Genomic DNA, 1,153,433 nt, shown 5'->3' with positions numbered 1-1,153,433 from the left:
AATAAAATAAGGAGCCCCAATGAATGAAAGTTGCTCTAGATGAAGTGAGCATGGGATGGGCTTAGTGGCTTTATATACTATCCTCATCTCCCAACCATCGGGCATTTCTGTGGGGCCCTGGATCTCCTTGGAATGCAGTTTAAAAAGCACTGATGCATAATTCATTCTTTTCACAAATATTTGAGAATTTACTACTGGGGGCATAGAAGTTACAGCAATGAACGTGAAAAGTCTTTCCTCCCATGGAGCTTATATTCTTCTGTGACACAGAAGTGTGAAAAATCAATAGCTTAGCACATTTGCTTAAGAGGAGGTTTAGTTGATAGAGAATTATGGCTTTAAACTTGAAGGAATTAAAGGCAATTTATACCCACAGAAGAAATTTTGGCATGACATTAGCCTGATATGATGCTTTTCAGAGGTATTTATAACCTAGATCTAATTTCATTTATTCCACAAATATTTGAAGGCTTACCATATCCCTACCACCACCCACCTGTCAGTGTGTCATACTGTGGTGGCTTGAGTGTTGCTATGATACTGGAAGCTATGCCACCAGTATTTCAAATACCCACAGGGTTACCCATGGTGGATAAGTTTTAGCAGAGTTTTCAGACTAAGGCAGACTAGGAAGACATTACTTCCAAAAACCAGCCAATGAAAATCTTATGAATCACAACAGAACACTGTCCAACTTATTTATTTTGAACATGTCATCAGGAGGGATCGATCACTAGAGGTGGACTTCATATTTGGTGAAGTAGAGGGCCAAAAAGGATGTGGGAGAACCTCGATTAAATGGATGAGGTATTTTCAATAGTCTCATACGCATGTGAAAGCTGGACAATGAATAAGGAAGTCTAAAGAAGAATCAATGCCTTTGAATTATAGCATTGCTGAAGAATATTGAATATGCCATGGACTATCAGAAGAATAAATACATCTGTCTTGGAAGAGGTACGGCCATTGGACTATCAGAAGAATAAACACATCTGTCTTGGAAGAGGTACGGCCATAAACAAGGATGATGAGACTTCATCTCATATACTTTGGACATGTTTTCAGGAGGGACCAATTTCCTGGAGAAAAACATCATGCTTGGCAAAGTACAGGGTCAGCAAAAAAGAGGAAGACCCTCAACAAAATGGATTGACACAGTGTCTATGACAGTGGGTTCAAGCATAGCAATAATTGTAAGGATGGCACATGTCTTAGGCTGGATTCTCTAAAGAAGCAAAACCAGTAAAGCATACAAATATATAGAGAGAGATTTATATCAAGAAAATAGCTGATGCGATTGTAGAGGCTGGAACATCCCAAGTCTGTGGATCAGGACAGAAGCCGATCCCACACATAGCTGCAGAGGCTGGTGAACCCAAAATCAGCAGGTCAGAAAGCAGGGCTCCCGCTCTCAGGCTGTGAAGGTCGATGCATCCCAAGGCCTGCAGATAAGCTGGTAGCTCAAGTCTCAAGAGCCAGAGGTCAGATGAACAGGAGGCAGCCGCAGGTCCAAAATTGAGTAAAAAGCCTGAATGTCTGCTATATTCAGATGCAGACCACACCTCCAAGGAAACTCCCTTTCAACTGATTTGGCTACTCACAGAAGATTCAATGGCAGGAGCAATCACATATAAACACTGAGAATCATGGCCTAGCTAAGTTGACACACAATTTTAACCACCACAGCACAGAACTGGGCAGCATTTGTTCTCATCTACACGGGGTTGCTATGAGTTGGAGCTGACTCTACATCACCTAACAACACCAATAGCCACAAGAATAAACTCGAACATGCTGGCAATTGTGAGAAAGACACGAGATCGGCAACATTTTGTTCTGTTTTCCATAGGCTGCCTTGAGTCAGAGTCAAGTCTCTGGCAGCTAACAACCACCACCACAACCCTAACTCTGGATAGACACTTATGAATGCACAATGGTGAACAACAAAGAGATTAGTCTAGAGCTGACTGAAAGTACAATGAAAGTACAAATGTGTGGTTAAATATATAGAAAACCAGGGTCGGATACTATACTTCTTACAGATGGCTGTATTTGATCATGACATTGTTTAATTCGGCACTATGAAACATCTAGATAAAATCAGTGAATTTTCAGTCTGTTAAGCAGTTCTACTTAAGGCAGCTTTTAAAAATCCTGACGTCTAAGACACACTCAAGACCAGATAAACCACAGTTTCTTGGGGTGGAACTCACAACTGATACCTTTTGAAGCTCCCTGGGCAATTCCAATGTGGAGCCAAGGTTGAGAATCACTGATTCTGGGGGAAGTTTACCCTCCCTGATTTTAATTTCATTTATATTAACTTATAAACCTATTTTCCATGATTTCTAATATCTAAAGTCCTCCTTAAAAAAATAAGTCTATTTCCTAATTAAGAAGTGACTTTTACAGCATTTAGAAAGAAATGACCCAATGTTCTTTTAAATGGATGCTTATTTCCAAGAGTCAAGAAACTGCAGAAGCATGACAATTGAAAATCCTACTGTAATTACTCTCTGCCAGGGCCCATGTTAGGACCAGAGGTTACAATAAGAGTACAAAAAAAAGGAAGAACCTATCATAACAGAATGTGAAGTCCAGTGAATAAGAAAAGATATAGACGAGTTTATGTGGAAAGAGAGGTTGTTAAGCAATCTTATTTCTTCAAATTCTTTTGCTTTTCGCCCTGCTCAGACCTCATGAGTTAGCACATAGCAGGATGTTGTCTCCTTCCCCTTCCCAGAGAGGTATATGGAATTAAAATCTCTGTAGTTAAAAACTCGACATAATTCCCAGCTCTTTAAATGCCATCACCTTCTCTTCTTTAGAAGCTAAGTGGGAGATTTTGTGACCCCTTGTGTATCAGTCAGTTGCAAAGAACGGAAACCAATTCTACCTGATTTAAACCAAAAAGAGGGGAGGGGATATGAGTATCTCACATTGATTGGGAAGGCTGGGAAATCAGGCTCAGGAAACAAAGGAAAGCTCTGCAACCACAGCCCAAATGGTAGCACAGACCCACCTGGTAAAGACAGCTGTCCATACCGATTATACCCAGCACTGGACCCTGCTGGACACCTGTTTCGGCCCTCAGAGAGCTCATCCCCGCCTTTCTCTGTGGCTTTGCTTTATGATTCCAGACTGAAAATCCCAGGCACTATATCCAAAAGACCCAGCTCAGGCAGATATCCATGCCCTAGCTCCATAAAAAAAACAAAAAACCAAACCCATTGCCGTCAAGTCGATTCTGACTCATAGTAAACCCTATAGGACAGAGTAGAGCTGCCCCACAGAGTTTCCAAGGAGTACCTGGTGGATTCGAGCTGCTGACCGTTTGGTTAGCAACCGTAGCTCTTAACCACTACGCTACCAGGGTTTCTTTCCTCCTAGTTCCATAGAAACTAGAAAAGCAATTCCTAGAACAGAATTTTCTGTTTCTATGTTGATACAGAATTCTCTGCTTCGATAGAGGGAGGTGGCCTCTACGTCCCATAAGGACCTTTATGCAAAGAATTTCCAAAACATAGGAAATGAGGTAAAATGTTAGAGAGCCAAAAAAAAACAAAAGGAAGAAAGAAAAGGTGACAAACACAGGCACTCCACAAATTTCTCAGCTAACTCTTTCAGGGAATGGGCCAAGGACATATTCTCCTCTCCCAATACTCTAAAGGGAATTGAGTTTTAATGGCCACTCATAAGTAAATCACATGCAGTAATTTAATATCAAGTCAAAACTTCCTGTTACCCAAATGCCGCTCTAGAGTTCCTCTACCTCACCCAAGGCTGAAAGGACAGATATTTTTCTGGGTGAATTTCCCCATACAACTCTACCCACTATGGTGTGCCCTCTACTCACTATCGTGTGCCCTCTACTCCATGCTCAACTTCCTGTATTAGTTTCTTTTTTTTTTTTTATTAACTTTTATTAAGCTTCAAGTGAACGTTTACAAATCAAGTCAGTCTGTCACATATAAGTTTACATACATCTTACTCCGTACTCCCACTTGCTCTCCCCCTAATGAGTCAGCCCTTCCAGTCTCTCCTTTCGTGACAATTTTGCCAGCTTCCCACTCTCTCTATCCTCCCATCCCCCCTCCAGACAGGAGATGCCAACACAGTCTCAAGTGTCCACCTGATATAATTAGCTCACTCTTCATCAGCATCTCTCTCCCACCCACTGTCCAGTCCCTTTCATGTCTGATGAGTTGTCTTCGGGGATGGTTCCTGTCCTGTGCCAACAGAAGGTCTGGGGACCATGGCCGCCGGGATTCCTCTAGTCTCAGTCAGACCATGAAGTATGGTCTTTTTATGAGAATTTGGGGTCTGCATCCCACTGATCTCCTGCTCCCTCAGGGGTCCTCTGCTGTGCTCCCTGTCAGGGCAGTCATCGATTTTGGCCGGGCACCAACTAGTTCTTCTGGTCTCAGGATGGTGTAGGTCTCTGGTTCACGTGGCCCTTTCTGTCTCTTGGGCTCTTAGTTGTCGTGTGACCTTGGTGTTCTTCATTCTCCTTTGCTCCAGGTGGGTTGAGACCAATCGATGCATCTTAGATGGCCGCTTGTTAGCATTTAAGACCCCAGACGCCACATTTCAAAGTGGGATGCAGAATGTTTTCATAATAGAATTATTTTGCCAATTGACTTAGAAGTCCCCACAAACCATGGTCCCCAAACCCCCGCCCTTTCTCCGCTGACCTTTGAAGCATTCATTTTATCCCGGAAACTTCTTTGCTTTTGGTCCAGTCCAATTGAGCTGACCTTCCATGTATTGAGTGTTGTCCTTCCCTTCACCTAAAGCAGTTCTTATCTACTAATTAATCAATAAGAAACCCTCTCCCTCCCTCCCTCCCTCGCCACCTAGTAACCACAAAAGTATGTGTTCTTCTCAGTTTATACTATTTCTCAAGATCTTATAATAGTGGTCGTATACAATATTTGTCCTTTTGCCTCTGACTAATTTCACTCAGCATAATGCCTTCCAGGTTCCTCCATGTTATGAAATGTTTCACAGATTCGTCACTGTTCTTTATCGATGTGTAGTATTCCATTGTGTGAATATACCACAATTTATTTACCCATTCATCCGTTGATGGACACCTTGGTTGCTTCCAGCTTTTTGCTATTGTAAACAGAGCTGCAATAAACATGGGTGTGCATATATCTGTTTGTGTGAAGGCTCTTGTTTCTCTAGGGTATATTCCGAGGAGTGGGATTTCTGGGTTGTATGGTAGTTCTATTTCTAACTGTTTAAGATAACGCCAGATGGATTTCCAAAGTGGTTGTACCATTTTACAATCCCACCAGCAGTGTATGAGAGTTCCAATCTCTCCGCAGCCTCTTCAACATTTATTATTTTGTGTTTTTTGGATTAATGCCAGTCTAGTTGGTGTGAGATGGAATCTCATCGTAGTTTTAATTTGCATTTCTCTAATGGCTAATGATCGAGAGCATTTTCTCATGTATCTGTTAGCTGCCTGAATATCTTCTTTAGTGAAGTGTGTGTTCATATCCTTTGCCCACTTCTTGATTGGGTTGCTTGTCTTTTTGTGGTTGAGTTTTGACAGAATCATGTAGATTTTAGAGATCAGGTGCTGGTCAGAGATGTCATAGCTGAAAATTCTTTCCCAGTCTGTAGGTGGTCTTTTTACTCTTTTGGTGAAGTCTTTAGATGAGCATAGGTGTTTGATTTTTAGGAGCTCTCAGTTATTGGGTTTCTCTTCGTCATTTTTGGTAATGTTTTGTATTCTGTTTATGCCTTGTATTAGGGCTTCTAAGGTTGTCCCTATTTTTTCTTCCATGATCTTTATCGTTTTAGTCTTTATGTTTAGGTCTTTGATCCACTTGGAGTTAGTTTTTGTGCATGGTGTGAGGTATGGGTCCTGTTTCATTCTTTTGCAAATGGATATCCAGTTATGCCAGCACCATTTCTTAAAAAGACTATCTTTTCTCCAATTAACTGACACTGGGTCTTTGTCAAATATCAGCTGCTCATACGTGGATGGATTTATATCTGGGTTCTCAATTCTGTTCCATTGGTCTATGTGCCTGTTGTTGTACCAGTACCAGGCTGTTTTGACTACTGTGGCTGTATAATAGGTTCTGAAATCAGGTAGAGTGAGGCCTCCCACTTTCTTCTTCTTTTTCAGTAATGCTTTGCTTATCCGAGGCTTCTTTCCCTTCCATATGAAACTGGTGATTTGTTTCTCTATCACCTTAAAAAATGACATTGGAATTTGGCTGTATTAGTTTCAAATATGACTCAGTTAACTCATAGCCTCCTGTGTCTGGCATCTTCCAATATGCAAAAGAAATAATCAGCTAGTCCACTTTACTCATTAAATCACCTGCATGGCTTTTAATTTTGAAGATTTCTGACAGATCTCTACCCTCACTCCCCTATCCTGGTACAGATGAGTAAGCTAAACAAGGTAGTAAAAACAAACAAACAAGCAAACAGGGATTCACTGCTCTTGGTTTCATTAGGGCCCAAACCTACTTGGTACAGACTACTACTCGGCACTGTTTCTCAGTCTCACTGGGACGTAAACACTTTGATTCTAAAGCTCAGGAATCCCTTTTTATTTAATATTGCAGGGTTCGAGTGAAAAAACAGGGCAGGGAAGGGCAGGAAAGGATACTAATAATCGAATTAGATGTAACACTTAGATTTGGGTTTCAAGGATAGAAGAAATATTTACAGTTGCTGGTGCTTCTTTGCATGTGGCCTCAAAACAAAAGCAATAATAAATTTTGTGAAAAAAAGAACAACACAGGTTGCTTAGGAGCTTAGTGTACCATTTACCTTAATTATTTGTGACTAAAACTGCATTTTCAGTAGGTTTATTGTCAGAAAACCCAAATCACAGGGAATATAGTCATGGTATTTAGCATCTTAAATAAGAAATTTCCTCATTTTCTGTATTCCTCAGAGTGATAAAGCTATTTTAAATTCCTTAATAACTTGGTCTGATATGTCGAATTCATCTGAGAAAGGCACCGCCAGAAAGCAGCATGCTAGAGCTCAAAATAATCTAAGGAAAACACGACCTCAGAACGTTTATCTAATGGTTAAGTAACTCATGAGAGTTTATGAAACCTTAAATAACCTTTTTAGAAGTTTCTAAATTCTTTTCCCAAATTATTATTTACTTTAGCTTCACAGAAATATATAAGAATGTTATTATAAAAGTAAAGAATAAAGCCGCAGTATTTTACTGAGAAAATTTTAAAGTCTGTAAAAAGATAGGTTGTTAGGTTTAAACAGAACATAGGTATGCCTTAGCAGTAGTTCTTTAATAAACAAAATCTATTCTGGAAAAACCTAAACCAAAATCTTTTATGCAATCGTAAAGAAGAAAGATACATTAAAAACAAATATTTAATAATAAAGCCCGGAAATAAATAACATCGAAGCATACCTAACTGGTGTTACTAGCCAAAAGGTTGGCAGTTCAAACCTACACAGAGGTGCTCAGAAGATAAGCCTGGTGATCTGTTTCCAAAAGGGCACAGCTTTGAAAACCCTGTGGAGAAGTTCTGCTCTGTACACATGGGGGCCGCCATGAGTTGGGACCGACTAAACATCAACTAACGACAAAGTCAACATACGAAGCGCTGGTGGCATGACAGTTAAGCACTGGGCTGCTAACCAAAAGGTCCTCAGAAGAAGAGACCTGGCAATCAGCTCTCATAAAAATTACAGCCTAGGAAACCCTATGGGGCAGTTCTACTCTGTTATATAGGTTCACTACGAGTCGATCTCAACTCCACAGAACACAAAGATAGTCAAGAATCAAGGTAATGACTACAGTGTATTAACTTAAATGCACGCCTGCAAGTGACATGTGTTGTAATTCTGCTGCCTCAGAGTTGAGGGTCATTGCATGCACAGTCACAGTCCCAACATCATGAAGTGAAAGTCCATCAGCTCTAAGTGGTCTGCATTCATCAGACTGTAATGGTGGTTGAGAATCAAAAGCTCCTGGGCATTAAGGAGGGAGTCCTTATGCTGGACAACGGTTGCTGTCTACCCAGCAAACATGTCATAGGAAACCCTTGCACCAAGAAGCCGAGAAGTTCTTGCCTTGTCTGTGGAACAGACACAACACTGAATGCCTTTTTAAGGAGGTGGTCAGGCAGTTATTAGCAGCACTGAGGCAGTGACATGGTAAGCTGACGTGGTTAACTTTATATCTCTTCTTTCTCCAGATCACCTGATGCTCACTGAAGTGATAGGAGTTCTTCCTTTCTGTGTAGTCATTAGACCACTGTCTAGAAATGGTTCCACATGTGAACTAAAATCCAAGAAAGCTTCGCCTGTAACAGGAGTTTTCAATGGAAAATGTTCTAGGTGGATGGAATAACAAGAGATACATGTTGGTAGTTTTTATAGTTGGTGTTCTCATGGTATAAATGCCTAGAATATTAGTGCCTATAAGGTGTGAATCAGTTGTTTTCAAAGCACATTTGGCCACTCATGTCTATGACTTCTGAAATCTACGCTGACTCTCCACACCAGGTTAGGGAATGCCATGTACACTCTCACGAAGACCTCTACGCCTTCTCTTTTCTAGCACTAGCATCTGTAAGCATATCAACCACCACAGGTGATAACTTGATCCACATCTATCTTCTATCCTGCACAGCAAGCCTCTGTGAGAGCAGAAATCATGCCTGTCTTGCCCATTATTTTGTTTCTAGCATCCAGCATAAGCCTGGCACATCGTATGCATGCCTATGTTTGTTGTAACTTTTAACCAATAAATATACGTACATGGGAATGAATTAATCTCCATGAAGAAAATAAAGGCACATTAAGATCTTATAGATGGATCTTACTAAAACTGTGTTGTAGGAGGCAGAGCCAACAGGCGCCCTAGACGGACACTTCACACAATCTCTCTACAGCCAAGACTTGAAAACCTAAAACAGATAAAAGTATCAGTCCTGGAACTCTAACCTTCAAATGAAGAGATAAAAAACTAGATCAAACACCAAATGGAAGAAACTGATGGAAAACAGAATGAGGAGAGATACGGAGTGGAGCTCTCCTGCCAACTAACAAAGCACAGAGTTGCCATCTTGAAGCACAGCCAGCAACCATCTGGACAAGGAGTATGGTAAGGCAACTTCACAGAGCTCCCAACAGGAGACAGAGCACCCAGTAACCACAGAATATACTTTCCCGACCCCTCACTCTTCTGGTGAGCTGAAGTAAGAACGCCCCCCATCCGAGCAGCCCCCACCACCATGGTCCACGATATGAGCCCCCAATCCACTCTGCCCTGCTCTTCCCCGTCCCACCTAGCAGCTTTTTTTTTCTCTTTCTTCCTTTACTTTCTCTCTCCCACTTAGCCCCATACACCACCTCTCCCATCCCCTTATTGTTGACCCCAGCCACACCACAGTAGCTAGAGAGCCACTCACTAACCACTGCCCTGGGTCCACCCCTCCCCCACTCGTCATCTCCCTTGTGCCACATTTTTTTTTCCCTTTCTTCCTTTTCTTTCTCCCTCCCGCCTAACCCCATATGCCACCTCCCGTCCCTTCCTGCCAGCCTTTGCTGTGCTGCTGTAGTTACAGAGCCAGACACATTGGCCTGCTGTTGCCCCAGGCCTGCCCCACCCCCCCACCTGCCAAAACAAATGGTGATGAGGCACCCACCTCATCACCATTTGTTTTCTCTTCCTTCCACCTAGCCCGATATATCACATCCCCTCCCATCCACCCAGGCCCTGGGCCCACACTGGCACCCACCATGCAACTTTTTTTTTTTTTTCTTTTTCCTTTTCTTTCTCTCTCCCATCTAGCACTTGTACTCCAATTCACCCCCTTCCTACTGGCCAGCACCATGCCACTGTGGATACACTGCCACTGACACAAAGGCCTGCCACTGCCCAGAGCTCAAACTCTGCCCACAACATCTGGCCCCCACTGTACTGCCTTTTTTTTCCTTTTTTCTTTATCTTTCTTTTCTACCTTCCACCTAGCCCTGTACGCCATCTCTCTCTGCCTTCCGCAGGCTCCCATTTCCACATCACCCCCACCAGCTGGTTATACTTTTTCTCTCTTTTCTTTTACCCTTTCACCTAATCCAATACACCACCTTCCCACCATTCCTGCCAGCTCACACCACATGATTGTGGCTAGCCCTCAAGAACGCTACCACACTGGGTCTGCACCTTCCCTCCCCTTCCACCACTCAACCAGCTGCTGGATAGTGGGAAGCAAGCCCATACCACTCCCAGCCCGACACCCCTATCCATCTGGTGAGGGGCTGTGAAGCCTTCCACACTGCTGGACCAATATCAGGAGGAAGACAGCACTGGCCCAGTGTGCCCTCAGCCACATGGCCAAACCAGCATATGGCAAAGCAGACTCCCCCTGATAGCCGTTGCCCTGCCCACCTGTCTTAGGCTGAGTTCTCTTAGAGAAGCAAAACCAGTAAAGTGCATAAATATATATAGACAGAGATTTATATCAAAGGAATGGCTCACACAGTTGTAGAGGCTTTAGGGTTTCAAGTCAGGAAACAGGTTTCTCCTGATTCATGAAACAGCAGGGGCTAGCGAACCCAAGATCAGCAGGCCAGAGAGCAGGGCTGTTACTCACAGGCTGCAAAGATCGATGAATCCAAGATCAGCAGGCAAGACCACAGGTAAGCTGCTAGCTCAAGTCGCAAGAAATGGAGGTCAGATAAACAGGAGCCAACCGTAGGATCCAGAATGAACAAAAGCCCCCAAGCCCTGCCTAAACCTCCGTCTCCACTCTATGCAGGCCGCACACCCAAGGAAACTCCCCTTCAACTGATTAGCTTCTCACAACAGATCCCATTATGTACCAAATCTCAACAGGGAAGTGATCACATTATACAACTACCAAAACACTGAGAATCATGGCCCAGCCAAGTCGACACACAATCTTAACCATCGCAGTCTACCACTTGTCAACTTGGCACCTGTACACATCTCCTTAAACTATAATCTCTGAATAAAGATAGTTATAAAGTCATACTTGGGCCTAACATGATGCAATGAACACACATACAACTGAAAAAGCAATAGCCCTGTTTCCATCTTGTATTTTGCAAGAAAACATATATATCTGATGCATATATACGAAGAAGAAATACTTATAACAATTACAGCCCTCATTTCTGCAACTGGTCATGTGGCCCTAACTGGTATTTAGAACCACCTTCTTCCATCACCCATTCCGTCCTCAGCAAGTACCTGAGCTGGTTATGGTTCTTTGCCTGGTGGGGTGACCCAAACCTTCATTCCTGAAAAGTTTGGGCCGTTAGTGGTCATGTCAGAATTGGGTTGCTGTAGTTTTCCATTGATTTTAATCACAGGGTATGTTAGTACTAAGAGACGCACCAAGGGATCTCCTGCATTCCAGACATACTATTTCTTCTTTACCTTCATTATGTAATATCAACCCTATTTCCTCCTAGTAATCAGGATCAATCACACCAAACTGTATGGTAACTTCTTTCTTTGCCTGTTGATCCAGAGGCATAAGGAGCCCAAAATGGCCAGGTGGCATTCTTAGCTTCCAGTTCAATCGAATCAGTGATGTGTCTCCAGGTGGAAGCATTCCTCCCTTTGGAACTAAGACATCTAGATCTGCAAAGCATAAGGCTCAAGAACATGAAGCAAAAATCTTGCAAGTGGCTCACTAGGGGTAGGAGTGAGTGGTACCACTTCCATTTCCACCCCTTGATTCCTGGACCCATTAATCCTGGCTATGGGAGATACGGCACTATATATTGGACACTGGTTTAGAGTATATACAGCCTTCTGGGTAACACTGCCCCAACCCTGCAAGGCCATTCCATCGTTCTATCAAGCCAGCAGCTTCAGGATGATGGGAACATGGTAAGACAAGCGAATTCCATGAGCATAGGCCCACTGCCACGCTTCATTTGCTGCGAAGTGAATGCCTTGATCTGAGGCAATGCTGTGTGGGATAACATGATAGCAGATAAAGCATTCTGCAAGTTCATGAATGGTAGTTTTGGCAGAAGTATTTTGTGTAGGGAAGGCAAATCCATATTCAGAGTAAATGTCTATTCCATTAAGAACAAAATGCTGCCCTTTTCATGATGGAAGTGGTCCAATGTAATCAACTTGCCACCAGGTTGCTGGCTGATCACCTCAAAGGATGGTGCCGTATCAGGGACTTAGAATTGGTCTCACTACTGGCAGATTGCACATTCAGCAGTAGCTGTAGCCATGTCAACCTTGGTGAGTAGAACTCCATGTTGCTGGGTCCATGCATAACCTCCATCCCTGCTACCATGGCCACTTTGTTCATGGACCAATTGAGCAATGAAGGAAGTAGCTGGGGAAAGAGAATTAGTGGTTTCCACAGATTGCATCATTCTATCTACTTGATCATTAAAATCTTCCTCTGCTGAGGTCACCCTTGGAGAGCATTCACATGAGACACAAATATCTTCACCTCTTTGGCCCATTCAGAGAGGCCTATCCACATACCTCTTACCCATAAATCCTTGTTTCCAATTTTCCAATCATGTTCCTTCCAAGTCCCTGACTATCCAGCCAAACCATTGGCCACAGCCCATGAATCAGTATACAATCACAGATCTAGCCATTTCTCCTTCCAAGCAAAGTGAACAACCAGGTGCACTGTTCAAAGTTCTGCACATTGGGAGGATTTCCCTTCACCACTGCCCTTCAGGGAGGTCCCAGAAAGGGGCTGCAGTGCTGCCACTGTGCACTTTTGAGTGGTGCCTGCATATCGCACAGAACCATCTGTAAGCCAGGCACAAGTTTTCTTTCCTTCAGTCAGCTGATCATAAGGAACTTCCCGTGAGGCCATAGGTGTGGACCATGATATGGAAAGTAATATGACAAGAGTGAAGACCATGGGCATTTGGGCCACTCCCTTACGCAACTTACTTGTGCCTTCGGGTCCTGCTCAAGCCCGATTTCATATATACCACTTCCATTTAATGATGGAGTGCTGCTGTACACATCCAACTTTGTGACTCTGTGGGTCAGACAACACCCAGTTCATGATGGGCAGCTCAGGCTGCATGGTTACTTTGTGTCCCATGGTTAAGCATTCAGTATCTACTAAGGCCCAATAACAAACCAAAAGCTGTTTCTTAAAAGGAGGCTAGTTATCTGCAGAGGATGGCAGAATTTGCTCCAAAATCCTAAGGGTCTGTGATGTGATTTACCAATAGGGACTTGCCAAAGACTCCCAACAGCATCTCTATCTGCCATGGATACTTTAAACACCACTGGATCAGCCATATAAATGGCCCAAGGGGCAGAGAGGCTTGCACAGCAGTCTGAACCTGTCGCACAGCCTTTCTTGTTCTGGGCCCCACTTAAAACTAGCAACTTTTCAAGTCACTTGATAAATAGGCCAGAGTAGCACATCAGATGAAGAATATGCTGCCTCCAAAATCCAAAGAAGCTCACTAGGCATTGTGCCTCCTTTTTATTTGTGAGAGAAACCAGATGCAATAAACTTTTCCTTCACTTTAGAGGGAATATCTTGACATACCCCACACCACTGGACTCCTAGAAATTTCACTGAAGTGAAAGGTACCTGAATTTTTTGTGAGATTAATTTCCCACCCCATGGCACACAAATGTTTTACCAATAAGTCCAGAGTCACTGACATTTCTTCCTTACTAGGTCCAATCAGCATAATGTCATTGATGCAATGGACCAGTGTGATGTCTTGTAGAAGAGAAAGGCGATCAAGATCCTTGTGGACTAAATTATGACATAAGGCTGGAGAGTTGATGTAGCTCTGAGGCAGGCAACTGAAGGTGTATTGCTGGCCTTGCCAGCTAAAGGCAAATTGATTCTGAAGGTCCTTTGAAACAGGTATGGAGAAAAAGGCATTAGCCAGATCAATAGCTGCATACCATGTACCAAGGGATGTTACTAATTTGCTGAAGAAATTAGACTACATCTGGAACAGCAGGTACAATTAAAGTCACCACCTAGTTTTCAATAACCCACTGTCATTCTCCAAGATCCAAATGTTTTTTGCATAGGCCAAATAGGTGAGTTGAATGAGGATGTGGTGGGAATCACCACTTCTGCATTCTTCAAGTCCGTTATGGCACTAGTAATTTCTGAAATCCCTCCAGAAACATGGTGCTCCTTTTGGTTTACTGTTTTCCTAGGTAGAGGCAGTTCTAAAGGCTTCCATTTGGCTTTTCCAACCATTATAGCCCTTACTCCATTTGTCAGGGATCCAATGTGGGGCTTCTGCCAGTTGCTGAGTATATCTACACCAATTATGCACTCTGAAACTGGGGAAATCACTATCGGATGAGTCTGGGGACCCACTGGACCTATTGTGAGACTGACATGAGGTATGACTTCATTAATAACCTGACCTCCATGAGCCCTCACACTGGTGGGCCACAGTGACATTTTGGGTCTCCTGGAATTAGTTCAGAGCCAGTATCCAGTGATCCCCGAAAAGTCTGATTATTTCTGAGGTGAGGCCAAGATGGCAGAGTAGTCAGATATCCAGTGATCCCTCTTACAACAAAGGCCCCAAAAAACAAGTGAAAGGATTATATATATGACAAGCTAGGATCCCTGAACATCAAAGGCAAAACTAGAAAACAGACTGAGTGGCAGGGGAAGGGAGAGACAGTTCAGAAGTGGTGAGGAGCTGCTAGACCTGAATTGCTGGGAGCCCTCAGGTGCCACTCCCTGGAGCAACCGCAGCAAGGCTGGCAGTAGCATTCTGGAGGCAGTTTCCTCAGGGAGAGACAGTGAGCTGCACAGCCCACTCATGTCTCCAGAACCAGAGAAGAACAGAACTCTTGGAAGAGTAAGCACTTGCATTTATTTCATTGTGCCCCCAGGCCTCAAGCTGGCTTCAGTGGCTGTCAATTTCCCAGAGCCTGAGATAGGTCCTGCTGTGCGTTCTGAGCAATTCTCCCAGCCTTGAAGAAGGAAAAAATTCACAATTGGAGGAAAAGATAATCTGCCAGCTCCACTAAGCTGGGGAGCTCAGGACAGAAGTGGCTCCTGTCCAGGCACAAACAGTCCACAGACTTTAGATACCTTTCACCCCTGCATGAACCTCTGTGGGCCCATTTCAGGAGACTAGGCCCTTGTTGGTAGACTGCAACTGTTTCAGCTGTGCAGTGGAGAGGTGGGTGTTTGATGTTTGACACTGCTTTGCCTGTTAAACAGGGTCCTCACCTACCTACATCAGGGGCCTAAGGACTGGTGGCTACACTCGCATCACCCAGCCAGCCATGACAAGGGTCCAGGGATAAGTGGTACCTCCCTGTCCTTACAACCAAAAGCATTGGGTGCCCATGGTCTGGCTGCAGAATCCACCCACCTGTGCATTCTAGGGAACAGGGACACACTTTCCTCACGAACACTTAGGCGATGGTTGTCAGCCCCCTGCCTTGTTCAGAGCGTGACCCCCTGTGGCAACCAGATACCTGCATGCACACCAATTCCCCTGCCCTTCTAAGAATGTAGGACAGAACCTGTACCACACACTTGATGACCAACTACCTGGACACCTGAGCTGAATTCATACAAGAAAAGTGAATGGACTCCTAGTTTTATATACCTGGCAACAGCTCTAGCCACCTGGTGACAGGATGTTAGAGCTTCGAAGCAAAAATAATCAAGCTAGCTCACTCAAGCAGCCTATCTGGGTGTTATCAAAACAAAACAAAGCAAGAAGCTAGGATACAGTAAGCAAACGTAAAATAAACTAATAAAATAACTTATAGATGGCTCAGAGACAACAGTCAATATCAAATTACATAAAGAAGCAGACCAAGATTGCTTCAACAAGCTCTCAAAACAAAGAATCAAGGAATCTTCTGGATGAAGGTGTCTTCCTGGAATTACCAGATGCAGAATAGAAAAGATTAATATACAGAACTCTTCAAGACATCAGGAATGAGATCAGGAGAAATGTAGAACAAGCCAAGGAACACACAGATAAAGCAGTTGAAGAAATTAAAAAGGTTATTCAAGAACATAATGAAAAATTTAATAAGCTTCAAAAAGCCATAAAGAGACAGAGATCAGAATTCAGAAGATTAGCAATAAAATTACAGAATTGGACAACTCAGTAGAAAGTCAGATGAGCAGAATTGAGGAACCAGAGGCAGAATTAGTGAGATTGAAGATAAAACAGTTGGCACCAATATATTTGAAGAAAAATAAAAGAATTAAAATAAATGAAGAAACCCTAAAAATCATGTGGGACTCTATCAAGAGAAATAACCTGTGAGTGACTGGGGTACCAGAACAAGGAGGGGTAACAGAAAATACAAAGGGAATTGTTGAAGATTTGTTGGCAGAAAAGTTCCCTGATATTGGGAAAGATGAGAAGATAGGTATCCAAGATGCTCATTGAACTCCACATAAGGTAGATCCCAAAAGAAACTAAGACATATTATAATCAATCCTGCCAAAACCAAAGATAAGGAAAGAAATTTAAGAGCAGCTAGGGATAAACAAAAAGTCATCTACTTTTTAGGGATAAACAAAAAGTCATCTACTTTTTAGGGATAAACAAAAAGTCATCTACAGAGGAGAGTCAATAAGAATAAGTTCATACTACTCGGTAGAAACCATGCAGGCAAGAAGGCAATGGGATGACTTATATAAAGCACTGAAGGAAAAAAAATGCCAGCCAAGAATCCTACATCAGCAAAACTGTCTCTCAAATATGAAGGTGAAATTAGGACATTTCCAGATAAACAGAAGTTTAGGAAATTCATAAAAACCAAAACAAAACTACAAGAAATACTAAAGGGAGTTTTTTGCCATTGAGTCAATTCCAACCCATAGCAACCCTATAGAACACGGTAGAACTGCCCCATAGGGTTTCCAAGAAGTGATTAGTGGATTTGAACTGTCAACCTTTTGGGTAGCAGCCAAGCTTTTAACCACCATGCCACCAGGGCTCCTGTCTCTAAAATGTAAATAGATTCACATCCCACAAATTTTTTTTTATATTTCATAAGAAGGAACATAACAAAGAAATCTTTAAGATATTGTTTTATAGATTTTAATAAGCTGTGATATTTTATATATTGAAAATAATTAGGAATAAATTTTCCCCCTATGGTCACAGACAGCAAATATAATAAGGATTATATGTATATGACATATTAACAGACTCAGAGTACACACACACTTGTTTTTTTGCCTCTTTGCACTCTCAGAGTATACACACACCTTTGAAGATAGTGAGGCCCCTATTCTCACAGGATGCATCCTCCCTTCTACCATTCTGGGCCCTGCTCTGTCTGGGCCAGACACTGTGCTAAGCACTGACGATGGAATAAGGGAGATAGAAGCTCTTCTCCTCTAGGGCCCTTTTAGACCAGACTGCTAAATCAACAGCCATGATATAATACAACTACTAGAATATGTGGTGGAAAGAGAATTGGCCCTGGGAAGAAGGTGTGAGTAGGTAGAAGTTATCCTCTAAGAGTTATCAGAAAGCCCTGGGAATCTATTTCTGAAAGATTACAGCCACTGAAAACCTTATATAGCATAGTGCTACTCTGACACTCAAAGGGTCTCCGTAAGTCAGAATTGACAGAAAATGGGTTCTTTTGTCATCTTCGTTATTGAAATTCTTTTCCAAAATTTGCTCAAAATCCTGATGTGCTGATAAATACTATTTGGTGGAAACAATTTGGTTTGAAGAATATATATACCTGAAGTATCGAAAATGAGACAAGAATTGGTATACGGTTTTTCAGAGGTTCGCTACAGCAATAGATGGTTACTATTGGTAACCAAGGTAGGATACTCTTTATGGGAGGAAAGTGATGTTGTAAAGGCTAAAATTAAAGTAAGAAACAATTAAGGCAAACCCCAGTAAGCAAGAAGGGAAACATCCTGGGAATAATTAGTAGTAGTTTTATTTCCTTTTAAATGAAAATGGAAAACAGAAGGCCTATTATTTTCCTATGTGTTTAATGTCCATTGTGCGGGGCTCTGGTGTGGACTAAGATACACCCCAGGCCATATGCTTCCAGTCGCATCCATCCTGGCCCAAAATGGATGCTCAACAGATGTTTGTTGAACCTGAATGTGAGAGCAATAGAAAAGCAAGGGTAAGAAGACAGAAGTTTGGCTGTTAGTTAAGTACTAGATGCATTTGTGGAGTTTTAGATAAACGGGACAATTGACTGTGGCAACTAGAATAAATTCTCTTAATTTTTATAACACAAATACCAAAAGCCAAACATAAATAAAAGTTTCTGTGTAATTTCTCACCCTTAAAAGCAATTTTTCCAAGTTGTTCAGGTCTCAATTTGCCTATTAATTTAATTGATATATAACCAAATTGAAAATTTTTTTTAAATAAAAGCGAAATGGGACAAAACTTTCGAAAAAGCCAATATAATGTAGCAAGACAATCCCATAAGCAACATATGAAAATCAGCCTTACCATTGCTACAATTGTAAATCAAGAAATTTTGTAACAAAAATGACTCTACTACTACTTTGTGGTGTAATATCACATCACTTAAGCAAGCTATTGCAGTTTCAACACTTGTAGAGCAAGTATATAAAAATTCTTACATATTTCAAGGTTATTTAGGAAAAAAAAATTCAGTTTAGTGGAGCTATAAATTTAATTGTTCCATTGTGGCTTACACTGAGGGGAAGCAATATGGCACAGAAGAAATAGTACAAACTACAGATCCAGAACAGACTTAAAACTATTATACTCTTAACCTCAGGGTCACTACCTTCCTTAGTCTTTGTTAGTTACCTAGTGCTTCTGTAACATAAATAATACAAGTAGGTGGCTTTCAAGAACAAATTTATTCTCTCACGGTTCTGAAGGCTTAATGTCCAAATCAGAGACCTGGCCGTGAATCGTGGACTAGCCGAATTGATACACACATTTTTGGGGAACACAATTCGATCCATAACAGAAGGCAGTCTGCTCTATCCAAGGCCGACTGATATAATCATATGTATCTACTCCATGACAGAAACTAGACCAGTGCCTGGCCAAACCACTGGAAACCACAGCCTAGCCAAGTTGATATATAAAATTAACCATCAAAAGTCTGATCATTTTTGTATATCAATCTTATTTTATTTTAACAATCTTATTTTGGAAACCCTGGTGGCGTAGTGGTTAAGTGCTACAGCTCCTAACCAAAGGGTTGGCAGTTCAAATCTGCCAGGCGCTCCTTGCAAACCCTATGGTGCAGTTCTAATCTCTCCTATAGGGTCACTATGAGTCAGAATCGACAGCACTGGGTTTGGTTTTGGTTTTTACTCTTATTTCAGCCATTCGATCTTATTTTAACCACCACTTTCATAAGGTGGTTATAAAGTTTAAAGTAAGTGCATTTAAACATACATTACACGAAAGGGGCTTTAAAAAATTCTAACTTGGGCTCCTTTTAGAGGTGAGCATAATAACATAACTGCATTCCACAAAATAATTATATTGACTACAAAGGTATATGTTTGCGGTTGCTTCAATTCACTCACAAGGAATGAGGATAGAGAAAAAGAGAAAAGTGTATTTGTCCAACTAAGTATTAAAATGTTTTTAACATTAGTCAAGTGTTCATAATTATCAGATTATTTTATAAACATTAGGTGGCATATAGAGAAAGGAGAAGCAGAATAAAGTGATTTATCCTTGATGAAAATCCTCACTTTGACAAATAACCACAAATATTCTCTTAAATAAGCATAATAAGATCCACCCCATTCTGGCAGCTGCTCTTTGAACTATGCAGCTATGCTGTAATCTGGGTTACTGGAAATTCTCAAAACTGTGATATTATAGCCTATGAGAAGTAAACTAAAGAGTTGGAGAAATGCCACTGATTTCCAACATGAGGAAAAGTACCTTGCATTTGTACATGATGAATCATGTACGTATTTATTTTTCAAAAATCAAACCCCTACAATCTTCTTCAGAATTTGTAAAAGGCCTTGGCTATGAGTCTACAGAACTTTCTGTTACTTAAGTAAAGAAGTCACAGGCCAGCACATCTTCAAATACCTATATAGGTATTAGAACTGCATGAGTCTTTTTTAAAAAAATGCTACATGGAGTCAGTTCCAACTCAGGGTGACCTCATGTGTGTCACAGTAGAACTATACTCCAAAGGGTTTTCAACAGCTGTAATCGTACAGAAGTTGATCACCAGGCCTTCCCTACACATTTATGTATTATTAAAATTGTCTAAAATAAGCTTTACAAAGAAGAGAAACTAAAACAAAACTTAAAAGACATTGATTTTAGACTCTCGGGGTACATGATATGTAGGGGTTCAAACTCAATTTTTTATTGGTAAAGTTCAATTTCTACTTTTTCTTAAAAGCCAGGTCCAGTTTAAGGACCACCACCTGTCTGTCAATTTCTGGTACTATACTGGCTTGCATGTTGCTGTGATGATGAAAACAACACATCAACAGGCTGGCCACAATCAAAAATAATGACAATTTCAGTTGAAGAAATCAAAAAGATTATTCAAGAACATAGTGAAAAACTGAATAAGCTGCAAGAATCCATTCAGAGACAGTATTCAGAAATCCAAAAGATTAAAAATAAAATTACAGACTTAAACAACTCAATAGGAAGTCAGAGGAGCAGAATTGAGGAATTGGAATGCAGAGTGGGGCAGATGGAGAATAAGGCAATTGACACCAATATAGTTGAAGAAAAATCAGATAAAAGAATTTTAAAAAATGAAAAAACCCTAAGAATCATGTGGGACTCTAACAAGAAGAATAACTTGCATGTGACTGGAGTTCCAGAACAGGGAGGGATAACAGAAAATACAGAAAGAACAGTTGAAGATATGCTGGCAGAAAACTTCCCTGGCATCGTGAAAGATGAAAGGATATCTATCCAAGATGCTCATCGAACACCATACAAGACAAATCCCAAAAGAGAATCACCAAGACATATTACCATCAAACTTGCCAAAGCTAAAGATAAAGGGAAAATTTTTAAAGCAGCCAGGGATAAATGAAAAGTCACATACAAAGAAGAAACAATAAGAATAAGGTCGGACTACTCGGCAGAAGCCATGCAGGCAAGAAGGCAACGGGATGACATATAGAGACCGCTGAAGGAGAAAAACCGCCAGCCAAGAATCATATATCCAGCAAAACTCTCTCTCAAATATGAAGGTGAAATTAAGACATTTACAGATAAACACAGCTTAGAGAATTTGCAAAAACCAAACCAAAGCCACAAGAATTAGTAAAGGAAATTCTTTGCTCAGAAAATCAGTAATATCAGATACCAACACAACACAAGGTCACAGAACAGAACATTTGGATATCAACTCAGATAGGGAAATCACAAAAACAAAATAAGATTAATTTTTTTTTTAATGCTCAAAATGGGGAATCCTTGATGTCATTATGTAAAAGATTACAATAATCAAAAAAGAGGGACTAAATACAGGAGGCATAGATCTTCCATATGGAGAGGAAACCAAGGCGATATCGGAAGATACAAGTTAGGTTTTTACTTAGAAAAATAGGGGTAAATATTAAGGTAACCACAAAGAGGTATAACAATTCCATACTTCAAAATAAAAACCAAGAAAAACATAACGACTCAGCAAAAATAAATTCAACTACTATAAAAATGAGGAACACACAATTTACAAAGACAAACTTCTCAGCACAAAAAAGTAAGTGGAAAAATGAAATTGTCAACAGCACACGAAAAAAGGCATCAAAATGACAGCACTAAACTCATCTATAATTACACTGAATGTAAATGGACTAAATGCACCAATAAAGAGACAGAGAGTCACAAACTGAATAAAACAACATGATCCGTCTATATACTGCCTAGAAGAGACACACCTTAGACTCAGAGACAAATAAACTACAACTCAAAGGATGGAAAAAAATATATCAAGCAAACAACAAGCAAAAAAGAGCAGGAATGGCAATATTAATTTCTGACAAAATAGACTTTAAAGTTAAATCCACCACAAAGGATAAAGAAGGACACTACATAATAATTAAAGGGACAATTTACCAGGAAGATATAAACATATTAAATATTTATGCACCCAATGACAGGGCTGCAAGATAAATAAAACAAACTTTAACAGAACTGAAAAGTGAGATAGACACCTCCACAATTACAGTAGGAGACTTCAACACACCACTTTCAGTGAAGGATAGGACATCCAGTAAGAACCTCAATAGAGACATGGAAGATCTAATTGCTACAGTCAACCTACTTGGCCTCATAGACTTATACAGAACACTCCACTCAACAGCTGCAAAGTATACTTTTTTTTCTAGTGCACATGGAACATTCTCCAGAATAGATCACATATTAGGTCATAAAACAAAACTTTGCAGAATCCAAAACATCGAAATATTACAAAGCATCTTCTCAGACCATAACACCATAAAAGTAGAAATCAATAACAGAAAAACCAGGAAAAAGAAATCAAATACTTGGAAACTAAACAATACCCTGCTCCAAAAAGACTAGGTTATAGAAGACATTAAGGAAGGAATTAAGAAATTCATAGAATGCAACAAGACTGAAAATACTTCCTATCAAAACCTTTGGGACACAGCAAAAGCAGTGCTCAGAGGTCAATTTTTATCAATAAATGCACACATACATATTAAAAAAAAAACATATAGAAGAGCCAAAATCAGATAAATGTCCCTACAACTTGAACAAATAGAGAGCAACAAAAGAATCCATCAGGCACCAGAAGAAAACAAATAATAAAAATTAGAGCAGAATTAAATGAATTAGAGAACAGGAGAACAATTGAAAGAAGTAAGAAAGCCAAAAGCTGGTTCTTCGAAAAAATTAACAAAATTGATAAACCATTGCCCAGACTGACTAAAGAAATACAAGAAAGGAAACAAATAGCCCAAATAAGAAATGAGATGAGCCATATCACAGCAGACCCAACTGAAATGAAAAGAATCATATCAGATTACTACAAAAAATTGTACTCTAGCAAATTTGAAAACCTAGAAGAAATGGATGGTTTCCTAGAAACACACTACCTACCTAAACTAACACATTCAGAAGTAGAACAACTAAACAGACCCATAACAAAAAAAGAGATTGAAAAGGTAATCAAAAGAACTCCCAACAACAACAAAAAAAGCCCTGGCCTGGACAGCTACAATGCAGAGTTCTACCAAACTCTCAGAGAAGAGTTAATACCACTACTACTAAAGGTATTTCAAAGCATAGAAAAGGACGGAATACTCCCTAACTCATTCTATGAAATCAGCATATCCCTGATACCAAACCAGCTAAAGACATCACAAAGAAAATTACAGACCTATATCCCTCACGAACTTAGATGCAAAAATCCTCAACAAAATTCTAGCCTATAGAATTCAACAACATATCAAAAAAATAATTCACCATGACCAAGTGGGGTTCATAACAGGTATGCAGGGATAGTTCAATATTAGAAAAACACCATTAGAAAAACAATTAATGTAATTCATCACATAAATAAAACAAAAGACAAAAATCACATGATTCTATCAATTGATGAAGAAAAGGCATTTGACAAAGTTCAACACCCATTCATGATAAAAACTCTCAGCAAATTAGGAGTAGAAGGAAAATTCCTCGACATAATAAAGGGCATTTATACAAAGCCAACAGCCAACATCATCCTAAATGGAAAGAGCCTGAAAGCATTTCCCTTGAGATCAGGAACCAGACAAGGATGCCCTTTACCACCGCTCTTATTCAACATTGTGCTGCAGATCCTTGCCAGAGCAATTAGGCTAGACGAAATAAAGGGCATCCAGATTGGCAAGGAAGAAGTACAACTATCGCTATTTGCAGATGACATGATCTTATATACAGAAAACCCTAAGAAATCCTCCAGAAAACTATTGAAACTAATAGAAGAGTTCAGCAGAGTATCGGGATACAAGATAAACATACGAAAATAAGTTGGATTCCTCTACACCAACAAAAAGAACATCGAAGTGGAAATCATCAAATCAATACCGTTTACAGTCGCCCCCAAGATGACAAAATACTTCAGGATAAATCTTACCAGAGATGTAAAAGACTTAAACAAAGAAAACTACAATACACTTCTGCAAGAAACAAAAAGAGACCTACATAAGTGGAAAAACATACCTTGCTCATGGATAGGAAGACTTAACATTTTCAAAAATGTTTATTCTACCAAAAGCGATCTATACATTTAATGCAATTCCAGTCCAAATTCTAACGACATTCTTTAATGAGATGGAGAAACAAATCACCAACTTCATATGGAAGGGAAAGAGGCCCCAGATAAGTAAAGCATTACTGAAAAAGAAGAACAAAGTGGGAGGCCTTACTCTACCTGATTTTAGAACCTATTATACTGCCACAGCAGTTAAAACAGCCTTGTACTGGTACAACAACAGATACATAGACCAAGGGAACAGAATTGAGAATCCAGACATAAATCCATCCACATATGAGCAGTTGGTATTTGACAAAGGCCACAAAACAGTTAAATGGGGGAAAAGACAGTCTTTTTAACAAATGGTGCTGGCATAACTGGATATCCATCTGCAAAAAAATGAAACAAGACCGATACCTCATTCCATGCACAAGAACAAGCTCAAAATGGATCAAAGGCCTAAACATAAAATCTAAAACGATAAAGATCATGCAAGAAAAAATAGGGACAATGTTAGGAGCCCTAATACATGGTGTAAACAGAGTATACAAAACATTTACTAACAATGCAGAAGAAAAACTAGATAACTGGGAGCTCTTAAAAATCAAACACCTATGCTTATCCAAAGACTTCACCAAAAGACTAAAAAGATTGCCTACACACTGGGAAAAAGTTTTTAGCTATGGACATTTCCAGTCAGCACCTGATCTCTAAAATCTACATGATACTGCAAAAACTCAACTGCAAAAAGACAAATAACCCAATTAAAAAATGGGCAAAACATATGAACAGACACTTCACTAAAGAAGACATTCAGGTAGCTAACAGATACATGATGAAATGCTCACTAACATTAGCCATAAGAGAAATGCAAATCAAAACTATAATGAGATTCCATCTCACTCCAACGAGGTTGGCATTAATCCAAAAAACACGAAACAATAAATGTTGGAGAGGCTGTGGAGAGATTGAAACACTTATACACTTCTGCTGGGAATGTAAAATGGTACAACCACTTTGGAAATCAATTTGGCACTTCCTTAAAAAGCTAGAAATAGAACTACCATAGGATCCAGCAATCCTATGGAATATATCCTAGAGAAATAAGAGCCTTTACATGAACAGATATATGCACACCCATGTTCATTGCAGCACTGTTTACAATAGCAAAAAGATGGAAGCAACCAAGGTGCCCATCAGTGAATGACTGCGTAAATAAATTACGGTGTATTCACACAATGGAATACTACACATCAATAAAGAACAGTGGTGAATCTGTGAAACAATTTCATAACATGGAGGAATCTGGAAGGCATTATGCTAAGCAAAATTAGCCAGTTGCAAAAGGACAAATATTGTTTAAGACCACTATTACAAGAACTCAAGAAATAGTTTAAACAGAGAAGAAAATATTCTTTGATGGTTACAAGAGGGGTGAGGGAGGGAGGGTGGGAGAGGGGTATCCACTAATTAGATAGTAGATAAGAACTACTTTAGGTGATGAGAAAGACAATACACAATTCAGGGGAGGTCAGCACAACCGGACTAAACCAAAACCAAAGAAGTTTCCGGAATAAACTGTATGCTTCGAAGGCCAGCATAGCAGGGGCAAGAGTCTGGGGACCGAAGTTTTAGGGGACATCTAAGTCAATTGGCATAATAAAATCTGCTAAGAAAACACTCTGCATCCTACCTTGGAGAGGGGCGTCTAGGGTCTTAAATGTTAGCAAGCGACCATCTAAGATGCATCAATTGGTCTCAACCCACCTGGATCAAAGGAGAATGAAGAACACCAAGGACACAAGGTAATTACCAGCCCAGGAAACAGGATCACATAAACCAGAAACTACATCAGCTTGAGACCAGAAGAACTAGATGGTGCCTGGCTACAACCGATGATTGCCCTCACAGAGAATGCAACAGAGAACCCCTGAGGGAGCAGGAGAACAGTGGGATGCAGACTCCAAATTCTCATGAAAAGACCAGAGTTAATGGTCTGGCTGAGACTAGAAGGACCCCGGTGGTCATGTCCCCCAGACCTTCTGTTGGCCCAGGACAGGAACCATACCCAAAGCCAACTCTTCAGACAGGGATTGGATTGGACAATGGGTTGGAGAAGGATGCTGGTGAGCAGCGAGCTTCTTGGGTCAGGTGGACACTTGAGACTATGTTGGCATCTCCTCCCTGGAGGGGAGATGAGAGGGTAGAGGGAGTTAGAAGCTGGCGAAATGGACACAAGTAGCAAGGTGTATATAAGTTTTTGTGTGAGAGACTGACTTGATTTGTAAACTTTCACTTAAAGCACAATAAAAACTAAAAAAAATAAAAAATGGCAAAGACATCTGTCATGGATTGAACTATGTTCGCCAAAAATATCCGTCCAACTTGACTAGGTCATGATTCCCTTGTATGATTGTCTATCATTTTATCTTCTGGTGTAATTTCCCTATATGTTGTAAATCCTATCATTATGATGTAATAAGATGGATTAATGCCAGTTATACTGAAGAGGCCTAAAAGATTAGATAGTGTCTTAAGCCAGTCTCTTTTGAGATATAAAAGAGAGAAGCAAGCAGAGAGACATGGGGATCTCATACCACCAAGAAAGCAGTGCCAGGAGCAGAACGTGTCCTTTGGACCTGGGGTTCCTGCACTGAGATGCTCACAGACCAAGCAAAGACTGATGAGGAAGACCTTCCTCCAGAGCCGGCAGAGACAGAAAGGCTTCCCCTGGAGCCAGCGCCCTGAATTTGGACTTGAAGCCTATTAGGCCGTGAGAGAATAAACTTGTCTTTGTTAGAGCCACCCACTTGTGGTATTTCTGTTACAGCACCACTAGATATCAAAAACAGCATCCAAAAAGCTCTCCTCCAAAAAAGCAATGAAAATAATGGCAAAAGAAAAAAAAGTCATAATCAACTTTTTCAGAACTCTGGAAATGAGCAAAGGTATTACAGCAGTCCAGAGAATATTTATTCAAGAAAAATGCCTGAATCTTAATAATAACTGAGTTTTTTGTGGTATTTTAACTTGCTTATATCCATCCCCCACTCTATAGCTCTGTGTAGCCTTAAAAACTAACAGGTCACAATCACAATGAAAACTAGCAGCCTGGCAGCTGCTAGAGGGGTTCCCCATTCCTAGAAATTGTCATTATTTGGTGTGACTGGTTCCCTGAAAAACCCTTCTTGCAAGGCAGTCTTTACATGCCCTGATTCAGAGTTAGCTAGTGCAAAGGACCTTTTCACTGTGCATGTGCCCAAAAAACACAAGAAGCAACTATTCAATATGAAAGCTGTCTGATGTGGTGGATAACAGTTGCAAGAGACAATAGATGAAGCAAAAAAAAAAAAAAAAAAATGTGCAAGTAAAGCTAGCAAATTAGATGCCCATGGCGGGAGGGGGTGGCTTTGAAAAGCTCTGACATATTCCTGGGAATCTAGAAGGCAATATACATGTATTGGGCTATGTGCATGACCAAGGCAGGGTGCATTCTCAGGAAAGACCTGAGAAGTGCCTAAGGTCTCACCTCTAGCTGACCGTGAGGTCCTGTACAAACAGAAGGAGTTGTGAACTGTCCTGATGAATGTTAAAAGAGTGCTCCAAAATGCATGTATAGCTCCTCAGCAAATACTGGGAGACTTATTGGTTCCAGAAATTTAAGGAAATCTCTATCTAATCATTTACTGACTGTTAAGGTCACTGAAAAAAGAGCCTTGGTGGTGTGGTTGTTAAGCACTTAACTGCTAACTGAAAGGTCAGTTGTTCATACCCACCAGCTGCTACACAGGAGAAAGATGTGACAATCAGCAAAGACTTACAGCCTTGGAAACCCTATGGGGCAGTTCTACTCTGTCCTACAGGGTCACTATGAGTCAGAATGAACTTGATGGCAACAGGTTTGGTTTTGTAAAGTTAAATGATCAGAAACTTCAGTGGCCGCACATTACAAAGAATACAAACTTTAAAGAATTGATTCAGAAAAGTCAATAAACAAACAACAACTACAAACCTTAAGGAGGGTAGAAAAGCTGATTGCCAGAATTGCCACATTATATTATTTTAAATATCCAGATTTAACCAAAAATATGAAGATATGCAAAGAACTAAGGAATTACAGTCCATACATGGGGCGGGGGGAGGCAGTCAATGAAACACTGCCCCTGAAAAAGTCCAGATATTGGATTTACGAGACAGAGAATTTAAATCAGTTATTTCAACTATGTTTCAAGTACTAAGAGACTGTGTCTAAAGAACTAAAAGAATGTGTGAGACTAATGTCTCACAAAATACAAATATCAATAAAGACACAGAAATTATAACCAAGAACCAAACAGAAATCCTGCACCTGAAAAGTACAATAACTGAAATAAAAAATTCACTAGACCTACACAAGAACAGATTACAGCAGGAAAAAAGAATCAGTAAACTTCAAGATAGAAGATAGATCAATTGAAATTATCCAGCCTGAGGAACAAAAATAAAGAATAAAGAAAAATGAGCAGATTCTTAGAGATCTGTGGGACACCATCGAACACAGTAATATACACATAATAGGTGTCTCAGAGGAGAGGGAAGAGAAAGGGGGCAGAAAGAATATTTAAAGAAGTGATGGCCAAAAGCTTACCAAAACTGATGGGAGATATCAATGTACACATCCAAAAAGCTCAATGAACTACAAGTAGGATGAACTCAAAAATGTTCACAACTAAATATATCATAATCAAACTGCTGAAAGACAAAGAGAGAATCTGGAAACCAGCAAAAAAGAAGCTAGTCATCACATATAACCAAACCAAAAAACCAAACCCATTGCCGTCGAGTAAATTTTGACTCATAGTGACCCTATAGACAGTAGAACTGCCCCATAGAATTTCCAGGGAGCGCCTGGTAGATTCAAACTGCTGACCTTTTGGTTAGCAGCTGTCGCACTTAACCACTACACCACCAGGTTTTCCATCACATATAAGGGATCCTCAGTAAGAATAAAAGATTATTTCTTATCAGAAATCAGAAGAGAGTGTGATGATGCATTCCAAGTGCTGACAGAAAGACTTTCAATCAAAAGTTCTATATCTAGCACAACCATTGTTCAAAAATTAAGGATAAATCAAGGCATGCTCAGATTAAAAAAAAAAAAAAAACAGAGAAATCAAAACAGATAGAGTGCCACCTGCCCATCAGTGCCCAGGGTCTGCCCTGCCAGCACAAGCAGGTCCCTACCACACCACCATTTATGCTTTTTCTTTTCTTTTTCCTTTTTTCCCTCTCACATGCTCCAGTATGCCACTTTCTCACACTTCCCACAGCCCCCAGGTCTGTCCCACTGCCCCCTGACAGCTACCCTTTTTTTCTTCCTCTCTCCCTTCTTTCTCCCTCCCACCTAGTCCCATAGCCACCTCCCCCTTCCCACTGCCCCCCCTGCACCACTGTGGTTAGAACTTTCCCAACCCTCAGGCCCACCACTGCACAGGGCTCACACTACCCCTCCACTCCCACCACTCAATCAGCTGCTGAACAGTGGGAAGTGAGCCCATACCACTCCCATGCAAAATCCCAGCCAACCTGGCAAGCGGCTGTGAATACACCCGACAGTTGCACTAACATCAGGAGGCAGACAATGCCCACACAGTCTGCCCTCAGCCAACTAACCAAACCAGTGTACAACAAAGCGAGTTCACCCTGCCAGCTGCTGCCTTGCCCACCTGGACAAGGTGGTGAGGTTTATCATCCCCACAGATGAGCAAGCAGCTTGCTAAGCCCGACATGTCAAAACAAAACAAAAGACAAAACAAATGAACATACAATCAATAAATAATACCGTAATCTCTAAGAGACAGTAGACAATATCAAAACATGCAAAAAAGCAGGACAAGATATCTCCAGCAAGGGACAAAAACAAAGAATCAGATAATCTTCTGGTAGAATAAAAGACAATGGGACTACCTGATATGGAATTCAGAAGAATAATGTTCAGGGCTTGCCAAGAGATGAAGTAAGACATCAAAGAAAACATAGATAAAATCAAAGGAAAAAATAGATGAAATCATGGGAGACACAGACAAAACCAGCAAAAACATAAGCAAAATCAAGGAAAACAAGAAAAAGTAATAGAAGATTTCAGGGAAATAATACAAGAACAGGACATCAAAATAAATAATTAGAAACCATACATAAACAGCAACTAGAAATTCAAAAGATAACAAAATTTCAGAAATGGACAACTCAATAGAAGGCCTTAGGAGCAAATTTAAAAACAATGGGAGACAGAAAATCAGCAAGACTGAAGACAAATCCATGGATGGCACTTTGTTTGAGGAGGAATCAGAGAAAAGAACGAAGAAAAAGAATTATGTGAGACATAATCGTGAGCAAAAATTTGCACATGATTGTAGTTACAGAACAAGTGGAGAATACAGAGAAGACTGTTCAAGATTTGCTGGCAGAAAACTTTCCAAATATCTTGAAAGATGAAAAGATGATCGTTCAAGACGCTCAAAAAATCCCATATAGGATAGACCCTAAAAAAGTCCCTAAACCTATCATAATCACACTTGCCAAATTCAACGACAAAGAAAGAAGGCTGAGAGCAGCTTGAGAAGAACAAAGAGTCACTTGCAAAGGGGAAACAATAAGACTGAGTTCTCATTACTTGACAAAAACTATGTAGGCAAGAAGGCAATGGGAAGATATATAAAAAACCTTGAAAAAAAATACCACAACATTAATATATCCTGCAAAACTCTCTCTCAAATACAGCGGCAAAATTGGAACATTTTTGAATAAGAAGAAATTAAGGGAATTAGTAAAAAAACAACCAAATTACAAGAAATATTGAAAGGAATCCTTCAGTTAGAGAGCCAATAACATCAGACAACAACTGGAACCTAGGACACAGGATAGCATCAGCCAGATACCAACCTAGGTAAAGAACTATCAATTATAAAACAAAGCGAAAAGACTCAAAACAGGGAAACAGAGACATCAATCTAAATGATGACAACATCAAAACAATAAAAATGGAAATAAAAGGGGTAGGTATAAAACTTTCAAATGGAGAGGAACTCAAGGTGATATCAAGTAACAAAAGACTGGTTCAAACTTAGGAAGATAAGGATAAATTTCAGAGTAATTATAAAGAAAGTTAATAAATGTACTCATCAGATAAAAACAAAGGCTCAATAAGCACAAAATATATAATAACAACAGAATAGAAAAGAAAATCCACAAACAAAAGAACTCAGCACAGAAAAGAGGGATAAAGAAAAAGTTGTTGTTAGATGCCGTTGAGTACATTAGCACCACAAAAAAAGCACAATATGACAGCAATAAACTCACATCTATCAATAAACAAACCTGAACGTAAAAGGCTTGAATACACCTTAAAGAGACAGACGGTGGCAAAATTTAAAAAAAAAAAAAGACCCATCAATATGCTGCCTACTAGAGATGCATCTTACATACAAAAACATAAATATAGGTGGAGCCAAGATGGCGGACTAGGCAGACGCTACCTCGGATCCCTCTTACAACAAAGACACGGAAAAACAAGTGAATCAATCACATACATAACAATCTACAAACCCTGAACAACAAACACAGATTTAGAGACGGAGAACGAACTAATACGGGGAAGCAGCGATTGTTTCCAGAGCCTGGAGCCAGTGTACCAGTCAGGTACGGCACAAGCACAGACAGCTGCTCCACCCCCCGGAACTAATCCCGGGAGGGGGACCAGCCGGTTCCACGGGCGGCGTGGAACGCAGCCAGTAGGAGAAGTCCCCGGGAGGCAGTGACTGGTCTTGGAGCAGAAAGAGCAGCGTCCGAGCCAGGGAACCATCCTGCAGGGATTTGGACTGGACGCAGGTATGGCATAAACACGGAGAGTTGCTCCACCCCCCTGAACTAACCCCGGGAAGGGGCCCAGCCAGGTCGCGCGGACGGCGTGGGACACAGCCGGTAGGAGAAGTCCCCGGGAGGCAGCGACTGGTATTGGAGCGGGGAGAACAGCGTCCCAGCCAGGACACTCGGTCACGGCACAAGCACGGGGAGCTGCTCCACCCATCTGAACTAACCCCGGGAGGAGGCCCAACTGGTTCTCGGAGGCGGCACGGCCACGTGGCTGGAGGGATGAGAAGTCCCCGGGAGGCAGCGACTGATTTTGGAGTCGAGAGTGCACCGTCCCAGTAGGGGAGCCTTGACGCTGGGCGTGGGGCTGGAAGCGGAGGATCTGACCGTGACTCTAGCGGGCCAGACCCCCCGGGGGCAATCTCCACACAGCCAGCACACATAGGCGACGTGCCCGCGGGAATCTCAGACATAATAGTCATTACAAGCAAGACAAGCAACTCTGGCTATATTCTGAGGTGCTACTCTCCTCTCTCTCTGTTCCCTCCCCCACCCTCCCCAGGCGGCTTCATTACCATCTGAATAGCCTGAGCCAGAGGGAGAACTCTGATAGGGATCTGACTGCATTTTTTTTTTAGCGGATTTTCTGGAAAAACTAGTTTCCCAGTGATGGCTCGGAGACAACAATCCATATCAAACCACTTAAAGAAGCAGACCATGACAGCTTCTCCAACCCCCCAAACAAAAGAATCAAAATCTTTCCCAAACGAAGATACAGTCTTGGAATTATCAGATACAGAATATGAAAAACTAATTTACAGAATGCTTAATGATATCACAAATGAAATTAAGATAACTGCAGAAAAAGCCAAGGAACACACTGATAAAACTGTTGAAGAACTCAAAAAGATTATTCAAGAACATAGTGGAAAAATTAATAAGCTGCAAGAATCCATAGAGAGACAACATGTAGAAATCCAAAAGATTAACAATAAAATTACAGAATTAGACAACGCAATAGGAAGTCAGAGGAGCAGACTCGAGCAATTAGAATGCAGACTGGGACATCTGGAGGACCAGGGAATCAACACCAACATAGCTGAAAAAAAATCAGATAAAAGAATTTTAAAAAATGAAGAAACCCTAAGAATTATGTGGGACTCTATCAAGAAAGATAACCTGCGGGTGACTGGAGTCCCAGAACAGGGAGGGGGGACAGAAAACACAGAGAAAATAGTTGAAGAACTCCTGACACAAAACTTCCCTGACATCATGAAAGACGAAAGGATATCTATCCAAGATGCTCATCGAACCCCATTTAAGATTGATCCAAAAAGAAAAACACCAAGACATATTATCATCAAACTCACCAAAACCAAAGATAAACAGAAAATTTTAAAAGCAGCCAGGGAGAAAAGAAAGGTTTCCTTCAAGGGAGAATCAATAAGAATATGTTCTGACTACTCAGCAGAAACCATGCAGGCAAGAAAGGAATGGGACGACATATACAGAACACTGAAGGAGAAAAACTGCCAGCCAAGGATCATATATCCAGCAAAACTCTCTCTGAAATAGGAAGGCGAAATTAAGATATTTACAGACAAACACAAGTTTAGAGAATTTGCAAAAACCAAGCCAAAGCTACAAGAAATACTAAAGGATATTGTTTGGTCAGAGAACCAATAATATCAGATATCAGCACAACACAAGGTCACAAAACAGAACGTCCTGATATCAACTCAAATAGGGAAATCACAAAAACAAACAAATTAAGATTAATTAAAAAAAAAAATACACACAACAGGGAATCATGAAAGTCAATAGGTAAAAGATCACAATAATCAAAAAGAGGGACTAAATACAGGAGGCATTGAACTGCCATATGGAGAGTGATACAAGGCGATATAGAACAATACAAGTTAGGTTTTTACTTAGAAAAATAGGGGTAAATAATAAGGTAACCACAAAAAAGTATAACAACTCTATAACTCAAGATAAAAGCCAAGAAAAACGTAACAACTCAACTAACATAAAGTCAAGCACTATGAAAATGAGGATCTCACAATTTACTAAGAAAAACGCCTCAGCACAAAAAAGTATGTGGAAAAATGAAATTGTCAACAACACACATAAAAAGGCATCAAAATGACAGCACTAAAAACTTATTTATCTATAATTACCCTGAATGTAAATGGACTAAATGCACCAATAAAGAGACAGAGAGTCACGGACTGGATAAAGAAACACGATCCATCTATATGCTGCCTACAAGAGACACACCTTAGACTTAGAGACACAAACAAACTAAAACTCAAAGGATGGAAAAAAGTATATCAAGCAAACAATAAGCAAAAAAGAAGAGGAGTAGCAATATTAATTTCTGACAAAATAGACTTTAGACTTAAATCCACCACAAAGGATAAAGAAGGACACTATATAATGATAAAAGGGACAATTGATCAGGAAGACATAACCATATTAAATATGTATGCACCCAATGACAGGGCTGCAAGATACATAAATCAAATTTTAACAGAATTGAAAAGCGAGATAGATACCGCCACAATTATAGTAGGAGACTTCAACACACCACTTTCGGAGAAGGACAGGACATCCAGTAAGAAGCTCAACAGAGACACGGAAGATCTAATTACAACAATCAACCAACTTGACCTCATTGACTTATACAGAACTCTCCACCCAACTGCTGCAAAATATACTTTTTTTTCTAGCGCACATGGAACATTCTCTAGAATAGACCACATGTTAGGTCATAAAACAAACCTTTGCAGAGTCCAAAACATCGAAATATCACAAAGCATCTTCTCAGACCACAAGGCAATAAAACTAGAGATCAATAACAGAAAAACTAGGGAAAAGAAATCAAATACTTGGAAAATGAACAATACCCTCCTGAAAAAAGACTGGGTTATAGAAGACATCAAGGAGGGAATAAGGAAATTCATAGAAAGCAACGAGAATGAAAATACTTCCTATCAAAACCTCTGGGACAGAGCAAAAGCAGTGCTCAGAGGCCAATTTATATCGATAAATGCACACATACAAAAAGAAGAAAGAGCCAAAAGCAGAGAACTGTCCCGACAACTTGAACAAATAGAAACTGAGCAACAAAAGAATCCATCAGGCACCAGAAGAAAACAAATAATAAAAATTAGAGCTGAACTAAATGAATTAGAGAACAGAAAAACAATTGAAAGAATTAACAAAGCCAAAAGCTGGTCTTTGAAAAAATTAACAAAATTGATAAACCATTGGATAGACTGACCAAAGAAATACAGGAAAGGAAACAAATAACCCGAATAAGAAACGAGAAGGACCACATCACAACAGAACCAAATGAAATTAAAAGAATCATTTCAGATTATTATGAAAAATTGTACTCTAACAAATTTGAAAACCTAGAAGAAATGGATGAATTTCTGGAAAAACACTACCTACCTAAACTAACACATTCAGAAGTAGAACAACTAAATAGACCCATAACAAAAAAAGAGATTGAAACGGTAATCAAAAAACTCCCAACAAAAAAAAGCCCTAGCCCGGACGGCTTCACTGCAGAGTTCTACCAAACTTTCAGAGAAGAGTTAACACCACTACTACTAAAGGTATTCCAAAGCATAGAAAATGACGGAATACTACCCAACTCATTCTATGAAGCCACCATCTCCCTGATACCAAAACCAGGTAAAGACATTACAAAAAAAGAAAATTATAGACCTATATCCCTCATGAACATTGATGCAAAAATCCTCAACAAAATTCTAGCCAATAGAATCCAACAACACATCAAAAAAATAATTCACCCTGATCAAGTGGGATTTATACCAGGTATGCAAGGCTGGTTTAATATCAGAAAAACCATTAATGTAATCCATCACATAAATAAAACAAAAGATAAAAACCACATGATCTTATCAATTGATGCAGAAAAGGCATTTGACAAAGTCCAACACCCATTCATGATAAAAACTCTTACCAAAATAGGAATTGAAGGAAAATTCCTCAACATAATAAAGGGCATCTATGCAAAGCCAACAGCCAATATCACTCTAAATGGAGAGAACCTGAAAGCATTTCCCTTGAGAACGGGAACCAGACAAGGATGCCCTTTATCACCGCTCTTATTCAACATCGTGCTAGAAGTCCTAGCCAGGGCAATTAGGCTAGACAAAGAAATAAAAGGTATCCGGATTGGCAAGGAAGAAGTAAAGTTATCACTATTTGCAGATGACATGATTATATACACAGAAAACCCTAAGGAATCCTCTAGAAAACTACTGAAACTAATAGAAGAGTTTGGCAGAGTCTCAGGTTATAAAATAAACATACAAAAATCACTTGGATTCCTCTACATCAACAAAAAGAACACCGAAGAGGAAATCACCAAATCAATACCGTTCACAGTAGCCCCCAAGAAGATACTTAGGAATAAATCTTACCAAGGATGTAAAAGACCTATACAAAGAAAACTACAAAGCTCTACTAGAAGAAATTCAAAAGGACATGCTTAAGTGGAAAAACATACCTTGCTCATGGATAGGAAGACTTAACATAGTAAAAATGTCTATTCTACCAAAAGCCATCTATACATTTAACGCACTTCCGATCCAAATTCCAATGTCATATTTTAAGGGGATAGAGAAACAAATCACCAATTTCATATGGAAGGGAAAGAAGCCCCGGATAAGCAAAGCACTACTGAAAAAGAAGAATAAAGTGGGAGGCCTCACCTTACCTGACTTCAGAACCTATTATACAGCCACAGTAGTCAAAACAGCCTGGTACTGGTACAACAACAGGCACATAGACCAATGGAACAGAATTGAGAACCCAGACATAGATCCATCCACGTATGAGCAGCTGATATTTGACAAAGGACCAGTGTCAATTAATTGGGGAAAAGATAGCCTTTTTAACAAATGGTGCTGGCATAACTGGATATCCATTTGCAAAAGAATGAAACAGGACCCATACCTCACACCATGCACAAAAACTAACTCCAAGTGGATCAAAGACCTAAACATAAAGACTAAAACGATAAAGATCATGGAAGAAAAAATTGGGACAACCCTAGAAGCCCTAATACAAGGTATAAACAGAATACAAAACATTACCAAAAATGATGAAGAGAAACCAGATAACTGGGAGCTCCTAAAAATCAAACACCTATGCTCATCTAAAGACTTCTCCAAAAGAGTAAAAAGACCACCTACAGATTGGGAAAGAATTTTCAGCTATGACATCTCCGACCAGCACCTGATCTCTAAAATCTACATGATTCTGTCAAAACTCAACCACAAAAAGACAAACAACCCAATCAAGAAGTGGGCAAAGGATATGAACACACATTTCACTAAAGAAGATATTCAGGCAGCCAACAGATACATGAGAAAATGCTCTCAATCATTAGCCATTAGAGAAATGCAAATTAAAACTATGATGAGATTCCATCTCACACCAACAAGGCTGGCATTAATCCAAAAAACACAAAATAATAAATGTTGGAGAGGCTGCGGAGAGATTGGAACTCTCATACACTGCTGGTGGGATTGTAAAATGGTACAACCACTTTGGAAATCCATCTGGCGTTATCTTAAACAGTTAGAAATAGAACTACCATACAACCCAGAAATCCCACTCCTCGGAATATACCCTAGAGATACAAGAGCCTTCATACAAACAGATATATGCACACCCATGTTTATTGCAGCTCTGTTTACAATAGCAAAAAGCTGGAAGCAACCAAGGTGTCCATCAACGGATGAATGGGTAAATAAATTGTGGTATATTCACACAATGGAATACTACGCATCGATAAAGAACAGTGACGAATCTCTGAAACATTTCATAACATGGAGGAACCTGGAAGGCATTATGCTGAGCAAAATTAGTCAGAGGTAAAAGGACAAATATTGTATAAGACCACTATTATAAGATCGTGAGAAATAGTAAACCTGAGAAGAACACATACTTTTGTGGTTACGAGGGGGGGAGGGAGGGAGGGTGGGAGAGGGTTTTTTATTGATTAATCAGTAGATAAGAACTGCTTTAGGTGAAGGGAAAGACAACACTCAATACATGGAAGGTCAGCTCAATTGGACTGGACCAAAAGCAAAGAAGTTTCCGGGATAAAATGAATGCTTCAAAGGTCAGCGGAACAAGTGCGGGGGTCTGGGGAACATGGTTTGCGGGGACTTCTAAGTCAATTGGCAAAATAATTCTATCATGAAATCATTCTGCATCCCACTTTGAAATGTGGCGTCTGGGGTCTTAAATGTTAACAAGCGGCCATCTAAGATGCAGCAATTGGTCTCAACCCACCTGGAGCAAAGGAAAAGGAAGAACACCAAGGCCACACGACAACTAAGAGCCCAAGAGACAGAAAGGGCCACATGAACCAGAGACCTACATCATCCTGAGACCAGAAGAACTAGTTGGTGCCCGGCCACAATCGATGACTGCCCTGACAGGGAGCACAGCAGAGGACCCCTGAGGGAGCAGGAGATCAGTGGGATACAGACCCCAAATTCTCATAAAAAGACCAAACTTAATGGTCTGACTGAGACTAGAGGAATCCCGGCGGCCATGGTCCCCAGACCTTCAGTTGACACAGGACAGGAACCATCCCCGAAGACAACTCATCAGAAATGAAAGGGACTGGTTAGCGGGTGGGAGAGAGACGCTGATGAAGAGTGAGCTAATTATATCAGGTGGACACTCGAGATTGTGTTGGCAACTCTTGTCTGGAGGGGGGATGGGAGGATAGAGAGAGAGGGAAGCCGGCAAAATTGTCAAGAAAGGAGAGACTGAAAGGGCTGACTCAAGAGGGGGAGAGCAAGTGGGAGTAGGGAGTGAGATGTATGTAAACTTAAATGTGACAGACTGATTGGATTTGTAAACGTTCACTTGAAGCTTAATAAAAGTTATTAAAAAAAATAAATAAAAAATAAAAAAAAAACACAAATATATTAAAAATCATAGCATTGAAATAAATACATCAAGCAAAAAGTAACCAAAAAGGTATACAAGTGGCAAAACTAATCCAAGATCAAGTAGACTGCAGGCAAAATCCACCATAAAAGATGAGGAAAGACATTACATAATGATTAAAGGGACAACCCACGAAGAAGACATAACCTTAATACATATCTACACACCCAAAAAGCCTCTAAAATACATAAAACCAACAGTACTATGAAGAGAAATAGACAGTTCCAAAATAATAGCAGGAAATTTCAAAACACTACTCTTGGTAAAATTCAGAACATCTAGAAGGAAACTCAACAAAGATACAGAAGATGTAAAGGCCAGAATCAACCAACTTGACCTCATAACATATATAAAACACTCCAACTGCAGCAAGGTGCGCATTCTTTTACAATGCACATAGAAGACTCTCTAGAATAGACCACTCCTTAGGCTATAAAGCAACACTCAGTAAAATCCAAAACATCAAAATACAAACCATTCTCTCTCATCACAATGCCAAAAAAGTAGAAATCAATAACAGAAAGCAATGAAAGAAAACCAAATACATGGAAACTGAAAAACGCCTTGCTTAAAAATAAACAGGTAAGAGAAGAAATCAAAGCGGTGCTAAAAAAAAATTCCTACAAATCAAATGAGAATGAAACCACGTCATACCAAAACCTTTGGCACACAGTAAAGCAATTCTCAGATCATTTAATAGCAATAAGTACATACCAGAAAAGAACAGGCCAAAATTAAAAGGTTAGCCATACAACTCAAATGCATAGAAAGAGAACAGCAAAAGAAGCCCACGGGCACCAGAAGAAAGGAAAAATAAAGATTAGAGCAGAAATAAATGAAATAAAAAACAGAAAAACAATAAAAAGAATCAAGACGAAAAGTTAGTTCTTTGAAAAGATCAACAAAATTGACAAACCATAGGCCAAACTGACAAAAGAAAAACAGGAGAGGAAGCAAATAACCTAAATAAGAAATGAGATGGAGGACATTACAACAGATACAAATGAAATAAAAGGATCATAACAGGATACTGTGAAATACTGTACTCTAACAAATTTGAAACCTAGAGGAAATGGTGTCCTATAGGGTCGTTATGAGTCAGAATTGACTCGACAGCACAAATTACTAGTAACACACTACCCACCTAAACTAACATGAACTGATATAGAAAACCTGAACAGACCCATAAAAGAGACTCAAGAGATAATAATAAAAAAAAAAAAAACGCTCCCAACAACAACAACAAAACCTTGGCATGGATGACTTCATTGGAGAATTCTAGCAAACATTCAGAGGAGAGTTCACATCGGTATTACTCAAACTATTTCAGAGAATACAATAGGAAGGAATACTCCCGAACTCATTCTATGAAGCCAGCAAAACCCTGATACCAAAACCAGGCAAAGACACCACAAAAAAAGAAAATTACAGACCAATATCTCTCAGGAATATAGATGTAATACTTCTCAATAAAATTCTAGCCAATAGAATTCAGCATCATTTAAAAAAAAAAAAAAAAACACTACAACCAAGTGAGATGCATTCCAGGTATGTGAGGGTGGTCCAACATTTCAATCAACGTAATCTATCACATAAATAGAACTAAAGATCACATGATCATCTCAATCAATGCAGGAAAGGCATTCCATAAAGTCCAACATCCATTCCTGATAAAAACTCTCAATAAAATAGGAATAGATGGGAAATTATTCAATATAACAAAGGGCATCTATACAAAACCAACAGCCAACATCATTCTCAATGGAGAAAGGCTGAAAGCATTCCCCCTGGGAATAAGAACAAGAAAAGGATGCCCTTTACCGACACTCCTATTTAACATTGTGCTGGAAGTCCTAGCTAGAGCAATAAGACAAAAAAAGAAATAAAGGGCATCCAAATTGGAAAGAGAGAAGTAAAACTATCAGTATTCACAGATGATATGATCCTATACTCAGAGAACCCCAAATCCCACAAGAAAACTGCTAGAATTGATAGAAAGATTCAGCACAGTAGCAGAATAAATAACATACCAAAAAAAGTTAGATTCCTACATACCAAAAAAAAAATTCCCATCAGGAAAACAATATCATTTATAATAGGCCCTAAAAAGATAAAAAATACTTAGGAATAAATCTAACCAGAGATGTAAAAGACCTTTACAAAGAAAACTACAAAACACTACTGCAAGAAACCAAAAGAGACCTACATAAACGGAAAAACATACCATGCTCATGTATAGGAAGACTCAGCATTGTAAAAATGTCAAGTCTACCCAAAACAATCCAGAGATACAATATGATCCCAATCAAAATATCAATAGCATTCTTTAACAAGATGGAAAAACTGAACTAATCACTGACCTTATATGGAAAGGAAAGAGGCCCCGGATAAGCAAAGCACTATTATAGAAAAAGAACAAAGTAGGAGGCCTCACACTACCTGATCTCAGAACCTACTATCCAGTCATGGTAGTCAAAACAACCTGGTAATGGTACAATGACAGACACACAGACGAAGGGAGCAGAATCAAGAACCTAGGTGTAAATCCAACGCCCTATGATCACCTGATCTTTGACAAAGGGCCAAAGTTCACTAAATGGGGAAAAGACAGTCTTTTTAACAAATGGTACTGGCAAAACTGGATGTCCATCTGTTAAAAAAAATGAAACAGGACTCATACCTCACACCACACACAAAAACTAACTCAAAATGGATCAAGACCTAAATATAAAACGTAAAATGATAAAGCTCGTGGAGGAAAAAATAGGACAACACTGCAGGCCCTAATACATGCCATAAAAACAATACAAACCATAACTAAGGATATACAAACACCGGAAGATAAACTAGATAACTGGTGGATCCTGAAAATTAAACTCTTTATGCTCATCAAAAGGCTCACCAATGGAGTAAAAGAGAACCTACAGACTGGGAAAAAATGTTTGGCTATGACATATCCAACAAGGGTCTAATCCCTAAATCTATAGAATACTTCAACACCTCGGCAACAAAAAGACAAATAATCCAACTAAAATATGGGCAAAGGATACGAACATACACTATACCAAAGAAGACATTCAGGCAGCTAACAGACACATGGGAAAATGCTTGCAATCATTATCCATTAGAGAAATGTAAATTAAAACCACAATGACATATCATCTCACCCCAGTATTACTGGCACTAATCAAAAAACAGACAGCAAATGTTGGAGAGGTTGCAGGGAGACTGCGACTCTTTGGCACCGCTGGTGGTAATGTAAAATGGTACAACCACTATGGAAAACATTAATGGCATCTCTTTAAAAAGCTAGATTTAGAAACACCATATGATCCAGCAATCCCACTCTTAGCAATATATTCTAGAGAAATAAGAACTGTCACACAAATAGACATATGCACACCCATGCTCACTGCAGCATTATGTACAATAGCAAAAAGATGAAAACAACCTAAGTGCCCATCAACAGATGAATGGATAAACAAATTATGGTACACACACATAATGGAATACTACTCAACGATAAAGAAAATGATGAACCCACAAAACATCTCACTACATGGATGAATCTGGAGGGCATTATGTTAGATGAAATAAGTCCATCACAAAGGACAAATATTGTATGAGGCCACTATTATAAAAACTCAAGAAAAGGTTTATACACAGAAAGGAGAAAAAAAAAAACTTTGGTGGTTATGAGGGAGGTGGAAGGTGGGGAGGGGAAATCAAGTGGTAACTTTGATGAAGGGAAAGACACACAATATACAGGAAGTCAGCACAACTTGAACATGGCAAAGTCTTAGAAGCTTCCTAGACACATCCAAACACCTTAAGGGACCTAGTTACTGGGGCTGAGGGCTAAGGACCATGGCCTCAGGGGACATCTGGGTCAATTGGCACAACATAGTTGTCTTTGTTATCTAGTGCTGCTTTAACAGAAGTACCAAAAGTAGATGGCTTTAACAAAGAGAAATTTAATCTCTCACAGTCTAGGAGGCTAGAAGTCCAAATTCAGGGTGCCATCTCTAAGGGAAGGCTTCCTCTGTCTGTTGGTTCTGTAGGAAGGTGATCAATCCTTCCTTGGTCTAGCAGCTTCTCCACACAGGAACCCAGAGTCCAAAGAACACACCCTGCTCCCAGCGCTGCTTTCTCGGAGGTACGAGGCCCCCTGTCTCTTCGGTCACTTCTCATTAACATAACTGCCTTAACATTATAGAGGTAGAATTTACAACACATAGGAAATTTACATCAGATCACAAAATAGTGACAGTGGACAAACCTCAGGATACTGTAATCATGGCCTAGCCAAGTTGACATACATTTGGGGGGGACACAATTCAATCCATAACATTCCACATTTTGGCCCCCAAAAATTCATGTCCTTGCCACATGTAAGACATATTCACCCCATCACATCATAGCAAAAGTCTTAAATCAACTCCAAGTCCAAAATCCAAAAATTCCTCTTCAGATGTGAAATCTAGAATACAAGTTATCTTCTTCCAAAGTACAATGGTGGAACAGACACAAGCTAGATTCCATTACAAATGGAAGAAATTGGAGGGAAAGGGATGATAGATACCAAGCAAATCAGCAGAACATATTGTATTAGCTCTCAAGGCTTGAAAATAATCTTCTGTTCTCTGACACTATTTACACAATGGCCCTGACCTCCAGACTCTAGGTATTACCGTACTCTCCAGATTCTGAGTGGAGGCCCTTCGGCCCTGGGCTTCAGTTCCTCCTCCCAGGCCCACTGGAATAGCAACTCTGCGCCCCTAAATTTGGGCAGACCAATTCTCCTAGTCATCTGAGTGGTAACTCCACCTGCACCTTGGGCATGGCAGCCCTATCCCCTCAATTTTGGGCAGCAGATTTGGCCCATCTGGCTGGCACTTGTTAATGGCAGTCCCACACTTCAGAACCCCAAGTTGGTAAAGAGCTGACTGAAACCTAGGAGGCTGTGGCTCCGAGGCAGCTCTGTTTCCTGTGCTCCTTGTCTCTTTAGCTTCTGCTTCCTGGTTTCTGCTGCCATTTCTCTGCTGCTGCTTCTCACCATCAGTGCCATCTCCAGTGTAACACCTCTCCTCACTGCTTTCTGAATCCTTGCTAGAATTTTCTTTGACATCCATAATTCCACCAACAGTCTCTTCAAGGCAATCTAGGCTTTTACTATTCCCCCACCCAACCCATTGCCATTGAGTTGATTCTGATGTAGAGAGACCATATAGAACAGGGTAAAACTGTCCCATAGGGTTTCCAAGGAGCAGCTGGTGGATTCAAACTGCTGAACTTTTGGCTAGCAGATGTAGCTCTTAACCACTGTGCCACCAGGAATCTGCTTTTATTATTAGGCACTTTAAAACTCTTCCAGCCTCCATCTATTCACAATTTCAAAACTGCTTCCATATTTTGGGTATCTGTTAGAGCCGCACCCCACTCTCGGTACCAAATTCTGTCTTAGTCATCTAGTGCTGCTATAACAGAAAATACCACAAGTAGATGCCTTTAACAAAGAGAAAATTATTTTCTCACAGTCTAGTTGGCTAGAAGTCCAAATTCAGGGTGTCAGCTCCAGGGGAAGGCTTTCTCTTTCTGTTGGCTCTGGGGGAAGGTCCTGGTGATCAATCTTGCTTGGTCCAGGAGCGCCTCAATTTAGGAACCCCAAAGGACATGCTCTGCTCCCGGCACTGCTTTCTTGGTGGTATGAGGTCCCCCTGTCTCTCTGCTCACTTCTCTCATTCATACCTCAAAAGAGATTGACTTATGACACAATCTGATCTTGTAGATTGAGTCCTGCCTCATTAACATAACTGCTTCTAATCCTGCCTATTTAACATCATACAGGTAGGATTTACAACACATAGGAAAATCAATTCAGATCACAAAATGGTGATGATGGACAACCACACAGTACTGGTAATCATGGCTTAGCTAAATTGGCACACATTTTGGGGAGACACAACTCAATCTTAGTTCATAAGGAAAATGTTCTACATCCTACTTCAGTGAGTAGTGCCTGGGGTCTTAAAAGCTTGCAAGCAGCTATCTTAAGATACAGGTATTTGTCCCATCTGCTCAGGAGCAAAAGAGAATGAAACAAACCAAACACAAGGAAAACATTAGTCCAAAGGGCTAATGGACCACATGAGCCACAGCTTCCACCAGCCTGAGCCCAGAAAAACTAGGTGGTACCCAGCTACCACCACCGACCACTCTGACAGGGATCACAACAGAGGGTCCTGGACATGGCAGGCGGAAAATGTAGAACAAAATTCAAACTCACAAAAGACCAGACTTATTGGTCTGACAGAGACTGGAGGAATCTGAGAAAATGGCCCCTGAACACCCTACAAACGCAGAACTGAAGCCACTCCCAAAGCCCACCTTTCAACCAAAGATTAGACAGGCCTATAAAACAAACAACCCATGTGAGGAACGTGCATCTTAGTTCATTCAAGTGTACGAGACCAAATGGGCAACACCTGCTCAAAAGCAAAGATGAGAAGGCAGGAAGGAACAGGAAAATTGGATGGTCACAGGGAACCTGGGGTGGAAAAGGATGGAGATTGAAACCAATGTCACAAAACAATCTGTATATAAATTTTTGAATGAGAAACTAGTTGTGTTGTAAACTTTCACCTAAAGCACAATAAAATAAGTAAATAACAATTAAAAAAAAAAAAAAACTTTGTGTTACAAGCACAGGAATTTTCCCAACACATTCTGTGAATGAGAAAAAAATGTGCAGTTTCTCCCATTTGAATACATAAAGTTGAAAGTGTTATTTAAAAAGAAAAATAATACAGAATAAATATATTTTTTATTTGTAAAACTTTTTTCTCCTATCTGATTTAAGAGATAACTGTATAAAGCAAAAACTATAAAATTGTACTGATGGACACACACTGTATAAAGAGTTAATTTGTATGACAATAACATCACAGAGGAAGAGGAAAAGAATGGAGCTATATAGGAGCAAGCTTTTGGATACTACTAAAATTAAGTTTGTATTAACATGAACTAGATTTCTAGTTACAAGATAAGAGTTTTGTTGTAATCCCCAGGACAACCACTAAGAAGATAACTTAAAAAATATAGTACAAGAAATTACGAAGAAATTAAATGATACTCTTAGAAAATATATATTTAACATAAAAGGCAATAATGAAGGAGCAGCAAAATGGTATGTATATGCTATTTTATCAGTAATAATATAAAATGGAATGGATTAAACACACCAATAGGCAGATTGACATAGTTAAAAAAAAAAATGATCTAACTACAAGAAACAAGACACACTTTAAATTGAAAGACACAAATAGGTTGAGAGTGAAAAATGGGAAGACATATACCATGCAAACAGTAACCAAAAGAGAGCTGGAGTGGCTATACTAATATTGAACAAAACAGACTTAAAGACAAAGGTTATTACTAGAAACAAAGAATTACATTTATAATGATAAATGGACTCATCCATCAAGACATAATAATAATAAAAAATATGTGCACCTAACAAATGAAAACCAAACCCATTGTTATTGAGTCAATTCTGACTCACAGCAACCCCACAGGGCAGAGTAGAACTGCCCCACAGAGTGTCCAAGGAGTGTGTGGTGGATTCCAACTGCTGACCTTTTTTGGTTAGCAGCAGTAGCACTTAGCCACTAAGCCACCAGGGTTCCACATCTAACAAGAGAGCCTCAAAATACATGAAGCCAGAACTGACAGAAATGAAGGGCGAAACTGACAACTCAACAATAATAGTTGGAGACTTCAATACTCCACCTCCAACAATGAATAGAAAAAAATCAAAAAGTAAATCGAAAAACTGAACAACACGATAAGCCAACTAGATCTAACAGACATACACAGACCACTCTACGCAACAGCTTCAGAATCCATATTCTCACGTGTACATGGAACAATCTCCACAATAGGCCACATACTAGGCAGTGAAACAAATCTCAAGAAATTTAAAAAGACTGAATCATACAATGTATGTTCTCCAACCTCAATGAAAGTAGAAATAAACAACAAAAGAAAATTTTAGAAATTAACAAATAAGTGGAAATTAAACACACATTACTAAATAATCAATGGGTGAAAGAATAAATCACAGGAGAAATTAGAGGTGGAGCCAACGTGGCGCTACAGACAGGAGCACTATGCTGTCCCTATGCAGCAAAGACCCAAAAAACTAACCGATAAAACCTCAATTCTGGAACCCTAAGCACCAAATGAAGGAGGAAAGAACTCGATCAAGCATCTAATGGAATAAGAAACTGACAGAGAACTGAGAACAAGGAGAGCAATGGAGTGGAGGTCCCATACCAGTTACCGTGGCAGGATTCACCATCTTGGGTGACAACCACCAAAGAATTCAGACAGGAAGTACAGGAAGGCAACTTCACGGAGCTCCCAACAGGAGACAGAATACCTGCTAAACACGGATACACGTTTTCTCACCCCACAACCTTCCTCGCTGTACGAGACCTCCGCAGCTTGCCCGCAGGGCCACAGTAGCTCGACCCAGAGAGATACCAGCTCACTGCCACCTGGATTCACCATCTTGGGCTACAGCCACCAAAGAACTCCTGAAAGGGAGTATGGGAAGGCAATCTCACAGAGCTCTCAGCAGGAGACAGAGCACCCAGTAACCAGAGAGACATGCTTTCTCATCCCCCATCCTTCTTACCTCTGTGATGCTTTAGCTACTTGCCAACAGGCCATGGTTGCTGGACCAGAGTGACACTAGCTCACTGTAGCCAGGGTCCACCCTGCGCTCACTGGCTTGTCCCTTCAGGCTCATTTTTTGTTTGTTTTTGGATTTTTTTTTTTTTTTTTTTTTTGGCTGCTTCGCTACCCCTGTGTGTCATTCCCTCCCCTTCTTGACAGATTGTGATTGGTTTGGTTGCTTTTTTCTGTTTTGTATTTTTTTTTTAATTATTATTTGTTTTTGGGGGTTTTGTTGTTGCTGGCTTTCTCTCTCCCTTCCTTCCTTTCCTTTCTTCCACCCAGCTAGACCCGTGTGCCGTCCCCTCCCCTTCTTGATGAGCTGATTGTTTGGTTTGTCTGCTTTGTTTTTTATTGGTTTGTTTGCTTCTTTTTTGTTTGCTTTTTGATATTTTTCTTTTTTTTGGCCTTTGTGTGTAGCTTCTCTCTCTTTCTCTTCCTTCCTTTCCTTTCTCCCACCCCATGTGGGAGCCCCAAGTGCCATCCCCTCCCCGTCTTGTTGGGCTTTGATTTTTTGGTTTGTTTGCTTTGTTCTTTTTTTTCTGTTTCTTCTCTCTCCTTTCCTTCCTTTCACTTCTCCTTCCCACCCAGCCTTGTGCACCACAATCGCCCCTTCTGGAGGGGCCGTGCTTCACATCTCAGTTGGAGAGTCACTGCACCACCATCACCAACTGGCTCCCTCAGTGCCATTTTATTATTTATTATTATTTGTTTCTTGGTCTTTTTTATTCTGTTTTGTTGTTGTTATTATTGTTTCTCTTCTCTCTCCCTTTCTTCCCTTCCTCTCTTACACCCATCCAGCCCTGTGTGCCACCCCCAACTTCTTGGTAAGCTGTACTGTACCACTTTGCTGAAGAGCCTCTGGCACATGGCCTCCACAAGTCTGCAGTGCCCCCATAAGCCAGCTTCCTCAGTGCCATATTTTATATATATCTTTTTTCTTTCCCCTTCTGCTTTTATTTTTCCCTCTCACCTAGGCCCTTCAGTACTTTCACCCCTTTCTGATGGGCAATACTGTGCCACCTGGTGAGAGAGACATCAGCTCAGCACCTCCCCAATCCTGCTACACCCTCAATGGTCAGTGCCCCCACCATATTTGTTTGTTGTTGTTGTTTTTTCTTTGTTATATGTTTGATTGATTGATGGTTTCTTCTATTTTCCCTCTTTCCTTTCTGCCACCTATGCTTCTCCTCTACAGTCTGAGCTAAGCAGCTTGGCTAGAGAGCCACCAGTACACAGCCTCACCAGGTCTGCCCCACCCTCACCCACTGAATCCTATTGTACTGTCATTTTATTTACTACTTTATTTTTTACTTAATTTTTTGCCTTTTTTCTTTTTTCGCATTTCTCTTCTTTCACTCACCCACTTAGCTCTGCACATCACATCCTTTCATTTTCCTCATGCTTATCTGCACTGTGTACCAAGTGCCACTCCCCTGAGCAGTACCATTGTAGTCCGCCAGACCATGGCTTGCACTGCCCCCCAGCTTTACCCCACTACACCCAGTATGTACTGCAAACTACCCATCCCCACATCTCCACCACAGCAGGACCTGCCCTGTTCCACCATAGCTGAGTTATCAGCCCTACCCACTTGGGCAATGTGGTGAGAAGAATCGTGACCACAGGTGAGAAAACAACAAAACACATTAAGCCCGCAGACATAACCAAATAAAACAAAAAAGGAGGACAAAACAGATCTACAATCAGTAAACAAAGACAGTAATTCCCTAATGTCCCAGAGCCAGCAGAGAATATCAAAACGCATTTTTAAAAAAGGAGAAAATGACTACAGAAAGTGACCAAAATAAAACACAGATGAACTTCTGCTAGAAGAAAAGGCAATAGAACTACCTGAATTAAGAACTCTAATATTCAGGGTTCTTCAACAGATGAAGGAAAATGCAGGCAAAATAAAGAAAAATAGACAAAATAATGGAAACGACAGACAAAACAATGGAAGAAATCAGAAAAATAATACAGGAACAAAATGTCAAAATAAACAACTAGAAATCATACAAAAACAGCAATTAGAAATCCAAAAGATAAACAACAAGATTTCATAAATGGACAGTGCAATAGAAGGTTTTATGAGCAAATTTGAAACAATGGAAGACAGGATCAGCAAAATTGAAGACAAATCTTTGGATACCACTTTGTTTGAGGAAAAATGAGAAAAAAAGAACAGAGAAAAATGAAGAAACCCTGAGAACGATGCAGAACACAATCAAAAGCAAAAATTTGCGTGTAATCAGAGTTCCAGAACGGGGAGAAAATAGAAAACACAGAGAGGATCATTGAAGATTTGCTCACGGAAAACTTCCGATATCATGAAAGACAGAAAGCCTATTATCCAAGAAGCTCAATGAACCTAACATAAGATAGACCCAAGAGAAAAACACCAAGATATATCATAATCACACTCACTAAAACCAAAGACAAAGAATCCTGAGAGCAGCTTGAGAAAAATGAAAAGTCACATACAGAGGGGAAACAATAAGACTAAGCTCTTATTACTTGGCAGAAACCATGCAAGCAAGTAGACAACGGGATGACAAATATAAAACCTTGAAAGAAAAAAACTGGCAACCAAGAATAATATATCTTGCAAAACTCCCACTCAAATATGATGGCAAAATGAGAACATTCCAAGATAAACAGAAATTAAGGGAATATTTACAAACCAAACAATCCTACAAGAATCAGAATTATTAAAGGGAGTCCTCCCATTAAAGAACAGACAACATCAGACAACAGCCTGAACTTAGCATATAAAACAGCATTAGCCAGTTTCCAATCTACATAATGAACTCTCAGAGATAAAACAAAACTAAAAAATTTACAACAGGGAACAGGAGACATCAATCTGTAAAGGACAACAACGTTAGTACGATAAAAGAGGGAATAAATTGTATAGGCATACAACTTTCAAATGGAGAGAAAGTCGAGGCATTATCAGGTAATAAAAGACTGGTTTAAACTTAGGAAGATAGGGGTAAATACCAAGATAAATAAAAAGAAACTTAAACCTACTCAACAAAATAAAGAAAAAAACAAAGTCTTAGTAAACACAAAATCTACAAAAATGAAAGAAATGAAAAACGACACTAACAAAAGAATTTTAGCACAGAAGAGTAAAAGGAACAAAGAAAACAGCAGCACCACAAAAAAAAAGCACTACAAATGACATCAATAAAACACCTATCAATAATTGCACTGAATGTAAATGGTTTAAATACACCCATAAAGAGACAGACAGTGACAGAATGGATTTAAAAAAAAAAAAAAAAAAAACAGAATCACCTATAAGCTGTCTACAAGAGACACACCTTAGAAACAAAGACATAAATTTATTAAAAATCAAAGGATAGAAAAAAGTACTTCAAGCAAATAGTAACCAAAAAAGAAGAGTAGCAATACTAATCTCAGATAAAATAGACTTTAAAACAAAATCTACCATAGAACACAAAGAAAGGCATTATATAATTAAAGGAACAATCCACCATGAAGACATAACCATAATAAATATCTACACACCCAATGATAGGGCTCCAAAATACAAAAAACAAACTGTAACGGCACTAAAAAGAGAAATTCATAGTTCCGCAATAATTGTAGGAGACTTCAACATGCCACTCTCAGTAAAAGATAGAACATCTAGAAATAAACTCAACAAAGTTACAGGAGACCTAAAGCCACAATCAATCGACTTAACCTCATAGACATATATAGAACACTCACCCAACAACAGCAACGTACATATTCTTTTCCAATGCACGTGAAACGTTCTCCAGAATAGACCACATCTTAGGCCACAAAGTAACCCTCAACGAAACCCAAAACACTGAGATAATTCAAAATATCTTCTCTGATCAAAATGCCATTGGTGTAGAAATTAACAACAGGAAGAGTAAGGAAAAAAATCAAATACATGGAAACTGAATAACACCCTGCTTAAAAACCACTGGATAATAGAAGTCAAAGACGGAATCAAAAAATTCCTAGAATCAAATAAGAATGAAAATATATCATACTAAAACCTTTGGACACAGCAAAGGCAGTGCTCAGAGGTCAATTTATAGCAATAGCTGCACACATCAAAAAAAGAAGAGACAAAATCAAAACGTTAGCTACACAACTCAAACAAATAGAAAGAGAACAGCAGGAGCCCACAGCCACCAGAAGAAATAAAATAATAATAAAGATCAGAGCAGAAATAAATGAAATAGAGAATAGAAAAACAATAGAAAAGAATTAAAAAGACCAAAAGTTGGTTCTTTAAAATGATAAAATCAACAAACCATTGGCCAAATTGAAAAAAGAAAAACAGGAGAGGATGCAAATAACCCAAATAAGAAATGAAATGGGGACATTACAACAGACCCAACTGAAATAAAAAGAATTACAACAGAGTACTATGAAAAACTATACTCTGACAAATTTGAAAACCTAGATGAAATGGACAAATTTCTAGAAACACACTAAAAAAAAAAAAAAAAAAAAATTTTTTTTTTTTTTTATAACACAAACTGAAGTTGAAAATCTGCACAGACCTGTACCAAGAGAAGATATTGAAAAGTACAAAAAAAAAAGCCCTGGCCCAGAAGGCTTCACTGGAGAATTTTACCAAACATTCAGAGAAGAGTTTACACTGGTACTACTCAAATTATTTCAGAACACAGAAAAGGAAGGGATACTTCCAAATTCATTCTATGAAACCAGAATAACCCTCATTCCAAAATAAGGCAAAGACACCACAAAAAAAGAAAATTATAGACCAATATCTCTCAGGAATATAGATGCAAAAATTCTCAACAAAATTCTAGCCAACAGAATTCAGCATCATATTAAAAAAAAAAAAAAACTAAGTGGGATTCACATCAAACATGCAAGGTTGGTTCAACATTAGAAACCAACCAACATAATCCACCACATAAATAAAAGAATTACATGATCATCTCCATCCACGCAGGAAAGGCATTTGACAAAGTTGAACATCCATTCCTGATAAAAACTCTCAATAAAATAGGTATAGAAGGAAAATTCCTCAACATAATAAAGGATATCTATACAATATCAATAGCCAATATCATTATTAATGGAAAGAGGCTGAAATCATTCTTCTTGAGAACAGGGACAATAAAGTATGCCCTTTAACACCACTCTTATTTAAATTGTACCGGAAGTCCTAGTCACAGCAATAAGGCAAGAAAAAAATATGAAGGGCATCCGAATTGGTAAGAAAGAAGTAAAACTGTTCCTATTTGTGGATGATATGATACTACACACAGAAAACTCAAAAGGCTCTGTAAGAAAACTACTGAAACTAAGATTCAGCAGAGTGGCAGGATATAAGATAAACATACAAAAATCAGTCGGATTCCTATATACCAATAAAGAGAACTATGAAAAGGAAATCAGGAAATCAATACCATTTATAACAGCCCCTAAAAAGACAAAATACTAATATATATCTTACCAGGGGTGTAAAAGACTTACACAAACAAAATACAAAACACTACTCCAAGAAACCAAGAGAGACCTACATAAATGGAAAAACATACTATGCTCATGGGTAGTAGACTCAACATTGTGAAAATGTCAATTCTACCCAAAGCAAATCGACGGCAGTGGGTTAGTGGGTTTACCCAAAGCAATCTACAAATACAATGCAAATCCTGATCCAGATACCAATGGCATTCTTTAAAGAGATGGAAAAACTAATCACTAACTTTAGATGGAGAGGAAAGAGGCCCCAGATAAGTAAAGCACTATTGAAGAAGAAGAATAAAGTAGGAGGACTCACACTACCTGACCTCAGAGCCAAACATACAGCTACAGTAGTCAAAACAGTGCGGTACTGGTACAACACAGACACATTGACCAAAGGAACAGAACTGAGAACCCAGACGTAAATCCATACACCTACAGTCACCTGATCTTTGACAAAAGCCCAAATTCCATCAAATGGGGAAAAGATAGTCTTTTTTACAAACGGTGCTGGCAAAACCAGAAGTCCATCTACAAAAAAAAAATGAAACAGGACCCATACATCACACCATACAAAAAGACTAATTCAGAATGGACCAAAGACCTAAATATAAAACCAAAAACTATAAAGATCGTAGAAGAAAAAATAGGGTCAACTCTAGAAGCCCTAATACACAGCATTAACAGGATACAAACCATAATTAACAATACACAAACACCAGAAGACAAGCTAGATCTTCTAAAATTTAAACAATTATGCTTATCAAAAGACTTCCCCAAAAAAGGAAAAAGAGGACCTACAGACTGGGGAAAAATTTTGGCTATGACAAATCTGACAAAGGCCTATCTCTAAAATCTACAGAAAAATCCAACACCTCTACAACAAAAGGACAAATAATCCAATTATAAAATGGGCAAAGGATATCAACAGACATTTCACCAAAGCAGACATTCAAAAGGCTAAGAGATATGTGAGGAAGTGCTCAGGATTGCTAGCAATTCGAGAAATGCAAATCTAAACTACAATGAGACACCATCTCACCCTGACATTACTGGCACTAATCAAAAAACAGAAAATAGCAAATGTTGGAGAGGCTGCAAGGAGATTAGAACTCTTATGCACTGCTGGTGAGAATGCAGAATGGCACAGCCATTTTGGAAAACGATATGGCACTTCTTTAGAAAGCTAGAAATAGAAATACCATATGATCCAGCAATCCCACTCCCAGGAATACATCCTAGAGAAATAAGACATATGCACACCCATGTTCATTGCAGCATTGTTCACAATAACAAATAGATGGAAACCACCTAGATGCCCACCAACAGATGAACAGGTAAACAAACCGTGGTACATACACACAATGGCGTACACCGCGATAAAGAACAATGATGAATCTGTGAAACATTTCACAACGTGGATGAATCTGGAAGGCATTATGCTGAAATAAGTCAATCACAAAAGGACAAATATTATATGAGATCACTACTACAAAAACTCATGAAAATATTTACACACAAAAAGAAACAATCTTTGATGGTTATGAGGGAAGGGAAGGGTGAGAGGGAAAAAGACTTAATAGACAATAGATAAGTGGTAACTTTGGTGATGGGTAAGACAGTACACCATACTGGTGAAGCTAGCACAACTTGTCCAAAGCAAGGTCATGGAAGCTCCATAGACACATCCAGACTCCTTAAGGGACCAAATTACTGGGCTGAGGGCTGTGCAGACCACAGTCTTGGGGAACATCTAGCTCAACTGGCATAACACAGTTTATTTAAAAACATGTTCTACATTCTACTTTGGTGAGTAGCATCTGGGGTCTGAAAAGATTCAGAGCAGCCATCTAAGATACTCCACTTGTTTCACCCTTTCTGAAGTAAGGGAGGAAAAAGAAAACTAAAGACACAAGGAAAAGGTTAATCCAAAGGGCTAATGGACCACAACTACCACAGCCTTCACCAGGCTGAGTCCAGCACAATCAGATGGTGCCCAGCTACCACCACCAACTGCCCTGACAGAGATCATGATACAGGGTCCCAGACAGAACTGGAGAAAAATGTAGAACAAAATTCTAATTCACACACACACAAGAAAAGACGAAACTTACTGGTCTGACAGAGACTGGAGAAACCCTGAGAATATGGCCCCCAAACACTCTTATAGCTCAGAAATGAAGTCACTCTTGAGGTTCACCCTTTAGCCAAAGATTAGACAGGCCCATGAAACAAAATGATACTACAGGGGCACACCAGCCCAGTGACAAAGACAAGAAGGCAAGAGGAGACAGGAAAGCTGGTAATGAGGAACCCAAGGTCAAGAAGGGAGAGTGTTGACATGTCGTGGAGTTTATTGTTTAATAAGAAACTTGTTTCCTCTGTAAACCTTCATCTAAAGTACAGTTTAAAAAAAAAATGAAGCTAGAGGAAAAAAACTAGTTCGAGGGAAAAAAATTAGGAAATAACTTTGGGACAAATAAAAATGAAAGAACAACAAACATACCAAAAATTATTAAATGCAATTAAGGCAGTGCTCAAAAGGAAATTTATAGCTGTAAATGCCTGTTTAAAAAAGAAAGATTTTGAATCAATAAGGTAATTTTACCCCTTAAACTAGAAAAAGAAGGACAAACTAAACACAAACATGTAGTGTTGTTACTATCAAACCCAAAATTCATATGGAATTGCAAGGAATCCCAAACAGCCAATACAATCCTGAAAAAGAAAAACAAAATTGGAGAACACACAGTTCCCAATTTCTAAGCCGACTCGATGGAACTAGTTTTTTTTTTTTTTTTTTTAATAAGGCTATAGTAATCAAAACAGTATGGTACTAGAATAAGGACAGACATATAGACCAATGTAATAGAACTAAAAACCCAGAAACAAACCCACGTGTGCAAGAGTGCCAAGACCACTCAATGGTGAAAGAATAGTCTTTTCAACAAACAGTGCTGAGATAACTAGACAGCCACATGAAAAGAATGAAGTTGGACAGATCAATAAATAGAGGTATAAGCTCATTTCCTACTGTTTTTGAAATAACCCCTAGAAGAATAAAAACTTTAAAGTATATCCTTTGGGAGTGAAGTGCAGGTGGAGAAGAGAGAAAACTATTGCTTTTCATAAGCTCTCCTATACTGACCTGACGCCATGTACCTGTTATTAGTTTATTTGAAGGTAATTAAGGAGGAGCTTTATGACTCACTGGATGGGTGGCAAAGAAAAAACGGAACGAAGACCGGCCTTATTTGAGCCTAAGTAATTGGGAAAATAATCTCACAGAAACAGAAAATAATCAAAAAAAGGAAACTGGTAACTTTTTTGAGGGGAGAAAATAAGGACATCAGGAGATGTAAGCAGAATACAACAGGCTGTTTAAAAAGTGTCTGGGAAAAAAAAACTCGGCTAAAAATACAAACTTGAGAAGCATTTACATAAATAGAAGAGTTGAAAAAATTAAAAAACATGGAGGCATCCCGGACAGTTAAACATAGAGTGCCCACGGAAAACTGTAGGAGGAGGAAGAACAGAAACACCATAGTAAGATGGGGTCCAAGGAATGAGAAAGCTCACCAAGGTGTGTCCAAAAGTATAAACACTGATGCCATCAATCATCAAAAGGGAAAAAAATAAAGATGTGAGAGTAGCACTGTATGTCCTACACGCCAGGGTAGCTAAATTTCCTGTGGCATTTACAGACCATATTTAAAACAGGCTCAGGGCCACTGAAAGACGCATCCATGACTTTCCTGTTTATAACTGGCTGTCTCACAACACATTGGAAAAACACACTGCTGGTTATAATTTCAACTGCATAATGCATGTTAAAAAAAAGTTCTACCAACTCTATTCTAAATCTCACTCATCCACTGCGACCTGCTTCACGAACATACCATTTGAGACAAAGAATACACCTAATCACAAAAGGCTTGAATCCAATTTTTTCTGTAAATCCAGTGATGTAACCTTTGGGAATTACATCAGACAACAATGCTATGAAGACAATGTGGAAACATTTACATGTTGCCTATACTTAGAGAAAACTTTGTGCAGAGTTCACCTTGGATCTCCAGAGAGATGACAAGCAATCGTGCGTGTCATGGACTTAGAATTAAAAGAGTGCTTACTATGAAAAAGAGCTAAAGTTACAATCTAAAGTTTGTGGGAAAGATACATTTAAAAATGGCACCAATGGGTTTTATGCATAAATTATAAACACATATTTTTATCATATATCAAAACCTCTGCAGTTGCTTCCTTAGTCTAAGCTTCACCACTTTAAGGCTCTTCCATTCACAGTTCCCTCCAGCTGTTGTCTTCTCTCTTCTCTCCATAGTAGCCACATATATTTAGAGCTCTCTGAAATGGCCTCCACTTTCTTACTTCCAACTCATTTCCCTAATTATTCCAAACTACTTCTATTTCTATCACTTGACCCATATAACTCTTGATAATGTGAATAACGACCCTAATGTTTTGAAAACCAATGGGTATTTTTCGGTGCTCTTCCTATTTCAACTATTAGGGTACAATTAACTACTTGAATCAGTCCCTCATTTTTGAAACACTTTTCTACCTTTGTTTTCAAGATAAATACTCATTATGTCTCTCTTGCAGGCACGTTCTCACCTTCAGGTTTCTATTACCCATGTATAAGCCCAATGACAACTTGAAGAGGAATGGTGTTGCATTCATTGTCAAAAAGAACATTTCAAGATCTATCCTGAAGTACAATGCTGTCAGTGATAGGATAATATCCGTGCGTCTACAAGGAAGACCAGTTAATATGACTGTTATTCAAATTTACGTACCGACTTCTAGGGCCAAAATGAAGAAACAGAAGATTTTTAACAGCTGCTGCAGTCTGAAATTGATCAAAAGTGCAATCAAGATGCAGTGATAATTACTGGTGATTTCAGTGTGAAAGATGGAAACAAAGAAGGATCAGAACTTGGAAAATATGGCCTTGGTGATAGAAACAATGCTGGAGGCCGAATGGTAGAACTTTGCAAGGCCAACGACTTCTTTATTGCAAATACCTTCTTTCACCAACATAAATGGCGACTATACACATGGACGTCACCAGATGGGACACACAGAAATCAAATTGAGTACATCTGTGGAAAGAGACGATGGAAAAGCTCAATATCATCAGTCAGAACAAGGCCAGGGGCCGACCGTGGAACAGACCATCCATTGCTCATATGCAAGTTCAAGCTGAAACTGAAGAAAATCAGAGCAAGTCCACGAGAGCCAAAATATGACCTTGAGTATATCCCACCTGAATTTAGAGACCATCTGAAGAATAGATTTGACGCATTGAACACTGGTGACCAAAGACCAGATGAGTTGTGGAATGATATCAAGGACATCACACATGAAGAAAGCAAGAGGTCATTCAAAACACAGGAAAGAAAGGAAAGACCAAGATAGATGTCGGAGGAGACTCTGAAACTTGCTCTTGAACATTGAGCAGCTAAACCAAAAGGAAGAATTGATGAAGTAAAAAAACTGAACAGAAGATTTCAAAGGGTGGCTCGAGGAGGTGAAGTAAAGTATTATATAATGACATGTGCAAAGAGCTGGAAATGGAACACCAAAAGGGAAGAACACGCTCAGCGTTTCTCAAGCTGAAAGAACTGAAGAAAAAATTCAAGCCTCAAGTTGCAGTAGTGAAGGATTCTATGGGGAAAATATTAAATGATGCAGGAAGCATCAAAAGAAGGTGGAAGGAATACACAGAGTCATTATACCAAAAAGAATTAGTCGATGTTCAACCATTTCAAGAGGTGGCATATAATCAGGAACCGATGATACTGAAGGAAGAAGTCCAAGCTGCTCTGAAGGCATTGGCAAAAAACAAGGCTCCAGGAATTGATGGAATATCAATTGAGATGTTTCAACAAACAGATGCAGCGCTGGAGATGCTCCCTCATCTATGCCAAGAAATCTGGAAGACAGCTTCCTGGCCAACTGATTGGAAGAGATCCATATTTATGCCTATTCCCAGGAAAGGTGATCCAACTGAATGTGGAAATTATAGAACAATAGCATTAATATCACACACAAGCAAAATTTTGCTGAAGATCATTCAAAAATGGCTGCAGCAGTATATCGACAGGGAACTGCCAGAAATTCAGGCTGGTTTCAGAAGAGTACATGGAACCAGGGATATCATTGCTGATGTCAGATGGATCCTGGCTGAAAGCAGAGAATACCAGAAGGATGTTTACCTGTGTTTTATTGACTATGCAAAGGCATTCGACTGTGTGGATCATAACAAATTATGGATAACATTGCGAAGAATGGGAATTCCAGAACACTTAGTTGTGCTCATGAGGAACCTTTACATAGATCAAGAGAAGGTTGTTCAGACAGAACAAGGGGATACTGATTGGTTTAAAGTCAGGAAAGGTGTGTGCCAGGGTTGTATTCTTTCACCATACCTATTCAATCTGTATGCTGAGCAAATAATAGAAGAAGCTGGACTATATGAAGAAGAACATGGCATTAGGATTGGAGGAAGACTCGTTAACTACCTGTGTTATACAGATGACACAACCTTGCTTGCGGAAAGTGAAGAGGACTTGAAGCAATTGCTAATGAAGATCAAAGACCACAGCCTTCAGTATGGATTACACCTCAATATAAGAAAACAAAAATCCTCACAACTAGACCAATGAGCAGCATCATGATAAACGGAGAAAAGATTGAAGTTGTCAAGGATTTCATTTTACTTGGATGCACAATCAACAGCCATGGAAGCAGCAGTCGAGAAATCAAAGGATGCATTGCACTGGGTAAATCTGCTGCAAAGGACCTCTTTAAAGTGTTGAAGAGCAAAGATGTCACCTTGAAGACTAAGGTACGCCTGACCCAAGCCATGGTATATTCAATCGCATCATATGCATGTGAAAGCTGGACAATGAATAAAGAAGACCAAAGAATTGACGCCCTTGAATTGTGGTGTTGGCAAAGAATACTGAATATACCATGGACTGCCAGAAGAACAAAGAAATCTGTCTTGGAAGAAGTACAACCAGAATGCTCCTTAGAAGCAAGGATGGCGAGACTGTGTCTTACATTCTTTGGACATGTTGTCAGGAGGTATCAGTCTCTGGGGAAGGACATCATGCTTGGCAGAGTACAGGGTCAACGGAAAAGAGGAAGACCCTCAATGAGGTGGACTGACACAGTGGCTGCAACAATGGGCTCAAGCATAACAACAATTGTAAGGATGGCCCAGGACCGGGCAGTGTTTCGTTCTGTTGTGCATAGGGTCGCTACGAGTCAGAGCCGACTCGATGGCACCTAACAACAAGAACAACAAGCCAATACTGTAAAATATTATCCTTGTGTACAATTATCTCCCCAACACTTACACTTGGATAGCTAAAGCATCTCAAAATTGATCTCATGATATTTACCTTTGAACCTGATTTTCTTCATGTTTCCTGTCTCAATGAATGGACCCACCATACATCAAGGTATGCAAAACGAAAAACTTGAAATTAACACCTCCTTCACCCTCCTCTTATATTCAACTCATCATTGATTTTGCTTTCTAAATGTCTCTTAAACCCACTTGTTTTAGGCTGGGTTCTTTAGAGGAGCAAAACCAGTAAAGCGTGTAAATATATAGAGAGATTTATATAAAGGAAACAGCTCATGCGATTGTAGAGGCCGAAACGTCCCAGTTCGTGTATCATGATAGAGGCTTCTCCCAATTCACATAGCCACAGAGGCTGGTGAACCCAAGATTGGCAGGCCTGAGAGTCGGGCTCCCACTCTCAGGCTGTGAAGATTGACGAATTCCGAGATCTACAAATAAGCTGATAGCTCAAGTCCCAAAAGCCAAAGGTCAGACGAACAGGAGTCAGCGCAGGATCCACAGAGAGCAAAAAAGGCAGAATGTCTGCTTATATTTGGATGTAGGCCACACCTCCAAGGAAACTTCCTTTCAACTGATTGGCTACTCACGGCAGATTCAATCATGGGAGTGATCACATATATACACTGAAAATCAGGGCCCAGCCACGGTGACACACAATCTTAACCATCACACCATCCAACTCTCTGCCTCCACTACGATGCCATTACTCCAGGCTTTCATGATCTCTCACCTGAACCACTGCAACAGCCTTTCAACAGGTCCTGCTACATTCGCCTTGTGCCCCCTCCTATCAATTCCCCTCATTGCAGCCAGGTCATCTTTCATAAAACTTAAATCTGATTTTGCACACAACCCTACTTCTGACTAAGCCCTTGCTTGAACTCTTTCAGTAATTTCCACTGGTCCTGGTTACAAACCAAAATTGTTAACACGGTCTACCAGACCCTGCATGTCTATCTTCTGCATGCTTCTCAGGTTTATTTCACACACTGTCCTCTCATTCAAAGGGGTCATGCTTCTTCCCACTACAGGACGTTCACTCATGCCTTCCCCTCCCCAACCCTATTTGTCTTATCTCCAGCTCCTAGAAAACTCCTGGCTTATAGGGTGCTACCTAAGTATCTACCTTTATTGCATATTCTGATATGTAATCTGTATAATCTGATGTGCAATCAATGCTTCTTGAATTAAGAAACTCCATGATTTTTTTTCTAGTTACTCTATTCCTAAAATAAAGGCCAATTTTTTAAAGTAGGCTGATAACTAGAATGGCCAGACAAGTCCACCTATTTGGTGTAGTATGTATGCATATTTATGATGTGTACACATACACACATGCATATAGTCTTAATTTCACATATTTGTTCTCAGGAGTTCAATGTTGAAAGAATGAATGCATAAATAAATGGCAGATATGATTTAGAAATACATGGCTGAAGCCAATTCAGACATCATTTTTCCCATTTTTGACTTAAAGGATATTCTGATTAATCCCTTTTTTATGCATTTTATAGACATAAAGATGGCTTACAGAACTGAAATATTACAGTGCTCATGAATATATTGTCTTAATTTCAGATCCACAGGGAATAGTAATGGCTCTGAATACAGCATTTTCATACCAAATAGGTATTTTAGATAATGCCAACTAGAGCAGACAGCTGGACTCAGGGTCTGTTCACATGACACCTAGAGCTGTCAGGGTAATTAGTTGCTTCTTGTTCTAGTTTTGCTTCATAGAATTCAGGAAAGTACTTGGGTCTGACCGTATTAGCCTGGAGGCTAGGAGAACAAATGGAGAGTGCAGCAAATGAGGAATGAGAAGTCTGTTGTGACTTGAGTATGTTTTACTCTAGCAATCATACGTTGCTTAACTCTAAAGCTGATGACCTAACCCTGGCCCAGACACAGGGCCAGCTACATAACGTGGGGCCCAGTGAAAAGTGAAAATTTAGGGTGACTTCATCAAAAAGCAGGACAAAAAAATCTTTTTGCCTCCTTCTGTGACCTATCAACCTGAACAGAGTTTTTATTTTTGTTGTTATTTTTTGATTTAATGTCATGCTCCCTTGGACACAAAGATACTCATGAGATGAGTGCAAACCCTCAGTTCCTGGGCTCTGCCCTGTGATTCAGTGGGACACATGTGTCTGAATATGACCTTTTCTCATGCCCACGCCCCACCTAGGGGTAAAAGGCAACAGAGATCACTGAATGGGGGCAGGAGAGATGGCAGCCAAGAACCTATTCCAGGGAGGCAGGACCACAGGTGAGCCAAGGCTCCAAGCACCCAATGCATGCTCCATTGTTCCATTGAGCTTCACTTATCAAATTCAAAAAGAAAATCATTGATTTCAAGATGGTGACAGCAGCCCATTAAGCCTCAAGCGTAGAGGCACCTCTGAGCAGGGCACCCGTGCAACTGCACTTCGTCCCACTGCTCCTGCCCAGATGAGATGGCCGCCAGCCTATGCATTGGACTAATTCAACACTATAAAGAAGGCTGGACCATAGGGGCGAGAGTGATGCTCTCAGAAGGTATAAAGTACCCTGACACACTGAGATTACCATCTGCAACTCTTCTTGATCTCTGCTGTGTAGCTTAACTGTACTACAACCATTTTGTAGTGTTCAGATAGCGAGTCTTAAGTAACGCATCTAAGTGTTGTGCCTTCCTGCAATTCAGCAGACACACAGCTAAGAGTCCACATATTTAATTTACTCTCTCTGAAGACAGAGATAATCATCCTTCTATCCTCTAGCAATTAAGAGTGCTTTGCATAAACTCTTGCTCAATAAATGCTTCTTGAGTTGAAATAAGAGAATACACACTGTTTTTCTAGCTACTTTATTCCTAAAAGTCAATCGTTTTAGGTGGCCAGTAGCTAGAATGGTCAGACAAGTCCACCTATTTGGTGTACATGTGTATGTATATGTATGCGTATGTGTACCTATGCACACATGCACACATAGCCTAATTCCACACACTTGTTCTCAAAAATTCAATGTAGCTATCAGGACCTATTCTACAAATAAACAGATTAAAGTTCTCACAACTAATGTTATTGCCTTAATCAAAAGAAAATCTATTTCAGGAAGTCTAGCTAAAAACTGAAAATTTAAACAACTATTTACAAAGAACCTTAAATTATAAGGAGGAGAGCCTATAGTATAGTTAGGCAAAAAAATAAGAAGAAAACAATATAATGCCACAAGTTTTCAGAATAACAATGTACATACATGCACAGGAGTCCCTTTGTGGTGCAAAATGTTGAGAGATGGGCTACTAACCGAAAAGACGGTGATTCAAACCCACCTAGATACCTCAGAAGAAAGACCTGGCAATCTGCTTCCAATAAGACACAGCCTTAAAAACCTGTGGAATACAGTTCCACACTCACACACATGGGATCAACATGAGTAGGAATTGACTGGTTGGCAGCTGGTTTGGTTTTGGCTTGCTTTACGTACATACACACACAAAACGATTAGAAGGAAACACTCAGCATTATTAATATTTTTCTCTTGGTGTATAGGATTATGAGGGATTGTTGTTTTCTTCTTAATTTTCTACATAGATTAAAATTTTGTTTTCGTGGTGAGTTTTTATACTGCCTTTGTAATCAAGAAAAAAAATGTTTTATAAAAAGCAAATCTTTGGAAAGAATGATTTTCAGTCATTTAAACCAATGGTTAAAATTTTTTGGTAAGTTTTTTAGCGTCAATATTATCAAACCCAATATATGAAAAAAAATGAAATTGAGGAACAGTTCTCTCAGGCAGTTAAATATCCATCTCTAGGCAGAAAATATTTCATGTTTCCAGAAACTTCTGAAGTTCAGAAATCCATTGATTTCAATCTAAATTCCATCCAGTGATTGTGAGACAGGAATGTGAAGTAGCCATTTATCCCATTTCTCAAGTACATGTTTTAGTCAAAAATATTGGTATTAGTCAAGTAATTCTTGATTATGCTATAGTAACAAATTCTGAAATTTCAGTGGCTTAACTGTTTTTCACTTATGTCAATGTAATGGAAATCAGGTGGCCAAGTAGTAACTGAGGGATCCAGGCTCCTCAATCTTACAACTCTGCCATCTTGAATTTATTCACTTCCTGTTACACAGATGAAAGAGAGGACAGAGGCACACTGACCTTTAACTACCTCAACCCAGAAACCATTACTTCACTTACATTTTATTTGCCAGGACATGGCCCCAACCCAACTACAAGGGAGACTGAGAAATATAGAGGAGCACAGAAATATTTGGTTATTACTAACAGTGTCACAATATTTCATTTTAAAATTTCAAGTAACATTAAAGGAGGACATGAGATTTATCACAATGGGACAAAGGTTAAGAGAGGTTATGAAACACTGTACTAAAAAAACTAATTTTTTCCAAAAGATTAGTGTACTTCAAAAACAATCTAAGAGAATGTGGCAAAACAAATCATCGATTTGAAGTGGGTTTGGAGACGTGGAGATGTTAAATAGAGCTGAAAGCATGAAATGATACTCTAGAATGACAGATAGCTCTGCTTAACTACCCTCTGATTCCTAGACGTTCAATATTGAGAAGTCAAGTAACCTTTTAAAACATCCCAGCAGAAGCAGAAAGTTGTCACAGCTCATTCATTTCACAGCTCATTCATTTATGCTGCTTACAATAAACTTCTAAGAGATACACGCCAATGGTCCCTAAATGTCACATAAACAAAACTTCATATAAACATCAGTCTGGAATTCCACCAATTTGTACAGATCCGGTGGACAGTCAACAGGGCAAACTAGCAATGGAGTTTATTCTTAGCCTTCAAAATTGAGGATTACTTTGTTCGTTTTTCTACCTTGTATAGAGTTTATTGTTTTCATTTTCAGGCACCTTGAAGCACTTCCATGGCTTTGCATGTCACTTTAAAATTCTCAAGAAAATTAGAAATTTAATGAAGAAACTGTTTTTCAATAATGTACGCTGTGGCTAAGATTGTGCTCTGTATACTCATTAGTCATTATATCAATGTTGGTGATTGGCTTATAAATATAGTAACTAAAATCAATGGGGGATACACTGGAAATGTGAGTCTACTAATACATGTACACAAGTTAATTTAACAGGGCCTTATTCCGGTCACTTGGATTAAGTGCATTAGTGCGAAAATGTGAGATATGGTGGTTCTGTACCATATTTTCCTGTAAATGATCAAGAAATATTTAAGTTAGACTAATGCTTAAAAAAAAAATTTTTTTTTTTTTTTAGAGAAGTTCTATTTGTCAGAAGTTTGTAAAGGATCATCCTTGAGCCTCTGTTTTAATAAGGAGAAGGGGGTAAGGAACGAAGTAACGAAAGGAAGGAGGGAAAGAAAGAGAAAATATGTTTTGAACTATTTAAAGAACACTCTAGACTCTCTTTAGGTCATGTGTATTCAATTTGGCTTATTATCCTCAATGGTTTTGTAATACCTGGATAGTAAACTACGAAAAAAAATTTTTTACAAATTTTTAAAATATTTTCATTTTAATGAATAAGATGATCAGTAGAAGATTTTCAAGTTTAAAAATATATTACATTAAACTCTGTAGAAGGAGGGGAACAGAAATAAAACTTCAAAGAGAAAAGGAATGTAAAAATTTTAATGGTTAAAGTGTTCATTCATGTCCTTTTTAAGTGGATAATATTTAAAATACTACGTGATTTATATTCTGCTGATACACTTAAAAATTGATGCAACTGTTTTACTTAAATATGTCAATATTTGCAAGCTAGAATTTACATTCTTTGCGATTAAACTTATGATGGAAAACTTGAAAGTCAATTTAAAAATGTGTGGAGAATATGGACTAAAAAAAAAATTCTTTCAGGGGTTATACAACCAAGAGTTTGAACAGCAGCACTGTAGAGCATGCCTAGTTTATAATGAATTTTGTTTTGAAAACTGTTCAACAGTAGTTGAATAGACTATTTAAACTAGTCAACAAATATTTCATTTCTACAGTAGTCCAGGCACTCTGCTAGGCATTATACACATAGCAGTGAACAAGATACAATCTCTACCATCAGGACCTTATTCTAGTGAACGATGAATGTTAATATTCAAATAATACTTATAAAAAACTCTTATGGGCTGGAGCCAAGATGGCGGACTAGGCAGACGCTACCTTGGATCCCTCTTACAACAAAGACACGGAAAAACAAGTGAATCAATCACATACGTAACAATCTACGAACCCTGAACAACAAACACAGATTTAGAGATGGAGAACGAACTAATACGGGGAAGCAGCGATTGTTTCCAGAGCCTGGAGCCAGCGTACCAGTCAGGTACGGCACAAGCACAGAGAGCTGCTCCACCCCCCTGAACTAACCCCGGGAGGGAGACCAGCCGGTTCCGCGGGCGGTGTGGGTGCAGCCGGTAGGAGAAGCCCCCGGGGAGGCAGTGACTGCTCTTGGAGCAGAAAGAGCAGCGTCCGAGCCGGGGAACCATCTCGCTGGGATTTGGACTGGACGCAGGTACGGCATAAACACGGAGAGTTGCTCCACCCCCCTGAACTAACCCCGGGAAGGGGCCCAGCCAGGTCGCGCGGGCGGCGTGGGACGCAGCCGATAGGAGAAGTCCCCGGGAGGCAGCGACTGGTATTGGAGTGGGGAGAACAGCGTCCCAGCCGGGACACTCGGTCACGGCATAAGCACAGGGAGCTGCTCCACCCATCTGAACTAACCCCAGGAGGAGGCCCACCTAGTTCGCAGGGGCGGCACGGCCACGCGGCTGGAGGGACAAGAAGTCCCCGGGAGGCAGCGACTGATTTTGGAGTCGAGAGTGCACCGTCCCAGTAGGGGAGCCTTGACGCTGGGCGTGGGGCTGGAAGCGGAGGATCTGACCGTGACTCCAGCGGGCCAGACCCCCCGGGGGCAATCTCCACACAGCCAGCACACATAGGTGATGCGCCAGCGGGAATCTCAGATATAATAGTCATTCCAAGCTAGACAAGCAACTCTGACTATATTCTGAGGTGCTACTCTCCTATCTCTCTGTTCCCTCCCCCATCCTCCCCAGGCGGCTTCATTAACATCCGAATAGCCTGAGCCAAAGGGAGAACTCTGATAGCGGTCTGACTGCATTTTTTTTTTAGTGGATTTTCTGGAAAAACTAGTTTCCCAGTGATGGCTCGGAGACAACAATCCATATCAAACCACTTAAAGAAGCAGAACATGACAGCTTCTCCAACCCCCCAAACAAAAGAATCAAAATCTTTCCCAAATGAAGATACAATCTTGGAATTATCAGATACAGAATATAAAAAACTAATTTACAGAATGCTTAAAGATATCACAAATGAAATTAGGCTAACTGCAGAAAAAGCCAAGGAACACACTGATAAAACTGTTGAAGAACTCAAAAAGATTATTCAAGAACATAGTAGAAAAATTAATAAGCTGCAAGAATCCATAGAGAGACAACATGTAGAAATCCAAAAGATTAACAATAAAATTACAGAATTAGACAACGCACTAGGAAGTCAGAGGAGCAGACTCGAGCAATTAGAATGCAGACTGGGACATCTGGAGGACCAGGGAATCAACACCAACATAGCTGAAAAAAAATCAGATAAAAGAATTTTAAAAAATGAAGAAACCCTAAGAATTATGTGGGACTCTATCAAGAAGGATAACCTGCGGGTGATTGGAGTCCCAGAACAGGGAGGGGGGACAGAAAACACAGAGAAAATAGTTGAAGAACTCCTGACACAAAACTTCCCTGACATCATGAAAGACGAAAGGATATCTATCCAAGATGCTCATCGAACCTCATTTAAGATTGATCCAAAAAGAAAAACACCAAGACATATTATCATCAAACTCACCAAAACCAAAGATAAACAGAAAATTTTAAAAGTAGCCAGGGAGAAAAGAAAGGTTTCCTTCAAGGGAGAATCAATAAGAATAAGTTCAGACTACTCAGCAGAAACCATGCAGGCAAGAAGGGAATGGGACGACGTATACAAAGCACTGAAGGAGAAAAACTGCCAGCCAAGGATCATATATCCAGCAAAACTCTCTCTGAAATAGGAAGGCGAAATTAAGATATTTACAGACAAACACAAATTTAGAGAATTTGCAAAAACCAAACCAAAGCTACAAGAAATACTAAAGGATATTGTTTGGTCAGAGAACCAATAATATCAGATATCAGCACAACACAAGGTCACAAAACAGAACGTCCTGATATCAACTCAAATAGGGAAATCACAAAAACAAACAAATTACGATTAATTAAAAAAAAAATACACACAACAGGGAATCATGGAAGTCAATAGGTAAAAGATCACAATAATCAAAAAGAGGGACTAAATACAGGAGGCATTGAACTGCCATATGGAGAGTGATACAAGGCGATATAGAACAATACAAGTTAGGTTTTTACTTAGAAAAATAGGGGTAAATAATAAGGTAACCACAAAAAGGTATAACAACTCTATAACTCAAGATAAAAGCCAAGAAAAACGTAACGACTCAACTAACATAAGGTCAAACACTATGAAAATGAGGATCTCACAATTTACTAAGAAAAACGCCTCAGCACAAAAAAGTATGTGGAAAAATGAAATTGTCAACAACACACATAAAAAAGGCATCAAAATGACAGCACTAAAAACTTATTTATCTATAATTACCCTGAATGTAAATGGACTAAATGCACCAATAAAGAGACAGAGAGTCACGGACTGGATAAAGAAACACGATCCATCTATATGCTGCCTACAAGAGACACACCTTAGACTTAGAGACACAAACAAACTAAAACTCAAAGGATGGAAAAAAGTATATCAAGCAAACAATAAGCAAAAAAGAAGAGGAGTAGCAATATTAATTTCTGACAAAATAGACTTTAGACTTAAATCCACCACAAAGGATAAAGAAGGACACTATATAATGATAAAAGGGACAATTGATCAGGAAGACATAACCATATTAAATATGTATGCACCCAATGACAGGGCTGCAAGATACATAAATCAAATTTTAACAGAATTGAAAAGCGAGATAGATACCGCCACAATTATAGTAGGAGACTTCAACACACCACTTTCGGAGAAGGACAGGACATCCAGTAAGAAGCTCAACAGAGACACGGAAGATCTAATTACAACAATCAACCAACTTGACCTCATTGACTTATACAGAACTCTCCACCCAACTGCTGCAAAATATACTTTTTTTTCTAGCGCACATGGAACATTCTCTAGAATAGACCACATGTTAGGTCATAAAACAAACCTTTGCAGAGTCCAAAACATTGAAATATTACAAAGCATCTTCTCAGATCACAAGGCAATAAAACTAGAGATCAATAACAGAAAAACTAGGGAAAAGAAATCAAATACTTGGAAAATGAACAATACCCTCCTGAAAAAAGACTGGGTTATAGAAGACATCAAGGAGGGAATAAGGAAATTCTAAGAAAGCAACAAGAATGAAAATACTTCCTATCAAAACCTCTGGGACAGAGCAAAAGCAGTGCTCAGAGGCCAATTTATATCGATAAATGCACACATACAAAAAGAAGAAAGAGCCAAAAGCAGAGAACTGTCCCGACAACTTGAACAAATAGAAACTGAGCAACAAAAGAATCCATCAGGCACCAGAAGAAAACAAATACTAAAAATTAGAGCTGAACTAAATGAATTAGAGAACAGAAAAACAACTGAAAGAATTAACAAAGCCAAAAGCTGGTTCTTTGAAAAAATTAACAAAATTGATAAACCATTGGCTAGACTGACCAAAGAAATACAGGAAAGGAAACAAATAACCCAAATAAGAAACGAGAAGGACCACATCACAACAGAACCAAATGAAATTAAAAGAATCATTTCAGATTATTATGAAAAATTGTACTCAAATTTGAAAACCTAGAAGAAATGGATGAATTCCTGGAAAAACACTACCTACCTAAACTAACACATTCAGAAGTAGAACAACTAAATAGACCCATAACAAAAAAAGAGATTGAAACGGTAATCAAAAAACTCCCAACAAAAAAAAAGCCCTGGCCCGGACGGCTTCACTGCAGAGTTCTACCAAACTTTCAGAGAAGAGTTAACACCACTACTTCTGAAGGTATTCCAAAGCATAGAAAATGACGGAATACTACCCAACTCATTCTATGAAGCCACCATCTCCCTGATACCAAAACCAGGTAAAGATATTACAAAAAAAGAAAATTATAGACCTATATCCCTCATGAACATTGATGCAAAAATCCTCAACAAAATTCTAGCCAATAGAATCCAACAACACATCAAAAAAATAATTCACCCTGATCAAGTGGGATTTATACCAGGTATGCAAGGCTGGTTTAATATCAGAAAAACCATTAATGTAATCCATCACATAAATAAAACAAAAGACAAAAACCACATGATCTTATCAATTGATGCAGAAAAGGCATTTGACAAAGTCCAACACCCATTCATGATAAAAACTCTTACCAAAATAGGAATTGAAGGTAAATTCCTCAACATAATAAAGGGCATCTATGCAAAGCCAACAGCCAATATCACTCTAAATGGAGAGAACCTGAAAGCATTTCCCTTGAGAACGGGAACCAGACAAGGATGCCCTTTATCACCGCTCTTATTCAACATCCTGCTGGAAGTCCTAGCCAGGACAATTAGGCTAGACAAAGAAATAAAAGGTATCCGGACTGGCAAGGAAGAAGTAAAGTTATCACTATTTGCAGATGACATGATTATATACACAGAAAACCCTAAGGAATCCTCCAGAAAACTACTGAAACTAATAGAAGAGTTTGGCAGAGTCTCAGGTTATAAAATAAACATACAAAAATCACTTGGATTCCTCTACATCAGCAAAAAGAACACCGAAGAGGAAATCACCAAATCAATACCATTCACAGTAGCCCCCAAGAAGATAAGATACTTAGGAATAAATCTTACCAAGGATGTAAAAGACCTATACAAAGAAAACTACAAAGCTCTACTACAAGAAATTCAAAAGGACATGCTTAAGTGGAAAAACATACCCTGCTCATGGATAGGAAGACTTAACATAGTAAAAATGTCTATTCTACCAAAAGCCATCTATACATTTAACGCACTTCCGATCCAAATTCCAATGTCATATTTTAAGGGGATAGAGAAACAAATCACCAATTTCATATGGAAGGGAAAGAAGCCCCGGATAAGCAAAGCACTACTGAAAAAGAAGAAGAAAGTGGGAGGCCTCACTTTACCTGACTTCAGAACCTATTATACAGCCACAGTAGTCAAAACAGCCTGGTACTGGTACAACAACAGGCACATAGACCAATGGAACAGAATTGAGAACCCAGATATAAATCCATCCACGTATGAGCAGCTGATATTTGACAAAGGACCAGTGTCAATTAATTGGGGAAAAGATAGCCTTTTTAACAAATGGTGCTGGCATAACTGGATATCCATTTGCAAAAGAATGAAACAGGACCCATACCTCACACCATGCACAAAAACTAACTCCAAGTGGATCAAAGACCTAAACATAAAGACTAAAACGATAAAGATCATGGAAGAAAAAATTGGGACAACCCTAGGAACCCTAATACAAGGTATAAACAGAATACAAAACATTACCAAAAATGATGAAGAGAAACCCGATAACTGGGAGCTCCTAAAAATCAAACACCTATGCTCATCTAAAGACTTCTCCAAAAGAGTAAAAAGACCACCTACAGATTGGGAAAGAATTTTCAGCTATGACATCTCCGACCAGTGCCTGATCTCTAAAATCTACATGATTCTGTCAAAACTCAACCACAAAAAGACAAACAACCCAATGAAGAAGTGGGCAAAGGATATGAACACACATTTCACTAAAGAAGATATTCAGGCAGCCAAAAGATACATGAGAAAATGCTCTCGATCATTAGCCATTAGAGAAATGCAAATTAAAACTACGATGAGATTCCATCTCACACCAGCAAGGCTGGCATTAATCCAAAAAACACAAAATAATAAATGTTGGAGAGGCTGCGGAGAGATTGGAACTCTCATACACTGCTGGTGGGAATGTAAAATGGTACAACCACTTTGGAAATCTATCTGGCGTTATCTTAAACAGTTAGAAATAGAACTACCATACAACCCAGAAATCCTACTCCTGGGAATATACCCTAGAGATACAAGAGCCTTCATACAAACAGATATATGCACACCCATGTTTATTGCAGCTCTGTTTACAATAGCAAAAAGTTGGAAGCAACCAAGGTGTCCATCAACGGATGAACGGGTAAATAAATTGTGGTATATTCACACAATGGAATACTACGCATCGATAAAGAACAGTGACGAATCTCTGAAACATTTCATAACATGGAGGAACCTGGAAGGCATTATGCTGAGCAAAATTAGTCAGAGGCAAAAGGACAAATATTGTATAAGACCACTATTATAAGATCGTGAGAAATAGTAAACCTGAGAAGAACACATACTTTTGTGGTTACGAGGAGGGGAGGGAGGGAGGGTGGGAGAGGGTTTTTTATTGATTAATCAGTAGATAAGAACTGCTTTAGGTGAAGGGAAAGACAACACTCAATACATGGAAGGTCAGCTCAATTGGACTGGACCAAAAGCAAAGAAGTTTCCGGGATAAAATGAATGCTTCAAAGGTCAGCGGAGCAAGCGCGGGGGTCTGGGGAACATGGTTTGCAGGGACTTCTAAGTCAATTGGCAAAATAATTCTATTATGAAATCATTCTGCATCCCACTTTGAAATGTGGCGTCTGGGGTCTTAAATGCTAACAAGCGGCCATCTAAGATGCAGCAATTGGTCTCAACCCACCTGGAGCAAAGGAAAATGAAGAACACTAAGGCCACACAACAACTAAGAGCCCAAGAGACAGAAAGGGCCACATGAACCAGAGACCTACATCATCCTGAGACCAGAAGAACTAGTTGGTGCCCGGCCACAATCGATGACTGCCCTGACAGGGAGCACAGCAGAGGACCCCTGAGGGAGCAGGAGATCAGTGGGATACAGACCCCAAATTCTCATAAAAAGACCAAACTTAATGGTCTGACTGAGACTGGAGGAATCCCGGCGGCCATGGTCCCCAGACCTTCTGTTGGCACAGGACAGGAACCATCCCCGAAGACAACTCATCAGACATGAAAGGGACTGGTCAGCGGGTGGGAGAGAGACGCTGATGAAGAGTGAGCTAATGATATCAGGTGGACACTCGAGATTGTGTTGGCAACTCTTGTCTGGAGGGGGGATGGGAGGATAGAGAGAGAGGGAAGCCGGCAAAATTGTGAAGAAAGGAGAGACTGAAAGGGCTGACTCAAGAGGGGGAGAGCAAGTGGGAGTAGGGAGTGAGATGTATGTAAACTTAAATGTGACAGACTGATTGGATTTGTAAAAGTTCACTTGAAGCTTAATAAAAGTTATTAAGAAAAAAAAAAAAAAACTCTTACGTGCCAGACATCATGCTAGGTGCTTTCATGTACTTTAACTTTTTTTTTTTTTGAGCTTTAGGTGAAAGTTTACAGAGCAAATTAGTTTCTTATTCAACAATTAATATACAAATTGTTTTGTGACATTGGTTCCAACCCCATGATGTGTCAACACTCTCCCCTTCTTGACTTCAGGGTCCCCATTGCCATTCGTCCAGTTTTCCTGTCTTCTCATTTTTGCTTTGGGGCTGATGCCCCCATTTAGTCTCATGTACATGGTTGAAACGCATGTGTTGTTTTTTTATAGGCCTGTTTTTTTTTTTTTCCTAATCTGAAGGGTGAACCACAGGAGTGACTTCAGGACTGTGTTAAAAGGATGTCCAGGAGCCAGGCTCTCAGAGTTTCTCTGGTCTCTGTCAGACCAGTAAGTCTGGTCTTTTTTTTGCAAATTTGAACTTTGCTCTGCCTTTTTCTCCAGCTCTGTCCAGGACCCTCTACTGTGATCCATGTCAGAGCAGTCAGTGGTGCTATCCAGGCACCATGAAACTACAAAATTCTTAATTGTTATTGTTTTAGTTATCTAGTGATGCTATAGCAGAAATACCACAAGTGGGTAGGTTTAACAAACAGAAATTTATTTTTTCATGGTTTAAGAGAAGTCCAGATTCGGGGTGCCAGGTCTAGGGGAATGCTTTCTTTCTCTGTTCTCTGTCTACTCTGGGGGAAGCTCCTTGTATCTTCTCAATTTCTATTTCTAGGTCCCTTGGTGATCATGTGGTGTATATCTTCCCACCTGTTTGTTTTTGGTGGCTTGCTTGCTTTATCTGCTTTTATATCTCAAAAGAAATTTATTTAAGGAGGCAGAGCCAAAATGGCACCATGGAGAGATGCACCATGCCTACTCTCTGCAGCAGAGACCTGAAGAACTAAGTAGGACAGATACAAATGTCAATTCTGGAAACGTAAGCATCAAGTGAAGGGATAAAGAACTAGATCAAACATTGAACGGAAGAAGAATTTGACGGAAAACAGAACAAGGAGAGATATAAAGTGGAGGTACCCTGCCAAGTAACATGGCACAGTGCCACCATCTTGGAACACAGCCAGCAATGACCCCAGATAGGGAGTAAGGAAAGGCAACTTCATGGACCTTCCAACAGGAGACAGAGCACCTGGTAACCAGAGAAACATGCTTTCTCACTCCTCACACTTCTGCCTCATACACCACCTCCAATACTTCCTGACAGGCCATGCCATGCCACTCATCTAGAGAACCACTGGCCCAGAACCACCCCGGGTCCACCCCAGCCCCATCTGCCAGCTCCTGTTACACCAGCTTTTTATTAGCACTTCTTGCTTTGCTTTCTCCCTCCCACCCAGCCCTGTGCACCACATTCCCACCTTTCCCACCAGGCAATACTGCTCCACCGTGGCTGGAGAGCCACTGGCCTGCTGTTGCCCCAGGTCTGCCCCACCCCCACTCACTAGCTCCCACCATGACTTTTTTTTTTTTCTTTCTTCCCTTTCTTTCTCCCTCCTACCTAGTCCTACCCGTTCCCACTGGACCATGCTGCATGGCTGTGGCTGGAGAAGCACTGGCACGCTGCCACCAGGGTCCATCCTGCCCCACCCATCAGCTCCTGCTTTGCCACCTTTCTTGTTTTCTTTTTCTTTCTCCCTCTCACCTAGTCTTACACATCACCTCCCCTCCCTTCCATCCAGCCCTTAGGTCTACCCTACCCTAACTCACTGGACTCCGCCATGCCACCAGTTTTTTTAATCTATTTTATTTTTATTTTCTCTTTTTTCCTTCTCTTTCTCCCTCCCAAGCCCCATGTACCACCTCCCCCCACTGCCACCAGACCCCACCACCATCACAGCTACACAGCTACCAGCGTACTGCTGTCACAGGTCCACACCACCCACACCCACCAACTTCCTGCCATGCTACCATTTTTTCCTTTTCTTTTCATTCCCCTCCCACCTAGCCCCATAAGCCATTTTCCCTGCCTTCTCACAGGCATCAGGTCTGCCCTGCCCCTATTTGCTGACCCCCACCACACAGCCAATTTTTTAAGTTTTTTTCTCTTTCTTTCCTTTCTCTGTTCCACGTAGCCCTGTATGCCACCTACCACCCTTCCCACCAGACCCCACCACACGGCCTCAGTTAGAAAGCAACTGGCACACCAGCCCACCATTGTCCTGGGTCCACCCCACTCCCACTCGTGGCCCCCACAATGCCGCAGATTGTTTTTCTTTCTTTTCTCTCTCCCACCTAGCCAAGTACATCACCAAATTCCCCTCCCACTGTCACCTGAGTCCAACTACCCCCACTGGCCAGCCCTACTGCCAGCATTTATTTTTTTTTCTTTCTTTTTCTCTCTCTTCCCTTTTCTTTCCCCCTCCTACCTAGCCCCATATGCAACACTCCCTTCCCACCAGCCCCTGCTGTGCCACCACAACTACAGCATCCATGGTGGCCAGGCAAACCACTGCACTGGGCCTGCACTCTCCCGCCCCCGCCCCCACCCGCCCCAGCACTCCACTAGCCGCTGATCAGTACAGAGAAAACTCCCCATCCAATACAGCCACCTAACTGGCAAGGGGCTGTGAATGCTCCAATGCTGCTGAACGAATATTAGGAGGCAGACTGAGCCCACTCAGTTTGTCTTCAGCAACCTCACCAAACCTGTGTACAGTGAAACAGGTTTGCCCTGCCTACTGCTGCTTTGCCCACCTGGACATGGTGGTGAGAGCTAGTGTGCCCACAGATAAGCAAGCAGCAAAACACACCTAGATCACCCACCCAAACATATCAAAGCAGGACAAAATAAATGTACAGCCAATAAATAAAGAAAATAATGCCTTAACATCTCAGAGACAGCAGACAATATCAAAATATGTTTTTAAAAAAGCAGGGCAAGATGCCTCCAGCAAGTGGCCAAAATAATCGGATGACCTTCTGATAGAAGAAAAGGCAGTGGAAGTACCTGATATTGAATTCAAGCAACTTATATTAACGACTTTCCAAGAGATTAGGAAAGATCAAGGAAAAATAGACAAAATCAAGGAAAATACAGACAAAGCAATGCAAGAACTCAGGAAGACAAAACAAGGACAAAATCTCAAAATAAATAAATTAGAAATCACACAAAACAGCAACTAGAAATCCAGAAGAATAAACAAAATGTCAGAAATGGACAAGTAAACAGAAGGCTTTAAGAACAAATTGGAAACAGAAGACAGAATCAGTGAGATTGAACACAAATCCATGTACACCACTTTGAGGAAAAATCAGAGAAATGAATGAAGAAAACCTAAGAATTATGTACAACACAGTCAAGAGAAAAAAAATTGTGCATGATCAGAATCCACAACAGGGAGAGAAAGTGGAAAACACAGAGAAGATTTGCTGGCAGAAAACTTCCCTAATATCTTGAAAGACAAAAAGCTGACCATCTGAGAAGCTCCATGAACCTTATATAGAATAGACCCCAAAACAAAGCCACCAAGACATATCATAATCACACTTGTCAAAACCAAAGAAAGAAAGAAGCCTAAGATCAGCTCAAGAAAAATGAAAAGTCATTTGTAAAGGGGAAAAACAGTAAGACTAAGCTCTCATTACTTGGTAGAAACTAATAAGGCAAGAAGGCAATGGGATGATAGATATAAAACCCTGAAAGGAAAAGCTGCCGACCAACAATAATATACCTTGTAAAACTATCAAAACTATCAAAAATGATAATGAAATTAGAACATTTCCAGATACGCAAAATTACTAGAAATATTGAAGGGAATCCTTCGGTTAGAGAGCCAACAACATCAGACAACAACCAGAGTCTATCTAGGACACAGAACAGCATCAGGCAGAAACCATCCTAAGTAAAGGACACTCAATAATAAAACAAAGCTAAAAGACTTAAAACAGGAAAACAAAGATGTCAACCTATAAACAATGACAATGTCAAAACAATGAAAGGGGGAACAAACAGTGTGAGTGTAGAACTTTCAAATGGAGAGTAAAAAAAGGACTGCTACGAACTTAGAAAGCTAAGAGTATATTTCAAGGTAACCACAAAGAAAGTTAACAAACCTACTCATCAGAATAAAAAGAAACACTGACTCAGTAAACACAGAATCTGTACTAACAAAAGAAAAGAAACTCCACAAACAAAAAGAACTCAGCAAAAAAAAAAAGAAAACGTCAGCACTACAAAAAAAAAAGTTATGACACCAATAAATTCATACCATACCGTATCCATTGCCGTCGAGTCGATTCCAACTCATAGCAACCCTAAATACTTATCTATAATCGCACTGAATATAAATGGCTTAAATGTACCAGTAAATAGAGACAGGAAGAATGGATTAAAAAACACAACCCATCAATATCCTGTCTACGAGAGACACATGTTAGATACAAAGACACAAATAAATTAAAAATCAAAGGATGGAAAAAAATATTAAAAATCAAAGAACGGAAAAAATATATCAAACAGTAACCAAAAAGGGCAAAATAGTAACACTGATCTCAGATAAAATAGACTGTCCGGTAAAATCCACCATGAAAGACAAGGAAGGACATTATATAATGACTAAAGGGACAATCTACCAAGAAGACATAACCATAATAAATACACACACAACAACAGGGTTCCGAAATACATAAACTCTAACAGCTCTGAAGAGAAATAGACAGTTCCACAAGGAGAGAAGACCTCAACACACCACTCTCTGTGAAGGCCAGAACATCTAGAAAGAAGCTTAAAGATACAGTAGGTCTAAAGACCTCATGGACATATATAGAACATTCTGCCAACAGCAATAAAGCATACACTCTTTTCCAATGCACATGGAACATTCTACAGAGTAAACCATATTTTAGGACACAAAGCAACCCTCAATAAAATCTAAAACATTGAAATAATACTAAGTATACTCTTTAATCACAACACCATAAAAGCAGAAATCAATAAAAGGAAAATCAAGGGAAAAAAAATCAATTACGTAGAAACCGAATAACACCATGCTTAAAGACAACTGAGTAATAGAAGGAATCAGAGAAATCCTACAATCAAATGAGAAAGAAAGCACATAACACCAAAACCTCTGGGACACAACAAAGGCGGTGCTTAGAGGTCAACTGACAGCGATAACCACACCCACTAAAAAAGAATCAAACTAAAATCAAAACATTAGCCCTACACCTTGAACAAATAGAGAACAGTAAAAAAAAAAAAAAAACTCACAGGCACCAGGAGAAAGGAAACTCTAAAGATTGGGACAATGATACATGAAATAGAGAACAGAGAAACAATAGAAAGAATCAACAAGACCAAAACTAGGTTACTTGAAAAGACTGACAAAATCAATAAACCATTGCACAAACTGACATGAGAAAAACAGCAGGGGAAGCAAATAGCCCTCATAAGAAATGAGACAGGGAACATTACAACAGACCCAAATGAACAAAAAGATCATAACAGAATACTATAACAAATTGTACTCCAACAAATTTGATAACCTAGTAAATTTCTAGAAACACACTACCTACCTAAACTAACACATTCTGAGATAGAAAATCTGAACTATTTCCAACTATTTCAAAGCATAGAAAAGGGAGGAAAACTCCCAAATTCATTCTATGAAGCCAGCATAACCCTGATACCAAAGCCAGGCAAAGACATCACAAAAAAAATTACAGACCAATATCCCTCATGGATATAGATGCAAAAATTCTCAAGCCCCAAGAGTATGGCCCCCAGATACTCTGCTAACTCAGAACTGAGGCCACTCCCAAAGTCTACCTTCAGCCAAGGATTAGACAGGCCTATAAAATTTTTTTTTTTTCTAAAACAAACAATAACACACAGGAACGTGCTTCTTAGTTCAAGTATATGAGACCAAATGAGAAACACCTGCCCAAAAGCAAAGACGAGAAGGCATGGAGGTACAGGAAACCTAGACAAATGGACAAGGGGAACCCCAGGTGTAAAGTAAAAAGGGGAGAGTGCTGACACATTGAGGAGATTGCAACCAATGTCACAAACAATTTGTGTATAAATTTTTGAATGAGAAACTAATTTGCACTGTAAACTGTAAACTTTGACCTAAAACACACACAAAAATTTTTAATTTAAGAATTAACTCCTCACCACTGCTGCCTCATTAACATAACAAAGAAAACCCACTCCCAAATGGGATTATAACCACAGGTATAGAGGTTAGGATTTGCCAAACATATTTTGGGGGAACATGACCTAACAGTTGTTAAATAGACAACTGTGAAATCAATAGTTTTATACATAAGCAAGTACAATTTTGCTGAAGATCATTCAAAGACAGTTGCAGCAGTCCATCAACGGGAAACCGCTAGAAATTGAAGCCGGATTAAGAAGAGGGCATGGAACAAGGGATGTCATCATTGATGTCGGATGGATCTTGGCTAAAAGCAGAGAATACCAGAAAGACGTTGTTAAAAAATTTTTTAAAAAAAAGCCTGTATTTTATTGACTATGCAAAGGCAATTAACTGTGTGGATCATAACAAATTATGGATAACATTGAGAAGAATGGGAAATCCAGAACACTTAATCATGCTTATGTGGAACTTGTATATAGACCAAAAGGCAGTTGTTCGAACAGAGCAAGGAGATACTGAGTGGTTTAAAATCAGGAAAGGTGCGCGTCAGGGTTGTATCCTTTCACCATATTTATTCAATCTGTATACTGAGCAAATAATCTGAGAAACTGGACTGTATGAAGAAGAACAGGCAACCAGGATGGGAGGAAGGCTAATTAAAAAACTGAGACATGCAGATGACACAACCTTCCTTGCTGAAAGCAAAGAGGACTTGAAACACTTACTGATGAAGATCAAAGACTACAACCTTCAGTAAGGATTACACCTCAACATAAAGGAAACAAAAATCTTCACAACTGGACGAATAAACAACATCATGATAAATGGAGAAAATATTGAAGTTTCCAGGGGTTTCATTTTACTTGGATTTACAATCCACACCCACAGAAGCAGTAGTTAAGAAATCAAACGTGATATGTTGCATTGGGCAAATCTGCAAAAGACCTCTTTAAAGTGTTAAAAAGCAAAGATGTCACTTTTGAGGATTAAGGTACGCCTGGCCCCGGTGGGGCCCAAGCCATGGTATTTTCAATAATTTCATATGCATGAGAGAACTGGACAATGAATAAGGAAGACCAAAGAAGAACTGATGCATTTGAATTATCGTGTTACTGAAGAATGTTGAATATACCGTGGACTGCCAGAAGGATGAACAAATCTGTTTGGGACGAAGTACAGTGTGATGGTTAAGGTTGTGTGTCAGCTTGGCTGGGCCATGATTCTCAGTGTTTTGGCAGTTGTATTAATGTTGTGATCACTTCCGTGTTGAAATTTGATATGTGATCACCCCTGTGATGGAATCTCCTGAGTGGTACCAGAGGGGGCAGGGCCTGTGGCAGCTCACTGCCTCCCTCAGTCTTCATCTCTCCACCATCCACCGACTACTTCCTTCTTGCTTGCCTTGTGAAGGTTTTTGGCTTGTTCTGGATTCAGCAGCTGCTTCTTGTCATCTGGAGTCCAGTTCTTGGGCTTAAGCTAGCAGCTTACCTGTCAGTCTTGGAATTCGTAGATCTTCACAGCCCATGAGTGGGAGCCCGGCTCTCTAACCTGCCGATCTTAGGTTCTCCAGCTTCTGTAGCTGCATGAATCGGGAGAGGCATCTATCCTGATCCATGGACTTGGAACGTTCCAACATCTACAATCATGTGAGCTGTTTCCTTGATGTAAATCTCTCTCTATATATATTTATATACTTTACTAGTTTTGCTTCTCTAAAGAAAGCAGCTTAAGGCATACAGCCAGAGTGTTCCTTAGAAGTGAGGATGGCGAGACTTCATCTCACATACTTTGAACATGTTATCAGGAGGGATTAGTTCCTGAAGAAGGACATCATGCCTGGTAAAGTAGAGGGTCAGTGAAAGAAAGACTTTTCAAATGAGATGGATTGACATGGTGGCTGCAACGATGGGCTCAAACATAGCAAGGATTGTGAGGATGGTGCAGAACCTGGTAGGAACCTACTCGATGGCACCTAATGACAACATACATTAAGGTAGGGGATCTCTGAATAAATGATTTTAAGTTTGGCTTTAATTACCATATCAGCTTCTTCTTTGTAAAGAATGAATCACCAGTTTAATTCAATCAAGAAAATGCTAGTAAAGTTCACAAGTCTAAAAAAATTTTTGAACCTCAAATGGTCAAATATAGAAGCCACCTTACCACATCTTTCAGCAAGTTTTTTCTTGGCTCAGAATGCCTCCTAATTATCCTATGAATTCATTAATTAATCCATCATTTCAACACACTTTATCTTGGACACATTGCGGAAACAATTAAATTCAAATTCTAACCATGGGTAATTAAACAGGCATGATTTGCTAAGAGCCTTGCTATTTTTGTTTTTCTCCTCGAGTAAGTCAATAAAGTTCATAACTGAAAACGATCTCAAGAGGCCTTTGACTCTGCCACTGTCCTACACAAATGGCCATGCCACTGTTGCTTTACTAAGACCCAGTGCTTTACTAAGAGGCCAATGGAAACCCTGGCGGTGTGCTGGTTAAGTGCTACGGCTGCTAGCCAAGAGGTTGGCCGTTCGAATACTTCAGGTGCTCCTTGGAAACTCTATGGGGCAGTCTTACTCTGTCCCATAGGGTCGTTATAAGTTGGAATCAACTCAACAGCAACGGGTATGGGTTTAAGGGGACAATCTTTACACTGCTGAGCTTCCCACACATTAGTAAGAATTACAAGCTTCTCTACACCCTAAAAGCAGAGGGAGCGTGGGTGGATTACATTGATGGGGGCTATGTTTTAAGTGTGTATTTACTAACCTGCCTTCTGCATCAAACTTTAAGCAGCATGAAAGGATCCCTCTTACACATCATTAGGTTGCATTCCTAGCGCATCTCAATACTGACAAATGTTCAATTCACTTAGAAAAAGAAAATATGCTGAGGGAATCCTCAATTTTCATTAAACCAATATATTCAGGGATGAGAATGGATACTAAGTGTGTAATTAGTTTATGTGGAGACTCTTCCTTCTTTCCTGCTGTTTTCCAAATGCCAATAATCCAATGAAAGGACATCCTTGTCTCCTTGGCCCCAACATCAAAAAGGAGATTATATGGAATAAACGACTGCCCTGAAATCTAGCGGCATAAAGAAATGTAAGCGGAGACTATGCTTCCATTAGTGCTTTAAAAGCTGATCATTACTGTTTTTAAAAGGCCTAGGAAAATTTATTTTAGAAAACTGCTAGTACATTACAAACCTCAAGAACACATTCAATGCTTAAATTTCTACTCACATTTGCAATCCAAATTTAGTTTTTGGACATCAGCCCTCTCTCCTCTCTCAAATTCTCTTTTCTGCCACCAGCTCTTCCTAGATGTTCAGGACTATCTTTTTTGCAGTTTACTATGAAAAGGACTAAGTCCTGTGAACTGGGGGGCATTAAAAAAAAAAACAAAGAATAAAAGAAAAATTGACACAGCATATCACTCAGAACAGGAAGGAAAAACCGGAAGTGTATTAGTCAACCCAAACAGCTTAAATATGCCATCCAGACAAGTTTCTGTGTATTTATGCACATTCATTAATACATAACACTTTCTGGGAAAAGATAGTTCTCAGCATTATATGTGGACAATACAATGTTACATAATATGAAATAAGAATACAAACTTAAAAATAAATTAACCTTAAGATATTTGACTGGAAACAGGAAACTATGTTGCTCCGGTGGCACAGTAGTTAAGCACTCAGCTTCTAACCAAAAGTTCTGTGGTTCAAATTTACCAGCCACTCCTCGGAAAAAAGATATGGCAATCTGCTTCTGTAAAGATTATAGCCTTGGAAACTCTATAGGACCACTGTGAGTCAGAATTGACTCAAAGGCAATGGGTTTTTGGTTTTTTGAGGGAGACTAACTTACTGAGAGGCTAAGCATGACACAAGTCAATCTAGATTAGACTCTAGACCAGTAGGGTTCTTGAACTTCACCATGCGTGCGAATCACCTGAAAAGCTTGCTACTCACTCTGGTTTGAACCCCTGCTGAAAAATTTACATTTCTAACAAGTTCCCAGGTGTTGCTAATGTTGCTGGTTAGGGACCAATTCTGAGAACCACTAGTAGAGCAGTGGTTCTGAAAATTTATCATACATTAGAAGCACCCGAGGATCTTGTTAAAATGTAGATTCTGAATCAGTATCTCTGGAATGGAAATGCAAATTCTCAGCAGGGGCTTAAACCAGAACCAACTGGCTCGAAGCTCTGGTTACAGCACAGATTTTGATTCACAGAGTCTGGAGTAGGGTTAAGAATTTGCATTTCTAACATGTTCCCAGGTGATGCTGGTGCTGCTAAGTCATGGACCACACTGAGTAGCATTGCTCTAAACTGTTGTTGTTAGGTGCCATCAAGTTGATTTCCACTCATAGCAACCCCACGTGACAGAGTAGAATTGCCAGCCTTTCGAACTGCCAACTTTTGGTTAGCAGCTGAGTGCTTAACTGTTGCACCACTGGGGCTCCTTTTGTGCTAGACTAAACCAAAAAAACCAAACCCACAGCCATCAAGTCAGTTCTGACTCGTAGCAATCCTATAGGGCAGAGTAGAACTGCCCACAGGGTTTCCGAGGCTGTAAATCCTTACGGAAGCAGACTGCCACATCTTTCTCCCATGGTGTGGCTTATGGGTTTGAACCACTGACATTTTGGTTGGCAGCTGAGCACTTTGACCACTGCACCACCAGGGCATCTTGCTCTAGACTACTGAAGTAAAAATAACAAAATCAAAACTGTTTTCACTAAGAATCAAAAGGATCTAACAAAGCCTAGTTGAAAAGGATACAAAATTTTTAGCAAAATCGTGGTGCCATTGGCCTGCATAGAAATTGAAAAGAAAATGGTAGGAGAGTGGAGAGGTGAATTTCATTTTTACAAAATCTGTATTTGAGATGACATCAGGATAGCTACGTGTAGATGATCTGTAGGGTGTAGGGAACAGTCAGTAGACAGTTGTCACAGACATACAGTTAAAATTCAGAGTTAAAGGTAGAGATTTGCAAGTCTTGTTAACACAGTAGTTAAACTCAAGGGGAGACCATAAACAGAACCTCAAAGAATTTCCAGATCATGGTTTAGAAGAGGAGTAGACACCAAAGGAGAGAGAGGAGGGACTGATTACAATGACTACGATGGAAGAAGAGGAGCCAGTAGATGAGTGTTGCAGGGATTTAGAGACCAGAGAGTTTCATTTATTACTAAGTGGTCTGTGCTGAATGCTTCAAAAAAGCGTGAGACGGGTGAAACCAAAGAGATGTGCTCCAGGATTTGCTTGACAGTCACTGATGACTTCTGAAAGCACTGTGTGAGTAGCACAGAGCAGAAGCCAAATTACACATGGTTCAGAACAAAATGGGGAAAGAAAAAGGCAGTTAGCATGAATTAAAACAGGAGAACTGTATTGAACTTAATGTTTACAGAACTAAGATTCAGGCATATCAGTAACGTCTACAACATTTTTTTTTTTTTTAATTTCCAGAGCCACGTATAGGTTGTGGTAAGCTGAAAAATGACCCCTTCAAAACGCATCCACATCCTAATCCATGCACGTGGCTGCAACAATGGACTCAGGCATAACAATGATTGTGAAAATGGTGCAGGACCGGCAGTGTTCTGTTCTACACAGGGATGCTATGAGTCGGAACTGACTTGGAGGCATCTACCGACAACAACGATCCCTAGAACCTCTGTGTGTTGCTTTACATGGCAAAAAGGTCTTTACAGATGCGATTAAGTTAAGGCTCTTAAGATGGGGAAATTCCTGTGACTTTAAGGTGGGCCTTACACGCAATTACAAATATCCATATTAAGAGGAGGCAGAGGGAGATTCCACACTGAAGGCCCCAATATGACCACGGAAGCAAGATAACAAGCCACTAGCTTTGAAGATGGAGGAAGGGGCCACATACAAAAGAACACAAAGAATTCTGCTCTTGCGGGCAAGGAAGCCGATTTCGCCCTAGAGCGTGCACCCTAGAGGGAGCATGGCCTTACCAACACCTTCATCTCAGCTCAGTGAAGCTGAGTTCAGACTTCTGAACCTCCAAAACTATAAGAGAATAAATTTCTCTTGCTTTAAGCCACCAAGTCTGTGGTAACTAATAAATAGGTCGATAGCTCAATCCTATCTTAACAATAAATTTAATCATCTACTCCTAGAAGAAAATATTATAAGTGATTACAAGATATTTATTGTCTATTGTTGTTGCTGCATTCCATCCAGCCAATTCTGAGGGTAGTAATATTTTGTTACTCTTCTAATATCCAATTTGATAAGAAACAGATTTGCTGTGTCATAAGACCTTGGGAGACATCCTTAAAATTTTTTAAAAATTAGGCAGAAGAAATGGATTTTCACCTTTAAAATGTTAACTTTTTAAAATATGGTTTGGCTTTCCAAAATGGGTTTTCCAACTAGCAACTGTAACACATGCCAGAAGGGACAGTCATCAGCATTTCATAACACAAATGCTAAAATGAAAATCCCAATTTCCAGTAATCATAAAAAATCCAATGACTGGATCTTAACAGGGAAAAATGCAAACTAAGTATAGCAAAGACATTCTAGAAAATCAATATTATGTGGAAACTGAGAGCCCTGTCAAAAAATGTAATTACTTTTTTTAAATGGCATAGTTATATTATGTTTTTAACTGATCCATCAAACATCCTAATGTTGTCCTGTCAAGGGGAATCTCAGACATCATGGAGGATACAACAAATGGCTGTGTGCCTCAGCCAATATAAAAACTTCCACATTTTACTGATGAACAAGTAATGGGTCTCACTTGACCAGAGTCCTCTCTTCTTCCAAATGACCCTGTGACTATGTTAGGGTCTATATGTAGTCCACATCTAAACCAGGTCACAGTCAATGTTTCCCAATGTCTATAAATATGGCAGTTCTCATCCTGGTAAGACCATTTATTCCGATCTGGAAACTGGTATGAAGACAGAATATCTGTGAAGATTATTCTGTTTAATACTTTGGAGTTTCCTAATTTCTAGTTACAGATAGGTTATGTCTCTGTTCCTTCATGGAATAGTGGGTTCCATGTGGCTTATCGAGCATTGTACAAAGAAATTTTCACTTCTTATCTATTTACTTACTTCAAAGAGTATTTTGTAGGATCTATTTGTTCATTCACTGATTTATTGCAGAAATTACCCCTATTTACATGATCACTCTGTGACCGAGGGTCTAACTGGTCCATAGGACATTTAAAAAATTAAACCTTTTTTTTTTTTTTTACTGCAGGACTTCCTTAATATGCTTTATGAATTGTCAGTGACCAAAAGAGAGATGGGATTCCATAACACTGTTTTTTTGGTCTGTCAGAAATAATGTTCCAGAAAACACTTCGAAAACTCAAATTTAAGTAACAGGCAGAGGGAGATACATCAGTAAGCAGAAGATTCACAATAAGTCAGGTGAAATTGGATGCATAAGGTTTAAATAGAGGGATTTTCAAAAAATATCAGGTAAAAACTAATCAGAGGAATCAGAAGACCAAGGGACAGGAGGGGAACAGGGAGAGAGAAAGGGACAGGGGGGCAGACAGAAAGAGGTCCAACAGACCTAGCGCAGGCTAAAACTATCAGATTTTGATGCGGTCTGGGCAAGACTATACTGAGTGAGTTCAGAGCTTTAAAACCTGTGCCTCTACCTGTATGACCCATTTTGTCTCTTCTCTCTAGGCTATCCTTACTGAAATGCCTGATACAAAGGAACATGGAAAATATTATTCTGTGTAACAGGACATTAAATTAGGACTCTTGTCTCTGTTTTGGCTGAACCCTCAGGAAGATAGGTACCAACGTTCCAAGCAAGATGCTAGACTTTTCAGGACTTCTAAAGGAGGTGACAAAGAACCGGTTTTGTAACCCTGGGCTTACCAGTCACTTCCAACTTTTCAGAAAAGTTTGGGAAGCTAGATTGAGAGAAAACTAATTTGGAAAGAACTGCTGGTGGGTTAAGAGCCTAGGGAGGTAGGTCCTTCCCCTTTCCTCAAACCTCATGAAAGGGTCTTTAAGAAGATCACTTGGAGGGTTTGATCTGTATCCCTAGGGATCAGGGGACTCACAGTAGAGTCCCCAGACAAGTGTCAGACACCACGTTGGACATTTATCAGAATTCTGCAGGTGGACTATATCAGACATCAGGTATTTGATTATACCACCTGTTATAGGTTGAATTGTGCCCTCCAAAAACATATGTTGGGGTTCCAACCCCGGGTACCTGTGAATGTAATCTTATTTGGAAATAGGGTCTTTGCCAATGTAATTAGTTAATGAGGCCTTTTTTTCTAGAGTGGGCCTTAAATCCAAAATGATGGGTGCCCTTGTAAAGAGAGACAGACACACAAGGCAGATGGCCATATCAAGATGGAGGCAGAGATTGGAGTTATGCTGCCACAAGTCAAAAAACACCTGGGGCTACCAGAAACTGGAAACTATGTTTATCCAACCTCTTCCCCTAGAACCTTCAGAAAAACCATTGCCGACAAGCTGAATTTGAACTTCTAGCCCCCAGAACTATAACAGAATAAATTTCTGTTCCTTTTCCTATAAGCCAGTCCACCTTGTAGCATTTTTTTAATACCAGTCCTAGGAAATTAATCAACACCCACCTATGATAAGGGCTGGTATGTGAGTTACATAACCAGTAGATGCTGTGATAAAGAGCACCCTAAATACTTCCAAGACAATAAAGTAAACCTGGTGTCATCTCACAGTGTGGTTGGGTAGAGCAATGATTCTCTGCCATAGCTGCACTTTAGAAACACCCAGAGGACTTTTAAAAATACAGATGCAGGAAGCCCAGGACCTACCCCAGGGATTCTAATTCAATTTACCTGAAGTGAGGCTCAGGAGATTTTTTGTTTTTGTTTTTTTAAGCTTCTCAGGTGATTCTCATGTATAACCAGGGTTGAACTACAGGCATGTGAGGACTGGTGTGACAGTCTTATCAGGCTTCTCTGTTAATGCAGTCTTTCATCACAAAACAAAGGGGAAGTGATTTATTTCTTAGCAGCAGCAAAACTGTGTCATTGAAAGGCTTTTTTTAAAAATGGTGATTCATTCTTCAAAGATATATAATCTTCTAACCTGAACCCCCTAACCCACCCCCTCAAAAAAACTTTCCTTCAGCACAGACAGGTTTCTGAATCAACTGGAGAGCAGTGGGTGTACCTTAAAAAGTCCCTAGGTGGTGCAAACAGTTAAGCTCTCAGCTGCTAACGATGATTGACATTTCAAGTCCACCCAGAGGTGCCTTGGGAGAAAGGCCTGGAGATCTACTTCTGAAAAATCCGCCACTGAAAACCCTACGGGGCACAGTTCTACTCTGACACACTTGGGTCACCATGAGTTGAAATCAACTCGATAGCAACTGGTTTGGTAGCTTAAAAGCCTTACACTTCAACACCTTTGCTTCCCCATAAGTAATCTTTATAATTTTAAAGCTATTATTTCCTTTAATGAAAGACTGTAATGCGATGACTAATTACCTAAAGAAGCTTTGTTATTTTTGAAAGAAGGGGTAAAGGACCTGCAAGATCAGACAAGGCACATGGCACCCATTCTCGCTGGCACAACAACAGCTCTTGAACTGTTTTGCAAGTCAATATACTTGCCAGCCAGAGGACCTACCAGGGAGGCTGAAATATTTCAGCATAACTCCTAGACGTTTCATACATAAGCACAAAAACATCTTCACACTGAGTATGCAAACCCCACTAGAGTTCTCTCCTTGGAGAAAAGCACATCCTTCAATTTTGGTGTGATTATCTAATGACTTAGGAATGTGGTCTTTATCAGCACTGAAAGCCTCACAACAAGTGCCTTGGGTTGGCTTACATCCTACAGAGTTTTGCTCAATTAATTTTTACAAAATTATTTGACCTTTTACTGTTCATCCAACCTAAACCAGATAGTTTGAACTAGCTCCTTAAGGTCAGGGAATGTTCCTTTGTATCTTTATCCCATAGCAACTGTACCAATTACCGTGCAGATAATAACTAAACGTCAGGTGTTTAAAATCTGCTTCACCCAGGGGCGATGACTCAGTAACTAAGGTAAGCACAGGCTTACTTGTACTTACTTACTAATCTGTAGTGAAAACTGTATGCCACAAAGTAATACCCATGTGAAATTATTCACTACAGATTAGTAAATAAATACAAGCAAGCCTGTGCTGGACAATGAATAAGGAAGACCAAAGAAGAATTGATGCCTTTGAATTGTGGTGCTGGCGAAGAAATATTGAATATACCATGGACTGCCAGAAGAATGAATAAATCTGTCTTGGAAGAAGTACAACCAGAATGCTCCTTAGAAGGAAGGACAGCAAGACTGCATCTTACATACTTTGAACATGTTGTCAGGAGGGATCAGTCTCTGGAGGTGGACATCATGCTTGGCAAAGTACAGGGTCAGTGGAAAAGAGGAAGACCCTCAACGAGGTGGATTAACACCGGTTGCAACAATGGGCTCAAGCATAACGATTGCAAGGATGGTACAGGACTGGGCAGTGTTTCGTTCTGTTGTGCATAGGGTCGCTATGAGTCGGAACCAACTCGATGGCACCTAACAACAACAACAACAACAACAAAAACGTCCGTGCTTACCCTTGCTTACTGAGTCATCCATCCCTGTCAGGGATTGTAAATTTGAAAAAAGGCTTTTGATTCTGTAGGAAAGTGCTGTGGGGGTGGGAGAGAGACAGATGCCAGCCATACCTAGAAGCAGAATCTTTGATGTGGTGAGAAAATGTGAAATTGTTCACTACAGATTAGTAAGTAAGCACAAGTAAGCCCACGCTTACATTGCTTATTGGCTAATCTACCCCTGCGAAAACAAAAAAACCAAACCTGTTGCCGTCGAGTTGATTCCTACTCATAGTGGCCCTATAGAACAGAGTAGAACAGCCACATAGAGTTTCCAGGGAGCAACTGGTAGATTCGAACTGCCAGCCTTTTGGTTAGCAGCCATAGCTCTTAACCATTACACTACGAGGATTTCCTGCAGTCACCCTAAAATAATGGCTCATATGAGTAGGAACCCAAGTACACAGTCCTTTGGTGAAGGAGGTCCCCCCAAACTCTATTTGTCAGAAGAACCTACCCTGTTAAGATGCCCAGTCATAAGAAGAAGTGAGGGAAAAGGGGCAACTGGAAGGGGTAGAAAAGGTAGCTTATTGGGCTTGGGTATACCAGGATAAAGCCCCTTTGCTGCACGCTCCAACAGTCTCCATCATAACCACAACACCAGAGGGTAAACACTGTCATATTTGTCATATGGGTCCCCCTTTAGAAGAAACCTAGAAATACTAGGAAAGAGGGTCCCTTTGCAAGGGGAGCTGAAAGTCCTACATGGGCAGTCAGAGGCAAGAACAGGAACTTAGGGTTACTGATATCATTGTGATCTCATTTGTATCCTTAGGCTAGTGACATGCTAAAATTGAGTAGTTACCTATCAGAATGCTACAGGTGTGCCAAGTTTGCTTTCTTGTGATACTCCCAAACCCTAAAGCTGCCCCAACTGCCCCAACCCTTCCTCCAACCATACATGGGGAGCCAAGATTCAAACCTTAGATTGTGTGATCTATTCAAATCCCATATACTTTTCACTTCACCATGACGTCCAAGATCAGAAACGCAAACAATGGAGACACAAATCAGATTGTAGCTTTTGAGGCATTTATTACTGTTAAGAAAAAAATACCTAAAACATGGAAATTTGGCAAAAGGAAGATTGCATACCCTTTCAATGCCATACTGAAATATCTAAGAAGCCCACCCAAGGATTATTAATTCTCTAGGAGAATATGCCTTTGTTTAGCTTATTTAAAATTGATTCTGTGAGCTTATATAGAAGCTTGTAGATTTTTGTCCAGAAAAGATGCAAAGGATTTCAGTCAAATAGAAAAAATAACCCCAAATATTACAATTTTATTTCCCTTTAAGACATTGACCAATTTTGTTTTTAATTTAGCCAACTTATTTTAGCATTCCTTTCCCAACGAATTGTATCTCCATTCATCAAAATCTCATTGAACTAGCTTATCATCCTGCTGGTTCCCTCAGTGAGGTAAATAAATCCTCGACGTGTGCTATGTTCTTATATAGGTGTTATGTTAACTTTCTGAAAATTATACGTAGATACTAAGACGTGTTACGAAGACTTGAAATAAAAAATGATTTCATGCATTAGGAACAAGGCAAAGGGAAGGTTTTACAGATGAAAGGATACCAATGTGAGTCTTGAGGAATGGACAGGATTTCACCACGTGGCTTGGGAAGGAAAGCCATTGTAGGCAGAGCTTCAAACATTTACATGTTTCTCAAGCTGACAAACAGGTCCTAGCCTGAATCGTTTAGAAATATTTATTTTAGATAAAATATGTATTTTAGATTAAAAATTATCAAACAGGATCCAGCAATACATCAAAATATCAATACACAGGACCAAAGAGGGCTTCTTCCAGGAGGAGAGGAGATTTGACATCACAAAAACCCGTCAGCGTAATGAAGTACATCAGGAAAGTACAGGAGAAACACCAGGTGATTTCAATCAATGCAGGGGGGCCCCTCATAAAATTAATGAGCCGTTTCTAGTAAAGACACCAAGTAAAACAGAAACTACTTAAATGTAATAAAAGTTATTTATTAAAAAATCTACAACAGATATCATTATAAATGACAAAAATGAATCCATTTAAACCAGTAACAAGAACTAGAGTTATTATTCACTGTTTTGAAGATACTAACAAACGCTACATATGTTTTAGAAAAATTAAATAGCATGTAAAAATTGCTGGAAAAACAAGGTTAATCCCTTTGCTGACATAACTATACGACACTGTATTAAGAGAGAGAAAGAATAAGAATTCACGTCACGGCTAGGTATAGGCTAACTTTTAAAAAAAAACAATAAATTTTCTGTTTAGCTGTAACTGCTGATAAATGGAAATGAGAATTTCTATCCTTAATAACAACAATAACAAAAAAAATTCCCAGCATAAATTTAAATTCCATATGAAGAAAACTTTAAATCCTACTGAAGGACACAAAATAAGATACGAAGAAATGGAAAGATGTGTACTGTGTTCTTGTGTACCCAGTATGGGGAAGTATTATAGAAATGTATAAATTCTTTCCAAATTAATACATAAGCCTAATGCAATTCCAATTAAAATCCTAATTGTTGTTAGCTGCCTTCAAGTTGATTCTGACTCATGGAGACCCCGTATGTGCACAGTAGAACTGCTCCATAGGGTTTTCAAGGCTGTGAACTTTTGGAAGCAGATCACCTGGCCTGCCTTCTGAGGTGCCTCTGAGTGGATTCAAACCGCCAATTTTTGGCTAGTAGTTGAGCACTTAACCATTTGTGCCACCCTGGTCTCCTCGAAAGGTGTATAGTTCTTTTTTTCCTCCATCAAATTTCCACCAAGAGAAGGAATACACCATGGTTTGAAGTTTTCAGCCATCTTTCTATCTCCTCTGTGTGACTTGTGTCCAACAGAAAACTCTATTGTGCACTAAAGAGGCTGGGCAGGGATGTTTGCTCTGGATTGATGGACAGAGGCAGGAGGTGGGGAGAAAAGAATGAAGTGGAAGGGAAAGGAAATGGTTTCCCCTCCAAGCTACAGCTTGTTTATCTTCTCTAAAGTCCCTGAAGTCAATTTACTCCTCGCTTTTTTTATGAAGATGATATGTGTGCCCTCACTTTAACAAAGTTGACCCCCTTTCTGATGGGCAAATAAACTTGGCCTTAAAAAGCACATGCCCTTGTCCTTGCCTTGACAGCTCCCTTACGTCTACAAAGTTTTCATCCCTTAACGACAGTGACAAACAACTTACTCAAATAGCCTTTTTCTAATTCTTTCCTCCCTTGGTCCACAACTGGTTCGCTGGTGGCAGAAGTGCGGCAGCGCTACAGCCTCAATAAAATCTGCTAAGGAGAGGAACGGACATTTGTAGGGCAAGTTATCACAAGAGGCACTTACTTAAAAGAACTGACCAAAAAAGTCAAACCTATTGCCATGGAGTCGATTCCAACTCACAGCGACTAGATAGGACGAGGTAGAACTGCCCCATAGGGTTTCCAAGGAGCAGCTGGTGGATTCAAACCGCTGAGCGTTTGGTTTGCAGCCAAATTCTTAACCACTGTGCCAGTAGGGCTTCACTTGCAACCAGGGCTTCTTAAATTAAAAGAACTGAAGTACTGTGAAATCTGACCCTGGCTGCGGCTTTCATTTTGCCCCCAGTTTCCGGAGACTCCTTTTGCCTCTCAGCGAAAACATGCACTTCCCCTTAGCTAAAATATGTTCAGTGCTATTTCATCTCACACATACATTATTTAAAGTTTATTAGTGATTACTATGAGTCCAAATTGACTCAATAGCCACGGGTTTGGTTAGGGTTTTAGTGGTTACCAGGAATGGTCGGGAGAGGGAAAGAAGGACTCACTGCTTTGGGGACACTGAGCTTCTGTCAAGGGTGCTGAAAAAAATCTGGAAACAGATAATGGTGATGGTTTGCATAACATGATAAAATTAATGTCACTGAATTGCATTTGTGAAAACTGTTGAACTGGCAAATGCGTTGTTGCACGTGCATTTACCACAATTAAAAATGGGGAAGGAATAAAAGGGGAGACAGAAAATGTTACTGTCTCAAAGACTTCACAGTCAATGGTGACAATTCAATTTAAATTTCTGAAGAGAACTGCAATTAATTTACTACAACAGTCTGTCATTTCAACCTCTTAGAGCCACATATACTATATTCCCTTAAGCAGCATTTTCCTTCATTTACTGTTTCTTAAGCAAAAGCGCTTTAGCAGCTTCAAAGTTCTCTGTTGAAAACTAAGTCTTTGGAAAATCAGTCACTCAAACAGAATAGTGAGAAAGTGAACAGACAGCTTAATTTGCATGACCAACAACTTGAAACCTTCGTTCCCAAACCCATATTTTCCAACTCATTAAAAGCGGTATTGCTTGTGTCTATCATCTGTGAACCATGCCAGCTGATGCTACAAAACAGTCTGCAAAACATCCTTTTTGGGACTAAAACCACAGCTGCTTTCCAGGCAACAGTACAATTCAATTCCAAAACCAAAACCAAACACAAAGTGTCTAAGATGGGTCCGCTAGTAAACACTTGCTACCTGGTGCTTGAACGCCCTCAGGAATTATCTTACATCACAAACATCAGCTGATAAAAGAGGACAATTTATTGTACTCACTAATCACAAAGCTGTTTCTTAATCTGTAATTACTCAGTTCATCCTTCAAATCCCGTCTCCTTCAACAATAATCGTTTCCTGAGAGCCAGGTTCTAATGCCTTCCTGAAGGATCCATGTCTAACGTTTATTGAGTTTTACCTTCTCATATTCCAAAACTTATTCTTCACCTCTGATGTTTTTACATGAAATGCAACTCCTTGTGATGTGAAGCAGTGGATATGCTCTTTAAATTAATGGTCAGGTTTTAAATCTAATCCCACAATGGAAATTCATTTTGAGCAAATATGAACTAGCTCCTACACTGTCAACTACACAGCTTTCCCTCTGAATAGCTGTCTCCAAAGTCTTTTATTTAAAAAATCAATCCCAAGCAAAGCTCAAGGGAAGGAGAAAGTACAGAAACCTTTTGGCCATTCCAAAAGCAACTTTGAAGCCCTGGTGAGTGAAATGGAGTTTGAATAGTTAATTACTCACTGTTAAATGTGTCAATAGCGTTACCACAATAAATACGTTAACCAGCGCAGGAAGGCAGGTTGCTTACCTGTTTCCTGACTTTGACTTGCTCTTGCCAACGAGGTTATTGGAAAGGTCAGGACATTCAGCAATGACTCAGTGCCAGGAATAGGTGGGTTCGGACTGGCTTCCTGCTTGGACATGCAAGCATGGCAGAAAGCTATTCAGATTGCTCCACTGCAGAACTGTGTAAGATAGCCAGGCCCACACAGCCACATAGCTCACATCACCCACTACGGCACGGTCAAGCCAGACTAGCCTGAAAGGCTTCACCTGCCTCGGAGCTTCCTTCATTTGTTTGAAGACAAACCTGATCCAGGCAAATTTCTAAAGCCCTTGAAAGTACAGGTGTTCAAGCTTTACTGTAATGGAGTGCCTCATTCTAGCGCTTCTGATTCATTGTATTTGTGGAGTTGGGGCTGGGAATGTGTGTGTTTAACACACTGCCCGGGTATTTCTGAAAGAGTTGATGCTGTTTTAGAAACACTGGTTGTCATGGATTGAGTTGTGTCCCCTCCTCCTCTCCTCTAAAAGATAAGTTGAAGTCCTAACCCCTGGTACCTGTGAACGCGACCTTCTCTGGAAATAGGGTCTTTGAAGATGTTATTGGTAACATGATTTCACATCAGAATAGGGTGTTTTCTAATCTAATCTGAGTGGTGTCCTTATAAAAGAGAAGAAAGACAGAGAGAGGAAAGACACCATGTGACACTGAAGCCCAAGCCAAGCAACATCTGAACTACCAGAGGTAGGAGAGGGGCATGGAACAGATTCTTCCTTGAAGACTCAGAATCCACATGGCCAGCACCCCAATTTCAGACCATTAGCCTCGTACCTGAGACAATGAATTTCTGTAGTTTAAAGCCATACACTTCGTGGCACTTCCTTACAGCAGCCTTAGGAAACTAATACACTGGTCTAGGGACCAAAAAACCAACAAAGCTACTGTAGCATAATGCTATTCAGCTCTATGTATCCCCTCCTAATGGAATCAGCTTTGCTCTTCCCGAAGCATGCTGGGAATGAATTCGGGATGGACTCAGGCTAAGGTACAACGATGGGAATGGCATGACTGGGCCAGTGGCCAGGGCCGGGGAATGCCTTAGCAACAGGAAGGAAAACACCTGGGCCTGGACGTGAAGTCCCTGGGAACACTGACTGCCTAAGGATGTGGGAGAAAAAAAAAATGAGCCTTGGTCCCAGCTGGAATGGTATATAAGCTTGTGTCCCTTGCTAGGTGGTTGCGGAGCACTAAACTTGTCCAGCCACTGCCCTGGGCCACGGTCCTGTAAGTAAGCTTCCCAAATAAACCATACATATGTCATGATCATGGGTTCCAGAGTTTTTCTTCGGTCTCTTGGAGATGCGGCTGACCTTGGGTTCAGGTGCCGCTGGGTTGTTACCCAACAGCCACTCCCTAATGGACAGGTATAAGAAATTAAGAAACTATCACACAGTGAAAAGAAGTCAGGTTGAGTCAGATTGGTTTTTAAAGCCACCAGGAAAAAAAAAAAGCTACCAAAAAAAAATTAATTCTGGCTCTAGCTGAGAGCTAGAGCACATCTCACCTAAGCCCAGACCAAGTTATACCAGTGTTTCTTCAAAGTGATACCATCCACTCTATTAAATCAGAGAAAGAGTCACCAGCATAGGACTGCTTCTTACAGTATTGAGTTCTTGGTGCAGAAAGTGCCTGGATGGAGAGCATGATTGTGAAGAGAAGAGTAGAGGAGCCTGTGTTCCTCAGAAGCAGGATATGCATGGAGCCAGCTGTGTCCTTCTCTTATTGGGAGTAAATACCACACAGCAGGAGGTCACACTATATGTTATGGATTGAATTGCGCCTCCCCCCACAAAAAAAAAAAATGTGTTGTAAATCCTAATCCCCATACCTGTGGATGCAATCCCATCTGGGAACAGGGTTTTCTTTGTTACGTTAATGAGGCCATATCAGTGTAGGGTGTATTTTATGCCAAAAGATTTTGAGATATAAAAAGAGCAGATTAGGCACAGAAGCAGACAAGCATGGCTGGGGGCAGACAGATGCCAGGCCACATGGAGATCAACAAGGAACGGTAGAGCAGAAGCTAAAAAGAGACAAAGACCTTCCCCTGGAGCCAACAGAGCCAGAGCCCTGAACTCAGGCTTCTAGCCTTCCAAACTGTGAGATAATAAATTTCTGTTCATTAAAGCCACCCACTTCTGCTATTTTTGTTACAGCAGCACTAGAAAAGATACCGTCTCACCTCTTCTGTAGACCAAGGGATAAGAGTACACCCTGCATCCCACCTTCACGTTTTCCACCCCAGTCTTCTCCTTGATTAGCTCCTTATTGGAAAGGACTGGTGGAAGCCCAGGCTACTTTGCTGGTTGGTAATTAACTGGAAATATATCAAATTAGACATAAGCATTGACTTCACTTTTAATACTCTAATCCTAACTCAGAAGCCCTTTTGACAAGCATCTTAGGGAAGTAGTAAAGCCAACATCTGTCCACTTCAATAGTTTGTTCAGGGATTCCCTTGGACACACACTAATGCAAGATGGCATAAATCTGACCAGGTCTTTGCCAAAGAGCTATAAAATAAATCTGAGTCCTCTAAGATCTAGCCAGGACTTCCTATTAGAGATTAGGAACTCAAAATACTGACGAAGGCTAGGACTTAGCCAATGTGAAAATAGCCCAAATAAAGATTCAGCCCTGGCTCTGGCTGTCTGACCACAGTGGGCAGAAACAAACCAACACGCAGGCCTCCTTATCCATGCAGAGTCAAGCCAGCGTGGAGGGAGACATCCAGGAGTGACAAGGGGAAGTACAGCCAATGGAAGAGGCAGAAAACATTCTGACAGGAGTCAACGCAAGCAAAGAGGGCCTGACAAAACTGAGTTTTCCAGGAAATACAATGAAGTTTCTGGAACACATCAGCTCAAGGTATGAGAGTGAAGAACCATGCCTTGATGTTAAGAAACCCCTATTGAAAGCTAACTTACATGTTAAAATATCATGAATTAGGCCTATCACCCACACAAGATCAACAAATGAGTCAAAGGAAGGCAAGTAGCCTTACCAGTTTCAGAGTTTAATTGGTTTAAACACTAATTAATTTGGTTCTATCATACTTCTACTGATTAGCGTAAATCTATGATGACTGCCTATCTCATGTTTCAGAGAATCCCAGGACTGCTGAAAAAGAAAAAATGTCAACCAAAAGTGGGAGTACATATGATATTCAAACCTTACTGTAGCTTCCCTTCTATCTTCACGTGGACTCTAAACTTCTGTGTCTGACTTCTTAGACTCTTTATGACTTGACCTACTTTAAATATCCAAAATTATTTTTTAATTTCAGGCTCTGGACCAAGTATGAAGGCCTACCTACTATTCTTCAAATATGTCATGGTTCCCTGTACCTCTTCACGTTAACCCATGCCATTCCCCTCGCTAGATTGCTCTTGTCCCTCCTTTTGCCTCTCCTTGTTCTACTGCACAAGTTGGGTCCCTTTTTGATTGCAAGTGACAGAAACCTCAGCCAAGTGGCTTAAATGAAAAAGAGAATATACTGGCTTATATAACTAAGATAAACAGGCGTAAGGCTGGTTTCAAGCTCAGCCGCACTCCACAGCTCGAACAATGTCACCAGATCCAGTTTCTCTCCATCTCCCAGCTCTTCCCTACACTGAGTTGGGTCCATTCTCAGGCTTGCCCCTCATATTGGCAAAATGACTCTAGTTACTAATAGAGGCCTCATCCCTTATAACTCAAAAACTCCTGGCATTGAATCTTACTAGCTCTGACTGACCTGAATTGGGTCATGGGCTCATCCCTGAACCACATGTGAACGGAGGAATGGAATTCACTGATGGATTAACTGTAGGTCATATAAGCCCACAGAGCCAAGAGTGGAGTCTGGTTTAACTGAAACACCTGGGCTGAAAGTGGCACAGGAGTAGCTAGTTCCCCAGAGCAAAATCAAAATGTTGCTATCATATGAAGATGGAGTGGCTGTTGGGGGTGGGGGACAACAAAGGTGCTCTCCACACCTATACAACTTTGAGGGCCCAGACATGTTTTCTCTCCTTGGGGGAGTTCCAATCCAATTCAAAATGTTTGGGCTTGTTGTTGTTTGCACTTATTGTTAATACCAATTAGGTCACGTTATAGAGCTTTATTCACTGTTGTGTGCATCCTGTTTTATTTTTCTAACTTCTTTGAAAGCTTCATCTGGGCAAAGACCATGGTATTTGTCCTTTTGCATCGTCTTCTCATTGGCACTCGATAAATATTAACTTTGTACTAGGAACCATATCCTGAGACTTTCATCTACATGATTTCAGCTCCTTAAAATCTCACAATCCACTCAAACACAGTGGGGAAATACAGACATAAAGTAAAAGGTATTAAACTGAAATAAGAAAACATTTTAATGTGTCAGTGTTTATCACTACCTTTTTCTCAGATATATCTTAACTGGGATACTGAGTTTTTTTTTTATCTTAGAATAACACACTGTAAAACTAGCAAGATGAAGATTGATGATACAGATGTAGAAAATGACCCCAAACACCCTGAAGGGAAGGGGACCAGACTATGGAGTAAAGAGAGTAAGGTAAGTGGTAAACAATGTTATCTCTGCTGCACAACCCTGAATATAGTTCTGCATTATCTGACGGTCGTTTGAATAACAGTGGGCTGCACTACTTATCCTCCAAATCCACCACCATCAACAAACAAACAGACAAAAACAAAAGATTCTCTTTTTCTTTCTGTGTGAGTTATATTTCAGTTCATTCCCATCCTTGGAAAGAAGCAGAGGATCTGGTTCCAGGCCAGTGGTCCAAGGTTAACAGGTCAGTACATTCACACTCCTGCCTTTGTCTTCAGAGTTTCCAGCCTCATTCCAAGTCCCCATTGAGAATTGCTTTGCCCACGTGTAGGGGATTGGACTGTATTGAGAATATCATAGTTGAAAATGAAACTGGGCCCTGGGTCCCTGCGAAAGCATTACTATCCATTTCAGCCATTCCCTTGAATTCAGTGTGCATCCAGCCTCGGTATATTTCCAGTTCCTGCTATTTCCATTAAGTAGAAAAAAACAGATGCTTGACCTCGGTCTCTGATTTTGTTCTCCTACAACTAAAATGCTTTATACTAGCTTTTCCAATATACATTTTATTGAGCGAAAGGAACAAGCTGTCAAATAGATGGGAAATCATAAGAAATTCCAGGGACCTAAAAGCCTGATCAGGAGCCCTGGTGGCACAGTGGTTAAAGCACTCAGTTGCGAACCAGAAGGTCAGCGGTTTGGACCCACCAGCCTTCTCTGCTAGAGAAAGACGTGGCATTCTGTTTCTGTAAAGATTTATAGCCTTGGAAACCCTGTGGGGCAGTTCTACTCTGTCCTAGAGGGTCACTGTGAGTCAGAATCAACTTGATGACAATGGGTTTGTTTTATTTTATTTTGTTTTATTTTATTTTAATAGCCTGATTTACTTGGGTGGGGATGCAGGTCTCAGGCCCTATTGCACCTCCTTAACTTCCCTGAGATCTTGAAAAGGCTATTTTAACATACAACACTGCTTCTCTAAGTGTTAACGATGACAGAAATGGATTTAAATTGCAAGTTGAGAAGGGAGAGATTTAGAGATTTAAAAACAAAGAATACCAATCTCATATTTATTCTTTTTATCATTCGCCAAATATTTGCTGGATTCCTGTTGTGTGTTAGGCACCATGCTAAGAGCTGACCCTACAACGGAGAGCCAGTCAGACATAATGAGTTGCCCAGGTAGCAAAGGCTTTATCCAAAGAACTGAAAACAGGACAAAATCTCCCACTCCCACAGCAGGCTTGAGCTGGGTAAATGCACAGATCCTTCAGATTCTTGTAGGTGCTTTGGTTCTGAAATGCTCACCCTTCCCATTCCCAGATCCATCATGCCACCTGGCTTAAAGAGACCCATCTGAGTCAGCAGAGCAGTCTCACTTACTAAGGCCCCTTTCCAAGTTTTCAAGAGTGACATCTTCAAGTCAAATCAAGCAATGTCATCCTGTACGACATTTCTTAAGGGAGTGTAATTTTGTTAGATTGTAGTTTTCATAAGGACTTGCCTCACTGTTAAGATAATATCTGGTAAGCATGTTACTATCTTCAGAAAAAATGAGCAATATAAATGCCAAACTTTTGGCGTGGCTGTTTTCTCATTTTCTACATTCCAACTCTTTGAAATGCTATTCTTAGACTCTTGATTTGTAGAACGCTGCATTCTTGCCATTGGTATTTAATCTGTCTGCAGAGCTGTGGTGGCACGTTGCCATAAGACAAAAGCCTAATGCTCTGAGCTTCAGGATTCCTTTTGATCCCGTGATTGTGTGAGGAGCAAACTGGATACAGAAGTTCACACGTAGCTAAAGAGCTCTCCCACTACATCTAATTTTCCTTCAGGGGGAGGAACACAAGCCCAGCACAGGTGCCAGTGGGATTCTGGGTCAAAGCCTTTATCCTGTTGATAGATACACAAAGTGACAAATTCTAAAATGAGTTCAAATCCTGCCCAAGGAGATGGGTCAAAGTTAGGAAAGCCAATTATGCTGTTAAATCAAAAATGCTTTGGTGAGGTCAAAAATGGAAAGCTAAGTCCAACAAAGGTCAGGGACAGGACAGACATTCAAGTGTTGCAGGGGTCAGTGAAGGGACAGTACTGTTTTCATAATCAGGGTTGAATACTGAAAATTTTCTTTTATTGGAGGCTGATTGTTCAATACCATCTGGTAGTCCTGGTTTAGAGGCAGCAGTCATGGTAAATACATTTGCCAAAACCAAAAGCCAAACCAATTGCCTTTGAGTCGATTCCAACTCATGGTGACCCCATGTGTGTCAGAGTAGAACCGTGCTCCACAAGGATTACGGTGGATGTTCTTTAAAAAGTAGATTGCCAGGTCTGAGGCTAGTCCGAGGGGGGCCAAGATGGCGGACTAGGTGGACGCTCCCGCGGATCCCTCTTGCAACAAAGACTCGGAAAAACAAGGGAATCGATCACATACATAACAATCTATGAACTCTGAACAACAAGCACAGACTTAGAGACGGAGGACGAACAAATACGGGCAGACAGCGACTGTTTTCAGAACTAGGAGCCAGCGCACCAGGCAGGTGACCTTCAGAGCTCGATCTGGGGCAGAGCTCAGGGCGGCAGACGGCACAGAAAGGGGGCCCACCCCTTCCCCCCCGAACCCATCCCGGGAGGAAGCCTAGCAGGTCGGCGCGGGCGGCGTAGGGGCGCAGCCGGAGGGAGAAACACCCGGGAGGCAGTGACTGATCTGAGAGGGGGGAGAACAGCGTCCCAGCTGGGGTGCCCTGCTGTCCGCCGGGAGTTAGGCGAGAAGCCAACGGGGCGCGCGCGGGGGGGGGGGGTCAGCTGTGTTTCCCTGGAGTGACCCCAGGGCGGGGCCCACGCGTTCGTGCGGGAGGACGCGCACCCAGTCCGCGCGTGTGGCACGGCACACCAGAGGGAGAAATCCCCGGAGGTGTCTGGTCTCAAAACAGGGAAAGCAGCATCCCAGACGGGGAGCCATTCCGCTGCGATCTGGGCACGCGCGCGCGTGCGGGCGGGGCATGAGCGCGGGGTCCATTTTTATTACCCTGAATTGACCCAGAGGGCGGGAACACCTGGTCGTGCGAGTGACGCCCTCCCAGTTTGCGCGAGAGGTGCGGCACACTGGAAGGAGAAGTCCCCGGGAGGAACTGATTGGTCCCAAAGCGCAGAAAGTAGCATCCCAGACAAAGTGCCGCCCTGCTGGGGCTTGGGCGCGCGCACGAGCGGGCCGTGAGCGCGGAGTCCATTTTTATTGCCCTGAATTGACCCAGGGGGCAGGCCCACCTGGCCGTGCGGAGGAACTGATTGGTCCCAAAGCGCAGAAAGTAGCATCCCAGACAGAGTGCCGCCCTGCTGGGGCTTGGGCGCGCGCACGAGCGGGGAGTGAGCACGGAGTCCATTTTTATTGCCCTGAATTGACCCAGGGGGCGGGCCCACCTGGCCGTGCAGGTGACGCCAACCCAGTTCGCGCGAGAGGTGTGGCGCTCCGGAAGGAGAAGTCCCGGGGAGGAAGTGACTGGTTCCCGAACAGGGAAAGCAGCGTCTCAACCCGGAAGTCATCCCGCTGGGATTTGGGCGCGCGCACAGGCGGGGCGTGACCGCGGGATCTAATTATAATCGCCTGAATAGACCCTGGGGGCGGGCCCACCCGTTCGTGCGGGAAACGCCCACCCAGTGCCCACGAGCGGTGCCGCGCACCGGAGGAAGTCCCCAGGAGGAAGGGACTGGTTTCCGAGCAAGGAAAGCAGTGTCCTAGCCAGGGACCCGTCCAGCCCGGATTTTGGCAAACGGGGGCGGAGCGTGAACGTGGTGTTCAGCTCTATATTCTGTGGTGCTACACTCCTAGCTCTCAGATCCCTCCCCCACCCTCCCCAGGCGACCCCATTAACATCCGAATACCCGGAGCCAGAGAGAGAATTCAGATAGGGATCTGACTGCATTTTTTTTTAGCTGACTACTTGGAAAATCTAGTTTCCCAGTGATGGCTCGGAGACAGCAGTCCATATCAAACCACATAAAGAAACAGACCATGACAGCTTCTCCAACCCCCCAAACAAAAGAATCAAAATCTTTCCCAAATGAAGATACAATACTGGAATTATCAGATACAGAATATAAAAAACTAATTTACAAAATGCTTAAAGATATCACGAATGAAATTAGGATAAATGCAGAAAAAGCCAAGGAACACACTGATAAAACTGTTGAAGAACTCAAAAAGATTATTCAAGAACATAGTGGAAAAATTAACAAGTTGCAAGAATCCATAGAGAGACAGCATGTAGAAATCCAAAAGATTAACAATAAAATTACAGAATTTGACAACGCAATAGAAAGTCAGAGGAGCAGACTCGAGCAATTAGAATGTAGACTGGGACTTCTGGAGGACCAGGGAAACAACACCAACATAGCTGGAAAAAAATCAGATAAAAGAATTAAAAAAAATGAAGAAACCCTAAGAATCATGTGGGACTCTATCAAGAAGGATAACTTGCGAGTGATTGGAGTCCCAGAACAGGGAGGGGGGACAGAAAACACAGAGAAAATAGTTGAAGAACTCCTGACACAAAACTTCCCTGACATCATGAAAGAAGAAAGGATATCTATCCAAGATGCTCATCGAACCCCATTTAAGATTGATCCAAAAAGAAAAACACCAAGACATATCATCATCAAACTTGCCAAAACCAAAGACAAACAGAAAATTTTAAAAGCAGCCAGGGAGAAAAGAAAGGTTTCCTTCAAGGGAGAATCAATAAGAATAAGTTCAGACTACTCAGCAGAAACTATGCAGGCAAGAAGGGAATGGGACGACATATACAGAGCACTAAACGAGAAAAACTGCCAACCAAGGATCATATATCCAGCAAAACTCTCTCTGAAATATGAAGGAGAAATTAAGATATTTACAGATAAACACAAGTTTAGAGAATTTGCAAAAACTAAACCAAGACTGCAAGAAATGCTAAAGGAGATTGTTTGGCCTGATGACCAATAATATCAGGTACCAGCACAATACAAGGTCACAAAACAGAACGTCCTGATATCAACGCAACTCAAACAGAGAAAGCACAAAAACAAACAAATTAAGACTAATTCTAAAAAATAAATAAATAAACAAAATAATACACACAACAGGAAATCATGGAAATCAATAGCTAAACGATCAAAATAATCAAAAAGAGGGACTAAATATAGGAGGCATTGAACTGCCAGATGGAGAGTGATACAAGGCGAAATAGAAGGATACAAGTTAGGGTTTTACTTAGAAAAATAGGGGTAAATAAAAAGGTAACCACAAAAAGGAATATCAATTCCATAACTCAAGAAAAAAGCCAAGAAAAACGTAACGACTCAATAAACACAAAGTTAAACATTATGAAAATGAGGATCTCACAAGCTACTAAGAAAAACGTCTCAGCACAAAAAAGCATGTGGAAAAATGAAATGGCCAACAACACACATAAAAAGGCATCAAAATGACAGCACTAAAAACTTACTTATCTATAATTACGCTGAATGTAAATGGACTAAATGCACCAATAAAGAGACAGAGAGTCACGGACTGGATAAAAAAACACGATCCATCTATATGCTGCCTACAAGAGACACACCTTAGACTTAGAGACACAAACAAACTAAAACTCAAAGGATGGAAAAAAGTATATCAAGCAAACAATAAGCAAAAAAGAAGAGGAGTAGCAATATTAATTTCTGACAAAATAGACTTTAGACTTAAATCCGCCACAAAGGATAAAGAAGGACACTATATAATGATAAAAGGGACAATTGATCAGGAAGACATAACCATATTAAATATTTACGCACCTAATGACAGGGCTGCAAGATACATAAATCAAATTTTAACAGAATTGAAAAGTGAGATAGACACCTCCACATATATAGTAGGAGACTTCAACACACCACTTTCGGAGAAGGATAGGACATCCAGTAAGAAGCTCAACAGAGACACGGAAGACCTACTTACAACAATCAACCAACTTGACCTCATTGACTTATACAGAACTCTCCACCCAACTGCTGCAAAATATACTTTTTTTTCTAGCGCACATGGAACATTCTCTAGAATAGACCACATATTAGGGCATAAAACAAATCTTTGCAGAATCCAAAACATCGAAATATTACAAAGCATCTTCTCAGACCACAAGGCAATGAAGCTAGAAATCAATAACAGAAAAACTAGGGAAAAGAAATCAAATACTTGGAAAATGAATAATACCCTCCTGAAAAAAGACTGGGTTATAGAAGACATCAAGGAGGGAATAAGGAAATTCTTAGAAAACAACGAGAATGAAAATACTTCCTATCAAAACCTCTGGGACACAGCAAAAGCAGTGCTCAGAGGCCAATTTATATCGATAAATGCACACATACAAAAAGAAGAAAGAGACAAAATCAGAGAACTGTCCCGACAACTTGAGCAAATAGAAAGTGAGCAACAAAAGAATCCATCAGGCACCCGAAGAAAACAAATAATAAAAATTAGAGCTGAACTAAATGAATTAGAGAACAGAAAAACAATTGAAAGAATTAACAAAGCCAAAAGCTGGTTCTTTGAAAAAATTAACAAAATTGATAAACCATTGGCTAGACTGACTAAAGAAAAACAGGAAAGGAAACAAATAACCCGAATAAGAAACGAGAAGGACCATATCACAACAGAACCAAATGAAATCAAAAGAATCATATCAGATTACTACATAAAATTGTACTCTAACAAATTTGAAAACCTAGAAGAAATGGATAAATTCTTGGAACAACACTACTTACCTAAACTAACACATACAGAAGTAGAACAACTAAATAGACCCATAACAAAAAAAGAGATTGAAATGGTAATCAAAAAACTCCCAACAAAAAAAAGTCCTGGCCCAGATGGCTTCACTGCAGAGTTCTACCAAACCTTCAGAGAAGACTTAACACCATTACTATTGAAGGTATTTCAAAGTATAGAAAAAGACGGAATACTACCCAACTCATTCTATGAAGCCACCATCTCCCTGATACCAAAACCAGGTAAAGACATTACAAAAAAAGAAAATTTTAGGCCTATATCCCTCATGAACATAGATGCAAAAATCCTTAATAAAATTCTAGCCAATAGAATCCAACAACACATCAAAAAAATAATTCACCCTGATCAAGTGGGATTTATACCAGGTATGCAAGGCTGGTTTAATATCAGAAAAACCATTAATGTAATCCATCACATAAATAAAACAAAAGACAAAAACCACATGATCTTATCAATTGATGCAGAAAAGGCATTTGACAAAGTCCAACACCCATTTATGATAAAAACTCTCACCAAAATAGGAATTGAAGGAAAATTCCTCAACATAATAAAGGGCATATATGCAAAGCCAACGGCCAATATCACTCTAAATGGAGAGAACCTGAAAGCATTTCCCTTGAGAACGGGAACCAGACAAGGATGCCCTTTATCACCGCTCTTATTCAACATTGTACTTGAAGTCCTAGCCAGGGCAATTAGGCTAGACAAAGAAATAAAGGGTATTCAGATTGGTAAGGAGGAAGTAAAGCTATCACTATTTGCAGATGACATGATCGTATACATGGAAAACCCTAAGAAATCCTCCAGAAAACTACTGAAACTAATAGAAGAGTTTGGAAGAGTCTCAGGATATAAAATAAACATACAAAAATCACTTGGATTCCTCTACATCAACAAAAAGAACACCGAAGAGGAAATAACCAAATCAATACCATTCACAGTAGCCCCCAAGAAGATAAAATACTTAGGAATAAATCTTACCAAGGAAGTAAAAGACCTATACAAAGAAAACTATAAAACTCTGCTACAAGAAATTCAAAAGGACACGCTTAAATGGAAAAACATACCCTGCTCATGGATAGGAAGACTCAACATAGTAAAAATGTCTGTTCTACCAAAAGCCATTTATACATACAACGCACTTCCAATCCAAATACCAATGTCATACTTTAAGGGAATAGAGAAACAAATCACTAACTTCATATGGAAAGGAAAGAATCCCCGGATAAGCAAAACATTACTGAAAAAGAAGAAGAAAGTGGGAGGCCTCACCCTACCTGATTTCAGAACCTATTATATAGCTACAGTAGTCAAAACAGCCTGGTACTGGTACAACAACAGGCACATAGACCAATGGAACAGAATTGAGAATCCAGATATAAATCCATCCACGTATGAGCAGCTGATATTTGACAAAGGACCAGTGTCAGTCAATTGGGGAAATAATAGTCTTTTTAACAAATGGTGCTGGCATACCTGGATATCCATTTGCAAAAGAATGAAACAGGACCCATACCTCACACCATGCACAAAAACTAACTCCAAGTGGATCAAAGACCTAAACATAAAGACTAAAACGATAAAAATCTTGGAAGAAAAAATAGGATCTACCCTAGGAGCCCTAATACAGGGCATAAACAGAATACAAAACATTACCAAAAATGATGAAGAGAAACCCGATAACTGGGAGCTTCTAAAAATCAAACACCTATGCTCATCTAAAGACTTCACCAAAAGAGTAAAAAGACCACCTACGGACTGGGAAAGAATATTCAGCTATGACATCTCAGACCAGCGCCTGATCTCTAAAATCTACATGATTCTGTCAAAACTCAACCACAAAAAGACAAACAACCCAATCAAGAAGTGGGCAAAGGATATGAACACACATTTCACTAAAGAAGATATTCAGGCAGCCAACAGATACATGAGAAAATGCTCTCGATCATTAGTCATTAGAGAAATGCAAATTAAAACTACGATGAGATTCCATCTGACACCAACTAGACTGGCATTAATTCAAAAATCACAAAATAATAAATGTTGGAGAGGCTGCGGAGAGACTGGAACTCTCATACACTGCTGGTGGGATTGTAAAATGGTACAACCACTGTGGAAATCCATCTGGCGTTATCTTAAACAGTTAGAAATAGAACTACCATACAAACCAGAAATCCCACTCCTCGGAATATACCCTAAAAATACAAGACCCTTCACACAAACAGATATATGCACACCCATGTTTATTGCAGCTCTGTTTACAATAGCAAAAAGCTGGAAGCAACCAAGAGGTCCATCAACGGACGAATGGGTAAATAAATTGTGGTATATTCACACAATGGAATACTACGCATCGATAAAGAACAGTGACGAATCTCTGAAACATTTCATAACATGGAGGAATCTGGAAGGCATTATGCTGAGCGAAATGAGTCAGTTGCAAAAGGACAAATATTGTATAAGACCACTATTATAAGATCTTGAGGAATAGAAAAAACGGAAAAGAACACATACTTTTGTGGTTACAAAGGGGGGAGGGAGGGAGGGAGGGAGGGAGAGGGCTTTTTATTGATCAATCTGTAGATGGGAACTGCTTTGGGTGAAGGGAAAGACAACACTCAAAACAAGGAAGGTCAGCCAAATTGGACAGGATTAAAAGTAAAGAGGTTTCCGAGATAAAATGAAAGCTTCAAAGGATAGCGAAGCAGGGGCTGGGGTCTGGGGAACTTGGTTTGAGAGGACTTCTAAATCAATGGGCAAAACAATTCTATTATGAAAACACTCTGCATCCCACTTTGAATTGTGGCACCTGGGGTCCTAAATGCCAACAAGCAGCCATCTAAAATACATTAATTGGTCTCAACCCACCGGGAGCAAAGGCAAAGGAAGAACACCAAGGTCACACGACAACTAAGAACCCAAGAGACAGAAAGGGCCACTTGAACCAGAGACCTACAATATCCTGAGACCAGAAGAACAAGTTGGTGCCCGGCCACAATCGATGTCTGCCCTGTCAGGGAGCACAAGAGACAACTCCTGAGGGAGCAGGAGACCAAGGGGATACAGACCCCAAATTCTCATTAAAAGACCACACCTAATGGTATGATTGCGACTAGAGGAATCCCAGAGACAATGCTCCCCAGAACTTCTGATGGCACAGGACAGGAACCAACCCCGAAGACAAATCATCAGGCATGAAAAGGACTGGTCAGTGGGGGGGAGAGAGATACTGATGAAGAGCGAGCTAATTAAATCAGGTGGACACGGGAGAGTGTGTTGGCAACTCTTGACTGGAGGGGGGATGGGAAGATAGAGAGAGATGGAAGAAGGTAAAATTGGCACGAAACGAGAGACTGTAAGGGCTGACTCAATAGGGGGAGAGCAAATGGGAGAAGGGAGTAAGATGTATGTAAACCTACATGTGACAGACTGATTGGAATGGTAAATGTTCACTTGAAGCTTAATAAAAATTAAAAAAAAAAAAAAAAAAAAAGTAGATTGCCAGGTCTTTCTCCCGAGGATCCTCTAGGTGAACTTGAACCACCAACCTTTTGGTTACAGCAAGCACATTAGGCATTTGCACCACCCAGAAACTCCCTGGACATATTAAATGATGGTAAACGCCTCCCAGCCTGGACTAGAGAGCAAAAACATGCACCTCAGAGATACATGGTCCCGAGCCTTTAGGTCCGACTTAAGAACAGAGCAAAACTTTTCAAATTGTACTTTACATATTGTTCCTTTGGACCTCACCAACTTGGGCAGGAGCATCAGAAAGAAAAGCATTCCTTCTGTAATAGCCTCCAGGAAGCAGAAAGAGGAGAAGAAAAGGACTGAAATAAAATGCCAAAAGAATCAAAGAAAAATAGAGTGTTATATCATGCCGTTAAAATTTTACTACTTGTTTAGAAAGGCCTTTGTAATGTTCGCAGTTTTGCCACTCAAGCCTAATCTGGTCACTCCAAGTTCAGGCAGTAAAAATTTGTAGGCTGCAACCTGTTATACTACCTTCTTCGGAGGGTCAGACTCAAATTTCCAACTGACTGCTGCCTATTAGGAAACCCTGGTGGTGTAGTGGTTAAGTGCTACGGCTGCTAACCAAAACGGGTCAGCAGTTCAAATGCACCAGGTGCTCCTTGGAAACGCTATGGGGCAGCTCTACTCTGTCCTGTAGGGTCGCTATGAGCGGACATCGACTCGATGGCAACCGGTTTGGTTTAGGTTTGGCTGCATATTGCCACTTAGATGTGACTCCTGGACTTCAGGCTCTCCATTTCCAAACTTTTCTCCAGAGTTCTATTTCTCAGTCATGGCAGCAGTATCCTCAGAGGCACCCAGTTTTGAACTATTAGAGTCAAAGATACTCTCCTTGACCCACACCAATTTGTTTGCTAAGGTCCCTCAACAGTGCTTCAGTGATGTATGTCATGTCCATCTCCCCTCCACTGTCTCTGTCACTGCCCTAATTCAGCGTTTAACATCAGTCTCTTACTAGGTGTGTCGCTAGAGCTTCCTAACTAGTTCCCGCTTTCACTCTCTTGGTTTTCCGTTTCAACTTTTAAATAGCCACCTGGGTTGCATGCTCATGCGCCTTCTTTAAATGTGTTTAGTGGTTTCCCAGCGCTCACAGAGCAAAGTCCAAACTCCCCAGCCTCAAATTCAAGTTTCCACATCACTTTCAAGAGCTTCTCTCTTAGCTCCATCTTCCATACATCTCTTTGGATACCTATGCTTTGCCATATCCAACCACTCACAATTCCCCAAACATGCCCAGAAATTTTATACTTCCATGCCTCTGATTATGCAGTTTTCTCAACCAGGGTGCTCTCACCACCTTACTCATCTTTTTCATTTATTAAAATTTTACCCATCTTTTACAGTTCAGCTCAAATACCATCTCCTCCATGAAACTTACCATAAGCCCTCCCATTGAAATGAACTGTTTCTTGTTCATACTCAACTGTTATTAACTACCTAATGCAATGTGTTAGGTACCAAGCCACAGGCTGTTCTCAGGGAGCTTACAGTGCGCTATAACGAAAATATACCGTAGACTTTATATATTCTTGCTTATATTTATTGTTTACATTTTAATTTTTCCAGCAAGATTACAAATTCCTTGAGAGTAGAAAACATGTCTCATCAATCTTATTAGCCATTAATGACCTACCAATAGTGTTTAGAATTTAGTAGGTGCTTAATAAAAGTCAACTGATGATACAAAAGAATGAATGAAAGAATGGAATCATTCATCTTTACCAGCTGATTTACTATATCATTACATTCTAGTCTTAAGAACAACAAAACTTCAAGTATCTTTTCACCATTTGGGTGTTATTTTCAGCAAAGAACTAAAAGTCATTCATTTTCTCATTTTTAATAGTAGATTTATCGAAGTATATTTGAAATCAAGCCTCTTAAGCATCTCGAAAATGCCATGTATCTTCCTAAAACTAATTTTTTTTTTTTTTTTAAACACCAATGCTAGTAGCCTTATTTGCCAGCTATACAATATTGTTTGCGGCCATGCAGTGTGGCCATTTCCAGGAATAATGCAGGGAAAAAAATTGCCCTCCTCCTTGGCATATATTTTAATTTAGGTTCTGTAGAGAGGCTGAATATGCAGAAAACTATCAGCAGAACCTTCTGCTAATAAGTTCCAAATTTGTTTTGCTTGTTTTAGGAAAATGTCTGTATAATTTTGAGGAGAGACAGTGCTCTACAGAATTGCACAAGATTCATCAGAGAAGCCTCTTTGATATTCTCAAGATTTCCCTTAACCAATAGTCAAAAGACGTCAGGAAGATTCAGAAGCAGTTTTGATGGTCATGGTAAATTCTTGTTCAGAAATATTGACACGCTCTCTCTAGCCTGGACTTGACATACGGCTTGTTCTGGCCAGTGGACAGATGTGGCATGGCCAATGCCGGAGGAGCACTTGCACCATTAGTTTTACTTCCTTTCACATCTGCCACCTCCATGACAAGAACATCCATGGTGAGCTTGATGGCACCAGGAGAAAGAAAGACACAGAACAAGCTGCTGCAGACGAACCACCTCAACTGGGCCCAAACTATTGTCCACCAGCCTTCAAAATCCACAGACACATAAGCTAAATAAATGCTTATTGTTTATGCCAGTTGGACTGTATGGTTGTTTGCTATGTAGCAATAATCCAATGAGCTACTAACTCCCTTCCTCCTATCCCTCTAATTTGGCCAACAACAATCGTTACCTTCACTTTTGGACTCAAACACGTATATCTCATGTCTTGTGCTGGGCATCTTCAATTTCCAGAGTCATGCTCCCATCCTGCTTTCTACCCTGGGACACTGACCTGTATGAACCGCATCACAGGCTGCTTTCCCTCAGGCTTCCAGTTAGGCTCAGTCAATGGGGAGCTGCAGCAAGAGATTAGAGGGAGGGAGGAGAGTGAGTTCAGAGCATTTATTCCCCTGGTAAACATATATGAGTGTCTCCTATATTCCAGTCCCTGGTGGCACAGCAATTAAGAGCTGTGGCTGCTAACCAAAAGGTTGGCAGTTTGAATCCACCAGCCACTCCTTGGAAACCCAATAGGGCAATTCTACTGTGTCCTATAGGGTCGCTCTGAGTCAGAATCAACTCAACAGCAGTGGAATTTGGGGTTTTTTTGGTGCTAGGCCTGAGGATACATCCATGGTCAAAAGAGACAAGAACACTATGTTCAAGCAGCTCTAGTGAGGGAGACAATTACAAATAAACAAGTAAATACATACTGTATCTGAGGGTGATAAGTCCTGTGAAGAAAACTGAAGGAGAGTAAGGAAGAGAAACAAAGATATGGTGGGAAGTGGGGAGGGTTGGGGTGTGATCCTTTATCTAAAGTGTCAGGAAAAGCCTCCTCGCTGAAAAGGAGTCACCTTAGCAGAGACCTGAAAGGGCGAGGGTGGAAATGTTCCCAGCAAAGCAAACAGAAGTAGATACTCTTCAAAAGAGGAATCAGGACCAAGAGAGGGTGGCACAGACACTGAATATTCCATTTCCTCCTCCATATTTCCCTTTTGTTACCAGAATAAGGTTCTTGCCTCTCCACTTGTCAAGAATGAGCAGGTAAGGCACGTAGTTTTCCACACTACCAAAGTTTTATTGAAGAGGCTTGCAAGCGGAGAGGAGGGCCTAGAGCAACACTTATCCTCACCTCAGAAAACAAAAGACTGGCCTGAGTTTTCAGAAGTTCTTGGGCGGGAAAAGATTCATGTTTATTCATAGACACAGGCAGGGATATGTTAACTAAGGTGCGGGCGCAGCAGCTTTCCAAGATGGCTCCTGTCCCAGAGGCCTCTGGGATTCATAGCAGGACTTATTATTGGCTGTCACGCCTGTGCAGTCTCCCACTCTCTGGGTTCTAGTCCCTGGCTGGGGCTGTAGCCCCTGACTGCCCCTGGTGGAAGGTCACACAGTGGTCACAGGTGGATGTTCTGTGCATGTCCCTGGGCCTGGTTTTCTCCAGCTGCTTCTGAAAGGCAACTTTAAAGAAGTTTGCAGGCTATTTTTAGATACCCTGCCCCATTGTTCTGGGGAATGGCTTTGTTTCTGCAGCCTGGCCCATTTCTTATTACTTTGTTTGCAGATTTGGTGGCCCCTCTGTTCCTTGTCTTACTAAGTCTCTAGGTTCCACACTTAACCCCCTATTACCTCCCTGATAGCATAGCCTATTTCTGTTTTACTTGCTTCTCCCCTAACCACACCAGTCTCTTCACTATTTCTCAAACAGACTCCCTCCAATCTCAGGGCCTTTGCTCCCTGTCTTACTTTCAGTTAAGCGGTATCATCGCAGGATTAACTGGAAAAAGTTACAAGGCAATAAGTAAAATTTCAATCGTTTGTATTTTACTTAGAGAATTCTATGCCTTTTATTACAAAATTAATGTTTTAGTAAACCATTCAAACAACATAGAAGTATATTGAGTAAAAGTCTCCCTTAATCCAACTTTCCAAAGATTACCATAATTAGTGAGTATGTATCCTTTCAAACATTTTCCTATACTAGAATATTATTATGTAGAAACAAGGAAGGCAATTTCAAAATATGTATTAAAATTGAGTATGAACATTATTGGACTAACCAATACCACTGGCTCTGGCCAATGAACTATAAGTGAAAATGACATGTGTCACTTCCAGGCTGGGGCAGTGAAAAGCCTACACGCAGTTCTCTGTCTTCCCCTGCCGCAGAAAGTGTATTCCAGATACAGTTACTAGATAGTAGAGCCTGCATCAGCCTGATCGACTGCATGGAAGAGCCCCCTCCTTTCTCATGCTCGACTGGCATTATGAGCAAGAAATAAAACTCACTGTATTAATTCTTGGAGACTTGGGGATTGCTCTTTTTTATTGCACCGTAGCCTAGCCCATCCTGACTAATACAGAGAGGTTAAAAGAATTGCCTGAGTCTTCATAGCTACTACATGGAAGAGCTGGATTAAAACCTAAGTATGTCTGCAGTGAGAGTCCTCGCTCTCTTATATTGCTCCCCATAATATGTCACATTTGATCTTAATAAACCATAGGGCAAGACAGGTATTACTAGCTGCATTTTACAGAGGAGGGAAACAGATTGAGAGATGATGTCATTTATCCATGATCACACAGCCGGCAAATGGCAGAGCTGGAATACAAACTAACTATACCCATAGCCTGTGCCCTCTTTTCCCACACACTGGAAAAGAATGCTCATCATATTTATGTAACAACTCACAAGCTGAAGTTGGCATAATCATTTATTTTAGTAAACAATACACCAAAAACCAATGTTGGGCAGTACACCCGCATTTCAACGTATATGCAATTAATTTACACTTTTTTGTCATAACGTAGTGAAAACATTATCTCATTTAAAATATACCTGTATAAACCCTTTGCCACTCGAGCGGGTTCCGACTCACAGCTACCCTATAGGACACAGTGGAACTGCCCCATAGACTTTCCAAGGAGCATCTAGGAGATTCAAAATGCCGATCTTTTGGTTAGCAGCCATAGATCTTAAAGACTACGCCACCAGCACTTCCACACCTACTTGCCGCTTTCAAAATTGCGTGTTTTAGATTAACTGCACAAATATTTGCAGCCTCCCAAATCAAGGGGGTGTCATGCAGCAATTCTCCCAGCATGAAGCGAGGCAGTTTCCCCACCGGTGTCCACCAATCCAGTCTCTTCCAGATGCAGAAGCAGTAGGGCTACTGGCAATGGGCTCAAGATAATCAGTTGCACAGAAAAAGGCAAGCTGATGGCTGACATCTCTGCGTGAGTTCCCTGAGGAAAAGCAGAGTCAGAGAGGGCGCTGTCATCCACATACAGAGAGCCCCGAGGCTGGAACCACTCATCCACATACAGAGAGCCCCGAGGCTGGAATACCTCATCAGCATACAGAGAGCACTGAGGCTGGAACACAGTGGGGAGGACAAAAACATATTCTGCAAGCATCCCTGTGTGGGAATAGATGGGCTGACAGGGGGTGTTTGCTGACAGCCGGTCTGGCCGTTTAACCTCAAAGTGATAATTATTATCTCTCAGTGTTCAGTGCATTGCTGGACTCAAACTTTAGCGTGTGTTAGAATCACCTGGAAAGCTAGTAAGAACAGATTCTGGGGCCCCATCCTCAGAGGCTCTGACTCAGCAGGTCTGGGGTGGACCCACTATTGCATTTCTAACAAGCTCCCGGGTGACGCTTGAAGGGGCCACACTTTGAGCACCATGTCATAGGGACTCTAGGGAGAATACTGAGTAGATGGAGGAGAAACAATTATAAAAAACATCACAGGGGAAAAACCTTTTTTTCTGACCCGAAGAAAATCTTCAGTGTTCAGAGTAAAAGAGCACCCGAGTAGCCAGGAGGAATATTGAAAAGAAATATATCCAGAATATATCTTGGTGACGTTTCTGAATTTCGAAAGTGAAGAGGTAAATCTAACAAATAAAGACAAAATAAACATATTACTAACAGGAAAAATAAACAAACTGACAGATTTTTTTTTTTTAATCTATAAACTAAATGCTAGGCAAAAATAGTATAAGAATTCATTAAGGATTGTGACCTTAGAATTCTACGTAGAACCACATTGTCTCCAAGCGTGAATGCCAAGGAGAAACATTTTTGTTTTTTTTTTTTTTAATTGTACTTTAGATGAAAGTTTACAGAACAAATTAGTTTCTCATCAAACAGTTAGTACACACGTTGTATGACATTGGTTAACAGCCCCACGACACGTCAACGCTCTCCATTCTCAAACCTAGGGGCCCTATTACCAGCTTTCCTGTTCCCTTCTGCCTTCCAGTCCCTGACCCAGCACTGGTGCACCCCTTTAGTCTTGTTTTGTTCCATAGGCCTGTTCAACCTTTGGCTGAAGTGTGAACCGCAGAAGTGACTTCATTACTGAGCTGAAAGGGTGTCTGGGGGCCATACTCTCAGGGTTCTCCAGTCTCTGTCAGGCCAGCAAGTCTGAATTTTTTTTGAGTTAGAATTTTGCTCTACATTTTCTCCAGCTCTGTCCAGGACCCTCTATTGTGATCCCTGTCACAGGAGTCAGTGGTGGTAGCCAGGCACCATTTACTTGTACTGGACTGTGGAGTCCAGTCTGGTGCAGGCCATGGTAGCTGTGGCCCATTAGTCCTTTGGACTAATCTTTCCCTTGTATCTTAAGCTTTCTTCATTCTTCGTTGCTCCCGAAGGGGTGAGACCAGTGGAGTATCTTAGATGGCCGCTCACAGGCTTTTAAGACCCCAGATGCTACTCACCAAAGTAGAATGTAGGACATTTTGTTTATAAACTATGTTATGCCAGTTGAGCTAGATATTCCTCAAGAGCATGGTCCCCACAGCCCTCAGCCCAGCAATTCAGTCCCTCAGGGAGTTTGGATGTCTGATTTGTAATAGCCAAATATTTTTCCCAGTCTGTAGGTTCTCTTTTTACTCTTTCAGTGAAGTCTTTTGATGAGCATAAGTGTTCAATTTTTAGAAGTTCCCAGTTATCTAGCTTATCCTCTGGAGTTTGTATGTTGTTGATTGTGGTTTGTACCCTGTTAATGCCATGTATTAGGGCCCCTAGTGTTGATCCTTTTTTTTTTTTTTTCCTACGAACTTCATAGTTTTTGGCTTTATATTTAGGTCTTTGATCCATTTTGAGTTAGTTTTTGTATACAGTGTGAGGTATGAGTCCTGTTTCATTTTTTTGCAGGTGGAAATCCAGTTTTGTCAGCACCATTTGTTAAAAAGACTGTCTTTTCCCCATTTGATGGACTTTGGGTCCTTATCGAAGCTCAGGTGACCGTAGGTGGATGGATTTACATCTGTGTTCTCTATTCTGTTCCATTGGTCAATGTATCTGTCATTGTACCCAATACCAGGCTATTTTGACTACCATAGCTGGATAGTAGGCTCTGAGGTCATGTAGTGTGAGTCCTCCTACTTTATTCTTCTTCTTCGATAGTGCTTTACTTATCTTCTCTTTCCATATAAAGTTAATGATACGTTTTTCCATCTCTTTAAAGAATGTTTGTTGTTGGTATCTGGATCAGTATTGCATTGTATTTGTAAATCGCTTTGAGTAGAATTGTCATTTTCACAATGTTGAGTCTACTATCCATGAGCATGGTATATTTTTCCACTTATGTAGATCTCTTTTGGTTTCTTGCAGTAGTGTTTTGTAGTTTTCTTTGTATAGGTCTTTTACATCCCTGGTTAGATTTATTCCCAAGTATTTTATTTTTTTAGGGGCTAATGTAAATGGTATTGTTTTCCTGATTTCCTTTTCATCCTTCTCTTTATTGGTGTACAGGAATCCAACTGATTTTTGTATGTTTATCTTGTATCCTGCAACCCCGCTAATCTTTCTATCAATTCCAGTAGTTTTCTCATGGAGTCTTTTGGGTTTTCTATGTACGGTATCGTATCATCTGCAAATAAGGACAGTTTAACTTCTTCATTACCAATTTGGATGCCCTTTATTTCTGTTTCTTGCCTTATTGCTCTAGCTAGGACTTCCAAAACAATGTCAAATAGGAGTAGTGATAAAGGGCATCCAGAAACATTTTTGGATGTGCAAGGACTCAAAAAATTTACTGCTCACTCTTATTGAAAAATATTACTTAAGAGGACCTATGGGGTGGGGAGAAATGGTTTACAGTTGCCAAAAAGTTTAAGAAAGGCAAAATAGTATATATGAAACACCAGGGAGCAATGAGGCCAGTGGGGGAAAAAAAAATACTGACGTCTTTATTGTTGGCAATATCATCATAATATTTTAATTTAATTAAGAAATGACTCCCCCAAAATTGTTGTTGGCTGTGTTGAGTGGGCCCCAACTCATGGTGACCTCTATGCACAGTGGAACAAAATGCTGCCTGGTCCCACACCATCCCCAGGATCAGTCGCAGATTGGGCCATTGTTATATACAGGGTTTTTGTTGCCTGATATTTAGAAGTAGATTATCAGGCCTTTCTTCCTAGTCTGTCTTAGTCTGGAATCTCCACTGAAACCTGCTCAGTATCATAGCAACACAAAATCTCTCACTGACCGACAGGTTGTGGCTGCACATAAGGTGCACTGGCTGGGACCCAAAAATTAATTATAAGCTACAATATTTTTTAAAATCCAAAATGATTCCAAATGATTTCAATAAAACCTTTAGTGGGGGGTGACAGGGATGGGCAAGCATCTTACTGCTAGGGGTTAGCTGTACTCTATCCACTCTGGACTTTGAAAAGAACTAATGGCACAGAAAATGGGGTCCATGGTCCCCTCCCTGGTGAAGTGACATTTGTAGCAAGATAGATTTTGCAACAGGAGAAGCAGCAGTGATGGTTTAATATCCAGAGTCAGCTCCTTTGGTCCTACTAATACTATTAGACGATCGGTGTTCAGAGCTTGGCCATGGCAATAGTGGAGCAATATTCTTGCTGGGGCTCCTCTGGGACGTAATATTGGGCATCGTTCTTGGCGGCTTAGGCTCCATGTCTGGTTCTCCAATCTTCCTTAAAATTCTGGAAAATGCTCAATTTCATTTTGTAAATTGGAATGATAAAATGGAAGTTGCAACTGAAAAACATCAAGATACAATTGTTATAGCATTCCTAAGTGAGGAACCCAATCAAATTGCAGACATTTCCAAGTAAATGGCTAAGAACAAACTTGCTGGTTATGCTTTTGAAGAAACTATTTTTCCGCTTGAATCAACCAGAGCTAATTCTATTCTTCACAACTTTGAAACCTGATGGATACAATGACCTGAAGCCCTGGCTGTAATTGACTGGTCAGAGGATGAAAACCTCATCCAGACTTGACTGTGTGGTGATCCACTTCTGTATAACAAAACAGTGGCTCAACTTACATGAAATGTCTTGACTAGGTAAATGCATAGAGACAGAAAGTAGATTAGTGGTTACCAGGGGCTGGGGAGAGGGATGAATGGGGAGTCATTGCTAATCTGGTGAAGAGTGTCTGTTTACGATGGTGAAAAAGTGTAGAAAGTGAATAGTGATGATGGTTGCACATTGTAAATTGTAGCTAATGCCACTGAATTATATACTTAAGAATGATTAAAATGGCAAATCTTATGTTATATATATTTTACCACAATAAAAAAAATTTTTAAGTTTAAAAAAACTTTAGTGGCTTAAAACAATAATTTATTATCATGCCTCCATGTTCAATGGATTGCTGGGCTCAACTGAGTGTCCCTTGGAGTCTCCCATGCAGCCGCGGTTCTGATATCAGCTGGGTCTGCAGTCAGCTGAAGGCTCAACTGAGCTGGATGTCTAAGAGAGCTCACTTCCATGCCTGGAATTTGATGTTATCAACTGGGAGCTCAGCTCAGGCTGTCATCTAGAACAGCTACACATGGCATGTGCTTGTGGTTTGAGATTCCCCCAGCAAGGTGGCTGGGGTCCAATAAGAGCCTTCCAAGGGCTAGAGTTCTAAGAGGACCAGGTAAAAGCTGCAAGGCTTCAAAAGTCACACAACATCACTTCCAAGTCAAGATAGAGACGCAGGCCCAGCCCGCATTCAAGGAAAGGAGTTTACACCAGGACACAGTAGTAGGCAGGGCAATGCCTCCTCTCCAAGGATGTCCATGTGGTAGTTCCTAGAATCTGTGAAAACGTGGCCTCACATGTCAAAAAGGGTTTGGAAGACATAATTAAGCTTAAGGACCTTGAAATGAGGAAATGATCCTAGATTATCCAGATGGGCCCAATCTAATCACGTGAGTTTTTAAAAGTGGATAGTCTTTCCTGCCTGTAAAGAACAAGAGAGATAGCAATGTAAGAAGGACTTCAGTCTGCTGTAGTTCGTTGTGAAGATAGACGAAGAGAACCTGAGTCAGGGAATGTGGGTCATCTCTAAAAGCTGGAAAGGGCAAGGAAACAAATTCTCCCTAGAACTTCCAAAAGGGAACACAGCACCCTACCAACACCTTAACTTTAACCCTGTGACACCCATGTCAAACTTAAATGTAAAATAATAAATTTGTGTTATTTTAAGCCACCAAATTGATAATAATTTTCTGTGGCAACAATAGAAAACTAATACAGGTGTGATTACCAGGAGGCATGGCTTATTAGGGAACCATCTTTGGCCACTAGCTGCCATACCTGACCTATAAGAGTTCTTTCTTAAGAACTTAGAATATTAAAAGATTCCAACTCAGTCACTCTCTTAATAAAAAAAAGCTCTCTATCCGAAATTGCTGGTGGCAGCCCAATTTCTAACATGTGTTCTGTAATCATGATACACAATTTATAGGTAAAAAAATAAACTAATAATATTGATGCTAGTTGAAAAGTGAAAAATCTCAGACACTTAACCAGCTGTACTTTCTACATTATACAAAAGATGAAATTTTATTGATTTACTTAAACAATGAATCTCTTTCCTCCAACAATGAAATCGCTGAAGCATAGAAAGAGCCACTGTGCATTAACGTATAAATTCCTCGGAGCTAGAAAGCAATGAATACATATGACTTGCTAGATATAAAATGAATATTCAAACATAACTAGCCGTAAGCAGGAACCAGAACGAGTGAAGCTGCATGTCTGAATAGGGGTGTTTAAGAGACTAAAGACAGGCGTGTGAGTTGCCCACTGGACTGGAAGGCAACCAGTCTGGCCCAATGAGCTGGAGATGACAAGTCAGGAGAAGACTAAACATTCACAAGTTTCTCATACAAGTTTTTATATGATTATATGTTAAACGTGGCTTTAAGATAAACCAAGACCAAGCCAGTAGCCATGGAAAGGATTCGGACTGGTGGAGACCGCATGTGTGTCAGAGTAGAATTGTGCTTCATCAGTTTTTGCCTTTTTTTTTTAAACTAAGAATTATGCACTTTGCTTTTTTTTGTTTTGTAGTTGTTGTTGAGAGTATACACAGCAAAACACACACCAGCTTAACAGTTTACATGCACAATTCAGTGACATTGATTGCTGTGTTTTTACCCAAATAATATGTGCCTTCTATGTTTGTTTGCCAACCACTCCTTCCCACATCCAGGTATTTTTGTAAGCACACTATGCTAATTGTCTTTACAGCAACATGTAAAAAAAAATTTGGCATAGCCGCACTTACAAAAATACCTTGCAAGATGAGGGAGTGGCTGGCAAACAAACATAGAAGGCGCTCACTGTTTGTGTAAAAATACGGTACATTCTTCAAGTTGTGCATTCCTTCCCACGCTCCTTTTCTGAGTGGTTCCTCCCACATTAACATAAACTCACTGCCCCCTAAGGTTCCTATCTAATCTTTCCAGCTGCTGTTGTCATTTTGGTCCCATATAGATAGATCTTAAAAGAGCATAATGCTCAAGGCAGACATATTTTACTAGTTGAGCTATTGTTTGTTTTTAAGAAAACTTCAGGTGATATTTTGGTTTAATGTTGGGGCATAGTTTCAGGGGTTCATCCAGCCTCCATGGATCCAGAAAGTCTGAAGTCTACCAGAATTTGAAATTCCGTTCTGCATTTTCCCGCTTTTGATCAGGGTTCTTCTATAGAATCTTTGATCAAAATGTTCAGTAGTGGTAGCCAGGCACCATCCAGTTCTTCTGGTTTCATGGCAAAGGGGACAGTTGTTCATGGATGCAATTAGCCACACATTCCATTTCCTCCTCCTCCTTCTCCTCCTATTCCTGACTCTCCTCCTTCCTCTATTGCTCCAGGCAAATAGAAACCGATTATTGTGCCTTATATGGCAGCTTGCAACCTTTTAAGACCCCAGGCACTATGCGATGAACAAGGACGTAGAACAGAAGCACTAAACATGTTATTAGGCCAATTAACTGTGACACCCCATGAAACCATGACCCTAGACCTCCAAATCAAGGGACCAAATCTCACGAAGTTTTTGCTTGTACATAAGCTGCCTCAGCTGCTACTCTTCTTTTCTTTTTTGTCATTGTTGTACATATATCGATCACACAACTTTCACCAATTCACCTTTTTACAGGTGTACAACTTATTGACAGCAGTTACATTAATCAGCTCTGCAACCCTACCCTTGTTCAATGTGATTTTTCTATCACCATTAACCGCTCCCCTCTTTTGCCCTCTGTCCCGCCCCTGGTTAACTACTAATAAACTTTCTTCTCTATATATTTGCCTTTTCTTGTCTTTTTAAGTAAGCGAGGTCACACAATATTTGTCCTTTTGTGAATGACTTATTTCACTCAGCGTAATGCCTTCAAGTTTCATCCATATTGCAGTATGGATCAAGATTCATCCTCCTACTGGCTAAGCAGTATTCCATTGTATGTATGTACCATATTTTGCTTATTCACTCATCTGTTGATAGACATATAGGTTGTTTCCACCTTTTGACTATTGTGAATATTGGTGCAATGATGCTTCATAGGGTTTACAGTGGCTTATTTTTCACAAACATATTGCCAGGCCTTTCTTACAAGGCACTCCCCCCCACTCTCATGGGGTATTTCTGTAAGTACCATTACGTCAAATTTTTTTACATGTTGCTGTAAAAACAAATTAGCATAGTGTGCTTATAAAAATACCTGGTGGTGGGAAGGAGCGGTTGGCAAACAAACATAGAAGGCACACATTATTTGCATAAAAAATGGTAATCAATGTCACTAAATTGTACGTGTAGAAATTGTCGTGTACATTTGCAACGACTACAAAATTTAAAAAAAAAGTGCATATCTCTTAGAAAGTTTAAAAAAACACCTGATGAAGCACAGGTCTACTCTAACACACATGGGGTTGCCATGATTTGTAATCTACTTCATGGCAACTTGTTTGGTTTTGGTTTGTCTAATAATCAAATTTAACATGGAATCACATTAAAAAAAAAAAAAAAAGCTACCAATCTCTCAGTTAGTAGCCAATGGCTTAACCGTTTGCACCATCAGGGCCTCTGTCTACACGATACTGAGGTCAATTTTAGCTGAATTTTCAACAACATTCCCTTGCTTTTCTTTCTTTAATGGCTCTATTACTCATACTAGCAAAAAAATTGAAACATAAATTGAAAGAATATGGGGTTGTGCTGTCTTTAACTACTGCTTTGTTTTTCTCCTTTCTACTCACCACCACTCACTTCCCCAGCCAATCCATAGTGAGACATTGTGACAATGGCAAATTACACTTTTAATTTATTTGGAATAGACATAATTTTTAACATACAGATTAAAAAAAAAAACTGAGTCAGCATCTGTCTTTGATATCCTCAAAATTTTGGTGAATGAAGAAAAAGCTCAGGCTTCTAAATGTGCATGTCTTCATCCTCATTTAAACAGGAGACAGACATAGAAGTGACAAGGAAATGTCAGAAAGAAGCTTCAATAAAACAGATCCAAGCTATTTTTTATAGGCAAGACTAAATTAATGAAATTCCTGGGTGACCCAAGCAGACAAAGGAGTTCAAACTTTGTGACTTCACTAGCACTACTATTTATTACAGTCATCATGCAGTTGTATTTTTTTTGCTTTTAGAAGAAAAACACATACATCCCAAGAATCCCCTCCTCTATTTTATACCCTAAAATTATTATTCTAATAACACATGTTTTATGGATAGTTTCTCTAATTTAACCTCTCAGAATACTAAAGAGAGTCAAAAATATATCATCAGGTCATTTCAATAAACATTCTCTTCCTTTCTACCAACGACTGCAAAAAAAAGGGGGCGGGGGGGGCAGGTTGAGCAAGTTAGTCTCTGTTCCTTTCTGTTCCAAGTAATTGCATCAGATAATCTCATTCATCAGAACTCCAAGCTTCAGAGGCAAGAAGCAATGAGTCCTCTCCTTTCTTGACCCTCCCCTGCCCCCAGCACAGCCAGACACTCACATCCGGTCTACCTCCATCCATGCCCTCTTTCCATTCTCATTGCATTCCAGATTTCAAGTCTCTGATTCCCTCTCTCCTGGACTGTCTTAAACCCGTCCTAACTAGTCTCTTCTCTCTCTGGCCTTTACCTTCACAAGCCATGGAGTTAGGATCCCAAAGTTCAGCCCACCTCCTGCAATGTCCTCCCGCTGTCCATGGAATAATGTTCAAACTCCACATGATAGTCAAGTAGTAACCAGTTGCTATCAAGTCGACTCCAACTCATGGTCACTCCATGTGTGTCAGGGTAGAACTGTGCCTCACAGAGTTTCCAATGACTGATTTTTTGTCATTTTTAGGAGATCTCTTCTGAGGTAGCTCTGAGAGGGCTCAGATTTCCAATCTTTTGGTTAACAGCCTAGCATGTTAATCATTTGCACTACAAACCAAATCACTGAGCCATTGAGTCAATTCCACTCATGGTGACCCCATGTGTTACAGAGTAGAACTACTCCAAAGAGTTCTTTTGTTTTTTTGTTTTGCCTTGTTTTTTCACTGTAATCTTTACAGAAGCTGATCACCAGGGCTTTCTTCCATGGAGCTGCTAGGTGAGTTCTAACCACTAACCCTTCAATTAGCTGGAGGTCCTCATAATTTACACTGAATTTCTCCCATCTCAATTCCACGTATCAGTCTACCACTTCTCCTTTTCGTTTCTAGCTTCACTCACCTGAACGTACACTGGCTGCAATTTTTCATCTTGGATAACACTGTTTCCTCTACGTAGAATGGCTTTCTTCTTCACCTCAGTGCTTTCAAATTCTACCCTCTCTCTGAAGCATTGGCTCTTCAAGCCAGAAACAATCTCTCCTGCGTCTGCGCACCGTGCCACTTCATTTTTATGTCTATTACGTCACCCATCACAGACTGCCTGCAGTACAGTTATGCATTTCGTACATTTTTCCTGAGGACAGGGACTGTGCTGCACCCTTCATAACATTGAGCTTTGCTCGTATTGAACCTCCATCAATAGTCTTTTCTGAATTAAACTCAAAAAGATCCAAGCTAGAGAAAAGCAGGGTCGGGGGAGAGTGATACCCTATTAAAATGAAAGGTTATTATTCTTAATTTGACAAATTCTAAATTCTACTGAATCACTACTGATGGGAGGTGGGGGGGTAATAAATCTCTAAGCAAAAAGGTTAATGATAAAACTGGTTTCATTCTTTTCACAATTTTTATTTCAAAATATTTATTCTATCCTCCTGGGACTTTTCCAAGCAAGAGCTGGAAGACTGGCTGGAACTGAGTCACGTTTTCCAGATGCTTTATCTTTAGCACGCTTTCCAGTGTAGAGTGACCCAGCATTCTCCAAGTACACACCATCAGCCATAGAGAGCCTACCTGCGGTGGCCCCAGCAGGAGTGGAAGGAGCTGAGTTACCACGTGACAATAGTAACTGTTTCTTCATATCTCTACACCTCCATTCCAAGACTATCACACGGAAAATTGGCTCTATTCGTTAGCACCCCTCTTTTAACACTCCAGTATGCTAGCAGACAATACCCACATCAGCCAAAGGTGACAAATGCCATGTGCTGTGCCTATGAAGGAGCCCTGATTATGTTTGGCTGCTAACCAAAGGTTGGCAGTTCGAATCCACCAGCTGCTTCTCGAAACCCTATGGGGCAGTTCTACTCTGTCCTTTAGGGTCACTATGAGTTAGAATCAACTTGACAGCAACTAGCTTAGTTTTTATTTTTCATACCTCTTACTAGCTGCATAGCCATGGAAAAATTACTTAACTTCATTGTGCCTCAGTTTTCTCACCTCTTAAATAGGGATATTATGAGTCAGAATCAACTGGATGGCAACCGATTTTTTATTTGTTCATTCGTTTTTCTAAATAGGGATAATAATAGTATTTACCTTGGTTTTCTATTTTAAACATCTTATGTATGCTAGAGCCCTGGTAGTACAGTGGTTAAGCACTGGGCTGCAAACCCAAAGGTCAGAGGTTCAAAACCACCTTCCGCCCTGTGGAGAAAGACGTAGCACTCTGCTTCTGTAAAGATTACAGCCTTAAAAACCCTATGGGGCAGTTCTACTCTGTCCTATAGGGTTGCTATAAGTTGGAATCAACTGGACAACGGTGGATTTTGTTTTGTTTTGTTTTTATGTATGCTACTTCATCTATATATGCAAAATACAGTAATTACTGGTTCCAAGTAAGTACCCAATAAATGTTAGTTTTCATTATTACCATTTGTATTAGGGAAACAGAACCAATAAGATATATAGAGAAAAATAGAGAGACTACATATAAAGAGAAAAACATACATATACACAGAGAGAAAAGAGAATACATAGCTATATACATATAGAGAGAGAGAGAGAGATAATACATACACATATGTGTAGATAGAGAGATTGATTGATTTTAAGGAATTGGCACTTGTAATTGTGGGTACTGGCACGTCCAAAACCTTTAGGCCAGGCCACAGGCTGGAAACTCTTGCAGGATGTCTGCTATAATTTTGAGGCAGAATTCTTCTCCCTTGAGAAACCTCAGTTTTTGCTCTTAAGGCCTTCACCTAATTGGATGAGACCCATCTGTTTTACTTAAAGTGAACTGATTTAAATGTTAATCACATGCAAATCACTTCATGGCAACAGCTAGACTAGTATTTGGCCAGATAACTGGGCACCATAGCCTAGACAAGTTGACACATGAAATTAACTACCACATCGTCGTTATGGTTCTAATTACTGGGGAGGCATATAGAATGGAGTGTAGCTAAAACCAACACTATAATGGAGAATACCGACGGCAGAACGCCTGTTCGCTTTAGAAACAGCTACACACTTACTCATGGAGACCCAGACAAAAACTAGATCTTTGCTTATCGTATTCATCAGGCAAAAGTTCCACTTTTTTTCGTGAAAGTTCATGTATGTGTTTTCATCTCCCATACCCAAGAAGAGCTCTTAAAATTTATCTAGTGTTTTTATTCTTTACCCCCATCAGACTCTGGATGGGCAAACGCATATGACACCAACTGTTGGCCTGGTACATTCTCCTCCTTCCGCCAACTGTCTTCTAGGGAAGAATGAAGAGATGGGGGGCAGACAGGTGTTCACAGACTGTTGGGGGTAAATACAAGCAAGAGACGAACGGCCCAAAGCAGGCAAACATGCCAGATAAACCGTCATCTGGCCATCAGTTCCTGAATAACTGCATCTTGATTTTAGCGAACAACAAAATGAAGAAGTATTTGAAATTATTCATTTTCGGCAGCACAGCATAAGAAGTGGTCATTTGAATTTGGTGTAGTTGAATTTCTACAGCTCTTGAGACTCTGTATCTCTATTCCCAAATGGTGAAATAATCAACAGATTCCATAAAACAGTATTACAAGAAGTCATTTGATTTCTAGCAAAAAAAATTTCTTGGCTTTCATGGTGGTATTTGGAAGGCTGTCATAGAGTAAATTTCATTAGCCAGGAAAAGGCAGTAAATGACCATCCCAGCTGTTATTCCATGAAATAAAGCAATGTGATTGTCATTTTGTTTTGTTTTATTTTCCTGCTTCATTATATATATTTATGAAATGCCAACTAGTCCTTCCCGAAAGTCAGCTTTTAAAACACATTAAGGAGTTGGACTTGATGGGAAGGTAGCAGAGTTTCTAAAGGGACAAGATACATCGATATATTTCACTCACTGTTTTTGCATGTTTGACTTCCAGAACTATTGTTTTTCCACTTCTGGAATTCATATCAGAAATATGTGCACCTTCTTAAGAAATCCATTTTTTAATGTACAATCAAGAAAATATCTGTTGATTCCCTAGGAGTCTTGCACCCACATTATGGCATCTGCAGTGAAACAAACAATAAAGTGAACTTGTTTGGGGCCCTCCAATAATTACTCGTGTTGGTAATATCTATGTGCCAAAGGGTAGGGGTGAACAACCATTTATCAGAAAAGACACCTGAAAGCTGATAGGTCCTGTGTGTAATGCACTGTCAGGACTTTATAACCTCCACCCGCAAGAGCCACAAGGAATATGAAGTGTCAAGGAAATTGTGCTTAATAATTTCATTATCATTCAAGAGGATATTAACTATAGTTCATCCTCATACACATAACATGAGATGACACAAGAAGTATTGAGGAATATGCTGGGACATAAATTTTTGCTGTGCCTCCTCATATTAGGGACATCCTCACACTCTCTACATCAAGCGCCACTGTCTTCAGAGCTGGGTTCTAGGGGCTTTGTTATTTAGTAGTTTAATAACAGTGTGAACTAAAAGCTTATAACTTGTAGTCTAACTTTGTAATGCCTACCAGTGGCTGTTAAGCCATCTTAACTGATGGCAACCCCGTCTGAGTCAGAGCAGAACCGTGATCCATAGGGGATTCAATGGCTGATTTTTCAGAAGTAGCTCTCCAGGCCTTTCTTCGGAGGCTCTTCTGGGTAGACTTGAATCTCCAACCTCAGTTCGCAGCTGAGCGTATTAACCACCTCTACCACCCAGGAACTCCTTGTAATCCCTAACAACATGAAACCGATTTATTCATGCTTGCCGGGTGCCTTAATTTTTCCAGGACAGAAACATCAAGAAAGGTGGTGAGAGCTAACAAAAGCACAACACTCTACCTGGGAACGTTTATGAACAATCCTCTCTATAAACACAGAAATTATAACCGCATTACATTCTACTTGTCACATTGCACAAAACGATGAAAATATCTTGAAATTAGTACAAGTTTAAGGTCGGTAAATATTTTCTTAAAAACAAGCAGTTCAGGCACAGCTGTAATACTAGCCAAATGATTTGTTGTTGTGATTTTTTGTCAGCAAGCACTTCAGAAAAGTCTGGGATCAGAATGTTCGCCAGGAACGACCTCAGAGCCTCTCCTCTGTTCTTAGGAAGAGTGTGCCATGCTCAAGGATGCAACACAAGAGTATCAGGACGGGAGACCGTCTGAGACATCTTCATTTTGCTAAAACGTTATGATCATTAAAAAAAAAAAAAAAAAGGAAGACACATGACTCCTAACAGGAAGAAGACAGCATTGTGTTTAGTTCTGCCATTGATCTTGTTAAACAGCAAAGCGGCTCTGCCTTAGAACTTTGCATTCCCTCATGAGCTAATAAACCCTTCTAAGATGGGGCAGGAGCCCTCGTGGCGAGCGGTAAAGAGCAGATGTGGCAATTGCTCTGCAAAGCATACTATGAAACACTTGCCAAGGAGAGGGAGTAAAGATATTTCAATAATTCAGCGTTCTTAAACACTTCTAGTGGGAAGAGTAATAGGAAAAATCAAGCATCAGTATTGCCAGACTTTACACGTGGACTTAAATCTTTATTCTAAAGTCAGAGCTATTTACTGAAACTGCAGAATAAAAATGAAGCATATTTCATATTACAGCTGCAGTGAATCACGTACACGTACCTAATGGAGAAAATTCTAAACTTTGTGAAATACAGATTCTGACCTGAAATTTAAAAGAGGCGTCTTAGTAATTACTTCGTTTGATGTGCTTGTTTTCATGTATGTCATTTCACACAGCTGTTGTTCAGTTGCCCTTGGGTCGAGATTCCAATGCATGGCGGCCCCATATGTGCAGAGCAGAATTGCCTCATAGGGTTTTCAAGGCTGTGACCTTTCAGAAGAGCATCACCAGGCCTTACTTCCGAGGTGCCTCTGGGTGATTTGAACCTTCAATTTTACGGTTAATGGTCCAGCACTTAACCATTTACGCCACCCAGCACAGTAATTCTCTATAAAACACAGTAGTGTGTGAAAATAAGATTTTAAGACAAGAAATAAAATCTGTATTTTCTATCCTCAATGAATTTGCTGTTTTCATTGAATTCTAAAACATTTCTAGGATGTTGTTGTTGTTAAGTGCCGTCAAGTTGGTTCCGACTCATAGCGACTCTGTGCACAACAGAACAAAACATTGCCCAGTCCTGCACCATCCTTATAATTGTTGTTATGCTTGACCTCATTGTTGCAGCCATTGTGCCAATCCACCTTGTTGAGGGTCTTCCTCTTCTCCGCTGACCCTGTACTCTGCCAAGCATGATGTCCTTCTCCAGGGACTGATCCCTCCTGACAACATGTCCAAAGTATGTAACACACAGTCTCGCCATCCTTCTAAGGAGCTTCTAAGGAGCATTCTGGTTGTACTTCTTCTAAAACAGATTTGTTCATTCTTTTGGCAGTCCATGGTATGTTCAATATTCTTCACCAACACCACAATTCAAAGGTGTCAACTCTTCTTCGGTCTTCCTTATTCATTGTCCAGCTTTCACATGCATATGACGCAATTGAAAACACCATGGCTTGGGTCAGAGGCACCTTAGTCTTCAGGGTGACATCTTTGCTCTTCAACTCTTTGAAGAGGTCCTTTGCAGCAGATTTGCCCAATGCAATGCGTCTTTTGATTTCTTGACTGCTGCTTCCATGGCTGGTGATTGTGGATCCCAGTAAAATGAAATCCTTGACAACTTCATTCTTTTCTCCATTTATCATGATTTTGCTCATTGGTCCAGTTGTGAGGATTTTTGTTTTCTTTATGTTGAGGTGTAATCCATACTGAAGGCTGTGGTCTTTGATCTTCATTAGTAAGTGCTTCAAGTCCTCTTCACTTTCAGCAAGCAAGGTTGTGTCATCTGCATAACGCGGGTTGTTAATGAGTCTTCCTCCAATCCTGATGCCCCGTTCTTCTTCATATAGTCCAGCTTCTCGTATTATTTGTTCAGCATACAGATTAAATAGGTATGGTGAAAGAATGCAACCCTGACGCACATCTTTGCTGACTTTAAACCAATCAGTATCCCCTTGTTCTGTCCAAACAACTGCCTCTTGATCTATGTAAAGGTTCTTCATGAGCACAATTAAGTGTTCTGGAATTCCCATTCTTTGCAGTGTTATCCATAGTTTGTTATGATCCACACAGTCAAATGCCATTGCCTAATCAATAAAACACAGGTAAACATCCTTCTGGTATTCTCTGCTTTCAGCCAGGATCCATCTGACATCAGCAATGATATCCCTGGTTCCACATCCTTTTCTGAAACGAGCCTGAATTTCTGGCAGTTCCCTGTCGATATACTGCTGCAGCCATTTTTGAATGATCTTTAGCAAAACTTTGCTTGTGTGTGATATTAATGATATTGTTCTATAATTTCCACATTCGGTTGCATTACCTTTCTTGGGAATAGGCATAAATATGGATCTCTTCCAATCAGTTGGCCAGGAAGCTGTCTTCCAGATTTCTTGGCATAGACTAGTAAGCACCTCCAGTGCTGCATCTGTTTGTTGAAACATCTCAATTGATATTCCATCAATTCCTGGAGACTTGTTTTTTGCCAATGCCTTCAGAGCAGCTTGGACTTCTTCCTTCAGTAACATCGGTTCCTGATCATATGCCACCTCTTGAGATGGTTGAATATCGACTAATTCTTTTTGGTATAATGACTCTGTGTAGTCCTTCCATCTTCTTTTGATGCTTCCTGCATCATTTAATATTTTCCCCATGGAATCCTTCACTATTGCAACTCAAGGCTTGAATTTTTTCTTCAGTTCTTTCAGCATGAGAAACACTGAGTACGTTCTTCTCTTTCAGTTTTCCATCACCAGCTCTTTGCACATGTCCTTGTAATACTTTATTTTGTCTTCTCAAGAGGCCCTTTGAAATCTTCTGTTCAGTTCTTTTACTTCATGAATTCTTCCTTTTGCTTTAGCAGCTCGACGCTCAAGAGCAAGTTTCAGAGTCTCCTCTGACATCCACCTTGGTCTTTTCTTTCTTTCCTGTCTTTTCAGTGACCTCTTGCTTTCTTCATGGATGATGTCCTTGATGTCATTCCACAACTTGTCTGGTCTTCGGTCACTAGTGTTCAATGCATCAAATCTATTTTTGAGACGGTCTCTAAATTCAGGTGGGATATACTCAAGGTCATATTTTGGCTCTCGTGGACTTGCTCTGATTTTCTTTAGTTTCAGTTTGAACTTGCGTATGAACAATTGATGGTCTGTTCCACAGTCGGCCCCTGGCCTTGTTCTGACTGATGATATTGAGCTTTTCCATCATCTCTTTTCACAGATGTACTCAATTTGATTTCTGTGTAACTATTTCTAGGATAGTTACTATATTTCAGTAGGAAGAAAAAAATCTTCCAGAAAAAAAAAAAAAAAATCAAGCCCTTTATAAATATTTTCTTAATGAATGAATAAATAAAATCTAAAAATGAAACCCTAAAAATAATAAAACCTAAAATAAAATAGAGTCCTTTTATCTGTTAGACTAGTTAAGAAAGAAAATATTACAATAACCTATTAATATATAACTTTCCTCAGTTTCTCTCCGGAGGCTGTGGAGGAGCTGAAATCCATCAAGATGCAAGGGAGAAGCAAGCTCAGAAAGCCAGAAGGTGGGGTCTGAGAAAGCTCCCAAAACCAAGCCAGGAAACAGCTACTGTATTAGAAGTTAGAATAAGCAGCAAGAGATTTCAGAAATGAGAAGTCCTGACTGGTTGTATCTGGAGACATGGGTTGACAATCAGGCTGCCTTTGAAGGGCCAAATATGACAAAGAAATGCATCGCTGCATCACTGCTGCCTATAATCAAGCAACTACACATCATCCTATATATGACTTTAGATATCTTGTACTTCAATCGTTAATTTAACACACAAACACATTGACACTCTGGGAGGTGAGTCAAAAGCAGAGCTAAGACTAGAGCCCTACCTCTGGACTCTGTTCAGTGCTTTTTTCATGATAATCGTGGTTATTTCACATCCATCTATGCAGCTGAAAATGAAGAGTGTTACTCACAAACCACAACTGTCCTTGGTGTGCACAGCCTATCCAGGCCCTCTGACGGGAGCACTCATCCCATTCTCCAGGCCCATAAGTCTTCATACTGTGGAGTCAACATCTTCCATGGCCAAGTCATTGTCACCCTCACCTCTTCTCACATATTGTCTACCATGATGTATTTTTTCCCCAGAAAGCAAAGCCCAGCAGTACAACAAGCTGACTGAGGAACGCCTAATAGAATACTGGAGACCACCCAGCACCTATCAGGCCACCAGCACAAACCATCCCTTCCAAGACTTGAGATTTTCCATCTGCCTCTGATAACATACAATTTGGTTATCACAGTCCTATTGCAAAGACAACTGTTGCTGTTAGATTCATTGAGTTGTCTCTACCCATGGGGACCTTATGCATAACAGAACGGAACCTCGTCCAGTCCTACGCCATTCTCATGGTCGTTGCTATATTTGAACCTATTGTTGCAGCCATTGTGTCAATTCATTTCATTGAGGGCTTCCCTCTTTTTCGCTGACTCTCTGCTTTACCAAACATGATGTCCTTTTCTAGCTATTGGTCTTATTTGACAATGTGTGTAATGGTTAAGGTTGTGTGTCAACTTGACTGGTCCATGGTTCTCAGTAGTTTGGCAGGTATGTAATGATGTAGTTTTGCAGTTATGTAATGATGTAGTCTGACAGTTATGTAATGATGTGGTTATCCTCCATTTTCTGCTATAATCACGTCCATGGTGTGATCTGTTGTGATCAGGCAATCATCTGTGAGGAGAGTTCCCACAGGGATGTGGCCTGCATCCAATATATATGGATGTTCTGGCAAAGCTCTCTGGCCTTTACTCAGTCTGGATCCTGCATCCAGATCGTCATCATCTGACCTCCTGTTCTTGGGACTTGAGCCAGCAGCCTGCCTGCCATACTGCCTGCCAATCTTGGGATTTGTCAGTCTCCACAGTCTGTGAACCAGCAGCCTGCTGTCTTACCTGCCAACCTTGGGTTCATCAGCCGCCGCAGCGACATGGATGGCTTTAACAAAGAGTAATTTATTCTCTCACAGTCTAGGTGGCTAGAAGTACGAATTCAGGGTGCCAGCTCCAGGGGAAGGCTTTCTTTCTCTGTCAGCTCTGGAGAAGGTCCTTGTCATCAATCTTCTCCAGTTGAAGAGCTTCTCAGCACAGGTACCCTAGGTCCAAAGGATGCACATTCTCTTGGGGCTTATTTCTTGGTGGTATGAGTTCCCCGTGTCTCTCTGCTCCCTTCTCTCTTTTATATCTCAAAAGAGATTGATTTAAGACACAACCTAATCTTGTAGATTGAGACCTGCCTTATTAACATAACCGCCTGTAATCCCACCTCATTAAATCATAGAAGATTTAACAACACCTAGGAAAATCACACCAGATGACAAAATGGTAGACATTCACACAATACTAGGAATCATGGCCTAGCCAAGTTGATACATTTTTGGAGGACACAATTCAATCCATAACAATTATGTATATACATACATATATATACTTCACCAGTTTTGCTTTTCTAGAAAACCCTAAGACAACATATCTAAACTAAGAAAAACGAAATCTCTCCATTCTCACTTCTAAGGAGTACTCTGGCTGTACTTCTCAAAAACTGATTTGTTCATTCTTCTGGCAGTCAGTGGTATATTCAATATTCTTCATCAACACCACAATTCAAATGTGTCAATTCTTCAGTCTTCCTTTTTCATTGTCCTTCTTTCACAAACGCAAGTAAACTACACTAAAAAGAAGCCCCTGTAAGAGCTTTGAGGATGTATCAATATTACTTGGTAGTATGACAATTTCATATAATTTACAGACAGCATGATCTGCCCTATGAACTCCTAAAGAAAACAAATTTTAAGACTACGTTCTTTCTCATTACATTTTTAAATCCTTATTCTAACTCTCCCAGGGTGCTGATGCCAAGTTCAATATAATATTTGGACCTTTTGCCAGATTAATTCATGAGGTCATTATAGGTATTTTGACAATTAAATTGAAACTTAATTTTAACTCATTTTTTCCCTTTCTCTCCCTTTCTCTCTCTCCCTCTCACTCCCTCTTCCCTCCCCACCCCCCTTATCTGGCTCCTCTTCCCTTTGCCTCTCCTGGTCCCATTACCTCGCAGTTATAAAGTATTTAGTGGTTGCACACCAAATAAAGGCAGTTTTTTAATGAAGAATTTTATGCTTGAATATATGTGTGATGGTTAAGATTGTGTGTCAACTTGGCTGGGCCATGGTTCTCAGTAGTTTGGCAGTCATATGATGTTGTGACCACCCCCATTATGGGATCTGCTGTGACTAGCCAATCTGTTGAAGGGGAATCTTCTTGGGGGTGTGGCCTGCATCAAATATAAGTGGACATTTTGGTAAGGCTTTTCACTTTTTGGATCCTGCAGCTGGCTCTTGTTCATCTGACCTCTGGTTCTTGGGACCTGAACTTGCAGTTTACCTGCAGTCTTTGAATTCCTCAATCTTCACAGCCTTGGAGCAAGATCCCTGCTCTCTCACCTGCCAATCTTGGGTTTACTAGGCTCTGTGGCTACATGAATCAGGAGAAGCCTCTATCCTGACCCATGGACTACAACCGTGTGAGCCATTTCCTTGATATAAATCTCTCTCTGTATGTATTTATACGCTTTACTGGTTTTGCTTCTCTAGAGAACCCAGCCTAAGGCAATATGGCTACAGTTGGGTTAACAGCACATTAAATCTGGTTGCAAAGAACTGTAGTTAAGCACTTTAAGAAGGTTTTATAATCGCTTTTACTATTTTGTTAAAAAAAGTTATCGACTATTGGAATTTTCAAAAGAATACATAATCAAAAAGAAAAAATTAAAAATTAGTCATAATCCCAAGACCTAGATACACTTCTCAATCTTTTGTAAGCTTTCCTTCTATTATTTTCTCTATGCAGATATCACACATATTGTTTAAAAACTACTTTTTAAATTTTAACATATCATACATGTTTTCCTCCCATTAAAGATTCCTCTATAGTCTTTTTTAACACTTACATGACATCTCATTACATAGATGGTACTGTATTTATCTAACTAGTCTCATGCATTTCATCATAGTGTATACTTACATTTTTGTCACCATATCTTTGCATCTATTTATAATTATTTCCTTAGGAGTAATTACTGGAAAAAGAAAGGTTGGGATAAAAATTACACAAATTTTAAATGCTTTTGATACACATTGCCATGCTATGCTCCAGAAAGGTTGTACCAATTTATAATCCACCCCAAACTTCATTAAGTTATCCATTTCTCTGAAAATCCACCTAGGCACTATAAGGTTATAGCTGGTATAAGGTAAAGTAAATTATAGGTAATCTTAGAAGACCCTTGTGTATAGTATTTTAAGTAAGACATTGCCAAAATTTAGTGTTTTTAATTCATTCTTAAGATGTTGTTTTATTCAATAAAATACACATGCCTGGTATATTTTTAAGCAGCCTATGACTTGATTTAAATGAAATCTTTCTCTAAATTTAAATAGAAATACTCTCCTAGACTAGCGCCTCTCAGACTATAATGTGCTCAAAAAATCACTTGAGCCCTGACAGGGAGCACAACAGAGAACCCCTGAGGGAGCAGGAGATCAGTGGGATGCAGACCCCAAATTCTCATAAAAAGACCATACTTCATGGTCTGACTGAGACTAGAGGAATCCCGGCAGTCATGGTCCCCAAACCTTCTGTTGGCCCAGGACAGGAACCATTCCCGAAGACAACTCATCAGACATGAAAGGGACTGGACAGTGGGTAGGAGAGAGATGCTGACGAAGAGTGAGCTATTTATATCAGGTGGACACTTGAGACTGTGTTGGCATCTCCTGTCTGGAGGGGGGATGGGAGGATAGAGAGAGTTGGAAGCTGGCAAAATTGTCATGAAAGGAGAGACTGGAAGGGCTGACTCATTAGGGGGAGAGCAAGTGGGAGTACGGAGTAAGGTGTATATAAACTTATACGTGACAGTCTGACTTGATTTGTAAACGTTCACTTGAAGCTCAATAAAAGTTAATAAAAAAAAAAATCACTTGAGGGTTCAATAGGCCTGGGGAGAAGCACAAGATGTTTCCTTTCAAACGAGTTCCCAGGTGATGCTGATACTGCTGGTCCATGGACCGCACTTGGACTGACAGGCCCTCGATGACCATCAGCAGCTGACAAATCACTGTAGGGTATCTCAAAATCAGGATCTCCAGAAATTCTTCAACTCAAGATCCTAGTTTCCAAAGGGAGGAATCTAAATTTTCATTTTCAATATTATCAGGCTTATTTTATCAATCTGACTACTGATACGGAGTGTCAGAAAGACAGACCTAAGGATTTTAGCATTTTTTCATTCCTGAAGCCAGCTCTTCAGACAGAGAATAAACTGGGCTATAAGACACAAAGCAATACTCATGAAAAGAGTGCTTCTTAGCTCAAGTAGATACGTGAGACTAAATGGGCAGCTCCCTTCCGGAGGCAAGATGAGAACGCAGAAAGGAACAGGAGCTGGTTGAATGGACTCGAGAAATCTGGGGTGGAAAGGAGGAGTGTGCTGTCACATTACAGGGTGAGCAACTCAGGCCACATAACAGTGTGTGCATAAATTTTTGTATCACTAACTTGAACTGTAAATTTTCACTTAAAGTACAATTTTTAAAAATTAAACATCAAAAAAGAATTTTAGCAGATTTTCTTTTTTAAAAAAAACTAGGTTAAATTTTTCCACAATATTGATGGTTGAACACCATAATAAACGTAATTAATATCACTGTGAAGAATGTTGAAATGGCAAATGGTTTGTTACACATAGATTTACCACAATAAAAAAAAAAAAGTAGGTTAAGCAAAGTCATACTGTATTCCACTTCTTTTAACCCATTGCCATCAAGTTGATTCCAACTTAGCAACCCTATAAGACAGGGTAGAACTGCCCCACAGGGTTCCCAAGGCTGTAAATCTTTATGGAAGCCAACCACCACATCTTTCTCCCAAGGAGCAGCTGATGTGTTCAAACCATCAACCTTTTGGTTAGCAGTCTAGAGTTTAACCACTGAGCCACCAGGGCTCCTTCCCCCTTTCTCTTAATTGATCTTATTTAGTGTTTAAAAAAAAAAATTTTTTTTAGTGTTTGCTACAATCTACAATATACTACAGAAAAATCAAAACGCATAGGTTATTATATGTGCATGTGTTTTTATACAGCAGAAGTCAGGATACTGTATTCATCTCCCTGATGACATCCCTTGCCAGTTGGCTAAGCTTAAGAAATTCAGCACACAAATTCTGCCAGAATTCTGCCCACACAACCTGGTTGACAGCTTTATCAACAACCCTGGAGAGAGAACAGGCCTGAGCCTGGCCTCCCATCCCTGTAGTGCCAACTGCACTGTAAATGTTTGGGCTGAAGCAGTAACAGAATACGACAGGTCTTGAAGTTCTAAACTGGGCAGATAACACTTTTGCGAACAACAAAAACAAGCTGTGATATTCGGAATGTGTATTCACTTTTAAGGTAATGATGACTTAAGTAATCAATTCCTTAGTGGTGGTACTGAATATAGTATTCAAAATACCAGTAATCACATTAAAAAAAAAAAATCACATTAGGAGAAGAAAATAGCTTTCAGTAAGCAAATATACCTTTCAACTGTCTAGAAGGCAAGTCATACCAAAAGAACAGAACGATTAGCAAACCAATGGGGTGGACAAGATGATGTCAAATCCCTCTTCACCTGCATGGACAGTTAAAACTGTATAGAACAGACACTAGAGAAAGACTCTGTAAAGAAAGTTGATGTGAACCTATAATTGCTCCTTAACTGTTTTTGCAGAATGAAGTTACGTTGGTGGTTCCATATCGTTCACCAAGCTTCTCTGTTATTCACTCATCAACTGCCCAGAGAGGTTGGCTGGAGGTGACAAGACAGGAAAGACACCAGCAAAGACCTCCAAAGAGGTAGTCAAGCAACTGAGTCTTGGCATTTCTGCTCCAGGGGCAAGGCTGTTCCATAGGCAAGACTAATCTAGAAGATGCAACTAACTGCTCAGAGCAACAAGTAAGTCCATTCGTATGACTTTCAGGAAGCTAGTAGTTTGTAAAATGTTATTAAGATGATTATTTGATAAGGAGACTTGGCATAAAAATAAGAATATTTAGAATTTTAAGAGATGAGCAAAAAAGAAGAGAACGTACACATGCCCTTAGAGCTTTTTTTGCTTGTATGTTTTCTTGGATCATTGCCTAAGCTAACACAAAAGATTGGCTTGTCAATCAAAGATTTTACCCCATATCAAGCTTTATTGATCCTGTAAAAGATTTAGGCAGTCAGGAGTCTTGGACAAAGCAGGAAGAAGTCAGACATCAAGGACAGCTCCCCAAGTCCTTTCCTCTCACAATGAACACACACTCTCTGAACCAGAATGCTCCATGAGGTCTCCAAGTGAGGTTTTATGGGGTTATCTCACACAGCAAGTGAACATTTAGCTTATGATACATCTGTTTTAATCCCTAGCATTCATGTAATTTTCCAGGGACATCCTGCTAAAAGCAGTCCATAGAAAAGGTCCTCTTTCTGGCATATATCATTAGTCTATCTACTTGGAGGCCCAGTTGCCATGCAGACAAGAAGTCTAGATAGACTTCTCCCCACCCTACTTGGGACATCTACTCAGTAGTCAGGGGTGAAATGAGTCACAGGCCAGCTGCTTTAATCCCTTCCTCTTCGTTGACTATTTTGATGGCACAACTGAGTTAATATGTATATATTTGTCTTTAGAAATAATCACTTAATGTACAAACCTGGAATGCTATTTCCATAGGAGTTTTCTACTAAAATTCAATGTCTAAACCTCTGTACCAGCAGTGCTCTGCAAACAAGGGCATAAAATCACCTGGTGTAGGTGAAGAGGAAAAGAAAAAGCTCACTTTGGATGGTCCCCCAGTCCTTGTAGAACTCAAAAAGGTCTCAGGTCTTATGATTCAAAAATAAGGAGCAATAGGCACGAAAACTTAAAAGTAAAGGGAAAATTGCTTTCATATCAGTTACATTTCAGGCCAAAAGGAAAGGCAGGGGTTCAATGCATCACTGCCTCAGACAGATTTCTAGAGTGCACCCAACTTTCTCCATCTTTCTTTTCTCTGTTGCTAACATTTTCTATCAGAGTTCTTGCTCTCAGACATCTCTTTGCATCCCAGGTCAACTTTGCCTTTGACAAGAACATAAATTGCCCTTTGCTCCAAATCCTCATTTAGTCCCAGCCAATCTCTTCCAAATTCCAGCTCTTGAGACCCAAGGCCGGGCCAGAGGACCAGGTCTCCCACTTATCCAGGAGGAAAACTTGGATACAAAATCCTGAAGCTCCAGACCAGATGACAGCAGCAGCAGCCACCCCAACCTGATTGCCTCCAGAAGACTTGGTCATTGCACCATCACTCACCCACAGAACAATGTTCCCACTGCCCTGCTCCTCCTGATGCAGTGACTCCTTTAAAGTGTGGGTTTAAGAGCAGTAGTGGGGAGGTGTGAAGACCTTGGTGTCTGTAAGAGCAGTAGTGGGGAGGTGTGAAGACCTTGGTGTCTGTAAGAGCAGTAGTGGGGAAGTGTGAAGACCTTGGTGTCTGTAAGAGCAGTAGTGGGGAGGTGTGAAGACCTTGGTGTCTGTAAGAGCAGTAGCGGGGAGGTGTGAAGACCTTGGTGTCTGTAAGAATGGAGGGGGGAAGCGGAGTCTGAACTCCTCTAACTTCACCAGGGGGAAGGAGAGTCAAGAGCAAGAGCCCAAGGCTGGTTCCTATGAGGCAGAGGTCAGACATGCATCCACCCTCAAACTGTCCCTTCCACAGTGCTCTCTACTACTCTGCTGGATCCAATAATTCATTGCAATGGCCACACAGAACTCACAGAACATACTGACGATTATGGGGTTTATTAGGGAAGTGTTATGGATTGAATTGTGTCCCCCAGAAATGTGTGTCAACTTGGCTAGGCCATGATTCCCAGTATTGTGTGATTGCCCACCATTTTGTCATCTGATGTGATTTTTCTTTGGACCGGGTCCCCTGTACTGGTGAAGATTGATGACAAGGACCTTCCTTCAGAGCCGACAGAGAGAGAAAGACTTCCCCTGGAACTGGCACCATGAATTCGGACTTCTAGCCTTCTAGACTGTGAGAGAATAAATTTCTCTTTGTTAAAGCCATCCATTTCTGTTATAGCAGCATTAGATAACTAATACAGGAAGTAACAGGTTATAGTTCAGGTTCAGAAATGCTCAGGATAAAGTTTTTCCATCACGATAGCCTCTTCTCAGCAGATCTCTCTCTGGCCCTCAGACAAGAGTTACAAAGCTCTTTTAGCTCTGCTGATAAGTGCCCGGAGGCACTCTGCTTCACCAGCAAGCCTCCTGCTTGAAGGCACTCAGCTTTCTCCTTTGGTGGACCAGGAAGCCCACCTGCTGACCTTATGGCTTTACTGCCTCTGCTACCATGATTCTTTGCCACTTCTCATCGTCTCTTGCCATTTCCAGTGTTACAGTTCCTCCCTCTGTCTTCTGGATTTCGAAGGTTCTTAACTCAGAGATCCTGGGTCCAGAGGACACACTCCACTCCTGGCTCTTCTTTCTTGGTACTTGTGAGGTCTACTGCCTCTGGGATGATTCATTTTAAGCCTAGCAGAATGACAAAATTGACCAATCTCCTCGTTAGGGTTCCATGTACCATATTTGCATGACTCCACCCCCTCAAGCGTGCCATGCATCTTATTTACATTATGAGCAAGCTATCCAATCCCCTTGGTGGGCCACAAGCATCTCATTTGCCTAGTCCCACCCAATCTTTTGGTGGGAATTAGAAAGACTATGGCTAAAAAAAAAAAAATGGCTAAAGGGCCATATTAAGTAATTCACAGCACCGCAGTGTCTTAAAACTCCTCAAAGCTCCCTAATAGTGGTGGTGAGTCTGACCTCTACTGTCACAGCCTAAAATTCCAAGATTAACAATGGCACCAGGGAGCCAGAGAAATGAAAACAAAGCTGGCACCTCAGTCGTGAGTATATGGAGTCCCTAATTAATCCCACCTGGCTTCATTTGCTGATCTAAGCAGATATGCCTTTGGCAGTACCTGAACCACAGAATTAGCTCTGGCTTTTTTTCTGCTGGTAACTACAGAGGGCTTTCTCGAAAGCATGTGGCAATGCGAGCACAGGGAATAATTTGCTTCTTATAGACAGATGCCCTGAACAATAGATGTTTGCTGAAATGAAATCAAACCAGAAACATAATCAGTAAACACTAAAATATCCTTGCTGTAAATAATGCCAAATCAATTTTTAAAACCTTGGAAATGACGGCAATTTAAACACAAATGGCACTTCACAGCTTACAAAGTATTTTCACCAATTTTCCCGTTTGAACAGAAAATAAAGGAGGAAATATCACAACTTCAGTCTAAAAATAATGGGAAGAAGATATAAGTCTGGTGGTGTAGACTTTGGAAAAAGTCATTTTTTTTTTTACTAGTTGAACATTTTTGGGTATGAACTTGCAGAAATTCATGGGGAGAAAATGATTTGGTTTAAGCTATAGAATGTGTTTTTAAGAGCCGCTATGTTTTTTTTTTATGTTAGGAGCATACATTTATAATCTTTACATTTCAGCCTCTGAAGAAAGCAAAACCAGATTTTCACTTGATTTCTATGCATCAGAGAAGCACAAGGAAACATTTCCATGAAATCTACTGTTGCAGACAATCTGCTTAACTGCAGCAGGGTGTTTGATGTGGGCTCTAGACCCAAGACAAACCCCATCACTTGGATATGACCACTGCTGTCAGCAGCTGGTTACCAAGACTTGCCTAACCCTAAGTAACGTGTCACTTAGTGGTGGTTTCCTCCGTGTATGTGCCCCACCAGCGTTCTCTGGGTGGCCTATGGGATATCTGGAAGTAATGGCCAACGGTGCCCACAGACAGAAGAGGTAAACACCTGAAATGCTATTACCTGCTGTTTGATTATGGAGTGCTACTTGGTCTAGTTTCCCCAGAATCAAATCAAATCCTTCATGAGCGAGGGGAGGAAATGCCAACACATAGAACATAGTCTTCAAAGTCTGGAGGAGAGAAAAGCCATTCTTTGGCACTTCTCAAGAAAAAGAAGAGGAAAAGAGAAACACAAATTCTATCCTTTTATAAGCCTACAGATAGGTTCTCTTTACTAAGAGTTTCCTTTTCTATTCAGAGGTCTAATTACATCAAATCACTTTGCACAATATTTCTCAAAATTTCTAATGTCAATAAGAATTGCAAAGCAAAACACACACAAACACAGCTTTCCCCATTGTGAAAATGATGATTCAAATTCCATACAAAGTCATCATCTCTTCAACTGAAAAAATGCAAATACCATTTGAAAAGTAATACCATAAACTATTTGATATTAAAAGGAGACCTGGTGGCACAATAGTTAAGTGCACAACTGCCAACCAAAATGTTGGTGTTCTGAACTCATCCAGTCACTCCATGGGAGCAAGACCTGGTGATCTGCTTCTATAAAGATCACAGCTAAGAAAACCCTGTTGGGCAGTTCTACTTTATCACATGCGGTCACTGTGAGTCAGAATCAACCCAACAGCACCCAGTGAACACTTGACATTATCTACACTTTATATGAATGAAACATCTAAGAACTGATTTTATTAGGAAGAAGAGAGAACTAAGACACTAACTCTCATCAAGAAAGAACAGGAGAATAATTAAGATAATTACCTTAAGACCAAACTTGTTAGTATAGAAGATATCAATTTTATTTGCATCCCTGTTAAGGGGGCAGTATCGTATAGTTCCCCAGCCTGCTTGGTAGTAGGAGGTCACTGGGATTCATGTATTTCTAGCATTCTTTCTGTACTAAATTTCATTTTGAAACAATTGATTCATTCAATCCTTCAAAACTTACTGAGCATCTATGAGCATCTACTATGAGTCAGACACTGTTCTAAATATTGAGGACACAGCAGTGAACAAAATAGACAAAGTCCCTGACTTCATGGAGCTTGCAGTCTAGTGAGCTATAATTTAAGTATAATTAAAACAAAATACTATACGTATGTTGATATTCAGTTTTACAAAGTACTTATATGCACCTACAACTCTATACAAACATATAGTATACAGAATGCGATCCTCATTTTTTGGTCACCAACCTTCTTTCTTTAGAGACGGAATCAAGATGACAAAGTCTTCAGCCACAACGTCAAAGACCTGAGCCAATTCCTGCACCTGTTTTGATCTCTCCTCTGTTGCCTTACTCTGTATTAGACTGCATTGTCATTTCACCCAGCCTCATTCCACTACTCTGGAGAGCCATCCTCCTCCACAGAAGAGCTGACCCCAACAACAGGCCAGGAACAGGGACCGGGTCAGTGTCTTCTAGGAGGGTGATGAAAATTGTCAAGGTCCTAAAACTTTTTTATTGGGTAAGAGCCAATACAAAAAGTTGTATATATCATGAAGTGGCCAATCCACCACGGTATAGTTGAAGACTATGACTTGATGGACAGGTTTATGGAGAAAACCAAAATCCATCCTCGTTCAGTCAATTCTGACTCACAGTGTGTGCAGAGTAGAGCTGTGCTCCATAGCGTTTTCAAGTAGGTGAACTTTTGTAAGCAGGGTGTCAGGCCTTTCTTCCAAGGCACCTCAACAGTATTTTTCTTTTGACTAAACTTCCACCGAATACTGCAGAAATCAATACAATGCTGAAATAATGTTTGAGAACCTTGATATTCCAGGCTACTACCTAGCTGTGCATTGGCATCTTCCTGGACAAGTAGGAAAATAGGCATTGACTGGTACGGCAATAGACAGGGAAGATGCTATCACTCCTGTCCCTCTCATGGCTGATGAGTGATTGGCAGCTGCGGTAAGCACATTCCAATCACAGGGTGAGCTATGATATATTTCATTCAGCAACTGCTGAAAGGCTGAGAGCTCTTCCAGAGCAATCCCTGCAAACAGCTATGGCATAAAAGCGCACTATAGTTATGTCTGCCCAGATTTAGTAAAAGAATTTAACAAGTATGACACAGATGGGCCAAGTGGATTAAACGGTATACTGGAATCAAGGCAATCTCAAACAAAAAATTTTCCATTGACGTTGGTTATGAAGAATTCTTAGGACCTTAAGCCTTTCTTCGTCCAGAATTTGCCACGCTGGACTTTACACAATCTACCTAAGAAGTGGAAGATGAAGTAATTCAGAATTATCTTAGAGATGTCAAACATCCTCTCTACAAGAATACTGCCCTCACTAAAATGGATATGCAGGGACTTTGGGTGTTGCTTTCATACTCAAGGAAAAAAAGTAAACAAGTAAAGGATAGATTTTTTTAAAATGGTACAGGAGATTCAAGGAATTATGAACTGCTACCATCACCACCATTCCCAAATACAGTTTTTGTTGCAAGTGCATTTAGATATAAGAGCCTAGTAGCTTGAATTTTACCATCACCACCATTCCCAAATACAGTTTTTGTTGCAAGTGCATTTAGATATAAGAGCCTAGTAGCTTGAATTAAGTCAAGTTACTTGCATTCTATTTCTTGCTCTAAAAAAAAAAAAAAAAACAGATAAGACTGATGGACAATTTTTTTTTTTAATTCAAACATTACCACAATAGCTTCTGCCTATTGAGATTACTTCCTGTCCATATGTCTGAGCAGATGTCACTGTTCTAATGTGTGAGGGGCAGACAGAGAGAGCAGTGCTGTGTGCAAACAGATGTCTACTTCTAAGGGAGATGTTCTGACCACCCTTACAGTCTCTCCTTTGGCAGAAATGACTGACAGTGCCAAGACCCAATCAAATCTCCATTAGCTGATTCAGGGTGGTTTTAATGGGCCTGCTCCCTCTCTGCTCCTTAGTGATGATATTAAACACCAAACTGGAAAATGTTTTTCATAACAATTCCAAAGTGATCATTTGCATTGTTGCATTGTTTCAATACTATGAACTTTTCTCTTTTGAGAAAGATGGGTGCAGATTTTGAGGGTAGTTTCATAAAAGCATTTGTTCTCAAAATAATTTGCTATTCCTATTTTTCTCCCAAGAAAGAGGCTGAAGCGTTCAATGAATCTGAATGTTAAGGGACTTCAGGCCTACAACCTCACTCTAAGCCTCTACTCTAATTAATTAACTAGAGTCACATCTCATGCAATCTGTGTACCCTCCGGTCACTAGATGCACTTAGAAAAGAATGAAGCATGCTGGGTGATGTCTTTCAGTGGGTTAGTTTTGATACTTTAAGCCGTTCTCACTTGCCTGTCCATTCACCTGGCACCATCCAGCCAACCATAGTTTGTGTGGTCAATAGTTTGTGCCCAGAAATGTATGGAGCAATAGAAAGCCCTAGTGGATATGAGCCGTTCTTCCACTTTAGAACGAAACCTCCACTGCTGTCATTAATATACAGAGTTTAGATTTGTTTGTGTTTGTTTCTAGTTCCAAAAAGAATAAGGAGGCTGAAAGATGACATGGCAGATTGGTAGGCTTTTTCAATCCAGCAAGCAAGCATTTACTATTTGTTGTGTTAGCACTGTTCATAAAGAAGATAAACCTAAACCATGGTTGCTGTCCTCAAGGATATTGCAATGCAGTTGGAGAGGCACATAACTGTATGTGTACAAAACTTTTCAGGAGTAGAAGCTGGCATCAGGAAGGTCAAGGGGAGGTGTCCCCTGACTGCAGGCATGCTGTGGCTGCACACCTTATGTCTCAGCAGATCCTGTTTGCTCCCGATGATGACTACATTGACTCCAGCTCTTCCCTGACCCTGACTCTGATAAGGAGAAATATTTTGTCCCTGCCGCTTCCAAAGCATCGTGCTACTCTACTCGGTGCTCTGATAGTCTGAACGGTCGTATACCCCGTCTCCACCTGCACCACTCTAGCGTGCAGCATAGCGCAGCCTTGTGGCATCAGTTTTGCCCAGATTTCACCCTGACTGGAATCTAAGCAGGTCAAACCAGAGGCCGGTCTGGGCAGACCATCCCGGGAAGTGCTCCCAGGTCACCCCTTCCCGCCGACGGTGACATATAGTCCTCAGACCAAGTTGTGCACCTTGATTTTTATTTCTTTAGATTTATCCTCGGGCCTCAATGCGAGTGATCCCATGTGACTACAGCCCATGAGCCTTCTCCCAAAACACACCCATCTCGGACCACCAGCTGGGACGTTTGCACTGCAGTCCCCATGAAATCCAGCTGCTGTCAGGTCTGTCCCAGCCCACGGTGCCCACGCGTGTCAGAGCAGAACTGCGCTCCGCGGGGTTCTCAGTGGCCGACTTCTTGGACGTAGATCACCAGGCCCTTCTTCTGAGGCACTTCTGGATGGACTCAAATCTCCAACCTCTCGGTTAGCAGCCAAGCGCATTAACTGTTCGCACCACCTAGGGACTTTGGAATATCAAATATGACATTTTTTAAAGTTTAAAGCCTGTCATAATCAGACCTCTTCTGTTTATCCAACCTCATTTCCCTTCACTAGTAGTCTCCTCATTGTCCCTGAAATAGACGGTCCTCTTTCCCATCTCCACACCTTTGCCTGACTATCCCCATACCCAGAGCGTCATACTGTTGACCTTCCTTCTTGTGCTTCCTAGCCCTCAGGTCCTCTCTCAAGTCCTACTTATTCCCATTTTCTGCTACTCCTGACCACTTATGTTCATCTGGATATGTATCACATACTGCCCTTCCCAACTATTTATGGTGCTATGTCTTATTTCCTTCAATGAAATCAAGAGTTCCTTAAGAGAATTTTCTTATGCCGTACCTATTTAGGAAACCCTGATGGCATAGTGCTTAAGTACTATGGCCACTAACCAAAAGGTCAGCAGTTCGAATCCACCAGGTGTTCCTTGGAAACTCTATGGGGCAGTTCCACTCTGTCCTACAGGGTTGCTATGAGTCGGGATCGACTTGACAGCAGTGGATTTGGTTTTTTGGTTTTTGTACCTATTTAACATTAAACCAGTAAGCGCTTGCCAAAGAATGTATTTAATTACGTCATTGAGCAACCCACAAGTACAGGTATCGCAGGTTGGTAATTCACAACTGTGGTCCCAGTGATATTAATGGCCAAACCTCAGTGATCTTATTGCTCCTCCCTCCCCAGATTTTCTGAGAGTCCTCTCGGGCTGAATCTACTGCAGCCCAATGAACAAGATTGAGGTCATTCTCCCAAAGTGCTGCTCAAGGCTGAAATTCCACCCCAAAAGGAGTTACTGTCATCGTTTCATTTTTATTGTGAAATAAAAAAGTGACCTACAGGAGTTCCCCACAGCAAGACTACATAATCCCCACCATGTTACAGTGATTAGTGATGTTGAATACTATTGACGCATTTAGGTTGCGGAGGTCTGATGCTGCTGAGGCTGAATATTAATTAAAAGGAAGGCTAATAATACAATAAAACAAATGAGACAGACCTTAAGAAAAACCTTCAAATCTTCCTTTCTGACCCAAGCATGAATGAAACATTTTTCCAGAGTGGAACGGCCATGAATAGATATTTGCAAATTATCTTCTTTTCTTCCTTCTTTCATCCCAACCAATGGCTTTAGACAAACTCTGTTTTTTCCAAAACTTCTTGCCTACATATTTTTAAGGATCTCAGGAATGAACCCACCACTCAACTCTTGTAGGATGTAGGTAAACTGAGGTCTTCAAGTGCAAGGCTGACCTTGCAGCAGGAAAGGACTTAGAACAGAGTTAGAGTTATGGACTGTGAGCTGTTAGAGACGCCATTAGAACAAGGTATACAGCAGGAGCTTCTGTTTCCTGCCTCTCTTGTTAATAGGATGGGGGTTGTTATGTGACTAAATGGGTCAAATGGGGAAAGCACTGAAAAAGACAGATCAAGATTTATAAAATTTTCGTGGAAGTTTCCCTCTGAGTCAGACTTGGACCAGGACATTGCCAGCCTCCTGTTCTGTTGTGGAATCCACATGGTCAATAAAATCTTCTAAGATTCTCCAAGCCAACAAGTCACTGCCTCCCCTAAGTTATCCCAGGATCCAAAGAGACCTGGTTCCTGGGGGGACGGGGATGAGACTAGGTCCTCGGGAAGTAACTAGTGATATACTTTTCGCTTACTGCTAAGACTAGCAAGCAAAGATTTCACCCTCAAATTTCACAAATCCTACAGAGAAACTTCTACAATTAAGTAGTCCACTCCCACTGGCCTCAGTTGTCTCAAGAGCTCGCCACCACCTGCCACAGACACTGGACTTGGGAAACTGCCACAGTGGTCTCAAGTGACCCACACAGGCAGTAACACTTCTGGAAAGTGCAAATTTTTCCTCTGTTTTATTTACACTTGCTCAGGATAAGTTCCACAGAAAAAGTGAATCTCAAGAGATGACAGCTCTCTTGTGTTTCCTCTCTCTCTTTTTGTCTCTATTTCTTCCCCTCTCTCTCTCTCTCACACACACACACACATACACAGGCCCACCCCTAACCTTTGGAGGACCCAAAGCAAGAGTACAAAAGAGGTCCACATTCATTTTCTAGAAACAGTTGAAAGATATATTAAGCTTTGTCCATGGTCAAGCCAATGTTTCCAACAAGGTCCTTGTATCCGGCTTTCTCGGAATTGTACTAATGACTCAGAGGCTAAAGGAGTCACATCTTCCTGAAGCTGGCCCTTCGACCTACCAGCCTGGGAGCTAGCACAGATCTACTGAGGCAGGGCAGGGCAGAAGCTGGCTCTGGGCCCAGTTCTGCCAGGCAGTGACTGAGCTTGCCCAAACATCCATGCCTTGCTTTTCCAATTCAGGATTTTCCATGGTGCAAATGGTTAAGCACTTAGCTACTAACAAAAAAGATTGGTAGTTCAAACTCACCTAGAGGTCCCTCAGAAGAAAGGCCTAGTAGTCCACTTCTGAAAAATCACGGCCTTAACGACCCCATGGAGCCCAATTCTACTCTGAAACACGTGGAATTGCCATGAGTTGGAATCAACTCAACAGCAACTCATTTGGTTTTGGGGGTTTGTTTTGTGTTTTTTGTGTTTTTTTTGCAAGCACATTTCCGAAAGTACACCACCAGAGACAGGGAAGGCAGAGAGCAGTTGTCAAGAGAACGCTCACTGGGTGATGTGGGGGGACCTAGGTTAGACCAAAGCAGCAGTCTTTCTCCAGCTTCCAGGGACAGAGGCTGTGATTTTCTCCTTCCCACCCCACCCAACACACACACTCCTGCCATCTCACCCCCACACAGTTTCTTTGCCACATGAGTTTTTATAGTCAATTTTTCAAGTTATAAATCTTATCCTTGGAAGTTGTACATTCATCCAGTTTATTGATCAACTATATAATTTCATGCTGAAATAGCATCCCCAACTTCAACACCCTGTGATTTAAGTTATTCCAAGATGATCAGTTCCTTGCCTATTGACAGGCAAGTTTTGACGTGCAACTTGTTCTGCGGTGATTAGCATTCTGAAGTCTAAATTAGATAAAAAGGCTATTTATTTCCTTTACTTTTTAGCCACTTAGAAGAAAATGTTATTTGGAACATGAAGACTAGATAAATCCCAATCAAAAAATTAAAAATATAACTATTCAAGGATATAAACTAACATGATTGTGTTTCCTAAAGTTTTTATTCCTCTAATACAATAATATTTATAAACTGGAAGTCTCATTGGCTCTGATTATTCCCATCATCACCTTTTTAAAATTAAATCCAATTAAAGCCTTTTCTAAATTTTGAAATATTTAAATTTGCCCCCCAAATAACACAAAGAGTTCAAACCAAAGGAAGTGCTTAACAGTATAAAAAAGTATAAAGTAGAGGCTAAAACAAATAGAAGCCATCAGCAGAATTAATTACCTTAATGTCTGAGAAAGTACAAAGAAGATTTAAAAAAAAAAAAAAAAAACTTATTTCCAAGCCATATATCAATACTCTTGTCCTTCCACAAAACAGTAAAATCCTGTACGAGTGGTTGGACCCATCTTGGATTTGTGGGGCTTTTTTTTTTTTAACTTATTTTATTTTGTTGTTCTTGTTGTCGAGAATATACACAGCCGAACATACACCAGTTCAACAATTTCTGCATGCACAGTGACATTAATTACATTCTTCCAGTTGTACAACCATTCTCACCCTCCTTTTCCAAATTATTTCTCCCCCATTGTCTTAGTCATCTAGTGCTGCTGTAACAGAAATACCGCAAGTGGATGGCTTTAACAAAGAGAAGTTTATTCTCTCACAGTCCAGTAGGCTAGAAGCTGAATTCAGGGTGCCGGCTCCAGGGGAAGCCTTTCTCTCTCTGTTGGCTCTGGAGGAAGGTCCTTGTAATCAGTCTTCCTTTGGTGTGGGAGCACCTCAGCACAGGAACCTCAGGTCCAAGGGGCGTGCTCAGCTCCTGGAGCTGCTTTCTTGGTGGTATGAGGTTCCCATGTCTCTCTGGTCACTTCTCTCTTTTATATCTCAGAAGAGATTGGCTTAAGACACTATCTAATCTTGTAGGCCTCATGAATGTAACTGCTACTAATCCATCTTATGACATCATAGTGCTGGGATTTACAACACATAGAGAAATCACATCAGATGATAAAATGGTAGGCAGTCATACAGTCATGATACGAGAGAATCATGACCTAGCCAAGTTGACAGATATTTTAGGGGGGACACAATTCAATCCATCACACCCATTAACATAAATTTGCTGTCCCCTAAATTTCCTATCTGATCTCTTGAGCTGCGGATGTCAATTTGATCCCACATAGGTAGTTCTTAAAAGAACACAATGTTCAAAGCAGACATTCTTGACTAATTAAGCTATATGAGTAGGAATTGACTAGATGGCAATGGCTTTGGTTTTGGTTTATTATTGTTTGGTTTAAAGAAGACTTCAGTGGATATTTTTTGTTTAACATTTAAGGTTTAAGATTAAAACACTGTCTCAGGGCAATAAGCAGTTCATCCAGCCTCCATGACTTCAGAAATTCCACGGGAATTTGAAATTCTGTGTTTTCCCTGTTGATCAGGATTCTTCTATAGAATCTTTGGTCAAAATGTTCAGTAATGGTAGCCAGACACTATCCAGTTCTTCTGGGCTCATGGCAAAGGAGGTAGTTGTTCATGGAGACAATTAGCCACACATTCCATTTCTTCCTGGCATTTCTGACTCTCCTTCTCCTTTGCTGCTCCAGGGAAATAAAAAAAATATTGTACTTTGGATGACCACTTGCAAACTTTTAAGGCCCCAGGCACTATGCAACAAACTAGGAGGCAGAACAGAAGCAATAAGCTGTACACCTATACAAAGTCGAATTGGCGAATATAGTGTGATAGATATATTTACAACAACAAAAACAGCAGCTGCTGAGGCTGTATGCGTACAACCAAACACCTCATGGAGTTTGGTTTCTTTTTGTTTTTTAGGTTGTATCTTGTGTGTGTGTGTGTGTGCTTTAGGTGAAAGTTTACAACTCAAGTCAATTTCTCATTCAGAAATTTATACACATGCTGTTTTGTGACATTAGTTGCAATCTCCACAATGTGACAGCACACTACCCCTTTCCAAGTCAAGTTCGCTGAGTCCATTCGACCAGTTCCTGTCTTGCCTTCCCCTCCTGCCTTCTCATCCTAATTTTGGACAGGAGCTTCCCATTTGTTTTTGTATATCTGATTGAACTAAGAAGAACATTCCTCACGTGTATTATTTTTTGTTTTATAGTCCTGTCTAATCTTTGTCTGAAGAATAGGCTTTCAGAATGGTTTCAATTCTGGGTTAACAGTGCATCCAGAGACATAGTTTCGGGGATTCGTCCAGTCTCTGTTAGGCCATTAAGTCTGGTCTTTTTACATGAATTTGAGTTCTGTTCTACATTTTTCTCCTGCACTATCTGGGACTCTCTGATGTCTTTCCTGTCACGGCAGTCATTGGTGGTAGCCAGGCACCATGTAGTTCTTACAGTCTCAGGTTGATGGAGTCTCTGGTGCATTTAGTACTTTAATCCTTTGGGCTAGTATTTCCCTTGTGCCTTTGGTGTTCTTCATTTTCTTTTGCTCCTATTGGGATGGGACCAATTGATGTATCTTAGATGGCTGCTTGCCAGCTTTTAAGACCCCAGACGCCATGTACCAAAGTGGGATATAGAACATTTTCTTAATAAACTATGTTATGCCAATTGACCTAGATGTCCCCTGAAACTATGATTTTCAGGCTCCAGCCCAGCTACTCTGTCCCTCAAAGTGTTTAGATGTGTCCAGGAAACTTCTCAGCTGTTGTTTTGGTCCAGTTTTGCTGACTTCCCCTGTATTTTGTGTTGTTCTTCCCTTCACCGAAGTTGATCATTGTCTACCACCTAATTAGTGATTCCACCCCCTCCTCACCCCTATATCCACGAAAGAATGACATTTTATGCATTTAAACCTTTTCTTGAGTTCTTATAACAGTAGTCTCATACAATATTTGTCCTTTTGGGACTGACTTATTTCATTCAGCATAATGCCCTCCAGATTCATTCATGTTGTGAGATGTTTCATGGATTCATCCTTGTCCTTTATGATTGCATAGTATTCCACCGTATGTATGTACGATAATTGGTTTATTCATTCATCTGTCAATGGGCATTTAGGTTGTTTCTATCTTTTTGCTACTGTGAATAGTGCCGCAATGAACATGGGTGTGCATGTCTATTCGTGTGACAGCTCTTATTTCTCTTGGTTGTATTCCTAAAATTGGGATTACTGGATTGTATGGTATTTCTATTTCTAGCTTTTTAAGGAAGCACCAAATTATTTTCCAAAGTGATCGTACCATTTTACATACCCACCAGCAGGGCATAAGAGTTCCAATTTCTCTACAGCCTCTCCAACATTTGTTGATTTGTGTTTTTTGGATTAGTGCCAGCCTTGTTGGGGTAAGATGGTATCTCATTGTAGTTTTGATTTGCATTTCTATGAGTCAGAATTGACTCAATGGCAGTGGATTTTTTTTTAATGGCTAATGATCATGAGCATTTCCTCATGTGTCTGTTAACTGCCTGAAGTGTCTGTTCATATCTTTTGCCATTCTTTAATTGGATTATTTGTCTTTTTGTGGTTGAGGTGTTGCAGTATCTTGCGGATTTTAGAGTTTAGACCCATATCGGATATGTAGTAGCCAAATTTTTTTTTTCCAGTCTGTAGGTTGTCTTTTCACTCACTTGGTGAAGTCTTTTGATGAGCATTAAGTGTTTGATTTTTAGCAGCTCCCGGTTATCTAATTTCTCTTCTGGTGTTTGTGCATTGTAAACTATGGTTTTAATTCTGTTCATGCCATGTATTAGGGCTCCTGGCATGGCCCCTATTTTTTCTTCCATGTTTCAGATTTTATATTTAAGTCTTCGATCCATTTTGAGTTAGTTTTTGTGCATGGTATGAGGTATAGGTTCTTGTCATGGCTTGAATTATGTCCCCCCCCCAAAATTTATATATCAGTTTGCCTGGGCCTAGATTCCCGATATTGTGTGATTTTCCTGTATGTTGTAAATCCTGCCTCTATGATGTTAATGAGGGAGGATGGGCTGCATGTTAGTGAGGCATGACTCATTCTATAAGATTGGATTGTGCCTTGAGGCACTCTCTTGACTATAAAAGAAAGAAGCAAGCAGAGACACGTGGGACCTTAAACCACCAAGAAAGCAGTGCTGGGAACAGAGCATGTTCTTTGGACCTGGGGTCCCTGTGACTGAGAAGCTCCTCAATCAGGGGAAGATTGAGGACAAGGACCTTCCTCCAGAGCCAACAGAGAGAGAGAGCTTTACCCTGGAGCCAGTGCCCTGAATTTGGACTTGTAACCTACTAGACTGTGAGAAAATAAATTTCTTTTTGTTAAAGCCATCCACTTGTAATATTTCTATTATAGCAGAACTAGATGACTAAGACAGTCCTGCATTATTTTTTTACAGATGGATATCCAGTTATGCCAGCATCATTTGTTAAACAGACTGTCTTTTCCCCATTTAATGGACTTTGGGCCTTTGTCAAAAACCAGCCTCTCATAGGTGGATGGATTTACTTCTGGGTTCTGAGTTCTGTCCCACTGGTCTATGTGTCAGTTGTTGTATTAATACCACAGCGGTATAATAGGTTCTAAAATCAGGGAGTGTGAGGCCTCCCACTTTGTTCTTCTTCTTCAGTAACGCTTTACTTATCCAGGGCCTCTTCCCTTTCCTTATGAAGTTGGTGATTTGTTTCTTCATCTCGTTAAAAAATGCTGTTGGTATTTGGATCGGGATTGCATTGTATCTGTAGATTGCTTTGGGTAAAACTGATATTTTCACAATGATGAGTCTTAACGTCCATGAGCATGGCTTGTTTTTTCATTTATGTAGATCCTTTTTGGTCAAATATTTCTACATTTATGCAACCCTAGGCTATTTTAATGATAATAAAGCACAGATAATTATCTGAAAATCTTCTTCTATTACAAGAAAATAGCAAATCATCTCCCCTAAAATTACTAGAAAATAACACTAATATGTGATATATTCTCATAACCTTGCCCCAACTGAGGACAAGGCCAGCTTATCAGATTTTCCTCTCCCTCATAAAATTCTCTATTTTTTCAGCTCATCCAATTTAATTACAGAGAGAAAATATAAACCACCCTGTACAGTGCATGAGGAGAGCTAGTCATCATCTTTATTTATGAGAGTTCCAAACAAAAAAAGTCAGCAAATATAGAAGCAGTCGATGTGGCTCAGGCCACACCAGGGGAGAGGTAAAAATAGGGTCACCATATGTTATAAACAGGATTTTTTGGCTTTGTCTTCTACTTGCCCTGCCAAAACTCGAGTCCCCTCTTAGTTAACTCTCAAATAACTCTGGGAGCCTTCAGAGGGGTACAGGAACTAATCTTGTATTTACCATGGTTGTCTTTCCTTTTCTTCTGTCCTGCTCAGGCTCCGTGGAGTCATACTGGTTGTCTAAGAGGACTCTAGAGTTTTGAGCGATGTCATTATCACCTGCCAAAGACAGCACAGCTCCCCACACTAAGGGCCCAATCCAAGAGTGTCTAGCCACACTCTGAAGGCTCAGCCTTTACTCCTGGAACAGCTACTGTTACACAGCTGATGACTTACTTATGCAGCCAACCTCCATGGAGTCTCTAGAAGAAAAGCTGTCTCTCCTTAGATTCTTCATTGGAGTCTCCTTTTCCTAGGACACAAGCACAACTCCATAGAGTCTGGACCAGAGAACAATATGGTTAAAAGAGAGTTGTTGCTGTTAGTTGCCACCTAGTCAATTCCAACAAATGGTGACCCCATGTGTTACAGAGTAAAACTGTTCCATAGGGTTTTCTTGGCTGCAGTCTTTACAGACACAGATCACCCGGCCTATCTTCTACAGTACCACTGGGTGGATTCAAATTGTCAACCTTTAGGTTAGTAGTCAAGCACAAAGCATTTGTGCCACCTAGGTACCTTAGAAGGCATTTGTCTATTTAAACTCATTCCTTTCTTCTGGCTTTGATCCATTCTTTCAGAATCAAGCATCTTTCTCTTGGTTTTCTCTTATGAAATCATTTATTGGAGATTCTTCAGTTCATGTATTCCTGTCCCCAGCCAGTGCTCCAGATATTCGTTCATTAGTTCATTCAGGGACTACATTAGGCGTGCAGATACAACAATGACCTAGTTAGATACAGTCATCTCCTTACAGGCAGAGCGCTGTGAGTAAGTGCTCTACCGAGAAATTCAGGATGCCGTGAGCATACACAGGACTGGCACCTCCCTCAGTGTCTGAAGTCAAGGAAAGGTTCCCAGAGGAAGGAAATGGCCTCAAAACTGAAATAAAAGAAGGAATAGGAATGAGGCAGACAAACAGAGCTCCAGATACAGAGTTGTTGGGTGGGGGCTGAAGGAGCAATGGAGAAGGAAGAGACAATTCTAGACATAAAGACCATCATGTACAAAGCCCCAGAGGTTAGAAAGAGCAGATAATCCACAGATAACCCCAAAGTCTCACTTCCATCAGGAGTTTTAACTTTCTGCAGCAATAACTTCTTACTACGAAGGGGAGATAATGTCTGGCTGAGTTCGATCTCCTGAGTTTTTCCTTGAGAAAGTGTTAATTAAGTAGGAAAAAGCCCTGAAGGTAGAAAGTCAGATGCAAATAGGGTTGCCAGATAAAATACAGAATGCCCAGTGTCTTAGTCGTCTAGTGCTGCTATAACAGAAATACCACAAGTGGGTGGCTCTAACAAAAAGAAATTTATTTTTTCACAGTCTAGTAGGCTAGAAGTTCAAATTCAGGGTGTCAGCTCCAGGGGAAGGCTTTCTCTCTTTGCCGGCTCTGGAGGAAGGTCCTTGTCACTAATCTTCCCCTGGAATTGGAGCTTCTCTGCAGAGGCACCTCAGGTCCAAAGAATACACTTTGCTCCCGGCGCCTCTTTCTTGGAGCTATGAGGTCCCCAACTCTCTGCTTGCTTCCCTTTCCTTTTATCTCTTTTAAGGGAAACTCCCTTTATATTAGATCAGGGATGTGACTTTAGTAGGGGTGTTATAATCCCACCCTAATCCTCTTTAACATAAAATTACAACCACAAAATGGAGGACAACTACACAATACTGGGAATCACAGCCTAAACAAGTTGACACATATTTTGGGGGGAAACAATTTAATCCATGACACTCAGTCAAACTGAATTTCAGGTAAATAACAATTTTTTTATTTTAAGTATGTCCCAAATATTGCATGGGACTTATACTGTAACATTATTTTGCTTTTTATCTGGAATTCTAATTTAACCGTGCATCCTCTATTTTCATTTGCTAAATCTGGCAACCCTAGGTCAGAAAATGACCACAAACTTGGTCCCTTTCACTGGAAAATCAATTGGAAAAAGAGATAAGATTATAAAAGCAGACATCAGTGGTGAAAACATAAAAATCCAACTCACAGGAAAAAAAATGCACGCACGCACAAGGAGCCAAGCAAATTTCCTCGTCTGAATTCTAAATAACTAAAACTTATGGAGAATACTCCACAATATTTAGTAGAGAGTTCATTGCCAGAAGCATTTCATATGAGCAGGATTACAGGGGAAGGACACACAGACTAAGTCACCAAGACACTAGTAACCACTGGCTCAGGCAACAAGCCTGATACTGATGGATGAGTCCCACAGTCATTGTACGACAGGGCTAGCCAGCCCCAGACCCCTGGTCCCACACAGCCAAGGTGGTGACTGCATAGTGGTCCTCAAGGAATCTGCCAGGTGGGAGCATGTCTAAATGCATGGGTGTTCCCGTTCAGTTTTGGTTTTTCTTCTGGTGTCTAGTTGTAATATAGCTCTGGTCTCAGCATGTAGGCCCATCCTGTGTCTCCCACCACCCATCTGTCATTTTGTCATACTGTGGTGACTTGCATGTGGCTATAACCCTGAAAGCTATGCCATGGGTATTTCAAATACAAGCAGGGTCACCCACAGAGGACAGGTTTCAGTGTAGCCCCCAGACCAAGACAACTTCCAAAACTTAGGCAATGAAAGCCTTAAGGACAGGGCTTCGATCCAGTTCATTCGGGTTCGCCCCTCGCTGAATCAGAATCTACAATATTTAACAAGATGCCCGGGTGATTCTTATGTAGAATAAATGTTGAGAACCAGTGCTCTAGAATTGGTCCCTAACCAGCAGCATTAGCATTGCATTAGCATTGCCTGGGAACTTATTAGAAATTCAAATTCTCAGCAGGGGTTCAACTCAAAAGAACCAGGTTCGAAGTTCTGCTTAAGGGTCACAACAGAATATTGTCATATACAGTGCTGGACAATGAGCTCCTAGGTTGGAAGGTACTCAAAATACACAGTAGGCACAACAATGGACTTGAATATAACAATAATTGTGAAGATGGTTCAGGACCAAGTAACTTTTCATTTTGTTGTTGGAGACAACTCGTCAACAACTAACAACAGCCACTTGCGCCTCAAAAGGAAACAAGATGAGAGTCAATGTACCCACAGGAGGGGGAAGGTTTAAGGCAGCAGAAAACAAACAAAATGGATCAGAAATGGGGGCAGAGGGGTTGCTGTTTTCTGGGTCTCAATCTGAAGACTAATAGTGTTTGGTGAAGAAATTAAAAGACAAGGAGGGGAGTCATAAATTAAAAAGTCATAAAAAGATAAAACCTGTAGTAAATCTAGATCTTTAACCTCTACATAGAGCTGGCTTTAGAGGTGTGTGTGAGAGACAGAGAGACGGAGAAAGAGAGAAAGAGTTTAAGAGATAGATATGATGGACATGAGAAAAGACTGAGGAAAGAATATTTTTATTCTGTTGCAACTTTCATAAAATTGTTGACCTTAAGTGGAAATGCACTAAATTTGAGGACAGATGAGAACAAAGCCAATAAATTTCACAAAATTCTAGAGAACACCAGATGCTGAGAGTCTTACCAAATCAGACTTCTGCTTTCATCTCTAAAAGACAAAAACAAAAATCATTTGAAATGACAAAGCACACATGCACAGCCCCAGATTTCAGATCAGTAGGCCCCCTCGGGGGCCATTGTTCATGGTTCCTCACACCCAAGGCTTCTGCTCCAGGCCTCTCAGCTTCTACAACAACCCATTGGTCTCAATCCTCCATGTTTAATTCTAATCTGAAATTATAGTTTGGGGTCCAGTTTTGGACCATTCAAAGTCAAAACTCCCTTCCAATTTCTTGCCCCCTTCAATAAACCTAAGTGCACTCATTCTGGAGTTCCAAGATGGCAGACAGCCCCTTCTTTCCAGATGCAGACAGAGCAGCATGGTGGGCCAGGCGGGCAGGTCTTCTCACTCAATTCTTTATATCAGGTTTGATTTGTTTTTTTTAAAGAAGTAGTGCTCTCATTTCAAAAATAAAAACAAAAATTTCAAAAAGCAAAAGCACAAAAAGGAAAGTTTAAATCATCCATAACCATATCACTTAGAGAAAAAAAACCCATTACCGTCGAGTCGATAGGACAAAGTAGAGCAGGCATACCCCATAGAGTTTCCAAGGAGTGCCTGGTGGATTTGAACTACCGCCCTTTTGGTTGCTAGCTGAAGCACTTAACCACTACACCACCGGGGTTTCCACCACTTAGAAGTAACCACTATTAATTAACATGTTGGTATTTAGCCTCCTAGTAGAAACCCTCGTGGCTTAGTGGTTAAGTGCTACGGTTGCTAACCAAAGGGTTGGCAGTTCAAACCAGCCAGGCACTCCTTGGAAACTCTACGGGGCAGTTCTACTCTGTCCTATAGGGTTGCTATGAGTTGGAACCGACTCAACGGCACTGGGTTAGTCTGTTCTGTGTTTACATAATGTCAGCATAAAAATGATACCCTGTATTTATTGTTTAGTGACAACTTTACCAATAAACAATATACAGGCAACCTTTTCACATCATTAAATATACTTCTAGAACACAGCTCTTTTTTAAGCACAGCAAAATGTTCCTTTGTATGAATGTGCCATAATTTATTTAGCCAAGCTTCAATTACTGGGAATTTAGGTTATCCCCTACCAGCATTCTTTTCTCAGATTCATTCCCCTTCCTTTTCCTTCCCTTCCCTCCCCCTCTCCTCTTCCTTCTCCCCCTCCTTCTCCTTCTTCTCTCCCTCCCTTCATCCCTCCCTCTTGGCAATAATAAACATAACATCCTTGTAGCTAAATCTTTTTGCATATCCAGTTATTTCCTTGAGATAGATTCCTAGAAGTATAATTGTTGGGTCAAAGGGAATTTGCTATGCTTTCTAAACCAAATGTTTCTGGTTTTCTCCTAAAATGTTCTAGCATTCAGCAAAAGCGCCATATATGTCTTTTCAGTGATGTGTGCAATTTACATACTTGTCTCTTCTTTTGCAATTCATTTACAGGTCCTAATTTCATTTTCTGACACATATGAGGTCACCATCAGTCAGGGTCAATTCTACAGCAACTGACTTGGTTTTGTTTTCCATTTTTGTTTTTTTCATTCTATCAAGTAGCAAATGTCAAGCATATGTGTACTTAATTTTTTTTTAATTTTTATAGTAATTGCAATTCTTTATGCTAACAGCTCCAGTTACTTTGAGTTCACAAAATTATATTACAAAATTAATTCAATTCACGAGAGCAATTTTACTTCGTAAAACCAAGAGGAAATTAATTTCTGTCCAAAGTGGTAGGAAGAACCACGTCATTCTCAAATCTAAAGTCTACAAACTACAGGTACACATGACAGCATGGATGAGTCTCATAGGCATTAAGTTTGAAGAAACATTTTTAAAAAGACACAAAAGAGTACTTATTTATGATTTCATTTACATGAAGTTCGAGAATTAGCAGAATGGAGAGCGGTAGAGGTCAGAAGAGTGGTTTCGTCTTAGGGTTAGAGGAGATAATGTTGACTGGGAATCAGCCCAAGGGAGCTTTCTGGGTTCCTGGAAATATTCTGTTGATCCAGATGACAGTTACAGGTATATGTGAAAAAAGTATTGAACTGTACACATTTTTAAAAAGGCAATTGAACAGTATGCTTAAAATTTGTATATTTTCACTTTATGTAATTTACTGTATGTATGGTATACTTTGGAGCCCTGGTGACACAGTGGTTAAGAGCTACAGCTGCTAACCAAAAGGTCGGCAGTTTGAGTCCACCAGCAGCTCCTTAGAAACCCTATGGGGCAGTTCTACTCTGTCCTATAGGGTCTCTATGAGTCAAAATCGATTCGATGGCGATGGGTTTTTATGGTATACCTCAATTTTTTAAACTCCCAAAACAATCTAAATTCTAAATCAATAGTTCACAATCTTTCTTTTTTTTTTGGGTGGGGGGGAGGGTCATGTATTTTATTTTTTTATTGTGCTTTAGGTGAAAGTTTACAGAGAAAATTAGTTTCTCATTAAACAGTTGATACACAAATTGTTTTGTGACATTGGTTGCCAAGCCCAGGATGCATCAACACTCTCTGCTCTTTTACCCCAGCTTCCCTGTTTCCATTCATCCAGTTTTCCTGTCCCTTCCCACCTCTTCTCGTCTGTTTTTCAGCTGGTGTGCCCATTAGTCTTGTATACATGACTGAACTAAGAAACACATCCCTCACATGTGTTATTGTTGGCCCTGTAGGCCTGTCTAATCTTTGGCTGAAGGGTAAATCTCAGGAGTGGCTTCAGTGCTGAGTTAAAAGAGTGTCCAGGGGCCATACTCTTGGGGTTTCTCCAGTCTTTGTCAGACCAGCAAGCCTAGTTTCTTGGGATTTTGTTTGTTTGTTGTGAATCTCAATTTTGTTCCACAGTTTTCTCCCACTCGGTCCAGGACCCTCTATTGTAACCCCTGCCAGAGCAGATGGTAGTGGTAACCAGGCACCATCTAGTTGTTCTGGCCTCAGTCTGGCGAAGGTTTTGGTAGGTGTGGTCCATTAGTCCTTTGGACTAATCTTTCCCTTGTGTCTTTGGTCTTCTTCATTCTCCTTTGCTCTAGCCAGGATGGGACCAGTAGATATATCTTAAATGACTGCTCACAGGCTTTTAAGACCCCACTCATTACTCATCATAGTCAGATATGGAACATTTTCTTTATAAATATGTTTTGCTAGTTGAGCTAGATGCCCACCGAGACCATGGTACCCAGCCCTCAGCCCAGCAGCTCAGTGTCTCAGGGCGTTTGGATGTATCTGTGAAGCTTCTATGACTTTGTCCTGGACAAGCTGTACTGACTTTCCCAGTATTGTGTACTGTCTTGCCCTTCACCAAAGTTACCTGGTTTGCAGTTTGGAAGGAGAATCCCATCTCCACTTATTAGATGTGAAAAGAATTCTTTCAGCCTTCGAATGGAAATAAAAAGGGAGGAGGCCTGCTTTCTGGTTCCTAGCTGAGCCACTGAGGAGACAGCCACATGCCATAGAGAAAACCACTGTAGCAGAAGGGATCCTAAACAGTCTTACAGATATTCCTTTTCCCCAAGGGTGGCATGGCATCAACAGAGAGAGCTTTAGGCTCCAGCGGGGAAGAGGGAGGGTAATGTGAATGGCCAAGGGTAACTCAATGTAGAAGTACAAAGGTTGAGATCTGCATGCGCTCCTTACACAACACAAGGAAAAAAAAAAAAAGATTTATTAAATTGATAACTAAATCTGATGTAATTTGTCCCCATTTTCAAACATTTCAAATTAAAAAACTCACATATCAGAAAAACATAACCCTTTTCAGGTCAGACATTCCAATTTTGGTTCAGGCAAAAGGCAAAAATATTCAGTGGTTCTAAGGGTGCCAAGAAAGACAGGAACTAAAACAGAATTAAAGTTAGAACCTGGAACCAATGATTTGATGTTTATCAACTGCTCAGCGCAGATCTAAAAAATAAAAAGCGAAAAGCATCTGGCATGTAGTCCAGTATATAAGACTATGAAAGAAACTCAGACCAACAATGGCTGGTAAAGCATAACCCACAAAACTCAGTACTGAAGAAGGAAGTAAAGGGAGAGAAGAGAAGAGGGAGACAGAGATGCTGTGAAAGGGATTCTAATAGGCATGTCTTACTGTTTCTCTTAAACCCATTCCACCAACATTACATTAACCAGGAGTGGCTCTCCACCGTTATGAAATGTACCCTGCTAACAAAACCACTCTTAGAACAACTTTGATTGAGAGCAGGCATATTTATACAAATTGATACTATCTTTAGCACACAAGGAGTGGCCAATATTCCTTTTACTTGTTCATTGTTAAGTCAATCTACCCACCCCTTTTAGAGCCATGTTGTATTCCTGTTACCTGATTTTTAGATGACCATGATTTCTGAACCAAAATTTGGCAAACCTGATCTCAGAAGAGAGATTTCTTTCTAATTTGTGAATTTATTTGTATAAAAGATCTTATTTAAAAAAAAAAAAACCCCAATAAGTGAGGCTCAATTATGTCAGACTGAGTTAGAGATGTAATCAATCATTTTATTGAAAAGGATAAAATTGCAAGAAAAAGAGAATAAGCTAAAAAATTCAGGACATATGGATACCATATGAGGAAAACTGGGCTTTGTCAGGGAGGGAGCTGCAGTTGTCTGGCAACTGTCTCTTGCTTCTGGCAGCACAGGAATTTGCCTCAGGAAAACTGACCGTTCTTGAGTGCAGGGTCCAGCTCAGCATCACATGCCAGGGAAGACCTAACTATCAGCTGGTGATGATAATGAGGAAAGAACGATTCCACAGGCTGAAGCAAAGCATTCACTGGGATTCAATTTCCTTCGGCTGCCTTCACTCAGTCCCTGATCTGCTGTCAGCGGTTCCCTACGTGTTCCTCTCTGTCCTGAGTACACTTGTGCCGTTCCATGACTGTCCGAGGTTTCTTCCCAACAGACCCAACCACTAGACAGCCTTTTCTGCATGTTTGCCAGTTCTGTTAGTTATATCTTGTGCCTTGCATCTCAAATTAGTTCATCGGCTGATAAACACTTTGGCCAGCACAAGATGGTATTTCCATTTCCAAATAGCAGGAAATCATTACAGAAAAGAAACCTTATTTCCATGCATCGATTACTCTTTATCATGCAGCCATGCATTTAACTTTTAAAATAAAAAAGTAAATAAGCTGATTTCTTGGTTGAGGATGAATGCATGACACTTCTTAAATCACAAAAAAAGCAATTTATTTTTCATTTCAAGGCTATACAGCAGGGCCTGACAATATCTAATAAAACATGCTCTTTTATGATGAGGAACTTGAGCCACAAAAAGCTTACGGCTATGGTTCTCACATTGATTGGGCATCAGAATTACTTAGGTTGTATGTTAAGGAATTCCTGGATGCCAGCATCAGATTCTGTTTCAGAAGGTCTGGGTGGGGCACCAGGAATCTGCAACAAAGAGTGTAAAATCTGCATGTTAAACTATCACTCCAGATGATTCAGATGTAGACAATGTCCAGAATGCACTGTGAAAATGCAATGACACCACACACAGAGTCACAAAGACAAGGGATGGCAGAGGCTCAGCTCAGACCTTCAGCACTGAGGGGAGGTTTGAGGAAGGCATCATCGCCCCATGCCTGACTCTCCTTCCCCTGCCCTGCTCCATGCTGTGTTATTGAATCTATATAAGCTGTCAGGAAGGAAGCAACCTAATGAAGCTGGTGGCAACGACTACGGAAAAGCAAACACATTTCATTCAGGCTGCACCACCGCCACCGCTGCATTTGCTCTGAAAACCATCTAAGCTGATGGCTATATTCGGATTAAAGTTAAAATTTGAACGGCACATTGCAAAATATACTTCAACATACACCACTGGGTACCTTTTATTATCTTCATTTCCCAAAAGATTGAAATGAGGCTCAGAATAGTTAACTTGTCCAAAATCACACAGCAAATAAGTGCCAGACCCAGACCCAAACCCACAGCTTAGGCACACCACCTGACTGCTCCCGTGAGGAGTCCAAGAGTAATGGATCAGCTTTTCCTACTTGAAACTTTTCTACCATCAAGTACATCCAGTTTCTCTCCTAGTGCGTTACTCAGTGAGTGACATTTACTTGGCATCCACCGCGTGCAGAAGGCCAAATGGAGAAACTAAAATGAAAGTCCCTGATTGCTCTTGCAGGAGCTCTGGGTGTTCTCAGCCTCGGAGTAATTCTCATTTGCACCCTTTGCTTATTCACTTCTTCAGAAGTACATCTGGCCTTTTGAATATAGTTAACAGTTTGTTATACTAAAACAGTTTCAAAATTGCTTCCTTACTTATATTCAGTTTTTCCAAAAGCACAGCATGGTTTGGGGTTGTATTTAACTTGTGCTAAAAGCAGAACCAGGAATCCTTTTTGAAAACAGAATTTTCACTTGCAACTTGAGCCCCACTGCAAAATTCAGTCTTTTTAATTGAGTATCGAGTGTCCCCAAACTTGAGAAAAGAGAAGCTCGGTACCCCTGAGGGAAAAATACCCTCTTCATGGCCAATCCTGCTACTACCAGTCACCATCCCAGCACCACCTCCTTCCTAGTTGGGATAAAAAGACTACTGGGAAGGAGTAGGGAACTTTAAGCTTAATAGATTCTTAGTAACCCAAAGATCCAGAAAGTTATTGAATCTATATAAGCTGTCAGGAGAGAAACAACCTAATGAAGCTGATGGCAATGACTAGGGAAAAGCAAACACATTTCATGTTTATGCTCCACCCTCTGACCACTGTTGGACACATCAAACCTATTCTTGAGATGGTCTCTAAATTCAGGCAGAATATACTCAAGGTATACTTTGTCTCTCATGGACTTGCTCTGATTTTCTTCAGTTTCAACTTGAACTTGTAAATGAGCAATTGATGGTTTGTTCCATAGTATGCCCTGGCCTTGTTCTGACTGATGATACTGAGCTTTTCCATCATCTCTTTCCACAGATGTAATCGATTTGATTCCTGTGTGTTCCATCTAGTGAGGTCCATGTGTAGTTGCCATTTATGTTGGTGAAAAAATGTATTTGCAATGAAGAAGTTACTTGTCTTGCAAAATTCTGACATTCAATCTCCAGCATTGTTTCTATTACCAAGGCCATAGTTAAACTACCGATCCTTCTTCTTTGTCTCCAGCTTTCACATTCCAATCACCAGTAATTATCAATGCATCCTGACTGCATGTTTGATCAATTTCAGACTGCAGAAATTGATAAAAATCTTCGATTTCTTCATCTTTGGCCGTAGTCATTGGTGCGTACATTTGAATAATAGTCATGTTAACTGGTCTTCCTTGTAGGCAAATAGATATCATCCTATCACTGACAGCATTGTACTTCAGGATAGATCTTGAAAAGTTCTTTTTGATGATGAATGCAACACCATTCCTGTTCAAGTTGTCATTCCCGGCATAGTGGACTATATGATTGTCCTATTCAAAATGGCCAATACCAGTCCATTTGAGCTCACAAATGCCCAGGATATGAATGTTTATGCTTTCCATTTCATTTTTGACAATTTCCAGTTTTCCTAGATTCACACTTCGTACACTCCAGGTTCCGATTATTAATGGAGGTTTGCAGCTGTTTCATCTCATTTTGAGTCATGCCACATCAGCAAATGAAGGTCCCGAAAGCTTGACTCCATCCATGTCATTAAGGTTGACTCTACTTCGAGAAGGCAGCTTTTCCGCAGTCATCTTTTGAGTGCATTCCAATCTGGGGGGTTCATCTTCTGGCACTTAATCAGACAATGTTCCACTGCTATTCATAAGGTTTTCACTGGCTAGTTATTTTCAGGAGTAGACTGTCGGGCCCTTCTTCCTAGTCTTAGTCCAGAAGCTCAGCTGAAACCTGTTCTCCATGGGCGACCCTGCTGGTATTTGAATACCGGTGCCATAGCTTCCCGCATCACAACTACACGCAAGCCCTCACAGTAGGACAAACTGGCAGACACGTAGGGGCCATCTCAAGAATAGATCTGATGCATTGAACACTAATGATTGAAGACCAGACGAGTTGTGGAATGACCTCAAGGACATCATACATGAAGAAAGCAAGAGGTCATTATAAAGACAGGAAATAAAGAAAGGACCAAGATGGATGTCAGAGGAGACTCTGAAACTTGCTCTCGAATGTTGAGCAGCTAAAGCAAAAGAAAGAAATAATGAAATAAAAGAACTGAACAGAAGATTTCAAAGAGTAGCTCTAGAAGACAAAGTATCATAATGACATGTGCAAAAAAAACTGGAGATAGAAAACCAAAAGGGAAGAACACGCTCGGCATTTCTCATGCTGAAAGAACTGAAGAAAAAATTCAAGCCTCGATTTGCAATAGTGAAGGATTCTATGGAGAAAATATTAAATGGCGCAGGAAGCATCAAAAGAACATGGAAGGAATACAGAGTCATTATACCAAAAAGAATTGGTCGACATTCAACCATTTCAAGAGGTAATATATAATCAGGAACCGATGGTACTGAAGGAAGAAGTCCAAGCTGCACTGAACACACTGGTGAAAAACAAGGCTCCAGGAATTGACGGAATATCATTTGAGATGTTTCAGTAAACGGATGCAGCACTGGAAGTTCTCACTCATCTATGCTAAGAAATTGAGAAGACAGCTTCCTGGCCAACTGACTGGAAGAGATCCGTATTTATGCCTTTTCTCAAAAAAGGTGATCCAGTCAAATGCAGAAATTATCAAACAATATCATTAATATCACACGCAGGCAAAATTTTGCTGAAGATCGTTCAAAAATGGCTGGAGCAATATATCAATAGGGAACTGCCAGAAATTCAGGCTGAACTCAGAAAAGGACGTGGAACCCAGGATATTACTGCTGATATCAGATGGATCCTGGCTGAAAGGAGAGAATACCAAAAGGATGTTGTCTTAGTCATCTAGTGCTGCAATAACAGAAATATCACAAGTGGATGGCTTTAACAAAGAGAAGTTTATTTTCTCACAGTAAAGTACGCTGAAAGTACAAATTCAGGGTATCAGCTCCAGGGGAAGGCTTTCTGTCTCTGTTGGTCTTCTCGTTAAAGTTCCCCTGGTCTAGGAATTTCTCAGAGGAGGGACCCCGGGTCTAAAGGACATGCTCTGCTCCCAGCACTGCTTTCTTGGTGGTATGAGGTCCCCCTGTCTCTCTGCTTGCCTCTCTCTTTTATATCTCAAGAGATTGTCTCAAGACACAATCCAATCTTGTAGATTGAGCCCTGCCTCACTAACACAACTGTCGCCAATCCTCCCTCATTAACATCATAGAGGCAGGATTTACAACACACAGGAAAATCACACAATACCAGGAATCATGGCCCAGCCAAATTAATACACACATTTTTGGGGGGACATAATTCAATCCAGGACAGATGTTTACCTGTGTTTTATTGACTATGCAAAGGCATTCGATTGTATGGATCATAACAAATTATGGATAACATTAAGAAGAATGAGAATTCCAGGTGCTTAATTGTGCTAATGAGGAACCTGTACACAGATCAAGAGGCCATTGTCCAGACAGAACAAGGGGATACTGATTGTTTAAAGTCAAGAAAGGTGAGTGTCAGAGTTGTATCCTTTCACTTTACCTATTCAATCTGTGTGCTGAGCAAATAATATGAAAAACTGGACTATATGAAGAAGAAGAGGGCATCAGGATTGGAGGAAGACTCATTAACAACCTGCACCACGCAGATGACACAACCTTGCTTGCTGAAAGTGAAAAGGACGTGAAGCACTTACTAATGAAGATCAAAGACCACAGCCTTCAGTGTGGATTACACCTCAACATAAAGAAAACAAAAATCCTCACAACTGGACCAATAAGCCACATCATGATAAACGGAGAAAAGATTGAAATTGTCAAGGATTTCATTTTAGTTGGATCCACAATCAATGCCCATGGAAGCAGGAGTCAAGAAATCAAAGGATGCATTGCATTGTGTAAATCTGCTGCAAAGAACCTCTTTAAAGTGTTGAAAAGCAAAGATGTCACCTTGAAGACTAAGGTACGCCTGACCCAAGCCATGGTATTTTCAATTGCATCATATGCATATGAAAGCTGGACAGAGAATAAGGAAGACCGAAGAAGAATTGATGCCTTTGAATTGTGGTGTTGGTGAAGATAATTGAATATACCATGGACCGCCAAAAGAACGAACAAACCTGTCTTGGAATAAGTACAAACAGAATGTTCCTTAGAAGCAAGGATGATGAGGCTGCGTCTTACATATTTTGGACATGTTATCAGGAAGGATCAGTCCCTGGAGAATGACATCATGCTTGGTAAAGTACAGGGTCAGCAGAAAAGAGGAAGCCCCTCTACGATATGGATTCACACAGTGGCTGCAACAGTGGGCTGAAGCATAGCAATTGTAAAGATGGCACAGGACCAGGCAGTGTTTCGCTCTGTGGTACATAGGGTCACTGTGAGTTGGAACCCACTTGATGGCACCTAACAACAACAACAGCAGCTGACCACTGGGATGTGGCCCTTCCCTTCTTATCATGATTTAAACTTCCCTCTGTTAAGCCTCTGAGAACAGAAAATCCCAAGGAATTTGGGCAGGAATTTACGCAAAACCACAATGGGTGAAATTCCGGCATAAGACATCCACTCATTTTGATTAACAAGCTCCTGTTGAGATGCAAATACACCAGGAAAGTTAGGACACTGGTATCTGTCATTCAAGCTTCCATATGCATGGAAGTTTTATCTTATCGTTTTCATGCTGAAAGCTGAATGTCTGTTTGCAAGCAGTAAGGATTAAAATAGGGTGAGGCATGGGAGATTTCCCATTCAAGCAGGTGACTCTTTGAAGCCACTTTTGTTGCTAACTTTTTTACTTACTAATAGCTTCCAAAGTTCCTGGCATTTCTCAAGAGCTACACCCAGAAAGAAACTTCTCAAATGATAATTAATTAGTATTTTGTCTAGAGCATTCAGCCTAGAGTATTCAGCAGCCGGGCGTATGGAAACCTTGGTGGCGTTGTGGTTAAGCGCTACTCTTGCTAACCAAGAGATCAGCAGTTCGAATCTGCCAGGTGCTCCTTGGAAACTCTGTGGGGCACTTCTACTCTGTCCTATAGGGTAACTAGGAGTCGGAATCAACTCAACGGCAGTGGGTTTGGTTTTGGTTTGATTGAAAAGGACTCTGAAGCCACAGCTGGGCTCTCTAAGAGTGTGGTAATCCATTAGAAAGGTTTGTCATGGCCACAGGAGAGGAAAGGAGTAGCATTCATGCCTCGTATTTCTCATCCAGATCTAATCCTTTGACCTCAGCACCAAGTGCTGCTCTTGAGGGAAACCGAAGCACTTGCACGTCCTCAAACTAAAGACTTTGATTCTTCATCTCTGCCCTCCTCAATGATCCATCCAGCCTTCCAGTCCAAGTTTCTCCCTTGCTGATATAATGTTTAATTCCTAATAACAGAGACTATACAACCAGGCAAAAACCACCGGCTCCAAGGTCAAGTGCAACACTCGTTCTTTCACGGTTGTGCTTAGGGCCAGTTTCTTGGCATGATTTCAATACTCAAACCCCAATAGAATTTGGTGAAGGTAGAACAATTTCTCAAGGGCAGTGCTGTGCAAACCGATCCACCCTTAATTGTGGTTGCACAGCATGACTAATGTAATTGATATCATTGAATTGTATGCCCGAAAAATGTTGGATTGGCAGACGTTGTTATACATTTTTACACTTAAAACAAACAAACAAAAAAACATTTCCACTCCTAATGACAGAAGAGCATTGATTTTTACTCCCCAGGCTCTGAACATACGGCCACCAGCAGCATCATCTGGGTGTTTGCTACAGGCCAGGCATTTGGCTAAGTACATGTAATGTTCACACCAACTCCATAAGTTACAAATGATTATTAAACCCATTTTACAGAGGAAAAAAATGAGGGATAAAGAGGTGGAGTAACTAGCCCATGGTTAAGCACAGATTTAAGTGGTTCAACTGAGCCCAGGGAGACCACTCCAAATATTGCATTGTATTGCTTACATTTTGGGGTGGCTTCTAGATTTGCACAATTGGCTTCTAGATTTAAAAATCATACAGATTACATGTTTTCCAAAAACCATACTCTTTGCCATCGAGTCAATTTCAACTCATAGCGACCCTATAGGACAGAGTAAAACTGCCCCATAGGGTTTCCAAGGAGTGGCTGGTAGATTCAAACTGCAAATCCTTTGGTTAGCAGCCATAGCACTTAATCACTATACTACCAGTGTTCTTACTCCACAATAAATCTGAGTTTGTTTTAGTATAAAAGTATATAATTTCCCAAATTGCTCAGTAAATTTGCTCTTCCAATAAGAGAGGTCATGTTTATCATGAGGCTTGATGTTCCCCCTGGGGTGCAGGTATTTTGGTGTGAGAGACGCAGCCCCAGGGTGCTTTGTTTTGCTGTGTCTACATCTGATGATAAAATCTGTCAGCTCAGAAAGGTGATATTACCCTTCATCCCTTCTTCACACATCCCTCGAGTGTCATTCAGAAAGCATAAGACTGTGTACACGGAATGGAAGGTTCTAGGGAAAAAGTAAAATAAATATTTCCATCTGAATAATAAATATGCAGATTGACAGCATTTGAAAATTAACCCACTTCTTACCTTTATAGAGAAAAGATAGGAAATAGTCCTTTTTAATTATAAGGAGCCCATTATAAGATTCTCATGTGGTTCTGTGTAAATGGTCATGAAAGTAATACTTTTTCTTTTTATAGCTCTAGGCTACACTACTTTATGCTTAGTCCAAGAATCCAGGGCCTTTGTCTTATCACCTTTTCTAACATCAGTGACAAATGTTCATGTCTACTTACTTTGAGGTAAAAGTTCTCTTTCACCACCTGTATGTCAATTTATCATGCTGTAGAGGCTTGTGTGTTACTAGGATGCTGGAAGCTATGACACTGATATTTCAAATACTAGCAGGGTCACTCATGGTGGACAGGTTTCAGCAGAGCTTCCAGACTAAGACAGACTAGGAAGAAAGGCCTGGCAATTTACTTCCAAAAATTAGCCAATGAAAACCCTATGAATTACAACAAAGTATTTTCTGATATGGTGCTAGAAGATGACCCCCGTAGGCTGGCAGGCACTCAAAATACCCAGTGGCCACAACAATAGACTCGAGCTTACCAACAATCATAAAGATGGCAGAGGACCAGGTAACATTTCATTCTGTTGTATTTGGGGTCTCCATGAGTTGGAGCTGTCTCAACAGCAACTAACAACAACAAAAAGTTCTCCTTATTGCTAACCCCTGTAGGCTAAAAGTTGTAGGCTTGATAACAACACCACATTGTGTAGTGGGGTACATATATCTCCAAGCGTGAAATAATACACAGCATACATCAGCAATATATTCTATATTGAGGTCAAATTCCAGAAAGGAGAATTCTCTGGCTGTGCTACTACCTGTCACATGATACAATATTGCATACTTTTAATTATGTGTGACCTCTTGAGATTTGTGATATTAATCTCCAGTATTTGATGAGTAACTTTCAGAAATACACACAATTGTTATCAATATATTATGTGTGAGAAGCTTGGCCAGTATAAACCTAAAAAAAAAAGAAATCCTGGCCTTTATTTAGCTTTAGCAAGTGACATTCTACAAAAAAGAAGAAGAAAATCAACTAACAAGCCAGAATAACAACGTTCTTCTTCTTTTTTTTTTTTTTTCTATATTCAAGGGTGCAAGGACTTTGTCCATGAACAGAGGGTGGCATTTTGACAGCCATACCAGCAGTGTATTATTTTACATACTGTGAACCTCTATCCAAGAGATAAGCCCCAGTAGGAGACTGAGCCTTCCATAAAGGTAGGAAGTAAGATGTCACATGGAATCCCTGCTCCCCGCCTTGACCAGCTGCACAGGCCAACCAAAAACACAACACAAAGGTCACTGGCCATCAGATTTACACACCCGCTCGTACCCTTGTCAGCAATGGCCAAAGGCAGACCTGTCACCAAGGAGGGCAGAGGAGAAAGAAGAGCCAACTAATTCAACAAGGTCAGTCCTATGCAAGATTGTGAACCTTTGATTGGCCACACCAGTCAAACTCTGATTTTAGACAAGTCAGTTAGCCCAAATAACTACACTGATCCTAAGGCCCCAAGGTCACAGGATTATCCTCCTGGGCTGTGATCACACTCTGACTGCAGTGTCATTTTAACGCCAGCTTGAGCTTACATTTATGTTGGGTACTAGCGTCTGACAGCATTCTTTTGTTTAGATCATCACATTTTCTATTGCTTTCACACCAACTTCATGAGATAGGCAGGGTGGCTGTTTCACCTCTGCCTTAGAAGTGAGGACACCAGCACTTAGAGTGATTCAGCCAAAATCAACCAGTTAGGAAAGGGCAGAGCAGAGATTTGAACTCAGCCCTCCAACTTCAAATTTTCTACATGCAGAGGTGGGGCCAAGATGGCAAAGTAGTCAGATGCTTCCAGCAATCCCTCTTACAACAAAGACCCAAAAAAAGCCCAAGTTAAATGATTATATTTATGATAAGCTAGGAGCCCTGAACATCAAAGGCAAAGTTAGAAAGTGGACTGAGTGGCAGGGGGAGAGAAAGTTCAGAAGCAGCAAGGAGTTCTCAGACCTGAATGCCATGAACCCTCAGTCACCATTCCCTGGAGTGACTGTGGCAGGGCTGCCACTAGCATTCCAGATGCAGTTTCCTCAGGGAGAGACAATGAGCCACACAACCCGCTCACACCTCTGGAACCAGAGAAGAACAGCGATCTCGGCAAAAGCTAAGTTCTTGCATTTACCGCGCCTCAGGCACCCAAGCCAGCTTCAGTGGCTGTCGACTTCCCTGGGCCTGAAATAGGCCTTACAGCATGCCCTGAGTCATTCTCCCAGCCTTGGAGAAGGAATAAATTCACAATTGGGGGAAAAGATAATCTGCCAGCTCCACTAGGCTGGGGAGCTCAGGACAGAAGCAGCTTCTATCCAGACATAAACGGTCCATGGATTTGAATACCTTTTACCCCTGCATAGACCTGTGTGGGCCCATTTCAGGAGAATAGGCCCTTTTTAGCAGACTGCAACTGTTTCAGCTATGTGGTAGAGAGGTGGGTGTTTGATGTTTGACACCACTTTGCCTATTAAACAGAGTCCTCACCTACTCACATCAGGGGCCTAAGGATTGGTGGCCCCACTCAGGTCACCCAGCCACCCATGACAGGGGTCCAAGAATAACTGGTACCTCCCAGTCCTTACAACCAAAAGCATTGGATGCCCATGGTCCAGCTGCAGAACCCACCCACCTGTGCACTTTAAGGAACAGGAATGCACTTTCCTCACAGACTCTCAGGGGATGATTGTGAGCGCCCTACCTTGTTCAGAGCATGACTCCCTGCTACAAACAGATACCTATACCTACACCAATCACCTCACCCCCTTTAAGACTGTAGGACAGAGCCTGTACCACACAGTTGATGACCAGCTACCTGAACACCTGAGATGAATCCATAGAAGAAAAGTGAATGGACTCCTAGGCTCATGTACCTGGTAACAGCTCCAGCCATTTGATGACAGGACATTAGAGCTTTAAAGGTGAAAATAATCAAGCTAGCTCACTCAAGCAGCCTATTTGGGCATACCAAAACAAAACAAAACAAGAAGCTAGGATATAGTAAGCAAACATAAAATAATATAATAACAATAATTTACAGACGGCTCGGAGACAACAGTCAATATCAAATTACAAAAACAAACAGACCATGATTGCTTCAACAAGCTCTCAAAACAAAGAATCAAGGAATCTTCTGATGAAGGTGTCTTCCTGGAATTACCAGATGTAGGATACAAAAGACTAATATACAGAACTCTTTAAGACATCAGGAAGGAGACCAGGCAAAACCCAGAACAAGCCAAGGAACACACAGATAAAACAGTTGAAGAAATGAAAAAGGGTTTTCAAGAGCATAATGAAAAATTTAATAAACTGCAAGAATCCACAGACAGCAACCAGAAATTTAGAAGATTAACAATAAAATTACAGAATTAGACAACTCAATAGAAAGTCAGAGGAGCAGAATTGAGGAATTGAGAGGCAGAATTAGTGAGACTGAAGATAAAACACTTGGCACCAATATATTCAAAGAAAAATCAGGTGAAAGGATATTAAAAAATGAAGAACCCCTAAGAATCATGTGGGACTCTATCAAGAGAAATAACCTATGAATGATTGGAGTACAAGAACAGGGAGGAATAACAGAAAATACAGAGAGAATTGTTGAAGATTTGTTGACAGAAGATCTCTCTAATATCATGAAAGATGATGAGATATCTATCCAAGGTGCTTATCAAACTTCACATATGGTAGATCTCAAAAGAAAGTCACCAAGACATATTATAATCAAATTTGCCAAAACCAAAGATAAAGGGAATTTTAAGGGGGGCAAGGGATAAATGAAAAATCACATACAAAAGAGAATCAATAAGTTCAGATTTGTCGGCGGAAACCATGCAGGCAAGAAGGCAATGGGATGACTTATACAAAGCACAGAAGGGAAAAAAATGCCAGCCAAGAATCATATATCCAGCAAAACTGTCTCCCAAATATGAAGGCAAAATTAGGACATTTCCAAACAAACAGAAGTTTTAGGGAATTCGTAAAAACCAAGCCAAAACTAAAGGGAGTTCTTGGATTAGAAAATCAATAATATCAGATATCGAACCAAGACTAGAACACTAGACAGAGCAATCAGATGTCAACCCAGGTAGGGAAAACAAAAAAAAAAATCAAGATTAAAAAAAAAAAAACCCTCAAAACAAGGAAACAGTGATGCCATTATCTAAAAGAAGACAACATTAAAACAATAAAGAGGGACTAAGAAATATAGTCATAGATCTTTCATATGGAGAGGAAGTCAAGGTGATATAAAGAAATAAAAATTAGGTTTAAACTTAAAAAAATAGGGGTAAAAATGAAGTTAACCACAAAGGAGACTGACAATCCTACTCATCAATATAAAATACAAGAAAAAAAAAGAAATTCAACAGAAACAAAATCAACTACAACAAATAAGAGGAAAAGACATTATAAAAAGATAAACTACTCAACACAAAAAATTAAGTGGGAAAAAGAAACTGTCAACAACACACAAAAAAAGACATCAAAATGACAGCGGTAAACTCACACCTATCATAATTATGCTGAATATAAATGGACTAAATGCACCTATAAAGAGACAGAGGGTGGCGGAATGGATTAAAAAATCATGATCTGTCTATATGCTACCTACAAGAGACACACCTGAGAGGCACAAACAAACCAAAACTCAAAGGACGGAAAAAAACATATCAAGCAAACAATCAAAAAAGAGCAGGAGTGGCAATATTAATTTCTGACAAAATAGACTTTAAAGTTAAATCCACCACAAAGGATAAGGAAGGGCACTATATAATGATTAAAGGGACAATATACCAGGAGCATATAACCACTTTAAATACTTATGCACCCAATGACAGGGCTGCAAGATACATAAAACAAACTCTAACAGTACCGAAAAGTGAGATAGACAGCTCCATGATTATAGTAGGAGACTTCAACACACCACTGTCGGTGAAGGACAGAACATCCAGAAAGAAGCTCAATAAAGACAAGGAAGATCTAAATGCCACATTCAACCAACTTGACCTCATAGATATATACAGAACACTCCACCCAACAGCAGCCGAGTATACTTTTTTTCCAGCACACATGGAACATTCTCTAGAGTAAACCACATATTAGGTCATAAAGCAAGCCTTAGCAGAATCTAAAACATTGAAATATTACAAAGCATCTTCTCTGACCATAAGGCCATAAGAGTAGAAACCAATAACAGAAAAAGCAGGGAAAAGAAATTAAACACATGTAAACTGAACAATACCCTGCTCAAAAAAGACTGGGCTATAGAAGACACTAAGGTGGAATAAAGAAATTCATAGAATCCAATGAGAATGAAAACACTTCCTATCAGAACCTCTGGGACACAGCTAAAACAGTGCTCAGAGGTTAATTTATATCAATAAATGCATACATACAAAAAGAAGAAAGGGCCAAAATCAAAGCACTGTCCCTACAACTTGAACAAATAGAAAGAGAGCAACAAAAGAAACCCTCCGGCACCAGAAGAAAGCAAATAATACAAATTAGAGCAGAATTAAATGAAATAGAGAACAGAAAAACAATTGACAGGCTTAACAAGATCAAAAGCTGGTTCTTTGAAAAAAAATAATATAAACCATTGTCCAAATTGACAAAAGAAACACAGAAGAAGCAAATAACCCAAATAAGAAATGAGATAGACGATATCACAACAGACCCAAATGAAATTAAAAGAATCATATCAGATTACTATGAAAAACTGTACTCTAACAAATTTGAAAACCTAGAAGAAAGAGATAAAATTCTAGAAACACACTACCTACATAAACTAACACAAACAGAGGTAGAACAATTATATTAACCTATAACAAGAGATTAAAAAGGTAATTTAAAAAACTTCCAACGAAAAAAAAGCCCTGGCCCAGATGGCTTCACTGCTAGAGTTCTATCAAACTTTCAGAGAATAGTTAATACCACCACTACTAAAGGTATTTCAGAGCATAGAAAAGGATGGAATACTCCCAAACTCAGTCTATGAAGCCAGCATATCCCTGATACCAAAACCGGTTAAATACACCACAAAAAAAGATAATTACAGTCTTATATCCCTCATGAACATAGATGCAAAAATCTTCAACAAAATTCTAGTCAATAGAATTCAAGAACATATCAAAAAAATAATTCACTGTGACCTAGTGGGATTCATACCAGCTATGCAGGGATGGTTCAACATTAGGAAAACAATTAATGTAATAAAAACATTACATAAATAAAACAAAAGACAAGAACCACATGACCTTATCAATTGATGCAGAAAGTCATTTGCAACGTTCAACACACATTCATGATAAAAAATCTCAGCAAAATAGGAATACGAGGAAAATTCCTCAACATAATAAAGGGCATTTATACAAAGCCAACAGCCAACATCATCCTAAATGGAGAGAGTCTGAATGCATTCCTCTTGAGATCGGGAACCAGACAAGGATGCCCTTTTTCACCACTCTTATTCATCATTGTGCTGGAGGTCCCAGCCAGAGCAATTAGGCTAGATAAAGAAATAAAGGGCACCCAGATTGGTAAGGAAGAAGTAAAAGTATATCTCTATTTGCAGATGACATGATCTTATACACAGAAAACCCTAAGGAATCCTCAAGAAAACTACCGAAACTAATACAAGAGTTCAGCAGAATAACAGGATACAAAATACCAAAACCCACTGCCGATGAGTTGATTCCAACTCATAGCAACCCTATAGGACACAGTAAAACTGCCCCATAGAGTTTCCAAGGAGCACCTGGTGGATTTGAACTGCCAGCCTCTTGATTAGCAACCATAGCACTTAACCACTATGCCACCAGGGTTTCCAGATACAAGACAGACATACAAAAATCAGTTGGATTCCTCTACACCAACAAAAAGAACATCAAAGAGGAAATCATCAAATCAATACCATTTACAGTAGCCCCCAAGAAGTTAAAATACTTAGGAATAAATCTTACAAGAGATGTAAAAGACCTATACAAAGAAAACTACAAGAGACTACTGCAAGAAACCAAAAAAGACTTACATAAGTGGAAAAACATACCTTGCTCATGGATAGGAAGACTTAACATTGTTAAAAATGTCTATTCTACCAAAAGCAATCTATAGATACAATGCAATTCCGTTCCAAATTCCAATGACATTTTTTAATGAGATGGAGAAACAAATCACCAACTTCACATGGAAGGGAAAGAGGCCCTCGATAAGTAAAGCATTACTAAAAAACAAGAACAAAGTGGAAGGCCTCACTCTACCTGATTTTAGAACCTATTATACTGCCACAGCAGTCAAAACAGCCTGGTACTGGTACAACAGATACATAGACCGATGGAACAGAATTGAGAATCCGGACATAAATCCATCCACATATAAGCAGCTGATATTTGACAAAGACCCAAAGTCTGTTGATTGGGCAAAAGACCGTCTCTTTAACAAATGGTTCTGGCGTAACTGGATATCCATCTGCAAAAAAATGAAACAAGACCCATACCTCACACCATGCACAAAAACTAACTCAAAATGGATCAAAGACCTAAATATAAAATCTAAAATGATAAAGATCGTGGAAGAAAAAATAGGGACAATGCTAGGAGCCCTAGTACACGGCATAAACAGTATTCAAAACATTACTAACAATGCACATATACCAGAAGATAAACTAGATAACTGGGAGCTCCTAAAAATCAAACACCTATGCTCATCCAAAGACTTCACCAAAAGAGTAAAAGATTAACTACAGACTGGGAAAAAGTTTTTAGCTATGACATGTCTGATCAGCATCTGATCTCTAAAATCTACATGATACTGCAAAAACTCAACCACAAAAAGACAAATAACCCAATTAAAAAATATGAACAGGCACTTCACTAAAGATGACATTCAGGTAACCAACAAATACATGAGGAAATGCTCACGATCATTAGCCATTAGAGAAATGCAAATCAAAGCTACAATGAGATTCCATCTCACTCCAACAAGGCCGGCATTAATCCAAAAAACACAAAATAATAAATGTTGGAGAGGTTGTGGAGAGACTGGAACACTTACACACTGCTGGTGGGAATGTAAAATGGTATAGCACTTTGGAAATTGATTTGGTGCTTCCTTAAAAAGCTAGAAATAGAACTACCATACCATCCAGCAATCCCACTCCTTGGAATATATCCTAGAGAAGTAAGAGCCTTTACACAAATAGGTATATGCACACCCATGTTCACTGCAGCACTGTTTACGATAGCAAAAAAATGGAAGCAACCAAGCTGCCCATCAATGGATGAATGGATAAATAAATTATGGTATATTCACACAATGGAATACTACACATCAATAAAGAACAATGATGAATCCATGAAACATTTCATAACATGAAGGAATCTGGAAGGCAGTATGTTGAGTGAAATTAGTTAGTTGCAAAAGGACAAATATTGTATGAGACCACTATTATAAGAACTCAAGAAATAGTTTAAACAGAGAAGAAAATATTCTTTGATGGTTATGAGAGTGGGGAGTGAGGGAGGGAAGGAGGGAGGGAGAAGGGTATTCACTAATTAGATAGTAGATCAGAACTATTTTAAGTGAAGAGAAAGACAACACACAATATAGGAGAGGTCAGCACAACTGGACTAAACCAAAAGCAAAGTTTTCTGAATAAACTGAATGCTTCAAAGTCCAGCGTAAGCACGGGCAGGGGTTTGGGGACCATGGTTTCAGGGGACATCTAAGTCAATTGGCACAGTAAAAACTATTAAGAAAACATTCTGCATCCCACTTTGGAGAGTGGGGTCTGGGGTCTTAAACCCTAGCACGCGTCCACGTGTAGCAAAGCAGAACGAAGAACACCGAAGACACAAGGTAATGAGCCCAAGAGACAGAAAGGGCCACATAAATCACAGACTACATCAGCCTGAGACCAGAAGAACTAGATAGTGCCCAGCTACAACTGATGGCTGCCTTGACAGGGAACACGACAGAGAATCCCTGAGGGAGCAGGAGAGCAGTGGGATGCAGACCTCAAGTGCTAGTAAAAAGACCAGACTTAATGGCCTGACTGAGACTAGGAGGACCCTGGAGGTCACGGTCCCCTGACCTTCTGTTCGCCTAAGGCAGGAACCATTCCCAAAACCAGCTCTTCAGACAGGGACTGACTGGACTATAGGACAGAAGATGATACTGGTGAGGAGTGAGCTTTTTGGATCTAGACACATGAGACTATGTGGGCAGGTCCTGTCTGGAGGGGAGACGAGAAGGCAGAGGGGGACAGAAGCTGGCTGAATGGACAGGGAAATACAGGGTGGAGAGAAGGAGAGTGCTGTCTCATTGGGTGAAAGCAACTAGGAGACTATAGCAAGGTATATATAAATTTTTGTATGAGAGACTGACTTGATTTGTAAACTTTCACTTAAAGCACATTAAAAAATTGAACAAAAATTTTTGTTTTCTACATGCACACCTCTAACCTGAGAACTGGGAAAGGACTGTGCCTATAAGATGAGTCATCTAGTTAGTTATTTGTTATCTAAAGCCTGCCTACTCCCAAAAAGGATTTGAGGTGGCTGCAGATGTCAGCAGCATCATCTCCATATATGAAGGACCAAATATTACATAATATTGTCTACCTCTTTTTTTTTTTTTTTTTAAACTGGTTTTTCCTCATATATGTTGGTTTCAAGTGCTTTATCTTCAATCTCACTAATTCTGACTTCCATTGCCTCAATTCTATTGCTTTGGCTTTCTACTGAGTTATCTGATTCTGAAATTTTATTGTTAATCTTCTGGATTTCTGTTTGCTGTCTATGTATTCTTGCAGCTTATTAAATTTGTCATTATGCTCTTCTCTAATCTTCTTAAGTTCCTCTATTGCTGTGTCTGTGTGCTTCTTGGCTTGTTCTTGGCTGATCTCTTTCCCGATCTCTTGAAGAGTTCTGTATATTAATCTTTTGTATTCTACCTCTGGTAATTCCAGGAACTTTCATGCAGAAGATTTGTTGATTCTTTTTTTTGGGAGCTTGCTGAAGCCATCACGGTCTGCCTCTTTATGTGATTTGATATTGACTGTTCTCTCCGAGCTATCAGTAAGCTGTTGTATTTATTTATGTTTGCTTACTGTGTCCCAGCTTCTTGTTTTGTTTTGATATGCTCAGATAGGCTGCTTTTGTGAGCTAGTTTGATTATTGGTCTTTGAAGCTCTAACATCCTGTCATCAGGTAAATAAAGCTATTACTAGGTATGTGAGCCCAGGAATCCATTTGCTTTTCTTGTATGGATTCAGCTCAGGTGTCCAGGTAATCGGTCACCAAGTGTGTGGTGCAGGCTCTCACCTACAGTCCTAGACAGGCAGGGGTGATTGGTGTAGACACAGATACTTGGCTGCAATAAAGGGTCATGTGCTGAGCAAGGCAGGGGGCTGACAACTGCCCCTGAGTGTCTATGAGGAAAGCGTGTTCCTGTTCCCTACAGCGTGTATGTGGGTGGGCACCTATGCTGTTGGCTGTAAGGACTGGGAGGCACCACTTATTCTTGGACTCCAATCGTGGGGTGGCTAGGTGGTATGGCTGGAGCCACCAGTCCTCAGGCCCCTGATGTGGGTAGGTGCAGACCCTGCTTAATCAGCAGAGTGGTGCCAAATATCACAAACCTGCCTCTCTACCATATAGCTGAAACAGTTGAAGTTAGATTTCAGGTATACACCCAGTAAAAAAAAATTTTTTTTTTTTTTAGTACTGTGCTAATAAGGGCCTAGGCTGTTGAAATGGGCCCACATAGGTCTATACAGGGGTGAAAGACATTTAAAGTCCATGGACCCTTTATGCCTGTGCCTAGGCGAAGAAGTTGTTTCTGCCCTGAGTTCCCGGGTTAGGGGAGCTGCCAGATTATTTTTCCCTGTTTGTTGATTTGTTCCCTCTCCAAGGCCAGGAGAATGGCTCAGGCACGTGATGGGTCCTACTTCTGGCCCACGGGACACAGCACTCTCTGAAGCCAGCTTGGACCCAGTGCAGAGCAGAAAGGCAGCAGGTAAGTGGGAGAGAGGTTTTTCCCAAAGGGGTGTTTTTTGATCTGAGAAATAGGTTTAGACACATGTACTTATCTTTCGCGGGCCAAGTGCTGCTTTTCACTGATTCTGGAGCCGTGAGTAGACTCTCCGCTGCTCAGTCTCTCCCGATGTGGAAAATGTGTCCAAAAGGCCACTGCTTGCCTCACCACGCCTGGGCCAGCAGATCCAGCCTGGGGGTGCTGGTTCCTGCTGGGTCAGGTCTGGAAACTCCTCACTGCTTCTGGACTGTGTCTCCCTCTCCCGGCCACTCGGTCTTTACCTTCGATGTTCAGGGCTCCTAGACTGTCATATATAATCAATTTACTTGTTTTTTCAGGTCTTTGTTGTAAGAGGGACCACAGGAAGTGTCTGACTACTCGGCCATCTTGGCCCCATCTCCTCTCTCTTTTTTTATATAATTTTTATTGTTGTTAAGAATATACACAGCAGAACATATACCAACTGAACAATTTCTACATGTATAATTCAATGACATTGATTACATCGCTCAAGTTGTGCAACCATTCTCACTCCCCTTTTCTGAATTGTTCCTTCCCCATTAACATAAACTCACTGTCTCCTTAGTTTTCTATCCAATCTTTCGATACCTCTTAAAGTGAGCTCCATCCCTACTGGTGACTAAATTTGACAAGCACTTTAGCAACACTGACTTAAGGGCCCTCCAGTAACACAAGCAGTTTGTGATCAACCGCTAACCAAAAGTTTAGTGGTTTGAACCCACCCAGCAGTACTGCAGAAGGCCTGGCAATCTGCCTTTGTATATCATTCTCTGTACATCTTTCTCTAGGGCCAGAAAACCCTATGGAGCAGTTCTACTCTGCACACATGGGGTCATCACGAGCCAGAATCAACTTGACAGCAACTAACAACAACAACAAATGCACAGGATAAAATTATGTCATCTCTGTATGCTGATAGGGAGTCCCTAGGTGGCCCAAATGGTTAAGCACTCAGTGGCTAACCGAAAGATTGGCAGTTAGAATCCACCCTGAGGTGCCTCAGAAGACAGGCCTGGCAATCTGCTTCCAAAAGATCACAGGCATTGAAAACCTTATGAAGAGCAGTTCTATTTCAAAACACATGGGGTCATCATGAGTCAGAATTGACTTAATGGCAACAGGTTTGGTGTTTGGTGGTTTTGTGTGCTGATCAGAGGGCAATATTGTATACCACAAAACCAAAAAAAACACATTGCCATCAAGTCAATTCCAAATCACAGTGACCCCATAGGACAGAGAAGAACTGTCTCATAGAGTTTCCTAGGAGTGGCTGGTGGATTCAAACTGCCAACATTTTGATTAGAAGCTGAGCTCTTAACAACATTTTTCCCCAATTATAAAGGAAGAAATAGAGGTCTTAATTATCAACTGTTCTCAGAATAAAAGAGCAGGCAAGATTTCCCTTAGGTGGAAGAGAGGCTCCTCTACCTTTTGACTCACTCCTACAATCCCCTGAAGGTCCTCCGAGGCCCATAATCTAAGAACAGCTGGAATGCATTTTATTGGCATTTTCCTTGGGAGGGGGGGCACACCACAAAGAAAACTCAGGACAGAGACATCCCCAGAATAAATGGACATGGAGCAGCACTAGGGCTGTGTCTTTGGAAGGTTTCAGGGTTTTCTTGCCACCCTGGTCCCCAAATATATAAACATACATTCTTCCACACCTCAGATTTACACAGTCTAAACATTCTCATCGAAGATGAAATTCAACTTTTAAGGACTCACGCTGAAAGTTTTCTGTTTAATGTATTCCTAAGAATCTGTATTACCTTAGACTCATACTACTAGATGTCCCAACAAGAAATTAAACAGCAGAATTGTTCACGTTGTTGAACTTATATTTAGCATGACACTTAATAATTCCACTCCGCCCCCCCAAAAAAAGACAAGTTCAGAATGTACATTATAAGTCCCAAGATGTAAACTTCAAAAAAAGAAAAATATAGTCCTATTTAGCTAATGTAAGGAATCTAAGCACTAACTTAACCTTTTTCCCTGCACTCTTAAGTGAAATTAAGACAATTTCCAAGGACATGTAGGTACGACTCGAGACTTGCCTGATGTATAGTGCAAGGTGGCCCAATTGGCAAATCCTTTTATGGGATTTAATATGGAGTCCGGGAGATAGGAAGGCGAAGGGAGTGAGAAGGGGAGAACCCTTTACCCCCAGGGGAGGGTCAGAGAGCAGGAGGGCAGATTCTGGAAGTCAGGCTGCGTGGAAGCCTGGGTGGTGAGTTCAAACAGAGTACCAAGTGGAAGGCCCTTGGTGCAGAACAGACACCATGTGGAGTCAGAGTAGAGTCAAGGAGCCAACAAAGCCAACACTGGTGATTAGAGAAAGACCTTGTGGAAGTTCAGGTATTGCTGACAACCTACTAGCTGTCCATGGGAGATATTTTCCCAGAAAAAGATTGGAACCTGGAAGGCATATAGACCAAGACAAATGACACCACATAAAATAATGTGAACTCTATATACCATATACATATCAGAAACAAAAGTACCAAAGATTATAGAGTCTTGGATCTGGAAGAGATCTTAGATGTTACCAGGTCCAACTACTCCTCTCCCCAGTTCCAACTCCCATTTACAGATGAAAGCACCTAGGGCTAGAAATGTTAAGAGACTCATCTAAGGTAATATACCTAATACCCAACCCAGTACTCTTATACTTTCCATAATTTAAATTTAAAATATAGATGTGGTGTAGAGTAGAGGTCAGTGAGCTTTTTCTGTAAAGGACAAGATAGTAAATAATTTAGGCTTGGTGGGTCATCTGGTCTCATGGTCACAACCATTCAGCTATGCCTACTAAAAATGTGGAATGAACCATAGACAATACATAAACAAATGGGTATGGCTGCGTTCCAATAAGATTATATTTATTAAAACAGGCAGCAGGCTGGATTTGGCACATGGACAGCAGTTTGATGCCCTTAGTCAAGAGGAACAGTGCTGTGCTTCCTCAAACTTCTGACTCACTGCCTTCAGGTCCACCTTTCAGGCTATGGCTTGGGTGAGTGTGGAAGAACTGAGTTCTGTTTTGACTCATATGCCCCAAACAAAAAAAAAACAAACCCAGTGCCATTGAGTCAATTCTGACTCATAGCACCCTATAGGACAGAGTAGAACTGCCCCATAGAGTTTCCAAGGAGCGCCTGGCAGATTTGAATTGCTGCTGACCCTTTGGTTACCAGCCATAGCACTTAACCAGTACACCACCAGGGTTTCCCCATATCCCCAAAGCTTCTAGAAAAGTCAAAAAAACCTTCCCAACCAAAGTCATAACTCATTAAAACCACATACCTATATGCTCTCTCTCTCACACACACACACACAAACACATATATACACACACACACAGCAGCAAGAGAAAAGGGGAAAGTGTTTGGAGACAGACAAATGAGTAAAAGTTCTGGTGATTAATCAGCTACTTTTTTTCCCCCTTAACCAAAAAAAGAAAAAAAAAAATCAGTTGCCATCAAGTCGATGATGACTCGTGGTTACCCCATGTTTCAAGCAGAACTGTGCTCCATAGAGTATTCACAGTTGTGACTTTTCAGAAGCAGATTACCAGTTCTTTCTTCTGAGATGCCTCTGGGTGGGTTTCAACTGGCAGTCTTTAAGTTGGAAGCCCAGCGCTTAACCATGTCCACCACCCAGGAACTTCTCCCCTTGGCAATTTAATTGAGACGAAATCGAGGGGCCAAACTTTCTTGCTTATTGGTACTTAGGTTGCTCATTAACTACCTGTAAATCTCTAGTGCGCTCTGGTGGTAACAGGAAGCTGTTAGAAGACACTTGAGACAAGCCGAGTACAATAGAATTTAAGAACTGAATTCACAAAATGCTTTCGGATGCTAAAGAACTAAATAAGAACTAGACAATTTTTTAAATTACTGGACAGAATCATAACAAAATCCCTGAGATACTTCTATAAATGGTTTTTCCTTGGTCATAAATCCTCTTTTTTTTTTTCTTTTAGGCCCAAGCACCAGTTTTTCTGACACCTGAAGGTCCTGTGTTTTTTGTTTTGTTTTGTTTTTTCCTTTCTCTAAAGCAGAAGCATCATAATTGATGAACCATGCCTCAAAGAAATCTTTAATTCTTTCAGAATTTTTGGATGGGGCACAAAACGGTGCAACTGAGAGTCTAAGGAGATTAAGTGTCCACCTGGCAGTTGGCTGACAGTAAAGGCATTTTTAATGCAAATTGCAATTCCAGGTGGTGCACATAGCTGACCGTCAGCAGATCTTACTTCTTTTTAATAACAAAAAAAGATTCCTTATTTCTAATACCTTAATCACACTAGAGAAACAGGGAACCTCAACTTCAGGTTTCTCATCACTGAAAACTATCCTTCAGAGATGCGTTGATATTTCGTATCAGGAGAGAGGATCAGACCACTGCTTTAATAACAATAGTTTTGTGGCCGAGGTCATCAAAGGAGGAGAGGGATCCTGGAACAAAGACTAAGGGAACAATGAGCTAGCGTGGGTGTTCCATGAGCAGAGAGACCATGCCCGTCCTACCCAGTGTGGTTCCTACACTGCTGGCACAGCGATGAGCACATAGGAAGGACTCGACACGCTTTTACTGAATGAATGAAGAATTAATCATTACTCAGAGACTCTGAAACTTACTCTTAAACGTAGGGTAGCTAAAGTGAAAGCAAGAAATGATGAAGTAAAAGAGCTGAGCAGAAGATTCAAGGGGCAGCTGAATAAAGTAAATCATTATAAAGAAATCTGCAAAGGCCTGGAGTCAGAAAACCAAAAGGGAAGAACACGCTTCACATTACCTAAGCTGAAAGAACTGAAGAAAAAACTCAAGCCTTAAGTGGCAATATTGAAGGATTCTACGAGGAAAATAGTAAACGATACAGGAAGTGTCAAAAGAAAATGGAGGGGGGAGGAGAATTCACTAACTAGGTAGTAAACAAGGATCATCTTCAGTGAAGGGAAGGACAACACACAATACAGGAGCAGTCAGCACAACTGGACTAACCCAAAAGCTGGAAAGTTTCCTGAACACAACCAAACACTTCAAGGGACAGAGTAGCTGGGGCTGGGGCCTGAGGACCGTAGTTTTAGCAGACATCTAGGTCAAATGGCATAACAAAGTTTATTAAGAAAATGTTCTGCATCCAGCTTTGCTGAGTGGCATCTGCGGTCTTAAAAGCTTGCAAGCAGCCATCTAAGATGCATCAATTGGTCCCATCACACTTGGAGCAAAGGAGAATGAAGAACATAAAGACACAAGGAAAATATTAGCCCAAAAGACTAAAAGTTCACATAAACCAGGCACTCCATCAGCCTGAGACCAGAAGAACTAGATGGTACCCAGCTATCACCAATGACTGCCCTGACAAGGAACACAAGAGAGTTCTGGACGGACCAGGAGAAAAGTGTGGAGCAGAACTCCAAGTCACATAAAAATACTAGATGGTATTTTTAATGGTATGAGAGACTGGAGGAACCCCTGAAACTATGGCCCGTGGATGCTCTGTTAATCCAGAACTGAAACCATTCCTGAAGCCCACACTTCGGACAAAGATTAGACATGGCTATAAAAGAAAAAATAATTCACGTGAGGAGTGTGCTTCTTCAATCAGATACACGAGACCAAATGGGTGGCTCCTGTCTGGAGGCAGGATGAGAAGGCAGGAAGGGACTGGAACTGGTTGAATGGACACAGGGAATTCGGGTAGAAAGGGGGAGTGTGCTGTCACATTGTGGGGATTGCAACTAATGTCACAAAACAATATGTGTATAAATTTTTGTATGAGAAATTAACTTGAGCTGTAAACTTTCACCTAAAGCACAATAAAGATGGAAGGAATACACAGAGTCACTGTACCAAAAAGAGTTGGCCAACATTTAATCATTTCAGGAGGTAGCATATGATCTAGAACCAATAGCACTGAAGGAAGAAGTCCAAGCTGCACTGGAGGCATTGGTGAAAAACAAGCCTCCAGGAACTAAACAAATACTAATTGAGATGTTTCAACAAACGGATGCAGTGCTGGAGGTGCTCACTCATCTATGCCAAGAAATTTGGAAGTTGCTGCCTGGCCAACCTACTGGAAGAGATCCGTATTTATGCCTATCCCAAAGAAAGGTGATCCAATAGAATGTGGAAATTATCAAGCAATATCATTAATATCACATGCAAGTAAATTTTGGCTGAAGATCATTCAAAAGCACTTGTAGCAGTTCATCGACAGGGAATTGCCAGAGATTCAAGCCAGATTCAGAAGAGGACATGGACCGAGGGATATCATCGCTGATGTCAGATGGATCTTGGCTGAAAGCAGAGAATATCAGAAAAATATTTACTTGTGTTTTATTGACTATGTAAATGCATTTGACTGTGTGGATCATAACAAATTATGGATAACGTTTCAAAGAATGGAAATTGTGCTCATGAGAAACCTGTACATAGACCAAGAGGCAGTTGTTCAGAGCAAGGGGATACTGCATGATTTAAAGTCAAGAAAGGTGTGTGTCGAGGCTGTATCCTTTCACCATACTCATTCAATTTGTATGCTCAGCAAACAATTCAAGAAGCTGGACTACATGAAGAAGAATGTGATATCAGGATTGCAGGAAGACATTAAAAACCTGTGATGTGTAGATGACACAACCTTGCTTGCTGAAAGTAAAGAGAACTTGAAGGACTTACTGATGAAGATCAAAGACCGCAGTCTTCAGTATGGATTACACCTCAACATAAAAAAAAACAAAAAATTCTCACAGCTGGACCAATAAGCAACATCATGATAAATGGAGAAAATATTAAAGTCATCAAAGATTTCATTTTAGTTGGATCCACAATCAATATCCATGGAAGCAGCAGTCAAGAAATCAAATAACGCACCGCATTGGCCAAATCTGCTGCAAAAGACCTCTTCCAGGTCTGAAAAAGCAAAAACGTCACTTTAAGGACTAAGGTGTCCCTGACCTGAGCCATGGTCTTTTCAATTGCCTGATACATATGTGAAAGCTGGACAGTGAATAACCTGATACATATGTGAAAGCTAGACAATGAATAAGGAGGACCAAAGAAGAATTGATGCCTTTGAATTATGGTGTTGGTGAAAAACACTGAATATATCGTGGACTGCCAGGAGAATGAACAAACATGTCTTAGAAGAAGTATACCCAGAATGCTCCTTGGAAGCAAGGATAGCAAGACTACATCTCCTTTACTTTGGACATGTTATCAGAAGAGGCCAGTCCCTGGAGCAGGACATCATGCTTGGTAAAGCAGAGGTTCAGAGAAAAAGAGGAAGACCCTCGATGATATGAATTGACACAATGACTGCAACAATGGGCTCAGGCATAGCAACAATTGTAAGGATGGCACAGAACTGGGCAATCTTTTGTTCTATTGTACACTGGGTTGCTATAAGTCAGAACCAATTCAACAGCACCTAACAACAACAATCATTACCATATACGAAAGTGATTTATAAACTGTGTAATCCATTGCCGTTGAGCCAAATTCTGACTCATAGTGACTATAGAACTCTACAAATGGTCATTTTCTTCATATTAGAAGTACAGAAGAGGTAAATTATAAATCAGGAGATAATAGTAGGAAATGGCATGGCCAATATGTAAAGAAGTTCTTTCCAAATTCATAATTCAGTGTCACCTTTCCTTAATGTCATGGCATCACAGAACTTTGTGGTTAAAGAGGATTTTAAGGGCTTTATTGCCCAGACATCTACCTGATATTCTCTCTCAGAATTCCACAAAATTCCCACCAAGTGGTGGTCAATTAGCCTCTGCTCGAACGCCTCCAGAGACAGGGACTCAATACTTGCAAAATCATTTCATGTTTTTGGTGATGAAGGGAGGTGGAGCAGTAGGAAAGGGTAGAAAAATGAGATTCTAGGGCTGTGCTGTTCGATAGGTCGCCACCAGCCACATGTGGCTACTGAACACTTCAAATGCAGCTAGTCCAAACTGAGATGCGCTGTGATTTTGAGGACAGTACAAAGAAATATAAAAAATGTAAAACATCTCAACTTTTTATATGGTGAAATGGTAATATTTTATGTATGCCGTGTTTATTAAAATATACTATTAAAATTAATTTCACCTTTTTCTTTTTACCTTTTTAATGCGGTTACTAAAACATTTTAAATTGCTTCTGTGGTTCACATTGTATTTCTACTGGACAGCACTGGTCTAAAGAACACATTTTGTCTTTCTCTCAATTTAGCAGAACAAACATGAGGCCTTTAGGAGACATTGAGTTGGAAATCCTGGACTAGTTTTACTGTGCAAATCAAAACCCTTCCTTTGTCGTTTGAATCCCATGCACTGTTCTGCGATGCATTTCTCTGTGTCTGTTCCCTTGGCTGTGAAGTGGAAAAAATATTTTCTTCTCCTTGCTACCTCCACAGAGAGTAATAGACTCATTATGAGTCTCTCATGATGACAGTCTCCTGTTGTCCTGGAGACGGTCCTGGAGCATGGTTAGCTTCACTGCTCACGACCCAAGACGGCAAGCAACTTGCACATTTAACAGTATCAGACATATCATTGTAGCTAAAAATAGGAAAGCAAAAATGTTCTCAGAAGCTCCCTGATAGGAAAAACAATAAATCTTAGTCAATTATTATAAAATGTATTGTTACTTGACAAATTAACATAGCTTACATGTATTACTCACGGGTGATAATTCTACATTTGAAAGTGCCTCTGATATTGAGGACAAGTATAATCCTTAAGTGATACATGATAATTCTTTTCATACAAATCCATCTGGGTATTGTTTGACATCATACCAGTACCTTAAATGTTTAAGTCTCTTTAACTGATTTGTTGAACAGTCTTAATACAGTGGGTAAAACATGAATTCATTTTATTTATTTTACTCCCTTAGTGACTTATTGGGCAGATTCCAGATACCCTCAGTTATTAAAAGTCCTGTCTATTAAACTAAATAACTCTGAGTTATTAAAGTCCAGCAGAATAGCAGTAAAGGGGAGTGAGGGGCTTATGACAGGATTTCAGCTTTTGCTGGGAGAATGTAAGGAGAGTTTAAGGAAGTGAGGACCAGTTCAAATCAGACGTCATTAGAAAGCAGGGCAATGTGATGACTGAGTATTTTGGTAATTTCTATCTAGGAGGCAAAAAGATTAAGGCAAGGCTAGCGTCCTCATTGGCAAAGAAGCCGTAGGCACTCATGTAAATTGGAGAATGTTGCTTAGTGGTTTTTGTCGTAGCAAGTGTCCTAACTTTCTTCTCTTGAACTTTGTCGTAGAATAGTCATTTTTATTATCATGGGCATTGTTCATTTCCAGTTGGAAACATCAAAGCCTCACTGCCAGCCAGCTCCCAGGGTTGATATTCAATTTCTCACAGTCTTCTGTCTTGAATGTATTCAGGCCTGATGAGTGACTCCTAATAGCTTTAAAGCAAAAGCACCCCTCTCTCTGTCACATATGCAGACACACACTCAGATTTCCTCTTCTCGATCTTTGATAAGGAGCACTAGTGGCTCAATGGTTAAGCACTTGGCTCCTAACCTAAAGGTTGGGAGTTGAAACTCACCCAGCTGCATGGGAGAAAGGCTCAGCAATCTGCTTCCATAAAGATTAAACAAAAAAAAAAACCAAACGTGTTGACCTCAAGTCAACTCTGACCCCATAGGACAGAGTAGAACTGCCCCCACAGAGTTTTCAAGGAGCGGCTGATGGATTCAAACTGCCAAACTTTTGGTTTACAGCCGAACGCTTAACCACTACACCACCAGGGCTCCTCCATAAATATTACAGCCTAGAAAACCCTATGCAGCTGCTCCACTCTGTGACATGAGGTCTCTATGAGTCAGAATCGACTCAACGGCACCCAGAAACAATAACAATATTCTGATTAAAGAGATTTGAGTTTACCAGAGCCCTGGTGGTGCAGTGGTTAAGCATTCGGCTGTTCACCAAAAGGTTGGCCGTTCAAATTCACCAGCCACTCCTTGGAAACTCTATTAGACAGTTCTACTCTGTCCTGTAGGGTCGCTATGAGTCAGAATTGACTAGACGGCAACAGTTATGGTGGGTTTTTTTTTACTGTTTGGTATTGATTTGGGCAGGGTTAGTTCTGCCCCCTCTTCATAAGCCCTGGAGATTTATCTGCTCCCTAGCTGTTGCTTATCCATGAGTGGTTGAAGCAACAGAATTTCACAACTGATGTGTCAGAACTGTGAGTTGTGAATTGCCATGGGATCCTAATGCAGCAAATAGCACAGGGAATGTAAAAAATGCCTTATGACTATTAAACATGGAATTTAGTGACCAAGTGATTATGACTCATTGTGGCTAGTAATACCTTTGGGGGTTTTAAGATCAGAGAAAATTCTTACCTATTTGAGCTAAATAATCCTTTTCCAGGCAATGAAATAAAAGATATGTTCTCTAAACTCCTTCCAGGTCCACAGGTTTAGGTCACTAAGCCATTTCCTGCAGCCCTTTAAGGAGTCTTTTTTCAATTTTAGGGTGATTAAACTACAAATATAAGTATTGTTCTATCAGTATAAGCTCTAGGCATCCTAGGACATCTAGTTTGATTTCCTAAAGAAAGAGAAAATAATTCATTCTTTTATGTGAGTGGAACAAACGGCATTAAGGTTTCTCTTTGCCAAGCACACATCTCCTTTGTGGGCCAAATTCTCTAACTACTTGCAATCACAGTAGAAGTACAGATTTCTCCCCATTCTGTTCCACCAGAATTTGGCCACATAGTATTGGAGTATTTTCAAACACAGTATTGAATAATCCTGCAAATCTTGAAGTATTCTAGCTCAGTGGTTCTCAGATTTAAAGAGCATCACAATTACCTGGTGGGCTTTTGAAATACAGATTGCTTGCTCCCACTTCCCTACTTTCTGATTCAGTAGATCTGGGGTGGGATCTGAGAATTTGCATTTCTGACATGTTCTTAAGTGATACTGATGCTGCTTGTCCAGGGACCACACTTTAAAAACCACTGGTCTAAATACGGGTTCTTTCAGCAAAGAAGTGCAGAGATAAACATGAGCTGGAACCATTCTTCCAGAACTCAGAATGACTTCTTCCCTTTAAAATCCTTCTCAAACAGCTAATCAAGGTCATTTTTCAAAATATTAAAACTAAGCATTGAAATATGAGTCAGAACACACATCCAAAAATCCTGAGAGACTAAATTCCTGGGCTGAGGGCTGTAGGGACCATGGTCTCGCAGATCATGTAGCTCAATGGGCATAACAGTTTATAAAGAAAATGTTCTACATTCTACTTTGATGAGTAGCATCTGGGGTCTTAAAAGCTTGTGAGTGGCCATCTAAAATACTCAACTGGTCTCACCCCTTCGGGAGCAAGGAAGAATGAAGAAAACTAAAGACACAAGGGAAAGATTAGTCCAAAGGACTAATGGGCCACAACTACTGCAGACTCCACCAGGCTGAGTCCAGCATTAGATGGTGCCCAGCTGCCAGCACTATTCTGATGGAAATCACAATAGAGGATCCTGCACAGAGCTGGAGAAAAATGTAGAACAAAATTCTGACTCACAAAAAAAAGTCCAGACTTTCTAGCCTGACAGAGACTGGAGAAACCACAAGAGTATGGCCCCTGGACATCGTTTTAGCTCAGTAATGAAGTCATTCCCGAGGTTCACCCTTCAGCCAAAGATTAGACAGGCCCATAAAACAAAATGAGACTAAAGGGGCACACCAGTCCAGGGACAAGGACTAGAAGGCAGGAGGGGACAAGAAAGCTGGTGATTGGGAACCCAAGGTCGAGAAGGGAGAGTGCTGACATGTTGTGGGGTTGGTAACCACAAAATGTGTATTAATTGTTTAACGAGAAACTAGTTTGTTCTGTAAACCTTCAGCTAAAGTATGATAATTTTTTTTTAAAAGAAATATGAGTCAGAACAATGGTTTTCTATGCTTGATTAAATGAATAATTTGGAGCATAACGTTTAATTTTAAATATAGTCATTGTCCATAGTGATCTGCTACCAGGAAAAGCCCTGGAATAATGAATTGTAGTCTTCAATTTTTCATCAGTATAAAATAATCATTCCCATTTCACCATAACATATTGTTTATACTTAAACATATCTAGCTTCAAGTAAGTATAAAAATATTCATTTTGCTATAATGACAATGCAACTAAGATTCATATTTAAAACCTGGTTCACCTTGTGAGTGAAAAAATTCTGATGTCAAAATAAACATAACTGTGATATTTCAGGACTACTAGAAACCTGTAGCTTTTACATGTCTGGATATCCCAGCTTTCTAATCTTAATTACCACTAAAACAATTACACTAAACATTAATGAATATCACTAATGAATATTAAGATGACCAACACCCTAATTAAGGTGTAAACAATCTTTCTAGAATGGTATTTGGAATACATCTTCCAGACTGCTTGGCTAAGTCCTTCCTGCCAGAAGAACACACTCCCTCATGCTCAAGCTTCCCCACTCTCACAGAGCTCCAAGAAGATCAGAGCAAAGAGAACACAGTGAGGTGCCTGAGCCACATACCTGGGGAGAGCATCATATCCTGGCCTCCTAGAAGAGCTGGATGGCCTAACTTCTCATCAGGAGCTCACTTTCTGCCTTGCGTGTTTGACAGAAATTTAAAAGGGGAAAAAGAATGCCCTTGGAAACTCTGCTCAGACACCTGGACTCTTCTGAGTGCACCTGCCCAGCTTCTAAACAAAACCTTATCCTGCTTCTAGACATCAGAAGATGAAAAATTTCTGACTGTTATCTCTTTTAATGTATGACTTAATAATCACGTGAATTGAGTACATTCAAAAAGTAAGCTGCAAACAAGGCATGGTTATAAATCAGTATTATTAAGTCAAAAATAGGGGAGGAAAAAGAGACCTATGAGCTTTGATGACAACGAGGTGACCTGAGCCGAGACGTGACGTGGCTACCACTAAAAATGAATGCTTTTCAGGTGAGGCAAAGCAACAGCCTCGTTACACTCACAATAGGCAGACTACTTCTGGAGTGCCGAGTTAATTCTGCAGATGACATCTTAGGAAAGTCATCAACAAATAGGAGAGCATGTACAGGTGGCCAGGATGGTGACACATTTGAAAAACTTGTTATTTGAGAAACATCTGGAGGAACTTAAATTGACTAGAGAAGAATTGGGTGTGGGGAGGGGGAGGGGGTGGGAGCCACATGGATACATGAACACTCTCTTGAAATACTTGAGGAGCTATTACTAGAGACAGAAATTAAGCTTGTTCTTTTCTCCGTAGATGGCAGAATAGGAACCAATGGAAGTATCAGGGAGTTTAAGAACACAGCTTTGAAATCAGACTGGATTTAAACCTTGCTTCCAGCTGCTGTTGTATGTGTAAACTTGGACAAATTATTTAACCTTCATGAGCCTCAGTTCTTTATCTGAAAAGAGAGATAAGAGAAGTACCTGCTCTTAGGGTTTTTGTAAGGATTAAGAGAGATAACTGATATAACAGACTGAGCAGAGTGCCTGACAAATGTTCAAACAATATTAATTAATCAATGAATTAAATAAAGATGCCTGAAAATGCAATGGGCTGCCTCTAGCGGGGAGTTTGGTTGTTGATGTTGTTAGCTGCTGTCAAGCCTGCCCCTGACTCAGGGTGACCCTGTGCACTGCCTGGACCACTATGAGCTACAGATCGCATTGTTGTGCTCTATAGAGTTTTCAATAGCTGATTTTCAGAACTAGCTCATCAGGCCTTTCTGTCTAGTCTGTCTTAGTCTGGAAGTTCCACTGAAATGTGAGAGGGGAATTTTAGCATGGGCTAACTGACCATCTGCCAGGGAGCATCCCACAATGTCATGTTGCAATTATTCCTGCCTCATGTAGAACTACGGAAGCGTTAAGAACTCTTCTCACTCAAGAATTCTTTGACTCTTGTTAACTAGCACTTAAACCTCTCTCCCTGTGCTCCCACTGCACCTTGTTCCTACATCTTTTGCAGGGTTCATCACGTTCTTATCATTAGTTGTGAACATGTCTGTCTTCCCCTAGTGCGCAAGGCCCTCAAGCTCAGATGGCGTCTCATCCAACTTTGTTCCCTGGGCACCTAGCCCAGCGCATGGCACACAGTAGATACTCAGTAAACACTGGTTGAATGAAGGAAGCCACTCGGGAACGGGGCCTCACCTGGGCTTCTGGCCACTTACTCTACCAGTGTGGCAATTCCTCTTTTAAAAGCCTTATCTAATGGCCAATCCAAGAAGTTTCTGAATTCTTGCAATTATGCTGGAAACATCATTTGGTGGGCATTAATTTTCTGAGTGAATAAAGCATTCCAAAGGCACCATGTCAAGTACATTGCAAATTCAGTAAGTTTGGACTAAGTTCTGATTCCCAACATGTGAACTTCCCCCTTAGCCACAGCCTCAGACTTTTGAGTTCTTGGACGTGCTCTCCACGGTCATATTCTCCTGCTGACAAACTGGTTCATGGGAATCCTTAAACCAACCTTCCTTTTTCGGTACCAGAAATTTCACCCTAAATTCTCAACAGGGGCAAAAGCCATCATATTGCAGTCCAGTCATGGTGTGTCGAAACTAACAAGACACCTGCTCACCACCAGAAAAATGTGTTTGCATAATTACCAAGCCTGATTCTTCCAGTCCCTGAGTTCTTCCCTGGATAAAAGAGAAGCATCTTTCGGGTCCCCAGACTTATTCATCTTTTATATGTTTTCCAAGTACTTACCATAATATTAATCTTCCCTTGGTCACTCAATAAACACTCGATGAGTAACTAAATAGCACTCTAATAGCATTACAGAGGTAATGAGACAGCTTCCAACTTTGCTGAAATTATAGCCATGGAGTAGCTTAGACGTGTAGAGAAAGTGGCTCGTTTGATGCGGGAAAAAAGTTCTAACGTTTTATACTCCGCAAAACCTGACTAAAACTCCATAAAACCACCAGAAACTCAAAATGAGATATGGTAAAAAAAAAAAAAAAGTAGTAAACGAGCTGCCAGTCCTGCTAACCCACAACATGTCGCTACGAGAACCTCAACAACCTACAGCATTTGTTTCAACACCACACACGCTCACTCTCCACTCTGGAATGTACTCAAGGGAAAGTCTGAAAGGAAAACCAATCTTGGCAAAACCTCATTTGTTCTTTCACATAGTCCAAAGCTGTGACGCTCGGGGAGCACTAAGCTCCCCAACCCCAGGCATGACTAAACCTGACTTTTTCAAACTTCAGAATAACAATCTCCCTTCTGCTTCAAACTGTACGTGCAGCACCGAGACAACTGAACCTACCTCAAACCGCACAAACAAGAAAGCACATGTTTTCCATCGAGACTACTTTCCTCAGTAATAATCTGTTGTTTCTTTATGATATTCTTAAAGCTCATTCTCTGTTAACTGGATACAGACGGTGAGGAAAATTGAAAATGTTTTTCATAAGCCAATGTTCATTTAGATCTCCATATAACTTTTTAATTCTTTGTCATTTATTCTAACCCTTTATGTCATTTATGGCTTTCCTGGGGTATTATCTAGCCCCAGCAGGAGTTCAGATGTCTATGTCCTGCCCATTACCTTTGGCAAGTGATTAAATAACTTCTACATCCTCTTCTAACAGCCACCCAGAGAAGGAGACAGGAAATGTGAGACAACACTAGTGGTGGGTGATTTTACTGATGTCTGTCACACACCGTTACTGTGCTGTATGCAGCCAGTCGTTGGTGCTTTCATCATTTTGTATTCCTGTTCCTCCTCACAGTGAATTTAGCGGTGGTTTTTTTTTTTTTTTTTTTTTTTTGGTTCAGAGTAATTTTTGCAAAACAAAACAACTCTTTTAGACAACATGTTAAGGGGTTATCTTGCACGGGGAATTGATCCGTATGGGGAGTCAGGGCCAGTGGGCTAAATGAATGTCATTTTTAATGACTCAAGAAAACCTCGTACAAGGGTTACACCTCACAGAAATCAAAGGGTTAGGACCTAACAGAAATGCTGCCCACAAAAGCCAGGCAAGATGCTCTTCTCCGCAGGCTGAACAGAACACAGGAACTGCAGCCTGTCTGAAGCTCAATTAACTTGTTCAGACCTAGCAAGGTCAGACCAGTGCTCTGTTTGCATATTCAAGAAACTTTACAACAGGGAGGAAAGATCCCCTTGATAGAGGTATGCTCTTTACAGCCCTCAAAATTATGTCAAGAATTTTGACAGCCCTTTACTTCACCTGTCAGTGAGTGATTCTGAACATAGCCGAGAGGTATTTCCAAAACTCCTGAGAAGGAATAATATCACACAACACTAGTAATTAATACCACTGCATACATACTAGTGAAGTATTCCAATACAAAAAGTGATTAAAAAAAAAAAATCTTCAAGGAATTCTAAGAGTTCCACACATATAAAAGAGTGAACTTGTGTTATCTAAATCCAGTCTTTGCTGTAATTCATTTAATTTGTTCTGAACAGAAAAGAAAGAGAAGTGTAAGCAGGGCCAGGACATCATTTCTATGTAACCAGAGGATCACACTGGTTGCAAGATCAGTAAAGAATGATGGTGAGCAAGATGGGGAGCACGAGGAAATGAGGTCTTTCATAGCACATATTCCCAGTGCAGCAACTCGGGGTTGTTCTTCCGGGATCTTTGCAAAGCCTGACCGTGCCCAAGTTGATCAACAGAACACTAAAGCAAAAACACAAATATTTCTTACTTTGTAAGGAGCATTTTCAGTTGGAGACCTCCACTTTAAATTTTTTAAATATTCCATTGCTTTACAGAGACTTTGCTTTCTAGAATTTCAGATCTGCTAATCAATAACAATTATCATTATGTAGTATTTGCATTTTGTTATATTTTTAAAATAAATATCTCATTTAATATCTGTGAGGTTGGTCTTATCATTATTCCCAATTCACAAATGAGGACATTGAAGCTCAGAGAGGGAAATCATCTTCCCCAATGTCACACAGTCTGTGAAGAAGCCAGGGCTTGAACTCATATCTTCCAAGTATGAATTCTTCAACTTATATTCTATACACCATGTTGTCTCTGACCTATGATAAAATGACCGAGAGATTTGAAAAGGATCAATTTAGAAATAGCCATACGTCATGTCAAAATGTTATTGTCATTGTTGTTGTTAGGTGCCATGAAATTGGTTCCAACTCATAGTGACCCTATGTACAACAGAACGAAACACTGCACGGTCCCGTGCCATCCTCACCATCATTGCTATGCTTGAGCCCATTGTTGTAGCTACTGTGGCAATCCATCTTGTTGAGGGTCTTCCTCTTTTTCACTGACACTCTACTTTACCAACCATGGTGTTCTTCTCCAGGGACTGTTCCCTCCTGTTAACTTGTCCAAAGTATGTGAGATGTAGTCTCACCATCCTTGCTTCTAAGGAGCATTCCGGCTGTACTTTTTATAAGACAGATTTGTTCATTCTTTTGGCAGTCCATGGTATACTCATTATTCTTTGCCAACATCACAATTCAAATGTGTCAATTCTTCTTTGGTCTTCCTTATTCATGGTGCAGCTTTCCCATGCATATGAAGTGAAAGCAAGAGATACATAAAATTATTAAGTACACATTGTGCTTCTCCCTGGAAACAAAACAGTAGTTTTTAGGCTTTTCTGATACTGATTTACTTCTACCACATTTTTCTTTCACAAAAGGCAACTATTGTGAAGTCAATCTCATCACCTAATGAGAAAGGCTCTCATTGGCAGGTCTCTCTGCCTGAGGATGTTTTCCAAATGTCAAGCAGTGATTGACTTCAAGTTGTGTGCTAGCATATTAGCATGAATATAAATTTCTGTTTCTAACCACTGACATGTCACCTGACATGTTGGCACTGAGCTTAGCCACAAAAACAAAGCTGTCACAGGGCCCCAGCACTTACCACTCATAAATAATGTTCCATACAGACAAGAAGTGCACTCAAATTGACAAAGAGGCTGTTGTGATTATAATGGAAGACAAGAATTTCCAAGATAATCCTAACATAAAGCCCTGACACTATGTTCTATTATCAAGCTCATTTTTCTAAAATTAAGCCTTTTCTGTCACTTTTGTTACCATGTGTGCTACCCTGGAGTCCTTTACTCAGGGCCCATGACTTTCTGCTTAAACATAAACCTGGAAGGGTAGTTTTGTTTGTTGATGCTGCTAAGGGTGCGATATAGGGCTGCCACTTTTTGGGCAGCTTTTATATAAGAAAAACTGTCCAATTCACTTCTACAAACTGATAAAATTGCTGGTTGATTGTATCATATTTTAAGCTGGGTGTGGATGGAGGAATCCAGTAAAAAATACTAGTTGAGAAATTCAAATTTTCCAAAATAGTCAAGATAAATTACCTGTCCATTAATGGTGCCTATTCTGGGTAACTGGGCTGCCATCTAAAAGGCTGCTGTTTCCAGCCCATCTCCAAAGCATTCACATGGATGTGTCAGCTTCAAACTACATCTGGAGACTTGACATTGATTTTGACGTGAAAAGACTATAAATGACTGCAAAACTTGCCAGGCCACTCAGTATAACCCATAAAATACACATACATTTCCATGTCAATTGACCAAGAAAGCATGGTCAAGAATTTAATAGTGATTTTGGTAAAAAATGATTTCAGGGGAAGAAATGTTGGATTGCATAAAACTCCTTCTCAAGATGTCTTGAAACCAACCTAGCTCCATCTTGTGGAGCCACAGACTGAATGAGACAACTTCAGAATTAAAAAGACTTACGACCTCATTCAACCTTCTCATTTTAGATGGATGGGAGGGAGGTGGGATAAGACTTTGATTTATTTTTATATGGATTACAAGTTTATTTACTTTTTATTATGGACATTTTAAAAATATACTTAAAGATAAGGCAACCAGTACAATAAAACCCCATGTATGAGTACCAATCATATCAATTGAGCTGCCAATCTTTCAACTCCTTACTTATCACATGAGGAATTTGAAACACATAGAGAAGTAAATTATCAAGGTCACTTAGTTATTTGTGGCTGACATATGATTGGAAGTTGTCTCCTAATCCCCCAGATAGTGCTTTTTCCACTCTGCCTCATAGGTCTGGCCACTTGCAATATATGGATTATCCAGATACTGTTCCTTCTAATAAAACCAAACTCGTTGCCGTCGGGTCAATTTCAACTCATAGCAACCCAACAGGAGGACAGAGTAGAGCTTCCCTATAAGGTTTTCAAGGAGGACCTGGTGGATTCAAACTGCCAATCTTTTGGTTAGTAGCTGTAGCTCTTAACCACTATGCCACCAGGGTTTCCATCATTTCTAACAGTGACCCATATTTACCACCACACCCCCCACCATTTTAATTGAAGGGAATTGTGATTAGGAAATGTATCTGGGCAGTAATTATTTTACCTTTCCATTACCAAGCAGAGTCAGTATGAATGAATTAGTGCAGAAAACTAAGGACATTCTGGTCTAGATTGTGAGGACACCCTATTCAACTAAGTTATTCCAAATGCTTTCAACAACAGAAGGAAGTTCTGTTGACTTTGTTAATGGAGAAGTTTCTTAGAATTTGTCTTATCTTCATCAAGTTCTGACTGAGCATGTTTAAGGCAAATCAAAATACATTGTCCTGGTTTTTGCTGTATCCACTCTTTGCTTAGTGGTTAAGTGCTATGGCTGCTAACTGAAGGGTCGGCAGCTAGAATCTGCCAGACACTCCTTGGAAACTCTATGGGGCAGTTCTACTCTGTCTTATAGGGTCTCTAGGAGTCGGAATCAACTCGACGGCACTGGGTTTGGTTTTGGTTTACTCTTTGTTTATATTTAGCAAGGAGGCTAGGAACTATGGAATCAAGATATAATAGAACCGTATCACTAAAATTAAGTCTCCGGTCTTGTGTTGTTTTCTCCATCCTTTAGATCAAACCACACTACCCATGCAGCCTTCAACCAGCAAGCCAATCACAGGCAATCCTACTCTGTAAACCTACAATTTCTTTGTTTTGTTCCTAATCTTGCTCTTGCCTCACTCTGTTCCAGCTTAGCCCAGTTTTCAACCCTGTTATGTATTGAATTATGTCCCCCAAAAAGATACGTTGAGGTCCTAACCCCTGTACTTGTGAATGTGACCTTGTTTGGGAAAATAGGGATTTTCTTCACAGACGTTCCCTGTAAAATTAAGAAGGTCATACCAGAGTAGCACGAATCCTAATACTATTCCCTTCTGAATGGTGTCTTATACAAGGGGAGAATAGACATGGAGACAGGGTTAGGCACAGCAGGAAGATACCATGTGAGGCTCTGTCTATAAATCAAGAAACACCAAGAAATGCCTGAGGCTACCAGAAGCTAACAGAGACAAGGCTTTCTTCTAGAGCCCACAGAGAGAAAGCATGGCCCTGCCAACACCCTGAATTCTGACTTCTAGACTCCAGGCTGTGAGACAATGAATTCCAGTTCTTAAAAACCACTTTGTTCTGCTGCAAAGTATACTTTTTTTTCTAGCGCACATGGAACATTCTCTAGAATAGACCACATGTTAGGTCATAAAAGAAACATTTGCAGAGTACAAAACATCGAAATATTACAAAGCATCTTCTCAGACCACAAGGCAATAAAACTAGAAATCAATAACAGAAAAACTAGGGAAAAGAAATCAAATACTTGGAAAATGAACAATACCCTCCTGAAAAAAGACTGGGTTATAGAAGACATCAAGGAGGGAAAAAGGAAATTCTAAGAAAGCAACGAGAATGAAAATACTTCCTATCAAAACCTCTGGGACACAGCAAAAGCAGTGCTCAGAGGCCAATTTATATCGATAAATGCACACATACAAAAAGAAGAAAGAGCCAAAAGCAGAGAACTGTCCCGACAACTTGAACAAATAGAAACTGAGCAACAAAAGAACCCATCAGGCACCAGAAGAAAACAAATAATAAAAATTAGAGCTGAACTAAATGAATTAGAGAACAGAAAAACAATTGAAAGAATTAACAAAGCCAAAAGCTGGTACTTTGAAAAAATTAACAAAATTGATAAACCATTGGCTAGACTGACTAAAGAAATACAGGAAAGGAAACAAATAACCCAAATAAGAAACGAGAAGGACCACATCACAACAGAACCAAATGAAATTAAAAGAATCATTTCAGATTACTATGAAAAATTGTACTCTAACAAATTTGAAAACCTAGAAGAAATGGATGAATTCTTGGAAAAACACTACCTACCTAAACTAACACGTTCAGAAGTAGAACAACTAAATAGACCCATAACAAAAAAAGAGATTGAAACGGTAATCAAAAAACTTCCAACAAAAAAAAGCCCTGGCCCGGACGGCTTCACTTAAGAGTTCTACCAAACTTTCAGAGAAGAGTTAACACCACTACTTCTGAAGGTATTCCAAACCATAGAAAAGGACGGAATACTACCCAACTCATTCTATGAAGCCACCATCTCCCTGATACCAAAACCAGGTAAAGACATTACAAAAAAAGAAAATTACAGACCTATATCCCTCATGAACATAGATGCAAAAATCCTCAATAAAATTCTAGCCAACAGAATCCAACAACACATCAAAAAAATAATTCACCCTGATCAAGTGGGATTTATACCAGGCATGCAAGGCTGGTTTAATATCAGAAAAACCATTAATGTAATCCATCACATAAATAAAACAAAAGATAAAAACCACATGATCTTATCAATTGATGCAGAAAAGGCATTTGACAAAGTCCAACACCCATTTATGATAAAAACTCTTACCAAAATAGGAATTGAAGGAAAATTCCTCAACATAATAAAGGGCATCTATGCAAAGCCAACAGCCAATATCACTCTAAATGGAGAGAACCTGAAAGCATTTCCCTTGAGAACGGGAACCAGACAAGGATGCCCTTTATCACCGCTCTTATTCAACATTGTGCTAGAGGTCCTAGCCAGGGCAATTAGGCAAGACAAAGAAATAAAGGGTATCCGGATTGGCAAGGAGGAAGTAAAGTTATCGCTATTTGCAGATGACATGATCTTATACACAGAAAACCCTAAGGAATCCTCCAGAAAACTACTGAAACTAATAGAAGAGTTTGGCAGAGTCTCAGGTTGTAAAATAAACATACAAAAATCACTTGGATTCCTCTACATCATCAAAAAGAACACCGAAGAGGAAATAACCAAATCAATACCATTCACAGTAGCCCCCAAGAAGATAAAATACTTAGAAATAAATCTTACCAAGGATGTAAAAGACCTATACAAAGAAAACTACAAAGCTCTACTACAAGAAATTCAAAAGGACATACTTAAGTGGGAAAACATACCTTGCTCATGGATAGGAAGACTTAACATAGTAAAAATGTCTATTCTACCAAAAGCCATCTATACATATAACGCACTTCCGATCCAAATTCCAATGTCATATTTTAAGGGGATAGAGAAACAAATCACCAATTTCATATGGAAGTGAAAGAAGCCTCGGATAAGCAAAGCATTACTGAAAAAGAAGAAGAAAAGTGGGAGGCCTCACCTTACCTGACTTCAGAACCTATTATACAGCCACAGTAGTCAAAACAGCCTGGTACTGGTACAACAACAGGCACATAGACCAATGGAACAGAATTGAGAACCCAGATATAAATCCATCCATGTATGAGCAGCTGATATTTGACAAAGGACCAGTGTCAGTAAATTGGGGAAAAGGTAGTCTTTTTAACAAATGATGCTGGCATAACTGGATATCCATTTGTAAAAGAATGAAACAGGACCCATACCTCACACCATGCACAAAAACTAACTCCAAGTGGATTAAAGACCTAAACATAAAGACTAAAACGATAAAGATCATGGAAGAAAAAATAGGGACAACCCTAGGAGCCCTAATACAAGGCATAAACAGAATACAAAACATTACCAAAAATGATGAAGAGAAACCCGATAACTGGGAGCTCCTAAAAATCAAACATCTATGCTCATCTAAAGACTTCACCAAAAGAGTAAAAAGACCACCTACAGACTGGGAAAGAATTTTCAGCTATGACATCTCAGACCAGCGCTTGATCTCTAAAATCTACATGATTCTGTCAAAACTCAACCACAAAAAGACAAGCAACCCAATCAAGAAGTGGGCAAAGGATATGAACACACATTTCACTAAAGAAGATATTCAGGCAGCCAACAGATACATGAGAAAATGCTCTCGATCATTAGCCATTAGAGAAATGCAAATTAAAACTACGATGAGATTCCATCTCACACCAACAAGGCTGGCATTAATCCAAAAAACACAAAATAATAAATGTTGGAGAGGCTGCGGAGAGATTGGAACTCTCATACACTGCTGGTGGGAATGTAAAATGGTACAACCACTTTGGAAATGTATCTGGCGTTTTCTTAAACAGTTAGAAATAGAACTACCATACAACCCAGAAATCCCACTCCTCGGAATATAAACAGAGATACAAGAGCCTTCACACAAACAGATATATGCACACCCATGTTTATTTCAGCTCTGTTTACAATAGCAAAAAGCTGGAAGCAACCAAGGTGTCCATCAATGGATGAATGGGTAAATAAATTGTGGTATATTCACACAATGGAATACTACGCATTGATAAAGAACAGTGACGAATCTGTGAAACATTTCATAACATGGAGGAACCTGGAAGGCATTATGCTGAGCAAAATTAGTCAGAGGCAAAAGGACAAATATTGTATAAGACCACTATTATAAAAAAAAAAAAACTATTATAAGATCTTGAGAAATAGTAAAAACTGAGAAGAACACATACTTTTGTGGTTACGAAGGGGGGAGGGAGGGAGGGAGGGAGAGGGTTTTTTATTGATTAATCAGTAGATAAGAACTGCTTTGGGTGAAGGGAAAGACAACATTCAATACATGGAAGGTCAGCTCAATTGGACTGGACCAAAAGCAAAGAAGTTTCCGGGATAAAATGAATGCTTCAAAGGTCAGCAGAGCAGGGGCGGGGGTCTGGGGAAAATGGTTTGAGGGGACTTCTATGTAAATTGGCAAAATAATTCTATTATGAAAACATTCTGCATCCCACTTTGAAATGTGGCATCTGGGGTCTTAAAGGCTAACAAGTGGCCATCTAAGATGCATCAATTGGTCTCAACCCACCTGGAGCAAAGGAAAATGAAGAACGCCAAGGTCACACGACAACTAGGAGCCCAAGAGACAGAAAGGGCCACATGAACCAGAGACCTACATCACCCTGAGACCAGAAGAACTAGTTGGTGCCCGGCCACAGTCGATGACTGCCCTGACAGGGAGCACAACAGAGAACTCCTGAGGGAACAGGAGATCAGTGGGATGCAGACCCCAAATTCTCATAAAAAGACCATACTTAATGGTCTGACTGAGACTAGAGGAATCCCGGTGGCCATGCTCCTCAGATCTTCTGTCGGCATAGGACAGGAACCATCCCCGAAGACAACTCATCAGACATGAAAGGGACTGGTCAGCGGGTGGGAGAGAGATGCTGATGAAGAGTGAGCTAATTATATCAGGTGGACACTTGAGAGTGTGTTGGCAGCTCTTGTCTGGAGGGGGGATGGGAGGATAGAGAGAGAGGGAAGCTGGCAAAATTGTCACGAAAGGAGAGACTGAAAGGGCTGACTCAATAGGGGAAGAGCAGGTGGGAGTACGGAGTAAGATGTATATAAACTTATATGTGACAGACTGATTGGATTTGTAAACGTTCACTTGAAGCTTAATAAAAGTTAATATAAATAAATAAATAAATAAATAAATAAATAAATTGGTTCACACAATGCCATCTAGGAATTTATCTCTGACGGATGAAATAGATCTCTCCACCAGTTCCCACAGTTTTGTATGGTCTAATCCCAGTAATAAATCCCTTATTCCATATAAAAAAAAGTATCAAGATCAAACAAAATTTGTTCATCTTCCTACATTGATGCTTTTATACCATTACCAATAGTTTCCCATTTTGGGTAATGTTTCAAAATACAAGAAATATTTATAAATCTTAGTTTAAGCAGGACTTTTATCAAATAAAACAAATATTTTTCTAAGCATTAAAGGACAGTCAAACACTGAAACAATGCCCAAAAGTATATAAGGCAGAATTAAAATTAAGAACATTTTAAAATAATTGAAATACAAATCACCTGTACCAAGTCACTTTTGATTTAAAATAATAATAATAAATTCAAAGGGACCCAGGCCAAATTAACTTGAGCCAAGTACTAGCAAAAAGGTGAGTGGAAAGTCAGGCCTGGAAACACTCTCTGCTGGCCTCTGAGAGGCCCTCCGTGCCAGGCAGGCAGAGGCCCTGTCTGATTAATGCCCATGCAGCCAGTCCCAGACCTGATTAGCTGACAATATACGCAGATTGGCCAAATGAAAGAAGGCCACGGCACGAATGTCAAAAAAGTATAAAGAAACCTCAGTCCGAAAATGGTCAAAGCATTTGCAGAGATAAGTCACAGAAGAAATAATACAGTGGTTAACACACATCTAAAAAAAAATACTCAGTTTCCCAAGTAATATATTAGATGCAGATTAGAGCATAAGAGACCATCTTCACCTATTAAATTAGTAAAACTTTTTATTTAAGGAAATATTAAATGTTGATAAAGATATGGTGAAATGGAGCTCTTCCACACTGGTGGAATCTAAACCCATTGCCATCGAGTTGATTCCGACTCATAGTGACCCTAAAGGACAGAGTAGAACTGCCCCATAGGGTTTCCAGGGAGTGCCTGATGGGTTTGAACTGCCAACCTTTTCGTTAGCAGCCATAGCTCTTAACCACTATGCCACTAGGATTTCCAGACGGGTAGAGGAAGTGCAAATTAGTAAAAGTTTTCTAGAAAGCTATCTTTTGTCAGAAGAAAATAAAACATCATCAAAATTCATTAAAGTGCTCAACTACTAGCCGAAAGGTTGGCAGTCAAACCAACCCAGAGGTACCTTGGAAGACAGGTCTGGCGATCTGTTTCCAAAAGGTCACAGCCTCGAAAACCCTATGGAGCAGACCCGCTCAGCATGTATGGGGTCTCCATGAGTAGGAATTGACCTGACCACAGCTAACAACAACACTAAATAATTCTACTTCTAGAAAAACCCTATAGAGCAGTTTTGCTCTACATACATGGACTTGCCTTGAGTCAGAATCAACTTGGCAGCAACTAACAACAAAAATCTCTCTTAAGGAAACATTTAGAATTGCAGAAAATACAATGATGTTCTCTATAGTGTTCATTCTGACCATTAAAAAATTGGAAATAATCAAAACTAGATCACAATATGTGAATGGTGATATTAAGTTTTGGTAGAGCTATCCCAGAACTCTCAAAGCACACAGCAAGAGGGGCGAGATAGGTTGCATAGACGAGTGAAGTGGACTGGAGGGGTGTGGTAGACACCACCTGCCCCATAGAAAGGGGGCGATCTCAACTCAGCCCCAGAAAATTGCTGATATGACGGAATGCAAGTTCACCAATCTCTTGATTTTTCAAAAGAAATCAAAATTACAGATTTTGATGTGAAATTTCCTAATTTTTAAGTATTGGCAACTAAACAAATATTTTTTAGTATTGCAAAGGCCAAATAAAATATGTTTATGGACCAGACTCAGCTGACACACCATCAGCTTGCTACCTCTAACTTAGCTGATTGAATGTTTTTGAAAATTATGCTATTGAAGAATTTTTAATGAAAATGCTCCTTGTATAATATTAAATAAAAGAAGACGACAGCCCTAATTACTTAAAAAATATATACGGTTGTTGTTGTTAGGTGCCGTCAAGTCGGTTCTCACTCATAGTGACCCTATGCACAGCAGAACGAAACACTGCCTGGTCCTGTGCCATCCTTACAACCGTTGTTATGCTTCAGCCCATTGTTGCAGCCACTGTGTCAATCCACTTCGTTGAGGGTCTTCCTCTTTTTCGTTGACCCTCTACTTTATCAAGCATAATATCCTTCTCCAGGGACTGATCCCTCCTGACAACATGTCCAGACTATGTAAGAAACAGCCTCACCATCCTTGCTTCTAAGAAGCATTCTGGTTGTACTTCTTCCAAGACAGATTTATTCATTCTTTTGGCAGTCCATGGTATATTCAATATTCTTCGCCAGCACCACCATTCAAAGGTGTCAATTCTTCTTTGGTCTTCCTTATTCATTGTCCAGCTTTCATATGCATATGATGCAATTGAAAATACCATGGCTTGGGTCAGGCGCACCTTAGTCTTCAAGGTGACATCTTTCCTTTTCAACACTTTAAAGAAGTCCTTGGCAGCAGATTTACCCAATGCAATGCGTCTTTTGATTTCTTGACTGCTGTTTCCATGGCTGTGGATTGTGGATCCAAGTAAAACGAAATCCTTGACAACTTCAATCTTTTCTCCGTTTATCATGATGTGGCTTATTGGTCCAGTTGTGAGGAGCTCTGTTTTCTTTATGTGTAGGAAAAAACACTAGGAGAAAAGACATCAAACTACAACCCTATTTGGAGGGAGAATGTGGATGATTTGTTTTCTTTATATTTTTCTGTATTTCCCAAATTCCCCTCAAATGAGGATTTACTGTTTTATAAAATTATCTTAAAGAAGGAAAGATGCACCTGCTCAGCCCTTATTCTGGGCTTGGCATTAATGCACCATCATTCATGGAGTGAATGAAACAATTCAGAAAGGCTGACTTTTTTTTTCAGTCAGTCATTTTAATTTTGTGAGTAAATGGCTATCTCTGAGGCCCCACAATTTTGACATCACTAATAGATCAAATCAACTCACCCAACAACTAACTACAATAGGTTGGGAACACTGCAGAAGGCACTTACTAAAAACAATACAATGAAATACTGTATTCAATCATTTAGCCCAAAGACACACTCAGCAAATAGTAAAAAATAAAGTACAGTATTCAGAACTCGTAAGGGATAGAGGTGCCTCATTCTCAAATGAGAATTTAAAAAATGAGGAGTCAGGTTAGTGTTTTAAGGCCAACAACAGGCATTTAAGGGTAAAGCCAGGAATGCGTTTGGAAAATGAGTAACTGCCAACTGAAGTATAAAATGGATCAACCTCTTAAAAAAGAGAAAAGTAGCAAGATGTGATGGCAGGTGGCTTTTTGTGCCATCAATTGACGTTTTTTTCACTTTTCAATACTATGTGCAGAGGTTGTTACTAAAAGGCAGAATTATGTGGATATATGAAATGTTTTCTATTGTGTCTCAAAGGTTGCATTTAGTTTTATTTGGACTAATTTACAAAAAGAAGAACCCTTAGGCTAAGTCTAATGCCATGATATAAATTTCAGAATTAAGCAACTCAGTGCCCAGAAGCATGGGAAACCAGGCATATCTGGGTCACTTTCATGCTGCCATTCATGGCCCTCACTTCTCAGCCCCAGCTCGTCCCTTCCAATTGCCTACTTCTGCTGCAGAGCCCAGCAGCCACAAGGGATTGGTTCTTGCTGTTTAGATGCCATTTAAACCTGGAAACAGGGTCAGGAAACTTCCTGGTGATAAAGCCCCTCTTAATAGAGTATGCCTTTGTTCACTGATATCTTTTCCTTTCAACTGCCATGAAGCCCTCTCTCCTGGACCCTGACTTGGACTTCAGTGCTCTTGTGTTAGAATTCTACATTGTGTAGCACCTCCTGGCTCTCATCTGACTTGACTTCAGAATACTTGTCTTTGGCTTGCCTGCCTTGATGCTGACCTCAGCCCACCCTGAACCCCAGAAAAGCCTGGCCCATCCACTCACTGAACCTGCATCTTAGATTCTGATCAGCGTGGTTGGCTGGAAACCATGACCCAGATACCTTTCAGCCCCCAGCACCTGGTTCTCATACTCCAGTAATAAAATGTGATTCTAATTGTAACTCCTTTGGGAAAGCTTAGCTCAAATACTGGCCAGAAGTTTTTAAGAATGTTTATCATAACCTGCTTTCCCCTGTTCTCTTTTTGCTCCATATTTGGCCAATGTTTATGAGTTATTCCAGCCTTTATTTTCCACTTGTCACCATTCTAGTGGAGGAAAGGTATTAGAAAACTCAGAAGAGTATGTTCTCCTATGTAACCATAGCCAGGAATTAATAAAATACTGGATAATCCACAGATAATTGGGTTACTTTTCATGAAGCAAATTTATCTTTATTCTCTTTTGTGTTTTGATTAGCCAAATATGGAATTTTGCATTCTCCAAACAGTGGGAGATTAAATAACAGTGGGAGGGAACTCACTTACCTGGCAGGAAGATATAAAATTTTATCATGGGTAAAAGAGGGATAAACAGAGAAAAGATCGACATTGTCAAGGATTTCATTTTACTTGGATCCACAATCAATGCCCACGGAAGTAGCAGTCAAGAAATCAAATGACACATTGCATTGGCAAATCTGCTGCAAAAGACCTCCTTAAAGTGTTAAAAAGAAAGATGGCACTTTGAGAACTAAGGTGTGCCTGACCCAAGCCATGGTATTTTCAATCACCTCATATGCAGGCAAAAGCTGGACAATGAATAAGGAAGACTGAAGAAGAATTGATGCATTTGAAATTTGGTGTTGGCAAAGAATATTGACTATACTGTGGACTGCCAGAAGAATGAACAAATCTGTCTTGGAAGAAGTACAGCCAGAATGCTCCTTAGAAGTGAGGAGAGCAAGGCTTCGTCTCACACACTTTGGACATGTTATCAGGAGGGACCAGTCCCTGGAGAAAGACATCATGCTTGGCAGAAAAACTGAAAAAAGAAGAAGATTCTCAATGACATGAAATGCCACAATGGCTTCAACGATAGGCTCAAACACAGCAATGATTCTGAGGATGGCGCAGGACCGGTCAGTGTTTCGTTCTGTTGTACGTGGGTCACTATGAGTCGGAACCAACTCCATGGCACCTAACAACGAAAGAGCATCGCCCATTCTCATATTTCTCAATAATTCCAGAATCACATAGGGTACCCAAATGAGTAGCAGATCAAAGCTAGGAATATGAAAAAGCAACAATGTCTTTATTAAAAAAAAAAAATTCCTTTGGGAATGTAAATATGGTAATAATATTCACATGTAGATCAAGTGATTTTATTTAGTGTTCAACTAAACAGGAGTGTCTAGTTTCTGGGCTAGTAGGATGGATGTGTTGTTATTTATCTGCTACATCTCCACTGGCTATTTTTATAACATATTGTGCTTTCAACCTCTGTTTAAAGCCACTCAGCCTAACGTGCTCTCCCATCCACTTGGCACTGTGCTGCACAGCCCCAGACACAAGCCTTCTGTGAAAGCGATGACTTTGAAGCTCAGACGCTGAGTTCACATAGTAACCATGAGTCCACACAGGTCACTCTGACAGGAGAGAAGAGGATGCCAGAGCTAGAAGCCATCAGCAACTCAAAACATACACAGAAAAAGAAGTCACTGTTTTAGTTTGCTAGTGCTGCCGTAACAGAACAGAAATTGTGCTTTAAAAAAACAAATTTTCTCACAGTTTAGGAGACTAGAAGTCTGAATTCAGAATGTGGCTCTAGAGGGAGGTCCTTCTTTGTGTATTTCCTTAGTTCCTTGGTGATCTTCATGTGGCTTTGTGCTTGCTGTCTCTGTGTCTCTGCTGCTCCTTATAATTCAGAGGTGATTAGGTTTAGGACATACCCTACAACAGGTATGGCCTCATTAACAAAACAAAGAAAACCCTATTCCCAAATGGGTATATGGGTTAGGATTCCAACACATATTTTTTTTGTGGGGACACAATTCAATCCGTAACAGCCACACTAAGGGGAGGGGCACGGTAGGGACGTTACACAAATGTATCAACACAAAAGCACCTCCTTCCCCAGTAAAGGCTGAAACAGAAGCTAGGTTTCCAGCCCCGGGTGGGCTTGTGAGAAGTGTTATACCAATACGGTCTAGGTTTTGGCAAGTAAATTAATACTAGGAAATCAAGTCTTACGTGGCCACCTCTGTTGGCTAGAATTACTGTATTTTCCCGACTTTTAGATAAAAAAAGAAAACTTGAAGTGGGAAAGTTCTCAAGATATTTGCCTTCCTGTTTCTGCTTCTGAGGAACGGTTTTATAGGCTGGGAATGAGTCATATTATCTCCTCCTTAAATCAGTTTAAAAGTTGAGAGGTTAAAAACATTACTTTTGGAGTCACATAATTTGGCAATAAAAGATGGTTTTAACAGTGAACATTTTAGGAAATAACCTAACCCTCTGCTCTAAATCTAACAGTACTGGGGACACCACTTTCTAAGACAATTAGATGGAAATTCCTGGAGCAAACGCATTGCACATTAATGTGCTTCTCTCTGCAAGTTGCCATGTCACTTCCCCAAGTCCCTCCCCAGTGAGTCTGGAACAGATAGCAAGTACCCAGCCCCCACTTGGTTCTCTGCCGAGACCTCCCAAGTGTCGGTTGTCGTGAAATCCTGATGTAAACATGTACACAGGGAGCAACGCACTGTGATGACAGCGCAGGGGGTGAGAAGAAACACCATTAATCAGTGTGGCTCCCGCCGGGGCACCTCGAAAATACTGGGCAAAGGCAGTGTTTTTATAACATGTTTACTAGCATTATCAGATTCCTATGCTTTTCAGCTTGGTTTAATAAAACTGAAAAGAATCACCTAGTTTTATAGAGCTTTTCAAACTACCAATTTTATATTTTTAAAGCCAAAATTAATTTAAGACTGTCCTCAGAACAATTTCTAAACCTGTTCATTAATGGAAAGTCCATTTAAGCTTGCAGCTTTGCAATTCCAAGCTAAATTCTGACTTTGAAACATCACTGGCAAATTCTAAAAGTGAAATAAGGAAAAGTGAAGCAATGGAAAAATCTCCCCCGGCTCACAGTATTGGAGAGAAGGTATTTCCAATCCTCAGCATGTGTTTTAGAGCTTTCTTTTATGAGGACAAGAGATCATTCCCATTACTGTGTCATGAGGAAAACAAATTTCTCTACAAAATAAGTTATCTTTATATTTACATTTTTAAAAGAAACAGGCAACATTTAAAAGGGACAATTCCAACCTTACAGTTTCTTTATCCAGATTCTTTGATGAGTATCATCTGTGCAGATATAGGCTATTAAATCCATTTTCCTGGTAGAAACTGGAACAGGCCTCTCAGCCATATCTTGAAGAGAACCTGCACCTTTTTTCCCTTCCCTAGCCTTCCTCTGTCTCCAAGTATGATTTTGCTATTAGCTCCTCTAAAAATTAAATGTTAACCAATATCTCCCCTAGGACCGTGGAAAAACAAGTGATACCTACCTAAGCCTGTCAAATGGGATGATGCTCATCAGGATAGTGCCAGTCACTCCCTGGGCTGAGGGGATAATGGCAGAGAAAGATCAACATGTTTGGAACGTGATCACCTAAACCACACAGAAAAAGAATGGACATTCCACAAGTTCCTAAAACTCCTGTCCCCTTTTCCCTAGAAAACCCTAGCTGGACTGCAGTTTCTCGAGACAGACAGCTTTAGGAGGAGGCCATTCCCCTCTGTCTCCATATAGTGGTATATATAATAAAAGCTGTTACTACCCATCTCACCCGTATCAAGAATTGGCTGTTTTCAGCAGGTGGCTCTAACTTTTGAAATTGCGGTAAAAATTTGGTGGCCCTTATGGGGATCTCTAGCCTTTTGAGACACAGTGGCCCTGGGACAGGGCCCAGGCCTGATCAACAGTTGCCCTACCAAGCAGCCGCTGGGAACTCTGTCTCCGGAGGCTGTCACCAGATCCGGGCTCACTGCAGTGCCACTAATGCCCAACCAGGCCAAAAAGGTGGGTGAAGGCAAGATCTAGCCAGAATCCTGAGGTGAGTCCAAGGCCCACTCCCTGTTACACTCAGGGCCAGGGCAGATAGGGCAGACCAGCATGGCTTCCAGAACTGGACCTGGGCCCTTAGTTTCTAAGGTGAGTGGCACCTTACATGACCATCCCCGTGAGTAGGATTGCAAGGAGGGACTCTTGGTGACTCTAGCATTTGGGCAGGCATATGAGTGTGTGGCAGCCATCATTTTTGTGTGTCTGGATGTTTTCTGTCTCTGGTTGGTGCACGCTGGTTCTGGGGAGTGGATGTAGACATTTCTATCTGTTTAGATTGGGAGATTGAAGCCCCTCCATCTGGTATTGGGGATAGGAGGCATCTGGAGGATTGAAGTGGAGATTCAGACGTTCCTAGTAATATTAGACCTCACTAAAATCATCCTTGTTCCCCCTTTCCCCTTCTGGCTTTTCTGGTCCAAGTACTCTCTGTTTGTCTTATATGCATGACTGGGGCTATCTGGGAGGTAGAGGCTGCCAAGATCACCTCCGTAACCTGGCTGGCTGGCTGGGAAGTTGAGACTGCAAGATTATCTCTGTCACCTCTGTCTGTTCATCTTATGTGTAATTTACGTGTAATAAAAATTAATTGGTGAAAAGAAATTCAGATTGAATCAGAACTTACTTATAGAGCCCTGAAAATTTATTGATTGGGCTGAAAAAAGATGCACAGGGAGAACATATTTTCACTCTAGACTGAGATTTGAACCACAATACAAAGAGCACTCTGGGCAGGATATTAAGATTTTAAAAAGAGGTTCTCTCCCAGAGCTGAGGAAACTCTTGGCTGCAGTGTGAGAGACAAATAAATTCCCACTGGACTAAAAGAAAAAGCTGGTGGTATCAACTACCCATAAAAATAAAAAGCTAGGTTCTTGAGAACAGTTAATTGGACAGAATGAGAAATCAAGAGAACATACCAGGAGATTCACCCACAGGGTGCGTTCTTAAACACTGGCAATTCTTTTCTTATGATCAATTAAAGAAAAAGCTTCAGAAAAAGACGGAAGTATAGGGTTAAAAATCTCTCGGCTAGTAGGACTGGATGCCAAGTTTACTCTGAGATAAGAAAAAGAAAAAAAAAAAAAAGTTACAGACCAAAAATGCCAGACAGCCTTCCTAACTACTGACTTGCAGGCTAAAGGCCATCCCCTAAGAAAACAAAGAAAAGGAAGGAGACCAAGGCCACAGGAGTCAAGAAGGCCTCACAGCCCTTTAGAAAGAGACCAGTGCAGTTGGTGTAAAGAAAAAGGACATTAAAAATGAGAATGTAGAAAATACCAAGCAACAACAAAAAGAGAATAATTTTGTCTTTAAGTAGCAGTTCCAGAACAGCAAAAGGGGAAAAAATTACTTTTCTTTTGCCTTTCAAAAAAAAAGCCTAGGTCGACTTAAACATATGTAAGTGAATAGGAAATGGCCTAATCTTGTCTTCTACCCTGAGCTAAAATGTAGGTAAGGGTGGGGCGAGATCAGGCCTTCTCAGCCTCCAGCCCTAGTCTCCATGGTATAGCTCCAGGAAAGCTTTTGAAAGACCCTTTCCAAGTAGGTGGAGACCTTTTTGAGACAAAAAGAAGATATAAGGAAAATTTGTTTTACTATAATTATCAGAAATTGGGTGGATCCCAATCATAAAAGAACTGTAAACAAGTTCTCTATTGTAGAAATATGTGTGTGTGTGTGTGTGTGTGTGTATGTATTTTGAGTGAGCTCATTTTTGCCATTTAAAGGGATATACCATAAGAGATATCCAACAAAGACAACATTTAAGAGGTTTATTAAAAATAAACTTATTTGATATGGTCAAGAGTTTTATCTGTCTGACTGAAGTTTAATGGTTTAATTTATGAGATTTTTAGTAGCTTTAATGTTAAATAACATATAAAACAAAGAATTAGGTTTCTCACTGTTAACAAAATTTTCTTTGATTACTGAGTTAAAGACTTAAGCTCTTCTTCGTGTGATCTGCTTCAAAGACAAAGGTTCAGTCTGTCATTAGAACAAGATTCCTGAGTCAGAAACCAAGCCACATGGCTTTAGGGAAAAAAAAAAAAAATCCCTAAGGTTTTTACTTGAAGATCTTTGGTTAAATAACTAAAGTATTGTTTCTTGGTACCTTACAGTAAACTGCTGACAAGTTTGAAAGCCACGAAAAAAATTTTTATAAAGAAAAATTGCTAAAAAGCCTTATTTAACATGCTATAAATTACAGGTAACATGTTGTTAAAATCAAGAGAAATCCCTAATTCTTTCTCTTTGGTTTAAAATTTATGTTAATATTTCCTCTTGTTTTTGCCTAATATTAGACAGCAAACACATAATATTGTGCCATAATTTTATTATTTCTTTATTGCTAACATGGTTGCAAATTTATTTTTTTGAATCTAGCGTCAATGAAAGCCAGTGGTTTGATTGGAGAATTCATATCATTTACCTATGAAGTTATTTTTATTATTATTCAGGTATTTAGAGACTTGGTAATCTTGGTATATTCTTAATATATCCTGACTGTACGGTATTGTCTCAAAATTATTATGTATTATATCTAAAGCTTTTTTAAAATATGGTTAATGGTTATATTTAGAAATGCTTTTATCTATTTTTTAACTGATTTTATTTGGCCTTTATGCTTGTAATTAACTTCTATCAGGTCTTTCACTATTAAGAGTTACGTTCATAAATTAATCGTGGCCATATTAAGTTTTGTCATCTACAGATAAGTTGTTACTTTGCTGATTTCCTGAAAACATTTCACCAGGATATTTCAACAAAAAATGTGGACTATATTGGACTCATGAAAGAGACTGTGACTAGATTCGATCAAGATATCCAGAAATCCTACGCAAAAACTGATAGGTTCGCAAACTGCGGTTGATCCAGAATCACTTAGAACAGAAATTAACTACATAAGACTGAGTAAAAGAAAAGATAATACAGTTTTATGTGAAAATATTGCTAATGTTTTAAAGTCTATCATTCTAGAAATAAGCAATGTTTAAGGTCCTACTTTCTAGATATAAGAAACCATTTTCCTCCAGCTACCAGATTAGGGTCCATGCCCTGGAGCAGTTGAGCCAATGAAATGTGCTCCAAATCAGAAGGAGTGAGGAGGTTTGTTAGGGGATGTGTACATCACCTGGGACCCGGCAGTAGCACAGGTAGGCTGTCTCTGTGGAGTCCAGGGAGTGATTTTGCATTAGAGTTTGTGTGGGATTTTATAGGGCTTGTAAGTGTTTTTGTAGCCCGCAGACAGCTGGAACAGTTTTTCATTGCAGAATAGTGACAGGGGACTCTTTGACTGAAGAGACACATGTTGGAACACCTCTTTACCGGGTTAAAGGCATGCATATCAGACACCTGGGCTCTAATCTCCATGTGGGGGGGTTGTAAGTCACAGGTAGACAGAACAAAACAAAGTTGTTTGCCTCAGATTAAAACAAAGAACAAAGTCATTAACAGAGGTATGTGAAGGAAGAGGCAAGCAGAGGAAGGAGAAAAATAGGTTTATCATGGTGTTAGTTATGTCAACCTCTCTGCCGCCCACTTTGAAAAAGAAAACATGCTGGGGAATGTTAGGGTCACACTTCTTTCTCTTAAGTTATCTAACTAGTGGGTTTCAATATTTTAACTCTTGAGTTAGAAATTCCTGTTGATAAATTTAACAAAGTTGTAAATATCATAACCAAAAAAGTGTCTAAAATTTGACCTGTGATTTTACAAATTAAAATAGGATTAGATTTCTTATTAGTTCTCTCGGAATAGTTTTATGCCTCAATAGTTAATTGTTGCTATATTTATATTAATACACAAGCTGAGGTTTTGCAGACTATAGCTGCTACTGAGGCACATAAAAAGCAGTTACTGATGCTGCTTTTGCTTAAAAAAACATCTCATGAGATTTGTTTCCTTGGTTGGAAGAGCTTAGAGTCACGGTTTCATTAGATATTTCAGGCTATTGGCCTAATATTATTGTTAGTGTTTCTATTCTACCTCCTGATTTGCTGTATGGTGCCTGGGATCTTATAAACCAGATAGTGCCCAATTACCATTTATTGAGCATTTTTTGATCAAAGATTCTATAACAAAATCATGATCCAAAGGAGGGAACCACGAGAGAGTTGTATGTGATTCTCCTAGAATCCAGACTTCTGGCTTTCATGGAGCTTGGGACAACCTACACAGGCCATCACCTTTGGATGTCCTTTTGAACCTTGAGCTTTGAGGAAAAAACTGATTCCTGAAGCCACACTGAGTTAAACAATTGTCCAGATAAACTAGCAAGACCATTTTGCTCCGGACATTGTGCTTTTTTTTAGAATTCAGTCTGTTTTGAGAAACTGACTCCACAGATCAGACTGGGAATTATGTTCAGGGTAAATCAGTAATCAGTTTAATCAGTCTTCAAGACAATGTTTATAGTCGAACTCTCACCCCCTTGCTATCTCCTCTCAGAGGAGATCGACCTCATAGCTCGGACTCCGTTTTGTCTTAGGTTTCACTTCTGCTTCTGAAAAACTGACCCATGACTGTTAATACATAAACCAAGGAGGGGCAGCTTCCCCTAACACTTCGTATGTTTTATGCAAACTGACTGGAAACCTCCAACAGAAGTCCATCATGTATTTTCTTGCTAATCATGTATTCTTTACTAGAAGCTTGTTTGTCACATGTAAATTTTTCCATACCTTTCTGTTTTCTCTAGACAAACTGTGTGTGCTTTATGGATGTATGTTTTTTGTGTGATAGATTCAACTAATTTAGGTGATCCCTTTCCAATTGACAGTGAATTTACAAGTAATCTCTTGTTGAGAGTCCTGACGAATGCATGGGACAATGCACTCTGAGAACCTTAAGATTACCTTTAGATATTCATAGTAATGATGCTAGTAAATATTAGAAAGGGAATATTAAATTGTTACCTATTGTAAAACGAGAGTCAGAAGAAAGCCCATTGGTCCAACAGTCAGGGTGTGGTTGGTAGATTTAATTCCTACTTATGATATAGTTGAATTAGAAAAACCTTTAAGAAGTTAATCAATCACCATGGGACAAATAATAGACAAAACTGCTCCTGGGACAGAAGCACAACATCGATCTCATTAAGCTGAAGTGACATGAGATAACGAAATAGACTGGAGATTTTTTATCCCCCCCCCCCAAAAAAGTATAATCTGTGCTGTAAAAAATACTTCTTGTTGCATTTGGATAAATAACACAGAAAAAGTAGAACACATACAACTAGACAACAAGCTACTTGGTCACACACTGTAACACCCTTACAAAGACGAGATTTATTTGGTTGTTGTTGTTAGGTGCCGCTGAGTCGGTTCCGACTCACAGCGACCCCATGCACAACAGAACGAAACACTGCCCAGCCCTGCGCCATCCTTACAATCGTTATGCTTGAGCTTATTGTTGCAGCCACTGTGTCAAATCACCTCGTTGAGGGTTTTCCTCTTTTCCGCTGCCCTGTACTCTGCCAAGCATGGTGTCCTTCTCCAGGGACTGATCCTTCCTGACAACATGTCCAAAGTATGTAAGATGCAGTCTCGCCACCCTTGCTTCTAAGGAGCTTTCTGGTTGTACTTCGTCCAAGACAGATTTGTTCCTTCTTTTGGCAGTCCATGGTATATTCAATATTCTTCACCGACACCACAATTCAAAGGTGTCAAATCTTCTTTGGTCTTCCTTATTCATTGTCCAGCTTTCACATGTATGTGATGCAAGTGAAAATACCATAGCTTGGGTCAGGCACACCTTAGTCTTCAAGGTGACATCTTTGCTTTTCGACACTTTAAAGAGGTCCTTTGCAGCAGATTTGCCCAATGCAATGCGTCTTTTGATTTCTTGACTGCTGCTTCCATGGCTGTTGATTGTGGATCCAAGTAAAATGAAATCCTTGACATCAATCTTTCCTCCATTTATCATGATGTTGCTCATTGGTCCAGTTGTGAGGATTTTTGTTTTCTTTATGTTGAGGTGCAATCCATACTGAAGGCTGCAGCCTTTGATCTTCATTAGTGCTTCAAGTCCTTATCACTTTCAGCAAGCAAGGCTTTGTCATCTACACAACGCAGGTTATGCAGGTTAACGAGTCTTCCTCCAATCCTGATGCTCTGTTCTTCTTGTAGTCCAGCTTCTCGGATTATTTGCTCAGCATACAGATTGAATAGGTATGGTGAAAGGATACAACCCTGACACACATCTTTCCTGACTTTAAACCAAAGAGTATCCCCTTGTTCTGTCTGAACAACTGCCTCTTGATCTATGCAAAGGCTCATCATGAGCACAACTAACTGTTCTGGAATTCCCATTCTTGGCAATGTTATCCATAATTTGTTATGATCCACATAGTCGAATGCCTTTGCATAGTCAGTAAAACACAGGTAAACATCCTTCTGGTTTTCTCTGTTTTCAGCTAGGATCCATCTAACATCAGCAATATCCCTGGTTCCAGGTCCTCTTATGAAACCAGCCTGAATTTCTGGGTGTTCCCTGTTGATATACTGCTGCAGCCACTTTTGAATGACCTTCAGCAAAATTTTGCTTGCATGTGATATTAATGATATTGTTTTATAATTTCTGCATTAGGCTGGATCACCTTTCTTGGGAATAGGCATAAATATGGATCTCTTCCAGTCAGTTGCCCAGGATACTGTCTTCCATATTCTTGGCATAGACGAGTGAGCACCTCCAGCACTGCATCTGTTTGTTGAAACATCTTAATTGATATTTCATCAATTCCTGGAGCCTTGTTTTTTGCCAATACCTTCAGAGCAGCTTGGACTTCTTCCTTCAATACCATCAGATCCTGATTATATGCTACTACTACCTCTCCCAATGGTTGAACATTGACTAATTCTTTTTGGTATGATGACTCTGTGTATTCCTTCCATCTTCTTTTGATGCTTCCTGCATCATTTAATATTTTCCCCTTGCCAGATGAAACACACAGAAATCAAATTGACTACATCTATGGAAAGAGACAATGGAAAAGCTCAATATCATCAGTCAGAGCAAGCCCAGGGGCCGACTGTGGAACAGACCATCAATTGCTCATATGCAAGTTTAAGCTGAAACTGAAGAAAATCAGAGCAAGTCCACAAGAGCCAAAATATGATGCTGAGTATATCCTACCTGAGTTTAGAGGCCATCTCAAGAATAGATTTGATGCATTGAACACTAGTGACCAAAGACCAGACAAGTTGTGGAATGACAACAATAGGTCATTGAAAAGACAGGAAAGAAAGAAAAGACCAAGATGGATGTCAGAGGAGGCTCTCAAACTTGCTCACAAACATCAGGCAGCTAAAGCAAAAGGAAGAAATGATGAAGTAAAAGAACTGAACAGAAGATTTCAAAGGGCAGCTCAAGAAGACAAAGTAAAGTATTATAATGACATGTGCAAAGAGCTGGAGATAGAAAATGAAAAGAGAAGAATGCACTCGGCATTTCTCAGGCTGAAAAAACTGAGGAAAAAATTCAAGCTTTGAGTTATTTGGTTGGTTACCATCAAAAATAAGCACATGAGCTAGATCACTACTGCAAGGGATAGCCCTGATAGTATTAGGCATAATAGAATTTGTCCTCTATTGTCTTACACACTTAAAAGGCAAAAGAAAAGCCTTGGGCTAAAATGTTGATGTACACAGAGTCTGCAATTGAGGAAAACTTTGCTCTTACTTAAGATTCTGATGAAGAACCAGATGGTATCCAGTGGAAAACCAGCATTGTGAGTTTAAAGAGCCTGAAATGGCTGCCATCTAGGAGCTCGACTAAGTCCAGGTATTGATCATCAATGTGTTATCTCCAATCTCCAATCAAAAGGAGAGAATGATTTAAACATTATTCCCTGTCCTTGAACATTGAGAATGTGACCCAGCTGGAGCTGGGCTGACAAGAGCTCACAAAGACTCACAAAGACATATCGACTGAGTCCTGAGATAAAGACAACAGACAAGACAATCTTGCAAATTGCCTTTTAAGAAAGAAAAATATCTTTTAGGGAACATTTCTCATAAAGCCTATCAAACACAACACAAAAGACTTTCCCCTCTTTTTTTATTGTTAGCATTTAGTGAATAGAAAATTTGTTGGACCAACGAAGACCCTCCTTTCGGTTACTGAAACCTGTACCAATACCAACGACTGTTAAGAAATACAATTCAATATGTAAGATCACGGTTTCTAGCCAATCTGTGAAAAGGTGAAACTTTCAATGGTTTTGCCCATTTTGTACCCTGTAATATTCTTAGGACTTGGACAGACATGACTCTAGCAGCATCTTTTCCATTTCCCACTTTTGCCTTTTTAAATATATGAACCAGTTAAAAGACTTAAGTGGCTGTTCAAGGAACAAAACAAAGACTGGTAAATAAGTATCATAAAAATAAGTGCGGTAGAGGTATTAAGAGTTGTTTTTGCTCTAGCCCTTTTACTAATTTCTATTTTATCCTTTGCTTGTGTTGTTCCTCTCTCTAGACAAGCTTATGTGTCTTGGTATATGCCTTAATGAGTTGGTGCCTTCTTCCCGAATGGTGGAGTCATTTCAAGTGATTCGAAAGTTCCAGCTCAAAATGATGGTTGCTCAGGGATTTCAACCCATCCTTCATCAAGAAGACAGACAATAGCCCAATAAAGGGCCAGTATAGACACAAGAGGGATAGACTAGTTTAACTCAGACAACACAAAAGTTCCACTCCTCTAACCTTTAGGCCTCTATGACCCCGCTCCAGCAGGAAGCAGCTAGAGAGACACGATGCCCTGTTTCCCAAGACTGAGAAACCTACAACAAAAAGGGGGGATTAGAGCAGACTGCTCAGCCATATCATGAACAGAACCTGTGCCATTTTTCTCTCCCCTAGCCTGTCTCTGTCTCCAAGTATGATTTTGCGATTAAAATTAGCTCCTCTAAAAGTTAAATGTTAACCAATGTTTCCCCTAGGGCTGTGGAAAAACAAGTGATACCTACCTAAGCCTGTCAAACAGGACAATGCTCATCAGGATGGCACCAGTCACCCCCTGGGCTGACGGGATAATGGCAGAGAAAGATCAACATGTTTGAGATGTGATCACCTAAACCACACAGAAAAAGAATGGACATTCCATTCTGTCCCTTTTTCCCTAGAAAACCCCAACTGGACTGCAGTTTCTGGGGACAGACAGCTTTAGGAGGAGATCATTCCCGTCTGTCTCCATATACCGGTATATATAATAAAGCTCTTACTACCCACCCCATCCATCTCAAGAATTGGCTGGTTGCAGCAGGCAGCTCTAACTCAAGAAACTGCAGTGACAAAACTGCAACGCAGAGTACTGATTTATCGAAAATGAAGTTGTTGCTAAATGGTACAATGAGACACACATGCTCATTTTATTCACTGTACCTCAAATTATAATAAAATAGAAAAGATCATTAGCTTTCTCTCATTGATAGTAAATAAGGTACTGAAATACCAGAAAGCACAAATTCTTTGAGAAAAAAAAATTATTTCTCAGAAGCTTTCTATATAATAACTTAAAAAAAGTAGAAAAGTGGTGTCCATGGAATCGACTCAACAGCACTGGGGGTATGGTAAAAGAAAAAAGGCAGGCGGAGGAGCATCTTAAGCAATTATCACTCAAACCAACATCTGTTTTCAAATAATTAAAGGATAAAAGCCCCAATTTAGTACTTCCTCAGACTTTTTAAAACTTCTAATCTACATTATTTTTCCATGCCTTCCAAATGATAGCAATTTAAAATCTAAGTCAAAATTTGGTTTCCCACCTTTGTCATTGGGAAGACAATAGCTAACATTCGTTTTGTTACCATACAAACCTTTGATGGTTTCACAGCAGCAGCAGCGGTCTCAACCTCCTTGAGTATTTGCTCATTATCCAGTGCTGAGAAAACCTAATGACTGTCCTCTAGAAGCACGGAGTCAAATAAATGCTTCCAAGTACCTACACTGTATCAGGGGACATAATTCCCAGAGGAACCTGGCACGAAGCCATCTTTCTTCAGGGCCTGTCCTTGGAGCACCATGATACCAGCCCCTCTGCAAGGACTGAGTTACATAAATGGGAAGACAGGCAATTCTTCCCTCATAGGAAACCTTGAAAAACCAAGAGGGAACATCACAATCAATTGCTCCTATGTGTAGGACAGGCACAGTCAATTTTGAAGGCACATCAACACTTTCAAAAAAGACATGAACTTGAATAAAACTGACAGATTTAACCAACTACCCATCTGTCTGCACAGTAGTTGTTTTTTGTTTCTGTTTCAGAAGGAGAAGAAGTGCCCTGCTCGCTGGTGCCTTTATTCTATTATGCCCTACATAATAAAAAAATAAACAAGGAATAAAATTTCTAAAAACAAAAATTCTTTTTGAAGATTAAACAAATATCTTCATACTTGACGTAGATCAAAGTCTCGCAACTCCATCCACAGAAAGTAGAGATGAATTTTTATATTAGCATGGATAAATTTGACCTAAAGAAGAACCAGACAAAAAATTGGACAGGAGCTATGTATGTTTTAACGAAAAGATAATGTGAAGTTTAGTTTATGTGGAACAGACCACCGAGGCCTAGCTCAGACGGGATATAAATCCAGGAGGACCTAGAATGTGAACCAGTATCCTGACAGCATGAGCTGAGTGACTAGGGTGTGTCCTGACCAGATTTCTTAAGAAGAGGGTTATTACTCACTCTTTCTCCAAAAAGTAGGTCACAAATTAATCAATCAATGGGTATTTATTTGACACATTTCTCCCACTTTGTGTTTTTATAATAAGGTCTTTGGAGTCAAATCAAGATCACCCTCCTGATTTCTTCGGGTCTTGTTGCCAGCAGGACACCACACAGATGTAGGGAGAAAAAACTGAAGATCAAGTTTCCTGAGGCTGATGCACAGCAAACTGCCTGCTTCAGTAAGTGGTCACTGATTTTCTTCCTTTCATGTGCAAGATTGCCTTAGATTGCGGTTGCCATATTTATTACTTCTCTGTAGACAGGTCACCAGTTCCTTCTTGCTACAAGACAGCTGGTGGTAACTACCCTGTGTAATGTTACTTTCATCAACTCCTTCAGTTTTCTTTCCATCCCTGCCTTAAGCAGATGAGGAAAAATGAAAGCTTTTAAAAGTTTAAAAGAGTAACGTTTAAGAGAGGCCGAATAATGACTCATCATCGTTAAAATGAGGCAACAATTGGGTTCCAGATAGCATCTAGTTCTCCTACATCTCACTATAAAAAGAGAAATCAAAGAATGATTTTCATTTTCACATCATGCTCACTTGTGTGTGCATCATTGAACAGTAATTACAATTCAACTGTTGCTAAAATCTACATTTTCTTCTGACAAAAAAAAGTCGATAGGTTTTTGAAACAGATGTTTATTATAATGAAAATGACACCATTACATACAAGATAGAAGCAAGATCATTCTATATACATGAAAGACTTTTAAATTTATATTTCTAATTAACTTCTATTAAGACTAGAAAACGTCAAGAAAATAATGAAGTAACATGAATTTATATGTTCCACATTGGGTAAAATGCAATTACAAACAAAATGAAAAACGAGAAGTCCTTCATTATCCACACTTCATACTGAATATATATTATGGTGTTTTCACTATCGCTTAACGATCATCACATAGACTTGATATATAAATGACTATACTTCTGATACCATGGTTACTTTTTTCCTATTTATGCCCCTAATCTCTAAAAGAAGTACATCTAAAGAAAACAACAACAAAACCAGAATGGGAAATCACATAATCTAGGTTGTAACTGTAACGGTTTGGCTGGGGGGAATGTTTTAACCTGTGTCTTATTATTCTAGGGGAATGGTTTAACCCACGTCTTATTAACTCATAGGAGTAGTGTAAGGTTTTGCAAAATGTACGAATCCAGACAACTTCCAGGCAAATTCCCTTCATCGTCCATTATATTATACTACCTTCCTCCATTCCCATCTCCAGCCAGGATCCTTTGCGGAATACACTGCAGCCGGTTTGCAGATTGTGACCTTCACACATGTTTCTGCATTTATCACACACTTGGGAATAGAACGAGCTAGGAGCCATGACTCATCGCAGCTGGACTGTAAATGGGGACACTAGCCCCACCCATCCCTACTGGGAATTGTTAGAAACATTTTAGGAAAGAAAACTTGACCCATTTTTGTCTTAGCCTAAAACATTTCCATTTAATAAAGATAAGTTATTCTCCTAAATCAATTGTTCCCTACGGAATAAATGTGCTGCCTTCTCCTTCCATTGCAAAATGGAAATTCAGTTCAGGGGCTGACAGATGTCCAGTACCCTTTGTTGAAAACACAGACATGACACAAAGATACCAACTGCCTAAAAATCATGAAATAGAAGTCATGCTTGTAGAACAAGCATACAAATGAATAGCTAGCTCAGGTGTCACATTTGAACCAACATATTTTAAGAGTCTACATAGAATATTTGTGTAGTTTCCACCTTTTTGTCTTAAGTAATGTTAAAACCAAAACCAAACCCATTGCTGTCAAGTCATTTCTGACTCACAGTGACCCTATAGGACAGGGTAGAACTGTCCCATAGGGTTTCCAAGGAACACCTGATGGATTTGAACTGCTGACCTTTATAGTTAGCAGCCTTAGCTCTTAACCACTACACCACCAGGGTTTCCCTTTTTGACTTAGTTAATGTTAAAACCAAAACCAAACCTGTTGCTGTCAAGTTGATTCTGACCCATAGCAACCCTACACAACAGAGTGGAACTGCCCCATAGAGTTTCCCAGGAGCAGCAGGTAGATTTGAACTGCTGATCTTTTGGTTAGCAGACAAGCTCTTAACCATTATGCCACCAGGGCTCCACTAGGTAATGTTAGGTCAGAGTTTTCTAATTACAATTTACTATGTGGATAAAAAAAAAAGATGTGAGGACAGCCAACCCATGGTGACCAGATACTGCCAAAGAAAAAGCAAGGAAGAGGTGAGAATAAAGTCATCAGATAAACCCTGCACTCATTTTATTATGTAAAGTCAATGGATCTTTCCAGCCAAACCAAACCCACTGTTTAGTTTATAGGACAGAGTAGAACTACCCTCTTAGGGTTTCCATGGCTGTAATCTTTAGGAAACCAGACTGCCACATCTTTCTCCTTCAGAGTGGCTAATGGGTCTGAACTGCTGATGTTTCAGTTAGCAAAAGAACACTTAGCCACTAAGCCACCAGGACTCCTTCAGTGGTTCTTTAAAAAAAGACACATAAATGTGAACAAACACAGTCATGCGTCACTTAACATCCACAATACCCAAAACCCAAACCCACTGCTGTCAAGTCAATTCTGACTCATAGTGACCCTATAGGACAGAGTAGAACTGCCCCATAGAAATTACCAAGCAGTGCCTGGCAGATTTGAACTGCCAACCTCTTGGTTAGCAGATGTAGCACTTAACCACTACGCCACCAGGGTTTCCAACATCCACGATATGTTCTGTGAAATAGGACGTTATGTGACCGCATCGTTGTGCCAACACCTAGTTTATCTAAGGCTACAACAAACTCTTCTGCAGACTCAGCACTCACTTTCACATTATGCAGCGAAAAACGTTGTTTGAAGCCCTTCAACCGCCCAGAACTAGCACTAAAGTCGATATGGTAGTCTGGTCCTGCTTTTTCTTTAAGCATCTCAAACAAGCTTCTTGTCTCATCAATGATGGCAACACGCTGAGAAGGATTTGCTTTTGTGTTTGGTTCTCAATCCATATCATCAGCAATTTCTCCATATCTGATATAGGTTCCTCTCACGTTTTCACGAGTCTCGTAGCTTTCAGTGGAGCCCATCCTTTAACAGCTTGGAGAATTTTTTCTTTGTTTTTGAAGTTAGGTCCGCTATGTCCCATTCTCCAATTACGGTTTCTGAACTCTATTATAACCTTATGGGACCATGGGCATACATGCAGTTGGACAAACGGATGTTATGTGGTGCACGAGCATACTCGTGGAAACAGTGCCCTATGTATCAAATAAATTCCCCTTTATCCAGGACCCATGAAAATAACAAGAATCATGTATGTAAATTCAATTTTCAAAGCCACATCTACAAGACTCCAAAGTAGCTTATGAATAATAATGAAGACAAATCTGAGTTATGTACTTCAAACTTTTAGTGCTGAGTACATTTTATTGTTTTCAAATAAGGTGACAGCCATATTGAATATTATATTGCTGTTAGTGATAATGTTCTAATAATCTAAATATTTCATTCTCCAATCACATAGCCTGAATGGGAGTTCAGTCTGATACTTTCAAACCACTGCATGCCATTAAATTACCTTGCAGAAAGCTCTTTTAAGAAGATATCCTCTGCTCTTTAGGGGTAGTTTGTGCTCCCACACTGATAGGCCAGACTCGTACCTCCTATAACACTTTACTTTGTATAGCAGTGGATCTTCACTGTGGAAATTCTGCATTTTCCCATCTTTTCCACAGTGATTCAGCTATAGCAAAGAAAGGATCAAAGTCTTTATTGCTGGACTGAGACTTCCTATTATTTCCCTGAGGGATTCCTTAGCTCTCCCAGTTAATAGCTGAGGAGGAGACATTCACATGATCCGCTCTTGCATGAAAAGGTCATATAAAAGGAAATCAGAGACAGAAACGTATGTCAGAATTCCAAATCCCCCTTCAGTGCTTGACTTAGTTTGGGCGTCTCCTAAGGGTTTCGTACAGTGACCTGGTCTAGACGCCTGTCCTTTACGGCCATCAATAATTCTTCTAGCAAGCATTCAAAGGATTGCATCCTAGAATTAATTTGTAATGAAACAAATTTTGTTTTTCATCCAACACAAAAGGCTTAGAAAAAAAGGTTTAGAATATCAAGCAGAAATCATCGGGAGTTTTGCAAATGAAACCGTGCATTTAGTAGTAACAAATATTAACATTGATAATGCTTTAAAGATAATTATCAATTAATTTTCAAATGAACCCAGTAGAAAAATAACCCAGTGATGGCTTGTACCTATGTTGAACTTACAGACAATCTAGTATATGAATAAGTAATGAAAGGCAATACTGAGATAAAAGGAGCCAACGTCACACACACACACACACGCAACAAAGCGTGTTACCCATAGGTGTTTTGCAAAAATGCCTAGATATCTTCAAGGTTTTCAACAGCTTTACTATGGCAGGTACCCAGCCTCAAGATTTAGTTCCTGGTGTTCTTATAGAGAGTGAAATTGGGAGACATCAAGTTGAGGGGGAAAAAAGTGAACCAAGTATTTTATCTTATGGCCAGTTTATCCCTGGTTGGTTATATGTGGTCATAAAGAAAGCAAAATGATCAAGACTGTTTTTGGCAAACATGAAGATACCCAATATAAAATACCCATATCAGTAGTAACCATCGCATACGCAATGTAAAATGGATGGAGATGATTACTTCGCCTTCTCTTTGCCCCTTCTACAAGCTCCCCATTCAGAATAACATTAGAGAGAAAGAGGAAACCTTCCATTTTCAGTCAAATTTTATATAAGAACTTGTCCTGCCTATAATTTTTTTTTTAAAGATTTGAATTGCAATAAAAATCCTGTCATGCTTGCACATTAAATGGGAATTCCGACCCAAAATATCACACAAAGAAGAAGCAATGCCAATGAGCTAATCTATACTACTGAGGTAGTTAAGTGCTGTTTTCCAAATTCATATAGCAGAACTAGAAAAGACTCAGGACATCTTTAGACACAGTAGTAGAGCCAGAGAATCCAAAAGCATGACTCAGTCTACCAATCAACCTGCAAAGCATATTCTCAGGGCTATGGCCTTACCCAGCCCCCCATACTCTCCCTGTCCAAGAGATTAAATCCACCTTTAGTCTAATGGGAACCCTCTAACTTTATGCATACAGATTGTCCTTGACAACTTAAAAAATAGGATACTGACACACTTATCATAAAAATACTGTGGTCTTGATTAATGTGGTCAGGAAACTCACAACTCTGGTAGCAGCATAAGGTGCAAGCTTAACACTATAGCAAAAAGGTCGCTTCTTCTTCAACAATTTGGCCCAAGACATCTTAACGTTTTGTTGAGATGAATGCCCCACTGTAAATTCTATTAAGACTATTTCAAAGGCTTCTCATTCCACCTGACAATAACAAATATGCTACAAAATATTCACTTACTAAGCATGACTTCTCCTGGTAATAATTTCATCTTATTTTCCTGCTAGGAAAACGGAGGCACAGTTATTAAGAGACTCAAAGATTCAGAAGCAGAGAGAAGTGCAGCCCTGACTCCCAGGCCCAGCTTTGTTCTTACAGACAGTTTCCAGAGCTCATACAGATTTGAACTTCTTTAAACGCAGCTTTTGGTCTCTGTAGGTATAAATAGTCATATCTCTTATACATTCTGAAACACTAAGCTGGAAATACGTGCCCTAAATTTTATTTTATTTTTAATCTCTTCTTCCAACAGAATTCAAAATCCAGGTTAATTACGTGATGTAGGTAACAAGCGATCTCCATCTTCTCAAGGCTTCTAATCGGTTTCAAAACGGGAGTTTTGCTTAAAGCTCTTCCCTGCTATGAAAACACAAAGAATATTTAATTGAAGAAGCAAAAGCTGCACTTTTGTGATATTTCCACGCTATGTCCCTAAACTCTTCAATCCTTTCCATTTTGTTCTTTGCAGAAAAGGTCTCCTATGCTGTGACAAATTAAAAAAAAAAATCCACCCTACAAAGGCCACATAATGTTTTTACTATATCCAAAGTCAAGTCCATTAACATTTTCTTAGGCTTCTGGTAGATGAAAACGCTGAATCTAAAGTGAAAAGTTAAAATGATGTATAGATTATGTGATTATGTACCCACCATTTTTTAACGCCATCTTCCCTCTATGAATATCCCCTTAAATGAATACTGTCTGTGTGGACTTTCTTTTGTTTCATAGGATTTTTGTGTTTAAATACTTGTTACATGAGTTTTTTTGCACATAGGTAGTCCTCAATTTAAGATGTATTCGAGTTACAACGAATCACAAGTACGACTGTCTTTTTTTTGTACATCTTAGGGTCACTATGAATCGGAATCGACTGGACAGCAATGGGTTTGGGGTATTTGTACTGCATACAATGTTGCAGTTGGTAACTTGCCAGTGTTATCATCCTCAGATGTTCACTCGCAGGTGTTCAATATTATGATTTCCTGTTCAAAACAGTGCTGTATAGCAGGCTATGAAAACTAAAAAAAAATTATCTGACTTACACCAGAATGAAATTATGACAGAGTCATTGGAGTGGAACCCTGTCATAAGTCTACTAATGACCATAATGGTCTCTTTATAAGATAGTTCATTTTTGTAACCCAAGTCTGGTTGTGAATTATGGGAACAAAGAAAGAAAAAAAGAAAGAAAAACATCTGATAGACACTTGTCCAAAATGCATGCTGAGAGAAGCAAATGTGAAGAGAGTAAAACGTAAGATGAACTTGAATGAAATGTAAGATGAACTTGATAAATGCAAGAGATATCCTTTAATGAGATGTGTGACTCAAGAGCATGCTGAAAAATACCTAAGAGATGGAAATGAAATGATGTGCTAAAACACATGAGGATTTATGGCTACTCAGATGCTATTTATAGAAATGTTCTATGAAAAATATTTTATAGCATTGGATCACAGGTGATAGCTATAGGAACAAGAGAGAAAATATGACATAGCCCAGGGATCTATGAGCAAGAGCAAATAGCATCTCGTTTTTAAATCTTCTGTCACTTGCCAACATTGTGATTGTGTCTCTTCACTTCTCTGAGACTTTTTTCCCTCATCTATAAAACTCTAAACAGAAATGCCCAATTTATAAAGCCATTATGAGGAATAAATGAGGTAATCTGTGTAGAAGTGTACGATAAACTATAAAGAATTCAACAAATGTTCGTTACTACCCGGATCCACGTCACATGGATAGGAGTTGCGTGCTCACGCTGGTGGCACTACCCTAAGGCAAGTTAAGACCCTGGATTAAGGAGCTTTTTCAAATACTTACATTTGATGCTGTCTCACAAAAGCTGCAAACTCAGGATCATCGGCATAGAGTTCCAAAATTCTCATTCTTTCTTGAATTTCCTTAAAAAAAAGAAAAAAGAAGCTATACATTGCATTAGAAAAACCTCAACATCCTCTTTCAGCGAGTTCTACTTTTCCTAAGGAATTGTGGTCTTCTGGGTGATTTAGGAGAGGCCCATTTTAGAGAAACAGAAGGTTTGGATGCTGTGTGTACTGTCCTGAATAACTCAGAACAGTTATTCTTAGAGCTTTAGAAAGGAGGAGAAAGAGACAAGCGGAGGGAGGGAGAGAAATTATTAACAACAATGGACAAAGGGACCACGGGTGGGAATTAAGATACAGCTCTGAATCATATACCCTCTGCATTCCACACAGACAGGGAGATATCATGAGATAAAAAACTAATTATGGAAAACTTGCATCCTTTCTTGAAGCCTGTGGTATACACACCGATACCCATATACACATGCGTGTCCACACAAGGCAGCAAAGCAGCAATGGAAAAGCTAAGTTTCCTACCTCTCTGGAAAGTTCGCTGCTCTCATACATCTGTCGGATTTCTTCTCTGCTCAGACCACCAATCACTTCTCCGCTAGCAGAGTTGTAGAAGGGACGCTGGGGATAGGGTCCCTGGTACTGCTCGCATCCAGCCCTGTGGCTTCCATACACAGGGTTGTACTTCACAGCATTCTCAACGGATGAGAGGCTGTCAGGCTGCCTGCTGGAGACACAAAAAAGAAAATAAAAAAAAACCCACTGCCGTGGAGTCAATTCGGACTCGTAGTGACCATATAGGACAAAGTGAAACCGCCCCCAGAGGGTTTCTAAAGCTGTAATCTTTATGGAAGCAGACTGCCGCAACCTTTTCCCATGGAGCCACTGGTGGGTTCAAACTGCCAACCTTTTGATTATCAGCTGAGCCCTTTAACCACTGCACCACCAGGGTTCACAAAAAAGAAAACCAAAACCAAACCCATTGCCTTCAAGTTGATTCCAACTCACAGTGACCCTACAGGACAGAGTAGAACTGCCCTATAGAGTTTCCAAGGAGCACCCGGTGGATTACGAACGAACTGCGGACCTTCTGGTTAGCAGCCATAACACTTAACCACTATGTCACCAGGGTTTCCACAAAAAAGAAAGGCATGATTAATTCATGTTCTCCTTCAAATGCTCAACTATTTGAAAGAGTAATTACCCGGGATAAGATTTCTGTTGTGGAAGAAAAAAAGAGGTGAACTGGATACAAATAGGGGAGGTGGCTGTAAAATTTACGAAAATCAGTCTCAAATGTTACTTATCAGGTGTTATCATTATAATCAGAGCCCTGGTGGCTCACTGGTTAAGAGCTCGGAGGCTAACCAAAAGGTCAGCAGATCAAATCCATCAGCTGCTCCTTGAAAACCCTATGGCGCCGTTCTACTGGGTTACTATGAGTTGGAATCGACTTGATGGCAACCAGCTGGGTTTTTGGTTTTTATCATCATTATCTGTTCAACTAGATGGCAACTGGAAATATTCCATGTCTCATTCATCTTTATTTGCCCCACAATGCCTGGAGTCAATAAATGTTACTTTGGAAATACGTCTGCCAGTAGGTAGTGTTTTCTTAAAAGAATATGGCTTTGAATCTCCCAGAGTTTACAAATTGAAAATCAGTGTATAACCATACAGAGAATCTAAAAGGAATATAAATATAGGAGGGCTGGGCATTGATTAAATTCAACTCAGGTCTACAAATATTTACCGAGCATTGATTATGAGTTTAGGACTGTTTTAGATGCTGATACTGTAAAGAAGGATTTGCTGGAATCCCTGCCCTGGATGAGATTACAGTCTAATGCAAAGTCAGACTTGATACAATGTGTAAGAACACTACTCATAACCATACCCATTGCTGTCACTCATAGTGACCCTGTAGGACAGAGTATAATTGGCCCATAAGGTTTCCAAGGCTGTAATCTTTACAGAGGCAGGCTGTCACATCTTTCTCCCACAGAGCGGCTGGTGGGTTCACACTGCCGACCTTTCAGTTAGCAGCTGGGTGCTTTGACGACTGCACCACCAGGGCTCTATAAGAACACTAAAAATCCATTGCCATCGGGTTGATTCTGACTCATAGTGACCCTATAGGACAGAGTAGAACTGCCCCATAGAGTTTCTAAGGAGCAGTTGGTGGATTCGAACTGCCAACCTTTTGGTTAGCAGCCAAGCTCTTAACCACTGCATCACCAGGACTCCAAAAGAACACTAGTGGAGGTATATTCTGAGCACTCTAGGAACTCAGGAGGGGTGTCTCCTTAGCCCAGCCAGAGGCTAGGGAAGGCTTCCAGGGAAGGTAAGGACTCTAGAAGAACAGAAAGTACAGCCAGGGATTGTGATCATAGGGTGACCCAAAGGATGTTTGAATCACTATTCCCTAGAAAGCGTTTCGTTTCCCCCAATAATAACATCATGCTTAACTAAACAAAGAGGGAGATTTCATTTCTTGTCACAGTCTTACCTAGATTTAAAACCTGGCTTATTACTGCTGATGTGAGCCAAAAGGGAACAAACTGTAAAGTTCTGGCTCCTCATACAAGGGAAGCAACTTCTCTACCTCATCTCCATCAACTCACCCTCCATCCCCACCATCACCACCACCATGAAACAGGCTCTCTGGCCACACTCAACAGTACCATTCCTTCAGTGTGCCTTCAGGTTCATGTCTACCTCCCTGACTTTGCTTCTTTATGCTCATGCAACTAGCTAGAAAGCATCTCACCTCATCCCCAGCAAACCTCTACTCACCTGCCCAGCTAAATATCACAACCGCATTAAAAATGCTAAGACTCTCCCCCCTAGGCAAGACGAATTCATCCCTCATCCAGGCCCTTTAGCACCTTGTTCATACTTCCACTCATGTTGTATTATGGCTAGTTTCTTTTCAATCTGCCACCCTTTTGAGGCAAGGGACCATGTTTTTATTCAACGTCATAGCTCTCCCCTTTCCACCTAGCTCCGGGTCCAATATTTGCATAAGAAAGTACTATGAGAATAAAAGGAACATAATTGCATCACAGAGCTCTCTTCCTTATTTACCTGAAAGGCATCTCTCTTTCGCTCCTAGCATATTGAGCCTGAAGAGTCTTGACGAGGAAGAGGATGACAGCAGAAGAGATGAGCAGCAGTCCGACAATGGAGGCGATGGTGATGCCAATCACCAAGGGCTCTGACACAAACTCCTCACAGTGCTCACCTCGATACCACCAGTTCTCACCCACCCGGCATCTGTAAAGAGCAGCCACCAAGTCCAAAAACTGAATCACTCTGCCCACAGTAACAATTAACAGCAGGACTAGAGAAAGGTAAAGATATAAATGCTGACCAAATGAAGCTTCATTAAAGAGTTCAATACACATGTCAGATGATCGTACAATTTAAGGCTATGCATTGATGACTCAGTAGGTCATCAATGACTGTAAGTGAGTGATTAAATGACTTAAATTATTCGTTCAGCATTTTTTTATATAATTTATTTTATTTTTGTTGTTGTTGAGAATACAGACAACAGAACACACACCAATTCAAAAATTTCTACATGTACCATTCAGTGACACTGATTACATTCTTCGAGTTGTGTAACCATTCTCGCCCTCATTTTCTGACTTGTTCCTCCCTCTTGAACATAAACTCACTGCCCCCTAAGTTTTCTATCTAATCTTCTGAGTTGCTGTTGTCAGTTTGATACTATATACATAGATCTTAAAGGAGCTGAACACTCAAGGCAGACAGACATTCCTTACTAGTTAAGCTAAACTGTTGTTTGCTTTTGAGAAGATTTCAGGGGATATTTTTATTGATTTATTTATTTATCCCTTTTTTTTAAAATCTAGCTTTAGGTGAAAGTTTACAGCTCAAATTAATTTTTCATACAAAAATTTATACGCATATTGTTACATGACACTAGTTGTAATCCCTATAATGTGACAGCACACTCTCCCTTTCCACCCCAGGTTTCCTGTGTCCATCCAACCAGCTCCTGTCCTTTGCTGCCTTCTCATCCTGCCTCCAGACAGGAGCCGCCCCTTTAATCTCCTGTATCTGCTTGAACTAAAAAGCACAATCTTCACAAGTATTATTTTATGTTTTACAGTGCAGTCTAATCTTTGTCTTAAGAGTGGGCTTCGGGAATGTTTTTAGTTCTGGGTTAAGAGAGAATCTGGGAGCCACGTCTCTGAGGGTTCCTCCTATCTCAGTCAGACCACTAAGTCTGGTCTTTTTACATGAATTTGAGTTCTGCACTACACTTTTCTCCTGCTCAGTCAGTGACCCTCTGTTGTGTTCCCTGTCAGGGCAGTCATTGGTGGTAGCCAGGTACCATCTAGTTCTTCTGGTCTCAGGCTAATGGACTGTCTGGTTTATGTGGCCCTTTTGTCTCTTGGGCTAGTATTTTTCTTGTGTCTTTGGTGTTCTTCATTCCTCTTTGCTCCAAGTGGGTTGGGACAAATTGATGCATCTTAGATGACCTCAGATGACACTCACCAAAGTGGGATGCAGAACATTTTCATAATAAACTTAGTTTTGCAATGACCTAGATGTCCCCGGAAACCATGGTCCCCAGACTCCTATCCCTACTACTCTGTCCCTCGAAGTGTTTGGTTGTGTTCAGGAAACTTCTTAGTTTTTGCTTTAGGCCAGTTGTGCTGACCTACCTTGTATTGTGTGTTGTCCTTCCCTTTACCTAAGATAATTTTTGTCTATTTTGTCATTAGTGAATTCTCCTCCTTCTCCCTCCCAACCCTAATAACCATCAAAGAATGTTTTCTTCTGTGTTTAAGCCTTTTCTTGAGTTCTTGTAATAGTGGTCTCATACGATATTTGTTCTTTTGCCACTGACTAATTTTCATTCAGCATAATGCCTTCTAGATTCATCCATGTTGTGAGATGTTTTGCGGATTCATCATTGTTATCATTGCATAGTATTCCATCGTGTGTATGTACCATAATCTATTTATCCGTTTGTCGACAGGCACCGAGGTTGCATCCATTTTTTGCTACTGTGAACAGCGCTGCAATGAACATGAGTGTACATGGCTCTTATTTCTCTAGGATATATTCCAAGGAGTAGGATTGCTGAATCCTATGGTACTTCTATTTCTAGCTTTTTAAGGAAGTGCCAAATCCATTTCTGAAGTGATTGTGCCATTTTATATTCCCACCAGCAGTGTAAAGTGTTCCAGTTTCTCCAAAATCTCTCCAACATTTACTATTTTCTGTTTTTTGGATTAGTGTCAGCCTTGTTGGGGTGAGACGGTATTTCATTGTAGTTTTGATTTGCATTTCTCTAATGGTTAATGATCGTGAGCATTTCCTCATGTGCCTGTTAGGTGCCTGAATGTCTTCTTTGATGAAGTGTCTGTTCATACCCTTTGCCCATTTTTTAATTGGGTTATTTGTCTTTTTGTTGCTGAGGTGTTACAGAATCTTGTAGATTTTAGAGATTAGACGCAGATCAGATATGTCATAGCCAAAATTTTTTCCCATTCTGTAGGTAGTCTTTTTACTTTTTTGGCGAAATCTTTTGATGAGCATAACTGTTTGATTTTTAGGAGTTCCCCATTATCTAGTTTCTCCTCTGGTGTTTGTGTATTGTTAGTAATGTTTTGTATACTGTTTATGCCATGTATCAGGGCTCCTAACATTGTCACTATTTTTTCTTCCATGATCTTTATCATTTTAGATTTAGGTCTTTGATCATTTTGAGTTAGTTTTTGTATATGGGTCTTGTTTCAATTTTTTGCAGATGGATATCCAGTTATGCCAACACCATTTGGTAAAGAAACTGTCTTTTCCCCATTTAATGGAACTTGGTCCTTTGTCAGATAACAGCAGCTCATAGGTGGATGAATTTACACTTGGATTCTTAATTCTGTTCCATTGGTCTATGTATCTGTTGTTGTACCAGCACCAGGCTGTTTTGACTACCATGGCAGTATAAGAGGTTCTAAAATCAGGTAGTGTGAGGCCTCCCACTTTTTTCTTCTTCTTCAGTAATGCTTTACTTATCTGGGGCCTCTTCCCTTTCCATACGAAGCTGGTGATTTGTTTCTCCAAGTAGTTAAAAAATGTTATTGGAATTTGGATCAAGATTGCTCTGGGTAGAACTGACATTTTCACAGCACTGAGTCTTCCTATCCATGAGCAAGGTATGTTTTTCTACTTATGTCTCTACTTCTGTCTCTTTTGGTTTCTTGCAATAATGCCTTATAGTTTTCTTTGTATAGTTCTTTTATGTCTCTGGTTAGATTTATTCCTAAGTATTTTATCTTCTTGGGGGCTATTGTAAATGATATTCATTTGGCAATTTCCTCTCCAGCATTCTCTTTGTTGGTGTAGAGGGATCCAACTGATTTTTGTATGTTTAGCTTTTATCCTGATACTTTATTAGTTCCAGTAGTTTTCTTGTGGATTCTTTGGGGTTTTCTGTGTAGAAGATCAAATCATCTGCAAATAGGGATACTTTTACTTCCTCCTTACCAATTTTGATACCCTTTATTTCATTTTCTTGCCTCATTGCTCTGGCTAGGACCTCCAGCACAATGCTGAATAAGAGTGGTGATAAAGGGCATCCTTGTTTGGTTCCTTTTCTCAAGGGGGATGCTTTCAGATTTGGTCCACTTAGGATGATATTGGCTGTTGGCTTTGTGTAAATGCCCTTTATTATGTTGAGGAATTTTCCTTCTATTCCTATTTGGCTGAGAGTTTTTATCATGAATGGGTGTTGGACTTTGTCAAATGCCTTTTCTGCATCAATTGATAAGATCATGTGATTCTTATCTTTTATTTATGTGACAGATTACATTGATTATTTTTTTAATGTTGAACCATCCATGCATACCTGGTATGAATCCCACTTGGTCATGGTGAATTATTTTTTTGATATGTTGTTGAATTCTACTGGCTAGAATTTTGTTAAGGATTTTTGCATCTATGTTTGTGAGGGATATTGGTCTGTAATCTTCTTTGTTTGTAGCGTATTTACCTGGTTTTGGAATCAGGGTTATGCTGGCTTCATAGAATGAGTTTGGGAGTATTCCATCCTTTCCTACGCTCTGAAATACCATTAGTAGTGGTGTTAACTCTTCTCTGAAAGTTTGGTAGAATTCTCCAGTGAAGCCATCAGGGCCAGGGCTTTTTTTTGTTGGGAGTTTTTAAATTACCTTTTCAATCTCTTCTTTTGTTATAGGTTTATTTAGTTGTTTACCTCTGTTTGTGTTAGGTTAGGTAGGGAGTATATTTCTAGAAACTTGTCCATTCCTCCAGGTTTTCAAATTTGTTGGAGTACAGTTTTTCACACTATTCTGTTATGATTCTTTTAATTTCAGTTGGGTCTGTTGTGATATCACCCATCTCATTTCTTATTCAAGGTTATTTGCTTCCTCTCCTGTTTTTCTTTTGTCAGTTTGGCCAGTAGTTTATTGATTTTGTTGATCTTTCAAAGAACCAGCTCTTGGTCTTGTTAACTCTTTCAATTGTTTTTCTATTCTCTATTTATTTCTGCTCTAATCTTTATTATTGCTTTTCTTCTGGTGCCTGAGGGTTTCTTTTGCTGTTCTTTTTCTATTTGTTCAAGATGTAGGGTTAATGTTTTGATTTTGGCCCTTTCTTCTTTTTGGATGTGTACATTTATTGTTATAAGTTGACCTCTAAGCACTGCTTTTGCTGTGTCTCAAAGATTCTGGAAAGATGTGTTTTCATTCTCATTTGATTCTATGAATTTCTTTATTCCATCCTTGATTTCTTCTATAACCCAGTAGTTTTTGAGCAGGGTGTTCAGTTTCCATGTATTTGATTTTTTTCCCCCTTGCTTTATCTGTTAGACATTTGGTAATATTTTGATATTTTGGATTCTGTTAAGGCTTGCTTTGTGGCCTAATATGTGGTCTATTCTGGAGCATATTCCATGTGTGTTGGAAAAGAAAGTATACTTGGCTGTTGTTAGGTGCAGTGTTTTGTACATGTCTATGAGATCAAGTTGGTTGACTGTGGCATTTAGATCTTCATTGTCTTTACTGAGCTTCTTTCTAGATGTTCTGTCCTTCACTGAAAGTGATGCATTGAAGTCTCCTACTATTATTGTAGAGCTGCCTATTTCTCTTTTCTATGCTGTTAGGGTTTGTTTTATGTATTTTATAGCTGTGTTGTTGGGTGTGTAAATATTTATTATGGTTATATCCTCCTCCTAGTGTACTGACTCTTTAATCATTATACAGTGTCCCTCCTTATCATTTGTGGTTTTGCTTTAAAGTCTATTTTATCAGAGATTAATATTGCCACTCCTGCTCTTTTTTGATTGTCGTTTGCTTGACATATTTTTTCCATCCTGTGAGTTTTAGTTTGTGTCTTTGTGAGTCTAAGGTGTGTCTATTGTAGGCAACATTAGACGGATCGTGTTTCTTTTTAATCCTGCCACTTTCTCTTCATTGGTGCATTTAGTCCATTTACATTCAGTGTAATTATTGATAGGTATGAGTTTAGTGCTGTCATTTTGATGTCTTGTCTTTGCTTGTGTTGTCAACAGTTCCTTTGTTCCACTTAATTTTCTGTGCTGAGTCATTTTTCTTTATATTTTCACCTTTTTCATTGTTGTTGATTTTGTATTTGTTGAGTCTTTATGTTTTTCTTATTTTTTATTTTGATGTGTAGGACTGTTAGTTTCCTTTGTGGTCACCTTAAAATTTACCTCTATTTTTCTAAGTTTAAACCAATCTTTTATTTCTTGATATCACCTTAACTTCTCCTCCATACGAAAGTTCTGTGACTATATTATTTAGTCCCTCTTTTTTGTTTCAATGTTGTCATCTTTTACATTTGACGTCTCTGTTTCCCTATTTTCAGTGTTTTAGCTTTGACTTGTTTTTGTGACTTCCCTATCTAGGTTGATACCTGGTGTTCTGTCCTGTGTTCTAGTCTTGGGTTGTTATCTGATATTACTTATTCTCTAATAGGAGGACTCCCTTTAGTATTTCTTATAATTTTGGTTTGGTTTTTACAAATTCCCTTAACTTCTGTTTATCTGGAAATGCCCTAATTTCGCCATCATATTTGAGAGACAGTTTTGCTGAATATATAATTCTTGGCTGTCAATTCTTTTCTTCAAGGCTTTATATATGTCATTCCATTGCCTTCTTGCCTGCCTGGTTTCTGCTGAGTAGTCAGAGTTTAGTTTTGTTGACTCTCCTTTGTAGTTGATTTTTTGTTTATCCCTAGCTGCTCTTAAAATTCTCTTTATCTTTGGTTTTAGCAAGTTTGATTATAATATGTCTTGGTGACTTTCTTTTCGGGTCTACCCTGTGTGGGGCTCAATGAGCTTCTTGCATAGATATCTTCTGTCTTTCATGGTATCGGGGAAATTTTTCTGCCAACAAATCTCTCTGTATTTTCTGTTATCCCCTTGGGGGATATTTTTGGCTTAAGGCTTAAGGCTTAAAGATTATCTCAGGACAATAGTTTCAGCCTCCATGGTTCCAGAAAATCTGAATTCTATAGGAATTTGAAATTCTGTTCTGCATTTTCCCCCTTCTGATCAGGATTCTTCTAAGAATGTTTGATCAAAATGTTCAGTAATGGTAGCCAGTACCATCCAGTTCTGGTATCATGCCAAACGGAGCAGTTGTTCATGGAGGCAATTTGCTTCACATTCCATTTCCTCTTCCTATTCCTGACTCTCCTACCTCCTCTGTTGCTCCAAGCGAACAGAGACCAGCTGTTGTAACTTGGATGGCTGTTTGCAAGCTTTTAAGACCCCAGGCCCTACACATTGAACTAGGATTCAACCTCCTTATTTATGGATTCAGAAAAACATATCCAGATAAGGCAAATGACCGACCTGAAGTCACACAATTTGTCAGCAAGCAACTGGGTCTAGAACCTGGGTCTCTAGACTTCTAGTGTCCTTTCACCACACTGCTGAGATTCTTCAAACTTCAAGGCCACACACTTGTGTGAAAATGTCTTCACTCCCCAGAGCAGCAAAGAAATCACGCTTTTCACAACAATATTAATTACATTGGAAACCAAGAGACTATTTTTCTTAGTCTTCTAGTTAAACTTTACACTTTTCCCTATGGAAGAGTCTAGACTGTTTCCTCCCATTTCCTCCGTTTTTTGGGATTTTTACCAATATTTGCCCATTTTGACATTCACAGATTGTCTTCTGGTTATGTTTTCTTCCTTATTTTCAGCATTCTCTCCTCTTACACCCATGAGACTTTGGGGTGATTGTTTTTCTCAGTTTTGTTCAAGAGGAGTGGGCAGGGAAGGAGGATCAGGCTACCTGAATCTGCTCATCTGTGTGCTGCATTTAAGGGTCTAAAAAAAAAAAAAACACGGACTCTAAGATACTTAGATAAAAATATACTTGTCACCACTTCAAAGACTTCAAAGCTTGTTTTTCCTTATTTTTGAGTACTCAGAAGGACCAACAGCAGCTCAAAGTCATTAAGAATATAATCCAAGTAGAACTATAAAATTTCTCTGCTTTCACTTGCAGATAAAGTGTTAATCTTATACCTAAAACTAATTTGAACACTGGTTGCCTTATCATCATTACTAAGAACCGTAACACAAACATCTCCAACTATTCCAAATACTATCAGTAGGACTTATTTGTTTAATATTTTTCTGATACCTCCCTAAGAACATAAAATAACCACTTGAACTGGGTATAATTCAGGCTTATTAATGACCCAGTCTTCACATGAGAACGATATGGTACTCATCTCTTGCCTCAATACAACTTCTATAATAAATACTGCTGTAATTATCCTAAAACCATAGTATATATCCTTTTTCTTTAAAGGAAGTATTTATAACCTTGTGAAGCCAAAATCCCTAACTGTAACATACCTACAAATGGCCCCATGCCCAGGTATAATGTCACACTTTCCATCGTTCAAGCAGAAGTCAGGCTGTAGGTCACAGAGACTCTGACAGGGCAGTTCTTCCACACTCAGATAGCCAGGGTGGCATCTGCACTCTGCTTCTCCACTCCAAGGGTTGACCAGACACTCAGAAAATTCATTGCAGGCCTCAAACTTGCAAGGGTTGGCTTGATCGCCTAAAGCCTCAAACAAAACAGAGAATGGTGCAAGGAAAGGCAAAGCACAGATATTGAGGTACACGAAGCCTACCCACTAAATCTCCCCCAAGAGTACCATGGGACAAATCTCCTGAACCATTAATTATACCATCACTACCAACACCACACACACAAAAAAATTTGACTCATCCTTGATTGATGAGCTTCTTACAAATTTCTCTGAAACCCAGAGCCAAAATCATAAAACCCCATGACCTGGGTCTTTAAACTCCATGTCATGTAACTGTAAATCGAAATTTAACACAGTGTTCATGTTGATTTCCACCAGCCCTGTACTGCTCTAGTATACCTCTATTCTGCTCACAGTGCTACATGGAATGGAGAGAAAGAGCTCAGAGAAGATCTGGTAGGAGCCTCAGAGGTGGATATACCCATTAAAACAGCTTGGGAACAGTGATGTTCATAAAAGCCAATATTAGAAAAGTAAATCATTCCTGTACCCGCCCAGCCATTCCCAACAATATTTGGGCCTAAATTACTTCTTTTTCATTGATGGGATGAGGGGAAATGATATTTTTAAAAAAAAATAATTAGAACAGTAACTAATCAAAATTTAATTAAGACAGTGGCCATGGGACTTCCATCCTACCATGTTTCCACTATACATTCTTCATTGGTGAATGGCAGTCTGTGAATGGCAAATGGACAAATGGTGACATAGATACCAAAAACTGAGAAAAGAGGTGAAAATTACCCATATTCTTCTCTATGAAAAAGTGTAAAGTTTGGCTAGAAGAATAAGGGAAAAAAACATGGGCTCTGAGTTTCCAGAGTCATTAACATTTTCATGACAAACAGTGATTTCCTTGCTTTTCTGGAAATTGAAGATAAGTTTGCATAGGTCTGTAGCCTTGGGGTTTGGAAAATCTCTGCAGCTAATCTCCCTTGGCCCTGCATGAAAATTGGGGGACCATTGCCAAGATGGTCACAGACAAGGAGAACAGACCAGTGTGCTGACAGGGCAAGATTCCGCTGTGTAGTTCCTAAGTCTTCCCAGTCTTACCCTAGTATTCATTGGGTAAGTTTGCAATCAGAAAAAAATCCAAAACTGGTCTAGCAGTGAGGGATGGGGGAAGAGGGGAATATGGTATTTTACAGTTCCCCTTTGATGATAGAAGTTCAAGAGTTTCTGAGACACTGCATGTGAAAACAAGTTATGCAAGATACAAGTCAATCTTATCTCTAGCCAGTCTTGAAATAAAATAATATTTTAATCTGAGTAGGAACATACATGTACTAGGAAAATTCTATTTAAAATTTTTTAAAACTTTGTGACTATTTTTTTGGGTGTAGGTGAGTGGTTGCAGGAAGGAAAATAGAATCTACAAGAGGAAAATGATACATGTTGCTCCCTTTTGCTTTTAGACCCAAGAAAGAGACTAAGCCTAATATTTTAATCATGTAAATAAAAGATCGGCTTCAGTCTCTTTCCAGTTTTTTGCGCTGGTAAAAGGGAGATGCCCAGAATAGATGGCCCTGTATTTGGAAGAGCTCCTTAATGACTTTATGGGAAAACAGAAGTAGACCCAGAGCTCAGGTTGAAATAGAAGACAGGGATCTCAAGTGCAGAATCAATTACATTCTGGTTTTCCAGGGGCAATCTAAGAGAAGGATTGATAGTTTCAGGAAGATGAATGTAGAGGAAATATGAAGAACATCTGGAAGGGTATCCTGAGTTCCCAGAGCAACCTTGTACCTGGCCAAATCCTGGAGAAAAAGTTGGCCCGTAAGAAATGCCTTTGAGAGAGTAGCTGAGGAATTTTAGGATGGTGATGCCTAGAAGTAATATTTTAAGTTGTTGGCTGTGATAAAAGCCTCCTCCAACTATCCTCATCAGCAGCAGCAAATATCTGATAGAATCAACTGCCTTGTATAGAGGTGCTTTGGGAAAATCAAAATCTGGGGGCCATGTTTGGTTAACATAAAGAACAACCACAACGGTAAAGACACAAGTGAAATTAGAAATTCAGTAGGAGGCACTCAGAGCTGGAAGTGATTAGGAGAAATTTTCGTTCCCTGAGAATCCCTAGAGTTCGGAGGGAAGGATGCAGACACAGGTTTTACACCGTGCATGGGAGAAGCTCATGTGAGTATTAAAGGAAAACGTGGCACTATAAACCTGGGTGACTGACAGGCAGCTGACTTGTGATTAACATACAAAACTGAAGAAAACGCACTGATTTAGTGCACTTCTTTTAAAAGAAGTGAATTTGCTATTACAAAAGTTTCATAAATCATAACTGCTTGCAATTGTAGGGTTGGCCAAACGCTTTTATATATATTACTTCTTTAATTCTTAGCATAGTCCTACGAAACACACAGGGCAGGTAATATTATCCCCCATTTAACACCTGAGGGAACTGAAGCTGAAAGATAAAATAATTTATCTGGGGTCACACAAGTGATATACAGCAGAGCCAAGGCAAGAACCCAGATCTTCCAAATTATAATTAATTGCTTCTCCCACTACACCACATGGCAAAGAATGCACAAACAGCCTTTGGATACTTGGGGATTGGCTAATTCATTTTCCTCACTTTGAATGAGTAATGGTCATTCAAGAAATTCAAAGGAAAGAATGTTTCTTTCCCAGCTAAGGAATAGGGCTCACTTCCAAACCAGTTTGAGAGTAAAAGGGACTAAAGAAATATGAAATCAGACAGTCTACCTTAATCTCACTCAAAACCACTGTCCTCTGGTATATGGGAGGGAAAGAAGAAAATTGAAGGAGCCAACAGTATTCTCCACCTCCAAGTCTTCTAACTAAAAACAATGGCTCATTTCATTCATTCATAGTATATACTGAGTACCTTCTGTGCATAAAGCATGGTGCTAGGTTCTGCCTAGACAGTGGTTAATAAAACAGGCATAGTCTCAGTCCTTGTGGATAGCCTAACTGTGAAAAATAGCTTTTAAGCAACTGTGACATAAATTAGCATTATTACAATGGTGACAAACTCTACAGGAGAAAGAAACATGTTATAAGAAAGACCGATAGGGGAGATCCGATCTAGTTTATGGGTGAGTCAGTGAAAGCCTCGAGGAAGTGACACTTGAACTGAGGCACACAGGGTGAGCAAGAGTTAGCCAGAGAAGCAAAGAGTTTCAGGCAAGAGGGATACTATGTATAAAGGCTTTAAGGCCAGGAAAAAATTTTTGTATCTGAGGGACTAAAAACAAGCTAGTTGGACTAGAACAGGGTGAGCAAAGAGGTTAGTTTCATTGGACAAAATTGGAGAAGAAGATAGGAACCAGGCCTTGAAGCTATTGAACCAGGAAGTCATTGAAAGTCTTTAAGCAGGAAAGTGAAATAATATGATCAATTTTTTAGAAAGAATACTCTGGCTGCTGTCTGGAGAATGGGTCTGAGGAGGAACAAGAGAAGCCATGGGAAGCTGGTCCAAATGAGGGATAATAATGGCATGGATTAGAGTTGTACTGTGAAGACAGAAGAGATTTGAGATATATTTAGAATTCATAATCACTACAGTTTTATAAGGGACAGAAAGTTGGGGTGATGGAATAAGGTATTAGGGATATCTTCCCATGTTTCTGGCTTAAGTAGCTGAGTGAACAGAGTCACCACTCACTGAGATGGAGAAACTGAAAGAGTGGATTTAGCTGGAGGGTAGGCAGATATGGAAAACAGAGCTCACTCTTCAGCATGTTAACTTTAAGATACACAGACTACACCCTAGTGGAGATCATCAAGTGAATAATTAAATATTGATTCTGGAGCTCTAAAGAGACATCTAACCTGTATGTAACAGCTGGAGGAATTATTTACATTTCCACAGGACTTAAAACGAGGGGAATGGATGCAATAACCTAGGGGGATAATATAGGGGAAGAGTGCCCAGGACCAAATCTATCTGGCCTGACAATATAGAGACTTAGAAGGAACGAATCCAGCGGATAAACAGAAGAGACAGCCAGATAACGTGCGCTGAAAAGGGAATGGGAGGTGATCAAGATAACATGTGTAGACAACCCTTTGCAAAGAGAACGATATGGATGTCCTTGAAAGAGATACTGTATTAATTAAAAGATGGGGAAAACTTGTCTCACATAGTACTCTTTTTTCCTCCAAGTACTGGATTTATTTTTACTCAATGTAAAACAAAATACACAATAACCACTGTATTATACTAAGAAACCACTATAGTACGCAATATCATTACCTGATTCTACATCAAGGGAGTATTTATCAATAGCCAAGTTCATAGTTTGGTAGGCAGTGTTGCAAAAGTCTTCCAGAATCATGTACACGGCATTGTTGACATCAGCAGGTACAGACTTGGCAAACTTCATTCGGCTGTTCACCACAATGCTGCCATTTCTGAAGTTCAGGATTTCCAAGTTCTGGAATCCTGTGAGATTTGACTGAAGATAGGGTACCAGCTACAATACACGAAAAGTGCTAAGTTATTATTTCTTCACTACATACCAAAAAAAAAAAAAAAAAAGATTAAGCCCCTCACCCATTTTCCTAATTACATTCTCTTTCCATTATTTAAACTGTTAATTAACAAAAGAATAAATTAAGAACTATTTGAAAGTCATGAGATTTTCACAGTGATATTCAGGAACCCCATGAAACATGCAGAACAGTTTTAGACACCCAGAGAGTTTACTCTCCCTGTTTTCACTGAAGGACCACAACAGTGAAAGTATTCTCCAAACCAGTTACTGTAGAGTCAATTCTGACTCACAGCGACCCCACATGTGTCAGAATAGATTTTTCAGAAGTAGATCACCAAGTCTTTCCTCCAAGATGCCTCTGGGTGTACTTGAACCACCAACCCTTAGGTTAGCAGCTAAGAACATTAACAGCTTGTACCACCTAGAGACTCCAAAGGCATTCGAGATACCTGCAAAACTTTGGTCTCAGATAAAAATAAAACTTGAAAAAGAAATCTTGAACTAGAGGGACCTGAGAGGTCATGGTCCCTGGACCTTCTGTCAGCCCAAGACTGGAACCATTCCCAAAGCCTACTCTTCAGACAGGGATTGGAGTGGACTATAAGACAGAAAATGATACTGGTGAGGAGTGAGCTTCTCGGCCCAAGTAGACACATGAGGCTATGTGGGCAGCTCCTGTCTGGAGACAAGATGAGAAGGCAGAGGAGAACAGGAGCTGGTTGAATGGATACATGGATTACAGGGTGGAGAGGAGGAGTGTGCTGTCTCATTAGGGGGAGTGCAGCTAGGAGTACACAGCAAGCTGCATGTAAGTTTTTATATGAGAGGCTGACCTGATCTGGAAACTTTCACTTAAGGCACAATAAATAAATTTAAAAAAAAATCTCAAGCTTATTTTAGTCCCAGAATTCATGAAATGCAACCTTCAGTCTCTAACCTGTCACATCCCTGAGCTACATGTGTGCTTCCCATTTCTTGCACACGTGTCTTATTGGATCCCTACCAACCCTAGGCCATGGTGCTATCATGTAAATGATAGGAAATGTTCACACACATCACACTTTCCTTGGCTCAGATCTTGTGTATTGGGGGATGGAGGGAACATTCATGAAATCTATGATTGCCCATGTTTTACTTTTTGTGCTTACCAATTCTAAGAATCTTTGCTCCAGGGCTTTATATTCCAAAGAGTTTTTATTAAACAGATCTTCTGAAAACATCATGTTAGTCACTCTGAGGCTGAAGAAAACCACCAAAGCTCCTGCTGTCTGAGTATCACTCAAGTCCCCTCCCTTTGTGGGCTGAGTCACAACACCCATTTCTGCAGAGTGAACATTTGTAGACATTTCCACATAACCACCAATCTTGCCACTTTCCTCATGGGTTAGCTCAGGCTGATAGTAATCCGTGCCTACTCGGTCCAGTTCTAATGAAATATCCTGTACACCCCTAATTACTTCATCCTCCAGCTGGGTGGATCTTGTGGTTGGAGGCAGTTTGGTAGACTCTGCCATGGAAGCTTTCAACCAGAGCTTGTCAGTGCTCTGTGTTGTACTTGCCAATGTGTCTCTGGATAATTTCCCTAGGAAAGAAGTTCTTGCCCAGACTGCATCTGATTCTGGCAATATGGTCCACAAAGACTGCATGTCTGGCTTCACTGTTGAAACCTCGCTTTCAAACCATTCATGGCTAGATGACTCTGAAGTCTGTTCCGTATCCTCCCTTAGGAAGGAGTCTATTTGATCTAGCTTATCAGTAGAGGTGGAGATCTCTGCAGATGCCAAGACAAGAGGTGTTTTGGTAACTGAGTAATAGTCAGTGTCAGGTACCTCTGATGTATTCTTGGACAGAATTAGAGATACAGATTGGACTGTGGTCTCTCCAAAGACAGGCACAGTAGGTCCACCAAGGGGCTTTTCTTCTGTAAAGTTTGTGTATCTATCATCTTGCCCATCTTTTGAAGAATGCTCAATAATTTGCTCTGCTGAATCCATTCTGTCATCTATAACTAGCTTCTCATCTACACCCTTAGTTGGCAAAAATGAATCTTCATCTTCAAGCCATAACTTGGACAGTGGTTCAGTCTTCTTCTCTAATAAAGTCTCAGTCCATGGCCAAGTAATCAGCTCTACCTTTTGCCCAGATCCTGAACCTAAACCACTCTCAAACATAAATTCTTTTTCCATGTATGTGCCTGGCAGCAAAGTGCTCACTTCTAATTGGTCTTTGACTTTGGAGGCCACAGAGTCCAAGCCAAAGGGTGTAGTTATTTCTTTAGCAAGAAGATCTAATGTGGCAGGGGAGGCCGGATATGGTGAGGATGTCCAAAGCACCTCAGAGTCTTCAGTGGGTGGTACTGTCTCTTTTGGCACATGAAGAGTCAATGAACTTGAAGGCAACGGGTCAACAGAAAGATAATCTTCTGACCCTTCAACATTAGTTAATCCTAAAAATAAAAATTTCCTTTAATTAAGCTACAGAATTGCCAAAATACATTCCTAGTTTTCCTAATACAACCAGCTACATGTTTTTCCCATTAAGCTAGCAGGGACAGTTGCTGACTTTTCATTTGCTATAGCTAGCAAACAAGAAGATCTGATGTTTTTCTGAAGTGGGACAGTCACCCATAAATACACTCCCTTCCACAAGGATAACAAGTCCTCCACTACTGAAAAAATCCATCATTAAATACTTGACTTTTTTTAACCCGTGAAACTAAGGAACTGCTGAGAGCCATACTGACAACGAAGAAGCTGAATCCAGGGGAAACCTAGAACCCTAGGAAATGTAGTTTGTCTTTGAACTCTCCATTCTCCCGTTATGTTTATCAATCAGCATCCTTCAAGTTCACCTAAGGTTTAAAATCCTTGAGTCATTATTTACATCTTTGCTCATCTTCCTCTTTCACACGTATACCAGTTGCTATCGAGTTGATTCCACCTCATGGAGACCCCATGTGTAAGAGAAGTGCACTCTATAGGGTTTTCAAGGCTGTGATCTTTCAGAAGCAGATCACCAGAGCTTTTTCCACCTCTGGGTGAGTTCAAACTGCCAAACTTTCAGTTAATAGCTGAGGCCTTAACCTACTGCATCACCCAGGGACTTCACATACATACTCTATCCCTAAGTTACGTGGATTTCCGCATTCCTCTTCAGCATTTAGAAAATCATCCAATTCATTTTCATTTCATTTTGTAATCTCCATTGTGGCTTCCCTAGTTCAGAATCTTCCTTCTCAAGCTTACTTCAAGCTAAAATCTCTAGACTTGATCATCCTATTTAGAACTTCTTTGATGCTGTTTATGTTTACCACTCCAACATCCAAGTGATAAAGTTTTTCTTTAAACCAAAAACCAAACCAGTTGCCGTCAAGTCAATTTCAACTCATGGAGACCCCATGTGTGTCAGAGCAGAACTGTGCTCCACAGACTTTTCAATGGCTGATTTTTTGGAAGTAGATCACTAGGCCTTTCTTCCAAAGTGCCTCTGGGTAGACTCAACCACCAATCGTTCAGTTAGTAGGCAGCCACCCAGAGACTCCACTGTAGTTCTTTAATAGTAATTTAATTAAATATTTTTCAATGTTACCTTCAAAATATCCATTAACTGATCCCCATTCCAGCTTACCAAGTTCATTTCTTAAAGTTCACTTCTTTGGACTCTTCATTCCAACCAAGTAAATCTGACTGTTCCCTCTCACACAACGTTTCCAAGATATTTCCCCTTCATGACTAAACCAAACCAAACCAAACCAATCCCAGTGCCCTTGAGTCAATTCCAACTCATAGAGACCCTATAGGACAGAGTAGAACTGCCCCGTAGAGTTTCCAAGGAGCACCTGGCGGATTTGAACTGCTGACCCTTTGGTTAGCAGCTGTAGCACTTAACCACTACGCCACCAGGGTTTCCCCTTCATGACTACTACTGTGCTTTTCTTCTAAACCTAGTCTCTTCCTCTTTTCAAAACTCTGGTCATTCGCTGCAATAAAGAACTGTATAAGAGATTAGAATTCCTCACCTTCTTCTAATAACTGAGATGCAGAAGTCCTTTCCTCGGAAGCCACAGGCAAGCCGGTCTGAAGCACTTCTGGGGTGACAGAATGAAGAGTCAAGCTGCTAACCTCTAAAACCTCTGGGGAAGAACTGAGGTCCACCTTCAAGGGAAGGGCTAATTTGGATGTAGACACTATATCACCCAAAGGGCTTTCTGACCAGAATTCCCTGCCAGTGGTGGAGGGAGGACCAGAGCTGAAATCAAGTGGTGAGACGTTGCTGGTAGTGGATTCTTCTGCTGAGGGCCATTCAGCTTGAAGGGTATTACCCTAGGGAGAAAAAAAAGGCTCAATCATATCATAGATAAAAGAAACACAGAAAAATAATCTTCCGACAGGAGGTAATATAACACTGAAAATTCGGGGAGCAGGCATGCTACGATATTGCATGCTAGAGTCAAACAGATCTGCAGTCAAATCCCAATTCAGCCACTTCCTAACCGGAAAATCTAGGGGAAAACCACGTAGCCTCTCAAGACTCATCTGTAAAGTGTGTTTTTTTTAAATAGATAACATATTTTTTGGAATAGATAACATATTTTAAAAACCCTGAACAAAGTGGATTTTGGGGAGAAAATATTGTTTCTTTTGCTTTAGAAAATATCTTTCCCTTCATCTTATTGGCTTAAACCTGTTGCTGTCAAGTTGATTCTGACTCATAGCAACCCCGTAGAACAGAGCAGAACTGCTTGATAGGGTTTCCAAGGAGTGACTGGTGGATTTGAACTGCTGACTTTTTGGTTAACAGCCAGAGCTCTTCACCACTGCGCCACCAGGGCTTCTCTTATTGGTTTAAATGACTTTTAAACACATAGAAGTTACTTACATCTGTTAATTATTTGGCAAAGCCCTAAGCACGTTGCCCACAGCAGGAAAGAACAATTAGCAATTTTATTCATCATTCTGAAAGATTCTTAATTAATTAAAGCCCATGGTTTTGATCAGACATACTACCAAATCAAAATGTGGTCTGATTATCTTGAACGAATAACAAGACCTGGGAAATGGCATCATACTTACTAGATACAATTTTCACTTTCCAGTAACTTTTGACTAATGTAGTACTTCTTATCTTAAAATTTAGCTTCAGGAATAGAGAAGTACAATCCTTCAACATGCTAATTATTTAATCTTATGAAGAGTCAAAAAAAAATTTCTTTTTTTTTTTATGAAGAGTAAAAACACTATGTAAAAACACTTAATGATGATGCTAATAGGTAAAATGGCCATGTCATTCGGCAGAAGTTTATACATCTCAGCCTATGCTGAGCTATGAAAACTAAAGAAGTGTCGTGTACATAATGGAATCCATAAAATATTTCCTAGGTGTATGAAAGCTTCAAAAGGAGAACAGAAAAAGAGTGACCATTCTCAACCTTAAATGGACATTAGAATCACATGGAAGTTTTTACAAACAAAAAAACCAATACTCAGGCCCCACGTACCAGGGATTCCGATTTTATTGGTCTGGGGTAGGACCTAGACATCGGTGCTTTTTAAAGTTCCCCAGTAGTGGATACAGCATGATCATATTCTCTGTACACTAGTCCAACCTAGGTTTCTAATATACATTTTTAGTTATTGAATGGTTATGTCTCATAAATTAGAATCTTTAAGAAATTCCTCACATTTATATATGCACCAAACGACTACAATTCATGGAATAGTTATGAACAAAGTGGCCACAAAAACTAAGAATAAGAAGCCCTGAAAATAACCTCCTCCCCTTCCTCTGTTATGTTTATTAGTTGCCATTTAGTCAATTCGATATCAGGAGCGGTGAATTTTCACTGACATACACTCTGAAGCCTAATATACTTTTTGAAGAAAAACGCAGAATTTAAGGTAGCTGACTAGATTTCAGTCTAGGACTATGGAATAAAAAATTAATCTTTTACACTTTGCCCACACACCTCCTGTCTCTCCATCAAGAGTCTGTATGAGGAAGCTTTGAACAGTGCATGCTCCCAATCACAAAAGAGGAAATATGAGCAAGAAATCACCAGGCGTGTCATAATTTATCCCTTCCTCTAGTGACAAATGCACTGGAAAGTTAATAACAATAGAAGGTCATTGTGTAAGTGTAGGTATACCCTTGGTTTCATCCATGGTTTTAAACTAAAGGCCCTCTGTCAAGCAAACTCATTTGCTCTTTTGGAACTCAGTTACACCATCATTCATATTTTAAGTGGGTCACCACGCTGGTTCGTCTTTATTTGCCACCAAGATCTCAGACCCTTCTATTCCCTGCTCTGTGTCCTGAGATGCTGACCCTTGTGAACTGCATCACCCATGCTCCCTTGCCAGCTGTCTTCTGTTTGAGTTTGGCCAAAGGGAGGCACAAGCAGAAGATCAAATAGCAGCAGAGCGAGAGGTTGGGGATATTTCTCCTCTAATCACCCCCAGCTTCAATAATGTGTCTCTAACATTACCTAGGTCCTTCCACAATTACAGATTCAGGTCTTATTGGGCTCTGGAAATAGCATACCCTCCCCTTGCCTCTATAATACCAGGGATGGTAATGACGTCCCACTATTGCTAGTCTCTATATACCTCAGCATCTTCCTTTTGCTCCCCTAACCCTACCAACACTTCTATCAGTAGATCCTTCATCAAGGAATCTCCATTTGAACCATCTAGGTAATTCTGTTACTGCTGATGCCCTGGCTGAACCACACTATACAAATGTACCACCACTTGGTAATGCAATGCAATTAAAAATCCATAAAAACTTGATTCATTTCTGTCAAAAGGTGATGAGATAATCTGTAATAAAATTAAAATGTCCCTCAAAGAAGGAATGAGAATCAATTTAAAAAATGAACAAAATATGGCATCATTCTGGTTAAACGTAGTTAGAAATGAAGAATCTGGAAACAAAAGAGGAGGGTGCTGAAAAGTGGATGGTGCAATGGTAGTAAATAGTTTTGGCAATGTAACTTTGGTCAAAAGAAAATAAGTAGAAGCAAGACACATCCTGACCTGGCCCTGTTAAAATGAAACATATGAGAAAAAAGTTAAGATGCCTGTAAAAGATAGAGGAAGCAGAAAGCCACCCTGAGCTGACTGGATGCAACTGTAAATGAGCTATAGAGAAAGATTTCTGGATAAGAAATACCCTCTTGGGAGAATGTGCATGGTCTGAAGTAAATATGAGGATAGTAAGACTTGGTTTATGTGTAAGGCCAAAAAGATGATCTAATCAGAGAGAAGATTTCTGGCATGTTTCTAGTAAATTTTAGTATCTTGAGGTATGTAATCACCAGGAGCAGAGTTAATCTTATATAAATCTGTGTAATGGAATTGGCTTGTAATCACTGACCTGTGTGCAGGGTGGTCCTACATAACCTAGCACCAAATAGACACACCAAGCGGCCTTATATTTCTGCTTAGAAGATCTAAGTTATTCTGGTTCGTCAGAAGCCATGACTCAGTTGGAGAGAGCAGGAGTTCAATTCCAGATAACTGAGAAGACAACAAATTGAGGTCCAGAATATGGAAGAAAAAAATAAATAAGTAAAAACACAAGTTTTTGTCTTGCCAAAGGCTCAGGTGCTTTCTAAGAACATCCTTTGCGTTTATAAAAATTTTATGTTGGGCAGGGGGGATTCATATATGTGAACATAAACAAAAACATCAAATGTTAGAAGAACTCTTAAGAATAGGAGAATATGGTCCTTCTATTAAAGATAATAAAATCTCCTCCTATTAAAAGATAAGGGACTGAGGTTCATAGAAGTCAAATGACCAAGGTCATAAAAAACACAGAAAAAATCAGAACTAGAATCTGAGTGTAGATTTCTCAGCCCCAGTGCTTTTCTCACTACACCAGGCTATGCATTCAGAGATATATACAGGTGTTCTTAGGACGCATGAAGAAAGAATAGAGGAGAAACCAGAGCCAACAGACTTGGCAGTCTATGTTCCCGCATGTTAGCATATGTTCACAGATCTACAAGACCCGCTGTGAACACACAGAGATGGGAAGAACTGAGGCCACTTTCTGATATTTAAAGGTCAGCTATGAGGAATTTCCATTGTGTACAGGCAGTCCCCAGGTTACGATGTCAAAGTCCAACTTACATACAAGCCATAGTTACAAACCAACCCCATAAAGCCTATTATATTAAAAATTTGAGGTACATAAAATCATAATAACAAATAGGTGCTACTTTACGATGTATATCAAAACATTTATTACTGCATTATTATGTTAAGGATGTTTTACTGTGTCTGGAAGTGTTTCATTTTTTTATACATAGAAAAGTACACTACACACTATATATGAAGACAAATATTTGACTGACATTAGATACGAACCATACCTAACTGTTCCAATTTACGTACAAGTTCAACTTGAAGACAGACTTAGGGACGGAACTCATTTGTAATCCAGGGACTGCCTATATAAAGAAAGGTTTCTTTCCTTCCTCTCTTTCTTTTTCTAGTACCTCAAACATAAACGTATTCATGGAAAAGCAATAATGAATAATGAAAAAGCAACACTCGTCCAATACCAAGCTCTGTTCCTCATAAAACTAGTTACCATGATGACGATCATACCTCATAATTCACTTTTTTCCTCTTAATGACCTAAGACCACTTCTAGAGATGTGTTAAGGCTACCCATGCTTCCAACTGAAGCAAGCATATTTACATTCTTGCAAATTCTAAATGTTCTTTTTTTTTTTCCAAGTCATATGGCTTAAAGCCCTCTTAGCCTATGCAAAAGAATTTGAGTTTTATCAGACAGAGCCTATGGCCTGACACACATTAGGAACACAGCTAAGTCCTCAATGAAAAGAAACATCTAAAACAACATGTGCTATTCCAATATATCTACCAACTAAATTCCTTTTTATTTCATAAAAATTCAAAGTAAAACAATTTATAATTTTTAATAATAAAGTCAAGTCACAAACAGGCAACAAAAAATGTGAAACTAAACAACTTGATTTTTTTATATAAAGAAGGAAGACCATTTGTCCCAAATAAATACCCTCCTTTAAAAAAATGGCAAGCAATGAAGCTTTCTTATACATTCTGAAAGGTGAATACATGCCAAGAATAGCACTTCATCATTTATTTTTATATGAATAGATGTTCCCATAGTAACAAATTAAACCATGAATTCTTCCTTTAGTTCAATATAGTATATTAACTATTTTAATATTATATTGGCCAGTTTCACTTCTGCTTATGCCAATTGAAAAGCGTGCTGGTGCTACAGAAAGTCTACTATGCAACAAGTGATTTTCCAAGTCTGGATACCAGGAAGGTGTCAAATTCAATATCCCAACATTACAACCTCTAATATAATTTTTTAAAACCTGGCTAAAAAAAACAAAACAAAACAAAACTCACCTCTATAATAGAGTAGAATTTTGTTAACAATTTTTAAACAAAAAAGTAATAACCGAACATTTCAAATTGATCGTTACTTTCATGTCTTATTCTTATCCACTAATATTTCCATGTCTCCTGAAATTCCTGATGACCGCCCTACAGCTGCCACTCTTGTAAAAAGTAAAGAATCAGCTTAACTGCAAATGCAACCACTCAATAGTGAACCCAGCTCTTCAATGCTTGCCTATCATTAAAGGGCAGCCATGGTTGAGCTCTAGGCACTTTTCTGCCCCAAGGAAATGTGAACCCAATGGTGCCAGGTCTTTCTAGTTTTCAATAGAAACTGGGAATCTATATTTTTATGCAAAATTTTCCCAATTCTAAAATATTGGCTCATTTTTAAAAATTTGGCCCAAAGGTGCATGTCTGTAGCTGGATCCATCCTGCTGCCTCAAGTTTGTAACCTCTGGTTTTCACAGAAATTCCTATCTTCACACTATGACTCTGGTATATCATCACAAATCTTCTGTGGTTAGAGAACGCCCAGGATGAACGTGATTACAAGGAATGGAGACTTGTAGTGCCACGTTTGCAGAGAACCATCAATCCCCGCCACTGCACCCTGGATGGGCTTCTATGAAAGCATCTACGTTACCTTGTATGTTTAGAAATCCATCTACTACTACCAGACAGGAAACTTCCTGTAGGCAGGGGCCACACCTTATTCATTTTAGTTTCCCCAGTAGTTGGCACATGAAAAGCACAAAATAAATATATTTGAACAGACAAATAACAAATGACTGTGTTCTGGGATGCCAATCCCCCTCTAAGCTTTTTTCCTGATATGGAACTGAGTGAAAATATTCTTTCCACTGACTTCACATTTCAAAACTGAGTTGCTCTATAACTGAGTAAAAGAAATGACAACATGCATTAATGGCTAAATGAGTTTTGGGCAGGCTTCCTAAATTTTTGTTGCTGGATTAAAGTCAAGAAACATATATTTCAAAGATCTTAGAATGAAAAGAAGTTTGGTGAATAGCATCTGGGGTCATAAAAGCTTGCAAGTATACATCTAAGATGCAACTATTGGTCTCCTCATCCAGAGCAAAATAGAGTGAAGACCCCAAGACCAGAAGAACTGGATGGTGCCTGGCTATCACTACTGACTACTCTGACTGGAGTCACAACAGAGGTCCCAGACAGAGAGGGAGAAAAATGTAGAACATAAAATCAAATTCACAAAAAAAGACCAGACTTACAGAGACTGGAGGAACCCCTAAGACACCTTTCTGACCTGATACTGAAGCCATACCTAGAGACCACCTTCAGCCAAACAACAGGCAGACCCATAAGAATAACACCCAAGAAGAACAAGGTCCTTAGAGCAATCAATTATATAAGATCAAAAGGATAACATTTGTCCAAAAGCAAAGATGACAAGGCAGGAATGGGTAGCAAATCTGGAATAAAGGAAACAGGGAACCCAGGGTAGAAATGGGGAGAGCAGACACATTGTAGGGAATGCAACCAATGTCAGGGAACACTTTAGGTACAAATTAATCTGACTGTGAACTTTACGTACAAACTAATTTGACTGTTAAAAAAAAAAAGTAGGAGTGGGAAATGTAGAAAGAGAAGGGAATCCCCCTCCTATGTTTATGTGATAATAAAAGATTCAGGTACTTACTGTAGACAAGAAAGTCTCTAGTGTTATAGTTGTGGCTGTTGTGATTGTTTTTGTTTTAACTGCACTTGAGGAAGCTACTTTCTTCTCTACTGACAACCCTCCTATAAGTGAAGTAGTGAGTGGAGGTGTTGAGCGGGTGGGAGGTCCCCAACGGAACAGAGTGGTAAGAACAAAAAGGAAAGCTCATTCCATGATATTTCTGTTCTAATGGGTATGTGTTCAGTCCAGGTTAAAATGAGCCCTAATTTAGACAAATACTATATGAAACAATCTTTGATGGTTATGAGGGAGGGGAGGGAAAAACACTAAATAGACAATAGATAAGTGGTAAAAGTTTGGTTAAGGATAAGACAGTACACAATACTAGAGAAGCCAGCACAACTTGTCCAAGGCAAGGTCATGGAAACTTCATAAACACATCCAAACTCCCTGAGGAACTGAATTGCTGGGCTAAGGGCTGGGACCATGTCTCAGTGAACATCTTGCTCAATTGGCATAACATAGTTTATAAGGAAAATGTTCTAGATTCTACTTTGGTGAGTAGTGTCTGGCATCTTAAAAGCTTGTGAGCAGCCATCTGAGATACTCCACTGGTCCCACCCTGTCTGAAGCAAGGGAGAACGAAGAAAACCAAAGGTACAAGGGAAAGATTAGTCCAAAGGGCTAATGGACCACAACTACCACAGCCTTTACCAGACTGAGACCAGCCCAACTAGACGGTGCCCAGCTACCGCCACCAACTGCTCTGACAGGAATCACAGTAGAGGGTCCCGGACAGAACTGGAGAAAAATGTAGAACAAAATTCTAACTCATAAAAAAAAAAAACAAACAGACTTACTGGTCTGACAGAGACTGGAGAACCCCGAGAGTATGGCCCCCGAAGGCCCTTATAGCTCAGTACTGAAGTCACTCCTAAGATTCCCCCTTCAGCCAAAGACTAGACAGGCCCATAAAACAAAAAGAGGCTAAAGGGGCACACCAGCCCAGGGGCGAAGATGAGAAGGCAGGAGAGGACAGGAAAGCTGGTAATAGGGAACTCAAGGTCGAGAAGGGGAGAGTGTTCACGTGTCATGGGGTTGACAACCAATGTCACAAAGCAATACGTGTATTAATTGTTTAATGAGAAATTAGTTTGCTCTGTAAACCTTCATCTGAAGTACAATTTAAATTTTTTTTTTTTTAATGAGGCCTAATTTAGAGTCCCTGTCATTTGTCAGCTATCCTATATTTTTATTCTTCCTTCTCTCCCTTCTATATACACTGTTCTACATGTTTTGGGGAGTCCTGGTTGGCACAGCGATTAAGAGGTTGGCTGCTAACCGAAAGGTCAACAGTTGGAATCCACCAGCTGCTTCTTGGAAACACTATGGGGCAGTTCTAGTCTGTCTCATAGGGTCACTTTGAGTCAGAATCAACTCGATGGCAATCGGTTTTTGTTTTTTATTTTTTAATATGCTTTGGAGTCTAAACTTTTTTTTTTTAAATATAATTCTGAAACAAAGTCTATACTCTGCACCTATGTAAATTAATATACAGTCTGGGCTATACGAAACTATTTCTGGGTAAAGGAACAACTCAGTGGTCACTTAAAGCTTAATTATCACCAAACAAGTATGAATCATAAATAAAACTTCTACCACGTGTAAATTCTGGAAATACAGACTTCATTTAACCACTGTGGGAGGCTTAAATTTTCTGAACCAACACTCGGAACCCATGAGCTGACAACTATGAGTAATGTTCTAGGGATGATGCAAGAGAATATTTAAAATGGCAACAGCCTGGGAAATTCATTATGCCGAAGTAAGCAGGTGAACGTACAAAGGAGGGAAGCTTGAGGGCCTGGTTCTGGTCATAAAATACAGAAACATACTTACCAGCATAGATGGTGTGGTTGCCTGAACACCTGAACTTTGGGTGTTCCAAGCTGGGTCTTCAGTTTGAGGAAGTAAAACTCCTCTCACTAAGTAAAGAAAGAACAATATTAAAGAACATTTCTATTTGAAACACTAGAGGTGCAGAGACAACTAAAAACCAAGTTCATTCTTTTAACAGCTTGAATTTTAGAAGAACTGAAAGGGGAGGCTTAAAAATGCTTGCTACTTTATTCAGATATTTTACTTATATTAGTACAACTGTCTGAATTATAGGAATCCAACGTAAAATAAAAATCATTCCCACTGTTATATTTACAACACTCCTGTATTATTTCCCTTCCTCTCTCATATCAGTTTTTACTCTTTTCATAACACTAATTTTTTTTCATTCTAACTAAGAAAGTTGAACTGAAATTTCAACCCATTTGATAGATGCTAAGAATGGTAGAAAATTATACAAAATGATTTCTTTTTTCGCACAAAGTGCTTTTGAAAAATGGACTAGGACACCATTATTTATCAGGATAGCAATATTAAGAAGCAGTAGAGTCGATTATATAATTGAGCAAAAATCTACTGCATCTTTACTAGTTAGTAAAGACTGCTGAAATCAAAGCTATAAAGATTAAGAAAGCCATGTTTCTCCTCTGGAAGCACTCCCTGTCAGAGTAATAAATACAAATTATAAAACTACAGGAGGAGCATATATACAACATATGGAAACACAGACAAGCAATTGATTTTGCCTGGGAGGGGAGAGGGAGTCAACGAAAGTTAAAAAGAAGAGGCTGCCAGGATAGTAATCTGAGGTACCTGACCAAAACCGAGGCAGTCTTTCTTTATCCACCTGCTTCCACTGGCCTGACATACAGGAATCAACTAGAAATGTAAAAACCCTTTTTGGTTTAAGTATTTTCTAAAACTTTTTTTCAACTGTGCGAACAATTGTCATATGTGGAAAATAAACTCCACGAAACCAAGGACGATCATATCCTTTGAGATGCTGACCATGTTGCCTAGAAAGCTGCTGCCATTCAGAACTCTGAGTTGGCAAAGGAATGGGTTTTAGGAACAAAATTCTGAGCAATACAAAAATACATCTAATGAAAGGCCAAGGCACAGGAATCAATTGGCGCTGGATATCCTCAAGCTTTTGTTTGGAAATTTAAAGCTTGCTTGGAAAGTCTGGGTTGTTGACCTCTTTTAAAAAACCTTTTGGGAGGTAGCTCCATTCTACCAGTAGCCCCCAGCAGGAAGACCTTGCTATGCTGTTTGTGGATTTAATTTCCTAAGCAACTTCAATTTGCCCGTTTTACACCTTAATTCTTACGTCATTCTCCCACCACCTTGGTTACTACCTTGGTGGTTCTATCTTCTGCTGAATTTAAGTTCAGTCTCCTTCAGCTCATGACTTCCTAACTGTATCTTTGCTCTGTTGGATTCCAGGGTCCAGATTCCTGGAACCTTCTGCCCCTATGGTGTCCTCATGAGTAGCCCCCAGCTAGTCTATATTAGCCTTGCCAAAAGAAGTTTAACAATTTGAGATGATAATAAATCTCTTCTCTTTTCAGTATTTTATCTCACCCAAGGATTCCAACAAGATTCAACTAAGAAAAAGGAGCATTTTTTAAGCCGAGGGTATCTGCCTGTTCCAAAAAACAATGACTCCCTAGTGTTTTAGAACTGATAGCTTTATGCCACTGTCATCCATTGAAGAGAAAGTTTCTCCACTTTCAAGTCCTATGTAACCCATATAAAGTCCAGGGCACTCTGTGGCCCTGTCTTAGCACAGTGTCACATCCAAAGTAATTAAAAACTAATTTAAAGTTTTAGTCCAGGATCTTAAAAAGAAAAAAAAAAAAAAAACCTATCTTGGGAGAAGAGAATCATATTATGCACAGAAAATTTTTGTTTAAAATTCTCTCTCTCTTCCTCTCTCCCTCCTCCTTTCCCTTCCTTTAGCTCTTTCTCTCTCTCATGCACACAACATACGCACACATACACACACACACACACACACACACACAACTACCCAGAAAGACTTTCCTTTCTCTCCTTCTAAAAATTCTCCCCAAACTCCAGCCCCAAAATTCTTGATTCCCTCCCTAAGTACCTCTCTAACTTATCTTTCAAATTGATTCCACTCTCTTCCACTTGTAATTTTTTTTACCTTTTTCTCTTTGACAGCTGGTACTCCTCCCATGCTCAGTCACTTCAGTAAAATAAACTCTGCTGGACATTTTTAAAAGTGAAGCTACCAATAAGTGAAAAAATCATGGAGATGTGTTCATGAAATAGCTAAGCTGTTGTGCACTAGTAACCAGACTCCTTGCAAGCTTTAGTCCCACGTTGACTGGGCCATGCTTTTGACTCTAAATCTGGAGTATTTATTCTCTCCTTGATGACCCCAGATTCACCTCTTTATTTTGGATCATAACTAGATCTCCACAGCTATCTGATGTCAAACTTAGTATTAGGTTCCTTGGTATTCTGTCTGGCACCTATTACCAATTCTTCTTTGATTAAGGTCTTCCATCAACCTTCCTGCTCCTTCTTTTCTGCTCTCTGACTTTTAACCCTTTTCCAGCTGACTTGCCTCTGGAGAGTTAATGTCTCGGTTGCCTGGGCAGCACTACAACCTGTTTCAATTCATACTTCCAGCTATTACTTCCTTTTTCTTATACTTTGTTCCCATTTCTCTAAACTGTTTCTAAATGTTGTGCTATTTCTCCACTCTCCCCATTCTTTCTGGCCTCTGTGTACAAATATTCCAGAGAGCCCCTGATTAATCTATGCAAAATAGCCACATGGCTTAAGTTCCATTCATATGAGGATGGTTCCTGTCTCACGCAGATTAGAAAATGCTCAGAACCACATATATTTTAGGAAAATTAGTTTTTGCCAGAGCTCATCAAACTCACCATTGATAAGCTGAAGGGATGCAGGATCTGGATTCAAGGAGGAATTCCCCAGCAAAAAGTTGCGGTGCAATGTCTCAGCAATATAATCTCTGAAGTTACTAATCGTATAAACAGCAGTGGGCTTATCATCCAATTCCACAAGGCCATGGTTTTCCACTTTATTGGAGTGAAGGCTAATTAGGTCCCACGTGGTGTTGCTGATGGCCTCACCATTGAAGGTAACTGCATAATGAACATCTACACCACTACGGATGAAGAGAGAACAAATTAGGGCCTGCTCAAGTACCTTTGGAATACCTTAATTTTGTTAGCTGCCTTCACATAAGAACTCTACCACCGAACCACCACTGCCCCATTAAGGACTTCTAAGGAAGTACAAATAAAGGGGCTTTAAACCCACGGAGAACAAACATCAGACGGGGCAGTCTCAAGAAGGCATGGATCCCATCACCATTCTCTGCAGACTCTAGACAGCCTTTGACATCCCTCCTCCTTCCCCGGGAGCAGAGGGCCATAGTTCTAAGAACAGGGAAAGTGTTCACAGAGACCATCCCTGTGAAATTATCTCAGCATCTTCTTCTCCCATGTTCACACTCCTTCTTTCCTCCTTCAAATTCAACTTCTCCTGTCCATTATTGGTCTGCTTCCTTCACTCTATTAGTATTTCTCTTCACTTAATAAGAAAAAAAGGCTCTATTTAACCTAACTTCTCCCCAAAATGGAAAATCCTCCCTGTCTTTTTATTATTGTTGTTGGATGAATTATGTATTTTGTAGAGTGAAGCAATAAAGAAGCTTATTAATGAAAAAAAAAAAATTTTTTTTTTTTAACAAACTAAAACATAGTTATTGTGGAAGGAAAACTGTGAAAACTTAAAAATAAAGCAAATGAATGATTCTGTGATTTTTAAAAAATATCACGATAGAGTATTTTCTAATATGACAGTTGTCCGAGTTTCTCAGGGGGCACACTTTTGTTTGACAGTGGCCCAGAGAATTTACAGTTCTGTAAAGTAGGGCAGTTGTAGTTCAGTGGTAGAAATTCTTGGCCTCCATGCAGGAGACTCATGTTCCACTCCTGACCAATTCACTTCCGGTGCAGCCAGCATTCATCTGTCGGTGAAGGCCTGCATGTTGTGATGCTGAACAGGTCTCACCAGAGCTTCCAGACTAAGGCAAACCAGGAAGACAGGCCTAGCAATCTACTCCCAAAAATCTGCTAATGAGAACCCTACAGATCCCAACAGTCCAATCCTATTGTACATGGGGTTCCCATGAGTCAGGGCTGACACCATGGCAGCTAACAGGACTAAATTGTAAAAAAAACTACTAAGATGTGATTTTTTTTTTTAAGTTTAGTAGGAAAGAGAACCCCAACGTTAATAATTTTACTACCCCATAGGACAACTGGTTTTGCATTTAACTTAGTGATTCTTTCCCAATGGACTAGTAAATTTCTGCTTTACAAATGCTCTAGAGGCTGGCTCTCCTTATTGATGAGTTAAATAAAACCTTATTAAGTGGTAACATATAACTTTGGGTATTGGGCTTTTTTACTATCCATCTTTCCATAAACAAATAAAGAGAAGATTTCTTGGAATAAAGATAGGAAGATGAAAAGAAAGAAATAAGTAGAAATTGATATTTCATTTGACATTTTCTTAGTGGTCATTTTGGAGAAATAACACCAGAAAATAAACTTTTATATGCAACACGTATGTGCCTTCTAGACTATGACTCAGATTTTCTTTAATAACTAAAACCTAATATTTTGTGAGTGCTTACAATGTGACAGGCTTTTTGCATTTAACTTAATTTTCATCTAATCTATTTAATTTCATTAAAATTCATTTAGTTTTTATAACAACCTATGAGGAAAGTTTTATTATCTTTAGGTTACTGTTGAGGAAATCAAACTTTAGAGACTTAAAATACTCGTGTAAAAGTTCACAAATACATTTAAGTGATAGGGTCAAGATTCAAACACAGATCTGTCTGACTCCAACACCTGCATTCTGAATTACTTTTCTACACTCAGTAGCTTTCATTAAATGACTACCAGAAAAAGTTCTTACTAGGATAGTTCTGCCCCAGTCATCATGCTGGGTCTCCAGCCAGTCTTTGTGACACAGCCATCATAGTCAGTACTCAAGAAACCTCACCAAGGTCCCTCCAGAGGAAAGGCAGGCACTATCTCCCCAGAAATAAACCAGTCAAGATAGACATGCAATGGAATAGATTTGCCACCTTCAGACACGCTATAGGGGCAAAACGACTCCCAAATCAAAGCAGAAAAAAGAAATTAAGAGTTTCTTCCTCTGAACTTACACAGAATGTTGCATATTCCTCGATTATAGCCTTTGTTAGTTGTGAAGATTCTGTTTACAGTGACTGCCTCTCAGTCTCTCTTTTCCAGTTTCCATCCTAGAGGCTCAGCTTGGTATCTGGCCCTGAGAGGTACCCAGGGACTACTAAATGAACAAAAACCTATACTTATCTGAATATAAAAGAAAACTACAGCCTACCCAAGGTATTCACATATCTAAAGTAGCAACATAATGAGGATGGTCTCATGAAGTCTATTAAAAAAAGGGAATTAGTCAACTTATTAATGCTACTGTTTAATGGAAAGATAACCCTAAGCTTCCAACTACAGTACTGGGGCTTCTTTGTCAGGCGGATCCCTAGACTGGAGATGGCCATAACAGGCTAACACGGCTTGATGACACTGGCCATTAAGATCATGGAACTTCCTTTTTCTGATTTCGAGCTCACAAAGGAAATGTTTGATTATAACTCCCTAGAAAATTTTCCTATGGAGAGAGAATACATGAGCCAGCCAATTCAATAATTAGTCAGTTGATAGATGTATTTCTCATTTTAATTGTTCAGCTGGCATCCTAGATAATTTGTAGTCCTTTGTGGTTTGATAAGCATGAATTGGTCTTCAGAGATCTCTCCTTCCTGGAAGGACTGGCAGTTCTGGATGTGTCCTGACCTGCATGCTGCAGATCACACCCTGGACTGCAGGTGCCATACAAGTAGCTGGCCATCTTCCATAAGTAACTTCAATAAGATTTTCCTCCCAGATCTGATAAGCTGCCTCTTCCAAGGCAGTGGTTTAAAGCTTTCAAAAGTAGTAGCTGAGCACTTTGAAGTCTTGATGCTCTACTAAGTGGTAAAAGCATCTGCTTGACTTCTAGCACATCCCTCAAGTCCTCGTGCAGTTAAAACCTTTTAATTTTGATACCTTAATATGTTAACTTATGGATACTTCCTGATCCTCATTTGTAAAAAAAATGAATTCTGTAAAATATGCTAAAATAACCAAGTGATAACCCTAAGGCGGAAGAAAACAGCAAGAGGGACACCTACTGGTCAGAACTCACCACACCACTCCACACCGCCCTGCTCTTTATGCACCTTCAGTCACGCTGATGTACTTACACCACGGGCTGTACGGGCTCTCAGCTACTGCTCCTTATTATCACCCATCTCCTACCTTCCTCCCCACCTTTCACATACACATACACGTATCTTCTTCACCTAGCTATTTCTTTTTTACCTCAGCTCAGATGTCACCTCTGGGGGGATCTCTTACACCAGAGGTATGGTTGATACTCAGGTTCTATCTCTCCCACTAACTGCATAAAAAAAAAAACCAGTGCCATACGGCACTGACTGCATAAGGATAATTCATTCACCTCTGTGCCCCATGCACAGTAATTCATTAAATACTTCTGAAATAAACGCAAAAATAAACGGTCAATTTTATTCACTAATGGCAAGCAGATTGATCAAACATGCAATTAAGATGCATTGCTAATCACTGGTGATTAGAATGCAACAGTTGGAAACAATGAAGATGGAGCAGTAGTTGGAAAATATGGCCTTGGTGATAAAAAAAAAAAAAATGCCAGAGATCACATGATAGAATTTTTTAAGACCAGTGACTTTTTCATTCCAAGTATATTTTTAAGCAATATAAACAGTGACTATACACATGGCCTTCCCAGGTGGGATAAACAGGAACCAAATTGACTATGTCTGTGTAAAGAAATGATGAAGAACCTCAATATCATCAGTCAGAACAAGGTCAGGGGCCAACTGTGGAACAGAATATCAACTGCACATGCAAGTTCAAGGTGAAGCTGAAGAAAATTAAAACAAGTCCATGAGAACCAAAATACTACCTTGGGTATATCCCACCTGAATTTAGAGACCATCTCAAGAATAGATTTGATGCACTGAACAGTAATGATTGAAGACTAGGCGAGTTGTGGAATGACATTATATATGAAGAAAGCAAAAGGTCATCAAAAAGAAAGAAAAGAGCAAAATGGATGTCAGAAGAGACTCTGAAACTTGCTCTTGAATGTAGAGTAGCTAAAGCAAATGGAAGAAATGATGAGGTCAAAGAGCTGAACAGAAGATTTCAATGGGAGGCTCAAGAAGGCAAAGTAAAGCATTATAATGAAATGTGCAAAGACCTGGAGTTAGAAAACCAAAAGGGACTAACGCACTCAGCACTTCTCAAGCTGAAACAACTGAAGAAAAAAATGCAACACTTGAGTTGCAATTTTGAAGGATTCTGTAGGCAAAATATTGAATGACCCAGGAAGCATCAAAAGCCAATGGAAGGTGGTGAGCCAACGTGGTGCTACAGACAGAAGCACCATGCCATCTCTCTACAGCAAGGACCCAAAACACTAAGTAAAACAGATACAAACGTCAGTCCTGGAACCCTAAGTACCAAATGAAGGACTAGAGAACTCGATCAAGCACTGAATGGAATAAGAAACTGACAGAGAACAGAGAACTACAGAGCAGAGGTCCCCCACCAGCTAAAATGGCCAGATTCACCATCTTCGGCTACAGCCACCAAATAACCCAGGCAGGAAGTATGGGAAGGCAATTTCACAGAGCTTCCAACAGGAGACAGAGCACCCAGGACCAGGGATACATGCTTTCCCACCCCATACTCTTCATGCCTGTACAAGGTCTCCGCCACTTGCCAATGGGCTGCAAGCACTAGGTCAGAGAGATACCAGCTCACTGCCACCCAGTTTTGCCATCCTGGACTTCAGGCCACCAAGGACTGCAGACAGGGAGTACAGAAAGGCCAACTTCACGAAACTCCCAGCAGGAGACAGAGCACCTGGTAACCAGGTATACATGCTTTCCCACCCTCCAACCTTTTTCCCTCTATACAGCCTCCACTGCCTGCTTGATTGCTCTGCCAGAGAGACACTAGCTTGCTGCTGCAGGGTCCACTCTGCTCCTACCAGCCAGCCCCTTCTACGCCATTTGTTTGTTTGGGGTTTGTATTTATGTTTGGTTTTTAATCTTATTTTTGGCTTTTTTGGATTCTCTCTCTCTCTCTCTCTTCCTTCCTTCCTTTCCTTTCTCCCACCCAGCTAGGCCCATGTGCCAACACCTCCTTTTTTGACAGGCTTTGATTTTTTGTTTTTTTTTTTTTTCTTCTGGTGGTTTGTTTTTTGATATTGTTTTTGTGGCTTTTTGTTGTTGTTCTCTCTCTCCCTTCCTTGCTTCTCTTTCTCCTGCCCAGCTAGCCCCATGTGCCAGGACCTCCCCGTCTTGATGGGCTGTGACTCTTTGGTTTGTTTGCTTTGTTTTTCTGGTTTGCTTTTTTTTTTTTGTCTTTTTTGTTGCTTCTATCTCCTTTCCTTTCTCCCATCCAGTCAGCCTCATGTGCCATTCCCTCCCCTTCTTGCAGGGTTGATTTTTTTTTTTTTTTTTGCTTTGTTTTTTATTTCTTTGGGGGGGGCTTTTTGTTGCTTATCTCTCTCTCCCTTCTTTCCTTTCCTATCTCTCACCCAGCTAGCCCTGTGTACTGTCCCCTCCACTTTGTGATAGACTGTGATTTTTTGGTTTGTTTGCTTTGTTCTTTTTTTCTGTTCCTCCTCTCTCTCTTCTTTCCTTTCTCCCACTCACTCATCCCTGTGCATTGCCCATGCCCCTTCTGGAGGGACTGTGCTGCATAACTCAGTTTGACAGTGACTGCTCATGGCCTCCCCAGGTCTGCAGCACTGTCACTGAACAGCTCCCTCAGTGCCATTTTATTTTTTGTTTGTTTTTCTTCTTTTTTGTTTTTTATTTTGTTAATTGTTTCTTCTCTCTCTCTCCCTTCCTTCCTTTCCTTTCTCCCATCCACCCAAGCCCAGGTACCACCCCCAACTTCTTGATGGGTTGTGCTATACCACTCAGCTAGAATGCCTGTGGCACACAGCCTCCCCAGGTCTGCACCACTTCCACAGGCCAGTTCCCTCAAAACCATATTTTTAAATTTTCTTTATCTTTCCTCTTTTCTTTTTCCTTCTCCCTCCAACCTAGGCCCTGTGCTACCTCCGCCACTTCCTAATGGCCCATGCCATGCCACTGGGTGAGAAATACATCAGTTTGCCACCACCCCATTCTGCCCCATCCCCAATGGCCAGTGCCCCATCACTTATTTTGTTGTTGTTTTTATTTTTACTATTCCTTTGTTTCATTGCTGGTTCTCTTTCTCTCTTTCCCTTCTTTCCTTTCCCTTCCCCTGCTGACCTAGCCCCATGTGCTACCTACACTTCTCGACAGGCCGAGCCACACTGCTTGGCTAGAGGGCCACCAGCACATGGCCTCATCAGGTCTACCCCACTCACACCCACCAAATCCTATCACACCAGCATTTTATTTACTTTTTCTTTTTTTACTTCATTTTTGCTTTTTTACTTCATTTTTGCTTTTTATCTCTTCTTTTTCTTCTTCTACTCACCCACTTTGCACATCAAATCCCTTCCTTTCCCTCCTGCCTATCTGCACCATGCTCTGAGTGCAATGCCTCCAAGTGGCACCAACAAGGTCCCTTGGACCCTGCCCTGCACTGCCCCCCTGCCTGGCCCCACTGCCCCCAGTTCGTGCTGAAAACTACCCAAACCCCACCCACCCACCCCTGCTGGACCTGCCGTGCTGCACCATAGCTGAGTGACCAGCCCTGCCCACCTGAACAGATGGTAAGAAGTATCATGCTCAAAGGCAAGCAAGCAACAAAATACGCCCAGCCCACCTGCCCAGACATAACAAATAAAACAAAAAAGGAGGATGACACAATCAAATCTATAATCAATAAACTAAGAAAATAATTCCTGAATGTCCCAGAAACAGCAGACAATACCAAAACATAAAAAATAAAATAAAATAAAATAAAAAAATAAAACAGGAACGTATGGCTCCAGAAAGAGACCAAAATAAGTCACAAGATAACCTTCTGCTAGAAGAAAAGGCAATGGAACTACCTGATAGGGAATTCATAACTCTAATATTCAGGGTTCTCCAACAGATGAAGGGAAACGCAGACAAAAATAAGGAAAAAAAATAGACAAAATCATGGAAAAGACAGACACAATCATGGAAAAGACAAACAAAACAATAAATCAGAAAAATAATACAGGAACAAAATGTCAAGATAAGTAAACAACTATAAATCATACAAAACCAGCAATTAGAAATCCAAAAGATAAACAAGATTTCCAAAATGGACAGTGCAACAGAAGTTTTAGGAGCAAATCTGAAACAATGGAAGACAGAATCAGGAAAATTGAAGACAAATTCTTGGCTGCCACTTTGTTTAAGGAAAAATCAGAGAAAAGAATAAAGAAAAATGAAGACACCCTGAGAATGATGCGGGACATAATCAAATGCAAAAACTTGCATGTGATTGGAGTTCCAGAACAGGAGGAGAAAACGGAAAACGCAGAGAGGATCACTGAAGATTTGCTGACAGAAAACTTCCCCAGTAACATGAAAGACGAAAAGCCGCCTATTCAAGAAAGTCAAGGAACCCCAAACAGGACAGACCCCAAAAGAAAAACATCAAGACATATCATAACCACGCTTGCTAAAACCAAAGACAATGAAAGAACTCCGAGAGCAGCTCAAAAAAGAAAAGAAAAGTCACATACAAAGGGAGAGCAATAAGACTAAGCTCTGATTACTTGGTAGAAACCATGCAGGCAAGAAGGCAATGGGATGACATATATAAAACCTTGAAAGAAAAAAACTGCCAACCAAGAATGATATATTCCACAAAACTCTCACTCAAATATGATGATGAAATTAGGACATTCCCAGATAAACAGAAATTCAGGGAATACACAAAAACCAAACCAAATTTACAAGAATTATTAAAAGGAGTCCTTTGATTAGAGAACCAACAACATCAGAAAACAACCTGAATCTAGCATATAAGACAGCATAAGCCAGATACCAACCTAGATAATAAACTCTCAAGGATAAAACAAACCAAAAAATTTACAACAGGAACCAGAGACATCAATCTGGAAATGACAACAACGTCAGAACAACAGAAGAGGGAATAAACGGTGAAGGTATAGAACTTTTAAATGGAGAGGAAGTCAAGGCATTATCAAGTAATAAAAGAGCGATTTAAACTTAGGAAAATAGGGGTAAATTTCAAGGTAACTTCAAAGAAAGTTAGCTAACGTACTCATCAAAATAAAGAAGAAAAACAAAGTCTCAGTAAACACAAAATGTACAAAAATGAAAGAAATGAAAAAAAAAACCCACAAAGAAAAGGAATTTAGCACAGAAGAGTAAAAGGTACAAAGAAAACATCAGTACCATAAAAAAAGACTACAAAATGACAGCAATAAACTCACACCTATCAATAATCACACTGAATGTAAATGGCTTAAATGTACACATAAAGAGACAGAAAGTGACAGAATGGATTAAAAAACAGGACCCATCAATATGCTGTCCACAAGAGACACACCTTAGAAACAAAGACATAAATTTATTAAAAATCAAAGGATGAAAAAAATATATCAGGCAAACAGCTACCAAAAAAGAGCAGAAGTGGCAATACTAATCTCACAAAAAATAGACTTTAAAACAAAACCACCATAAAAGACAAAGAAGGGCATTATATATTGATTAAAGAAACAATCCATCATGAAGACATAACCATAATAAACATCTACACACCCCACGACAGAGCTGCAAAATACATAAAACAAAATCTAACAGCACTGAAAAGAGAAATTGACAGTTCCACACTAATAGCAGGAGACTTCAACACACCACTCTAGGTAAAGGACAGAACATCTAGAAAGAAACTCAGCAAAGATACGGAAGAGCTAAAGGCTACAATCAACCAACTTGACCTCATAGACATATATACAACACTCCACCCAACAGCAGCAAAGTACACATTCTTTTCCAATGTGCATGGAACATTCTCCAGAACAGACCACATCTTAGGCTACAAAGCAACCCTCAACAAAATCCAAAACATTGAGATAATACAAAGTATCTTCTCTGATCACAATACCCTTAAAGTAAAAATTAATAACAGGAAGAACAAGGAAAAAAATCAAATACATGGAAATGGAATAACACCCTGCTTAAAAACCACTGAGTAACAGAAGAAATCAAAGATGGAATTAAAAAATCCCTAGAATGAAATAAGAATGAAAACACATCATACCAAAACCTTTGGGACACAGCAAAGGCAGTCCTCAGAGGTCAAATTATAGCAATAGATCCACATCAAAAAGGAAGAAAGGTACAAAAGCAAAATATTAGCTACACAACTTGAACAAATACAAAGAGAAGAGCAAAAGAAGCCCACAGCCACAAGAAAGGAAATAATAAAGATCAGAGCAGAAACAAATGAAATAGAGAATAGAAAAACAATAGAAAGAATCAACAAAACCAAAAGTTGGTTCTTTGAAAGGATCAACAAAATCAACAAACCACTGGCCAAACTAACAAACGAAAAACAGGAGAGGACACAAATAATCCAAATAAGAAACGAAATGGGGGACATTACGACAGATTCAACTGAAATAAAAAGGATCCTAATAGAGTACTATGAAAAACTATACTCCAACAAATTTGAAAACTTAGAGGACATGGACAAATTTCTAGAAACACACTATCTACCCAAACTAACACAAAATGATGTTGAAAACTGATCAGACCCATAACAAGAGATTGAAAAGGTATTAAAAAAAAAATTAAAAAAAAATAAACCTCCCAACAAAAAGCAGAATGGAATACACAGAATCACTATAACAAAAAGAATCAGTCGACGTTTAACCATTTCAGGAGGCAGCACATGATCAAGAACCGACGGTACTGAAGGAAGAAGTCCCAGCTGCACTGAAGGAAATGGCAAAAAACAAGGCTCCAGGAATTGACGGAATACGAATTGAGATGTTTCAACAAATGGATAAAGCACTGGAGGTGCTCAACCATCTATACCAAGAAATTTGGAAGACAGCTACCTGGGCAACCAACTGGAACAGATCCATATTTGTGCACATTCCAAAGAAAGGTGATTCAACCAAATGTGGAAATTATCCAACAAAATCCTTAATATCACACCCAAGTAAAATTCTGCTGAAGATCATTCAAAAGCAGTTGCAGCAGGACATCGGCAGGGAACAGCCAGAAATTCAAGCCAGATTCTGAGGAGGACATGGATCAAGGGATATCATTGCTGATGTCGTTTCAGATGGATCCTGGCTGAAAGCAGAAAATACCAGAAAGATGTTTACCTGTGTTTTATTGACTATGGAAAGGCATTCAACTGTGTGGACCATAACAAATCATGGATAAAATTGCAAAGAATGGAAATTCCAGAACACTTAATCGTGCTCATGGGGAACCTGTACTTACACCAAGAGGCAATTGTTTGAACAGAACAAGGTGATACTGTGTGGTTTAAAGTCAGGAAAGGTGTGCATCAGGGCTGTATCTTTTCACCATATTTATTCAATCTGTATGCTGAGCAAATAATCCAAGAAGCTGGACTATATGAACAAGAACATGGCATCAGGATTGGAGGAAGACTCATTAACAACTTGCAATATGCAGATGACACAAACTTGCTTCCTGAAAGCAAAGAGGACTTGAAGGACTTGCTGATAAAGATCAAAGACCACAGCCTTCAGTATGGATTACACCTGAACATAAAGAAAACAAACACCCTCACAACTGGGCCAGTAAGCAACATCATGATAAATGGAGAAAAGATTGAAGTTGTCAAGGATTTCATTTTACTGGGATCCACAATCAACACTGATGGAAGCAGCAGTCAAGAAATCAACCCACACATTGCATTGGGCAAATCTGTTGCAAATTACCTCCTTAAAGTGTTAAAAAGCAAAGATGGCACTTTGAGGACTAAGGTGCACCTAACCCAAGCCGTGATAATTTCAGTCACCTCATATGCACACAAAAGCTGGACAATGAATAAGGAAGACGGAAGAAGAATTGATACCTTTCAATAACGGTGTTAGTGAAGAATATTGAATATGCCACGGACTGCCAAAAGAATGAACACATCTGTCTTGGAGGAAGTACGGCCAGAGTGTTCCCTCGAAGCAAGGATGGTGAGACTTTGTCTCACGTACTTTGGACATGTTATCAGGAGGACCAGTCCCTGGAGAAGGACATCATGCTTGGTAAAGTAGAGGGTCTATGAAACGAGGAAGACCCTCAAAGTGACAAACTGACACAGTGGCTGCAAAGATGGCCTCAAGCATATCAACGATTGTGAGGATGGCACAGGACTGGGAACACAGGATCACTATGAGTCAGAACCAACTCCGCAGCGCCTAACAGCAACAACAATGCAAGCAGATGAGACAATGTAATATGCGCCACTTGAGAGCATATGACGTTGCTGTGATACTCCTGACTTAGTCTGGTGTATTTTAAACTCTAAATATGAAAGAATATTTTTTCACCCTAAAACCAAACCCATTGCCATCAAGTCGAATCTGAGTCATGGTGACGTAGTAGTTAAGAGCTATGGCTGCTAACCAAAAGGTCGGCAGTTTGAGTCCACCAGGAGCTCCCTGGAAACCCTACGGGTTAGTTCTCCTCTGTCCTGTACGGTCGCCATTAGTCTCATCCTAAAGAACATCATATTCTCTTCATACATTTGTACCTTCTGAGTAATCATTTTAGGGACATGGCTTCACAGCCAACAATCCATCTCTGTGACGATGTGTATCTTTGCTCATGGAGCATGCCTCCCATTTCACAAGCTTATCACAGGAAAGGTGCGCTTCTCCTCTTTGTACAAGCTATTAAACCAACTTGTAATGTTAATGTGGATCTAAGACAGGAAGCAATGATTTAAAAAAAAAAAAAGTAGCAGCAGCAAACATAGGAAAGGAGAGGAGAGGGAAAAAGTCTGTATCAGTTAGCACGTGAATTGTGTCTTGGGCTATGCAGAAAAATCAAGCAAGGAGAATCAAGCATTTACTGGAAGCCTACTATGTGCCTAGAATAACTTTTAAATATTATGGGGAGAAGATCAAGAGAAATGGTTCTCAATCAAGGAACGTATACAAATCAGATAGTTTGGGTTAAATTATTGATTGGCCTTTCTCTTTACCGGTAAAATATTATTCCAATATTTCTCTTGGACATCTGAATATAACGTGAGGATAAATCTGTTAAAGAAGATAAAATGCCTCAGAGATATGCTGCAACTTACTACCATGTTTTTGTTCTAGAAACAGTACTCAAGGAAATGATTTAAGTATCAGGAGACCATCTATCCTCAGGGCCAACAGCTTTACCGTGACCGTAACAGACTGAATTCTGGCACAGTATTAGAAGTACAGAGATCTGTATTGGTCTTAGACACCATGTCTATGAATGAGGATGAAAATAAAAGAAAGCCAAGAGGCCAAGGGAGTACCCAAGAAACAGAATACACGCTGGCAGACATAAACAACATCATCTGATTGGAGAAAGTGGTGCTGGCTGCCTGTATCAGCAACTCCACGTTAGCCAACCACCACTTATCGTCTTTCATCTTCTGAACCGGGCTGCAACAGCTGCTATTTAAAAGAGGATTTCTCTGCCCAACGGCTATTTCCAGAGGCATCAATTGTGCAGCGGTGAAGTTCACCCTTTCTTGTTCTCTCCCCTTAGGTGCCCTGATTGATGGTTTGACAGATGCATATTTTAAAAGAAAAAACTAGTGGATGTTACCTCTCAGCAAAAGCATCCAAAACAAGGACATTTTGAAGAAACTCAGACATCTCTTCTTCTATAGCATGTCTCCTATTAGGGAGGAGGCAGACACCTACAAAGTCAGGAGCTGAATTTTCCAAGTATGTCTTCCAGGTAGATACATTGTTGATTCACTTCAAACAGGTTTCACTAGCTGTAATGTGATATGCACATCTTCAAAGAGGTACAGAGCAAATAGAAGATTCATGTGCATATAAATGTTTATGGGTATATATGTGTATGCACGTATGTAAAAAAGAGGTATTCATAATAATAAACAAACTATTTCTGTGTCACATATTTATTCATATAAAACTCAGAATACCTAAAAGTTAAGAATAAATTCCATTGGGTGGAAAGGGGAATGTGTTGACTTATTATAGGGAGAGCAACTAGGGTCACATAACAATGTGTTTATAAATTTTTGTATGAGAAACTAACTTGAACTGTAAACTTTCACTTAGAGCACATTAAAAAAAAAAGGAAAAAAATTAGTTTTAACTTGTTAATAATACCTGACAATGCTAAATAAATGTGGAAACTGTACCTAGATTAGCACTTCTATTATAAGATCAAATATCTTTTTTTTTTAATTGTGAAAGTTTACAGCTCAAGTTAGTTTCTCATACAAAAATTTATAGACACATTCTTATGTGACATCAGTTGCTCCCCCTATAATGTGACTGCTCACTCCTCCTTTCCACCCTGGATTTCCGGGTCCATTCAACCAGCTCCTGTCCCTTTCTGCCTTCTCATCTCACCTCTGGACAGGAGCTGCCCATTTAGTCTTGTGTGTCGACTTGAACTAAGAAGCACACTCTTCACAAGTATCATTTTATGTCTTATAGTCCAGCCTATTCTTTGTCCGAAGAGTTGGCTTCAGGAATGGTTTTAGTTCTGGGTTAACAGAGAGTCTGGGGGCCATATCTTCTGGGATTCCTCCAGTCTCGGTCAGGCCATTAAGTCTGGTCTTTTTCCTAGAATGTGAGTTCTGCACCCTACTTTTCTCCTGTGCCATCAGGGACTGTCTGTTTTGTTCCCTGTCAGATCAAATATCTCCTTACTCACTTGTTGTCTGTGTACCCAGAGAAGACATTAGCAGTCAGCACTTGGATACCATTCTTTTGATCTCAGAGTTAGTATCACTGTTTGGGCTAACAGCCTAAGGTTCCAACCGAGGGCAGCGTTGAAACAATCAGGTTTTTTGGTTGAGTACAGACCATCAATATATATATCCATAATGCACAGACACAGAGCAGTTTACACACACTGATGGTGGTGGTGGTTGTCATCGAGTTGACTCCAACTCATGGCGACCCCATGTGTTACAGAGTGGAACTGATCCATAGGGTTTTCTTGGCTATAATCTTAATGGAAGCAGATTTCCAGGACTTTTCTTCCATGACACCACCGGGTAGGTTCAAACCACCAACATTTAGGTTGGTAGTCGAGTGCAAACCGTTTGTGCCACCTAGTGACCTTCATATACACAGAGAGTACAGAAACCCAAATTCTGATTACTTTGATCAAAATACCTCCTAGTCATATAACTTACAGCAAGTCAATATATCTCTCTGAGCTACAATATCCTCACCTCCAAAAAAGAGAATGGATTCTCATTTTCACTACCTCACATGGATACTAGGAAGATAAAAGCAAGGGGGTGGGGGCGGGAAACAGCATTTTGACATATGTCTGAAAGCACTTTTCATTAAATTCTATGTTCTCAGAGGGCAGAAACCAAGAGTTACTCCTTTTTATATGCCAATCAGTAGGCATTAAATACTTGTTAAAATATTATAAATGAAAATAATGAGAAAGCCAGAAGGTTCTTTTCAAATACTACATATTACAATGAAGAAATATTACTATATCTATAAACATGCTCATATCTAGCTATGAATTTGTTTTATAAATTCCATAGGATACCTATCAATTACCCAACACAGAACATAACCTTAAATAAATTCAGAATCCAAAGGCAAAAATGAGAAGCTATTTATCCTTCTGCTAAGACATTACAGACAGCAACTGTTTTTGCAAATGAGCTATTATAGATATCAGCTCCTTTCTCCCTTTTATTTACCACTTCAAATGATGTTTGAGTATTACTGAATGATGCCATGTACTTAAAAGTGTTTACATTAATACAAGTTATTATTTTTGTTTTCAGGGAAGTACAACTCAATATTTAAACGTACATGTCAGTCAGTAGTCTGTAACAAGGTCTGTAAATTATACCCTGTAAACTAAATTCAGCCCGCTGTCCACAAACAGAATAGTTTTCACATTTACAAATGGTTCTTAAAAAAAGCAAAAGAAGACAAATATTTTGTGACATGTGCAAGTTATATGAAATTCAGGTTTCAGTGTCCATATATAAAGTTTTATTGGAATATAGCCATGCCTGTTTATTTGCAATGTATTATAGCTGGAAGTCCTGGTGGTGCAGTGGTTAAGAGCTCAGGCTGCTAACCAAAAGATCAGCAGTCAGAATCCACCAGCTGCTCCTTGGAAACCCCATGGGGCAGTTCTACTCTGTCCTGTATTGTCGCTATGAGTTGGAATTGACTCGATGACAACAGGTTTTGTTTTTTTTTTTTGGTCTTATAGCTGCTTTTCCCCTATAGTGGCAGAGCCAAGTAGCTATAGGCAGACCATACGGCCTGCCAAGCCTAAATTATTTACTATCTGACCCTTAACAGAAATAGCCTGTCAGCCGCTGACCTATAAGATGGAAACGGGTAGTGATACTGGAAGTGACAGACAAACCGGGTCATGCTCCCCTGGACCTGCCATATTTTCTAAACTACCTCCTGACTCAATGGATAATATAGAAAATGCCAAAAAGTACTCTACCTGCCATTGTCCTTGGGGGGCCTGAAAATAAAAATGGAAAGTGTGAGACAGGGCTGGAGAGACAGTCACATCATTCATTCAAGTCCAAGTTCTTAGCATAGTTCCTCTGATTTTCTTTTAACTGTTTCCTTTAATAAAAATGCTTGCATAGTATCAGGTACTGACAAATACCTGGAGATTGAAGGAAGGAGCAAAGATGGAGAAAACATTCTACTTTAAAACCAACAGTTTTTACTGTTTTTAAAACTTTGTTTAAAAACATTTTTAAACAATTCATATATGTTTACCCCTTTATAAACTTTTTCAAGAAGATTAACAGAGAACATTAGTCATTGGCATTAACAAAATTGGGAGCCCTCTTTTGGGGGATTACAATGGGTTATGTTGTATCTAAGGGAGTCCTGGTTTTGCAACGGTTAGGCGCTCGGCTGCTTACTGAAAGGTTGGCAGTTCAAATCCACCAGCTGCTCCACAGGAAAAAAGACTTGATGATCTGCTCCTGTAAATACTACAGCCTAGAAAACCCTATGGGGCAGTTCTACCCTGTCGTACAGGGTTACCATGAGTCAAAATTGACTCGACAGCACACAAGAACATGTTGTACTTAAACTGGAAAAAATAAAAGAAAATCAGATGGGATACAGCAAGGTGCTAAGGGATTGAGGACTAACTAACCTGTATGACATTGCAAAGCCTTTAGGATTTATTATATGTAACAAACACTTAAACAGAACTTCCCATACGCCAGGAGCTGTGCTAAACATTTTACAAAAATTAATTCATTTAACCCTCAAGTCTGTATGAACTAAGGTCTATGAGTATCCTCATGTTATAGATAAACTGAGGGACAAACAAGTTAATTTATTTGTCCAAATTATTTTAAAAGTATTTCTTAACAAAACAGAATGCATAAGTGAATTGCTGCTGTCTTGCTGCACTTGCTATTCCTTCTGGTGAGCCCAGAAGTTTTGACAAGGAGATGCCGAAGCTAAGACACTGAAGCTGCTAGGCTGGCGGTCAGCCTGCACAGTGTGTGGCCTCGTGCACGCTCTACTGCGCCGTTGGCTGGGCCACAGCTATTGCTCAAACGCTCAAAACATTCCCAGCACTGAGGCCAGCAGGGAGGTTGAGAGCAGGAGCGTAAAAGAGAGCCACTTTGATTCAAATCCTCCCTCTGCCCCCAATTCACAAGTTCCTTGACTTTGGGTTAATACTTAATTACTTTAAGCCCATTTCCTCTTCTCTAAAATGGGCGTTGATAATAAGAATCCCTGTCCTCACAAGGTTGTTGAATAAATGAGCTCATGAAAGTCAAGTGCCCATTACAAAGTATTCACTGAATGAATGTTAACTAGTATTACACTAAGGAACCCTGGTGGCATGGTGGATAAACACTTGGCTGCTAATCAAAAGACTGGTGGTTTGAACCCACAAGCCACTCCATGGGAAAGTAAAGATTTTGACTTTTGAAACCCTATGGGGCAGTTCCACTTTGTTCTACAGGATTGCTATGAGTTGGAATCGACTCAATGACACACAAAAACAATATTATGCTGTGAGTCTTAAGCAGAAAAGAGATGCCTTATAAAAAGGTATCTCTGATTTATTCAGAATATCCCCGATTTACTCAGAACTGCTATGCTATAGGGTCGCTATGAGTCGGAATCGACTCGACAGCGGTGGGTTTGGTTTTTGGTTTGGCTATGTTTGATGGAGCCTGACATATCCTGCACAGTGGCCTTACACAGAGATGCGAAAGCTACCTCGGTAGAACAGTGACAAGATTCAGGAGGATGCTGAGGTCACATCTAACTGACTTCAGGCCCCCATCGGCGCCAATAAGAGCTGTGTGACTTGTCAACAGTAAGCTGGGGAACTGAATTCTCACCCTAGTCCCACCAGGGACCTATTTTGTCTCCTTGGATGTACCATTTTTGCCTTTTTCTAAGTTTCCTCACCTGAAGAAGCAGCACTAAGAATGCTAACTTACCAGAAATAGCAGTGAAGTGCAACATTCAAATCATGTTATTAGAGTATATACGGTAAATACAAAAGGATATTCCATTTGCAATCAAGAGTGTCACTCAACATGCACATTTTTAGAGTAAGCTATTTACCTAAATTCAAGTACTCGGATGTCCTTATAGCCCGGTAACCCAGTAAATGCGTTTTCCACCTGTTAAAAATAAGTATGTAGGAATATGAAAAAAGTGTACAGTAAATGATGATTTTAAGAGTAGAATATAAAATGCACTATTTGTAACTATTAGTTGGTATACACACACACCATGGATATACATGGGTCTGAAAGTTCTATGAGAAAATTACCACAGCGAAAATGTTAGAAGTTAGTTTTTACATATAGCACTGCTACGTTTTTCTTTTCAATTTTGTTTTATAAGGTTTCGACTCGACGGCACTGGGTTTTTGTTTTTTAGTTATTTTAATATTAATCTTTTTCCAAATTATAAAAAGAAAGCATATTTCTTAATCTTATTGGCAAAGCCTTGTGTTTTCCCTTGTACAATAAAATGTGAAAAATAGCGTTAGTTTCAAAAGCAGCTGTAATAGCATTTTTAAACATTATTGTTTGGATCAGGAATCTGGCTACAGCACACACCCATGCACACTACCAAACAGTCAAGTGTTTACTTTCTATAAGTGGAAAACCTCCAGGGACGTCTGTTTCCCGTTCCTACAACAGAAGAGAACCATGAACACACCCAAAGTTAGAAAGAAATACGCAAGCCCTGGATTAGGTCTCAGGAAAGAGGCCTTATCCAACTAGTTTTTTCCTGAAGGAGGTTGTGAAGCAATGACCAACCAACTTAACTGGTCAAAAGATCAGTTAATGAGCATTGCTTCTGCAGGAGCTGTGTTTCTGACCGAGCCTTTAAAATCCAGCCATGTAAACCAATATGAGCTTAATGACTGGAGAAGAGAAAAGATTTCAACTGGACTATAGATCTAAAAATAACAGGTTATGCACAAATACAGACTTTAATAAAACTGAACCTTTAATCTGGGCTATTTCAGAAGTTGAAAACCTCACCAGATAAACCATGACATTAGAAGAAGGGAAGTAAGTCAGTGGACTTTGGGGACATCTCTGGGCATCTACTTTTAACCAAGCTGTCATATAATCAAGAGAGTGGAGTCTTTTAAAACCTTGTTTCAATGACGATCTCCATGTCTTAAGAATAAAGAATACGAACCCATGAAATTTTATGGCAATAATAATTTTGCTATGTTTTATTCTCTGAGGAAAAAGAGAGTGGAAACTCAAGTGGTGTAGTTGTTAAGTGCTATAGCTGGTAACCAAAAGGTCGGCAGTTTGAATCTACCAGGCGCTCCTTGAAAACTCTATGGGGCAGTTTTACTCTGTCCTATAGGGTCACTATGAGTTGGAATCAACTCGACAGTAAAGGGTTATAATTGGAATCAACTCGACAGCAATGGGTTATAATTACTGTAAGAAGCCCTGATGGCACACTGGTTACGCGCTTGTCTGCTAGCCTAAAGGTTGGAGGTTAGAACCCACCAGTGGCTCCCTGGGAGAAAAGACCTGGCAATCTGTTCCAGTAAAGATTACAGTTTTGGAAACCCTATGAGGCAGTTCTACTCTGTCCTATAGGGTCGCAATGAGTCAGAATCGACTTGACGGCACACAACAACGATACAACTCTTATAAGATAGGGGTGGAGGTGGAATCCTCAGGACTGAAAGTCAGAAGACTGAAAGTTAGTCCCAGCTCTGTTGTTTTTGCTGGCAGAGGGACCGTACGTCTTTTTTTTATAGAATTAATACTGCCCTCCCCACCTACCATATGAGACTTTTGTTAAGATTAAAAAAGAACATACCTGAAAGCATACCATAAACCACAAAGTGCTATACAACTGTACATTATTGCCTGAACTTTTACCATGTCTTGAATTCTCATACAGGTATCCTAATTCATCACATCTAGCTAGCTACTATACAGGTATCTATTTGGAGGAAGAGTCATCCCATTTTATTAACCAACATTAATACTATGAATAAAAAAAAAAAAACAGTTTATTGGACTGCTATGTGCCTGGTGCTTTGCAAATATTATTTATAATTCTTGCAACAATTCCAATAGATACATATTATCTCAACTTTATAGATGAGAAAACTGAGACTCTAAGATGTCAGCTAACTCACCAGGATCACACATTTGGTAAGAGACTGATTGAGAATTTATTCAACCCCAAATCTCTTTAACCCCAAAGCCCATATTCTTCCCACTGAATTACATTGCTTCTTCCTCTTTCCCCTGCCTCATGATAAATATGTTTTATAATTGGGACCAGAACTTGAAAAACTGTAAATTAAAAACTCCCTGAGTTAAAATGAAGGGGATTCTGTATGGTATAAAGGAAGGAGCACTTTGAAAAAGAAGCTGATCTGACTTTCCCAGGGGCAGATCAACTAGTAAGCAAGGTACGTACGGGCTTACTTGTGTTTACTTACTAATCTGTAGTGCACAGTTTCACAGGGGTTTCACCACATCCTTGATGTGGTGAAAAACAGGTGAAATTGTACACTAGGGATTAGTAAGTAAGCACAATTAAGCCCGTGTGTACTTGCTTATTGGGAAATCCATCCCTGGATCTTCCCTTCTACTCAAGAGAGGCTGAAATGACCATGAACAAATTACTTGACCTCCCTGAGCCTCAGCTTCCTCACCTGTAAAATGGAGATGCTCCCTCACATGCCTGCTGTGAGCAAACAGATAGAAAACAGCCTGTAAAGCATAAAGTAGTATATAAGGAAACTGTGTTAGCACTGTGAGTATCCTTCAGCACTATGTCAGTGACACTCCCAAGTCTGTCCTTTCCTCTCTGATGTCATATTTTGTGTTGTCCCAAGACTATCATGCCCCCTCCTCCTCTTACCTTATCAGGAGACTAATAGTTCCTGAACCTCATCTTCTCCAAGCATGTCTGCTTTGTCCCTGTGTGTCTTTCAATATTACCTAGAGAAGCTGAGGTAACACTCTGGGTGACTACGCTCTGAAGGGAGAGAGTTGGAGGGTTTCCTTCAGTTCACAGTAGACCTGGTGATGAGGGCCTTCAGAGATACCATCCCTGTCTCTGCTGTTCCACACAATGAAGTAGCTATTGGTAGATATTTCATTTCCGTTAAGGGGACGAGAATGTAGGCAGAGATAGGCCAGAGAAGGAGGTCTTTCATGGGAGTCCCAGACCCTTCATCATCCTCGGATCACCTCAAGCCAACAGCTACCTGACTTATAAAGTCCCTGCTGGAGATGTTTTTCTCTAAATCCGTAGTCATTCAGTGCAATTGTTTACCCGAACACTAAGGCTTAATAAAGTTTCCTTAATTCAAGCGTAGAAAGAACCAGACAGCCAATCCAAGACACCACCTGATGCCAGGTGTCCACTGGCTTGGCTGACACTTCTTCCACATACCACACAGCTTTGCAGCTTGACCACACAGCAAGGAAAATTAATCGTCTAGCCTACAATCCCCAGGTCTAACGGCTGCAATAATACCGTTCGGCTGAGAGGTGCATATTTTTTATTTCCCATTTGGACACAGTGTCTAGTGAAGGAAATTAGTCCAAGGCAATGGAAGTGACAAACTTGGTCGAGGAGAACCCCACCAAGGGGGAATGGAAAAGAAATAAACAGGAAGGAATAGTGTGCCTGTCTTTAGACAAAGAGGGATAGATGGGTATTCAATGCCTTACCACGCAAAAGCAAGGGCACACAAGACAGGACAAGCATGGGTCATTTGTTGACTAAAACATCTTGAGCTCAAGTGCTATATGGACTTATTCCAGAAGGTAAAGTTTCAGACAGGTCTAATCCACAGTTCTTTAAAGAAATTCCTTTAAAAATACCTCCAACCAGAGCACAAAGATAGGAAGGAATTTTACTTTTCACTGGGTGCCCTTTGGCGCTTTTGAACTTTGTACCATGTGAACGTACTCCTGTAAGTTACCACTTGAAATTTTTTCAATTAAAAAAAAAAGAATACTAAAAATTACACGTAATGTTCCCTCGAGCAAAAGAAACTACACTGCACATTGTTTCTCTGGTTTGTATACTTCTCCAGAGATTGTCAAGTTAAAACCATGCCACAGAATAATATATCCTTCCAATGGATGTATTGGAAACAGCACTTATTTGTTAGCGGATGGCAAATGGGTATAATATTTTGTTCTGATGAAATAATTTGTCTGTCTTTCCATGGATTTCTCACAGAACTTTCTGAAGAAATGGCTAAGTACCAAGTCCTCACCCCAGGAACCAAGTACATGGAGAGCTTGAATGTTAACTCTGCCTTTATCGGTATTGCAAATATGGGAAAATTACAACCCCAGCAAACTATCTTGTTTATCAAAAGAACAACAAAAACAGACCAAAAAAATACGACCCACCTCTGAAATAAACTCTTCGACAAGGTGCTGGTAGTGGGAGCTGGAGGGATCCTGCAGTTCTTCCCTGTACTGGCTCCCCGAGAGGTGGATGCTGAATTCTGCAATCTGCTCAGCTGCCGGTTTGGTGGGTTCCTCTACCACATTCTCAATCTCATTGCTAATCTGGATATCAGACAAAAAGTATTTACAAGTATCAACAAGTATTTATTGATTGCTTTCTATGTGCCTACAATGTGTTAAAGGCAACTTCAGATGATGACTTTTATATAGTATCTCACCTTGGAACAAAGTGGGTGGACTTTATGGCATAGGCTAATAATGAAATGACTGAGTATTCTGACTGGCTCCACAGAAAGTAGAAACTTTTCCACAGAAAACTGGCCATGTGCAAGTCAGTAAACAAGAGTTGGCTATGCTATATAATTATCATCTAAAAATAGCCTAGAATAATGGTTCTCCAACTTTTTGGTCTCAGGACCCTATTAAACTCTTAAAATTCACTGAGAAATCCAAAGAAGTTTGCTTTATGTGAATTGTATCTATAGATATTTACTAAACAAAAAATTAAAAGAGAAAATTTTTAAATATTTATTAATTCATTAAAAAAATAATTAAGTTGATACCAAAGAGAGCAACTCTCAGTCCTATTTAGTTTGTGTCACTTGGGCATGTCTTCAACTTTTTGGGGGAGCTGTTCTGGAATAAGATAAAAGAAATGGAGGGAGAGAGTGCAATAACAATGCAATGGAATATTATTCACCAATAAAAAGGATTGAAATACTAATAATCCCCAAACACAGAAATGTTATGCTAAGTGAAAGGAGCTATTCACAAAAGACTACATGGTGTATGATTCCATTTATACGAAATTTCCAGATCCTTAGAAAGTAGTTTAGCGATTGCCAAGGGCTTGGGTTGAGGGTGGGGAGGGGACTGCTAATGAACACAGAATTTTGTGGCAGGGTGAAGAAAATGTTCTAAAATTAGATAGTGATGATGACTGCAAGACTCTGAGAATATACTAATAACCACTAAATTGCACACCTTAAAAGGGTGTATTTTATGGCATGTGAATTATATTTCAATAAAGCTGTTGCTAAGTAATAATACTAATAAACCTATTACATGTAAAATAAATAACATATCCTTCAAAAGAAAAATTAATGAAAAGCGGCTTTGTTTACATTTTTTTTAGTTCTTTAATGTCTGGGTTATCAGAAGAGAGCTAGATTCTGCATTCAATCAGTTGCAATTTATTGTTTTAGTTGAAGTATATGAAGAAAATATGGCCGCACAGATATGTACTGGAGAACAAAAGAGTATATTCATAGCCTTTTCAGATAATTACGTATATTCTTCTTTATGCTACATCAAACTCAACAATAGTAGTTTCTTACAGGTTAGTTGCAAAATAATATCAACAAACTTTTTATACCCTGTAACATTAAAATCCGAGTCTTCCAATGGCCAAAGCCAGAACAATTTGAGAAACAAAATATTGGGTTATAACCCAAAGAGTAAAATAAATATCCATGAGTCCACGCTGATTTGAATAAATGAATGAGATAGAACTGGCAACAGTTCCTTACAGAAGAATTCCAATTAATAAATGCAGAAAGAATGAGTGAAATAGAGTATCACCACTAGAACACTACAGTAGTAGTTGCTGCAGGTAAGATCCATTTGAGCTTATCTAATCCAAGTCCCTCAGTTTTCATACTTAAGAAAACCAAGGATTGGACAGGAGGAATGACTAGCTTGAGGTCTCACAGAAAGCCAATGGCAGAGTCAGGAATATAACACAGAGTTTTTGTTTTTGTTGTTTTTCCCACACTACTATTTTCCATCCACTGTACTATTTTTCATTGTACTAGTTATATATGATCTACATAATCAGAGACCTTTAAAACTTCAGAATGGGAAGTAACCTCAAAGATCCCACCACCCCTTCTGATGCATGAATGCTCTCTATAATATCCCTGACAGATGATTGCTCATTCTCTGTTTAAATGACTCTGATGAGAAAGAACTTGTAAATTTCAAGAACTATATTTCCAAAAGCTCTTAGGGTTGGAAAGTTCTTAATATTAAATTCAACTCTACCACCCTGTACCTTCTACCATTGGTCCCAGTTCTGTAACCTGGGACACATACAAAAGCTGTAGTTTCCAGAGAGCACTTCATATATATAGACACAGCTATCATGTCTTCCCTGACTTTTCCCTAGTTCCACTCCTCCACACATCTCAGCCTTCAATGTCTTTCTTAGGGTGTGGCACCCACAAATGAGGTCTGAGCAATTAAAAAAGGGTAGGACAACCACCTCCCTTATATTATACTGTATATTTCTATTAAGGAAATCTAAAATTATACTAGCTTTTACTAGTTTTTTGCAGTAACCTCATCACACTGTTGATTCATACTGAGACTAACATCAATAAAAACTTATACTTACTGAATTTTTTTAGACAACTTTGCATTTATCCATATTAAATTTCACCTTGCTAAATTTGGATGGAATTCCCATGTCTAAAAATATTATAAAATAAATACCTTGAGTAATTCTACTGCTACAAAACACATAAAACGCTGAATAGATTTAATGCTTTTAACACATAGCTGATTTGCAAAAAAGTAAGGAAAACCCCAAGAGGCCAGAAACAATCGGTTGCAGAAATCCAGAGAGGTGATCCAGTGTTGAAGGTGGCCATTTCCATGGTATATCTGCTGATTCCTTGTAACCCACGCAATACTGAATGCCAAATACCATGAAGGGACAAAATACAAAGTGCAAGGCCTATACACACTGGAGAGTTAGACTGATGACTCCTACATAAAGCAAGCGTTCTTAAAACTCAAATGAACAGTTTGAACAACAAATTAGACTAAGATGAAGGAAAGATTAGTGAACCGGAAGACAGACACGGATGTAACACAGAGAGACACAGGAATGAAAGTTATGAGCATGTGGTTAAGAGACATGAAGGATAAAATGAGAAGGTCTAACATATATTCAACCATAAGAGACAACAGCTGAGAATTTCCCAAAATTGACAGACACAAAGCCTAACATTAAGGAAGTACGACAAATTTAAAGCGAGATAAATAAACATAAATCCACACGTATACTCATTTTGTAAAACTGCCAAACCTCAAATCCAAAGATGAAAAAAATATCTCAAAAGCAGCTAAAGAAAACAACCAGACAATCCACAAAGGAATGACAACTAGACTGAAAGTTGAGCTCTCAGTAACAACAATATCTCTCAGAAAATAGTGAACTAAAACCAAAGAAAAAATAACTCTCAACCCACAGTTGAATACAGATTAAAAATATCTTTCTAGAATAAGGACAAATAAAATTTTATCAACAACTGAGATTGAACCAGTAAGAGACTCTTACTAAGGAAACATCAGGAGAAAAATTATCCCAGAAGGTCTAAAATGAAAAAAATTATTGTAAGATGACAAAAGAGTTATCATCTGGGTAAACAGAAAAGAAATTTAACTGTATAAAACAAATATGATAGTTGAATTTGTAGAGAGAACTAAGAGAATGAAAAAGAAAATACTTTAAAATAGCATGTAAATCAACAGGTTGGTAATTTGAATTGCAATGTTCTAAGGCTTCTGTATTATTCAGGATTAAGAGATAAATACAAAACTTTAAATTTTGCTAAGTCAAATATGCATTATAACTTACAGAGTGATTTAAAAAAAAAACACGGAAATACATGGTCTCCTAAACAGTAGATAGAAAAATACATTAGGAAAAAAAGTAAAATGTAAAACTGTATCAGGTTCATTTTTAATTAGATATAGGAATCTAATTCCTGCTAGGTATCTCTATAACTGTCCTGTTCTCCTACTGATTCTGTAAATTGGCTTCAAGTCATCCTCTCTATTTTAGATTTTAATGTTCCAACTGATTGTATATAATTCCTTCACTCCTATTACAGTGAACTCTATCTCATTCTTTAAATGTTTCCAGACCCAAGTCATGGCTAGTCTGCCTTGGAGTTCAGAACTACAGTGTTACTTTTTATTCATTCATTAACAATTACTTATTGAATGGTAGTATTTTCTCAGCACCATTTGCTTTGTACACAGTATTACCGAGAGTAGAAGTACCAATCCAGCCATCCTCTCTAGGGACCCCTAGCTATAACCAGCCTTGTTCACTGACAGAGAGGTTGGTGGGGCAGAGTGGAGTGACTTTAACTTGATTTTGCATAGATTAAAATGTCCAGGTTGAAAAGGAAAGGTGCAAGGTAACTAAATTTCATCTCTCTAGGGAATATGTTTAATCAGGATTTTCTCTATATTAAATAATATAGGACTTATGAACCCCCAAATTTTAAAAATTCAGAATTTAACAAGCTTTCTAACAATCTGTCTCTATTTTCCTGAGGAGTGTGTACTTTTTTTTAATCTGAATGTCATACAGGACTCAGCTTTAAGATTTAATACTGTTTAATGTGGATGATGTTGTTGTATGCCGTTGAGTCAATTCTGACTCATAATGACCCTATATGACAAAGTAGAACTACCCCCACAGGGTTTCCTAGGCTATAATCTTTAAGGGAGAAGGTTGTCAGGTCTTTTCTCCCTCGGAGTGACTGGTAGGTTCGAACCACCGACCTTTCGGTTAGCAGTCGAGCACTTACCCCTTGTGCCACCAGGACTCCTTGTTTAGTAGATAGGTTCCTATCAAGAATGATGCCGTAAAGAAGCATAGTGCTTCATGATTTTTTAAACTACATAAAATCCATATTCTTTCCACGTGAAGAAGGGAAGACAACATCCTCATCTATTAAGGGTTAGAAGAACAGTCATGTCACAGAGCCTGCGAGAGGCATGTGAGCTGACCATAATGATAGCTCCGTAGTCCCCGGATAATTTCATTTACAATTTGAACCCTCCCTCACCAAGAGCTAGCCAGTAAGAATAGATTTCTCAGCTCTCCAAGGGATCCCAGATTCTTTTTTACGTACTGGTTTCAAAGTCCATATTTTCATTAATAAGGCACCCTATGAAGTCCTGTGTGATCTGGCAATAGACCATAGACCCTCTCTTAATTCCTGCTCTCCATGTCAGAAACTGAAACGGCAAAACAGCATCACTCACACTCTCCTCAGGCCTCTCCAAGCTGCTCTCTGAGGCACCTTCATAGGAAGCCACCCCTGGATACGGAACACTGACAGCAGCACCTAAGCAGAAAAACAAAAACGTGTGTATGAGCTCAGTCCCTGACTAACTCCGAGTTCATATCAGGAAACAAGCAAGTGACGTCAAAATCATCCCTACAAACCATTTGCTTTTTCATCCTGAAAATTCTGTGCATTCTAACCTTAAGACACAGCTGTAGAGAATCTTCCCAGAAAAAGAAGCAATAAGGGCTCATTCATATATTCAGTCAAAAAACGTTTATTGAGCACTTGTCAGCATCTGCAAGGCACTATGGATACAAAGACCAAGTTCCTAACCTCAAGGAGCTCACTGGCTAATAAAGGGGACCGATATTGAAATTAGTATCTCTATCTAAAGGGGGAAGTAGGTAAAGGTATAAATTAAATGAAATTGACCATAAATTGATAATCGTTGAAGCTGGGATCTCATTATGCTATTCTATTTTTGCATATGTTTAAAATTTCCCATAAAGAGAAGTTTTTTTAAAAAAAAAAAATTTTTTTAAAGAATGCAACTACCAATTTACAGAAAATAGAGAGGTCAAAGGAGCATGTTAACCTACACCATTAGAATGCAATCAGAAATATCCTTACTCTGGAAATTCTAGGACAAATGGCCTGGTTTCTTCAACAAATTAATTACAAGAGGAAAAACAAGAAATACAGAAGGAAACTACAGTTTTTTTTTTTTTAAATGAAGACTTAAAAACACATTAAAAAATAAAATGGCCAAAACTAAGCTAGTATTTAGTAATACACACATCCTGTTGCTGTCAAGTGAATTCTGACTCATAGCAACCGTATAGGACAGGGTAGAACTGCCCCATAGGGTTAGTGGCCAAACTCTTAACCTCTGTGCCCACAGTAGATGATAAAACGATTTTAAAAAGATATAAACATAACTCTCATAAAAGTGAGATAGTGGTATTCTTAAGGGAGTGGGGAGCATTGTGTTTGGAAGGGGGCATGTAGAGGGTGTCTGGTAGAGCTAGAAAGGTTCTAACTCTTGACGGAGCAGTGGTTACAGGGTGTTTGCCTTAAAATAATTCACTAGGTTGTATATTTGTTTTAAGCAGTTTTCTGTGCTTGTGTTATATTTAACAATAAAAGTTTTAAGTACCCATATCATAATGCCATAAAATATGTATGCTTAAAAAAAATTTTTTTTTGACTAGTGAAAAGAGGAATTGCTTTTTCTTGAGACTTCTGAATGACATGTAAGAAGAAACCTGATATTTTTAAAATGTAAGCTGTAAAATGTGTTTGCTTGCTTGCAAGATTGTCCTAAGCCATAAATAATTTATAAAGTAAAGTGACTAAAATCACAAAAACATACTTCCCAATGTCGAGGTATCTTCAACAGGAACTGGAGATGACAATTCAGGGCTAAGGAAAAAAAATGTTCAAAGTTAACGAAATGATAGAAATATAAGTTTATTTTGGTGTTCTTTTTTTTCCAAAAAGGAAGCCACTAGTCTCTAAGCAAGAGTTCCCAAACCAAAGTAATGAGTAGCAAAGTGAAAAACAAACAAAAACATTAGTCTTCAAAATTTTTTCTCTACATTTATTGATGCCTAAACTAGAATGACTCTACTTAAAATATTGTCCTGGTTACTGTTTCATCACCCTGCTTTATTCTTCTCAGTTCTTAACATTGTCTAAAATTATTTTGTTCATTTAGTTATCTACTTGTTTATCATCTGTCTCCACTGCTTTAATCCTCTAGAACTGCACTGTCCAATGAGGCAGACACTAGACACATGTGACGATTTAAATTAATTAAAAACAAATACATTTTAAAATTCAGCTCAGCGATTCCTCCAGCCACAATTCAAGTGCTCAGTAGGCACATGTGGCTAATGGTTACTGTATTGGACAATGCCGTAAAGAACATTCCCGTCATCACAGAAAGGTCTATTGCACAGAACTGCTTTTGAATCTAAACTCCATGAGATTAGGGACATTGCCTGCCATATTCCTGCTGTATCTCCAGTGCTTATAATAGTACGTGCCCTTTAGTAGGCACTAAATAATATTTGTGGAATAAATGAATGCATAAATATTATGTGTGCAGAAGGCACTTGGCAAACCACCCATGGTGAAGCCGAGGCAAGACGGTTGTATAAACAGCTGCATGTTTCCATCCCCCACAATGAAAATAGAAAACACCAAGCAAAAATAGATGAATTTACAGTTTCAGAATCTGGAAATCAGTCAAAGAATTACAGCATTTAAGCAAACACGGAATTAAGAAAAATCCTGCTCTCCAATGATAGGAATTTTTTCAGTTTTTTCTTCCACCGTAGACACTCCACCCCTCCCTTGCCTCCACAGTCGTGGGCACTGTGACAGATGCTGTTGCTGAAGTGGAGAACCACAAACCACACACCCAGACAAGGACGTGCTCTCTGGCACAGAAGAGTGTGGACTAGACTTCACTTTTGCCAGATTTGTCTGTTTGTGTCTTCTAGGGGCTGCTTGAAGGACTGAGCGGGTAATCTCCCCATATTAGATGCATGTGCACTCCCATGGGACTGGGGGAAGGAATGTACCAAACAAAACCCACAGACAGTACCCACACTTAATCACACAGGACTAATTTGCAAGACTGAAGCACGTGGAAGCATAGATTTAGCTTCCAAGGACTGAAGGAGAAAGGCTGGTGTGCAAGTATCTTACAGAATTCAGAACTTTCAATAACAGTACGTAATTATGCAAAATGGCAAAGTAGGTAGTTCTATAGGTCTGTCCCACCTCCCAAATAACAGCACTGGAAAGAGCAACTGGAATCAACTGGAACTCTGGAACTGGGTTGGACACTTAATTCAACCAGGGGAGTACTTGATGAAGGCACAAGCTGCTGACCTCTCTTAGGTGAACTATGTGCATCACCTGGCTACCACCTCCCATTCGTCAGCCCCTCCAAGGTGGTGGAGTCAGTGGTCTATGTTCCTAGAGTGATTGGCGGGTATCAAGGCAGACAGCGAGTATCATGTGCTCCAATGATTTGGGAATACACAGTGTGCACAGCTGGGCTGGTCTGGCGGTGCCTTGAGGGAGGGGTGCAGAACTTTGCAGCAATTTTGGCCCTCTCCCAGAAACAGCTGCACCTTGCCAGCAGATTCAAAGGTCTAGAGCGCCCTCTGGTGAAATATATCAAGCCACTGACTGATGGTAGAGATAACAGAATTGGAACACACACTCTAAACACTAGCTTGGAAAAGTCACTAACAGTTGACTGTAGCTATCATTAAGTAAGAAAAGCAATAACTAAGGAGTGGGACAATTTAGATATTTTCTGCTTTTTGCCGTTTGTTTCTTCCCTGGACTACAAGGAATTCTCCCTTGAACCACTACTTGGCCATGGGCTCCAAAACAAATCTCCAGTGTCCATGCACATTTTGGAAGACAGCCTTTGCAAAAGTAGTCAGGGCAGGTTGATGAGCAGATGGACTATTACAGCCTTCAACAATTAAAAGTAAATTAATTAAAAAACTGCAATCTCTGGTGAAGGTGAAGCATCTCAGTTCCAGAGTTACTACATTATAATATTCAAGTGTCCTAGTTTCAAATGAAAAATTACAAGGCATACAAAGAAACCGAAAGGATGGTCCAGCCAAAAGACTAACACAAAGAGACAAAAAATTTATCCTATGGAAGCCTAGATATTTGACAGCTTAGAAGAATTTAAAATACCAATTTTAAATATGTTCAAAGAACTAAAGGAAAAAACAGACAATAAACTAAAGGAAATCAAGGAAACAGTACAGGAGCAAAATGAAAATTCCAATAAAAAGAAACTATAAAAAAGGATCAAACATAAATATTGGTGCAGAAGAATATAATAAATAAAATAGAAACTCCATTGGAAGTTCTTAACAACATATTTGAGCTGGCAGAAGAAAGAATCAATGAATTAGAGTATATAAGATGATTAAAATTCTGAAAGTAAAGAGCAATAGAAGAAAAAGATAAATAAAATTGAGAAAAGCCTAATGGAATTGTAGGGCACTAATAAATGAACTAACATACTAACACATGAATCCCAGAAAGAGATGAATAAGAGAAAGGGACAGAAGGAATAATTGAAGAAATAATGGCACAAAACCATCGAAATCTGATAAAGCACATGAATCTACAAATCCAAGAAGCTCAGCAAACTCCAAGTAGGATAAAGTCAAAGAACTCCATACCAAGATACTTTATAATCAAGCTTTCAAAAACCAAACATGGAGAATTCTGAAAGCAGCAACAGAGAAGCAAAATGTCACACATAAGACATCCTCAATAAGATTAAGTGCCAGTTTCTCCTCATAAACCTTGGAGGTCAGAAGGCAGCGGAATGACACATTTAGAGAACTAAAAGGAAAGAACAATCAACTAATAACTACATTTGACAAAACTATAAATCAAGAAATCAAGAACGAGGGTGAAATCAAGATATTCTCAGATATATAAAAGCTGAGAAAGTTCATTACCACTAGACCTATCCTACAAGAATGCTAAAGGGAGTCTTTCAGATGGAACATAAAAGACACTAGACAGTAAATCAAGGCAGAAAAAAAAAATCTCCACTATATGTAATTTCATGGGCAAGTATAAGGACCTATCTTAAGATATTTTTGGTTGGCAATTCTTGTTGCTATGTCCTTCATGATTTATAATGACAAAAGCATTAACAATAAGTATAAATTTATGTTACAGAGCACATGATGTAATAGATGATAATAACAACATAAACGGGGGGAGAGGGAGGACTATAGAAATAAAATTTTGGGTGCTGCAAAAGGTAAGTTGGTATCAATTTAAACCATGTTATAAATGTAAGATGTTAAATATAATCCTCGTGGTAAGCACAAAGAAAATATCTTAAAAATACGCACAAAAGGAAAAGAGAAGGAAAGCAAAATGGTTTACTACAAAAAAAAAAAAAAACAACAAAACACAAATATTGGCAGAAATGAGAGACGAAGACACAAAAAAATACATAACAAAATGGTGGAAGTAAGTCACTCCTTATCAGGAATTAGCACAGATGTAAACAGGCTAAATGCTCCAATCAAAAAACAGAGTGGAAGAATGGATTTAAAAAAGATGATTCAACTATATATTGTCTAAAGAGACACATTGTAGGCCCAAAGACACAATAGATTGAAAGTGAAAGAGTAGAAAAAAATATTCCATGCAAGTAGTAACCAAAAAAGAGCTGGGGTGATGATTTGAATGTCAGATAAAATAGAATCAAAATCTGTTCTAAGAGAAAAAGAAGGACATTACATAATAACAAAAGGGTCAATTCATCAAGAAGATATGACAGTTATAAATATATATGCACATTACACACAAGCCCCCCCAAAAATAAAATAAAAAAAAAAAAACACTGACAGAATTGAAGGGAGAAAGAAATCTACAAAAATAGTTGAACACTTCAATACACCATGTTCAATAAAGGAACAAAGGACCTGAACAAAGCTATACACCAAATAGAATTAACAGACATATATAGAACACTCTACCCAACAACAGCACAATATATATTCTTTTCTAGTGCACATGGATTATTCTCCAGAATAGACTTATGTTAGGTCACAAAGCAAGTCTCAATAAATTGAAAAAGGCTGAAATTATACAAAGCAACTTCTCCAACCAAAATGGAACAAAACTAGAAACTAATAACAGAAAGTAAAAGGGAAAATACACAAATATGTGGAAATTAAAGAACACACTATGAAACAGCCAATAAGTCAAGGAAGAAATCAGAAAAAAAGTTTAATGAAAAGGAAAGCACAACATACAAGACTTATGGGATGCAGTAAAGCAGCGCTCAGAGGGAGATTTATAGCAGTAAAAACCTACATTTAAAATCAATAGCCTAACTTTACAGCTTGAAGAACTAGGAAAGAAAAGCAAACTAACTCCAAAGCTACCAGAAGGAAAGAGATAAAAAAGATCAGAGCAGAAATAAATGAAATAGAAAATAGAAAAACAACAGAGAGAATCAACAAAACCAGAAGTTGGTTCTTTGAAAAGATAAACAAAATCAACAAACCTTCAGCTAGACTGACAAAGAAAAAAAGAGAGAAAATGCAAATAACTAAAATCAGAAATGAAAATGGAGACATTACAACTAATTCATCAGGAATAAAAAGGATCATAAGAGAATACTGTAAACAATTCTATGCCAACATATTAGATAGATTAGATGAAATGGACAAATTCCTAGAGACACAGGAACCACCTAAATTGTCTCCAGAAGAAATAGAAAATCTCCACAGATCTCTAACAAGTAAAGAGACTGAATAATGTAATCAAAAACCACACAACAACAAAAGTTGTGGACCAGATGGCTTCACCGAAGAATTCTACCAAACATTTACAGAAACACCAATTCTTCTCAAACTATGTGACAAGCATTACTCTGATACCAAAGCCAGAGAAAGATACCACAATAAAGGAAACTTAGAGACCAATATCCCTTATAAATATAGATGCAAAAACCCTCAACAAAATACTGGCAAACCTAATCCAACATCATAGTAAAAGGATTATACGGTGCAAACAGTTAACCCATTCAGCTGCTAACCAAAAAATTGGCAGTTTGAGTTTACCCAACAGAGTGCTGGGAGAAAGACCTGGTAATCTACTTCCGAAAAATCATTGGATCAAATAGTTAAAAACTCTGTGGAGCACAGTTCTACTCTGACACTGCTTTACGCCACGACCAAGTGGGATTTTTTTCCAGAGTGGTTCAACATTAGAAAATCAATCAATGTAATACATCACACTAATAGAACAAAGAAGAAAGAAGCACATGGTCATCTCAATAGATGCAGAAAATGCATACAACGAAATCCAACATCCTTTCATGATAAAAATCACTAAATAAACTAATAACAGATGGGAAATGCCTCAATATGATAAAGGCCCTTTATGAAAAACCCACAGCTAGCATCATACTCAATAGAGAAAGACAGAGTATTTCCCTTAGGATCAGGAACAAGACAAGGATGCCTGCTCTCACCACTGCTATTAAATATTATACAGGAAGCCCTATTCAGGGCAATTAGACAAGAAAAAGATATAAAACATATCCAAATCAGGAAGGCAAAAGCAAAACTATACTTTTCTACATATGGCATGATTTTACATATAAAAAAATCCCAAAGAATCAACAAGAAGGCTATTAGAGCTAAAAGATGAATCCAACGAAGTTGCCAAGTTCATGGTCAAAACACAAGTCAGTTGGGTTTCTATAGACAAGCAATGAGCGATCTGAAATGGAAAATAAGAAAAATATTCCACTTACAATAGCAAGTAAAGGAATAAAATACCTAGTAATAAATTTAACTAGAAAGGTGAAAGACTTGTACACTGAAAACTACAAAACATTACTGAAAGTTATTAAAGAAGACCTAGGAAAATGGAAAGACATTCTGTGTTCATGGATTGGAAGACTTAATATTGTTAACATATCAATACTAGCCAAAGCTATCTATAGATTCAACACAATCCCTATCAAAATTCCAACAGCTTTCTTTGTAGAAATGGAAAAGCCAATCTTCAAATTTATATGGAATTGCAAGTAGTCCTGAATAACCAAAGCAATCTTGAAAATCAAGAACAGAGTAGAACGACTCATATTTCCCAATCTCAAAACATACCATAAAGCTACAATAATCAAAATGTTTGGGTACAGGTATAATAATAGGCATATAGACCGATGGAATAGAACTGTGAGCCCAGAAATAAACCCATACACATCTATGGCCAATTGCCTTTCAATAAGGGTACTAAGTGCATTCAGTGGGAATAGTCTCTTCAACAAATGGTGCTGGAACAACCGGATCTCCATGTGCAGAAGCATGAAGGTGGACCCATACCTCCCACCATACACAAAATGGATCATATACCTAATGTAAGAACTAAAACCATAAAACTCTTGGAGCAAACATAGGAGTAATGCTTCTAGTTCTAGTTTTTGACAGTGGATTTATGGATACTACTTATTACTTTTAGTGTACTATCCAAAAATAAATCCATTGTTGAAAACTGGATCTAGAAGCATTACTCCTATGTTTGTTCTAAGGGTTTTATGGTTTTAGTTCTTATACTAAAAGTTGAGCCCTGGCGGCACAGTGGTTAAGAGCTTGGCTGCTAACCAAAAGTTTGGCAGTTCAAATCCACCATTCACTCCCTGGAAACCCTGTAGGGCACTATGAGTCAGAATCAGCTCAACGGCAACTGGTATACACTAAAAGCACTAGACACAAAAGACAAATGGGACTTCACCAAAATTAAAAACTTTCGTGCATCAAAGGACTTTATCAATAAACCAGAGAGACAACCTGTAGACTGAGAGAAAGTAGTTGGCAACCATCTATCTGCTCGGGATCTTTTTTTTCATTAATGGAACACATGCTAAATCATTGAGTGTATCTGAATCACATGTGTCCCTCTGGACTCTGGGGGTAGGATTGGTGGGACACATACGTCCCCTTGGACTTCAGGGTGGGTGCTCATGTCCCTCTGGACTCTCGGGTGGTAGGACTGGTGGGATGCATATGTCCTGTTGGACCCTGGGAACCACATGTCCCTGAGGACTCATGTACAGGTTTGATGGGACACATATGGCCCTATACGCACCAGATGCACCACCCCATACAATACCCTGTAAAAACAGTAATTTGCAGCACATACCCTTCTCTTCTTCAAACAGTTATACAGGTCCCCTCCTGATGGTTACAGGCACTGCTAGTGGGGAAGTAGCTTCTCAATACTCCTGAGAGGTAGAAAATGTAGGTGGGACACATATGTTCCGCTGGTCACAAAAGGGTTTAACATCCAGAATGTATAAAGAACTCCGAAAACGCAACAAAAAGACAACCCAATTTTAAAAATTAGGCAAAAGACTTATTAAGATATTTTACCAAAGAAGATATAGAAATGGCCAATAAGAACATGAAAATACGCCCAATGTCATCAGGGAAATGCAAATCAAAACCACAATGAGATTACAAAAAGATGTGGAGGAACATGAAACATATATTGCTCAGTGAAATAGGTCAGTTTGAAAGGCTACATACTGTATGATTCCAACTACATGACATTATGAAAGAGGCAAAACTATGGAGATGGTGAAACGGTCAGTGCCAAGGACTTGCTCTAAAAAAAAAGTCTATTATTTAAAACACACACACACAATGAGATACCACTTCACCCCCACTAGGATGGCTACTATCAGAAAATAACAAGCGTTGCTGCGAATGTGGAGAAATTGGAACCCTCACCTGCTGCTGCTGGGACTGTAAAATGGCACAGCCACTACGGAAAACAATTTGGTGGTACGTCAGAAAATTAAACATAGAACTATCCTACGATACAGCAGTTCCAATCCAAAGTATATATACCCAGGAGAACTGGAAGCAGGGACTCAAACAGAGGTGCACCGATACAGCATTATTCACAATAGCCAAAAGGTGAAAACGACTCCAGTATCCAACAACAGATGAACGGATAAATAAAATGTGGTATATACATACGATGGAATATTATCCAGCCATAAAGAGAAATAAAGCTCTGATACATGCTACAGCATAGAAGAACGTTGAAAACATTATGCCGAGTGAAATAAGTGAGATACAAAAGAAAAAATACTGTATGATTTCACTTATATGAAATATCCAAAATAGGCAAACACATAGAGACCGAAGTTCATTAGCAGTTACCAGGGCCGGCCGGGATGTGGGAACGGGAAGACACCACTTAAGGAGCACAGAGGTTTTGTTAAGGGCAATGAAAAAATTTAGAAACAGTGTTGATTGCTGCACAACATGGTGAATGAATTAAACTCAGTGAATTGTATGTGTAAAAATGGTTGGACTGTTTTGTTACATATATTTCACAATAAAAATTAAAAAAAAAAAAAAAAAACATGGCCTACGAAGGTTATAGTTTTATTGGAAATACAGACACCAAATAAGTGATGGCAAATGCAACAAGTAGTACAGACAGGAAAGTACTAGCTGCTAAGGGGGAACATATCATTATTAATCTCTTCTCATTTGAGAAATCATAAAACCGTAAGTAATCTTAAAGATAGCCTCCTTCAACAACTTATATGAAGAAAGTAAAGTTTAGAGAGATGGCTTGCTGTAGGCCACCATGCTAACTGGTTCCAGGTCTCCCAGCTCTCAGCCACCCTGCGACTGCAGGAAAAGACCAGAAGTGATCAGCACAATCTGAAAAAGCCCTCACTCTTAAGGGAAAGAAAGAGGGTTTCCACAAGCCTAAATTCCCATATATCTCTAAGCTATATAAATTGTAGTTATCTGGGTAAGTTTTTATAACTTTAAAGTTTGTATGCATGTCCTAAGGGGAAAGGATTGTCCCATTAACCACTTCCAAAGGTGCTGGATCAGTGGCGATTATGTAAGTTCTCAGCTTAAATGGCAATTGAAAATACTCTTCAACCTTACACAAGTCAGCTTCCCAAGGTTATTTGATCATAGTCAGAAACATCTCCTTCACAGACTTGTCAAGGTGCCAATAAGTCCCATCTTCAAAACAACTCCTTAAGGTTGCTCCACTGCTCTAAATTAGGTCGCAGAGGGTACTCCAAGACACCAGATAAACATGGCACACATCTTGAAGAATTAATTTCACTTAAAGCTTAAGCAGTTGGGGAGTTAAGTGCCCAAAAGCAATTTTCCCAGGGTCACAAAATCACCTAATGGTCCAAGACCATAGCTAAAATTCCTAACCGTATCCAGAACACTATTCAATAATAATAACAGCAAAAATAATTTGAACTAAACTTACTGAGCCCTCATCATGTGCCAGGTACTGTGCTATGTGGCTATGTGCTTTATCTTGGTTAACGCACTGAATTCTGGCGACCACTTTAAAAGGAAGATATTAGTATCCCCATTCCTACAGATGAGGAAACTAATGGCACAAGAGGTTAAAAATTTGCTCAGGGTCACAAGCTAGCCAGTGGAGGAGCTGTGATGTGATCGTAAGTACATTTGATACTCTTATCTATCTCAACTCACTGCTTCACAGCATGGTCTTTATGTGACCCATACTCTTTAGAAGGTTGGCCAGGATGGTTTACTTGGTCTTAATGATGCTGGCCTACATAACCAAATGACCCAGAAGCCAAAGTCTGTACGGTCCCGGAAAAAAAGTAAGGAAACCTCAGTCAGAGCAGGAGGGCTACCATAAGCAACCAGGTATGAAGAACACAGTAAAGCAAAGGGGTCAAAACAAAACATGGCAACTAGAGTGGGAAGTTACGAACAGACAGAGGAAGAAACCAGTTCTCACCTGAGCCAGGAGAGGAAGGTGGTCAAAGTGTCCTCCGTATCAAAATCAAATTTAAGTTCAATACTCTAACTCAGCAAGCACGCAAAAGGAGAAGTTTGCTTACTTCTGTAGAACTAGATCTCACCTTACTGAATTCAAAGTAACGTTATTTTTAAGGATGGTAAGGAGGAAACTCTTGGAAATTCAAATCACTCGTCTAACACTCCAACACTCGATACCTATCCTTCCGCTCTCCTTTCAAAAGACAGAAAAGAACACTTAGCAATAACCCTTTTACACGTTCTTATTAGGTATGTTGCCTGCAAGGATCCCTTAAAGCGTCCCTCACAACAGAACTAGAACACAGAGCTGCACTGAGTTTGGACACGAAAATTATCACTGCATTTCTAGACCCAACCACAAATTTCCAAGAGTCCAGCTAAGACCTTTAACTTAATACCAGCAGCAAACAACCCCCTACTGTCTTGTTTCCTCAGTACATTATTCATTCTCCACACTCTTGCTTCAGCTTGTCAGTGGGATTCAGTTGGGATTGTGTCAAAAGATGCATATAGACACATGGAACATAAAGTTTAAAACTATGTGAAACAAGCCAAGCATAGGTTCGCCTATCCAGGTTACTACTTCCTTGACGATTTTCTTTACTTTGTTTTACTATAATCTGTAAACAGCAAAAGAACTCCAGGCAAGAAGTTGGGAATCCTGGATGGTAGTCTCAGATATGGCATTAACTCTGTGAATGACTTGGGAAAATACCTTAGTTGTTCTGAGGCTCAGGAACCTAATCTCCAAAATGGGAACATCTCCCTGCCCTACCTATTTCACCAAAGGTGTTGATGAAAGTCAAAGAAAATATTCTACTCAGAGCATTATGAAAAGGACGAAGTGGTAAACAAATGTAAGAGAAAACAGGAGTTAGTGGAGCATTGATAGATGTCATCCTAAACAGAATAAAACATTTGCTGAAAAATTTTATATTTGGCTTTGTAATCCATGATAGACACTCTCAGCTACAAATACAAGTCAGTTGAGGTACAAAAATCCCAGGCAGCAGTCCTCACACAATGAGAATATCAGCAGAGAATTGATAACGGACCTGAGTGAGAGGGATGAAATTCAGTTACTCGTTTAAGGCGTATTTAGTGAGCACATAACCTAGGCTGGGCCTTCTGCGGCCTGTTGAAGATATAACAGCAAGAGCAGATGGCGCAGGGTGAGCAGTGATGGGAGCGAAGCGTAGATGCTTTCAAGATGCCTGAGTGTGATGGAGACGAGCTGGAGAAGGATTTTTTTTTTTTTAATATGTAACATGGGAGAGGCTTGAGCATGTTTCAATGCTAATAGGAAGGAGTGATGCAGTGGTTAAGAACTCAGCTGCTAACCCAAAGGTCGGTAGTTCAAATCTACCAGCTGCTCCTTGGAAACCCTATTGGGGCAGTTCTCCTGTGTCCTATAGGGTCACTTTGAGTCAGAACTGGCTCGGCAATGGATTCGGTTTGTTTTTGTTTTTTTTCTAGCAAAGAGAAGTTGAAGACTCAGGAGAAAGGGCGGAACAATGACAGGCAGAGGTAAGATGGGATGTGAGGCCCTGAGTACAGGTGAATAAATGCTTTTTTAAAGAGACTTAGCACATGATAGTGGGGAAGGTTAAAATGGGACATAGCAGAGAATCTGGTACAAGTCATATGCCAGCAGATGGAGGTAGAGGTTGCGTGGAGGAAGTGATTTAAATTACAGAGAAGAATTGTCGTCGGCAGAATAATGGCCTCCGAAGAGGTCCATGTCCTGATCCCCAGAACCTGTGAATATGCTATGTTACATATCAAAGGGAAATCAGGTAGCAGATGAAATTAAGGTTGCTAATCAGTTGTTGACCTTGCCATTAGGGGGATAATCTTGGATTATCTGGGTGGGACCCATGTAATTATGAGGATCCTTAAGTGTGGAATAGGGAGGCAGAAAAGCATCAGCGTGATGTGATATGAGAAAAACTTGACTGGCCATTGCTGTCTTAGAAAATGAAAGGGGGACAGGAGCCAGAGACTATGGGCAGGCTCTAGAAACTGGAAAAGGCAAGGAAACAGACCCTCCTCTAGAGCCTCCAGAAAGAAACTCAGTCCTGCCAACACCTTGATTTTAGCCCAGTGAGACCTACATCAGACTCTTGAACTACAGAACTGTACTTGTATTGTTTTGTTACTAAATTTGTACTGATTTTAGCCCAGTGAGACCTACATCAGACTCTTTAGCTACAGAACTGTATTTGTATTGTTTTAAGTCACTAAATTTGTACTGATTTTAGCCCAGTGAGACCTACATCAGACTCTTTAGCTACAGAACTGTACTTGTATTGTTTTAAGTCACTAAATTTGTTTTGATTTTAGCCCAATGGGACCTACATCAGACTCTTTAACTACAGAACTGTATTTATATTGTTTTAAGTTACTAAATTTGTTTTGATTTTGGCCCAGTGAGACCTACATCAGACTCTTTAACTACAGAACTGTATTTGTATTGTTTTAAGTTACTAAATTTGTATTGGTTTGTTACAGCTGCCATAGAAAAAGAATACAAGGATCTCTCTAACACAGGGAATAGAAATCTCAAAAAAAATCATAAAAAGAAATTTGAATATAGAAAATTAGCGGTCAAGTTAAGGGTTTTAATGGGTCATGATGGTACTCAAAAGGATCCCTGGTGACACAACCGTTAAGAGCTTGGCTGCTAACCAAAAGGTCAGTGGTTCGAACCCACCAGCAGCTCCATGGGAGAAAAGACCTGGTAAGCCGCTCCTGTAAAGACTACAGCCTGGAAAACTCTATGGAGTAGTTCTGCTCTGGCATAAAGGGTCATTATGAGTCGGGATCAACTCGATGGAACACAACAACAACATGGTACTCAGGTTGGAGAAAGATGTGCTTAGTAAACTCTTTGGCTCCATAGTGTCATTCCCAGTACGACCTATCCCGGGGTAACCGCCTTTTCAGCAGCTACCGTAACTGGCAGTTTCCACCTTGCCCAAACCTGGTGTGTTCTGGTTTCATGGGAAGGACGTAAACTTTTAAATTCTCAAAATTCACTTGCATTTTATTGCATAAGCATTATTTTTTTATACATTCCTTATCTGATAAGGACCGTGAATAATATCTTGAGTAACCAATCATACCTAGTACATGCAGTGCCTTGCACAGTGTCAATAAAGATGTACGACAGTTCTGCTGTGATGTTTATGAATTTGTCTGAATATCATTAACATATTAGAAAACGATCATAATGTGAATTTCTCCTTTACTTAGTACATGATTTCATGTGAGAAAAACTAAGTGAACACAGACAACTGCAGCCAGATGAACCTAGCTGCACAGAAATACACAAAATGTACATATGCACACCTCAAACATCTACCAGCTAACTCAGTTTACCACGTGTTATGAGCCACGCCCACCCTCATATGAAGTTGTAACTTTCCATCTTATTTCAGATAACCCTCCTTCTACCACTTTACTACAACTTTTACTACACTTTACTACAACCTTTCTGATGTCTACTTCCACAAGCAAACTTCAGGGCTTCTTCAAGGTTAAACTGCCCCCCATACGTTGCAGTATTTATGTATTTCCAAGCCATATAAGATATGTCAACTGTGCTATACCATTTTTGTTAGGTTCCTCTCTTTTTTGAATGTGTAACCAACAAAGGTTTCTAGTGTTGTGCCAACAACCCTATTTTTCCTGTCAGCCCTGTGGTTTTTATTATGCAATTTTGCATTAGGTAGTGATTTTTAGGAAAGTATATGTTGTATTACAGCAGAATTGACTATACAATGAATAAATTTGGTTTTCATACAACTTGGAAGTGATAAACATCACAAGTTTGTTCTAAGACTGCCTCTCAAACAAAGTATGTGTACCTCAGGGAGCAGAGCAGAGTGCCAGAAAGTACACAAAGCCACTACATAGACTTGGCTCCCTTCCTAAAGCAACAATTTTTCTGAGATATTTCAGAAATTAATCATTTTATATAAAACAATCACTGATACATTACATAATAGAATAGAAAAACACGCATGAATTTTTAAGAAAATCAATACTTGAAAAATGTTTGGATTGAGCAATCACTCTGACCTATACCATTAGGGAAACTTTGAGAGAAAAGTCTGAGAAACAGTGTTCTAAGTAAACTGAAAATTCTCTTTGCTGACAGACGTAGAGACTAATAAGAGAAATAAGGGAAGCACGTTAGCTGCTGTGTTGAGCATGTTCTGCAGAGGGAAATGGTAGAAGACTCACTAGGAGGCTAATTCACAAATCCAAGTAAGGGATGATGGTGGCTCAGATAAGGGTGGTGGGCATAGAGGCAGTGAAAAGTGGGCAAATTCTAGACATATTTAGAATCTAGGGGCAACACAATTTCCTGAGGGACTGGATATGAAGTGTGAGGAAAAGAATGAATAAAGGATGATGTCTTAGCCATCTGGTGCCACCATAACAGAAATACCACAAGTGGGTGGCTTTAACAAAGAAAAATTTATTTCCTTACAGTAAAGTAGGCCAAAAGTCCAAATTCGAGGCTTTAGCTCCAGGGGAAGGCTTTCTCTCTCTGTCAGCTCTGGAAAAAGATCCTTGTCCTCAAACTTCCCCTGGTCAAAGAGCTTCTCTAGCACAGGGACCCCCAGTTCAAAGGACATGCTATGCTCCTGGTGCTCTTTTCTTGGTGGCATGAGGTCCCCAACTCTCTGCTTGCTTCCCTTTCCTTTTATCTCTTGAGAGATAAAAGGTGGTACAGACCACACCCCAGGGAAACTCCCTTTACCTTGGATCAGGGAGATGACCTGAGTAAGGGTGGTGGTTACAATCCCACCCTAATCCTTCTCAACATAAAATTACAATCACAAAATGGAGGACAACCACACAATACTGGGAATCATGGCCTAACCAAGTTGATATGCACATTCTTGGGGGGGACATAATTCATGACAGATGATTATAAATTTTAGGGTCTAAACAGCACACAGGATTAAGTTGTCAGCAATGAGATGCAGAAGATTATAAGAAGAGTCAATTTGGGGTGGGGAAATTGGGGAATCAAGAGTTCAATTTTGGATATGTTTAGCTTGAAAAGTCTACTACGCATTCAGGTAGAGATGTCTTAATAAATATGAGTTGCCTTCCTTCCTCTCGATTTACATTTAAAGACACTGCATCCAGATTTTTAGTGATTCATCTGAAACCAGACAGCCAGTTAGAAAAGGGAAGGACAGGTCTCTTGATTCCCGGTCTAGTGCTCTTCCAAGTAAATCTCCCCAGAGAATAGATTCAAAAAAACCAAAAACCCACTGCCGTCAAGTTGATTCCGACTCATAGAAACCCTGGTGGCATAGTGATTAAGTGCTATGGCTGCTAACCAAAAGGTAGGCAGTTCAAAACCGCCAGGCGCTCCTTGGAAACTCTATGGGGCAGTTCTACTCTGTCCTATAGGATAGCTATGAGTCGCTATGAGAGAGTAGATTACTTTCCATTAAAAGAGAATCACTTGATGAATCTTTAATGAATCCTTTTCTTGATAAACCAATCTAATGTTCAATTCGAAAAAATTATATCAGATTTATTTATCTCAATGCAAACACAAAAAAGAATTCTATGAATGACAAAAGGAGTAAGTATGAGTAAACAGCTTTAAAAAATGCACACATGTTTAGCCAAGACTCAAAATCTGTGCCTAAGTTTCCTAAAAGAGATGAAATAACTTATCCTAGATGTGCACATAGGATTTCAGTGTACTCCCAAAGCAATCTGCTCACAATATTCATCTTCCGGATTATAAGTGTACCCACTAAGATGAAAGGGCCAGAGCCACAGTAAGCTTGATGTTTGTCTATGTGTCTGAGATATTTCATAATTTAAATTTTTTCCAAAGAAAACATTTAAAAAAATAGAATTATTAATGAATTTTGAGATACTTTCCATTAAGCCTCCACACGAAAAATGAAACCCATTGCCATCAAGTTGATTCCGACTCATAGCAACTCTATAGGACAGAGTAGAAATGCCTCACAGGGTTTTCAAGGAGCGGCTGGTGGTTTCGAACTGCCAGCCTTCTGGTTACCAGCCGTGGCTCTTAATCCCAATGCCACCAGGGCTCCTAATAAGCCTCAGCTCATGATAAAATGTTTATACTATCGAATAGGTAACTTTCCTTTCCCTGACATTGTTAGCATTTCCCAGAAACTGGTAAACTAATTTGATAGTTCCATTTCGTGTTACTTAGTAACTGTGGAACTTTGAGGAAGTTTCATAAGTTCTCTGAATCTTACAGAATTGCACTCTGTAAAATTTTATTTCTCAGGGTTATTATGAGCATTAAATGCAAAAAAAAAAGTTTGTTAATATGTTAATACTGCATCTGTATGTATGTATATGTACACACACAGACATGCACTCACGGAAGTGATGATGATGGGCTTGGGAATATGTCATTTTATAAGGAGCCCGTGGGTATTGCCACCATTCAACAACTGGTCCATCATTTGCCCCAATAGTACTGCCAGTTTGCACCACAAGGATAACTGGGCACTAGACACACTGACAGAAGCGCAGCAAGAAAGCAGCGTATTCTGCCCACTACTCTCAGTAAATGTGCCAAAGGGGGACACGAAAAGACACAGAAGGCACTTTCTGCCCTTCTACTTGGAATTCTGTTCTTGTCAATCATTGGATATAAAAGATAACAGCCAAGACGTAGAACAAGCTGTTGACAAGACAAACACCAAAACTTCAGTGCTTCCCCAGCTGACGGCTCTGTCTCACATACTGCCTCTATGTGGACTCATTGCCAGGTGCCTGGTAGACATTCAATATGCCGATTGACTGATTGATTGGTAAAAAACATCATCATGGAGAAGTTTGCCTAACGCAATGTAGCTACTCTCTAAACGTTTATTCACTTTAGTTAGCTCCTTCCTTCACTAGACAAGAAGAATTTGAAGTTGAAGCAAAATTTAGTATAGCATTTTTTTTTTAATTATAGAACCATTGAAATTGAAACTCTCCATTCTTCATGTTTTCTCCTTTCTTGTTCATGCACATAGACATGAAACAAATACAACTATATTTGTTTATTTCTAAATAATACAGAAAAGTCATATAATTTGAAAAGGGAGACAATATAGCAGAGGGACTGAATACTGGCTCCATCACTTAATAGCGCTGTAACACTGAACAAGTCACTTAATCTCTCTGTACCGCGGTTTCCTTCTCTGTAAACGAGGAAGAATAATAATGCCTATCTCATAGCATGTGAGAGAGAGGAATAAGAATAATGCCTATCTCATAGCATGTGAGAGATTAAGTAAATTAAAATAAGTAAAGAGACCTAGAACTGTGTCTGAACAATAAGTGCTATATTTGTGTTAGCTATTACTATTTTTTATTTAAACTGCAAAACCTCCAATTAAGTTTACTGAGGTAAAGGTATTGTAATCATTTTAAAGGACAAACCCCATCATTTGTTCCTGTGACTAAGAAGTTTTTCAATCATCTAAGTAACTGCTGATTCATTAGTATTTTTAAATTAAACACAGAGTTAGAGTAAAATGGAGTTTATTCCTTGACCCACAGTGGTCTACCATGAGGTTCCGGACTAACTTATCTGACAGGATAAGGAAGAGAAAGCCTCATCTCCCTCCTATTTGGCATCTTTATGATGCGTTAACATATCAGTGCATAGCAGTCCTTGGAATGCCTAGAATTCTACAGCTTCAACACTTGTAAATGTAGACATTCACACTAATCTATGCATTGCCTATCTAGCTTCCGAAGGCATGTGGTAGATTACAGTCTAGCTCTTATGATGAAGGAGTGTCTCTTCAGATAGATGGAATCATTCATTGTCTTTTCTTACAAAAAAAAATTGTTCTTGAGTATTGGGATGGGAAAGAAGACAATGAAGGTATATGAGAGACTTTCAGCTGATGTACACGAGGATAAGAGTTTCAGTCAGCAGGCAGGAGGGCCAAAGACACAGAAATAAGATCATCAATCTGGGCCAGCTCCAGAGAAAGCCAAGGCATTCATTCATTTCCCCTCTTCTCTAATTCCTTCCTAGTTGTTATGACTTAGGTGCCTTGTCATCAGGGACCTGTTAGTGATATATTGTCTAAGAAACACTTCCCTCAGCAGGGATAAAGAACAAATCCACATTTTTCCTCTTGGAATGATGAAACCCAACAAGCTCTGAAGTTGCGTTATTTGCCAGAAATTCTATATTACCACTGGGGTATAGTAACACTGAACTAGATGGAACAAAATGTCCTCAGCTGTATCTATGAGGCTGATATGGAAACCTAGACACTGAAAATTTATTGTGTGACCAGTTTGGCCATATACAAAGCTGAATCAATCAAAAAATCATCCAACTGAATTAATTTCTCCTTTCTTCCCTCTCTCCACATTTCTGTATACACACCCACCATACCCACACACAACACTAGACTAAAACAAATCAACCAATTCAACACATACTACATATACTGAAATTACACTGTGTACAAGCTTTGTGGTGGTACTGTAGAGGTTATGAAGAATCCCAAAACATGGTTCCTTTCCTCAGGAAGCTTATCTATTTGGGTTATAAAAATGAGTAAGAAGCAGGCGTTAGGTATTTTGTAAAATTATTGATGTTATTTATTTATTCCTGTGAAGATACTATTGCTAAATCTAGTTATTTTTGTTGTGATGATTAAGTGTGGTAATAAATATTTTGCACAGTAAAAGGCAGTATAACTAGAGGTGAAAAGGGTAGGTTTCAGAATCAAATTGATATGGGTCTGAATCCCAACTTCACCCCTTACTTAGCTTAATAACCTTGAGTTACTTAAACTCTAATACTCAGTTTCCACATCTATAAAAAGGAGATAATAAAAGTACGTAACTCAGAGGATTTTTATGAGAATTAAATAAATCAACAAATGTACAGCACTGGTGGCAGAGTGGTTAAGTGCTTGGCTGCTAACCAGAAGGTCCGCAGTTTGAACCCACTGATTGTTCCATGGAAGAAAAGACCTGATGATGTATTCCCATAAAGATTCCAGCCGAGGAAACCCTAAGGAACAGATCTACTCTGTCATACAGGGTTGCTATGAGTCGGAATCAGTTCAATGGCACACAAGAACAACCTTTCATCAGCCCAAAGCACTGGTTCTTGACATCAGCTGCATAATAGAATCACCTGAAGATCTTTTTTCCTTTTTTAATCCCCATGCTCAGGCCACAATGCAAATCAATTAAATCAGTCTCGGGGTGTGGGCTGCAACACAGACAAGGTTGCAAACCACCAGACTAAAACTCCTTAATGAGCAAGGCTTTCTGATTATGGACAAATAGGCTGAGAACAGACAGTCAACAGGTCCAGCAAATTCACTGATAATGAACAGACACCAACCAAACGGTGATGTCAACGCAGGTTTCTGAAGTAGAACCCTCAGCCCAGAACTCTCCACACAACAGACTCTTGGCAGGCATCAAAATGGGCCCTCTGCTCCATCTTCTCCTCCCCCATCACCACCATCTTCCCCGAATCCTTCTAATCAGATGAAAAGTGGTCAAACATCTCAGAACATTCCGCAATAACCAGCAGGGGGATTTCAGGTACAGCCATCAAGCCCCTGTTTGGATCTCTGGCTTTGATGACCACCAGAGCCCTTAGCACACTGTTCACACAACTGTAGGGATTACTGAGACTGGTAAGGCTCATCAGAGTATTTAGTCCACTGCCTGGGTTGCAATGACAATTACAAGGATTCTCAGCTCTGCTTCTCAGTAGTGAAGAGCCCACACCCAAGAAACTACATGGTCCCACATCAAAAAAGGGTGCTAAATCCCAGGCCCCAGCACAGGCTCAGTGGTATCATCAGCCATATGAATGAGTGAGACCACAGAGTCCCACTTCCCACCTGGTTATTCATGTCGCATTTGAAACCACATGTATACTCTGCCACCCAGGCTGCACTCTTGACTCACCTACTTGATTTTTTAATCAGTCCTTCCCTCTGATTTGAGGTGAAATTCTGGACTTGGATCTGAACTGCATGCCCTAGTGGTGTGTCCCTGTACAATCACCCACTTGCTGGCATAACCAAATATTCTGAGGATGTACAGAATGAGAAATCTTTACCCTCTGTAGGCTCAAAATTCCACATCTTCCATCTTCTACTGAGCCACAAATGACCTTATCCCTAAGCCTAAAGGTCAACAGAGCAAGAACCATAGCACTGGAGGATTCATCTAGGTTGTGTTATTCTTATGCTTCAATACCATATTCATTAATACTCAAGAAAGTGATCCACATCCCACCCATCATTTAATAATCTATCCTTCTATTAAGGTATACTATTGCCGAACAATTTTACCATTAGCCCCTAGATCTAAACAGTAGTTGTTATGGATGGAACTGTGTCCCCACAAAATATGTGCTGTAAATCCTAACTCCTATACCTGTGGAGAAGGCCTGGTGGCACAGTGGTTAACAGCTCAGCTGCTAATCAAAAGGTCAGCAATTCAAATCCACCAGCCGCTCCTTGGAAACCCCATAAGGCAGTTCTACCCTGTCCTATAGGTTTGGAATCCACTCCATGGCAATGGTTTGGTTTTTGGTTTTATAACCATGGGTGTTATCTACTTGAGAATAGGGTTTTCTTCATTATGCAAATGAGCCATGTCAGTATAAGGTGTGCCTTAAACCAGTCACTTTTGAGATATAAAAGAGCAGATTAGGCACAGAAGCAAGCAGGCTCTGGAAGACTGACACTATCTGAAGATGGTGGAGGCAGACCAATCTACAAACCCAGGAACTCCAAGGATGGCCAGCTAGAAAAGCTGACACAAGGATTCTCCTCCAGAGTGGACAGAGAGAGAGCCTTGCCCTAGAGCCGGTGCCCTGAATTCAGACTTCTAGCCTCTTAAACTATGAGAAAATAAATTTCTGTTCATTAAAGCCACCTACTGGTGGTACTTCTGTTACAGCAGCACTAAGAAACTAAGACAACAGTTGATCATACCACATAAACCAGAAATCCGCTTTCTTACCCAAGAGAGAGGGAACAATCTGCCTCTTCATAAGGTCAGACAGTAAACAAGCCCAGAAAGCTGTGGTGGTAGTCTGGAAAGGGAGGTGGCCGCAAGATGAGGAAAAGCACTTGGGACTTACCCACAGGCCCTGTCACCGCAGGAACTGCCAAGAAAATAGAAAGGCACCATTAAATGTGGGGTGAGTCTTGGAGTGAGCACGACAAATCTATGTTGCCAGACATGAACTCGGGGAAAAAGAAACACTCACCTGCTTACAGTTGCCTTTGTGTAAGTCAGTTTCTAAGAAAAACAAAGATAAAAATGACTATGTTTTTAAAGACAGTTATTAAGCAGTAAATAAAACTTGTTCCACAGGAACATGAATTTCCTAGCACTGTAGAATCTATGTTACTATTCTCCGTGGTTAGACAAATGGTTAAAACAAGGCACTAATGCTATCAAATCGGTTTTGCAACTGGGTAAATGCCCCAACGTCAGTCTCTGTTTGTGTGCCCAAAAGTTCCTGTACTCTTTTTTAAATGGGCACAAATTAACAATTCTTTCCTGCTAATCATTCCAAAAATGTCTGCAAGTTAGAGACTAACCTGCCATGGAGTTAGAATCAAGTTATTACATGATCTAACGTATTTACAGTGATTTTCACCCTAGAACAATATAGACATGTGTATAAAATAGCTGATAAGCCCGTTTCTCCAGAAATCAGACAAAATGATAAACTATATCAATAACTGGATTATTCATCTGGGACGTTCCAAGGCAAACTGTACCCAAGCTTCCTCTAGATAGTTTTATTTTGAGGCCAATATGATGAAAAGAACACTAAGAATCAGAAAGCTTGGTTTCAAGTTCCCTTTCTCCTTCTTTGGCTATATAAGCAAATCACAAAACCTCTCTGGCACTGGGCCTCAATTTCCTCATCTGTAAAATGGAGAGGATATTACTGTAAATATTCTCATGATATTTATTAATAGTTCACTGCTCGTCTTATCTACAGCCTCTCCTGGAGTAATCTCAAGCACTTTCATGGTTTCAAATACTACCTCAAGGCTGATTATTCACAAAGCTGATTTACAACCCACATTGCTCTCCCTGGAATGAAACCAAAATATCAACAGTTCGCTTTTCATACAGGCAGCTCAAATCAACACATTCAAAAGTGAACTCATTCTCTCCATCACACACCCCAAAGCTGCTTCTCGGCCTGTATTCTTGGTCTCAGTCACCAAAGCTAGAAATTGGGAGGTGTCATCGGCCACTCCTTCCCCCACTCCACTCCCAATCCAATCTGTCACAAAATCCTACTCATCTTGTTTCTTGCGTGTATCTCCCATGCTCCCTTGCTCTATCTTAAGGTACAGTTATGGCCCTCATCCTCTCTGCCTGGAGTACTGCAGCAGCATCCTGCCTGGTTGCTCTGCTCCAGTCTTTTCTCCTCTAATCCATCCTGTGGTGAGAGAAACCACATGACCTCTCTAAAACTCCAATCTCTAAAATCAGCCCCTGTGACTCTCCTGCTTACAACTCTTCACGGTTTCCTGTCAAAACTTGTTAACCTACCCTTTCCACTCTGACCTCCCACCACTCCTAGTCTAGGCTTCTGGTACATTGTCCCCAAGTCATTCCCTATGAACACTTGGCTTATCTGTCCCTCTACCTAGAATGTCCATTCCTAATTCCTGCTATTTAGCTAACTCATACTTATCATCTAAAATTAAATCTAGGCAACACTTCATCCTCTTCGTCTGCATGTTCTATGAAATAGCCACTGGAAGTGTAACTCCTATGCCTTCAAATCTAAACTTGCTAAAAGTTCCACTTGTTTAAGTGACACCTACCAATGTAACACCCCAAAAACCTGCAGTTATGGCAATAGTAACTCTAAACCAGTTGTCACTGAGCCAATTCTGACTTAAGGCAACCCCATGTGTGTCAGAGTAGAGCTGCTCCACAGGATTTTCATGGCTGTGATCTTTTGAAATTAGATCATTAGACCTCTCTTCCCAGAAGTCTCTAGGTGGATTCAAACTGCCAACTTTTCAGTTAGTAGCTGAGCTGTTAGCCATTGGCACCACCCAGTGACTGTACAGTAATTCTACGTTATACATATTTACAGTTTATCTACATCATACATATTTGCAGTCTATCACTTGAGACAGACATTGCTGATACAAGTATAAATATTAATGTAATATATGTTATGTGTTAAGAGCACTGCAATTTGTAAAACCGGTAACGACTGACAAGGGGAGGCTCAGTGGTATGAGGGAAAGAACATGGATTTTGGAAAACTGAGTTTGCATTTAACCATGAGATATAGCTGGTTGTATGACATAGGATCAGGAGTTTAAAAACTCTGATGCTTAATTTCCTTTTCTGCAAAATGGGGACGTTACCACCTAATTATAAGGTTACTGCTTATTAGAGAGAAGGTATTTAATGTGCTTAATGCATGGCCTAGTACATAGTAGACACCAAATACGTGGTGGTTATTAATACAGAGAAGTTTAAAAAATGGCAGAGGAACAACTATGCGATGCTTTGGCTTAAAATGTGAGGTATCATGATTAAAAGTTGCTTTCATTTTAAAACATGGAAAAGCCTGTACACCTTCAAAATTTGCACACCTTTATAAGCCTGAAAAATTTGTCTTGGGGTTCACCCATGTTTATCAGACCATCCTTCTCTCCTCAACTTAACCTCACTTAATGAGACCATCTTGAAAAGAACCAAAAGTTAAAAGAAAACCATAACATACTTCTCCCAGACATAAAATAGGAAAAATAGAATAATATACTTTATTACTTTAAACTGTACTAATCTGATTTAAACGGACTCAAATAAAAATATCTCATTTAGTCAGTAATTCTTTTCTCAGTCCCTTTAAGGTATACAGTACTTACAAAGCCTATTTAAAATAATTTTTGTAAAGTTTATAAATTATAGAAAATAGGAAAAAAGCATTGTGGCTACTGCTTATATACTTTCATTTTATTTCAGCAAACATCTATTGCATATCTACTACATCATGGGAGTGCAAAAATGAACAATTAATGATATACCCCTTGCTCTTCAGTTCATGGTCCGGTGGAAGAATTAGTCATATAGACAACTAATAATAACAAAGTATAAGTACAACACTAAAGAATCACGGGAGCTCAAATATTTGTGGGAGCTCCAGGCTGGAGGCTGGCTCCTCACAAAAGAAGTTACCTCTGAGCTGAAGACACAGAGGGCGTGACCAGATGGGCAGGGGACCCAGGGCGCATCAGACAGCATGGACAACGTGCCACATGTATCTGAACAGTTTCACTTTCTTGTCATGAGTACACACGTGCTTTCCGAAAAGGGGCAAGTGGGCAGGCAATTTGTCTAGATGCATGTTTAGTTACCCTTTGCTATGAATAAACTAATGCCCAAAATAAGCAAAATAAGTAAGCAAATTCATAAACTAGAATCATATTTACACTTTACTAAACATTTATTCAATGAACTATATTCACTATCTTAATTAAAGTCACAAGTCTCCACCCTGAATTGATAATATATAAAACTTTGGCAAAAATGCTTGACTCTCGCAGGTTTGCTGAGTATTATTTCCAAAGACTTACATTTATAAACACGGCTGAGGCTCTAACCTGGTTTAATAATGTTTACTATAAAGGCCAGAGCTAGAAATACAAAGACTAGGCCACACCCCAGAGCAGCTCACTAGGATAGCATAATACAACAAAAAAGAAATCGAGGGATTTGCCACTTGGTCTTCCTTGTTTCAGGCTTTCACTGTGTATGTGCATTTCAACCACAGTCCATCAATTCATTCCCTTGTTACTACACTTACCTGTATGTGCATTTCAACAACAGTCCATCAATTCATTCCCTTGTTACTACACTTACCTTCATGATTAAGTTTCGATGTTCCACAGACCGACTAAAATTTGTACCCATTTCAAATATACTTGTGATTCCATCCTCACACAAATTCATCCAGTGACGATATTCCTCACGCTCAGGAAGGCGATCCCAAAAAGTTCTATAGGCTTCCCAGACAGCTTCCTGACACACTGAAAAAATGGACAGAGGTGTTTTTATGAAAAGTTATACCCTGGGTTCTCATAACGATCAGGGCCAATTCAGATTCACCTCAGAGACACCCTTGCCCACACTCCCTTCTGGAAGGACATAGGAACGAGTCTCAGTCAAGACCCTTTGTGTGTGTCTAGACTTTTCAGAAGAGCCTTTGTACTCCTCATTCCCTTGGGAAGGGGACTGATTCACCTTCTACCGAGCAGAGGTTTTTTCCACCTCTCAAAAAAATTCACGTTTATGTTTTTCAGAAGTGAAGATGATGTGAGTTTACTGTATATGATCCAGCATGTTTCTTTAACAGGTGTGGTAATTTTAACATTACCTGATATTTACAGATGTTTTAAATTCACTTAACTTCTCCAAATACCAGCTTCTCAGCCTTTCAAGATGACTTGGGAAGGGGATAATGATATGCCCTGGGTGCCCTATAAATGCCCTAGAGCTTTTTTACAAAACTGTAGTGACTTAACTGCACTGCATCAAATCCTTCAAAAAGTTTCCATCACATACCACTAAAAAAGAGGAGCACTCAGAAATTTCCTCAGAGCTCATAACAGAAGGAAAAAAAAAAAAAAAAAAAACTGCCATCAAATCAGTTCCGATTCACAGCAGCCCTGTGGAACAGAGTAGAACTGCCCCCATAGGATGTCCACGGCTGTAATCTCTACAGAAGCAGACTGCCACATCTTTCTCCCTCGGAGCCGCTGGTGATTTCTAACCTCTGACCTTTTAGTTAGCAGTTGATAGCTTTAACCATGGAAACCTAAAATCAGGAAGGATGAAATTCACCTGAAGTTATCCTCCCCAGGCCACTATATTTCATATTGGAAAACAAAAGATAATGATGAGTTTGTTTGTTTTGTTTTTTAATATCTAAAAAGAAAATTAGATTCAGGAAAAATGTACTGCTATATTAAAATAAAAACTAATTCAAACTGTCTGCTAAATTATTCCACAGCATCAAATCTGAGAGGGAGCGAACATGCTCTGCTTATTCTGTACAGCACTGAGTATACTGCTATCTTGTAACGATTTCAGTGACCAGGTGCAGGATACTGTGGGCAACAGCTACACTGGATGGAAAGGAGGAGGAGGACAGTAATGACAGAGAAGGAAAGATGTTAATGCAAAGAGATAAATAAAACTATTTTTCATTTCATTAAGACTGAATATCTAGGCAGCATATTAAGATGGAAAAGGAGCCCTGGTGGCACAGTGGTGAAGCCCTTGGCTGCTAACCAAAAGGTCAGAGGTTCAAACCCACCAGCCACTCCATGGAAGAAAGATGTAGCAGTCTGCTTCCATAAAGATTCAGGCTTGGAAACCCTGTGGGGCAGGTTTTACTCTGTCCTACAGGGTCGCTAGGAGTTGGAATCGCCTCCATGGCTACGGATTTTATGTTGAGGTGGAACCCTAGACTCAGATCTCCACCCTAGCCCTCACTTCACTTCTTACTAGCTTCATAGTCATGGGCAACTTACCTAGTCATTCGCAGGTTCAATGTACTCAATCTCTCTTTTTTCAATGGAATGAATAATTACTGCCTTACCTATCTTATCTGTGGAAGTATTTTGTAAACTGCGAAGTGTTGCATGAATTTCAGATGTTATTGTCATATTGAGCTCTGGCTGTCCACTGTTTGATACTCTAAGCCAAAAAAGAGCTCTTAAGCTTTAATAGAATATGAAGTATATGACTATTGAAACTTTATCGACTTTTCAGGGTTAAACTGAATCTTTGCTTACAAATTTAAATTCTCTTTCAATGAACTAACTGCATTCTTATTATTGCTGTTTAGAACATTTGACCTACAGCATACTGAACAGTCCAGCAGGGCTGATTTAGGCAGAAGTGACCCACTTGTGGATTCATAGTTCTTCCTTTCTTCTTCTTGAAACTTCAGAAAGAAAGTAAACCCCAGAACACGATGAAAAGGTGAAAGTCTGGGTAAATGAAAACAAGTAAACAAATGTCTACAGAGCCTGATAATTAAATAAGGTAATTCACTGAAAGTATACAAATATTGTGAGGCCAAAAAACTGTATATCCATAAGGAAAGAAAGAATAAATCTCAACCCCTTCTTCACACTGTACATAAAAAATAATCTGATCTGTAAAAGCTGCTAGTACTATGAAGGTTCCTGTAGAAAACACAGAAGAGTATCTGCATGACTTGAGGGTAGGCAAAGGTTTTATAAAATAGGACACAGAAAGCAACAACTATAAAAGTAAAAAAAAAAAAAACTGATTAAATTAGACTTCATCAAAACCAAAATCTTCTGCTCATCAAAAGACACCATTAATGAAAATGAATAGGCAAGTCATACCTCCAGGAGAAAATATCAAAATACATATATTTGACAAAGAACTGGTATCTAGGGTGTTTAAAGAATTCTACAGCACAGTAATAATAATATAAAAAAAAAACAAGCAACTCCATTTTAAAAACCGGTAAAAGATGGAACCGAGGCATTACAAAGGAAGAGGTACAAATGGCTAACGAGCACGTGAAAAAGTGCTCACCATCATTCAACTTCAGAGAAAGGCAAATCAAAAACATTTACACACAAATCAGAATAGTCGAAATATTTTAAACAGACAACACCAAATTTTGGCAAGGATGTGGAGCAACCAGAACCCTCATTTTTGGTAGGAGTGTAAAACAGTACAGGGAAACCCTGGTGGCGTAGTGGTTAAGAGCTATGTCTGCTAACCAAAAGGACAGCAGTTCAAATCCACCGGGCACTCCTTGGAAACTATGAGGCAGTTCTACTCTGTCCTATAGGGTAACTATGAGTCAGTAATCGACTCGACAGCAGTAAATTGGAGTTGGAGTAAAAGAGTACGACCGCTTTGGAAAACATACTCGTAGTTTATTACATAACTAAATAAACATACACTGTCATAGTTATCTAATGCTGCTACAACCGAAATATCTCAAACATATGACTTTAACAAACAGAAATTTATTCTCTCACAGTCTAGGAGGCTAGAAGTCTGAATTCAGGGCACCAGCTCCAGGGGAAGGCTTTCTCTCTTTTGTCTGCTCTGAGGGATGGTTCTTGTCATTGATCTTCCCCTGGTCTAAGAGCTTCTCAGCACAGGGACCCCAGGGCCAAAGGACACGCTCCTCTCCTGGCTTTTCTTGCTTGATGGCAATGAAGTCTCCCTCCTCTCTGCTCACTTCTCTCTTTCATATCTCAAAAGAGATTGACTCAAGATGCAATCTAATCCTGTAGATTGCGTCCTGCTTCATTAACGCAGAGACTAGGATTTATAACACACAAGTACATCAGATCACAAAATGGAAGACAACCACACAACACTGGGAATCATCGCCTAGCCAAGTTGACACACACTTTTGAGGAACACAATTCAATGCATAATGTACACCAAACCTATGACTCAGCAATTCCTCCTAGGTATTCACTCAAGATATATGTAATCATATATCCACAAAAAGACTTATGTTCAATGCTAAAGAAGCTTTATTCATAATAAGTAAAAAATTAAAACAACCCAGGTATCTATAGCAACAGGAAAATAAATAGGAAATGATGATAAAGTCATATGATAAAATAAAAAGGAATAAATTCATGCAGTAACATGAATGAATCTCAAAAATATTAGGCTGAGCATAAGAAATCTTACACAAAAGACTACATACTATTTTATTTCTATAAAGTCTCAGATAGGTGAGACTAAATTATGGTTAAAAAAAAAAATTAGAAGACTAGTTGCCTGGGGGTGGGGTGGTGTGAAGACTGTCTGGGAAGGGGCATCAGGTAGCCCTCTGCAGTGCTAATGTTCCAAAATTTGGTAGAGGTTTGGGTTACAATAGTGCGTGCATTTGTCAAAATTCTCAAACGGTGTGCTTAATATTTCTGTATTTCACTCTATGCAAATTTTCCTTAAAAAAGTAAACAAACATTGAGCTTTAATGAAATTCTTGCTGAAGTGACATGGGGGAAGTATATTAATGTTTAAAACTTGTAAAATACATCCCAAAAATAAGACGGTTGGATAGATAGATATGTGATAAAGCTAATAAAATGTTAACTATAGAATCTAGGTGGTGGAATATGGGTGCTCACTATACTATCCTTTCAACTTCATGGTACGTTTTGAAACTTTTCATAATAAAATCTTAGAAAAGTATTCTTAGGCACTGAAGAAAGGTAGTTGGAGATAATACTGGGGAGCAACCAGAAGTGATAAAAAAAAAACATACCAGATTTTACAGCAGGCCTTCTCTTTACCAAATTCATGGATTTACAGAATAGTAGCACAGTCTCTTACAAATTAGGGTTTGGGGGATGCCTCCCTACATACTACAAAAAGCTCTCTCAGCATTTCAATGCTGGGTCTAAAATATCTCCATCAAAATTCATTCCGTTGACTTAAACTAGCTCTTTGAAAATATCAACAAAACTGACAAACCTTTAGCTATACAGACACAGAAAAAAAGAAGACTCAAATTACTTTAATCAGAAATGAAAGAACTACATTCCTCTTGACCTTTCAGAAATAAAAAGGATTATAAAAAACTACTACAAACAATTGTAGATAAAATGAGCAAATTTCTATAAAGACAATCTATGGAAACTGATTCAAGAGGAAACAGAAAATCAGAATAAACCTATAAAACAAGTAAAAATATTGAATTAGTGATCAAAAAGCTTCCCACAAGGAAAACTGCAAGCCCACATAGTTTTACAGGGTAAATTCAACCAAACATTTGAAGAAGAATTAATACCATTTCTTCACAAACTCTTCCAAAAAATAGGAGAGGAGGGAACATTTCTCAACTTATTCAATGAGGTCAGTATTACTAAAATACCCAAAACAGACAATGCCATCACAAGAAAAGGAACCTACAGACCAGTATCCCTTCATCAATAATCCTTAACAAAATACTAGCAACCTGAATCCAGAAACATATAAAAAGGAGTATACGCCATGACCAAGCGGGATTTATCCCAGGAATACAAGGTTGGTTTAACACCTGGAAATCAATTAATGTGATATACCATATCAATAGAATAAAAACAAAAATCACATGATCACTTCAATAGACTCAGAAAAAGAATTCAACAAAATCCACACCTTTTCATAATAAACTCTCAGTGAACTAGGAATAGAAAGTAATCTTCAACCTAATAAGGTGGAAACAGCTGAGTATCAACTGCTTAATAAACAAAATATGGTATATACAAACAATTGAATATTATTTGGTCATCAAAAAGGTTCATCAACAACATGAACGAATCTTGAAAACATTATGCTAAGTGAGAGAAACCAGTCACAAAAGATCGCAAATTATTTAATTCCATTTATAAGAAGTGTCCAGAATAAGCAATTTTATAAAAACAAAGTAGATGAGTGGTTGCTTCAGGCTGTGGAATATGGAAGAAGTAAAGATATCTTCTCTTTTCCCTCTGTCTTAAAATAATATAAATTTATTCTCTTATAGTTCTAGAGGTCAGAAGTCCAAAATCAGTCTGACTGCGCTAACATCAAAGTGTCAGCAGGGTTGGTTTCTTCTGTAGGCTCTAGTGGAGATTCCGTTTCCTTGCCTGTTCTAGTTTCTAGAGGCTACCGGCATTCCTTGGCTCATGGGCTCTTTTCTGCATCACTTTAACCCCTTTCTTCCTTCATAACATCTCACAACACTGACTCTGATCTCTTGACTTCCTCTTACAATGACCCTTGTGATTACATCAGGCCCACCCAGGTAATCCAGGATTACCTTGGCATCTCAAAATCCTTAATTTAATGACACCTGTTAAATCCCCTTTGCCATTATAAAATATCATTCACAGGTCCCAGGGACGAGGCTGTGGCCATCTTTGCGGGAGGGACATTATTTAGTCTATCACAGGGTAGTAAGCCTTTTTTTTTTTTTTTTTGGTGCAACCACCACCATTATTTATTTCCAAAACTTTGTCATCACTGCAAACAGAAGCTCTGTACCCAGTAAACAATAATTCCCCACTCTTCTTCCCCTAGCCCCTGGTAATCACTAATCTATTTTCTGTATCTATGCATTTGCCTATTCTAGTTATTTCATATAAGTAGAATCATACAATCTATTTCCCTTTGTGTTTAGTTTATTTCACTTAGCATTATGTTTTCATTGTTCATCCATATCATAGCATGTATCAGAACTTCATTTATTTTTATGGCTGAATAATATTCCATTGTATGTATATATCACATTTCATTTATCCATTCATCTGTTGATGAACACTTGGATTGTTTCCACCTTTTGCCTATTGTGAATAATGCTGCAATGAATACTGGTGTACAAGTATCTGTTTGAATCCCTGCTTCTAATTCTTTGGGCTTTGTACTTAGGAGTGGAATTGCTGGGTCATGTGGTAATTCATCACGCTATAGTGGCTTGTGTGTTGCTGTGAGGCTGAAAGCTATGTCACCAATATTTCCTATGCCAGCAAGTTCACCCATGGTAGACAGGTTTCTGCAGAACTTCCATACTAAAACAGGCTTGGCAATCTATCCGGAAATTAGGCAATGAAAACCCGATGTATAACCACAGAATACTGCCTGATATAGTGCCTCCAAGGTTGGAAGGCACTCAAACATACCAATGATCATGAAAATGGCACAGGACCAGGCAACATTCAGTTCTGTTATGTCAACACGAGTCTGAACTAACTCCACAGTAACTAAAAACAACAACATGGTAATTCTATGTTTAACTACTTGAGGAACTAGGGTTTCTTTTCTGCGGTGATGAAAATGTTCTAAATTGAACTGTGATGATGGCTGCACATATCTGTGAAAGTAGTAAAACTCATTGTACACTTTAAATGGGTGAACTGTATGGTACATGAATTACATCTCAATTAAACTGTTTTTAAAATACAATTCCCTCTGAAAAGGTAACACGTCCTTACTTTATTCAACGGCTTTTCAATTGGGAGCTATCTGACAAGAAGATCCGATTGACTACTTGGAATAACAGAATTCAGAACAGTAACATTTCGATGCAGGGGAGAGTTTAGGGGAAGTTTGGAGGATTCATGCAGCTCAGACAGGAAAAACTGGATAGTGCACTGCAGGCAGTAGGGAGCAGAGCAAAATCACCACGATTTCAGGGAAAGAGGTACTAAGGAAAGCAAGCGGCCACCACGACAAATGTCACACACTTCACTGTTTGGCCTAGCACTAGACCTACTCAGAATCCTATAAAACAAATTTAGAGTACAGCTTTCCTATCCTTGTTGCACAATTTTTGTAGCTTTTAATTACTGCTGAAGAAAACCTGCTGTTTTGGAAAATATACGTAACTATAAATATCTCTCTTCTGGTGAAGATAACCTGCCCTGGAAACTGATGGGGGAAGGGAAAACATAATGACAGCTTTTTGAAGGAAAAAACGCCAGCATTTAATCTCTCTTTAATCCTGTTACTAGGGCTCAGGCTGTGTGTCTTACCCAGTACATAAAAATGCAATATGGAAAAAAGTCTTTTTCAGGGTAATAGTTTCCTTTCAGAGCTATGGAGCCCAAAGCATATGGAGTGATCAATTTGGTGCAATAAGACAAGAAAAAGAAATAAATGGCACACAGATTGGAAAATAAGTAAAACTGCCTTTATTCATAAATAGGATAATTGTCTACGTAAGTAATCTACCAAAAAAAAAAAAAAAAAATGTTAGAATAAGTCAGGTAAGGTTGCAGGGTAAAAGGTCAACATACAAAAATCACTTATATTTCTATATACTAACAAAGATCAGAAATTCATTTTTCTTAAAATACTATTTTCAATAGCATGAAAATAAATGAAATCCTTAATTAAAGATAAATCTGCCAAAAAATTTGCAAGGCCTGTACACTGAAAATTACAAAACATTATTGAGGCAAATTGAAGACCTAAATAAATGGAGGAATATATCCTGCTCATAGATCAGAAGATTCAATATTGTTAAGATGACAATTCTCCCCCAAATTGATCTATAGCTTCGACACAATACCAATCAAAATCCCAGCAGCCTTTTTTGTAGAAATTAGCAAGCTGATTCTAAAGTTTATATGGAATGGAAAGGACCTAGCATAACCAAATAAATTTGAAAAAGAAGAACCAAGTTAAAGAACTTACACTATCTGCTTCAAAGACTTATTAAAAAGCTGCAGTAATAAGACAGTATGGGTTTGAATAAAGAGAGAGAAATAGCTCAATGAACAGAATAAAGGGTGAAGAAACAGACCTACCACACACGGGAGACTGATTCACAACAAATGCGCAAAAGCAAGAAAGGGTCATCTTTTTAACCAACGGTGCTGGAACAACTGGCTATCTATATGCAAAAAGAATTTTTTTAATTGTGATCCATACCTCACGCCATATACAAAATTAACTAAAAATGGATCATTAACCTAAATGTAAAACATAAAACTATAAAACTTCTACAGGAAAAGATAGGAGAAAATCTTTGTGACCTTTAGTTAGGCAAATTTAGATATGACACCAAAAACCTGATTTAAAAAAAAGATAAATTAGACTTCACAAGAACTGAAAATGAAAAGACAAGCCACAGAACGGGAAATAATATTTGTGTATATCTGACAAAGAGCTTGTTATCTACAATACATAAAGAACTCTTACAACTCAATAATAAGACATGCATCCCAATTTTTTAGAAAATGGACTAAACATTTTGATAGACTCTTCTCCACCAAAGAAAGTATACAAATAACAAATAAGCACAGGAAAAGTGGTTCAATATCCTTAGTCATTAATCACTAAGGAAACGTAAATTAAACCACAAGATATCCGTTCACAACCACTAGGATGGCTAAATTTAAAAAAGGCTGACCATACCAAGTATTGCAAGAATGTGAAGAAACTAGGGCACTCATACATTGCTGGTGGAAATGTAAAACAACACAATCACACTGGAAAATAGTTTGGCAATTTCTTAAACCTGTACCTGTCATGGAAACCCTGGTGGTGTAGTGGTTAAGTGCTACAGCTGCTAACCAAAGTGTCAGCAGTTCAAATCCGCCAGATGCTCCTTGGAAACTCTGTGGGACAGTTCTACTCTGTCCTATAGGGTTGCTATGAGTTGGAATCGACTCGACAGCATTGGGTTTTTTTGGAATACCTATCATGTGACCCAACCATCCATTCCTAAGTATTTACCCAATAGAAATGAAGGCATATGTTCATACAATGATTTGTATGTACCCAAGTGTTCATGACGGCTTTATCTGTAATCACCAATAACTGAAAATAGTCCAAATGTTCCAAATTGTGGTATATCCATAAAATGGAGTACTACCCAATGATAAAAGGTAACAAATTATTGACACACACACCCCAAAAAACAAAACAAAACACAAATGAATCTCAAAACAAGTACACTAAAAGACAAAAAAAAGTACATACTTTTTGATTTTGTTTATACATAAAATTGTAAAAATTGTAAACTAATATATAATAATACAAAGCAGATCAATGATTGTGTACTGTGGTAAGAGGAGGTGGTGAGAAAGGGAAAGACTATAAATGGGTGTGAGAAAATATTTGGGGGTGATTGATAATTTCATTATAGGCGCTCCTTGGAAACTCTATGGGGCAGTTCTACTCTGTCCTATAGGGTTGCTATGAGTCGGAATCAACTCAGTGGCAGTGGGTTAGTGGGTTTTTAATTGACAATGATAGTTTCAAGGATAAACACATTTGTCAAAACTAATCAAATTATATACTTTAAATGTGTGCAGTTTATAATCCATCAAGTATACCTCAATAAAGCTTTATTCTAAAAGGTCCAACTACAGATACGATTTTTAAAAAAAGAGGGAAAGGAGTCTATTACACTGCACTCCAAGTGCCCTAGATATCTGGTCAATTTTACAAAATCATTAAGTTAAAATGCAGTTGCTTCTCAGTTATATGAATATACTTTTCAAAATTTGTTTCTCCAACTAGCAATTGATGCCAAATAATTTATGAAGACAAAATTGGGCAAACCATTAGCTTGGTGGAAATAGCTAAGATCCTTGGTTGGACATTGAATGGATCCCTTCCTCCAAGTTTCAAACATCTGCTTCTAAAGGCGTGTTGTTGTTAGGTGCTGTTGAATCAGTTCCAAATCATAGCGACTCTATGTACAACAGATGGCCCAGCCCTGTGCCATCCTCACAATTGTTGCTGTGTTTGAGCCCATTGTTGCAGCCACTATGTCAATCCGTCTCATTAAGGGTCTTCCTCTTTTTTTGCTAATATTCTTCTCCAGGACATAATCTCTCTAAGGGCATAATCATCTCAAATCCATCTCTTCAAAATCAAGACCTATGTTGAAATATTCAATTTACCCAATTCTCAAAAACATAACAAATGAAATACTACTCTTTACCATGACAGGGTATACCCAACCCAGTCCCAGTGCCAGTACCTCCAAAAGTGGTAATAATCTAAAGAGAGTGGAGAGTAAAGGAACTGAATAAACATGAAAATGACATTTATAATTTATCAAGATATGATTTCTATTACCTGATTTTTACTTTATATTATTTTTAGATAGATCAAAATACATACCCAAAATACATAGATATTTCAATTGCTGGGTAAGCAGTGAAGAAGAAATAACCGACATTAAAGGTATATGATTATGCTTTTTAATTGCTTTGCCCAAGTTTTTATAGATTCAAGAGATATTATTTTAGAAAGCCAACAAAAAATTTAAAGTATTCCTGGAATAATTGATTTTAAAATACAGATGCTACGAATGGGATCATTGACAAGGGGCCTCGTGTTTGGCACAGCACATCAAGATCGTAACAATGCTGACTTGGCTTTTACTGTCATGGTAAAGAGTACTATTTCCTTTGTTATATTTTTGAAAACTGGGTGAAATTAATATTTCAACAAACCTGATTTCACTATCATTTTGTCATCTATTTTCACTTTAGTTTACTAGCATCACACGATGACTAGCTTCTTACTGGCTCTTGAGCAGCAAAAACACAATGTCTGGGAGTCCTCCAAATGGCTAAGGGATATTGTCACTGGTATACACCGAGACATCTATATCTTCTGGTAAGTATATATGAGAAACAGAATCCCTTCACATAGTAAAAAATATGAGACCAAGGATAATATTGTTTAATTAAAAACAAAATAAAAATCCTCATTGTTGTTGCTCTACGTTCCATTGTGAGAAGTGTCATCATTTTAGACCTACGAACATTTATGGAGACCAACCAGCTACATACACATGTAGGGAGCAACCAGCATGAACTCTATGGGATGACTAAACTATAAAAAATAGAAATGGATTATATTTCATACACATAAAATAACTAAATTAGGCCAACAGGTAATACCTTGGTAGGTATACTATGTGGGCACAATGAGCTAAATTACTATGATGAAGAAGTAAAAATTATTATTTATCCAATAACATAAGTTGGTATTCCTGAAGTGCTTAAAAAGATTTAAAATATTTCCTCTTAAAAACAATGTAAACTTTCCTCTGAAACTGGCTTAATACTATATTTTTAGTAAATCCTTTTTGCAGAGCTACTTGAAAGAAGGTAATTGGCTCAGTTCCTGTCTAAATTACCACAAATTTTGAATTATAATGAGATGTAACAAATGTGACAGAACTATGTTTGAATTCATGTACGAAGCTCAAGGGTTTGCAGCAGTGGGCTGTGGGTGTAGCTTACCTCGGACTTTAAAATACTTCACATGATTTGCCACAGCCTCTGAAACACTTTCATCTGGGCAGATTTTTACTCCATTAGGAAACAGAGATCTCCTTCTTCGGAGCAACGACCGTCTCTCAGCTTCTCTGTGATCCGAAGGTTGTTTCTTTTCGGTAGACAGAGGAGGATCTGGGGTTTCCGAGTCCGTGAGGAGAAAAAAAAATGAACTCTTGGGTTCTTGGATCTCCTCGAAAGGTAAGGTTTGCACTAAAGAGTGAAAACAACCAGGCTTCTGATGATGAATAAGATACAGCATGAAAGGTGACCAAGCAAAACTGGCATTTGTGCAACATTTAGATTTTAGAGTCAATGCTCAGAGTATAGACGTGTACGTATCTAAGGAAGAGGGGAGTGGATTCTTTTTTCTATTTCATTTCCACTCCTTTATTTGAAGATTGTTACTGAAATCAAGTATACATCCAATTTCAACACAGGAAAAGAGGAAAAGTAAGGCTTCACCAGAAATTTCTAATGAAGAGCTAAAATTACTGGAAAGATATTGAAACTTACACATAATCACATAAAGAATGCTATTTTTAGAAAGAATATACTAGAGATATACAGAAAGAGAAAAACAAATTAAATTTTAAAATACCTGTTAATGATAGAAGGTTTCCTTTTATCAGGACAAGTATCAAAATACCCAGAAAAGTCTTCCCAAAAAGAGGAAACATAATCATTTGGGCTAAAAGCAATGGAATGAAGAGGACAAAATCCTTAAATGAGCACCCAAAGCCTTGAAACTTCCTGTAACAAATTGTTACAGGAAAATTCTAGCATTTAAAAGCTTAAGAATAGAAAAATATTATAAATTAGCTCAAATAAAAATGGTGTCCTTTTTCAAAGGTACCTCTCACTTCTTTCCTGAAATAACCAACATGCTATGAAAGCGGGAGAGGTAAGCTAATTAGAACAGATGGGCAGAGACAATTTCTTTAATCTAGCTAGCTAAGCTCTTTACTAACACTCTTTACCTTTTACAAGCAGTCTACTTAGGAATAATGTTTCACGTATAACTCACTGAGCTTGTACAACTTTTCTGAATCTGATAGGTTCACGTGTTCTAAGTTCTTCTATGGCTTAAGATGTAAAAGCATAAAATGCCAGACTGCCTGTACCTATCTACTTCATTAATATAGAGTTACATCCAGAACAAAATTCATTTTCTTGGAGCTGCTTGTCTTTGTAATAAAGCCCCTGTCTTGCAAATTTCCCTCCTTGAGGAGGGATTTGAAAATCTTTCACTATAACCACTTACTATGTCTCCTTTGTCTATAAAATGGTATGGGAATAGTAAAGCTAACTCATGGTAGAGCTGTTCAGAGGATGAAATTAGTTAATACACAGAAAATGCTCAGGATTGGGCTGGCACATACTATGTACTTAAAATAAATGACAGCCATTTGATAACTTTGGTGCTTAATGTGCCATCAAACATGAGGTCCAGTATGTTTATCTACATATGAAATTCTTAACTAGGAGAGGACTTCCTCTACCACAACGGGATCAGATGAGATTCTCTGTATTAGGGCAGCTGTTTTTATCAAATATACCTAGTAGGAAATAGTCAAAATCCCCATGGAAGCCAGGATTTACTATCAAATCGCAATGAACTTAAATCTTACTTCATGTACGTTTGGGGAAATGCACCTAAAGATATTTTATAAAGGTCTAAAGCACATTTCTCTTGAAAATTGTAAACTGTGACAGCTAAATCATCCTCAATGTTCTTTCATGCTTCAGGAAACACTCATCAAGTATGATTTTCAATACAGCCTCAAATAAACCACATTTTCATCATTTATAAAGGCTAACAAATCTCAACAGCTATCATTAAATACATGTGCATTTGCAAAATATTGGTATCCTTCTAAGAAATTATTTGCCAAACTTTATTGTCAGAGTGGGTGAAAAATAGCTGAAGATTTTACTAAGTCAGTGTTTAAAGTCTTGAGAGAAGCTCCATGTTTACAATTCAGAACAAAGGAAAAATTTTAGGTAAAAAATCAATTGGAAATTATTCTTCCTGATGGCCTAGACCAAAAAGTCAGAAAAATCTTCTGAGCATCATGGTATCCTGAGTAACTTTCTGTACTTGGATTCAGGAAACCTGGGCTCAAATCCTGGTTTGATCTTGGGCAAATCCCCTAAACTCTTTGAGCTCGTTTACTCACCAATAGATATGATAATCTCTTCCTGCATCATGGGGTCATCAGTAAGAATTATGAAAATTCTTCATAAATTCTTCATGTTCTATGTATTATTTGTCTTGTATTACAATTGTTCATAGTTTAAAGAGGTTTCAAGCTTTGGAATTCCCTTTTGTTCAAGCTTCAGAATGGAATAAAATTTCCCTAAATTATATTATAAATAGGGAATTTACTTAAGAACTTTTAAAATGTTACATTATTTTCTTTAAAATACAGTTTGTAAACTGTAGAAACCTCTACTGCTTAAAAAAAAAGAAAATTCAGCAGGTTCATTTGTTCATAAATAGGCTCATCATTTTATAAATTCATTTTAAGTTGGTATTTGATACAATTAGAATTTCTAACTGCAGTGTTATAACTATACCTATTATACAAAGCAGTAGGTGAGACTACCATAAGGTTGTGCCATGGGAGCCCAAAAGCAAAATTAATCCCAACTGGAAAGGTGGAAGGAGTTTCCTGGAGAAGGCAACACTTCAGCCAGGTCTTAAATGGTCTGGGTGGCATTACATTGGCAGAGGTGGGGGCGGTTGGTGGTGGGGACTCAGAGCTAGGAAGGAAATTCCTGGTCATGGTCATTGACAGTAAGGTGGAAAAGTACATGGTTTATAGGGAAAGTGGGATGTAATTTGTTAGAGTAAGAACAGGAGGAGCACAGAATCAGCAGGTTGAAAACTGGGCTTCAAACCAGGGTTCCCTCCAATTTGAACCCCTGCTGGGAATTTGCATTTCTAACAGTTCCCAGAAAGTTATACAGTGAATCACCTGGGGATCTTGTTAAAATGTAGATCCTAGTTCAGTATACCTGCCGTGGAAACATGAATTTTCAAGGGGTTCAAACCAGAACAAATTGGTTCAAAGCCCTGGCTGAGAAGGAAGGCAGAAAAGGTTGAGATAGATAGATTACAATATACCTTGGAAGTCATACCAGAATTTTGGATTTTTAACTTATAAATGAAAGATTATCTAACATAATTATTCAGAAAAGATATTTCTTGGATTTTTATTTAAGGAGATTCTTTTTGGGAAATATTTTAAAATATCATCATAGCCCTTGAACCTTGTTATGCTTCAAGACATGTCCCCAGATTAGAAGCAGGTAAGAAAAAACTCTGAGCTTTAGCATAGGTAACGAGTGCCAGATTCCTCCATTCATACCTTAATTCCAGACCAGTTAAGGATCACTTATTGACTCAGAAAAATTTTCTGAATGTTTACCATATGCTACTGACATACTCAATACAGGAAAAACAAAATGTTTCCAGTCTTGAGAAGCTTATAATATAAAAGGAAAAACATGTACACAGATACTGTAAAAAAACAATGAGAGGTATACAGAAGTTGCTATGGGAGGGCAAAAGAGGGAATGAATTAATTACTCTGTGAGCAGCTTTGGGCAAAGTTTCCTAGAGTTGGTAACATTTGAGCTAGATTTTGAAAATACTGTTCACAAGAAGTAGTAAAAGGGTGGTCTAGGAGGGGAAATAACTTGTGCAAGGCAGGTGTAGAGGTACAATATTTCAATGTCCACGCCACACGACCATCTATGGTCTTGGCTGTAAAGTGACATTCACACTCATAGGACAACAGTCCACAGTGTGGTTCCAGGTCTATTCTGTAGGAGAATACAGCACGGGAAACACAGAACGTTATCATAATAGTATCAAGTAAAGTACAGCTTCATCTAGAGTCCTTTCAGGAAGTCCTGATCCTGATTTCCAGCTCCTAAGGGAGGTGCCATCAGTAGTAGGGCCATACCAGCATAAGGAAGCCTCATATCCACAAAACCACGTCTTCTAACAGCACCTGAGCAAGTTTCCAAACTTCCACAAAAACAACCTCAGTTACAAGAGGGGAGCAAAGGCATATGACTTTCAATAGGGTTTTACACAGCTCTGGTCAGTTAGGAGGAAACCCTGGTGGCATAATGGTTAAGAGCTACATCTGCTAACCAAAAGGTCGGCAGTTGGAATCCACCAGGCACTCCTTGGAAACCCTATGGGGCAGTTCCACTTGGTCCCATAGGGCCACTACGAGTCGGAACCGACTTGATGGTAGTGTGTTTGATTTTGGTTTGGTCAGTCAGGCGCTCAGAGTATGCATGTCCCTTCATATTTCTCCCAGTCCAGAATCAGTTCAACAGTTAAAGGCTATTTTTCCACAATTAAAAAATGCTGAAGAGAGTTACCAATCCACATTTACCTTAACCCAATACATTTCCAAAGAAACAGTATCGAAAGAAAGAAAACCTAAGATCATTTCCCCGTGAGAAAAAAATTTTAAGCTTGTTGCTAACACAAAAGTATTTATAGCACAATGGGTAATTTTATGACTAAAAAGTAGGGGGACAGTGGAATATAGGACGAGGATAGAACATAAATTGGAACGAGATTAGGAAGGGCTTTATATAACACTTTTTTTTTCCCTCCCCGCATAAAAAGAAGTTGATTTTTCTAAGGGGCCTTGGTGATGCAGTGGTTAAGTGCTGGACTGTTAACTGAAAGGTCAACAGTTCAAACCCACCAGCTGTTCTGCAGCAGAAAGATGTTGCAGTCTGCTTCCAGAAAGATCATAGCCTTGGAAACCCTATGGGGCAGTTCTACTCTGTCCGATAGGTCACTGAACCGGAATCAACTTGATGTCAATGGGTGTATACTTTTCTAAGTCCTAGTTAAATTACTGAGTAGGATTTTAAAAAATAAAAAGCAAGCTACCATTTTTTTTTTCAATCCCAAGAGTTATGAATTAACAATGGCATTATCTTCTCTAGGAAGGCTTTCCCTGTCCATAGACAACCCTCTCACTATCCACCAGACACACACACACACACACACACACACACACACACACACACACCCTTAGGCTGAGCTCCCCTCTGTGCTCCCATAACAACTCTGCTTGTGCTTAACAGAGAACATTAAAACTGTTCATGTGTCCATTCTCCCATGAGACTATAAATGCAACAGGAATTAATAGCTTTCATTTTTTTTTTAATATACCTGCTAAATAAATAGATGTTCAAAATGTTCCCTGAATCAAAATGACATTCAAATTATCTACATGTTTGTTAAAATAGGAAGAAAAATTAATTTAAGCATCAGTTATAAGATATTCACTGGATAGCACGTAATTGGAAAGTTATTTCTAGTGATTACTCCTGTTTCTTAAGAAAAAATTACACTTCAATTTAATGAACTGGAAACACGTTTAATATAAAATGTTGATATTCTCAAAGCATTATTTCACATGAATTTAGGGAAATGAATTTTAAACAATTTTCAATACATGATAAACGACAGTGGTATCTTTGAAAAACAGATAAATGAAAAAGTTAAGAAATCACAAGAAGATGTCTTATATACTCACTGTACCCAAAATTAGATATAAAAAAATAATTAAAAATCATCACCTAAAAAAGTCCCCCCACATACACACATAAATTAGGAATGAATTATATAATTATAACCATCTTTATATGAAATCTCCAAAAGACAAATATCTTTAACAATATAAAGATGGTGACAAGGTCAAGGACACTGAGGCTCAACCGACAACCTCAATTCACATGATTTTGAAATAAAATGTTCAGCCTTTTTAGCCTTACCTTAAAGTGTCTGTTTCACGCTTTACACACAGTTACAATGCAAAGTCAAGAGTTGTTTATCGCAGATTAAAATAATATTCTTAAAAGAACATTTTTCTTATCTGAGAAAATACAATATATTCCTGATAATGTTAGAGTAAATCAGAAGGTTCTGAAGCGTTTACTCAGATATAATACCACCATCATCACACGAATTCAGTAGGACTGTTACTTAAAAAATTAAGCTCTACAGGGATCATAGGTCTCTAAAAACTACAGTCTAAAAATAAAAAAGCAATGAGAACAATCTGGCTTTGCAGATGAATACTGGGTAAACAGAGGTATAAAATTATATACTTAGTTCTAACAATTAATAAATAGTACTTTGAGAAATTTGGGGGGTTTTTTGCTAAAGTTATGAGGACAGCAATTTTATCTTCTATACGTATAGAAATTGTATACATACATTCTGAGATAACATAGGAGTCAATATTTACATTGAGTTGAGCAGCTACAGATATCATTTTTAAAAACCTATCTTGGATAGCTAAATTTTTTGGGGGGGGTATTTCTTTTTTTACTTTCTCTAATTTCAGAAAGAAAACACTAAAAGAAATAGGAAAAAAATCCAGTTTTTAGTTTATTCCAACCATCACCCTAAATCAATTAAATTCTCAAATCCCCAGATATGATGCCAACGGAAATGTGAAGAAGATGATCACAGTTAGAGCACAGTCACTGACGGGTCCATCTAGCAGCCGCGCAGTATAACAAGCTGCACTTTGAAAGAATGAATTTTTACGTTGAAAGAATGAATTTTTTTCATCTTCCTAACATTATGAACGTCTTCTTTTACACTATACAGAAGGGATGCCGTAAATGGCATTTTCTGAAGGTCTGATACTAAGTTCTTTAAAAAAAAAAAAAAATACACAGTATTCATACTGCATGCTTGAGCTGCAAAGAATAGAATTACAATATGATGTGACTTGTCAACAAAACTGACAAGCACTGGGGCTGGCACCAGGAAGAACCTAACTCCCTTCAACTCCCAGTCACGAGGAAGGACAGATCACGTGGTTTTAGTATCTACAAAAACACTGCCACCTTACATATACTATTGCATGATCCAAGCATCTTCACTCAGAAAAATATCAAATATTTATGAAATTTTAATTTCTATTTAGTAAGTTTATCTACATCGCCCCCATTCCCACTCCATGTTTGAGATCCCAACAATTCTAACAATAGATCTTATATACTTTAAATAATGTTCAATGATTTATAAAACTACTGCAAGTTACTTCTCTTCTTTGTGAGCTGGCTAATGCAAATGCCGGTAAGCAGCTTTCCAGTAATCTTGTAGGACAACTATGTCATGTTTGTAGAGATTAACTAGCTACTGCTGCCCTTCTGTTGCTGTAAGTGAAGTTTCAAAATCAGCTCCCGAATATCTTCCCGTTTGGTCTTTATTACATGACGAGGAAACCATTTCTCCAAATGAATTGGAAGTTCAAAGTTAACAATTGGATCCTAATGACAGAAAAAAAAAAAAAAAAAATGCAATCATTTTAGCACCGTAATTTCAAATTTTGTTTCAATTTCATTTTTACAAGAAACTTAATTTTTTCAAAATGAGCTTTATTGAAACATAATTCACGTACCATACAATTTACCTATTCAAAGTGTACAATTCAATGGTTTTTCGTACACAGAGGTGTACAACCATTACCACAGTCAATTTAAAACACTGTTCATTAAATTGCTAACTTTTGAACATCAAAACTAAGTACCATGTATTCTGCTATGACGCATGTTTAATTAGCTCAAATGGCATTGATAAATAGGGGAATGATTCACCATAATGTAGAAGTCAGGTTGTTTGAACACAATTTTTGCTGCATGCTATTATTTTGAAAACAAAGAGAAAGGCTTAGCAGTGTATGAACAACTTCTTCAGATAAAAATAGAAAATTCTGTAGAAGTGTCTTCTTTTAGTGCAAGAAAAGGCTAGGTTAGTGTTTTCAAGAACCACTAACTGGGGAAGCTAAGTGAGGAATCTGCAAGTGTAGATTTACATGCCAAAGACATTCCCTCCGTGCTTGAATATAAAGGGTTAAAGAAGGCTACCCCAGATCATGTTTATAATTTTGATGAAATCGACTATTAGAAGAAGCACTTAACATCTTTTTTTTCCTCATATAAAAATTTATACACACATTGTTATGTGACCCTAGTTGCTATCCCTATAATGTGATAGCACACTCCTTCCCACCCCGGATTTGGCGTGTCCGTTCAACCAACTCCTGTCCCTTTTTGCCTTTTCATCTCACCTCCAGACAGGAGCTGCCCATTTAGTCTCAAGTATCTACTTAAGCTAAGAAATACGTTCTTCACCAGTACCATTTTATGTGTTACAGTCCAGTGTAATCTTTGTCTGAAGAGTTAGCTTCAGGAATGGCTTCAGTTCTGGGCTAACAGTCTGGGGATGATGTCTTGCGTGGTCCCTCCAGTCTCAGTCAGATCATTAAATCTGGTCTTTTTACTAGAATTTGAATTCTGCACCCCACTTTTCTCCTCCTCCGTCAGGGACTCTCCGTTGTGTTCCCTGTCAGGGCTGTCGTTGGTGGTGGCTGGGCACCACCTAGCTCTTCTGAGAAAGACTTACATCTTGAATGAATTAAAAGCCCTGGCATAAGGCTAAAAGGATGAACTGACTATGATCTACAAACAAATGCCAGTGGAAATTTAACTGTATTAGTATTTTTATTAGAATTATTATAGTTTTGTTAGGGTTTATTACAAAGTTCCATAGGCTTTGCGTGGTCTGTCCTAAGGCTATCTTTTCAACCTAAGCTCAGTTAAATTGTTGCACAAATTTGCAAAACACAAGGTTTAGTTTTTTAGTTTTTTTCTAGGAATGGTGCTACAACTTAGATAAGAAGTATATTCCACTGATGAGGTTACATAAAGTAGAATTATGTAGCAGACTCAGAACGTGTTAGACAATAAGGCACTTTGAGTCTTCAAGAAACAAAATCAAGTCTTTTGGGAAGAATACTTGAGAACTGAAACTCATTCTATGATGAAGCTCCAGTGTGAAATAAAAGGAAAAAATAAAAATCACAGATATTTAATGGTTTCCAAAATGCGTACCATCTTCTATATATTATCATTCTTTCCCAATATTAAAAAAGCCAAAATTATAACTGCATCCTGTAACCCTTGTGCTTTGTAAGCACCTTTAAGCACTTTCCAAGCACGCTCCTGGTCAAAAATACCCTGCTCCTATATCCACCTTCATAAATGAGAGAGTAAGGCTTAAGTAATGAGTTGACAGTTCAACAAAGAGTGACTCCTTGCCATTTAAAATTTCTTGTTTAATATCCCTATAGAGACTCTGGTGAACTAAAAAATAACACCCATGCTTGCCACTGTACTTATCCACCTTGTGGTTGTCTGCGCTTCTTGGGTATGTTTCAAGTAAGGGGTGTGCCCCATCCTCTCTCCCTCCACTCCATCTGGGAACCCAATTCCACGTAAAGCAGGCCTTTTGACTGTATCACAGGTGTCTCATATGCCCTGTTCTCTTCTTTATATTCTTTTTTTCTGAACGATACCCAAAAAACACAATGCCGTCGAGTCGATTCCAACTCATAGCGACCCTATAGGACAGAGTAGAACTGCCCCATAGAGTTTCCAAGGAGCACCTGGCGGATTCGAACTGCCGACCTTTTGGTTAGCAGCTGTAGCACCTAACCACTATGCCACCAGGGTTTCCTGAACGATCGTTCGGATATTTTCTATTGTCCTATCTTCGAGTTCACTAACCCTGTCTTCTGCTGTATCCAGTCTGCTATTAAACCCTTCCAATAAGTTCTTAATTTCAGATGTATCATTACACATTTTCAGTTCTAGGATGTCCATTTGGGTTTTTTTTTTAATAGACTCCATCTCTTCATCCATTTGGCTCATCTTTGCCTCTATTTTCTCAAACATATTAATTAAATCATTTCAAAATTTTAAACATCTGGATCATCTGTGCATCTATTTCTATGGTTTCTCTTTTCTTTTTTCATGATTACCAGTAACATTTTCCTCTTTGCTTGTCTACTGATTTGTGATTATGCTGGTAACTGTGAATAAACAACTTACTTATATCTTCACATACCTTGAAGAAGCTTTCCACATATTGTAGTAAATACACTCCACAATCACTGCTATTATCTTGCTTAGGAACTTTAGGGCATAGGTCCACCATGTTTGTTTTACTGAATTCACGATGAGTTTTTCGTTTGACTTCCCACTCTACCTCTAAATACCTGAAATCATCAAGAAGTAGAGTGACTCAAGTAGAAATCTCCATACCATTCGCAACACTTTCACAAAGGTGAAAAAACATTTGCTACCAGATGTATTATCTCAAGCCAAATATCCAAAGGCTAAACCTTAACAGTGCAAATTATATTTTCTGAGCCTTCACTAGTACTACTTAAAAGAAAATCTGATTTTCATAAAAGCTAGATTTTTTTCAACAACTCAACATTCATAACTCAAATACTTAAAGTCATTCATATTACAAAATAAACGAACAAGTGATTTTAAAAGTTTCACTGCTAGACTGTTCCAGGCCACAGTAAATTACAAAATTATACACACAGGCATGCACACACACAAATGTGTAATGATAAGAATTTTAAACAGTTATTTTTTTTCTGAAGAGGTATGAAAATGTATGTAACAGGTTTACAGGACAGATTAGTTGTTTCTTTAAATCATTCCATCTCCTCTCCAAATGTTGGGCATATGATCATTTTGCTGTGAAAGAGCCTTGGCCAAAGGCTAGCAGGTGGCCTGTGTAGTAAAGAAATTGACCTTGAACCAAAAATATGTCTGGTCTTTGCGATGGCTTCTGGAGGTAATCTCTAAACCCATAAAATGTCATGCCTGCCAGGAGTACCTGGAGGCCTGGACGCAGCCAGACAGTAACAATGTGATTTAGGGTGGAAACTTTCAGCCACACCAACAATGTGATGTAAGGTGGGATTCGGGGGTCCACACAGTATCAGCTTGATCTCCTGAGGGTCTGGAGACTGAGCTAAGCCGTGTGGGGAATCAACCACGCTTACATCATGGACTCCCAAAAAAGCTCTGGATACCAAGGCTCAGGTGAGCTTCTCTAGCTGGCAATAATTTGTGCCTATTGTCACAAACTGATAATGGAAAAACAAGAGTGTCCTGACTCCACATGAAGAGGACAACTGGAAGCTCTGTGTTTGGTACTTTCCTGGACTCTGCCGTACGTAATTCTTCCCTTGGCTGAATGCTTTAGCTGTACTAAACCATATCCATTAGCTGAAATAAACTGTATCCATTAGTATAACAGCTTTCAATGAGTTCTAAGAGTCCTTCTAGTGAATCATCAAACTTGAGGGCGGTCTGGGGAACCCTCTGAACCTGCAATTGGTATAGGCAGTGAGGGGGTCTTGTAGACTGTGTTCCTTTTAACTTCACAGGTACTTTTGATAATATTTGCAACATGCCTTTGTGAAATTATGCTTTTTGTTCAATTTTGAATACAAATTCCTAATTTACTTCTGATGTAATCCTTGAGAAATATTAATACTTGAATATTGACACACAATAGGCTAATTTATTATTGATTAGGTTTACAGACCTCATCTAAATGCATAATAAATTATAATCCCTGATGTAGTCTTTTTAGTAATACTTAAGATAGGCTCAAAATTATTGGAATTTTATATAACAGACTGAAGGGTAAAATTGTCATTACTTACTCTCGTAAATTCTGAACTGTATTTTGTACAGAAGCAGCTTTCAGGGAGTCAAGTATGAGAATACATGGCCTATGAAAAGCAAAAAAGAAATCAAGATGTACATACTTGTGTATGAAGTATAGGTAAATGTCTCGAAAAACTCTATTATTATTATAGTATATACCTACCTTTTACACATTTTCTTTGGTACTGATATATTCGTCTCGGTACCCTGAAATAACATGAATTTTAGGACTTTGAAATTAAAGCTAGTTTGAAAAATTAATACTCAGCAACTCCTTAAAATGCTTCAAATGACTTTGAAATCGATATTTCAAGTAAGAGTTCTCTTCGTCATCTGAAGTGAGTGAATGAATTTCATTTTTCAAAAATCAGTTGATTTTTTTTTTATACTGGTAAAACAGGACTTTTTTATACGCTTTTACACGTGGCCTCAAGGAGTATGAAATTTCAATATGGCCTAAAAAACAATCTGGAACTTCACTTCAATTCAGAGTTAGCATCTTAGGCCAAGATAAACAAGTTAATTTAACCTCTCTGTATATACATTCTCTAACTCAATTTATGGCATCAGTAAAAATACATTTCCTGCCTTTGAGGCACTAGAAGCAGAGTATTCATCTGTATCAAGGGGAATGGGATGGGGGGCAGTTATTATTTTTATTGTTGACATTGTTTTTGTTCAAATAAATTTATGAAACAATAGATCACTCAAATTTAAACAGGTTTCCTTAATGCAGGACTCCTTAGTACGTAATTCCAATGTGCACAGTGAATGTCTAAGACAGGTACAGTACGCAGGTTTTACCTAATTTAACTGACTTTAAAATACTTTTTATCATAAACTGTATCTTAGAATTAGTGTTCCAAGGAAACTATTTGGGAAACCTACCCTAGAAGCATGAAGGAATTCCCTATCTTGCCACTGTGACAACAGAAAAGGAACCTCCTTCTTCCTGCCCACCCTAGACCACTGGTAGTAAAGACACGGCCTATAACAGGGAGGCTGCTGCTGTCTGCACCTACAAAAACCCATTTGGTGGCTACTTTAATCAATAAGGAAACCCTGGTGGCACACTGGTTAAGGGTTCAGCCGCTAACCAAAAGGTTGGTAGTTTGAATCCTGTGGGGTAGTTTTACTCTGTCTTATAGGGTCACTACAAGTAGGAATCAACTCAAAGGCAACAGGTTTTTTTTAATGGATTACTTAATAAGGACACCAAATTTAGACCATGCACACCAGCTTGGAGGCTCACAGAAATAAAAGCTAAGAGTGACTCTATCTAACCTTGGGAGTCACAGATTGGCCTTGAGTCTATTCTGAATGATTTTGAACCACAACTTGTAATAATAGAAATTAGTACAAAACATGCTTGCTGAAGTTAATAAATAACACTAAGTTCAAAAAAGCTGCTGATATAATTTAAGAACAAAAGTAAATGTGATCCTCAAAAATTAGAAAAGCAGTCGACCACGATGAACATCAGGTAAAAGACTGAAAAACTAGGGAGCTAAAAGCAAGATAAACAGATACAAGAATAAATGATAAATCTCTTGCTCTATTTCCCACTCCCACAAAAACTGTCAAAGAATCAAAAAAGAGCACAATATGACTATGGGCTGCCAATATCCACCACAGCCCACCTAGCTATGGCATACTTTATAATTAACATTATAAATTCATCAATTTTCCTTCCTTCATATCTATAAAGAACACAACTTACTTGGGAATCCTCTGCACCCAAGGATAGTGTTGAAGTAGTATGTAGATCACTATCTAGTTAGAAATAACGAAGTGATTATGAATCTTTAATGAATCTCTAATACAGACAATTTAGATGAGCTTAAACTGTAATTTTGTATGCCCAGTAGTAATTAAATATAAATGTACACACACACACACACACACACCCCCACACACCTGGGATCTATTTAAATTTTTCATGGTTAATATTATGAACAAAATCCAATCAAAAGATAAAACTGACAATGGCTGGCTATTATTAGACAATACATAAACCCCAGAGCCAAACTCTAAAATGCCAATTAGCTGAGCCAGTTTCCCATAAAAAGACAATCTTTAAAGTTAGCTCACTAATTAAAATAGCTGTTGTTTTGAATTCCAAATTCTCAATGGAATCCAGACTTTCTGCAGCCACTGAGGTTGCATGAGCCCCCAAAACTACTGCCTTGAGATAATCTTTAATCTTTAAACCTTAAACCAAAACTATCCCCTGATGTCTTCTTTGGACCAAAAAATAGCTTAATTAGTAAAGTGTATCTGCTTTGAGCATTGTGCTCTTTTAAAGAATTATCTATGTGAGATCAAATAGACAATGGCAACTAGAAAGACTGGATGGGAAGCTTAGGGGCAGTGTGTTTAAGATAATGTTGTTGGAATAGTGTGGAAAAGAACAGCAAGAATGGTAACACAACTTGAAGTACATAACCACTGTCACTGAATTTTACACGTAGAATTGTTGAAATGCTGTCTTTGGCTGTGTATACTTTCTCAAAAAAAAAAAAAAAAGAACAGCTGCTGCTTTAATGTGGAGAATAGTTAATTTGCCTAGTAATGGCTCTTCTACTCCATGATAATAGAGTTTTGTGTAAGTACACTTTTAAAGCTCAGGAGGACTAATCAGAAAATAATCCGTTACTTTATCAGTTTTTCTTTTTCTTCCTCCCTAGGTGTTAGCCAGTATTATGGTAATGATATTACTATCATTAATTCTGCTTGAACTTGGGCTATAAAACACACATATAAATTTGGTACTTTTTACAAAGAAGTTAGGCCTATTTAAGATTTTGGGTTGAAACATTTAAAAAATCATGGAAGAATTAGAGAATTATAAGAGACCCTATATTACCCAGCAGAATTAGTATTATCTATTAGAAATATGATAACTTATATTTAAAAAAGGGAAATTTTCAAGCTGTGCCTAAAAATCTATGGCATAAAGCCTTAGTCCTGTTAGCAAGGCTACTCTATAAAAAGTGCTATGATAAAACTTGACCTAACGGTGTAACTTAAGAATTACATTTTTTCTATACATGCGGCTGAGCATGTATCATGGAATTTCAGACTTCTTATTCTTCTTTCTAGTAAGTCTGATGACCATAAATAGCTACTATGCTACCTTTTAACTTCCTACCAGTCCAAGTAACCATCATACTGTTGTCGTAATTACGGAAAACATCATTCGACGTTGAGCATGTCACCTGTTGTTTTGTTGTACTGTTGGGACTGCTGAGCCTGGGACTGCTGGGGTACAGGTTGTGAAGTATCTTCATACACAGCTTCTTCTAGCCATGGAAAACAAATGACTGCCAGATACCAGTGAGACCTGTTAGAAAAGAAATACAATCTTAACATACAAAATCTAAATAACGCAGAATACGCGCTACAGCTGCATCTGAGAAAGTGAGTACGACTTAACTTCACGTCAGTTTTGAAAAGCAGTCTACAATGATATCTGATGTACTAAAAAAAAAAAAAAAAAGTACTAGAAGGCAGTAATTCCAAACGAACAGCCAAAGCTACCAGGGCCTAAGTAAGGCCACTTAGGGCAAATTCAAACTTTCTCAGGATCTGCTTTAACAAGTAGACCTAACAGCTCATTGGCATCACCATTTTTTGTACTAACACTGACCGAGTTTGTTCTCTTAAACATCCCTGAAAAATCACCTTACAATCTGTTGACATTTTATTTAGCATATCTTCTCTTGAGAATCAAAAGATAAAAAATGTCGCTGTCTCAAACATCATAGTCTTTTGGTCATTTGTCATTTTCTTTTTTCACTATATTCACAAAATAACCACTGTCAAATCAAATCCAACATATGCAACGTACTGTTTTAGCTACTTTTTACAAAGTAAAAAAAAAAGGGGGGGGGAGTATACCCAGAATTTATGTACCCATACTTTTTATTAATAATTAATCAAGAAACCCAACAAAACATTTTGGACTCCCTCCAATATTATTTTCAAATAATATGAAATACTCACGACTCATTTACAGGCACAAAGATGTAATCTTTATTAAAAATGTTTATATGACGAGTCCATGTTCTTACTCTTTTATGTCTTCTCTGTGCCATTCTGAGAATATGAAAGATAGATGTGATATATAAAGAATTAAAAATGTAAAATAAGATACTAGACAGTCATTTTTATATACTGAAAAATGCAAGATTTGGTTTATTTAATCATCATCTTCAAGATATATGATATTTAAAGACCAAAAAAACCAAAACCACTGCTGTCAAGTCGATTCTGACACACAGCAACCCTAAAGGACAGAACAGAACTGCCCCCCAGGGTTTCCAAGGAGCGCCTGGTGGATCTGAACTGCTGGCCTTTTGGTTAGCAGCTGTAGCTCTTAACCACTACGCCACCAGGGTTTCCATATAATATTTAACACACTAGAAAAACATTTTATTAACTCCTGGTTGTTCTTAAATCTGAGCACTATTTATAAAGAACGTTAGAAGGATAAAAAAAGGCAACAATACATAAAAGGCTTTGTGGATACCATAAGTGACTCAGTAACTAAGAGTACAGACACAAATGTACCTATTTATTATGCTTAGCTTAATCTGGGAATAGTACAATATATTATCATTAAACCTTGATAGAACAGTGCAAATATTCTTTGTTAAAATTTAATGGAGGAAGGAGTATGAGGCATATATCCCTAGGTTTTTAAAGATGAAATTCATCTCCTTCATTTCATAAATAAGGAAACTACCGGGCAATGAGGTTAAGAACACCCACCATTCATCCATGTTTCTTTTTACTTTTCCAACAAATATTTACTAGGTCCATAAGCACAAATAAAAAATTACCCACATTGCCCTAAATTTATAATCAAATGAGGACAGAAAAACTACAACCAATAACTATAATGTAAGTGTTAGAAAAGATATAAAGGAATCATGTAAAACCATCTAGAACAAGCATCTAGAAAAGAACTGGCATGCATGCACAAGAATACTAGTTGATTTTCTTCACATCATTAGGGAAGTTAAAGAAGGAAGACATCAAATCAAGTCTGGGCATGAAAAAAGGTTTTAAAGAGGAGGCGGAGCCAACATGGCAACCTAAACAGATGCAAAACCAAAAGTGGGTTCTCTGAAAGGATCAACAAAATCGACAAACCACTAGCCAAACTGACAAAAAGAAAAACAGGAGGAAGGAAATAACCCAAATAAGAAACGAAACTGGGGACATTACAACAGACCCAACTGAAATAAAAAGAATCGTAACAGAACATTATAAAAAACTATACTCCAACAAATTTGAAAACGTAGAGGAAATGGAGAAGTTTCTAGAAACACACTCCCTACTCGAACTAACACAAACTGAGGTAGTAAATCTGAACAGACCCATAACAAGAAATTGAAAAAGGCAATTTAAAAAACTCATTAAAAAAAAAAAAGTCCAGGCCCAGATGGCTTCATTGGAGAATGCTACCAAACATTCAGAGGCGAGTGCACACCAGTATTCTTCAAACTATTTCAGAACACAGAAAAGGGACACTTCCAAATTAATTCTATGAAGCAGGCATAACCCTGATACCAAAACGAGGCAAAGAAACCAAAGAAGAAAAAGAAAATTACAAAACATTATCTCTCATGAACATGGGTGCAAAAATTCTTAACAAAATTCTAGCCAATATAATTCAGCAATATATACTAAAAAAAATGAGTTATACACCACAACCAAGTGAGACGCATACCAGGTATGCAAGGATGGTTCGAAATCAGACTATCAATCGACATAATTTACTACATAAATGAAACAAAAGAATCACATGATCATCTCAACGATGCAGAAACGGCATCTGATAAAGTCCAACACCCATTCCTGATAAAAGCTCTCAATAAAATAGGAATAGAAGAGAAATTCCTCAACATAATAAAGAATCTATACAAAACCAACAGCCAACATCGCTGTCAATGCAGTGAGATTGAAAGCATTTCCCCTGAGAATGGGGAACAAGACAAGCATGTTGTCCTTTATCGCCACTTCTATTTAACATTGTATTGGAAGCCCTAGTTAGAGGAATAAGGCAAGAAAAAGAAATACAGGACATACCCATTGGAAAGGAAGATGAAAATTATCCCTATTCGCAGATCCTATACATAAAGAACACCAAAGACTCTCCACAAGGAAACTACTGGAACTACAACAGAGATTCAACAGAGTAGCAGAATACAAAATCAACATACAAAAATCAGTTGGATTCCTATACACTAACAAAGAGAACTTCAAAAAGGAAATCAGGAAAACAATGTCATTTACAATATACCTTAAAAGTCAAAAATACTTAGGAATAAATCCAACCAGGGACGTAAAAACCTATACAAAGAAAACTACAAGACACTACTGCAGTAAACCAAAAGAGGCCTACATAAATGGAAAAACATAACCACGCTCATGCATAGGAAGACTCAATTTTGCAAAAATGTCAATTCTACCCAAAGTGATCCACAGATATAATGCAATCGATATCCAAATAACAACAGCATTCTTTAACAAGATGGAAAAACTAATCACCAACTTTATACAGAAAGGAAACAGGCCCCAGATAAGCACAGCATTACTGAAGAAAAAGAACAAAGGCCAGAGGCCTTACACCACATAATCTAAGAACCTACTACTATCCAGCCACAGTAGTCAAAACAGGCTGGTACTGGTACAATGACAGACACATACGCCCCTGGAACAAAATCAAGTACTCAGATGTAAATCCATCCACTTAGAGTCAGCTGATCTCCAACAAAGGAACAAAATCCATTAAATAGGGAAAAGACAGTCTCTTAAGCAAATAGCGTTGGCAAAACTAGACGTCCTTCTGTAAAAAATGAAACTGGACCCATACCTTACATGATACATAAAAACTAACTCCAAATGCTCCAAATGGATCAAAGACCTAAATACAAAATCTAAAAAGATAAAGATTATGGAAGAAAAAATGGGGCAACACTAGCATCCCTAATACACTGCATAAATACAATACAAACCAGAACTTACAATGCACAAACATCAGAAGATAAGCTAGATAACAGGGAGCTTCTAAAAACTAAACACCCATGGCTCATCAAAAGGCTTCACCAAAAAAGTAACCTACAGACAGATAAAAAAATTTTGGCTACGACCTATCCAGTAGGTGTCTAATCTTTAAAATCTATAGACTACCCTCAACACCTCCACAACAAAAAGACAAATAATCCAATTAAAAAATGGTCAAAGGATATGAACACATATTTCACCAAAGAAGACAGGTAGCTAACAGACACATGAGGAAACGCTCGCAATCTTCAGCCGTTAAGAGAAATGCAGATCAAAACTAAAATGAGATACCATCTTAACCTGACATTAATGGCATAATCAAAAAAAAAAAAAACAGAAAATGACAAATATGGGAGAGGTTTCAGGGAGAATGGAGCTCTTATGCACTGCTGCTATGAATGTAAAATGGTACAACCACTATGGAAAATGATACGGTGCCTCCTTAAAAAGCTAGATGAAGAAATGCCATAGGATCCAGCAATCCACTTAGAGGAATTTATCCTAGAGAAGTAAAAGCTGTCACACAAATAGACATATCACAACCATGTTCACTGCAGCATCACACACAACAGCAAAAAGATGTAAACAACCTAAGTACGCATCGACAAATGGAGAAACAAATTATGGTACATACGCACAATGGAATACAACACAACAATAAAGAACAATGATGAATCCGTGTAACAACCTCACCGCATGGATGAATCTGGACAGTATGCTGAGTGAAATAAGTCAATCACAGAAGGACAAACACTGCATGAGACTACTATTATTAAAACCTAAGAAAAGGTTTACATACAGAAAAAAAAAAACTCTAATGGTTATGAGGGAGGAGAAGGTGGGGAGGAGAAATCACTAACTAGAGAGTAGACAAGTTAACTTTGGCTAATGGAAAGACAACACACAATATAGGGGAAGTCAGTAAAACTCGACCAAGGCAAAGTTACGGAAGCTTCCTAGACACATCAAAACATCTTAAGGGACAAGGTGCTGGGGCTGAGGGCTGGGGACCATGGTCTCAAGGGACATCTAGGTCAATTAGCATAACATAACTCATAATGAAAATGTTCTACATCCTACTTTGGTGAGTAGCATCTGGGGTCTTAGAAGTTTGCAAGTGGCCAACTAAAGATACATCTATTGGTCCCACCATGTTCAGAGCAAAGAGAATGAAGAAAACCAAGAACAAGAAAAATATTACTCCAAAGACTAATGGACCACACAAACCAAAGCCTCCACCAGACCGAGTCCAGCACAACTAGATGGTGCCCAGTTACCACCACCAACCACTCTGACAGGGATCACAATACAGGGTCCCAGACAGAGTGGGTGAAAATTCAAATTCACAAAAAAAAAGACCAGACTTACTGGTCTGACAGAGACTGGAGGAAACCCTGAGACTATGGCCCTCAGACACCCTGCTAATTCAGAATTGATGCCACTCCCAAAATCTACCTTTCAGCCAAAAATTAGACAGGCCTATAAAACAAACAATAACAGATGTGAAGAATGCACTTCTTAGCTCAATCAAGTATAAGTGAACAAATGGGCAACACCTGCCCAAAAGTAAAGATGAGACGGTAGGAAGGGACAGGAAAACTGGGCGAATGGACACGGAGAATCCAAGGTGGACCCCCTGACACACTGTGGAGATTGCAACCAATGTTACAAAACAATGTGTATATAAATTTTTGAATGAAAAACTAATTTGTGCTATAAACTTTGACCTAAAACACAATAAAATTTAAAAAAGAAGAAAAGGGTTAAAAGGGAGATAGCATTTAACAGTGGGATAAAGTCATGTACTTCTGGCTCAGACTCTTGGAAGGAGCTGTTTTCATGCAAGGAATAAAACAAACTCTTACATTCTTACAGATTTATATTAAAAGTAATATAGGAAAGAGATATTTTTGCCCTGTCCCTGTTCCCCTGAACAACATTTAACCAAACAGACATGGGGTAGAGATGAGAAGTAAAATAGGACCCAAAGTGAGCTAAAAGATAGGGAGGAAATTAAGCATTTTGTGGAAGATAAATTACATAAAATAAAAAAAATGCTTAACAAATCTGCTCATTTCAGAATGATTCAAACATTACAATGATTATAAGCTATTATCTTCAACTAGTGTATAGTCTGTTAACTTGTTTTCCATTTGAAGATCTTAAGGATACACACTTGGTTTACTTACGTTGTTATCTGGTACAGTTCCTGATTATGCTAACATTATTTGATTAGGAGCATATTAAACATAGGGCAGGGTGGGAAGAGCAGCGAAGAATATGAAGACCACAACATGATCTCGTATTCTCAGTTTCTAACTACATACAAAATCCTCAATTAAATGACTAACAGTTTACGCAGTATTCAATAATGTACATTATTTATTATCTTTCGTTCTACCTAGTATGTTCCAAGCGCTGTGCAAAGCACTGGGCACAAGGTAGAAAATAAGATAAATAAAGTGCCTACACTTCAAGATGAAAAACAAAAACTTAGCAAGCAAAAAAAAATAAATAAATGAGTAGAGATCATATTGCAAGGTAAATAAAATGGCAGAAAAAGAACATTTCAGGCAGAAAATAGGGAAGAGCTTAGCATATTTGGAAACTGAAGGAGGTAGGTTAAGGTGAAGCATGGTGAAGTGAGGGCCAAGAGTGCTGTGATGAGTTTGGGAAAATGGACAGAAGCCGGATTTTGCAGGGTCTTGTAAACCATGGTAATGAGCTTATCATTTAGTCTTGTCATTGTTGCTCACTGCTATCAAGTAGTGCCTGGACTCACGACAACCCCACGTATGATGGAACAGAACACTGTCCAGTCTGCACAATCCCCGTGATCACTGGAGATTGGATCATTGTGATCCATCGGGTTTTTGCTGATTTTCAGAAGTAGATCTCCATGCCTTTCTTTCTACTCTTAGTATGGAAGTTCCACTGAAGCCTTTTCAGCATCACAGCAACTTGCAAGCCTCCACTGACAGGAGGGTGACTACGCATGAGGTGCAGAACGGGAATCAAACAGGGATCTCCCATCTGCAAGAAAAGAATACTACCACTGAACTACCACTGCCCCTAGCACTTAGGCTATGATTCCCTAACACTAGCAGCCTTTCGTAGGAAGTTTATTGACCATTAAGGTTTGTATTCCTCACCCATTTTGCTTTTAGGTTATCTAATTACTGATTTGTAGGAATTCTTTGTGTGAATACTAATGTTTGGTCTGATACACACACACACGCAGAGCACGCACACAACAGACAAGAGTGTGTGCTGCCTACCAGTACCTCACTCTAGTGTATGACACTCGTGTAACTTTTATATTACTTTATATAGGATAAGGAACATGTGCAGTTTTTTTAAAACATAATAACAGCAGGATCCACTTTCATTTCCTTAGTTTCTAGGTGGGTTTCCAAATTGATGATCTCAACATTGACAAGTAACTTTAAAACATGAGATTAAATGCATGGTACTAACCATCAATTTCTACATATATATAACAGAACAGAAAAGCATCAGAAATGCTAAATCTCAAATTTATTTAATAAATCCTCCCCATCCATATTTCCTGTTTCATTAACCCTGATTTTCAGGAGGTTTTCAAATTGTGATTTTTCTCCTTAATTGATCCTGGCAGGCCTTGTCCCTCAGCACAACATTGCTCACTATATTATTAACAGAGACTCCTTTTATTCTCAAAAGTATTCCAGTTCAGATCATAAATTATATACCTAAAACACTACAAACAATAGAAAGAACATGAACTTTGAAACTGATAAGCTATATCCAACTTTGGATAACTTGTTTAACTAATTTAGGCTTTATTAATAAAGATAATGGCATTTATCTCACAAGGTTATATAAGATCAAGTAACTTTGTGTTCGTCGATTTGGCTCTGAGTAGTCACAAATAAATGCTAATACCGTCCCTATTCCAACCACCCTTCTCCCACAATACAATGAATTCAGTCTGTTTATCCATTTAATCATCTTTTCATTTGTTTAGTATTCTTGTTCTTTAAAGGGATAAAACAAACTCTGACAGCCTTTTTCTTTTTTTTTTTTAAACTTATGGCAGTCTAGTACAATGAAAATATCTTGGACTAGAGGTTAAAAGAAATGGTTTTAAGAACCAACCAGTTCTGACATTCACTGTTTGTCCTTAGTCAAGTTAAATAATCTTTATTAGCTTACTTCCTCATCTGAAAAACTAGGTTGTAATATATATATTCTACATATATAACAGCACTGTCATGAGGGGGAAAAAATTAAATAAAGAATGTAAATGTACCTTGTAAATTGTAAAGTGGTAGACAAATGTTTATATTTATTTCTAAGTAAATACTTTTAATTTTATCATGGGTTTACCCATATAAATTATCACACAAATTGTTGGAGGGATGGAAGGTGTGAAATGCTCAACTCTCAGAGTCACTATTACCTAAGCTGTAACAGCAGGGACATCGGTGGTTCACTGGTAGAATTATGTGAGAGACCTGGGTGTGACTTCTAGCCGATGCACCTCGTGCACAGCCACCACCCATCTGTCAGTGGAGGCTGGTGTGTTGGTATGATGCTGAACAGGTTTTAGCAGAGCTTCCAGGCTAAGTCTGACTAGGAAGAAAAACTTCGCAATCTACTCCCAAAAATGAGCCAATGAAAACCCAATGGATCCTAACAGTCCACTCATGGGGATGGTGCAGGCTTGAGCAGCACTTCATTCTGTTGTGCATGGGGTTGCCATGGGTTAGGGGCCTGACTCCACAGCAGCTGGTCTGGTGTTTGTTTGTTTGTTAACAACAAGTTACAACATTAACTCCTTCCCCACTTTCACCCTTACAATCCACTGCTCTATAGGTTTTAACATTAATTAAAAAATACTTGGGTAGAAACTCTGCTAAAACCAAAAAAATTGCGAGGTTTTTCTTCCTAGTCAGACTTAGCCTGGAAGCTCTGCTAAAACCTGTTCAGCATCATACCAACACGCCAGCCTCCACTGACAGATGGGTGGAGCCTGTGCGCGAGGTGCATCGGCTAGAAATCACACCCAGGTCTCTCACATGGAAGATGAGAATTCTACCAGTGAGCCACCGATGCCCCTGCTTTACGGCCTAGCAATTTGCTGTCAAGCCAATTCCGAGTCATTGCTACTCTACAGGACAGAGTAGAACTGCCCATAGGGTTTCCAAGGAGTGGCTGGTGGGTTCGAACTGCTGACCCTTTTGGTTAGCAACCACCTCTTTACCACTGTGCCACCAGGGCCCCGTTTATAATATTACATCAGTTTAATTAAACAATGGCGCCCTGGGCCGCAGTGGTTAAGAGATCAGTTGCTAACCAAAAGGTCGGCAGTTCGAATCCACCAGCCACTCCTTGGAAATCCTATGGGGCAGTTCTACTCTGTCCTACAGAGTCACTATGAGTCAGAATCAACTCAATGGCAATGAGTTTAATTAAACAACAGTATGTTGGTAAGGGTTCAAACAGGAAAACTAAAATTAACGCTATGTATTTATAACAGATAGAACTTAAGGCAGGGAAGAGGCCACAGAGGAGACAGAAAAGGGGCAAAGTCAAAATAAGGGACAGAGAGGCAACCAGAGGTTAGCAATAGTAGAAAAACCACTATTATCCCTAGCCAGGAGGGCAAAGGGAAGAAGCAATATCTGCAGGTAAAACCTGGGGCCCGAGTAGGCCTGTACGGTGAGAGATGGACCTTTAGAGGAAATGCGGCCACTGCCGGGAAGTCACTACCCAAGACGAAGAGGGTAAGGAAGAAATAACCTATCCTGTCCTCCAGGCTCCAAGTATCCCCCACGGGAATCTGGAAATATAGCCTTCAAGAGTCAGCCTCCCTGTGACAGGGAGCAGAACAGTGGAAGTGGAAAAGCAGCTCGGAGAGCAAACAGGCCTAGGACTGCACAAGCGGTAATACTGCTTACTCTAGAAAATACTATGTAGCATCAAAATAGTACGTTTTCTTCTTAAAACTTAAGTACATTAGAAGGTTGACTTACGAGAGATTTGGATTATCTTCTGTTAAATTATTTTCCTTCCTTGTTAAGCACTTATAGAAAAAGCTACTGAAAATATGACTTCGTTCAACAAGTTCATCAGATGCCTTCTCCAATATAAGATACCTGTGAAGTAGAAACCCCACAAAAGTCAATTATTTTCATAAGATTTTACCTAGTCATACCCCAATTACTTTATGTGTTCTGAAAATCTTATTTTTATATGCAATTAGATTCAAAGCAATGTTGCAGTTTTTACAGTTTGCTCTGATTTCAGGTTTCAGTTTATTCTTTAATTATTCCATTTTCCAACAAGATTAAAGCAGAAATTGTCCACTTACTAATTCATTTTAAAATACTGATCAAATTCCTAAAATGTGCTATGCACCATGTTCAAACTAGGGACATAGTAAGAAAAGAAAAGAAAAAAAAAATTGGTGGAGTACGTATCCCCATAAAGCTTAGAGTCCAAAGGGGTGAGGGTAAGATGGACCATTAATCAGATAATGACACAATCAAACGTAAAACTGCCAACCATGACACTCTACATAAATCCAGAAAATTTTTAATCTCTAGATCCTTAGGCCATTCCTATACTAAAACAACATAAGCTTGTAATTCAATCATTTAGTGATTAAATACTTCATAATTAGAGAACTCAGCTGTTCTTAACAATTTATGCAGGTTCAAAATGTAATTAATAAAAAAAATTTTCTTAAAAAAAAACATAGGTTGAAATGTTTTACGTGTGGTTATGGAGGTGTACCATCTGGAAAGGAGAAACGTGGAACTCTTCTGGGGTTCTCAAAATGTGCCCCATCTTGATCTGAATGGTGATTACACGGATGTATACACACGTAAACATATACACATGTAAACACTGCCAGACGGTTCAGATTTATGCACTTTACTACTTGCAAGTTATTCATCAATTTAAAAAATAAATAGAAAGTCATTTTCGAAATGGAGTTACAATCTCTTCCTAAGAGAAGCCAACAAGGTACAGGCAGTTCAGTGAAAAAAAAGTATAGGAAAATACAATTAAAACTGAATGAGAAATAAAATTTTATTAGCTAATTCTAATAAAGCATACCAAAATTAACATCTAAGATGATTCAGTTCATTTCACAAAAAAAAATTTGGCATGATTATAGGGATACAAAAATAATTAAGACAGGGAGAGGAAAGCAAAATCAATGACTTAGGAGACACAGCTAAGGGCGATGGAAAAAATCTGGAAATGAATAATGGTGACAGCTGGGCAATATGAAGAATCCAGTATCACTAAACTGTATATGTAAAAAACACTGAAAATAAGTATTTTTAAATTTTATTTTGATGTTGTTATAGAGAATATACACATCAGAACATAAACCAACCGTATCTACGTGCACAATTCAGTGATACTGGTTACATTCTTCAAGTTGTGCAACCATTTTCACCCTCCTTTGCAAATGTTTTGTTACGTACATATTTACCACAATAAAAAAATTTAAAAATATTTAACATATAAAGATACCTTAACAGTTAATGTGATGTGTCAACTTGGCTAGGCCATGATTCTCAGTATCATGTAATTATCCTCCATTTTGTAATCTGACAAAATTATTCTCCATTTTGTAGTATAAGTCAACCATTTGCATGATGTGATCAGCCAATCAGTTTTAAGGGGGGTTTTCCTGGGGATGTGGCCTGCACCCAACAAACATATGGACATTCTGGCAAAGCTTACTTGCTTGCTCTGGATCCTGTTTCTGGCTCATTATCATCTGACCTCTAGTTCTTGGGACTTGAGCCAATAGCTTGTCATCTGACCTGCAGCCTTGGGGATTCACCATCTTCCACAGCCCTGTGAGCCAGTAACCTGCTGTCTGACCTGCCAATTCTGGGTTAGTCAGCCCCTGCATCCATGTGAGTCAGGAGAAGCCTCCAGCCAACATCTGATCCAAGGACTTTGGGACTTGCCAGCCTCCACCACTGCGTGAGCCATTTCCTTAAAATAAATCTCTCCCCCCCATTCCTCACTCTCTTTCTCTCTCTACGTGTGCGCGTGTGTGTGTGTAAACATACATATACACACATACATACGTATGGAGTCCTGGGTTAAGAGCTGGGTGGTGCAGTAGGGTAAGAGCTCGGCTGCTAATCAAAAGCTTGGTAGTTCGAATCCATCAGTTGGAAGCCCTATGGGGCATGTCTACTTTATCCTATAAGGTCGCTATGAGTTGGACTTGATTCTACAGGAACGGGTTTGGTTTTTTATTGGCGTCTCTGTGTGTGTGTGTGTGTGTGTGTGTGTGTGTGTGTGTGTGTGTGTGTATACACACTTCACTAGCTCTGCTTCTCTGGAGAACCCAGCCTAAGAGAGATGCTCAGCCTTTAGAAGGAGAGTGATCATAATACCCCCAAATAACCTTAAAATAAGATAAAATAGCATAAAAGCCTATAATATAAGTACCATAAAACAGATGCAAACAAAATATTACTGGAGATTATACCTGTTTAGAAGAACAAGAAAGCTTTCATGAAGGCATCATTTGAGAGAAACAAGGCATTAAAGGAGTAGCGTGAATAAGGATGGAATCTGTTTTTAAACTGCTTAGTAAAATTCAATTTCGCAGGACTGTGTGATAGCCATAGGATTCTAAGTAGAAGATGTCTGACAAGATAAATTAGTGTCATATTATCAAGACCCTCAAATGTTGAACAGTGTTTGAATTCATTCTGACAGGTAACAAAAATTGCTAAAAGTTACTAATGGGAACTTCATTCATAAAGCAGTTTAAGTAGAACGAAGGTAGACGGGGCCAAGATGGCAAACTAGCCAGAAGCTTCCACTGAGCCCTCTTACAACAAAGACCTATCTGATACCTCTCCCCTCTGCCCCAGCTGGCTTCATTAACAGTTGATTTTCCTGGGCCTGAGATAGAATCTGCTGCACTTCCTGAGCCATTCTCCAGGCCCAGGAGAAGGAACAAATTAACAAACGGGGGGAAAAATACTCTGCACATTCCCCTAATCTGGAAGCACAGAGCAGAAACAGCTCCAGCCCATGCATAAGTGATCCACAGACTTTGTCTCTCATCCTTACATGGATCCAGGTGGCTATAACATTGCAATGGCAACTGTGTTAGAGGTCTAATTGTTTCAGCTGTGCAGTGGAGAGGCAGGTTTTGGAGGTCTGATACTGCTCTGCCTATTGAACAAGGCATTCACCTACCCACAGCAGGGGCCTGAGAACTAGAGGATCCATCCACTCCACCTAGTCACTCGTGAAAGGATGGTGGTGCCTACCAGTCCTTACACATATAAGCATTGGGCGCCTAAGGTACAGCTGCAGAGCCTATGTACCAGAGCGCTCTAAAGAACAGAGAAGCTCCTTCCTCACAGACACTTGGGGGAAGGCTGCCACCCCCCTGCCATCCTGAGCGTGAACCCCTGCCACCACCAGAAACCAGTGCATACACCCATCACCACTGCTCCTCTAAGATAGTAGGTGAGAGCCTACACCACACACTAGGTGACCAACTATCACAACACCTGAGCTGAATCTATTCAAGAATAGTGAATGGACCGCTAGGCTCATATACCTGGCAACAGCTCTAGCCATCTGGTAACAGGATATTAGTGCTTCAAAGGCTCCAATAACCAAGGGAGCTCACTCTAGTAGCCTATTTGGCTATATTGAAACGAAACAAAGCAAGAAACTAGGACACAGTGAGCAAATATAAAATACATTATTACAATAACTTATAGATAGCTCAGAGACAACAGTCGATATCAAATCACATAAAGAAGCAAACCATGATTGCTTCAACAAACTCCCAAAACAGAGAATCAAGGACCATCCCGGATGAAGATGTATTCCTGGAATTACCAGATGCAGAATACAAAAGACTAACATACAGAAGTCTTCAAGAAATCAGAAATGAGATCAGGCAACACACAGAAAAAGCCAAGGGACGCACAGATAAAGCAGTTAATTAAAAAGATTATTCAAGAATATAATGAAAAATTTAATAAACTGCACAAATCCATACAGAGACAGCAATCAGAAATTCAGATTAACAATAAAATTACAGAAATAGACTACTCAATAGAAAGTCAGAGGAGCAGAACTGAGGAACTGGAAAGCAGAATTAGTGTGACTGAAGATAAAACACTTGGCAACAATACAATGAAAAATCTGATAAAAGAACTTTTTAAAAATGAAAAAAAATCTAAGAATCGTGTGGGACTCTATCAAGAAGAATAACCTTCAAGGGATTAGAATACCACAATAGGGAGCGATAACAGAAAATACAGAGAGAATTGTTGAAGATTTGTTGGCAGAAAACTTCCCTGATATCATGAAAGATGAAAGGACATCTACCCAAGACACTCATTGAACCCCATACAAAGTAGATACCGAAAGAAAGTCATCAAGACATATTATCATCAAACTTGCCAAAACCAAAGATAAACAGAAAATTTTAAGAACAGCCAGGGATAAGCGAAAAGTCACCTACAAAGGAGAATCAGAAAGATTAAATTCAGACTACTCGGCAGAAACCATTCGGACAAGAAGGCAATGGGATGACATATACAAAGCATTGAAGGAGAAAACCTCCCAGCCAAGAACCATATATCCAGGAAAATTGTTTCTCAAATATGAAGGCAAAATAAGATGTTTACGGATAAACAAAAGCTTAGAGGATTTACGAAAAACCACAAGAAACACTAAAGGGAATTCTCTGGATAGGAAATCAACAACATCAGATATCAAACCAACACTCAAACATAGAACAGAGCAACTAGATATCAAGTCAAATAGGGAAATGACAAAAATTTATCAAGATTTAAAAAAAAAAAGCTCAAAACAGGAAGTCAGGATGTCATTACATAAAAGATGCCATTAAATCAATAAAGAGGCACTAAATAAAGCAGGCATAGATCTTCCACATGGAGAGGAAATCAAGGCAATATAGGGAGATAAAACTTAGAAAAAAAGGGGTAAATATCAAGGTAACCAAAAAGAAGGCTAACAATTCTACACTTCAAAATAAAAAACAAGATAAACATAAAGATGCAGCAAAAACAAATTAAACCACAATGAAAGAGAGCAACACACAATTTACAAAGAAAAACTTCTCAGCACAAAAAAGTAAGTGGAAAAATGAAACTGTCAACAACACACAAAAAGGCATCAAACTGACAGCACTAAACTCATATCTATTTATAATCACGTTGAATGTAAATGGACTAAATGCACCAATAAAGAGACAGGGAGTTGCTGAATGGACTAAAAAAATACAATCCGGCTATATGCTACCTACAATAGACACACCTTAGACTTAAAGACACAGACTAAAATTCAAAGGATGGAAAAAATATATCAAGCAAACAACAATCAAAAAACAGCAGGAGTAGCTGTACTCATTTATGACAAAAGAGACTTCAAACTTAAATCTACCACAAAGGATAAGGAAGGACACTATATAATGATTAAAGAAATAATATACCAGGTGGATATTACTATATTAAATATTTATACACCCAATGACAGGGCTTCAAGATACATAAAACAAACTCTAACAGCATTGAAAAACAAGAGACAGCTCCACAGTAATAGTAGGAGATTTCAACACACCACTTTCAGTGAAGGACTGAACATCCAGAAGGCTCAATAAAGACACGGAAGATCTAAATGCCACAATCAACCAACCTGACCTCATAGACATATACAGAACACTCTACCCAACAGCAGCCAAGTATACTTTCTTTTCTAGTGCACATGGAACATTCTCTAGAATAGACCACATATTAGGTCATAAAGCAGGCCTTAACAGAGCCCAAAACATCAAAATATTACAAAGCATCTTCTCTGACGGTAAGGCCATAAAAGTAGAATAACAGAAAAAGCAGGGGAAAGAAATCAAACACTTGGAAACTGAACAATACTCTGCTCAAAAATGACTGGGTTATAGAAGACATCAAGGATGGAATAAGGAAATTCTAGAATCCAATGAGAATAAAAACACTTCCTATCAGAACCTTTGGGACACAGCAAAAGCAGTGCTCAGAGGTCAATTTATATCAATAAATGCAAACATACAAAAAGAAGAAAGGGCCAAAATCAAAGAATTACCCCTACAACTTGAACAAATAGAGAGCAACAAAAGAAAACTTCAGGCACCAGAAGAAAGCAAATAATAAAAATCAGAGCAGGATTAAATGAAATAGAAAACAGAAAAACAACTGGAAGAGTTAATAAGACCAAAAGTAGGTTCTTTGAAAAGATTAACAAAATCGATAAACCACTGGCCAGACTGACAAAAGAAAAACAGGAGACAAAGCCAATAACTCGAATAAAAAATGAGATGGGCAATATCACAACAGACCCAAATGAAATTACAAGAATCATAACAAAGTACTATGAAAAGTTGTACTCTAACAAATGTGAAAACCTAGAGCAAATGAACAAATTTCTAGAAAGACACTACTTACCTAAACTAACACAAAGACCTATAACAAAAGAAGAGACTGAAAAAGTAATCAAAAAACTCCCAACAAAAAAAAGCCTTGGCCCTGATGGCTTCACTGGAAAATTCTACCAAACTTTCAGAGAAGAGTTAACACTGCTACTACTAAAGGTATTTCAGAGCATAGAAAGGAATGGAATACTCCCAAACTCATTCTATGAAGCCAGCATAACCCTGATTCCAAAACCAGGTAAAGACACTACAAAAAAAGAAAACTAAAGGCCAATATCCCCCATGAACTTAGACACAAAAATCCTCAACAAAATTCTAGCCAATAGAACTCACCACAACCAAGTGGGATTCGTACCAGGTATGCAGGGATGGTTCAACAATAGAAAAACAATCAATGTAAGCCATCATATAAATAAAACAAAAGACAAGAATCACATGATCTTATCAACTGATGCAGAAAAGGCATTTGACAAAGTTCAAGACCCATTTGTAATAAAACTGTCAGAAAAATACGAATAGAAGGAATATTCCTAAACATAAAGGGCATTTATACAAAGCCAAACGCCAACACCATCCTAAATGGAAAGAGACTGAAACCATTCCCACTGAGAACAGGAACCAGACAAGGATGCCCTTTATCACCACTCTTATTTAACATTGTGCTGGAGGTTCTAGCCAGAGCTATAAGGCTAGATAAAGAAATAAAGGGCATCCAGATTGGCAAAGAAGAAGTAAAAGTATCTCTGTTTGCAGATGACATGATCTTATACACAGAAAAACCTAAAGAATCCTTAAGAAAATTACTGAAACTAAGAGTTCAGCACAGTTCAGGATACAAGATAACATACACAAATCAGTTAGATTCCTCTACATCCACAAAGAGAGAGAGAAAGTGGAAATCACCAAATCAATACCATTTACAATAGCCCCTAAGAAGATAAAGTATTTAGGAACAAATACCTATACAAAGAAAACCACAAGACACTACTGCAAGAAACCAAGAGAGACCTTCATAAGTGGAAAAACATACCTTCTTCATGGATCTACAGATAAAATGCAATCCAAATCCAAATACCAGTGATATTTTTTAATGAGCTACAGAAACAAATCACCAACTTCATATGGAATAGAAAGAGACCCTTGATAAGTAAGAATTACTGAAAAAGAAGAACAAAGAGGAAGGCCTCATACTACCTGACTTTAGAACATATTATACTGCCACGGTAGTCAAAACAGCGTGGTACTGGTACAACAACAGATACATAGACCAATGGGATAGAATTAAGAATCCAGACATAAATCCATCCACATATGAGCAACTGATATTTGACAAAGGCCCAAAGTCTGTTAAATGGGGAAGAGGCAGTCTTTTTAACAAATGGTGGTGGCATAACTAGATAGCCATCTGCAAAAAAATGAAACAAGACCCATACCTCACACCATGCACAAAAACCAACTCAAAATGGATCAAAAACCTAAATATAAAATCTATAACGATAAAGTTCATGGAAGAAAAAATAGGATCAATGCTAGGAGCCCTAATACATGGCATAAACGGTATACAAACATTACTAGAACTGCAAAAATGGCAAAAGAGAAATTAGATAACTGGGAGCTCCTAAAAGTCAAACACCTATGCTCATCCAAAGACTTCACCAAAAGAGTAAAAAGATTACCTACAGACTTAGAAAAAGCTATTAGCTATGACATCTCCGATCAGCAGCTGATCTCTAAAATCTACATGTTACTGCAAAAACTCAACAACAAAAAGACAAATAACCTCATGGGCAAAGGATATGAACAGGCATTTTACTGAAGAAGACATTCAGGTAGTTAACAGATACATGAGGAAATGCTCATGTTCATTATCCATTAGAGAAACGCAAATCAAAACTACAATGAGATTCCATCTCACTCCAACAAGGCTGGCATTAATCCAAAAAACACAGAATAATAAATGTTGGAGAGGTTGTGGAAAGACTGGAACACTTAGACACTGCTGGTGGGAACATAATATAGTACAACCACTTTGGAAATCGTTTAGGTACTTCCTTAAAAAGCTAGAAATAGAACTACCATACGATCCAGTAATCCCACTCCTTGGAATATATCCTAGAGAAATAAGAGCCTTTACACAAACAGATACATGTACATCCATGTCCACTGCGCCACTGTTCACAATAGCAAAAAGATGGAAACAACCAAGGTGCCCATCAATGGATGAATGGATAAATTATGGTATATTCACACAATGGAATACTATGCATCAATAAAGAACAACGATGAATCTGTGAAATATTTCATGACATGGAGGAACCTGGAAGGCATTATGCTGACTGAAATTAGTCAGTTGCAAAAGGACAAATATTGTATGAGACCACTATTATATGAACTCAAGAAATACTTTAAACAGAGAAAAAAATATTCTTTGATGGTTACAAGAGGGAGGAGGGGGAGAAGAAGGGAGAGGGGAGTCGCTAATTAGATAGTAGGCAAGAACTCATTTAGGTGAAGGGATGGACAACAGACAGTACAGGAGAGGTCAGCACAACTGGACTATACCAAAGGCAGTTCCCTGAATAAATCAAATCCTTTGAAGGCCAGAGTAGCAGGGGCGCGAGTTTGGGGGCCACGGTTTCAGGGGACATCTAGGACAACTGGCATAATAAAAACTATTAAGAAAACATTCTGCATCCCACTTCAAAGAGCGGCGTCTGGGGTCTTAAATGCTAGCAAGCGGCCATCTAAGATGCATCAATTGGTCTCAACCCACCTGGAACAAAGAATGAAGAACACCAAAGACGCAAGGCAAGTATGAGCCCAAGACTCAGAATGGGCCACATAAATCAAAGACTACATCAGCCCGAGGCCAGAAGAACTAGATGGTGCTCGGCTATAAGTGATGACTGCCATGACAGGGAACACAAAAGAGAATCCCTGAAGAAGCAGGAGAGCAGTGGGATGCAGATCCCAAATTCTAGTAGAAAGACCAGACTTAATGGTCTCACTGAGACCAGAGGGACCCCGGAGGTCATGGTCCCCAGAACGTCTGTTAGCCCAAGACAGGAACCATTCTCGAGGCCAACTCCTCAGACAGGGATTGGACTGGACTACAAGATAGAAAATGATACTGGTGAGGAGTGGGCTTCATCTGGGCAGCTCCTGACTGGAGGAGAGATGTCAAGGCCGAGGGGGACAGAAGCTGGCTGAATGGACACGGAAACACAGGGTGGAGAGAGGGAATGTGCTGTCTCATTAGGGGGAAGGCAACTAGGAGTATACAGCAAGGTGTATATAAGGTTTTGTATGAAAGACTGACTTGATCTGTAAACTTTCACTTAAAGCACAATAAAAATTTTAAAAAAAGAATGATGGTAATAATGTACTAGGAAAAGGGATGCAGATACAAGGGGACTAGTTAAGAACATAAAACAACTGACGTGAGGTAAGGAGTAAAGGAAAAATAATCATGGTAGTAGGAGGAGATTAAAGCAATCTGAGAAACAAAATCCACTAAATTTGGTGTCTAAAAAAAAAATTTTTTTTTTTTTAGTTATGTAGTGCTGCTATAACAGAATACCACAAGCGAGTGGGCTTTAACAAACAGAAATTTATTTTCTCACAGTTTAGAAGGCCGGAAGTCCAAATTCAGGGTCCCGGCTCTAGGGGAAGGCTTTCTCTTTCTGTTGGCTCTGGAGGAAGGTCCTTGCCTACTCTGAGTTTCTGTTCCTGGACGACCTTCACATGGCTTAGCATCAATCTTCCCCCATCTCTATTTTGCTAGCTTGCTTAATTTCTTTTATATCTCCAAAGTGACTGACTCAAGATATACCCTAAACTAATCCTTCCTCATTAACATAACAAAGATAACCATTCCCAAATGGGATTATAACCATAGGCATAGAGGTTAGGATTTACAACACATATTTTGGGGGGGACATAATTCAATCCTTAACATTCCACCTTTTGGCCCCCAAAAATTCATGTCCTTGCCACATACAAAACACATTAACCTCATCACATCATCTCAAAAGTCTTAAATCGACTTCAAGTCCAAGATCTTATCTTCTGAATCATCTAAATCATATATGGGTGAGACTTCAGGCATATTCCATTCTGGGGCAAAATTCCTCTTCATCTGGGAACCTGTCAAACCTAGAATACAAGTTACCTGTTTCCAAAGTACAATGTTGGAAAAAGCGCAAGGTAGACATTTCCATTCATTACAAATGAGGGAAAGAAGGGATAACAGGCATCAAACAACCCCCAAACCCAGCAGAACAAATTACATCCACTCTCAAGGCATGAAAATAATCTCCTCTTCTGGGCCATCTGGCCAATGTCCCTGCCCTCCAGACTTAAGTGTTGGCCACACCCTCTGGATTCTGAATTCTGGGTGGAGGCCCTTTGGTCCTGGGCTTCAGCTCACCTTCCATGCCCTCTGCGATGGCAATTCAGCTCCCGCAGCTTTAGGTGGCCCCCTAGACCATCTGAGTGGCGACCCCAGCCCCTTGGCCCCAGCAGACTCTGTTCTACTGCCCACTGGGCATGGCAGCCCTGTCCTCTCAGCTTTCGGCGGCGGCCCCATCCCCCTGGCACAACTTAACAGCAGCCCCACACTATAGAATCTAGCTGGCGAAGATCCGACTCTTTGAAACCTAGGAGGTTGTGGCCCCACCCTTTGATACTGAGAAGGCCCTGCTTCCTGGGTTCCTTCCAATAGCTCTGCTGATCTCTGAGCTGCTCCAAGGATAGTTCTTTTCTTAGAGGACAAAAGACGTAGCTCCTTTAGCCTTTTATCTGCGTGTAGAATTCCAAGATACAGACAGCGTTCTTTCTTTTCATTCATTCCCTATACTCTAAGCTGATGGGTTTTCTGCTGTGGGAGTTGGTTAGATTCATCAAAGACTTAACAAAAGACTGTGTAGCCACACCCTTGATGAACATTCTAGGACCCACGTCCTTTCATTTTTCACAGTTCATTTTTAAGTCCACCTTTTTCCTCTCTCAAGGAGAAACCACACAGCCCCATTAAGATCTTGCCTAGAAATCTCTTCAGCCAGATATCCAAGTTCATCATGTAATAGTCCTACCTTCCACCAAACATCTGAACATAATTCAGACAAGTTCTCTGCCACTGCATAAAAAGCCTCACCCTTCCTCCACTGTCCAGTCACATGTTCATCGTTTTCTTTTAAAGCCTCACCAGAAGCACGTTTAACGCCCACGTTTCGAGCAACATCCTGTTGCTGGTGCCATACACATCCTCTAAGATGACAGAGGCTTTCTCCATAGATCTGCTCACTTCCTTCTCAGCCCTCACCAGAGCTGTCCTTGAAATCCACAATTCTACCAACAGTCTCTTCAAGGCAATCTAGGCTATTTGGAATTAGGCATCTTAAAACTCTTTCAGTTTCTACCCATTACTTAATTCCAAAACTGCTTTCAGATTTTAGGTATCTGACAGAGCAGCACCCCACACTTCTGATGCCAAATTCTGTCTTAGTTATCCAGTGCTGCTACAAGAGAAATACGACAAGGGGGTGGCTTTAACAAACAACTTTATTTTCTTACAGTTTAGAAAGCTAGAAGTCCTGATTCAGGGTGCCGGCTCTAGGGGAAGGCTTGCTCTTTCTGTCACCTCTAGAAGATGGTCATTGTCTCTTTTGAGCTTCTGATCCTGGGCAATCTTCATGTGGCTTTGCATCAATCATTCCCCATCTCTGCTTTGCTTGTTTAATCCTTTTTATATCTCAAAAGAGATTCACTCAAGATACACCCTATACTAATTCTGCCTGATTAACGTAACAAAGACGACCCATTCCCAAATGGGATTATAATCAGAGGAAGAGAGGTTAGGATTTACAACACGAATTTTGGGGGGATGTAATTCAATCCATAACACTTGGCAACTAACTAAAACATGTAGTGAGGGATAGGAGGGTATCAATGGAGACTTCCACTTCCAGCTAAGATAGAATAATTGGGACAGGATTTACCCTCTCGCTTTTCTGACAATATATGAAACAAAAAAGAACAGTGATCCCTGAGAGAAGTGGAACAAACGAGGTGAGCCTTACTACTGCCCCAGCTTTGAGAGTCTCCAGGCTGCAGCACAGACAGAGGTAACCCAAGTGGAGCCCAGTGGACTACCAATGTTGAGCAGAGTCTGGGGAGACCAAACCAGCCAGAGTTGGCAGATCGTAATACTGGAGCAGAAAGAGCTGTATACAGAGAGAACCCCAGACACCTAAAGAGTGCCTTTTAGCACAGCATTAATCACTGCATACATGTGAGGGCAGTACTCAAGGCTGGGAAAAGAACAATCCAAAAGATTAGAGGAAATGGTAGGCCGTGTTCACACAGGCCAGGTACGGTGCTCTTCTACCAGCCAGAATAGAAAACTTCTTTGTTGATAGAGCATTGGGAAGGGTCTTTCTTCAGAAGTGGGAATTAATTCATTGGTTTCGCCTAACAAATTTTGAAAGCAAGACCCAAAAGCACCAATTTTTTCTAAACAACTCAACTATGTCCTGGAACAAAGCTCAAAAATTTTTATAGAAATACAAAATAGTCAGCACCCGATAAGGTGAAATTCACAAGGTGTGGCCTCTAATGAAAAAAATCACAAATGGGCAAAGGACTTGAACAGACATTTCATCAACAAGGATATTCAAATGGCCACCAAACACGTGAAAAGGTGCACACCATCATTAGTCATCTGAGAGATGTAAATCAAAACTACAATGAGATACCACTTCATTCCCACTAGGATGACTAAAATAATAATAATAAATCTTGGCAAGGATATGGGGAAACTGGAACCCTTATCCACTGCTGATGGGAGTGTAAAATGGTACAGCCACTATGGAAAACTGCATGGTTGTTCCCTAAAAAACTAAAAATAGAACCACCATATGACCCAGCAATTTCATTCCTAGGTACATACCCAAAAGACTTAAAAGCAGAGATTCAAGCAGATACTTGTACACCAATGTTCATCGCAGCACTATTCACAATAGCCAGAAGGTGGAAACAACATAAAAGCCCATCAACAGATGGATGAATAAAAAAATAAGATGGTACATACATATAGTGGAATACTGCTCAGCCAGTAAGGAGAAATGAAGTCTTGATACATGCTACAATATGAACGGAGCTTGAACACATTACACTGAGTGAAATAAGTCAATCAAGAAAGGACAAATATTGTATGACCTCACAAATATAAGAAAATTAAGAAAACGCAAATGCACAGAGACCAGTTTATTAGCGGTTACCAGGGGCAGGAGTGAGAAAAAGGGGGTTAACAGTGATGGAAAAATCACATCGATTAAGGGTAGAGTTGCACAGCTGATTATTCTAACTGCTGTCAATAAGTTGCACACCTGTAACAAGTTTATTGGCATACATTGGGTGACAGATATATTTATAACCATGATAAAAAAAGGGTAGCTGCTGAGGGTGCTTATGTATAACCAAACACCTCATGGGATTTGGTTCCCTCATTTGGAGGTTTAGGGTCATATGGGATATTCCAGTTAATTGGCCTAATAACATGTTTAGTGCTTCTGTTCTACCTCCTAATTCATTGTATAGGGCCTGGGGTCTTAAAAGCTTGCAAGCAGCCATCCAAGACACAACAATTGGTCTCTACTTGCCTGGCGCAACAGAGGAAAAAGGAGAGTCAGAAATAAGAGGATATGGAATGTGTGAGGGTCTCCATGAACAACTGCCTCCGTTGCCATGAGACCAGAAGAACTGGATAGTACCTGGCTACCATTACCGAACACTTTGATCAAAGATTCTATAGAGGAATCCTGCTCAAAGAGGGTAAAATGCAGGACAGAAATTCAAATTCCCATGGACTCCAGACTTTCTGGTGCCATACAGGCTGGATATATCCCTGAAACTACTGCCCTGAGATAATCTTGAATCCTTAAACCAAAAATATCCCCTGAAGTCTCCTTAAAACCAAACAGTGCTTTTATTGTCAGGTGTCATCAAGTCAGTTCCGACTCATAGTGACACTATATACCACAGGACAAAGCACTGCCTGGTCCTGCACCATGCTCACAATCATTGTTATGCTTGAGACCATTGTTGCAGTCACTCTGTCAATCCATTTCGTTGAGGGTCTTTCTCATTTTTGCTGACCCCCTACTTTGCCAAGCATGATGCCCTTCTCCAGGGACTGATCCTTCCTGACAACATGTCAAAGTATGTAAGACGTAGTCTTGCTATCCTTGCTTCTAAGGAACATTCTGGTTGTACTTCTTCCAAGACGGAGTTGTTCATCCTTTTGGCAGTCCATGTGTTTTCAATATTCTTCACCAACACCATAATTCAAACGTATCAGTCTATTTATTCACTGTCCAACTTTTGCATGCATATCATGTGACTGAAAATACCATGATTTGGGTCAGGCGCACTTTAGCCTTCAAGGTGACATTCTGCTTTTCAACACTTTAAAGAGGTCTTTTTCAGCAGATTTGACCAATGCAATGTGTCTTTTGATTTCCTGACTGATGCCTCCATGAGTGTTAATTGTGGAACCAATTAAATGAAACCCTTGGCAACTTTAACCTTTTCCCCGTTTATCATGATGCTGCTTATTGGTCCAGTTGTCAGGATTTCTGTTTTCTTTATGTTGAGGTGTAATCCATACCGTTTAGCTTAAACAGTAAAAAATGTCTACTTTTAGTACTAAGCTCTTTTAAGAACTTTCTATAAGGGATGAAATTGACCACATCAACTCAAAAGATTAGGTAGGAACCTTAGGGGGCACTGAGTTCATGTTCATGGGGAGGGACAACACAGAAAAGGAGGATGACAATGGTTGCACAACCTGAAGAATGTAATCAGTGTCACTGGACTGTATGTGTAGAAATTGTTGAATTTGTGTGTTTTGCTGCGTATATTCTCAAAAACAAAATAAGCAAAACTATTTTAAAAATCATCAGACATGCAAAGAAGCAAAAAAAAAAGTCATAATGTCATAATAAAGATAAAAATCAGGCAACTGAAATTGACCCAGAACTGAAACATACGTTAGAATAAGCAGAAAATGACATTAAACAGTTACTATAATTGTATTCCATATATTCAAAAAGTTAGAGATGTGGAAGATATAAAAAGACCCAAATCAAATGTCTAGAGATTAAATCTACAATATTTGAGATAAAGAGTAAATCGTCAGGTGAGATTTTGAGCTAAGTGACTGGAAAAAATGTAGTATTAGTAAATTAACAGGGCTTAGGTAAAATGATGATACATTTGGTTTGGGAAGGGTCAATGAAATAATTAGAAGATATATCCAGCATATGTTGGAAATGTAGGTCTAGGAATATTAATATGAGGGTTAGAAACAAATTTCCCTCGTGTAAAAGTTATAAGCACCTTCATATCTACTCCTTCAGCTTGGGTATACAAAGAGTTGAAACTGACATGGACTTTTCAAAGGACAGTTAACTCTTATATTGCTTTTAAAGGTACAAGAGATAACTGAAGAATTGTTTCTTTTCTGTTCCCAAAGGAATTTGTTAGTACTTCCTTCACTACAGTGATGACAGTAGTAAAAGTGTAAGTCAGAAACAAACAAAACACACACACACAAAAACAGTAGCATTTCTGAAGTACATAGTATCTATGAGAAGTAAAGAAATGCAACTGAATTAGTCAACTCTGGAAAATTCTGGTAAGTAAAAATTTTCTGAATCTGAAAAAGGCAGGCACTCCTCGGAAACTCTATTCGGCAGTTCTACTCTGTACTACAGGGCTGCTATGAGTCGGAATCGACTCGACGGCACGGGGTTTTTTTTTAGTGTAAAACTATCTCAGAGGTATGGCTGTTTAAGAGCAAAACCTGTAGAACAAATGAGAGGATGATTTATCACTGTACTTACTTAAGATAGAAATCAATGATCACATCATTAAGAAATTCTCCTTCTTCTAAGCACTCCAGATCTTCATTAGTTACTCCTAATCCCCCTTTAGTAGGTGGTGGCGGGTATACAATTAGCCTTAAAAAGTAATATTACGGTTAAAATACATTGGTATGGAAAATTCTAGAGTAAAAGAAAATTATTATATGGAACAATAACAGAACAGTAGTATTCTATAACTAAAATCTGGAGAATAAAAAATGTTTGATGGGATACAGCAATTACATTTTACGTCCTTTATTTCCACAAGCTACTAATGACGTTCTCACTGAATATCACCTTTTCCCTTCCAAACCTTCCCACGTAGGTTAATCTCAATGACGTTCTAACTGAATACTACCTTTTCCCTTCCAAACCTCCCCACATAGGCCAATCTCAACGATGTTCTCACTGAATATCACCTTTCCCCTTCCAAACCTTCCCACGTAGGCTAATCTCAATATGTGCCTCATCGATTAACTATGTATCACAATCACTTACAATACCATTGAGGACGTGTCTCTTCCGCACAAATTAACTTACAAGCTGATGCAATGAAAAACAAATTCAAAATGGATTAAGGAGCTAAATGCGAAAACTAAAACTATAAAATTCTTGGAAGAAAATGCAGGAAGTAAATTCTTCGAAGAAACGCTAGGTCCAATGCTGTCGGACCTAGCTTTTAACCGTGGATAATTATAATAGAAAAGGGCAAACAGCAAAAGGCAAAATAAATAAATGGGACCTCATAAAAATTAAAAACTTCTGTTCATCAAAAGACTTTACAAAAAAAGTGAAAAGACAAGCTACCGACTGAAAGAGTATCTTCAGAAACCATACCTCCAACCAGAATCTAATAACCAAAATACATATAAAATTTTGATAACAATAAAAAGACAAACAACCCAATCATAAAAAGGGCAAAGGATATGAATAAACATTTCACTGAAGAGGACATTCAAATGGCTGCCAAACATATGAAAAGATGCTCAATGTCATTAGCCATCGGAAAGATGCAAATCAAAACTACAATGAGATACCATTTCACTCTCACTAGGATGACTAAGATAAAAAAAAAATAATAACAAATGTTGGTGAAGATGTAGGGAAATCCTCTGCCAGTGGAAATGCAAAACTGAATGAAATGATACCTATTATTTCTTAGTAAAGCTTTTTTTTAGCTTTCTCATACATAAAATTTTTCAAAGACTTACTGTCAGAATGAAAGTAAGATCAACACATTTCAAAACGTGAACTAAAAAGCAGCAATATGGATAAAAATTTCTATTACAAACAGGATATGGCACAGTACATACTTCTGAACAGGTCCAGTGTGCCTGACTTCTCGCCATTCTTCATCTGGATTAGATGTAATAGAAAGTGAGTAGCAACCACTACTTTGCTTCTGTAGGAAGGTGTAGGTAGGTCTGGCTGCGTCTGTATTTGAGGACTGACAGATAATGACAAGGAAAAAGGTCTCCTTATACATATATAAATACAAGCATATTAACTCTCAAAAGCACAAAGTCAAAACCCAGACTTGTAAGAAAAAATGCTGAGACTAAAATCCATACTAGTGAGTTATATCTATACCTTCAGAATTTCTAGAAAGTAAGATATTAAAAAAAAAAAAAAAAGTAAGATACAGTCAAGCTAAAATAACACTTTTGATCAGAAGATACTGTACACAAAATGGTCAATGTTTAATTTGGAGTATTATTCCCAGCTCTGGGCTCTATAAACTAAAAAAGAATTTGAAACCTCTGCAGTTCAAAATGAACAAAAGAGATAATAGTAGGTAAAAATAAAATTTTCAATTCAGAGGCTGAGTCTTTATAATAACATAAGTTCATATTTTGTTATTAAATGGAAAAGCCAGATATAAAGTTGTATATATAACAACTATACACAATTTTTGCAACAATATGCACAAAAGAGTGGTGAAGTCTTTATGCCTCATCCTCCACTAAAGTGACTTTCTACAGGCCCGTTAAAACATGTATGTAGGGGAAACTTAATAAACACTTTTTACTTTTCTTCCTGTAGGTAAGTGACATAGATATACAAGCTACATGTATGCTACCAACTTCCTATAAAAATAGTATTTTTTAACTTACTATCGTTTCAGGATAATTTTAGACTTAAAGAAGAGTTGCACAAAATAAACTTTTACCCAGCTTCCCCTAATGTTACCATCTTGTACACCATAGTGCGATTATCAAAACTAAGAAATTAACATTGGTATACTACTACTAAGTATAGACTTTCACTGTTTTTCTAGTAACATCCTTTTTCTGTTCTAGGATCCTATATAATTCCCTGACCATTAGTAACCTAGGACCACAGCCATGATACTTTTGAAGAGTACTGTTCAGTTACTTTACAAGTGAAGTGAATTTCTCTGGTTTTTCTCATGATTAGACTGAGGCTATGAATTACTGTGCAGAATACCACAGGAGTGGCATACCCTTCTCAGGGGGTACATCATGTTTATACATCTTGTTGCTGGTGATGTTTACTTTGATCCCTTGATTAAGGTGGTGTCTGCGGGATTTCTCCACTGTAAATTTATTATTTTTCCTTTTGTAATTAACATTTTAGAGGAAATGCTTTGAGACTATGCAAATATTCTATTGCTCCTTAAATTTTCACCCATTAATTTTAGCATTCATTGATGGATCTTGCCTGTAACAATTATTACTATGGTGTTCTAATGGTGATTTTAAATTTCCCTCATTCCTTTCATATTTATTAATTGAAATTTTTCTCTAAGAAGAATTATTCCTTATCTTTCATTTATTATTCATTCATTCGGTTATCTACGTACATCAGCACAGACTTATGGATATTTTATTCTTTAGCTATAATCTCATACTATCAATACTGATTTTGTTGATCAAACCGTTCCTGCTTCGTTTGGCACTGGGGGCTCTTTCAGACTGGTTCCTGCACTCTTTCAATACAATGAAGCCTTCTGAAATCAGCCTAATTTCAATCAAAGAATTTTTACCCAACACCCCTACAAACTAATCATATGCTAACCTGAGACACTGATTTCACCTTCATTTCTTCAACAGCAGCAGTAGGTAAGGAACAAGTCGAAGCGCAGTAATAATGAATAAAAGAACTTTCTTTTGAAGAGAGGCTCTGAAACAAAGGAAATGCCTGGACCCAGGACAATGGATAAGACAGGTCTAATTTTCCACTGGTCGTACTTATTTCTGTCATAATATCTTTCAATTTCAATTCTTCTCTTTGTGAAATAGGATTGTGTAGCTCAAGGAAAATGAATTCGCTAGATTTTGCTATAAAAGAAAAAAAAACAATATTTAGTACTATTTTTCAAGGATATAATTAAAACAATGAATTATTTACTAACAGTAAGGTTGGTATAAAAGCGAACAAAGTATTTTATATGTTATGTAATAACCCAGGCAAATTAAAATCACACAGTAGGTCATTAATAGTCTAGAACTAAAACTCACGAGTTTTGATACTCTACTACAGGAGAACGGAAACACTACAATGGCTATTGACTGCCACATTTCCAGTGCGTGGCATTTAGTAGGTGATCTGCAAACATTTGTTATGAATACATAAATGAACAAATGAGTGAAAATTAAGCAGTTAATAATTTTTTCTAGCCTTCTCCATATATCAAATTTATCAATTAAGAAAGCATCCAATCATACATCTCCTTCAAAATCATTTCCTTTCACCAACCATTTCAACAATGGTCTCAAAAAACATTCTCTCCTTCTACCCTAATAATGATTAAAAAAAAAAAAAAAAACTAGTGCGGCTTATTATGTTTACCCAATCTTTACTACTTAATCATGAATTTTTCTAATGAACTTGTAAGTAATTAGGACACGGAAACAATTAAATTTACAGGTATAAAATTTAGTTCACCAATTAACATCTCTAATACTCAAGGGAGTAGGGGGAAGAAGGTTGGGAGGTCAAAGAGATAAGAATGAACCTTACTAATTTGATTTATCCACTTCTAAAAAAAAAAAAAAAAAATTTTTTTTTTTTTTTTAAACCAGATTCTTTTAGGAGTCTGAAACTAAAAAAAGTTGGGAAATCTCTCCAAATGCATATATACACGTTACGGGGGCACACAGAAAGGTGTGCAACCCAGTCTTACAGGAATGATGTGCACATAAACTAAGCTTTTTTCTTTTTTAAATAAGCAATAGGAAATGTTGAAGGTAAAGACTTCTATATTTTATTTAACCTTGCCACTAATTACCTCTGCCACAGCTCATTATGAAACAAGACCAAGACACTTATAATAAGGTAGCAAAAGATAGCAACTGACTAAAAGTTATATAAGGTATTGCTTTTACTTTTAAATAATTTCCTTTGGTTGAATAAAACTATCAGGAGAAATTACTGTGAATACAATAATTTGTTTCATATAATATTAAGGAATAAAATTATTTTTAATTCAATGAAATGACTATATCCTATTATTTTAAAAGAAAACTGCTTTATTCACAGATTTCTCAGGTTATCCTGAAAGTCTGAAATCATTTTACACTTACATTGCTGGCTTAATACAGAATTTTCTAATTGAGTCTGAATCTCCTGAAGATAATTTGAAGACACCCAGAGGAAGAGGATGGTATGACTCCTTTTACTATGGTCGTCATCCTTACTTCTCCATAACCCAAACCTCTTCAAATACATGGTATCCACTAGCAATGACACCTCATTGAGGGACACTGAAACAAACAAAAGATAACTTATGACAACTGACAGTTCTTTGATACACTGTATTTTTCATGAAGGATTACAGCAAAGTGTTTCAGAAATATATTCCCAGCCCCCTAAACTTAGCTGAAGAACTCCAAGCAATACTATTAGAGTAAAAAATATATATATATATCAATTACAATTATGAAGGGCTAAATGTTTATTAAATAATAATTAAATTTAGGAATTCAGCCTTTTATACTATATGATTTCAGTTATAACCAGGAAAGGGAAATCTGAGATTAAATAAATTCAGTAGCATAAAAATCTTGCCCAGAGAGATTTCTCACTATGCACTCTGATATCACTATCAAAAATGTGTAGAGGGAGGCTACAGCTTACCAATGCAGAAAACTAATCATAATGTAACTTAGAAAACAAGGTATTTCTTCCCTGGTCAATGCTATAAATCAAGACTCCAAACATTACCATAAACCAATTTCTATCTTTCTAGTAAATTACTTCCCTTCTTCTCCCAAAATATCTGCATTCCATGATATACACTAGCCACTAACAAAAGATTCTCAAGAACAAGACAAGGTTCTGAACAGTCTAAGAAACAATTTCTTCTAAAATTCTTCCAGATTTTACTTCTCAAAACGTCCAGGCAATCACTCTGAATTATCAGTCTTTCTCCTTCATAATAAGCTAGGGAAATCACTAGTTTTTTAAACTGCAGAGACATATGGACACTGGCTTAAAGAAGTCCTGAGGTCATCTGGACCAACTTTAAGAAAGCAGCTGAGCCAAGAATACAAAGAATACAAATACTGGGTAACAAATCTCTTAGTATTCTCATCTCCTGGCGCCTTGCTATTCAGAGTGTAGTCCTCATGCCAGTGACACTCTCAGAGCCTGCAGAAATGCAGAACCTCAGGCCCCACCTCAGACCTACTGAATCAGAATCTTTAGTGTAACAAGATCCTGAGGTGATTAATGTGAACACTAAAATCAGAAAAACATTTTAAAATGGGCATTCAAACATTTCATTTACCAGCCATCTTTAATGTTCCTGAGCCAGCCGTTCTATTCTTCACAACCTAACACCCCATTCTGAAAACTGTCACTGAAACTGGCTGCAAAAACTAACCAATTAAGGAGGGGTGAGAACCCTCAGCAAAGCTTCTCAGCAATTCTTCCTCATGCAGCTCACAGCCCCACAGACATATTCAATACTATATCTGTGAGATCTACACAATTATTTACTAACCCAACTGTTCCAGACTTTTAATATGGAAGCGAATTTTTCTTTAAGAAAACTACTTAAAAAGTCTCTTTTAGTCAGTGACTGCCCTGACAAGGAACACAACAGAAAAACCCTGAGTGAGCAGGAGAGCTGTGGGGTGCAGACCTCAAATTCTCATAAAAAGACCAGACTTAATGGTCTGACTGAGACTAGAAGGACCTTGGAGGTCACGGTGCCCAGACCTTCTGTTAGCCCAGGACAAGAACCATTCCCAAAGCCAACTCTTCAGACGGACTGGACTGGACCATGGGATAGAAAATGATGCTGGTGAGTAGTGAACTTCTTGGATCAAGTAAGACATATGAGACTATGTGGGCAGCTCCTGTCTAGAGAGGAGATGAGAGGGCAGAGGGGGTCAGAAACTGGCTGAATGGACACGAAAACAGAGAGTGGAGGGTAGGAGTGTGCTGTCCCATTAGGGGAGAGCAACTAGAAGTATATAGCAAGGTGTATATAAATTTTTGTATGAGACTGACTTACTTTGTAAACTTTCACTTAGAGCACAATAAAAATTGGAAAAAAAAGTCTCCTTTAGAAAGATTAATCCAAAGGACTAATGGACTACAACTACCACAACCTCCACCGGACTGAGCCCAGAACAACTAGATGGTGCCTGGTTTCCACCACTGACTGCTCCGGCAAGGATCATATTATAGGGTCCCAGACAGAACAGTAGGAAAAAAAAATTCAAATTCACACATATACACACACAAAAAAAGACCAGCCTTGCTGGTCTGCCAGAGGCTGGAGAAATCTGAGAGTATGGCCCCTGCACACCCTTTTAACTCAGTACTGAAGTCACTCCTGAGGTTCCCCTTCAGCCAAAGATTAGACAGGTCTACAGGGCCAACAATAACATATGTGAGGGACGTGCTTTGTAGTTCAATCACGTATATGAGACTAATGGGCACACCAGCCCAAAGGCAAAGACCAGAAGGCAGGAAGGGACAGGAAAACTGGACAAATGGAAACGGGGAACCCCAGGCTGAGAAGGGGAGATTGTTGACACATTACAGGGTTGGCAACCAATGTCACAAAACAACTTTTGTATTAATTGTTAAATGAGAAGCTAATTTGCTCTGTAAACTTTCACTTGTATCACAATTTTTTAAAAAAATGAAAAAATAAAATAAAAAGTTTCCCTTAAAAAAGGAGATTTAGCACCATCTTGAAGAGAAATTACCTCATTACCAACTTCTTCCCCAATATGCGGTTTTTCTGTACACAGCTATGGCAGATCTGAAAGTGGGAACTGCTTACCCACTTTTCATTCCATCTTCTTCCTTAGTAACAAAACCCTACATTTATTCAGGACAGCAATATACCAAGCTTAAAAAAGAAAAAAACTTCCTAGCTTCTTTTGCAAATAAATGTGCGGCCAGATGACTAAGTTCTAGATAATAAAATGGAAGAAGAGGTGAGGTGGCACTGACTTCCAGGAAGGCACTTCAAAAGCGTGAGAGGCAGGTGGCATGTGCCCTTTTTACTGCTTACCCTACTTCCTACTTTCTGCCTGGGACATAAACGTGATGATGGGACCGTGAGACAAACCTGAGGATGAAAGCCCTGCATCAGGGATGACACTTTAAAAAAAAAAAACAGATGAGCCTGGGCCCCTAATGGCCAGTAAGACATCATATCAGCCCTATTCAGCCTACCTCTGGAGTTCTTCAATGTGAAGGGAAAAATACTTCTATTTTCTTCAAGCCACTATTACTAACAGCCAAATAAAATATAAATATGCAAAAACCATTTTTTTCTCAGCTGCTATGGAGAAAGAATAAATATTTGGACCCTTAGGTTCCCATCTACAAAAAAAACCTTTTATATGCATATCTTGTTTTTAAAAGATTTTTTCATATGGACACTTATCATAGACAGGATTTGGGGAAAAAAGACTAATATTTTCCTGTTGACTTCCATTACAAAATTGTAAATTCACTACCACTGAAAAGAGTATTTTCCCATGATTTCTAATTGAAGTTGTCTTTTCAAAATTATGTGGCATCACAGGGGGAAGACGTCATGTGAAGATGCATTTACAAGCCAGGGAATGCCAGGGACTGATGGGAGCCACCAGAAGTTAGTATGCAACAGTTTCTCTCTCAGAGCCCTCAAAGAGAAATCAACACGGCGGCCAATACCCTGATTCGAACTTATAGCCTCCAGAACAGTGAGACAATAAATTTCTGCTTTTTAAGGCCTAAAAAAAAAGAAAAACTCTTATCAGATCAAAATTTTTTAAGTAAGTAATATTTGAAACAAAATATGAATATTAATTAAGAAAACCTAAAATATAAAAAGTTGAGGTTTATATCATAAGAATTTGAGGGCAGCTCACTCTGTTACCCAGGACTTCAATTATAAATGATGGCACTACCTTTTCTAAAATCATTATTGCCTTTCAAAATCACAGGCCTTCATTTATTTCTTCTAAATAACTAATGTTATAGTAGTATTCCTTCACAATTTACTAAAACTTCCTAATTAGGACTATCGATGTATTTATTCTGGGCCTTATATATTCTTACTATATATGGTGGTCTCCTAATTATTAGATTCATTACCATAATGTACAGTTCTGGTTTTCTACACATGGGTATCTGTGAGTTCAATTAAAGTCACTTTGATGACATCTCCAGAACTGCCACAGAAGCTTCCTCTTCCCTAGTTCATATCTGAAATGCTGTGTACATTTTTTTCTTCCTCATTCTTTTCACAATACATTCTCTAAAGAGACTATCTTCTATTGCCTTCCCCCCCTCCCCCATAGTGTCATTATTTATTCTGAAAGGATTTTAGGGGAGAGAGGGACTGACAAAATGGGTCTGAGTTGCAGGTACACTTTGCTGTCTACCTATTCAATATGAAATCACATAAAAATCTCTCTTCTCTACAAAAACATTTTCACATTATACTTCTCTCCCTAAGGTTCTCATTTTTATATACCAGAAATATTCTTCCTTTCTATCTAAACTTTATTTCTGTTAATGCCAAGAAATCACCATGAGTTCCCTTAGTATTATTTAACTTGAAGTCATTAAAACAACACAATACTATTTTCAGTATTTTAAAACATCTTAACTCCTTTTAAAGCTGCTTAAAAAAATTAAAAAAAAAAGCTAAGTTAACCTCAAGCTTGTCATTAAACTGCTTTAGTTTCACTTAAAGTCTATACAGAAAAAAAAATTACTATTTCACTTAAAGTCTATACAGAAAAAAAAATTACAGAAAACGTTGATAAAGCATTTCAAATTTTTTGCTGATCATTTATTTTATACTCAAAATTGCAGTGAAAAGAGGTCATAAAGACAATGATAGCTTACCTTGAAATGGAATCTTAATGTACTTTGTCGTGAACTTGAAGGAAAATATAAAAGCACAAAATTAGTTACTACTCAAGAAATTTTCTTTCTTTTTCAAACCACAAGTACATATTCTAAGTTTATACTAAAACTGCTCAAGCCCTTTTACCAATAAAAGAAAATGTTTCACTGTAAAGACTTAGTGTTATAAAAGTTTAAGAATTCTGTACAAGAAATTTGATTTTCAATACATTCATTCATAAAAACCAGTGATACTTGGTGTGTGTGTGTGTGTGTGTGTTAATGTTTCCTGAAGATTTAAAGAACAAGTAAGACAAAATGAGACTATAGCCTGAAGTCTGCCAAGAGTCTTCAAGGAAGCACTGACTTTGGTAAATATACCATAAAGTAGGGTTTGAGTCTTGGCTTGGCAGACTGAGAAGATGATAGCTCAGCAAAAGTGAACATTCTCTTAGGGGTGACCTCACAATAACCAAGACTCCATGAGATGCTAAACAAGCCAAAATGCCAGTGTACAGCCACATGTTCTATGTTCTTTATAATGAGAAATTAAAACTGTCAAAAAGGCTGAATTTGTGTCCCACCTGGCACGACCATTCTGTTTCTACAGAAAAATCACCTGGTGAGTCCAACTACAATCAATAGGTTGCCTTTACCACATAAAATCAGGACTAGAAGAATCAGTTAAGGCCAAACGGCTACAAAGGTGTAACATATCCAACTCCACAACAGTGATGCCCTTGTGAAAATGAGAACATAACGTATGTCCAGAAGCCAGAACGCCCTGGAGAACACCCTGGAGAACTGTTAGGTGAGCACTGCCAGCACTTTCATCCCTAGCATTCATCTTTTCTTTGTTTCATGTCATGAATTCCCTTCTGACTAAGGATACAGCAAGGTTCTTACTCTTTCTACTCTTCTTTAAGCCTTGCTTTATGTGTTGCTTTTATAATAAGCAACTAGCAGAGTCTTTTACATGTGCTACCTAAAACAGGCTTGTGCTTTGAAGTTTATTTCTCCATTAGTGCCAAATGAATTTGTGCCTATTTATTTAGTTCTTTGTTTAAGTCTCTCTTTTGATCAACACATTTATGAAATTGTTGAACATATCAAAAGAATAATCTGAAAATACAAAACCAAACCAAATGGCCCTGGTATATGGGTACCTAAACTAACCACCACAGAGTTCCACATTAAGTAGCAAAGAATGTTCAGTGAAATCATAGGTTTATTTGACTTCATGTATTTTACCAATTTATTTCATACTGTAGTTTCAGAAATAAAAAACTCATATTCCAATAGTGTAAGTCAGTCACTAAAGCAAAATTTGAGCCATAATGCGTATCAATTAAAATCATGAGCTCAGGTTTCAAATCCCGCCTCTATTGTCTCTAAAACTTACACAAATAGTAAATGGGTAACCTTAGGTCACTTACTGAGCCTCTCTCAGCTTTAGCTTCCACATCTATACAGGTAGGGTTGTTCTAAGTTTTAAAAGAGATGATGTATATAAAGTGCTGAGAACCATGCCTGCTCAAGAATCAAGGGGGCTATTAGTATTAGACACTAGCATCTGATTAACAATTTTACTTATCTAGCTCAATTTAGTCAAATAAACCTTATCATTCAGTCATTTTCAAGTAAGTGCCACATATATCTTCCCTTGCCAAATTCTTTCTGATGTATTTCACTGGTTCTTTAATCTCATAAAATATGTCTCAGCAAATGTAAATAATTAGTCCCAGAAAATGAATATAAAAGGTGTTTCCTTTGGAGATTTTTATACAGCCATTACTACAACATATAGTTATAACGCCAACCAAGACAAAATCATGAAGTAGAAACAGCACCTCATCATGTCCCTAGCCTCAAGTTCCTATACTCGTCCCTTGCTCTCCCACCCTCAAGTGCTCTTGTCTATTCAAACCTTGCTGCTTGGCAAGGGTCTGATATTCATTTACACCTTTGTAGGATGACTAAGCCAACATATTACCTCTCTCAAGGTAAAACCCTATTCCCAACAAAAATTTAACCACCAGTTAAAGTAAAAAAAAAAAAAAGTTTTTGTGGCAGTTAAGGAGCCGTGGTAGCACGGTGGTTAAAGCACTCAGTTGCTAACCAAAAGGTCAACAGTTCGAACCCACCAGCCACTCCATGGGAGAAAGATGTGGCAGTCTGTTCCATAACATGCACAGCCTCAGAAATTCTTTGGGGCAGTTCTACTTTGTCCTAGAGGGTCACTATGGGTCAGACTTAATGGCATTGAGTTTGGAGTTTTGTAAGGTAACTTCAGTTCTCTGAAATCATAACACTCTTGTTTAAACTTAAGAATAAAGCTGACTGTAAGAGCTATTTTATACCTTCTTTTTTTTACAGTAGCCACTGTAGTTCTCTGAACATACTATATACTTAATAAACATCTTTTCCTACTATCAACAAAGTAGAGATTTTAAAAAAGAAAATATTCATATCTAATGCAGCCTTCTCTACACTAAAAAAAAAAATTACACTTAAATATTCAGCTATAGGAAAATGGCTCTAATTCATGTAGTTTCCCCGGTAGATACTTTCTAGTTCACCTAAATTTTAACTATCATGAGCGTGAGAACAGTGTCTACAATGTTTAACACATAGTAGTCACTCTGTAAATATTTAGAGAATGACCAGGTTTAATTCTCTATTTACCCACCTAAAAAGAGCTCTTTTAATTTCTAAGTGACAGAACATCACGAACTGTGTCTGTGTGTGTGTGTGTATACATACACCACACACACAGACACAGTTCATGATATATACAGCTTTTTTGTTTGTTTTGTCCGACATCTCAGCAAGGCTGCAGTTGTAGTAGCTGCTCTCTGAGCTTCGAGATGCCATCCGAGGACAAGAAGAAAGACGCCGGAAAGTCGGCCAAGAAAGACAAAGACCCAGTGAAAAAATGTGGGGGCAAGGCCAAAAAGACGAAGTGATCCAAAGGCAAAGTTCCAGACAAGCTCAATAACCTGGTCTTGTTTGACAAAGCCACATATGACAAACTCTGTAAGGAAGTTTCCAACTATAAGCTTATATCCTCAGCTACTGCCTCTGAGAGACTGAAGATTGGAGGTTCTCTGGCCAGGGCTGCCCTTCAGGAGCTGCTTAGCAATGGACTTCTTAAGCTGGTTGCAAAACACAGAGCTCAAGTAATTTACACCAGAAACCTCAAGGGTGGCAATGTTCCAGCCGGCGAAGAAGCAACAACAGGTCCAGCCAACCGTATATGTTGGAAACTAAAGCTTTATTAAATCAAAAATATAGAGAGAGAGAGGTTTTTGAAATAAATTCTTCAAAACTTTCACCTGTTTTCCTTTTTCATATTACTCATTATAATTTTTTAATTTTTAAAAGTGATTATGCTCTCATCCTAACAGTTATCATTTTTGTAGTATTCCTCTCAGCCTTCAATCACATGCATATATTTTATACACGTTACTAACTCTGATTTATTAAACCACTTTCTTACAAACACTCGTTTTTTATTTTAATTATAAGAAACGATCCAACAATCATGACAATAAATTTTAAGGGCTACTTTGTAACATTTACTGAATATGTACAGTCCCCCATTATTTGTAATAGAAAAATGTTGAGACAACGTAAATGTCAAACAACAGGGAACTGTTAAGGACAATCCAAGTACTCGAGAATAAACAGGTGAATTAATAAAATGATGGTAAGCTTCAAAACAGTATGTATAATATCCTTTTTGTTTAAAATACATGTATGTATGTGTGGTACGTGTGTGTGTATATATATTTTGATACATATACACATAAGAATATGGAATGATATACACCATAGAATTAGCAGCACTTGTCTCTAGGTAAGCAAGATCATGGGTGTTCTTTACATTGTTCCTTTATTCATTTGTAGCTTTCAGTTTGGTTTTGGTTTTTGCCCATAAAAAGCTCACCCGACTGTGTAATAACATAATTCATTTATCAATTAATTCAAAAAATTCTAATGTTTAATATTTATGTTGGATTTTCCCCCTTGGCTAATCACTTATTATCATATATTTAGGCTATCCAACTCTCCATCATTACAAAGACCTCAAAAGAAATAATTGGGTAACACTGAATTTAAAATAAAAAAGCAAAACGGGGAAAAAATTCTAAAAAGAGAAATTCTGATATTTCTTAAACAGAGAATTGTAAGATTGCCCCTAGGCATGCCAAAACCATTAATATTTGAAAACCAGTGACCAAAGAATATTAAACAACTTGTTCTGATGCTTTCAATCAACTCAATTTTTACTGTATCACAAGCTAGCGTTGTTTGTATCTTCCAGAATTTGCCAGGATTTGGACATGCTTACTCTACTGGGATTAGGCTCTCGCCTGCATGGACATCAAGTAAACATCTACTTTGTGTTTTAAATCATGTGCTGTCTTCTTTGTGAAGAGATTCCTGATTCCTCTGGAAAGATACGGGTACCCATTACCATATGCACCCTTCTTGTACATAGTTCTATTGTATATTTACCATAATGTAAAATAAATACAAGGAGCCCTGGTGGTGGAATGGTTAAGCGTCTGGCTGTCAACCAAAAGGCTGGCAGTTCAAATGCACCAGCCACTCCTTGGAAACCCTATGGGGCAGTTTCTACTCTGTCCTATAGGATCACTATGAGTCAGCGCTTGGCTTTTAACCAAAAGGTTGGTAGTGGAACTCACCCAGTGGCTCTCTGATAGACAGATCTGGCAATTTGCTCCCATAAAGATAACAGCCTGGAAGACCCTGTGGGGCAGTTCTACTCTGTCACACGGGGTCACTTGACAGCACCTAACATCAACAACGAAAGTACGTGTCTACCTCTTCTATTAGAACACAAATTCCTTGAAAGCAAAGACTATGTCTTTCTATTTTTATAACCCATGCCTTATCCTTAACACAGCGAAATATTAATAAAACATCTAGAAAATGACCTAGGTATAAATTGGAGATTACCTATGTGTTTTGCCATCATATTTCACAGTCTGTGCAATCAAACAAGCAGCCGTAACTGCCTTCCTAGGTTGTGGCCATTTATTGAAGGTACACAAGTAAATAAGCATGATTTCATTATAAGAAGCTTAAAGTCTAATGAAGAGGTTTAGGCAAGAATATAAGTAATTATAAAATGGAACACAATGTATCTTATAAAAGATAAACAATCAAAGTGCTGTAAGTAACAAAAAAGTTTAAAAAAAAAAAAAAGTGTTATAAGCACACAGAAACGGGAGAAGTTAATTTCGACTGGAAAGGAGGGACTGAAAAGGCTTCCTGGAAGAGGCAGTAGTATTTCAGACAAGCCCCAAAAGATGATTAGAATTTTAACAGGCAGAAATGGTGAGAAAATACTGAGAGCCGAGTAAAATCTAGTCTGGCTTCAGGATATAGTATGGGATGGAGAATACTGGGGAAAAAAGTAGAAAAATAGATTAGGATCAGTTCCTTTAAGTCCCTAAACGACAAATTTATGAGCATGGAGAACTCAGCGGCACAAACAGTTAAGTGCTCGACTACTAGCTGAAAGTTGGCAGTTTGAATCTACCCAGAAGTGCCTTGGAAGACAGGCCTGGCGATCTTCTTCCAAAAGCACAGCCTTGAAAACCCTACAGAGCAGTTCTACTCTGCACACATGGGCTCATCATGAGTCAGAATCAGCTTAATGGCAACTAACATCAACAGTTTACGATAATTTAAATCAGCAAAATGAGAATTTTTTTTTCCTTTGTGCTTACAATTGCAACCTGAATAAAAACTTACCACCAAATAATTTTTAAAGCCAAAAGAAATATCAATATTACACATTTTTTTCATAGATGACCTCCATTAGATTATTCAGAAATTAGAGATATAATTTTACAGGGGGAAGAAGGGAAATGATACATTTCACAGTAGGTATAATGACTTTTAATATATCCCAAGTGTCCCATATAAAATTAACCTCAATCCTATTAGCTATTTTACTTAAAAAAAAAAACAAAAAACTGCAAATCTAAAATCAAAGACTTAAAAAAGAAAACATACTTACTGTAACACAGCCTTTAGATGCTCCTTTTATTTTACCGATATAAACAGAAGTAAACATAAAATCCAGTTGTAGATCCATCGCATTGCCAGGCGTAATACAGGAGACTTTTTCCATGACAGGGTATAATTCAGAGGGGGCCTGGCAAGGAATAAACATAAAATGCATATAGCCCTAAGTATACATAAATACTGGAAATGGTCTTCAAAGTAAAAAGAGTTTCTAAATTACTATTAATGAATTTGTAAAGGATTTTATACTGTTACTGTGAAGATACACTTATCTAGATTTTTTTTCTTAAAAAATATATGATTCACCTTGAGAAAACTGCTCTGAACAGTCCAATCCAAAAATTAATTTCATAAGCCTAAGCTCCAGAAATATATCCTCCTTCATATCAAAGCCATAATTTCAAATTTAATATTTTTAATAGGTTTTATTCATTTTTTAACTCAAAAGAAATTTACACAGCATTTTACTTTAAAATGAGCTTTTAAATATCTCTTTTAATCTTCACAACTACTCTATGCAGTAGTGTTTTTTTTCCATTTCATAAATAAGTTTATCAATATTTAGACTGGATAAATGGCTTGCCAAAGATCATGCAGTTGATAAAAGCAAAGCTAAGACGCAAACCCAGGTTTTCTGTCTCCTGGTCAAGAACTATTTCAACCACGTAAGACTGCTTCCATAACCCGAGATGACTGTCTTGCTATTGCACTATTACAACGAAAAATGAAAGGATATAAGTACCTAAGAACTTCTGTTCTACTAAATCTATATGGTTTACTTTATGTTCTGTGTCCAAAGACAGCCAAACAGAAGCAGCTCCCAGGTGCCTAAAACTTCAAAAACCATACCACTTCCACTCAATGACATAACTCTGCTTTTAAATCACAACAGACTACCAGGGATTAGCAGCAGCTGTTTCCCAGCTTCTGAATTTTACACTGCTTTCAGAAGCTCATTTGCCTAGCCTTTGCACGTTATCCCTCTTTAACATCACAAATAACCAGAGAGATTACCACTAAAGCAGTCATTATGCATGTGTGCTTGCTCTCCTTCTGTCTCTAGCAAATATAATCCATCTTCATTTGAAACATATATAATACTTATTTTTCATCCAGCTCACAATGCCAATTACCTTCTTAAAAGAATTTATCATTCTCATTTTTTGTTGCTTGCTGTACTAGTCTTTTTATTCCCTAAAAAAAACTAAAAACGGAGGATCAAATCCACTACAGATAGCTACAGTCAGACAAACAACTGAATTTTTTTCTTAGTGATGAAAGGAGAGAATTTATTGGGCCCCTCATGTTGTAAAGACTGTCTCCTAAAAATAACCAACCTGTATTTCTCTAACTTCATTTAAAAGCAGAAACAAGGGAAGGCAGGGAGACATTGTAGTATTCTGCCTTACAGATCTTGGTAGGTCTCCACAGTATTTGCTGTTTGGTTGTGATCCTACCCTGTCAATTCTACAAGAACTGTTATTTTCTTGTAATTTGATCATTTTACAGTGTATGATCAGCTTATAAAGGAGCCCTGGTGGAGCACTGGTTAAGCCCTCAACTGCTAACCAAAAGGTCAGTGGTTGTAATCCACCAGCTGCTCTTCGAGAGAAAGATGGGGCAATCTGCTTCTGTAGACTTACAGCCTCAGGAACCCTATGGGGCAGTTTACTCTGTCCTATAGGGTTGCTATGAGTAGGATTTGACTCAAAAGCAACGGGTATAGGTATCAGCCTATGTGCTGCCAAGGCAACTATAATTCATCTAGAAGTCTGCACTCATTATAAACAATGACACTGTTTTAATTATATACACAACTGAGCCATCAAGTGGAATTCCTGGGTGGCACCAACTGTTAATGCTTAACGTGGTTGGCTACTAACCAAAAGGTTGGAGGTTTGAGTCCACCCAGAGGCACTTCCGAAGAAAGACCTGGCAATTCACTTCCAAAAAATCAGCCACTGAAAACCCCATGTAGCACAGTTCTATTCTGACACACACAGGGTTGACATGCGTCGGGGTCGACTTGACAACTGGAATAGGCCATCAAGTAGGCCAAGATGGCAAGAATAGTTACATTTTAGTAAAATTCAGAACACAGCTGCTGAGGTGATCTCTGCGTGGAGTATTAAATGTATAAGAAACACCCATGAAATGATAATCAGACCACCAAACTGTCTTCATAAACCTGACCAAACTCTTCATGGTACTCTAAAGAATAAAAGCATCTAAGATTATTCAAAAACACACTAACATAAGTTTATGACAATTCTGCACTGGTGATCACTGGTAATAATTTCTTTAAAAATAATATAATCAGAAGCGGACAGTATAAAACAATACTGACAATAAATGACTTGAACCTTACTTTAGAGCTATACTCTTCAAAGCACAGTATCAAAAACAAAACTAGCAAACATTAAATCAAAAGACACTTCCATTTACTAGTCTGTTTTTTTTTTTTTATTAGAAGGAAGAAAGAACTTAGCAAACTTGATAAGTTTCTCAGTCATCAACACTTTCATATGTTATTTCATTTAATACTCAAAATAATCCTGTGAGGTAGACGTTATTATCATTTAACATATGAGGAAGCTCAAGCTTAAAAAAGTGACTTGCCTAAATGGCAGTCAGGATTTGAAAGCAGGTCTATATAGCTCCAGAAGGCATGTTCTTTCTTCTAGTATCGTGCTACCTTAATGGTATACGAGGAAAACGAATAATCCCAAGGAGTCATGGTGCTGCAAGACCATACAGATAAATATTGGAAAACCACATTTTATTCTAAAAAATGTTTTGATCCAATAGTTAAATGTTCAATGAGAACCATAAAAAAAAGAAAAAAATTCAAGCCATAAAACATTTAGATTGAAAACAGATAAATAACCAGAAAAAATAATATAATCATAACACTTTCACTTCAAAAATAATTACATACTTCCCTCAAGCTAACATGAAACTTGTCTCAAAACTCAAACTGAGAAAATTTATAATTTTTACTACAATTCTCTGCTTGACAGAACAAGTACCAGTGTACAGTTCACTGTTAATCTGTGACAAGGCAGAAATAAATTACCTGCACAGATTCACATGTAATCAAAGGTAGTTCCGACATTGCTGATTCACAAGTTCTCTCATTTTCATTAACGATCTCGTGGTCTTGCTTAGGTTGTAATTTAAGAATTTCTGAACTTTTATGTTCAACAGGTCCTTCTTCATCACTGGAAACAACAACTAAAAAGGACAAATGTACTTTTTAAATGTGTCACGATAATCAAATATCAAAAAGAGAACTCCCTAATTAATATGCTGTATCTTTTATAATTCCATTAAATTTAACCATAAAAAGAAGTAAAAACTTTTAGAAACTGGCCTATCACTCATTATCTGATTTAAACTAGCTATATTTTTTTTTTATATTCTGGTTTCCCTATAGTTATGTATTAGTTTCCCCATCAGTGCTATTATTTAGCAGTTACCTGCAACTTTAGCTTCTGGAGGGTGAAGATGTTTAAAGATGGGTAAAGCCAGGAGACTTTAGGAACAAGCTCTAAATTGAACAATGTAAACTGCACTCTCAACTGCACTTTAAATGCTGTTACATTAGTTGCTTCAAGGGAAAGGAAATGGATGGTTAGGGGAAGTTGTAGGAGATTATTCACTGAACATCATTAAGAATCTTTTAAAGTTTCTGTACCATATGACTGTACTGACTACTCAAAAAATTAATTAGATCAAAATTAATAATAATAATTAAATAGCATTTAAACTCTCTGTATTCCAGCTTCAGCAAAAAATAACAATGGATAGTCCTTTTAAAAACTGCTACAGAATCTTTTTTAAAACTACTAATGAGATTGATTACAATTCACTAATCTAAAAAAAATTACCTTCTCTTCTTCCAAGTACTATATCTGTTTACCTAAATCAATATTACAAGATTCATGAAGGAAGCCTCAAAACTCTAAGACATTTTTTCTAAAATTAATATATTTCATATTGATGCCACAAGCAGCTTATTACTTTAGCAAAATCCGTTCACGAGGAGAAAAAAAATGACTAAGAAGAGAAAATGAAGTGTCTTCATAATCCTCCTATCACTTACTTGGTTCAGCAGAGATCAACGACTGGTTCCCTTCACTATGTCCACTTCGCAGAGGCTTTTCGATCGTATTTGACTCACTCTCACTCCTTTCAGCTAGGGCAGAAGTTCCCACAGCATCACTGGAAGCAGAGCTCTCAAACGTTCCAGAGGCTGAACAGTCAGAGGCGCTTTTGGGGGCAGCACTCAAAGCCAACTCCTGACCACTGAGCGGAGACAGTTTAGTAAAGCCACTTCCTAAAGGTTCGGGTGTAATTTCTTCAAGCAGTTTTGGGTCCTGATGATACTTTTCACTTGACTTTTCAAACTCAGTGCATACTGTTGAGTCATTTTCTTGTTCTTTCTGAACATAAGTAAGTATACAGAAAAAAAGTAGCATTTTTCAAATGTGGCTTCCTTAAAACAATTTTTTAAGCTTTAAACTCATAAAAATGATATAAAATTTAAAATATCATATCATTTCTATAACTACATAAATAGAAAAATGTACAACTATACTACATTATGCTTCCCAGTGTCTCCCAAATATAAAAGGGTAGGGTTTGGTCTACTAAATCCGATGCCTAAATATTTCTATAAAGAATGGGGGGTTCGGGGAATGCCCATCTTTAGAAGTGGTTCAGAGAAGAAACTCCTGAGATCTAAGTCAACTTTAGAATGACAGGATTTTTTTCACATTTTTATTCTGCAAAAGTAACAAGGCCATGTGACCAACTACCTTAGTAACACAAAAGCAAAAAATTTAAAACTTAAGAGGATAACAATATTAAAAACTATGAAAATCAACCATTTCCTTCAACATCTCTATTACTGTCTTTGTAATTATGACCCAAAGGCACTGCGAGGTCCTGAGGTGCCTTCTGAATCAAAGGATCAAGGTTGTATTTTTACTAGTTTTGTTGTTAATTAATACCTTTGAAAATGGGTAATGTACATATTCTTTATTTACAAAAAATCCCCTCGCCTCCAGATAAACAGAAGCTTAAATAATCTGGCAAGTAAATTACTCCTGATAAAAAGCATGTGATAGTAAAAGCAGAAAGCTGGAAGAACATTATTTGGCCAAAGTCAACTCATTTCTACCGCAGGACAAATTACGTCCTATGATGTCTAAACAGCTCTACTTACCGTCTGTTCTGCCGACGCATCCAGAGAAGAAGCAGAACTATGGGAGTCAGACACATTACTTCTAAGCCTTTTCTTTGTCTTCCTGGAAATTACAGTGGGTTCCACTTTTGACTCAGAATATGTATCATTCTTGTTTCTGGTACCCTCTTCAAGATGATCACAACCTCTACTTCCACTATTAAAGTCTTAAAAAACAAAAGACGCGTAAATATGGCCAAAAAGTAGCAAAAGAGTCCCTTTTAGAGGAGTTTGAAGAAACATCGTCAAAACTGCTATCCTACTTCCAAAGCTTGTTCAAACAGAAGTCCACTGTTAACTCTCACACTGGAACTGGTCAGTGTAAAAGGACAGTCTACTGAAAACTGTATACATGAAGTAAGCATTCATTGTACAGTAAGTCTGAGGTAAGAAAACATATAAAAACAGTATTCTTTCATAGCCAAAGCAAAGCAGGTATTTATTCCTTTTGCTGTAACTGCATTTGATTGCAATATTTTTAAAGTCATAACAAAATTTGGAATATTCATGTCTTAACAAAATGTTGTTTTGATAATTCATTGGGATTTTACAAATTAGTTCTGTCTTTTTAAAATGTAAGTTTTATGTAATTTCTTTATCTTAGTAGGACAAGTCCATGGTGACACAAACAGTTAAGCACTCCACTCCTAATGGAAAAGTTGGAAGTTCAAATCCACCCATAGGTGCCTTGGAAGAAAGGCCTGGTGACCTTTTTTTACAAAAGATCACTGCCATTGAAAACCCTATGGAGTGCAGTTCTACTCTGAAACACAGGAGGTTGCAATGAGTTGGAATCAACCCCACTGCAACTGTTTTTTGTTTTTTTGGGGGGATGTTACTGGAAAGGGTCTATATATTGAAAGAGTATTTATCAACGCTTTTTAAAAAGGAGCCACAACACCCTTTCCCAGCAGTTGACTGTGATATATGATCATTCACAAGGTTATCAATTTGCTTCAGTTTCTTTTTAATAATCAAGGCCCTGTCTCTTTAAGGCTCCAATAAGCTACCGTACAGAGAAGGAAGTGCTCCCTTTTTAAGTCTACAAAGCATCATTTTAAAAACCATGTCAATTATTATTAAGAACGCTTAGTATATCAGTTATCAAATATAGGCTCTGTCCAAAATTACCTTTCAAATGAGTCTATTTAAGTAACTTGTTATCCTGAATTATTTTGCTTTCTGAATTCATACCATATAAGCACCAACTCAAAGACTACACGCAGCAAGTCACGAAACAGCTTTCTTGAAATCGTAACTTATAACTGATCTGACACTGGCTGGACTAACCTCTCCCTCCACTAACCGAAAGTTCTCCAACCCCAAGTGTCCTCTCTTCAAGCCATTCCTGCACCTAACGCTAGCTTCAGAGATTCCTAAAAACTAGCATTTATGGTAATATATCTTTGCCAATGCTCGAAAAGGCAGGTGAGGGCAAGAAAACTCCAAGGCAGTCAACAGCCTTTTAATTTCCAAAGAAAACACTCTTTACTCTTCCCCCAAGAAAATAAACTCCCCACAAATCATCAACACCACTGGTTGAAAGGCACATTAAATTTTATTTGTGAAACTGTAAATGTAAAGGAAGTCAAATACAATTTCTACACATAAATACTTTACCAAATTACAATCTCTAACCAGAAAAGTATAGCAAAAAGATGATGACTGGAAAGGGGCTTGAAAAAAACTCTATTACACAGGAGTTTTCCTTCAAGCAATTTACTATTTGCACATCAGCAAAGCCTGTCTCGTGAGAAACAGGGTAATCTTAGCATATAGAGCCAGACAGAGTAAAAACAGGGCTCCATCTGCCCAAATACATACAAAAGAGGTGACAAAATCCTGTAAGCAAAATATTATTAAATATTTTCAATGTATTATTTTGGTAAAAGCAAATTTCACAAGGCACACTTAATGTACTACAAAAGAGTGGTATACCTGGGGTTTAATTCAGAATTCCCATTTGTTTATGGATTTATGTTAGACAACTGACATCCGACACTATTATCTACAGGAAAGCAGACATTATGAGCTTCAACAAAGTTTCGAAAGTGAATTTTCTTAAAAGCACTTTACTGTGAAGACCGTCAGGGATACTCAAAGACTATAAAATGTTTCCTTGGTCACAAACTTTTCACTGTTGCATCTCTAAAACTCCACTGTGACTGTTTAGGTAACACTTGTGGGCACACATGAGAGGCTTTTCATTCAACTATTCTTACTGTGCCAAGGAAGAAACGGAATGTGAGAATCACACATTATCTTGATAGTATCTGTACTGAGGCCACTTATATACTTAAATTTTTATTTGCTAATTAAAGATAATTATTTCTGGGAAAAGAACAATTCGTAAGAAACTATCTGTTTATGCAGACAGTACTTAGTGAGCAATTGAAATTTCTTCTCTAAGAGTCATACTGCTTTCTCTAAAGACTGCCTTCCTAAGAGTTTTAGCTGGTTTCTTACATACATTAAAGTTATTAGTTTCCTTTTAACTTTTTGCCTTTTATGAAAAAAGTTACTAAAAAAATTTGTAAGTAGTTGTGTCCTAAAAGAAGGCAAAGAATTTCGCATTATGTCATTAAAGGACCTTCTTTTCTTTGGAATACATACGAATACTTACAAAATCATTATTCGAAAAACAAAATACCCCTACTAGTTTGAAGCTATCATAACCTAAGAGACCCTTGGACACGTCAATTTCACAAATGACGAATGTAGTAAATAGCTTTGGTACAAATTTTGGTAATATATTTTATTGAAAATCTTAATAGACAGACAAAAAGGAGCAGTCAATTCAATAACCCTACATGCAAGGAGGCCTACAAACAATTTCCCCATGTCCGGAATGTATTTACCTCTAAATCTGCTTGTTTTGGCATCCTCTCAGACTTGAGAGAAATTCTAATGATAAAGAATGTATTTCATAGCAGGAGGATTGTCAGTGGGAAGCTAATAATAATAATCCAGTGAGCAGTAATATCAATTTTTAGACAGACAGCACTCAGAAACAGCTAAACATTATAAATTTACAGATATACTCTCCCGACACCCACAAAAAAAGATAATATTCCAATTTAACTTTTAGAATTGGTAAATAAATCAAGAAATGGATACTATAGTATACAAATAATAACTTTAGCAACTTTTTTGTGTTGCTAAATAATCTCCCTTTACTTTGATATATCTTTTAAATGTAAGATGGAATGAGCTTATTTAATTTTAAAATTATTGGAAATATATTATGCAAAAATTCAAATTTCAACCGTTTTCTAAGGTACACAAACCTTTAGGCTGAGTATCAGGCATTACAAGAGAAATGCCATCATCATCTCTTTGCTTTTCTTTAGTGTGTACAGCCTGCTGTGCAGAGTTGTTATTTACTGTCTTACTTGACTGTGAAACCCTGCAAAACAGAATTATATTATACTCAATTCTTTTAAGGCCCAAATTGATATAGAAGTTAAATGGCATATTCAACAACAACAAAAAGATAAAAACCCAATAGATACAGTACATTCCCACATGGCACAATATATGATCTGGGCAGTAGAAAGTTTATTAAACTGAAATTTGAAAAGTAATTCCTCGTCTTTTTTACACCATTACATTCCCCACGTCTTTGGTGGGGGGGAAAAACTTAGGAAATTCATACTGTAGGACTATGTGCATGCAAATCAAGCAAAGGTAATACTATTAAATGAGTCAAAGAGGTTTAGGAGGTAAAATTCCACGAAAACCAAATGTGTATCCATGTGTAAATCAAACAATTATAAGCCAAAACTAATTGTCAATACATTTCAAACATGGTTCATATACGAAGGTTAAGTAAAAAGTTTGGGATATGGTAAAAATTTTACCTAAAGAAGAAATTTATTTTCCAAGTCTTAATTTGCCACAAAATCCACTCACTTAACTAGTAGTATATCCACACGAAAAGGTATAAATAACAAAGTAGAAGACCTCACACCTCCAGATGTCAAAACATACTATTGAGGATGTGGGGAGACGGGAACCCATATACCCTGCAGGGGGAACGGTAAAATGGTACAACCGCTGTGGGAAAGGGTATGGCACTTCCTCAGAAAACTTAAGAAATAGAGCTACCTTATGATTCACCAATTTCACTCCTAGATATATACCCTAGAGACCTAACAGAAATGACAAGAACAGACATATGAACACCTGTGTTCATTACAGCACTACTCAAAACAGCAGAAAGATGGAAACAATCTAAACATCCATCAACAGATGAATGGATAAGCAAAATGTGGTACATGCCCACAAGTGATTACTATACAACGATAAAGAATAATGAGTATGCAATACGTAAGGTGGATAAATCTGGAGGACATTATGTTGAGCGAAATAAGTCAATCACAAAAGGACAAACATTGTATGATCTCACTTTTTTAAAAAGACAAAAATACACATACATACACAAACCAACATTCATCGGTGGTTACCAGGGATGGGTAGATGGGAAGAGGGGGAACCACTCTTTAAATAGTAGACGCTTGTTATTTTTGGCGATGGGAAAACTAATGCTGAATGTGGGTGACATGCACACGGGCTGATCAAGGTAAATGATGTCATTAAGAAGTACACACACACAAAAAGGATGTTTCTGGCAAATGCTAGGACATATATAATTTTGCAACAACAACCAAAAAATACATGTGTGGTTACATATGTATGTATGCATGCATATACGTGTATAAAAAAACGCGTATAGGTATGTATAAACCCATAACAAACCCAGTGCCATCAAGTCGATTTCGACTCACAGCAACCCTAAAGGACAGAGTAGAACTGCCCCGCAGAGTTTCCAAGGAGCAGCTTGTGGATTCAAGCTGCTGACCTTTTGGTCAGCAGCTGTAGCATTTAATCACTACACCACCAGGGTTTCCATAGATATGTACATGTGTGTATATATATGTACATATATGTGTGTATAGCTATGTGTGTATATAAATATGTGTGTGCCTACATGCATATTCATCTATAAAGTTACGAATACTTCTTAGGCATAGCCAAACATCTCACGAGATTGGTTTTCTGTGTTTGAAGCCTTAAGACCATAGTCTCATGGAACAACTCAGTCAATTGGCATAATACAGCTCATAAAGATAACGTTCTACATCCTAGTTTGGTGAGCAGCATCTGAGGTCTTAAAAGCTTTCAAGGGGCCATCTAAGACACAACTATTGGTCCCTCATCTGGAGCAAAAGAAAGAGAAAGAAACCAAAGACTCAGAGAAGAAACTAGTCTACAGGACTAACAGTCTACACAAACCACAGCCTCATCTACTGTGAGGCCAGAAAAACTAGATGGAGCCAGGCTACCACTAATGACTATTCTGATCAGGACCACAATACACAGATCCTGATAGAAGAGGAGAAAAATGTGAAACAGAACTCAAATTTTTAACAAGTCCAGACTTAGTGGACCAGTTGAGAATCTAGGACTCCCCAAGACTATCACCCTGAGATATTCCATAAACTTTGAACCAAAAGTACCCCAAGGTCGCCTTTTAGCTAAATAGACTGGCTCATGAAATAAAGAACATTACCAGTGAGTACCACGTGCCTTTAAAAAATCATCTGTATGAGACCAAATGATCAACAATTACTCTCAAGAAAAGATGAGAGGTTAAGAGGGCAGGGAAACCAGATTACTGGAAGTAAAACATCCAGAAGGGAACTAATGAGAATGTTAACACATTGTGAAAAATGTAACCAGTGCCTCTGAATAATCTGTGTAATAATTGTTAGATGGGAACCTAATTTGCTGTGTAAACTTTCACTGAAAACAATAAAATATTATTTTTTAAAAAGAAAAGGTAAAATAGACACCTCAAGAGTGAGATTTTGTAATTTAACTCTTACACTGCCATAAAGAAAGTAAATACAATAATAATCAAGTTCATTTGGGAAAGTAAAATCTTTAAAATGCATAAATTAACCAATGAAAAGTTTTTAACTTGATTCATTTTCAATTACAAGCTTTCTTCAAGTGAAGTTATTTAACCAAATTAGTGACTGATATTCTCATTGGAATTTAACAATACTGCAACTTATAAGCAAGCTTCCACCTTTGGGACTCAACATCACCCAACAGTTAAAATTCAGTTAATACATGGAATCTTTACTGTACCAGGCAAAACAACTGGTGCTGGAAAGACAAAGATTAATAATTCATTGCCAGTTGAAGAACTCCTCATTTATCTCAGGAGATAAACACAAACACAACTTACTTATAAAATTACGTGACAGGTGCTGTAAAGCAGCAGTAAATTTACAGAACTTGTAGAAGCAATTAACCTCCTCCTGGAATAGGAGACATGGCTGAGGAAGGCTTCAGCAAAGAGGATGACATCAAGAGATGTCCTTAGAAATTAAGTAGGATTTAAGGGGCAGAGAATTGGGGAACTATTCTAGCCAGAAGCAACAGTTTAAGAATGAGTACGAAAATGTGTGGAGTATGTGTAGAGGCATCTGAAGGTAAACATAGCTTATCAGATATATTCTTGATTTATAGAAAGAAAAAAGGCTAAACTCTTCTAAACATGTTTATATATGTTCTACACTACAAAAGTATGCCATATTGGAAAAAATTCAGTACACATTTGGTATATTTGGTGTTTTTCAGAAGCCATGAGCTATTCTATAGGCAAAGCTATAATTTTTTTAGAGTTTTTGTGATCTCTAAAGATCTCTTTAATATAAATGTCAAGAAATCATTATTATTTAAATGAAGCTAAAATTACAAAAGGGAAAATCATGCCTTAAAAATCATAGAAGAAACTTCTTTTACTTTAGGAACCTATTTCGGTACTTTGATGCAAAAAAATATGAATGGGTCAATACATCAGCATTCCTCAACCTTACAAAGATATATTTTAATACATGTCATCTGGGGGCTATCCTTTGATGCTTTCATTCTATAATATTAAATGCTTCTGCTATGGCCAAAAAAGAAATAAATTTTCAACAAACTGAGATCAGATGAATTTTGTTTTACACACATAGCTTTTATTTTTAATGCTGAGACGCTTATGGCAATGTTTTCCATAACCCTGAATATCAAACCCAAAAACCAAAGATTATGAAGTAGCCAGAGGTAAAAATAAATCCCCTACAATCACAGATTCTTTCAGGAACTCTCAGTTTCCAGAGATAAGGAAGGAAATCACCGTTCTAGACTATGAAGGATTACACAAACACTTCAAACAAAGATCTACAGACTACTGTCAATTCCAATCAACACATATTTATGGAGCGCTTATACGTGTCAAGGAGCCCTGGTGGCTCAGTGGTCAGGCACTCAGGTGCTAGCCAAAAGGTCAACAGTTTGAACCCACCAACCAATCCACAGGAGACAGATGTGGTGGTCTGCTTCCATAGAGATTGCAGCCTTGGAAACTCTACGGGGCAGTTCCACTCTGTCCTATAAGGTTACTATGAGTCAGAATTGACTTTTTTTTGTTGTTTTTTTTTAGTACGTATCAAATTCTATTCTAGACCGGAGAGATAGTATGTTGAACAACATAGATCTCTCTGATCCCCGGGGGTTTAGTATCCAAGCACTTAACCATTTACACCACCCAGGCGGCCTAACAGAGTTAACAGCCAATAAACATCTAACCAAAAGAAATACGTTGTCCAACTCTGACTGCACATACATTTTCTCATCTCTAAGTATATTCCTACGCAGAAATATAAAGAACAAATTCTGCCTCAAAAGTTAAATTAAGTGATGGGAATCTAAGTGATAAGATGTGTAAATGTTCACAACAACATGAAATATAAAGATTATAAAAAGAGCAGGCAGTTTGAAATCTGATAGAGGAGAAAACAGGATACACAGTCATATGTCCACAATACATCCTCTGAAGTAGGGCATCATGAGATTTGGACGTTGTGCAAACAACATATTATATAGTTAGCACACAGACATGCATTAAGTCTTGAGCAATAGCATTCACTGATTTTCCACCTTCGTGTTGTTAAATAACCTTTTGTTTCTCTTCCAGACTGGTACTTCTCCTTTGTCTCTTGCCACTGCTATTACCAGCACTGATTTTGCTGTGTTTGGGAGCCATGAAGTACTTCATGGTAATATTATCGAAAGAAAATTAAACAGAAAGATAACACTGTAACACTCAAGAGAGCTCCATATAGGAGATTGGGATGTTGCTGCCTGTGAGTCGAAGTATACTCCGTTATATGTGAACTTTTTGTTTGTAAGTAGGGAAAGTCTACATTAATAACAGAAAATACAGTACATACATAAGCTAGTAACACAGGCATTTACTATGACTATCAAGACATACATATTACAGGTTATATATTCACTGCACCACTACATGCCTGGCAGCACAATCGCTTTGTATACAAGAGACATGAGATAGACACGCTGCATGCGGGAAACTGTTGCATTTCCTATGTTCCCTTATGTCCCCTACATCTCTTTCTCCGGCTGGCCTTTCTGAACTCTATTATAACTTTAGGGGACCACAGACATACATACAGTCGGATGCTGCCTTAACGGATGTTATGTGGCACATGGCTGTATTAAATTTTTTTAAACACATAAGATAAATAAATCAATATGACTAGTACCAAAAAATGCTCTAAAACAAAGCCAAAATACAAATCTATAAATTATTCAAAAAATTATTTATATTTAATTCAAACATCCTTGATAAAAATACCTTTTTCTCTTCTCTACTGCATATCAGATACAACTGTACATACATGCTCACACAACAAAAATTCATTTGGAAGGAGCCATGAATGAGTGCTCTGGCATCATACCACTTTCCCACAATATGCAGATCCCTCTACAGGCTCCCCAGTTGTAGGCACCTTCTTTCAGATGGTAGGGGCACCTGCCCATCCACAGTGAAAGAGCAATGATTTATATCTAGGCTTTAGCAATATTTAATAACTTTAATAAACTTATCTACTGTGCCTCAATTTTCTCATTCATAAAATGAGGTGATGCTAATTACCTCAGAGAGTTACCATTAAGATCAAATGAAATAATACCTATGAAAGTACTTAGCACAGAGCCTGGAATATGATGGCACAATTATTTTAATTATCTACTTCCATTCTCAAGGAAAACCTCGAAGTTTGACCAATTTACTTCTGTGAGCTCTACCTAGATGATGAGAATGTCTTCTCCAAAGAGAAGGCAAACAGGGTAATGGAGTAGAAATAAGAATAATTAATGATGATTTCGAGTCATATTAGTTATTCTTAAAAACTGTTTTATAATTTTATCTATGGATAGTTTTCTTTCTCTTCTCTGCTAACTATAATCGAGTTCTTATGTAAAACTACCTGATACAGGCTACAACGTGGATGAACCTCAAAACATTATGGTAACTAAAAGAAGCCAGACACAAAAGGCCACATATTATACTATTCCATTTATATGAAATATCTAGATTAGGTAAATTCACACAGACAGCATACAAATTGACAGCTGCCAGGGGCTGGAGGTGGGGGAATGGGGAGCAGCTGCTTAGTGAGTACAGGGTTCCCTTTGAGGGTGATGAAAATTCTTTGGAACTAGATGTGCTGTTTGCAAAATACTGTGAATGTACTAAATGTCACTGAATTGTACCCTTTAAGTTGCTTAATTCAATGTTATGTGAATTTCACCTCAACTAAATAAGAGAGAAAAAATACATGGTTTAAAACATGAGGTATAATGCACCTTGGTGTATACAGGTGTTCCTTATACCATTCTTTGAACTTTTCTACATACTTGAAATTTTTCATAATAAAAGTTGTTGGGTAAAGTGGTTATTTCTGAGGAGAAGGCATGGAAATGGAACAGAAAGGGATAGAGAGTGGGGAAAATATGAGGGCTTCAATGATATAGAAAATAGCTGATTTCTTAAGACAGAGTGTAGGTATTTCAGTGCTTATTTTAATATATTTTTTAACTTAAATTCATCTGATACATATATTTTAATGTACTATATGTTTCATGATTATTAGAGGAGGAAAAATCATGAATAAAAGCACACAAAACTTTGTATCCAAAGGTAACCTCGGTTTTCACATTTATAACAGAAATATTCACTACTACCCTATCTAATTTTTCTTCAGCTTCAACTTAAACTTGCATATGAGCAACTGATGGTCTGTTCTCAGTCAGGCCCTGGCCTCGTTCTGACTGATGATATTGAGCTTCTCTATGGTCACTTTCCACAGATGTAGACGATTTGATTCCTGTGTATTCCATCTGGCGAGGTCCACGTGTAGTTACCGTTTATGCTGTTGAAAAAAGATGCTTGAAATGAAGAACTCATTTGGTCTTGCAAAATTCTATCATGTGATCTCCAGCAGCATTTCTATCACCAAATCCTTATTTTCCAACTACCGATCCTTCTTGTTTCCATCTTTCGCTTTCCAACCACCAGCAATTATCAATGATCTTGACTGCATGTTTGATCAGTATCAGACTGCAGAAATGGGTAAAAATCTTCAATTTCTTCAACTTTGGCACTAATGGTTGGTGCATAAATTTGAATAACAGTCGTAATAACTGGGCTTCCTTATAGGTACATGGATATTATCCTATCACTGACAGCACTGTACTTCAGGATAGGTCCTGAAATTTCCTGCACAACTTCTAGATGAACCTAAAGAAAATTAAAACAAGTCCACTAGAGCGAAAAATACAACCTGAATTTACATACTATTTCAAGAAAGGATTTGACACACTGAACACTAATGACCAAAGAGCAGACGAGCTATGCGATGGCATCAAGGATATCATACAAGAAAGCGAAAGGTCATTAAAAGACAGGAAACAAAGAAAAGGCCAAAATGGAGATCGGAAGAGACTCTGAAACTTGCTCTTGAATGTACATGAGCTAAAGTGAATGAAAGAACTGAAATAAAAGAGCTGAACAGAAGATTTCAAAGGGTAGCTTGAGGAGACAACGTAAAGTTTTATAATGCAACGTGCAAAGCTCTGGGGTTAGAAAACCAAAGGAAGAACGCACTCGGCATTTCTCAAGCTGAAAGAACTGAAGAAAAAATTCAAGTCTCAAGTTGCAATATCGAAAGATTCGATGGGCAAAATATTGAATGAGACAGGAAGCATGAAAAGAAGATGGAAGGAGTATGAAGTCACTACCAAAAAGAACTGACTGACATTCAATCGTTTCAGGAGGGAGCATATGATCAAGAACTGATGGTACTGAAGGAAGAAGTCCCAAGCTGCGCGGAAGACACTGGCAAAAAAACAAGGCTCTAGAAACTGGCAGAACACTAAATCGAGATGTTTCAACGGATGCTCATTCATCTACGTAAAGAAATCTGGAAGGCAGCTACCTGGCCAACCGACTGGAAGAGATCCATATTCGTGCCAATTCCAAAGAAAGGTGATCCAACAGAATGTGAAAAATATCGAACAATATCATTACTATGACACACAAGTAAAATTTTGCTGAAGATTATTCAAAAGTGGTTGCAGCAGTTACATCAATAGGGAACTGCTGGAAACTCAAGTCAGATTCAGAAGAGGACATGGAACGAGGGATATCATTGCTGCTGTCAGATGGACCCTAGCTGAAAGCTGTTTACCTGTGTTTAGCTGACTACGCAAAGGCATTCGACTGCGTGGATCATAACAAATTGTGGATAACACTGCGAAGAATGGCAATTCCAGAACACTTAATTGTGCTCATGAGGAACCTATACAGAGATTAAGAAGCAATCGTTCAAACAGAACATGGGGATACTGTGTGGTTTAAAAGCAGGAATGGTATGCATCATGGTTTTATCCTCTCACCATACTTATTTAATCTGTATGCTCAGAAAATAACCCAAGAGGCTCAACTAGATGAAGAAGAATGTAACATCAAGATCGGAGAAAGACTCATTAACACCCTGCGATATGCAGATGACACAACCTTGCTTGCTAAAGGAAACCCTGGTGGCGTAGTGGTTAAGTGCTACAGCTGCTAAACAAGAGGTCGTCAGTTCAAATCCGCCAGGTGCTCCTTGGAAACTCTATGGGGCAGTTCCACTCTGTCCTATAGGGTCACTATGAGTCGGAATCAGCTCGACAGGAGTGGGTTTTTGCTTGCTGAAAGTCAAGAGGACTTAGCGCTTACTGATGAAGATCAAAGACCACAGCCTTCAGTATGGATTGCACCTCAACATAAAGAAAACAAAAATCCTCACAACTGGACCAATAAGCAACATCATGATAAATGGAGAAGAGATTGAGGTTCTCAAGGATTTCATTTTACTCGGATCCACAATCAATCCCCATGGGAACAGCAGTCGAGAAATCAACAGACACATTGCACTGGGCAACTCTGCTCCAAAAGACCTCTTTAAAGTGTTAAAAAGCAAAGATATCACCTTGAGGGCTAAGGTGCGCCTGACTGAAGCCAAGGTATTTTCAATTGCCTCATACGCATGCAAAAGGTGGACAATGAATAAGGAAGACCAAAGAAGAATTGACGCCTTTGAATTGTGGTGCTGGTGAAGAATATTGAATATACAACAGACTGCCAAAAGAACAAACAAATCTATCTCAGAACAAGTACAGCCAGAATGCTCCCTAGAAGGATGGCAAGACTTTGTCTCACACCTTTTGGACATGTTATCAGGAGTGGCCGGTCCCTGGAGATGGACATCATGCTTGGTAAAGTGGAGGATGAGCTGCGACACCACCAAGGCTCCACTGTAAAGATTACAGCCTTGGAAACCTTATGGGGCAGTTCTGCTCTACCCTATGGGGCCGCTGTGAGTCGGAATCCACTGGATGGCAATGGGTTTATCTGCCCTTTACAGAATAAGTTTGCCAACTTTGGACTAAATGATTTATTGGGTCCTTTCCAATTTTTTTCCGATTATAAAATTCTTTATATATTCTATAAAACACCTAAAATTTATGTGTTAAGCCTTTCAATCCCTATATCTTTACTGACTTTATGAAGACTGCGTTGTACAAATGATAGCAGATACACATGATGCATTAACCAAACTTTATCATTCCTCTTTTTATTTTATTTTTTTTTCCAGGGTTTAAATAATATTAACAGCTCTTAGAGATATCCAAGTTAACATTCTGTGGCAAAAAAGAAAAAAAAAGTAGACAGTCAGCGAAAAAGAAAAAGACCCTCAACCAAATGGACTAGCACAGTGGCTGCAACTATGGGCTCAAGCCCAGCAACGACCGTACAGACGGCACAGGAGCGGGCAGCGTCTGTCCTCTCGCACACACAGTCGCCATGAGCCAGAACCGATCGGACGGCACCTAACAACAACCCTATCTATCTCAGAGGGATATTAAAAGATTAATATAAAAAAAAATGGGATAGTGTAAAAAAGAAAAAAATCCCAATTTTTAATATATCATCGTTCATTCCAGACAAGAGATTTAAAGAAAATATATTAAAATATTATCAGTGGCTATCACTGAGTGGTAAGTTTTGGATTATTTTTGTTGTTGTTGTCAGTTTCCCCATCAAGTAGGTACAGGTAATATTTTCAATTTTATATTTTTCTACATATATTTTTATATAAATAAAATGCATTATTATACAAAGCAGAAAATATTCAGTGTTTTTGTAAATTATGCCTAAGGAAAAATGATATATACTTTTGGGAAGAAGGACTAAAACTATATAAATACTCAATAGTTCACATTACAAATTCATATTACCAATAATTTCATTTAAAACTGATATGGATTGAATTGTACCCCGCCCCCCCCAAAAAATAAATGTGTTGGAATCCTAACCCTACAACTGTAAGGAGACTATGCTCAACTACCAATCTATAGATTGGTACTTCAAACCCACCCAACAGCACCATAGACAAGAAGTCTGGTGATCTGCTTCCATAAAGAAAATCCTATGAAGCAGTTCTATTCTGTGACACATGGGGTCACCACGAGCAGGAATCAACTCAAGAGCAAGGGTTTGGTTGTTGGTTTTATACCGTAAATGTAATCCTGTTTGGGAATAGGATTTTCTTTTTTATGCTGTTGAGGCCCTATTGGTATAGTGGTGTCCTAAACTTAATCACTTCTAAATTATAAAAAAGCATAGATTAGACAAGGGAGCAAGCACAAACAGGGAAGTAGACGCCATGTGAAGATAATCAAGGAACCCTGACTTTCCCCCCAGAGCCAAATGGAGAGCTTTCCTCTATAGCTGGTGCCCTGAATTCCAACTTTTAGCCTCCTAAGCTGAGAGAAAATAAATTTGTTCCTTAAAACCGTCCACTTGTGGTATTTTTGTTACAGCAGCACTAAGAAACAACACTAATGTTCTTTAAAAAAAGGCCTTGGATTTAAGAAATATGTATTCTCTACATCAGTATTTTCAAATTGCAGGTTGCAGTCATTAGCGAATTCTGAAGTATATGTACTGCATCAGGATCGGCATGCATTTTTTAAATGAAAGAGCCCAAAAGAGAAAAAGAACATGTCAGAGTGTACTGAATGTAGTAAGTATTCTTTGGTAAACTTTTATTTCAGTTTTATGTATATGTATGTATGTATCATATTATCTAAGTCACAATATACTTTCTTCCTGTCAGTTACAATCAAAATCATCTGCAAACAACTGATCTATGTATTATTTATATTCTAGTTTACCAAACGAGTTAGGATGGAAAGTGTTGCAAGAAAAACAAAACTGCTCAGAGAAGCGTAAGTTACTTCTTTTTCTTTCTCAGTGAGTAGGAACATGTATATTCAAATCCTTCAATCTTTTCAAAAAAGTCCAAAGCGGCAAATAAATATTCAAAGGCATCACTAAGCATTTTAGTTTTCAAGATTCAAAGAGCAGGAATCACATAAAACTAGCTCTTCATCTTCTGCTTGTTGACTTTCTATCAGACCACTCTTGATTGAATAAACAGCAATCTCCGAGACAAGAGTGTAATTAGATAAAGGCCGGTAATCACTTGCCTAAGTGGTAAATTTGATCCAGCACTGCAACCAACCACTAGGGAGAGCTCAAAGGCTCTCTACCTACCACCTCCCATCCATTAACTTCCCATTTTACCCTTAAGGAGGAGTTTTAATGAGTTAAGAACAAAATGAAATCCTTTAAAAAAACCTAACTGTAAGGTATAGGATAGAGGCTGGAAGGAGCAAAGGGGATTAAAGTGCTCTTCTTTGTGAGTTCCTTCATTTTCATTCTTTTCCTGTCCCTGCAGTGTTGTTACAATCCATGTCTCAGGGATACCACCTCCTACAGTGCAGCCCTCCACCTGAGAAGACTAAGCACAACCAGGGTGGAGCCCAGAAGAAAGAAAGAAATTAAATAATGAGCAATTTTTCTTCCTGTCCAAATTATATTTTTTTAATTGTCCTTTAGGTGAAAGTTTACAGCTCAAGATGATCTCTCATACAAAAGTTCAGATACATATTGTTATGGGACATTACTTGCAATCCCCACAATGTGACAGCACATTCCCCCTTTGGGCCCCAGGTTTATTGTGTCTGTTTAACCTGTTCCTGTCCCTCCCTGCCTCTCTTCCTTCCTCCAGACAGGAGCAGCCCATTTGGTCTCATTTTTTTGGATCCAACTGAACCAAGAAGCAGACCTCTCCGCATATTATTTTCTGTCTTGTTGGATATGTAGTAACCAAAAATTTTTTCCGTCTGTAGCTTCTCTTTTCACTCTTTTGGTAAAGTCTTTTGACGAGTGTTTAAGTATTTGATTTTTAGGAGCTCCCAGTTATCTAGTTTCTCTTAGGGTGCTTGTGTATTCTTAGTTATGGTTTATATATTATTTATGCCATTTATTAGAGCTCTTAGTGTTATTCTTATTTTTTCTACCATGATTTTTATCATTTTAGATTTTATACTTAGGACTTTGATCCATTTTCATTAGTTTGTGTACAGGGTGTGAGGTATGCATCTTGTTTCATTTTATCACAGATAGATATTCAGTTATGCCAGCACCATTTGTCAAATTGTTTTTTCCTCATTTAATGGACTCTGGACTTCTGTCAAATATCAGCTGCTCATAAGAGGATGGATTTACATCTGGATTCTCAATTCTGTTCCATTGGTCTATATATCTCTTGTTGTACCAGTCCCAGGCTATTCTGACTACCATGGAGATATACTAGGTTCTAAAATCAGGTAGTGTGAAGCCTCCCATTTTGTCCTTCTTCAGTAATGCTTTACTTATCCAGGGCCTCTTCCCTTTCCATATGAAGTCGGTGATTTGTTTCTCCATCTTTTTAAAAAATGCAGTTGGAATATGGATCAGGATTGTGTTGTAGGTCGCTTTGGGTAGAACTGACATTTTCACAATGTTGAGTATTCCTATCCCTGAGCGTGGTATGTTTTTCCACTTACGTAGGTCTCTTTTGGTTTCTTGCAGTAGTGTCTTCTAGTTTTCTTTTTATAGGTCTTTTGTGACTCTGGTTAGGTTTATTTCTAAGTACTTTATCTTCTTGGGGGCTACTGTAAATGGTATTGATTTGGTGATTTTCTTTTTGAAGTTCTCTTTGTTGGTGTAGAGGAATTCAACTGATTTTTGTATGTTTATCTTGTATCTTGATATTTTGCTGACATCTTCTATTAGTTCCAGTAGTTTTCTTGTGCATTCTTTGGGCTTTTCTGTGTATAAGATCACATCATCTGCAAATATGGATACTTCTACTTCTTCCTTACCAATTTCTCTTGCCTTATTGCTCTGGCTAAGGCCTCCAGCACAATGCTGAATAAGAGTGGTGATAAAGGGCATCCTTCTCTGGTTTCTGTTCTCAAGGGAATGCTTTCAGACTCTCTCCATTTAGGATGATGCCGACTATTTGCTTTGTATAAACGCCCTTTATTATGTTGAGCAATTTCCCTTCTATCCCTATTTTGCTGAGAGTTTTTATCATGAATGGGTGTTGGACTTTGTCAGATGCCTTTTCTGCATCAATTGATAAGATCATGAGATTCTTATCTTTTGTTTTATTTACATGACGGATTACACTGATTGTTTTTCTAACGTTGAACCATGCCTGCATACCTGGTATGAATCTGGCTTGGTCATGATGAATTAATTTTTAATATGTTGCTGAATTCTACTGGATAAAATTTTGTTGAGGATTTTTGAGTCTATGTTCATGAGGGATACTGGTCTGTAATTTTCTTTTCTTTTCTTTTTGTGGTATCTTTATCTGGCTTTGGTATCAGGGTTATGCTGGCTTCACAGAATGAGTTCAGGAGTATTCCTTCCTTTTCCATGCTCTGAAACATCTTTAGTAGTAGTGGTGTTAACTCTTCTCTGAAAGTCTGATAGAATCCTCCAGTGAAGCAATCGGGGCCAGGGCTTTTTTTAATTACCTCTTCAATCTCTTCTTTTGTTATGAGTTTATTTAGTTTTTCTCACTGGGTTTGCGTTAGTTTATGTAGGCAGTGTGTTTCTACAAGTTTGCCTATTTCCTCTACGTTTTCAAATTTGTTAAAGCACAATTTTTCATAGTACTCTGTTATGATTTTTATTTCAGTTGGGTCTGTTGTAGTAACACCCATGTCATTTCTTATTGGGGTTATTTGCTTTCCCTCCTGTTTTTCTTTTGTCTCTTTGGCCAATGGCTTATCAGTTCTGTTCACCTTTTCCAAGAACCAGCTTGCTGTTTCTTTCAATTGTTTTTCTATTCTCTATTCCATTTATTTCTGCCCTAATTTTTATTCTGTCCTTTCTTCTGGTGTCCAAGGGCTTCTTTTGTTGCTGTCTATTTGTTCAAGTTGTAGGGTTAGTGTTTTGATTTTGGCCCTTTCTTCTTTTTGGATGTGCATTTATTGCTATAAACTGACCTCTGAGCACTGCTTTTGCTGTCTCCCAAAGGTTCTGGTAAGATGTGTTTTCATTCTCATTTGATTCTATGAATTTCTTTATACCATCCTTGATTTCTTCTATAACCTAGTAGTTTTTGAGCAAGGTGTTGTTCAGTTTTCAAGTATTTGATGCTTTCCCCTTGCTGTTTCTGTTCCTGATTTCTACCTTTAAGGCTTTAGGGTTCGAAAAGATGCTCTGGGATATTTCAAGCCAGAGGAGTGTGAAGAAATGGGCCTCAGAGCAGTTGCTCAGGTCTGCCTCTAGCTTAGACTTGTGCTAACACAGCAACAACGGCCCTGGAAGGCTCACATATTTTCCAGTTCACTTTCGCATAATGAAAAACTAGACAAACATCTGAGCTATTGAAGGCAGACACTGGAATTACCTGGGGAGATTTCTCCATATTAAATTCACTGTGTTGGTCAGCAATTCTGAAATGACTTCGTATGTATAAAAGCATTAAGTAAAAAAGCAGATATATTATTGATAACGAGAACCAGATACCTTACTGTTAGAGGAAAAAAAAAAGTTAAAATAAGAAAACGAAGCCTAGAATGAACTTTATGGGACTTAGTCAGAATCCAAAGTATTATGAACATATGTTTTTATAATATACAAAGAACTATATCCAGAAATATAAATCTATTTGTATACACAGATTAACACACATACATATATCTCACAGCTCTGAGAGAGGCCAGAAGTAATAACATCCCAGTAGCTAGCCAGCTTAATCCATAAGGAGCCCTGGTGGCACAATGGGTAAGTGCTCAGCTGCTTAACCAAAAGGTCAGCAGTTTGAACCCACTAGCAGCTCCACGGCAGAAAAGACTTGGCAATCTGCTCCCACAAAGACTACAGACTAGGAAACCCAATGGAGCAGTTCTGCTTTGTTCTACAGGGTTATTATGATTTGGAATTGACTTGATGGCACACAAAAACAACAATAGCTGGTTCCTAAATATTATTCTCCAGTAAAGGACATGAGGGCTCCTTGGACAAGTTGACCCCAGAGCTGAGACAAAGAAAATATAATATGAGCCTGGAGCATCTTGTACCAGAAAGTAAAAAAGAAAGCACTGAAAAAAGGATGCTGGCATGTCAAATAGGCCAAAGAGCCAACCTTGAAAGAGCTCTCAATGCAAAAACTGGAACAATTTACACAATAAAATAAGTAACAATAGCATTAGACTATAACCTACACAAGAAAATTAAAATTCCACAAGAACACACATATACATACATAAAGAGGGATGGCTGGCTATTCCTTACAGAATAATTCCAATTAATGAACATAGCAAGAATGAGGGAAATAGAAAGCGAGCATTAGAACATTACAGTAATAACTGTTGCACGCAAGATCTACTAGTGGGTACTTAAATTAGTGGGAGAAAACTTGAAGAGAAACAGGATATTTATATAATCTCAAAGTATTTCTCCCAAAATATTAATTAAAAACAGAAAAAAAGAAGTAACTTTACAGTGGAGAAAACTAGCACACATCAGTTCAGCCAAGTGATCAAGGTTACTACCATCAGTAATAAGACAGTGATATACCATGTACTGAGAAAGGTATATCATTTCTCCAGTACTCTTATTAAAAATTTATAATCTCAATCTAGTCATGACAAAACATCAGATAAACTAATATTGATGGACATTTTACAAAATTATTGACCAGTAGTCTTCAAAAGTATCAAGGCCATCGAAGACAAGGAAAGATAGTAACCGTCACAGATTAGAGGAAACTAAGGAGACATGACAACAAAATGCAATGTGGAATCCTAGATTGTACCTTGGAACATAAAAAGGACATCAGTGGAAAAACTGGTGAAATCTGAACAAAGCCTACAGTTGTTCTTCCTGTTGTTAGAGCCATCAAGTCGCTTCCGACTCACAACAACCCTATGCACACCAGAACAAAACACCGCTCAGTCCTGTGCCATCCTCACAATTGTTGCCATGCTTGAGTCCATTGTTGCAGCCACTGTGTCAATCTGTCTCGTTGAGAGTCTTCCTCTTTTTCCCTGACCCTCTCCCTTACCAAGCATGACGTCTTTCTCCAGGGACTGATCCCTCCAGATAACACGTTCAAAGTATGTCAGATGTAGTCTCACCATCCTTGCTTCTAAGGTATGTTCTGATTGTACTTCTTCCAAGACAGATTTGTTCATTCTTTTGCAGTCCATGATACATTCAGTATTCTTCACCAACACAATTCAAAGGCATCAATTCTCCTTTGGTCTTCCTTATTCATGGTCCAGCTTTCATATGCATATGACGCAATTGAAAACATCATGGCTTGGGTCAGGCACCCCTTAGTCTTCAAGGTGACATCTTTGCTTCTCAACACTTTAAAGAAATCTTTTGCAGCAGATGTGCTCAATGCAATGGGTCTTTTGATTTCCTGACTGCTGCTTCCATGGCTGTTAATTGTGGATCCAAGTAAAATGAAATCCTTGAGAATCTCAATCTTTTCTGTTTATCATGATGTTGCTTACTGGCCCAGTTGTGAGGATTTTTGTTTTCCTTATGTTGAGGTGTAATCCATCCTGAAGGCTGTGGTGTTTGATCTTCATCAGTAAGTGCTTCAAGACCTCTTCACTTTCAGCAAGCAAGGATGTGTCGTCTGCATAACGCAGGGTGTTAATGAGTTTTTCTTCAATTCTGATGCTGGTTCTCCTCCATAGGGTCCAGCTTCTTGGAGTATCTGCTCAGCATACAGCCTAAACAGGTATGGTGCAAGGATACAACCCTGACGCACACCTTTCCTGGCTTTAAACCATGCAGTATTCCCTTGTTCTGTTTGAACCATTGCCTCTTGATCCATGTATAGATTCCTCATAAGCACAATTAAGTGTTTTGGAATTCTCATTCTTCGCAATGTTATCCATAATTTGTTATGATCCACACAGTCGAATGCCTTTGCATAGTCAATAAAACACAGGAAAACATCTTTCTGGTATTCTCTGCTTCAGCCAGGATCTGTGTGACATCAGCAATAATATTCCTGATTCTACAACCTCTCCTAAATCTGGCTTGAAGTTCTGGCATTTCTCTGTTGACATACTGCTGCAGCCGCTTTTTAATGATCTTCAGCATGTGATATTAATGATATTGTTTGATAATTTCCACATTCCATTGGATCACTTTTCTTGGGAATAGGCATAAATATGGATCTCTTCCAATCGGTTGGCCAGGTAGCTGTCTTTCAAATTTCTCAGCATAGACAAGTGAGTACTTCCAGCACTGCATCCATTTGTTGAAACATCTCAGTTGGTATTCCGTCAATTCCTGGAGCCTTTTCGCAATGCCTTCAGCGCAGCTTGGACTTCTTCCTTCAGGACCAGTGGTTCCTGATTGGATGTTACCTCCTAACATGGCTGAACGTCAACCAATCCTTTTTGGTATGATGACGCTGTGTATTCCTTCCACCTTCTTCCTTCCACCTTCTTTCGATGCTTCCTGGTCATTTAATATTTTCCCCATAGAATCCTTCACTATTGCAACAAATCTATTCTTGAGATGGTCTCTAAATTCAGGTGGGATATACTCAAGGTCATACTTTCACATTCACGGACTTGCTCGAATTTTCTTCAGTTTCAACTTGAACTTGCACACGAACAACTGATAGTTTATTCTGCAGTTGCCCCCTAGCCTTGTTCTAATGGATGATACTGAATTTTTCCATCGTCTCTTTGCACAGATGTAGTTAATTTGATTCCTGTGTATTCCACATGCATAGTCACCATTTACGTTGGTGAAAAAAAGTGTTTGCAAACGCAGTCGTTGGTCTTGCAAAATTCTATCATGTGATCTATGGCATCGTTTCTATCACCAAGTCCTCATTTTCAACTACTGATCCTTCTTCATTTCCAACTTTCATATTCCAATCACCAGTAATTATCAATGCATCCTGATTTCATGTTCAATCAATTTCAAACTGCGGAAGTTGGTAAAAATCTTCAATTTCTTCATCTTTGGCCTTAGTGGTTGGTATGTAAATTTGAATAACAGTCATATTAACTGGTCTTCCTTGTAATCATATGGGTATTATCCTATCACTGACAGCACTGTACTTCAGGGGCTATAGCTACTAGTATTGTACAAATGATTTCTTTCTTTGCTAATCTTAGATCTTGGTTTTGATAATTACATCATGGTTATGTAAGACGTTAAAATTAGGGGAAGCTAGTAAAGGTTGGCACAATGGTGAAGAACTCAGCTGCTAACCAAAAGGTTGGCAGTTCAAATCCACCAGTCCTTCTTTAGAAACCCTATGAGGCAGTTCTACTCTGTCCTATAGAATTGCTGTACAAGTCAGAATCGACGCAATGGCAGTGGAGTTTTTTCTTTTTTTTTAAGGTAAAGAAGATGTAGGAATTCTCTGCCCTGTTTTGTAGCTTTTCTGTAAATCTAAAATTATTTCAAAATTAAAAGTTTCAAACAATGCCTAGGCCCCGCTCCAAGGAGCTCCCCCAAGAAAGAGAAGTGAGTACATGCTTTCTGAAAAGGCTACCCAAGTGATTCTGATGTGATGGTCTGGATAAGGACCACTGCCCTGTTGATAATAACTAGTGATCATTTCCCTTTGCACATATCTCCCTTAGGAACTGAGCAGCCATGAGGGGCATCATTTTTAATAAAGAGATTCTGAACTAGCTATTTATTTATTTGCTTCTTAGTCATTCATTCATTCATTTACTTGCCATATCATTGAAATATGAAGCCTTGAGAAACAGCACCCTTTTTACTTGTCATTGTTTTGAAGTCCTTTCATTAAAACATAACTTTTCACTATACAAAGTCTCACCAAAAGAACTATATTCTTAACACAAAAGACACCTGTCACCCAGCACATTTCCGAACTAAATCTACAGAATTCCGGACTGGCAAAGGGGTTACAATAAAACCTTAGGAGTCTAAGCCAATTAACGTAATTGTTATCAGTAAGTTGTATGCCTGTAAAAAGCTGAAATGGCAAATGTATGTGATAGATATATTTATAACAAGGACAAAAAGGAGAGAGACAGAGTAGCTGCTGAGGCTGCTTATGTACAACCAAACACATCATGGGATTAGGTTCCTTGATTTGGAGCCTTAGGGTCATGGTTTCATGGGACATCCCAGTTGAATGGCCTAATAACGTATTTAGTGCTTCTCTTCTACCTCCTAGTTCATTGCATAGTGTCTGGGGTCTTAAAATCTTGTTAGTGGCCATCCAAGGCACACTAATTGGTCTCTATTCACCTGGAGCAACAGAGGAAGAAGGAAAGTCAGGAGTAGAAGGGAAAAATGGAATGTGTGCCTAATTGCCTCCGTGAACAACCACCTCCTCTGTCATGAAACTAGGAAGAACTGGATGGTACTCGACTACTATTATTGGACATTTTGATCAAAGATTCTATAGAAGAATTCTGATCACAAGGGGAAAATCCAGAACAGAATTTCAAAGTCTCATGGAATCCAGACTTTCTGAAGCCACTGAGGCTAAATGAACCCCCAAAACTGCTGTCTTGAGGTCATCTTAAACCTTAAACCAACAATATTCCCTAAAGTCTTAAAATCAAACAGTAGTTTAGCTTAACTAGTAAAAAATGCCTGACTTGAACATTATGCTCTTTTAAGAACTATCTATATGTGATCAAATTAACAACAGCAACAGGAAAGATTAGATAGAAACCCTAGGGGGCAGTGAGTTTATGTTAATGGGGGAGGAACAATCCAGAAAAGGAGGGTAAGAATGGTTGTACGACTCAAAAAATGTAATCAATGTCACTGAATCGTACATGTAGAACTGCTGAACTGATGAATGTTTTGGGTGTATATTCTCAACAACAAAAAAGTAAATTATAAAAAAAAACCTTTGGAATCTAAAACTCTTCTAACACTACTTAAGCAAGACCTATAATCTTAAATAATCTTTAAGTAATTTTAACTAAATGAAAGTTGTTCTTTTCTGAAAATGCACTAGCATACCTTTCTAGTAAGATGAAAATTTATAGCCAAAAACACATAGATTAAAAATTAAACGAAAAAAAAAAAAAGATGTTCTCAAAATAACAGACACTTTCATTAGTAGTTATGTGGCTAACTTTTTTTTCAAAAGGTAATAAAACATTAACTGACATCAATATAGGAAACTATGATACAGCTAAAATGAATGGATCAAATATGAAACCTCTTCCACTTTCATTTGAAAGCTTTGAGCTCCCTCTACCGAAAATCTATATTAAACTTTTGCAACTTAAGGTGGCAATTTGATGCCTTTGGCTAAAGTCTAATTAATGACCTCCAATGAATGCTGGGTGTAATAAGATCCTCTTGCTTTTATAAAATGTACGTATTTTTAAGAGGTACTTTTTCTTACAAATCTGTGAAGCTTATTTTAAAGTTGAATTCAATGTATTTAGAAGAGTTCTTTAAAAAATTTTTTTCAAAAGAATCTCAATGAGAAATCAAACTGAAAATATACTGAAACATTTTGATCAGTCTGACCTACTAGAGAGTTTTCAATAAACATATACACCAGACTACAAAAGGCAAAAAAGCAATCAGAACTGCAATTAGAAAAGTAACCTCCAGTCAGTGAACAGTGGTTGACTGACTGATCTGTGTATTTAGGTTTGAGAAGGCCTTTCCAAGTAAACACCAAAACAGAGGAGTCAAACACCGGCAGATTTTTAACAAAAAAATGGAAGATATACTGTGAAAGGAAACCCTGGTGGCGTAGTGTTTAAGTGCTACGGCAGCTAACCAAAGGGTAGGCAGTTCGAATCCACCAGGCACTCCTTCGAAACTCTGTAGGGCAGTTCTACTCTGTCCTATAGGGTCGCTATGAGTCGGAATCAACTCAACGGCACTGGGTTTGGTTTTGGGGTTTTTTGGATACTGTGAAAGATACTATAAACAAAGTAAAATGACAAATAGAAGATTTCTCTTTACTTTTGCAACACACGTTATGAATTGAATTGTTCCACAAAACGATATGTTAAAGCCTCATCTCTGTATCTGTGAATATGACCCTGTTCAGAAATACAGACTTTCTTTTGTTATGTTAATGAAGTCTTACAAGAGTAGAGTGGGTTCTAAACTTAATCCCTTCTTAAAAAACCCAGTGCTGTCGAGTCGATTCTGACTCATAGCGACCCTATAGGACAGAGCAGAACTGCCCCATAGAGTTTCCAAGGAGCGCCTGGTAGATTTGAACTGCCAAACCTTTCATTAGCAGCCGTAGCACTTAACCACTACATCACCAAGGTTTGCAATCCCTTCTTAGTGATGTCTTATTAAAAAAATAAAAAAGACATCTAGATGCACACAGGGGGAACAGACAATATGAGGAACTGTCTGCAAGCCATGGAATGCCAATAAATGCATAGGCTATAAAGCTAACTGAGACTAGGAAGGACCTTCCCCTAGAGCCAAAACAGAGAGAGCATAGCCCTGCCAAAAAACCTAAATTCACTCTTCTCAACTCCAAAGCTGTGAGACAATAAATTTTTGATCTCTAAAACTACCCAGTTGTGGTATTTTTGTTACAGTAGCATTAGGAAACTAAAACAACATATAACAAAGAGTTCATATATTTAATAAGAGTTCTACAAATCAATAAGAAACAAATGAACACCCCAATATGGGCAAAGACTAAGTAGAGAACTCATATTCAAAATACAAAAAACATCTTCACTAAATTAATTTTTTTAATTAAAACAATTATATTTATTTCTGCCTATAGACTGTAAACAATTTTTTTAAATGGTAAAACCTAGTTCTGTTTAGAATATAAGATAATGGCATTACAAGGATTTACTAGAATACGTTAAGACACACATATATAGGCCCCTTGCTATAAAACACTGATATAGACAAAAAGTGCAAAATATTCTCAATGTCCACTCATAAGGAAGTACACTTAAAAAAAAAAAAAAGATATAGTAAATCTCTATGTACTGATGTGAAAAGTTATCAAATTAAAAAAGAAAAGGTAATTCTGGAACAGTACTTAACAGTATGATGTCATTTATGTAAAACAGCATAAGCGTCTGTGTGTGTATTTGCTGTTAGTTGTTGAATCGATTCCAACTCATGGCAACCCCACGTGTGCAAAGTAAAACTGCCCCACGGAGTTTTCAAGGTTGTGACCTTTCGGAAGCAGATCACCAGGCCTGTCTGGGTAGGTCTGAACCACCAGCCTTTTGTTTAGTAGTCCAGTGACTAACCATTTATACCACCATATGTGTGTATATTTGCGTGTACTTGTGTGTGTGTGACATTTATAGATGAAAACATATGTATATAAAAACAAACTATTAACAGTGTTATCACTGCAAAATGGAATCAATGAATGACTTACGTTATCTACTATTTAAATATTTCACAATGGAATTATTGTAACAAGTGACAATATTTTAAAATACTCGTTTAAAAATTAAACGACAAACGCTCTCACTTACTGAAGCCTGTAGACGTTTCACACACATTTTTTTATTTACTTCTCCAGCATACCTAAGCCTTACCTCATTTTACAGATGAGGAAAACTGAGATGCAGTAAAGTTAAGCAAACTGCCCAGGACAACACAGCTGCAATTCAAACCTGTACTAAACAGGTTAGCACACTATAGTAAAGATTTAGTAAATGTTAGAAAGTGTAGTAAAGATTTAGTAAATGTTAGAAAGTGGTATAGGAGTAATAAAAGCTTAATAAATTAATGGTAGAAATGCTGGTGCCATCCAGTCGACTCCGATTCACAGCAACCCTATAAGACAGACCTGCCCCACAGGGTGTCCAAGGAGTGGTCCTGGTTAAGCGCTAGGCTGCTAACCAAAAAATTGGCAGTTCCAATCCGCCAAGAGGCTCCTTGAGAAAAAGACCTGGTGTCCTCCTCCTGTGAAAATTAAAACCGAAAAAACCAAACCCACTGCTGTCAAGTTGATTCCAACTCATAGTGACCCTACAGGACAGAGTAGAAATGCCCCATAGGGTTTCCAAGGAGCAGCTGGTGGATTGAAACTGCTGGCCTTTTGGTTAGCAGCCGAGCTCTTAACCACTGCACCAACAGGGCTCCCCTATAAAGATTACCGCCTAGAAAACCCTGTCTACTGTCATATGCGGTCACTATGAGTTGAAATAGACTCAACTGCACCTAATAACAATGTTAAATAAAAACTGTCATCTGGGAAAAAATAAATACGCTACTTCAAAGAGACCATTTTAACTTGAATTTTCTGCTCACCCTTGGTATTTTCTATCATTGTTTGATATCTGGTTTAAAGTTGCCCTCCCCCCTCCCCCCACACACACATAATTTCATTCAGTTCTGAACGCTGAAGTTGTCTCAGTTGTTCGGGCTAAGTGGCTAAAGCAAGACTTTTAGTCTTTTGTATGATATTCTTCAATCTGCATGATCAAGGGCTCGATTTCAGCAGAACCCTCCTCAGTGTCCACAGTCATAGCCTTCATTTTTCAACCCACCAATTTCACGAGTTGCTACCTGACTTTGATATGTTCCTAATAAGAGTTGGCGCATTTATCAAATTCTGTACAATAACAATAACGTTAGAGCATCAGCATCAGTCTCCTTCTCAAAAGATCTAGGAGCCCTGGTGGCACAGTGCTTAAGGCATTCAGCTGCTAACCAAAAGGTTGGCAGTTTGAACCCACCAGTCGCTCTGAGGGAGAAAGATGTGGCAGTCTGCTTTCATAAAAATTTACAATCTTGGAAACTCTATCAGGCAGTACTCCTCTGTCCTATACAATCACTATGAGGTGGAACTGACTTGACGGCAGTGGGTTTTTGGTTTGGTCTCAAAAGATCTAAATTTTTGTCCACTCTTCCTAATTTTGAGATGGGCAGGCTAGGAGGAGGTTGGATACAGCAGGAGTCCCATTCTGAGCCTACCCTGTGTTCGTCCTATATTTATTTCAGTTCTACTGGGGCAAATCTCTTGAAGTGATGGCCATACTTGGTGTCTATTTTCATGGACACCCTGGATTCTGCTCAGAACAAATTCACTTTAAGGGAAGAGAGAACTAAAGCCTCATTTAAGCAGAGCCAACACCAGCTGCCATCAAGTCAATTCCAGCTCATAGTGAACCAGCGTCTATCAGAATAGAACTGCGCTCTGTAGGATTTTCAATGGCTGATTTTTCAGAAGTAGATCACTAGGTCTTTCTTCCAAGGTGCCTCTGGGTGAACTCAAACCTCCAACCTTTCAGTTAGCAGCTAAGCCTATTAGCCGTTTGCACCACCCAGACACTCCAAGGAGAGCAATATTCCTCTTTAAACCAAATGGTGATGCTGATATGCTGTGACAAGCCTTGGCAACACTGGTAATGGCAACAGCGGTAGCCGTGATTTCAGGATCAGACATCAACAGCCTCAGCACAAATGGCTTCAGTAGCGTTGTCATGGATTGAATTATGTCCCCCCAAAAATATGTGTATCAACTTGGTTAGGCCATGATTCCCATTACTCTGTGGTTGTCCTCCATTTTGTGATTCTAATTTTATGTTGAGAGGATTAGGGTGGGAATGTAACACCACCCTTACTCAAGTCACCTCCCTGATCCAAGGTAAAGGGAGTTTCCCTGGGGTGTGGCCTGCACCACCTTTTATCTCTTAAGAGGTAAAAAGGAAAGGGAAGCTAGCAAAGAGTTGGGGACCTCATACCACCAAGAAAGTAGCACCAGGAGCAGAGCGCGTCCCTTGGACGCGGGGTCCCTGCGCCTGAGAAGCTCCTCGACCGGGGGAAGATTGAGGACAAGGACCTTCCTCCAGAGCCAACAGAGACAGAAAGACTTCCCCTGGAGCCGATGCCCTGAATTTGGACTTGTAGCCTACCAGACTGTGAGAAAACAAATTTCTCTTTGTTAAAGCCATCCACTTGTGGTACTTCTGTTATGGCAGCACTAGACGACTAAGACAAGCATCAACTATAGCAACAGCCTTTAATGGCTTTCGATAGCAGTAGCGACAAGAGACATACAAATAATGACTATTACTTATTAGTCAGCTGTTATATCCCAGGCACTTTACTAAGAACTTTACATAGCAGTCTCCTTAAATCTGTAGAATAATACTATAAAGTGTGTATTATTATCCTAGATTTAAAGATAAGTAACTTGCCCAAGGCAAGTCAGCATGTGAGCTGTACGGTTAAGATCTGAACTTAGCTGTGTGGCTCCAAAGTTTATGCTTCTTCCAAAAGTAAAAGTCAAAGAAAACTGCCACCAAGAGAATGAATTTTCAGGGCCCACATCAAATACCTCCTGGAAATTTCCAGAACTGTTTAGAAATGGCTTGAGGAGAGCCAGAAATCCCACAGAATATACTCTGGCTGGGAACAGCCAGAAATTTTATACCTATTATTATTAAACCTCAGCTCAGATTGGTATAAAGTCTGAAAAATACAGGCAATTCAATATTTTCACAGAATCTTCACAATAGTGCTACTTCCCATAACAGCATGAATGTGCTTTGATGTCACTTGAGTTCCACGGCAATGGTACATCATCATAAGTTACTTTCCTTATATTTTCATTTGCATAATATTGTAATATATAGGTACAAAGAATTCTCACATACGGGATATAAAGAAATAATACAACAATTCTGTGAGGCAGAAAGGACATTCAAAATCATTTCTCTTTTTACAACTCAGGAAACTAAACAGCAAGGTTAAATAGCATGAACATTAACCTAAGTGTACGAAATTCATTACGCACTGAGCTAAGCACTGAGTATAAAGGAAAATAAGACATGATACCTCTTCTCAAGTAAAAAACCAGGGTCTAGCAGAGGTGGCAAAAACAAACACCTACAACATAATATGATAAATACATTTCTAATATATCCAACTTTTCATTAAATTTAATAACTAGGTAATGCCACTGAAACTCTCATTTTCTTCAGCAAACTTAGAAAGAGATCTAATAAAAGTATAAATTTAAAATGGCCACGGATAATTCACTAAAAGAAACCTAGGTGAAAACATAAAATATTTGCCAAAAGGAGAAAAATTCAGAAGTTCATAAAAAATAGAGTTTATAAAAATAAGATGTGTTAGAAGTATAAGAAATTAGTAGTAAATCTTTAAAGAGGTAACTATAAATGGTCTTCAATGTAGCCAGGTTTATGAGAGAAATACAAACTGGAAAATTCCTTTGGATGGTTCACGGGGAAAAAAATTTAAGGTCAATTTTTTACTCGGATCAAAACTCTTTATTCTACAGACTGAAAGTAGAAAAACAGAAAAAGAAGCTTCAGGAGTTCAGGAGGAACAAAAGTTAAATGAGTTAAACGATCTACTGGTATTTACTAACCATCCCCTAACCTTTTTCCACAAATTCCTACTTGACTACTGAGTACTTCTGTTGCCCACACGGGCCTCTCCTAGAGCTTAAAACAAAGGTGACTTTAGATTTATGCATTTCTGACATAGTAGGCTGTGTTTGTTAACGGAATTCAGCTCTGTCAAACCATGTTTGTGAGGAATGCATTCAGTTATTCATTCAATAAATATTTAGTGAGTATTGTCAGGTACATGTTAGAATCCGAGGTAGAACAGTAAACAAGACAAGATGGATAACTGGATAGATAGACAGGCGAACAGATGGATGGACAGGGCAGGGAAGACGGTAAGAATATAGCAACAGATATCGGGGTATGGATTTCAATTATAACAGATTAAGAAACTGGAATATTGAAATAGGTAACTAAATTTTCATTAAGAGTCTGCATCCATTTTCCCAAAATGTAAAGTGTCCAATACTTTTAGAAACTGTTATTAGTGATGGACTGTTGGTAATGACAGCCATGCCACCCACCAGAGGGGACAAGCCACAGCAGCCATCAGAGTACATTTACTTCATGTTTAGCAATAACATATCTGTGGGAAAATAATGGGGAGGGCTCATGAGAGTAAGTATAATATTTATTTTGAGTAAAGTTATCACTAAACATACCTTTCAGATAAAAAACATCTCTTGGGAGGATTTAGATTTTGACAAGATTCTAGGTTGCCATCAGGTGATGAGGAAAGTTGCTCTGATTGCAAGTTGTCTGTATCACCCAAACTGGCCTCAGTTACAGGTAGGGTCTGTATGTATTTTCTTCCTAACTCCGTTCCCAGGACATTCGTCAATATAACTCTGGGTATCCTGTCACACAGAACAACAAACACTGTACTGTACTGAAGTTTTCAGTGAAAACATGTATTCTAGGAAGCTGAATTTTCAAACATTTTCTTCTTAGCACAAGTAAGAGATTAGAACTGTAACACTCTAGAAATCAACCAATGAACACTCAAAAATCTAGATAAACACATTCTTTTTTATGTTTCTAGAAGTACTTCTTTCTTATAAATTGGCAAAGATTAATCTACAACTACAATCAGACTTTAACAAGTAGCCAGTTTTAAAACTGTACTAAATGCTTTTGGGTACATAAAATTTTGACCAATTTTTCTTAAAAAATGCACTCTTTTTCTTTTCCAGTAGCTGTTCAAAACAGAGGTAAGTGCAAAATTAAACTGACCAATTCAAGAAAGCTTTGTTATTCTCTTCAACAGAAAGTTCCTCAATAAACAATTACATACAAACAATTACATCATTGGAAAATAACAAACGCTAAATCCAACAAGAAGATATCACTCAGATTGCATCTATGGCAACAACAGATTCCTTATGAAAACAGCACATATACTGATGGTAGTGTATGTAATTTATATAATACCACTGGGGAAAGAGTCAATAAGTTAAATGCGTAGGAAATTAAAGTGTATTTTTAAAGCTCCAAACCTTTTTACATTGGTAGGGTTTGTATCAAATGTACTATAAATTCCTGAGGTCTTCTTAAACAGAAAAGGGTAATGTAATCTTTTCTTGGATACCAACAACAAAAAAAACCTAACCTGCTGCTGTCAACTGTGATTCACGGTGACCCCGTGTGTTACAGAGTAGAACTGCTCCATAAGGTTTTCTTGGCTGTAATCTTCACAGAAGCAGACTGCCAGGCCTTTGTCCATGGCACCACTGAATGGATTCAAACAGCTTACCTTTAGATTAGTAAAAACCAAAAACCAAACCCACTATCAATTCTAACTCATAGCGACCCCACAGGGTTTCCAAAGCTTTAAGTTTCTATGAAAGCAAAATGCCACATCTTTCTCCCGTGGAGCCACTGGTGGTTTTGAACCACGGACCTTTCAGTTCGCAGTTGATCACTTTAAGGTTAGTAGCCAAGGGCAAACCATTTATACCACCTTGGTTAACCGGTTGTTATTATGAACAAGAGCTGGTGTATTTTGCCACACTACAATGATACCCTCAAGGCTGCTATTTGGCACTGAAATGACTAGCCTAACCCCAATTATTGTGATTTTTTAGTTGTTACTATATTTTATACCTTCAGAAAGGGCCTGAGTACTTTAAGTGAGAAATGTGAACTTTCTTGTTAGCTACAATTGTTGCAGTACTTAGAGGTGCTCTTTATTTTCACTACATAGATGCACTAGGTTTCAGAATGTTCTTTTCACTAGATTTGAGATAATTATGAATCACAGAATTTCAGATCGTAAGAAGAGCTTTAAAGTTATTCAGTCCTTCTCTTTATTATAAACATCAAACCAAAAACCAAACCCAGTGCCACTGAGTTGATTCCAACTCATAGCAACCCTATAGGACAGAGCAGAACTGCCCCGTAGAGTTTCCAAGGAGCGCCTGGTGGATTCGAACTGCTGTCCCTTTGGTTAGCAGCCGTAGCACTTAACCACTACGCCACCAGGGTTTCCATTATAAACACAGAGAACCAAAAATTCAGAGAAGTTAAATGGCTTGTTCAAGTATAAGTAGCTCTTCCTGGAAGAACCTGGCCTATTATCTTTCGGCTGCTTTGTTTGTTTTATTCCATTATACTGTATCCTCAAAACTAGCTTGCTACACAAAGGATTCCAGATAACAGAGCTTTTCCCTATATACTTCGGGAAATCCTGAAAAAATATTCATTTCTAGCACTATCACCATAAAAAGATGTTGCAATGATTAGATAAGACATCTGATCTAAAAACAATAAAAAGAAAAAAAAATGGCTAACATTAAATATAGCTCCCTAAACTTAGAGTTTATGAGAGAAGAAAGAAGGGAAAGAAAGTCTGCCCCCTAAAAAAAAAAAAAAAAAAAAATGCCCCCTAGTACACTCTCAATTGTGAGGTCAGAGCAGAGCTATTTTTCTACCTCCTTGTAACATTTAAATCTCTCAGGACCCTATTTATTACTGTCTCCCTTGTATCATCCTTGATCCCTAACAAAACTCTCCTTGAAGATACTGGATTAAAAGTGGGAATGAGGGCAACGTAAGATCAATAAGGAATCTCAAGATTTCTGTCACCTAGCCTCACACTAGTTATTACTATGAAATGAACCGCTGAAGAAAACAACTGTGGTTCTCAATACTTTAGGAAAAATACAGAAAAAATAGAAGCAGAGAGAATTTCATTCATGTTAGAACCATTTTTTCTAGGTGAATATTTTAGTATAAATATTATTTTTAAGTGCTGAAAGACTGATAAACTGAGAACTCATTTTTAAGAATTAACAATATACTCTTTTTATGAGCATCTGTGGGTGGCGCAAATGGTTAGGCACTCGCCTACAAAGGTCCCTAGGTGGTGCAAACAGTAGCGCTAGGCCGCTAACCTACAGGTCAGCAATTCAAATCCAGCCGGCAGTACCGTGAAAGAAAGGCCTGCCAATCTGCTTCCACTAAGATTATAACCAAGAAAGCCCTACAGGGCAGTTCTACTCCGTAAGGCATGGGGTCACCATGCATCAGAACTGACTCGACAGCAACGGGTTTGTTTGTTTTTGTTTATCAACTCAAAGGTTGGTGATTTGAATCCACCAGGAGGGCACCTCAAAAGAAAGGCCTTGCAATCTACTTCCGAAAGGTCACAGCTATTGAAGTTCTGCTCTGAAGCCCACGGGGTCACCATGAGTCAGAATCGAGTCAATGAAACTGGTTTAGTTTTTACTGTTTATGGTATCACTACTGAATTCTAAAATACTGCTCATAATAAAAATAACCCAAAAATCTGCAATATTTGGGTAGAGTGAAAACTTGGGGGCACATAAGGGGACACATCAAAGAAATGTCAACTATCACTGAGTTCTGTTAAAATGTTTAAAATGTTGGGTCCCTAAAAAAAGATGTCTCATGAAAATAGGAGTTGGAGTTCATAGGTTAGTCCTGTACAAAGCGTTAAGGATAACATTTGACAAAAAGGCAGTATAAATATCAACAAGGAAAGAGAAAATTGTAAATGTTGACCATATTCCTGTATGGTTTGTTCTTCTGCTGGATTGTGAACAAAGAAAAAGGCTAGAAATAAAAATAATAACCTGGGAGAATAAACAAGGCCATTTAAGTTAAAAATGTTTCCTAAGAGAAAAATTTCAAAATTTTTTAATTCAACCAAAACCATCTGAAAAGGAGATTTTACATACCAAACTGCACTAGAACCTGCATCCCTAAAGCACCAGAGCCCTCCAGGGCTTCTGAAGCTCTCAGAAAGTTCAGGGAATTATCTCAGCATGTGTACCATAGTATCTTTCAATAAGGGGAGCAGTCTGTTACTATGTGACAAATGTCACAGGGAAAACATTGAAAAGCAAGTAGAACTTTAATGAATAAGGATGTATTCTTCACAATAATGAATCATACCTATCTAGGTCACAGAGTACCATGGAATTTTAGAACTAGAAGGGATTAAAAATAAAGTTCAATTCCTAATCTACTGATGAGAAAAATTAATTTCAGAAGAGTGAAAAAAATTTTTTTTAAGTAGAAGAAAAGAAATAAGCTGTTGACAAAAAAGAAGAATGCAAATGTAAAGAGAAGCAGTATAGTTAAAAACAAGGGCTCTGGAATCAGGCAAACTCAGGCTCAGGTTCTGGTTTCACCGCCTAATACCTATATAACCTTGGACAAAAGTTACCTACTGTGATGTGTCTCTTACCCTTTATCTCATCTCTCAAATGGAAAGAATAATACCTACCACATGGAGTTCTTAGGATTAAATGAAATAATAGATATAAAGCAGTTAGCACATACAGTAAGCATACAATAAACAGAAACCCACTTTGTTTTCTAAATCTTGCTGAAAATTATGAACTATCCTTTCAAATACAGTGATAATTGTAATTTATTACGCTCTACAATCTTGATGAAAGTAATATTCTATTAGAAAAGTTTATAACTGAATAGTTAGCAATGTCTACAATATGCCCAGCTCTTCCTAAGACGAAGCCATAGCTCAAACACCTTTTATTAACTATTTACAACTTATTCAGTTGCAGTACACTGAAGAAACAAAGCTCTGGGTGACAGTCTTACAGAATGCAAATCTATAAAGTCACAGGTAAGTCCATAATACCTAAATGTGTCCTTTGGAGTACAACTACATAAATTAGCACTGCCATGGAAATTCCAAGGCTAGCCAGAATTTAAAATAATTCTGAATTTTACAAAGAATATATGAAGGTATGTATTTCACCTCTCATACTATTTTAATCATTTCACATAGCCTAACCAATCTGTTTTGCTTAAGTATTTAAACAATATCAGTAAGCAAAACAGAACTGCTTAACTTTACTGACGTTATGAAATCATACTGCAGAACTTAATAAATATGCTAAAACAAAGCAGAAAATGATGGCAAAAAGTATGACAGCTCAGTAAAGGAACGAATTTTGAAATGCCATGAGATGCGGCAGAAAGTAAACTGGCCTAAGAAGTAGTATCATTTACTGATTTTATCTCTGCATGGTTACTCTATCTGGCCATTAATTTTCTCAATTACAAATTCAGGGTTCCTCTGAGTCAGAATCTACTCGATGGCAACAGTTTTTTTTTCCCCCTGCTTTTTTTTTTTTTTTTTTTTAGTAGCAAGATGTCAATCCATCTCACCGAGTTTCACACAGATGTTAAACGGTGAAGTTCAAATAATTTAATAAATGAGGAGAGGAGCTTTGAAAAACTGCTAAGAGCTAAGACATGAAATCTTTTTAAGAAATGAGGTCCTTGTTAAAATATAACCACATGTGGTAAAAAAGCTATAATAAAGTAAGCAAAAAAATATATAACACTAATTTAGTTTTCATTTTGTTGTAATTCTAGATTTATGTCTTTGTAAAATTGTGTTATGTGACACTTTGGGTTCTCATAAATTCACTCTTGTCCTAGGAGATATAATTCAAAATACACTTTTTACATCAGTGTTTAAAGCTATATAGAGAAAAAAATTAATTTTAGAATAAATTTCTTATGGAGATTCATAGATTTTCTAAATTTGCCCTTTTCTTTTACTAATCTAAATTTTAAGTAATAAATTATCACTCAACTATAATATTACTGGTTTAAAGACATTTTAAGGTGATGGGAATGGGAATACTGCAGTATACAAAGGTTTTATCATTACAATATCTGGAATATGCAACTTTTTAAAACTTCGAACATATGCAAATGTAAAAAGAAATTAATAAACGTAATTACACCACTTGGGGGAATTCCAAAAACTAGGAGCTAACTCTTCATAATAGACTATGGACATACTGCCCCTCTTACGTATTTCTCTAACAATCTCTGGTGTCAACTGATTGAAGGCAGAAGGAAGATGGTTTATCCTCTCCAAAATCTCGTACCTATGCCCCCGTCTTGCCTATTGATCAAAGTTTACAAATGCTTGGCAATTTCCCCCCAGGAGAACAGACAAAATTACATATGGAGATAGAACATGACTAAAATATGATTTACTTATTTGAAAAGAAATCTGTGCGTTCCAAATACTGCTAGTTTGACATCTCTAAAACTCTTGACCCTTCTCTTCAGTATTTAACAAGATTGATTTAACATGTTTTTTATTTTTCTTATTTTCAATCTTATTCAGAAATTAAAAGGCCAAATTGCTCTCACATAAAAAAGGAAGTGTTTAGATCACGACCTTTAGGTCTCAGACCGCAAATAAAATTACTAATAAAAAGCCATTTCTGGGACTGAATAGTTTTGCTTTTCTCAATAAAAAAAATAAAATAAAATCTAAAGATAAAATGGAAAACCAAAAATAAATGTTCTCCCTTTCATCCTCCTGAAATAATTAATTTCTACCTAGATAAGAATGAATATAAAACAAAAAGCCTCACATCAAAGTTAATACGGGATTGAAGAAAGCTTTATTCCAGACAGTAAGTCTCAGACAGAAGCTACCCATCCAAAGTCATACCCCAAGAGTTCTCCAATTTCCTTATTTGAAACTTATAATTTCTCTTTTCCTACTTATCACCAAAATTACAGAGCAAATTATTGGTTTTGATTTGATTAGCAGCTAAACGCTTAACCACTGCGCCGCCAAGGCTCCAATTTCAGTCAGAGTCTGGAGGTGTAAATCTAACAAGAAGCAAACTCCTTTATTCCATGAACATTTACTGAGCATTCAGTATGTGCCCAGTACTGTGCCATGTACCTGGAATAAAGAAAGAAGAGGAAATAAAATGTGGTCCCCGCCCTCATGAAGCTTCCTGTCAGGGAGGGAGAAACAGAAAACCACAAAATAGTGTGATGAGTGCTGTGATGTATGAATAAGCTGCTTTGGAAGACAAAGAAAGGGATCACATACAGATTTGGGAGAGTGGAATCAAGGAAAGCTTCCCAAGAAGGTAACAAGGGAGCTCAATATTAAAAACCAATAGAAATCAATAAAACGGAAAAGGGGGATTCTTTCCAGAATAAGAGAACAAACAGTATGAGCTCAGAGGCATAAAACAGCATTAAACATTGAGTGAGGTAGTAACACTTCAGAGCCCTAGTGGTGCAGTGGTTAAGACCTCAGGCTGCTGACCAAAAGGTCAGCAGTTCAAATCCACCAGCTGCTCCTTGTAAACCTTATGGGGAAGTTCCGCCCTGTCCTATAGGGTCGCTACGAGTCGGAATCAACTCAATGACAACAGGTTTGGTTTTGCTTTTTTGGTTTTGTTCATTAGTCCATTTGTGGGAATTTTCACTGTCTTCGTGATAATGCATAATTCATACTAAGGGCTGTAGTCTTTGACCTCCACCATTAACTGCTTCAATCATCTTCATTTTTGGCAAAAACACAACAAAAACAATGATGCTTCCGTAAGTTTGAAGCACAGTGTTAATATGGAGGTGTGGACAGACATGAGGCTAGGGATAGACAAAGATGAGATGATCTTGTGTGCCAAGCTAAGGAGTTTGAACATTACCCTAAGGGTTATGTGGAGCCACAAAACGATGTTAAACTAGAGTGGCAAGAAGGTCTGCCTTTTAGAATGAATACTTTGGCAACAATATAGGCAATAAACCAGAAAGAAAATAACTACACACAGGAAGCCCCATTAAATTCTTACTGTAAAAGAAAGGCACAAAGTTATTAGGCCTTGAACTGAGACAGCAGCAATAAAGATGGAGAGGAGACAATTTTAAGACAGATTTAAGGGATAAAAACTTGTTGTTGTTAGCTGCCACAGAATTGGCTCTGAACGAAACATGGCCCAGTCTTGCACCATATTCCTGAGGGTTGGTATGTTTGTGTCCATTGTTGCGGCTATCGTGTCAATCCATCTCCTTGAAGATTTCCCTCATTTTTTACTGACCCTCCACTTGACCAAATATGATGTCCTTTTCTAGCAACTGGTCTTTCCTGATGGCACGTCCTAATTAAGTGAGCCAAAATCTCCCCATCCTTCTAAGATTAATATTGATCATATTTCTTCTACGACTAATTTGTTCGTCCGTCTGACAGTCCAATATTCTTCAATATTCTTCGCCAATACCACAATTCAAATGTGTCGATTCCTCCGTCTTCTTTTTACATTCTGTTGTTTTCACATGCATATGAGGCAATTAAAAATACTATGGCTTGGGTCAGGTGCACTTTAGTCATCAAAGTGACATCTTTGCTTTTTAAAGTTTTAAGGATGTCTATTGCAGCAGATTTGCCCAATGCAATACGTTGTTTGATTTCCTGACTGCTGCTTCCATGGACACTGACTGTTGATCCAAATGGAATGAAATCACTGACAACTTCTGTTTGTTTTCCATTTATAGTGATGCTGTTTATTAGTTGTTGCAGTTATTAAGAGCTCGGCTACTAATCAAAAGGTCGGCAGTTTGAATCCACCAGCTGCTCCTTAGAAACTCCATGGGGCCGTTCTACTCAGTCCTATAGGGTCTCTATGAGTCAGAATTGACTCGATGGCAACAGGTTTGGTTTTGTTTTGGGGGTTTGTTTATTAGGCCAGTTGTGAGAATTTTTGGTTTTCTTCATGGTCATGTATAAATTCATACTAAAGGCTGTCGTCTTCGACCTTCACCATTAAGTGCTTCAAATCATTTTCATTTTCAGCAAGCAAGTTGTATCATTTATGGGTCTCAGGTTGTTAATGAGTCTTCTCCTAGTCTCAAATTTTTTATATAGTCCAGTTTCATGAAATATTTGTTCAGCATACAGATTGAATATGGTGAAAGGATACAACCCTGTCACACACCTTTTCTAATCTGAACCCATGCAGCAGCCCCTTGTTCTACTTGAACGACTGCCTCTTGATCCATGTACAGGTTTTATATGAACACAAAGTGTTCTTCAATTCCCATTCTTCTTAATGTTACCCACAGTTTGTTTTGATCCACCGAGTAGAATGCTTTCACATAGTTGATAAAACACAGGTAAACATCTTTCTGGTATTCTCTGCTTTCGACAAAGACCCATCTGACATCAGCAATGACATCCCTAGTTCCATGTACTCTTCTGAATCGAGTTTGTACTTCTGGCAGTCAACGTATAGCTTCAGTCATTTTTTAATTATCATCAGCGAAATTTCCTTAGCATGCGATAACAATATTGTTTGAAAATTCATGCATTCCACTGATTGCCATCCTTTGGAATGAGGACAAATATGAATCTCTTCCAGTCAGTTGGCCAGGTCTTCCAAAGTTCTTGATACAGACCAGGGAGCATTTCCAGCGTTGCATCCAAGCGCAGAGGCATCTCAACTGGTATTGGGTCAACTTCTGGAGTCTTTTTTTTTTTTTTTCCACAAATGTATTTAGTGTAACTTGATCTTCTTCCTTCAACACCACTGGCTCTTGAACATATGCTACCTCTCAAAATGGCTGAACATCGACCAATTATTTTTGGTACAGTGACTGTGTACTCCTTCCACCTTCTTTCAACGCTTCCTGCATCATTCAATTTTTTGTGCACAGAAACCTCCAGTAATGAAACTCCAGGCTAGAATTTTCTCTTCAGTTCTTTCGGCTTGAGAAACACTGATCATGTTCTTCCCTTCTGGTTTCTAACTCCATGTCTTTACAAAATTCATCAAAATACTTTACCCTGTCTTCTCCAGCCACCCTTTGAAACCTTCTCTTCAGCTCTTTTACTTCGTCGTTTCTTCTGTTCACTTTAGCTACTCTGTGCTTAAGAAAAAGTTTCAGAGTCTGTTCTAACATCCATCTGGACTTTTACTTCTTTCTCATCTTTTTTAGTTTGTTTTTATTTTTTGTTGAGAATATATATATACAGGAAAACTTACATCAATAATTTCTACATGTACAATTCAGTAACACTGATTACATTCTTTAGGTTGTACAACCATTCTCACCCTCTTTTTCAAATTGTTCCTACTCCATTAATATAAACTCACTGCCCTTAAGTTTCCTGTCTAATCTTTGGAGTTGCTATTATCAGTCTGATAACATAAAGATAGTTCTTAAAAGAGCACAATGATCAAGGCAGACATTCTTTACTAATTAAGCTAAATTACTGTTTCGTTTAAAGAAGACTTCACAGGATATTTTTGGTTTAAGGTTTAATGATAATCTCTGAAAAAGAAAAAAAGAGGTTTTATCATGGTATTAGTTTCAGGGGTTCACCCAGCCTCCACGGCTCAAGGAAGTCTGGAATCCATGGGAATTGTTCTGTATTTTCCGCCTTTTGATCAACACTCTTCTGTACAGTCTTTCATCAAAACATTCAGTAATGGTAGCCAGGCACCATTCAGTTATTTCTGTCTTATGGCAAAGGAGGCAGTTACTCACGGAGGCAGTTAGCCGTACAGCCATTTCCTCCTCCTATTCCTGACTTTTCTTCTTTCTCTGTTGCTCCAGGTGAATACAGACCAATTATTGTACCTTGGATGGCTGCTTACAACCTTTTAAGACCCCAGACCCCAGGCAGTACGTAACAAACTTGGGGGTATAACAGAAGCATTAAACACAATATTAGGCCCTTAACAGGGATGTCCCATGAAACCATGACCCTAAACCTCCAAACCAAGAAACTCAATCCCATGAGGTGTTTGGTTGTACATAAGCAGGCTCAGCAGCTACTCTTTTTTTGTTGCTGTTGTTACAGCTATATCTATCACATCATATTAAACTAAAACCATTGCCATCATTTCGATTCCAACTCACAGTGACCCTACAGAACAGAGGAGAACTGCCCCACAGGGTATCCAACAAGCGACTGGTGGGTTCGAACTGCCAACCTTTTTGGTTAGCAGCCAAGCTCTTACAAACTGCACCACCAGGGCTCTATCACATAACCTTTACCAATTCTACTTTTTACAGGTGTACAACTTACTGACATCAATTTTATTAATTGGCTGTGCAACCCTTAATCAATGTAATTTTCCATCACCTTAAACCAAAACTCAGTGCTCCATAAGCAATAACTCCTCTTTTCCCCCTTTCCCTGTCTTTTTTAATGACCTTTTCCTTTTTTCTGTATGATGCCCTTGATGTCTTCCCACAACTCTTCTGGTCTTTGGTCTTTAGTATTCAGTACATCAGGTCTATTCTTGAGGTGGTCTTTAAATTCAGGTAAGATGTGTTCAAGGTCCTATTTTGGTTCTCTTGGACTTGCTCTGATCTTCTTTAGCTTCAACTTACACTTGCATGTGAACAATTGATGGTCTGTTCCACAGTCACCCCCTGGCTCTGTCTTAACTGATGATATTAAGCTTCTCCATTATCTCTTTGTACAGGGACACAGTCAATTTGATGACTGTGTAATCCATCCAGTGAGGTCTATGTGTGTAGTTGTTGATCATGTTATTGAAAATAAGTATCTCTGATGAACAAGTCGTCGGTCTATAGAATTCTATCAAGGGACCTCTGACGTTGTTTCTATTATCAAAGCCATATTTTCCAAATAAAGATCCTTCTTTATTTCCACCCTTCTCATTCCAATCACTAGTAATTACACATGCACCTTGACTGCACGTTCCATCAATTTCAGATTGCAGCAGTTTACCTCTGTCACTCATGGCCTGTCGTAAGTTTGAAGAACAGTCATACTGACTGACCTTCCTTGTAGGCGTGTGGACAGTAATCTATCACAGACTGCATTATACTTCAGGATAGATCTCAAAATGTTCTTTTTAACAATGAATGCAATGCCATTCCTCTTCAATAATGTCATTCCCAGCATAGTAGACCACATGAGTGTCAAACAAAACAGCTGATACCCATTTCAGCTCACTAACACCTAGGATATCAATCTCCAAGTGTTTCATTTCGTTTTTGACAACTTCCAATTCTCCTTAATTCATACTTTGCACATGCCACATTCCAATTACTAATGGATTTTTGCAGCTCTTACTTCTCATTTTGGGTCACGCCATACTAGCAGATGAAGGTCCTGAAGGTTTGTCATTAAGGTCGACCCTACTTTGAGGAGGTTGTTCTTCCCTGGTTGTAGTTGAAGCTCCTTCCAACCTGGGAGGCTCGCCTTCTAGCACTGTATCAGGCAATATTTCCTTTGGCTAATTTTCTGAAGTAGATCACCAAGCCTTTCTTCTTATTCTTCGTCTGGATGCTCCACTAAACCTGTCCACCATGGGTGACCCTGCTGGTGTGTGAAATACCAGTGGCAGAGCTTCCAGCCTTATACCAATACACAAGGAACCACAGGACAAGAAACTGACAGGTAAATGATTACACACGAAGGGTAAGGAAAACAGAGGAGCTGAGGACAATTCACAAGTTTTAATTTGAAGAATGAGATGTAGGAGGGAGTCATTCATTCAGACACAGAACACATTTTTAGAATAAAGATGATACATTCATTTTTTAACAAGTTGAGTTTAGATACTGGGAGTGTGGGAAAGAGGTCTGGACAAGGAAGTCATTCAACCCAGGAAGTAGAGGAAAATGAGAGAAAACAGCAAAAAAACAAATTCACATATTTTGGGGGCTCTTTATTTCACATTATGTAAATGTTGTGTAACATATTATCTAGTGGCTAACAATTTCTGGTAGTAAGAACTATTCTTTTGAGACAATAAAATATCACACTGTTCTAAATGGAAAAGGTCAGTCATAAGGTGAGGGAACTGATGCGTTTGTTGTCATATGAATGATGCATTTTCTCTCTACCATTTGCAGGACAAAATGGTAAAGCTTCCTTTCACAAGAGTCAAAGGAATTGGAAGAGCCATTCCTTTAAGTGCCCCTTTATTTATTTATTTATTTTTATCAGCACAGCAGGAAAAGAGTTCCCTGTGCTCAGTAGGAAAACTGATAGAATCCAGCAAAATGAGAACAAATTACCTCATAAGTTACTGATGTAAGTTGTCTGACTCCAAGATTTAAGGTGCTTTAGAAAGTTAAATTCACATCAGGTATGATCTAGTAAGAAATATCCCATTAAACTTAGCTTTTTATCTGTTTACCTTTTTTTTTTTTAAAGACTTGTCCTTTTGTAAAATTAATATATAACGTTATGTTTAGAGGTTTTGACAGAGTTAAAAATTAATTGTTGAAAGTTAGCAGTTTTTACCTATGTCTTAGCTTAAAGCACCTATATGATGTCACTCAAAATTACAGACCATATAACTAAAGTCTAGGTAATGGCAGATTATTCTAAGCGAAAGTAAAGTACTTCCTCCCTACGTCCCCCCGCAAAAAATTCTATAACTGTAAATGTAAATACACACAGTGAAAAACTCTGTTACAGATCGTAAGTCCCTAGAGCTAATTCCTAGCTTCCAGACCCAAACTTCACATACAAGTCTATTTAAAACTATAAGCCTAAATCGGTCTTGTTTGCTTTCAAAATTAAACTGAATATTTACTAATAGAATTCTAGGGGCAATATTTCAATATCATCTCCTTTTTTAAAAAACACATGTAAAATACAAGGAAGCTCATAACGTAGTTAGAACTCAGATAATAATTTAAAGCTATGTTAAAGATGAAGAAAAAACAAGTATCTATAGCTAAACCTGTATACATACGCATCTTCATTTTGTATCATAAATGAATTCCTAAAAAGATGAGTACATGGATATTATCATTATGACGTATAAGATAAAAGAACCACCGATACTTGTTTTTAGAAATAATTTCATGTCAATCCAGTTAATAAACTGCCAAACCATCCTGTGTAAACTGATACTGTCAGCTTGCAGACTGATTAGACTAGGGGCGCACCTGTAAATGCAGATTTTCTTAAAGATCATTTCCAGCAATGTTATTTTTCAGAGTATTAGATTTGTATTATTTCAAATGTGGTAAGTTGAACAAAATCAATACTGAACGTACCTTTCAGACAAATTAAGGCTTTGGTGAAGAGGTTCTAATGTTTGACATGCCTCTAGGTTGTCAACAGATGTCGAAGGCAATGAGTCTGAGTGCACCTTGGTGGCATCACATAAATTAGCATCGTTTCTAGGTAGGGTCTTTCTGAATTTTCGTCCTAAATCCGTCCATAGGACATTCGTCAACATAACTTTGAGTTGCCTGTTACACACATAAATAATTAATACACACAATACTAGACATCGTATAATACATGAATTCATCACAAACTGTAAGAAATGAAACCTTCAGAAATTCCAAATTTCAGTCCTTCAAGCAATTAGAGTAGTAAATCTCATACATAAAAAAATTTGCCTAACCATTCTCAAATACACATCAAAAAGTAAAGTCTGTATTACTTAAATTGGGATTTTCTTCAGAATTCCGTTTGGCAGACTACAACTGTGGTTAAACCCATGTAGAGTTGTTAGATTCCTGGTAGCCCACCTATACTATTCGCACTGCTAGCAGTGGAAGGAAATACATGTCTGCACATCTCCTCACGAAGGCAAACTCTTTCTGTAATAAAAATATTCTTATTTTAGTATTTTCTGATTCAGAAAAAAATTATTAAAACTAAGGGCACAACGGTACATCACCTACAGTTTTAAGCCTACATACTCAAGTACATAGATTTAATTTGACCTTATTTCCAAAAATAGGTCAATTTAAAAGATTTTTATAAAACATTTATTTTAATATCAATATCAAAAGGAAGATCCTAATAAATGCAAGCAGTTCCAGCTTTCTGCCTTATCTCACTTTGCCCATCTGTTCATTCAGTATAGCTCTGTGACAACACCTGAAGAACAGTGGTCAGTTCTGCGATCATAGCATATAGATAATCTGAAGTCTGCAGTGGAGTAAACAGGCTACAAAGTGGGCTTGAAACAATATCAACAGAGGAATCCTGGAAAGAAATGGAAATGTTTAGTCAGAAAACTATTTTGTTGGAAAAATTTCTAGAAACACACTACCTACCAAAAATAATGTTGAAAATCTGAGAAGACCCGTAACAAGAGAAGAAACTGAAAAGGTAATAAAAAAAAACTCCCAACAAAAAAAAGCCCTGGCCCAGATGGCTTCACTGGAGAATTCCATCATACATTCAGGGAAGAGCTTACACCAGTACTACAAACTATTTCAGAACACAGAAAAGGAAGGGATACTTCCGAATTCATTCTATGAAGCCAGAATAACCGTGATGCTAAAATCAGGTGAAGCCACCACAAAAAACCAAAATTATAGACCAATATCTCTCATGATATAAATGCGAAAACTCAACAAAATTCTAGCCAATAGAATTCCACATCATAGCAAAAAAAGAATACACTACAACCAAGTAGGATACATACCATATATGCAAGGATGATTCAACATCAGAAAATTAATCAATGTAATTCACGACATAAATAAAAGATCATCTCAATCGACGCAGAAAAGGCATTCGGCCAAGTCCAATGCCCATTCCTGATAAAAACTCTCAATAAAATAGGTATAGAAGGGAAATTCCTCAACATAAAAAAGGGCATCTATACAAAACCAACAGCCAACATCATTCTTAACAGAGACAGACTGAAAACATTGCCCTTGAGAACAGGAACAAGACAAGGATGCCTTTATCACCACTCCTATTTAACATGGTTCTGGAAGTCCTAGCTAGAGCAGTAAGGCAAGAAAAAGGAATAAAAGGCATCCAAATTGGTAATGAAGAAGTAAAACTGTCCCTATTTGCAGATGATATGATACTATACATAGAAACCTCAAAAGACTCCATAAGAAAACTACTGGGACTAACAAAGATTCAGCAGAGTAGCAGAATACAAGATAAACACAAAAATCAGTTGGATTCCTATACATCAGTAAAGAGAACGATGAAAAGGAAATCAGACGAACGATACCATTTACAATAGGCCCTAAAAAAATAAAATACTTAGGAATAAATCTAACCAGGGATGTAAAAGATTATACAAAGAAAACTACAAAACGCTACTGCAAGAAACCGAAAGAGATCTACACAAATGGAAAAACATACCGTACTCATAGATAGGTACACTCAACATTGTGAAAATGCCAATTCTACTGAAAGCAATTTACAAATACAATGCAATCCTGATCCAAATACCAACAACATTCTTTAAAGACATGGAAAAATTAATCATTACCTTTATATGCAAACGGAAGAGGTCCTAGACAAGTAAAGCACTACTGAAGGAGAAGAATAAAGTAGGAGGACTCACGCTACCAGACCACAGAACCTACTATACAGGTACAGTAGTCAAAACAGCCTGGTACTGGTAAAACAACAAATACATTGACCAATGGAACAGAACTGAGAACCCAGATGTAAATCTATCCACCTACAGTCACCTGATCTTCGACAAGGGCCCAAAGTCCATCAAAAGGAGAAAAGACAGTCTTTTCAACAAATGGTGCTTGCAAAACTGGATACCCAACTGCAAAAAAAATGAAACAGGACCCATACCTCACACCATACACAAAAACTAATTCAAAATAGATCAAAGACCTAAATATAAAACTGAAATCTATAGAGATCGTAGAAGGAAAAACAGAATCAACGCTAGAGTTCCTAAACACACGGCATTAACAGGATACGAACCATAACTAACAACACACAAACTCCAGAAGGTAAGCTAGAGAACCTGGATCTTCTAAAAAGTATAAAACAAAGTCAACAGACTTCACCAAATGAGTAAAAAGAAAACCTACATACTGGGAAAAAAATTTTGGCCAATGCAAATCCGACAAGATCTAATCTCCAAAATCTACAGGAAAATCCAACACCTCTACAACAAAAAGAAAAATAATCCAATTAAAAAATGGGCAAAGGATATGAACAGACACGTCACCAAAGAAGACATTCAAGGAGCTAACAGACATATGAGGAAATGCTAGCAATCACTAGCAATTACAGAAATGCAAATCAAAGCTACAATAAGATTACCATCTCACCGTCAACATTATTGGCACAAATCAAAAAAAAAAACAGAAAATAGCAAATGTTGGAGAGGCTGCAGAGAGACTGGAACTCTTACGCACAGCTGGCAGGAATGCAAAATGATACAGCTATTTTGAAAAACAATATGGCACTTCCTTAGAAAGCTAGGAAGAGAAATACCGTATGATCCAGCAATCCCATTCCTAGGGATATCCCCTAGAGAAATAGGGGCCATAACAAGAATAGACATATTCACATCCATGTTCCTTGCAGCATTGTTCACAATAGGAAAAAGATGGAAACAACCTAGATAACCACCAACAGATGGCTGGATAAACAAACTATGTATGGTACATACCCACAATGGAGTACTACTCAATGATAAAGAACAATGATGAATCTGCAAAGCATCACACTACATGGATGAATCTGAAGGGCATCATGCTGTTAAAAAACCAAAACCAAACCCAGTGCCGCTGAGTTGATTCCGACTCATAGTGACCCTACAGGACAGAGTAGAACTTACGCTGTTAAAGGATCTGTTAAAGGATTCTCCAAGTTGTTAAAGAATTGGGTCCAGTGAAAGCTACAAGACTAGTGAAAATGCGAGAGGGGCCTATATTAGATATGGAGAAACTGCTAATGGTGCAGATTGAGAACTAAACACAAAAATGAATCCCTTTCAGCACGTTGATGATCACTGCTAAGGCTTGTTCAAAATGCTTAAAGAAAAAGTAGTACCAGTCTACGATATTGAGTTTAGTGCTACTTCTGGGTGGTTAAAGCACTCCAAACAATGTTTTCACTGCATAACGTGCACACGCATCTGCGTGTGTTGATGCAAAGGCAGCAGAAAATCTGTTGAAGCCTTAGATAAACTAGGTGTTCACTCAACGTCCAAATTACATAACGTCCTATTTCACAGAACATATCGTGGACATTAAGCAACCCATGACTGTACATACATATACTGTCCAAGTGCTCATCTTTATCTTCTACAACTTTCTTCTTCACTGTAAGCACTTGAGCCACGTTGATTCTTTAATTTCTTTGAATAAGCTTCATTCACATCAGAGCATGAGCATTTTGCCCCTCTTCTTGAACCTCTTTCCCTTCATTTCCTATAGACAGTGCCTATTCTTCTTTAGAATTTCAGCTTAAAGGTCATATTGTCAACAAAAACTTTCCTGATCTGGTCAGAAGAAGTGGCTGTACTTCTCTTCCATACCAGTTATCACGATTGTAGTTAAGTAATTAATTGGGTAATTCTCTAGAATGGAAGTTCCCAAAGGTAGTACTCTATCTTGTCGTCCTTGAATTTCCAGATCCTGGCACAACTGTTTGTTAGAAATTATTCAAGAAAAGTATTTGTTCAGTGAAGAAATGAATTATTCTTATTGATTCTTAGACATGCCACTCATCTCTTCAATCTGTAATGATTATTTTGAAACCAATAACCTAAACTTTTATTTATTTTTGTATTAAAAATATTTGGAGTTCCAGTGTTTTCCATGGAAGTTTGTCTGAGGATTTGCATGGCCCAAAGTGGTTGCCCCAAACAAGTGATTTCTCTGAGGTCTCCTGTTTTTATCTCAAAATAGGAAAACATTTTGCTTTTACTCCTTAACATTTTTGTGTTTCTTAAACAAGCAAAGAAAAAAATGCCTAAAACTGCTTACTAAGGAGTAAGATACTTGCTTTTCTTTTTTTTGTTCTTGGAATTTACATTCCAGTATTATTTATTATTTGTTCATTAAATAAACACATAGTAAAAACATACTATGTATAGGTAGAAAGATGTATACGACACAGGCCTGCTTACACTTAAAACATCAAGTACCTTCTATATGGTCACCTTTTAATGAACTCAACATCCTTCAAAAATGAACTTTTTTCCCCTCCACAGGGATTTTTTTTTTTTTCTATTGTACTTTAGATGAAGGTTTACAGAACTAGCTTCTCATTAAATAGTTAGTACATATGTTGCTTTATGATACTGGTTAAGAAGCCCACAACATGTCAACACTCTCCCTTCTCAACCTTGGGTTCCCTTCTACCAGCTTTCCTGTGCCCTCTTTCCTTCTAGTCCTTACCCCTGGGCTGGTGTACCCCTTTAGTCTCATTTTGTTTTATAGGCCTGTCTAATCTTTGGCTGAAGGTTGAATCTCAGGAATGACTTCATTACTGAGCTAAAAGGGTGTCCAGGGGCCATACTTTCAGGGTTTCTCCAGACTCTGTCAGGCCAGCAGTAAGGCTGCTCTTTTTTTCTGAGTTAGAATTTTGTTCTACATTTTTCTCCAGCTCTGTCCAGGACCCTCTACTGTGATCTCTGTCAGAGCAGTCAGTGGTATAGTCAGGTACCATCTAGCTGTACTGGACTCAGTCTGGTGGAGGCCATGGTAGTTGTGGTCCATTAGTTCTTTGGACTAATCCTTCCCTTGTGTCTTGCGTTTTCTTCATTCTTCCTTGCTCCTGAAGGGGTGAGACTAGTGAAGTATCTTAGATGGCCACTCATAGGCTTTCAAGAACCCAGATGGTACTCACCAAAGTAGACTGCAGAGCATTTTCTTTATAAGCTATCTTATGCCAACTGAGCTACATGTTCCCTGAGACCATGGTTCCCACAGCCCTCAGCCCAGTAATTCTGTCCCTCAGGCAGTTTGGATGTGTCTGTAGAGCTTCCATGACCTTGCCTTCCTTGATCAAGTTGTCCTGGCTTCCCCAGTATTGTGTACTGTCTTATCCTTCATCAAAGTTACCACTTATCTATCCTCTAGTTGGTGTTTTTCCCTCTTCTCCTTTCCCTTCTCTCGTAACCAACAAAGATCGTTTCTTTCTATGTGTAAATCATTTCATGAGTTTTTATAACAATGGTCTCATAGAGTATGTGTCCTTTTGTGACTGACTTTTTTGCTCAGCATAATGCCCTCCAGATTCATCCATATTGTGAGAGGATTCATCATTGTTCTTTATCGTTGCTTAGTATTCCACTGTGTATATGTACCATGTTTATCCATTCATCTGTTGATAGGCACTTAGGTTGTTTTCATCTTTTTGCTATTATGAACAACGCTGCAATAAACATGGGTGTCCATCTGTCTATTCATATGACAGCCTTTATTTCTCTAGGATATACTCCTAGGAGTGGATTGCTGGATGATATGGTATTTCTAGCTTTCTAAGGAAGCATCATATTGTTTTCCAAAATGGATGTACTATTTCACATTCCCACCAGCAGTGCATAAGGGTTCCAATCTCCCCACAGCCTCTCCAACATTTGTTATTTTCTGTTTTTTTTTTTTTTTTGATTCATGCCAGTACGCTGGGGTGAGATGGTCATCTCATTGTACTTTTGATTTGCATTTCTCTAAAGGCTAGTGACCCCAAACATTTCTTTATGTGTCTGTTAATCCCAACTCATTAACATCACAGAGGAAAATCACAGCAGATGACAAAATGGTGGGCAATCACACAATACTGGGAATCATGGCCTAGCCAAGTTGACGAACATTTTTGGGGGGAACAATTCAATTCATAACACTATCCATTACTCTTTAACTCATTTTTTTGTAGGTGCATATTTCACAGTAAAAACAAAGAGTAAAGGACAGCTAAAACAAGAAAAACGAGTAAACTTTGCTAAAATTTGAACTGAAATATCCATTAGGGTTACAACAGCTTCAGGGACTCTAAAGAATAATCATCACTGGAGTCTACCTTGGACTATACCTTTCCAGTACATTGATGTGCTACCTGCAAATGACCAAATGCTAATGCAAAAAGCTTCTGAGCCAGTAAGGTAACTCAGCTGATACTTTAATATTAAAACCCTGGTACTTAACACATAGGACTAAAATGCTCTGAGGTACTAAAGCACTAATTCAATGAATACTTTCAATCTATAATTCATTCAAACAAAAGGAAAAACTGGATGGCTCTGCCGCCCTACTCTCCTTTCACACTTGATTTCTGCTGCACTTCACCTTTCCTTCTCACCTGTTGATGCTAAATCTTCTTTTCCCTTAGAGACTACCCATTTTAGCCTTATTTCACTTGCATACAGGGTTGGCTTCATGGACATGAGTCCTCCACAGCAAATGGTGCCCTGAGCTCAAAAAGGACCCTCACCTGGTTTAAGGCTCTGCTTTCAGTATCTTGAAATAATCAGTCATTTTATCCCTGAACTTGCGTTAATGTTCATGGGACACTGGAGCATACACGTGAGCAGAGAAGACACACTGCAATGTGTGTGTCTGCAGTTCCTTGCTGCCCCATCACATATAGTATCTGAGGATGCACCATTCCTTTACGGCATTCAAGGACGCGCCATGTGCACAACATTCTGGTGGACCCACCATGTTGGGAGTTCAGCAAGATCCAATGCAGGAAAAAGGTAAGTGTGTTACATTTACGACTAAGCAGGGGCGCCGACAGCCCCAAGAGGTCACGTTTTCCATTCAAACCAGGACTTGCTTCAAACACAGTAAGAACGGCATCCTAAGAAACACGAATGGCCAGGAAACCCTATCATATCTTTGCCATTAGACCTACTGTAGCAATGATTAACAAACTCTTAATGTTAGAGAACATAGCAAATAGGAATTCAGTATTCCTTAAACCACACATTAAAGTCAAGCAAAAAAGAGAAAAGAACAAATGCTGAACAAAGAGGCTGCAGAGAGACTGGGACTCTTATGCACTGCTGGTTGGAACGCGAAACGGTACAACCACTTTGGAAAACAATACGGCGCTTCCTCAGAAAGCTAGAAAGAGAAATACCATATGATTCAGCAATCCTACTCCCAGGAATATATTCCAGAGAAATAAGAGTCATCATAGGAATAAACATATGCACACCTATGTTCACTGCAGCATTATTCACAATAGCAAAAAGAAGGAAACAATCTAAATGCTCATCAGTGGATGAATGGATAAACAAACTATTGTACATACACACAATGGAATACTAAGCAACAATAAAGAACAATGATGAATCTGTGAAGCATCTCACAACATGGATGAATCTGGTGGGCATTATGCTGAGTAAAACAAGTTAACCACAAAAGGACATACATTGTACGAGACCACTACTATAAAGACTCATGAAAAGGTTTACACATATAAAGAAAGAATCTCTGATGGTTACAAGGAGGGAAAGGGTGGGATGGAAAAACACTAAATAGACAACAAAAAAGGTAAGTGATAATTTTGGTGAAGGATAAAAGAATACACAATAACTTGTACAAAGCAAGGTCTGGAACCTCTATCGACACATCCAAACTCCCTAAAGACCAAATTACTGGGCTGAGAGCTGTGGAGGCCACGGTCTCGGAGAACATGTAGCTTCACTGGCATAACATAGCTTATAAAGAAAATGTTCTACATTCTGCTTTGGTGAGTAGCACCTGGGGTCTTAAAAGCTTGTGAGTCGATAACTATGAGCCCAAGAGACAGAAGGGGCCACATGAACCAGGGACTTACATCATCCCGAGACCAGAAGAACTAGATGGTGCCCGGCCACAACCGATGACTGCCCTGACAGGGAGCACAACAGAGAACTCCTGAGGGAGCAGGAGAACAGTGGGATGCAGACCCCAAATTCTCATAAAAAGACCAGACTTAATGGTCTGACTGAGACTAGAAGAATCCCGGCGGTCATGGTCCCCAAACCTTCTCTTGGCCCAGGACAGGAACCATTCCCGAAGACAACTCATCAGACATGGAAGGGACTGGACAGTGGCTTGGAGAGAGATGCTGATGAAGAGTGAGCTACTTGTATCAGGTGGACACTTGAGACTGTGTTGGCATCTCCTGTCTGGAGGGGAGATAGGAGGGTAGAGAGGGTTAGAAACTGGCAAAATCGTCATGAAAGGAGAGACTGGAAGGAGGGAGCGGGCTGACTCACTAGGGGGAGAGTAAGTGGGAGTATGGAGTAAGGTATATATAAGCTTATATGTGACAGACTGACTTGATTTGTAAACTTTCACTTAAAGCACAATAAAAATTATTTAAAAAAAAAGCTTGTGAGTGATCATCTAAGATACTCCACCAGTCTCATTCCATCTGAAGCAAGGGAGAATGGAGAAAACCAAAGACACAAAGGAAAGATTAGTCCAAATGGCTAATGGACCACAAGTACTACAGCCTCCACCAGACTGAGTCCAGCCCAACTAGATGGTGCCCAGCCACCATCACCAACTGTTCTGACAAGGATCACAATAGAGGTTTCTGGGAAGAGCTGGAGAAAAAGTAGAACAAAATTCTAACTCAAAAAAAGACCAGACTTACTGGCCTGACAGAGACTGAAGAAACCCCGAGAGTATGGACCCTGGACACACTTACAGCTCAGTAATATAGTCACTCCTGAGGTTCACCCTTCAGCCAAAGATTAGACGGGCCCATAAAACAAAACGAGACTCAACTGGCACACCAGCCCAGGGGCAAGGACAAGAAGGCAGGAGGGGACAGGAGAGCTAATAATAGGGAGCCCACGGTCAAGACGAGAGAGTGTTCACAGGTTGTGGGGATGTCAACCAATGTCTCAAAACAATATGTGTACTAACTGTTTAACGAGAAGCTAGTTTGTTCCATAAACGTTCATCTAAAGTACAACCGATGACTGCCCTGACTGGGAACACAACAGAGAACCCTTGAGAGAGCAGGAGAACAGTTGGATGCAGACCCCAAATTCTCATAAAAAGACCAGACTTAATGGTCTGACTGAGACTAGAAGGACCCCGGTGGTCATGGCCCCCAGACCTTCTCTTGGCCCAGGACAGGAATCATTTTCAAAGCCAACTCTTCAGACAGGGATTAGACTGGACAATGGGATGGAGAGGGACGCTGGTGAGGAGTTTCTGGATCAGGTGGATGCCTGAGACTATGTTGGCATCTCCTGTCAGGAGGGGAGATGAGAGGGCAGAGGGGGTTAGAAGCTGGCAGAATGGACACGAAAAGAGAGAGTGGAGGGAGGGAGCAGGCTGTCTCATTAGGGGGAAAGCAATTGGGAGTATGTAGCAAGGTGTATATAAGTTTTTGTGTGAGAGACTGACTCGATTTGTAAACTTTCACTTAAAGCACAAAATTTTTTTAAAAAATAAAGTACAAAAAAAAGTCAATCACAAATAGATATTGTATGATCTCATGTATATAAAAAGACAAGAACAGGCAAACGTATAGAGATCAACGTTTGTTAGTGTTACCAGGAGCAGGGGGAGAAGGAAAGAGGGTAACTGTTCATGGAGCACTAAGTTTCTGTTTACAGTAACGGAATAATAGCATTGAGTAAGGGTAGGGTTGTACAGCCAATTATTTTAATTGTTGTAAATAGTTGTACACTTGTAAAAAGTTCAACTGCCAATACATTTACAACAACAACAACAAAAAAATAGAGTGGGTGCTGAGGTTGCTATGTACAACCAAAAACCTCATGGGATTTGGTTCCTTGGTTTGGAGGTTTAGGATCATGGTTTCAAGGGGCATGCCAGTTAACTGGCCTAATAATACGTTTAGTGTTTCTGTTCTATCTAGCTCCTAGTTCACTGCGTAGTGCCTGGGATCTTATAAACTTGCAAGCTGCCATATACAAGGTACAACAATTGGTCTCTACTCACCTGAAGCAACAGAGGAAGGAGAGTCAGGAACAGGAAGAGGATATGGAATGTGTGACTAACTGCCTCCATGAACAACCGCCTCCTTCTCCTTTGCCATGAAACCAGAAGAACTGGATGGTGCCAAGCTACTATTACTGAACACTTTGATGAAAGATTCTATACAAAAATTCTGATCAAAAGGAAAAAAATGTATAACAGAATTTCTAATTCTCATGGACTCCAGACTTTCTGGAGCCATGGAGGATAGATGAACCCTGAAACTATTGCCATGAGATAACTGTTAAACCTTAAACCAAAAATATGCCCTGAAGTCTTCTTTAAACCAAACAATAGCTTAACTCGTAAAGAATGTCTTCCTTGGGGACTGTGTTAAGATCTATCTGTATGGTACCAGATTGACAACAGCAACTCCCAAGATTAGACAGGAAACTTAAGACACAGTGATTTTATGCGAATGGGGGAAGAACAACCAGAAAAGGAGGATGAGAATGGTTGCATAACCAAGAATGTAATCAATGTCACTGAATTATACATGTAAAAACTGTTGAACTGGTACGTTTTGCTGTGTATAGTCTCAATTGAACAAAATATATATATATACACACACACATTTGAAAATAACAAATGATTTGTAAAAACGTAATGAAAAAAAGTATGTTACAACATCTCACGAGAAAAGCGCTATATAGAGTAATCAAAAGAAATATACTGGAAGGGCTGTTAAATGATTGTATTTATGAAGTAGAATTGCAAGTGATCTCCTTTAAGTTACATTACTTTTACCAAGGTACTATATGTACATAGTTTAAAAGATTTAACAATATAAAAATACTAATAAAAATACTCAACCCCCAATGAAACCATTTTTAAAACTTGCAGATATTTTTTTCTAGTAATTACTGCCACTGATTTTTTTCAGACAACATCCACTGATAGAAGTATTTTGTGCTATTATTTTGTTCCACTGATCTCCTAATTATACTACAAATTGTGTTAAATCCATAATCACTATTAATTCTTATATGAATTGTTAAAACGAAAATCATATTAAGCCAATAACAGGAATTGAATGAATTTCATTTAATATACACTTTCTCAATTTGTAACATTTCAACTAGGGAGTCAAAAATGTTCCAAAGAGAAAGAATTTCCAGAGATTCTTAGGCCCCAATTTATTGACACTGCTGTGGAAATGAGACCAGAACAGTGTTTATATAATAACAATTTACCCTAAAACACAGCTTCTAGTCTGACCCTGGAGCTTCTGTTTCTGGAAACATCTAGATAATTCTTCAAAAGAACACAATGCCCAAGGCATAATGGTCTTTACTAATTTATCTAGACCGCTGTTTGACATAAAGTTGACTTTTAGAAACCAGTTTCTTAAAGGTTCAAGATTCAAAACAACATCTCAGGACAATGGGCTGGGTGGGTTACTCCAACGTCCATGAACCCCAGAAATCTGGATTCCAGGAGAATCAAAACTCTGTTTCTTCTGAAGCTAAGCCAATCAGTCCCTGTGGTTAATTTCCTTTCTTGCACAATATTTTCTTTTCCTAGGAATTAATAATTACCTTATTTTCTATGTACATTGAATTTACTTAGTTTTCCATGTACCATCACTATAGGGAAACACTGGTGACACAGTGGTTAAGAGCTACGGCTGCTAACCAAAAGGTCAGCACTTCAAATCCACCAGATGCTCCCTGGAAGCCCTATGGGACAGTTCTACTCTGTGCTATAGGGTCGCTGTCAGAATCAACTTGATGGTAACAGGTCATCACTTACATTTCACTAAAATTATTTCACACAGATACATAACTCCTCTCAATATGGGCAAAGACATCAGGTAGCCTATAAACTCCAGTTCTTTTTTCTCGGAGCTCTCCTTCCTGGAACCCTCTAGTTTTTGACACATTCTGGGATACTTGCCCTCTAGGCCTGTTATCCTGGGACTTCCCTTCTTATATACTCTGTAACTTTCCTTCGCCTCTCTCCTGGTGAATTCTGTTTCCTGAATTCTCTGCTTCCTGTATTCCATACATTCCTTATTCTTAGATTACAGCAGTAAACTTATGGCAAATTATAGGCACATGGGCTGTTTTTCCAAGGCCTGTGAGCTATGAATGCTTCTTAGAAGCGAGGACAGCAAGACTTCAGCTTACTGACTTTGTACGTGTCATCTAGAAAGATCAACTGCTAGAAAAGAACAGCATCACTGGTAAAGTAGAGGGTCAGTGAAAATGAGAGAAACCCTCAATTATACAGCTTGAAACAACAGCCAAACCAATGGACAAAAACATCCAACAATCAGTAAGATGGCACAGGACTGGGCAACATTTTGTTCTGTTACCCACAAGGTCACTACAAGTCAGAGCCGACTCAAGGACACCTAACAACAACAAGATGAGCTATGAACGCCTTTTACATTTTTTCTTTTAACAAAGAGAAATTTATTCTCTCACAGTCTAGGAGGCTAGAAGCCCAAATTCAGGGTGCCAGCTCCAGGGGAAGGCTCCCTCTCTGTCGGTTCCAGCGGAACGGCCGTGTCATCAATCTTTTTTCTTTAATTATACTTTAGGTCAAAGTTTACAGCTCAAATTAATTTCTCATACAAAATTTTCATAAACGTATTGTCATGTGACACTAGCTGCAATCCCTACCATGTGACAGCACAATCCCCCGTTCCACCTCAGGTTTCCCACGTCCCTCCAATCAGCTCCTGTCCCCTCCTGCCTTCTCATCCTGCCTCCAGAGAGGAGCCACCCATGTGGGCTCATGTATCTGCTTGAACTAAGAAGCACACTCTTCACAAGTACTATTATATGTTTTATAGTCCAGTCTAATCTTTGCCTAAAGAGTGGTCTTCAGAAATGGTTTTAGTTCTGGGTTAACATAGCATCCAGATGCCATGGCTTCAGGGGTTCCTCCAGTCTCTGTCAAACCATTAAGTCTGATCTTTTTATGCGTTTGAGTTGTGTTCCATACTTTTCTCCCACTCAGTCAGGGACTCTCTGTTGTGTTCCCTGTGAGGGTGGTCACTGGAGGTAGCCGGGTACCATCTTGTTCTTCTGGTCTCAGGCTGATGGAGTCTCTGGGACTTTTACATTTTAAGGGTTATGTTGAACTGAAAGAGGAAAAGGGAAGGAAGGGGAGGAGAGCAGAAGAAAGGAAAAAGAAAGAAGACCATGCCGCAGAGACAGTATGTTGCTCACAAACCCAAAATTATTACATGGCCCTCTACAAAAAAAGTGAGCCCTTTTAAACTCCCATTTTAGTGAAGCACATCCTAAAATAGCCTCCCAAGAAAGGGTACAAGGAAGGTGATGTTTCTGAGAACTGCATGTCTACAAATGGCTTAATTCTACCGAAACACTTGATCGTTTGGGTATAGAATGTTAAGATGAAAATCTTTTCCCTCTGATTTTTGTAAACATTACTTTGTAATCTTCTAGCTTTCAGTATTGCTCCTGAGAAGTGAAATGCCACTGTGATTCCTGATCCTGTGTATGTGACTTTTTTTTTTTAAACCTCTGGAACCTGCCAGGATCTTTACTTTACCTGTGGTGTTCTGAAATCTCATGATGATAAACTTAGGAAAGAGTTTCCTTTCTCCCCTTTCCTCCACTCAACTCCCCCCACCCCTCATTCATAGTGCTAGACATTCATTAAGCCTCTCCCATATGAAATGTACATTCTTCAGACCTCAGAAATGTCTTGTAGTATTTCTTTGACAAATTCTTCCCTCCATTTTCTCTACTTGGCGTTCCTATTATTTCGCTATTGTACCACCTTTTTTTTTTTTTTTTTTACCACCTAATTAAGGAGCCCTGGTAGTGCAGTACTCGACAGCACGGGAGGGTAGTGCAGTGGTTAAGTGCCTGGCTGCTAACTGAACGGTTGGCAGTTCAAACCCACCAGTTGCTCTGGGGTAGAAAGATGTGGCAGACTGCCTCCATAAAGATTACAGCCATGGAATCCCTATGGGGCAGTTCTGTTCTGTCCTATAGGGTCACTATGAGTTGGAATTAACTTGACAGCAATGGGTTTTTGGTACCACCTAGTTTGATGCTCTAATTACCTTACTTTTTCTTGCTTAATCTGATTCTTTGATTTTCTGGAAGGAAATTCTAGCTTTATCTTCTACTGGATTCTTAAGTTTCTAAAAAAAAAAAAAAAAAACTGTCCTATTTTTAATGCTCAAGAGTTCCGTCTTATTCTCTAAACGACACTTTTAATAGTTTCCTGTCTATTCTTAATGGATGTAATGTCATGATGGTGGTTGTGGTGGTGTGCCACTGAGTCAATTCCAACTCACAGCCACCCTATATGACAGAGCAGGACTACCCGATAGTGTTTCCTAGGCTGTAATCTTTACGGGAGCAGATCACCAGGTCTTTTCTTCCACACAGCAGCTGGGTGGGTTCCAATGATCAATCTTTCAGTTAGCAGCCTAGCATTTAACTACTGCGCTGTAGGGACTCCTTAACAGATGTAATATCAATCTGCAAAAGGACAAGATAAGCATAACGAAAGGTCTCCAGACTGCCCCTGCTTTCTGCCTTTGTTCTTTTTTTTTTTTTTTTTTTGCTACATACTTCCTCCACTCTAAAACTTTGACTAGCTGATAAGCCATGAGACTTGCAAAAATCCTTAGAAAATACTGTACTGATGGCTATGAGGACCCTGAGTGAGGGGCACAATGGTAGGAATGACTTCCAACCCTGCGTTTCAATTGGAAGTCAAAAACTGCTGCCTAAGCCAAAATCACAAGGACGTAAACTCAACCTTCCCCCACCCTACCAAAAGTCTGCTTCATCAGAAAGCCACCTGGTCTTCAAGTTATACCTTATGCACATCCCTGAATAAAGCCTTTCATCTCTATTTCAGTTACTTACATCCCTTCCTTTGACAACTCTGAGATACTATCATTTTCTTTTATTCTTGAAGTGTTGTTGTTGTTGTTGGTTCACTCTATTGTCCCTTTCCTACGAGTTGTGTTTATTTACATCTGTTTTTCATGTTAGAAACTGTCTAGAAATCTTGGCTGTCTATAAGAATAAATTGTTTTTCAGGAATCAGAAGTGGAAATGGAACATGTGTCTGGTTCCCTCCATGAAAACCTGCCTCTTTTGCCATGAGATGAGAAGAACTGGATGGTGCCCAAATACCATTACCAAAAATTTTGATCAAAGATCCTATAGAAGAATCCAGATCAAAAGGGAGAAGATGCAGAAGAGAATTTCAAATTCTCGATGGAATCCAGACTATCTGGAGCCACTGAGGCTGGATGAACCCTTGAAACTATTGCCTTGAGATAACCTTTAAACCTTAAACCTCAAATCAAAACTATCGCCTAAAGTCTTTTTTAAGCCAGAAAATAGTTTAACTTAATTTGTAATGTCTGTCCGCGTTAAGTATTGTGGTCTTTTAAAGAATTATCTATATGGGATCAAGCTGACAACAGCAACTCGAAAGATTAGATGAGAGGCTTAGGTGGCAGTAAGTTTACATTTATGGTGGTGGAATAATTTGGAAAAGGATAGAGAGAACGGTTACATAACTTGAAGAATGTAACCAATATCACTGAATTGTACATGTAGAAATTGTTAAGATGGTATATCTTTTGCCATGTATATTTTCACCAAAAATAATAATTTTTTTTTCCAAAATAAATTGTTTTAAAAAATTGATCGTAAACTCAGGGTACATGGATAGAATCTGTCAACTGAAAGTTTTTGCTATACGGCATGGGCCAAGTTTCCCGCCAAATGTCATTCTTTATGAGTCTTGGGTGGCTTTCTTTCCAGAAAAGAATCCACTAATTTCCTAATAAAGAATTTAAGTATAGTAGTTAACATTTTGGGAGCCAACTGGGAAAAGGTGCTGAAGGACTAAAGACTGAAAGTGTAATATTCCACAGCATCTCTCTTTTTCTTTACCCTCACTCCCTGCTGTGCTGGGTGTCGTGGAGCCTGGAGCCTCTCTGGTATAATTTCTCTACATAATAAATCTCCTGCTTCCTGCCTGGATAGGGAAAAGATAGTCACTTATGTCAAAGGGTGATTACAATCTGGGAAACCCTATGGGTCAGTTCTACTCTGTCATATAGGGTCACTATGAGGTGGAATCAGCTCAATGCATGCAACAATAACAATAAATGAATTAAATAAGGTCACAATACAAAAGATCAACATAAAAAAATCAACTGCACATCTATACAGTAGCAACGAACAGCCTGAAAATAAAACCAAGAATACAATTTCATTCACAATAACTTCAAAAAGAATAAAATGCTTAGGAATAAATTTAACAAAAGAAGTTCAAGACACACTGAAAACTATAAAACACTGGTGAAAGAAATTAAAAAAACCAAACGCACTGCCATCGAGTTGATTCCAGCAAAATTAGAAATTAAAGACGACCTAAATAAATGGAAGGAGTTCCCGGGTGGGGAATATGAGTAACAAACTCAATGCTAACCAAACGGTTAGAAGTTTGCATCCACCCAAATATGTCTCAGAAGAAAAGCCTGGCCATCTACTTCCAAAAACTCAGCCACTGAAAACCCTATGGAACACAGTTCTACTCTGGCACACAAGGGGTCAACACAAGTCAGAATCAACTCGATAGCAACTGGTAAATAAACAGAAAGACATTCCTTGTTCACTGATCTAAAGACTTAATACTGTTAAGATGCAATACTCCCCACATTGGTCTACAGATTCAACACAATCCATAACAAAATGCTTGCTGCGTTGGTTGGTTGGTTTGTTAAAATTGACATGCTAATCCTAAAATTCATATGGAAATGCAAAGGACCCAAAATGGCAAAATCAATTTGAAAAAAAAAGAACAAAGTTGGAGGACCCACACTTCCCAATTTCAAAATTTAGTACAAAGCTACAGTAATCAATACGAGGTGGTACTAGATAAGGACAAAAATATGGATCAATGGAACAGAATTGAGAGTCCAGAAGTAAACTCTTAATTTACAATTGATTGTCAACAAAGGTGCAAAGAATATTCAAAGGGAAAGTCACAGCTTTTTCAGCATATGGTGCTGGAACAATTGAATATTCACAGGGAAAAATATGAATTCAGACCACTACTTCACGCTGCACACAAAAATTAACTCAAAATGAATCAAAGACCAAATGCTAAAACTCTTAGGAAAAAACATCAGAATAAACCTTCATAATCTTTGATTAGGCAATGCTTTCCCAGATATGACACCAAAAGTACAGCAACCAAAAAAAAAAAGTGATAAATGAAACTTCATCAAAATTAAAACTGTCGTGTTTCAAAGGACATCATCAAGAAGTGAAAAGCAAACCAAAAGAATAGGAGAAAATACTGGCAAATCATATACCTGATAAGAGACTCGTATCCAGAATATAAAAATAACTCTTAAAACTCAATAGTAAAAAGACAAATTACCCAATTAAAAGATGAGGAAAAGATATAAATAGGTATTTTTCTAAAGATATACAAATGGCCAGTAAGTTCAAGAAAACATCCCCAAAACCATTAGTTAGAAGGGAAATTCAAATCAAAATCACAATGAAATAGCCTTTAACATCCACCAGGACAGCTACAATAAAAGAGCCAGTAACACGTGTCGACAAGGATAAGGTAAAACTGGGACCCTCATACACTGCCAGTGGAAATGGATAATGTTGCAACCATTTTAGAAAACCATTTGGCAGTTTCTCAAAAGCTAAACAAAATTACCATATGATATGGCAATCCCAATCCTAGGTTTTCTGCCCAAGAGAAATGAAACATGTGGACACGAAGACTTGTTGATAGCAACGTTATTCACACTGGCCAAAAGTGAAAACAACTCAAATGTCTACCAACTGGTGAGTGATAAACACAATGATGTATACTCAAACAGTGGAAAAATTATTTAAAAATTAAAAGCAAACAAGGTACTGATACATGCCACAACATGTATAAACCTCAAAAGGATAAACCTCAAAAATGTTATGATCAATGAAAGAAGCCAGACACAAAAGAACACATTAAGATTCCACTTACATGAAATGTCCAAAAAAGGCAAATCTACAGAGATAAAAGGCAGGTTAGCGGTTGCCTAGAGCTGTGGGTGGGAAGGGGAGTGGCTGCAAACGGGCATGCAGTTTCTTCTCAGGAATACTGGAAATGTTCCAAAATTAGGTTGTAGGGATGGCTACACGACACTGTAAATATACCAAAATAGGACATCAAAAATGGGTGAATTTATTGTATATAAATTATACCTAGTGAAACAAGTGTTATCATTGTTGATTTCAGATGATCTTAGCCAAAAGCAGAGAATACCAGAAAGGTGTTTACCTGTGTTTTATCAACAAAACAAAGGTATTTGACTGTGTGGATCATAACAAATTATGGATAACATTATGAGGAATATGAATTTCAGAATACTTAATTATGGCTCATGTAAAATCTGCACATGGATCAAAAGGCAATCATTCAAACAGAACAAGGGGCTATTGCGTGGTTCCAAATTTAAAATAGTGTGTACTTATTCAATCTATATGCTGAACAAATAATCCAAGAACCTGAACTATACCAAGAACATGGCAACAGGATTAGCAGAAAACTTATTAAACAACCTGAGATAAGCAGATGACATAACCCTGCTTGCAGAAAATGATTTGAGGCACTTACTGAAGGTTAACGACTACAACCTTCAGTATGGATTACACCTGAACATGAAGAAAATGAAAATCTTCACAACTGGACTGATAAACAACACCACGATAAATAGAGAAAAAGTTGAAATTGTCAGTAATTTCATTCTACTTGGATCAAAGGTGAATGTCCATGAAAGCAGCAGTTAAGAAATCAATGTATTACATTGGGCAAATATGCCACAAAAGACTTCTGCAAGGTGTGGAATCACCTTGCAGTAAGCAATCTGGCCTTCCGTTCATGATTCTTTCAAGTTGTACCACAACACCTGCAGTTAATGAATGGGGGCTGACCAGACAATGAGGGGCTGCCTGGGGGCCCAATACTGACTAAACCCCAGGAGGCATGATATATCGTAGCCAAGCTGAGTTCAGTAAGAGCCCTGAAAATGAAGGTTCAGGTGGAGCTTCCTGGTTGGGACCATGCAATGGAAGAGAGTAGCACATCCCTTTTTGGGACATGGAAGCTCCCCTGTGACCCCTCCCAGACCTCACCCTATGTATCCCTTTGTTCATATTCCTTTTTGCTTGTAATAAATCTGTAGTAAGTACAGTGTACTCTCCTTAAGGTTCTGTGAGTCATTCCAGTGAATTAGTAAACCCACAGAGGCAGTGAGAGTTAGTAGGGGCTGGCATCTGCCTATCTGGCAGCCTAAAAGGAGGTGTCCTTTTAATTTGTGAGCTCTGACCTAGCTTTGGGTGGGCAGGGTCTGAGAAATACTGCATACTGTCTAACTTCTGAGCTCTGATTCACTCTGGGTCAAAAGGAGAGCGTGTGCCATGTGAGCAGCTGGCAACAAAGATGGAAGAATGGGAAGGTGAGGACTGGCTCCATTCCACATTTTGGGGACTGGATTCATGCTGATCCTTACTACAGAGGTAGCAATGAAGGTGGGATTTGTCCAATGTTATTTGCTTAGTGCAACCTCTTTAAAGGTTTAAAAAGTAAAGATGTCACTTTGATGACTAACAATATTCCTTCTCATTCTAATGAATTAGAGGGCCTAAGTTTCCTCATCTGTAAAATAAGATGCACCTGACCCATGCCATGGCCTTTTCAATCACCTCATGTGCATGCGAAAGCTGGGGAATGAAAAAGGAAGACAGAAAAAGAATTATGTATTCAAATTGTGTTGATGACAAAGAATACGGAATATACTGCGGACTTGAGTAGGAATTTACTCGAGGGCAATGGGTTTCAGTTTGGCCAGAAGAATGAACAAATCAGTCTTAGAATACAACCAGAATGCTTCTTAGAATGGAGGCTAGAGAGACTCTGGCTCACTTCCGTTGGACACATCTTCAGGAAAGACCAAAAGCTAAAAAAGGACAACATGCTTGGTAAAGTAAGGGTCAGCGAAAATGAAGGAAATGGACTGAGACAACAGCCGCAACAATGGCCTCAAATATACCAACTATCTTGAAGGACTGAGCAATGTTTTATTCTGTTATACATAAGGTCACCATGAGTTGGAGCCAACTCGATGACAACTAACAACAACAAATTAAATCTCAATAAAGCTGTTAATTATTTTTAAAAGACGCTAAAAAATATTACAAGGTTTAAAGTGAGATCAAATACAGCATATAGCGTTTTACAGGTTCCAAAGTAATTCAAATACAGTGAAACATGTGAGAGCTGGAACTCAACAGGATTGCCTTATTTTTCCAGGTCTTGCAAGTTTTCCGCCTCTGATAGGGCGCAGTCTTACCACTTTTCTATTGCTCTCTATTAGTGGAAAATATTTTCAGTTTTCCTTCTCTGACAGGTTTCTGCCTTACACAGGTTCTGACTTTCGCAGGTTTTACTCTCAGATATTTTTGTTGATTTTACTTCCCTGCACACAGAAGCAACTTACATGTGGCTAAACCAAAAAATTAAGGCTACTGTTCTGGGTTAATATCAAGCTAGGTTTTCCAGAGATAAACCAATAATACTCCTCCTCATTCTAATGAATTAGAGGATCTAAGCTTCTTTATCTATAAAATAAGGCCAATAATACTTCCACCACACAGATTTGCAAAAAGTAAATGAGACAATTCAAATTATCCTAATTCCTGGTATGAAATAAACATACAATAGATGTTAGCCACCATAATTATAGAGTATTCAGAGGTCCAGCCATGGCAATTCTGCTCCATTATTTACATGTCAAAAGCTCCCAAAATACTGATTAGCAGGCAAGAACAGTACAATAACTTGATAAGAATGTTATATTACCAGAGCACTAAGTCCGTAGGTACAAATGTAAGCTCACTGGTGGTGAAAATGAGTTCAATTGGGGGGGGGGGGATGTTCTGGAGAAAAGGCAAGCCAAACTGCTTCTCTTCTAAAAATATTCACACAAAAGAATTTTACAAAGATATGAACATATGCTCATTTTGTTGTGAAGCAAATACACGACAATTTCCCACCCCTATTTATTGTTTTGAACCAAGTCAAATTCCTAACTCTTTCTACCAATTTAACCCAGTTTCACCCAAACATGTTCCACCCCACCTCAGTTTCCAAACATTCTAACTAGCCCTAAACATTTTACCTACTTGAATCTAGCAAGATGATTTACAAAAAGTAAGAATCCAAAGTTCCAGAACTTTTGATAAAGGTAAAGAAACACTAGAAGTTTAAAAGTATAGAAAGGATGCCTTCTCCTAGTTGAACCACTAGGACGTGATCCAGGTCCTCTCTACCATACATCACAGATTTTTCGAAAATAATTTTACCTTTAAATATTGTTACATAACCCTACAAATACAGTGCAGGAGCCTTTTATGGACAGTTTAACTTTGGCAGTTTGAACAAATGCAATATATACCTTAGCAATTAAAAAAGTCTTACTCCAGATACGTTTCCAAAATAATACAAAGCCCTCTAAATTTTATCAAAAATCACATCCTATTATTCCAAAGCTGGCTAGCTGAGTAAACTATAAAACTGATTACACTATTGGCTAGTGGCTACATCACTTTGACAACTGAGAAGAAACATCCACCTTCCTTTGTCAGGATCCTGTGAACAACACTGTTCTTTTCGTATATTAAAAAGAAGCCGATTCCCACTTTGAAGTGTGGCGTCTGGGGTCTTAAACGCTAACAAGCAGCCATCTAAGATGCATCAATGAGTCTCAACCCACCTGGATCAAAGGAGAATGAAGAACACCAAGGTCACGAGGTAATTATGAACCCAAGAGACAGAAAGGGCCACAGGAACCAGAGACTACATCATCCTGAGACCAGAAGAACTAGATGGTGCCCGGCCACAACTGATGACTGCCCTGACAGGGAGTACAACAGAGAACCCCTGAAGCAGCAAGAGAACAGTGGGATGCAGACCCCAAATTCTCATAAAAAGACCAGACTTAATGGTCTAAGACTAGAAGAATCCTGGCGGTCATGGTTCCCAAACCTTCTGTTGGCCCAGGACAGGAACCATTCCCCAAGTCAACTCATCAGACACGGATTGGACTGGACAATGGGTTGGAGAGAGATGCTGATGAGTGAGCTACTTGCGTCAGGTGGACACTTCAGACTATGCTGGCATCTCCTGTCTGGAGGGGAGATGGGAGGGTAGAGGGGGTTAGAAACGGGCAAAATGGTCATGAAAAGAGAGACTGGAAGGAGGGAGCGGGCTGACTCATTAGGGGGAGAGTAAGTGGGAGTATGTAATAAGGTGTACGTAAGTTTATATGTGAGAGACTGACTTGATTTGTAAACTTTCACTTAAAGCACAATAAAAATTATTTAATAATTAAATAAAAAGATGCTGATTTTGATCGATGTTGTGCTATTATGTCAACATCCACTGTTACTAAAATTTTAAATCTTTGAGACTCAGGGAGATATGGCTGTGACACCTTGCTTGTCCATTTTCCCATTCTTGCCTATTCTGTAATATTCCTTGGACACGGGCAGACATGGCTGTGGCAGCATCCTTGTCCGTTTTCCCATTCTTGCCTATTCTGTAATATTCTTTGGACTCGGGAAGAGATGGCCCTGGCTGCAGGCTTGTCCATTTCCCACTTTTGCCTCTTTGAACATATACCAAATAAAACTTTCTTTTGGCTTTACTAAACTCTGCGATGTTTTTAACCTACAACAGTTAATGGCATATTTGCAAAGGGTTTCTGAAGCTACAAATACAGTCAACCTCAAGGACACCTGGACTGAGGAGCAGAAGCCAGTGAAGAGAGGTCCTACCTTCTGGACCCACGCATTTGCACTCCATGTCCCTTTGACACTGACAGGGTGAGTGCTCTCAGAAAACCAGCCTTTGCTTATTCTTTTTTGTTCTTTCTCCTGTTTCCTTAAATTTTGTTCGGCATATCTGTTTGACTCTTTCTTAGGTTTTTGCTTGGTCATTTGGTTAAAAGTGCTATCTAGCAACTCATCTGGTGAACTGCAGTTTAGGTGTGGATTCAGGCATTTCAAACATTAAAGAAGTAATTCGATTTTCAAACAGCTCTGAGTCACTATAAGCCACAAAAATTTGGGCACTGGTCGACCAATAAATGCCGTAAGGGCAGTCACCGGTGCCCACCACAAGCGTTAAGGACTCATGTGACCGGATCAGATGGGCAGAGCTCTCAGTGCCAGGGCTGAGAATGGGGATGGGAGGGGAGGCGGGACTCCTGAGGCTGAGAGCAGACCAGGTGTGGGCAGGGTGAGGCTGCTTTCTTATCTATTGCTGGTGAAGGACAGACTTCAGAGTACCCTGGCCGTCCCCAGACATTTCATCCATCCATTCACTATTTCAACCTTTGCTAGGTCCTGTGTTACCAGAAAGACCCTACCCCTGCCTTCAAAGAACTCATCATCTCCTGGGAGAATGACCTTAGGCTGCCTGCCACCCACAAGCAAACTCTCACGCAATGAAGGTACCCCCCGATCTAAGCGAAACACTGTCCAAGTCCGGCAGCATTCCTCATTAGGTTTCTTTCTGTGGCTGACAGAAAACCTAGAAAACAGTGCTCTGTTTTGCCAGATTCACAGGGGGAGGTGGTAGCTCCTGACCTGTTTTGCCAAATTTTCAGTATGAGGTAGCAGCTCCTGACCTGTGCTATGAAATTTGCAGGGAAAAGTGGTAGCTCCTGACATGTTTTATATGGTTTCTCAATAAAGAATCATAATGTTAAAATTAAAACCATCAGTAGCTACTTTACTTTCCAAATTGGAGGAACTAGTATATTTAAAGTCTAAAATAAGAGTCTAGGTGTCTAGGCAGCAGAATGAATTAAGTTCAAAAAAAGGAAACCAAAAACTTGAACCTTAGAACTTAACATCTTTGAGAAATGTGCCTGGATTTTCCCACCTCTACCAAGACATTTTTTTACCAAGACATTAGTTTGGGGTTCATTTTAAAAAATGCTATAAACCAAGTATACTAGAAGTGACAACTTTGAGAAAATAAGCTTTCATTTGTGTTCTCCTTTCCTCTTTAGGGAACTTTTGTTTGATACTCAGTTTTGTCAAAAGGTCTAATATTCTTCCATCTGAGACCTTGATAGTAAGTTTTATCTAGAACCTTTTTTTTCATCGAATTGAGTCCACCTTATGAAAAACTGTTATATACACTTTAAGAAACTAGAATCCCCAAATCCTTCTTTTGTGTGATATTGTTCAGTGAATTCATGTGGACTCTCCATCTCCTTTTGCTCTGAGAGCTTGCTTCTGGATTACAGCGTTGTCTAAGTTTCTGTTTTGTATCAGGTTGGAGGCTATGGCTGAGGATAGCCATAAGGCTGCCTTAGAAACTCAGTTCCAGCTTCGAAGAGAAAAACTGCATCTTGTGTCTATCTTATGATTCAGACTTTTAGTAGCTATTTTGAAAAACTTTTTTTGTATGTCAGTTTTAAAAGCAAAACCTTTCTAAGTAACTTAAGCTGGATATTATATGAAAAGTGTTTTATTTAAGGAAAAGGGATAACTTTTGTCTTTAAGTAAAACTAGCAGCTCCAGAGTGGGTAAAAGAAGGCATAGGACAAGCCTAAGGGGAAAAGAAAAAGACTACCCAAGAATTGATGGATTCATTTACAAAACTGCTAAAGAGCTTTTATTTACTGGGTAGATAAAAGGTAATAAAGAGGAAGTAAAACTGCTTACCAAGAGTTGTTTATCTTTTGCCTTTCAAAATGCCTAGATCAATTTAAACATATGTAAATGAACTGGAATGCCCTAATCCTGTTTTCTATCATGAGTCAAAAAATAGAGGGGTGGGACAACATCAGTCTCCAAGGTCATATAGCTCCAGGAAGCTCTGCTATAGTTGAGAAGTTGGGTGGTTCCCAATCATAAAAGAACTATAAATAAGTTCCCTCTATTGTAGGGGAACTTTAAAGAAGTCAAAAAATAGGAATCACAATGAGATACACCTGAAACGGCCTGGAGAAGTGTTTCTGCTAACCAGAGACTTAAGGTTATATCCATATCACTGAATTGGTCAGTTGAGCAGAGGCTTTGTGATTTCTGAAGCCAGCTGATAAAATCTTTAAGAGTAATTTTAGATTGGGAAAAATACGGGAAATACTAAAAGCTGAATGAAAACTTAGAATGTTTAAAGAAACTTTATTTCAATTACAGTTATATTTTATATAATACAGGCTTAAAATAATTTCCGAGATCTTTTAGGTATCTTACCGGTATAAAATTGGGTAAAGAGATATTTATCATAATTTAAGTTTATATACTTTTGTTTTTTAAGCCACAAGAGAAAGAATATGTATGTCTGCTAATGAGTGTGTTCATTTTTGCCATTTCAAGCAATTCACTGTAAGAGAGGCAACAAAAATAACACTTAAGAGGTTTATTAAAAAGAAATTTATTTGATATGGTCAAAAGTTTTATCTGACTAAAGTTTAATGGTTTATGAGATTTTAAATAGCATATAAAACAAAGAATTGGTTTCTCCCTGCTAAAATAACAAAATTTTCTTTGATTTCTGAGTTGAAGAGTTAATTTATGCTTTGTGTAATCTGCCTGGAAGGCAAAGGTTTGGTCTCTCATTAGAATACGAGTCCAGAGTCAAAAATCAAGCAACATGGCTTGAGACAGAAAAAAAAAAGGTAAGGTTATTAACTTTAAGATCTTTGGTTAAATAACTTACATACTGTTTCACAGTGACCTATAATAAACTCCTGACAACTTTGAAATTCCATGGGAAGTCACAAAAATTTTTATAAAGGAAAAGTGTTAAAAAGTCTTATTTAATAAATTACATGGAATGTGCTATCAAAATCAAGAGAAGCACTTGATTCTCTTTGGGTTAAAATTTGTATGTTAGTATTTCCTTTTGTTTTTGCCTAATATCAGACATCAAAGACATAACATTATGTCATAATTTTATTATTTCTTAATTGCTAACTTGATCGCAACTTCATCAAAGCTAATGGTTTGATTGGGGAATTCACATTGTTTAACTATGAAGTTTTTTCATTACTATTCAGGTATTTAGAGACTTGATAATCTTGGTATATACTGACTATATGGCATTATATCTCAAAATTATTATATAGTATATTATACCTATATATTATATAAAAAAAAATTTTTTTATCTGATTCCTGAAGCCACTTTTGAGTCAAACAATGGTCCAGTTGAATTAGTAACACCCTTTCACCCTGGGCCTTGTGCTTTTTTGGACGAGTTCAGGCTGTTTTGTGAAACTGACTCCAAAGAACAGACTGGGAGCTACGTTTAAGGTAAATCATAATTAGTTTAATCCGTCTTCCAGACAATGTTTTATGAAATACCTGTCTAACGTTTGGAATCAAACTCTCACACTCTTACTATGCAGAAATTTATGCATCTTAAAGAAACCAGGTTCTCAGAGGAGACAGACCCCATGGCTCAGGCTCCATTTTGTCTTAGGTTCCACTTCTATTTCTGAGAAAGCGACCCATGACTGTTAATAGGTAAACCAAGAAGGGGCAGCCTGCTCTCAGGAAGGATACACAGTATGTTTTAAGTAGATTAATAGAGACCTCCAACGGGAGAGGTCCACCCTGTATTATCTTGCTAATCATGAATTCTCAAATGGAAACTTGTGTGTCACATGTAGATTTTTCTATACTTTGTTTCCTCTAGACAAAATTTGTGTGCTCCTTATGGATACACATTTTTGTGTAGTAGATCCAACTATACTAATTTAGATGATCCAACAGATTGTAAATTCTTGTGGGCAATCACTTGTTTAGATTCCTGATGAACACAGGGGCAATGCACTTTGGGAACTTTAGGATTACCTTTAGATATACATAGTAATGGTGCTAATAAATATTGGAACCAAATCAAAACCATTGCTGTCGAGTTGATTCCAACTCATAGTGACCGTACAGGACACAGCAAAATTGCCCCACAGAGTTTCCAAGGAACGCCTGGTGGATCAGAACTGCCGACCTTTTGGTTAGCAGCCGTAGAACTTAACCACTACGCCACCAGGGTTCCCAAATACTGGAAAGGTAATGTTAAATTGCTACACATTGTAAAATTAAAGTCAGAAGAAAGCTCACTAGTCCAACACTCAGAGTATGGCTGGCAGTTTTATTTCCTACTTATGGTATAGTTGAATTGGAGAAATCTTTATGAAATTTCTCAATCACTATGGGACAAATTGCAGATGAAGTTGCTAATGGGATGGAAACAAAAAGCAACCTCTGACCTCATTAAGCCAAGGTGACATGAGATAACATAATAGCCTTAGATTTTTAAATTAGTCCAAGAGAGTACAGTCTGTGCTATAGACAGGACATACACAGAATTAGACAGCAAGCCACTTGGTTACATACCATAACACCCTTACGAACACCAGATTTATTTGGTCGGCTACCATCAGGAATAAGTACATAGGCTAGATCGCTACTGCAAGGTATAGTAATATTCTTAGTCTACATCCTGATAGTATTAGGTATAATAAAACTTATCCTCTATTATCTTATACACTTAAAACGCAAAAGAAGGCCTTGGGCTGAAATGTTGATGTACACACATTCTGCTCACTTAGGCAATGCAACTGATGAGAATATGGCTCTTACTTAAGGTCCTAGTGAAGAACAAGATGGTATCCTGTGGAAAATCAGCACCATGAGTTTAAAGAGCCTGCCATGGCTGCCATCTAGGAGCTCGACTAAGTCCAGATATTAATTATCAATGTGTTATCTCCAATCTCTGATCAACAGGAGGGAATGATTTAGGAAAAAATATTGGAGTCATTATTCCCTTTCCTTGAGCACAGAGAATGTGACACAGCTGGAGCTGGACTCACAAGGACTCACAAGGACACATCAAGTGGGCCCTGAGGTATAAAGACAATAGCTAGGATATCTTTTAAGGGATGCTTCATGTAAACAAATCATAAAACAGAACACAAAAGACTTTCCACTCTTATCTTTTTCTATTAGCATTTAGTGAACAGAAAATTTGTTGGACCAATGAGGACCCTCCTGGCTGTTACTGAAACCTGCACCAATGACTGTTAAGAAAGACATTTTAAAATGTAGGATCAGTTTCTAGCTAATCTGTGAAAAGGTGACTCTTTCAATGATTTTGCCCATTTGTAATGTCAATATATACTGATGATTCTCTAAGGTTCCTCCAACTCGGGCAGACATGGCTGTGGCAGCATGCTTGTCCGTTTTCCCATTCTTGCCTATCTATAATATTTCCTTGGACTCAGGCAGACATGGCTCTGGCAGCATGCTTGTCCGTTTCCCACTTTTACCTCTTTGAACGTATGCCAAATAAAACTTTCTTTTTGCTTTACGAAAATTTTTTTTAATCTTTATCCTCTAACAATGTCATGAAGTATATATTAAGCAGATGTTATGCTAGTGCTGACAACAAGCCTGATAATCAGTAACCTTGGAACAGAAGTCAAATATCATACACTCTTTAAGGAGGCTTAAAAATTGCCATTTTATATTGGACTGATAATTTAGGAGGACAAACTGAAAAATATTAGAGATAATGCCAGTAAAACAAAAGGCAGTATTAAAGTAGTAATACGTCACAACGGCCACTAATATCCTCCAAGAACTTATCTCCACCACTTTACAGGCCTTCTTATGGGAAAATAAGGTTTGACTGATGAGACATGAACCCTGCAAGGTCTTCGGGATCATCTCTCTTCCATTAAAGGGAACAACTCTGAATGTGCAAACCTTTCAGAAAATATGATTTGATTTTTTAATTGAAAAATATGATCCCATTACTTCTAGCACACCATCTCTCAAATCGAATACTATTTATGACATGGTCTTGATAATCTTTGAAAAACCAAGTCTATAAACTTAGTTTGTGGTTGTTCTGAGCTTCAAACCATCATCTTTGTACCTAAATAAAGGCCCAGTTTACCTTAGTAATTTATACCTAGTATGGCTGAAGGCCAGGGTTACATAAATTGCTTTGGAGTCACCAATATATTTTTATATTTCCTACAGACTATTTACTTGAAAGCAGAGAATAAGCCTAAGAAGCTTACAGAGTGCTCTGACATAAACGCAAGGATACCATTAGTCTTCTGATTTGTGTGATCTTCAAAAATCTGAAATTTTTACTCTGGTATTAACTGCCATTTTTTTCATAATTTTTTTTTTTTTTTTTTGGTGAAAATATACACTGCAAAACATACACCAATTCAACAATTTCCACATGTACAATTCAGTGACACTGATTATATTCTTCAAGTTGTACAATCATTCCCTCTATCCTTTTCTAAATTATTCCACCACTATTAACATAAACTCACTGTCCCCACCCCCCAAGTTTCTCGTCTAACTTTTCAAGCTGCTGGTGACAACTTGATCCCACGCAGATAATTCTTTAAAAGTGCACAATGCTCAAGGCAAACATTCTTTACTAATTAAGCTATTGTTTGGTTCAAAGAAGACTTGAGGAAAAAGTTTTGGTTTAAAGATTATCTCAGAGCAGCAGTTCATCTCAGGGTTCATTCAGCCTCATTAGCTCCAGAAATCCTGGATTCCATTAAAATTTTATATTCTGTTCCAAATTTTCCTCCCTTTTGATCAGGATTCTTCTATAGGATCTTTGATCAAAACATTCAGTAATGGTAGTGAGGCACCTTCCAGTTCTTCTGATCACGTGGCAAAGGAGACAGTTATTCACGGAGGCAATCAGACATACATTCCATTTCCTCCTCCAATTCCTGACTCTCCTTCATCCTCTGCTGCTTCACGTGAACAGCGACCAATTGCTGTACTTTGGATGGCCACTTGCAAGCTTTTAACCCCAGGTAATTGTAATTTTTTATTCACTCCCTATGTTAAAAAGGGAAATTCAATATCTTCTTTCAGAATAACAACTTTCTAATCACTGATTGATAGTATAACCCTGAAATGCTCTAAACTCCTTCCAAAGATGGCTACAATTTGAATCTTGCAGAATTTCAGTATATCCATAATTTATTAGTACTTTTTATGACTAAATGGAGTATGGTTCCTCCCTGCAGGGCCAAAAATGATGAGTTGAATATTATATTAGTCTATATGTAACTCCTGCACTGTCAGCTAAATCTTACCAGAATCTACAAAAACAAGGAGTTAAAATGACTTAGATACACAGAAAGTTAGAGGTTAGAAGGAAAGTTAGGAAGCACTGAGTTCAAGCCTCATACAGCGAAACCTGTGAGAGCTAGAACGCAGCAGAACTGCCTTATTTTTCCAGGTCTTGCAAGTTTCTCGCCTTTGACAGGGTGTAGTCTTACCACTTTTAGTCAAAAACATTTGTGTTTTCCTTCTCTGACAGGTTTCCACCTTACACAGGTTCTGGTTTTTGTAGGTTTTACCGCATTTCAAAAGTTGTGATAAGTGAGACTCAGAGCTTAAAGGAACTGTCCGTGGTCGCACAACTTATACACACTGTAATCACCCTATGTCACACCCATGTATCTTACCTTTCTGATGATGCCTTAGAAGTAACAGGATGCCCACGGACACCTTTTTTACTTCTATGCTCTAGAGAGATGACCTTATTTCTTAGAGTTCTTTTCAACTAGGAAAAAAAAAGAATACAGAATTTCAATAATGAATATAGCAATGTGAAAATTAAAAGGCACTTAAAGTATCATTTTTATTTAGAAACTTAAGATAAATAGGCAAGTTCATAATTAACAGGGAGAAAAAGTGCAATCTACAGAATACCTGACTCTGTTGCTAGTGCAAGGAGCCCTGGTGGTGCAGTGGTTATGGCATTCGACTGCTAACAGAAAGGTCAGTGGTTCTAAACCACCACCGGCTCCACGGAGAAAGTTTCGCCAGTCTCCTTTCATAGAGATAGACAGCCTCGGAAACCCTATAGGATCACTATGAGTCAGAACTGACTCCAGGGCAGTGGGTTGGGTTTGGTTTGAGTTCCTAGCCCTGAAGTATTTAAAAAAAAAAACCAAACCCGTTGCTGTCAATTCCAACTGGTTTGGTTTTTGACTTATTATTAAGTACACTTCTCACAATGAGTTATATATTATCTGTTTATACTGAACTCCACCCGAGAGGACTAATTTGGCTTACACAGCCTGACTCTCAGAACTCCTCAACAACTAGTTCCCTACAATCATTTAATTAACCTCACAGTAAATGCAGCCTTTACTTTTTGTTACGGAATTTGTGTACCCCAATCAACTGTTCTGTAGTAAGGTTTTGCCTACGTTTGCAAAATGATGGAATGAGTAGTCTTTGACTCTCATACTCCACACAGAAAAGCAACATTATTCCACCAAAAAGGGGGAAAAAGAAATCTTAAACAATGACAAAAAATGAAATAAACACAAGGTGACAAATTGAAAGTAATGATAACAGGGGAGAAGGGAAAGTGATTAAAATATTAACTTTGAATAACACTAACATATTTAATGTCCGTCTCTACTTCTACCAGTAAAAAGGGCAACCTGGAGTACATCTACACATGTTATCGAAAGAATAAAAAAGTTCACTATTTCTTATATTCAATAATACACTAAGATGTTTACAAATTTTGTTTTTAAAAATTGGATAATATTTGCAGACTGGGTAAAATTTTATATTTTTCACAGACAGTGCGGTTTTCATTTAGACTGTAAGATACAGCATCTCTGAAAAATGAGGAACAGACAACAGAGAATTCTCCCATAATCTGGTTATGAAAAGGAATTTATTCACATACATATTTTGAAAGCTACCTGGTCACAGATAAAAAGGTTAGAATGGCTTGGATGTATTTAATTTAAATATGAAAAAGACTTTTACTACAATAAAAGGCAGTACATAGTACACCAACCTTCACTGCAACCTTATTCACAACAGTCAATGTCTATCAACATATGAATGTGGATTATACATACAAAAGAATGTTACTCTGCCTTAAAGAGAAAGTCCTCATACCTGCTACAACATGAACCTTGAAAACATGTTCAGTGAAATAACTCAGTCACAAAAGGAAATACTGTACACACCCACTTACATGTAATAGGTAAATACACAGAGACCAACATTTATTAGTGGTTACCAGAGGAGGGGGGAGACGGAAAGGGCATGTCATTGCTTAAGGAGCACTGAGGTTCTGCTAATGGTGGTAAAAAACTGGAAAACAGTGATGACAACTGTACAACATGATGAATGTAATCAATGTCACTGAACTGCACATGTAAAAATAATGGAACCGGCAAGTATTTTGTTATATATATATTTTTACCACAATTATGCTGGGAATGACAACTTGAAGAGGAATGGTGTTGCATTCATCGTCAAAAAGAACATTTCAAGATCTATCCTGAAGTACAATGCTGTCAGTGACAGGATAATGTCCATACGCCTGCAAGGAAGACCAGTTAATATGACTATTATCCAAATTTACACACCAACCACTAGGGTCAAAGATGAAGAAATAGATTTTTATCAGCTGCTGCAGTCTGAAATTGATCGAACATACAATCAAGATGCACTGATAATTACTGGCGATTGGAATGCGAAAGTTAGACACAAGAAGGATCAGCAGCTGGAAAATACAGCCTTGGTGAGAGAAACAATGCTGGAGATCGAATGACAGAATTATGCAAGACCAACAGCTTCTTCATTGCAAATACCTTCTTTCACCAACATAAACGGCGACTATAAAAAAAAAAAAAATTTTTTTTTTTTTTTTTTTTATACATGGACCTAGCCAGATGGAACGCACAGAAATCAACTTGACTACATCTGTGGAAAGAGATGATGGAAAAGCTCAATATCATCAGTCAGAACAAGGCCAGGGGCCGACTGTGGAACAGACCACCAATTGCTCATATGCAAGTTCAAGCTGAAACTGAAGAAAATCAGAGCAAATCCACGAGAGCCAAAGTATGACCTTGAGTATATCCCACCTGAATTTAGAGACCATGAGAAGAATAGATTTGATGCACTGGACACTAGTGACCGAAGACCAGACAAGTTGTGGAACGACATCAAGGACATCATCCATGAAGAAAGCAAGAGGCATTGAAAAGACAAGAAAGAAAGAAAAGACCAAGACGGATGTCGGAGACTCTGAAACTTGCTCTCGAACGTTGAGCACCTAAAGCAAAAGGAAGAATTGATGAAGTAAAAGAAATGAACAGAAGGTTTCAAAGGCTGGCTAAAGGAGACAAAGTAAAGTATTATAACGACACGTGCAAAGAGTTGGAAATGGAAAGCCAAAAGGGAAGAACATGCTCGGCATTTCTCAAGCTGAAAGAACTGAAGAAAAAATTCAAGCCTCGAGTTGCAATAGTGAAGGATTCCATGGGGAAAATATTAAATGATGCAGGAAGCATCAAAAGAAGATGGAAGGAATACACAGAGTCATTATACCAAAAAGAATTAGTCAATGGTCAACCATTTCAAGAGGTAGCATATAATCAGGAACCGATGGTACTGAAGGAAGAAGTCCAAGCTGCTCTGAAGGCACTGGCAAAAAACAAGTCTAAAGGAATTGATGGAATATCAACTGAGATGTTTCAACAAACGGATGCAGTGCTGGAGGTGCTCACTTGTCTATGCTAAGAAATATGGAAGACAGCTTCCTAGCCAACCGACTGGAAGAGATCCATATTTATGCCTATTCCCAAGAAAGGTGATCCAACCGAATGTGGAAATTATAGAACAACATCATTAATATCACCCAAACCCACCCACTGCCGTCCAGTTGATTCCGACTCAGCGACACTACAGGACAGAGTAGAACTGCCCCATAGAGGTTCCAAGGAGCGCCTGGTGGATTCGAACTACCGACCTCTTGGCTAGCAGCTGTAGCATTTAACCACTACCCTACCAGGGTTTCCCATTAATATCACAAACAAGCAACATTTTGCTAAAGATCATTCAAAAACACCTGCAGCAGTATATCGACAGGGAACTGCCAGAAATTCAGGCTGGTTTCAGAAGAGGATGTGGAACCAGGGATATCCCTGCTGATCTCAGATGGATCCTGGCTGAAAGCAGAGAATACCAAAGGATGTTTACCTGTGTTTTATTGACTATGCAAAGACATTCGACTGTGTGGATCATAACAAATTATGGATAACATTGCAAAGAATGGGAATGCCAGAACACTTAATTGTGCTCATGAGGAAGCTTTACATAGATCAAGGGGCTGTTGTTCGGACAGAACAAGGGGATACTGATTGGTTTAAAGTCAGGAAAGGTGTGCGTCAGGGTTGTATTCTTTCGCCATACCTATTCAATCTGTACACTAAGCAAATAATCCGAGAAGCTGTACTATATGAAGAAAAACGGGGCATCAGGATTAGAGGAAGACTCATTAACAACCTGTGTCATGCAGATGACACAACCTTGCTTGCTGAAAGTGAAGAGGACTTGAAGCACTTACTAATGAAGATCAAAGACCACAGCCTTCAGTATGGATTGCACCTCAACATAAAGAAAACAAAAATCCTCACAACTGGACCAATGAGCAACATCATGATAAACGGAGAAAAGATTGAAGTTGTCAAGGATTTCATTTGACTTGGATCCACAATTAACAGCCATGGAAGCAGCAGTCAAGAAATCAAAAGACACGTTGCATTGGGTAAATCTGCTGCAAAGGACCTCTTTAAAGTGTTAAAGAGCAAAGATGTCACCTTGAAGGCTAAGGTGAGCCTGACCCAAGCCATGGTATTTTCAATCACATCACATGCATGTGAAAGCTGGGCAACGAATAAGAAGACTGACGGAGAACTGACGCCTGTGAACTGTGTCAGGGAAGAATATTGAATATACCACGGACTGCCAAAAGAATGAACAAATCTGTCTTGGAAGAAGTACAACCAAGAATGCTCCTTAGAAGCAAGGATGGCGAGACTGCGTGTTACATACTTTGGACATGTTGTCAGGAAGGATCAGTCTCTGGAGAAGGACATCATGCTTGGGAAAGTACAGGGTCAGCGGAAAAGAGGAAGACCCTCAAGGAGGTGGATTGACACAGTGGCTGCAACAATGGGCTCAAGCACAACAACAACTGTAAGGATGGTGCAGGACCCGGCAGTGTTTCGTTCTGTTGTGCATAGAGTCGCTTATGGCACCTAACAACAATAACAACCACAATTTAAAAAGAAAAAAAGTAAACACTTGTTGTTTTAAGTCACTTTGGGGGTGAGAGTAGAGGAATAAAAGGATTTGCTTAATCAATTGGCCTCAACCCACCTGGATCAAAGGAGAATGAAGAACACCAAGGTCACACGATAACTATGAGCCTGAGACAGAAAAGGCCACGTGAACAAGAGACTTACATCATCCCGAGACCAGAAAGAACTAGATGGTGCCTGGCCACAACCGATGACTGCCCTGACAGGGAACACAACAGAGAACTCCTGAGGGAGCAGGAGAACAGTGGGATATAGATCCCAAATTCTCATAAAAAGACCAGCCTTAATGGTCTGACTGAGACTAGAAGAATCCCGGCGGTCATGGTCCCCAAACCTTCTCTTGGCCCAGGACAGGAACCATTCCCGAAGACAACTCATCAGACATGGAAGGGACTGGACAATGGCTTGGAGAGAGATGCTGAAGAAGAGTGAGCTACTTGTATCAGGTGGACACTTGAGACTGTGTTGGCATCTCCTTTCTGGAGAGGAGATGGGAGGGTAGAGAGGGTTAGAAACTGGCAAAACAATCACGAAAGGAGAGACTGGAAGAAGGGAGCAGGCTGACTCATTAGGGGGAGAGTAAATGGGAGTATGGAGTAAGGTGTATATACGCTTTTATGTGACAGACTGACTTGATTTGTAAACTTTCACTTAAAGCACAATAAAAATTATTTAATAAATAAAAGGATTTGCTTATAGCCAGTATCATTCAATTACGTGATTTTGAAGCCCTCATTCTGGCAGGGACAGGAAAATACTACGCGAATTAAATCTCTCTCATGGTTTTGAAATTGTGAATGGTAGAGGCTGGAAGAGTTTTACAGTACCTAATAGTAAAAGCCAAGATTGCCTTTGAAGAGATTGCTGGTGGAATTACGGATGTCGGACAATTCCACAGAAATTCGACTGAAATTCTTTTTTTTTTTTTACTACCAAGGGTAAATGTTAATATCTCCTTTTAAATTTTTCTTGGACAAAATCAATTCTGCATGCATTCTAACTGGTACAGGGGCTCAAAATCTCAACTGAGTACCCACTTAGGCTCTGAAATGGAGCCAGCTGCTTCCTGAGGAAAACACTGGCTTTGCTTATAATTACTTATCGCTGTCACAGCTTACTGCAATAAAGAAGAATGATGAATTTCCAACTAATTGAGAATACTGGTCAGAATTTAACTTTTATGTAAGAATTTCAACTCTACGGACTCTGCATCTAATTTTAAAGTGAGCAATAAGGAATGCCAACACTGAAAACATTTAAGAGAATATAAGCTGGAAATATTTGCTTACCAATTTCATCAAACTCCTGAATGAACGCAGGGGGTGATATCTGGAAGTACTAAACACCATACTGTTATAGGCAGTGACTTTTGAAGAATGAAATTATATGCATACAGGGGGAAAGGGAATGAGATATTACACACTTCCTTACTGTTGATATTTCTTCAAACAAGCATATGTTACTTTTACAATGTCTTTAAAAAGCAATAAATTTTCTTTTAACCCTGACTGAGAAAACACATTTTTAGTTTACTTTTTTAGTGTGCATATATATATACACACACAACAAAACACTGCCAATTCAATAATTTTTACACATACAATTCAGTAACATTCATTATATTCATCATAACTATATGAATAACCATAACCACTACCCGCTTTCAAATTATTCTACCACCTTTAACAGAAATTCAGCACCCCCAAGAGTCAGTTAAATATTTGCTTTCTTCTTTCTTTGACAGTATTGTTCTTTTCACTTTATTAACCTTTTGTATGTTTTGTTGGAAGCAACTTCATACTCTTTTTGGGAAAAGGCATAACAGAAATAAATTTTAAATTAGTAAGATGTTTCAGTACTGAAGTAGCAGCCCCCAGGTAGTACAACAGTCAATTCACAGGAAAGAAATGAGAGGATAACTCTGGAGAACAGGAGGGTTCCTAGGGTCAGTTGTTTTTCACATCACCATTTGGGTTTATGCACATCAAACTAAGGGCTTTTTTGTTCTTTTTCAAAACTCACCCTGGCTACCAGGTACCAGAAAAGTAGCTGTTATGGATTGAATTATATTCCCCAAAAATGTGTATCAATTTGGCTAGGCCATGACTGCCAGTACTGTGTGGTTGTCCACCTTTTTGTAATCTGATGTGATTATCCCATGCATTGTAAATCCTAACCTCTAAGATGTAAATAAGGCAGAATTAAAGGCAGTTATGTTAATGAGGCAGGACTAAATCTACAGGATTAGGTTGTATCTTAAGTCAATCTCTTTTGAGATATAAAAGCAAGAGGGGCCAGGAGCGCAGGCAACCTTTGGACCTGGGGTCCCTGTACTAAGAAGCTCCTAGACCAGATTGATGACAAGGACCCTCCCCCAGAGCTGACAGATAGTGAATGCATTCCCTGGAGCTGGCACCCTGAATTCGCACTTCTAGCCACCCAGACTGTGAAAGAATAAATCTCTGTTTAGTAAAGCCATCTACTTACGGTTTTTCTGTTATAGCAGCGCTAGACAACTAAGACAGAATTTTACCAGGAATGGGGTGCTGCTCTGGCAGATACCTAAAACGTGGATATGGTTTGGAAGTTGTGAATGGTAGAGGCTGGAAGAATTTTAAAATACCTAATAGTAAAAAGCCTAGATTGCCTTGAAGAGATTGTTGGTGGAATTATGGATGTCAGACAATTCTGGTGACTCAGAGGCAGTGAGAAGAAAGACTGACACCAGAGACAGTGTAGTCGGCAAGAAGCAGCAGCAGATAAACAGCAGCAGCAGAACCAGTAGACTGGCGCAAGACAGCACGGAAGCCGAACCACGGAGCGAGACAGATAAGTGTCTTTGCGCAAGAGGCTTCCTGGTGGGATGGGGTGCCTCCGAGCACTAATCGGTGGAGCTAAAGAGCTTTGGAATACTTGCCCAGCAGGGCAGACATAGGCAGCAAGGCCCAAGGATTCGAAATGCCAAGAAACCAGGAAGCAGAAGCTAAAGAGACAAGAGAACACTGAAAGCAGAGCTGCCTCAGTCTCAAAGGGTAGGGCCATGACCTCTGGGGTCTCAAAGGCTGGAGTCATTGCCTCTGGGGCTTCAAAGGGTGGGGCCCCGGCTTCCCAGATTTCAGAGTCAGATCTTCACCAACTTGATTTTGGAGTATGGGGCTGGCCATTCAGGAGTGACAGCAGGATGGGGCTGGATATGCTGCCTGAAGCTGAGGGGCAGAGCTGCAAAGCCCAATGGGCAGAAGAAGGGCGCTTACTAGGGCTGAGAGGGTACAGTCACCGCTCAGATGCACTCAGAGAATGGGGGCACGCAAAGCCGAGACAGCAGAGTTGCCAGTCCAGTGGGCCTGGGAGATGGAGCTAAAACCGGGGAACAAGAGGCCTCCACCCAGAATCCAGAGAGTGTGGCCAACACCCAGAGTCTGGAGGGCAGGGTCATTGCCTTTAATGGCCTCAGAAAACAGAGGATGATTTCCAAGGCTTGATAGCTACTAATGTAATGTGTTCTGCTGACTCGCTTGGTACCGGTTATTCCTTCTTTCCCTCCAATTTCTCCTAGTTGTAATGGAAATGTCTACCTTTTCCCTGTTCCACCATTATACTTTGGAAACATATAACTTGTATTCTAGATTTCACAGATGAAGATGAATTTTGTCCCAGGATGGAACGCAGACTTGGAGTTGATTTAAGAACTTTTGGGATGATACAACAGGGTGAAATGGTTCTACATATGCAAGGACATGAATTTTTAGGGGCCAAAGGTGGAATGTTATAGATTGAATCACGTTCCCAAAAGATGTGTATTAATTTGGCTAGGCCATGATTCCTAGTATTGTGACTGTCCACCATTTTGTGATCTGATGTGATTATGCTATGTGTTTTAAATCCAAACCTCTATGATGTCAATGAGGCAGGATTAAAGGCAGTTATGTAAATGAGGCAGGACTCAATCTACAAGATTAGGCTGTGTCTTAGTCATCTAGTGCTCCTGTAACAGAAATGCCACAAGTGGATGGCTTCACCAAAAAGAAATTTACTCTCTCACAGTCGAGTAGGCTACGAGTCCAAATTGAGGGCATCAGCATTCTCTGTCAGCTCTGGAGAAAGGTCCTTGTCATCAATCTTTCCTTGGTCTGGGAGCATCTCAGCAAAGGAACCTCAGGTCCAAAGGACATGCTCTGCCCTCCTCGTGCTGCTTTCTTGGTGGTATGAGATCCCTCTCTCTCTGCTCACTTCCCTTTCCTTTTATCTCTTGTAAGATAAAAGGTGGTGCAGGCCACACCCCAGGGAAACTCCCTTTCCATTGGATCAGGGATATGACCTTAGTAAGGGTATTACAATCCCACCCTAATCCTCTTTAACATAAAATTACAATCACAAAATGGAGGACAGCCATGCAACACTGGGAATCAGGGCCTAACCAAGTAGACACATACTTTGGGGAGACACAATTCAATCCATGACAGGTTGTATCTTGAGTCAATTTCTTGAGATATAAAAGAGAGAATCGAGCAGAGAGTAGAAGGACCTCATTATCACCAAGCAAGAAGAGCCAGGAACGTGCGCACCGTTTGTACCCAGGGTCCCTGCACTGAGAAGCTCCTAGGCCAGGGATGACTGATGACAAGGACCTTCCCCCAGGGCCAACAGAAAGAGATAGCTTTTCCCTGAATCTGAAACGCTGAATTCTGACCTCTAGACTATGAGAGAATAAATCTCTGTTTAGTAAAGCCATCCACTTGTGGTATTTCTGTTACAGCAGCACTAGATAACTAAGATAGTAGCTAAAGATGGGAGACATACAAATTTCACATGTAAAATTGAAAAACTGGAAGATGTGGAAGAGTTTATGATCTAACCCCTGGACACAAATAATTTAGAGATAAATGTTGAAAATACAATATACGAAAACTTGGAGGCTACCTGTAGATATAATAGCACGTATTACCCAACCAGGGCTCCTTAATTATTACCATACTCTTATCTCAGTGCTTCTTTCTTAAAAAAAAAAAAAAATCCCAAAATAACACTAGTCGAATCTTGTTATAACCATAAGCAACCAAGAAATTATAAAAGCTTAGAATGGAATTTTCTTCCTGTATGATTTTTAGTAGATGAGTATCTTAATGCACAAAAAAGAAAAAAAAAAAATCTTAATTCACGACTCTAGAAATGTATCTTTACAATATATTTTAACATTTGATTATAAGGCTTGCTATAAACTTAGTAGCCAAGAAAGTGCAGTACTAGCATAATGACAGACAAATATGTAATCAGAACAAAATAGAGTCCAAGAATAAATCCATGAATATAAAATCAAATAATTTCTTTAAAAGGGGTACATGTAACTGAACAAGGGAAATAAAATTATTTTTATCAAATGGTGCTAGACCAATAGGAAATCTGTATGGGAAAAAAATGAACTTTAATTCCTACCACACCATACACAAAAATTAACAGAAAAATTATATTAAATGTAAAAGCTAAAACTACAAAGTTTCTAAAAGAAAACATGGAAGAACAGCTTTTCAACCTAAGAGTAAGCAAAGATTTCTAAGGCAGAAAAAAACACTAGAGAACACATTCAAAAAACTAAGACTAGAACAAAATTTTCCCAACATACTAAAGAGCATTTATGAAAAACCCATAGTTAACATCACATTCAAGAACCCCAAGAGCAGGAACAAAACAAAAATGCCCACTTTCACCATTTCTATTCAAGATGGTACTGTAAGTCATAGTCAGAGTAATCAGGCAAGAAAAAAATAAAAGTCTTCCAAATTGAAAAGGAAGAAGTAAAACTATATTTACACATGACATAGAAAATCCTAAGAAATCTACACGCAAAAAAACTAATAGAGCTAATAAATGAATTCAGCAAAGCTACAGAATACAAAATCAACATACAAAACTCAGTTGAATTTCTATACACTAGCAATGAACAATCCAAAAGGAAAATTTAAAAAACAATCCCATTTACAGTATCATCATAAAGAATAAAATACTTGGCATAAATTTAAGCAAGGAGATGCAAAACTTGTAGACTGAAAACTACAAAACATTGCTGCAAGATATTAAACCAAAAAAAACCAAACTTACTGCCGTCGAGTCGATTCCGACTCATAGAACCCTATAGGACAGAGTAGAACTGCCCCATAGAGTTTCCAAGGAGCGCGTGGCGGATTCAAACTGCCAACCTTTTGGTTAGCAGCCATGGTACTTAACTACTATGCCACCAGCATTTCCGGAATATATTAAGGCAGACGTAAATAAACGGAAAGACATCCAGTGTCATGGACTGGAAGACGTATTATTATTAAGATAGTAATACTTCCCAAAGTGACTGACAGATTCAATGAAATCCTTATCAAAATTACAAGGGCTACTTCAAAAAATGGAAAAACTGATCCTAAAATTTATACGGAGGTGCATGGAACCCCAAACAGTCAAAACAATCCTGAAAAAGAAGAGCATAAGTTGAAGACTCACACTTCTGAATTTCAAAACCCACTACGAAGCTACAGTAATCAAAATAATGTGGTGCTGGCATAAAGACAGACATACACAGACCAATGGAATAGAATATAAGTACAGAAATAAACCATACATCTATGGTCAACTAAATTTCAACAAAGGTCCCAACATCATGCAATGGGGAAAGAAGAGTTCTTCCAACAAATGGTGCTGGGACAACTGGATTGACAAAAAAAAACAGAAGTTGGAGCCTTGCCTCACACCATAAACAAAAATTAACTCAAAATAGACCAAAGACCTAAATATAAAAGTTACAACTATAAAGCTCTTAGAGAAAAACACAGGAATAAATTTTCACGACCCTGGATTTGGCAATAGTTTCTTAGATATGACACCAAAAGCATAAGCAACAAAAGGAAAAATAAATGGGATTTCGACAAAATGAAAAATATTTGTGCATCGAGGGATGTTACGGTTGATGATTTTGTTTTTTCTAGGTGCCTCTGAGTTGGTTCCAACTCAGAGATCCTATGCAAAACAGCAAAAACACTACCTCGCCCTGCACCATCCTCACAATTGCTGCTACGTTTGAGCCCACTGTTACAGCCACTGTGTGTCAATCCATTTCATTGAGGGTCTTCATAAAAATGGCACGGGGGCATTGTCTGACTTCCTCTAACTTCACAAAGGGGAAGGAGAATCAAAATCAACAGCACAAGGGAGATTCTTATAAGGCAGAGGTCAGACATGCCTCTTCTCTCCACCATCTTTACCAATTCTGACACCAGCTGTCCCTTCCACAGCACTCTTCACTTCTCTGCTGGGTTAGATAATTCATTGCAATGGCCACACAGAACTCACAAACAATACAATTATGGGGTTTATTACAGAGGTAACAGGTTACAATTCAGGTGGAGAAACACTCAGGATACAGTTCTTCTACCAGGACAGCTTCTTTTCAGCTGTGCTCACAGGCACACCTCTTCCTGCCCTGCTCAGGCAAGTGTTACAAAGCTCTTTTAGCCCCTGCTATTAAGTTCCCAGAGGCACCCCAGGCACTCAGCTTTCTCGCTCCGTGGGCCAGTAAGCCCACTGCATGGTCTCCCACCAGTCTGTCCTGCCACCGTTTCTCGCCATCTTCAGGGTTACAGCCCGCTCTCTCTTCTCTCCTGAGAAGTTCCAGGAGTTTCTCAGCTCACGGATCCTGGGCCCAAAGGACACACTCTATGCTCCTGGCTGTTCTTTCTTTGTGGTGGTGGGATCCTCTCTTTCCCGCCTCTTTCCACAGCTCATTTCAAAGCCAGCAGAATGGCAAACTAACCAATCCCTTCGGTGGGCCACAATTACCATATCACACAGACCTGCCCAATCACTTGGGTGGGAGTTACAAGACCATGGCTACACAGGCCACACAAAAATGATCCATCACACCACAGTCTTCCTCTTTTTCTCTGACCATCTACTTTACTAATCATGATGCCGTTCTCTGGGGACTGGTCTTTCCTGATAACATGTCCAAAGCATGTGGGACAAAGTCTTGCTGTCCTCACTTCTAAGGAGCATTCTGGCTGGACTTCCTCCAAAAGAAGTTTGTTCATTCTTTGGCAGTCCATGGTATATTCAACATTTTTCACCAATGCCACAATTCAAAGGCACCAATTCTTCTTTGGTGTTCCTTATTCGTTGTTCACCTTTAGCATGCAGTTCTCCTCACTCACTGTGCAGCTTTCGCAAACCACCACTCGTCTCTCAGCTTGTCATGTTGTGGGGGCTTGCAAGTTGCTGTGATGCTGGAAGCTATGCCACCATTATTTCAAATACCGGTAGGGACACCCATGGTGGACAGGTTTCAGCAGAGCTTCCAGACTAAGACAGATGGGAAAGAAGAATCTAAAGATCTACTTCTTTAAAAAATAAGGTAGTGAAAATATTATGAATAGCAACATAAAAGGATACTATCAAGGAAGTACAAAGACAATCCAAAGAATGGGAGAAAATATCCACAAGTCACATATCTGATAAAGGTCTAGAATCCAAAATATATAAAGAACTCTTAATTCAACAACAAAAAGACAAACAAGCCTATTATTAAATGGGCAAAGAATGTGAATAAACAGTTCTCCAAAACAGATATACAAAATGTCCAATAAGCATATGAAAAGATGCTCAACATCATCAGTCACTAGGGAAATGTAAATGAAAACCTCAATGAGATACCACTTCATACCCACTAAGATTGCTATTATCAAAAAAAGAAAAATAACTAGCGTTAGGGAGGATATGGAGAAACTGGAACCCTTGTCCACTGCTGGTAGAAATGTAAAATGGTGAAGCCACTATGGAAAACAGTTTGGCAGTTCCTCAAAAAGTCAAACACAGTATTACCATATAAGCCAGCAATCCACTCCTAGGTATATATCCAAAAAAATACTGAGAACAGGGATTCAAACAGATACTTGCACACTAATGATCACTGCAACATTATTCGTAATGGCCAAAAACTGGAAACAACCCAAGCATCCATCAACAAATAAATGAATACACAAACGTGCTAAATACATACGATGGAGTATCATTCATCCATAAAGAGAAATGAAGCCCTAATACAACCTTGAAAACATTATGCTGAGTGAAATACGCATGTGTTAGTTATCTAGGGCTGCTGTAACAGAAATACCACAAGTGGATGGCTTGAACAAACAAATTTATTCTCTCGCAGTTTAGGAGGCTAGGAGTCCGAATTCAGGTTACTGGCTCTAGGGGAAGGCTTTCTCTCTCTGTCAGCTCTGGGAGGAGGTCCTTGTCATCAATCTTCCCCTGGGTCTAGGAGTTTCTCAGTGCAGGGACACAGGGTCTAAAGGATACGCTTTGCTCCCGGCTTTTCTTTCTTAGTGGCAGGAGGTCCCTCTCTCTGCTTGCTTGTTCAATCTCTTTCATATCTCAAAAGAGGCTTAATGAGGCAGGATATGATCTACAGGGCTAGGGTGTATCTAGAGTCAAACCAAACCCGTTGCCGTCAAGTTGATTCCAACTCACAGCAACCCTATAGAACAGAGAGGAACTGCCCCATAGAGTTTCCAAACAGCACCTGGTAGATTTGAACTGCCGACCTTTTGGCTAGCAGCCATAGCATTTAACCACTAAGCCACCAGGGTTTCCGTTAACACCACAGAGGTTAGGATTTACAACACACAGAATGATTACATCAGATCACAAAATGGAGGACAATTACATGCTACTAAGCATCACAGCCTAGCAGAGTTGACACATATTTTGGGGGGGACACAATTCAATACACAACACTCAGTGAAAACAATCATTGTCAAAATACTATAGACCATATGACTACATTTATGTGACACTGTAAGTTACAGGCAGGGAAAACATCAGTGATTGCCAGAAGGGGTAGCCATACAGATCAACTACAAAATGTGGCAGTACAAGGGAATTTTTTGGATCAATGGAACTGTTTAACGTCATAACTGTGATGATACTTCTATGAGTCTATACAGCTCTTAAAATTCACAGAACTGTACACCAACAAATAAACACATACACGCACACGCACATATATATCTTTATTATGGTGGTGGCTGCAACAGTGTATGCATTTGTGGAAACTCATAAATGGATAGATTTAATTGCATGCAAATTAATCCTCAATAAAAACCAAAAACCAAACCCGCTGCCACTGAGTTGATTCTGACTCATAGCGACCCTACAGGACAGAGTAGAACTGCCCCACAGGGTTTCCAAGGAGCAGATTTGAACTGCTGACCTTTTGATCACCAGCTGAACTCTTTACCACTGTGCCACCAATTCTCAATAAATTTTATTTTTAAAAAGAGCATGGGTTGGAGAGAGATGCCGACGAAGAGTGAGCTACTTGTATCAGGTGGACACTTGAGACTGTGTTGGCATCTCCTGTCTGGAGGGGAGATAGGAGGGTAGAGAGGGTTAGAAACTGGCAAAATTGTCACAAAAGGAGAGACTGGAAGGAGGGAGTGGGCTGACTCATTAGGGGGAGAGTAAGTGGGAGTATGGAGTGAGGTGTATATAAGCTCATATGTGACAGACTGACTTGATTTGTAAACTTTCACTTAAAGCACAATAAAAATTATTAAAAAAAAAAAGAGCAAAAAATGTGAACAGGCACTACACAAAGGAAATATGCAACAGCCAATCAACATATGAAAATGTTTTAAGATAAATAATCAAGGAAATGGAAATTAAAACCCACAAAAAGTCCACCAACCGAATTAGATAAACCATTTATGTTATATTCATACAACAGAATACTAATAGCAATAAAAAGCAACAAACCACTAACAGATGCAAAACATGATGAATCTCAACATTTTGCTCAGTAAAAAACACAAAAGAGTACACACATATTGTATAGTTTCACTTTTATGAAGTCTAAGAATAGGCAAAACTACTTTGATTTCTATAGGAAATAGAAATCAAAAGACTGGTTTTGAGGAGTAGGCTGGTTTTATGGATTGAATTGCATCCCCTAAAACTGTGTGTCAAGTTGACTAGGCCATGATTTCCAGTATTGTGTAAACTGTCCACCATTTCGTCATCTGACGTGATTTTCCTACGTGTTATAAATCCTACCTCTGTGATGTTAAGGAGGCAGGACTCAATCCACAAGACTAGGCTGTATATTCAATCTCTTCTGAGATATAAAAGAGAGAAGCACAGAGGCACGAGGACGTCACGCTGCCAAGAATGAAGAACCAGGAGAACAGAGCATCCTTTGGACCTGTGGTTCCTGCACTGAGGAACTCCTAGACCAGCAGCTTGTCATCTGACCTGCCCCCTTCCGGTTTCACCAGCTTCCACGGTCCTGTGAGCCAGCAGCTTGCCCTCTGGCCTGTCAATTCTGGGTCCGTTAGCCACTGCAATCAAATCAGTTAGCCACTGATCCACAGACTTTGGGACTTGCCAGCCTCCAAAACCTCATGAACCCTTTCCTTGACATAAATCTCTCTCTATATGTGTGTGTGTGTGCGTGTGTGTGTATATGCACACGCACACACACACACATATATATATATATACATACTTCACTAGTTTCACTTCTCTAGAGAACCCAGCCTAAGGCAGTATGTACTGTTCACATGATCAGCAAATAAAATACAGTATTTCTTTATGGTGACCTTGAGGTCCCTCTCTCTCTCTTTCTCTCTCCTTTTATCTCTTGTTAAGATAAAAGGTGATGCAGGCCATACCTCAGGGAACCTCCCCTTACATGGGATCAGGACTGTGACCTAAGTAAAGGTGATAAGTAAGGTTGATGCACACCACCCTAATCCTGCATTAACATAAAAAAGACAACCTAGTGCTCTTTAACATAATCTAATCCTTCCCCATTAACCATAAGCAGAGGTTAGGATTTGTAACACACCACAAAATGGAGGCTAGTCACAGAATACCGGGAATCATGGCCTAGCTAAGTTGACACATATTTTGGGGGGACGCAATCCAATCCATGAGAGAAGACATAAGAAATCTGACGTATCTGACCTGTGATGTCAGCAAAGAATATTGGCTATACCTCAGAATGCAAGAAGAATGAACAAATCAGTCTTAGAAGAAATACAACCAGAATGCTTCTTAAAAGTAAGCCTGAAGAGACTTAAGCTCATTTACTTTGGACACATCATCAGGAAAGACCAATTGCTAGAAAAGGACATCATGTTCTGAAAAGTAGAAGGTCAAGCAAAAAATGAAGGAAACTCTTAATGACATGGATTGACACGACAGCCACAATAATGGACTCAAACACAGCACTGATCATAAAGACGGCACAGGACCAGGCAACATTTCATTCTATTATACATAAAGGCACTGAGAGTCAGAGCCGACTCAATGGCAGCTTACAACAACAGAGTGCTATCTTCAACTTTATTCATTACAGCCCTATAATATTTCTTAACAATAACAAAATCAAAGTCCAGATTTATAATGATAATATTTTGAAACGTAATTGTGTCACCCTTTAAGAAATACCCTCTTAAACGTCTGAGATAGGCAGACACCAAAAAAAGCAAAGGCTTCTACTAAAATTGAAATTGTCGTAAGCTTAAAATACGGTTTATACTACAATAATGAGATTTATGTTCCATGGGAGGGGCGGGGAACCATGCATAATAAGGTCCACTTAGATTCAAACTAAAGATTACCTGAACCTCAAAGCATCCTACCAATACACACAAGAAAAAATTTAAATCCTACATGTAAATAACAAAAGGCCAAAATAAGGACATACAATAAAAATTTATTTTACTAAAATAGTTTAAACACTAAAATACTTTAAAAGAAAGTAGTTTGCTCACCTCCTGCAAAGGGAGATTCCAGCGCTCTGAGCTTCTGAGTTTGGACAGTGACGACTGAACACAAATATCCTCTGGTTTTGCATTTAACACCTTCGTTATCCGAAACTAGGGTGAGAAAACAATCAGTTTAAACAAAATACAAAAAAGAGCTGGATCAGGTAACAGAACTATTACATTACCCTGAATTATACTTTGCTATTTGTTTTAAAAGTTCTAAAATCAGTGCTTAATTTATGGAAACCCTGGTGGCGCAGTGCTTAAGAGCTACAGCTGCTAACCAAAAGGTCAGCAGTTCAAATACACCAGCCACTCCCTGGAAACCCTATGGGGCAGTTCTACTCTGTGCTTTAGGGTCACTATGAGTCGAAATCAACTCAATGGCAAAAGGTTTTTTTTTTTTTTTTTAAATATAATTTTATGAGAGAAACCACAATAAAAAACTTTCATTAAGTATAAAGGTAGATATATTAAGTATCTCAACAGGTTCCTCATTACCCTCTTGCCTACAGCCTCTTTTCTAATCTTTCAAATGCTTTCCCTAGAGTTCTCTCACAAACTATGGCTATAATACTTAAAATACAACAATGATACCTCATTACTTATAAATAAAACTCTCTACAATCTGGGCTCCTTCAAATCACCCACACACTGTAAACTCTATTCCCATCCACAAAGTAACCAAACATTGCCCAAACATGTCACACTATTTTATGTCTCTAAACCCAGTGCCGTCGAGTCGACTCCGACTCATAGCGACCCTGTATGTAAAACGTCCCTAGACCTCTGTATATACCACTCTCCCAAACTAGAACGCCTGTCCCTCTATTTTCCTTTGGTGAAGTACTCCAGATTCTGCTCAAAATTATTCCCTCATCCACACAACTACCACCCCCATACCAAGACATTCCTTTCCCTGGATATGAATATTTGGTACATTTTTATTACTTACTTATACTACACGTATTATACCATATTAAAATTATTCATCTACATTAACTTCTTCACATGTGGAGCTCCCTTAAAGAGAGGACCTGTCTTATTCATTCACCTCTGTATCTCCAATGTGCGTGGCTCATGATATGCTGAGTAAATGGATGAATGAATTTAGAGGCTGTAATTTTTAGCCACAGTTTGAAATCGTTTGTTCAGAACTTAAATATCTTCACTTTTACACTGAAAGAAATATATAACGGATGGTTAAGCTTCAAGTTCAGGCTACAATACATAACATATAGTAACATATCAACTGCAACCAATTAACAATCCATGAAATTATTTCTATGAGAGGAAAGCATAAGCCAGGGCTATTTGTCCTTTTGTTAAGTTGTCGAAGCTTTATATACTCATGCGCTGCTGTCAGGCAATGTTCGACCACATATACGTCGGCGGTCGAGCATGCTCCATCTGAGGGATGCCCACAGTCCAACTAGGCCCTGAGCCCACCCCACCACCTCCCACCCATGAACAGATGCTCCTGCCACTGAATGGAGTGGGTACCCAAACCTCCTCCTGAATGTCCCAGGTCGGCAGGCATTTCAGAGCCCAGGCAAGACAGGGGCGCTGGGTAGCCAAGACCGCTCCCCTGCTGCCCAGGCCAGAGTCCCCCAACCGTGACCTTCAGAGGGCTGCAAGGCTACACACAGGGAAGGGCACAATCCAGTGCTCGCCTGAGGCTCTGAATCAGGAGCTGCCCAGGGCGTGCACACAGCACAGCAGCCCCCGGGCCTGTGCACTCTCTGCCCCAAAGATGTAGGTATTCGCACAACGTCCAAATCACATAACATCCTATTTCACAGAAGGTTATTTTGGACATTAAGCAACACATGACCGTATGTATTTTGGTTATTAGATTTTCATCGGGTATGTGGTTTCTGAAGACATTTTCCCAGTCAGTTGCTTGCCTTTCATTTTTTTGGTAGTTTTTGGAGACATAAGAGTTTTTATTTTTATGAAGTCCATTTATTTACTTTGTTCCTGTTCACACTTTTGTTATTATATTAGATATTCCACTGTTAAAAGCTAGGCCTGACAGCCTTGCCTCTGTATTTTCTTCTAAGAATTTTATGGTTATGGTTTTCACACTTAGGTCTTAAATCCATTTTGAATTTGTTTTTGTGTGTAGTGTGAGGCATGGATCTTCTTTCATTGTTCTGCACACAGAAATCCAATTTTCCCAACATCATTTACTGACCCCAAAAAAGCCAGTGCCGTCGAGTCGATTCCAACTCAAAGCAACCCTATAAGACAGGGCAGAACTGCCCCACAGAGTTTCCAAGGACCACCTGGCAGATTCGAACTGCCAAACCTTTGGTTAGCAGCTGTAGCACAGCTCTTCTTTCCCCACTGAATTGACTTAGCACCCTTGTCAAAAATCAACTGAACAGAGATACATGGATTTGTTTCCGGACTCTAAATTCTATTTCATTGGTCTATGTGTCTATTATTACACCAGAACCAGGCTGTTTTGGTTAGTAGAGACGTATAATACGTTTTAAAATCAGAAAATTTGTCTTCCTATTTTTTTTTTCCTCCTTTAACATTGCTTTAGCTATTTGGGGCCTCTTGCCATTCCATATAAAGTTGAGGAATGTTTTTTTCCATTTCTCTAAAGAAGGCTGTTCAAATTTTGATACCTCATGTTCTTAATTAGGGAACAGAAATTGCTTTCTTGGGGGGTAAGGCATGGGCTTCAGGCTATTCCTACCCATCGATGTCTTGTGAGTAGGTTATTGAGCCTACACTGGATTCTGAGACAAAGCACCAATTCTCTCCATTCCCACATGGTCTTCTTACAATACGACACTAAGAGGCCTCCAGCATGAGGTGCGGTCTATGTCCATTCTTTTTGAACCTGGGAATGCCTGTGACCTCCAAGGCTACAACATAAAAGGCGATATAGCTTCAGCCTGGCTCATAATGCATGCATGTTTTCTCTTTTTCTCTCTCTCCCTCTCTTCCTCCCTCCCTCTCTCTCTCGTTTTACTCTCACTCTCTCTCAATTTCTGTCTCTGTCTCTGTCTCTCTCTCCCTCCCTCTAAACACAGACCTTGGGAGCCCTAAGCCAATACATAAAAAATCCAGATAACCTGATGCTGCTATGCTTGAGAAATCATATGGAGAAGCTAAACAGGGATAAAGATGACTGAAAAGCCCCCAGATGTGTGAGTCTTCCCAGCACAAGTATCAAAACAAATGAGTGAGTCAATCTTAAACGAGTCCAGCCCCAAGCCTCCAAACCAACACAGCTGACTCCAAGTGGAACTAAGAAAAAAAAAGCTATCAGCAATTCAACCCTGCCCAGACTGCTGATTCATGAGCAAAATAAGTCAAACCAGTAAGTTTTGGGATAATTTGTTACACAGCCCTAGTAATAAAGGGGGACCAAGTTCAAAACTGAGATTTCCCAAGAGTAAGCTCAGTACAGGTGTTGAGTATTTTAACTTTATAAGACTGTGGATGTCCTCTTTGTGAGATTTTATATTCTTTTTTCACAGTAATTAGTTTTTATCATTTTACCTTTGAGTGGCTTACACAGATGTCAATGAATTACTTAGCCTATTTTTTCATACATACTTCCATTAGGATTGTCACAAATATCCAGCCCACATTCAAAAAGGGCAGTTTTCTACTTTCCCCAAAGTATAGAAAAAAAATATAGACACACATATAATCTGGATATTTATAAAAACTATAAGCCATCATCAAAAGCCTTAAAAAAGATCATATATTCTCCTTCTGCAATCTACTACTAGGAATTTATCCTAAAGAAATAAAATCAAATAATATTTATGAATAGGAATATAGACTATTTAGGAGTTATAATACAGGAAAACCAGAAACAATTATAATAATAAAACTCAACAAATTATAGCAAAGTTAAACAACACTGTACAGTTGTTAATAATATGCTCCAGAGGAATATTTTGTTTCCAACACACTAAGTGCAAAAGAAAACCACACTTACAGAACGATCCCTCTTTTCAAAGACAGAAAAAATCCATATATAGGAAAAAAAAATGGGAGGATATATACCAAAATGTTTAACAGTGATTATCTTTCAAAACAGTGAGATGACAAGCAATTTTTGTTTTAATTTTTGTGTTTTCTTATAGTTTCTAACTATTTTATTAATAGGAACACTATTCAACTGTTAAAGGCCAGGAAAAAAAATAAACATGCAAAGCTCAAGAAAAGTCTCTGCTACAGCTTTCTTTTAAATAAACTGAAGGTCTAAATCTCTCTAACATCACGTATAGTGACAAGCAGATTTCAAGTATAACCATTCTACTGTCAATTTTTCTACACTTACTTTCTTAATTATTAATTGATTAAAAAATGTAAACCTTTTGCAACATACTCGTATGTTTTTAGACTAATTTTAATCCTGGTCTCAACTGTGTACATTTAACAAAGATTCTAAAGTATTAGTGATGTAGCCTACACACCTACTCCTCACTTATTAACTACCTCGTTATCTGACATTTCACATTTACAATAGCAAAAAATCTACTCTCTGACTATTTCGCACGTTAACAACACATGCCAGGCAAAAAACAGACTGATGCGCAAGGCAAGGGTAATGCTAGCTGTGGTGCCTAAGGTTATGCATCAGTTTGGCTGGGCCACAACTCTTAGTGGTTTGACAGTTATGTAAAGATATAAACTGGCAGTTCTGTAGTGATGTAATTTGGTACTTGTGTACTAATGTAGTCATCCTCCATTTTGTGATTCGATGTGGTCATTCTCCATTTATACATAATGCTGATTTTTGTATAATGATCTAGTCTTTGGAGCTTAACCATGCAAATAAAGAAGAAGTGAATGTGTTATAATTAGGTTGATAAGTGTGAACTGGGTGTATTATAATCAGGGCTTCAAACCAGTTCATTCCAGTTCAAACCCCTGCTGAGAAATCTGCATTTCTAACAAGATCCCCCCAGCTGATGACAATGATTTAATGTTAAAATGTAGATTCCGAGTCAGAATATCTGGGATGGCATCACTGGCATTCACCGGGAACTTGTTAGAAATGCCTATTTCTCAGCAGGGGTTCATACCAGAATGAACCAGTTTGAAGCCCTGTTTATAATTTCATTACAAGAACCTGAACAGAGTACAAACACCAGAAGAGAAACTAGATAACTGGGAACTCCTAAAAATCAAACACTTATGCTCATCAAAAGACTTCTCCAAAAGAGTAATAAGACAACCTACAGACTGGGGAAAAAAATTTGGCTATGACGTATCTGTCAAGGGTCTAATCTCTAAATTCTATAAGATACTTCAACACCTAAACAACAAAAAGACCAATAACCCAATTAAAAAATGGGCAAAGGATATTGAACAGACACTTCACCAAAAAAGACATTCAGGTGGCTAACAGATACATAAGGAAATGCTCATGTGATCATCAGCCAATAGAGAAATGCAAATCAAAACTACAATGAGATACCATCCCACCCCAAAAATGCTGGCACTAATCCAAATAACACGAAATAGTAAATGTTGGAGAGGCTGTGAAGGGAATGGAACACTAACACACTGCTGGTGGGAATGTAAAATGCCACAACCACTTTGGAAATCAATTTCACGCTTCCTTAAAAAGCTAGAGATAGAGCTACAACACAATTCAGCAATCTCGCTCTTGGAAATATATCCTACAGAAATAAGAGCCCTCAAACGAGTAGATACGTGCACACCCAAGGTCACTGCAGCACTGTTCACAATAGCAAAAAGATGGAAACAACCTAGGTGCCCATCAACAGAGGAAAGGATAAACAAATTATGGTATATTCACACAAAGGAAGAGTAAGCAACGAGAAAGAACAATCAGTCTGTGAAACATCTCGTAACATGGATGAATCTGGAGGCATTATGCTAAGTGAAAATAGCTGCAAAAGGACAAATATTGTATGAGACCACTATTTTAAGAACTCACGAAAAGGTTTAAACACAGAAAACAACATCGTTTGATGGTTATGAGGGTGGGGAAAGAGGGACAGGAGTATTCGCTAACTGGAAAGTAGACAAAAATTATTTTATACGAAGGAAAGGACAACACACAATACAGAGGAAGTCAGCCAAACTGAGCTAAATCAAAAGCTAAGAAATTTCCTGAATACAACCAAACATTTCAAGGGACAGAGTCTGGGGATCATGGTTTCAGGGGCTATCTAGATCAGCTGGCATAACAACATTTATTAACAAAATGCTCTGCATTCCACTTTGGTGAGTGGCATCTGGGGTCTTATACGCTTGCAAGTGGCCTCCTAAGATGAATCAGTTGATCCCAACTCACCTGAAGCAAAGGAGAATGAAGAACACCAAGACACAAGGAAAATATGAGCCCAAAAGACAAAAAGGGCCACGTAAACCAGAGACTCCATGAGCCTGAGACCAGAAGAACTAGACAGTGCCCAGCTACCACCAATGACTGCCCTGACAGAGAACACAACAGAGTCCCTGATGGAGCAGGAGAAAAGTAGGGAGCAGAACTCAAATTCTAGTTAAAAAAAAAAAAAAAATACTTAATGGTCTGACTGAGACTGGAAGAACCTGGGAGACACGGCCCCTGGACTCTCTGTTAGTCCAGAACTGAAATCATTCCCGAAGCCAGCTCTCCAGACAAAGATTAAACTGGACTATAAAACATGAAGCAATACTGGTGAGCAGTGTGCTTCTTAGCTCAAGTAGATACACAAGACTTAATGGGCAGCTCCTGTCTGGAGGCGAGCTGAGAAGGCAGAAATGGGGCAGGAGCTGGCTGAATGGACGCAGGAAATCAGGGGTGGAAAGGAGGCATGTACAGTCACATTACAGGGATTGCAACTAAGGTCATATAACCATGTGTGTATAAATTTTTGTGTGAGAAACTAACTTGACCTGTAAACTTTCACCTAAAACACAATAAATAAAATGTTAACTGACCAAAAAAAAAAAAGTTTACTGATGTTTCCCTGGTACTTAATGCCTGATATGGTCAAGTACATGTTAAGTACCCAGTATTTGCTAAGCAATGCTTCAATAAATAAAACTAATTCTAGAAAATGATGTTGACAATATATAGTTAAGTAGAAAAGGCAGATTACAAAACAGTATTTTTGAGGTTTTTCTATTTTTTAATGTTTATTTGTTTATGATATGTGGTTAAATGGACAAACTGGAAGGAATTATGCCAAAATATTAATTTTGATTGTCTCTAGGTGGTCTTAGGTGGTCTTCTTTCCATTCAATTGAATTTTATAACTTTTCTACAACAAACTAGTATTGCTTTAGAAATTTTTTTTAAATATATTCATCTCAAAAAGTATCAGTTTCTTATCCCCATATCCATCAAGGCTGTCATCCTTCCAGTAATTTATTTCCACTAAGCTGCCTTGAGGAAAAAAACAGTAATATAAACTTCTAAGAAGAATGTAATATGCTAATTTCCTAAGAAACACCCACATTTTTAAAATGAGTAGTACAACTTCATGTGTTTATTATGGTTGAACAAATAAGTATATATGCTGTAAATAATGACAGAAACAAAAGTTACAAATAAGGAAAGGGGGGAGGCTAGAATAAACCCTGTGTTGTCTGATTAGTATCAGAAGTATCAGTATTAAACTCATTTTTTTTAATAGATATATATAGACAGAGAAATAAAGATATGTCTGTACATACACGGGGTTAGTTTACGTATTTATATTTTCTGGAGCCCTGGTGGCGCAGTGGTTAAGAGTTCGGCTGCTAACCAAAAGGTCGACAGTTCGAAGCCACCTTGGAAACTCTATGAGGCAGTTCTACTCTGTCCTATAGGGTCGCTATAGTTTGAATTGACTCAATGGCAGTGGGTAGTATTTTCTAGTTCTGTCTGTTGAGAAAACCTAGAAAACAATGACACCCTAGTAACAATGAACACACCTAGCACTGAGACCTAAGTTTCTAAATACCATTCTTCAATAAAAAGAACCAAGGCTTCCTGGAGAAGTGGTTAATTCCAAGACTGGGTCAGGGAAAACACAAGATGTGTCTGGAGCATCTTGTGATCATGAAGTAAGCAAGTGCTCCAAAAAAGATAGGGGTATGTTAAAAGGGCACAGGAGTCAACCTGAAAGACCTCCCAATGCCCAAGCTACAACACTCTGATCAACAAAATCAGTAACAATAGTAATGGATTATAACCCATAGAATAAAATAAACATCCATGAGTCTATACTGATTATATACATACACATCCCTGGTGGCACAGTGGTTAAGTGTTTGGCTGCTAACCAAAAAGTCGGCAGTTCAAATCCACCAGCCACTCCATGGAAACCCTATGGGGCAGTTCTACTCTGTTCCATAGGGTCGCTATGAGTCAGAATCAACTTGACAGCAATGGGTTGGTTATAAGGGAATAGAGACAGCTCTCCCTTACAGAAGAATAATTTCAATTAATGTAGAAGGAATGAGGAAAATATAAAACCACCATCAGAATACCATACATATTCATTGTCACAGGCAAGAACCACTGACAGAAGCTAAAGTAGTGGGCAACAGTCTAAGCAATAGTATGTTTCTGTACATTCTAAGTATTTCCCCCAAGATATCTATTAATTGCAAAGGAAAAAATGATATCTTTACAGTGGAGAAACCAGGCAGCTATCACCTGAACCAAGTGATCAAGGTTGATATCACCAGGTATATCATCATGTACCCCTTGGTGAACTGAGAAGGGCATATAACTTTTGTGGTACTGTCAGGGATTGAATTGTGTCCCCCCAAAAATGTGTGTCAACATGGTTAGGCCATGATTCCCAGTATTGTGTGGTTGTCCTCCATTTTGTGATTGTAATTTTATGTTAAAAGGATTAGGTGGGATTGTAACACCACCTTTATCCGGGTCACCTCCCTGATGCAGTGTAAAGGGAATTTCCCTGGCGTGTGGCCTGCACCACCTTTTATCTCTCAAGAGATAAAAGGAAAGGGAAGCAAGCAGAGCATTGGGGACCTCATACCACCAAGAAAGCAGCACCAGGAGCAGAGTGCACCGTTTGGACCTGGGGTCCCTGCACCTGAGAAGTTCCTCGACCATGGGAAGATTGAGGACAAGGATCTTCCTCCAGAGCCGACAGAGAGAGAAAGCCTTCCCCTGGGGCTAACATCCTGAACTTGGACTTTTAGCCTACTAGACTGTGAGAGAATAAACTTCTCTTTGTTAAAGCCATCCACTTGTGGTATTTCTGTTATGGCAGCACTAGATGACTAAGACAGGTACCCTTCCCCAAAAGCTATAACCTTAATCTAACCACGAAAAACTATGATACAAACCCATACTGAAGGACATTCTACAAAATAATGACCAATATACTCTTCAAGGAAACTCTGGTGGCGTATTGGTGAAGTACTACTGCTGCTAAACAAAGGGTCGGCAGTTCAAATCCACCAGACGCTCCTTGGAAACTCTATTGAGCAGTTCCACTCTGGCCTATAGGGTCACTATGAGTCAGAATCGACTCGACAGCACTGGATTTGGTTTTTTTTTATACTCGACAAAAGTGTCATGGTCACAAAAGATAAAAGTCTGAAAAACTGTCATAGATTGGGAACTAAGGAGACACGACATCTAAATGCAATGTGGGACACTGGATCAGAAAAAGGACATTAGTAGAAAAACTGAGGAAATTCAAATAAAATCTGTAGTTTAGTTTAAAATATTATACTAACGTTGATGGCTTAGTTTTGATAATCATACTTACAGCCCTAGTGGAGCAGCAGTAAAAGCACTCAGCTGCCAACCAAAAGACTGGTGGTTTGAACCCGCCAGCCTCTCCATGAGAGAAAGATCTGGCAGTGTGCTTCTGAAAAGATTTACTGTTGCTAATTCCACCTCATTAATGTCATAGAAATTGGATTTACAACACACAGGTAAATCACATCAGATGACAAAATGGCGGACATAATACTGGGAATCATAAACTAGCCAAGCTGACACACATTTTTGGGGGACACAATTCAATCCATAACATTCTACCCAGGACCCCCAAAAATTCATGTCCTTGCCACATGTAAAACACTGTCACCCCATCATATCATAGCAAATTTATTAAATCAACTCCAAGTCCAAAATTCAAAAATTCCTCTTCATCTGTCAAGAATACAAATTATCAGCTTTCAAAATATAATGGCGCAACAGTCAGGCACAAGCCAGACATTTTCATTACAAATGGAAGAAACTGGAGGGAAAACCAAACCCAGTGCCGTCACGTCAATTCCAACTCATAGCGACCCTACAGGACAGAGTAGAACTGCCCCAGAGAGTTTCCAAGGAGCACCCGGCGGATTCAAAATGCCGACCCTTTGGTTAGCACCCATAGCACTTAACCACTACACCACCAGGGTTTCCACTGGAGGGAAAGAAGGAATAGGCACCATGCAAGTCGTCAGAACACATTATATTAGCCCTCAAGGCTTGAAAATAATCCTCTGTTCTCTGAGACCACTGAGACAATGGCCGTTCCCTCCAGACTCTGAGTGTTGGCCACACTCTCCAGGTTCTGAGTGGAGGCCCCTGGGCCCTGGGCTTCAGCTGTACCTTCCAGGCCCACTGAAACCCCAACTCTGGTCCCTTGGCTTTGGGAGGCCCCCTGGCTGCACAGTGGTTAAGAGCTCAGCTGCTAACCAAAAGGTCAGCAGTTCAAATCCACCAGCCACTCTTTAGGAACCCTATGGGGCAGTTCTACTCTGTCCTATAAGGTCACCACGAGTTCGAATCAACTCGAGGGCAACAAGTTTTGTTTTGTTTTGTTTTTAATTCTCCTAGTCCAAATGAGTAGTGACTCCACTGAGTTAGCTCTGCTTCCTGTGTTCCTTTTCAGCTTCTGCTTCTTGGTTCCTTGGCCTCTCGGCCTCTTGGGCCTTGCTGCTCACATCTGCCCTGCTGGGACAAGTGTTCCAAAGCTCTTTAGTTCCACCGATAAGTGCCAGAAGACACACCACTCCACTAGTAAACTTCGGCCGGAAGGCTCTCAGCTCTCTCACTGTGAGCCAACTCCAGAGCTGTCTCTCGCCGGTCTTTTTTTTTTTTTTTAATCACACTTTAATTTCAGGTGACCAGTGAATATATTACACAATTATTGGTATAATTGTGGATATGCTTTTTTTTAATTGTACTCTAGATGAAGGTTTACAGAACAAACCAGTTTCTCATTAAACAATTAGTACACGTATTGCTTCGTAACACTGGCCACCAACTCCACGACACGTCAACACTCTTTCCTTCTGGACCCCGGGTTCCCTATTACCAGCTATCCTGTCCCCTCCTGCCTTCTGTCCTTGCCTACTGGCTGGTGTGCCCATATAGTCTCATTTTATTCTATAGGCCTGTCCAATCCTTGGCCAAAGGGTGAGCCTCAGGAGTGACTTCCTTTCTGAGCTAAAAGGGTGTCCGGGGGGGCCACACTCTCGGGGTCTCTCCAGTCTGTTGGCACTGTCTCTCAAAGATCTCCTGGTTCTGCTGCTGCCATTTCTCTGCTGCTGCTTCTCATCATCTGCGCCGTCTCTACTGCAACAGCTCTCCTCATTTCCTTCTCAGTCCTCCATCCATTCACAGTTTCAAAACCACTTCCACATTTTAGGTATCTGTTAGAACAGCACCCCACTCTCTTAGTGCCAAATTCTTAGTTATCTCGTGCTGCTATAACAGAAATACTACAAGTAGAGACTTTAACAAACAGAAATTTATTCTCTCAAAGTCTAGGAGGCTACAAGTCCGAATTCAGGGTGCCAGCTCCAGGCGAAGGCCTTCTGTCTCTGTCAGCTCTGGAGGAAGGTCATTGTCATCAATCTTTCCTGATCGAGGAGCTTCTCAGTGCAGGGACCCCGGGTACAAAGAACACACTATGCTCCCAGTGCTTTTTTCTTGGGGGTATGAAGTCCCATGTCTCTCTGCTCATTTCTCTCTTTTGTATCTCAAAAGAGATTGGTTTAAGACATAATCGTACAGATTGAGTCCTGCCTCATTAACATAACTGCCGCTAATCCCATTTTACTAAGATCATAAAGACAGGATTCACAACACTTAAGAAAACCATATCAGGTAACGAAATGGTGGAAAATCACACAACACTGGGAATCACGGCCTAGCCAAGTTGATAGATCTTTTGGGGAGACACAATAAAATATATAAACTCTACTGTAAGTCTATAAGTCTAAAGTTATTTGAAAATAAAAAGTTAAAAAAATATACTGTACATCTAAAAATCAGAAAGAGAAATTCATTAACTTAATATTATTAATTCCTAGTGGTAGAATTTGAGATTAATTGTGTGGAGGAAGTAATGACCTAGGCAGAACATTTCACTTCACCAGAGATATTGAACAGAAAATATGTAACCAACACAGAGGTATTTAAAACTGAGTACGATGGTATTTAGCCTAGCAATACAAGCTTTTCTTTTTTACTACCTGCATTCACCCCAGCCAAAAAACCAAACCCACTGCTGTTAAGTCGATTTAAGAGTCATTCACCCCACTTAATTTAAATCTAGAATTTTAAGTGCCAGAATTTTAAACTTTAAAAACCTGAATTTTAGAAGCCACGCTCTTTGATCTTCTTATCACTAACCAAAAACCCACCAAAGTCTAGGTGATTCCGACTCATAGCAATCCTATAGCATAGTAGAACTGCCCCCAGAGTTTCTGAAGAGCGCCTGATGGATTTGAGCTGCCGATCTTCTGGTTAGCAGCCAACGCACTTAACCACTACACCACCACGGTTTCCACGGGCTTCTTAAGGAGCTTTTAATTCCCTCTTACAACCCTCTTTCATGAATTCTTCTCCCTCTTTGCTCTTTGTTACAACTTTACAGTATAAAAATGTATCAAATTAAAGTTCTCTGTGCATAACTTGGAAATCCTGGCGGCATAGGAGTTAAGCGCTATGTCTGCTAACCAAAAGGTCAGCAGTTTGAATCCACCAGGTGCTCCTTGGAAACTCTATGGGGCAGTTCTACTCTGTCCCATAGGGTTGCTATTAGTTGGAATCAACTCGACAGCAATGGGTTTGGTTTTTGTGTTTTTTTTTTGGTTTTGGTACATAACTTGGAATGCTTCAGAGAAAACGGAGCTAATAAATTATTATAATATAAATTAGGGTGCTACTGCATTTAAATCACAAAATTCTAGAGAAAAATAAGATTACCTTTCTAAACAAGCATGCATTTTTTAAAACACTTCCTACATAGGTAGAAACTTCATAATGCTTATTTTGCTAGTCTTGGCTTATATGTGAGGCATGCAAGGATGTATTCCAAACAGTAGTTGTCAGCATATGCCTTGGATACAACTCTTCTACGTCCGAAGTATTACTAACGAATGAACATGAGGCACTGTAATATATATTCAGTCGTCAGAGAAACGCTGAATTATGTTTTATGTAAAATCTAAAATGAGGCCTGTAAAGTATACTGGTACGTGCTACAATGATTTAAACAAGGCCGGTCCCAGAAAGGTTTCCTGATTAACCTTCAGTTAATTAGGATACGTAGTGCCCCAAAACATTAATTAGTCATAGTTTTACAGTATTCTCTTTAAAATTTTATTTTAAAGACAATTACTAAAATGCTTTCAATATACACAATTCTAAAAATAATAAATAGGTTAAAAATAATCCATACCTCACGTAAATCAGAAGATGAAGACTTTCTCCTTTTTCCTTCTGTGACAATTTCTATAAAAACCAAAAACATGATAAAAATTACCCTTTAACACCTAAATGAGATACACAATTTAATAAGAGAAACTTTCATAGCCATCCTTATTTTAAATTAACATCTTGTTAGATGTAGGATTTACATTGATACACTTTACAGAACCTAAAGGATTAAACATAAAGGTCAAAAAAGGATATTTATCATTATAATTGCATGTGTCAGAATAGCAAATTGTCACGAAATGTGTCCACTACACAATATATGTATGATGACAAAAGAAAAAAGAAGGAAACTTAGCTCTAAGTACTAAACCAGAATTTCCCTGGCAAAAGACCTAGCACCCATTAGTATTCAATAAATGTTGGCTGAACCATCTGACAGGACAAATTTTTATAATCTGAAGGGGAAAAAAAATGCAGAAGGTGAGATCTAGAAGTTGGCAATACTCTACAAAAACACGTTCAGTTCTACTAAATACCTAAGCACACTATACAACTGGGTACCAGTTTAACTGTTTCCTCACCAATATTTTTTCGGACTTTTTATGGATACTTCATTTTTGAACTATTTCATTCAATCAGCAAATATTTACTGAATGTCTATCATGTGTCAGTCACTTCACCGCAGTAGGCAGTGATTATAGTATAGTAAGCAAATCAGACAGTCCAAAGTTTCCTGAAACTTATAGCCTATGCAATGTATCACAGATTTCATAACAATACTAAATGATACGGATCCATATATATGTGGTCACCTATTTATGACAAAGGGCCCCGGTGGCACAACAGTTAAACAATAGGCTGCTAACCGAAAAGTTGACGGTTGAAACCCACCAGCGGCTCTGCAGGGGAAAAGACCTGGCAATCTGCTCCCATAAAGATTAAACCAAAAAAACAAACCCACTGCTGTCAGGTCAATTCCTACTCACAGCAATCCTATAGGACAGAGCAGAACTGCCCCACAGGTTTCCCAAAGAGGAGCTAGTGGATTCAAACTGCCGACCTTTTGGTTAGCAGCTGAGCTCATAACAACTGTGCCACCTGGGCTCCCCATAAAGACTACAGCTTAGGAAATTCTATGGGGCGATTCTACTCTGTCAGCTTGACTGCAGACAACATCATCTATGACAACGGTATCACTTCAATTCACTGGGAAAAGAACAATGTTTTCAATAAATGATGCTGAAGCAATGTGATAACCAAACAGAAAAATAAATTTTGACCCCAACTCATACCATAAACAAAAATTAATTAGAAAGGGTCACAAATTTAAAGGTAAAACAAATAAAAGCTTTTAAAATAAAACATCCGAGAATACCTTCACGACACTGGGGTAAGCAAAGATTTCTTGAACAGGGCACAAACAGACCTAACCATAAAAAAAAAAGGTTTACAAACTACTTCATTAAAATTAAGAACTTAATATTCATCAAAAGTCATCACTGAGAACGAAAAGGCAAGCCACAAACTAGGAGATTATTCATAATAAATACATCTGTCAAAAAATAAATACATCTGCGAAAATATATAAAGAACTCCTACAAAGGAGTAAGAATAAGCAAGACGATCCATTCTTAAAATGGGCAAAAGAAATATCTAGAATAGGCAAATGTATAGAAACAGAGAGTACCAAGGGCTGGAGTAACAGCGAGTTTTCACTTCATGGGCACAGTTTCTACTCACGGTGAGGAAAATTTTTTTGAAACAAATAGTGGTGATAGCTGCACAACATTGTGACTATAATTAATACCACTATGTTGGATGGTTAAAAATTATTAAAATGGCAAATCTTATATTTTACAATAAAAAAAAGTCAAAAGCCTTAAATAGGCACTTCCAAAAAAAGGTTCAAATGGCCCATAAACATACAAAAAGGTGCTCAATTTCATCACCATCGAAGATACACAAGTTAAAACATCAATGTGATACCATTCCACAGCCCTCAGAATGGGTAAAATTAAGAAAACTGAAAATAGCAAGTACTGGTCAGAGACTAGAACTCTCATGCACTGCTGGTGGGAACGTAAATTAGTACATCTACTTGGCCATCTACTTGCTGAACACCTGCCTACTCTATGTCCAATGACTACGTTTCTAAATATATGGCCAAAAGAGAGAATGCTTACAGCCACCAATAGACATGTGTAAGAATTCAAATTATCTTTGTTCTTATTAGCCAAAAACTGGCAACCACCTGAATGCCAATTAACAGAAGCATGGATAAACAAATAGAGGTATATTCATACAATGGAAAACAATACAGCAATTAAAAAGAATAAATTACACCATACAGAGTATGAACACATTTCACAAACAGTATGTTTAAAGGAAACCAGGCACAGAGTGTGCATACTGTATGATTCTATTTTCATGAAATTCAAGAACAGGTAAAACTTACCTATGGTGATACTAGACAAACAGTGATTGGGAAGGGACACAAGTGAGCCTTCTGGGATGCCGAAAATATTCTATACCTTGATCTAAATTATGGTGATACAGCTGTATGTATACAATATAAAAAATTCATCAAACTATATATTAAAGATATGTGTACTTTACTGTATATCTCAACTTAAAAAGTTAACTTAAAATAACAATTAATTAGAACAAATGAACTATACCTTATTCAGAAATCCATACGGCTGAAACAATTTCTCTGATACATAGCATTGATTCTATTATATGCATTTCCTGAAGTAAGTACTGCTGCAAAAATTACTTTAACCTCTATACTGCAGATTCTGACGAGTTCAAATAATTTCATTAACCTATCATTCTTTAACTATATTACCAAAAATAAATAACTTTTAAGATACACTATAAGACTTCACTTTGTAGAAATTTGCTTTCTAGTCAATTTTACTAAAATACATAGCATTTTAAAAAAAAAAAGAGTATCAGTTGCTTAAATTGCACTTTATAGATTAATATGTCCATACTGACTCACTGAGTTAAAACTGCTTCTATCCAGTTGTGCGACATCTCCGTATTTCCTTTACTACTATTGTGACTTCCCAAATTTTAGGAGTTTTTAAAACTGTGTTGCTCCATCTTACTCTAGATTGCTTTGGGAGTGTTTTAATAAACATATGATGTACCTCTACTTGAGGCTGTCTGGTATAGTGTACTGCTTGGAGCACAGATATTAAATGCAGACAACCTAAATTTGTATTTTGGCTTACTAGTTGTGACTTCTCTAAATATCAAGTTTCTCATCTGTAAAACGGGAGAATATCTGCCTTTTGAATCATTAAGATTAAATGAAACAGTCAATATCAAAAGTTTTTAGTATTATGTTTGGCATGTAGTTAATGAAAAGAACTGGTAACTATTATTACTACAATGTTTTATATTAAAATATCTCTCTTTAAGAGACCTCAATACATTAGTATTAATATACAAGAAAATCTAATTATTCTCATTCTAAATATGAGCCAAACAATTAAAAAGCATGACTTTTTCCCAAGTAGCTTGTGGAACCATTCCTCGCTATTTATTCTATAAACATTTACTTGGAAAAATAATACTTACCATTGCCAGACACTATGCTAAGTGCTTTACACAGATTTTTTCATTCAATCTTTACAAAAGCTTTACGAGATCAATAATGGTATTATCCCTATTTTAGAGATAAAGTAATTTAAGTTTAAAAAAATCCAAATAACTTGCCCAAGGTCACAATGGTGATTCATCACTGGTCTGATTCCAGGGGTGGCATTCTTAACCAGTACACTCTAGGCATGTTGGAAGTTACGAAGATATAAGATGAATAAGACACACCCTGTCACGAAGTTAACAGCATCGTAGCAGAGATCAGACAATTCCCCACAGCTACAATAGATGCTGGAATCTGATGAACAGTATATAAGAAGTATAAACACCCACGGCAGTTCAGAAATGAGTATTTTAGTTTGTGCTAGATGGTTCTGGGAAAGGTACAATTCAAAAAGGGCCTTGGAGTTTTACACAGGCAGAGATGGGTGGGAAGGTCACCCCAGTGCCAGGTCCATCCCATGGGTGGGTGAGTTATCAATACAGATATCTACCAACTAGGATGAAGCTGCCACAAGAGGCAGGCTCCTAAATCACTGAAGACACAGACTGCTTGTCCATCTGGGAGGCAGGTTTGAGACAGTACCATTACATCAAGGTTCCAGTCTGATGCTTCAGAGCCACTCAATCCTAACCACAACTCAATCCTACCCATGACTCATCTCCTGTTACCATGTCCCTCTTGCATTATCAGGCCCTAGATGCCAATCCCCACAGCCTGTTACCTTGCAATTCTCTCATCTCTCATGTACTTCAGCTCTACATTCTTCACCTCTTCCCCTAGCCCAGTAAATCCTTTCTCAGGGTCAATTACAATTTTCTTATATTCTAAATGTTTCCTTGAACATTTCCTCCACCTTGGTTTAACTTTTTATTGATGACGTTTCTTTTAAAGATGCTCTCGAGGAGAAGATTCTTCTCCCTTTTATAAAACTAGGAGTAAGGATTAACAGTCTCACCCACTACCATCCTTCCAATTATTATTCTATTTACTTACTGTAGTAGCTCCTCTTTAAAATTCCCATAAATTGGATATCCTCCCTCATCCATAATTGTGACTGCCATCTACTGACCCAAGACTCTCCCCAAGATTCCTAGAATACTCTGATGTTTGGTTCATAGTTTTCCACTCTATCATTAAAATCTACTCTCACTCTGAAGCACTAAAACGTCCATGAATTGACTTCAATCAATACAAGGGATTCACTTTAATTTACTCCAACAACCTTCTTCTATACATTCCCACTTCAGCAATATGTATTTGAGTGGAAAACAATCCCACCTCTCAAGTTCTCAAATGTGAACTTGCCCTCTCATTCTACAGCATACTGTCCTTTGACTCCTCCATTTCCTCACACCCACTGACTTCATTCCTGCTCCTCATACTTGCCACACACTTTAAGTAAAACTAAACTCATATTTCTTTTCAAGTTCTTGCACCTGGACTGCTTCACATTAACTGAAGAAAGTCACATAACCATAGCAACTACTAAAAACTTACTCTGGTTTTAACTAAAACCTTAAAAAATTATTTAATACTTCTCTTATTAGAGGTGGTCAATCCCTAATTTACCTTCTACTCTATTCCATCAAGGAATGGTACAATGTTTGGTACAAATAATTAACGTGCTTGGTTGCTAACTGAAAGGTTGGAGGTTCTAGTCTACCTAGAGGCACCTCAGAAGAAAAGGTCTGGTGATCTACTTCCAAGAAATCAGCCATTGAAAACCCTACTACCCTTATGGGATCACCGTGAAACAGAATCAACTCAATGGCATCTAATACTAGTTATTCCTTCTATCAGCTATTTTAAGCTTCTAATACCACCTAAAAGTCCCTTTCTCAAAAGATTATCTTGCCTCCTATTTCACTAGAAGCTAGGATTTTAACATCCTTAACTTCTCAAATTTTCTCTGTAGTCCCTCCTTTCCATGTCTCAATGAACTGTTTTCTGATGCTCTCCTCTCCTGTTTCTTCTCCGATCTCACTACATCGGTAATCTCTTAACCGGTATTTTCAACTTTCCCTCCCTACTAACTCCCCTTCCTACTCTCTACCAACCCAATTTAAGTCTCTCATATTCATTAAAAACTTCCTTTCTACCTAATTTCCTACTCAAGGTTGTTCTAGACAACTGTCCTTCCCATTTCATTTTCTCAGTTTACTTTTGCTGCCCTTTTCCTCACCATCCATTCACTCCTTTAGCCTCCTGAATCCGGCTTTTATCCCTGCCGTTCTACTATGACTACTTTTTTTTACCTGTGACCTCCTAACTGTCAAATCCAAAACCCTCACATTACCTCATCTTTAACACTAACATTGTTTTTCACTGGCTTTTAACACACTCTCTTCTCATGCTTCACCGAACTTATCACATTTCTAATCTGCCTCCTACCTAACTGCTTCACCTCAGTCTCCTTGGCAGTGTCTATTCCTCCCCACTTTGAAATAGATGTACGTGGTTCAAGCGTTTTCTCATTCTATGTACACCTTCTGTAATTCCATTCATTCCAGTGGCTTCAGTTAACATAACGTAGTTCTATCATGATTAATAAGGTCCCCGTGTAGTGCAAAGCATTTGCGTTTGGATACTAACCAAAAGGTTGGTGGTTCAAATCCACCCAGCAGTGCTGTGAAAGAAAGGCCTGGTGATCTTAGGTGTACAGCCATTTCCTAAAAACTTATGGAGCACAGTTCTACTATGACACACGTGAGTTTGCCAGAATCGACACAATGGCGAGGGATAGGTTTCGGTATCATGATTTAACCTCATTTTGAACCTCAACATAATGCAATTACACTTAAAATTCAAAATCTTGCAGACATATCCTGAACCTACTGAAAGATGTAGGAAAGGTGAATCTCATCACCAAAACCAGACTCAGTGACCCCACAAGACAGAGTAGAATTGTCCCATAGGGTTTCTAAAGAGAAGCTGGTAGATTCAAACTGCCGACCTTTTGGTTAGCAGTCGTAGTCATTAACTACTGCGCCACCAGGGCTCCATCTCATGGGACACTAGTTATTGAAGATAACAGGGTAGGAAAGAAGTTTCAAAATCAAGTAAGTTTGAGAAAACTGTAAGCTCAGTCTCTCTCTTGGAGAGGCAAAATGTACAGCAGCATAGCCAAGGATCTAAAAAGCCCTGGGCAAGATGCAGAAAAGTACAATGATCAAGAGTTTCTGTGGCTGGTTTTATTTTAAAATATTAAAAGTTTTATTTTAATATTAAAATACGCATTAACTCATTTAAAAACAATACACTCATGCTACGTTAGCATAACTACCAAAAACCAAAAAATCACTGAGAAGAGTGGCATTGTTCTACGTATCTGCAAATCTCTTTAATGTCTGGCTTAGTAGAAAACAGCTGAATTTTCCTATGTGTTCTACATTCAATTGATGTTGATATGCGTAGCCCAGAATAAGAGGAAAAAGACAAACAATATCTTGGATTTACTATGAAAATCATTTTGACCTCACAGATCCAAGTAGGCCTCAGGGAAACAAGAAGTCCCCAGACCGCACTGTGGGAAACTCTGCATTAAGCAGGTACAGCCACGCGAGAAGCCACACCACTCCTGTAATTATCAGTTAAAGAAAAAATTAAAAAAAATTTTTTTGTTGTTGTTAAGTGAGTCATAAATACTGGTTTTGTGTTTTGCTGGGATTGGGCTTCTGCTACTTGTAACTGAAAGAGTTCTGAGCAATACACTATGTAACCCTTTGTGATTCTTTCTGGTTTAGGATCAAGTTTAAGGAAGTTTAGTGCTGTCTCACAGAGGAAACTTCCTGTCTTGTCCTCTTTTCTTTTTCCACTACTTTCCTTCTTAGAATCTTAGGATCTTCTGTCTCTTAGAATTCTTCCTGTTTTAATAATCAAAGTCTTCTCTTTGTGTACTTACAGGATTTTGATAACTAGATACGACACTTTCAGTGACCTGCGTTCATTAGAAACTATTCCTAATGAAATGGTAACTGCATGTGTATAATTATTTCACAGAATCTACAGAATCCCTTTCAACAAACTGATCATTTGTTTGTTTCTGAGAATTTACACAGAGAAAATAATATACACTATTAAGAAAATGAGAATGATTCCTAAAAATCAGTGTTCTCTTAAAACCAGAGACATGCTGAAGAGCTGCCAGGTTGATATTAGATTTGGAAATGGTTTTCATTATATGTTAACCACAGTTACTTTCAGAAGGGACATCTTCAAAAGGAAACTCATCAGGCAAAAAAAAATTCCTCTGCAGAAGCATAACATAAACATGTCTTTTAAGAATTAACAGCTTTATTCTCCAAATTCACTTTCCAAAACTACTTGCATCAAATCAACTGTAAACCCACTACTAGGAATATATCCTAGGGAAGTAAGAGCTGTTGAACTAATAGACATATGCACACCCGTTTCATTACAGCATTATTCACGATAGCAAAAAGATAGAAACAACCTAAATGTCCATCAACAGATCAATGAATAAACAAATTATGGTACATACACGCAATGGAACACCGCAACAATAAAGAACAACGATCAATCCACAAAATATCTCACAACATGGATGAACTATACTACATCAAATAAGTCAATCACAAAAGGACAAATATTATATGAGAGCACTATTTATAAAAACCCAAGAAAAGGTTTCCACACAGAAAGAAACAATCTTTGACGGTTATTGGGGGGAAGGAGGGGGGAGAGGAAATCATTACCTAGATAGCAGAGAGGTGTTAACTCTGGTGAAGGCAAAGACAACACACGATGAAGAAGTCTGCACAACTTGACCAATGCAAAGTCATAGAAACTTCCAAACACCTTGAGAGACTGAGTTACAGGGACTTAGGGCTGGGGACTGCAGTCTCGGTGGACATCTAGGTCAACTGGCACAATACAGTTCGAAAAGAAAATGTTCTACATCCTAATCTGGCGAGTAGCGCCTGGGGTCTTAAAAGCTTGCAAATGACCATCTAAGATACATCTATTGGTCCCATCCCACCTGAAACAAAGGAGAATAAACAAAACGAAAGACACAAGGAAAATATTGGTCCAAAGGACTAACGGACCACATGAATCACAGCCTCCACCAGCCTAAGCCCAGAATTAGATGGTGCCTAGCTACCACCACCAACAGGTCTGACAGATGTCACAAGACAGGATACCAGACAGAGCGGGGATAAAAACGTAGAACAAAATTCAAATTCACAAAAAAAAAGACCAGACTTGCTAGTCTGACAGAGACTGGGGGAACCCCCCAAGACTATGGCCCCCGGAAACCCTACGAACTCATAACTGAAGCCACTTCTGATGTTCACCTTTCAGCCTTAGACAGGCCTATAAAACAATACATGAGGAACGTGCTTCTTAGTTCAATCAGATACACGAGACCTAATGGGCAATACCTGCCCAAAAGTAAAGATGAGAAGGCAAGAGACAGGAAAACTGAAGTCAAAAGGAATCCAGGGTGGAAAGGGAAACAGGGAGAGTGCTGACACAATGCAAATACTGCAACCAATGTCACAAAACAACTTGTGTATAAAGTTTTGAATGCGAAACTAATTTGTGCTGTAAACTTTCACCTAAGGCACAACAAAATGAAAAAATAAAGATCAACTATAAAATAAGTATAATCAGGTAAGGGAGTATACCGGTACATGCAAAAAAGAAACGTGATTTGCTGAAGGGCAAGGTTAGTTATTATCTTGTCACCCCACCCCCTTCACCAAAAAAAACTAAGGCAAGATGAAATGCATTTATTGAAAAAAGTCATCATAAGGCTGTGCATCTCAAACTGAAGTGTGATTACTCCTAAAGTCCTGTGTTAGGAAGTACACAAATGACACCAGATAACATTGTGTATTTTTCTGTGTCCATTTTACTTGAAGATTCTGAAGGAGAAAAAAAAGTATATTAAAACAAACATAACCTACTGGAGGCATATATATACATACATACACATATCATACATACACCGTCAAAGGCAAAGAATATCTCTATACAAAAAAGTGTTAACACTGGTTGCTTATAAAAAGGGACTTCAGGCTTTCAATTGATTGCTTCAGGCAATGTCCCCAGAGATCCATGTTCACTCTCCTTTGGAGTTAAGGCTGAGAACGCTTGAGATGCACTGCTATAAGGAATTCCCAAATAAATCTGGAATTAAGGCTGTCTCCACAAAAAATAAAGGTGCCCTCGTGGTGCAGTCGTTACAGTGCTAACTAAAAAGTCTGCAGTTTAAACCGCCGAGCTTTTTGGTTAGCAGTGGAATATTTAACCACTGTGCCACTACGGCTGTTTTCCCCAAAGATCACAGCCTTGGAAACCGTACAGAATAGTTCTACTCTGTCCTACAGGGTCGCTATGAGACTAAATCAACTCCGCGGCAACGAGTTTGGTTTGGGTTTCTACAAAAATAAACGGTACAATAGGAAATGAAAAAACCAAACAAAATAATTGATGCATTGGTGTTAGTATGTGTACTAAAGTCTAAGCTTATTAAAGGTAATTTCCTCCTCCCCACCTCTCGTACTAAAAGACTTAACACAAAGGCGCGGGGCGCCCTTAATGGATGAGATGTTTCACAAAAACTTGCCGACTGGGAGGAGCCCTGCCTCACGACTTATACCTCCACTTATGTTTTCAAGGCGTAGTACACCGAAGATCATCATTTAAACCTTAAAGGAATTTCAAAAACAAAAATGTGCTGAGAATAAAAGCATAACGGAAGCACGGCTTCACATCCTTTGTTCGGCTTTTTAATCACTTTTTGGTAGAAGCTGGAAGAGGCTGGAAGAGAAAAAGGCTATTAAAAGCGGGTCTGTTCAGAAGAAAGAAACACATTTCTGCATTTACCTGGGGAATGAAACATCAATTAGGAAGCCCCGCCTTTCCTTCTGGGCAGCCCTTCTACCCAAAGAGTCGGGATGGGGTTGGGGGGAGTCGAGAATCACAGGAGAGAGCAAAGTGGGGTGGAAAAGAAGCTGGTACATTGGTGGAATTACGAGGAAGGCGTGGCAGGAGAGCCGCAGGCCAACCGGGAAGATCCTGGGCCGAGGCGACTCGAGGAGGGTGTTCGAGGGAGGAGGGAAAAAACGAAAGGAGTGTTGAGGTGAAGAGTCGCCGAGGCTTCGCTGACAGCTCGGGCTGGTCTGCGACTCCGGGGACGGAGGCCACCCGGGACTCTGCCATTGTGCGCGCCCCCCTTCTCCCTCCCCGCCCCGCCCCCGCCCTCGCCCTCGCGGCTCCGGGCCGCAGCGCCCGCCGCCGCCAGTGCCTACCGTTTGCCCAGTGTGAGGGACAATATGCTCAACCCTGCTCCGACCCCTTCTCACCTGAAGAGGAACGACGTCGCCCAGGCTTCCTCTTGTCCATCTTCTCCCCCTCCTGCTGGAGTCGCAGTTGCGGTCGCTGTCACCTCAAGACCCCTCAGGCTGGGGATGGGGGAAGGGGAGAGGAAAAGGCAGGAAAGTGCGAACCGCGCTTGCGCAAGAGCCGTCGCCGGCCCTCCGACCGGAAATCAGCCTCCCCTCCCACCTCCACCCGGAAGTCACTTCCTGGGACTTGTTTTGTTTGCGAGGTGCTGCTTGAGGTGCTTGTTTCGTGGCGCTTTTTATCTCTGCCGCTGTGGGAAAGCGAGGCTGGGTGCGAGATTTTAATCCCGGGTGTAAAAGGCTGAGACTGAACCGACAAAAAAAACTAAAACGGGAAACTTTAAAACTTCTTCCAGTTCACTGAACCTCGCGAGGTAGCCCCCTCAAAAAACCAAGCCAAACCTGTTCTAGGGGAGTTGATGGCGACTTTTAGCGACCCAATATGACACAGTAAAACTTCCCCACAGGGTTTCCAAGAAGCAGCTGGTGGGTTTGAACTGCCGACTTTTTGGTTAGCAGCGGAGCTCTTAACCACTTCTCCAGAAATGACTAAAACTTAATAACTTTTGCAGTGTTACTTTGTTCACCACCTCCGCTATGTATTTGTCCTTAATGCATTTCCTCAAAAAAAAAAAAAGGCAAAATCACTTAATAATATTGATATATTCATTGGAGTGGAAATAGGTCAGCTGTCAAAGAAAAAAAATGCCATGGTGAGGATATATTTTTTAATTCAAACTAGTCATTTTTAAAAGCCCGAAAAAGGAAGCTAGACCTCTATTTTGAAGCATGGAGTGCTGAGATGATGGTAGACACTGGGTGGCTGTAAACTGGAATTCCTTCAACTAAGGAAATAGCCGTGTCCTGCAACTTTTCTTCCAGTGATTTAAGCCTGATGAGTTTTGAAATGGTAGACCTATTTGAACAGTGGTTAAGCACTTGCCTGCTAACTGAAAGGTGGGCAGTTGGAACCCACCAGCCACTCAGCGGGAGCCGGCTTTTTTAAAGGTTTATAGCCCTATGGGGCAGTTGCACTCTGTCCTTGGAACTCTGTGAGTTGGAATGCACTCCATGGCAACGAGTTTGGTTTTTTGGTAATTTTGAAATATTTTCAATGGGCCCATCAGCTTAGAAAATTATTAATTTCATTAGGCATAAATGTACATACAGGAATAAAAATGTGTAACGAAAATGAGCTGACACCTGTGAATTACGCTGTTGGTGAAGAACATTGAATATATCATGGACTGCTAGGAGAATGAACAAATCTATCTTGGCAAAAGTACAGTCAGAATGTTCCTTAGAAGCAAGGATGGCAAGACTTCGTTCATCTGGATTACTTTGGACGCATTATCAAGAGGGACTAATCGCTGAAGAACATCATGCTTGGTAAAGGATCAGTGAAAAACAGGGAGACCCTCAACAAGATGGATTGACACAGTGGCAGCAAAAATGGGCTCAAACATACATGCTATTGTGAGGATGGCACAGAACCAGGCAATGTTTCTTTTTGTTACGCATACGGTTGATACGAGTGGAAGCTGATTTGAGGGCACCTAGCAACAACAAAGCTTTAAACACGATTTAATCACAAGTTTAACAGAGTTCAGCTGAGTGCTCTCATCAGAGGCAAAATGATACTAGAATGTTCCAAACCAGAAGGGACCCGAGACCTTGAGTTTAAACCCTTTATCTTACCAACACGCATAGAGGGAAGGAGACTTGCCCAACGTCACTCAAATGGGTACAGCCATCCCATATATTGTGAATGGAACATCTTAATTACAACATGGTAATTGGGTAAGTGCTAGGTTAGAGGTAGACCCCAGGTGCTTTAGGGTACTGGGCTGAGGGAAGTGCCTTACATGGCAGGAATACTTCAGGGATTGCTGAGAGTGAAATTCACCGTAAGGACTTCATTTAGAGGCACTAGTTTATTTCCGTTTAATGAACGGAAACATTGCTTACTGAAAAATATCTGAATTTTAAGTTTTAATTAAGAAGTTAACTGACTCAAGAATCAACCCAGCTTGACTCACTAGCCAATATTGTAGGAAACAAATTAACTGCAAAAGATGGAAGTAGAGCTGAGAGATGGGAACATAAAAAAAGAGCGCGTGAGTAATCCATCCCCCCCCGCCCCCGAACTAACAATCTCAATAAAAGTGGTTCCTGAAATTTAGCAGTAAGGTAACTGATGAGAAGTGAAATTATAAGTCAAATTATTCAGCTTGCAGATGTATCATTAAACATCTCATTGCACCAAATAGAGCATTTGTGCTAATGAAGACTGAGTGAGCCAGTTTATTTCTTTGAATTGGAACTTGTTTTTTAATAACATGTATGAAAATAAATGACCTTTAAGCTCAAGAATTTTTAATTTGCTTTTCTTAACTACTATTTTTTATTGTTTAGCCTTAACGACCTTTACTACATAGTAAGTGATACTGAAAATGCCTCAAGGACTATTCAGTCAATGATTTCATTGTTTCTGCTTTTGGGGGAGTTTTTCAACAACCTCACATTTTCACGAAAGACTAATCGATCTTTTATGGTGTTTCATAATATTCAGGTGAAAGCTTTATTAAGAAAAAGGACAAAAAAGGTGAATGATTTTCTTAGCATGTTTGGGGATAATGTCATTTCTTTTATGTACATTTACCTGATACTGTACAGAAGATTTTAAATTAAAATCATTTGAGGTTAGAAATTCATCAGCCTAGAATTTTATAGGAAGAGAAAATGATGGACTGGTCTGATCTAAATGGATGTGGTTATTTATTATGTGCTAAACACTTTTTTTTTTAAACACTTCAAAATTAGGTATTCAGTATATTTTTAAGCGGTGATTATAGTTTTAACAGTTTCAAGCCATATTGGCAGTGTGAAAGTATTTGAACCCTTTCTTTACTCTTTGATTAACCATTTCTGTGAAGAGAGCTAAATGAAATCTACAAAAGGTCCTTTTGCATCACAAATAAGTTAACTTTAAGTGCGATATAAACGTAAACAGATTTGGATGGGCATCTTGGTTTTAAAAATGACAGTGAACAATCCGGCATTCCTTACCATGGGCTCTGGGAAAGCCTGTGCCAGGTTGCTATTCACCTCATTTTCCTTAGTAATTCAGTCTTATATTTTAGTAAGATTGAGAAAAGTAAGTTTCACCACCTGAAAAATTCTTATGTGCGGGAAGCCTTTCTCCCATGCATAAACCAAAACCAAACCCGTTGCCCTCGAGTCAATTCCAATTCAAAACCAAAACCCATTGCCATCAAGTCAATATTGACTCATTCCGACCCTATAGGACAGAGTAGAACTGCCCCATAGAGTTTCCAAGGAGTGCCTGGTGGATTTGAACTGATGACCTTTTGGTTAGCAGCCATAGCATTTAACCACTACGCTGCCAGGTTTTCCAATTCTAATTCAGAGTGACCCTATAAGACAGAGTACACCTGCCCCACAGGGTTTCCTAGGCTGTAATCAGAAGCCAACTGCCTCAGCTTTCTCCCGTGGAGGGGCGGGTGGGTTCTAACCACCAGCCTCTCGATTAGCAGCTGAGTGCTTAACCACTGTGCCACCAGGGCTGCTCTTCCATGTACTGATGAACTAAATATGTCATTAATATGTGACTCATGAAAACACACGAGTTGTTTGGTGTCAAACAGGGCTTCGAAGCAGTTCATTCCGGTTTGACCCCCGGGGGAATCTTGTTAAAATGTAGATTCTGATTCAGTACATCTGGGGTGGAATTGCAGATTCTCAGCAGGAGGTCAGACCGAAAGGAGCCAGTTCAAAGTGCTGGTTTCAAAGACACCTTCTTTTGTAAGACTATCAGCAGTTGGAACTGTCCTGCAGTGGAAAAATAGCCTGTTTACAGAAGTTAAGAAAACCTGTGATAACTCAACATATTTGAGCAGCAGATGGATAATCTTCTGCCCAGTAGGCTATGGAAGGAATTCATGCACAATGCTTCTTAAACCTTTAGCTTAAGATCCCCAAAGTCTCTCTTGGCCCTGAGAAACCACAAGAATTAGTACACTGTCCTAGGATTAGTAGCAGCTGGGTGTCATTACCACTCCCTGTAGTCCTGATACAGCCTGTGGGGTGCAAATGGTTAATGGCCTCCATGGCTAAATGAAGGTTGGAAGTTTGGGTCCACTTGGAGGCACCTCTTAAGAAAGGCCTGGCAATCTGCTTCCCAAAAATCAGTCATTCTAAACCCTATGGAGCACAGCTCTGTTCTGATACATATGGAGTTGCCATGAGTCAGAATCGATTCAGTGGCAACTAGTGGTCCTGATGGAGAACCATAGTCCTGATAGAGGAAAGAGGAGAGCAGTTTCAGAATCTGGAGGGGAGCTGTGTAAAGAGAACCACGTGGATAGAGCCACTGGGTGCAAACTGTGACCTTCAGTCCAATGATACAGCCAGCCCACAGTGAACCCACAGGGAGGGAAACAAAGAGAACGAATACCCCAGTCTTGGTCTTCCTTTTTTAATTGTACTTTAGATGAAGGTTTAGAGAACAAACTAGCTTCTCGTTAATCAGTTAGTACACATATTGTTTTGTGACATCGGTGAACAACCCCACGACATGTCAACACTCTCCCGTCTTGACCTTGGGTTCCGTTTTACCAGTTTTCCCATCCCCTCCTACCTTCTAGTCCTTGCCTCTGGGCTTCTGTGCCACTTTAGTCTCGTTTTGTTTTACGGGCCTGTCTAACCTTTGACTGAAGGGTGAATGAACCTCAGGAGTGACTTTGTTACTGAGCTAAAAGGGTGTCTGGAGACCATACTCTCAGGGTTTCTCCAGTCTCTGTGAGGCTGGTCTTTTTTTGTGAGATAGAGTTTTGGTCTCTGTTTTTCTCCACCTCTGTCTGGGACCCACTATTGTGATCCCTGTCAGAGCAGTCAGTGGTGGCAGCCAGGCAGCATCTAGTTGTACTGGACTCAGAATGGTGGAGGCTGTGGTAGTTGTGGTTCATTAGTCCTTTGGACTAATCTTTCCCTTGTGTCTTTAGTTTTCTTCATTCTTCCTTGCTCTCGAAGGGGTGAGACCAGTGGAGTATCTTAGATGGCCACTCACAGGCTATACCCCAGATGCTACTCACCAAAGTACAATGTAAAACATTTTCTTGTAAGTATATTATGCCAGTTGAGCTGTTGTTGTTGTTAGGTGCCATCGAGTAAGTTCCGACTCATAGTGACCCTATGCACAACAAAACAAAACTGCCAGGTCCTGCGCCATCCTCACAATAGTTGCTAGCTTGAGCCCGTTGTTGCAGCCACTGTGTCAATCCATCTCATTGAGAGTCTTCCTCTTTTTCACTGACCGTCTACTTTACCAAGCATGCTGTCCTTCTCTAGTGACTGATGCCTTGTGATAACATGTCCAAAGTATGTGAGACATAGTCTCATCATTCTTGCTTCTAAGGATCATTCTGGTTGTACTTTTTCCAAGACAGATTTATTTGTTTTTGTTTTTGTTTTTTGGCAGTCCACAGTATATTCAATATTCTTTGCCAACACCACACTTCAAAGGCGTCAATTCATCTTTGGTCTTCCTTATTCATTGTCCAGCTTTTGCATACATATGAGGTGATTGAAAACCCCATGGCTTGGGTCATATGCACCTTAGTCCTCAAGGTGACATCTTTGCTTTTTAACACACTAAAGAGATCTCTTGCAGCTGATTTGTCCAGTGCAATGCGTCTTTTGACTTCTTGACTGCTGCTTCCATAGGTGTTGATTGTGGTTCGAAATAAAATGAAATCCTTAACAACCTCAGTCTTTTCCGTTTATCATGATGTTGCTTATTGGTCCAGTTGTAAGCATTTTGTTTTCTTTATGTTGAGGTGTAATCCATACTGAAGGTTGTGATCTTTGATCTTCATCAGTAAGTGCTTCAAGTCCTCTTCACTTTCAGCAAGCGAGGTTGTGTCATCTACATAATGCAGGTTGTTAATGAGTCTTCCTCCAATCATGTTGCCCCGTTCTTCATATAGTCCAGCTTCTCGGATTATTTGTCGAGCGTACAGATTGACTAATTATGGTCAAAGGATACAACTCTGATGCACACCTTTCTTGAGTTTAAACCATGCAGTATTTCCTTGTTCTGTTCGAACCACTGCCTCGTGATCCATGTAGAGATTCATCATGAGCACAATTAAGTTTTCTAGAATTCCCATTCTTCGAAATGTCATCCATAATTTGTTATGATCCACATAGTTGAATGCCTTAGCATAGTCAATAAAATACAGGTAAACATTCTTCTGGTATTCTCTGCTTTCAGCCAGGATCCATCAGACATCAGCAATAATTTCGCTGGTTCCATGTCCTCTTCTAAACTTGGTTTGAATTTCTGGCAGTTCCCTGTCAATATACTGCTGCAGCCACTTTCGAATGATCTTCAGCAAAATTTTGCTTGCATGTGCTATTAATGATATTGTTAGATGATTTCCACATTTGGTTGGATCCCCTTTCTTGGAAATAGGAGTAAATATGGATCTGTTCCAGTCAGTTGACCAGCTGTCTTCTGAATTTCTTGGCATAGATGAGTGAGCACTTCCAGTGCCGCATCTATTTGTTGAAACATCTCAATTGGTATTCCGTCAATCCCAGAGCCTTGTTTTTCGCCAATACCTTCAGTGCAGCTTGGACTCCTTTCTTCAGTACCATTGGTTCCTGATCATAGTAACTCCTGAAATGGTTGAATGTCAACCAAATCTTTTTGCATATTCCTTCCATCTTTTAATTCTTCCTGCATCGTTTAATATTTTCCCTGTAGAATCCTTCAATACTGCAGCTCAAGGCCTTGAATTTTTTTCTTCAGTTCTTTCAGCCTGAGAAATGCTGAGCATGTTCTTCCCTTTTGGTTTTCCATCTCCAGGTCTTTGTACATGTCATCATAATACTTTGTCTTCTCGAGCTGTCCTTTGAAATCTTCTGTTCGGCTCTTTTACTTCATCATTTTTTTCTTTTTGATTTAGCTACTCGACATTCAAGAGCAAGTTTCAGAGTCTCTTCTGACATCCATTTAAGTTTTTTCCTTCTCTCCTGTCTTTTTAATGGCTTCTTGCTTTCTTCACATACGATGTTCTTGATGTCATTTCACAACTTGTCTGGTCTTTGGTCATTAGTGTTCAACGCCTAAAATCTATTCTTGAAAAAAAAATTCTTGAGGTGGTCTCTAAATTCAAGTGGGATATATTCAAGGTAATACTTTGGCTCTCATGGACTTTTTCTAATTTTCTGCATTTTCTTCAGTTTCAACTTGAACTTCCATTTGAGTAACTGATGCTCTGATCTACAGTCAGCCCCTGGCCTTGTTCTGAAAGATGACATTGAACTTTTCCATTATCTCTTTCCGCAGATGTAGTTGATTTGATTCCTGTGTATTCCATCTGGAGAGGTCCACGTGTATAGTCACCATTTATGTTGGTGAAAAAAAGGTATTTGCAGTGAAGAAGTCGTTGGTCTTGCAAAATTCTATCATGTGATCTCTGGCATCGTTTGTATCACCAAGACCATATTTTTCAACTACTGATTCTTCTTTGTTTCCAACTTTCCCATTCCAATCTCCAGTAATTATCAGTGCATCCTGATTGCATGTTCAGTCAATTTCAGGCTGCAGAAGCTGGTAAAAATGTTCAATTTCTTCATCTTTGGCCTTAGTGGTTGGTGCGTAAATTTGAATAATAGTCATATTAGCATCAGAACATTGTATGATATAGTGCCGGGAGATGAGCCCTTCAGGTTGGCAGGCTCTCAAAATACAACTGGGGAAGAGCTGCCTCCTCAGAGTAGAGTCGACCTTAATGACATGGATGGACTCAAGCTTTCAGGACCTTCGTTTGCAGATGTGGCACGACTCAAAATGGGAAGAAACAACTGCAAACATTCATTAACAATCAGAACCTGGAATGTACGAAGTCTGAATCTAGGAAAATTGGGAATCGTCAAAAATGAAATGCAACGCATAAACATCGATACCTTGGCATTAGTGAGCTGAAATGGACTGGTATTGGTCATTTTGAATGAGGCAATCATATAATCTACTATGCTGGGAATGACAACTTGAAGAGGAATGGCGTTGCATTCATCATCAAAAAGAACATTTCAAGATCTATTTTGAAGTACAACGCTGTCAGTGATAGGATAATATTCATACGCCTACAAGGAAGATCAATTGATATGACTATTATTCAAATTTATGCACAGATGAATTGAGCTAGATGTTGTAAATCTTTACAGAAGCAGACTGCCACATCTTTCTCCCATGGAGTGGCTGGTGATTCCGAACCCACAGCCTTTTGGTTAGTAGCTGAGGGCTTCATCAGTGCACCACTAGGGCTCCTTCTGAAGTGGAAGGGGGTTCCTGAAAATCAAAATATACCAATTAAAATTGTTTCCATCTGTGATTCTAGTGCCACACTCACCCTCCGCTTAGAGATAACCACACCTAAAGCACAACATGGCAGCTGTTTCACCATCTAACCCAGGTTGGTAGAAGGATCTCGTTTGAAATTTTCATTAATGGATATATACTGCTCTCCTTTTTTAGTTCATTCTATGTAAAATAACTAGATGAATTAACATAGGGAAGTAAGTTCCTAGCAAATGGTCCTCATTAAATTTTTGGTGAATGAATGAAATGAAGGGTCAAGTGCTGTGCATTTCTAAGATTACTGGTAAAAATCAATCTTCTATTGGGTTTCTAGAGTTACTTGAGTTACTTTGGACATGTCAGTTTATCTTTGTGAAAGCCTCAACTTCTCCATTTATAAAATTAAATGTATTAGCTAAAAATGTCAATAAGGTCCCTTCCAGCTCTAATAATCTTACTCTTGAAGCTTCAAGGTATCTTACTCCAACCCATTCATTAAAAAAAACTAAGCATATAAGACAGTTTGCTTCTTGCCTTCTTTATTATAATGGACTGTCTTTATTTTCTTGAGAGAAATGGACCACCTTGGTGTGCAAAGGAAAAAAACAAGTATGTGTAGATTTACAGGATATTCTCTAAGAATAATTAATAAACCTTTGACATTTATTAACTCTGCAAAACCCCTGTATTTTTTTCAAAAGCTTTGTGTGTCTCTCCTATGTATACAGTTAGAGGGCTTTTAAAGTGCTTTTTACTTATGCTCTTGGCAGAAATCATAAAAGTCTAACAGTAGATAGTGAACAAAAAAAAGCCTGTGCTCTTGTGAAACTTACATTCTGATGGGGGAAAACAGAACAAGCAAATATAAGTCAGTTGGTAATAAGTACTACAAAAAGGAAAAAAAAAAAAGGAAGGATTATAAAGACAGAGGGAGTGATGCAGGATGGGAGAGGATTTTCAGATAGAATGGTTGGGGAAGGACTCTCTGATCAGAAAACACATGGGCAAAAATCTGAAGGAAATGAAGCCATGTAGATATCTAGGGGAAGAGTGTTCCAGGCAGTGGACATAGAAAAGGCAAGTGGTTTTAGGCAGTAGTGTGCTTTACCAGTTGCAAGCAAAGAGACCAAATGTGGCTGAAGTCAGCAAGAGAGTGGTGGGAAATGATACCTGAAAAAGCTAAGAGATCATGTAGCTAGTTGAGTAAGCAAGTGAGGGAATGGAGGGAGGTGACGTTGGAGAACTAAGGGCCATGTGAGACCTTGCAGGCCAGGGTAAGGATTTAGGCTAAATTTTATTCTGAGTGAGAGGGGAAGCCACTGAGAATTTTGAGCAGGGGTATGACATCCAATTTAGATGTTTTGGAGGGATCATTCTGGCTGCTTTGTGGAAGACAGACCACTGTGGGACTAGAGCTTATGCAAAGAGATGGATGGGAGACTAACTAAAGGTGAGGGTTGATGCTGACTTGGATTTGAGTGGCAAAAGTGGAGGGCTGACCATGATTAGACTATAAATATATTTCAAGTAATAGAGCCTACAGATTTTCTTATGAATGGAATGTGGGGTATGAAAGAGAGGAGGGAGATTTGTAGCATGAGCAACTGAAAGAATGGAGTTGCCATTCACTAAGACAGGGAAGACTAGAGGGAGAATAGATTGAAGGGGGTGTTTTTAACATGTTAAGCTTGAAATGCCTATTTGACATGCGAGTAAATATATCAAGTAGACAGTTGGATATGAGTCTGGAATTCAGAGTAAATGTAAAGGTTGGAATATAATAACCAAGCAAAACCTACCGAAATAAATTTTGAAGAATTACCTAGCCTCTCATTCTACAGGATGCTCTCCACCTTATTCTATTCACTCCATCTCCACCGGTTCTTTATACGTTGTTGCAGCTGCCATTGAGTCAGCCCCCAGCTCACGGTGACCCCACATGTTAACAGAATGGAACTGCTCCATAGGTGTAAAAACGGTGTGGCAGTGGCATCTGACCTCCTCTAACTTCAGGAGGGCTTGAGAGAAACATTATCAGCATCAACACTCAAGGCTGATTCCTATGAAGCAGAGGTCAGACATGCTTCTACCCTCCAACTGCCCCTCCTACTGCACTCTCTACTTCTCTGCTGGGTTCAGCAATTCATTGCAATGGCCACATAGAACTCACAGACCATACTCACAATTATGGGGTTTATTAGGGAAACAACAGGTTACAATTCAGGTTCAGGAATGCTCAGGTTACAGCTCTTGGATCATGAGAGCCTCTTCCCAGCCGTGTCCACAGGCATGCCTCTCTCTGGCCCCTCAGCCTCTGCCCAGCTCAGGCCAGTGTTACCAAGCTCTTTTTGCTCTGCAGATAAGTGCCCAAAGGCACCCCAGTCCGGCAGCAGGCCCCCTGCTCGAAGGTGCTCAGCTTTCTTGCTTCATGGGCCAGCAAGCCCACCGCGCTGTCTCCTGCAGGTCTCCTGCTGCCTCTGCTGCCACTGTTTTCACTGCTGCTGCTTCTCGCTACCTCTCGCCGTCTCTGGTGTTACAGCTCTCTCTCTGTCTCCTGGGTCAAGGAGGTTCTCAGTGCAGTGATTCCTGGTCCAGAGGACATGGCATGCTCTGCTCCCTTCTCTTCTTGGTGGTCACGAGGTCCCCTTCTCTGCTCTGGAATTGGCTCCCTTTTAAGCCTAGTGGAATGGCAAAACTGAACCAATTCCTAGGTTAGGATTCCATACATCTTATTTGCATGATTCCACCCCCACAAGGGTCCCATGCACCTTATTTGCATTATTAGCAATGCTGTCCAGTCCACTTGGTGGGCCACAAGCACCACATTTGCATAGTCCCACGCGGTTGTTTGTTCAGGGTTACAAAGACTGTAGCTAGACGGGCTATATTAAGTAATTCACTGCACTGCAATAGTGTCTTCTGGGCAATAATCTTTATGGAAGCAGATTGCCAGGCCTTTCTCCTGTGGAGCTGCTGAGTGGGTTCCAACAACCAACCTTTAGGTTAGTAACCAATCACAAATCACTGGCATCTCCCAGGTTCCTCTTCTTTATATTATTGTTGTTGTGTGTCCTCATAGCAACCCTGTAGGATGAAGTAGAACTGCCCCATAGGGTTTTCTAGACTATAGTCTTTACAGGAACAGATTCCAGGTCTCTTCTACCTTGGAGCTGCTGGTAGGTTCGAACCACCAGCCTTTCAATTAGCAGCCAAGTGCTTAACCATTGGGCAGCCAGGGCTTATGTTCTTTATATAAAACCTGTTGCCATAGAGTCTATTCCAACTCATAGTGACCCTACAGGACAGAGTAGAACTGCCCCATAGGGTTTTCTAGGCTTTTTAATCTTTATGGAAGCCAACTGCCACAACTTGCTCTCACAGAACGGTTGGTGGGTTCAAACCATGACCTTTCAGTTAGCAGCCAAGCACTTAACCACCGTCACCAGCACTCCTTGTTCTTTGTAGACCCATCTGTTACTTTTGGTTTTCCGGTTTGTTGAGTCCCATTCTAACTACAGAGAATTGTCTCTCAATCAATTAGGCACACACACACTTAACAAAGGTGAAGAAGAGTGATTGGATGGATGCTGTTCACTGTGTGCTATTAGAAAATACTAATTTTTTTCTGATTGAAGGAAAAGTTGAATAATTAGCTAACAAATTTCATTGTTCATCTCATAAAGTTTTAAATATTTTGTTTCCTCTATTTTTGGAACAGAGAAAGGCAATTTTTAGCACGGCATGTGAATAAGCAAAGTAATTTTAGATCTGAGAGATTACTGCTTTTCTGTGCAAACCTCCACATCCATTTCGAATCATAAAATAGACTTTTGTTTTTGGAAAGTAGTTTGACAATACCTGGTAAAATGGAAGATGTTGATAAAATATGACCCATAAATTCCACTTCTTGGTATATTCCCTAGGGAAACATTTGATACGTGCACAAACATATACGTACAAGGATGTTCACTGCAGCTTTTTTATAATGGGAAAACTGGAGCAATCTAAATGTTCTTCAACAGGAAAATGGTTAAATAAAATATGGTATATTCCAACAGCGAATTACTATAAATGTAATGCATGTACAAAATGAATAAACTAGAACTACATTTGTTAATGTAGATAAAAATCACGATGTCAAGTGAAAAAAAGCAAGGCTGGACAAGAGATATACATAGTTTTTGTAATTTCACATTTCTCAAAGAAGAGGATTGTGCTGTGTGTGAGATACTAGTAAGATGGTTTTTACATTAGTTCGTTTAATTCTGTCAACAACCTTGTGAAATAAATGGTGTTATCCCTAGTTCACATTTATTCATTCAAAAAATATATATTACATACCAGACATTGTTCTAAGCACTGATCATACAGCCGTGAATTGAACAAAGCTTCTGCCCTCATGAAACTTTCATTCTAGTGAGGGAAGACAGATTTAGAAATATATGCAAACATATGTCAGGTGGTAATATGTGCTATGAAGAAACATAAAGTAGGGAAGAGAGAGAGAGAGTAATAGCATAACTAAACTAGCACTCAGAAGTTGAAGAAATAACTTCATATAGGTTAAAAAACCTGCTGAGGGTCACTTAACTTGTAAATTTGGAGTTGGGATTTAAACCTAAGTCAATCTAATTCCAGAGGTTCTTCTGTTAAGGATGGTAACTCTATCAGTCACTTACACTTGGGAAAAAATTACATTACCCCTTCCCCTCACTTATCAACTATCTCATTATCTGACATTTTGCATTCACAATGATAGTAAAAAATCTACTATCTGACAGTAATAAACAGTCATGAATGTCGAGGTGTGAGGCAGGAGGAATGCTGGCTCTGATGGTTAAGGTTATTTGTCAGCTTGGCTGGACCATGATTCTCAGTGATTTGGCTGTTATGTAATGATGTACTCATCCTCCATTTTGTGATCTGATGTGGTCATCTTCTATTTTCACATAACACCAATTTCTTATAACAGCCTGGTCTTTGGAACCTAACCATTTTCATAGGTGAGGAGAGGGTGTATTAACAGAATAACACCTGAGAACAGCAACACTAGAAAAAAAAACTTTTTAATAGAACAAGATAGAATAGAAAGACGTCTAGATAGGTTGGGTACTTTGGACAACCAAAAAAACTTCCTTATGTACCTATGGGGTTTGGGAGTCAGAAAATACCATTCAAAAAGTGAGAAAAGAGTTAAATTTTTACTTTGGTTTTCTAGCACTGATACATTTTTGTGTTTTTTTGCTTTTAGTGGTTACCAATGACTCAGGAGCTGAGTTTCCAAAAATTTATTGAACAGTCTGGCTTACTAGAAGAATTTAAATATGACTTCAATGACAAAGCTGAATTGAGACACACTGAGACACAACAGCCTTTTGTCTTTAACTATTATAAAAATGTCCTGGAGAAAAATTGCAAGCGCTACCAGACCCTCGGCCATTTGTTTGAACAATACATCTACGAGCTTTTGGAGAAAGTGTGCAAATTGCAAAAAGTGTATATCCCACTTGCTGATAAAGAACCAAGAAGTTTCTTTTTCATGAGTGAGAGCACATTAACGAGACATCATTCTGCTCTTCTTGTCCTTCTTCAAGACCATGGGGTCTTCCGAGCGGGACAGTGGAGTCAACAAGCGATAATACGTCATGGTCTCCAACATGGAAGTCAGATACCGTGTATTCAAATGGCATTACAGGCACATTACGGTGTAATTGTGCCAAACCTCAATGACAGTTTTGTGGGTGTAAAGATGGAAAAAGAGTGGAAAAGCCTTCTAGCACAAAATATTGAGCCCTCTTCCCTAAAAATGGTTCAAACTGAGAGCTTTTTATCTCTCCAGCAGCCTCCCCAGTATGTTCCAGATAAATGCAGCAACACCCCGGAAGAACACATGGCTTACATTTGGGATTACTTCATTTCAAAGACTGAAGGAAAGGATGTTGCCTTCCTTGTACATGGTTACGGAGGCTTCGTTTTTATGGACCTGCTGGTTCGTAGAAAGTGGGAAGTGATGAGCAAAGTATATGCTGTTGCATTTATTGACTCTGAACACCATGTGGGACACCAACTAGGAAGTGATGTACAGTTATTAGCATGGATAAGGCACCACTGCCGTGAATGGGTGACAAGTCCTAAGCCTTTGGATAAACCTGCAGCTACTGTTTTGAAAAAGGAGTTTCCTATGGTTTCTGCTGGTACAGAAGAACACAGCTTAGCCCCTTCCTCTAGCCTAGAGTCCATTTTTAAATACTTTAAAAAAGCTTTGAAAGCCAAAACAACTGTTAATTTCTCTCGAATTCCAATAGCAACTAGAAGCTCCACAAAAAGAAAGCAAAGCGCCTAAGTTACTTTTTGTTGTTTAATGTCCCTCTGCAACTTTGCTGTTGTACATGCTAGAAGAAAAAGAACACTTTCAGTTCACACACAGTATTCTGTTCTGGCTTGAGGTTTGATTTATTACATTTTAAAACAGTGACTATATTCCCTTTTGTAGCTGATTGATGAACCAGGAAGTCAGTGCCATCGTTAATACTTTACAGTATTAGTCAAGTTCGAGGACCTTTCTTGTGAAAAGCTACTTTCCTATGGTTTAATAGAATCACATCATACTGTAGTTGATGGAAATTAAATATTAAGTCAATCTTTGGTTTCTATAATGTTTACTAATGCTACATTAAAATTATAAGTTGAACGTAAAAAATTAAATATCATAAGCAAAACTCCATTCTTTGCTTACATGCTTTTGTTTAAAATTTTTTGTCGTGTGTGTGTGCATTTACCTGTACTTTCAACTAATATTGAGTAACTGCTATGTGCCAGTCAAAACTGGGTTTGGGAACACAATGGCAAGCAAGCCCAGCATGGCCTTTATTTTTATGGAATTCACGTTGAACAAGAAATTATAACTGTGAAGACTGTTAATAAGTAAAGCATCCCATGGAACAACTAACATGGGAGCTAACCCTTCTCGGGGATCAGAGAATACTTCCCAGAGAAAGGTATGCTTAGTCTGAAGAACAATAGTAGTTAGCTATGAGAACAAAGTCCAAGGAAAAGGAATAGCATAGGCAAAGATCCTGAGGCAGGACAAAGAAGTCCATTTCAGCTGAAGCTGGAAGATGGAGAGTAACTGGAAAGTTACGCTTGAGAGATAAGCAAAGGCAGTTATGCAAGACTGCATTATCCATGGTTAAGGTTTTGGACTTTATTCTAATGGAAGTGGGAGCCATTGGATGGTTTTAGAGAGGTGAATATCATCAGATTTACAATTTAGAAAGGATATTGCACTAGAAGGAGCTCAAGTGTAGAAGCAGGGAAGCCAATTTAAAAACCCTGGCAGTCATTTGCGAAATATTTAATGAGCTCTTAATTAATAAAAATCTGTGATTGATTGGATATTAGGAACAAAGAGAAGAAAATAACAAGAATGACTCCCAGATTTCTGGCTTGAGCGAACCTAGATGGATAACAATACTATTTGCTGAGATGGGGATCACTGGTGGAAAAGAAGCTACATAAATATATACTGCTTTTCCAGAAAAGAAAAAAAAATTTTGTTGTGTATTAGGTGGAAGTTTACAGCACAAATTAGTTTTTCATTCAAAAATTGTATACACAAAAATTTTTTGTGACATTAGTTGCAGTCCCCACAATGTGTGGGCACGTCCCCCTTTCCTTTTCCACACCGGTTCTCAGCGTCCATTCATCCAATTTTCCTGTCCCTTCCTGCCTTCTCAACTTTGCTTTTGAGCAGGGGTTGCCATTTGGTCTCATATACTTGACTGAACTAAGAAACACGTTCCTCATGGGTGTTACTGTTTGTTTTATAAGACTGTCTGATCTTTGGCTGAAAGGTGGACTTGGAAAGTAGCGTCAGTTCTGAGTTAGCAGTGCGTCCGGAGGCCGTAGTCTCAGGGATTCCTCAAGTTCCATCAGACCAGTAAGTCTGGTCTTTTTGTGTGTGTGAATTTGAATTTTGTTTTACATTTTTCTTCCACTCTACCGGGACCCTCTCTTGTGAACCCTGTCAGAGCAGTCAGTGGTGGAAGCCAGGCACCGTCTAGTTCTTCCGGGCTCAGGCTGGTGGAGCCGTGGTTCATGTGGTCCACTAGTCCTTTGGTATCCAAATGTAGTTTTGATTTGCATTTCTCTAATGGTAAAGGATTGCAGCATTTCCTCTTGTGTCTGTTAGCTACCTGAATGTCTTCTTTGAAGTTTGTGTTCATATCCCTGCCCATTTTTCAATTGGGTTATTTGTCTTTTTGTTGTTGAGGTGTATTCTGTAGATTTTAGAGATTAGACGCTTGTTGGATATGTCATAGTCAAAAATTTTTCACAGTCTGTAGGTTCTCTTTTTATTGCTTTGGTGAAGCCTGTTGATGAATCATAAGTGTTTAATTTTTAGGAGCACCCAGTTATCTATTTTATCTTCTGGTGTCTGTGCATTGTTAGTTATGGTTTGTTTTAGATTTTATGTACAGGTTTTTGATCCATTTTGAGTTAGTTCTTATGTATGCTGTGAGGTATGGGTCCTGTTTTGTTTTTTGCAGATGAACATCTAGTTTTGCCAGGACAATTTATTAAAAAGACTGTCTTTTCCCCATTTAATGAAATTTGGACCTTTGCCAAAGATCAGCTGATCCTAGGTGGATGGATTTACATCTGGGTCCTCCATTCTGTTCCATTGATTTGTATGTCTCATTGTACAAGTGCCAGGCTGTTTTGACTACCGCACCTGTATAGTAACTTTTGAGATCAGGTAGTATGAGGCCTCCTACTTTGTTCTTTTTTTTCTATAATACTTTACTTATCTGGATCTCTTTCCATATAAAGTTGGCGATTAGTTTTTCCACCCCATTAAAGAATGCTGTTGGTATTTTGATCATGTTACGGATTGAATTGTGCCCCCCAAAAATGTATATCAACTTGGAGAGTCCATGGTTCCCAGTATTGTGTGGTTGTCCACCATTTTGTGATCTAATGAGATTGTCCTATGTGTTGTAAATCCTAACCTCTGTGATGTTAATGATACAGAATTAGAAGTAATTATGTTAATAAGAAAGGATTCAATTTACAGGATTAGGTTGTATCCTCAGTCAATCTGTTTTTTGAGATGTAAAAGGGAGAAGTGAGCAGAGAGATAGTGGCCTCCTACCACCAAGAACAGGAGTCAGGGGTGAAGCACATCCTTTGGACCTGGGGTCCCTGCCCTGAGAAACTCCTAGACCAGAGGAAGATTAATGGCAAGAGCCTTCCCCTAGAGCCTAGAGAGAGAGAGAAAGCCTTCCCCTAGAGCTGGCACCCTGGATTTGGACTTCTTGCTTCCTAGACTGTGAAAGAATGAGCCTTTTGTGGTATTTCTGTTACAGCACCACTACATAACTAAGACAGATCAAGACTGCATTATATCTGTAGATCGATTTGGGTAGAACATTTTCGCAATGCTCAGTCTTCTTATCCATAAGTATGGTATGCTTTTCCGTTTACGTAGGTCTCTTTTGGTTTCTTGGAGTAGCGTTTTGTATAGCACTTTTACATCCCTGGTTAGATTTATTCCTAAGTATTTTATTTTTTTAGGGGCTATTATAAGTGGTATTGTTTTCCTGATTTCCTTTTCGAAGTTCTCTTTGTTAGTGTATAGGAATCCAACTGATTTTTGTATGTCAATCTTGTATCCTGCTACTCTGCTGAATCTATAGTTCCAGAAGTTTTCTTGTGGAATCTTTGGGGTTCTCTACGTACAGGATCACATCATCTGCGAATTGGGACAGTTTTACTTCTTCCTTTCCAATTTGGATGTCCTTTATTTCTTTTTCTTGCCTTACTGCTCTAGCTAGGACTTTCAGTGCAATGTTAAATAGATGTGGTGATCAAGGGCATCCTTGTCTTTTTCCCTTTTCAGCCTCTCTTCATTGAGAATGATGTTGCCTGTTGGTTTTGTGTAGATACCCTTTATTATGCTGAGGAATTTCCCTTCTGTTCCTATTTTATTGAGAATTTTTATCAGTATTGGGTGTTGGACTTTATCAAATGCCTTTTCTGTGTCAGTTGAGATGATCATGTGATTCTTTTCTTTTGTTCTATTTATATAGTGGATTACATTAATTGATTTTCTAATGTTGAACTATCCTTGCATGCCTGATATGACTCCCACTTGGTTATGGTGAATTATTTTCTTAATACAGTGCTGAATTCTATTGGCTATAGTTTTGTTGAGAATTTTTGCACCTATATTTATGACAGATATTGGTCCGTAATTTTTTTTTTTCTTTTTGGTGTCTTTGACTGGCTTTGGTATCAGGGTTATGCTGGCTTCATAGCATGAATTCAGGAGCATTCCTTCCTTTTCTATGCTGTGAAATAGTTTGGGTAGTACCGCTGTGAGCTCTTTTCTGAATTCACCAGCGAAGCCATCCTGACAAAGGCTTTTGTTTGTTGAGAGTTTTTTTTTCTTCGTTTTGTTACCTCTTCAGTGTCTTCTCTTGTTATGCATCTGTTCAGATTTTCTATCTCAGCTTGTGTTCGTTTAGGCAGGTAGTGTGTTTCTAGAAATTTGTCCATTTCCTCTAGGTTTTCAAATTTGCTGAAGTATAATTTTTCATAGTATTCTGTTATGATCCTTTTTACTTCAGTTGGATCTGTTGTAATGTCTCCTATCTCATTTCTTATTTGGATTGTTTACTTCTTCCCTTACTTGCCCTATGGTTTGTCAATTTTGTTGAACTTTTCAAAGAATCAACTTTTGGTCTTGTTGATTATTGTTTTTCTATTCTCTATTTCATTTATTTCTGCTCTGATCTTTATTATATTATATATAATACCTATATTATTATCTTTATTATTTCTGTTCTTCTGGTGGCTTTGAGCCACCAGAAAAAGAAAAAGGTTACAAATTATTTCTTAGCTCTGCCCATAGATCAATAAAAGAGGAACCCATACTAGACATTGCATTTGGAAGCACCCTGCCATATTTAATAGGACATACAGATTTTTCTGTACATAGCTATCATTAGTGTCTACCTTTTTTTAACCAAGTGTATGCTATAATTTCTTATTAGTAAAGACATAGTATTTCAAATTTCTCTTCTTTCTGTACCATGTCTTGAGTGGCATAATGAAGACAAAGCACTGAATTGTAAATCAGGATATGTAGATTTTATTTATTTTTGTTTGTTTAATTTGTGTGTGTGTGTATGTGTGATTTAGGTGAAAATTTACAGAGTAAAATAGTTTCTCGTTAAACAATTAATACACATATTGTTTTGTGACATTGGTTGGCAACCCCATGACTTGTCAATACTCTCCCCTTCTCAACCGTAGGTTTCCCATGTAAATCAGGATATGTAGATTTTAAATGAATCTTGGCCTTGGGTAAACCAGTTAATCTCTCCAAGCCCTCGTTTCTTTTTGTAAATGAATGAGGTGGGTTTTGAAGTCCCTTCCAACATAGATATTCTGTCTAGAATACATCTAATGCACCCAATGTGGAGAACACAAAAAACCAAAAATTAGTATCACTATAAAAGCTGTGCTATTGTAAAAATGAGGCAGCATCGGACCTCCCCACCTAACTTTGGGGGGAGTAGCCAGAGTTAAGATCAGTATCAACATCAGCCCAAGGCTGATTCCTAGGAGGTGGAGGTCAGACACACTTCCGCTCTCCACCTTTTCTTTTTTTTTTTTTTTTACCAATTCTGACACCAGCCATCCCTTCCACAGCACTCTCCACTTCTCTGCTGGGTTCAATAATTTGTTGCAATGGTCCCACAGTACTCACCGGGCCCTTGGCCCTGCTCAGACAAATATTACAACTTTTTCTTTAGCTTTGCCAGCAGATACCTGGAGGCACCCCACTCCATCAACAAACCTTCTACCCAGAGGCACTGAGCTTTCTTGTTCCAGGATTTGGCATTTGGCATGCCAACTGTAGCCACCTCACTCCGTGGGCCGGGAAGCCCACCACATCTTCTCATGCTGGTCCCCTGGTTCTGCTGCTGCTGTTTCTCCGCCACGGGACTCTGCTGTACTTGCTGCTGCTTCTCGTCATCTCCCACTATCACCTGAGTCTATCTAGGAGTTTCTCAGCACAGGGACCCTGGGTCCAAACAATGCACTCCGCTCCTGGTTCCTCTTGCTGGTAGTGAGCTCCCCCTCCAACCTCTGGGATTGGCTCCTTTAAGCCTAGTGGGTTGGCAAATTCCCTACAAGGGTTCCACGCACCTTACTTGCATTAGCAGGTTGTCCAATCCCCTTGGTGGGCCACAAGCACCTTATTTGCATAGTCCGATCCAATCATTTTGTGGGAGTTAGAAGACCATGGCTAGAAGGGGCATGTAATAGGAATTTGTTGTACCATAGGTATCTTGCACTTAATTAACTGAAAATTGATGTTTCTCCTAGTCCCCAATTTACTATTTAATCTGTTGTTTCTCACAACCCTTGATTTGTTAACGTTAGATGTATTAGTTATCTATTGCTGCACAATAAATCACCCCAAAACTTAGTGGTTTAAAACCACAAACATTCATTATCTCACTCTTTCTGTTGGTCAGGAATTCAGGAGCAGCTTAGTTCAATGATTCTGGCTCACGATCTCTCATGACGGTGCAGTCAAGACTGCCTGGAGCTCCATGCTCTGAAGACTTGATCTGATGTTGTCAGAAGGCCTCCCTTTCCTGCTGGCTGTGGCGGGAGAGCTTGGTTCCTCACCACATGGACCTCTGCCATGTTGAGTGACCTCATGATATGGTAGCTAGCTTCCTCTCGACTGAGTAATCCAAAAGAGGGAGCAAGCAGGAAACTACAATGTCTTTTATGACCTAGTCTCCAAAGTTGCATGAGGCTCCATTTTTTTTTTTTCTATTTCTTAGAAGTGAGTCTCCAAGTCCAAGAAAAGGGGAGTTCAGTTCCACCTTTTGAGGAATTGGTGGACATATGTTAAATAACCACATCAGAAATTATGTCAACTGAAACTTCTGATAAAGCAGCTCAACTCAGTTGGTTATAAAATTATCTGGGAGCATGATTATCTTGTCACATTTTTTTCTTGTTTTTATAAACAGCTCTGTGTGTTTTTCGTTCATGTTGTCGTTAGCTGTTGTCAAGTCAGATCCAGCATATGGCAACCTTATGCATAACAGAACAAAACACGGCCCGGTCTTGTGCAATCTTTATTATTTTTAGTATGTTTGAGGCCACTGTTACAGCTATTGTGCTAATCCATCACATTAGAAACTGATTTTCTCTTTTTCTGCAAAGCATCAACATTTTTGCCACAGACAAGAAATGTTTGTGTTGAAAACAAAGCCGTTTATCTTAACCACCCTACCTATCATCATCTGCCCAGATGATCAAGCCAGGCTATTGACTTCTCCCTCTCCTCGTCCCCCTGAATTTCAGTCACGAAACTGATCATTTCTACTTCTTAAATATCTTTCAAATCAGCCCCCTTGTCTTCATCTCTACCGCCATCACTCTAGTCCAAGCCATTGTTGCCTCTTGCATGAGCTGCAGCATTCATTCATCACCAAATAATTAAATTCCCATTACATGTCAGGCCCTGTTAGAGGCACTGAGGATACAGTAGAGAATCAGAAGAGGTCTCTACTTTGTAAAAAAACACCTAGACCTTTGGCTCCACGCTTTGCCTTCAAACTTTTCATAGAGCCTCTGGTACAGAGAAATAATTCCCTACCATGTGAAAAACAGTGCCAGCAAGATATTTGGTGACCAACACTTATCCACTATAGAAAAGACATGTGGTGGGATGAGTTGTAGAGAGTTAGAAAGCAGGTGTCTTGTGTACAAAACAACCTCTACTTAGATCTACCAGTTTCCAAGGAAGAATATGGGCCAAAGGCATTCAGACCTTCTGCTTACTCTATTTGAGTTCTAACGTGAAGTCACCTTATGTTTTAATGACAACTAAATCAAAACATTTGTAAAAACACTGTGTTGGCAGAACAGAACACCTCAGACTGGACTTGGCCCAAAGGCTACCAATTTACAATCTCTGCTTTAACTTTTCACATTAAATTTCCAAATGATTTAGGAGGCAAGATAAATATTCAGTTTGGCTTACCACATTCCAAGCGAAGTGCTAGGCACTGGTGATAAACTGGTCAAAAAAGTTAACAAGTTAAAAGGTTAACAAGCATCAAGGAGTTAAGGCAGGGTTTCCGACCAGTTCATTCCAGTTGGTACCCCTGCTGAGAATTTGCATTTCCACCCCAGATATACTGAATCAGAATCTACAGTTTAAGAAGATCCGCAGGTGATTCTTATGTATTATGTATAAATCTTGAGAACCACTGCTGTACTTCTGGTTCTCAGGATTGGTCCCTAACCAGCAGCATTGGCATCGCCTGGGAACTTGTTAGAAAAGCAAATTCTCAGCAGGGATTTCAACCTGAAGGAATCGGTTCAATGCCCTGGTTTAAAGCTATGGGACACTTGTGAAGGGACTATTTTATGTGAATCAATGCTGATAAATACAGAGGCCAAGTAGAAAAGATTAAAGTTTTTAAGATAGATGGAAATAAACGGGAGCCCCATGCACGTTAAGACGGTCGTCCACTGTACCCAAATCCAGCTGCCGCCAGTCACTAGAGCCCCCCCCACCCACTACCCCTTCCACCCGGAAGCCTTCCGTGGCGACGGGGTGAAAAGACCAAACCCCGCGTTCAGTGACGTCATATGGGGGCGCCGAGAGAGGGGCGGGACTTCCGGTTGCGCGCTGGCGTCGTCGTGTACGCGCCTGGGTCACTGTCCGCGCGGAGGGGAACGTGGAGCGGCGAGTCTCCTGCGGCGAGGCCTCTGGAGCGACCCGGCGCGGCCTCTGGAGCGACCCGGCGCGGCCTCTGGAGCGACCCGGCGCGGCCTCTGGAGCGACCCGGCGCGGTTGGATCTTGTAGCCTGGGGGATTCGTGCACTTTCCGCCGACGGGAGCTGTTCTCTCTGGTAATGGACATGTTTCTTCTGAACTCCGTGTATGCGTGTGTGTTGGGGCGGCAGGAAATGGGTTACTGCAGTGGCTACGATGGCCTAGACATGGAGGAAAGCAAATCCGGAGGCTAGGAGATGCAGTTAAAAAAAATGAGTTTGGAGAGAAGTGAATGGATCCAGGAAGTATTTAGAAAGTAAAATGAATATAACACAAATAGATTGGGTATGGTCAGTGTGGAAGAGGACCCATTTTCTGGCTCCAGCAACTACATGGATAGTAGTGACCCTCCCTGAAACAGAGAACGCAAACAGATGAGCAGGTTGGGGAGGGAAGTAGGAGAGAGTATTATTTGCATTTGAGGTGCCTGTTCGATGCGTGGTGATTAAAGCCAGGGAAGTAGGTCAGAAAAATGTGTGGACTGAAGAAAGAACTAAGGACAGAACTGAGAGGCACAGCACCTTTAAGGGACAGGCATCTGGTCATCAGTGCAGAGGCATTCGGGAGACTTAGGAGCGGGGTCATTAAATGAAGCCAAGGGAAGAAGGAATTTTTCTTTTCAGATGTTTAAGTTGTGTTTTGTAAAAATTGAAATTTTTTTTTGGCTTCTAGTTTGATATTGGTTTCACATCGTTAAGCATCTTCATCATCTTGTAGATATACAGATTTTAGGATAAAATTGTGAGGCATATGTGTGTATATATATATATATATCCCAATTTTGAACATTTTGTTTAGCTATAACGTTATTTGCTGCAAAATAAAGTCGGAACTGGAGAAGAGTTTGATTTGTTTGTTTTTTAATCAGTAAACGAAAAAAACCAAACCCACTGCCATCCAGTCGATTCCGACTCATAGCGACCCTATAGGACAAAGTAGAATTGCCCCATAGAGTTTCCAAGGAGCACCTGGTGGATTCAAACTGCCGATCTTTTGGTTAGCAGCAGTAGCACTTAACCACTACGCCACCAGGGTTTCCTTTTAATCAGTAGCTCTGTATGTATTGATGTACATTACATTGATACAGCAACCCTTAGTGCTTTTTACTAGTTGCCATATTCTGTAGCTTTTCTGTCCTTTGTTTTCATGTGTTGGTTTTGTGAAGGGTCTTGTGTTTAAGTCTGTATCTGAGCTTACATCAGAGTGGGAATAAATATAGCATCATGATCTAGCCACATCGGTGGTACATAAGTTGATTATCCAGTAACGTTGATCCTCCTGGGCTCCTACATACAAATCTAATAAGGATATTCAGGGTTTCTGTCTGCCTAAAGCAATAGTGGTACCTCTGGTGGTGCGGTGGTTAAGAGTTCTGCTGCTAACCAAAAGGTGGGGAGCTCTAATCCACCAGCCACTCCTAAGAAATCCTGTGGGGCAGTACTGCTCTGTCCTATATGGTTGCTATGTGTTGGAATCAAGAGCAGTGGATTTCTTTTTTTGGGGGGGGGCGGGGGTTTAAAGCAATAGTGAACATCATGTCTAAAATAAGAACTCAAAATTAAATTTTCTGCCCAGTGAGTGGTCATAGGCTCCAGGCCACAGGAGTCTAGGAAAAAATAGCTGTACCAAGATCCCACTTTGTGTTTCAGAAATCAGTTGCATTTTGGTGTCTCAGATTTATATTTGCAGTTAGTTGGGGTTTGTTTTTCTGTTGTTTGTTTTTTTATCTTAACTCTTTGTTGCATTTTTCTCTTTTACAGGGGTTTTCTTATATGCCTGTTTTTCTCAAAATGAATGTTAGTTTCACCTTCTTAAGACCTTTTGCTAGATTTTTGGTGCCATTTACCCTTCAGAGGAAGACAAATGGTGTATATTCAACAATTCTACAGAGATACATGTCTTCCAAAATACCACCTGTGCCCTGTCCTAATAAGGAGAGTACATCACCTCCTGAACAGCTGGAATTGGATGGGTGGAAAATTACAATGAAATCTAGTGTGCAAGAAGAAGGTGCTTCAACAGCCTCAGACAGCAAAGATGAAGACCCTGTAGCTGCCACAAGAGAATTAATCGAGATGTGGAGATTGCTCGGTAGAGAAGTACCAGAACACATCAGTGAAGAAGATCTCAAAACCATTATGGAAAGTCCTTCTAAATCATCTAAAAGGAAATACTTAAAATACTTGTATATCAAGGAAAAAATGAAAAAAGCTAGGCAAATAAAAAAGGAAATGAAAGCAGCAGCAAAGGAAGAAGCAAAAACAGACAGAACCACTGAGGAAAATAAACAGCGGGACTTTCTATTTCTACGGCTTTGGGATAGGAATATCGACAGTGCAATGGGCTGGAAGGGTGCACAGGCCATGCAGTTTGGACAACCTTTAGTTTTTGACATGGTTTATGAAAATTATATGAAACCAAAAGAACTGCAGAATGCTGTTTGCCAACTTTTAGAAAGCGAAGGATGCAACAGAAGAAATGTTGATCCTTTCCATATTTATCTCTGCAATCTTAAGACAGATGGTGATTATTACAGAGAATTGGTTAAACGTTATAGAGAGAGATGGGACAAATTGCTTTTAACTGCAACAGAAAAGTCTCATGTAGATTTATTCCCAAAGGAGGATATTATCTATTTAACTGCAGATTCTCCCAATGTTATGACCACTTTTAAGCATGACAAAATTTATATCATTGGGTCTTTTGTTGATAAGAGTATGCAGCCAGGTGCATCCCTAGCCAATGCAAAACGGCTGAAGCTGGCAACAGAATGCCTTCCATTAGATAAATATTTACAGTGGGAAACTGGTACGAAAAATCTCACCTTAGACCAAATGATGCGTATTTTGTTATGCGTGAAAAACACTGGTAGTTGGGAAGAGGCTCTGAAGTTTGTTCCCAGGAGGAAACATACTGGCTACCTGGAGATTTCGCAGTATTCTCAAGAGTTTCTCAACCAGTTAAAGAAGCCAAAGACTTTTAATCCATTTCCAAAAGGCTCCCTAAATGTATGCACAAAGAAAAGGTGACTTGAGTGATAAAGCTCGATACTTTAAGAAGTAAGTGGATTGGAAATAAAGTTCTATCAGTGTATTTCTTCCTGAGTGGAATTTGCTTGGTCTTTCTTTTAAAGGTAGTCTCTCCAAACTAACTGCAGTATTGCATCTTTTCCCAATTATTTAAATATCTGCAAAACTTAGGAAATATGTTTTATTTACTGTTAAAAAAAAATAATGTGAAAAAGTAAAAAAAAAAAAGTCCCAAGTTTGTTGAACAGGATAATCTTTAAATGAGCTCAGTAAAACAATTATACTGTTGGCGTGGCTGTTTATGGATAGCTTGAGTTTCATGTTACATTTTTCCTTAAATATTCTTTTAGTCATTTCAACAACTACCCTGCCATCAAAAATTGGTATAGAAAAGATTTCTAAACTTCAGCTGGTGGTTCATTTATTAAAGAAACATTTGATGCGATCTAGGCACGTCATCGGCACTGAAGTGTTTTGTTTAACTGAATCTTGGCTAAAGATTAGACATCCCTTGCCATGTCATGGGATTTGGCTGTACTGTTAAAAATGGGTTTGGGGTAGTAAGGCTCATTTCTTCTCTTATTAAAAAAAAAAAAAGGCTTATTTGATTAGAATTGAATATAACCTTGCCTGCTGTAGTGTCGATTAAAAAAAAAAAAACCTGTTGCCATCTAGTCAATTCTGACTAGTAGCAACCCTATAGGACAGAGTAGAACTGCCCCATAGGGTTTCCAAAGCTATAATCTTTACAGAAGCAGATTGCTGCATCCTTCTGCCACAGAGCTGCTAGTGGGTTTGAACCCCCGACGTAGCAGTTAGCAGCCGAGTGCTTGCTGCACTACTAGGGCTGTTAGTATAGATAGATTGCCTTTTCTATGAAATACAGTGAAACCTGTGAGAGCCGGAACTTGATGGAACTGCCTTGTTTTTCCAGGTCTCGAAAGTTTTCCCGCTTTGACACCTATCTGTTGCTGTATAGTAGTGGAAAATAGGAGTTTTCCTTCTCTGACAGGTTTCCACCTTACACAGGTTCCTGCTTTTGTGGGTTTTACTGTATTTCCTTTGCTCCAGCCATGTGGTTTGAATGGAATCTGACATCTGTTTACAGACCCCGTGCCCCTGGCCACACTGGTTTCTCCAGGCTAGGCTGACATAGTACCCTACCTCCCCAGCTAATCAATGAGACTAGGGACAAGCACCTGACCTAAAAAGGGTGAGCAGAACCCTCTTCTAAGGAAAATGGGAAATGAGATACGCATCCCAACCTTGAAGAATCAGAAGAGGCCATCTTGAGAAGGTGATGTATAAACTTAGACCTGAAAGGGAAAAGTGTGATATGAATTAATTTCGAGTATTGTGTGCCTCTAAGTCGATTCCGACTCCGTGACCCTATATGCCAGAGTAGAACTGCCTACTCTGTTCTGTAGGATTTCCTAGGCTGTAATATTTACGGGAACAGAGTGCCGGGTCTTTTCTCTTGCGGAGTAACTGGTGGGTTCAAACCACCAACCTTTCAGTTAGCAGCTGAGCAGTTAACCAGTGCATCACCAGACCCTACAAAATGGCAAGGTAGTAATAACTTGAACCATTTGAGATATATTGAAGAAAAAATAGTACAGTGATTAAGAGCAAAGGGTTAAGATTGCCTGGCAACACGGGCTAGAGTGAGGCAAGGCTCCTACCGTGCCTCCCTTGTCTATTGTCCCAGCCCTGATTCCTGGGTTCTATCTCTATTCTTACAGGCTCTGACATTTCTTAAATCTTTTGAAAGTAAAGTTTTTCTCATCTATAAAAAGGAAATAATAGTTTTTGACTACTACAGCGTCTGGCACGTAAGTGCTTGGTACATATTAACTATAATTACCTGATTCAGACTACATAACCAACCCGTTGCCGTTGAGCCAATTCTAAATCACAGCAACCCTATAGGCCAGAATAGAACTGTCCCATAGGGTTTCTGAGGAGCGCCTGGTGGATTCAAACTGCTGACCTTTTGGTTAGCAGCCATAGCTCTTAACCACTGTGCCACCAGTTAGCATTCAAGCTATAAAATTTTGAATATATGGATTGTCTAATAGCATGTGCAAGTTACTGAGTCCCCTTGAGTATACCGCAAGTTTTTTCTGTGTAGCAATATACTAAAGCATTTCGGTGGTACAGACACTAGAGAAAAAAAAAAAAAGAAAACATTTTTCTTCCAAATGGCCAAGCAGCAACTGCATCCTAAGAATCCTTCACTTGTAGACAAACCACAGTGGCAAACGCAGGAGTCTGAACTCCTACTGATTTAAATTTTCCAATTCCTTGTAATTCGGAACTTAGCAGAACCCTGAATGAGGCTTCAATTCCTCTGCATAAGACAGTCTGATTGCCCAGGCACTAGACTCAGAGTAAGGAGCCCTGGTGGTGCAGTGTTTAAGCACTTGGCTGCTAACTGAAATGTTCGAGCCCACCAGTGGCTCTGCAGGAAAAACGTGGCAGTCTGCTTCCCTGCAGATTGCAGCCTTGGGAACTATGGGGCAGTTCTACTCTGTTCTATAGGGTAGCTATGAGTTGGAATCGACGCAGCAGCACACAGCAATAGATTTAGAGCCTGAATGGTGCAAACAGTTATGTGCTGGACTGCTAACCAAAAGGTTGGTGGTTCGAACCTACTCAGGTGCCTCAGAAGAAAGGCCTGGCACTCTGCTTCTGAAAGGTCATGGCCTTGAAAACCCCATGGAGTGCATGCAGTTCTACTCTGCATACATGTGGTTACCATGAGTCAGAATCGTCTTGAGGACAACTGGTTTATAATGCAAGCTGCATATGTACTGTAAAATTTTTAGTAGCCACTAAAAAAAAGTAAACAGGAAATTGTTTTTTAATTATTTAACCAAATATACCTAAGATATTTCAGTATGTAATTGGTATAAAATTATTGAGATATTTTGCATTTTTTTTTTTCATTCTAAGAATTCAAAATCGGGTGTATATGTTAATGGCTGTAAAGCAAAACAAAACTCATTGCCGTTGAGTTCAAGGAGCAGTTGAGTGGATTCAAGCTGCCAACCTTTTGGTTAACAGCCAAACAATTCACCACTGTGCCACCAAGGCTCCATTGATGGCTATACCAAATAAGAAAACCCCAGATCCCTTGTTGAGTGGATTCCGATTCACAGCAACCCTGTAGGACAGATTAGAATTGCCCCATAGGGTTTCCAAGGAGCAGCTGGTGAATTTGAACTGCCAACCTTTTGGTTAGCAGTCAAACACTTAACCACTTCACCGCCAGGGCCTCATTAATGACTATACCAAAAACCTGGTGCCGTGGAGTAGATTCCGGCTCATAGCAACCCTGTAGGACGGGGTAGAACTGCCCCATAGAGTTTCCAAGGGGTGACTTTTTGGTTAGCGGCCGTAGCTTTTAACCACTATGCCACCAGCGTTTCCACTAATGGCTATTAAAGAAAACCAAACCCACTGCCATGGAGTCAATTCTGACTCATAGCTACCACATAGGACAGAGTAGAGCTGACCCATAGTGTTTCCAAGGAGTGCCTGGTGGATTACGAACTGCCGACCTTTTGGTTAGCAGCCGAACTCTTAACCACTAGGCACCAGGGTTTCCATTAATGGCTATAAAAAACCAAAACCAAACCCAGTGCCATTGAGTGGATTCCAACTCATAGCGACCCTATAAGACAGGAGTAGAACTGCCCCATAGAGTTTCCAAGGAGCGCCTGGTGGATTTGAACTGCCAACCCTTTAGGTTAGCAACTGTAGCACTTAACCACTACGCCACCAGGGTTTTCCTTAATGGTTGTAGCACATCTTAATTCTAATGCTAAATTTTTACCGGTTAAAGTGAAATGCAGTCCTACCAAAACAGTAGAGTTGTCCTTGACAAAATATTTTACACTGTTTCACTTTTTAAGTTAAAAAAAAAATTCAGTTTATCAGCCACTAACCACATTCGAGTGCTCAATAGCCACACGTAGCTAGTGGCCGCTGTATTGAACAGGACAGCTCTGAAGTACTGCCTGGTAGACCTGCAGTCTGTTTTGTTCTTGCATCACCCAGATTCGGTGGCCATTTTGTACTTACTGTTGAACCCTGGCAAATCTCACTCAACTGTTCCCTTTTTGAAGTGCACCTTCCTTGATTTCCATAACACAGAAATTGTCTTTATTTTTTCCCACCCTAGGAGCTTATCTTCTTCATTGGCCATTCATTCACTTGGCAAATATTGAGCACCCGCTGTGTGCCCAGAAGCATATTAGGTGCTTGTACTACAGCAGTTGAACAAAATATTGCCAGCTTTCATGGATATAAAATTCTGGGGGCAACAGGAAGGCAGACATAAAAAAGTAAATATATAAAATGTCGGATGGTACGAAGGTTAAGGGAGAAAGGGGAATGCTGGAGTGGGGGGAAGTTACTGTTTTATGAAAGGTGGTTGGGAAATGACTTCTAAGTAGGCTGCATACTGCACAACACCACCCATCCTACCTTCTCCAAGCCATGCACCCTGGCTAGGGCTGTGTGTGGTGGAAGAGGCACCCTTTTCTTCACCACAAAGATACTGTCTGCCCTTAAGCCATGTGCTTAAAGGACTGGATCCACGGAGAGTATCCCTTTTCTAATTTGCACAAAAACTGATAAAGCGCCATTTCAGCAGAGACCTGAAAGCGGCAAAAGCGAGCTATGAAGATGTGAGGAAAGGGAGTTTCAAGTAAAGGAAACAGTAAGTACAAAGGCTCTGAGAGTGGGCCTTCATCTCCACCACTAGTCTGTCCGTTTGTCGTACTGTGGTGGTTTTCGTGTTGCTGTGATGCTGGAAGCTATGCCACTGGTATTTCAGATACCAGCAGGGTCACCCATGGTGGACAGGTTTCGGCAGAGCTTCCAAACTAAGACAGACTGGGAAGGAGGAACCGACAATCTACTTCTAATGGCCAGTGAAAACCTTATGAGTAGCAAGCAGCAAAGGAACAGGCAGTGTTTCATTCTGTTGTACACTGGGTTGTGATGAGTCAGAACCGACTTGACGGCACCTAACAACAACAAAATGCAGGAAAAACAGGCTTTAAGGTGCTGGTTAATCAAAAGTTAACTTTGGGATATTTTAGAGTTGCCTATTAGACATTCTAATACCCGTGGGTTTGTGATCAGATACTAACTGGAAGGTTGGCAGTTCAAATCCTCCCAGTGGTGCCATGGAAGAAAGGTCTGGCCATCTACTTCCCGTTCTTTTCTGAAGCACACGGAGTCACCATGAGTCAGCATCAACTTGATGGCAATGACTTTAGACATCCTAGTGGAGATATCCAGTAGGCAGCTGAATATATGAGTTTGGAGTTCACAGGTGAGGGCTGGCTGGAGATACCAACACCACTAATATGTGGTTTCCTAGGAAACTCTATGGGGCAGTTCTGCTCTGTCCTATAGGGTCGCTATGAGTTGGAATCGACTTGACGGCACTGGTTTTTTTTTTTAATATGTGGTTAAGAAGCCCTGGTGGCGCAACAGTTATGCTCTCAGCTGCTAACCAAAAGGTAGGCGGTTAGAAACCATCAACACCTCTGCTGGAGAAAAGACCCAGCAATCTGCTCCCATAAAGATTAAAAACTGATTGCTATCCAGTCAATTCCAACTCAGAGTGACCCTGTAGGATGGAGTAGAATTGCCCCGTAGGGTTTCCAAGGCTGTGAATCTTTGCGGAAGCAGACTGCCACATCTTTCTCCCGTGGAGTGTCTGATGGGTTCGGCTTCAAACCAATGCCCTTTCAGTTAGCAGCCAGGCACTTTAACTAGTGAGCAATCAGGGTTCCTCCCCATAAACGTTACAGCCTAGGAAACCCTATGGGGCAATTAGACTGTCATACAGGGTTGCTATGAGTTGGAATTAACAGCACACAGCAACAACAATATCTAGATGGTTAGCTAAATGTGGGAGCCCTGGTGGCACAGTGGTTAAGTGCTTGGCTGCAAACCAAAGGTCTGCGGTTTTAACCCACCAGCAGCTCTGAGGGAGAAAGACATGGCAGTCTGCTTCTGCAAAGATTTACAGCCTTGGAAACCCTATCAAGCAGTTCTACTCTGTCCTATAGGGTCGCTCTGAGTTGGAATCAACTGGACGGCAATGCAGGTTTTTTTTCTTTGTTTTTGTAGTTAAATGTACCAGACTAGTTGAGATCATCTAGGGAGTGAGTGGGAATAAAAAGAGCTCTGAAGTCTGAGCCCTGAGGTACTGCAACATTTAGCAGTCTGGGAGGTAAGGAGGAACCAACAAAGGAGAATGAAATAGAGCAACCAGTAAGGAGAAGAAGCAAGAAAAAATGTCCTGGACACAAAATGGAAAAAGTGGTTCATGCTGCAGATCAAGTACAACGAGGCCTGAGAGCTGACCACTGGATTTAGGAATAAGGAGGTCAGTGGTGATCTTGACAACAGCAATTTCAGTGGAGGTCAGAAAGAAAGCCAGATTGGAGTAGGCTGAAGAGCATATGTGGTGATATCGGAGGTAGCAAATATGAGCAATCCTTTCAAAGAGTTTTGATATGAAGGGAAATGGTAATAAGGAACTAGAAGGAGAGATGAGATCAAGAAAAGAGTCTTGGTTTTGTTGTTTGTTTTGTTCAGATGGGAGGTATAACATGTATATAGGCTGTTGGGAATGATCCAATACTAGAGAGAAAAATCTAATGAAACAGTGAAAGGAGTGATGGCCTCATGTAAGCAAGAGGGATGAGATCCACTGCTGAAGTAATAGAAGAGTAGACAGAACATATAGGTACAGATGCAGGTATCATGCCATATAGATGATGAGAATGTATAGAAGTCCTGTTTTGATTGCTCGCATTTTCCCAATGAAAATAGGAAGCAAAGTTACCAGCTGAGTGAGCAGAGGTACTGGACTTTTTTTTGTGAGCAAAAACACGTGAAATAGTATGAGAGAGTGAATAAATGTCAAAGTGTGGTCCCCAGGCCAGCAGCATCAGCATCACTTGGGAACTACTCAGAAATGCAAATATCTGGGCTCCACCTTCTGGATCTACTCAATCAGAAACTCTGGCCGTGGGCCCAGCAACGTGTGTTTTAACGGCCCTTCAGGTGATTCCTATGTAAGCTAAAATTTGAGAACCACAAGTCTAGGGAAATGTAATACGATTGCTAGGCTGCATTCAAACCCACCCAAGGTTAGTGACAGCATGATTAGCTACTTTTCCTCTCCACTCTCATTTTGTTGCAGCTCTCTGCCTGAGTTCCAAGTTCACCTCTTACTTTTCCTTGGTCCAGTTTCCTCTTCCATAAAAATGGAGATGATTAGTAGCATTTAATTCATGGGGTCATTGTGGTGATTAAATTTCATGCTCTATACTTGCAACTATACTTGGCATATATCTAAATACATGATAGATATAATAACCTCACAAATTATGTATCTAAATTAAAATCAGAATTGTTCATATTTCCTTCCCTTTCCAGCTTTTTATAGCCATCACTTGAATAGCTCTTTACAGGTTACAAACAATAACAGCTACCGTTACTCAAGCTCCCACTATGTCCCAGGCACTGTATTACAAACTGTGTACTTATTCTCTCACTTAATCTTAGCAATAAGCCTATACATAATATCCCAGAAAGATTATACCCAAACTCGCGGAATTAGAAAATGGCACAGTAAAGCCAGTTTCACCTGATGCAAAGCGGCTACTCTTTGCACTGCACTACACTCCATTTTCATTCTTTAACCTCTTGTAGGGGATTAATGAAGACTGCATTTCTTCAACAAATATTTGTTGGTACAATCTAGGTTTTGGGGAAATAGTTGTGAGCAAGACAGACAAAACCTGGCCTTGTAGAACTCAGAGGCTAATGGATTAATATTTTCCATCCCTTAACTTCTATAAAGACAGTGTAGTATATGGAAGTGGATCTGCCCCAGCTTCTGGGTTTCGTTTTCATCATTTAAAAATACAGGTATCTATCTATAAATAAATAAATATAATTTCACATAAAAGTTTCATGTTTGTTTCCATTTTAAAAAATGACAGAATTGAGGGTCTCAATGATTAACGAACTTGAAAAGATCACATCTAGGGAAAATAAACACAAATTGAGCACCTGCTCACATATGATATTTTGCAGGGCGCTTTTACATATCCTGTGTTATAAATGGTGGACGAGGGATTTCAACTCAGATGACCAAATCACAACCCAATTAGCCTGCTTTGTCGTGGGAAACATACTTTGGTTCTTTCTCCGTTCTCCAGACTTGAAGCCTGAGGAGTCATCCATGCACAAAGTACAAGCACCTTCCATATATAAACCAGACAGTACAAAATGCTGTTGAGAAAAAAATTAATTTTAAAAAGTCTCTATTGTCAAAGAACTTTTAAGCCATTTAGCGAGACAAAAAATTCTTTTCTTTTTTTTAAGACACACAGGCAAGTACAAAGTGACCAAGACTGGTATACAGAAATTATCTTATTTGATCTTATGACCCCTGTGAGTTGGTACTATTGTAACCCAAGGAGGGTTCTTGTCCTGTCTTACTTAGCAGACACCACACCAATAGTTGCAAGGGAAACAGAAAGTGGAGATTTATTGTTTTCGCAAATAAGAAGCAACAGGGGCCCTAACAGCGTAAATACCACACGCTCCCCTCCCCAGGGGAGCTTGGAGCTTTTATGCCCTCCAGTCCCCAAAGGACGGGATTGACGCCCCAAATCTGACACCCCGATTCCTCCCGTGTCTATATTTGGAGATGCAGATGCTGAGTCATTTGTAAAGGAAGGGAACTTCCCATTTACAAATGGGGTCGGCAACAGTTCTGCGCCGGAGAACACCTCCCCCCCCTCGTGAGGCTCTGGTCCGGGGTCAAGTTCCGGGACGCGGCTTTTCCGGTCCAGCGCCCATGCGCCAAGATCTTGGTTTTTGCAGGCCTGGGATTTTGGCGCCAAATTCAAACCGCGGTTAAGGCTGCTGGTGAGGTTGGGCCAAGCCGCAGTTATAAACCCGGCTTGGCGGGCTGCGAGGGGGAGGGGGAACTGCGGCGGAGGTGGGGAAGCCTTGGTGGTGGCTTCACTATATGATTCCTATTTTACGGTGGAAATGTAGGTCTGGAGACTGTAAACAGCTCCCCCAAGGTTCAAACTCAAGTTCTGACTGTTAAGACTATGTTCTGTAATAAACCAAACCCTTTGCCGAGGAGTCAATTGGGACTCACAGCGACCCTACAGGGCAGAGTAGAGCTGCCCCATAGGGCTTCCTAGGCTATAATCTTTGAAGAAGCAGGCTGCCACATCTTTCTCCATCTGAGCGGCTCAGTGAGTGCTTCAAGCCGCCAACATTTCGGTTAGCAGAGGAGCGCTTAAACGGTGCGCCACCAGGGTACCTTTGTTCTATAACACTCATTGCATACTGAAGGGCAAACCCAGAAACTGTAAACCCAAGAAACAGACTCAGGAGGCAGCTGGATAAATACAGAGAAAAAAAAAAAGGGAAGATCAGGCTGAAAAGGCAGGCTGGAGTCCAACAAAACGCACGGACCTCATTCTGCAAAACGAGGAAATCCATTAAACCTTCTAAGGCTGGCAGAAATGACTGCATTTCGAACTCTGAGTCGGAATCGACTCGACGGCACTGGGTTGGTTGGGGTTATTCCTTGATAGTAACTGCGGCATATAGAAAAAGTGGTTCCATTCTACATGACCTCGTAGCAATTACCCTCGCTGGCCTCAACTCTCACAGCTGATTAAAAGAGGATAAGATATTCCGCACTGGACTACTGGGATAGTATATGAATGGTGTTTGACACTAGAAGGCGTTCGATAAATGTTGATTCCCCCTTATGTAGGGAAACAGTAAGGCTGTACTTTCTTCACGTAAAGTAGGTGCACGTGATCCAGCAAGGCCCGAATGAAGACCCAGCCAGGAAAAGTTACAACCATACTCGGGGCTTCAGAGACATCCCCAAATTCCTCAACATTTCCAGGGTGATGCTCCCATCTCCCTTCACCTCTCTGGACCATGGAAAATCTAACTGCCTTCTATCAGGTCCCTGGCCAGCCCTCTGCAGAGACCTCCCAACCTCCCCCGCCCGCCCTTCAGAGGCGACTCATCGATGACATCACAACCACTTCCGTTTCCGAAAGCTCCATGGCCCCTCTAGGCTGCCGCCTCGCGGCGTGGCTGCGAAGCTCTATGGTTGCTAGGCGGGGCCGTGACGTCCTTGGCGCGGCTGCAGGAGAGACCGCGGCGGGGAAAATGGCGGACGGGAAGGCGGGAGAGGAGAAGCCGGAGAATCCGCAACGAGCTGGAGCCGCTGGAGGTGAACACAACCCCAGCGTCGCGGGCTGTGGGGAACGCTGTGGTCCATTTTTTTACCTCCCCGGGGTGGCGGGAGTGCAGTGGGCGAGAATGGGCGGGTCTGGCTGGCGCTCACCCGGCCAGGTGCTGGGCCCTGACGAGCCCCGGGCAGGCCCGGTGCGGCCGCTGGGAAGCAGGCCCACGTCGCCTCCTACTAGGGGAGAGACGGCCAGTGTGCGTCACCTCCTGGTCCCTGCGGACGTCCCGCTCTGAGGGAAGGGGAGGTAGGGCCTAGAAAGGAAGCCCGAACTCGGGTGGAACTCGGAGCGGCGGTGCAGGAGCCGCTACGGCCACATCCGAGAGGCACGTCCCACAAAACGCACGGCCTGCACGAGCCACCGAGCGGCGGCCTCGGGAACTGGCCGCAGGCCGAGTTTCCGACGGTGTTGGCCTCTCAGTGCCACCTAGGACTTAGTTAACGCTTGTTGCTCCCTGTTCGCTGAGGAGGCGGTCGACCCTAGGCTGTTCTCTCTCCAAGGAGAGAAGCAGCTCAATGCTGGCTCTTAATGGGATGGGCCCGAGCGATGTAGGGAAAGGGGAAACCCTCTGCCCGCCCGCTGGTTTAAGCTGCGGGGTCTGGGGTTTGTTGTCTTTATTTGCCTTTTTTTTGGCTGTTGCCAGCTGAGCGCATGCCAGATACCTAGGCTAGTGTGACTCTTTCTGTGTTTTGTTACCATGTGGAGTAAACTCAGATTGAAACTATCTTTATTCTATTTAATCCCCCCCCCGCCCCGGAAATTTTGGTCTTGTGCTTTAAAAAAAAAAGCTTTAAGGAAAAGAAAAATGTTCTCTTTCTAGCCCGGCATTGTCTTAACACGTGCGAGCTTATCCTAAGGAACGCTTGAAGTGTTGTTCGCATCCTGAGTCCCCCAAGTGTTGTTCCTGAAAGCATTTAATTAGAGAAAGTACAGAAGAGTAATAAATAGCACGTGGAGGCAACTTCAGACCTACTAACATGATGTTTAATGTGAATTACCTTGGGAACAAAAGCATTAAAAGATTACTTTGGACCCAAAAACTCCTTTTTAAAAAGCATGAACAGTGCTATTGAGCTTTTCTCCCCCCCGGTAAAATAGCTTATGAAACAATAGTTTAAACCCTCTTTTGTTGCCTCATTAGAGCCCCCCCAAAAAATATTGTCTTGAAAATTGTTGAGTACAATTACATTAAAAATTAGAAGTAGTTTGAGAAAAAAACAGACCTGCAGCCTAAATAATCTTATGTGACTTTTAGTTTTAGGGTGTCTTTGTAACTGTCTCGGCTGTAGAGAGATGTTTAATGTGCGTCAGCATAATTACACCGTATAATTTATCCACCACTGTCAGTTGAGAGAGATTAGCTCTGTAGTATGAATCCTTAATTTGTCTCTTGATGTTTTCATTTTAGCCTGTTTTTTTGGTTGGTGACTTGGAATAAGTAATACGCCTCAGCTGCTACATACTTTGTCTTGTGTGTGCTCTCCTTTGTAAGAAATTAGTGCTGTTGCATATAAACCGTTTTTGAACGTCAGATATTTTTAATGAAATTGTACAGAGAACTCAATAGTCAAAACATTCAATAACAACATGGGTATTGATAAATTGGTAGTTTTGGGGCAGATAGTCACTGTTTTGAAAACCCTACCAAGTTTGTCTTAAGGGCTTAGAAAGTATTCTGAATTTTAACTTCATTTGAACATTCCAGTGTATTGGCACCATAGGTATTTTATGAGTATATTATTTCCATGCTTATGTCAGTGAGAGAAGCTGTTTACTTGAACTACCTGCTTTCACCTTAGAGAGGAGGCGTGAGGCTTTGAGTAGGGTTCCCCCCGGCCCCTTCCTTTTAGATTTTTGTAGCTGCTTGAAATTAGTAGAAACTTTAGAGAAGAGCTACTCATATCATATGCATTGCCATCTCGGGCCTTTTTTTTTTTTTTTTTTTTAATGCTAAGAACTTCTTTAATGAAATTGACATTTATCGTGCCACACTAGTGGAGTCTTGAATATGTTCTCACTTAAGCCTCACACCAGTCCTATTGGAGAGATGTCTGTGTGCCCTTTTTTTAGATGAGGCAGCAACCAGAATGCAAACTGGGTCATGAACGATATCCTTATGGACTTAAACTTTCTTAGTTAGGTAATTTTTTTTTTGAAGTAGGTACCTTTGTACTCTAAAGTCCATCCATCCTTCCGTAGCTGTTCAGTGGTAAAGAACCAAAAGTGATAGTGCCGTGAGTAATTTGGTTTCACGTTAATTAAACAACACATTTTGTGTACTCAGAATAAGTAGAAACTAGATCAAATCCCTTTTGTTAAAATATTCCTTTGTAAAGAATCTAGTAATTTTACATAACTATTCATGTTTTATGTTAAAAGTTGATTTGTAATTTAATTATTATTTTTTATTGTGCTTTAAGTGAAAGTTTACAGCTTAAGTTAGTTTTTCATACAAAACTTTATACACACATTCTTACGTAACACTAGTTGCTCTCCCTGTAATGTGACAGCACACTCCTCCTTTGCACCCGGGATTTCCAGAGTCCATTCAACCAGCTCCTGTCCCTTTCTGCCTTCTCATCTTGCCTCCGGACAGGAGCTGCCCATTTAGTGTCATGTATCTACTTGAACTAAGAAGCACACTCTTCATGAGTGTCATTTTATGTCTTATAGTCCAGTCTAATCTTTGTCTGAAGAGTTGGCTTTGGGAATGGTTTTAGTTCTAGGTTAACAGAGAGTCTGGGGACCATGTCTTCTGGTGTTCCTCTAGTCTCAGACCATTAAGTCTGGTCTGTCCAGTAGAATTTGAGTTCTGTACCCCACTTTTCTTAGGGACTCCGTTGTGTTCCCTGTCAGGGTGGTCATTCTTGGTAGTCTGGCACTATTTAGTTTTTTTTTTGGTCTCAGGCTGATGGAGTCTCTGGTTTATGTGGCCCTTTCTGTGATTTAATTATTTTTAAATACTGAACATTTATTCTTTAAAATATAATTCATGTAACTAAAATTTTACAGTACTAATTTGTGGTCATCCAGAATTTTGTTTTCTACGGTCCTAAAATATAAAACATCTTATTAAATAGACTAAAAATAGCAGTCCCTGATTAAAAGCCCCAAACACAAAAATAGTACATGTGTTTAAAGGGAGAAACTTAATGTGCTTAGGAATTAATTTTGATATTAGTATATTTCAAAGCCTACATTGGGTTGAAGCAATTTTCTCTTCTGAGGAATTGTACCAGGAATTGTAGAAATTATATACCAGTGACATTAATAATATAAGTTTTGCTATCATATTTTCCCTTTAGTTCATTGCTTAATCTCTTTGCTTTGTTTCCTATTTTGTGTATTCTGCTACATAATTGTTATAGGATGGGTACTTACATAAAGAGAAAATGACAGCTCAATCCTGGTGACACACTGCCTTTCAAGGCTAAGTAATGTGCCTTCACCTCCCTTCACTCCCCTCCTCACTCAGGGGGAAATCTTATCTAAAGATACTGATAGAGTTTTTACAATTGCCTTTAAAAAGCAAAAACAAACACTTCCTGAGTGTGGGCAAGGCCAAACAGTGATTTGCTGTGTCCAGAAATAAAGTGCTGGATCTGGAATCAGTCATATGGAGAAATTACTTAATAGACGTAGTTTGTTTAACCTTAAGTGTGGCCCTGTGAAGTGGGTAGTCTCCCTGGTTTGCCCCTTCAGGTGTCAGAACTCAGAGGTGAATAAAATAGAGCAGCTGCCAGTTGATTAAGTAATGAATAGTAGAGCAGTTGTCCCAGCTCCCCTTTTCATGCTTTTTCTGAGCGCTGTCTGTGGAAATCTTTCCTGTGGCGTAGTAGGATGGGCCACATAGCACTGATGTCATGTATTAGCACATACTAGTTCAGCTGGTTATCACCTTTAATGTTAATATTATTACTTTAATTTTTTAGATTCTCTGTTCCAGAATTATTTTCTGGGTAAAGGGAGACCCAGAATCAGGAAAAGATAGGTTTAAAAAGGACCGGAAACTTTAACTAATTATAGCTCTTGGGTCACAGTTGAAAGATAAGAGTTTCCACTATAATGAATTCTGAAATTTTTTTATGCTATTTGTTTTGATGTTTTTCCACAGTTGTCTTTACACAAAACTTGTGGCTTTTGCATATATGTAAAGCCAGTTAGTTTTCTGTTTCTGTGTCTCCATACATAGAGCCAATGAGTTTGCAATTTCAGCTGGGTCAGGTACAGAAAAGTAATTGTTTTGAGTTTTACTATAAAATATGGTAGTTTACTAAAACTATAAATAGAATGCAGAGTAAAATTGAACATAAATGCTTTTAGTTATAAACTTAGACTTTGAAAACGCTGATGTTTGCACAGTACTCTGGTTTTTGTTGTTTTAAGAAATTGACTTCTGTTATTTCAGCTATTGCATAGCAGGCCAGTCTTTCGTTGTTCAGGTGCTTTTGTAATTTTATATCTAAATATGTGAATGTCAAGCAGTCCTACCAGTGCTCTCTCTGCCTCCTGGGGAAATCCCCAAACCTAATCCTGCTTAATTCCTCCTCTGCATTATCCTTACAACTCTCAAACCTCTTGTCCAAAAGGAATAAATTATTGCTTTCATTTTTTCTCTAAACAAAATGGAATGTTCTGTTCGAAGTGCTTATTAATCCAGAGACTCCATCATTCCAAAATTATGTAGATCTAAATTACAGCCGTTTAATCCTTTCCTTGACAGTCTGTTTGGGTTTGGTTCTCCCCCATGCCCCCATGCATTCTGACTTTTTGTCCTGTTTTCTCGACTGTTGTTAGAACTGTCCCTCAGAGCATCATCTCTTTCTCCATAAATAAACTACTCATTTCAGGTAGCAGAATACATTCTGTAGGTTATAACTGGGAAAAGAAAAAAATTTTAGTGATCAGGCAGCTTTCTCCTGTCATATCCTTTAATATGTTCTTAAATAGCCTTCTTGTATAAGAGAACTAAGAGACTCAGGATGCAAACTAATCATTGACCTAACACAAAAACAAGGAAAATTACCTAAAGACATCTTGCGTTTCAAACCTACATATGTATGCCTTCTGTTTGAAATTATAATTGGACCTTTCTTTCATGAGAAAAAATAATGTATAAACCGAAACATGATTGTTAATTGTTTTTAAATGTAAAATAGGTGATAGCCAAACTTTCAGAGTAAATTACTCAGGAAATACCTTGAAGCCCTCTTAAATTCTTTTTCAACTCTTAAGATTTTGTAAGCTGTATGTGAGGAACACATCATTTAAGTACTCTAGACTGTGTTAACACCGTAGTACGGGTAGTAATCGATGTGTTTCTAACTAGGTACTTTGTGTAATTAGTGGTACATCTTTGAAGGATATTAGAATTTATTGCCCAAATATATTTTCTTAGGATGTGACTCATTGCCCATAAGCTAGTTTGTGTAGAAGAATTTATAGATCTTAACTTCTACAAAGCAAAGTTCCACAAATAACCAGTCTATTGTGTAACTTATATGGTAGTGTTTAGTTGAAGGGTCTTTACTTTTTGTGACTCCATGTTTATAATTTTAAATTGCTCTGTATTTTATGCTAGTTAATTCATGGGAGCCTCTTCTACTGCCACACAATCTCAGTTCCTGCTGTATACTCTAACAAACAGTGGAAGAGACTGTTGGGTCAGTAGGTGACAACTGCAGAGGTGTCTTCCTTATAACGATGCTTTTTGAGGTTGCTGCTCCCATCAATCTGCTCAGTAAAAATAGCTCATCTTGGTAAGTTGTTTCGACTTCACCAGGACCTGAAGAAGAAGCAGAAAAACCTGTGAAAACTAAGACTGTTTCTTCCAGTAATGGAGGGGAAAGTTCCAGTCGCAGCGCTGAGAAACGATCAGCTGAAGAAGAAGCTGGAGACTTCCCAACAAAGCCTACAAAGATCTCCAAGTTTGGATTTGCCATAGGTAGTCAGACGACAAAGAAAGCATCAGCCATATCCATCAAACTCGGGTCAAGTGTGAGTTGTTATTTTAAATATGATGTTTGTAATGTGTCTTAAGGATTTGTCTTGGAAACCTGTTTAATAGGTTATGGTGAATTAAGCATCAAAGATAAATTGCTGTAGAAGTCACCTTTGATGGATGAATTCTGTGTAAGTATGTAAAAGTGATTAGCACTGTGATCAAGAAGGACCTGGAATATTAGAAGGAACAGCTGCAATAGGGAATATAAAGTGATAGCTAACTTAGAATTTTTCCAAATTGAGTAAAAACCTCTGAAAGATATTTTCGGAGAGAATTTTGGGTTTTTTTTTTCAATGCCAGCATTATTAAAAAGGAGTTACTTTTATCTAAGAAAAACCATTAGTAAGGTATTGCTTGATAATAAGAGCTTCCTGCTTACCTCACTTTAGAGGTACAAACGGACACCGAGTACTAATATTCTATGACAGGAATCTGTTACACGTACACTTTTGGTTCCTTTTCTGAAGATACAAACCTTGAGTTCATACTTGTTGTTAACTGTGGGACCTCTAGAACTATTTGAGATATTAGGTTGGACTATATGAAATTGTAGGTGCTCAACTGCTTCTGAGCCACAAAAATGACAGTTTCATTTGATTCAGCCAAACAGATCTCTCCTTTAAGTTATTTAAATAATACATTGCTAGTGGCTTTAGGGGAAACCCTAGCGGCAGAAGTGGTTAAAAGCTACAGCTGCTAAACAAAGGGTCAGCAGTTCGAATCCTCCAGGTGCTCCTTGGAAACTCCATGGGGCAGTTCTGCTCTTACTGTAGAGCCGCTGTGAGTCGGAATCGACTCGATGGGAAGGGGTTTGGTTTGGTTTTTTTTTTTTTTTTCGTATTGGTTTTAGAAAATGGTTACATTCATGCTTTTGAGTTGTTTAACTCATGCCTGTTTTATGAAAGTTAATACCCAGTTACCATACAGCTTTATTTCTGTATTAGATAATTTGTTCAGAGATCCTTAAAAAATTGGTCTGGATCACTTCCCACTTAGATTCGATGTGTTTGAGCTGTGTTTCTAGGTTATTGGTTTTGCTTTGTTTTTTAATGGTAAAAAAATGTATAACAAGTGCCGTTTTAACACCTTTTTACATGTCCAGTTCAATGGCACTAAGTGTATTCATCATGTTGTCCAGCTGTCATCATTATCTGTTTCCATATGCTTCTAATTTTTAAAGAGCTACCATTCCTCAAAGCCCCATGCCCATGTTGTGTTTTTTCTTTTGCTTTTTTCCTAAATTTTAATCTGAACAAAAGACATTAAGCTTATAATCTCGTTTTAAGGTTATAATCAGCTCATTATAAATCAGTTCCTATTTGTTTAACCTTTTTTTAAGTTGCATACACCTGACTGCATACATACTTAAACTTTTTGATAGTATATTAAACGTGTGTTCTTATGTTCACTTCTAAAACAGATGGTCCCCTTGATAATAGATTTTACTGGGCTTACTAAATCAGGTATCCAAATCCCTGCTTGTTCTAAATCGCTGATGTGATTCAGTAATTGCTGATGATTTTAGGAGGGAGGGTTATATTTGAAAAAACAAACATAGTAAAACTTTTTAGTCTTTGGAAAACAAAACCCTGTTTTCATAAAGTAAATTACAGTGTAAATGCAGTCTTGGGGGAAGTGAGGCGTAGGATATAAAAAATAGTAGAAAATGCTAATTTGGATTATATCATATGAAAATATCGTTGATCAACCAACAAATACTTGCGTCTTATGTCTATAACATCAAATACATAACACCCTTAAAAGAGTAAAGGGTGCTTCTAGAGTCACTGTGTGATCTCCAAAGTAAAATTTTTTATTCCTTCAAAAGCAAACGTTTGTGATGTAGAAGAAGGGAGGATTACTGTCAGCAGGTCAGAGATTTCACTCACCATGTAGAAAATCTTTTACGGGAGGGGAAGAAATGGGTGTATAATTAGTATATTAAGATGCGTGCACTGATAACGCACATTTTTCAAAAGAGAGAATGGGTTTGTCCAAAGTATGAGCTCTTTACTGTACAAGTTCTATGAAAAAATAAAATTGAATCTTTAAAGATCAGTTATTCATACCATCCAACAAACCTGTATAACTATTATTTATGTGATGTTTTTAAAATTATGTTTCTTCTTTAGAAGCCTAAAGAAACAGTTCCAACTCTTGCTCCAAAAACCCTTTCAGTAGCAGCAGCTTTTAATGAAGATGAAGATGTAAGTTGATACCTAGTTTTGTTTATTTTACTTTAACCAATTTTTGAAAGAAAGTGCTAGTGGCATATTGTAGGTTGCCTTAATGATACTAGTGAATTTTCTTTGCAACTATGAATAGTTTTTTGTAATGCCTACAAAAAGTGTATGCTTCTATTTTTCTTTGCTTGTAGGATTGTTTAAAAATATTGTTGACTTTTGGGTCAAGAAGCTTAAGAACCAAATCAGATGCTTATTATGATAGTAATATGCTATCCTAGGAGATACAGAGGATCCAAAAAAAGAAGAAATTAAAACTGCTGCCTTTAATAATTTTTACAGTTAGGGTTTCCAGTGACGATACATCATACATGCATTTACCTTGAGGAAGGCAGCTTGCTGCCTGCATTACCAGGAGGCTAACAGTTTAAATGGTACAGGTGTTGTTCAGTTCTCCATAAACGTGTTCAGGAGTGAGTGTGAAGTGCTTGCCTGCTGTTCTGTCTCCTCCCTCGTGCCACTCAGTATCCCTGTCTTACTGTGCTTATGAATCATTTATGGGATTTTCAAGGATAATTTTGACAAGTATTTTTATTTATACTCTTACTTTAGAACCTAACTCCCACTTACGATATGACCCTTATTGTATAACAGACATTGCAGGATACATGAGTAATTGTTCCCAAAAACAGTATGCATAAGAATTACATACACAGAGGAGCACAAACCTGTGGGCCTAAAGTGATTCGGGAAGAATATGTGAGAGGGTTGGGTACTAAAACATTAAGCAGAGTTTTAGTGAACTTAGGAATGCTTTTATAAGCTAAGACATCAGCTTTTGAGTCACAAGTGTTTGTCAGTTTGTCGTACTGTGGGGGCTTGTGTGTTGCTGTGATGCTGGAAGCTATGCCACCGGTCTTCAGATACCAGCAGGGTCACCTAAGGAGGACAGGTTTCAGCAGAGCTTCCAGACTAAGACAGACTAGGAAGAAGGACCTGGCAGCCTACTTCTGAAAAGCATTAGCCAGTGAAAATCTTATGAATAGCAGCAGAACATTGTCTGATATAGTGCTGGAAGCTGAGCCCCCCAGGTTGGAAGGCACTCAAAAGATGACTGGGGAAGAGCTGCCTCCTCAAAGTAGAGTCGACCTTAATGACGTGGATGGAATAAAGCTTTTGGGACCTTCATTCGCTGATGTGGTACGACTCAAATTGAGAAGAAACAGCTGCAAACATCCATTAATAATCACAACCTGGAATGTAGGAAGTATGAATCTAGGAAAATTGGAAATCGTCAAAAATGAAATGGAACGCATAAACATTGATATTCTAGGAATTAGTGAGCTGAAATGGACTGATATTGGCCATTTTGAATCGGACGATCGTATAGTCTACTATGCTGGGAATGACAACTCAAAGAGGAATGGTGTTGCATTCATTGTCAAAAAGAACGTTTCAAGATCTATCCTGAAGTACAGCGCTGTCAGTGATAGGATAATATCCATACGCCTACAAGGAAGACCAGTTAATATAACTATTATTCAAATTTATGCACCAACCGCTAGGGCCAAAGATGATGAAATAGAAGATTTTTATCAGCTGCTGCAGTCTGAAATTGATCGAGCAGGCAATCAAGATGCATTGATAATTACTGGTGATTGGAATGCTAAAATCGGAAGCAAAGAAGAAGCATCAGTACTTGGAAAATATGGCCTTAGTAATAGAAACAATGCTGGAGATTAAATGACAGAATTTTGCGAGACGACTTCTTCGTTGCAAATACCTTCTTTCACCAACATAAATGGTGACTATATACATGGACCTTGCCAGATGGAACACACAGAAATCAAATTAACTACATCTGTGGAAAGAGACGATGGAAAAGCTCAATATCATCAGTCAGAACAAGGCCAGGGGCTGACTGTGGAACAGACCATCAACTGCGCATGTGCAAATTCAAGGTGAAACTGAAGAAAATCAGAGCAAGTCCACGAGAGCCAAAAGATGACCTTGAGTATATCCCACCTGAATTTAGAGACCATCTCAAGAATAGATTTGACGCACTGAACACTAGTGACCGCAGAACAGACGAGTTGTGGAACGACATCAAGGACATCATATATGAAGAAAGCAAGAGGTCACTGAAAAGACAGGAAAGAAAGAAAAGACCAAGATGGGTGTCAGAGGAGACTCTGAAACTTGCTCTTGAGCATCGAGCAGCTAAAGCAAAAGGAGGAATTGATGAAGTAAAAGAACTGAACAGAAGATTTCAGAGGGCCTTTCGAGAAGACAAAGTAAAGTATTATAATGACACGTGCAAAGAGCTGGAGATGGAAAACCAAAAGGGAAGAACACGCTTGGCGTTTCTCAAGCTGAAGGAACTGAAGAAAAAATTCAAGCGTCGAGTTGCAATAGTGAAGGATTCCGTGGGGAAAATATTAAATGATGCAGGAAGCATCAAAAGAAGATGGAAGGAATACACAGAGTCATTATACCAATAACAATTAGTCGATGATCAACCATTTCAAGATGTGGCATATGATCAGGAACCAATGGTACTGAAGGAAGAAGTCCAAGCTGCTCTGAAGGCACTGGCAAAAAACAAGGCTCCAGGAATTGATGGAATATCAATTTAGATGTTTCGACAAACTGATGCAGCATTGGAAGCATTCACTTGTCTATGCCAAGAAATATGGAAGTCAGCTTCCTGGCCAACTGACTGGAAGAGATCCATATTAATGCTTATTCCCAAGAAAGATGATCCAACTGAATGTGGAAATTATAGAACAATATCGTTAATATCACACGCAAGCAAAATTTTGCTGAAGATCATTCAAAAACAGCTGCAGCAGTATATCGACAGGGAACTGCCAGAAATTCAGGCTGGTTTTAGAAGAGGACGTGGAACCAGGAATATCATTGCTGATGTCAGATGGATCCTGGCTGAAAGCAGAGAATACCAGGAGGATGTTTACCTGTGTTTTATTGACTATGCAAAGGCATTTGACTGTGTGGATCATCATAAACTATGGATGGCACTGTGAAGAATGGGAATTCCAGAACACTTAATTGTGCTCATGAGGAACCTTTACATAGATCAAGAGGCTGTTGTTCAGACAGAACAAGAGGATGCTGATTGGTTTAAAGTCAGGAAAGGTATGTGTCAGGGTTGTATTCTTTTACCATACTTATTTAATCTGTATGCTGAACAAATAATCCAAGAAGCTGGACTATGTGAAGAAGAACGGGGCATCAGGATTAGAGGAAGACTCATTAACAATCTTCGTTATGCAGGTGACACAACCTTGCTTGCTGAAAGTGAAGAGGACTTTTGAAGCACTTACTAATGAAGATCAAAGACCACAACCTTCAGTATGGATTACACCAGAATGTAAAGAAAACAAAAAGCCTTACAGCTGGATCAATGAGCAACATCATGATAAATGGAGAAAAGATGGAAGTTGTCAAGGATTTCATTTTACTTGGATCCGCAATCAACAGCCATGGAAGCAGCAGTCAAGAAATCAAAAGACACATTGCATTGGACAAATCTGCTGCAAAGGACCTCTTCAAAGTGTTGAAGAGCAAAGATGTCACCCTGAAGACTAAGGTACGCCTGACCCAAGCCGTGGTATTTTCAATCGCATTATATGCATATGAAAGCTGGACAGTGAATAAAGAAGACTGAAGAAGAGTTGATGCCTTTGAATTGTGTGCTGGCAAAGAATATTGAATATATCATGGACTGCCAAAAGAACGAACAAATCTGTCTTGGAAGAAGTGTGGCCAGAATGTTCCTTAGAGGCAAGAATGGCGAGACTGTGTCTTACATACTTTGGACATGTTGTCAGGAGGGATCAGTCCCTGGAGAAGGACATCATGCTTGGCAGAGTACAGGGTTAGCGGAAAAGAGGAAAATCCTCAACGAGAAGCAGTGTGGAAATCCCGAGAAAGAAGAGAGAGGCCAGGTCACTAGATGTAGCAGCATGGGAAAACCACTAGACTGGGAATTGGAAGACTGGATTCTTGTCCAGGTGCTTCCTTGCCAGTTCCTAACCAGCAGAAAGCCTTTGAGTGCATTACTTTACCTTTTTGGAGCCTTGGTTTCACAACTGTAAATTGAAGGCTCAGTTTAGATCATAGATTTTAAAACTGTTTCTCAAAGTTCTGGGGTTCTATGGAAGTGTCTCAGGAGCTACTGTGATGTGAAAGGGTGGTGCCTAACAAGCAGGGCTCTGGATTCCTCCCATTTTAAAGTTACCTGGCATCTCTGGCATTCTTAAGAGATTAGGTAGCATGTGGATATTGTACATTGTATGAGAGAAGGACAGTGTAGGAAGAAGGGAGCCCAAGTGCAGAGGCTAGAAATTTTAAGCACCTACATAATGTTAAGAGCTTTGAATGCTGAACAGTTTGTATATATCTGTTCACACAACTGTTTTATTCTCAGTATAACCCTGTGAATTGTGATGCACTTATTTTTATTTTGCAAATGGAGAAAATAAAAAGTGAAGTAAAACGTGCTTGAGTGTGTGCTGATAGATACTAATGCTGAATTAGAATTTAGGTCTTCTGGTTTCTTATCCTATCTTTTTTGCATGATAGCTTATTCTCTGCCCTATTTTTTAAAAGAAGCTTTAGACAGGTTCAGACAGCATTCTTCCTGCTGTAATATGTTAATGAGACTAAAGGATAAACTGGAACAGTTTGCCTCCTGCTCTGGAGTTGGCTCTGACTCGGGGTGGGCCCGTGGGCCAGAGTAGAACTACATTCCACAAGGTTCTCAATGGCTGGTTTTTCGGAAGTGGATCCCCAGGCCTTTCTTTTGAGGCGCTTCTGGGTGGACTCAAAGCTTCAACCTTTCTGTTAGCAGCGAGCACGTTAACCGCTTGCGCCACCCAGGACTCCAGAGGATAGACCGTCTCATAGTAGAAGAGTGCACACATCTGAAATCCTCATCAGCTTTTCATTGTTCTACAGAACATAGTTAAGTACTTTTGGACATACTCTGAGCCTGAAATATTTTGGACAAACAGGGCACCCAAGTAATTAATTACTTTAAAAATATTTAATAGTTTTTCAGTTGTTGTGTCTCTGTAGTCTTCTCTGATCTGGAACAATTCCTGAGTTGTCCTGTTACTTCATGTCATTAACATTTCTGAAGAATACAGGCCACTTATTTTGTAGCATGTCCCTCAGTTTGGGCTGGTCTGTGTTTCTTTATCCTTGGAGTCACATTGCTGACTTGCGGCCCGGAATACCCCAGTAGTGAGGCCACATTCTCCGTGCATCGCGTCAGGGAGCACGTGCTGTCCTCTTGTCCCATTACTGGCAAGGTTAGCTTTGACCATTTGGTTAAGGTGGTGTCTGCCAGGTTTCTCCACTCCCTGCCCTTTGAAATTAAAATGTGTTTTATGGGGATATACTTTGAGAATATGTGGATGTCCCATTATTCCTTGTTTACTCACTAGTGTTAGCGTCCATTGATGTCTAGTCTGAATCAGTCATGGTGTTTGTCAAGTAGTGATTTTCTAATTCCATCATCCCTTCTAAGTTAATTAATTGGCTTTACTGCAAGGAAGAGTTTTCCCTTAGCGCTTTTAAAATTTATATCAGTTTAGACTCATAGATTCTTTATTCAGTATGTTATAATCCTCTACCTATTACCTATAATGCTAAAATTGTCCCGAATTTGACCAGAAGTAGTCCCCTTTAAGTTGAATCTTACGGACACACTTTAATATATAATGTATGTAGAGTTCCTGGTGGCACAGTGGTTAAGAGCTACAGCAGTTAGAATCTGCCAGCTGTTCCTTGGAAACCCTATGGGGCAGCTCTGCTCTGTTCTGTAGGTTCAGTATGAGTTGGAATTGATTCAAGGGCAATGGGTGTATATATATATATATGTGTGTGTGTGTGTATAAACTCAGCAGCATTTGTACATAAAAATATCTGTCTGAAAGGAAATTAATTTGTTAAATATATCTTTAACAATTATAAGTATGGAGAAGTAATACGGAACGAGCTGTTTTTATAGTAGATATTTTTTAGAGTGAGCAATACAGTGAAGTGGTAAAGAGCCTCTGCATAGACGTCTGACTGTTTTGCTGTTCGTTGGCTTTATTCATTAGCTTTATGACCTTGGCCACGTTAACTTTGTTGCCTCATTTGCAAAACAGGAGTGATGATGATTATAACCCACTCCATAGGGTTACTGTTAGGGTTTTAAACAGTAGTGCTTATTAAAGCGTTTCAGCACATTTTCCTCTACGAATTCAGCCTAGTAAACAATAAATGGCTTTAGTTCAAGAATATCAGGGTTTCTTATCATATTTTTTTACTTTATGCAAAATCCGTATACTGGAAGCTAAGCGTTCCTTTTTTAAATGTGGCTAAGATAAATCACTTATTTTTTCCTTTTACTGAAATTTACAATATTGAAAATCCTAGAAGACTTAGATATAAAATTGAGCATTGTCAGTGACCAGGTAAATGTAATAAACCTGTATGCTGTTACTTTGGTTGAATTCTTTCTTCTTTCTCCAGAGTGAGCCAGAGGAAATGCCTCCAGAAGCAAAGATGAGGATGAAGAATATTGGAAGGTATTATAATTTTTCATTACTTTAATATTACAGAAAACAATAGGATGGATTAAGGGCAAGAATAAATTGCACATAATGTTTTAGTGCTTAGCATTTTCTCAGGTGTTCTGGCAAAACCGTTTTCAGTACTTTCTGTATACTAGATGGTTAAGGTTGCAGAGGCCATAAGATGTGGACTAATCCTCATGGAAAAGAACAATAGCGCAGTAATAGTGTGATGTCTTGTGAGCTGTGTGTAGTAGTGATCTTATTTTTCTCTCCTGGTAGGAACAGAATAACTTAAGGCTATTTATTTTCAGATACACGTAACCTGTATTTTTCAAATAAGAAATAGTTATTAGAAACGTTCTTGATTTACATGTTTTCCTCCATTATCAGACTAGTTATATGGGAAGGGAACTCTGGTGGCATAGTGGTTAAGCATTCGGCTGCTAACCAAAAGATTGGCAGTTCAAATCCATCACCCACTCTTTGGAAACCCTATGGGGGCAATTCTCCTCTGTCCTGTAGGGTCATAGGGGGTTTGAGTCAACTTGATGGCAGTGGTTATTGTAGGGAAGTACTGATCAGAAGTCGTGAACTGAAAGCCCATGACCATATCTAGCTCAGATATGTGTTTTTAAAAAATGTTTTTCATTTAAAATTAATATTTAAATTTTTTTCTGGTATAAAAGAGAAATGAATTTTCAGTCTCTTCACTTAATCCGGAAACCCTGGTGGCGTAGTGGTTAAGTGCTATGGCTGCTAACCAAAGGGTCGGCAGTTCAAATCCACCAGGCGCTCCTTGGAAACTCTCTGGGGCAGTTCTACTCTGTCCTATATGGTCGCTATGAGTCAGAATTGACTCGACGGCACCGGATTTGGTTTTTGCGTAATCCTATGTGTTTTTTCCTTGGTAATTTAGATTCTAAATACTAAAATAAGGCAAAAGTATTTTAATTTCCATTTTCCTCCATTGTTCTTCTTGTTAGAGAAATAACATTAACCTCAAATTGACAGGATAATCCGCTTCCTCTCTTTGTATGCAGAAACAGATAACTTGGAGGCTAGCAAGAAAGTTCAACTTCAGATCAACACGTTATGTACCCATTTCTACCAAATATCTGAACGTCCCCAAATAACTAATTACTAAATGCTTACACAAGCTTCAGTTTTTAAACTGTCAGTGTTATGATTTAGCTGGGAACATCCAGTGGGTGCCTGCCTTTCTTTTATACTGGGAACTAAAGTAAGAAATACACCTGACATTGTAACCTAATCTGAACACCCAGTGTTGTACATATATTTAAATAGATGAGATTGAAACAAAAGTTCATAAAACGATGTTGAACCTTACTGTATGTGGTACATCGTCTTTTTTTTTTTTTTTTTTTAATGTTGATGGCAAATCATCAATTTGATTTCATGACCCTGTTAATGGGCTGCAACCCAGAGTTTAAAAAACTGTGGTGGCTCCCAGCCTTAGCTGTGCATCAGAATCCATTTTACATGTTTGTTAAAACTACAGATTACAGATTCCCGGGCCCCACACCATGGGTGTACTGAATCTGAAATCCTGGGGTTACATCTGTGGAAAGGTTATTTTTTAAAAAAACTGTAGGGGCCTCTGATGTTCAGCTTGTGTTACAATAGGATAATAACAAAAGGATATTGAATGGGGTCAAAACAGCCCAAAAGGCTTTATGAAGCATTTTTAAATAAACCTTTTTCTTTTAACACAGGGATACACCAACATCAGCAGGACCAAACTCCTTCAACAAAGGAAAGCATGGGTTTTCTGATAACCAGAAGCTATGGGAGCGAAATATAAAATCTCACCTTGGCAATGTCCATGACCAAGACAACTAAATGATGCGTTTTGCGACTGGGGCGTGGGCTGGGTGTAAAGTTAAAAGGAACAGTTTCCTTTTTTAAAGAATGGTATAAGACTATCTTTGGAGCCGCCTTTTTTTGTTGTTGTTTTTTTTTTTTGGTCTTTTTTTTTTTTTTTTTTAAGTAAAGATCGAGTGGTATACTAATAAATGAGAGTTTGAAATTAGAGGTAATTTATGTTTTATATACAGATTTCAAGACATTTGCTAATTTTGTAGTTTCATGTGATTAGTTTCCAAAGGTTACAGGTAATAAAGAAATCAGAAGTGGTACCTTTTTAAGAATTGCATATTTTTTTAAACACAACTATTAGCACATTAAGAGGGAAGCAAAAAGTTGTTGTCTACTTAAACTGGTTCAAAATGCAAGCAATTGCTCTCTAACTTAACTCCCTTATCATGTAAACTGTCTGGCTCCCAGGAACAGCCTTATAGAAAGGGAGTATTGTATTGGGAGGCAAAATGTTACTGGACTATTGCCTGAAAGTCAATTTAGATAAAATTAAATACAGCTGTTTTTCTCATGGGCATTTGTTTTGTTTCAAGTCATAGAGTCGTTTTTGCATTGCTATCAGTAGATGCAGATGCTTAGCTCTTTAAAAGTAACCATTTTTTGAAATTTTATGTCAACTGTTGAATATTTGAAATAGCTCACTTCACCTTAATGGGTCTTGTCTACCTTCACTAGTCTTCGAAGAATGACCATTTGCTACCAAAGTAAATCAGTATTTTGAACGTGCTTCTCTTGGTTTTTTTTTTTTTGTTTGTTTAGCTAGTTCCTGAAATCATTTCCATGAGAACCTGAGGAAGCTGTTTCTTTTAAAATACAAACCACCACCCCAATATTCAAATGTACATAATGCTTATGTATTTGGCTGTTTTTATTTTTTAAAAGGTTATGAACATCTAAAAAAGAAAATACTATATGAAGATGAAAAGTGAGAAGATGCACTTTCTGTACTTTGTCAAAGCATTTAAGTTACTAATTTGTGAAATCCAATTTGAATTGACCTTACTACAGGAGTTCTTACTAATGGAATACTGTGGTTTATTTTAAGTGTGTATGCACTGACCACTGGGCTCTCAGGAGCACATTGTAAAAAAAAAAAATGCTGAAAATAGAAGGACGGAAAATGCATCTTCAGACAGTTTATGGAATGTCTGACCATACATTGTTCTACGTGTTGGTGAGGTTTAGGGTGGTATTTTCTTCCTTTTTTTTTTTTGTATTTTTTTATCGTCTATGAACTGTTTTTTTCTTAATGTGACAGTTAAACACATCTTTAAAAACATAGTCACAAACAAAAGGAACATACGATTTCCTTGAAAATTCCTACAGTGTTAAATTTGGAGGACATGTCACTATTTTATTGGTGGTAACTGCTAGCTGAGCTCTTTTAATAGGTAATAACTCCAGAGAAGCAGCCTGACTGTTGTATATTCCTAACACTTTTGTTCACTTGCATTTAAGTTTAGAATAAGTCCCAAGTAAAACAATGGAGAAATGTATATAGAGCTGTTAGTTCTTACTTACTTACATGATTTAATTATATCAAGATACATGAATTTAACTTTAACTTACTTTAATGTAGGCAAACTTTCCATTTTCATTCATTTTATTGTTTATGTTAAAATAATTATCCCTCTCCTACGTATTCTTTTCTTGACCCAAAGGAAATATTTACCTGAGGTCAAGATGGGAGAGAGAAATGACTGAGATGAATGTCTTACTAAAATACCAATAAATTGTCAAACTCAATAGTGTTCTTTCTATTCCACTTATTTGTTGCTTGTTTTTTGTTTGTTTTTACAAAAAGTTGAGACAAATGTTAAGATTGGTGATTTTTGCCTGTATTGTTGGCCAGAGTAACGGGTTTGAAAGGCTTAGTAAAAAGTCTAAGTTAGCAGCAGCTCTGTAGCATTAGTGTCCAGGCTGGAGAAGACTTGGAGTCAGACATCCCGATCCTCCTCCTCTGTTGCCACAGGGTCCTCTGGCCTGTTGCTGGAGAAAATCCTGTAGAGGCATCTGCACCTTTGAAAATCCCCCATTACTAGTGTCTGTCATCCATTAGCCATATGTATAGATTTAAGAGCATAAAAAAGGAAATGAATTGAATCTCTCTCCTACTTAAGGGCTTTCATCAAATATTTGAAGTGTTCTTTCTTCCCTGTACCTCTACTTGCTCCCTGCAGATGAAGCATGTCCACCCCTCTGGTTACTTTTTAATATTGTTAACTCATTTTGCCTTCTTCATCCTGCATACTATGCATTCTTCTCTCAACACATTCCAGATACCCACACTTCTTTTCCTTGGTTATCAAGAATTCAGGGTCATTTTGGTTGCCTTCTCCTCGTTTCCATCACTTTCATTTTGCTACCCATTTCCTCCTAAGTCATTAGAGCAGCCTTTTCCTTAGTTTCTTTTGACCCCTTGACCAGAACTCGGTAGGTGTTTCCCGTTTAGAGTATATCCTTTTAATATTTATAGTGCTGATGCTTAACAGGACAGGCCCTAGTAAATAGAACGGTTGAGCTACATTCTAGAATTTTCATTTCCCATTTGATTACAGATGAAGGCTGAGTTTCAAACATGTTTTCATAATGCTAATATCAAGGTTAACTTCACATACTGCGGAGAGATTGTTCAAGTAACTTTCCTGGTTAAGGGGATGTACTTAAAAATTTTTTTTAACTTTCATTTTGAAACAGTTTCACACCTAAGTTGCAGAGATGTTAAGTATCTGCTTATACTCTGCATATATTCACCAAATGTTAACATATAACTACAGGATAGCTGTCAGAGTAAATTAACATTATTAACTATACTGTAATCCTTTTTTTTTTTTTTTTAATCTCTTATTTTGCATTGTACTGTTCTCCACAGACCTTGTTCAGATTTCACTGTTGGCCCCACTGATATCCTCCTAGCCCAAGATCTAGTTCAGTTCCACACACTGCATTTAGTTGTCTTCTGTCTCTAAACCAGTGCCATCAAGTTGATTCTGACTCATGGCGACCCAGAGTATATCAGAGTAAAACTGCTTCACAGGGTTTTGTTTTTGTTTTTTAATTTTTATTGTGCTTTAAGTGAAAGTTTAAAAATCAGGTCAGCCTCTCATAAAAAACTTACATACACTCCTAATTACTCTTCCCCCAATGAGACAGCACAGTTCTTCCCTCTACTCTGTCTCCTCATGTCCATTTGGGTATCTTCTGGCCCCCTCTGCCCTCCCATCTCCCCTCCAGACAAGAGATGCGAACATAGTCTAGTGTGTCTACTTGATCCAAGAAGCTCGTTCTTCACCAGTATCATTTTCCAGTCCGATCCCTGTCTGAAGAGCTGGCTTTGGGAATGGTTCCTGTCTTAGGCTAACAGAAGGTCTGCGGTCCTTCCAGTCCCAGTCTGACCATTAAATAAGGTCTTTTTACAAGCATTTGGGGTCTGCATCCCACTGCTCTCCTGCTTTCTCTCGGGGGTTCTCTGTTGTGTTCCCTGTCAGGGCAGTCATCGGTTGTGGCCAGGTACCATCTAGCTCTTCTGGTCTCAGGCTGATGTAGTCTCTGGTTTACATGGTCCTTTCTGTCTCTTGGGCACATAATTACCTTCTACGGGTTTTTTTTTTTTTTTATTGTGCTTTAAGTGAAAGTTTACAAATCAAGTCCAGTCTGTCACATATAAGCTTATATACACCTTACTCCATACTCCCACTTACTCTCCCCCTAATGAGTCAGCCTGCTCTCTCCTTCCAGTCTCTTGTTTCGTGACGATTTTGCCAGTTTCTAACCCTCTCTACCCTCCCATCCCCCCTCCAGACAGGAGATGCCAACACAGTCTCAAGTGTCCACCTGATACAAGTAGCTCACTCTTCGTCGGCATCTCTCTCCTACCCATTGTCCACTCCCTTCCATGTCTGATGAGTTGTCTTCGGGAATGGTTCCTGTCCTGGGCCAAGAGAAGGTTTGGGGACCATGACTGCTGGGATTCCTCTAGTCTCAGTCAGACCATTAAGTCTGGTCTTTTTATGAGAATTTGGGGTCTGCATCCCACTGCTCTCCTGCTCCCTCAGGGGTTCTCTGTTGTGCTCCCTGTCAGGGCAGTCATTGGTTGTGGCCGGGCACCATCTAGTTCTTCTGGTCTCAGGATGATGTAAGTCTCTGGTTCATGTGGCCCTTTCTGTCTCTTGGGCTCATAGTTACCGTGTGACCTTGGTGTTCTTCATTCTCCTTTGCTCCAGGTGGGTTGAGACCAATTGATGCATCTTAGATGGCCGCTTGTTAGCATTTAAGACTCTACGGGGTTGTTTAATGACTGATTTTTCAAAAGTAGATCACAAGGCTTTTCTTCCAAGAGGCTTCTGGGTGGTCTCAAACCTCCAACCTTTTGATCAATAGACGAGTGACCCCCATTTCTCTTTAGTCTCCTTTAATCTGGAACACTTCGGTGTTTATCCTTCCTGACTTGACTTTTTGGGGAAAAGTATAGGCCAGTTATTTGTAGAAGATCCCTCAGTTTTGTTTCTCTCTGATGTTTCCTCATTGAATGTATGTATGCATTTTTGGCAAGGATACCACAGAACTGATAAGCCCTCCTTCTATCATGGCAGGAAGTACACGATGTCACTTTGTCCCATTACTAGTAATGTTAACTTTGGCTACTTGGTTAGGATAGTCTATCAGATTTCTCCACTGTCAAGTTACTGTTTTTCCCATTGTAATTATTCAAAATCAGCCAAACTGCAAGGTTTGAGGGTTTGTTAATTTGCTAGAGGGACTCGCAGAACTCATTGAAAACTATCGTACTCACCAAAACCAAAGGGAACTGCTCCGAAAGATTTTCATGTTACTGTTGGGTTTTTTGGTCTTTTCTCCAATTTTAAAAATTCTTTATAAGCTCTTATCCGTGATAAACGTTACAGATATTTTCTCCCAACTCTCTAGTTGTCTTTGACTATGGTATTTTTTACCAGTATAAAAAGCTTATTTTTTATGTATTAATCTTTTTGTTGCCTGTTGATTTTAGAAAGCCTTGCCCTACACTGAGGTTAAGTATGAATTTACCCATGTTTTTCTAGTGCTTGTGTGGTTTCATTTTTTTACATTTAGGTAGATCCCTGATTTATTTTGGAGTTTATTCTTGTGCATGTGTGAGATAGGGATCTAATTTTAGTTAACTGAATGATACCTTTGATTTTAAGTCATCCTAACCAAGAGTAGTCTACTTTTGTGTCAGAAGTGTTTTAAAAATTTTATAGGTTTTACATGTTTCTCGTTAATTTATTCAGAGTATTCAGTTTTTGTTTTTGCTGCTATTGGAAGGGATTTTCTCTAGCGTTTATGTGCTTTACTGGTTGTAGATGTGACGGCAATTGGTTTATGTTCATTGGGTATCTTGCTTCCTGACTGAATTCTTACATTGTTTTTTACCATTTTTTAGGTGTGACATCATATCACCTCAAATAGAGATGATTTTATATCTTACCAATTTTTTTGCCTTTAATGTTTCTTGCCTCATTGCATTGCTTAATACATCCAGCGCAGTGTTGAACCGTGGCAGAGAAATGGCACCCTTGCCTTCATTCTTGCTTTTAATGGAAATGCTCCAGTGTTTTCCTGTTAAGATGCTGGCTTTCAGACTACGGTGAACATATTTTATGACTCGTAGCCACCTTATAGGAATAGAGTAGAACTGCCCCATAGGATTTACAAGGCTGTCATCTGTATGGGAGCAGACTGCCACGTCTTTCTCCCATGGGTTCGAACCTCTGACCTTTGATTGGCAGTTAAGTACTTTAACCACTGTGTCACCAGAGCTTCTCACCATAACCAAACCAAAACCAAGCCTGTTGCTGTCGAGTCGACTCTGATTCACAGCAACCCTATAGGACAGAGTAGAATTGCCCCATTGCGTTTCCAAGAAGCTGCTGGTGGATTCGAACTGCTGACCTTCTGGTTAGCAGCCAACCTCTTAACCACTGTGCCACCAGGGCACCATCATGATAGCAGTACCCATCAATTCCTATCAAGTGTTCTCACTAGGAATGGGTGTTGAATTTTGTCAAAAGCTTTTTTTCAACATTGTATTATTGAGAATGCTTTAATAAAAAGACTTGTTAACGAGAACTCTTAAGGTGTAGCAAAGGTAGCAACTGTAGGAAGAAACTACCACCTCTAGGAAACAAGTGAACAAGGGAAAAAAATATCTTAGGGGAGGGGCCTGCTGGCTGAATCAAATCTCAGAGAAAGGTTGACTGCTGCAGGGAAGAGCAGCACAAGGAGCTGCCCATTATCACGATGAAGACAACCTTTGCCTGAAAAATCCTTGGTGTGTTAGCCTTCCACCTCCTCAGGAATCCATTGTTGGTTAGCAATAATTAGCTTTTCTGTAGGGTCAGTATGAGTCAGAATTGACTCAACAGCAATGGGTTTGGTTTTTTATACTCTACAAACCTTCATCAGTCCTTCACTACTTTGGTAATTGGAAGGCTTCGTAGGGAGAACCAAAGGCAAAGACAAATCTCCTACATAAGGCAAGTTAGGTTTTGCCGTGAGCTGGGGCTTCTCAGGCATGTGACAACTTCTCAGTCACCGTAGACATCCCTTCATCTTTGCACATGGGCATAGAGCTCTTACCTGGATCTGTGCACTTTTGTAATGTAAATATGTTGTTATTCTAAACTTTTGTTTTTAAGAGCCCTCTTTCAGAGCGTTTTTACCTGCACAGTCCATTGAACTTAGGTCGCTGGATATTTAGAAAAAATAGAAACGGCTGTGTATTACGTAAAATGTCAAAAATGACCAGTGTAACTTTATTGCAAGAACAGTTACCTGAACTCTTGGGAATAAGCATCACTGCCTGGTATGCGATTCACATAAACCAGAAACGAGTGTCACTCAGAACCCAGCATAGGCCTGAGCGCACGCTAGTCACACACCAGGAGTTACTTTACTCCTAATAGAATTCGCTGACGGGATGCTTCAAAATCAATAGATCAGTAGAAAAACCCACGTAACCATGACTGAAGATAAGTTTGTTATCAGGAGAAGAGATCATGACAAGAACAGAATGCTTACAGTGAGTGATGCAAAGAAATTACTTGTAAGTAATAATTAGGTGTTGAAATAGTTATAGCTGATTAAAGCCGATCTAACTGCAGTGGAATTGGAAATGAAAACCAAGGTGTGAGCAACGGCTCGACTCGCAGAGGAGGTTCACAGAAGGTACTTCTCTTCCCCACGAACATAGCTGGATATAAAACCCTGCCAAAATTAGCTGTTGTGTGTTAACATTAATGCAGCATACAATGCTCATTTAATATTATTCACATGTAAGTAAACATTCCAGAGGGTTTCTCACCACTTACGTTTTCAAATGACCACTTTGAGAAGAAAACGTCACCTTCCCCTTCATTTTAAACATAGGTATTTCTTCTCATTCTAACGCATTTGAATTCTATGACTAGGTACTGACTACGTGATATCCCGACTAAGAGAATCATAAATATTAATCAAATACAGCTTTTTCCAGAGGCTTTGCTTCCTCTGGCAGTGCTGACATAAGAAGCAGCTGCTGTTCTGTGCTCTCAAAGGGAGCTGGTAGTGCCACCACGTTGAAAAGGAGGAAAACTGATAGCAGCCATTTCTTGCCACATACAAAAATGATTTATACCTATATGTGGTTTCCTTGCTATAGTTATATAAAACAAATGCCATTGAGTTCAGTCCGACTCATGACGACCACAGATCTGTGCCCTATAGGGTTTTCAGTGAGTGAGTTTTCAGAAGATTGCCAGGCCTTTCCTGTGAAGTGCCTGAGTTAACTTAAACCGCCAGCTTTTCAGTTAGCAGCCATTAACTGTTTGCACCACCTAGAGACTCTATAGACAGACTATTAGAAAACTAGAAGCTTCAAGATGAAGGGCAGTTTCAAATATTAACCTGGAGGTAATGTGTATAAGAGAAAGGAAAGTAGGGCAAGTATGGAGGCTAAAAAACCAATTAAGAGGTTAGTAATATGCTGGAGGGAAGCACATTGGTTAAAGTGTTTCACCACTGTCTTAGGCTAGGTTCTCTAGAGAAGCAAAACCAGTATAGTGTATATATGTATACAGGGAGAGATTTATATCAAGGAAATGGTTCACAGGGTTCTAGAGGCTGTAATGTCCTAAGTCTGTGGGTCAGGAATAGAGGCTTCTGCCGATTCACATAGCTACGGGGCTGAGGAGCCCAAGATTGGCAGGCAAGACCGCAGCTTAGCTCAAGTCCCAAAAACTGGAGGTCAGACAGAAAAACCAAAAGCCCCCAAGCCCCACATGAATGTCCACCCACACTGGATGCAGACCACACGCCCAAGGAAACTCCTTTTCAACCAGGTGGCTGCTCACTGCAGATCCCATCGTGGGGGTGATCACGTATCATATCTCAGTAGGGAAGTGATCACAACATTACACAACTGCCAAAGGACTGAGAATCATGGCCCAGCCAATTTGATACACAATCTTAACCATCACAGCTGCTAATCAAAAGGTCAGCAGTTTGAAGCCACCAGCCTCTGCAAGAGAAAGATGTGGCCTTCTGCTTCTGCAAAGATTTACAGCCTTGGAAACAATACGGAGGCAGTTCTGCTTTGACCTATAGGGTCACTGAGTCGGAATCGACTCAGCAGCAACAGGGTTTAATACGCTGCATAGAGGCATCTTGGAAGACAGGCCTGCTGATCGGTTTTTGAAAAGTCAGCCTTGAAAACCCAATGGGACAGTTCTCTGCACACATGGGGTCGCCACGAGTCAGAATCGACTAGATGGCGACCAGCAACAATATGCTGCATGTCTGAGTTTATAGAAGCTTAATGTATCCGCGGAAGTAACAGACCAGATAATTGCTAAGAACTCAGTGGCTGAGTGGAAAGAAAGAGAAGCATCCTAGATGACTCAAGAGGGCCTGGGCCTAGGTACCTGGGAGAACAGTAGATGCTGGAGAGGAAAAACAGACAAATGTTTACAGGGTACCTTGAAACTAGGAAGAACCTTCAGCCAGAATTTAGGGAACTGATGAGGCTAGGATGACAACAATCCATAGAGGACTTTCAAGGACAACCAGAATATTTGGGCGAAGAGGGTCAGTATGAGGCCTGATTTTCTAACAATAAGCACCATTACTATGAGAGTTGAGGACATTGGTTCTATTTCCAGTTTTCTTTTAGATTACCTTATTTCCTCAGTTTCCACATCTTTTGAAAGGGCTTGATACATACCTGTCTCACGTGGCTCTGAGCTGGTGCTGAAGAAACTGAAGGCGCTGCCGAGAGTTTTAGTGTGGTATCCCGGCTGACTGCTAGTAGTGAAAAGCCGAGAGTTTTAGTGTGGTATCCCGGCTGACTGCTAGTAGTAAAAAGCCGAGAGTTTTAGTGTGGTATCCCGGCTGACTGCTAGTAGTGAAAAGCCGAGAGTTTTAGTGTGGTATCCCGGCTGACTGCTAGTAGTAAAAAGCCGAGAGTTTTAGTGTGGTATCCCGGCTGACTGCTAGTAGTGAAAAGCCGAGAGTTTTAGTGTGGTATCCCGGCTGACTGCTAGTAGTGAAAAGCCGAGAGTTTTAGTGTGGTATCCCGGCTGACTGCTAGTAGTGAAAAGCCGAGAGTTTTAGTGTGGTATCCCGGCTGACTGCTAGTAGTGAAAAGCCGAGAGTTTTAGTGTGGTATCCCGGCTGACTGCTAGTAGTGAAAAGCCGAGAGTTTTAGTGTGGTATCCCGGCTGACTGCTAGTAGTGAAAAGCCGAGAGTTTTAGTGTGGTATCCCGGCTGACTGCTAGTAGTGAAAAGCCGAGAGTTTTAGTGTGGTATCCCGGCTGACTGCTAGTAGTAAAAAGCCGAGAGTTTTAGTGTGGTATCCCGGCTGACTGCTAGTAGTGAAAAGCCGAGAGTTTTAGTGTGGTATCCCGGCTGACTGCTAGTAGTGAAAAGCCGAGAGTTTTAGTGTGGTATCCCGGCTGACTGCTAGTAGTGAAAAGCCGAGAGTTTTAGTGTGGTATCCCGGCTGACTGCTAGTAGTGAAAAGCCTAGAGTTTTAGTGTGGTATCCCGGCTGACTGCTAGTAGTGAAAAGCCGAGAGTTTTAGTGTGGTATCCCGGCTGACTGCTAGTAGTGAAAAGCCGAGAGTTTTAGTGTGGTATCCCGGCTGACTGCTAACAGTAAAAAGCCGAGAGTTTTAGTGTGGTATCCCGGCTGACTGCTAACAGTAAAAAGCCGAGAGTTTTAGTGTGGTATCCCGGCTGACTGCTAGTAGTGAAAAGCCGAGAGTTTTAGTGTGGTATCCCGGCTGACTGCTAGTAGTGAAAAGCCGAGAGTTTTAGTGTGGTATCCCGGCTGACTGCTAGTAGTGAAAAGCCGAGAGTTTTAGTGTGGTATCCCGGCTGACTGCTAGTAGTAAAAAGCCGAGAGTTTTAGTGTGGTATCCCGGCTGACTGCTAGTAGTAAAAAGCCGAGAGTTTTAGTGTGGTATCCCGGCTGACTGCTAGTAGTAAAAAGCCGAGAGTTTTAGTGTGGTATCCCGGCTGACTGCTAATAGTAAAAAGCCGAGAGTTTTAGTGTGGTACCTCGGCTGACTGCTAATAGTAAAAAGAATACAGTAATTAAGCTAACAGGAGGAGGGGGATGGAATATTGAAAAAATAATTTGAAAAGGAAAGAAAAAGGAAACTAGATCAAAAAAAAAAAAAAAGCTAGCCTCTGATTACTTCATTAAAGCGGTGTATGTGATCACCAGCACGAGGTTATCTTTTCCCCTTTATGTTTAATAAGTATTTTGTGGGGAAACTAAATACGCTGTTCCTCATCACATTTTCCATTTACTCGTTTGTACTTTGGCTCTCGAGAACTTGTACTGATTTTCTTCAACTTGAACTTGCACATGTGCAGTTCATGGCCTGTTCCACAGTCGGCCCCTGGCCCTGTTAATGATTGATGATAATTGTGCTTTTCCATCGTCTGGATTCCTGTGTATTTTATCTGGTGAGGTCCACATGTAGAGTCGCTGGTTATGTTGATGAAAAAGGGTATTTGCAATGAAGAAGTCATTGGTCTTGGGAAATTCTATCAGGGGATTCCCAGTGTTGTTTCTATCACCAAGGCAATATTTTCCAACTACTAATCTTTTGTCTTTGTTTCCAACTTTCACATTCCAATCACCAGTAGTTATTAATGCATCTCGATTGCATGTTTGATCAATTTCAGACTGCAGAAGTTGGTAAAAATCTTCCATTTCCTCATCTTTGGCCTTAGTGGTTAGTGCCTAAATCTAATAGCCCTATTATTAACTGATCTTCCTTGTAGGCGTATGGATATTATCCTATCACTGACAGCCTTGTACTTCAGATCTTGTAATGTTCTTTTTGACAACGAACGTGATGCCATTCCTCTTCAATTTTTCATTCCCAGCATAGTAGTCCATATGATTGTTTGATTCAAAATAGATGATAACACCAGTCCATTTCAGCTCACTAATGCCTAGGGTATCGATCTTTATGTTCACTTTTGACAACTTCCAATTTTCCTAGATTCATACTTTGTACATTCCACATTCCAATTATTAATGTTTGCAGCCATTTCTTCTCATTTTGAGTTGTGCCACATCTGCAAATGAAGGTCCCAAAAGCTTGATTCCATCCACATTGTTACGGTCAACTCTACTTCGAAGAGGCAACACTTCCCCAGTACTGTTCGGAGTGCCTTCCAACCTGAGGGGCTCATCTTCCGGCACTGTATCGGACAATATTCCACTGCTATTCGTAAGATTTTCACTAGCGAATTTTTTCAGAAGACCACAAGGTCCTTTTTCCTAGTCTTAGTCTGGAAACTCAGCTAAAACCTGCCCATCAAGGGTGACCCTGCTGGTATTGGAAATACCGGTGATAAAGCTTCCAGTATCACAGCAACACGCAAGCCACCACAGTATGACAAACTGACAGACGTGTTGAGGGAATGGTTTTAGGGACCCCCAACTGTGGACTTAGGGTTTCCTATTTTATCAGTGGTTTATAATCTGTTATTATGCTGCTGTCCAATCAGTTTGCCAAGATTTGACCAGTGGGAGCCCCTTCAATGACTTGTGTGTCCTCTGGACGTGTCCCCTCGTTCTTTGAGCATCTCCTTGCTTTCTGACACGGGATGTTCCAGACTGTCTTCTGCTTACCTTGCCCCAGTCCTGGAATCAGCCATTTGCCACGGAGCTCTAGTTCTTTCTACTGGGGTATCTGGATGCTAGGTGTAATGTAATCACTGCTGTTGAGTGTTGCTGCTCCCAGGCTACCTTGGCAAACATAACGGTACATATACATACACATGGCATCCCTGGGTAGCACAACCATTTAAGCATTCACCTGCTAACCAAAAAATCTGCAGTTACAGTCCACCCACAGGAGCCTCACAAAAAAGCCCTGGCAGTCTACTTCCAAAAAAATCCACGACTGAAAACCCTGTGGAGCACAATTCTACTCTGACACATACAGGGTTACCCTGAGTTGGAATCGACTTGACAGCTACTGGGTCTGAGTTATACATACACACACATACGTATACACGTATTTACAAAAATAGTTCCTATCTGTATGTTGACATCTATTAGTCTACACTGATACCTCCAGTTCCACTTCATTACCTCCTTTTCTATATTTGTATAACTCCCTTCTCTGACAGTGAGAAAGCTGGCTTCCAGTATCCTTCGTATGTGTACATATCTTATTATTGCCTTCATTGCCCACATGGGCACCCTTTCAGCCCCACCTGATCTCTGGCCACTAATCCGGACCACCCCTCTACGCGGATGCCCTTCTCTCCCTGCCCAGGCTTTACTACCTCTTGCTGTCCAGCCTTCCTACACAGACATAGACACAAGCCAGTACTGCTCTGGCTTCAACAAACAGTACTACTGAGTCCACAGTGTGTCTACTTCGCTGTTCCCCATCTGAAGATGTTAGGGTTGTTCAGAAAGGGAAGGGAACTAATTTCTTACAGAGAGCATTACCCTGAGAACAAACCAACGAGGACATAAGAAAGGAAAATTACAGGTCAATCTCAAAGACAGATGCAAAAATCCTAAACAAAAATATTAACAAGCTGAATCTAATGATACATACCAAGTGGGACTTCAATAGATGGTTGATTTGACATTCAAAAATCTATTAAATTCACATTAATAGAATGAGATGCAAAGAAAGTATAAAAATTCAGCATTCACTCCATTAAGAAAACAGATTCTCTTATTAAGCTTAATAAGAATGCCAACTGTCACTCCATCTATTTAGCACTGTACTGGAAGCCTAGACAGGAATAGGCAAGCTAGAAGAACTGGAAACAGAAAATTCAAACTTTTCTTATTTGCAAATAACATAATTGAGTGAGAAGGAAATCCAAACTATTTAAATTAATAAGGGACTTCAGCAAGGTTGCTGGATGAAAGGACTTTTCTTTTTTGAATATTTTATTGTTGTTCTTGAGAATATATACAGCAAAAGCAAACTGAGTTTCTATATGTATAATCCAGTGACTATTACATTCTTCAGGTTGTGCGGCCATTCTCACCCTCCTTTTCTTAGTTGCCTCCTATCTATTCTTCCGTTGTCAATTTGATACCATATAGATTGAAGAGCATAATGCTCAAGGGAGACATTTTTTATTAGTTCAGCTACTGTTTGGTTTTAAGAAGACTTCAGGGGATAGTCTTGGTTTAAGGTTTAAAGATTACCTTTGGGCAATCATTCAGCCTCCATGGCTCTCTGTAGAAAGTCTGATTCTCTGAGAATTTTCAGTTCTGTTCCAGATTTTCCCCCTTTTGATCAGGATCCTTCCATGGAATCTTTGATCGAGATGTCCAGTAATGGTAGCTGGGTACCATCCAGTTCTTCTGGTCTCATGGCAATGGAGGCAGTTGTTTAGTGCAATTAGCCACACATTCCATGTTCTCCTCCTATTCCTGACTCTCCTTCTTCCTCCATTATTCCAGAATAGAGAACATTTGTTGTCATCTTGGATGAACACTTGCAAGCTTTTAAGACCGTGGGCACTATGCAGCAAACTAGGAGGCAGAACAAAAGCACTAAACATATTATTAGACCAATTAACTGGGATGTCCCACGAAACCATGACAAAGGACTTTTCAGTCTCAGTGAAAATTAAACATTTCACTATTTAGAATGTTTTGCTGTACTGTCTTGTAGACATTTATCAGATGAAAAATATCCCCTTTATATACCAAAACCCGTTGCCATCGAGTTGATTCTGACTCATAGTGACCCTATAGGACAGAGTAGAAGTGCCCCATAGAGTTTCCAAGGAGTACCTGGTGGATCTGAACTGCCGACCATTTGGTTAGCAGCCGTAGCACTTAAGCACTACACCACCAGGGTTTCCCCCTTTATATACAGAAGTGTTGTATTTCTATATACCAGCAGGAAATAAGTATAAAATGAAACTTAAAAAATACCATTCAGAATTGCATAAAAACAAAATAATAATAAATCTAAGATTACAAGATACACACACACGCTATATAAAATGTTCCTGAGAGGAAGAGAACCTAAATAAGTGGAGGATTATACAGTGTTTGTGGATTGTGAGATTCAGTGTTCTAAGATCTCAGTTCTCTCCAAATGCATCTATGAAACCCTTGCCTAGGAACCTTCACGAAGATTGCAGATTTGAAAAGATTGAATCACCAATGCATCAATAATTTACACCAGTGCTACAAGAAACCTGAAGGTTTGGATTTAGCTTTAGGTCCAGCACAGGCAATCCTGTGAAATTCTGCACAAAGCCACTGGTGTGTAATAAAATAGATTAAAACCCGTGTGAGAGGAGCACTTAATTCATCTACTGACGACACATGCACCTCAGTGACTAAAAGCAAGAACTCGCCTGCTTAGCAGCAGTGGAGGCAACAAATAGGCAAAAGGGCTTAAAATCCTCAGATTTGGCCAGAGGACACCCACACAGTTTGGGAAAGTCATCTAACAATAAAAATACTGCATATTTATAAAAAGGGATTTGTTATGAATTAAATACGGAAATTTTCCCCACTGTAACATTAAAAATGTGCTGACTTTTCAGAACTTTCTTAACATTTGTTTCTAATGGAACTGATATAATTCTACAAATTTAAATTATCCAAAGTTCACAATTATTTGCAATACATTTAGTTTTGTGATAAGGTTATGTTTGAGTAAGACGTTTTCATATTATTCGGTGTTCCCTCCATGATTACTTTTTCATGTGTTCAGTTCCTCTTCCCTTTTAAAAATTAAGTGAATAAAATCAATTAGCAGCAATTGACTTATGAATTGAAAATAGGGCCAAGTTCAACTCCAACGCTTATGCTTTTAAACAAGATTCAGCATCTTTTATTTACATCTTGATGACATACATTAATGGTTTCATACAATTAACTAAATCTAATAACAATGGCGAGGATGGAACATAAAAGACAATTCCAAATTTCAGTCATGCTGAAGTACATTTTCACAAACTGAAAACACCATAACTGAGCAGCCGTTATACAGTTATGGGCTATAAGCGAATTCAGTTCTTAAAACTGAAAGTCAGCCACACAGCTATTAAACACCGGAACACTTGCCAACGCAGATATTACATGTGCAGCTGTAACGCATGCATGGCTGTCACGCTGACTCCTAAGCCTTAAAGCCATTTTTAAAGTAAACAAGTATCTCAATAATATATGTACATCAAGGCACATTCTCTTCTTGTGCTTTAGAAATGATTTACATGTGGTTTGCTTATTTCTTAATTTCACACTTTATAATAGCTTCTAATACTTGAAAGTTTAATTTTGACATTTATAGCTTCAGTGGTGATTTCTTAGAAAAGTGAGATTTCCTTGTGGTTATTCTGAAAATCAGAAAACTGGATAGCTTCAAGATGTGGGAATTTAAAATCTAACACATGAATTAATATAATTTAGTTTTCCCATAACTTTTTAGAATAATTTACTTTCAATAATTTGGTGGACTGTGATCATTTAATTTCTTCCAGTAGTATACTATAACGAGGGCTGCACTGAAGAACATTCAGTCTTTCTCCAATTATTTGACAATTACATGGTATTAGGGGGCTACTGCAGATGTCTACTATTGCTGTCCTATTTCTAAACTGTCGTTTTTCAACAAAATTAAACAATTAAACATGATACGAAAGCTGAAAACATACCAAACCAAGTTTTAACTTGTTCATTCTTCAGCAAAAGAACTAGATTCCTTGTTTTTTTCATTCTTTCCGTTTATCGGCCTATGTTATCAAGGAGAAATTTCCATCAACACTATTGAGTAACAGCTTTTTTCTCATGGCCCGCTTACCTGCCTTGAAGAGACAGCATCCAAAGGCTTTAATAGGCATTTCATGTATTTTAATGGCATTTTAAAAGTCGGCTGTTAATTCATGGTTTCCCCGTATAGGTAAGTAGACTGTGCAAACTTGATTGTTAACATGTAACTTATTAAGTGCTTTAAAATAAAGATCCCTGACTTAAAGAGGGGGTTAAAATAAATAGTCAACAATCACAGATTTGAAGCATTTAAAAAATGTAATATATCTATATATTCTACTAAAATGCTTTATACTGGAATTTTCTTTTTAATCCATAAATGGGGCAGATGAAATCATAGAACCTTACCTCTATATTCCGAGGATAAACAGAGAAGAAAAGCCCATTGGTGCAGCCTTTGAAACTCAAAACATATAATAAAATAGTGTCAAAATGCAAATGAAGCTGAGTCATTTTAATTCATAAAAAATTATACCATGATAAACCACTACCATCAAATAGATTCATTTTCAATTCCTTTACAGTAAATGCATTTTTCTAGAGGACCCACTGGCCAAACAGTTCAGAAATGTCATATCAGTAAACAGCCCAGAGCCTTGACAAACTCTAAGTTGATAGTCACAGAGTACTGTAAACAAATGTTCCATGAGTTCACCGTACATGAGATGTCACTTCGTTTTCATCTCCATTACTATATTCACTCTGCTTCTGAAATATGTGCCACCTCTACTTCAACAGTCTGAATAGCTTCTGCAACTTCAGAAAGCTTCTGTCCTTGCTGTTGGGCCAATACGTAATTAACCACCTGCATGATACTTTGGTCAGAAAGCGTAGATACGGATGGACACTCTTCAGTAGCTGCAACAGCTTCGAGGGCTTCCATAGTTTCTCCTGTCACCACTACAGTCTCAAGTTCTTGAGGACCACTGCTTTCTTGTCCCTGCATGTCTGCTGTTAAGATGCTAACGGCGTGTTCCACTTGAGTTCCTTGGTTATGAAACTGAAGGGTATCTTTCTCCAGCATAATTTTGCAAGGCACATAATCTCTGTGGAATTTAGTCATATGTTTGCGAAGTGTTCGAGCGTCTATGTAGGCTTCGCTACATACAGGACAGACATAGGGCCGCTCACCAGTATGTGTTCTGACGTGGCGTTTTAGAGATCGGGCATCAGCCCAAGCTACTCCACATGTTAAGCACTCAAATGGCTTAACTCCTATCAAAAAAAAAAAATAATAAGGGGGTGTGGTGAGGTGCAAGCACCAAAATATATTAAAGTTGCCCGCTAAATGTTTCTCTTTAAATACAGTAACCCATTACCCTTTCCATCTTGACTTTGGCAATCTTGTCCTGAGGACCTAATTATTTAGAATAAACAAAATTCTGTACTATAATCTCTCTAAAGATGTTCTCAGGTATAGAAAATTACTGAGAAATTTGAGTGACATGGGTTTCCATGCATAATCTCATTCCATCTTCACAGCAATCCTATAACAATAAATGCCTTAGGATAAGGAAAATGAGGATTCCCATAGTCTAGTTCTACAAAAAAATGCTGATGTAGAGTTCAACTCACTAAAAAAGAACACACACGCACACACACAGACACACACACAACAATCTGGTTCAGGATCCCCTGTATCAACTGAGTTAATGTTTCAAGATGTGGAATTAACCTCTAATCAAGGAAAGGGTGGCAGTAGGAACAAGAGGGCGGTGGAAGGAGAATCACTACTGGCCTGACTTGTGTTTACTTAGACATGTATCATGTTGAGTAGAGTTACCTTCATGGTTATTCATGTGTCTCCTGTACTCTCTCAGCTGAGTGAATTTTCTTCCGCATTGTTCACACACCCATTCCAGGTTCTGTTTTGCTCTTCCTTTTTTGCCATGGGTAGCTTTCTTTACATGCCTTCGGAACAACGCTTTTTCATAAAATTCTTTGCCACATATATTACACCTAAAATAGGCGGAAAAACCTAAATTAGTTTTTGAAAACACCAAGAGCCTTAAGAATCAATCCAAGGGTATCTGTATGTGTGTGTGTGCACATCCCAATTAGGTTCAGACCCCTGTCCAAGTCACCCACCTGTAAGGCTCAGTGACAGAATGAGACTTGACGTGGGAATACCAGTCCTTCTTCCAGCTGTAGCACTTGTCACAAAACTGGCACTGGAACGGCTTCACACCCAGGTGTTTGTTCATGTGCTGGCGAAGATCTCTCGCTTCAAAGAAGCTCTTCTCACATCTGCCATAATAAAGTTCAATCACCCAGCTGGGTCATCTTCCTTCAGAGCAAGTTCCCAACAACTCACTATGTTCTTGCCTTTCTACAACTCCACCGTCAGATGATCCCAATCTAAAACAAAGGACTTCCCAGCATTCTGAGCTCGTATCAAGGCTGCAGGATCTTCAGTCCTGTAACCTCTAGAGTGTTACAAGTATCTTAGAAAGAACCATGTAGAGTCCCCAAAAGTTATTACAGTGGACACTGATTGTCTCCTCCCTTCTACAGAAGAAACCCTAAATTTTTCTTTCTGGGATTCACCCCTCTCCTGTTCTCTGTGTGCTGGGGACAGGCTTCACCACTGACTCCAGGGAGGAAGCAATGACTCAGGCCTAAGTCAGTCACGGCACAGCACTGGCCAGCGTGTCGGACTCAGGGGTGACCAAATGATTTAACTCACTCACATCACAGAGAACCTCAGGGCTTTTACAGGAACTACCAGAAAAGAAGCTTGAGCATGTGGGAGCTAACGTGATGTGAGGCTGGAAAGCTGTCACTACTCTGTAACCATATGAAGCCTGAGGGATGCCAAGTACTAATGACTCTGAACCTAGTTTAATTAAACCATTCAGACTCCTAGACTTTATCTTTCCATTCAAGCCAGTTTAGCTTGACTTTTCTTTCATCTGCAACTGGAAATGTCTTGACAGTAAACCTTTTGCTTTAAAACAAGGCTGATTATAGTTACACCTGCAAATATGGCAGAATAGGGAACTCCAAAAGCCCATCCCTCCAAAAAAGTAGGGGATCATTTGGCAAAAACTGTGAGAACCAACTTTATCAAACTCTGGAAATTAATCAAGAGTTTCCAGCAACCAAATGTTACTGGTGAAGAATGAGCTTCTTCAATCAAGTAGACACATGAGACTATGTTGGCATCTCCTGTTTGGAGGGGAGGTGAGAGGGCAGAGGGGGCCAGAAGCTGCCTAAATGGACACGAGGAGAGAGTGGAGGAAAGAAAGACTGTGCCGTCTCATTAGGGGGAGAGCAATTAGGAATGTATAGCAAGGTGTATGTAAATTTTTGTACGAGAGACTGACCTGATTTGTAAACTTTCACTTAAAGCACAATAAAAAAAAAAAAAGTTTCCAGCAACTAGGCAAAAAATCAAGGATAAAACTTGAATTTCACTAAGAAAGCTTTGTAGCATTTTAACTTACCCCAGCCCCATGGCCTGCTCCCCAACTTAGCAATGGCCTTGAAGACAATGGCCCACACTCCCAGTATAGGTCTCTAGTATCAGAGGGAGCAGAGTGGACCTTATAGTGAAAAATAAATGAATTAGCTGGTGACTCCTGGGGCAAGGAATAACAGTTGGACATACGACAGACAAATCAAAAGCTTGAAGGTCAAGGATGGAGAATGAAGCGCTTTGGGGAATGTTGTTCTGTGCTGCTGAGTCAATTCCGACTACTAACGACCCTATGTGACAGAGCAGAACTGACCCGTAGGGTTCCCAAGGCTCTAATCTTCATGGGAACAGATTGCCAGGTCTTTTCTTCTGTGGAGCAGCTGGCAGGTTTGAACAGCCAACCTTTCCGTTAGCAGCCGAGCACTTAACCATTGTACCGCCAGAACTTTGAAAAGCTCTCACATATTCCTGGGAATCTAGAAGGCCACACGCATGCCCGGGGCTGGGCTGGGCGTATGCTCAGAGAAGACCTGACAAGGCCCTAAGCTCTACCTCTGGCCGACCTTCAAGCTCTGCACAAGCAGGAAGCCAAGGCTAAGGCAGAGTTGCGAAGTGCCTGGCTGAGTGTTGAAGGCGTTCTGAAATTAGACAGTGGTGATGGCTGCACAGCATTGTGAACATACTAAAAGCCACGAACTGTACACTTTACATTGGTTAAAATGTAGTTTTAAGTTATGTGAATACCTGAATTAGGAAAAAAAAATTCCAAAAGGCTTTGAAAACTGAAAAAGGAGACAAAGTTGTCTGAAGGAAGGAGAAAACTAGCAGAGCATCCAGGACTTCAGAGGAACTGCTTAGAAACAAATTCTGGTTGGCAGTGAGGACTCTTCTTTCCCACAGTCCCCACCCCCACGTAGCACATTTAGAGAATCTCCTTAAGTCACTTTAAATGAGTTGTTTGTATGATATGAGATTTATACCTCAATAACGTGGTTTAAAAATAATAACAGGCATAACTAGGCAAAAAAATAAAAAAGACTGATGTGATGGTTAAGGTTGTGTGTCAACTTGGCTAGGCCACGATTCCAGAAGTTTGGCAGATAGTATGTAATCATCCTCCATTTTGTGACCTGATGTGAGCAGCCAATTGGCTGAAAGGCCAATGAGTTGAAAGCCAAAGAACTGCCTTAGGGGTGTGCCCTGCATCCAATATATATATGGATGTTCTGGCAAGGTTCTTTCTGGATCCCACTTTTGACTTGTCATCCTCTGACCTCTGGTTCTTGGGACGTGAGCCAACAGCCTGCTGCCTGATCTGCAGATTTTGGGATTTGTCAGCTCCTGCAACCCTGTGAGCCAGCAGGCTTCCACCTGACCTGCTGATTTTGGATTTGTCAGCCCCTGCAACCACAGAAGTCAGGAGAAGCCTCCAGCCCGATGCCAGACCCAAAGATTTGGGACTTGCCAACCTCTACAACTATGTGAGCCACGTCCTTGAGATAAAGCTCTCTCTATATATTTAGGCCTCACTGGTGTTGCTCCTCTAGGGAACCCAGCCTAAGACAACTGATTAAAATCAAGAGTAAACTGAAATTATAGTTCAAAATTATCTTCTAATACTTTCTTTTGAAAACAACTTTCAAAACAGAATAAGAACATAATGAAATTAACCGAATGCTTCACATATGAAAAACTTACTGAGTACAATGATACCCTCGAACCTCAGGCTTTGGCTGGTGTTTCTTTAGGTGCTTGCTGAGTCCAGAGCCCCTATGAAAAGACTTTCCACAAACTGAGCAAAGGTACTTGGACTCTCCTGTAAAAAATAAAAACCATGTCACAAATCCAGCAATCAGGTCTACTCTAACAGAATTCTTTATGCCGTATTTCAGAAGTTATTTTACATAAAGGTGATACAGAAGCTGTAACAGCTGGTGGCCAGCCAGCTTCTAAGAATAACCACCATGTCAAAAATCTTTATTTCCTCTGAACTACAGTACTAGCAAAAGCTACTACGCAAAGAATGTGATATGCCTGCATAATCTATGGATTATAGTAGTAACAGAGGTGAATGTAAGTTCTAGAGCAGGTATCTACCCTTCGTGAGCCATTTCCACACACCTGCTGTGAAGTATCTGAAAATAAGTACGTGTTCACTAAAAATTCTAATCAAATTGTAAGCCACTTACCATGCTGATTTTTACATCTGCCTGTTGCTTAACTTTTTTAAAGCATGACTATTTCTTTAGACGCCTGAATCTACGTTATACACGATTTAACACCCAGTACGCAATTTTTCTACATTGAGGAAGACTGCTTTTACACAAATAAGATAGCTCTAAAACTAGATTTAAGAAAACTTTTTAACTTCAAATACTCATTAATAAAAAAAATGTATATACATAACCATCACTGTGTCAGTATAATTTCCAGTATAATTACAGCTTATTAACGTTAATAGTAACTAACAGTAAACTAACACTATGTGAACTATAAATATGTCGACATGAATTTCTCATTACCTGTGTGAATACTCATATGTTCTTGAAGACTTCGTTTGGTAACAAATGACTTAACACACAGTTCACACTGGAACTGCTTTTGGGACTGGTGGAGACTCTGGTGTAATTTTAGACCATGCTTATAGATGAAAGTCTTTCCACAGACCTAGCACAGAACATGGGTATGTGAACCAGTAAAACGAGAGCAGAGGAACTAGTGTACTATTTTAAATAAAACTTTACATTTTAAGTAAAATGACAGAATGAAAGTTGAAATCAGAAGTGCCACTGATATCAGCTGGTTGATCCCCTTCAGACTCAGTACTTAAAACAAATACTGCTGCTACTTTTCTTAAATCCATGTGGTCTCTGGAGGACTTGAAAACAGTTCAAACAAACCTGGTGCCACTCTTGTGAGATGTATAATCTGTTAAAAAAAAAAAAAAAACCAACCCCCTTGCCATGGAGTCGATTCTGCCTGGTGGTGACCACATGTGTTACAGAGCAGAGCTGCTCCCAAGTTTATTCCCTATTTCTTTACTTTTCTTCCACAGACCACACTTTGTGGGTTCTGCTGCACTAAAAGACCGGAGGCCCAGTCAACACTTGGTATTTAAATTTATGAATAAAATGCTTAGTACCTGCCTCAAAATAATGGGGAACAGAGGGGGAGCAGGGCAGTGAGTGACAGTATACATAAAACAAGACTGACCATGAACTGGTTAACTATTGAAGCTGGGTGAAGGGCACACAGGGGTTCATTCTAGTCTCTTATAACATTCTATTCTCCTGTAATAAAAAGCTAAAAATGGGAAATATAAGAAATCTCATTGGTTCTAAAGCTGTTAATTAATAAAAACAGGTGCTACTAGAAATTTTCCACTATTCCAAATAGTCCGACGCTGGCTAATCATAGAGGATTCTTTACCCGGGAGTCATATTTAGGCATTTAGGAACCTCAGTCCTCAGCTCTTAGGCAGGACTTTCGGTGACCCAGGAGATTTGTTTCAGCCTTGGTTTCCTTTCCAGTCCAGTTTGGTCTTGCTGAAGGTTAAGGAATGGTTGGGATGATGAATTGGTCATTCCCACCCAGTATATCCTCTGGGCCCAAAAAAGTTCCAACATACCATGTAAATCCATTTCATATTACAACCCTTCACGGCAAACTGAAGAACACAACAGGGAATCAATCACCCTTAACCTAGGCAACCAACTGAAGAACCCACAGGTTGCACTTCGACTTTTTATACAAGAGGGGGTAACTCCAGAATTACATCAACCAGTCTCATCACGTAGTTAAGCTCCTATCTTTAAATAACAAAATAAATGTATGGCTTTACCTGGCATGCATGTGGCTTTACACCTGTGTGCTTTAACATGTGTATTCGAAGAGAATATAACTTAGGTAATGTCCTTCCACATATGGAGCATATGAACTCTCGCTTGGTTCTGCCCTTCTCCGATGGTGTTCCCGATGCCTCGCTGCACGTGGATGTGGAAGAGGATGATGTGGGGGCGTCTTTCCTGGCGTGTCGGATCAGGTGTGCTCTCAAGGAGGCACTGTACTGAAACTGTTTTTTACACAACTAAAAGAAAAAGTAAACAAAGTTCTGTCTAAATGTATTCCATTACAGAATTCTAAGTGAAACTCAACTTGTATTTCAACTTTTCATTTCTTTGTTACTATTATATAAATTAATACACACACATATTATGTAAAAGACAATGTGCTAGGTACCAGACAGATAAAGGCGAGAGGGACAAGACCCGGCCACTAGTCTGGAGAGGCTTAAGATCTAACTGCAGAGAGAATGGCCAGAACAATCAGGAAAGGCATCATCCACAACACGCATCTGCTGAATCAGTTACTAAGACCAAAAAACAAAACAAAAAACCCAAGCAGACTGCCCGCGAGACAATTCCAACTCATAGCGACCCTACAGGACAGAGTAGTACTGCACCATATGGTTTCCAAGGAGCGGCTGGTAGATTCGAACTGCCAACCTTTTGGTTAGCAGTCAAGCTCTTAGCCGCTGCACTACCAAGGCTTCTGGTAAATCAGTTACTAGCCCTCTGTGTTATTTATCAGCTTCAAAAAATGCAGTTGCTAAGGACTCCTCACCTGTTCTTTGTTTTTGTTTTTGCCATTTTATGAGTTTATGTTTTTAAAACAATCTTTTTACTGTTGTCTTACTAGGGTATCAGCAGAAAGTATAGGCTAAATCGCTGATGATTTTTTCTGCTAGGAAATGATTATGCACAAACCAGACAGTGAGTCCTACGCAACATGCAGCACGCTGTAGAGGAGACAGAGAGGGACTACAGGTGGGAGGGGAACAGCCAAGCAGGGAACAGGGTTCCACTTATCGTGAAGTTAGACTGTCTTTTCAGTTAGCTCTCCAGACCCTTACCGGACACTTGTAATCTCGAGATCTTTCGTGTTTCAGGGTGTGCATTATAAGGGCATATCGTCTCTGAAAAACCATCCCACATTCCCCACATTTATGCGATGCTTCTTCGCTGTTCTCTTTAGCATCCCTTTTTGGCTGTTTCATCTTTTTACCTCTTTGAACTAATTTCTGGGCCACCTGTTAAGGGATAGAAAACATAACCCAAATAAATATATTCATTTTGATTTTTAAAGTTATGAGTCGTGTTACAAATTTCTAAGAAAAACATTTCAAATTCACACCGCCTTATTGTTTGTATTTAAAACAGTAAGTTGCCTCCCTGCACCCCTCCCACATAACATTCACCATGGGAGAAGTTTATGAATAGAATGCTTTCAACCTGAAGCTAAAACTACAAATGTCAACCCCTTTACAACATACTTGTTGAACTGCTGACTTGGGAACAGCTTTCCGCTTCTGCAGCTTCTTCTCCATTCCCTTGTGCAGTCGGATATACCCTCCTTCACTAACAGAACGCTGCCGAAGCCTGCTTCTGTAAGTATCATCCTCAGGGCCGAGGTCTGCCTTTGATGTCGGGGTAATGGGATCTTCCTGATCTTTTAAAGGTGGGACGAGGTTCTGTTTATGCTCTGGAGTGTCCTCAGCACAGTTATCCTCATTGGCTGTATCAGTTCCCATATCGCTGTTCTCCGGGGAGCTACTGATCACATTGTCTTTTGAAAGTTTAGGATGAATATTAGAGATTGTGCTATCTTCTTTGCCGTTTGAAGTTTCTAGGCCTGTCTGGTTGTTTTTTATTGCTAAATCAACAGATTCCATTTCAGAATGGCTATCAGCGATACATTCAACAGGTGCCAGAGCAGTTTCAGCCGCTGAAGAAACCTGGGGCTCGGTCTGTCGTCCTAGCTCTCCATTCTGCTCTGCTTCTGGCAAGTCTCCATTTACTAGGAGTACAATTTCACATTCCTCTAGTTCAGGAGATAAAGCTGCTGTAGTTCCCTCACTGCTAGCCACAGGAGGGGCTGTTCCTCCATTCTGTCCTGGTAAGTCCTGGGTAGATGCAACTGTTTGTACTTCACCCTTTTTATACACTGTTAGCTGCTTCTCTTCCATCAGTTTGTGTACGCTTTCACAGATTTCTAAAACTTCTGACATGAAGAGATGACGAGCCAAGATGGCAACATCAGCCATGCTACAGAAGTCAAAACTCAGCACAGAAGTATAGGCGAATTCTAGTAGAGGAAGGAAGCTTGCCTTACAAAAACCTGGAAGAAACAAGAAAGGCATGGGGCAAAAAAGTCAATCGCCACTAAAACACCTTATAAAAACAATTAATACAGAATTAGGACAACATACAATAGAATATAAAGACAAATATGACCATTTATTTTGTAATTAAATACCCCAGATCTGTTTTGTGTTCTGTTTGCTTATTAAACCTTAAATCACTCACTTCTATGAGCCCAAGTATCTCAATACCTAAAACATAAGATACCATCAGACCTACTACCTCAAAGAGTTGTTCCAAGGCAGTCATTTTCAAACTGTACTCCTCTAGAACCCCAGGGGTTCCACAAATTCTCAAGAAACAGTTGTTGGAGAACGGAGGATAGGAAAACAGGGAGGTAGGTGAGTAGACAGGGGTATGACCAACCTGTGCTCTAACCTCACTTCCAGAAGTATAGCTGTATTTTTAATAATAGAAGTCTAAATTAAAATTTGCCTGAGCAAAGAGTGTCACGACTAAGAATTAAAAACCAAGGTCTAATGCAGGGGTCAGCAAAATTTTTCTGCACAGAGTCACATGGTATATACTGCGGGCCATAAGGTATTTGTTGCAGGGACTCAACTCTGCCATGTTGCTGAAAAACAGCAGCCAGAGACAATATGTGAACGAATGGATGTGGCTATGTTCCAACACAACTTTACTTATAAAAAATAACAAGGGGAAAGGTTGGCCCCTGGGGCTGTAGTTTGCCATCCCTGGTATAAGTAAACACATGAGGTATTACATTCTCATTTTATTTGAGAAAATAAGGTCAGTTTATTTCTTTTCTAAGTTCTCAGTGCTTCAACTTTCGAAAGCCATTTAAAATTTTTAATACTCACATGACTCAAAACTGAGAAAAGACAAAAGATTACACAGTGACAACTGTAACTCCATTTCCATACCCAGTCTGATTAAGCATTTGTACAGCTTCCCCCAGCTTGTTTACACAATCAGGCAAGTATTCTTACTCCCCCTTCTTACAGTAGGTCTCACTGGCTAAACACACTGTTCTCCACCTTGCTTTTTTCATATAACAATGTATCTAAGAGATCTTTTGTTAATATACAGAGCCAAAGCACCCTTTTTTAAAAAACTCCCATTTGCCGTCAGTTTTAATTCCAAGTACGCAGGAAGACGGAGGACAGAGAAGTACACAGAGAAGCCTCGAGCTCTGAGACATACTGGAAGTCAAGGTGAAAAATGAGAAGACTGCATACCAATGTATCATCATGGCTAGCTAATTCTGCCATTCCCAGGAAAGCTGATAATTAAATAGGCTGAAACCATCTTAATCCTTATGAGAACAAGTTAAGCTTGAGGTAAGTAAAAAAATTTCTTAAAAAAAAAATCACGTACCAATGATGTCATGTATTTTGGTCTTTTACCCAATGCCTTTTTAATTTCTAAGTTCAGAGCTATAAGAAGAATTTCCTATGAACCAGCAGAAACAAACAGGCTGAATCAGATCAACAAACATTTTAAGTGTTGTTATTAGCAAATATAAAAGAAAACAAAACTCTTTGTAGTTTGTTCTGGAAAGTTCTAGTTCATTAACTCTATAAAAAAAACTCTATAGCTGTGTCTAATTTGCTGTTAATTTTAGACTCTGTAGGTCATATGGTCTGTGCCGCAACTATTCCATTCTGCCCTTGGCTCAAAAGCAGAAACAGGTAACAGGTAAATGGATGGGCATGCTGTGTTCCAACAAAACTCTATTTACAAGAACAGCACGCAGTCTGGAACTGGCCCACAGGCTGTGGTCTGCCAACTCGTCCTTCAGCAGGATTAAAAACAAAACAAAACAAAAGTTAATAAACCTTTTGTAAGAAAGAATAAAAATGAGAGAAAAATCACAACCACTTATCAGGAATAAAAATGGAGACATATCTACAGTTGTTGCAGACATTTTGAAGGGGATATTACGAAAACTTTGTGCCAATTAACTTGCAATTTTAGATGAAATGGACGAATTCTAGAAAAACATAGTTTTATATAAATTACTCAAGATGAAATAAAAAACCCAAACAATTCCATAATCATTAAGTTCTCAAATTTGTAGTTAAAAATCTTCCTCCAAAGTACATTGCAGGCCCAGGCAATTTCAGCCAAAACTTTTATCAAAAATTCAAGAAACAAATAATTCTAATCTTACAGTCACTAGTATAAAAAAAAAAATTTTTTTATAGTCTATGTTAAAAAAAAAAAATGGAGGAAAACACATATTTTACAAGGCCAGAATGACTCTGATATCAAAACATGACAGAAATAGTGTGAAAATCACACATGAATATAGATGCAAATGTTTTAAACAATATTAGCAAACCAAACAGCAATTATGTGAAAGATAATCATGGCTCAACATTAAAACCTGACTTCACATTAAACAACGAATGTAATTTTGCACATTATAGAATAAATGAGAAAAATAAAGATGGTCTCAATAGATGCAGAAAAAGTATGTGATAGGAACCAACACCCATTTCAGAGGAAATCTTAATGTTAAATGTGATAAAGGGTTATTAATTAAAAACATTTACCAAATTATCTACTTAATAGTGAAAAAGCACCTCCTATTAGAACTTGGAATGAGATAAGAGAGCCCTCTGGAAACCCTGGTGCCACAGTGGTTAAGAGCTACGGCTGCTGCCCAAAAGGCTGGCAGTTCGAAACCACCAGACGCTCCTTGGAAACTCTATGGGGCAGTTCTACTCTGTCCTATAGGGTCGCTATAAGTTAAAATCAACCCCATGAGAACAGGTTTTTTTTTTTACAGGGTAGCCAACATTGTAAAACAAGACGTTCAAAGTATAAGAATTGGAAAGGGAAAAACAAACTATTATCTATAGCAGATAATAGGTTTTATGCAGATAATTCCAAAGACTCTACAGATAAATGTCTGAATTATTGAAGGAATTTAGCAATACCACTGTATTCAAATTAATATACACCAAAAATAAATTAGAAAGTATACAGTCTTAAGAAGAAACAAATTTTAATGGTATCAAAAAGTATAAAGTTCCTCGGAATAAATCTAACAAAAGATGTGCGAGACCTTTATGGATAATCTGTAAACCATAATATTAATTCAATGCAGTCTCTATCAAAATACATGCAGCTTTTCTCTTTCTTTCTTTCTTTACTTGTTTTGTTTTGTGTTAGTCCGTGATTGATTTTACAATTTATATGGAAGAGCAAAGGGTTATGAATAGCCAAGAATCACCTGATAATACGGGTGAGGAAGCTTCCTTATCTGATAAAGAATTATTATAATGCTGAAGGTGCTAAGACACACATCACACATACACATACACAAATCCCTCTTCCAGAAAGGATTTACAAACAAAAAGCAAGAATATCAGAAAATCCTTACCAGAAAGATCCACCACAGTCTCATGACTGGAAACAGCTCCTTTCTCAAGAAAAAGATCTCGAAAGTATTCACTATTAGCTGACAGAACAGATTTATGAGCTTTGTACTCTTCTCCTTCAATTAACAAAGTAACATCACAGAAGTGGTTGGAGAGTCTTTGTTCGTTCAGTTGTTTTAAGACCGCCTGACAATGCTTCGGAGAAGATCGTTTCACCACACCTTTAGTGTCAACCTATCAAGATAAATTTGAGACCAAGAGTTGGATTATATATTATCTTTATTTTTACCCTTGACAGAAATTGAAACAAGACATACGATTCCTTTTTAACAGATATCACTAATTAAAACAAAGAAATAACCTGATATTCTCTCTTTCTTACCTATATATTTAAGTAAAAAGATATCTTGTCTTATTTTCTATGTTTCACTCTATTTGACCTAATAAAACCTTCCTACTGCCTCTTCTTGCTGATCAGGAATTTGATAATGTGAAAAACTGATCAAAAACAGGCAAAAAAACAAAGATCTAGCCAGTTTGATTTACCTCACCACATGACCCACAGACTGCTTCCAGAAACATGTTCTGTCTCCCTTACTAAGCTACCGTTAAAAAATGACAGAAGTGGTAATTAACAACAAACCATAGGTTATGAAGTACATTCTGGAGAGAAGAAACAACAGAAAGATCTGAAGGGGTGGTATCAGCATATTTTTAGCTTATATTACACGGTACATTACCCACTTTGTCTTATTCAACAAGTTCTACTTCAAACACATAAACCCACTCGTATCTTCAATGTCAGTGCCAATAGTCTTGGTGGTTTGAAAAAAATAAAATTCGCCAAGTCTGCAAATACCAACATACTATGTACAAACGTTAAAGTGGAATGAAAAGTATCACTTACAAATACAAGTTCGTGTTTGGATACTGGCTTCTTTTTCACAGGCTTAGAGGCTGTAGTTGGAAGTGAAGTGAAATTGCTCAGGTCATCCTCTGATTCATTACTTTCTTCTCCAGACTCAAGGTCTAGCCCCAACTCTTCCAACATTTCTGAGGCATCTGATATTGGGCGAGAACGATCTAGTTTCTCCTGACATTTGCTACACTGTTTAATGTAATCTTTGACTTGCTTTAATATACCTACAATGAAAAAACATACGTACTGCTGTTATCTGACAACCGAAGCATATACTGTATCATCGATGATTTATTTAATCTGTGTTAACACTAACATGTTTGAGCGCGTAAGTGCTGAAACCACACACCCCATCCAGGTATGTAGAGTGAGTTCTTTAAAATGTATGGTACTTTTTTTCCCTTGAAGATATAAGGTTATAAATGATGGTGTTCATGCTGAAGTAGGCTGTTTTGTTGTTTATTCTCATTTATTCCCCCTCCCTAAAAGATGATTATACAGCCCCACCCATTTCCATGTGAGTTCCAAAATCTTCATGCGATAAGAACCATATAACATTGACAACACTCAACTGTTTTTGATCTACATAAACAGCAATTTAACAGGACTCAAACTAATACTTTTCTACCCTACCGGTATTAGGAATCCCTGGGTGGTGTAAACATGCACAGCTACTAACCAAAAGGTCAGGGGTTGGAATCCACCCAGAGACACCTTAGAAGAAAGGCCTGGCAATCAACTTCCAAAAGGTCATTGTTGTTAGTTAGCTGCCATCGAGTCAATTCTGACTCATGATGACCCCATACGTCCAAGAGGTAACAGCCACTGAAAACCCTATGGAACACAGTCGGTCGGACATGACGTGGACCACGTCTGAAGAGAAGCTTTAAGAGGCACTGAGTGTTCCCACCAGTTCTCTGACCTTTTCTCTCTCTGGTAAAGAAACAGCATGTCCCAGATGGATGCTGTCCTTCAGCCTGGAATGCAGATGAAAAAAGACTGGTAGAGCCTACAACCAATGCTCTGGCATTGTAAAATAAGTCCTTTGTTTTTGAAAGCCAGATTTTAGGGTTGTCTGAAATAACAGCATATATAATCTAACCAAGTCGATGTACACAAGCCACTCACAAAAGCCTACTTGAAATTTCAACTTCCAGCTCAGCACACTGCAGTGCGGACAGAGGAGCAGGAAGACTTTATATATATATGTGCATTACTGAACATTTTGATCACAGGTTCTATAGAAGGATCCTGATCAAAAGGGAGAAAATGCAGAACACAATTTCAAATTCTCATGGAATCCAGCCTTTTTGAAGCCACGGAGGCTGGTTGGACCCCCAAAATGACTTCCTTGAGATCATCTTTAAACCTTAAACCAAAAATATCCTGGCACATCTAGGTCAATTGGCATAACAAAGTTGATTAAGAAAATGTTCTGCATCCCACTTTGGTGAGTGGTGTCTGAGGTCTTAAAAGCTAGCAAGCGACCATCTAAGGTGCATCCATTGGTCCCAACCCACCTGGAGCAAAGGAGAATAAAGAACAATGAAGACACAAGGAAAATATTAGCCCAAGAGACAGAAAGGGGCACATAAACCAGAGACTCTATCAGCCTGAGACCAGAAGAACTAGATGGTGCCCAGCTACCACCAGTGACTGCCCTGACAGGGAACACAACAGAGAGTCCCCAAAGGAGCAGAAGAAAAGTCGGGTGCAGAACTCAAATTCTCCTAAAAAGACCAGACTTAATGGTCTGACTTAGACTGGAAGAACCCCAGAAGACATGGTCCCGGGACTCTCTGTTAACCTAGAACTAAAACCATTCCCGAAGCCAACTCTTCAAAGAACAGACTGGACTAGAAGACATAAAACGATACTCGTGAAGAGTGTGCTTCTTAGTTCAAGTAGATACATGAGACTAAATGGGCAGCTCCTGTCTGGAGGTGAGATGAGAAGGCAGAAAGGGACAGGAGCAGGCTGAGTGGACATGGGAAATCTGGGATGGAAAGGAGGAATGTGCTGTCACATTATAGGCAGAGCAACTAGGGTCACATAACAATGTGTGTATAAAATTTTGTATGAGAAATTAACTTGAGCTGTAAACTTTCACAATTAAAAAAAAAAACAAAAAACAAATATCCCCTGAAGTCTTCTATAAACCAAACAATAGCTTAACTAGTAAAAAAATGTATGCCTTGAGATTCATCTTTTTAAGAACTGTCTATATGGGATCAATTGACAACAGCAACTCGGAAGATTAGATAGGGTGCTTAGGGGGCAGTGAGTTTACATTAATGGTGAAGGAACAACTTGGAAAAGGAGGGTGAAAATGGTTGCACAACTCAAAGAATGTAATCAGTGTCACTGAACTGTACATGTAGAAACTGTTGAATTGGTGTGTGTTTTGCAAAAAATATACATAAATAAATTTCAGATGAACAATGAATATTCTTTTAGTGTAAGTATGTCCCATGCAATATTTGGGGCACATTTATACTAAAAAAATTGTTTATTTGAAATTCAAATTAAAAAAAGCTTTTACATGTGCACAGATGTAGAGATCAATAGAGGTTATATAATGAGTCATGGTGGCACTGCGGTTAAACTCTCAGCTGCTCACTGATAGGTGCACGGTTCAAACCCACCAGCCACTCTGCAGGAGAAAGGTGTGGCACCCCACTCCTATAAAAATTACAGCCTTGGAAACCCTGTGGGGCAGCTCTACTCTAACCTACAGAATTCCAACTAGATGAGTCTGAATTGGCTCGTTGGCAAGGGGTTTCAGAGTTTATATTCTAGCGTTTAATAATATTAAAATCAATAACAAGTCTGTACTTGTACTAGATAGGCAGGGAGTTTTTACGATTCTTCACATTTAAGTATATTTTGCATACAAGAGAAGTTTGATTCAAGTATTAACTGACTGAATTCTAATGGTATTAGAGAAACTACACAGAAAGCATTTGAACTAGGACAAAAAACTTAGAAAAATTACAAAAAAAAAAAAGATACCAATGTATGATTACCCATCAGCTATCTCAAAATTCACCCTATTATTTATGTTTGTTTTTGGTGGAATCTTCCACAATGGTTATTAGATGTTGCCCTTTTTTTCTTCTTTTTTTTTGGGGGGGAGGGGTGTGATAAAAATTTACATAAAATTTGCCATTCCAACCAGTTGAAGTGAATTGAGTGCAGAATTCAGTGGTGTTAATGTACATTCCCAATGTTGTGTACCCATCGCTATTTCCAGTTTTTTTTTATCATCCTTAACAGAAAATCGATACCCATTAAACAGTAACTCCCCATTACCCGCTTCCCCAGCCTCTATTAAGCTCTATTTTACTTTTTGTCTCTATGAATTTGCCTATTCTATGTATCTCATATAAGTGGAATCGTACTTGTCCTTGTATGTCTGGCTTATTTCACCAGCATAATGTCATCAAGGTTCATCCAAGTTGCAGTATGTATCGCCATTTAATTCCTCTTTACGGCAGCATAACATTGCACTGTATATATCTATTATGTTTTATATATCCTTTAACTCCAGTGTCAGTGTCTTGTTGGGATCATGTTAAAACTAGCTTTACAGATTCAGAAACCTGACCTCCTCAGTTTACCCAGAGGTGATCAGGCTTAAGGAATCTGGCTCAAGTTAACCACTTAACACTAACGTATAAATATAGTTAACTATTTTCAGAAGTTACTGCAAGGAGTTGAAATTATTCATGCAGCAGAACGAAGTTTAAATCCACTAGCTGGCTCTATGACCTTGGCCAAGTCTCTGAACTTCTCTGTGCCTCTGTGTCATCTGAAAAATGGGGATAATAGTACTTACCTTACAGGGCTGTTATGAGGATTAAATGTTAATATTCGTAAAGCACTCTGAACAGTGTCTGACACACGGTAACTGCTACGTGTTTTCTAAATGATGCTCTCACTAGTCAACCTCTCTTGTACTCCCAATCTATATAAAATACCGTTACTACTAAAAGGCTGTTTACTGAGCACAGACTCAAAGGAAAATAAATGACCTTCCTGCATAGTTCCCTAATGAAGAGCCTGAGGAACAGTTTTCCGCTCCAGAGCAGGGGTTCTCATCCTCAACGTGAGGCTATATTGTACACTATAGGATGTTTAGGAGCATCCCTGGCCTCTACTCACTAGATGTCAAAAGTACCTCTCCCTACCCCCCAAACTACTGCCATTGAAAACAACCTAGAGATCCTTCTGCCAAGTTGAACAATTTGCTCAGGCCGGTTGCTCAAGAACTCCACTCCCTGGCCAGTGCTGGATATAAGGACCACCTCTTGCTCAAAAAAAACACCCCATTGCTGTCAAGCTGATGCCAACCCATAGCGACCCTAGCTCAGAGGCTCTTTTTTCTAGTCTCCATGCATATTAGTCCTTTGGTTGTTCTGTTTTCTTCAAAGAGATTACCACAAAAGTGGTTAGTTATAGCTTCATTTTACAAAAATCCAGTTCTTGTCAAGTTTTCTAGAGATGACGCCATCATCTTCTGGATTAGACAACAGCATCAATTTATCCCCCCAGTCTAACCAATTACACAATTGTTAGGGTAAGAACTTCTAAAGTAACTGATATTACGTGATCTTACCAGTTTAATTTTTTTTTTATAATTTAATCTTATTGCCACATTTTCGATGCATTTAACTGTAGATTCCCATGAATCAGGTTCTGACGAGCGTTTTACACTCTGAAATGAATATGGTAGCTAATACACAAAAACTTTAGGCTCTGAGTCTGAGTTTTTCATGGTTCAAGAACAAGAGAAGTTGTTAACAACTTTGCCTGAGCATTTATGATGGCAGCATTCCACAACAAGCAGAATAAATAATGAACTCCTGTAATCTACCCCTGATACAACTTCTAGTGGACTGACTTTGAAGCACTGTCCCTCAGCAAATATGCCACACTGTAAGTTTAACTAAAAATGGAAAACAAACCAATCAATGGAATAGTTCTTTCCTCAGCATCCAAACTGAGCAATTCATACAAGCTCCTGAATAAACAGTTTAAAATGGCTTCAGAGTATTTTATCTGTTTATAGAGATCATTTGTAGTTTATGACAGACTTTAAAACTGGTAGTCAAAAATGCTTATTTTGTCAATTATCATTCTAGGTACTTACCAATATTCGCTATAAATACCATCTCCAGAAGTAGAATCAATCTGCTTGAGCGTTGTTTTTAACTACTCTGAAGTCCACTATGTACATTCATTATGAAATGGCTTTGAAAATTTAAGACAAAATATTTATGAAGGAATTGACTAGTGAAAATTCCTTCAATTCCACTACTGTATAAATAATGTATTTTTTCCTATGTACTTTTAGCAATATTAATAACCTTATAATAAATAAGTATACCACAAAATTTTAATGTACTAGCAAATAAACATGTCAAAATGAACAGTGAACAGCTGATAACTGAAGGCAAACTGTTTTGATGCTTATTGACTATCAATTCCAATTTTAAATGAGGAAAAATAAAAATGTGATTATCAAATAACGTAATAACCCATTACATGTTAACATAAATAGCATTTTCATGAAAAATAACTATTATTTTCAAAATTAGTGAAGAGTGGCACTGTTTTACATTTTTGCAAATCTTTTTATATGTGGCTTAATAAGAAACATTATATATACTTCTGCAATCAATCTATTGTCATATATCATACACGATGTAGTCTCTGGAAAACTCCACTGTATGCTCATTAGTGACTGAATGTAGAAAAGATAAATAATGCCTTACTATTATTATGAAAATAATTTTGACCTTGTAGACTGGGGTTTGAACCCACCAAGCCTCTCCTTTGGAAAAGACCTGCGATCTGCTCCCTAAAGATTACAGCCTAGAAAACACTTTGTGGCAGTTCTACTCTGTCATACGAGGTCATTATGAGTCAAGGGAATCCACTCCACGGTACTTAACAACAGACTTCCCAGTGGGCTCTCAGCCCCTCCCCACTTCTAGGACCATATTTTTCCAACAACCATTCTGGATGTTTAAGAATTTTAAAATTCCATACAACTATATGAATGTACTTCTTTCATTTATAAAAATTAAGCTAACACAAACATGGACTCAGTTTTTTTGTCTTTTACGACAAAGCACATTTTTTAAAAAATAATTTTTATTGTGCTTTAAGTCAAAGTTACAAATCAAGTCAGTCTGTTACATATAAGCTTTTATATACACCTTACTACATACTCCCATTTACTCTCCCCCTAATGAGTGAGTCAGCCCGCTCCCTTCTTCCAGTCTCTCCTTTCGTGACCGTTTTGCCAGTTTCTAACCCTCTCTACCCTCCCATCTCCCCTCCAGACAGGAGATGCCCATACAGTCTCAAGTGACCACCTGATACAAGTAGCTCACTCCTCATCAGCATCTCTCTCCAACCCATTGTCCAGTCCATTCCATGTCTGATGAGTAGTCGTCGGGAATGGTTCCTGTCCTGGGCCAAGAGAAGGTTTGGGGACCATGACCGCCAGGATTCTTCTAGTCTCAGTCAGACCATTAAGTCTGGTCTTTTTATGAGAATTTGGGGTCTGCATCCCACTGCTCTCCTGCTCCCTCAGGGGTTCTCTGTTGTGCTCCCCGTCAGGGCAGTCATCAGTTGTGGCCGGGCACCATCTAGTTCTTCTGGTCTCAGGATGATGTAAGTCTCTAGTTCACGTGGCCCTTTCTGTCTCAGGCTCATAGTTATCGTCTGACCTTGGTGTTCTTCATTCTCCTTTGATCCAGGTGGGTTGAGACCAATTGATGCATCTTAGATGGCCGCTTGTTAGCATTTAAGACCCCAGACGCCACACTTCAAAGTGGGATGCAGAATGTTTTCATAATAGAGTTTATTATGCCAATTGACTTAGAAGTCCCCTTAAGCCATAGTCCCCAAACCCCCACCCTTGCTCCACTGACCTTCGAAGCATTCAGTTTATCCCTGAAACTTCTTTGCTTTTGGTCCAGTCCAGCTGAGCTGACCTTCCCTGTATTGAAGTATTGTCCTTCCCTTCACCTAAAGTAGTTCTTATCTACTAACTAATCAGTAAACAACCCTCTCCCACCCTCCCTCCCTCCCTCCCCCCTCTCGTAACCACAAAAGAATGTGTTCTTCTCAGTTTATACTATTTCTCAAGAACTTATAGTAGTGGTCTTGTACAGTATTTGTCCTTTTGCATCTGACTAATTTCACTCAGCATAATGCCTTCCAGGTTCCTCCATGTTATGAAATGTTTCACAGATTCCTCACTGTTCTTTATCGATGCATAGTATTCCATTGTGTGAATGTACCATAATTTATTTAACCATTCATCTATTGATGGACACCTTGGTTGCTTCCAGGTTTTTGCTACTGTAAACAGTGCTGCAATAAACATGGCTGTGCATATATCTGTTCGTGTAAAGGCTCTTATTTCCCTAGGGTATATTCCGAGGAGTGGGATTTCTGGGTTGTATGGTAGTTCTATTTCTAAGTTTTTAAGAAAACGCCAGATAGATTTCCAAAGTGGTTGTACCATTTTATATTCCCACCAGCAGCAAAGCACATTTTTTAAAAAAACAACAAAAAAACCTGGATTAGATATTACACAGATAATGAATTCAGGAAAGGAAAATTCTGAACATTAAACCCCATATACCCAAAACCAAACCCACTGCCAGGGAGTCAAATCTGACTCATAGCGACCACGCAGCATTTCCAAGGCTGTAAGTCTTGAGGGAAAGAGACTGCCACATCTTTCTCCCGGTGCCAACCTTTTGGATAGCAGTCAACTACCCACCTGCCACCAGGGCTCCTAAAACCCATGTAGCACATATAATAGTGGTTAAGAAGAGAGCGAAATCACAAAGGTAATCTTTGACATATTATTTAACCTCCAGGTGCTTTTAATTTTCCCATCGGTAAGACAGCGACATAAATATTTACAGCTCACCAAATTTTATGAAGATTGAGTGAAAACAAGCGCTCAGAACCATGTCTGCATATAAAAGCTCGGTCAATGTTACCTCTAGCTGTAACTACCATCTTAAATCTCTCTTAAAGTATTAAACCTGGGACACTGACTCAGCAAAACAAGGTCTGCCTAAACCGATCCTCACGAAACAGCCATCGCTCCATCCTCTTCACAGCTGCGTCTCTTCAATTCACACGTTTAGGGTAGAAGATGAAAGGAAAGCATTCACGAGTAAGAAATGTGGAAAGAACGTTTAGAAACTATTTAGCAGTCTAATTTCTTTACCTCAGATGAAGTCACCGCGACTCATAAATTAATTTCTCCAGAGCCCTATGGACAGCGGCGGAATCCTTGCAAACAAAACCCTTCAGGTGGGCCCAATCCGTCCCCCAATCCTAACAGCAGTGGGACGATTCCTCAACTCTGGGCAGAGGTGATGGTTAGGAAGCCAAGCGCCCCTGCCCTTCTGTCCTAACCTGGCCCCCACGGAGTCAAAACAGTGCGCTGACATTTTCTGACAACACAAACCACGGAGATAACCAGGTCTTTTTGGGGGGTATACACTGCCTCACGGTTCCCAAGGCGCTTTTCACATTCTCCCCATTTGTTCATGGAGCAGAACGCTAAAACACTGAGAATGATGACAGTGTCTGATATTGTTTACACTTTAAATCTCGGCCCCCAAACGAAGTTTAGGACTACCGTTTTCATACAGCCACTCCGCACCACACACAACAGCATTACTCCTCATTTCGCCGCAGTATCACGCTGTGAGGAGGACGGGCAAACGGGCCCGGAGAGCCTCAGACGCCACCGCCAGAACCCTACGGGGGACACTGCCGAGGCAGCGGGGCTGGGGAGGGCCCCCCGCCGCCAAAGCCGTCAGCACACACAGGAGTTCAAGACGCGGAGCACGCAGCCTCCTTCTTCCCGAGGAAGGCACGCCTGCCTCCGGCGCCGCCTCAGGAGGCCGCCCGGCACCGCCGGCCACTCCCCCGGGGACGCCCCCTCGGCCCCACCCCGGCCAGGGCCCGCCCCCGCCGCCCCCGGCACGCCTCAGGAGGCCGCCCGGCCGCCTCAGGAGGCCGCCCGGCACCGCCGGCCCCTCCCCCAGGAAAGCCCCCTCCGCCCCACCCCGGTCAGGGCCCGCCCCCCGCCGCCCCCGGCACCGCCTCAGGAGGCCGCCCGGCACCGCGCGGCACCGCCGGCCCCTCCCCGCGGCTGGCCCGGCCCCCGGGGAAGCCCCCTCCGCCCCACCGAGCAGGGCCCGCCCCCCGCGGCCCCGGGCCCGCCCCCCGCGGCCCCGGCTCCTTCCTGTGGGAAGTGCGGCTCCTTTCGCGTCCCCCACCCTGCCGCCGCCGCCTGGCAGCCGCTCCGCCGCCGAGCGCAGGCTGGGCTGACGCCGGCCGTCCGGAAGGAGCGGAGCGGCGACCCTCAGACCCGGCTGCGCCCGCAGGCTGCGGCCACAGGCTGCTCCCACAGGCTCCGCCGGCGGGCCCCGCGCGGACGACAAGCCGCCGCCCGCCCCTCGCCGCGGGCGAGAGCTCACCTCGCCACCAGTAGGTCTTGGACAAGTCATGCCAGGTCTGGTGCCGCGTGTGGTGGGTTCCGCCCGGGCCCAGGTGCGCCGCCTCGATGAGCCCCTGGCGCCGCTCGGGCTGCAGCACCACCTCCAGCTCCGCGAAGGTCTTGCGGTGCCGCTGCCGTCGCTGGTAGTACAGGGTGCCGTCGCGCACCACGTAGCAGGCGGCCGCCTTGCGGATCTTCCGCTTGACATTGCCCTCGGTGCCCGGCGCGTAGGGCTCGCGCTCGTTCGTCAGGTACCGCAGGATGGCCCGGTAGCTCTCCTCGCTTGACATAGCGGATGGCGGCTCCCGGAGGGCGCCGGTCAGTGGCAGGGGAGGACGACAGCGTACTAGCTCCGGGGGAATGCACAGTAGCAGCGGCGGCACTATCGGAAGGAACGGCTGCGCCCTGGTGAGCTCTTTCCGACGGCGCCCGCAAGGAGGAAGAAGGGACGAGTTGGTAACCAGGGGGAACTGGACTTCTCCAGCGCGCGGGATCCGCTGGCGACTGACAAAATGGCTGCTGCACCACCGGAAGTGACGTGATCAAAAGCTGTGGGTGAGGGGACTGGACCCTGATTGGAGCGCACTGGCTTTTGGCTTCGTGAGGCCGAGTGGGTGACGTCAGGACCGCAGGGCGTACATTTTGGAAGCTGGCAGACCCTTCCTTGGAGATCGAAGTATCTTTAAGCAGACATCTTAAATTCTGGCAGTTTCTCTTTTCCCCTCCCCTCTCGTTTTTTTCTCACGCTGAGGAGCCACGTGTAGGGCCTGGTGTAAGGTTGTGATCCAACTGGAGACCCCGAAAGGGTGAAGGGGCATTTTCCCTTCTACTTTCTGAGACTCGAGTTCATGAAAACATCAGATTTTGAGGCTACTGGTAAAGGTTTTGGTAAAAAAAAGTTACCCTCTGGATATAGGGTAAAACACAACCCCACTTGACATGAAAATGTAGGCTCCAATTAACAAGCGTTAAAAAAAATCTAAATCACTCGATAACCCATTGCGGTCAAGTCGACGCCTATTCACAGGGACCCTAGTAAGTTATTTAAATTTCTGAGCTTCCGAGTGCTAGCTGCAGACTACCCATGGAATACTCTGGATTTTTCTAAAATGGTCGACTTAGATAGTGACAAACTTCAACACGTGAAGAGCAATCGTCTTGGAAAGGGGTGGGTAGTAGCTAGCACAATTTTTGTAAAGCTTCAGTTGCATGCGTTTGCACGTAAGCCTGCGGGAAAAGTTCTCCATTTTACACCCAACATACACTGGGGCAACATGAGGCCCAGAGGGCTGGAATTGTTTTCCAGGGTGCGGTGTGGGTCAATTCTGATTTTTAGCTGATAGCCTTCTCCCGAAACAGCACTCCCCGGCGACTACTGCCCAAGCCAGAGCCCCCAGTGGCCGGCCGAGAGTAGCTGAACTACCGCAGGGAACGCACCTCCCGCGCCTTCCACCCTCCTATATTCTGAAGTCGCTGGGTGGCGCTCTTTGGCCCCTGAGGAGACAGGCAGACGGTGGAATGCAGCGGGCTCAAAAGCAGGATGAGGCACCCAGTCCGTAGTACTTGGGGCTGGGGGCACTTGAAGCAGCACCCTTGAAAGAATTTTAGGGACGTGAGTTCCTAGCGTCAGGACAAAAACAAAGCTACCTAGCTGTCCACAAGTCTGATCTGCTTAGACCCAATCGATCCGCAGACTTTCCAACTACAACTGGGGGAGGGAGGAGGATTTAGAAGGTAGAGATGCACCCCTCACACCTATGCAACGGGGCACACAGAACTCAGGTCCAGATTCTCCCCAATAAGCTGGTCTGTATGCTGGCCCAGTCTTAACCACCCCCTATGTGAAAGTGATTTCCTTTTAAAATTAAACATAAAACAAATAGATTTAAATAAAAATTTGATTAAATAATGCAGGTACGATGTAGAAATGACAAAAACTCGTTTCAAGTCCCAAATACTACCAAAGAAAATCTAATTAAAAAAAAAAAAATCCCTCTCCAATTCAGTTTGTGCCAAAACACATGAAAACACTCAAGCCCACTAATAAATACTTAAGATTTCCTCTGCTGTGCCTTTGGGCCAATATGGAGGTAATGTATTAATAAAATTTTGGGGGGTGGGTAAGAAGTATCTTTTAGAGTAAAAATTGTCAGCCAAGCTGAATTTGTTGTACTAGGACAAGAGGTAATTGTTTATTTCAGGCTTTGCTTGGTTACACCTTAAAGACATTTTACCTGTGTTTTCACAGGTATATTAAAGGCTCGCCCCCCCCAAGTAAAATCTTAATACTTAAATTATGATCTAGTGTACCGTATCTCACCTTTTTTACACTGATTCTTGTTATACCTTGATCTTATACTATTTTTATATTCCTCAGTTTTCACATTAGCTTCCCCCAAATAGACTGTCTTATTTGCAACACCTAGAACAATGCCCAAATTTAACATGAACTAGAATGAAAAATCATTAATTCTATCACCTTCGATAGAATGGGGGGTAGAGAGAAGACTGTTAATGTTGACTTAACCGTCACCTAGTATTCCTAAGTGTAAAAACAAGTTTCTCAAGTTTACATAAGGTTTCAACACAAGTTTTTCTCTACTTTGCATGCTTTTAAAATACGTACCATGGTTGAGTAGGAAAAAAGTTAAACTATATCGTGGAAAGTTAACAGCAGCAGCTCAGAGGCCTCTTTTTCCTTCTTTAGTTCTCAAGAACAGAGATTAATGGAGGTGAGCAGGTAGGCTGGAGATGTATACTCTAGGCACAGGGACACCATGCACAATCATGGAGGTGTACTGAACATCTATGAACATTTATCTAAACAATAGATGCCTACCTCTGATAATCCAGGATAGACCATGAACGTAGCATACTGATAATACAGTAAGTTCTCTGCAAATCAATTTTAACTTCCCCACTAGAACATTCAAAAAAATCTTAATAGAGTGAAACCTCTGAGAGTCAGAGCTCAATGGGGCTGCCTTGTTTTTTCCACGTCTTGCCAAGTTTTCCACCTTTGACAAGGTGTAGTCTTAACCACTTTTCTGTCGCTCTCTTACTAGTGGAAAATAGTTTTGAGTTTTCCTTCTCTGACAAGCTTCTGCCTCACACAGGTTCTGGCTTTCCCAAATTTTACTGTAGTACACTACAAAAGGGGATTGTGGTTCTCCTTATATCCTTCCAACTTGGCACAGCTTGGTCCGCGACAGATGCTCAATGATGAAGACCACCTACCTTCTGCAGAAGCCCAAGTCTGTTCTTTACATAGTTTTCGTATTTTACATACATACATCCCTTGAACATCAGTAAGCTACTCAAGACCTTTTGCTATTTACGTATGGCTCTGTCAAACTCCCAGCTCAAAAATCCACTCTAGCAGTGGTCAATATTGCTCTTTACTCAAGGAGCAGTGCCTTCTTTTCAGTTTATTTCTTGGAAACAAAAGATGGTTTTTAACCATCTTCAGCTCAGCCACTAGCTAAATGTTAGGAGAGGTACTAACCTAATATAAACATGTCTATTATCAAAACAACAATAACTTTATCCTGCTTTTTGCCTGTTATCAAATATTCTCAATTTGTGGAAAAAGGAAATTGTTTTTAACAATAATTCATTACTTTCAGGACAGAGAAATGACAGGAAAATATGCATCTTTTAGAAACCACCCTGGACTAAATATACGCACCATTCTTGTATGTGCAGCCACGCATGCAATGTGCCCTTTAAGCTGAGCTAAGCTAGCCTTCACCGCACAGATCTCTGTCACACCATTTTTGCTTAACATCTCTCCAACTAAGAACGAAGAGAAAGATTTTGCTCAGACTATAAAATAGACAGCCGGGCGGAATCCCTACCCCACCACCTGGCCTATGTATTTTAGAAAACGTGACTGCTAATAAAAAAGCATTATTCTTGCAAAACAAATTTTTTGAAAAAAATCCATTACTTTGTAGTTCAGCTATTACCATGCAGACCCAAAATGCCTCTGTTTTCAGAGTAAAAAGTCAGCACAGTCTAGAGTTGCAGTCAGATCTTTATTTAAAAGTCTCATCTGCCAACTTAGCGTTTTCCACCAACCCGAGGAGCAGAAACCTTCACAGGCTTGGCAATCTTTTGTTTCGGTGCTGCCTTTGTGGGAGCCTGTAAAAAGATAAGATTTTATGTCACATCATCCCATGCAATATTTTTTTTTCTTTTACCACCACCTTCTAATGCCCAGATTCTGTAAGTATTCTAGACTGCTTTCTTAGTTATTTAATGGCATTCCTAATAACAATCTTTTTAAATCAGGCACAGAGTTAAAAGTTCACCTTTATAATAAAGACAAAGACAATTGCAACAGATAGGAGAAGAGTAAAGACAAACACACTGGTATCCTAAACTGGTTCCAAAGACAGAAAAAAGGGCATTATGGAAAAGTTGTTGAGATTTTTAAAGTTCTAGTTTTATTAATCATATAGGACCAGTGCTAATTTTATAGTTTTGAAAACTGTACTATTGTTACCCAAATTGTTAACATTAAATAAAGCTGAGCGAAGGATATACATAAACTCTATTATCCTCAAAAGTTCTCTGTAGATCTGAAATTACTTCAAAATAAAGCTGAAAAACCAAAAGCCACTGTATTCTCTCCCTTTCCAAATTCCTGCCTAACACTAACTAATCTGCACTGGCAGAAGGGGGTCTCTTTAGAGACCTGCACCCAAAAAGCAGTTATTAACATCATTTCCATTAGTGTCCTGCACTAAATTTCTTAGAGTAAAAATACATTTCCCTATTGTTTTATTTATGAAATCTAAGAAAAGCCCACAATTACCTTAGCAGCAGCCATTGCTGTCTTTTTAGACGCTTGCTTAGCTTTTTTTGCTTCCTTGGCAGCCCTGAGAAATTAAAAAAAAACAAAAAACTTAAGGCAAAGCATATTACCCCTTAATATAGGATACAGCTTATTAGTAAGATCCCAGAATGTTTGGGCAACGTACAGCGTATTCCTGACCAATCCCTGTTTACTTGTAGGGTAAATCCAAAAGGTTTGTCAAATTTCATTAGCCACCAAGTAACCATAATGTACAGTAAAAAACTGTGCGGTAGCTTTAATACTAACATTGCATACAGAATTACAACACAACAAACCATTATTTATATTACACACTTGGTATTTTTAAGTCAAAACATTCATGGCTGACAGTCCGTATATACATACAACTATCAAAACAAAATAACATCAGATTAGGTTCCTGTGCCTACGAAGCCAACAGTATAACCGAAAATCCATCCAATACCTGAAATGCTCATGAAACATTCCTCACCTGATAGCCTGTTCCCGCTGTGCCTTTCTAACCTCTGGTTTCTGATTCCTCTTGGCCATTATATCAGCAAGAGATGCACCAGTGATGGCCCTCTGGAATTTGACTGCACGGCGGGTTCTTTTCTTTTGAATTTCTTCCTAAAAAAAAAAAAACCCAACTCATAGCAACCCTATAGGACAGAGTAGAATTTCTTCCTACAAACAAAAAAACAGGGTACACACATATGACTTTTGCCTTCAAGAATTTGGGGGGAAATGGGAAATTAAGTCTGTCAAGATTCATATTCAACATTAAATATGCAGGTTTCTGTAAATTTTCCACTTATGGATTGGATAAACCATCTATTACAAATCTGTCCATTTTTTACTACTTTATTAAAAGGCAAAAAGTTAAACTATAAGAAAGAAGCTCCCTGGGACTCTGTTAGCCCAAAACTAAAACCATTCCCAAAGCCAACTCTTCAAAGATTAGACTGGACTATAAGACATAAAATGATACTTGTGAAGGGTGTGCTTCTTAAACTAGATACACGAGGCTAAATGGGCAGCTCCTGTCCGGCGGTGAGATGAAACGGCAGAGAGGGACAGGAGCTGAATGGACACAGAAAATACAGAGTGGCAAGGAGAAGTGTGCTGTCACATTATAGGGAGAGCAACTAGGGTCACATAACAATGTGTGTATGAATTTTTGTATGAGAAACTGACTAACTGTAAACTTTCACTTAAAGCACAATATTAATAAGTAACAATAAAAACCAGAAGATGCTTAGTTGCTTCATTAATTTTATACTACCTTAAAACTGATTTTATTAAGACTCCATTTCTAAGAATTTATTTATGGAAAACACATCAGACCTCAACTTACCTATTTTAACACTCAAAGAAATACTCAAGAAAACGATGTATGAAAGTAAAACTAGTAAGTATTAAGAGAATGCCTAAGATTCAATTTGAACAACGCCTGCACATACTATACTGGAAGCCTAGAGTGCCTATTTAAAAAAAAAAAAAAAAATCTGACAGTTCATCTCTAAGAAAAATTAAAATATATTTGAAGAATTGTTTAAGGCAGGGATGTGCAAAGATGTCTTAAAGATTTTAACAAAACATATGGAGAAAACAGGTTGTGTCTGTGGCTAACTAAAGTAAATGCTCATTTCATTTTAAACTTATTTTATATATATCTGATGGCATCTATTCTCCACAATATCTACTAGCGCCACCCAGGAAGTGCTCACTAAATATTCCAAGGCTCCTGGATACTAATTCTACTGTGCTGGCAACTCAAAACTTTTTGTTTCTCACGAACTGACTTCATCCAGCTAAAAGGACACTTCAAAACAACAACAAAAAGCAGCTACAAAACACATCCAGGCTTCTTGAGAATTAACTAGCATGCTGCAAGACTCCACTTAGGTCTACATTAGCACTAACACAACAAACATTATAGTCAAAGTCAGGTTACTATAGTAGCTGCTTACTTCCTACCCACTGGAACACCTTAAACCCTTTCAAGGTGCCCATAACTCAATTAATGTAATTTATCTGACTTGTGCAAGGGGATGCTTTCAAATTTCAACTAGACATTTACCGTGAGCTTGAGACATATAAAAAGATATAATTTTATATCAATTTCATGTCACTGTTTAATGCTTACAGTTTAAGAGCACTTTCATATATTGTCTCAATTATAATTTTACAGATTTTAAAACTGATAGAAAACTTAATTAACATCAAAGCGCATTTTCCTTACCGACTGTCCCTTTTTGTGCTTTCTTCTGTAGAGAACAGTCCAGTTTATCTGCCGAGGGTTCCTCTTGGAAAGGAATGCCGACTCGCATTTTGCATTAAGAAACTGGAAGACCTGTCATGAAAAGTTCAAATTAATTACGTACTCAACTATACAAAGCAGATTAATGTAAGACTGAGGCGCAGAAAGACCAAAAGGCTTGTGTCACACAACTGGCAGTTACTGGGTGGCACCAGGAAGGTCTGTTAGTTTGGCCCTGTCTTTCCTCTAGAACAGGCATAGGGTGTCAAATCCTGGGAGGTGTACAGCTCCTGTTGTCTCCCGGAATTCCAAGAGGACCCAGCGCCCGTAAGACAGACAGATGCGTCGGTAGCCTCACGTATTTCCCTTCGATCAAGATAGACATTAAAGTTACACAAACCCCTCCTCACTTCCGACCTCACTGACGCTGGATAGAGGCTCAAAACTGGTTCACTTAGAGGCCTCCTAAACCTCTTCCAGGACCAAGGCTGATGTGAGGAATACGCCCGCCTGGATACAATTACACCTGCTTCCCTACCTGGGAACACAGGCGGCTGCCTTCAGCCGTCACGGCCCCTTACCTTCCCGTCGGTCCTGGCGTAGCGCCTCCCGTGTCCGGGGTAGATTTTGTACCCGCTGAAACTGCACAGCTCGACCCTGTAACGAAAAGTGAAAGCCCATTAGGGAGGGTGCCTACAGCGAAGAGAAGCCATCCCCAGGCAGCGCTCTGTCCGAGGATGGAAGCGGATTGAGACCCAAGTTCCCTACTTACTTCATGGCTGCGACTGCAAAGGAACAGGGAAGATGGCGAAGAGAAAGAGAGGATCATGGGAAGAGAGCTTATAAGGTGGCGAGGGCATCTCCGCCCTAAATTCCCCGGGCTGACCCCGCGCTCGGCGATGACGTCAGCCCGGCTACGCGCCCTGTCCAAGCCTCCCAGGAAACGTTGCCAGAGGTGCCGTGAGACTCTGGGAGTGACAGGGGAGCGACCGCCGCACGCGCAGTCAGGCGGTTGGTGTCTGTGTCACCCTGTCTCTGCTACAGTCCAGTATTTCCAGAACCATCGTCCTGCTGTGGGAATGTGGACTGAAAAAATGGGGGCTCTACCTCCTCTCCCTCAGTTTTATTGACGAACAGACGAAAAACTGGCATTTAAAGTCTGAATAAGTCCCATTTTCCCCACCAGGTTGGCCTACTTCCTCCGCCACCAAAAGTACATTTTAATAGTTTCACCGTTTGGAAAGGAGTAATAACACTTGAACTGTCTCCCCGGCTGTGCGAATCGAATTATGCATGATGACACTTCGCATTAATTATGATTAAAGTTTACTGAACGCTTTCTCTGTGCCGGGAATTTAAAGGCTTTACATACAGTAGCACTTTCAGTACACAGAATCCCTGTTTAAGCGCCCGAGCACCGCAAAATGACCAATGTCACAATGCCGGTTCGGGAGAAACTTGGTTGCGGGCCTCCTGCCTGATGGACGCGCAGAGAAGGGTAAAGCCCTTGCCTGAAGATCTTGAAAAAGGGCCCTGGGCAGGTCGACTGGGGGACCGAGGCCTCAATCTCTTGAGCCGTTCTGTGATGCAGGACACTTTATAGAATGACAGGTGTGGCTAGAGGCAATCCTTAAATTGGGTGAGAGCCCGAAGTACGCACCTAGGAAACATAGAAATGTAATGAGTGACATAAGCTATATAAGCAACTCGCCCTTAAAAGGTCCTATAAAATATGTGTTTGAAGAGATTTGGAAACTCCAATAAGGTGGCTGACTAACGTTAAGAAAGCGTACAATTGTGTTGGAACCCGTCTCAAGAACGAGTTAGAGATCTGCACACAATCAAAAAGCAGGGAAAAGACAAGGAATATGACAGCCTGACTTGCTCTGACTAGCTGCTGGGAATACCCTGTGTATGCTGCAGTTAGTTGCCAATGAGTGGCTGCCAAGTGTGCAGAGTAGCACTCCTTCCTAGGGTTTTCAAGGCCTGTCTTCTGAGGCGCCTCTGGGTGGGTTCCAACCACCAACCTTTCCCTAGTTGTCCTGCGCTTAAGCGGTTGTACGCCACCCGAGAACAGTTGATTCTGACTCAAGTGATCCTATTGAAGAAAAAAAAAACCTGTGCTGTCAGCTATATTGTTGTTGTTAGGTGCTGCCGAGTCGATTCCGACTCACAGTGACCCCATGCAAAACAGAATGAAACACTGCCTGGTCTTGCGCCATCCTCACAATCCTTGTTATACTTGAGCTCATTGTTGCAGCCACTGTGTCAATCCACCTCATTGAGGGTCTTCCTCTTTTCCACTGACCTTGTGCTCTGCCAACCATGATGTCCTTCTCCAGGGACTGATGCCTCCTGACAACATGTCCAAAGTATGTAACACTCAGTCTCGCTATCCTTGCTTCTAACGAGCATTCTGGTTGTACGTCTTCCAAGACAGATTTGTTCGCTCTTTTGGCAGTCCATGGTATATTCAATATTCTTTGCCAACACCACAATTCAAAGGCATTAATTCTTTTTCGGTCTCCCTTATTCACTGTCCAGCTTTCACATGCATATGATGCAATTGAAAATACTATGGCTTGGGTCAGGCTCACCCTAGTCTTCAAGGTGACATCTTTGCTCTTCAACACTTTCAAGAGGTCCTTTGCAGCAGATTTACCCAATGCAATGTGTCTTTTAATTTCTTGACTGCTGTTTCCATGGCTGTTGATTGTGGATCCAAGTCAAACGAAATCCTTGACAACTTCAATCTTTTCTCCGTTTATCATGATGTTGCTCATTGGCCCAGTTTTGAGGATTTTTGTTTTCTTTATGTTTTTTATGTTGAGATACAATCCGTACTGAGGACTGTGCTCTTTGACCTTCATTAGTAAGTGCTTCAAGTCCTCTTCACTTTCAGCAAGCAAGGTTGTGTCATCTGCATAACGCAGGTTGTTAATGAGTCTTCCTCCAATCCTGATGCCCCGTTCTTCATCTAGTCCAGCTTCTTGTATTGTTTGCTCAGCATACAGATTGAATAGATATGGCAAAAGAATACAACTCTGACACACCTTTCCTGACTTTAAACCAATCAGTATCCCCTTGTTCTGTCTGAACAACTGCCTCTTGATCTATGTTAAGGTTCCTCATGAGCACAATTAAGTGTTCTGGAATTCTCATTCTTCGCAGTGCCATCCATAGTTTGTTATGATCCACACAGTGGAACGCCTTTGCATAGTCAATAAAACACAGGTAAACATCCTTCTGGTATTCTCTGCTTTCAGCTAGGATCCATCTGACATCAGCAATGATATCCCTGTTCCACGTCCTTTTCTGAAACCGGCCTGAATTTCTGGCAGTTCCCTGTCGATATACTGCTGCAGCCATTTTTGAATGATCTTCAGCAAAATTTTGCTTGCGTGTGATATTAATGATATTGTTCTATAATTTCCACATTCTGTTGGATCACCTTTCTTGGGAATATGCATAAATATGGATCTCTTCCAGTCAGTTGGCCAGGAAGCTGTCTTCTATATTTCTTGGCATAGACGAGTGAGCACCTCCAGCGCTGCATCTGTTTGTTGAAATATCTCAATTGATATCCCATCAATTTCTGGAGATTTGTTTTTCGCCAGTGCCTTCAGAGTAGCTTGGACTTCTTCCTTCAGTACCATTGGTTCCTGATCATGTGCCACCTCTTAAAATGGTTGAACATCGACTAATTCTTTTTGGTATAATGACTCTGTGTATTCCTTCCACCTTCTTTTGATGCTTCCTGTGTCGTTTAATATTTTCCCCATAGAATCCTTCACTATTGCAGCTCGAGGCTTGAATTTTTTCTTCAGTTCTTTCAGCTTCCGAAACACCGAGTGTGTTCTTCCCTTTTGGTTTTCCATCTACAGCTCTTTGCATGTTTTATTATAGCTATCGACTATAGGACAGGATAAAACAGCTGCCCATCGGGTTTCCCAGGGTATGATCTTTATGGAAACAGACTGCCACATCTTTCTCCCTCTGCAGCAGATGATGGGTTCCAACCACCCAGCTTGCAGTTAGCAGCTGAGCACCTAACCACTGCCCCACCAGGGCTCCGCAGGGACTACTACACCCTGTGTGTAGATGTTGTCTATATGGATTAGAGGCAGATGCCTCAGGTGTCCATGGCATGATGATGTTATCCAACTCTTACATTCAACCGTTTGTTTTAAATCATTGCTGATTAAATACTTTTTTGTGTGTGTTCAATCATTAAAAAAAAATTTAAAAGCTTTCTGGAATGGTCCTGGCTTCTCCATGCTTCATGGCAGAACTGGGTGTGAGTAGGGAGGGGAACTAAGATCTATCTTCGGTATTTGGTCCAGTTTGCTCCACAGAGCCCCAGAATTTATAGTTCTTTCACACTCTGTTAGAAACGTTTTGTTTTATTGGCCTTAGAGATTACATTTGACCTGACTAGCTCTGTGGAGGAAAAACAGAAAATTGGATCTTGGAGATTTTAGCTCTATGTTACTCTTTCCTGGAGGGCATTCTTGAGATAGTATTTCAGGGTTCTCAGTAAAGCACTGCCTATATCACACCTTAAATTGTGCTCAAACAGTTTTAAAACAAGGGGAGATCATACAGAAACTTGAGTCCTTTGAATCGGCCAAACGGCTCTAATTTACTCCCTGTTTCTTCCCTCCTGCTAGTGTCTTTGGGCTTCTGGACAAACCATTGCACCTTCTTCTCTGAAGCCTAATGTTTTGTCTAAATAAGCAGCAGGGCTAATGAGATATAATTCTGGGCTGGTGCCCCCCTGTCTTGACTACCCTCGCTCTTCAGGTAATCAGGCAGGAAAATTTGCATTGCATTCTATGCGGTGAAATACGCAGCCCCTGGAATCTAAAACCTGGTGGGGGAGATCCTCAGGGTCCTTCCTCCACAGTGCAAAGACGGGACATCTGTGGAACTTTCCTGTCCTGCCCGGACATCTTTTGAGCCAGGGAAGACTGCTGGTGATGGAACTTTTCCTGTTGTGTGCTGTCTGCTGTTTGTGAGTAATTAAAACGGCTTTCGCTATTGCCATCAGCAACGTGTACATGTCTCCTGTGTACGACTTAATCAGGATAAATGGACATAACACCCATGGAGTTGTCGATGCCACTGGAAGGAATTCTCATTCCAGTACTATGGTGGGTACTTGGGATCCGGAGATAGCCTTTAAGGCAAACTGCGTGTGCAATGCACTCCAACAGACTTTTCTGACCCCAGTCCCAAAGCCACCCTGAGAGCCCTGATTTGATACTTCACTTATATGGGTTTCCAGAGCACTCTGTATGTACAGGTTTTTTGTTGTTGTTAATCTAATATTGCCATTTATAAAACTCACTGTGCTCTGTCTAGGGACGCTAGGTTACTTGCACAAAGCCACAGAGGTAGTAAGTGCCACAAAGAGGATCTGAATTTAGGACTGAATTGGCTCCAGAGCCTGTGTTTTTAACCACTACCGTCTCCCTATTGAAGGAGCCCCAGTGGTGCACTGGCTAATGCTCAGTTGTTAACTGAAAAGCCAGCAATTTGAACCCACCGGTAGCTCCCTGGAAGAAAGATCTGACAGTCTGCTTCCATAAAGATTACAGCCCTGAAAGCCCTTTGGGACAGTTCTACTCTGTCCTGTAGAGTCATTATGAGCTGCAATCGACTCCAATGCAGTGGGTTTGGTCTCCCTACTAATTGCATCAGTTAATTCCCTCCCGAACTAAAAAATCCTCCACTGATGCCTTGTTTCTCTAACTCTGCTGAGTCTGTGCTCTTTAAACAGGAAGAATGAACAGGTTATGTGCATAATTTCTGGAGCCAGACTGCTGGGTTTTGGATCCCATCCTGCTACTAATAGCTATGTCACTTTTGACAAGTTACCTGTCTTAATTATCCAGTGCTGTTAAAACATAAATACCACATGTAGGTGGTTTAACAAACAGAAATCTATTTTTCCACAGTTAGGAGGTGCCAGTTTCTAGGGGAGGCCTTTCTTTCTGTCCACTCTGAGGGAAGCTACTTGTCTCTTCAGTTTCTATTCCTTTGCTTCTTGGTGATCTTCATGTGGCATAGCATCTACCCTCCCCCATCTCTGCCTCCTTGCTTAATCTGCCCCTGGGGCAGTGGTTAAGAGCTCAGCTGCTAACCAAGAGGGACGCAGTTTGGATCCACCAGTTGCCACTTGGAAACCCTGTGGGGCAGTTCTACTCCGCCCTGTAGGGTCTCTGTGAGTTGGAACTGGCTCACAGCAATGGGTTTGGCTTTTGGTTGTATCTCAAAAGAGATTGACTCAAAACACACCCTACTCTAATACAGTCTCATTAACATAACAAAGAAACCCATTCTCAAATGGGATTGTAACCTTAGGCATAGGAGTTAGGATTTACGAAACATATTTTTGGGGGACACAATTCAATCCATAGCATTACCTAACCTCTCTGAACTTTATGATAAGTTTATTTTTATGAATATAAAAATGTTAATGGTAATACATTTCTCATAGGGTCATCTTAAGGAGTAAATGAGTTAAGAATAGCACCTGACACTTGGTAAGTAGTATTTTTGTTAGCTGCTATTGCTATCTGCAGTGCAGTGAATTACTTAGTATGGCCCTTTTAGCCATGGTCTTGTAACTCCCACACAGTGATTGGGTGGGACTATGCAAACAAGGTGCTCGTGGCCCACCAAGGGGATTGGACTGCTTGCTAACAATGCAAATAAGGTGCATGAAACCCTTTGTGGGGGTGGGACCATGCAAATAAGGTGTATGGAACCCTAACGAAGGGATTGGTCAGTTTTGTCATTCTGCTAAACTTAAAATGAGCCATTCCAGACTTGGAAAGAGGGGACCTCACTACCATCCAGAAAGAAGACCCAGGAGTGGAGCTCATTGTTTGGACCTGGAGGCCCTGTGCTGAGAACCTCCTAGACACAGGAGACAGAGAATTGTAATACAAGGTGGCAAGAAGTGGCGGCACAGAAACAGCATCAGCAGAACCAGGAGACCAATGCAGCATGGCGGGATGGGGTCCCTGGCCCATGGAGCAAGGTGGCTACAGTGGGTGTGCTGAGTCACAGAGCAAGAGAGCAGAACGCTCTCAGGCAGAAGGCTTACTAGCAGAGTAGGGTGCCTCCAGGCACTTGGTGGAGTAGGCTCCATGACCCATGGAGTGAGAGGAAGCTGAGTGCCTTCAGGCTGAGAGTTACTGGCAGAATGGGGTGCCTCTGGGCACTTGCTATCAGAGATAAAGAGCTTTGTAACACATTCCAGCAGGGCACATACCAGGCCAGGAGGTCAAGAGCCAGAGAAAGGCTTTCCTGTGGGCATGGAAGAGAAGAGAATGTCCTGATCAAAGAACCGTATTCCAAGTTGTTCCTGAGCCTGAATTGTAACCTGTTACTTCCCTAATAAACCCCATAGCTGTATTCTCTGTGAGTTTTTTGTGGCCACTGCAATGAATTATCAAACCCAGCAGGAAAGTAGAGAGTGCAATGGGAGGGAAGGCTGGTGTGAGAATTGGTAAAAAGGTTGGAGGGTGGAGGTTTGTTTGACCTCCACCTCATAGGACTCAGCCTTGGGCCAATGTCCATCTTGGTTCTCTCCTCCCCTTTGTGAAGTCACATGGGGAGGTCTGACACCGCAGCACCACACACAGTTCTTTACAGCATCACCATTCCTACCACGTCCACCACTATTGTTTCCCTAGTGATTAACACAGACAAGACCCGTAGTAAATAAGGGAACATCATTGTAAATTAGCTCCAGTGCAAAACTGAGGCAAATGTTTTTGAGAAAAATGCATTTTCAATTCTATAATGTGAATCGTATTGAAAAATGTCTTCCTTAGGTGGCTGAATTATAGAGATTTGTTAAGTGGTTAATTTATTTAATGAAAACCTCATTCAACTTGTCAGTGCGACAGTGTCTAATGTGAACAAATTATAGATAGAGAGAGATAGGTAGATGCTTCACCAACTTTGCTTCTCTAGAGAACCCAGCCTAAGACATTCGGTACCAAGAGTGGTTCTAGAGAAACAAAATTGTAAGGATGAGTTTTCTAAATTGGTTCTCAAATCTGGTTAGTTTTAAAGATGTTGATGACTCTGCTTCAAGTAGTAAAGAGACCACTGCTAATCCATGGCATGAAGTGGCAATAGAAATATGCAAAATATCACCACCAATTGATCAGGTATTGGTGAGAGACAAGGCTCTAAATAATTTTATACCTTTATACCAATCAGTCCTTTGGGGCTGATTGGACCCCGTGGTGGTAGGGGCCAAGTGGTGGCACTCAATCAACAAACACAAGGTAGGTGTGGTTACCAACCATAATGGACAGCAGAGTCCAAGCACTAATCAGAATAGTCTGATTCATATGGACTTATGATGTTGGCTACTTAGTCATGGTGTCCCTAGGAGTGAAAGAGATGGAAAGAAAGAGATGAGCTCAGGGCTTCAGAGTCATAACTCAATTACCACATAAATGACCTCAAAGTTGCTACTTGTGCCTTGAAAGAAGCCTTATTTCTTATGGTAACAGAGCTGATATTGCTGAAAACCACACCCAGAGTCTTACCGTAAAAGTGGCTGAATTACAATGTCAGTGATTCCCAACCTCAAATGGTGTCTGAAGTTAAAGAAAGGGCATCGATTGGGAAGAAATGGGATCCTGAAGCTTGGAACTGGGACATATAGGGAGATAATCAGGAAGCTGGGGACACAGAGCCCCTAATTCCATTGAATCACTCTTGCCAACAGAACTGGCCTTCTCACTCCCATCTGAAGAGATTACTCCATTTTCGCTTGCTAAGCCACCCTTACCCGTCTCATGAGATTAACCCAGTTGCGTCTGAAGAGCCTTTGTCTGAGTCATCTTTTGGAGAGGCTTCTGAGTCATTGCCTGGAGTATTGCCTGAGTCAGATAGATGTCTTATAAGCCCTTGCTGAATGTTCTCAAAATGCATCCCCACCACGCATTTTTCTTCTAGATCTATAACTAGACTTAAGCCCCAGCGAACCCCAAAAAGTGAGGTACAAAGTGTGACACAGGAGGAGACACACAACATTCCAAAATAACTGCATGAGTTTTCTAATATATATATATATATATATATATACAGAAACCTGGGGAATATGTGTGGGAACGGCTATTAAGGGTGTGGGATAATGGTGCAAGGATCATAAACATGGTTCTGTCTGAGTCTATTGATATGGGCCCACTAAGGACAGTTTCTTCAATGTTTCTGCTCAAGAGGTTAGGAAAAAATCTAACAGATTATTTGGTTGGTTCACTGAAGCATGGATTACATGGTGGCCTATACTAAATCAAGTTGAAGTACCTGACCTGCCATGGTGTACTGTAGAAGGAAGAATCCAAACGATTAGGGAAATTGGCATGTTAGAGTGGATTTATCAGGTTAGACCCACAGATCCACACATGGAGTGCCCAGAGGACACACCTTTTACCACAACGATGAGGAACAAATTTGTGAAGAAAGCCCCACCATCCTTGAAGACTGCTGTGATTGCAATTTTATGTAAGTCAGATTTGACAGTGGGAGCTGCCCTAACTGAATTAAGACACCTAACTATACTGGGGCTGATTGGACCCTGTGGTGGTAGGGGCCAAGTGGTGGCGCTCAGTCAACAAAGACAAGGTGGGCGTGATTACCAACCATAATGGACAGCAGAGTCCAAGCACTAATCAGAATAGTCTGATTCATATGGACTTATGATGTTGGCTACTTAGTCATGGTGTCCCTAGGAGTGAAATAGATGGGAAATCTGCTAAATATTGGTCAGTAAGAGCAGAAGAATTCTGGGTCAAGCAAATGACAGTCTAACTTGAGTCTCCAGAATAGAGAATCACAGCCTCTTGATCAATTCCCAGACTTGAGCCAGTTTACAGACCCACAAACCCCTGAATAAAAGGGAAGGATGCCACTAGACTGCCCAAAACTTGTACTGTTAATCTTTCTCCCAGCCTTTCCCAAACGGATCTATGGCCTTTTATGAGAGTGACTGTTCTTTGGGGAAAAGGAAATAATCAGACTTTTGGGGGGTTACTGGATACTGGCTCTGAACTGACACTAATTCCAGGAGACCCAAAATGCCCCTGTGGCCCACCAGAGTGGGGGCGTATGGAGGTCAGTTATTAATGGAGTCTTAGCTCAGGTTTGGCTCACGGTGGGTCCCCAAACCCATCCTGTAATGATTTCCCAAGTTCCAGGATATATAAGTGGAATAGTATTTTAGGCTGGGTTCTCCAGAGAAACAAAACCAGTAAAGCATATGAATATATATAGAGAGAGAGATTTATTTAAAGGAAATGGCTCACACAGTCATGGAGCCTGGAAAGTCCCAAGTCTGTGGGTCAGAGTGGAGGCTTCTTCTGGCTCACAGGCTGCAGAGACCAACAAATCCCAAGACTGGCAGGCAAGGTGACAGGTAAGTTGCTAGCTCAAGTCCCAAGAACTGGAGGTCAGACAAAGGAGCCAGCTGCAGGATTCAGAGTGAGCAAAAGCCCACGAGCCTTGCCAGAAAGTCCACCTGTATTGGATGCAGCCCACACCCCCAAGGAAACTCTCTTTCCACTGATTGGCTACTCACAGCAGATTCCATCATGGAGGTGATCACATTATATCAGATCTTATAATGGACATGATTACATCATTATAAAAAAAAAAAAAACCCATTGCCATCGAGCTGATTCTGACTCATAGCAACCCTATAAGACAGAGTAGAACTGCTGCATATGGTTTCCAAGGAGCACCTAGTGGATTCGAACTGCCAACCTTTTGGATAGCAGCCATAGCACTTAACCACTACACCACCAGGGTTTCCTACATCATTATTCATCATTATATGACTGCCAAACTACGTCATAACTGCCAAACCACTGAAAATCATGACCCAGCCAAGTTGACACACAACCTCAATGATCACAGCCTATGAAATATTTTGGTATATTTAGTCAAAGAGGCAATAGGTCTCAGGAAACATCTAGGTCAACTGGCATAACACAGTTCATAAAGAAAATTTTCCACATCCTACTTTGTTGAGTAGTGTCTGGTGTCTTAAAAGCTTATAAGCAGCCATCTAAGATACATCTATGGGTCCCATCACTTTCAGAGCAAAGGAAAATGAAGAAAACCAAAGGCACAAGAAAAATATTAGTCCAAAGGCCTAAAGGATCGCATGAACCAGAGCTTCCACCAGCCTAAGCCCAGAAGAACTAGATGGTGCCCATCTACTACAACTGACAGCTCTGAGGAGGATCACAACAGAGTTCCAGACAGAGCAAAAGAAAAATGTAGAACAAAATTCAAATAAACAAAAAAACATCAGACTTACTGGTCTGACAGAGCTGGAGGAACCCTGAGACTATGGCCCTGGACACCCTGCTGACTTAGAACTGAAACTACTCCCAAAGCCCACTTTTCAGATAAAAATTAGACAAGTCTATAAAACAACCAATAATAATATGTAATTAATAGTTGACATACTAAAAAAAACCCATATATATATATACTTTTTCTTTTCTTGGAGCCTTGGTGGCACAGTGGTTAAAAGCTCAGTTGCTAACCAAAAGGTAGGCAGGTCGAATCCACCAGCTGCTCCTTAGAAACTCTATGGGGCACTTCTACTCTGTCCCATAGGTCGCTATGAGTCAGAATTGACTCGATGGCAACAGGTTTGTTTTTTTTGGTCTATATATATTTTTCTAGACTTTTTCTAAATATATAAATATATACATAAATAAATGCGTGTGTGTGTGTGTGTGTGTGTGTGTACATACATATGTCATGGATTGAACTGTATCCCCCCAAAATATGCACATCAATTTGGCTAGGCCATGATTCCCAGCATTGTGTGATTGTCCATCTGATGTGATTTTTCTGTGTGCTGTAAATCCTACCTCTACGATGTTAATGAGGTGGGATAGGTGGCAGTTATGTTAATGAGAAGGACTCAATTTACAATATTGAATTTTGTCTTGAGCCAACCTGTTTTGAGACATAAAAGAGAAAAGTGAGCAGAGCGATAGGGGGACCTCATACCACCCAGAAAGCAGCACCGGAGCAGAACATGTCCTTTGGACCCAGAGTTTCTATGTGGAGAAGCTCCTAGTCCATGGGAAGATGGATGAGAAGGATCTTCCTCCAGAGTCGACAGAAAGAGAAAGCCTTCCCCTGGAGCTGATGCCCTGAATTTGGACTTCTAGCCTACTAGACTGTGGGAAAATAATTTTCTCTTTGTTAAAGCCATTCACTTGTGCTATTTGTTATAGCAGCACTAGATGGCTAAGACAACATACATGTATATGTTTTTAAAAAACAGAATTATAGTATAAATTCTACAACTTTTTAACTTCGTTTTTTTTTTTTTGCTTAGTGATATATTTTTGACATCTTTCCATGATAGCACTTATTTAATGAGTAGTACTTTTTTACTGTATCATATAAAAGTATTTTATTTAGCCATTTCCCTACGATGACTGTAGTGAATGCTGTGATGCACTGCCCAGGTTCTCCTTCAGAAGGCAGGGTTTATTCCTCCAGCTTCTGGGAGTGCTGCCACCAAACAACCTCAGTGGTAGGCCTTCTTTGGAAATTGTTTAGGTTCAAGAGGGTCACCTCGTCAAAGTCGTGTACCTTTTGGGCAACTTACATCGAATGATTGGTTGAAGTGGGGATATGAAAGTCTGACTCCCTCACCCCAATTTGGAACAATTCTGAAGGCCTATCTAGCTTCAGACCTCCCTGTGGTGTCACCTGAGGCATTTGTCAAGACTGCGTTGCAGGTCATCCTCTCCCTCTGTTCTTCTGTCCTCTGTTGTTCCAAGAGCACTTCCTGATAAACTTCCTAGACACTAATCTCCATCTCAGAGATCAGTTTCCTGAGGAACGAAACCTGTGATAACAGCTATTTAGATTATTTCTGATGTTTTGCTATGACAGTGCTGCAGTAAACATCTTAGTTCATTCACATCTTCCAACCTGTGTTAGTAGTCTCTAAGATAAATTTGATGAATAAGGAAGACTGAAGAAGAATTGACTCCTTTGACTTGTGGTGTTGGCAAAGAATATTGAATATACCATGGATTGCCAAAAGAACGAACCAATCTGTCTTGGAAGAAATACAATCAGAATGCTCCTTAGAAGCAGAGATGGCAAGACTATGTCTCATATACTTTGGACATGTTATCAGGAGGGACCAGTCTCTAGAGAAAGACATCATGCTTGGTGAAGTAAAGGGTCAGTGGAAAAGAGGGAGACTGACCCTCAAGGAGATGGACCGACACAGTGGCTGCAACAATGGGCTCAAACATAACAATGATTGTGAGGGTGGCACAGGACTAAGCAGTGTTTCGTTCTGTTGTGTATAGGGTCGCTATGAGTCGGAACTGACTCTATGACACCTAACGACAACAAGTTAAATTCTGTTGGCCCAAAGAATATACACATTTTAAATTTTCATGGGTACTTTCCAATTGTTCCCCTTAACAGCTCTACCAATGTATATTCCCACTAACATATTTTCTATACCGTCACTAAGAGTTACTTTATCAACATTTTAAAATTTTCACCAATTTTATGGCTAGAAAAGTGATCTTATTCTAATTTTATTTTGCATGTATTTGATTATTAGTGAGTTAAAGAATATTTTATATGTTTATTGACCATTTATATTACTTCTTCTTAATTGCCTCTTTTTATTCTTTGCCTTTTGTTTTTGTTTAGGTTGTCTTTTTCTTACTGATATGTAGGGACTTTTGAGAGAGACGAAGAGTGAGAGCTAAGCTGCTCTTGAATTCCTGACCCATTGAAACTGTGAGACCATAAATATTTGTTTTAAACCACCTGTTTTGCAGATAACTTGTTAATCTAGTAACAGATAACTAATACAGAGGGGCAAGGAATATGTGGAGGTGGAGGCTTGGTGAATGGTGGTGTCATTTATCAAAAGAGGGCGGGAGAAAGGAGGAGGTTTGTGGGGGAAAGTTTGTTTTGGAAAGGCTGGGTTCAAGATGTCCCTAGGGACATGAAGGTGGAGCTGTGTAGTGGAAAGCTATAGAAGTTCAGAAGAGCTGCTTGAAGCGTATTTTAGGAGTAATGAGCCTATAAGTGATTGTAGGATATGTAGGATAATATCACCTAGTGTTGTAGGCTGGGTTCTCGGAAAGCAGTCACTGAGACTGAGTTTGGGGTACAAAATGTTTACTAGGAATCAACTTCTGTAGAACTTTATGCAGGGTCTATTCCTCCAGCTTCTGGAATGACATAAGTGCCATTTTTAGTGTTTCCTTCTGTCATAGATTGAATTGTGTTCTCCAAAAATATGTGTATCAATTTGGCTAGGCTATAATTCCCAGTCTTGTGTGATTGTCCACCATTTTGTCATCTGATGTGATTTTCCCATATGTTGTAAATCCTACCTCCAAGATTTTAAGGAGATGAGATAGGCACCAGTTATGTTAATGAGGCAGGACTCAATCTACAAGATCAGATTGTGTCTTGAGCCAATCTCTTTTGAGGTATAAAAGAGAGAGGGGAGCAGAGAGGCAGGGGAATCTCATACCACCAAGAAAGCAGTGCCAGGAACAGAGCGCACCCTTTGGACTTGGGTTCTCATGTGGAGAAGCTCCTAGTCCACGGAAAGTTGGACCAGAAGGACCTTTCTCCAGGGCCCACAGAGAGAGAAAGCCTTTTCCTGGAGCTGACACCCTGATTTGGACTTCCAGCTACTAGACTGTAAGAAAATAATTTTCTCTTTGTTAAAGCCATCCACTTGTGGTATTTCTGTTATCTAGATAATTAAGACACTTCTAACAGTGTCGTCTCCTCAGGTGTGGGGGGATCCTGCCTTTTTGGAATCTACCACCATAGTTCCCTGCAGGCTGGCTACTCCCAAGACACTCAGGCACTGATTTCAGGGAGAGCTTTGAAAGGAATGCCTAGTAGAAACAGCTAGATTAGAAAATGTTTAGGTTTAATATTTATGCAGTTCCTTTGATGGAAGTATACGATACTACCAATAAAGCATTCTTTTATCTTGGTGAAATTATACACACCGAAAGATTTGACAATACAACAACTTTCACATTTATAATTGAATGACATTGATTCCATTTTTCATGTTGTACCACCATTATCTCTGTCATTTCCCAAAATATTTCACCACATAAACATAAACTCAATACCCTCACACAAAAACTCTCCCTTTACCCCTCCACCCCACCACTGGTAACTATTAATAATTTTTGGATTCGATATATTTGCTTATTTCATATAAGTGACATACAATATGTATCCTTTTGTGACTGACTTATTTTACACAGCATAATGTTTTCAAGGTTCATCCATGTCGTGGCATGTATCAGAACTTCGTTTCTCTTTATGGCTGTGTAATGTTCCATTGTATGTATATACCACACTTTGTTTATGCATTCATCTGTTGATAGACATTTTGGCTATTGTGAAAAGTGCTTACTTACGTAGCATTGAGTTTCTGTTTATGGTGATGGAAATTTGCTTTGATTAAGGGTAATGATTGCACAGCCAATTGGTGTAATTGATGTCACTAAGTTGTAAACCTGTGAAAAGGTGAATTGGCAAATGTGTGATATATATTTTTACAACAACAAAAAAAGAGTAGCTGCTGAGGCTGATTATGTACAAGCAAACACCTCATAGGATTTGGTTTCTTCGTTTCTAAGTTTAGCTTCATGGTTTCATGGGACATCCTAATTAATGGCTTAATACAATTTTTATTGCTTCTGTTCTACCTCCTAGTTTGTTGTGTAGTACCTGGGTTATTAAAAGCTTGCAAGCAGCTATCCAATGTACAATTGTCCTCTATTCACCTGGAGTGACAGAGGAAGACCAGAAGAGTCAGGAATAGGAGGAAGAAATGGACTACTTGGCTAATTTCCTCCATGAACAACTTCTTCTATTGCCAGGAGACCAGAAGAACTGGATGGTGCCATGCTACAATTATTGAATGTTTTTATCAAAGATTATGTAGAAGAATCCTGATCAAAAGGGTGAGAATGGTTGTACAATCTGAAGAATATAATCAATGTCATTGAATTATACATGTAGAAATTGTTGAATTGGTGTATGTTTTGCTGTGTATATTTTCAACAACAATTAAAAAAAAAGACCCAAAAAAGTGCTGCGATGAACATTGGTGTACAAGTTTTAGTTTGTGTTCCAGCCTTCACTTCTTCTGGGTATACAACTAGTATTGGGATTGCTGGGTCATATGGTAGTTCTCTGTTCAACTTTTTGAGGAACTGTCAAACTGTTTTCCACAGTAGCTGCACCATTGTACATTCCCACCAGCAATGGATGATGGTTCCAGTTTCTCCACAACCTTGTCAACACCTGTTGTTTTCTGTTTTTTTGGTTGATCGCCATTCCAAAGCAAGTGAGGTGATATAGCATTGTGGTTTTGATTTACATCTCTCTAATGGCTGATGCCTTTGTATAATCAATAAAACACAGGTATTCTCTGCTTTCAGCCAGGATCCATCTGACATCAGCAATGATATCCCTGGCTCCCCGTCCTCTTCTGTATCCAGCCTGAATTTCTGGCAGTTCCCTGTCAATATACTGCTGCAGCAGCTTTTGAATGATCTCAGCAAAATTTTGCTTGCGTGTGATGTTAATGATATATTGTTCAATAATTTCTGCATTCGGTTGGATCATTCTTTCTTGGGAATAGGCATAAATATGGATCTCTTCTAGTTGGTTGGCCAGGTAGCTGTCTTGCAAATTTCTTGGCACAGATGAGTGAGCACTTTCAGTGCTGCAACTGTTTGTTGAAACGTCTCAATTGATATTCTGTCAATTCCTGGAGCCTTGTTTTTTGCCAATGCCTTCAGTGCAGCTTGGACTTCTTCCTTCAGCACCATTGGTTCATGCTTATATGCCACCTCTTGAAATCGTTGAATGTCAACCTTCTTTTTGGTATAATGACTCTGTATACTTCTTCCATCTTCTTTTGACACTTCCTGCGTCATTTAATATTTTCCCCATAGAATCTTTCAGTATTGCAACTCAAGGCTTGAATTTTTTTTCAGTTCTTTCAGCTTGTGAAATGCCGAGTATGTTCTTCTTTTTTTGTTTTCTACCTCCAGCTCTTTGCACATGTCATTATAATACATTACAAAGGCATTTGACTGTGTGGACCATAACAAATTATGGATAATATTGTGAAGAATGGGAATTCCAGAACACTTAATGGTGCTTATAAGGAACCTGTACATAGATCAAGAGGCAGTTGTTCAGACAGAACAAGGGGATACTGAGTGGTTTAAAGTCAGGAAAGGCGTGCATCAGGGTTGTATCCTTTCACCATACCTGTTCAATCTGTATGCTGAGCAAATAATACAAGAAGCCGTACTATATGAAGAAGAACGTGGCATCAGGCTTGGAGAAAGACTCATTAACAACCTGCGTTATGCAGATGACACAACCTTGCTTGCTGAAAGTGAAGAGGACTTGAAGTACTTACTGATGAGGTTCAAAGACCACAGCCTTCAGTGTGGAGTACACCTCAACATAAAACAAAAATCCTCACAACTGGACCAATAAGCCACATCATGATAAATGGAGAAAAGTTTGAAATTATCAAGGATCTCATTTTACTTGGATCCACAATCAACAGCCATGGAAGCAGCAGTCAAGAAATCAAGGGACGCATTGCATTGGGCAAATCTGCTACAGAAGAACTCTTTAAAGTGTTGAAGAGCAAAGATGTCACCTTGAAGACTAAGGTGCGCCTGACCCAAGCCATGATATTTTCATTCGCATCATATGCATATGAAAGCTGGACAATGAATAAGGAAGACCAAATAATTGATGCCTTTGAATTGTGGTGTTGGCGAAGAATATTGAATATACCATGGGCTGCCAAAAGAATGAACAAATCTGTCTTGGACAAAGCACAACCAGAAGGCTCCTTAGGAGCAAGGATGGTGAGACTGCATCTTACATACTTTGGACAGGTTGTCAGGAGGGATCAATCCCTGGAGAAGATCATTTTGCTTGGTAGAGTACAGGGTCAGCGGAAAAGAGGAAAACCCTCAAGGAGATAGTTTGACACAGTGGCTGCAACAATGGGCTCAAGCACAACGATTTTAAGGATGGTGCAGGACTGGGCAGTGTTTTGTTCTGTGGTACATATGATTGCTATGAGTCGGAACTGACTAGATGGCACCTAACAACAACAACAATGGCTGATAATGTAGAACATCTTTTCATGTGCTTGTTGAACTCTCTTGTGACCCACTCAAGTCCTTCGCCTGTTTTTTTTTTTTTTAATTTGGTTATTTATCTTTTTAAGTTGTGGAAGTTTTATATATATTTTGGATATTAGGCCTTTATCCATATAAGGTTCCAGAAAATTTTCTACCAATCTGTAGGTTGTGTTTTCACTTTGTTGATTAAGTTCTTTGATATACAAAGCTAATTTAACTTTTATCAGTTTCCCTTATCTATTTTGTTTTTTGCTGCTCAGACTCTTGTCATATTTGATGATTTATCATTAAACACCAGAAACCCTGGTGGCATAGTGGTTAAGTGCTATAGCTGCTAACCAAAACGTCAGCAGTTCAAATCCACCAGGCACTCCTCGGGAACTCTATGGGGCAGTTCTACTCAGTCCTATAGGGTCACTATGAGTCAGAATCCACTAGACAGCAACAGGTTTTTTTTTTTTTTTAATCATTAAACACTAGGTCCCTCAACCTTGCCCCTTCATTTTCTTCTAAGAATTTTATGGTTTTAGTTTTCACATTTAGGTTCTTGATCCATTTTGAATTGGTTTTTGTGCTATGAAGCATTCTCAAAAACAAATAATTCTAAACCTAATCAAGTCATATGTAACTACTAATTACAGGAAATACAGCAGACGGAGGAACTTGGGAAATTACTCCACAGGAATGCAATTGGCAAAATCTAGACTGTGGGGAACTCTACAAGGTGACTTAATTTCTTCAGCAATTATAAATTGAAAGGAAAGAGATGGATAGAGAGAGGGAGAGAGAAACCTATAGACAGGACCAGCTACATAATTTGCAGGGCCGAATGGAAAATGAGGAAACCCTGGTGGTGTAGTGGTTAAGTGCTAGAGCTGCTAACCAAGAGGTCGGCAGTTCAAATCTGCCAGGCATTCCTTGGAAAGAAACTCTGTGGGCAGTTCTACTCTGTCCTATAGGGTCGCTATGAGTCGAATCGACTCAATGGCAGCGGGTGGAATGGAAAATGAGTGTGCGGTACCTTGTTCAAAGAGCAGAAAAAACGTGCAGTTAAAGGTACTATAATGTAGTTTTCTTTCTTCTGCAGTCTCTCTCTCAACCTTTCATTGGTGTTTTTTGCTACTTAACAGTCATGCTCCCTCAGAAAGATAGGTTTGCTGTCACACTCACCACCCACCAGCTGCTGGGGTCCTTCTCCAGCCAGCTACTGGACCAACTTGCTGTCCTCCAGCTGATGGTGGGGAAGTTGAATCAGCCATCTCCCCTTCCAGAGGCCTCCTGCCCCAACCACATGGACTGGCAACTCCCTGGGACGTGCTATATACCTTGGTCTCGTGTTGGGCACTTGTGGATGAGAGGTTGTACTGCCAGCTTGGAGGTGTGGGGAGTGAGGACACAGCACTCCTGAGGGGAGCGGGAACGAGGACTCCAGGCCCATTCTGGGAAGGCAGGAAGGTAGCAGGAGGCACGTGGCATGTGAGCTGAGGCTCCAAGTCTCTGGCACATGCTCTATGGTCCAATTGTAGTTCTCTTACAAAACACAAATTCAAAGAGAAAATTGTTAAAACTTTTAAGACAGTGGTTACAGAATATAAAACCCCAAACATGGGGCCCTTTTGAGCATAGGACCCTGTGTGACTACAGTGGTAACACACCATGAAACCTGTCCTACAGAGATTAAAGAGCCACATCAACCAATTGTAATGTATGGATTTAATCTGAGCCCTGATTTGAACAAAAAAGCTGAAAAGACAATAGGGTTAATTTGAATATAACTAGATGTTTCCTTACCTGAAAGAATTATTAATTTTTTAGGTGTGATAATGGTTCTGTGACTATGCTGTCTAAAAAAAGAAAGTTCTCATCTTTCAGAGATTGTACTATTTACAGATGAAATAACATGATGACTGGGATTTTCCTTAAAATAATTGAAGTGGGAGGGTAGTGAGTAAAGATATGGGTAAAAAAAAGATAGGACAGGAATCGATAATGGTTGAAGCCGGGTGTTGGGTATCAGAATTCATCAAAATTGTCTATATTCTTATATACTTTTAAAAATATTCTTATACACTTTTTAAAATTACTTTTCCATAATAAAACATTTTAAACAATTATAATGTGTCTTGGGGTTGAAATACTTAAGCCTCACAATTTAGTCTTCAAAAATAGAAAGAGCAAGTACCACCTGTATTATTTTGTAATTAACAGAATTTTTAAAAGAAAAAAAAAGATTTTATGCATGAATATTTATAGAAATTTTATTCATAACAAACACAGGAAACAGTTGAGGTGCCTACCAAAAGGTGAAAAAACGATCTATGATTATTTATACAGTGCAATACTATTGAGCAATAAAATTAAATGAACTATTGATTCACACATCATCATGGGATGAATCCCAAAAAGTTTATGCTGAGTGAAAGAAACCTTACATAAAATAGTACATACTGTATGATTCCATACATATCCAGTTCCAACCATGGAAAACTACGATGGAAAAAAATATTAAAATAGTGGTTGCCTTTTTTTTTTTTTCCTAGGGGAGTAAGGATTGATTGGGAAGGGGCATGAGGGAACTTTCCAGGGTAGGGGCAATGTTATATATCTTGATGGGGTTTAGGTTACTCAGTTTGTCAAAATTCAGGGAATGTTCACTTAAGATTCGAGTATTTCATTTTGTGTAAATTTTGCTTCAAAAGTAAAGAAACTAAACACATACTGAACAGTAATGAAATGCATGTTGAAACATTTATAGGGAGGTGTATCAACACGAGCCCTGGTGGTACAGTGGTTAAAAGCTCGCTGCTAACCAAAAGGTCAGCCGTTTGAGTCCACCAGCCGCTCCTTGGAAACTGTATGGGCAGTTCTACTCTGTCCTGTAGGGTCAGTACCAGTCGGAATTGATTCCACAGCAATGAGTTTTGTTTTTTTTTTTTTTGGTTTGGTATAAATGCATCAAAAACAAGATGGAATGGAAGATGGATAGAGAAGTAGACAGATGACTAGATACGTGATAAAACAAGTACAGTAGAATGTCAATAACAGAATCTAAGTGGTGGGGTATACAGGTGTTCACCAAGTTGGTCAACTTTTCTGACAGAAATTTTTCATAGTAAAATAAAGGGAGCCATCTTCTGGAAGAAACTGGTATTACTGATTGGCTCACAAAGGTGAAGGGAACAAAGCACGTAACTGTTATTTTAAGTTTTTTGACATACCCTATTGGTTCTTGCTCATGTGCCCAAGCTGTCCTCTTGGCTAGAAAGCTTTCCTTCCTCCCACTGGCTAACTCCTACTCAGATTTTACTTCCTATAGAAGAAACCAAAGCTGTTAAAGATCTGATTCTACTTAGATCAACAGTAAACGTCCACAGAAGCAACAGTCAAGAAATCAAACACAGTAACATACTGATTTGGGTAAAGCTGCTGCAAAGCACCTCTTTAAAGTTTTAAAAAGTAAAGTTGTCACTTTGATAACTAAAGCCATGGTCTTTTCAAAAGCCTCATACGCATTGAAAATTGGATAATGAAAAAAGAAGACAGAAGAATTGATGGGTTTGAACTGTGGTATCGGTGAGGAGTACTGAATATACCTCAGACTGCCAAAAAAACGAACAAATCAGTCTTAGAAGAAATACAACCAGAATGCTCCTTACAAGCAAGAATGGTGAGACTTTGACTCACTTACTCTGGATACGTCATCAGGAAGGACCAAGCACTAAACAAGGACATCATGGTAAAGTAGAGAACCACTGAAAACAAGGGAAGCCCTCAATGACATGGACTGACATGATAGCTGCAACAATGGATTTAAACACACCAATGATCATGAGGATGGTGCAGGACCAGGCAACGTTTCCTTCTGTTATACACAAGGTCGCCGTGAGTCTGAGCAGACTGACAGCAGCTAACAACGGAACAGGGCTCAGAAAATGTTTTCTGTAAAGGGCCAGATAGGAAATACTTTAGGCTTTGCAGGCTAAGTGGCGAAATCAAGAATATCACATAGGTACTTATTTAATAAGAGAAAATAATTTCCACAAAATTGTCATTGATGAAATTAGACATCGATATTATGATGTATTATATGTAAACATATTTGCAATATAACATAAATATATTTTTGTAATCCTGGTATGCCAACGAGAAGAAAATTCTTTTTTTGGAGTGGTGAGTAACATTTTGCTTAATTGGGGTTCAAAATTATTATTCCCTATTATTATTATTATTTTTTATCATCAAAATGGGTTGCAAATGTTCATCTGCTGATCCTGAGCTGTGAGGAGGTCCTATACCCTTCATCTTCACACAGTACCGCCCAATTCTGATGTCAATTCAAGGGATATACTTTTAATCGAACACATTAATCTCTTGGAAAGCAATTACAGAATTCGACTATTCTCTTGATTGCTTTGTTAGCATATCGGATTAATCACTTCCAATTGAATGTTAGGTAAAAGCTCCTCAATTGCACAGTTAAATGGATTTTGAAATATGGAAACTTTTCTTCCCTTGCATTGAGATCTGCAAAACACTGTGTCTTAGTTTCCTAGTGCTGTAACAGAAATACCATAGGTGAGTGGCTTTAAGGATACTCATATTAAACAGCTGGCAACCCTAACTTCTTGGGATCTTCTTGCAGTGATTTTGTGAAAATTAGAGGTAATATATGCAACATAGGTATTACAAAGCCTAGCACATAAAAAAAGATAAATCATAATTATGATAATAATATTAGGAAATTGAATACTCATTTGGGGCTTCTAGATAACCTGCGGAGCTCTGGTGGCACAGTGGTTAAAATGCCTGGCTGCTAACCAAAAGGTCTACGGTTGGAGCCCACCAGCTGCTCCACGGAAGAAAGATGTGGCAGTTCGCTTCTGTAAAGATTACAGCCTTGGAAACCCTATGGGGCAGTTCTACTCCGTCCTATAGGTCACTATGAGTTGGAATCAACTTGACGGCGACAGGTAGATAACCCATAGATAGACATTTCATAGTGGCAATAACTCCTTCCGTTCAGGAGATCATAGATAAGGAAGCCGAACCATAAAAGGCTACCAATAAATACTAACCAGAGAAGAAAATGTTCAATTTTATCCACCTAAACTTTTGCATAAATAAGGATTTTTTTTTACTGTAAGAAAAACTGGCACATTTTCAAAAGCTTTACAATGATAAAATTCTTCATATTAATAATATCCTAGTTTTAAAACTTAAAAACTCCGAAGTTCTTATTATACTTCTTTCACATGCAAGTTCTCATCCTGATTAGAAAACCACCTTTATTTCGACAAGGTAAACTGCACTGTCCAAACCTGTGGTTTCAGTACCCTGCCTTCCTCCTCTCTTATATTCATCTTACCTAACTTATGTCCCAACACTCCACTGAAGCTGCTTTGTTGAAGGTTACCACCCACCATTACAACAGTCTCCTTCCTGCCACGATTGTCTGTACCTTCTTGTCCATCCTGCTACACGATCAGTTTAACCCTTCTTAAACACAAGTTTCATTATGTCAATCCCTCACTCAAAAACACCTAATGAAAACTAGCAGTGGGAAATAGGGTGAGGCCAGATTATGGTGGTTTTTGGAAGTTGAATTTCAAGTGGGATATGTTTGAGGAAAAGAGTAACATGATGAAAGGTATTGTTTTACCTTGATCATGCCAGTAACAGTGGGCAGGATGAATTAGAGATGGGGGAGACGAGTCAGGCGATCAGCTGTAGCAGGGATCAGGTATGCTGTGCTGGCAAAAAGGAAAGTCTTCCTTGTGGGCCTGGGCCTGTCAAAGAAATGCTACCTTGCCAAGGGGTTCATAGTGGTGTTGGTTATTAGAATCTCCTAAATTGGTTGGGGCTTGTAAGTGTTAACATATATAGAAGACAATGCAATTTAGTTTAAGTGTAGTAATTTGATTTTTGATGTAAAAGCTGTATCTGAAGTACAAAAGAGTTTCTGTGCTGTCACTTTAAAGGGTGGCTGGGTCACTTGGGCACATGGGGCCTTGCTCAGGAACACCCGGGGTGGATTATCCAATAGGCAAGGTAAGCTCTGTTCTTACCTTGCTTACTATATCATCTGTAAACAGTTTTTGTTTCTAGTTATGGCTGGAATCTGTCCTTCTCTCAAACTCACAGCACCTTCTTAGAGAATCAAGGCCTCTTTTCAAATTTACAGTCCCTCACAAGGACAGTTCACCCAGTAAGCAAGGTAAGCATGGGCTTATTTGTGCTTATTTGGTAATTTGTAGTGACCAATTTAAAAAAAAAATTATTTGTAAGCACAAATAAGCCCATGCTTACCTTGCTTACTGGGTAATCTGCCCCTGGGAACACCTGTTCACTCTCTTCAAGATTAATGATTATAATTGGTTAGCCCCAGAAAAGGAGTCCTTTGGCTCTTTGCTCAGAACACCAGAGCAGATGAACCGATCAAAACTCTGCTTCAGTTATTGCTGTAAACTTGTGGGATCCTGTGCTCTTCAAGTACCCTCCAGACTTGCAGGAACTCCTCTCCCAAGTCGTTAGCCTCTAAAGTGGAGTGAATTGTAAACCCTCTCTCTTTGGGCTAGAGACTCTCCTCAATCCTTACTGCTCATTCCAGGGAACAAGAGTTAAAAGGAGGCAGCACTGAGGCTTGCTGTATTCATATATAGTAAGTCTGTGCTCTCTAGGTAAAGGGTCTCTAGGTTACAGGGGAAAAAAAAATCCTACTCAATTTCCTCTTCAGAACTAGGACATTTGTCTTCAGACTAAAACAGTACGAAACAGTAAAAGCAAAAACAGTGAAGGCAGGTGCAGTCAGATAGGAGGAGAACCAAGGAAGGAGGGAATGCTTATAGAATCAAGTGCCTGGAAATCTAAAAGGATGAGTTACTGGATTTTCCCAAAGAGAAATTATCAGAGACTTTGGAGATTACAGTTTCAGGAAAAGATGAGATCAGAGTAAAGATTAAAAGAGGGAGTGAGTGAGTTAGTAGTAGAAAGTGGAAGCTCCCTTAATATAGTCTATGGTGCTGTCAGGTTAGTTTCTCACTTCCTATGAGCACAGCTTCATGGCCACCTGCAGCCTATGTGCATGTTTTTTCAACTGTCTACTTCTTGACTTCAGATTCTACCCAAAAACCATCTACTCAACGTTTAAATCCTAGATCGATTTCACTTCCTCCATCAAATCTTCCCTGAAGATTATAGTTGTCCTTCGCCACAACCTTATTGAGTTCCTAGTTCAAGCATACCATTTAAAACCATTTAGCAAGGAACAATTCTAATAAAAGTGTGAGCCAACCCCCCTCCAACTACCGGTTGCCCCCGAGTCGATTTTGACTCATTGCGACCCCCATAGGCAGTGTAATTCTTCAGTTTGGAGACTATATACATTTCAAATTTCTTTCGAATACTTCCTGGAAAAATTCTGGGTTCATACTTATTAAATGTACCTCCAGGTCAGAAGTTCTGTTAAATACTCGAAAACAACCGCTCAAAAATACTGTAAAAAAGTTTCTATCTCGATATGCTTTAAATCCTTTTACTTAGCTAAATTCTTATAAAATGTATCTATTTGACTATCATAAGACAGCTGAAGTCGTTCCTATAGTGGGGACTGTCCCCACAAGACTTCTGCGAGCTCTCAAGTTCAGACTACATTAAGTAGCTTCTTTATAATCATCCCGATGGTAAAAGTATCAAATTTCGCTAACACCTAGAAAAGGGGCATGAAATGATTATCCAATAATGCAGTTTGCTCATCTGTCAAATGAGGGAGTGGACCAGTGTTCCGGAGCTCATTACAGGTCAGTTTCTAATCCCTGGGTTCACTCCGTTAAGTTTAAACAGCCAATTAGGTCTTCTGGGTGCTGTGCATCCTGGGAGTTGTAGTTTCCGGCTCCCTCCTCCTGCCTACAAGCTCCACAGGAGTGGCCGCAGGACGGTTGCCTGGTATTATTAGCAAGCGGGAAGTATGGCGGTGGCGCGCGTCGATGCGGCTTTGCCTTCGGGAGAAGGTAAGGCGGTCCCTACCTCTGGGTCCCAAACTTTACCGAGCCAAATTAAATAGTTGTCTGGTGGAGAGGGGAAGCCCGGGTTTAGCTGTACAGTTCTGGACCAGGTCTTTTGATGCGCGGCTGTGGGCGTCGCGGAGGCGCGCTGCCTTCTGGGAGTTGTAGTCACCAGGCACTGTCCAGCCCTCTGGCCTCCCGGCGAGGGCCAAGCGAGGGACTACTGACCCCAGGGGCCTTCGCGCGCGCGCGCACGTCGGCTCCCGTGCTGCCGGGGCGGGGGGTTGGTGGGTTTGGGGCTGCGGTATCTTTTCCTGGACGTTTGCTTTGTGTTTCGGGGCCGGGAATGAAATTGGCAGGATCTCCTTTTTCGCTGCCATGTCCCTCTTTCCCTTCGGTTTCTAGAACGTTCAGGAAACTGCACGGAACACCTTTTCCTACACTGACGTTGAACCCCTCCTTAGAAGGGAACGGTGGCCGTGATAACATGGGGGGGAGGGGGTGATCCAGAGCCCCCAGTTTCCCACCCCTCCTTACGCATACGGGGTCCTGGGAACGGATTTGGTCGCCGCTCAGCAGGGCTCGGGGGGTGGGTGCCTCTGTGGCCGGGAGGTACCTCTTTGGGGCGCAAGGCGTGAGCCGAGCTCCTTTGTTTTGGTTACCGCTCCGAGGCTCCTCAGCAGCCGTTTGGATCGGGGTCAGGGCAGGGAGTCGGGACCCATCTCCAGGGCTTAGACCAGGGGCTCGTTATTTGGGACCTGTAAATTGTTCGGGGCGGGGGGGAGGTGACCCGATGGTTCTAAGAGGTCTGGCAAACCCCTCGGAATGGTGTGCAAACAAAGAGTGGGCATTTTCTGGGACAGTACATAGCTTGCATCAGATTCCCAGAGGAGCCCATGACCCCCCAAATGCTAAGCGCCATTTTAGACGCGGAAAAACGTTGAAACCCTCCAGGGAGCAATCTTAGCGTAATTATTTCTCGCAGTCCTAATCTGGGTATAAATTTGAAATTACAAGTTTCTCTGGCCCCGCCCCCCACTGTTATCTACTTCTGTTAAACTCCACCTTCTCTGCCCACCCAGGCAATTTACTGACAGTAATAGCAGTTAACATTTATAGAGCAATTTTTATGAGCCAGAGGATGTTCCAAGTGCTTTTGTTACATTATCTCATTTTGTGTAGAACTACATGATCAGGCAGGTATTATCATCCCCATTTTACCGAGTAGACAAGTGAGCCCAAAAGAAGTAACTTGCCCAAGATATCACAGTGGAGTAACCCGATGGAGCCAGGATTTGAACGTTCTGTTATATTACTTTATTGAATGCTGTATGGTTTGTGGGCCAGAAACAGGACTAAGTGTTTGTCACATGGCTTCTCTTTTAATACATAAGCCTAGTGAAATCGGTGTATTGTCCTCATTTTAGAGATGAATTAACTATACTTTTTTTTTGAAGTTGTCAAAAATTTCAGATTAAATGCAACTTTGAAGTTTACAGACAAGTTTATGATAACAATAATAACAAAGCCATATTGAAAAAGTATATTCCTCTGAAAAAACACTAGGGACACATTTGTAGAAAGAAATATGGCTAAGAAAACTGATTAAAGTACTTGAATTAAAAAAAAGTACTTGAATGATTAAAGTACTTGAACAACAAAACTAATATTTATATTGTAGAATATTTAGATAATATATTCTGCTAATTTTATTTTTAATGTGTAAATAATATAGTTAAGTTTTTTTTGCTTTAATGTACAAGGTGTGTTGTTTTTATATTTTAAGAAATACTTTTATTTTTGAAAATAGTTTTGGAATAGGCCCACAAATAAAACCAATTTAAGAATCAGTATTTCAATATATGACAATATGATTTTTAGCATCACCTTTCACTGTGAAAATGGTTCTGGTTTGGATCATAATCCATATAGTCTTCCAAATGTGAAAGGAAAGCAATTTTGGCTCAGTATGCGCAAAGGCATTTATGGAGTAAAAAGAAGGCTGGTGAGGCTTTTGCTTAGTAAAAGGCTTCTTTTGGTTAATAGCCTTTGTCTTGGCTGCCTTTTTCCTGAGAGAACCGAACTATAGTTTTCAAAATAGTTTGAGTTCTGGGTAATATGCTGGAAGTTAGGTTATAAGCAGGTTGATCTTTATAAAAACTTCACTTCATTTTTTAAAAAGCTATTATTTAGTTATAACATATAGATGTAATAGTTCATATATAAATGTGCAGAATTCCAAAGTGTTATAGAAACTTGAACAGAAAATCACAAATCTAGTTGTACTGTTTTATTTCTAAGGAAAAGTGAATAATTTCAGTCTGGTCATTTTGAACTCAAGATGGGCTTACTTTTAGAATCTTGACATCCTACTCATATGAATCAGAATCAACTTGACCCACGGAGCAGCAACAACAGTGTTTTCTGACTCTATAGGTTTTTCGCAAGTATAATTTCATCCTTGTGTTCAGCTGTTGTATTTGCTTTATTTGTGTTTTCCAACAATGTCCCTTCTCTTTTTCAAGGTTCAGTAGTCAATTGGTCAGGGCAAGGACTACAGAAATTAGGTCTAAAGTTGCCCTGTGAAGCTGATATCCATACTTTGATTCTGGATAAAAACCAGATTATTAAACTGGAAAATCTTGAGAAATGCAGACGATTAATACAGGTAAGTGTTATTCTCTGGGGAAATAGTTACACAGGACCAGTTTATTATTAAACAAAACAAAACAATAAAATCACCAAATAGAAGATAACTCTGCAGGCCTGGGAAGCAGTAAATGTCTTGAATTTTTACTTACCAGTTTCTCATAATGATGAAAACGTATGTACTACATCTAGGGTGGACTTGAAAAAGAAGAATTGTTAAAAAAAGAAAACATTTTATGTTGGCAAAATGTTGTGTTGCTAAGATAACCTTTTACCTCACCGTGGAGGTAAAGAGTTCATTCATTCAGCAAATGTTTACTGGGCCTCTGTTAGAGTCTTCATGAGTCAGAATTAACCCTATGGTAACAGGTTTTTTCTTATGTGTCTGACACTGTTCGAAGTCTTGAGTAAGACAGGGTGAGCACCTGGTTCCTGTGGCGCTTAAGTTGCTGCTGTGTTAAAAATGTTTTTTCTTTAGCAGTTGGGAAAGGTCTGATTGCTCAGCTTTTTCTGTATTTCCCGTTGCTTAGGAACAACAACAATAAAACCCCTAATATTTACATTGTGGAATATTTAGGTAGCATATTGGAAATCCTGGTGGCATAGTGATTAAGTGCTACATTGCTAACCAAAAGGCCGGCAGTTCGAATCCACCAGGTGCTACTTGGAAACTCTATGGGGCAGTTCTACTCTGTCCTGTAGGGTCGCTATGAGTCAGAATTGACTCGATGGCAATGGGTTTGGTTTGGTTTGGATATGTGAAAAGTACAGATGTGGTTTGTATATATATTTGGGTATGCTTGGCCATTTAAATAAACTTTTTAACTCAATGGTGACAGTAAGATATATATTTTGTTCCTAAGAATAATGAGATGTTTCCTTTCCACAGTTGTCAGTGGCTAATAATCGGCTGGTGAGAATGATGGGCGTGGCCAAACTGACCCAACTCCGGGTATTAAATTTGCCTCATAATAGCATTGGCTACGTGGAAGGACTAAAGGAACTCGTACATTTGGAGTGGCTAAATTTGGCAGGAAATAATCTCAAGGTGACTTTTTTAATTATAAAACTATTCACCATAAAAAAAGAAATTCAGCCAGGGTAGAAATAACTAGAGCAGAAAGTGGGAGTGGTCCCACTCCTCAGGCTTGATCTCCATTAACATGAACTAAAAAACTAATTTTGAAACATGTAATGCAGCATAATATTCTTTTATGTATGAACAAAGAATCTATACGTAGAGAAGCAGATCAAATGGTAAACTAAAGTCTTAGAAGGGTGACTGTATCATCCTGAATTAACCTTAAGTGAATGTTTAATGGTGTAATGAAAAATATATTGTTTTAAAAGTCAGGAGATCTGGATTCTGGTCCTACTTCCATGCACTTGGTAGCTGTATAATTTTGGGTAAGTTAATAAATACTTCTGTGTCTTATTTTTTGATATGCTAGGTGAAGGAACTGTATTAAATGATGTTAATAGCTGACTTTTATTAAGCAATTATTGTGCTAGATATGATTAACATCTTAAGTATATTAACTCATTGAGTCTCACGATATGAAGTACATGTACTTACTATGCCCAGAGATGTTAAGTAACTTGTGCAAGGTCGCACAGCCAGGAAGTTGTTGAGCCATGATTTAAATCCAGGCAGTCTGGCTCCACTTGTAACTTGTAAACTCTGTACTATGCAAACTGTCATGTGTCATCACTAAAATTTCTTCAAGCTGTAAATATCTGGGGTGATATGAACTCCTTGTTGGCCTTCTGCTCCTAGAGCAGTAATGAAGGTGGAAACCTGCCACGTGACAATTAACCAAATTCTGTCGGTACTGCCTCTTTTTTGTTTTTTAATCCCTGCTTCTCTGCTTCCGGTAATGAAGGGAAGAGGCAGGAGATTCTTCCAGCTACAAGGAATAGAGAAGAATTTTATACTTTGACTTTGTGTACACAGTATAATGTAATGCTTTTCTTGCTATAGGCCATGGAACAAATCAATACCTGTACAGCTCTGCAGCACCTCGATTTATCAGACAACAACATACCCCAGATAGGTGATCTATCTAAATTGGTATCCCTGAAGGTAAGTGTGTTTGCTGGCCATGTTGTTTTCAAAATTTTACACCAAGATGTCAAGAAAAAGTGACCTGATTGGCTTGAAACCAGCCTGCCATATATGAAGAACAGATTGTGTTTATTATGATAAAAACTCTGTTGGCTTAGCAGAAATTAAGTATGAAACTTCTTGTTGTTAGTTCCTATAACTGACTGACTTTGTGTAAAAGCGGTCATTGTGCTCTCTCTGGTCTTGTCCTCTGAACGTGATGGAATCCCCTTCATGCCCAACAGCCAGTGCCAGCAGTTCGTGTTATATAGCTTATAACATGTGTTGGTGAGGTTGAGAGTCGTCATCCCTGAATTTGAGTCTGTTTTTTAACACTCAGAATTATTTTTGGTGTATTATATTATGAATATTACTTTTACTTTAATTAAAAAATAAACATGTACCGTATAGTACTTTCATGGAGGGGAATAGACTGTACAATCAAATAAGTAGTAATTAGAATCCCAGCTTCAAGAAACATTTGTAGGGCTTTTTCCATATTTTTGCTTCATTGGATATTATTAGCATCAGAAGGACTCATTAAGCCTTGAAAGCAGTATTTTATCACAATTCACTCCGCAACTTTAGTAGAAATCATTTTTAGCAACAATATTTCTAAACGACTTGCTGTAGCAGATGCTGTACTGAGAGATGCCAAGAGAATTCAAGTGAACTAAGGATGAGTGACCCTTTTTTTTTTTTTCAGGGAAAGCATGATTATCTTTTCAGAATTCTGGGGATTCAGAGTCATGGATTTATTCTTGAATGTTGCTGACTTAATTTCAGTCAGCTTCATCTGCCCATAGCACATTCTACCTTCCTCTGAAGTTTTAGTTACCAAGAGGATACAGTTGCGAATTATAGGTTGTGGGCTGTCTTTCTCTCTCTCTTAAAAAATTTGCTCAATGCATGGTTGTTGTAATGAGTCTTTTCTTTCCTTTTTCACCCTCTGTTTTGATTTTTTATAAGAAAGTGAACAAGTGTGTTGGAAATTGCTTAGTGCCTAATAACTTAAGTCTTACAACATGCTAATTGCTACACCAAACATATTTCTTAGGAAAGTCTATAAACTTTCTTGGGCTTAGGATGCTGCCATGAAAAGAGGGAGTTGGACCAGAAGACCACCTGGGAGCCTTGTAATATTAGCTACCTTTCATTTGTATGTGCAGTGAGAAGAATAACACAACGGACCCCTTTGTTCTCGTCTACACCATTTCGGTGCTCTTAAAATAGACCAATTTATTTGTAATCTTTCAATTTGTAATTGATCCTGTTTTTACTTTCAAGACCCTGCTTTTACATGGAAACATCATCACCTCTCTTAGAATGGCACCTGCTTATCTACCCAGAAACCTTGCTATACTTTCCTTGGCAGAAAATGAAATCCGAGACCTAAACGAGGTAAAATTTGAGGGTATTCTGTGGGGTCAAGGAAGCTGGCAAGTCTAGCAGGGAGGCAGGAGAAGGTTTTGAGTTCGTTTTTAGACCGAACATCTTGAAAGAAGCCGTTACCAAGAAGGAATGCTTGACGCTAGATGATCTTTCCACTTTTTCTTAATGCCAGTGGGGTATTGAGGCTGAATTTTATTTGTAATGCTGCAGTTATCATTCCACTGGGAGAAGATCTGTGGGAGAAGGACATCTGCATTAAAGGGTTAATAGGACACCCTGTCTACTGTTTCCTGGCTGCTAGTATGTTTTTAAAATAGGGTTTTCTGTGCTAGGAAATAGTGCTGATACTTTCTAAGGGGCTTTGTGCAGCAAGAACAGATTGGCCATATTGTTGGAATTTTGAAAGTCAGTGGGTAATAGAAGAGTATTGCTCATAACTTTGCAGAACAAGAGGGAAGTTGTTAGATTGTCAAATGCTGCCAGAGATGTGTATTCAGCAAAAGCCCCGTGCTTGACACTGAAGAGTCCATTTCGTTCAACAAAGATACCCTTTGTTCCAGATCTCTTTTTTGGCATCCTTAACTGAATTGGAGCAGTTGTCGATCATGAACAATCCTTGTGTGATGGCAACGCCTTCCATTCCAGGGTTTGACTATCGGCCGTACATCGTCAGCTGGTGCTTAAACCTCAGAGTCCTGGATGGATACGTGATTTCCCAGAAGGAAAGGTGAACATGACCTCTGTACACCACACTCATCCTGGAAGTTACTGAGCGGACCCTTCCTGGTTCACTACAGTTTAATAAGCTGAATGTTTCTTAAAATGTGCATTTTGTATTAAGATTGTTAGTACAATCATGTAGCAGACTACATGCTGGTCATTTAGGATTTCTCATCCTTTCCAAAAAGGATAAATGTCAATCCCCCAAATTTGGGCTAGTGAGTATAACTTAGTGCCCAACATACAACAGTTTTGTTTCTAAAACTTTTTCCTGTTAATCAGTTGTTTGGGGCTTGAAAAACCATGTTATAGATGCTGCTTGGTGTCTCAGATCATCCTCCAAAAGCTTGTAACCCATCACATATGTGAGAGCAGTATCATGATACCTTAGAACCCAACTACCTTTTATAACAACAGCTTTGGGGGAAAATACGCACAGAGGTCTGATTTTGAACTGGTAGCTGACTTCCTGCTTGGTCCTTGCCTTCTCACACCTGTGAAACAGCAGTAGTGGGAACTGCCCCAACCCTAGATCATTGATGGTTTCTATGGCTTGGATGGGGTGACAGTGACACATGATGAGTGAAATCAGAGATTTAGGGGCAGTAAGCCTGTGGGAGGAGCCCTGGTGACACAATGGTTAAGTGCTCAGCTGCTACCGCAAAGATCTGTGGTTCAAACCCACTGGCTGCTCCGTGGGAGAAAAGACCTGGCACTCTGTTTCCATAAAGATTACAGCTTGAGAAACCTATGGGCAGTTCTACTCTGTCTTATAGGATGCCATGAGTTGGAATTGACTTGATGGCACACAGGTCCCTGGGAGGTGAAATGGTTAAATGCTTGGCTGTTAACCGAAAGGTTGGTGGTTCGAGTCCTCCCAGGCCCACCTTGGAAGAAAGCCCTGGTGATCTGCTTCTGAAAAATCAGCTGTTGAAAACCCCATGGAGCACAGTTTCACTCTGACACATGTGAGATTGGCATGAATTGGAGTCAACTCAATGGCAACTGGTTTGGCTTTTGTTTTTTTTTCCCAAGGAACTAGCATGTAGATAAGAGGGGATGAGTTAGAGGGGATAGTGAGAGTTGAGATGACTTTATCCTCTTCACTAAGCCTCGTTTTATTTTCTCTTCTTAATGTGTGTACGTATGTGTGAATGGACACTCTACAGTCTTCCTCTTCTTTGTCCTTCTGTACTAGTGACTGATAGTCACTCGAGAGATTTCCTAATGGGGTGGTAGGGTACAGATTCCCCCAAAATCAAACCCATTGCCATTGAGTTTATTTTGACTCATAAAAATAGCGACCCTATAAAACAGAGTAGAACTGCCACGCAGGGTTTCCAAGGAGCCGGTGGTGCATTTGAACTGCCGACCTTTTGGTTAGCTGCCGAGCTCTTAACTACTGTGCCACCAGGGCTAGTTTTCCATTTCCTTCTCTCTGCTGTTTCATCTAGTTATTGAACAGGGTGGGGGCAGTAAGGAATGGCAGACAGGAGCTAGGTAGTAGTGGCACTGGTGTGGGGTGAGGGTTTACTTTGCCTTCAAAGAATGCTGGCCTTTCCTTTTTCCTGCAGTTACTGTTATTTTGTTTCAAACTGTGACTAGTTCTAAAGATGGAGTATGGGTTTACTTGGTTATCTTCTCTGGATCTTCCATTAAAAGAAAGAAGATACATTGTTGGACTTTTCTATGTAAGTAGGACTGGCAACATTTTCATATTTGGAAGGCAGTATGGTGAGCTAGGTGTTAAGTATAGAGAGAGACTAGGAAGAGAATTGAGACCTGGCCGGGAGACAAAGGCTTCACCGCTTTCCTTGCCACCCATTAGCTGTGTGCCCTTGGCGAGTTCTTTTACTTCTCTGAGCCTTAGTTTCCTCATGAGTAAAATGTGGTTAATAATACCTAACCTTCAAGGATGTTTGAGGATTAGAGGAGCCCTGGTGGTGCAGTGGTTAAGTGCAGGGCTGCTAACCAAAAGGTTGGCAGTTTGGGTCTACCAGATGCTCTGAGAGAAAGATGTGACAGTCTGCTTCCATAAAGATGACAGCCTTGGAGACCTTTTGAGGCGGCTCTACTCTGTCCTGTAGCGTTGCTGTGCATCAGAATTGGCTCGATGGCAAGGGCTTTGGTTGTTGGCTTTTTATGAGAATTAGGTTATGTCTGTAGCATAGTACTGGTAGTGTAGTAGGTATTTAATAAATGGCAGTTATCAGTTATTGGAGTCCCTGGGTGGTGCAGACAGTTACTGCACTTGGCTGCTAACTGAAAGGTTGGAGGTTGGAGTCCACCCAGGGGCACCTGGAAGAAAGGCCTAGTGACCTACTTCCGAAGAATCAGCCATTGTAAACCCTGTGGAGCACAGCTCTACTCTGACACATATAGGGTCGCTGTGAGTCAGAATCAACTCGATGACAGCTGGTTTATTACTTAAGGATTGGGACTAAGGATTGAAGAGCTCTCTTGAAACTAAAGCAAGCGTTACAGAAGGCAGAATGTAAATATTCGTTGAATGACTGAATGAATAATAATGCAAAAGCTATGTTCTACACTGTGGAGGTTGCTTTCATCCAAGTGACTTTAAGGGGAATTTGAATTTTCTCTGCACTCTCTCTACAATGTTTTCAAACACTCAATTTCAGACACTTCAGGACGTGGGGAAGGTGGACACCCACCTGGGGCACACTCTCTCTCTGGGGCTGCCCTGCACCAACGAAGCGTGGGAGAAATGAAGTGGTGGGAGAGTAACTCAATAGCAACCTTTTCTCAGACACGTATCTCCTTTTTAAAAAAAATGGCAAAATGTCATGTAATTCAGATATAGTTAAAGAATAATAATTAAAAAATACTCATGTAATCACCCCCCTCCCAGAGCAAGACTAGACGATAACTAGCACTCAGAGACCCGCTGTGCCCCACTCCCATCCTAACACCCCTCCCCACTAGAGGTAACCACCAATACTGCCTTTTTGATAATTTAGGAAGATTACTTTTTCCTGGTTATTATGGAGTCTTCAGACTAACCAGCATCCACCAGAATGACTAAAATGAAAAGGACTGACAGTACTAAGCGCTGCTGAGGTTGTAGAGCACCGCGCTGGGAGTGTGAAGGCTGCGACCACTTGGGAAAACTGGCAGAACCTGCAGAAGCTAAATGTCATATAAAAAAAAAAAAAAAAAAATGTCATATATATGTACATATATATACTTTACGACCCAGCAATCCTACTTCTGGTATATGTCCTACAGAAATAAATGCCTGTGTCTGTCAGAAGACTTATACAAGCACGTTCATAGCAGCCTTATTCATAATGGCTCCAAACTGGAAACAAATATTTGTGAACTGAGGAATAGGTAAACTGAGTTACATTTCAGTGGAGGAACCTAGATTATTGTTGATGCTGTACTAGAGAGGAAGTGCTACTGCAGTTGGTCTTTGAAAACTCTGCTTCATGTTTTAAAAGAACTCTGGAAGTATTCTGTTGAGGTGGGAGAATTATTCTAAAGGAGAGAGCTGTTACATTAAATATTGATGAGTGGTCTGAGTAGTGCTCAAAGCATTTTTTCAGTCAACCTTGGGAATTGCCCTGAGGTACAGGAATCTCCAGCTTTGTACCTATGCAGGAGCCCTGATGGTGCAGTGCTTAAGTGCCTGGCTACAAACCAAAAGGCCGGCAATTCAAATCCACCAGCCACCCTGTGGGAGAAAGATGTAGCAGTCTGCTTCCGTAAAGATTACAGTCGTGCACACCTTGTGGGGCGGTTCTGCTCTGTCCTGTCGGGCTGCTATGACTCAGAATCAACTCATCAGCAGTGGGCGGGTAGTGGCGTATCTATCCAGCCTAACGTATTCATGAAAAGCGTCCAGGTTACAGTTCTCCATTGTGGACAGTATCTCAGGCTTTTGGATGACTCCAGGTAGACAAATCCTGGGGGTGTGTGTCCCCCCAGAGAGTAGCTTGAGCCATAACCCAGCCCTGTGATGCCTCGGCTGGCTACTGCTCAGAGAGAGGCTGCTGTTGTGTGCCATCAAGTCCATTCCTACTCTTAGCAACCCCACGTGACAGTAGACCTGGCCCACGGGGTTTTCTATGCTGTGGCCTTTACAGAAGCAGATGGCCGGGTCTTCTTCCCACAGAACGGCTGGGTAGGTTCAAATCACCAGCCTTCCCATCAGCAGCTGAGCACGTAACCATTTGTGCCGCCAATGAATCACACCCGTGGAAAGACTAGCATCTTTGTGCAGTGCCAGTATTTTACATTCTTCGTGAAGTTTGTTTTGATCCCTGTTTTACTGTTTGTAGGACCTTGTATCAAGCTGCTGCCATCGTTTAGTTAGACATCTGATGGGAGCAGAACTTTGGAGAAAGTTGACAGCTCTTTTTTAAAAGAACATTTCAAATGTACACTGAAGTAGAGAGAATAACCTAATTAATCCTGTGTATTTTTCTTACCCACCGTGTAGCTTGAACAGTTGTCAACGTTTTTCCAGTCTTGTTCCATCTAGCTCCCATTTTTTTTTTTCTGATGGAGTATTTTAAAGCAAATCCCAACTATCATATCATTTCACTCAATACTCCCTTTTCAGGAGAAAGCAGATTATTTTAAATTATCTTTCTCGGTAGCTGTTGCTTTTGTGTTACTTTATGTAAACTGCTCCTTCAGTTTCAAAAGAAGAATCATAATCTAATGATTTGAAATGAATGTGTTAGAGCTGAATAAATTTTAATGTTGTGTTTTTTTTTTTTTTGGGAATTGCAATGGTGTTTTAATTGGCAGGGAAGTTCTTTTTTTTTTTTTTTTTTTTACACCTAGGAGAATATCTTATGGGTTTAATAAAACTTGCACGTTGTCGTTAGTTGCCACTGAGTGGATTCCAACTCATGGCGACCCCATGTGCAGAGTGGAACTGCTCCATGGGGTTTTCAAGGCTGTGAGCTTTCACAAGAAGGTTGCCAGGCCTGTCTTCCAAGGCACTTCTTGGCGGGTTCAAACCACCAACTTTTTGACTGGTAGTCAGGTGCAAACGGTTAAGTTTGCACCACTCAGGAAGCCCCCCAAAGCTGCATAATGATGTTTATTGATAAATTCATGTGAAGTAAAGGCAAAAAAACAAAAAAAACCACCGTGTAATTCGTGCTCTACAATTTGTGTTTTCTCCCACAGACTTAAACTGAAATATTAAAGGTTGAGCCTCTCCTCTGTTCTCCTTCACTGTGCTTATCCTTCTTCCCAAACTAAAAACCATCCGTAATCTGGAAATGTTGCCCCCTGACTCATATTTAAGTTAGTGATCATCCTCTACGCTGGTCCCTTCTTGTTTTTGGTGGGCAACTTTTCAATAAGCTGTTTGCTTGGGAGCAGAACTTATGGAAACTTAGAGCAGGTTTCAGGAAGACTCTGACTGATTTTGTTACAGTCTACAGGAGTGTTTCCATGGAGGAAATACTTCTAATTATTGTTATTAGATAAAAAGTTCTTTTAATTGTTAGACTAAGATTGGGATGATATAACGTCATTTAATCAGTTTGGCATACCTCATTTCTCATGGTTAGAAACCGTTCTTCCTTCCTCGTGACATTGGCAAATCATAGAAGACATTTGGCCAATTGCATCCGTGTTGCCTTGGACATGTTCTTCTCTACATTTCCTGTAAATTGGTTATTGGGTGTGGAGGTTTGATCTAATTCAGGTTTGATTTTTTTGTGGGTTTTTTTGGGAGGCATACGGTATCTTTTTGTCTCTCTCTTTTTTAAGTATTTTATTGTGTTTTAGGTGAAAGTTTACACAGCAAATTAGGTTCCCATTTAACAGTTTTTATATGAACTGTTCCACAACATGAGTTAAATTTTTTGTAGTGCTTCAACATTCTTGTTTTTTTTTCTTTTTTTTATTGTGCTTTAAGTGAAAGCTTACAATTCAAGTCAGTTTCTCATACAAAAGCTTATACACACATTGTTATGTGACCCTAGTTGCTCTCCCTACAATGTGACAGCACACTTCTTCTCTCCACCCTGTATTCCCATGTCCATTCACGCAGCTTCTGTCCCCTTCTGCCTTCTCATCTCGCCTCCAGACAGGAGCTGCCCGTTTAGTCTCATGTACCTATTTGAGCCAAAAAGCCTACTCTTCACCAGCATCGCTTTATGTCTTATAGTCCAGTCTGACCTTTGTCTGAAGAGTTGGCTTCGGGGATGGTTTTAGTTCTGGGCTAACAGAGAGTCCAGGGGTGGTATCATCTGGGGTCCCTCCAGTCTCAGTCAGACCATCAAGGCTGGTCTTTTTACTAGAATTTGAGTTCTGCATCCCACTTTTCTCCCGCTCCATCAGGGACTCTTCTGTTGTGTTCCCTGTCAGGGCAGTCCATTGGTGGTAGCCAGGCACCATCTAGTTCTTCTGGTCTCAGGCTGATGGAGTCTCTAGTTTATGTGGCCCTTTCTGTCTCTTGGGCTCATATTTTCCTTATGTCTTTGGTCTTCTTCATTCTTCTTTGCTCCAGGTGTGTTGGGACCAATTGATGCATCTTGCATCTTAAAAACTTGCTAGTTTTTAAGACCCCAGACACTACTCACCAAAGTGGGATGCGAAACGTTTTCTTAATAAACTTTGTTATGCCAGTTGACCTAGATGTCCCCTGAAACATTGGTCCCCAGAACCCCACCCCTGCTACTCTGTCCCTTGAAGTGTTTGGTTATATTCAGGAAACTTCTTAGCTTTTGGTTTAGTCCAGTTGTGCTGACTTCCTCTGTGTTGTGTGTTGTCCTTCCCTTCACCTAAAATAATTCTTGTTTACTATCTGCTGCAAAGGACCTCTTCAAAGTGTTGAAGAGCAAAGATGTCACCTTGAAGACTAAGGTGCGCCTGACCCAAGCCATGGTATTTTCAATCACATCATATGCATGTGAAAGCTGGACAATGAATAAGGAAGACCGAAGGAGAGTTGACGCTTTTGAATTGTGGTGTTGGCGAAGAATATTGAATATACCATGGACTGCCAGAAGAACAAACAAATCTGTCTTGGAAGAAGTGCGGCCAGAATGCTCCTTAGAGGCAAGGATGGCGAGACTGCATGTTAAATACTTTGGATATGTTGTCAGGAGGGATCAGTCCCTGGAGAAGAACATCATGCTTGGCAGAGTATAGGGTCAGCGGAAAAGAGGAAGACCCTCAACGAGATAGATTGACGCAGTGGCTGCAACAATGAGCTCAAGCATAACAATGATTGTAAGGATGGCTCAGGACTGGGCAGTGTTTCGTTCTGTTGTGCATAGGGTTGCTATGAGTCGGAACTGACTTGATGGCACCTAACAACAACAACAACCTCGTTAGTGAATACCCCTTTCCCTCCCTCCCCACCCTCATAACCATCAAAGAATTCAGCATTCTCATTATTGCCATTCTGTTTCTTCTTTTTCCGTTGATCTAGCTTCTCTGTCCCTCCTTAGCTTCTCATCTTTGTTTTAGGGCAAATGTTGACCTTTTGGTCTCATATAGTTGGTTATTTAAGGGAGCACAGTACTCACAGGTGATATTGTTTATTTTATAAGCCAGCCTATTCTTTGGATAAAAGGTGACCATCAGGAGTGGCGTCAGTTCCAAGTTCAAAGGGTATCTTCTGGCAGTAGTCTCAGGGATTCCTCTAGTCTCTGTTGGTCCAGTAAGTCTTGTCATTTTTTAGGAATTTTAGTTTTGTTCTACATTTTTCTCCCTTTCTATCCAGGACCTTCTGTTGTGTTCCTGGTCAGAATGGCTGGTGGTGGTAGCTGGGTGCCATTTAGTTCTTCTGGGCTCAGGCTAGATAAGGCTGTGGTTCATGCGAGCTGTTAGTCCTGTGAACTAGTTTCTTCTTTGAGTCTTTGGTTTCCTTCATTCTCTTTTTTTCCAGACAAGCAGAAATACAAAAATAGTTGTATCTTAGATCCTGTGAGCTTTTAAGACCTCAGTAGCTACTCACCAAACTAGGATCTAGAACATTATGAATCGTTATGCCAGTTGACCGAATTGTCCCATGAGACTACGGTATCCATAACTGTGCCCCATGTGGTTTATTACATACATGAGTATATATGCAGTGCACACAAATACGTGTATATGTATGGTTACAGATACATGCACACTCATATGCTCATGTGCCTTCCTATACACATATATGCATAGATATCTCCCTGTGTAACCACACATATTTTTTTGGTTATTGTTGTTGCAAAATTGTTTGATACAGCATTTACCAAAATTGTCCCTTATTCTTGCATACTTCTTAGTGTCTTCATTCACCTTGGACAAGTTGTGCCGACTTCACCCATACTGGGTATTGGCTTTCTCAGCACCAAAAATAACAAGTGTGTGCTATGTAGAGGAAGACCCTAAATGAGATGGGTTGATGCAGTGGCTGCAACAATAGGCTTAAACATAGCAATGATTGTGAGAATGGCGCAGGACGAGGCAGTGTTTTGTTCTGTTGTACATAGGGTCCCTATGAGTTGGAACTGACCCGACGCCACCTAACAACAGTATCTAGAAGGTGATTCCTCTTCCCTCCCGCTCCTGTCCCTGGTAGCCATCAAAGAACATTGCTCTCTGTGTGTGTACCTAGTCTTCACTTTTTATAAAAGTGAGACCATACAATATTTCTCCTTTTGTGATTGATTTATTTCACTCAGCATAGTGTTCTCTAGATCCATCCATGTTACAACATTTTTTGTGGACTCATCATTATTCTTTATAGTTGTGTGGTATTCCATTGTATGTATGTACCACAATTTGTTTATCCATTTATCCATTGATGATCACTTAGGTTGTTTCCATCTTTTTGTTATTGTGAGTAATGCTCCGGTGAACATAGGTGTGCACGAGTCTGCCTGTGTCACGGCTCTTATATCTCTAGGATATATAGCTAGGAGTGGGATTCCTGGATCATAAGGTATTTCTTTTTCTAGCTTTTTGAGGAAGCATGATGCCATTTTCCATAGTGGTTATATCATTTTACAATCCCACCAGCAGTGTATAAGATCCAGTCTCCCCACAACCTTGCCAGCATTTGTTGTTTTCTGTTTTTTGATCAGTGCCATTTTTGCAGAGGTGAGATGGAGTCTTGTTGTAGTTTTAATTTGCATCTCTCTGATGGCTAATGATTGTGAGCATCTCTTCATGTGTTTGTTAGTCACCTGAGTGTGCTCTTTGGTAAAGTGCCTGTTCATGTCTTTTGCCCATTTTTTGTTGTTCAGTTGTTGAAGTTTTCTATATATTTTAGAGATTAGATTCTTATCAGATATGTCATTGTCATAATTTTTTTTCCTAATCTGTAGGTTCTCTTTTTACTCTTTTGGTAAAGTCTTTGGTGAGCATAAATATTTAATTTTTAGGAGGTCTGAGGTATCTCATTTGTCTTATGTTGCTCATACATTTGTAGTTGTGTTTGATAGATTGTTTATGCCCAAAATTAGGTCCACTAGTTTTGTCCCTATGTTATGTCCAGGAACTTTATAGTTTTAGCTTTAACATTTAGGTCTTTAATCCATTTTAAGTTAATATTTGTGTGTGGTGTGAGGTATGGATTCCATTTCATTTTTCTGCAAATGGATATCCAGTTTTGCCAGCACCGTTTGTTAAAGAGGGTGTTTCTTCCCTATTGAACGGTCTTTGACCCTTTGTTAAAAATCAGCTGCCCACGGATGGATTTTCTTTTGCGTTCTCAATTCTTTTCTGTTGGTCTATGTGTCTGTCATTGAACCAGTACCAGGCTGGGTTTTTTTTTTTTTTTTAATTTTTTTTGTGCTTTAAGTGAAAGTTTACAAACCAAGTCAGTCTTTCATACAAAAATTTATACACACTTTGCTGTATACTCCTAATTGCTCTTCCCCGAATGAGACAGCACACTCCTTCCCTCCACTCTCTGTTTTAGTGTCCATTCGGCCAGCTTCTGGACCCCCTCTGCCCTCTCATCTCCTCTTCAGACAGGAGATGCCAACATAGTCTCATGTGTCTGCTTGATCCAAGAAGCTTGCTCTTCACCAGTATCATTTTCTATCCCATAGTCCCGTCCAATCCCTGTCTGAAGAGTTGGCTTGGGGAATGGCTCCTGTCCTGGGCTAACAGAAGGTCTGGGGGCCATGACCTCCGGGGTCCGTCTAGTCTCAGTCAGACCATTAAGTCTGGTCTTTTTACGAGAATTTGGGGTCTGCATCCCACTGCTCTCCTGCTCCCTCAGGGGTTCTCTGTTGTGTTCCCTGTCAGGGCAGTCATGGTGAACCAGTACCAGGCTGTTTTGATTACTGTGGTTACGTAGTATGTTTTGAGGTCGGGAGGTGTGAGGCCTCCTAGTATGTTCTTTTTAAATATTGTTTTGGTTTTTTGGGGCCTCTTTCCTTTCCATATAAAGTTGGTAATTAGTTTTTCCATTTTATTAAAGGGTGTTGTTGGGCTTGGCGTAGGGATTACGGTATATCTGTAGGTTGCTTTGGGTAGTGTTGACATTATTACAACGTTGAGTCTTCTGATCCATGAGCATGGAATATTTTTCCATGTATGTAGACCTCTTAGTTTCTTGCAGTAGTGTTTTATAGTTTTACTTGTACAAGTCTTTTACATCACTGGCTAAGTTTACTTCTAGGTATTTTATCCTTTGGAGGGCTATTGTAAATGGCATTGTTTTCTTGATTTCCTTTTTGGAGTTCTCCTTCTTGGTCTAGAGGTGCTTAACTGATTTTTATGTGATGACCGTGTACCCTGCTCTTGTTGTCTCTTGTGTTATTAGCCTAGATCAATGCCTAGATTTGTTAAATCGTTACTACTTCATTGCCATTGAGTGATTCCGAATGATAGCGACCCTATAGGGCAGAGCAGATTTCCAAGGTTGTAACCTTTGAAAAGATACTGCCACATCTTTTTCCCTCAGAGCTGCTGGTAGGTTCAAACCATCCTTTCGGTTAGCAGCCAAGTGCTTTAACCACTGTGCCACCAGAATTCCTTTGTTAAGTCATTTGGGATTGCAGAATAGTGAAATTCCAGTACTGTCATTCCTTTATTAGCTGGAATACTTCTATGAAGCAACTATTTCATTATCCATTGTAGTTTGTATAGGAAAGATAGAATTAATAATATTTAATTCTTGCCTTTTATTTACCAGCTTTTAAAATAATGAGTTGTTGGTTCACTAGCTTCTGCCAACTGTGAGCAAGTAATTTTTTTAAAACTGTCATTATGAACTCATGGATTTAAACACAATTGGTGCATTTAGGCACATCAGTTTGACAGAGTAAATGGAGGGACTATTCGTTGCTTCTTTGAAAATAATTTTAAAATATTTGGAACCACTAATGCAATTCTATGGAAGTGCCCCTAAGCAAGAAAAGAGGTTTAAAGCATATTAGATTAAGGGGAATGGGGAAAAGGCTAGGTTTTAAAAAAAAAAGTTGAGTGAATTTTGTTTAATTATGAAAAATACTCAGTGGTGCTATAAAGATAAGGCAGAAGCTCATTGTTGCTTAAAAATATGTCTTGTCCACCCAGTGCTATTTCCTGTCATTTATTTCCCCCAATTTCAGTTTGAAAGCTGAATGGCTATATAGTCAAGGCAAGGGGAGAGCTTATCGACCCGGCCAGCACATCCAGCTTGTCCAGTATTTGGCCACAATGTGCCCCCTCACTTCTACCCTGGGCCTTCAAACTGCAGAGGATGCCAAACTAGAGAAGATTTTGAGCAAGCAGAGGTAAGCCCAGTTATCTACAGCAACTGGTGAATCACAGGTGGGAGTCCTGCTGAGGTTTTCTGAGGTGTTAGTGGACCTGACTGATAGGTTGGAGGCATGTGCTGCAGCCTGTGTGCCTCTGGGCACTGAGCCCCGTGTCACGGTGACAGTGCTGCAGGGGAGCTGAGTCGGGCAGGGCAGATCTGCTCGCCTACCCCTCAGAACTGCACTGCTGATGTCTTATTGAGCGAGAGAACTGAGCAGTATGGGGGAATAGGTTTTTTTAGGATGTCTTTGTGCCGTTAATGTAGATGTTTCATGTAGGTTTTTAATAGCAGTAAGAAGTATACTACAACGACAACAAAAAGCCCATTGCTATCGAGTCGATTCCGACTCATAGTGATCCTATAGGACAGAGTAGAACTGCCCCTTAGAGTTTGCAAGGAGTGGCTGGTGGACTCAAACTACTGACCTTTTGATTTGCAGCCAAGCCCTTAACCACCATGCCACCAGAGCTCCAGTAAGAAGTATAGCTGGGAGCACTTGGCTGTCACTTCTTCTATCGGAGATGAGGGTGTCTCTCTGTGCAATTGAAAAATAGGTTTCTTAACCTTTTTTCTATCCTGGTTTTCAAATGAGACCTTATAATTTGGAGGTGATTGAAGATACCTACTTTTAAAACATTGAAACTGTTCATCTTTTGGACATTATTACCTAAGAAGCAGAAAAGCTTTCTCTTTTTGTGTTTGTTTTGTATTAAATTACATCAGATGTTGATTTTTTAGGTTTCACCAGAGACAGTTGATGAATCAAAGCCAAAATGAAGAATTGTCTCCTCTGGCTGCTGTTGAAACAAGGTCGTCCCTTGTTCCTGAGCATTCAAGTCCTGTTCAAGATTACCAAATAGTCCAGGAAAGTGGTGAGTCATTTGATCTGGTGGGGACCATAAAACAGAAGAAAGTACATATTTTCATAATTTTTTTATTAGTTGTTAATATAAGTAATCATTTGAGTCTAATTTGTATACACACACACAAATCTATATCTACGTAGGTATATGTGCATAAATATAACTTTTATTTCTATTATCTTGGAGCATTTATAGCTCTGCTGTCTTTTATGCAGACCTGGTGCTTTGGTTATTCTTAGATTAGTGTGAGAATTCATTTTCTTAAAAAATGTTTGGTGTTTTAGGCATAGTAGAGGAAATCATTAAGGCATTTTATTAGATTTAATTAAAAGAATATGACTAAAAAGGACTCTATAAATATTTAGTGATGTAAATGATACTCTTTATTAATCCTTCTAGAACCCATCACCCAAGTCAATTCTTGGGTTGGAATAAGCAATAAAGATGATCAATTATGTGCTGTTAAGAATAACTTTGCAGCCTCTGTACACACTACAAGATATTCTCGAAATGATCTGCACCTAGAAGACATACAGACAGATGAGGACAAGTTAAACTGTAGCCTTCTCTCTTCAGAGTCTACTTTTATGCCAGTTGCATCAGGATTATCTCCAGTATCACCTACAGTTGAGCTGAGGCTCCAGGGTATTAACTTGGACCTAGAATATGATGGTGTTGCAGATGAATCTGTGAAAGGGCTGGAAAACCAGGACTTGGATAAGGAGGAGAAAGCTTCCTGGGCTGCAAATGAGAATTCTGTTAAAATAATGCAAAGCGAAATCAGTGCAGAGATAAATGAGAAAGCTGGGCTGTTGCCTTGTCCTGAGCCAATGATAACCAGTGCTGTCTTGAAGAACGATAACCATAGTCTTACATCTTTTCCTGAGTCAGTCGGACACAGTGTCTTCCATACTCACCCACATGGTGGAGAAACCATGTCTCAAACAGCTTTAGAGAAACAGCCCTATAGGATTTCAACCCAAAGATCTGTTGCTCTGGGGCAAGATAAAGTTGCCCTTCAGAAATTGAATGAAGCAGCCACCAAGCTTCAGGCCTGTTGGCGGGGCTATTATGCCAGAAACTACAACCCTCAAGCCAAAGATGTGCGGTACGAAATTCGGCTACGCAGAATGCAGGAACACATTGTCTGCTTAACTGATGAAATAAGGAGGTAGGTCAAAAGTCCTGCTGAAGTGCCATTGGTTTGCGGGTCAGATTCTTGATTCAGCACATGGAGTTGTTTCTGGTGTGGTCAGAATAATTTTCACACTGTGTTGCTACTGTTGGCTTACTTGTTTGCCTCCTATAATAGACCAGGAACATCTTGAAGGCAGAGACTGTGATATGCGTCCCCTATCCCTGGCACAGAGACTGGTGCATAGATGCAGTATAGCAATAGATGTTGAATGAAGGAATGTGAGCATTATGGAAGAGCTTTATGGGCATCTATATTTCTAATCATGGAAAATGTAGGGAAACTGAAAAAGTATAAAAATGGGAAGGTGAGAGAATCTAACTAGAACATAGTAGGTGACATAAGAGTTAAAGGAAGTAGGGATTCAAAGGAGCTAAAATCCTGGGGCCATGGTAGGAATTATTCCCTAATTCCATGGCTCACATGCTGTACTCACTGCCAGGAAAATTAGGATGTCATAAATTTATTTTGAATATTAATACCTCAACAAGGAATGTTTATTACCAGGTGGAAGAGGAGGAAGCAGCAAAAGAGACTGAGAAGGAGCAGTCAGAGTGGGAGGAAAACTAGGAGAACGTGCGTCCCAACTCCAACAGAGGAAGTGTTCCAGGAGAGATGGGAGGTGCCATAGGATGAGGAGAGAAGGGTCTTTTAGATTTAGCTGCTAGAGATGATTGGTGACTGTGTTGGGGTCCTCAACACTACTCTCAGGCTCAGTGATTTTCTAGGACTCACAGAGCTGAGAAAAGGCATTATGCTCATGGTTATGGTTTATTACAGTGAAAGGAAACAGATGAAAATAAGCAAAGAAAAATGCACACAGGACAGAGTCCAGGAGAGACCAGGCACAAGCTTCCAGTTGTCTTCTCCCAGCAGAGTTGTTTCACACTGGGGGGAAGGCCAGTTTAGGAAGGGCTGTCTGGTGAATGGGAGGGGAAGAGCTTAAAGAATGAGTATCCAAACCAAAACCAAACCCGTTGCGGTCAAGTTGATTCCGATTCAGAGCAACCCTAATAGGACAGAGTAGAACTGCCCCATAGGGTTTCCAAGGAGTGGCTGGTGGATTCGAACTGGTGACCTTTTGGTTAGCAGCCAAGCTCTTAACCACTGTACCACCAGGGCTCCGTAGAGTGAGTGTAGTGGCTTTTTTGGGGAAGTGTTGCTGTGAGGAGGAGAAGAGAGTAGAGTGGTTGCTGGGGGAGGATGTGGAGTCCAGGAAAGTTCTTTATAAAAGATGGGAGATGCCGAGGCATGTCTGTGTGCTGATGAGAATGATTTAGTAGACAGGGAAAAAACATGCTGCAAAGGAAAGAGGAGAGAAGGACAGAATTGAAGCTCTCCAGAAGGGGAGAGAGGAGATCCAGTGCACAAGTAGAGGGAGTAGCCTGAGGCAGGAGCAGGTGTGGGCAACGTGGAAGGATGGGGAAGTCCAGTCTGATGCCCCATTGTTTTCATTAAAGTAGATATCATGGCTGAGACTTGAGAATGAGGAGAGAGATAAGGACATGGAAGGCTTAAGAGGAGAAGTGTGAGGTTGTTGTTGTTAGGTGCCATTGAGTTGGTTCTGACTTACAGCAGCCCCGAGTGACAGAGTAGAACTGTCTTGTAGGGTATTCTTGAAGGAGGAAGGTAAAGAATCATTTGAAAACAGTGGTGAGAAGGAATCTGATGTATAAGAGAAAAAATAGCCGCCAGTTGAGATGGCTGTGGTGCACTTGGAAACCCTGGTGGTGTAGTGGTTAAGAGCTATGGCTGCCAATCAAATGGTCGGCAGTTCAAATCTACCAGGCGCTCTTTGGAAATCCTATGGGGCAGTTCTACTCTGCTGTATAGGGTCACTATGAGTCGGAATTCACTCAGTGGCAATGGGTTGGTTGATCGTGGTGCCCTTAGAGGAGGGTCTGGCTCGGTAAAGGAAAAGTTCAGAGAAGATGTTGAGGATACAAGGGAGTTTGCTGATTACAATTCAGGAGTTGTGGATGGCACAAGGAGCCCCTAGGTGGTGCAAACGGTTAATGCGCTTGGCTGCTAGCCAAAAGGTTGGAGGTTCAAGTCTACCCAGAGGTGCCTTGGAAAAAAGACTTGGCATTCTACTTCTGAAAAGTCAGCTGTTGAAAACCCTGCAGATCACAGCTCTATTCATGGGTTTGCCATGAGTCAGAATCGATTCCACTGCAACTCATTTTAGATGGTACAAGAGAAGGGTGTGAGGGCCAAAAAAAGTATAGAATTGGGTCAGAGCTTCAGAGCAGAGTCATGATGACAGTCTGGGAGATAATGTGTAACTGGGGAGCCTGAGCTCCTGATAGCGCAAATATGGAGGAGGTGGCAGTGAACCCATAGCTAAAGCTTTAATGAATGAGGGGGAGTGATGGGTGAGGAGGTCTGTAATGACAGCAAAATGACAGGGGCCGGGGGCAAATGGGGGTCTGAAGTTTGATGACGTTAACCCTGTTAGTCTCTTAGAAGAAGGTGGTTCGAGCTGTGATCCTCAGTACAGGTGGTCCCTGACTCACGAAGGGGGTCCTTCTGATGGCTGTGTCTTAAGTCAGTTCTGACGTAAGTCGAATACCTCATTTTTTTTCCTTTTTAGTTTTCATTATTATTGCCTTTTATTCAGTATCTTTATAAATCTGATCTTTATTTGTCTTTGGAGTTTGGAAACATTACATATAAATTTACGGATACGATGACATCAACAAAGTACTCGCCGTAACATTGTGTTTAGTACATACTACTAAAGATAAGGTGTAAAAAAACAAAAAAACAGATGGTCATAAATGTGGTTCGTTATAACAGGAATACATCGTGAGTTGAGGACTGCCTGTGCTAAACTGAGGGTTTTCGAGGATTTGAGTAGCTATTGGTTTCTGCAGCTCCTGTCTCCTTTGTGTTGGGGCTGGGAGGTTGGAGCCTGATAAAGAGCCATTTCATATTTTATTATCACTGACAATACTTTGTAGAATTAGTATAATCTGAACTTCAGCCACATCTCATTTGGCTTCTACTTGAGTCATAGTTTAAAACTAAAGTTTCAGCTTACATCTTCTAAAAGTGGAGAGGACTGTTAGAATATTAACCTCTTCCCACTGCACGTGTTTAGTAGTTGTAACGGGAGGTGCACACCAAAGCCCCCTTCCCTGTGTCAGTAATGTATTTTGAATTATTGTAGATTGAGAAAAGAAAGAGACGAGGAACGTATTAAAAAATTTGTGCAAGAAGAGGCTGTCAGATTCCTTTGGAACCAGGTAAACCCCCTACTTCTGGTTTCCCTAATATGTGAACAAAGAAAAATTGTAAATTTATTGAGATATTCAGAGAGTAGTCAGGGGTATTAAACACCCTCCTCAAAGTGAAGGATATGGCTTATTTACTTTTTTACTAACTCTGGAGTTGGACAGTGAATTTTGCTACATTTTATTTAATCTGGAGGAAAATATTTTCATAATTTTGAGAAGGAAGATAAAGTAATGTAAAGCTGAAGGGAAGCAGTTAAATTGAGAGATGTTGTAATAACATCTTTCCAATATATATATAAAAAACCTAATTTGAAATTTTATGTAGCTTCTTCTTTCTTCTTGTCTGGTCTTATCTTGTTAAAACACTATTTGGAAATATTTGGATGAATGACGACAGACAGTATTTGATGGCTGTAGTATGCATGTTTTAAAAATGCATGACTGCTTGGGAGAGAGAGTTTTAGTCTTGCAATAGCACACTTAGGGGACAGTTCAGATGATTGATTTTGCTGGTATTTTATTACATCAAAGACTTTTTGACAATAATTTCCTGGAAATATTTTTATAGAATACAGTTTTATGATAGGATTTGACCCACAAAACTAAAAACTAATTATTATTTTTAAGGTTTTGTAATTACCAACAGTAAGGGAATGATTATGGAATAATAATACTGTGGAATAGTATACCAGAAAAACCCAAATCCATTCCTCTTGAGTCAATTCTGACTCATAGCGACCCTATGGGGCAGAGCAGAACTGCCCAATAGGATTTCCAAGGAGCGCCTGGTGGATTCGACCCGCTGACCTTTTTGGCTAGCAGCCTGATGTCTTAACTACTGTGCCTCCAGGGCTCCGGATGAAATAGTATGTGGCAGTTCAAAAGAATAAGGTAAATGTTTGGACTGACATGGAAAAGTCTCCAAAGTAATGTTGCTTAGTGAAAAACAGCAAGTTGCAGAACTATATCAGGGTTCCACTTACGTTTAAAAAAAACCCTGTGTATTTGAAAATACATAGAAAAAAGTCTGAGAGGATGTATATCAAACTGCTATCAGTGATTACCTTGGAGGATGGTCGAAAAATTTTATATATTGCTTTTTTGCTTGCAGTTTTTACAGTAAGTGTATCTTACTTTTGAAATTTTAAGAATATTAAAAAAAGTAAAACCCATTGCTGTCAAGTCGATTTCGACTCATAGCAACCCTACAGGACAGAGTAGAACTGCCCCATAGAGTTTCCAAGGAGCACCTGGTGGATTCGAACCGCCGACCTTTTAGTTAGCACTTAACCACCACGTCACCAGGGTTTCCAAAAAAGTAAAGGTCATATTATCAAGAGTTTGAATATTTTTAGGTATTTTAGAGAACTGCATATACTGTATTGTTAGATAGTGTTTAAAAACTCTTATCCCTATGTGACTTCTAAAATGGTGCTATTATTTTAGAGGATCTACTTGTGTCAGTGGCCACTATTCTGTCTTATCGAACAGGCCTCAGCGGATATTGAGTACATTACTGGCCCTTTGGTCAGCCAGATGTGTGCTGTTGTGCTGTGGATTGCCTTTCCTGTAGAAGCAAGATAATTGCTTTGGACCATCCCCACTCTCCTGGTGAGGGCCTTTTGTAACCAAAAACATGTACCACTCACACCAGCCTGGCTGAGGCTGGCGGTGTCACGGAAAGGGCAAAGGCTTTGCAGTTAGGCAGTTTCTAACTCTGGTTCTGCCATTTACCAACTTCAAGACTACTGGAAAAAAAGTTCAAAGGGCAGTTGTCAAAGAGGCGTGCTTTTTATTTTATAATAAAACTGTATCCTCTGATTTATAGGTAAGGTCTCTACAAGCTTGGCAACAGACCATGGACCAGCGCCTGGGCTCCTGGCATGCTGGTGTTCTTAAATCAAGCACTCTGGTGCCACCGGAGCCTCCGTTGTTCACTCAAAGTCGGGAGCCCTCTTCTGATCGAAATTCAGACTGGCTCATCGCTCCCGATGGGGTTCCTCAAGAGAAGTCCTTGCCAGAATTTCCAGACTCTGGTTTTCATTCCTCCCTTACAGAACAGATTCATTGTTTACAGGATTCTCTGGAATGTGAAAAAAGTTCCGCAGAAGGCAGTGAAAGTTCTATAGTGGGGAATTCCATTGACACAGTCAGATATGGCAGAGAGTCAGATTTAGGGGATGTTAGTGAAGAAAATGGTGAACGGAGTAAGGAAAGCTCAAACAATGAGCAGGATAATAGTCTGCTTGAACAGTATTTAACTTCAGTTCAACAGCTGGAAGATGCTGCTGAGAGGACAAATTTTGATGAAGGAATAGGAGATAGTAAGCTTCACGTAGCTTGTTCCCTGGAAAAATCAGATGTCTTGTCTGACAGTGCTTCTGTAGATGAGACTCATGGCCTGTCTCCTCTGCAAGCTGAAGTCAGCCAGACACCAGAGAATCACAAGTTAAATGCCGAAGTTCCAGGACAGCAGTCAGGGTGTGAGTCTGCATTTCAGGTATTGCACGTTGGTGTCACTGTGTAGGGTGTCTGGTTGCTTGGGAAGCAGAAATCCACTTAAAAATGTTTTCAGTTGTCTGCTTCATTTTTGTTTTTTTTTTTGGAGGGGAGTACTCCCCCCATTTTTGTCACTGTTTATATAGGGCCTGTGTTCTTGTCTCATATTTTCCAGATTCTACATAATGAGCTGAGTCTTCATTTTGATTTTGCTAGCCTTTTACTTAACTGTAACATACCAAACGATAATTACATTGAGAGCGGTGTGCACTTCATTTCATAACAACTGAATTGCATCAATGATGTTCTGATTTCTTCTATGTACTCAGATTATTCCCTTTCAAAAATTATTAAACTATAATATCTTAAAGAAAATAGGAAATTTTATCTTCAAGATATAAATAAGAGAGTTTTGATTCTTCTGTATAGGAGGAAATCAATTATGTATTAAGGAATGTAATTGTTAAGACAAATACAATGACAAATATGAGAATGGTGAATTATTTTAAGTGTCCAGTCTTGTTGGAGTAAGAACATGTTTTTTAAGCCTTTTTCCTCCCTTTAGAGTAAGGAAATCCTTTTGAGCAAATTTAGGAAGAAAAGGTAAGGTTATAAAATTTCTCAGTGGAGATTATTAATTTCTTTCCTGGAAGGCTTTAGTTAATGTCATGTATCAGTTTTAACATATGAAGTAAAGTGTTCCACCCATGTTAAAATCAGGTTTACTTAGACCACATAAGAACGTTTCTCTTAGCTGTGAGGAAAGCAAATGCTAGGCTCCATCTACTTGGACTATTGTCATGGCGAACATTATTTTTTCATGTAGTGCTTTTTTTTTTACCCTACAGATAAGCAATATATGTGCCAATATATTTCCAGAAATTAATGCATGTTCATGTTCTCTGTTCCTGCTTATGTTTGCTCATGTATTTCAGCAGAAGGTTTGTGGCCGTTTATTTCGCTTTTGACCTCTGCCTCCGTAGGGAAGAGCATTCAAAGTAACACTAGTGATAGAACATGAATGCCTTTAAAAAAAAAAACAAAAAACTATTTTATATCTAAAGTGCTGAAAAAGTGCCACAATTGGAATACAGTTTAGTGGTGGTTAAGAAAAAAATAAACCTCACTTATTTATTTACTTGTTGACGAGAGTATATATCTGTAACGTTGGGAAGAAATTATAAGATTGTGCTTGAATGTAATAGGTGCATTTGGAAATGAAGGGTAATTTTTGGAAACTTGGTATTTTAATCTTTGAGAAACTTCTGATACCATTGAACAACATATGTCTGATTTTCCCCAATCCACGAACATACAATTATTTACAATTATGGCAATACTTCAGTGTTCTCTAAATTTGGGTGCTAAATATCTACTCATTATTCTGTTACTGTCACTAGGTCCCCTTCCTTGAAGTTATATAAAATGAAAACTTCTGATCCTTCAAGAATAAAATCAGGGATCACATGTTATACTTTGTTGATAGTTAGAAATGTTTCTCCAAGTCTGTTAAAATATCTTTTTCTGGATTTATAAATATGTAGCACTCAGGTTGAGAAGACTTGGATTTCATTCTCAGAAATCCAGACTCTGTTGCAGAGGAAATGTTTTCTGTTATCTTATAACCCAAACAGCAGTCTTATCTTCAAACTGTTTTCCCTGGTAAAGCATGTGTAACAGTGAATGCACGTTAAATAAAAATTGAATTTTTTACTTTTTGAATAATCTAGTTATCTTTTATGAATGATTTGGAATTTCTTCTTAGAAATGCCCTATTTTTCTATTTTACAGTTAAGTGCCTCATTTGCTGCCCATACTTAGACAAAGAAAAACCAACTTGCACTGCACTAGTACCAAAGTGCTACTTCATGGTACATTAACTTTTCATAAAAGCTGCGGAAATGTCCCGGTTCAGTATTACCTGCGTAGGTGTGTGCTAACGTCCTCTCCTGTCTTTTTTTTTCCAAGAAATGGTGAAACACAACTAAATTTGTTGGAACATTAGAATTTATCAGCAGGATTTCCTTTTAGCCCATTAATAGTATTCGGAATACTTTTATAAAAAATTGACAGAATTATTAATTTTATGCTCATCTGTTTTTTTGTTACTTTTTAAGTACAAGAATATTAAGCAGCCCATGCCCCTTAACTGTACAGATTATCTTGAATGCAGATAGAATAAAAATAATGTAAATTAGAATGTAGGAATTCTGTGGCATAGATTTAATACATTTTGATGGGTTTTATAGTATAGTTTAAAAGTGATTTATATACCTCAGCTCTGGTAACTATGGGCTGTTTATTGGTCTGGCTTAAGAGGGAATGGGTGTGGTCATTTTGGGAGGTTGAGCTTTGAACACAGTTGTATTTTTTTCTAACATGAGAGGTTTCGTTCAGCTGTGCTATTTTAGTTCACATCAATTCTCTTCATTTATGAAAAATTCAATGTATCAACAGGAATTTCTGTAGAAGCACAGAATCATACCATGTAAGAGCTGGAAGGAACCTTAGAGATTATAATTCTAATCTTTTTAAAGATAAAACTAAGGAACAGAGAAGTTAAGTGATTTGTCTAAGGTTACAGCTCGGTAGTAGTAAAAAGTAAACCGTAAAAACTTAAATGGTATTGTATTTGAAAATTTTATTATACCCTTTTCATTAATCTCTCTATTTAGTGATTCAGTAGAGGATTCTGTACATTTTTCATTCTCTTGGAAAGAGAAAAAAAAGTTCTAAGAGAACTAGAACCCTACCATAGAGTTGCTTGTAGAAGATAACTCATTCCTTGGGATCCCTGAGTGAGTTTTCTCTAAGAAATGTGATTTGATTAAAATGTGTTCTTTTTTTTTTTTTTTTAAAGAACAATATAGTAGAAATTAAATTTTTGGAAACAAATAACTGCATCTAAGAGTTCATTTATTTGATGACAGGAGTATGACAGGTTACCAATAAGTATAAAATTCTCTAGTGAAATGTTGAGTTTAATTGTTTCATCCACAGTTTTACAGAAGAACAGATGCTGAAGTTTTAACTCCCCGGGGTGCTGAAAGCTTTAATCATGACCGCTGACACGTACACAGTTTAGTCTGGCTTTATAAGTGTAGTTATAAAAGGCCACATAATGTGCATGTTTTAGGAAAATGGTCATTTATCTGCACAATTGATTGTATATATGCAAATAACTTTATTCTTGAGTAATGTGGGTGCCATTCTTGTGTGTGGGTTTTCTTATTTGTTTTGGATTGTATTAAATACATAAACACTATGATAGTGTATTTTCCTGTTATCTACTTAAGACAAGTGTAGTTCCACTTTTTATAAATATTTCAGGAAGAATACAGGCATAACATACTATACTATTTCCCTTGGTACTTTTCTTTTGTTGTTGCACAAATTCTTAGAATTGGGTTTATAACAATAATATATAAAACCCCGTTTTCAGAAGAATTAATACACAGTAAAAAGGGAAAATATAGGATGAGTCTGATCGGTTTTCCATTCATAATGAAAAGGATAAGGTACTGTATATTTTTATTTTGGCATGTACTTTATTAAATAATATTTATTATATTGTAATGTTTTAACTTACATGACCCCCTCATTCCTGAAGTGAAGCAGAAAGGGTCTGTAAAGAACTTTCTAAACATTTTAAATGAGATTGCTTTCACTGATCAAACCCATTGTGCCGTATTAAAATGAAAAGTCAAGTAAAGCAGTCTGCACAGCCTTGGGGAGAAAATAATTATCTTTTAAAAATGAGGTGCTTTTTATTTGTATATGAATAAGAAAATACTAAATTTTAATTACTGGATTTAGCAGATAGCAGGAATCACTGTAGTGGCTTTGTTAATTTTAATTTCTTTGAGTGTTTTGTAATAATTTTAATATTGACAATAAGAGTTTAAAAATAATTTGATTGTGGACTGCTTTTAGATTTTAGATGATACAAAGTGGTTTGGTCTGTTTTATGAAGGCTTAATATTTTGTATTATACTTATTTAATTTGTATTTGTGTCTCTAATTTTAAATAAAAGGTTTGTACATTTGAGTAAATTATCTGTATTATAGTGACTGCTGGTGATGGTTCTTATTCACTGTGTTTGTAATTCATGGATGAATAAAATTCAGAACAAGTTGCAACTAGAACTCTGCTAAGTAAGGTCCTGAGTATTAGTGTAATATAATTGAAGTCACAAACAAACAGTCCTACCCTTATGAAAATGAACATGAAGTGAAAGGAATGCTAATTTAGTTTTATTCAGTATACCCAAACCCATTGCCATCGAGTCAATTCTGACTCATAGCAACCCTATAAGGCAGAGTAGAACTGCCCCATCGGGTTTCCAAGGAGCGCCTGGTGGATTCAAACTGCCGACCTTTTGGTTAGCAGCCAAAGCACTTAACTACTGTGCCACCAGGGTTTCCTTATTCAGTATAGATTCATTATTTCCTGGATCCTCAGTGGAATTTGCTGGTAGAGAAGAGCAGATATCATTCCTCAAAGAGCATAGATAACATTGTTAGATGCTGTGAAGACAGTGAGTAACAAGAGTAGACACTTCCTTGTTGAACACATTAGGACCTGTAGTTGGTTGGTTCATCAAAAGATTGGTTAGAGCAGGGAATCATGAAAAACTTAAAGAAAATCTTTCTTGAGCTATAATTGACCTACAATAAACTGCACATATTTAAAGAAGACTGGTTGAAAAATTTTGATGCATATGTGCCCATGAAATTATTACAAAAATCAAGATACTGAACATCCAGCACCCCCAAACATTTTCTCATCCCCTCTGTATTCCCCCCTCCCATAGGCAGTCCCTGGATTACACACAAGTTCCATTCCTAAATCCGTCTTTAAGATGAATTTGTACATAAGTTGGAACAGTTACGTAGGGTTCATATCTAATGTCAGTCAATTGTTTGTCTTAGTATATAGTATATAGTGTACCTTTCTATGCATGAGAAACATTAAGTGCTTCCAGATACACTAAAACATCTTTAACATAATGATACAGTAATAATGTTTTCATACATGTTGTAAAATAGTGCCCATTGTTAAAAGCCATCGTATGTATCTTGAATTTTTAATAGGCTTTATGAGGGCTGGTTTGTAACTATGTTGTACATATGTCGGATGTTCATAACCCCGGGGGCTGCCTGTATTTCCTCTGGTTTCTTTTACTCAATATAATTATTTTGAGATTCACCCAGTAGTTCATTCCTTTTTATTGCTGAGTGGTATTCCATTGTATGTATTTGCTACAATTTGTTTTAGCTGTTCATCTGTTGATGACTCTCACAAATGAAGAGTCCAGTTGTTCCCAGTTGTTGGCTCTTACAAATTAAGCTTCTTTGCGCATTTACGTACAAGCCTTCCCATGGCCGTGTCCTTTCATTTCTCTTGGGTGAATACCTAGGAGTGGAGTGGCTGGGTTGTACGGTAGGGGTATGTTTAACTTTTTAAGAAACTGCCAAACCAAATTTTGTTTTCCAAAGTGATTTCTATCATTTTGCATTCCCACTAGCAGGATAGAATAGTTCCACTTTTTCTACATCCTCACCAGCACTTGGTGTGGTCAGTCTTTTTAATTTTAGCCATTCTAGTAGATGTATAGCAGTATCTCCTTGTGGCACCCTGGTGGCACAATGGTTAAGAGCTTGGCTGCTAACTGGAAAGGTCAGCAGTTTGAACCCAGCTGTGGCTCCTGGGAGAAAAGACTTGGTGATCTGCTCCCGTAAAGATCACAGTCTAGGAATCCTTATGAAGCAGTTCTACTCCATCATATAGAGTTTCTGTGAGTCGGAATCAACTTGACAGCACACAACGATGACTAATGATGTTGAATATCTATTTATTTATTTGTCTTCTATACATCTTTGGCTAAGTGTCCCAAAGTTTGGTGAAGTATTCCAAAAATTTGCCCATTTTAAAAACTGGGTTGTCTTAATTTTGAGTTGTAAGAGTTCTCTGTATAATCTAGGTACAAATCCTTCATCAGATATCTGTTTTGCAAATATTTTGTCCCAGGCTGTGGGTTGCCTTTTTATGTTTTTTGAAGGGTAAAAGTTTTAAATTTTGATGAAATCCAACATATTGATTTTTTTCTCTATAGTTCATGCTTTTTGTGATGTATTTAAGAAATTTTTTGCCATACCCGAGATCACTAAGATATTCAGTATTCTCAAATGTTGTGGTTTTAGCTGTTAACATTTAAGCTAATGAGCCCATTTCTAAGTTAATTTTTTAATACGGTGTGATAAAGTTTGAGACTTACTATTTTTTGCATCTGGTTATCTGGTTATCTGGCACCATTTGTTGAAAAGATTGTCCTTTCCCTATTTAACTGCTGTGGCACCTTTGTCAAAAACCAATTGGCCATATATGTGTGAGTCTATTTTTGGATTCTATTCTGTACAATTGATTTATTTGTTTATATGTCAGTACTACACTATCTTGATTAATATAGCATTATAATAAGTCTTGAAATCAGGTAGTGTAAGTCCTCCAACTTGGTTCTTTTTCCGTGTTGTTTTGAGTATACACACTCTGGAGTTCTGTGGCTTTCGTGTGTAAATTCTACATAGAATGGACCATTTCTAGTTTGGGTTTCTTTAAAATGCAGGGAGAATTTAAAAGAATTTGTCAAGTCGCCTGAATGCAGAATATATCTAGGTTTTTTGTTTTAATTTCTCCCTCTCGTCTTTTTTCTTGCCCTTACCTAAATCAATAGCATTTTTTTTTAACTCTTTAAAACAATTTATCTTTGAGTCTTTCCAAAGCACTCAATTTTGTTTTCCAAGACAATTTTCTGTTTTTCCACTTGATTTCAAAGGTTCATGTACTGTGTAATCAGACTATATAATTAAAATAAACTGTAACCAGCATGGCCTGGTTTGGAAACACACACCCACTGGTGGGAGTAGAAGAGCACACTGTGAACAGGAAGTCGAAAAAGCAAGTCAGCAGAATAGCAAAGCTTTGCTTGTACTTTCTCATTTGTCTTTGAAGGAAAATAAAACCTCACACTCCAGATAAGATTATTTTAAATTATACAATCTAACATGCAGAGTTGAGAGTCTATATCTTTTTAAAGTGTATCTAAATTGATGCCGATTCCCAGTTTGGTGACCAGGTGGGTGTTACTGGTGGTTAGCAAGGGTCAGGATGCCCAAAAGTTCTGCTAATCAAACTCTGGGGAGTACATTTTGTATGATTCCATTTACATGACATTCTGGAAAAGGAGACATTATACTGGCAGAAAATAGTGGTTGTCAGGGGTTGAGGTAGGGATTGATTTTAACAGGGCTGCATGTGGGAATTTTTAGGGTAATGAAACTGTTCTATGTGGTTGTGGATATGTGATTCCATGTATTTGTCAAAATCCATAAGATGGCATACCACAAAGACTGAGCTTTAGTGTCTGTAAATTTTACCCCCCAGAATATCAACTAGGACGTCAGGGGTCTCAGGATGGAATGCAGACAGATGAATCTAACTGTATTACCACATATGATAGAACCTTACTAAAGGCAGTGAGGAAAGGGGCAGGGGGACCTGAGTAACTTCGGAAAACCATGTTTTGATTGAATAGTGTAAGGGTAAAGACACATATATACACACTGTACTCCAGTGGTAAATTTGTTTCTTACAGGGGTATAGGGTAGCAATTCTGAAACTATTTTACATGTATACTAAACCAAAAAAAAAAAAAAAGGGCAACCCAAGTCACTGTTGTCAAGTTGATTCTGACTCACAGCGACTGCTCAGTATACTAAACCAAAAAAACCCAAATCTGTTGTGGTCGAGTTAATTCTGACTCATAGTGACCCTATAGGACAGAGTAGAACTGCCCCATATGGTTTCCAAGGGGCGCCTGGTGGATTCAAACTGCTGACCTTTTGGTTAGCAGATGTAGCTTGTAACTACACCACCACAAGGGTTTTTTCTATGTATACTGGGGTTGAACAAATAAGTTAGTATATTTTAGATAATAGGCAGGTATCTCACTATTGGAGAAAAAGTTACAAATAAGCAAAGGGAGAATGCTAATACGAGCCCTGTGGTGCTGGATTACAGTTGAAGGTAACAGTATGAACTCATATTTATTTTAAGATAGATAAAAAAGTACAAGATTATTACAGAACTATAGATACATGTGCATACATGAGTTAGTATTCACACGTATTTATTTCTTAGTTTTGTCAAGAAGGCCTAGAAAGAGACACTGTCGTAGCAAAAAGCATACCTAGCACCCTGATTTCGGTCTGTAAATACCGCTCTTGAATAAAAGGAATCAGAGATGCGGCAGGGAAAATACAAGGTAAGCTTAGAGCATCTTACAGTGACAGAAGTGATTAAAAAAAAAAAAAGATGGGGCATGTCAAAAGGACATAGTAGGCAACCTGAAGAAGGCTCCCAATGACCAAAGGTCGATTAATTGGAGCAACAAAATAAATATTGGGTTATAACCAAAGGAATAAAATACTCAAGATTGTACACTGATGTAAGTAAACTGTTGAATAAATGAATGGGGAAGAAGGGCCAACTGTTCCTTACAGAAGACTTCCAATAATAAATGTAGAAGGAATGAGGGAAATAAAAAATCACCATTAGAACACCACAGTAATAATTGCTCCAAGAGAGACCCACTAAGGAACACTACAATTAGTGGGCAAAAATTTAAGGACAGACAGGATATTTGCAGAGCCTCAAACTAAATTCCCCCAAATATTTATTAGTTATTTTGGTAGGTTTAACATATACCCACAAATTCTTTGATACTCCTCCCTTGTGAAGGTAAGGCTTAATTTCCCTCTCCTGAGTGTGGGCTGGATTTAGTGGCTGACTACTAACAAATAGAAAGGGAAAAATAGAATCTACTGTACAGAAACTTAGCAGATAGTACCTCAGCCTGTGATCAAGGTTAACATCACCAGTGATAAGTCATGCTGATATCATATTCCCCCGATCTGATGTCATGAGAATGGCACTTCACTTCTAGTATTCTTCCACTAAATCCCAATGTCAATCTATTCATGAGAAAACACCAAACACAAATTAAGGGAAGTTCTACAAAATACCTGACCAGTTCTCTTCAAAAGTTTCAAGGTCACTAAGAACAAGGATGGAAAACTGTCACAGATAGGAAAAGACAAAGGAGACATGATGACTGAATGCAACATAGTACCCTGGATTAGATCCTGAATCAGGTAAAGAACATTAATGAAACAACTGGTAAGATCTGAATAAAGTCTAGTTTTGTTAATAGTACGATACAAGTGTTAGTTTCTTAGTTTTGAGTATATGAAGGGTATACGGAACTCTGTCTATATAGGAACTCTTTGTAACTCTTTTCGTACATCTAAAGTTCTCTCAAAAAGTTTTTTAAAAGTCTGGGGAGCTTCACAAAATGAAGATTTCAGATAACTCCTGTCCCAGAGGCTGACTCAGCAGGTCAGTGGTGGGATCCAGAATCTCTTTTTTATAAGTGTGATTGTCAGTGAAGCTTGCATTGAGGACTACAGAACTGGAGACGTCAAGAGGCAGGAAAGTTTATGCCATTTCTCTCTAAATCATACATGTGGGCCAAAGGAACTGGCCTTCACAGATAAGAGATTAAAAAAAGGAAGAGACACCCATTAATTTGAGGAAATGGATCAAGGCAGTAGCTGTACCACCTACCTCTACAATCCACCATCAGAAATGGAGCGGATTTGCTAGTGAATATCCCCTAAGGGTGCTGCATCAGAAATGGGGCTTGCTTTGTTTTGGCTTAGAGAATTTACCTATAAGATCCATGCTTTGTTTTGCTTAGAGAAATAAAGTTCAGCAACAGTAGCATCCGAAGCCATTTTTTTGCAGATAGGTCAAAAGATCAGTTCCTCGGGTTTCATACCATAACACACAAATCTTATGTTTTTGTTTTTATTTTCTCCAACTCTCAAGGTGAAATTACCATAAACAGAGCAGTCAGAAATTCCTTATGCTGTGTGGTAACCTGAAATAGGGAATTCAAGAGGAAGAAATTCCGAATGCCGGACCAGGTAGTTATTTGTCATCTCATTTATTCCTAAGTGCAGGTGGTGTTGCCCCTAATTTCCAGTTAAGGCAACTGGAGCTTAAGGAATGTGCCCAGGATGGCACTGTAAGTAAGAGGCAAGCTGTGGCCCAGCCCCAGGCCTGCTAGGATCTTTGCCGGGTAGCGTTCTGCGTTGGACGCGCTGAAGTAGGAGTGTGGTGACTTCGCAGTCAGAGATGTCTTAAGAATCTAGCAGTGTTGGACAGATTTCTCTGGTTCTAGCTGCTCGTCTGGGAAACCCTGGTGGTGTAGTGGTTAAGTGCTACAGCTGCTAACCAAAGGGTCGGCAGTTCAAACCCGCCGGGCGCTCCTTGGAAACTCTGTGGGGCAGTTCTACTCTGTCCTATGGGGTCGCTATGAGTCGGAATCGACTCGACGGCACTGGCTTTTGGTTTGGGTTGGTTTAGCTGCTCATCTGTAGCTATGGCAACTGTAAAATATATTTAAGGTCACTCAAATGCCTCGGGTTATGAGTGCTTGTGTGAAAGGGGGTTAATAAGGATCACTAGGTTGGCCCTACACCACGACCTAGAAGTCGGCATGTGCGGGCTAAGCATCTGCTACCTGCCAGGTCGCCAAAGGGGAAGATGGGTGCCCGGGGGCCACCTCCTGTGAGACAGGTCCAATCAGAGCCCAAGTCTAGCGGGTGGGACTCGACCTCGGCAGGCAGAGGGGCGCGGAAGTCGCCTTTTATGACAACCCATGGCCCTGGAAGGCCGAACTTCCTCAAGGAAGAGGGAGAACGAAACGGTGGCTCGGGAAGGGGCTGCCCGGGGCAGATCCTCCTCTTGCTCCGTTCACGGGCCTGGTCGCTCCTGCAGGTGGTCCTGCCGCGAAGACACTCGAACGAGAACGAGCAGAGCCCATCGTGGTCAAATAAGCTTAAAGCCGTCGATCGTAATTTATGTTAATTCTTCTTCCCCAACCTTGGGACGACAGCCTGGGGCGGGTGCATTTCCAGGGCCTGGGACGACGGCCTGGGGCGGGTGCATTTCCAGGGCCTGGGACGACGGCCTGGGGCGGGTGCACTTCCAGGGCCTGGGACGACGCCTGGGACGACGACCTGGGGCGGGTGCACTTCCAAGGCCTGGGACGACGGCCTGGGGCGGGTGCACTTCCAGGGCCTGGGACGACGGCCTGGGACGACGGCCTGGGGCGGGTGCACTTCCAGGGCCTGGGAGGACGGCCTGGGGCGGGTCCACTTCCAGGGCCTGGGACGACGCCTGGGGCGGGTGCACTCCAAGGCCTGGGACGACGGCCTGGGGCGGGTGCACTCCAAGGCCTGGGACGACGGCCTGGGGCGGGTGCACTCCAAGGCCTGGGACGACGGCCTGGGGCGGGTGCACTCCAAGGCCTGGGACGACGGCCTGGGGCGGGTGCACTCCAAGGCCTGTGACGACGGCCTGGGGCGGGTGCACTTCCAAGGCCTGGGACGACGGCCTGGGGCGGGTGCACTTCCAAGGCCTGGGACGACGGCCTGGGGCGGGTGCACTTCCAGGGCCTGGGACGACGGCCTGGGGCGGGTGCACTTCCAGGGCCTGGGACGACGGCCTGGGGCGGGTGCACTTCCAGGGCCTGGGACGACGGCCTGGGGCGGGTGCACTTCCAGGGCCTGCGACGACGGCCTGGGGCGGGTGCACTTCCAAGGCCTAGGACGACGGCCTGGGGCGGGGGCACTTCCAGGGCCCACGCTTCGCTCGGGTAGACGCCGTTAACCCCGCAGCGGCAGAGCAGGATCCCACGGCTACGGAGCAGGGCTTCTGGCCGCCTACGGACTCCAGTCCGGCCTCTTACCCGATAGAAGAACGCTCAACACGGGACGACCCAGAACTGAAAAAAGCCTGGCCCCTGGCGAGCAGGCCTGCGTCGCCCGCCCCGTGCGCGGAGGGTAACCCAGGGGCTGCCCCGGGGCCGACGAGAGGGAGTCGGCTCGCTGGAAGCAGGACAGCCCCCAGGACCGCGCTCGGCCTCGGCCAATCGCTTTCCGTCCTGCAGAGCAGCGGCGGCTCGAGCAGGGGCCGCCGGTTAGGGTCACGTTCGCCAGCGACAGCGAGGGGCGTGCTCCCCGGGGAAGCCCTACGCCTGAGGGCCGGTGACGAGCCGGGCCGCGAGGGGCGCCGGGCCAAGGGAGAGAGCGGCAGCTGCCCCGGGTCGCACCCAGCGCTGCAGCGCCCGCTCCAGCCTCGCCTGCGGTCCGGGCTCGGCGCCCGCGACTGTCAGTCACTGTCTTCGGCCCGCCTCTGTCGGCGCTACCCCAATCGCAGCCGAGGGGCGGGGCGAGGAGACATAGCGGGAGCAGGGCAGCTGGGGCGGGTGCCGCGGGAGCTGTGGCTGCAGGCAGAGCAGCCCGAGCCTTGGGTCGCGCCCAGCGCTGCGGCGCCCGCTCCAGCCTCGCCTGCGGTCCGGGCTCGGCGCCCGCGGCTGTCAGTCACTGTCTTCGGCCCGCCTCTGTCGGCGCTACCCCAATCGCAGCCGAGGGGCGGGGCGAGGAGACATAGCGGGAGCAGGGCAGCTGGGGCGGGCGCCGCGGGAGCTGTGGCTGCAGGCAGAGCAGCCCGAGCCTTGGGTCGCGCCCAGCGCTGCGGCGCCCGCTCCAGCCTCGCCTGCGGTCCGGGCTCGGCGCCGGCGGCTGTCAGTCACTGTCGTCGGCCCGCCTCTGTCGGCGCTACCCCAATCGCAGCCGAGGGGCGGGGCGAGGAGACATAGCGGGAGCAGGGCAGCTGGGGCGGGCGCCGCGGGAGCTGTGGCTGCAGGCAGAGCAGCCCGAGCCTTGGGTCGCGCCCAGCGCTGCGGCGCCCGCTCCAGCCTCGCCTGCGGTCCGGGCTCGGCGCCGGCGGCTGTCAGTCACTGTCGTCGGCCCGCCCCTGTCGGCGCTACCCCAATCTCAGCCGAGGGGCGGGGCGAGGAGACAGCGGGAGCAGGGCAGCTGGGGCGGGCGCCGCGGGAGCTACGGCTGCAGCAGAGCAGCCGGAGCCTCGGGTCGCGCCCAGCGCTGCGGCGCCCGCTCCAGCCTCGCCTGCGGTCCGGGCTGGGCCCTCGCGGCTGTCAGTCACTGTCGTCGGCCCGCCCCTGTCGGCGCTACACCAATCGTAGCTGAGGGGCGGGGCGAGGAGACAGCGGGAGCAGGGCAGCTGGGGCGGGCGTCGAGAGAGCTGCGGCTGCAGGCAGAGCAGCCCGAGCCTCGGGCGCGGGGCGCGCGGCGCGCGGCGGGGTCGCGGTGAGTGCGGGGTGCGGGCTGTGTGCAGGCGTGCGGCCAAGCTCTCGCGCGTGGCTCTCGGCTGCGGAGGCGCAGGGCCCTGGTGGCAGGGCTTCGGCGGCGGAGGCAGAGCTGGAGCCCCGGGCCGCCGCCGTGTCCGCCCGAGGAACCCGAGCCGCTGTACGCCCGGGGCAGGGCGCGCGGGAGCCGGGCGCGACACCTCCATCCTCCGGTTTCGGGCTTGCTGCTACGGGGGCCCAGCGCAGTGGAGCCGGGACCTCGGGGGCCTGCAGGGGCGCGCTGGGGCGCGGGGACGCACGCCCCTCGTCCCCATCTGGGGACCCATCTGTGCGCTGGGCACCCTCCGCCTCTTGGCTGGCGGTGCTCCAGCACGTTGGGCTGACCTGGCCTTACCCAGCTGTTGTTTTGGGGGATCACATTCAGGTCGTGTGGGGAGAAACGAGTGTGACTTTACTAGGTGTGATGTGGAGACCCTGTCCTGTCGCCCAGCTCCGCCTCATCCCAGGCAATGCTAGGGTGCTGGCGAGAGCGATTCTCAGGGTGTCTGGAAACCGCTTGGAACGATACAAAATATGTGGGTAATTTTTAGTGATTTTTTTTCCTCGCTTGGATTATTTAAAAGGGGATTGTTGCCACATTTCCTGAAGATGAAAGAATCATACAGCTCTGGTGGGCCTCCTCTCTGCCCACTGTGGTTAATTATGCTTTGGAACATCGGCGTGTTTGAAGCTGGCGGGACTCCCAGACCTTGCTAATTGTCTGATTCCACGCGGTGGAGGCAGCAACACGCTGCTTGATGTTTGGGTTCTGCTTTCTTTTGACTATGTTTAGTATCTTCTCTTCATCCCTGTAATTCTCACAGTCTCTTTGAGCTGATAAAGTAACCTTATTTGTTATTGAGAAAGGACACGAAGGGATAGATCCCTGAAGTGGGGTTGGCCGGCCTCATTGCCCGTGAACGCGCTTGTCCCGATGGAACAATGTAAGTTGCAATTTAATCATCATTTCAAAGAGGCCATCCCTGACCAACTGATACAGGTAACACCCTCTTCTGCTCTACTGGTGGTTGGCCTACCTGGCTGTATATCATAATCGTAATCCGAGGGGAATGGGTCCTGCCTATGCGACCCTCTTGAGTCAATTGAGAGGCACCAGGCCTCTGAGAAATAGAAAATGGACTTTATTGCAAGCCTGTCGGGCAAGGAGCTGGGAGACCCCGAAGCTGAGGATTTTAGGGCAGTTACAGGGTTTGGGATAGGGAATTTATGCATAATTCATGAGGTTTCTGGAAATAGGCAATTTCGGGAACTAATTAACATGTATGGGTGTGCAGTGGGGATGCAATACGGCTGCTGGGGTAGGGGGGTATGATAAATGAAGTTTGTCTTAGGCCAGCTTTGCGGCTTATTGCCTATGTCCGAATGGGAGGGCAGGGCAGTTGATTAGTAGTGAAGTGGCCTGGAGCAGAGAAGCAGTAAGATGAGTTGTTACAAGAGATCTTACCAGGAGCTCAAAGAGCCTGGTTGCGGGGGCTGGGGGGCGGGGGGGATGATAGTTTAACCCAGTGGGTTACATTTGAAAAGGGAGAGCGTTTTGGTTTTTATTTATTTATTTATTAACTTTTATTGAGCTTCAGGTGAACGTTTACAAATCAAGTCAGTCTGTCACATATAAGTTTATATACATCTTACTCCGTACTCCCACTTGCTCTCCCCCTAATGAGTCAGCCCTTCTAGTCTCTTCTTTGGTGACAATTTAGGGAGAGCGTTTTAACCCTGTCGGTTACATGATCTTTTTAAAAAGCTGTCTCTTGGGGCCTACTCTCACAGATTCTGATTTAATTGGTATGGTGGGATGCAAGTATAGTTTTTTTTTTTAATTGTGCTTTAGGTGAAAGTTTACAGAGCAAATTAGCTTCTCATTCGGTAGTTTGTACATAAAGTATTTCATGACCTTGGTTTCATTCCCCACAATGTGTCAGCACTCTCCCCATTTCCGCCCTGGTTTCCTCATTTTCTTTTGTCCTGATTTTCTACCACTTCCTGCCTTCTCCTCTTTGCTTTAGGGCAGGTAATGCCCATTTGATCTCTTAAAAGTGATTGTTCTAAAGAGTACGTTCCTCTCGGGTGTTATTGTTTATCTTACGTGCTTGTCTATGGTTTGGGTGAGAGGTGGTACTGGGAATGAGGGTCAGCAGAGTGTCTTAGGGCTATAGTCTTGGTAGTTCCTCCAGTCTCTGTCAGACCAGCAAGCCTGGTCTTTTTTGTGAATTTGATTTTTTGTGCTACAATTTTCTCCCACTCTGTCCAGGACCCTGTCTCATGATCCCAGTCAGAGCAGTTGGTTTTGGTAGCATCCAGGCACCATCCAGTTCTTCTAGTCTTGGGGTTCTGTAGGCTATGGTTCATGTGGCCCATTATGCCTTTGGACTGATTGCTCCCTTGAGTCTTTAGCCTCCTTCACTCTCCCTCATCCCAGACGGGAGGAGACCAACAGTTATACCTTAGACAGCCGCTCACAAGCTTTTAAGACCCCAGATGCTACTTACTGAGGTAGGATGCAGAACACTGTCTTTATGTTGTGTCAGTTGACATAGATGTCCCCCGAGTCTATGGTCCTTTGTCTTCTAGCCTAGGAACTTCATCCTGTGAGGTGTTTGGTTGTGTCTAAGCCAGGCATCCAAAAACAAAAAGCAAACCCTTTGCCGTCATAGTATTTTTAAAAGCTTCTTGGCTAGTATTTACTGTGTGTTCAGGGTTGAGAACCACAGCCTCTCAGCATGCCCCCCCCCACCTTTTTTTCTTATAGCATTTGCTACCAGTGGCTTATTTAACAGATTTGCTTGATTACTTCTCTTCCCACTGTGCCCCCCAGCCCCCGTAATCTCCGTGAAAACATGGGGCCCAGCTTTGGGAGAAGGGCAAGGGAAGGCTTAGGTGAGTCAGCACTTTGGGCACATGAGGTGGCTATTCCCGAAGGAGAAATGGAATCTGCAGGAAACAGCCCTTCAGGCCAGTGTCCCTGCTTCACCTTTATCCAAGAGTTGTGTAGTGAGTTTGAGGGAATTCAGGGCCGATCAAGGAAAAGCTATGACCCTGAGATAGCAGTGATGCACAACAAGCTATTTGCTGGGGCCAGTGCATTGACAGCTGCATGCAGGGTGTGGTTCTCCACAGCAGGAGGCCTTCCAGAGGCAAGTGGCACAGGGAGCCACCAGAACTGGAAGTGGACATGAAAAACCTAGAGAAGAGGAGAAGGGAGAGGGGAAGGCTTGCATGATGTCATCCTCCAGCAAACTGGCGAGTCTCTGAGTCAGAGAATTGCAAAGGCAGCAGCATCTAGAGCCCTGGTAACTATAGCCTTTTATTTTGTTTGTCAAGGGCTACCAGGTGTTGGGGTAGTTTCTGTAGGTTTGTAAAGCAGGCAAGCTGTCAGTGGCTAAAAATTTGCTTATTTGGGCTATTTTTAAAACAGTTGTTTTGTACACATTTGAGTTTAGTGCCAGTGGGGTTTTTTTTTTTTTTTTTAAACAGGCTTTAGCTTGCCATTCTGAAGAAGTAAACAGTTTGGGGTCAATATACAGATAAAGAGACAGGTTCCAAAGATCGCTTTAACCAGAGGTTATCTTTGACTCATTTATATAACAGGATGGCCCTATTTAGTTGACCCACCATTGGCATGGGCTTGGATGGGTCTCTAGTTCTTCTCTCTCTACACCCTCCTCTGTTTAGTTTCAAGGTCTTACTTAGCACCTATGAAATATAGCTGCTCTTGGAAAGTCTGAACGTAAACTAAGTTTGGACACACTCCATGTAAATCTACTTTTGTCTTTTACACAAGAAAAACAAAAGCCCCAAATAACTAGTTGCCACAGAGTCAGTTCCAACTCATGGTGACCCCATGTGTTTCAGAGTAAAACTGTGCTCCATAGGGTTTTTAAATGGTGTGATCTTTAGGCCTTTCTTCCGAGGTGCGCCTGGGTGGATTAGAATCTCCAACCTTACTGTTAGTGGCCAAGTGCATAACTGTTTGCACCACCCAAGGCCTTGTGTCTTTTACATTGTTGTTAAGTACTTTTGAGTTGGTTCAAACTCATAGCGGCCCTGTGTACAACAGAATGAAACACTGCCTGGTCTTGTGCCATCCTCATGATTGTTGCTGTTTGAGCCCCTTATTGCAGCCACTGTATCAGTCCACCTCATTGAGGGTCTTCCTCTTTTTCACTTGCCCTCTACTTTACCAAGCATGATGTTGTTCTCCAGTGACTGGTCCCTCCTGATAACATGTCCAAAGTATGCGAGATAAGGTCTTGCCATCCTCGCATTCTGGCTGTACTTCCTAAGACAGATTTGTTCATTCTTCTGGCAATCCATGGTATATTCAGTAGTCTTCATCAACACTATAATTCAATTGCATCAATTCTTCTTTGGCCTTCTTTATTCATTGTCCAGCTTTCACATTGCATATGAGGTGATTGAAAACACCATGGCTTGGGAAGGCGCACCTTAGTCTTCAAGGTGACATCTTTGCTTTTTAGCACTTTAAAGAGGTGTTTTGCATTAGATTTGCTTCTTCAACGGGCGTTGATTGTGGATTCAAGTAAGATGAAATCCTTGACAACTTAAGGCTTTTTCTGTTTATCATGATGTTGCTTATTGGTCCAGTCGTGAGGATTTTTTTTTTTTAACAGACTTTATTTTTTAGAGAAGTTTTAGGTTTACAGAAATATTGCACAGACAGCACAGAGCTCTAATATGCTCTCTCCCCTCTTCACAGATATTATTAATATCTTGGATTAGTGTCCTACTCTTGTTAGAATTGATGAACCCGTATCAATACATTATTATTAACTAAAGTTCATCGTTCACGCTAGGGTCCACTCTTTGAGTTTGACTTCTGTGGGTTTTGACAAATGCATGATGTCAGGTATCATATCCATCATTACAGTTACCACGCAGAACTTGCACTCCTGTGCTGCACTCGCTACAGTTGATGAACAAATATTGATACATTATTAACTAAAGTCCAAGTTTACATTAGGGTTGACAATTCTTTGGGTTTTGACACATGCATTATATCATGTATCTACCATTACAGTTACAGTATCATGCAGAATATTTTCACTGCCCTAAAAAGGCACTGTGTTTCATCTGTTTATCTATTCATCTACTTACTTACTGTCATAGATTGAACTATGTCCCCCCAAAAATGTGTGTATCAAATTGACTGGGCCATGATTCCTGGTATTGTATGATTTTCCTATATGTTGTAAATCCTGCCTCTACGATGTTAATGAGGGAGGATGGGCGGCAGTTGTGTTAGTGAGGCAGGACTCAACCTACAAGATGGGATTGTGTCTTGAGGCAATCTCTTGAGATATTAAAGAGAGGAGGGAGCAGAGAGACGGGAGGACCTCATACCACTAAGAAAGCAGCACCAGGAGCAGAGCATGTCCTTTGGACACGGGGTTCCTGCACAAAAAAGCTCCTAGTCCCAGGGAAGATTGATGAGAAGGCCAGTGGAGAGAGAAAACCTTCCCCTGGAGCTGACACCCTGAATTTGGACTTTTAGTCTACTTTACTGTGAGAAAATAAACTCTTTGTTAAAGCCATCCACTCATGGTATTTCTGTTACAGCAGCACTAGACGACTAAGACACCTACATAAAATAAATTTGTATAGTTTTTTTTATTCTGGCAACAACTAATCTTTTTACTATAGTATTATCTATGCCACAGTGCCATATAGTTGGAATCAAATAAACCCAAAACCCAGTGCCGTCGGAATCATATAGTGTATAGCTATTTCAGGCTGGCTTCTTTCACTTAGCACTATGCATTTAAGATTCAGCCCTCTCTTTTTGTAGCTTCGTAACTCATTTATCTTTACTGCTGAAAAATACTCCATTGTATAGGTGTACCACAGTTCATCTAGTCACTCATTGAAGGGCATCTGGATTGCTTCCAAGTGTTGGAAATTATGAATAAAGTTGCTATAAACATTCTTGTGCAGGTTTTTGTGTAGACATAAGTTTTCAACTCATTTGGGTAAATATTTAGGTGTAGGATTGCTGGATTGTATGGTAAGCCTGTGTTTAGCTTTGTAAGAAACTGCCAGACTCTTCCAAAGAGGCTGTACCATTTTACATTCCCACCAGCAATGAATGAGGGTTCCTGTTCTGCATCTTCACCGGTGTTTGCTGTTGTCAGTGTTTTGGATTTTAGCCATTCTAATAGCTGTGTAGGAATATCTCGTTGTTTTAATTTTCAATTCCCTAATAACATGACGTTGAGCATTTTTTCTTATACTTATTTGCCATCTGTGTGTCTTCTTTGGTCAGATGTCCGTTCAGATCTTTTGCCCATTTTGTAATTGGGTTCTTTGTTTTCTTATTGTGAAGTTTTTAAGAGTTCTTTGTATATCTTGGACACAAGTCCTTTCACAGATACGTGTTTTGCATATATTTTCTCCCAGTCTGTCGTTAGCCTTTTCATTCTCTTCGTGTATGTTTTCTAGCTTATGTTCTGGTAAACTTGGCTGTAACTCCGAGCTCCTTCAGAGAATACCCATTGTTCCCCTATACAAAGGAGGAATAACTTGCATCATAGCTTTAAAGGTAAAGGAGTAGGAGCACTGAATTTGTATCTTCTGATTGCCAAAACAGTGCTCATAATAACAGAAAGAAGGAGGCACCTCCTAACCTCCCCTTGACTTTCTACCAACATCATTGGAAACAAAAAGAAGAGTTGGGGAGGGCTTCACGAAGATGCTTCTGTGGTCATGGTGGTGGTGATGGGAGGGAGATGGGTTTCGTCACAGCCTCAGCTGGAAAGATCTTTCTTCTGCATGTCTAGTGGACCTCTGTAGTGAATCATTTGTTTCAATTAGTCTACCCTTCATCTCCAGAATTTCTACGTGTTTTCTTTCTATAATATCTATTCCTTATTGATGAGCTCATAATTTTCATTCAATGTATTTTTGGTTTCCTTTAGTCATTTAGCCAAGCTTTCCACTCTTTCAAGCTTTTCCGTATCTCCTTGAGCATATTTACAATAGCTAGTCTCCAGACTTTGTCTGACCATATTCCATATTCTGACCCCATTCTGTATTTGATAGCTGGCCCCTGCCAGGGTCAGTTTCTGTAGATGTATTTTTTTTTTTCTGTGAGTGGGCCGCCCTCTCCTGAGTCTTTGGATGCCTCGTAACTCTTCCTTGAAAACTAGGGTCCGTTTGTGTAGATTTCCTTCTTTTCTGTGTATGGGCCATTCATTCCTGATTCTTTGCATGCCTGGTAACTCTCCATTGAAAACGGGGCATTTTGAATAGTATACTGTGGTAACTCTGGAAATCAGATTCTCCTCTTTCCCTGGGGTTTGCTTTTGTTGGATCTTGATGGGTTAGTTGTTAATTTAGTGGCATTTCCAAAGTATTTTTGCAAAGGCTGTATTCCTTAGAGTGTGTGGCCAGTAGAGTCCCATTATCTCAGTAGCCAGCCAGGCACCTGACAGAGATTTCCTTTAATTCAAAATTCAGGTCCTGTTTTCTTCATTAAGCAGTCCTCTTGTTCCTGTAAATTTCAGATTAGACTCCAGAGTTCTAAAAGAGCTGACTCTGTAGATCTCTGCCAGTTTATGGCTGTTTCAGTGGAAAGGCTGATTCTTCCAGCGCCCTGCTCGCCTGTGAGTCAGAATCGACTCGATGGTGACAGGTCAGGATTTTTTACCCTGCCATGTTCTGTGATGTCAGCGTAATTCATATTAAAGGTTATAGCCTTTGATCTTCATCCGTTTCTCGGATTATTTGCTCAGCATACAGATTGACTAAGTATGGTGAAAAGATACAACCCCGATGCACAACTTTTCTGATTTTAAATTACGCAGGATCCCCTTGTTTTGTTCGAACAACTAACTCTTCATCTTTGTACAGGTTCCCATGAGCACAATGAAGTGTTCTAGAATTCCTGTTCTTTGCAATGTTATCCATAGTTTGTTATCCACACAGTCGAATGTATTTGCATAGTCAATAAAACACAGGTAAACACTTTTATGGCATTCTCTGCTTTCAGCCAAGTCCATCTGACATCAGCAATGATATCCTTAGTTCCACATCCTCTTCTGAATCTGACTTGAATTTCTGGCACTTTTTAACTTTCTTTTACATGTTGTTGTTAGGTGCTATTGAGTCGGTTCCAACTCAAAGTGACCCTACGGTACAACAGAACCGAACATTGCCTGGTCCTGCCCCATTCTCACATGGTTGTTATGCTTGAGCCCAGTGTTGCAGCCACTGTATCAGTCTGTCTTGTTGAGGGTCTTCCTCTGTTTTGCTGACTCTCTGCCAAGCATGATGTCTTCTCCAGGACTGGTCTCTTCTGATAACATGTCCAAAGTATGTGAGATGAAGTTTTGCCATCCTTGCTTCTCATGAGCATTCTGGCTGTACTTCCTCCAAGACAGATTTGTTTGTTGTTCAGGCAGTTGATGGTATATTCAGTATTTTTCACCAACACTGTAACAATTCTTCTTTAGTCTTCTTTATTCACTGTCTCGCTTTCATGTGCATATGAGGCGATTGAAAACACCATGGCTTGGGTCAGGACCACCTTAGTCCTTAAAGTGACATCTTTGCTTTTTAACACTTTAAAGAGGTCTTTTGCAGCAGATATGCCCCATGCAATACATTGTTTGATTTCTTGACTGTTGCTTCCATGGGTGTTGATTGTGGATCCAAGTATAATGAAATCCTTTACAACTTCAGCATTTTCTCCATTTGTCATGATGTTGTTTATTGGTCGAGTTGTGAGGATATTTGTTTTTTTTATGTTGAGGTTTTTTTATGTTAATTCATACTAAAGGCTGTGGTCTTTGATCCTCATCACTAAGTACTTCAAGTCCTCTTGACTTTCAGCAAATAATACTATGTCACCTGCATATGGCAGGTTGTTAATGAACCTTCCTCCAATCCTGATACATTGTTTTTCTTCATATAGTCTTGGTTTATTTGCTCAACATACAGACTGAATAAATGTGGTGAAAAGATACAACCCTGACGCACACCTTTCTTGACTTTAAACCAATCAGTGTTTCCTCGTTCTGTTCGAATGACTGCCTCTTGGTCTATGTACAGGTTCCCCATGAGGACAATTAAAAGTTCTGGAATTCCCATTCTTCACAATATTAGCCATAATTTGTTATAATCCATGCAGTTGAATGCCTTTACATAGCCAATAAAACACAGGTTAACATCTTTCTGGTGTTTTCTGTCTTGAGTCTTGATCCATCTGATGTCAGCAATGACCTCCCTTGTTCCATGTCCCCTTATGAATCCAGCTTGAGTTTCTGGCAGTTCCCTGTTGATGTACTGCTCTTTTACATAAAACCCATTTGTGGTTGAGTTGATTCTGACTCATAGCCACCCTCTAGGACAGAGTAGAACTGCCCCATAGGGTGTCCGAGGAATGGCTGCTGGATTCAAACTACCAACCTTTTTGGTTAGCAGCCAAGCTCTTAACCACTGTGCCACCAGGGCGTCACGTTCTTTTACATAGGGAACCATATTTTATGAATTAAAATTCCAGACACTTGCTCTAATGAGTACAATTAAGTTTACGTGGATAACGTTTTCAGTAACGTAAACAGCCACTTAGGAACTCTCTGCGGATGAGGGCAGGAAGTCAGGTAACTAATGCCAGCCTGGGTTTGTTAGCCACAGGCCGTGAAGAAGTTACATCGGCCAGTACATATCCCACTACTACTTGGGAGTAGTCTAATTCAAAATTTGGCAAAACAGCCCCAACAAACACTTGGTTCCAAATGCGCGACGGACCATGCATTTTATTTTTTGCATCTCCTTTGAACATAAAAATAAAGCATGACTTTATAAAAAAAAAAAAAAAATTTTTTTTATATGGAAAGGAAAGAGACCCTGAATAGCTACAGCAATATTGAAGAAGGACAACAAAGTAGGAGGCCTCACACTCCCTGTCCTAGTTATCTAGTGCAGCTATACCAGAAATACCACAGGTGGATGGCTTTAACAAAGAGAAATTTATTCCCTCACAGTCTAGGAGGCTAGAAGTCTGAATTCAGGGTGCTGTCTCCAGGGGAGGCCTTTATCTGTCAGCTCTGGGGGAAGGTCCTTGTCATCAGTATTCCCCTGGTCTTGGAACTTCTCAATGTAGGGACCCTGGGTCCAAAGAACATGCTCCCCTCCTGGTTCTTCATTCTTGGTCCCCCTGCCTCTCTTCTCACTTCTTTTATATCTCAAAAGAGATTGATTCAAGATACAACCTAATCTTATAGATTGAGTCCTGCCTCATTAACACGTTGCTGTTGTTAGGTGCTGTCAGTTGGTTCTGACTCATAGCAACCCTGTGTATGACAGAATGAAACATTGCCCGGTTCTGCGCCATCCTCACAGTCATCGTTACGCTTGAGCCCATTGTTGCAGCCACTGTGTCAGTCCATCTTGTTGAGGGTCTTCCTCTTTTTTGCTGACCCTCTACTTTACCAAGCATGATGTCCTCCAGGGATTGGTCGCTTGAGATAACATGTCCAAAGTCTGTAAGACAAAGTCTTGCCTTCTTTGCTTCTAAGGAGCATTCTGGCTTATCAATGTAACTGCCTCTAATCTGCCTCATTAACATCATAGAGGTAGGATTTACAACAGGTAGGAAAATCACATCAGATGACAATCACACAATACTGGGAAGGCCTAGCCAAGTTGACACACATTTTTGGGGGACACAGTTCAATCCATAACACCCCTTGATCTCAAAACATCCTATACAGCCACAGTCATAAAATCAACTTGGTACTGGTTCAATGACAGACACACAGACCAGTGGAATAGAATTGAGAATTCAGAAATAAATCTATCCTTCTATGGGCAGTGGAAAAGAGGAAGACCCTCAACGAGATGGATTGACACAATGACTGCAACAATGGGCTCAAGCATAACAACGATTGTAAGGAAGGCGCAGGACTGGGCAGTGTTTCGTTTTGTGGTACATAGAGTTGCTATGAGTCAGAACTGACAACAACCACATGGGCAGCTGATTTTCAGCAAGGGGTCAAAGTCCATTCTATGGTGAAGAGGCAGTCTCTTTAACAAATGGCGCTGGCAAAACTGAATATTTGATTGCAGAAAAACGAAACAGGATCCATACCTAACACCATATGTAAAAACTAATTCCAAATGGATCAAAGACTTAAAGCCAAAACTGTAACACTCCTGGGAAATAATATAGTGACAAAACTATGAGACCTAATTTTTTTCAGTAGTAGATTACCAAACACAACTATGAATACATGAGCAATAGAAGATAAGGTAGATAACAGGGACCACCTAAAAATTAAATGCTTATGCTCATTAAAAGACCTTACCAAAAGAATAAAAAGAGAACCTACAGACTGGGAAGAAAGCTTTGCGAATGATATATCTGATAAGGGTCTAATCTCTAAAATATATAGAAAACTTCAACTCAACAGCAGAAAGACAAGCAACTCAATTAAAAAATAGGCAAAGGACATGAACGCACACTTCACCAAAGAGGACATTCAGTGGCCAATAAGCACACGAAAAGATGCTTGTGATCATTAGCCATCAGAGAGATGCAAATCAAAACTACAATGAGATAGCATCTCACTCCTACAAAAATGGCATTGACCAAAAGACAGAAAACAATAAATGCTGACAAAGTTGTGAGGAGATTGGAGAGCTGCTCCACTCTTGGTGGGATTGTAAATTGGTTCATCCACTATGGAAAACCATATGGCGCTTCCTCAAAAAGCTAGACATAGAAATACTCTATGATCCAGCAATCCCACTCCTAGGTATATATCCTAGAGAACTAAAACTGCTGACATGAACAGATACATGCACACCTATGGTCATTGCAGCATTATTTACAATAGCAAAAAGATGGAAACAACCTAACTGCCCATCAACAGATGAATGGATAAACTATGGTACATACACACAGTGAAATACTATGCAGCCGTAATGAATAATGATGAGTTCTCAAAGCATACTGTAACATAGATGAATCTGGAGGTCATTATGCTGAGTAAAATAAGCCAATCATAAGACAAGAATAGATGTGCATACAGAAAGCGACATTCTTGGGTGGTTACTAGGGATGGGAGGAAGAGGAAGGGAGAATCACACTCTAGACAGACACTTGTTAGTTTTGGTGATGAGTAAGGCAATACCATATAAGGGTGAAGTAAGTATAACTTGTCCAAGGTAAAAGATGACGCTAAGAAGTACATAAGAATGAGGGACGATTTTGGTAAAAGCCACGACATATATACTTTTGCAGCAACAGTAATAACCAAAAAAATGTGTGTGTGGTTACATAGGTAGTTAAGTATGCTTATATGTGTATATATACATGGGTGGTCATGTATAGGTTTTCTGTAGGCAAATGCATACACATATGTGTGTGTGCTGTGTATATAAATATCCACATGTAAAATAGAGTACCTAGGTGAAAGGAGAAAAACAAAAGCTGCCCAGACGTGACCACTAATAATGTTTTGGTGTATGTCTTTTCAAAGAGAGGTCTATCTGCTGTACCTCAGGCTACATCTATTTTTTTTTTTTTTAGTAATATTTTATTGTGTTTTTGGTGAAGGTTTACACAGCAGTTTAGGTTCCCATTCAACAATTTCTATACAAGTTGTTCAGTGACATTGGTTACATTCTTCACAATGCTTAACATTATTTCCGTTCTGGTTGTTTCATTTTCATAAATATAGCTGCCCTGCCCCCTTACATTCTCATTTTTGTTTTAAAGTGATTGTTGCCTGTTTAGTCTCATACAGGTGAATTTTCAGAGGAGCACAGCACTTACAGGTGTCATTCATTATTTTTAAGCCAATTTGTTATTTAGCTACAGGGTGACCTCAGGGGTTAGTTTTGGTTCAAGGTTTGAAGAGTATTTCAGGGCGATAGTCTCGGGGAGTCCTCCAGCCTCAACCAGTCCAGTAGGTCTGTTTTATTTTATTTTTTAAAAGAATTTAAGGTTCTATTCCACATTTTCTTCCATTCTATCAGGGTCTATCTATTGTAGCCCTGATAAGAATGGTTAGTAGTGGTAGCCAGGCACCATCTAGTTCTTTAAGTCTTGGCGTGGATGAAGCCGTGACTCACGTAGACTGTTTGTCCTGGGGACTAGTTTCTTCTTTGAGTCATTGGTTTCCTTCTTTCTCTTTTGCTCCAAACAAGTAGAAACTAATAGTTTTATCTTAGATGGTTACTTGCAAGAGTATGCCTAGGATGTAGACCTTAACTTTATGAACTATATTATGCCAATTGACTGAGATACTGCATGAAACTATGGTCCTAGTTCAGGCTGCATCTTTTTAATGTGAATGAATGGGTCTCAAATGTCAGCGCCCTGCTTGCTTGTAGCAGGACATAAGGTTTTTTCCTGGCATGACCTTCCATAATGATTTCAGTAGGAGTGCCTGGCCATGAGTGGCTTCTTATCTCTTTTCATTGCTGCTTATAAGCCCTGTAGTTCCTTTACTTTGGAGTCTGTTGCCCTTGCCATCTTTTGACACCTTGGCCACTGACTTATGTGCTGCTACTGACTGCTTCTGAATCACACTGACATCCTCCACACTGCCAACGTCTACACAGCTACGTGCTGTGGCTAAATTCCCGGAGAACATCATCTTTTGTCTTCTTCCTCATTCGCTATCAGAGAAACCATGATTTTTATGACCAACTCTTTGAGAAGGGTTTTGTCTTAGGCTGGGTTCTCTAGAGAAACAAAACCAGTAAAGTGTGTAAATACATATAGAGAGAGATTTGTATCAAGGAAACAGCTTATGTGATTGTAGAGGCAGGAATGTCTCGAGTCCGTGCATTAGGATAGAGGCTTCTTCTGATTCATGTAGCCACAGGGGCTGGTAAACCCAAGATTGGCAGGTCGGCGAGTAGGGCTTTTGCTCAAAGGTTGTGAAGATCTACAAATCCCAAGGTTGGCGGGCACGATCCCAAGGCTTCTTCTGAATCACGTAGCTGCAGGGGATGGTGAGCCCAAGATCAGCAGGTTGGAGACCAGGAGTCTTGCTCATAGGCTGTAAAGATTGACCAATCCCAAGATCGGCTGGTAAGCTGCTAGCTCAAGTCCCAAGAACCGGAGGTTAGATGAGCAGGAGGCAGCTGCAGGACCCAGAGCAGGCAAAAGCCAGAATGTCCACTTATATTTGGATGTAGGCTACACGCCCAAAAAAGCTCCCTCTCAACTGATTGGCTACTCACAACAGATTCCATCATGTAGGTGATCACATATAAAATCTGAGAATCATGGCTCAGCTCATTTGACACAATCTTAACCATCATAGGTTTCTACAGCAGTGTTGGGGGCCCTGGCGATAGCTTTTTCCACTGTTTTACAGTCATTTCTTTCCCAGAATTTACAGGCATTTCAGGATGGCTAGGTGGGTGTTGGGGGTTTTGAGATAGTGCTGTCTTTTATAGTGGTGCCTGGCAAACCTGCAGAGGTGACCAGTAGTGGTGGATTTATTCCTCTTGAATTTAAGAAGGAGATCTACTCCTTGCCTAATATGAGTGTAAGCTTTTTAAGGGGAAATTTCTGGCACTTTGTCCAGTACCCTGTACAGAGTAGCCCTGCATAATTACTTGTTTCATGAACTGTTGAATCCCTGCATACCATGTTGTGTGGTAAGGACCAACATGAATCCAGTCCTCAAGATGTGGAGATTGATCTAGTCCTCACTTTCTCACTTCTCCATTCTCATCGCCAGCTGTGCCCACGACACTTTCTCTGACCCTAGCCACCTGGAGTTAGGTCAGGGCTCACGAGTTAAAAGGACCCAGTTCTTCAGACTGCTAAATAGGCAGATGCCAGCTGCAAATTTGGCGAGTCCACATGACATTCCAACCTTCTGACTGGCTGGCCACATATTTGGGACTGGTTTCTCACTACCCCTTTTCAGGATACCAGCTGCAAGCTTGGGAGTCCACATGACACCCTCACTTTCTGACCTGCTGGCTCCCACTGCCACTTTGGGTTCAATAATTTGCTGGAACAGCTCACAGAACTCACAGAGAGTATGCTGTGTGTACGACTACAGATTTATTGTAGCCAAAAAGGATACAAATGAAGAGATGCGTAGGCCGAGGTCTGGGAGGGTTCCCAGTGCAAGCTTCCATGTTCCAAGGGATACAGTACCCTCCTTAGAGCAGATGTTCTCATCAACCAGGAAGCTCTCTGAGCCTTCATGTTCAGGGCTTTTATTGGCCAGTCCTGCATGATAGGCTAAACCATGCCTCCTGAGGATAGTTGATATCGGCCTCCTAGGGGCATCTTCTGGTCTGGCCAGCCCCCACTCACCAGCACAGATTCTCAGGTGTAGCCTGGAAGTCCCAGAGCAAGGCACCCTTATTACTACAAAGGTTATTTTTCTGGAGCCAAGGACAAAGGTCACCTTATTTAGCATAAAACTAGGTACTTTATTCCACACATGTGAAAAGCTAAGTATAGCTAGGAGTCAAAAGAGGATGATAAATTGTTATCAGTAGGTTGCTTATTCTCTGATACGTGGTTTCTGTTTTTTTTTTTTATGTAATTAGTACAGTCCAGTTTGGGAGACAAGAAATATATACAAATACAGAGATCATCTGAGAGGTGAAAATGGTAAGTGCTATGGGAATTCTAGGAACAGAGCAGAGAGAGCATGTTGGAAGAGTACAGCAGTACAGCCTTGTGTGCGTTATGCAGCTGGGCTAGGGAAGAGCTGACCTGTTCCTTCTGGGACTGGAATGTTTCACATAGATGGAGAGGAGTGAAGGGAGGGTGCTTGGCAGGCTGAACCCAACGCTGAGGGAAGGCTAGTGCAGCTAAGGCATTCTGTGATACTGTACACCGTGATTATGCACCCCTTTCCACTCCTACAACCATGGAAAGCCTCACTGGAAACAAAATACTAGCACCTCCTTTTTTACCTTTATCAGAATAACAGCTGTGGGAAGCATTTTGATTCAATACATGGGAGAACAGTGACTGTTAGGAGTGGCAGCTCTGAAGCCCTGCTTCTAGCAGCTCTGACAATAGATTTGGGTGTACTGTTGGCCACCCTGCAAGCTTCACTTTCGTCCCCCACATCTCCAGAGCAGGAGTCTCTTCTCTTTGTTACTAAGCTGAGGGACCACCAGGACCACACATATAGTGGGGGAGCTGGTAATAGCACCTGCTTCCCCCACATCAGGATGACTTCCAGGCTGCTAAAGAGGGGAAAGGATAGGGAGTCCTCAAAACCCAAATGCTGTTTCCTGTCTTCATCCCTACGGAGGAATGGAACTCCTTATTTCCAGAGAATGTCAAGGTGATTTGCACAATATCACAAAACTCCTTACAAAGACACTAGGTTTTCTGCTAATCATCTTTAAATATAATTCATATAGTAGTGTTATATAATTTAAGAGAGCAATGGTGGTTCAGTGGTAGAATTTTCTTCCATGTGGGAAATCTACCTTCAGTTCTTGGCCAATGCACCTCATGTGTAGCACCATTCGTCTGTTGGTGGAAGCTCCATGTGATGCTGAACAGCTTCCGGATTAAGACATACTAGGAAGAAAGGTCTGGCAATCTACTTCTGAAAATCAGTCAGGGAAAATCCTATGGATCACAGTGATCTGATTGCAACTTATCATGGGATGGCACCGTTTCTGTTTCGCTGTGCGTGGGGTTGCTGTGAGCTGGGGGCTAACTTGAGGGCAGCTAACAGCAACATCTGACTTACACTGTAAGGGAAGGGAAGCTATTACTTACTCTGTAGAAATTTAACAGTTACTTTTATTTTGCAATTTCTAAAAGTTTGAGGACATTCTTCTTTGCTCTATTAAAGGTTAAAACCTAAATTGTAACAAGGCAAATATTACTATATTTACACAGAAGCCTGTGGGAAAGGAAACTGTGAGGATATTGGAAAGGAATAGCTGTGCCCCGGGTCTTTGCTTTCCCCGTGTGACTTTGGGGTTAAGGAAGAGGAAATGTAATGCGTTTCCTCTCACCCTGCCCTAGTCTATTGCTACTGGTGATCTGTTTTCTCATCTCCCTTCTTTGAAGGAGTTATTCAAAGAAAAATGTGCTGCTTAAGTCGATCCCAGTCTCTCCTCTACACGAAGAACTCTTAAGGATATTAGCAGGAAAGAAGCAAATGAAACTGAAACTCATCTGCGCTTCAGAAAAACAACATGGCGTCTTGAGGAATGAAGGTAGCATGGTGTCGGCCATGGGTGATCAAGACACAGCCAGACAATGTGGACCAATTTCTTCAAACTACGGCTCTTCTGCTGCCTATTTGCAGTGTTGGTGGTGGTGGCGCTAGTCATCAATGTTACTCAGGTAGAGGTGAGTACCCAGCACACTTCTTTATGACTAAGGGAGCCAAATCTAGGGATTTGAGGCTAACTCGCCTGCGACAGTGTTGGTCATCAGGACACTTATCCTGGTCACAGTTCTTGTTTTCATTGATTTAGTAAGTATTTGATGCCTGCTGTGGTTATATGCTGTGTTAGTCGCTGAGGGTGCTGGTGGTGGGGGTTGGTGCTGATGAGCGGTAAAGGAGATAGACTTGATTTCTTAACTGAGGGAGCTCATGTTCTAAGTGCACATGGGAGAAAAAATACTGATAGTCGTAATCATCTGATATAACAATAAATGATAATTAGAGTGTGTGAAAAGAGCTATAAAGAAAGGAAAGGGAGCTACTTTAGGGTGAAGAAGGAAACCCTATCGAAGGAGGGGACTTTTTATTTATTTATTTTTATTGTACTTTAGATGAAAAGTTTATAGAACAAACTAGTTTCTCATTAAATAGTACACACATTGTTCTATGACATTGGTTAACAACCCCACGACATGTCAACACTCTCCCTTCTCAGCCTTGGGTTCCCTGTTCCTTCCTGCCTCCTGGTCCCTGCCCCTGGGCTGGTGTGCCCCTTTAGTCTTATTTTGTTTTATGGACCTGTCCAATTTTTGGCTAAAGGGTGAACTTCAGGTGTGACGTCATTACTGAGCTGAAAGGGAGGGTGTCTAGGGGCCATACCCTCAGGGTTTTTCTAGTCTCTGTCAGGCCAGCAAGTCTGGTCTTTTGTTTTTGAGTTAGAATTTTGTTCTACATTTTTCTCCAGCTCTGTTGGGGACCCTCTATTGTGATCCCTGTCAGAGCAGGCAATGGTGGTAGCTGGGCACCATCTAGTTGTACTGGACTCAGTCTGGTGGAGGCGATGGTAGATGTGGTCTCTTAGTCCTTTGGACTAATCTTTCCCTTGTGTGTTTAGTTTTCTTCATTCTTCCTTGCTCCTAAAGGGGTGAGACCAGTGGAGTATCCTAGATGACTGTGCACAGGCTTTTAAGACCCCAGATGCTACTCACCAATGTAAAATGTGAAACATTTTCTTTATGAACTATGTCGTGCCAATTGAGCTAGATGTTACCCGAGACCATGGTCCCCACAGCTCTCAGCCCAGCAATTCAGACCCTCAGGGAGTTTGGATATGTCTGTGGAGCTTCCGTTACCTTTCCTTGCATAAGCTGTGCTGGCTTTCCAAGTATTTTGTACTGTCTTACCCTTCACCAAAGTTACCACTGATCTATTGTCTATTTGGTGTTTTTCCATCCCCACCCCTCCCCAAGGAGGGGACTTTTTAGCTGACACCTGGCAAAAAGCTGAAAGAAATTTCAGGAGAAGGAGCTGATGATGAATCTGTTTTGAAACTACTGTATAGCACTCAAGGTCAGGGACTGTGAGTTATTGCACCCTTCACAAGTGTCTGCTGCTAAGAAAATACTTAGTAGTACCCTTCTGCCATCTGCATGAACTTGTATGTCATCAAAATTTATATAGCAGTTTCTGTACAAAAGGGTGCCATCCTTTTAATTTTGTTGGCTTGTGGTACTTCTCAGGTTAAAGTCCCATCTTAATTATGGCATTTCTTTGCTTATTGGCTTTTATTAGCACAAGATGTTCTAAAGCTAAGCCATATATTTTTTCATTCCTCCTGTTTGACTCACTTTGTGATTTTAGCGGAACATCTAATCTCATTGTGAAATGGGAACACCAAGGTCCTGCAGATATTTTTTGTGAGCCAGTAGTTACATTTGTAAGGCATTTTGAAGAATGCAAAGTGCTTCTGTTAAAGATCTCCTACTAGAAATGCCTTAAAGCATGAAAGCTGGGTATTTCCTCTTTTCTTTGGTTAAACTGCCCTTACGTGGTTTGCTAAAGATGCCAATTCCACAATGACAGTGCCTGTACCCAGGAACTTGTCAATGATGCTTCTAGATATTACAGAAACTCCTAATCGCTTAAGATTTTTTTTAACCTTTCTTCTTTAAAAATGTAATTGTTTTTCTTTTGTTTTTTCCCCCTATATAAGTAGGCGTCAGTTTTGTTGAATTCAAACATTTAAGATAAGGCCACTAAAAAAAAAAAAACATTGCCATCGAGTTATTCCAACTCATAGCGGCCATATAGGACAGAGTAGAACTGCCCTGCAGGGTTTCCAAGGCTGTAAATCTTTATGGGAGCAGACTGTCACACCTTTCTCCTGCAGAGCAGCTGGTGGGCTAGAACTGCTGCGCAGCCAAGTGCTTTCACCGTTGTGCCACCAGGGCTCCATAAGGCCACTTAGCAGGTGTCAATTTTTTCTGAAAAGTTTTTTTTTTTATCATGATACTTAATGGGATGTGATGTTTGTTGTTTAGTATCAATAATGGTGTGTTAAAGCCTCAGTTAGCCAGAATCTCTTAGTTGAAATTATTTGCCATTATTTTTGTCAGTGCTTTGAAAGAGTTCTGTGGAAAATGAGAAACACACCAACTTGGAGGGGTTATCCTGGGTTTCCATTCTCCTCCAGACTCTGTATCTGCAGCTGGATGTGTGGAGATCTGATTTCCAGAATGACGACCATAAAGCCCTAGAAGATGCTTAATAAGTAAACTGTCTGTTATGGTTCCTTGACTACCAGTTAAGTAGCAAAAATAGTCTCAGTGCATCCTAGAAAGGTTTTCAACAAGATAGATCTTTGAGCTTAGCTTTCCAATAAATAACTCAGTCATTTAACTGCTGTTCTCTCAGCTGCAGTAAATGGTTTTTGCTGTATTAAGCAGTTGGGGAAAGATCATTGTAGCAACATGTGTTTTACTTGGTGACAGTTTATGTCGGACGCCTTGGAAAAAGTAAGTCAGAAATCTTCCATTCATTTTAGAGAAAGGCTAGGTCCCAGGAGAAGCCTTGATACTGACGAGTAACATTCGCTGAGAAAGGAATAAAATAAGAAACATCTGGTATATTCCAGGAAGGACTTGTTAGAGATCTGTTGGTAAAGAACTGAGAAGTGGAAAGAATGTGAGAACAGGATCAGCCTGTGTGGTTTCCATTAAGATTTGTAGAGTAAGTTAATAATAGGGAGGAATTAGAAAATAACAGGGAGTAAAAATGAAAAATGAGTCCCTAGGTGGTGCAGCTGGTTAAGTGCTTGATTACTAGCCAAAAGGTTGGGTATTTGAACCTACCCAGAGGTTCCTCAGGAGATGGGCCTGGCAATCTGCTTCTGAAAGATCACAGCCTTGAGAACCCTATGGAGCAGCTCTACCCTGCACGGTTGGGTCACTGTGAGCTGGAATCGACTTGATGGCAACTAACAAACAACCATAATGACAACCACAATATATCATTGTTCCATAACTTATTTAACCAGTCCCTATTGTTGGACTGGAAACCCTAGTGGCGTAGTGGGTAACAGCTATGGCTGCTAACCAAATGGTCAGCAGTTTGAATCCACCAGGCACTTCTTGGAAACTAGGGGGCAGGTCTACTCTGTCCTGTAGGGTTGCTGTGAGTTGGAATCAGCTCAATGGCAATGAGCTGAGGTTGATTACCATACTAATAAGTCAGTAGTGTGCTCATATTTTCTGATAGACTAGACACAGACACCACCAGGATAAATCAATAAAGGTGTGCTTATATAAAGGGTAGGGAAGAAAGTCAGTTCAGTCAGGATGAATGGAGGTAGAAGCTTTTAGATTTCAGCCCTCAGTTATAGGCAGTGATGTCTGAGTGAATTAGGGTCCCAGAGACCTTCTGGAAGCTTGGCAGTCTCTCACTGGGCCCTGCCTTATGTATTAGTTCAGAGAAGTTCTGCAGATAGGCTATTCTGGCTATGTGTTGGGGACCACCTTATCTGAGCCAAGTATATTTCAGCATACTTGGTGTTATAAGGTATATAACATAAGTAGAGTACACCTCTCCCAGGCTGACTCAACTTGGTCCAAGTACACGTTCCTGAATCCAGAGCTGCAGGTCTATAATAAGGGTTGATCACCTAGATGTCCTGGATGTCACAGTCACATGCTCTTAGACTTTGTAGGACCTTTCCTGCATTGACATTTAGGGTGTCTCCAGTATTATTATTTTTCTCTTTTACAAATAGAAAAAGTGCTTGTAACATCCTTTATATCAGAACTTTAATGTACATCAGAATCACCTGGAGGGGCTTTTTTTTTTTTTTTAAATAATTTTTATTGTGCTTTAAGTAAAAGTTTACAAATCAAGTCAGTCTCACACATATGAACTTATATACACCTTACTACATACTCCCATTTACTCTCCCCCTAATGAGTCAGCCTGTTCCCTCCTTCCAGTCTCTCCTTTCGTGACTGTTTTGCCAGTTTCTAACCCCCTCTACCCTCCCATCTCCCCTCCAGACAGGAGATGCCAACAGTCTCAAGTGTCCACCTGATACAAGTAGCTCACTCCTCATCAGCATCTCTCTCCAACCCATTGTCCAGTCCATTCCATGTCTGATGAGTTGTCTTCGAGAATGGTTCCTATCCTGGGCCAACAGAAGGTTTGGGGACCATGACCACCGGGATTCTTCTATTCTCAGTCAGACCATTAAGTCTGGTCTTTTTATGAGAATTTGGGGCCTGCATCCCACTGTTTTTCTGCTCCCTCAGGGGTTCTCTGTTGTGCTCCCTGTCAGGGCAGTCATCGGTTGTGGCCGGGCACCATCTAGTTCTCCTGGTCTCAGGATGATGTAAGTCTCTAGTTCATGTGGCCCTTTCTGTCTCTTGGGCTCATAATTATCTTGTGACCTTGGTGTTCTTCATCCTCCTTTGATCCAGGTGGGTTGATACCAATTAATGCATCTTAGATGGCCGCTTGTTAGCATTTAAGACCCCAGATGCCACACCTCAAAGTGGGATGCAGAATGATTTCTTAATAGAATTTATTTTGCCAATTGACTTAGATGTCCTCTGAAGCCATAGTCCCCAAACCCCAGCCCTTGCTTTGCTGACCTTTGAAGCATTCAGTTTATCCCGGAAACTTCTTTGCTTTTGGTCCAGTCCAGTTGAGCTGACCTTACCTGTATTGAATATTGTCCTTCCCTTCACCTAAAGTAGTTCTTACCTACTAACTAATCAGTAAATAACCTTCTCCCACCCTCCCTCCCTCCCTCCCCCCTCTCGTAACCACAAAAGAATGTGTTCTTCTCAGTTTATACTATTTCTCAAGATCTTATAATAGTGGTCTTATACAATATTTGTCCTTTTGCCTCTGACTAATTTCACTCAGCATAATGCCTTCCAGGTTCCTCCATGTTATGAAATGTTTCACAGATTCGTCACTGTTCTTTATCCATGCATAGTATCCCATTGTGTGAATATACCACAATTTATTTACTGGAAGGCTTTTTAAAACATAGATTGGTGGATTCCACTCCTAGATTGAAAGAAGACTAATGAGATGTGACAAGTAAATATAACACATGACCCTGTACTAGGTCTTTACTGGAAAAAATTTGTTATGAAAGATATTATTGGGACGATTGACAAAATTGGAATACAGACTCTAGATTAGATGAAAGTGAGTCAGAATTGATTTGACAGCAGCAGAAGTATAACAGTGACAGATTTCCTGAATTTGTTAACTCTACTGTGGTTATTTAAAAGAATATTCTTGTTCTTTGGGAGTATACGTTGAAGAATCAAAGGCTAAAGGGTCACGATATATGTAGGCAATCTACTGCCAAGTGGTTCAGGAAAATAATACGTATGGCGAGAAAGAGAATAAAAAAGTAAATGTGGCAAAATAGTGATAATTGGTGAATCTGGGTAAAGGGTATATGGCTGTTATTTGTGCTATTCTTGTAGTATCTGAGAGTTTGAAATTTTTTCAAAATAAAAATTAAAGTTATGGATTATTTAAAATTTTGATGGATTTTGCCAGGTTGTCCTCTAAGTCATGACACCAGTAGTTCCTTGCCACCATGAGTGGTTTGGTGCAGCTGTTCGATGTAGCTATTTTGATACAGCTATCACTTTGTTGTTTCCAATTTATTATGAGTATTTTCAAAAGTGTAGAAAAGTTGAATGCATAGTGCAGTGAACAACCATAACCCACCACCCAGAATCAACAGTTGTTGATGTTTTGCCACGTCTCCGTTACTCCTTGATAATACTTTCTTTGCTGAATCATTAGGAAGTGGCAAACATTCGGATACTTTACTCTTTTAAGCACTTTAGCATGCATCTCCTAAAATAGTTATTCGCCTGCATGACCACAATCCCATGATCACATCTAAGAAAGTTAACAATTCTCTAATGTCGTCCAATACAAAGGCCATATTCATATTTCCTCAGCTGTCACCAAAATATATTTATAGCTGTTTTTTGGAAACAAGACCTTTAATCTCTTAATTTAAGAAGCTTACCACCTTTCATTTTTCATGACATTGACTTTTTTTTTGGATAATCAGGCCAATTGTCTTATATAATGTTCCACGTTGTGGATTTGTCAGGCACTGTTATCATGGTGGGAAACCTGGTGGCATAGTGGCTAAGAGCTAGGGCTGCCAACCAAAAGGCTGGGAGTTCAAGACCACCAGGCGCTCCTCGGAGACTCTGTGGGGTGGCTCTGCTCTCTCTTATAGTGTCACTATGAGTTGGAATCAACTCGATGACAATGGGTTTAATTTTTTTTAATTATCATGGTGAGGAGCCCTAGTGTCGCAGTGGTTAAGAGCCTGGCTGCTCAGCAGAAGGTCAGCAGCTTGAATCCACCAGCTGTTCCTTGGAAACCCTGTGTGGCATTTCTACTCTGTCCTATAGGGTGGCTGTGAGTTGGAATCGACTTGATGACAATAGGTTTTTTTTTTGGTTTTATTATCATGGTATTATTTAACTGGCTCCTCTAAACTATATATTTTTTGTAAATGCTTGATTAGATTTAGGTTAAGCATTTTTTGGTAAGAATATTTCATAATTTCCTATTTCGTACCTCATATTGCCTCATGTCTGGTTGTTCTGGGGACTTCTAAAACTTTTTTTATCATGAAAAGTTACAAGCATTCACAGATGTTTGCAGAATGAGCCCCAGTTGTATCCTATCATCCAGCTTCAAAAATGATCATGCTGCCATATTGCCAGTAGGGTTTCAATACGAAGCCCTTCACATTTGTTTGTTTATTTATTTGGTTATTTGTTGGAGTGTTTTAAAGCAAATCCCAGACGTAATATAATTTTTCCCATAACTACCTCTGTATAAATCTCTAACTTCTAACATTTTAAAATATAATCACTATGACATTGCCATATCTAACAAAATTAACAATTCCTTTGTATCATGTAATGCCTGGTCCATTTCACATTTCTCTGAATATTTCAAAGATAACTTTTTACAGTTGTTTTGCTTGAATCAGGATCTAAACAATGTCCACTCATGGCTTTTGCTTGTTGTGTCTCTTAAGTTTTTCTTTTTCTATAAGAATACACATTCCTTTTTAGAATTTTTGTCCCCTTGATTATTGGACAAACCTGGTCCTATATGTGGAACTACAGAATGTTCCACATTCTGGATTTGGGCGATTGCTTTCTCGAGGTTTGTGTCATTTGTATTTGCTGTGATCGTTAGAGCAAAAGATTTGATTAGATCCAGGTTCAGATTTTCTTGGACAGTGTAATGCTGTGTACTTCCTTACATGGTACCCTTAGGCATACAATGTCTGCTCATTTCACTTTTAGTGATAAGATTTATCCATGAGTTCAGGTCCTGAAGTGATTTTGATGAACTTTAAATATCAAACTTTAACCCATCTGCTTAGAAAAAAAAAAATTACAAAATGTTTTGTGCAAAAGAGAGAACTTTCCCCTCCACTTATTCCATCACTCCATCCCTGAGGTGTGTATCGGGGATAAGGTAGAGGAGCATAGAAGCAAATCTAGATCTGACTTTAAAGAAAGCCCTCTATTTTTATTTATTAGCTGCCTTATTCAGGTTATTTTAGGGAAATCATAAATCACCATTGCCTGTATCCCTGTTGCAAATCACGCCAAAGCACAGTACCGTGATTCTTTCCATTGGAGAGCAGATCCACACCTGCGGCTTGGAGGTCAGCTTCGTGCCTTTTGATTACAGACTCTTTTGTGTAACCACCCCTTGTTTTTGCCATCCTCAGCTTTCTAATTCAGACAGCTTGTCCCAGTCAGCAGCCGCACAGACCCCTCAGGGTGACAGCTTCTCTCTGGATGATCCCCCAAGGTGAACTTTACAGTCACCACAAGCCTGTGTTTCAGGTAGATTGTCCCGTATTTTCAAATTTGCTGAGTACCCATTTTCTTCCAGTGCTCTGGAAGGTGACTGCCTACTGCTGTATGCTCCACAGGGTCTTTTGGACACTGTTTCAAAAAAGCCCTGTCAGAAGGGCTGTATTTTGCTTCCTCTGGGAGTAGGGGGAAGGATACTTTTCTTCATGCACAGAGATTATGTGTCATAAGGTACAAGTCTGGTGATTCCAATAATACCAGAAGAAAAGTCTCCCCACGTGTGTTGCTCTAGCATAATAAAGCAGATTTCTAAGAAGTAAGCAGCCATCTAGGAAGATGGTTTTAAATGTTAAAATGCCTTACTAATTAATGCCCACTGCTTTCCAGGAGCTTGGTGGAGCTGACGTTGCTATTGCATTCTTTGGAGAGAGGGATTAATTAGATCCTACTCATCTGTATTCCCCATTGTGCCTAGCAGTGACCTTCACGTTATGAAAGTTAAATTATGGTACAAGGAAATGAATCAATGGTACAAGTGAACATTGGGTTTGTGGGACAAAGAACTTGGTTTGGCCCCCTGAGTCTGGTTTCTGAAAATAACCTGAGCAGTCAAGATGCCTTTGCTTTCCAAAATAGCGGGCCTAGTAGGGGCTACACAGTGCCTACAGTTGGCCAACTAACCTTGGAAAGAGAGGGGGCCTCGTGCAGCCATTCATGTTCATTGATTGGATTAATCATATCTATGCATTAAGGCCCAAATCATGCACAGTCATTGAGGTCCCAATGACTAGGGGACCCAGGACCTTGGAGCACTCTTTGAGGACTCCTGGATCTGTGAGAACATCCATGCACGTCCCTGGGGACAGTGGAGGCCTGTGCTGGAAACTCCCCCAGACCTTGGCTGATGTGTCTCTGCACTTGTATCCTTTCTGGTTATAATCAATGGGTAGCTGTTAGTATAGGTGATAGTTTCCTTGAGTTCTGTGAGACGTTCTAGTGAATTATTGAACCCATGGGGGCAGGCAGGTGGTGGTGGCAGTGAGAACCAGCAGAGAGGCTGGTGTTTGCCCATTTGGCAGGGCCTGAAAGGATAGAGTCCTAACCTGTGAAGACCCAACTCTGGGTGGTTAGGGTCAGAGAGAAAGTGCCACATGGCAGGCTGGTGTCAGAATGATAAAGAGGAAAGTCAGGACATGAGTCATCTGCACGTTTTGGCAATTACCTTTATGTCGGATATTATTCATACGGGGTTTAAAATAATTACTCCACAAGCCATTTCTAAGAAGAAATCTTTCAGAAGGACAATTTATTCTTGGATAAATCAGAAAGCATTGCTAGTTAGGTAATTTCACCGCAGTAATCGCTGTCGCTTAGCTTGCATGTCAGAAGATCTGGGCCTAACTGACCAACTGGATGATCTTCCACGAGTTACTGGGTTTGAATTCCTTCCTCTACATAAGAAAAGATTACACCAGTTGGATATGTAAAATCGTTTCCACGGTTTACCTTTCTGCTTCTGTTATGACCCAAATATTCAGCAGGACAGCAGCATCCCCTGGTATCAGTCGTCTCTAGAATGTCCCTCAGCTTCGTTTCTTCCCATCCTGATTTTATTGTATCACAGCAAGATAACCCTGTAAAACTTGTGAGCTCTGGTTTTTGAAATGATATTATTTCCCAAGTGGTTTTATTAATGTTTAAATGAGGCAGAAATTTGCTTGGCCCAACGTAAAGAGATTTGTCATAGCTGTTGTCTCTGTTGTTTGTGTCTTTCTTTCAGCACTTGGACCATGAGGCTGTCTCAGCCACATTCATCGACAACACTGGACAGTTTCTTTCCCCCCAGGTGACAGGAATTAGCCGGAACCCCTACTGTGGCTATGAGCACCAGACCCTGTCTAGCCGGGAGCGCACGGAGGAGGACTCCTTGCTGGCGGCCTTGCAATGGCAGGTGCCTGGCCTGGGCCCAGTCCCGTTTGTTAAGAGCACTGACCCTTCTTCCAGCTACTTTGTCATCTTGAACTCTGGATCCTTCTTCAAGGTGGGCAGCCAGCTGGAGGTGCTGGTTCGTGTACAGGATTTTCAAAGAAAGCCCAAGCAGTATGGTGGTGACTACCTGCAGGCCAGAATCCACTCTCCCAAGCTGCAGGCCGGGGCTGTGGGCAGAGTGGTAGACTACCAGAATGGGTTTTACAAGATCTTCTTTACTTTGCTCTGGCCAGGCCAAGTTACTGTGTCTGTATCTCTGGTCCACCCCAGTGAAGGGATCAGAGTTCTTCAGCAGCTGCAGGAAGAGAGACCAGACAGGGTCTATTTCAAGAGTCTCTTCCGTTCAGGAAGAATTTCGGAAACTACTGAGTGTAACGTCTGTCTTCCTGGGAGCCTGCCCTTGTGTAACTTCACAGATCTCTACAGTGGGGAGCCCTGGTTCTGCTTCAGGCCAAAGCAGCTGCCTTGCAGCAGCAGAATCAACCACTACAAAGGCGGCTACGTGAAGGGCCTCCTGACTGCCGCAGACAGCGCCTTCTTCCAGAGGTGGGTCGGTGCTCCTTGGTCTGGGGTGGTTTAGAGCCCTTTTCTTCCCTTCTGTTCCAACTTAGGAGAAGCTTTCTTGTTTTGGCTATGTGTTCCTTACAGCTTTCTAAACTTGCCCTAATTCAGGAAAGATGGTGCATTCCGACTCATGGTGACCCTATAAGACAGAGTAGAACTGCCCTGTAGGGTTTCCAAGGAGCAGCTGGTGGATTCGAACTGCTGACCTCTTGGTTAGCAGCAGAGATCTTAACCACTGCGCCACCAGTGCTCCGTAAAACGGATAACAAATAAAAATCTGTGTTTATGTTGTTTCCTCACCTGGGGACCTGCTGAGGAAACAGTGCTGGGGCAGCGTAGGTTTTTAGAAATCAAAAATTTGACAGAGTCTTCATACTTATTTTATTTTTTGCATTTCTGATTTTGTTAAAGTTCTGAAATATTGCACTGGGCCGTATGAAAAGAAAAAAAGATGAAAATTGACCTTTCAGCGATCTTTGGGCGTGCTATTTTGAGTTCATGACCTGAATATATTGAGTTGTGCTCATTTTTACCTTTCTGCTCACAAGATTACTTAATTCAGAAAAAATTAGGACGCTCAGCCTTGGTCCTTGGTTCCCGAAATGATGGTGGACAATTAAGGCAATTGTAGTCTGTTCTTTACCCACAAGGAAAAAAGTATCGTCTTAGAAAAGGATACTGTTTTGCTTAAAAGAAAAAAAAAAAACCTTTAATATGAAGGAATGCATTTTGAAATAATAAGCCTATCACATAAAAAGCTTCCTTTTTATTTTAGCCTGATTTATGCTTAAATCCACTTTTGACCGGCATTTCTTGCGTTGGGTGCCAGGGAATTTAAGGGAACGGTGAGGGGATTTATAGGCCTTGCAATGACCTAGTCTGTTAGGTCATCCAGTGTCCCTCTTTTTACATCACCATCCACCTTCTGTCATCACCTCTTTTTTTTTTTTTTTCTTTCTCTCAAACTTTGTATTTTGAAAAACTTCAGATGTTTAGGAACGTTGCCAGAATAATAGCGGTGACTGCTCATATACATTCACCCTAGATTCATCATCATCGGTGTGTTGCCACATTTGGTTTCTCTCTCTCTTTCTCTGCATGTGTGTGTATGTGTGTGTCTAATTTTTTTTTTTCCCTGAAGTAGTTGGGAGTAAATTGCACCTGAACCGTTTAAGTTGTAGACATCATGGCACTTCACCCCTAAATACTAGATGCACATCTGCTGAGAATAAGGACTTTTACAACACAGTGATCACATTTGGGACATTTATTATTGAAATAATTCTGTTATTCAATATGCAGTCTGTATTCAGGTTTCTCTACTTGTCCCAGTATTGCCCTGTAAAGCCACTTTTTAAATTTTCAGTTCTAATTGATGATCACACAACATGTTTTACTGTCTGCTTAATCTCCTTTAACCCAGAGCAATTCTCTATTTTGTTTTTCATGACATGGGCATTTTTGATGTCACCGTTTGCAGAATGCCCCTTAATTTGTTGTTGTTTTTTTTTTTTTTTTCCTACACAGCTAGATTCAGATTAAACGTTTTTGTGGGGGGACGTGCTGTGTGTTCTGTTTACTGTTATATCCCTGGCATCCAGGACAATGCCTGTACGTAGTAGGTGCTGAAAATTACTTATTGAATGAATGAGTGAATCTTTTCTGAAACTGATGAAACAGTAAAAAGTTATGACTTCAAGCTCTTGTATGAATAATTTGGAAAGTTAGCATTTGTTTGTTGGTGAAAGCAGTGAGGTTACAACTGTAACCAGTTTCTTCCCTAGTTTTTCATCCATCAAGTATTTATGGAAAACTCACTCAAGTTCAGGTCTGTGCTAAGTGCTGAAGATACAAAGATGAACGTAGCACAGGCTGTGTCTTTGAGGAGTGTATATTTTAGCAAGGGGAATGCACCTTAAAGTGCCAGAGTAATGACCAGCAAAGTGCTGCAAGAGCACATCAGGGCCAGTGTCCCCCGTAGGACTCACTTCAGATCCCGGCAAGGCCTAAGGAATCTGACATATGACTCAGTATTACATAGACTCGGAAACCTGAAGGCTGTTGTTGTTAGGTGCTGTTGAGCTGTTTCTGATTCATAGCAGCCCTACGTACAAGTGAGTGAAACACTGCCTGGTCCTGTGCCATCCTCACAATTGTTGTTGTGCTGGAGCCCATTGTTGTAGACATTTTGTCAATCCATCTTGTCGAGGGTCTTCTTCTTTTTCGCTGACCCTCTGTTTAAGCAAGCATGGTGTCCTCCAGGGACTGGTCCTCCCTGATAACATGTCCAAAGTACATGAGACAAAGTCTCACGGTCTTTGATCCTAAGGAAAATTCTGAATATACTTTTTCCAGGACAGATTTGTTCATTCTTCTGGCTCAAACCCATTGTCATCGAGTCAATTCTGACTCATAGCGACCCTGTAGGAAAGAGTTTAACTACCACATAGGGTTTCCAAGGAGCAGCTGGTAGATTCAACCTGCCGACCTTTTGGTTTGCAGCCGTAGCTCTTAACCACTGCACCACCAGGGCTTCATTCTTCTGGCAGTCCGTGGTATATTCAGTATTCTTCACCTACACCGTAATTCATAAGCATCAATTCTTCTTTGGTCTTTCTAATTCATTGTCCAGCTTTTGCATACATACGAGGCGATGGAAAACACCATGCTTGGGTCAGGCGCACCTTAGTCCTCAAAGTGACGTCTTTGCTTTTTAAACACTTTAAAGAGGTCTTTTGTAGCAGATTTGCCCAGTGCAATATGTTGATTTCCTGACTGCTGCTCCCATGGGTGTTGATCCAAGTCTTCATGATTTCTCTGTTCATCATGATGTTGCTTATTGGTCCAGTTGTGAAGATTTTTTTTTTCTTTATGTTGAGGTGTAATCCATACTGAAGGCTGTAGTCTTTGATTTTCATCAGTAAGTGCTTCAAGTCCTCTTTGCTTTCAGCAAGCAAGGTTGTATCATGTGCATATTGCAGGCTGTTAACGAGTCTTTCTTCAGACCTGATGCCATGTTCTTCATATAGTCCAGCTTCTCAGATTATTTGCTCAGCATACACATTGATTAAGTATGGTGAAAGGATACAACCCTGATGTACACCTTTCCTGATTTTAAACCACGCACTATCCCCTTGTTCTGTTGGAACGACTGCCTCTTGGTTTATGTACAGGTTACAGTTGAGCACAATTAAGTGTATTCTTTGCAGTGTTATCCATAATTTGTTATGATCCACACAGTCCAATGCCTTTGCGTGGTCAATAAAACACAGGCAAACATCTTTCTGGTGTTCTCTGGTTTCAGCCAAGATCCATCTGAGATCAGCAGTGATATTCCTCACTCCACATCCTCTTTTGAAACCAGCTTGAATTTCTGGCAGTTCCCTGTCGATCTACTGCTGCAACTGCTTTTGAATGACCTTCAGCAAAATTTCATTTGTGTGCAATATTAATGATATTGTTCAATAAGCTCCACATTCTGTTGGATCGCCTTTCTTTGGAGCGGGCACAAATATGGATCTCTTCCAGTCGGTTGGCCAGATAGCTCTCTTCCAAATTTCTTGGCATAGACAAATGAGCACCTCCAGCTTTGCATCCGTTTGCTGAAACATCTCAATTGGTATTCCGTCAATTATGGAGCCTCGTTTTTTGCCAGTGCCTTCAGTGCAGCTTGGACTTCTTCCTTCAGTACCATCAGTTCTCGATCATATGCCACATCCTGTGAAATGGTTGAATGTCGACCAGTTCTTTTTGGTACAGTGACTCTGTAATCTTTCCATCTTCTTTTGATGCTTCTTGTATCGTTTAGTGTTTTCCCTGTAGAAGCCTTTAATATTGTAACTTGAGGCTTGAGTTTTTTCTTCAAATCTTTCAGCTTGAGAAATGCTGAGCTTGTACTTTTTCCTTTTGAATTTTTATTGTGCTTTAAGTGAAAGTTTACAAATCAAGTCAGTGTCTCATACAAAAATTTGTATATACCTTGCTATATACTCCTAATTGCTCTCCCCCTTATGAGACAGTCTGCTCCTTCCCTCCACTCTCTCTTTTTGTGTCCATTCTGCCAGCTTCTGACCCCCTCTGCCCTCTCATCTCCCCTCCAGATAGGAGATGCCAACATAGTCTCAAGTATCTGCTTGATCCAAGAAGCTCATTCTTCACCAGCATCTTTTTCTATCCCATTGACCAGTCCAATCCCTGTCTGAAGAGTTGGCTTTGGGAATGGTTCCTGTCCTGGGCTAACAGAAGGTCTGGGGGCCATGACCACTGGGGCCCTTCTAGTCTCAGTCGGACCATTAAGTCTGGTCTTCTTACGAGAATTTGGGGTCTGCGTCCCACAGCTCTCCTGCTCCCTCGGGGGTTCTCTGTTGTGTTCCCTGTCAGGGCAGTCATCGGTTGTAGGCAGGCACCATCTAGTTCTTCTGGTCTCAGGCTGATGTAGTCTCTGGTTTATATGGCCTTTTCTGTGTCTTGGGCTCATAATTACCTTGTGTCTTTGGTGTTCTTCATTCTCCTTTGATCCATGTGGGTTGAGATCAACTGATGCATCCTAGCTGGCTGCTTGCTAGCATTTAAGACCCCAGACGCCACTCTCCTAAGTGGAATGCACGATGTTTTCTTAATAGATTTTATTATGACAATTGACTTAGATGCCCCCTGAAACCATGGTCCCCAAACCCCCGCCCCTGCTATGCTGGCCTTCAAAGCATTCAATTAATTCAGAAAACTTCTTTGCTTTTGGTTTTGTCCGGTTATGCTGACTTCTCCTGTATTGCGTGTTGTCTTTCCCTTCACCTAAAGTAGTTCTTATCTACTGTGTAATTAGTGAATACCCCTCTTCTTCCCGCCCTCTCTCCCCATCTCGTAACCATCAAAGAATATTTTCTTCTCTGTTTAAACTTTTTCTTGAGTTCTTATAATAGAGGTCTTATACAATGTTTGTCCCTTTGCAACGGACTAATTTCACTCAGCATAATGCTTTCTAGATTCCTCCATGTTATGAAATGTTTCACAGATTCATCACTGTTCTTTATTGATGTGTAGTATTCCATTGTGTGAATATACCATAATTTATTCATTCATTCATCCATTGATGGGCACTTTGGGTGCTTCCATCTTTTTGGTATTGTAAAGTGCTGCAGTGAACATGGGTGTGCATATATCTGTTTGTGTAAAGGCTCTTATTTCTCGAGGATATATGCTAAGGAGTGGGATTGCTGGATTGTATGGTAGTTCTATTTCTAGCTTTTTTTTTTAAAAAAAAAGCTTTTTAAGGAAGCGCCAAATTGATTTCCATGTACTTTTTCTTTTGGTTTTCTAAATCCAGGTCTTTTCACATTTCTTTAGAATAGTTTGCTTTGTCTTCTTGAACCATCCTGTGAAATCTTCTTCTCAGCTCTTATACTTCATCATTTCTTCCATTTGCTTTAGCTACTCTGTGTTCAAGAGCAAGTTTCAGAGTCTCTTCTGACATCCATCTCCGTCTTTTCCTTCCTTTTTTAATGACCTTTTGCTTCTTCATATATGATGTCCTTGATGTCATTCCACAATTTGTCTGGTCTTCGGTCATTAGTATTCAATACGTCACATCTGTTCTTGAGATGATCTCTAAATTCAGGTGCGAGGTACTGAAGGTTGTATTTTGGCTCCCATGGACTTGCTCTAATTTTCTTGGGCCTCAACTTGAACTTGCATGAGAGCAATTGATGGTCTGTTCTGCAGTTAGCCCCTGGCCTTGTTCTGACTGATAATACTGAGCTTCTCCATTGTCTCTTTCCACAGATGTAATTGATTTGATTCCTGTGTTATTCCATCTGGCGAAATCCATGTATATAAAACCGAAAAAACCAAACCTGTTGCCATTGAGTCAATTCCAACTCAGAGTGACCCCAAAGGACAGAGTAGAACTGCCCCATAGGATTTCCAAGGAGTGGCTGGTGGATTTGAACTGCTGACCTTTTGGTTAGCAGCTGAGCTCTTAACCACTGTGCCACCATGTATATAGGATCTGTTTATGTTGTTGAAAAAAGCTATTTGCAATGAAGAAGTTGTTGGTCTTGCAAAATTTAACATGTGATCTCTGTTGTTTCTGTTACCAAGGCCATATTTTCCAACTGTTGATCCATCTTCTTTGTCACCATTCCAATCAGCAGTAATTATCAACACATCTTGATTGTAGTTTCATCAATTTCAGACTGCAGAAATTGGTAAAAATCTTCAGTTTCTTCATCTTTGGCCTTAGTGGTTGGTGGGTAAATTTGAATAATAGTCTCATTTAACTGGTCTTTCTTGTAGGCATATGGATATTATTCTATCACTGACAGCGTTGTACTTCAGGATAGATCTTGAAATATTCTTTTTGACAATGACTGCGTCACCATTCCTTTTCAATTTGTCATTCCTGGCATGGTAGACCATATGATTGTCTGATTCAAAATGGCCAATACCAGTCCATTTCAGCTCAGTAATGCCTAGGATATCAATCTTTATGGTGTTCTGTTTCATTTTTGATGACTTCCAATTTCCCTAGATTCATACTTCTTTCATTCCATGTTCCTATTACTAATGGATGTTTGCAGCTGTTTCTTCTCATTTGGAGTCGTGGCACATCAGCAAATGAACGTCTTGAAAGTTTTACTTCATTCTTGTTATTAAGGTCAGCTCTACTTTGAGGAGGCAGCTCTTCCCCAGTCATATTTTGAGTGCCTCCCAACGTGAGGGGTTCATCTTCCCGCACTATGTCAGACAGTGTTCCTGTGCTATTCATAAAGTTTTCACTGGCCAGTTTTTTAGAAGTAGACTGCCAGGTCCTTCTTCCTAGTCCGTGTTTGTCTGGAAGTTCTGCTGAAACCTGCCCACGATGGGTGACCCTGCTGGTATTTGAAATATCAGTGGCATAGCTTCTAGCATCACAGCAACACACGAGTCACCACAGTATGACAAACTGACAGATGAGTGAAGACCAGGTATTAATAAAATAGACATTCTGGTCAGTATGAACCATTCTCTAGTTGAAGGGTAATAAGTAGCTCAGTGAGGAGCCAGGGTGGTATAGTGGTTAAGTGCTTGGCTGCTAACCTAAAGTTCAGGGATTCGAACCCACCAGCTGCTCTTCAGGAGGAAGATGTGGCAGTTTACTTCTGTAAAGATTACGGCCTTGGAAATGCTATGGGGTTGTATGCCTTCACCACACTTATTCAGTCTGTATGCTGGGCAAATAATCCAAGAAGCCAGACTGTATGAAGAAGAATGTGGGATCAGGACTGTTAATAATCACTCATTAACAACCTGTGGTGTGCAGATTTTACAACCTTGCTTGCTCAAAGTGAAGAGGACTTGAAGCACTTAACAATGAAGGTCAAAGACCACAGCCTTCAGTATGAGGCTCAACATAAAGAAAACCAAAATCTTCACAACTGGACCAATAAGCAGCATCATGATAAATGGAGAAAAGATCGAAGTTGTCAAAGATTTCGCTTTACTTGGATCCACAGTCAATGGCCATGGAAGCAGCAGTCAAGAAATTATACTACGTATTGTATTGGGCAAATTTGCTGCAAAAGACCTCTTTAAAGTGTTGAAAAGGAAAGATGTCACCTTGAGGACCAAAGTGGGCTGGACCCAAGCCAGGGTATTTTCATTCACCTCATATGCATGGGAAGGCTGGACTATGAATAAGGAAGATGGAAGAGGAATTGACGCCTTTGAATTATGGTGTTGGTGAAGAATATTGAATACACCATGGACTGCCAGAAGAACGAATAAGTTCGTGTTGAAAGAAATACAGCCAGAGTGCTCCTTGGAAGTGAGGATGGCGAGAGTTCGTCTCACGTACTTTGGACATATCATCAGCAGGGACTGTAACCGAACAAGTGTTCTTGTCCTGTCTTATTAGCCGATCGAAATATGATGTACGCCACACCACCAGTTGCAAGGGAAACAGAAAGCGGAAATTTATTATCTGCACAGACAAGGAGCAACGTGGGGTCTAGTGACCATAGGCCATGTGCTCCCTGTCTAAGGGGGCTGGGGAGCTTTTTGTTTCCATTGGCACTGGGGGTTGGGTTTGGTACCTGGAACTCTCCACCCTTAGCCCTCCCATGCTCATACTTAGAGGTCCTGATATTAAATCATCTCCTGTCGGATGTGTGTGTAGTGGGACCCCTCACTTCTAAAACGGAATTGGGTGAAATCATGGGCTAGGAAATATTTTTCTTTCTGGTGACAGTCGGGTCCGGGGTGGGTTGAAGGACAAGATCTCCTCAATCTGCGTATGCTTCAGGGTGTAGCTTGGGCTAGTTCAGTGGATGGAGCCACTACCTGTTGTGACTTCCTGAAAAATGTTGCTCAAAACAAGTCTGTGGTTAGCAAGACAAAGAAGGGGGGCGGGAAGGGGTGTTGATTGGGGTTTTCAGGACCAGTTCCTGGAGAAGGACGTCATGCTTGGTAAAGAAGAGGGTCAGCGAAAAAAGGAAAGACCCCCAACGAGATGGATTCTCACAGTGGCTGCAACAGTGGGCTCAAACATAGCAATGTTTGTGAGGATAGTGCAGGACTGGGCAGTGTTTTTGTTCTTTTGTACATAGGGTTGCGATATGTTGGAACCAACTTGATGGCACCTAACAACAACAACAAGCACAACCAGTTTAAACTACTTATTCGTTATTTTGGAGTTTACAGCCTTTTGCCGGGATAAGCAGTGCTCAGTGTGAAAAAATATTAAAAATCTATTTAATTCTTATAATCTTATAAGAAATCTTATAATCTGCTTATTCTAAGAGACCTAGGTTATTTATTAGGTATTGTGTTGGTTAACATTTTTAAGTACAGTAAAACCTGCGAAAGCCGGAAACTGTGTGAGTGAAAACCTATCAGAGAAGGAAATCTCAAATATTTTCCACTGAAACAAGTGTTAAAAAAGTGGTAAGACTGCACCCTATCAAAGGTGGAAAACGTGTGAGACCCGGAAAAACAAGACAGTACCTTTGAGTTCTGGCTCTCACAGGTTTCACTGTATATTTAGTCTTAATAAGGCCCTGTGAAATCATGTCCATTTTTTTTATTTGCAAATAAAAATACATAATGGAAAATGAATGTTCCTAAATCTAAGCTTGTGTTATTTTTATTGCTTTTAAAGTGGTGTCAATATCAAAATGCCGATCAACTCGAGTGGACCTGATTGGGTGACTGTGGTTCCCAGGAGAATAAAAGGTAAAAAGAAAAGAGCTTGACAATTTATTTATTGCTAAGCAGTGTGAGCTGCTGTAGTTTCACTGATACCACAAAAGCTTTTTTTTCCTTTAACATGGCATGATAACTTCTTGATATAATTGAAAATACTGAAAGGACCGTTTGATTAAAAAAAAAACCATAAGTAGACATTGTTATGAGTTGATTGTGTTCCCCAATACGTATACAGTTCTGGGTTTTGTTATTTATGCTTGTGTCCCCCCCACGACACCCCCACCCCCGTTTGGCCCCTTAAGGACCTCTAGAATTGTGGTGTCCAATATGGCAGCTATTTAAATTAAAAATTTAGGTCTTTGGTCACACCAGCCATATTTCATGTACTGAATAGTCACATGTGATCAGTGGGTACCATATTGGAAAATATTTGATGTAGGATGTGTCTGTCATCACAGAAAGTTTAGTTGGATATTTCTGTTCTAGACATATTCAAGAAATGTGTATGAAACTGTCATGAAAAGTTTTTAAATGGAAAAGCACTAGGTTAGTGAATGCTTCTGAGCCTGATCTCCTGACCAGCAGCATTCGCATTACAAGGGAACTTCCCAGAATTGCAAATTCTTGGGGCTGCAACTCAGACTACTGAATCAGAAACGCTGGGGAGGCGGGGCAGAGGTACCCGTGTTTTAACAAACCTTTTTGGTGATTCTCATTCACTGGTGTAGGATGTTGCTAATAATAAAAGAATGAAATTCAGAAGTGTAAATTATGTGGTGCAATGACGAAGCACTCGGCTGCTAACCAAGAGGTTTGTGGTTTGAACCTACCAGCCACTCCTTGGGGGAAATACGTGGCAGTCTGCTTCCATAAAGATTACAGCCTTGGAAACCCTATGGGGCAGCTCTACTCTGCCTATAGGGTTGCCGTGAGTTGGAATCAACTCCATGGCAGTGGGTTTGATTTGGTTTGGGACTTGACTTCTAAAGGACCCCCAGTGGCACAAATGGCTAAACTTAGCTGCTAACCGAAAAATCAGCGGTTCGAACCCAACAGCTGCTCCTGGGAGAAAGATGTGGCAGTCTGCTCTCATAGAGATTCCAGCCTAGGAAACCCTATGGGGCAGTTCTGTTCTGTCATATAGAGTTGCTGTGAGTCGGAATTGACTTGATGGTACATAACAACAACGATTATGCATTTTGTTTTTGCAGAATAGACTTGATTAGCTATAGTGATTTTTAGAAAGAAAGGATCAGTGTTATTAAGGAGACTTACACAGATGGCAGGCCCTTTCAGCTGCCATCCCACACGGCAGGTACTACAGACATTCATGGCCAGGGGCTAGGCAGGTGATGCACATGAATTGTCAGGCTGGGTATCTGCTGCACCTTGTGTGAGAGGTGGGGAAGGTGAGGCGAGGAAGGAACCCAGAGCGAGGACCCTTTAAAGGGGTAGTAGCCTCTCAGCTCCAGCTGTGTTCACGCAGAAATGTAGAACAGTGCTACCAGATCTGCAGATTTTTTTTTTTTTTCCCATGAGAAACTGGGAATCTTACATTTTAAATGTGAAATCTCCAGATCTTAAAACATTGGCATCCAATTCAGAACTTTTTAAAGCACTTTTTGTGCTAAATAAAATTTGCCTGTGGCTCAGATGCAGACAGGACACTGTCAGTCTGTATCTCTGGTCTCCGCTGTCTTATCAGGAGCTATAAGAATTCCGTCTTTTCCTAATGAAGAGTGTTGTAGGGGGAAAAAAATCACAAAGTTTAGTAAAGCAAAAAGAAAGTTTTATTTGGCATATATTCAAAAAGGCAAAAGTGGGAAGTAGACAAGCATGTTGCTAGAGCTGTGTCTGCTCGAGTCCAAAGAATATTACAGAATAAGTAAGAATGGGAAAACAGACAAGCATGGGGCCACGGCCATGTCTGCTCCAATCTAAAGAAATATTACAGAATAGGCAAGAATGGGAAAACGGACAAGCACGGGGCCATGGCCATGTCTGCTCCAGTCTAAGGAAATATTACAGAATAGGCAAGAATGGAAAAGCAGACAAGCATGGGGCCACGGCCATGTCTGCTCCAGTCTAAGGAAATATTACAGAATAGACAAGAATGGGAAAATGGACAGGCATGGGGCCACAGCCGTGTCTGCTCCAGCCTAAAGAAATATTACAGAATAGGCAAGAATGGGAAAACGGACAAGCATGGGGCCACGGCCGTGTCTGCTCCAGTCTAAGGAAATATTACAGAATAGGCAAGAATGGGAAAACGGACAAGCATGGGGCCACGGCCGTGTCTGCTCCAGTCTGAGGAAATATTACAGAATAGGCAAGAATGGGAAAACGGACAGGCATGGGGCCACGGCCGTGTCTGCTCCAGTCTAAGGAAATATTACAGAATAGGCAAGAATGGAAAAGCAGACAAGCATGGGGCCACGGCCATGTCTGCTCCAGTCTAAGGAAATATTACAGAATAGGCAAGAATGGAAAAGCAGACAAGCATGGGGCCACGGCCGTGTCTGCTCCAGTCTAAGGAAATATTACAGAATAGGCAAGAATGGGAAAACGGACAAGCATGGGGCCATGGCCGTGTCTGCTCCAGTCTGAGGAAATATCACAGAATAGACAAGAATGGGAAAAGGGACAAGCATGGGGCCACGGCCGTGTCTGCTCCAGTCTAAGGAAGTATTACAGAATAGACAAGAATGGGAGAACGGACAGGCATGGGGCCACGGCCGTGTCTGCTCCAGTCTAAGGAAGTATTACAGAATAGACGAGAATGGGAGAACGGACAGGCATGGGGCCACGGCCGTGTCTGCTCCAGTCTAAGGAAGTATTACAGAATAGACGAGAATGGGAGAATGGACAGGCATGGGGCCACGGCCGTGTCTGCTCCAGTCTAAGGAAATATTACAGAATAGACAAGAATGGGAAACGGACAGGCATGGGGCCACGGCCGTGTCTGCTCCAGTCTAAGGAAGTATTACAGAATAGACGAGAATGGGAGAACGGACAGGCATGGGGCCACGGCCGTGTCTGCTCCAGTCTAAGGAAGTATTACAGAATAGACAAGAATGGGAGAATGGACAGGCATGGGGCCACGGCCGTGTCTGCTCCACTCTAAGGAAGCATTACAGAATAGACAAGAATGGGAGAACGGACAGGCATGGGGCCACGGCCGTGTCTGCTCCAGTCTAAGGAAATATTACAGAATAGACAAGAATGGGAGAACGGACAGGCATGGGGCCACGGCCGTGTCTGCCCAAGTCCAAGGACATTACAGAGTCATTAGTATATGTTAACACTACAGAATGGGTGAGGCCACTGAAAGCTTCATCTCTTCACAGGTTGGCTAGAAACTGTGATCCTGCACTTTGAATTACTTCTTAGCTGTCGTTGGTACAGGTTGCAGTAATGACAGTCAGAGGGTCCTCGATGGTCCAACAAATGGAATATCTTTTGTGTTCTGGCTTGTGTGAAAGGTTCCCTAAAGGATATTTTCCAAGATTATCCTATTGATTGTCTTTATACCTCAGGGCCCAGTTGATGTGTCTTTGTTGAGTCCTTGTGAGTCCACCTTCAGCTGGGTCACATTCTCTGTGCTCAAGTACAGGGAATAATGATGCCAATATTATTTCCTAAATCAAAGCTGCATTTGATTTATCTGAACCTGGTAAGTTGCCAGTTTTAGAGGATACATATTGAAACATCATAAACGGAAATACTTATCTGCAGTCTGTCTGGGCCTCCACCCCATGGCAGAGATGTGGGTAGACACGGCACCCCTTACCAGTAGTGTGGTCTTCACTCGTTCCCACGTCTGCCGTTCTTAGGAGGCCCCATCGTTCTGCATCTGCCCTTCCCTCCCACAGCCTTGACTGTCTGGAGGAGACTGACTTGCCCACCTTGTGATATCTCTGGGTGTCCAGCGGGATGGTCAGTGGGAAGAACTTTGGATGGTTTACCTGCACTTGACCCATCTTGGAGATCAGCCCGTAGTGCCTGCCTGCTTGTGATGTGCTATTCTGTTGTATTGTACTATCAGCAAAGAGAAGACAGACTCAGTAACTAGTGAGGATTTTGATGGATTTTTAGAGGAAGAAAGCAACCATGAATCAGTAGGAGCAGAATGGTCTAGCACTGAATTCTGTAGCAGTTACATAATTAGATTGCTTTTTTTATGGAGTATCAAAGGAGCCCAACCTGGCTGGACTTCACCGAAGTTCACTCTTTGACCACTGGGGGCCGCTCAGAGACCCTAAATCAAGGGTGTCTTTAAAATGATTTTTTTCCTTTCAAGATAATTTTAGACTTAAATAAGAGTTGCAGAACTAATGAATTCCTGTATACAATTTTATGGGAGCCCTGGTGGTGCAGTGGTTAAGTGCTCAACTGCTAACCGAATGGTCAGTGGATCAAACCCACCAGTCGCTCCTCGGGAGAAAGATGGGGCAGTCTGCTCCCATAAAGATTTACAGCCTTGGAGACTGTTGGGCAGTTCTGCTATGTTCTATAGGGTCGCCATGAGTCAGAATCGACCAGGCGGCAGTGGGTTTGGTTTTTGGATACAGTATTATTTACTACAGAATTTATCTGGATTTCATCAGCTTTTCCACGAATGTTCTTTTCCTGCTCCAGAATTCCAGTCCAGGATCCCACATTGCATGTAGTCACCATGCCCACTTAGTCTCCTCCAATCTGTGACAATTCTTCAGTCTTTGTTGTTTTTCATGACCTTGACCCTTTTGAAGAGTATCGGTCAGGTGTTTTGTAGCATGTCTCTCAGTTTGGGTTTGTCTGATGTTTTCTCGTGGTTAGAATGAGCTTATGCATTTTGGCAAAATAGCACAGAAATGATACTGTGTTCTTTTCCGGGGGAACCTGATGGAGATATGTTAGCAACGTTAACCTTGATCACTTGGTGCAAGTGGGGCCTGCCAGGGTTTTCCACTGTAAAGTTACTATTTGTATCTTTGTATTTACTTATTATTCTGGGGAGATATTTGAGACTATGGTAGGCTGAGGAATGACCCCCAAAGATATCCAAGACCTAATCCCTAGAACCTGTGAATGTAACTTTATAGAACAAAAGAGACTTTGCATGTGTGATTAATTAAGGATCTTGAGACAAGATGATCCTGAATTATTTGAGTGGGCCTGAAATGCGGTCACGTATGTCGTTGTAAGAGGGAGCCAGACAGAAGGTGATGTGATGATGGAAGTGGGGAGAAATTTGGAGGTATTCCACTCTTGGCTCAGAAGAGGGAGCAGAGGGCCATGGATCGAGGCGTGCAGCTGTAGGACCTGGCAAAGACACGGAAACAGCTTCTCCCTTAGGGTCTCCAGAGGGAGGTTGGCTCTGGTGACACCTTGGTTTTAGCCCAGTGAAATCGATGACCCTTCTGGGCTCCAGAGTTGTAAGAGATTCAGCTTGTGTTGTTTCAAGCCATTACATTTGTGATAACTTGTTACAGCAGAGAACTAATACAGGACTCTGCAAACGTTCTGTTTCTGCTTAAACTTTGACCCATTAGTTTTAGCATCCATCAGTTGATCTTGCTCGAAGCAGTTATTTCTCGTGGTAACTTTTATCGCTAATTCCTTTGACCTTTATTAATTGGAAATTTTCAGTAAGGAAGAGTTGTCTCATCTTCCCTATTTATTTAATTACTTATATGAGTATAGACTCATGAGTACTTATTTTATTCTCTGGGTTGTAATCAATACTATTATTATTTATTTTGTTGCTTAAATTGAACTTTTTCAGCCTCTGTGTGCTTTTGACATGCTCTCATTCTTTTTTTGGGAACGCTTCCTTAGTGTCTCATCTCACAAAGTAGTCCAGGCTCATCTTGTACTTTCTTTACCCTAGCCTTGGAAAAGCTCATAGCCTTTTCATTTTTATTATTTCACTTGTGAATCCAATGTGTTGAAGTTTTTTTCACTAAGAAATTGTGTTATGTATTAGTTCATTGATTTTCCTACAAGGTAAAATTCTTCTAAGATGCATATTGATGCATATAAGATGCGTTTTGCTTGAGAGTGCCAGGGCTACCCTTGTGAGTGTGTGTAATTCCAGTCCAAAGCAAAGAAACAGGTTTTAATTAGACTACAGATCAAGGCCAGAGGCTGGCTCCGGACTGGCCTTGCCTGTAACAGAATTGCTGCTGGATTCTCATTAGAGCCTGTACTGTGGTCCCCAGTCCTCCATAGCTAAACAGTTTGGGAGTGTTCCTGGCCTCTGACCTCACCAACAGGGGGCAATGGTGGTTCAGTGGCGGAATTCTGACCTTCCTTACAGGAGACCAGGGTCTGACTTCTGACCAAGGCTTCTCAAGCTACCGTCTGTCTTATCAGTGGACGCTTGCATGCTGCTGTGATGCCGAACAGGTTTCAGTGGAGCTTCCAGGCTAAAACAGACTAGGAAGAAAGACCTGGTGACCTATTTCTGAAAAATCAGCCAGCGAAAGCCCTGTGGATCACAGTGGTCTGATCCTGTTGTATATGGGGTCACCATGAGATGGGGGCCGACTTGACAGCAGCTAACAACAACAACCTCAGTAACAACTAGACTTCATATTTTGGGGGTGGGGGGCTTTTTGAGAGTTTGAGATAAGACTAGATCTAATAGTAATAAAATAAATTTTTAGAGCTCATTACTGTTTTTTATTATTTATTGAGCTATAATACAACAGGACACACATAAGGAAGGATAACTATATAGTACAACAAAGTTTTACCTTTGTGTATATCTTTGTAACTAAGAATTCTAAGATGAATCCCAATGATCCATGCCTTTTATATAACCCCTTCCCTTGAGTGTTGGAGGGACCTGTAAATACCATGGGTGTCACTCCCATGATTAGGTTATATCATATGGCAGTTTTGATTTTTAAAAAGGGAGATTATTCTGGGTTGACCTGACCTAATCAGGTAAGCCTTTAACAGGATCAGACTTCCTGAAGGAAGAGATTCTCAGTGTGAGAGGGATTCCACATGAGGGAGATCCTTCATTCCTGGCCTTGAAAATAGAGGGGGTCAAATGGCAAGGAATATGGGTGGCTTCGAGATGCTGAGGGGAGCCGCTGCCTGACAGTGAGCAGGGAAATGGGAGCCCCAGTCCTTCAAGCACAAGGAACTAAATTCGGCCAACAACTTGAATGAGCTTGGACGTAGATTTTCCCCAGAGCCTCCAGAAAAGAATGCAGCCCTGCTGACACCCTGATTTCAGCCTGTGAGACCCTGAGCAGAGAATCCAGTGACACAGTGCCTGGACTCCTGACCTGCAGAACTGTGGGATGACAAATGTCCCTTGTTTCTAAGCCATTAAGTTTGTGGTAATTTGTTACAAAGCCATAGAAAATGAATAAAGTAGCGTTAGAACATAGAGAATGTTTTCAGCACCCCAGATAGCCCTTTACTGTTAACAGGCTGCTTTTACACTATTACAGTATTGAATTTTCACAGCAGCCCTACAACATAACCAGTAGTTTCATAGATGATGAAACCAAGGCCCAGAGACTCATTCACTGGGTCATCATTTTTGCCACGTGCTCTGTGCCAAGTGCTAGACCAGACTGAGGATACAGGGGATGACTGAGATGAGTCTCATAGTTAGAGAGTTGGCACTTTTTTTTTTATTACCCCTTAACCATGCTTGGGAGGGTGGCCAAGGGTATCTTGATGTTTTGCTTCATCTGCAGTAGTGGGATTAGTCAACTCCCTAGTACGCACAGCAGTTAAGAGCTCGGCTGTTAACCAAAAGGTCGGCAGTTCGAATCCACCAGTTGCCCCTTGGAAGCCCTATAGTGCAGTTCTACTCTGTCCTATTGGGTTGCTATGAGTTGGAATCGACTCAACAACAATGGGTTTGCTTTGCTTTGGAATCCAGCTGTATCCACGTGATAGAGTGTTTTTCATGTTGTGCAGTGAAAGCTAAACTAGTGAGTGTCCTTATGGACAAGACTTCTCTCTGGTAATAGTTTCCTAAAAAATGGCAAAGAAGAAATGCTATCATAGCAAGTGGGACAAAGCTACTTTAAAGGCAAGTATTTTGCCAATTGTTGGAACGATAATTTGATACAGAACACGTAGTTAACCTACAGTATTAGAGGGCTTATATCCTGCATATAAAACCTTAGCTAACTGATGTCATTTGAGGGAAGAAAACCTGTCAATCATGCTATGTAAGGTATCTTAATGCAAATAATATGCACATTATACATTTTTTGCCAGCTTCACAACCCACCTTTACTATTTTCGTAAGCAGGGTGTGCCACGCATTGTATGTGAGAATGCGTTATTTGTGGAAAAATACGGTGTTTGTCTTTGCACACAGACAGCCTGTGTTTGAATGCTGCCTCTACCACTCTCTGAGGAATGCTGGCAAATGACTCGATCACTGTGTGACTTGCTTTCCGCACTTTTAAATGAGGTATTTGGACTAGCTCCTTGTCAAGGCCCCTTTCAACTTTCGTGTTCTGTAAATCTACAAATATTTCTACTTATAAAACATCTTTAGCTTTCCTCCGTAAAATGCTTAGCTTTTAGAGGACTCAAATATAAAGAAAAAAAAAAAAATCGAATTCACCAGGTTTTGTGGGAGGAGCTCAAACTCAAACTCAAGCCACTGTAATTACTGTGTAGTCAGGCCCTTCTCAGATTGCCAGCACAGGACAGGGCGCGCCTACCTGGCTCTTCACACACTGTCCCCGTTCTGTATCTACTGAGGCGGCGTCCGAGCTTTCCTGTGCTCATGGCGTCCTCTGGTGCAGGGATCCCTTGATCCTGCTCCTTCTCTGTCTTGTCCATCCCCCTCCCCCACAAATCATGCATGCTTCTTTGTCCTGTCTTTTACTGTTCTAAAGCCTACAGATTATTCTGTACCGTATAAGGTACATTAATAAACAAAAAACCCTGTTGTGATTCTGACTCATGGCAACCTTATAGGCCTGAGTAGAACTGTCCGATAGAGTTCCCAAGGGGCAGCTGGGGGATTCAAACTGCTGACCTTCCTTTTGGTTAGCAGCTGAGCTCTTAACCTCTGCGCCACTTGATTCACACATACCCCTCTCCTCCAGCCTTTTCTAGACAGCTTAGGGAGATGTCAGTCCTGCCTTCTCATCTCTCATTTTGTCCTATTTGTGGCACACATGGCCCCCATCATGGCTGATGAAGGGTGTGCTACTCACCCTTCGGGGAAAAGCAAGAGAAGCCAAGCCATTTTAGAGATGCGGGAACTTTGCTTTCAAAGAATCAAAAACATCCCCTCTGATTTTGTACAAAGATCCCCCTACCTGTTTTTACCACTGCCTCTGTTTAAACCTTTCCCTTCTCCACCAGTATTCAAGATAACCATAAAATTGAGTGATAGCTCATTTTTGTTTTATTTCACATGCATAGTACGTTAGGGGTTACTTTATCAATTTAAGAGACTTTCATTTTTAGTTATCTGACGTGAAAATATATCCTGAGTTCTAAGAAACTTACTGACTTTTGAAACACCACCTCAGAACCAAAAACCAAACCCACTGCTGTCGAGTCAATTCTGACTCATAGCAATCCTATAGAACAGAGTAGAACTGCCCTATAGAGTTTCCAAGGAGCGCCTGGCGGATTCGAACGGCAGACCCCTTGGTTAGCAGCCATAGCACTTAACCACTACACCACGAAAAAAAAAAATCATATTGAGTCAGGAAATGATTCCTGTCCCAGTTGACCACAAGAGGGCAGTGCAGGCGCACTCATGTCACTTTAAAAATGCGATTATGCTCTCTAGTGTGACTTGTTTAAAAAAATAATGTCAGGTTCAGTAATTGATTTGCTTTGCTTGGCTTACCTCTGGTAGTAAATATAATTAACATTTGAATGGAAATGTAATTGTTTCCTCTGTGATGTACACTCTGTCTTCCTAACATGTATTTGACACAGAACAGTCGACTCTAGCTACTAAATTAACCTTGCTAAAAATTGTACTTCAAAATAACTTTTAATTGCCATTCTGCTAAATGTTTTCTTTGGGCCCCAGGTGTCTTCTCTGAAGCTCTTTAGCCTCTCCAGTCTTGACGTACTGATCTAATGACAACGCTTCAGGCCAGGTGTGGTGACATGGTAAACCCACAGTTGGTAACATGTTGAGAAATTGTTTTTAAATAAACCAAATAAATATCTACCCTATCCCCATTTTTACTTTGACAATCTCATTTGCCCAATAAAGCTTTTAAAAACCTTGTTTACCTTTCAACTTGGATCCTGAACCTGCGAAGAATTAGCAGGCGCTCCTTGGAAACTCTGTGGGGCAGCTCTGCTCTGTCCTGTAGGGTTGCTATGAGTTGGGATTGACTCGAGGATAGTGGGTTTAAGGAAAAAAAAGAGTGAATGAGCAAATAGGGCATCTTTGAAGGGAATACAAACGAAAATAATTTTGCATAAAATGGATGACATCAAGGAGTCGATTTAGCCGAAAATAGTCACAAATGGAGGACTCCGTTAAATTTCTGAATCATATAAAATTTAGGTTGCAAGTTGTGGTCTAGTGGGTGACTGGAATGATTGGATTATGATCAAGGTTGAACTTTGGGGCATGCAAGGAAGTGATATAAAATGATTGGTGGCTTCCTGAAGATTTTAGATTTGAACACCTATTAGAAAGGAATAAGTATACCTCTTCAAAAAAAAAAAAGCCGTAAAGAAATGGCTGGCACCCGTAACCGTCTTTTCTCAGAGGAGGTCTAGTACAGTGATTAAGGGCATGGGCTTCGGGGTCGTCTGCTTGGACCGGTTACTGGCTTTGCCACCTACTAGCTCTGGGACCTTGGTCAGTTTGCTTAACTGTTCTGAAAGATGGGGATAATAATGGGGCCTACCTTCGAGGGTTGTTGTGATCATCATATGAGATAGTACATTTAATTGCTCAAATCCGTATCTGATGTAAAGTAAGCTTGCAAGAAACGTGAGCTATCGCTGTTTGTTTTGAAGCATGTAAGCGTGTGGTTTCCACAGGGACATCTTCCAAGGGGAGCGTTAGGGCAGAGGGTGTTGACTCCCTCCGGAAGGTGTCCTGGCGCTTGTGTTATCGCGTGTAGCCAGGCTACAACCACGAGCACCCATGGCCGATGCACTTTCGGTATTATTCATTGTGCATAAAGATCTTGGAAATCTTTGCATGGTGGGAAGTAATTATTTAGACTCTATGTCACTAGTTCTCTGTATTAAGTGGTGGTTTTCTGAATTAAAATTTGATTGTAGGAGCCATGGATTAAAACTTTCCTTTTAGAAGGCTGTGACACAGCAGGCTAGTATCACTCTGCATGTGTGGTAACAGGAATGTAAGTTGTTAACTGCCTCAAAGGCCTTTGGATGAGAAATTTCTTTCTTACTCTGGGATAACATTGGGCAATACTTACATCCACATATTTCCTTGTTTTTTGTCTCCGTTTATTTTTGTCTATGATAAAAATGTGCCTAATCAGAGGGAATGCTCCAGGGCCCCTTTCTCCCTTCTGTCCACCAACACCCTCATCCTCGTTTCATATCTTCCCATTTTGTGCAAAGGAGAGCCTCTTGTAACAGTGGAAAATCTGGGATTTCTTTGCGATATGACGGCGGGATATGTTGCCCACATGCCAGCAGTCCAGCACGTATATGGACAGAATTGTGTGGGAACATTTTCCATCTATGGTTTGTTGGTGGAAAATTTCTTATTTTTCTTTTTTCATTCTAGACAGTGACAACCCAGAACTATCTCAAGGCTCAGGAACTTTTCCTTCTGGGTACTATTACCGAGACCAGTGGAGGCCCAGAAGGCTCAGGATGCGCCGGTTTAATGACCCCGACAACATTACAGAATGCTTACAAAGGAAAGTCGTGTATTTATTTGGTGACTCAACCATCAGGCAGTGGTTTGAATACCTTACTACCTTTGTTCCAGGTTGGTACTTTGCTTTTTGTTTCGTAACTCTTTCCCACAAGCATGAAATCAGCTTTGAAAACAGCACAGACTCACTCAGGTGCTTGAAGAAAGGCACCATGTGAGGCAGCAGTTCTCTCTCTGCAGGACTGAGGAGGCATCCCAACCCTGGAGGGGTGTGTGTCTTTCACTTTTAATATTCTGGTTGTAAAATATAAGTGGACATTTTCAGTTGTTCGCCCCTAGTTATGTGTGGTCCAACTCAAGGTTACAGTAGATTCAACTGGAGGGAAGTAGCCAAGCCCACTGTGGCTCCATTTTAATGCAGCAAAGCTCTCCTGGTGTCATTCACTGGGCCTTCCACTGGTGTGGCTCTGAGGTGGGACTGCCTGCCAGCAAGGGAGTCTGTGTAAGCATTCTTAGTGTCCTGGTTTCTCTGCTGGGCCTGGGATGGCTCTCCAGGGTCAGAACAAAACCACATTGGCTGAAGGGCCACACCTTATACGAATGGGCCTTCTCTTCTTGGAAAGCCTATGGTTGGGGTGAGGATGGACGGATCCCTAGGGCTGGGAATAAAGACCCTGCTTACAGTTTTTTTACAGTTTAGAGAGTTGGTAAACCGTTTTGTAAAAGTGTTTTTGAGAGCTATATATTGGCAGGGCCTTTCACGAAGTAAATTCGCATGGTTTGTTGTGAGTCATCATTTTGTGATGTTTGTTTTTCATCAGCTCTTATTGCATCAGGTTAGTTTCAGATTTAATTTTCAGCAGGAAAGGGGGATATGGATATTGCCCCCAAAAGTGGGAAGTCATTTTCTAGCTTTTGTTTTGCTTTTTATTTTTCTAAAATCAAAATAGACGGCTGAGTTCTAGTTGATAAAGAATAGAAATAAAACTCAGGAGGCGGGAGATGATTTATATGGCAGGATGGTAGGCAGGGTTCGGTGCTGACCAGGCAGGCAGGGCCCTCCAGGAGTCTACAGTTGTTTTACTCTTTGGCTGTAATGATGGAACTCGTCATTTCCTTTGATAGCAGTGATCGCGTTGGCTATCTCGATCATTTTCACCATATCCTCTACAGACAGATTTTTACTTGATAAAGCCTTGTGTCAGTGTTTGATCTTAATCAAAAGAAGGAACGATAGCTGGAGCTTATATGCATCTTAAGTGGGGCTGGATGCTAAGTAGTAATAAATTAGGTAGGAAAACCTAGAAGAGAAACTGGGGACTACACGGAAAAAAAAGTGCAACATTTATTTTAAACCTAAAAAGTAAGAGGACAATTATAATCTGATTTTAGTTCTTCAAAATTGACTGTAAACTTCTTGTCAGCAAAGACTTTTGTGACTTATTCATCTGAACATTGTTGGCTTGTAGCACTTTATAGTAGCTGGCACCGAATAGGGGCTTCCCAAAACCAAACCCAACACCGTCGAGTCGATTCCGACTCATAGCGACCCTATAGGATAGAGTAGAACTGCCCCATAGGGTTTCCAAGCAGCAGCTGATGGATTCCAACTGCCGATCTTTTGGTTAGCGGCTGAGCTCTTAACCACTGTCCACCGGGGCTCCTGAATAGGTACTTAAGAAACAAACCAAACCCATTGCTGTTGAGTCTGTTCCTACTCATAGCGACCCTAAAGGACAGGGTAGAACTGCCCTGTAGAGTTTCCAAGTAGCGCCTGCCGGATTTGAACTGCCGACCTTTTGGTTAGCAGCCATAGCTCTTAACCACTATGCCACAAGGGTTTCTGAATAGGCGCTTAAACCAAAAACCCACTGCTGTCGAGTCAATTCCGACTCATAGCGACCCTGTAGGACAGAGTAGAACTGCCCCATAGAGTTTCCAAGGAGCGCCTGGTGGATTTGAACTGCTGACCTCTTGGTTAGCGGCCGTAGCACTTAACCACTACGCCACCAGGGTTTCCGAATAGGTGCTTAGGAAATGTTAATTGAATTGGATTTCCAAAATTTACTTTTGTTTGCTAGGCAATTACGGGAATATGTAGGGATATGAAACAGACCCTCTTTCCTTGTGGGACGTGTGTGAAGTGATAAATGAATTGTACAGAAATCTTTTAGGAATAGCAAAGAGGGAGTCAGTTGCTACCTCCCGGGGCCTTCAGGAGATTTCAGAGGAGCTGGACCTTGAAGCTGGACTTAGATAAAGGAGAGAGGGAGGGGAGGGCTAAGGACATTCTAACTTGTTGTGCTGTCTTTGTTATTTGCATGGTAGAGATAGTTCTTCTCTAGGGCAGTAATAGGATTTTCCAAAATAGAGTGAAATCGAAAGTAAAAAATAATGGTCGTTCCTTTCTTTTATCTTTAGCTTATTTCAAGAAGAGGCATTTACCTGCTAGTGTGTGTTCATATAAAACCAGAAGTTATAGTCCTTGTCCTGGAAGAAATAATATTTATCTGTTAGAACAGTAAGTTTAAATTCCAAGTTGAATTTTAAATATTCACTGATCAATGGAAACTGCAGGGTTTCTTGGCTCAATAGCTAGAAGTGAAACAGGGCATTTTGTTTCTGAGGCATAGACATAGAATTGATCACTGATGGTATTACTTGTAACATCATGTTTTTTGAACAATTTCAATAATAAATAGTAAAGGTCCATTGATTTAAAGTGGGCAAGGGTTCAGTAAAGTGGGTATTCCCTTTATGTTTGTATTGTACCTTTCAACATTGTACTTTTATTTTGAAAATTGTTCTTTGAAGCCACTCCGTAAAGAATAATCAAGATATATATGCTTGATTGGATGTTTTTATGAATTTGAGTTTTCCTTGTTTCAGATTTAGGAGAGTTTAACTTGGGTAGTCCCAAGAATGTCGGTCCCTTTCTTGCGGTGGACAAGAAGCACAACATCCTGCTGAAATACCGCTGCCACGGTCCACCCATTCGCTTCACGACTGTCTTCAGCAACGAGCTGCGCTATGTGGCAAATGAGCTGAATGGCATTGTGGGAGGGAAGAACACGGTGGTGGCCATAGCCATATGGTCGCACTTCAGCACCTTCCCCTTGGAAGTGTACATCCGGCGGCTCAGGAACATTCGCCGAGCAGTCATCCAGCTCCTGGATCGAAGCCCTAAGACTGTAGTGGTCATCCGAACGGCCAATGCCCAAGAGCTGGGACCCGAGGCGAGCCTTTTCAGCAGCGACTGGTACAACTTTCAGCTGGACACCATCCTTCGGAAAATGTTCTCAGGGGTTGGAGTATACCTTGTTGATGCCTGGGAAATGACTCTGGCCCACTATCTACCCCACAAGCTGCATCCAGATGAGATTATTGTGAAGAATCAGCTGGACATGTTTTTGTCCTTTGTGTGCCCCTCGGAGACCTAGCCTGTCCTGGAAGGGACTGGAGAATCGCATCACTTGCATTACAGGAAGTTTGTGAGTGGCCCCATGGAGAGATGGCTGCCGTCGACTTCAAGTAATGACTTGCAAGGAGCTTAGAAACTGCAGGTTACATTTATATATACATATATATACCTGTAGGATTCTTTTCCAGACTTGACTTAGCCATGGGAGAACCGTTATTAACAACATCTATACACTATATTGTCCTTGTAACCAAAGATGCTTATGAGTGTACTTGAACTAGCTTCTCTTGGGAGGGGAGATGAATGTCCCAAAAAGTGTTCTGCCCTAAATGGAAGGGACAAGTTTGGTTGGCAAGGGAGTGTTTGTGGCTTCTCTAGTAAAGCAAATTGAGCACATGTGCATAAATAGCACAAGTGGGGTGTCTTCAGCGGGGTGAGCTAGAGAGGGCTCCCAGTCAGTGGCTTCTGTGGACACAGTGAAGACTGCCTTCCTCATCTCAGGAGTTTTCCTTAATCCCCTACCTTTTCTGAATTGCTTGAAAAGGTCAGTGTGCTTGGTAAGAATTTTATAATGAGGATATTTACCATTTCCTGCTTTTTTCTAGAGTAGAAGCAAAAGAGAGAGATATGAAATCAAGTATATATAAAATCTGTGTTTTGAATTGATATTTGCATTGGATGAATGTTTCTTGATCCAGCTAAATTTTGCATAATGAATACTTACTCTAAGAATAGCCACTTTTGGAACTGGAAGGGGGAAATCTATGAACTCAGATTTATTTTTGTGTTCTGAAATGTTAGGGTTTTGAGAATTGGCTTTTGTGTAAAGAATGCTATTGATTATCATAAAGTTGTGGAAGCTGTTTCCACCAATTTGAAGTGTTTCTTTGTTGTTATTATCTTGAACTGCATACCAAAACTAGAAATTAAGATCTAGTTAGAAATTAAAGTTAGATATTAAAATCTAAGACAGCTGTTTCTTGATTTGGACATAAGGTACACATTCTCATGGTTAGAAATGAAAAGCTGCTATTCCTACTGGTTACCTAAAAATAGTTGAATTATCAGTTTTATTTTACTGTCTTTTTAATTTTAAATGAGTTAACTTGGGATCATTTAGTAAGTACTGTTCTTCCTGAGCCACAATGGATTACAGTCTAGTTTTAGTTGTCCGTAAAAGGACATGAAGAAGCTGGAGAGGCTTTAGAGATGAAGATAGATGCTTAAAGCATAAAAGATTTATACCCTTATGAGAATGGCTCAAAGAATTTGGGTGTTTAACTTAACATAGAGTCTAAGGTCTTCCTTTCCTAACCTTGACCACCTTCAAGTCTATGAAATATTTTATGAGGAAAGAAGACTTTTAGTTACTTTCTGAGTCTAAAGAGGATGAACCGGCTAACTATATCAAGATAGCTTAATTTTAATGATCTTTAAGTTTTAGAGTACCTTAGGCTTTCTAAATAAAACATAGAATTAGGGTCCGTGCCTCTGGCCATTCTGGACTCAACCCATGCGATGAGTGACCAGTGAATTTGATGTAATGGTCCTCATCCACACTTTGAGAAACCCTGACTAAGGGAAGAGGGAAGATGAAAATAGGAAAGTAACGTTGCTTGGCTGTTTTTTCAGGGGGTTTGCCAATAATGTACGTGATTCTGATCCTGACCTACTAGTGTGGGCAATCAAACCAAAACCAGACCCAGTGCCGTCGAGTCGACTCCGACTCATAGCGACCCTACAGGACAGAGTGGAACTGCCCCACAGAGTTTCCAAGGAGCGCCTGGCGGATTCAAACTGCTGACCCTTTGGTTAGTTCCTGCAGCTCTTAACCACTACGCCACCAGGGTTTCCAGTGTAGGCGAGAGTAGCTCCATATTGTAGATGAGAAACTTGAGTTTGGATTTGAATGAAGGTATGTGAGAGTCTAGAGCCCTTTTAAACAACAACTTGCTGAATTTTTGTAAAGAAAGGTTTTATTTTTCATGAAAGAACTTTTGACCATTTTCACAAGGATTGCTGAAGGAGACTATGGTATCTTCCTCCTGGGAGAGTTTGGAGAGAGGACGCTGCTACTTGGACAAATGATTTCTTGTGATCTTGTCCAGTTTCTGGTATTTTTTTATTTGGTGACATAAACTCCTATAGTTTTGATGACACAGTTTCTTGAAGTATTTACAGTCATTTCCTTCCCTCTTCTAGTTTCACTTTCTACACTTTGGTGTGGAAAATTTTCAAAAAATGCATAAGCGTAGAGATTGGAATATTACCTAAATCATTCTCAGAATAACTAGATAATTAAATTTCTTCTGAAAAGTTTATTTTAGGCCAGTATCACATAGTTGTGAATATCAGCATACCAACTTAATAATATAGTTTGCCATAAGTATGTATTTTCCTTATAAACACAGAGGATATAATTAATGTAAAATATAGAAGAAGAAAAATCATAATTCTGTCATCTGATTGTGACGAGCATTAGCATTTGACTATATTTCCTTCCACGTGTTTTTAAACCACACAGTTGTGGTCATAACAAACCAAAACAAAGCCCTTGCTGTTGAGTCGATTCCGACTCATAGCAAGTTGTAATCGTAGAGAATATATAATTTATATGTGATTTGTATTTAACATATAAATATTTTTGTTAGCTAGTCTTCATAACTTAATTGTAAAGGTCTGCCTAATAGTTCAGCTAATGGTATTATCATTATTTATATAAATTTTACCATTTGGCTGAACACTTAGGCTTATAATAAAATATTAAAATATTTATTATAATAAAATATTAAAATACACTGTCATTGGCTTAAAATATGGATTTTTATCTTGAAATGACAGGATTAATTTCATTTGGTAGATGTCCTCATGTGCCAAAATGCAAATGATTGAGCTAATGTTACTTCTAAACCTGGGAATCTGTAAGGCCCTTAAGGCCATTCTGAGCAAATTACGGAGTCCCTGGGTGGCATAAAAGGCTAAGTGCTTGACTACTAACCAGAGGGTTGCTGGTTCCAACCCACCCAGAGGCGCCTTGGAAGAAAGACCGGGTGATCTGCTTCCAAAAGGTCACAGCCTTGAAAACTCTATGGAGCAAATGCAAATTATATGGTATAGAAATTACACTATTAAAGTAACCTTTCCTTAGCAAATACAAAAGAGACCCTCTGTGTACTAACACGATCCATATTTACCATTCCGAACAGCCATCATTTTATTAAATACCAATTACCTGATACTTCCCAGCTTCAGGTAGTAAGTTTCAGACTGATAAATGGGGGTGAGTAAATATGGGAAGCCTTTTTTTTTTTTTTTTTTTTTACATATTTGTGTGTTACATGCTGAAATTAAGTCTGTTCGTGAGGCCAGTTAAATAGCAATTGTTGAGAGGTATAGGAAAATAAACACTCAAAACAAAAGAGACAAGACCCCCTCCAAAAAAAAAAAGCTGCTCAACATTATCTTAGTGAGTTTTGGGTAAATTCAACGTTTTCAAGTTGTTGTTAGCTGCCGTTGAGTCATCTTTGACTCGTGGGGACCTTACGTATAACAGAATGAAACTTGCCACTGCTGTGCCATCTTCATGACCGTTTGGTATGTTTGACTCCACTGTTGTGCATATTATGTCAATCCATCCCGTTGATGGTTTCCCTGGGTTTTTGCTGACCCTCTACCGACCATGGTGTCCTTTTCTATGAGAAAAGCCTTACGGATGACAGCAGAACGTGTTGACCTTTACTAGTTGCCAATGCCAGAAATTCCTCTTGAAGAGCATTTTCTTGTGTTAAGCGTTATTCTCCCCAGCGCCTAGGGTTGTGTATTCTCCCAGGCTTAGGTCTACAGCGCAGTCTCGGTGTGCTGCACCTGACACTTCAGTATGCAACAAGTAAACAAGATTTTGAAGTTGCTGTTTTTCTCTTTGAAAGTGAGACCACAGTCCCCGAGTGCCCAGACACCTGAACATCTGGGGGGTTGAAGCGAAGAGGGTTGTTGAGGGCAGAAATTGACAGGACACAGAGCGAGAGAAGGGCACAAGGTAAGGACCTCAGCTTCTCAGTCTAGCCTGCCTCTTAAAAGTGCCCTTACGTTTTGACTTCTTTTAACAAGCATGAATTTAAATATTAAATTTTGCCAGTGTAAGGAGAGGAAACCCTTCGCTGTGTAGCTGTAGATAGCCATTCCTCTTGGAGAACTGGACATCGTTGCCTGTGTAGTTACAAAGCCTGGTTGTAACACTGCCTGGAGAAGATTCAAAAAGAGGAAGCTGTACCGAGATTACAGCAGCAAGAGTCACAAAAAAAGGAAAAGAGGCCACAGTGAAATTAAATGTCCTTAAGGAGAAACCCTTTTCAATGTTGTGAGGCGTTCATTCCCTGTTTAAAAGCGTCCCCGTGAAAATAACACCGTCGTGTTACCAGATCACTGCCTCGCTTAGGCCGGAGATTCCCAGTTCCCGAATTTGTCAATGAAGGCACGTGATAGCGACACTACTTTTTGATCGCTATATTGAAAAAACTGTGTTGGAGAAGGTCACTCCTCTTCCAGAAAAAAAAAAAGAACACGAAATCTAAAGAGAATGTGGATTTAACGAGGCAATTCAAATGCCCGGCAGTGGGCAAACGGACTTTTCTGACAGGCACCGTTCGGGGACGCCGGCTGGTGAAGGAGGCCTCCGAATCCTCTGCCGAGCTCCAGGCCGGGTCTTGGAGCCGGCCCCGAGGGGAATGTCCGGACTCGGGTCGGTCCCTCGCGGCCCGGGAATTTCCAGCAGGCAGAAAAAGTCCACGAACCTCGTCCTGCTCGCGGCCCCGCCCACCCGGCCGCCTCCGTGCCCACGCAGCCCCGCTGGGACCAGAGGATGACCCGATTGTGCGTTTCAGAAAAGAGGCCCTTGGCTTCCCCCGCTCTCACCCCACACTGGTGTCGTGAACCAGAAACCCAACCCTATAAAGGGGGCCCGGAGAGGTCCGGTCTCGCCACGCGGTCAGACGCTGTTCTTAGAGAAAAAGGCTGCTTAACGGCTGCTTATCATGCGATCTCGAAAGGAAGCTCCTCGTCTTTCTCTTGCTCTCACGTATTTGGGTTATTATCGCTGATTACAGCTGGAAACTCTTTGCTTTTACTTATTCGTATCACTTGGCTCTTCAAACACAAAGGTATATTTTTATTATTTGATATTTAGTAGGAAAGTCTCTTAAAATGCTGTTTTTTTCCACCCTTTCCCATATTAAGATTCTTTCATTTGGGATCACTTTCTGATGTTTGGTTAATACTACTTGTCTGGGGACAGAATACTGAGGGGTAGTCTTTTGGGGAAAGAAAATCCTGTTTTTTTAAAGATAGTTTGGTAATGGCTATGAATCGGGTCTGTTTGCCCAGGAAGGACTAAGATGCTGTTAGAGGAGGTGGACGGAACAGGTGTTGAAGGCAGCGAAAATCTCATGTAACATTTCCTCTTTAGTCAGTGATGTAGAGCTGTGATACCCCACGGCAGAAATCTCTGAGGAAGCCGGATGTGTGTGGGTTTAGAGGTACACTTTCCCACAACGGGTAGACATAGAACTGTATCTTCATGGAAGACTGTATGAGTGGATCAAAGTGTTTTGTAGCATATCCTAATTAATTCTTATAGTGCCCGTGTAAAATTAAAGACGAGTATTTCAAGACCATTTTATGAATGAGTTATGTCAGAAATTTGTTGGCTCGGGCTGGAATTACAGATTCATTACTGTCCCTATAAAGTGTTTTAAGGGATTCCCAGGTGGAGTGGATTATAGATTCTCTTCACAGGGATTACTGAACTGTAGGGTGCTGTGTGTGTGTCCCAAAGAGGGTGACGATAGCCGACAATTACGGAAAAAAAAAAATTTTTTTTTTTTGGGTAATATACATATTCCGTCACCTTAAATCTGGCATCTAAAGAAATACATTATCTGGCTAGGTGGAATACTTTTTGCCTCTTAGGCAGTAGATTGTTTAAAAAAAAAAACAAAAAAAACCCCGTTGCTGTTGAGTCGATTCTGACTCATAGTGACCCTATAAGACAGAGTAGAACTGCTCTGTAGAATTTCCAAGGAGTGCCTGGTGGACTCGAACGGACAACCTTTTTGGTTAGCAGCGTAGCACTTAACCACTGCACCACCAGGGTTTCCAGTAGGTTGTTTAGACAATAGAGAGAGAAAAATTTTCTAGGGCACAGTCATCGCCCTCAGTGATACCTGATGGAGGCAGGGATCAGCCACACAGATTGTCCAAACATGTGCAGAACCGGGCAATCTTTTTATTGGGCTTCAGAATACAGTGTATGACCCACCACAGCCCTCCTCCATCTTTCTAGCATCATTTTGCTTAGTGGAAGTCCCAGCACAGCAGGGTGCAGGCCAGGACCCTGGGATGGTAGAAGGTCTGACAGCATCCTTTCCCGTGTGGAGACGATGTTGACCACCTTGGTCCGCATAATTTAGTTGTCCAGTACAGAGTCTTCCTCACTGAGGTAGACCCTTTTCTTTGTAGTGTCTCCTGAAACAGACCTGTCTTTCAGAAGCTCAAGGCACAAAGAGCAGTGCTGAGGAGGAAGATTGCCTGATGGCTCTGAGAGCTGTAATGAATTGCTCCTGGGAAAACCGTTTCTCTGGCTCATAGCTGACACTCATCTGGCGGCTTCTTGATTTCCCCCCAGGTTAACCGGAAGATCACCAGGGTGCAGGCTGAACTTCACCTTTTGGCTTTCTTGGCCTGATGCTGAACTCCAGAGGGTGAGAAGGACGAACTTTTCTAGCCAATTAGGGCCCAGGTGCTCCCTAGGCCTTGGCTGATGTGGTCAAATTGGGCAGTGGGATATTTTCTGAGATTCCTGGGATTCTTAATTTAATCAGATCCTTTAATCTTCATCTCTTATCGCCTCGGAATTACTCTAAATTTTGCTAAGATAGGCATTTTCCTGAGATTTCTTGTGAATTAAGATTTCTCGGTGGTTGAGCATCCTTTTAACCGATGGGTTGACTATCCACCTTCGGATGTGTGATCACCATTATTACTATTTTCCGTGGGACCAGGACACACGTGAACACACCTGAGAGGGGAATTCAGCTGTCTACGCTGATGGTCTCAGGGTTATGCAATCTTTTAACCCACACGAGGGGGGTGTCTGCCTCCTGGTTTTGGTGAAGGGCTCATTAAAGTTAGTGTGTGTGGTTTCTGATTAAAGCACTTCCTGTTCCTTTAATTTGGGACTAAGAGGTAACGTACTTTCCTTCCAAACTTAGTGGATGAGAATATTGTACTGATCCTGGGGGAGTTAGTGGAGAGGGAATTAACGTTTATGAAATACTTCTTTTGGGAGCTTCCCAGCAAGCTCTCATCTAGCCCTTTTAACAGCATTTGAGGTAGACATTATGAACCTCAATTATAGATGAGAAAGTTAAGGCTCAGGGATTGGTCAGCTGGCTCAAGATCACCCAGGTAGTAAGTGGAGAGCGTGGATTTGAATTTCTTTATCTCCAGAGCCACTGCCCTTGCCACCAGGCCACTGGGATATTAGCAAAGGTGCAGTGGGGAGAGGTCAGCCTCTTTCCAGGACTCTGATTTCCCTAAGATCCTTCCCTTCCCTGGCTCATTCCTGGCTGTCAGCAACCCAGTTCAGGCTTAACTGATAAAGTTTTAGTTGATAGCCATCGTAACCCTTCACATTGTAAGAAGACCACAGCAGACTCTTTTAGATCTCAAAGAGTGACACCCTAATGGAAGAATTGATGAGTGGTGGGGCTGATGTTCTGGGGACAGGCAGTCTCTCACTAAGCTACCTTTGGTCGCAGCAACTGGGGTTATAAAGAAAAGGGCAGCCTGCTGCCTTTTGCTCTGCTCCCCTGAGACTTGGAAGAGCACAGGTAGTGACACCGGCGGTGGAGGAAGAGCACAGGTAGTGACACCGGCGGTGGAGGAAGAGCACAGGTAGTGACACCGGCGGTGGAGGAAGAGCACAGGTAGTGACACCAGCGGTGGAGGCCCACTGCTGCCGCTTCTGAAGCGGGAACCACGGGCACCTGCCAGACCCACCCTCCTGTTCTCTACCATCCCAGCTATCGCAGAGTGGGTTCATAAACAATTTTAATTAACTTCTTTCAGAGATAGTCCCCGGGGTAGAAATTTGTATGTTTTTCATCTCTGATGATTTTTTTTTTTTAAGCTCACATGATCCTTTTCTAGTTGCATTTCCTGTAGGATCTATTCCTACTCAGTGGCCCTAGGAGTTGGAATTGATGGCTGTGGGTTTTTGGTTATAGGATCTATGGTATAGGGTGAGTGGAGAAATCAATAAGTCTGCTTGGGTACTTAAAGTGTAAGATATTCTGAGGAATTAAGGAAGAATTGATGTTTGTCTTTTAAGGGAGTGCTTCTCAAACTTTACTGTGCAGAAAATCATAGTAGGTGTGGGCTGGAGACTGTGGTTCTGCATTTTTTACAAGCTCCCAGGTGATACTGCTGTTGAGAGTCCCAGGCCCGCACTTTGAGTAGCAAAGTTCTCAGGCATGTTAAATTCCAGTTAAGAAGAGTTATGGAGTCTTTCTATAAAGCCTGTGTGTATACGTTTACCAGGTGGGAAAATAAATTGTCGTGATTATGTTAAACAACAATGGGGATGCTATGTTCTCTATACATGATACTGAATATCTGGTTTAAATTTATCAAAACTCTGTTAATCACCTAGGCGTTATACATGTCCAGTGCCAAGCTTCCACATATCTAGAAACATTAAACATGAATTTTTCACTTTTCGGCTAGATGTTTCGAAGTGTGCAGATACTTTTAATATTGATGCGAGACTTTTGGGCACCTTTTAGCCTTTGTTAGTATATGTGCAGCCCAGCCCTCTGATTGTTTGAGTCACATTTGCTCTTTGTCACCCCTGTTTTGTAGAGTAGCTAACACTGTAAATCACGCATTCTCAGTAAGGGTGATACTGCCCCCAAGAGGGCAAATATTGGTTCTTAGGGGGGAAATTTTAGCTATTCCAGTGGTCTTGACTGAGGGTCGAAAAGATGTTTCTTGGCTCAGTTTTCTCTGTGTCTTGCTTTGTGTCTACCTCATTGCCTTGGATTTTTAACATATTGGCTTCCAGAGGAGGGGTGATTGCTGCGTAACTCATTTCGTGCGGTCTTAGCAGAGTGCAGGGAATAAGTCTGTACACCATGAATATATGACAGAAAGTGATACCGAGTGTAAACAATCTGCTAATGATCCACCACCATGACTGTTAAGACATCGTCCCCCACACATTCACACGTGCGTGTGAAACATACTACAAAACAGGTGGGTTAGGAAGAATTCCTGTGAGCATTGCTGAGATAATGTATTTATGTTCCATATGGGTCAGACCCTTTGAAAACTCAGGCCATGTGCGTGCAAATGCCACATTTAAGAGAAAGCTTTGAGAGCCTTGGTGGAGGTTCGGAAGGACCAGACCTACAAAGGTGAGCCACAGATGTGCGAACCAGACCTTGTAAATAAGGGTGAACTGATCCAAGAGCACCTTGAGAATAGAAGTTGTCAAGTTCTGATTTTTGCCCTCCTCTTCCTCCCTCTCTCCACCTCCTCCCCTCACCTCTGCAGTTTAGCCCAGGGCGCTGCGTGAATTTTGGTTGAACAAATAACTCAGAATGGAAAAAAAAGTAAAAGAATTCTTGAAGTAATTGTTTTCTAATCTGTGAAAAGACTCTTAAGAACTTTCTATTTTGTATCTCTGCCAAGGGCAAAGGAGGTGAGTTTAACTAAGGGCACGGTGGAAGTCCAGAGTTGGAGGAAACCAAAAGAGCTCTCCGGGCAAGGCTGCTGGATTTACTGTCAGCATTTCTGGTGTCGTAACAGATGACCTGGAGCTATCCGAAGGATGCCAGAGGCTGCTATGTCGTGGACCTTCCTAACCCTGCTGTTCTATGCTAGTGGTTCATAACTTTTAAACAGCCAGTGAAAAATATTTGTTCAATACTTGTGGTGTTGAACAGCATCCAGCATTAAGATAAGAAAAGAGTTCTTAAACATAACATCAATGTCAAAATCTAGGGGCCTGGTGACAGATTGCATCCAGAGAAAGTGTTTGTAGCAGGCAGAAAAGAAGGTGGAGTGTGGAATGATAATGTTAAAGGAAACACTTTCCATCCCATGCCTCCAAATCTCATGGTTGTTCATTTGGGGGTGTCTCTCTTAAAATGCAAATAGCTTTAAAGAAAGGTAACAGGTTCTGCCTTGGTGTGAATTAATTTTGAGATTCCCTCTTGAAGTTTTCTTGGAAAAGAAGGGCGAAGAGACTGCCCTGATCACACCGCAGATACAACGTTTGATGCCGTAGCCAGGAACAGCACAGGGACCAAATGCGAAGGCTAAAGTCAGTTTGATGCCTCCCCCAGTCCCTGTCGCCTGGCGTCCGTGTTCCTGGTCATGGTGCCGCCACTCGCTCAGTCTCATTACCTCTGTCTCTGCCCTCTCTGTGTTAGGTCTGTTGCCGGTCCTGTAAGTTACATCTCGAAATGTTTCTCTAAACATTCCCTCCTTTCCATTGCTGTGGGCACCGCTCTAGTTCAGTCCTTCATGCAATGTCACCTTGACTATTGCAGAACAGCTGCTGCTTTATCCTTCCTACAGCGTAGCTCTGATCAGGCTTTTACCCTGTTCAGAAATCCTGAATGGCGCCCAAGGACTTACCACATCAATGCCAACATCCTCAGGCGCCATCAAGGCCCTGGAGGGTAGGGCTCCAAACTTGACTTCCATGATCCTGTTCTTCTCCTTTGTGCTCTTCAAGTGGGGCTGGTGGTCCAAAGAGGCCAGAATGCTTAACAATCAACAAGTATTAAATGGAGCTTAGAAAAATGGATAATAATAATAATAATAACTACTGTCATTGAGTGCAAACTGTGTACCAAGAGTGCTAGGCATATCAGTTATGCTACTTCATTTAACCTGCATGCAGACTGAATGCAGTTGATAATATCCCCATTTTATGGATATGAACCACAGTCTTAGAGAAATTAATTAAAGCTACATGGTTATTAAGTGAAGGGAGCTGGGATTTGAACCCTAGTTTGTTTGACTTCAAAACCTTATGCTTTTAAGCACAAGAGGAGGAACTTTCTAGGTAAGAATTCCAGCTTGAGTAAAAGTATAGGAGAAAGAATTATTGTGCTGTTTCCCAGGATAATTTGTAAGAACTGCCTGTTGAAGAATAGAAGGAAGTATGACGCGATAGGTTGAATGTAGCTGGATTTCCGAGGATGTGAAAACCAAGCATGGGAATTTAGTTTTGATGTGGAATGTCATAGGGGCCAACTGTGCTTGAACTGGGAAAACATGATTATCGTGGCTTTTCCAAACGATTCCAACTGCTCTTGAGTGTGATGGTAGCGAGAATGAGGACTAAAAGGTGAATGGGATGCGTTTTGGCAGGAACTGTTAGGACTGTTGGGAGCAGAAGGAGTCAAAGAATCTTTGAGGCATCTAGGGATTTCTGAAAGGATTGACTTCTGGCAAAAATGCGAGTACTAGGCTTGCTAGTACTAGAGAATGAGAGTACTAGGCCTGCTAGTACAGACACTAGACAAATCCCAAGGGTACAGCCCCTAGATACCCTTTTAACTCAGTACTGAAGTTACTCCTGAGGTTCACCCTTTAGCCAAAGATTTGACAGGTCTGTAGGGCCAACAATAACACACATGAGGGATTGCTTTAGAGTTAAATCATGTATACAAGACCAATGGGCACACCAGCCCAAAAGCAAAGACAAGAAGGCAGGAAGGGACAGGAAAACTGGACAAATGGAAACAGAACCTGGGGTAGAGAAGGGGAGAGTGTTGACACATTGTGGGGTTGGCAACCAATGTCAGAAAATAATTTGTGTATTAACTGTTTAATGAGAAACTAATTTGCTCTGTAAACTTTCACTTAAGTCACAGTAAAAACAACAACAACAACAACAAAAATAAGAGGGTACAAGGAAAATGAAGATCTTTTGGTGGAGTAGAGGGCAAAGCGAGAATATGACAAGTTTGGCTTTAGATTTATCAATTATACTCTTGGCAACATGGAATTAGAACTCAGAGGAAAGATCAGAGCTGGACATCGGGATCTGGAGTCTTTATACAAGTCAGAGTTGAACCTGTGGGAGTGGGTAAGACTGCTAGTGTTCCAAAAGGACAGGAGACAAGAATTCCCAGCTCTCAAACTGCTTTGTTGTCACACAGGTTTGGGCGATAGTAGGGAGGTTTTCCAGGACCTGTTGAGTTAGAATAGCACCTCTGGTTCTCCCTTTACCTTACTTCGGTTTTCTTATAGCACGTGATCACCACCTGGCATTATCTTATAGGGCTCTGTGGTTGTTGTCTCTTTCTCCCAGGAGAATGTAATCTCCACAGAGCATAGACTTTGTGTTTTGGTTTAGCACTGGATTTCTAGTGAAGGGAAAAGTATTCGGAACATTGGCTGGTACTCAATACATATTTATTGAGTGAATCTATGAATAGGTGAATTTTTACAAACAATAGAATTAAAATTTAATGATAATTAGATGGCTGGATATTGCCTATTTATCTCAAAGAAAAATTTTGTTCTTTAGCAAATGCTTTTTGGTAAATGAACACATGAACACACGTATTTGAGAATCTTCTCAAAATATACAACCTAAACACTTCGTTTTGTTTATATTTGTGTTTTCCCTTAAATTGTACTTTCCTCAGATCAAGATCACCTAGTTACTTCTTTGAAATGCCATTTCTTTGTGAGACAGCAGGTGTGACTTTCTTTAAAAATCTAAGCATTTGGACAGTCTAGTAACTCTTATCAGGTTATCCATTTGGATCTACTTTTGTGTGTGTGTGATTTTCATAGACAGTTATTTGTGGAGTCTTTGGTTTCCGGTCAGTTCACTTTTCCCTTTGTTCACCGTACCTGTACATAAAGATTCTCATCTCATTTTTCTTACGTGGGTGCCAACAGTCCATACAAACAGAGAAGTCTGTTTATCACCTTCCTCTATAGTTTTCTACAGGAAGACTGCTAGTTACGGGATGGTGTGATGAGGTTTTCATAAAATACGACCACAGGTAGGATAGGCATTTAAACCAAATCTCTCCTGCCCTCTCTTTTTTTTTTAAATTTAATAATATTTTATTGTATTTAAGGTGAACACTTACACAGCGAATTAGATTCTTAACAATTTCTGCACAAGTTATTTAGTGTTATCGATTACATTTTTCACAATGCATCATCATTCTCATTCATTCTATTCTGGCTTTACCATTGCCAGCACCCTAATTTCCCTGCCCCTTCCCTCCTCATGGAAACCCTGGCGAAGTAGTAGTTAAGAGCTACTAACTGAAAGGTCGGATGCTAACTAAAAGGTCAGCAGTTCAAATCTACCAGGTGCTCCTCGGAAACTCTATAGGGCAGTTCTACTATGTCCTATATGGTCACTATGAGTCGGAATCGACTTGACGGCAGTGGGTTTGGTTTTGTTTTGGTTTCCCTCCTCATTACCCTCTTTACAGTAATTTTTGACCATTTGGTTTCATATAGATTATTTTTTAAAGGAGCTCATTACTCATGGGTAATATTCTTTATTTTATGAGCCAATCTGTTATTTGGCTAAAAGGTGACCTCAAGAGGTAATTTTGGTTTAAGATTTAAAGAGTATTTCAGGGTGATAGGCTTGAGGACTCCTCTAGTCTCAACTGGTCCAATGAGTCTGGATTTTAAGAATTTAAATTCCGTTCCACATTTTTCTCCTGTTCCATCAGGATCCACCTATGGTAGCCCTGATCAGAATGGTCTGTAGTGATAGCTGGGCACCATATAGTTCTTCTGGTCTCAGGATAGATAAGCCTATGTTAATTTTTCACACAATGTGTTGACTATTAGTCCTGTAGATTACTTTCTTCCCTGAGTTTTTGGTTTCCTTCTTTTTCTTTTGTTCTGGATGAGTAGAGACCAATACTTGTATCTTAGATGGCCACTTGCAACCTTTTAAAATCCCAGACACTATTCACCAAGCTAGGATGTAGAACATACACTTTATGAATAATATTATGCCAATTAACTGAGCTGTTCCACAAGACCATGGTCCTAAGCCTTCAAACCCACAAAACCAATCTCATGGCATGTTTGGTTATGTCTAAGAAGTATCTGTAACTGTGTCCCATATGTGTGTATGTATATATATATGTGTGTATATATATGCATGCACACACATATCTGTATGTACATATCCCTATAGACACATCTATTTGTACACACGTATGTACTCACATATTCATATCCATACATATATATTTCTATATACATATTTGTCGAACCACACGCACATTTTTGGTTGTTGTTGGTTCCACTTTTTTTGTTTTTAAAGGAATCATAATCAAAGGTCAATCTGAATCTGCTTGTATTTCATAAAGGTGAGGATTCTTATTAAATCTAACTTGTCTTTTTCAGATAGTCTGAGTGGTATAAATGATACTAGAACTATTGGATAAAGTAATTTAAAGCAGTAGTTCTCCAACAGATAGGGGGTGCCTTAGTCATCTAGTGCTGCTCTAACAGAAATACTACAAGTGAACGGTTTTGACAGAGAAATTTCTTCTCCCACAGTCTAGGAGCCTAGAAGTCCAAATTCAGGTCAGTAGCTCTAGGCGAAGAATTTCTCTTTGTGTTGGTTCTGGGGAAGGGTCTTTGTCATCAATCTTCTGCTGGTCTTGGAGCTTCTTAGGGCAGAAACCTTGGGTCCAAAAGATGCGCTCTGCTCCCAGCACCGCATTCTTGGTGGTATGAGGTCACCCTGTCTCTCTGCTTGCGCCTCTCTTATATCTCAAGAGTTTGGCTTAAATTGTAGATTAATCTTGTAGATTGTATCTACATAACTGCCACTAATCCTATCTCATTAAATCATAATGGCAGGATTTACAACACATAGGAAAATCACATCAGATGACAAAATGGTGGACAATCACACAATACTGGGAATCATGACTTAGCCAAGTTGATACACATTTTTGAGGGACACAATTAAATCAATGACAGGGGGATTCCTCCATAAAGGACCATCAAAATCACTGGAGAAATGTTTTCAAGGGCCACATAACCAAATTCTGGGGATTGTGGTGTCCAGAGAGCACCTTACCGGTGGGCGTGTGTCATACCCCTTAGGTGTGCCGGGAATCACTGGTCAAAGATTCCAAGAGTTAAAATGAAAGGAACATGTGAAACTGAAAGATGACTTTGTTTCTCTCTCTCCTCTGCTTCTTACAGCAGCATTGCTTTTTGGTCCCCTAAGTCTTGTTTGCTAGAATTTTATAGAATTTTGAACTGTATAGGATGATGTAGCCTGATAGAAATCTTTAAAACGCAGAAAGAGGCTCAGAGATGATATCGTGAGCATATATATTGGAAACAGAAAAATATGGAAGGAAGTTAACAGGAGAACCTGTTTACTGAACCTGGTGGCCAATTTAGTGTGTCTAGGAATTGTTCATTATGATAGTTTTCTGACTTACAAATTCTATAGTCATGATTTTTTATACATTGGGCTCCTTCCTAACCGGTTTGATTGCACTAAATATGAAAGTGCTTTAGGGGAAAAAATGCCATGCAGACACAAGGTGTGGCTACCCAGGTTTTTGTCCAGTCTGTAATCTACCCCATCTCTCACCCCAACTACACACACAGCGAGGTGGAGAGTTATTCAGTGGTCATAATTTATGGAAACTAACGTATTGTAAGTGCCTAGTATGTGCCAAGTACCTTGCCTACATTGCACACTGTGTCTCATTTGATCTTAGCAGTTTGATTGGATACTAGTATCCCAACTTATGGAGCCCTGGTGGCACAGTGGTTAAGAGCTTAGCTGCTAACCAAAAGGTCGGCAGTTCTAATCCACCAGCTGCTCCTTGGAAACCCTATGGAGCAGTTCTCCTCTGTCCTGTAGGGTCACTATGAGTTGAAATTGACTTGATAGTGGTAGGATACCAGTTCATTTGTGAGTAGATTGAGGCTCAGAGATTAAAGAACTTGCCCAAGGTCACACAGAGGTGTGTCTGCAGGTTTTAAAGCCCTGACCATAGTGCCTCCAAGCACTTTTGCTTCAAGGAGAGTTTGGTAAACTTTTCCTGTTAATAGACCAAATACTAGATATTTTATTATTGGCCCTTTGTGGGCCAAGAGGCAAAATGGAGGATATTGTGGAGGCACTTATATAACCACTTAAAATGTAACCATTTAAAAATGTAAAAACCGTTCTTAGCTCTCAGACTGTGCAAACAGAGGTGGAGGCCCAGTCTGGTTTGGAGGTTGTAGTTTGGCCTGCAGGATTCAGAAAGTGCAAGCAAAGGCAATTTTGGGGAGATAAAGTGGTCGAATGCGTAATTGTCATTAACTTTGTATGAAGTGCACACAGTCTCCCCCCCCCACCCCCCCGCCACCCCGTTGCTGTTGAGTTGATTCCGACTCGTAGCGACCCTATAGGACAGAATAGAACTGCTCCATGGAGTTTCCAAGGAGCGCCTGGTGGATTCGAACTGTGGACCTTCTGGTTAGCAGCCACAGCTCTTAACCACTATGCCACCAGGGTTTCCAACATAGTCTTTTAGTACCTGGGCATTCAGATTTCCTCATTAATTCTGATATCAAATTATCCTTTCAATCATAAAATTGTCTCTTATTGGTAGCTATGCATGTGTGTTGTATTTTATCTGCTAGACTGGATTGTGGTTGGAAAGACTTTACAAGTGCATATTTGCCCTCAATCTATGACCCTTCTCCCAGCATTTACTTACGTTAGAGATAGTGTATGTAAAGAACCTAACGTAGTATTCAGTACAGGTTGTCATTCAGTAGTGGTAGTTATTATTAACCTTATCAATATATGAGTGAGTTATTATATTGTGGGTCCATAATTTTTTATTGTTTTATGATGTCTGTTTTGACCATGAGTTAGGCTGATTTCTCCATGTCTGCTCTTAAACATTTTTCTGATTAGTCTTTCTATCCGGCACATGCTACTGCCCTTATTTATAGAAATTAAAAATAAACCTGTGTAGACATACGCTTCAGTGGTAGAATTCTCACCTTCCATGCGGGAGACCCATGTTCAAGACGAAACCAACGCACCTCACGTGTAGCCATCACTCACCTGTCGGTGGAGATTTGCAAGTTGCTGTGATGCTGAACAGGTTTTGGCTGAGCTTCCAGACTAAGATGGACTAGGCCGTCGACTTCTATAGGTCACAGTGGTCTGATCTGGTACTGATCACGAGGATCAGGTCCAGGACCAGGACTGGGGAGTGTTTTGTTCCATTGTGCGTGGGATTGCCATGAGTCTGGGGCCAACTCAGTGGCAGCTAAGAACAACAATAGACATAGGTGAAAAGTCAAAACACCCTGACATTTTAAACTCTGAACTAAAAGTTCTTGAAGTAAAATTCTTAAAAAAAAAAAAAAGCAGCATAGAAGGCATTAAATTAGATTTTTTCTCATCCCTTACCCAGTTTGACAAATATTTATGTTAAAGGAAGGGAAAAAGAGATTATGAATCTGAAAGTTTTGGAAAATATATGTCAACATATAAATCGGTTCAATCAAGCGAGCATTTACAAGTAAGCTATCCCATTCTACGGTATTGGGGCATTACCCACTTTTCAAATTTAAGCTTTTCTTCTGGGAAGAGGCCAAGTTTAAGCCAATACCTTAAAAAGAAAGTAGAATAATACCTGGATGTTTCTTGGCTTCATGCCTTGGCAGCAGAAGGAGGCTAGTGCATCATACAAAGGAAGTGTGAACTGTCTGTCAAAATCCTTAATTGCTATAGATCCTAAAATTCAACCATGAAACATTCAGTCCTTTGGGGTTAATTAACTGTGGTCAGAATTTTTACTCCTTAAAAAGTAAATATTCCCAGGAAAGGCGATAAACAGTTAAAATTTACATTACAGCGTGAATTTGTTTATCAGTGATTTCTTCCTGAAAACTGAGATAATTTCCCAGAGGATGGAAGTTTTTTACCGTGGTGAAGTGAAGGGTACTTTTGGACTTCGTATTATCGCCTGGAAACCCCAGATCTGTGTGGGAAAAAGCGTGGCAAAGAAGAGAAGGAAGAGGAAACAAGGACGGAGGAACGGGAGCTGGAAAGAGAAGATACTTTTCTTTCTTCAGTTTTCTGTTTAAGGCAGTTCAGATTTTAGTATCTTTTAAAGCAGGCAAGAATTGACAACAATCCTACATTGAGTGTGTATGATGGGGGTTTCATTCATGCGTGTGGAAATGAAATCATTGACTGTCAGCAAGGCGGACAAAGCAGAAGCAGCCACAAAGCTTGCAGTGCTCTGCCCTTCGGGACAAAGCTCAACGACATCACTTTGATGTCTGTGCATGTGTCCATTATGAAGTTCATTGTCATAAATACAAAGCAGGAGGCACCCTTGCGAGCTGATGCTCCACAGGGTGAATTTTTGGAAAGTGCACTTGTTTCATGTGAACGTTTTGTGTGTTTTGATCATCGCCTAGTAGAGAATGTGTTCCACCAGTTAGCCTTCAGACCAACACCAAACATGACTCCATTATACATATCATATGATCGTGCATCAGTTAATATATGCGTTTATAGTATGTGGATATTTTCCCAAATCAAATAGAAAACCTCTTTATTTCTTTAGGAAAAATAAGTGTTAAAGGGGAAGACAGATTTGCCTTGTTTTTCGTTTTACATGTTGTTAGCTGCTGCTGAGTTGGTCCCTGACTCATGGCAACCCCATGCACAGTGGAGTGAAATGCTGCTGGTCCTGTGCAGCCCCCATGGTTGCAGATTAGGCCATTGTGATCTATAGGGTTTTCACTGGCTGGTTTTTCAGAAGTAGATCACCAGGCCTTTGTTCCTAGTCCGTCTTAGACTGGAAGCTCTGTTCCGCTGCAGCCTGTTCTGCATCACAGCAACACGCGAACCTCCGCTGACATAGGGCTGACTGCTCGCGGGGTGCCCTGGCCAGGAATCAAAGCCGGGTCTCCTGCATGGAAGGTGAGAATTCTGCCACTGAACCGTTACTGCCCCCATTCATTTTACGTACTTGGGTTTTAATTTGTTGCTGGGCTAGAAGGATATGAAGCTGAGAAAATATTTCAGGGTACTGTGGCCTTGCTAGAGGGTCGCTACAAGTCAGAATCGACTCAACGGCAACAGGTTTTGGTTTGGTGGTGTGTAATTAACCGGGTTGTGTAGCTGTGTAACCTGGCTTGCACATGGAACCTCTCGTGCCCTTCCATCAGTGGACAGACTTTGCGCGCGAAGGAGTTCTGTTCTAATGAGGACGATTTACCTGGCACGTCGTGGGTGCTCAAAATGTTTGTGGAATGGAAAAAGTGGTACATGACACGTCTCTGACACTTGATGACAGAGAAAGCTCCAGAGAGATGTCTTCTGGGACACTCCATGGTTGACTTTGCCTTGACACAATCAGTCCATAATATGCAAAGGTGTACATTCTGTATACACAGTACTTAGAAGTGTCTCAGGTTCAGTCTGTCACCACTGAGGAGAGTGTACCAAAATGTACAAACCTGTTGTTGATCTGTCTGCTCAGGGATTAGGTCACTGGACAGGTGTATCTGCCTGCTTTGAAACATTTTCTAAGCAGAAATATAATGGCATAATATTCTTTGGCATCGGAATATAATAATTTGCTACAATCAGAACCTAGAAAATTATTTTAGAAGACAGCGTTTCGGTCTTTCCAGACTGAGCTTGTGTGCATTATTTGCGCAGACGAACATGTTATACCATTTGGAAGGAAGCGGTTTGTGGAGTGTAGTAATTACAGCTGTCTGCGCCATAGCCTGGGAGGTCAGCTGTTGAAGGTTTTCTGTTGAGAATTATTTGAGTTCCCAGCAGAACTCAGTATGTGTATCTTAGTATCTGAATATACGACCAGAACGTTCATACCTCCAGATACAAGCTCCATGAAGACAGGAGGTGTCTGTCTGATGCACTGCTGTACCCCAGTGCCTAAAAAAGTACCTGCCACTTAGAAGGCACTTCCATATTGAAGAATGAATGGCTTTTAAAAATATATCATCTAATTTGCTCCTCTGCACTTTTTTGCATCTATTAGAACACCCAGAACTTTTGAATGTTTCTTGAGATGTTCAAAAATGTTTTACATTGCCATAGCGAGAATGAGGCATTAGTGTGGTTCAGCAGGAGAATTCTTGCTTTCCCTGTGGGAGGCCTGGTTTGATTCCTGGCCAGTGCACCTCAGGGGCAGCCACCACCCATTTGTCAGCAGAGGCTTGCGTGTTGCTGTGATGCTGAATGGGTTTCAGTGGAGCTTCCAGACTAAGACAAAGAAGAAAGGCCTGGCAATCTACCTCCAAAAATAAGCTGATGAAAACCCTGTCAACAGTCTGATCTGCAGCTTATCGTGAGGATGGCACAGGACCAGGCAACGTTTTATTCTGCTGTGCGTGGGGTCACCGTGAGTCGGGGCTAGCTAACGTCATGAGAAGAATAACAAATTATTATTTTTTCAGGAAGAGCATCCAACAAATTGGTAAAATGATTATCATTTTAATCATAAAATGATATCTGTTTTGAAAGTCCCTGAAAGCATTCTATATTCTTTACAAAGTTGATAAAACCCACTGCCACTGAGTCGATTCCGACTCATAGCGACCCTATAGGGCAGAATAGAACTGCCCCATAGAGTTTCCAGGAAGCACATGGCGGATTCATACTGCTGACCTTTTGGTCAGCAGCCGCAGCACTTAACCACTCTACCACCAGGGTTTCCAAAAAATCCTGAGCAAAAGAGAACTGGGTTTTTATGTTCAAGATATATGAAAATAGTTTTATAGTAATCTAGGTGATGAAAACAAGGGGATTCTAATTCATGGGGCCAGAGAGTCAGGGAAGGCTCTAGGTGTGTTGGGTGTGAAGCTGAGTCTTCAGGGAGTGAGTATGAATTGGCCAGTGAGAAAGGCGAGACATTCTGGGCAGAGAGAACAGCAGGAGCAATGTCCCAGAGCCGTGAGAAACTACGCAGTTTGGTTTTACTGAGGGTAATGAGGAAGTGGGGGCTTGTAAGGGAGGCAGGGCTCAGATACCTCTGCCATTCTAAGAAGATAGGACTTGATGCTAAGGGTGAGGGAGCCGTTAAAGGATTTTTAATAGAGTGAAGGCATGCTTAGATTTGGTTGTAGGGTGGATTTTGGGTGTGCAAGACTGGATGCAGGGCGATCATTTCGCTCACGTGAGATGTGAAGGCCCGAATGACACTGAACAGTGGAGCTTCTAGACTGAGATGGACTAGGAAGAAAGGTATGAGACCTATTTCCAAAAAATCAGCCAGTAAAAACCCTATGGTTCACAATGGTTTGATCCACAAACAATCACGGAGATGGCGCAGGACCTGGCCGCATTTAATTCCATTGTGCGTGGGGTCGCCAGGAGTTGGGGGCTGACTTGACAGCAGTTAACGACAACTTGGACAGTAGAAGGGGTAGGTTCCAGAACTAGGTGTTCAACAGTGACTAGTCTGGTCTGGAAGTATGGGGTTGGATGATACATTGTCTACATTCTCCCACTAAAAATTAAAAAAAGAAAAATCTTTGCTAATCTATGACTTCGTGATATAAATAACATGTATTTAAATAGAACTATATTGTAAAAAAAATTTTTTTTTTTTAATATTTTCCAAACCAAAAAACGTTTAGGAGAAGAGCTGCATTGTTTTTGATTTTTGCGTGTATCTAGGTGGCTGTCTTTAGAGAAGACGGATTCTCGTATCTACCTTTGCATTTAATTTGTTGCAATATGTTGTTTTGGTTGAAGTAGATGAAGAAAATCTGGCCTCATGCAGATAGGTAGTTGGAAAAGAGATATTTTAATAGTCTTTTCAGATAATTGTGGCTATTCTTATTTAATATTACACCAAAACAAGGGGTCGTTCCTTAAAGGAGAGTTGCCATGTGGATTGTGAAGTCACACTGATAAACTTTCTGTACCCCCATAAATTAAGATAAATTGGTCTCACTTGAAATGCATCTTTTACCCAAGTGTGATTTTGTAACATCTTGCATTGTTCATTTGGAAAATATTTGTTCACTGAGTTATGAAAATCTTCCAACTATTGCCACATTTCATTATAGACTGTCAAAAAATTTATGTTTTTTAATGATGTATCACCTCTGATCTCATCAGAAAAATCTCCAAGTACTGGGAAGCTGTCAAGCTCATGATGTCAGGAGTTTCCCAGAATTCTAATTTTTATTTGAAAGTTTGAGTTTTTATGACTGGCAGCAAATACTGTCCGTTGTTTTTCCTTGACTTGACAGGCTTACTTTGTTCATTTTTTGGAAAAAAAAAAATTGTCAAATACCCATGTCTGAACAGCCACAGTTTGTGACATTTTCAAGTAAAGTTGCTATTCCATGAAAAACAGTGGCTAGCTCAGCTCGCTGTGCAAACAGTGTTTGATTAGAATAAATGGCAACGTCATATCGTTCAACCTAAAAGACCGAGTGCTTTTCCTGGAGACAGCCGTCGTACTTCAGAAGCAGCAGAGGCGTTAATGCTTGCTTCCTATTTTGTTACACATATTTTCAATATCTTTTGTATATCAAAGGTCAAGGTTTAATAAAATTAACAATCGTTACCATTTCCTCAAGGGCATTCTTCAGGGAGACTGGCTTTTTTTTTTTCCCTGAAAGCAGCTGGTGGTGAAGCATACGTGACCACTAGTTCACTTTTTTTTGGCCACTTGATTTGTTTTAAGGTACCGGCAACTTTCCCACCATTGCTTTGGTACCAAGAGTGCAAATGTTAACGCAGTTGTTCCGGAATAAACCGTGAGATTCCAAAAGGTTATTGTGTACTTTGGAAGCTTCAGTGCCACTGTTTGTTGTCAAGTGTTCGTATAAGAGATCTCCCCAGATGATTAGCTGAAGCTGATACTGGCTGTACACCATCAAAACAGCAAACCGGACAGTCCATCCATTGGTCCACTTTTGAGACAGAAGTGCAATTCTGTAGATGTGATATTAGCTCGGTTTTTATGTTCGTTAAATCTTTGATTAGTTACTGTATCCTTGGAAAGTGGCAGGCCTTTATTTCTTTTGCTAACTTTTCATCTATCGGGCATGTAGGAAAATAAACTCCCCCAGGCGTTACTGCTGTCTCAGGTATGGTTCACTTCTTCAGCCCATGCAAATACAATTAACATAAGATGCTTCAGTGGCTTTCAAATGTAAAGATCTGCAACCAACATTTTTTTTTTGGCTTTTCAAAAGTTCATCACATCTACGTTTAAGAACTCAACTTGTTTTTAAGCTCCGAATGACTGGTGTCAAAATGGTTGCACAATTTAACCGCAACTTAATACTATCAAGAATGTTCTGTTGTGTCAGTTATTAACATCTGTAAAGCCAAGGGAAAGGTAGCTTCGTTATACTTTTTTTTTCCCTCTTTATTTGCAGCTTCCATTTGCTTTGGGATAGAATTCTTTCTTCCATGAATCAGAGAACCCCCTGATATGTCATTTTAATCTTTTTAAAAAGTTTTTTTTTTTTTTTTTTAGATGTAGACTGTGCAGCTGAGGCTTGAGAAAACCAGTTTTATGTTCTCTGTTTTGAAAGCAAGATGTCAGGCTCCGGGGTTAGACAGATGTGGGTTTTAATTCCTTCTCCACCAGCGATAAGTGGTGTGTATTCGGGGATAATCTTAAGGCCCCATTTTTCTTGTATACTTTCTGTGGTTTAGGAACCTGGGAGTGGCTCTCGGAGGTTCTGGTTCAAGGTCTATCATGAGGCTGATGTCATCGGCAGGGTGACTGGAGTTGGACAACTGGGCAAGTTGGTGCTGGCTGTCGGCCTCAGTGGATCTTCCCACAGGGTGCCCATGTGACATGGTGGCTGTCTCTTCCCGAGTGCTCAGCCACATTTGATTAGAACAACAGCAGTGTCATGTCATTCAGTGGAATAGACAAAATTGAGTTTGTATTCAACATTTAAGTAAGCAAAGTATTTCAATTTCCCTTTTGTAGTGCTGTTATATCCCGGGGGAGGATATCTGGAGGAGGGAATTGTGGTCGTCCAAATCAGACATAAATATTGCTTTGGCATTTCATAGAAAACTTAGAATGTTTATTTTGAAATATTAGCCTTTCACTGGACTATATTAAGTTCTCCAGAGGCCACGGCTTTGAAGTTTTAATTTCGGAAAGAATTAATTAAAATAAATTGGGCCATCACCACTACCTGTTTCCAATCGTTTTCATAACCCCTACCAGAAAGCAGGAAACACTGGTGGCGTAGTGGTTAAGTGCTACAGCTGCTAACCAAACGGTTGGTGGTTCAAATCCACCAGGCGCTCCTTGGAAACTCTATGGGGCAGTTCTACTCTGTCCTATAGGGTCGCTATGAGTCGGAATCGGAATCGACTTGATGGCGGTGGGGTTTTTTTTTTTTTTTTTTTTGGTTTATGGGGCAGTTTTACTCTGTCCTGTAGGGTCACTATGAGTCAGAATCAACTTGATGTCAACAGTTTGGGGTTTTTTTTTTTTTGGTAGTATTTTCAGCAGATAAATCAAAGGAGTTTTTTCCTTTCTATTTTACTTTTTAATTTACGAAAATTCAAAAAAATGGGGGAAGAGAGAGGCAGCAAGCAGTTTCCCAAGCAATACAACGCTATCGTGAAAATACTTACTTTGAAACTGTACCTACCACACATTAACACTGACTCATAAACCAAGTTCATGATCTCCTTCCTTCCCTGATTCCTAACAAGTGGCTTCTGCTGGTTTCCTGTGATCTGAAGTCGGCACCCCAGTTCTCTTCACTCCACCCCAAACCCCAGCCCGAATGGGGCCCTTCATTGCTCCCTACCTCCAGTGGTGCTAGCCTTGAGGATTCTGCCCCAGCGGTGTTATCCAGCTCTGCCTTCTTTCCATTCACTTTCCCCTGCCCCGCCGAGAGGAGCCCCGGTGGCACAGTGGTTAAGTGCTATAGCTGCCAACCAAAAGGGCAGTCTGAATCCATCAGCCGCTCCTTGGAAACCCTGTGGGGCAGTTCTGCTCCCTGTGGGGCAGTTCTGCTCCCTGTGGGGCAGTTCTGCTCTGGCCTGTAGGGTCGCTATGAGTCCGACTTGACTTGATGGCAACGGGTTTGGTTTTTCCCACAGAGGAGGAGTCCCTGGGTGGCAAACAGATAACGTGCTCACTATGAATCAAACAGATCCACGCAGTGCTTTGGAAGAAATGCCTGGCCATCTACTTAAAACAAATCAGCCATTGAAAACTCTGTGAAGCACAATTCTACTCTGACAATTCTAGTCCATTGCCACGAGTTAGAACAGACTCAATGGCAACTTACTTATTTTTTTGTTTGTTTTCCACTTCAGGATACCCTATGGTCATGTCAGTTCTCTCCTGAGCTACTGCAGAGATTTCTTAATGACCTCTGGGTCCTCAGTTGCACTCCCTCTGAACTGCTTCCAGATTTTTTGTTTTGTTTGTATAGCACTTCATTTTCTATAGAGATCTTTCCTGTTAGCTCATTTAAAACTAATAAATACTGATCCCAAAACTAAAAACTCATTGCTGATGATTTCGACTCATGAAGACTCCACACGTATAGAGAAGAACTGCTCTATGGGGTTTTCAAGGCTGTGACCTTTTGGAAGCAGATTGCCAGGCCTTTCTTCCAAGGCACCCCTGGGTGGGTATGAAGCACCATCTTTTGGTTAGTAGTCGATGGCTTTACTGTTTGCACCTCCCAGGGACTCCTGATAAATGCTGATAGGCTGACTAAAATTAACTCAGAGAGCAGTTTCCCCTTCCCACAGTGAAACACAGGGCCGGTTTGCACTGCCAGACACAGAATTTAAATCTTACAGATTAATTTTGCCAGCGTAAAATTCTTCTGTTTCTCAATATTTATTAAATAACATCCCAGTGTCTCAGCCTGCCACTGGAAGTGCTCCACGCAAAGGCATCAAGTTACCTTTTATATTTAAAATCATCATATTTCTTTTGACCATCCTAACGGGACTGCAAGTTTTTATCCCATTTCTCTCCTTAGTTCTTTGCTCATCTCTTCCTGTATGAGAGACAACCTTGCCAGACACTGCTTTGCTGTGTCATAATTGCGGTCCACCCCAGTACTGGCCAGTTGTACTTGATTTCTAGACAGCCAGGAGGCCATTAGAAAAAGGACACCAATAACTCATGAGTTGCTCCATTTCTATCATGTCCTTCCATTGAGAGCTTGAACACACATTAGCACGTACAGAGTAGCTTTTATTACTTACAATACACGGACAATATAAAACACACGAGCAGTCCCGTGGCACAAAAGCTATCCGGGCTGAGATGAGAACTTCTATGCACTCCCCACTTTGTGTCGTGGATGAGGGACTTAAGTGGGACAGCTAGAAACAGGACACATTGTCCCCCCTGGCTTCTGGGATACAAAGAGCCCTTCCACCCAGACCCTCCGCCTGGCATTCTGGCTGAGGACACAATGGGAGCCTACCTTTTGCCAGTATCCACCTGGCCAGGTAGGCCCACTTTGGTGGGCTGTATAGTGAATGCTACATGTGCCCCAGTAGCAGGAGAACCCCCAGCCAACCTTTTTTAAATTCTAAAGCCCAGGTGGCACACTACTTGGGCACACCTGAGGGCTCAGAAGGTGGTCACTGTGGAAGTCTGGGTATGCTCCCTCCCTTCCTGAGGCTGTTGCCAAGGAGATGAATTAGGCACTCCCAATACATTTTTTTAAAAATACATTTAGGTATGTGTAAGTATGGCCTGGCTCTTTTAGAAAGACAAAAGGTTCCTTAATTGCTCAGGCTATTTTCAGGAACCAGTGTTCCACTGTGTAAATGGCTGTGGGTTGAAATCCCACCCATCCTTTAGGGCCAATCTCAAATCCACCTTCTCTGCAAAGATTTTCCAGGCTGCCTACCCTTTTTTTCACTCCTTTTGGGAAGCCCACGAACTTTGTACCCCTCATAATATTTAATCATAATCGTTTTAGTATAGCCTGTGTGTACTTTATCGTCCCTCCAAGATAAGGTACTTGAAAGGACCGACTTAATCACTCATCTTTTTCTCCTGCAATACCAAGCAATGGGACTTCAGTAAAGACCATATACATCCATTAAAAAAAGTAAGATAGGGGAAAAAAAAAAAAAAAAAGATAGGAGAGAGGAAAATTCCTGTTTATCGGATGCAGCGTACTTATGCAGAATAAAAAACTTATACGTATACATATACATATATGTATTGTATCGTTATACTACGATGGCTTTGTGCTAGCATTGAAGGATACTGGGGTGTGGGTATTGCTTTTTATTCTGGCACTAAGAAAAACATGAAATAGAAACTTGTTGCTCAGATTTTATCAAGACAGAAAACGATTTCAACACCTCGTTCAATCTGAGACCGGGTAAAAGAACATTGGCAAACGCTGAAAAAGTTAGGAGAAAAGCCGCTCTAAGGAGCTGGAAGTGACGCGCCCGAAAAAAACTTCCAGAGACGCCTTATCTCGCGCTGGCGAGCAGTTTGCCGCGTCAGGGCGGGCAGAGGGGTGCGGGGCGCGCAACTGGCAGGACTTCCTGCTCCCGGGGAACCAGGCCGACCTGTTCCCACCGCTGCCGCCCCTTCTCCCTCTGCAGGCCCAATGCCCAGCGCCGCGCGCCCTCTTCCTGGGCCCCGGGGCCCGGCCGGGGCGCGCCGGGGGCAGGGCCGGCCCGGGCATCCCTGGCGGGCGGCCGGGGCGGGAGTCCGGGCCGCGGAGGCCGCCGTGGGCCGGGTTTCCAGGTGCAGGCAGGCAAACAACCGGTCGGCCAGGGCGGAGCCGGGCGGCCGGGGCGAGGGCGGAGGGCATATTGCCTCATCCTGTACATTTTACTGGAAACGGGGCGCATCCGGAGGAGGGGCCGGGAGGCGGCCCCGGCGTTGCCAGTGGCCGGGCGCAGCGCGGGGGAGGTCGGCGAGCGCGGAGGCCCACTCCCCCGGCCCCGGCGGCCCCTTAAATGCGCAGGCGGCCCGGGGCCGCGCCCGTACCGGCGTCGTCCTCCTGCCGTGCCAGTGCCCCGCGGCCACAGCTACAGCCGGGAGGGACCGCGCGCAGCGACCGGTGGGCAGGTGTCTGGGGGTTCCCGAGCGGCGCGCCCGGGAGCATGATCGTGGACAAGCTGCTGGAAGACAGCCGCGGCGGAGAGGGGCTGCTGGACGCGGCCGGCGACTGCGGCCTCATGACCAGCCCGCTCAACCTGGCCTACTTCTACGGCGCGTCGCCGCCGGCCGCGGCCCCGGGGACCTGCGACGCCGGCTGCTCGTCGGGGCCCTCGGCGCCCGGCTCGCCCGGCTCGGACTCCTCGGACTTCTCCTCCGCTTCGTCCGTGTCCTCCTGCGGGGCCGTCGAGTCCCGACCGAGAGGCGGTGTCCGCGCCGAGCGGCTGACAGGTACTCACCGCCGGGCTGGCGAGGGCCGTTCATCCTCCTGGAAGGGTGGGGTCAGGGCTCCCCAGATGTGTCCAGAGGTGACCTCGACCCCGTGTAAGCTGGCCACCTGCGCGTTGGTTAGCCGCGGTGCGCGATCCCATTAGCCGTCGTTGGTGAGCGATGCTGGCCGCGTAGCCGGTGCTGGACGCCTGGCCGTGTCTGAAATCCAGCTGTCCTCGTAGCTGGAAACGCGGATCGTAGCAGAGCGCTGGTTACTCGGGGAGTGACCACATGCGGCCTTCCGCTTGTGGTGAGGCTCGTTTTGTTAATTGTTGTTTTGTGTGTGTGTGTGTGTGTGTGTGTGTGTGTATCAACAGCTTTATTGAGCTATAATTCAAATACTGTGGTGAGGTTTTGGGTCCGTTGTAGTTAATTTTCTTTTGTGGCTGTTTTAGTGAAAGGCCGTAGCTAGGCATCAGGGTTTGGTTACTGTGTATTAAGGTCATGACTTATTTCTTCAAGTATCTGTGGAAATTTTGGGTGAAAGGACTTTATGTTAAAGTAAAGCAGCTGCTGCCCTCAAGATGTAAAACTGAAGACCAACTGAAATCATGCCTGTTGTTTGTGATGTCTGGGAGTTTCGGAAGTCAGAGTCAGCAGGATCTGCAGTCTTGTTTTTGTTCTGTCTGCTTTAAAATGGTTAAACCGTATCTAGTAGACAAAGGCATGATGTTTCCTTTCTTTGGTTTTGAATTGGTTAGTTTCCTTTTTGTAAGGTAATGAACTGAGTTTCATAATTTGGAGGACAACAGGATGCCACTGTGGGTAAACTCAAGAAAGTCTAGATAATCTCCAATGTTGGAGCATCTCATCAGTAGTATTCGCCACTGCTAAAAAACTAGCCCCTCCTATTTTGGTTGTCTTTTTTTTTTCCTTTAAAGGGCTTTTTCCTGTGTGATTTATTTTAAGCTGCTTGGTTACCTGAAGTGCTCACTGTTCCTTAAGTGTCTGGCAGATGCCAAATGGTAGTGCCTATACCCTCAACCCTTGCCGTGGAGTGGATTCCGACTCACAGCAAGCCTATAGGACAGAGTAGAAGTACCCCATAGAGTTTCCAAGGAGCGGCTTGTGGATTCGAACTGCTGACATTTTGGTTAGCAGCCGTAGCTCTTAACCACTGTGCCACCAGGAATTTTTAAAACTGTATGTATGTATGTTTTTAGAAACTTTGCTCCCACGTTTGGCCTTCATCTGGCTGAAACTGTTTTGCTGGTTCCTTGGTTTACCACATAGCCGTAGGGGATTTCTGAAATTGAATTTTTCTCTGGGACGTGACGTTAAAGTATTAACTCCTGTCATTCCAGGGAAATTCTGTGTTAGATTCTGGCAGTTCTGGTATCCCTAAAATCTTAAACAAATGTGAAACCAACTAGTTGCTTACTTCCGTCTATCGTTAAGTTATTTATGATATTTTGTGTATATATATATATATGTATTCTAATTGTTCATTATCACTTGTTCTGTTTTCTTACTTTTTTCTACTCTTAATGGAATGGCTGAATTATTCATTTCCTGACTTTGTATGTTTACTTTGTGATCAACTCATATCCTATGCGATTGTGACATAATCGCGTGGTCACAAATGGAATGCCGTACTCATACACCACATTTTCAAGTGTGCTTCAAAGTTTAAATGTGAAACGAGCCTGTTTCCTTTTTACTTAGAAGGCCTGTGTTGGCAATTCCACAAACAATCGGTGAGAGGAAATCCTGTGTGGAAACGTGTTTCAGCGTAGTGAGTTTAAGCAGCTTTCTTGGCATAGCCAAACTGAGGGAAATAATGAAAAAATCTAAGGCATTGTTAATTGATAGGCTTTGGTACACTGAGATATTGGAGGAAGTTTGCTTTTGCCTTTTTAGGTGAATGGAATTAATAGACTTAAATTTCTGAACATAAAGTCTTTGGTTTGAAAAGCTAACACTTCATTACTTATCCTTTGCCCCCCACCCCTCCCCAGACTTTTCAAAAGTCAAGAATAATTACAGGTCTGTGAGAAGGTGTGACCCTGCCTATCGGGTAAATAGGGCTGAGAGAAAAGCTGAATTGGTCTGGGGACCCTCCTGCCCCCACCATACTTTGGTGAACTTGAGTTCCTGAAAAAGCCTGGTGGGGAAAGTTCCAGACAACATAAAACCTTGGAGTGGGGTGGGGGACTGACATGCAAGTTAGAAGGCTTTTCGGTCTGCTGGGAGGACTTTATCCATTACACAGCTGTGCTTTTGGGGTTAAGATTTGTGTCTGTAAGAGATTTAATTGAGATATATGTATTTTTTCTTTTGATCAGTTGAGCCCCATATGGGGGTTGGAAGGCAGCAGAGGGGACCCTTTCAAGGTGTTCGTGTGAGAAACTCGGTGAAGGAACTCCTGTTGCACATTCGGAGTCATAAACAGAAGGCTTCTGCCCAAGCTGTGGATGGTTTTAAGGTGGCTTCTGGTTTTTGTTTGGGGGGTGGCAGGGAGGTTAGTCTCGGTTATTATTGTCTGTTGACCTAGGTCCGGTTAGTAACTTGCGGATTTCCTAAACTGCAAGATTCGTGGCACAGAGGTCACATTTGTCTTATGGTCTGCCATGTTCATATCACCCAGTCCAGTGCCAGTCACCTAGGAGGTGTGCAAGAGAAATTTAATAGATGAGTAAATGAAGGCAAGTTAGGGGCCAGGAAATAAATAGGAATTAATTGAAATGGAACACTTCAGCTAGAAAGGAAAAAACCAAATGGCTTTATTCTTTTCATCTTAGCCTGAGCTGAGCTAAGGTGAAAGTGAAAATGGGAAAATTGAAAGATAGAATGAAAATGAAGTTAGAAAATAAATATTGGTAGAGTAAGCATATCAAAGATTTATGGTGGGCCGTTAAGGGTGATAGAGATAAGTGTTTATTGATGGATATTAAGCAGGAAGCCATTGTATATACACTAAATCAGAAACTTTTTTTTTTTCTTATAGACACAAGGTGTGAACGTAGAGCAATTCACAGGTAGGAGTTACTTCTGTTTATTATTTTATGGGGGCTTTAGAGTAAAATAATTTAGTATGGTTATGAGTCAGTTTTGTATAATAGAAAACACAGGATCCCATGTTCCTTTCTTGGGTACAGAACTGAAGAACACAGCATCATACAGTGGGAAACGGAAAGGGCCTGATTCGTCGTCTGATGGACCAGCCTGCAAAAGGCCGGCTCTGTTGCATACCCAATTTTTGGTAAGTTTCTCACTATTTCCTTTTGAAAACCCTTCTGAACTTTTTCCTGGGATAATTTTAGAAGGAAGTGAGTGTGAGACTTGATTTGTCTTCTTTCCAGACACCACCCCAAACACCAACGCCAGGGGAGAGCATGGAAGATGTCCATCACAATGAACCCAAACATGACAGCAGTGCTGATCTGCTTCAGAACATTATCAACATTAAGAATGAATGCAACCCTGTCTCCCTGAACACGGTCCAAGTTAGCTGGATGAGCCCTGTGGTCGTCCCCCAGAGTTCCCCCAGAGAGCAGTGTCAGGGCTTCCATGGAGGGCAGCTCTTCTCTCCACCGCAGAAATACCAGCCATTCCCAGTCAGTGGCTCCCCGCAGATGATGGACCAGGCTTCCTTGTTCCAGTATTCTCCACAGAACCAGCATGTGCAGCCGCAGCAACAGCACCACTATACCCACGACCCGAGTCTGGAATATGCTCTTTATTCCAGAGCTCCATCCCCCACCTATGAACCAAATCTCTTTGACGGTCAGAAACTGCAGTTCTGCCCAGACCAAAGTTTTGCATCTCTTCTAAGTAATCATGGGGAATCTGAGAATGTTGCTCTTCCCCTTCAGACTGCCCCCAGCATCCAGCAACAAAGTGATGCCGGCCCCCCGACCTTCAGTGTGATGCCAGACAGCGCCTGTGAGGCCATGCCGGGGCACGAGGCAGCCTCTCCCCCTTTAAGCACCTCACTGCCATTTCAGAACATCACCGAAGGGCCAATGAACACCACACAGTTAGGAAAGTCATTTTTTCAGTGGCAAGTAGAGCAGGAAGAAAGCAAATTGGCAAACATTTCCCAAGACCAGTTTCTCTCAAAGGATGCAGATGGTGACACGTGAGTATCCCTTTATCTCCGGTACCTAATTCAATGAGCCACGCTCGTTGGACCTAGTGGGCGCACACACAGTTTCTCTAAGGCATACCAAGCTGTACCTTACCACCAGAAATTGTTTAGGTAGAAACTGCTACTCAACGATAGCTAATACTTCAAGGAAGGGTTTTTATTTGTTTATTTTCCTGGGTGAACAAATTATCTGTTCTAAATTGATAAAAATGTTTGTGTCTTCTTTGAATAATTGGTTTTGGAAGATCAGCATAGACTGTCTGTGGGGCAGGAGCAGTTCAATCACGATTAGATAATAAACTGTTAGTTGACTTACAGACTGAATCTTGATCTGCCCTGGTGTCTTTATGGCCTTGGGCAAGTTATTTCACTTCTGTATGCCTTAGTTTCTTGACATGTAAAATAATACTTCCTTTGTAGGGTTTTTATAATATTAAAAAGAATGGATTTGAAGTGATCAACATGGTGCCTGCTAGGCAATCTTACTATCTCTGGCAGCTGAACTCCTTCTGTTGCAGCTCAGATCTATTACCAGCCTAGCAGAACAGACAAGTTATGCTCTGTAAGGTTTCATTTGAGTGCATATCAAGAAAGGGGCTAAAGGGAGAATTTTTTTTAATGAACTTAGTGAAATCACAAGTAATTTACCTCTTTCCCCTTCCCTCTTCCCCAGGTTCCTCCACATTGCTGTTGCCCAAGGGCGAAGGGCACTTTCCTATGTCCTTGCAAGAAAGATGAATGCGCTTCACATGCTGGATATTAAAGAGCACAATGGCCAGGTGAGCATTTCCACAGTCTGAAATGGCAGAGACGTGTAGTCATGGTGAGGAGGAACGATGGCCCACCAAATGCTTACGGTAGACAGTTTTAGAGCTCAAGAGCAAGAGGGTTTAGTTAATATTAACTTTGAAATGTTGACTCTTTGCCACTGTCAACCATGAAGTTATTAACGTTAACTTTGTAGTTATTTGACCAAAGACCAACTGGGCGCAATAAAGCCACACCCTGTCTTTATTTTAGTTTCCTTGTCTTTCAGTGTTTGATTGCTTATTAGGAGGATTTATTTTCTGTGGGGATTTTCCCCCAGTTTAGTTTCATATTCCTTGTTATGACAGAGTTATATATTAAAAAAAAAATTTTTTTCCTCTGAATGTCCACAGAGTGCATTTCAGGTGGCCGTGGCTGCCAACCAGCACCTCATTGTTCAGGACCTGGTGAACCTCGGGGCCCAGGTGAACACCACAGACTGCTGGGGACGAACGCCTCTGCATGTCTGTGCTGAGAAGGGCCACTCCCAGGTGCTTCAGGTAAGAGGCCATGAGTGAGGCTCCCGTTGTCACAGGGCCAAAGACATAGGGCGTGGGTATTATAAGTTGGATGTACGTTGTCTGTGGCAATCGTTTATTTTGGGTTGACTTGATCATTTCTTGGGATACTAGTAGATCGGTGTTTGTGTAGCTTCGCTTTTGCTAATGGATGTCTGTTTTAAACTTTTGCAGGCAATTCAGAAGGGAGCTGTGAGGAGCAATCAGTTCGTGGATCTTGAGGCAACCAACTATGAAGGTAAGCAGCTGAAACTTTATTGGACAAAGAACCATTTAGAGAGTGCGAACCATACGTTCTAAGGGTATTAAGTATCATAACCAAGAAGGAAGGGAAGTAACTAAAGCAGAATAGCCTACAAATAAAATGAGCAGTGGGTTCCAGTGGAGGGACTACTCAGATTTCCTTACAAGTTCTTGGGTAGCCCATCTCTAGGTCAGGTGAGAGGCATCCTCGAGGTTTGCACTGGCAGGGCAACAAAGACTTGATGGGATGCTTGACGGCGCTTCATTATGCTTTACCTCCAGGCCTTACCCCTCTCCACTGTGCGGTGCTGGCCCACAATGCCGTGGTGCATGAACTCCAGAGAAACCAACAGCCACATTCACCTGAAGTTCAGGAGCTGTTACTGAAGAATAAGAGTCTGGTAGACACCATTAAGTGTCTGATTCAAATGGGAGCAGCAGTGGAAGCTAAGGTAAATTCATGGAAGAGGTTTGAAATGGGGTAGGGGGCAAAAGTGGTTAGTGCAAAAGGCGTTTATACCTTGCTCCCAGATACAGGTGAAAACTTTTTTTTTTTTTTTTTAAATTAGTGGTGTGAGTAGCAATATACAGATAGTTAAGGAGCTTAGATTTTCAAAGATCACCTCACCTCCTTTCTTGACCTGCTTTTACCCTGTGGATTGTCATCCCAAAGGTCATTTAGTTGTGAGATTAGTCTTTGTTTGAAAGGACAAGGTTAGAATTGATACTATCATTTTGACTTCGATTTTCATACACTGGCAGTTAAAGTAGTGCTTTCTGTAAGGGTTTCTTCATGGCTGTGGGAACTGAACTAAACCTTTTGTTTTTTAAACTGAAGAATATTTTTTTCTTTTAAAATTGGGGGTTATTCCACTGGGTATCTCCTCTGTGCAAGGCACTGGGTCAGGTGCTTTGGGGGAAAAACGGTTAAACCCACTAGGTGTTTGGGGAACTTGCTGTCTGATAGAAGAGGTGAAATGACACAGTTAAATAATAGCTCCACTGGGTGAACACTAAGTCTGGAAACACAGGCAAATTACATATTTTATGTTGATATTATATTACAGTATATGATGAAACTGTTGTCTGTGTTTCTATAATTTATGGCCATGGTGTATACAAGGTAGACTGTGATAAAAGGCACATAGGCAAATTAACAGGGAATTTAAGGAGGAATGAGAGATTCCATCTGGCCTGGGGATTAAGGAAAGCTTTAGGCGGAAGGGAGCAGTCAGAGTGTGGAGGCTGAGTCAGAGCTTTGGGAGGCTGGGCAAAAAGGATTCCACAGCATGGTGTCTGAATGTTCATCTTTTTCTCCTTGCCTTTGACAAGGATCGGAAAAGTGGCCGCACAGCTCTGCATTTGGCGGCCGAAGAAGCAAACCTGGAACTCATTCGCCTCTTTTTGGAGCTGCCCAGTTGTCTGTCTTTTGTGAATGCAAAGGTAATGACCTTCTTTCCACCTCCCTCGAGCTTTTGAGCTCCTTTCCTGAAAGCCTGCCTTCCTGATGGGTGTTATTTCACCCCTTTGGTCTTCAGGCGTACAATGGAAATACTGCCCTCCACGTTGCTGCCAGCCTGCAGTATCGGTTGACACAGTTGGATGCGGTCCGCCTGCTGATGAGGAAGGGAGCAGACCCGAGTACTCGGAACTTGGAGAACGAACAGCCCGTGCATTTGGTTCCTGATGGCCCTGTGGGAGAACAGGTGAGAGCCACAGACGGGGGAGGAGATGCCTTCAGGAGGGAGGTGACCTTGTGTAAGGCAGAGGCCACGGGTGCCCTTCAGGTGGCTCAGGCGGTGTCCACATTTCACAGCGTTCATTGTTGCACCTCAGAGTTAATTGCTTTGTTTCCAGCAGCTAGCCTTTTCTCCTTTTCCTTGACACAAACTCAGTTTTAGAGTACTTCAGAATAGCCTGGGGGTTGGGAAGCTGATGGAGAAGCTAAATCTGCAAGTACCGAGGAAAAAGGATCTTAGTTTTATGTGTAAACTGTGAGTCTTCAAAAAGGATTACTGTGGGTATGAAATGGGCTGATACCTGACGTGTTCAGAAAGGTTCCGGGCACTTTGTAAGTGGTCAGTAAAATCAGCTGTTACAAGTATTTCCATCAACTTACTGATACTGAACAAGAAATGGAGAGGTTATTTACAGGACTCAGAACGTAGAAATATTTTACTCTTTAAATGAAATTATGCTTCAGTTATCAAATATGGTTATATGTTGTCATTGGAGGTTAAATAGTGATACATGAGTGAACTTTTTTAGTGCTGTTTTAACAGAACTACTCCAAGTGGGTGGCTTTAAAGAAGAGAAATTTATTTTTTGTACAATTCAGGAGGCTGGAAGTCTGAATTGAGGGTACCAGCTTTCGGGGAAGGCTCGCGCTCTTTGTCAGCTCTGGGGGACGATCCTTGTCTCGGCTTTTGTAGCCCTGGTATTCCTTGGTTCCTTGGCAGTCCTCCCGTGGCACCTGTCTCCCTCCATTTGTGCTTGCTTGTTTCCATGTCTGCTGCCCCATATAACGCAGAATGATTAGGTTTAGGACACACCCCATACTAATACAGCCTTAACAAAACCATGTTCCCAAGTGGGATTACATCCACAGGTATACAGGTTAGGGTTACAACACATATTTTGGGGGGACACAATTCAAGCCATAGAACCCTGCTCGCATGGTGGTTTAAGTGTTTGCCTGTTAACCGAAAGATTGGCACTTTGAATCCACCAGCCACTCCTTGGAAACCCTTTGGGGCAGTTCTTCTCTGTCCTGTAGGATCGCTCTGAGTTGGAACTGACTCGACGGCAACGGGTTTGGTTTTAGTTTTAATTCAGTCCATAATACTGTCATTAGGTACTGTTGAGTCGATTTTCGACTCATAGTGACCCCGTGCGACAGAGAGAAACTGCCCCATGGGGTTTTCTAGCTGTAATCTAGCAACGGATCACCAGGTTTTTCTCCTGTTCCATAGCACTAGATAACAAGAATTTAATCTCTTAAGAACTTAAATATATTTGATGGAAGTCTTTCCCCGAGGGGGATGGTGGCTGTAGGTAGGCTAGTACATACATTTGTAATCATGAAATAAAATATGTGGAATGCAGTTTAACCCTTTCTTTGACTCATGGTCCTTATGATCGTAATGTAGTAGCAACCCCTGTTTGTATAGCTCTTTATAAATGGAAAAAAAAAAAATCTCTTTATAAAGCATTTCCATGTATATTATGCCACTTAATGATTATGAAAAGTCTGCAGTATAAAGGTTCAGCTGAGAAAATTGAGATTCAGAGAGGCTCCAGGGACAGAAGCCAAAATCATTACATAGTAAATGGCAGAGTCCTGAGCCCAGCGTTTGCTTCTGCTTTGCTTGTTGCTCAGTGCCGCCACGTTGCGGGGTTCTCAGGGAATGTTGAGGTACAGAGGGCCCTTTGACTCTTCACTGAATGTTCTCAGATAGCTCTCTTTCTGCTTTTGTATCTTTTTTTTTGGGTGGGGTGGTCTTTTCTCTTGTTGTCACGCTGTGGCTGTCGTGTCTCCTTCTGGCAGCTATCAATTGCATCTCCTACCTTAGTCTTGTTTTTTTGAATTTGTTGTTTCTGATCTGCTCTGGGCCGAGAGAGGAAATGTGTCGGGCTGCAGCATAAAATAAATGACTAGGCTCTAAATGAAAGCCTGGGCCTTTCCTGTGAGCCATAACGTTGTGTGCAGGTGCTTTGGTACTTGGCTGTCATGACAGTTGTTTTGACTTGTGGGTATATAGGGGGCTCTGGGCTCCTGCTGAAGCAGACTTCTAGATAAGTGTGGTATAATGTACACCATAAATAATTGTGTTGTATTAAATATTCTCAAAAACAGTGGGAGTAAAGATTAGGGAATGAGTGTAGATCTTACTTAAATTGTTAGAGATTGTCAACTACAGATAATTTTTAATGGAGTTGCTTTACTTTCTTAAATGAGGAGATTATTGTTATTATTATAGGAGATCCATAATCTTTAAAAAGAGTTGTAAATCTTTTCTTAAGTTGCCTTAAACCCAAACCCGTTGCTGTTGACTTGATTCTGACTCATAGTGACCCTGTAGGACAGGGTAGAACTGCCCCATAGAGTTTCCAAGGCTGTAATCTTTACGGAAGCAGAGTGCCACATCTTTCTCCCGTGGAGCAGCTGGTGTGTTCAAACTGCCAACGTCTTACTTGGCACCTGAGCTCTTAACCACTGTGCCGCCAGGGCTCTTTTAAGTTGCCTTAAAGTCTTGAACAATATTGCGTATTTCTTCATGCACTCACAAGTCAGCAAGTGTGGCATAGAGTATGCAAGAAAGGGGTGGGACTCTGGAAGAAATGTGGCACCTTGTCCATGAAAATAAACCTTACAGACCTGTCTGTCTCTCTTCCAGATCCGACGTATCCTGAAGGGAAAGTCCATTCAGCAGAGAGCCCCGCCATATTAGCTCCACTGACTCGGAGCCTGGTCGGCAACACTCACTGTCAGTTAGGCAGTCCTGATGTATCTGTACATAGACCATTTGCCCTGTATTGGCAAATGTAAGTTGTTTCTATGAAACAAACATATTTAGTTCACTATTGTATAGTGGGTTATATTAAAAGAAAAGAAGAAGAATATCTAATTCCTCTTGGCAGATTCGAATATTTCATACCCAGGTATCTGGGATTGAGACACCTGAATTTAATCTGAAAGGTAGTTGAAAGGACTTCAACTAACGGCTTTTGGGTAGGAAAAGACTTTGATTTGTATGCTATGAGGCATTGCTCACGTAGCTCTTGCCAGTTTAAAGGCAGGTAAATTGTAAACATTTCTTTAAGAAAAATGAATGCATTTGAAAGGAAAAAATATTATATATGCCTGTTGTGTTAAGGCTGCTTTTGGCCTGATGCAGTATCTGGCAGTTATCATTGGTGGTGTAAAGTTTCTAGTCATTGGACTAGATGGAAAATGTCCATTGTTAAAATTTGATCTCTGCAGACTGTATATAATTGTTGTATTTGTTTAAAAATAGAGAACCTGTACATATTTGGCCATTAACATGGCCACATTTCACTTTGCTATTTTACTCATTTGAAATGTAAATGAATAAGATGGCAAAAGAGCCAGTGAATTGTCACTATTTTTAAGGATTACACACATTCGGAAGAGCTGTTATTTTATCATCACCCAACCAAAGTCTCCATAGAGGTCCCCGGTGGAGGGTGGTTCCCTTGGTGCTGATCAAGCTGCGTTGGGACCCTAAATGTGCGTGTTCTCACACATCAAGACGAAACCTGTGTGGGGAACTAAATGCAGGCTCTGGAGCACCTCTTTATGCCTTGCTTTCTAGAATTTATAGTTTACGTGTTCTCTTGGAATTTTTGTTTCACCTTGATGTGAACAACAGAAAGTCAATATTGAAACATGTCTTACTGTTTTCCTAGTGTAAAATAATGATAATATGCCATGATGTTTTATAGGGTTACTCAGAAAGCATGCTTTGTGTTATTTTTTAGGAGCCTTAATCCATTAATGTTATTTTGCTTACCTCTGATATGCCTCGAGAAACTTCTTTGGCTTTGATTGCACACTAATTCTTTATAATAAATTTGGTTCATTAAAAACTTTTTCTTTTTCTGTTTTTCTAAAAGAGGAGTCTCACAAATGACTGACAGATAGTCATCTTTGTAGCTCAGTACTTAAATCCTTTTTGAGATGCCGACCCCCCTTGGATTGATCACATTGTTTGACCCAGTATGTCTTGTGGACAGAAGTTACCTTTGCTTGCTGTCTGTGACTACAGTTGTGATACAAACCAGTCTGTTCACACTGGAAAAATTTATGCATGGTTTTAAATAAACTTTAATTCAACAATAATATTCATCTTAAGGATGTGCATTTTCTTTTCCTAGACCTTATTTATATTTTCCCTAAGTAGAAAAGTGCTATTCATTTCTAATCTAAATAACTTTTAAATTAGTTTTTTTTAAAACTACTTTAAAATCAGTATGTTTTAATTTGGGTTTTTTGGAAAATGTTTCCTGAAGATACACGCACAAGATTTAACACCAAAAAAACCCACCAGGTTTCTGTTAAGATCTGAAAATGCGGTGGAAGTTCAGTTAAAAAAAAAACCCCAAACCACTGCCGTTGAGTTGATTCTGACCCATGGCGACCCTATAGGACAGAGTAGAGCTGCCCCACAAGGTTTCCAAGGCTGTAATCTTTACCGAAGCAGACGGCCACATATTTCTCTCATGGAGCGGCTGGTGGGTTCAAACTGCCGACCTTTAGGTTAGCAGCCGAGTGCTTAATCGCTGCAATACTGGTAATTATTCAGAAGTTTATATGCCTATAAATTATTTCCCTGGAAAAAATGCACATGTGGTGTGTGTGTATATATATATATACATGGTATGTATATAACATTAAGGGCTTCACAGCCCCCCAGGAGTGTATGGCACACAGGTTAATAATTGGCTTTAGATAGTTCCATATCTGTACGTGAAGTTACTGTAGAAGAATCAATTCTTTCATACAATTGATATTTTAAGAGTAATTTGCTTTACAAATGCAACTTGGCGAAAAGTTGCTATGTCCCCAGTGAACATAGACATACAGTAAGCTTTCTCTAAGTTCTCTCATAATTATTCAGTTGAACCCAGGTTTTGTGTGTGTGTGCAAAGCTGTATATGAGAGGATATGAGACATTCAGAGACACAGAAGGCACATTTCTTACCCTTAACATGTTTATGTGAGAGAGAAGTCATACGTCTGATTAGGTAGATGTTAAGTACTGTAAAAAAGGGAGGAGAAATATAGGAAGAATTTACATCTGTGTGGGAGAATGGGCAAGGCCTGAAGGTAGAGAGGGCATTTGAGCTGAATTTTTAGAACAATTGACTTGGACATACATACAAGTGGGGAGAGGTAGGATAAAGAAGCAGAAAACAACATGAAGCAAGGCATGGTGTTCTGGGGGAACTGGAACCCTGGTGGCTTAGTGGTAAGAGCTGTTGTTGCTAACCAAAAGGTCGGCAGTTCGAATCCACCAGGCGCTCTTTGGAAACCCTATGCGGCAGTTCTACTCTGTCCTATAGGGTCGCTATGAGTCAGAATCCAGTTCTACTCTGTCCTGTAGGGTCGCAATGAGTCGGAATCGACAGCAGTAGGTTTTTGGAGGCGACTCAGTGTAGTTTGGTTAGAGTCTGGGACGGCTAGTAAATTTCGTCTTGTGTTTTACCTCTGACTGGCAAAATCCTTGGAGTGTAATGTTGAGAAAGGTCCTCAGACAGTCTAGAGGCTTGGCAGGGGATTAGCAATGTCTACTGCATGGAGAGGGGTGGCTCTTGGTGGAACAAGCCTCAATCAGCCCTGTGGCAGCCAAGACTGCTCATTGCTGCAACCTCAGTCCCTGGCATATAGTAAAAAAACAAAACAAAACCCAGTTGCTGTTGAGTCAATTCTGACTCATAGCAACCCCGCATGTAGTAGGAGCTCATAAAATACTGGCTAAATGAGTGAATGTATGCCTGTCCTGGTTGGGATCATTTTGTGTGTGTGTGTGTGTGGAGGGGGGGATTGGTGATTTGAGCCAGCGATATACTATTAAATAATAATAATGACTATCATCATGACTATCATCTTTCTGAACTTGAGTTAGTCATGTAATTTAACAGTGACATCAATAATGTGTTAATAAAAATAGGCATAGTTGGACCCATTCTTTTTTTTTTTTTTTTTTGTAATTTGGTAGTCCCTCTTTGCAAAGGACTAAGTCCACTACTGTAGTTTGACATTTCATTAAGGAATCCCCACAAGTGTTGGGACAAAATCTTTCAGTTCTATTTGTTAATCACGTTACCAACAATGTCTTTTCTATTGGTCTTACTTAATCAGGCAGTGGGGTTTTTTTTTTTTTTTTTAATCAGGAGATGAAAATTTCCTCAAGCTCCTTTAACATTTAATAAATGTCAGCTCCTTAAACTCATCACCATTGACTTCCACTTCAGTAACATCAGTTGTTTTGTATCGAATGTGACCACAAGGGGAAATCAGCATCAGTCACATGAGGATTCCTCTGGGATCAGGTTTGGGTACAAGGTTTTAGATTAGCTACAACCAGGCTATGGGTTTTCTGCTAGATTAGTTACAACCAGGCTATTGGTTTTCTGTTTTTCTTGCTGGTGCCCAGTGTTAGTCCGTGAGAGAAGGGCAGTGACCTAGTGCATTACCTGACACATAGCAAACAGTCAATACATACTTTTTAAAGTGAATTTAATTTTTTGGCTCTCTTTTAAATTTGTCTTTTCAGTATATTTTTATGCTTCAATATATAAACATTTTACCATTCACATGGAGTTTATGATTTAATACAGAGATACTTTCTTGCTTCAGCTCTACACCAAGTCTGGTTTGCTTTCCCAGTCCTCTCGCTCTGCCTCTGGAGTCTGCACAAACCCAGAAAACCTGCATTGAGGGTACATTCCCAGAAGTAAGATTGCAGAGTCCTCTCAAGATGTGTCTTGAAAAATCCTTTTTTAAAAATTCTACTGTGGTAAATGTGTAACAAAACATTTGCCTTTTCACCATTCTTCATAATATTGTGTAACTATTGCTATTATCCATTTCCAGATTTTTCCATCACGCTTAACAGAAGCTCAGTGTTTTCTAAGCAAGGAGTTTACCTTTTCCCGCCTTCCCTCCCACCTGCCCCTGGTAACCACCAATAACTTTAGGTCTGTATACACTCTCCTAGATATTTCATGAAAGTGGAATCATACAGTATTTGTCCTTGTTGCAACTGACATTTCACTCAGCATGATGTTTAAAAGGTTTACCCGTGTTGTAACATGTATCAGGACTTTATTTCTCTGTGGCTAAATAGTATTCCATTGTACGTATGTACCACATTTGGTTTATCCTTTCATTTATTGTTGGACGTTTAGGTTGTTTCCACCTTTTGGCTGTTGTGAATAGTGCTGCAATGAATGTTGGTGTCTGGGTTTCTGTTTGTGTTCCTGCTTTTGGGTATATACCTAGAAATGGAATTGCTGGACTGCAATTGTAATTCTACGTTTAACTTTTTGAGGCACCACCAGACGGTTCTCCACGGTGGCTGTACATTCCCCTCGACAACAGATGAGAACTGTTTCTCCGCATCCTTGCGACTGTTACATGTGTTCTTGGTTCTTCCTCCCCATGGTCCCTGCTCCCTGCATCCTGCCATTCCATCAGCCAAAGTTATATCAAATCTTTTGTCAAGGTCAAATGGCTGTTGAATTAATCTTTTTTGCCTGTATTTTCCCTGCCGCTATCCATGTTTAATGCTCCTTAGAGGCAAAGATGGCGAGACTACGCCTGACATACTTCGGGCATGTTATCAGGAGGGATCAGTCCTTGGAGAAGGACATCATGCTTGGTAAAGTAGAGGGTCCGCAAAAAAGAAGAAGACCCTCAACGAGATAGATTGACACAGTGGCTGCAACAATGGGCTCAGGTGTAACAACAATTGTGAGGCTGGAACAGGACCGGGCAGTGTTTCCTTCTGTTGTACACAGGGTCGCTATGAGTCGGAGCTGACTCCATGATACCCAACAATAGCAATGACAATCCACAGTTAGGTTTGCGTGACCTCATTCCTTAATTGCCACGATAGTCTTAAAAAATTTTTTTTTATTATGGAAATATTCAAACACAGAAAAACAATACTATAGTGAGCCCTCGTGTATCTGTCATTAAGCTTCAACAATTACAGACATTTTGCTGTCCTTGTTTCTTCTAGTCCCTGTTTTTTTCTGTAACATGTTAAAGCACACCTCACTCATCATAGAATGTCAGTATGTATCTCTGACGGATAATGAATTTGTGTTTCTTGTAAACTTCTAATTATTCTTCCTCCAATCTTTTTCTCACCAATCCAGAAATTCCAGCCCTTGGGCATATTTTGCAGAAACCTAAAACAGTCTTCAAGGGCTTAATATTGCCTGTTGAATCAAATGCAAACCCTTATCCTGGGCTATCCAGACATCTTTAATTTAGCTTCACCTTGTCTGTCCACTTTTATCTTCCACTGCTCCCAAGCTATCAGGTGGGTCTCCTCACTGCCTCAGCTGATGCCCTGTTTATTCCTGACTGTTGTCATGCCCTTGCCTACGAACTCCTATGCATTCCAGAAGGCCCTGACTGGGTGCCGCTTCCTCTGAGAAGCTTTTCCTAGCCCACACTGATCTCAGTCCCTTTCCCTGAACTCCTGGGATTTCAACACAGTTTCTCTAACTTCAAATCTGGTGTTTTTATGGTGTTCTAGTCTTAATTCTTAAAATCTGGAAAGTGGGCTCTGAATCACTGAATCACAGCTTTTTTTTTTTTTTTAAAGACTAAATTAAATTGTCTTGGTGAATGGTAACTCTAAGGAAGGTCAGCAGTGTTGGATATCATCAACATAGCTATGGTAGGCAGAATTCTAAGATGGCCCCATGATCTTTGCTCCCTGGTGTTACTTCCATGATTATGTTACATGGCAAAGGAAATTCTGCAGATGTAACTAAGGTTACTAATAAGTTGACCTTAAGATACAGAGATTACCCAAATAGATCTGACTTCATTACATGAGCCCCTTAAAAGCAGTTTTCCCCAACAGCAGGAGAGTACACATTCTACTTTGGTGCACATAGACCATTCTCCAGGATAAACCTATGTAAGGTCACAAAACAAGTACCAGTACATTTAAAAATACTGAATTCAGACGAAGTATCTTCTGTGACCACAAAAGAATGAAACAGAAGAGCTGGAAAATTCGCAAATAATATGGAAATCACAAGGGAAATTAGAATATTTCTAAAGATGAATGAAAATGAAAGCAGAGCTTACCAAAAATTATGGGATTCAGGGAAGAAAATTCTCAGAAGGAAATTAATAGTTATAAATGTGTCTATGTTACTCCCCCCCACCATGTGTCACTCCTTTTTTATAAGACACCACTCAGAAGGAATTAGGAGACATCACTCAAAGGGAGTTAGGGTTAGGACCCACCCTACTCTGGTATGACTTCATTTGACCCAACTAATAAGAGAAAAACCCAATTTCCCCAAGTCACAGGTACAAGGGTTAGGACTTAACGTACATATTTGTAGTACACAATTCAATCCATAACAAATTCTTAAATTCATATGGAATTGCAAGGGGCCCTGAATAACCTAAATAACCTTGAAGGAGAACAAAGTAGGAGGACTCACTTCCTGATTTTAAAATATGCCACAAAGCTACAGTAATCAAAACAGTATGGTGCTGGTATAAGGACTGACATATATACCGATGGAATAGACTTGAAAGTCCAGAAATAAATCCATACATCTATAACCAATTGATTTTCAGTTAAGGGTGCCAACTTCATTCAGTGGAGGAAAGAACAGTCTCTTTAACAAATGGTGCTGGGACAACTGGATTTCTACATGCAGAAGAATGAAGTTGGACCCTTTCTACTTCATGTTATATATGAAAATCAGCTAAAAATAGATCAATGACCCAAATATAAGAGCTAAAATCACGAAACTCTTAGAAGAAAACGTTGGGGCAAATCTTTAGAAGCTTGTATTTGGAAATAAATTCTAGATAAAACACCAAAGCATGAGCAACAAAAGGAAAAAAGAAAAAATGGACTTCATGAAAATAAATGCCTTTTGCATATCAAAGGACATTATCAAGAAAGTGAAAAGAGAGTCTATAGATGGGAGAAAATACATGGAAATCATATATCTGACAAGGGTTTAATATCCAGGATATGTAAAGAATTCCTACAACTCAACTACAAAATGATAAACAACCCAATCAAAAAATGAGCAAAGGACTTGAGTAGGCATGTCTCCAGAGAAGATATACGAATGGCCAATAAGCACATGAAAAGATGATCAATATTATTAGTCATTAAAAAAAAAAACAAAAAACCAAACCCATTGCAGTCAAGTTGATTCTGACTCAAAGCCACCCTATAGGACAGAGAACTGCCCCATAGAGTTTCCATGAGCACCTGGTGGATTCGAACTGCTGACCTTTTGGTTAACAGCCAGAGCACTTAACCACTACACCACTAGGGTTTCCTTATTAGTCATTAGGGAAATGCAAATTAAAACCACTTCACACCCATTGCTGTTGTTAGGTGCCATGAAATCAATTCCGACTCACAGTGACCCTATGTACAGCAGAATGAAACATTGCCGGGTCTCGCGCCATCCTCACAGTCATTGTTATGCTCGAGCCCATTGTTGTAGCTACTGTGTCAATCCATCCTGCTGAGGGTCTTCCTCTTTTTCACTGATCCGCTACTTTACCAAGCATGATGTCTGTCTCCAGGGTCTGGTCCCTTCTGATAACCTGTCCAAAGTATGTGAGACATAGTCTCGCCATCCTTTCTTCTGAGGAGAATTCTGGTTGTACTTCTTCCAAGACAGATTTGTTTGTTCTTTTGGCAGTCCATGGTATAGTCAATATTCTCCGCCAAAACTGTAATTCAAAGGCGTCAGTTCTTTTGTAGTCTTCCTTATTCGTTGTCCAGCTTTTGCAAGCATATGAGGCTATTGAAAACGCCATGGCTTGGGTCAGGTACACCTTAGTCCTTAAAGTGACATCTTTGCTTTTTAACACTTTAAAGAGGTCTTTTGCAGCAGATATGCCTAATGTAATGTGTCTTTTTATTTCTTGACTGCTGCTTCCATGGGTATTGATTGTGAATCTAAGTAAAATGAAATCTTTGACAATCTCAGTATTTTCTCCATTTATCATAATATTGCCTATTGGTCCCGTTGTGAGGATTTTTGTTTTATGTTGAGGTGTAATCCATACTGAAGGCTGTGGTCTTTGATTTTCATCAGTAAGTGCTTCAAGCCTTCTTTGCTTTCAGCAAGGAAGGTTGTATCATCTGCATAATACAGGCTGTTAATGAGTCTTCCTCCAATTCTGATGCCCTGTTCTTCATAAAGTCCAGCTTCTCAGATTATTTGCTCAGCATACAGATTGAGTAAGTATGGAGAAAGGCACACCTTTCCTGACTTTAAACCACACAGTATCCCCTCCTTCTGTTCGAACAACTTCCTCTTGATCTAAATACAGGTTCCTCTTAAACAAAATTAAGTGTTCTGGAATTCCCATTCTTCGTGATGTTGTCCATAATTTGTTACAATCCACAGAGTTGAATGCCTTGCAGAGTCAATAAAACACACCCATTAGGATGGTTATTATGTATATACGGAAAATAACAAGTGTTGGTGAGGATTTAGAGAAATTGGAACCCTCACTCATTGTTGGTGGGAATGTGAAATGGTAAAGCCACTGTTAAGAGTTTGATGATTTTTCAGAAAGTTAAACATAGAATTACTATATGACTCAGCAACCCCACTCCTGGGTGTTTCAAGTCTCAAAGACTTTTCAAAGACTTGAAAGCAGGGACTGAAGCAGATACTTGTACAGCAATGTTCGTTGCAGGATTGTTAAAAAATAGCTAAAAGATGGATATAACCCAAATGTACACCAACAGGTAAATGGATAAACAAAATGTGGTATATGCGTACAATGGAATATTATTCCTCCATAGAAAAAGAATGAATTTTTAATATGTACTGTAACATAGATACAGAGCCCAGGTGGTGAAGTGGTTAAGACCTCAGCTGCTAACCAAAAGGTCGGCAGTTTGAATCCACCAGCGGCTCCTTGGAAACCCTAGGGGGCAGTTCTACTTTGTCCTTCAGGGTCGCCATGAGTTGGAATCAACTTGATGGCACACAACAAAAACAACATAGATGAACCTTGAAAACATGCTAAGTGAAATAAGCTGGATACAAAAGGAGAAATGTTGAGCCCAGTTATACGAAATGTTTAGAACGGGCAAATACATGACAGAAAGTAGATTCCTGGTTACCAGGGTAGGGAAGGGGAAAATAGGGAGTTAATGCTTATTGGGCACAGGGTTTCTGTTTGGGATGACAAAAAAGTTTAGGAAACAAATAGTGGTGATGGTTGCACAGCGTTGTGAATATAATTAATGCCGCTGAATTGTATGCTTAAAAATGGCTAAAACGGGAAATTTCATGTTATATATATTTTACTGGAAACCCTGGTGGCATAGTGGTTAAGTGCTATGGCTGCTAACCAAAGGGTTGGCAGTTCAAATCCACCAGGCGCTCCTTGGAAACTCTCTAGAGCAGTTCTGCTCTGTCCTATAGGGTCGCTATGAGTTGGAATCGACTCGACGGCACTGGGTTTGGTTTTACATATTTTACCACACCAGAACAAAGTATAACAAAACAAAACAGGAAACAAAAAACAAACAAACAAAAAACCCAAAAAACAAAAACCCGGCAGAATTGTCTCCAGTTGGTCATAGAAGTAGTCGAGATTCTAAGGCTGAGAAGGATTCAATCTGCCATTGCTGGCTTTGAATATGAAGGGGAACCAGGACTGCAGGCTGTTTCTAGAAGCTGAGAGTGGCCCCTGGCTACAGCCAGAGAGGAAATGCGGGCCCCAGTCCTGCAACCTTGAGAAACAATTCTGCCAACAACCTGAAAGAGCAAGGAAGCAGATTCTTCCCCAGAGCCCCCAGGTAAGAGCCAAGCCCAACCGATACTCTAAGCAGAGAACCAGCCAAGCCCCCTGAGACTTCTGATCTGCAGAACTGTGAAATAATAAATGAGTGTCATTTTAAGCTGCCAAGTTTGTGATTTGTTACAGCAGCAATAGAAAACTAATACAATAGGTAACCTAGGGATTGAATTTGTAGTGAAATTCTATGCATTTCTCACTGTACTTATTAAGGCTCTGAAACAGTAAGGGAAGCTTTCCAGTAAATGGGGCACCCATCATAGCAGGCGTGGCCATCCCACAGGATAGCAGTGCCCTTAGTTTATGGTACCTAGCTCTTGTCCATCCATATCCCACTCCAAATAGGCAAATTTCAAAGAAGGGAAAGTCTAGCTTCTCTACTGCCTGTGTTTTCAAAAGAGTCTGGAAGAGAGTGTCTTTGAGCAGAGGAGGGTGATTCAGCCAGGATATCTGACCAGCAATAGGATCAGTTTACTCTGCAGCCAGTCACTTACTGTTTAGCTCTGCTGCGAGGCTGGGGAATGTTTCATAGGAATGTACTCTAAGCCCTGTAGCAGTCAAGATTTCAAATCGCATAATTTGTTTATAAAATAAATACATATGTTCACTCTGTACAGGAGCCGATCAACAAATGGTTACTGACGGCACCTAGAAAGATGACAACTGGAGTTAGTTTCTTCTGCAGCCTAGTATCAGATGATGAGCAGGGCCTTTATTAGTTTAACGGGCATCCATTTCTCCAGCCACGCACATATAACAAATGAATGGTTAGACATGCTGGGGTGCCTGTGTGTGATTCACAAAGAACTTGTTCCTCATAAAATTTATTGCTGAATGACTCATTACAGAATGATGTTGAAAACAAAGCTTCTAATGTAAAGGGTTAGGGAAGCATGCTTTTGAAAATAAACTTTGCTGAGGTGTAGTTTACATAAAATAAAAAAGCATACATTCGAAGTGCTCAGTCCAATCAGTGTCTTCACCCATGTAACCACCACCTAAGCCAAGACATAAACCACTTTCGTGACCTTGGAAAGTTCCCTGGTGCCCTTGTCAGTCAGTCAATCCCTCCTACCACCTGCCACTCTGGGCACCCACTGATCTGATCCCTGTGACCATACCTAAGTTTGCCTCTGCTAGCACTTCACAGAAAAGGAATCACAGCATTTATTTCATTGTGTCGCGCTGCTTTCATTACGCATGATGTTTTTGTGATTCATCCACGTTGTTGTATTATTTATCAGTAGTTTTTTATTGTTGAGTAGTATTCTATTGTATTAATACCTTGATTTTGTTTAGACACTCCACTCATGTATTGGTGGACATTTGGGTTGTTTCCAGTTTTGGGATGTTATGAATAAAGTTGCTATGAATAGTAGTGTACAAGCCTTTGTATGGACGTATGTTTTCATTTCATTTTGGAAAATGCATAGGAGTGGAATAGCTGGACCATAATAGGATAAGTGTATGCTTACCTTTAAAAGAAACTGTCAAACTGTTTTCTAAAGTGGTTGTACCATTTTTCACTCCGAATAGCAATCAATGTATGGGAGTGTCACTTGTTTCTCATCTTCATCAATACTTAGTATGATCAGCCTTTTTAATATCAGCCTTTCTAATGGATGTGCAGTAGTATCTTATTATAGTTTTAATTTGCATTTCCCTGATGACTAATGGTGTTGATTATCTTTTCTTATGCTTATATCTTCTTTGCTGAAGTGTCTGTTCAAGTCTTTTGCCCATTATGAAATAGTTTGTATTCTTATTGAATTGTAAGAGTTCTTTTTCATATTCTGGATACAAGCTCTTTGTCGCTGTTATGTGTTTTCTCCCAGTCTGTGTTTTGACTTTTCATTCTCATACTGGTATATTTTAAAAAGCAGAGCAGAAAGTTTTAATTTTGATTAAGTCCAATTAATCAATTTTTTTTTTTTCTGTTCTAAATTATCTGCCTAGTCCAAGGTCACTAAATTGTTTTCCTCTCATTGTTTTATGGCTTTGATTTATGATATAGATTTAGGTTTAGGATCTATTTTGAATTAACTTTGTTTATGCTGTGTAATACAGGCCAAAGTTCATTTTTTACCAGACAGATACCTAGTTGGTTCAGCACCATTTATCAAAAAGATCATATACTTTCCTTACTAAATAGCGTTGGTGCCTCTGTTGAAAATCAATTGCCTGCCTATGTGTGGGTCTATTTTTATACTCTATTTTCTCCATTGTCCAGCTTTCATATGCACATGAGGGGATAGAAAATACCATGGCTTGGGTCAGGTGCACCTTAGTCTTCAAGGTGAGAGCTTTGCTTTTCAACACCTTAAAGAGGTCTTTTGCAGCAGATTTGCCCAATGCAATACATCATTTGATTACTTGGCTGCTGTTTCTGTGGGTGTTGTTTGTGGATCCAAGTAAAATGAAATCCTTGACAACTTCAATCTTTTCTCCATTTATCATGATGATGCTTATTGGTCCAGTTGTGAGGATTTTTGTTTTCTTTATGTTAAAGTGTAACCCATACTGAAGGCTGTAGCTTTTGATCTTCATCAGTAAATGCTTCAAGTTCTCTTTGCTTTCAGAAAGCAAGGTTGGGTCTTCTGCATAACACAGGTCGTTAATGAGTCTTCCTCCAATCCTGATGCCACGTTTTTCTTCACATAGTCCAGCTTCTCTACTCGCTCAGCATACAGACCGAATACGGTGAAAGGATACAACCCTGGAGCCTACTTTTCCTGAGTTTAAGCCAAGGATACAACCTTGACACACACCTGTCCTGATTTTAACTGACTCATATGACAGACTAGAACTGCCCCATGCGGTTCCCTAGGCTGTAAATCTTTACCTGAGCAGATCACCAGGTCTTTTCTTGTGCAGAGTGGCTGGCTGGTATATTCTAATCACTGACCTTATGGTTAGCAGCTGAGTGCTTAACCACTGCACCACCAGAATGCCTTTTGTCTTCATTAAACTAAAAAAAACCAAACCCATTGCCATCTAGTCAATTAAAGAAAAAACAACTGTGTCTTAATTGTAAGTTTTGAAATTAGTATTAGTCCTCCAACTCTTGTTTATTTTTCAAGATTTTTTTTAGCTGTTTTTTTTTTTTTTAATTCCTTTGTGTTCTATATAAATTTTAGAATCTGCTTGTCAGTTTCTTACAAAGAGTCTGCTGGGATTTTAACTCAATAGGTTCATTTGGAGAGAATGAATGTGTTAGTAATATAGTCTTCCAATCCATGAACATGTTATAACCCTCCATTTTGATATTTTAAAAATTCTGCCAGCAATATTTTGTAGTTATCAGCAGTAAATATTGGGCTAAATTTGTCCCGATGTATTTTGTGTGTTTTGATTATAATTGGTACTATTGTGAATTTTATTTTAAAAACCTTTCATTTTCCAACTGTTTGATGCTAGTATATAAGGATAAATTGATTTTTTAAATACTGTGACCTTTCTATATTTACTTATTACTTTTGGTTGTTTTCTCATCGATTCCTTGGGAAGTTCTATGTACACAAGCCTGTCATCTGTGCATAAAGTCTTTACTTCTTCGTTTCCAGGTTGTTTGCCTTGCCATTCTCTTCTTTCCTTCCCCATTCTCTCTTTTTGTCTTACTATATTGGCTAAACATCTGGTAGAATACTGAATGTAAGTGGTGAGACTGGATATCCTTGCCTGGTTCCCAATCTTATGGCAAAGTCTTTCATCACTGAGGAGGATGTTAGCTGTAAGTTTTCCATATATGCCCTTTATTAGGGATAAGAAGTTTCTACTTCTAGTTTGTTAAGATTTTTTTTTTCCCATGAATGCTTTTTGAATTTATTAAATGGGGATGATTATGGGATTTTCTCCTTTATTCTGGTAATGTGGTAAATTATGTGGATTATTAAATGCTGAATTGACCTTGCATTCCTGGCATAAAACTCACATGTTCGTGACATATTATAATTTTCATATAATTTTGGATTTTGTTCAGTCTAAATTCATGAAGGATATTAGCCTGTACTTCCCTTTGCTTGTAATGTCTAATTCAGGTTTTGGTATCAGTATTATGTTGGCTTTATAAAACAGCAGTGTTCTTTATCCTCTATTTCTGAAGAAGTTTTGGTGATATTGTCATTATTCCTTCCCCAAAAGTTTGAATTCACCAGTAAAACCATCTAAGCCTCAAGTTTTTTTGCAAGAAGGTTTTAATTATGAATTCAATTTCTTTCATGGAAATAAGGTCATTCAGCCTTTTCTTGAGTTAATTTTGGTAAGTTGTGTTTTTAAAGAAATTTTCTATTTTATCTAAGTTCATTTGATAAGTTATTGAATTTATTGACCCAAAGTTTAAAAAATATTCCATTATCCTTTTGATGTCTGTAGAATCTCTACTGCTATCCCTTAATGTTGGAAACTTGCATTTTCTTTTTTTATTTTTTAAGCTTGCTAGGGATTTATCAATTTTATTAATCTCTTCAGAGAACCAACATTCATATTTTTCAATATTTTATATTGTTTGTCTAGTTTCTATTTTCTTGATTTCTGTTCTTTGTTATTTCTTTACTTCCATCTACTTTGCATTTAATTTCTTTTTCTAGCTTTTAAAGGTGGAAACTTAGAGCAATTTTTTTAAACATATGGCATTTAAAGTTATAAATTTCCTTCTAAGCCTTTTAGCTGCATCTCTCATATTTTGATATGTCTTATTTTCATTAAAACCTTTCATTAAAATGTTTTCTACTTCTTTGGTCTATGGGTTATTTAGGAGTATATTATTTAATTCCCAAGTATTGGATGCTCTTCCTTATTTTATTGATTCCTAATTTTAGTTCCCTTGTGACCTGAAAACAAACTCTGTAAGATTTTGATCTTTCCAAATTTAATGAGACTGAAATGAATATACAGCCTACCTTGGCGAACAATTGTATTTGCACTCGAAAATACTGCTACTTCTACAGGTTAAGGGTGGGAGGAGAGTTTGATTACAAAGGGTTTGCAATGGAAAGAACTTTTTTGGGAGATGAAACTGTTCTGTGTCTTGATCGTGATGGTGGTTACGTGAGGTATGCATCTGTAGAAACTCGTAGAACCGAGGATTGACTATTCATACATTACCCTGGACTCTTCTTTCCATCCAGTTTTGTCTATGTTTCAGCTATCTTACTGTTCGGTAACAATACTAACTCCTTTATCAGAGAAGTGAAACTGAACTTAGAGAGTTATTATACCCAGTTATGCCTCATATGGAATGATTTGGGCAAATAATGACTACTTGGAATAATAAGGAGATGGACACTAGGTCAGTGGGGCTTTTGTCAGTGGTTTGTAATTTCTGCTCTCTTAACTGCTCTTACATTTGTATGCATCTTTACTTCACTACTCCTGCCTTAACTCAGGTTTGTGGTCTCACCTAGATCATTGCAATGGCCTCCATACTGGTTTCCTTGACTGTAATATTTCTTTTCTTTATGTAGTGAACTTTTTAAGACTCAAGTGGAATTCGGATACTCTCTTGGAAACTCTTCACTGAGTCTCAGTACTGACCCTCAGCACTTTAGCATATCATTCATGGCTCTTCATGAGTCCCCTGCTTACTTTTTCAGAATCATCTTTATTGGATCTTGTCCCTTCCACTCTGTGATGTTCCAGTTGTCCCAAATTATGTTATTTTCTGAATTTGCCATATGTTTAATATCTGAGTACTTTTCCTCATGCTGTACGGAAAGGCTTCCCTCACTTTATCTGGCCAGTGAATACCGGCTCGTTTTTAAAAACTCAACACCTGCTGTCTCTTGCTTTCTTCCTAAAGAACCACTTGACTCTTCCCTCTTTTGTTCTCTCAGTCATCGTGCCCCAAATTTCGTAGTGTATACATATGCTCACATAGCTGTTTCCTACCCACTAGGAACAAAACTCCTTCAGGCCAAGTATGTCTCCTATTCATATTTGAATGTCTAGCACCTAGCAAAGTGCCTGCCGTATAGTAGGTGCTCAATAAATATTGCTGAATGAACATATGAATAAAGTTTTTATTGAATAGTTGGTTGAGCATTTTAATAATTTTCACAAATCTTTTTTAGTCTTTTTTTTTATGTTTTGGAAAATCTTTGATCGTGTACTCTCTCATTTTCACAGGAAGGTGATGATCTCACATGGCCACATGAAGTTCTCTCCAGCCTTCTACTAGATACTATGCATGTATATCTGGGTGATCTGGTCAGTTGGCATTATTCCAACTGGGCTTACCCATGGCTGTCTGCTTGCGTATAGAAACTTGATTTGTAACTGTGGAAGTGAAAAAGGGAAAAACTGGGGATGTCGAAAGTGAACATGAATTTCCCATCAGTGGCTTCGAACTTCCTCTCCAATCAAACTCAGAGTAAAGTCAAAGCTGTCCCTGTGTGCTCAGGCCTAGACTGGCTACAGGTCACACTGTCATTCTGCTCTTTATCTGTGTGTTCAGTACCATGTTAACTGTATGGACTTTCACCCTAGGGACCTTCGTCCCAAGGTGTTTGGGGTTCAATGTGTTTGGTGTGGAAGTACAGACAGTAATTCCTTGGGAAAGTGATAACATTAAGTCCTCTAAAAAGTATTCTTGATCCAACTAATCATGTCATCTCATTATTAAAAAAAAAAAAACACCGGCATAGAATATGATTTTCATTAATAAAGCGATCATATTTGTGACCAGCCAGTTTTGGGCTAGGGGTGAAGGCAGATGGGAGAAGGGAGGAAATAGTTTCTATGTTTATGTCAGTTATGGACAGGGTTAGAGTCTGAATGGGAAGCTACCTTCTTTTTGTTGAATGCCCACAAGTGTAAGCTTGGAGATCTCTGGAAAGGAAATTGCCACCTTTTAGGGCAAGTATTCTAGAAAATCCCAAGTTGAAAGAAAATGCTTAGCACCATGAATTACTTTTTGAATTATCATGTCATTGATTTAGGCTGCTGCTATATTTCTTTAACTTACGGAAAACCAAACGTCCTGGGTTTCCATCCTGGAAATTCCTGCTCAGCAAAAGATCTCTTTTAAGTGTTAAAAAGCAAAGATGTCACTTTGAAGGCTAAGGTGCATCCTATGTATGTGAAAGCTGGACAATGAATAAGGAAGACCGAAGAAGAACTGATGCCTTTGAATTATGATGCTGTCAAAGAACACTGAATACACCACGGACTGCCAAAAGGATGAACAAGTCTGTCTGGGAAGAAGTGCAGCCAGAATGCTCTTTAGAAGTGAAAATGGTGAGACTTTGTCTCATATACTTTGGACATGTTATCAGAAGAGACCAGTCCTTGGAGAAAGACATCATGCTTGGTAAAGTAGAAAGTCATAGAAAAAGAGGAAGACCTTCAATGAGATGGATTGGCACAGTGGCTGCACCAGGGGTGGATTATCCAACAAGCAAGGTAAGCACAGGCTTACTTGTGCTCACTTGCTCATCTGTAGTGAATGATTTCACATGGGTTTGACCACATTGCGCTTACCTTGCTTACTGGGTCATCTGCCCCCGCCAAGGATTGTAAATTTCCAAAGTGGCTTTGATTCTGTAGGATTCTGTAGGAAGGCGCCATGGGGTTCGGAAAGAGACAGATGCGCTCCATACCTAGAAGCAGAATCTTTGATGTGGTGAAAAAATGTCGAATTTTTCACTACAAATTAGTAAGTAAGTATAGGTAAGCCCGTGCTTACCTTGGTTATTGGATAATTCTCTCCTGGCTGCAACAATGAGCTCAACAGCAATGACTGTGAGGATGGCGCAGGACTGGGCAGTGTTTCACTCTGTTGTACCTAGGGTCGTTATGAGTCTGAACCGACTCCACGGCACCTAACAACAGCAGAGTTGGAGTGGGCAGCTGCATTTTTAATAAGCCTTCTGGGTGATTCTGATGGACGAAGATGGAAAACTCTTTATCTTCTTTTGAATTATTGGAGCTAACCAGGACAATGTGATCGTTTTCATAGGAGCGCTTGGTGTTCCAAGTCTGTTGACAGCTCAGTGAACCTTTATAAAAAAAGAGGTTCCAAAAACTGGGATATTCTGTCCCCTAAACCTTACTTGCTTTCAGTGTCTAGAAGCTCATTTGATCTTGTGGAAAATACCCATGAGCAAAAAACAAAGGTGGCATCCAAGACGGAGTTGCAGTCTTGTTCAGTGGAGTGCTCATCCCAGCAGAATTTAAAGGTAGATTTTCCAAGTGACTCCCGATGCTTCTCCTCAGGATGTGCACTTGGAGTGAGCTGAATTTGTATTAGTGCATCTTCCTGCTCTGATTTATACATTTGTTATAAGGGCAGCACTAAGCAAACCTGGATATGTTTGACATGGTGGTTGCAGAAATGGGGTGAAGCGGAGCAGGATGAAAGAGGCACAGCTACTTAAATGGACGAACCCAGTGCAGACATGGTGTCTTTTAACCTGCTAACTGCTATGAGTTGAATTACGAAAAGTTTGTTCAAGTCTCCAGGTGTAGTTCAGGTCTCTAAAAGATAGGTTTAGACCTCAGTGTTCATACCATCTTTCTGCTGAATGAATTCTGGAATTAGGGGTTACTTTTTTTTTGGGGGGGGTGAGCGGGGGGGTGGGGTGGGGTGGGGAGTGGAGTTAGCGAAAGATTTTCTCTTAAGTTTCATTGAATAATAAATAACTCATACAATATCCTGAGAAGCCTGAAATTTTCAAAGACCTTTTTAGGTGACCATTTCCCAGATACTTTTTTTTATGTCTATCTTGGGGAGTTTTGAGGGGGTGGGGCACACTCCAGCCTTGTGGTAGACTGCAGAAACACTTCAACTTGTCTCAGTAGCCAGAATATTATGTATGGTCAAGGACAGGGGATTGCTGTGGTTTCTTTTTTGAAGAGAAAATTTCATGTAACTGATGAGAGCAATTTTCTATTTACTATATCCTCATTTCCGGGGCTGGGTAATTAGTAGAAATTATACAATTCTTAAAATTGTTGTTGCTGTTAGTTGCCATCAAGTAGATTCCAGCTCATCAAAGCAGAGTTGCTCCATAGGGCTTTCAAGGCTGTGACCTTTCAGAAGAAGACCACCAGGTCTGTCATCTAAGGTACCTCTGGGTGGGTTTGAACTGCCAACCTTTTGGCTAATAGTGGAACACAACCATTTGCACCACCCAAGGACTCCTATTCTTAAACTACTGAGACATAGTTAATGAGATATCATTATATTTAGGTTTGGAAAATTAGAAAAGGGCACTAAAAATCAGGGAATTATGGAATCTAAGAGGGAAGGGACCTTAGAGATATCAGGTTCAACCCCTGGAATCACCTTATCCCTTTCTTTCAGGTGGTTGTCTGGCTTCATATTAATACAACAGTACAATCCACTACTCTTTTCCTACCTACCTACCTAAGTCACTAAAATTCAAACACAAAGGGCCTGGGTGAGGACTTCTGACCTGCTCTCTGTCTCTTTGAAGTGAAGTGCTTCAATACTTGCTATCACCCAGCCCAGAAAGTTTTTGGCCAAGGAGTCACTGGAGTGGAACATAAAGCCCTAACACAGTCTCTCTTGTGTACAAAAATTGGTGTTGGAGCCAGACTCAGCACAGTGAGAATTTTCTGGTTATTTGGCTATGAGTATGTCATTTAACCTGTCAAAATCTTTGTGTTTTCACCTGTAACTTTTGTGGACTGAATGAAATAGAGACAATAAATTATATATACATTTTGCCTGGGCAAATAACATTTTTATGATGCTATTAGCAATACTCTCCATTACTCATTGCACTCTTTCAAAGGAGACAGAAATGAGACTGAAGTTAATAAAGGACATTGAGACGGAAAAATTGATCTGATTTGGAGGAGCGGATAAAGGTGAGCCTGCTAAAAGCAAACAACCTGAAGCTCCTCTCTTCATAGACAGCATCCTGTCTGTCTGTACTTTGGCAAAACCATGTGTGGATAAACAAATATTTTATTTGATATTATATAAAAAAAAAAAATTTTTTTTTTTTTATCCTAAAAAGGCCAAACTCCAAAGACAATGTTTGCATCTCTGGCAAACCCTCTCAAAAGAACAAAAGAATGTGTTCATTTAAAACATTTGACATTATGACTCTACAAAGAGAAGGTATTAGGATCAGAAAATTGCTCAGCCAGAGCTCAATTTTAAAAAATTGATCCAGGCAGTTCTTGGACTATAATTTAAGATACATAACCATCTTTGTTGAGTTGTTGTTAGGTGCTGTTGAATTGGTTCTAGCTTATAGTGACACTATGCACAACAGAACATATGTGAAGAAGAACGTGACATCAGGATTGGAGGAAGACTCATTGACAACCCGTGATGTGCAGATGACACAACCTTGCTTGAAGAGGACTTGAAGCACTTACTGATGAAGATCAAAGACCACAGCCTTCAGTAGGGATTACACCCCAACATAATGAAAACCAAAGTTCTCACAACTGGACCAAGAAGCAACATCATAATAAATGGAGAAAAGATTGAAGTTGTCAAGGATTTCATTTTACTTGGATCCACACTCAATGCCCATGGAAGCAGCAGTCAAGAAATCAAACGATGTATTGCATGGGGCAAATCTGCTGCAAAAGACTTCTTTAAAGTGTTAAAAAAGCAAAGATATCACTTTGAGGATTAAGTGTGCCTGATCCCAGCCATGGTATTTTCGATAGCCTCCTATGCATGTGAAAGCTGGACAATGAATAAGGAGGACTGAAGAATTGATGCCTTGGAATTATGGTGCTGGCAAAGAATATTGCTCAACATACAGGTTGAATAAGTATGGTGAAAGGATAGAATCTGGATTTACACCATTTCTGATTTTAAACCACACAGTAACCCCTTGTTCTGTTTGAATGACTTCTTCTCGGTCTGTGTACAGGTTCCACATGAATGTAATTATCTTTGTTGTTGTTAGGTGCCGTCAAGCCGGTTCTGACTCATAGCAACCCTATGCACAACAGAGCAAACACTGTCTGGTCCTGCGTCATCCTCACAATTGTTGCTACACTTGAGCCCATTGTTGCAGCCACTGTGTCAATCCATCTTGTTGAGAGTTTTCCTGTTTTTTGCTGACCCTCTATTTTACCAACCATGATGTCCTTCTCCGGGGACTGATCCCTCCTGACAACATGTCCAAAGAATGTGAGATGCAGTCTCACCATCCTTTCTTCCAAGGAGCATTCTGATTGTACTTCCAATTATCTTTAGGGGCAAGTATGTACATGTCTGCAATTAGAAAGGGGCAAGTATGTACATGTCTGTCTATCTGCATTGCACATGCAGACAGGCTGAGCCTCAAACTTCCAGGCAGCCATAAGACAGCTAAGAATGAGACACACCCACTGGCATCAGCCGTTCCATGGTGCTACATTCATCTGTGATTGAGCCAGACACAAGATACACAGTGTTGGCAAAGTGAATGCCATAGTTATTATTTATAGAAAGTAAATGGTAAACAATAAGAACAGATTCTCCAAGGGGAAACTCTTACCCTCTCCCAAATTATCCATCCCATTCGTATGTTACTGGACAAGCATGCCAGTGGTTCAGGTCAGATGCTGTGCGCATGTCACCGCTGCCTCCGACTACCACCAAGCTGCTCAAGGCTTCTGCTCTGCCACTGGACCTCCCCTCACTGTCTGGGGGAAGACACTTCTCCAGGATCTTACAAGCCTCTGCCACTGGGCCCTTCTAAGCCTCTGCTGCAGGCTCCCACCACACAAGTATTATAGCTCTTTTAACTCTGCTGACAAGGATCCTGCCTGAAGGTGCTCAGCTCTCACTCCATGAGCTGGCAAGCCCACTGCAGCCAACTCACTCCATGGACTGCAAACCCGACACTGCTGTCGCTTGCCACCTTCAGTGTTTAAACTTTCTTCTGAGTCTGGGAGGTTCTCAGAGCAAGGACCCCAGGTCCTTTCTCCAAAGGACATGTTCCACTCCAGACTCTTCTTCTTGATGGTAGTGAGGTCTCCCTGAACCTCTGTGATGGGCCTCTATGTAAGGAAACACTTTGTCAATTTCAAGGCATGGACCTCCTACCGGGGCCACGAACTCAATTTGCATATTTCCAGCCAATCATTTTGTGAGAGTTACAAGACCATGGCTAGAAAGGCCATATAGAAGCGATTCATTGCACCACAGAGCACTAAAAAAATCTGTGTTTTGTGCAAATTAATTTTTAGTAAGTACATTTTACTTGTTTTTCTTCCTTCACATGAAACTATGGTGGTTCCATATTATCTTCCTCCTAGCCCTGGTGGCGCAGTAGTTAAGAGCTTGGTTGCTAACCAAAAGGTCGGCAGTTTGAATCCACCAGCCACTCATTGGAAACCCTATGGGGCAGTTCTACTCTGTCCTATAGGATCCCTAGCAGTCAGAATTGGCTCCATGGCAATGGGTTTGTTTTTGTTTTGTTTAGCACTCTTTTTTCAAGTCTAACCTTCACCCTTTCCCTTCTACCTCAACACTTCTCACCACTTGGCCTGTGCCTACCACCTCCTCCCTCCCCTTTTTTGGAAGGGTATCCAGAGTTGGTAACTTCTCACCATCACGATAACAATAACAAACACTGATATAAACCTCTTTACAAACTGATTTGACAGGCATGGCTTGTTTACTCCTAATAATCCTGTATGGTAAGTTATTTCAACTCTGAGAAGAAATTGAGGTCAGGAGAGGTGGCAAAGCAAGTAATATCAGATCTTGACGTGGTTCACCTTATCTTTTATTAATCTTCTGCTTTACCTATTGTACCACATTGTCTCCTCTGCAGAGAAATATCTTGTTTTGACCAATGGGTCCTGTAATCTGTATTTTAAAAGTCTTGATTCCAGATATTATTTGGGTTAGGACAATACTTTATGGAGATTCTTCTACAGTGTGTATGTCTATGCCAGGAAGAGCAGAAAAATGAAATAGTCTTGGTAGTTAAGAAACTGCTGAGTATCAACAAAAAAAAAAAAAAAAAAAGGAAAAGGGAAGGAAATATATTATTTAATATGAAAGTGAGAACATTTGAGTTACTAAAAAAAGCCATGATTTGAATAACTATGAGCCTACAATCCACAGTCTCAGGAAATCTTGCTAGTGAGATTCCCTGAAGGCTATTCTAGGACCTTGCTGAGCAATCAATGGAAAAAAACAGCTGAAAAAACAAAGGCAATTCTGTCAGTTCTCTGTTGTGGTCCGAGATAAATTTTGTGATATGAAGTACTGTTTAAAGTATCTGTTGTACTTTTGGGTTGTAGTTTTATACAGCTGATTTTTCTTAATTCTAAAAAAAGAACATTTATGGTTGAACCTTATGGAACTGTAGTTTTAGCCACATGTTAAAAAAAAATTTATTTTGCTTTTAGTGAAAGTTTTCAAGTCAGTCCCTCATACAAAAATTTATGTACACCTTGCTATATACTCCCAGTTGCTCTCCCCCTAATGAGACAGTACACTCCTCTCTCCACCCTGTATTTCTGTGTCCATTCAGCCGGCTTCGGTCCCCCTCTGCCTTCTCATCTCCCCTCGAGACAGGAGCTGTCCATATAGTCTCATGTGTCTACTTGATCCAAGAAGCTCACTCCTCACCAGTATCATTTTCTATTCTATAGTCCAGTCCAATCCCTGTCTGAAGAGTTGGCTTTGGGAATGATTCCTGTCCTGGGCTAACAGAAAGCCTGGGGACTATGACCTCTGGGGTCCTTCTAGTCTCAGTCAGACCATTAAGTTTGGTCTTTTTACAAGAATTTGAGGTCTGCATCTATGGCTCTCCTGCTCCTTCAGGGGTTCTCTGTTGTGTTCTCTGTCAGGGCTGGCCTTCGAAGCATTCAGTTTATTCAGGAAATTGCTTTTGGTTTAGTCCAGTTGTTCTGACCTCTCTTGTATTGTGTGTTATTCTTTCCCTTCACCTAAAATAGTTCTTGTCTACTATCTAATTAGTGACTACCCCTCTCCCTCCCTCCTTTCCTGCTCTTGTAACAATCAAAGAATATTTTCTTCTCTGTTTAAACTATTTCTCGAGTTCTTATAATAGTGTTCTTATACAATATTTGTCCCTTTACAACTGACTAATTTCACTCAGCATAATGCCTTCCAAATTCCTCCATGTTATGAAATGTTTCACAGATTCATCACTGTCCTTTATTGATGTGTAGTATTCCATTGTGTGAATATACCATAATTTATTTATCCATTCATCCATTGATGGGTACCTCGGTTTCTTCCATCTTTTTTGTTATTGTAAGCAGTGCTGCAATGAACATGGGTGTGCATATGTCTGTTCTTGTAAAGGCTCTTATTTCTCTAGGATATATTCCTAGGAGTGGGATACCTGGATCGTATGGTAATTCTATATCTAGCTTTTTAAGGAAGTGCCAAATCAATTTCCAAAGCGGTTGCACTGTTTTATATTCCCACCAGTAGTGTATAAGTGTTCCAGTCTCTCCACAACCTCTCCAACATTTACTGTTTTGTGTTTTTTGGACTAATGCCAACCTTGTTGGAGTGAGATGGAATCTCATTGTAGTTTTGATTTGCATTTCTCTAATGGCTAATGATAGTGAGTATTTCCTCATGTATCTGTTACCTACCCAGATGTTGTCTTCAGTGAAGTGCCTGTTCATCTTCTTTGCCCATTTTTTAACTGGGTTATTTGTCTTTTTGTTGTTGAGTTTTTGCAGTATCATGCAGATTTTAGAAAACAGAAGCTGATCGGAAATGTCATAGCTAAAAACTTCTTTTTCCCAGTCTGTAGGTAATCTTTTTATTCTTTTGGTGAAGTCTTTGGATGAGCATAGATGGTCAATTTTTAGGAGCTTCCAGTTATCTAGGTTCTCTTCTGGTATTTGTGCATTGTTAATAACAGTTCATATACTGTTTATGCCATGTATTAGGGCTCCTAGTGTTGTTCCTATTTTTTTCTTCCATGATCTTTATTGTTTTAGATATTATATGTACGTCTTTGATCCATTTTGAGTTAGTTTTTGTGTATGGTGTGAGGTATGGGTCTTGTGTCATTTTTTTGCAGATGGATATCCAGTTATGCCAGCACCATTTGTTAAAGAGACGGTCTTTTGCCCATTCAACAGACTTTGGGCCTTTGTCAAATATCAGCTGCTCATACGTGGATGGATTTATGTCTGGATTCTCAATTCTGTTCCATCGGTCTATGTGTCTGTTGTACCATTACCAGCCTGTTTTGATTACTGTGGTGGTATAATAGGTTCTAAAATCAGGTAGCGTGAGGCCTCCCACTTGGTCCTTTTTCAGCAATGCTTTACTTATCTGGGCCTCTTCCCTTTCCATATGAATTTGGTGCTTTGTTTCTCCATCTCATTGAAAAATGTCATTGGAATTTGGATGGGAATTGCATTGCATCTATAGATGGCTTTTGGTAGAATAGACATTTTTACAATGTTAAGTCTTCCTGTCCATGAGCAAGGTATGTTTTTTCACTTATGTAGGTCTCTTTTGGTTTCTTGCAGAAGTGTCTTGTAGTTTTCTTTGTATAGGTCTTTTATGTCTCTGGCAAGATTTATTCCTAAGTATTTTATCTTCTTGGGGGCTACTGTAAATGGTATTGATTTGGTGATTTCTTCTTCAATGTTCTTTTTGTTGGTGTAGAGGAATCCAACTGATTTTTGTATGTTTATCTTGCATCCTTATACTCTGCTGAACTCTTCTATCAGTTTCAGTAGTTTTCTTGAGGATTCTTTAGTGTTTTCTGTGTATAAGATCATGTCTTCTGCAAATAGAGATACTTTTACTTCTTCCTTACCAATATAAAAAAAAATTTTACCAATATGGATACCGTTTATTTCTTTATCTAGTCTAATTGCTCTGGCTAGGACTCCCAGCACAATGTTGAATAAGAGTGGTGACAAAGGGCATCCTTGTCTGGTTCCCATTCTCAAGGGGAATGCTTTCAGACTCTCTCCATTTAGGATGATGCTGGCTGCTGGCTTTGTATAAACACCCTTTATTATACTGAGGAATTTTCCTTCTATTCTACTTTACTGAGAGCTTTTATCATGAATAGGTGTTGAACTTTGTCAAATGCCTTTTCTGCCTCAATTGATAAAATCATGTGATTCTTGTCTTTTGTTTTATTTATATGACGGATTACATTGTTTTTCTAATGTTGAACCATCCCTGCATGCCTGGTATGAATCGCACTTGGTCACTGTGAATTATCTTTATGATGTGTTGTTGAATTCTACTGGCTAGCATTTTGTTGAGGATTTTTGCATCTAAGTTCATGAGGGATATAAGTCTGTAATTTTCTTTTTTTGTGGTATCTTTACCTGATTTTGGTATCAGGGATATGCTGGCTTCATAGAATAAGTTTGAGAGTATTCCATCCTTTTCTATGCTCTGAAATACCTTTAGTAGTAGTGGTATTAACTCTTCTCTGAAAGTTTGGTAGAACTCTCTAGCGAAGCCATCCGGGCCAGGGGTTTTTTTTTGTTGGCAGTTTTTTGATTACCTTTTCAATCTCTCCTTTTGTTATGGGTTTATTTAGCTGTTCTACCTCTGTATTACTTTAGGTAGGTAGTGTGTTTCTAGAAATTCATCCATTTCTTCTAGGTTTTCAAATGTGTTAGAGTACAATTTTTCGTAGTGGTCTGATATGTTCTTTTAATTTCCATTGGGTCTGTTGTGATATTGCCGATCTCATTTCTTATTTGGGTTATTTGCTTCCTCTCCTGTTATTCTCTCAGTTTGGCCAATACTTTGTCAATTTTGCTAATTTTTTCAAAGAACCAGCTTTTGGTCTTGTTAACTCTTTCAATTGTTTTTCTGTTCTCTGTCTCATTTAATTCTGCTTTAATTTTTATTTGCTTTCTTCTGGTGCCTGAGGGTTTCTTTTGTTGCTCTCTTTCTATTTGTTCAAGTTGTAGGGATAGTTCTTTGATTTTGGCCTTTTCTTCTTTTTGTATGTGTGCATTTATGGATTTAAATTGACCTCTGAGCACTGCTTTTGCTGTGTCCCAAAGGTTCTGATAGGAAGTGTTTTCCTTCTCATTGGATTCTATGAATTTCTTTATTCTATCCTTAATGTCTTCTATAACCCAGTCGTTTTTGAGAAAGGCATTGTTCAGTTTCCAAGTGTTGGATTTCTTTTCCCTGCTTTTTCTGTTATTGATTTCTACTTTTATAGCCTTACGGTCAGAGAAGATGCTTTGTAATGTTTCGGGTTCTGCTAAGGCTTGCTTTATGACCTAATATGTGGTCTGTTTGGGAGAATGTTCCATGTGCATTGGAGAAGAAGGTATACTTGGCTGCTGTTCGGTAGAGTTTTCTGTATATGTCTATGAGGCTAAGTTGGCTGACTGTGGCATTTAGATCTTCTGGGTCTTTACTAAGCGTCTTTCTGGCTGTTATCTCGTTCACTGAAAGTGGTATGTTGAAGTCTCCTATTGTTATTGTGGAGCTTTCTATCTCACTTTTCAATGCTGTTAGAGTTTGTTTTATGTATCTTGAAGCCCTGTCATTTGGTGCATAAATATTTAATATGGCTATACGCTCCTGGTATATTGTCCCTTTAATCATTATATAGTGTCCTTACTTATCCTTTGTGGTGGATTTAACTTTAAGGTCTATTTTGTTAGAAATTAATATTGCCACTCCTGCTCTTATTGATTGTTATTTGCTTGATATATTTTTTCCATCCTTTGAGTTTTAGTTTGTTTGTGTCTCGAAGTCTAAGGTGTGTCTCTTGTAGCCAGCATATAGATGGATCTTTTTTTTTTTTAGTTCATTCTGTCACTCTGTCTCTTTATTGGTGCATTTAGCCTATTTACATTCAGTGTAATTATGGATAGGTATGAGTTTAGTGCTGTCATTTTGATGCCTTTTTTTGTGTGTTGACAGTTTCTTTTTCCCACTTAATTTCTTGTGCTGAGTAGTTTATCTTTACCTATTGTGTTTTCCTCTTTTTCATTGCTGATTTTGTTTCTGCTGAGTCTTTTTTTCTTGTGTTTTATTTTGGTGAATAGGATTGTTATTCTCCTTTGTGGTTACGTTAATATTTACCCCTAATTTTCTAAGTTTAAACCCAACTTTTATTTCTTCATATCGCCTTGACTTCCCTTTCCATATGAAAGATCTATGACTACATTTCTTAGCCCCTCTTTATTGTTTTAATGTTGTCTTCTTTTACATAATGGCATCACTGTTTGCCTGTTTTGAGCATTTTTAAAAAGTCTTTAATTATTTTTGTGATTTCCCTGTCTGGGTTGACATCTGGTTGCTCTGTCCAGTGTTCTAGTCTTGGGTTGATATCTGATATTATTGATTTTCTAACGAGAGAACTCCCTTTAGTATTTCTTGTAGTTTTGGTTTGGTTTTTACAAATTCTCTAAACTTCTGTTTATCTGGAAATGTCTTAATTTTGCCTTCATATTTGAAAGAGAAAGTTTTGCTGGCTATATGATTCTTGCTTTTCTTGGAAAACTTGGTTTTGGAATCCATGCTGTGAGGAAGCTCAAGTAGCTTGTGGAGAGCACAATTTAAAGAGGAATCAAAGTACTTGGTCCATAGTCCTGCCTGAATTCCCAGTTGACACTCAGCACCCATTATACAGCCATATGAATGAGCCGTTTTGAAAGTGGATCCATGAGCCCCTAGTAGAGCTGCTTCAGCTAATTTAGCATGACGCAGAGGTAAGTTGCTCTCATTAAGACCTGCCCAAATTACAGATTTAGGAGCACAATAAGTGATTTTTGTTTTAAGCCAGTAAGTCCTGGAGCGGTTTTTTATGCAGCAATAGATAATTAATTCATTTTATATATTGCTCATAGATTATAAAGTTTTGATTTGTAAGTCTTATACATTGCCTGACCTAGCCCCTCACTGTGGAGATGAGGAAACAAGCCCCAAGAAATTAAATGACCAGTCTAGGGTTCAATTAGATTTCAGACATACTCTTACTGTGCTCGTTTGGCTGGAGGAAGAGGGTTTGAAGGAAAGAGTCCTGGATCTGAAATGAGAAGACTGAATTTGTGGTCTAGCTCTACCACTTAAGAGCGAGGTGACTTGGGCAAGAGACTTATTCTTCTGGACCCCAGTTTCTTCTTTGGTTAAATGGGAATACTAATAACAAACTTATATTTGTCTTACTTCTCTACACCCCAAATTCATTTTTTCATTTACTTATTCAATAATCATTTATAGATGAACTACAATGCACCATGCCCTATGTGAGCAATGAACATACAAAGATCAACGTGACAAATTTCTTATTCTCATGGAGTTCATAGCTTACTAGGGGAGCCAGTGACATAATGAAGTTATTGTAAAAAGAACTTAAAGAGAACTCCTGAAAAAGAACTCCCAAAAAAGAGCTCAAATACTTGAAAGAGAACCTTCCAAGTGATTAAATCAAAATCTAACAGGATTGGGTTGTAATTTAGAAAGATCTGGAGCAGTGTGGGGTATGGACTTTGGAGGTAGGTGGTGAAGAGGCAGGAAAAAAGAAGGCAGGATACAGGCTGTCTGGATGTCTGGTAGGATGCTATATGTAAAAGTCCAGATGAGACTTGATGAGGGCCTGAACTAAGGCAGAAGCAGAAGGAAAGGGGACAGAAAGACTCAGAGGAAGGAAGTGATATTAGTGTAGAAGGACTGTCACAGATCCCTGTACTGTGCTCTGCAAGGTCTTCAATGGGCTGTGGGCCCTTGGTACCTAGACACTTCTAAGAAAAGGGTGGCCTTTCCTCTTCAGGGACATTAAGGAAAAGCACAACCTTAAGTTTTCCTCCATCAGCTTCTCTCTAGGCAAAAGAGAGTCAACTGGAATGGCTTGAAAAGAGGATTTGCTTGCTCATTCCCCACAAAAAGTGAGATCTACTGAAACCTAGGTGAGCTGATTGAAAATGGCAACATCAAAATGATCATCACTGCCTTAGGGAGATTGGCCGCTCATTGCTTTAACTCAGGAAACACTCAGAACTGACCACAAGTTTGGATAGTATGGGTTCCTCAGATGGGCAAACATCGGAAAGAAGGAAAGATATTTACAAAGGCACAGAGATGTAAAACAATTTTGTGTTGACTTATTTGCAAGAGCTTGAGATATGGAATGATGGAAAATAAGATTGAAGAGAGAGGCAAGGGCTGGATTTTGTATCCTATTCAAAGGAGTTGGGATATAGAAGAAAGGAATCCCAGAAATTATTCAGTCAAGGAAGAGCCAGGATCCGGGCATAATTTAGAAAGACCTGAATGTGTGTGGAGTAGGGGCAGATTATCCAATAAGCAAGGTAAGCACGGGCTTACTTGTGCTTATTAAATGTAGTGAACATGATATGGTGAAACCCTTCTAAAATTGTTGATGAGATAAAACCCATGTGAAATGGGGTTAGTAAGTAAACCTGTAGTAAATCAGTATAGGTTAGTAAGTTAGGACAAGTAAGCCTACCTTTACCTTGCTTATTGGGTCATCCGCCCCTGTCAGGGATTGTAAATTTGAAAAGAGGCTTCGATTCTGTAGGAAGGTGCTGTGAATTTGGGAGAGAGACAGATGCCAGCCATACTGAGAGGCAGAATCTTTGATGTGGTGAAAAAATGTGAAATTGTTCACTACAGATTAGTAAGTGAGTTCAAGTAAGCCCGTGTTTACCTTGTTTATTGAGTAATTTGCCCCTGACCTGACTGTGGAAGATCTGGAAACCCTGGTGGCATAGAGGTGTGCTACAGCTTCTAACCAAAATGTCAGCAGTTTGAATCCACCAGGAGCTCCTTGGAAACTCTGTGGGGCAGTTCTACTCTGTCCTATAGGGTTGCTATGAGTCGGAATCAACTCGACGGCAGTGGGTTTTGTTTGGTTTTTGGGTGGAAGATGGGTTGTGGTCTACAGTATGCCTGTTAAAGTTGAGACGTGTATTCTTTCCCCAGCAAGAATACATGAAGGGATAATAAGGGTGTTTGCATTATGAGCAAGGATCAGGACTTCATTACCTTGTCATCTTTCATCATGGATATACCTTCTTTATACCAGCCTCTCAGCTCTTGCCTGAGAATCATTGGTCCTTGTCCCAGGTGGAACAGCAGAGAACAGGGGGTTTCTGTGGAGCTCCATTAATCACCAAGGAGAGGCAGCTGCCTATAAAATCCACATGGAGTGGATCTAGGTAAGTTGAAAGTGTGGCTGAAACCCAATGAACACCTCACTCTAATTTTGCCCTCCCTGCCCTTGGGTGAAAATGAGTCAAGCAAAGGAATACTCAGGCAGAATGTTGGGGCCGAGGCTGGTCCTTTATAGAGAAGGAGGCTCTGTGGTAGTTATTAAAGAGAAAGGTGGGTATCCAAGGGGTTCTGGAAGTTTCTGAATTTTTTTCTGATTTGGATGACTCCATTATTTTGCTCTATCTCCAAGCCGGTTCTCTAGCACAATAATTTGTTTCTCTTCTTCAGAAAATCTATCACTATGCTTGATAGAGTACTTAATACTTAAAATTTGCAGATAAACTATTTTACTTAAAAAGGTTAAATAGGAATGAGGAAGCAAGACTTGACCACTGTGGGTAGAAAGACGGTTCAGTAATTTATGCAATTATTGACTCTCTGGTCCAAAAGGCATTTGAAGAAAGATCCAGTGCCTCTGACTTGATTCCCCTGTATGACTCCGAGCAGCAGTTGCCCTGCCTGTGAATACACATAGCGTGGGAATCTCACTACCTTCTTGAGCAGCCCACCTCTGGCTGGTTCCTGACTGAAACCTGCTTCCGGTCATGGCCACCACTGCTCATAATTCCACTTTTTTTTCTCATTGCAGAGCAAGAGGGACAAACAACAAGGGCAAAAGCATAGATCCTTTTGACTCCTAGAAACACTAGGACTAGTGCCATGTGTTTTGCAATAATCTCGCCTTGTGATTGAATTTGCTGCCCTTTGCAAACAGTTGCTCTGTCCCCTCTTTGCCTCTGCCTTTCCTTCCCTTTCGCCCACTCGCCTAATGTGCAAAATATGTAGAATCTGGTTTTTACCAACAGTAACATAAAATACTTGATTCTTAAGCCATTTTCAATATGGAAAACCACATGTTATCCTATCCTGAGCATCAGATTAAGGTCTAATTTTCTTGGAATTGAACTTCGGAGGATTTTTTGTTTGTACGTTTTTGTTTTTCTGGCAAGAATCTGCACCTTTTCTGAGAAGGACCTGGTGGAGAGGGAATATCCAGAATTCCTGTCTCTAGGATCCTTGACTATCATATTAGGACTAAATCCTTTTGCTACTAAGGAGTGTGCCCAAATAAATTTAACAGAATGACAGATTGGTCACAATTCAAGATACTATTTTAAAAGTTCAAGAAGCAGTTTTGAGTTATTACCCCTTAGTGATGTCCCTTCCTCCCTCTGTATAATAAATGAGTGGGTGGGTGGATGTGTGCAGCAAAATCTGGGAGCTGAAGTTAATGGAATTGTTCTTGTGTGGTTAGGTCTTTTTTTTTTTTTTTTAATGGTTGTGTTGTTCCTACCCTTCTAGTCTTCTTTTGACCAACTCCTTCCCCATCTCTTCACCCTAAACCCCCCAAAACCACAACCACAGTCAAATAGTTAAGCACATGAAACAAATAAAACCGTCTCTGTGTGAATATGCCTCTCTGGTCACGCCATCCCTGTGAGAGACGCCTTGCTCGTAAACAGTAAGAGGTAGAATTTCTCTAGTGAGCCAGGCACACAGCAGACTCTGTACCCACAGGGCAGAAGGGAGAGGGAAGGCCAGCGCCTCTGGAATGCTTTGGGCCTGTTGATTCTTGGAAGCTGGGGGGAAGGTGGGGCAAAGGCACTCCCAGGAGTTCTGGCACGACTCAGAAGGGAGAGGAAGAAAAATTTCCCATTTTTTTAGCCATTAGGGCCATTTGTTCATTGAACAAAATTTGTGACTTGGTGTTTTGGGCTTTTGGCTGAACTAGAGTGAGAGAGATCTGAGATTGCAGATCTGACATGACCATAAACAAAAAACCCAAACTTTTAAGGAGCCCTTTAAAACATACTCTCCTGCCTCAGAATACTAGAGCTCCAGCTAAAATCTAACTAAAAGGTTAAGTTCTAAAATGATAGTTCTGCAGTTTGCAAATTTCCTGTCATCAGTTCTAGCATGGGGTGACAAGGTTGCTGGTGAACACTAAAACTTGCCTGGGAAGCTTTTAGAAAATTTTATTGTCTGAGGCCCGCCTAAGATCAATGAAACCAGAAATTCTACCAGATGAGGTACAAGTTCCTGAATTTAACGCACAACCAGGATCGAGAACCATCGCTTAGATGAACCAACAGGTTGACAAGAATTTCTAGAAATTTCCTCAGTGTTAACATTGTGCTATAATGTGGGAGTAGAGTTAAACAGACAACATGGACCTCAGTGAAGGAACTGACAACAGCTTGTAGGGATCTGTGGAGAGCTCAGCCTGAAGGAGGAAAACCAGGAGAGAACAGAGTCATAGAAGACCAAGGAGGAGGGTGTTTCAAGGACTATGGCCTGGTCAACTGAGTCTGGCACTGTAGGGCCATCCTATAATAAAATGATTTAAAATCTCTCTTAGGTTTGACAACAGGAGGATTATTGGTGACCTTGATGAAATCAGTTGCGGTGAGACTTCAGTTGACTGAGGAAATAAGGAAATAAAGACAAGTGGGGACTGCAGTTTTAAAAATTCTGGCTGTGAAGTGACACAGTCTTAAAAGGGGATATAGGGTCTACGAAGATTTTTTTTTAATAGAAAAATGGGTGAGATCTGAGTGTATGCATATACTAAGGGGTAGGGAGTGGATGAAGATATAGGGGAGAATGAACAGTGGATGAAACATGTTTCCTGCGAATATGAAAGGGATGGGATCCAGAGCATAGGCCAAGGCTTAGCCTTGAACAGGAAGAAAGAAGAGACTCCACTGCCATTATAACAGGAGGAAGATGTAATTGCTGGTGTGGACGAGTAAATGTTTAGGCATGAACTTGGAGACATGTTTCCCTGATGGTCTATAATTCATTCTGAAGTGGAGATAAGGTTAGTTACAGAATTCTTTAGTAAGCTTTTTCCCTCTGAGGGCTTCTGGAACTATAGAGGTAGAGTGACAGCCAGGGTTGAGTATGTCCTCATTTCTAGGTTACTCCCTTCTGACACATGGAACAGGGGTGGCTACTCTGACACACATTGGGTTACCATGAGTTGGAGTCAACTTGATGGCAACTGGTGTTTTTATGCCTTTTATGCCTGGAAGGAACTGAGTTGGGGCAGGATGGGGTGGGGGCACTTTGTCCTCTCTATGTGACTCTTCATTTCTCATTGTCCCCTACTTTCCCCTCCCCACTCCCCTGCCTCTTGTGGACCACAGAACCATTCTATCTTCTATATCTTCATTGTTCCTTTTTTTCTTTCCCTTGAGTAAGAATATCAACCTTCAATTGGTCATCACTTAGATGTCTTTCTGGGTTTTTGCATGAATGCTAATAGTCAGGTAGTTAGTCAACATCAGTAGTTAATCAGTGTCCTAGAGGTCATTACACACTCTTAGAAACATTTATAGACTTCTCAAAACAGGCCTGAATTATACAACAAGCAGAAACAACACTATTATGAGGAGCCAGCCTTCTAGCCCAGTGTTCTTTCATCTTCACCTTACAATTTCTGTAAACTTCTCAAAATTCAGGCCTGGGAAAGATGTGGCAAAGGCCCCTGAAAGATGGGCTCAAAATGTCGTAGGCAACAGCTCCCAAAGGGTAACTTGATATCAGCTTTCTCCTTAATGAGCCGTAGGCCTGGCTCACTTAACATCCTGCTTGAATCAAGCAGATTTTGGGCTCAGTTCTTTTGCAACTAGGTGTTGGCATGATGATTCACTCAATGGAGAAATTGGGTTAATAGCATTTTAAGATTTTTGCAGCCTGTATTTGAAGCTATATTACAGGGTCTTATCAAACCAAGGCTTTTTATTTTTCTCCAGTAACTCTATCACAGTACCTGTTTTGAAACAGAGTAGGTAATGGCTCTTTGAGGTAAATTCCAATTTTAAGTAGCATTAAATGTGGCTGTGCCCAGTTCTTTCATTTTAATTTATGATAATTTGGTTCAAAATTTTACATAAACCAGATACTATGTCTGGACATAGCAAACAGGAAGATATCCATTATTCTCTATGCTGATAACAGGTCCTACACTGAATGGTTGGATTCTGCCTGGAGGAACAGCTCAGTATCGTGTGTCAACTTTAGAAAGCATTCCTGTTAAATGGAGCTACAAAACTCAGTTAAGTAGATTAGTTATGTTTTGGCGGTGCTGGGCTGGTGATACATACTTTGGAACCAACTCCTCCCTGTTAGCCATTGGGATTCAATTCTGCTCTAAATTAAAGGTTCCACATGAGCCGTATTAAAGTTCCTAAGTGGCAGGGGCAGATGGTTGCTAGATTCTGCCCTAAAAATCTTTCAGAACAAGGATATCACCAAGTGTTGCAGATGTGGAAATGTAGGGCTTCACTGTACTTGGTAGTGCCTTGGATCCATAGCTGCTTTTTTGAGAAAAGTCTTACTTATAGGCGTTTTTGGCCCACTCTGTGTTAAAGTCACACCGCTGGGCAAGAGCATAAACCACACCCTTTAATTTCCTTAATCATCGACATGATTTGGCATCTATAGCATATGAATCTCCTTCTAATCAGCCCCAGGGAATAGGAAGGAAAATTATGAACTCAAGTTTGGATTGTTTTCTATAGAAACCTTGCTAATGCCCTGAAGAGAAAAATGATATGTGAGAAGTACAGCCAAGGAGAGAGGCTAACCACTCAGTCCTTGAGCTCTTGCCTGATACTGAATTGCCGTGCCCAAAACTAGGTGATGCAGTGTATTGCTGTGGCTCCACACAGAAAACACTGCCCACATTGACACCTAGCAGCATTCTTTTAACTTCTGTTGAGGCGTTCTATAAGAAATAGCCATGAAGGTTTTTTCCTTTTTTTTTTTTTTTGGTAACACTGCAATAAAGCACACTCTGTGTGCTGTTACTCTGGACACACAGCTATATGCAGTACATTGTTTTCAAAAGTCCAAGCTAGGAAAGAAAAGTCTTCTGAAAGGTACTTTGCTTCCTTTTTTTGTTTTTTATTACCCTATGAATTTCTTTCGATCATGTTTGATCAACATGCAATTGAGATGCATTGATAATCACTGGTCATTGGAATGTGAAAGCTGGAAACAAAGAAGAAGGATCAGTAGCAGGAAAATACAGCCTTGGCGATAGAAACAATGCGGAGATCAAATGACAGAATTTTGCAAGACCAATGACTTCTTCACTGAAAATACCTTCTTTCACCAACATAAATGGCAACTATACACATGGACCTCCCCAGATGGAACATCAGAAATCAAATTGACTACATCTGTGGAAAGAGACGATGGAAAAGTTCAATATCAACAGTGAGAACAAGGCCAGGGGTCGACTGTGGAACAGACCATCAATTGCTCATATGCAAGTTCAAGCTGAAACTGAAGAAAATCAAAGCAAGTCCATGAGAGCCAAAATATGACCTTGAGTATATCCCACTTGAATTTAGAAACCATTTCAAGAATAGATTTGACACATTGAACACTAGTGACCGAAGACCAGATGAGTTGTGGAATGACACCAAGGACATCATCCATGAAGAAAGCAAGAGGTCATTGAAAAGACAGGAAAGAAAGAAAAGACCAAGACGGATGTCAGAGGAGACTCTGAAACTTGCTCTCGAATGTCGAGCAGCTAAAGGAAAAGGAAGAATTGATGAAGTAAAAGAACTGAACAGAAGATTTCAAAGGGCAGCTTGAGAAGACAAAGTAAAGTATTGTAACGACATGTGCAAAGAGCTGGAAATAGAACACCAAAAGGGAAGAACACGCTTGGCATTTCTCAAGCTGAAAGAACTGAAGAAAAAATTCAAGCCTTGAGTTGCAATAGTGAAGGATTCTATGGGGAAAATATTAAACAATGCAGGAAGCATCAAAAGGAGATGAAAGGAATACACAGAGTCATTATACCAAAAAGAATTAGTCGATGTTCAACCGTTTCAAGAGGTGGCATATGATCAGGAACTGATGGTACTGAAGGAAGAAGTCCAAGCTGCTCTGGAAGCATTGGCGAAAAACATGGCTCCAGGAATTGATGGAATGTTAATTGAGATGTTTCAACAAACAGATGCAGCATTGGAGGTGCTCACTCGTCTATGCCAAGAAATATGGAAGACAGCTTCCTGGCCAACTGACTGGAAGAGATCCATATTTATGCCTATTCCCAAGAAAGGTGATCCAACAAAATGTGGAAATTATAGAGCAGTATCATTAATATCACACACAAGCAAAATTTTGCTGAAGATCATCCAAAAATGGCTGCAGCAGTATATCGACAGGGAACTGCCAGAAATTCAGGCCGGTTTTGGAAGAGGACGTGGAACCAGGGATATCATTGCTGATGTCAGATGGATCTTGGCTGAAAGCAGAGAATACCAGAAGGATGTTTACCTGTGTTTTAAACTATGCAAAGGCATTCGACTGTGTGGATCATAACAAATTATGGATAACATTGGAAAGAATGGGAATTCCAGAACACTTAATTGTGCTCATGAAGAACCTTTACATAGATCAAGAGGCAGTTGTTTGGACAGAACAAGGGGATACTGATTGGTTTAAAGTCAAGAAAGATGTGCATGAGGGTTGTATTCTTTCACCATACTTATTCAGTCTGTATGCTGAGCAAATAATACAAGAAGCTGGACTAGATGAAGAAGAACAGGGCATCAGGATTGGAGGAAGACTCATTAACAACCTGCATTATGCGGACGACACAACCTTGCTTGCTGAAAGTGAAGAGGGCTTTTGAAGCACTTACTAATGAAGATCAAAGACCACAGCCTTCAGTATGGATTGCACCTGAACATAAAGGAAACAAAAATCCTCACGACTGGGCCAATGAGCAACGTCATGATAAACGGAGAAAAGGTCGAAGTTGTCAAGGATTTCATTTTTCTTGGATCCACAATCCACAGCCATGGAAGCAGCAGTCAAGAAATCAAAAGACACATTGCATTGGGTAAATCTGCTGCAAAGGACCTCTTTAAAATGTTGAAGAGCAAAGAAGTCACCTTGAAGACTAAGGTGCGCCTGACCCAAGCCATGGTATTTTCAATCACATCATATGCATGTGAAAGCTGGACAATGAATAAGGAAGACCGAAGAAGAATTGACACCTTTGAATTGTGGTGTTGGCAAAAAATATTGAATATACCATGGACTGCCAAAAGTTCGAATAAATCTGTCTTGGAAGAAGTATAACCAGAATGCTCTTTAGAAGCAAGGATGGCGAGACTGTATCTTACATACTTTGGACATGTTGTCAGGAGGGATCAGTCCCTGGAGAAGGACATCATTCTTGGCAGAGTACAGCGTCAGCAGAAAAGAGGAAGACCCTCAATGAGGTAAATTTACAGTGACTGCAACAATAAGCTCAAGCATAACAACCATTGTAAGGATGGCTCAGAACCAAGCAGTGTTTTGTTCTGTCGTACATAGGGTCGCTATGAGTTGGAACTGACTCGAAGGCACCTAACAACAACACCACGAATTTCTTTGCTTTTGCATTGGCTGTCAGGAAGGTCAGTTTTAAACACAATCATTCTTTTTTTTTTTTGTTCTTCTTGTGTTAAAATTTATCATACTTTAGGTGAAAGTTTACAGGACAAAGTAATTTCTCATTCAAAATTTATACACAAATTGTTTTGTGACATTCATTGGTTGCGATCCCCGCAACGTGTTAGCACTCTCCCCCTTTCCCTTTCCACCCCTGGTTCCCTGTGTCTATTCCTCCAGTTTTCCTGTCCCTTCCTGCCTTCTCCTCTTGCTTTTGGGGAAGTGTTGCCCATTTGGTCTCCTATATTTGATTAAACTAAGCAGCACATTCCTCACATGTGTTATCATTTATTTTATAGGACTGTCTCATCTTCGGCTGAAGGTGGATTTCGGGAGCAGTTTCAGCTCTGAGTTAGCAGGGTGTCTGGGGACCATAGCCTTGGAGGGTTCTCCAGTCTCGGTCAGGCTAGTAAGTCTTGTCATTTTTTGTGAATTTGAATTTTAGTCTACAGTTTTCTCTGGCTGTGTCCAGGAACCTGTGTTGTGAGGCCTGTCAGAGCAGTTGGTGGTGGTAGGTGGGCACCATCTAGTTGTGCTGAACTCAGTCTGGTGGAGGCTGTGGTTCACGTGGTCTGTTAGTCTTTTGGACTAATATTTTCCTCGTGTCTTTAGTTTTCTTCATTCTCCTTTGTTCCGGAGAGGACGGGACCAATAGATGTATCTTAGGTGGCTGCTCATAAGCTTTTAAGGCCCCAGACACTACTTGCTGAAGTAGGATGTAGAACACTTTCTTTAAGAACTATGTTATGCCAGTTGCCCTAGGTATTCCCCAAGACCATGGTCCCCAGCCCACATTCCAATAACTCAGTCCCTCAAGGAGTTTGGATATGTTTAGGAAGCTTCTATGACTTTGCCTTCATCAAGTTGTGCTGACTTCCCCCGTATTGTGTGCTGTCTTTCACCAAAGTTAACACTTGTCTACTACCTAATTAGTGATTTCCCCTCCCCACCCCTCCTTATATCCATCAAACATTGCTTTTGTCTGTGTGTAAACCTTTTCTTGGGTTTTTATATTAGTGGTCTCACACAATCTTTGTCCTTTTGTGATTGACTTATTTCACTCAGAGTCATCCATGTTGTGAGATGGTTCACAGATTCATCATTTTTTATTGTTGTGTAGTATTCCATTGTGTGTATATACCGTAATTTGTTTATGTATTCGTCTGTTGATGAGCACTTAGGTTGTTTCCATCTTTTTGCTATTATGAACAACGCTGCAATGGACATGGTTGTGCATATGTCTATTTGTGCGACAGCTCTTGTTTCTCTAGGATATATTCCTAGGAGTGGGATTGCTGGTATGGTGTTTTTTTTCTTGCTTTTTAAGGAAGCTCCATATTGTTTCCCACAGTGGTTGTACCATTTTACATCCCCACCAGCAGTGCGTAAGAGTTCCAATATCCCTGCGACCTCTCCAACATTTGTTATTTTCTGTTTTTTTTTTTTTTTAATTGGTGCCAGTAATATCGGGGTGAGATGTTATCTCATTGTAGTTTTGATATGCATTTCTCTAATGGCTAATGATTGCAAGCATTTCCTCATGTGTCTGTTAGCTGCCTAAATGTTTCCTTTGCTGAAGTGTCTGTTCATATCCTTTGCCCATTTTTTAAAATTGGGTTGTTTGTCTTTTTGCTGTTGAGGTGTCAAAGCATTCCATAGATTTTAGAGATTAGACCCTGGTCGTATATGTTGTAGCCAAAGTTTTTTCCCTTTTTACTCTTTTGGTAAACATAAGTGTTTAATTTTTAGGAGCTCCCAGTTATCTAGTTTATCTTTTGCTGTTCGTGCATTGTTAGTTATGGTTCGTATTGTACTTATGCCATGTATTGGGCCCCTAGCATTGTCACTATTTTTTCTTCCATGATCTTTATCAATTTAGGTTTTATATTTAGGTCTTTGATCCATTTTGAGTTAATTTTTGTGTATGGTGTGAAGTCTAAGTCCTATTTCATTTTTTCACAGATGGACATCCAGTTTTGCCAGTACCATTTGTTAAAAAGACTGTATTTTCCCCATTTAGTGAACTTTGATCCTTTGTCAAAGATCAGCTTACCATACGTGAATGGATTTACGTCTGGGTTCTTTATTGCAATCATTCTTTTTAATCTAATATTTTTTGGATATTGATATTTGCTGATCCTGTTTTATACTTGTTTTTATAAACAGCTTTATTAAGGTATAATTTACATACCATAAAATTTCATCTATTTAAACCGTACAATTTAAAGACTTTGTAAATTTGCAGAGTGTGCAACCACCATTACAATCCAATTTTAGAATATTTTAGAATATTTTCATCATCCCCAGAAGATTCCCTCTCCCCAGGCCTAAGCTACAAATCATCTATTTTCTACCTCTTACAGACTCATCTGTTCTGGACATTTTATATAAATGGACAAAGCATGTAATATGTAGTCTTTGTGATGGGCTACTTTCACTGAGCGTGATATTTTCAAGGTTCACCCATGTTGCACTGCGAATCAGTACTTCGTTCTTTTTTGTTGCTAAGTACTCCATTGTATGGATCTATCACATTTTGCTTATACATTCACCAGTTGAAGGGTATCTGGATTGTTTCCAGATTTTGGCTATTATGAATAATTCTGATGTGAACATTCATGTCCTAGTCCTTGTATATTTTCATTTCTTCTTGGATAGATATGCATATCTTGTGTCCTTATAGTTTCAGAATGAGGTGGCAATATGGCTGGTGAGCAATAAAATTCACCTGGAATTGCTTGGCCTTAGGTAAATTTATTTTTAACTTTTTAAGAAACTGCCCATCTCTTTTCCAAAGTAGCTGCAGTGTTTTGCATTTCCTCTAGCAATGCACGAGGGTTTAAGTTTTTGTCTGTCCTCACCAACACTTATTATTGTCTGCACGTTGGGCTATAGTGATTCTAGTAGGTGCGAAGTTATATACATTGTGATTTAATTGGCATTTCCCTAGTGACTAAGTATGTTGAGCACATTTTCATGTGCTTATTGGATGGTCATTTATTTTCTTTAATGAAATGTCTATTCAAATCTCTTGCCTATTTTGGTATTGGGTTGTCTTACTATTGAATTGTAAGTGTTCTTAATATATTCTGGATGTAAGTCCTTAATCAGATGTATACTTTGCAAATATTTTCTGTTGGTTGTCTTTTCACTGTCTTGATGGTGTCTTTTGAAGTACAAAATTTTTAAATTTTGATGAAATCCAATTAACTAATTTTGATTTTATAGATTGGTATCATATCTAAGAAATCTTTGCCTAACTCAAAGTCTCCTATGTCTTCTTGTAAAAGTTGTTTTGTTTTAGCTCTTATATTTAGCTCTATGATTAATTGTGAATTAACTTTTATTTACAATGTGAAGTAAAAGTCTAAAATAATCCTTTTCCCTGTGGATATCTAAGTGTCTCAACACTGTTTGTTGAAAAGATGGCCGTGTATTGTTGACTCTGCTTTTATTACATTTGTGCCTTCCAGGAAAAGGTGAAGTAAGAAGGGCAGGCATAAAGAATCAATGTCTGAATGAAGACGAAGAGACTCGTGTGTAGAAATTTTAAACACATGTATCTCTGAAAGAATGAGCATCTGGCTTTTTTTTTTTTAGTAATATTTTAATGTGTTTTAGGTGAAAGTTTACACAGCAAATTAGGCTATCCTTTAGCAATTTTTATACAAATTGTTCTGTGCCATTGGTTACGATTTTCACAATGTGTCAGCATTCTCCTTATTTCTATTCTGTTTGTTTTGTTTCCATTGATCTGGCCTCCCTTCCCCTCCTTGCGGTCTCGTCTTTGCTTTTGGTTAACTACTGACTGTTTGGTTTCATATAGTTAATTGTTTAAGGAAGCACTTTGCTCACGGGTGATATTGTTTATTTTATAAGCCAATCTATTATTTGGCTGAAAGGTGACCTGCAGAAATAGCTCCAAGTTAAAAGGGCATTTTAGGGTGATAATCTCAGGGGTTCCTCTCGTCTCAATTGGCCTAGTAGGTCTGGCCTTTTTTTCGGAATTTTACTTTTGTTCTACATTTTTCTACCATTGTATCTGGGACCTTCTATTGAATAATCTGTAATGACAGCAGGGCGTCATCTAGTTCTTCTGATTTCAGGTTTGAAGAGGTTGTAATTCGTGTGGGCTATTAGTCCCAGGGGCTAATTTCTTCTTTGAGCCTTTGATCCCCTTCACTCTCTTTTGCTCCATATAAGTAGAGACCAATAGTTATATCTTAAATGCCTGCTTGCAAGCTTTTAAGACCCCAGATGCTACTCACCAAATTTAGATGTAGAACATTATCTTTGTGAACTATGTGATGCCAATTGACTAAGCTGTCCCCTAAGACTGTGGTCCCAAGCCTTTGGATTCAGTAAACCAATCCTGTGAGTTGTTAGGATATGTCTAGGAAGGCTCTGTAACTGTGCCCCGTAGGTGGTTTGTTATATATGTGAATATGTATGCAACATGCACTAAGGTGTCTATACGTATGCCTACAGATACACCTATACATGTATGTGCGTTTACTTGCATGTGCTTTCCTATAAACATAGATGCATCCCTATTTACCTATACAACCACATACATATATTTTGGTTGTTTTTACTGTTGTTTCAAAACTGTATATGTTATAGCATTTACTGGAATTGTCCCTTTTTCTCATGCACTTCTTAATGTCTTTATTTTCCTTGATCAAGTTGTGCTGACTTTATCCACATTTGGGGTTGCCCTTCCCATCACCAAAAGTAACAAATGTCTACTGTTTAGAAAGTGATTACCCCTCCTTCTCCCTCCCATCACTGGTAACCATCAAAGAACTTTGCTTTCTGTGTGTGTATCTATTATTGACTTTTTATAATAGTGGAACCATGCAATATTTGTCTTCTTGTAATTAACTTATTTTACTCACCATAATCCTCCAGATGCTTCATGTGATGTTTCATGGGCTCCTCATTATTCTTTACTGTTGCATAATATTCCATTGTGTGTATATACCAGAATTTGTTCATCCATTGGGCACTTAGGTTATGTCCATCTTTTTACTATTGTGAATTATGCTGCAATGAACAGAGGTATACATACGTTTATTTGTGTCTATGCCTTTATATCTCTAGGATATATACCTAGGAGTAGGATTGATAGATCATAAGGTATTTCTATTTCTAGCTTTTTGAGGAAGCACCATACCATTTTCCGTAGTGGTTGTACAATTTTACAACCCCACCAGCAGTGTATAAGATCCAATCTCCCCACAAATCTTGCCAGCATCTGTTGTTTTCTGTTTTTTGATCAGTGCCATTTTTGCAGAGGTGAGATGGTGTCTCATTGTAGTTTTGATTTGCATCTCTCTGATGGCTAATGATGGTGAGCATCTCTTCATGTGTTTGTTAGCCACCTGAATGTCTTCTTTGGTGAAGTGTCTGTTTATGCCCTTTGGCCATTTTTTAATTGGGTTGTTTTTATAATTGAAGCTTTCTATGTATTTTAGAGATTAGACCATTATCAGATATGTTGTTGCCAAAGATTTTTTTCCTAGTCTGTAGGTTCTCTTTTTACTCTTTTGGTAAAGTCTTTTAATGAGATTAAATGATTAATGAAATTAATAAGTATTTAATTTTTAGGAGGTCCCAGTAATCTAATTTGTATTCTGTTGCTCATGCATTTGTAGTTGTGTTTGATAGGGTGTTTATACCCAATATTAAGTCCTCTAGTTTTGTCCCTATGTTATCTTCTAGGAACTTTATAGTTTTAGCTTTAACATTTAGGTCTTTGATCCATTTTGAGTTAATTTTTGTGTATGGTGTTAGATATGGATTCTGTTTCATTTTTCTTCAAATAGATATCCAGTTTTGCCAGGATCATTTGTTAAAGGACTCTTCCTTCCCCATCGAATGGACTTTGGTCTTTTGTCAAAGATTAGCTGCCTGCAGATGGTTGGATTTACTTCTGCATTCTCAATTCTATTCCTTTGGTCTATGTGTCTGTCATGGGACCAGTACCAGGCTGTTTAGATAATTGTGGGTATACATTTATGTTTTGAGATCGGGAAGTGTGAGGTCTCCTACTTTGTTCTTTTTCAACATTGCTTTGGCTATTTGGGGACTCTTTCCTTTCCATACGAAGTTGGTGATTAGTTTTTCTGTTTCATTAAAGAATGTTCTTGGGATTTAGATAAGGATTGCATTATATCTATAGATCACTTTCAGCAGTATTGACATTTTCACAGTGTTAAGCTCCCAGTCCATAAGCATGGAATGTTTTTCCATTTATGCAGGTCTCTTTTAGTTTCTTGCAGTAGTGTTTTGTATTTTTCTTTGTATAAATCTTTTATGTCCTAGGTTAGGTTTATGCCTAGGTATTTTATCCTTTTGGGAGCTATTGTAAATGGTATTGATTTCTTGATTTCCTTTCTGATTTTTGTGTGTTGATTTTCTACCCTGGCACTTTGCTAAATCCTTCTGTTAGTTCCAGTAACTTTCTTGTGAAGCCTCTGGGGTTTTCTATGTATAGGATGATGTTATCTGTGAATAGCGATAGTTTTATTTCTTTCTAGTTTGGATACTGTCTTAGTCATCTAGTACTGCTATAACAGAAATACCACAAGTGGATGGCTTTAACAAAGAAAAATTTATTCTCTCACAGTCTAGTAGGTTATAAGTCCAAATTGAGAATGTCAGCTCCAGGGGAAGGCCTTCTCTCTTTTGTTGGCTTTGGAGGAAGGTCTTTGTCCTCAATCTTCCCATGGTCGAGGAGCTTCTCAGGCGCAGGGACCCCAGGTCCAAAGGACGCACTCTTTTCCTGGCACGGCCTTCTTGATGGTATGAGGTCCCCAACTCTCTGCCTGCTTCTCTTTCCCTTTACCTTGGATTGGGGAGGTGACCTGAGTAAGGGTGGTGTTACAATCCCACCTTAATTCTCTCAACATAAAATTACAATCACAAAATGGAGGACAACCACACAACACTGGGAACCATGGCTCAACCAAGTTGATACATACATTTTCTGGGGGACACAACTTAATCCATGACAGATATCTTTTGTTTTCCTTTCTTGCCTTATTGCTCTAGCTAGGACTTCCAGTACAATATTGAAGAAGAGTGGCGATAAAGGGCATCCTTGTCCCATTCCTGTTCTAAAGGGGAATGCTCTTAATCTTTCTCCATTGAGAATAATGTTGGCTGTTGGTTTTGCACCAAAAACCCATTGCTGTCAAGTCAATTCTGACTCATAGCAATCCTATAGGACAGACTAGAACTGCCCCATAAAGTTTCCAAGGAGCAGCTGGTGGCCTTGAACTGCTGACCTTTTGGTTAGCAGCCGTAGCTCTTAACAACTGTATTACCAGGGCTCCACTTTGTTTTGCCCATATGCCCTTAATTATGTTGAGGAATATCCTTTCTATTACCATTTTGCTGAGAGTTTTCATCAGGAAAGGGTGTTGGATTTTATCAAATGCCTTTTCTCCAGTGATTGAGATGATCATGTGATTCTTTGTTTTATTTATGTGGTGAATTACATTCATTGATTTTCTAATGTTGAACTTCCTTACTTCCTTGGCATGAATCTCACTTGATCATGATATATTATTTTTTGATATGGTGTTGAATTCAGTTAGCTAGAATTTTGTTGAAAATTTTTGCTTCTGTATCATTAGGGTTATTAGTCTGTAATTTTCTTTTTTAGAGGAAAAAAAATTTTTTTTTTTTTTTTTTGGTCTGGCTTTGGTATTAGGTTTATGCTGGCTTCATAGAATTAATTCAGGAGTATTCCTTCCTTTTCTGTGTTCTGGAATAGTTTGAGTAGATTTGGTGTCAACTCTTCCCTGAATGTTTGGTAGAATTCTCCAGTGAAGCTGTCTGGGCCGGGGCTTATTTTTCTCGAGAAGTTTTTTTTTTTTTTTAATGACATCTTCAATTTCTTCTTTTGTTATGGGTCTGTTCAAATTTTCTACCTCTATTTGTGTTAGTTTTGGTAGGTAGTGTGTTTCTAGAAATTTGTCCATTTCTCCTAGATTTTCAAATTTGTTGGAGTACAGCTTTTCATAATATTCTGTTATGATTTTTTTATCTCGGTTCTTTTGTAATGTCGCCCTTCTCATTTCTTATTTTGGTTATTTGCACCTTCTCATCTTTTTTCCTTTGTCAGTTTGGCTGGTGGTTTGTCAGTTTTATTGATCTTTTCAAAGAACCAACTTCTAGTCTTGTCAATTCTATTGTTTTCTGTTTTCTAGTTCATTTATTTCTGCTCTGATCTTTATTACTTCATTTTTTTCTGGTGACTGTGGATTTCGTTTGCTGCTGCTATCCTATTTGTTCGAGTTGTAGTGTTAAGCTATTGATTTTGGCCCCTTCTTCTTTTTCGTGTGTACATTTTTTGCTATATATTCTACTCTGAGCACTGTTTTGCAGTGTCCCAAAGGTTGTGTTATGTTGTTTTCATTCTTGTTTGATTCTAAGAATTTTTAAATTTCATTTTTTAATTTCTTCTATTACCCAATAGTTTTTAAGTAAGATGCTATTCAGCTTTCATGTGTTTATTTTTTTCTTCTACTTTCTGTTATTAATTTCAAGCTTTATAGCATTATGATCAGAGAAGATGCTTTGTATTATTTCGATGTTTTTGGATTTAGGCTTACTTTGTGGCCTAAAATATGGTCTGTTCTGGAGAACGATCCGTGTGCTTTGGAGAAGAATGTGTCCTGTGCTGCTGTTGGTGGTGTGTTCTGTACATGTCTATGAGGTCGAGTTGGTTAAATGTGTTATTTAGATCTTCTAAATAACATAATTATTTACATCTTTGTTGTGTTTCTTTCTAGTTGTTTTGTCCATCATTGAAAAGTGGTGTGTTAAAGTCTTCTACTATTATTGCAGAAGTGTCTATTTCTCTTTTCAATTCTATTAAAGTTTGTTCTGTGTATCTTGGAGCTCCGTCACTGGATGCATATTTATTATATTATTTCCTCTTGGTGTATTGACCCTTTAATTATTATATAATGCCCTTCTATGCCTCTTGTAATGGATTTTGACTTAAAGTCTCTTTTATCAGTGATTATTATTGCCACTCCTGGTCTCTTTTGGTTACTTTTTGTTTGCTATATTTTTTTCCATCCTTTGATTTTAACCTATTTATGTCTTTGTGTCTAAGCTGTGTCTCCTGTAGGCAATATATTGATAGGTCATGTTATTTTATCCATTCTGTCACTCTCTGTATCTTGACTGGTGCATTTAAACCATTTATATTCAGTGAGATTATCAATAGGTATGAATTTATGCTGCCTTTTTTTTCCTATTATTATTATTTTTGTGGTGTTAATGTTTTTTTTTGTTCTGCTTGATTTTCTGTGCTAAATTCCTTTTCTTTATGGATTTTCTGTTTGTGTCCTTCATTGTTGTTGATTTTGTGTTTAGTAGTGTTTTTGATTTTCTTCTTTATTTTGGTGAGTAGATTTATTTTCTTTGTGACTGCTCTGAAATTTGCCTTTTTCTTTCTAAGTTTAAAACTGTATTATATCTTCATATCACCCTCTCCACATGGAAGTTCTATAGCTACACCATTTATTTCCCCTTTTGTTTTGAAGTTGTCGTTGTTTACAGATTGACATCTCTGTTTTCTTGTGTTCAGTTTTGCAGCTTTATTTTACTTTTGCGAATTCTTTATCTGGGTTGGTATCTGGGTGATGGCGTTGTATGTGTTAATCTCAGGTCATACTCTGATATTCTTGGTCTCTGTCTGAAGGACTCCTTCTAATATTTCTTGTAAATTTGGTCTGGTTTTTATGAATTCCGTTTTTTTTGCTTATCTGGGAATGTCCTAGTTCTGCCATCATATTTGAAAGAAAATTTTGCTGCATATATGAATCTTGATTGGCAATTCTTTTTTCGAGGGTTTTATGTATGTTGTCCTGTTGCCTGCTTAACTATGTAGTTTCTGCCAAGAAATCAGCATTTAGTCTTTTGCCGCCCCTTTGTAGGTGATATTTTGTTTTTTAGGAGCTGCTGTCAGAATTTGTTCTTTGTCTCTGGTTTTTGGAAGTTTAATTATGATACGTCTTGGTGACTACTTTCTTTTGGGGTCTCTCCTGTATGAGGTTTGTTGAGCTTCTTGAATAGAAACCGTCTCGTCTTTCATTGCATTAGGGAAGTTTTCTCTGAAAACTTGAAAGAATAACTTGAACCACAATTTTGTCTGTTTCTTTCATCTCCCCTGTCCCATCCCCAGATCTGCACTGAACATCTGTTTCTCTGCAGGGAGAGGAAGTGAAAGATTTAGATCAGGCATAACTACAAACTATCTTTTCTGCTCTGTTCCTTTTTAATTAAAAAAAAACCATCCTGCTAGGTCGGTTTAACACTGAATTACCCTAAATCAATAGTTCTACTGAGATTTTTGGAAGTTGGCTTCCTTTAGGAAGCAGTCGCAGAGTCTGGGTGTGATGAAAAAGTCTAGCTGGTCACTTTCAAGGATGCCGACAGGAGTCAAGAGAGGCCATTCCACGAGTATTGCAGGGCTTTTCATCTGCTTTATGTGAATATCTCAGAAGAAATATCTTATGGGAATATCACTGGAGCTGGAATCCCGGATATCTAGATGGTATTTTACCTGTGGTGCTGGGCAGAGGAGATTCCAAATAAGAATAGACTCAGTTGCCTTCTGGAGTTGCCTGATACAAGGTAGCAAGACCACCATCCTTGGGGAAATCTGTTCCTAGAAAAATACTACTCATTCTGCTGTCTTATGTTTTTATAAAGAATAGGTTGATGACATCTTCCTTTATGGAAATGTTTTGGGTTTCTCTGTATTTTTTGGTGCTGAGCTAGTAGCTATAAACCTGTCACAGACGAGTTGATTCTGACTCATAATGACCCTATAGGATACAGTAGAACTCCCCATAGGGTTTCCAAGGAGTGACTGGTGAATTCAAACTGACAACCTTTTGGTTAGCAGCCACAGTCCTTAACCACTGTGCCACCAGGGCGCCAGCAACTATAACTGGGGCACTTTTCTCCTCTGACTTGCCAAACATTCCTCACAACCGAGCCTGTCGTATAACAATAATAGTAATAATAATAGAAGAGCTAATACATATGTAAACCCATTGCCATCAAATTGATTCCGACTCATGGCGACTCCATGTGTTATAGCGTAGAACTGGCTGTAATCTTTATGGAAGCAGATTGCCAGGTCTTTCTTCTATGGTGCCACCTGGTGATTTCGAACTGCCAAACTTTAGATTAGTAGTAGAGCACTGTTTGTGCCACCCAGGGATCTAATACGTGTCTAGCGCTTGCTGTACATCAGACAAAGGAGCACTAGTGGCACAGTGATTAAGTGCTTGGCTGCTCTGTGGAAGAAAGATGTGGCAATTTGATTCCGTAAAGATTTACAGCTTTGGAAACCATGTGGGGGAGTTCTACTCTGTCCTATAGGGCTGGTATGAGTTGGAATCGACTCAATTGCAACAGTTTGGATATATCAGACACTCTTTTCCTACTTTATGTAAATTAACTCATTTAACTCTTCCCTGGAGCCGTACATTAAAGTTGGATTGTGGGAGGGAGTAGGGGTGTAGAAGCAATTAAAGTGGTAATTGAATTACGGTAAATTCTTTCTCCAAAAAAATAGCTTTGGAGCCCCTGGGTGGTACAGATAGTTAATGCTCTTGGCTGTTAACTGAAAAGCTGGAGATTCAAGTCCACCCAGAGGTGTGTTGGAAGAAAGGCTTGGTGATCTAACACTAAGAAAAAAAAAAAAGTCAGCCATTGAAAACCCTACAGAGCACAGTTCTATTCTGACACACGTGGGGCCACCATGAGTCATAGCTGATTCAATGGCAACTGGTTTGGTTTAAAAACAGCTTTGAGGCCAGAAGGAGAGGCTTGAGATGATACTTGAAGGATAAAATGGAACAGCAGGGTCCTTTTTCAGGTCCCATATTTTTCCAGCCCTCAGCCTAATCTGAAGCAAAAGTAAAAGGGAGGAGACACTGGCCTTCATCACTCTACTTTGGTCAAACATATCCCCCACCTCTTCCCCTCCCCCATTAAAAAGTTTACTAGTGTAAGGCCTGGCTCATTTTTTGCTGAGCTTTTTCTTTTTTTGCTAGTTGTGGTGTATATATATATATGTATATTTTGTTGTTTTTAGGTATGTCAAGTTTGTTCTGACTCATAGTGACCCTATGTACAACAGAACAAAACACTGTCTGGTCTTGCACCACCCTTATAATTGTTGGTATGTTTGAGCCCATTGTTGCAGCTACTGTGTCAATCCATCTCTTCGAGGGTCTTCTTTTCCCCTGACCTTCTACCTTACCAAGAATGATGTCCTTCTCCAGGGACTGGTCCATCCTGATAACAAGTCCAAACTACATGAGACAAAGTCTTGTCATCCTTGGTTCCAAGAAGCATGCTGGCTGTACTTCTTCCAAGACAGACTTGCTCATTCTTCTGGCTGTCCATGGTATATACAATATTCTTTGCCTACATCATAATTTAAAGGCATCTTTTTTTTTTTTTATTCTTCTTCAGTCTTCCTTATTCATTGTCCAGCTTTTGCATGCATATGAGGCAATTTAAAATATCATGGCTTGGGTTAGACATACTTTTATATATTTATTTTTTGTTATATATATGACAAAACATTTCTCATTTCAACATTTTTTACATGTACAATTCAGTGACATTAATTATTTTCATCAGGTTCTGCAAACATCACCACTATTTCCAAATTTTTCCATCACCCTTAACAGAAGCCTAGTGCTCCCTCAGCGGTAAATTCCCCTTTCCCCCTCCCTCCCACTCCTGATAACCACTAATAAATTTTGGTATGTATGCATTTGTCTACTCTAGATATTTCGTGTAAGTGGGATTATAAAATATTTGCCTCTTTGCGACTGACTTATTTCACTCAGCATAATGTTTTCATTGTACCATGTATTAGGATTTCATTTCTCTTTATGGCTGAATGATATTCCATTATATGTATATACCACACTTTGTTTATCCATATGTCTGTTGCTGGACATTTAGGTTGTTTCCACATTTTGGCTATTACAAGTAGCGCTACAATGAACATTGGTGTACAAGGCGTATTCTCTTGATGTCTTTTCTCGAGCAACCCCAGAATCCCCATCCCCCCATCTCCAGCCACTCCCTGGTTGTTGACAGGTGGGTCCCCGCTGATGCTGTCTTGTCTTGTGGCCACTGAAAGGGAGCAGTTTCAGTATCAATGGAAAGGCCTCCAAAATTCCAAACCACTGCTGGTCAGAGCCAGAAACCCCACCAAGTTTAAGATTTAGTGAGTATCCAAACATTCTGGCTTCCTTTAAGCTGTCAGCCAGTCTTTTTCATTTTAGCATAAGAAGCAGGTACAAGTATTTTTGGGAGGAAAGAAAAAGGAGAGAAGACAGACTGGGGCACGGGGTTTTGGAAACAGGGAGAAGGGCCAGGAAAGACAGGAAAAGCTGGAGAGCCTCTGACTATCTCGAAATTTTTCTGATGTCCTTGTCCTGATAGCAGGACTAATAGAGAGGTAGCCAGGCCTTCATCTCTGCCCCCAAATCACACTAGCATGGTAACTGTGGCCTTCTACAAATCACGCACCCAGGGCAGAGACTCAGGGCAGAGACTCAAATGGTGGACGTGTTCAGATGGATAAGAAAGGGGGACAGGTCATTGCAGATGGGGGTGAGGACCCAGTGTGGGACAGATGGTGCTTGGTGGCACCAGGGAAACATGCTTTAGATAGTGACTTCTTCACTGCTGCTTAAAGACAGATCCTGCTAAGCAGTTCATGGAAACTCACACAGTATTTCACCTGAACTGACTCTCAGTGAGTCTGAAAAGCCATTAGCCCAGTGCACAGGATAACCTTATTATGATATATTGTTATCTGGACTCATTATTGGGGGCCAGTCACATGCCTTATTTTACATGCTATCAATCACCTTCAACAAGTCTGGAACCAAAATCAGAACGCTTCTCATCTTTCTTTGCCATGAAACATGCAAGGTAAGCTGAAAGTCATTTGTGTGTAGATACACAAACAATGGCAGCTTTCACTTTTTGTAGGCCTACTGTGTATTTTACCTATATAATACTTTATAAAGAAACCCTGGCGACATAGTGGTTAACTGCTACGGCTGCTAACCAAGAGGTCAGCAGTTTGAATCCTCCAGGTGCTCCTTGGAAACTCTGTGGGGTGGTTCTACTCTGCCCTATAGGGTCGCTATGAGTTGGAATTGACTTGACGGCAGCGGGTTTGGTCTGGTTTGGTTAATACTTTATAAACATTTACTCATTTAATGCTTATAGCATCTGTGTGAGTTAGGTATCATTATCATCTTTATGTCACAGGTGAGGAAGCTGAGCCTCAGAGAGGTTAAGTAACTTACCCCAAATTACATACCATACAGATGGTGCTTGGCAGAAGTGGGATTTGAATGCAACCAGTCAGTCTACAAAGCATGACTGTCGTTGCGTGCCATTGAGTTGATCGTGACTCAGCGACCCTGTAGGGCAGAGTAGAATTGCCCCACAGGGTTTCCTAGGCTGTAACCTTTATGAGAACAGATTGCCAGGTCTTTCCCCTGAGGAGCTGCCGGTGGGTTCAAACTACCAACCTTTTGGTTAGCATCGAGTGCCTTAACCACTATGCCACCAGGACTCCTTTCAAAACATGGCACCAGGCTTTTAATGGTTGTCCTTCAAGGGTTCACCAAGCTATCTCATTATTCAGGTGTGGGTTGGACACGCAGAGGAAACCTTTATTCCTGGAAGGGATGCAGTAAGAGCTTCTGTTAAGCTTTACTTGCAGAGGTGTTGTAGAAGATTTTTATATTCCTTGGGGAGTCTCACCTCAAAGTTTCCCCTGTGTCTGTCACCTATAACTTCTGCTTTGTGGCCTGGCCCAGGCTCTCGGGGCAGTCATTCCAATCTTGGTTTCAGGGTTCTCCGATGAGGACAGCTGGGGAACTCCCCTGGGGCTCCCAGCACACGGCATGTATTGAGTGGACAGAGAAGATGGTGACAACTTCCCCTCTGACTCAAGCATAGGAGGAGCCTCCTACCTTTGCTCTGTCATTCTCACAACCAGCTGCCCTCTTGGTAGCACTTGGGGGATGAATACAACTCAAGCAATGCATAATGATGTCACCAGCTCACAAAGGATGACATCACAAGGTTGCGCTAATGACAAGAGCATCAGGAAGCAGACGGAGGAATGCCTCGTACTTATTTTGAAACATCTGCAGTGCCAGAGAAATAAATCCCTGCTAAAGAAACCTCCTTCTAGCTCCCAAGTGTTTTCTTCTGATATGCCTCTAGATTCAAACCTTCAACCTCTTGGTCAGAAGCTGAGTGCATTAACTGTTTGTATCACCTGCTTGTCTAACAAAACAGAGAAAATAAGTTGCAATATTGGATGAGATAATCCATTTAAAGAGTTTAATACAGTCCCTGTCACATAGTAAGTGCTCAAGAAATGTTAAGTGTTTTTGGAGGCAGCAGGAGGCAATGAGTGAAAACAGACTGTTTAGGCCCCTCTTTTTACTCTTTTCTCCTTGCATGTAGAATCAAATCATGAGTGTTTATCTTTATCTACCTTTTTTTCCCTCTCAGGAGATTTAAAAATAAGACAGTTGTCTCTTTGACTTGCTTTGAATTATCATGAATTTATAGATTAACATGGCCAAGTAAGCATTCATAAAGTATTTCTGAGAATTCTAGATTTTCATAGTGATGACTTTTTCATCATAAAAGGTACTTAGAGAGTAGCAGTTTTTGACTATTAATGAGGTCACATATATTTTCACCATTGTTATGGGTTGAATGGTGTCCCCCCCAAATGTGTGTCAACTTGGCTAGGCCATGATTCCCAGTGTTGTGTGATAGTCCATTATGTGATCTGATAACCTGACATGTTGTAAATTCTAACCTCCATGATGTTAATGAGGCAGGATTAGAGGCACTTATGTTAATGAGGCAGGACACAATCTACAGGATTAAGGTTGTATCTTGAGTCAATCTCTTCTGAGATATAAAATGATGTAAAAGGGAGAAGCAAGCAGAGAGGGGAGGGACTTCATTGCCAACAAGCAAGAAGAATCAGGAGCAGAGGTATCCTCTGGACCCCTAGGGTCCTGCATGGAGAATCTCCTAGAGCATGGGAAAGGTGGATGACAAGGACCTTCCTCCAAAGCTGACACGGAGGGAAAGCCTTTCCCTGGAGCTGGAGCCCTGAATTTGGACTTCTAGCCTTCTAGACTGTGAAAAAATGAAAGGTTCCTTGTTAAAGCCATCTGTGTGTGGTATTTCTGTTACAGTAGCACTAGGTAACTGAGATAACCATTAAGGTTACAAAACCAAAAATCAAAAAGCAATTCTTGATCTTAGAAAATGTAGTGTTGGATGCATGTGGAATCCATTACAACTGGACCACTTGCAGCCTCAGAGCTGCCTCTTGTCCCTGTGAGCCAATTATTGGTGGGAATATGGGGAAAAGCAGCAAAGGGAACCTGAATGTATGTTACACTTGGCGATATTTATGGAAAAATCGAGGACTTTTTACCCAATGTTCAGTGTGTTTAGCATGTGATTAGGCTAATTTGTACTAACATACTTTAAAAGCTAATATTTATTGCTTTCATGTTACAAAATTAAATCATGTTTATTTTAGAAAACTTAGTAGAAAAAAGAAGAAAATAAAAATGTTAGCATTTTAATGTATTTCCTCCTAGTTTTTATAGTTACATTTAAATGTGCATTTATAGATTTATATGGATCTTTTAATGTCTAAATTCTTAAAGTAGCAGTACTGTATTTTTATACAAATAATGTGTGCCTTCTATGTTTTTTGCCAACTGTGCCCTCCCCCCGTGAGGTATTTTCATAAGCTCTGCTATGCCAATTTTTTTTTAACGTCTTGCTGTAAAAAAATTATAATAGCACACTTACAAAAATACCTAATGGAGGAGGGCACAGTTGGCAAACAAATGTAGAAGGTGTGTGTTTGAGTAAAAATACGGTAAATCAATTTACATTGGCTTGTTGGACATTGCTTTTTATCAGAAGACCCTGTTTTATGTTTTGGGGAGCATAAACAAAACCCAAAAAGCCAAACCTGTTACTGTTGAGTTGATTCCAGCTCATACTGACCATATAGAACATAGCAGAACTGCCCCATAGGGTTTCCAAGGCTGTGATCTTTACAGAAGCAGATTGCCACATCTTTCTCTTGTGGCTGGTGGGTTCAAACCACCACCTTTCGGTTAGCAGTGAAGCACTTAACCACTGTGCCACCAGGGCTCCTTGGGTGGGGGAGGCTAGGGATTTTAAATTAGGTTTGTTCCTCTTGAGTTCCTGTAAGTCCTCGCTACTCAAAGTTTGGTCGGGCAACCAGCAGCATCAGCATCACCTGAGAGATTGTTATAACTGCAGAATTTTGGAGACTTTAAAGGAGATTCTTAGGTGATTTGTATGTCAGAGAGCACGAAAATGACACAGGACTGGGCAACGTTTTGTTGCTATACATAAGGCCACCGTGGGTCGGAACCAACTCGACCGTGACTAACCACAACAGCTATAGGAAAAATTTGACAAAGTATTTTTTTCTCCAACAAGATAGTGGTTGAAGATCTCCTGGCAACACAGCAACCTCTCCTATCCAGCACAGACAATCAGCCCTTTTCCTGGGCTCTCACTTCTTCAAAAGCACTGTAGGAACAAGACTGATTAGGGATTCACCAAACAGCCTCCAGTAAAAGGTGGTGCTAACCCTCCCAGTCAGGAGATGAAAAACACAAAATATATCTGGGCTGCATCAACACTCAGATAAAACCCTGTACATCTAAAGTCTGCATTGTTCAAGATTTTATTACTTTATGAAAGTGTCTTCCTGGTGAGTTATCAGGAAATGGCGCTGAACCAATTGAAAAACTGAGCAATAATGTTCACCAATAGCATTTTCATCAACTGGACTTTTGATGAAGGGGTCTATTGACTTGGAGAGTTGAGACTGACTTAAAAAAACAAAAAAATACCCAAACAACAGCAAAAAACAAAAAACAAAAAAACAAAAAACACTCCAAACCAACACATTGTGGAAATACAGCCAGCTTTTAGGATGGAGTAGACATATGCTTTCTCACCCTCGCATCCCTTATTTGCAGGACTAAGGATGTACCTACAAAGCAGGCTTGTGGCAATTTCCTGGTGAGCATGACTAATAATAATAACAGCCTATGCTTGACAGCATTTTATGATTCAGAGTACTATGGCAATGCTTCTCAAATTTTGACGCGTGTACAAATTACCTGAGGATTTTATTAGAACGATAATACTGATTCAGTAGGTCCAGGGCAGGGCCTGAGTTTGCCTTTCTAACAAATTTCTAGGTGGTACTAATACTGCTGGTCCACAAATCACATTTTACAAAAAAAAAAAAACAAAAACCAAAGTAGTAAGTCAAATCACTAGAGTAGATTCATTTGGTACTGAATTCTCCGATTTAAGCAGTATCTTAAGTTCAAGCACCAGCTTTGCCAGTTTATTTAAAATGTGATTTTGGGTAAGCCAAATAAATTTCTCTGTAAAAGTAAAATTAAGCCATTCATTCATCCAACAAAAATTTATTGAGTGCCTACTTTCTTAGGCACTAGGGATAAAGCAATAAACAAAACATATTTAAATCTTTAACCTTATAGCGCCAATATTCTGATGCGGGAGGGGAAGAAAAAAAATGCTTGCTTTACCTACCACACAGAATTATTGTGAATCTGGAGAGAGACCATGTACCAAAAAGTCTGTAAAAATTGAGGAATTGGTACATGGGTACTTCTGGAAGAGGAGGTGGTGCTAAAAAGGACAGTATCGGTTTAAATCTGTTTAAAAAGCAGTTAGATCCCCTTCCCCAAAATAGACTCAAAATTGTTTCCCACCCCAATCCATCCTGGCAGAGGCTGACAAGTCCTCACTGGAGAGTATGAAACGGAGAGTCTCCGGCCTAGGGTTTGGCAGACGTGGTTGAGTTTGGGAGTCTGACTCTGAAAACGCAGGAATGAAGCAAACATTTATGTTCTGAACACTGAGACCCTCAGGCCTCTTCTACACTCGGCTTCCAAAATGTTGATGGGAAGCCCTATATCTTGTAGACAGAGACTGGAAGATCCTCAAGAAGAAAGAAGCAATGGTGCTGACGTTGTGGGAAGAACTTCTCCAAGGAAATGGCCCAGCTCCATCAACCTGTGCTGTGAAGCCCTTTGTAGTCAAGCTCCAGTCACAGGTCAACAACTTCCAATCAGCTCTTTAGGGCCCCACTCTTAAATACGACCAGGCAACCAAGGTCACCAGATAGCTGAGGAAAAACTGAAAAATAGAGACCAACACACACACACACACACACACACACACACACACACACACACACCCCAACCGGAAAGAAAAAAAGATTTTTCAGGGGAAAAACTAAAAAGATCATTGTTTGTGTTCCCAGAGAGATATAAGAAGACACTGCATTTATGAAACAGAACAGGGTGCTTTAAAAATGAACAATTGGGAACTCTTAGAAAAATATGATAATAGAAATGAAAAGCTCAATAGAACAGTTAGAAGATAAAATAAAGGAAATCTCCAAGAAAGATGAGCAAAAGGGAAAGAGATGAAAAATAGAAAAGAAAATATACCAACATTAGAGGACCAGGCCAGGAGCTGCAGTTTCTTTATAACTGGAATCCCAGAGGGACAGAAAGGGAAGAGCAGAAACAGAAGAGAAAAACCATAGTTTGAATAATTCAAGAAAACCCGCTGGAATGAAAGGTTAGAGTTTCCAGGCTGAAGGGATCCATAGAGTGCCCAGCACAATGGACACAAATAGATTAAGGCAAGGCACATCATTCTGTAATTTTATCATACTTGGGAAAACAAGGAATTCTACAAACTTCCAGGAAGAAATAACAAAACAAAACAAAGCCTCAAAACAAGTTACGCACAAAAGGTCACTAATCAGAACAGCTATGTGTTTTTCAACAGCAACAGCACAGGCTAGAATATAATGGGACGATGCCTGCAAAATTTTGAGGAAAAATGATTCCTATCCTAGAATTCTATACTCAACCAAATTCATAAGCAAATGTGAGGGTGGAATGAAAAAAAAAAAAAAACACAACAGATATTCAAACTCTGAAACATTTTATCTTCCATGAGCTCTTTCTCAGAGATCTACTGCTGGATGTGATCCATCAAAATGAGAAAGTAAACCAAGAAAGAGAAAGACATGGGAAATGGGAAACAGGCCATCTAGTACAAGAGATCAGAAAGGATCTTCAGAATGAAGGCGAAGGGAGATCCTAGGACAATAGTTGAAGATTAGGGGAAAGGGCAACGCCCAGAACTGAGCAAACCAGAAGGCTTCAGAACAGATTTTTCTCAAGAAGATGTAGTCAGTAGACTACCTGACACTGTGTTTCACAACATATTGATAGGCGATTTAGACACTTGGCAGAGAGTTTGAGATTGAATTGTGATAAGTAAATAGAAAACCAAGCACATGAAAGAAAAAAATCAGCAATTATTAACTCCTTTCCACACTAACCAACCAAAGTGGGAAAGGGAAAGTAATTATAGTTGACAACAAGTCTCAGCTGTGGATGGTATGGTATTTACGTAGTCACGATAATGTAAACAATCAGTGTTGTGACTACATAAATACCATCCACAATAACTGATCTAACTAAAATTTCAATACAACTACTGTCTATTGGAGCTCTGGCGGCCCAATGGTTGAGAGCTTGGCTGCTAACTAAAAGGTTGGCAGTTCAAATCCATCAGCTGCTCCTTGGAAACCTTATGGGGCAGTTCTACCCTGTCCTATAGGGTCGCTATGAGTTCGAATTGACTCGAAGGCAACGGGCTTGTTTTTTTTTTCGGTATTGTATATCGAGAAAATGGGGAAGGGAGGAGGGTTATGGGAAAAGTGTGTGTAGTGTCAGGGGTAGAGAGGGAGATTAAAAAGAGCAAAATCCCCACCTTCCTAAAATCAAAAGATAAATTCCAAAAGAATTCCCTATAGTATCAGAGGAAAGGTGTTACCTGTGAGAGGGGGCTGCTATTTTTAAAAAAATTATATTAAAAACCAACCAGTTGCTGTGGAGTTAATTCTAACTCATGGTGACTCCATGTGTGTCAAAATAAAACTGTGCCCCATAGGGTTTTCAATAGCTGATTTTTAGGAAATGTATCTCCAGACTTTTCTTCAGCAGTACCTCTGGGTGTACTCCAATCACCTTGGAAAATAACCGTATGTCTCTTCAAGTTATGTGAAAGTATACACCTGATAAAAATAAAAATTTAGAATAATTTCTATTCTGATCCTACCACTGCCAGCTGTTGAACTTTTTTAAGACTTATTTTATTAACCTATAAAATGACTATTTTAATCAATAATTAAAAGATGTTCCTGAGGGCCAGTTATTCTGGTCTCTATTCCCACTGAGTCATTTTCAGGTAACCTGAGGAGCTTATTTGATGGTGACCTTGTATTTTAAGATCCTCCTTATGCAAAGTTCTGGGAGCAGTGAAAAGTTGAAAAAAGGAGGAGGATCTTTGGATCTTCCCACAAACAACAGTTAATCTATGAATCAAGGAGTGTCCTTGTCCCTGGGTAATTCAGAATTACCACACTTCCCCTTTCCTCTGGGCTGGAGCAGCAATTTTACTCTCCATGGCTTACAGAATGTCCAGCACAAGAAGGAATCTTGTAATATAAAGAACCATGGCACTATAAATGACACAGGTGTTCAGGTGTGAGTCATTGCAAAATGATCATCACCTTACTGTACATGAGGCTGGTCCAGGTGAGGCTGGTCCCTCAAAGAAGGAAAACCCAATATGGCGCAATACATACTATAGGTAAGGCAGTGGGTGTAATTTTGGACACCAAGTTGCCTCTGGCTCATGTTCCCTTGGGCTCAAATCCCAGCCTCTTGCTTGTAAGTCCTCTATTGCTTGTCTGTTCCTCCATCATGTAGTGTTTCTCAGACTCAAGGGAGCCTCAGAATCACCTGGTGGACTTGTTAAAACACAGATACCTGAGTTCCACCTCCAGAGATTCCGCTTCAGTAGGTCTGTGGTGGCAGGGACCTAACTATGGAAAATAGTGCCTAGGGCAATTAGTGGCAAATTGCTGAATGATCTCTCACAGCTGGTGATGGTAACTGTGATGGCCAATTAAAAAAAACAAAACAGAACAAACCCTTTGCCGGATCCGGCTCGGCTCTAGAAGATAAGAGTGGAACTGCCCCGTAAAGTTTCCAAGGAGCTCCTGGTGGATTCAAACTGTCAACTTTTGTTTAGCAGCCTTAGCTCTTATCCACTACGCCACCAAGGTTTCCACTGATGGTCAATAACCAAACAAAAAACCAAACCCAGTGCTGTCGAGTCGATTCCGACTCATAGTGACCCTATAGGACAGAGTAGAACTGCCCTGTAGAGTTTCCAAGGTGGGCTTGGCGGATTTGAACTGCCAGTCCTTCGGTTAGCAGGCATAGCACTTAACCACTATGCCACCAGGGATGGTCAATAGTAACTGCTAATTGGCGCCCTGCCTCAAGCGGCACCCAGGACACATACCCTACCTGCTCCCTACCCCTGCACCCGCCCCCCCCCACTCCCCCAGTTAGGCTTCTGTGTGGTGGGGTCTGGAATTTTCTTTCTTTTTCTTTTTTTAAGTCAAATGGGGATTGCATTCGCATGTAAAAATAATATTCATTTGTATACAGAACTTAAGTTGGTTTACTTACTTTATACATACAGGTATGTCAGAAGGTATTTTAGCTCTTGAAATAAGCAGCTGGCATATTCTCAGATACATTTTTCTACAGGAATATTGTCCCCAAACAATTTCTTTTTTTTTTATCGTAGTTTAGATGAAGGTTTAGAGAACAAACTAGTTTCTCATTAAACAGTACACATATTGTTTTCTGACATTGGTTAACAACCCCACAACATGTTAACACTCTCCCTTCTCAAGCTCAGGTTTGTTACCAGCTTTCCTATCCCCTCCTACGTTCTCATCCTTGCCCTGGCCTGAAGTGCCCCTTTAGTCTCATTTTGTTTTATGGGCCTATCCAATCTTTGGGTGAAGTGTGAACCTCAGGAGTGAACTCATTACTGAGCTGAAAGGGTTCCAGGGGGCCATACTCTCAGGGTTTCTCCAGTCTCTGTTAGGCCAGCAAGTCTGATCTTTCTTTTTGAGTTACAATTTTGTTCTACATTTTTCTCCAGTTCTGTTCGGGACCCTCTATTGTGATCTCTGTCAGACCAGTCAGTGGTGGTAGCTGGGCACCATCTAGTTATACTGGACTCAGTCTGATGGACGCCACGGCAGATGTGGTCCATTAGTCCTTTGCACTACTCTTTCCGTTGTATCTTTAGTTTTCTTCACTCTTCCTTGCTCCCGAAGAGGGGAGACCGGTGGAATAACCTAGATGGCTGCTCAGAGGTTTTTTAAGACCCCAGACGCTACTCACCAAAGTAGAATGTAGAACATTTTCTTTATAAATGATGTTATGCCAATTGAGCTAGATGTTCCCTGAGACCATGGTCCCCACAGCCCTCAGCCCAGTAATTTGGTCCCTCAGGGAGTTTGGATGTGTCCATGGAGCTTCCGTGACCTTGCCTTGGACAAGCTGTGCTGGCTTCCCCAGTATTATGTACTGTCTTACCCTTCACCAAAGTTACCACTTATCTATTGTCTACTTAGTGTTTTTCCATCCCCATTCCTTCCCTCCCTCGTAACCATCAAAGATTGTTTCTTTTTGTATATAAAACTTTTCATAACTTTTTACCGTAGTGGTCTCATACAATGTTTGTCCTTTTGGGATTGACTTATTTCACTCAGCATAATGTCCTCCAGATTAATCCATGTTACGAGATGCTTCACAGATTCATCATTGTTCTTTCTCATAGCGTAATAGTCCATTGCGTGTATGCACCACAGTTTGTTTATCCATCCATCTGTTGATAGCTATCAAGGTTGTTTCTAACTTTTTGCTATTGTGAACAATGCTGCAATGAACATGGGTATGTATATGTCTATTCGTGTGACAACTCTTATTTCTCTAGGATATATTCCTGGGAGTAGGATTGCTCGATCATATGATATTTCTATTTCTAGCTTTCTAAGGAAGTGCCATATCATTTTCCAAAATGGTTGTATCGTTTTGTATTCCCAAGAGCAGTGCTTAAGTGTTCTGATCTCCCTGCAGCCTCTCCGACATTTGTTATTTCCTGTTTTTTGATTGGTTCCAGTAATGCTGGGATGAGATGGTATCTTGTGGTTTTGATTTGCTTTTCTCTAATGGCTAGTGATAGCCAGCTTTTCCTCATGTATCTGTTGCCTGGTTGAAGGTCTTCTTTGGTGAAGTGTTTATTCATTTCCTTTACCCATTTTTTAATTGGATTTTTTGCCTTTTTGTTGTAGAGGTGTTGGATTTTCTTGTATATTTTAGAGATTAGACCTTTGCCTGATTTGTAACAGCCAAATTTTTTTTTTCCCAGTCTGCAGGTTCTTTTTTTATTCTTTTGGTGAAGTCTTTAATGAGCATAAGTGTTTAATTATTAGAAGATCCCAGTTATCTACCTTATCTTCTGGAGTTTGTGTGTTGTTGGTTGTGGTTTGTATCCTGTTAATGCCATATATTAGGGCCTCTGGTGTTGATCCTATTTTTTCTTCTATGAGCTTCATAGTTTTCGGCTTTATGTTTAAGTCTTTAATCCATTTTGAATTAGTTTTTGTCTATGGTGTGAGGTATGGGTCCTGTATCATTCTTTTGCAGATGGACATCCAGTTTTGCCAGCACCATTTGTTAAAAAGGCTGTGTTTTCCCCATTTCATGGACTTTTAGCCCTGGTTGAAGATCAGGTGACCATAGGTGGATGGATTTACATCTGGGTTCTCAATTCTGTTCCATTGGTCAACGTACCTGTCATTGTACCAGTACCAGGCTGTATTGACTACTGTAGCTGTGTAGTAGGTTCTGAGGTCAAGTAGTGTGAATCTTCCTATTTAATTCTTCAACAGTGCTTTACTTATTCAGGGCTTCTTCCCTTTCCATATAGATTTAATGATAAATTTTTCCATCTCTTTTAAGAATCTTGTTGGTATTTGGATTGGGATTGCATTGTATTTGTAAACTGCTTTGGGTAGAGATTGCCATTTTCACAATGTTGAGTCTACCTATCCATGAGCATAGTATGTTTTTCCACTTATGTAAATTTCTTTTGGTTTCTTGCAGTAGAAGAGTTTTGTAGTTTTCTTTGTATAGGTCTTGTACATCCCTGGTTAGATTTATTTCTAAGTATTTTTTTTTTTTTTTAGGGGATATTATAAGTGATATTGTTTTCCTTTTTGTTGTTCTCTTTATTGGTGTATAGGAATCCAGCTGATTTTTTGTGTGTTTATCTTATATCCTGCTAATCTGCTGAATTTTCCTACTAGTTCCAGTAGTTTTCTCACCGGGTCTTTTGTGTGTATAGTATCCGTCTTAGTCATATAGTGCTGCTATAATAGAAATACCACAAGTGGATAGCTTTAACAAAGAAATTTATTTTCTCACAGTAAAGTAGGCTAAAAGCCCAAATTTAGGGTGTAAGCTACAGGAGAAGCCTTTCTCTTTCTGTTGGCTCTGGAGGGAGGTCCTCATCCTCAATCTTCCCCTGGTTGAGGAGATTCTCAGGCGCAGGGACCCCGGGTTCAAAGGATGTGCTCTGCTCCCCATGTTGCTTTCTCGGTGGTATGCGGTCCCCAACTCTCTGCCTGCTTCTCTTTCCTTTTATCTCTTAAGATAAAAGTTTCCCAGGGAAACTCCCTTTACATTGGATCAGGGAGGTGACTGGAGTAAGGGTGGTGTTACAATCCCACCCTAATCTTCTTAACATAAAATTACAATCACAAAATGGAGGACAAACACACAATACTGGGAACCATGGACTAACCAAGTTGATACACACATTTTTTGCAGAACATAATTCAATCCAAGACAGTATCATGTCATATCATCTGCAAATAGAGACAGTTTAACTTCTTCATTACCAATTTGGATGCCCTTTACTTCTTTTTCTTGCCTTATTGCTCTAGCTAGGACTTCCAGCACAATGTTTAATAGGAGTGGTGATAAAGGGAATCCTTGTCTTTGTCCTGTTCAAGGGGAATGTATTCAGCCTCTCTCTGTTAAGAATGACGTTGGCCATTGGTTTTGCATAGATGCCCTTTATTATGTTGAGAAACTTCCCTTGTATACCTATTTTGTTCCCCTACATGTCTGTCAGTTTGTTGTACCGTGGGGGCTTGTGTGTTGCTGTGATGCTGGAAGCTATGCCACCAGTGTTCAGATACTAGCAGGGTCACCGATGGAGGACAGGTTTCAGCTGAGCTTCCAGACTAAGACAGGCTAGGAAGAAAGACCCAGCAGTCTACTTCTGAAAATCATTAGCCAGTGAAAACCTTATGAAAAGCAGCAGAACATTGTCTGATATAGTGCTGGAAGATGAGACCCCCCAGGTTGGAAGGCTCTTAAAAGATGACTGGGAAAGAGCTGCCTCCTCAAAGTAGAGTTGACCTTAATGACGTGGATGGAGTAAAGCTTTTGGGACCTTCGTTTGCTGATGAGGCATGACTCAAAACGAGAAGAAACAGCTGCAAACATCCATGAATAATCAGAAATTGGAGTGTATGAAGTATGAATCTAGGAAAATTGGAAATCATCAAAAATGAAATGGAATGCATAAGCATCAATATCCTAGGCATTAGTGAGCTGAAATGGACTAGTACTGGCCATTTTGAATCCATACGCCCACAGGGAAGACCAGTTAATATGACTATTATTCAAATTTGCACCAACCACTGAGGCCAAAGATGAAGAAATAGAAGATTTTTATCAGCTGATGCAGTCTGAAATTGATCGAACATGCAATCAGGATGCATCGATAATTACTGGTGATTGGAATGCATAAGTTGGACAAAAAGAAGAAGGACCGGTAGTTGAAAAATATGGCCTTGGTGATAGAGACAGTGCCGGAGATTGAATAGTAGAATTTTGCAAGACCAACTACTTCTTCATTGCAAATACCTCCTTTCACCAACATAAACGGTGACTATACACATGGATCTCACCAGATGGAACACACAGAAATCAAATTGACTACATCTGTGGAAAGAGATGATAGAAAAGCTCAATATCATCAGTCAGAACAAGGCCAGGGGCCGACTGTGGAACAGACCATCAATTGCTCATATGCAAGTTCAAGCTGAAACTGAAGAAAATCAAAGCAAGTCTACAAAAGCCAACATATGACCTTGAGTATAAACCACATGAATTTAGAGACCATCTCAAGAACAGATTTGACACATTGAACACTAGTAACCGAAGACCAGGTGAGTTGTGGAATGACATCAAGCACATCATCCATGAAGAAAGCAAGAGGTCATTGAAAAGACAGGAAAGAAAGAAAAGACCAAGATGGATGTCAGAGGAGACTCTGAAACTTGCTCATGAACATCAAGCAGCTAAAGCAAAAGGAAGAAATGATGAAGCAAAAGCACTGAACAGAAGATTTCAAGGGATGGCTTGAGAAGACAAAGTATTATAATGACATGTGCAAAGAGCTGGAGATGGAAAACCAAAAGGGAAGAACACACTCATAGTTTCTCAAGCTGAAAGAGCTGAAGAAAAAATGCAAGTCTCGAGTTCCAATAGTGAAGGATTCTATGGGGAAAATATTAAATGATGCGGGAAGTATCAAAAGAAGATGGAAGGAATACACAGAGTTATTATACCAAAAAGAATTAGTCAATACTCAACCATTTCAAGAGGTAGCATATGATCAGGAACCGATGGTACTGAAGGAAGAAGTCCAAGCTGCTCTGAAGGCATTGGTGAAAAACAAGGCTCCAAGAATTGATGGAATATCAATTGAGATGTTTCAACAAACAGATGCAGTGCTGGAGGTGCTTACTCATCTATGCCAAGAAATATGGAAGACAGCTTCCTGGCCAACTGACTGGAAGAGATCCATATTTATGCCTATTCCCAAGAAAGGTGATCCAATTGAATGTGGAAATTATAGAACAGTATCATTAATATCACACGCAAGCAAAATTTTGCTGAAGATCATCCAAAAATGGCTGCAGCAGTATATCGACAGGGAACTGCCAGAAATTCAGGCTGGTTTCAGAAGAGGATGTGGAACCAGGGATATCATTGCTGGTGTCAGATGGATCCTGGCTGAAAGCAGAGAATACCAGAAGGATGTTTACCTGTGTTTTATTGACTACACAAAGGCATTCGACTGTGTGGATCATAACAAATTATGGATAACATTGTGAAGAATGGGAATTCCAGAACACTTAATTGTGCTCATGAGGAGCCTTTACATAGACGAAGAGGCAGTTGTTCGGACAGAACAAGGGGATGCTGAGTGGTTTAAAGTCAGGAAAGGTGTGCTTCAGTGTTATATCCTTTCACCATACCTATTCAATCTGTATGCTGAGCAAATAATCTGAGAATCTGGGCTATGTGAAGAACAGGGCATCAGGATTGGAGGAAGACTCATTAACAACCTGTGTTATGCAGATGACACAACCTTGATTACAGAAAATGAAAAGAACTTGAAGCATTTAGTAATGAAGATCAATGACCACAGCCTTCAGTACGGATTGCACTTCAACATAAAGAAAACAAAAATCCTCACAACTGGAGCAATGAGCAACATCATGATAAAGGGAGAAAAGGTTGAAGTTTTCAAGAATTTCATTTGACTTGGATCCACAATCCACAGCCATGGAAGCAGCAGTCAAGAAATCAAAAGATGCATTGCATTGGGTAAATCTGCTGCAAAGGACCTCTTTAAAGTGTTGAAAAGCAAAGATGTTACCTTGAAGACTAAGGTGCATCTGACCCAAGCCATGGTATTTTCAATCACATCATATGCATGTGAAAGCTGGTCAAGGAATAAGGAAGACCAAAGAAGAATTGACGCCTTTGAATTGTGGTGTTGGTGAAGAGTATTGAATATACCATGGACTGCCAAAAGAACGAACAAACCGCTCTTAGAAGAAGCACAACCAGAATGCTCCTTAGAAGCGAGGATGGCGAGACTGCATCTTACATACTTTGGACATGTTGTCAGGAGGGATCAGTCCCTGGAGAAGGACATCATGCTTGGCAAAGTACAGGGTCAGTGGAAAAGAGGAGGACACTCAATGAGGTGGTCTGACACAGTGATTGTAAGGATGGCACAGGACCGTGCGGTGTTTTGTTCTGTTGTGCATAGGGTCGCTATGAGTCGGAACCAACTCAACGGCACCCAACAACAGCAAGAGCAACATGTATTTTACTGGGAGTTTTTATCAGGAATGGGTGTTGGACTTTGTTGAATGCCTTTTCTGCGTAAATTGAGATGATCGTGTGATTCTTCCCTTTCATTTTCACGATAGATTACATTGATTGATTTTCTAATGTTGAACCATAGCTGGTATGAATACTATTTGGTTGTGGTATATTACTTTTTTGACACGATGCTGAATTCTATTGGTGAGAATTTTATTTGAGAATTTTTGCATCTATATTTATTGTGTTGCTTTGCCTGGTTTTGGTAACAGGGTTATGCTGGCTTCATAGAATGAATTTGGAAGTCTTGCTTCATTTTCTATGTTCTGGATTAGTTAGAATAGTGCTGGCGTAAGCTCTTCTCTGAATGTTCGGTAGAATTCTCCAGTGAAGCCATCTGGGCTTCACTTTTTTTTTGCTGGGAGTTTTTTTTAAAATAACCTTTCAATCTCTTCTCTTGTTGTGGGTCTTTTCAGATTTTCAGCATAATTTTGTGTTAGTGTGGGTAGGTAGTGTGTTTGTGGAAATTTGTCCATTTTCTCTAGGTTTTCAAATTTGTTGGAGTATAGTTTTTCGTAATACGCTGCTGTGATCCTTTTTTATTTCAGTTAGGTCTGTTTTAATGCCCCCATTTCATTTCTTATTTGGGTTATTTGCGTCCTCTCCTGTTTTTCTTTTGTCAGTTTGGCCAGTGGTTTGTCAGTTTTGTTGATCCTTTCAAAGAACCAACTTTTGGTTTTGTTGATTCTTTCTGTTGTTTTTCAATTCTGTTTATGATCTTTATGATTTCATTTCTTGTAGCTGTGGGCTTCTTTTGCTGTTCTCTGTTTATTCAAGTTGTGTAGCTAATGTTTTGATTTTGTCATTTCTTTTTTGATGTGAGCATCTATTGCTACAAATTGACCTCTGAGGACTGCCTTTGCGGTGTCCCAACTGTTTTGGTATGATGTGTTTTCATTCTCGTTTGAGTCTAGGAATTGTTTGATTCCATCTCTGATTTCTTCTATTACCCAGTGGTTTTTAAGCAGTCTATTATTGATTTCCATGTAATTGATTTCTTTTCCTTGCTCTTCCTGTTGTTAATTTCTACTTTGATGGTGTTGTGGTCAGAGAAGGTACTTTGTATTATCTCAGTGTCTTGGATTTTTTTGAGGATTGCTCTGTGGCCTAAGATGTGGTCTCTTCTGGAGAATGTTCCATGTGTGTTGGAAAAGAATGTGTACTTTGCAGCTGTTGGGTGGAGTGTTCTATATATGTCTGTGAGATCAAGTTGGCTGATTGTGCTCTTAGCTCTTCTGTATCTTTGTTGAGTTTCTGTCTAGATGTTCTGTCCTTTACTGAGAGTGGTGTGTTGAAATCTTTTACTATTATTGTGGAACTGTCAATTTCTCTTTTCAGTGTTGTTAGAGTTCTTTTATGTATTTTGGAGCCTGTCACTGGGTGTGTAGGTGTTTACTATGGTTAAGTCATCATGATGGATCATCCCTTTAATCATTATATAGTACCCTTCTTTGTCTTTTATGGTGAATTTCGTTTTAAAGTCTATTTTATCTGAGATTAGTATTGCCACTCCTGCTCTTTTTTGGTAGTTATTTACTTGATATATTTTTTCCATCTTTAATTTTTAATAAATTTACACTTTTGTTTCTAAGGTGTGTCTCATGTAGACAGCATATTGGTGGATTCTGTTCTTTTATCCATTCTGTCACTCTCTGTCTCTTTATGGGTGCGTTTGGGACATTTATATTCAGTGTAATTATTGATAAGTGTGAGTTTTTTGTAGTGCTTTTTTTTTGTGGTGTTGACATTTTCTTTGTTCCTCTTACTCTCCTGTGCTGAATTCCTTTTGTTTGGGGATTTCTTTTTCATTTATTTTGTTTTTATTGAGACTTTAGGCTTTTCTTCTTCATTTTGATGAGTAGGTTTGTTAACTTTCTTTGTGGTTACCTTGAAACTTACACTTATCTTTCTAGGTTTGAACCAGTCAATTATTACTTGGTATCACCTTGCCTTTCTGTTCATTAGAAAGTTCTATACCTAGACTGTTTATTCCCTCTTTTATTGTTCTGACGTTGTTGTCATTTACAGATTAACCTCTCTGCTTCCCTGTTATAATTCTTTTGGTTTTGGATAGTTCTCGAGAGTTCATTCCCTAGGTTGGTATCTGGCTGCTACTATCTTGCATCCTAGATTCAGGCCGTGGTCTGATGTTGTTTTTTCTCAGACTGAGGGACTCCCTGTAATAATTCTTGTAAGTTTGGCTTGATTTTTACATATCCCATTGATTTCTGAATTGACTCGACGGCACTGGGTTTTTGTTCATTGATTTCTGTCGATCTGGAAATGTCCTAATTTCACTATCATATTTGAATGAGAGTTTTGAAGGATATATTATTCTTGGCTGGCAATTTTTTTCTTTCAAGGTTTTATATATGTCATTCCATTGCCTTCTTGCCTGCGTGGTGTCTGCAAAATAATCAGTGCTTAGTCTTACTGTTTTTCTTCTGTAAGTGATTTTTTGTTTTTCTCCAGCTGCTCTCAGGATTTTTTGTCTTTGGTTTTAGTGAGTGTGATTATTTATGATATGCCTTGATGATTTTCTTTTGGGGTCTATCCTATATGGGGTTTGTTGAGCTTCTTGGTTGGTCCGCTTTTCGTCTTTCATGATATTAGGGAAGTTTTCTGTCAGAAATTCTTCAATGATCCTCTCCACGTTTTCTGTTTTCTCCCTCTGTTCTGGAACTCCTATCACTTGCAAATTTTTGCTTTTGATTGTATCCCACATAATTCTCTGAGTTTCTGTGTTCCTTTTTCTGATTTTTTGTCAGAGTTGTATCTAAGTGTTTGTCTTCAGTTTTGCTGATTCTGTCTTCCATCATTTCAAACCCGCTCCTCAGCCCTTCTATGACACTGTCCATTTCTGAAACTTTGTTGTTTGTCTTTTGGATTTCTAGTTGCTGTTTTTGTATGGTTTCTAGTCGTGAATTTATTTTGGCATTTTGTTCCTGTGTTATTTTTCTGAATTCTTCCATTTTTTTTGTCTATGTTTTCCATGAACTTGTCTATTTTTTCCTCATGTTTGTCTGCTTTTTACTCCAACTGTTGGATAGCTCTGAATATTAGAGATTTCAATTCCCTGTCAGGTAGTTCTAGTGCCTTTCCTTCTACTGGAAAGTCATCTGCTGTTTTATTTTGGATGCCAACTGGAACCATCCTGTCCCTTTTTTTTTTTTAATATGTTTTGATATTGTCTTCTGTCTTCAGGACATTCAGTAGTTAAATTTATTATTTAGTCTTTAAGTCACAGGTTATCAAAGCATAATCGTGACTACACTAGAAAAGAAGTGAACATCACCCAAAATAGATACAGTGACTAATGATACTCGTGCCTTCCCCCTTTGGGAAGTAGGTAAATACTTTTTGTTTGTTTAGGGCATGGTTGTAACATGTTAGACAAAGCATCACATTGTTGTTATTTGGAAGTTTAAATAAGAGTAGAAAGGATATAGACATTCTGGGTATCGAAAGGAGTGGGCTGTATTAGATTTTACTTGCTGATACAAAGCACTACTACCACCCTCCTATGCTCTCCTCTGTATAGCAAAGGCAAGAAGTCTGAAAGCTACATTTCCCAGACAGGAGAGTTTTGAGTTACAGTACTCAGAAGCGTTTGTGTGGCACTTGGAAGACATATCAGAGTGAGAAATTATTATTCTCTGGTGGCAGGTAGGGGCAGGTTCATAGATATCAAAAGATCTCAGATTTCAAAAACTGACAAAAGCAGCACGAAAAAGGGAAATTGCAGACCAATTTCCTTGAGGAGCATAGATACTAAAATCCAAGCATTTAAATTAAAATATTAAATAACAAGTCACCCCACTCCCCCCAAAAAAAACCTATTGCCATTGAATCACTTCCAACTCATAGTGACCTATAGGATAGAGTAGTACAGTTCCATAGGGTTTCCAAGGCTGTAATCTTTACAGAAGCAGATTGCCACATCTTTCTCCTGTGGAGAGGCTCATGGGTTCAAACTAGGACCTCTAATGGGTTTGGTTTTGGTGGGTTTTAGGGCCTCTAAGGAAAACCATAATAGTGTAGTGTTTAAGAGCTATGGATGCTAACCAAAAGGTTGGCAGTTTGAATCCACTACATGCTTCCTGGAAACCCTGTGGGGCAGTTCTATACTGTCCTGTAAGTTCGCTAAGAGTTGGAATTGGCTTGATGGCAATGAATTTGGTTTACGGGTTTGAGGATCTCTAAACCAGCAAAACCCAAAGTTGCAGAAAGGGTAAGCAAAAATTTTGTGAATGAGTCATTGGAGGTAATGATAAAAAGAGTCATTCCTATTTCCGTTTATTGGTTCCTGGATCAGTGTGTTCTGAATATGGGAAAAAGAGCACATCCGTTGGTCACTGGTTTGGATCACAACTTGTGTGTCAGTCTCCCAACCCTATAAGGAGTTTTATCAGTCTGGCACTGTAATTGAAAATTTAACAAGCCATTCTACTGTTCTACCAATCCAGCTGCTTTGGAGTGATGCGGTACGTGTAAAATCAGGGAATCCATGAGTTTGAGTCATTTGCCTCACTTCTTTTCCCTTAAAATGGTTCCCTTTGTCATAAGTACTGTTTCATTAAATAACGGGAAGATGAATAAGGCACTCAGTAAGTCCACAGAAGAAGATGGGTGCGGAAACAATATGGGCAGTGCAGGTCAGTCTATTTCCAGAGAGTCTATTCCAGTGAGAACAAATTACTGCTTCCCTACAGGATGAAGGGAGTCCAACCTTCCAATATGTAGCTCACTTGGGTACTGGCTTGCTGTGGGCATATTTGGCATCCAGCAGTGGGAGCAGCCCATCAGTTTCTGAATGCAAGTCCATGTTGTTGAGCCAATGCTTAATGTCCATCCCCGCCATGACTGCTTTGTTCATGAGCCTGTTGAGCAAGGACTGAAGTTCTGGGAAAAGAGGCTGGTTAACATCTACCTACTATCAATAATATCCTTAGAATGGAGCCCTTGTGGTGCAATGGTTAAGTGCTCAAAAAGCTGCTAAGCAAAAGATTAGTGATTTCGAATCCCCCTAGCACCACTGTGGGAGAAAGACCGGGTGATCTACTCCTGTAGATTACATCCTGGAAAAGCCGATGTGGCAGTTCTACTCTGTCATACTGGGCCTCTATGAGTCCAAATCTACTTGAAGTCACCTAATAACAGTGACAACATAGAAGTGTTAGATTTGTTTGCCTGAGAGAAGTAAAATAATTTCTATAAAGGAGCACGTAGAGAAGTTTCTCTTTTGGCAGTATCCAGGTTGTGTACCACTTTAGGGGAGGACTTTTCAGAGTATGTCAAAGTCTGAGAAGAAAGGCCAGGAAAGAGCCCTTAATCTTCCTTTTCATAATCACCTAGAGGTGCTCTTGTCTTGATAGGGATGTGGCTGGAGCTTCTTGAGATTGACATTTAGGCTAGTCCCCTCTGTCTCAAGTTTGAATTTTAGTTTCTGGCCTCCTTCCTTTCTGAAAATGGGTCCTGACGTGGCTTGGGATGCTGTTACTGGTTGTCTTGATATATTCTCTGAGCCATGTATCTTTCTATTTTTGGAAGTTGTCCTTAAGGCTTTCTCCATGTGTTTGACCATGGACTGGGATGTTCTGTTGGTGCCAACATGTTCTCGAGGTGTCCCCAAATGTGTGCACCTTTCTGGAACTATTTTGCTGATCCATGCCTAGCCCTGCACACTGCTTATCTCTTTCTCCTTTCTTTTTGCTGTTCCCCAACCCCACTAGGAGTGACACTGAGCAGATGAAATATGGATTTGGGAGCAAATGGTAACATTTGCTGACTCCCTACCCTTTCCTCCTGTCCAGAGCATCAGGATAGGTATTAATCACCAAAGGTAAAGCTGCCCCCCACCCCGATACATTCTTACACGCTGGTTCTTCATTTCTTCCTTGATGTATAAGGACTGGCCTGAAGCAGGTCATGAAACGTCATGGTGCTGACGGTGGTGTGATCTGGAGCCACGTTTGAAGCACCATTAGTCAAAGGGGCCATATACCCCTTAGGTGGTCTTGAAGAAATCCTTCCCAAGTGTTATGGATGGAATTGTGTCCCCCCTAAAGTGTGTGTCAACTTGGCTAGATCATGATTTCCAATATTGTGTGATTGTCCTTCATTTTGTGATCTGATGTATTTTTCCTGTGTGTTGTAAATCCTAATCTCTGCCTGTAGTTAACTAGGCAAGATTAGGTTATGTTAAAGAGGATTATGGTGGGATGCAACATCCTTACTCAGGTCAGAGCCCTGATCCAATGTAAGGGGAGTTTCCCTGGGGTGTGGCCTGCATCACCTTTTATGTTACAAGAGAAAAAATGAGAGAGAACAGAGCAGAGAGAGAAAGAGGCCTCATACGACCAAGAAAGAAGTGCCAGGAGCAGCGCATTTCCTTTGAACCTGTATCCTTGCTCTGAGAAGCTCTTAGACCAGGGGAAGATTTATGATAAAGACTTTCCTCTAGAGCCAACTGAGAGACAAAGCCTTCTCCTAGAGCTGACGCCTTGAATTCAGACTTCTAGCCTCCTAAACTCTGAGAGAATAAACTTCTATTTGTTAAAGCCATCCACTTGTGGTATTTCTGTTATAGGCGCACTAGGTAACGAAGATACCAAGTAAAAAAGCTACATGGAGATTAGAGCTTGAGTATTGCTGGATATGCTCTTGTAAGAAGATTATAATCTTACAAGGCAGTCCTCTCATTTCACCTCACACTACCTGATGATAATAAGGCCTTACCTGCTTCCTTATTTCCCCTGTGCTCCTAAATAACACAATCTGGCTTTCTGTTTGATGGTGCATCTGATGTGGAGGGTAACTGTGACAGTTCAAAAACATGGCCACATTTCTTTTTGACACTCCTCCCATCAACAGGTGGGGTCTACGTCTCCCTCACTTGAATCCAGGTGGGATTGTGACTGCTTCGACCAATAGAGTACAGTGTAAGTGATGCTGTGTGACCCTGAGGCTGTGTCACAAAAGGCCGTGCAGCTCTTCCTTGTTCACTGGAACGCTTGCTCTGGGAGCCCGAGCCATCATGTAAAAAGCCTGCCTACCTTGGGACTGCCATGCTGCAGAGGTCACAGGTAGGCACTCTGGTTAACAGCCCCTGCTGAACCCATCCTTCAGCTATCAGCCCAAGTTCCAGACATGTGAGTGAAGGAGCCGTCTTGGAAATGGATTCTCTTGTCCACACTATTCTAGCCATCAGCTCTTGAATCACTTTGCAGGCTTTTGAGTCATCTCAGCTGAGGGCACAGACATAATGGAGCAGAGACAAGCCATCCCGTCTGTGTCCTGGTGCAACTCTTGACTACCAGAATGCTTGTTATTTTCTATGCAGATAGGTAGTCAGCTGGAACAATAATGCCTCCAAACAGGCAGCTGAGAATTCACTTTTCTCGGCAGCTCACCATTTCTCCATTTACTCCTAGCTACTTATTTGTTTTTTACTTATTTGTGAAAGTCAGGAAATCGGGATTATTTGGTTGGATGTAGAAATGTATACACAGTAACTACTGCCCTCACTTTGACTTTGGCTGAGGGCCTTTGTAAACTAGCTGTCAGGCTGAGCAGGATCAACCTTTTTAAAGAGTGAAATGTCTCTTCACTTGGAAGATACACGTGGAAGAAGATAATGGACTCTTACTGACAGGTTTTCCATTACAGATAGATTTCCTCTTTCTGTGGCTAGATGTATCAGATGATAGTTTAGGGAGACTTGGTGTCTCTACTCTAATCCTGTTTTATTCATTTCTTTTTGAAAAGCAAACGCAATAGTCCTTCAAGCCTTCTTCCCCTTGGCATGGACTAAAACCAAAAAAAGCAAAAACAAAAACAAACAACGGTGGATTCGAACTACTCGCCTTTTGGTTAGCAGGCAAAAGCTTAACCACTGTGCTGCCAGGGCGCCTATTTGTTTTAAAATGTGGTTGTGAGGCATCTTCTTCTGAGGAGATTCTGGACGAAAGGCAGCTTTACAGTCGAACATCATGTCTGGTAGATTTCAGATTGTGCCAAAACTTTAGCCTTTTCTTTTTCCACTGAAGTACTATATTGAGTACTTTATTGCGAGCAATGAATGGTGTCTATTTAATGAAGACTTAAGTACTTTCAATTTATCCTCATAGCCTTTATAAAACAGACCTTTGTTTTCGATACCTTTTCTGGAAGTGTTTCTTCTTCTTTATTATCATAACACCCGGTTGCTCAAATCCTTGACTGAACTCACTGGCAATATTTGCCTTACTTATTTACAGGCAAATAAAGCAGGGTACTCTGGCACAGTGCTCTCTGAATTTGGATCACTTACAGAGTTCTGAAGAACTGGAAATGTCCAGAGGGAAAATCCTGGTTGAAACTGAGATTTGTTGAAGAAAGGAAACCTGACAGTAAAATGGTGAAAGAGTCTAGGCAATTCCTTCTCCAACATGCCCTTGGGCTTGTTCAGCTTCACCATATTCTTTTTAGACTATTATGAAGGCTGCTACTGCCTTCTTGCTCCAGACTCTGTTCCCTACTCTCTACGTTCTGGGTGGCAGTCACATTGGTCTATAAGGGCACAGGCTATGTCTTATTTGTGGTTGTATTTCCACTGCCTAGCACAGCACCTAGTATATAGCTGGTATACAACAAATGTTTGAACAAATGAATATATACATATATATATAATCTTTTTTTATTGTACTTTAGATGAAGGTTTACAGAACTAGCTTCTCGTTAAATGGTTAGTACACATATTTTTTTTGTGACATTGATTACCAACCCCATGACACGTCAACACTCTCCCCTTGTTAGCCTTGGGTTCCCCATTACCAGCTTTCCTGCCCCCTCCTGCCTTCTAGTCGTTGCCCCTGGGCTGGTGTGCCCCTTTAGTCTCATTTTGTTTTATGGGCCTGTCTAATCTTTGGCTGAAGGGTGAACCTCAGGAGTTACTTTAGTACTGAGCTAAAAGGGTGTCCGGGGGCCATACTTTCAGGGTTTCACCAGTCTCTGTTAGGCCAGTAAGTCTTTTTTTGTGAGTTAGAATTTTGTTCTACATTTTTCTCCAGCTCTGTCTGGGACCCTCTCTTTGATGCCTGTCAGAGCAGTTGGTGGAGGTAGCTGGGTACCATCGAGTTGTGCTTAACTTAGTCTCGTGGAGGCTGTGGTAGTTGTGTTCCATTAATCCTTTGGATTAATCTTTCCCTTGTGTCTTTGGTTTTCTTCATTTTCCCTTGCTTCAGATGAGGTGAGACAAGTAGGGTATCTTAGATGGCCACTCACAAGCTTTTAAGAGCCAAGCCGCTGCTCATCAAAATAGAATGTAGAACATTTTCTTTATAAACTATGTTATGCCAGTTGAGCATGTTACCTGAGACCATGGTCCCCTCAGCCCTCAACCCAGTAATTCAGCCCCTCAGGGAATTTGGCTGCATCCCATGACCTTGTCTTGGACAAGTTGTGCTGGCTTCCCCAGTATTGAACAAATGAATATTATTCCTCTCTTTGAAACCTTCAATGAATCCTCATTGCTTAAGAATCAAGCCTACTCTCCTTGGCATGACCCCAGCAGGCAATAGACACACTCAGGCAATTGAACAGCACTCAGTGATTAGAACAGGGGTGCGGTAGCATGGAGGGGAACTAGGTGATAGGGCTGCTGGATGATTCAAACAAATATACCCCAGACACATGAGATAAAAATTTATATAAATGTATGTACATACACACACTCAAACACACACGAGAAATAGGGAGTTTATTGATGAAATTTGGATTATACTTTATATAATCTGCATTAGATCAGGTGCCCTTTTCAATTTTTTGTTTAAAAACCTCAAGATTTGCTTCTAAATAAGTCAAAGGTAAAGTTAAAAAATTACTTCTTATAGATTCAAAACTCAGTTTGCTACATTCATAGATTTCTCATGGCACTAAAAATTCTATCTAGACTGGTATTTAACTTAGAAGTGAGAACAAAATATTGATATAAATCTCAAGCAACAGATCCTTTGCTGGAAAAACATATCCAAATTTTCCGACGGTTGTTGCTCCTCAAGAGAAGGAGGCCTGCTTCCTTATTTTTCTCAAAGGGAGAATACGAAGAGAAGGGTTTTTGTTGTTGTGTGTGTGCCATAGTGAAAGCATCCAGATCTTTTAAAAAATTAGATTTCTCACAATTAATTTATCAAGGTCTTTCAAGCTCAAGAAGGTGAGTTTTCAAAGGTAATCTTTTTTCCAGGTATTTGAGAACCATTGTATGCATACTCAAGGCCTCTCCCTGGGTGGCACAATTGGTTTGCTCTCGGCTACTAACAGAAAGGTTGAGAGGTTGGAACCCATCCAGCAGCACCGCAGAAGAAACACCTGGTGATCTGTTCCTTAAGATTGCAGTCATTGAAAACCCTACGAAGCGGCTCTACTTTGAAACATGTGGGATCGCTATGAGTCGGAATTGACAGCAATGGGTTTGTTTTGTTTTTTCTTGGTATGCATGCTCATGGCCTCCTCAGAGGCAAATTTACTATCCAAATAAAATAAAATAAAACAAACAAACAAACAAATAAAATACACATTATTTTTACTATTTGAAAAATTCATCATATTTTTCCAAGAAATTAACATTGAATTTTTAATTTCAAGCTATTATGGTTTTTTTCTTTTTTTTGGATAAAGTTGCCAAAAGCTCTGCCATGTACAAGCCAGCTAAGAGGCTTATATCCTATATCTGTAAGAGGCTGGCATTCAGCACAGCCCATGGATCCACGTGCTCCCATGAGACTGAGGGAGCCAGGCACCAGGGAGTCTTGCCGTCAGGGCCAGGTTCAGAGCTGGTGTCATGGGAGAGAGTATAGACCTAGAGAGTGAGAGGGAACGAGTCTGTGAAAGTTACATAGTTTGGTAATAAAACCACTTATCCAGAAATCTTTTCTCCATTGTTTTCCCTGACAGAAAAAGTTAAATACTGGAAACTCTGCTTTGAGACACCCGGCAATACCAGAATCTCTATGATAGGAATCGACTCTTCAGCAATGTGTGTGTTGGGGGGAGGGACAACACTAGGGTCTTGGAGGAGCCTCCTTAATTTCCATACTCAACATCCTCTGCTCCCCTGCCCTCACTACTCTTCATACCAGCTGGAAAATTTCTTAAAAAAACTGCCTCAGATCATGCCACCCCATACTCAAAACCTTCCACGGCTCAGCGCTTTGCCTGACAATCATGAATAAAACTCAGAAGTCCCTCCGGATTCTGGCCAACTCTCAAACTCAAACATATCCTCTCTCGCCTTTACTCTCTCAGCTCCATCCATCTTGGGAGCTTCTGTGCTGTTTCCTCAACACCCTAATCCCGTTTTCTTTTCACAAAGTTTTACACTTGCCCACCACCTGTTTTGAGCGCTGTTTCTCTGGACATCTCCACATGGCTTGTCCATTTGCTCAAATGTTAATTTTTCATAGGTTCTGTCTGACCACTTCACCCCCTTCCCCCCTCCTTTTTTATAACACTGACTCCTGTCTAGCAGCCTATGAGGTGTATGTCTACTTACTGTCTACTCTGCCTGAAAATGAGTTCTCTGAGAGAAAGGACCTTGCCTGTTGTGAATACTGATGCATCTCAGTGCCTGGAAGGGTGTCTGGTATGTAGTTGGTGCTTACTGAATATTTATGGCGTGGATGATTGAATGAGTAAATAAATGAGAGCAATAAAAAGGCAATAGCTATAGTGAAAGAAAGTCAGGTAAACGGGTATATAAATATTTCTTGAGAATATTGCCTCAACACAGAAGGGCTTCATTATGTGAGAAATTAATTTATCTGAAATGAATTTTGTAGATAAAAAGAGAGAGGAAGGAAGAAAGAGAAGGAGGGAGGTATGGAAAGAGAAGTGGGAGCAAGGACAGAAAGATAGTGAGAGAGGTAGGAAAACAGAAAGTTGGGGTAAAAGTAGGGCTCGGTAACGGTGGAGTTATCTGTCCTCTCCGTGCAGGCAGAAGATTTAATCAAGCCTGAAACAGTCAAATGTCTGTGGTGGAAAGATTGTGTGAATGATTTTAAGCATTTCTCTGACCTCCAACAAAGATGTGAAGCATATTTTCAAGGTACTTGTTAAGTGGGTTGCAAAGGATTTGTTCACACGCTCAATGTAGGAATTAAAAAATTAATTGAAAACTCTAGAGAACCATTAGAGGAACTGATAAGATCATTTATAGAAGACACTGAACTCTAGGCGGGTACTTGGGGGTTTTCAAGGGTAATTTGGAGTACATAAGATTTTCACGTTCTGGGCTGACCCACCTGATCCCCAAGTAAGATGTGAGTCCATCGTAAAGAAAGAAGGAAAGATTAGGATTTGATCTGGATGTGCACTAACATTGGTAGAGTTGATCAAAGCGGATGTGTAGCAATGGAAGTGATTCACTGTCTCACCCGTATTTATAGCTGATAAGGATTTTTTTTTTAAATATTAATTTTGAAATAATTTCAGACTTACAAAAGAGTTGCAAAAAGAGGACAAAGATAAAAATTTTGGAAACAGATAATGGTGATTACACAATGCTGGAGTATAATTAATGTCACCGAACTGCAAAATGACTAGCATGGCAAATCTTATGCCACATACATTCCACCACAACAAAATTTACAAAGAATTAGTACAAAGAATTTAATATACCCTTCTCTAATTCCCCAAATATAACATTATACATAGCCATAATACAATTATCAAGACGAAGGAATCAACACTAATACAAGACTGTTAGCTAATCTACAAATCTTATTCAAATTTGCTAACTGCCTCGGTAATGTTTTACTCTGGTTCAAAATACAATCCAATATTACAGGTTGCATTTAGTTGTCATGCCTGTGTGTCATTTTAAAAATTTATCTCTCACCATCCACATTCAATTTATCAGCAAGTTCTGTCAATTCTTTCCCCCAAATATTTCTTCAGTCCATAACTTTTCACCACCTCCATGGCTACTGGCCTAGTCAAGGTCACCATCATCTCACACCCGGAGGACTACAGTAACTCCCTGATTGTTCTTGCTTTTTAACTCCATTTCATCCGGAGATCAGCGTACTTTTTTCTGCAAAGGGCCAGATAATAAATATTTTAGGATTTTCACTGTTGCAAATACTCAGCTCTACCATTGTAGTGCAAAAGCAGTCATGGACAACTCATAAACAAATGAGCGTGACGGTGTTCTAATACATTTTTTTAATGGATCCTGAAATTTGAATTTCATATAACTTTCACATATCACAAAACATTATTCTTTTGGTTTTCATTTTTTTACTGATTTACATTTTTTATATAAAATGAAACTTTCCATTTCAACCATTTCTGTGTACAATTCAGTGACATCCATCACATTCACAGTGTTGCACAACCATCACGACTGTCTGCCTCTAAGCCCTGTCATCACCCTTCACGAAAACTCGGTGCCTCTTGAGCAATAACTCCACTTTCCTCCCCCAGTCATCCCTGGTGACCACTAATAAACTCTGGTCTGTAAGCAATTGACTATTTTAGATACTTCATATAAGTTGGATCATATAATATTTATCCCTTTCTGTCTGACTTATTTCACTCAACACAATGTTTTCAAGGTTCTTCCGTGTTGTAGCGTAGATCAGAACTTCATTTCTCTTTATGGTTGAGAAATATTCCATATAGAATATTATACATTTTGTTTATCCATTTGTCTATTGATGGACATTTGGGTTGTTTCCACCTTTTGGCTATTGCGAATAGTGCTGCAGTGAACAATGGTGTACAAGTATCTGTTTGCCTCCCTGATTTTAAGTCTTTTGGCTATATATGTGGAAGTGAAATTGCTGGGTCATGTGGTAATTTTACGTTTAACTTTTTGAGGAGCCACCATACTGTTTCCCATAGCGGCTACACCATTTTACAATCCCACCAACAATGGATGAGGCTTCGAGTTTCTCCACATTCTCACCAACACTTAAACTGTTTTCTGTTTTTCTGGTAGTAGGCATCCTAGTGGGGGTAAAGTAAATATCTCACTGTGGTTTGGATTTGCATTTTTAATGGCTAATGACATTAAGCATCTTTTCATGTTCTTATTGGTCATTTGTATAACTTCTTTGGTGAAATGTCTATTCAAGTTCTTTGCTCATTTTTTGATTGATTTGTTTTTCCTTTTGTTGTTGAGTTATGGAAGTTCTTTATATATTCTAGATATTAAACCATTATCAGATATGTGGCTCCCAATTATTTTATCCCATTCTGTAGCTTACCTCTTCACTTTCTTGATAAACTCCTTTGATGCATAAACATTTTCAGTTTTGATGAAGCCTCATTATATTTATTTTGTCTTTTGTTGTTCATGCTTTTGCTATCATACTAAGAATTCATTGTCAAAAACTACATACCAAAACATCACCCCTATGTTTTCTTCTAAGAGTTTTATGATTTTAGTCCTTACATTTAGGTCCTTGATCCATTTTGAATTCATTTTCACATATGGTGTGAGGCATGGTTCAGGTTCATTCTTTTGCACGTGGGAATTTGTTTATCCCAGCACCATTTATTGAGGAGACTATTCTTTCTCCATTTAATGGACTTAGCCCTGTTGTTGAAAATCAGTTGACCATAGATGTTTGGGTTTATTTCTGGACTCTTAATTCTATTCCACTGGACTATGTCTCTCTCATTATACAAGTACCAGACTGTTTTGATTATTGTAGGTTTGTAGTATGTTTTGAATTCAGAAGTATGAGTTTCCCTACTTTTTCTTTTTCAAGACTGCTTTGGCTATTTAAGGCCACTTGCTGTTCCACATTAAAAAAAAATTTTTTTTTTTTTGACATTTTACTGTGGTTTAGGTGATAGTTTACAGAGCAAATTGTTTTCCCATTCAACAATTTATATACAAATAGTTTCATGACATTGCTTGCTATCCCCTCAATGTGTCAGCACCTCCCGACTTCTTCCTTGGGGTCTCCATTTCCATTTGCCCAGCTTCCCTGCCCCTTACTGCCTTCTGAACTTTGCTTTTGGGAAAATATTGCCCTTTTGGTCTCATATGGTTAGTTGTTCTGGGGAGCACATTCCTCATGGATATTATTGTTCACTTTATAGACTGGTCTATTGTTTGGCTGAAAGGTGATCTCTGGGAGTGATTTCAGTACCAAGTTTGAAGGGTGTCTAAAGACTATAGTCTTGGGGCTTTCACCAGTATCCATCAGACCAGTAAATCTGGTCTTTTTTATGAATTTGAATTTTGTTCTACATTTTTCTCCCACTCTGTCCAGGACCTTTTGTTGTGATCCTGATCAGAGCGATTGGTAGCCAGATACCATCTAGCTCTTCTGGTCTTGGGCTAGTGGAGGCTGTGGTCCATTAGTCTTTGAGACTAATTGTTTCCTTCATAACAAAGATTTAAGAAGGACCTTGATTTTGGCTAAGATGAAAATACTAGGAGTTGTAAAATCCAAGCACCTCTGTCTAGTTTATTGTCACCTCTATGATACAGAGAATAAAGAGGTTGGGCATAGGCTGTTAATTTCCTTGCTTGTTTTATATTTGGTGATTCCTTAGGATTTTCCAGTGCACATTACATTAACAAAACTTCTTGTTTTGAGGCATATTGGTACGACTGGAAGCCATCACATGGTTTGCATGTGATCTGCAGCCTTGGGGCTGGCCACTGTGAGGCTTTAAAGTTTCTGACTCACTTGTCTGTATCTTCTTTATATATTCTTAGTTTGGCAGGTCTGAAGTGGAAATGTGCATAGACAACTGTGAGGGGTAGTAACAAAAGGAGCGAAGGGAAGAAGTTTGGCTGTTCAGACAGTGCAAGATTACAAATAAAATTTGGTGTGTTCTGCAACGTACGAGAATGCTATTAAAAAATTAGGTAAAAGTTAAGACAAAGGTGATCTTATTTCTGCAGTACTGAGATAAACATTCAGCCTTTCTCTGCCTTTATGTTATATGGATTTGTTTTTGGTTGGCACTGTGAGTCGGAAGCTACTCGATGGTCATAAGTTTGGTTTGGTTTTGTCAGGGTGAGGCCCATGAAATCTATCAAACTTGTTGGGTGGTTGGTTCACATGGTAAAAAATAATCAAAACACAAAGAAATTAAAACATAAGGTTTATTTTGAAAGGTTAATTTGTATGCATTCAGGGAGATAATTTTGTTTCTACAAACAAGTGGCTCAAATTGGTCTAGTTACAATCGTTAAAAAAAAAGAACTTTGAAGTAGTTTAAAATGACAACATAATATTTGATTGCTCTGTGGTTTAATAAACAATTTCCAAATTGGGGGAGTGTATGTCTCCGTGCATGAAGAAAAAAATGCTCCCTAGGGCTGGAGATTTTACAGAAGTTTAAATACAGTATTTATCATAGGGACAAAGTACTTAATGGTTATTGAGTTAGCATTAGAAAAGTTAACTCCTGAAAATTTGGCCCTTTACCTATTTCTAAAAGTTGTGAGACCTCTGTAAATTAAAATTAAGGAAGCACACAGTCTTTTTCATTAAATTGTGAGGTAATGGGCTTATTATTGACTACTCTTTTTGAGCTGGAAAAGGAAAATTGATGATGTTGTTGAGTAGTTAGTATTCCTGGTTTTAAAAACAAAACAAAACAAAACAAAAAAGTCAACAGCTTTGCAATTTAGATCAGGCTTTTACGTGAGTTAGAGAAACACCTTGTCAGCTTTTCATTATTGTTATTTTTTGATAACCTTGACCTCCTGATCTGTGCTAAATAGCCCTGAGAAATCACTAGGACTTTTCCTCCCCCCAAGGGTAGGGTAGGAAGTACATAAGCAGATACGATATCACCCATGGGATAGAAAGCTACACTCATGGCGTCCTTACAAACTTGGAAATGTGTTATGGAACTGGGTCCGCTTTAGGCTGTAAAATTTTCTAGCTTTGTTTTTGCATCCAGTGAACTTCCACAATAAAAGGGCATAGCCTTTTGTTAACTTACAAAATTTTTATGCACACAATAAAATAAAAATAGTAACACAGGTTTAGCCTGTGGGGATACCCACTATGGAAAAATTGTGTTCAAATCTCTAATTTCATTCATTTTCTAGGTCCGTAAGGGAAATAGTCCCCCACTTTCTTTTCCCTTTGTTCCAAACTCAGTTTTTAATGACTGTGGAGAGTTGCAGGTTTTATCATTATAGCATGAAGATTAGCCATTTTGACAATTGTCAGCTAAGTTAAAATGACTAACAATAAAAGACATCGGACCAAGAAATACATAATGCAGCTTAATGATGGAATAGACCCAGTCAGCCGTTAGATCCCTGGGACTGAAATTTCATGGCCTCTGAGGATGACTCACTGTTTAGCTGTGTCATGAGTTTCATTTTGAAATGAAATACGGGCAGTCCACAGATTATGAATGAATTCCATTTCTAAACCTGTCTGTAAGTCAAATTTGTAAGTCAGAAAAGTTAAGTACGGTTCATAACAAAAGTCAGTTAGTGAAATGTTTGTCTTAGTATATAGCATACCTTTCTGTGCATAAAAATTAAAGAAACACTTCCAGTAAACATCTTTAAATGTTAATAATAACCCAAACCAACCAAATCCATCACTGTCAAGTTGATTCTGACTTACAGCGACACTATAGGACAGAGTAGAACTGCCCCATAGGGTTTCCGAGGAGTGGCTGGTGGATTTGAAATACTGACCTTTTGATTGGCAGCCAAGCTCTTAACCACTGCCACAACAGGGCTCCAACATAATAATACAGTGATAATAATAACGATATTTTGATGCCTGTAAGAAAGTAGCACCTGTTTGTTATTATGAACCATTGCATACACCTTGAATTTTTAATATGAGAGGCTTTACGGGGTTGGTTCATAACTACAGTTTGTACGTAAGTTGGATATTCATAACCCAAGGGCTTTATTTAGTATATAGTCTACCTTTCTATGCATAAAAAACATTAAAGTAACACTTCCAGATACAATAAGACACCTTTAATGTAAAAATACAGTAATAATAATAATAACAATGTTTTAAACCACCACTTGTCTGTCTCTTTGTTTTACTGTAGTGGCTTGCCTGTCACTGTAATGCTACAAGTTATGCCACTGGTATTTCAAATACCAACAGGGTCACCCATGGCGGGTAGGGTTTAGTGCAGCTTCCAGACTAAGACAGACTAGGAAGAAAGACCTGGTGAGCTACTTCTAAAAAAATTGGCCAGTGAAAACCTTATGAATAGCAGTGAAACATTGATATAGTGCTGGAAGATGTGCCCCTCAGGTTGGAAGGCATTCAAAATATGACGGGGGAAGAGTGGCCTCCTCAAAGTAGAGTTAACCTTAACGATGTGGGTGGAGTAAAGTTTTCGGGATCTTCATTTACTGATGTGGTACAATTCAAAACAAGAAGAAACAGCTACAAACATCCATTAATAATAGGAATGTGGAATGTACGAAGCATGAATCTAGGAAAATTGGAAGTCATCAAAATGAAATGGAATGCATAAAGATTGATATCTTAGGCATTAGTGAGCTGAAATGGACTGGTATTGGCCATTTTGAATTGCAGAACCACATGGTACACTATGTGTGAAATGACCAATTAAAGAGGAATGGTGTTGCATTCATCATCCAAAAGAACATCTCAAGATCAATCCTGAAGTACAACAGTGTCAGTGAAAGGATAATATCCACACACCTATAAGGAAGACCAGGTAATACGACTATTATTCAAATTTACACATCAACCACTAATGCCAAAGATGAAGAAACTGAAGATTTTTACCAACTTCTGCAGTCTGAAATTGATCAAACATACAATTGAGACGCATTGATAATTACTGGTCAATGGAATGCATAAGTTGAAAACAGAAGAATTGGTGGTTGGAAAATATGGCCTTGGTCATAGAAATGGTGCTGGAGATTGCATGATAGAATTTTGCAAGACCAATGACTTATTCATCACAAATGCCTTTTTCAACAACATAAACAGCAAATATACACGTGGACTTCACTGGGTGAAATACACAGGATTCAAATTGACTGTATTTGTGGAAAGAGATGATGAAGAGGCTCAATATCATCATTCAGAACAAGGCCAAGGGCTGACTGCAGAACAGACCATCAACTGCTCTTATGCAAGTTCAAGCTGAAGCTGAAGAAAATTAGAACAAGTCCATAAGAGCCAAAGCATGACCTTGAGTATATCCCATCTGAATTTAGAGCCCATCTCAAGAATAGATTTGATGCATTGAACACTAATGACCGAAGACCAGAGGAGTTGTGGAATGACATCAAGAACATCATACATGAAGAAAGCAAGAGGTCATTAAAAAGATGGGAAAGAAAGAAAAGATCAAAATGGATGTCAGAAGAGACTCTGAAAGTTGCTTTTCAATGTATCGTAGATAAAATGAATGGAGGTAAAAGAGCTGAACAGAAGTTTTCAAAGAGTGGCTTGAAGGACAAAATAAAGTATTATAGTGAAATGTGCAAAAACCTGGAATTAGCAAACCAAAAGGGGAGAACATGTTAAACATTTCTCATACTGAAACAACTGAGGAAAAAATTCAAGCCTCAAGTTGCAATATTGAAAGATTCTATGGGCAAAATATTGAATGACACAGAAAGCATCAAAAGAAGAGGAAGGTGTATACAGAGTCACTGTACCAAAAAGAATTGGTTGACATTCGACCATTTCAGTAGGTAGTGTATGATCAAGATGGATGGTATTGAAGGAAGAAGTCTAAGGTGCACTGAGGGCATTGGTGAAAAACAAGGCTCCAGGATTACCAATTGAGATGTTTCAACAAATGGATGCAATGCTGGAAGTGTCCCCTCGTGTATGCCAAGAAATTTGAAAGACAGCTACCTGGCCAAACAACTGGAAGAGATCCATATTTGTGTTCATTCCAAAGAAACGGGATCCAATGGAAAGTGGAATTATCAAACAATTTTGCTGAAGATACTTCCAAACTGGTCGCAGCAGTACATCTATAGAGAACTGCCAGAAATTCAAGCCAGGTTCAGAAGAGAATATGGAATGAGGAATATCATTGCTGATGTCAGATGGATCTTGGCTGAAAGCAGAGAATACCAGAAAGATGTTTACCTGTGTTTTGTTGAATATGCAAAGGCATTCAACTATGTGGATCATAACAAATTATGGATAACATTGTGAAGAATGGGAATTCCAGAACACTTAATTGTGCTCGTGAGGAACCTGTATATAAACCAAGAGGCAGTCATTTGAACAGAACAAGGGGATACTGTGTGGTTTAAAATCAGGAAAAGTGTGCGCCAGGGTTGTATCCTTTCACCATACTTATTTGATCTGTATGCTGAGCAAAAAATCCAAGAATATGGGTTATATGAAGAAGAATGGGCCATCAGGATTGCAGGAAGACTCATTAACGGCCTGCATTATGCAGATGACACAGCGTTGCTTGCTGAAAGTGAAAAAGACTTGAAGCACTTACTGATGAAGATTAAAGACTACAACCTTCAACATGGATTGCACCTCAGCATAAAGAAAACAAAATCCTCACAGCTGGTCCAATAAGCAACATCATGATAAACGGAGAAAAGATTGAAGTTGTCAAGGCTTTCATTTTACTTGAATCTGCAATCCCATTGGAGCAGTAGTCAAGATTAATCAGCAGTTTGATTAAATGACATATTGCAGTGGGCAAATAGGCTGCAAAAGACCTCTGTAAAGTCTTAAAAAGCAAAGATGTCACTTTAAGGACTAAGCTGCACCTGACCCAAGCCATGGCATTTTCAATAGCCTCTTATGTATGCAAAAGCTGGACAATGAATAAGGAAGGCCGAAGAAGAATTGATGCCTTTGATTTATGGTGTTGGTGAAGAATATTGACTATACCATGGACTGCCAGAGGAATGAACAGATTTGTCTTGGAAGAAGTATCCCAGAATGCTCCTTAGAAGGAAGGATTTTGTGACTTCATTGCACGTATTTTAGATAAGTTAGTGGGAGAGACCCGTCCCTGGAGAGAGACATCATGCAGGCTTGGTAAAGTAGAAGGTCAATGAAAAAGAGGAAGACCTTCAACGAGATAGAATGACACAGTGGCTTCAACAATGGGCTGAAACATAGCAATGATTGTAAGGATGGCACAGGGCTGGACAGTGTTCAGTTCTATTGTACAATGGGTCACTATGAGTTGGAACTGACTCAACAGCACCTAATAACAGCAACGTTTTGATGCACGTCACAAAGTAGCGCCTGTTTGTTATTATAAGCCATTATATGTACCTTGAGTTTTTAATATTATAACTTTTACAGGGTTTGGTTCATAACTACGGGTTGTATGTAACACGGTGACTGCCTGTATGCTGCGTGGTTTCATCTGAGGGTTCGAGTTGATGCAAAAAGGAAATGAGTCCATTTTGGAAAGTCAGACAGAAGTGCGAAACTTTACCAAACAAGCCTACCTTACCTCTGTTCTGGCATTACCAGGCTGTTCTGTAATTGTAGGTTACCTGGCTGTCTTTCCTACTTGTCTGAGAACTCACAGAGGGCAGGAACTGAGTCACGCTAGTTGAATATGGCCAATGGGCAGCTTTTGAATGAACAACTGAACATTAGATCTAAGGGGATAAAAGCCTCTGCTTAAATCTTCCTAGATAATTGTCGATGAGAAGAATTTGTATTCATCTTCATTGCAAGCATACATTTCCCTCAAGTACAGTCTTGTTCATAGAATCCATTTTACAGTGTTGTGTTCATAATGAGCAGGTGCTGAGTCTAGCAAGTGTAGTGGAATCAAAGCAGATGCAATGAAAAATGGAGTCATATTAAAGCTGATTTAAATCTTATTTCAATTCATTTCTGTATTTTTTTGAGCATATACAATGTTCCAGGCTCTGCTCCAAGGATATTAGAGTTGGTATTTGATTTCAAGAAATTTATACTCTAGTGGTAATAAAGGAGGCAGAAAGGTGAGTTCTTAGATTACCGAAGGAACCATTATTCTTGTTAAGTGCTGCCGAGTTCACTCCAGCTGATGGTCGCCTTACATACAACATAACAAAACTTTACCCAGTCCTGCATCAGTCTCACAATTGCTGGCATGTCGGAGTCTACAGTGGTGGTTAAGGTGGCAGTACGTCTCACTCAGGCTCTCCCATGCCCTTGTTGACCATCTATTTCACCAAAGGCGATGTCATTCTCTAGTGATTGATCCCTCTGATGATGGCCAAAGGCAAGTGAATTGCTCAGTGGTCTATTGTGATCCCTGAAGTTTTCATTGGCTAATTTTTGTAAGTGGGCTTTTCTTAGCCTGGAAGCTTTGTTGAAACCTGTCCACCATGGGTGACCCTGCTGGTGTTTAAAATACCGGTGGCGTAACTTTCAGCATCATAGCAACATGCAAGCCACCACAGTACAACAAACTGACAAGTAGTGGACCAAAGAAATTAGAGAAATGTATTCCTGTAATACAAAAACAAAACAAACCAAACAAAAAAACAAAAAACTGTATATGAAAAATACCCAACTGAACTGTGAGGTGGTACAATTTTGTCTTTAGATGTACAAGCTTTTAAGTGATCCTACCACTGATGCTGATTCCTTGGGGAAGTTACTTGACCTGTAATTCTCAGTTACATTTTTGCAAAATGAGAATGATAATAATACTTACACTAAAAAGTAATTATGAGGATTAAATGCAGGTAGTCCTTAATTTATGATGGGATTCTGTTCTGATGACTCCATGGTAAGTTGGTTCTGACGTAAATCAAATAGTTCATTTTTTTTTTGGTTTTCATTATTAGTGCCCTTTATTATCAGTATCTTTGTAAATCTGGCAGTGTCTTAGTTACCTTGTGCTGCTATAACAGAAATTCCACAAGTGGATGGCTTTAACATGCAGAAGTTTATTCTCTTACTGTCTAGGAGGTGAGAAGTCTGAATTCAGGGTACCAGCTCTAGGGGAAGGTTTTCTCTCTCTGTTGGTTCTGGGGGAAGGCCCTTGTCATCAATATTCCACTTGTCTAGAAGGTTCTCAGCAAAGGGACCCTGGGTCCAAAAGATGCAGTTGCTCCTGGGGCTTCTTTCTTGGTGGTATGTGGTCCCCCTCTTCTGTGCTCCATTCTCTCTTTTATATCTCAAAAGAGTCTGACTCGATAGAACTTAATCCGGTAGATTGATTCCTACCTCATTAACATAACTGCCCTAATCCTGCCTCGTTCACATCATAAAGGTTACGATTTATAACACATAGGAAAATCACATCAGATCACACCATGGTAGACAATCACACAATGCTGGGAATCATGGATTAGCCAAGTTGACACACATTTTTGGAGGACACAATTCAATCCATAACAAGCAGTGTTTTGAACAGTACATCATAAAATTGAATATCTGCAAAAGAACATCTGAGAATGATACCATCAGCAAATTATGTGCTGCAACATGTTGCCGATGATGTTGTTGTTGTTAGGTGCCATTGAACTGGTTCCAACTCATAGTGACCCTTTGCACAACAGAAGGAAAAACTGCCCAGTCTTGGGCCATCCTCACAATCATTGCTATGTTTCAGCCCATTGTTGTAGCCACTATGTCAATCCACCTCCTTGCTGGTCTTCCTCTTTTTTGCTGACCCTCTACTTTACGAAGCATCATGTCCTTCTCCAGGGACTGGTCCCTCCTGATAACACGTCCAAAGTTCAGAAGACAAAGTCTTGCTGTTCATCCTGCCTTTGATAAGATGTTAAAAAACAAAACAAAAACAAAAACAGATGGTCATAAGAAGGGTTTGTTGTAACTTGAATACGTCATGTGTTGGCGACTACCTGTAACATCATGCATGCTCACAACATAGAGAACCAGATCAATGAACTTGAGCTCTTCATAATTAAAGTTAAGAACGGAAAGGGCTAGGAAAATAGCTCTAGCAATTGAGTTTATTTTAAAATTTCTATTGCTAATCTGGAAACCTGGTGGCATAGTAGTTATAACTATAATATTTTGCTAAAAGATGGCATTTTTTACTAGTAGACCAATAAAAATCACTATATAATTAGAGGCTCTGATAATAAACACTGAGATCAGCACTTGCTTTGGCAAATTTTACTGAAGTAAATATACTGAACCTTCTCCTCAAAAAACACTGATGTGAGTGCAGAGTGTTGCCAAAAAGTCTATCTTCATGTCCAAATTATAACCTCACAGTTTAGAATCTGGAAAAAATAAATGGAATAAATGCCATGGAGTAGCTGAAGAAATTGTTGAAGCTTGGTAACTTTTGAAAACCGAGTTTCTATTTTCTGACCTACATGAACTTTTATCTTCTTTTTAGAATGTGAATGCCAACCATTTTGGGGAGAACCCTCTTTCTCAGTAAAACATAAGGCAAATAGCTAATGTATGACAAAGAAAAAGAGGCTTCCCTCTAAAATGGTTGGCATTCTATGTGAAATCTCTTAATAACCCTTGAAGGGTGACCTTCTAGCCTTGTTTTTACCTCAGAAGAGGGTAACCTGTTCACTTGTCCATGACACTCTGCTTGATTCATTTACTGCTCACCTCCTCTCAGTTTTGCTCCATCCTTTAGGCCCTATATCCCTTCCATCTTCAGTCTCTCCTCTTTTGCCCACAAATATTGTCAAGGCCCTCCCTATCCTGAAATAACCCTACTCTGACCCTGCTACTCTAGTAGGCCTTATCTCTTTCCCGTTCAACACCAAACTTCTTCTAAAAGAGCCTACAAATTCTGCTTTCACTTCCTGCTCACACACTCACTTCTTAACCCCTTGTAATATGGCTTCTATATAATATTCCTCTATGAAACCACCCTCTGGAAGATTATCAGGAATTTCATAGCCAACAAATCTAATGGGCTTTTTCTAGGCCTCATTCTCTTTGGCTTCTCTACAGCAATTTCACTTCTTGGAACTTTCTCCTCTTACGACTTCTTTGGTACTGTAATTTCCTGGGTCCGTTTGTCTTTCTGGGTACTCCTTTTCCACCTCCTTCACTAGTCACCCCTTCTACCTCCATTTGCTCCATAATGAAGGTGTTCTCTTCCTCATATTTATGTATATATATTTTTTACCTTGGGTAACTACTCATTCACCCAATTGCTTTATAAATGAGTTACTTCAATTTCTTTTTCTTTTCATTTCTAAATCTCTCCCCTGATGATTCCCAAACCTAGCATTTTCAACTTCCATCAAGACTTTCTTACTTAGATAACCACCCAGGATTTTAAACTCAACATATCTAAAACTAAGTTTATTATCTTACATCGCCAACTTCCAAAAACCATCCGGTTGTCTGTATTTTGTTTTTATTAACGACACCACTATGAATGAGTGATGGTTCAGTGGTAGAATTCTTGTCTTCCATGTGGGAGACCTGAGATCAATTCTTGGCTTACGTACGTCAAGTGCAGCTACCATTCATCTGTCAGTGGAGGCTCTCATGTTGCTAAGAGTTGAACAGGTTTCAGCAGAGCTTCCAGGCTAAGATAGGCTAGGAAGAAAGGCCTGTGACCTACTTCAGAAAGTCAGCCAACAAAAGCCCTGTGGATCACATGGTCTGACCCTACAGTGCATGGGGTAGTGGCAAGTCAGGGACTGACTCAACAACAGCTAATGACAACAACAACATTAATGAGTCATCTTTCAAAACTCGCAAGTAATTTCTGATTCTTCCTCACTTCTCAGACTCTATGTGTAGCAAATTGTTGAGTCAGATGATTTTTTTGGCTTTGTGGTACACAGGGTAGGAAAAGCATATACTTTGGAGTCAGATAAATCTGGGTTCCCATCATGGTTTTGCTACTAGTAAGACCTTTGGGTCTCGAACAAGGTACTTAAACTCACTTAGCCTTGATCCTTATGTATAAAATGGGGGAAAATAACATTTCCTACATGGCCATTTGAAAGGATTGAATGATATCAGTACATTTTACAATTAGTCCTCAATCAATACTAGTCACTCATCTCTACCTTTCTTTTCCATTAAATAGAATAAAATGTATCAAGGTACTTTATGCAGTACCTGATACTACACGTTGTTTTTTCTCCTTCCTTCCTTCTTTCCTCTCTTCTTTCTATTATTGCCTCCTCAGCTCAGGATTTCGTTACTTTTTCTCTGGATAATTGACTCAGTTACCTACATGGCCCTGGCTCCTGCCCTGACATTTGGATTCACCCTGCACACTGCTGTCAAGTTTGCTTCCCTTAGGCACGCTCTGCCCAGGCCACTCCCTGGCTTAGAAACTATCATTGCTTCATCATTTCCTATTAAATCAAGTAGGAAAACATATGTTCCAAGTTCCCTTTAGAGATGTATGTGTCATAATTTCCCTACATGTGGCCTGCATTTAGGCCCGGTGGTTCCACTCATTGTTCCTTCAACATGTCCTCACTTTTCTGTTCTATTCTGTTTCCTCCTGGGTTTGGAATGACAGGTAACTGTCTCCACCTGCCAAATCCATTTCTCCTATGATGTTTTCCCTGATCACCCAAACACTTGAAACTTCTCTTTCCCTTCTGTCCCCGCAAAGGCTTTGCATCTCTCATCCTTACCATATTCCTCATTTTAGTGGTTATTTGCTTACCTGCAGACATATACCCAGACCAGGAGACTTGAAGATTTCTGAGACTCTGTCTAATTCATACATCTATTTTTGAAGGATCCAATCTAGTAGGGCCTCAATATGCTTTGGTCCAACTAAATTAATAAATCTTTGTTATACAGACACATTCTTGAAAGTAAAAGTCTCTTAGAGAATGGAAACACCATTTCTGAGTGGAGAAATGGAGAAAGGAAGAAGAATAAGGACCATGGTGATGATAGAAGATGGAGAAGAAGAAAGAAGGATGACTCACTTGAATATGAGGTAATTATAAGGACTGAGTCAGAAAAGGAAGAAATGCAAAGAAGGACGAGTCTGATGTACCATCTGTCTGCCAGTTTGTTGCACTGTGATGGCTTGCACGTTGCTGTGATACCGGAAGCTATGATACCAGGGTCACCCTGGTAGAAAGGTTTCAGCAGAGCTTCCAGACTAAGACAGACTACAAAGAAAGGCCTAGTGACTTACTTCTGAAAATGAGCCAGTGAAAACCTTATGGATCTCAACAGAACGTTGCATGATGTTTTCATTCGAATGTAAGATTAAAAACAAAACAAAACAAAAACACTAACTTCAGTCTCCCAAATAGTTGTTTACGATTTTTGAGCCATAAAAATGAGTTATTTGAAACGAGGCTTTTTTACTTGGCCTGCCTCTCCTTCACCCCTGACAGTTGCTTATTGTACATATTAAAAAAAAAACAAAAAACCAAACCTGTTGCTGTCAACTTGATTCTGACTCATAGCGACCCTTATAGGACAGAGTAGAGCTGCCCCATTGAGTTTCCAAGGAGCCGCTGGTGGATTCAAACCGCTGAGCTTTTGGCTGGCAGCTGTAGCTCTTGATCACTACCCCATCAGGGTTTTCCTACTGCACGTAGGCTTTACTTTATAAGGGGATTCTGAAATTGCCTTTGGCAGAAACTTTAAGCAATTAAGAAACTTTTTGATTATGCTTTCTTGGAATCCTGGTGCTCTTCCTTCAAATTTGCATGATTGGTTTTTAAATAATTCTGCTAGCATCATGGTCTCATACAATTGTTGTTCCAAAGTTCCTCACACAAGAGTCAGAACACTTCACCAAATCTCCAGAATGCTATGGAAAATACCTTAAGTTAGCTTGTGAGAAGAGCCTAGTGTTGCTTTCTGTTGATTTACTGCTTACTTGACAGGATATTGCAAACATCCTTTCCACAACCAGGTTCATGTGGGAACACTCAGGAACCGCTCCGTAACTGTCACATCTGTGGACCATTTCAGGTTTTTCTGAATTTCCCCCATTATCTTCTGTATTTTCACTGGTTTCAAGTTTACTCGTCAAACTTCCTGTTTTTAACCGCACTAATCCATGCTTCTAGTTGAAAATACAATGTGCAACTATCTACTTGAAACATTTAAATGTAGTATAACTTTACAGCACACAAGCCCCTTGGAACTGGAGGTTATTTTGTATTTTGGGGAAACCAATTGTGTTTGGCAAAAAAACTAAGCATAGGTATGTACTGGTTAAAAAATAGAAAGAAAAAAGGTCTTGTAATTGCAGTGATAATTTAACTGATCTGACAGAATTAGTGTGTGCTCAAAGGTAATAAAAACTAACCACTGAAAAACAAATAAAAGCTGTAAAGACTGAAGACTCACCCAGATGCTACGTAATCGGATAGACTAGCGCTGTTTTTCCCACCAGGTAGCAAATTCTTCCACCAGGTAGTGACATTAGCGTAAGCTAATTCTCTTCTTAGATATGTTTTTGGCTTTCCTTATTTTAGGAGCCATGTTTGTATTATATGATGCTGGCCACTTTTTTTGTTTTTTTCCTTTATTGTGCTTTAGGTGGAAGTTTACAGAGCAAATTGGTTTCTCATTAAACAATTAGTACACATATTGTTTTGTGACATTGGTTGCCAACCCCATGATATGTCAACACTCTCCCCCTCTGGACTTTGGGTTCCCTGTTTCCATTCATCCAGTTTTCCTGTCCCTTCTTGCCTTCTCATCTTTGCTTTTGGGCTGGTGTGCCATTTAGTCTTGTATACATGATTGAATTATGAAGCAAATTCCTCATGTGTGTTATGTTTTGCCTGTTAGACCTGTCTAGTCTTTGGCTGAAGGGTGAACCTTGGCAGTGATTCAGGGCTGAGTTAAAAAGGTGTCTGGGGCCCATATTCTTTTTTTTTTTTTTTAATATTTATTTTATTTTTGGTGAAAATATACACAGCAGATCATATACTCATTCAACAATTTGTATGTGTACAGTTCAATGACATTGCATCGATTTATATTCTTTTTTTTTATTGTGCTTTAGGTGAAGGTTTACAGAGCAAATTAGTTTCTCCTTTAACAATTAATACACATATTGTTTTGTAACATTAGTTGCCAACTGCACGACCTGTCAACACTCTCCCCTACTCGACCTTGGGTTCCCCATTTCTACTTGTCCAGCTTTCCTGTCCCCTCCTGCCTTCTTGTCCTTGTCCCGGGGCTGCTGTGCCCATTTAGTCTCATATACGTGGATGAGCTACGTGTATTATAGCTTGTTTTATGGGCCTGTCTAATCTTTGGCTGAAGGGTGAACTTCAGGAATGACCTCAGTACTGAGTTAAAGGAGTGTCCAAGGGCCATACTCGGTGTTTCTCGAGCCTTTTTCTGATCCTTTTTGTAAGTTAGAATTTTTTCCTACATTTTTCTTCAGCTCTGTCCAGGATCCTCTACTGCAATCCCTGTTAGAGCAGTCAGTGGTGGTAGCTGGACATAATCTAGCTGTGCTGGACTCAGTCTGGTGGAGGCCGTGATAGTTGTGGTCCTTTAGTCTTTTGGACTAATCATTCCCTTGTGTCTTTGGTTTTCTTCATTCTCCTTTGCTCCAGACAAGGTAGGACCAGCAGAATATCTTAGATGGCTGCTCACAACTTTTTAAGGCGCTAGATGCTACTCACCAAAGTAGGATATAGAACATTTTCTTTATAAACTATGTTATACCAATTGAACTAGATCTACTTGGGGTTTCTCCAGTCTTTGTCAGACCAGCAAGTCTGGTCTTTTTTTTGTTTTGTGAATTTGAACTTTGTCCTACATTTTTCTCCTGTTCTGTCCCGGACCGTCTATTGTGATCCCTGTAGGAACAGTCGGTGGTGGTAGCTGGGCACCATCTAGTTGTTCTGGGCTCAGTCTGGTGGAGGTTATGGTAGTTGTGGTTCATTAGTCCTTTGAACTAATCTTTCCCTTGTATCTTTGATTTTCTTCATTTTCCTTTGCTTCAGCTGGGATGGGACAAGTAGATGTATCTTAGATGGCCCCTTGCAGGATTTTAAGGCCCCAGACACTATTCACTAGTCTGATGTAGAACCATTTTCTTTATAAACTATGTTATGCCAGTTGAGCTAGATGTCCCCCAAGACCATGGTTCCCAGATTTCAGCCCACTTTAGACTGGAGCAGGGATGGTAATGTGTCCTGATAACAGAAACTCTCTAGTTTTGGAGTAGTCAAAATTCTAAGATGGCCCTAATCTTTCTTTTTCTGGAAGTAGTGCTAATCTGCAACTAACTTGGAAAAGAAATCTTAGTATCTTTTATTTTATACTCATTCTGATATATACATACACACACACACACACACACACACACACACGCACACACAATATACAAAGATTTAAAGCTAGTCCAGGAACCTGGGGGCTACCTGCTCTAAAACTGTACTAGTCAAGCTGGACCTTGACTGGATATAAGGTTCAGATCAGAATCCTTCAGTATGTGAATTAATTGATTTTTATGTTCTTTGGTTGCTCTACTCCTCCACCCTCTCCATACTAATCCCTTAATTTTTATCAAAGTTCATTTTGGAAGATTCCAACATTATCTCAGCTGAACTAAAAGGAAAAACACTACATCTTGGCCAATATATATTGGGTAATTTTTTTTAATCAGTATATCCTCAATGGTTAAATGTCTTTGTGGTATACTTTCAATTAAAAATCTCAGAAAGGGCCAGTTTAGAAACTATGGACCCAGAAGGGACAGAGCTGGGGAAAACCATAATTGTCCCTCCTTTCTTCCATGGGCATTGAAATGATGACAAGAAATGACTGCTAAAAGCCTGAGATTTAGAAAAGTATAACAAGTAAATTCAAGAACTCAAAAAGATATAATTAGCCCATGTTCATTTTGCAAAGGAGCAGTATTCTTCATACTTCAGAGGGCATTAATGGGTATTACTGGCTAGTAATTCATTCATTCAGCAACTATTATTGAACACCCATAAACCAGGTACCGTGAAAGATGCTGAGGATACAGAGAAGAAGGAGACAGACATGGCCCTCATCCTTACGGAGCTTACGTTTTTTCCTAATAGTGATGCCAAATTATCACCAAAAGATTTAATTAGGTACATCACAATCTTTTTTAGATGGCAGGGGGGCATCTAATAGATTTTAAAAATACTACTATCTTAAAATATTAAGCATTTTAGGCTTTAGCGTTTAAGCTGTTAAATTGTCTAGAGAACTGATTTATGTAGAACACCACCTCAGTGACAGTGCCAGGAAAACGTGTTCCTGCACTTATAAACCGTGCTTACACTAAGAGTCTTTAAAGAATCACTTTGCATGGTACATTGATGTGCTCATTTGTTATTCTTTTCTGTACTAGAAGGACTTAGGAGCAGAAGAAGAGCAGGAATACTAATAAAAATCATTCTTTTCACTGGTGTAGTAGGGACAAATCTATAGCATAAAGAACTTATTTAAAAATAATAGATTTATTGAGATGTGATTTATATAACCTAAACTTCACCCTTTTAAAGTGTATAATTAAATGATCTTTAGTAAATTCAAAGAAATGTGCAACCATCACCACTATCTAATTTTAGAACACTTTCATCATCCCCAAAAGAAACCCTATAATCCCTCCTCTCCCTAGTCCCCGGCAACCACGCTCACCTACTTTCTGTTTCTGTGGATTTGCCTATTCTGGAATTTCATGTAAATAGAATCAGACATAAGTTGCCTTTTGTGGCTGACTTCTTTCACTTAGCATAATGTTTTCAAGGCTCATCCATGTTGTAGCATGTGTTAGTACTTCACTCTTTTTCACTGCTCAATAATTTTCCGCTGTATGGGTATTCCACATTGTATTTATCCATTTGTCGGTGGATGGACATTCAGGTTCTTTCTACTTTTTGACTGTTATGAATAATGTTGCTATGAACATGGTGTATAAGTTTCTGGGTGGACATATGTTCTCAGTTGTCTTGCCTAGGAGTGAAATGGCTGGGTCATATGGCAACTCTATGTTTAACTTTTCAAGGAACTGTCAAAGTGTTTTCCAAAGTTCCTACACCGTTTCACAATACAGTTTCACCATAACCATATGAGGGTTTCAATTTCTCCACATCCTTGCCAACATTTGTTGCTGTCTTTTTTTTTTGTTTTTAGTTTTAGTCATCCTAGTGGATGAGAAGTGATATCTCATTGTGGTTTTGAATTGCATTTCCCTATGACTAATGACGTTGAGCATCTTTTCATGTGCCTGTTGACCACTTATATGTCTTCTTTAGAGAACTGTCTATTCAATTCCTTTCCCCATTTCTTAATTGTTTTCTTTTTGGGTCTTTGTGTTGTTAGTTGTAATCATTCTTTATGTACTCTAGATATAAACCCCTTATCAGAGGTGTGATTTGCAAATATTTTCTCCCATTTCATTGACTGTCTTACTTTCGGATCATTTTCTTTGAAGCACAAAAGTTTTTAATTTTGATGAGGTCCCGTTTATCTACATTTTTCTTCTGTAGCTTGTACTTTTCGCGTGACATCTAAAAAACTGGTGTCTAATCTAAGATCATGATTTATCCCTAAGTTTTCTTCTAAGAGTTTTATACTTTTAGCTCTTACATTTAGGTCTATGATCTATTTTGAATTAATTTTTGTATATGGTATGAGGTAGGGGTCCAACTTCACCCTTCCGTATGTGGATAGCTAGTTGCCCCAGTGCTGTGTGTTAAAAAGACTGTTCTTTCACCATTGGATTTTCCTGGCACCCTTGTCAAAAATATTTAAATAGCTTTTATCCACATCCCATTCCTCCTTCCTTTCTGTGATATAGGACTTCTTGCTTGTTGGGTCAGTAATCAAGCTACCTTTTCTTGTGAAGAATGCAGGCAATGAGGAAACCCAAACCAAAGCACAATGTGAAGAAACCAAGTTGATCTATATAATAAAGACCTTAGAGGCAATGGAGGTGGAAAGAGAGAGAAGAGGGGCAAATGGTGAGTTTTGGGAAGTATAAAACCCATTGCTATTGAGTCCACTTTGACTCATAGCATCCCTCTAGAACAGAGCTGCCCCATAGGGTTTCCAAGGACTGGCTGGTGGATTCTAACTGCTGACCTTTTGGTTAGCAGCCATAGCTCTTAACCAATGCGCCACCATGGCTCCACTTGGGAACTTTTTGAGCTACTTTCAGGTATGTGAGAGAAAGTAAAAGTGATAGAAATGTCTAAAGGTAATTTTAAGTAAGTTTTACTGCACATTAAGAATACAGCACCTTGAGAGCCAGAATAAAGGTTTGAATTGTTTCCAAATCTCTCTTTTTCAGTACGTGCACATGTGCATGTGTGTGCGTGCAAGTGTGTATTTTTGCTGGACTGCTGTTTCTTTGAATGTAATGTTGTTGTTGTTGTTGTTGTTGTTAGGTGCCGTCAAGTCGGTTCCGACTCATAGCGACCCTGTTACCACAGAACAAAACACTGGCCGGTCCTGTACCATCCTTACAATCATTGCTAAGCTTGAGCTCATCGTTGCAGCCACTGTGTTAATCCGTCTCATTGAGGCTCTTCCTCTTTTCCGCTGATCCTGTACTTTACCAAGCATGATATCCTTCTCCAGGGACTGATCCTTCCTGACATGTCCAAAGTATGTGAGACATAGACTTGTCATCCTTGCTTCTAAGGAGCATTCTGGTTGTACTTCTTCCAAGACAGATTTGTTCAGTCTTTTGGCAGTCCATGGCATATTCAATATTCTTTGCCAACACCACAATTCAAAGGCGTCAGCTCTCCCATCTTCCGTATTCATTGTCCAGCTTTCACGTGCATATGATGTGATTGAAAACACCATGGCTTGTATCAGGTGCACCTTAGTCTTCAAGGTGACATCTTTGCTTTTCAACACTTCAAAGAGGTCTTTTGCAGCAGATTTGCCCAAGGCAACGTGTCTTTTGATTTCTTGACTGCTGCTTCTATGGGCGTTGATTGTGGATCCAAGTAAAATGATTTTGAATGTAATACTCTGCATAAACTGGGACACATGGGACTAGGTAGGACCCTACTTATATTTGGGTTTCACTGTCATAGCACTTAACAGTTTATGATCTTTCCCATGTATTATCTGTCTCATTTGATTCTCGCAACTGTGTAAGGCTGTTAGAGTATCTTTGGAAGATAAAGAATCTAGCCTCAGGGATGTTATGTGACTTGCCCAAGTCATCCTATAAATGGTCCAACTGGGACATAAATCTAGGTTCTCTTTGTAAGATGCTATGCTACTTCTTCAAATAATACTGACCTTTACATTTAACTGCAATGTTTAGATGGCTCAAAAATCGTGTATTCATTTATATCATTTCCTTTTAATCTTCACAACTGTTGTGGTAGCCCAGGTAATGTTTATTACTTTTACAGCTGAAGAACATGACACTCAGATGATCAGAAGTTTTCCTTCAAACTCTGTTACTCACTTACTTTGGACAAGTTACATAACTTTCTGATTCTAAGCTTTGTTATCTATTAACTGAAGGACCTGACTAGATGACCTTTAAGGTTCCATCTAAGCCTTCTAGTCTATGATTCTATCATTCAGTATGCCCTTCCTTTAGCAAGATGTGTGCTTTGAAATGCTTTTCCAGCCATGGTGAATGGGTTTCTGTTGGAGGATCTGTACTTGCTTGCTGAGGCATTTCTGTAATGCTAATACTCATGCTTAAACAGACTGGTTTTAAACAAAACAAAACAAAACAAAAACTTGAAGGGGATTCAGCTGTGGAACAGGGCCCACGTAACTGACCACTGAGGGTTAAATGTATGAAACCAAAACTCTGGTTTCATTGAATTCGGCTATAAACTAAGTAATCAAAATACTCACAGACTCCCTAGAAGGTAATAATTTCACTTAATTGGACAGTAAAATCCTGACACACCAGTGGTGACCTTTTATGGTAATACTCTGCCTCGCGTTGTTATCATAAAAAGTTTCTGCTGTACCAGCACTTAGCAACCTGGCTGTGGAAAAAAATACCCTTAATTTCTGCCTCAGCAGGAAGAGTGCATCAGAGGAAACTCTTATTTCCCCATTTATTTCTGCTCTCTGTATCATTTATTTTTTATTTACAGTGGTAATAGATTTTAAAAGATAGATTAAAAAACCTTTCTCAAGAATTCTGCGACCTTTCTTTCATTGATAATGCAAAGGTCAATTTCAGCTCTTTCAGGGGTATTGGTTCAGGAGAATTGATGAGAATAAATGTTGCCTATTTTTTTTTTTTTTAATAGTTTTTGGGACACCCTGGTGGCATAGTGGTTAAGTGCCACAACTGCTAACTGAGAGGTCGGCAGTTCAAATCCACCAGGTGCTCCTTGGAAACTATGGGGCACTTCTACTCTGTCCTATAGGGTTGCTAAGAGTTGGAATCCACTCAATGGCAGTGGGTTTGTTTGTTTTCTTTTTTAATTTTTATTGTACTTTAAGTGAAAGTTTACAAATCAAGTCAGTCTCTCACACAAAAACTTATATACACCTTGCTGCATACTCCCAATTGCTCTCCCCCTAAAGAGACAGCCCACTCCCTCCCTCCACTCTCTCTTTTCGTGTCCATTTCTCCAGCTTCTAACCCCCTCTACCCTCTCATCTCCCTTCCAGGCAGGAGATGCCAACATAGTCTCAAGCGTCCACCTGATCCAAGAAGCTCACTCTTCACCAGCATCCCTCTCCAACCCATTGTCCAGTCTGATTCCTGGCTTTGAGAATGGTTCCTGTCCTGGTCTAACAGAAGGTCTGGGGGCCCTGACCACTGGGGTCCTTCTAGTCTCAGTCATTAAGTCTGGTCTTTTTACAAGAATTTGGGGTCTGCATCCCACTGTTGTCCTGCTCCCTCAGGGGTACTCTTTTGCGTTCCTTGTCAGGGCAGTCAGTGGTTGTAGCCAGGCACCATGTAGTTCTTCTGGTCTCAGGCTGATGTAGTCTCTGGTTTATGTGGCCCTTTCTGTCTCTTGGGCTCGTAATTACCTTGTGTCCTTGGTGTTCTTCATTCTCCATTGGTCCAGGTGGGTTGAGACTAATTGATGCATCTTAGATGGCCGCTTGCTAGCATTTAAGACCCCAGATGACACTCTCCAAAGTGGGATGCAGAATGCTTTCTTAATAGATTTTATTGTGCCAATTGACTTAGATGTCCCGTAAAACCATGGTCCCCAAACCTCTGCCCCTGCTACGCTGGCCTTCAAAGCATTCAGTTTATTCAGGAAGCGTCTTTGCTTTTGGTTTAGTCCAGTTGTGCTGACCTCACCTGTATTGTGTGTTGTCTTTCCCATCACCTAAAGTAGTTCTTATCTACTATCTAATTAGTGAATGCCCCTCTCCCACCCTGCCTCCCGCCCCCATCTCGTAACCATCATAGAATATTTTCTTCTCTGTTTAAACGATTTCTCGAGTTCTTATAATAGTGGTCTTATACAATATTTGTCCTTTTGCAACTGACTAAGTTCACTCAGCATAATGCGTTCCAGATTCATCCATGTTATGAAATGTTTCACAGATTCATCACTGTTCTTTATCGATGCGTAGTATTCCATTGTGTGAATATACCATAATTTATTTATCCATTCATCGTTGATGGACACCTTGGTTCCTTCCATCTTTTTGCTATTGTAAACAGTGCTGCAATAAACATGGGTGTGCATATATCTGTTCGTGTAAAGGCTTTTATTTCTCTAGGATATATCCCAAGGAGTGGGATTGCTGGATCAAATGGTAGTTCTAGTTCTAGCTTTTTAAAAAAAGGAAGTGCCGAATCAGTTTCCAAAGTGGTTGTACCATTTGACATTCCCACCAGCAGTGTATAAGTGTTCCAATCTCTCCGCAGCCTCTCCAACATTTATTATTTTGTGTTTTTTGGATTAACGCCAGTCTTGTTGGAGTGAGATGGAATCTCATTGTAGTTTTGATTTGCATTTCTCTAATGGCTAATGATCGTGAGGAGTTTGGTTTTTTTTGGTTAACAGTTTTTTTGCTTTCTGCATAATCTTTTGATAGCAATCAATTAAGTTTCAGATTCTGTCTATATTTCCTCCACAACCCGAGAATCAGCGATTTTACGGAAAAGGAAAACTGCCCCTTTGCTTTTTAGCAGTTGAATTACTTAAAAATATCTCTGTCTCTCTCCCCTTTTCTCTCTCTGCTGTTGAAACAGGCCGCACACGCACTAGTATTGGTTTCTGTTTATTGACCATATAGGAAATTGCCATCCTTTCATTTTCTCAAGAACTGAAAAGTTCCCTGAAAGAAAAGAGCTTTCAGTGCTGGGCTGAGTTAAATACAGAAAATTTAAATATCTGGGAAACTCTTGAAGCCCTTGCCCACAACCCTGTAGGGAGTTCTCATGAGAATTGGAGAATCAGCTTCAGTACAGCTTAATTTCCTTCTTTTTTTAAAATTTTTAGTGTGTTTTAAGTGAAAGTTTACAAATCAGATCAGTCCCTCATACAAAAACTTATATACACCTTGCTATATACTCCTAACTGCTCTCCTCCTAATGAGACAGCACACTCCTTCCCTCCACTCTCTATTTTCATGTCCATTTGGCCAGCTTCTGACCCCCTCTGCCTGCTCATCTCCCCTCCAGACAGGAGATGCCAACATAGACTTATGTGTCTACTTGATCCAAGAAGCTCACACACCAGTATCATTTTCTATCCCATAGTCTGGCCCAATCCCTGTCTGAAAAGATGGCTTTGGGAATGGTTCCTGTCCTGGGCCACCAGAAGGTCTGGGGACCATGACCTCAGGGGTTCTTCTAGTCTCAGTCAGACCATTAAGTCTGGTCTTTTTACGAGAATTTGGGGTCTGCATCCCACTGCTCTTCTGCTCCCTCAGGGGTTCTCTGTCAGGGCAGTCATCGGTTGTAGATAGCAAAGGTTAATTTCTGCCATCTTCCCGCTGATGTCTCTATAAGGCCACCAAAGTGTAAGAAAAAATCTTTTAGAGGAATTGTGATAAAAAAAAGTCTGATACCATGATACAAGAATATTCTAAAATAGGACAATTGGGGCTGACCATTGTTAAAAAAAATGTTTTGTAAAACAATTTTTATGAAATGATGGGACCTTGAGATGTTTTATAACCTAAGCTTTCAAGATAAGGTTTTCTTGGATCTATTCTACAAAACGTATTTTAAAAGTTGAACACAATTCTTTAAATTTATAATATCTTCAAATACACTATTACCGTCGGGAGCCCTGGTGATAGAGTGGTTAAGAGCTCGGCTGCTAACCCCAGGTCAGCAGTTCGGATTCATCAGCTGCTCCTAGGATTCACCATATGTGAAACACTCTTCTAAGCACTTTCCACAAACAATCTTATGTAATAACACCACAGTATTAATGAGGCTACTATTAATTACTACTATTAATTGCAGTTGAGAAAATTGAGGCTCAGAAAAGTAAACTTGTCTTGAAAGCATGTAGCAAAAGAAGTGCTAATGTTTTTTTTTCTAGACAGTCTGACTTAAAGGTTCCAAAACTTAATGCCCTTCCATGATAGCATTCCTACCTAGCTTCCACTGGATAATATTGCCATTTGTACAATATTCTTTTCACTATAGAATCATTACTTTTAGTGTCTTGAGTCTTAGGCTGAGTTCTTATGGTGGGTCATGCTGGACTTTTAGAATACTTTTTTATTGTATAAATTTGAGCTATATTTAAGCATGTTTGAGTACCTGCTGAGTGATTCTGTTGAGTTTTCATCAGTGAACCCAACCAAACTCATTTCCCATTGGATATACATGTAAACTGTTTTGGGTAAGTATTACTCCACATCAAACCCAGATAGAGGTATTTTTTTGGGAGGTGGGCATTTCTACTTAAGAATAGTTATAAACTGATCACAGTGTCACTGTATTTTTTATATGAATATCTAATTTGCATATTCCCATTAAAAGGCATCTACCGTGTGCCAGGCACAGCTAGGGCCTGTACTCTTACCGATAACACTGTTTAACCAAATTCCACTATTAGCAATATACTATGAGGTTGAGTAAATGGACTGTGTGTTCTTATCAACCTCTTTGAGGGAAAGCAATGGAGGCAGTATATATTGACTATACTATGGACTGCCAAAAGAATGAATAAATCTGTCTTGTAAGAAGTGCAACCAGAATGCTCCTTAGAAGCATGGGTGGCGAAACTATGCCTCAAATAATTTGGGCATGTTGTTAGGAGGGATCAATCCCTGGAGAAGGATATGACTCTTGGTAAAGTAGAGGACCAGAGAAGAAGAGGAAGACCCTTGAGGAGACAGATTTGACACCGTGGTTACAATGGCCTCAAGCATTACAATGATTGTGAGGATGGTGCAGCACTGGGCAATGTTTTGTTCTGTTGTACATAGGGTCGCTATGAGTTGGAACTGACCTGACAGCATTGAACAACAACAACAATGGATGCAGACATTTTTAATTTTATTTTCACTGGGGCAAGGTAATATAGAGGTGCTGAACAAAAGTAGTTAAGAATGAGAGCCCTAAGTCAGCCCGTTGGAGAAAAAATCATCCTGTAGGGTGACATCTTCAATATAACTATGATGTTTGGCAGAAGAAAGGATAGAAATTAGATTTTAGATACCTCTTTTTCTCAGTAAACTCCAAAATAATAATTAAAAAAAAATCATCGACTTAGTGACTCGACTTTCTTCGCTATACACTCATTTTGTTGGCCATTAATGTGGATTATTTGCTTTGTAGATTAGCTTTTGTAGTGACAACTAGGTGCACTACCTAGATCTGACATTTCAAGACCAAGGCACTCATTCCCTCAGCACCCTAGAGTATTGGTTGCTGACAGTTTTCGCTTAGTACCTCTTAGGGATTGCCCTCAGCCTAAGGGAACTTGCCCAAGCCCATACCTCCTGTTTGAAAGCAGCCTTCATCTAATGACTGGATAGTGTGGAAAATGTCTCAGCTCCCTTGTCACAATTTGGAACAACTCTGAAGGGTTATTCCAGCCCCCAAACTCCCCATGGCATCAGCTGAGACCTTGTTACTACGTCGCAGTTTGCAGTTCGAGCTCTCTGACCCAATCCTTCATTGCCTTACAGGATGTCCCTGAGATCACTCCCTAGTAAAATCCTGATGCTAGTCTCCACTATGAAGTCTCTTTCTCAGAGGACATGACCTAAGATAGCTAACAAATAGTTCTAATTCCAAAATAGTTTCTTCTTGCCATTTATTCAGCATTTTTCTGGTGTATCTCCCTCCATCTGACAGTTGTATACTCTGGGGAATCAAGTTTTTTTAATAACTAGGATAATTACAATATATGTGGGAAGGCAAGTACACTGAAAGTAAAATTGAAGGGAAATTTGGATCTTTGCCAATCCTTCTTGTGCATTAGAATAGCTAGAAATCTTTCCACACAATGGTACCTTATAGAAAAATTAAGGGCGTTCATGCAATTAGTATTATGGATACCTACGGGAGAAAGATGGGGCAGTCTGCTTCCATAAGGGTTTCCAGCCTTGGAAACCCTGTGAGACAGCTCTACTCTGTCCTTACAGGGTCGCTATGAGTTGGAATAGACTCAATGGCATGTAATAGCAACTATCCATAGGGCATACGAAAGATTAAAAAAAGCTATGACATGGCTCCTGCCTTCAAGAAAATAAAACATATAAGCATAAAATAGTCTAAGAAAAAAGCAACATTAGTGGTTCTAATAATGTGTTATGAGTTCTGATTAGGAAGGAATTAACCAGTTTTAGCAGGCTAATCAAGAAAGACACCTGGAAAACGGGATATTGAGAGTATTGCAGGGGTGCTCAGCGTAACCAAGGACACAATCTTAGTCAACTCAGCTTTTAAAACAGCAAATGACTGATATTTTCTTTTCTTTTTTAACTCCTAACTCTCTGATACAGTTGTTAAATCTCCTTGTCTATCTGAATCAGTTGAAGGTTGACTTTGCCAATGAGTTGGGGTCAGTTAACATTTACGTGGTTCTGCACTCCCACTTCATTCCTTTCATAAACCACAAGATGAGGGGGCCTTCTCAGTAACTTAAATTTTCAAAGTTTGCCAAAAGTATTTTCACTAGTTCCCTGTAACTCTGTATGGGAGAAGTCGTGGGAAAATTGTAACAAAGACCATTTATGCTGATGAATCATTCTTTCTTACCCCTGACCTCCCCGCTTCTTCCTTCCTTATTGGCTCTAATTGCTTCTCTTCTGTTAATAAGTGGTTTTGTCTGAGTTGTTCTGGAAGCAAAAGATCCAGTGAGAGTGAAACTAGTCACAGGTCAATGGAATTGTCAATTGAAGTGAGAATCCAAAGGGCGAATACAGATATCCTTTAAATTTAGACCTGAACTTATCATTTCAAAACAGGAAATCAATATTCTAAGTTGGAAACAGTTCTGAGTTAATGCTGCATTGAAAGGTTTTGTCCCATTCCTGAACAAAGCAGGGGATTCAACAACAATCTGTCAAAAAAAGTAGTAATTTTTAGAGACTTTACCCAAGTATCGTTTCTGGGTTTTTTACATATGTATCAGAACATATCAATACGTAAAGCAGTCTAGCTAGTCTGACCTATGAGTGTTGGATTTGCCACAGGTGTTAGCTTGGGGCCACAACAGAAACCCCGGAATCCATTGGTGAGTCTAATTCAGCTGTTGTGATTTGTCAACTGAAGTAACACATCAAGAATTAACAACCAATTTATCTAACTTGGGGAAACCCTGGTGGCGTAGCGGTTAAGTGCTATGGCTGCTAACCATAAGGGGCTGCAGTTCAAATCCACCAGGCGCTCCTTGGAAACTCTATGGGGCAGTTCTACTCTGTCCTATAGGGTCGCTATGAGTTGGAAGCGACTCGACCGCTTGGGGTTTGGTTTTTTGGTTGGTTATCCAACTCGCATATTATATTAGCTCTTTCTTTCATTTCACCTGCACTTAGAAAGGCCTGGTGATCTACTTCTGAAAAATCTGCCTTTATTTGGACACACATGGAGTTGCCATGAGTCGGCATTGACTCCACACAACGGGTTTTTAAAAATTTTTATCTAGATTGTAGTTTTGGAAACAACAGGAGGAATCAGGGCAAGGGTAAGGGAAGAGAGCAGAGAGAAGAAAAGCCTCTGATTGAAGATAGAGCTTCCCTTCATTGCTCAAAGCCTGGCATACTCTTGGTGTTGGCTCCTCTCCCTCATCCTTTTATTCCAGACAATAGAACCAGTCAGGCCTGCCTTCCTTTATCTCAGACATTGCATCTTACTTTGACAACTTGTCAACAGATAATAGCCACATGGCTTCGCTATTCTTTCCTGAAGCAATATCTCTTTATTGTTGGAGCTTGGAAATTAAGTAAAAAAAAAAAAAAAACACCTTTCCAGAGAAACAAGGCACTTAAGCCGGGTGTTTTAAAAGCTTAATTTTGGTTCTATTTGGCAGCAGGAATGCTATAAGGATGTCTTGATAATCAACTCCAGGGAAAACCTTTCCACCTCTCAAGTTTCTATGAAAAGAATTTGCATTAAAGTTGTACATTTTAAATGAAATGGATATAACCATTAAAGGCAAAATGGTGATATGTTTGCTTTTTAAAGATGCAGCCCCTTCTGATGGCAAGCTTTATGGAAGCAAACTTTCTGAAATGTTTTCAAATCTCCAGGGCTTTTTATTTTTTTTCTTTTTAAGAGGCAGTTGGAAACACATAATAATATCTGTTGTCATTGAGCCGATTCTGACTCCTAGTGATCCTATAGACTAGGGCAGAGCTGCCTCATAGGGTTTCCAAGGAGCAGCTGGTGGATTTGAACTGCTGACTTTTTGGTTAGCGGCTTAGTAGTAAAAGTTAATTCTCGTTCAGTTCTTACTATGTGCCAGATACAGTTCTCAGTGCTTCACGAGCACTAACTTGTTTAATCCTCACTGCATACATTAATTAGATTTGTATCCCCATTTTACAGCTTAGGATACTGAGGCACAAAGAGTAAGTTCCCATATCATCGCTAGTGAGTGGAAGAGCCGATATTTGTATTCAGGCAGGCTGCCTCTAGAATTACACTACTCTGCCTTTAGCAAGCTGCCATTTTATAGTTGAGAGCGTTCAGATCCAAAGAGATGAAACAACTTGCCAAAATCATATGCCTCCCAGAGTTGGGATTTGATCTCAAGCCCCGTGAGCCCCTTTCCAATGCTTTTGTTTGCATTTCAAGTTGACCCATAGGTAGAAGTTAAAAAACTAGAGTCATTCAGCCTGAAGAACAGCTCAGAGGCAGTTTGTTTTTTTTTTTCTCATGATGCTAGATATTCAGATGAAACCTGCAAACCCTAGGCATTTGCTCTCACATCGCCAAACGTTACACAAGCACCTGCTCAGCTCTAGCCTTTCCTGACAGAGCTTCTTGATTTGTGTCCCTGCTTACTACATCTTTGATGAGTCTTCACCGGCCCCTCAAGACAGCCTAGGGCCAGGACTGAGACCCTGACTGCAAAAAGGAACAATTAAACGTCCTTGGCATTGCCCTGGTGAGGAGCCTCCCTGGCTGCTCACCTGTCTGGGGAAGCGGGCAGCTCTGAGGGCAGTCCCGAGACGTCCGGTGCTGTGGAGTCGTCTCCTGGGGCCCGCTCAAGTTGAATGCTGCTGCTGCGGCTGCTGACCAGGCTAGGTTCACTCTGCAGAAGTCCCCTGACCTTCATCCACTCAAAATACATCACAGGCTGGATTCCTGATAACGATGAAGATAAGGACGCAACATATATAAACACTGACAGTAACCGAACGAAGCCAGATACCCAGTTGGAGTCCTGATTATGCTGGGAAGCTTTTTTTGAATTCTTTGAGTCTTTAAGGCTCAAGTGAATGAAGGTGAATTGTCATTCATTGGTAGAATTCTTGCATTTCATGTAAGAGACCCAGTTCAATTTCCAACCAATGAAACTCGTGCGCAGCCACCGCCTTTCTATCAGCGGAGGCTTGTGTGTTGCTATGGTGCTGAACAGGTTTCAGCCAAGCTTCCAGTCTAAGACAGACTAGGAAGAAAGGCCTGGTGATCTTCTTCCAAAAATCAGCCAGTGAAAACCCTATGGATCACAACCTATCACCAGAATGTTATAGGACCAGGCAGCGTTTTGTTCTGTTGTGCCTGGGTCGCCAGAAGTCACGGCAGCTAATAACCGCAAGCCTTTAGCACCGTGTCGGGGACATAGCATGTGCCATGTAAATATTTTATTTTCTTTTGCTTGCTGTCTCTTCCTTTCTCTTCTTTGTGCATGTAAATAGTGATCATCTAAATTGGGAAACACACCAATTGAAAAATTTTTAAGGAAGTATTTTTTAGGTACTTACTGTGTGTGCCTGGCATTACTGGGCTTCACACAAAACACCAGAGATGTTGCAGACTGACTGGGTCCTTAAGAAACATACCTTTTTTTTTTTTTTTTATTAATTGTGCTTTAAGTGAAAGTTTACAATTCAAGTCAGTTTCTCATACAAAAACTTATACATACATTGTTATGTGACCCCAGTTGCTCTCCATTCAATGTGACAGCGCCCTCCTCCTCTCCGCTCTGTACTTCCCGTGTTCATTCAACCAACTCCTGTCCCCATTTGCCTTCTCATCTTGCCTCCAGACAGGAGCTGCCCACATAGTCTCGTGTGTCTACATGAGCTAAGGAGCACACTCCTACACTCCTCACCAGAAGCAACCTTTTTTTTTTTTTTGTTAAGAAAATTCTTAAGGGAAAGAGAATAATTGAGGACAATGTATAATTATTTCTAATTGAAGAGTGTAGATAATAAATACATAGCTATTCAAAGAACAGAGAGAACAATCCTGGCTCCTTAATAAAATTTCAACAATATACTATTTTATTTCTAGCAAAAAGAAACAAACTGGAAATGCAGAAGACACAGTTGTTGCCTAACCAAAAAGTATCTCCAGGAGCGAGCCAAGTACTTGGAATAAGTGACTGTTGGGTGATCATTTCAAATAAATAATTTGGATTTACATAGGACCTTGTATGTATTTATTCATTCCATACACTTTAATCTCCTAAATCCAATTAAGACTTCAAGGACAGGAGAAAGCTTGCTCTGAGGTGGTGGTGGTGGTGGAATTGATGGTGGATAGAGGTGAGTAGTTAAGCAATTTTGCAAGCGAAGAGATCTAATTTTGGAATCCGGGAGGCCTTTTGGTTTTCACCAAAAATATCTGCTTATATGGTTTTATTCCTTTGATGAAATGAAAATACTTGCTGTGGCATCCGTGTGTCCTGAGTTTTCCAGGGCACTTGGAACTTCAGATCATTTTGTCTTGTTGTAAAAACTAGAGGCTTTGATTTAGAAAGGAAGGATTTCCTACATATCTTATTAATGTCATGATGATCACCTACATGCTAATTACCTTCAAAGTCGGAGTATTAGTTTGCAATTAAATACTGGGTTGTTGTTGTTAGGTGCAGTCGAATAGATCTGCAGCTCATGGTGACCCCGTGGACAGAGTAAAGCTGCCCCATATGGTTTTCTTGGCTATAATTTTTACTGGAGCAGATTGCCAGGTCTTTCTCATAAGGAGTTGTTGGTCGGGTTTGAATTGCTGGCCTTTAGGTTTGCAGCTGAGCACTTAACCATTGTGCTACCAGGGCTCCTTAAATACTGGGTAGTCATTTGGAATGGTTTAGGGTCCCCTAAGAACTCCCAAAGTGGATCTTATTGCTGTCCTAACATCTAAAGCCTAGCTCCCAATTCCTGTTCTTTGTGTAATTCTCTATTGGGCTGATATTCAAACATACAGTCTCTTTATCGTTATTCTCATTTCTTGGGAGCTTAATTTTCTTCTTAGAGCTACTTATTCCTCAGCTTTTGGGAGGGAACAGGTCATGAAGGGTCTTGTGTGTCTTCTCAAAATGTGTGGACTTTATTTGGTGTAGATTGGAAAGCCACTGAAGAGAAGAGATCAGATAGTATGTTGGAAGGCTCACCTTGCAGCATTGTGAAAAGGGACTGAAAGCAAGTGGGCAGGACCAATGGTTTCACAATTCCCTTCCTCCCTCCATATTCCCACCTCACTGGGGAAAGAAGCCTTATTTTGGGCATCATAATCCCATGAAGAAACAGGGAGAAAGGAATTTGCAAAACAGAGATACAACCAATACCCAAATGCAAACATGTTCCTATGGGGTTCTTTTGTCAAAGCCTCAAGATCTCTTTTGCAAGTTTACCAAGCAGCCAGCCCACGAGACACTAGACACACTGGCTACCCTTTACTGCTGCTTCACTTCTCTTTATTTCTGGAAGGACTGCTGAATTGTATTCCCCCAAAATGTGTGTCAACTTGACTAGGCCATGATTCTCAGTATTGTGTGGTTGTCCTCCAATATGTGATCTGATAATCTGACATGTTGTAAATTCTAACCTCTATGACGTTAATGAGGGAGGATTAGAAGCAGTTATGTTAATGAGAAAGGATACCATCTACAGGATTAGGTTGTATCTTGAGCCAATATAAAAGACAGAAGTGAGCAGGGCGGGGAAGGGGTGAATCTCATACCACCAAGAAAGAAGAGCGGGGAAAGAACATGTCCTTTGGACTTGGGGTCCCAGAGCTGAGAAGCTCCTAGACCAGGGGAAGATTGATGACAAAGACCTTCCCCCAGAGGGGACAAGAAAGAAAGCCTCCCCCCAGAGCTGGCTCCCTGATTTGGATTTCGAGCCTCCTGAACTTATTAAAGCCATCCACTTGTGATATTTCTGTTATAGCAGCACTAGGCAGCTAAGTCAACTGGCTTCTTCACTTCCAGTTTGTTACCTTCCGTATAGGACAACTGGTCAGATGCTGAGATGTTGGGGGTTGGGGCAGGCAATTTATATTCAGAAATGGAGGCCATATATTTTGAATTTTTCCTTATTAGAGGTAGTAGTATAATGAACCTCCACATTCCCAAGACCCATGTTCCATAATTAGGAAGATTTTTCTACACTTACTTTGCCACTGGTGTTGGTAACTGCTGTCCAGTTGGCCCCTGACTCATGGTGATCCCATGTATAATGGGATTGGACTGTTGTGATCCATAAGGATTTCATTGGTTGATTTTCAGGAGTGATAACCAGGCCTTTCTTCCTGCTTCATCACTAAACCCACCTGTCATGGATTGAATTATGTCCCCCCAAAAATGTGTGTATCAACTTTGTTAAGCCATGATTCCCAATATTATATGGTTGTCCTCCATTTTGTGATTGTAATTTTATGTTGAGAGGATTAGGGTGGGATTGTAGCACCACCCTTACTCAGGTCACCTCCCTGATCCAAAGTAAAGGGAGTTTCCCTGGGGTGTGGCTTGTACCACTTTTTATCTCTCAAAAGGAAAGGGAAGTAAGCAGAGAGTTAGGGACCTCAAACCACCAAGAAAGCAGCACCAGGAGTAAAGCGCCCTTGGACACGGGGTCACTGTGCCTGAGAAGCTCCTTAGCCATGAGAAGATTGCGGGCAAGGACCTTCCTCCAGAGCCTACAGAGAGAGAAAGGCTTCCCTTGGAGGTGACACCGTGAATTTGGACTTGTAACCTACTACACTGTGAGAAAATAAATTTCTCTTTGTTAAAGCCATCCACTTGTGGTATTTCTGTTATAGCAGCACTAGATGACTAAAACATCACCTTTTTGCTGAAGGATCTTAAAGCAAAGTCCAGACCTCATGTTATATTACTGTCATACTTCATTAACCCCAAACCAAACCAGTTGCCATCAATTCAATTCTGCCTCATAGTGATCCTATAGGACAGGGTAGAACTGCCCCATAGGGTTCCTGAGGAGCAGCTGGTGGATTCAAATTGGTGACCTTTTGGCTAGCAGCCAAGCTCTTAACCACTGTGCCATCATACTTACTCCTACATACTTCATTAAAAAAAAAAAAAAACCGTTGTTGTCAAGTCGATTCTGACTCATAGTGACCCCATAGGACAGGGTAGAACTGCCCCATAGGGTTTCCAAGGAGTGCCTGGTAGATTCCAACTGCCCACCTTTGGTTAGCAGCTGTAGCACTTAACCACTACACCACCAGGGTTTACAAATACTTCATTATGCACCTTTAAAAAATATAAATATTTTCTTATATAGGCACAATTCCATTATCACATGTAACAGTATTAACAGTAATTTGGGCTATTGTGGAATAGTAATTGTCTACATTCAAATGTCCCTGTTTGTGTCAGAAATATCTTCTTACAGTTGGTTTGCTTGAACTAGGATCCAAATAAAATCGAAGATAATTTGTAAATGTTTCATTTTACCTTGGAATTGGGATTTCTCAGGGCTCTCGTAACCCCACATTTGAATTTGCATATGAGTGTTTTCATGTAGGCCACAGTGTTGGAGCCATTTGTATCCATTTTATTGAATCAGTCATTCCATGTGGTAGGCTGAATAATGGCCCCCCAGAGATATCTAGGTCCTAACCCCCAGACTTTATTACCTTATCTTATATGGCAGAAAACACTTTGCTGTGTGATTCAGTGAAGGATCTTGAGATGGGGGGATTGTCCTCGATGACCTGAGTGGTCTCTGAACCCAATCACAAGTGTCCTCTTAAGAGGAAGAAGGAGATATGACACAGAAGAAGAGGCCACGTGACAGAAGAAGAGGGAAGCAGAGTCAGAGACAGAAGATGCTATGCTGCTGGCTTTGAAGATGGAGGAAGGGGCCACAAGCCAAGGAATACATGTGGCCACCAGCAGCTGGAAGAGCTAAGGAAATGGTTCTCCCCTAGAGTCTTTGGAGGGAATACAGGCTTTGATTTCTGCCCAGCGAAACCCATTTCAGACTTCTGGCCTCTAGAGCTATAAGAGAATATATTTGTGTTGTTTTAAGTCAAGTTTGTGGTAATTTCTTACAGCAGTAATAGGAATCTAGTATGCTATGGTTCAAAGCTACCTATTAAGTGGGAATTCCATTCTCTGTAGAAGATGAGGTAATTCAGAGGCCAGAGCTACTGAAAGGCAGTGTGTAGTAGAGGGGAGAGCAAGACACTGGGAATTAGATTCTAGACCCTCATTCTTCCAAGGCTTTGAGCCATATTACTTGGCCTTTCTGAGATTCAGTTTGCACATATATAAAAATGAAGACCATGAGTGGGCTAAGTTATCAGTGAGAGCCCTTTTGTCTTCCTATTCTGTACAATCAGGTGAAATCAAGTAAGATGGACAACACGACAATAGGACAACAGGGGCAGAGGGAAAAAGAGGACACAGATTCTTATAAAAGGCCTCATAGCCCCAGAGGATATGTGAAAGAGCGATGTGGGTGAGGTAGGGAGGAGGGAAACATTACAAGGCAACCAAACAAACTTATTACTTTACCTTGGTGTTTCTGCTGATGTGGGATGTGTTTAACTGTTATGGATAGGAATCTTGGGCCCTACTGAGAGTGGGGCACTATCATCCCTCCTTTTCTTCCCTTTCGTGTCCCTGAGTCACAGCATAGTCACAGCAGTCCAATCTTTAAGGGTGTCCAAAACCCAAACCTACTGCTGTTAAGTCAATTCCAACCCCTATCGACCCTACAGGACAGAGTAGAACTGCCCGATGGAATTTCCAAGGCTGTAATTTTTTTTTTTTGCCTTCAAGTGGATTCTGATTCATGGAGACCCCATGTATGCCGGGTAGATCTGTGCTCCATAGGGTTTTCTTTTTAAATTTTATTTTGTTGTTGAGAATATGCATAGCAAAAACATACACCAATTTCAAGTTTCTGCATGTGCAATTCAGTGACATTGAGTACATTCTTTGAGTTGCACAACCATTCTCATCCCCCTTTTCCGAGTTGTTTCCCCTTCATCAACATAAACTCACTGCCCACCTAAGGTTCCTATCTAATCTTTTGAGTTGCTATTGTCACTTTGATCCCATATAGTCTTAAAAGAGCATAGTGCTGAAGGTAGACATTTTTTAGTAGTTAAGCTAAACTACTGTTTGGTTTTAAGAAGACTTCAGGGGATATTTTTGGGTTATGTTATAAAGATTATCTCAGGGCAATAATAGTTTCAGGGGTTCATCCAGCCCCCATGGCTCCAGACAGTCTGGAATCCATGAAAACTTGAAATTCTATCTGCATTTTGCCCCTTTTGATCAGGATTCTTCTATGGAATCTTTTATCAAAATGTTCAGTAATGGTAGCCAGGCACCATCCAGCTCTTCCATGCTCATGGCAAAGGAGACAGTTGTTCAGGTAGGCAATTAGCCACACATTCCATATCCTCCTCCTATTCTTGACTCTTATTCTTCCTCAATTGCTCCAGGTGAATAGAGACCAATTTTTGTCCAAGGCTGTAATCTTTATGGAAGCAGACCGCTACATCTTTTTCCTGGAAAGTGGCTGGTGGGTTCGAACTGCTGACCTTTCTGTTAGCAGCCGAGTTCTTAACCACTGTAGCACCAATGTTCCTTTCAAGGGTGTCAGGGGGTTCCAGATCTAGAGGTTTAAAGGCAGGAGCTTTGCCTTTCTTCATCCTGGAGATGCCTCTGAACGCAGAACTTGGGAGTCTCTGGGTTTCTTATGCAACAGCTTTCTTAATAAATCGTGAGGGGCGTCTGCTTGGGAACAACAACAACAACATTTATTGAGTGGTTAATGGGCCCTCTACTGGGTTAATAGCTTTATATGTAAAAATTTTCAACCTTCACAAAAATGTCTATGAAGTAGTTATCAACATCCCTGTTGTGTTGGCAGAAAAATTGAGGTGTAGAATGGATATGAGCTTATGTCTGGTACCAGAACTGGTTAAGTGGCCAAGTCTGAATTTGGACCTAGGCCACCTGGCATCAAATGTCATCTAACGTAAGATGCTCTGCTCCTTGAAAGGCAACTTGAGGCAGTATGAGGGCACTGAAGACTAAGGGAAGCCATTCTAGGTATGTCTCAGCCTCTGAGTCTGCCTTTTTCTCTAAACTGTCTCATTTCAACGTTACCTTCTTAAAGAGCAACTGGAAGCCTTTGTGCCTGGGCCCAGACAAACTAGAAAAAGGGGCCCAACTACTTTTCAACTGGAAGTCTACCTACCACCTGGGGCCACTTTCTAAGTGTCTTAATGTTCGGAAAAATCTGAATTTGTACTATTAGTATAATAGTTTATATCATACACTTTAATATTTATTTAAATACTTTATTCTTTTTTCGTGCACGTTATTCTTAATTCCTCCCCAGATTATATGGCCTTTCTTTCTTTCTTTTTTTTAAATTGTGCTTTAGGTGAAAGTTTACAGCTCAAGTTAGTTTCTCATACAAAAATTTATACACACATTGTTACATGACCCTAGCTGCTATCCCTGTAATGTGACCGCACAGTCCTCCTTTCCACCCCGGATTTCCTGTGTCCATTCAACCTGCTCCTGTCCTTTTCTGATTTCTCATCTTGCCTCCAGACAGGAGCTGCCCATTTAGTCCCATGTATCTACTTGAACTAAGAACCATTTTCTTCATGAGTATCATTTTATGTCTTGTAGTCCAGTCTATTCTTTGTCTGAAGAGTTGGCTATGGGAATGGTTTTAGTTGTGGGTTAACAGAGAGTTCAGGGGCCATGTCCTCTGGGGTTCCTCCAGACTTAGCCAGATCATTAAGTCTGGTCTATTAATTAGAATTTCAGTTCTGCACCCCACTTTTCTCCTGCTCAATCAGGGACTCTCTGTTGTGTTTCCTGTCAAGGCACCATCTAGTTCTTCCAGTCTCAGGCTGATGGAGTCTCTGGTTTATGTGGCCCCTTGTCTCTTGGGCTAATATTTTCCTTGTGTCTTTGGTGTTCTTCATTCTCATTTGCTCCAGGTGGGTTGAGACCAATTGATGGATCTTAGATAGCCACTTGCTAGCTTTTAATACCCCAGACGCCACTCGAAATTATATGGTCTTTTCAGCCCAAGAATAATTGCATTGATTTTTTTCTATAAACAAAAATCCCTGTTGCTGTCGAGTTGTTCTGACTCATAGTGACCCTACAGGACAGAGCAGAATTGTAGTATAGGGTTTCCAAGGAGCAGCTGGTGGATTCAAGCTGCTGACCTTTTGCTTAGCTGCCAAGCTCATAACCACTGTACCACCAGGCCTCCATTTTTAACTAGAGACTCACAATTTCTTAGAATATTGCTAAGCATATAAAGTGAGTAGATTTTCTCTCTCACATCATAATTGTTGAGATTTCATGAGTTCTATTATTTTAATTGAGGGAGAACTAACAGCTTTACCTCATTGCATTTTCTAGTTAACATGATATACCTCTCCATTTACTTAGGTCATTTAAAATTTCTCTTAATACTGTTTGATAATTTTTGTGTGTGGCAGTATTACATATCTATTTTAGATTTATTCATAGGTATTTAATATTTTGTTGTTATTGTAAATTGAATCTTTTTAAAGTTTGATTTTTCTGTTTCTGGATAAAATATAGAAAACATTTGATTTTTACATATTCACATCAAATTAAATCCTGCTAAACTCAGTTAATTCTAATAATTTATTTGTATACCACTTCGGATTTTCTATATATACAAGAATAATGACAATTTCATTTTGTCCCTTCTGGTCTTTATAACTTTTATACTTTTTTTCCTTACTACAGTGGTTGAGACCTCCCATACAATGTTGAATAGAAGTGGTGATAGCGGGCATCCTTGTCTCATTTCTGATTTTGACAGACAGTTAGGTAGGATATTTGTAGTAGTTTTTTTGTAGATACTTTACTAAATTAAATTTGTTTCCTTCTATTCTTAATATGTTTTTTTATTTTTTAAACTATATCTGGCTGTTAAATTTTATGAAATGCTTTTTCTCATAATTTGAGTTAATCATATGATTTTTATCCTTTATCTGTTAGTGGTGAATTACTTATTTGGTTTTCAAATGTTAAATGATGCTTGATTCTGAGATAAACCCCTCTTGGTCATGGTGTGCTATTCCTTTTATACATTGCTAGAGGTTGGTTTAATAATGTTTGGTTTAGGAATTTTGCGTTTTGTTTCATGGGTGATATTAACTTACAATTTTCCTCTCTTATACTGTCCTTATCAGCCTTTCATATCAAGGAAAAGAGTCCCTGGGTGGTGCAAATGGTTGGGGGTTCAAAGCCACCCAGAGGCACTAAGGGAGACAGGCCTAGCTATCTGCTTCCAAAAGGTCACAGCTTTGAAAACTCTATGAAATTATTCTACTGGGAACACATGGAGTCACTATGAGCCAGAATGACTCAATGGCAACTAAGAACAGCAAAAACAACAAACAATGCTATTTTCAGTGACTGTATGCTTTGTTAGGAGCCCAGATGGCACAGTGGTTAAAGCACTTGGCTGCTAACTAAAAGGTGAATGGTTGGAACCCACCAGCTGCTCGGCGGGACAAAAATGTGGCAGTTTGCTTCCATAAAGATTTATAGCCTTTAAGGAGGGGACAGGAAAGGTGGTAATAGGGAACCTAAGATTGAGAAGGAAGAATGTTGACACGTCGTGGGGTTGTTAACCACTGTCATAAAACAGTATGTGCACTACTGTTTAATGAGAAACTAGTTTGTTCTAAAAAGTTTCATCTAAAGTACAATAAAACAAATTAAAAAAAAAAGATTTATAGCCTTGGAAACCCTATGGGGCAGTTCTACTCTGTCTTAAAGAGTTGTTATGAGTTGGAATTGACTCGATGGCAATGAGTTTGGTGGGTTCAGGATATGATTTGTTATGATGCACTCTTTTTCTTCCTCAATTTTGGTTTATATTGTCTCTCTATTTTTTGATCAGTCTGTCAGGTGTTTCTCAGATTTACTAATCATTTCAAAAAACCAATTTCTGCTCTGTTAATCCTTTCTATTAAAGGTTTTTTTTTTTTAACTTCATTATTTTCTCCTTATTATTTACTTTCTTTTCCTTTTTTTTCCTTGCCTTTAATTTGACGTTTTTTTTTTTTTTATCTTCTTGAGATGATCATTGACTTTCATTTTTTTCCAACAGGTACATTTAAAGTTATAAATTTTTCTTTAAGTGCAACTATTATTACATCTAATATATTTTAAAGTGTCAAATTTTTATTATCATTAGTTAAAAATATTTTCTAATTTCCTTTGTGATTTTCCCTTGACCTGAACATTATTTGGAACCATGGTGATGCAGTGGCTATAGTAGTTCTAACTGGAAGGCAGGGTTTGAACCCACTAGCCGCTCCCTGGGAGAAAGATGCAGCAGTCAGCTTCCATAAAGATGTACAGGCTTGGAAACCCTGTGGGCAGTTCTACTCTGTTCTATAGGGTTGCTAGGAGTCGGAATCCACTTGATGGCAATGGGTTTTTTTTTTTTTTTAAATCTCTAGTGAGGCTTTTTGGGCTAAAGGCTATTTTAGCTAGGCAGCAGATCCTGTTAGTATCCTGCTCGTATTTCTTTGGTACCTGTCATTCCTTTGCACACTGATGGTTTTCTACTGTCATCCCCCATGACTCTCCACCTAAGGGCTTTTTCTGGTAAACTCGGCACATGTGCAAGGCGAGTAGGCCAGAAGAGTTGGAAATTGATGCTCTGGTCACAGCCCTCATATAGTAATGGATGGAAACTGGTGGATAAACACCTCAGCTTCATCACTTATCAAGTGGGACATGTCTGAGGGTTATTACACATTAGCTCTCAGCTGCCCTTACTAGGATTGTGGCCCAGGTGCTTACAGTGGCAACCTGCTCATTAATGTAACCAGTATTGGTTTTTTCCCTTCCTTTTCTCATCCCGGGAAACCTGGTGGTGTAGTAGTTAAGTGCTATGGCTGCTAACTGAGAGGTCAGCAGTTCAAATCCACCAGGCGCTCCTTGGAAACTCTATAGGGCAGTTCTACCCTGTCTTATAGGGTTGCTATGAGTTGGAATTGACTCGATGGCAATAGGTTTGGTTGGTTTTGGTTTCTCATCCCTCTTCCCAGCTCTCCTACTGGTGCTTGCTGGAGTAGCTTTCCAATTAAATGATATGTTCTTGAATATTTGTCTTAGATCTTCTTGGAGTGAACCTAACAAAAGATGGTTTTATGTATTTTAGTATTTTTATGGCATATCTTTTCCCTTCCAATCTTTCTGTATCCATTTATTTTAGATATGTCTTTAGTAAACGGCATATAGCCTGTTTTGTTTTCCTTATTTAATATTATAGTCCTTTGCCTTTTTACTATATTACTTAATTTCCATTTAATGTAATCACTGATGGATTTGGGTTTAAATCTTAACCTTTGTGTGTCCCCTCACCCCCCTTTTAAATATGCTGTTTTTCTCTTAACTTTTTGCTTTGGATTGATTGAATATTTGTGTTATTCCACTTCTTCTCTATTAGCTTGATATTTGTACACTCTCTAGCTATTTTGGTGAGTAGAGATTACCATAGCCATCCTTCACTTATCACAATCATCTTTATTAGTTGAAGTTGTGACTCATTGTTCGTGCCTGACATTCACAGTGGTGTGGGTTTCATTCCTATCAGCAGCTCACATCAACTGTTCCTTAGATTTCATTACTTTTTAAAAAATTTAGTGCCAGCAAATAATCCTATGGGGCCTTAAAGGCAGAAGAGTATAATGAGAATGATGAGGTTGGAGATCAGGGGCGATACCATCATGGAACCGAAAACCCTGTATTTGTTTTTTGGGGTTTTGGTGACATCACCTGTTCCTTTGCTCCAGTTGTATTTCCTTTAGAATTTCTCAGCCTCTTGCTCTTTGCCACTGACCTCCTGATAACCTTCCTTTCATCTCCGCCCTTCCTGCTGTGTCTCCTGTGGTTTCTTTCTTCAGCTCACTTACCGGGCATAGTGCAGGAAAATGTCACTGGCCTAGAAGTCAGAAGTCCTAGCTACTAATTCTGCCTATGCTACTAACTATGGGGGAACAGGCTTTGCACTTCACAAGCAGGGGCTTCCAATCTCAGCTCTGTTACTTAACCCCACTGAGGCTCACAGTCCTCATCTGTAAACTGAGGACAATGCTTTTTAAATGCTTGGCATGGTGCTTAGTACACAGTGTCTTTAACAAGCTTTGATTTCCTTTCACACCTCCTTCCTTTCTCCTCAGTAAAATTAAGTGGATTTATTTGCAAGATCCTTCCAGCTTCAAAGTTCTAGTAGCTCCTTTGGGTTATTTTTTCTTTACTCTGCTTTACCTATCTCTCTCCTCCCTTTCCTCTCTTACAACTTGGCCTTCTTCATTTCCGTTTCTTTCCCATCTCCCTCCTAATCCTTTTATATTCCATATACCTAGGATGACATTCACTGAGTTTGCCTGGAACAGTTCCAGTTTATGCCTGTTGTCCCAGTGTAATTACTGATGATGTCCCTGACACTCCCAAAGCATCCTGTTTGAAGGATGAATTATATGGTCAGTCTATTGGGAGTGTTCTCGTAGCACTTAGACCTACCACTGTCACTGCCCAGCCCACAATGTCTCACGCTGTATTTTAATTGTTTTGTGGGTCTGTTTCCCTGGCGGGATTGAGGGCAGTAACTGAGAATGATTTTCTTGTTTCTCCAAAGCCTAGCCCATACCTGGAAGGTGATAGGTGCTCCAGCAACGCTTGTGGAGCTTATGAGTGTTTTTAAACTCCTGCTTCTTTCATTCTGTGCATAGTACATGCTCAATAATCTTTCAGTTGAGTTGAATTGCTGTCCTATATGAAAATAAGAAATGAATAATAAGAGTACTGCCCTTCTCTCTGCCTTCTTTTATTTGTGGTGATTAGCTCAAAGATCTCATTTTTACCTGCAGATTTGTGACTCATTTCTTCCTCTCGCCTCACACCCAGCTACTTTGATTCTTTGAAAACTGGAGACATTCTTTTTAAGACTCCACTGAGTGCTGTAGCGACCTGCTTTCCAGTTGCCGAGTGCTTTCTTTGGGCAGGTGTAGCTCTATGATTGAAATCTCCCCACCACCCAAAGCTCCTGAGGCCTTCTCCACTGTTGTCTGTTTCAGAAGCGCTCTATCTGCCATCTTGTTTCTGCCTTTGAGGCCACACCCTTTCTCGGTTACTTCATCTGTGGCTATGCCTGTGCAAGTGAAATTAAATAGCTAATCAAGGCAATGATGGAGTCAATTCAGGCCTCAATGCCACTTCTACCTGACGTTTCTTCTGCTACTGTCAGCTCACTGCCTAGGCAACTCACTGCACTTAAAAAACAAAAATTGTTGTTGCAAATAGGAGCGCTGGTGGCACAGTGGTTAAAGCACTTGGCTGCTAAACTGAAAGGTAGGCAGTTTGAACCCACCAGGCACTCTGCAGAAGAAAGACGTGGTGGTCTGCTTCCGTAAAGATTTACAGCCTTGGAAACCGTATGGGGCTGTTCTACTCTGTCCTATAGGTTCGTCGTGAGTTGGAATGTACTCTTTGACAGTGGGCTGTGCTGTTAAAAATATACACAGCAAAGATAAACCATCCACCACACTTTTTTGTTTGTAGCTTGGGATTTGCTATGCCACAGGAATATTTTCTAGGCCTTGTCATTTAGTTCCAAGAGTGGACAAAATTTCCATTCATCAGCAATTATAAAATCTAATCCACCTAGACTGAGTAAATGGATTGCTCTTCCTGCTTATTGCTGAAAATCATTACTTAGTCAGCTTTCAACCAATAATTATTGAGAAGTTACTAAGTATAAGTAATTCATAGAATAGTTATTATTAATAAAGTTATTGTCTTCAGGGAGTTCTGTAGAGGCTGTTTAGGAGCGCTGCTCAAATCACCTTTCATGAGAACCTGCTGTGAGGGGTGGTGTTAGCTGATAGCTCTAGCTGGCACCCGTGGATACGCCCCTGCATTCCTGCTGCTGAAGCCATACTCTTCCTGGGCGTCTCCCAGCTAGGGACTGAGCATGGCAGGGGTACTAGAACCAGGTCATTTCTGTTCAACACAAGACTCTTCTACTGGGCAGTCTTTGCTTGGGGACTCTCAGCTGGCCTGGCTGAGATTTGCACAGTTGCGCTGCAGTCTGACGCTCCTTCTGCCCAATCCTCTTTCTTTCTGCCTCTTTTCCGAGGCGTCAGCTCTGGATCATGATCTGAAGCCTCTCCTCGCCTACTCCTGCCGCCTTTCCCATTCATTCGTCATAGGCATTTTCCCCATGAAATTTCTCACATGACTAATTTTGTCGTGGTGTCTCCTTCTTGGAGGAGTTGAGCCGAAATGAGTTCCCAGTCCAGCAGTATAGATGTGCTCGAATAACACCAAATGCTCTTCATTCCATACTTCTCTAACAGTAAGTGGTAGGATTAAAGTACAATAGGGACATACAATCCTCAAATTTAAAAAAGATATACATCGTATAATTCCCATGGTACCTCATTTCCTTGAGGGCAAGAACTATGAGCGATATAATTCTTGGTTCAGTTTTCAAAATACTATCATGGGTGATAAATAGAAGCACATAAGGGAACATGAGAATCATAGTAATAGCAATAATAGTAGTAGTAGTTTTTTTAGTAGTAATACTGGCAGTCCCCGGGTTACAAACGAGATCTGTTCCTAACTGTGTCTTAAAGTCCAGTGGTAGGTAAATAGGGACAGATGCATTCGGTTCTTATTTAGCCTTACTTTACTGCAAGGTCAACTACGAGTCAGGACTGACTCGACGGCGATGGTAATGGGTTAGTGCAAGAAAAGGCTCGAAGCCTTTCCAGTGATGTATAAAAGCTGCGTGTGCAGCAGGTGAAGGTGATTGTGATGAAGAATTTGTTGGGAGTAGGGGTTGGTTCAGTTGTTTCAAACTGAGGGCAAATTTACATAGCATTAAAGGGTAAGTATGAGCTGTCAGTAATAATAATTTATTGAGAGTTCTGTCTGTGCTAGATATTACATAATTCACATATATAGTTTTCTGACCCTCATAACAACCCTGAAAAGAATTGTTATCAACCCCATGAATTGTATCTTAATAAGAAATACAAAAGAAAAGAAAGCAACACAGTAGGCTTCCAGACTCTCCAAAACTCACAAACTATTGAGCTGGAATGAAACTGTCAAATTACAAAAGTTCAATGTTAAACTAAATTGTGATTCATCTCTAGGTTCTTTACCTTGCCTTCTGAGAGGCTGAATGACTTTCGTAGTCTAAAATGTGTGCATACAATCCACCCTTTTAGACTACTCTTTTTTCAAGATTTAAAGCCATCAATTTGGAGCAGTTGTCTGAACCAAATGGCCAACTAAGTCCTCAACTCTGGACTTGGTTCTGGATCTAGCTGTCGGGCTCAGATGCTGCCCCTAATGGCTATAGCAAACAGGGTGACCTAGACAGGACTCCTGTTTTCAAGTGGAGCTTGACCAATCTCTGTCCTCAGGTGCCTGATGGGGACACTGATTAGGACATCCTTGCATGTCTATTTGGAACACAGGAGCTCTGTCTACATGACACAGGGTGTGGGAACTTTCCATTCTTGGCAGAGGACAGAGAAGCTTTGACTGTCCTTGAATTCCCCTGTCGCAGTAGGGGTGGAGTGTCTCCTGGGGGCTGGGCTCCAGACAGGGAGCCTTTCCTGCGTGTTCCACCCCTAACTGTAGCAGCCAGGTGCTGTAAGGTTCTGGATGAGGTAGTTGTAGTATTTGTGTCTCAATTTTTCTAGCTGTAGAATAAGGTTGATATCAGGGGATCCAGATGTTATGCCTGTTTGAGAAGAGTATTCAAAGGGATCTTCTGAATCATTGTGTCCAACGCAGACTTCGAGATAGGAAGTGACATAAACAGTTAATGGCAGAAAAATGGCAGAGCTGGGGACTAAATCCAGGCCTCTAAATCCTTAGTTAGGATTCCTTCCACCATGCCTCTCGTAAGCAGCTACGAACAATTGATTTATAAACCCAGGATCTTCTGCTTTGCTGCATTATATATGCAGGAATTTTCCAATCTGTCCTATTTTTTCCCTCTCACTTTCTCTCTAAGGTATTTTTAAAAGACATTTTGGGAATAATTTTCTAAATATTTCTGAGGTAGAACCTCAGAATTCAATTCATTTTACTTCTGATCTTTTCCATAAGTACTTTTTGAGTATGTTCTAGACACTGTGGGGGTATTTGGGGATAAAATAAGAATAAGACCTAGAGCCTACCCTTGAGGAGGCTAAAGCCTAGAAGAGGAAATAAACATAAATATATAACAAAACAGAATGATAGTTGCTCCAACAGAAATATGCATAAGTTACTGAGCAAAGAGAAGAAACTGAATAATTTCAGGGCATAAAGAATGGGAGGCTGGGATGTCAGAGAGGTGATGTCTGAGTAGGAATTTGAAGAAATAAACAGCAATTAGTCAAAGATGAAAACTTCAGGTTTCTTTTCTGAAGAAACAAAATAAAAAATAAACTGATGAGAAAGATATATAGCTAGTCAGACTCAAAACTTGAACACAGGACTTTTGACATTGGGACTTGTGCTCTTTCTTCTCCTGACATTCTAGACAGGTTTTGGTATACGTACATAGATAATCAGCTCCTGTAGGACCAGAACCTAAAGAAACATCTTATGTAATTTTTAGAGTCAAGGTTTCATTATACTATTTTCTGGAAATAGGATATCCTTTTCCTAAAATCTACTGTTTTGGTGGTGTCAGAATAAAGATGTTTAGAGACAGATTTCTAAGTCTGCCTTTGGTCTTACCCCTTATCCTCTTTTGACTGTTCTTCAGCTGTGACCCATGAACTATTTGATACAAGAATATTGCTTAGCTTACTTTTCAAATCATGTCAGTCTACATTCTTTCCCTATTTTAACAACAATACATCTACCCATAAAACCCACTGCCGTAGAGTCGATTCTGACTCATAACGACTGTGTAGGACAGAGTAACACTGCCCCCATAGAGTTTCCAAGGAACACCTGGTGGATTTGAACTGCCGACCTTTTGGTTAGCAGCCGGAGCATTTAACCATTATGCTACGAGGGTTTCCAATATGTCTGCAGAATGAGTTAGTTTTAATATAGGACAGAGTTTAAAACTCATGATTGAAGGGTCTGAAATCATGTACATTTCCTGACTTCAGGGAGAAAAGTTAATAACAACTTTGGTAGACAAAGAAAAGTCAAAATTAAGTTGAAAGCTAGACGGATCCAGAAAAGGAGGCTAGTGCTGTGTTTTATCCTGGAGAACTGATAGGATCATTGGATTTATGTGTTCAGAGCTATGAAGGTTTCATACATCATTTTCTGTGGTTGCACTGCCGTGTCCTGATTGGGGTTAGCCAAGACCAGCTTTCTGCCTAGGTGGCTGTGATTGGAGGGACAGCAGGAAGAGTTTCTGAAGAAAACCGTTCTCTACACCTGAAATTCCACCATTTGAGTTTCATTCCCTTGAGCCTAAAAGGCTTTTCAAGAGTTTTCTCTTAAAATATTATTCTTTAAAATGGTAGTACTTCATGCTTTTTCTTAATATCTTAATGATTGAGTAATAATTCATTCACTATTTTGTTGAGTTATGAATCAATAGATTCAATTCTTGGACTATCAAGTGGAAATGACGTTAGGTATCACTGAGTCCAACTCCCTCACTTTGTAGACGAGGGAATTGAGGCCCTTTGAGGTTAAGTGATTTATCCAAGATTAATTAGCCCAACAGGCACAGAGACTCAGGACATCTTATTCCCAACTACTCTTTTGCAAGAGTTTTTTTTTTTTAACTTCCTGTTCAGGAATACATGAATATGTGTTTATCTTCTTCATACAAATTTATACAATATCAAACCACAGAGGGTAAAAATATTAAAGTCTTCTTTTTTCCCTTTCCATTCCCCTGTATGAATGAATTTGGATCCTTTTCTATGAACATACGTACATGGATATACGCCTAACCAAATATAGGGTTTTTACGTCAATGGAGTACACACTGCATGTATTGTTCTACAGCCTTATTTTATTTTTAAAATTTGTATTTTCAAATAAGTAATACAGGTAGTCCCTAACTTCCAGTGGGGTTCTGATTGGGTGGCTCCATCATAAGTGGGTTCTGCCAAGTAAGTCGGATAACTTACTGGCTTTTTTTTTTTTTAGTTTTCATTATTATTGCCTTTTATTATGAGTACCTTTATAAATTTTATCTTTATTTGTCTTTGGGATTGGAAACATTACATGTAAACTTACAGACATATTTTAACATTGTATGGAGTACATATTACTAATGATACAAAAAACCAAACCACACCTGTTGCCGGTCAGTGGATTCCGACTCATAGCCACCTTGTAGGACAGAGTAGAACTACCCCATAGTGTTTCCAAGGAGCACCTGGTGGATTCGAACTTCTGACCTTTTGGTTAGCAGCCATAGCTCTTAACCACTAGCCACCAGGGTAAGATTACAGAAAAAACAAAAACAAAAACAGATGATAGTAAGTGTAGTTCATAGTAACTCAAATATGACATAAGTCAGGGACTCCCCCCCCATACAAACAAAAAACCAAACCCATTGTCATCAAGTTGATTCCGACTCATGGCGACCCTGTAGGACAGGGTAGAACTGCACCATAGAGTTTCCAAGGAGCACCTGGTGGATTCAAATTGCCGACCTTTTGCTTAGCAGCCATAGCACTTAACCAACACACCATCACGGTAAAGCTGCCCCAGGTTTCCAAGGCTGAAATCTTTATGAAGCAGACTGCCCCATCTTTCTCCTGTGGAGTTCAAACTGCTGACCTTTCGGTTAGCAGCTGAGTGCTTAACCACTGCGCCTGGACTCCTAGTCGGGGACTACCTGTATATGTATTTAATATAATTCAAAAGACTGACAAATAAGGTGAAAAGCATCCCACCTACCCCAGACTCTCAGCCATGCCGTTTTCTCTGGCGGCAACCCGTGTTACTAGTTTCTTGTGCGACTTCCCATATATATATTTTGCACACAGAAGTCTTTATCCTTGTGTGTTTTTTTAAAAATTTGTATCATACTTACATATTTATGAAAGCAGTGCTGATGGGGCAGTGATTAAGTGCTTAGCTGCTAACTGAAAACCTGGTAGTTCAAACCTACCAGCTGCTCCATGGTAGAAAGATGTGGCAACCTTCTGTAAAGAGTGTAGCCTCGGAAACACTACAGAGCAGTTCTACCCTCTTCTGTAGGGTCTCTATGAGTTGGAATTGACTTGATGGCAATGGGTTTTGTTTTTATGCATATTTGTCTACACCTTGCCTTAAAAAAAAACAAAAACAAAAACAAACTTAATGTATCTTGGAGACTATTCCACGTAAGTAGATAAAAAAAGCTGCCTCTTTTTCTTTTAATTGTTGTAGCAGGAAGGTATATACTACAGTTGTATTAAAAAAAAAACCCAAAAACCAAACCTGTTGCTGTTGAGTTGATTTTGACTTGTAGTGACCTTACAGGACAGAGTAGAACTGCCCCGTAGGGTTTCCAAGGAGCGCCTGGTGAATTCAACCGCCGACCTTTTGGTTAGCAACTGTAGCTCTTAACCACTACGCCATCAGGGTTTCCACAGTTGTATACTATTGCATTTTATGGCTAGTATTGCATTGTATGGATTTTCCATTATTTATTTAACCTCTCTCCTACTGACGGATTCTATTCAATACTTATTTCTGTTTTTTAAAAAACTGTGGCAATAAATAACTTTGTGTATAGACATTCACACATGTAAAATAACATTTACAGAATAAATTCATGGAAGAGGCAATTCTGGGTCAAATGTCATGTGCAGTTGTAATCTCGACAGCTATTGCCAAATTGCCCTGTAAGGAGGCAGTGTCATTTACCTCCCTCTGGAAACGTGTGACAGCCACTTGCCTTTCCATGACAGCACATGAGAATTTGTTTCATTCGTCTTCACAGCTTGTTCAGCTTCCACAGAACGGCTGCGCTCTAGCTTACTTAAGCCCTCCCTTACTGATGGATATTTGTTAGCTTATTTCTACTTTTCGGTGTTACAGGCGGTGCTGCACTGAACACTCTTATGCCAGTTTGCGCACATTTCTTGAGGCTATCTACCTAAAAGTGGAAACCCTGCATCAAAGGACACATTCATATTATATTTCAAAGGGTGCGTATATTTTATATATATATAATGTATGTACAATATAAATATATATAAAAATAAAAATATGTATGTGTATGTATTTTTATTTTTATCTACTTATATTTGTTTCTATAAAAACACAAACTATATATAATTATAAATATAAATGTATAAATTATAGAAACAATTATATTTATATGTATATAAAAATATGTATGTGTATATGTATATATATTTATTTTTATATATTTATATTTCTATAAAAACATATAAAGATAAGTATATAAAATATCTGTGTGTATATTTATACCACAAAACCAAACGTGTTGCTGTCTAGTCAGTTCCGACTCATAGTGATCCTATAGGACAAAGTAGAACTGCCCCACTGGGTTTCCGAGGAGTGGCTGGTGGATTCTAACTGCTGACCTTTTGGTTAAGCAGCCGAGCTCTTAACCATTGTGCCACCTGAACTCTGTGTGTATGTATACATATTTGTCTTTTTATGTACAGTTAAACCTGTCAAAACCAGAACCTGTGTAAGGTGGAAACCTGTCAGAGAAGGAAAACTAAAATATTTCCCACTAGTAGAAAGCAACAGGAAAGTGGTCAGACTGCACCGGGTCAAAGGTGGAAAACTTGTGAGATCTTGAAAAACAAGGCAGTCCCATTGAGTTCTGGTGAAAAACAGGTGAAATTGTGCACTACAGATTAGTAAGTAAGCACAAGTAAGCCCCTGCATACCTTGGTTTTGGGTAATCCGTCGCTGTTCAGAGGGCAGGGCATGGGGAAGCCAGAGCCCTGTATTAATGGGCAGGGTCAGAGGAAATGCCAGGAGCATATTTACTGTAAGATGTGTCCTTTTATGCCTGGGAATCTCTTCTGGCTCTCCACCCCAGATCATCCTTATTGCTCAAATTAGGCTCAATGAAGGCAAGATAAAAGCCCACCTATTCTTTGCGGTGTCATTAGCTTCTTACAAGTTTATCAGATGCCACACCTGGGAAGGAAGAATAAACAATCCATTCAGTGTTCTTGTTTACCTCGGACACACCTTGGACTCCTTCGATTGTCAAAAGAGTTCAACACACTGGAGCTAAGTGGAATAACTCTCAATTACGTGATCAATGAACGTTCCTTTTATTTAGTGTAGTGTTGTTGTTTTGATGGTTTACATAATCTTACAATTTCTCAGGTTGCTTTTATTACTACGTATCATAGCTCTAGAGCACAAAACACCAAACGCTTTGCCGTCGAGTCAATTCCAACTCATAGAGGCCCTGTAGGACAGAGTAGAATTGCCCTGTAGGGTTTGCAAGGAGATGCTGGTGGATTCAAACCACCAACCTTTTGGTTAGCAGCTGAGCTCTTAGCCACCGTGCCACCAGGGCTCCATATCCCTATAATCAGGAGAACTGGGTTCAAATTTTGGTTCTGATTTTAATGAGCTTTATGACCATGTCATTTCACCTCTCTGGGCCAGGTTTCTGTACTTTCTAAGTAAGGGAATTCGACATTATCTTAAAGTCCCTTCCTCCTTTAAAGTTCTATTATTTTTTATACCCTCAAAGGACCTTATTGTCAAAGAATCTGACCTGTGGGTTGAGGCCAAGTTATCATAAGCCCTTTGTAAGGAAGGAGTCAAAACCGACTGGATGGCAATGGATTTTCTTTTCTTTTCTTTTTAATAAGGAAAACCTATGAATAGAGGATACAGTGAAAAAGAGGTTTTAAAAATTTGTCTCCCTCTAATGCTTCCAAATAAGCTGTGTACTTTTCTTTGGGAAAGTTATTCCTCATTTTCTCCCAGAAATTCAAGTGCAGTGCCTACCTGAGAGACCTACTGTAAAACTCTTCTCTGGCCTGTGCCACAATGTCATATTGACAGAGGGAAGGTTTGCTTCCTCCCCCAAACCACTGTATAGGTCCCCACACAGATGGAATGGAGGAAAGGTACAGAAACTAATAAAGTCCCAGGAAAAATGACTCCTGAGTGAAGCTGGGCCCACAATTTATTTCTGGGGCTGACGTGGTCTGGAGTAGCAATGGCTATAAGTATTAAGTCAACCCTAACTGAATTGAGTAAATGATCTCCTTTTATGAAGTTGGAGTATGGACACTTCCTTATCTTGCATTCATAATTTTATGTTTGGATCATTAAATGGTTAACTGAGGTATAGGCTTTGGTGAAGAGGCATACTGAGGGAGGAACTGCAGAGAGTGGTAATGGGGAAAGCTGTGATCCCATACCTGCTGATGAAGCAGAAGAATGGGGAAATAAAAAGAACAGCATGCTGGGTGGGACCCACATATTTTTCAGTCAACTAAATAGGTGCTTTTTTTGGAGTGTAGGCTAGATGCTATCTAATTAGTTACTTGCTTTTTAACTCCAAGCTGAGCTTTCTCGCTCTTCCGCCTCATACCTTTTCCCCTTATTTATTTATTCACTAAGAACTCCATGTTTATATGCCATCAGCAATATGCTATTTACTACTACAGGGTCTGACCTTAAAGAGTTTACAACCATCTATTTACCTAGCCAACCAGAACAGGGTGATTAATGACACAACTCAAATGCTGTGGTATTGCAGGGGAGGGAATTAGCTACAACGCTTAAAAGTAAGGTTTGATAAAGAGAAGGCATTACAGAAACTTGGATTAACTGATTTCTAAAATACTTTCTAGCTCCTAAGACAAATGACAAAACAAAACAAAAAATAGTTGTTGAGTTGACTCCAATTCGTGGCGACCTCATGTGTGTCAGAGTGGACCTGTATTCCATAGGATATTCAGTGGCTGATTTTTCAGAAGCCAGGCCTTCTCCTGGTTGGTGCCGCTGGCACCAACTTCCAAACTTTTAGTTAGCATCTGAGTGTGTTAATCATTTGCACCACTCAAGGCTCCTTCTAGCCCTTAACCCACTGCCCTGGAGCCGATTCCAACTCATAGCGACCCTGTAAGATCGGGTAGAACTGCTAGCTCCATAAGGTTTCCAATGCTGGAAACTTTACTGAAGGAGCCCTGGTGGCACAGTGGTTAAAGTGCTCAGCTGCTAATCGAAAGGTTGGCTGTTCAAACCCACCAGCTGCTGCATGGGAGAAAGATGTGGCAGTTCGCTTTTGTAAAGATTTATAGCCTTGGAAACCCAACAGGGCAGTTCTACTCTGTCGTATAGGGTTAGAATCGACTTGTGTTTGTTCCTGTCTTTCTTTTCCAATCCCCAGAATCTTATTTCTTAAGCAAATACTAATAATATAGAGCTTACCACGTTTAAGGCACTGTTCCATGCCTTACAAATTCCTATTCACTAAATCTTCATAACAACCCTCTGGGGTAGGTGCTATTATTATCCCCATTTTATCTGTGAGGAAACTGAGGTACAAAAAGGGTAAATACCTCTCCCAAGTTTACATGGTTAGTAAGTGGTGGAGCTGAGATTTGGGTTCTGAGTCTGTGGTCTTAACCTACGGCATGGTTTTGAATTTGTATAGATGTTTATTAACTGAAAAAAGAAAAACTATGGGAATGATGAACACAAGATCTGATTCCTACCTAAGTTACTGTTGCATAGGAAAAGAGTTCATTTTCTTTCTCTCTCTCTTTTTTTAAAATAAAAATCAATTGCTTCTAAGCAGTTTCTGAACCTACATTATTCTAATTTTTCACAGTGGAGGAAATAACTTGAAAGCTCAGGGTAAGCTGAGGGAATGATTTGGGTGACCTTTAGGGTTTCTTCCAAAGCTGAGACTTCACTTTATGAAACTGAAAGAAAAGAGGCTGTTCTTGTATTCACTTGGCCTAACACGACTCCCAGATCTGCTGTTCTCGGGTGTTACTCTGCTCTTTCACCCATTAAACAACTCCAGATGGGATGCCATTTAAGCCTTTCCCTGTGCTGGTTGAGATGAGGATTATAGAAATTACATGTTGATGGCTTGGCACCTGCGATTAATGAGTTTATAATTTAATCAAGGAGACCAATCACACACGTGCACACAGACACACACCACCTTTAAGTGACCTTCACAACCTAATGTTATGTAAGCAAGCAACCAAATGAGGGATTCAGGGAAGTGAGGGATCAGTGGGTAGACTTCATGGATGGCCTGGGCTTGGTTAGATGGGGAAGAGGCATACTGACAATATTTTACATACCTCTCCAGATTTTCGTGGCCACATCTGCCTCCAGGACTTTCACTTCTCCCACCTATTTGCTCTGTCTCGGCTGCTACTGCACCTGATAGAATCTGTAGTCCGTGAGGTTTTATCACCTGAGACTGACCAGCTGCATGCCTGGAATCTCTGGTTCCCCCACAATTTCTAGCCTTGCACGAAATATCACATTGTTAAGCTTGGGCTCTGGCTTCCTAAACAGCTCCCAAAAGATTCAGAAAACATAACCTACAAGTGTATGGGAGTTAACTTTGGACAAAGAAAGACGGGAGATGGAATAAAATTTAGCAGTTAAATCCTCTTTCCTTGTCTGCCCCTAATGGACTCATGTAAGACATAGTTTCTCTGCCCAGCCTGTTTGGAGATATCATTGGTAGCTGAGCAGGTGGACATCCAAGTGACTGGCTGAGCCTCTTCTAGTTCAATGTGGAGTAGAGTTCAGTGCTGCTTTGCATTATCTCGCATGGCTTGCAATCCTTTCCTGTCTCACTTATCATTTCCTTCACTCTAGTTGCCCTGGAATCGTACCTCCCCAAATAAAGTAATCTTTTCCTCAGATTCTGTTTTCTAGAAGTCTTGGAATAAGACAGGACTGTCTTTGTAGAGTATAGAATATACAAAAGAATGGTCTGGATTGGGAACATTTATGCTAAAAGTAACCAAAGTCAAGTTTTGAAGGGTCATGGTAAGTACCACACAGATTCTTTGAAGGTTTTTGAGCAGAGGAGCGACATGATAAAAATCAGGAGTTAGGAAGGCAGAATGAGGTTGAAATAGAAAATGTGAGTGGTGTGAGGTGGGCAGAAATGGAGGTAGGAAGAGTACTTACAATTTAAATACAAGAACGAATGTAGGACCAAGCTGTAGAAATTAAATGGTAGGTGAGGAAATTTAGGATGGCTTTGGCCATCTTGGTAAAACAGGAAGCAGGATCATTCTTTAGAAGCAAGTAAGAGGAACATAAAATTGGAGGGTTGAGGGGGAGGAGAATGTTGTGGAGCCTCCTGAAGTAGGGGTCCTGAGACTCCATGGTCCAGGTGAGATTGGGGCACATTGTTCTTTGCTGGGCTGGCTGCGTGGCTATAGGTCCTTTTGCTCTCTGTCAATATGCTGCTAAGACTCCCACAGAATTTTTCATTTTATGATTAATTTGTGTACTGTAAACAAATTGCCTAAAGTACGATCAGATGTTTACACGGACTATTCAATTTGGTATTTTGCTAATTAAAAACGGCTATTATGGAAACTGTTATTTACAGCACATTTAATGAACAAACAGATGAGCCCTGCCATCAGATGGCAATTGGCTTTTCTTCTAGTTGTGAAGCCAGACTAACCACAGAACAGTCATACAGTTGTGGCTTTGTCTAGATCTTGCTGTTCGTGAGACGGCAGAAAAGGACTGAGTTAGCCACATACTCAGTCCGGATCAGAAAGGCAAAAGAAAGTGTTCAGTTAGTTTAATGACTCTTGTTTTAAAATCCTCAGCTACATTTAAAATATTTTTTGAATCCTTTATACTTTGGCCAGTTATTGAACACTTGGGTTTCTGTTGAAGTTCCCTGTGTTCAAGATTGTTTTCTTGTTGAGAAGAGAGAAGAATGAATGTTCTGAAGCATTGTTTGAGCATACTTTATATGCTGAAGCAGGTAGAAAGAGGGAAACTATAAACTAGAGGAGATAACATGTCTACATAGGCTCTGAGTTGAAAAAATGTAAAGCATTCCAGAAAAATAAAAATAAGCCCCATAAGGGAAAAGGTTATTTGTTGTGCATGATGTGGTTTCCAGGGACTCAGTGTCTTCTGGCTAGTGACTCAGGCAGGAGTCTGCCCTTGACTCAGCAAGCTGGTCTTCTGTGGTGGCACAGATGGCACGGTACATCTTTTTTCAAGCGGTAGTCCTCTACTACTGGTGCTCTTGGGGTCTTACGCTTTGAAGTGAAGACCCTGATGCTTCTGAGGACAACTGCTCTTACAGGGATCAACCCTGACTCAAAGATGAGTTTCTCAAGCAGCTTTTTGGCTATGCTTATTGGTAAAGAGTCAGCTACTTGTCACCAGTAACTAACTGGTTTCAGTTTCATCACAAGAAGATAATACCTCCCATGGGAGCCAGGAACAGCATTTAGAAATCAACCAGAGATTTGGGGAGTCTAGACAGTACAGTTAACCACATCTTGTACCACGGGTAGGGGACTGAATGACCTGGATTGAGGGAGTTTCAAAAGTAGGAGAAGCACCAAACTTTGAAGTGATGGAAGATGGGTAAAAACGACACCTTGGCAAGAAAGTGTGAAGAGACTGAAACAGGGGATACATGGAGGAAAACTGACTAAGGTACAGAACTGTTTTTACTCCTGCACACAGGACACAGTATGAACAATGAGTTGGCGCTTCTAATGGTACCAGCAGGCCCATGCCAGAAACTGGGGGCACTGCTTGCAATATTGCCACAGCTAATGGAGCCTCCACAGGCTTACTTTCCTTCCACCCACTTCTAATCTTTCCACATGTCAATTTAACATTGGTCCTTGACCTTTTGACTCTCTCAACTAGCCTAGGCCCATTGGGGTTTGGCTTTTGTCTATTTATCTCAGTTCTGACCTGGTGACATAATAGGATGTTGCCTATAGTGATTGTCTCTAAGCGTATGAACTTCTTTGATAGGCTGGAGGTTTCCTGCATCTGAGCTGCCCATGTCCCTAGACACAGATGTCTAGAGTTTTCTCCCCCATTGGGGCCATTGAGAAAGCTTTCTTCCTGTGAAAAAAACCAAAATCAAAACCAAACCAAACAAAACTCAACCAACCAACCAACCCACCCTCCCTCCCAAATCCTCAAAGTACCTGGCTTATAGAGTATGATTGCAGTGACCCCAAGGTGGCTTGCTTGGACTCTTCAGTCATTATCTGCTGGAGGAGTTTCCCAGGCTACAGTCATTGCTCACTACGGACACGTGCAAAGGTGAGCTGAGCCAGCAGGCTGTTTCACAAATGCTTGGGTGGCCTCTGAGCTGAATTCCTCAGGTCATTCCCTGCTGGAGGAGTTTTCCAGGCTGCAGTCACTGCTCACTACTCACATGTGCAAGGGTGAGTTGAGCCAGCAGGCTGCTTCACAAATGCTCAGCTGGCTCTGAGCCTTGTAAGTACCAGCTTTCAGTGAGCTGATCATGTCTCTAAATTTACAGAACTGATATCTGGAAGATGTCCAAGAGTTCAAAGTACTGGTATTTGCTTTAGGTTCAAGGATTTGCTGTTCTGTGTCATACATTACATAGGAGAATGAGACAGAAATGGGGCTTCCACTACCCCTTCAAAGGTAATCAGTGGCCTCCTTGCCACATTAAGTGGTGTTTAACTCTCTCCTGAATTCCTCTGTGGGACTCTGTGCCATACACATCATCCTTTTCGTCCTCCTATTCCCTTTAAACTCTTAGTTAGGTGTGTTTCCTAAAGCTTGGCCCTAATTCTTCTGTTACTCTCCTTCTATAGGTTCTTCCCCAGAGAATAAGTTTATTTTATGATCACTTTTCTCACTTCTGTAGATAATGCTTGCTCCATTTCTCCAGCCTCAGATTCTCACATAAGCTCTAATATTGTATTTTTAGTTGCCTATTTATTTGCCTTATTTTGGAAACTCTGGTGGTGCAGTGGTTAAGTGCTATGGCAGCTAACCAAGAGGTTGGCAGTTTGAATCTGCCAGGCACTCCTTGGAAACTCTATGGGGGCAGTTCTACTCTGTCCTATAGGGTCGCAATGAGGCAGAATTGACTCAATGGCAGTGGGTATATCTTCTGAAATCACTAAGTCCGAGCCTGAACTTAGTTGCTGTTGAGTCGGCTCCAACTCATGATGTCTTTATGTCTAACAGAATGTTTACATAACGTGTATGTATAATGTTGCCTGGTCCTGCACCATCCTCCTGATCGTTGGTATATTTATGTCTGTTGTGGATATTCTGTCAGTCCATCTGGTTGAACGTAAACTTATCTTCCTTTAAAACTTCTCCAACTTGCTCTCAATTTTATATTTCTATTTTTGGAATAGATATTTTCTTTATCTTTCAGTCACTATATACATTCATCACATTGTCCTATGAAAAAAAACTTTTTTTTAAATTGTTGCCTCCTTACTTTGGTTTTTCTTTCTTTCCATTTTCAGTGCCACCTTCAAAGGCTCATGTTCTCAAATAATAACCTGTTACCTTATCTTCCTGACTGCTAGATGTGTCTTTCCTGAACATCATTTTTACTCTGAAACAACTCACCACTCTTCATAGCCTACAAGGCAAAACAAAACCACCTAACCCGTTTTGTTCTAGTACAACCTAAATACTCAAACTTTTCTTCTTTAGCAGTGATTGGGAAGAAGCTGGATGCTGGGTGACCCACAGATAGGAAGGCCCAATAAGGAGGAGATGGAGCATGTTGTAAAGACAGTGGTCACCTCACCAATGGCAGGTTTCTCAAGTTTAACATTGTGCTGGACCACTGCTCCATCAAAGTCAGGTACAAGGAATGAGCGTAGAGACCTGAACTGAGTAGGCTGGTGCAGGCTTCAGAATCAGAACTTGATCTCTGTTGTGCTGATGGCAGATGAAAGGGGAAAGTAGAGAGTAGAAATGGTGTTATGCTGTAGCAGGCTGGATTTGAACTAGGTAAAAGCAAGAACTTTGAAGAGACTCAGGGCCATGTGATGAAATAGAGGTTATTTTTCTTATTCCTTAAACCAACTGTGAGGCCTTTCCTGATGGATGAGTTGGTCAGGAAAGTCCTCACAGTGATTTATTTTTCTTCATAGCATTTATTCTCATCTGACATATTCTATATTTTACTTGTTTATTATTTCTCTCCTCCAACTAGAACACAAGCCCCATAAGGGCAGGGACATTCAGTGCTGTTTCCCTAGTTCTCAGAACCATAACTGGCACAAAGTAGGCACTCAATAAATATTTGTTGAGCAAGTGGATGGGTGGACTCCCTGGTATAAAACCGTGTTTGTTTATTCACTCATTAATTAGTCTATTTATCTGATCACTTCTACTCCTCAAACATGTTAAATTTATATCTCTTCTAATAATTCTTATTCTACCCCCTGTCTGGAACTCTCTACCTTCTCTTCAACTATCCAAATTCTCTCCTTATTTTGGGTTCTGGTCAGGTTCCATCACCATTGGGAAGCTTTCCCCAGCATCCCAGGCTATGGTAATCACTCATCTCTCAGGCCTCCTGAAGCTCTTTCTGCTTGTACCTTTCATCTCGGGAATTATCACAAACTCTGATGCTGCTGTGCATTGCTGTACCGTGTCTCCTTCTGCCTTTGATCTCCCCTTTCTGAACTTTATCTTCTTTTACTGTCAGTGTCAACCTTCTTAGCCCTTAATGGGCTTTAGGTGTGTTCCTTTTGCTCACTCACCTGTTATTATTCATTCAGCACACACTTAACTAATGCTCATTGAATGTTACACCATAGGAGACAGAAATAAATCAGGCCAAGTACAAGTCCTTAAGGAAATCATAGTCTTGCAGGGTGTAAATGACTTAAATTTTAAACTCCTTGAAGGTAGATACCTTTTAAATATTATTTTTGTGTATGTATGTTTTCACCATACCTCCAACAATACAGGTATTTAGAGAGCTCAATCAATGAGCTGAATTATGGAAATTTAAAACTCTAGCATTGACAGGAATTTAGATTATCTTAATCCAATGACCTCATTTTACAGGTAAGGGTACAAACTCAGAGAGGTTCACAACTTGCGTAGAGTCACATAGCTACGTAATGGAGGATCTGGATTGAGAGGAACCAGGGCTCTTGACAGCCAGGTCAAACACATTTTTGCTGTCTCTCTGAATCATTGTCAGCAAGACTTATTTATGTAAAAATAATTGGGTTAAAACATACTGATTGAAATTCTGGAAGGCTGATATTCAATAAAATGAAATATCTAATATGAAAGTGTTCAATGATCCTTGGGTGCTCATTGTGTAGAATTAGAGAATATCAAGGGTGCTCTGGAAATAAATATATCACATTCAAATGTTAAATGCTTTGTGATCGCCAGTACCTGACTCCGGAACCTCCGGCAACACCCCAGCAATTACCGCTGGAACCATTGCTTGAGTATTCAGAGGCACTCTGGTAGTCCTGCCATGCCTATCCCTGGCTTCACTCTCTGGCCCCTGTCTTCTGCCTCATCAGCTTTACTTCTATTTAGTTAATAGGTAAAAGAACCTGGAGCCTCAGGGGACGTCTCTCTGCCTCCTCTTGGGCCACTTTTAGATTACCAAGGCAGCAACCCCAAGAATCTTCGTAATTTCGATTTGCATACTTACTCTCCCTTTTGGATCTGAGAAAATCATTCTCAGCAAGGCTAAGCCCTCACTTACTATATAGATATTTTAAATTCCAGGCAGTGGGCTAGTCAATACAAAAAAGTGAAGGATTTGTTGATAGTGAGGGCTTCTTCCAAAGTAGACTTTGAGAGAGGGGTTTAGAGGCAGGTATCAATCATTGAAGGTCCCTGGGTGGCACAAATGGTTTGCTCTCAACTACTAATTGAAAGGTTGGCAGTTCAAACCCACCCAGCAGCCACCCTGGGAAAAAGGCCTGGCAATATCCTTCTATAAAGATTACAGCCAAAAAAATACAACTGAGCTTGGTTCTTCTCTGTAACACATTGGGTCGCCAGGATTCAGAATCGACATCAATGGATTTGGTTTGGTTTGAAACTACTATTGTCAATAACTGTCTCACTTCTGAGCCATCGGTGAGTTATTGTATTTCTCTGAATATATTTAATTCTGGAGAGTTTTTCTGTGGTGAATATGGTAAGGAGAAAAGCAGTAGAAGACTGAAAATATTTGCAAGTATAAATTCATATATAAAGTATTGCTATGAGCTGTATGTTTTCCACTAATGAACAGGATTAAAAAAATTATTAGTTGAACACAGGGACCTGGCATGTGAGAGTATTTTGAGAGAACTGCTTGCAAACCAGAGGAATGTAATGTCATTTTTAATCCTTTCCTACGGCCATCACTTAATGGGTGGCAAGTAAGAACTGACTTCCACAGAGACAGGCATTTCCCAAAGCTCTTCAGGGGCTTACTCTTGCATTGATCTAAAGGTAGGTCGATGTTCTTCCTCCCTTTATTCAGTTATTAGAAATGGCCTCTGATTTTTGTCTCCGGAGATATATAGTTGATTTTCATGAAGGATAACCCACTTGGCCAGATTTGGTCTAATGTTCTGAGGCTTCAGCTGTGGCAGAGATGGAAACATCTACCATCCAAGGGCACATGAGGCTGCATCGGGACAATCAAAGGGTATGTAGACACTGGGGTGAAGTGCTGACTGAAAACATGATTTATGCGTGGGTGTTGCTAGCCTGGCATGTGGATAGGCATGCTGGGGCAAACTCCAACGTTTTGCCTTTGACATACACTATGTTCCAGGCTCTGTGGGAAGCTTCCTTTCCAGATGAAGGGGAACTGGCTGAACGTGGAGTGATGACTTGCTCATGGTCGAAGAGGCCAACCTACAATCCTTGGTACTTTACTGATGGTGGTGAAAAGAGAAGAGTGGAGTACTTAGTAGACTAAGCATCTCACCTCCCAGCCTGGGATCAAATCACTGGCAATTCATTTTAATCACAGGGATAATTACAAGCTTCTAAGTGTTCAACAAGGTTATGTAAACTGCAATTAACAATCTGTGAATTGTGTCTCTCCATACCTGGAGAAGATTGATTTTTGCTGGTGCTCAAAGGCTGTAGAAGCTTTCTGGTTTTAGTTCTTGGATGAGTTAGAACTGATGGTGACTCTATAGCTAAAGTAAACAAACTGCCCTCAATCCAACTGGTCTTTTGTAGAAGATGTCTATTTATCTCTCCCACACTTTTGGCATGTAGTTAAATTGGAGGGCAGGGCTAAGCCATAGCAGTGCATCCTTATTGGCTGAGGAAGCAGCAAGTAGGTGGCCTCATGTCTGATCTTTATCCTGATGGTGAAGCAGTAAATGCTGTGGAATCAGTATTATAAAAACTGGTGTTTCACAATGTATCGCAAGGGTCTAATCTGGGTCTGTACCTATTCCAGAGAAATGCATGCTTATGGGTTGAGGAAGCAGCACGTAGGTGGCCTCCTGTCTGATCCTTATTCCTGTGGTTCATGGTGAAGCAATAAATGCTATGGAATCAATATTACAAAAACTGGTGCCTCCCATTGTATTCCAAGGGTCGAACCTGGGTCTGCAGCTACTCCAGACACAGTTTGAAGCAGAGAAGAAAATCATATAATCTGATATTTTCATTCATTCCTACTGTTACTTTGTACTAATGTGAGCAGATGGATTTTTGAATCCAAAAGCAGGATTCACTTATTGGACCTAGGATTTTGGGTCAAACTGTACCCTGCACATTTTCCATAGAGCAGGCTCAAGTTTTCCTGGTTACCTCCAAGATTTATGTGATGGTTACAAGAAAAGGAATGGCGGAATGGCTGTGCCAAACTGATTCTCCTGTTCTCTCAAGAATGGGAATGATCCAGAATTGGCCAAGGCTTCTTGACTTGCCTCTCTCTAGAGCAAAGACAATCCGTGAGTTAAGACATAGAGTCGCATCTCTGTGAAACCTAGGTTTGGCTCTGCAGCCTCTCTGAGGATGAGAGAGTGTATGAAGCTGAAAAAAGGACTATTTTATCCCAGAAAGAACCAAATTTGTACTTCTCTTACCCCTTGGTGTTCCATTCATCACAGGGATGTGTGTTTCCCTAAGACACGATGGGAAATTCTTCCTGCAGGCAGGGGTGGAAGAGACGTTGGTTATGGGTGGATGATAGAGAGTTTGTAGAGGTGAAAAAAAAAAAACTTGTGAGCTTGAAGTCTTGAAGTGGGATGAATGCAAAGTATTAGCTTTCCCTGTTGTTTATGTTTTTCCTTGCAGATACCTTAACTATGAATAATAGTTTCAATAAGGAAGACAGAATGAGTTCAGACAGGAAGGTTGAGAGCTGTGACAGGCAGAAGAAAAATGAAGCCAAACAGCATGGAGATGTGTCATCACTACTGGGTTGTACCTGGATCTATATTCAGTTATCTACTTCTTTTCAAAGTGCTGGGCAATCATTCAAGGAACAGCTACATGTTCTGGCTTTGAAGTAATAAATGAATTTTCATGCACAGTATATGGAAAGAAGTTTTCCTATTTTCTTTCACTCCATGAATCTTTACCTCATCCATTCATTCAACAGTCATTTATGGAGGACTCACTATGTACCAGGCACACTGGTAGGTACCATAGGTTATCAACCGTCTGTTTCCTTGAAATTTGATAGTAGTAAACAATTTAATTTTAAATTTGTTTTGGTTTCACAATTCATGTTTAAAGGCTTCAAATCGGGAATCTTTTGAAGGAATTAAGAAAGTGGAAATATTTATGATTAATTAATAAACTTTACAGCTTTTTAGATCTGTAGTTCAGTAGACTTATGAAAGCATTGCCTTACTACCTATTTGAAATATTCATCTTGTTATTGCAAGCCAGTTAAGAGTAAGATAGGACACTGATTGGCTCTAGAGATGCACTAGTTGCTGCTCAAAAGTAAACTAAATAGACTCCTTGTGCTTACCTGTCTAGCTGGCAGCATTTATAGCAATTGAACCCTTCTGTATTGCAGTATGAATTTTTCATCTGTAATGCTACACCAAAAAGGGGGCAGGGGGAAGCACTCAAAGAGACTGAAAGAAAGTCACTGGTAAAAACATAGAAGTACACATTAGTGGGTAGGGAGATGGTGGAGAAGAAGAGACAAAATTGTGACCATCATTGAGAGGAGTTATGAATGTTACCCTTCTGATGGTTACTAGGAAAGGAATGTGAGTGATGAGGGCCTCCACTGTGGGGGAAGCATCTTGGTAGGCCAGAGCTGTTAGGTGACTCGTGCCCTTCCAGTATCTGGGAAGAGAAGAGATCAACCTCTGAGCAGTCAAAGCCAGGGTCAGTGTTAGTGGGGAGAGAAGATGGTGGTATCGCTGTGATATAGCTTGGGGAGGGCTTTCCTGGAGACTGCCAAGGATTAGTGTGTGCTGTATAGGGGGGTATCCTATGGAAAGAGTAGACAGCTACTCTGTGAAAATGTGCCTAACATGAGTGTGGTAGGGGATTTCAGACATAATTTGCAGTCATGTCCCAGGACGGTTGGGAAGCTGAGCCAGGGCTTTGAACTGGTTCATTCTGGTCTGACCCTCTGCTGAGAATTTGAATTTTCACCCCAGATATACTGAATCAGAATCTGCATTTTAACAAAGCCTTGTTAAAATGGTAAGAATTACCTTGGGATCTTGTTAAATCACCTGGGGATCTTCTGAATCAGAGCCTACATTTTAACATGACCTCCTGGCGATTCTTAATAAAAATTCTTAATAAGAATCACCTGGAATTTTGTTAAAATGATAAGAATCAGCTGGGGATCTTGTTAAACTGTAGATTGTGATTCAGTACATCTGGCGTGGAAATGTAAATTCTCAGCAGGGGTCGAACTGGAATGGAGAGATTTGAAGCCCTGGCCTGAACACAGAAGCCAGCGCCAGGGAAAGGAAGAACACATTGCTAGTTGTACCTAAGGAGGGTAGGTTTTACGCACAAAGGTTGCCCAGAAAGTATTAGCACCTGCTTGCAGACTATCACTTCATGTTTGATTTATGTGACAATTTCGTATTTTAATTTAACACCTTATTAAAACTTCCTGGTAAGAAGATTTGTACCGTATTGCAAATGTTTCCTAGTGCTAGGAAAGAGAAATTTCCAACTGGCAGCATTTCATAATAGTGATTTCCTGGCAAAATTAACACAACAAATAACAGTGATTTAGGTTTTATTCTGGAACTATACAACCCTTCCTTCCCACCCAGTCCACCCCAGAAATGTCACCTTAACTGTTTTTGGTGTTGGAAGGGTCAGTTTCATGGATGTTTTCATCGTAGCATAGTCCTGTAAGATGAATTTTGGAGACATCTAATGTGAGCTCTTTCATTTCTTCCATATTCAAACCTCAGAGAATCAGAAAAAGAGCCTTCTAGTTTGGATAAACAATGGAATCTCAAGTGAACCCATAGCCATTTGAAGAACGCCCTGCAGTCCTTTCTTCAGAGGTGCGTGCTGATGAATGTCTTCACTCCTCTTTTTACCACTGGAGTCATGGTTCTGGAATGGTAATAATAACTCAGCCAACTAATGCTTGTCTGAACACTATCCCACAAAAGCAGGGACTGTAGAAATACAGAAGCCAAGGAAGATACAGGAAGACCAGGTTGAGTGAGGAGATGAGTTTACCCTCAGGAATGTTTGCATTGTTAACTATGGAACATGGAAAAGAAAGGTCACTAACCCAATCTGAATGGTGGGAGAAGACCAAAGCAAAGAGCAGGAGGGAGAAAAATAACTATCATCAAATTTAAAAGGAAAGCTTCATAACCAAAACTAGGTAGAAGAATGACCTTTAACTGTGGAAAGATACCATTGAGATGAAACATGAACTGAAAGAATTTCTGCTAAAAGCTAATTTACATTTTATATTTTTGGTTCTCAATGAATTTTAGTAGGTGTCCTGCATGGTTAGTCTCTTTGTCTCTGAGAGAAAAATGGGTCAGCTTGACACACCTGGACGCCAGAAGCCAGTCAGGTGATCCTTGTGAGATGTATGACTAAAGCCAGATCGAGCCTTGTTAGGAGAGGGGGCATCTGGGGGCTTGCCCTAAGGAGAAACCGTATGGTTGGTTTTGCAGAGGAATTTCCCTCTGAAGCTGAGTATGACTGACATTGAACTTGCTGCAGGGGAACGGGCCTTTCTAAGACGAGAAGAGGCATTTGTGGCAGGCAGAATAATGGCTCCCCGAAGATGTCCATGTCCTAATTAATCCCTGGAACCTGCAAATATGTTACCTTATATGGCAAAAGGGACTTTGCAGATATGTTTAGCATCTTAAGATGGGGAGATAATTTTGGATTATCAGTGGTGGCAACAACTCACATGAGCCCTTAAAAGCAGAAAAACTTTCCTGGCTGTAGTCAGAAAGAGATGTGATGACGGAAGAAAGTTCAGATAGATGTGACATGAGAAGGAATTCACCCCTGATTTCTGTCTTTGATAATGGTGGAAGGGAGTGGGGGGCACAAGCCAAGGAATGCAAGGAGCCTCTAGAAGCTGGAAAAGGCAAGAAAACAGACTCTCCCTTAGAGCCTCCGGAAAGGAAAGCAGCTCCATTGACACCTTGATTTTAGCTCAGTGAGACCCATTTTGGACTGCTGACCTACAAAATGGTAAGATAACAAGTTTGTGTTGTTTTAAGTCACTACATTTGTGGTAATTCGTTGGAGCAGAAAAAGAGAACTAATACAGCATTGCACTATGCCAACACCTTCTTTTGTTGTCTGTTGCTGTTTTGTTTTATAAATTTTGTCTGAAGAAAAAGCTATACCATTAGGTTGCACCACCTGTTTGTGAATTTGTTGTACTGTTGTGGCTTGCATGTTGCTGTGATGCTGGAATCTCTGTGTGGGGTAATATTATTCAGCTATATACATCCCCTCCTAATGGAGTCAGCTTTGCTCTTACCTGAAGCATGCTAGGGATGAAGTCAGGATGGACTCAGGCTAAGGTACAAGGCCAGGAGTGGCGTGACTGAGTCGGTGGCCAAGGCTGAGGAGTGCTTTAGCAACAAGAAGAAAAACATCTGGGTCTGGATGTGAAATCCCTGGGAATGCTGACTGCCTGAGGACTTGGGAGAAAAACAGTGAGCGTTGGTCCCAGCTGGAACGGTATATAAGCTTGTGTCCCTTGCTAGGTGGTTGCAGAGTGCTAACCTGGTTCAGCCACTACCCTGGGCCGACTGTCCCATAAATAAGCTCCCTGAATAAACCCTGTATCATGATCGCTGGCTCCGGAGTCCTTTTTCAGTCTCTTGGAGATGCAACTGACCTTGCGTCCAGGTGCTGCTGGGTTGTTACACAACACTATGCCACCAATATTTCAAATACCAGCAGGGTCGCCCATGGTGGACAGGTTTCAGAGGAGCTTCCAGACTAAAACAGACTAGGGAGAAAAGCCTGGCAATCTACTTCTGAAAATTAGCCAATGAAAACCCTATGGATTACAGCAGAATATTGTCTGATACAGTGCTGGAAGATGAGCTCCCAGGTTTGAAGGCACTCAAAATATACAATGGCTACAAGAATGGACTACAGCATGCCAACACTCATGAAGATGGCCCAGGACTAGGCAACATTTTATTCTGTTGTACATGGGGTCACATGAATTGGAATCAACTCGATGGCAACTAACAACAACTACTAACAACATAGTGTAGGCTAGCTTCCTAAGGAAAATCTTGAATGTAGAACATAATTTTAAAGGGTGAAATAAGTAGACCCGTAAATCAATGTTGTTAGGTGCTGTGACTCAGTTCTGACTCATAGAGACCCCATGTGACAGAGTAGAACTGTCCCGTAGGGTTTTCTAGGCTGGAATCTTTACAGGAACTGATCACCAGGCCTTTCTCCTGCAGAGCCTTTAGGTGGGTACAAACCAACAACCTTTTGATTAGTGGCTGAATGGGTACCTGTTCTGCCATTAATTATATGAATTAATTTGTTAATGTGCTTGTTAACACATCAACAAATTAATTCATGTATTTACTCTTTTCACTTACAACTATATTTGAGTTCCCACTATCAGCCAAACATTGCATAAGGTTCTGGGATTAAAACCTCAATGAAGACAAATTTCATCCAGCCCTCAAGGAGTTTACAGTCCTGGGGGAGAATGACTATTAAACAAACAATTCCCATGTTTGGAGTGGATAGGCTTGCTTCTCTTTGTTGTTCTTACTATAGGTATTTAGGGTTGTAAATGGGAGAGGACTTTCTCGGACGTCAACTGAAAGGGCAACCCTGACACCCGCCACTCCTCCCATGGCACACTTTCTCTACTGGGTTCAATAATTTATTGAAACAGTTACAGAAAAGTCACGGAAACAACATAACTGCAATAACAACTTTAATTACAGAGAACGATATAGACAGAGACAAAGATGTACAAAGGGCAAAGTTCAGGAGGGGGCCCAGGATGGGGCATCAATGTCTAAAGGGGGACCCACATACATCTCAAAGGGGTCCTGCTTATCCTTCCTGAGAACCATTGTTCATTTTCACCCAGCAGGAAACTTTCTCACGGGAAACTCAGTGATGTCACTTGGCCAACTCGGCTATTTATTGGTTGTTGTCTCAGTTCTCGGCCCAGTTCAGTCTTTACATTCTGCTGCTATCATCTGGGTCTGTGTCTGTGTCTGTTTATTGTCTGTTTCTTCTGGTACCATTGCAGCTATTGTCTCTGCCGCCTTTCCAGGTTTTCTCAGTCTGGGAGAGTCACAGCTTAAGGTCCTGGATGTCTAAAGGATGCTCTCCTCTCCTGGATCTTCATCTCTTCTTTTTCAATTAGGAAGCCCCATCTGAGCCTCCCTGTTCTACAGTTTTTATCAGTCATGGGTTGTGGGGTCAGCTACTCCATGTTAAGGTTACGTCCAGGGTGGAGCCCTCGCAGCCAATCCTAGTAAAGGTCAGACTGGGTGGCCCATCACCTAATCCTGGTAAAGGTCAACTACAGGGTGGGGCCTCCCCAGCCAATCCACTGAAGTCACACCAGGTGGGGCCCACTAGCCAATGCCAGTAAAGGTCAGCTACTGGGTGGGGCTTTGGAACCACAACCGAAAGGTCAAATTGCTTTTTTTAGTAAAGTGATTCTGCACTGTGAAAGGGTTTACTTTCTTCTGCTAAGCTAAGTCAATTCCTACTCCTTCATCCAGTTTCCACTTTTTGCATGGTCTGCTATTGTCACTTCTCTCGCTTTGTGTTTGTCCCTGAGGAATTATGTGGTTTATTCTGTACATTATTGACCTTGTTTTTTTTCTTAGGAGCCTAGTATAAAGTGACTCTGCATTCTTTCTCTGGAAAAATTAATAAAACAGTCCTTCCCAGTGTTAAGTTTTAAAGCAGGAAGAAGAAAATTAACCGTTCAACTTTCTGAGCTCTACCACATTTTTGCAAAAATAATGTGCACCTTCTGCATTTGTTTGCCAGCTGTGCCCTCCCCTGGAGAGACACCCTCACAAGTGCCATTATGCCAATCCTTTTCCACATGTTGCTGTAAAAAAAGTTAGCAGAGCAAGCTTACAAAAATACCTCACAGGAGGAGGACATGGCAGGCAAACAAATGCAGAAAGTGGTATTATTTGGGTAAAAATATGGGTAAACTTGTTTCTGGGAAGTGAACCAGATACATCCAGAACAAGTGAATAATTGATCATTTCTCTCTGTTGAGATAGTTCAGAATAAATGGGAGCAAATGATGTACAATGATTTCCAGTAGAGGAAATAATAATGTAGGTGATAATTTTTTGTTGTCCCTGATTATTTTCTAGAATCGTACATCTTAAGGACGTTGGCAAATTCTCTTGGCGAAGACATATCTTCCCTCATCAGCAGTAGCATCGCTAGGAGGTTGTGGGGGATGCGGACTGCATGAGATGACACTGTCAGAGATGGTGACACAAAAATGACTGTCTATAAAATTTATGTGCGATGTTTCAGCAGAAATTTATTATTTTTTATAAACATATTCCTTAGTTATAACAACAAAATTTTTTTCTGTAAGTCCAGCTTGTTGTTGTTGTTAGGTGCAGTCGAGTTGGCTCCAACTCATAGCAACCCTATGTACAACAGAGCAAAACACTGGCCAATCCTGCATCATCCTCACAGTCGTTGTTACGCTTTGAGCCCGTTGTTGCAGCCACTGTGCCAATCCATCTCATCGAGGATCTTCCTCTTTTTCACTGACCCTCTGCTTTACCAAGCACGATGTCCTTCTCCAGGGACTGGTCCCTCCTGATAACGTGTCCAAAATACATGAGACGAAGTTTCTCCATCCTCGCTTCTAAGGAGCATTCTGACTGTACTTCTTCTAAGACAGATTTGCTTGTTCTTCTGTCCATGGTATATTCAATATTCTATGCCAACATCATAATTCAAAGGCATCAATTCTTCTTAGATCCTTCTTATTCATTGTCTAACTAACTTCCACATGCATATAAGGCGATTGAAAACAACATGGCTTGGGTCAGGCACCCCTCAGTCCTTAAAGTGATGTTTTTGCTTTTTAACATAACACTTTAAAGAGATCTCTTGGAGCTGATTTGCCCAATGCAATGCATCTTTTGATTACTGCTGCTTCTGCGGGTGCTGATTGTGGGTCCAAGTAAAATGAAATCCTTGACAACCTCAGTCTTTTCTCCGTTTATCATGATGTTGTTTATTGGTCCAGTTGTGAGAATTTTTTGTTTTATGTTGAGGTGTAATCCATACTGAAAGCTGTGGTCTGTGTTCTTCATCAGTAAGTGGAAGTCCTCTTCACTTTCAGTAAGCAAAGTTGTGTCATCTGCATGTTGCAGGTTGTTAATGAGTCTGCCTCCAATCCTGATGCTTCATTCTTCTTCATATAGTCCAGCTTCTCAGATTATTTGGTCAGTATACAGAATGAATAAATATGGTGAAATGATACAACCCTGATACACACCTTTCCTGACTTTAAACCATGCTGTGTCCTCTAGTTCTGTTCGAACGACTGCCTCTTGATATATGTACAGGTTTCTCATGAGCACAACTGAGTGTTCTGGAATTCCCATTCTTCTCAATGTTATCCATAATTTGTTATGACCCACACAGTCAAATGCCTTTGCATAGTCAATGAAACACAGCTAAACATCCTTCTGGTATTCTCTGCTTTTAGCCAAGATCCATCTGACATCAGCAATGATATTCTTGATTCCACGTCCTTTTCTGAATCTGGCTTGAATTTCTGGTAGTTCCCTGTTGATGTACTTCTGCAACCTGGTTTGAATTATCTTCAGCAAAATTTTACTTGCGAGTGATATTAATGACATTGTTTGACAATTTCTGCATTCTGTTGGATCACATTTCTTTGGAATGGAAACAAATATGGATCTCTTCCAGTTGGTTGACCAGCTAGCTGTCTTCCAAATATCTTGGCATAGATGAGTGAGCACTTCCAATGCTGCACCTGTTTGTTGAAACATCTCAGTCGGTATTCTGTCAATTCCCGGAGACTTGTTTTTCGCCACTGCCTTCAGTGAAGCTTGGACTTCTTTTCAGTACCGTCGTTTCTGGATTATATGCTACCTCCTGGAATGGCCAAATGTCAACCAGTTCTTTTTGGTATAGTGACTCTGTATATTCCTCCTTTCTTCTTCTGATGCTTCCTGTGTTGTTTAATATTGCAACTTGAGGCTTGAATTTTTTCTTCAGTTCTTTCAACTTGAGAAACGCTGAGCGTGTTCTTCCTTTTAGTTTTCTAACTGCGCATTTCGTTATAATACTTTGTCTTCTCAAGCTGCCCTGTGAAACCTGTTTAGATCTTTTACTTCATCATTTTTTCCTTTCGCTTTAGCTACTCTGTGTTCAAGGGCAAGTTTCAGAGTCTCTTCTGACATCTCTTTTGGACTTTTCTTATTTTCCTGTCTTTCTAATGACCTTTTGCTTTCTTCGTATATGACGTCCTTGATGTCATTCCACAACTTGTCTGGTCTTCTGTCATTAGCATTCAGTGCGTCCGACCTATTCTTGAGATGATCTTTAAATTCAGGTGGGATATACTCAAGGTCGTACTTTGGCTCTCAGGGACTTTGCTCTCATTTTCTTCAGCTTCAGCTTGAACTTGTGTATGAGCAATTGATGGTCCGTTCCACAGTCAGCTCTTGGCCTTGTTCTGACTGATGATATTGAGCTTTTCCATCATCTCTTTCCACAGATGTAGTCAATTTGATTCCTGTGTATTCCATCTGGTGAGGTCTATGTGTTTAGTAACTGTTTATATTGATGAAAAAAGGCATTTACAGTGAAGAAATTGGTCTTGCAAAATTCTGTCATGTGATCTCCGGCATAGTTTCCATCACCAAGGCCATATTTTCCAACTACTGTTCTTTGTTTTCAACTTTCACTTTCCAGTCAGTAGTAATTATCAATACATTTTTGACTGCATGTTTGATCAATTTTGGACTGCAGAAGTTGGTAAAAATCTTCAGTTTCTTTATCTTGGGCATTTGTGGTTGGTTTGTAAATTTGTGTAATAGTCATATCAACTGGTCTTCCTTGTAGGCATATGTATATTGTCCTATCACTGACCACAGTGTACTTGAAGATCGATCTTGAAATGTTCTTTTTGATGAATGCAACACTATTCCTCTTTGATTTGTTGTTCCCAGCATAGTAAACCATATGACTATCCGATTCAGAATTCAGTCCATTTCAGCTCACTAATGCCTAGAATATCGATGCTTATGCTTTCCATATCATTTTTGGTAACTCACAGTTTTCCTAGGTTAATACTTAGTGCATTCCATGTTCCCATTATTAATGGATGTTTGCAGCTGTTTCTTCTCATTTTGAGTCGTGTGCCACATCAGCAAATGAAGATTCCGAAAGCTTGACTCCCTCCGCATCATTAAGGTTGATTCTACTTTGGGAAGGCAACTCTTCCCTAATCGTATTTAGAGCACCTTCCACCTTGAGGGGCTCATCTTCTGGTGCTGTATCAATGTTCTGCTGCTATTCATAAGGTTTTCAACTGGCTAATTTTTTCAGAAGTAGATAGCCAGGTCCTTTTTCCTAGTGTTTCTTAGTCTGGAAGCGCCACTGAAACCTGTTTACCAAGGGCGACACTGCTTGTACTTGAAATACTGGTGGCATACCTTCCAGCAACACAGCAACACACAAGGCAACACAGTACGACAAACAGACAGGTGGAGAAAGTACAGCTTACCTGTATCAATATACTTACAAGGCTAAAACTCTATGTAAATTTACTTTTTAACAGTCTAATGTACTCCAATCAGAGCTGTAGTTATTATCCAATTACAACAATGCTTTGAATCATGTGGTTCGTTTGCATGTGCTACAAGCACAGGCTGTTATTTTTGTTGCTGCTGGTGTCAAATTCTCTGTGTTTTAGCTACAATATTGTGATAACTAGCATGTGTGGGTGATAACATGGGTTTCTGCATTGGGTGATGCCAACCCTAATGATGCCACTGCTCACCAGTGATCAGCTTCCTAATTATGAGAGATAATGTCTACTCAGGCAAGTCCCTGGACCCAGAATTACTAGATTAATTCTCTGAGTGTCTTTTCCCCCTTTACTTGTTGACTATAGCAAAGGAAACAATAAATCTATTTTCAAGGAAAAATGTTTAGGAGACTTAAAGCTGTATAATCTCTGCCTGTAAACATCTAGTCACAGATTTCTGTCTGGAGAAATGATCTTTAATTCACTTCCTGTATTTTAAGGCAGTGTCCTTTTCAAAATGTGGCTCTGATTTATACTGACTAAAACAAAACAAAAAATCAAAACTATTGCTGTGGAGTTGATTCCGACTCATGGTGAACCCAAGTACAACAGAGTAGAACTGCCCCAGAGGGTTTTCTTGGATGTAATATCTATGGAAGCAAATTGTCAGAATTTTCTTCTGTGGTGCTGCTAGGCAGGTTTAAACCACCGAAGTTTAGGTTAGTAGTCGACTGCAAACCATTTATGCCACCCAGGGACCTATACTGATTAAACTGTGCTTGAGTTGGCCTGAAAGGGCATATGAGAAATGTATGTACCATAGCTTGCTTTCTTTTGGTTCTCCCTTTTGATTTCTGTCATGGCGTATCTCTGTGGTGAGTCTAGTCTCTTTGACTAAACTCTGCAAGAAGGGTACAGTGGCTCCTGGAAGGCATGCAGAAGTAGCAGACAAATGACAAAGAAAGTGTATTAAGTTGAATTCACTCAGGGAGGTGATTTATGGCCCTGTGATAAAATGTACAGATGTTAATTGCTCTTCCTCTCTACCTGCCTCCACCCCTTCCTTGTACGTGGAGGCCAAGAGCACATGACGTTACAGATAGGAGGTGCAGAAAGGGTGTAGTGTGAGAACAAAAGAGCTAGGAGTGGGCGGGTGACAGCTTAGAAGAAGAGCAGGTGGCAAGCCTGGGCAGAAAAAAGGAGCGATGTTCAGGCTAGGAGGGCAGGCGACTAAGACACTGAGAGTATCACAAAGCCCCAAAAGCAAGGGTCTGAATTTGGTATGGGATTGTCTTCCACCTTCCACGTGAAGAAATCATTTTACCTATTATGAAGTCTCAAATATTCAACCTGAAAGAAAAAAGCCAGAATCCTCCCCTACTCTCTAACTTATTTGTTCACGGCAATTTCCATCACGAAGCAACATGTCAGAGTTGGCACAGGTTGAATGGATCACCTGTAGAGAGAGAACAGATGGAGAAGAATGCCTCCAATCTAGTCCTGAGACATCCAGAGAAGATGAGGAGCCTACAAGGAGAAAACGCAAGGAGATTGGAGAAAAACCAGGGAAGAGTAGTCTTCCCAAAGCCAAAAGAGGAAAATTTTAAGGAGTGAACTGTGGACAAATTGGGGAAATAGAATAACTTGTATAGAGAGATGGTTTATTACATTTGAAAGCATGGAGCATCTTCATTGGCATGATGGGGAAGGAAGTCAGATTAGAATGCCTTTGCTCATTAGTTATTTTATTCATACACCTCTTTTGAGTACCTAACAGCTAGTATGTACATGAAGATGGCACAGGATTGGGCAGTGTTTCACTCTGTCATATGTAAGGTTGCCGTGAATCTGAGCCAACTCAATGGCAACCAACAACAAAAACATGCACCAGATATTATTCTCTGTGTTGGGAATTCATTGATGAACGGACAATCCCTATGTTCACTGAGCCTGGTTGGCACAATGTGTGGTATGATTAGTAGATTCTACACTCATGTGTTAAATCCTGCACCTCCCTTGCTGTGATTCTTTTGGTATGAAGCGATAGGAGGAATGCTGGGTCTAAGCATCAAATTCTCTCTAAGTCCTCAGATAATAATGCTGCCTGGGGCCCTGCAAATAGGAGAGACTAACCTTACCCGGAATATTTACAATAAAAAGAACAAAAAACAAAAGCCAGTTGTCATGAAGTTGATTCCGACTCAGGGTGACCCCATGTGTGTCAGAGTAGAACTGTGCTGCATAGGGTTTTCAATGGCTGATTTTTTGGAAGTAGATTGCCAGCCTCTCTTCTGAGGTACTTCTGAATGGTCTTGAACCATTCTGATAGAAACATGACAGATATTCCCTGGAGTTTCTGGGTAGCACAAGGAGTTAACATGTGAGATGAGAAGGCAGAGGGGGACAGGACCTGGTTGAATGGACGTATGGACATATGGAATACAGGGTAGAAAATAGGAGTATGCTATCTCATTAAAGGGAGAGCAGCTAGGAGTACATAGCAAGGTGTGTAGAAGTTTTTGTATGAGAGACTGACTTGATTTGTAAACTTTCACTTACCAAAAAAAACCAAGCCCATTGCCATTGAGTCGATTTCAACTCATAGCGACCCTATGGGACAAAGTAGAACTGCCCCATAGAGTTTTCAAGGAGCACCTGGTGGATTCGAACTGCCGACCTTTGGGTTAGCAGCCGTAGCACTTAACCACTACACCACCAGGGTTTCCGTTAAACTTTCACTTAAAGCACAATAAATGTAAAAACAAAACTTAGTGACTTAAAATTTTTTTTTATTTTGCTCATGATTTCTTGGTTCGGGGACTCAGGAAGGACTCAGCTGGGCAATATGCCTCTGATCTATATGGCATCAGCAGGAGTGTCTGTGCCTAGACAATTTACTTCCAAGGTGGCTTCTTCACTCAAATGTCTGGTGTCTTAATGTACTTTGGCCTCTTGCTCTCTCTGCATATCACATTCTTCGAAGTTTGTCTACATGTCTTGGTTTTCTAACCACAATGGAAGCTCAAGGTAGTCTGGCTTCTTATATGGCAGCTGATTTCTCTCAAGCAAGAGTCCCACGAGAAAGCTTTCCTAGAGGCTCAGGTGGCATTTGCAAGTCTTCTTACAACCTAGCCTTGAAAGTTTCAGAATATCTATATTACTATTGGTCAAACAAGTCACCAAGGCCCAGATGGAATTCAGGTGAAATGAAGAACAGGTGCTATGTCTTAATGAGGGAATGGCATGTACGTACAGGGAGGCAAGGAACTGATGGTGGCCAGATTGGCCTATTATGTATAGCACTTCTTCATCTTGATGGGACGTGCGAAATGCAATAAGCTGTCCTTTACTTTGAAGGGAAAGTCCTGATGTGCTGTAGACCACTAAACCCCTAAAAACTGACCTGTTGTGACAGGCCCCTGAATATTTGTAGGATTTGTCTCCTACCTGCTGATGTTTTGAGGGAAGCCCCCTTGGTCCAGGTAAATGTATGCTGTTGATATATAGTGTTGCCTATTCTAAATGAATGTAAATTGTTTCTGAGTCTCTTTTTTTGATAGGATTGGAAAATAATGCATTTGTTAGATCAATTGTTGCGACAACATTTATCAAGCATTCCATCATTATGTTACTTATTAAAAGTGTCCCTCATAGCAGTCTGATTGGGAATTTCTCTTCTGATCTGCTGATATATCTGCCTGTTTGGGGGCCAGGGTCACGGTTCTTTAATTTCTGTAGTGTTAAATTATGCTTTGATACCTGGTAAAGCATGTTTCTTCACACCGTTTGTTTTCTTTTCTTTTCTTTGGCAAATTTACACTTCCACAGACACTTTGAAGTTAGTTTGTGAAGTCCCTTTAAAAAAATGTGCAAGAACTCACCAGCTTGGTAATTTTTCTCTGACAGGAACAGTGTTCTTCATGAGCTATGGAGTACATCATTTGCCTATATATTTTTTTTTCATTCTGTAACTGATATTTCACAATTAAGATAGGAGACCCAGAAACAAAGTGTGTGGTGGACACTGTGATGAGTTGCTGAAATTCCCCTTCAAGAGGAGAGCTGTTAGGAGTTTCTGGGAGTGCTGCCAGCAAACAGCCTTAGCTGTCAGCCCACTCTGGGGATTGCCTCAGCTGAAGAGTCACCTCTTCCAGAACCTACTGCCTCCCCAGGGAAGCCCACATCCAAGTATGAAAACATATGACTACCCCAACTTGGGACATCCTAGCCTCAGAGCTCCCCATGGTTGGCTGAGACTTTCACTGAGACTTTACGGTAGTAAAACATACATACAGAAAATAGATAAATGACCTAACACACACACACACACACACACACACACACACACAAAACCCCCAAAACAAAAAACACTCTGGTAGCTTTACCAGTCGCTGTAAGCCCACCTCATGTCCTCTTTCCAATAATATTCCCTCCCTCTTCTTCAAAATTAACCACCACCCTGACTTCTAACACCAAGGATTTATATGAAGTATGATTTTCATACAGTGAAATGTACAGTTCTTAATTTGACAAATGCATACACCTATATAACCCACTATGTAGCAAGGCTCCAGGAATTGACAGAATAGCAGTTGAGATGTTTCAACAAACACATGCAACTCTGAAAGCACGCACTCATCTGTGCCAAAGAATTTGGAAGACAGCTACCTGGCCAACAGACTGGAAGAGTTCCATATTTGTGCTCATTCCTAAGATAGGTGATCCAATGGAATGAGGATATTATCAAACAATATCATTAATATCACATGCAAGTAAAATTTTGCTGGAGATAAATAAGAAACAGTTGCGGCAGTACATCCACAGGAGTCTTCATTATCTACTGCTGCTATAACAGAAACACCACAAGTAGAAGACTTTAACAAACAGAAATTTATTCTTTCACAGTTTAGGAGTCTAGAAGTCCAACTTCAGGGTGCTGGCTCCAGGGGAAGGCTTTTTCTCTCTTGGCTCTGGGGAAAAGTCCTTGTGATCAATATTCCCCTGGTCTAGGAGCATCTCAGCTCAGGGACCTGGGATCCAAAGGATGCGCTCCACTCCCAGCTCTTCTTTCTTGGTGGTAGGAGGTCCTTCTCCTGTCTGCTTGGTTCTCTCTCTCTCTCTCTTTTTTTTATCTCAAACTATATGGGTCATAACAAATTATGGATAACATTGAGAAGAAAGGGAATTCCAGAACAGTTAATTGTGCTCATGTGGAACCTATACATAGACCAAGAGGCAATCATTCGAACAGAACAAGGGGATACTGTATAGTTTAAAATCAGGAAAGGTGTGCATCAGGGTTGTATCCTTTTGCCATACTTATTCAGTATGCATGCTGAGCAAATAATCTGAGAAGCTAGAATATATGAAGAAGAATGTGACATCAGGATTGGAGGAAGACTCATTAACAACCTGTAATATACAGATGACACAACCTTGCCTGCTGAGAGTGAAGAGGACTTGAAGCAGTTGCTGATGAAGGTCAAAGACTGCAGCCTTCGGTATGGATTACACCTCAACATAGAACAAAAATCCTCACAACTGGACCAATAAGCAACATCGTGATAAACAGAGAAAAGACTGAAGTTGTCAAGGATTTCATTTTACTTGAATCCACAATCAATGCCCATGGAAGCAGCAGTCAAGAAATCAAAAGACACATTGCATTGGGCAAATCTGCTGCAAAAGACCTCTTTAAAGTATTAAAAAGCAAAGATGTCACTTTAGAGACTAAGGTGTGCCTGAGCCATGGTGTTTTCAATTGCCTCATGTGCATGTGAAAGCTGGACAATGAATAAGGAAGACCAAAGAGGAGTTGATGCATTCCAATTATGATGTTGACGAAGAATATTGAATATACCATGGCCCGCCAAAAGAATGAAAAAATCTGTTTTGGAAGATGTGCAGTCGGAATGCTCCTTAGAAGCTAGGATGGCGAGACTTCGTCTTACATACTTTGGACATGTAATCAGGAGGGATCAGCCCCTGGACAAGGACAGCATGCTTGGTAAACTAGGGGGTCAACAAAAAAGAGGAAGACCCTCAACAAATGGATTGACGCAGTGGCTGCAACAATGGGCTCAAGCATAACGACTGTGAGGATGGTGCAGGGCTGGGCAGCGTTACGTTCTGCTATGAGTTGGAACCGACTCAACAACAGTGGGAACTGGAGATGCTGAAGGACCTGCTGCTGCTTCTCCATGCCTGTAAGAAGCACCAGCAGATCAGTGACAACGTGCATGAGCTGCTCTACATCGACTTTCAGGGTGTAATGACTGCTGCTTTACTTCTGTTATTTAAATCTTGCTCAAATTTCTCTTGTGGGTAACCCTAATTTGGAACCACACAGGAAAAGGAATTCTGGGAAACATTTCTTGCTTAGCTGAGTCAACATAGTACAAATCAACAGAAGGTCTCAAAGTCTCCAATTATGATTGTAGATTTGTCTATTCTTTTAGTTCGGTCAAGTTTTGCTTCACATATTTGGCTGCTTTGTTATTAGGATGTGGACATATTTAACATCATTATGTCTTCTTAATGAATTGACCATTTTATTTTTATAAAATATTCTTCTTCACCTCTGGTACTACTCTTTATTTCGAAGTCTTCTTTGTCTGACGTTAATATTAGACACAAACACGCCAGCTTTGTTGTTTAGTGTTTGTATTTCTTTTCCATCCTTGTATTTTCAACCTGTCTCTTTATTTTTAAAGTTTGCTTCTTTTAAACAGCTTATAGTTCTGTTTTATAATTTTGCCCATTCTGACATCCCTCCTTTTTAATTAGGGTTTTTAGTCTGTTTACTGTCAGAAGCACTATGGACATGTTGGCTTTAAGTTTACCATCTTGGTGTTTGTTTTCTATCTATTTTCCCTTCAAGCTTTTTGTAGTGAACACAAAAAATCTCCTTTTCTGCCTCTTTTCTTAAATGTAATATTTTTAGCATTTCACTTTATTTCTGCTATTGACTTTTAAGCTATGTTTCATTATGTTAAATTTTTAGTGATTGTTCTAAAGATTACAATTTATATGTTTGACTTATTACAGCCTACTCTCAAAAAATGTTCTTCTACTTCACAAACATTGTAAAAACCTTACAAGAGTTAGTTGCCAACTCTTGACGTTTTTATCTTTTGTTGTTACATAATTTACTTCTACAAAGACTATAAACTCTATAATACCGTGTCATTATTTTAAGTGATTAACAGTCTCTTAAATACTCTTAAGGTATACATGTAGATGTTTTTTAAAAAAAGTCTTTTATATTTTACAACATATTTACCCTTTCTGGTATTTCTCATTTTTTCTTATAAAACTGGATTTCTATCTGGTATCATTTCTCTCAACCTAAGAAACTGCTTTTAGCACTTCTTATAATTCAAGTCTGCTGGAGATTGTTTTCAGCTTTTGTCTGTCAGAAAATATTTCTATTTCACCTTTGTTTTTGATGGGTAGTTTTGCTGGTTATAAAATGCTAAGTTGACAGCTTTTTTTCTTTCTTAAAAAGAAAACAAAGTTCTGTGTCTCTTGGCTCTCATTATTTCTGATGCAAAGTTAGCCATAATTCTTATCACTAATCCCTTTCATGTGATGAGTCTTACCGATTTTCAGCTTTCAAGACTTTCTGCTTATCTTTGTTTTGCAGCTGTTTGACTGTGATGTGCTTAAGTGGTGTTATTTTATTTATTCTGCTTGAGTTCACTGAACTTCTTGAATCAGAGGGCTGATATCTTTTATCAGTTTTGAAAAATTCTCAGCTATATTCTCTTTAATACTTTTTTCTGTCTCCTTCTCTCCCTCTTCTCCACCTGAGACTGATTATTTTGATGTTTGAGTATTTGATATTGCCAACAATTCTGGAATGCTCTCTGCTATTTCTTCTCCCTTTTTTTCTCTATGATTCAGTTCTGATAATTCCTTTGGCTGTAGTGATAATTTTTACCTTTCACATGTCCAATACAGTTATAGGCCCACTGAAAGATATCTTTATTTTTCTAATATTGTTTCTTATTTCCAGCATTTCCATTTGCCTCTTTTTATATAGTTTCCATCTCTGCTGAAATACGCCATCTATTCATGCATGTTGTTCACCTTTTTCATTCGATCTTTAATATATTCATGATATTTATTTTAAAACAACTGTCTAATAATTCTGACCTCTATCCCATCTCTGGGTCTGATTTTATTGACTGTTTCTTCTCCTAGAGATGGATTACATTTCCCTGCTTCTCTGTGCATCTCACGATTTTTGATCGAATGATGATACCACGTGTAAAAGAACAGAAGATCTTGAAGCAAGCAATACTTTTGTCCATAAAGACACACTTCTTTTTTTAGGCCACTTTTAGGGAACTAAGTCTTTTTTTTTTTTTTTTTTAGGGAACTAAGTCTTTCTAGTCTGTAGTAGAGCTGGGTTGGGTTTAGTGGCTGCTTTAGTTAGATTCAGTTACCACTGACTTCAAATTATTTGAAGGTGGGATCAGAACCCTCCCTTTAGGAGGCTTAGGTTTTGAAGGCCTGGACTGTTCTTTGCCCTTTGCATTCAGCAAGCCTCACATGCCTGGGCCTCTGGGAGCCTCTCTCAGTTATTCTGCTTTTCTCAATCACAGATGGCTGCTGCCTTGTATTCAGTGTAAGACCCAGAGTGCTCAGAGGAGTTCTTCCAGACTTTATCAGACCCCTCACACCTGCACCTCAGAGGAAGTCTCTCTCGGCTGTAAACTACTGCCCCTTTCTCAGTCATCCCTTGTCAGCTGTAGATCGCTATTGCTCTGCTTTCAGTGTAAGGTCTAGAGTGCCTGGAGGGTTTCTTTCCGTTCTCCTGTTCTGTCCTCAGACTTCAGCCTGCTCCACATGCTTGCACCTCATGAGGGTCCATCTCAGCTCTCTTGCCCCTTTTCCATGTACAACTGACCGCTTCTTAACACTCAGTGAGGGTCCAGAGTATCTGCAAGATTTCTCTCAAATTTTCTGCTCTTCTCTCATACATCAATAGCTCCCATATGCTTAGACCTCGGGGTATTTACTTTCAGCTTTCCTGTTCTGTCTCTAATTTTTCTTGTGAGCATATGGGGAATGCTGTGGAAAAGTGGTAATAGGTGGGTGCAGACTCTCTTTGTGTCTGGGGATCCTAGAAATGGTAAACCACCATGCCAACCCACACATAACCTTAGAAGTTCATCAAAAGCTCAGCTGTTTTTTTCTTACCCATGCCAATGGCAGCTTCATTATTCTCCTGCTCCAGCAAGGATTTGAGCAGTCATGAATCTCTTCTTTCCTATGAATATGAGCAAAAATAAACGATCAGGATGTCAAATCAGACTCATATGAATCAGAGATCTTAGTCAACATCAAGCTTTACTAATAATTTCAAGAGTACAGGCAATGAAGGGGCTCAGACAAAGCAAGGAAAGATCTTGAGATGTGAAAGATGGCTCTTCAATCCTTCTTTTCCACACCAGACATACTTGCTGTTCCACAGTAGACAAGATCTTTAAGTGAGATATTGGGGTATTATTATGTCACACAGTGGGGAATGTTTATTTTATGACACATGCCCAAACTCTGGTGTATGTGACATTTCCCAGGAAGCTGTTCTTCAGAAATCTGTAGATTCTGTTTATTTATATAACCAAGCCTTAACCAGGAACATACTGTGGAGAATATTCCACAGATAAGGACCCTCCTCCTACTAAATATCGTTAGATTATTTACTTGGAGTTTCAATTATCTTGTTGACAAAGAGGTTAGACTAGGTCAACTGCCTACTTTTATTTTTTCTGGAATCATTCCCCTGATAAAGAGGCGAATGAATCAGCTGCTTTAATTCTTTCCTCTCCAGAGGGACTCATCACTTTTATCTTTTTTTTTTTTCCATGCTCAGCTCTTTGATGGGTTTAAAAAAAACTATGACTTGTGGGTTATCCAGTTTCTTCTCATTGTTAGAATGAGAGTAACATTCTCTTGGACTCTCTGCAGCCTAATCTGAAGTGGGTCCCTCGATACGGAATTACAATTTGAGGAAAGTTTCCTATATCATTTTTTTTCACAATATCCTTTTTTTTCTTTCTATACCTTTTACTTTGATATTAAATTTCTTGAATTAATTCTGTAATTTTCTTACCTTTTCTCTTGTCCATCTCTTTTCCTTTTTGTTCTTTCAAGACACTTTTGACTTAGTTTTTTTAACTCTTCTATTGAATTTTTTGTCAGTTATAAATGTTTGATTTCAGACAGTTATTTGTTATTCTCTGACATCCTTTTTATAGAGTACTGTTTATATTTCATGGGTACAATATCTATATATCTCTGAGTAATTAATATGCTTATTCTAAAATATTCATCTGCTCCCTGTACTATTTCCCACAAGTACTTTTCTTTTGTGTTTAGTTGTTTTAGTTTCTCTCTTTCATGATGAAGGTTTTCCTCAAGTGTCTGGTGATACTTGTCCATTCATAAAAAGTTGATTGGAAGTTCTTTCAGTGTACAATAGACTTGTCCTCTGGTGGCCATGTCGGAAGTATGATCAAATATGAACCAGCTTTTCTGTTTGGAGGTCCAAAGTTTTAATATCTATAGGCCCTTTTCCTGCACCTCTGAGTGCTTAGTTCCTCTAGAGAGGAATTATCAAATCTCGTGCCTGAGGAGTGAGATAAGCCTGGTTTCTGGCACTGGGAGCAGAAGTTGGAGTGTTTACTATGCAGGATTTTTATACATTAACTCCTAATATACCTGACTTCTTTACCTTAAGCCAAACCTCTCAGTTTTTTTTTTTTCTATATTGCAAAAAACCTTTTTTCTGCGTGATGCAGGAGGGATAATTGCCTAGATTTTTTTTGTTTGATAAAAGAATATACAGACTTTAATCCCTTTGCTCAATCCTGAGCTTTACACTTCCCTTTTCTGGCATCTATTGCCTCCATGTCCCCAGACTTTAAGAGATTCCGTAGAGTAAGTAGGCCTGCTTCTCTATGCCCAGCTCACTGTGGGTGTTTAGATTTCATCGTCCTGTGCTATGTATGCTAAGTCAGTTACTGCTCTTTTATTCACTTTCTGTTTCCTACATATTTGTTTATGTCAGGTGTTTACTGCTGCTACTTCTCTTGTTCTTTTTCTGTCCTTGTGGAATTATGGGATTTGTTTTCTATAAATTATTGGTCTTAGTTTTTTCTTGGGAACCCGATATAGGATGACTGTACTTTCTTCTTCAGAACCAATTAAACCACAAAAGAACCTTTCCCTGTTGTGGTTCATTTTGTCCAGAGACCACAATGTAATTTCAAGCTCTGGTAATGCGATAACTTGGAGGAAATTTAATATTGGCACTTCTGGGTTACCATAGCCATCCACGTCTCACTGAGCAGTGGACCTGTTATTAGTGGCTGAAAGACTATTCCTTGGAAACTCCAACACAGCAACCAGTAGTGCGGCATGGCCCATCTTGAGCACATGTACTATGATCTTCCCCAATCCTGAGGGTAGTCACTGTGGCCTCATACTGGGGAATAGGTAGGGTTTCCAGTTCTATGTAGAACCGTGCATTCTGAGAATGTATGTCAAAGCCAAAGAAATGCCACCCCAGTACTTCTTGGCTTGCTGCTGGCTCTGTTTCTCAAAGAATCACTCTTGTTCCATCTGAACAACCTAGTAGGCTCTGGATAGGCATTTGCCAGCCCTCTGTATAATTCCCCTGTGAAATAGCTCTCTCTCAACAGTTGTTGAAATCAATGAAGTTGCTCTCCAGAAAAGGTCCTTAATTGTTGTTTTAGGGGGAAAGAGGATATTGACTAAGAAATTTGCCATTGCTTCTTTGTTGCTACATTTGATTTTCCGTTTGATAGCTACATCAGCTTTTTGGGCAGGCTCATCTGCCACCTTTTAAAAATATAACTATTGCATTAAAGATCATATTGACACTAATAGAAAATGTCTAAAGAGGAAATAATGAAGAGAGAGAGGAAGTTGATGGGCACCAAAAATGGTGTCAGCAGTTTCATGTGAGACTAATGCGAGACTGGTGCAATTAGTATCTTAATCTTCTGAGGTCACAAAGAATCCAAGAAAGAAAATCCCTCATCCATTGTTCTTCCTCTTCCCCAGCAGGGCAAAAAATAAAACTGGGAGCATTACTTCATAGTTTGTGGGTTATGTTAGGGGATGTGGGGGAATCTCAGTTATCATTTACTGTAACTGTATTCAGAAAAAATTCTAAACAGTGTTGCTGCTTCCAAAGCTCCTAAAATTTCTAGGTTAAACAAAGTTGAATAGTTCTAGCCACAAAATGAGGAGATACATTGTGGGTGAAACAATTCTGGTATTCTCCTTCATGAAGAGATGGTAGGTAAATATCTGAATCACAAAAGATGTTACTGTGTTCTATGTTTGATGTACTTCTGTTAAAGTCAAAATAAAAACAACTATCTCCCTTCCCTGTTATAAGAGAATACATATTAAGTGAAAAGCCCAATAAGCAACCAAAGCAAAACAAAATATAGATGAATATTAAAAAACATTTAACCTGTGAAACATTTCATAGAATGAAGGACTCTGGAAGGCATTATGCTGAGTGAAATTAGTCAGTTACAAAAGGACAAATACTGTATGAGACCACTATTATAAGAACTCGAGAAATAGTTTAAACAGAAGAAAATATTCTTTGATGGTTATGAGGTTGGGGAGGGAGGGAGGAAGGGAGGGAGAGGGGTACTCACTAATTAGATAGTAGACGAGAACTATTTTAGGTGAAGGGAAAGACAACACACAATACAGGAGAGGTCAGCACAACTGGACTAACCCAAAGCAAAGCAGTTTCCTAAGTAATCTGAATGGTTTGAAGGCCAGCGTAGCAGGGGCAGGGGCCTGGGGACCATGGTTTCAGGGGACATCTAGGTCAATTGGCGTAACAAAATCTATGAAGAAAACATTCTGCATCCCACTTTTGAGAGTGGCATCTGGGGTCTTAAACGCTAGCACACGGCCATCTAAGATGCACCAATTGGTCTCAACCCACCTGGAGCAAGGGTGATTGAAGAACACCAAAGATACAAGGTAATTATGGGCCCAAGAGACAGAAAGGGTCACATGAACCAGAGACTACACCAGCCTGAGGCCAGAAGAACTGGATGGTGCCCGGCTACAACCGATGACTGCCCTGACAGGGAACACAACAAAGAACCCCTGAGGGAGCAGGGGAGCAGTGGCATGCAGACCTCAAATTCTCATAAGAAGACCAGATTTAATGGCCTGACTGACACCAGAAGGACCCCAGAGGTCATGGTTCCCAGACCCTCTGTTAGCCCAAGACAGGAACTGTTCCCAAAGCCGACTCTTCAGACAGGGATTGGACTGCACTGTGGGATAGAAAATGATACTGGTGAGGAGTGAGCTTCTTAGATCAAGTAGACACATGAGACTCTGTGGACATCTCCTGTCTGGAGAGGAGATGAGAGGGCCGAGGGGGTCAGAGGCTGGCCAAATGGATGTGAACATAAAAAGTGGAGAGAAGGAGTATGCTGTCTCATTAGGGGGAGAGCAACTAGTAGTATATAGCAAGGTATGTATAAAGCTTTGTATGAGAGACTGACTTGATTTGTGAACTTTCACTTAAAGCACAGTAAAAATTAAAAAAAAAAAAGAAAAAAATATTTAGATTGTACCCAAAATAAGACTCTGTCTCATATTCATAAAAAACCCAAAAGTTGCCATTTTATTGAAATGTGAGACCCTGGGGTAAGAATATGGCAATTCATCTTGGAATCCTCAATGTCTTGCACAATGTTTAGAATATAGTAGGTGCTTAATGAATGTTTGAACAAACAGACAAATAAACTGGAAACAAAGAAAACGTGGAGTTGACCATTGTAAGATAATGTGCTACCATACCAAACCAAAGCTGTTGCCATGGAGTCAATTCCAACTCATAGCAACCCTGTAGGACAGAGTAGAACTGCCCTACAGAGTTTCCAAGAAGCAGCTGGTAGATTTGAACTGTGCATCTTTTGGTTAGCGGCCAGGCTCTTAACCATGGTGCCACCAGGGCTCCGTGCTACCATAGGAATTGGAAAAACTTCCACAGTCACCATGGCCGGGTAAGTGACTGATCATTTTGATGTTGGCAAGGCCCAGTCCTCATTGTTCCCTAGCAGTTGCCACTACCCCCTCCCACCAGTGGGACAAAGGGCACATAATCTAACCTCAGCCTGTGCTTCCAGCTTTCTCTCAGTATCCCCACATGACCCCCCCCGTCAAACTCTTCCCCTCATTGTTCTCTCAATATAGTTTATTCTGTCCTGACTCTGTGCCTTTGTTTACATTGAACTTAGAATGTATTCCTCTGCACCTCTGCTTCTGAGAGCCTACTTATTCTTTCAAGGCTGATGCAAACATCAAATACTTCAAGATGACTCTTTAATCATCCCACTCTAAGTAAGGCTGCCTTAGAGCACTGATTGGCTCTGCTACCACCCTGCTCTGATTACATACTCCCTCTTTTTTTTTTTTTCACATTGTAGTTCTTTTATATTTGTTTTGTTTCCCCTGTTAGAATGTCAGCTTTTAGAGACCAAGAACTCATTCTCATCTTGCATCAAAATTTGGTGAATTGACCGGTCGAATAATTCAGCATTGAGTACTTATTGATTACTTTTACAATGTGCCATGTAGGTACCATGAAGACTGCAAAAATAATTTTAATATTAAGGAGTTTACAGTCTAGTAAGGGGGACAAGGCATACAAAAATAGCTGTGATACAAAATGAAAAGTAGAAAGAATATTAAAAAACAAAACAAAGCCCATTTCTGTGGAAACAGTTTCAACTCAGAGTGGCCCCACAGGACAGGGCGGAACTGCCCTGTGGGGTTTCCAAGGCTGTAATCTTTATGGAAGCAGACTGCCACATTTCTCCCATGGAGCTGCTGATGGGTTCCAGCCACAGACCTTTTGGTTAGCAGCTAAGTGCTTTAACCACTGTGCCACCAAGGCTCCTAAAAAAAATTATAGAATGACACAAATAAAGTATTATGGCATTAAAAATATTGATAACATACTTGGGGATAGCAGCTAAGCTTAATTAAGAAAGTGACATTTTAGCTGTTTTTGAAGGAAGGACAGGATTAAGGCATGGAGAAGGACATTCCAGTAGAAGGAAACAGTGTAAACCAACTGGGAATAGGAAACATTGTTTTCTTTAGGAAAAGGAAAGTGGTTCAACTGGGTTTAGGTCTTGACAGTATGATAGAGTGTTTTAGGAAATAATCTGTCGTCATTGAGTTGATTCTGACTCATAATGGCCCTATAAGACAGAGTAGAACTGCCCCATAGGGTTTCCAAGGAGCAGCTAGTGGATTTGAACTGCTAACCTTTTGGTTGGCAGCTGAACTCTTAACTACCAGGGCTCCTTTAGGAAATAAAGGCAGATTAAAAAAAAAACAAAAACAGTTGCCGTCGAGCCGATTCTGACTCATGGCACCTCCGTGTGTCTCAGAGTAGAACTACGCATCGGGTTTTCAGTGACTGGGGCCTTTTGGAAATAGATTGCCCGGGCTTTGTTCTGAGGTGCCTATGGGTGGACTTCAGCTGCCAAACTTTTGTTTAGTACCCAAGTGCTTAACCATGTGCACCACCCACAGACTGTGATATATTATACACTAAGACGTTGAGACTTTATTTGGTAGTCAAAGTCATTTGAGCAGAGAATTATATTTGATGAGAACTGTACTTCCAGATTAGTTTAGCATAAGTGGGAATATACTTTGGAGAAAGGGAGAGACTGAAGTAAGAGTGAGATTGCTTTAGTTTATATAAGTAATTAGGAGCCCTGGTAGGACAATGGTTTAGTGCTCGGCTGCTAACCAAAAGGTTGGCAGCTTGAACCCACCAAGTGGCTCTGTGGGAGAAAGACCTGGCTATCTGTGCCCATAAAGATTCCAGCCTAGAAAACCCTATGGGGCAGTTCTACTCTGTCACATGGGTTGCTATGAGTTGAAATAGACTTGATGGCACCTAACAACAACAACACACGGAAGTCATTACAGCAGGGGAGTAGCAGTGGAAATTAAAAGAGGAGTTGTTAAAGAAAAGACCCAGGTCTGATCAGCTAAACTAGGTGTCTGATTGTGAGACAGCAACGGTAACATCAGGGTCCAAGAGAATCAGCCTGTAAGCCTGGGTGATGGAGCGGATGATTATGTCATAAAATAAACCGAAGGATACAGAAGGGAATACATTTGGAAAGAAAGGTCTTAAATTCATCGATATAGTAAAATTTGAAGTGTGTAAGGAAACCTAGGTAGAGATATATCCTATGTTGTTGTTGTTAGGTGCTGTCGAGTCAGCTCTGACTTTTGAAGTAGTCTGCCAGGTCCTTCTTCCTAGTCTGTCATAGTCTGAAAGCTCTGCTGAAATCTGTCCACCATGAGTGACCCTCCTGATATTTGATGTATCAGTGGCATAGCTTCCAGCATCACAGCAACGTGCAAGCCACCACAGTACGACAAACTGACAGACATGTGGTGGTAAATGTCTCCCATAGCAATTGAAAATGCAGGACCTAAACTTAGCAAGGAGGTTGGGGCTGGAGACAGAGTTGGCAGCCATATTTCTAGAAGTGATAGCTGAAGCCATGACATTTGATAGGAATGTCTAGGGGTAAAGTACAAGCAGGTGTAGGGAAGAGATGCATTTCTCCGTGAAAGGCAGAACAAAGAGCCTGTGAAATAGGCAGAGAAGGGTAGTAGATGTAGGAGAAGCATCAAAACAGTGTTAAAGGCCAACAGGAGAGGAGACTTTCAGGACAGGGTGATCTGTCATAACAACTGCTGCAGAGCTATAAAGGTGAGAGGAAATTCGGTTTGTCACTACGTGATCAGAGGTTGACATTTGATAGCCTCATTTCCATAAATTAGTGAAGAGCAAAACCCAGATTACAAGGAATTTAGGAGTGAGTGGAGGGCATGGGAGTGGAAGCTGCAAGTATTTGAAGAAGTGTTGAAGAAATTTTGTAGAAGTCTGAAGAAAAGAGAGACATAGGACATTTCAGAAGGAAGATTTCCTTCCCGTTTGTAGAACAGGAAAAGAGATACAGCAACTACACAAACAGAGCCCTCTATAATTTCAGCTACCCGCACACACTGCTGGAGGCATCTTTGGGGATCAGTAACAATACAGGGCTGCGGTATCTGATAAACCAAAAAAACAAAAACAAAACAAAACAAAAAACATTGCTGTGGAGTTGATTCTGACTCACAGCGACATTATAGTATAGGGTAGATTTCCAAGGCTGTAATCTTTATGAAAGCAGACTGCCACATCTTTTTCCCAAGGAGCTTCTGGTGGGTTCAAACTGCCAACCTTTCCGTTAGCGGCCAAGCGCTTACCCACTGCACCACCAGGTATTCATACTGTGGTGGCTGGCATTTTGCCGTCATGCTGGAAACTATGCCACTGGTATTTCAAACACCAGCAGGGTCATCCATGGTGGACATGTTTCAGTGAAGCTTCCAGACTAAGATAGAATAGGAAGAAGGACCTGGCAGCCCACTTCTGAAAAAGTTGGAACAGACTCAATGACACCTAACAACAACAACAACACGGGAGACATTTCCACCTAGGTTTCTTTATAGCACTTCAAATTCACTATAAAATCAAAAACCAAACTTGTTACCATTGAGTTAATTCTGACTCATAGTGACCCAATAGGACAGAATAGAATTGCCCCATAGGGCTTCCAAGAGTAGCTGGTAGGTTCGAACTGCTGACCTTTTGGTTCGTAGCAGAGTTCTTAAGCACTGTGACACCGGGGCCCCAAATTCACTATAGAAATAAGAAAACTGTGGGATCTCATAGAATGAACGTAGTAGAATTTTCAGATATTTGAACTCTGAATAGCTGCAGAGCTCAAGTATTTAGCAGAGTTCTGACCAGTGCTTGCATGTGAGGAAACTACCCAATGCTGGTAAAAGAACCACTTGAAAGGATTAGATGGAACAGGATCCATCTAATCAAAAAAAAAAAGCACTCAAATAGGGTCAGGAAAAAGCGTCTGTTCCCACTAGCCAGACTGGAAATGTCATATTTCACAGGATGCTGGGTGGAGTACTCAAAAGGATTTTGCTTCTATTAAAAACAAAACAAAACAAAACCAAACCCACTGCCATTGATTCCGACTCATAGCGACCCTGTAGGACAGAGTAGAACTGCACCATAGAGTTTCCAAGGAGAGCCTGGTGGATTCTATAGTGAGGAATAATTAAGAGTAAACACAGCTCTGGTCCTGTCTAACAAATTTTAAAAGCAAGACCAAAAGGATAAAACTGCTTCCAACTATCAAGACAGTGAAAAGAAAATGTACAGTTTGGGAGAAAAATTTCAGGAGCCATATATATGATAAAGGCCTAATATCCAAAATATATTAAAAAGCTTCAACAATTTAACTGCAACAAACAAACAAACAAACAAACAAACAACCACCCAATCAAAAAAGGGCAAAGGACTTGAACAGACTTAAGAGGATTTTCAGATGGCTAACAAACACATGAAAAGATGCTCAATGTCATTAGCAATTAGGAAGATGCAAATCAAAACCACAATGAGATACTACCTCACTCCCATTAGAATGGCAATGATTAAAGAAATGGAAAACAACTGGAGTTGGCAAGGTTGTGGAGAAACTGGAACCCTCATCCACTGCTGGTGGGAATGTAAAATGATACCACCACTGTAGAGAACAGTTGGGGGTTACTCAAAAAGTTGACTCCATGACATCTGTCATGGATTGAATTGTGTCCCCCCAAAATATCTGTCAATTTGGCTAGGCCATGATTCCCAGTGTTGTGTGATTGTTCAGCATTTTGTCATCTGACATGATTTTCCTATGTGTTGTAAATCTTACCTCTACGATGTTAATGAGGCAGGATTAGAGGCAGTTATGTTAATGAAGCAGCACTCAATCTACAAGATTAGGTTGTGTTTTAAGGCAATCTCTTTTGACATATAAAAGAGAGAAGCTAGCAGAGAGATAGGGGGAACCTCATACCACCAAGAAACAAGAGCCAGGAGAATATCACATCCTTTGGACCTGGAGTCCCTGCACTGAAAAACTTCTCAGCCTGGGAAGATTGATGACAAGGACCTTCCCCCAGAACTGGCAGAGAGAGAGAAAGGCTTCCAAGTGCCCTTGGATCTGGCACTCTGAATTCGGACTTCTAGCCTCCTAGTCTGTGAGAGAATAAATGTGTTTGTTAAAGCCATCCATTTGTGGTATTTCTGTTATAGCAGCACCAGATAACTAAGACAGCATCTAAGACCAACAATAAAAAACAAAAACAAAAAAACCTACCATATAATCCAGCAATCCCAATCCTAGGTGTACACCCAGAAGAAGTGAAAGCAAGAACGCAAACAGAAAACATGTATACCAATGCTGATTGCGACACTTTTCACAATAGCCAAAAAAGTGGAAACAACCAAAATGTCTATCGACAGATGAATGGATTGACAAAATTTGGTATATATGTACAATCGAATGTTACACAGCCATAAAGAGAAATGAAGTACTGATGAAACATACATGAGCCTTGAAAACATGTTGAGTGAAATATGTCAGTTGCAAAAAGACAAATACTGTATGATCTTACTTATATAAAATAACCAAATATAAAGAAAGAAAAAATTATAAGTGGTTACCAGCAGTGGGAGGGAGGAGGGAGGGAGGGGTTTTTGCTTAGGCAGCATTGACTTTATGTTAATGGTGGTGGAATAATTTGAAAAAGAGTCGTGATAATGGCTGGATGACATGAAGAATATAATCAATGTCACCAAAGCATACATGTAGAAATTGTTGAATTGGCGAATGTTCTGCTGTGTATATTTTTATAACAACAATAATAAAACTTCTTCTAAGTAACTTAACTGCATCCAGGAACAAGGCTCAAGAATATTTTTGGGAATACAAGAATATGCTGCATTCAAAAAGATAAAATCTACAATTTCTGGCCCCCATCAAAAGTTACCAGGCATGCAAAGAAGCAGGGAAATAGGACACAAAATAAGACCAAAATCAATTAACCAAAACCAACCAAGAGGTAGCACAGATGTTAGAATTAGCAGGCAACGTGTTTAAACAGTTATTATAACTGTATTCTGTATGCTTGATGACAGAGAGACATGGAAGTTACAAAAAAGACCCAAATCAATTCTAGAGATGAATTTGCATGTCTGATATGGCAGTTACGCTGGATGGGATTTATGGTAGATGAGACAGTTCAGAAAAAAATTAGTGAACTTGATGACGAAGCAATAGAAACAAAAACGAAACAGAGAAAAATGAAGGTAGCATCAGTGAGCATAATATAGTTATAATAGGAATTCTTAAAGAAGTACAGAAAAGTATTTGAAGAAATAATTGTTGAGATTTTTTTCAAATTTAGTGAAAATTGTAAGCCCACAGACCCAAGAAGTGCAATGAAACCCAAACACAAGCAACCTGAAGAAAATGTCACTGTGACAGATCATTATCAAATTGTTAAAAAAAGTTGATAAAGAGAAAATCCTATAAGCAACAAGAGAAAGAAGACATATTGCATACAGAAGAACAGAGATGAAGATACCAACAGAAACAATACAAGCAAGAAGGCAGTGAAGGAATATCTTAAAGTAGTAAAGAAAAAAAAGTCACCAAGAATTCTGTCCCAGGTGAAAATATCTTCCCAAAACAAATATGCAATAAAGACATTTTTAGACATACAAAAGCTTGAAGAGTTCATCACTAGCAGAGCCACACTATAAGAAAGGTTAAATTCACTCAATCAGATGGAAACTCCAGTTGGAAATATCGATCTACACAAAGGAACGAAAAATACTAGAAATGCAAAATATTTAAGATACTGATCTTATTTAAATATTTGAAAAGATAATTAAATATTAAACAAAAATAATGTCAATGTAGTGTGGGGCTTATAAGATATTGTGCTGGGCAGTATTCTGAAAATAGCCCCCAAGACTCCATGCCTTAATTCCAAGATATCGCTCCTATGATCTTGTTATGTTCTGTGGCAGAGTTGACTTTAAGATATGGGGATAATCCAGGTGGTCTAATTAATCATATGAACCCTTTTCAGAACAGTGAGTTTTCTCTAGTTGGTAGCAGAAGGGGAAAGCATGAAAAAGGACGTTACAGATTGATTAATTTAAGGGTCTTGAGATGGGGATATTATCCTGCATTATCTGAGTGGGATCAATGTAATCACAACGGTCCTTATAAGATGGAGGGGGAGGATCAGAGTCAGCAGGAGGAGATGTGACCACGGAAGTAAGAGGTTGGAGTGATACAAGGAAGAGGCCACAAGCCAAGGAATGCAGGTGACCTCTGGAAGTGGAAAAGACAAGCAAATGGATTCTTCCCTGATTCCAGAAGGATCGGAGTGCTGCTGACACCTTGACACCTCGACACCTCGACACCTCGACTCAAAATTAACCAAGAGTATAAATGCAAGTACTTCCTTACATCTTCAGGTTTTAGACTTCTGACCTCCAGAGCTATAAGAGAACAAATCTGTGTTCTTTTGAGCCACTCAGGTTGTGGTAATTTGTTAAAGCAGCAACGGGAAACTAATACAGTTTGACAGATTCTTAAAATATTAAACATATATCTGCCTGCATATATCCAAGAGAAATAAATGCATATTGTCATACAAAGATTTGTATATGAATGTTTTAGCAGCTTTATTTGTAAGAGCCAAGACCTGGAAATGAAACCAATGCTATGAGTGAATGGACAAACAAGTTGTGATGTATCTATAAATGGACTTCTGTTAAGTAATAAAAAAATGAACTACTGATACAACAATATGGATGATTCTTAAAATAATTATTATGGTAATTGAAAAAAGCCAGAAAAAAAAGTATGTACTGTATGATTCCATTTATATTAAAGTTCTAGAAAATGCAAACTAATCTGTAGTGACAGATTAGCATTTGGTTGGGGATGAAGAGGAAGGAGATGGCGGTGCAGGAGGGAAGGTTTACAAAAGTTACGAAGAAACTTCTGGGGGTGATGGATGTGTTCATTATCTTAACTGTGGTGACATCTTTGTTTTTAACACTTTAAAGAGGTCTCTTACGGGTTTGCCCAATGCAATATGGCATTTGATTTCTTGACTGCTGCTCCCATGGTGTTGATTGTGAATCCCAGTAAAATGAAATTCTTGACAACTTCAATCTTTTTTCTGTTTATTATGTTGCTTATTGGTCCAGTTGTGAGAATTGTTTTCTTTATGTTGAGATGTAATCCATATTGAAGGTTGTAGTCTCTGATCTTTATCAGCGCTTCAAGTCCTCTTCATTTCAGCAAGTAAAGTTGTGTCATCTGCATATTGCAGGTTGTTAATGAGTCTATCTCCAATCCTGCTGTTGCATTCTTCCTCATGTAGTCCAGCTTCTCAGCTTATTTGCTTAGCAGATTCATAATGACACTATAGGACAGAGTAGAACTGCCACATATGGCTTCCAAGGTCCAGCTGGTGGATTCGAACTGCTGACCTTTTGGTTAGCATCTGGTCTCTTAACCACTGCACCACCAGGGCTACTACAGATTGAATAAGTGTGGCGAAAGGATACAACCCTGATGCACACCTTTTCTGATTTTAAACCACCCAGTATCCCCTTGTTCTGTTTGAACAACTGCCTCTTTGTCGATGTACAGGTTCCTCATGAGCACAATTAAGTGTTCTGGAATTCCCATTCTTCACAATGTTATCCATAATTTGTTGTGATCCGCCCAGTCAAATGCCTTTGCATAGCCAATAAAATACAGGTAAACATCTTTCTGGTATTCTCTGCTTTCAGCCAAGATTTATCTGACATCAGCAACAATATCCCTTGTTCCATTTTCTTTTGTGAATCCGGCTTGAATTTCTGGCAGTTCCCTGTTGATGCACTGGTGCAACCAGCCTTGAAATATCTTCAGCAAAATTTTACTTGTGTGTGACATTAATGATATTGTTTTATAATTTCCACATTCTGTTGGATCACTTTTCTTTGGAATGGGCATGAATATGGATCTCTTTCAGTTGCTTGGATGGGTAGCTGTCTTCCAAATTTCTTGACATAGGTGAGTGAGTGCCTCCAGTGCTGCATCCCTTTGTTGAAACATCTCAGTTGGTGTTTCGTCAATTCCTGGAGCCTTCTTTGTCTCCAGTTCCTTCAGTGAAGCTTGGACTTCTTCCTTCAATGCCACAGAATCACATGCTACCTCCTAGTATGGTTGAATGTCAGCCAGTTCCTTTCGGTACAGTGACTCTGTGTATTCCTTCATCTTCTTTTGATGCTTTCTGCTTCATTCAATATTTTGCCCATAGAATCCTCCCGTATTGCAACTTGAGTCTTGAATTTTTTCATTTCTTTCAGCTTGAGAAATGGCAAGCATGTTCATCCTCTTTGGTTTTCTGACTCCAGGTCTTTGCACATTTCATTACAATACTTTACTTTGTCTTCTTGAACTACCCTTTGAAATCTTCGGTTCATCCCTTCTACTTCACCATTTCTTCCATTCACTTTAGCTACTCTACATTCAAGAGCAATTTTCAGAGTACCTTCTGACACCCATTTTGGCCTTTTTTTCCCCTGTGTTTTTAATGACCTTTTCCTTCTTCAAGTATGATGTCCTTGATGTCATTGCATAACTTGTCTGGTCTTCGGTCACTAGCGTTCAATGCATCAAATCTATTCTTGAGGTGGTCTCCAAATTCAGGTGGGATATTCAAGGTCCCATTCTGGTTCTTGTGGATGATTTAATTTTCTTCAGCTTTAACTTGAACTTGCATAAAGCAATTGATGTCATGTTCTGCAGTCGTCCCCTGGCCTTGTTCTGATTGATGATATTGAGCTTTTCCATCATCTTTTTCTACAGAAATAGTCAATTTGATTCCTGTGTTTTCCATCTGGTGAGGTCCATGTGTACAGTCACTGTCTATGTTGTTGAAAAAAGGTATTTGCAATGAATAAGCCATTGGTCTTGCAAAATTATATCATACAGTCTCTGGTGTCCTTTCTATCACCAAGGCCATATTTTCAACTATCCTTCTTTGTTTCCAAGTTTTACATTCCAATCACCAGTAATTATCAATGCATCTTGATTGCATGTTTGATCAATTTCAAACTGCAGAAGTTGGTAAAAATCTTCAGTTTCCTCCTCTTTGGTATTAGTGATTGAATAATACTCATATTAACTGGTGTTTCTTGTAGGCATGTGTATATTATCCTATCTCTGATGGTGTTGTGCTTCAGAATAGACCTTGAAATGTTCTTTTTGACAATGAATGGGATACCATTCCTCTTTGATTTGTCATTCCTGGCATAGTAGGCCATATGGTTGTCTGATTCAGAATGGACAATATCAGTCCATTTCAGCTCACCAATGCCAAGGATAGCGATGTTTGTGCTTTCCATTTCATTTTGGATGACTTCCAATTTTCCTAGATTCATACTTTGTACATTCCACACTCAGATTATTAATGTATTTTTGCAGCTGTTTCTTCTTATATTGAGTTATGCCACATCAGCAAGTGAAGGTCCTGAAAGCTTTACTCCATCCATGTCATTAAGGTCAACTCTACTTTGAGGAGGCAGCTCTTTCCTAGTCATACTTTGAGTTACTTCCAACCTGAGGGGCTCATCTTCCAGCAGTATAACAGACAATGTTCTGCTGCTATTTGTAAAATTTTCACTCGGCAGTTTTTTCAGAAGTAGACCACCAGGTCCTTTTTCCTAGTCCATTTGAGTCTGAAAGCTCCTCTGAAACATGCTGCTGTTTGAAATGCTGGTGGCATAGCATCTAGCATCACAGTAACACACAAGCCACCACAGTATGACAAACTGACAGATGCGTGATGTGTTAAATGTGATACTACGCATATGGTATTTGCTATAGTTTCTGACACAGAGTAAGCACTCAAGAAATTCTCGCTATTTTTTAGTTCAAGAGGAGTGGTAGAGCAATAATTAACTGAGAAATACCACGGGTCTTTCAAAAGAAATGTCAAATCCAATTTTCTCACAGTAGATATTGGGGAAGAAAATGGGGAACAGACTTATTAAATATAGCATGTTATTAAATACACTTCACAAAAATATGATGCAATCAGGGTGTGGCTGGGTACTGCTCTTTCAATTTAGCGTAAGAGCTGTGAAATTCCTGTTCTCGATATATAAGGTTTGCTCACTAAGTGACAAGGGTTCTATCATATTCTTCTTGTAACAGTATCTGCTTAATGAATGTGTGTCAGACTGAATTAATCATCTTTGTCTCTCTAATCCAGGGACATGAAATTTATGGCCAAGTGTACATGCTAAATTAATTAAGCTCAATTTAATTTTGGAGATTCCCTGCCTCAAGACACGTAGTCTTCCCTGATGCAAAATATTTAGGTAATGATAGACAGGAAGCAGCAACTTATGAGGAAGACAGGCCTGGGGAACTCCAGAAAGTGTACGGGAAGTGTCTAGGAGAGGTGATGTTAGGTTGGGCTAGGGAGTCAGGGCACTTCCATTTCCTATGGTTTCCACATGTCCTTTCTGGAGATGGAGTAGACTCATTGCCAAACAATAGATATTTGTGTTTTCTTCCCTAGTTCTTGTTCTTGCTAGAGGTAGGAGTTGGGTACTGCTGGGTGGGATGAGAATTTTTGTTTCTACTCTGTACCTATTCCTGAAGTTAATCTGTCTCTAAACATGCCACCAAGTTATTCCATGCTGGTTGCATGATAGGTCAGAGTAAAGTTTAACAGCCACAGTGGGTTCCATATAGACCTAGTTTTATAGAACATCATTGCTTGAAAGAGGATTGCTTAATCAATCAAATACTAAAGTATAATTGAGTAAAGCTGGTTAAGTTTGTTATCTCACTGAGGATAGGATTGTAAATATTTAGTGTTCTTCAGAGTTGAAAGAAAAACAATATATTGGTAACACCTTGCGGTGATATAGATTTTTATTTAAAATACATTTTTCTGATTATAAATGCAATACTAGAAGAGGATGCTTTTCATATATAAACAACTTATGAAACAAGTTTGTTCTCATTAATAATCAGGGAAATGAAAATCAAAATCATAATGAGATATCAGGAGATTGACAAAATTTCAATATGACAGTATTAAGTGTGGGTGAGGATATGAGGCAACAAGAACGTTCATACACTACGGGTGGGAGCATAAGCTGATACAACCACTTTGAAAACAGTTTGGTATCAAAAACAAACAAAACCAAACCCAGTGCCGTCGAGTCGATTCCGACTCATAGCAACCCTACAGGACAGAGTAGAACTGCCCCATAGGGTTTCCAAGGAGTGCCTGGCGGATTCGAACTGCCGACCCTTTGGTTAGCAGCCATAGCGCTTAACCACTACACAACCACGGTTTCCCAGTTTGGTATAGTCTAGTAAAATTGAATTTGTATGTGCTCCATGACACAGCAATTTTACTCCTAGTTTCATGTCCCAGAGAAAATCTTGCATATGTGCACTCAGATATAACAACAAATAACCAAACCTGAAAACCACCCAAATAGTTATCTTGAGTAGGATGGATAAATAAGGTATGTTCATATAGTGGAATACTGTGCAGCAGTGAAAATAAATACACAAACATGAGTAAATCTCCAAAATATAGAGTTGAGGGAAAGAAGGTCATGGAAGAATACGTACGTAGAAGCCAACTTCCTTTTCAGACATTTGAAGTGTGAAGTGTGTCCTGAACATTCTTGTGGAAATATCCAGATTATGGGTGGAAAAACAGATCTGAAGCTCAGGATTTAGATAACAGATTTGTGTGGCATTTGAAGAAGTGAGAGACAAAGGAATGGGTGAGAATGACAAAGGAGAGAGAGGTAAGGTGGGCGATGGTAACAACTATAATGAACTTCTGAAATTACAGTGGAATGATGTAATAGAAAAGGAGAATTTAGAGAGGTAGGAAAAAGGAAATGTAGTATCAGAGAAGCCAAGAGAAGGGTCAGGACCAGGTATATAATTTTCAGGGCCCAGTGCAAAGTGAAAATGTGAAAGCCCTGTGTTAAAAAATAATTAAGAATTTCAAGATGGGGACAGAAGATCATTAAACTAAATACAGCCTTTCGAAGCATGGGCGCCTATGCAACTAGCTGCATAGGTTGCGTGGCTATGAAGTCGGTCTTGGGAACTCATGGTTAATAGGGTCAAATACATCAGGGGAATTGAGAAAGAGAAATGAAGAAAAAATTTAAATCCTTTCCACCTATGATTATTAAAGTAATATCTACTCTTAAAGAATATTTGGTAAACACAATAATGTATAAAAGTAATATCCATAATTTGATTCTCTTAGCCAATAGCCCTTAATCTGATAACCCTTAATATTTTGTTGATTTTTTTCCCCACTCACTTTCTACACACACACACACACACACACACATTAACACATGTACCAACACCTTAAAAAAAAAATTGGGATTATAGTCTATTTATAATTTCATTACCTTTAAAAATTTAGTATTTTGTCAGAATTTCTCCAGGTCCTTAAATATTCTTCAAGAAAATGATTATTAATAAAAAATGATTTGATGGCTAGTTGTTCATTGGTGAACATAGAGAGGAAATTTGCTGGTCAGGCTCCACATAAGTGAGGAATAAATGAAAGCTGAAATGGAGGCATCAAGTATAGACACTTTTTCAAGATGTTTGATGGTCACAAAAGGGGACAGGAAGGGTGGTGTCTCATGGAGGTAGAATGGTTGAGGGAACATTGTGTGGGTGTGGGAGACATAAATATAGCTGTAGGCTGTGGAAGCATGCCATGGAAAGAAAGAGATGGGTGTGGGGATCGATGGCACGCATTTTTGGAGGAGTTAGAAAGAGAAGGGATTGAACATATGTAGTCGGAAGGACCAAAGTGAAAAAAAAAAAAAGAAGAGTAAAGGAGGAGAGAATGGATTGTACACGCTGAAATGCTGATGCACAGAGAAGGGCAGGTGATTAAGTTCACATCATACAGAACACTCTTAAGAAAATAGAAACTGATTGGAAAGGCATGCTTTGAGGTTAGTGATAACAGTTTGAAAGAGTCGCTATGGAAAAAGCGACAGAATGTTGAGAGATAAATTTCAGACTTGTGAACAGCAGTGAGGACCCACGTGAGGCCTGTGGTGTGATTTTGGAATGGAAACAAGTGAACTTGTTCAAGTTTTTTGATAATATTCAGCATCCTGGTACATGAGTAGAGAAAGTGAGTGTTAGAGTTTGCCTGGAGCTGACTCTCGCTAAGGCCAAGTGTCATGGAAGAAGGGAGGCCCAAAGTACTCTGGGGTAGTAATGGGAAAAATATTAAAATTGTTCACTATCAGAGCCAAGAGTGGGTGAGGAGGCAAATAAAGGAGGAAATGAAGTGATGGAGAAAATAGAGGAATGAAGAGGCTGTGATGAGGGTGACTGACCAGCAAGTGAAGTAGATGCGAAATGGGAGGAAGGACTGGAGGTTGTGGTCAAAGAAGAAAAATTCAGAGTTAAAGGGAGAAGTTTTGTGAAATAACAGATGCGCGGGCAAATGTAACCGTGGTGATGAATTTGGGTAGAGTGGCCGGTCCTGCTGGCAGAAGAGGTAAAAGAACTTTGAGGCCAGAGTGTGGAAAGGGTCATCTATGTGGAAGTTGAGAATAACAAGATGTTGGTATGAAATGGGCTGAGAGAAGACTGTAGCGAAGTGTTGAACTGTTAAGACAGATACTCAAGAGTCCAGAAGTCTGGCAGAAAACACCAACAAGGAGGGAGCTGAGAGCCAGGGAAGGTTGTTTCAAAAGGCCAGGTGGTAGAATGGTGACATAGTAGTGGTTGAGACGAGGTAAGAGTGTGTTATCTCCTGTGTTATGATTCTGAGGAGCAACAGGAATAGATATTGCTGGGGAGGTTTGACCTACTGTCTGGTCAAGGTCAAGGGAAGAACAATACAAGGACTGGATGTATGGGGGTTTGTTCACAATAAACCAGGAATTCCACAGGGGACAGTGTTGAGTGCTGGTCCACATATCTGGGTGTCCACTGGGTGTTTATGCACCCATGTCCACCTCAACATCTGTCTCTACATCACCTTCCTGTATCATCAGTAAATACCCTTTTCATTTAATATTCTCCAAGTCTTTAAACTCTTCCAAATTATCACTTTGTTTCTGTGAGCCTGATGAGTGTGAAGAAAGATTCTATGAGAATCTGCCAGATGGGTTAAATGAGTTGGCCAGAAGAACAGAGTAAGTCAGTGTTGAATCTGGGAAAGGAAAAAACCGTAACAAGGGACAACAGCAATAACAATAAGGAACACAAAGCAAATGTCAGGTTGGTGAAGAGCATAGGTGAGTCTAGAACTCTCACTCTGTGTTTATTTCTCTCTGTAAAGTATCTACGCGGCATTGGCAAAGAGTCACATGAAAACGAAGTTTCTCAAACACTTTCCAGCATCTGTCTACAGTCTTTGATGTTCATGGGAAATCAGAACCTTTAATTACAGCCATTGAAAGCCAGAAATAACAAAGTAAGGAAAATAATTTTTTTGAACAGTTATTAATTTTGACCTTGGCTTTACTGTCAATATTTGAATTGTAGGCGATATCCTTCTTCATATATTTACTTACATCCTTTGTTCTCTTACTCCAGGGCACTTTTGAGCACGTGGTTATAAAAATTTCTCCAGCAATTTTTTGCAGCCTAGCACAAGGATGGAGAAATGCAATGTGGGACTTTAAGCAAGGTTGGGGTTAGCAAAGGTACTACCACTTTCTATTGAAAAGAAGTTCAGATTACTGGTTTGAATGAATTATAAAATAGGAACATTTTAAACTCCATATTTTTTTTTAGGTTATAAAGCCTACTGTATGTCATCAGGCACGTTTCGAAAAGAACATCTGGCATATGAAGCCTAATAAACTGTGGAACTCACAAGTACCCGAGTTTTGGCACACCAAAGCCCATTGCCATCAAGTTGATTGTGACTCATAGTGATTCTATAAAACAGAGTAGAAATGTCCCATAGGGTTTTGAAGGCTGTAAATCTTTACTGAAGCAGACCGCCACATCAGTCTCCTGTGGAGAGACTGGTGGGTTCAACCCATCAAACTTTCAGTTAGAAGAGCACTTTAACCACTGTGCCACCAAGGGCTCCTCCCTGTTTTGGCATAGGACTCTCAACTATACGGATGCTGGAACAAGATAAAGCTATTGGGTAGCTTTTCCAATAAGTCGTGGGGCTTCAATATATAATAAATAAAATCAAACTGATCTATGCCATATATATATATACATATATATATATATATATATAGTGTATATAACATTGCTGACAAATATCCACATAACTAGGTCAGTACAAGATTTTGTTAGTTGGTAAGTCATAGCCAGTCATCAGTGTTTCCTGATAGATTATTATGCAATGGACGCTGAGCTAGAACAAGACCTACTCCTCTCTATTCCCAAAGGAATTTACATTCTGGTTAGAGGGACAGCGTACACAGCCTCGCACAAATCAAACACTGGCGTGAGAGGAAAAGGACTCCTTAGAGACCGCCAAAATATCAGTCATCGGGCTCTGGGAAATTGGAGCAATTAAAAATTTCAGAGATATTTGTTATATTTTGATTGTATATATGAGGTCTAGCCTTACTGGATTTATTATTCTTTTGATATTTATTATTAGTTTTTGTTAATTGAAAATATTTTGCATTCATATCTGACACTAGGCATGGCACAGGAATCATGGAGCCACAGATTCTCAGAGCTACAAGAGACCCTGGAGCCCACAGCCCCTCTGAGGGCTGATTCTCTTTAAAATAAAACTCTTCCAAATTCTTAAGGTGGCTCTGTGTTTACCATGGCAGGAGATGCTTGGAGGGAGGCTGCTGGTGCTAGAGGAGATATGGTGGAAAGCAAGGACTAATTTTTAGTGAGATTCATTAATTAACTAACAAATATTTTACTAAGAGCCTGCCAGGTGCCAGGCACTATTATAGATGCTCAAGATATAGCAGTGAACAAAAGAGACCAAATGCCCCACCTTCATGGGGCTTATATTTAGATCACTTGATTAGTTAATTTGTAGAGGAAAAATGCAATGCAGGGCGAAATAATCTACAAAAACTAGGGGGCAGCTGGCCAAAAAAGTGTTAATACTATAGTCAGGTAGAGACAAACAGGAAATGGAATGTGGGCGGCAGAAGTGCTGGTGGAGATGGGTGATCCAGCAAAGACGACTTGAATCAGGAGCTAGGCGCTCGGCTCCAAGTAAAGGCTGAGGAGAGGTTTCTGACGCAGAGACTGGAACAGTAGTGGCCAAGCCAGCGTAAAAGTAAAGCCTTAAAATGGCAGAGCTGGGGTCCAGGCAGGAAGAACATGCTTCTCCAAATATCTAAGGAAAGGGAAAAGAGCATCCAGATTCTATCTGGGAGGAAATAGAATGGCGATCTCCCTAGGGGATGGGCCCTCACCAAACAATTGAGTAACTCATGGCTGTGTGGCAGATAGGATACAGAGTACTTCTAGGGATTGAGCATCATGTGTCTCCAGCTAGGCCATTACCTGCAGGTGGATTTTTCTTGCTGCCCAGCAGTGCACAATGAGGGGATAGTGATGCCCTCACATGGTCATGGTAAGGAAGTTTGCTTTCCTTCTTCTGGACCCAGATGCTGTGGCACTTACCTACCTCCAACTGGAACTACATTGGACTCCAGTGAAGGCCCACATGGTTTTTAACTGTAGAGTTCAGGTAATTTTCTCAAGTTGGATGAGCTTGTAGGTGTGGAGAGGGGATCTGGCACCGTGTCTGTGGTATAGCTCCATAACTCCATTCCTCTCTTGCTCCCATTACCAGGCCTCACTGCTTAGGCCTTGGGGAGAAGGTGGCGTGTCCCACAGGGATAATGCCTTTCTCCATAAAAAAAAAAAAAATTTTTTTTTTTTACCGCTCTGTTATTTCTAGCAGTTTTCTTCCTTTGGAGTCCCTGGGTGGTACGAACGGCTAACATACTCAGCTGCGAAACCTAAGGTTGGAAGTTTGATTCTACTGAAAGGCACCTGGGAAGGAAGGCCTGATGATCTACTTCAAAAAAAAAATCATCCATTGAAAACCCTGTGGAGCACAGCTCTACTCTGACACACATAGGGAGTTGCCATGAGTCAGAATCAACTCCACAGCAGCTGGTTTTCTCTTCCTATAATTCCTTCCTGGTTGATAATTGTTGTCCACTCCCATCCCTCTTTTTCCTGGAAACCTCTCTACGATAATCAAATTCCTAGTCCCTCGGTCCTTTTTGTGAATTGCAAATTTTGAAACATCAGGCATTGCTGATTGTCAGTGCTTATCTTAATATTCTAGGCTTATTTCCTCTTGAAGGAATAATGCTAGTTACTGCTGCCAACAAATTATTTACTGATCCTATAGCCCTGAGTTACATTACAATGGGGTCTCACCCTGACTCATGATAAATGATGTCTGGTTCCAGTCACTCCCTTCTAACCTTCAGGTTCATTCTGATCCTGAGGAACAGGGAGAAGGTGAGGGGTGGTTCAGATTGCTACAGTAGCATCCTAATCTGAACATGCTCTGTACATCCAGTGTTTTGTTGCGCATGTGAACCAGCTGTGTCTGCCAGACTTCAGGAGAAAGGATGGGTGGAAGGGCCATCAGTCGAAAAGATTATGTGGAATGAAAGTTTTGGGCCAGTAATTATTCCCTTAAATCTTTGGGTGGTTTCCACAGAAGTTGACTTTAGGCAAAGATGTAGAGTGGTGTAGGGAGGTGGATGGGAAACCTGTGTGGCCACTAACCCCAGTGAAAATCCTGTTTTGGCTCAGTCCCATGCTGAAGATGCTGAATGGCCTTCTCTTCACATATGCTATAAGACCCTTTCAGGAAAGAGGCAGTTTGGAACCATCTTTTCTTGAATATCTGCTTTGTACCAAAAACCGAACCCATTGCCATCGAGTCAATTCCGACTCACAGCGACCCTATAGGACAGAGTAGAACTGCCCCATAGGGTTTCCAAAGAGCAGCTGGTAGATTTGAACTGCTGACCTTTTGGTTAGCAGCTGAGCTCTTAACCACTGTGCCACCAGGGCTCATGCCATCAACATGTCATTTAATTTATCTCATGAGATTTGGTGACATGGTCATTATTATATTGCATCAGTTTATGGTGAGGGAATAAATGCTTAGGACCACACCCATGGTCACAGAGCCAGAATGTGGCAGAACCAGGATCCAAATCAGTTCTGACCAATGCTGATGACAGTGGTCCTGTCTCTCTGGGTGTGTTCTGAAGGTGAGATAACACCTGGCCAGGACTAGCCATTCCTCTGGCTTCCAGCTTGCTTTAAAAGTAAAGTTTTTAAGCTCGAGAACAATTAGCATAGAAAAGGAAGATAGTTTTCTTTGCTAAGCTTTTCTTTGTCTTAAAATTTTTATTGTGCTTTAAGTGAAAGTTTACAAATCAAGTTAGTCTCTCACACAAAAATTATATACACCGTGCTACATACTCCCAATTGCTCTGCCCCTAATGAGACAGCCCGCTTCCTCCCTCCACTCTCTGTTTTCATGTCCATTTTGCCAGCTTCTAACCCCCTTTATCCTCTCATCTCCCCTCCAAGGAGGAGAAGCCAACATAGTTTCAAGTGTCCACCTGATCCAAGAAGCTCACTCCTCATCAGCATCCCTCTCCACCCCATCGTCCAGTCCAATCCCTGTCTGAAGAGCTGGCTTCAGGAATGGTTCCTGTCCTGGGCCGACTGTAGGTCTGGGAGCCATGTCCACTGGGGTCCTTCTAGTTTCGGTCAGACCATTAAGTCTGGTCTTTTTATGAGAATTTGGGGTCTGCATCCCACTGCTCTCCTGCACCCTCAGGGGTTCTCTGTTGTGTTCCCTGTCAGGGCAGTCATCGGTTGTAGCAGGGCACCATCTAGTTCTTCTGGTCTCAGGCTGGTGTAGTCTCTGGTTTATGTGGCCCTTTCTGTCTCTTGGGCTCATAATTACCTTGTGTCCTTGGTGTTCTTCATTCTTCTTTGGTCTAGGTGGGTTGAGACCAATCGATGCATCTTAGATGGCCACTTGCTAGCCTTTAAGACCCCAGATGCCACTCTTCAAAGTGGGATGCAGGATGTTTTCTTAATAGATTTTATTATGCCTGTTGACTTAGATGTCCCCTAAAACCATGGTCCCCAAACCCCCACCCCTGATACACTGGCCTTCGAAGCATTCAGTTTATTCAGGAAACTTCTGTGCTTTTGGTTTAGTTCAGTTGTGCTGACCTCGCCTACATTGTGTGTTGTCTTTCCAGTCACCTAAAGTAGTTCTTATCTACTATCTAATTAGTGAGTACCCCCTCCCACCCTCCCTCCCGCTCCCCTCTTGTAACCATCAAAGACTATTTCCTTCTCTGTTTAAACTATTTCTCGAGTTCTTATAATAGTGGTCTTATGCAGTATTTGTCCTTCTGCTACTGACTAATTTCACTCAGCATAATGCCTTCCAAGTTCCTCCATGTTATGAAATGTTTCACAGATTCATCATCCTTTGCTGATCTTGACACAGAGGATAGAATTTCATAGAATTATATTGTAAATTTCTATCACCATTTCTATGTTTCCACCACCCTCAGACCAGACCTCTTTCCTCTATTTTGAAATTAAACTTCTAAAATACTTTTAGCAAGATAATTAATAGACAGACCCTAGGAGAAGCAAGAACCTAATAGATGATAATGAGAACATGACAAATCAAAGGGGAAGAGGTAGGTTAGTCAATAAATGTTTGGGGACTTGGTTATTTAAAGGAAAAACATATTTGGACCCTCACTTCATACCATACACAAACATAAATTCTAAATATCTTAAAACATTAAATGTAAACTTTTAAACATAAAAAAGTACAAACATCAGTGAATTTTTACCTGTGTTTTAGTCGAGAATGTTCAATATAAATATAAAAGCATTGAACTAATTGGAAAGGAAACATATTTGGATTTTGTTATACATAAAAGTTTAACATATCTATATAAAAACAATGGGAAAGGTAATTAAAGACTGAACAACACATTGGGAAAATATAAGAGACAAATATGAAAGGTGAAGGATAAGAAGTCTAGATACGCCTCACCCTTTATGATAGAAATAATAAATCCCTACTGGGCAAAGGAAATTTTAGACATTTAACTCACAGAAGAGGAAATGTGGGTAAAACTTGTAGCCCTTTTCCTTTTCTAAATTTCCATTTTTCCTCCCTATAAATTTGCTTGAATCGTAAGGATGTAAAGTTATATAGCTAATGATAATGATTCTGGTCGAGTTAAAGAAAAAAAGAGAACTTTGTGGTGGATCATGCTAACTTCCTCCTGAAATTTCTGATTTAATTATTACATGTAAATCTCTCTGGAATGGTGCACCCTGGGAAGGCTGGTCACAAAGTTTCAAGGTATGGGATGAGTGAAGGAGTTGAGCATGAGCACCTAGAAACAAAGGGAATCAGGGATTAGTGGAATTCAGTTGACCTGAGTTGTCTTGATTCAATCAACTTGCAGGGCTCAGACATTACTGGCTCTATCGTTGTTTGTGGAGAACACATGGAATGGTTTCATTGCGTGTTTAGTATATGCCAACATTACCGAAGGGGTATAGTGACTAAAATTGGGAAGGGAATGGGAAGGACAGATAGCCATTTTATCAAACTATGCTTCCATCCAACCATTTGTTCCTATCCTAAGGAGCTCCAAAATTTGAAGATGCTTTCTCGTCTTTGCTGGGAGATGCAGGTCTAAGATCTGTCATCTTCCCTATACTTCTGTGAGGGAGTAAAGGCATACAGACCTGAAAATGTCACTCTTACCAGGTTGCTGAATTGGGCACCAAAGAAAGTATATGAAAGTACATGGAAGAGGCATGAATACTTAAAGTAGGAAAAAATATTATTAACATCTTGAAAGGGCCTTGTGCACCTTTTAAACTGAGGCAGTTTAGGCCCTGCTTCAGTCTTACAGCAAGCTGGGGGAGGAACTCAGATTTCAGACCTTTGGTGCAGTGTCTTTTTCCATAAAATTATAGAATTTTAGAGTTGGACTTGGCCTCGAGGTCATCTATTCTAGCCTCTTTTCTGCTGTATGAATCCCTTTGTCAACATCTGTCAGGTAGTCCTGTAGCCTTTTGTGGAAATCGGGACCCAACTACTTCCTCAGACTGTCGCTCTGTTTTTAGATATATCTTGTTGTTAAGACCTTTTCCTGTAATACTGAGCTGAAGTGTGACTCTTCTCAACTTGCTTTCAGTTCTACTTTCTAGTGTTTCACTTATTAGGTCCATTTGATGGCCATTCAGATATTTGAAGACACTTTCATTGGCTAAGGAGCCCTAGTGGCCCTGGCTAGTGCTCACATAGCCTGATATCAAGACAGCACTCTAATCTATTTCTACAAACTGGATGAACAAACTCAGAGTACTGGTTCCCCTCTGTAGTGCGATGCTGTGTATGAATCTACCTTTGTGGGGTGAAATGGACCTATCCCTTCTCTTGTTCCAGGCCCAATATTTTATCTGTGGATTCAAATGCAGCCTTACTTGACTCTTTTGGATAATGACATATGAAGCTATCTCATATTGAGTTTGTAGTCAACTAAAATCCCTGAGGTCTCATCGAGTCCCCATGTTTACCGCCCTTAAAGCACACGCGTATCTACCTGCGTTGGAGCAGTTGGGCTTTTGGTACCTTATTGAGGGGCTTTATCTTTACTTCTGATATGATCGTGTTTTAAGATGTGCCTCATATTTATGTTTCCTGAGGACATTTTGGTGTCAATTATCAGTCACCCTTATAATTTTAAGTTGGGCAATTTGATTTCCATGATTTCTAGGTCTCCATTGAAGTGCTTTGTAAAAGTCTCCAAGCAGCACAGAGCTGAGAATGAGCCCTACGTTAAGTCATTTAGAGACCTAACTCAGGAGAGCATGGATCCTGAGCCTGGGGAATTTAGCCATTCGACTTTAAATTCAGTCGTCCACCAGCACTAGCCCCCACTTCTTACACTGTGTCCATGGAGGTTATGAAAGACAGCTTACTTTATGAAATCCAGGTACATACTAATTATGGGGTTCTCCTGCTCTTTCCCTTAGTTGAATTCTCAAAAATGGGAATGAGCTCAGTATCAGATAACTTGTTTTTAGCACATCTTTGGTTTCAGGGTGGTGTCTTCTAGCGATCCATCATTTCTCCTTAAGTGTTCACAAGCCATCTGTTCATTAATCCCTTTGATAATATCTACATTATTCATCCAGAGTTTGCGGAATCTAACTTCATTCCACTTTTAAAAACGGGAACAGTAACATACTTTTCTTTAGCTCTCTGCCACAGCTTCCCTTTTCTGCATTTCTTTAAGGATTCTTGAAATTCTTTCCTATTACATTCTCTCAAAATAAAGAAAATGGGAATCATAGGTGAATTACCATGAAATCCAAAGAACGTTTTATTTAAGTTTGGATATTTCCAATGGGAATTACCATTTCTAAGGAGTTTGCAGTTGGTGTGTATGTGCCTGTGTGTGTATTATGGAAGGGGTTGGGGGAAGAAGACAAGGGAACAGAGGGGACCCTTGGCTTACTTTTATTCTTCTATGGATGTCTTGGGACTAGAAAAGTGTTAGGAATACAAAGCTATGTGAATGGAACATATGGAGTTAAAACTTTACTATGGTGAGCTTACTCTTTACTTTTTCTACCTTTAATTATTACTAGGCAGAATAAATGTTTTTAATTGTGGAGACTTATACAAAGAAAAAAATCAAGGACCTACTGCCTTTATAGAACTCCTTTCTGCACTTTTTGTCCTTGAGGATGCTGACTTCAAGACCAATTCAAACAAAACAAAACTAAACTAAACAAATGGACAAAAAAATAAAACAGATTACCAATGGTCACTTCAGAATATAGGGAGGATAAATAAAAGCTTGAACGCTTAAAACCTTTATTTTTGACAAAAATCATTACAATCAGGATGCCTCTGCTAAAAATTCAGGGTGCCATAAGACTGGATAACTAACAAATGGCTTTTTCTCCAGTTAAAGCTTTCATCTTTAAGTGGTCTATGAATATAAATGACTACGTAGTTTATATTTAAAAACAAAACTCCACCATATTCATTTTTAAAAATGCAGCTAAATACTATTTGGTAAACTTGACATTGTAAGAGTTCTTCTAAATTAAGCTCTGGGGTTTACTCTTTCAGTCTTCCTGTTCAGCAAGCCCTATGCCTTGTGACATTACTTCTGCTGTGTTTACCAATAGGGTGAGCCTGGGCTTGTGGTTGTGGCAAAGTCAGCCCCACAGAAACTGAAAGAACTTAATCTCCTCTGACTTGAGGGAAGGACCAATGGGCTGGATGGGGAGCCTGGAATATCCAGTGGTCTTGAGATATACCATTTCTGCCTGATAACTCCTGTCCTTGTGAAGTTTAGAAACTACAGGCTGGATTGTCCCGGGTTTCAGCCTGAAAAATTTCTTATTCATGAAGTATTTCTTTTTTGGAGCAGCTTCCATACAAATCATCATTACTTGACAGCTTAGCTTTAGTATTAACTACTTAACTGCTTTTTCTGCCTACAGTCTTTAACCAATTTGGCATAATGCCATCAGATTCATTTTCCCAAATCATGGTTCTGATTGTCACGATGGTGACCACCTTCAACCCCTATCCAGGATTATATTTCCTTCCTAGCTGGAAAGGTGATGAAAAAAAAAAATCATATATCTGCTTTATAATCCCTGGACATTTTATTGATGGAAAAAGGGTATTATTTCTTGGTAGATAAAGCAGTTGCCTTTATAATAAGGCTGGCGGTATGGGATACCTGAACAAATATACAATTCACAAGGTAATTTCAAATTTTATTCTTTGATTTGACATTTGCTGAAACTATTTCACTCTTGTATACTGATTCATGGCTTTAATTTGGCTTAGGAAGGATTTTCAGTATAATCTACAAGATGTAGATTTACAAACAAAGCAAGAAGATATGTACAATCAATGCTAAGTAAACTTTGTGTTTTCTTTAACATTCCCTAAAATTATCCTGAAATAAAGGACTATTCCCTAAAAAGATTAAAATTATTGTACAATTTATTCCGTTGTGACTTTAGACAACTAGTGCTCGCCAAATATTCTGTGTGTTTCCCTTCATTGCCCAGTGTTCTTTGCAATTAATTTGAGACCTGTGACTAGTTAAGGCTGGCGGATAATAAGTAAAAGAGACATGTGTCTCTTTTGGGTCAAGGCAAATTGAGAGGCCACACATTCCAGATGGTGGAACCTCGTCAGCCAGGGGTCCTGGGAGACTGTGTTCAGGAGAACATTCCATGGACCAACGCTGGACATGGGGCCTTAGCCAGAAATAAACTGAGATTTGAGAGTTCATTTGATCTACATAACCTAGCCTCTGCTAACTAATATAGTAGTAAAACAATATGTACCTGCAATGGAATATTACTCTGCCATAAAGAGAAATGAAGTCCTGGTACATGGCACAACATGGATGAACTTTGAAAACATTATGTTGAGTGAAATAAGTCAGTCACAAAAGGACAACTATTATAAAAAAAAAATATGATCTCACTAATATGAACTACCTAGAATAGGCAAATGTATAGAGATCAGAGATTGATAGTAGTTACCAGGGGCAGGAAGGAAGGGAAAGGGGGAAGTCATTGTTTAGGAAGCAGTGAGTTTCTGTTTATGGCGATGGCAAACTGGGCAATGGATACTGGTGAAGGTTGCACAACATGATCGATATGATTGGCCTCACTGAGTTGTACGGGTGAAAAAATGTTGAAATGGCAAATGTTGTGTTATCTATATTTTTACAACAATAGAAAACCCAATTGTTGTTGTTGCTGTTGTTAGGTGCTGTCGAGTATGCTCCGACTCAGCACAGCCGAACAAAACACTGCCCAGTCCTGCGCCTTACAATCATTGTGATGTTTGAGCTCATTTTTGCAGCCACTGTGTCAATCCACCTCGTTGAGGGTCTTCCTCTTTTCCACTGACCCTGTACTTTGCCAAGCATGATGGCCTTCTCCAGGGACTGATCCCACCTGACAACATGTCCAAAGTGTGTAAGATGCAGTCTCGCAATCCTTGCTTCTAAGGAGCGTTCTGGTTGTACTTCTTCCAAGACAGATTTGTTCGTTCTTTTGGCAGTCCATTGTATATTCAATATTCTTCGCCAACACCACAATTCAAAGGTGTCAATTCTTCTTCGTCTTCCTTATTCATTGTCCAGCTTTCACATGCATATGATGCAATTGAGAATATCATGGCTTGGGTCAGGTGCACCTTAGTCTTCAGGGTGACATCTTTGCTCTTCAACACTTTGAAGAGGTCCTTTGCAGCAAATTTACCCAATGCAATGCGTCTCTTGATTTCTTGACTGCTGCTTCCATGGCCATTGATTGTGGATCCAAGGAAAATGAAATCCTTGACAACTTCAATCTTTTCTCCCTTTATCGTGATGTTGCTCATTGGTCCTGTTGTGAGGATTTTTGTTTTCTTTATGTTGAGGTGCAATCCATACTGAAGGCTGTGGTCTTTGATCTTCATTAGTAAGTGCTTCAAGTCCTTTTAACTTTCAGCAAGCAAGGTTGTGTCATCTGCATAATGCAGGTTGTTAACGAGTCTTCCTCTAATCCTGATGCCCCATTCCTCTTCATGTAGGCCAGGTTCTTGGATTATTTTCTAAGCATACAGATTGAATAGGTATGGTGAAAGAATACAACCCTGATGCACACCTTTCCTGACTTTAAACCAATCAGTATCCCCTTGTTCTTTTGAACAACTGCCTCTTGATCTATGTAAAGGTTCCTCATGAGCACAATTATGTGTTCTGGAATTCCCATTCTTCTCAATGTTATCCATAATTTGTTATGATCCACACAGTCGAAAGCTTTCACATAGTCAATAAAGCACAGGTAAACATCCTTCTGGTATTCTCTGCTCTCAGCCAGGTTAGATCTGATATCAGCAATGATACCCCTGGTTCCATGTCCTCTTCTCAAACTGCCTGAATTTCTGGCAGTTCCCTGTCGATATACTGCTGCAGCCATTTTTGAGTAATCTTTAGCAAAACTTTGCTCATGTGTGATATCAGTGATAGTGTTCTATAATTTCCACATTCGGTTGGATCACCTTTCTTGGGAATAGGCATAACTATGGATCTCTTCCAGTCAGTTGGCTAGGGAGCTGTCTCCCATATTTCTTGGCATAGACCAATGAGCGCCTCCAGCACTGCATCTGTTTGTTGAAACATCTCAGTTGATATGCCATCAATTCCTGGAGCCTTGTTTTTTGCCAATGCCTTTAGAGCAGCTCAGACTTCTTCATTCAGTACCATCAGTTCCTGATCATGTGTCACCTCTTGAAATGGTTGAACATCGACAAATTCTTTTTTTAGTATAATGACTCTGTATTCTTTCATTTTTGTTTTGATGCTTCCTGCATTGTTTAATATTTTCCCCATAGAATCCTTCACTATTGCAACTCGAGGCTTGAATTTTTTCTTCAGTTCTTTCAGCTTGAGAAATGCTGAGCGTGTTCTTCCCTTTTGGTTTCCCATCTCCAGCTCTTTGCACATGTCTTTACAATACTTTACTTTGTCTTCTCGAGCTGCCCTTTGAAATTTTCTATTCAGTTCTTTTACTTCATCGATTTTTCCTTTTGCTTTAGCTGCTCGATGTTTGAGAGCAAGTTTCAGAGTCTCCTCTAACATCCATCTTGGTCTTTTCTTTCTTTCCTGTCTTTTCAATGATCTCTTGCTTTCTTCATGTATGATGTCATTCCACAACTCGTCTGGTCTGTGGTCACTAGTGTTCAATGCATCAAATCTATTCTTGAGATGGTCTCTAAATTCAGGTGGGATATACTGAAGGTCATATTTTGGCTCTCATGGACTTGCTCTGATTTTCTTCAGTTTCAGCTTGAACTTGCATATGAGCAATTGATGGTCTGTTCCACAGTCGGCCCCTGGCCTTGTTCTGACTGATGATATTGAGCTTTTCCATTGTCTCTTTCCACGGATGTAGTCAATTTGATTTCTGTGTGTTCCATCTGGCGAGGTCCGTGTGTATAGTCACCATTTATGTTGGTGAAAGAAGGTATTTGCAATGAAGAAGTCGTTGGTCTTGCAAAATTCTATCATTCGATTTCCGGCATTGTTTCTATCACCAAGGCCATATTTTCCAACTACTGATCCTTCTTCTTTGTTTCCAACTTTCGCATTCCAATCACCAGTAATTACCAATGCATCTTGATTGCATGTTCAATCAATTTCAGACTGCAACAGCTGATAAAAATCTTCTGTTTCTTCATCTTTGGCCCTAGTGGTTGGTGTGTAAATTTGAATAATAGTCGTATTAACGGGTTTTCCTTGTAGGCATATGGATATTATCCTATCATTGACAGCATTGTACTTCAGGATAGATCTTGAAACATTCTTTTGGACGATGAATGCAACACCATTCCTCTTCAAGTTGTCATTCCAAGCGTAGTAGACTATATGATTGTCAGATTCAAAATGGCCAATACCAGTCCATTTCCGCTCACTAATGCTTTGAATATCTATGTTTATGCCTTCCATTTCATTGTTGATGATTTCCAATTTTCCTAGATTCATACTTCATACATTCCAGGTTTCAATTATTAATGGATGTTTGCAGCTGTTTCTTCTCATTTTGAGTCGTGCCACATTAGCAAATGAAGGTCCCAAAAGCTTTACTCCATCCACATCATTAAGGTTGACTCTGCTTGATGTGACAGCTCTTCCCCAGTCATCTTTTGAGTGCCTTTCAATCTGGGGGTGCTCATCCTCCAGCACTATATCAGACAATGTTCCGCTGCTATTCATAAGGTTTTCACTGGCTAATGCTTTTCAGAAGTAGACTGCTGGGTCCTTCTTCCTAGTCTGTCTTAGTCTGGAAGCTCAGCTGAAACCTGTCCTCCATGGGAGACCCTGCTGGTATCTGAATACTGGTGGCATAGCTTCCAGCACCACAGCAACATGCAAGCCCCCACAGTACGACAAACTGACAGACATGTGGGGGTAATCCTAGTTAGTGTGTGTATATTCATATTTTATGTGATTGCGATGTGCTATCCTAGATGTGTGGGGGTCATCACGTAATATGCAGTATTACCTGTCTGAAATCTGAAACATTCTGAGTTCAGGAACCTGTCTGCCCCAAGGGTTTGGTAGTGAGAGTATGGCCCTGCATTGTCCTTATGGAGAAACCACCGTTTAGCTCTGTTTTCAAATCCTATGATCTATTTGAATGTGTTTAATGAAACTAACTTAGCATGGATTGAGATTTTGATAATGACAAGATTCTTTATGAATGTTTTAGGAACAAATTTTCACAAATCATAAACTCAGTTGTACAAAACTATGCTTCCTTTATTTCCTACCACTGAACTTAGTTTTTACCTCAAACCCCCATCACCACCCGATAGCAGAAAACTTCGGGTAAATTTAGTTAAATTAGTGATTACTCAGTCACTTAAGTTAGTGGCTCAGTCAATTCAAGAAAACAAGCCTACAAATATTGTCCTTTGCCCTTTCTCTTCCTGAAACAGGAAACTTTCAGAAGCTTCCCTCTCTGCCTACACTGTTTAACTCTTTCCTGCTGCCAGACCATGCTGATGTGGGGTAAGTGGATCGAATTCTGCACCCAGGCTAATCGCCTCTGTTATCTTTGCCTTGGAAGTTAGACCCAGCTTTCAGAGTTCCCCAGACCCAATGGAACTTTCAGCATTCTTCCCTCCCCACTCCCAAAGGGTAGGAATGGGCCCAAGGGGTTGGAATGCCCATGTTTTTCTGATTGCAGAAAGATTTACTAACCAACCAACTAATAACTAACTTTTATTCTCTCCTCCAAGTGATGGGGCAGGTATTCTTCTAAACTTATTGTTTAAGATGGTGACTTAGTTTCTGATATTTAAACAGCAACATCTCTCAAAGCTATTTTATCTGACATAGATTTACAAAAGTCTACATTGAGGGTCAAAATATGTGTAACAAAAAACATATATGACTGTCATTCTTTATGTTCTGGCTGTGGTTGTTCTATTCCTGGCCCTGAGGAATTAATATTATCTTACTCAATGGGTAAAAGCTGGAAAACAATGGGCGGGATGAGGGATGGGGTGGAATACCTGGTTAAAATCAGAGAAGTCTATTCTACTACAGTTGTGTAGGTCCATTTGGTATCATTCAAAACCCAAGCTGCCAAAGCTGCCTCCTGTGCAAAGACAGGAGTTTTACTTATCCTTGCTTAAGGGGTTTTCAAACTGGCTTCAAGAAAAAGCGAGGAGGAAGCTGGTTGAGTGGGGAGTCCTTTCCTTCTTATGGATCTCCACCATCCCAGCCTCAAAGACATCACACCTGTGTTCAGTCAAAACAGTTAGCTTTTCATGTCTTTTATACATTGTAGGTCTATATATGAGAATTTAAATAGAGTGCTGCTAATAAAAATATTTTAAAAATCCTTGTATCTTAAATACTCATCTGTTAACTGAAAAATGAAAGGTCGGTGGTTCGAACCCACTGCTCTGCAGGAGAAAGATGTGGCAGTCTGCCTCCGCAAAGATTACAGCTAGGAAACCCTATGAGGCAGTTCTACCCTGTCCTATAAGGTTGCTATGAGCCGGAATTGACTCAATGGCAATGGGTTTGGTTTTTTGTTGTAGCTAACTAGGCTTGCAAAAAAGAAAGATTTTTCAAATACCTAGGTCCATTTGGGAATCAAATTCACCTGTTACCAATCACTCCTTAATGGGAATCAGCTGCTGTTTTAGCTGTATGTGACGAATTCATCCAGAATCCCCGAACATAGTGATGGTATCTGCCAAGATCTCATTTATGGTGTCTGTATGTTTCAGGCCCCGGGAATTTTCATATTAAAAGGCCTTGCAGGATGTGGCCGTGGCTTCACTGGCCTCCCTCTGTTGGCCATTTTTAGCTTTCAGAATCTGTTGACTGGAACCTTGCTGCTTATATGCACCTGTGCTTATATCTGACCCTTGACACCCAGCATTCTGGACAGAAATAAAAGTGGACTGTTGGGTATATTTTGGAAGTGCACCAGAACTGGTGAACGGCAGAGTCCTGATGTTGCATCATGCTGCAGAGTGATGGCCTTCAGCATCCTGGTCATATAGGAGCTTAGAAAATGCCATCAGATTTCAATATGAAAAAGGACTTATCTGAAGAAAATAGTGGAAAGAATGGTTAATCCTTTTATCTTTGAACATCGAGTGAGATACATTTCCAGCTGCTGTTCTCCATTTTTATGTCATTAGACCAATGTTCTATATAAATAATTCAGATATAACCATTTCATACTCAAACAGTTCAATATGTCTGTAACAATCAAACAGCAATATGACATTGTTGTATCAGATACCAACGTTTACTGTGGTATCTCTGGGGTATACGGTAGAAAACAAAACTGGTACGTTACTCGAGTTCCTTTCACTGTGATTTGGAAATAATAAATCTTCATAGAATGAGGCCTTTTTTGGACTAGCTTTTTTATTTGGAAAAAAAAAAGGTTCAATGTGTGTTGGTAAGGATTGCGTTCAATAATGTTTGCTTTTCTTCTGGCCACACCATTTTGAAAGCATGCTAAACAGAGTTCCTCTCAACTCTAGTTTGTTATAAGTCTTTTTTTTTAGCTAGTTAAAATAAGACGACACAGTTCTTAAATGAGATGTGACTTAAGGGTATTTGTGGGAAAACGTTTGTACGTAACCTAAGAAGTTTAGGCTAGCCAACTAGTGTAGTAGCCTCTGAAGCCTCTGGTCGAGTATAGATAAACGTCTTCAGTATAAACCTAACCAGCTAGCTATCTGTCTCTGAAAAAGACTCCATTCTTAGAATGAAAAGAATAGGGCAATTAGAGGATAATGATCCTATATCTATTTTTCATTCTTTTTAGTGTCAGGTCTTCGAAAATCAAACAATTATTTTAATTTCCCCCAAATATTTTGTTTTTTAAACACGACACTTTAAATCTAAGAAAAAAAAAAGAAAGGCCTTGCAGACAGCTTCTTTTCAGTCCTTGCTGTCTGCATAGCATTATAAAATTTTGGTTGTTTGTTTCTGTTGCCTCGGTAGAAAATCTTTGTTCACATTTTTACTGCTGTCTCTTGGGAGACGGAGAATATAAAACAAGCCCTTCCCATGCTCACTTGGACATTTCATTCCTGCTGACCGAGGAAAGGCAGGGACAACTTGGATGCTTTGGCTAATTACAGAATTATTCCCAGTGCCTTGGCTCACCCCCTCCTCCCTCGTCATCTAGAAACTTGTACTGGCCTCCAAGCTCCCCTCCCCTCCCTCATTGCTCCCCGATCTGTCCATTTCTAACATGTCACCTGAGCGTTTGCTTTCTAAAAAAGTACATCTGATGATGTCACTCTTAAAACCCTTTAATGATTTTTGAAAACCCTTTAATGTCTTTGCATTTTTGACAGTATATAATTCAATTTCTTTACCTTGGATCACAAGATCTTTCATGACTTCCAGCATAATACTGGTAATTAACTATTATTGTGTGTCTCTTAGGTATCTCTTACTAGCGTCGATACAAAGAAAAAAAAAACAAAAACCCAAAAAACCCATTGCCATTGGGTCAATTCTGACTCATAGCGACCCTATAGAACAGAGTAAAACTGCTCCATAGGGTATCCAAGGAGTGGCTGGTGGATTTGAACTGTCAACCTTCTGCATAACAACTGAGCTCTTAACCATTGTACTTCCAGGGCTCCAGCATTAATATAATAGGACCCTCCAGTTAACCTCATTTAACCTTCATAACAACCCTGTGAGGTTAGTAGTTCTAGCTCCATTTTTTAAAATGAGAAAGCTGAGTTTAGAAAGATTAAGTAATTTCCCCGAAGATAATGAATAGCATATTTCATCTACCCCTGGTCCGTCCTATGCACCCTCGTGTCCCTGAAGCACCAAAGGCTTCACTGATGAAATTCACAGCATGATCTTTCATGCCTCTCTGACCCTCCTCATGCAGGGTCCTCTGCCTGGAAGGAGAAGAAACCTTAGTTACTGGTCAATCCGTAATCAAGGATCAAGATCCAGATCACATGTTCCTTCTTCTATTTAATCATGTTTTTCCCCCTTAGAGGCATAGTTAAATGTACCCTCTTTTGTGAACTAGTAACCCTTTGTGAAAGAGTCCTGCTGACACAACGGTTAAGCGCTCGGCTGCTAACTGAAAAGTTGTTGGTCGAACCCACCCTGCAGCTCCACGGCAGAAAGACTTGGTGATCTGCTTCCATAAAGATTTACAGCCTAGAAAACTCTATGGGATGGTTCTGCTCGGTCACATGGGTTTGATATGAGTTGGAATTTACTCAACGGCACAAAACAACAACAACAACCCTTTGTGGACCTGTCACATGACTAGATGGTGGATCCAGGGCATGAGGAGCGTCCTCCGACCTCACTCTTCACCCAGGGACTGTCGATTCCATTAGAAGGCAATTATTTCAGGAAGCCGAGGTTGAGGAGTGTGTAGAGTAACTCCAGGCTATGGTGCATTCCCACTGTGGATAGTCTAATATCTGCTGATTTTCCCTTCTTTAAAACTTTTTTTTTTTTTTTTGCTGTATTGAGACTGACTATGCTAGCATAAAAAGGAGTAGGCGTCCATGCACTCAACAGAGAGATTTCTCTTACTTTCTAGGTGTGGTTTTGAATCGAGATTAAAAAAAAAAAAAAAACCCCCAAAAGATCAGTTAGGTTCTTTGTACTATGGGCCTCTCTGACCCAAGATTGGCAGTTACCATCCTCTGCTATTTTAATAAAAACATCAACATGTACAGAAAATACACAATGGATTAGAACAAAATTAAGCTAATTTCTTTATTCAGGACAGCAATGCCTATGTGAAACCAGGCAGTTCAGCCACAACCATAGCCCATAAACTGCGCTCCTCCAAGAGGAACTAAATAGCTTCTAGAGCATTCGCCTTAGAAGTAGGACTTTATAAAGTAATGACAATTGTCACTCTCCCCAAGTAAACTAAGAGTTTCTGGAGGAAACTTGTTTCCTGTAAAGTTTTTCCCTCCATAGTGCCTGGCCAGTGCAGGGCAGTAGCACATTCAGTAACTATATGCGTGGTGCCTGCCGTTGCCGGCCCCTCATCTTGGGAGTCACCGGGGATATGGCAGTGAACAAAACAGACAAAAAAATCTCTGTCCTCATGGATCTTAAATTATAGTGGGGAGACTTACTATAAGAACACAAGTAATTGATGAGGAATGCTATAGGAGACAATAATAAAGCAGGAAAGGAGAAGAGTGAGTGCTGTTGGCAACTTTAAACTGGGCTTGGGGAAGGCTGGCTGAGAAGTATGGCCAAAGACTTAAAGGAAGCGAGGGAGTGAGCCATACCAATGACTTTCTAGGGGAAGAGGGCTCTGGATAGACAGACCAGCAAGTGCAAAAAGCCAGAGATGGGAATGCAGTTGATGTGATGAAGAACAGCAGGAAGGCCAGTGTGTTGGCAGCAGAATCGGCAGGGGTGGGAGGGTAAGAGGTGGGGTGAGAGGGTAGGAGAAGGAGGATTCAGAGAGGTAACGGCACCAGATTAATTAGGGCCCTGTAGCCATTAAAAGACCTTCAGTTTGGGGAGCCTTAGGGGAGGAGTGAGAGTGGGTTCTAAGCAGAAGAGAGACAGACTTTGATCTACATTTTACAAGGATCACTCTGGCTACTGTGTTGAGAATAGACTGTAGGGGTGAGAGTGGAAGTAAACTCGCAAAAGATATTTGTTGGTTGACGGGAGTGGAATTCATGGTGTTTGGACTTGGTTGTTATACGAAGGGTGAGCAGTGGTGACAGCCTTCACAAACTGTTGTTGTTGTTAGGTGTTGTCAGGTCTGACTCCTGGCGACCCCTTTGTACAACAGAACAAAACACTTCCTGGTCCTGCACCATCCTCATGGTTGATGTTATGCTTGAGCCCACTGTTGTAGCCACTGTGTCAGTCGATCTCATTGAGGGTTTTCCTCTTTTTCACTGACCGTCTACTTTACCAAGCAAGATGTCCTTCTCCAGGGACTGCTCTCCTGGTAACATGTCCAAAATACATGAGACAAAGTCTCCCCATCCTCGCTTCTAAGGAGCGTTTTGGCTATGCTTCTTCCAAGAGAGATTTGTTTGTTTTTCTGGCAGTCCAGAATGGTGTATTTTTATTCTTTGCCAACACACCACAATTCAAAGGCATCAATTCTTTTTTGGTCTTCCTTATTCATTGTTCAGCTTTCGCATGCACATAAGACGATCAAAAATACCATGGCTTGGGTCAGGTACACGTTAGTCCTTAAAGTGACATCTTTGCTTTTTAACACTTTAAAGAGGACTTTTGCAGCAGATTTGTCCAATGCAATGAGTCTTTTGATTTCTTGACTGCTGCTTCCATGGGCATTGATTGTGGATTCAGGAAAAATGAAGTTCTTTACAACTTTAATCTTTTCTCCTGTTATCATGATGTTGCTAATTGATCTAGTTGTCAGGATTTTTGTTTTCTTTATGTTGAGGTGTACTGAATACTGAAGGCTGTGGTCTTTGATCTTCCTGAATAAGTGCTTCAAGCCCTCTTCACTTTCAGCAAGCAAGGTTGTATCATCTGCATAACGCAGGTTGTTAACGAGTCTTCCTCCAATTCTGATGCTGCATTCTTCTTGTAGTCCAGCTTCTCAGATTATTTGCTCAATATACAGATTGGATAAATATGGTGAAAGATCCGGGTCCCTGGGCAAGTTGCTTTTGGATAACCCTGGCAAGGATGCCATGCTCCGGATAAACAATTTCAAGTCTGGTGTGTATGAGCCTGCACCAGCAGATGCTGGCTGTCTGCACGGGGGTAAGGCCCTGTGAGCCGAGCAATGTCATGAGTTTGAAAAAAGGGACAGTCCCCCACAGAGAAGCTCTTTCTCTTGAGTGAATGGATCAGACTCACCTTTGAGAACTTCCTGCAGGGCCTAGGCCTGAGGGCATTGGTGCAAAGTTTCAGTTGGTTTTCAGGCAGTGACCACGGGTGGTGGATCACAGCTGGGTGGTTCCCACCAGAGAAGTTCTACTTGATTAGTTCATTATTACTGATGAAACTCACTATGTTGAAAGGAACTCACATGATGAGACCACAGCTGTTTCACCGAAAGTGCTACTAACTCAAGTGTAAAGCTGTTCATGACCTTTAACCTTGGGCCTATGCTTCAAGGAAATAGACCCACGGGAAACAACCAAAAAAGTGATATGTGCAAATATGTTTTGCATTTAAAAGGGCATATGACTGAGAACAACCTGGTGTCCAAGAAGAAGGTAATAGCTAAACAAACATGCTCTTAAGAAGATGGATTGCTACAAAGCCAGAATAAAGTAAAATAAAAATAATAATTTTATAATTATATTTTATAATAATAATAAAAGTTCTGAAAATTCTTTTGGTGCACAGAAAGCTAGATAAGAGATTATTCAGGTTAATAATATTTAACACAAAATAGGATGTTTGTACAATTTGACCTATTAGGTTGTGTGTACTCACAGACTAATGGTCTAGAGAAATGGAAATAGAGTTTAAGCTTATTGGGTTCTTTTCTGTAACCCCATTACCTGTTGCCGTCGAGTTGATTCCAAGTCATAACGAGTGAACTGCCTATAGGACAGAGTAGAACTGCCTGAAAAGGTTTCCAATGAGTGGCTGGTGGATTCTAACTGCTGACCTTTTGGTTACAGCCAAGCTCTTAACCAGTGATTAGAAACGGAAATATAAACAATAAAGTCCCCAAGGAAGATGGGGGTGGGTGGGCTTTGAAGGTGCAGAATAAGGCTGGTGACTTTTTGTCCACATATGCCATTTAGACCTTCATTCAGAGATGTTACTAAGGTATGGCAGGTAGGGCGTGTGCCCTGGGCACCGCTTGTGGAGGGGCGCTACGGGCAGTCTCTATTGGCCATTGCAGTTTCCATCAGCAGCTGTGAGAGATCATTCAGCAATTTTAAACTTATCGCCATGGACACAATTTCCTGCATATAGGCCCCTGCCTTTATTACTATTCAGTACCTATGGCTCATCTTCCTCCCTAATATGGCCCACTTACTATGTGCTGAGAAGACTGAGGAAGAAGGAGATGAGAGCTCTCATCTCTTATCTCATCTCTTATTAGTTTTGGGAGCCCACCTGAGAAGGGGGAGGGGAGGAATTCCCTCATTGTCTGCGTGCTTTGTCACTGGTGGACCACATATGGCCCAAAGGCCATATGCAAGTTGGCTAACCCTAAGACACCACCCTTCCACTTGCTTTCAGGATGAACGATTAGAAAGCTGCCTTTGTGTGGCTACTTTGTAAGCAAGCCCAGATATTTCCATTGTGGTGGTTAAAAGTAGTATCAAATTTTGTCAGTATAATTTCTCTGTTTAATAAAGGCAGTTATATTGTTGTTAGCTGCTGGTGAGTGGTCCCCGGACTTACGGCAAGTCCATGCACAAGAGCATCGGACCACTGTGATTCATAGGGTTTTCATTAGCTGAGTTTTGGAAGTAGATTGCCAGGCTTTTCTTCCTAGTTTATCTTAGTCTTGAAACTCCACTGAAACTTGTTCAGCATCATAGCAACATGCAGACCTCCACCGATAGACGAGCAGTGGCTGTGCTTGAGGTACATTGGCTGGGAATCGAACACAGGTTCCTCTTTTTGTGGTTGTTGTTGTTAGGTGCCGTTGAGTCGGTTCCGACTCATAGCGACCCTATGCACAGCAGAACGAAACACTGCCCAGTCCTGCGCCGTCCTTACAATTATCGTTATGCTTGAGCTCATTGTTGTAGCCACTGTGTCAATCCCCCTCGTTGAGGGTCACCCTCTTTTCCGCTGACCCTGTACTCTGCCAAGCATGATGTCCTTCTCCAGGGACTGATCCGTCCTGACAACATGTCCAAAGTATGTAAGACGCAGTCTCACTATCCTTGCCTCTAAGGAGCATTCTGGCCGCACTTTTCCAAGACAGATTTGTTCGTTCTTTTGGCAGACCGTGGTATATTCGATATTCTTCACCAACACCACAATTCAAAGGCGTCAATTCTTCTTCAGTCTTTTTATTCATTGTCCAGCTTTCACATGCATATGATGCGATTGAAAATACCACGGCTTGGGTCAGGCGCACCTTAGTCTTCAGGGTGACATCTTTGCTCTTCAACACTTTGAAGACGCCCTTTGCAGCAGATTTGCCCAGTGCAATGTGTCTTTTGATTTCTTGACTGCTGCTTCCAAGGCTGTGGATTGTGGATCCAAGTGAAACGAAATCCTTGACAACTTCAATCTTTTCTCTGTTTATCATGATGTTGCTCATTGGTCCAGTTGTGACGATTTTTGAAGCACTTACTAATGAAGATCAAAGACCACAGCCTTCAGTATGGATTGCACCTGAACATAAAGGAAACAAAAAGGTTCCTCTTAGAAGGTAAGAATTCTACCCCTGAACCAACACTGTCCTCAAAGACGGTGAAATATTTTTTAAATGTACATTTTTTTTCTCCAATGGACTCGATGAACTCATCAAGGAAATGTTTTTGTCGTTTTTAAAATATGACCACCTTGGATGGTATGATTTATGGTTGATTTTATCTTCTCCGTTAAATGTTCCTGTATGGTTTGAATTAAAATAATGAGTATATCTTTTTCATAACAAAAATAAAGGTGTTCTATTTGAAAGGAAATGCACCTGGTCAATATTTTTATATTCCCCAAATTGGCCCTTATAAAGATTAATAGATCAGACTACATAAAATTAAAAATCTCTGTGGGGCCACCCTTCCTAGCCCAATTACAAACACTGTTTAAAGATAGGTGGTAAACCATAAGACTTTCAGTTAATACTTCTAATACACAAAAATATTATATGAGTAAGAACATGATAAAGAAAGGTCTGGAAATATAAATAGGCAATTTACTGTAGAAATGGCCATGAACATGAAAAAAGGGCTAACCTTTTTGGAGCCCTGATGGCACAGGGCTAAGCATTCGGCTGCTAACCAAAAGGTAGGCAGTTTGAATCCACCAGCCGCTCCTTGGAAACCCTATGGGGCAGTTCTACTCTGTCCAGTAGGGTCACTATGGGTCAGAATTAACTTGATGGCAATGGGTTTTTATTTGTGGTTAAATAAGTAGTGGATGTCAGGAGACCTTGAGGAAACACTCCAAGCCCAAAGGGTGCTGCTTCTCCAGCTCAGTGGATTGGTGCCCTTCAGAACTGTGGAGTCAGTGTTGCCAGATCTTGCCATTTTTCAGGATAAGGCCCAAATTTTGGTTTTTATATAGCATTTCCATATTTTAAAATGTAAGCTGCCTTGTCAAAACTTTTAACACTCCATATATATGTAACTAAATTCTAGACTTGGGTCAACCTTTTTCAACCTTTGATATATATCTATTTATATATTTTCTAAAGTTTATGAAAAGTATGTATGGAAGGGTGAAAATAACATATATGTAGTGTTTAAATAATAATAGTAATAAAAACACTTTGAGAAATAGAACATTAACAAAACCTGTGTGTCCTATTCCAGTCATAGTCGACTTCCTTCCCTTCAAATAACTTCTTTGAATTTTGTGTTAATCCCTCACTTTTCTTTAAGTTTTTAGCACCTACATCTCTAAAGACTATATTGCTTAGTTTTTATTGATTTTGAACTTTGAAAAAGGAATCATATAGCTATGTATTCTTCTGAGACTTTCTGAGATTCATCCACGTTTTAAGATTCAGCAGAGTTTACAAGTGTAGCTGTACAATATTTTCAGGAAGCCCTGGCGGCCCAGTGGTTTTGCTAACAAAAAGGATGGTGATTTGAACCTACCAGGCGCTCCTCAAGAGAAAGGTGTGGCAGTCTGTTTCCATAAAGATTTACAGCCTTGTAAACACTATGAGGCAGATCTGCTCTGTCCTATAGGCTTGCTATGAGTCAGAATCAACTCAATGGCAGTTGGGTTCGATTTTTTTTTTTTAATGTGATTTTCCACTGTATAAATATACCACAAGTTGTTTATTCATACAAAGACCTAAGTCTTCTGACATGAAAACATGAAAAGTGAAAAAACCAGATAGCAAAGCAACAGATATAGAATATTCCACTCTGGTAAAAAGTGGATGTATATGTAGCCACGTGCTGCAGATGTCTGTTCAGGCAACATCCAACCGCAGGTATGTCAGTGGGCCTGGGCGGCCTTCTGGGGATGTCCAAGGCCCAGCTGGGCAGCAAGCCTCCCCTGCTACCCTCTACCCACAGGAACAGGCATCCCTGCTGCTGGGAGGAGTGGGCACGTGATCCTGCTCCCCAGTGCCCAAGGTAGGCTGGTACCCAAAGCAGGTCTCAAAACTGTCCCCTGCTGGCCCAACCTGGCCCAGAGCCTCCCTATTGTGACCTTCATGGGGCTCTGGGCTGTGTGCAGGGCAGGACCAGTGCAGCGCTCACTTGAGGTGTCTACAGCAGGGTTGGGCTAAGCCTTACCGCAGTCCCAGGCTGGTGGACCCAGGTGTTCCCACAATTTCCCAATCACGTAATGTCTTATTTCACAGAATGTATCACGGACATTAAGTGATGCATGACTGTACATGGTTATTTTATACACATACACATAAACACCTCGCATGCCTGTTTTGGAAGACTGTGACGTTACAGCTCCTCTGTCCCTCAATAATATGATTAAACCTAACCTGAAATCCAATCTTTTGGGCTTAAAAGTGTCAGAGCATTTCTCAGAATATCTTGCTCCTTCTTGGGGGTATTTCCTTTGTTTCTCCCTGCCTTTGCATTCCTACCTCCTGATGTGCTATTTCACTCAGGCTCTATATAATGAAATTAGAAATTTTCCTCAGCTCCTACAAACATTCCTTTGTATCCCAACATTTCATGAGCTTGGTAATTTTATTATGGTGACTCAAGAGAGTCATGGGGGAAAGGTCACACTGCAGAGCACACCCCCTGCCTTGTCACTGCCTCACACTTACCCTGTCCTTCACATTCTTCTCTGGTTACTCTGAGGCAGTGGAAAATTCCTTCACCTCATCTCCCGAGAATGGGTCTGCTTGATTTAGGGCCTCTCAGGATTTTGTCTTCTATCTTGAGACCCATCAAGTATTTTATTCCCCCATGTACAATCTTTAAGAGAAATCCTGATGAATAAAAATGTTTACCCTTTTTCACACAACAATATATGTGGTGGGATTACCCCAAACCAAACTCACTGCCATTGAGTCGATTCCAACTCATGGTGATCCCATAGGGTTTCCAAGGCTGTAAGAGCCCTGCGGACGCAGACTGCCGCATCTTTCTTCCACAGAGCTGCTAGTAGCTTTGAACCACTGACCTTTTGTTTAACAGTCAATCGCTTTAACCATTGAGCCACCAGGACGTCTTGGTGGGATTATAGGTGATTTAAATAATCTTCTATGCATTTCTGAAATGGAACAATTTTGACAAGTGTGTTTTGTATTGATAATAAGAAAAAATAACAAATTTACATTTTAAAAAAGGGAATGAAGGTTCTTTGAAGGTAAACCCAGAGTTTGATGGCAGTGGCTGTCAGGCTGTTTTTGAACACCACTCACAGTGAGAAATACATACATAACCAGTAGTAAACCCAACTGAAACAATACTCATTCTGTGTGAGAGTGACTTGTTAAATTGATTTCATAAACCACTAATGGATCTTTACCTGCATTTTGAAAACACTGATCTACTGGTTTCTCCAAATATGTCATTTTGATCTTGAAAATTACAAAAAAGTTAATCAAATATCCCCTGAAATTTTCTTAAAGCAATAGTTTAGCTTAACTAGTAAACAATGTATGCCTTGAGCATTATGCTCTTTTAAGAACTTTTCTATGTGGGGTCAAACTGATAACAACAACTCAAAAGATTCAATAGGAAACTTAGGGGGCAGTGAATTCATGTTAATGGGGAAGGAACAACTCAGAAAAGGAAGGTGAGGCTGATTGCACAACTTGAAGAATGTGATCAGTGTCACCAAATCGTACATGAAGAAACGGTCAAATTAGTGTATGTTCTGCTGTGTATATCCTCAACATAACAACAATAAAATAAATTTCAAAAAAATGAATGAATCAGTTATTTATTTCTCATTATTCATACAAGAAAACAGATTGAATGCATTGCTTATTTTGTTATGGTCTTAAAGAGACCCAACCTCATGAAGAACTCAGTCTAAGTATCCCCCTGTGTTAACAAGGGATATTTTTTGAGATTGTTCTGATTTTGCCTGTGTGAAGTCATAAGCTCAAGTGTCATTTAAGTGTTTTTAATTTATAAGAGAAATTTTTGTGTTAGGAAGAACTCTTTGTGGTTACCTGGGACTTAAATTAGTATTCGATTTATTAAAGTTGTAAATTTAAAAACTTTTCTTAAACTTTTAAGTTTAACCTTCAAATCTATATTCTATTTATAAACTGAATAATTGTTCTACAAAAAAAATGTTTTCTTTGTTCTTTGATTACAGATTCAATTCCTAGAACACTTAACCCCATTAAAAGTTTAGCAAATTGAATTCCCTTAGGCATTAAAAAATACCTATAACACTTTAGTATCCTGATTTTCTCAAATACTTCAAATACCTTTCTTTCTAAGCCCTAAACAACTATTATATATCTAATAAAGCAATTTATAATCCCTGTAAATCAGGTTCTCAACTTTCAAATGCTTTTTATAAATAAATCAAAGCATTTTATTTTTGGATTCAAATATCAAATCAACTATCAGTTATAAATTTCAGATTGAGATGGCTCAGATTATATATCAGATTGTTTCAAATATTTTAAATAATAAATGCTCCCAGGTTATCCTGATGATTAAAAAACCCAGTGCACATAAAACTATGGGTAATATATCATAATTGCCTTAGTTATTTTCATACCTTCACAGGATTGGACATTTACTTACCCAACTGAGGACAAGGTCTACCATTTCAGATGTGCAAAGGTTATTGGGTTTAAGGTTTCTTACCAGATCACAGATAAGCAGACTGAGCTGAGGGAGGCGTTCTCTGCTCTATCAGCAGGGACCCGCAGCCCTAAGTCTTCCAACTGGCATTTGGTTTTGCAATCAGGTGCATATGTATGGCCTGAGTTTCCTTCAAAATTTTCATTGTAAACTCTTTCAATATTTTAACCTCTTCTTGGAAAACTGTAAGCATATACAAAAGTGGTATCAGAATAGCGTAATAATATCCAACATATTCATCAACTAGATTTGACAATTGTAAATTCATGACCACTCTTTCATTTAAATTCCCACCCATTCCCTTCTACCCTGTTTATTATTTAGAAGCATATTCCAGACATCATGCCATTTCACAATCTACTTGAGTCATAATCTACATTCATATGTCTCTAAAAAACCCGTAGAAGATAAGAAATGTAAAAAAAACTACAGTATCATCAGCTTGCCTACAAATTAATGATCTCTTAATGTCATCAAATATGGAAGCCGTGTTCAAATGTCACATTGTCATCTATGTATGTATCTATATCTATGTATGTATCTGCCCACCTACTTCTCTCTCTGTCTCTGTATCTATCTACCTGGGTGGTGAAAACGGTTAAGCACTTGACCACCAGCCACAAGATTGGCAGTTTGAACCACCCAGAGGCATCCTGGAAGACAGGGCTGCTGATCGCGTTCTGGAAGGTCACAGCCTTGAAAGCCCTATAGAGCAGTTAGTTCTACTCTGCACACATGGGGTCACCACGAGTCGGAGTCAACATGGAGCAACTAAAGGCAACAACACACACACACACACACACACGTTTAGTTTGTTTGAATCTGTATCCAACTAAGGTTTACTGGAATTGGTTCATATTATTTTGAGTCTCTTTTAACCTATAAGCTTTCTTCTCCATTTTTTTCTCTCTTGACATTCATTTGTTCCGTAGAGTTTCCCAGTTTGGACTTTGCTGAATTCATTCCCATGATGTTATTTAATATGTTCCCGTATCCTCTGTTTTCCCTATAAATTAACTTTTTGATATAGAGGTATATTCAACTGTGATATTATTATGTTTTTTGCAGAAGAGGGTGTGTGAAATTATTTCCTTAGGTAATGGAGTATCCCTTCAGGAGGCATACAATGTCTGGTTGTCTCTTTTGCCTTTTAAAAAATCACTTGACTTTGGTAAATTGAGTTGGGCACCCCCTATCCCAACTGGCCTGGAGGTGCAGTGGTTAAGAGCTCAGCTGCTAACCAAAAGGTCAGCGGTTTGAATCCACCAGCTGCTCCTTGGAAACCCTATGGGGCAGTTCTACTCTGTCCTATAGGGTCTCTGTGAGTTGGAATTGGCTCAATGGCAACAGGTTGGTTTGTTTTTTTAATCCAGATTGCAGCTGGTTTCTTGGCCAGTCGATTGGAGTTTTTTGAGTTCAGCTCTCCTCTTTCCAGTTTGTAACATTCTTTTTTGTGAGAGTAGCGTTGGTTGAAGGTGCCGTGGTGGTGCAATGGTTAAACACTAAGCTGCTAAGCAAAGGTTGGTGGTTCGAACTCACCCAGTGGCTTTACAGGAGAAAGACCTGGTGATCTGCTTCCATAAAGATTACAGCCAAGAAAACCCTGTGGGGGCAGTTCTACTGTGTCACATGGGGTCACTATGAGACAGAATCAATTCGATGTGACCCAACAACAACAGCAGCAGCATAATTTGAATTCCTCAGCCTCTCTTTTGTCATTTACTTTGTTGTGTGTCTCACGGGCCACAATTTTATAGTCGTTATATTAACGGAAAGCTGCCAAGTAAGCTGAGCTTCATTCCCTGTCAGTAGAGACGGACTAGACACGTGGTTCATCTGACCCCGAGTAGTGATTTTACAGGTCGCGTATCTGAAGCAGGTGGAGCAAACCCTCTGGAACACAGGTAAATTTTAATCTTACCTGTAGAAAAAGTGGAATCACTTCTAGGAAAACCTAGCCCTCCAAAGTATCGCTCCTTGGCTTAAAACTCCAAAAAAAGGATTTCTTCATTTCTTTGACAGGCTTGGGTCTCCTTTAAGATAATATTAATTTACTAGTACTTTATTATATCTCAATGTGCATACCTAAAAAAAAATTTTTTTCTGAGATCTGAATTTGAAAGGAGAAATTATGGATTTCTGGTCCTCATGGAGGAAGCCTAATAGGGGAAGTCTCGTATGTGCTTATGGCATATACTCAGGAGTCACATGCGTGTAGATGAAGTCAACTCTAAAAAAAAAAAAAAGTCAACTCTAGGGCAGGCCAAAATAGAAAGAAAGAGGGAGTCAATTATATATGATACTTTGAATTTACCTGGATCCTGATTGAAAATCTTGCATTATTTTTGAACCCACCCTATCTTGAATAATCATTTTCTTGGACTATCAGCTTTTTTTTTTTTTTTATCAGCAAAGTGCTCTAATCCATTAGCAGTTATAAAAAAAATCCACCTGTCACAGGCAAATTTATATCTCTATTATTGTGGAAAAACTGCTAAATGCCAAATGAAATTCTTCAACGCTCATTTTGGTTGGCAACCCATAGAGTAACAATAGCTGAGAGGCGTAATTCGGAGATCAGTAACAGACTATATACAGCCTTCATAATCGTGGTCATTGCAATTGAATTCAAAAATGTAATTATTGAAAGTAATTTTTTTCTGCTTATATGACAGAACCTATTTCTACAGAACAAATAGCTATCAACGTAAATACTTCCATGGCCGTTATTTGTGAAGGAAACTATCGTTAAAAGCAGTTCTTTTTTTTAGCATACAGATGTGTAAAACCCAGTTTATTAGAGTTTGTGATGGATTTGGTAATAAAATACATCACCAGGGTTTTTATGTCTCCGTTACGATCCTTGCAGGCAAATTTGCAGGAAGCAAGTATATTAGTTACTGTTTTACGGGCCATTTAAATTATTTCTGTTGAAGGCAACTTCAGTAACAAAAAGATTTGACCCGTGCCTCCTTACACATCTTTTAGCATGAGTCCTTTTTAAAAAAAATTGGTAGAGATGAATCTAAAATTAACACCACAGGCACACTGGCCGCACAAGCTTGATGGGAAGTCCACTGAAAAAGAAATGCAAGCTTTGAAAGCTGGAAATGGGCAAGAGAGAGTGATTGGCATAAAACGATAGCAGGTGGTTCTCAAATTTTTAAACAAAAAATACAATTTCTTATTAATAAAAGCTACCGTCCTATACCTTCTCCAATCTATAAATCCTTTCCCCTTCATTTCTCCATAATTTTCTTCTAATCTCTTTCCTCCTTTCTTCTCTCCCTCTTTTCCTTTCTCCCGTCTCTTCTTGATTATATACACGCTGCATTCAATAAAATACACTGAGTTTCTTTTGTGTGTCAGGTACTGAGGCAGACAGCCATACGCAGTACCAGCACTTCTGGAGGGTATTGTCCAGAGGTGGTAATCGTCATGCAAGCCAGCTATCAGGTAAGTGGTGAGAGTGTACAGTGATAAGAGCTGTGATGGAGTAATTACAGGGAGCTACGGAGTTCCTGAATGGAGCGAATGTTTAACACACTCAGCTGCTAACCAAAAGTTCGGAGGTTCTAGTCCACCCAGAGGCACCTCAGAAGAAAGGCCTGATGATCTACTTCTGAAAAATCAGCCACTGAAAACCTTATGGAGCCCAGTTCTACTCTGACACACACAGGATTGCCATGAGTTGGAATTGGCTCAACAGCAACTGGTTTTGATGGCTATATTCAGAAGGGACACCTAATCTGATTTTTATTATTTAAGAGGAACTTCCTGGAGGAATTGAGCTCTAGGCTTGTTGACACCTAAAAGACAAAAGCAAAGGAGCAGGGGAAAGTGTTCCCTGCAGAGGGAAGAGCAGGGCAGAGTTCTAGAGGCAAAGTTCTAACAAAAAAGCATATAATCATCTCAATAGACACAGAAAAAGCATTTGATATAATCCAAGGCCCTTTCATGATAAAAACATTCAACAAACTAGGAATAAAAGAGAACTTCCTTAATCCGATAACAAGCATCCATGAAAAACCCACAGCTAACACCATACTTAATGGTGAAAATGAATGCTTGCCCCCTAAGATCAGGAACAAGACAAGGATGTCCATTCTTACCACTTCTACTCAACATTGTACTGGAGGTTCTGGACAGGGAAATTAGTTAAGAAAAGAAAAGAAAAGACATCCATATGGGAAAGAAAGAAATAAAACTGTCTCTATTTGCAGATGACTTGATCTTATATATAGAAAATCCAAAGGGATACACAAAAAGAACTATTACAACTAATAAATGAGTTCAGTAAGATTGCAAGATAGAAGATAAATATACAGGTATCAATTATATTTTTATACACTTGTAATGAACAATCTAAAATAAAATTAAGAAAAAATTCCGTTTATAATAGCATCAAAAAGAAAAAATATGAACCACGAAACTATTGCCGAGTTAATCTTTAAATCTTAAACTAAAAATTCCCTGAAGTTGAAGTCTCCTTAAAATCAAACAGTAATTTAGCTTAACTAGTAAAAAATCAGTATACTCTTTTAAGAACTATCAATGTGGGATAAAATTGACAATAGCAACTTGAAAGATTAGTCGGAAACTTAGGGGGCAGTGAATTTATGCTAATGGTTGAGGAACACCTCAGAAAAGGGGGGTGAGAATGGTTGCAAAATTTGAAGAATGTGATCAGTGTCACTGAACTGTAGAAACTGTTGAATTGCTGTATGTTTTGCTGTGTATATTCTCAACAACAACAACAAAATAAATAAAATTTGAAAAGAATAAAATATTTAGGAATATATTTAACAAAAGCAGTACAAAACTTATATTCTGAAAATCAAAAAAAGATTATTGAAAAAATTTGTAGAAGATCTAAATAAATGGAAAAACATCCCATGCTCATGGATTAGAAGACCGTGTTAAAATGGCAAGAGAGCCCAGACTGACCTACATATTCAACACAATCCCTATCAGAAGCCCAACTGACTTCTCTGTAGAAATTGACAAACTCATTCTAAATACTCATGCTCTTACAAGTGGAAAAAAAGAACAAATTTCAAAACTCACACTTTCTGATTTCAAAATTTACTGCAAAGCAATGGTAATCAAGACAGTACGGAACTAGGACAAACATAGACATATAGATCAGTGGGATAGAACTGAGAATCCAGAAATAAACCCACATATTTATGGTAAGCTGATTTTTGGCAAGGGTGCCAAAATCATTTAGTGGAGAGAGAATGATCTTTTCAACAAACAGTGCTAGGAAAACTATATAGCTACATGCAAAAAAATGACGTTGGACCCTTACTTCTCACCATATAAAAAATTTAACTCAAAATGGATCAAAGACCTAAATGTAGGAGCTCCAACTATATGACTCAGAAGAAACATAAGGGGTAAACCTTCATGACCTTGGGCGAGATATGGCCTTAGATATGACACCAAAATCATATGCAACAACAACAGCAAGAATACTAAATTGAACTTGATCAAATTAAAAACTTTCGTGCTTCAAAGGGCACCATCAGGCAAATAAAAAGAAAATATTTGCAAATCATTTATTTGATAAGACACGTGGGTGACTTTTACAAGACATTCAAAGAAAAAAATGTAACAAAGTAAACTAGATTAATACAACACAATGAAGGAAAGGAGAAAGAACAGAAATGAAGATAAGGTATAGTGAGGGGAAAAACAATATAATTTGGTAGAAACAAGCACATATATAATAGTAATCACAATAAATGTGGACACGTTAACTGGCCTTGTGAGAACAGGGAGCTCATCTTTCCTGTTCATCCCTAAATCCTTGCCATTAAACCTTACACGTGGCAGAAAATTATTGAACGAATAAAAGACGTGTCCCTCAGATTGGATTTAAAAAAATCCAGCTATATGCTTTTAAAGAGACTCACTTAAAACAATCCCTGAGAGAAAGATTCATCCAGAAGACTAATGGACCACATCTACCATGGCCTCCACCAGACTGAGTCCGGTACAGCTAGATGGTGCCTGGCTACCACCACTGACTACTCTGACAGGGTTCACGATAGAGGGTCGTGGACAGAGCTGGACAAAACGTAGACCAAAATTCTAACTCACAAAAAAAGACCAGATTTACTGGCCTGACAGAAACTGGAGAAACTCTGAGGGTACGGCCCCTGGACACCCTTTTAGCTCAGTAATAAAGCTACCCCCGAGGTTCACCCTTCAGCCAAAGATCAGACAGGCCCATAAAACAAAATGAGACTAAAGGGGCACACCAGCCCAGGGGCAAGAACTTGAAGGGAGGAAGGGACAGGAAAGCTGGTAATAGGGAATCCAAGGTTGAGAAGGGAGAGAGTTGACATGGGGTCGTTATCCAATGTCATAAAACAATATGTGTACTAACTGTTTAATGAGAAACTAGTTTGTTCTGTAAACCTTTATCTAAAGTAAAACAATAATAAAAAAAGATCCCTGAGAGGCTGAAAATTGAGGGATGGAAAAGATATACCAAGCAATTACTAACAGGAAATATCTAATGTAGCATTATTAGAATTAGAAATAACCGAGGGCAAAAGCATTACAAGGGACAGGCTGGCATTTCATATTGTTAAAAGGAACAATCTACTAAAAAGTCATGTCAGACCTTAACTTGTATGTGCCTTAAACATAGCCTTAAATGAAAACCAAACAGAACGAAACAAAACAAAACAAAACAGAAAAGATGGAAATATAGGGGAAAATCACAAACCATAGTGGGAGACAAAAATGAGACAACGCTGGATGTACTTTGGAGAGCAGTGTGCTGGAGCGAACACAGAAGGGTGTTCCGACCACTGGAAAATTTATCCATAAATTAGGGAAGAGATAATAGTGATTTTACTACAGGTAGTGTAAGTGGGGTTGAAGTGAAAGGGTGAGGTTGAGAAATAAGTAGAAGATAGAAACAAAAGGACTATCTAGTGTTCTATAGAAACAATTCAGTGATTGACTAGATGTGAATGGAAAGGGAAAGAGACACCATTTTTTAGATTTATTGTGCTTTAGGTGAAAGTTTACAAATCAAGTTAATCTCTCATACAAAAACTCATACACATTGCTATGTACTCCTAGCTGCTCTCCCCCTAATGAGACAGGACACTTGTCCTCCCCACCCTGTATTCCCTCCTGTCCCCCTCTGCCTTCTCATCTCACCTCCAGGCAGGAGCTGCCCTCATAGTCTTATGTGCCTACTTGAGCCAGGAAGCTCACTCCTCACCAGTATCATTTTCTATCTTATATTCCAGTCCAATCCCTGCCTGAAGAGTTGGCTTTAGGAATGGTTCCAGTCTTGGGCTAACAGAAGTTCTGGGGACCATGACCTCTAGGGTCCCTCTAGTCTTAGTCAGTCTAGTCTCAGTCAGTCTTGCCTTTTTATGAAACTTTGAGGTCACATTCCACTGTTCTGCTGTTCTCCTGCTCCCTCAGGGATTCTCTGTTGTGTTTCCTGTCAGGGCAGTCATCAGTTGTAGCCGGGCACCATCTGGTTCTTCCAGGCTCAGGCTGATGTAGTCTCTGGTTTATGTGGCCCTTTCTGTCTCTTGGGCTCATATTTACTTTATGTCTTTGGTGTTCTTCATTCTCCTTTGCTCCAGGTAGTTTGAGACCATTTAATTCATCTTAGATGGCTGCTTGCTAGTGATTAAGATGCCAGATACCACTCCCTAAGGTGGGATGCAGAATGTTTTCTCAATGCATTTTGTTATGCCAGTTGGCTGAGGTAAGAGACACCATTTTTGATGCTTTGTTTCAGTCTTGGACAACTGGTGTGGAACCCTTTACTGAGACAGGATGCCCAGGAGAAGGAGATAGACTGAGGGATGGGGCAAGAGGGCGAGTTTACTTTGACTAAGTTCGAGAGGTCTGTGAAAAACCTAAGGGACCACCATCTCTTTCAAGTGTTTCACCCTCTCTTCTTCTACCATTAAACACACGTTTGGTTAACTTTCTATGCACACTTTACACCAAGAAACAAAGTTGTATTCATTTCAGGAGTGTTATTGTTATCATCACAGCATAGAGTTTAGAGGTGGATCCTGGTGTTACTCAAATATGTGTTTGTCTCCAACAGGATTTATTTCCCTAAACTCAAAGAAGGCAAATGCAGTTGAACAGATTGTGTTTCCAATGGACACAGAATCCCAGATGTGAAACACTGACAAGAAGCTTGCATAGGCACAAGGCCAAGTTCATTTCATTCTCATTCAATATAATGCACCCCTTCTAGAGAGTCACCGATGGTGGAAATAAGAAGATTCACAGCTGTCGCTGCGACCTGCCAACTGTTCATTTATGCTCTGTTGTCCTTCCTGCAGATAAAATGTTTCTGTAAAAACAACATAATGGGTTTCTAAGTTTGGTTTGTTTATATTTAGGAACGAGTTGTAATGTTAACAGAGCATAATCAGGACACAGCACTTAATGTAGGATGGTGGCTTATCAATCATGTTTTGATATTATCCATCTGGTAACCATTTTTTTCTTGGTAAGATATTTCCCCTAAATAAGCGCAATTATCATGCGTAAAGCATGGGTCCTGGATTCAGGTAGACTAGATGTAACCCTGGCCACCTGTATGATCCCAGGCAGATAATTTAAGTACCTTGAACTTCTGTTTTTTCCCCTTTCACTAAAAGGGGAATAAAAGCACCTAATTTTCGGAGACGTAAAGATAAAATGAGATATATGTACATGTCCTTATCGCAGTACCTAACATACGCTGTTGCTAGTTGCCATACAGTTGGCCAAAACTCACCGCGACCCCGTGTAGAACAGAACAACACATTGCTCAGTCTCGCACCGTCTTCACTGTCATTGGCAAGTCTGAGTCCATTGTTTGTGGCCATTGTGTATTTCCAGTGTCTGCCAACCTAGGGGCTCAGGTTTATCTCGCAGCACTATATCAGACAACGTTCTGTTGTGATCCATAAGGCTTTCACTAGCTGATTTTCAGAAGTAGATTACCAGGTCTTTCTTTCTAGTCTCTCTTGGTCTAGAAGCACTACTGAAACTTGTCCAGCTGGTATTTGAGATATCAGTGGCATAGTTTCCAGCACCATAGCAACCTGCAAGCTACCACAGTATGACAAACTGACAGACGGGCGATGTATCTAACATATAGTAGGCATTGAACAAATATTAATTTCTATCCCCTGGTAAACTGTTTTGTGATTAAATACCATATTTCCTCAGGCCACCCTAGGCTGGAGGTAAAAAGAGGACCGCGAGAACACTGTAAATGTCCCCACCATGTTATGCGGGGTCTTGCAAATTCAAAGAAAATCCTTCAAAGAAATCCTCCCAGTCCTCAGGACTGTCTCACACATGTTTATGAGCACAGCTGTCTTGGCCCCCGCATGGAGTTTGCTCTGTTCTTTTCTGCTTTAGCCGTGCATGGCCATTTGCTTCGGGGACTGACAGTCCCTGTGAAGTAGCTATAAAAGTGTCAAGAGCCTCCTGGTGACCTTGGGGAGATATTGGGACATACTCTCCTACCACTGCCAGCAGCCACTTCCTGTCGTTGCAGCTCCAGGTATTGTGCAGTACCATCACCACCCCCTTGCCAAAGTCACTAATACTGCTTGCATAGAGCACTAAGCTACTTCTGCCCTGATGTGGAGAGAATGTCTTTTTTGCCTTCATATTAAACTCTATTCTTTTCATTTATATTTTTAGCCCTTTTCTCCATGATTTCATGGGGCCTGGGCCAGGGGAAAATTTGACTAACTTGTATCGAGCTGAAAATATGCCCTCCTTTCTAACACTGAAGCTTTATTATTAGGCCAGGTTTTTTTTTTTTTTATGTGAGTGCCTGCCTTCTTTGAGGATAAGTTCTTTTCCAAGAGTTATTTTCAATCTCTTATGCAAGTCAGTCTTCCTCCTCCCGCTGCCTTTAGGGCCACTTCACAGTCTTCCAGGTACTCTAAGGTGAATACTCCCTAGGCTCCAGTTGAGAATCCTGTTACAGTTTTACCTGCAGGTAGGAAGGTTTTAGGCTTTCCACCTAACAAGGAGGAGGGAAATTGGAAGGAAGAAGAAAGAGCGTTACAATATGACTGTATTAAGTTCAGATGTGAGCGGGTGGGGGCCTGAATTTGGGTGGTGGCCTTGGAAAGAAAGAGGCAGATGCAAGAAACTTGATGAAAGAAGAATGGAAAGAAGTGCTCAATAGCAGATGAGTAGAAAGAGGCCCCGGGGGTTGTTACAGGTGATTCTGAGTTTTCAGGGAACCTGTGCCCCCAGGGTTGTTTAGTCTGCTCAGTAAAAGGGGATATTCGAGATCGTTAATGGATCAAAATCCTACTAGCCCCCTAAAAAACCACAAAAAACCTCCTTAAATCCCTCAGTGTCTACACTGGGGGCCCTCCTTCATTTGCTGTTCTTTAAGCACCAGGTTCGTGGGTGGTATGGTTTCCTGTAACTTGTCTGCTTCACCTCATGAGTGCTATTGACATAGAGTACTGTGTCAGACTGCCAGGGTGATCTGTCAGTTTTGGCGGTATTGCCTAATCCCAGCAAGAGACAGAAGGAAGACCCCTGGGATGCCTTTGGGACTGAAGATAGACATAGTACTCAGCGTTCAAACTCACTTTGAATGAGCATTCTTCACTTGCCCGTGGTCTGGAACAATATATGGAGAAATGGGAGCCAAAAAGCTGATAGAATTTTCCCCAGTCTCTTCATAGTCTATATTTAGACTCTAAACCCAAACCAAACCAAACCCGTTGCCACTGAGTTGATTCCGAATAGTAGTGATCCTATAGGACAGAGTAGGACTGCCCCACAGGGTTTCTGGGGAGTGACTGGTGGCTTCAAACTGCTGAACTTTTGGTTAGCAGCCATGTTCTTAACCACTGCATTTAGAATCTAGCTTATTAAAATATTTTAAGGGGACAGTTTGGCACATTTCCAAAATATTTATTTGAACATGTAAGCAAATGAACAAGAGCAGAGACAGCTTTGGGAAATGCTGTGACTGGCCTCCAGCACTCCTTTGACTGGCCCTTTCTTATTCTGCATCACTGTCCTCACACTGGCCCCTGGCTTCTTGGAGCCCTTCACAGAGAAATTCACCAGGACTGGCCTTCAAATTCCCTTTGGCTAAGCGTTTCCTTTCCCAGATCCAATATCAGATAGTCATGTCCCTGGAGGGCTGAAGATAATAGCTGGTTTGGTAGTGACAACAACCACAACGATAATGACAAACAACAGTAATGCTGTTGTTGTTAGGTGCCATCAAGTCAGTTCCGACTCATAGTGACCCCGTGTACAACAGAACGGAACACTGCTGGTCCTGTGCCATTCTCACAGTCGTTGTTACGCTTGAGCCCATTGTTGCAGTCACTGTGTCAATCCATCTCGTTGAGGGTCTTCCTCTTTTCTGCTGACCCTCCACTTTGCCAAATATGATGTCCTTCTCCAGGGACTGATCCCTCCTGATAACATGTCCAAAGTATGTGAGCCGTAGTCTCGCCATCCTTGCATCTAAGGAGTATTCTTGTACTTCTTCTGAGACACTACAGCTTGAATCAGGTACACCTTAGTCTACAAGGTGACATCTTTGCTTTTCAACACTTTAAACAGGTCCTTTGCAGCAGATTTGTCCAATGCAATGTGTTTTTTGATTTCTTGACTGCTGCTGCCATGGGTGTTGATCGTGGATCCAAGTAAAATGAAATCCTTGACAACTTCAATTGTTTTGTACATTTATCATGATGTTTCTTATTGGTCCAGCTGTGAGGATTTTTGTTTTCTTTATTTTGAGGCATAATCCTTACTGAAGGCTGTGGTCTTTGATATTCATCAGTAAGTGCTTCAAGTCCTCTTCACTTTCAGCAAGCAAGTTCGTGTCATCTGCATAACACAGGTTTTTAACGAGCCTACCTCCAATCTTGATGCCCCATTCTTCTTCATAGAGTCCAGCTTCTTGAATTATTTGCTCAGCATACAGATCGAAACAGACATGGTGAAAGGATACAACCCTGACTCATACCTTTCCTGACTTCAAACCACTCAGTATTCTCTTGTTCTGTTCAAATTCCTCATGAGTACAATTAAGTGCTCTGCCATTCCCACTCTTCAAAATGTTATCCATAATTTGTTATGATCCACACAGTTGAATGCCTTTGAATAGTAAATGAAATGCAGGTAAACACCCTTCTGGTATTCTCTGCTTTCAGCCAGGATCCATCTGATATCAGCAATGATATCGCTAGTTTCGCATCCTCTTCTGAATCCGGCTTGAATTTCTGTCAGTTCCCTGTTGATATATTGCTGCAGCCACTTTCATACGATCTTCAGCAAAATTTTACTTGTCTGTGATATTAATGATATTGCTCGATTATTTCCAAATTCGGTTGGATCACCTTTCTTGAGAATAGGCATAAACATATATCTCTTCCAGTTGGTTGGCCAGGTAGCTGTCATCCAAATTTCTTGGCACAGATGAATGTGTTCTTCCAGTGCTGCACTGGTTTGTTGAAACATGTTAATTGGTATTCCGTCAATTCCCGGAGCCTTGGTATTTGCAAAGAAGTCGTTGGTCTTGCAAAATTCTATTATGGGATCTCTGGCATTGTTTCTATCACCAAGGCCATATTTTCCAACTACCAATCCTTCTTCTTGGTCTCCAACTTTTGCATTCCAATCACCACTAATTATCAGTGCACCCTGATTGCATGTTTGATCAACTTCAGACTGCAGAAATTGGTAAGAATCTTCAGTTTCTTCATCTTTGGCCTTAGTGGTTGGTACATAAATTTGAATAATAGTCATATTAACTGGTCTTCCTTGTAGATGTATGGATATTTTCATATCACTGACAGAGTTGTGTGTCAGGATGGATCTCGAAATGTTTTTATTGACAATGAATATGATGCCATTCCTCTTCAAGTTGTCATTCCCAGCATAGTAGACCATGTGATTTTCCAATTCAACATGGCAAGTACCAGTCCATTTCAGCTCACTAATGCCTAGGATATTGATATTTATGTGGTCCATTACGTTTTTGGTGACTTCCATTTTTCTTATATTCATAGTTTGTACATTCCCTATTCCGATTATTAATGGATGTTTGCAGTTGTTTCATCTCATTTTGAGTCATGCTACATCAGTACATGAAGGTCCTGAAACCTTGAGTCTATCCATGTCATTAAGATCAACTCTACTTTGAGGAGGCACCTCTTCCCCAGTAGTATTTTGAGTGCCTTCCAACCTGGGGAACTCATCTTCTAGCACTATATCAGACAGTGTTCCACTGCTATTCCTAAGGTTTTCACTGGCTAATTCTTTCCAGAAGTAGACTGCTAGGTACTTCTTCCTACTCTGTCTCGGTCTGGGAGCTCAGCTGAAACTTGTCCACCAGGGTGACCCTGCAGGTATTTGAATTCCAGTGGCATAGCTTCCAGTATCACAGGAACACAGAAACTTCCACGATACGACAAACTGACAGATGCATTGGGGAAACAATAATAGCTATGGTTTATGGAATTTCTGGCATTGTACTTTTCATGTTTGTTACTTTATTAGTTGCCATCAAGTTGACTCTGACTCATAGAGACTTTATGTACAACAGAACAAAACATTTTCCAGTCCTGTGTCATCGTCACAATTGTTAGCACGTTAGAGTCCATTGTTGTGGCTATTGTGTGTTGCCTTCCAACGTAGGGAGCTCATCTTGCAGCACTGTATCAGACGATATTCTATTGTGATCCATAGGGTTCTCACTGGCTAATTTTTGGAAGCAGATCACCAGACCTTTCTTCCTAGCCTGTCTTAGTCTGAAAGCTCTGCTGAAACTTGTCCACCATGGATGACCCTGTTGGTATTTGAAACACTGATGGTATAGCTTCCAGCATTATAACAATACACAGGCTACCACAATATGACAAGCTGACAGATGGGTGCTGGAATTTTTAATCCATACAGCAACCATAGGAGACAAGTATTATCGTCCCTGTTTACAAATGAGGAGACTGAAACCCAAGAGTACAAGTAAATAGCCAAAAGTCTTGCAGCTTGTAAGTGCCAGATAAGAATAGGAGACTTTCTTGTAATGTATATGTATGTTAACAATGCTTCCAGTCCTTTAATTCAAAGGAATGATTTCTGATGGAGATTTCAGGAACCAAGGCAAGCTCGCAGAGGCTCTATCTTTGATGAAGGCTTTATTTCAGTGGGACCTCATTCTCTTTAACTTGCTTTTCAATGAAGTAAGTTCTTTGCAAAGGTCTGTTTAAAGTAAATGTAATTTTTAATTTTAGAGTACTGGCATTTTCAACTGTATCTTTGGAGCCCTGGAGGCACAGTGGTTAAGTGATATGGCTGCTAACCAAAAGATTGGCAGTTCATATATATTTGTCTGTTGTTGTCATTAGGTGCTGTGGGGTTGGTTTTGACTCATAGCAACCCCATGTACAACAGAAAAAAACACTGCCCTGTCCTGCGCCATCCTCGCAATATTTGTGGTTAAAGAAATTTCAGGCTAAAGAACCTTGGTGAAGGAATGGCTGCCAGAGCAAGGATCTGGATAGGATGAGTGCACCGTCTCTCCTGTTTTCCCCCAAGCAGACAGGCTTCACGAGAAAAGACTGGAAGACAGCCGTTCCTTTTACTGATTTTTTCCCCGTTTGGTAGATTTTGGCAGCTTTGCTCTGTCAGATGATACTTGAGCCCTGTTTTTCACTCCGTGTGACAGGCAAAGAATGAGAGTTAAAGGAAGTAGAGCTGTCCATTGCTCTGGGTTTGTTGATCTGGGCATGGTCTTTACCACCTAGAGCTCTCAAGGGGTGGAGGAAAATTTCCTGCCACAGTTCTGATAAGGGTTTGGAGAATGAGTCAAAATTTACGAAGCACTTTAATTGACTAGTCCAGTGGGAACGTTCTTAAAAACACAAAATATTATTAAAACTGAGTGCAGATTACGTGGAGTAGCCTTGATTTGAAATAGTCTCTTAAAAATGGAATTATCTTTCTTTTTGCTGTTATTATAAAAATACTTAACTGCAATGCAGGATGAGCTCTTCGTTCCATTTCCCCCTACTGCCATTACACAGGGGTAGCAGAGAATAGTGCCAAAGTGGCAGTGGTACCCATACGATGGCTTGTCTGGGGTACCACCAAAAGCTTGCAGTATGATGCTGCCCGTCTTACTGCTGGTGCATCAGGAAGTTTGCTCTTGTATGCTTGTCTAGCCAAGCCCCACTGCCTCAAACCATTGGGCTGGACTATAAGTTTTACGCTTGTAGATTCCCATCTTTTTGGACCATGCAAAAGAGCAATCCCACACCTTTGTTGTTGGAATTTTCTTAAGGTTCATTGGGTTCATTGAGACCTGAGGACCCCTTCATACAAGGGACTATCAAGAGCAAGTCCACTATCTTAGTTTCTTAGTGCTGCTATAACAGAAATACCACAAGTGGGTGGCTTTAATGAATAGAAATGTATTTTCTCACAGTTTAAGAGGCTAGAAGTCTGAAATGAGGGCACCAGCTCTAGGGGAAAGCTCTGTCTCTATTGGCCCTGGGGGAAAATCCTTGTCTCAGCTTTTCCAGCTGGTTATCTTGAAGTTCCTGGGCTTGTAGACTGGTCTGCCTGTGTCGTCTTCAGATAGTGTCAGTCTACCTTCTGTGTCTGGTTTCTTTTGTGCCTAATTTCCTGTTTTATATCTCAAAAGTAATTGGTTTAAAATGCACCAAACTCTATATGGCCTCATTAACATAACAAAGAAAACCCTATTCCCAAATAGGATTATATCTACAGGCATAGAGGTTAGGCTTTACAACACATATTTTGGGGGGACACAAATTCAATTCATAACATCCACCATGATTATACCCTTGTGCTCTGTGGTCACTGTTCTCTGCTCGTCACTCATTTCAGTAATTGTCTGTGCTCCTTTCCCTTGGCCCTACAAAACAAGCTGGCTTACAGCCTGATCATCCTACAGTGAAGTCTATTGTCAAGTCTTTCCTATTTCACAGAGCTTCCATTCAGTTTGTTAGTGTCTTAAATAAGTCCCTCTTAAATATGAATAGACAGCCAAATATACTCAGAAATTTGAGGAAAACCTTGAAGGTCAAGTGAACTCAGAGGAAGCAAGGACAATGTAGGAGACCAAGAGAATGTTTAAAAAAAAAAAAGACCAAACTAAGATTCTCAGATAGATCAGAGAAAATAATAAATCCATAAAAGAAAAAAAGAGCAGGATATTATAAAAATGAACACTAAGAGAATAAAAAAGAGCTCTACATATAAAAATTAGAACCCAAACCAAAACCAAACTCAGTGCCGTGGAGTCAATTCCAACTCACAGTGACCATATATGACAGAGTAGAACTGCCCCACAGAGTTTCCAAGGAGCACCTGGCAGATTTGAACTGCCGACCCTTTGGTTAGCAGCTTTAGCACTTAACCACTACGCCACCAGGGCTTCCCAAATTAGGACAGCAGGAAAATTAAGCCAAAGTGTTGACAGAAAAGTTGAATAAATTATCCAGAAAATATAACAACCACTATGAAAAAGCCAAAACAAATTAACAAAAACAAGATGGAAAGCATGAGGCAAAGAAGCAATTCAGATAATCCAAGAGGCCCAATGTCATATAAAGAGAAAATAGAAAAATGAAAGGAAGAAAATTATAAAAGAAATAATATAAGAAAATAAGATTAAAGTTTCAACTGCCTAGTACAACAAGTAGAAAAACACACACACACACACACACACACCAAATCATATCACTGTGAAACTTCAGAACACTGAGAATAAACAGCAGATGTTAAAATCTAGGGAAAGTGAGAAAAAAAAAAAAGAAAGTAGTTCACACTTATAAAAATTAGAAATCAGAATGGTGTTGGATTTCTCAAAAAGAGAAAATGTATGTGAGTAATTGTAGATGAATAATTGTAAACTCATTTTTCTAATGCAATTTGTTTCTATGACCACATCTGAGGAAAATTCAAGGAACTTTTCTACTTAAAGTAAGAATGCTTAGTTCTGTGTCTAATGCAAATTAGTAAAAAGTGTAACACTTTGTAGGATGTGGTGCATTCTACAACAGCGTTCAGTGAAAGTTAAAGGGAAATAAGAAAATGGACTAAGCGTGATAATGTGTTAACAGGATTTGCTGCCACCAAAAAATAGTGCCTCTGTACTGCTGAAATGACATTTGGATAACAGGATTCTGTGCTACGTCACAGGCCTAAAAGGGATGTTTTGAGAAGGCAATGAATAGGTAAGTAAATCAAGATGTTGAAGGCTTTCATATGGGACAGAAAATAAACAGATTAGATGTGGACCAGAGACCAATGATTGGAAGCTTCAGGGAGAACTATTTGGTTCGATAGAAGTTAAATTAGAGTGTTATTCGTTTCTTATTGCTGCTATAATGAATAACCAAATCCAGTAGCTGAAAACAACACAAGTTTATTATCTTAACTTCTGAAGGCCAGAAGTCTGAGGTGTGTCTTACTGAACTAAAATCAAGACATTGGCAGGGCTGCATTCCTTCTGGAGGCTTCTAGGGAAGAATCTGTTTTCTTACTTTTTCCAGCTTTTAGAGGCCATCTGCACTCCTTGACTCATGGCTCCTTCCACCTTCTTCAAGGTCAGCAGCATAGCATCTTCATATCTCTCTCTCTGAATCTGGCCCACCTGCCTCCTTCTTATAAGGACCCATGTGGTTACATTGTGTACACCTGGACGCTCCAGGATAGTCTTCCTATCACAAGATCCTTAACTTAATCATACCTGCAAAAGTTCCTTTTGCCATGTAAGGTAACATAGCCACAAGTTTCAGGAATTAGACCTGGACATGTATGGGAGTACCATTATTCTGCCTATCATCCACCCATTTCCATTCAGTTGATTCCAACTCATAGTGACCTTATAGGACAGAGAAGAACTGCCCCATAGGGTTTCCAAGGAGCACCTGGTGGATTCGAACTGCCGACCTCTTGGTTGCCAGCTGCAGTTCACCATAGCTCTTAACCACTGTGCCACCAGGGCTCCCTGCCTATAGAGATGTAATGGGTTGCCTTGGGAGCCAGCCAGTCACACTTATCAGTCACTGGGCATGTCCAATTGGCAGGAATAACAAAGGGGACTTGATGGGTAATTGCACTAGATGACTCTTAAAGTCTTAACAATCATGACTTTTTTTTTTTTTTTTAATAATTTCTATTGTGCTTTAAGTGAAAGTTTACAAATCAAGTCAGTCTGTCACATATAAGCTTATATACACCTTACTCCATACTCCCACTTATTCTCCCCCTAAGTCAGCCCCCTCCCTCCTTCCAGTCTCTCCTTTCGTGACGGTTTTGCCAGTTTCTAACCCTCTCTACCCTCCCATCTCCCCTCCGGACAGGAGATGCCAACACAGTCTCAAGTGTCCACCTGATACAAGTAGTTCACTCTTCATCAGCATCTCTCTCCAACCCATTGTCCAGTCCATTCCATGTCTGATGAGTTGTCTTCGGGAATGGTTCCTGTCCTGGGCCAACAGAAGGTTTGGGGACCATGACCGCCGGGATTCTTCTAGTCTCAGTCAGACCATTAAGTCTGGTCTTTTTTTGAGAATTTGGGGTCTGCATCCCACTGATCTCCTGCTCCCTCAGGGGTTCCCTATTGTGCTCCCTGTCAGGGCAGTCATCAGTTGTGGCCGGGCACCATCTAGTTCTTCTGGTCTCAGGATGAAGTAAGTCTCTGGTTCATGTGGCCCTTTCTGCCTCTTGGGCTCATAGTTATCGTGTGACCTTGGTGTTCTTCATTCTTCTTTGATCCAGTTGGGTTGAGACCAATTGATGCATCTTAGATGGCCGCTTGCTAGCATTTAAGACCCCAGACGCCACACTTCAAAGTGGGATGCAGAATGTTTTCATAATAGAATTATTTTGCCCATTGATTTAGAAGTCCCCTTAAGCCATAGTCCCCAGACCCCCGCCCTTGCTCCGCTGACCTTCGAAGCATTCAGTTTATCCCGGAAACTTCTTTGCTTTTGGTCCAGTCTAGTTGAGCTGACCTTCCCTGTATTGAGTATTGTCCTTCCCTTCACCTAAAGTAGTTCTTATCTACTAACTTATCAGTAAATAACCCTCTCCCACCCTTCCTCCCTCCCCGCCTCATAACCACAAAAGAATGTGTTTTTCTCAGTTTATACTATTTCTCAGTGGTCTTATACAATATTTGTTCTTTTGCATCTGACTAATTTCACTCAGCATAATGCCTTCCAGGTTCCTCCATGTTATGAAATGTTTCACAGATTCATCACTGTTCTTTATCGATGCGTAGTATTCCATTGTGTGAATATACCATAATTTATTTAACCATTCATCCGTTGATGGACACCTTGGTTGCTTCCGGCTTTTTGCTGTTGTCAACAGTGCTGCAATAAACATGGGTGTGCATATATCTGTTCGTGTAAAGGCTCTTATTTCTATTTCTCTAGGGTATATTCTGAGGAGTGGGATTTCTGGGTTGTATGGTAGTTCTATTTCTAACTTTTTAAGAAAATGTCAGATAGATTTCCAAAGTGTTTGTACCATTTTACATTCCCACCAGCAGTGTATAAGAGTTCCAATCTCTCCGCAGCCTCTCCAACATTTATTATTTTGTGTTTTTTGGATTAATGCCAGCCTTCTTGGAGTGAGATGGAATGTCATCGTAGTTTTAATTTGCATTTCTCTGATGGCTAATGATCGAGAGCATTTTCTCATGTGTCTGTTAGCTGCCTGAATATCTTCTTTAGTGAAGTGCGTGTTCATATCCTTTGCCCACTTCTTAATTGGGTTGTTTGTCTTTTTGTGGTTGAGTTTTAACAGAATCATATAGATTTTAGAGACCAGGTGCTGGTTGGAGATGTCATAGCTGAAAATTCTTTCCCAATCTGTAGGTGCTCTTTTCACTCTTTTGGTGAAGTCTTTAGATGAGCATAGGTGTTTGATTTTTAGGAACTCCTGGTTATCTGGTTCCTCTTTGTCATTTTTGGTAATGTTTTGTATTCTGTTTATGCCTTGTATTAGGGCTCCTAGGGTTGTCCCTATTTTTTCTTCCATGATCTTTATCATTTTAGTCTTTATGTTTAGGTCTTTGATCCACTTGGAGTTAGTCTTTGTGCATGGTGTGAGGTATGGGTCCTGTTTCATTTTTTTGTAAATGGATATCCAGCTACGCGAGCACCATTTGTTAAAGAGACTATCTTTTCCCCAATTAACTGACACTGGGCCTTTGTCAAATATCAGTTGCTCATATGTGGATGGATTTATATCTGGGTTCTCAATTCTGTTCCATTGGTCTATGTGCCTGTTGTACCAGTACCAGGCTGTTTTGACTACTGTGGCTGTATATATAATAGGTTCTAAAATCAGGTAGTGTGAGGCCTCCCACTTTGTTCTTCTTTTTCAGTTATGCGGGGCTTCTTTCCCTTCCATATGAAGTTGGTGATTTGTTTCTCCATCACATTAAAAAATGTCATTGGAATTTGGATCGGAAGTGCATTGTATGGATAGATGGCTTTTGGTAGAATAGACATTTTTACCATGTTAAGTCTTCCTATCCATGAGCAAGGTATGTTTTTCCACTTAAGTAGGTCCTTTTTAGTTTCTTATAGTAGTACTTTGTAGTTTTCTTTGTATAGGTCTTTTACATCTTTGGTAAGATTTATTCCTAAGTATTTTATCTTCTTGGGGGCTACTGTGAATGGTATTGATTTGGTGATTTCCTCTTCGATGTTCTTTTTGTTGATGTAGAGGAATCCAAGTGATTTTTGTATGTTTATCTTATAATCTGGGACTCTGCCAAACTCTTCTATTAGTTTCAGTAGTTTTCTGGAGGATTCCTTAGGGTTTTCTGTGTATAAGATCACGTCATCTGCAAATAGAGATAATTTTACTTCCTCCTTGCCAATCCGGATGCCCTTTATTTCTTTGTCTAGCCTAATTGCTCTGGCTAGGACCTCTAGCACAATGTTGAATAAGAGTGGTGATAAAGGGCATCCTTGTTTCGTTCCCGTTCTCAAGGGAAATGCTTTCAGGCTCTCTCCATTTAGGGTGATGTTGGCTGTTGGCTTTGTATAGATGCCCTTTATTATGTTGAGGAATTTTCCTTCAATTCCTATTTTGCTGAGAGTTTTTATCATGAATGAGTGTAGGACTTTGTCAAATGCCTTTTCTGCATCAATTGATAAGATCATGTGGTTTTTGTCTTCTGTTTTATTTATATGGTGGATTACATTAATGGTTTTTCTAATATTAAACCAGCCTTGCATACTTGGTATAAATCAAATCATGACATTTTAAGAATAATTGCTCTCGTGCTTCACGATGTAGAAAATTAAGTCCAAGAGTGCATGGCACTAGACAGCCAGATGAAAAACAATTCTATCAGTTTGTTATGATATATGACAGTTGATGCGAATTTGAACTTTTCACTCATATTTTGGAATTATGTATGTACAATCAAAAAGTAAAGAAAAAAGTTTGTTATTTTATCCATTTAGAACCAACAAGTAAACTAGAATAATAGAGTACAAGGCAGTGTATCCGTAGGTTAGCTCTAATTATCAGAAAGCCTTTCTTTATATCTTTCCTCAAACTTAAACTCATTGTTCCTATTCTGCTTTCTGGAACCATACAGATTATTTTCAGCCTTTTTTACATAAGCCAGTTCTTTAGATATATGAAGAGATCTGTCATGAACTTCAAGTCTATGTTTTAGTCTAATCATTTTCGCCTTCTTTGAATAAAAAAAAAAAAAATTTTTTTTTTTTATAGGCTATAGTATATCTGTATTTATTTTATTCTAAATTTTGGGCTTTGCATAACTTTCTTTTCAATTTTAATCTCATCGCCTTTGGTCCATTGTTCTAGTGAATCGAAATACTTGTTAACAGATTTTTTTCTTTTTTTAGATCCTACTATTTGCCAATTATTTTGCTAGGCAATGGTGAGCAAACCATTATTTTTATTACACTTGTAGTCAAATGGGGATCTTGTTGCAGCCAGAATTTATTCCTGCACTGGGGAAAGTTTTACAAAATGGTATTTGTGATTGCTTGGTTAGCATTGCTAGGTGTAAAGCATGTAGCATTGCTAGGTGTAAAGACATGGTGATATTCTGTGATATTTTGGTGCTTTGTTGACTTGTTAGGCTGATCATGGAACTAAAATTAATTTCTTGTTAATGATATACACAGGAGGCTGCTCTCCATTAATGACATGCAAGACAGAATGAAATACTACCGGTTGGTTTATTCCTCATTACTCAAAATGGGAGAGGAATGAGGAAGCACTTTCGTTTATTCTAAAGAATTTTGATCCTTCAACATTGAATGTCTCCTCCTTCATTACTTCTATAGAAGACATTACTTCTATAGAAGACACAAGGCATGCCTCAAAGGCCAAGATTATTCTAAAACATAAGGAGACCAGGAAGTCAGCTGTGTGGTCTCTGCCCAAATCTGTGTCTCTCATTGGCCTGCTTCTGTTATTGATTTACTATAATTTATGATTCATTCCTTTATGCTCAGCATTGCCCAATCCCAGTACACTCCTTTAGAATACAGTTATTTCTATCCAGAGTTTCTCAGTGTGAATTAATTTAGTAAGACACATATTCTCTAATTTTTAGAATTCAGCTGCTTCAGATAATTGAGAAAGGACCCTAAAACGGAGGAGTTGAAGAAAGGTAAGCTAGAGATTCCAAACATCAGCCTGTTTTACGAGTTTGCCCACCTCCTTGGCCTGTCTAGGATAGTTTGGACTTTGAACTCCCTGCTCTAGGAGGTATCTGAGCTTGGCAACTGCAGATAGTTGCTAAGTGAAGTTTCCACTGTCCAGGAATAAAAGATAAATTTAGCATTTTGAAGACAAACAATATTTAAAAGGTATAAAAATTAGCATTTGGGTCAATTTTAAAACATACACATAAAACTCTAAACAATAGGCTAGTATACTGCTATTGAGGTATGGCAGAAAAACTGGATTATTCACACATAAAATATTTACTTTTCTTCAATTTTCTGGCTAATTTAGATAAAATAAAATGTATTACCCATATTACCCAGAAAACCTTGATTCCATTAATTTGACATTTTATTCAGTAGATAGAAATAAAAGACCTGGTTTATGCTAGGAACAATCCTTTAACATGGGCTTGCCAGGAATTGGAGTTGGCTAGGCAGTAACTGGTTTTACTGGTTTATCTTGGTTTTAAATTGCAGCCGATTCACTAGTCTCTATAAGAAATGTAATAAATAAGAATGATATAATTTTTCTTTTGTAGCCTTTATTGAAGATTTTGAGGGTCTTAGCGAAGGGCCATGTAACACATGAGATGCCATCATCTTGTTTGACCTCTTTCCCCTCCCTCTTTACTTTCCACCCCTACTTCATGAATTTCCCCTAGAGCTCCCAATTCTTGTTTCTCAGTTATATAAAGAAACTTCTATCTTTCTATAAAGTTTTGTCATTGTCCAGTGTTAACCCCCATAAGGCTTAGTTCATGTCCCCTGTGGGCTTATCAAAGCATTTTCCCAACAAAAGGAACTCTTCCTATAAAAGAAAAAGCTTATACTTGCTGCTATGAAAACTAAAAAAAACAAAAAGAAAGAAACAAAAAAACTCTTATTCATGATCACCAAAAGACATCCTTAACTTTTAGATTTTTAATTACCAATAAGTGTGAATAACAGACACTAATACTATATTACTGAATCTTACCTCTTCCCATCAGCATGAATCAGAACTGCCGATGGGCATGATGCCCCCTGGTTGGACAATGTATTGCCTGCACCACTATGCAAGGTGGCTTCAAACTGAATAAATATGAAATCATTTGGTATTTTCTATTTTGCATACAAGTTATTACTGACTGTTGGTGTCATCATGACCACCCTTGGGCTAATTAAAAGGTAAAAAGGAGAAATAGGGTGGTTGAAATGATGGGCTGAGGCTCAGGAATTGTATCTCATATCTCTTTTAAAAAAAAGCATACTTAAGTCTTTATTTTTTAAAAAATTTCTCTGTACCCCCTAAACTATTATCTCTTTATATACTTCCCCTCCCAACAAAGAAATCTATGTTTACAGTCTCCACTTAATCTCTGCCCACTCACTTCTTAACCTCATGCAGTCTGACTTCTGTCCTACATAGCACGGAGAGCATGTTACTTCCAGAACACTATCCAAAACAAAACAAAACAAAAAACCAACTTCTTTGCTGTTGAGCCAATTCTGACTCATAGCAACCCTACAGAACTAAGTAGAACTGCCCTACAGGGTTTTCGAGGAGTAGCTGGTGGATTCAAACTGCCAACTTTTGGTTAGCAGCCAAGCTCTTAACTCCTGCTGCATCAGGGCTCCCTGAGAATGCTAAACCAAAAAACCAAACCCTTTGCCGTTGAGTTGATTCCTACTCATAAAAATAGTGACCTCTTAATCACTAAATCTTCTTTGTGGTGTCTTCCTCTCGTGACAGCTTTTTTCTGGAGAGCACCTTCTCCTAGCTTCAAGCTATTGTTTACTGAGTGCTTATTATATGTCAGGTACTTCCAGGGGTATGTTGTTGTTGTTAGGTGCCATCTAGTTGGTTCTGACTCAGAGTGATCTTTGTACAACAAAATGAAACACTGCGTGGTCCTGCATCATCCCCACAATTGTTGCTATGTTTAAGCCTGTTGTTGCAACCACTGTGTCAGTCCATCTCATTTAGGGTCTTCCTTTTTTCATGACCCACACATGATGTCCTTCTCTAGGGACTGGTCACTCTTAAATAATATGTCTAAAGTACATAATACAAAGTCTTGTCATCCTCTCTTGTAAGGAGCATTCTGGCTGTACTTCTTCCAAGACAGATTTGTTCAGTCTTCTGGCAGTCCATGGTACACTCAATATTCTTCACCAACACCATAATTCTTTTTCAGTCTTTCTTATTCATTGTCCAGCTTTCACATGTATATGAGGTGAAAGAAAATACCATGGCTTTGGTCAGGCTCACCTTAGTCCTCAAGGTGACATCTTTGCTTTTCAACACTTTAAAGAGGTCTTTTGCAGCAGATTTGCCCAGTGCAAACTCTTTTACTTCATCATTTCTCCCTTTTGCCTTAGCTACTCGATGTTCAAGAGTAAGTTTCAGAGTCTCTTTTGAGATCCATTTTGGTATTTTCTTTCCTTCCTGTCTTTTTAATGACCTCTTGCTTTCTTCATGTATGATGTTCTTGATGTCATTCCACAACTCCTCTGGTCTTCGGTCATTAGTGTTCAATGCATCAAATCTATTCTTGAGGTGGTCTCTAAATTCAGATGGGATATACTCAAGGTCTACTCTGGCTCTTCTGGACTTGTTCTAATTTTCTTCAGTTTCAACTTGCCTATGAGTAACTGATGGTCCGATCCGGACTTGGCCCCCATCCTTGTTCTGACCAATGATATTGAGCTTTTCCATCTTTTCTTCCCACAGATGTAGTCGATTTGATTCCTGTATATTCTATCTGTGAGGTCCACATGTATAGTTGCTGTTTATGTTGGTGAAAAAAGGTATTTGCAAATGAAAAAGTCATTGGTCTTGCAAAATTCTATCGTGCGATCTACAGCGTCATTTCTATCACCAAGGCCATATTTTCCAACTACCAATCTTTCTTTGTTTCCAACTTTCTCATTCCAATCTCCAGTTATTTTGAATGTGTCCTGATTGCATGTTCGATCAATTTCAGACTGCAGAAGTTGATAAAATCTTCAATTTCTTCATCTTTGGCCTTAGTGGTTGGTGTGTTAGTTTGCATAATAGTCGTATTAACTGGTCTTCCTTGTAGGTGTATGGATATTGTCCTATCACTGACAACTTTGTACTTCAGGACAGATGTTGAAATGTTCTTTTTTATAATAATGCAACACCATTCCTCTTGAAGTTGTTGTTTCTGGCATAGTAGATCATATGATTGTCCGATTCAAAATGGGCAATACCAGTCCATTTCAGCTCACTAATGCCCAGGATATCAATGCTTATCCATTCCATTTCATTTTGACGACTTCTAATTTTCCTAGATTCATACTTCATAAATTCCATGTTCTGATTATTAATGGATGTTGCAGCTTTTTCTTCTCCTTTTGAGTTATAACACATCAGCAAATGAAGGTCCTGAAAGCTTGACTCCATCTATGTCATTAAGGTCAATTCTCCAAAATATAATTTCAACATGTAGTCAATATAAAAATTATAAATGAGATATTTACATTCTTTTTTTCGTACTAAATCTTTGAAACCTGGTGTGTATTTTATACTTAAAACCCATCTCAGTCTGCACTAGCCACATTTCAAGTGCTTAATAGTACATGTGTCTGGTAGCTACCATAATGGACAATGCCAATTTAGAGAGTAGTAATAGAATGAATAAAAAAAAGTAATTTTTGACTTAGAGTTATCACGGTATTTACTAAAAATTAAGAATTACTTTTGTCCAGTAATGCAACGGACTTCCTTCCAGAGGAAGTTTTCAAGTGGAAATGAAGCTCAAGTTGGGGATGAATTAGTTGAGTTTTAATGGCCTTCTGTTAATTAGCCCTCCCCTTTTGTACAACAGTAATGCATTTTGGAACAACGAGTTAAACATGCAGAGTTATAATAAATGTTTAATAATTTCATTTTTTCCCAGTCTCTGAGTTAACAAATGTTAGCAGCTATTCTTTCAGATCTTCCTCTACATTCATACAGAGATATACAAAGACACACACACAGTATTTTTTAGTTATGAAAGTGAGATCATGAAATAGAAGTTGTTCCACAATTGACTTTTCTTTACTCACTAATGTATTATGGACATCTTTCTAGGTCAGTACATGCAGATTTAACTCATTCTTAAATATCATATCATTTTCTATAGAAGTGACACACCATAATATATTCACTCATTCACCGGCTGATGGACCTTATATGAGATGCCTTGTGACAAGTCACCTGTTTCCACCTCTGATTTCAGCCATGCATGCAGCTAACAGTTCATGTGAATACAGAATCAACTTGATCCATTCTTATTTTTTGGCTTTTCAATCTTCCCTGTCTCTGGTTCCTTATCCTTCCCTGTTCTACCTCTCTGGTCCCTCACTCCTGTCCTTGGAATCACCTCCCAAATGAACTGTCTGCACACCAGTTCTTCTCTCAGCTGACAAACATACAGATGATTTTTACTATTAAGAAACAACACGGCACTAAACTTCTTTTTGGGTACCCTCATATATCAGTGCTTTTTTATTTCTAGGTGTTAGATTCCCCAAAGTAAAAGGCTGTTGGATTACATTTCAAAAATGTTGTAGCAAATCACAGGTCTATCAGCAGGGCACGCAAACATCTTTCCTATACACGTTAACAAGCAAGGGATATAGTATTACTCTTTATAACTTTTGCCACTGTAATAGGAACAAAATGGTGCGTCACTTTGCTGTAATTTTCCTTTCAGTGATGTTAGTGAGGTGAGCATCTTTTCATGTTTCTTAGAATTTGTTTATGTTAATTCTCAAGGTGAAGAACCAAATACAACTAAAAATAGTGAAAATATTAAAAAATGTTTTAGAACAATGTTTAACGATGAATGAGGAGAGACTGTCTTAAGTTTAAAGGTAAATGTTGTTGTTGTTAGGTGCCTTTGTTGGTTCTGACTCAGAGTGACCCTGTACACAACAGAACGAAACACTGCCTGGTCCTGCGCCGTCCTCACATTGTTATGCTTGAGACCATTGTTACAGCTATTGTGTCAACCCAACTCATTGAGGGTCTTCCTCTTTTTTGCTGATCCTCTACTTTACCAAACGTGAATACGAAGATAGGTAAAAACATAGATAGATTCGACTACATTAAAATTGTATATTTTAAAGTTAGGTTGAGCAAATGATGCCATAAACAAAGTCAAAGGACAAATGGCGGACTGCAAAAATATTCACAACACATATGTTTAGAGTCAAACTACCCTATAGGAAAACAGGCAAAGGATAAGAACAGAAGAGAAGAGGGATGGTGTCTTTCCTGCGATTTTTTTTAAAACTGTTGTAAAAATATACACAACACAACATTTGCCAATCCCACATTTTTTGTGAGTACAATTCGGTGACACCGGTTACATCAGTCATGTTGTGCAATCATCTCTAACATCCACTGCTAAATTTTCGACCACCGTGAACAGAAACTCCTCAGCACACACATGAACAAACTGAGGCCTGTCAGCTCAGAACTAATCTTTTCAAGAGAATTGTCTCAGAGCTTCCTTTGGCTTGGCTTGAGGAATACAGCTCAACTGCTCTAAAGTTTAAAGGCCGTGTCTATGCAGTGCAATGGAAATTAGAGATGATGAGTTTTTAACGAATAAATTTTGCTACCTAGACCTGGGAATAATTTCCTTGTGTTATGTGGACTGGCCATTCATACCACCTAAATTCACTTGGCCTGTATCGTTCAACTGATTGCTCCCAATATACTGGATTAGGCAATTTCTAAACCTTATTAGTCCATTATAATGTGTGTATAGTTCCCACACTCAACCCACAATACCAGCCACCGGGTAGAACTCTGCAAGGCACCACCAGTCTGTACGATTTATTTTGAGATCTTAAAAGCATTTTAAAAAATAAAATCTCATTTTACACAGAACATAAACTAGATGTATTGCAATACAAAGAAATCAGGTGGATAACATTTCTATTTGTTCTCTATTCAGTGCTCCACGGTGAAATAATAGTTTTTTATCCTTGTCTGTAGTGACAGAATACAGTGAATTATGGCTCTGGTCCAAAGATGGTGAGTTAGAGAGTCATAATTCTGTTCACACACAAAGAAAATGGTTATCTGTGTTTGGCCTTTGGACATGATCTCTGGGGGGAAGATCTCATAAGGTCTTGGGTCCATTACCTGTTTCAGGTATACCAGGTGATATGTACATCGGCTTTCTAGCTTTAATCTAGGTTTAAGATTTTAATAGGCCAGTGAAGTGAAAAAGTTGGGGCCTGGTTTTTCTTTCCATCAAATGAATCGCTTTTGCACAGGAGGCTACTTATTTTAAGTACAACTAGACAGAGGAAAGAGCCGCAGAGATAAGTGCTCACTGGGAGAGGAAAAGGATGAATTAATTCTGCCTTTTGCTGTTAAATCCCAGATGAAAAGATGGTTAGTGGCATTAAAAAAAAAGCCTGGAAAAAGTGACTTTTTAGATTATGTTTTCAGAACCTGAGATAAAAGGAAATCTGATCCAGCTAATTAAATGTTCAAACAATTGAATTGATTTCATTGACCTTTTACCAAATTACATTAACTGTTAGCTTTGAAGTTGATTTTCAACAGCTTAAGTTCAAATCTAAACTCCATAAAAATATAAATTCTACAACAATATAACTACTATGGATTTAAAAAAGGAACTGAAGCTTCTCTCTAGATCTGTCTACCTAATTTATTTTATATTTGGAGACTGAGACTACATATATTGTCCACGGCTTGTCTTATGACTCATGGTTGACAAGGATTTAATGCATTATGAAGTCCAAGTGAACCAAAACCAAATCCGTTGCCATCAAGTTGATTCTGACTCATAGTGACCCTATAAGACAGAGAAGAACAGCCCCATAAGATTTCCAAGGCTGTAAATCTTACAGAGACAGAATGACACAACTTTGTCCAGAGGAGCAGCTGGTGGATTTGAACTGTGGACCTTCTGGTTGGGGGCAAGTACTTTAACCACTGTGCTACCAGGTTCCTTACGGAGTCCAGAACGCTATTTTTATGGTCCTGACCTGAAAGACCACAGCACAGGTTTATCTGTGAGGCAGTTGTGGGGAGGTTAAAAAGTGATCTCAACTGACTACTGTGTCTTCCACTGCTCTGTGTATTTCATTGTGTAGTGTTTGGTGGATCTTTAGATTCTAAAGGTGCGGTTGATGAACTTAGTAGCATTCGTCTTTGACCCATGGTTTATGGTTAATCCTCATCATTTTATTAAAATAGCGAAGCAGCCAGGGGACTGAAAAACTACTTTTCCAGGCAATCTTTTTACTCAGAAAAAAAAAACCTGTTGCCATTCAGTTGATTCTGAACCACAGTGATCCTGTAGGACAGAATAGAACTGCCCCATTGGGTTTCCAAGGAGCAGGTGGTGGATTTGAACTGCTGACCTTTTGGCATCACTTATATCACTTACCACTGTACCACCAGGGCTTCTTACCCAGAAAAGAAGTCAGTAAGTATTTCACTTACAAGCTATGAAAATAGGAGTCTTTAGTATTTAATTTGATGAGGAAATGTGATGAGGGGGAAGATCAGGGAATCTGGAGTCCTACAGACCTGGATTGAATCCCATAATTTATTAGCAGTGCAACATTGAGGAAGAGATGTAGGATCTCTGAGCATCACTTTGTTCCTCTGTGAAATGCATCACTTAGAATCCTTTCTGGATCAGAAAACCCATCTCGTATGGGCTTAAGCACTAGAAAAATTTATTATCTCATGGAATTATGTAATTAGAAGTCCAGATGTAGTGTGGGTTCCAGGTGCAGTATAGTCAGTAGCTCTAAGATGTCCTCAGTTACCCGGGATATCTCCTTGTCCTCCTCTGGCAGGTGCAGATGTGATCTTCAGCTGCTTCCCTTTGTCATTGCAAGATGGTTGCCCATGGCAATAGAGGATGTATTTTCCCTTGTTCCATCTAGCTGAAGGTAGAAAAAAACTCCCAATCTTCCACTACAGAATATAAGTCCTTTCCTTCATTGATTAGGCCAACTTAGGTCTTGTGTGAACTCTCCATCCTACCCCAGGCACAGCCAGGGGGGTGCATTGCTCTGATGGACTCATCATCTGAGAATGGAATGCATGTTGAGAAGGCAATCACAGTGTCTACCATAGAGCTTCGCAGGATTAATTTAGATATACAACATTTGGTACATACAGGACATTTGGTAAATGGTAATTACTACTAATTCTATTATTATTATTATCATTATGTAACTGACTTGGGGCTCACTCACTGGTGCATTGGGCTCTATAATATATGCCATTTGACCTGAACCCAAGTGGTGCTAAAGAAGCCAAGCTCACAATTTGGACTCCTATCTGAGTCACTGGATATTGCACAGGGGAACCAATCTTTAAACAAAGCAAAACAAAACAAAACAAAACAAAACAAAACAAAACAAAACAAAATGTCATAGCAGCAGGGCTAAGCCCCACAAGACATCTCACACTTTTTGCCACTGTTTACAAGGAAACCCCAAGTGAGAGGACATGAATGAGTCAAGGCAAACTCATCATCACTGTGGAAAAGCAATTCACATGAATTACTTTTTCTTTTTAAGTTTATAAGAAATAAAAATAATTAAAGAACATAACTTTTAGAAAGTGAATTTGTAACTGGTGCAGATGGGTGGGTAATAGAAACTGGGCACTTTAAGGACACATACTTAGATTGAGAGCGAGTCAACTTTGAAAGATAGCCCTCACATGGAGATAGATATAGGCAATTAAGATTACTGCTTCTGCCACACAGAGTGCTACTAAACCATGTGCTTGGATTAGGCTTTAATGTAAAAAAGTATCCCCTGCCACACCCAGCCCAAGTAACCAGATTCTGGAGAAAGGGTAGGATCTGGAGTGTTCACCAAATTCTTCCAAACCTATGTTCTAACCTGTTAGACCAGGCCAGGTATGTTTGGGCATGTAAATTACTCATATGAGTCCATCCTTCTTCTAAAGGGTGTATTCTATGCTGTGAACAGATTCCTCTGTTCACACTGTGCTTAAAAGAAACCAACAGTCAGGGTCAGGGAACTGACGACACTCTTAAATAAGATAATTTGAGGATAATTTAATAAAGTGACTGTTTTACAAAGGCATAGGTATGGAGGAGGAAAACCACAAACTAGTAAGGGGTAAAGAGGGAGACAGTTGCCTCCCCTAGACCTGACGGGGTAAGGTGAGGGAAGATTTTCTTGAAGGGAGGGAGATGCATGAAAAGGGCCATTGGGCAGGCACCCAACCTCGCTCTCTTTCCTCTCTTCTCTTTTCAATGCTCAATGCTCGGCATTGACGGAGCTCAGCTGGAAGACAGGGTGAGGGAGCCCATGGATGGAGCAGTGGGTCAGCCTCTGCAGCTCAGAGTAGGGAGAAGGGTGGGCACTGGGTTTGGAGAATCAGTGGAAAGCTTCCGGCATGTAGACTTTTTCAATAATAGATCTATTTCATTCAACATACCTAAGAAGAACCCGATGTAGTTTAGGTTATCGGTGGTTCAAATGCACCTCAAGAATGTGGAGCAGTTTTGGAGACCAGTTAAGAAGCTTGGTTTTATTGTCTTTTCTATGCTTTTTATATTGATCTGGAGCTTGGGCTCAAATCCCATTCAACAGAGAGAATATAGAGCTTCCGGGCATTAAGGAACCCTGGTGGCACAGTGGTTAAGAGATTGGCTGCTAACCAAAAGGTCAGCAGTTCAAATCCTTCAGTAGCTCCTTGGAAACTGTATGGGGCAGTTGTACTCTGCCCTATAGGTTCACTCGAAGTCAAAATTGAGACGATGGCAATAGGGTTTTTTTTTTGGGGGGGGGGGTTTGGGTTTTATTCAAGGTCCCCGGGTGGGGCAAATAGTTTGCACTCAACTATTAACTTAAAGGTTGGTGATTCGAACCCACCCAGCGGTGCCACAGAAGAAAGGACTGGTGAGCTGCTTCTGTAAAGATTACAGTCAAGAAAACCCTGTGGAACTCAGTTCTACTCTGTAACACCTGGTGTCGCCACGAGTTGGCATTGACTCCACAACAATGGGTTTTGTTTTTTTTAGGCTTGATTCAGAATGAAAATATTTCCCTGGGGAATTCCTGCCCAAGGATTCTATGAAATTGGGTTAGCTTTTTTCTGGGATTATGTACAACCTTAAAGGTTTCAAGGCTATGGATGAACAATTTCTCAAGACAGCTTTGAGTGCCTAGGCTAGTGGAGCTGTAGAAGCAGAGCGTGACATTGACTGATAGGTTATTAAAATGGCTAAAAACAATAGACTTCAGCATGGCCGTTGTAACACCCAGGAAAACTGCAATGCATTTTGGCAAACCACAGCTGCAATGAATCGACCATCTCAGGTTGACGTACTGCTGATTCCTCTGTTTTTCTGCAATGCAGGGTAAACCACAGCAACTATCAAAACTCAGCATTTTTTTAATCTCCAAAGTGCGGTTAATACTCTTCATCCTTGCTTCTTAAAACTTGTCTCTGAAGCCAAAGCAGTGGAGTTGGGTGGTCATAGTTGATGCAGGTAATTCAGGAGACAATATTTGCATGGACTTAGTTACCCAGGTTGGCAATTCATATTGATTCTTCCCTTCCTCCCTGGGATAAATAGCACAAAAGAAAAAAAAAGTCATGGGCAATCGCCTTGATGAGTTGCAAGTTTTGTTGAGTTGTCATAGCATATGATTTATAGAAATAATGTGACTGAATTATTCATTGAGCGTCAAGAGGGAGTCCCAGAGCTTTCATGTTATGGGTGAGAATGTCCTTCCCCTGGCATCTGTGCAGCCATTTTCAGGAATGGAATGGGAGTCCTAGAACACTGAATGTTTCTAGCAAGACTCTCACTTCTGATAGCCTTAGTATCACCTTCTGCCTTGAAACCACAGACAAATCTTATGTGCGTCCCCCCATTTCTGCCTGTCCCTAAACAAGGTCCAGAGCTTCCTCAGGCACGGGGACTCTAATACCCACGCAGCCGCCCAGCCTCGGGCACCCCACCCTGGCCTCTTCCCTGTTTTTATTCTTTTCTTCAGTATTATGCTATGCAGAATGTATTTATTTAGCCTAATTTCCTTCCTAGAATGTAAGCTCCATTAGGGCTGTGAATTTTACTGTTTTGTCACTCTGAGAGCCCCAGTGCCTAGAACAGAGACCACAATACTCTCTGGCATGCCATAGAGCTCAAAATATCTCTGTCAAATGAATGACTATCCCAGACTCAATATCTCCATCTATGCCTATATCCATCTCCGTGTGAGGGCTGTCTTTCAAAGTTGACTCTCTCTCAATATGTGTATTCATGTGAGGGTTATCTTTCAAATTTGTGTATGTGTGTGTGTGTGTGTGTATACTTGGTGGTGCAATGATTAAGTATTTAGCTGCTAACAGAAAGGTTGGCGGTTCGAACCAGCTCTGTGGGAGAAAGACCTGCTCCCGTAAAGATTATAGACTGGAAAACCTTGTGGGACAGTTCTACTCTGTCACACGGGTCATTGTGAGGTGTAAATTGACTCGACGGAGCCTACCAACAACAGTATGTGTGGGTTATCTTTCCACTTGTCCTCTTAGGAGGCACTTACTCCCACGGTGGTACCTGTGCTTAACAAATATTTAGATAGAATTTTAAAATGTCAGTGTGTCTAATAATACTTGGCCTTAACTGTATAAGGTAGTCAATAAAAGGGGCTTGACATTATTCAGAAGAACAGAAGGGGAAAGACAGGTTTATGCATCCACATCTACCCACTGGGATATGAAGAGATTAATGATTGTCCAGTGATAACTGAACACGCTCCCACTTCCACCCTGTTTTACTCTGTGAAGAACCAACTAAGATTCTTGATGGGGAGAGCCATGGCTAGACATAAAAGAAATAAATAATGATTACCCCTGGAAAATGAAACGAACTTCTGTGATAGCTGTGGAGGGAAAGCTCCATGTAAATATATGGAAAAAAAACCCCAAAAACCAAACCCACTGCGGTCGAGTCCATTCCGACTCATAGTGACCCTATATAGGTCACAGTATTTGTCTTCTCAGGATGTAATATGGCTAGTCTCTTGTAAAATTAGTGGGTAGACAGTTACCAGCTGAAAATGATCTTCCTGACGTATTTTCACTTTGTTGACTGAAGATTCATAGCCACTTCTAAGACACAAGATAATAAGGATTTAACGCTGTTACTACTGAAAGAAAATGTAACATTGGAGGCGAAAAAAACAAAACACTAAACCTGTTGTTGTCGGATCAATTCCCACCCATAGTGACCTAAGAGGACAGGGTAGAACTGCCCCATAGGGTTTCCAAGGACTTTGTTTTATAGGTATAAGGATAATAAAATTTACTCCATGGTTATAATAACTTTCTAATTTTACTTTAGAAGCTTCTAGACTTAGGGTGTCATACCTGATCACTAGTACATACAGGTTAACTCAGGGATGACTTGTGGGTCACAAATAATGCTGATCACATAACATGGATTGTTAGATAAACCGACTCACACAATAACTTTATGGCTCAAAACTGGCCAGCTTCATTTTAGTGGGAGGCTACTCTACTGTTACATGCACTAGGTTGATTATTTAATCTCTCTCAAATTTAGTCTTCCTATCAGAGAAATGGTTTATACACTATTTCTCAAATATGGTTATGTATGTATGTGTATGTATATATACACACATATGTATGCATAAAAAACCCAAAAACCAAACCCGTTGCCATCGAGTCGATTCTGACTCATAGCAACCCTATACACAAATACATTAATTGATAACCTTTTAAGTAACAAACCATAAAAATAAGAAATGTAAATTATATGTGATAAAGATATTAATAGCTATTATCTATTGAGTGCTTACTATGTGGTAGGCTCTGTGCTAAGCATTTTATCCGCTTTATCTCATTAAGCCCCTCAATAAACATATGAGGCATATACTATTATTATCATCCCCAGTTTGTAGGTGAAGAAATACGTGTAGTCAGGTAAATAACTTACCCAAAGTCACACAGCTGGTAAATGGCAGAACAGGGTCTAAACCCAGGTGATACGACCCTATATCACTCCTTTACGAAGTAAGCACAGACTGAGAACACAGCAGTAGCTTATAGACAATGATTAAAGGACAAAGAATATCATTTCATCCATAGTGAGCAAAATTTACTCAGAGCCTTGGTTCCCTGTTTCAGCAAGTACAGCTGGCAGCAAGGCCAAAAAAAAAAAAAAAACCCAAACCCACTGCCATGGAGTTGATTTCGACTCATAGCAACTCTATAGGACAGAGTAGAACTGCCTCATAGAGTTTCCAAGGAGCTCCTGCTGGACTTGAACTGCCGACCTCTTGGTTAGCAGCTGTAGTACTTAACCACTATGCCACCAGGGTTTCCACAGCAAGGCCAGGCCTGACAATTTCTGGGCTGAGGAAGTCAGCTTTAGGTACCAGAGAAGTGCAGAAGTGACTGGGTGCGACCAGCCCTGGCGTGGGAGCCTCAGAGGGAGCATGACCAAGAGTACAGGAGAACTTTTACCCTCTCAGTCTGAGGGTCAGTTCTCCCAGGAGGGTCCGGGCTGTCCTTTGCTTCTAAAATGTCTTCTGCCATTAGGAATGACGGCTGTAAAGAGCTGAGAGGGCAAGTCACTCCTTTATCATCTGAGGATTCAGGGAAGTGTCCTCCCAGGTGAGCTGTCTTCCTTGACCTCTTGGCTTTGGTTTGTGGAGGTTATCTCTAAAGCTATTGGAGCCAGTTGTCATCTAGTCGACTCTGACTCATGATGACCTCATGTGAGTCAGAGTAGAACTATGCTCCATGGGGTTTTCAGTGGCTGAATTTTTGTTATTGATTTTGTTGTTGATTTGTGACTTAGGAGACCCCATGGAGAACTACTCCATAGGGTTTTCTTGGCTGTAATCTTTACAGAATTGGATCGCCAGGCCTTTCTTCTGAGGTGCCTCTGGGTGGACTCAAACTGTAAACCTTTCAGGCAGAGGAATGTGCTCCTGCTGAGTAGTTTTCAGCTGTGTAACACAGTCTCCAGGTAAGTTTCTTGATAATATGAGAGAGAAAGCTTGAGAGATGGAGTGAGGTAGCAGGGAGTGCCTATTATTGATGGGAGTGGTATTTATATAAATTGGATATCCCCAGAGAACCGCTGGTGTAGGTTATCTTACATGTCCCTTGAACTCTGAAAAACTATGAATCCACAAGTCGTGGTTGGATGCAGAAGGGGGACCACTTCACTGAGAGGCCAAAGACCAGAATTCTGGCTCCCCCTTCATCTCAGAGGGGCCTTAGGCGATCACCTCTACCTTCTGGCTCTAGAGGCACCGTACCCAAAGTGTTTTCACCAGCAGGGCACTGAACAGATGACATGGAGCGTTTCCTCCTGTTCAGCGTCTATACTTCTATGATATCATGAACATTTGGGTGCACATCCAAGGTCTTGTATTTCATGCCAAGTTTTGTTACCTTACATTAAATGAGTTAATATTTACAAAGCACCTAAAGAGGGTCTGGCACATAGGAAGTGCTACATAAATGTTTGGTAAATAGGCTCTGTCCTGAATCAAACACATCTAGTGATAAACATCTTTGATTCAGGACAGAAACTATTTATCATTTTTATTTTATTCCCATTTCACCCAAATGACATTCCAGCAATGTCCAGCCTTTTGGTGAGAGAGTGGGGCAGATCCTGGGCTTATCTATCTTAAAGGAACCCACTGGCAGCTGCAGTGGGTCAGGCATCAGTGGCCCAGGTATCACATTGGGGGATTCCCAGGCTAGGGGAAACACTTCTTTCATTGCCTTAGACTTAGCTGTTAAATTCCTTAGAAGGTGGGAGGGAGATGTGAAGGGGTTTCCTGCTTAGCTAGCAGTTCTGCCCCACCAAGTCAACCAATGCCCTTCCTTGCTTTCTTCAATCAATGCGGAGGCCTTTTGTCTAATAATTAACTGTCGAGAACATAGAAGAGAAGCGGGAAGGAAGCAAAGCCACTCTGAGTAACCAAAAGAGATGCTCCAAAGTGCTTGCATCAAGCCCTGTATTCTTTATGAATGGAAGTTCCTGGGGTGCTTTTTGAGCACATTTATTCTTATTTTACTTACAAATCAAACAAAGGAGCATTACTGCTTTTACAATCTAGCACATTAGAAGTAGTTCATGGGAAGGGCATTGCTAGAGGCAAGCATACTAAAGCAAGAAGTGCAAATGGCCCCAGGACTGGGAGAAGACAAATTGATCAAAGTAGAGAAAAGAACTTTAGAAATAATGTATGGAATAATTTAGTATGGGAACACGCCAACAAAAAAACCAAACAAAGAAAAAACCAGTTGCCATTGAGTCAGTTGATCCTCACTCGTTCTGTTCCCATCTGTATCGGAGTAGAACTGTGTTCCACAGCGTTTTCAGTGGCTGATTTTTTGGAAGTAGATCACCAGGCTTTTCTTTTGAGGTGCCTCTGGGTGGACTCAAACCTCCAATCTTTTGGTCGACAGCTGAGTGTGTTAACCATCTGCACCATTCAGGCACTACAGTGAAGACGCCCAGATCTTGTATATTAAGAGTCACGAAGAATATCACTGTCACAATAAGCAGGATTCTGAATTATCAAAAAAGTTTAAATTTTTTTCACGATGTTCCACATAAGAAGTCAGAGAAATGTCATACATTTTCAAAAAATTTTATTAAAATCTAAACAAATTAAGATATTTGATGCATAATGATACACTTTCAATTTTATACAAGGAATATACGTGTGAAACACTTTATTTCTTAGGTATGCCAGCAAATTAATCACTGCTTTGTTTCAGGCTCTCAGGATGTGTATTAGGAGTTTAGGTTTTTAGGGTTAAAGTGCCTGCAGGGCAATGTTTTATCAAGCTTTTCTCTAGCAGGAAACTATTACAGCAGAGCAAGAGTGTACCACAATTTCAGTTTTAAGTTCTTCAGAGGCAAAACAGGGACCCAACTAAACAGGGACAGCCATGAAGAACGCAGGCCCTGGAAATGGTTCTGGGTGGGAAGCCCAGCGCCACCACACACAGGTGAGGAACCCTGGGGCCCTTACTCAACTCCTCTAAGCTTCAATCTGGGGTAATGAAACCTACCTTGAAGGACTGCAAAGCTTGAGTAGTTACTGTGTATAAAGCAGAACAGTGCCACACACTAAGAAGTACCCATTTATGACCATCTATTTATCTCACGCAGTGGCTGCAACAGTGGGCTTAAACATAGCAACAGTTGTGAGGACGGCACAGGACCAGGCAGCGTTTCCTTCTGTTGTACACGGGGTTGCTATGAGTTGGAACTGACCTGACAGCAGCAAACAATATCAGCATTGATCTCATAGCTATTTATCATCATCATTATTATATTTTTGTTGTTGTTAGGTGCCATTGAATTGATTTTGACTCATAGCGACCCCGTGTGACAGAGAAGAACTGTCCCATCAGGTTTTCAACACTGTAATCTTTACGGGAGCAGATCGTCAGGTCTTCCTCCTGTGGAGTCACTGAGTGGGTTTGAACTGTTAACCTATTGAAAATTCTTAATATATTTTTCTTTGTTGGAAAGGCTCATTTTGTTAAGCTCAGTAATACAGTCATGCTAGAGACAAGTGAGAGTTTTTGTTTTAGTTTGTTCACCTGTGTGTGGGCTGAGAGTTCAGAACCAGGAATATTGGACTGTAAACAATATAGGCTGGAATGGATAAAGAAGAAATGTGGAGGCAGGAAAGAAGATTAAGTTGATAGACAGTCAGGTAGTGAGCAAAGGGTAAGGTAGACCTCCTCACCTTTTGGTGAGTGAGTACTGAAAGGTAAAGAGGTCCAAGCTAGTAGGTAGAGACATCAGCAGGAATGCAGGTGGCAAGTGATTATAGAAGTCAGGTGAGCATCACCACTGTGGTTCTAGGAAATATGTCCATTCATCCGCAGCTGAAGATGAAGGCACCTCCAAGAGTTAGGCAAAGTATCAGGTCTCAAGAATCAGGTAAGACACAGCTCCTGTCCTATTAGCAGATAAGTGAATTGGAATGCAGGAAGCAGAGGTAGAAATCCGGTCACAGAGAATGGGACAACCACAGCCAGGGGTGGTACAGACTCAGATCAGAACCCATGGTGGCACTTGGGGTCTACTCCAAAAGCATTGAATAGGGGAGTAGGAGTAATCCCAGGCCTTCTACATTGGAGGGCTGTTGTTGATGGCTGTTGAGCAGGCTGTGACTCATGATGACCTTATGAATGAAACATTGCCTGGTCCTGTGCCAATCTTCAGGACTGTTGGTATGTTTGAGACCATTATTGTGGCTATTGTGTAATGCCTTCAGACCTGAGTGATCATCTTCCAACACTCTGCAAGACAATATTCTGTTGTGATTCATAAGGTATTCACTGGCTAATTTTTGGAAGTACATCGCCAGGCCTTTTTTCTAGTCTGTCTTAGTCAGGAAGCTCTACTGAAACCTGTCCACCACGGGTGACCCTGCTGGTATTTGAAATACTGGTGACACAGCTTCCAGCATTATAGCAACACACCAACTACCATAGCATGGCAATCTGACAGATGGTGTCTTAGGCTGGGTTCTCTAGAGGAGCAAAATCAGTGAACTGTATGTATATAAATACATATGTAGACAGAAATTTATCTCAAGAAAATGGCTCACACAGTTGTGAAGGCTGGCAGGTCCCAAATCCGTGGGTGAGGTGTCAGGCTGGAGTCTTCTCCTGACTCATGTGGTTGCATGGACTGACAAATACCAAATTGGCAAGTCAGGTGGAAGGCTGTTGGCTCACTTCCCAAGAACTGGAGGTAAGAGGTGATGAGCTGGATGTAGGATCCAGAACATGTGAGCTTTGCCAGAACATCTGTATATATTGAATGCAGGCCACACATCCAAGAAAACTCCCTTTTAGACTGATTAGCTGCTCGCGTCAGATCACAGAATAGAGGATAACTACATCAGATCACAAAAAGGAGGATGATTACATCATTACATAACTGTCAAACTACATCATTACATAACTGCCAAACCACTGAGACTCGTTGTCCAGCCAAACTGACACATAGCCTTAACCATCGCGGATGGGTTATAGACATTTGAGGGTTAGGGCTGCTAATTGAGCTGTTCTTGTTAGGTGTGTCTTACCTACTGGGCAGTGCTGAACTCATAAATAGACAGTGTTGGTGACTCCTGCTGAAAGAAGAAGGTGGGAGATTATATTCAGTAGAACACTCTTAAACTTCTAATCATTGCAGATTTGGATATTCCAGGGGTCACAATACATTGCAGAAATTTTCTTTCTTATTTCCTTATGGGTTATAGTCTCATTATGTTGTAATTCTTTGTAATGGTTGTAGTTCAAAGAGATGTGACTATAGTAGGAAGATTAACTGCACTTGAATCAAGAAAATGGATGATGAGTGTGATAGCAATTGCATGAGAAAGTTAATTTAGTTGTTTTTAACATCAGTATGAAAGGACTTCCATTGGACCTAAAGAGAATAAATATATGATGTTTGTAATAACTGCAAGAGGCTCAAGGAAAAGAAAATGGAAGAACAGAATGTCATACAACTCATGTTAAAAGGGTTTTCTAAAAAAATTTTCAGGAGGCATTTTTAGGGAGCTGATAAATTTTACATATTTGTAGGACAGATTGAAGTCTTAAATGTTGCATGTTTCAGGGCCTCAGGAAAAATTACCACAAGGTTTCCATATTAGACATTAAATCTTGTACTCCAAAGCAACATTATCGCTTTGCTAGAAGACTTTTCCCTAATTCCTTTTCCTCTCTATTTATTTATTTAATTTTTATTGTGATTTAAGTGAAAGTTTACAAATCAAGTCAGTCTCTCATACAAAAATTTATATACACCTTGCTACATTCTCCTAGCTGCTCTCCTGCTAATGAGACAGCACACTCCTCCTCTAAACTGTGTATTTTCGTGTCCATTCAGTCAGCTTCTGTCTCCCTCTGCCTTCTCATCTCCTCTCCAGACAGGAGCTGCCCACATAGTCTCATGTGTCTGCTTGATCCAGGAAGCTCACTCCTCACCAGTCTCATTTTCTACCTTATAGACCAGTCCAATCCCTATCTGAAGAGTTGGCTTTGGGAATGGTTCTGTCTTGGGCTAACAGAAGGTCTGGGGACCATGACCCTCTGGGGTCCTTCTAGTCTCAGTCAGGCCCTTAAGTCTCATCTTTTTCCAAGAATTTGTTCCTCTCTATTTAGAACTTCATAATCAAAATATTTACACTTGAGAAGATGGAAATTTACAGCACTGTATTATAAAATTACTTTCACTTTTTGTGGAGAAACACTTTTTTTTTCTTTTTTTGAAGGCAACGTCTTTACTATGTGGTTTATTATTGGTAAAATTTTTGTTAAGAATTCTAAAACCTTTCCATGGCATTTCTTAAAAAAAAAAAATTAGCTAGAAAAAGGGTGACATTAATAAGAAAGCCTTTATTTCTAAGCTTTTTAGCCTCTTCAAACTTAGAATACAGGGTCATGCTTACCACGAGTATTTGGCTTCCTTATGAACCCTTACTCAAATTGACAGGGATTCCATTATTGAATTAAGACTGGGAGAAATGGTGTGCTTTGAAAAAAGAATGAAATTTCATTGAAAAGAAAGACCATTACAGAGAATTTAGACATTGCGAGGATGTAGTCCTGTAGCTGATGGTATTCAGGCTGCCATGAGATTACTGGGAAACCTTTTATGTAAGGTTTAGGCAGCCTAATGATCTGAAAACCAAAGTAGTCTTTGCCCATCACAATCATATCAAGCTACTAATATTTATCGTTAGACTATAGGTGAAATAACTGAGCTGATATGATTAATTCTTCCTGGACATTATTTTTATAAAAACAAGGAGTGGGTAAACATAAAAGGCTATTTTATTATCCAGATATGGTAGTGAAAGGGAGGATTAGAAAATGAAAATGGGGATAGTAATTGGAAACTCTTGGGTTTCCAGATATAGTTGGTAGAACACACAACTTCCGTTGTTAAATCATGGCAAGCAGAATGGCCATGGGAATTCCCATTAGGTGGACAAAGTAGGAGTGTTGGGTCAGAGAGGCAACAAGCATTTTTTATATTGAACACTGGCTGATTTGTAAAGCCTAGTGGTATGACTCTCATTATCCCAGCCAAGTGGCATAGGACTACTTCAGACCTAATATGAGGGTGTAAAGAGGGAGCAGGAATATTTGTACCAAGGGATTGGAACAAACAGCTCATGGAATCAGCAGCATCACAGAACTCCAGGGACTATGATGAGTAAGGTCTACTCAGCTGAAAGACCATTCAGCCAACGCAGTCACCCCACCCTGATGTTGTACTAGCTCAAAACAGAAACCAGAGAAACGTTATTATGTCTTACCACTTCCCAGTGCTACTTGGATTTCTCCAAGGATTTCCATTCCATTATCAAGCTATATTAACTAAAATACAATGAAGTCAACAAAATACACAAGATTTTGAAGTGGGAGAATGGCCAGCTACTTAATTGTCTCTTATAAAAAAGTATAGTAAAAATCTTTTTCTGTGGGATTTCTCTTTCGTTTAAAAAAAATTAAAAAGGGTCTACTACAAATATGTTTTACTCCATATAACATACTCAGCTCTCTTTCATCTTAAGTTGTTTACCTGGATGTGCCTACTGAAATTCAGTGTTTTTTAGAACTTTCTTTTGGGGCACTCTTTTCGAATACTCATTGTTGTTATGTGCCATCAAGTCTGTTCCAACTCATAGCGATCCCATGTATAACAGAACTGCCTGGTCCTCCACCATCCTCACAATCATTGTTATGTTTGAGACCATTGTTGCAGCCACTGTGTTAATTTGTCTTGGTGAGGATCTTCCTCTTATTCTCTGACCCTCTACTTTACTGAGGATGATGTCCTTGTTCAGGGACTGGCCCTCCTGATAACATGTCTGAAGCACGTGAGACTAAGTCTCACCATCCTTGCTTCCAAGGAGCACTCTGGCTGTATTTCTCCCGAGACAGATTTATTCATTCTTCTGCCAGTTCACGTTATAGTTAATATTCTTGGCCAACACCATAATTCAAAGGCACCGATTCTTCTTTGGTCTTCCTAATTCATTGTCCAACTTTTGGACACTAAGGATTTTTATCGATAACTTTCACTTTCTGTATGGGGAAATTTTGCACAGAAGGCTTGATGTCCCACTCTTGTGGGTAGCCTTAATTTTAGGTGTGATATTCTCCATCCATTCAGTAATTATCTATCAAGCACTTACTATGTGCCATATACTGGGCTAAGTTTTGAGGCTGCCAAAAATGACTGGCTATGAAATCCTTTATGAGCTATCAGATAATCTTTAGGCTTGAAGATTAGCAGGTACATGGGGTCATTCAGAAAGAACTATGAAAGCGGATGAGAGGTGCAATGTACTCATTCTATATCTGGCCTTAAGCACGGAGTTTTACATTTAACTTAATTTCAATGTTTTATAATCATAGTGACATCCCAGATGAGAAACTTCTACTGTGTTAATTTCTCCACAAATATGTGGTAACGTATTATATATTTCTCTTACTTGTCGGTTCCTCTTCTTCTGTGTCTGATTGATATATTTCCCTCTTCCTATTTTCCTGTCTACAACCACATCTTTTGACTGGTCTGGATTTTCTTCTCTTCACACTGTAGTACATTGCTGAGATGTGCTACCAGGAGAACCTATTTAGAATAGTGCTGTCCTACAGAAATAGCACACAAGCCATCCATCTAATTTAAAACTTTTTAATAGTCGCATTTAAATAGTAAAAAGAAACAGGTGAAATTCATTTAAATTATACATTTTGTTTAACCTACTGTATTCATAATTTTATTTCAACATGTAATCAATTCATGAGATGTTTTACATTTTTGTTTGTTTGTACCAAGTCTTTAAAATGCAGTGTGTATCTTGCACTACAGCGTATCTCTGTTTGGACCAGTCACATTTCAGGTGCTCAGTATCTACACGTAGTTAGTAGCTTCCACATTGGACAGCACAGACCCAGAACATCATTTCCTTCCTTCCTATTACTGATAAAAATGACAAAAAATGTCAGACATTAAGATCACCCCATCAACAATCTCTGACCATTTATTAGCCTCATTTATTTTCAAGTCTTGTTCCTGGTAAAGTGATGCTGCATGCTTTATTGCTTTCTCTTTTCTGCTTTTATCCTTTTGTACAAACCCCTCATCTGCCAGCCCATCAACCTCACCTGGTTCGAGATCTCAACCCACTTCCTCCCTCAGGAAGTCTTTACCGGATCTTGCTCTCTGCTTTCCTTTGTACTAATGTTGGTAATCAGATTATCAGCCTGTACCACATATTGGTATGGTACCTCGTTCGTATCATTTCATGTGTGGACACTCATCTCCTCAGCCGGAATCTTGTGATTCTTTTATAAATTTTCTTCAGATAAGCCAAAAGGAGTGTTTATTGTTTGGCTAATCAAGATTCGGCATGCTAAAGTTTATAGAAGTACAAATAATTTTGGCCACTTTATTATATTTTCCCATTGCTACTATAACAAATTACCACAAATCCAGTGACTTAAAGCAACACCAATTTATTATTTTATAGCCTGCAAGTCCAAAGTTTGAAACGGATCTTCTAGGATTAAAATCGAGGAGGCAGCAGAACCACGTTCCATCTAGAGGCTCTGGAAAAGAATTCTTTCCATTGCCTTTTCTAGCTGTCTGTATTCCTTGGCTTGTGGCCTCGAGGTACTTAACTTATTCACATCTTCAAAGCCTCTTTGATGATGGATTCACAGGTTTCAGGGATGAGGATATAGGCATCTGTGGAGGGCCATTATTCTGCCTACCTCAACCACTGAACCATATTTCCTGTTCTGTGTAATTTTATTGGCTTATTTATTTTATTTTTTTATTTATTATCCAGGAAGTAGTAATTAAGTACTTAATTGAGCACATCCCACACTCTGCTAGGCAATGGCAATACAATATCTTTCAATGTCAATACATGATCTTTTCTGAGTTTGATATTTGTTTTACTCTCTTGTTATTTTTTCTCCTGCTTTTTAGAATATAGAGCTGAAAAGGACACTAGGGAGACCTGTAGGATCCACACCCCGAGTTTTCCACGTGTGGAAACTGAGGTTCAGAGAGTTGAGTGATTTATCTACAAATGTAGAGCTTATGATGGTACAACTGAGACTAGAAATCAAGTCTTTTCATTTTTTCTCCAGTACATTGTGCTTCCTCTGCATTGTCATGGCAGAAATTTACAACTGTGCAGAACAAACTAGATTTTATCGCTAACAACTCAGCTAACACTATGCAGAATGGGGTCAATTCTCCACTTGAAAAATTTTTTTCGCCTTCAGCATTTCTCCTCCTTGTTACTGTGGCAGATTTTCAAAGTGTTGTAATTCTTACGTGCAAATCTTAACTTGTGGATTAGAGGCAGTTAGAAGGAAGACAACATGTTCCAGAAAGTTAATTACAAATTTCATTTTCCGTAGCTTTCTTCTCCCAGGCTTCTGACTCACCGGTCGGTAAAGCTGTCGGTGGGTTTGTCACTGACCTGCAAGGAAGTTTAATTCTTGCCACTTCCAAAGATAAATTTCAGTTTAGCCTGGAGCTAGATGTTAGATGATAAAAATCCCATTTCACAATATTGCCCTTCGCCTTACCAAGTGACAGAGTAAGCAGAGTTTGTAAGGTTGGCAGAAGTAAGTAGCATACACAATATTCTTTAATTCATGTCTGAGTCTATGTATACGGTGATGACATTTCTGAAACAGAAAATACATTTACCTTTTTTCCTGTTTTGAATATTTTGTAAAAGTGTTTTCCTTAATTAGGGTACTATTTTTTAAAGCTACCATTGTGGTAGAATATTGTCTGTAGAAAATATGTTCAGTAAATTACTTAGTGTTATATTTATTAAGGTGTAGTATTTGCATTTGTATTATGTAAGAAGCCCTGGTGGTACAGCAGTTAAAATGCTCTACTGCTAACCAAAAGGTCACAGTTCAAAACCATCAGCTCCGCAGGAGAAAGATGGGGCAGTTTGCTTCCGTATGGATTTACAGCCTTGGAAACCCTGTGGGGTCACTGTGAGTTGGAATCGACTTGATGGCAGTGGCTTTGGTTTATCTGTATTACAGCCTTCGGTACGGATTACACCTCACCATAAAGAACCCAAAAATCCTCACAACTGGACCAATAAGCAACATCAAGATAAAAGAAGAAAAGATTGAAGTTATCAAGGATTTCATTTTACTTAGATCCACGATCAACGCCCACGGAAGCAGCAGTGCAGAAATCAAAAGACCTAGTGCATTGGGCAAATCTGCTGCAAAAGACCTCTTTAAAGTGTTAAAAGGCAAGGATGTCACCTTAAGAACTAAGGTGCACCTGACCCAAGCCGTGGTGTTTTCAGTCACTTCATATGCATGTGAAAGCTGGACAATGAATAAAGAAGACCAAAGAAAAATTGATGCCTTTGAATTACTGCATTGGTAAAGAATATTGACTATAACACTGCCAGCAAACAGACAAATCTGTCTTGGAAGAAGTACAGCCAGAAGGCTCCTTAGAAGCGAGAATGGCAAGACTCTGTCTCACATACTTTGCACATGTTATCAGGAAGGACCCGTCCCTGGAGAAGGATATCATGTTCGGAAAAGTAGAGGGTCAGAGAAAAAGAGAAAGACCCTCAATGAGATGGGTTGACACAGTGGCTGCAACAATGGGGTCAAGGATAATTACTGCAAGGATGGCACAGAACCTGGCAGTGCTTTGTTCTGTGGTATATGGGGTTACTATGAGTTGGAACTGACTCAATGTAACTAACAACAACAATTTCTATTACCACATATATAACCTCAGGTGCTTATTCCTGGTACTCACCCCAGGAATGAAATGGCAAGCATTTATACAGAACCTACTGGATCTGCATTTTTAATAAACCTTTCAGGTGATTTTTATTCACATGAGATTTTGAGACTCGAACTTGGAGAGTTTAAGTATAAAAATGTTGATGTCTTGAGTTCTCAAGATGCACTGATTTTTCCTTACTAGCTATTCTTCCAGAGCCCTGGTGGCACAGTGGTTAAGAGCTCAGCTGCTAAACCAACAGGTCAGCCGCTCGAATCTATCAGCCACTCCTTGGAAACCCTAGGGGCTTTTCTACTTTGTCCTATAGGGTTACTATGAGTCAGAATCAATTCAATGGCAACTTTTTTTTTTGTTTTTTTAGCTATTTTTCCATATTGTATTAAGAGAAGTAAAGCCAGTTGTTAAATTCATTGATTTGATTAACTTGACCAAGTGTTTTAAAAATTCTAGCTGAATCATCTGCTCAGTTAAATTTATTTAATTTACCTTTATTTCAACCAATTAAATAACCAACAAATGCAATCATTTTCTGAAGCAAGCCTCTGTAGAGAATAACACAATGTATAATAGAAATAAGTTTCCATAGCACTTCGTTAATGCCTTTGTTACAGTCTCCACATTGTATTGGCCACGTCGTTCTGTTGCTGTGCCTGGGTTCCTGCCTGGATTGAGAATTCCAGGAATGGCTAGGCACCAAATCTTACTCATATTTTGGTCCCCAGCTCCCAAGGCCATGCTTGGCACAGAATAGTCACCTGACACACGTCTGTATTTGAACTGATAAGTGAACAGATGTGCCACTGGGATATATCCTGGGGAAGCAGGATAATGTGATTCAATGGTTGTATTTGAAAGCCCAGGATGTGTTCAGAGATCACCAATAACTAGTGAAATGTTCAAGAAAGGAAGTGTAGGTGGGCCTCAATTTATGTTTATTACCTTAATTAATTACAATTAATTTGAATTCTTGGAAGAAGTACAGCCAGAATGCCCCTTAGAAGCAAGGATGGCAAGGCTTCGTCTCACATACTTTTTGAACATGTTATCAGAAGGGACTAGTCCCTGGAGAAGGACATCATGCTTGATAAAGTACAGCGTCAGGGAAAAAGAGGAAGACCTCGAGTACAGATGCATTGACACAATGACTGCAATGATGGGCTCAAATATAGCAGCAATTGTGAGGATGTTGTAGGACTGGGTAGTGTTTTTCTGTTGAATACAGGGCTGCTATGAGTCAGAAATGACTGGACAGCACCTAACAACAACAACATTAAATTTCATATGCTACTTTTTCCACATATTATTGCATAAACACTTCCCGGTGCTATTAAAAACTTTCTACGCAGCCTTCACGGTTGTATAACATTTAACTGAATGAACATACTTTGTACCATTCCACTCAGTCTTTTCCCTATTTTCTTTTCTTTCTTTTTTCTTTTTTTGCTGTTACACAGAATGCTTCTTTGGATCATTTTACACAAAGTTCTTTTCTGTCTTTTAAATTATATAAGGTCAAATCATATTAAAAAATGTAGATTAAGTATGAGGCCAAATTGCTTTAAAAATCATAGTAACAATATCTAAGAATGAATAGGGAATAAGAGAATAAGAACCTTAGGGGGCAATGAGTTTATGTTAAAGAGAGAGGAACAACTCAGAAAGGGAGGGTGAGAATGGCTGCACAACTTGAAGAATGTAACCAATGTCACTGAATCGAACATGTAGAAACTTGAATTGGTGTGTGTTTTTCCTGTGTATATTCTCAACAATAACAAAAATAAATTATTTTAAAAAAGAATGACACCAAAGACACAAGGAAAATAAGAGCCCAAGAGACAGAAAGGGCTATATAAACCACAGACTCCATCAGTCTGAAACTGGAAGAACTAGATGGTGCCCAGCGACCACTGACAACTGCCCTGACAGGGAACACAACAGACAAGCCCTGACGGAGCAGGAGAAAAGTGGGATGCAGAACTCAAATTCGAGTAGAAAGACCATACTTAATGGTCTGACAGACTGGAGGGACCCCAGAGGACATAGTCCCTGGACTCTCTGTTAGCTCAAAGCTAAAACCATTCCTGAAGCCAACTCTTCAAACAAAGATTAGACTGAGCTATAAAACGTGAAATGAGGAGTGTGCTTCTTAGCTCAAGTAGACGCAAGAGACTATGTGGGCAGCTCCTATCTGGAGGCCAGATGAGAAGGCAGAGGTGGACAGGAGCTGGTTGAATGGACAGGGGAAACACAGGGTGGAGAGGAGGAGTGTGCTGTCATGTTACAGGGAGAGCAACTAGCATCACATAACAATGTGTGCTTAAGTTTTTGTATGAGAAACTGACTTGAATCGTAAACTTTCACTTAAAGCACAGTTAAAAAAGAAGAAAAATGAACTGTTAGCATTTTTAAAAGATAATTTATAAATAAACATTTTTATACCTCTAGCTTTGGAAAAGTAATACAAATTTACTGAGACGCCATTAATAAATGGATAGACTAGTTTTACCTACATTTTGGCAATACCGATTGAGAAGATTTTAAGAGTTATGTTAATTTCTAAGGTATTAAACCCCAAATCTGTTGCTGTTGAGTTGATTCTGACTCATAGTGACCCTATAGGACAGAGTAGAATCGCCCTGTTGGGTTTCTAAGGCTGTAAATCTTCAAGGAAGCAGACTGCCACATCTTTCTCCTGAGGAGCAGCTGGTGGATTCCAACTGCTGACCTTTCAGTTAGCAGCCAAGTGCTTAACCACTGTACAACTGGGGCTCCTTCTAAGGTACCCAAAAACCCAGTGCCATTACGTGGTAATAAAAATGACAGTAATAATCATGATGATAAAAAATGAAACCCATTGCTTCAAGTCGATTCCAACCTATGGCAACTCCATGTGTTTCAGCGTAGAACTGCCCTTTGTAGGGTTTTTTCATGGCTGTGACCTTCTGGAAACAGATGGCCAGGGCTTTCTTCCAAGGTGCCTCGGGGTGGGTTTGAATTGCCAACGTTTCAGTGAGTATTCCTGTGCTTAACCATTCGTACCACCTAGGGTTACATGTTTAATTTGTGATAGGTATTGTGTTAGGTGCTTTACAAAGATTATTTAATCTAACCCTTCAAATCACCATGTGAGACAAGTATGAGCATCTTCATTTTATAAATGAGGGAACTGTAATTTAGCCTCGTAAACACGGCGAGGGGCTTATGACTGATAAGTGACCTAAGTAGGATTTGAGGCAAAGTTTGACTCCAGTGCCTTTGTTCTCAATCAATTTGTTATCTGCCTTGTTGTTTATTTATATTTTTAAAGTTACTAGTTAGATTAAGCATTTTCTTCTTTCATTTATTTGCGAACTGTATTTCCTTTTGTATGAATGAAGTGTTTGTGTCTTGCCAGCTCATCTGTTGAAATGTTGATGGCTTTTCTCACAAATTTGTATGACCTTTTTATGTACTAGAGATGTGAATGATATTTGCTAAAAATATTCAGGTCTACTTCATTTGCTAGTTTGTTTCTATTATAACTACCATGTTCTTATATAGTAAAAGCTGTTTTTCCCTACGTAATTTTTCAACCATAAACAGTCAGTTTGTCATATTGCAGTAACTAGTGTGCTGCTGTGATGCTGGAAGCTATGCCACTGGCATTTCAAATACCAGTAGGGTCAGGTTTCAGTGGAGCTTCCAGACAAAGGTAGACTGGAAAGAAAAGCCTGGCAAGCTACTTCTGAAAATTAGCCATTGAAAACTTTATGGATCATAACAGAATATTTTCTGACTCTAATTACTGGAGAAGGACATCATGCTCGGTGAAGTAGAGCGCTAGCAAGAGCGAGGGGCACCCTTGGTAAGATGGACTGATGCAGTAGCCACAACGATGGACTTGCACATATCAGCCACCATGAGGATGGTGTAGGATGGGGCAACGTTCTGCTCTGTTGTACATAAGATTGCCTTGAGTTGGAGTCAGCTCAATGACATCTATGTATCTATCTACATTTTTCAAATTAATCAAAGCATCAAATATTCTTCTTCCAAAGAGCTGGCATGCTTTACTATTTTGTTATAATTTATATGCTTTGATTTTTAGAATATTTCATTATTCAACCTAAATTGAATTAATTTTTATTTTAGTCTGTTTTTGGAGTATTGCTTATTTTTGGAGACGAGAGGGGTGACCTGATATAGTAGTGCTTTAGCAAATGAATGTTGAAGTTGGACAAGAGTGTATGAGGGAAGGAAATAACATGTAATTTCCTAAAGCAGACGGTTGCAAACAAAGAAGATACACAAAGGAGCTGTAAGGGAGCCCTCATGTTTTCCTTCTGCCATACAATAAGTGTCTTAACACCATATCGGATGGAGAGTTCTGAAGGTTTTCTAGTAATATTGGTTTTTACTTAGAAAAACATATATTTTGGGGCAAAAACTTGATATTTGAATAAATGAAGTAAAAGCAGTTTTTTTTTTTTTTGCTAAATTGTACAAGCTAATTATCCTGAGATTATTTTCTGTTGAACTAGAAGAGCCGTATTGTTATCTATCCATTGCAGACTTAAGTTTCTTATGAATTTAGTTCTGATGGGAAGAGATTATTGGGAGTAGATTATACTCTCTGCTCTTTAGCTGTTTCTGTAGCTGGTTGCTCATCTTTTAGTTTCTATGATTTGTTTCAAAGGCAGTTGTTGTATTGGAAATAGGAGAACAGAGTGCAATCCACAACTGGCCTTATTTCAAGCTAGTCAAACTAGTTAGCCCAGTTACCTTTACAGCTTACATTACAAACTTTTACAATATTTGAGGAATATAAGGAAACAGTAAATATAATAAAGGCAGATAATCTGAGAAGTGGGATTATGAAGAAGAATGTCACATCAGGATTAGAGGAAGACTCGTTAACAAGCTGAGGTACATAGATGACGCAACCTTGCTTGCTGAAAGTGAAGAGGACTTGAAGCCCTTACGGATGAAGATCAAAGACTACAGCCTTCAATCTGGATTACACCTCAATATAAAGAAAACAAAAATCCTCACAATTGGACCAATAAGTAACATCATGATAAACAGAAAAAAGATCAATGTTGTCAAGGATTTCATTTTACTTGGTTCAACAATCAACACCCATGGAAGCAGCCATCAAGAAATCAAAAGATGTATTGCATTGGACAAATCTGCAGCAAAAGACCTCTTTAAAGCGTTAAAAAGCAAAGATGTCACCTTGAAGACTAAGGTGTGCCTGACCCAACCCGTGGTATTTTCAATCGCTTCACATGCGAAAACTGGACAATGAATAAGGAAGACCAAAGAAGAATTGATGCATTTTAATTATAGTGTTGATAAAGAATATTGAATATATCATGGACTGACAGAAGAATGAACAAAGCTGGGAGAATATAGCCAGAATGCTCCTTAGAAGTGAGGGTGGCCAGACTTCGTCTCACATACTTTGGACATGTTATTAGGAGGGCCAGTCCCTGGAGAAGGACATCTTGCCTGGAAAAGCAGAGGGTCAGCAAAAGAGAGGAAGACTCTGGGTGAGATGAATTGACACAGTGGCCGCAACAATGGGTTCAAATGTAGCAACGATTGTGAGGATGGCACAGGAGTGGCAGTGTTTTGTTCTGTTGTACATAGCATTGCTATGAGTCGGAACCGACTCAACAGCACCTAACAACATAACAACAGCAACAATTGAATAGAAACTTACTGTTTACAACAATTTCACAATGCATTATTTAATTTTCATAACAGCATGTGATAGAATTATCTAGAACCAGGACCTGACTCGAGGTTCCATGTATTAGACAATGATGATATTAGCAGAAAGGAAGGCTTTCAGGTGTCCATAACACACTTCAAATGTAGAGGGGTATAACACAAAAGAGATTCTCCATTTTATTTTAGGAGAGGAAAACATAAATAAATAAAAGAAAAAAGCCAAAACTGAAAAAATTATCTGAGGAAGAAATTCCTCATAGTGAAGGCTGAGTGTCTGAAGGGAGTTTCAGAGTTTCTTCTCTAGTCTGAGTCTCCTTTTTAGAATGATTCATAAGTGTTTAAGCCTGATGGCTAGTGACTAAATAATTGACATCCCAAAATCATGTGCAGGGATTTTTAAGTAGTGAGTCTCCACCCTTCCAAAGTTGTTGATGATGGTGATGATGATGGGATGATGATGATAAAAGTTAGTGTTTACCGAGACTTACCATAGATCATACAACGTCCTGACAGATTTCCATGAGATACGTCATAATCCTCACAATAAATAACCTGGTGAAACAAGTCTTATCCCCATTCCCAAACAAGGGAAAATGAAGCATAGAGAGGTTAAATAACAATTAGTAAGTGGTTGAGCTGTGACTGGATATCAGATTGCCTGGCTCCATAGTTTGCATACTTAATGATTATGTTCTACTACAGGGTAGATTTTTTTTTTGGCAGAGTTGCCTGAACAAGAAGATTTCACTACTTAACAGCATAATCTAGCCAGGTGAACAGGTTAGTTAAATTTCCCACAATAGTCACTAGTCATTAATGTTAGTGTCCTTCCTAAAGCAGCTTGGAATACCTTCTGTTATGCAGCTCATCAGGTGGAGTTCCCTTGTCCAGTAGACAACCGAGAAAATGCCTGGTGGCCCTCCGAGGCAGCTGACCTGGCCAGAAGTGGGAAGAAGGGTGAACCCACTCAGCTGCAGTTCTATCATCTCAGTGGTTGGCTTTGCTGTATTACTGATTGTGTCTATTTTATGGCTGAGAAACCTGAGGCTCAGAAAGATTTGCTTGGTTTTATTAAATGTTTATAATTATTGGAGAGCAGGCTACAGCGTTTTTCACTCGAAGAGGTTCTCTTTAATCGTAAATTATGTGGAAGATAAAGCTCTCCAGGCTTCTTTTGGAAAGTTACTTTGGAAACTCAGTAAATATCAGAACATCAATTAATCTACGTAATTTCTTGGGGAGTAAAAGGTTTTCTATATTTGGCTATATTTGGCTCAGTTCTAAAATATTGGGCTCTAATAGAAAACAGATATTTCTCTGGTAAGAAAATAAAGTTTTTCTTAGAATGGTGACTTCCTTATTTCTCATCTTTTCAGAGAATGTGTGTTCTGTCAGCAGCTGAGTGCAGGCTCAGATCTGGGTGCTGATCAAGACTCTGAAGCGAGGCCTGAAAAAACTCAGAGCTGAGGTAAAAAGTTCCAGGAAACTCTAAAAAGCCCGTTATGATATTCTGTGGTATTTAAAGTGCTTAGAAAAGGTGACCCTGAGGTGAATATGAAAAAGGTAAAGAAAGGCTCAGTCTTTGAGAAACAAAAAGCTCTGCGAGAAACAGAAAACTCTGAAAAGTGAATTTTTTTTTCTTTCAGTGTGATGCAGGATGACTTTTTGCTTTCCTTAAGAGAAACATTAGTCAGTCAACTTGAGTTTGGGGCACGCTTTGAATAAAATCCAAACTTTTTATTACAACCCTCAAAGATTTTTCATCATTTGGCTTCTCGGACCCCGTTGCCGTTCATTCTCTGCCTCATGCACCACGCTCTTCCAGCAGGGGCATCTGCTCATATCCGTGTATACTTCCTCGGACGTCAGGCCTTTTGTGCACTTGCCGTTTCCTGTGCCTTCTCTGCCTTTCCTGCTGATTTTCACTCACCCCACACCTGCCTCTCCATCTTGTGTGCTCACCCATGGTTCTCCTGTCCTTGGGACACATGTGATAGTATCCTGCTGAGCCAGAGCCAGTGGTTGGGGCAAGACCAAAGGTGGAGGCTGGAGTCCTGGGTAGTAAAACAGCCCCAAAAAGCCACTGGAAAGGTTTGCTTTGGATTTTGGAAAAAAGAGGCAGAAAAATCCATGTTGATTGGACTAAAGCCTTTAAGTAAGGGGAAATTACATACAGAGGACACCACTGAACTCCACGTCGAAATTCTGACAATTACCTAGGTTATAATATTTGCACAGCACTCAGGGACCTTTGTGCAGTGGGTGAATTACAGACAGAAAAAGGAATGTGACACTAGCAGGCCACAGGGGGATGGGCTGGATTTGCCCTTAAAGGCAGTTATCAGTAGCTGTTAGCTGGGGAGTGGGGGTGGGGGGAGTCTGGTTAATGTGCCTGTCTAACTATGGGGACAGAGTTACTGTCCAGTCAGTCACTCTTAATCCCAGAGTCCTTCACAGGCAGGGCCCATTTCGGATACGCCTCCATCCCACAATATGGGGAGATTACACTTTCCCATAGTTGGGCAGGACGCTGGATAAATTTTGACCAATAGGACATAGATGAAAGTGATGAGATGAAGGAGTCTTAGTCAGCCTTGGTGTTGTTCAGGTATGAGAACAAAATGGAACAGAACCCCCACTGGTATAATGCTGTATAGGTGCATGAGTAAGAGGAAACAACAATAAAATTTTGTTTCCCTAAGACACTGAGATTTTTTAGGGTTCTTTGTTATGCAGCATAACTACACTCATCCTGTCTAAAACACCATCAATTCCATTTTTTCTTCAAAGCAGTAGTCTGTCTTTGAAGTCATGTCATTTATTATTTTCTGTCCTTTTAAACACTGTAGGCGTATTAGTAGGTAAACGATTCACGAAAGGATTGACTTCCCGTGTGGTGGCTGGATCCCCATCAATCTCAAATACTTTTAAGTCTTTTAAAATACCCCTAGGCCCTCATCTATCAGTTTGTCCTACTCTGGTGGCTTGGTGTTGCTGTTATGCTGGAAGCTATGCCTCTGGTATTTCAAATACCAGCAGGGTGATCCGTGGTGGACAGGCTTCAGAAGAGCTTCCAAAATAAGACAGACTGGCGGTCTACTTCTGAAAAAATTGTCCAGTGAAAACCTTATGAATAACAGCAGAACATTGTTTGACATAGTGCCAGAAAATGAGCCTCTAAGGTTGGAATGCACTTAAAAGACAACTGGGGAAGAGCTGCCTCCTCAAAGTAGAGTCGACTTTAATGATGTGGATGGAACCAAGCTTTTGGAACCTTCATTTGCCGATGTGGCCTGACTCAAAATGAGAAGAAACAGCTGCAAACAACCATAATAATCAGAATATGGAATGTATGAAGTATGAATCTAGGAAAGTTGGAAGTCGTAAAAAAATGAAAGGAATGTATAAAGATTGATATCTAGGTATTGGTGAACTGAATTGAACTGATATTGGCCATTTTGAATCAGACAATCATATGGTCGAATATGCTGGGAATGACAAACTAAAGAGGAATGGTGTCACATTCATTGTCAAAAAGAACATTTCCAGATCTATGCTGAAGTACAATGCTGTGAGAGGATAATATCCGTACGCCTACAAGGACGATGAGTTAATACGACTGTTATTCAAATGTATGTACCAACCACTAATGCCCAAGATAAAGAAATTGAAGATTTTTATTGATTTCTGTAGTCTAAAATTGGTCAAACTTACCATCAAAATTTATTGATAATTACTGGTGATTGGAATGTGACAGTTGGAAACAAAGAAGAAGGATCAGTAGTTGGAAAATATGGCCTTGGTGATAGAAACTATGCTAGAGATCACACGATAGAATTTGTAAGACCAATGACTTCTTCTTTGCAAATACCTTTTTTCAACAACATAAATGGCAACTATACATACACGTGGACCTTGCCAGATGGAATACATAGGAATCAAATCAATTACATCCATGGAAAGAGATGAGGGAGAACTCAATGTCATCAATCAGAACAAGGTGTCAGGGCTGACTGAGGAACTGACCGTCAATTGCTCATAAGGCAAGTTCAAGCTGAAGTCGAAGAAAATTAAAACAAGTCTATGAGAGCCATAATATTACCTTGAGTATATCCCACCTAAATTTGGAGGCCATTTCAAGAATAGATTTGATGCACTGAACACTAATGATCAAAGACCAGATGAATTGTGGAATGATATCATGAAGAAGGCAAACCAAACCCAGTGCCATCGAGTCAATTCTGACTCATAGTGACCCCATAGGACAGAGTAGAACTGCCCCATAGAGTTTCCAAGGAGCGCCTGGCAGATTCGAACTGCTGACCTCTATGGTTAGCAGTCGTAGTACTTCACCACTACGGCACCAGGGTTTCCGTGAAGAAGGTAAAATGTCATTAAAAAGACAGAAAAAGAAAGAAAAGATCAGAATGGACGTCAGAAGAGGCTCCGAAACTTGCTCTTGAGCGTAGAGTAGCTAAAGTGAATGGAAGAAATGATGAAGTAAAATGGAAGAAATGAGGAAGTAAAAGAGCTGAACTAAAGAGTTCAAAAGGCTGCTCAAGAGAACAAAGTATAAAGTAATGTAATGAAATGTGCAAAGATTTGGAGTTAGAAAATCAAAAGGGGAAAACACACTCAGCATTTCTCAAGCTGAAAGAACTGCAGAAAAAATTTAAGGCCTGAGTTGCAATATTGAAGGATTCTATGGGCAAAATATCGAATAATGCAGGAAGTACCAAAAGAAGATGGAAGAAGTACGCAGAATCACTGTAGCAAGAAGAATTGGTCGATGTTCAACCATTTCAGGAGATAGCATATGATCGAGAACTGATCATATTGAAGGAAAAAGTCCAAGCTGCACTGAAGGCATTGGCAAAAAAACAAGGCTCCAGGAATTGATGACATATCAATTGAGATGTTTCAACAAACAGATGCAATGCTGGAAGTGCTCACTCAACTATGTCCAGAAATTTGGAAGACAGCTACCTGACCAACTGACTGGAAGAGGTCCATATTTGTGCCCATTCCAAAGAAAGGTAGTCTAACAGAATGTGAAAATTATCAAACAATATCATTATTATCACACGAAAGTAAGATTTTGCTGAAGATCATTCAAAAGTGATTGCAGCAGTACATTGACCTTGAACTGCCAGAGATTCAGCCAGATTCAAAAGAGGATGTGAAAGTAGGAATATCATTGGTGATGTCAGACGGCTCCTGGCTAAAAGCAGAGAATACCAGAGAGATGTTTACCTTTGTTTTATTGACTATGCAAGACATTCGATTATGTAGATCTAAACAAATTAAGGATAACATTGCAAGGATTCCAGAATACTTAATTCTGCTCATGAGGAACTGTACTTAGACCAAGAGGTAGTCATTTGGATAGAAATAGGGGGTACTGTGTAGTTTAAAATCAGGAAAGGTGTGCGTCAGGATTGTATCCTTTCACCATACTTAATCTGTATGCTGTGCAAATAATCTGAGAAGCTGGACTATATGAAAAAGAACTTGACATTAGGGTTGGAGGAAGACTCATTAACAACATGTAATATTCAGATGACACAACCTTGCTTACTGAAAGTGAAGAGGTCTTAAGCATTTACTGATGAAGATCAAAGACTACAGCCTTCAATATGGATTACATCTCAACATAAAGAAAACAAAAATCCTCACAACTGGACCAATAAGCAACATCATGATAAGCAGAGAAAATATTAAAGTTGTCAAGGATTTCATTTTACTTAGATCCACAATCAACGCCCATGGAAGTGGCAGTCGAGAAATCAAATGGCGTATTGCATTGGGCAAATCTGCTGCTGCAAAAGACCTCTTTAAGTGTTAAAAAGCAAAGATGTTACCTTGAGGACTAAGGTGGGCCTGACCCAAGATATAGTATTTTCAATTCACCTCATATGTATGTGAAAGCTGGACAATGAATAAGGAAGGCTGAAACATTGATGTCTTTGAATTATGGTATTGGTGAAGAATATTGTCTATACCATGGATTGCCAGAAGAAAGAACAAATCTGTCATGAAAGAAGTACAACCAGAATGCTCCTCAGAAACAATGATGCTGAGACTTCGTCTCCCTTACACTGGACATGTTATCAGGAGGGACCAGTCCCCAGAGAAGGACATCATGCTTGGTAAAGTAGAGGGTCAGCAAGAAAGAGGAAAGCCCTTAACAAGATGGATTGATACAGTAGCTGCAACAATGGGCTTAATCATAGCAACAATTGTGAGGTTGATGCAGGACTGAGCAGTGTTTCGTTTTGTTGTACATAGTGTCCCTATGAGTTGGAACAGACTTAATGGCACCTAACAACAGCAACAGGCACTCTGCTAACTAACATGGCAAGAATCTGGTATATAAGCAGATATCCCTGAAGTCCCCTTGCTGAACTAGACTAGGTGTCCACCCCTTAATGGTCTCTTTACCCTGTCCCATTTCTTCTGACAGGGAAGTTGCCTAACTCTGTACTGGAAAGGCTATAAACTGGGCAGAACCAGACAGAAGAGATATTGTTTCCTGTCCCAAACGAGGATCTCCTCCAAAAGTGTACTCGGAAAGAACAGAGTCTGTGTTTCTTGAGTCGTCACAGGTTACATGCTCACCCATATGTTCTCCCCTTACCTCACCCTACTCGGCTAGATGGAACTTACTCCTTCCAAATAGTCTATACAAAGTTTATGCTTTCCACAATGCCGAAGACAGAAAGCAAAGATGAGGCCTTTGTGATTTCGCTTATTCTTTGGAGTCCTCAGAGGCTTTGTTCCAGCGCAGCCTCTCCTGGCTGCTATGGTCCGGATGCTCTAGCTTCATGGCGGCTGAATGCGTGTGCTCCTGAGCTCATTCGCTCCTGGCTCTTCTCTCCCAGAGCCACTTTCAGAGTGCCCCGTTTGGCATAGCTACTAATCGGCATTTCACAGCCCTCCATAGACAGCAGAACCTTATGTCTGTGCTACCCTGCTCTACACCTCCCTGCATCCTAAAATTATCAGTGTCTCCTGCTAGTGACCGAAGAAACCACGTTGTCTTTCAGTTCCAAGATCTTCCTTTGCTCATGCTGTTCCCTCTGTCTTGAATGTCCTTCTCAGTTTTCATTGACTAAGGCTTGTTGTTATTGTTAGGAGCTGCTCCATAGGGTTTTCTTGCTGTCTGCAGATTGCCAGGCCTTTCCTTCACAGCACCACTTGGTAGGTTTGAACTTCCAATCTTTAATCATCTTTTAAAAGCTTAGGCATTATATGAAAAGAGCCTTCTCTCTGAGCTAAGACCCCTTCTCTGAAGCCCAGATGTAGGTCCATGGGCGATGCAAACAGTTCACACTCTACTGCTAACTCTCAACCCACCCAGTGGTACCTCAGAGAAAGCCCAGGTGACTTGCTTCCATAAGAACACAGCCAAGAAAATCCTATGGTGTGGCTCTACTCTGTGACACACGGGGTCGCCATGAGTCAGAACTGACTACAACTAACAACAACGACAACCACACAATACTGAAATGATCTGTTTACTTATTTCTCTTCCCTACCAGACAGTAAGTTCTCTGAGGGCCTTTCTTTTTCTCTTTTTACTTTCTGTGCCTGGCATCATATTAGGAAGTCCACGAATGGCTATTCTTCCGGTCAATACAACATTTCAATCCACTGAGTCAGGTTTAAGGAGGGTCTGCTCAGCACCAAGCCGAATCTTAAGTACTGGCTTTAATTTGGTTCAACTCAACTCTCCAGGCATTTAGTGGGGACATGTTTTGTGTCAGACACTGGGCGAGGTGTGAGGATAAAGAGCTGAGATGTAAGGGGTTTTGTCTGTTTTGTTCACTGATGTATTTCAAGAGCTTAGAGCAGGACCTGGTATTTAGAAGATACTCAATGAATATTTGTTTAATAAATGAAACATGGACAAAGGAACAAGACAAAGTCTCTACCACCAAGGAACTCATAGGATCATTTGTGTTCTGCTTTTAAAGAGTCATATTTCAGGTATTTCTCACTTATATTTCGAGACTTCCCTTCCCCAACCGTCCCCTTTGCTCTTAGTTACCTAGGGCTGCTCTAAAAACAAAACAAGACAAACAGACAAAAAAGCCACAAGTGGGTGGCTTCAAAGAACAGCAGTCTATTTTCTCACAGCTCAGAAGGCTCGAAGTCGGAGTTCAGGGAGTGGCTCTAGGCAGAGGTTCTTCGTCTGTTCCAGCTTCTGGTAGCTGTTGGCAATTAGCAGCCCTTAGCATTCCTGGGATTGAAGACGCCTCTGCTGTGTGTGTCTGTCTTCGTGTGGTGTCGAACCTCTGTGTGTGTCTCTGTGTCTATTCTGTTCTTTTCATTACTCAAAAGCGATTAGGTTTAAGACCCACCCTACTCTGTCATGGACTCATTAACATAGCAAAAGAAAAACCTTATTTCCAAACAGAATCACATACACAGATACAGGGGCCGGGACTTCCATAGTATTTTGAGGGACAGAATTCAATCCATAATGCCTTTCTTCTCCTCTATCATAAAGACCTTGAAGCTTTGGGGTCCTTAGTTTTGTCCACTGCCTTTACAGCTGCATATCCTGCAGAGCAGGCTTCACGTGATCGGAAGAAAGAGCTCAGTAAAATACACTGGAAATCCTGTAGTTCTGCTTCTTTCCCCAAGCCAGGGGTCCTTTAAAGCTCTGTTTTTATGTGTAAAATGGAAATGGTAATAGCTCCTTCCTAGGGTAGCAAAAAAAAGTAGTGGAGAGGATTAAATAAGAGGCTGCACATAAGGCACCATTCACTACTGTGCCTAGCAGATAATAAAGGCTCAAAGAGGTTAGAAGTTATTATCGCTAAGTACTTAATTGTCATCATTGACCACCCACTACGTCCTTTAATCACTCAGCAGATTTTATGCATGGGCAGCTATTTGGGAATGAGCAACAAATGAAGTGATTATCTTGTAAAGATTTTCTAAGATGGTTCTAATTTAAAATATTTCTGTCATGTATGTCACACTGTAAGCTTCACTTTTTAGTTAGAAAAATATGGACGCTGTGGATGTGTATGTGTGTAATGTTTGTGCTTGATCAGGTTGATCAGTGAAATTTTAAGCCTTGAAACACCTGGATCCTTTGGATATTCATACCTTACAAAGATTCTCTGACCCAGATGTACTCTTATTGCAGTTTTGTAATTTTTCTTTTATTCCAAAGTTGCTGCCTTCGTTGATGTTGCTAGATTATAAGCTTATTAAGGGTAGGATCTGTACTTGTTTATTCTGTGTAGTCAACAACAGGGTCGAGTTCTTTTTTGTGATCTACAAATCCTCCTGGCCTAGAATAGAATCTACATGCCTTCTTGAAATGTTTCCAAAAACATTGGTAATCTTGAGTCTAGATTCTAAAGCTGCTAACAAAAGACAAGTGTATGGTTTTTAATGCTAAAGCAAGATTTATCTACTGGTATCACATGACAGAGCCAGATTGAAGCACATAAAATGCAGATACATAAAAAAAAATACTGGATCTTTAAAAACACTTTCGTGAGTGGATCCTTCAGTTTATTCAGAATAAAGTAAGTTTTGTTACATCTCTTACACTTGGGCTCAATAGTTCTCTGACCCATTAGAGATACAACGGCACTTTTTCCTTTAGCTAGTCAAGTGAGGATAATAACAGAGACAGCAATAGATATTGCTTTCTATTTTTTCTATTTTTCTCTGAGATAACAGAGAAATCAATAAACAGCCTATTGATTCCAGCTAGAGCAAAGGGGGAATTAAAGGATTTAAGTAGGTTTTTTGTTTAATGTAAAAGTCGAGCTGCCTTTCCTCAGTCTAAACTAGTGCTTCTCAAACATTAATTTGCAGATGAAGCACCTGAGGTTCATGTCAAAGGAAAGATTTCGATTCCCTAGGCCTGGAGTGGAGCTCTGGTAGCACAGTCGTTAAGTGCTCCACTGCTAACTGAAGCGTCGGTGGTTCAAACCCTCTGCAGGAACAAGGAGTGGCGGTCTGCTTTTTTAAAGATTATGGCCTTGGAAACCCTATGGGGGCAGTTCTATTCTGCACTATAATTTGAAATTGACTTAACAGCAACGGTTTAGGTCTGGGGGGGGGGGTGTGACATTCTGTATTTTTCTCAAGTGGTAGTAACGCTGGAGTCCTGAACTACAGAATAAGTCACAAGACTCTAAACCTAACCTCCAGAAGCTTCAAGGATGATTAAAGCCCATAGCAACCAGCAGCCCAGTGGTGATGGAGATAAACACGGTCTGGTAGATAAATCCTTGTTGATGACCTATATCTGCACAGACCTGACTTTTACAGTTATCCCCATTTAACCTCTGCTTTTTTTTTTTTTATAGACTCAGCAGAATTCCTGAGTGGTGCAAACGGTGAATGTACTTGGCTCCTAACAAAAACGTTGGCAGTTCAAGTCTACCCAGAGATGCCTCAGAAGAAAGTCCTAGTGATGTACATCTGAAAAATTAGCCAAGGAAAACTCTGTGGACCACAGTTCTGCTGTGACTCACACGAGGTCACCGTGACTCGGAACGGACTGGATGGCAACTGGCTTCGAGGCTCAGCGCCTTGGGATTCTCAAGCTTTATAGTGCATCAGAATGACCTGGAAGCTTATTTAAAATGTAAATTTATGACTCTGCCTGCTTAGAACTTCAATTTCTCTAAGTCTGGGACTGGAGCCTAAATCTGTATTTTTAACATCAGGTGATAATGAATCTGCCCCTAAGCAAAGGGAATATTGTGACTGGGACCGTTGAGGCGCACCCATGACTTAGATATGCTAATTGAGCATATTAAAGAATATCTCCATTTAGAAAATGAAAGGGTTGTACTGCATCAGCAGTTTCCAAACTGTGCTCCCTGGAGGTGCTGCAGGGGTGGCAAGAGGGGTGGACAAAGAGCAGTTTTTGTGAGATGACATTTGTTCCCCCTTCCCACACTCCTACTTCAATCACAGAATCTCCTTTATCTGTTTTATATATTGGGGGGGGGTCTATGTAATACTCCATCTTAAAAGGGATTTGCTGCTTTAAACAACTTTCAAAAAAATTGACCTAGATGTTTTCTAAAGCTCCTTCTGCTTCTAACATTCTAGGAATCTAGGGGCCTCCTATGTTTGAGGTACTATGCTGGGCACAGGGCATAGTACAGCCTTCAAACATGAAGAACATAATCTCTGAACTCCAAGGAACTGACAATTTAGCAGAAGAAACACTCTTAGACAAATAACATCAGTAAATGAATATGTAAATGGAAAAGTTTCAAACTGGAGGCACTTGTGTTAGATGTTAAGAATGACGAGGCCAACATATATTACCAGGAAGTGAAAAGTCAAGATGTAAACCATTTGTTTGTGGGAAGAAGGTGTTAAGATGTAAACAATTTGTTCCCAGGAAAAATGTATTCATGACACCCACAATGTAAAACAAACCTGGCTGGTGCTGCTCACGTAGGTGGCAACTCACTCCCTTCCAGCCAAGTAGACGATCTTTATATTTCAAAGGACTTCAAGCTGAAGTTGATTTCATCTATAATCACTCATTAACCCCTTACCTTCTCTATGCATTTGGAGTGCTCTGTATTTTTACTTAGCATTGCCCAGCTCAAACTGTATTATTTCTCAATAAAGATCCTTTTCTTTTACTCTTAACAGAGTATTAGATTTTCTTCTTTGACATTTCCGGTGTCTGAAATGGGACTTCAAAGATGAATTATCTTTGATAATCCCTGGGGCATCCAGACTCAGGCATGAGCCATTTGGGAGCTATGCTTCTGTGATTCTTGGGAATCATTTAAGGTGAAAAAAGAAAACCTCTCAAATGTGAGCTCCTCCCTCTTGCATTGATAGTTCTTTGAATTTTATTGTGGATTTGTTTTGGTTCTTTTAAGTAAAAGTTGACTTTGTTGTTACTGCCATTATAAAATGGGGAATGCGGTGCTGAAAGGAAATCTGGAACCATCTTCTGGGATTCTGGCTCACTACATGAACAAGCATTATGGTCGCTTATTGTGCAAGTTCTTGTCTGTCTGGCATGGCATCACTCAAGACAGTTTGGAAAATCAGTGGCAACTTTCGTGCTTTTTTGATCTCTCTAAATTAATCTTTCTGCAAAGTAATTTAGAGAACTGTGGCTCCTGGATTAAACTGTCCCAGTGGGATGTCTATTTTGATTGGTGTATTGAGGTCTCTAAGAAACATCAGGGCAATAAAATTGCTTCCCTGTGAGACACTGTTTCTAAATTAACTAAACAGAACAAAGAATTACAATGTCAAATTTCAAATAATACTTTTGGTCTCCTGCCAGCTGCTCGCACCTTTTGTGCTCCTCTGCCTGCTGCTCCCACCTCTTCTGTTCCCCTTCTGGCTGCTACCTCTTTATACCCTTTTTTTGCTTCCTTACTTCTCTGATAACACTTTATCTGGACTTCCCTTTTTCCCTAAACAACCAGCAAATAAACTCTTGCCTGAAATTCCCTTTAAAATTCGTTCCAAAGTAATGATGAAGCTTCCCCTTGTATTACTTTTGTTCTGTGGACACTCTCAGAGTTATGTAGCATTGTGAAAGATTTTCCTAAATTTGCTGAGGACCTCTACAAATTTTCTGAAGAATTTAAAATCCTCGTTGAAGTCTACCAGCCGGGGCTCCCAGATCTTTTACCAGTTTGTTCACAAGATTACTGCATGAGAGGAGCCCAATTGTGGCTAAAACAGGCAGAATGGAAAGACCCCAAGGAGAGGTTAGCCTTAAATATTAATAAAATGTTCACTGAGCTGTTGGAAGACTCTCAGGCCAAGAGTAAAAAATTCCTAGAGGGTATCCCAAAGGCCTTTCCTCCACTAATTGATTGGACAAAAATTCACTGTTTTAAACAAACCAAAGGTGAAAGTGTTTATAATTATTAGACTCAGTTGCTCCAGAAATTTTCTGAATGCTTTGGCCTCACCTTAACAGCATCTAGTGTCTCCAGTGCTTTCAATGTTGTACCCAGTCTTAAACCTGAGATCTCAGGTTAAATCTCGATTAGACCAGGAGACAACTCCTATTATTGAGTTAACCAACTTAGCTTACAAACCTTCCCAGCTTCTTGAAGCCAAAGGGGTTTCTAAGACTAATATGTTAGTGGCCCTTCTGTTGCAACAATTACAATCCTCCAGTCAAAAGAAAAGTGCTAAACTTTTCAATGGCACAAAGGTGGGTATTTGTCATTATTGTAAAAAAAAATCTGTCATTAGAAAAATGAATGCTATTGGTTAAAAAATAAACAAAAGACTGACATGACCCCCCCCTTAAAAAAAATCCTACAATCTGATTCAGATTGAAGGGTCTCCAGGGATAAAACAGGGACTTTTCCTGTGGTAGCTCTTAATCCACAAGGAGAAACTACTTATTATTAGTACTAAAGCCTCAAAAGTAGTTGAGGTCACCAATCAGGAACAAACGTTGATTCGTCCTCACCCTGTTCTGATACCTCTTGGTCCTATTGAAGATTTATACCTTTTTTTGCTGAGTTCTAATACCCGTGTCAATCTACTGGGGAGGGATCTCTTATTCAAACGGAGTTGCCATTTACAATTTAATGAAAAGGGGAAAATATTATTGAGTCTGCTTGATATACCTATATCAAAAGAGTCAGACTTTGAACTAGACAATATTCAGGAAGAAGAAGCCATTTGCTATGTGCAAGTGCTTGTCATGACTCTCCAAAATTCAACTCAGCTTAGTCTGCTACTTTCTAACATCTTTTCCCCAGTTTCTATAAACTTATGGGCCATCATATCTATATATGTAGGTTGAGTTTTGTCAGCTGAGCCAATTAAAATTCAAGTAAATTTATCTAAACCTCTGCCAAAAATTCCCCAGTATCCACTCAAATGGGGAACAAAAGAAGGACTAGATCCCGTTATACAAGATTTACTTTCTAAAGGTTTAATTGGCCCTTGTACCAGCATTGTAATGCTCTTTTTCTTCCTGTTAGAAGTAGCCCTGTTGGCACAGTGGTTAAGTGTTTGGCTGCTAACTAAAAGGTTGACAGTTCAAGTCCATCAGCTGCTCTTTAGAAAGCCTATATGGCAGTTCTACTCTGTCCTTAAGGGTCATTATGAATCAGAATTGACTCGATGGCAGTGGGTTTTTTTTTTTTTTCATTTAAAAAACCAAATAATAGAGGCTGGAAATTTATTCAGGATTTGAATGCAATCAACTGTATTGTTATTCCTAGATTCCCAGTTGTCCCTAATCTTCTTTTATTACTTTACAATGTCCCTTCAGATGCAGCTCATTTTACTGTTGTGGATCTTTGCAATACCTTTTTCAGTATTCCTGTGCATTCTGAAAGTCAAATTTTTGTTTGTTTTTACCTAGGAAAATCAATAGTTTACCTGGACTGTAATCCCTCAAGGATTTATGGAATCTCCCACCTATTTTTCTCATATTCTGCATGTGGATTTGCAGTCTTTACAGTTTACAAAGAAAGCCACATCACTGCAATACATTGATGATTTGTTATCTTGTTCAACCTCACCATGATGACAGTATAGCTTTATTAAAACATCTGGCTTTTGGTGGACTTATTTTGGCTCAAGCCTTATGTTAAATATTTAGGCCACCTAATTTCTGCAGAGGATATCTCTATTGATCTTAAACAGAAAGGAGATATTCTTGTCTTTCCTGTACCTGAAACAATGAAACAGCTACAAGAATTTTTAGATTTTCTGCAGCTATTGTCAAACCTGGATTCCTATTTTTTTCTTTTTTGGCTCAACCTTTATACAATTATTTAAAAGCCTCTGAGCTGTCTTCATTCCTAATTGCACCAGGAGATCAAGAGGCAGTAGTTCAGTTGAAAAAGTTTTTAATGAACACACCTGCTCTAGGTTTTCCTAATTACCACCTAGATTTTTCCTTATTTGCACATTAAGTGTCTGGAAATGCTTTAGGCATACTAACTCAAAATTATAGAGGACACCAGAGACTTATGGCTATTACAGCCTACAGTATGACCCTGCCTTAGGGCTGTGACTACTATGGCCAAACTAGTGGAAACCAAAGCAGATGTGGTTCTGGGAAATTTTTAGATGTCTATATGCCCCATGCTATGTCTACCTTACTTAATTCTGCCTTGACACATCTTTCTGCCAGCAGACTCATCTCCTGTGAAGTTTTTCTCTTGGCTGCATCTAACATTAGGCTACATTTTGTGGCCTGTTTAAATCTGGCTACTCTTTCCCCCATAACTAATGAAAACAACTGTCTTACACATGATTGCCTAGAGTTGACTGAGCAACTTTTAGCCCCTCAAAAAGACTTAAAAGAGACCCTTTTGACTGATCCTGATTTAGTTTTGTTTGTGGATGGCTCCTATTTAAAACCTAATCCTACTAGTCTCCACTAACAAGCTGGATATGCTGTTATGACTTCCACTGAAGTCCCTGAAAGTCAGGCTCTCTCTGAAGGCACTTCAGCTCAACAAGCTGAATTAATTGCCCTTACTAGAGGTTATTATTTTGGCATGTTATGGAAACAAAGAAGATTTTTTACATCTCCCAGAAATGCCATAAAGGGTGGAGTTTTAGAAGTGAACCTTCTAGATGCTCTATTACTCTCCTCTGATATTGCTGTGATAAAAATACAAGCTCACTAACCAAAAGGAGTACTCCAAACTGAAGAAATTAGAGGAAATAATCCTGCTGATATGGCAGCCAAACAAGCTGTCTTTCAAGTTATTTCTACATTTATGATAAATAAAGGGACTTTTCAAAATTGTCTATTGATAACTCCAACCTTCATGAATTAACATTAGAAAAACTTTAAAAACACCAACAATTAGCCCAAACAGTCAAAATTAAGACATGGAAAAAGGCAGGCTGTTACTAAGATCCTGCCACTAAATTGTGGACTGGGCCTAGTAAGAAAACTGTCTTACCTAATTTCCTGTATATTCCTATCATGGGAGCCTTACATGATGCTTCCACATGGGACAAGATAAAATGATTGAGACCTTAAAAAATTATTGGTGGGGAAAGTTTTTTGAGACTACCAAACATGTTGCCACCCATTGCCGTATTTGCCCTTGCTACAGTCCTGGGCCTTAAAGTTCTACCTGCACGATACCCTTTACCTTCCACGCCTGTGCTTGAATGGTAGGTAGATGTTACTCAGCTCCCACCTTCCAATGAATATAAATATGAATTAGTAATGATTTTTAGATTTTCACATTGGGTAGTTGCCTTCCCCTACCATCATGCTACTGCATCTTTTGTATCAAAGAAAACCCTTGAAAACATTATACCCACCTAGGAAGCACCAAAAACTCTTTGTAGTAATTGCAGAACTCATTTTCCTGGTCAAGGCATTCAAGAACTGTGTTGAGTTTTTCCCTTTTATTAAAGGCTGCATTGTCCCTGTCATCCTCAGTTTTCTGATCTAGTAGAGAGAACTAATGGAATAATAAAGACACAAATAACCACACTTTGTGAAACTTAAAATTTGTCCTGGTCTAAAGTCCTTGCCTTAGTTCTTTTAAATCTGAAGTCCACACCATTTGGATCTCACAAACTTACCCTGATGAAATAATTGCCGGGAGATCTGTGTGTCCTTCTTTACGTTGCCTGCACTGACAATAACATTGTTCAACCTGAACTACTGAAGTATTGCCAGTCTTTAATCCAGTATTCTAAAGAATATCTTTCACAGGTTAGAGAAGCCTTTGATGAACAGAAACTGGACTCTTGAAGTCTGCCTAACATTGCCCCAAGAGAATATGTATATAGGAAGAGACACTGAATAAAACACTTGTTAGAACCTCATTGGAAGGGACTATACTTAGTCCTCCTCACCAATCCATGTGTAGCCAAATTAGAGGAAATAAAATCTTGGATCCATTTGTCAAAAAAGGTTAAAATACATCTCTGGACTAGGCAACCCACCAGAGAATTGAAGGTTACATTTAAACACTCCTGTGACCGGAAGCAGATAACATCTGAGGCAGATGGCTGACCTAAGACCCTGGATCAGGTCTGAAAATGCACATCTTTATCTTTTTTTTTCTTTTTACTTTTGTTGTAGTCATACCTCTCCTAATGTTTTCTTAGATTGGGCAGATGCTTATGCTCACCATTTTAAAAGATTTAATTGTTAGGTAAGTGGTGCCATCCCAACCTCCAGTCAGTCTGGCCTTCCCTAGTGGGTATCTGCACTGCAGGGGTCTGACTGGGTTGCTCTTTATCTACGGATAGAAGAACAATGGAGAAATAGTTCATTACTGCAGGAAGTTACTATTACTAGATTTTCCATTGATAAATGGCCTCTTTTTGGATCTGAATGAAACCCAGGTCATAACTTATCCTTTAGTCTTAACACAACCCTTACTTTACTAAATAAAGTCACAGAAGAGGAGCTAGCTAAAGAATCTTCCAAACCCACAAACAATACTCTTTGCATTGTAGGTTCATATCAACTGTGGAGTGGATTCATTTGGTTAACTCCCCAAGCGAGGAGTCTAAGTCAGGTCGCTCCATTTTACTGGAAACAATCTAACCACACCCATATGAATAATCCAGTTGTCACCAGACCTGGGGTTGTTTTCAGCATGTGAATGTGCATCAATTACAACATTACAAGCTACTGATTGGTTTGCCACTGACTGGCTATGATGCTCAGGTATCTGTTGGGTAGCCGTAACAGCACCCAACCCCTGACACTATGTGGAACCAACCTTTGGCCTTGAATCCCACCAGGCTGGACTGGAAGATGCACTCTAAGTCTGAGCTGGACTCAAGGGTGTATTTTAAGTAAACTCCCTTTACCAGTTAATACATTCATACTAAGGAGTTGATTGTCTGAATCAGAGTTTCATTGGATTGATCATCTAGCAGCAGTATTTTCACCTTCAGTAGGACTTGAAGATGCGATGGCACATGTAGAAAACTTAGCCGAATATATAGAAGCTGCCCTAAATGGTAGGGCCCATAGATGTCAGGAGATCAATACAGAAATGGCGATGATAAAAAAGTAGTATTCCAAAACAGAATGGCCCTTGACATTCTCACTACATCCCAAGCAAGCACCTGTGCCATAATAAAATCTCATTGCTGTGTTTATGTTCCCAACGATAGTGCTAATATTACACTCTATGTTAACATATGAAGCGTGTATTATCTCACCTTAACAACCCTCTTCCTTCCCTAACTGATATTATAAGTAATTGGTTTTCCTCTTGGGGGTGAATGGTGGAAAAAATTGCTACATTATTTTGGAAACTGTTATTCCTCATCACTTCTGTTATTGTAATTATATAATGCTGTTTTGCTTTAGTTCAGTGCATTTATCCATGAAATGCTTTACTTCAAAGCCATTTGACCATTTACATAAAATCATGCTTTTTTCACAGGCTTTCATCTATGATCATGTTGTTTTATCACCTCACTTTTGTCTCCCTGGGTACATTTCATCCTGAATGAGAAATGTTCCTCGAATGTGGGCTTGTCTGTTAAGATGCTCACCATAAAACCTGAAGATGAGACCTATTAGCTCAGCAAGGTGAAGAAAATAATTTTTATTAGCCAAAGCTATTCAAGAAAACAGACAACTTCCTTGCAGAAGAAAGGTTACTCCATTGTGGGTGATCAGCGCCCCCAGCAAAGGCTCGATCAAAAGGGGGAAATGTAAATAGAAAAGTTTCAACCTGGAGGCTATCATGTCAGATGTAAGGATGACCAGGCCAACATGCATTCCCAGGAAGCAAAAAGTCAGGATGTAAACCTTTTGTTCATGGGAAGAACATGTCAAGGTGTAAACAGTTTGTTCCCGGGAAAAATGTGTTCGTGACTCCTATGATATATAACTGAACCAGCTGGTGTTTCTCATGTAGATGGTAACTCACTCCCTTCTAGTCAAATGGTTGACCTTTACATTTCAAAGGACTTCAAGCTGAAGTTGATCTTATCAATCGTTAACCCACTTCCTTTCCTTTGTTCTCTGTGTATATAGACTCCTCTCTCTACTTGAATTGTGGAGTGCCCATCACAACCTGTATTATTCCTCAATAAAACTCCTTTGCTTTCACTCCTAACAGAGTATAAGATTTTCTTCTTTGACAAATGAAAGTAGGGACAGAAGGAGGAAAAGAGAATATCAAGTGTGGGCAGTACATGAAAGACACCACCAAATGAAAGCCCTGCTATTATGATCCACTTCTAAGTCTCTCCCAGCACCTTGACTAATGACAGCAAATCTTACCCAGACCTTGACACAGGTTGCTTCTAACTTAATTTTGGTACCCCAGTTTCCCAGTATTTAGCTTCTTGCTTTGTTTCCTTATTCTTTATGACACTTTTGTCAGTATCATTAATGTGCAGAATTCTTCCTAGGGCTTTTGTCTTGATAAGACACTATCTGCACATTAAAAAAAATAAAATAAAATTGCCCAATTGATTCAGGCTCATAGTGACCTTATAGGGCAGGGCAGAACTGTCCCGTAGCGTTTCCAAGGAATGGCATGTGGATTTGAACTGCAGACCTTTCAGTCAGCAGCCCAATGCTTAACCACTGTGACACCAGGGCTCCATAGACACTGTAAAAAGGCATATTGGCATCTGGATGCAAATTCAAGGTAGGAATGGAGGGATATTTCTACATTGTTTTGTTGTTAGGTGTCATTGAGTGGGTTCCAACTCATAGCTACCCTGTGTACAATAGAACAAAACACTGCCCAGTTCTGCCCTATCCTCACAATCATTGCTATGTTTTGAGCCCATTGTTGTAGCCACTGTGTCAATCCATCTCACTGAGGGTCTTCCTCTTTTTTACTGACCCTCTGCTTTACCAAGTATGACGTCCTTCTCCAAGGACTGATCACTCCTGATAACATGTCCAAAGTACATGAGAAGAAGTCTCACCATCCTGGCTTCCAAGGAGCATTCTGGCTGTACTTCTTCCAATACAGATTTGTTAGTTCTTCTGGCAGCCTGTGGTATATTCAATTCTTCCCCAGCACCATAATTTAAATGCATCAGTTCTTCCTTAGTCTTCTTTATTCGTTGACCAACTTTCACTTGCATGTGAGGCAATTGAAAATGTCATGGCTTGGGTCAGGCAGACCTTAGTCCTCAAAGGGACATCTTTGCTTTAAAACACTGTAAAGAGATCTTTTGCAGCAGACATCTTCATGTGAGGGATTTTGGGAAATGAATGCATGAAGAAAAGGACCCTGTGCAGAGTGACATCCAACCTCCGCATCCTGATGCAGATCCTTCCACCATCTTGGTCTTAAAGTCCCAGGGTTTTCTGATACTGGACATGATACAGTATCCACATCCTCTGGCTAAGGACTTTCAGCAACAAAGCATGGCACCTTTGCTTTCCTATACAGTGAGCATACAATCACATTATCAAAACAGTTAAATTCTGATAGATACTGCCAGCCCAAGGCTGGCTTCTTGGGCATGTCCCTGTGCACTCACAGAGCCCTGCTCTCAGAAGGGCCTCATGCTTGGCTTAATGCTCTGCTATTGCCGTCTTGAAATTCTTATATTTTGAATAAGGGCCTGGTTCTGCATTGTTATTTTGACCAAGCTTTGTAAATTATTTAGCTGGACCTTATGCAACCTTGAGAGTCCCTGGATGGTGCAAACACTTAACACACTTGGCTGCTCACAGAAAGATTGGAGATTCAAGTCCACCCAGAGGTGCCTTGGAAGAAAGGTCTGTGAGCTACTTCCAAAAAAGCAGCCAATGAAAACCCTGTGGAGCACAGTTTTCTGGCACACACAGCGTCATCATGAGTCAGAATTGACTAGTCTGCAACTCTTAGTTAGTAGTTATGAAACTTTAGGCTTGATTGCCTGATGAATCAAGACCATCTGTAGAACAGTGAGTACAATGGATTAGTGTTATGTTGTGAAGTGTCTGTGACTATGATTCCTTTTATTAAGGTAAATGACCCTTTGTAAACTTAAAATGGAAGTTAAAGCTATAATATTGTTGGCTCCAACAGAAAAGGAGAAACCCTGGTGATGTAGTGGCTAAGGGTTATGGCTGCTAACCAAAAGGTCAGCAGTTCAAATCCACCAGTTCCTCCTTGGAAACTCTATGGGGCAATTCTACTCTGTCCTACAGGGTGGGTATGAGCCGGAATCAACTTGACGGCAACAAGTTTTAATAGAAAAGGAAGCATATCTATTTTAATCTTTCATATGTTCTTTTAAAAAAACAGACCAGATACAGCCATGAGGAGCTGAAGAATGAGTGAAATACTTCACTTATGTTCCTGCAAGTAAATACAGAGAACAACATTAAGATCTATTTCCAAATTTTATTAATAGGGAAACACAGCCATTTCTTTCATACATGACGTGGTAGGTCTCTTTTCCACATACAAATTTAGGTTTAAAATCTTGATTCAAGATACTTACAAAGAAGAGATCGAAAAACACTTGAGGATTCAAAATTTCCCTTCTCAGCCTAGAGTTTAAACCTTCACCTGGCAAGTGGTTATGAGACAATTCCATATTAAAATAACTTACAAATTAAGATACTCAAATGCTTAACCCTAAGATACTCTAAAAGATATGATCATTTTCCTCCTTTGAGTCTATAAATTTAGGAAGAAAGTGAGTGATCTGTGTTCATGGAGTAAAACTCAAGGTAAACGTGCATTGTCCTGGGTTAGAGTAAAAAAAAACAAACACACCCTTTAGAAGTGAAAACAAAGTTAGGCTAACTTCAGCGTTAACGATGCTATTACACAATCAATTCACTGTCGTAATTGGAAGTGTGAGAACTCATTTAGTGAAAAGAACCCTTACCTCTCTTGGGGCCCTGGGGAAGGGAGGAAAACCTGCAAAGTCGTTTTCATTTCCACCAACCAGGACCTCTGTGGTTTGGCTACAACCACTGTGCTTGTTCTTATTGCAAGCAGTGATTTATGATAAATTGCTTTATCCCATGTGCTTTGTTTTTTCTCTGTAAGATTAAAAAAGATAATTCCTTAAACACAGGGCTATAGTTCACTTTTCTAATCAGCACTTCTAGCTCAGATGTAAATAATGCTTTTGAAAATCCCTCAAGTAAACATTACTGGAGATCCCAGGGAGCGCCATTGACACCATTGAACCGAAGACATAGGTCACTAGTCTTCATTTATGAAAGCGAAACGGAAAACGTGCTTGCAGTATTGTCTCTAGAAGCTGATTCTTTTTATTCCTCTAAATTATTTGGAATTTGATCCATTTTTCAATTGGGAATGAGTCACCTTCTCAAATTTCAATACTTTTTCAATTGGTAGTTTCTTGGTTTGTTTTTATTATGTCAACAGGAGATACTGCTTGTTTTCCTGTAATTTTTAGACACAACTGAATAAGCAGTAGAGGAAATTTCTTGACTCAACCTCATCCCACCTTGCTGAGGAGATCTCTTGTGTGTTTATAATAATAATTATCTGTTGCTTTAGTCCCTGGGCCTTGATCAGTCTAATACAGCTGGTGGTTTAATTTCAGATATCCTGGGTTTTGCTGTTGTTGTTATTGAGAAACCTATTCTTGAATTAAATTACATTTACTAGGTTATTTCACTGGGGCTACTTTTGGGGAACTTGACCAAAGGATCACTGGTTTTCACTTACCTGACCTAAAGTTGAAATAACAGGCAGAGGAAGGAGGGGTGGTGAGAAACTGAATTCAACAAATTATTTAAACTCTAGCACATAATACTTTCCCCATTTATTGTGTTTCTTGTAAATGTGCATGTTTTCATCGAATGCTTCAAATAAACTTCATAGTTTTATCATCAGAGAGATTAAGAACTTGCCTGAGCTTACAGAACAGAAGTATTGAACCTGAGCTTCGAACCCAGGTCCGACTCCAGAAATCCAGGCTTTAACCACTGTCTCTAACTTAAAATTTCTAATATGGAAACCAAATAATTTTTATTATTACATTATAGTAGGGTACAAATGATTTCCTGATATTGAAACCCTTTGGCAAATAAATGATAACTTCTTATCACAGGCCACCTAGGTTTGGTTCAGTGCCATCTATGTTTCTTTACTCTTTGGTTAGCTCTTAAGATTTTTCTAAAAGACAGATGCACAGGCTAAGTTTTTGGAAAAATGATGTTTTAATGTTATTTTAATTTGTATGGATTTTATTATTACTACACTATTACGTAAAAGCTCTGGTGGCTCGACGGTTAAGCACTCAGCTGCTAATCGAAAGGTGGGCTGCGTGAACCCACCAACAGCTCTCCTGGAGAAAAGACCTGGTGATTTACTCCCATAAAGATTATAGCCTAGGAAACTCTATGGGGCAGTCCTACTCTGTCATTAAGGGTCACTCTGCATCAGAATCGACTCGACGGTACACAGCAATGACACACTATTTTATGTGTTATTACATGCAGTGTTTTTACTAGAGCTTCCTCTTAGCCATGTGTATAATTAGGATAATAACGTCCACTTTATAGGGATATGGCAAGAGTCAAATGTTATAATGTGTGAAAGGAAGTTATAGGCTGTAAAGTCAATCATTATAAGAAGTTTACAAAGCCCTTTTTAGGTCTTGAGATGTTATAAAATAGGTGTGACAGTTATTAAATAGTATCTAGTTGGTTGCAAATTGGCCATTCATACCAAATACATTGAGAAAATATGTAAAACATTTTGCACGATCAGACAAAAATCAAGGTGTGGGGGTTCACAGCTTGCCCCCCCGTCTTCTTTATCTGTGGGACATGTTTGGGCGTTGCCTGCTTAGCTAACTAACGTCACGTCAGTTTTGAAGAGAGAAAGGGCAAAAGTGGCATGAGTGGGTTTTCGCAAGAAAATTCATTAAAAAAATAGGAACTGGCAACTGGAAAGATTAGATAGAAAACTTAGGGGGCAGTGAGTTTATATTAACGGGGGAGGAACAACTCAGAAAAGGAGGATGAGAATGGTTGCACAACTTAAAGAATGTAATCAATGTCACTGAATTGTGCATGGAGAAACTTGAGTCGGTCTATGTTTCTTGCTGTATATATTCTCAAGAACAACAACAAAATAAAATAAATTACTAAAAAATAAAATTGGGCCTGCATTCATTTGGGACCTGTATCCAGCGAGGATAGGGGATATACTAGATGTGCTAAATATAATTAATATGAACGTTTTGAAACACGATATGTTATATCACACTATGGTTCCTATTGATCTGCATATTAAAAAATGAACAAACAAAAACAACAAAAAACAAACCCACTGCCATCAAATAGACTCCGACTCATAGCGACCCTATAGGACAGAGTAGAACTGCACCATACGGTTTCCAAAGAGCACGTAGTGGATTTGAACTGCTGACCTTTTGGTTGGCAGCTATAGTTCTTAACCACAATGCCACCACTGTTTGATATATTGGGGTAAAAAGACTTGGACAGCCAACTTAACTGTGCTGAGACCAATTTGACTGCTACATAGAGGTGGGGGACACAGGAATAGCAGCTCCTCATTGTGGGAGTGCAGAAACCAAGTGAGAGTTAATGTAGCATGCCCACGGGTGTGCATGTATACCGTACGCACAGGCAGCGCACACCAAAGGAAAGATACACACTAGATCATGAACAGACTACTAGCTACTTCCGATATTTCTCATTTAAACTGCTTTATTATTTTTTAATCAGTTACATTTAACAGTAAACACAACTGTTAGTAATTAACCAAATAGTGACTAACAAGTAGCTCAGAGATAGATGGTTGCTGGTTTTGGTTCAATACCTTGAGGCTGTTAGGCCCAAGGTCTGTATGTTTTTCTTGTCTACCTTGGTTGTAAGATGGTGGCTGTAGCTGCATTTCCAGTCCTTACATCTACAATTCAGGCAAGAAAAAAGGGAAAAGAGCAAAAAAGGTGTGTATCGGCTGAATCTTTTAAGGACATTTGCAGAAGCCCCACCCAATGATTTAGGAGGGAAAATTGGAACCATTATTCCTTGTCCTTGAGTATAAAGAATGTGATCCAGCTGGAGCAACAAGGACTCACAAGGATGTATCAACTGGGCCCTCAGGTATAAAAACAATAGCTAGGACCATCTTGGAAAACATCTTCTAGGAAACCTTTCACATCAGCAGATACTTAGAGCACAAAAGACCCAAATATTTTCCACTGTTATCTTTTTTCTATTAGAATTTAGTAAATACCAAGATTTGTTGGACCAATGAAGACCCTCCTGATTGCCATTACTGAAATTTGTACCAATAATTATTAAGAAAGACAATTCAAAACATAGAATTATGGCAATTTAGCAGTTTTTAGCCAATCTATGAAAAGATGAAGTATTAATGATTTTTCCCATTTGTAACGTCAATATATACTGATGATTCTGTAACATTCCTTGGGCTCAGGCAGACATGGCTCTGACAGCATGCTTGTCTGTGTCCCACTTTTGCCTCTTGGAACATAAGTGAGTCACATGATTATCACTACCCTTATGGAAGGGTGGGAAATATAAGCTTTAACTGGGCACACTGGCGTTCCCTCTAAAATCTGGATTCTGTTAGTGAGGAAGAGGAAATGGATTTTGGATTGGAAGGTAGTAGTATGTTCCATTAACTACATTCCCAGCACTGAAAAATAATCGTAAATTTTGCAGACATTTCCCTCAACACCACAGGGTCATCTTCTCTTGAGTTTCCTTGTCCCTGGTGGCAGCACCATTCTTTCAGACTTGGGAGTCCTAACACTTGGATCAACGCTGACTCCTCTCTCTGCCTTCTCTCCTTCCCCTCCTTCTTCCCCTAGTTCTTTCTTACACACCAAAACAGAATCCTGGGAAATTTCTGTCCCGAAGTATTGTTCAAACAATGTATCTTAAAAGGATATTATTTAAGAAGATTAGAAGATTAGAAAAGAAGAAAACAAACTTCAGGCACTTGAGTGTTTACTGAGAGGACAGTCACTAGTTTAATTTGCTGGTAACCTGAGGAAATTTTTTGGTAGTTAGCAGATGTGCTGCTTCAAGACTGCCTTTGGCTCAGATAGTGATTTCTGCTTCTGGTTTCCTGCGGTCGGAGCACAGTGTAGTATCACTGTTTTCTTTCACTCAGAGACATCGTGTTCTTGTCTGAGTCACTGCATCATTGCTCATCTTGATTTGGTTCGTTGTTGGGGTTTCATAAGGTTATCCAAAGACGTGTAGGGATATGAATCAAAACACTGAACTGTGGAAGATCAAGAGTAGGGCGGTAAGAGATGTGCTCTTTTTGCAGTTCTTTCAGGGTCACACTGAGCAAGTCGAGGCTTTTTAATTTGTGAACCAATAAGTGCTCAGTAGCTGTTCTGCTTTCTGCTATAAGAAAGATGGACAGGAAGTACACCTGCTTTTTTAAAAACCTAGGGTTCTAGGTCATTGTAGTTACAATGCATTAAACCAAAAAACAAAAACAAAAACACCAAAAACAAAAACCGAGCCCGTTGCCATTGAGTCGATTCCAACTCATAGTGACCCAATAGTGTTTCCAAGGAGTGCCTGGTGGGTTCGAACTGCTGACCTTTTGGTTAGCAGCCATGGCACTTAACCTCTAAAAAAAAAAAAAAAAATAACCTCTACACCCCAGGATTTCCTGTGATGCATTAGAGGAAGTTATATGGAGGGTAGAATAGAAGCCAGGGACACTTAGATGGGCATCATAGTAATCCAGGTGAGGTGTTATAAGAGATATAGGAGATTCGTGCATGAAACATAGCTGGGACAGAGCCGGATTAGGCTACTGATTGGAAGTAGAGGAAGAAGGAGAGGGAGGAGAGAAGGCAGATGGAGGAGTTGAAGTTGTTTTAGGTTTTCGGACTCCCGAGTCAGAGAATGGGGCTGCCACCTGGGACAAAGAAACTCAGAGGTTTCTTTGAGATTTCTGTTGTTGGGGTAATAGTAACAAAAAAACCCCACTGCCGTCGAGCCGATTCTGACTCATAGTGACCCTATAGGACAGAGTATAACTGCCCCCATAGAGTTTCCAAGGAGCGCCTGGCGGATTTGAACTGCCGACCTCTTGGTTAGCAGCTGTAGCACTTAACCACTATGCCACCAGGGTAAGAGTAGGGGAGATGTATTCTGTCTTATTTTCCGCCATATATTTTGCAGAGGAGGTAGAGAATGGAAGTCCCGTAAGGCTGGCTGAATGGACAGTCAGACCGAGAGAGGGCCAGCAAAGGTTATTAAAGAGTTTAGTTGCAGATCTCTTTCCAATCACTTTGTGACAGCGTCACAGTTGAGATCCACTGGGTGATGTGCATGAAACTCATTCCACGTTCAAATGCGGTGAGAATTTGTATCTCCCCACTACCGCATCTCTTCCTAATCCCTGAGGCTGACTTACCACGTCCTCCAAAAGTGAGGCAAATTAAGCTTGATGTTTTCAAAGGTTTTTTTTTTTCTTTTAAAAAATAAAACAACTAATATTGCCTATTTCAGGTTTAAGGGATTATCTTTTTATGTTTGCCAAACATTTCCAACTGATGTTGATCACTGTGGGCAAATTGGTTGTGCGGTAACCTACACAGGTCATTCTGATGACAGTTGTTTAATCTATTCACTTTAGAGAGTTATTACTCTTAACAATTGCTGAACCATTTCTAAATGACATAGAATATTTAAGATATATGAAGATGTGTGGCTCTTCTGACGAACACCCATACAAATTACTTTTTAAAGCTTTCTTTTTACTCCCTGAGATACCATATTTAAGGTATCTTCTTGTCTCATTTTCTGATCAGCCTCTGCAGTTGGGCCACCTATGGGAAGAGCAGCTATCTGCTTAGCTCCATCACAATTGTGCACTTAGAATATAAAGAATTAATACCAGTTAATTCTTCCTCTCACATCAGTGCTCCCAGATTTAGGCACATCAAAACAGGATTGTCTGTCTTTGAAGACCTTTAATCTTCCCATTATATAGCCCAGCTGGCAAGTGTATACATCTTTAATATATACTTTTTTTTTTTAACTCTATCCTGGTTTCATTTTATGTTCCCATTCTTGTTTATTTAAAATACTTTTAAATAATACTTAATCTGTCATATAGCTCACTGTCCAAAAAAAAATCCCAAACCCATTGCTGTTGAGTTGATTCTGACTCATGGCAACCCCATGTGTTACAGAGTAGAACTGCTTCATAGGGTTTTCTTGTCTGTAATCTTTATGGAGGCAGAATGCCAGAACTTTTTTCTGTGTGTTGCTGGGTGGGTTTGAACCACAAACCTTTAGATGAGCAGCCGAGTGCTAGCTGTTTGTACCACCCAGGGATCTTATTGTAATCTTCCTTAAATGCTTTATGGAACAGGAAGTATAGATATAAATCCATCAGTAAACCTCAGTAGAGTTCCCAGAGGCTCTTTCAAGTCTTATTATGGGTAGGGAGTTTGATGTTGGTGATAGAAATTCTTGAAAACTATTTCTTCCACATTTTTTTTGTAGGTATCACCAGTCAGTGAGAACGCATAATGGTAAAGCAAACCTAACATTTGTTAAACATTTCTTATGTGCCAGGAACTCTTTTAAGCTCTTTGCTCATTTAATCTTCACACTGCTAAAATCCCCATTTTACAGATGTGGAAACAGACCCAGGGATGTCAGCAAGTCATTTGTACAAGGTCAGCCAGTAAGTTAGTATGGAATCCGAGTTTGAACCCAGGCCATTTGATTCTGAGCCCAAATGACTAAGAAGAAGATGATTATAACAGGAATAACAGTGATTACACTGACTCCAGCCCCTCTTAGTCTCAAAGAATCTCAATTTCTTATGAAGTGTCACTGGATATTTTTTGTAGACAAATGTTGTCTCACACGTGCTTACCTATTGTAGAGCGCTACTGTGAGTCCTTCCATGTCCACCAGGCACTGATGGATCATGGAGCCCTTGAGGCGCCACTGCTGTGGGGTGACCTCTAGCAAAGGGAAGAACACCCTTTCCCTTCTGGTAGCAAGGCCTTGAGGCTGTACTGCTGGTGCTCCACAGTCTTACTGACTTGTACATTTTAAAACTTATTTTGGTGAAAATGTGCATAACAAAACACATGAAAATATACATAATAAAACATAACAAAATATACATAACAAAACACCATCTCAACAATTCTGCACGTACGATTCAGTGACATTGATTACATTCTTCAAGCCGTGGAACCATTATTGCTATCCTTTCCTAAATCATTCTACTACCATTAAGATAAACCCAATGTCCCCTAAGCAAAAATTCCCCCTTTCTCGCTCCCTCCAATTTCTGGTAACCACTAATGATCTTTGGTTTCCATATACTTCCTTATTTCATGTAAGTGAGATCATACAATATTCGTCCTTTTGCAACTGACATATTTCACTCAACATAACATTTTCAAGGTTCATTCATGTAGTGGCACTCATCAAGACTTCATTTCTTTTTATGGCTGAGTAGTATTCCATTGTGTGTTTATACCACATTTTGTTTATCCGTTCATCCGTTGATGGACGTTTTTATTGTTTTCACCTTTTGGCCATTGTGAAAAGTGCTGCAATGAACTTTGTCGTACAAGTTTCTATTTGCCTTTCTGCCTTCACTTCTTCCGGGTGTATACTTAGAATTGGGATTGCTGGATCATATGGTGGTTCTATGTTTAACTTTTTTAGCAACTGCCAAGCTGTTTTCCACAGCAGCTGTACTATTTTACATTCCTACCAACAATGGATTAGAGTCCCAGTTTCTCCACAACCAGCCCAACACCTGTTGTTTTCCATTTTTTTTGATCATTGCCATTCTAATGGAAGTGAGGCGGTATCTCATTGTATTTTGATGTGCATCTCTCTAATGACTAATGATATTGAGCATCTTTTCATGCGCATTTGGTCATTTGGTGAAATGTCTGTGCAAGTCCTTTACCCAGTTATTGATTGGGTTGTTTGTTTTTTTTGTTGTTAAATTGTAGAATTAAAAATATATATATTTTGGATATTAGACCTTTATCAGATACATGGCTTCTGAAAATTTTCTCCCAATCTGCAGGTTGTCTTTTCCGTTTTTTGATAAAGTCCTTTGATGAACAAAATTATTTAATTTTTAAAAGTTCCATCTATCTATTTTGCCTTTACTGCTAGTATATTTGTTGTCATAGAGTCCTACTTACGTAAACCCTTCTTTCAGATTTTTACTCACAGCCTCCCTCCTGTTTCTAGTACTCCAACACGAGTCCATCTGCAGACATCTCAGAGCAACAGCCATCATTTTGGCCTCACGCGTCCCTGCCAGTCCCTTCAGATAACTAAGGCTTCCTTTCTCATCAAGGTCATCATGCACAGTTCCTTCATCAACAAGAGTTCTTTCTTTCTTTAGAGATGTCTTAGGCACACAAGCAATGGGTTTCTAGTTGGCTTGTCCTTCAGTTTCCTAAACGTTATCATCACTCTGATGCCGAGTGGGTTTCAGCAGAAATTCCAGACTCAGATGGACTAGAAAGGCCTGGTGATCTACTTCTGAAAACCAGCCAACGAAAATCCTATGGATCACAATGGTTTAATCCATAACCACTCATGCGGATGGCACAGGACCCGGCAGCATTTCATTCCTTTGTACATGAGGTTGCCATGAGTCCAGTGCCGACTTGATGGCAGCTAATAACAACAACAAACATAATGTGGCATGTCTGAGTCCCACAGTAGGCTCACCTAAGAACCCTCACTACAGTCCGATGGGCTACTACTACCAGTTTCTACAAATCATAGCCTTCCTTCTACCTATCCATCTGTCCTTCTATCTTTCCTGCCCCAGGAAATTCTTGGAGGCAGCTGGGGCAGTTTGGCACCTCAGATTGACCCAGTCATGCCTGCCAAGAATCTTGTACCACTTTAAAGAAGGGCACAGCATTTTTACAAATTCAATGTCCATCGAGGAGAGCTTACAAATAAACTCCTAGAGCTAACTTCCCAGACAAGGTACAATCTTGAGCAGGCTACTGAAATCTATATAGATTTTCCTGTGGATATATCTGATAGACCCAGCTCTGTGGAGTCCAATGGCTCCTGCAGGGTGGTTTCTGTCATTCCCTCTCACTTGCCTGGGGCTAGTACAGCCCCACATGCATCTATTAGCATTGCTCAGCAAGTAATTTGGCAACTTGTTGTGGAAGAACTAACAAACCCTAACAATAACAACAACTAACAATAGCTATATTTCAAAAGTACCTGCCATGTGCCAGACACTCTGTCAGAGACTTTCTACACATTATCTCATTTTATCTTCGTAAAATGGTATAGGTACTTTCCATGTTTTACATATGACTAAACTCAGACTAAGTGACCGGTTCAACGCCACCCAATTTCCAAATGCCTCAGCAGGTGTTTTTCTAATGCTCGTGTGATTTCCACTATGTTCACTGTGATTTCCAGGAATCTGGGTAGCGGGGATATGGAGACACCTAACCTAGCAAGCCTGGAAATTAATAATGGCATTCCAGAGGCATGCCCCGCAATGTAACCTGAATTTTTTTTTAGTGGGAAATAGCCTTTGGTTTTAAAAACTCAGTCTGAATCTTCCACCAATTACACAGGCTTTCTGAAAACTGGAAACTGGAAGATTGTAGGATGGAATCTGCTGGACTGCTGAGCACTTTTTGGGTGGTGCAAGTGGTTGATATGCTCAGCTGCTGACCAAAAGGTTAGAGGTTCAAGTTCACCCAGAGGTGCCTTGGAAGGAAGGCCTGGCAATCTACTTTCATCGAAAATCCTATAGAACACAGTTACTCTGACATACTTGGGGCTACCATGTTTTGGAACTGACTCAATGGCAAATGATTTTTTTTTTTTAACCTTCAGCATACTGCCAACAGTTGTTGGTTGTTTCTTCTTTTACCTCCTCACTCCTAATTTCCCCCATCAGAATGTAAGTTTCATGGAAGCAAAAGACTTTGTTCACTGCTGCATATCTAGTAAGAGAACAGTGCTAGGCACATACCAAAAACCAAACCAGTTGCCCTACGAGGCAATTGCAACTCACAGTGACCCTACAGGACAGAGTAGAACTGCCTCAGAGGGTTTCCAAGGCTGTAATCTTTGTGTCAGCAGACTGCCACATCTTTCCCCCATGGAGAAAGCCAATCTGTTGAACAGCCAACCTGTTGGTTAGCAACTGAGCACTTACCACTGCACCACCAGGGCTCCTGCCAGACACGTACAAAATGATAAATAAATATTTCTTAAATGAATAAAAAATTGAATGAGAAGTCTTTGCCAACCCTCTGAGAACCAGCAGCCCCTGACGCTATGGCTGCCATTTTCCTGGAGTCCCAGATAATCGATTGTGTACCTGCTGTGCCTAATTTTACTGTTTCTGTGTAATAGGCAAAGTCTATAGAGTCGTTAACAGTCGCAATCAACTCATTCGCAACAGATTTGTTTTTTTGCTTGCTTTTCTTTAAGGAATTGCTTAGGCTTCAAACAGACAAAGAACCCAAAACACCTGCAGAGCTTGGGCTGAAGGATAATGGGCTGGGTCTCGTGCAAATGTCTGTATATTCATTACTCAAACTCTTACTGATTCTTGGGTAAAAGAGGGCACATCCCAAAAGCATTCATTACGCTTTGCCCAGGAGATTCCTCTCTGTGAAAAGAGCATTACGTTAATCCCCAATCTGGGGATTCTGATTCTCACTTTGCCCGGACATTCTCTCTAAAAACTAAACCAAAAAAAAAAAAAAAAAAAAAACCTGTTGCCTTTGAATTGATTCTGACTCATAGTGACCCTACAGGATTTCCAAGGCTGTAATCTTTGAGGGAGCAGACTGCCATGTCTTGCTCCCAAGGAGCAGGTAGTGAGTTTGAACCATCGACCTTTACGTTAGCAGCTGAGCACTTAACCACTGCACAACCAGGGCTTCCTCTTTAAGAACTAGACAAACTTTATTTCTAGCCTTAACTTTTTCTAATGGAAAACCACAGAACGCCATACACAAAACCCAAATCAAAATCAAGCTTATCAACAATAAAATATTGATGCAGGCATATTTCTGCACCACTGCTATATGCAAAGGCCCTATGGTAGAAGTTTCTTTATCATCTGGCCCCATTTATTAAGTGGGTGTCAGAAAAGACTCTGAAACTTGCTCTTGATCATAGAGTAGCTAAGGTGAATGGAAGAAATGATGAAATAAAAGAGCTGAACAGAAGATTTCAAAGGGAGGCTTGAGAAGACAAGGTAAAGTATTATAATGGAATGCGAAAACACTTGGGAGTCAGAAAACCAAAAGGGAAAAACAGGCTTGGAGTTTCTCAAGCTGAAAGAACTGAAGAAGAGATTCAAGCCTCAAGGTGCAATATTGAAGGATTCTGTGGGCAAAATATTGAGCAACACAGCAAATATCAAAAGAAGATGGAAGAAATATACAGAGTCACTGTACCAAAAACAATTGGTTGATGTTCAACCATTTCAGGAGGTAGCGTATGATCAAGAACGAATGGTACTAAAGGAAGAAGTCCAAGCTGCAAAAGGTATTGGCGAAAAACAAGGCTCCAAGAACTGATGGAATACTCATTGTCATGGATTAAATTGTGTCTCCCCAAAGTATCTGCCAACTTGCTAGGCCATGATTCCCGTGTTGCGTGATTGTCCACCATTTTGTCATCTGATATGATTTCTCTATGTGTTGTAAATCATACCTCTACGATGTTAATGAGGCAGGATTAGAGGAAGTTATGTTAATGAGGTAGGACTCAATCTACAAGGTTAGGTTGTGTTTTAAATCAATCTCTTTTAAGATATAAAAGAGAGAGTTGAGCAGAGAGACAGGAGGACCTCAGACCACCAAGAAACAAGAGCCAAGGGAATAGCTTGTCCTTTGTACCCAGGGTCCTTGTGCTGAGAAGCTCTGGGGTAGACTGATAACAAGGACCCTCCTGTAAAGCAAACAGAGAGAGAAAGCCTTCCCCTGGAGCTGATGCCCTGAATTTGGACTTCTAGCCTATTAGACTGTGAGAGAATAAACTTCTGTTCGTTACAGCCATCTACTTGTGGTATTTCTGTTATAGCAGCACTAGTTAACTAAGACACCAATTGAGATATTCCAACAAATAAATGCAACACTGGAGATGTTAGCCGGGCACCATCTAGTTCTTCTGGCCTCAGGCTGATACAGCCTCTGGTTTATGTGGCCCTTTCTGTCTCTTGGGCTCATATTTACCTTGTGTCTTTGGCTGAGGCCAATTGATGCATCTTAGATGGCCACTTGCTAGCATTTAAGACCCCAGACACCACTCACCAAAGTGAGACTCAGAACGTTTTCTTAAAACATTTTGTTATGCCAATTGACCTAGATGTCCCCTGAAACCATGGTCCCCAGACCCCAGTCCTTGCTACTCTGGCTTTCGAAGAATTTGGCTGTATTCAGGAAATTTCTTAGCTTTTGGTTTAATCCAGTTGTGCTGACCTCTCCTGTACTGTATGTTGTCTTTCCCTTCACCTAAAATAGTTCTTGTCTACTAATCTAATTCGTGAATACCCCTCTCCCTTCCTCCTGACTCTTGTAACCATCTAAGAATATTTTCTTCTGTGTTTAAACTTTTCTCGAGTGGTCTCATACAGTATTTGTCCTTTTGCAACTGACTAATTTCACTCAGCATAATGCCTTCCAGATTCCTTCATGTTATGAGATGTTTCAGGGATTCATTTTTGTTCTTAATCATTGTGTAGTATCCCATTATGTGAATATACCATAATTTATCCATTCATCAGTTGATGGGCACCTTGGTTGCTTCCATCTTTTTGCTATTGTAAACAGTGCTGCAACGAACATGGGTGTGCATATATATCTGTTCATGTGTGGGCTCTTATTTCTCTAGTATATATTCCAAGGAGTGGGGTTGCTGGATCATACGGTAGTTCTATTTCTAGTTTTTTAAGGAAGCGCCAAATCGATTTCCGAAGTGGTTGTACCATTTTATGTTCCCACCAGCAGTGTATAAGTGTTCCAGTCTCTCCACAACCTCTCCAACTTTTATTAGTTTGTGTTTTTTGGATTAATGTCAGCCTTGTTGGGGGGAGATGATATCTCATTGTAGTTTTGATTTGCATTTCTCTAATGGCTAATGATTGTGAGCATTTCCTCATGTATCTATTAGCTGCCGGAATATCTTCTTTGGTGAAGTGCCTGTTCATATCCTTTGCCCATTTTTTATTTGGGTTATTTGTCTTTTCGTAGTTGAGTTTTTGCAGTATCATGCAGATTTTAGAGATCAGACACTGCTCAGATTTGTTGTAGCCAAAAACTTTCTCTCAGTCTATAGGTAATCTCCTCATTCTTTTGCTGAAGTCTCTGGATGAGCATAAGTGTTTGATCTTTAGGAGCTCCCAGACCCAGTTTCGCTTCTGTCTTTCCCACTTTAAATTGCAATAACTTTTTTTTTTTTTCTGTCTTCAGGGCCCTGCACCTCCTCTGTATTTCCTAATTTCTTAGCAATTCCTTGCAGTGATTCTGTATAAGTGGTTCATATCAGCAAGTTATTTCATACTCTGGAATATAATTGAATCTAGCGATATAATTTCCTTCAAAGCAACCCAGCTTCAGTTCCTCTAACAAAATTTTCTCCCACTTATGATATAACATCATTCTCCTTGATAGAAAAAGATGTAAGCAAAAAGGAAGTTGAGTAATTTTGTTTTCTACTTTTCCTCTTTAACATTATCCTCATCTTTCCCAAACAGTGAGCATCCACCTTACTTATTATTCTTGAAATTGACGTAGTTGATAGGGCCCTTTCTATTGTCCATAGCATCGCCCCTCTGCCCCGAAGCCTAGCTTATTCTGGTCTTTAGCATTTCTAACAGAATATTTGTAGCTCTCTACAATTCTTTTATATCTCTTTATAATCACACGTTTTCTATCCCTTCCCCATTTTTTTGTGCCATTTTAAAATTTGAGTTCAACAGAAATGTGTGTAACCGTATGGGTTTCTTCAACTGCTGCTCCCTTTGCATCCCCTTGAGATCACTTTTTTTTTTATTAAATTATTTAAGACCTATATTAACAGGTGCTTGCACTTTGTTGACTTTTTTTAAAAAAACCAAGTTGTAAACTTTTATTACAAATTATAAATGAGATTCTTAAAAATCTCAGCTTGGCCAATATGAAACAATTTAAAAACCTTTAAAGGTGTACGGAGAAAAACCAGGCTTTTAAAAAAAAAAAATTGTCATTACCAGAAAGAGACGTCTTTAGGTAAAAATAATAAAAACTCCATGCTGCATAGATAATGCTGATAATTCTAGTTACCTGGTGAATGGGCAAAAAAAAAAAAAAGCACTTAAGGTCTTCAGCTCCAATCTTTTGTTCATTTTTTTAATGCTGGAATTTCATATTCATTTCTTCTTGTTGGATATCTAAACCGGATGCTGGCGGAGATGCTAAGCTGGCCTTTCTCAGCCCCACCCTGCTCGGGAGATGACAATTCTCAGCCGGCGGCTAGGCTGCTTTTGTCTCTTTGTCATCTGGTGGTTTAGGGTTTTCTTGGCGTCTGCGCCTGGTAATTGAAGTTGCGGCCGTAATGACGTTGAGGTAGCTGCTGACCTTGGGTCTCGTCTCCACGATTTTCCTTAGCCTCTTCATTGCTGTCCTAGGCTGTCTTTGGTGAGGAAGGTCCCCTGTGAAATCGTGGTCTATAAGCCGGATACACATCTTTCTCACTGGTGTACTTTGTTCTCCTGCACCCTGGTTGTCACACGCTTGGTCACTTCTCCCTGCACGTGAGGGTTGGAATACTCTGGTCAACGCCCATGGGTGGGCACCATCACCTGCGGTAGGGCCGGCGCTGTAGGGCCTGGCCTTGGGGAACACACTCTGATCCCTCTTTTTCTCCACTCTCGCTATATTTGGGTACTTCTGCTGGTAATTGTGTGGAGGACCCCTACGACCTGGATAACGTCTAGAGTGGTCACCGTCTGCCGCATATTTACCGCCCTGCTCTGGAATTCCACCAGAGCCTGTACTGCCTTGGCACTCTTCTCTCCTTCAACAGCGTCAATCTCCACGGTCTCTCCACCTCCTAGGCTGTGAAGATACTTCCTGGGGTTCTTCTTTACGGCGGGTCTGATGTACAAATAACATTTTCCTTGGTGTCATTCCTCGTGAGGAAACCATATCCGTTTCTTATATTGAACCATTTTACTGATCCCCAAACCTTCCTTGCCATGACCTTCTTGTCCCCGCCGACATTAGGCCGCCGGTGCCAGGCTTGGTGTATGCAGCTGGGGCTCAGCCTCACTGCGCATGGCTGTGGTGCTGGTGACCTGGCCTGCGGCGGCAGCTGCGGCTCCTCCCGGGCTGTGATGGTAACTAGGCTGTCCGTGGTGGGGCTACTCACGGCTCTCTAGGTCGGCTCTCCGATCCCGCTACTGATGGAACTCTGGAGATCACATTTGATTGTATTTTAATTCAATCCAAGCAACGGCATTGACTGACCCTAAGTGCCAGGCCTTGATCCAGGGCTAGAGAATTCTAGGTGAATTAGACAGGGACCCCGCAGTCGAAGAACTTACTCTACTGAGAGAATCAAGCTCCCGTGTCACAGGCCCACAACACAGTGTGGTATGTGCTCTCTAACAGCATTCACAAAGACGTGGGGAGCACAGCAGAGGGACGGGCTTAATTACACTTGCAGGGCATTGAGAATGGAGTGGGTGGTTGTAGAGAATCATAGTAGACTTGAGACAAAAATGATGTCTGAGCAAGAATGAGTAAGATTTTGCAGGAGAGAAAAGCTGGATAATGTGGTATCCTTTCCGGAAGGAATCACAAGAACAGAGGCCCAAGCAGATGGTGTATTCTGTGCTTCATATCTAATCCTGCAGCTAGAGTGCAGAGTACTTCTCGGGGGAGCGACTAGAGATAAAGCTGAAGTTAAGAAGGGGCTAAAGGGTAAGAAATCCCATATGATATGTTAAGGAATTTGGATTTATTCCAAATGGAATAAGCTTGAAAGTTCTTGAGAAGAGAAGGGAGCAGAATGGTTAGGTTTCAGTTTTAGAAAAATAACTCTGGTGACATCATCTTAGTAGGATACATTTGACTTTGAAAAATATGGCAGAGAAGTAGAAGATCAAAGTACCACCACCTAATGAAATGCAAAGGAGAAGGGGTTAGAATAGAGAGCCAGATTAAGGCGGTAGAATTGATAGGATTAGGTGACTGATTGGCTACAGGGGAATGGAAGTAAGTACGGTGATTCAGAAGCTTCTCATAGGGTTTTATTTTTATTAGAGTCTATCATTTCTGTTGAATCACTTTCCTCTTAGGATCTCTGGATGTGAGATCATGTCTGTCTTTTCTCTGAACTTTTGGAAACTGTTTTCCTAACAGCTAGTGAGTGTGAACTAATTTTACCCAGTGTTACAGTCCTCGTGTCTTAGAAATTCCAAGATGAGCTCATCATACTTTTTAACTGTTTTTGTTTTCAGATCATTTTAAACTTCAGAAGAGTTACAAAAAGAGTCCAGTGAGTTCCCATATACCCTTCACCAGCTTCCCTTTCATGTTAACATATTACATAACCATAACCAAAACCAAACCTGTTGCTGTCGAGTTGGTTCCAACTCATAGTGACCCTATAAAAAAAGAACAACTTAAAAAATAAGGAATTAACTTTGGAAGAGTATTACTAACTAAACTACAGAATTTATTTGGATTTTACCCATTTTGCCACCAATGTTCTACTGTTCTGTTCCAGGTTCCAATGCAAGCTGTCACATTGCATTCAGCTGCCGTGTCTCCTTACCTCCTCCAATCTGTGACAATTTCTCTGTCTTTCCTTGTCTTTCATGACCTTGCACTTTTGAAGAGCACTGGTAGGTTATTTTTGTAGAATGGCCCTCTATTTGGGTTTGTCTAGCGATTAGTTTGAAGTTATGCTTTGTTGGAAAGGATACCAAGATGTGATATGCCCTTCCCAGTACAGGGCTACCTCATTTTATTGTGCTTCACTTTATTGTGGTTCACAGATACTGCTTTTTTTTTTTTTTTTTACAGACCGAAGGTTTGTGGCAACCCTGTGTCCAGGAAGTCTATTGGCTCCATTTTTCCAACACTATGTGCTTGCTTCGTGTCTCTGTGTCACATTTTCGTAATTCTCACAATATTTCAAAGTTTTTCATTATTATTATACCTGTTATGATGATCTGTGATCAGTGATCTTTGATGTTACTATTGTAATTGTTTTGGGGTACCGCGAACCGTGCCATATAAGACAGTGGACTTAATCAATAAATGTTGTGTGTGTTCTGACTGCTCCACCGGCCAGCCATTCCCTGTCTCTCTCCCTTTCCTTGGGCTTCCCTAGTCCCTGAGACACAACAATATTGAAATTAGGCTGATTAATAACCCTACAGTGGCCTCTAAGTGTTCCAGTGGAAGGAAGAGTCTTGTGTATCTCACTTTAGATCAGAAACTAGAAATGATTAAGCTTAGTGGGGAAGGAATATGGAAAGCTGAGATAGGCCAAAAGCTAGGTCTCTTGCACCAAACAGTTAGCCAAGTTGGGAATGCAAAGGAAAAGTTCTTGAAGGAAATTAGGAGTGCTACTCCGTGAATGATAAGAAAGCGAAACAGCCTTATTGCTGATATGAAGAAAGTTTTAGTGGCCTGAATAGAAAATCAAAGCAGTCACAACGTTCCCTTAAGCCAAAGCCTAATCCAGAGCAAGGTCCTAACTCTGTTAAATTCTGTGAAGGCTGAGGGAGGTTAGGAAGCTGCAGAAGAGAAGTATGAAGCTAGCAAAGGTTGGTTCATATGGTTTAAGGAAAGAAGCCATCTCCATTACAGAAAAGTGTCAGGTGGAGCACCAAGTGCTGAGGTAGAAGCCGCAGCGAGTTTTCTAGAAGATCCAGCTAAAGTAATTCACGTAGATGGCTAGAGTTTCAGTGCAGCCAAACAGCCTTATACTGGCAGAAGGTGCCATCTAGGACTTTCATAACTAGAGAGGAGAAGCCAATGCCTGGCTTCAAAGCTTCGAAGGACAGGCTGACTAACGCAGCTGGTGACTTTAAGTCAAAGCCAATGCTCATTTACCGTTCCAAAAATCCTAGAGCCCTTAAGAACTATGCTACATGTACTCTGCCTGTGATTTATAAATGGAACAACAAAGCCTGGGTGATAGCACATCTGTTACTGAATATTTGAAGCCCACTGTTGAGATCTACTGCTCAGAAAAAAAGATTCCTTTCAAAATAATACTGCTCATTGCCAATACACCTAGTCACTCAAGAGATCTGGTGGAAAAGTACAAGTATTGTTGTTTTCATGCCCGCTAACACAAGATCCATTATGGGTCAATGGGTAACTTCAACTTTGTCTTATTATTCAAGAAATGCATTTTGTAAGGCTATGACTACCATAGATGGTGATTCCTCTGATGGATTTGAAAATCTTCTGGAAAGAATTTACTATTCTAGATGTTGTTCAGAACATTGGTGATTCATGGGAGGAGGTCAAAATATCAACATGAACCAGAGTTTGGAAGAAGTTGCTTCCAACCCTTATGGAAGACCTTGAGGAGACAGTAACTCCAGATGTGGTGGAAATAGCAAGAGAGCTAGAATTAGAAGTGGAGCCTGAAGATGTGAGACTGAATTGGTGCAATCTCATGATAAAATTTTAACGGAGGAGGAGTTGCCTCTTATGGATGAGCTAAGAAAGTGGTTTCTTGAGATGGAATCCACCCCAGGTGAGGATGCTGTGAACATTGTTGAAATGGCAACAAAGGATTTAGAATATTTTACATAAACTTATTTGATAAAGCAGCCACAGTGTTTGAGAGGATGGACTTCAATTTTGAAAGTTCTCCTGTGGTTAAATGCTATCAAACATTGCATGCTACAGAGAAACCTTTTGTGAAAGGAAGAGTCAATCGATGTGGCAAATTTCATTGTCTTAAATTTATTTTTTATTTTTTTTATTTTAAGAAGTTGCCACAGCCACTCCAATCTTCAGCAACTACCGCTCTGGTCAGCAGACAGCAATATCGAGACGAGACCCTCCACCAGCAAAATGATTACAACTTGCTGAAGGCTCTGATGATGGTTAGCATTTTTTAGCAAGAGAGTATTTTTTAATTAAGGTGTGTACATTTTTTTTTTTTAGACATAATGCTGTTGCACACTTAACAGACTAACTATAGTGTAAACATAACTTATATGCCCTGGGAAACTAAAAAATTCATGTGACTTGCTTTATTGCGGTGGTCTGGAACCAAATCCGCAATATCTCTGAGATGTGTCTCTACTTCATATCACAGGGTACATGGATGTCGATTTGTATTACTTGTATGTGTTACTTGTGATGTTAACCTTGATCACTTACCTAAAATGATGTTTTCCAGGATTCTCCACTATAAAGCTAGTATTATTATTTTCTATTTTCATTACTGAATATTTGGGGGAAAATACTTTGGCAATATGCAAACGTCCTGTTTTTGTAAACTTTTACCCACTATTTTAGCATCTTTCAGTGGATCTTACCTGCAGCAGTTATTACCATGGTATTTTAATGGTTATTTTCTATTTATTAATTAAAATTCTTCTGTGAGTAAAAGTCTCTTCTCATCCATTTATTTGTTTATTCAATCATTTATTTATTTTAGAATGGTGTTATGGATTGAATTGTATCTTCCCAAAAGAGATGGTGAAATCGCAAGCTCCGATACCTGTGAATATAACTTTGGAGGACATAAGCAGTTAACATGAGGTCATTCTAGAATAAGGTGAGTGGTATCCTTATGAAAGAGGAGAAGACACACAGAGGGAAGATGGCCATGTGATGCCAGGCAGAGGTTAGAGTTGCAAGCCAAGGAACACCAAGGACAGCCAGCTGTCACCAGAATCTGTAAGAGCCTCAAAAGCAGTCAATATGGACAATACTCTGATTTCAGACTTCTGGCCTGTGGAACTCTGAGACAATAAATTTCTGTTCTTATAAGCCAATCAATCGTGGTACTTTTTTTTTACAGCAGCACTAGGAAACGAATATAGATGGCCTTATAAAAAAAAAAAAAAAATTTTTTTTTTTTTTTTATGAATATTAGGGTCATAACATAGCCTTACTGTAATTTAATTTATTGGTAAAGTTTTTCCAATTTTGACCACTGGGTGCTCTTTTAGACAACTGTGCCGTTTCAACAATCCCGCATTCTTTATTTTTCAGCCTTCTCTTGTTTTCTAGCACCATGGATGCTCTAGGTAGGCTCTTGTCCAGGCACTGGAATCCACCAGTTGTCCAAGGAGCCCTGACCACGTTTTTTAACATGTTCTTATCACTTCTGCTTCATGGTTGATTGGAATTAAGTAAAAAATAACAGAAGGCCAGATGAAGGGTTCTCTTTTGTGCTTCCTCGAACTTCTGAGTGAAAAAACTGTCAGTAAGGCAAGTTGAGCTCACATACAACAAATATTTGTTATGTCACTGCTGGTTTAGGTATGAGGATGTGCCCTCTGGAACCCAAGGGAGTAGCCTGTGAGCAGCTTGATCCATATTATGACACCTCATACTGATGCCGAAAGTAGAGTTCTTCTTTAACCCTGCTGTTACATTTTTTCTCATTATTATTATTATTATTATTTTTGATGGCATGTGTTTTCAGTGTTGGAACGTGTGCTTACTAATTGGGTGTGTTTAAATTTTTGGTTGGTAATATGGATTTTGAGAAATATGATCTGGCAATACAATCCACAAGTGAGGTGAGTGACACTTTGGTGTCCAATCTGTGGCATGACAGTATGTCACTGAGAATGAGGCAGATAATTTCTTGCTAGTGCCTTTCCATTGGGTTACATGGAGAGCCTCTGGTTTCCCACATATGACACAGAAAAACAAACGAACAGACCCATCCTATCACACGGAAAAGCCATAATTGTGCTCACAAGACTTATCTCACAGAAATAAAAGAAAAAAAAAAAAAAAAAGGAAAAGTTTATAAAACTAACACATCCAGGAAGCATCACCTGATAGAATGCTCAACCTACACCACAGTGAGGCTTCAGCTCCAGTCTGCTGAGCTTCACACATTTCAAGAGGGACCCATCTTGATGCTAAATGTCTTAGAACAGGAATAATGCCTTACCTCTGAGGTCCAGAGGCATAAAAAGTAGCTAGCATAGCACTTTTCATGCCTCACCTGATGATACAAGAGTGCATTATCCTGAAATGTCTCCCGACTCCCAATGTCTTGAACTGTACCCAGGGAGTGTTTCTTACATGCTCACAAACCAGGCCAGTGAGTCATGTTGTTACCACGAAGCAGTCTCTGTTTGTTTCTTCTCCTGTTGCTCCAGTTTCCTTTCTTTGTTGTGATTGGAAACAAAAATCCTTTTCCCTTTAAATAGCTTTTGGTCAATATGGCTTCAAAGCAGAGCTCCTTTGCTTCAAAGTCTTATAGAATTTTCAGTGCAAATGGTACTTTTGTTACCTATGGCACTAACGTATCTACTTACCCAGCTGTCCTTAAGACCCAGTCATGAGTCCATGAAGAATCCACTGTCCCCTCAGCTAAAGAAGGCGTTGTTTTTGGGTCAAGAGTGTTGTGCCTACTGCCCTCTTCACTTAGACTGAGATGCATCCAGGAGGTTCATTCAGACTTCTATTGGACATCCTCCTTTAGTTTACCAGACAGGTCTGACCACCCCGTGGTGTGTTAGACTTGGGCTCAAGCTGGGACCCCAACCATGCTTATATTGAACTGAAAACAGTCATTCTGTATTTTTTACCCACAGTGTTGCTTATTCTATTCCTTAAGCCCATTTGGAACAAGCATAATTCTCTTGTAATATGACCACCTTCTGAGGCTGAAGAAAGCCTTCTTTCTTTCCTCCACTGCTTCCCTCAATCTTCTCTTTTTTCAGGTTAAGCACACTGAGGTTATTTTACCATTTTTCATACGGTGTCTTTCATATTTCCTCATCACTTGGATCCCTTTCCTCTGAATATACTCTAGACTGTCTGTGACCTTAAAATGTGGAGTCAAAGAGAATATCTGGCCTGACCAGGGAAGAGTAGAGTCAACTACTCTTTTCTTCTATCTATTATACATTTTGTGGTTGCAAAACACACTTCTTAATATTGGATTTATGTTTAAGCCATTTCTCTATAAATAACTGTGAAGAAGTTTTAAAATTTAAAAGAAATTATCTAATAAAGCTGTGGTGAAAAATAACCAGACTGATTTTGATATGTATTTTTGTAAATAATATTATTTTCTAGTTGTACTTAATACATTTTTGAAGATGTAAGACTCAAAGAAGAGAAATAATAATAAAAACCAGAAAACAAAAAACAGAAAGGATAAGAAAGGTAAGTTCTATAACTTCTGGACACCCTATTAATTTAAGCATGCTTTCTTGAATTTTTTTCTCGTCACAGGTGTGCTGGCTTCTGATGTCCATTGGCTGGGCTTTGGCTTTGGAGACAGATAGATCTAGGTTTAAATTCTGGCTCCATTCTATGATTTGTTTGTCCTTGATAAAGTTATTAATGTTCCTAATTCTATAGTTCATCATTTAATAAGAGTATCTGTCTCATTGCTTATTGAGAGGATTAAATAAAATGATGTGTGTAAAGTTCTTAGCACAGAACGTTACACAGTAGTAAGCATCACATAATGGTAGCTATTGTTATTTTAAATTATTGCTCGTAGAAATAATAACTAGCCTTTTGTAGTGCTTCACATGGTGCAAAGAACATTTCTGTACCTCATCTCATTTGTTCCTCATGACAACTTGTCAAAGAGGTGAGGTAGACATTATTATTACAATTGGAAGAAGTTAAGCGACTTGACCAATTAGGGGAACAGAGACTGGAACCCAAATCTTTCAAATAAATTTCAAATAAATCATAACGCAAATGTAAACTCCTCTGGTGAGGAAAACATAGAAGAGCTGATGTACAGCAGAACTGTTCATTTTGTACAGCAGAACTTTTCTGACAAAAGCAATGAAACATAAAATGTTTATAGATGATTTTTTTAAGGGATACTTTAAAGTTGACACCATCATCCATAGAGTTTTCCTCTGTGTAGTGCCTTCTTAGAATTAATTGCAAAAGTGATTGATACTTTTCGAGATTTTTGGTAGAAAGAAATTAGAGCTCAAAATAAATGACCTTTTCACAACCACCTAGGAAATTCGGTGACTAGAACCGGGTCCCGGGTTGGAAGAAAAATGGTTGTGTGTTTTAAATAGTGAATCTTGTTAGTGTAATGAATCTAAGTTACAGAATGATAATAAGAATATAGTAGTTCTGACTAACTATGCTATGTGGGTTGTTTTGGCTGCGGTATTACTTTATTTACAATCTCTAATCACCAACGGTAACTTGACCTGAAATTGACTGGAGTCAATTTAGTGGAGCAAACTTCCTTGGTTAATAAGATGTAATCCGAGGGTAACATTCACTTGAAGGGAAGAGGTCCTTAACCTTTTGATATAAATGATAGGTTGCTTCTTTTAAAAGCTTTCCAAAAAGGAAGATTCAACACTAGAGGCATAAGTAGCTCAACAACTATTTGTCAAAAATCAATTTTTCTGTACCTCAATTTCTTCTTTAATAAATAGAAGTAAATCATCCTGATTACAAAGCTTGATAAAGGCCACAAGAAGAGAGAACTGGTTTCGTGCAAAATTATAGATAGAAAGAAACTATATAAAATATACACCAATCGGTTATAACAGATTTTCTACAAATAATGCAAAAAGATCAAGCAGGATTTAGTTTGGGAATTTAGCAGAACAAAAAGGAATCCGATAATGGATTGAAGCTTGTGTTAGTTATCTAGTGCTATTGTAACAGAAATACCACAAGTGGATGGCTTTAACAAAGAAATATTTATTCTCTCACAGTCTAGGAAGCTAGAAGTCTGATTTCAGCGTGCTGGCTCTAGGGGAGGTCTTTCTCTCTCTGTCAGCTCTGCAGGAAAGTTCTTGTCATCAATCTTCCCCTGGACTAGGAGCTTCTCAGCACAGGAACCCCAGGTCCAAAGGACGTGCCATTCTCTTGTCTCTTGTTTCTTGGTGGTATGAGGTCCCCCTGTCTCTTGGCTTGCTTCTCTCTTTTATATCTCAAAGGAGATTGACTTAAGTAAGACACAACCTAATATTGTAGATTGAGTCCTATCTCATTAACATAACTGCCTGTAATCCTGCCTCATTAACAGCATAAAGGTAGGATTTACAACACATAGGAAAATCACATCAGAGGACAAAATCTTGGACAATCACAAAATACTGGGAATCATGGTCTAGCCAAATTGACACACATATATTTGAGGCCACAACTTAACCCATGACATTCCACCCTTTGGCCTCCAAAAATTCATATCCTTGCCACATGCAAAACACTTTCAACCCATCATATCATAGCAAAAATCTTAAATCAACTCCAAGCCCAAAATCCAAAAAATTTCTCTTTATCTGTGAAATCTAGAATACAAGTTATCTGCTTACAAAGTACAATGATAGGACAGGCATAAGGTAGATATTTTCATTACAAATGGTAAAAATTGGAGGGAAAGAAGGGCTAACGGGCACCAAGTACATCAACAGAACACATTACATTAGCCCTCAAGGCTTGAAAATAATCTGTTCCCTGAAACTATTTAGACAATGGCCCTGCCCTTCAGACTCTAGGTATTAGCCACACTCTCTGGATTCTGGGTGGAAGCCACTTGACCTGGAGCTTCAGCTCTACCCTCCAGGTCCAGTGGAATGGCAACTCTATTCCCTTGAATTTGGGCAGCCCCATTCTCCTAGTCCATCTGAGTGGCGACTCCACGCTTTGAGACCCCAGAGGTCGTGGCCCTACCATTTGAGACTGAGGCAGCTCTGCTTCCTAGTCCCTTGACCTTCTGGCCCCTGGGGCCTTGCTGCTCACATCTTCCCTGCTTGGGCAAGTGTTCCAAAGCTCTGTAACTCCACTGATAAGTGCCTGGAGGCACCCTACTCTAAGAAAAATAAGATGGAATTTGGTCTCAGGAGTGGGGTGCTGCTGTAAAAAATACCTAAAATGTGGAAGTGGTTTTAAAACTGTGAATGGGTAGAGGCTGGAAGAGTTTTAAAGTGTCTAATACTAAAAACCTAGATTGCCTTAAAGAGACTGTTGGTGGATTTATGGACGTTAAAGACAATTCTGATGAGGACTTGGAAGAAAGTGAGGAGAGCTCTTACACTGAAGACAGGCACAGATGGCAAGAAGAAGCAGCAGAGAAATGGCAGCAACAGAAAAATGGCAGTAGCAGAACCAGGAGACTAGCACAAGACAGTGCTAGAGTGGACCCACAGAGTGAGACAGCTGAGTACCTCTGGGCAAAGTATACTGGTGGAGTGTGGTGCCTTCAGGCACTTATTGGTGGAGCTACAGAGCTGTGGAACACTTGAACAGGAAAGATCTGGGTAGTGAGGCCCCAGGGTCCAGAAAGCCAAGGAACCAGGAAGCAGAAGGTGAAGAAACAGGGAACACAACCATTGTACTTTGGAAGCAGATAACTTGTATTCTAGATTTCATAGATAAAGAGAAATTTTTTGGATTTTGGGCTTGGAGTTGATTTAAGATTTTTGCTATGATATGATGGGTTGAAAGTGTTTTGCATGTGGCAAGGATATGAATTTTTGGAGGCCAGAGGGTGGAATGTCATGGGTTAAGTTGTGGCCTCAAATATATGTGTGTCAATTTGGCTAGACCATGATTCCCAGTATTTTGTGATTGTCCAAGATTTTGTCCTCTGATGTGATTTTCCTATGTGTTGTAAATCCTACCTTTATGCTGTTAATGAGGCAGGATTACAGGCAGTTATGTTAATGAGATAGGACTCAATCTACAATATTAGGTTGTGTCTTACTTAAGTCAATCTCCTTTGAGATATAAAAGAGAGAAGCAAGCCAAGAGACAGGGGGACCTCATACCACCAAGAAACAAGAGACAAGAGAATGGCACGTCCTTTGGACCTGGGGTTCCTGTGCTGAGAAGCTCCTAGTCCAGGGGAAGATTGATGACAAGGACTTTCCTGCAGAGCTGACAAAGAAAGACTTCCCTTAGAGTTGGCACCCTGAATTCAGGCTTCTAGCCTCCCAGACTGTGAGAGAATAAATATTTCTCTGTTAAAGCCATCCACTTGTGGTATTTCCGTCACAGCAGCACCAGATGACTAAGACAAAGGTAGAAACTTATATTAATAAACGCACCAAAGAGATTTGGTGAAATTCAGTATTCACTGTTAAAAGTTTTAGTAAAGTAAGAATAGAAGAAAAAACATTAGCATAATAAACATAAAAGAGGGCTGTTCATGGACCAATAATGACAGTGTGTCATGAATCAGGAGTTTTGACCAGTTGAATTTCATGCCCCTGGTTGGTGGAAAAGAGGAAACATATATCAGAAACCAGTTATAAAAAATCATGTTAGTTGTTGAAAACTTAAAGATAATGTCTGAAATAAGATGAAAATATTTTCACTATTAACACAGTTTTGGCAGTTCTAGCCAATACAGTAAGCAAGAAAATTAAACAAGAAATTTAAATTGTAGAAAGGAAGAAAAAAGCTATCATTGTTTTCAAATGGCATAATTGTATACATAGAAAATCCCAGAATCTATATATTAAAACTAGTAGAGGTAAAAAGAAACTGTTCACTGGCTTATTTAAAGGTTAATATGTACAAATAAAAACTTTCCTTTATGCCAGTAATAACAAATAAATGTAATGAAAACAAGAAGTAGTATATTAAAATAGCCACAAACTCTTTTCAGCTCTTCCCTTTGAGCATGGCATCTGTTTCCTCACCCCCGTAAATCTGGCTGGCTTTGGACTTGCTTTGATTGCAGAATGTGAAGGAAGTAGGGTTTCGAACCTGTTCATTCCAGCATTTGCATTTCTAACAAGTGCCCTCCTGAGAATATGCACTTCTAACCAGTTCCCAGGAAGTCATACATAAAAATCACCTGGGAATCTTGCTAAATGTAAATTCTGATTCAGTACATCTGGGGCAAAAATGCAAATTCTCAGCAGGGGTTCAAAGAAGAATGAACTGAGCCTTAGTTCCAAAAGCTCTTGCAGCTTTCACTTAGGCTCTTGTGGAATGCTATGGCATCAAGTGAAGCAGCTCAGACTCTAACTGGGGAAGAAGGTCACCTGGAGCAGACATGCACAGAACCAGATGATACCCACTAAACTAACCAGCTGGTACCCACTAAACTAGCCAGCTGGTACCCACTGAACTAACCAGCTGATACCCACTAAGCCAACCAACTGATACCTACTAAGCTAACCACTGATAGCTACTAAACTAACCAGCTGATACTCAGCTTACCAGCTGATAGCACCAACTACCAGACATGTGAGTAAGACATTCTTGGACCATCCAGCCCCAGTAAAACCACCATATGATCAGTTGCATCAATGACTCAGATGAGACAAGAGGAGAAACTTCCTCCTCCCAGTCGAGTTTAGCCCAAATTTCTAACCAACAGAATGAGACACAAATAAATGGTTGTTTGAAACCACTAGATTTGGGGTGGTTTGCTAGTCAGTTATAAAAAATCAGTACCAAAAAAGATGTATTTATAGTAGCAACAAAAAGTATAAAATGCCTAGGAATACACTTAACAAATAATTCAAGTCGGTTTCTCGTATAAAAACTTAAAAACACATTGTTATGTGACCCTAGTTGCTCTCCCTACAATGTGACGGCACATTCCTCTCCACCCTGTATTTCCCGTGTCCATTCAACCAGCTCCTGTCCTCCTCTGCCGTCTCATCTTGCCTCCAGACAGGGCCTGCCTACATAGTCTCATGTGTCTACTTGAGCTAAGAAGCACACTCCCCACCAGTATCATTTTATATCTTATAGTCCAGGCCAATCTTTGTCTGAGGAGTTGGCTTCACGAATGGTTTTAGTTTTGGGCTAACATGACCTCTGGGGTCCCTCCACTCTCGGTCGGACCATTAAGTCTGGTCTTTTTACTAGAATTTGAGGTCTGCATCCCACTTTTCTCCTGCTCTATCAGGGATTCTCTGTTGTGTTCCGTGTCAGGGCAGTCATTGGTGGTAGCTGGGTACCATCTAGTTCTTCCGGTCTCAGGCTGATGAAGTCTCTGGCTTATGTGTCCCTTTCAGCCTCTTGGGCTTTTATTTGCCTTGTGTCTTTGGTGTTCTTCATTCTCCTTTGCTCCATGTGGGTTGAAACCAATTGATGCATCTTAGATGGCTGCTTGCTAGCTTTTAAGATCCTAGATGCCATACACCAAGGTGGAATGCAGAACGTCTTCTTAATACACTTTGCTATGCCAATTGATCTAGTGGTCCCCTGAAACCGTGGTCCTCAGACCCCCACCCCTGCTACTCTGACCCTTGAAGTGTTTGGTTATATTCAGGAAACTTCTTATCTTTTGGTTTAGTCCAGTTGTGCTGACTGCCCCTGCATTGTATGTTGTCCTTCCCTTCACCTAAAATAATGCTTGTCTACTATCTAATTAGCGAATGCCCCCTCCCTCCCTCTCCACCCTCGTAACCATCAAAAAATGTTTCCTTCTGTGTTTAAAACTTTTCTTGACTTATTACAAGAGTGGTCTCATACAATATTTGTCCTTTTGCAACTAATTTCATTCAGCATAATGCCTTCCAGATTCCTCCATGTTATGAAACGTTTCATGGATACTTAGTTGTTCTTTATGGTTGCATAGTATTCCATTGTGTGTTTACCCATTCATCCGTTCATGGGCACCTTAGTTGTTTCCATCTTTTGGTATTGTAAAGAGTGCTGCAGTGAACATGGGTGTGCATATGTCTATTTGTGTGTGGGCTCTTATTTCTCTAGGATATATTCCAAGGAGTGGGATTGCTAGATCATATGGTAGTTCTACTTCTAGCTTTTTAAGGAAGCACCAAATCAATTTCCAAAGTGGTTGTACCATTTTACATTTCTAGCAGCAGTGTATAAGTGTTCCAGTCTTTCCACAACCTTTCCAGCATTTATCATTTTGTTTTTTGGATTAATGCCAGCCTTGTTGGGTGAGATGGGTATCTCATTGCAGTTTTGATTTGCATTTCTCTAATGGCTAACAATCGTGAGCATTCCCTAATGTATTTGTTAGCCGCCGGAATGTCTTCTTTGGTGAGGTGCCTGTTCATATACTTTGCTCATTTTTTAACTGTGTTATTTGTCTTTTTGTTGTTGAGGTTTTACAGTATCTTATAGCTTTTAGAGAGTACATGCTGAACAGATTCATAGTAGCCAACATTTTTTTCTCAGTCTGTAGGTTGTCTTTTTAACCTTTTGGTGAAGTCTTTGGATGAGCATGTTTGATTTTTAGGAGCTCCCAGTTATCTAGTTTCTCTTCTGGTGTTTGTGCATTGTTAGTAATGTTTTGTATACTCTTTATGCCATCTATTAGGGCTCCTAGTATTGTCCTATTTTTTCTTCCACAATCTTTATTGTTTTAGATTTTATATCTAGGCCTTTGATCCATTTTGAGCTAGTTTTTATGTATGGTATGAGGTAGGGGTCTTGGTTCATTTTTTTGCTGGTGGATATCCAGTTATGCCAGCACCATTTGTTTTCCCCATTTGACGGACTTTAGGCCTTTGTCAAATATCAGCTGCTCATAGGTTGTTGTTGTTGATAGGTACCATTGAGTCAGTTCCGACTCATAGCGACCCTATGCACAACAGAACAAAACACTGCCCGGTCCTGAGCCATCCTTAAAATCGTTGTTATGCTTGAGCTCATTGCTGTAGCCACTGTGTCAATCCACCTCATTGAGGGTCTTCTTCTTTTCTGCTGACCCTGTATTCTGCCAAGCATGGTGTCCTTCTCCAGGAACTGATCCCTCCTGATAACATGTCCAAAGTGGGTAAGACACAGTATCGTCATCCTTGCTTCTAAGGAGCATTCTGGTTTTACTTCTTCTAAGACAGATTTGTTCGTTCTTCTGGCAGTCCATGGTATGTTCAATGTTCTTTGCCAATACTACAATACAAAGGTGTCAATTCTTCTTCAGTCTTCCTTATTCATTGTCCAGCTTTCACATGCATATGATGCGATTGAAAATACCATGGCTTGGGTCAGCCGCACCTTATTCTTCAGGGTGAGATCTTTGCTCTTCAACACTTTGAAGAGGTCCTTTGTAGCAGATTTACCCAATGCAATGCATCTTTTGATTTCTTGACTGCTGCTTCCATGGCTGTTGATTGTGGATCGAAGTAAAACGAAATCCTTGACAACTTCAATCTTTTCTCTGTTTATCATGATGTTGCTTATTGGCCCAGTTGTGAGGATTTTTGTTTTCTTTATGTTGAGGTGTAATCCATACTGAAGCCTATGGTCTTTGATCTTCATTAGTAAGTACTTCAAGTCCTCTTCACTTTCAGCAAGAAAAGTTGTGTCATTTGCATAACACAGGTTGTTAATGAGTCTTCCTACAATCCTGATGCCCTGTTCTTCTTCATATAGTCCAGCTTCTTGTATTATTTTCTGTCCGAACAACTATGTAAACATTTCTCATGAGCACAATTAAGTGTTCTGGAATTCTCATTCTTTGCAATGTTATTCATAATTTGTTATGATCCACACAGTCAAATGCCTTTGCGTAGTCAATAAAACACAGCTAAACAGCCTTCTGGTATTCTCTGCCAGAAATTCAGGCCGGTTTCAGAAGAGGACGTGGAACCTGGGATATCATTGCTGATGTCAGAGGGATCCTGGCTGTAATCCCTGTATACCTGGTATGAATCCCACTTGTTCATGGTGGATTATTTTGTATATGATGTGTTGTTGAATTCTATTGGCTAGAATTTTGTTGAGAATTTTTGCTTCTAAGTTCATGAGGGATATTTGTCTGTAATTTTCTTTTTTGTGTGTGGTGTCTTTATCTGGTTTTGGTATCAGGGATATGCTGGCTTCATAGAATGAGTCTGGGAGTATTCCATCCTTTTCTATGCTCTGAAATGCATAGAGTTGTTCGGACAGAACAAGGGGATACTGATTGGTTTAAAGTTAGGAAAGTGTGCATCAGGGTTGCATTCTTTCACCATACCTATTCAATCCGTATGATGAGCAAATAATATGAGAAGCTGGACTATATGAAGAAGAACAGGGCATCAGAATTGGAGGAAGACTCATTAACAACCTGCGCTATGCAGATGACACAACATTTTCTATGCTCTGAAATGCTTTTAGTAGTAGTGGTGTTAACTCTTCTCTGAATGTTTGGTAGAATTCTCCAGTGACGCCATTAGGGCCAAGGCTTTTTTTGGGGGCGGGGGGGGGGGAGTTTTTAAATTACCTTTTCGGTCTCTTCTTTTGTTATAGGTTTATTTAGTTTTTCCATCTCTGTTTGTGTTAGTTTAGGTAGGTAGTGTGTTTCTAGAAATTTGTCCATTTCCTCTAGGCTTTCAAATTTTTTAGAGTACAATTTTTCATAGTATTCTGTTATGATTCTTTAATTTCTGTTGGGTCTGTTGTTATAACGCCCTTCTCATTTCTTATTTGGGTTATTTGCTTCCTCTCCTGTTTTGTCATTTAGGCCAGTGGTTTATTGGTTTTGATGATCTTTTCAAACAATGAGCTCTTGGTCTTTTTGACTCTTTCAGTTGTTTTTCTGTTCTCTATTTTATTTAATTCTGCTCTAATTTTTATTATTTGCTTTCTTCTGGTGCCCCAGGGCTTCTTTTGCTGCTCTCTGTTTGAGTTGTAGGGTTAATATTTTCACTTTGGTTCTTTCTTCTTTTTGGATGTGTGCATTTATTGCTATAAATTGACCTCTGAGCACTGCTTTTGCTGTGTCTCAAAGGTTTGGGTAGGAAGTATTTTCATTCTCATTTGATTCTATGAATTTCTGTATTCCATCCTTAATTTGTTCAATACCCAGTAGTGTTTGAGCAAGGAGTTGTTGAGTTTCCATGTGTTTGATTTTTTTTCCCTTGCTTTTTCTGTTATTGATTTCTACTTTTTGGCTTTATGGTCAGAAAAGATGCTTTGTAATGTTTTGATGTTTTGGGTTCTGTTAAGGCTTGCTTTATGACCTACTATGTGGTCTATTCTGGAGAATGTTCTGTGTGTGTTGGAAGAGGAAGTATGCTTGGCTGCTGTTGAGTGGGGTGTTTGGTACATATCTACGAGGTCAGGTTGGCTGATTGTGGCATTTAGATCTTCAGTGTCTTTATTGAGCTTCTTTCTGGATGTTCTGTCCTTCACTGAAAATAGTGTTTTGAAGTCTCCTACTACTATTGTGAAGCTGTCTTTCTCTCTTTTCAATGCTGTTAGAGTTTGTTTTATGTATTTTGGAGTCATGTTGTTGGGTACATAAATATTTATTATGGTTATAACCTCCTGGTATATTGACCCTTCAATTATTATATAGTGTCCTTCCTTATCCTTTGTGGTGGATTTAACTTTAAAATCTATTTTGTCAGAAATTAATATTGGCACTTTGCTTTTTTTTTATTCTTGTTTGCTTGAAATATTTTTTTCCATCCTTTAAGTTTTAGTTTGTTTGTGTCTTTAAGTCTAAGGTGTGTCTCTTGTAGGCAGCATATAGACAGATTGTGTTTTTTATCCATTCTGCCACTCTCTGTCTCTTTATTGGTATATTTAGTCTATTTACTAGTGCTGTCATTTTGATGTCTTTTTTGTGTATGTTTTTGACAGTTTCTTTTTTCCGTTTAATTTTCTGTGCTGAGTAGTTTTTCTTCATATGTTGTCTTTTCCTCTTTTTCATTGTTGTTGCTTTTGTATTTGCCGAGTCTTTATGTTTTTCTTGTTTTTTATTTTGATGTTTAGGATTATTAGTTTCCTTTGTGGTTACCCTAATATTTACCCCTATTTTTCTAAGTTTAAACCAATCTTTTATTTCTTTTTATCGCCTTGACTTCCTCTCCATGTGAAAGATCTATGGCTACATTTTTATTCTCTTTTTTTTGATTTAATGTTGTAATCTTTTACATAATGATGTCTCTGTTTCCCTGCTTTGAGCATTTTAGCTTTGATTTATTTTCATGATTTCCCTATCTAAGTTGATACCTGGTTCCTCTGTCCTGTGTTCTAGTCTTAGATTGTTACGTGTTGTTGTTAATTTTCTAACTGGAGGACTGCCTTTAGTATTTCTTGTAATTTTGGTTTGGTTTTTGCTTATTCCCTAAACTTCTATTTATCTGTAAATATCCTAATTTCACCTTCATACTTGAGAGATAGTTTGCTGGATATATAATTCTTGATTGGCAGTATTTCTCTTTCAAGGGTTTATATATGCCATTCCATTGCCTTCTTGCGTGCATGGCTTCTGCTTGGTAGTTTGAGCTTAGTCTTATTGATTCTCCTTCATAGGTGACTTTTTTGCTTATTCCTAGCCACTCTTAAAATTCTCTCTTTATCTTTGGTTTTGGCAAGTTTGATTATGTCTGGTGACTTCCTTTTGGGACCTACCTTGTGTGGGGTTTGATGAGCATCTTGAATAGATATCTTCTCATCTTTCACAATCCCAGGGAAGTTTTCTGCCAACAGATCTTCAACAATTCTCTCTGTATTTTCTGTTTTCCCACCCTATTCTGGCACTCCAATCACTCATAGGTTATTTCTCTTGATACAAAAGAAAAAAGAGAAAATTCTTTTTACAGTCTCACATAATTCTTAGGATTTCTTCATTTTTAAAATTGTTTCATCTAATTTCTCCACAAATATGTTGGTGTCAAGTGGTTTATCTTCAGTCTCACTAATTCTGACTTCCATTCCCTCAATTCTGCTCTGATGAGTTGTCTAATTCTGAAATTTTAACATTAATCTTCCGAATTTCTGTTTGCTGTCTCTCTATGCATTCTTGCAGCCTATTAGATTTGTCATTATGCTCTTCTCTAATCTTCTTAAGTTCCTCTAATGCGATGTTTGTGTGTTCTTTGGCTTGTTGTGCATTTTGCTTGTTCTCTTTCCTGATGTCTTGAAGAGTTCTGCATATTAATCTTTTGTATTCTTCCTCCGGTAGTTCCAGGAAGTTCTCTTCATTTGGACCATTTCTTGATTCTTTGTTTTGGGAGCTTGCTGAAGCCATCATGGTCTGCCTCTTTATGTGACTTGATATTGACTATTGTCTCTGAGCCATCTATAAGTCCTTGTATTTATTTATTTTATGTTTCTTTACTGTGTCCTAGCTTCTTGTTTTGTTTTGATATGCCCAAATAGGCTGCTTGAGTGAGCTAGTTTGATTATGGGCACCTTTGAAGCTCTAACATCCTGTCAATAGGTGGTTAGAGCTGTTACTAGGTATGTGAGCCCAGGAGTCCATTTACTTTTCTTGTAGGGATTCAGCTGAGGTGTCCAGGTAGTCAGTCACCAAATGGATACAGGTTCTCATTCACAGTCTTAGATGGGCAGGGGTGACCAGTGTAGTCACAGGTATCTGCCTGCATTAGGGGGTCATGCACTGAGCAAGACAGGGGACTGACAAACACCCCTGAGTGTCTGTGAGAAAACTGTGTTCCCCAGAATGCCTAGAAGGGTGGGTTTTGCAGCTGGACTATGGGCAACCAATACTGTTGGCTGTAAGGACTGGGAGGCACCACTTATCCTTGGACCCCTTTTGAGGGTGGATAGGTGGCATGAGTGAAGCCACCTGTCCTCAGGCCCTTAATATAGGCAGGTGAGGACCCTGCTTTACAGGCAGAGCAGTGTCAAACTTCATGAACCTGCCACTTCACCATATATCTGAAACAGTTGAAGTTAGACTTTGGGTATATACCCTGTTGTACTGTGCTAATGAAGGCCTATGTTGTTGAAATGGGCCCACACAGGCCTATGCAGGGGTGAAAGGCACTCAAAGTCCATGGACTGCTTATGCCTGTGCCTAGGTAAAGGAGTTGTTTCTGCCCTGAGTTCCCAGCTCAGGGGAGGCAGTGGATTAATTTTTCTCCCATTCGTTAATTTGTTCCTTCTCCAGGGCTGGGAGGATGGCTCAGGGCACATGACAGGTCTTAATTCCAGCCCAGGGAAAGTGACTATTACTGGAGCCAATTTGGGACCTGGTGCAGAGTAGAGAAGGGTCAGTTAAATGGGATAGAGTTTTTTCCAAAGGGGTGTTCTTTTTTTGGTCTGCACAGTAGATTAGATGCAAGCACTTATCTTATACTGAGAGCACTGCTCTTCTCTGACTCTGGAGGCATGAGTGAACTCTCTGGTGTTTGGTCTCTCCTGATGTGGAAAATGCATCCTAAACACCACTGCTTGTCTTGCCACAGTCACGCTGGGCCAGTAGATCCATCCTGCGGGGTGCTGGTTCCCACCAGGTCAGGTCTGCCAACTCCTTGCTACTTCTGAACCATCTCTCCATCCCCCTGCTGTTCAGACTGAGTCCTCAATTTTGCCTTTGATGTTTAGGGCTACTAGATTGCCATATTTAATCAATTCACTTTTTTGGGGGGTGACTTTGTTGTAAGAAGGATCACTGGAAGCATCTGACTACTCATCTTGGCCTCGTCTCCTTAGCATTTAAAGATCTAAAATTACAAAATAAAATTATAAAGGCGTGAAAAATAATTATAATTTATAATTTTGGGGTGGGGAAAGCCTTTATATCATATTAAGACTATAAATTATAATAAAAAGATTGACATATCTGGCTCTGCATTAATAAGGGTTATCCAGAGAAACAGAATGTATACACAAAGAGAGATAAAGAGAAAGAGAGAGGTATATCTATATTAAGGAATTGATTCATGCAATAGTGAGGCTAGCAAGTCTAAAATCCATGTCATTTGGCGGGCTGGAAACTCTAACAACCTTATGTCCAAAATCTGTAGGTCAGGCAAGCTTGAAACTGACAGAATAACTATATTACAGTTTTGAGACAGAGTCCTTCTCTCTAGAGAAATCTCAGTTTTACTCCTAAGTCCTTCAATTGATTGGATGAGGCCCACCTATGTTATGGAGGGTAATCTGATTTACTTAAAGTCAACTGATTTAAATGCTAATAAAATGTAAATACCTTCCTAGCAACATCTGGACTGGAGTTGGACCAAATAACTGGGCATCTCAGCCTAACCAAGTTGACACATAACATTAACCATCACGGGTCCCAGTGAAAAAAACTCACCCTCCTGTATGGCTATTTCAGTTATCTATTGCTGCCTAACAAAATACTCCAAAATTTTGTGGCTTAAAACGTCAGCAAACATTTATTTTGTTCACGAGTCTTCAATTTGGGCAGGGCTTAGCAGGAATTGTTGTCTCTTCTCCAACTGGAGTGGTTCAGGTAGGACTGGAGGGTTCACTTCCAATATGGTTCACTCACATGGCTGGAAGAGTAGAGATGTGCTCTGTAGAGTGCTCAATGGCTGGCTTTTTGGAAGTAGATCACCAGCCCTTTCTTCCAAGGTACCTCTGAGTGGACTCAAACTGCCAACCTTTTGGTTAGCAACCAAACACTTAACTGTTTGTACCTCTCAGGGATCCCTGGATTAAAAGAAAAGAGATTTATATGATACAGCAAAACAAACAAACAAAAATAGCAAAAAAACCCAAACACACCTTATTTGTATAAAGCAGCTATAAGAAGAATTATGAGACAATAAGACAATAACTGAGTATTTGGTGATATTTAGGAATTATTATTAAATTTGGATGTGTAAAAATGGTGTTGTGATAATATATTTAAAAAAAAAGTCTGCTCCTTTTAGTGATGCATACTGAGTGGTGTGTATTGAAATACAGATGAAATGATATCTTGGATTTTCTTCCAAATAGTACAGTTGAGAGTGGATGGATAAGTGGGTAGGTGCAGAGATGAAATGAGATTGTCCATGAGTTGATATTAAGTCAGACTAAGTAATAGGTACATAGGTTGAGTTCATAATCATAGTCTCTTACTTTGGAATGTGTTTGAAACTTTCTGTAATAAAATGTTTTAAAAGTGATGGTAATAGAAAAATGGTATTTAGGTATATATAGGTAAATACTAGAAGAAACTTAAAAAGAGATGAAATTGGTAACCTCTGGGAAGGGAGAAGCAGAGGCTCGGGTATTGCTTTCTTATAAAAATTTTAGTACTATTTTACTGTTAAAACTATGGGCATGGATATTACTTCAATGAACAATAAAAAAAAGTTAATTAAGATCCAGAAACATACAAAATGCTAGAGAGATGACATTGGTTTTATTATTTTTCTTGTGAAAATAAAGTTTAGTTCAGTTATGCAAAACAGTCTATATAAAGAAGAACAAACTAAAAGACACTATAAGGAAGCAACTGGCTGAATTCAGAATGTGCCAGATTGCACGTGGAACATGAATTTCTCCTGACGCAGGCCATCCCCTTCTCTTTGACTTTTTTTTCTTGAACATGTTGTTAAGCCAGGTCCTTCTGAGGGTAGGGATTTCTCTTGCCTTTCCTGCCTGCATTTGGTAAGCAAACAAGGAAGAGCTGCTTCCTCAGGGCAAAACAGCCTATCTCATCTCTGACCCAGTGCCTGGACCCACAGGCCAAACTACATCTGTTCTGTTCACCTGATCATCTCATAGTAAGAAGTCTCTCTCTCTTTTTTTTTTTTTTAGCTCTCCTGGCCTAAGCCTCATTTGCCAGTTCAGTTTTTATCAGAGTTGTACATAGCGGCCCTATAGGGCAGAACGGAACTGCCCCACAGAGTTTCCAAGGAGCACCTAGTGTATTCGAACTGCCAACCTTTTGGTTAGCAGCTGTAGCACTTAACCACTAAGCCACCAGGTTTTCCATATTGAGGTAGAAGAGGCCATTTTGCAAGCTATTACTAAGACCCTATATTGTCTCTTGTTTTGCTATTAATTGTTCGTTGTGTGATGCCTTGGCAGTGAGCCCAAAATGAACAAAGAGTAAATTAATTCGGATACCAAAACCCCACCCTGAACTCTAACATCTTCATAGTTACAAGCTACACAAACATACTTCTTTGACCTACTCTTCATAAATGCCTTCTCAGATGTGCATGTGGTAACAGTTAGGGATAGCCTGGCACTCCTAGCAGACAAAACTGTATGATGACCCAGGCTGGTATAGGTGATGTGACCAGCAGTGTACTGTAATTTGAAAGGTTCCCTAAAGGCTCTTGCATTCTGAAGTCTGTTCACCAAGGTTCCAGGCTGCCGTGGTGTTTAAAGCCACCACCTTTAGAGTCAACCCTTTGTGTGAATGCTGATGTCTCCAGAAGCTTTCTGCTAAAATACGAATCTGTGACTTTGGAGAGAGAACACATCAAGTCTGCACACCCAAAAATTGCCTAAGAAAGATTAGCTTATCAAGTTATTTTAGTCATGAAAAAGGTTCTCAAGGAAGAAGATACAAAATAGTACTTTTTGTGGGACACCATGTGAAAAGTCAGGGAAGATATGAGGGTAAGAGAAGTGGATGGAAGAGAAACATGGGCAGTTGCTTGGGAAGAAGTGGCCTGAGTAGGGAAGATCCTAGCTAGAAAGAGGATAACAAAAAGTCTAAAAGTTTAGATCAACTCTGTCCAACAGAACTTTCTGCAATGCTGAAATTGTTCTATATCTGCATTGTTCAATATAGTAGCCATTAATTATATGTGACTTTTGAGCACTTGAAATGTGGCTAATGTGACTGAGTAACTGAATTTTAAACTTTATGTAATGTCTATCTATCTATCTGGAGTCACTGTGCAGTGCAAAGAGTTAACAAGCTCAACTGCTAACTGAAACATTGGCAGTTTGAATCTATCCAGGCATGCCTTAGAAGAAAGCGTTGGCAATTTACCTCCAAAAAGCCAGTCATTAAATGCCCGATAGAGCAAAATTGTTCTCTCACTCACATGGGACCATGATAATTCAGAATTGATCAGACGGCAATTATTTGTTTTTCTGTCTATCCGTCTTCCTGCCTGCCTGCCTAACTATCCAACAGTCATCTGACAGTTTGTTATACTGTGGTGGCTTGCTTGTTGTTGTGATGCCAGAAGATCTGCCACCAGTATTTCAAGTACCAACAGGGTCACCAATGGTGGACAGGTTTCAAGCAGAGCTTCCGGACTAAGATAAACTAGGAAGAAGGACCTGAAAGTGCACTTCTGAAAAAATTGGCCAGTGAAAACCTTATGAATAGCAGTGGAACACTGTCTAATATAGGGCCAGAAGATGAGCCCCTCAGGTGGGAAGGCACTCAAAATGTGACTGGGGAAGAGCTGCTTTCTCAAAGTAGAGTTGACCTTAATTATGTGGATGGAGTCAAGCTTTTTGACCTTTATTTGCTGATGTGGCATGACTCAAAATGAGAAGAAACAGCTGCATACACCCATTAGTAATCAGAATGTAGAATGTACGAAGTATAATCTAGAAAAATTGAAAGTAAAAAAAAAAATGAGATGGGATGCATAAAAATCAATATTCTAGCCATTAAAAAAAAAAAACCTGTTGCTGTCAAGTCAATTCTGACTCATAGCAACCCTACAGGACAGAGTAGGGAAGCCTCATAGAGTTTCCAAGGAGCACGTGGTGGATTTGAATTGCCAGCCTAGGCATTAGGGAGCTGAAATGGACTGGTATTGGCCTTCTTGAATGGGACAATCATTGAAGGGGAATGGCATCACATTCATTGTCAAAAAGAACATTTCAAGATCTACCCTGAAGTACAATGCTATCAGTGATAGGACAATATCTATACACTTACAAGAAAGACTGGTTAATACGAATATTATTCAGATTTATGCACCAAACTCTATGCCAAAGATGAAGAAATTGAAAATTGTTATCAGCTTTTGCAGTCTGAAATAGATAAAACATGCAATCAAGATGCATTGATAACACTGGTGATTGGAATGTGAAAGTTGGAAAGGAGAAGGATCAGTAGTTGAAAAATATGCCCTTGGTGATGGAAACGACATTGCACATTGCATGATAGAATTTTGCAAGACCAACAATTTATTCATTGCAAATACCATTTTACAACATAAACAGAGACTATACACCTGGACCTTGCCAGATGGAATACACAGGAATCAAATTGACTACATCTGTGGAAAAAGACCATGCAAACATCAATATCATCAGTCAGAACAAGACGAGGGCTGACTGCAGAACAGTCTATCAATTGCTCATAAGCAAGTTTAAATTGAAGCTGAAGAAAATTAGAACAAGTCCACAAGAGCCAAAGTACAACCTTGAGTATATCCCACTTGAATTTAGAAACCATCTCAAGAATAGATTTGATGCATTGAACACTAATGACCGAAAACCAGACGAGTTGTGAGATGACATCAAGGACATCATACATGAAGAAAGCGAAAGGTGAATAAAAGACAGGGAAGAAAGAAAACATCAAAATAGATGTCAGAAGACACTCTGAAACTTGTCCTGGAAGGCAGAGTAACCAAAGCAAATGGTAGCTCCAGAAGACAAAGTATTATAATGGAATGTGCAAAATCCTGGAGTTAGAAAACCAAAAAGGGAGAACACACTTGACATTTCTCAGGATAAAAGAACTGAAGAAAAAATTCAAGGCTTGAGGAGCAGTATTGAAGGATTCTATGGGCAAAATATTGAACAAAGCAGGAGGCATCACAAAAGACAGAAAAAAAAATTTTTTTTTGGTTTGTTTTTAAGCAGGCCATCAACATGGTTAAGCTCGAATCCTACTTGATTTCTATGGGCTGTGATTACAATTCAGTTCAGTTTTCAAAGCCTGTGTAGTGCTTTTCTGGTCTCTCCTGTGTGTGTATTACCTGTGGCTAGTCTGTGATGCGGGCAGTTATCTAGCCTGGAGTTCAGTTCTCAAAATCTTTATTTATGGTCAGAGCCTAAGAGTTCACAACTTTATGGATTTTTTTTTTTTTTAGTTCCATTCACTCTGTGATCTCACTGACATTTTCTGGCTCCCAGGACCCCTAGCCCCTTCCACTGGCCAGACAGCTAGGGCTTTAATATCTCTACTCTATTTCACACTTTCCACAACTGCCTCTGCTTTCAAAGCCAAGAGGCAAGGGGAGAGAGAGAGAGTGAGCAGCAGGATTCCTGCCACAATCTTGGTAACAACAACAACAACAAAAAAAACAGACCATCTGGTTAGGGGAGAATGGTTACCCTCATTTGGTCCAGCTGCTGCTGCCGTCACTGGGAGATTGCCCAGGAGCAGGAGTGATTTACAGTCCTGGTAATTAACATGCCTGCTAGAAAAACAAATCACTGTGCTTCAGAGGAAAATAATACGTTTCAGGTTCTGCAATGTATCGTCCACCATGTCTAGTATATCACAGAATAGCAGGCAATTAATTACTGGTTAATCATCTGGAATTTGGTTTTAAGTTTTGTTAGGGTTACCCGGTGGAAAGGGCAGGATGTTTACCAAGCCCCGTACTCCAGACCCCAGACTCTTCTTTCCTATGGAGGGCAGCTGCTTAAATCTCTGCTAAATACTATTAGCCTTTCAGTTGCTATTTTCCAATGGAATCTTTGGAGCTAACCTGTCCCCTAACAGCTTAAATCAATAAGCCTGCAGCTTTCTCCTTGAGTTCTAGATGAGTCACCAACCTGAGAAATAACTTAAGTGGAAAAGGCTTGTATACCTAAATTATACCCATTGTAACTCCCTTCTTCCAATTTCTCCCTTCTTTCGGTCACTCTGCAGTGACTTTGAATAGCTACTTCTTGTCCAGAGTTTATGATTTTTTTTTCCAGGTGTCAACGTTCGATTTTTGTTTATTATCAACATGTTCCTACTCCAGATGTTGCTAATCAACCTCAAGAAACTCTATGTAGCCATAGTGGAAGTAAGAATGCCAATTGGCGCGTTCCAGTGGTAACGGGTAATTCTTTGTAGTCATATAATTCTTTTCTTCCTTAAAACTCTTTCCAATCCTTAGAGCATCTTTGGTAAATAAATAGAGTTGTCACTTTTGAAGAACCAGGTCCCAAGATGTTTGGTGACTTGTCAAAGGTATGGCATCTTAAGGGCTGAGTTTACTGAGTGCTGAGAGTACTAGATTCTATTTCCTACGTATTGCCCTTATCCCTTAAGTCAGATGTTCTCTTGACATTTATATGATGATTGAGAAGTCATATATCTACTAAGCTGTTCGTCTCTTGAGGTTTTTTTTTTTTTTTTTGTAGGGCAAGAAGTAGCTATCTAACTATTTTGAAGGAAGAGGGGCGAGAAAGGACAAAGGAGAGAAAGGACAAAGGAGAGAAAGGGAACTGTTCCAGTATTGGTTGCATGGCTTGAACAGGATACCTCCATGACTGTTAATCCTGTCTTTCTAGGAAAAAAGTATCCTAGCTCTCTCTTCCTAACCTCAGGCCTCATTCTCACCTTCCTTGTGTCCAAGCCCTTCTGTTTGTCATTCATTTCTCTTCTTGACTCTTTTAGTCTTCTCTTCAAAATATTACCTACAAAGACCTCACAACCTGCTAGAATTTAGTTTAGATACCTATTCTCTTTGCTTGACGACAAGGCCACCTTGGACAGTGTTGTTAGTTATTAAAGGTTTTGCTACCTCTACATATTTTCTTAATGGTCAGACTCTCTGTTTGGAACATGAACAAACTCATCCTTGACATAATAAAAACGGTTTTACGTTCTTCTCCCCGTGCGATGAGACCTATTTACATCCATAATAATAAAGAGACATTGGAGAGGTGGGGCCCTACGGATTCATTTCCTTCACAGGAGCAAAGCTAGTACGGGATTGGACAGTGAATAGTTGTCATTCATTTGGGATTAAGCTCAATCCGTTTATTACAGCATTTCAAGACTAAGACAGTAATAAAGAATACTGATGGTTTGAGCTATCCTGATTTGTTATTCTACTTTTGTCCAACATCAACATAATGCCTTGCATGTAGTTTTTTTAAATAAACATTTTTTTAAAAAAAATAATTTTTATTGTGCTTTAAGTGAAAGTTTACAAATCAAGCCAGTCTCTCACATATAAACTTGTATACACCTTACTCCATACCCACATTTACTCTCCCCCTAATGAGTCAGCCTGCTCCCTTCTTCCAGTCTCTCCTTTTGTGACCGTTTTGCCAGTTTCTAACCCTCTCTACCCTCCCATCTCCCCTCCAGACAGGAGATGCCAACACAGTCTCAAGTGTCCACCTGATACAAGTAGCTCACTCTTTATCAACATCTCTCTCCAACCCATTGTCCAGTCCCTTCCATGTCTGTCGAGTTGTCTTCGGGAATGGTTCCTGTCCTGGGCCAAGAGAAGGTTTGGGGACCATGACAGCCGGGATTCCTCTAGTCTCAGTCAGGCCATTAAGTCTGGTCTTTTTATGAGAATTTGGGGTCTGCATCCCACTGATCTCCTACTCCCTCAGGGGTTCTCTGTTGTGCTCCCTGTCAGGGCAGTCATCAGTCGTGGCCAGACACCATCTAGTTCTTCTGGTCTCAGGATGATGTAGGTCTCTGGTTCATGTGGCCCTTTCTGTCTTTTGGGCTCAGAGTTGTTGTGTGACCTTGGTGTTCTTCATTCTCCTTTGATCCAGGTGGGTTGAGACCAATTGATGCATCTTAGATGGCCGCTTGTTAGCATTTAAGAGCCCAGATGCCACATTTCAAAGTAGGATGCAGAATGTTTTCATAATAGTATTATTTTGCCAATTGACTTGGAAGTCCCCTTAAGCCATAGTCCCCAAACCCCCGCCCTTGCTTCGCTGACCTTTGAAGCATTCAGTCTATCCCGGAAACTTCTTTGCTTTTGGTTCAGACCATTTGAGCTGACCTTCTGTGTATTGAGTATTGTCCTTCCCTTCACCTAAAGTAGTTCTTATCTACTAACTAATCAGTAAAAAACCCTCTCCCTCCCTCCCCCCTTCGTAACCACAAAAGTATGTGTTCTTCTCAGTTTATACTATTTCTCAAGATCTTATAATAGTGGTTGTATACAATATTTGTCCTTTTGCCTCTGACTAATTTCGCTCAGCATAATGCCTTCCAGGTTCCTCCATGTTATGAAATGTTTCAGAGATTCGTTACTGTTCTTTATCGATGCGTAGTATTCCATTGTGTGAATATACCACAATTTATTTACCCATTCATCCGTTGATGGACATCTTGGTTGCTTCCAGCTTTTTGCTATTGTAAACAGAGCTGCAATAAACATGGGTGTACATATATCTGTTTGTGTGAAGGCTCTTATTTCTCTAGGGTATATTCCGAGGAGTGGGATTTCTGGGTTGTATGGTAGTTCTATTTCTAACTGTTTAAGATAACGCCAGATAGATTTCCAAAGTGGTTGTACCATTTTACATTCCCACCAGCAGTGTATAAGAGTTCCAATCTCTCCGCAGCCTCTCCAACATTTATTATTTTGTGTTTTTTGGATTAATGCCAGCCTTCTTGGAGTGAGATGGAATCTCGTCGTGGTTTTAATTTGTGTTTCTCTAATGGCTAATGATCGAGAGCATTTTCTCATGTATCTGTTAGCTGCCTGAATATCTTCTTTAGTGAAGTGTGTGTTCATATCCTTTGCCCACTTCTTGATTGGGTTGTTTGTCTTTTTGTGGTTGAGTTTTGACAGAATCATATAGACTTTAGAGATCAGGCGCTGGTTGGAGATGTCATAGCTGAAAATTCTTTCCCAGTCTGTAGGTGGTCTTTTTACTCTTTTGGTGAAGTCTTTAGATGAGCATAGGTGTTTGATTTTTAGGAGCTCCCAGTTATCGGGTTTCTCTTCGTCATTTTTGGTAATGTTTTGTATTCTGTTTATGCCTTGTATTAGGGCTCCTAGGGTTGTCCCAATTTTTTCTTCCATGATCTTTATCGTTTTAGTCTTTACGTTTAGGTCTTTGATCCACTTGGAGTTAGTTTTTGTGCATGGTGTGAGGTATGTGTCCTGTTTCATTTTTTTTGCAAATGGATATCCAGTTATGCCAGCACCATTTGTTAAAAAGACTATCTTTTCCCCAATTAACTGACACTGGGCCTTTGTCAAATATCAGTTGCTCATATGTGGATGGATTTATATCTGGGTTACCAATTTTGTTCCATTGGTCTATGTGCCTGTTGTACCAGTACCAGGCTGTTTTGACTACTGTGGCTGTATAATAGGTTCTGAAATCAGGAAGAGTGAGGCCTACCACTTTCTTCTTCTTTTTCAGTAATGGTTTACTTATCCAGGGCTTCTTTCCCTTCCATATGAAGTTGGTGATTTGTTTCTCCATCACATTAAAAAATGTCATAGGAATTTGGATCGGAAGTGCATTGTATGTATAGATGGCTTTTGGTAGAATAGACATTTTTACTATGTTAAGTCTTCCTATCCATGAGCAAGGTATGTTTTTCCACTTCTGTAGGTCCCTTTTAGTTTCTTGTAGTAGTACTTTGTAGTTTTCTTTGTATAGGTCTTTTACATCTTTGGTAAGATTTATTCCTAAGTATTTTATCTTCTTGGGGGCTCCTGTGAATGGTATTGATTTGGTGATTTCCCCTTCGACGTTCTTTTTGTTGATGTAGAGGAATCCAGGTGATTTTTGTACGTTTATCTTGTAACCTGAGACTCTGCCGAACTCTTCTATTAGTTTCAGTAGTTTTCTGGAGGATTCCTTAGGGTTTTCTGTATATAAGATCATGTCATCTGCAAATAGAGATAATTTTACTTCCTCTTTGCCAATCCGGATGCTCTTTATTTCTTTGTCTAGCCTAATTGCTCTGGCTAGGACCTCTAGCACAATGTTGAATAAGAGCGGTGATAAAGGGCATCCTTGTTTTGTTCCCGTTCTCAAGGGAAATGCTTTCAGGCTCTCTCCATTTAGAATGATGTTGGCTGTTGGCTTTGTATAGATGCCCTTTATTATGTTGAGGAATTTTCCTTCCATTCCTATTTTGCTGAGAGTTTTTATCATAAATGGGTGTTGGACTTTGTCAAATGCCTTTTCTGCATCAATTGATAAGATCATTTGGTTTTTGTCTTTTGTTTATATGGTGGGTTACATTAATGGTTTTTCTCATATTAAACCAGCCTTGCATACCTGGTATAAATCCCACTTGGTCGTGGTGGATTATTTTTTTTGATATGTTATTGAATTCTATTGGCTAGAATTTTATTGAGGATTTTTGCATCTATGTTCATGAGGGATATAGGTCTGTAATTTTCTTTTTTTTCTGGTGTCTTTACCTGGTTTTGGTATCAGGGATATGCTGGCTTCATAGAATGAGTTAGGTAGTATTCCATCATTTTCTATGCTTTGAAATGCCTTTAGTAGTAGTGGTATTAACTCTTCTCTGCAGTGAAGCCGTCCGGACCAGGGCATTTTTTTTTGTTGAGAGTTTTTTGATTACCGTTTCCATCTCTTTTTTTGTTATGGGTCTATTTAATTGTTCTACTTCTGATTGTGTTAGTTTAGGTAGGTAGTGTTTTTCTAGGAATTCATCCATTTTTTCTAGGTTTGCAAATTTGTTAGAGTACAATTTTTTGTAATAATCTGATATGATTCTTTTAATTTCAGTTGGGTCTGTTGTGATATGGCCCATCTCGTTTCTTATTTGGGTTATTTGTTTCCTTTCCTGTATTTCTTTAGTCAGCCTGGCGAATGGTTTATCAATTTTGTTAATTTTTTCAAAGAACCAGCTTTTGGCTTTGTTAATTCTTTCAATTGTTTTTCTGTTCTCTAATTCATTTAGTTCAGCTCTAATTTTTATTATTTGTTTTCTTCTGGTGCCTGAGGGTTTCTTTTGTTGCTCACTTTCTATTTGTTCAAGTTGTAGGGACAGTTCTCTGATTTTGGCTCTTTCTTCTTTATGTATGTGTGCATTTATCGATATAAATTGGCCTCTGAGCACTGCTTTTGCTGTGTCCCAGAGGTTTTGATAGGAAGTGTTTTCATTCTCGTTGCATTCTATGAATTTCTTTATTCCCTCCTTAATGTCTTCTATAACCCAGTCTTTTTTGAGCAGGGTATTGTTCAGTTTCCAAGTATTTGATTCTTTTCCCTGATTTTTCTGTTATTGATTTCCACTTTTATGGCCTTGTGATCTGAGAAGATGCTTTGTAATATTTCAATGTTTTGGATTCTGCAAAGGTTTGTTTTATGACCTAATATGTGATCTATTCTAGAGAATGTTCCATGGCCACTAGAAAAAAAAAGTATACTTTGCAGCTGTTGGGTGGAGTGTTCTGTATAAGTCTAAGAGGTCAAGTTGGTTGATTGTAGCAATTAGGCCTTCCGTGTCTCTATTGAGCTTCTTACTGGAAGTCCTATCCTTCTCCGAGAGTGGTGTGTTGAAGTCTCCTACTATAATTGTGGAGGTGTCTATCTCACTTTTCAGTTCTGTTAAAGTTTGTTTTATGTATCTTGCAGTCCTGTCATTGGGTGCATACATATTTAATATGGTTATAGCTTCCTGGTCAATTGTCCCTTTAATCATTATGTAGTGTCCTTCTTTATCCTTTGTGGTGGATTTAACTTTAAAGCCTATTTTGTCAGAAATTAATATTGCTACTCCTGCTCTTTTTTGATTGTTGTTTGCTTGATATATTTTTTTCTATCCTTTGAGTTTTAGTTTGTTTGTGTCTTTAAGTCTAAGGTGTGTCTCTTGGAGGTAGCATATAGAAGGATCGTGTTTCTTTATCCAGTCTGAGACTCTCTGTCTCTTTATTGGTGCATTTAGTCCATTTACATTCAGCATAATTATAGATAAGTATGTGTTTAGTGCTGTCATTTTGATGCCTTTTTGTGTGTGTTGTTGACAATTTCATTTTTCCACTTACTGTTTTGTGCTGAGATGTTTTTCTTTGTAAATTGTGTGTTCCTCATTTTCATAGTAGTTGAATTTATGTTTGCTGAGTCATTATGTTTTTCTTGGTTTTTATTTTGAGTTATGGAATTGTTAGACCTCTTTGTGGTTACCTTAATATTTTCCCTTATTTTTCTAACTAAAAACCTAACTTGTATCGTCCTATATCGCCTTGTTTTCCTCTCCATATGGCAGTTCTATGCCTCCTGTATTTAGTCCCTCTTTTTGATTATTGTGATCTTTTACATAATGACTTCAATGATTCCCTGTTTTGAGCATTTTTTTCTTTTTAAAATTAATCTTAATTTGTTTTTGTGATTTCCCTATTTGAGTTGATATCAGGATGTTCTGTTCTGTGAACTTGTGTTGTTGGTGTCTGATATTATTGATTTTCTGACCAAAGAGTTTCCTTTATTAATTCTTGTAGCTTGGTTTGGTTTTTGCAAATTCTCTAAGCTTGTGTTTATCTGTAAATGTTTTAATTTCACCTTCATATTTGAGAGAGTTTTGCTGGATATATGATCCTTGGCTGGCAGTTTTTCTCCTTCAGTGCTCTATATATGTCATCCCATTGCCTTCTTGACTGCATGGTTTCTGCTGAGTAGTCTGAACTTATTGATTCTCCTTTGTAGGAGACCTTTCTTTTATCCCTGGCTGCTTTTAAAATTTTCTCTTTATCTTTGGTTTTGGCAAGTTTGATGATAATATGTCTTGGTGATTTTCTTTTTGAATAAATCTTACATGGGTTTCGATGAGCATCTTGGATAGATATCCTTCATCTTTCATGATGTCAGGGAAGTTTTCTGCCAACAGATCTTCAACTATTCTCTCTGTATTTTCTGTTATCCCTCCCTGTTCTGGAACTCCAATCACATGCAAGTTATTCTTCTTGATAGAGTCCCACATAATTCTTAGGGTTTTTCACTTTTTAAAATTCTTTTATCTGATTTTTCTTCAACTACGTTGGTGTCAATTGCCTTATCCTCCACCTCCCCCACTCTGCATTCCAATTGCTTGATTCTGCTCCTCTGACTTCCTATTGAGTTGTCTAATTCTGTAATTTTACTGTTAATCTTTCGGATTTCTGAATGCTGTCTCTCTATGGATTCTTGCAACTTATTAATTTTTCCACTATGTTCTTGAATAATCTTTTTGATTTCTTCCACTGCTTTATCAGTGTGTTCCTTGGCTTTTTCTGTAGATTGCCTTATTTCATTTCTGAGGCCATCCCTGATGTCTTGAAGCATTCTGTAAATTAGTTTTTTGTATTCTGCATCTGACAATTCCAGGATTGTATCTTCATTTGGGAAAGATTTTGATTCTTTAATTTGGGGAGTTGTAGAAACAATCATGGTCTGCTTCTTTATGTGGTTTGATATTGACTACTGTCTCTGAGCCATCACTAAGATATTATAGTGATTTATTCTGTATTTGCTCACTGAGTCTTATCTTGTTTTGTTTTCTTTCAATATACGTAGATGGGCTACTAGATTGCACTGTCTTGATTGTTGTAGCCTTTGAATCACTTATGTCCTGTTATCAGCTGGTTTGGGCTGTTACCAGATATATAAGCCTAAGAGTCCATTTACTATTCTTGAGTAGAATCTGATTTTGGGTCACCAAATGTGAGGTGTAAACTGTCACCTCTTCACTTTGAGGAGTAGCGGTGATAGTTGTGTGCACCAGATTCTTGTAGCAGCAGGGGGTCACACTCCGGGGGGGCAGGATGCTGACAGGATTCCCCCAAATGCCAGTGAGGTAGGTGTGTCTCTATTCCTAAAGCACCTTGACGGGTGGGCTCTGCAGCTGTACCTTAGGCACCCAATGCATGTACCTCTACAGATTGGTAGGTGTCACTATCCTCAGACCCCTATGGCAGGAGGCTAGGTGGTTTGGGTGGAGCTTCAGCCCTTAGTTCCCCATTGTGGGTCAGTGAGGGCTCTGTTTAATAGGCAGAGATATCAGACCTGGAGAACTTGTCTTTCCAGTAATCAGCTAAAACAATCACAGTCAGATCACTGTCAGAATTGCCTTTGCGTTATAATAGCCACCTTGTTCCCTGTAGGGATGAAAGCCCAAGACTGTGGATCTCATATGCTTGGCTGGAGCTGGTTCTGTATTTTTATTCCAATTTTGGGAAGTCAGGGAAGGATTTTTGGTCCCTGGGTTTTTTGTAGCTGCTTCTCTCAGGCCAGGAGAATGGGTTAGGAAAAGACAAAAAAAACAAAAACAAAAACAAACCACAGAGCGCTTCACTCTCTGGCCCAGGAAATTCCAATGTTAATGAAGCTCCCTGGGAAGGGAGGGGAAGGATCAGATAGATAGGAGAGAGTAGCACCCAGGAATATAGACAAAGTTACTTATCTTGATTGGTGATGACTGTTTTATCTGAGATCTGGGTCGAGATTGTACCCGATGTTCAGGCCCACATCCTGTGCTTGTGCTGTCTCAGAAGCCGTGGTCAGTTCCTCCGCTCCCAGTCCAAAGCCCAGCACCAAGGTTCGCTGGCTGAGACTCTGCACTCCAGGCTCCAAAACCAGTTGCTGCCTCCCGGCGACTTCTCCTCCTGTCAGCCATGTTGGTGCGCTACCTGTGTGCACTGGCTGGGCTTCCCTCCGAGGTCACTGCAGGGGTCTAGGGCTGCGTCCTGTGTTTGCGCTGTCTCAGTATGCCATGCTCAGCTCCTCTGCGCCCAGTCCAAAGCCCGGGGCCAAGGTTTTCTGACTGGGAAGCTGGCTCCAGGCTCCGAAAACAGTCGCTGCTTCCACGAGGTTGCTCTTTCTCTTGTTAGGCGCATCAGTGTGGAGCCTGCTTGCACTGGCTGAGTTTCTACGGAGGTTACCCCAGGGGGCCAGGGGTTAGGGCTGTGTCCTGTGCGTGTCCCGCTTCAGCAAGCCACAATCAGCCCTGCCACTCGGCACCAGGGAACCGTGAGGACTCAAGGCTGTGGTGCTGGCGCCGGCTCCAGAGGCAGTTGCTGCTTCAGCACACAGCTTTTCGCTCACCTGTCACTCAGGTCAACTCTTTAGATCTGTGTTTGATGGTCAGGGTTTGTAGATTGTCATGTATGTGATCTATTCACTTGTTTTTCTGAGTCTTTGTTGCAAGAGGGATCCGAGGTAGCTTCTACCTAGTCAGCCATCTTGGCCCCCCAGAGTTTATGATTTTTATTTGTGGGAGAATTTCTCTGCCACAAGCTGCTCTGCAGTTACCACAATCAGGACTGCAAAATATATTTGTTCATTCATTTATCTAGCACCTAGATTTAACATGTTAATATTTTGCCACATTTGCTTTCTTTCTTTTTTTTAAATAAACTGTCATAGAGTTGAAATCCCATTTGTCTCAGGTTCCAAATCCCATTCTCCTTTCTTCTTCCCTAGAGGCAAACTATATATATCTACATACACATATATACACACACACATATACACACATATACACACGCATATACATATTATTGTACTTTAGATGAAGGTTTACAGAACAAACTAGTTTCTCATTAAACAGTTAGTACATGTATTATTTTATGACAGTGGTTAACAACCCCACAGTATGTCAACACTCTCCCTTCTCGACCTTGGGTTTCTTATTACCAGTGTTCCTGACCCCTCCTGCCTTCTAGTCCTTGCTCCTGGGCTGGTGTGCCCCTTTAGTCTCGTTTTGTTTTATGAGCCTGTCTAATCTTTGGCTGAAGGGTGAACGTCAGGAGTGACTTCATTACTGAACTAAAAGGGTGTCCAGGGGCCATAGTCTCGGAGTTTCTCCAGTCTCTGTCAGGCCAGTAAGTCTGGTCTTTTTTTCTGAGTTAGATTTTTTTCTATATTTTTCTCCAGCTCTGTCTGCAGCCCTCTATTGTGATCCGTGTCAGAGCAGTCAGTGGTGGTAGCTGGGCAGCATCTAGTTGTACTGGACTCCATCTGGTGGAGGCCGTGGTAGATGGGGTCCATTAGTCCTTTGGACTAATCTAGTAATCTTTTCCTTGTGTCTTTAGTTTTCTTCATTCTCCTTTGCTCCTGAAGAGGTGAGACCAGTGGAGTATCCTAGATGACCACTCATAGGCTTTTAGGACCCCAGATGCTACTCACCAAAGTAGAATGTAGAACAATTTCTTTATAAATTATGTTATGCCAATTGAGCTAGATGTTCCCTGGGACCATGGTCCCTACAGTCCTCAGCTCAGTAATTTGGTCCCTTAGGGAGTTTGGATGTGTCTATGGAGTTTCCTTGACCTTGCCTTGTACAGGTCATGCTAGCTTCTGCAGTTTTGTGTACTGTCTTACCCTTCACCAAATTTACCACTTATCTATTGTCTATTTAGTGTTTTCCATCCCTACCACTCCCCTCCCTCATAACCATCAAAGATTGTTTCTTTTTATGTGTCAACTTTTTCAGGAGTTTATATGGTAGTAGTCTCATACAGCATTTGTCCTTTTGTAATTGACTTATTTCACTCAGTATAACGCCCTCCATATTCATCCATGTTGTGAGGTGTTTTGCAGATTCGTCATTGTTCTTTATTGTTGCGTATTTCTCCACTGTGTGTACCATAGTTTGTTTATCTATTTGCTGATGGGCATCTAGTTTGTTTCCATCTTTTTGCTATGTAAATGATGTCGCAATGAACATGGTTGTGTGTATGTCTATTCATGTGATAGCTCTTACTTCTCTAGAATATATTCCTAGGAGTGGGATTGCTGGATCATATGGTATTTCTATTTCTAGCTTTCTAAGGAAGTGCCATGTTGTTTTCCAAAATGGTTGTACCATTTTGCATTCCCACTAGCAGTGCATAAGAGTGGCAATCTCCCTGTAGCCTCTCCAACATTTGTTATTTTTTAGTTTTTTTGGATTTGTGCCAGTAATGTCAGGGTGAGATGTTATCTTATTGTGGTTTTGATTTTCATTTCTCCAATGGCTAGTGATCTTGAGCATTTCCTCATGTGCCTGTTAGCCACTTGAATGTGTTCTTTGGTGAACAGTCTGTTCATTGCCCATTTTCTAATTGGATTATTTGTCTTTTTGTTGTAGAGGTGTTGGATTTTCCTATAGATTTTAGAGATTAGACCTTTGTTGAATCTGTAATAGCCAGTTTTTTTTCCCCAGTCTGTAGGTTCTTTTTTTACTCTTTTGGCAAAGTCTTTTGATGAGCGTGTTTAATTTTTAGAAGATTCCAGTTATCCAGCTTATCTTCTGGAGTTGTATGTTGTTAGTTACGGTTTGTATCTTATTAATGTCATGTGCTAGGACCTCTATTGTTGACCTTATTTTTTCTTCCATGATCTTTATAGTTTTGGGTTTCATATTTATGTCTTTGATCCATTTTGAATTAGTTTTTGCATATGGTGTGAGGTATGGGTCCTGTTTCATTTTTTTGCAGGTGGACATCCAGTTTTGCCAGCACCATTTGTTAAAAAAACTGTCTTTTCCCCATTTAATGGACTTTGGGCCCTTGTTGAAGATCAGGTGATCATAGATGGATGGATTTACATCTGGGTACTCAATTCTGTTCCATTAGTCGATGTGTCTGTTGTAGCAGTACCAGGCTGTTTGGACTACCATAGCTGCGTAGTAGGCTCTGAAGTCAGGTGGTCCTCCTGCTTTATTCTTCTTCTTCAATAGTGCTTTACTTAATCAGGGCCTCTTCACTTTCCATATAAAGTTAATGATTAGTTTTTCCATTGCTTTAAAGAATGTTGTTGGTATTTGGATCTGGATTGCTTTGGGTAGCATTGTCATTTTCCTAATGTTGAGTCTACCTATCCATGAGTATGGTATGTTTTTCCATTTATGTAGATCTCTTTCAGTTTCTTGCAGTAGTGTTTTGCAGTTTTCCTTGTATAGGTCTTCTACATCCCTGGTTAGATTTATTCCTAAGTATTTTATTTTTTTAGGGGCTATTATAAATGGTATTGTTTCCTGATTTCATTTTCATAGTTCTCTTTATTGGTGTATGTGAATCCAACTGATTTTTGTATGTTTATCTTGTATTCTGCTACTCTGTTGAATCTATTAGTTCCACTAGTTATCCCACGGAGTCTTTTGGGTTTTCTATGTATAGTGCCATTTCATCTGCAAATAAGGACAGTTTTACTTCTTCATTACCAATTCGGATGCCCTTTATTTCTTTTTCTTGCCTTAATGCTCTAGCTAGGACTTCCAGCACAATATTAAATAGTAGTGATGATAAAGGGCATCCTTGTCTTGTTCCTGTTCTCAAAGGGACTGTTTTCAGCCTCCCTTCGTTAAGAATAATGGACAACCAATATTTTAAGATTGGTGAAGATCCTTCCTCTTCATGCTTCTCTTTACTTGTTGCACATTGTATCTTCATATAAAATATATTTACATACATTATTTCATATTATATTGTTCTGTAACATTCTTACATTTCCCAGATATATTCATATTGTAGATCTAATTTATTCATTCAAGATACCAGATTATTATTTTAAAGCTGCTAGTAGTTTTCACTATTGCTTTAAGGGTGGAGACGTACTTTATCTTTGGAGGAAGATTGTGCTTTTCATTTGGGCAAAAATTTAATGCCCTTCAGGTTATCGATAGGTAAATCCAAAATTCCATTCTGGGATTGAAAAGTTGGGGACAAGGAGAAGCTCAGATATCCTATAATAGGAAACCTTGTCTGCATTGTGGGCAGAGTGATGTCTTCCCAAATTTTATGATCTCATGCTAATTAAGGGGAGGAACAATGAAAGCTGAGGGACACTTTGGGATGCTTCTGTATATGGGAGACAGGCTGGACCCTGCAAATGGCAGCAAGCTGGGGCGTTAAGGAAAGAGAAAATCAGTTGAGGTAAATTCAGTGAAGAGGTATGACTGATTGTCTCTAGGAGTAGAAATAATTGATATCCCATTTTAAGTTTTCTTTTTTTGTTTCGGTTGCCCTTTATGAGGCCCAAGTCTTTAGTAAAGTTTTATTGAGCACTTTAGCCTAGACTTAGAAAGGTGTAGCAACAGAGGCCCCTGTAGCAACTGATTGAATTGGCAATAGACATAACAGCCTAACCAGATTTGTGAAATGTGTCTATGCAATCACTGGGGACCCTTACAAATGCTTGAAGAGCTGGTCATCTAAAAGATTGGACATCATGGTGACCACGTGCAATGAGAGATTTTGATTATTGTTATTTGCGGAATATAAAGGGAAGGGTGACCCTTGAACACTGGAGTCTTTGTAATGTGCTCAATAAAAGTAACAGAACTATTGATTCATTCCAGGTGTACAAACCAACCATCTCCAAAATTATTAATTGTACCGTTTAATTTTGGCACCCTCAGAATGTGCAATGTGATACTTGAATTACAGCAAGTATTTCTACAAGTGGACTTTCTCTATCCAAAGAAACCAATCCACTGTTCCACTGTTGTTAAGTTGATTCCGACTCATAGTTACCCCATAGGGTTTCCAAGCCTGTAAATACCTTCAGAAGCAGACTGCCACATCTTTCTCCTGCAGAGACACTGATAGTTTTGAACTGCCAACAGTTTGGTTATCGGCCCTAACCATTATACCTCCGGGGCTGCTTGGAGTCTCTATAGAATCATTAAAATGGCAGTGCTTTATCCCTTAATGGGTTCAAGTTCCGAGTAGAAGGGACAAGTCTATCTTTAATAGTTAACCTGGGCCAACTACAAATTAAAAATTGCTTTAAAGAAATTTCAGCAGGAAGAAGGAAATATTTAATTTCAAATATCCTTTAACTCGTAAGATACATTTTTTAGTTAAATGAACTAAAAGCAATTTGTGGTGAATTCTACTGCAATTTTTTCTAGTAATTATTTCTTATTGTAGACATTTTTAAGCTTCCAAGCCTAATGTTCACGTTTTTCAGACTCCACTAATGAATACTTCTAAATGAGAATGTTAGAGCCCTGTGGGTTTATGAGTAAGAAATAATAACAACAATCAAAACAATGGTTTTCATCTTCACTTTAAATCAAAAGAATCGCTTTTTATTAAGTGATGTTTAGAGTCATTAGCTTTACTCCTTTTCTAATTTCCAAGGTATTCATCTTAATCGAGCCAGCTCATTATTTCCAAATGTTTCTAAAAATTTATTTTTCCTTTCATAGGTGAGATGTATCTTTTCTCTCAAATGATAATATTATTTATATTTACAAGTACTCATAGAAAATCTGGTTATAGATTTCATTGCTGGGTTATTTACTGATCAGTAGATTTTTGAAAAAAAATTTTTACTCTTCTTGTGTTTTAAGGGCCTGATCATTTAAGTTTCAAATCTTCCTTACAATATAATTGAACTGATTAGAAGCTTATGTTGCCCAAAGTTTGCATTTTAGCAACTCTCCAGCAATTTTTAAATATTAAAGTAAGAAAGGCTGCGTCAGACTCGCTTAATCTCTTTAATTTATAAGCAATAACTGTGAGAAGTGTTTGTGTGTTCAGGAGGGAATTTCGCTTTCTTTTTCCTGTTAGGACATATGCCAAATACCAGTTGCTGTTGAGTTGACTCTGACTCTGGGGACCCCATGTGTGTCAGGGCAGAACTATGCTCCACAGGGTTTTTCAATGGCTGACTTTTCAGAAGTAGATCCCCAGACATTTCTTCTAAGGCACCTCCGGATGGACTTCAACCTCCAATCTTTCAGTTAGTAGCTGAGCATGTTAATTATTTGCACCACCCAGGGATATAAGCTATTGATAAAAAGTTATTGTAAAGTCATGCCAATTGTCCTTGAAACTTGAATTCTGATAATTTCTTGATTTGTTGGAAGTTTAGCTAATTGGTCAGTTTATCAATCTCTTTAATTGCTCTACAAAAGATTCATTAAAAAAATGCCCCAGTCATTTGACAAATTAATAACGTAATCTTAGACAGAGATAAGATGATGAGGAAAATAATTCAGGGTGATGAGAGGTAGAGTGATTGGGGGGCCCTTCAGATAGAGTGGTCATGGAAGACGTCTCTGAAGAGGAGACATTTGAGCTGGGACCCGGCTGCCAAAAATGAGGTTGCCTGTCAAAGACCCAGAGAAAGAGCGTTCCAAGAAGAGGAAAACAGCAAATGTAAAGGCTTTGATGTAGGAAGGAGCTTTGTGTGCTTGAGGAGTAGCAAGGGGCCAGTGCAGCTGAAGTGGAACGACCAAAGGGGAGAGAAGTCGGATATGAGACAGGAGAGGTAGGGGCCAGATCACTCTGCAGACTGAAGATTTCCATCCTTATGGACATGAAATGATGACCGAGATATAGCTGAGTGAAAAATTATGTTTCAAGACGGTCTGAGTAGAAAGATCCCCTCATGTAAAACTACATGCATTTACAAATGTGTCTTTAGGCACAAAGATATTTTACAATGTATGTTCAAGCAATATGCTAACATTGGAAATCTTCGGGTGTTGGATTTCAGGTGATATTTCTTTTTATTATATTTTTCTGTATTGCTTCAATTGTTTACCAGAACAACAAAGGCATTTAAAATATGCATTCATAAAAAAGGAGTCCTGGTTCTTTTTGATTAGGATTTAATGTAAAGACAACACTGTTGTAGTCTCCAAGCTTATGCAAGGTAAGAAAATGGATTTCTAAAGAAGAATTTGTCTGATTTCATTAACAAACATAGAAATGAAATAACCTATCTGTGTTTTGGGTTATTGTTGAAAGTTTTTGTTGTTATTAGTTGCTATTGAGTTGGCTCCAACCCATGGTGGCCTTATGTATGAGAATGAAACGTTGCTCAGAGAAGTAGTAGCTACAATCATCCATTAGTAATCATTGACAAATGAAGATTAAAAGAAAGGATAAAAATGTAGAGTGCACAGAACACAAACAACAAACAACCCCTTATTGTGATAAGCTAGTAAGTACCAAAATAGTTTCCCATACAACCTGCATCTCCCTCACCTTCTGGAAAGTGCAACATGATCCATAAAAAAAAAAAAAAAAAAGAATAGCAGGAAGAGGACATGAAAACATAAAAACAAATAATATTCAAACTACACATTAATTCAATTCCTCATTCTTTCAACGCAGAGTTTAACATGATCTGTACTAAACAAAGAGAAATTGAATGCAAGAAGTCAAGTTAAATTACATTCTCTTGGGTGTAAGAATAAAATGTAACCACAAAGGGGACCAGGCAGGGAGGAAACACAGGGCACAGAGGCTGCTGGCTTCATAACAGAATAGCCAGACACCGCCTGGGTTTCAATAGCCTACCAAAAAGAAAAAGAAATTTTCTTTTATTGCAGTCTTTTTTTTCCCAATCGAAATGTTTCCATGTTTTCATCTATGTTACTCCTTTTCACTTCTCCACATTCATCTTTTGTTTCCATCCTCGTATTTCTGTGGTATCCACGGAGTTCCGGAGCACAGGAGTCACCTGAGCCTACTTTGGACTTGATACCGTTGTAATAGTTCCATGGAGAACCACTAGGAAGGTGCTATTGTTCAACGCTGGGCTACTTCCACAGATAATCTGATGAGAACTTCATTTTTCTGTCTATAAAACTAGCTTGGGTTCCATTCCATATATGGAGAAAAGGCTTTCCTTCCTCTATTCAATTAAGCAAATGCCTCTCTTTTGGCAAGGGAAGAAGAAAAACATTAATCATTTCCAGTTCATTCTTATCAGGATGTTTACTCCCCCCAAAACAAAGATTTAATTCACATTTTCTTTATTATGACCTGTAGGTATTTTCCTCAATGTGGATGATTCTAAGAAACTTCAGAAGGGATTGTTAGTAGGAATATCCTGCTTAAAAAAAAAAAAAAATTAGTATGTGGGCAGTAGCATAAGAAAGCTGCATGCTGTTTTCAGTAGTCTATCATGACTACAGGCTTCCATTTGTTATTATCATAAATCAGGGTGGTGTGCACCTTGAGGCTGCTACTTGCTTTTGCTCACCTCCCTATTCCCTATTCTTCTGAACGTACTAGGTAGTTGTTAGGGTTGAATCTTATCTCTGGTCACGTTGAAGTCCACTCTTCACTCCTCAACCTTAGCTCTGTTTCTCCATCCTGTGTGATTACAGCTGTCCTTTTGCTCACCTGGTTTCATAGGCTTAGACTTGGCTTTCAACCATTCCCGGTGGGTATCACAGTTGACTTGCCAACCATTGCCAACCCAGTTCCCTCTTAGCCTGTGTCTGAGCAATAGTGTAAACAGAGCAGAGGCTGGGACCCAGACTACAGTGGGCTGACCAGGTAGAGGCTGGGTTGGGGCTGTATGAAGAAGAGGTAACACTGTGAGAAAAAGAGAGTAGAAAACAAGAAAATCTGTGAGTCGATAAGTGAGTGTGAAGAAGACAAATACCCATGCTTACGAAGGGCTGCACTGGTCATCGGTGACTTTCTGTTAACATACTACCTGTTCACTCCAGCATCAGGTGAGATAGATTTCTCCCAGTCAAAGGCTGCAGGTATTAGCTGAGTATGCCCTTTTCCTAGCCAATTCTGATCACTAGTTACCAATCTTTAAAGTGTCTGAGATAATTGAAATTAATTTATAGCATTTTTGATCTGCAGATTCTGTCTTAGGGAGGCTAACTTGCTTTTTAATTAAACTAGTCATTGAGTATCTTGATTGTATTTTGAAACTAGGCATCATCTTTGGTAAACTGAGAGTGACATTTTCTGAATTTTAATTTTTTAATAAAAAGTTTTTTATTTAAATACAAAGTAACACAACCTATTTAAAAAGAAAATATTTAAAATTTATATATATGTATACATAAATGTGTTCCTTTATTGCAAACCCATAACTGTTGGCAAACACAGTTTATTTTAACCTTGATCTTATTAGTAGATTTTGATTGAATGCTGTCTTTCTTCTCACCCCAAACCTGTTCATTCTGGACTCATACAGGTCAGTTTGGTATTAAAAGACATTGTAGTTTCTCAGGACTGGCATCACATACCAATTTCCAAGTAAAGAATTTTTCTGATGGCTTCTTTCATAGCTTTCTGCTAATATCCTCCTTCCTTCCATGGAACAGAAGAAGAAAAAGAGGATAATATGAAGGGCATTCTATGCAAATAGCACAAAACATTACTTTTTGTCTGATCAAATGGAAATGATTTTTTTTTGCTAGTCTTCACTAGATAAGAAATATCTCTTTCCCATCAATGATATGTTATTCGAAATGAAATCTTTTGCAGGTCATTTCTTTCTTTTTTATTTTATGTGTTTCTGAAAATTTATTTTCAAGTCAACTGCCATCAAGTTGATTTCTGACTCATAGCAACTCTACAGGACAGAGTAGAACTGCCCTGTAGGCTTTCCAAGGAATGACTGGTGGGTTCAAACTGCCAACCTTTTGGTTAGCAGCCGAGCTCTTAACCACTGCACCACCAGGGGCTCCTAAGTCTATTTTCAGATCACAGTCATCAGTGCATTTGGGGAGCATTACTTGTGCAAGGTGATTTCTGAATGCTGCATTCGTCCTACAGAATTTCCTTTCTTGAAGATTCGTAACACCTATTATCGTGTTAAAGGCTGTAGGAAGTCCCTAAGTAAAGAAATATTTTAAACATGGTTTCACCCAGCACTTGCCCGACTTCATTTGATTGTGAAGCCCACTTTCCAGGCAATGGCTTATAATATTTCAGCTCTATAAAGCAAACTTGGGAAATACCAGGTTAGATAATTTTTCTGAGTGAACTTGGATATATTTAATATCCTAATGGATAGGAAAAATGTGAAAATGTAGTCTGGCACCAGTTGCAAAATTTCTGCTGGCTTCTTTAAGTTTAGCCTTGTGAATCCCACTTCTCAAAGCCTTGATGGGCTGAGGCATTATTAAAGCCATCAAGTCCTGAAAAATTCTTTCTATGCAAGTAGTAGCTGAAAGCGGTCTTTATTAATTTTTTTCTTTTTTTTTAAACTTAACAGGAGTGTTCCTTTTCCTGAGGTAAATTCCCAAGCCAGTTCTACCAGGCGAGTCAGTAAAGTTATTTCCCATCCTCTATATCTGAAAATCAGCAAAGTTGGGACCAAAATGTATAGTTTATTTTTCTAGGAGCATATGCCCATCCCGGCGGGGGAAAAAAAGATGTGAAAAAAAGCGTTCTGCAGATATTTGAGAATTACAATTCTTCTTGGTCCTTGCAAAAGGCAATACGCAGCAAGATAAATTCTTTGAGAATAGAAATTGGGGCTATTGTGATTAGGCTAGAAGGAAAATTTCTGATGTTTATTTGATCTTTACCTGATGCCAGGGAAGAAAAAACGGGTGGTGGAAGGGATAGAGTTATTGATGCAGTTTTGTAAAAGATACCCTGTTTGATTAGTGGTCCTTAGCTAAATTTAAAATAGGGCAGATACGCTGAAGAACTAAGTACTTTCCCAGATTAGTCCCAGGATATTTTTTAAATACGTAAGCAACTTCTGATTTCCTTTCCTCTGCATCCTCTTCAAAAACAACCTAATAAACGCTTAAACAATAGCAACAACAACAAAGCTGAAGAACTGGTCTACTGGGATCAGCCTGAAATCTCGATTAAGAACAAATATAAGTAGTTTTTAGTGTATTTGAAGTTAAGAGCACAGGTCGTAATGCACAGGAATAGCTTTCTGACTTAACATGGCACGTAACGTAGCGGTGATCTGGAGTGTCACATGGTACAGACTCATGGTCTAGATGATAAAAAACTCTTCCCATTTTTTAAATTTCTTTTCCATTTCAGACAAAAGCCTTGTCTGGAGAACAGACATATGAGAAAAACTATTGTCTTAAAAGACTATTTTATTTATTTATTTTTAGAAGTGTTCAACACACAAAAATAGAGAGAAGAGTACAATAGTGCAACTTCTATCTACTCATCAGCCACTTCAACAGTTTTCCACATTTTGCCATTCTTGTTATATCTCTCCACCCCTCCCTTTCTCTACAGTATTGCGAAGTCCATCCCAGACATCTGTCATTTTGCAGCAAGCATCTCTAACTGGTAAGGCGTTTATCTTTCATAACCAGCATGCCATTGCCCAATCCGATGACACTAAAATAAATCGTTAATATCATCTAATACTGGATCCATATTATCCCCCACGTTCTTACCCTGGCCCCGTTCTTTGTCATCACGAGCCCATCCAGAATGCTCATCCCTAGTAGGGACAAGCAGAGAGCCTCTGTGTTCTCTGAGCAGTGGGAAGCAATTTAAATCCCACCATTACCAAGTTTCCCTAAGTCTGAAATCTTCTGCTGCTACTTTAGGACAGTGTTTCAATATTCAAGAAGTCAGATTAAGGCCAAGCTATTTTGGGTATAAGCTATAGATGAGATTCTAGAATTTATTCTGCCTACAGTCTGCTTCCCAAGCCCTTGCGGAAGCACATAACAGGAAGTGGACTTAGCTGTTGTTGGCCAAAAAGTAGGATTTCTTCCAAGGGAGAAAAAGTGTTTTGATTTCATTTGACATGAAGACCATATGTCTATTTACATTTTCGAGTAGTTTGCAGTAGCCATAGTTGTAGTAGGTCACTAGCTAATGCCTCCAGTAAATCCTTTTAAGTTCCTACCCTGTGCAAGGCATTGTGCTAGTAGTGAAAATCTGGGGTATAAAGTAAAAAGCACTCTATGAAAAATAAACTGCAGTAGAAATTCAGAAACAAATTATTTTTTTTTTTACTGGGGTTGGTGAGGGTCAAAAGAAGCATTTAGTTTGGGCTCTAAAAGACCAGAATTTGAACAAGTGGAGATGAAGAAAGGCTATTTTGGGTACAGGAGATAGCCTAAGCAAAGACACCAAGGTGGGAAAAGCAAAGAATGTTTAAGCGAATAACGAGATCAGCCTGGGGAAGGTGATACTCTCTTTAGGTCAAACATCAGGAAATATTGTGACTAGCTGTGCAGCTAGGTGTAGATATTACGTAATCACCCCTAAGCAGAGATTCCAGTAACTGCTATCAGTAACTGCTGCCAGGAACTTCTAATCAGGCAGCATGTTTAGAATGTCAAGACAGTGATTGTTAATATGTGACCAACCACGAAAACTGATGCATGCTAGAGGCATCTGGTTCAGTGTAATGATATAATCATTAACCCAAGTGGATAATATTTGACCTCTGAGCCCAACCTAGTGGATGGTGCATAGGAAAACACTGTTCTACTGTTCATTCAAGAAGAATTTCTCGGCTCTCTCTTTTTTTTTTTTTTCTTGGGAGAGGCTTGAGGAGCGCAGGCTCCATCAAATAAAAACCCTCTTTTATTGAGGGGCTGGATCCTCCTTCAACCTTTCGTTTGGCAACCTAATATGGTTATTGGCTTTCTTTCTAAGGGCCAAAATGCTAAAATTATGTTATTAATCTAGAAAATCAAAATCTTGGTACGATTTTATATCCAACTAGTCTGATGTCCTAATGCAGTCCATGGGGCCTGAGAAAAAGCTTCTTCTCTCATTCCTCAAGGGTAACTAGAAGTACTTTTTCAGCTCACATTTATCATGTGTTTGTTACACAGCAGGCACTGTGTTGGGTGTATCATAAGCATACGATTTAACCCTCTGTGATGGAGGTAATATAATTTTCTCCATTTTAGAGATGAGGAAACTGGGGCTTAGAGAGCGTTAGTATTTTACAGGTCACACAGTTATTAAGTGGCGGCCTGGTTTTTGAGCCTGCTGGTCTGACTGTTACGGCAAAAGCAGATGAGCAGGATGGAGGCCTACGTATTGGTATGAGAAGCAGGGGGAAGAGCCCCTTGTTTCCCTCTGCCCCCTACCTCTTCCAATCCCCACCCTGTTCTTCCTGCTTCCTCATTTCTTGCTATTTTTTTTATCTCAATCTCTTTATCTTCCTGAACATTTTATATAATTCTCCTGTTCATTAATATATTTATTCATTTCCTCTTTCACTCATTTATTTACTTCTAAGGTGCTAAGCTTTGCCCATTAGGAAACAACAAGGAGAGTTAACAAGTGCTTGAATAAATACAATACAATGAATACAAAGAAGAGTAGACACATTTGAACTGTGAGGTTGGTGACGAATATTGCATATGCCACAGACTGCCAGAAGAACGAACAAGCCTGTCTTGGAAGAAGTACAGCGAGACCGCTCCTTAGAAGTGAAGATGGAGAGACCTCGTCTCACTTACTTTGGAAACGTCATCGGGGGGACCAATTGCTGGAGAAGGACATCAGGCTTGGTAGAGGGTCAGTGAAAAAAAGGAAGATCTTCAATGAGATAAATTGACACAGTGGCTGCAGCAATGGGCTCAAACAGCAATGACTGTGAGGATGGCCTAGGACTGGGCAGGGCTTTGTTCTGTTGTGCATGGGGTCACTATGAGTTGGAGCTGACTTGATGGTACCTAACAATGACAACAAGTGAAGTGTGCTTTAGGAAAAAATAAAACTATGTGCCATGTACCTCATCACTCATTTTGAAGTTGACACCTATAATTTTTCATTGTATATTTAAATAGTTGCAACGGATATAATTTCCAGTGTGCTATACACACAGGACTTTGGACTGATTTGTTCTGGTTTGAACCCCTGCTGAGAACTTGCATTTCCACCCTAGATATACTGAATCTGAATCTACAGTTTAACAAGCTCCCCAGGTGATTCTTACATACAACTTCCTGGGAACTTGTTAGAATTACAAATCTCAGCAAGAGTTGGAACCAGAATGAATTGGTTTGAAGCCCTGGCTATACAGATAAAAAAAAAAAAAAAAAATACAGATAGTCATTTTTAAATGAAACAATTACTCTTTTAAATGTGTCCAAATGGAACCCAGATACCCTAGCAATTTGATACCCACTATCTTCCTTCCAGTGGCGTAGTGGTTAAATGCTATGGCTGCAAACCAAAGGGTTGGCAGTTTGAATTCGCCAGGGGCTCCTTGGAAACTCTGTGGGGCAGTTCTACTCTGTCCTACAGGATCGCTATGAGTCAGAATTGACTCGACAGCACTGGGTGGTTTATCTTCCATTTAGGCAACTCACCTACCAGTTTGATCAGACATGACATAATAAAAAGATGATGGATTAGGTAATGGTAAGTGTAAAAATGATTGAGGTGGGTGATGGTTAGTGCTCTCTCACAAACTTCTTAGCCACTTTGGGGTTGGCCCCTGACTCCCAGTGACTCCATGAGAAATGGAACAAAATGGCATCCCCTGATCAATTGTAGAGCTGATCGTTGTGATCCATAGGCTTTTCATTGGCTGACTCTTGGAAGTAGATCGCCAGGCTTTTCTTCCTAACTTCTCCAGTCTGGACGGCCGTGCTGAGATACGCTCCGCATCACAGCCACACAGCAGCCAGCACTGACGGACCAGTGGTGGCCGTGGGTGAGGTGCCCTGGCTGGGAACTAACTCGCTTTTCCCACATGGAAGGCGGGAATGCCACCTGTGAACCACCACTGTCCCCATTTCCACAAACTTGCCTCATGTAAAATTCTACCCTACATACAGATAGTCATTAAACAAATATTTAATTAGCAAAGCAGCCTCAGCTCAATTTTTACAGCTTGTTCTGTAAGCTCTATGACACGCCAGGCTTCTGTCCTTTAGCAACATTCCAGGGGAGGATCCTGTTAAATGTACAGCTGGCATCAGGCAACTAGTATTCCTGTTAAACCAACGCTGGACTCAGGACTGAAGAGGGCAAGCCTAGGGTACCTTCCCTAAGGGAAAGGAGTACAGGCCTCATTGAATTCTTTTTTCTTTTTTTAAATTGTATTTAGATGAAGGTTTACAGAACAAACCGGCTTCTCATTAAACAGTTAGTACTCATGTTGTTTTATGACATTGGTTAACAACCCCACAACATGTCAACATTCTCCCTTCTCAACCGTGGGTTCCCTATTACCAGCTTTCCTGTCCCCTCCTGCCTTCTAGTCCTTGCCCCAGGGAAGGTGTGCCCCTTTAGTCTCGTTTTGTTTTAAGGACCTGTCCATTCTTTGGCTGAAGGGTGAACCTCAGGAGTGACTTCATTACTGAGCTGAAAGGGTGTCTGGGGCCATACTCTTCCTTTTTTTAGCCACATATCAAATACAGATTTCCATATTAAATCACCAGCTGACAGTCCCTCTACTGTATATTTTTGATTAGGACAACTGACTCCAATAATGAAAGCTCCAGCTAACTAGAACAAACTAAATACCACACTGTCTAGGCTAAAGTAGTTAAAATTGAGCTACAGACATTGTAAACATTCTTTAAAAATATTTATGTCCTACAGGTTCGCTATGAGTCACAATCAATCCAACAGCAATGGGTCCGGGTTTTTTTTTTTTTTTTTTGTATTTATATCTATAGATAGAAAACAATAATGTATGTTTTATTGTTATTTGCCACTGAGTCAATTCTGAGTCATAGTGATCCCGTGGGTGCACAGTATGGATTGTGCTCCAGAAGTTTCAGTAACTGATTTTTTGCAAGTGGATGTGTTCTGAGGTGACTTTCTTCCAAGGCACTTTTGGGTGAACTGGAATCTCCGATATTTTGGTTAACAGCAGAGTCCATTAACCATTTGTACCACCTAGGGACTCCAATGAAATACATATTGGAACTTCAATAATTTTTTAAAATTTCCCATGACTGTAAGACTTTAAATGCAAAAAAAAAAAAAACTATACAAATAATCGAAACAAAAATAATTGATGCATTATCATTTAACATAAAAGTAAAATTTTGCTGGAAGTGCATCTCTCAAGTTGCGGGGTGGCTGCTGCTTCTCCCCCCACAACCCCCTATTGGTTTATAGATCCATATAATGAACATGACCAATTGCTGGAATGAGATAGGGTTCGGCATACATTTAATTCCTTTTTTTCATTTTCATAGCTTGGTGGCTTAAACCCACCAGCTGCTCCACGGCAGAAACAAGTGGTAGTTTGTTTCTATAAAGATTATAGCCTAGGAAACCCTATGGAACAGTTCTACTGTGTCCTGTAGGGTCACTATGAGTTGGAATTGACTTTCAGTAATGGGTGTTTTTGGTTCGGACTCTGTCAGGAAGACTTCATGGAGAAGGTGAGATCTGAAGAGGCCCTTGACGTTCCATGTAGTGGAACAATAGGAAGACACGGACCACAGAGCCATGGTCTGGTGATGGGCAGGTTTATGAGAGTGGATACTGACTGCTAAGGTATAGAAGGACCGAGGTTACAAGTTTAGCAGGGCAGGATTGCTGAGGGCCCTTGGAAGCAATTAGAGACAATTAATTTTGATGAGGTAGGCCGTAGCCAGCCATTAACAGGATCAGAGCAATTAACAGGATTGGCACAATGAGAGAGATTTTTGAAAGCTCACGCAATTATTCATTCACTCAATGAACAAACCCTTAAAAGAACCTCATTGTGTGTTAGATGATGCGCTATAGCTGCTTGAAATGCTGAGTAAACACGGTATCTGTCCTTAAGGAACTTACCTCTAAGCAAAAATATCCTAAGGGAGAAGGCAGGCTGCCAGAACTAATTTTGACGTGATGAGGACTTTAGTTTTGTTAAGTAGCCATGGGAGTGGAGGAAAAAAAAAAAAGTTTTCATTTGTTTCAGTGTTAGAGTGCGAGACTAACTCCCAAATATTCTAAATTTAAGGGAGAAGAAAGGTCCGCCAGATATGCGTTTGTGCTCCAACAAAAGAAGATGTCTTCTTCAGAGTGGGAGGCCTGTGGGGGAAAACTGGTCCCCCTATTTCCTCAGCAGCTGTTTGTTTCAGCTGCTATCATTGTGAACTGCACGGTGATGAAAATCACATTCTTTAATATTAAGAATGAAATAAAACCAAAAGAGTAGGTTCGCTTCTGCAGGCAGAGCACACCAGTTTTCCAAATTCCAGACATCTTGATTTCTATTTGGAGCAATTCTGAAAAACTCAGTAAGAAAACTCTGTTGACCTCTTGCGCTCACATTACCCATGTACACAGCCCAGGTTCCGAAGCAAAGTACTTAACAGTTAGCCTTCACTTGCCACAAGCATCACTACTTTGTTATCTATTTTCTGGTATTTTTTGAAAATAATTTCCCTGTCTTTAGAGTGAGAAGTATGTCGTGTCTAGGTTTATTAGTGACATCATCCTCAATGTTGTTTAGACACAACCTGAGAGCTCTTGGCCTCTTGCTACTTACGCTAACTCCATAAAGCCCCCCCAAAACTTCTTCTCTAACTGGGCAGGGGCACAGGCTGGAGGGGTGTTAATTTTGACTCAAGTAAATTTATCAGTCATCTGCTCCCTGATGTTAGTGTCTGACACTGTGCTAGGCCTGGGGATGAGAAACATGGATAAAGTCTTTGTCTTCAAAGAGCTTGTGACTGTCCAAAGCTGAGGGAATCTCCAGACATCAAAACAAGGCTTAACCCTTCACCGTGCAAATGTCTACCTCTTACCTCCAACGTGAAAGATGGAGCAAGAAGCATCCCAGGCCAACCTCTGCTTTCAGATGCCTCTGTTGTTGTTGATATTAATCATGGAGATCTCATGCACAATGAGATTGGGCCATTGTGAGCCAGAGGGTTTGGCTAATTTTCAGAAGCTGATTGCCAGGCCTTTCTTCCTAGTCTGTTTTAGATTGGAAGCTCCACTGAAATCAGTTCAGCATCATAGCAACATGAAAGCCTGCACTAATGGACGAGTGGTGGCTACACTTGAGGTGCATTGGTGGGGAATTGAACTCTGGTCTCCCAGGTGGAAGGCGAGAATTCTATCATTGAACCACCAATGTCTTCTATGATGCCTCTAAAAACTTCTCGAACTCATGGTGTAGAAAAAGGCTTTCAAAGTTAATCCTTTACAAGGAGACAGAGATGGCAAGAAAGTTCTGGAGGAAATGTGACACAGACTAGTATGTTTTCTAAAAGGGTTTTCCTACTTCCCTTCTTTTCCTTTCCAAAATGTCTAGCCCATGGGGACACTCTTTGGTCCTCTACTTCATGCCACAAACTCTTCCTTTTTAGACAATAAACAGCAAACTAAATGCATTAACAGCATCGACTGGTAATGTAAATTCACAGCAAAAGCAAAAACAATAATAAAACGCTCAAGCCTGGCTTCTCCTGAGAGTTGCCACCCCGGAAGGAGTTTGTTTAGGGAGTGTTCCATGCAGGATTTTTCTTGTGGATACACGCTCAGGGTTATCCTATCCTCGGATATCTGGAGATCAAATTCTCATCCCTGCCTTGGCTTTTATCACCGACGACATGACCTTGTTTTAATACATACCTGTGGCTATAAAGGATTAATTCTAGGAAGGGCAGACAGGCTCTCACTGTGTCTGAGGCAGTTTGTCTCTTGTAGAGAAGTTTAAACCAAAGGAAACTTGTTAAAGTGAAGAATTCTGTAAGTGCAATATTGTTGGGGGTGGTTGAGAAACAAGGATAACAGGCTGTTTTAGTAGTATGCCTCTTCATGCAACTGCTGAGAGCAAGATGAAGTCATTTGGTCCCATCTGTGGAACGTGATGGGGCCAGTCCTCTGCAAGGAAGGGAAGGCAGCTGCCTTTGGGTGTGGCAAAAGGGGGAAAGGGCCATGCCCACTCTGATTATGAGCCTTCCTGCCCCAAAGACCCATCTCTACAGACGTTAGAGTAGAACATGAGAATAGGGTCATTGTTTCTTGAAGGATTAATTAAAATTCTCTACTTTGTGAAAGTAATAATAGTAATCTATTTTGTAATTAGGCTTTGTGAAAGTCTAATAGTAATATCTGTCATAGGGTTGTTGCAAATATTAAATGAAATTATGTATATTGTAAGCGTGTATATATCAGCTCAAGACAGATTGACACAGTGGTTGCAAGAGTGGGTTCAAACAGTAATGATTGTGAGAATGGCACAGGACTGGGCAGTGTTTAGTTCTGTTGTACATAGGGTCATTATGCATTGGAATTGACTAGACGGCACCTAACAACAACAATGTATATTAGCTGCCATTTTTATTATCATTATTGTTATAGTCACCAAAAGGTCTTCCACTTATGGCTTCCACCAGGATCTGGAGAATTTCTGCTCAAACCTCACTCCTTCTTAAGTAACATCGCTTTGTTTTGTCTGAGTCCCATGCCACTGGTACAGAGTCATTCCCTAAACTGAGGATGCAGCCGTGCTCAATTGAGCAATGTGAGTGCCCTATATTTTTCACTCGTGCTGACTAGAAGGGAAAAAGTAAATGTGGAGTAATTTGGAAGGCTAATAATTCACATCTTATCTCAGAGAGACGTGTTTTGGTTAACAAATTCCTTTTAAAGGTGTAAATAAGCTGGGTCTCACTTTTTTCACCTAGAGTTTGACAAATCAGACAAAACACGAAGGTGTTTTGGAATGGGCATAAGGGGAACTTTCGGTGTGGGGCCATTGGAGATAGGCAGACTCCACCGAGAACAAAGTCTTCATGGGATGTGAAGCCCTGGACGCCTGCAGGACCAGGCTGAGCAAGATGGAGGTAGGAGGGCGTGACAGCGTACTTTGCAGAGGGCGGGTGAATGGTTGGTGTGTCACTGAAATTCCCCAGCAGGCTGCCTGCTGTGGGGTAGATTGCCAAGGCCTGACGTGAGATGTCAGGACTAGTCTGGAAGGCTGCTAATGAAGAATGGTTTCTGTTTTTGGCCAGCTCATTCTCCTAACCTAGCTTCTGCAGTTTATTCCAGTTCAGCCCCTTATGTCTCCTCTCAGTCTTGGCCTCTTCTCTTGGAAGGTGAAGTTGAAAAGGGACAGAAACTGGAAGATGTGGAGAAGGAGAAGGTCATTTCCTCACTTCTGGTAAAAGAGTATATTAGATCAGGCTTCCAGGTCCCTCTTCTCTACTTTCTTCTTCATCTTTGCTGTGTGCACAAGGCCCGGCTTTTAAAATCTATCACTAGGAACATTTAGGGACTTTACATTTATTTTTCTTCTCCAAATTGGTCTTTAAAGAAGAAATGACCCCTCCCTCAACTGCTAATAGAATAGTGCACTTATCTATATATTTTTTTTGGTAAAAAAAATACAGAAGTGGAAACAGGAAGTTACCTTTAGATGGAGTTTTTGTAATTATTGAAAAAAAATCAGAAGTGACCCCTTTAGTTATATAAACAGGAGTCTGTGATATTTTAAGGAGAGGGTACAAGCAAGGGCTCTTTTGGACTTTATAAAGGCAGCCTCTCTCTGAATCTCCTGGAATGCAGTTCTTTACGGAAGACTGATTGGGATTTGAGTAATTAGTTAGAAAAGTAAAATAGACATGGCTGTGTTTGTACTTCAGACTAGTGAAGTGGGTCAGACCAGTTATGCTCCCAGGGGGGTTATGAAAGTTCATTTTAGAACACCTGCGTGATTACTTGGACGAAAACCAAGGAAATGCAGCAGTTTGTGCCAGATTCTCAGTGGGCACTCGTGTTGACAACGGGGAAGTAGAAATGGTTAAGAGAACATACTCAGAGTGCTTTTGTCAACTCGGAGAGAAGGATCAGTTTAATGCTTATCAAAGGCCAGTCTAAGATATAGAAGGCAGGCTAACCTCACTCTTAGAGGATGCAAAGAGAGGCTCTCTCTATCTCCACCACCTACAATGCCCCCTCTCCCCAGCTCTTCTCCTATCCATCCCCTTACCACACTTGAATGTGAAATCCCCGAGAGCAGAGGTTTTGTTTGTCTTCGTCTCCATTGAGTCCCCAGTGCTTAAAAACAGTGCCTCACATCCAATGAGCACTCAATGAATTATATATGTACTTTTGAATCAATGAATGGATAAATTTAAACTTGGCAGAGTATTGAAGTTGATGAATGACAGAGTTAGGATCCAAAAAGATTTGCTGGAACTATAAGCTGAATCTACCAACATGAAGTTTAACAGGGAAAAAATGGAAAACCCTGCCTTTGGGTCCAAAAATCAGCTAGACAAGTCTCCAGATGGGCAGAAACAATTTGGTAATGACCCATGTGAAAGATTTATTTGGCAGTAAGCACAACATAAATTAGCAGTGTGATGTTACTGGGGAAAAAAATTTAATGTGATCTTAAACCACATTAATTAAAATATGCTATGTATGGGGCAGTTCTACTCTGTCCTATAGGGTTGCTATGAGTCGGAATCGACTCGGCGGTAGTGGTTTTTATTTTTTTTATCTAGAATAAAGGGGGTGATATTACTTGTATTCTTTATGGTGATCATATGGCACATGTAGTATGGCATTCTATTACGGATACTACGTTCAAAAAAGATGTAAACAATTAAGAGTGTGTTCAGAAGAGAACAGCCAGGCCACTGAGGGGACTTGGAATATGAGGGATAATTGATAACACCGAGGATGTTTATAGTCAGTCCAAGAAAACGTTTAGTGAGTGTTTAAAGTTCAGTCTTTAAAGACCTGAGAGGCTACCCTGTGGAAGAGGTATTTGTTCTTTGTAGTATCAAGGCTAAAACTAGGGCAGGTAAGGAGAAGTTTCAGGAAGGCACATTTCATTTCGATTTTGCAAAGAAGGGCTTCCAAATTGTCTGAGCTGCATGGAGCCTCGTGGGATTGAGTTCTTGGTATCTAGAGATATGAAACAGAGGCTGCACAAAGGCTGCAGAGAGGCTTGCGTGCCACGTTGAAATGAGGGTCTGTAAGACATGTTCAGTAGGGATCAGCTGTGTGGGTAGGTGGAGCTTCCGGGACAGATGTGAGGCTTCACTGATTTCAGGACCTGCCGTTGGAACTCTTTCCCAAGAACCACACGGCTGGGTTACAATTTAAGTGTCTTGTTATTTACCTGGTCTGACTCTGTGACATCTGAATAATGCAACTCAGATCAAAGGGAATTTGTAAGTGGGCACGATCATTCATTTAACAAACACTTATTGGGCATTGACTTTGCGCTGACACTTATTAGGGGTCGGGATTGAATAATGAAAAAGATTCAGTCCCTACTCACGGGAATCTTAAGGTATAGTGCTCGCAGGACCTCTACACTCTGAGACCAACACTTCAACTTAGAGGATGGTTCTCAGGCTTTCTTAACATTTGGTTCACTTCCGTGTATAATCTGTATGCTTATTGGCTCTCTGGATGGACTGACATTTCCTTGAGGTCAAGAATTGTTTCTTATTGTCCTTTTAACTTTAGCACAACCTCAATGCACAGTTGTTGGCATAAAAACAGGTATTCTATAAATGTTTGTATAAACAAAACAAACTATACAGATCTCTACTCCGCAAATGAATTGAGAACCAGAAGAAATTCTAAGACTGTTCAGTGGAAGGACCAAAAAAAAAAAAAAAAAAAAACCCAAACCTGTTGTAGTCGAGTCGATTCCAACTCATGGTGACCCTACAGCGACACTATACAGTGGTTTGAAAATTTAAGGAATCATTAAAAAGTCTCTTTCTAGGCCTTGGTGATGGGATCTGGGGGGAAGAAGGGGCTGATAGGGCCAGGCTGTATCCAAGAATGATGTTATCCAAGCTACAAAGCCACTAGAGAGGCCACGACAAAGAAGTTAGTCTTTACTAAGTGGTGTCACCAGCTTTGAAAATCACTTAGTCGAATGCATCGTTTTATGCCAAACAGCACACACAAGAATGAGTTGTGGAAGGGTTAGAACTCCCACGGTTTGAGTCTTAAAGGGAGGAGGAGGAGGTGGTTTCAGGGAAATCTGAAGCTCAGTGTTAGGGGAGGGAAGTAGAGTGACACCTTCCTTTTTGAAGTGGGCTCAGCTGACCAATGCAGAGCTTAATGGGAAACTGGTACCTCACAGAGCAGAGGCAAATTCTAACAAGCCGCTTTTGGGAGAAGTCAATGATCCCACAGCATATGGCAGGCAGACTCTTAGCCAAAGAGTCTGCTTGATTTGGTCTAGTACCTAAAGGAGAAAGAGTTGGTAAGAAGGAGCCAGGGTTGGGTGCCAAGCTAAGCTGGCCAGGTTGATCCAAATGGACCTTGTTGCATTTGAGCAAACAATATGTGCTTTGTATCTTAATCCATTTTTGCATTTTGTTTTCTTTTTCACATAGTTAGTAAAAATCCCTTTTGCAAAATCTCAGGCTTCCTGAGTCTTTCCGTAGAGCCATTGTGCTAAGAGCGTGGGCTCTGAGCTGTGCAGACTTTCAACTTAGCCTGGCTTTTAACTCTGCCGTTTACCTGCTAGCTTTTCTTGAGCAAGTTTTTCTTCACTCTCCTCACCTTCAGTTTCCTTACTGTAAAATGAGGGTGATAATAGTACTTCCCTCACAGATTTGTTGCGAGGATTAAACGAGATAATGTCTGTAAAGCTCTTAGCATAGTACTTGAGCTCAATAAATATTAGCTGTGTGGTTACTGATGTTACTACAGTGAAGAGGCAAGATAGCTACTGAGAGAATTTCTGTCTGAAAACTTAAAAGAAGAAATCTTCATATTGGAGAAGGAAGAAGAGATCACAATTTCTGTTTGGGGCATATTGAGTTTAATGGGTCAGTGGGAAATCTAGGTTGAATTATATCTAAGGGTTTGGAATTCAGTAGAGAGGACAGGGCTGAAGATTCAAACTTGTGTGTCAAAGTGCACAGTGGTAGGTAAAGGACAGTGTGCAAGAAGGGTGTGTAAAGGGAGAATAGAGGCAAGTTTTCTGTGGGCATCTGTCCTGCATATTCAAGGGTTGTCAGAAGAAAATGATAAGAAATGAGAAGGAGCAGCCAGTGAGGGATGGAAAACAGGAGAGAAGTTGTGGAAGGGAGGGAATGTTAGGTTATGGAGGGAGCGGCCAAGGAAGATAGGTCACGTAAGCCAGGACTGGAAGGGGCCACTGGATTTGGCAATTATTATATCACCAGCGTCGGTGGTGCAAATGTTTTGTGCTTAACTGCTGACCTAAACGTTGGCATTTCAAAACTCATCCAGTGGTACCGATGAAGAAAAGGCCTGGTGATCTGCTCCCGTTAAACTTACAGCCAAGAAAACCCAGGGGAGTTCTCCTCTGTAAGACATGGAGTTGCCATGAGTCAGAATCAGCTTGATGGTGACTAAAAACAACAATTCTTTGTCAAGGTCCCTAGGTGGCGCAAGTAGTTTGTGCTTGACTTCTGAAAAAAGGTTGTTGGTTTGAGCCCAGCAGGGCTCTGGAAGAAAGTTCTAGTGATCTGCTTCCATAAAGATGATAGCCAAGAAAACCCTAAGGGGCAGTTCTGCTCTGTAACAGGTGGGGTCGCGATGAATCAGAATCAATGCAAAGGCAATAGTTCTTTTTGTTGTTGTTGTTGTTTTGTATCCTTCTTCAGTGCAGGAGGTAGAGTACTGGCGGCAAAAACCAAACTGCCAAACTACTGTGTGTAGACTGAGAACTAAGATGATATAAAAATAAATGAATAACATATAAAGGACATAAAAAGCAAGATTATAAAATCATATACCTAGTATGATTCAGTTTTAGAAAAACAATGAAAATAAATTAAAAAAGAGAAATCCTTACATTGGTGATGGTCTTTAAAGCATAATAATTTCTTCAGGCCGTGCCAGTAGCTGACTGGCTGTAAAGGATGTAAGCCCAGGTTTTCCCCTGACCATTATCAGTCATGCACTACTTCTGCCAGCTTCTGACTGCCCGACCTTGTCTCCGGTTTCTGATCTGTTCTAAACTTGATGTCTGAAGTCTGCTTCCTTTGCCGGATTTTCAGTGCTCTCCAGAGACTGAGCAACTATGCTGCCCTGGTTCTTCCTGCTTCTGGATATTTTAGGAACATACCCCACCCATCCAGCTCAGACCCCTGGGACACAAAGTCCAGCACAATATGTGTCTGTGCTAGCTCATTCGAGGGGCTTGAGGGTGTGGGTACTACACTTCTGAGCAACATGATAGAGTCGGAAATCCTTCTGTGGGTGCTTTGCTAATTAGCAAATCTAAGCCCTGCTTAGATTGGTTTCTACAGTAACCGTAGAAGACTTGGAGTCTTCTATGATTACTGCAGAAAGCATGTTCCCACAAAATCACTTCCACTTTCCCATGCTGAGTCATGTCCCAGTTTCATTTTCTCTAGCCAGTTAATAACTACTGTCAATGACACACAAAAACTCTATTACTGATTAGAGAGTTTTACACACTTGAAAACAAGGTATGCTTTTAAACTTGGTCATAATAGAAGCAAGAAAGCCATGAGTCTTTGGAAATAAATGTTTCCATTTGCCTCAAGCCTTCCCTGCACCCTCTCTAGCCTGTGTGGTTTTGGATGAATTCTGAACCTTTCTTTGCCTCAGTTTCTTCATCTGTAAAAGGGAATTATGACTCCAATTTACCTGTTTGTTGTGAGAAATTCATGTGATAATGAAACATAGGACTAGAGCAGTTGATTGCTCTTTAGTAAGTCTTCTCCAACTCTATCTCAATTTACCCTCCTACCCTCCCTCCCTCTCTCGCTTTGTCCCTCCCTCCTTCCCTTCCTTCTTTCATCTATCTCTGTCATTTTCCAGTCTCTTTTCTGTTGGCTTATACTGTATACACGCTCAAGTCTCTTCCAACATTAACGCCAAAACCCAATAAAATCCAAGCACCCACCCCTTACCACTACTATCTGCCTGCAGCCCACCAGGACCAATCTCATTATCCTCTTTATCCCTATTTGTATCAGTTGCCATAAGAAGCCCCGGGTCATCCTTCATCTCCCAAGAAATGGGTGGTAGGAAAGGAGCCCTGGTGGTGCAAATGATTAAGCACTCAGCTGCTAACCACGATATTGGTCATTTGAACACATCATCCACTGTGTGGAAGAAAGACCTGCAGATCTGTTCCCATAAAGATTACAGCCTAGGAAACCCTGTGGGGGCAGTTCTGTCCTACAGGTCTGTATGAGTTGGAATTGACTTCATGGCACACAACAACATCAAGGAAAGGAGAAGGAGCCCTGGTGGTGCAAATAGTTAAGTGCTTGGCTGCTAAACGAAAAGTTGTTGGTTCTCCTGAATCTCTGCAGGAAAAAGACTTGGCAATCTGCTTTCATAAAGACTACAGGCAAGAAAACCCTCTGAGGTGGGGTTACATGGGGTTCCTATAAGTTGGAATTGACTTGATGGCACCCAAAAAGAATAACAGGAAAGGAGAAGCCAGGATATTCCTCTCCCTTCTTTCTGTTTTGAGCTCCAGCAGTGGCCACATAGTCTCTCTGGTTCCAGCTCCTTCTGGGTGATTCTCCGTCTGTCATCCCACTTCCAACTTGGTTCCAGTTCCTGTCAGGTGACCCAACTCTTGGGCTCTGGTAGAATCACCTCCTTCTTCTGGATCTGTAGGCCAATAAGCAATATGGCCTCCTATTCTTGCTAGTCTCTGGGTGTCTTACCTTGCTGGATTTTTCAGCTCTTCCAATACTTTTTGGAAGTAGTTTCTTGAATAAATTGAGCTACCTGGTGTGGGCTGTCTCTTAACTGGGCCCTGAAAGATACAGTTTCATTCATGTTCATGCTCTGACTGAAACCAAGATCTCCTCTGAGGATCCTACTGTCACCAGGTGGAAACCCCAGGTTCTGCTTGATGTGACTTGTATCAGCCAGTAAACGGGAGAGTGGAAAAGGTGCCTTTACTTTGTTGTGCAAGGAAAGGAAACAGTTGGGGCTGCTGCCACCAAGGCTAGAGAGTGAAAGTGAGGGGAAAAGTTAATTGTAAGGAGTTTACAAGCAGGAAGTTCATACAAGTTACATCAGCAATATTCTTAATCATACTACACAGGTTCAATGGGGTTTACGTATAACTTCATGGAATGCCAGGACTCTAATGTAAAGTTACGGTGTGTGCCAAGCAAAGGAACCAGGATTCTAATGCAAATCTGCAGGGCAAGCCAAGCAAAGAAAACAGGATTCTAATGCAAAGGTACGCGGCAAGCTAAGGAAGCTGCTTAAAGCAGTGAAATTTTCCTTGGCCTGGATACCTCTATATTACTACTTCCTCTCTAGCCCTTTCCTTTGATGATTCCTTTTTTTTTTCCCTGCAAAAGATTGAGTACCACTGACTCTAGATGTGGGTTATGTGTCCTCCTTATTTCCTTTTCCCCCCTCATTATCACTGTGATAAATGGAGAAAATATTGAAATTGTAAAGGATTTCATTTTACTTGGATCAAAGATCAATGCCAACAGAAGCAGCATTCAAGAAATCAAATGACAAATATCAAAAACATGACATATATAAAAAAATAAAAAATTCAAGAAATCAAATGACATATATCATTGGGCAAATTTGCTTCAAGAAAACCTGTTTAAAATCTTAAAAAGGAAAGGTGTCACTTTCATGACTAAGGTGTGCCTGACCCAAGCCATAGCCTTTTCAGTGACCTCGTATGTATGTGAAAGCTTGACAATGAAAAAGAAGACAGAAGAAGAATTGATGCATTTGAATTGTGGTATTGGCAAAGAGTATTGAATATACTGTGGATTGCCAGAAGAACAAACGAACCTGTCTCAGAGGAAGCACAGCCAGAATGTTCCTTAGAAGCAAGGATGGCGATACTTTGACTTGCTTACCTAGGACATGTTATCAAGAGGGACAAATTCCTGGAAAGGGGCATCATGCTTGGTAAAGTAGAGGGTCAGTGAGAAAGAGGAAGACCCTCAATGAGGTGGATTGACACAGTGGCTGCAACAATGGCTCAAACATAGCAATGATTGTGAGGATGGTCCAGGAGAGGTCAACATTTTGTTATGGTATACATGGGGTTGCTATGAGATACACCTAACTCTACAACACCTAACAACAACAACAACAACTTATTTCTTATTACCATTTTTAGACTGCCCTTCTTCCATTCTTTTTGAACACTTCACACTTTGAATCTCATTTCGTCAGACTATACCATTTACTTCCCTTCATCTTCGGATCCTTGAGTCATTTATTTATGGGTGATTTTAGCTACTGGCTCTTTATTACTCTCTCCAATACTATTCCTGTCTTAATTCTCAGTAAGTTCAACACACATGTAAATGATCCCTCCAATACTCCACCTTTTCCATTTGTGGAGCTTTCTGTATGGATGATACTGCCTTCTACCCTACCTTAACCACTCATTGCCTTGGTGATATCCTAGGCTTTATTATTTCCAATAACTGCAGCCTCTTCCTAATCTTAATTTATGTTTTCCATCCTCTGATTGCTTCCTGTAGAACCCTGTATTTCCAGCTCATTCTCTCTAGTACCTCAACTCTATCCCTTAATCCCAGGATGGGTTTCAGTTTATTGTGCCTTCTGTCTTTTCACTACTTATTGCTCCTCATGCCTCTACTTCCCTCCTTATCTAGATTAAAGTCCATGTAAATCACTAATCATGTATATAGTCTCAAATACCATGAGCCCCCACCCCCATTTTTTATTCTGGGAAAATATATATATAACAAAACATTTGCCACTTCCACATTTTTTATGTGTCCAATCCACTGACATTAATTACGTTGACCATGTTATGCAGCCATCACCACTAAATGTTTATGGATTTTTTCACCACCCTTAACAGAAACTCAGTGCCTTGAGCCCCTTTCTTGCTTCGTTGTATTCACTTGCCAAAACTTCAGCCCTGATTAAAACCAATTTTCTGCCTTACCTCCACACGCATCTGAGCAACTGAATACACCTGGGGATAAAAATACAGCCACCAGAGTCCCACTTTCAAATCAGGACCATAGGTATCAAGAGACCTTTAAGCTGACTGCAAATCAGATTACATTTTCCTGGTCATTCACTTGCCCACTCTTCCAGATAATAATTTCACACCTTCTCCTTTCTCCTCACACCTTACGCAAGCCATAGAAGTGTCTACTCAGGTGTCCCATCAAGAGTACCTGCCGTGGGGAGCATAGGTGATGGACAGTCTCTAGCTGCTGCACTTTCTGGTCCACCTAGGCACTCACACCAAGGCCATGCTTTCCCTGAGCTGCTTCCAGCCAGTGATTGAGCAGAGTGGGGGATACTTACAGCTGGGCTTCTCCTGCCTGATATGGGTTCCTCTAATGGGAATCCCTGCTTGGGGACACTTTGTTGACCTGGCCAAGACTTTCTCAGGACTGTAGTGCACTCTGAGGCTCCTTCTACTCCATTCCTCCTCTCTTCTCTCACCGGTGGCAGCTCTGCATTGCAGTCTGAAGGCCCTCTTCCTCATCTCCTACTTTCTCCCCCATTGTTATTCCCAGGTGCTTTCCCCAGTCACTCTCTTGTGTGTCTCCTTCCATCTTGATGTCTGCTTCTAGGAGGATCAGAACTAGTCTTGAATACTTGGATACTTTGCCGTCATCCTCCATCTTAGCGGAAGACTTTGTTTCTTATATCAATAAGGAAATTGAAGCTATCAGAATTTCCACAAATTCGCATGACCCTATTCAGCTACCAGCATCTGTACTATGTCTTTTCACTCATTACCATAGTTGACATATTCATTTTATTATCTAAGGCCCAGCTTTCCATTTGTACACCAGATCCCATTCATTTTTACTCACGGAAAACTTTCCAATAAAAATCTCCTATCTTTTTATAGGGTTGTTTTGAGTTGGAATCAACTCGATGGCAACAGTTTTTTTTTTTTCTTTACCTTTTTACACATTGATTTCTCCTTTCTGCAGTATCATTGGTGACCCCATGTGTGTCAGAGTAAAACTGTACTCCATAGAGATTTTTGTGACTGATTTTTTGGAAGTAGGTCACTAGGCCTTTCTTCTTAGGCACCTCTGGGTGGACTCAAACCTCTAATATTTCGGTTAGCAACTAAGAATGTTAACCGTTTGCAGCACACACATGGAGTCACCATGAGTCCGAACTGACTTCATGGCAACTGTTTTTTTTTTTCCCCACCTGTATCACTAGTAAACAAAGGTGCTATCACATATCCTACTTTTAAAAACCCTCTCTTGACACTCTTTTAAGGGGATGCAGCAAGGTCTGATGTGAACTTTTTTCATCTTCTAGCATCTTTCTGTCTGTGGGGGAAGAGGCTTTGCAATGGCCAAGAGGCGGGCCCTAAAGTATCCTAGCATCAAAAGACAAGACAAAAGGACCCCTGGTGAGAAATTAGTCATAACAACAGGCTCCAAGAACTATCAAATGTTGACTTTAAAATAGTTCCTACAATTGTACTTGTAAAATATATTGAAATGGCAGATGTTTTATATATATATTTTACCACAATAATAATGACAGCTATATTAAAAAAAAAAAAAAATCTCCTGCACCTTGGAGAATGAGAGAATGAGAGGAAGCATATACAAATTATGCCTAAAAAGAAAATGTTATTATTGGCACACAGTATACAAATAATGTCCAATAACTCAGAGAAAAGGAAGGTCCTTATACTTACTGCGTGCAAAAGAATGTCCCCTCAGGATGGGAAGTTCTCAAACATGTGAGGTAGATCAGTGTTGTTTGTGGTGAAGCTGTAGATGAGAACACCCAGGTCTCTGACCTTTTTTAGATCCTGGAGCGATTCTACAGGCCTGTGGGCTTCAGATTGACCCTTCAGAACACAGTCTGACAGAGAGTTTAGCCAGAAGCTTTCTGCCTGTGTTGTACCTCTGAACTTGGTACCTGAGGGTGGGGCCTATGAAGCTGCATTTTAACTTAGCACCCCAGTGCTTGTTTTAAACAAGAATCAGAAGTAAAGAAAACTGGCCTACTTTATGTACAAATCAAGTATGCCATCATATATTTACGTAAATAACATGCGCCTTCTATGTTTGTTTGCTAACAGCACCTCCCCTTGCGCCACCCCAAGGTATTTTGGTAAGTGGCTATGCTAATTTTTTTTTACAGCAACTTATAAAAAAATTGGCATAGAGGGCACTTGTGAAAATACCTTACGGGGGATGGGCACAGTTGGCAAACAAACATAGAAGACATACATTATTTGTGTAAAAATACAGTAGTTTTCACAGGAAGTTTATGTCCTGCAAGGCCTTTTTTGAAAAAATTATTTTCTTTTTCTTGTTGTTGAGTCTGCAGGGATTTTAGGGCATTTTCAGGGTTGCTACATTGCTGAAAGTGAAAAAGACTCGAAGGACTTACTGATGAAAATGAGACTACAGCCTTCAGTATGGATTGCACCTCAACATAAAGCAAACAAAAATCCTCACAACTGGACCGATAAGCAACATCATGGTAAATGGAGACAAGATTGAAGTTGTCAAGGATTTCTTTTTACTTGGCTCCACAAGCAATGTCCAGGGAAGCAGCAGTCAAGAAATCTAATGACATACAGCATTGGGCAAATTTGCTGCAAACGACCTCTTTAAAGTGTTTTAAAAAGCAAAGATGTCATTTTGAGGACTAAGGTGCACCTGACCCAAGCCGTGGTATTTTCGATCACCTCATATGCATATGAAAGCTGGGCAATGAATAAGTAAGTCTGAAGAATTGATGCCTTTGAATTAGGGCTTTGGCAAAGACTATCAAATATACCATGGACTTCCAGAAGAGCAAACAGATCTGTCTTGGAAGAAGTACAGCCAGAATGCTCCTTAGAATCAAGGATTGGGAGGCTTCGTCTCACATACTTGGGACATGTTATCAGGAAGGATCAGTCCCTGAAGAAGGATGTCATTGCCGGTAAAATAGAAGGCCAGTGAAAGAGAAGTCCCTCAATGAGATGGATTGATACAGTGGCTGCAATGATGGGCTCAAGTATAGGAACCACTGTGAGATTGGCGCAGGACCAGGCAGCGTTTCATTCTGTTGTGCCTAGATAGTGTCGCTATGTTTTGGAACCGACTCGTTGGCACGTAATAACAACAACAACATTCCCAAGGGAGTTAAGAAGTACCTCACTGGACAGTGAGGGCTGTATAGAGAACATCTGCGACTCCCAGTCTCCAGGCACCTGTCTTCACAACCATCTCAGACAGGCAGTTTTCAAAAAGCAATTTTCAGGATGAATTCTGCGCATTCCGTGGCTGATTTTTAGCCCACAAGTTCATCCTCATCTTGCCAAAAAAGTTTCTGAGGAAAAACTGAGCCATTCAGAATGCATGGTCTAGCTATAGGAGATATTTTGGCTGTGTGAAGTTATCTTCGGATTGTAATTCTGAGCCAGAAGGACATACTTCTCTTGGGAGATCACCCAAGATCTTTTTGTGGATCCTTGTTCTCTCCCTGCACCTCCATCCCCAAGCCCATACCAGCTGCCAATTTCTTCAGTTAACCAGCAAAGGTTATGTTTGACATTTCCTGCTCCACCCTCATGCCATACACCTTAGCTGTCTTTTTGACTCTTGTCTTTTCTTCCCCACCCTTATTTCAAGGGAAAAAATCATGTAAAAATTATCCAATTATAAGCTTATTTTCAGCAGTTCACCTTCTGTGATGGTTAAGGTTGTGCGTCACCTTGGCTGGGCCATGATTCTCAGTGGTTTGGCAGTTATGATGTAGGTTTGGCAGTTATGTAATGATGTTATCACCTCCGTAATGAAATCTGATGCAATGTAATCTTCTTCCTGTTGAGATCTGCTATGAGCAGCAAGTCAGTTGAAAAGGAGTTTCCTTGGGGATACGGCCTGCATCCAATGTATATGAACTTTCTGGCAAACCTTGCTGGCTGTTGTTCTGCTCTGGATCCTGTGTTTGGCTCATCATCATCTGAACTGCAGTTCTTGGGACTTTAGCCAACAGCCTGCCAGATGACCTGCTGATCTTGAGTTCCCTGCAGCTACATGAGTCAGGAGAAGCCTCTAGCCATGGACTTGGGAATTTCCATCCTCTACAAGTGCTTGAGCTATTTCCCTGGTGTAAATCTCTCTGTCTCCATGTATATACGGACACACACATTTCACTGGTTTTGATTCTCTAGAGAACTCAGCCTAAGACACCTTCTTTAATAGAATTCTAGAAAAGGTTACTCACTCAGTCTTTTCGCCCATGAACATGAGCCTTTCCTCATTGGGAATCTTCTCTTTCTTCCCCTTTCTTTCCCCTCCCCTGTCTCTTCTCACCTGTTCCTTTTTTTGCATTTTCTTGGTTAGACATCTTCTCTTCTTTTATTTCCAACGTTCTTTCTTGATTTTGGTCTCCTTTTTTTTCCAGAGTTCCTGAGACTCATAGAATGCTGGAGGTGGTAGGTTCTTAGAGAGCATCTGCTTCAAGACTTCTTAGTTTAAGAGCAAGATGCTGAATCCCGGAGGAGGAAAGCCCAAAGTCCAGAGTAGTTGAAGGTGGAAGTTGGCCCTATACTCTGACTCCCAGGCTAGTGCTTTTCCATATTGAGATCTTCTGTCTTCTCTTTGTTTCTCTAGGCAGAGTTTACAAATTGCCAACCCAGCAGTTTAAAATTGTTAATGTCTAAAAACGGGGGATTTCATATAACATCTGCAGGTAGACAGTGTAGTGGTTAAGAGCCTGACTCCTAGAGCCAAGAGCCCCAGTTCAAATCATTTCTCATTTTCTTCATCTGTAAAATGGGGTTGACAGTAGTCCTTACCTCATTGGGTTTTTGTGGGAATAAATGAGAGTATATGTAAAGTGCTCAGAACAGTGCCTGGTACATGGCAAGCGCTAGGAGTTTGTTAAGCAATCAGCTACCATTTTCATCATGTTTATGCTGTTGTGTTTCTTACTCAGAACCAGGAGCCTTCACCTATTTGTGTGACCATTCTCGCCCTGTGGGCAGCACCCCCATGTTCCTGTACACACTGCCTCTGGCCTCTGAGGCCCAAACCCCTGACTTTAAGTTCTCCAGCAGTCCTATTTAGCAAAAGTGAAGATTTGCAAACTCACTCTTATCTGAAGGACAACCTGTCTGAATTAATAATAATAAAAGAATGGAATAATGTACCATTAAAAAGGAAATGTAATTTTGTTTGTTTCAGGTATATAGAATAAGGTGGGCAGGGATGCTGAACTGGCCTATCAGTGCTGGAGCAATGTTTTTCAAACTGCAGCTAGAGACCCATTAGTAGAAAGGGAAATACATTTAGTGGCTTGTAACCAGAATTTTAAAAGATGGAATGAAATAGAACAAAATTGCTATTTTCTATCAGAGTGTCCCATATAACAAAGGCAAAAATTGTTTTCTGAGACCTTTTTCAATAATGCATTCATGTGTGTATTGGGTAGGGCACTTTGAGTTCTCATCAAAAAGTTAGATAGTTACCTCACTAGAGAATTTTGTATTTTAATTGTTGTGTGCTGCCAAGTCAATTCCAATCCCTAGTGAACCTATAAGACAGAGTAGAACTGCCCCACAGGGTTTCCTAGGCTGTAATCTTTACAAGAGCAGAACGCCAGGTCTTTTCCCCTGTCGTGGAACCACTGACCTTTTGGTTAGTAGTTGAGGGCTTAGCCATTGCGCTACCAGGAATAATTCTTAATTGACATATTATTTGGCTTAATAGAATATTACCTCTAAAGACTTCTCTTTCGAGACGGCTCTTTTTATATTATTTGTTTACTTAACAAAACACTTTGTCCAAGGTGCAGGAAAATTCCATTACGGGAGGATTGCACAAGAGAATTGTCATCCGGTAAATTTGCTGAGTGGATTTAATCATAATACACTCTCAACAACAATGATAAACTTGTACAATAGATGTTTTTCTCTGGTTCTTGTTGATGTACATAAGGAAAGTTTCAGACTACATATGGTTTACATTGTTAGTGCAGTGGAGAGGGCTTAGCTGTTAACAATTCTTTATTCTAACATTACAGGCAGTTTCCTCATCCCATCTCAATCAGCACTCACCAAGGCACAGATTCTGGCTACCCAGCAACAAATATCTTAAACATACTCTAGGCACGGAACTTTTGTGACATTCACTCTTCTTCCTTGCCCCTCTAAGGCTGTACTTTAAATGGATTGTAACTTGATCTCACTTTTATAAACACAGGGAAGGTCCTGAAGAGCTGTTTAAGGTGGGATATGAGGTTGTTTTAAGCTTCCACCTCCTGTTTTGAATCTTGGGTGCACCCCATTAGAAAAAAAAACAAATTATCCAACTTTAGAAAAAATGTATACTTAATTTATAGGAATGTACTGAAATCTGTTTTGGAAGAAGTACCGCCAGAACGCTTCTTAAAGTTAAGAGTTGTGAGACTTTGTCTAACGTACTTTGGACATGTTATCAGGAGGGACCAGTTCTCGCAGAAGGACATCATCCTTGGTAAAGTGGAGCATTAGCAAAAAAGAGGAAGACCCTCAAGAAGATGGATTGACACAGTGGTTGCAACCATGGCCTCAAGCATAGCAAAGATTGTGAGGATGGCACAGGACCAGGCATTGTTTTGTCCTGTTCAACATAGGGTTGCTATGAGTTGGAAATGACTCGACCGCACCTGACAACAACAACACTCACTACCACACCAGTTGCTGTCGAAGCAGCTTTGACTCCTGGTGACTCTGTGTGTGTCAGAGTACAAATGTGCTCCATAGGGTTTTCAATGGCTGATTTTTCAGAAGTAAGTCGTCAGGCCTTTCTTCTGAGGTGCCTGTAGGTGGACTTGAACCTCCAACCTTTGGTTAACAGCCAAGTGCATTAACAGTTTGCACCACCCAGGGACTCCTACGAATGTGCTACTGTGTTAATATATACATCAGAAAACATATACAAAAGATGAAATGAAAAAAGGCTGAATGGAAATAAATGATACATAATTTTGAAACTGGTGAAAATTACTTGCAAATAATATTATTTTTGTAGTTGAATATCTTTATTATTTTTGAAACAATGATATTATGAGTCAAAGTTCTAGACCTAAGTATAGTTCATTTCAGTACCTGGTTTCAGCGGTTGTTATTGGTGAAAAAGAGACCTTACAGTGATATGTAGCTCCAAACGGAAGTACTGAAGTATTTAGCTATTATTGCTTAATTGTGATACTCGTTTTAAAACTTTATGCACTAATTATGCTAAAGTTCTGTTGAAATTCAGCTTGTAAATTTTTATCTTCCTTTATGACAATCAGTTGGTCTTTTAAATTCATCAAAATGTATTCAATAACCACTGAAACATTTCCTTCGGGGTATTTTTAACTGGATGTAAATAATTCTGTTTCTAGGTTTTTAAGTATGCAGATCCGAAAGTTTTTGTGGGTGACAGACATCATTTATAGTAACACAAGCCCATGGTGATAAAAACATTCTTAATATCCATTATCAGCATCTTTTTTCCAAAGTTTCTTTTTGAAAAGTAGTCCATTCTTCAGTAGTGAAGCACAGGGAGCCCCCAGCTTACCACTGGGCTCCGTTCCGACTTGGTTCTGATATAAGTCGAATCTCTCACCCTTTTAGTTTTCGTTATTATTGCCTTTTATTATCAGTATCCTTATAAATCCAATCTTTATTTGTCTTTGAGAGTTGGAAACAGTACATATAAACATCAGCAAATTATGTGCTATAACATTGTATGTAGTACATAGTACTAACAATAAGATGTACAAAAAAGTAAATAAAACAGATGGTCGTAAGTGAGGGTCTGTTTAACTTTTACCTAGAAGAGGAAGATTTCGTTTATTTATTTATTTAAAAAAATCTACAAGGCTGAATTCTACTGATAACCACGCATCATCAAATCATTGATCTTTATGTTAAAAAAAATGTATCTCATCAATAAGTTTGATAGCTTTTAAGTACTTTGCTATATCCCTGGGTGGCACCAATGATTTGAGCTTGGCTACTGCTAACAAAGAGGTCAGCAGTTCGAATCCGCCAGGCGCTCCTTGGAAACTCTATGGGGCAGTTCTACTCTGTCCTATAGGGTCGCTATGAGTTGGAATCGACTTGACGGCAGTGGGTTGACTAAAAGAAAGGCGGGTGGTTTGAATCCACCCAGTGCTGCCATAAAAGAAAGGTCTGTCAGTCTATATACATAAGATTAAACAAACGACAAAAAACCCGAACCTGTTGCTGTCGACTTGATTCCTACTCATGGTGGCCCCATGCGTTACAGAGTGGAACTGCTCCACGGGGTTTTCTTGGCTGTTTTTCAAGCATAGTTGGGTAGGTTCAAACCATCAACCTTTAGGTTAGTAGTCAAGTGCAAACTGTTTGTACCACCTAGAGACTGGCCATTGAAAACCCTATGGAAAGCAGTTCTGCTCTGACACACACGGGGTCACCATGGGTTGGAATCAACTCGAGGACACTGGGTTTATGGAATAATCAGGGGAATGTTGTGAGGTATGAAAGAATGCCATGGTTACTCTTCATCTCATTGCAAACTATCATTGAGATCTTTTTTATATGTATATAATTTTATTAATTTTGTCATTGTTGAGAATAAACAGCAAATAATACACCAACTCAACAGTTTCTACATGTACCGTTTAGTGATATTCATCACATTCTTCGAGTTGTGTAACCATTCTCACACTCCTTTTCTGAGTTGTTCCTCTCCAGTTAACATAAATTCACTGACCCCCTAAGGTTCCTATCTAATCTTTCAAGTTACTGTTGTCAATTTGATCCCATATAGGTAGTTCTTAAAAGAGCATAATGTTCAAGGCAGACTTTTTTTTTTTTTTTATAATTAAGCTAAACTATTGTTCAGCTTTAAGAAGACTTCAGGGGATATATATATACACATATATATTTTTTTCTAGTCAGCAAATATTTATCAGGCACATTGTCTTCATAAGAATAATACAGTTGCTAAACATTCTAGAATTTTTTTTTTGTTATGTTGAGATGAGTTTTTTTTTAAATTGTCCTTTAGATGAAGGTTTACAGAATAAACTAGCTTCTCATTAAACAGTTAGTATATATACTGTTTTTTGACATTGGTTAACAACCCCATGATGTGTCAACCCTCTCTCTCAAGCTTGGTTTCCCTATTACCAGCTTTCCTGCCCCCTCCTGCCTTCTAGTCCTTGCCCTACTGCTGGTGTGCCCCTTTAGTCTCATTTTGTTTTATGGGTCTGTCCAATCTTTGCTGAAGGGTGAACCTCAGGAGTGACTTCATTACTGAGCTGAAAGGGTGTCTGGGGCCATACTCTCAGGGTTTCTCCAGTTTCGGTCAGGCCAGCATGCGCGGTCTTCTTTTTGAGTTATAATTTTGTTCTACATTTTTCTCCAGCTCTGTCCAGGACTCTCTAATGTGATTCTGGGGATATTTTTGGTTTAAGGTTTAAAGGTTATCTCAGGGCAATAGTTTCAGGGGTTCATTCAACCTTCATGGTTCCAGGAAATCTGGGGTCCATGAGAAGTTGAAGTTCTGTTCTGCATTTTTCCCCCTTTTGATAGGATTCTTCTATAGAATCTTTGATCAAAATGTTCAGTAATTGTAGTCAGGCACCACCAAGTTCTTCTGGTCTCATGGCGAAGGAAGCAGTTATTTATGGAGGCGATTAGCCGCACATTATATATTCTCTTCTTGTTCCTGATTCTCCTTCCTCTGTCGTCCCAGATGGGTACAGACAAGTAGGGACCAATTTCTGTGCCTTGGATAGCCACTTGCAGGCTTTTAAGTCCCCAGGCACTATGCATGCAACTAAGGGGTAGAACAAAGGCACTAAATATGTTATTAGGCCAATTAACTGGGATGTCCTGTGAAACTATGACCCTAACGTTGAATATCCTTTTAGTAAAATCAATCACATCAATGATGTTCGGTAGCATTCTGTGTGTTTCTGTTGAATTTTCTTTGCTGTAATTGCTTGCCTTTGAATGATGGAGCGTCTAAGTTTTAAGTGGTTTTACCCTTCCATAATTTATCCTGGGCTTATTATTTCTTTTTATTATATTCAAATTGTCACTCCATCAATGATTAGCTTGAACTATTTTCATACGTATATTAAAGAAGCAAGTGTGCTAAGCAGAAAAAATACTAAGTAAAATAAACCTTTGAGTACACTTTTCCTTTCATTGTTCACAAGAACATTAGTGTTCTACCCGTCAGTATTGGGACAAATCTAAAATTTATAGAATGTGAATAATAGATATACTTTCACTCAATTGTATAGAAAGTTTTCCACGCTAGGTAATACTTATTTCTTCAAATCGTCAATGATTTTGTATCTTCTAATATTATTTTCTACAAATATAAAAACACAAAAGAATGTATTTTAATTTTTAGCCATATTAATCCCCATCTATTTCAGCTGCCTTTATTGCAGGAAGATCAATGTTTCCCAATGGTATGTGGTTTTCCTTTTGTCCTTAGGTAGGAAACTGAATTGCATTACATTTTCCATGAAATATTGGAAATATTTGGAAATATTGGATTAATTATTAAGTGATATTTTGAACCAGTGCTAAAAAAAAAAACTCTGGATATTTGCCTTCATTAATTACATGATTAGTTTGTGTCTCGGTAATTATGATGGCTTTTATACAATCATTAACTAACATCTCAGGCATAATGTCTGCTTAACCAAAAAAAACCAAACCCGGTGCTGTTGAGTTGATTCTGACTCATGGCGACCCTATAGGACAGAGTAGAACTGCCCCACAGAGTTCCCAAGGAGAGCCTGGTGGATTCGAACTGCCGAGCCTTTAGTTAGCAGCTGTAGCACTTAAATATCTACTTAGGGCAAGGTTTATCTTTAAAGATGGTGGGTATAAATCTATCTCATAGAGTCTTGATAATTTTGAATTGTTTTGTGCAACTTTTAGTCACATTAAATTTCCCTTGATTTTCATCTCTTAATATGGCTGACAAATAATTTAATTGGAATAGAAGTATCCGGTCTACCATCGTTTTGTTGTTTCTTTATTGCTTACTTTATTAGTATCATCTTCAATACATAGTTTATTTTCTTTAAAGTTATTTTTGTTGTCGTCGAGAATATAAACAGCAGGACATTCATCAATTCAACAATTTCTTCATGCGCAATTCAGTGACATTGGTTACATCCTTCACGTTGTGTGACTATTCTCACCCTCCTTTCCTGAACTGAAAACATAGTTTATTTGAGGCAACTCTTTTAGAAAATTCTGTAAGTTTATTATGGAAATTTGCAAACACATACAAAAGTGAAGAGAAGAGTATGATGAACTTTATGTCCACGTTACCCAGATTCAGTAGTTACCACTGCATTCTTGTTGTTGTTAGGTGCTGTGGGGCTGGTTCCGATTCACAGCAACCCTGTGTGACAAAGCGGAACTGCCGCATAGAGTCCCCTTGGCTACGGTCTTCACAGAAGCAGATCGCCAGGTCTTTCTCCCACTGTCACAGCATGGCAAATCTTCTTTCCTTTATATCCTCCTACTCATTCCTATCTTAGATTATTTTGAAGCAATTCCCAGACATCAGATATCATTTTACTTATCTGTATTTATTATATCAGTAGGTATCTCTATAAATAACCACATTATTATGTCTAAAAATTAGCAATAAATTTTAAATATTGGTAAGTATTCAGTGTTCACATTTCCTCTATTGTCTTATAATTTTTTTTTGTTGTTGCAGTTTGTATGTTTGAGTCAGGATCCAAATATCATTTAGATTCATTGATATATCTGTTAAAAATATTTTCATCTGTAAGTTCTCCATTCCTCCCTCACCTCTTAAATGCTGTTGTTGGAAAAATTGAGCTGATTGTCCTGCAGAGTTCCCCCCATCTAGATTTTCCTGATTATACCACTATACCATCATTTATTCCATTCTCCTCTCCCTGTATTGACCATAAATTGGTCATTAGATCTAGAGGCTCGATCAGATACAGGTTATTTTGTTTTGTTTTTTGTTAAGAAGAGTACTCTAGTAATTTCATCATGATGTACATAAAGTTTGATTGTCTCTCTTTTTGTGTAATTATCTATTGATGATCATTGCATAAAAAATATTCTGTGGCTGTCAAGTCGATTCTGACTCATAGTGACCCTATAGGACAGAGCAGAACTGCCCCACAGAGTTTCCAAGGAGCGCCTGGTGGATTTGAACTGCCGTCCTTTTTTTTTTTTTTTGCAGGTGTAGCTCTTAACCACGACACCACCAGGGTTTCCAACAAAGCCTTGTTGTTGGCTGCTGTGAAGCCAGCCCCCGAGTCATTACAGAGTAGACCTGCCTCATAGGGTTTCCTTGGCTGTAATCTTTAGGGAAGTAGATCACCAGGTGTTCTTCCGGAAGAGCTGCTGGGTGGATTCGAGCCACCAACCTTTCTCTTAGCAGCCAATCACAAACTGCTTGTGCCACGCGGTCTCCTTACATTAATTCTTTAAAGCTTGCAAAATTATGCTTTTCTAATTCTATGATTTTCTCATTGTTTATTAGCTAAACTATTTCTATAAGGAGAAAATTCCCCTAATCAACTCTTTGTTCTCCCGCGGTGACTGATCAAGAAAAGATAAGATAAATGCCTTACCAGTTTTCAAACTCTTAACACTCCAAAGGGAATCAATAATTTTTTTCTTAACTACTGTATCATGAAGATGCTTAAAAATTTTTGAAGTGTTTCCATCGATTGTAGCTATATCCTTATTGATGCTCACATTTCCCTGTCTTTGGCTAGAGAGGGCTTATTTAGGCTTACTCTGAGTCCATCTGATGCAACTCTAGTAGCCTTTGGGTATGTTCTTGCTCTTTGATTTAACAAGATATTCTAGGCTTATGTTTTACACTTTGTGCTAGAGACCTTGACTCAGCCAGTTTTCCAATGCTCTCTGGTTGCAGGAAAAAATTTAAGGCATTTGTCCTTTTTCGTGTGCAGATTACTTACTTAACATTAAATAATACGATCCATAAATCCACTAAACCAGGCAAATGTAAACTGTATTATGTCTCAGTACATTGCAAGAAGCAACAGATCCAGGAGAGACCATAGAATAAGAAAAGAAGGGGGCTCAGGACAAACACTGGGAAATCCTAATGTCCTCAAGGATAATGAGAAGAAAGGATCAGAGGAAGTAGGGAGATCACTGAGTGTAGTGCCACAGAAAGGAGGCCTGGTGGCTCATGGTTAAGCGCTCAGCTGCTAACTGAAAGGTTGGCAGTTTGAACCCACCCACTAGCTCCACAGGAGATAAGACCTGGCTTGGCTCCTGTAAAGATTACAGCCCGTGTGGAAAGACCTGGCTTGGCTCCTGTAAAGATTACAGCCCGTGTGGAGTTTCTACTCTGTCCTATAGGGCTGTTATAAATTGGAATTGACTTGACGGCACACAACAACAACAGTGCCACAGAAGTCCAGAGTAATGTCAAGAAAGAAGAGGTTAACAGCGTTGAATGCTGCGGAGAGGATTAATGTAGTGAGGATGGAAAAATGACTCAACCAATTTAAGACCCAGCTCCACAGCTCCCTGTTTTTGAAAAAGCCACCTAATGTATTTGAGTCCCAGTTCATCATCTGTAAAATGGTGGCACTTATGAAAGGTGTTGGATAGTGGGCAGGGGTGGATTAACCAGTAATCACGGTATGCACTGGCTTGCACTGAGCAAGATACCCACAGGCTTAATTGTGTTTGCTTGCTAATCTGTGGTGAGCAATTTCACACGGCTTTCACCACATCTTTGATGTGGTGGGGGATGAGTGGACTTGTGCACTGCAGATTGGTGGCAAGGTACAACCGCACCCTGTGTACATTGCTTATTGGGTAATCCAGCCCTGACAGTGGGGAAGGAGGAAATGTGGGTCAGGAAGTGTCATGCATTGCACTGGGCATTGTAAAACGGTTAAGTGTGGAGGTGAGGGTGGCCTTGATGATCTCCTACCAACTCTGAAAATCTATGAGGTGGTGAGAACATGCATAATAATACTTAACTTCACAGGATAAATGAAGGAATTTTCTGAATCACTCTGTAAGCTACCAAATCCTATTAAATGTAAGGTATTATTTCTGTTTTTACTGAATCAAGGAGAATTGGGTACTTGTGGCAGATGTGCTTTAAGGTAGACATAACCATGATGGTGATCCATGTAGAAGAAGCTGGGGATGGGATTGTCAGTGCTGTGACCCTGAACGTTAGTGCATCAACACCTTAGGAGTTTAGAGGCCCCTGAGGCTTTGAGATTTGCTTGTCCCTGGTGTTGTAGGGTAGCTATGAGTCGGAACTGACTCAACAACAATGGGCTTGGTGTTACTGAGTGATAGCCAGTAGGAAATTTTACTTTGTCCTTATACCACAGAACATGGTAGAGAGTATGGATGACCTGAAGCCACCAGTCGTGTGGTCAGGAACTGAGTACATTCCCTCAGCACCATTCTCAGGACCCCCTGAGGTCTCTCCCACCATTTAATGGTATGTGGGGGAGGTGGAGGAAAGACAAGAAGGAGCTCCAATTCCTAGCAGTTTGCCATGGAGGTGGCGCTGAGGTTACAGCCACCTCTTGGTGTGTAGTGCAGGGAGAAATCACTGAGTCCTCATGCAAAAATCCTAGTGCAGTGGGAAAGCAAACTCAGAACACCCGGGCCAGGAATTCAGTTGAGCGTGCTTCTCAAACGCTGGGACCTGACTCTGGGGCCTCACACAGGATCTCAGCTGCAACAAATGCTCAGCAAAGAGTTGTTTTTGTTGCTTCAAGAATGACTTTAGCATTGCTGGCTATGTGAGTTAATGGATGGTCAGTCCAGCCTTGCCATTGGCCTGTGGTGCTGGCTCCATGAGATGTTTTGAGGATCCTGTCAATCATTGTGTCCCTCAAACTACTACCTATCTGGAGGATTACAATTCTATTTTTACAATTCCGCTCTTCAATAGGCCTTGTTCTCTGACAAAATCCAAGAGTGTTTAGGAGAACGACATTGATTGTCATTGATTTCTTGTATCTTATTGCATTTAATTGGTTTTGATTTTTCCTGACAGCAGAATTTGACTAGGCATGTTGAGAAGAGAGAAAAATAGGGGCACTGGGAGGGAAGGAGGAGAACCACAAAGAGAATGGGAGAGGGCTACACAAAAGATCTGATTTTACAGGTTCACAGTTGTGCCTGGGACTGGTTCTGATTGGTAGCTGGACAAGGCAGTTATCTCAGGACGATGTATATTCCTTCTCATTCATTTGTTTCATTCATTCCTTTCCACTTTACTGTGGATATATGCTGTGAATTAAATGCCATATGCATGGGGAGTGAGATGCTCTTAGCAGGTACACCTGAATGCATAAAGAGGACGCAGGTAACTAATTTAGTCTCTTGCAGCTCCCAATTCCAGGCAATGGATTGATTAACGCAGTAACATGAGCAAACACCGAGCAGCAGAGCTTCAGGTGACACATTCAATTAACAACATTCAGGCAAGCAATGAAAGATAACATTCTGGTATCATACAATTGCAAATTAACAAATGTCATTTCTGGTCTCCGAGATGTTCTAATTTTATCCTGTAACACTGGGGTCAACATTCATTAACTCAGAAGGAGCTAGGTGCAGGCCTGCTAAACAAGGCCTTAATAATCTGAGGTAATTTTGGCGTTTGCTCACCATGCAAGGTAGATTAGATAGAATTATCAAGCTTAATCTGACCTCTAGTGGCGCCTTGCATTAATGATCACACTTGACACCCACTTAAAGTTTTACGGCAGGAATCCTACCACTATTTCATTTTAAAACTGGAAAGAGCCTTAGAGTTTATCTGCGTGGCAGGCTTCCTACCCTCTCTTCACTGTGTAGATGAGGAGGTTGAGGCCTGGAGATGTTGGATGACTTGATCAAGGCTGAAGAGCAAATCGTTGGAATAATGACAAAGGATAGAATCCAGGCTTTTGGATTTCTAAGCTGTTATTTATGGCTATTTGTATTTATGACAGTACCATCAGAGAAAAAGCAATATGTAAAAATGTTGATTAGAATAAGCTTGTTGTCGATAGTTGCCAGAGAATCTGCTCTGACTCACGGTGACCTTACGTAAAACAGAATGAAACACTGCCTGGTCCTGTGCCATCTTCATGACTGTTGGCATGTTTCAGTCCATTGGTGCGGCTACTGTGTCAATTCATCTCACTGAGAGTTTCCCTCTTTTTTGTTGGTCCTTTATTTTTTTTTTTATACTTTACTAAACTTGGTGTCCTTTTCTAGAAATTGGTCTTTCCTGATGGCATGTCCAAAGTAAGTGAGCCAAAGTCTTGCCATCTTGTTTCTGGACCTTTCTGGTTGTATTTCTTCTAAGAATGTTTTTCTTTTTTTCTATTAGATCTATACAATTAATAATTCTCTGAATAATATGAGTCAGGAGAATCAGTATCTGAAAATTTTGATTCAAAGCGTGTTTTTGGAGTTAGTGAGTAAAAATTACTAATTTCAGTCTAGCCACATTTAATGGTGAATTTATTTGACTTGTTTCTGTCTGAGTCAGTTGTTAAGAACCACTATGGCAATAATCAATCGATGTGATGTTCTGATGACATAATCAGACCAACCCTTTAGTCATCCCATTTAACAGTCCCAGATCTTGAAAATGTTCAAATTTGGACAATGTATGAGTCTTTTTCTGTGTACTCACTGCCAGGGTTTTAAATCAAATCCCAGGCAGTGTAGTGAAAAGAACACAGGCTTTGACTGGAGCAGAAGTAGGTCATAATTCTGGCTGTAACTCCTCTGGCTTCCTGTGGCTGCTTTAACAAATGACCACAAATCGAGTGGCTTCAAACACAAATGTATTCTCTCACAGTTCTGAAGTTCAAAAATCCAGAATGACTCTCAAGGGGCAAGAAGGTATCTGTAGAGCTGGTTCCTTCTGGAGGTTCCAGAGGAGACCCCATCTCTTGCCT

General features: G+C 39.9%; 10 protein-coding genes, 1 long non-coding RNA gene and 4 pseudogenes across 27 annotated transcripts; 10 read left to right on the top strand and 5 right to left on the bottom strand.

Annotated features, from left to right (window-relative positions):
• Window positions 1-144,598: 144,598 nt before the first annotated feature.
• Window positions 144,599-148,833, top strand: LOC100667625 (actin-related protein 3-like; annotated as a pseudogene).
• Window positions 148,834-220,079: 71,246 nt separating this feature from the next.
• On the bottom strand, window positions 220,080-333,712 carry IMPG2 (interphotoreceptor matrix proteoglycan 2). Of its 4 annotated transcripts, XM_064273041.1 has the most exons (20): window positions 333,528-333,712; window positions 332,894-333,139; window positions 321,003-321,169; window positions 317,356-317,387; window positions 317,227-317,250; window positions 296,036-296,085; window positions 294,638-294,720; window positions 289,511-289,672; window positions 285,198-285,256; window positions 283,081-283,101; window positions 267,164-267,408; window positions 264,243-264,328; window positions 255,295-255,598; window positions 252,425-253,722; window positions 251,036-251,255; window positions 246,602-246,812; window positions 238,793-238,981; window positions 236,231-236,432; window positions 235,692-235,771; window positions 220,080-234,227 (listed from the first exon to the last, which is right to left on the bottom strand). In XM_064273041.1, exons 1-20 carry the CDS (start codon window positions 333,610-333,612, stop codon window positions 234,212-234,214), a joined length of 3,780 nt encoding a protein of 1,259 aa, XP_064129111.1. In that variant the 5' UTR covers window positions 333,613-333,712; the 3' UTR covers window positions 220,080-234,211. The 4 variants fall into 4 exon arrangements, with proteins under 4 accessions (XP_064129111.1, XP_064129109.1, XP_064129108.1 ...); XM_064273039.1 differs by lacking the exon at window positions 333,528-333,712 and having other exon boundaries at window positions 220,080-234,224; window positions 332,894-333,452; XM_064273038.1 differs by lacking the exon at window positions 333,528-333,712 and having other exon boundaries at window positions 236,231-236,429; window positions 332,894-333,452.
• Window positions 333,713-338,398: 4,686 nt separating this feature from the next.
• Window positions 338,399-512,571, bottom strand: SENP7 (SUMO specific peptidase 7). 6 transcript variants are annotated; one of them, XM_010598608.3, is made up of 24 exons: window positions 512,385-512,569; window positions 501,463-501,515; window positions 487,823-487,927; window positions 470,328-470,425; window positions 439,119-439,316; window positions 425,465-425,659; window positions 397,943-398,061; window positions 394,638-394,822; window positions 393,513-393,852; window positions 392,484-392,641; window positions 389,400-389,537; window positions 383,345-383,378; window positions 378,562-378,741; window positions 377,054-377,316; window positions 375,328-375,461; window positions 373,994-374,110; window positions 357,619-357,741; window positions 348,533-348,625; window positions 347,746-347,870; window positions 346,248-346,300; window positions 344,691-344,734; window positions 344,524-344,592; window positions 342,897-343,047; window positions 338,406-340,258 (listed from the first exon to the last, which is right to left on the bottom strand). In XM_010598608.3, exons 1-24 carry the CDS (start codon window positions 512,422-512,424, stop codon window positions 340,121-340,123), a joined length of 3,153 nt encoding a protein of 1,050 aa, XP_010596910.1. In that variant the 5' UTR covers window positions 512,425-512,569; the 3' UTR covers window positions 338,406-340,120. The 6 variants fall into 6 exon arrangements, with proteins under 6 accessions (XP_023414821.1, XP_064129113.1, XP_023414824.1 ...); XM_023559053.2 differs by lacking the exon at window positions 439,119-439,316 and having other exon boundaries at window positions 338,399-340,258; window positions 512,385-512,571; XM_064273043.1 differs by lacking the exon at window positions 378,562-378,741 and having other exon boundaries at window positions 338,399-340,258; window positions 512,385-512,570.
• On the top strand, window positions 386,212-386,625 carry LOC135228320 (small ribosomal subunit protein eS25-like; annotated as a pseudogene).
• Window positions 512,572-523,069: 10,498 nt separating the features above from the next.
• On the top strand, window positions 523,070-527,155 carry LOC100668484 (putative protein ARB2BP). The gene is made up of 2 exons (XM_010598611.3): window positions 523,070-523,501; window positions 526,064-527,155. Exons 1-2 carry the CDS (start codon window positions 523,070-523,072, stop codon window positions 527,153-527,155), a joined length of 1,524 nt encoding a protein of 507 aa, XP_010596913.2.
• Window positions 527,156-535,610: 8,455 nt separating this feature from the next.
• TRMT10C (tRNA methyltransferase 10C, mitochondrial RNase P subunit) lies at window positions 535,611-538,959 on the top strand. Its single transcript, XM_003418964.4, has 2 exons — window positions 535,611-535,770; window positions 537,454-538,959. The coding sequence occupies exon 2, from the start codon at window positions 537,466-537,468 to the stop codon at window positions 538,720-538,722; it is 1,257 nt and encodes a 418-aa protein (XP_003419012.1). The 5' UTR covers window positions 535,611-535,770; window positions 537,454-537,465; the 3' UTR covers window positions 538,723-538,959.
• A 9,960-nt stretch (window positions 538,960-548,919) lies between these two features.
• On the top strand, window positions 548,920-567,475 carry PCNP (PEST proteolytic signal containing nuclear protein). 3 transcript variants are annotated; one of them, XM_010598612.3, is made up of 6 exons: window positions 548,946-549,040; window positions 554,638-554,815; window positions 554,891-555,053; window positions 557,193-557,267; window positions 563,790-563,845; window positions 565,567-567,475. In XM_010598612.3, the coding sequence occupies exons 2-6, from the start codon at window positions 554,760-554,762 to the stop codon at window positions 565,691-565,693; spliced, it is 477 nt and encodes a 158-aa protein (XP_010596914.1). In that variant the 5' UTR covers window positions 548,946-549,040; window positions 554,638-554,759; the 3' UTR covers window positions 565,694-567,475. The 3 variants fall into 3 exon arrangements, with proteins under 3 accessions (XP_003419013.1, XP_010596914.1, XP_064129107.1); XM_003418965.4 differs by lacking the exon at window positions 554,638-554,815 and having other exon boundaries at window positions 548,920-549,040; window positions 554,839-555,053; XM_064273037.1 differs by lacking the exon at window positions 548,946-549,040 and having other exon boundaries at window positions 549,178-554,815.
• ZBTB11 (zinc finger and BTB domain containing 11) lies at window positions 566,430-609,361 on the bottom strand. The gene is made up of 11 exons (XM_064273036.1): window positions 605,453-609,361; window positions 595,914-596,149; window positions 595,009-595,240; window positions 590,789-591,633; window positions 590,369-590,545; window positions 589,298-589,543; window positions 587,979-588,123; window positions 587,155-587,272; window positions 584,127-584,285; window positions 583,822-583,997; window positions 566,430-583,253 (listed from the first exon to the last, which is right to left on the bottom strand). The coding sequence occupies exons 1-11, from the start codon at window positions 605,760-605,762 to the stop codon at window positions 582,736-582,738; spliced, it is 3,162 nt and encodes a 1,053-aa protein (XP_064129106.1). The 5' UTR covers window positions 605,763-609,361; the 3' UTR covers window positions 566,430-582,735.
• Window positions 609,362-609,490: 129 nt separating this feature from the next.
• RPL24 (ribosomal protein L24) lies at window positions 609,491-613,388 on the bottom strand. The gene is made up of 6 exons (XM_003418966.4): window positions 613,327-613,388; window positions 613,136-613,211; window positions 612,537-612,647; window positions 610,785-610,921; window positions 610,292-610,355; window positions 609,491-609,615 (listed from the first exon to the last, which is right to left on the bottom strand). The coding sequence occupies exons 1-6, from the start codon at window positions 613,329-613,331 to the stop codon at window positions 609,535-609,537; spliced, it is 474 nt and encodes a 157-aa protein (XP_003419014.1). The 5' UTR covers window positions 613,332-613,388; the 3' UTR covers window positions 609,491-609,534.
• Window positions 613,389-638,687: 25,299 nt separating this feature from the next.
• Window positions 638,688-673,594, top strand: CEP97 (centrosomal protein 97). Of its 2 annotated transcripts, XM_003418967.4 has the most exons (11): window positions 638,691-638,826; window positions 641,346-641,488; window positions 642,359-642,517; window positions 643,451-643,552; window positions 644,861-644,974; window positions 645,526-645,692; window positions 657,226-657,390; window positions 658,155-658,288; window positions 658,679-659,450; window positions 662,647-662,722; window positions 664,542-673,594. In XM_003418967.4, the coding sequence occupies exons 1-11, from the start codon at window positions 638,784-638,786 to the stop codon at window positions 665,238-665,240; spliced, it is 2,574 nt and encodes an 857-aa protein (XP_003419015.1). In that variant the 5' UTR covers window positions 638,691-638,783; the 3' UTR covers window positions 665,241-673,594. The 2 variants fall into 2 exon arrangements, with proteins under 2 accessions (XP_064129105.1, XP_003419015.1); XM_064273035.1 differs by lacking the exon at window positions 657,226-657,390 and having other exon boundaries at window positions 638,688-638,826.
• A 4,816-nt stretch (window positions 673,595-678,410) lies between these two features.
• Window positions 678,411-735,152, top strand: NXPE3 (neurexophilin and PC-esterase domain family member 3). Of its 3 annotated transcripts, XM_023559064.2 has the most exons (7): window positions 678,456-678,511; window positions 694,120-694,183; window positions 695,615-695,899; window positions 705,879-706,633; window positions 715,785-715,858; window positions 727,554-727,760; window positions 730,536-735,152. In XM_023559064.2, exons 3-7 carry the CDS (start codon window positions 695,807-695,809, stop codon window positions 731,084-731,086), a joined length of 1,680 nt encoding a protein of 559 aa, XP_023414832.1. In that variant the 5' UTR covers window positions 678,456-678,511; window positions 694,120-694,183; window positions 695,615-695,806; the 3' UTR covers window positions 731,087-735,152. The 3 variants fall into 3 exon arrangements, with proteins under 3 accessions (XP_010596917.1, XP_023414832.1, XP_010596916.1); XM_010598615.3 differs by lacking the exon at window positions 694,120-694,183 and having other exon boundaries at window positions 678,411-678,511; XM_010598614.3 differs by lacking the exon at window positions 678,456-678,511 and having other exon boundaries at window positions 680,063-694,183.
• Window positions 735,153-735,749: 597 nt separating this feature from the next.
• Window positions 735,750-771,412, top strand: NFKBIZ (NFKB inhibitor zeta). 3 transcript variants are annotated; one of them, XM_023559063.2, is made up of 13 exons: window positions 736,110-736,223; window positions 737,747-737,822; window positions 761,876-762,015; window positions 762,538-762,568; window positions 762,689-762,792; window positions 762,893-763,671; window positions 764,354-764,459; window positions 764,841-764,987; window positions 765,180-765,243; window positions 765,531-765,700; window positions 766,581-766,691; window positions 766,787-766,954; window positions 769,646-771,412. In XM_023559063.2, the coding sequence occupies exons 3-13, from the start codon at window positions 761,887-761,889 to the stop codon at window positions 769,697-769,699; spliced, it is 1,863 nt and encodes a 620-aa protein (XP_023414831.1). In that variant the 5' UTR covers window positions 736,110-736,223; window positions 737,747-737,822; window positions 761,876-761,886; the 3' UTR covers window positions 769,700-771,412. The 3 variants fall into 3 exon arrangements, with proteins under 3 accessions (XP_023414828.1, XP_023414831.1, XP_003419017.2); XM_023559060.2 differs by lacking the exon at window positions 737,747-737,822 and having other exon boundaries at window positions 735,750-736,223; XM_003418969.4 differs by lacking the exons at window positions 736,110-736,223; window positions 737,747-737,822 and adding an exon at window positions 759,148-759,551.
• Window positions 771,413-967,638: 196,226 nt separating this feature from the next.
• On the top strand, window positions 967,639-991,709 carry LOC111753072 (uncharacterized). 2 transcript variants are annotated; one of them, XR_010318688.1, is made up of 4 exons: window positions 967,639-968,523; window positions 976,925-977,356; window positions 985,278-985,364; window positions 990,007-991,709. It is a non-coding gene; the product is annotated as an uncharacterized LOC111753072 (long non-coding RNA). The 2 variants fall into 2 exon arrangements; XR_002787928.2 differs by lacking the exon at window positions 976,925-977,356 and having other exon boundaries at window positions 967,985-968,523.
• LOC111753071 (protein kish-A-like) lies at window positions 968,533-972,626 on the top strand (annotated as a pseudogene).
• Window positions 991,710-1,071,606: 79,897 nt separating the features above from the next.
• LOC100668761 (Y-box-binding protein 1-like) lies at window positions 1,071,607-1,075,322 on the bottom strand (annotated as a pseudogene).
• Window positions 1,075,323-1,153,433: the final 78,111 nt, after the last annotated feature.

This window comes from Loxodonta africana, chromosome 20 (genome assembly GCF_030014295.1).
Source record: "Loxodonta africana isolate mLoxAfr1 chromosome 20, mLoxAfr1.hap2, whole genome shotgun sequence".
NCBI classification, from domain to species: domain Eukaryota; kingdom Metazoa; phylum Chordata; class Mammalia; order Proboscidea; family Elephantidae; genus Loxodonta; species Loxodonta africana.
Note: the sequence above shows the minus strand (reverse complement) of the source record. Positions and strands in the feature narration are given on the sequence as shown.

Coding starts and splice junctions, on each gene's coding strand:
- IMPG2 (XM_064273041.1), bottom strand. CDS start 333,612: ATGATTATGTTTCCTCTTTTTGGGAAGACTTTTCTGGGTATTTTGATA. Junction 285,257..289,510: donor TCGAAGAGTTTATTTCAGAG/GTGGGTCGTATT, acceptor TATTTTTAACAG/GTGGAAAACGCATTTACTGG. Junction 236,433..238,792: donor GAAAGAGAGATGCCTTTCAG/GTAAATAAGGAA, acceptor TTGTGTCTCCAG/CAGGCAGCCTGACAGCCTCT.
- SENP7 (XM_010598608.3), bottom strand. CDS start 512,424: ATGGACAAGAGGAAGCCTGGGCGACGTCGTTCCTCTTCAG. Junction 470,426..487,822: donor GGAATCTCCCTTTGCAGGAG/GTGAGCAAACTA, acceptor TTTTTTTCCTAG/TTGAAAAGAACTCTAAGAAA. Junction 344,593..344,690: donor CCAAAGAAAATGTGTAAAAG/GTAGGTATATAC, acceptor TGCTTTTCATAG/GCCATGTATTCTCATACTTG.
- LOC100668484 (XM_010598611.3), top strand. CDS start 523,070: ATGAGAGCCTCTTCCCAGCCGTGTCCACAGGCATGCCTCTCTCTGGCC. Junction 523,502..526,063: donor CTTTTAAGCCTAGTGGAATG/GCAAAACTGAAC, acceptor TTTTGCTTTTAG/TGGTTACCAATGACTCAGGA.
- TRMT10C (XM_003418964.4), top strand. CDS start 537,466: ATGCCTGTTTTTCTCAAAATGAATGTTAGTTTCACCTTCTTAAGACCT.
- PCNP (XM_003418965.4), top strand. CDS start 548,977: ATGGCGGACGGGAAGGCGGGAGAGGAGAAGCCGGAGAATCCGCAACGA. Junction 549,041..554,838: donor ACGAGCTGGAGCCGCTGGAG/GTGAACACAACC, acceptor CGACTTCACCAG/GACCTGAAGAAGAAGCAGAA. Junction 563,846..565,566: donor AGGATGAAGAATATTGGAAG/GTATTATAATTT, acceptor CTTTTAACACAG/GGATACACCAACATCAGCAG.
- ZBTB11 (XM_064273036.1), bottom strand. CDS start 605,762: ATGTCAAGCGAGGAGAGCTACCGGGCCATCCTGCGGTACCTGACGAAC. Junction 591,634..595,008: donor GACTGTGGTGGATCTTTCTG/GTAAGGATTTTC, acceptor TGTTTCTTCCAG/GTTTTTGTAAGGCAAGCTTC. Junction 584,286..587,154: donor CGAGGGTATCATTGTACTCA/GTAAGTTTTTCA, acceptor TTATTATGGCAG/ATGTGAGAAGAGCTTCTTTG.
- RPL24 (XM_003418966.4), bottom strand. Junction 612,648..613,135: donor ACGCCAGGACCGACGGGAAG/GTAAGGGGCCGT, acceptor TTTTCATGACAG/GTCTTCCAGTTTCTTAATGC. Junction 610,922..612,536: donor AGCACAAAAAGGGACAGTCG/GTAAGGAAAATG, acceptor TTTTTTTTTTAG/GAAGAAATTCAAAAGAAAAG.
- CEP97 (XM_003418967.4), top strand. CDS start 638,784: ATGGCGGTGGCGCGCGTCGATGCGGCTTTGCCTTCGGGAGAAG. Junction 643,553..644,860: donor CTAAATTGGTATCCCTGAAG/GTAAGTGTGTTT, acceptor TTTACTTTCAAG/ACCCTGCTTTTACATGGAAA. Junction 659,451..662,646: donor TTAACTGATGAAATAAGGAG/GTAGGTCAAAAG, acceptor GAATTATTGTAG/ATTGAGAAAAGAAAGAGACG.
- NXPE3 (XM_010598615.3), top strand. CDS start 695,807: ATGTGGACCAATTTCTTCAAACTACGGCTCTTCTGCTGCCTATTTGCA. Junction 706,634..715,784: donor GACAGCGCCTTCTTCCAGAG/GTGGGTCGGTGC, acceptor TTGCTTTTAAAG/TGGTGTCAATATCAAAATGC. Junction 715,859..727,553: donor GGTTCCCAGGAGAATAAAAG/GTAAAAAGAAAA, acceptor TTTTCATTCTAG/ACAGTGACAACCCAGAACTA.
- NFKBIZ (XM_023559060.2), top strand. CDS start 735,926: ATGACCCGATTGTGCGTTTCAGAAAAGAGGCCCTTGGCTTCCCCCGCT. Junction 763,672..764,353: donor AAGGATGCAGATGGTGACAC/GTGAGTATCCCT, acceptor CCTCTTCCCCAG/GTTCCTCCACATTGCTGTTG. Junction 764,460..764,840: donor TTAAAGAGCACAATGGCCAG/GTGAGCATTTCC, acceptor GAATGTCCACAG/AGTGCATTTCAGGTGGCCGT.